Here is a 1,153,433-nt window from a genome sequence, read left to right as displayed (position 1 = left end):
TTGACAGTGCTATCAAGCGGCACTTGCTCAGCAATAACCTGCTGACTGACACTCAGTTTGGGTTCCGCCAGCGCCATTCAGCTCCTGACCTCAATTCAGCCTTTGTCCAAACATAGACAAAAGAGCTGAACACCAAGGTGAGGTGAGAGTGATTGCCCTTGCCATCAAGGCAGCTTTAGACCGAGTATGGCATCAAGGAACCCTAGCAAAACTGAATTCAATGGGAATCAGGGGGAAAATTCTCCGCTGGTTGGAGTCATACCTGGCGCAAAGGGATACAGTTGTGGTTGTTGGAGGTCAAACATCTCAGTCCCAGGACATCACTGCAGGAGTTCTTCAGGGCAGTGCCCTAAGCCAAACTATCTTCAGCTGCTTCATCAATGACCTTCCCTCCATCATAAGGACAGAAGTAGGGATGTTCACTGATGATTGCAGAATGTTCAGCACCATTCGCGACTTCTCAGATAATGAAGCAGCCCGTGTCCAGATGCAGCAAGACCTGGACAACATCTAGGCTTGGACGGATAAATGGCAAGTAACATTAGCGTCACACAAATGCCGGGCAACAACCATCTCAAAGAAGAGAATCTAACCATCTCCCTTTGATGTTCAATGGCATCACCATTGCTGAATCTCTCACTATCAATATCCTGGAGGTTATCATTGACCAGAAACTGAACTGGACCAGCTACATAAATACTATGGCTACAAGAACAGGTCAGAGGCTGGGAATTTTGCAGTGAATAACTTAACTCCTGTCTCTCCAATGCCTGTCCACCATCTCCAAGGCGCAAGTCAGGAGTGTGATGGAATATTCTCCACTTGCCTGGATGGGTGCAGCTCCAGCAATACTCAAGAAGCTCGACACCATCCAAGACAAAGCAGCCCGCTTGATTGTCACCCCATCCACCACCTTCAACATTCACTCCCTTCATCACCGACACACAGTGACAATAGTGTGTACCATCTACAAGATGCACTGCAGCTACTCACCAAGGCTCCTTCGATAACACCTTTCAAACTCGTGACCTCTACCACCTAGAAGGACAAGGGCAGTAGATGCACAGGAACACCACCACCTGCAAGTTCCCCTCCAAGCCACACACCATCCTGACTTGGAAATATATTGCCATTCCTTCACTGTCGCTGGGTCAAAATCCCAGAACTCCCTCCCTAACAGCACTGTTGGTGTACCTACACCCCAAGGACTGCAGTGGTTCAAGAAAGCAGCTTACCACCATCTTCTCAAGGGCAATTAGGGATGGGCAATAAATATTGGCATAGCCAGCGACATCCACATCCCATGAAAGAATAAAAAACAATATTGCAAATAAAATCAAATTGCCATTTGTTCTGGTACAGCCCCTGCTGGAGTGATACTGGTTCTTGGTATTTTGAAGGACCCGCTGGATTCGAATTCAAAGTTGATTTTTAGTTGTTTTTGTTTTCAGTCTAGTGTGCAATATAGCATGAAACAATTCATGAATCTGAACCAGTGGTTTTGTTACATTTCGGGATTTGAAATTAAATTCTTGTTCCTGATTGATAACTCCTGTCGTCTTGTGTATAAGCAGTTTGTAGTGATTGTAAACTTGCATCATAAATTATAGTGTTGTTATTGTATTGTTATCCTTAATACAAGGCCAATGTTTGTTTTTGGAAATGTTCAAAGCTGCAATTCAGCTAATATGTTTAAACTGTTCTACATATTATTGTGAAAACTTCTAGTAGATTCTGTTTGCCATAGAGATATATCAGAATCAATACTATGAAGTATCTTTTTGCTGCAGTGTAGTTCCTAAAAAGAACAAATTGCATTGGGTTAATTAATGTATAAGTGCACTTTATGTGAGAGCGAGTCATACATACATATTGGGTCAGCCCCAATTTTGATCCCTGATGGACACTGATCTCAGCTGGTGCATTAAATTACTTCAGCAACCCAGAATTAGTGAGAGAGAATGGGCAAAGTCAACCAGCCTAATTTTTTGAGATCTGTGCCCCTGCTGCAAAGTCCATTTGGATGTTGGGTGACAATAGAATTTAGTATAGATGTGATGCCCCACCAATCCCACCCCTCCCCCAATCCCATGTCCCCCACACTGTAAGCTATGTTTCTGCTGATAATAATTTCTGCTTAAACATGAACAATCATTTTGTTGAAATGCCAAACTGCTCTGGATGTCCATGAAACCATACCTCAGCAGCAGAGGACACAATAATTTCAAAAATCACTGTGATACTTCTCTGTCCTCAGCCTCACCTATTAAGTGGTACATGTATAGACTAATCATTTTTACAGAAAACCCTGTCCCACTTTTACATAGAAAATTGCATTCTTTTGTAAAGTATGTAAATGAGCCATTTAGTTTATTAATGATGTCGTTTCACCAATTCAAACAGCAGTTACTGTGAACAGCAATCACCTCTTGAAACCTCAGTTTGAATTCAGCTGCAGAAGAGAAGATAAAAGTCTCATCTCACTGATGTTCACTAAAGGTCATAAATAAAGTGAGGTCCAGCAGCATCAATCTAATGTTCAGGGACATAATTCCACACTACAAGACTGTCTTGAATTTGGCATCTGTCCTAATGCACCAGTTTTGGAGGCAGTTTTGTATTGCTCAGGGAAACTAAATGAAAACATCGCTATTTTTCATGCTCTGTTGTCTCTTGTCTTAATGAAATAAATGCAGTGCAGGTTCTTAATAATGCCAATTTTGGCGGTCAAACAACATTTCTTGATACAAGGAAGCTCTTTCTTAGAGTTTCTCAATTAAGTGAGTGAATTACAAAGAGTGCATTATGTTATGGTACATCAGAGAGTGTGAACACTCTGGGTTCTTGTAAAATATTGCAATAATACATGAGGAATTGAAGGCATACGAGAACCTTTAGTGGCTCAGAATTTCCATGCAGTTTTCAGCATTTAATTAGATAACAGCTGTGGTAGCAAAATGGGTCGAATGCTGTTTATGTCAATTTGCACCCGAAAATCAATCCTCCTGAATGCCCTTGTGCTTTTTGGCCCTTCCTGCAATCCAGCCGAGGAGCTCTGAGTGATCTGATTTAAATATATTAGAATGACAGCCAGTGATGCTTCAACCTCAAGTTTCCTGCTTGTACAATTGCAAAGCACTTGGGGCAAGTTAGACTGAGAATTATGTGACAGAGCTCTGGCCAGGATCAGCAGAAGTGAAGAGTGTGGAATGTTTCAGCAGTGACTTCTGCAACTGGGAATTACTTTTTCAGTGACATTTTTTTAGTTTCTACCTGGAGTTGTTTCTGACTGCTCTGACAGTGTGAGACCCCTGGGATTTCTTACACCTTCCACTCATAGTCGGGGATTCTCATCATATATTGATTTAAATTCCTTAGTCATCATTTTGAAATACTTTCACAGCCTGAATTGAGACAGAAGAATGCCAGCTTGAACCAAGGATGGACATTTATAGCAGAATGAACTAAAAAAAGGGGAGAAAAATGCCAGCTTGTGCTTGGAGGGAAGGGAAAGGGGAAGGGTGCCTCCATGAACTGGGGTAAGGTAGAAGAGTGCCTTCATGAGAATCGTGCAATTTAACAGTTTTATCAATGAAGACGATCAATACCTACACCCAAAACAACAAGAACTACAAACTTTCTATGAATATAGCACCTTTAATGAAATAAATTGTCCTAAGGCACTTCGCAGGAGAATTCTGGAGCGAAATTTGATGCCAAGCCATATAAGGAGATATTGGGGGAAATGACCAAAAGCTTGGTCACAGAGGTAGGTTTTAAGGAGCATCTTAAAATAGGAAAGAGAGGTGGAGAGATGGAGACATTTAGAAAGGGGATTCCAGAGTTTAGAGGCAGCCCACAATTTCTCCATAAGAAGTGAACAAAAATCTCTGCAATTTTGGCAACAATCTTTGACTATAAATCTCACGAAATGTTGTGCACAACCTATAGCTTAAGTTATGACAAATCTGTGTTCAGTTTTTTATGGTGTAACTACATGCTGTAGGCCTGTATTCAGGGCCGTTATTCAGTTGTTGGCATTTTTAAAGGTGTTGGTGCATTTTTGCTAATTTTCCAGCTTAGCAGACATACAACTCTTTATAGTTCATAGTTTCATATGACAGGGTTATCTTTGTCACTCTTCTGTGAATTGTTTCCAATGTCCAAAATGGCATACAATGTTTGAAATGCAATCTGACCAATGAATTGAATATTACAATAACTTTGAAGTGAATTGCACTTAATTCTCTTTCAACTGTATCTAATACATGATGAGCAGTTTCCCATTTATTAGATGTGCCCATGAATTATTAATAATCACCTCAAAGCCTTTTTATACTTTTAAAGCTCTTCTTGTTGCTCCTAAGATTGTTCTATTGAAAAATGGAAAGGATTGAATGGGGAAATAAATAAGAAAATAATCAGCATTTGGAAGGTTTCTTTGAACCACACAGCAACAGAGCTAGCAGTGATGTGTAAGAAAATAGTTTTTATTCATTTAATCATATCGAATATTGTGCCATATGCTTAAATTTTTAATTGGAATTTGGAATTCTTCTGTATCAGTTTTCCATCAATTTTAAAAGTCTTCCCTTCATTTTTGAATTATTCCATTATTTGATAAATATGTGTAATTTTAACAAAACTCTCTGGGCTGAATTTTATTACGGTGGCGAGCTTCAAAAATTGTGCAGCACACGTGCGAGACGTGCACCACGGAGCTGCCATGATATTTTGCGCGACGGTTCAACAACATGGAGGGGGCGGAGTGCCCGCCACCAATGACGTAGAAAAGGAGGGCACTTTGTCCCCGACAATGGCACCGGCGCCATTCTTAAAGGGCTTCAAGCCCTGACAGTTAATTTAAACTGTTAAAGAATTCTGGACGTTCAAATTAAATTTAAACAGTTTATGAAAGATTGCAGCCCCTCTTCCACCCTCTCAATGACCATACAAGATATTTATTTCCCTCGCACCCCCCCGCAAAAAAACTTTTTTGCCAGTCCCGACCTTTCACCCCCAAGCTTCATAATCTTTGCCCTTCAAACCCTTTCCACCATCCCCTCAGCCAATCATAACAGTTTTCCCTGCTCCCCCACCCCCCTCCCTGAAAACATCACTCCTCCCCTCTCCCCAACAATTTTCTGCCTCGGAACTCCGAACGGAGATCTGAACGCGCAGGACTTCCAGCAACAGGCCGGAATATTGGCATGGGATGCCCATCACTACAAGGTAAGTGATTATTCATTCATTTTAATTTAATTAGTATATTTAAATGAAGTCTCCGTCGCCGTGCAGCGGGGAGCCCACCACGAGGTCTTACTGCCACCGGTAAAATGGGGTGGGACTTCCCAGCGCCCAAGCCCGTGGCAGGCCTTTCCCGGAAAAATATTTTGGGGCCCCCTGACGTCGGGGGGCTTACAAACTTCAGCCCTCTGAGTGGGAAATCCATGGGATTGAGTAGCATGCTAGTTTTAGACCCTGCCCGATATTATTCTCCACTGATTTCAACAGAGGAAAACAAGCATTGCACTCAATCTCATCAGATTCCTGATGAGCGGATTAGGTTACAATTATCCCTAAATAAGTGACAGAGTAAAGAGTGAATTGGAAGATTAGAATTAGTATCAGCATATTATCAGTTTCCGATTAAAATGGCAACAAAATAATTTTTTTTACTGTGACTTTCTGAGAACAAACTGGAATCAAGGCAAAACTGTAGAGTATAATTACATCAGTATTCATAAGAACAACGAATAACTAAATCAGGATCAATGACTATTTTAGTATAAATACATGATCTGAGCTGTACAGTTTAAGAACTAATACTGATTGCTAAATATGATGATGCAGTGGCTGTCTTTAGATGATGATATGGTGAAATCATGCAGAACTTTACCTGTATGAACTGTAGCTTTGTCAAAAAATTACTATACTTGAGCTGCTGAAATATATCATTCACAGTTGTGAGATTATCTAATGAATCAGTGTGAATTTCATCAGAGTATTTACTGTGACTTCAGCCCTTCCTGATAAAACCGATTTGTAATTGACTTGTTGGCCATGCAGACACTGATGTGAAATGGTCTCATTAGATTTCCTAGGTCCATTCAAGGGGAGTTAAAACTTATTATAATTAAAGAAGATGAATGTGCAAATCACTGAAAACCCTTTCTGATCTTTAAACCATGACCTTCATTTTTAACTCCCTTGCTGACTGCGCAGATTTTGGTGGTAACTCTGGCACTAAAATATCTTACTATTACCAGAGCACAAAATAGTGATTTCCCTTGCCAGCACTGTACAGGAATGTCTAATGTTAAATATTAATTTTAATTGACTTGCTTCAGGCAATACCCACCTCTAATGTAATTTTACAATTCAATTAACCTTTTCACCAGCATAACCATTTGTTTAAGTTTGAAAAAAATGTCCTGCTTTTGTCATAAATCTATCCTTCCAGTAGGGCATTGTTGAAATAAAAATAAAAAGTGCTGGAAACCTTTAGCAGGTCAGTCAGCATCAATGGAGAGAGAAAGAGAGTTAACAGGCTGAATTCTACAGGCCCGCCTCGAAATTGGCGGCAGGTGAACAAAATTGCGGCCTGCATGTGCTGTCCATCCCCGGCAATGGCGTCAGATGCCTGTGTGCAGGAGCTGACGCCATTTTTTAAAGGGCTATCAACCCACTGGTAAATCAAATACTAAAGTGAAATGGCATTAAAAAAACCTCTCTTTTGCCCCTCTCCCACACCCCAATAACAATCAAGTTAATTATTTGCCCTTTTCCCCCAAAAAACACTTACCTTTACTCTCTGTCTTCCCCCGCCAACTGCACAAACCTTAAACTATAACCCTTCCCACCATCCCCTACACCCGTGATGTTCATTTCACCCATACCCCCCCCCACCACAACACTGAGAAACTTACCTCCTCCCGCCTCCCCACCAGTGTTGCGCATCATTTCCCCCGAGGGGAATTCCAAGGCGTGGCAGTGCCGGCTGCTGGGATGAAGATCGCAGCGGCACTTCAGGAGGCGACAGGAAAGTCATAATGTAGGTAAGTTAATTAATTAATTTAAATATTTAATTCACGGCCCCGTCGCCGAGCGGCCGGGGGGCCGCCACAAGGCCTTACCGCCACCAGCAATATCAGGATGGGCCCTGCCGGCGTCAAAGTCCGTGGCGGGCCTCACCTGGGAAAATCTTCATGCCCCTCCCTCGCCACGAAACCCGCGTCGAGGCCTCTATAAAATCCAGCCAAACATTTCAGGTCGATGACCTTTCATCAGAACTGCAAGAGGGTATAGTTATTTAGCTTGTTTCAAAGCATGGCAACTTAACCCATATTAACCAATCCAGAAAAATATAGGAATTTTAAGTAGAAGTCAAAAACACAGTATAAAATTATTTTGAATTACAACTGTAATGATCCACACCAAAAATAAGCTATTGTCTGTAAATGTCTGGGCTCTCACCCAATAATTCGAGATTTTATGAGCTGCAGCACTACTTTTTCAACAATATATAGAAAAGCTAGGAATGAGCAAAGCTTGCACCCCTACTGATCAGCAGCCTGGCAGACCTAATGGCAGCTATCAGATCCTGAAGGCCCTGAGAAATGGCAGGCTGCACCTTTTTTCACAGAATCTGACAAGCAGTATGATGGGTAGTGTCTAATCTGTCCCCTAGTGCCATCAAAGCTGCTATCAGGTAGGGGACTGCCATAGATTCAAATGAAGCTGCCACATTTTTGTCGATTTTGCAATACAGAAAAAATCTTCCATGTTGCTCCACAAATCAGGGCCATATGCTCCAGAATTCAAGCTCTCAGTTGCTGCATATCCTCAGACACTGACCTCTGAACCTGCACTTTTTATTTATTCATTGACAGGATGTGGGTGTCGTTGGCAAGACCAGCATTTATTGCCCGTCCCTAACTGTCTTTGAGAAGGTGGGGGTGAGGGTCAAACAGCTTCCCTCTTTTCCCTCTCTTCGTTTGACCACAACAGGTTTAATTCTTTCCTAAAGTGGATGTACTGGCAAATTGAGTAGGTGTTTGATAACTTACTTGCTATGATTATAACAAGAACCAATCAGACAGGTTTTCTTGAGTTTAACAAAGAAAGAAGTTAACTTTATTGTACCTAAACTGAACTAATGAAAATAATAAACTATGCACCAACTTACACTCACACACACGCACACACACACTAAGGTTTACACACAGACAAATAGGTTACAGAGCGAGGAAAGGTAGATTGCTTGAGTTAGCATCTAAAGAAAAAAGGGTGGCGTTTGGTGATTCGGCTGGCTCCTAGCTGAATTCGGTGGTCCTGAGGCTTTTAGTTTGAAGAGGTCGATGACTGCTTCTGATTGTATCTGGAGTCTGCAAAGGTGGTCAGTCAACAAGCAGGATTTGAAGTTTTCAAGCTGGAATAGAGAGAGAGAGAGTGAGGGATCTTCACTTGGGTCTGCAGGTGTCAGAGCGTAGAAGCTTCACCTCTGCCGCAGAGAAACACAAGCTTAAAACCACAGATGGGGAGGGGCTTGTCACATGACAGTCACTCAGTGATTCAATCATAGCAATGAGCAGTATTTCTCTCTTGCTAAAAAGAACAGATAGTTCCCTTAAACTTCCTGGGTCTTGCTGAGGACTGAGCAGACATTTTGTCTTTCTTCTCACAAGCCTTGCAATGTAGGATACAGTGTTGCAAATTAGGTGGTCATCTTAAGCTTGTAGCAACATCATCTTTTTTAACTGTTTTTTAAAAAAATTTCTTCACAAAATATAAATTCAGATCTCCAGTTAGTGGATTAAAGAAAATTATCATTCAGCAAAGCAAGTTGGTGTAATGCCAGTCTTCTCCTAAGCCTCCACTGGAATGTGACACATCCTTACTGTCTTCCATTCCTTTGGATCTCTTGTACTCTGTGAATCATCTTGTGACACATTGTCATTAATACTGTCAAATTTTATTTGGTAATTGCCCCTATGAAGCACCTTGAGACATTTTGCCATGTTAAAGGTGCTATGTAAATGCAAGGTGTTGTTGTGGCAAGTATCTGAACTCGTGCATTGGAGTGAAAAAAGTAAGCGACACAGGATGAGATCAAGGGAGTTGGGACAGATGAACTTGGGGCATTGTCTTATACCAGGGACTCCTAAGTGGTCTTTGTTCTATATTGGGAGGAACTAGTAAAGCAAGACAGACATCAAGATGGCCAGATCACATGTTTTATGATGTCATCACACACTGGGTATGCTCATAATATAGGAATACATTACATTGCTTCCCCTTTTAACGTCTTTATTTTAATAAACTATTTACAGGAACACTAACTATACAACTTCAAAAACAAACACCTTTTTCAGAATATGCACATTGGGCAAAATAACAACAAACTTTTTTTCTTTAAACAATATCAATAAATCAAGTCAAACAACTGGTTTGCAAAGTCTCCCTGATCATCTTACAGGTTTGGGGGTCAGGTTTTGGACAGTTTGGTTTCAGTTCAGGACTTACAGAAGATCTTGTTTCTTTTTCTGAAACTGATACTTCAGACACCAGAGTCTGAATTGTTTCATACTCTGGCAAAAGCTCATTATCAAGTAGGTCATGCTCATGTTTTGGATTATCCATTGCTGGGATCATGCGATCTACATGAACACTTCTCACTTTTCCACCAATTTCAACAAGTATCTCTTAGTACCATCAACTTCTATGACATTTCCAAGTCCCACTTTAGTGACTTGTGAGGGGGCCTCAGAACATGAACATGTTCATTTTTTCTGAAACTGCATTCTCTTTTGTTTGTGTCATACTAGCATTTCTGACTGAGCAGTTTCATTCAAGTTTAGCAGTCAAATTTTGTAGAAGTAAACTCAAACATCTTCTTAATCTTCGCTTCATTAAGAGCTCAGGAGGTGTGTACCCTGTAATTGAGTGTGGAGTTGTTTATACTTCAGCAGAAAATTAACTAATCTCTACTTCATGCTGAAACTTGAACATCCATGCAGCACTTGCTTCTTGAGTGCTTTCTTGACTATTCATACAGATCTTTCGGCTATTCCATTTGATGCCAGATGATATTGAGGAGTGAGGGTATGTTTGATACTATTTTGCTTTATGAAATTTTGAAACAGAGCAGAACAAAATTGAGGGTCATTATCTGAGACAAGCTCCTCCGGTAAACCATGTCAAGCAAAAATGAACAATAACTCGCCTGTTGTCCTTTCAGCATTGGTGTTTTGACCCATATGCTTTACTTTGATCCACTTAGAGTGACTGTCAATAAGTACCAAGAAATTGTCACTTTTCTTTTCTCAAAAGTGTACACACACTCTTTGAAATGGATAAATTACCCATGACCATCATTGTGAAGGAGTTTTTGGTGGCATATTCCTACAGTTTTGACAAATGGTATATTTGCTAACCAATGATCCTAGACCACCATCTAAACAAAACTTATGGCTATAGATTTCATGCTAACTATGTCTGTCTGTTCAGTATGAAGTTCTGCCAGAATATTGCCTCTTAAAGAACTAGGTACTACCATTCTGTGACCTCAGTTAATGCATCCCTGATCACATGATAACTCATTACATCAATTGTGGAATGGTTCCAGTTCCTTTTCTGTGCACCAGTTAAACTCTGTCCAACCATTCAAAGTCTGTGCGTAGAGTTGTTTTAAACCTAGGTCTTTTAGAGTTTCAGCTGCCATTTCAGTTGCAGTGATTGGAAAGTCCTCATCCACAACTTCTATTGTGAAGATTGCACCTTCACAGCTTGCTTTTGAGTCTTCATGCAGCAAATGCAACAGTGTTTCAGCTATAGCATTCTCCTTCAAACTACAATATTTAATGTTGTAGTTATACTATCAGAGAAGTACATCCTTAATGCCACCATTATGCCAATTTTAGACCCAGAGTAGCTACTAGGGATTTATGATCTATATCTAGTGTAAAGTTTCTACCCAACAAAAAACAGGTGAAACGTTTTGATTCCGAAGGTGATTCCAAACACTTCCTTTTTCTGTCTGCGTGTAGTTGCATTCACTCTTGGTCAGGGTAAGCGACACAAACACTATGGGCTTCTCTTGACCATTTTTCATGACATGACTGATCACTGCTCCAACTCCATAGTTTGAAGCATCACTTGCTAGCTTCAGGTCACAATTTGTGTTGTAATGAACAAGTAGCACATCACTGGTCAAGCTTCTCTTACATGCATCATAAGCATCTTGTGTTTTAGACCATTCCCATTTCACATCTTTCTTCAACAACTCATGTAGTGAAGCTAATACAGTTGCAAGCTCAAACAGAAATTGTGAGTAGGATTGGACCATGCCTAGAAAAGTTCTAAGCTCAGACACATCTTTTGGCTTTGGGACATCGACTATAAACCCTATCTTCTGTTTCACTGGCTGTAGTCTTTTTTCATTGATTTTCAGGCCAAGGTACACAACCTCAGATTGTACAAAACCACTTTTGCTCCTTTTTAACTTCATATTGTGATCACTGAGCCTTTTTAACACTTCATCAACCATTGAAGATTCCCTTCCTCTGTTGCAGTCGCGATTAGCACATCGCCCTGAATACATGAGCGGAACTTCTTGCAAAATCTTATCCATTGCAGCTTGGAAGATTTTTGGAGAAGACTTCACGCCGTAGGGTAGCTTTGTGTAGGAGTATAAGCCCAAGTATGTGTTTATCGTGAGATACTGCTGACTCTCTTGATCTACATAAACACAGGACAAATCCAACTTTGTGAATAGCTTGGATCCAGTTAACTCCGCATGAGTTGTTGAAGAAAGATGTGAAATGGGAATGGTCTAAAACACAACAAGATGCTTATGATGCATGTAAGGGAGGCTTGACCAGTGATACACTACTCGTTCATTACAACACAAATCTTGAGAGGTCGATAATGGATACCACTCATAATCCACTGGCTGGTTGATTGTGACCTTGTAGTCCCCGCATAGTCTTACAGTTTTGTCTGACTTGGCACTACTACAATTGGGGTTGCCCAATCACTAGCACACTGCCTCTCTAGCTTCTTTAGCTCCTCTTCAGCCTGGATTTTAAGAGCATGAGGAACCGGCCTAGCCTTGCAATATACTAGTCTTGCATCAGGCTTAGTTCAGATGTGTTCTTTCACTCTGATTATGCCTGCACAGCTCTCAGTTAGCAGTACATCACTGAATTTGCTCTCTTACATGTCTGTGCTTATAATGGAGCAATCTCCAGCCATATTGATGCACATATTGATGTACTGTGGATTTAACAACACTTTGTGCAAAAATCTCTGTCATTTGATTGCTAGTGGCATAAATGCTGTACAACCCTAGCTCCTCTTCACTTAGGCACTCTGGATTCACTTCAAGATTGTGAACTCCACCCTTGTTATGGCATTGCTTTCCATTACTACTAGAAAGAGTTCTCTTTCCTGCTTTGGACTTCGCTCAGCAAGCAGTTGCAATATGGCTGTTCTTATGGCAATTAAACCGTTTGGCATTTTTTGTACTGACGTGTTTGTGCCGTGCAGTTGCCATTACAGCGACAGCAGGAAACTAAAATTTTTATCAACAACACTCTTCTGATCAGGTCTTCCCACTTTAGAAGCCTTTGGACAGTGGACAGAAGCTGTACTGGTCATTTGCATAGGATAAAATTCCCGAGCATTCTTCGATGCCACCTCCATGGTAGGAACAGTCTTCCAAACTAGTGTAAATGTGAGATTTGTGTGTTTAGTAACTTCGACTGGATTCTTCCATCCACCAATCCACACGCGAAACTGTCGCATAATGCATGGTTTAAGAATGTACCAAAGTTGCAATGTAATGATAAATTCTTCAGTGCCACAATGTACTCGTCAACTGTTTTGCTACTTCTCTGCTTTCTGGTTTCAAATTTGTAGCTTTCCACTATCTCTAGTGGCTTAGCATTAAAATGTTCCTCCAACTTGGTGATAATTGTCTTGAATGGCACATCTTTTGCCTTGTTGGAAGCAAGAAGGTTTGTTCATGTGCCATACACATCTGGGTCAATCTCTGTTAGCAAGATTGTTTTCTTGTGCTCAAGAATTGTCATATTCTGAGTCTGGGCCTCTTCACTTTCACCTTTGAGTTCTAATATATTATTAGCTCTGAGGAACATGTCCATTCTTTCAATGTTTGAACTGAATGGTTCTCGAGCTCGATCATACATTCCTAGCCTTCTGATGTATCCTGTGGGTACAGCCATTTTGTCCCATTTTCAAATGTAACAGTGACCAAATAAACACTTTACTGTGGCTGTCTGTAACAGTGATACAGGAGCTAAATCAACCTAATTAGAAAAAAAAACACTCACCAAAACCTGTACAGTCGGTAGTTGAATCAGATGGACACTAGGACCCTGCAGAATCTATTCAACTGAGCGCAGCCACACATTTTCAGAAACAATGAGGCTCAACACAATCTAGTTAAAAGTCTTCACCAGCCTAGCAGTCACTGGGAGCTAGCTCATTTTGTTCATCACAGTCTCTACTGCCAAAAAATATGCACTTAGATTCCATTTTGTCACCAAAATCTGTTATATTTTGGGAGGAAGTAGTCAAACAAGACAGACACCAAAAGGGCAAGATCACATATTTAATGATGTCATCACGTACTAGGCATGCTCAGAACATAAGAATACATTACAGTCTTGTTGTCAACATCTCCTTTCTCCAAATCCTCATCATCATCAACATCATCTTAGAATGTTAGTCCATCCTGCTCCTCTCATCTTCATCACTTTCCTCTTCTTCATGCTGTAACAACTGTTGCTGGAATGGATCTAATGGATAGGAGGTTATCTCCTTGTGAGCATAAATTACTTGTGATTAAGAAGATGGAGAAGGATGTGGAACTATTGATTGTCTCCTGTTTCACAGGGATGCCATGATGATTGTATAGGGTCACACCCAATCACCTGCTGTGTGCATTGCCTGTCAGGTTGCCACATTTGGTGTGTCACCACATGTCCTCCTCTCTCCAACCACCCCACCCCCATACTCCTGCTATTGGTTGCCCAGGGTGTCCATACTCGTGGTGCACCATCTTCCCGTGCCAATCAGAAAGCAAATAGACTTTGCATTACCCAATTGGATGATTCATGGCTGTTGGTCAAACAGCCTTTTTCCCATATCCGATATTTTTATACTTAAGAGATAAAATTGTTCAAAGAATTCAAACGTTTCTTTACTACCTGCTCGCAGCAGTGTCCTGGATGTCAGTGTTTAATTCCTGGAGACTCCAGGTCAATCCAGGAGGATTGGAAACCCTTACTGCCTAAGCAATCTCACTTTCTCCCATGGCTATAGATGAGCACCTCCCCAGGAGTTCCTTGGCTTGCTTATCCTAGGGGGAGGTGGGGAATCAGCTCACTGATGTCTGCAAGGCCCTTTCTTTTCTCATTGATTCTTAGAATATGTGTGTTGCTGCTAAGGCCAGCATTTATTTCCTATCCCAAACTGCCCTTAAGAAGGTGGTGTTGACGCAACTTCTTGAACTGTGGCAGGTACACCCACAATGTTGTTAGGGAGGCAGTTCCAGGATTTTGAGCCAGTGACAATGAAGGAATGGTGATATATTTGTAAGTCAGGATGGTGTGTGATTTGGAGGGGAACTTGCAGGTAGTGGTGTTCCCATGCTCCTGCTGCCCTAGTTCTTTGAGGCGGTAGAGGTCGTGCGTTTATAGAATTGTAGAATCATAGAATGGTTAAAGCAGTTACAGTTTGGCAGGTGCTGTTGAAGCATTGGCAAGTTGTTGCAGTGCATCTTGTGGATGGTGCACACAGCTGCCACTGTGCACCGCTGGTGTTCCCATGTGCCTGCTGCCCTTGTTCTTCAAAGCAATAGAGGTCACAGTGTCACAGTGTTCAGGTGGTAAAGGGAGTGAATGTATAAGATTGTGGTTCCCTGTCTTTTACAGGCATTGAGCACAAGTGTTTATTTTAAGATTGAGTAAATTTAGGTGAATTTGTAGGATTTTTGAGCTGTGATACTTAGGCTCAAGTTTCATCTCCCTCTATTGACCAACTAGTGGAGTTCAAAGTCCGAATTAAGTTGAAGAGGATAAAATTTAGATAAATCTCTATTGAGTCAAATTACGTTTTTGAAATAACTTATATGGAAAGAAATTTAAACAAAGGTTTTACCTTGGGTAAAGTTGTCCTTGTGCTTGTGCTGTAAATGCTTCCCACGCAAGAGGGGAATCCAGCTATCTTTGTATTCACCAGTCCTATTGTGGCCATTAGCTGATGGTAGGCAATGCCATTTCTCGTGAGTTCACTGCTCATTGCTTCAATTAGCTGGTCTGATAAAAGGATACCCCTCATCAATTACTGAGCATAGTGTGCCATGGTTTCCCTTGAATACTCTTCCTCCATTCAAAAACTGTTAAAAACTAAATGAGGAAAAAATTGGGTAAGGCTGGAAAATGAGCACGGGGATCACGATGCACAATTAATTCGCGCAACCGTTCATAGTAATGCAGGCAACACGCATACGTCCTGCTGTCTGCTAATTTAAATGATAGTGGTGTGTAGCCCAGTGCTAAGCATGGTGTTGAGTGCCTGTAGGCCTCAGCAAGGGGTCCAAGTTTGTGCGAGGCTAGTACCAATTAAAGCTAGCTTGAACTTCTTAAAGCAGCCTGCACCTTTTAAATACAAGTTGCATTCTGGCTGCAGCAGGTGCTGGAACTTGTTAAAGAAGAGTTTATAAGAGAAAGAGGAGTGGAAATGGCCCAACAGGGCAGAGAATGTACTCCAAGTTTCACTAAGGCAGCACTGTAGGACATGGTGCAGGAGGTGAGAGGTCCTCTTCCTCAAGTTGGCCAGAGGGCCATCTAGACAGACACCACGAAGGCAGTGGGGGCAAAAAGCTATAATGGTCAATAACAGCAGTCTAACTCTGAGGACATGGATGCAGTGCCACAAAAAGTTCAATGGCCTCACATGAGTGGTCAAGGTCAGTGAATGCGCCTTCACATGCCCTATCCTTACAAATGAACTTTATTTGGAATGATTGTTTTGTGGTGGCTTTTGATTCAGCATTGTGGCCAGGAGATGCTTTCATCATCTCATCAGGTGGGTTACTGTTGTACAATGGGGATTTGTATTTAGCTGAAACATATTTGAATGCAGCAATCACAGACAGACAAGCCAGAAAGGGGGTGTTCTGGTTGCCTCCTTCCTTCCTTCTCCTCCTGCTCCTGAGCTGCTTGCCATATCCCCGGTGGCAAGGGCTGTGCCCTCATTTCGGCCAAGTTGTGGATGATACAGCAGACCAACACAATTCAGGACACATGCCCCAGCAGGGCTCCTCACGTGCATTCCAGCCAGTGGAATCTATGCTTCAGAACCCCAATGAATTGCTCTATGATGTTTCTTCTGGAAGCATGGCTCTCATTGTACATATGCTGACCACATGCAGTTGGGTTGCGCAGCAGAGTCATGAGCCTGGTATAAAGTGGATGGCCCTTGTTGCTCAGCAGTCACCCTCTAGTTTGACATGCTGGCTCAAAAACTGAGGAACAGCGGCAGCGAATGAAAACATCATGACTGCTACCAGGATAGTGGGCATTCACCAGCATGATGTGTTGAGCACAGTCGGACACTAACTGCACATTCCATAAGTGGTAACCTTCGCCATTTCGATACATCTCAGCACTGAAATGTGCGTCTGCAAAGCCACGTACATGCAGTTGTTGGCATCCTGCACCATGGGAATGCCTGATACCCTGGAAAAGCCACGTGCATGCTCCGCCTGCTTCTCTCTGGTCAGAGGAAACTCAATGAACTCCCCTCCTCTGCAATAGAGATGTTTGTCACCATGCTGTGGCAGTAATGGATGGCAAACTGGGAAGTGTTACAGATGTTGCCTGCTGCAGCCTGGAAGGATCCTGGCACAAAGAAATTCAGGGGCATGGTCACCTTCATAGCCACTGGCAGTGCCGTCCTTGGCCTGGTCTAACATTGCAAGAGGTGGTAGAGTTCTGTGAGCATCTCCTTCATAAAACACAGATGATGCATGCACTGCTGCTGGCTTAGGTGGTATTCTGAGAAAAGCTCCCTGAAGACCCTGGGTGGATAGGTCCTCCTCCTTCTCCTCTCCTCCTCTCCTCTCTCTGTGAGCACTCATCCTCTTCTTTTACAGCCTCTGCTCCATCTTCCTCTCATGCTGCAACTCAAAGGGGATGGTAACGAGAGCACCCATGACTGGAAGCAAGTTATCTGTGCAAAACACCTGCAGTCACGACCAAGACCTTCTCCATGTGTTGCACTACTCCCTGTTGACTTCATCAACTCTAAAACCACCAAACAGTTCTACAAGCTCAAACATGCCCAATAGAAATTAATCAGAAACTAACCTGCAAGTTGTTGATGATCCCTTTAAATAGCACTAGTGGGGGTGGGTCATGGGGGCTGATGGTTGTGGCAGGGTACTTTCCTGCTGCAGGATGCATGTTCAGCTGTGCATGTTTTAGAAAGAGCATTAGCTGGAGTGGCAAGGTTGAAAATAGCAGTGCTGATGTCAAATCAGAGTTACACACTGACTGACGTCACAATCTACCTGCTCTGCTTACTTCCAGTTGCTGAAGCCGTCACCAAGATGGCATTAGGCAAGAGCTGCACTGGAGATGTGAACGCAGAGCACAGATGCCATTTTGTTACCAAAATGGGAGCGGTAAAGCCCAATTTTACAGCGAATGAGTGCAGATGAGATAACACTGTTTTGCTTTGTATTAGAAAGATTATTTCCTTGAGTGCAGTAAACTAAAATGTGTAACAAAAACAGAAAATGCTGGAAATACTCAGCAGGTCAGGCAACATCTGTGCTCTCAGATGCTGCCTGACCTGCTGAGTATTTCCAGCATTTCTGCTTTTGTTTCAGATTTCCAGCATCTGCAGTATTTTGCTTTTGTATTAGAAGCTAAAATGTGTACTGTTCTTGCTAATTGAGAAGGGTCAATATACATTGAGGGTGACATGTTTTCAGGCTGAGAATACACTGAGACTCCACCTTTCACCCTCATGAGGAAACTCATCCCTTTTGAAGCAATTACTCTTTCACAAGCAACGTGAACAAAACAGAAGCATAAGCTTAATTAGAAAATAATTGTTTTGATGCTGTACTCCCTGTGTGCTTAATAAACCCAATCAGACAAAGACAAAACATGTGTATCAGTGTAACTGCAGCAACCTGATGCTCGTAACAATAGATGATTCAAATACAAGCATCTGTTTAACTCGGGCTGTGCCTGCAGAATTGAAGGAAATTAATATTGAATTAATCCTTACTGTGTGTTGTAGGCATGTTTACTTATTCAACAGCAGCTTTTTCTGCTAATGTGTGTTTGTGTACTGAGGATGACCTACTTAAGTCAATGATTTGGGGCTTTTAAATGTCTGAAAAAACAGTCTTTATATCTAACATTAAATATCTGTTGGCATGATCTCTCTGTACCCACATAACTTAGGAATCATTATATTCCCCATAGTATTCCATCAGCTCAATCTGTGCTTGTTCTTTAAGTTTTATAAAAGAAGTTTACATGATTTTTTAGGACATTCAATGAGGGTTATACACTGATATACAGATCCACACATTAAGGTGGTAGGTGCTTGTTGACAGGGTTAGGAAAATCTCCAGTTGAGAAGAAGGTAGGTGGGAGTGAGGGCTTGAGGTTAAAGTAGCAGTTCCTTGCCATAATTGTGTATAGCCCTATAGTATCATTCCTCAGCAGATAGCCCTGGGATTGGTCTGGTTTTGAGGGCTTGGAGTGGTTGGAAGACTAGGCTGCAAGAATGAACCCTGTATCTCATGATGGTTTCCGAGCTCAATACACTGCCTGCACATTATGTGCTCTAACTGGCTATATTACACACAGGTGTAAACCATGGGCTGGGCTTGTCAATGGACTGGCAGTGGGGGAGCCCCAGAATGTGCAGGAAACCCAGAAGTTTCAGTAGTATATTTATCAGTGGCTTTTTAACCCAGCCACTGCATTAACATCTGACTTTGGGGTTTCTTGACCAATTAGCACGAGTAGGCATGATGACAATCCGCATTAGTGTATTTCAGCTGAAATATTTACAGGAACCCTGCTAAGATGAAAGTTGAAGGATTGTCCAGGTGTTGGAATAGAGGAAGAAACTGCAGCAATGGACTCACAACATTGCAAGGCTGCACCTCGCTTCACTGATGCCTCGTTAGAGCTGGTGCTATGGGCTGTTAGGGCCCATAGGGAGATTCTCTCCTGTCAACAGGAGGAAGAAGCCTGCCTCAGAGAAGAAGAGATTGCAGAGAAAGTTAACAGTAGGTGTGCTGCCATTCTCCTGGATACAGTGCTGGAAGAGGCTTAATGACCTAATTTGGTCAAGAAGGGGCAGTGCAATGGTACATTCAAGTACTTCCTGATATGCATCTAATCCCAATCCCCCTCATTCTGCCATCCTTAGCCTACTCCTGCACATTACCCCTCATACCAACTTACCTTGCAGATGCACCCATCTCTCTCTGTTGATGCACTTCCTCACATTCCCATCTGATCATCCACCACTGACAATCATCCTCATCTTACTGTAATGTCACAGCTCTCCCTTGTAGTGACCCTCCACAAATGTTGTCTATCCACCCACGCACCACATTGCATTATTATTACTCATAGGTCTCTTCTTTCCCTCCTTACTAGAGAAGGGAGAATGGAACTCCATGGAGCGGCTGACCGAAGGTAGCTCTCCAGCCATCTCCACAGTGACAGCTGGAGGGGAGGAGGCTCTGAAGATAAACGGAGTCTTTATATGACTGACTATCAGAGATAGAGAGATGGAAGCTTCCGAGCTACCTGGTGACAAAATTAAATTTAGTACAACCTCGTGGTATATAACACTCACTCATGTTGATTTGATGTCAGCAGCCAGTGAAGTGTAATGATGTACATAATGTTGACTTAACACATTCTTCCTAAGACAATTCTAAATCATGTCTTTCATCTCCCACAAGCCCGTTAAGTGTCCCACAGAAGGTGCAGGAGGAGGACGAAGGTGGAAGAAGAGGAGATCACTCACACTGGGGATGCGCTGTCATAGGACTCATACAGGCTGTGCACCAGGTCAGATACACATAGCTTAGTGGGACCACCAAGACATATAGTTGGATTTTCACACATCACACGTGAGCAAGAGCAAGTGGTGGCGACAGGAACAGCAATGGAGAATCTGTGTCAGAGGGAACAGGATGCTCCAAGCTTTGCTCAGCTGAGCACAGATGGTGAGCCTTGAGGGCCGTCAATAAAGAGGATAATTTAAAGCAGCAGCAAGAAATGTGTAAAGTGCTGTCAGCTTTTCCAGCCACACTGTTCACACAAAGAGAGAGATTGGAGGAGTCTGTCTGAAGCATGAGTGCCATGATGTCACAGGCCTTTGCAATGATATCTACGTCCATGGAAAAAGTGTCTACCTGCATGGAGCATCAACCATGCAAATGAACCAAGTGCATGCTAGCCCTCACCAATGGCTTGCACATTCAGAATGTCACCTTAAACAGGATTGACGGAAACCTAGCCTTGGCCTTTCAGTGCCCCACTAATGCGCAGCAAAGTACTCTCCAGCTCATTGCCAGCAGGGAAGCATGGGTGGGGGGCATGGGAGGAAAGATGGAGAAAGGGGAGACTCTGTTCAAAGCACTTCCACTTCTCACCTGTTGCCAACCCCACCCCACCCCATACAATCAGTGCCACACATGCTGCCTCCGGTCCTGATGAGGGTATACGTGAGCTTGGGGCCTCGGCAAATGAAGGCACGGCCACCAATGGTGGAATGATTAAAATTAGGGATGCACACGAGGCCAGAATTTGAGGAGCACAGATATCTTGGAGAGTTGCGGGGCTGGAGGAGATTACAGAAATAGGGAGGGGTGAGGACATGGAGGGATTTGAAAACAAGGATGAGAATTTTAAAATCAAGACTTTGCTTGAGCAGGAGCCAGTGGAGGTCAGCGAGTACAGGGGCGATAGGGGAACAGTACTTTATATGAGTTAAGACATGGGCAGCAGAGTTTTGGATGATCTCAAGGTTATGGAGAGTAGAATGTGGGAGACCAGCCAGGAGTGCATTGGAATAGTTTAGTCTAGAGGTAATGAAGGTGTGAATGACGGTCTCAGCAGCAGATGAGTTGTGCTCGGGGCGAAGTTGGGCGATGTTACAGAGTTGGAAATAGATGGTCTTAGTGATGAATATGAGGCCAGAAGCTCATCTTGGGGTCAAATGTGACACCAAGCTTGCAAATAGACTGGCTTAATCTTAGACTGTTGCCAGGGAGAGGGATCCAGTCAGTAGCTAGGAAACAGAGTTTGGAGCAGGGACTGAAAATACTGGCTTCAGTCCTCTCAATATTTAATTGGAGGAAATTTCTGCTGTACTGCCAGTACTGTCAGATAAGCAGTCTGATAATTCAGGAATAGTGGAGGAGTCAAGAGAGTCAGTTTTAACATAATTATGGAAAAGGACAGAGCTAGAACAGGAGTTAGAGTTCTCAATTTGGGGCAAGGCCAATTTTACCAAACTGAGGAGTGATTGAGCGAAAGTGGACTAGAAACAGCTACTTGAAGGTAAATCAGTGCCAGAACAGTGGGAGGCATTCAAAGGGGAGATTCAAGGGGTTCAGAGTAAACATGTTCCCACAAAGAAAAAGGGGGAGATGGCCAAATCTAGAACCCCATGGTTGTCAAAGAGCCTCCAGGGTAAGATAAGGCAGAAAAGGAAAGCTTGTGTCCGACACCGAGAACTCAATACTACAGAAAGCCAAGTGGAGTATAGAAAGTGGAGGGGTGAAATCAAAAAGGAAATTAGGAAAGCAAAAAGAGGGCATGAAAGAATACTGGCAAGCAAAATCAAGGTGAATCCAAAGATGTTTTATCAATACATTAAAAGTAAGAGGATAACTAAGAAGAGAATAGGGCTCATAAAAGACCAAAAAGGTAGCCTATGTGTAGGGGCGAAAGATGTTGGTATAGTTCTGAATGAATAATTTGCATCAGTCTTCAGAAAAGACAGGGACGATGCAAATATTGTGATTAAGGAGAAGGACTTATTAGCGAGAGAGAGCATGGTTTTGTGAAGGGGAGGTCGTGTCTTACTAATTTGATTGAGTTTTTTGAGGAAGTGACGAAGATGATTGATGAAGGAAGGGCAGTGGATGTTGTCTATATGGACTTTAGTAAAGCCTTTGACAAGGTTCCGCATGGCAGACTGGTACAAAAGGTGAAGTCACACGGGATCAGAGGTGAGCTGGCAAGCCGGATACAGAACTGGCTCGGTCATAGAAGACAGAGGGTATCAGTGGATGGGTGTTTTTCTGAATGGAAGGATGTGACTAGCGGTGTTCCGCAGGGATCAGTGCTGGGACCTTTGCTGTTTGTACTATATATAAATGATTTGGAGTAAAATGTAGCTGGTCTGATTAGTAAGTTTGCGGACGACACAAAGGTTGGTGGAGTTGCGGATAATGATGAGGATTGTCAGAGGATACGGCAGGATATAGATCGGTTGGAGACTTGGGCGGAGAAATGGCAGATGTAGTTTAATCCGGACAAATGTGAGGTAATGCATTTTGGAAGGTCTAATGCAGGTGGCAGGTATACAGTAAATGGCAGAACCCTTAGGAGTATTGACAGGCAGAGAGATCTGGGCGTACAGGTCCACAGGTCACTGTAAGTGGCAACGCAGGTGGATAAGGTAGTCAAGAAGGCATATGGCATGCTTGCCTTCATCGGTCGGGGCATAGAGTATAAAAATTGGCAAGTCATGTTGCAGCTGTACAGAACCTTAGTTAGGCCACACTTAGAATATTGTGTGCAATTCTGGTCGCCACACTACCAGAAGGACGTGGAGGCTTTGGAGAGGGTACAGAGGAGGTTTACCAGGACGTTACCTGGTCTGGAGGGCATTAGCTATGAGGAGAGGTTGGAAAAACTCGGATTGTTTTCACTGGAACGACGGAGGTGGAGGGGCGACATGATAGAGGTTTACAAAGTTATGAGCGACATGGATAGAGTGGATAGTCAGAAGCTTTTTGCCAGGGTGGAAGAGTCAGTTACTAGGGGACATAGGTTTAAGGTGCGAGGGGCAAAGTTTAGAGGGGATGTGCGAGGCAAGTTTTTTACACAGAGAGTGGTGAGTGCCTGGAACATGCTGCCAGGGGAGGTGGTGGAAGCAGATACGATAGTGACGTTTAAGAGACATCTTGACAAATACATGAATAGGAAGGGAATAGAGGGATATGGGCCCCGGAAGTGCAGAAGGTGTTAGTTTAGGCCGGCATCAAGATCGACGCTGGCTTGGAGGGCCGAATGGCCTGTTCCTGTACTGTACTGTTCTTTGTTCTTTGTTCATAGATGGAAGGATGCCAACAAACAACAACTGATTTGTGCACAGCAAGGTCCTGCACACAATAGATGAACGAGCTGGCAGTTGATTTTTTTTTGGTGTTAGTTGAGGAGGAATGGTAGTCAGGATGGTGTTTGGAAAGGAGATAAAATTATTCTAATTTGTTTTCTAATAGCTTTTCCACCCTGTAAAAGAAAGCAATTCTTTTGTGGAAGAAAGACATGAAATGGGATACAACTGTGAAAGTGACATCAGCTGGAGGGATGGCTGAAAAATGCTGTGAGGAAACTAATTTAATTCATGTTTCATTATCTGAGGCTGGCCTAAAACTCCACAAATGAATAGTTTATGGTTTAACTATGCAGATCATCCTCATGGCTGCACTAATATGTGTATCAAACTGGCTTCCATGCAGTTTTCTATTTATACAGAAAAATATTGTATTTTACTATTTATATTTTCTGGTGAGGATTTTAAGCAATTTGGAATTATTGCAAAATCACCTGCATTAAGGCAACTACCTGAGGGAGATGCAAAAGAAGCAACTTGACTGTGGTAATATCATTAGACCTGGTGTACATACAGGACTATAGATGCTGGAAATAATTTAGGGAAATGATAATTGGAATTGATTAATTTTACTTTCTATTTGCTTGAATAATGGAGGCCCAAGATTTACAGCAGTGCGTGTCCTTTTGGGAAGAGAGCATGAAACTGGAAAGAAACTAATCTTCCTCGTGCCTAACTGGAATAAGCAGGAATAACATCAGCTCCTTCATGTCAGCTTATGCTTGTCTTTTCAGAGGAAAAGTAGAGGCAACTATGTTAGAAGCAGTGCCATGTGGGTGTGCATGATTCATAAAATAAGTTAAGCATAGCAAGATAAAATATGATTTACTTTTTCTCATTCATGAGGTACTATTGGATGAATGCATTCTAATTTAGTTCTAATCACGCTGATATGCACTGTGTGATAAGTTAACTTAAAGGTCTATGGCGTTTTGCTTAATGGGATTTATTAGCATTTCTATTGTGTAAAGAAAAGCATAACATTTAGGAGGGTCAGAAATGCATAAAACATGTATTACTGAAGGCAGTAATATATTTTCAAAAGCACCATCAGAGAGAGAGCTTATGGTTTCAGTTTGCTGTGTTTTTCAGACTGAACTGTGGAAACTTGTAAGCTGCATGATTACATTTTGGATCCATCTCCAAGCTGGCTGCACCATGATCCAAAAGTGATGTTAACAGGATGCAAATCTATTGATGTAAATGTGACAGATCAGACTCTGTGCCTTTGAAATCTATCTGTGTCAAACAGTTTCTGCACCCTGAACATTTATTCATGATTGGCAGCTTTTCTTGTTTATATTTATTCATTGAATACAAGACAGGGCCATCCATGGTCACCCTATCCTGATTTCATCCCCATGTACCAACCCTCCCTTCAATTGAGAAAGATTGTGAAGCCGGAATTACAACTGTGGCCGACAACAATGGTCCCTTAGCATTTTGCCCGGGCTAGTCAAGCATTTGCTGCACCAATCTCACATAAAACCTTTCCATGATGGACACTTGACCAAACTAATGTTATTGCTTCCAAGAGCTATCTGAGCTTCAAGATATTTATTATTTTAAAATTGAAACTGAAAGGGTGGTAGAAGAAGTTGCAACTGTAACTTTCAAAAGGGAGTTGAAGATATATTTGAAAAGGAGAAATTTGCAGGGCAATGGGGAAACAGGAGGGAATAGGAGTAATTGGATAGTTCTTCCAAAAAAAGCACAAACATGATGGGCCGAATGCCCTCTTTCTGTGTTTTATGAATCTATCAAACTGCTAATTAAGCTAGAACTGCAATTTAGTGAGATTTGGGATTCCTTTTGTTTTTTCTAGTTGTAAACCTCATTCAGAATTGTCGGCACATATGTAGATTTTGTCAAAGTATTATTTGACCATTGGTCACAGTTTACCATTATAAGTGTGTACCCCATCAGCATTCATCCTGGCCTATTATCCTAGACTATTTCACACATAAGGGACACCGGCGCCGGTGCCATTTTTAAAGGCTTTAAGCCCTTCAGTACAATTTTAATATTTAAAGAGGTAGCATTGTGATGGAGGCCATTCCCCAACACTGCCCCCCCCCCCATGGTCATTTAAGTGGCACCTAATGTCAGAAAAAACTTTATTCCCTTCCTAAACCCATGCCCCCAACCTTCTAATATTTGGCCTCTAACCCCTTCCCACCATTCACACAACCAATAGCATTTGTTTTCCCTTCTCTCCCACCCCTCCCACCCTGAAAATTTTATTCCACCCCCTTCCCCACCAGGACCTCGCCTCGGAATTCTGTGCTGAGTTCGGAAGGCGCACAGTACACGAATATTGGCGTGGGATGGCCGCCGCCTGCAGGTATATTTATTTACATATGCTTAATGTTATTTTGTATATGCTGATGAAGGGCCCGCTACTAGGCGGCGGTGTGGGGGGGGGGGGGGGTGCCGCACTGAGGTCCCCCAGCTGCTGATAATATGTGGCGGGCCCTTCTCGAAGTCGTGGGCCAAGACGAGCCTCACCCCGCACAATTTTGCTGGCCCGCGCGCCGCAGCCTGCAGTATCAAGGGAATGATAAAATTCAGCCCAAGGCACTATTTTGGATAAGAGTGAATGTGGGTTAACACATAGAGGTGAAGTTGTTTCTCGGGTTGGAAAACAGAACATTGAAAGGCTGAATTTCCATGTGGTGAGTTGCACGACTGTTCTGGAGAATTTTTTACATAGGATTTCCTGGATTACCATATTGGCATACCCATTGGAGTAGTCATTGGTATAAATCCCACATAAGCTGGGTGTCATTAGTTGGAATGCATGCAAACTTTTAAAAGATTATTCTGCTTGCATACTTCAGCTTCAGGGACACAACAAGATGAGCAAGCGACAGTGATTGGTTCACTCACTAGACTCTCAGATGACTTCACTGGATGTCACATCAATCATTTTGTCATGCCTTTCAGTAGAACCATCAGCACCTGGCAGTCAGACAAAGCAGCAGGGCATGGCACCAATCAAGAGAAGAACTTTTCTGATTCTGACCTTCAAGCCCTCCTGGAGGAAACCAAAGTGAGGGGGTACAGAATCCTGGGTGTCTATGATGGCAAGTCAACTAGGAATGTCACTATGTTCCTCCCTTGAGAAATGACAATAGAATTAAGCTGCCAAGCTGATGAATTGTATGATTTCACAAGGAGTTTTCATTCAGTTAACAATCATCTACAATCATCATGGACAATTTAGCTACAAAGCTACAAAATATGATTTGGATAAGAATCTAATAAAACAAAATCTGTAGAAAATCCAGAAACCTGATCGAATGACTAACAGCGCTCCTATTCTTTGCCTTTAAACTATGATTTAGGAGGATGGGAAGAAAGGAGGGAGGCAGAGGAGAAGCACTATAACTAAGTTTGTTGTAATGTATGTATGCATACTTTTTATGTATATATATATATATATATATATATATATATATATAGTGTGTGTGATATTTATAATGTCATAAGTCTTATTCTGAAAACTGACAAGTGCCATGCAACATTTTATTAGATTTTGAAGATTCTTTATTTTGGTGAGGATAGTTTTCAGAAATAAGATTCTTTTTATCCTCATCTCTTTTCCAAAGTTGGAAAAAAATATCCTTGCAGTTGATGCAGTCTGTTGAGAAATCACTTTCTAAGAGCCATTTTTGAAACCACTTTATCATGAATATAGCAAGTGATTTGCTAGATGGTACATGCTCAGTTAGATGATAAATTTTTCCTCCTTCTGCTTCAAGTGTGAAGTCATTAGAAAGATTTGCTCTGGACATCTGCCCAATATTTTTTTCAATTCAAAATTATAGCTGACATAGATATCGATTTGAAATCTGAATATGTATTCATTGTTGTTTGTACTTTAGTGCTACTATTAGAAAAAGGGAACTGGATTAATTTCAATCTTTGCATATTTAGTAGAGTTCAAGCTTCTATTGAAAATTCAATCTGATAAGGAAGATGCATATTAAAATCTCCCAATTTGTTATATTTCCCATTTTTAAATGCAGTTTTACTTATCTTTTACTTTTCAGTGTTTGTTTTTCTCTTTCTCTCTTCAAATTTATTCTACTCAATTTGAGCATGAGAAATTTCTAGGCCTATTCTAGTTGGGGAGTCAGTGTTGAGGAGTCATGAATTTGAACATCACCACGAGAATGAAAAAAAAGAGCTTGCATTTATATGGCATCTTTCACGATCTAACGGCATCCTAAAATGCTTCACAGCCAATGAAATTATTTTGACATGCAGGCACTCTTGTGATAGGTAAGGCAGCAGACAATCTGCGCACAGTAAGCATACAACTAATCTCAATGAGATAATGACCAGATAATTTGTTTTAGTGATACTTCTTGAGGGATAAATATTGGCCAAGGCACTGGAGAAAATTCATCTGGTATTCTTCAAAATAGTGGTGTAGAGTCTTTAAACGAAGCATCAGTGTAACATCTCATCTGAAAGAAGGCACTCCCTCAGTACTGTACTGAAGTTTCAGCCTGAATTATGTGCTCAAGTTTGAAGTGCATTGTCAATCTGGAGTCTGGGGACAAGACCAGTCCAGGGAGAAATGATCAAAGACACCCTAAGGGAGGTAGCCTCGCATGCTTCAGAATGACAAGAAGTGTGAATCCACTGTAGTGTCAAACCTGGTTTACAAAGTTCTCAGTGGTCCTTTGGATCCCTGGGCATGATGTTAATTTAAATAGTTAGAGAGTTTGAAATCTACCCTTTGCATCTGTCTAAATATTTATCTTATAACTGTTGGAAGAGTTTCATATAACCATGCATGTGCAGAACTCTCTCTTGAAGAAGACAATTGTAATTCGAATCTGATAGGGGCCAAACAGTATATATCAAGTATTGTCCGGCAGGAGCCCATCATGCAGCTACCAACCTGAGATCAGAAGCTGAAGTATAAATTAGCCTAATAAGTTGCATAATTTGCTGTTGTAAATGAAGTTACACAAGTTTTCAAGAATATGATTGCCTAATTTGTGTTTCAAATTGAGCGCAAATTATTAACAGTAAAGTAAAAGTATCCTGGTTATCTGGATAATGTTTAATGGTCACATCAATCCACTCTTCAGGACCTCTGAATAAGAAATCTGTATGACCCTGAAGATTCATTTTTTTTTCTTATGTAAAATGGTTAGTTAGACTGGGATGGGAAAGGTGGTGGGGGGGTGGGGTGGTGGTGGTGTCAATTACTTTATGCAATAATAACAGAATAATGCTTAACATATTTGTATCACTTTCCTCTGCCCATTATTTTAATGGAGGTACCTACCCATTTGTTTAATTTGTTTCCATTGGAACCCTTAGTAGCCACTGGCAAAAAAAATGTCTCAGTCCATCCGTGTGGATGGGATTGCTAATCAAGTGTGAAAGAAATGTGTTCTCATACAAATTCCCAAATCACCTTTATTTACATATTCCTTAGTCTATTTGGACCAGAAGTTAATAACAAACAGAAATATATATACTGTTAAGTATATGCGAGCATTATTTAATTAATTAATATTTGTAACAGTGTAACTGTAAAATTACAGACATAACTTAAATGGAAAGTTAAGAGCATTTAAGAACCAGTGTAAATATTATTCCACATTATTTGAAGTCTTGGGCACATCCTATTAAAAGATTTTAAACAAGCACACTAGCTTAGTATTCATATAACCAGCAATATTATCAGTGACGGTGAAATCTGAATTAGCTCTGGTTTACGAGTTATGAGTTTAAAAAGTGCATGAGTCATGATACCCTTATAAGATGTAACTTTCCAAGTCATGTCTGCATTGGTAGCTGTGTTGAATTGTCATTATTTTAGACTATGCTGTTATTATTACTGTCCCTCTCTTATTGAAACAAAGTTGAAAAGGTTGCAGAGAACTTGATATCTGTGATCAATTCCATAATGGCTTTGTTTAACATTCATAGCAAGCAACTAATTATAGATTATGGAGTCAATCAGTAAATTGGCTGTAAAAAAAATCAATTAACCTCATTTAGATTTATGTCTCCTCATTTTGGATGAGTTGTCACATCTTGATTTCCTGTGGGTTTGAATTAATTGCTGCTGATAAATCTTTGGAATATCCAAATTTGATTGGAGTGCGTCAAGGTGATTTTACATTATTACAGTGCCATCAACTCGGGCAGTATGGATCTCTTGCAAATGATGGGATTGTAAAATATAAATCCACCTGATCCATATTCTATTAGATGTGGAGGAATCCTGGGCCTAGAAATTTGGGCATGTCCATTTTTGGGCACATGGCAGCTGAAGTGGCCAGATATTGAGCCTTGGGCCTTATTTCCATCGAGCCAGTGAAACATGAATGAAGGTCAGGCCACTGCTGGCGTGCAGCAGCCTTCAGCTAAATGAGAAAGGGGATGACTGAGTTGGGAGGAAGTAGTGCTGAAGTGGTTGGGGGTAGGGTGTGGGGAAGGGCTGGTATAAGGGGTGACCGGCGATGGCAGCAGCAGGAAGACAAAGCCAGCGGTGGCCCATGTTCTTTGAATGTTCAGTCAGGAGGAGCACTCCCGCTCTTCCTGGATCCACTTTCAGGTAAGTGTATTTTAAAAACTTACTTTCCTGGTTGTGGCCGAACAGGTGATTCCTTTAAGGACCTCCTCATAGGCTGTATGTAGACCTTGTTTTCCTAGTAGGAGTCAGCGCTGGCTGACTCAAGGGAAACCAATCTTGCAATGGGGGTCCCAAACAGGCATTAGTCCACTTACTTGCACATTCAAAGGGACTAATGCATTTTTCACGCATGGGCACTCGACGGCAAAGTCTTGACCTTTATTGATATGATGGGTAGCACATTTCCAGCTTATAATGAGCGTGAACTTTCTGCCCACCATATTGAAGGCTTGGGAGGCTGTTTGACAGCAGAGAAATGGCCACCATGCGGGTGAATTTCTGGGCCCTGGCTTTTCTGCTTGTCCTGCTCAACAACAAGTCCTCAGAGTAGATAGTGCTGGGTTGATTCACTTACATTATGACACAATATATGGGCATGACATACGCACACCAACACCTGGGACTAGCTTGGCACCTGAAGGTTAAAACGTCTTAAGTTCAGTGTTGTCACATTTTATTTTTAGATATTCTAAGATTTGAAGAAAGAAATGACCAAAAGTACTAATTGCAAAATTGGAGATTATTTTTACTAGTAACTCCAAAGGGACTCTCATTTATGTTCCTTTTGATAATGGAGCACAAGTGGACACTTGTTTCAAGTGAATTCACTGGCAGCACACAAAAGATCAGTTTTTGCTGAGCAAAGGATTGTTAGCAGCAGCCCTGCATAGATGTGACACAGTGGCCAGGATTTGATCTTGGCAATGGGGGGGGGGGGGGGTCTCAACCAACCAGCAAAGCGTCGGCGAGAGCCCCACATCACCTCCCCTGGGGAAGGCCCACTGGATCACGTGCCAATTCGACACTTAACTGGACAAAGTGGGCCTTCCCTGGGATCAAAGACCCTGGCAGCAGTGGTCCTGCCTGCTGAGAGCTGCCTGCCAATCAGAGGCCAGCAGCTCTTTAACTGTGAGTGCCATGGTGGAGGTGGTGGCTGCTTCCAGTCGAGCACTCATCCGAGGCCTCAGACCAGGCCACAGGTAAGTCAGGGCGCAAGGGTTTTCATGGGATGGGGGTGGCAGAGGAGAGGTCGTATTGGGGTGGTCAGCAGCAAGAGCCGGGGAGGGGGGGAGCGGGGTGGATGGCTCTCAATGGGTCCCCCTTCCCGATGCTAGGCCCCTCATTCAGGCACTGTGTCTTTTAACTAGGGCCCCTCCCCTGCCCCCCGGAGCTGGAAAGCAACTTGCATGGGTTTACTTGGTATGCTCCCCGTGCGGCAACAGCCTGCTAGTCGCTGGGCTAATTCCGACAGTGGTGGGATGAGGCCCTTAATTGGGCATTAATCATCTGCAAAGTAATGGAAGGTGCCATCAACAGTACCATCAAGTGGCACTTACTCAGCAATAACCTGCTCACCGATGCTCAGTTTGACTTCCACCAGGGCCACTCAGCTCCATACCTCATTACAGCTTTGGTCCAAACAAGGACAAAAGAGTTGAATTTGTAAGGTGAGGTAAGAGTGAAAGCTATTGGCATCAAGGCATCATTTGACCTAGTGCGGCATCAAGGAGCCCTAGCAAAGTTGAAGTCAATGGGAATCGGGGAAATCACTCCACTGATTTGAGTTATACCCAGCACAAAGGAAGATGGTTGTGGTTGTTGGAAGCTAATCATCTCAGCCTCAGGACATCGGGCGGCACAGTAGCACAGTGGTTAGCACTGCAGCCTCACAGCTCCAGTGACCCGGGTTCGATTCTGGGTACTGTCTGTGTGGAGCTTGCAAATTCTCCCTGTGTCTGCGTGGGTTTTCTCCGGGTGCTCCGGTTTCCTCCCACAAGCCAAAAGACTTGCAGGTTGGTAGGTACATTGGCCATTATAAATTGTCACGAGTATAGGTAGGTGGTAGGGAAATATAGGGACAGGTGGGGATGTTTGGTAGGAATATGGGATTAGTGTAGGATTAGTATAAATGGGTGGTTGATGGTCGGCACAGACTCGGTGGGCCGAAGGGCCTGTTTCAGTGCTGTATCTCTAATCTAATCTAATCACTGCAGGAGTTCCTAGTGTCCTGGACACAACCATATTCTGTTGCTTCATCAACGACCTTACCTCCAACATATGATCAGAGTGGGGATATTCACTGATGATTGTACGATGTTCAGTACAATTCACAACTTCTCATATACTGAAACAGTCCATGCCCGCATGCAGCAAGACCTGGATAATATTCAGCCTTAGGCTGTTAAATAGCAAGTAATATTTGCACCACACAACTGCCAGACAATGACCATCTCCAACAAGAGAGAATCTAACCATCTTCCCTTGACATTCAATGGCATTACCATCGCTGAACCTCCCACCATGCACCCCCGCCCCATCATCAATATCCTGGGGTTACCATCGACCAGAATTCTAACTGGACCAGCCACATAAATGCTGTGGCTACAAGAGCAGACTAAAGGCTGTTAATTCTATGGCGAGTAACTCCCCAAAGCCTGTCCATCATCTACAAGGCACAAGTCAGGAGTGTGATAGAATACTCTCCATTTGCCTACATGACTGCAGCTCCAACAACACTCAAGCAGCTTGATACCATCCAAAGCAAACCAGCCCTCGTGAATTCCACTTCATCCACCACCTTAAGCATTCATTTCCTCCACGACCGGCGCACAATGGCAGCAGTGTGTACCATCTACAAGATGCACTGCAGCAACTTGCCAAGGCTCCTTTGACAGCCCCTTCCAAACCCACGACCTCTACCAACTAGAAGAACAGGGCAGCAGACACATGGGAACACCACCACCTGCAAGTTCCCCTCCAAGTCAGTTCCATCCTGACTTGGAACTATATCGCCGTTCCTTCACTGTCGCTGGGTCAAAATCCAGGAACTCCCTTCTCAGCAGCACTATTTGTGTACCTAGACCACATGACTGCTGCGGTTCTCGAAGGCACCACCTTCTCATGGGCAATTAGGGATGGGCCATAAATGCTGGCCTAGCCAGCGACACACACATCCCAAGAAAGAATTTAAAAAGTCCCATGAATGAATAAAAATAAGAAAAACCCTCTAATATTATCAACTTGCAGCTAAATAGTCTCCTGTCAGTTGGTGGGAATTCCAGGTTAGAATCACCAAGAATGAGTCTAAGTAGAGGGAACAAACACATGTATGATCCATTTAAGTGGAGAGTTTAAATCTTCACAGGAACAAACTGACCTTTTTAGGAGGGGAATTTGCATATTTCAATTTTAGGCAATAACAAAATTATCACATTTATCGAGTGATGACTATATGGACCATATGTGGAGTGTATGGAACTTGAGACTTCCCCTAAGTGGTAAAATATTAACATATTTCAATCATTACTGTAAGATCATGGAATAGTGGATTTACTGTTCAAAGGTGACAATGCACAGAGTGAGCTTTGTAAGGAGAGCGGAAGCTAGAATTAAAACCAATCATTCAGTATATCTTAACATCCTGTAACACCTTCCACAAATTCCTGTACTGATTTGCTGCCCAAATACAGTCATTTTACATCAGAAGTTGTGAAATCAGTAAAAACGCTGATCTGATCTGCTCAAAAAACAGTTACTTGCCAGAACAAAAAATTCTCTTGTTATATTTCACTTTAAGCACTGAAAGTTATGAAGAATAAGGGATCATACAAACTAATGGCAATGAAGCTGTGATAATATTAATCTGAACAACCAAATGTGTACTGAAATTGAAATCTTTCAGCTTTGTCTCTAAACTTCCAAACTTGTTCAAATTCATAATTCATTTAATCTCAGAATTTTTTTCAACAAAAACAGCATTCTATGCTACCAAAAATACAGTAATACTGACTTAATACATAATAAGCCTATCACACATGTATCATATGGGAGCTCAATGCTATTTGCAAAAGGAAAGCACACTATTTGTTTGAGATGTCAGCTATCTATATGACTGCTCCAGCTATCTGAAATACTGAAGTGAATGCTGGATATTGCATTACCAATGTAGCTTGTCCAGCTTTCCATCATTGGCTTCCCTTGGGAAGATGAATACATAGATTACTCAATTCCCACTTTGTCACACGGTTACACAGGAGTCGACACTGAAATTTTCTGAGGTGTCTGATACTAGATATGAATGAATTGTGTCATTTATTCACACAAACATCTTGGCAGTCTAGCTTTCAGTTTCAACTTCTGAGTATATGTTGAAATTTTTTGAGCTACTCCTACCATAGATCCTAAGATTAAAACCAGTGAAGTAAAATCCTGCAACAAAAATAAGTCTTCATCCTGCTCTATCCCAGGGCTTGCAAGTCAGCACCTTTATCTCTGTGTCCTCTGCCATTGGTGGTGGTATTGCTGTCATCATAGCACCACCATATTCCTTAACTTTGTCCACCATTGGAAAAGTTCACAGCACCTTTAAATCATCCCCTCTAAGAAATGTGAGGTATTTTTGTAAATTTACAAAATCGTCTTGCATCTTGAAACAAATCATTTCACAGAATATATCCCAGAATGATCTGTTCCTGCCACTGTAATAAGGATGTCAAAGTGAAGGGTCATTTGCAAATACATTAAAATAGCACTTTAAATTATCTTCTTACAACACATAGCAGAATTTTAATGACAATTAATATAAAACTAAGGAACTTCAATAGTTTGCTGATAATGGTAATGATATAAATAATGTGCAATTATTAGAACTTGCTGCCTACAAGCGTGGTGGAAGCGGAGATGATGAATGATTTCAAAAAGAAAGTGCATGGGCACTTGAGAAAAATAAACTTGCAGGGCAACAGGGATAGAGCTGGGAAATGGGACGAATTGGATTGCTGTGCAGAGAGCTGGCATCAATTTAATGGGCTAAATGGCCTCCTTGGGCTGAATTTAATGAGATCATTTGGAGTGGGAATGGGGGTATGGGGGGGGTGGAGGGTGGTGCGGTGCCGGTGAAGTGCATCAGACGCGTCTGCCCGGAAATCCGACGTTGTGGCGTCGGTTCCAGATTTAGTCAGTGGCGTGAAAGCACTAAGGCAGCATCGCCGCCCCGACGCGACGGGGATGTAATTTCAATAGTAGAACACTTAATTTTAATACATTAGCATCTAATTGATTGTGATTCATTGGGGGGCATGGAATTAAGTGGACAACGGGCGACCCTGACATGCTTTCGATCCCCGGCCTTTGAAAGGTGGTGGCATCAAGGTGAGGCCTCAGTGCCATGATGGATCGGCAGCCATGACCAGCACTACACAGGGGAAGAGGTGGGAGTGGAGGCTATTGTCGGCTTACAGTGATGTGCTCTCTGCAAGGGTTGGCTTGGCCTCAGGAGGCAGTAGTGGGGGAGTGCCTGTTTTTGAGTGGTCTGCACGGGGGTTGGGAAGGGGCGTGTTTGTTATCAAGTGAGATGGTTGGGTGCTATACTGCTGCGTGAGAGGCTTGGCTGTTAGCAAGGGTGGGCACTGAGGTCCATTAGCAAGACAGCCAAAAGGATTAGCAAAGGGAAAGCTGCCAAGGTTTGTCTCTGCAAGTACAGCACTCTGGAGGCCTACTGATCACCCGGCATGGGTCTCATACACCCTGTATTTTTGGAACCCCGTGGCGTGATGCAGCACCTTCAATGGAGGGACGGCCAAGTGGCAGTGGTGCTGCCCGTGAAACTGCATAACAAGAGCAACAGCAACCGGCTATGCCAAGAAGGGCCCATATGTGCCAAAGAGTGTGCTGGATCAGCTGGATCCAAATGTCCAAGCAATAATGTCAGCGAAGACTGCGGATTCCACTGCCCCATTATAGAACCCACCCATTGAAATCAATTGAATAAAAATCAGGTGGGTTCTAAAATAGGTGGATAATTTGCTCCATGAGATTGCCACCCATGTAGTGAAGACACAAATTACGCTGTGGAAAGTTTTGCTTAAGATAATGACCTGAATTTTATTTGCGCACCGCACTCTTCGGCGGCGCACTTTCAACTCGGCGACCTTCCTACACAGAAGGGCTGCTGAGGAGCCCCCGCGATATTTTGCATGGGGGCTCATTTAAATAGTGGGGGCAGAGCAGCCACCACCAATGATGTGTAGGGGGTGGTCTCCGTTTCCCCGGCAATGGCATCCGGTGTCTCTGTGCAGGCGCGGGTACCATTTTTAAAGGGCTTCAAGCCTTTCAGTTACATTGTAAAATTTAAAGGTCCCAATTTCTGGAAATTAAAAATAAAATGTTATGTCAGGTGTCAATCAGGTATCCCACCCCCCCAATGGGTAAATCATGCATTAATTGCCATCTTCCGCCACGATAACATTTTATTAGTATCACGAACGTTCCCCGCCCCCCCCGACATTTGTTCCCTTTGACCCTCAGCCCCTTCCCACCTCCCCAACAGCCAATAATGAATGTTTTTCTCGCTCCTCTACCCCTCCTGCCCTGAAAATTGTATTCCTCCCCGCTCCCCACCAGGTTCTTGCCTCGGACCTCTCTGCGGAGTTCCAAAGGCACGTGAAGGCCGAACGGAGTCCATAAAATCGGCATGGAACACCCAGTGCCTGCAGGCAAGTTTATTAGCATCTCATTTATGTTTCTTTGAATATCCAGATGCAGGGCCCACCGCTCTAAGGGGCTGCTCTGAGATCCCCCCACTGTCGGTAATATGCTACGGGCCCTTCTCGACATCGTGGGTCAAGGCGGGCCTCTTCCCACAAAATTTTACCAACCACCGCACCGCGACCCACGGCACTGAGGGGCCAGTAAAATTCAGTCCGATGTATACTACTTTTCAACTATAGTAAAGCTGATATGTCATATTCTGAGTTACCAGAAATCAAGAAAAAACATCTTAACTTTGTTACTCCACATTCGTGAACATAAAATCAATGTTGATTTAACAGATAAGCAGTAGATGAAGGGACAATGCTGACCTTCTGCGGTTATGGAGCCAATCTCAGATTAACTGAATGTTAACTTAAGGATTTTAGTAGAAACTTTGAACCATATACATAATGATGTTCTTGTGAATTAACTTTTCATAAAACTCTGAAGCTAGCCTGACCTCAATTTGCTTTTCAGTATAATTTCATGTCCTTTTGTTCCTTGTATGCCCTTGTTTTATTTTTGATTTCATACTATAGCTGTCTTACCAATTCAGCAGCCTGCAGAATGGTACGTTTTAGTGCAAAGTGATGCTGGGTAGCATTCCAACATTAAATCGCACCTTGACTGGCAATGAATGACATTCAGTGAAATTACTTTCACCCAAGGTCACTTCATCCTTTATATGCCAGGCAAAAGAAAAAAATCGAAAATGCTGACTTTTTTATACTGTATCGACAAAAACTGACACAAATGGAGTTAGTAAGACACATTATAAAGGAAATAGAACCAAATTCCATGACTCATAATTGAGGAGATTTGGCTCCACTGCTTAACCATTGTTAATTAGAATAACATGATTGTGATTGACTGGCAGAGGTCCTTATCATGTAACAGTTGAGACAAAGTGAAGAGAACTTCACAAGACATTCCCATTGCAAGCAGCCTAATCTTGATGACATCTATAACAAAGAGAAAACAAATTCATTTCTTGCTGCAGAAATATCTTCAAAAACAAAATTATGATTTTGATTGTAATAACAAATATGTGGTTGTATGGTAATGGGAAACAGAGGGACATCTGATTTATCGAAGGTCAAGGCTTTGCAGTCTCATTTTTAATAAAACCGCCCAACTTCTTTTTCATATAACCATACTCACAAGTCTCCATTATTATGTACATAATGTTTGAGTGGCTTGTTGAATTTTGATTCGTTGAAAGGAATCCTCAATTTTCAGCTGAGAGCAGCTGAGCTCTTTTGAGGATAATTATATTGCAAAGTCGCAATGGAATAATGTGTTGAGGCACAAGCTGCTTTGAAGGAGAGGGAAAGAAACTATGGAAACAGTCCAGTGTTTGGCAAATGAGTAATACAGAAAGAAAATGAGCTTGTATTTATGTGGAACTTTCACAATCTCATCCCAAATGCTTCAGTCAATGAAGTGCTTTTTAATTGTAGTCACTGTTGTGAGATAGTGATACACGGCAATGAATTTACACACAGCAGGATCCCAAAAGCAGCAATGTGATGAATGACTTGATAATCTGGTTTTGGTGGTTTTGGTTGAGGGGTCAATGTTGGTCAACAAACCACTTTCCTTTAAAAAGTGCTATTGGTACTTTTATGTCCCCTTGAGAGACAATGCCTTGATATAATATTTCTTCTGAAAGTTGACATCTCGATTCTGTGTTCAATGTTCTGGCATGAACCTTGAACTGATAACCTTCAGACTCAGTGGCATGGGTGCTACCACTGAACCAAGGCTGACAAGGAACAACATTGGCTATTCTCCAGTCCTCTGGGACCTCACCTGTAGCCAATGAGGATACAAAGATTTCTGTCAAGGCCCCAGCAATTTCTCCCCTTGCCTCCCCTTCCAAAGGTTTAACTGGGGAAATTATAGCTCATCTAAGACTGGATATCGGACAAGCAGTCTGACATCACAGTGGCAGTGGAGTAATCAAGACAGGTAGTGGAGCTGGGTTTCATCAGCATTCATGTGAAATCTATCCCATATCTGCAGATAATATCACCATGGTGCAGCTGAGACAAAGGATAGGGCCAAGGACAGACACATGGGGGAGTCTGGAGGTAATAGTGTGGAGCAGGAAGAGAAGTCATTTTAGTCACTAATTAATTCCCAGCATCAATTTTATCTAATAGCTTCTTAGATTGGTTCAAACCTTTGAAGTGCTACCCTAGTTTCCAACCAATCTGTCAAAACTTTCTCTTTTCATTTTATCAATATCAGCAGAGCCGTTATTCCTTAGAACTGTCCTATTTTGTTTCTCCTAAGCTCCAAACATTCTCTCCTCTTTCTATTTTTTTTTCTCTGAACCTTAAAATGGTACAACTCCTCACGTTTGTTCATCTTTGCTTCCTCCAACAATGCACAGATTTTTATAACCCATTTTTGGGGGGGGGTGGGGGGGGTGCGGTGGGGGAAGTGTACCCCAGGGAGATCAGGGCACTCAGCTTATGGACAAAACTTTCAAAATATGGGATAGAGTAGGCCTCAGCAACTAACCTTTCTGGTTTGATTTGCTGATAAATTGAGTCCTAGACTTATCCAATGGTCCAAGGTTTGGCTAGGCCCAAGCCTTCAACTTATTTAAAATATCTCTCAGAAGTGCCTGTAGTTATTTGAATTTACTTAGTTACACCTAGATTGATTGGCAAGTTGATTTGATCAAGCCTTGAGTGAAGGCATAGGATTTTATCAGCCCTCCAAGGACAGGCTGGGAGGCAGGAGGGAGCCGGTAAAATGGCAAGAGAAGGCAGGGGGGTAGAGGTCGGCGCTCCTGCTCAGAGGCCAATTGAGCAACTTAAGTGGCCAATTAAGCATCTCTTCCTGCTGCCATGGCACTTTACCATCGGCCAGTGGGCCCTCTGCCATGTGGGAGACCACCTGGTGAACCCTGGCGGTCTCTCTGCAGGCACGGGGGGCGGGGGGGCCTCTTGTTCCAGCACTCTCTGGCCGACAGAGACATCTTCTGGCAGCAATGGCCAGTCACGCAGCAAGCCCTCACCAACACCACAACCCCCAATTTTCTGGGGCCTGCCTGACTGGCCCCAACAAACCCAGACCCCACTTACAGGTCGCAAGGCGCCCTGTTTCCATTGCGTCCCCTCTGCTGGTGCAGTCCCAGCAGTGGCCACCACTCCCAGTGGTATTGCTGAGACTAAAGAACTGCCAGTCCTCTGTTTGGCAGGCAGCTCTTGGGGGGCGAGCTCCCATCTTTTAAAGGCACGGGAGCCCTGATGGCAACAAATTCGCTGCAAGCCAAATGGAAAATGAAGCCTGCGATCCCACAAATGGCTGAGGTAGAGTTGCTCCCAGCTTTTGGGCCCATCGTCAGGGCCCCCACTGCTCTGACAAAATTCACCCCCACACGTGCAGGCATTCAAAATCCCTAACATCATCTGGTAATAGTGTTACAACCTCAGTGAAACCATTAACTTAGAAAAATGGAGGTATGAGCCCCAGACCAATTTAAAGAACGACACAACAAGATTTCAAGTTTTACGACTTTTATTATAACAACTAAACAAAAAGAAATCATCATTAACTATATAGTACTTTGTAAGTAGCTGATACCCCAAATTACAAAAAAAGGTATTTACTTATTAGAATACCTGAAACCTCACAGCACCGGGGAGGCGATGGCATAGTGGAATTATCACTGGACTAGTAACCCAGAAACCCAGGGTATTGATCTGGGGACATGGGGTTCAAATCCCACCACAGCAGAAGGTGGAATTTGAATTTAATAAATCTGGAATTAAAAGCTAGTCTAATGATGGCCATGAAACCATTGTCGATTGTTGTAAAAACCCATCTGGTTCACTAATGCCCTTTCGGGAAGGAAATCTGCTGTCCTTACCTGGTCTGGCCTACATGTGACTCCAGAACCACAGCAATGTGAACTCTTACATGCCCGCTGAAATGGCCTAACAACCCTCTCAGTTGTACCTAACTGCTACAAAGTCAGTAAAAAGGAATGAAACTTGCCGGACCACTCGGCACCAGAAACGACAATGGCAAACCCAGCCCTGTCGACCCTGCAAAGTCCTCCTTACTAACATCTGGGGGCTTGTGCCAAAGTTGGGAGAGCTGTCCCACAGACTAGTCAAGCAACAGCCTGACATAGTCATACTCACGGAATCATACCTTACAATGTCCCAGACACGGCCATCACCATCCCCGGGTATGTCCTGTCCCACCGGCAGGACAGACCCACCAGAGGTGGTGGCAAAGTGGTATACAGTAGGGAGTGAGTTGCCCTGGGAGTCCTCAACATTGACTCCGGACCCCATGAAGTTTCATGGCATCATGGGCAAGGTAACCTCCTACTGATTACCACCTACCGCCCTCCCTCAGCTGACGACTCAGTACTCCACCATGTTGAACACCACGTGGAGGAAGCACTGAGGGTGGCAAGGGCACAAAATGTACTCTGGGTGGGGAACTTCAATGTCCATCACCAAGAGTGGCTCGGTAGCACCACTACTGGCCGAGGCCTAAAGCACATATCTGCTAAACTGGGCCTGCGGCAGGTGGTAGGGGAACCAACACGAGGGAAAAACATACTTGACCTTGTCCTCACCAATCTGCCTGCCGCAGATGCTTCTGTCCATGACTGTATTGGTAGGAGTGACCACTGCACAGTCCTTGTGGAGACGCAGTCCTGCCTTCACATTGAGGTTACCCTCCATCGTGTTGTGTGGCACTATCACCATGCTAAATGGGATAGATTTTGAACAGATCTAGCAATGCAAAACTGGGCATCCATGAGGTGCAGCGGGCCATCAGCAGCAGCAGAATTGTACTCATTCACAATCTGTAACCTCAAGGCCCGGCATATCCCCCGCTCTACCATTACCATCAAGCCAGGAGACCAACCCTGGTTCAATGAAGAGTGCAGCACAAAACAGGTTATTTGGCCCAACAGGTCCATACAAGTGTTTATGCTCCACATGAGCCTCCTCGCATCCTTCTTTGTCTAACCCCATCAACATATTCTTCTATTCCTTTTTCTTTCACGTGTTTATGTAGCTTCCCCTTAAACACATCTATGCATTTCAGCTCAACTACTCCTTGTGGTAGCAAGTTCTACATTCTAGTTACTCTCTAGATAAAGAGGTTTCTCCTGAATTCTTCAAAGGATTCATCAGTGATTATCTTATATTTATGGCCCCTAGTTCTGCTCTCACCCACAAGTGGAAACATCAGCCGGAATTATCGTTCTGGGGTTGGAAACCTCTCACCCAGAACATTTACAGGTCCCAAACCCGCGCCACATCAACATCAGTGACATGATGCAATTTTCAAATGTAAAGGGCCTAATTGGCTCTGGAGCGGGTCCGACGCCCAATTAGAGGCACCGGAAGCATCCTGGAGATGGCACCCAGTAACAGAAGGCAATTTTAAAAGGTGAGCGGCAGCCATGAACTGGGCTTGTCGATGCCTTCTGAAATCCAGTAACAGGGTGATCGAAGGGCCAGTGTTAGCATGGGCATGCGTCCCCGGGTGGCACCACATTTTTTCTGATGCCTCCCTGGAGGCATTGACGGAAGAAGTTGCAGAGAGGAGAGAGCTGTTCTTCCTGGCTTCAGGCAGGAGAAATCCACCCAGAGAGACCAAGAGGGCTTGGATGGAGGTGGCCGCAGAGGTCAGCAGCCAGGGACCCACCAGAAGGACACAGATCAATGACCTCTTGTGGTCTGGCAAGGTGTGTGGTCAGCGGCACCTGGTTCATTGGGTACCAACTCTCTAAGCACCAGAATGCATGCGAGCTGACCTAACAGAATAGCCATTGTTCTCCCTCATTGTCAGATTAAGTGCACAGTCATAAAACAGAGATGCAGCCACCCTCACATGTGGGGCAACAATTAGATAGGGACATTACTGAGGGGAAAATCAACCTATGTGTATCTCATGCTGGAAGAGATGAGGGAGGGCAGCCTACTGATGAATCTTTCTCCTCTCATCCTGGAGGAGAAGAGAGTCCATAATGCTCGAGAGATGGCCAGAACAGGTGATGGAGTGGCCCAACTGCACACTTTGCCCCAAATGGAGGAAGCGGCACAAGAGATAGCCAGGGTGCCCTCGAGGCATTTGGTAGGGTATGGCAAGATGGGAGGCCATGAGCAACAGGATCATCGGATAGCTCTTTCTTGAGGTGAAGGGTATGGAGGAGACTTATGCCCAATACGAACTATGGATCTTAGACCACTGTCATCTGAGGGAATGGTTGTGCTGGGGCACTTGTTGAAAAGGACGTCCTCATTTCCACTTTCTTATGTTTCCCACAGGGCCAGTTGCAGAGTGGGAGCTAAGTGGACCTGCCCAATTGGCACCGCCATCCTCGGCAGGGGTAAACTCAATGGCACCTGCATCATCATATCCTATCTCAGCACCTTCCACCAGCACAAACACACTCACCTCACTTGGGCTCCAGAGTAGCGTAGAATGGGGGGCACTGAGTGAACTTCACATTACCTGTGAAAAGGAGGAAGAGGGTAAGGCAGAGTCAACTGTGGACGGTCCCCCTCGGAAGACGGAGGACAGATACCGCAATGCTGTGCGCAGATGTCCCAGATAATGAGGATCTTTCTCAAGAACCAGAGGCAGATAAGTTCCTGTTTGTTGGAGTTCCCTGAGGCTTGAGGAGTCATGGGCAGGCAATGGAGGAGTCCATGCAGTGCATGTGCTCTGTCATTACTCAGGGATTTGATCACTTGAGATCCTCCATTGCGAGATTGGGCTACCTCTTGGAGAGCCATATGTAGCACCACTCTGAGTTGATGCAGGAGCACTACGCTGATGGAAAGGGCTGAAATGGTTGAAATGGCAGATGAAGGGGCCACTCCTCAGGGTGCAGTGGCGTCACCCTTCACCCATTCTGATTGAGGAACCAGCTGTGTGTGAAGGCCCCGTAACAGAGGCTGTCCCTGCAATGACACAGGCGCAGCACAGGCACCTCCAAGATAAGGACAAAAGCCATGGGCATATCAGCCAGAGGCAGACAGCAAGGAGCAGGCTGCCTCCACGTCATCCTCTGCCACAGGGGAACAAGTGTTAGGGAAAGAAAGGCGCAACGCCATTGACTTCACTTCATGGGTCACTTGGATGCTGTTCCGCACATTTGTCTGTTCTTTAGTTATCATCACAATACAACTTGTTCATGTTGTCACTCTGACAGATGTGCTATTGATGTTTCCTCATGCAGCATTGTGGGGTGAATGGCAGGGACTTGAGGCCCTGGGAACATTATGTGCCCTTGCCTTATGATGTTTGACTATGTTGGTGGAAGAACCCTGCATATACATGTTCATGGCTGCCAATGGTACCTTGCAGTTATGGGTCATAGCAGTATGATAGCTCTTTATGCTGTAAGGTGAGATGTGGAGTCATCAGTTGCAAGGGCTCAGGGGCGAACAGGTAAAGTGCTGCTGAACTAGCATGGCCCTAGCTATAATGTCAGCCTGCAGATCACCCTGAGGTCTGGGACGGCGTCGCTGGGCATCCCCCGCTGCTTGGTCGCCGGTCATCTCCTGAGCGATCCCTTCCTCCTCCCAGTCCTCTTCTGAGGTGGAGTGGTATTCCAGCTCCTCCAAGTCATCCATCTCCAAGCCTCCTTCCAGGGTCATGTTGTGCAGGGCCATGATACAAGACACTCTGGCCTGCTTGTATTGGAGGGCACCACCCAACTAATTAAGGGAGCAGAAGAGCATCTTCAAGATGCCAATGGTCTGTTCAATGCAGGTCCATGTGGCTCTGTTTGTATCGCCTCTCTCCATCTGTGCCTGGGTAGCAGACGGCAAAAGGAGCCACCTCCTTGGGAGATATCCCTTATCTTCCATGGAGTCAGGATGTAGGCCTGAAGAGGTGCAGCACCTGGGACTCTTGCAGGATAAAGGAGTCATGACTGCTGCCCAGGCACTGAGCGCACACCTGCAAGGTTCATTTCCTGTGGTCACAGACCAACTGGACATTCAATGAGTGGTCACCCTTTCTGTTCAGGAATCTGACTGGCTGGTTTGTTAGTGCCTTGATGCCTATGTGGGTGCAATCAATGAACCTCTGGACCTGAGGGAATCTATCAATTGGTGGCAAAGGCCAAAGTCTCTGTGCCTACGCTGGCCCATCTGTGTCAAAGTCGATGTAGTCCCCAGCCTTCTGTAATCAGGCAATAGTGACCTGTCTGTTGGTGAGATTAGCAGCCAAATGTGAGATGCCATCCTGGTTTGCAGCTGCTCCTTGGAACGAGCCAGTTGCATAGAAATTCAGGGCAACGGTGACCTTGATGGTTAGAGGTAAGGGACTTCCATGAGGAGTACGAGGTCTCAGCTCTTGTCAGAGACCATCTGCCTGGATAGGTGCAGCCTCCTACGGTACTGGCACGCTGTCATTTGCAGGTAACTGACTCTTGGGCAGTAGACCCTATGTGTTGGGTAGTGCCTTCCTCCCTTTGCAGCCCCCCACAATGCTCCTTTGGTCTCCTCCTGCCCAGGAGGTTGTATCTGCTGCAGCTCATCTTGGCTGCTCTGTCTAATGTCAGAGTAGCCTATTCCCATCTGAACTCCCTCAGCTGAGCTTTATGCATTCATCTGGCCTTCCCCTGCCAACCCCTGCTGCCCAAGTGATGTCAGCAGCCTTACGTCCTTCTCCAAATTCCTACCACTCACCACCGACAAATGCAAGTCTTCCAGCTCCAGCAATAGCTACTCTCTGGCACTTTTTGAGCAACTGAGATTTATTTTGGGCATCTGCATTATATTAATCAGCCCTTCCCATAGCCTGCATTGTTCACGTCTTCTAAACCCTGCTAGGTTCCAGACAGGGCATTTTCCCAATGCCCTTCCATTGAAATTTACAAATTGCTCATGACAAGTCTTTTAATGAACTCCACAGTTGATGAAATGGAGGCACTTGCACTTCCTGTTCCCTCCCAGCATCCCTTTAAAAATTGCTTCGCATTCCGGAGGCGGCAGAAACCAGTACCGACCTCTGAGTGCATGATTTTCAAATCGCACGTGCACCTACTTCTGAGTGCATGATCTTCAAATCGCACGTGCACCTACTTCCGCTTTCAGCATACTTTCAAAATCCAGCCCATTTTCTCTAAATCTACCGTATCAAACACATAACATCATGATATTAAAGGCCTTAATCAGGTCTCCCCTCAGTCTTCTCTTTTCGAGAGAAAATAGCCCAGCCTGCTCAAGCTTTCCTGATAAGTACAAACCGTTCAGTTCTCATATCATTCTTGTAAACTATCTTTGCACCTTCTCCTGTGCCTCTATATCCTTTTTATAATACGGAGAACAGAACTGTCCAAGTACTCCAAGTATGATCTAACCGAGGTTCTTTATAAATTTAACATAACTTCTCTACTTTTCAATTTTATCGCTCTAGAAATTAACCCCACTGCTTTGCTTTTTTAATGTTTCACCTACATTTTTAGTAATTTGTGTATTGGTACTCCAGATCTCTCTGTTTCTCTAACCCATTTAGACATTTATTCGTAAGGAGTGTGTGGCTTCCTTATTCTTCCTAACGAAATGTACCACCTCACACTTATCTATACTGAAGTTTATTTACTAATTACACGCCCAATCTTCAAGTTTTTTTTAATGTCTTCTGTATTTTGTCACAATCCTCTACTCCTCCAATTTGGTGTCATCTGCAAATTTTGAAACTGTACTTCTGATTCCTGAGTCCAAATCATTTATGTAAATGATGAACACCAGTGGTCCCAGCTCTGATCACTGTGTAACACCATGTCCCACCTTTTGCTAATCTGCGTATCTTTAACCCCTTGGGGGAGTTTTAATGTGGGTGAGCACATGGGTTTGAGTGCATATGGAATCCTGGAAAAATGTGAGTGTGTTGGAAAACCAGCTCCAACTCGCTGACTTCTTCATTTCACTCCATTGCATTAGGATGTGTGCAAGCAACCCATTTGGGAGAGATGCGTTGTCAATTTCAATATGTTAGTCAATTAATTAGAGCGATACTGACCTTGGTTTTGCAGTTTAACATTGGCCCCATGGGTTTCTCAAGCTTCCTGGAACACACGAGTGAGAAGACAATAGTAAGTAAGATGGCTGAAGGCAGGACAGGGAAACAAGTCAATGAGTCAGCAATGGTAGCATATTCGTTGTTACTGCACTATTAGTCCAAAGGCCTGGCGTAAGGATCTGGGGACATGAATTCAAATCCCATCACAGCAACTGAGGAAGTTAAATTCAGTTAATTAAATAAATGTGAAATCAAAAAAATCTAGTATTAGTAATGATGACCATGCAACTACAGCAGACTTCTGCAAATTCATACAAACTGAAATTCCAGCAGCCTTTAAGTTTTCCTTCACACACTCATTCTCATGTTTCATGTTTCTTGGTACAGCTTGAGTGATGGTCTCAACTTTAAGTTTCCTTTCTTTCTCCTTTTGAACTGTTGTCTCAGCAGCTTGTTTTGGTTCTCTAACTCATTGTTCTTTTCCTTCATTTATGAGTTCCCAGAACTTGTGCCGCTGCTACCATAATCCTCACCTGGAGTTGGTTTAGCATACAGCTTACATCACCATTCCTAGTCTCCAGCTGCTGGTGCTCTTTTTCCCTGTCTATTTCATCACCTTTATAGTTGTTGATTCTTATGTTCCACACCTTCCAGAATAGAGTTTCATTATCATCACCACTCATCATTGTAGACTTCCTATTACTCACAAGAGGTGATCAGCATCTACGCTAAATTTTTATTCTTACAATGACCTCCCTCCACTGCCCCCTGAGCAGCATTCTCGAAGTTGAGGAACAGATGACTAATATAGAAGATCCACTACACTACTACTACATCATCATAGCACCATATAACATTTTCTTGATGCAACAATCATCCCCACTCCCCGTGTGATGCCTATGGAAACCAAAGACTGCACAACTATTGTAGCAGATCCACTACACTACTACTACCTCATAGTGCTGCATAACCCTACAACTAAAACAGAAACTACTCACATGTCCTTTTTGATTCCTGAGTCTTTCAGCATGGTAATTCCTGTGCATTGTCAACAATAGAAGTGGTCTACCTTCTGTTCCAGAGCTCACATGTACTTGAGTTCTTAAAGGTGTCGACCCTACCTGGTTCACAAACGAAATGCAAATCAGACTGTGCGGCTCACCAATGATGTCTCTGCTACCCTCTTCTACTGCTGGGGGAAAACGTATTGAAATAGTCACAGACTTCATTTCTTTAGAGTACAGACTTGACCTGACATACATAGATGTACACAGAGGCCAGTCGACTGCAGCACACACACACACACACACACACACATAGACAAAGACAATCACCTTTTTAAATATCTTTTCTGTGGGGCAGAAATATCAAACACTCACAGACTTACAGCCAACATCCAATCATACAGATACCATGTACACAGACAGCACATTGATTAGGCATCAGCCTTACAACACTTTGCATCATTTGTTTTTCGGCCATCTGGTCCTCTTATCAAGGTCACTGTGTCAGGTGTTATGGCCACGTGGTGAGATTGGGTGGTTCCCACTGTTCAATTCCCACCTGACCGTGGAAAGTGTGTTTTGTTATTAGGGTTTTACACCTTTGAGTTTTATTTGTCAAATAAACAGACACTGACAGGTTTTCTTGTAGGTTTAAAAACAGACATTTAATTGTTTGTTGACCAATATACCTTGTCCGGAAATTGTTGCAACAGCATTCACTTGTGCATTCCCTCGCACACGCACACACACACGCGCGCACACACACACACACACACACACACACACACGCGCGCACACACACACACAAGCACACACACAAGCGCACACACACACACACACACACACAAGCACACACACACACACACACGGCAGATAGAGAGGAAAAAAGGAGTAAGTGATTATAAGTAGGGGGTAGGTTTACGGGGAGATCAAGGTAAACCTGTGGCATTCCCTTGGAAATCAAGTTATTTATGGGTGCAGGCCTGAGGTGTTTGTAGATTTCTCACTTGGTTGAAAGTTCAGTTGAAGTCAGTGGATCACTTCTAGTTCACTGCTGTATAGTGTAGATGCAGAATTCTACAGCAGGGCATTTGCTTTCTGGTTTGATGGAAACTAGCTTCTGGGTGCTGCCTTCTGGGTGTTCCTCTATAGGCTTCTTTTTAAGGTAAAGCTGTGTTACTTCTTGCCTCTGGGTAGGGGACACTTTGGTCTCTCCCTCATGGTGATCACACAATGGCTCAGGGCATGGCTACTTCACACCTTCTTTGTTTCAGAAGAAGAAAAATCTGGAATATTGTAGGATGGGTGCAATTGACACCTCTTAGCTTTGAAGATTTTCATTTGTCCCTGTCAGACAATTTGAATATACATAGGCCAAGCCCTTTTTCCTTCAGTGGCCATTTTGGAGCATTGTACACTTTTTAAAAGAAAGGTCCATTTTTCAAAGACAGTCAGTTTTTAGAACTCTTCAGATTTTGTCCAGAATTTTTGCATTGTCGCACTTGTTGTGTGTGTGACACTAGGCAATAAACCATCTCTCTGAACCAAGAAGTCATGGTAAACCCCTGAGAGGCACCAACATCCTGCTTCTTAGGAGACAATGACTTTTCACAATGTGTTTATCACATACCAAGCAGGGGCCTAGTCTTTTACTTTGCACAGTCAGCTTTGCCTGTTTGTGTGTGTTTAGTATCCATTTTCAGCCAGCTTTCAGGGCCCTTTGACCTTTTACTAGCCTAATGCCTATTACTGCCTCACTACTCTAGTAGCCTAGCTTGCTTATCTCTATCTTCCTACATACATATGCAATTTATCTGGACCACAGGTTTTATCCTCTCGAACTTTGATTCATTTATCAATTACTTTCCTTTTAGATCTTAAATGTCTTGATATCCTTTTTGATCTCGTCTTCTAATGTCACATCCATTGTTAGCCTCCCTGGCAAATACCAAGACGAACGGCAACATTTTACGTATTCCCCCCCACCCCGCCACACAACCCCAGAGAGGGCTGGAAGCGGCAGTGGGGCATAAAATGGAATGGGAGGTTGGGGGGAGGGGGAGCAGGGGGGCTGCAGTTCATCTCCCCCATTCACCCCCACTGCCATCTGCCATTTTACCAGCAGCAGAGGAGGTTGCAAATGGCCTGCTCGCCCCAGGCCAATTAAGGCCCTTAAGTGGCCAATTACTTGCCACTTAAGGACCTTCTCCCACCACCGCTGGTATTTTACCAGCGGCAACTGGGATCTTCAGTACTTGTGGAGGCCGTCCAGTGATACTACGTGGCCTCCTTGCAGCCTGGGGAGACGGGGTAGCCTCCTGATCAGGCACCCTGTGTCCCACAGAGGGTCCCCCCAGCAGCACAAGCCACGCCAGCTGGAGCACCTCCCCCCGCCCTCTGGAACAACCCCCACCCCCCCTCACCAGGGCCTGGCGGATTGTCCCCAGCGAGGCCCGAAACCCCACTCACTTTTATAGAGGCTGACGTCCACAGTCCTTATCTTGCTGGGTGCAGTCCCAGCAGTGGCCACTGCTCCCTGTGGTGCTGCTGAGACTGAAGAGCTGCTGACCCACTGATTGGCCTCCAGCCCTTGTAGGCGGGACTTCCTGCCTCAGAGGGGCGGAAGTCCTGCCCAAGGCCAGTTAAGAATTAAGGCTACGTAAAATTATGGCATGGCTTCCAGGCCCGACGGAGGCGAGCTCACCCCTGACTTTCGAGGTGGTGAGCGGGCCTTCTGCCACAACGTAAAATTCTGGCCAAAGTTATTATTTAATGTTTCTGCCATTTTTCTGTCATTACCTATGAGTTTATCACATGCATTCTTTGATGGCCCTAACCGCATCCAGTAAAATACTTCACTATTTTTATATTCCTTGATAATTTAATTTTGTTGTTTTGCATTGCCCTCCTAATTGTGTTTTTTATTTCTAACTTTTTAATATTTCCCTTTGTGATTCTCTCCTTTTGCCTTTGTAATTTATGTATATAAATAAAGATCACTGCACCCCGTAGGGGACTCAAGGTCAGCATATGGGAGTGACCATTGTTGCTGAACCCAAGAGAATATCTAGGGCAAGATCCATGAAGATTGTAACACCTTCCATGGTTTAGCATTTACATGTCTGAGAAGCATCATGTTCTACACAGCATCCATTTATCTCTGTCTAAACTTATCTTTTTTATGCAAGTCTTCATTCATCCAAGTTATTTGAACAAAAGAAAATCAACACAGCAAAAAATGAAATAAAAACAGAAAGTGCTAGAAATACTCAGGAGGTCAGGCAGCATCTATGTAGAGAGATGCAGCGTTAACGGCCACAATTTTACGCTCGTTGGACGGGAGCTGTCCACCGACCGAAAAGTCGGTGGCGATCCCGCCTCTGACGGGCCTGCAGATCCAGACTGCATTTTATGGTTCCCAGGCCCTTAGTTGGTCTGAGGTGGGACTTCCACCTCATTGAGGCAGTAAGTCCCGCCTAATGTAGTTGCTGGCCAATCAGCGGGCTGGCAGCTCCTAGTTCCAGCAGCGGCACTGGGAGCGGTGGCCACTGCTGGGACTGCAATATGAAGAGGAATGATGGCCCCAGAAAAGAGGTGAGTTTTTGGGGCCTTGCCGGGGGTAATCAGTCAAGCCCCGCCGAGGCAAAGGGGGGGTGTCGAATGAGGGGCGGGTGGCATGTTGGGCATTGGGGGTGGTTGGGGCATCAGGGACGGCCCTGATCAGGAGGACACACCACCCTCCGCCCCCTAGGCCGTCAGAAGGCTGCCTACTTTTTACAGGCATCTTCTCAGGCCTGGGACGCCTGCTTGCCAATGGTAAAATCTCGTGGCAGGAGGCAGAGGCCCTTAAGTGGTTGTTAACTAGCCATTTAAGGGCCTTTATTGGCCTGGGGCGAGCAGGCCATTTTCACTGCCGCAGCCCTGTGTAAAATGGCAGCGGAGGCAGAAGTGGGTCGGGAAGGGACCCCCCCCCCAACCCCAAGCCTCCCACACCATTTTACTACCCCACCCCCCCACCACCATCTCACTCTATGGGTCGGGGGGGGGGGGTGGCTTAAAATTCCGGCCAACGTTTCACGTCTGTGGCCTTTCAACAGACCAGCAAAAACTGCTTTATCTGGGACCCTGTTCAAATAATCCCAACTCGCATGAATTGCAGAAATTAACGTGAAAATTTACAGCACCAGCATTTGACACATTAGTTTAGCAATTTAATTTAAATAGTTAACGAAAGTATCTTTAGACATAAATAATGATGTGTTTAGCAGCCAGTTTGTGGAATCAGTAACAATGCAACAGTTTATCTGTAAATAGCATGATTCTGAGCAATGAATTAGATCACAGTGAAATCAATATTGAAGCTGTGATTGGTTTTCACAATGTTGTAAAACCCTTGCTGGAATCTGCCAGGCCATTGATTTTAGATTTTAATTGTTTCCTCCATATACCTGTCACCTAGACTGGGGACTAATTCCCATTTTAAAAAGCATTTGGCTCTGAAAATAGGGCCTATAGGTCTGTTGGCACTGTGCCCATTTTCAAGATGTAAAATGGGAACCTAAGTGCACAATACAGCAAATGACATACACACAGCCACTTCACACTGTAAATGCACTATCCACCATATTGGATCATGCTCATACCTTTTTTCAACCTCCAGTAGCTGGCTCTTACTTCAGTACAGGGGAAGAAGCTGATTGATGAGTAACTGGTAAGTTATTCTACTTATTGTAATTGTAATAAATAGTTTTTAAAGTTATGGTATGGCAGGTCAGCTCGGCCAAGTGGAATGTACATCCTGCGGTATTTGGGAAGTCATGGACGCACCACATGTCCTAGACGAACACATCTGCAGGAAGTGTCACCTGCTGCAGAAGCTTGAGCTCCGGGTTTCGGAACTCGAGCAGTGGCTGGAGTCACTGTCGTGCATCCGTGAGGTGGAGGACCACGTGGATAGTACCTCTAGGGTCGTGGTCACACCACAGGTTAGGAGCATGCAGGCAGAGAGGGAATGAGTGACCGCCAGGCAGTCTCAGTGAACCAGGCAGGCAGTGCAGGAGTCCCCTGAGTCTATGTTGCTTGCTAATTGGTTTTCCATTTTGGTCCTGGTGATGGCAATGGTTCCTCAGGGGAGTGCAGCCAGAGCACAGTATGTGGCACCACGGGTGGCTCATTTGCACAGGAGGGGAGGAAGAAGAAGAAGGTGTGTTGCATCCCTGGTGCCAGGGTCAAGGATGTCACGGAGCAACTGCAGGACATCCTTCTGAGGAGGGTGAACAGCCAGAGGTCATGGTCCACATTGGTACCAATGACATAGGTAGGAAGAGGGATGATGTCCTGAAAGCAGAGCTTAGGGAGTTAGGAAGGAAATTAAAAAGCAGGACCTCAAAGGCAGTAGTCTCAGGATTGCTCCCAGCGCCACGGGCTAGTGAGCATAGGAATAGGAAGGATTGATCGATTGAACACATGGAGAATTGATGAAGGAGGGAGGGCATCAGATTTCTGAGGCATTGGGACCGGTTCTGGTGCAGGTGGGACCTTTACAAGATAAACGGGCTACATCTTAACAGGACTGGAGCTAAAATCCTCGCAGGGAGATTTGCTGGTGCTGTTGGGGAGGGTTTAAACTAACTTATTAGGAGGATGGGAACCTGAGGGGTAGCTCAAATTGGAAGGAAGTAAAGCTGGTAACAGGAGGTAGAAAAGTAGTAAGTGACATTAGAAGGCAGGTGAAACAAAGGCATCAACTGGGCTTAGAATGCAGAATCTTGTCAAGAAGATTCTACCTAAATGCATGCAACATTCGTAACAAGGTAGATGATTTAAAGGCACAAGTAGAGGTAAATGGCCATTATGGAAATGTGGTGTTACAACCAGGTGAGAAATGAATCTAGGGTCTCTTTCAGCCTTCACCTGGTCTTATTGTAAAAGGACCTAATTTTTAAACACACTGTGATTTGAGCTCTCCCTGGTGAATCCTTGTTCACCGCTTTCCAATTATAAGGCAAAGAAATGAGCACAACCAGGTTTTCTCAGGTTTAAAGAAGAAAAGTGAAATTTATTAAAACTTAAATCTAAACTCTAATTTGGTTATGCACATGGATACACGCCGCACCCCATGCTAGCATACATACGCGATACGAACATGCAAATAGAGACAGAAAAGAGGAGAAGAAAAAGTGAAGTAGAGGTTTGAGGCAATATCAGACGAGTTTCTTGTTACTGTACTTAGAGCTCACTGTAGTCCTTTTGTACGCAGCTCTTGCTTTTCGTTGGAGCCCAGTATTCTTCTTAAACCTTGTTCACTGTAGGAGACATTTCTCTCTTGCGGTTTCTTATGGCTTAAATGGTTTCTGAAGCTGGTGAGAGCAAGATGAGAGCAGACAGGAGAGAGATATTCTCAGTCCAAGAGCAAACAACTTTCTGAGTTTTAAAACTCTGTGGCAAGTTCAAATTCAAAAAACTCCAACAGCCAGTTAGTCATGTGACTAAACTGGTCCGACCACATCTGTGTATTGGAGAAGCAGAGACTGGTTCCTTTATGAAATGGCAGATAATTTAAACCAATATTTTGCATCAGTCTTCACGGTGGAGGACACTATAAACATCCCGACAATAAAAGATGAACAAGGTATAAATGGGAGGGATCTCACGAGGGAAAATGTGTAAGACAAACTGATGGGATTAAAGGCAGACAAGTCACCAGGACCTGATGGCCTGCACCCAAGGGTTTTTAAAGAAGCGGCTACAAAGATAGTGAAGACATAATATACCAAAACTCATTGGATTCCGCTAGGGTACCAATGGATTGGAAAACTGCTAATGTGACACCCCTATTCAAGAAAGGAGGGAGACAGAAAGCAGGAAACTATAGACCATTTAGCTTAACATCAGTCATTGGGAAAATGCTTGAGTCCATTATGAAGGAAGAAATAGCAGGACATTTAGAAAAACATAATGCAATCAAATAGAGTCAACATGGTTTCATGAAAGGGAAATCATGTTTGACAAATTTTTTAGAGTTCTTTGAGGATATAACAAGCAGAGTGGATAAAGGGGAACCAGTAGTGTTGTGTATTTGGATTTTCAGAAGGCGTTTGATAAGGTGCCACATAAAAGGTTATTGCACAAAATAGGACCTCAGAGTAATGGGGGTAATGTATTGCCATGGATTGAGGATTGGCTAACACAAAGAAGGCAGAGAGTCGGGATCAATGGGTCTTTTTCAGGTTGGAATGCCGTAACTAGTGGAGTGCCACAAGGATCGGTCCTAGGGCCTCAGCTATTTACTATCTACATTAATGACTAGGAGGAAGGGACACAGTGTAGTGTATCCAAATTTGCTGATGATACAAAAATAGGTGGGAAGGCATGTTGTGATGAGGATACAAAGAATCTGCAAAGGGATATAGATAGGTTAAGTGAGTGGGCAAAAATTTGCCAGATGTTGTTCAATGTGGGAAAGTGTAAAGTAATCCACTTTGGTAGGAAGAATAAAAAGGCAGATTATTATTTGGATGGAGAAAGACTACAAAATACTGCAGTACAGAGGGATCTGCATGCTCTTGTGCATGAAACCCAAAAAGTTAGCATGCAGGTGCAGCAAGTAATTAGGAAGGCAAATGGAATTTTGACCTTTATTGCTAGAGTTTAAAAATAGAGAAGTCCTGTAACAACTGTACAGGGTGTTGGTGAGGCCACACCTGGAGTACTGCAAACAGTTTTGGTCCCTGTATTTAAAGAATTATATATTAGCATTGGAGGCAGTTCAGAAAAGGTTCACTAGGCTGATTCCTGGGATGAAGGAGCTGACTTATCAAGAGCAGCTAAACAGGTTAGGCCTTTATTCATTGGAGTTTAGAAGAATGAGAGGTGATCTTATAGAAACATAGAAGATTCTGAGGGGGCTCGACAGGGTAGATGTTGAGAAGATGTTTTCACTAGTGGGGGAATCTCAAACTAGGGGACATAATTACACAGAATAAGGGGCCACACATTTAAAACTGAGATGTGAAGGAATTTCTTCTCTCAGAGGGTGGTGAATCACTAGAATTCTCTACCTCAGGGAGTTTTGGAGGCTAGGTCACTAAATGTAATTAAGGAGAAGGTACATAGATTTTTGAAATCTTGGGGAGTCGAGGGTTAGGCAGAGCAGGCCCGAAAGAGAAGTTGAGGACTGGGACAGATTAGCCATGATCTTATTGAATAGCGGGGTAGGTTTGAGAGGCTGAATGGCCTACTCCTGCTCCTATTTCTTATGTTCTTATGTTCTTAATACTGTCTGCTAGCATGCAAAAAAGGTCTATCCGTCGAGGGGCCTCTTTTCTTCCCAGCAACAATTTTAAGTTTTAATGTTCATGTGGCGAAATAATGTGTGCCTCATTCTTGACAGGTGGGGGCCTGCATGACTGTGGCTACAGGATGACCAAGACTGGGAACTGAATATTCAAGGATATTCAACATTTAGGAAGGACAGGCAAAAAGGAAAAGGAGGTGGTGTTGCACTGATAATAAGGGATGGGATAAGTACATTAGTAAGGGAGGATCTCAGATTGGAAGAACAAAATGCAGAATCTGTTTGGGTGGAGTTAAGAAACAGCAAGGGGCAGCAAACGTTGGTAGTTTGTTTACAGACCAACAAACAGTAGTGGTAGTGTGGGACATGGTATTAATCAGGAGATTAGAGAAGCATGTAGCATGGGTAATACAGTAATCATGGGTGACTTCACTCTGCATTTAGACTGGGTATACCTAATGAGCACTAAGGCTGTGGAGGAAGAGTTTCTGGAGTGTATTAGGGATGGTTTTCTAGAGCAGTATGTTGAGGAACTGACTAGAGAACAGGCTATTTCAGACCTAGTATTATGTAATAAGTAAACATTAATTCATAATCTCATTGTAAAAGAACCTTTAGGGATGAGTGACCATAATATGATAGAATTTTACATCATGTTTGTGTTACGACTAGGTGAGAAATGTGTCTAAGGGTCTGTTACTATCTTCACCTGGTCTTATTGTAACAGGGTTTAATTTTAAACGCACTGTGTTTTGAGCTCCCCCTTTGTGAATTCTTGTTCACAGCTTTCCAATTATAAAGCAGAGAAATGAGCACCAACAGGCTTTCTTTGGTTTAAAGAAGAAAAGCGAAATTTATTAAACTTACATAAACTCTAAATGGTTCACGTCTATAGATATATGATCCACCCACACTAGCATGCACACGCGATACACACATGCAGATAGGGATAGGAAAGATAAAGTGGAACAATTTGAGGAACTATCTTGTTACTGTGCTTCGCTCGCGGTATAGTCCTTTTGTAGGTAATTCTTGCACTTCATTGGGGTCCAGTATTCTGCTTAAACCTTGTTCATGTAGGAAACTTTTCTCTCTTTGAGGTTCATGTGTCTTTACAAGATTCAATTCCCTGACAGATGAGCAGGCAGACAGGAGAAGAGGTAATTCTTTCTTCAGTTCCAGGAGCACACGGCGTTCTGAGTGTCAAACACTCTGTTGGAAGTTCAAATTCAAAAAACTCCATGTCAGTCATGTGACTCAACTGGCCTGACCACGTCTGTTTGTGTATTCGGCCATCTTAGTAGTTAACCTGGAATGCTTCAATGTCTGGTAATCAAAAGTCCATTTTGGAGTAAATAGGAGCAGGGAATGGCTCGGAGCAGTGGGATTCACCTGACATTTGAAAGTGAGATAGTTCAATCTGAAGCCAGGGTGTTAAATTTGAACAAAGGAAATTATGAAGGTATGAGGGCCAAATTGGCTGAGGTGGATTGGGAAAATACTTTAAAAGGTATGGCAGTGCATAGACAATGGATAGTCTTCAAAGAATTATTACATAGTTTACAGCAACTATACATTCCTTCAAGGTACAAAAACCCCAAAAGTAAAGGCAGTCAACCATGGCTAACAAAGGAAGTTAAGGATTGTATAAGATTAAAGGAAAAGGCCTATAATGTTGCCAGAAATAGTAGTAAATCTGAGGATTGGGATGATTTTAGAATACTGCAAAGGAGCACCAAGAAACTGATCAAGAAAGGGAGAATAGAATATGAATGTAAACTAGCAAAAAACATAAAAACGGACTGTAAAAGCTTCTATAGGTACATAAAAAGGAAACATTTGGTTAAGACAAATGTGGGTCCATTACAGGCAGAGTCAGGACAATTTATAATGGGGAATTGAGAAATGGCAGAGAAGCTAAATGATTACTTTGTGCCTGTCTTCACTGAGGAAGATACAAGAAATCTCCCAGAATTAGAGATCCAAGGGACTGAGGAGAATGAGGAATTGAAGGAAATTAGTATTAGTAAGAAGGTTGTATTATAGAAATTAATGGGCCTGAAGGTTGATGAGTCCCCAGGATCTGATATTCTACATCCCAGAGTGTTGAAAGAGGTAGCTATGGAGATAGTGGATGCATTGGTGATCATCTTCCAAAATTCTATAGATTCTGGAATGGTTCCTGCAGATTTTAAGGTAGCAAATGCCAGCCCACTATTTAAAAAGGGAGGGAGAGAGAAAACAGGGAACTACAGACCCGTTAGCCTTACATCAATAGTAGGGAAAATGCGAGAATCTATTCTAAAGGATGTGATAAATGGACACTTGGATAATAATAATCTGATTGGGCATAGTCACCATGGATTTATGAATGGGAAATCATGTTTGACGAACCTGTTGGAGTTTTTTGAGGATGTTACTAACAGAATTGATAAAGGTGGGGGGGGTGGTCGGTGGATGTAGTATACTTGGATTTTCAGAAGGCTTTTGATAAAGTCCCCCACAGGAGGTTGGTTAGCAAAATTCAAGCACGTGGGATAGGACGTAATGTACTGCATGAATTGAGGATTAGTTAACAGACAAAAAACAGAGAGTAGGAATAAACAGATCATTCTTGCATTGACAGACTGTGACTAGTGGGGTACTGCAAGGATGAGTACTTGGGCCCCAGGTGTTCACAATATATATCAATGATTTGGACATGGGGACCAAATGTAATATTTCCAAGTTCACGGATGACACAAAACTAAGTGGGAATGTGTGCTGTGAGGAAGATGCAAAGCGGCTTCAAGGGGATTTGGACAGACTTAGTGGGCTGAATTTTACGAGCATTTTGAAGATGGTGGTCTGCCCACGCAGTTCACCCGTCACTGAGCCCCCGCTATATTGAGTGCGGTGGCTCATTAACATGGAGGGGGTGAAGCGCCACCCCCAATGTCATAAAGGGAGTGGGCACTCTGTCCCCTGCAATGGCATCCTTCAGGTAAATTTACATTTTTAAAGGTCCCACTGCACAAAAATTGGAAATAACATTTTATTTAAACTTTGAATCCCCTCTCCCACCCATCTACTGAGTTCTCAATAAATAAAATGACCTATCCCTCAAGAAAGCCACTTGTTAATATGCTGAACTTTCACCTCCCAACTTCAGCATCTTTGACCCTCAACCCCTTCCCACCATCCCCACATACAAACAGTGTAATTTTCCCTGCGCCCATCCCCACCCACCCTGCAAATTTTACTCCTCCCCCCTCCCCACCAGTGGCACGCTTCGAATTTCCGAACGGAGATCCAAAGGCGCGGGAGTTCCGGCCAGCCAGAATATCGGCATGTGACGGCTGTCGCTACCAGGTAAGTGTTTATTTATTAATTGTAATATGATTATCATATCAAGCAGCAGGGGAGCTGCACCAGGGCCTCGCCACTGTCGGTAAAATGTTGCAGGACCTTCCTGGCATCAGGGGTCGTGGCGGGCCTCTCCTGGATGGATTTTCTGGGGCCCCCCCGCCACAACTCTCAATGTGCGGTGGCTGTTAAAATTCAGCCCAGTAAGTGGGCAAGAATATGGTAGATGGAATATAAGGTGGAAAAATGTGAGGTTATCCACTTTGGTAGGAGGAATAGATGTGCAGAGTATTTCTTAAATGGTAGGAGATTAGAAAGTGTAGATGTACAAAGGAACTTGGGTGTCCTCATCAATAAATCACTGAAAGCTAGCATGCAGGTACAGAAAGCAATTAGGACGGCTAATGGTATGTTAGCTTTTATCTCAAGAGGATTTGAATACAGGAGTAATGAAGTCTTGCTTCAATTGTATAGAACCTTGCTTAGATTGCACCTGTTTAGTCCCCTTACCTTAGGAAGGATATTGTTTTCATAAGAGGGAGTGCAACAAAGATGCTCTCTCCACAGGTGCTGCCAGACCTACTGAGTATTTCCAGTATTTGCTGAGTATTTGTTTGACAAATTTGCTAGAGTTCTTTGAAGATATAACAAGCAGAGTTGATAAAAGGGAACTGGTAGATGTAGGGTATTTGGATTTCCAGAAAGCATTCGATAAGGTGCCACATAGAAGATTATCGCACAAGATAGGAGCTCATGGTATTGGGGGTAATGTATTAACATGGAATCATAGTCATAGTCATACAGCACTGAAACAGGCCCTTCAGCCCACTGAGTCTGTGCCGACCAACAACCACCCATTTATACTAATCCTACATTAATCCCATATTCCCTACCATATCCCCACCATTCTCCTACCACCTACCTACACTAGGGGCAATTTACAATGGCCAATTTACCTATCAACCTGCAAGTCTTTGGCTCTGGGAGGAAACTGGAACACCCGGCGGAAACCCACGCCGTCACAGGCAGAACTTACAAACTCCACACCGGCAGTATCCAGAATCGAACCTGGGTTGCTGGAACTGTAAGGCTGTGGTGCTAACCACTGTGCCACTGTGCTGCCCAGGATTGATTAACTCAAAGAAGACAGAGAGTCAGGATTAATGGGTCTTTTTCAGGTTGGAAAGACGTAACTAGTGGAGTGCCATAAGGATCAGTCCTCGGGCTGCAACTATTTACTATCTATATTAATGACTTGGAGGAGGGGGCAGAATGTAATATATCCAAATTTGCTGACGATACAAAAATAGGTGGGAGGGCATGTTGTGATGAGGACATAAGGAATCTGCAAGGGGATATAGATAGGTTGAGCGAGTGGGCAAAAACTTGGCAGATGGCATGTAATGTAGGAAAGTGTGAGGTCATGCACTTTGGTAAGAAGAATCAAAAGGCAGATTATTATTTAAATGGAGAGAGACTCCAAAAAAGTGCAGCACAGAGGGATCTGCGTGTTCTTGTGCATGAAACACAAAAATTTAGCATGCAGGTGCAGCAAGTAATTAAGAAGGCAAATGGATTTTTGGCCTTTATTGCTAAGGGGTTGGATATTAAAAATAGGGAAGCCTTGTTACAACTGTACAGGGTGTTGGTGAGGCCGCACCTGGAGTACTGTGTACAGTTTTGGTCCCCATATTTGAGAAGACCGCATTTGTTGACAACGCGAACGGTAGGTGGCGCTGTTGTGGCGCATGCGCAAATACAGCATGTGCCACGAAAACGTCACAGATTGCGACTGTTGCAGCTGCCAGGACTAAAGATGGCGCTGCTCAAAGAATCACACAGAGGCAACCTAACGAACACGTGGCAGTATACAATGGCCGGAGTGAGAGAGCAGCGCAGGGGCCGGGGAGAGCAGCGCGGGGGCCGGGGAGAGCAGCGTTGAGGGTGTCGGGGGTGGGGGGGGGGGAAAGAAAGAGAGGGGGGGGAAAGAAAGAGAGGGGGGGAAGAAAGAGAGGGGGGGGAAGAAAGAGAGGAGGGGGGAAGAAAGAGAAGAGGGGGGGAAGTAAGAGAGATGGGGAAAGAAAGAGAGGAGGGGGGAAAGAAAGAGAGGAGGAGGGGAAAGAAAGAGAGGAGGGGGAAGAAAGAGAGGAAGGGGGGAAAGAAAGAGAGGAAGGGGGGAAAGAAAGAGAGGAGGGGGGAAGAAAGAGAGGAGGGGGAAGAAAGAGAGGAGGGGGAAAGAAAGAGAGGAGGGGGAAGAAAGAGAGGAGGGGGGGAAGAAAGAGAGGAGGGGGGAAAAGAGAGGAGGGGGGAAAGAGAGGAGGGGGAAGAGAGGAGGGGGGGAAAGAGAGGAGGGGGAAAGAGAGGAGGGGGGGAAAGAGAGGAGGGAGGGAGGGAGGGGGTGGGAAAGAGAGGAGGGAGGGGTGGGGGGGAAGAGAGGGAGGGGTGGGGGGGAAGAGCGGGGGGGGTGGGGAAGAGCGGGGGGGGGTGGGGGAGAGTGGGGGTGGGGGAGAGTGGGGGGGGGAGCAGCGGAGCGGAAGAGGAGTACCTTTTTCTGTTCATGCGCCAGAAACACAACAGCAAAAGACTTACCGGCCAGTCCCTGGACCCGGCGACACCGAGGTCTTCGCACACTCGCTCCCCGCAGCTCTCTACGGCCTCTCGCATCCGGCCCTCTCCATTCAGCCGTTCCCTCCAGCTGCGGATGCCCAATCCAGTTGCTTCTCCCCTACTTCTCCACAGTACTTCAGGCATTGCAACTGTCTGGTCCCTGCATTTTGCATGCTCCCTCTCCCCACCCCTCCCTGCTCTCCCCACCCCTCCCCCCTCTCCATCTACCCCCTACCTCCACCCCTCCCTCTACCCCCCTACCTCCACCCCTCCCTCTAACCCCCTACCTCCACCCCTCCACCACAGTTGAATATCTGAAGTGCAGTTGCAAAGTCGGGGAAATAGCATGCAAAACAAAGCCTCAACAATTCTGGGGTTAATTATTGAGAAGTTTTATTAAGTTCATTAAGCATCCGAGGAACTGCTGTGCATGGATACATGAGTGTTGTGTTTCCAGCATTCCCGTTAGACAGACAGGCCGAGTCTCTGCTATGCACAGCTAAAGAGATTGTTCCTGGAGAGCCTTGTGATGAATGAACGCTTGGCTCTCTATTCCACTACTGTATTGTCCATGTGAAGAAGGCAAAGTCACAAGAGTCTGAGCTGTCTATTCTTGTTGAATGTTCCCCAAACGCATCCCAATGTGCACTCCCAATTCATCCATAAATGCAATGTTCCTTTCCACATCGTGACCAGCTCCGCAGCATGATCCAGTTGCCTTCGTTGCTTGAATGCTGACCTTAAGTCTCAAGGATCGCGTTGTTAACAAATGCGGTCTTGTTTTCTCGACGGCATGCTTTACATGAAAAGAAATAAAGCAAATCAGAGTCAGAGCTTGCCTCCCTCCATCCACTGAAATTACTGTTGTGCACACCTTTTTAAGTTCTGCAGTGAAGGCACCAATTGATAACGTCGCCAATGAAGCACTTATTACCTACCTCAGATGCAGGAATCAGCACATCCTTGCGTCCTCTCCTGCACTGCCTCCTTTGCTTGAATGCCGTCCTTAATTGTCAAGGATTGTTTTCTCAAGGGCACGTTTTACATGAAAGGAAATAAGGAAAGAACATCAGTGTCAGAGCTTCCCTCCCTCCAATGAAATTACTGTTGAGCATGCTTTGTGTTCTGCGGTAAAGGCATGTACTGATAACACCGCCAATGAATCACTTAGTACCCACCTCAGCTGTAGGAGGCAGGATGATGTTACTGCCCCTAACTCGTGATGGTTCAATGCTGCTCTCAGGGAAAACATGAATGATGTGAGGATGCTGGAAAAGAAGCACATTTCTTTTGGGCTATGAACATAAAGCTGGCCATTTAGCCCAGCAGTTCCCTGCTAGTGGTTATGTTACTCGTGCGTCTTCCCATCCATTCCCATTTAATCCTGCCTACTACTATCACCAGTTGTGTTCACAGCAAGAGCATTCACATTTCTGCTACCACTGGACACGGCATGCTTGTTTCTTTTAGTGCTCAGTCTCTTCTTGCTGAATGTTCCCCAAGTGCTTGACCCCTTTGGACGCCCTCTCTGCTTGACAGGCAGCAGCTGGCAATTGCGGAGTCTCACAAGGCTCTGCATGGTTGTTTCAAAGGCAGATGGGGAAACAGGTGGCTGTGTGCCCATGTGCACTGCTCTGATGGGTGTAGGAGCAGGTAGCTGTGTGCCCATGTGCACTGCTCTGATGGGTGTAGGAACAGGTGGCTGTGTGTCCATGTGCACTGCTCTGATGGGTGTAGGAGCAGGTAACAGTGTGCCCATGTGCACTGCTCTGATGGGTGTAGGAGCAGGTAACTGTGTAACTGAGCAGCAAGGAGAGGGTACCGCAGGTAGGGGAAGTGGAGCTTTGAACAGGCAGGCATATGTATGGTCCATCAGATCATTAGGCCAGGGGGTGAGACACTCAGGATCCAGGTTTTGTGACACGTGACTACCTCCATCCGAAGGTGCTTCCGGGCAATTGTTGGGCATAGTAAATGGCTCCATCTCATCAGCCAGTCCTTGCTGCCAGCGGAGAGTCTGTTGCCGCAACCAGTCCAGTCTCCTCACGGGAAACATGAGATGAGATAAGAAATACAGAATGCACTCCATTAAAACGTTACAAAAACGAAAGTGACCGTTAAGACGGTAGGTTGCAGCACATGTACTGCCTGCACACAGCAACTCACAACAGGGACTGGAGAACATGCGGTGGCCCAGACAATGGAACTGTTTTCAGAGCAGCTTCCAAAAGGGACTGGAGAACATGCGGTGGCCCAGACAATGGAACTGTTTTCAGAGCAGCTTACAACAGGGACTGGAGAACATGCGGTGGCCCAGACAATGGAAATGTTTTCAGAGCAGCTTACAACAGGGACTGGAGAACATGCGATGGCCCAGACAATGGAAATGTTTTCAAAGCAACTTACAAAGGCAGAGCAACTTACCTTGGAACAATCTCCTGTGTCAAATAAAAATGAAGCAAGTCTCCAAAACGAATAAATAATTCAGATAAAATGCGAGAAAATGCCCGATGAAACCTCTCCTCCTTTCACTTTCAAAAAGTCGCGCAGAAGCTTTGACGCATGCGCAGAGGCCAGCCAGGCGCGTTGCCCGAGGAAGACGACGTAACGCGATGACGTCATCTGCGCATGCGTAAAACGGCCCTGGCAAGCCGGACCGCTGCGCATGCGCAGAGATCAGGAGACCGTGTGCGCATGTGCGTACCGCGTCATCTGCACATGCGCAAATCGGTCCTGGCAAGCCGGACCGCAGCGCATGCGCAGGGGGCATGAGACCGTTTGCGCATGTGCGCACCGCAGCGCATCCTGATGACGTCGGCGATGACGTAGCGTTGTCATGAATTACTTTGATTTGAGAAAGGATATAGTGGCATTGGAGGCAGTTCAAAAGAGATTCACTGGGCTGATTCCTGGGATGAAGGGGTTGACTTATCAAGAACAGCTAAACAGGTTAGGCCTTTATTCATTAGAGTTTAGAAGAATGAGGGGTCATCTTAATGAAACGTACAAGATTCTGAGGGGGCTTGACAGGGTAGATGTTGAGAAGATGTTTCCACTAGTGGGGGAATCTTGAACTAGGGAACATCGTTACAGAATAAGGGGATACTCATTTAAAACTGAGATGCGATGGAATTTCTTCTCTGAGCGTAGTGAATATCTAGAATTCTTTACCCCAGAGAGTTGTGGAGGCTAGATCATTGAAAGTATTTAAAGAGGAGGTAGATAGATTTTTGAAGTATCGGGGAGTTGAGGGCTATGAGGAGCTGGCACGAAAGAGGAGTTGTGATCTGGGGCAGATCAGCCATGATCTTATTGAATGGCGGGGCAGGCTTGAGGGGCCGAATGGCCTGCTCCTGCTCCTATTTCTTATGTTCTTATGTTCTAAAGGTTCACCAGACTTGTTCCGGGATGGCTGGATTGTCCTATGAAGAGAGATTGGGGAAACTGGGCCTGTATTCTCTAGAATTTCAAAATAAGGGGGAAGCCACTTAGGACCAAGATGAGAGTTACTCAGAGGGTTGTGAATCTTTGGAATTCTCTATCCTAGAGGGCTGTGGAATCTCTGTCATTGAGTATGTTTAAAGCAGAGATTGACAGATTTCTAAATACCAATGACATAAAGAGATATGGGGATAGTGTGGGAAAAAGGCATTGAAGTGGATGATCAGCCATGATTGTATTGAATGGCGGAACAGGCTCGATGGGTTGAATGGCCTACTCCTGTTCCTATGTTGGCATCCAGGGCACTTGCTGGAACAATGCAGGAAGCTCCTTATAATATTTAAACAAAGGTGCTATGCTTATTAAGATATTTAAGAAACTTTGCTGCCTCAGTGCCCGACATGCCAAATGATAAACTCAGCCTACAACTCATGAAGCTAACAACCAGTAGGCACTGCTATTTAAAGGGCTCATTCATTTAATGTTAGTTGCTTGTTTATCCTTTTAGGTCACTGGTTAACTGTATTTTTGACCTATTTCTGTCTTGTACAACAAACTTTTGGCCTCAGATAACTCATTTTGATGATGCTGCATTGCTTTTCCCCACCTTAAAAATGGGTGGCCTAGTAGGGCTGGCTTTGGGGCTGGACAATGAAGTGGAGCAGCCAAGAAGACAGGAGCCAGCAAGAGCAGTGGAAGAAGAGGAAAGAGGAAGGCATGGTGTACGAGACCATATCCACAATGAATCTTCAGGCAACACTTCTCCTACCTCAACTTCAGTGAAGAACAATGTCTTATCTTTGCTTCAGAAAATAGGCTATCACCAAGCTATGTTACCTGCTGCAGGCACAACTCGAGCCTTGATCCGAGACATGGATAGCACTGCCTATGGCCATCAAGGTCATTGTGGCCCTTAACTCTAAAGTAACAGACTCCTGTCAAGATGCAGTAGTTGACATCAGCGACTTCTCCCAGTTTACAGTCCACCATTGTATCAGAGAGATCACTGAATCTCCCTACGCCAAGAGGAACATCTACATCGCTTTCATTTTGAACAGAGTGAAGAAGAATGAGAGAGGACTAGGCTTCACCCACATTGTAGGCTTCCTAAGGGTAAAAGGTACCACATTGTTATGTGTGCTGCCCATCACTGCCCTGGCATCTTTCTGAATAGAAAACGATTCCGCTCCTTCAACACCCAGCTTGTTTATGATCACAAGCAGTGCATCACACAGGTCTGTGTCCGGTTTCCTGGCAACGGTCTTGGTGTGACCTTTATTCCAACCAGGCAGTCAGGTCACCAATTGGTCACTGGGTGATAAGGGATATTCCCTGGAGACATGCATTATGACTCCTGTCAAGAACCTGGGAACAGCTGCAGAAATGGCCTACAAAGAGTAAGTCATTCTGCCACAAGAAATGTCATCAGACAGTCAGTGTGCTCAGGTAATGTTTCCACTGCCTGGACTGTTCAGGCAGGGAGATGAAAGGTTATTGGGGGTTGGCAGGAATGTGGAACTGAGGAGTAACATGTGCCGTGGATAAAGATGAGCCCATTGACGTACTGTATTTGGATTTCCAGAAGGCATTTGACAAGGTGCCACATTAAAGGTTATTGAGCAAAGTAGGAGCTCATGGTATAGGGGGTAACATATTATCATGGATAGAAAATAGGCCAGCTGGCAGAAAACAGAGAGTATGCATAATGGGTCCTTTTCTTGATTGGCAGGATGTGACGAGTGGAATCCCGCAGGGATCTGTGCTAGGGCCTCAACTTTTTACAATTTATATCAATGATTTAGATGAGGGGCGTGATGGCATGGTAGCTAAATTTGCAGATGACACAAAGATAGGTAGGAAAGTATGTTGTGAAGAGAACATAAGGATCTTGCAGACCGATATAGATAGGTTGAGTGAGTGGGCAAAAATCTGACAGATGGAGTATAATGTGGGAAAATGTGAAATTGTTCACTTTGGCAGGTGATGCAGCCGCACACGAAGGTGGTCATCAGGATGAGGGCCACGTTGGGTACATTTTTCCCGCCCTTATCCAGAGATTTGAACATCCTGTCCCTCCGGACCCGGTCCATTTTAGATCCCCAGATGAAGCGGAAAATGGCTCGGGTGACCGCCACAGCGCAGGAGTGGGGTATGGGCCAGAACTGCGCCACGTACAGCAACAACATGAGCGCCTCGCACCTGATGACCAGGTTCTTACCCACAATGGAGAGAGATCGCTGCCCCCACATGCTCAACTTTTGTTGTACCTTGGCAACTCGCTCCTCCTCCTTCCGAACCATATCCCCAGCACCTTCAGGTAATCTGACCTAACGGTGAAGGGGACAAAGGATTGGTCAGCCCAGTTCCCAAAGATAAACCTCAGGCACAGAAAGAGAATGATGCTCCATCCTCCATTAGTGCCAGTATGAGAGACAACACATTGTCAGCTTCCATCATACAGATACATATTAAATTGTACTGTGAAATTTAAAGATGCCGAGAAGATGAAGAGAAACAGTTATGAAGATCAAGGGGAACAAAAATAACGAAAATAATGATGGAAGAAAACTAAAAATAGAAAAAAAATCAACAGAGACAGGAGTTCCGGAAGTAATAGCTCTTCAAGTTAACGTTTCAAAATTTAGAATATTAATGCTCCTGATCAGCATAATAGCAAGTAAGATAGAGCAATGACATAAATATGTAAGATGTAAATGTACATTGTGAACCTTTACAAAACCAGGTATTTGTGTGGTCCAGAGAGCAGACATGTACTGTAAGAAGTTTAATACAAGCACGCCCTCCCATTCATAATTTATTAGATCCTATATCATATTAGCTGATCTGCAAATGAGACTCAATGGGGTCTAAATTCAATATCATGGTGCCTGTTGTCTTAGTGTCAAATGTTGCGATGTTGACAAACTTAGAACTGGGAAGGCATGTATTTGTTTTATGCAATGTGCTGGGCCACTGGTTAATTCAGCAGGGTATTTTCTTTCGACAGCCATGACATGGTTTGAAATTAGTATTGGCCGCATTTCAATATTAAAATGAGTTCCTGGTCCCATTTCTAGACCTGTTCCTGAAGTTAGTGAAATGCAAGCTTCATTGATTTTTTTTCAGCTCCACAGTGGTCTAACCACTGGAGGCCAGGGAAGCAGCTTGCATTTAAAAACTTTTAACTTAACTTTAATGTGGAGTCAGGAGGAGCAGAGATTCGGCCACAGCTGCCGTGTGTTTGCTTTCCCACTCAACCCCCGACCCCTATTCCTCAACATAAAATCATTGAATCAAGCTGTGTGTAGACCTCCAGTACGCAAACTCCAAGTGTCACTACGTGCTGAGGTTCTATCTGTCCCCGGTGTTGCGAAGGATGGGCCTGGTCACATTGCCGCGGAACACTCCATCCAGTTGGACTGTACATACCACCTATCCTTCGTGGAGCAGTTTCTGCGGGAAAACACCTTTGACCACCGATCCATCAGGCAGTGGTCTGCACGGAATGTCCTCAAGGTTCTATGGGAAAAGGAGACGGTGGATCCTGTCGGATGGTTCCCCGAGCAGACCGTCAAAGTCATTTGGCGGAATGCCTCATCACCAGAACTTTCAAACAAGCACCAAGACGTAGCTTGGCTGGTGGTGAGAAGGGCCCTCCCCGTCAGATCCTTCATGCACACCTGAAGTCTCGCCCCCTCCGCACAATGACCTCGAGGTGGCTGTGGTGGGGAAGAGACCGTCGCCCACCTCCTCCTGGAATGTGTCTTCGCAAAGCAGGTGTGGAAAGAGATGCAGTGGTTTTTGTCGCGGTTCATCCCAAGCAGCTCTGTAACACAGGAGTCTGTGCTCTACGGGCTGTTCCCAGGGACGCACACCGAGACAAACATCAACTGCTGCTGGAGGACCATCAGTTCAGTGAAAGACGCCCTTTGGTCTGCCCGAAATTTGCTGGTCTTCCAGCGCAAAGAGTTGTCCATGACCGAATGTTGCAGACTGGCACATTCCAAGGTCCAGGACTACGTGCTGAGGGACACACTAAAGCTTGGGGCAGCCACAGCAAAGGCTCAACGGGGAAAGACCACTGTGTAAGGTCCCCCCACCAAGCTGAACTGAGGGGCTGGATCCATGGGAAACCCCGCGAACAGTATCCGGAAAAAGTTGTGTGCTGTAAATGTAAAAATGTAATTGGCATGACAATGAAATGGAAGGGTTGTGAGGCAACTCATGATTGTATAGAAGGAAACTGATCACCTTTGCACTGTTCGTATTTTTTGAATTGATGCTGTTTTAAACTGTTTGGTTCTGTAATTTTTACAGATTTTTATGAATAAAGTATATTTTGGAAATAAATAAAAAAAATGTGCCTGAGGTTTACCTGGCAGGGGAGAGACCATGATCAGTGACCTTTGATCCTCTCCCAGGTATGCTTTGAGTAAAATGGCTGTAACTAATTCCAGAGCTTCAGGCCAGGGAGTGCATAACACCATTAGGGTGGTGGTGAAGGACAAGGAAGGAGATGCACCAGATGACCATACCTTCTTCATCAAGAAAATCCTCATTGATTGCTGTGAATTCCAAGCTACGGGCATGTTCTGCCTGCAGGACTTGCCCAGCAGTGGATATTTCGACGTGACGTTCAAGAATGTTGCGGGATGCATCAAGTTCCTGAAGGTGTTCAAGGAGAAGGGAAGCCAGGCGCCGCTGTCCATCCTTACAGTTGAGCCATTCTTTACACGACCGGGTGGTGACAATCCACCTCTACAACCCCCATGTTCCTGTCGTGGATGTACTCACCTTTCTCGCCAGGTATGTCGAGGTGGCCGGCAGCAGCACTGATGTCAAGGACCCTTTTGGGATTTGGACCAGCAAGCGGCAGGTCAAGGTGACCTTGAAGGTCAATGTCAACGGAGCCATCATCCACCCTTCCTTTAGCTTCACTATCTGGGGAAGTTGAGGCTTCTTGGTCTATGCAGGGCAGCCCAGAGTTTGTCGTACCTGTGGCAAATTTGGTCACGAGGCAGCCAACTGCAGCACAGTTGTCTGCAAGAACTGCAAGAAGGAAGGTCATCAGACCAAGGACTGTAAATAGAGTAAGTGCTGCAACCTGTGCGGTGAGGCAGGCCACCTCTACAAAACCTGCCCCAAATGCTGCCTCAGTTATGCTCAGGTGGCAAGGACCAAGGAAAGGCCAGGAGAAGGAATGACAAGTGCATCTGGTGCTGGGAAGGAGACAAGTAATCCTCTCCGCAGCGAGGAAAGTCTACCTGAGAAGAAGAAAGGGGAGGCGGCTGAAACCAACGACCTAACACCTACCCTGTGCCTGGAAACATCTCCTCCACAGACAGAATCAATGAAGGAGGAGGCAGCAGATGGACAAACAGGCCAGCGGCAAGTGGTACAAAGGAAAACCACAAAGAAAAAACCTCCAAAAATGGAACAGGCCTCCACCCAAACCAGTGGCAAGAGGAGGCTAACGTCTGAGACAGACTACAGCAGCTCCTCCTCACTGGACAAGGAAGTGCCGGAAGGACGGCACCTGCAAAAGAAGCGGCAGAACTCAAAGGAGCTGGAAGATAAAGGGCCCCGGGTACTGGAAGCTGTGACGGGCCCAACATGCCCCAAACCCAAAGCGCTGAACCTAGCGACATACTCAGCGCATCCCAGCTCCGGACACAGAGAGCAACGACACGTCTCTCAAACTCCAGCTCCGGGAAGCTGGGAGCAGTGATGTTTTCGAGAAGGAACAGAGGGGAAAGACACAAACAGCAGAGGACAGCCCAATCCTTGCTGCCTACAAGACCCTCCCCGATGTCACCCCAGCGGAACAAAGCCTGCATGAGAAACCAGGAGGGGTTTCTGAGCCCAACGAACGTGAAATAGCTTGTGTACACCATGGGTATGCAGGAACATGCCGAAGGACAGGGACTAGCAAGGACAGATGGTGTGGGAAGCAACAACTAACTTAAAAATGGGTATAAAGATTGCTTCAGTTAATGTGAGTTGCATTAAATCCACTATACAATGTGTTTCAACCTTGGACTACCTCGCCAAGGTCAAAGCCGACCTACTGTTTCTGCAGGAGTGTGGAATACCACACCACAGCACCTACAGGCAATGGTTGCGATGGTGGTCCCTTGGGCCATCGATCTGGTCGGGGGTAATGATTCCCGTTCCTCTGGCCTGGGTATTCTGCTGCGGGGAGGTAACTATACCATATCCGAGGTTAAGGATGTGGTGGGCGGTCGCCTCCTCGTAGCAGATATAATGTACAACACTGCTCCACTCTGGTTGATCAATGTGTACGCCCCGGTTAAATGCAGCGAGCGGCTGGCCGTCTTCCAGCAGCTCCCACTGCTGCTGGCGACGTCCAGGCCGGTCATTTCAGGTGGTGACTTCAACTGCATCATCGATGTCAGGACGGTGTTCTTCTCCGACCATTGCCTGTTGCTGGCCGACTGTCACTTACAGGATGACCAGCGGGTTGGCAGGGGGGACATGGAAGCTCAATGCTACACTGCTAACCCAAGAGAACGTTGAGGAACTCAAAAGGGATTACAAAGGATGGAGAACCGTGAAACCCCTCTTTGAGTCTCCAGTTCACTGGTGGGAGGCGATCAAGGAGAACATCAAGAGGTTCTTTAAAGGTGTTCAGAGGGCGAGAGAGAGACACAGAGAAATGTCCCGACTCCAGAAAAGTATGCAAAATCTACTCCGCCTTCAGTCGATGAGGGTCGAGGTCAAGGAGGACCTCCATGAGGTGAAGAGCCAGCAGGCCTCGCTCTTTGCCACGGATGCGTCCAAGATCATCTTCCGGTCCAGAGTCCACTCCATTGAGCAGGATGAGACGTGCTCGTGTTACTTTTTCCATAAGGTACACACAGAGAGCTCTGTGATCAGCAGCCTGAAGGAAGAGGATGGCTCGGTAATATCTTGGCAGTCCAACATATCAATGAATGTCAAGGGAAGATAGTTAGATTCTCTCTTGTTAGAGATGATCATTGCCTGGCACTTGTGTGGCACAAATATTACTTGCCATTTATCAGCCCAAGCCTGGATATTGTCCAGGTCTTGCTGCGTTTCTACATGGACTGCTTCAGTATCTGAGGAGTCACGAATGGTGCTGAACATTGTGAAATCATCAGCGAACATCCCCACTTCTGACCTTATGATTGAAGGAAGGTCATTGATGAAGCAGCTGAAGATGGTTGTGCCTAGGACACTACCCTGAGGAATTCCTGCAGTGATGTCCTGGGACTAAGATGATTGACCTCCAACAAGCACAACCATCTTCATTTGTGCTAGGTATGGCTCCAACCAACAGGGAGTTTTCCCTGATTCCCATTGACTCCAGTTTTGTTAGGGCTCATTGATGCCATACTTGGTCAAATGCTACCTTGATGTCAAGGGCAGTCACTCTCCCCTCACTGGAGTTCAGCTCCTTTGTCCATGTTTGGACCAAGGCTGTCATGAGGTTTGGAGCTGAGTGGCCTTGGTGGAACCCAAACTGAGCAGGTGCCGCTTGATAGCACAGTCGACAACCCCTTCCTTCACTTTGCTGATGATTGGGAGTAGACTGATAGGGCGGCAATTGGCCGGGTTGGATTTGTCTTGCTTTTTTTGTGTACAGGACATAGCTGGGCAATTTCCCACATCACCACGTAGATGCCAGTGTTGTATCTGTACTGGAACAGCTTGGCTAGGGGCGTGGCTAGTTCTGGAGCATAAGTCTTCAATACTATTGTCGGAATGTTGTCAGGGCCTGTAGCCTTTGCAGTATCCAGTGTCTTCAGCCAGTTCTTGATATCACGTGGAGTGAATTTAATTGGTTAAAGACTGGCATCTGTGATGCTGGGGACCTCAGGAGGAGGCAGAGATGGATCATCCACTCGGCACTTCTGGCTGAAGCTGGATGCAAATGCTTCAGCCTTGTCTTTTGCACTGATGTGCTGGGCTCCCCCATCGTTGAGGATGGGGATACTTGTGGAGCCGCCTTCTCCAGTTAGTAATTTAATTGTTCAGCACTATTCACGATTGGATGTGGCAGGACTGCAGAGCTCAGATCTGATCCGTTGATTGCCCTGTCTATTGCATGCTGCTTTCATTGTTTGGCGTGCAAGTAGTCCTTGTTGTAGCTTCACCAGGCTGATACCTCATTTTTAGGTATGCCTGGTGCTGCTCCTGCACTCTTCATTGAACTAGGGTTGGTCCTCTGGCTTGATGGTAATGCTAGAGTAGGGAATATCCTGTGCCATGAGGTTACAGATTGCGGTTGAATACAATTCTGCTGCTGCTTATGGCCCATAGTGCCTCATGGATGCCCAGTTTTGAGTTGCTAGATCTGTTCGAAATCTATCCCATTTAGTATGGTGGTAGTGCCACACAACATGATGGTGGGTATCCTCAATGTGAAGACGGGACTTCATTTCCACAAGGACTGTGCAGTGGTCACTCCTACCAGTCATAGACAGATGCATCTGCGACAGGTAGATTGGTGAGGACGAGGTCAAGTATCTTTTTCCCTCTTGATTCCCTCACCATGGGCGGCACAGTGGCGCAGTGTTTAGCACTGCAGCCTCACAGCTCCAGGGACCCGGGTTCGATTCTGGGTACTGCCTGTGTGGAGTTTGCAAGTTCTCCCTGTGACCTCATGGGTTTTCGCCGGGGGCTCCGGTTTCCTCCCACAGCCAAAGACATGCAGGTGATAGGTAATTTGGCCATTGTAAATTGCCCCTAGTGTAGGTAGGTGGTAGTAAATATGGGATTACAGTAGGGTTAGTATAAATGGGTGGTTGTTGGTCGGCACAGACTCGGTGGGCCGAAGGGCCTGTTTCAGTGCTGTATCTCGAAATAAAATAAAACCACCTGCCGCAGGCCCAGTCTAGCAGCTATGTCTGTTAGGATTTAGCCAGCTTGGTCAGTAGTGGTGCTACCAAGCTACTCTTGGTGATGTACATTGAAGTACTCCACCCACCGCTCATTCTGTGCCCTTGCTACTCTCAGTGCTTCTTCCAATTGGTGTTCAACGTGGAGGAGCACTGATTCATCAGCTGAGGGAGGGCAGTAGGTGGTAATCAGCAGGAGGTTTCCTTTCCCACGTTTGACCTGATACCATGTGATTTCATGGGGTCCGGAATAAATGTTGAGGACTCCCAGGGCAACTCCCTCCCGACTGTATACCACTATGCTGCCACCTCTGGTGGGTCTGTCCTGTCGGTGTGATTGGACATACCCAGGGATGGCAATGGTGTTGTCTGGGACATTGTCAGTAAGGTATGATTCCGACTATGTCAGGGTGTTGCTTGACTAGTCTGTGGGACAGCTCTCCCAATTTTGGCACAAGCCCCCAGATGTTCGTAAAGAGGACTTTGCAGGGTTGACAGGGCTGGGTTTGTCACTGTCGTTTCCAGTGCCTAGGTCGACGCCGGATAGTCCGTCCGGTTTCAGTCCTTTTCTTAGTCTTCATAGTGGTTTGATACAACTGACTGGCTTGCCAAGCCATTTCAGAGGGCAGTTAAGAGTCAATCACATTGATGCGGTCTTGAGTCACATGTAGGCCAAACCAGGTAAGGATGCTAGATTTCCTTCTCTAAAGAACATTAGTGAACCGTATGAGTTTTTACAACAATCGACAATGGTTTCATGGGTCACCACTAGACTAGCTTTTCATTCCAAATTTTATTAATTTAATTCGAATATCACCATCTGCCGAGGTGGGATTCGAACCCATGTCCCCAGACTATATTATGCTCAGATACACTGTTACCAACTTTAATGCACTTGTAAGCACCTATTTGGTGCAAGAAAGAATAGCTGCACTTGCTGAATTTCAATTCTGTTCTGTGCCTGCATAGACATATTTTTCTTTCCTCCTTCCTCCCCAAACCCACATCTGTGCCACCTGTGCATCCCCACATAAATTTTCTTTCGTTACTTTTTCTCCAGGCTGTGGTGTTCACCTTCCTGCCATGCCACTCACCTGAAGTCATCGACTCTGCTGAGACATAATTTTACTGGAGCCACATTGCAAATTGCCCCGATTGTAGGTAGGTGGTATGAGACTTGAGGGAAGGTGGAGATGCAAGAGGGAAATGGGATTAATGTAGGATTAGTATAAATGGGTGGTTGCTGGTCAGCATGGACCTGTTGGGCCGAAGGGCCTGTTTTGGTGCTGTATCTCTCTATGACTCTAACTGGGCTGACCGATCCTTTGTCCCCTTCACCATCAGGTCAGACTACCTAAAGGTGCTGGGGATATGGTTCAGAAGGGCCGGGGCGTGCACCAAAACCTGGAGGGAGCGAGTAGCCAGGGTACACCATAAGCTGAGCATGTGGCAGCAGCGATCTCTCTCCATTGTGGGTAAGAACATGGTCATCAGGTGCGAGGCACTCACGTTGTTGCTGTACGTGGCGCAGGTCTGGTCCACACCCCACTCCTGAAGCGTGGCGGTCACCCGAGCCATTTTCCGCTTCATCTGGGGATCCAAAATGGACCGGGTCCGGAGGGGCACGATGTTCAATCCTCTGGATAAGGGCGGGAAAAATGTACCCAACGTCGCCCTCATCCTGATGACCACCTCCGTGTGCGGCTGCATCAAGTTGTGCATAGACCTCCAGTACACAAACACCAAGTGTCACTGTGTGCTGAGGTTCTATCTGTACCCAGTGTTGCAAAGGATGGGCCTGGTCACATTGCCGTGGAACGCTCCCTTCAGTTGGACTGTGCGTACCACCTATCCTTCGTGGAAAAGTTTCTGCGGAAAAACACCTTTGACCACCAATCCATCAGGCAGTGGTCTGCACGGAATGTCCTCAAGGAACATATGGGAAAAGGAGATGGTGGATCCTGTCGGATGATTCCCCGAGCAGACTGCCAAAGTCATTTGGCAGAATGCCTCATCACCAGAACTTTCAAACAAGCACCAAGATGTAGCTTGGCTGGTGGTGAGAAGAGCCCTCCCCATCAGATCCTTCCTGCATGCATGTAGTCTCACTCCCTCCACACAATGCCCTTGAGGTGGCTGTGGGGGGGGGAAGAGACGGTTGCCCACCTCCTTCTGGAATGTGTCTTTGCAAAGCAGGTGTGGAAAGAGATGCAGTGGTTTTGTCGAGGTTCATTGATAATTGTCATTGATAATGGGGAAATGGCAGACATGTTGAACAATTACTTTGCCTCAGTATTTACAGTTGAAAAGGAGAATAACTTGCCGAAAGTCCCGAAAAAATTAATAGCCGATAGGGGACAGGGACTTAATACAATTAATGTAAGTAATACATCAGTAACAAGGAAATTAATGGAACTAACGAGTGAGAAATCCCCAGGACCTGACGGTTTCCATCCGAGGGTTTTAAAGGAAGTAAGGGAGCACATTGTAGATACCCTTACTATAGTCTTTCAGAGTTCCCTAGATTCAGGAGTGGTCCCTCTGGATTGGAAAGTTGCACGTCACTCCACTTTTTAAGAAGGGTGAAAGGGGGAACCAAGGAAATTACAGATCAGTTAGCCTGACATCTGTGGTGGGCAAGTTGCTGGAGTCTATAATCAAGGATAGGCTGACTGAACACCTAGAAAAAATTCAGTTAATCAGGAACAGCCAGCATGGATTCATGACGGGAAGGTCATGCCTGACAAATCTCATAGAATTTTTTGAAGAGGTGACTAAGGTAGTGGACAGGGGAGTGTCTATGGATGTTATTTATATGGACTTCCAGAAGGCATTTGATAAAGTCCCACATAAGAGACTGTTAACTAAGATAGAAGCCCATGGAGTTGAGGGCAAATTATTGACATGGTTAAGAAGTTGGTTGAGTGGTAGGTGACAGAGAGTGGGGATAATGGGTAAGTACTCCGATTGACAGGATGTGACTAATGGTGTTCCGCAGGGATCTGTGTTGGGGCCTCAATTATTCACATTATTCATTAACAACTTGGATGATAGCATAGTTAAGTCAAAAATCCAAATTTGCTGATGATACAAAGTTAGGCGGCATTGTAGACAGTCTAGATGATAGCATAAAATTGCAGAGATATTGACAGACTAGGTGAGTGGGCAAAACGGTGGCAGATGGATTTCAATGCGGGCAAGTGTGTGATTATCCATTTTGGACCAAAAAAGGATAGAGCAGGGTACTTTCTAAATGGGAAGAGGTTAAGTACAGTGGATGTCTAAAGAGACTTGGGGATTCAAGTGCATAGATCTTTAAGATGCCACGAGCAAGTGCAGAAAATAATCAAAAAGGCTAATGGAATGCTAGCCTTTATATCTCGAGGATTTCAAGACACAGAGGTTATGCTGCAGCTGTACAAAACCCTGGTTAGATGCCACTTGAAGTACTGTGAGCAGTTCTGGGCACCATACCTTAGGAAGGATATATTGGCCTTGGAGGGAGTGTAACGTAGGTTTACAAGAATAATACCTGGACTACAGGGGTTAAGTTACGAGGAGAAAGTACACAAATTAGGCCTGTTTCCGCTCGAATTTCGAAGGTTAAGGGGTGATCTCATCGAAGTCTTCAAGATATTAACAGGAAAAGACAGGCTAGATAAAGATAAACTATTTCCACTGGTTGGAGATTCTAAAACAAGGGGGCATAGTCTAAAAATTAGGACCAGACCGTTCAGGAGAGATGTTAGGAAGCACTTTTTCACACAAAGGGTGGTAGAGGTTTGGAACTCTCTCCCACAAACAGCAGTTCAAGTTAGAACAGTTGTTAATTTTAAATCTGAGATAGATAGATTTTTGTTTCGCAAAGATATTAAGGGATATGGGCCAAAGGCAGGTATATGGAGTTAGGTCGCAGATCAGCCATGATCTCATTGAATGGCGAGACAGGCTTGAGGGGCTGAATGGCCTACTCCTGTTCCTATCTTCCTATGTTCCTATCCCAAGCAGCTCTGTAACACAGGAGTCTGTGCTCTACGGGCTGTTCCCAGGGACGCACACTGAGATAAACATCAACTGCTGCTGGAGGACTATCAATTCGGTGAAAGACACTCTTTGGTCTGCCCGAAACTTGCTGGTCTTCCAGAGCAAAGAGTAGTCCATGACCGAGTGTTGCAGACAGGCACATTCCAAAGTCCAGGACTACGTGCTGATGGACCACTAAAGCTTGGGGCAGCCGCGGCAAAGGCTCAATGGGGTAAGACCACTGTGTAAGATCCCCCCACCAAGGTGATCTGAGGGGCTGGATCCATGGAAAACCCCTCGGGCTGTCTCCAGAAAATATGGGTTTTCTGCAAAATGTTAATGGCCTGTAAAATGAAATGGAAGGGTTGTGAGGCAACTCACTCCTGTACTGAAGGAAACTGACCTTTGCATTCTTTGTATTGTCGACTTGGTGCTGTTTTGAACTGTTTTGTAATGTATTTTTAATGGACTTTTATAAATAAAGTATATATTTTTTTTTAAACTGCCTGAGGTTTGAGATAACTCTATCGTGCAGCTGAAAATGCTGGCTACATCAGATAAATAAGTGCTAACAGATAGACTTCTAAAATATGCTGTTCTGTCCTTGTGAAATTTGAGAAATGATTAATTACTTTTTACTCAGGCTGTTTTACAGCCGGGTAATTGCAGAACACTTATTCAATCTGTATTTTGTATTTCTTCATCAAGTCTCAGCATGGGAGAAAAAATTTAAAAGAGCTGCACACAGTTTTCATTCTGATGGTATTACATGAAAAAGTGTAATGATGTTTAAGAGAACTAAGAATTAACTTTTTGAACTAAGGAGCACTGGACTAGATTCTGAGTAGTAACTGTGAGAGATTGTAAGTATAGAATTTCAGGTACCGAGTGTCCATCCAGGGACTTTATCCAAAAGTTGCAACTGTTCTGCCACTCCCCTCCAGATGTTTAAAGCATTTGATCCTGTGGGGGCACACAGCTGCCATTGGTTGAAACAGTAGCCTTTGTGCCTTGTCTATCAGCTAAGTTATTGCTATTTTCACCAATGTTAGACCTTACTCATCTGCATCTTGCCTGAATGCACCATCATTACTTTATGATCCAGTCATTTTATTACTTTTTTTAGTGAACTTGTGCTTATCAGGATAAGGGAGGTCAATGTCTTTGACTATTTGTAGAGATTACAAAATTTAAAATGGACATCAGCATCTCTTAATAGCTATGTGAGATGTCATTCCCCTCTTTTCAGAGGTGTTTGCTTACCATAATTGAAATCCTTTAAGTGGGAGTAGATGATATAGAATGAGCTATTATAAGCTTCAATAATAATGTATTTTGATGTTTGATCATGTTAAAATGTTTAAATTCATGGCTCAGAAAGAACTGAAAAGCTTAAAAAGTATTCATTAACAATGAATTCCATATTTCACAACAGAATCTAGATGCTAGAGGCTGAATTTTATCTCCCAAAAATGGGTGGGTTGGGGTCATGTCATTAGTTGAAGTGCTGGAAATCTGAAACAAGAACCCAACCCACCTGAAACTTTTGGTTTTAACGGAGTTGGTGAGAGGGGCTGAGTGCCTTCATTTTAATGGTCATCCTATTTTTAACCCAACAGCTTAAAGGAGGCAAGAGGGGCTAAATCCATAAGGAAAATGCCTTTACAGCACAGCTTAAGGGCCAGGGGGCGTAGCAGTGCTTCCTCCAAGCCCAGCAAAATAACCAGTAAACCCCCTCCCCACCATGATCAGTGTGCTCCCTGCCCCCAACTGCCAGCTGCTCCTCCAGACCTCCAACAGTCATCCCCCAACCACCGTCTCCTGCCCCGACCACCAACTGTCACCCCTGACCACTGTCTGACCACCATCAGATCCATCCTTCCCCATGAGCTGTCTGCTCCTCCCTCACCATCCGATCGCTCAATCACCAATTGCCACAGACTGTCGCCACCCCACCAACGACCATAAAACCCACCAGCTTCATAATTTCCTACCCCACTCTGTGATCGGGATCCCCCCAAATGATCCAGATGAACCGCAACCCCCCCCCCCCCCCCCCCGCCGTCCCCACGTCTCAGCTGTGGAGCAGGCTTCCAGCCCAAAAGGGCTCCAGCCTGTCAATCAGGCTACCAGTGAACTTAGCCACTTTGGCAGGAAGAGTAGAAAAGCAGTATATTATTTAAATGGTGAGAAATTGCAGAACTCTGCAGTACAGAGGGATGTGTGTGTCCTGGTACCTGAATCACAAAAAGTTAGTATGCAAATACAGCAAGTGATTAGGAAGGCAAATGGAATGTTGTCATTTATTGCAAGGGGAATCGAATATAAAAGTAGGGAAGTTTTGCTACTGTTTTACAGGTGTTGGTGGACAGTTTTGGTCACCTTGCTATAACTTGCATTAGAAGCAGTTCAGAGAAGGTTCATGCAGCTCATTCCTGGATTGAACGGGTTATCTTATAAGGAAAAATGGAACAAGTTGGGCCTATATCCATTGGAGTTTAGGGATAAGGGATGATCTTATTGAAACATGTAAGATCCTGAGGGGACTTGACAGGATGGATGCTGAGAGGATGTTTCCCCTTGTGGGAGAGGCTAGACCTAGGGAACACAGTTTAAAAATAAGGGATCTCCCATTTAAGACAGAGATGAGGAGAATTTTTTTTCCCTCAGAGGGTCGTGAGTCTGTGCAACTCTGTTCCCTGGAAAGCAGTGGAGGCAAGGTCATCGAATATTTTGAAGGCTGAGTTAGATTCTTGATTGACAAGGGAGTCAAAGGGTATAAGGAGTAGACAGGAAAGCAGAGGTGAGGCCACAATCAGATCTTATCAAATCATGATCTTATCAAATGGTGGAGCAGGTTTGAGGGACCGAATGGCCTACTCCTGCTCCTAATTTGTATGTTCGTTTGCATGTTCCTATGCAGGAGCACCATTTAAAGGCATCTTGCAGGTGAATTCAGTTGAACATTCAGGAATCCCGTTCTGAGTTTCCCAACCTCACAGCAGCCACAACCGCACCGCCCCTCCGCCCCCCCAATTCCTCCACCAGCAACCACCACCCCCCCCAACCCCACACAGAATACACCTCTAGGTTAAAATCCAACCCTAGAAGTGCTGTCATTAAAATAAATGTTAGCATTTGCAGCATCTGTATTTTGCTATAAAACATTGAAGTGATTTAAAACTAAGTGACACCAGAGCAGATAAATCCTAGTCAAGACAAAGTACATTGTCAATTTCTGTTGTTTGCAATAACAAGCTTTACCCTTTATTCTCCCAATGAAATACAGTAGGTTAACATGAACAATATAAAATGCTGTTTATCAAAAATTGACATTTTGTCAAAGATGCAGTTTTGCTGACAAAACAAGGTGCAAAGATTTTGAAAATTAAAGAAGCAAAATCGATCACAGGTTACGAGAAGGCACAATCGGAATTTTTACTATGTAACAAATGACATTGCAAATAGTAGGAAAGTTAGTTCTCTGCATGCTCTGTTTGAAAGAAGTTCTTCAATTGTCCAATTAGAGCTGACTGCTGACAAACTGCTACCAATGCAAATCAATTATTTGTTGCAAGTACTTTGCTTTTAGACACACCCTGTGCCAGTTAACGGCTTGACAGAAACAATTGACATTTGCAGATAAGGGCTGCTGGACAAAACTTTGATCTGTATTTTCCTGATTGTTTCTGTTTAGTAACTTTTTCCTTTGATTAAGCAGTGTTACTAGTATACTCTGATGAAAGCTCATCGACCTGAAACGTTGGCCGGAATTTTACGGTGGGCAGACGGGAGCTGGCCTCCGACGTAAAAGTCAGTGGCGAACCTGCTTCCGCCTCGGGATCTGATCCATATTTTATGGGTCCCACAGGCTTTAATTGTTCTGAGGCGGAACTTCCACCCTCTTGAGGTAGGAAGTCCCGCCTCATTGAGCTGCCGGCCAATCAGCGGGCCGGCAGCTCTTAGTCCCAGCAGTACCATCGGAAGCAGTGGCCACTGCTGGGACTGCAGTCCAGTCGAAGATATAAGATGTGGAGCCGGGAGGAAAGGTAAGTTTAGGTTGCCTTGCTGGGAGTAATCAGTCAGGCCGCTGCGAGGCAAGGGTGGTTGGTTGGGGGGAAGTGGGGGGGAGCGTGTTGGGTGCTTGGGGTGGTTGGGGTAGCGGGGGCTGCCCTCCATCGGTCACCCTGTGCCTGATGAGCAGGTCCCCCCCCCACCCTCCTGGACAATCGGCAGCTGCCTTGTTTGCCCAGGCGGCTTTTCCTGGCTCCAGGACGCCCACTTGCCATGTATAAAATCCACATGGAGGCCGGCGAAGGCTGTTCAGTGGCTACTTAAGGACCTTGATTGGCCTGGGGCAGGCAGGCCATTTTTCTCCCCCGCCCTACATAAAGGGCGGCGGAGACGGGAACGGGTCGGGAAAGCCTCCCGGATCTTCCCGCTCCATTTTATGCCACCCTCCCTGCCACCATTACGCTCATTGGGGTGGCGTAAAATTCCGGCCATTAACTCTCTTTCTCGCTCCACAGATGCTGTCAGAGCTGCTGAGTATTTTCTGTTTTTATTTTAAATTTCCAGCATCTGTAGTATTTTGCTTTTATATTACTCGTATCTGTATTCTGTTGTGAAATATTGAACTCATTGTTCATGAATACTTTTTAAGCTTTTCTTTTCTCTCATCTTGCTTCTAATTTCCAAAACAATGTGCATTCAAAATGATTCATTTACAAGAAGAGCTCAACAACTTTTCTGAGCCAGGTACCATCAAACAATTCTGATAGCTTTTGCGTCTAACTAGCTTTGAATGTTGATACCATTAAATCAGCAAAAAAAAAATGCTTGCAAAGCTTACTTTCTTGATCTTCTCTTTCTATCTGTCTGTTTTCCCCTTTGTTTCTCTCTCAATCTTTCACTTGTTATTTTCTTCTCTCTTGGAATTTATCTCTCGTTCTTTTCATAATACCTAATTCATTATTTCTCAATATATTTCCCTATAGTCAGTATTTTCTTCCCTCAGTATTTCTAGTTGTTTAGCCGCAGTTTGTTCACACTGAGAAAGGATGCTGAGGGCCTGTTCCTGCTCCTCCTGAAGTCACTCGCTTTTGCTGTTGCTGCTGCTTCTGTCACCAACTAACTGAGAATGGTAGTAGGACTATTTTAGAAGGGTTATAAATTCGTCTTGGGCAGTAATGTAAAATGGACCATAGCCAATCACAGCCCGTCCACTTTTCTTTTCCACTGGCTTCATTGACAGATAAGACAAACAATGGACTATTGCAATGCTATTGATAAAATTAGCTGGAAATAAAAGTGCTGAGTGAGTAAACTGCTTACGTCAAATTTCTCCTATCTTCTTCTCTGCTTTTTTAACCCAAATCTGCAAATTCTCCACTGATTTGCAAGCTTCTAACATGCCATTTACATTGCACAGTCATGTACAGCCTTACCCTGCTGCATCGCACATATTCACCTACAATGGGTCTACGTGTGCACCACACAGCTTACGTCAGCCTGTAATTCATAGAATTACCTATGCTAGATTTTAATCTATCTTCTCACCTGTTGTGATAAATGTTCATTTGCTTATTCACAAATAGGGTGTGCATAAATACTTAAATTGATACAATCAATCATAACTGCATTTGTTTGAGTACATAGGATAGAGCAATGATAGAGAATATCAACTATTCATCCAAGGCTATCGGAGATGGAAGCTTACATCTAGCATGTATGTGTGTATTAACTGAAAACTGATTGCATTAGTTTCATTAATTGGTTCACCACATTTCTGGGACTGAACACTTATAATTCAAACTTCTGCCACAGATTGAGTTCATACACATGAGTGCAATAGCAACATTCAACATTAGAAATGCAAATTTTGAGGGGATGAGAAGTAAACAAAGACCTGGACTGGAGAGCACTTATAGAATGAGAAAGCATGGAAGAAAAGTGGGTTGTGTTTCAAAATACCAGAGTGCAAGGAATGAAGGGTACCAGAGAAATGAACCATGTTGATAACAATTAAATAATTTCAGGGATATGGGTAAAAATAAATTGTTCCTAACATGTAAAGCTACAGGTAGCGTTCTGGAAATATAAAAACAAGGTAAAGGAAGTTAGAAAACTTGTCGGGAGCGTTGAAAGGGAAAATGCTTGGCATAGCAGAGGATGCTAAAAAAGTCTACTATTTCTATAAAGATATTTTCAGCATGCAGGTGAGACCAGTTAAAGATTCCAAGGTAATACTTTATCGTGTGACTAAGAGATAGCAGATATGCCAAATGAATTCTTCTTTCCTATGAAATAAGTGATTGTGGGGGATCTGATTTAGATTGCAGTCTTTTCAAGACTGTACTTCTCTATGTACTGATAATTTGTTGTCAGTAAAGGGGAACAAATTGGTCTGTGTTTCCACTCTTGAATTGTCCAGTGACCCGTGATGAATGTGGACATGTGCAAATGTTGGGCAAAGATTTGGTTGTTTTGTACGGTGCAGTTCCTATGTTTGAATAAGCTACTGACACTAGGGCTCAGAAATTTGGGCATGCCAATTTTTGAATGTGAATGGGCAGAGGGTGCTTTCCATGTGCCTGAATTGTGAACTCCCTAAATGTTATAATGGTGCCAGCAAGGCACAAGAGCCATTTGAAGAAGAACAGGGAAGAATCACGCAGCTGCTGGCGCCCTCCAGTAAGTGGGTTTGGTGATCGGATCAGGCTCGGATTGGGGTCCAATAATTCAAGAATCAAAACGGCAATGAACATCTCAGCATGACTTTGTTGCTGTTAAAAGGAAGATCTATGAAACAAAAACATTGAAAAAGTTTGATGATGGGAGTTAAATTGGTCAAGATTTTGGAGAAGGAAATTTAGTAATGTAGGGGCTAATTTTCAACTTCACCTAGTAAGTTAGCAGAAATGGAATGAACATCAAGAACTTTCTATAAAGAGTGAATGATCCACTCCACCAAATTACCTCCCAGGTGGTGAAGGTGAAAATTACCCCTACTATCTTAACAGCCTGCACCAAATAAGAGATTGTCACCCAGAGAGGTTCTGATTGCAATAGTCATGTCAGACTAACATATTCATTTGACATTTCTCTGTGTTCATACATTAATGTCGCAGACAGCAACTTAATGGCTTGCGAGCTAATGGTTTCTGGTGCTGTGATTTCTTCATTAGGGTTATTTCATTGACAGTTTATTATAGGCAGATTTCATCAAATATAAATGGCACTTTGCTTTGAATTAATTCACAGGTAGCAGAGCTCTTGCTATTTGAATAGCTTTCTAGGTAAAGGGTTCCCTATGATCTGACAGTAGGATAATGTTCTTCAAAATTATTTTTAGAATTATAATACTATACAACAAATGCACTGTTAATGTAGTCATGTGTGATTTGAACTCCAGTAACCTTATAAGTGCATTAGAATTGAGCTTCAATTCAATAGTAAAATTATTCAGCACTGCTGCAGTTCATTCAGCTTTGATATATTCGAAGGATGATTATTTATTGAGGCCCGAAAAGACTTGGACTAAGCTGTTCTAGTTGATCTGTCACTGTTCTGCAGTAATATTCAGCGATATTCAATTGACTAAAACTTACTTTTGTGCAAGTAATATCAAAAAGTCTAGCATATGATTTTGGTGGTGCTTATGATTTCCCAAATTATTGAAAAATAAAGTGGCACAATTATGTTTCAATAATATGTTAAAGTGCATGAAACTTTTTTGACAATCTGGTTATTCGGAAGACAAATTTACTTAATGTGTAGTAAAATGGACACAATAAAGGGAACCTGTTCTGGGAAATTTGGAAACGACAAAGTGGTTAATAAAGTGTCTCATATTCAAACTATAGGAGAAAGGAGGAGAGAGATTGCTATGAAAATGCAGTGAGGTTATCCTACAGAGTCAAAACGCAATATTTTAAATTTAAATTCCTAAATTAAACTTCCTGAGAATTAAGCCCTAAAATTTCCAAAATTACTCCCTGCAGTAACTTCTGATAAGGAGGGAAAATGATTGGAATGTGCTCATGTTGTTACTTTACTGCCTGTCAAACTCATCAGTTTTCTCAAAATAAACCAGTCGCCTACCGATTTATACTCCACCAATTAGACAATGGGCTGAATTTTAATTGCGCGCCGGGTTCCTTGGCAGCGCTCTTTCAACTCGGCACCCTTTCGACACAGAAGGGCCACCGAGGAGCCCCCGCGATATTTCTCGCGACTGCGTAGGCGCTCTGTTTAAATGGCTTTAAGCCCTCAGCAGAAATTTTAATTTTTAAAGAGACGAGGAAGTTAATTTTTAATAAAAACAGTAAATTTAACATAAAAATGCCACTTCCACCCCCCCCCAATAATCACACAATAAATTTAATTCCCTCTCCCCGCACCAACGCCACCACCCCTGCTGCCGGTAATATGCAGCGGGCCCTTCTTGGCGTTGTGGGGAGAGGCGGGCCTCCTCCCCGCACAACATTTTATTGATCCCCACGCCGCGACCTGTAGCATCGAGGGGCTGGTAAAATTCAGCCTAATATGTTCATTTTACTTGGTTGAATACGAATGAAACTCATCAGCCAGAGGTAAGAGGACACAGCGGACGAGTATCAGTACAAGTGCTTCTAATTGGGAGATGTAATCTGCGGGACACCTGCTAGCATCAACCCTGGAACACCAGCTATGCATATAACAACTTAATTTAAAAAAATTACTGTCATGTCTTTTCATGCACGTTGTAATTTTTTCCCCCTGAATTTTCAACAAGTTACTTCTTTCTCATTGGTTGTGTGCAAGGCTAGGTCATTTTCTATTTTTGGCATTCACCAGTGATGGTGAACAAAACCTTTATCCCCAAACATCTCCTGTCAAATTGCAATATATGTTCTCTCTAAGCTGAGTGGCCGCGCACCAACCTGAAAAAATCCTGCACAGGCTGTACACAAGTTGGCCCCCTTAATTTACTGCATATGTGAGGCCATGCAAAAAATTTTAAAGGGCCCACGCACTTAAAGGTTTTGGCCGCGCACTACAAAAAAAAAGTCTTAATTGCAATAAAAAAAACTCTGGTAAACATTCACCATGACAGTTCCTCTCTCATCCTATGATGAACCTGTAACAATAAACACATTTAACGCATTTAAAAATTCTGCAGTTTACAGACTTAACCAGAAATTTACCCATTCAACTTTCCACTTGCTTCAATATCTATTCTTCCCAATCATACATGCAACATGAGGACTATCCCCAGGTACACTCTTCCCCACCAACAGACAGAAACGCACGTGCCCATACCTTTGTACTGCATGACCTAGTCCAATGTCCTAAACCCAACATGAAGAATGTAAGAGTTGAGCAAAGGCATGCACATGTTAACAATTCCAACCATTATCATTGCTCCCTTCCCCATGGAAATGCCTCTGAATAGTCCTTGATCTCCAACTTACTCTTTCCTGTGACCCAATTGTGAAAATACTGGGTAAAAAAGAAACAGCAGCTGCAGTTGACTGACAGAAAAGGATCCAGTTGGTCGGGATTGGTGGCGTAGTGTGAAAAAATTGGAAGTTTTCCAGGAACAGTGTGGAAGTAGTGGGGAACTAAACATTGTGAGAATAGAGGACAGCAACAGGGGTACAGAAAGGAAGTAAGAAATGGAATGCGTAACCAACAAAACAAATGTAGTGGAGAGAAAGCAAGACGGAGAGTTATCGAAACAAAGGGGCAGATTAAGAGATAAATAAGAAGAAGAATATATAGATACAGCATCCACTTATGAGAAAGAGAGAGAAATATTGAAAATAACAGAGGCAGAGGGCAGGATTTTCCCCGTAGGTTTCAGGACCCCACCGTCAGGCTCAAATGGGGGTCAGAAGCCTGCACTGTATGGGGAACAAGTCACTCAGATGTGATTTTCTACGTGTTGGCCAATTAGTTACCAGTGGGTAGGCTTTCTGTCCAACGAAAGATAGTGGATTGGCTCGCAAAGCTGGAGGGCCAATAGGAGGCTCTCCAGCTTGGAAGAAGCAGCAGCTGTGGAGTCCCAAGATAGAGGTGCCTTCCTTCCTTCTTTAGCTTTCAAATAAAAATTCCTTTAGCAGCCAGGCTACCATTGCGGAGGCCTGCAGCAGCAGCTGAAGAAAAAAATACTGGGTAAAAAAGAAACAGCAGCTGCAGTTGACTGACAGAAAAGGATCCAGTTGGTCGGGATTGGTGGCGTAGTGTGAAAAAATTGGAAGTTTTCCAGGAACAGTGTGGAAGTAGTGGGGAACTAAACATTGTGAGAATAGAGGACAGCAACAGGGGTACAGGAAAGAGTAAGTTGGAGATCAAGGACTATTCAGAGGCATTTCCATGGGGAACCCGGGACACTGGAGCTGTGAGACTGTGGCAGTCCCCAGAACCGAACCCAGGACACTGGAGCTGTGAGACTGTGGCAGTAAACAGAACCGAACCCGGGACACTGGAGCTGTGAGACTGTGGCAGTAAACAGAACCGAACCCGGGACACTGGAGCTGTGAGACTGTGGCAGTAAACAGAACCGAACCCGGGACACTGGAGCTGTGAGACTGTGGCAGTAAACAGAACTTAACAGGCAGGGAGAGCCTGTTAGCCTGCTTGGAGCATTGGCCTGCACAGTGGCGCAGTGGTTAGCACCGCAGCCTCACAGCTCCAGCGACCTTGGTTCAATTCTGGGTACTGCCTGTGTGGAGTTTGCAAGTTCTCCCTGTGTCTGCGCAGGTTTTCTCTGGGTGCTCCGGTTTCCTCCCACAAGCCAAAAGACTTGCAGGTTGGTAGGTAAATTGGCCATTATAAATTGTCCCTAGTATAGGTAGGTGGTAGGTAAATATAGGGACAGGTGGGGATGTGGTAGGAATATGGGATTAGTGTAGGATTAGTATAAATGGGTGGTTGATGGTCGGCACAGACTCAGTGGGCCGAAGGGCCTGTTTCAGTGCTGTATCTCTAAACTCCAGGCAGCTACACTGTTCCCTGATGCCTCCGGGGACTTGGAGGGCAACTGGAAAATCCCAGTCAACCTCCAACAATAAACGTTAATGGGCTATTAATGCGCTCAGTTGGCTACACACTGCTTGCGGGCTGGTAGCCCTGCCACCCCATACCCTCCATCCCACCTCCAGGAAAATGCCTCTTGGGTGGGCTGGTGCCAGGAGACTGCACATTGGTACACTGGTCGGCGGCACAAATTTACACGCCCGCTCCCATCGGTACCTGAAGATTCAGCCCGGAGAGTATAAACATGGTGGGTCCACAGAACAACTTTATGAGGGAAGGCAAACCTTGATGCAGCCCTGCATACCCAGCCCCTCCAAGAGGGATACATTACCCCAATAGCACTCCCAATATTAATCGAAGGGACACGATGAGCTGGAAGACAACATGACTCAAATTCCAAGATCATGAAGAGTTCAAAGCAGAGGCAAGCAGTCAGAGAAATCCTACTCGATGATCTCTTACATCTGGGATCTGTAAAATTTGGATAGGCCCTGGATTATCAATATCGCTGGTCAAATCTTGGGATGCTTCTCAAGTGAATTTTATTGTAAGTCAAAGCAAATTATTATAACTGTATAACTCATTACTGAAGCCACATTTAGAATACAATTTGCAGTTTTAGAATCATAGAGTTATACAGCACAGAAACAAGCCCTTCGGTCCATGCCGGCCATCAAGCACTGATCTATTCTAATCCCATTTTCCTGCACTTAGCCCGTAGCCTTGTATGCTATGGCATTTCAAGTGCTCATCTCGATACTTCTTAAATGTTGTGAGGGTTCCTGCCTCTACCACCCCTTCAGGCAGTGTGTTCCAGATGCCAACCACCCTCTGGGAGAAAAAAGTATTCCTCAAATCCCCTCTAAACCTCCTGCCCCTTACCTTAAATCTATGCCCCCTGGTTATTGCCACCTCCGCTAAGGGAAAATGTTTCTTCCTATCTACCCTATCTATGCCCCTCATAATTTTGTATACCTCTATCAGGTCCCCCCTCAGCCTTCGCTGCTCTAAGGAAAAGTCTTCAAAAAGACATTGATGCATTAGAGAGATTTAAGTGGAGTGACAAGCATAGTTTTGCAATTTAGCACTGTCAACCCTGATGCCAGATTTATAAAATTAAATATTCTATTGAGGGAAGGAGGATTGAGATTGAATGTAATGTAGGATTTTAAATTGATGAGAGTCTTAGATAATGTGAATGTAAGTAGATTATATAACTTAGTCTGTGAATAGCACAAATACACTATAAATAAATATTAAATAAGACTGGGGATTAGAACTAAATTTGCAGAATAGTGCAGAATTGACTCAAAGCAAAATCAGTTAATACAATCTCTAACTCTCAGAAAAATGAAATGAATGGATATGTGGTTATCAGCAGCATTAAAAGTTCTAGGAATATGTGGCCCAGTGCTATTCAGAACACAATAGTTATTATGCTGTGTGAGCATGGAAATGTCATTTGTGGATCCGAGTTGAATGCTGCAGGCTACAATGATTAGATTGATTATCTTGGTGTTTCAGGAGGAGTGAGGAAAGAATTTCACCTAATTTTCTTGATAAGAAGTCTGCGCCGCCTTTCATTAAGAACATGGCTAATTTTTTACATTAACTCCACTTTCCCACCCTATCCCCTTATCACTTGATTCCCTTTGTGCCCAAAATCTATCGATCTCAAATATCAAACATTCACAACTTTCTGAGTGAAGAAACATCTCCTCATCTCTGACCTAAATGGCTGACCCCATCCTGAGACTATGGGCTGAAATTTATAGTCCTGCCACCAAAATCAGTGACATGGAGGGGGCGGGCGGTCTGTCCCGGCATTTTTAAAGGGCTTCGAGCCCTATCATTACATTTATATATTTAAAGAAACATGTAATAAAAAAATTAAATACATTTATTCTGCCCCTCTCCACTCCCCCCAATTACAAATTAATTACTTGCTCTTCCCCCCCCTAAAAACACTTACTTTTCCCACCTGACCTTCTACGCCCCCACCCAACGTGCATCAGCTTTACACTATAACCCTACCCACAAAACCCTACACCAATGATATTACTTGGACCTCACTCCCCCCCACCCCCAGCACTGAGAAACCTACCTCCTCCCCCCTCCCAACCAGCGGGGGTCCGAAGGCATGGGAGTGCTGGCCAACGGCACAAAGATCACTCCAGGACAGACAGCGGGAGCATAAGGGTAATTAATACATTTATTTTAATTAATTTAAATATTGAAATGGGGCTCCCATCGCTGAGTGACATGAGGGCCGCCAAGAGGCCTCGCCACAACCAGCAATATCGGGCCAGGCCCTCCCAGCGTTGGGGTGCGTGGTAGCCCTCTCCAGGAGGCATTTTCACACTCCCCTGCCACGACCCCTGACGGCAGCGGTCCGTAAAATTCAGCCCTATGACTCTTAGTTCTAGACTCTGCAGCCAGGGGAAATAGCCTCCCAGCATCTACCCTATCAACAATTTTATACTTTTTAATAAAATCACTGCTCAAACTTCTAAACTCCAGAGAATAAAGGTACATTCTACTCAATCTCTCCTCATAGGACAACGCTTTCATCCCAGTTATCAATGCAGTGAACCTTCTTTGCACCCCGTGTAAGGCAAGTACATCCACCCTTAGGTAAGGAGAACAAAACTGCACACTGTACTCCAGGTGTGGTCACCAAAGCCATATATAATTGCAGCAAGACTTCCTTATTCTTATACTCCAACCCCCTTGCAATAAAAGCTAACATACCATTTGTCTTCCTAATTACTTGCTGTACCTGCATTTTAAGTTTCTGTGATTTATTTATGAGGGCACCCAAATCCTTCTGAATAACAACATTTACTGATCTCTCACCTTTTAAAAAATGTTTGTGATTCTTTAACTCCAATGGATTTGAAATACATTTGTCAAGTCTATGATGCAACATTTTGCATGTAGGCAATTGAAGATACCAGTTCAATGAGCCAGTCTTTTCTTATTCCATAGTTTCTAGTTTTCTTGTATTCTGTACTTCGTTTATTATGAAGTCTTTTTTCATTTGTTTCTTTCACATTGAAGAGCTAAGCTGGTTTGACTATTTACATTTAGCAAGACTGAACAACTGAAAGTATTTCTTCTGTATTTAACTAATAAGTCAATAGGAAGAAAAAGGTTGAAACTCCAGAAATCACATAATAAATTAATCTGGGTAACTAAAGGCCAATTTTCTGAACAACAGTGGTAGGAAAAAAATAAAAGTATGATTTTAACTCAGGGTGGGAATTGGACGCAAGAGCCAAAGGGAGCAGTGAACCATCCCCTGGAGAATGAAGCTTGGTGTTTTAAACTCTTGGGCCCCTGACTCTGGTCTCATCTGGAACTGGTGGGAATGATATCACCCCACTGGTAGCCAGATGATCTACAATCCCACTAGAAACTCTTGTGCACATTGTCTTGGCTCTTGGGCACAACATAAGCAATTGTGTCCTCTCTTGGGATTATCCTTCTTCAATACAGTATGACAGTACTTCTGCATTTGGAGATCAGCAACAGGGTTGCTGTGTTTGTGAGCAATAAGGTTCAGTAAGTGATTATGGTTTTGGATTAACAAGCCAGAGGTTGTTTGTTCAAATCCCAGCAAAGCAAATTATGAAATTGAATTCAACAAATCTGGTCATCTGAATGTTGGCAGACAAAAACATGACAGTGAAACCCCTGCTTGATTGCCATAATAGTGGTGAGAATGTGGAGCTTGCTATAAGGAGTAGTTCAGGTGAAAAGTACAGATGCATTTAAGGGAAGGCTAGATGAACACATAATGGAGAAAGGAATAGAAAGTTCTACTAATTTGGGTAGATGAAGAAGGGTGGGAGGAGGCTTTTTTGGAGTATAAATACTGGCATGGACCAGCTGGGCCAAATGATCTGTTTATGTGCTGTAAATTCTATGTATAAAATCCCATTTAGCTCATAAATATATAACAGCACTGTAGGCGTACATACACCCCAAGGACTGCAGTGGTTCAAGAAGGCAGCTCACCACCACCTTCTCAAGGGAAATTAGGGATGGGCAACAAATACAGAAAATTCAATGGGCTGCAACAACATCCCAGCTGTCGTGCTGAAGATTTGTGTTTCAGAACTAACCACGCCTCTAGCCAAGTTGTTCAAGTACAGCCAGTACTGATATCTACCCAACAAAGTAGAAAATTGCCCAGCTATACTGAGTCAATGAAAAGCAGAACAAATCAAACCTGGTCAATTACTGCTCCATAAGTCCCATCAGTCTGCTCTTAATCCTCAGTAAAGTAATGGAAGATGTCTTTGACACTGCTATCAAGCAACACTTACCAATAATCTACTCACTGATGCTCAGTTGGGGTTCCACCAGGACCACTCAGCTCCAGACCTGATTACAGCCTTGGTCTAAACATGGAAGAAAAAAGCTGAAATCCCAGAGGTGAGGTGAGAGTGACTGCCCTTGACATCAAGGCAGCATTTGACCGAGTGTGACATTGAGGAGCCCTAGTAAAATTGAAGTCACTGGAAACCAGGGGAAAAATTCTCTACTGGTTAGAGTCATATCAGCACTAAGGAAGATGGTTATGGATGTTGGAGGCCAATCATCTCAGGATATCACTGCATGAGTTCCTTATGTGAGTGTCCTAGGTCCAACCATCTTCTGTGGATTTGCCAATGACCTTCCCTCCAACATAAGGTCAGATTGCAGTGTTCAGTACCATTCACAACTCCTCAGATGATGAAGCAGTCCATGCCCACATGCAGCAAGACCTGGGCACTGTTCAGACTTGGGCTGATAAGTGGCAAGTGCCTTTTCACCACACAAGTGCCTGACAATGACCATCTCCATCAAGAGAAAATCTAACTGTCTCCCCTTTAACTTCAAAGGGATTACCATCGCTGAATCCCCACTGTCAACATCCTGGGAGCTAACCTGACCAGAAACGTAGCTGGACCAGCCACATTAAACACTATGCCTGCAAGAAAAGTTCAGAGGCTGGATATTCTGTGGTGAGTAACTCACCTCCTAACTCCCCAAAGATTGTCCACAAGGCACAAGTCAGGAGTGTGGTGGAATACTCTCCACTTGTCCGGATGAGTGCAGCTCCAACAACACACAAGAAGCTCGACACCATCCTGGACAAAGCAACATGCTTGATTGGCACTCCATCCACCAGCGCACTGTGGCATTTGTGTGTAGAAGATGCATTGCAATAACTCACCATGGCTTCTTCAACAGCACCTTCCAAACCATGACCTGTATCGCCTAGAAGAACCAGGGCAGCAGACATGTGGGAACACTACCATCTGCAAGTTCCCCTCCAAGTCAGACACCATCCTGACTTGGAACTGTATCACTGTACTTAACTGTTGCTGGGTCAAAATCCTGGAACTCCCTCCCTAATAGCACTGTGGTGTACCTACAGCACATGGACTGCAGAAGGAAGCTCTCCATCACCTAATCAAGAAAAATCCGGGTTGGGCAATAAATGCTGGCTTTGCCAGCAATGCCCATATCCCATGAATTAATAAAAAAAAGTACAGAACATTTTGATAAAGGCTAAAAGAAAGTCATTCTTAAACGAAGGAGGTTTAAGGAGGTAAAAAATTCTCAATAATAATAGAATGTCTGTTTGTCTATGCAGAAAGGACAGCCTCAAGTGCTTTATGACCTATTCAGCCTTAAGTTATTATAGGTTAAGTAGATTGAATTCATGGATGCTAGAACATTGCCAATGTCGTTGCTGCCCATGGGGATCCATAGCCACAGTACAGAACTATGGATTTAAATTACATTTTAAACTATTTTCTCAAACTGAGAGATCATTGAAGCCTCTAGGGTATCCCTTTTAATTACAATCTGGATGATTGCAGAGGCAACGTTGATCATAAAATTCATTGCTTTATTAAGATTCCACTAATTGTCCTTGATATTTTTATTCATAAGTTCATTTTTTCTCTTCAAACTAATATTTTTCCATCATTGGTTTGAGCAATAGATGGTATTATTCTGGTCACACACTTCAAAAAACAAGAACTTGCGGATTGCTAGTTCACTATGAATGGATTAAAATGACATTGCATGGGAACAGGAAATAGGAACTAGAACAATAGATATCACCCAACACAACTAATTTCTAATGTTCTGGTACCTTTGATACAGTACCGCATAACATACTAATGAACAAGGTCAGAGCATATTGAGTCAGGCGACAATTAGCCAAATTATTAACTTGCTGAAAGATGGAAATCAGTGAGTAAGAGTAAAAGAGTAAAGGGTAGCTATTCAGAGCAACAGAAGGTGAGAAGTAGGGAGCCATAAGGATTAATGCTGGGAACACTGTTCGCAATTTATATTAATGATTTAGACCTTGGAATCAAAAATGCTATTTCTAAATTTGTGGACAACATCAATTTGGGAGAAATAGCCAACACTGAGGAAAACTGCAACAAATTACAAGAAAACATTAATAAACTTGAAGGATGGGCATCGAGTTGGCGAATTAATTTCGCCATAGATAAGTGTGAGGTATTACATTTTGGTAAAAAAAAAGAGGTCACATATTACTTGGAAAATGAGAATCTAAATGTGAAAGAGAAGCAAAGGGATCTTGGAATACAAATCACTAAAAGTTGTGACTCAGATCAATAAGACCATAACAAAGCAAGCCAAGCACTAGGGTTATTTTTAGAGAGATGGAATTGAAAAATAGAGTTATTCTATACTTGTACCGAACCTTGATTAGACCACACTTGGAGTACTGTTTGCAGTTCTGGTTGTCATTATAATAAATAGGATATAGAGTCCTTGGAGAGGGTGCAAAAAAGATTTACAAGGATTTACGAGAACTGCGAAATTATACCTATCAGGAAAAGATGAACAGGCGGGGTCTCTTTGCTCTTGAAAAGAGAAGGCTGAGGGGTGATCTAATAGAAGTCTTCAAAATTATGAAAGGTTTTGATCGTTGAGAGACAGAGCGAGTGCTTCATTTGTGGGGAAGAGCAAAACTAGAGGTCATCAATAGAAGATAGGCATCAAGAGTGAACAGTTGAGGCAAATACTCTAGATACATTTAAGGGAAAGTTAGATATACATATGAGGGAGAAAGGAATGGAGGGTTATGCTGATAGAGTTAGATGAGGAAAGATGGAAGATGGCTCAAGTAAAACATAAATGCTGGCATGGACTGGTTGGGCCAAATGGCCTGTTTCTCTGTTGTATCTTCCATATAATAGGTAAACCTTTAAATAATTTTTAATGATTTTTGCAGTTTTAGTGAGCAAATAACTTACAAGACAGAATTACTGCAAAATCATCTTTAATCAATGTTTGAAGTTTAACCATGTTTTTCACATCACCTTTCAGACCATATACAACAATTTGCCTTTATATACTTCACATTCTATCACTTACTGGCTATAATTTTCTAAAAATTATTTCAAAGATGTAAAACGAAGAAGGCATTGCATTACGCAGGATGTGAGATTTAGGTTATTAGTGTTCTGCGTAATGGATGTTAGATACAATTTTCCAATATAGGCTTTCGGAAATGATATAATCCATCACTGCAGATAATAAATCATTTATACAACATACTTAATTTTAATTAAATTTTGAGTTTTATAGAGCTTTCAGGACCATCAAATGCTTTGAAACCTCAAGTTTGAACATTTCTAGTGTTAATTCAGCAACCCTAAGAGGATGGACCTGGTATTAGACACTTGACCTGTTCAGCCTGGCAACCAGAAAAGCAGAGCACAGTTCACTTAGCTACCTAAAAGGCCAGAATTGCAGTTTGAGAGGCATCGTGGTTATTACCCAGTATCACTGATTTCAATCTTCTGATACATAGTAGTGCATAATTTCAGTTTTTTTAAAATCTGAGCATTGTTCTCAAAAACAATTGCTAAAAATAAATTGCATTAAGTCATTTGAAAGAATATGCCTGTCCTTCATTAAAGTTCAAATGAACATCGAATAGACTATGGGCAGAATTTTGGAGGCCTTTTGGAGGAGGAATGGAAGCCGAAGGTTACCGTCGGACATGCCTGCCTGGAAATCTGATGTCATGACAATGGTTCTGAATTTAGTCAGCGGCGGGAAAGCTCCAAGGTGGCATGATGGCACTGCCATTTGAATTGCTGAACAGCTCGTTGTAATACATTAACATGCAATTGATTATGATTCGGGGGGGGGGGGAGTGGGGGTGGGGGGGGGTGTTGGAATTAAATGAACTGCAAGCCTCAGTGCTGCAACAGGAAGACAGCCATGACAAGCACTGGATAGGGGAAGATTGGGGAGTGGAGGCCATTGTTGGCCGGCAGCGCTGTGCACTGTGCATGGATGGGCTTGGTCTCGGGCAAGAGGACCAAGTGGGCTTGGTCACAGGAGTGAGGGTCAGGTGACCATAGTACTGGGTGCTGGGCTGGCTCTCAGCAAGGGCGGGTACTGATGGCCATTAGTCCGTAAACCGAGAAGAGTAGCAAAGGCAAAGATACCAAAGCAACTTCAACTCTGCTAGGCTAGCACTCTGGAGGCCTACTGATCAGCTGGCATTGGTCTCATGCTATGCCAAGAAGGGCCCACCTGTGCCAGAGAGTGTACCAGACTCAACTCAGCTACCTCCAGATGTCCGAGCGGCATTGTCGGCAAAGACTGCGGCTCCCTTGGGAAGCCGCCACCGACATATGCGCCCTTCAGCAGGACAAGTTGTGACCTATGGGATTCGGTGGTCACCCAATGTCAGTGAGCCTGAAGATCATAGTGACACTCAACTTTTACGCATCTGGATCTTTCCAGGGATCCATCGGGGACAAGTGTGGGGTCTCTCAGGCAGCAGTCCACAGCTGCATCAACAAAGTGACCCATGTCCTGTTCAAGAGGGCTGGCGACTGTGCGCTACTGGACCGAACCTGACAGTCAGGCTGAGACGGCCATCGGATTCGGGGCCATCGCTGGATTCCCCCAGATGCAAGGTGTGATTGATAGATTACACGCACGTGGCCACCAAGGCTCCCATGGGCCAGCCAGCCATCCATCAACAGGAAGGGCTTCCATTCCATCAACGTTCAACTGGTCTGCGGCCACCGAAAATGTTTCCTGCAGGTGTGTGCCCGCTTCCTGGGAAGCAGCCATGATGCCTACATACATGTCAGCTCTCAAAGTCTCAAAGAAGGTAATGGGGGTGAGCTGTGAAAGCAGGTGACCTGTGGCCAAGATGCCGCCATGCATCTGGCAGGATGTGTTGTTGCCTATCCCCCTTTGCCAGTGCCTTTGCGGTGCCTCCCTCCATATATTGTGCTGCCTCCTGCATACTCACATGCAATCCCTAAAAGGGAGAGAGGTATGGTGCACTCACCTTGGCAGACCAAATGAGATTATTGACTTTATTCCTGTACTGGACCCATGTTCGGAGAGGGTGACACCATGGCTGCTTACCTCCTCTGCAATCTCCATCCAGGCTTGCTTGGTCATGTGGGAGAACCTCTTCTTGCCATCTTTGGGGAGTAGGACCTCTGGCCTCTCATTTCCAGCCTTGAGGAGAATCTCCAGGGAGGCATCACTAAACTGTGGGGTCACCTGGTGTCTTGCCTGAGCCGTCTTGCAGTTTCCTTGGCAGAGAGGTGGGGGACCAGGGATCACTCCAACACTAGTCTCAGCACCAAATAACAAATGCAGCAATGAAAGCAGGGCTGGCAGGGCTTTAAATGGGGTGCCAACACCTGCTCCAGAGTCATCCAAAACCATATTCGGCACCTCGAATCCCACCCCATCAAATGATTGAGGTGCAGGCCCTGGCCAACTAATATAACTGTCTGCCCTGCGTGTGATTGTGCTAGGCTGGTCACACAGGTGCCGAGCGGTGATGGTACCCACTTCTGTGTCTACCGCCGGAAGCCGCGACAAGAACATTAAGTCCAGCCCAATGATTTTTTTGTGTGGACAGCACAACATGCTGTATATCTAGATAATTGAAGAGATAGCTAAACCCATTTGTCAATTGATGTGGAACTGCTACTATGGACAGGATTGTCATTCCCAGGTCCCGATCCTACCGTCGGGATGAAATCCGGAAATACCAACGACAAGACCCTGAGTGAGATTTTGGAGGAGGCGGTCAATTAAGATGCTGTCCCCAGGAGCCCTGTCCAATTTAGGATGGTGGGCGGGCGGGCTTCACAGCCGGAGGGCCAATGGGAGTGCCTGAGGCTCCAGGCGGCCAGCAGCCCCTCCAGGAGAGGTGCGCACTGCTGATGTAGTATGGGAGAATGACAGGGCACCTCAAAATGGAGATGCCTTCTGAAGGCTTTAGAAAGATTAAAAATAAAAAGTGGGCACAGCTGCCAGGTGTCATGGTGGAGGGGAAACACCTCCACAGGATGGCCTGCAACCACAGCTGTCACCCTTTGGTAATCATGGCTGCTGGGGTGCTGGGGGGAGTTGGAATTAAATGAAACAAGACTGACCTCCCAGCCTGCATCTAGGAGGCTGTCTCCATCCATTGGCAAGCTTCAGCCGGGGGGGTCATCTGCCGTCTGGAAAATTCCAGACGGCGTCTGATGAGTGCTCTCAACAGGCCCTTTAATTGGCCTCTGGCGGGCGGGTAGCTGTCCTCTCCCCAAAGCAGCCTCCATGAAAATGCATTGGAGGTGGAAACATGCTGGCAGACCAGCATGCTGGCTAGCAGCACAAAATTGCTGGCACACCCGCCTCTAGTCTTGCCTCCTCAACCCAACGAAAATTCAGTCCTATATGTCTCAGGGGGTTGTTAAGCAGTGATGTTTACACTAGTGTGTTTTGTTTTGGTATTAATATTACAATTTACACCTTATACAAAGTCAATCATATTTTTCATATTTCATGATTAAGACATCACAAAGTACTTCAGAGAAGTGTAATCATATGAAATTCAACACTTAGTCAAAGAAGGAGAATGAGGGGGTGACAAAAAGCTTGGTCAAAAACATGGGTTTTAAGGGGTGGTCTTATAGGAGGAGAGGAAGGTAGAAAGCTGTAGAGAGGGAATTCCAAGTCTTAGGACCTAAGAAGAGTTGTAGGGGTGAAAAAGGTTACAGAACTATGGAGGGGCGAGGCCATGAAGGGATTTGACCATGAATATGAGAACATTAAATTTAATATGAGGGGGTGGCTGCAAGCAATTAGGTCCTCGGGGTCAGGGGTGATAGGTGAGCAGGATTTGGTGCAGGATAGGATATCGGCACCATAGTTTTTGATGAGTTGAATTTTATGGAGGGTTAAGGATGGAGATCGGCCAAGAAAGCATTGTATAACAGTCAAGTGAGGAGAGGTTGAAGGGTTTCACTCTTTTCCCGATCCTTGTTTGAGCACAACAAGTTTAATTCTTTCTTAAAGTGGATGGACTGGCCAGTTCAGTAGGTGTTAGATTACTTACTTGCTATGATCATAGCAAGAACCAACTGGACAGGTTTTCTTGAGTTAACGAAGAAAGAGGTATCCATTTTCTGGAGGTTTGCACGCACACAAATAGGTTACAGAGTGGGGAAAGTAGATTGGTTGAGTTCGAAAAAGGGGATACAGTCTGTTGTGTTTGGTGATTTGGCTGGCTTCTAGATGAATTCAATGGTCCAAAAGCTTTTGGTTTGAAGAGGTAGATGACTGATTCAGTGAGTCCCTTGGAGATAGCGATGCGGATGAGAGCATGAACTGTATGTGATACCCCAGTAGAGGATGAGGAACTGGCACTAGCAGAACTGTCATGTTGCTCTTGCTCTTTCCACTTGCAGGACAAGTGAGCCCAAGAGAGTGCGGATTGTCTTCCATCAACATATATTTTACTTCTGGAGATTCACATCGCACATGGTTGGCATGAAGAGATGAGCACAGCTTAATCCACACATGTTTGTGTTCTCTCATGCAGGTTGGCATCCGCAGGAGACCCAAGCAAAAAGGGGACATAATTCCACCTCTGAGTAGGAACCGCAGTCAGAGGATGCACCGACCCATGACTCTCCTGCATCTTCCACTAGCACAGATACTTTCACCTCGGTGAGATTCTGCACAGGTTCAGGTTCACAAGATGGTGGGAGCACCGCATACGCACTGTCAGCTGAGGCCTCTGACAGTCAGAGTACTATGGGTGGCCAGGCACATGCTGAGCCCCAGGCTCACAACGAACCTTGGATGTTGACAGCATAGAGCATGCTGGAGTTCAGAGAGAGGAAAGGAAACATCTGGCAGAGTTGCCAGAGGCAATGTGCAATCATGAGCGGTCGATGGAGGAGTCAATCCATGCCACAAGTGCTGCCATGTCTCAGGCATGTGAGTACGTGGCTTCCTCCATTGAGAGGTTGGTGACCCTCAAATCCCACAGTTGCTCACAGACCTGCACACCGTTGCCTTGGCCATGTTCTCAATGCAGCAGTGGCAAGGCGAGAGAAGGACAAGGTGCCTGGAGTCTTCTGCCACTTGTCGTCCTTCTCTGGTCAGCAGTGTTGTTCAAATGAGCCTTGAAAGGGAGGAGGAGAGGCTGACCTCCACAGCTGGGCTCTCCTCAGCGCACTCCAAGTGTGAATACCGGCTCCTCAACCCCTCCGCCAGTGAGCACGGCTCCAGTAGCCGCGATGCCTGAGGAGAGTCCTGCACCTGTGCAGGAAACCCTCAGGCAGTCAGGGCCCTCTAGGCCTCAGGCAGCCGGAGGACAGATGCTGAAATCATCCCAGGCCAAGGGGTAGCCTGACCAGAAGTCTGCCTCCAGCCCAGTTGCTAGTGCTGGGGTCACACCTCATAGAAGCACTCGTAAATGTATAAAGAAAACCACATGGAGACACTTGGACTTTCATGGGTGTTTGAAATTTGACATTTTCTTCACCATACAAAGTTCTTTTATTTTTGAATTACCCTTCAATGTGCAAAAATTATTATTCTATCATGTGTTAATTGCGAGCTGCTGACTTCACCCTTCTCCCTTGGTGGATGCCAATGTAGGTACAGCCCTCATTTGAATAGGGTCTCCCATGGGCACTAGCACATGTTTCAGATGGGCACTAGGCACGGAAGACAAATAGAAAGGAAGTGACGGACTGTATGCATTAAGGTGAATCTTTATTGTTTTTACTCTGAGTGGCCATCATTGTGGTTGGAAGTGAGTAAGTGTAAGACTGTTTCTTGCCTCATTGGCCTGTCACTCAATGTGCCTGGCCTCCACTGCAAAGGGTTCAACATTCAGTGCTACCTGCTCATCACCCTCCTCCACATCCTCCTCATCGGTGGAGGAATGTTGTTCAATCATGTGATCATCAAGCAAGGCCTCCCCCCTCTGCAGTGCTAGATTGTGCAGAGCACAGTAGACCACCACAATATGTGAGACCCTCACTAGGACATACTGCAGGGCTTGACCAGAACGAACCAGGCAATGGAATCTCATCTTCAGCAGCCCAATTGCCCGCTCGATGGTCACTTGGGTGGAGCTGTGGCAAGTATTGTACCTCCTCTGCTGTATTGCGAGGATTCCTCAAAGGCACTAGTAGCCATATCTTCAATGGGTAGTCCTTGTCCTTGAGAACCCATCTCTGAATGGGACCCGCGTCCTGCAAAACTATGGCACCCGGGCATGTCAAAGTATGTGGGCATTGTGGCCACTTCCTGGGAAGCAGGTACACAGCTGCAGGAAATGCTTTCAGTGGTCTCAGACCAGTTGAATGTTGATTGAATGGAAGCCTTTCCTGTTGATGAAGGCGGCTGGCTGGGGGAATCCAGCGATGGCTCCAAATCTGATGGCCCTCTTGGCCTGATTGTTAGGATCAGTCCAGTAGTGCACATAGTTGCCGGCACTCTTGAACAGTGACATGAGTCACTTCCTTGATGCAGCAGTGGGCTGCTGCCTGGGAGACTCCACACATGTCCCAAGTGGATCCTTGAAATGATCCAGACACATGAAAGTTAAGTGCCACAGTGATCTTCAAGGCCAGGGGCATAGGGTGACTATTAAATCCCATAGGTCACAACTCGTCCTGCGTCAGTAATAGCTTCCCTGGAGAGTCGTAGTCTTCGCTGACAATGCTGCTCGGACATTTAAAGGTAGCTAATTCGTGTCTAGTGCACTCTATGGCACAAGTGATCCCTTCTTGGGCATGGCTGGCTGCTGCTGCTCTTGTCGTGGAGCTTCATGGGCAGACACTGCTGCCTCCTAGCCCTCCATTCATCAGAAGCGCTGCATTATGCCATGGGGTCTGAAAGGTCAAGGTGTATAAGACCCATGCCAAGTGATCAGTGGGTCTCCAGACCACTGTCGATGCAGAGACAACCCTGACTTGGCAGGTGTGCATTTGTTGCTTCTCATGGCAGATTTCCTGATGGCCCTCTGTGCCCACCCTTGCTGATAGTCGACCATCTCATCCAGGAGCATGGCCATCCAACAGTTTGGTTACCCAATACAGCCACCTAAAATCAAGCCATCCCATCCCCACTTTGAGACTAGCCGAGAACCTGCTCATCCACTACTCCCACCTGAGACCCTGCTCACCTGGTACTCCCACCCGAGACTAAGCCCCCATTGCAGACCACCCGAGACCTAGCTCATCCATTCAGAGCGCATAGCACTGTAGGCCGACAATGGCTTCCGCTCTTCCCTCTTCTCCAATGCAGTTCTGGTCATGACTGCCTACCCATTGCGGCACTGAGGCCTAGCCTCCATGCCACCAGCTTTCTACAGCTGGGGATCTGAAGGCACGTGAGGGCCACCCTTTGTCCACTTATTTCCAAGCCCCCCATTAAATCATGATGAATTACATGCTAATATATTAAAAGTAAGTGTTATACAATTTATTTTATATTCTTGTCACTTTGGATCAGCAGCGCCACTTTGGTGCTTCTTGGCCACTGACTAAATTCGGAACCAATGTCACAATGTTGGATTTCCGGGCAGACGCGTCCAACTCTATTCTCCAGCCCCCAACGCCTACATTCCTGCTCCAAACGGGCTCACTAAATTCAGCCCACCATATGCTGATCCCACAAATAGCCTAAGATATTGAGGTATATGGGGAGTGTGAACTCACATTCCCATAATCCCCCGCTTCTTCTCTCAGTTCTTTCCCTCAGCAGTTATCTGGGTAACATTTGTACAATCATTTAAGTCCACTCATAGCATCGTTCAGTTGCAGTTCTGGTTTTTAAACACACCATCTGTAATAAATGAATATCACCAATTATAATTAGCTGAAACAACACCAACATAAGAACTGGGTGTATTATCGAGTTCATCACAACAGTCGTTCGCAGGCTCCATCCAAATAATGACACCCACCAGCTCACATGTGACATTCTCAGTTTCAGCCGGGTGATGGTTAATATCCACAATTGCTTGATTCGAATGCTGAAGCTCTTGAAACCTTGGCCTAAATTTTATTCGGGCGCCGCGCACTGCGTTGGCACCCTTTGAACTCAGCAGCCTGCCCACATTCAGCAGCCGCTGCCAAGCCCCTGCGGTATTACACGCGGGGGCTCATTAGCATCACTGCGACAAGCTGCCCCCCACCTACATTACGTGGGGAGAGGCAGGACATCCGACGCAGTGAGGAACTTTTTGACTGTTGTGCAGCAAGTTCTGGAACTCTATTTACCTGCTTCCTGACAACTGTCAAAGCAATACTTAACTCACTGTTGAAGAGTGGGGCTGCTGTCAATCTGGCAGCAAAGCAGTAAGTGCTGGAGAAACTCAGCAGGTCAGACACTAATCTGTGAAGAGAGAAGCAGAGTTAACTTTCAGGTCTATGAACTTGGTCAAGTTAACTCTGCTTCTCTCTTCACAGATGCTGCCTGACCTGCTGAGTTTCTCCAGCACTTTCTGCTTTGCTGCCACATACTTACCCTGCTGTGTCCCAGTGTCCTGTGAAGTTGCGATCCTCTTCTTTCACTGAAGTGTAACATTCCTTCTTGTAGGCGTGCCGCACCTGGGTGAATAATCGTACATTTGCACATTCCAGGATGTGAGATTTAAATATACCATAAAAGGCAAATACACAACAGAAATAAAAACATAATTGAAAAATATTTACATAGGGCAGCACAGTGGCGCAGTGGTTAGCACCGCAGCCTCACAGCTCCAGCAATCTGGGTTCAATTCTGGGTACTGCCTGTGTGGAGTTTGCAAGTTCTCCCTGTGTCTGCGTGGGTTTTCTCCGGGTGCTCCGGTTTCCTCCCACATGCCAAAGACTTGCAGGTTGATAGGTAAATTGGCCATTATAAATTGCCCCTGGTATAGGTAGGTGATAGGGACAGGTGGGGATGTGGTAGGAATATGGAATTAGTGTAGGATTAGTATAAATGGGTGATTGATGGTCGGCACAGACTCGGTGGGCCGAAGGGCCTGTTTCAGTGCTGTATCTCTAAATAAATAAAAAATAAATAAAATAAAATATACTATGGGCTTCTAATCATCTGACAGTGAAAAGCCACAGACTAATATGCATTTGAAATCTGTATTAATTCTCTGTTATGTGAAAAGACATGTAAATGCAATTAAACGATCTTTGCCAGAAAACTGGAAAATATGTTCATACTTGGAACGCACTGCCTGAAGAGGTGGTGGAGACAGCAACCCTCACAACGTTTAAAAAGTGTTTAGGTGAGCACTTAAAACGCCATAGCATACAAGGCTGCGAGCCAAGTGCTGGAATATGGGATTAGAATAGTTGGGTGCTGGATGGCCAGCACAGACAGGATGGGCCGAAGGGCCTGTTTCTGTGCTGTATAACTCTATGACTCTATGACTCCAGCTGCATAGCCAACTAGAAATATTACACCAATAACTACGATCAGCTGCTGCAGAAGCAAAGTGTTCGTGAACATGTGTCGATGTGTAGCAGTTGAAAAACCATGACAACAGCACAGATTTCCTCACTTGCCGTGCATTGGCTTTCAAACATGTTCAAGGCAAACGTTGCAGCCAGAAGTTAGAGCAGTTACACGGTGGAGTCACCTTTGCATATAAAGGACCACACCAAAAGTCAAGGATGGCAGAGGGGTACTCTAGGGTGGCCCCACAGTTCAGCGAAGCCTCCCTGCTCACTCTTCTCCAGACTGTGCGGACAAGGCGGGAGAACCTTTTCACCAGCAATAGTAAAGAATAGGTCCTCCCACCTGAATAAGGCAGCCTGGCTGGAGATGGCAGAGGAGGTGAGTCGCTGTGGGGGCATCCGGTGTCAAAGGGTCCAATGCCGGAAAGGGATGAATGATCACTCTCCCAGCCAGCCTGGGCCCGCTAGGCCTTGTGCGCACAGGGTACAACCGCCAAATTCATCCTCAGCCAAAGGGCCATCATGTCAGCAGCCTTCCTACAGGCAGGCTGCTAGCGCAGAAGTGGCACCGTGTAGGAGAATCCGCAAGCATTTCCAAAAAGCATCGTGACACAAATGTGTCTGCATGGGTGACACAACAACGTAGAAAGTCCGAAAACAAAACCGTCTTCACTAACGTGTGTTGCTTTAACTGTGTGAATGAAGTGTGCCAGCATGTACCGATTATGGCTCCTCCCATTACATCATTGGCCTTTCAGAACTGCCAATGTATGGAATAATATCATTGCCATGCCAGTATTACCCATGTGTGTTTCCACTGATGCAGTAACATGGACAATGGCTCAGTATTCTGCTGCCAGTAATGGTGGAAGCAAAGATGTTGCAGATGCGGACAACTGCACAACAGGTGAACGAGGGTGCTATGTGGCGTGTAGAGCGGTTCCTTTGGTGTGGAGAACCTTTGATCAATGAGGCTTTGCCATGCATCCTTAGCTGTCTGCTCGCCCTGCATGCACTGCCTGGCTGCTCTCCGTCCTCCTGTGTGCCTTTCCTGTTGTAAGTCCTCAGTATCCTCATCATCCAAGGATGAGTCCTGCTCATGTCTCTCCTCATCCTGAAAGGCCTCCTCTCTATTGAGTGTGTAGTTGTGCAGAACACAGCAGACAGCAATGATGTGAGCTACCCTTTCCAGCTCGTACTGCAGGGCACCACCTGATCTATCCAGGCAGCGGAATCGCATTTTCAACATGTCAATCGCCTGCTCATTGGTGGCTCTTGTAGCTCTATAGCTGGCTTTGTATTGCTCTTCTGCAGCAGTGCTGGGGTGTCTCACTGGTGTCGGGAGCTATGTATGCAAGTGGCAGCTCTTGTCTCCAAGAAGCCACCCCTCCATCTGAGCCATTTCAGTGAACAGTGACAGCAACTACAACTGGCGCAGGATGAAGGCATCATGGCAGCTGCTTGGAAAGCGGGCACAGATTTACATGAATTGTTTCCAGTGATCACATACAAGCTGCACATTGATTGAATGGAAGCCCTTACGGTTTACATATTCAGTTGGTCACCCAGCAGGAGCCATGATGGCCACATGGGAGCAATCTATGACCCCTTGCAACTGTGGGAATCCCGCGATGGAGCTGAAACCAATGGCTCTCTGGGCTTGGCTTTCAGGGTCCGTCGTGAAACAGATATAGTCACCAGCCCTCCGGAGCAGGGCATTGGTGACCTCCCTGATGCAGCAGTGCACTGCTGACTGTGTGACCCCACAAAGGTGGGCCCCTGAAATGATTCAGAGGCATAAAATATGAGAGCTGCTATCACTTTGAGAGCCACAGGCATAGGATGTCCCCCGAAGCCCCTGGGCTGCAGTTCATCATTCAGCAGGGCACAGAAATGTGTCATTGCCTCTCTCAATATCCGCAGTCGCCTCTGACATCTGCAGGTATGTCATGCAGGACCTGTAGATGCATGGCAATCTGTAGTGGCGAGCTCTCCTTGGGTGCTGCTGCTCACGACCAGGGGCCTCTATGGGTGCTGCAACTACCTGTTGGTTTTGCCTGCGGTGCATATGGATCCTCTCAAGAAGCACATCAATGAATACAGGGTGAACCATCCCCATCTTCAAGTTACAATTCAACTCGGTTCCTTCAATTCTTCGAAGGTTCCTGACAAGGCAGATATTGATGTTGAGTGGTACATCAGGTGCTTTCATGCAGCAGCTATGTGGCATGGCATGGCATTGCCCGTCTTAGCTTCCACTACGAGGGCATCGCATGACCACATAAATATTGTACAAGCTGCATCGATTGGCCCACAAGACAGATAAGCTTCACATGCCTACCATCTCTGGCACTCTCCCCACATACAGGGTGACTCGAATGCAGTTACTCTTTCAATGACAGAGGCAGTCAATAGCACAGAGGTGCCAACCATTACGGACTCCTTTAAATTGGTCAGAAATTCAAAGATACCAATCATTTATGTGACCATTTCTCATCCAGAAGTAGAGATTTTCACACAATTTATAATAACCAGAATTTCACCATGGCTGCCAATGAAAGTCGAGTTTTCACAGTTTAATATAGAACATTACAGCGCAGTACAGGCCCTTCAGCCCTCGATGTTGCGCCGACCTGTGAAACCATCTGACCTACACTATTCCATTTTCATCCATATGTCTATCCAATGACCACTTAAATGCCCTTAAAGTTGGCGAGTCTACTACTGTTGCAGGCAGGGCGTTCCACGCCCCTACTACTCTCTGTGTAAAGAAACTACCTCTGACATCTGTCCTATATCTATCACCCCTCAACTTAAAGCTATGTCCCCTCGTGTTTGCCATCACCATCCGAGGAAAAAGGCTCTCACTATCCACCCTGTCCAACCCTCTGATTATCTTATATGTCTCTATTAAGTCACCTCTTCTCCTCCTTCTCTCTAACGAAAACAACCTCAAGTCCCTCAGCCTTTCCTCGTAAGACCTTCCCTCCATACCAGGCAACATCCGAGTAAATCTCCTCTGCACCTTTTCCAAAGCTTCCACATCCTTCCCATAATGCGGTGACCAGAACTGCACGCAATACTCCAGGTGCGGCCGCACCAGAGTTCTGTACAGCTGCAGCATGACCTCGTGGCTCCTAAACTCGATCCCCCTACTAATAAAAGCTAACACACCATATGCCTTCTTAACAGCTCTATTAACCTGGGTGGCAACTTTCAGGGATTTATGTACCTGGACACCAAGATCTCTCTGCTCATCTACGCTACCAAGAATCTTCCCATTAGCCCAGTATTCTGCAATCCTGTTACTCCTTCCGAAGTGAATCACCTCACACTTTTCCGCATTAAACTCCATTTGCAATCTCTCAGCCCAGCTCTGCAGCCTATCTATGTCCCTCTGTAACCTACAACATCCTTCGGCACTATCCACAACTCCACCGACCTTCGTGTCATCCGCAAATTTACTAACCCACCCTTCCACACCCTCATCCAGGTTATTTATAAAAATGACAAACAGCAGTGGCCCCAAAACAGATCCTTGCGGTACACCACTAGAAACTATACTCCAGGATGAACATTTACCATCAACCACCACCCTCTGTCTTCTTTCAGCTAGCCAATTTCTGATCCAAAGCACTAATTCACCTTCAATCCCATACTTCTGTATTTTCTGCAATAGCTTACCGTGGGGAACTTTATCAAACGCCTTACTGAAATCCATATACAGCACATCCACGGCTTTACCCTCATCCACCTGTTTGGTCACCTTCTCAAAAAACTCAATAAGGTTTGTGAGGCACGACCTACCCTTCACAAAACCGTGCTGACTATCGCTAATGAACTTATTCTTTTCAAGATGATTATAAATCCTATCTCTTATAACCTTTTCCAACATTTTACCCACAACCGAAGTAAGGCTCACAGGTCTATAATTACCAGGGCTGTCTCTACTCCCCTTCTTGAACAAGGGGACAACATTTGCTATCCTCCAGTCTTCCGGCACTATTCCTGTCGACAATGACGACATAAAAATCAAGGACAAAGGCTCTGCAATCTCCTCCCTGGCTTCCCAGAGAATCCTAGGATAAATCCCATCTGGCCCAGGGGACTTATCTATTTTCACACTTTCCAAAATTGCTAACACCTCCTCCTTGTGAACCTCAATCCCATCTAGCCTAGTAGTCTGTATCTCAGTATTCTCCTCGACAACATTTTCTTTCTCCACTGTAAATACTGACGAAAAATATTCATTTAACACTTCCCCTATCTCCTCCGATTCCACACACAACTTCCCACTACTATCCTTGATTGGCCCTAACCTATCTCGAGTCATTCTTTTATTCCTGATATACCTATAGAAAGCCTTAGGGTTTTCTTTGATCCTATCCGCCAATGACTTCTCGTGTCCTCTCCTCGCTCTTCTTATCTCTCCCTTTAGATCCTTCCTGGCTAGCTTGTAACTCTCAAGCGCCCTAACTGAGCCTTCACGTCTCATCCTAACATAAGCCTTCTTCTTCCTCTTGACAAGCTCTTCAACTTCTTTAGTAAACCACGGCTCCCTCGCTTGACAACTTCCTCCCTGCCTGACAGGTACATACTTATCAAGGACACGCAGTAGCTGCTCCTTGAATAAGCTCCACATTTCGATTGTGCCCATCCCCTGCAGTTTCCTTCCCCATCCTACGCATCCTAAATCTTGCCTAATCGCATCATAATTTCCTTTCCCCCAGCTATAATTCTTGCCCTGCTGTATATGCCTGTCCCTGCCCATCGCTAAGGTAAACCTCACCGAATTGTGATCACTATCACCAAAGTGCTCACCAACTTCTAAATCTAACACCTGGCTGGGTTCATTACCCAGTACCAAATCCAATGTGGCATCGCCCCTGGTTGGCCTGTCTACATACTGTGTCAGAAAACCCTCCTGCACACACTGGACAAAAACAGACCCATCTAAAGTACTCGAACTATAGTATTTCCAGTCAATATTTGGAAAGTTAAAGTCCCCCATAACCACTACCCTGTTACTCTCGCTCCTGTCAAGAATCATCTTTGCTATCCTTTCCTCTACATCTCTGGAACGATTTGGAGGTCTATAGAAAACTCCCAACAGGGTGACCTCTCCTCTCCTGTTTCTAACCTCGGCCCAGACTACCTCAGTAGACGAGTCCTCAAACGTCCTTTCTGCCGCTGTAATACTTTCCTTGATTAATAATGCCACACCCCCCCCTCTTTTACCATCTTCTCTGTTCTTAGTGAAACATCTAAATCCCGGAACCCGCAACATCCATTCCTGTCCCTGCTCTACCCATGTCTCTGAAATGGCCACAACATCGAGATCCCAGGTACCAACCCATGCTGCAAGCTCACCCACCTCATTCCGGATGCTCCTGGCGTTGAAGTAGACACATTTTAAACCAAGCTCTTGCTTGCCAGTGCCCTCTTGTGTCCTTATAACCTTATCCCTGACCTCACTACTCTCAACATCCTGCACACTGGAACTACAATTTAGGTTCCCATCCCCCTGCTGAATTAGTTTAAACCCCCCCGAAGAGCACTAGCAAATCTCCCCCCCAGGATATTGGTACCCCTCTGGTTCAGGTGAAGACCATCCTGTTTGTAGAGGTCCCACCTACCCCAGAAAGAGCCCCAATTATCCAGGAAACCAAAACCCTCCCTCCTACACCATCCCTGCAGCCACGTGTTCAACTCCTCTCTCTCCCTATTCCTCTCTTCGCAAGCACGTGGCACGGGCAACAACCCAGAGATAACAACTCTGTTTGTTCTCGCTCTAAGCTTCCACCCTAGCTCCCTGAATTTCTGCCTTAAATCCCCATCTGTCTTCCTACCTATGTCGTTGGTGCCTATGTGTACCATGACGTGGGGCTGCTCCCCCTCCCCCTTGAGGATCCCAAAAACACGATCCGAGACATCACGTACCCTGGCACCTGGGAGGCAACACACCAACCGTGAGTCTCTCTCGTTCCCACAAAACCTCCTATCTGTTCCCCTAACTATGGAGTCCCCAATGACTAATGCTCTGCTCCTCTTACCCCTTCCCTTCTGAGCAATAGGGACAGACTCTGCGCCAGAGACCTGTATCCCATTGCCTACCCCTGGTAAGTCGTCTCCCCCAACAGTATCCAAAAGGGTATACCTGTTGTTGAGGGAAACGGCCACAGGGGATCCCTGCACTGCCTGCTTGTTCCCTCTCCTTCCCCTGACGGTAACCCATCTACCTTCTTCTTTTACCTGAGGTGTGACTGCCTCCCGATAACTCCTCTCAATAATCCCCTCCGCCTCCCGAATGATCCGAAGTTCCTCCAGCTCCAGCTCCAGTTCCCTAACGCGGTCCTCGAGGAGCTGGAGCTGGGTGCACTTCCCGCAGATGCAGTCAGCAGGGACACTCTTAGCGACCCTTACCTCCCACATTCTGCAGGAGGAACATTCAACTGCCTTAACTTCCATTCCCACTATTCTAAATCCCCAAGTTTTTAACCAATCACACAATAAAACAAGAAGAGAAATAGAAAAAGCCTTACCTTACCTACACACAACCGAGTCCTTTTTTTGGTAAGAGGAGGAGGGCGGGTGGGAGACACTACAAGAGTAGTGTCTCGGGTTCAGAAACAGCCCAAATATATAGGTTTCTACATACCCAGCAGTCCCTGCTCCACCGAAACTCCCGATGAAATTGACTTCCCAGCTGTTCACTCCTCGCTCGCAATGCCTGTGCTCCTGGAAAAGCTGCACAACGAAAAGGTAAGAGAATTTACACAGCCCAAATATATAGGTTTCTACTTACACAGCAGTCCCTGCTCCACCGAAACACCCGATGAAATTGACTTCCCAGCTGTTCACTCCTCGCTCGCAATGCCTGTGCTCCTGGAAAAGCTGCACAACGAAAAAGAAATGGGTTAATCAATCTCAATAACTCCAATTTAATTCAGACCAAAATTTTAAACTAAACAGAATTCAGCTTGAAAAAGGTGAATCCACCACCAGAGACACAGAAACATGTTTTGCAAAAGAAGTAAATTACTTCATCTTTTTCTTTCTTTTCTTCAGATGCCTTTGTGAATTACTGTAAAAGAACACTGAATAAAACTGAACAAAAGGTTAGCTTTCACAGCAAAAGTAAACCTTCAACATTCCAACACAAAAGCAATTAAAGAGGGCAGTGCTTTTCACAGCTTGTGAGCTCTGAAACATCCTCTTTAGCTAAAAATGTAAGCCAAAATTTTCCCCAACTCTGGGTTCACAGTCTTAAATTGAAACAATCACATCCAAATCTTCATTAATTCCATGCAACTTAGAAATATTGATCCATGTAATGGGTCACAATCTCAAATTGCCAAACCTTTTGTTATATTCCAGGTCTTCAGCCCAAGGAACACACAGCTGCAACCAACTCAAAATCAAAAACATGAATCAAGTTTTCCAAAAATAATACATGTCTGCACACATAGGGCAAACAATTAACAAACTTAAAACAACACATGCCAGTAACTCTGATGTCATGAACAGAACACTGAGTGATGCTCACATTGAAAACTTCTTTAAGACAGTCTTTCATTCACAGATTATTTACAGATCAGGAAGCTTCCCCACACTCACATATACAGAACCTAAAAACAAAATCCAGTTGCCTGTTTAAAAACAGAACATGCCGCCTATTCCTTTCTCACAGCAGTTGGTCTTTTTAACTACTTTCTTTTCCTCCTAACTATTTTCCCTGTGCAAAAGCAAAATACTGTAGATGCTGGAAATCTGAAATAAAAACAGAAAATGCTGGAAATACTCAGCAAGTGAGGCAGCATCTGTGGTGAGAGAAACAGAGTTAACGTTTCAGGTTGCTGACCTTTTGATCATTGACCTGAAACGTTAATTCTGTTTCTTTCTCTGCAGATGCTACCTCAGCTGCTGAACATTTCCAGCATTTTCTATTTTGTTTAATGCAACTCTTTTTCAACATTTGAATGCTGATGGAGGAGCACCTACCAGCAGCCAAGAGCATCGCTGCACGGGAAGCACGGCATGGAAAACCATGCTTCCTAGTTCCGAGGGTGGGAAGTCCCTCGTTTAAAGGTACTTGGAGTCTTAACGAGGGATGAAGCATTGGAAAGGGGAGGCCTGCTGAGAGGCACCCCACCCTTGCTGCCGACCCCCCTATTCCCCTCACCTGCAACCCCCACCGCGCCCCCCCCACCTTCCTACCTCTTGTTTCATTTTTAATCACTTTACTTTGTGCTTGAATGGCTGCTATCAGCCATTACACCTCATCCAGGAACATCTTTTGTTTCTTTACTTGTCCCATGGTGAAGCACGGCGAAGCTACAACACAGGACTACTCACATGCCGAACAACAGAAGCAACAGGCGATAGACAGGGCTATGCGATCCCACAACCAATGGATCAGATATAAGCTCTCCAGTCCTGCCACAGCCAGTCGTGAATGGTGGTGGGCAATTAAACAACTCAGGAGGAGGAGGCTCCAAAAATATCCCTACCCTCAACAATGGGGGAGCCCAGAACATCAGTGCAAAAGACAAGGCTCAAGCATTTGCATCCATCTTCAGCCAGAAGTGCCGGTCTCCTCCCAAGGTCTCCAGCATCACCGATGCCAGTCTTCAGCCAATCCGATTCACTCCATGTGATATCAAGAAATGGTTGAAGGCATTGGATACTGCAAAGGCTATGGGCCCTGACAACACTCCAGCAATAGTACAGAAGATTGGTGCTCCAGAACTTGCCGTCGCCCCAGCCAAGCTGTCTCAGCAATATGGAAAATTGCCCAGGTATGTCCTGTGCACACAAAGCAGGACAAATCCAGCTCAATTAATTACGGCCCTATCAGCCTACTCCCAATCAGCAAAGTGATGAAAGGTGTTGTCGACAGTGCTATCAAGAGGCAAATTCTTAGCTATAACCTGCTCATTGATGCTGAGTCTGGGTTCCGCCAGGGCCACTCAGCTCCTGACCTCATTACAGCCTTGGTTCAAATATGGACAAAAGAGCTGAGCTCCAGATGCGAGGTGTGGTGAGAGTAACTGCACTTGATGTCAAGGCAGCATTTGATCGAGTATGGCATCAAGGAGCCCTAGCAAAACTGGAGTCAATGGGAAATCAGGGGGAAATTCTCCACTGGTTGGAGTCATACCTAGCATAAAGGAAGATGGTTGTGGTTGTTGGAGCTCAATCATCTCAGTCCCAGGACATCACTGCAGGAGTTCTTTAGGGTAGTGTCCTAGGCCCAACCATCTTCAGCTGCTTCATCAATGACCTTCCCTTCATCATAAGGTCAGAAGTGGAGATGTTTGCTGATGATTGTACAATGTTCAGCACCATTCACAACTCGTCAGATACTGAAGCAGTCCGTGTCCAGATGCAATAAGACCTGGATAACATCCAGGCTTGGGCTGATAAATGGCACGTAACATTCACGCCACACAAGTGCCAGGCAATGACCATCTCAAACAAGAGAGAATCTCACCATCTCCCATGACATTCAATGGCATTACAATCGCTGAATCCTCACTTTCAACATCTTGGGAGTTACCATTGACCAGAAACTGAACTGGTCCAGCCACATAAATACTGTGGCTACAAGAGCAGATTTGAGCCTCAGAACTCTGTTGAGTAACTCACCTCCTGTCTTCCCAGAGTCGGTCCATTATGTACAAGGCTCAAGTCAGGAGTGTGATAGAATACACTCCACTTGCCTGGATGGGTGCAGCTCCAACAACACTTAAGAAGCTCGGCACCATCCAGGACAAAGCAGCCCGCTTGATTGGCACCCCAATCACCACCTTCAACATTCAGTCCCTTCACAACCGACGTGCAGTGGCAGCAGTGTGTCCCATCTACAAGATGCACTGTAGCAATTCACCAAGGCTCCTTCGACAGCACCTTCCAAAGCCATGACCTCTGCCACCTAGAAGGACAAGGCAGCAGATGCATGGGAACACCACCACCTGCAAGTTCCCCTCCAAGCCACCAACCATCTTGACTTGGAACTATATCACCGTTCCTTCACTGTCGCTGGGTCAAAATCCTGGAACTCTCTTCCTAACAGCTCGATTGGTGTACCTACACCCAAGGACTGCAGCGGTTCAAGAAGGTAGCTCACCACCACCTTCTCAAGGACAATTAGTGATGGGAAATAAATGCTGGCCTAGCCACCGACACCCACATCGCATGCATGAATAAAAAAAATTACCACTCCCTTTGCTTTTATACCATGAAACTTAAAGCGCCACTTAAAGCTAGCCTACACGACTTAAAGAGGTGGTGCACTACAGGTGGAGCAGAGGCTGGAACTGGTCGCAGAAAAGACTGTAATTAACAAGAACGCAGAATTATGACAGAGAGTGAGCTCGAAGATTTTCTAAACTGCACTAGAGGCCTTGGTCAAGGAAATGCAGTAGAGGAGAAATATCATCTATCCCCTAGGGCCAGGAGGCCCTCCAGACAAACTCTCAGAAGGCAGTGGGAGAAGAAAGCTGTGGCAGTCTATGCCAGGAGTGTAGCCCTGTGGACCTGGATGTAGTGCTGCAAGAAGTTTACTGACCTCACATGAGTGATCAAGATCAATAAATGCATTGTCAAATGACACATCCCACCAACTCCCTACTAGCCTCACACACTGCTCAGTGCACCACAGTCCTATCACTCACATACCAATGATCTTTACCAATCACAATTCATATTTCATATTCATATGCCTCACCTCACTGACACACACTTAGCACTCCTGCAATCCTCAAACCCACAACTCACAGATTGCACACACTGCTAGCTATTCAACCATGAAAGCCACATCACCCAAACACTGTGCTACCCTCACAGATGCACTTCCCTCTCTCTTGCAGGACAAGAGTGCTGCCACACAAGATCAGACGTCTGCCACCATGGGTTGAATTTAATGGGCCCCCAGACACGGGCTAGGAGGCAGGGGTCCCATAGAACTGTGACGGGGGGGGGGGTGGTGACGAAGGACCCTTAGCACCACAATTTAGTTGGGGCCAGGAGAGGCCAAAGACAGCTTTCCCACCCAAAGCCAACTGAGGCCTTTAAGAGGCCTATTGACAGTCACTTAAGGGCCTCTTCCTGCCACCACTGGCTTTAAGCTAGCGGTGCGGGGTGCCTCTACCACGCAGGGAGGTCGCTCAGTAAAACGAGGTGACCTCCCTGCTGGCTTGGGGTGGGGGCCCTCCTCTGTGAGAAATCCGTGGCCCATGAAGGGCCCCAGACAGAAACCAGCCCACCTCCCTGAATCCCACTTTCCCTGCAATCAACTTCCAAGCTCCCTTCCACCATCACTGGGGCCTGCCGGACTGGCCCCGGCAATCCTGCCTCAGTTATCTGAGGTCCAGTGTTCCAGCACTGGGCCTGGTTCCAAGGCCTCCACTGGCAATGGCCACTGCTCCCGGTGGCACTGCCGATACCACTGAGCTGCCAGCCCTCTGATTGGCCGGCAGCTCTTGGAGGCAGGATCCAGTCTTTAAAGGGACAGGGATCCCAGCGCCGGGCTGTCCAATAGAACCGGAGAGGCTCCAAATGACTGAGGCAGGACTCCCACCTGCTGTTTGGTCCTGTGCTACTAATGCCACTGGCTCCACTAAATCCTGTCCCACATCTGCAGATACCAGTATTCAAAGGAGCTTGAAGGGTCTCACAGCAGTGCAGTAATCTGTCGCCAATAGCAAGGTGGTGCAGTCCAAAGCCAGGCCTTCTAGGGCTAGAGACAGGGTCATCCTGTAGGCCACTTGCAGTTTCCCCAGTGAAAGCCAGCAGCCTTCTGCCAGCCTGTTGCACCCAATGGGGTAGCATTGCATAGGAGTACTTGGACAGACAAAGGTACATGCAAAATAGGTACTAAGAGGAGGCACAAGGTTAATTAGCTGACATGTTTATGCAATATTGGATTGCTCACTTTATAAAGTTGGTTTGGAATGTTTGTTTTGTGATGGTTTTTATTTCAGCATTGTAGCCAAGCTCTGATGTTAGTAACAGAGGGAAGCTAAGATGTGGGACAGTTGCTGAATAGGGAATTGGGATTGCGCTCATTGATACTGCAGTTGAATTAACTAATCATGGACAGCCCGGTCAGAAAGGGAATCTGTTGATTGCTTCCTCCCTTCCTCTTCCTCTTCTTCAGCTGTTCACTGTATACCTGGTGGAAAGGATTGTGCCCTCATGATGACAAGGTTGTGCAGCATGCAGCAGACCAAAATGAACGTGACACACACTCTATCAAGTACTGCAAGGCTCCTCAAGAGTGATCCAGGTAGTGGAATCATTTCTTGAGCACCCCAATGGTCTGCTTGATGACATTTCGTGTAGCAGCATGGATTTTGTTACATGCATTTTGCCCACGTATGATGGGTTGCTCACCGGAGTCATGAGCCAGGTGGATAGCTCTCGCGGTCACTCAAATGCTGATGGTACAGAGGACTGGTGAAGAATGAAGGCAGCATGAATGCTGCAAGGATGCCAGGCATTGACCTGCATGATGTGCTGAGAATGGTTACACACCAGCTGGACATTAAGGGAGTGGGACCCCTTCCATTTGCAGTACATTTCAGGATATTCACGTAGTACCTGTAAAAATGATGTATGTGCGATCAGCGGCATCCTGCACCATGGGGAAACCTGCAATCCTAGCAAAGGCTCATGCTCGCTCTGCCTGCTTCTCTCCAGCAAGAGAGAATGGAATGTATTCAGCTCTTGTGGAATACAGAACCTCAGTGACCTCCCTCACGCAACAGTGGTCGGTGAACTGGGAGATGTTGCAAACGTCACCTGTTCCAGCCTGGAAGAATCCCACTGCAAAGAGGTTTATGGCCAAGGTCATCTTCACAGGAACTGGCAAGGCCGACCTTGCCCTGCTTTGAGGTTGCAATTCAGATCTGTAACAGGTGGCAGATTTCAATGAGCACCACGTTGGTTAAGCAAAGATATCTGATGCCATGTTCCTCGCTGAGTTTGAGATAGGAGAATTGCTCCCTGAAAACCCTGGGCAAATATGGTCTTAGCTGAGAGCCCTTGTCCCCCTCCTCCACATCTGAGCAGCTTGTCTTCCTCTGTATCACCTCCACTCATTTTCCCTGTCATACTACAGGCCAAGGAGGATAGAAACTATTGCACCCATGTCTGGGAGCAAGTGGTCTGAGCAAAACCCCTGAAGCCAGAATCAAGGCCGTCACCATGCGCCATGTCACTTCCTGTAGATTTCCGTAACTTTAAATAGCAATATCAACCACTAAATACTTCTACTAACTCAGCAACAGCCATCAGAAATCTCAGCAACAGCCAGCAGAAATCAAACAGCAACTAACCTGAAAGTAGTTGATGATCCTTTTAAATAGTGCTGGTTGGGGTGGGGTCCTTCCTATTGTTGAAAGCACATTCAGCTGTAGGAAATTAAGAGATGGTGAGAACTAGGAAGCATTCACGTTGAAAATGGCACCACTGGTGGCAAATCAGCCTTACACACTGACTGACATCACGATCTGCCTCTGCTGCATACTTCCAGCACACGATCCCTGCACCTGCACTACACCCTAACTAAAATAGCGCATGGTGCGGCCAGCATCAGAAATGTGCACGCACAGCATGAATGCCATTTTGGACTTGAAACAGCATGCATAGTGCTGGAAATAGGGGTGCTACGCAACCAAATGTTGCAGTCGACATTTTTTTTTGCATTTAAGCAAATTAGCATATGTTGTAAAAGTGTATACATAACCAAAAACTAACTAGTCCAGAAATAAAAACAAGAAATGCTGTAAATACTCAGCAGATCTGGCAGCATCTGTGGAGAGAGAAGCAGAGTTAACGTTTCAGGTCAGTGACCCTTCTTCAGAACTGACAAATAATAGAAATGTAAAAGGTTTTAAGCAAGTAAAGCAGGAGTGGGACAAGAGATAACAAAAGAGAAGGTGTTGATAGGACAAGGTCACAGAGAATAATTGACCAGAAGGTCATGGAACAAAGGCAAACGGTATGTTAATGGTGTGCTGAAAGACAAAGCATACAGAGAGGGTGTGAATTGACTGTAAAGCACAAAATACTCCAAGCACAAACATTATTTTTTTTTAAAACAGAAACAGTGGGTAGACACAGTAGAAACTAACCAAACTAAAAAAACTAAAATAAAATAATCAAATAAAAAAGAAAAAAATAACTAAACATAAAAAGGGGGGCCCATCATGCTCTGAAATTATTGAATTCAGTGTTCAGTCCGGCAGGCTGTAGCATGCCTAATCGGTAAATGAAATGCTGTTCCTCAAGCTCGCGTTGATGTTTGCTGGAACAGTGCAGAAATCCCAGGACAGAGATGTGAGCATGAAAGCGGGTGGTGGTGGGGGTGGGGGGGGGGTGTTAAAATGACCAGCAACCGGAGTCATGCTTATGGACTGAGTGGAGGTGTTCTGCAAAGTGGTCACCCAATCTGCGTTTGGTCTCCCCAGTGTACAGGAGACCACATTGTGAGCAGCAAATACAGTATACTAAATTGAAAGAAGTAGAAGTAAATTGCTGCTTCACCTGAAAGGAGTGTTTGGGGTCTTGGATAGTTAGGAGAGAGGAGGTAAATGGGCAGGTATTACACCTTCTGCGATTTCAGGGGAAGGTGCCGTGGGAAGGGGATGAGGTTGTGGGGGTAATGGAGGAGTGGACCAGGGTGTTGCGGAGGGAACAATCTCTTTGGAATGCTGACAGGGGAAGGGAGGAGAAGATACATTTGGTAGTGGCGTCACGCTGGATGTGACGGAAGTGGCGGAGGATGATCCTTTGGATCTGGAGGCTGGTGGGATGGAAAGTGAGGGCAAGGGGAACCCTGTCGCGGTTCTGTGAAGGAGGGGAAGGGGTGAGCGTAGAGGTGCCACAAATGGACCAGACACGGTTGAGGGCCCTGTCAACCACAGTGGGGGGGAAACCTCGGTTGAGGAAAAAGGAAGACATAGCAGAAGCACTGTCGTGGAAGGTAGCATCATCAGAGCAGATGTGTTGTAGACAGAGAAACTGGGAGAATGGAATGCAGTCCTTACAGGAGGCAGGGTGTGAAGAAGTGTAGTCGAGGTAGCTGTGGGAGTCGGTGGGCTTATAATGAATATTAGTAGACAGCCTATCCCCGGAGATGGAGACAGAGAAGTCGAGGAAGGGAAGGGAAGTGTCGAAGATGGACCATGTGAAGGTGCGAGAAGGGTGGAAATTAGAAGCAAAGTTGATAAAGTTTTCTAGTTCTGGGCAGGAGCAGGAAACGGCACTGATACAGTCATCATTGTACCGGAAAAAGAGTTGGGGGTGGGGGCCTGAGTAGGACCGGAACAAGGAATGTTCAACATATCCCACAAAAAGACAGGTCTGTTTTCATAACTCCAACCGCTGAAAATCAGGTCTGCTTTATTTCTTCCTGATTGTTTTTTAGGCTTACCAAAAAAAAACATGGTGTGGAAGGATCAGTCTACTGTTTGGCCAGTTCCATCTTTCCTTTCCCTGCTTTTCTTCTATCTCCAAGAAAAAGACTACTCTCTTCCTGACTCAGCTATTTCCTCCTCCATGACCACCCACCTAACTTTGCTTCCGTCTGAAGCTTCTCCACCATCTCCTCTTCCATCAGCACTCCCACTTTTTCCAGGATCAGCTCCTCTAAGAGATTCAGTCCTGCACCCTTGATTTCTTCCTGACTGACCTGACCACACAACCACTGCACATTCACTTTGCCAGCACCCTGACCTCTACATTGTCTCAAATTATGACCGGTTTTGATGAAGTATGTCATGAAAAACTATTTCTGCTAGTCAGCAAATGGATGACTACAGGACACAAATTTAAGACCACCACCAAAGGAATGAAGGGAGACATTAGGAGATTTCTTTTACACAATGGATTATTAGAGTCATAGGGAGATACAGCACTGAAACAGTCCCTTTGGCCCACCACGTCTGTGCTGACCATCAACCGCTCATTTATACTAATCCTACATTAATCCCATATTTTCTACCACATCCCCACCTTCCCTCAATTCTCCTACCACCTACCTACACTAGAGGCAATTTACAATGGTCTATTTACCTATCAACCTGCAAGTCTTTGGCTGTGGGAGGAAACTGGAGCACCTGGCAAAAACCCCACACGGTCACAGGGAGAACTTGCAAACTCCACACAGGCAGTACCCAGAACTGAACCGAGGTCACTGGAGCTGTGGTGCTAACTGCTGTGCCACCTCCTGGGCTCCTCTAGTAGAAACAGTAAAAACACAATAGCTTTTAAAATGGATGAGGATAATTTTGGGGGAAAAAAGCAGAGGAAATAGAACTTTCCAAGAGTTGGAACAGATTGGATCAAATGGCCTTTTCTCTGTAGTAAATTTCTATGATGTACCTCAGTGACATTACCAACAGGCTTAGGGTCAATATTCATTTGTCCACTGACCTCATCTGGCTCTGCCCCTACGTCCCTTAACTTCACAACCAACATTGTCGTGGCTGACTGCTTGTCCTACTTTGAGTTGTCGCAATGAGACCAAAGTTCCTCCAACTGAATTTTAGTAAAACTAAAGCCACTCTATTCAGCCCCTACAAAAAACTCTGCACATCTGACCCCCAATTTCATACCTCTTCTCAGCTGCTCAATCAGATTGATCCCAGTAGTCCAGAACACAAGCTTAAGCTGATCTTAAAATCCCATAGCCCACTCACTACCAAGATCATCTGTTTCCAACTCTGCAGCATTGACTACAACCACCCTTATCTTGCTGGTACTGCTACTGAAACTGTGGCAGTAGCAGTGAGGTAAAGGTGGAGATACCCAATGCTACATCACATTTGCCCCTGAATTTCCCAACCTCCATTGATTCTCCATCCCAAAGCAGTGAATTCAAAATCCTTGCCCTAGTTAAAGAATGCTATTAATGACCTGGACTTGGGTAGACAGAGCATAATTTCAAAGTTTGCAGATAACAGAAATGTAGTCAACAGTGAGAAGACTTCAGGAGGACATAGGCAGACAGTGAAATGGGCAGATGAAATTTAGTACAGAGAAGTGTGGCAATAAATTTTGGGAGGAAGAATGAAGAGAGACAATATAAACTAAATGGTACAATTTTAAAGATGCAGGAACACAAGTCATAAGTGGCAGGACAAGTTGAGAGGTCTGTTAAAAAGGCTTATGGGACCCTTGGCTTTATAAATAGATGTGTAGAGTACAAAAGCAAGGAAGTTATGATAAACTTTTATAAAACACTGGCTAGGCCCCAGCTGGAGTATTGTGTCCAATTCTGGGCACCACACTTAAGAAGAATGTCAAGACCTAAGAGAGGGTTCAGTGGGGGTTTACTAGAGCGGTACCAGGGATGAGGGACTACAGTTAGGTGGAGAGACTGGAAAAACTGGGGTTATTCCCCTTAGAGCAGAGATGGTTAAGTGGAGATTTGATAGAGGTTTTCAAAATCATGAAGGGTTTTGATAGAGTAAATACAGAAAAGCTGTTTCTGGTGGCAGAAGGTATGGTAACCAGAGGACATGGATTTAAGATGATTGGCAAAAGAACCAGAGGCAACATGAAGAAAATATTTTTTACACAATGAGTTGTTATGATCTGGAATGAACTGCTTGAAAATGTGGTGGAATCAGATTCAATAATAACTTTTAAAAGGGAATTGGATAAATATTTGAAGTGGAAACATTTTGGGGAAAGAGCAGGTGAGTGCAACTAATTGGATAGCTCTTTCAAAGAGCCAGCACTGGCAGGATGGGTGAGTGGCCTCCTTCTGTGCTGTATGATCAATGGCTGACCCCTTCCTATCTTTGCATGCTAAACTTTTTGCATACTTCTCCCTTCTGACCCTGGATTCCTGCAAATTCCGTGCTGCCTCTGCTCTATTTTTAATGGCTCAGCCTTTACTCATATTAACTCTGCACTCTAAAGCTCTCTCCTTAAACTCCTCTGGCTTGTTACTTCTCTTACCACCTTCAAAAGGCTCCTCAAAACCTCTTTGACCATGTCTTCAGTCACCTCCTTTAACTCTACTACTAATCCTCAAATTTGATGTTTGTTCTACATTTTGAAACATCTAAATATGTTTATTATCTTAAAGGCACAATGTAAGTACATTTGTATTAACTCTTGGATTCCCAACAGCTCCAGGAAAATCTATATTTATTAGATTGCAATTTTTAAGTTGTTGCATACTAAAATAAAATGTAATATATAAAAAAGTAACTTGCATTTGATATAACGTCATTCATATTCTCATGACATCCCAAAGCACTTCAAAGCCACTGATGTACATCTGAAGTGCAATCACTGATGTAATATTAAGAAACGGCAGCCAATTTCCATGCAATAATCTAATAAATGACCAGATATTTATTTTTTTAGTGAGATTGGTTGAGGGATGAATGTTGGCCAAAACACATGGAGAATTCCCCTGCTGTTCTTTGAAAAGTGAAGGCAGACAGATCCTGGTCATTAATCTCATTACTGTCTGTAGGACCTTGCTGTGCACAAATTGGCTGTCATATTTCCCTATATTACAACAATGTCTTCTCTTCAAAAGTAATTTATTGTGGCATCCTGCGGTCATGAAAGTTGCTATATAAATGCATGTGTTTTATCTTTTTTCACCTCTCTGTAGACATGTATTTATGAACAAACTATGATTTTTGATTATCTTCTTATATTTTCTCCTTACTATTATTAATTATCGCCTTTGGCTCTGCCTACTCCATCATCTGGTTTCATCTCAATGATTTGCAGTGCTTGGCTAAGTCATCAATACGAACACAGATCTTCTAGGCAGTGCAAGTTATTTGAAACAATTATAAATGCAATGCTGCAAAGAGACAGATGGGAAAGGGCAGTTTAGTTAAGCACTGTTTCAGGCCAAACTAAGAAGCCTAGATGCAAGCACATTATGCAAACCTTCTGGGAACAAGCAATTTCTCACTAACTAGTGCAAAGGATGTTTTACAACCATTAAGCATGAGAAAAATCAGTAAGAGTTTACTTCATTTAGAATTTCAAAGTTTAACAATACAGTCTCGCCATTCATTAACAAAAGGTAATTGATAGGTGACAAGAAAATGAAATATTTAGCTGTGTTTAAATTGGCCGTCATTGACATTATTTGCAAGTACTAATAAAACACCAAAGTGACACTCCGCACATTTAAAAAAATAATGATGTACTTTTAAGGAGATAAGGTTGTCTGCAGACTTGTAGTCAAATGCAGTAATGAGAACTGCAGCCTTTTGCAAAATGCAGGGAACGTCACTCCTTGTAACACTAGCTATCCCTTCTCTAAAGTCATTTAATAAACAAAATTTAGATAAGTCATTAAGGCACAAGATGGAACCTATAAAATGAACTCATTAAAAGTAAGGCGATAAAAAGAAAAACAAGGTATGGTGAGTGCTGATAAAACACATTCTAATTTACATGCAAATTTGAACAGAGAAGGACGAATGTGTAAGTGAAATTAGTAAAATAAAGTGGATTCTTCAGAGGAACTGGATTCTCATGAAAGACAGACAGTGCTAATGAATATGACTTATTAATCATGAAAGATTCTACTGGAATCAGGTTACTCATGTATGTTTTCAGAACTGATAATTTACTTTATTTGACCTGCTGTGTTCTTGTCATTAAGTAAAAATATAAATAACTTGCATTTGATATAACATCATTCATAATCTCGGAACATCCCAAAGCACTTCAAAGTCACTGATGTACTTTTGAAGTGCAATCACTGTTGTGATATTAGGAAACAGCAGCCAATTTCCATGCAACAATGTAATAAAGGAACAGATAATTTTTTTTTTGTGAGGTTGGATGAGGGATGAATGTTGGTCAAGACACTGGAAGAACTCCCCTGCTATATTTTCCATGTTGTTGATGCATTATAAGTAATAGTTCTCTCCCTTCAGCTCCTCACAACAGATACTTACAGTCAGTATAATTTTTTTCTGTCTTCAAAGATAGGTTGGCCTATCAATTTAATAATTAAGCAACACAATAGTGTATTTGAATTCATTATTACATTCTATTAAGCTACAAATTTCATTGACTTACCAAAAATATAAGTGGTACAAAACACCTTCCAATTTAAATTTCAAGGACATAGCAAGATTATGTTAATTCTTTGCCTCTGATAATCCTACCCAGGTAGATTGTCATCGAAAATTATTGAATACTGCCACTTTAAATCCAATGAGTTATATAAATATGAACTATTGAACATATTCATATATCCCAACTACGATTAAATATATTGGGAGAAATGCTTCTAATGGTAAGGGGCCTAATGGCGTCCTTCTGTGCTGTAACCATTCTATGATTTTACGATTCTATGAAACAGCACATATAAGTGACATTAGAAGACAGGCCAACATATCTTTGAAGACATAGAAAAATGATACCGATACTAAATATCTGGTGTGAGGAGCAAAAGGGAGAGAACAATTACTTATAATGCATCAACAACATGGAAACTATAGCAAAAGTGCAAAAGTTGAAACAATGCAAACATTAAGAGTGAGCCTTGTCGCAGAATTCTGAGTGATGCCACATTGTAACAGTAATAATAGGGGTAGATCTTGACTTTATGTGATGGCGTAAAACAAGTGATAGTGAATTGGCGGACTGCTTTACATCTCTCCTGATTTTATTTTCCGAATAATATATAATGCTGCAGCTTTGAGTATTGTATTCAAGCATTTACAAAAATGAAATGCCCTAACATGGTTCACCCGCTTCATAAATACACATTGTGGACTGGATCTTGTTCTCCTCTTGACGGCGTTTTTTGTGGCGGGGGAGGGGGAGTTGCGGCTTGGGAATCAGAGTGGCAGCGGCCACTACGGAACCTGACACTGGATTGCTGGTTCTGATTCTTCCAGGGGCAGGATAGGCCGACTATGGCTTTCCCCCCTAGAGGCCAAAAAAGGGCCTCTTCCCATCACTGCTGGGATCTTACCAGCAGCGGGGGTGTGGGGACCGCCACTGCACGGGGAGGATGCCTTGGAAAACAAGATGCCCTCCCTGCAAGCTTGGTGGAGGGTCCTCCTTCGTGGGCAATTTGTGGCCCACAGAGAACCATCTGCCCCCCACAACTAGGGACAAATATACCCCACCCCAAAACATCCCTCCCCCTGGACTGAATGCCCACCTCCCCACCCCGTCTCTCTGGGGCCTTCCAGACTTGCTCTGGTGACCTCGCATCAACTACCTCTTCTCTGGGGTTCCAGCGCTAGACCTGGGTCCAAGGCTTCTGCAGTACCAGCAGTGGCCACCACTCCCTGTGATTGGCTGGCAGCTCTTGGGGGCGGGATCCCCATCCCTGTTATGTTTTTAAAGGGACTGGGAGTCCCGCTTCCTGCATAAAATCCAGCCCTGTAAGTGTAAGCACACTGGGGTCAGTGTTTCAATGTCCTGCTGTTGGCAGGGAGTCTCATTCATCAAAATCATGTAGCAGAAATTCTTTTGTACGTTGCCCACAGGATTTCCATCATTAATGTGAAATGGTTGGAAAATTGTGTGCAGAACCCACCTAAATTTCTAACATGCTCCCTTGAGGTGGAGGCTCCTCACTGGCAGCTGAAAGTTGGAAAACTATTATAATTGTGCCCAAGTCCCCATGCCTGCCTTGTCCATGTGTCTTGACAGTGGGCCTTGGAAGTTTCAAGCAGTTCTATAGCTTGAGCTACCTACCTCATTGCCATCAAGTGTAGTGAACATCTTAATAATGATATAATTAAATAGCACAATAATTTCTCATTGGGAATTGGTGTTGGTCTGAAAATTTTGACTATTACTGCTTGTGCAGCAAGCAAATCTAATTACTGCACTCAAATGTAGCTATACTGCAACTAGCTTAACTCCCTTTTGCCCCTTAATAGAGAATAGAAGAAACTTGTCTCGTGCCAGTTTATAATGAAGTCTGTCTCCAGGCATCCCACTTATTCTTCATTTTCTTCTTACTAATGAAAAACAAAATCCTTAACAAAAGAAACCACTTAGTTTCCCTGTTCTTGTGCATTTTCTCATTATTCCTTTCTAATCCTCTTTCTCCATCCCCAAGCTCTGTCATACTGTGAGGTCCCCAACACAAATGATTGCTCTTGTAACATCAAACAACTGCTGCTCCCACTGCTATATCAATGCTACAGTGCATAGATTTTAGACCTTACTCCTTATTTTAATTGTTAGTAATAACTAAAACTACTGATACTTGTATTGTTTTGTGCGTCTTTTGTGGAGACATAAGACTAGAAATTGCTGTTGGTATGTTAGTTCGGAGTTAATTGTGAGTGTCTAAATTTTTTTGAGCGTAATAAAGTCGACTGATTCACTTTTTTGTTACTTTCCATGAGTGGATGAAAACCTGGACTATATCTTGCATCCCAGCGAATGAAATCAGAAAATAAGCACTAATTGCTTAATCAGCTGTGAATCATAATTCAGAGGCATCTAAGCTCCTTAGATAGCAATATGATAGCCAAGAAAGATATTTATTGAACAAAATTGCTGTACAATTGTTCATTATAAAAGTTTTAAGGCCAGGTGCTGCAACCCCTCCTGCAAGTAGTCAAGGAGCACAGTTACATAGCTTATGGTATTGCTAGTTCTGCCTCTCTTCGTCTTCCTGAAGTATCTGGGTATACCATGTATGGGAGGAGCTTTTTAAAAGCAGGCCACACTAGTTAGCCACACGATTGTCTCAAATGCTGACGCTTTGGAATGTTACACCTAAGGAGATCTAAGGCCACAGGAATTTAAGCAGGCCACCAGTGAAATCTTGTAATAAGTCAGCATATTGGTCCTTCCACAAGGGAATCAAATAGGAAGGAGGTTCTTTAAATAAATTTGTTCCTGGAATGTGGGTAACACTGGAAAGGCTGCATTTGTTGGCCATCCCTAGTTACCCTCAGAGGGTGAAGGTGGGTCTCTTCCTTGAATTACTGAAGTCCTTGTGGTGAAGGTGCTCCCAAGGTGATGTTAGCAAGGGAATTCTGAATTTTTGACTCAGTGACGATGACGCAATAGTGATATATGTTCCAGTGAACCCGGATATTCATGGTGGTACAGTTGGTGATAGTGGTGCTGCTGAAGATTAGGGTATTAGGCTGGGATGTTGTCAAGACTTGTAACCTTCACTGTGCCTGTGACTGACATGCACATACTTCTTTTTTGTTAGCTGTGGATCAGTCAGTAGCACTCTCGCCTCTGAGTCAGAAGGTTATGGGTTCATTCCCCACTCCAGTGTAGAACTGAGGGAGGACTGCACAGTCAGAGGTGGCCTCTTTTGAACTGAGGCTCTGAGATAGATTTTATCATCCTCTGGAGACAGGCTGGGAGGTGGGAGGCTGGTAACATGGCAGCAGAAGGCATCAGGAGGGGAGCTTGCGTCTTCCCGCTGCCACAGCATATTACCAGTGGTGCAAACCTTAGTGGCAAGGCTGTCCATCAGGTGCTAATTGTGCCAATTAAGGGCCGCCTTCCTCCCTACCAGCATTTTATTGGTGTTGGGAGGGGCTGCTGTCGCATGGGGAGACTGTCAGGTAAACCCTGGCAACCTTCCAGCGGGTTCCCAATAGGGGTTGGTGGGGAGAGGAGCCCTCCTTTATGGCTGCTTCATGGCCTAGCAATGCAATGCGGACATCTGTTGCAACAGGATGAGAGGGAGGAGCAGCACTCCTCAGATAAGGATGAATTGGATGAGCCTAAGGAGGAGGCCATGAATGTGAATGATCCTTTAATGGCTGCCGCAGCCTTGGAGAGACGGGATACCAGGAACAACCTTACATATGTACAGTTCGGCAAAGAGTGATGCAACTACATGAAAATTATCCCAAAGCCTGAACTCCATTGCCTTCATGGGATGTAGACTGACCCCTGCCAGCCTCCCTAGCGGACCAAAATCAAATCCTGCATCCTCTAGGATTGCATGAGGAGTGGAGATTTGTTAAACCCACTCGCTAGCGAATACTGTTACCGAGGAAATCTGTGTCGCCTTTGGACATATGTCTATCATCCAACCGTGACCATTAAATCAGATCCTGCTCCATCTTTACAGTACTTTCAGTGCACCTACACCATCTCAAGTCTCCTATTTGTGAGTAGATTCAGACAATCTCCTTTACAATGCATAATAGGATGGGCCAGCTGAGCTGCATATTAAGCCATGTCCCACAGACTGTCGTGTGCAAAACTGCAAACCCACATTACCATTCAGTGAAGATTGAATGCAAAAACAAAATATCTTCCAGAATAAAGGCAACATCCGTTATTCATCTGTAACCATCAAAGCATGCCTGCCATGAGGCATGCCATTACATTTAGCTCTCTGACTAGGCAAGTCTCAAGAATTGACGAATATGTACAAATTAATAAAGCAGAAAAAATATATTATGCACTATTTACATGTGATATCTATTTATGTTGAACACCCGAACCACCTTCGTACTCAGAATTCCTTAGGTTTTCGCTTCCTCCCACAAAATCATGTGCCACCCCGACATCAACAGCTGAGGTGGAAGCAGTCTGCTCATTGTGCTGCCCCATTGCTGTGGATTACCGTGGCAGGCGTCCTTTGGAGGTATGGGGCCTTGAGGTCTCCATCCTACTGGTGGTCTTCTGCACTGGTGCAGGGGCATCCCCCTTGGCCTCGCCTGCTGGAGGTAAGGGGTTCAATGTCAGGAGGAATGACGAGACGCCACTCATCTTGGGGGTGTCAAGAGAGGAAGGCCCCGGAGCAGCTGGTGTTCCTCCCCCATCTGTGTGCACGATGGCACCTTCCTGTCTTCCTAAGGGGAAGGGGCATTGGGAGGGAGGTGCCTCGTCCCCTCCCACTTAGCCACTGCTGCACAGAGCATATGGCTACACTGATGAAATGCAAATCAGAGCACATATGGGTCGCTTGCTCAACCTGACCCTCCATGGCAGTCGCCATCCTCTCCATGGAGGAAGGCATGCACTCACATGCCTGGGACATGACAGACATCATGGCTGCGCTGTACCTCTGGCATCTCCGACAGCTGCTCCCCAAACGTTCATTGCATTTCCAGAAGACTTCTTCTGACCTCAACCAGAGGATCATCATCAACATGGGGCTCAGCAGGGGCCTGGTCCCCAGCAGACCTCTGGATGTCAGGGGACCCTGCTGTAACATTCTCCCTCAGCTGCTGGGAGGTGTCTGTGCCATCCCCACCAGATAGTGACCCCGATTCTATATGCAACCTTCCCGCAGACCATGTGGGTGTGACTGCGCTGGTGGAGGTTGCTGAAGAGGCAGGTGACGGTACATCCTCTGGGGCATTGGTGCCATCGTCCCCAGAGGCAGACTCCACAGGCTGCTGGCTTTTCTGTGGCCTTGTCGAGTGATTGCAGACACCTGCAGTGGAGAACAAACAGAACCACATGAAGTATTATCACAGCATGAGTGCATCACATTTTCTCGCGGTCCTCCTATGTGCCTATATGCCATCACCTACTTGGTTGCCTCTTCATCCTTATGCTTAGCTAATCCAGCCTCGATGTCTGTGATTGCTTGTCCTCCCTTCTCTCCAGCAACCTGTATGGCCTCCTCCTCACCTGGGGTGAGGAGCCTTAAGTTTGCCACTCCACCCCCTGTCCTGGCTCTCTCACAAGTCTGTTTATCCTTCACAACAGGGTACAGAGTTACTGACATGTCAAGTGATGACTAACCCCCTTGTCTGTATGCATCCACATCACACATACTGGCCTGTCAGTTGCATGTTGCATCCAAGCGCACACAGATGCCAGACTTCCACATCCTTTGGCCTCAATTACAATATGGCCCCAAGGCTGATCACACATTTACCCACCAGGCATGGATGCCCAATCGCCGACATAAAGTACTGAAGACCCCATGAGAGGGTAATGTCACTGAACTAATAATCTAGAGACCCAGGTTAATGCCTTGGGGACATGGGTTCAAATCCCACCACAGCAGCTGGTGGAATTTAAATTCAATTAATAAATGAAAAAAATCTGCAAATGTTCACTGGGCTCAGTAATGGTGCCATGAAACTATCATTGATTGCTGTAAAAACCCATCTGTTTCACTGACACCCTTTAGGGAAGGAAATCTGCTGTCCTTACCTGGTCTGGCCTACATGGGACTCCAGACCCACAGCAATGTGGTTGACTCTTAACTGCCCTCTGAACCGGCCTAGCAAGCCATTCAGTTGTCAAGGGCAATTACGGATGGGCACATACCATGAAAGAATTTTAAAAAAAGACTATTTGTTATGATACAGTCCTGGTATTTACCCTCATGGATATAAGCAGGTCATTGACCCGTTTCCTGTACCGAGGTACTGGGGTGGACCCCACAGTTGCTCACCTCCTCTGCCATCTGTGTCCAGGCTGCCTTGGTCAAGCAGGAGGGTCTTTTGATGCCATTTGCAGGAAAGAGCACCTCCCATCTTTCCCTGTTGGTCTGGAGCAGAACCTGTCAGGAGACATCGCTGAACCATGGGGCTAGTCTGTTGACAGACATGGTGGGGGTGCTGAAAAACACAAAATAATTAAAAGGGAGGTTGTGATGGTGTATGAGAGGATTAAGAGTGGGTGAGGGTAACTAACAGCTTATGCAAAATAAAGAATAAACAAATTTACAAAGTGATTCATTTTGGTAGAAAGAACGCGGACAGACAATATAAAATAAAGGGTACAATTCTAAAGGGGGTACAGAGCAGAGGGACCTGGGTATGCATTTATATAAATCATCGAAGGTGGCAGGACAGATTGAGAGAGCAGTAAATAAAGCATACAGCATCCTAGGCTTTATTAATATGGGAATAAAGTACAAAAGCAAGGAAGATATGTTAAACTTGTATAAAACACTGGTTCGGCCTCAACTGGAGTTTTGCAACCAGTTCTGGACACCACACTTTAGGAAAAATGTGAAGACATTAGAGAGAGTGCAGAAACGATTCATGAGAAAGGCTCCAGGGGTAAGGAACTTCAGTTACATTGATAGATTGGAGAGGTTAAGACTGTTTTTCTTGGAGAAGAGAAGGTTGAGAAGAGATTTGAGAGAGGCATTCCAAATCATGAGGGGTCTGGACAGAGTAGATAGGGAGAAACTGTTCCCATTGGTTGAAGGATTGAGAACAAGAGGACACAGATTTAAGGTAATTGGCAAAAGAAGCAATGCGACATGAGGAAAAACTATTTTGCACAGCGAGTAGTTAGGATCTGGAATGCACTGCCAGGGAATGTGGTGGAGATAGGTTCAATCGAGGCATTCAAGAGGGAATTGGATTGTTATCTGTAAAGGAAGAATGTGCATGGCCAGAGGGAGAAGGTGGGGGGCACTAGTTAAATTGCTCCTTTGGAGAGCCAGTGCAGGCACGATGGGCCGAATGGCTTCCTTCTGTGCTGTAACCATTCTATGATTCTGTCTTCTGTGAATAACGGCCGTGCTGCAGAGCCTCCATGTTTGTATTGAAGGCTAATTTATAGCCCATTCGTACTTGATGCATTGTTGACTGACGGCAGGTTACACCAATGAAAAGCGTCCCCCACCATGAAAGCACACATGTCTCCCATGCCCGTCACCATCCCTTTAATTTTAAAGAGGGGAACTGGCAAAAAGGAAGAGAGCAGAAGTGCCACCCCCGTCTGGTTTCACCGTTAGGACAGTGCGCCAATGATAAAATACTGCCCAATATTGCAGTGAACCAGTGTTTTATAAAGGTTCATCATAACTTCTTTGCTTTTGTACTCTTATGTCTCAATTTCTAAAGCCCAAGGTCCGGTATGCATTTTTAACCACTTTCTTAACCTGCCCTGCCATCTTTAATGATTTGTACATATACATACTCCCCCACCCCAGTCTTTCTGCTCCTGTACCCTTTTTAGAATTGTACCCTTTAGTTTACGTTGCCTCTCCTTGTTCTTCCGACCAAAATGTATCACTTCACAATTCTCTGCATTTATAGTGGCATGTTTCCCATCATTGGTTAGGGCCAGAATTGATGGAAACTGTTTGGCCATACCCACCTTCCCCCACATACATGTGACAGGCTGGGCTCAGGGTGGATGGTAAAGGGGAACTGGTATTTTTTTGGAGTAGAATCTTTCACCTATTTCTTCGAGCAGGATTGTGGACTTAAGGCACTCTAGCCTATTTATCTCTTTTTAACAAAAGTGCAGCCCTTCGATTGAAATAGTAATCAAATTTAAGCTTAAGCTGTTTAAGAGCTTTTGGGCTAAAAATTAGCTTACTCTGGTGTAGAAGTCAAAATTCACAACCTGCCGCACTGGATCTGTTGGAGTGCGCAGCACGCATAATTCCACCTCATTTTCATGATTATAGCATGGGGCCGAGTGTCTGCAGTGCTGCAGGCTGCCTCTGTGCTATGCAGGGGCTGAGCAGCACTGTACTAATAGCATGCGGTGCAGCCAGCTTGTTCTTCTTAAAGGCAGGCTGTTGTTCTTAAAGGGAGGCTGCACTGAATGATACTGCTGCAATTTGAAACATTGAAAATGAAACACCAGGACAGAGAGAGGTTTCCAGGGTGACAGACATGGCTGTGGAGGCATTAGTGGTGGAGGTGGCCAGGAGGCCCTTGATGACCACCCTCAGAAGGGAATGGGAGCAGCAGGCCAGGGAGGTCAAATTCCAGCATCTGGACCCAGAGACCAGGCAGCAGTGCCACAAGACATCTAATAAGCTCACGTGGCTGATCAACATAAGTGAATGCATTTTCTCATGACCTTTTCTACGCACCACACTACCAACCCCTTAGCCTGCTCAAGAAACCGCACCCCCTTCACTCACCCAGCAGCACTCCCTGGCACACAGCACTCATGTCTAATATCCAGATACTGCACATCACCCTCACACACTTATCAATCCTGCCAGCCTCACACCCACCTCTCACTGCCTCCAATACCTCCAGCTATTTAGCTATGGCAGGAACATCAGTCAAACACAGTGCTGCACAATCACTGACATTCTGCCCTCCCTCTTGTAGGAGAAGATGGCACACAATAGAAGGGAACAGAGCAGAGCAGAGCCATTGGGGTTTCCAGCATCTCCTGAGCCCTGTGAAGGAGATGTCTCTCAGCATCATCAGACTGGCCAATGTTATCCGGTGTCACTGAGCAATTGAGGATGGTTATATGTTCCTTCTTTATGCCCCTTCTCAACTCCCAGCTTACCCTCATCCTGCTATCTGGCATGTTGGTTAAGCTGCCGATGGTGTAACCATGGACCTCTTGCTTTCCACCCCATGACCTTGCTTCCCTCACACCAACCTTCCTCTTCCAAGTTCCTGATTTCAGACAGCCAGGAACTGCTGCCTGCCCAGCCACCACAGTCCCAGGAGGAGGAGAGAGAGCAACAGCACAGCACTGATGATGAGGCCCCATCACTTGATCTGATACTTGCAGCCACCAGCTCAGATACTGGCACTTCACGCAACTTGGAGGCTAGATTAGAGTTGGTATCAGCACATGGTAAGTCATGTGGGCACAAGTGGGCTGCAGCCAGGCCAGGGGTAAAAAGGTAGTTCGTCTGCAGAGGTGATAAGAGGTGAAGTTATAGATGAGTTTTGCCGCAGAGGTCTCCGATGAGGACTTCAAAGGGGCGACATACAGGAGAGCGCTGATGGGCATGCACACAGAGATGCTGGGTGCATTGGCTGGCCTGCCAGACTTCCTTCTGTCACTGTCAAGGAACATGGAAAATCCGGGTCCCCTCTCCGCAGCCTCTGCTCCATCTCCCTGTCATCCTGCAGACCCAGAGGCACGACCATTGCTGCCCCCATACCTGTTGCAGCCTTTGTATGGACAGGACATCTCATCCTCTGCCCTCCCTGTGAGGATGCAGCAACTCTTGACAAATCCAGGAACTCACCACAACACCTCCAAAAGCATTCCAGAGTATTTCCAGGCTCTTTGCAATAGCAGAAGCTCTTAAAAATTACATTACCTGTGGGTTGGGTGCCTGGGCCTTTAAATAACACTAGCACAGCGTCCATCTTGCAGCTTAGCGCTTGCTTTTTGTAGACTGATGTGCAAATTCACTGCTTGGACCTGCGTGGCCCAAATTAGACTCTCTGGTATCACATCAGCCAGTCAGGCTGTGCGATGTCAGGCTAGTGCTCTGTCTGAGGCTCGCAGCACATGCTGGGGACACCCACACAGGCGCCCTTCTCAAGAGACAGCACCATGTGGGTCTCCAGCATGGCTATGGAGTTGAAATTCATGCCCTTTATGTCCTTAGTTTCTGCTGCACCAAATTCTGGAAAATATTACCAGGGTTGGAACAGCCACGCTGAAAACTGATACAAGGGACTGGATGTTCAGTCCGGGTTTGGGAACCCGATGGCTGGATCATTTCCAGGTCTCAACCCCACGCCACATCAGCATCAATGACGTGATGCAGTTTTTAAAGGCAAAGGCCCTAATTGGGCCAGAGGTGAGTTTGGCGCGCAAGCAGTGGGTTGGGGAGCAGTCTGGAGCGGGACCTCATAGCAGAGAGCGATTTTAAAAAGTGAACAGCAGCCATGACTGGGCTTGCCGTTGCCTGGAGGAATGGAGCAGCAGAGTGGTGGAGAGCCAGCGCTGGCCTGGATGGGCATCCCTGGCTGGCCCCACATTTTTCCAACACCTCCTTTGAGCCAGCTGCATCACTGAGATGTCAGTAACCCTCACACATGGAACGCAATTGAGCAGAGGGCATCACTGAGGAATGCAACATTTCATGTAAATGTCAGGCTGGAATGGGTGAGGGAGGGCAGCCCACTGATAAATCTTTGTCCCTTTGTCCTGTGGAAGAGAGCACATAATCAACGAGAGATGTCTCAGACTGGTGCTGGAGTGTCACAGCTCACCACACTGCCCCCTATGGAGGAGGTAGCCCTGGAAATGGCGAGAGTGCCATCACGTCAAGCTGGGCGTTGACGAGATGGGAGGTCATTTGATAGGTCAATCTCGAGGTGATGAGCTTGGAGGTCATTCCTGCCCAATGTGCGCTCTGGCTGTATAACTGCTGTCATCTCTTGGGTTGTTTGTGCTGAGGCACCTGCTGAGTAGGCTGAGTTCTCCTTAGTGTTTCCCACAAGGCCAACTGCAGAGGGGGAGCAAGATGCAGAAACTCAGTCGTCTATGGCCTCCTTGGCAGGGAGAAATGTCCCTGAGGCAGCACCACCAAATCATTCCTCCACATCATCCACCAGCCATAGACACACTGACCTCGGTTGGGCCTCAATCTAGCTTAGAATGGGGAAAACTGGGTAATCTGCACCTCACGAGTGAGCAGGAGGAGGAGAGTTTGGCAGAGGCAGCTATGGGCAGACCCCACAGAGGATGGAGGAAGGTCACAGGCATGTTCTGCTGGGCAGAGATACTGGGCCTTGGGTGTCACACACAAGGAAGGTATTTCTGGAGCATCAGAGGCAGATGTGTTCCCAAATGTCAGAGATCCCTGAAGCATTATGGAGCCATGGGCAGGCAATGGAGGAGTCCAAGTAGTGCATGTGCTCTGTGATGACTCAGGTTTTTGAGCACATGAGCTCCTCCATTGAGAGAGTGGTCAACCTGTTGGAGGAGCCATATGCAGCACCCCTCTGAGTGGATACAGGAGCAGTGTGGTAACATGCACAGGAAGAGCGGCACTCTCTAGTATTGACTGCTCAGTGTCTCCGATGGCGCAGAGATATGGGCCTGTGTATTACGACCCCCCAATGAGTGGACTGGTGGCAGGGGGGGAATTGAGTGGGAGGCGGGAGGCTGTTCCCGATGCCTTGTCTCTGCTGCAATTTTACATGGGATGGCGGCGAGAAACGACCTGCCCGCCCCAGGCCAATCAAGGCCCTTAACTGGCCAATTAACTGCCACTTAAGGGCCTCATCCCACAGCCGCTGGTATTTTACCCGCGGCGGCCAATCAGCAAAACCTGGCGGCCTTCTTGTGGGCTGCAGGGTGGCCCTCCTGATCGGGCACCCTGTGCCCCATGGAAAGCTGCACCTGAAGCCCCAACTGTCCCCAATGCACAACACAAGCCCCCCCTACCGATACCCCCCTTGCCTCATCAGGGCCCAGCCGATTGATACTGGCGAGGCCCCAAAAACTTACCATCTTTCGGGGACCGTCCTTCCTCTTCCTGCTGAAGCTGGATGTAATCCCAGCAGTGGCCACTGCTCTTGTTGGCGCTGCTGGGACTACGAGCTGCTTGCCTGCTGATTGGCCGGCAGCTCCATTAGGCGGGACTTCCAGCCTCAAGGAAGTGGAAGTCCCGCCCAAGACCAATTAAGGGCCTGCAGAGTGAAAATTCCAGCGTGGCTCCCCAGGCCCGGCTGAGGCAGGCTCGCCACTGGCTTTACAGCAGGGGTGGCGAGGCCTCTCACCCAACAATAAATTCCAGCCATTTCCAGCCTCCCAGCGGGTGGTCTCATCCAGCATGCAAGGTCATCATGAAAGGGCTGAGGTAGTCGAAGAGGCTGATGAGGGGGCCAATGCTCAAGGGACACCAGCGTCATCACTCGCCTCCTTGGTCCCTCTGACTGAGGAACCATCCAAGCAGGAAAGCCCTGTTATAGAGGCTGCCCCAATAATGACACAGGTACAGCAGCCTGTGGAGGAGAGCCCCTGGGCACCTCCAGAATGAGGACGGAAACCATGGTCTTCTCAACCATGAGCAGAGACAAGGCAGCAGGCTGCCTCCACCTCATCTGCTGCTGCTGGGGAAGCACCCTGTCGCAGCAGATGCGATCGGAAGGCACCATGTCATTAAATGCACTTTATGGGTCACTTGGATGATGCTTTTTGAGTTGGTTTGTTCAGTGAGTTACTATTTATTGTATTATTGATTATGCCAACAAGCAAACATGTCTGTTATCACTGCTTGATGTCAAAAGGGCCAAAGAGTAGAAGGTTAGGGGAAGTGGGGCAGTGGTGGTATGGGAGGAAGGAGTGCTGGACTTCACGTGGTACTGTGGTCTGTGCTAGGGGAAACTGTTGGCAGTGGATACCCCACTTTCATTCAATGTGGGTGGCAATGGGATCATTCAGATGTGTGAGCTTACTGGATAATTTCTCCTTTTGATGAAAGGCGAGTGATCGAATCATCTGCCATAAGGGCTGGGAGCCGCTCAAGTGAAGCGTTGCTCAATTACCGTGGCCCTTGCGGCTATGCCAGCCTGCCATTCGCCGTGAGCCTTGGGATGGCCTTAGCGACTTCCTCCAATGCCTCCTCTGGAACGCCACCTTCATCTTCCACCTTCTCTTCTTTTTCCTCCTCATCCTCCTCCAAGGAAGCGTGGTGTTCCAGGTTTTCCTCTTTATCGAGCTCCAGGCCTCTTTGTATAGTCTTGTTGTGCAGCACACAGCAGACAATCACATCATGAGACACACTGGCTGGCTTGTACTGGAAGGCACCTCCTGACCAGTCATGTCATCGAAAGCGCATCTTCAGTGCAGGTACGTGTTAGTAGATGGATTTGGTTGTAGCGCCTCCATCTGTGGCTGGGTATGGGATGGCTGCAAGGAGCCATTTCTTTAGGGGATAACCCTTATGTTCCTGCAGCCACTCACTGAGTCTGAATACTGGCCTGAAGATGTCCAGCACCTCGGACTCTCGGAGGATAAAGACATCTCGACAGCTGACGGGAACCGAGTGCGTATTTGCAGGATGCACTTGCTGTGGTCACTGACCAGCTGAACATTCATTAAGTGGAGGCTTTTTCTGTTCAGGATTCTGGCTGGCTGGTCTGTCGGTTCTTTGATGGCTATGTGGGTACAATCGATGACCCCCTGGACCTGAGGGAAGCTATTGATGGCAGCAAAGTCCAATGTCCTCTGCTGCTGTGCAGGCCATCTCTCTCAAAATGGATGTAATCCCCCACCTTCAGAAAAGGGCACCACCCATGACCTGCCTGATAGTGTGATAAGCTGCCGACTGCAAAATGCCACCCTGGTCCACAGCTGATTCCTGTAACGACCCTGATGCATAAAAACCCAAGGCATTGGTGATCTTGATGGCTGCAAGTAAGGGATTTCCATGGGGCAGGGAGGCCTCACGTCAGATCTCAGAGACTAACTGCCTTAATAGGGACAGTCTCCTACGGCACTGGAGCTCTGTCATTTGCAGGTAGCTGACTCTTTGGTGGTACTCCCGATGTTGTGGATAATGCCTTTTTCCCCTTGCAGCCGCTTGCTTTGCCCCTCTGGTCTCCTCCTGACCAGGAGAATGCATCTGCTGATGCTGCTCCTCACTACTCTGTCCAATGTCAAAGTAGCCTGCTCCCATCTCAAGACTCTCATCTGCCACTCGTTGGTTAACCAGGGATTCCTCAACCCACCTTTGATGCCCAGGTGATGCCAACAGCCTCATGTCCCTCGCTAGAGTCCAACCACTCACTCCTCACAAAGGTAAGCCTCGTAGCACCAATAATGGCAGCTCTGTGCCACTGGATAAGCATCTGAGTTAAATCTCCCATTTCATACAATCTTTTGAACACTGCATTAATTAGCACTCGTGGCTCCCCTCTGTGTTCCCGACAGCTCGACCCTAACGAGTTCCAGACCGTCTGTTTTCACCATGCTTTTCAATTGAAAATTACAAACTGTTGCTCTGCAGACACTTAAAAGAGCTACACAATGAGCTCAACAAGCAGTTAATTGGAGGTGTGCAAGTTGCTGGCACCCCACCCCTCGTCCTCCCTTTGAAAATCGCAAAGCATTCTGGAGAAGCCAGTAGCTAGTGACGCCATCTAAGATCGTGATATTCAATGCGTTCCTGCATCCGACCTTTCCCCCTTCGGGCAACTGAAAATCCCGCTCAAGGTCTGAGAAAACTCTGGGAAAGTCGACTGCTGACTTCTGTGAAACTTGAGCATTGGATTATTTTTAAATTAGTCAGTCTTGACAATGAAAATGTTCAGCATCATCCATTGGTTTCTCATTTAATGAGGAGTATATTGTGTTTTCAAGTTTAATCATTTCTTCAAAGAACATGGGCTTCTGAAGACTTCTCAAAAGAACAAACAAAAACAAGTCAATACAGTTTGTATTGATGATGACAATTTTCAACACCTTCCACATAAGACAAACTTTGATTTCAGCAATTTCATATCAGAAGCAAAATGGATCATTTGGAGTTTAATTTAGAATTGAACTATTAACAGCCTAGAGAAATCAATGTGTCACAGTGAAGACATTATACAGTATATCAGGAAAAAACAGGCAAGCACATTAACTATAACTGTACAGATACCAGATTAATGGCTTGCTGTGGCTTTAGGACTGGAAGCAATGATGTTAGAAGTATGAATCACCTTGTGACAGCTGACCTAATGGAGCCATTTGTTGCAGTATAGTAAATGGAGATTTCAGAGGGACACCTATTAGACAGTAAATCATCTTTTCTTTCCAAGCTTGCGCTCTGAATTTCCAAAAAAAGATTTAATCAAAATGTGATTATCCTGCTTTTACCCCATAATGTGGTTACTCTAAATCAAAGGTCTTGTCAGTCTGCTTTGATTTGCAAAAGGAAAATAAAGACATTTGATGCTTCTAAATGTCGCAGGAGTGAATTTATCAGCAAAACCAGGTATATAAAAGTGAATATGTGATCGTTGAATATTTCTGTTGAATACAAATTGAACAGTGAAGATTTTTTCACTCTTAGTTCCCTGCATTTTTATTTGAAATGGAATACTTTTTAGCTTCTGAGTTTTTTTAATATGAATGTAATCATTAATGATATATTTCTACCACTCACTATCAATAGAAGTTTGATTCTAAAAGTATCTGTTCATTCCCATATGTGCAATCCATTCAGGTACACATCATGTAAAGTAGCAATTATCAGCAACATTTGATGTGAATTAATGATTTAGTACAGGACCTGAACCAATGAGCTCCATGAAAACCTGCATAAAAAGTGGTCATTATTATCAAGTTTTTATACAGGTAAACATTTAGGGGGATTCTGACTTAGAGGTGCTCAGTCTTAATCACACAGATGGTAGCTTCATTCCATTGGCTACTCAGTGAAGCAGATACACCAAAGGTTGAATTTTACCAGCACTCCAACCTCGGGGGTCGTGGCGGGGGACCCGGAAAATTCTTCCGGGAGAGGCTTGCCACAACCCCCAATGCCGAGAAGGCTCCGCCGTATTTTACCAGTGGCGGCGAGGCCTCAGTGCGGCCCGCCCATCGCCAAGCTGTGAGGCCTTCATTTTAATATTAAAATTAATTAAACCACGTGCAAATAAACTCACCTTGTCCCGATGGCCATCCCACGCCCATATTCTGGCCGGTGGCCGGTAGTCGCACAACTTCAGATCTCCGTTCGGACATCGGAGCATGACACTGGTGGGGAGGGGGGAAGGAGTGAAATTCTCAGGGCAGTGGGGGATGGTGGCAGTGGTGAAAACTGTTTTAGTTGGCTGAGGGGATAGTGGGAAAGGGTTGAAGAGCAAAGATTATAAAGTTTGACCGGAAAAAATGGTTTTTCGGGGGAGGAGAAGGAAATAAATATATGGATTGATCATTGGCGGAGGGGGGGGGAGGGCGAGAGTGGAAGAGGGGCTTTGATGTTGAAGTAACTGCTTTTATTTAAATAAAATGTGATCGCCTCTTTAAAAATGTAAATCATCTGTCAAGGCTTGAAGCCCTTTAAAAATGCAGCTGGCGCCTGTGTGGTGACGCTGATCGCCGTTGCTGGCGATGGAGCAGCCGCCCCCGATGACATCATCGGGGGCAGCCATTCTGCTCCCTCCATTTAAATGAGCCCCCGCGCATAATATAGCGAGGGCTCAGGACCGGGCGGACCGCCAACTTCGAAGGGCGATGCCGCAATTTGCAGTGCGCTCATAAAATTCAGGCCCAAATGTCTAAACCTGTGGTACTTCTCATACTGAGCAGGATTACTACTGCAAATAACACAGATCATCAGTAGGGTAAAACTAACCTGTCACATGATAAAGGAGAATTTGTTGTTCTTGCACGAGTTTTGCTCCATGTTTCTTTCGCCTCAAAGGCAATGGCCCCAATATTTACACAGGTTATGAAGTGAGCTTGGGTGAGAGGAATTTCCGTGTGGGACACCTAGAGTATTGCTAAAATTAACAACAGGATGTCTTTCAATTGTTTTCAGCAAGATTTCCTGCTCACCAGCGAGTCTGATTGTCAGGCTGGCTGCCTGTCGGGTGGGAAAAGCTACACCACAAAGCCACAGTCAGGGAGTGGAGAAGAGGCAGAGAGGGAGAGATGGGGGGGGGCGCGGGCATTGGGACGGGACATCACCGGGCGTGGGGGGAGATCGTGGATGCCGGGGCGATGGAGGAGGTGATAGGGGAGGGAATCGGGGAGAGAATGGGGGAGGGAATAGGAGAGGAGATGGCCAATAAGGTCTGTAAAGAGACAAGCTTGTTGGGCCGAGGGGAAACACTTCTGTTCCTCCTGGTCCACAAAAAGTACTGTAAATGCACTTAACTCATGGTTGCGGCTCTTCTTACCTCTTACACCAGCAGCGAAATTCAACTGACACCTTGAAATTTACGATTTAAATATGTGAAAGCCTTCATCTGCCTGGGCCCCAAACTCTGGAATTCCCTCCATAAACCTCTCCACCCTCCTTTAAGAAGGTCCTTTTTTTTAAAAATCACAGGATGTGGGTGTCCTTGGCAAGGCCAGCATTTTTTGCCCATAACTAATGCCCGTGAGAAGATGGTGGTGAGCTGCATTCTTGAATACAACTGAGTGACTTGCTCGGCCATTTGAAAGGACAGTTAAGAGGCAACCACATTGCTGTGGGCCTGGAGTCACATATAGGTCAGACCAGGTAAGGATGGTAAATTTCCTTCCCTAAAGGACATAAGTGAATCAGATGCGTTTTACAACAATCCAGTAGTTTCATCATCACCATTATTGATACTAGCTTTTTATTCCAGATTTACTTAACTAATTAACTCGGCTAGTAAAATAACCATTCTGCTACTGCACCCCCTTAAAACCTACCTCTTTTACCAAGCTTTTGGTCATCTTCCTTAATATCGCCTTACGTGGTTCAGGGTCAAATTTTGTTTAATAATTGCATCTGTGGAATGCATTTTCCTACTTTATAGGTGCTATATGAACACAAGGTGTTGTTGTCATTGTTGGTGTTGATAGACATCACCTTCAACTTCACTCAATACTGCACTGATGTGCAAGCCTCGATGAAGTGCTCAAGTCCTGGTGAAATGACATATAAGAGTAATTCGCTATGTTTTTAAATGCAATTGTTAGTTTTTGTCCTTTGTTTTCTGATATCAGTAGCTTTCACATGATTCTTCATGAAATTGTAATTCTTCTGTAAGGTCTTATCTTTTTTGCTACTAATGTGAAAACCTCTTTAAGTAGTAAATTCGTGCTGATGAAAAGTTGTGTCACAGAGGTTTCTGTTTTAACTGTTTGTTGTGATTTGTAGGTGGTTCCCTCTAAATATTATAACTGGTGTTCAAATAAGTAAAGCAGAGTATAATTTAGCATGCCGTGTGACAGCACTGCAACTAGAAACCCTTCTGATCCAGATTACTGCTGAAAATCTGCCATTTTCAAGCACTTTTTGGTGGCAGTATCATAGCAGCAGAATGGAAATTGATGAATGTTTTTGTCTTTGTATATATTTATGGAGGTAAATATTTGCCCTTACATTCTTGCTTCTCCTGGCTGCACATTCAGCTATGCTACATACCTTTATTATTTGATTTCCCTGAGTGCAGTAGGCAATGGTTGCCTCAGGGCAAACTAATCTTAGAGAGGGGACCTCAATCAGGCATTAAACCTGTTATTTGCACATGCAAAGGGCCTAACTCCTGCTTCAGGCATGGGTAAAAAGATGCCTTTTGCTCATCCTTACCCAACGTGGCGGTTAGCACATTTCCAAGCCCCACCTCACAATTTTGATGCCTTAGGTATCCTTGAAAAACGGGTTCTGCACATTGCAATTTCTAGGCAAAACTCTCTCTGAACCTATTTTTTACAAGAATTGCCAAAAGAAAGAAAGAAATTCTGCTTTACTATTCATATTAGTGTTCATATTTGTCTGACTTAATTTTTGTTAGTAAACAAGACTTAAGAATGGAAAAGTATTTGCCTGGGAGGATATATTAAGGATTCAGTGCACGAGTCGCTCTTGTTTCTATTCATGACATCTTTGGAAGTAAACAGCATTGTACAAGCATGGCAGGTGACTATTAAACTAAACATGCAACCTATTTTTAAGGACTATCATAATGTGCTCAGCACTTCATGAAAATGATAATTCAATACATTAAAGCAAACTGAGTTGATGCCAGCAACTTTCTTGTTTTATTTAAAGCAGACTGCCATTTATCTCTTTCCAAATACTAAAACAATTCTAGAAACAAACTAAACGCTCCAATTCCTTAACTGGATATGAGAGACTGAATAAAACCAAACTGTTGAGTCTCTCCCCGCCGTAAACCTCTTCATGGTCAATCCAGAGTTCATTTCTTCTCTGTACTTCTGATCAGTGTTTGAATTTTGTTCTTCTGGAGTTAACAAATAATTTGCATAGCTAGAGAGCCTCAAGTTCAATCTCCAACTGGTCTGGCTCAGCTACTGCATTTCAGCCAAGCCATAGTTAGGATGTGGGCTGGTAGTGGGAAGGGGTGGGTGGGGGATGGTGGGGGAGGTGTGGGGGTGCTACGTTGTTTGTATTGTGGGGACAATCAGTAGCATATCCTTTACTTCATTATTATCCAGTAACCCTAACTAGAAGCAACAAAAAGTGTTGATATTACTTGAAGGCAGCATCACGCTGGCTATGATTGAGAAGCCAGCTAGAATAAGCTGCCTATGCTCATAACAAAGAGTGTTTATTTGGGGCTTGGGGCAGCCGCAGCAAAGGCTCAATGGGGAAAGACCACAGTGTAAGGTTCCCCCACCAAGCTGGACTGAGGGGCTGGAACCATGGGAAGCCCCTCGAACTGTATCGTTAATATTCTCAATTGCTGTAAATGTAAAACTGTAATTGACATGACAATTGTGAAACGGAAGGGTTGGGAAGAAACTCATGACATTATTGAAAGAAACTGATCTCTTTTGCAATGTTTGTATTTTTTCGTGCTGTTTGGAAACTGTTTGGCAATGTAATTTTTACAGATTTTTATGAATAAAGTATATTTTGGAAATAAAAAAAAAAGAGTGTTTATTTGGTCAAGGTAATCAACACTTGTGAAAACAGATCCCAACAAGAATCTGAGGGAAATTAAGCTGTGGTGGGAAGAGAAATTAATATAATTTAATTTTTTACAGCACAGCATCAAGATATTCGGCCTGTTGAGCCTGTGTCAGCTCTCTGCAAGAGCAATTTAACTAGCCCCACTCTATGATCCTTTCCCTGTAGCCCTGCAATTTTTTTCCTTTCAAATGCTGATCAAATTCCCTTTTGAAAACCACAATGGAATCTGCCTCCACCACACTTTCGGGCAGTGCGTTCCAGATTGTAAACACTCACTGCAAATAAAGTTTTTCCTCATGTCACCTTTGGTTCTTTTGTCAATCACTTTAGATGTATGCCCTCTGGTTCTTGACATTTCCACCAGTTTCTTTCTATCTACTCTATCTCGACCCTTCATGTTTCTGAACACCTCTATCAAATTCCCTCTCAACCTCCTCTTTTCTAAGGAGAACAAACCCAGCTTCTCTAATTTATCCTTGGAACTGAAGTCCCTTATCCCTAAAAATATTCTTAGAAAATTTTTCTGCCCCTTCTCTAAAGTAATCTTATCCTTCCTAAAGGGTGGCACCCAGAATTGGACACGATACTTCTGATGTGGTCAAACCAGCGTTTTATAAACATTCATCATAACTTCCTTGCTTTTGTACTCTATGCCTCTCCATTGATATAATTTAATTACATTTTGATACATGAAGAACTGACTGATATTCAGGCGTTTATCTGCCTATTATTAAAGAAAATTGAGAAAAAACAGAATATATTATTCTATATTCCACCTAATTAATCAGAGAATCAGAGGGCTAAATTTTCATTACGTAGCAGAGGCGGGACCGGAGGTAGACATGCCGATAAATTTTAATCATCGATCGGGGTGCCAGCTTCCCGACAGGCTCTCACCTCCCAGTGATTTTGGTGCCGGCATTGTATAGTGGGTAGTGGCAACCTGCCCCAAAATGATGGATCATCAAGTCAGAATATAAACAAGACAATTGAGAGGTCGTTGAAGGGCAGAATGAGATTTTGGAGCAGAGGCACAGGAAACACACAGGGTCACAAGTATGCCCATGGAAAGGAGGCGGCAGGACAGTGAGGAGCCAGTGATAGAGGCAGGAGCAATTCCTAACGATGAATATTAGGGGGAAGAAGCTATGAGCACTGTATGCATTCGTTTATAGTGGCCATTATGTGAGCAGAGCTCACAGAGAGTTTAATATGTAGGTGCTGGGCTGAGTGCACCTGCAGGGCTTACTGGGGCAGAGCAGGGGGGTCCAGGCAGCTGTTACAGTGCAGCTGGTGACATGTGAGGCCATTACTGAACATGGAGCTCAGCTACTCTAAGTTGTCGACGAATAGTGATGAGGAGCAGCAGCTTCAACAACAAATGCAGCCCCTTGTGCCAAAGGGACGCAGGGGTGATGCATGTGGGGCAAGAAGGGCACAAATGTGATATGCTCAGCATAGGGTCTACCACCAAAGAATCAACTTCCTGGATATGCCGGAGCTTTAGTGCCACCAGAGGCTGCGCCTATCGAGGCAGGTAGTTGTTGATTTGTGTGCCCTCGTGGAGGAGGACCTCAGACCTCACCAGTTGCGTGGGCACACCCTGCCGGTAACCATGAAATTGAAAGTGGCTCTGTACTTCATTGCTTCTGGGTCAGTTCAAGAGGTGGCAGGGTACCTGTGTGGCATTTCGCAAGCAGCCGCCCATCATAGCATTAGGCAGATGGCAGATTCTCCGTATGAGAGAGCATCGGAGTCAATTGAGTTCCAGACTGATGGGGCCACAGAGGCACAAGGGCCATGTTCTTTGCCTCCATGACATGATTCCCTCAGGTGCAGGGGGTTATCGACTGCACCCATGTGGCCATCAAGGCCCCATCTGAGCAGCCCAGGGCATTCATAAATAGGAGGGGATTTCACTCCCTCAACATCCAGCTGGTGTGCGACCATCACAAGCTTTTTCTGCAGGTGTGTGCGAGGTTTCCTGACAGTTGACATGATACCTTCATCCTAAGGCAATTGCAGGTGCCACAGCTGTTCATGCCACCAGAGAGACAATGTGGATGGCCATCAGGGGACAAGGGTTATCTGTTGAAAAAAATGTCTGTTGATACCAATGCTCAACCCTTCAATGGAGACACAGTGTCACTACAACTGCTGCCATCTCAGCATACGGGCCATTGAATAGGCCATTAGATTCCTGAAGATGCAGTTCTGATGCCTTGAATGGTCTGGGGCAGCAGGGGGTGGGGGTGGGGGGTGTTGGTGGGGATGGGAGGGCAGGGGTGCCCTGCAGTACACTACCTCAAGGGTTTCTCGCATGGTGGTGGTATGCTGCGCTCTGCACAACATGGCCCTTTCAGAGAGATCTGGATCTTGAAGAGGGACTTACGGAGGGGCAGCACACATCTTCACAGGAGGAGGAGGAAGAAGACATGGTGGAGCATGTTGATCCTGCAATGCAAGGCCTTCTACAGGTCTAGCTGAGGCATCAGACCATTGACCAGGATGGCAGGGAAGCTCACCCCACTCTTTCAATGGAGGAGCTTATGCACTCATGTGCTTGAGACATATTGGAGCACATCCCATGTATTGACTCCTCCATTCTCTGCCCAAGATGCCGCATTGAGTCAGGGAACTCCACCATTTGAACACACATCTCTAACTGCTGCTCCAGGAAGACCCACCTTGTGTGTGATACCCGAGGCTATGCATCTCCACCCAGTTGCGCAGCCTCTGAGAGGTGCTGGCCACAGCAGCCTCTGATTCCCTCAGCTCCTCCTGCTTACGCGTGAAGTGTTGGTCATCCTGTGTCACCCATTCTAAACTTGCATTAGGCCCCATCAAGGTGAGTGTTTCTGCGCTGGTGGAGAGAGTGCTTGACTGATGAGATGGTGCTGCCTCGGGTGCATCTTCCTCCTCTGAAGTAGATGCTGACGTCACACTGGCATATTGAGCCCCCCCACCCTTACAATTGGCCCTGCAGGAGAAATAAGAATTCCGTTAGGAAAGCTTTCCTCAATCAGCAGCTGCTACTGTAGAGCTGCAGCAGGCCATTGCAGCTTAAGTAATGGCATGGAGTAAACAGAGGAGGAGGGAGCTTCATCCCCATAACCCAGAGATGGTAAGATTCTTTCACTATCTCTTGGATAGACCTCCATCTCATCATTGCTGACTTCCAGATGAACTGTCACCCTGGAAATGTCATCACATTCAGCAGTTCCACTCACATGCGATTTCACTGTCTCCAGTGTCACCTCCTCCACAAGTGCTTGTAGTGTGAGCTTTGCCCATGGCTCTGCACTGCACCTGAGTACATATATGAGGCTGGATTTTCAAAGCCCGTTGGAAGTGGAAGTAGGTGCGCACACAATTTGAAGATTGCATTCTCAGAGGTCAGACTAGATCCCACAACCTCCAGAATGCAAAGCTATTTTTAGAGAGACGCTGGGAGGGAGAGAACGGCAACCCGCACACCTCCAATTAATTGCCTGTTGAGCTAATTGTGGAGCTTATTAACAGGCTTATTAGCAGCAGTTTGTGATTTTCAATGGAAAGGCACAGGGAAAATGCCATGTCTGGAACACAGCAGAGTTTAGAAGATGTGAACAATGTGGCAGGCTATGAGGGCTATGGGAAGGGCTGATTAACATAATGCTGTTGTAGGGTATTCCCAAGCGCAGAGGCACCTGCAGTAAATATCATACTGTTTAAATATTATTTGAGTAACCAGTAACATATAATATTAGTGAACAGTGAGGAGGTTGCAAAGCACCATGGGGCTCAGTGAACTTGACCACATTCCACAGGAGCTGAGTAATCTAATCTCAAACAAAAGGCTAATTAAAATGAAAATGAAAAGCAGACACCCTTGTGGAATGCTGACAAAGGTGCTAGCCTGTAACGAGGTGAAAACATCATGAGTAGTCCCCTATCTGTGTATGGGCCGGTCATGCAGCCTCTCTATGCCTAGTAACCGCTTCTATTGGCCCTAATAATCAATGTATATAATCGATAATCATTGTGATTGGACCATGTCCAGCCGGGATGGGCTGAGTAACTGTTTGAAAATGTCTTAGTATGGATGATTTTCCTTTGTTCAGTGGAGAGGCATCTGGACAGCCCAATGACCTGCTTCCCGCTGGCGTAACTAAATAAACTGTTTGACATTGGAGCAGACCGAGTGATTCTTCTAGATTCATTCCCGCTAACAATTGGCGTAGTCGGCAGGATCAGGTGTAAGTCAACTCTTCTGCGACCCTGATATCCCAATCATCCAGCCTGAGCCGGAATTAAGAGGACTGTGTCCCACGTGAAGGCCAGGAATTAAATGGGTGAAGGGAATGAAGGGGGCAAGGGGGAGTTGGCTGAAGCCTGATCCCGAACTTGAGAACAGGATTCAACGGTCGTTAATGCCATCAGGAATACCGGGTGAGTATCTTTAAAGCTTATCCCGGGGCCGGGTGGTGTTTCGCGACCGACGAATGCCAAGTTTGTGAACAGGATCTGAACAATGGTCAAACAGTGGTAGGTAGTTCATTAAGAGACGTAGGCACTGTCAAGGAGGGTTTGGAATATATGTATGCGTATATATATCATAAGCTTGTTGTATGAAATACGGACAGACTTGTGACCCGACAGTTAGCCAGGAGACGGTCTACTACAAGTTGCGCTAGGTTAAAAGCAGACCTCTGAGAGTAGATTCTAACGGTTCTAATCCTACCCAAGCCTGGCCAGTGAAAAGATAGAGCTCGAGCGGGGACCAGAGGGGTCCCTTACCTGCCACCTGGCAGAGAAACATAAAAAGTTGATTGATAAGATGATTAAATCTAATTGGAATCCCCACAACCCTGCCGCAAAACAAAGGGAGTGGTGACAAAAAGAAGAAAAGCATTCACTAAATTTATGGCAGAGCGACATAAAAGACTATGTTTTAGAGTAAAAACAAGTTACTGTCTTTGATTCGACTGTGAGAATGTTGGAAGCGTCCATGAATGAATTGAATGTCTGGGATGTGCAGCTTGTGTTCTGTAGAACTGACTGTCGTTAACTCTTTGTTGTCTGGCTTTAATGTTGAAAGCATGAGTCTATTAAGTTGTTTGGAATTGAATGAGTGCGAAAAGTGATTGTTGAGTGTGTTCATTTCGATTTAAGATTGTGCACCCAGGAATGGGATATAAACTTGAATTATATTTTAAGTTAAAGTTTTATTATTTTAAAAGTTGGTTTTGCAATTGTGAAAAGGCAATGAACAACTTTCTAAGAGATAAGCTTCAGCCTTGAAGGTCTGAAGATGTTTGGCAGAAATCCAATTTGAAGTTTAATTGGAGTTCCAGTTTAAAATCTGTTCTAGTTTTTTTGGAGTTTAAATTAAAGACATGTTTTACTGACTGTTTTCAGTAGCAAATGTCAGGAATTGGATATTGGTTTTAAGGGAGAGAAGGATAAGCAAAGGAGATAATGGGAAAGATTAAAGTTTGTGTAAGGAGCTGGTGTTAAGTCTTTTGTTGTTAGAATGTTAAATAACTTTTTCTTTAGTTTTTGGTTTATTACAGTCATTTGAAAAGGCGCCCGAAGAACAAGAAAAAATGACGTAACGTACCTTTCTTTAAAAAAAAAAGCACGTGCTATTCTGTTCTGTGTGTAGTTAATAAGTATTATAAGTTAATAAGTCTGAATTAAATTAATACTGTTAAGGTTAATTGACCTGTTTAGTTGAAAAAAAAAACTGGAAATGTCATTTGCAACCACAATGAACTTTCAAGTTTAGCATGTCGAGTTTTGGGGGAGTCTTAAGTTCCAGACATAGGACTCACTCATATAACATCGGCAGTTTTGATTTTTAAATGTTTATTGCAGTGAATTGGAATTTGGAATCATCTTTGTTATAAAAACAAATCCTTGGATTAGAAACCTCTTACAAAAGATACTAAAAGTTTGGAAACAATTGGAATTTAATCTAAAATGCTGTCTTTCCTGATGGAGATGGTCTCCTTTGAAGTTGATAATGTTACTAAAGATTTTGTTGTTGGAAAATCCTAAGGATACCAAAAAACATTTAAAATGGAGTTTAGTTCTTTTCCATTTAAAAAAAAGGGTTACATAAAACGACGCAGTGGAGAATGCTTTGCTCTGCCCATTTGGAGACAAGCAAGAAATTAACCTTGCTGCGACTATCTTTATCAATGAGACAAAGTGCTTGAGAAGGAGAAATAGTTGCAAGCACTTCTGTCTTTACGAAAAAAAAATGCAATATCACCAAGTCTGGGCATAAGAAATTGGAATCGATAAACAAAATTAAATTGATATGAGTGGTTAATTAAAGCATTCAAAGGGAAATTTACTGTTATTTGAATTTGGAATAATCTGAGATGTCGAAAATCCAGTTTAATTTGGCAAGTTATTTAAGGAATTAAAATGTCATCTAAGGTAAAAAAAAACAATATATAGTAATGCCTGGAATCAAATGGAAATGTTTGATTTCTGTTTTAAGGAATTTTGAATATTGATTGTAAAGGTTCTCTAGGGCTCAAAATGAAATAGAATTATAATTAATAGGAATTGGCAATTAGATCTGGCTGATGCAAGAGCTAATAAAGGAATTCTGGGTATAAACAAATGGTGAAATTAGAATTCAAACAGCTAAAATAATATCGTGTGAAAATTCCAAGAAGTCTAGAATTTTCCAGTGAAAGTCAGGAAAGTGTAGATAAGACTGGCAATTGTTAGTTTTCTTTTGGAGATATGAGTTTTTAGGAGAGCTACATTTGAAAGTCTGGCCATTTTTGATCTTTTGACAAGATCACCTGACGAACGGGTCTCAAACATGTTTACTGACTTGAGAAACAGCATGGCATGAAATGTTTAATGCAGCCAGTGCAGTGAGACAACTCACATAGAGAAAATGACTTTATAATGATCAGGATAAATTAAACACCTTAATAATGACAGGAAGGGCAATGAGGTTGCCAAGGGATGTCATAGCAGGTAGTGAGGAAATAGGACCCGCAAGAGAAAGGGTTAAAAGATTTTTGAAGGAGTTGTGCAGACAACTGCACAAGGTGAGGCAGGAGGTTCTATAGAAACATGATAGAGGAACAGACAAAGGTGCCTGTTGTGGGAGACAAAGTAATGGTAAAGGGAAGGGCCGATGGAAACATAGGTCCCAACTGAAGGTATATAAAGACAACAGCAAATGATAGACTCCAAAATAAACACCACCTGGTATGCAAAGAGATACCGGGAATGGAAGAATACACTTGAGAATGGACTACTCGGGGGGCTGGGAATAATGGTAGTGTTGATAGGCATTTGGATTATTATTAGATGGGCTACTAACTGGGCAAGGATTGTGGGGAACGAAGCCCGAGCGTGATGGGACCATATAGATAATTTCGAAAGAGTAGAGATGATAAGAATATAAATTAACTCCTGGATTCCCCAGGACATGTTCGGTACCCACGGGTAGATACGTATCCCTCATCGGGGGATACTCACAACATGGACAAGTACTAACACCTGGTGACCACCAGGGCAGTGTGTTTAAATTACAGATATAACCACTAGTGGCGAATGGGAAAGAACCGGACTGCAGTGGCTGGGGCCTGATGCTAATATCCGGAGAGGAAGAACAAAGACCCGGTAATGGATGCACAACGGATTAATGAAAGGAGTATTAATATGGACTATATGAACTATGGGGCATTGCACAACATGTTGGATGAGAAGTGTATAATGGCGTAAACCTACTTGACTGCATGGCTTACGGTGAATCCGGGCAAAGATGCAGTATGTGTACAGTGTTCCACAGATGACCGTGCGAACTGCGTGACCAGACAGAAAGGGGAAGGGGTAACTGAGAGCTGTGTCTTTGGAATTGTTTTTGCCCCTCCCATTGGGCAACAGATGATAAGGAAAGTTGAAAGGAACATGGATGTGTGTGGGTACATCGAGCCCAGGGAAGCGTTGTATGATAATGTTAAACATGAGATTGTGCCTGTCCTGGTCAATATCTCAGGGATGCAAATGCCAGGATATTGTACGGAACAGGAAAGAAATATGTATAGTGTATTAAGTAAGATTGTAATGCAGCAGGCTGCCGATGCCATGGGTGCCACTAGATTTAGAGGCCAGGATCAGCTTTATAGAACAAAGAGGGGGATAGTTAATGGCGTTGCTACCGGATTCAATACCGGTGCCTCCATAATAAACTCATTAGATATACAAGGTCTGAATGAAAAGATGGAACACCTTAAAGGAGTAATGAAGGGACTCTTAAAGAGGGCAGAGAAAAATCAGTAGGATCAGACCAATCTGGGAGAAGAGGGCACGGAGATACAATTAGACGGAATTACGATATTAGAGGCACATGCCAGAACCGTCAACCACCTCATAGATAGAGAACAGGAAGATGCCGCAAAGCTAAGGCAGGGACAACTCGGTCACGCTTATGGCTTGTGGATGGTGGGACAGACACGACACAACCTCGATCAGATCCAAAGGGGGGAGGTGCCCGATTGGATAGACAGCCCACATCTGGCTCGGCTAACCGAGAGGAAAGGGACACTGGACAATTGTACTCCGAAAGGACCCACCAGAGCGTACCCAGTGATCCCAGATTGTGAAATGGGCAAAGCTACAGGAGTGGCAATAGTCCTGATGATCCCAATAGTCACTGTAGGGACTCAGGGCCATTTCCCCATTACCAGTTGGAAAATATTGGGGTCGTACGGGGTAATACCTCCCTCCGCTACTATTTAACTGAAACCTCTGCCATACTCAGAAACAATACACTATATGAAACCTCCCTCATGGGATGCAAGCAAAGGGGGGGACTTACAGTATGTCCTCACCCAGTGGGACAGGGAGAACTGGATGAATGTGGGTTCAATCGAACCAACGGTTGTGTCGTAGAGATCATACCTGCCCCAAAGCATTTTGCAAGAACAGGCTACGGAGGTAAAGGGAAATACTGCGTTTCCACCACAGAAAGTTCCTACCACTACAATAATCTACAATGCCCGATCCCATTTTCTAATTTTTGCTTTCCGTCCTTACGACCAGTCACTATAGGGCAAGCCCGAATTATCCAGGTTCGGCATAGAGGTACCAAGATCATTAACGTCACTGATCATCTCCATGACCACCTACAGGATTACAAGGAACCAGAACCAGTCCCTATCCCACACCTGGCCGAAGTACTAAGGGAATTAAGGCTCAGGGTGGGCCAATCCGTAAAACTCTACCACCAACTGCAGACAAAAATCAAAAAGCTAGAGAAAGATACAGACACAGAATTGCAGGACCGGAGTTGGTAGGAGAAGATTTGGGATTGGGGGATGAATGTGAATATCCACCCCTTTATTCAGATAGTTTCTCATGTGCTCGTCGGAGTACAGTTGATACTGGCCATAACATGGGGCATACTGGCCTGCCGATCATGCAGGCGATATGTGCAGCGAAGGAGGGTGAATACAAGAGCAAAAGCAAGACAGACAATTTGTGTATCCAGGGGAATAAGTCATTTGGATCACATTAATGTGATATAGTACGACCGGAATTCCTGAAATCATGTGACTGGCTAGCACATCCGAGGCAGATAATACCGGGCGAGTTTAAAGGGTTAAAAAAAAAATAGTGTCGGTTGGGAAGACTAGGGTTAGTCTCCTGCCGAAAGGGGGGATTGTTGTAGGGTATTCCCAAGCGCAGAGGCACCTGCAGTAAATATCATACTGTTTAAATATTATTTGAGTAACCAGTAACATATAATATTAGTGAACAGTGAGGAGGTTGCAAAGCACCATGGGGCTCAGTGAACTTGACCACATTCCACAGGAGCTGAGTAATCCAATCTCAAACAAAAGGCTAATTAAAATGAAAAGCAGACACCTTTGTGGAATGCTGACAAAGGTGCTAGCCTGTAATGAGGTGAAAACATCATGAGTAGTCTCCTATCTGTGTATGGGCCGGTAACGAGGTGAAGATAAGGGGGTATGGAAAACATCATGAGTAATCCCCTATCTGTGTATGGGCCAGTCATGCAGCCCCTCTATGCCTAGTAACCACTTCTATTGGCTCTAATAATCAATGTATATAATCGATAATCGTTGTGATTGGACCATGTCCAGCCGGGATGGGCTGAGTAACTGTTTGAAAATGTCTTAGTATGGATGATTTTCCTTTGTTCAGTGGAGAGGCATCTGGACAGCCCAGTGACCTGCGCCCCGCTGGCGTAACTAAATAAACTGTTTGACATTGGAGCAGACCTGAGTGTCGAGTGATTCTTCTAGATTCATTCCCGCTAACAATGCGAGGCCCAAAATAATGTTCAGTTACTCCAAAAATGCCACAGAGTAACCATTCCTGGAGCTGTAAGACTTGCTTTTCTCAGTGGTGAGTGGCAGGAATCTGGAGAGGGACGTGAGCCTGCTGGCATCACTTGGGCAGCAGGGGAAGGCCTGGTGAACCCACAAAGCCCAGCTGAGGGAGGTCAGATGGGAACAGGCTACTCTGACATTAGACAGAGCAGCCAGGATGAGCTTTAGCAGATGCAAGTTCCTGGATAGCAGAGGAGCGCTGTGTGGGCTGCAAGGGGAAGATGGTGCTACCCAATTCATAGGATCTACCACCCAAGAGTCAGCTACCTGCAAATGACAGACGTCCAACACCCGTAGGAGTTATGCCTATCCAGGAAGATGATCTTGGACCTGTGTGCTCTGATCCACAATTAATTGAGGCTTTGTGGCTCTCATGGCACACCCTTACCTGCAGCCATCGATGTCTCCATCACCCTGAATTTCTAAACAACTGGGTCATTTCAGCTATCAGCTGTGGACCTAGGTGGCATCTTGCAGTTAGCAATTCATCACGCCGTTAGGCAGGTCACGGATGCCATATTCCATGGAGCGGGGGCCTACATCCACTTTGACACTGATGGGCCAGCACAGGCACAAAGAGTTTTGGGCTTTATCGCTATCGCTGGATTCCCTCAGATCCAGAGGTTCATCAATTGCACCTACATAGCCATAAGGGCACAGTCACGCCAGCCAAGCCATTCAGATTCCTGAACAGAAAGGGCTAGCACTCATTGAAAGTCCAGCTGGTCTGTGATCACAGGAAGTGAATCTTGCAGGTGTGCGCCCAGTTTCCGGGCACCTGTCATGACTCCTTTATCCCGCAAGAGTCCCAGATGCCGCACCTCTTCAGACCTACATCCAGACTTTGTGGGTGGGTGCTGGGGGATAAAGATTATCCCCTAAGGAGGTGGCTCTTGACACCCGTTCGAAACCTAGACATGGATGGAGCGAGGTGCTACAACCAGAGCCAGCTCCTAACACAGACCTGTATTGAACAGACCATTGGACTCTTGAAGATGCGCTTCCGTTGCCTTCCAAGTGCCCTCCAATGCGAGCCAGCCAGAGTCTCCCTCATCATGGTCTTTTGCTGCGCCCTGCACAACATAACACTGCAAAGAGGCCTGCAAATGGATGAGGAAAAGGAGCTGGAACGTCACTCCACCTTGGAGGAGGATTGGGAGGAGCAAGAAGAGGAGGAGGAGGAGGAGGAAGGGATAGCTCCAGCGGTCGCCAACACCAAGACAGCAGAGGGCGCCCAGCAGGCTGGCATGACAGCAAGGGTCACACTGACTCAGCAGCGATTCACCTGATCTCCCATGAGCCCTTGTGCTGATGAGCCCACAACTCACCTTCCAGCATCCAGAGCTATTTCACTGCTGTCACCCTTAACTGCGCGGTCCCATTGGCAGCAATGAAGATGCAGATGGAGGATTCATTGGCACATAACATTCTCAGGGCCCCACATCCCCACCACCTGCCCTACAATGCAACGTCTCCCTTTTGAGATAAGACAACAACAACACACCTGTCAGAGTGGTGAAATGAAGAAGTTATTTTGTGAGGCAAACAAAATGACAGACAGATGTGGACAATAGCACCCAGATGGCCCATTAAGTGAATTCAATGCCAGAGCGCTTTGCTCTCCCTAACACCTCTACAGGGTGTTCCCCTGTGGCAGAGGATGAGGTGGAAGCAGCCTGCTCCCTACTCTCTGCCTCCAGGTGAGATGCCTGTGGGTTCTTTGCTCATCTTGGACGTGCCCGTGAGCTATCCTCTACAGGCTGCTGCGCCTGTATCATTGCAGGGGCAACCTCCTTTACGGGGCTATGGCACAGAGATAGCTCCATAGTCAGAGGGGGCAAGGGCCAAAGGGTGACGCTGGTGGCCCCTGAGAGGTGGCCTCTTCGTCTGTTGCTACGACCGTCTCCGCCTTTTGTGGCACCCTTGGACACTGGATGAGGCCACCAACTGGGACACAGCTGGCATCCACTCCGAGCACCTCTGTGCCATCAGCAATACTGAGTGGTCTATGCGACAAAGAGTCTCACTCTTACTGTGGAGAGCAGCTTGCTGCTCCTGCACCCACTCAAAGTGGTACTACATGTGGCTCTCCAAGAGGTAGGCCAATCTCTCAATCGAGGAGCTCAAGCAAATGAATCTCTGAGTCATGACAGCACATGCGCTACATGGACTCCTCCATTGCCTGCCCATGGCTCCTCAAGGCCTTAGGGAATGCCGATAAACAGGAAGTTATCTGCCTCTGGTTCTTGAGGGAGGCCTTCCTTGTCTGTGATACCCAAGGCCCAGTGGAGCATCATTGTGTCTGTCCTCTGTGGAGAACTGCCCACAGGTGACGCTGCGTCACCCTCCTCCTCCTGCTCATGCATGAAGAGAGGTTCACCCAGTGCCCCGCTTTCCAGACTAATCTGTGGCCCAACCGAGTGTGTCTGCACTGGTGGAAGGTGCTGAGGTGGGATCTGATGGTGCAGGTTCCTTGAACTCCTCCCCGGTGAGGATGGCACTGCCAATTTGGCAGGTTCACTTTGCTTCCACTCTCCAACTGGTCCTGTGGGAAACACATGAAAATGGAAATGAGGACTTCATCGTACTCAACAAATGCCCCAGCACAACCAGACCCTCAGATGACAGCGGTCTAAGATCCATAGCTCACAATGGACCAGAGTCTCATCCATGGCCTTCACCTCTGGAAAATGCTATCCAATGACCCTGTTGTACATGGCCTCCCATCTTGCCATGTCTCACCGAAAGCCTCGATAGCACCCGGGCAATCTCCAGCACCAACTCCTCCACTGCTGTCAGCATGTGGAGCTGAGCCACTCCACCTCCCATTCTGGCCATCTTCCACGTATTATGCACTCTCTTCTCCTGCAGGATGAGAGAAAGATTCATCAGTTGGCAGCCCTCCCTTATCTCTTTCAGCATGGCATACATGTGGGCTGATGTTCCCCTCAATAATGACCCCATCTGAATCTCAGTGTTGTGACCATTCATTTACTCTGGCAATGTGAGGGAGAAGTGTGGACATTCTGTGAGGTCAGCTCGCTTGCGTCCTGGTGCCTAGCGAGTTAGTGCCCAATGAACCACTCATCTTACCAGACCCAAGAGGTCATTAAAGCTTTTTCTACACTGGACCTGAGTCTTTCTTGTGGGTCCCTGGCTGCTGACCTCTGCGGCCACGTCCATCCAAGTCCTCAGTTTCACTAGACAGATTTTTCCTCCCTGAGGCCTGGAAGAATAGCTCCCTCCTCCTTGAGATTGCATCCGCCGGTCCCTTTAGGGAGGTATCAGAGAAACGTAGCACTGCCCAGGGACGAATGTCCATGACAACACAGGCCCTCCAATCTCCCTAGTGCTGCATTTCTGAAGGTAATGATAAGCCCAGTTATTGCTGCTGCTTGCCTTTTAAAATTGCCCGCAGTGACCTGTTCCCGTCTCCAGGATGCCTCTAATTGGGGGCCAGACTCGTCCCCAGGCAAATTACCTACTTTGCATATGAAAATAGCATTGCGTCATTGATGCTGACACGGTGCTGAGTTAGGACCCAGAAATGCTCCCGGCCCCATGATGAAAATTCCAGCTATGGTTACTGTTCCCGTACATTATGCACCCTGATGCTCAGCTCGTGGCTCTTTTTTTTTTAGAATTAGAACATTACAGCGCAGTACAGGCCCTTCGGCCCTCGATGTTGCGCCGACCTGTGAAACCATCTGACCTACACTATTCCATTTTCGTCCATGTGTCTATCCAATGTCCACTTAAATGCCCTTAAAGTTGGCGAATCTACTACTGCTGCAGGCAGGGCGTTCCACGCCCTTACTACTCTCTGAGTAAAGAAACTACCTCTCACATCTGTCCTATATCTATCCCCCCTCAACTTGAAGCTATGTCCCCTCGTGTTTGCCATCACCATCCGAGGAAAAAGACTCTCACTATCCACCCTATCTAACCCTCTGATTATCTTATATGTCTCTATTAAGTCACCTCTCCTCCTCCTTCTCTCCAACGAAAACAACCTCAAGTCCCTCAGCCTTTCCTCGTAAGACCTTCCCTCCATACCAGGCAACATCCTAGTAAATCTCCTCTGCACCCTTTCCATAGCTTCCACATCCTTCCTAAAATGCGGTGACCAGAACTGCACGCAATACTCCAGGTGCGGTCTCACCAGAGTTTTGTACAGCTGCAGCATGACCTCGTGGCTCCGAAACTCGACCCCCCTACTAATAAAAGCTAACACACCATATGCCTTCTTAACAGCCCTATTAACCTGGTTAGCAACCTTCAGGGATTTATGCACCTGGACACCAAGATCTCTCTGTTCATCTACAGTACCAAGAATCCTCCCATTAGCCCAGTACTCTGCATTCCTGTTACTCCTTCCAAAGTGAATCACCTCACACTTTTCCGCATTAAACTCCATTTGCCATCTCTCAGCCCAGCTCTGCAGCCTATCTATGTCTCTCTGTACCCGACAACATCCTTCGGCACTATCCACAACTCCACCGACCTTAATGTCATCTGCAAATTTACTAACCCACCCTTCTACACCCTCTTCCAGGTCATTTATAAAAATGACAAACAGCAGTGGCCCCAAAACAGATCCTTGCGGTACACCACTAGTAACTAAACTCCAGGATGAACATTTGCCATCAACCACCACCCTCTGTCTTCTTTCAGCTAGCCAATTTCTGATCCAAAGCTCTAAATCACCTTCAACCCCATACTTGCATATTTTCTGCAATAGCCTACCGTGGGGAACCTTATCAAACGCCTTACTGAAATCCATATACACCACATCCACTGCTTTACCCTCATCCACCTGTTTGGTCACCTTCTCGAAAAACTCAATAAGGTTTGTGAGGCACGACCTACCCGTCACAAAACCGTGCTGACTATCTCTAATGTACTTATTCTTTTCAAGATGATTATAAATCCTGTCTCTTATAACCTTTTCCAACATTTTACCCACAACCGAAGTAAGGCTCACAGGTCTATAATTACCAGGGCTGTCTCTACTCCCCTTCTTGAACAAGGGGACAACATTTGCAATCCTCCAGTCTTCCGGCACTATTCCTGTCGACAATGACGACATAAAGATCAAGGACAAAGGCTCTGCAATCTCCTCCCTAGCTTCCCAGAGAATCCTAGGATAAATCCCATCTGGCCCAGGGGACTTATCTATTTTCACACTTTCCAAAATTGCTAACACCTCCTCCTTGTGAACCTCAATCCCATCTAGCCTCATAGCCTGAATCTCAGTATTCTCAACAATATTTTCTTTCTCTGCAGTAAATACTGACGCAAAATATTCATTTAACACTTCCCCTATCTCCTCTGATTCCACACACAACTTCCCACTACTATCCTTGATTGGCCCTAATCTAACTCTAGTCATTCGTTTATTCCTGATATACCTATAGAAAGCCTTAGGGTTTTCCCTGATCCGATCCACCAATGACTTCTCGTGTCCTCTCCTTGCTCTTCTTAGCTCTCCCTTTAGATCCTTCCTGGCTAGCTTGTAGCTCTCAAGCGCCCTAACTGAGCCTTCACGTCTCATCCTAACATAAGCCTTCTTCTTCCTCTTGACAAGCTCTTCAACTTCTTTAGTAAACCACGGCTCCCTCGCACGACAACTTCCTCCCTGCCTCACAGGTACATACTTATCAAGGACACGCAGTAGCTGCTCCTTGAATAAGCTCCACATTTCGATTGTTCCCATCCCCTGCAGTTTCCTTCCCCATCCTACGCATCCTAAATCTTGCCTAATCGCATCATAATTTCCTTTCCCCCAGTTATAATTCTTGCCCTGCGGTATATACCTGTCCCTGCCCATCGCTAAGGTAAACCTAACCGAATTGTGATCACTATCACCAAAGTGCTCACCTACATCTAAATCTAACACCTGGCCGGGTTCATTTCCCAGTACCAAATCCAATGTGGCATCGCCCCTGGTTGGCCTGTCTACATACTGTGTCAGAAAACCCTCCTGCACACACTGGACAAAAACTGACCCATCTAAAGTACTCGAACTATAGTATTTCCAGTCGATATTTGGAAAGTTAAAGTCCCCCATAACAACTACCCTGTTACTCTCACCCCTGTCGAGAATCATCTTCGCTATCCTTTCCTTTACATCTCTGGAACTATTCGGAGGTCTATAAAAGACTCCCAACAAGGTAACCTCACCTCTCCTGTTTCTAACCTCAGCCCATACTACCTCAGTAGCCGAGTCCTCAAACGTCCTTTCTGTCGCTGTAATACTCTCCTTGATTAACAATGCCACACCCCCCCCTCTTTTACCATCTTCTCTGTTCTTACTGAAACATCTAAATCCCGGAATCTGCAACATCCATTCCTGCCCCTGCTCTACCCATGTCTCCGAAATGGCCACTACATCGAGATCCCAGGTACCAACCCATGCTGCAAGCTCACCCACCTTATTCCGGATGCTCCTGGCGTTGAAATAGACACACTTTAAACCAGGTTCTTGCTTGCCAGTGCCCTCTTGCGTCCTTGTAACCATATCCCTGACCTCACTACTCTCAACATCCTGTACACTGGCACTACAATTTAGGTTCCCATTCCCCTGCTGAATTAGTTTAAACCCCCCCGAAGAGCACTAGCAAACCTCCCCCCCAGGATATTGGTACCCCTCTGGTTCAGGTGAAGACCATCCTGTTTGTAGAGGTCCCACCTACCCCAGAAAGAGCCCCAATTATCCAGGAAACCAAAACCCTCCCTCCTGCACCATCCCTGCAGCCACGTGTTCAACTCCTCTCTCTCCCTATTCCTCGCTTCGCTATCACGTGGCACGGGCAACAACCCAGAGATAACAACTCTGTTTGTTCTCACTCTAAGCTTCCACCCTAGCTCCCTAAATTTCTGTCTTAAATTCCCATCTCTCTTCCTACCTATGTCGTTGGTGCCTATGTGGACCACGACTTGGGGCTGCTCCCCCTCCCCATTAAGGATCCCAAAAACACGATCCGAGACATCACGAACCCTGGCACCTGGGAGGCAACATACCAACCGTGAGTCTCTCTCGTTCCCACAGAACCTCCTATCTGTTCCCCTAACTATGGAGTCCCCAATGACTAATGTTCTGCTCCTCTTCCCGCTTCCCTTCTGAGCAACAGGGACAGACTCTGTGCCAGATATCTGTACCCCATTGCGTACCCCTGGTAAGTCGTCCCCCGCAACAGTATCCAAAACGGTATACCTGTTGTTGAGGGAAATGGCCACAGGGGATCCCTGCACTGCCTGCTGGTTCCCTCTCCTTCCCCTGACGGTAACCCATCTACCTACTTCTTTTACCTGAGGTGTGACTACCTCCCCATAACTCCTCTCAATAACCTCCTCCGCCTCCCGAATGATCCGAAGTTCATCCAGCTCCAGCTCCAGTTCCCTAACGCGGTTCTCGAGGAGCTGGAGTTGGGTGCACTTCCCACAGATGCAGTCAGCAGGGACACTCTTGGCGACCCTTACCTCCCACATTCTGCAGGATGCCTGTCATCTTGGTGTAGCATTGGACTCACCTTGACAGATCTCAGAAGGTCATTGAAACACTTCCTGCACTGCGCCCATGTCCTGCTGAAGATTAGTTTAGTTTAGTTTAGTTTAGAGATACAGCACTGAAACAGGCCCTTCGGCCCACCGAGTCTGTGCCGACCATCAACCACCCATTTTATACTAATCCTACACTAATCCCATATTCCTACCACACCCCCACCTGTCCCTATATTTCCCTACCACCTACCTATACTGGAGGCAATTTATAATGGCCAATTTACCTACCAACCTGCAAGTCTTTTGGCTTGTGGGAGGAAACCGGAGCACCCGGGGAAAACCCCCGCAGACACAGGGAGAACTTGCAAACTCCACACAGGCAGTACCCAGAATTGAACCCGGGTCTCTGGAGCTGTGAGGCTGCGGTGCTAAGCACTGCGCCACTGTGCCGCCCTGCGGCTGCTCACTTCCTGTTTTGTCTGGTTGGCTGGCCTTCTCCTGCCACGCTCCAGAATCAGAATGCACTTCTGCGCTGCCACTGCCTCTAAAAGCACCTCCCGGGAGGCACTGGCAAATAGTGGGGCTGCCCTTCCACAGGTGCCTGACATGCTGCTGCTCCATTGCCCTCTGCTCCCTGCCATTCCAAAGAATCTGGCATACACATTAATGGCTGCTGGGTGCCCTTTATCTTGGGCCCGCAATGTCTAACTCCACCCCCCTACTTACCATGTTTGCCGCCCCTAATTGAATGGCAAATGTACCATCGGGCCACTAACTGGCTGCCTCCTTGAAAATTGTGTCAGACATCAGGCGTCGACATGGAGTGGGGTTGGGACCTGGAAATGATCACGGCATTGGGATCCCGAACCTGAAATGAAAATGGAAGTGCAACAGGGTAAGGGAATCCACAATAAATGGAAGGAGACTGAGTAGTGTGACAGTCAATAAGGTGGTTAAAACACATATGGCATGCTTTCTTTTATTAGCCAAGGCAGAGAATGTAAGAGCAGGGAGGTTATTCTAGGATTGTATACAACACTAGTTAGATCACAGCTTGAGTACTGCATGCAGTTCTGGTCACCACATTCCAGGAAAGATGGGATTGCACTGGAGAGGGTGCAGGGGAGATTTATGAGGATATTGCCAGAACTGGAAAATTGTGACTATAACGGTGGTTCTCAAGTGGTCCATTGGCTGGTTACTGAAGCTGATATTCGGTGAGAAAAGTTTGACAGACTTTTGACTCCACATATGGTGTGAGTATCTTGGATTCACTGACGCAGCTCTGCAGCATCTGCCACCATTCCCAACAACATACAACTGCGAGATCGGATTTTCAACCCCAACTTGTGTGACTGAAATTAGAGAGGAGGAACCGGCTGAATGTAGAGCCCGACATGAGATTGAAGCTCTCCAGCTTGCAACCAGACATCACCTCATTGGTATCTCATCAAAAGCAGTGCCATTCTTTCCATTAATTCTGATGAGTTTTTTTGCAGTGGCAAGTAAAAGTAGGACCAGTAAGTTGTTTGCAGGGTGTTTTGACCTGCCTAAGTGGTCCGCAGACGAACATGTTTGAGAACCAATAAGCTATGAGGAGAGTGCATAGGCTGGGGTAGCTTTCCTTGGAATAGCGTAGGCTGAGGGGTGACTTAATTGATCTGTATAAAATTATGAGGAGCCTAGATAGAGCAAATAGGGATGGCTTATTTACATTAACAGTTGGGTCACAAACCAGGGGGCATTGAGTTAAAGTAATTGGTAAAAGGATTAGAGGGGAGATGAGGAAATATTGTTTCACACAGAGGGTGGTAGGAACCTGGAACTCACTGCTTGAAAGGGTGGTGGAGGCAGAAACTCTCATCACATTCACAAAGCACTTGGATCTCTACTCGAAGAGTCATGACCTACAGGGCGACGAGCCTAGTGCTGGAACATTGAACTAGGCTGGGTAGCTTTTCATCGAATAGCATGGACATAATGCGCTGAATGGCCTCCTTCTGTGTCATATATTTTCTATTATTTGTATGAAAAAAACAGCCCATAGAATCATAGAATGGTTATAACACAGAAGGAGGCCATTTGGCCTGTCGTGTCCATGTCAGCTCAATGCAAGTACAACTTAGTTAGTCCCCCTCCCCTGCCCTTTCCTCACAGCTCTGCAGTTTCTTTCCCTTCAGGTGCTTAACTAACTCCCTTTTGAAAGCCATGATTGAATCAGCCTCCACACACTCTCAGGCAGTTCATTCCAGATCCTAACCACTTGCTGCATGAAAAAAATCTTTTCTTCATGACACAATTGATTCCTTTGCCCATCACCTTAAACCTGTGTCTTCTGGTTCTCGACACTTATGCCAATGGGAACAATTTCTTTCCATCTACTCTGTCTGGACTCCTCATGATTTTGAACACCTCTATCAAATCTCCTCTCACCTCTTCTCTAAGGAGAACAAACCCAGCTTATCCAATCTATCCATGGAACTGAAGTCCCTCATCCCTGGAACCATACTCATAAATCTTTTCTGTACCATCTCTAAAGCCTTCACATCCTTCCTCAAGTGTGTTGCTCAGAATTGACACAATACTCCAGTTGAGGCCAAACCAGTGTTTTATAGTTTTGTTGCTTTTATACTTTATATGCCTCTATTTCTAAAGCCCAGGATCTTATATGCCTTTTTAACCACTTTCTCAACCTGCCCTTTCACCTTCAAAGATTTGTGTACAAATACCCCCAGGTTTCTCTGTTCATGCACCCACTTTACAATTGTATCCTTTATTTTTATATAGCTTCTCCTTGTTCTTCCTACCAAAATGGATCATTTCACACCTCTCTACATTTAATATTAACTGCTACATGTCCACCCATTCCACCAGCCTGCCTATGTCCTCTTGAAGTCTATCACTATCCTCCACACAGTTCACAATGCTTCCAAGTTTTGTGTCATCTGCAAATTTTGAAATTGTGCCCTGTAAACCCAAATCCAAGTGTTACGGCGTCACAGGAAAGAGCCCCCAATCAAAATATATGATACTGATCACAGTGAGAGCAACGCACTGTCAATTCAGTCCCATCGCTCCACAGGTCACAGCATATATCATTAAGCTTTCCAAATCGGATAAAAGCAGCCAAATTGAACAATCTGGTAACTCCCGAATGAAGCGAACCAAACCAGGTATCTTTAAAAAAACTAAAATCTTAAACACTACTAAGATAAACTAATATCTAAAGGCTTTATGACTTCTTATTTAAAAATCTAACTCCCGCATTCACATACATATACTCAGTTTTAAATTAGCTGACCGAAAAAATAGAAAAAAAAATAAAGTCTTTGCAAATTACATTCCTGACGAATGGTCTTCCAATACAACACAGTCAAAGTTCACTTGCAATCTTCCAAGGCCCGATGAAAACAGAACGTCCTTCCAAAGATAACGGTTCAACAGTTTGGCTGTTGTAGTATTAAACTCTTCTTTTTTCCCAGCAATGAACACAGCAGATATCAATAATTTGTTGTGAAAGAAAAAAATACATTTTTCTTATTTTTTTATGGAATTAATTTGGCTTGAAGCTTTGTCGACTTTTGAGAGAGAAATAACACAGCTTTTCTTCCTTCAATTCAAATAGTCTCAGAGCTCTACTTCTTCCTTCAATTGCTGGAACACTCTCTCTCTCTGCAAACTAGTCTCAGCCAGCCAGTTTTCAAAAGTCAAACTGCAACATTGAGTCTCGTGTCCTCTCTCTCTCTGCTTGGCAACTAGAATGCAGACACCAACGTGTTGCACCACAGATATTTGACAAAATTATTGACTCAGCCATGGACATGAGGGTAATTAACCTGTATAAAAGTGTATAGCCAACCTAATGCCATCAAAACAAAGTCTGATATAAAGCACATTTCTCTCTATATAGTTAGATACCTGGCATTGTTTTTGCTTGCACAAGTAGTCAATGTCTGTCCGCACACTTGATGAAGCGATATGAAGTATTTGGATAGATGTCCATCTCTCAGGCGTGGTCTTAATCATTTTCTCTCCCTTCCCTCTCTCTCTCTCCCCCCCCCCCCCACCCTCTGTCCCCATCCCTCTCCCCTCTCTCTCTCCCTCTCTCTCCCCCATGTCCCACACTCTCCCCTCTCTCCTCTCTCCCCCACCCAGTCCATCTCTCTCCCCTCTTTCTCTCACACTTCTCTCTCTCCCCCCCCACCCCATGTCCCTCTCTCTCCTCTTTCTCTCTGCCCTGTGTTCCTCTCTCTCACCCCTCTCTCTCCCATTTCTATGGCTATCTTTCTCCCCTTTCTCCCTCTCTCCTTTCTCTGTTCCTCTCTCCCCCTTCTCTGTTCCTCTCTCTCCCTCTCCTCCTTTTCTGTTCCTCTCTCTCCCCCTCTCTCTCCCCTCTCACTTTCTCCTCCTCTCCCCTCTCTCCCTCTCTATCCTCTCTCTCTGACTCTCTCTCTCCCCTCTCTGTGTCTATCACTCTCCCCCTCTCTCTCTTTCCCACCTTCTGCTCCCCAGGGACTGCCCTGACTCTCTCTCTCTCTCTCTCTCACTATGTGTGCTCCCTCAGCGCCTATCCGCCCCTTGCCTCTGGCTGTGTGCTGGCCTGCTTCCTGCTCTCCCCTCAACCTCTCTCTCCCTCTCTCCCTCTCCCCCGCAGGAGCCATTCCCATTCCCTCAAACTGCCCAAAAATGGCATGCCTGGCTGATCCCAGCACTCCTGCGCCATGAACCATCAATCAGTGCTGACCCCGCCTGGGCAGCCCACTGTCAGTCACAGACTGTGACTAATCACAGACAGGCATCCACCATCCATCGGACGCAGGTCCTGCCTACCTCCTCTGCCTGATGTACACTTTAATAGGAGAGTCATCATTCAAAGCTGAGCTGTGGGAAGCCTGCTGTCAGTCAGAGGATCAGCGGGCCGGATGGAAACCTTTGGCAGGCCGTATATTGGATAATCCAGTTTTAAAATAATCTAACCTCTAGATTATTTTAAAACACAAGTTTAAAGGCTTGGAGCAAGATATTTAAAATTACCGCAGACCTCAAAATTTTTACCACAGCCACTGGTGTCCATGAACGGACATGTTGCCGACCCCTGTTCAGTTGTGTAGAGAGGCAAGAGAAGTTGGGATTGTTCTCCTTAGAGCAGAGAAGGTTACGGGGAGTTTAATGGCGTATTCACAATTATGACGAGTATTGATAGAATTTCTACTGGCAGGTGTATCAGTAACCAGATGACAAAGATTTGAGATCACTGGCAAAAAATCAAGGGGAAAAAGTAGAAGAATTTTTTTATGCAATGAGTTGTTATAATCGGAAATACACTACCTGGAGGTGGTGGAAGCAGCTTCAATACTAGCCCTTGAAACAAAATTGGAAATATATTTGAAAAAGAGAAATTTGTAGAGCTATATGAAAGAGAAAGAGAAGAGGAGTGGAACTAATTGGATAGCACTTTCAAAGAGCCAGCACGGAGACAATGGTCCAAATGATTGTCTTCTGTGCTGTATGATTCTATGACTCAATGATTTGTAGATTTCCTGTGGCATTTCTTGGGTGAATCTTGGAGTATGCTTCTTGGTAATGTGGCCCACAATGCCCCTTGAGAACCTTTCCTTACTCTCCTAACAAAGCCAAAGGTGAACAGTGAAGAGTGGTGCAGAAAACCGGGGCTTAGTCAGCCAGGCAAGTGTAATCTGGGAGGAATGCAATTGGTTGAAACATAACCAATCCAGAAGAAAAAAAAGTTACCATACAAACATGAAAATCACAAACCATTTAATTATGTCTACAAGTAGGGACATTGATATAGATGCCACAGAGTTAAAAAAAAAGTTATCTTTTTGGTTATGCACCCATGTTACATGAGAATGCAACAGCCATTCAAAAAAATCATTTGCAAATCAAAATTATTTATACAATGTTCCATTTCCAAGGCAGTTTTGACAGATTTATGAAAAAGCAGGCCCAAACATTTTACAGAAAGAAGGAAAAAAAAAGCATCCAAAACTTATTGAAACAAAGTGCCGTTTATGATTGACAATAAGAAAAACAACAGAGCAATTGGGATAAATAATATCAGTAGTAGGGAAATGCTAGAATCTACTGTTGAGGACATGATAACAGGGCACTTGGAACATCAAAATATGATTAGGCAGAATCAACATGGTTTTATGAAAGTGAAATTGTGTTTGTTAAATTTATTAGAATTTTTGATGGTGTAACCAGCGGGGTAGATAAGAGGGAACTGGCGGATGTAACATATTTAGATTTTCAAAAGGCATTTGATTAGGTTCCACACAATAATTTGTGACACAAGTTTAGGGCTCATGGGATTGGGGTTAATATATTAGCATGGATTGAGGTTTAGCTAATGGATGAAAAATAGAGTAGGAATAAGTGGGACATTTTCAGGATGGCAGAGTGTAACTGGTAGAGTGCAACAAGGACAAGTGCTTGGGACTCAGCTATTTGCAATCTATACCAAGGACATAGATAAGGGGACCGAGCGTAATATATCCAAGTTTGCTAACAATAGAAAGCTAGGTGGGAATTCAGCTGTGAGGAGGAGGCAAAACGGTATATACAGCAGTTAAGTGATCGTACAAGAAGGTGGCAATTGGGTAACATATGGGGAAGTGTGAAATTATCAGGGGTTATCCAATTTAATCCCCACTGGATCATCACACTTGTATACTTCATACATGTACTTGTTAATAGGCAGCCTTTTTAATAAACCATAGTCGGATGAATGCTCATCACTTTGAGGGATTCTATATCAGGACTCTCCCGATTACCTCCCAACACCCTTCAGACATAGCATCCCAGATTGGACAATTTTGTTGCCTCTGCCCCACAATTAGCTCGCTGCCTCTGGGGCCACGAATAGCACCCATAGCTTGTTGATACTATTCTAATGAATCTGGCAGAACAATTTGCCATGTTTTTGCTGCTGGCATCATTAGGTGCATACAATCTGGGCACAATCCAAATTCTAGGCCAATATATCTCTGAAGTTCCATGTTTCATTTATTCTTCTGACTACTTGAACAGTGAAATAGTGACACAACTCAATTTGTCATGTTGTTTGTGCTTCATGGAACAAAGTGGTTCAGAAGTAACACATAGGTGTGGAGATTTATCCAGATTTACTATAGGAGCACTCACAGAAAATGTGTTGCCGCATTTGGAAATTGGTGCCTATTCATGCACTAAACTATTTTCTCAGTTGCATATGTCACACCTGTGCAAATGTACTGAAAAATCAGATGTAAAAATGTGTTTTTAGCTTGAAATGAGAATCAAAATGAAATAAATTTCACTGAAGCTATTAAAATTTCAAAGACAACTTCAAAATTGAGTGCCAATTTTTTTTTTCTATTCACAAAAGCATCAAATATTTTTAAAAATCAATCTCTGAATTTGATTATAAACCAGTTAAGTCAGTCTTTACTCCTGCCCTGTTGGGCCAGCAGCTGAGGAGGCGCAGCACTGTAGAATAGACCAAATAAGTGACACAGGTCCATAGTAGGCATCTCACTAAAATTTTTCTTTCAAAGAAAAATGGGAGAATACCTGTTTCCCCTAATGAATGAATCACTAACAAATTTGTATTCTTAGAAATTGCAAGTTTCAAAATTCCATTGTAATTTAATTATCAGAAGGTATTTATAGGTATTTTCCTGTTAAAAGAAAAATGTCACTTCTCTAGTTTCTTCAAATCTATTGTGTTTGACTATACTTCCAATATAAGCATTAAAATGCAACCTGTTGTTAGAATTATGGCTGTAGGCCATGTGTGACTCAGATATTTGGCCTTAAGGCTTGTTCCAGTATGAATTCCTGTTTACTTCTTGAATGCTCTTCCTATCCAATGGAGCTTAGCATTTCCCTGGGGCATTAGAGGTAAGGAGAGTTCTTTGATTATGCATATCAAAGCACCTCAGCTACAGACCACATGCTGTATTGAAGCAACCAGCAGTGAGTATTGAAGCTTATAGTTTTAAATGCAGGTTTTGTTTTCTGCCTGCAAAAATGCATATAATAGAATTACTTTTCTTTTCAGGGTGCAACTGAACATCTAATTTTCCTCATGCACATTTCTTAAAGTCGACCTTTGAATATTCACTAACTACAATATAAACAATCTAATGCACTGGAGCTGCACAAGTAGCATTTAAAAGAAATGTTTTGCTTTACTACCGAATATCCAGCTAAACACTGAAACGACTGAAGCAATTGGACAGAATTTTAACGACCAAGGGTTTGGGGGGCAGCTTCGGGTGCGAATGGGCAGTGGGGGTGGTGTGATGGTGGTTAATAACCTGAAAAGTGCCTGTGTATCAGAAACCTGAGATGATCCGCCCACTTGCAGTTTTCATCAAGGTGCATTTGGAGGTGAGCGGGTAACCCTCAGGGTGCTGTTATTTAAACATTTAAATAATCAATTATATGAGTCTTTAACCCTGAATTCTAACTTTTACAGCCAGTGCACAGATTTCCCAACTGTATGAAACTTGCCAGGGCCAACAAGGCAAGAGCATAGCTTGGAACCATTGTTCAATGAAACTAACAGGTTGGAAAGTCTTTAAACAGTCAAACTGCATAGCAGCTGGCCTGCCAATGGGAAAAGCCTGTGCTCACAGCATTTGTTCGGAGAGTGTGCTTTCACTGCTTTGTAGGTGATTTCCAACTTTATGGAACTCATTTCACCTACCTTGGACTTTACTCATCTTGATCTGACTGTCCCTGCTGACAGCCTTCACTGCAGCATGGGAGAAACATATGCAGCTTTACCATGGACTTCAGATGAGGAACAAGAGGAGCAGCCACATCAACACCAGCAGCACAGAGGGGCACAGAGCAGCAACAGAAGCAATATCAGCTGCTTTCTCCTCAACCACATACCACTCCACAGCACAGAGGGGATGGACACAGAGATCTAGCTTGAAGAAGGTCATACCCCAACACAAAATATACATGCAGAGGATTGGCTCCCTCGATATGACGGGGCAACAATGCCTCAGGAGTCTGAGGCTTTCACTTCAGGCTGTTGCTGACATCTGCAACCTCCTGGAACAAGACTCTGTTCCAACAGGGCCAGTGGCTGTCAAGGTCACAACAGCCCTGAATTTCTTCAACTCCAGCTTCTTCCAGGGATCTGCAAGTGACATCTGCAGGATTTCACAACCAGCTGTCCCCAGTTGACTGATGCCATGTTTGCCGGGGCCACCACTTATGTCCACTTTGACATTGATGAGACCAGTCAGACAAAGAGAACTGTGGAGAACACTTTGCTGCACTTCAGTGAGGCATTGACTAGCCAAGGCAAGGCTTTCCTCCATCCTGTTTCAGGTGACAGACTAAGTGTAGAGACAATTGGTAAGGGCAAGCATGCACTCAGTTGCCAGCCGCTCCAATGCTCCATGCAACTGGCCACTACTTCTATGGAGGTGGACATCAGGGCAAATGCCTGAGATATCATGGCACTCATGGTAGAGACAGACTCCTCCAATCTCTCAACAAGAGTGTGCATTGCCTCTGGAAATGCTGACAGAACCACATGCATTTCCCATTGCTGCTCTAGAATAGTTATCTTCTTGAATGGCTCCCAAAGCTCAGCATTTGTGTCCCCTCGGGCAAAGCTTCAAGTGTTTTGCATCCTCTGATGGGATCTCCATTGTTGTCTCTGTCTCCAGCACTTGCTCCTGCTTATGTGATGTGCACCTCACCATGTGACCAACTAGCTATCTTCACTTCAGTATTCTCCGAGATGTATGTTTCTGCACCAGTGGAGGGTATGCATGAGTCCTATCACAGTGCATCATCAGAGTGCATGCCCTCCTCTGAGGCCTCCTTGGTCTCTTCCCGCTCAAGCTCAGTCGTCACCCTTGAAGGACCTGTGGGAGATGAAAGGCATGAATTAGAACTGACAGAAAAAGGTTCAAAGTCTACATTGTGCAGATCTCGGCATTTCAGTCAGTGGCAACAGCAATTTAACATGAGTGATATTATGTGCCAAGTGGCTGTGTGATATCTAGTGCTGTCACCAGGTCTATGGGAGACCCCCATCTCTCCATCGCCTACACCTATTGATTGTGCCACCCTGTCAATATCCAATGCCTCCTCCTCCACAGCGGTCAGGGCTGCTGTGACTGTGGTGCCACCCCCGGTTTTCTGGCTGTCCCTGAAGTTGTGCACTCTTTTCTCCTACAATGAGTGAAAGAAGAGAGTTATGAGTGTGAGAAGTGGACTGTGTGTTGAGGATGGAATGAGAACATTTGAGGAGGGTGACTAATAGGGACGCGGGTGAGATGGTACTTAGATGAGAATGTGTCGAAGATTTTGGTGTTTAGATCAGAATGTGAGGAGGAACTGTAGAGAAAGGGATGACTAAAACTGCAAGGCATGTAGGTCTGAGTTGTGCTGTGCAGGAGAATGTTGGGAAAGGCAGAGTGTGGGGCTTAGTAAAAAAGTGTTATGCCATCCATCCTTCCGACCCTTTATGAGGTCATTGAACCTCTTGCAGCACGTTAACATGTTCTTGGGACCACACTCCTGCTGCTAACTGCTTCAGAGACTTCCAGCCATGCATGTTTTGTTTGGGTAGCTGGCCTTTTGCTCCTGTCTGGAGGAAACAGAATGTCTCTTTAGGTTTTCACTGTCTCCTGTCATGAATGAATGCGAACCCCCCTTGCAAATTATGCTGTGCATTTGAGTACTAACGTCAACCGCTATTTTATACAGCATGTTTTAAGTTTGTACTTCTGTGTTCTGATTGTCAAAATGGAGGAGAGGTGTCAGGTGGGACAGCCACTTGAAAAGAGTCTAGCTCTAGGACCGGGGAGATCCTTATCCAACCTGTGTGGACTCGAGACTGTAACCGCTTGTGAAGTCGCACGGGATCAGAGGTGAGCTGGCAAGATGGATACAGAACTGGCTCTGTCATAGAAGACAGAGGGTAGCAGTGGAAGGGTGCTTTTCTGAATGGAGGGATGTGACTAGTGGTGTTCCGCAGGGATCAGTGCTGGGACCTTTGCTGTTTGTAGTATATATAAATGATTTGGAGGAAAATGTAGCTGGTCTGATCAGTAAGTTTGCGGATGACACAAAGGTTGGTGAAGTTGCGGATAGTGATGAGGATTGTCAGAGGATACAACAGGATATAGATCGGTTGGAGACTTGGGCGGAGAAATGACAGATGGAGTTTAATCCGGAGAAATGTGAGATAATGCATTTTGGAAGGTCTAATGCAGGTGGGAAGTATACAGTAAATGGCAAAACTTTTAGGAGTATTGACAGGCAGAGAGATCTGGGCGTACAGGTCCACAGGTCACTGAAAGTGGCAACGCAGGTGGATAAGGTAGTCAAGAAGGCATACGGCATGCTTGCCTTCATCGATCGGGGCATAGAGTATAAAAATTGGCAAGTCATGGCTGCAGCTGTACAGAACTTTAATTAGGCCGCACTTAGAATATTGCATGCAATTCTGGTCGCCACACTACCAGAAGGATGTGGAGGCTTTGGAGAGGGTACAGAAGAGGTTTACCAGGACGTTGCCTGGTCTGGAGGGCATTAGCTATGAGGAGAGGTTGGATAAATTCGGATTGTTTTCACTGGAACGACGACGGAGGTGGAGGGGCGACATGATAGAGGTTTACAAAGTTATGAGTAGCATGGACAGAGTGGATAGTCAGAAGCTTTTTCCTAGGGTGGAAGAGTCAGTTACTAGGGGACATAGGTTTAAGGTGCGAGGGGAAAAGTTTAGAGGGGATGTGCGAGGCAAGTTCTTTAGAGGGTGGTGAGCGCCTGGAACCTGCTGTCGGGGGAGGTGGTGGAAGCAGGTATGATAGCGACGTTTAAGAGGCATATACATGAGTAGGATGGGAATAGAGGGATATGGTCCCCGGAAGTGCAGAAGGTTTTAGTTTAGGCAGGCATCAAGTTCGGCGCAGGCTTGGAGGGCCGAATGGCCTGTTCCTGTGCTGTACTGTTCTTTGTTCTTTGTTCAACTTAAAAGGAAACACGTCTGTTCAATTTTTAATTTAGTTTCTAATACTTTGCCATGACCTCATGTGAATTTCCCATGGAAGTGCTTCTTGTCCACAGACAGCATGATTGGTTCTGTACTCCCAAAAGAACATAAGAAATAGAAGCAGGAGTAGGCTATTCAGCCCTTCGAGCCTGCTCCACCCTCTGCTGGCAATTAACCTGCTTCCACACTGATATTGGTTTTGACAGTTAAAAGGAGGTCTATGTGGGGCAACAGTGGAGTCATTGAACCTGTTTCCCATTTACTACTCTTTCACTTCATTCATTGATTATCACAATGTCACCAAGTTTCTTTGATAACTACCTTGTCACTGTTCTGATGTAGCCCCAGTTCTGTACTCAATGGAGTATAAGGTTCAAATAATTTACTTTGTTTTTATTATTTATTCATGGGATGTGGGCATCACTGGCTAGGCCAGCATTTATTGCCCATCCCTAATTGCCTTTGAGAAGGTGGTGGTGAGCTACTTTCTTGAACCGCTGCAGTCCATGGGAGGTAGGTACACCCACAGTACTGTTAGGAAGGGAGTTCCAGGATTTTGACCCAGCGACAGTGATGGAACGGAGATATAGTTCCAAGTTAGGATGTTATGTGACTTGGGAGGGGAACTTGCAGGTGGTGGTGTTCCCATGCATTTGTTGCCCTTGTCCTTCTAGTTGGTAGAGGTTGCGGGTTTGGAAGGTGCTGTCTAAGGAGCCTTGATGCGTTGCTGCAGTGCATCTTGTAGATGGTACACACTGCTGCCACTGTGAGTCGGTGGTGGAGGGAGTGAATGTTTGTGGATGGGGTGCCAATCAAGCGGGCTGCTTTGTCCTGGTTGGTGTCAAGCTTCTTGAGTGTTGTTAGAGCTGCACCCATCCAGGCAAGTGGAGAGTGTTCCATCACATTCCTGACTTGTGACTTGTAGATAGTGGACAGGCTTTGGGGAGTCAGGAGGTGAGTTACTCACCACAGGATTCCTAGCCTCTGACCTGCTCTTGTAGCCACGGTATTTATATAGCTACTCCAGTTCAGTTTCTGCTCAATGGTAGCCCCTAGGATGTTGATAGTGGGGGACTCAGCGATGATAATGCCATTGAATGTCAAGGGGAGATGGTTAGATTCTTTCTTGTTGGAGATGGTCATTGCTTGGCACTTGTGTGGCGCAAATGCTACTTGCCACTTATCATCCCAAGCCTGGAGATTGTCCAGGTCTTGCTGCATTTCTACATGGACTGCTTCAGTATTTGAGGAGTTGCGAATGGTGCTGAACATTGTGCAATCATCAGCGAACATCCCCACTTCTGACCTTATGATTGAAGGAAGGTCATTGATGAAGCAGCTGAAGATAGTTGAGCCTAGAACACTACCCTGAAGAATTCCTGCAGTGATGTCCTGGAGCTGAGATGATTCACCTCCAACAACCACAACCATCTTCCTTTGCGCTAGGTATGACTCCAGCCAGCGGAGAGTTGTCCCCCTGATTAACATTGACTTCAGTTTTGCTAGGGCTCCTTGATGCCATATTCAGTCAAATGCTGCCTTAATGTCAAGGGCAGTCACTCTCACCTCACCTCTTGAGTTCAGCTCTTTTGTCCCTGTTTGAACCAAGGCTGTAATGAGGTCAGGAGCTGAGTGGCTCTGGTGGAACACAAACCGAGCAGGTTATTGCTAAGAAAATGCCGCTTGATAGCACTGTTGATGACACCTTCCATCACTTTACTGATGATTGAGAGTAGTCTGATGGTGCGGTAATTGGCCAGGTAGGACTTGTCCTGTTTTTTGTGTACAAGTCGTACCTGGGCAATTTTCCACATTGCAGGGTAGATGCCGGTTTTGTAGCTGTATTGAACAGCTTGGCTAGGGGCGCGGCAAGTTCCGGAGCACAGGTCTTCAGGACTATTGCCGGAATATTGCCAGGACCCATAACATTTGCAGTATCCAGTGCCTTCAGTCATTTCTTAATATCACGCAGAGTGATGCTAGGGACTTCAAGAGGAGGCTGAGATGGATCATCAACTCGGCACTTCTGGCTGAAGATTGTTGCAAATGCTTCAGCCTTATCTTTCGCACTGATGTGCGAATTGAAACAATTTGTTCAACTTATCCTGCAACTTCTTACAACCAATCCCAGGGTAAAAATCTTGGTGCTAAGGTTTCTCACTGTTGACACACACTTCTCAGAATCTCTTGTCACCATTCTTTTCCTGTCTGCTCTCAAGCTGTGGTTGCTCTATGAGAGTTCTACATGGTATTGTTTTTATCTTGTAGGTATTACTATACACCTAACATCTGGCCACAATGAAAGACATAGCAACTTTTAGAGTCTCAGGATGTCCCAAACTCCTGTACAACCAATGAAGAACTTTTGAAGTGTAGTTACCATTGTAAAGAAGGAAACATTGTTATGACCAAGGTGGGAGCAACACACTGTCAATTCAGTCTCATCACTCCACAGTTCGCAGCAGATTATTAAGGTTTTTCCACCCAACCTGGAAACAGCCAAATTTAACACTCTGGCAACCCCCAGAATAAAACAGACCAAACCAGGTATCGTTAGTCAACAGAAGATTAATTATTTATTAAAATCTTAAACACTATTAAGATGAACCTATGTCTGAAGACCTTACAATTTCTTATTTTAACCTAACTCCCCCATACACACACATAAACTCAAAAATCATGGTTATCCAGTTTCTTTTAAAAAATGATGTTTTAGGAATTAGGTGCTTCTTAAGAATAAATAAGTCTTTGTGGGTTACATTCCTGATGGGTGAGGTATTCTAATGTGAAAATAATTAAATGCTACTCAAAGTCTCCACACGGATTTGATAAAATAGTTCTTCAATAAATACGCATTCAAAACAATTTGGCTGCATCAGGCATCAAGACCATTAGCGAATTCCAGAAAATACAATCAGTCCAAGAGAGATTCAATCTTGAAGCAAATACTTCCTGGTTTGGAAGTAAAGAAAAGGAGTTTTGCTGCCTTCAGAAATACAAATGGTCTCTTAAAAAAAAGTTTTTTTTTATCCTTAGGCTTTGGCCTGTAGCTCCTTGTAGAATTTCTACTGAGAGAGAATAGACGGCTCTTTTCTTCTGTAGCGCACCTCACTAGAGAGTCTGATTCAGACCATTTTTTGCCAGTTTTACACACAGTCAAATTGAAAACATTACACCATGTGACATCTCTCTCCTGCTGTGGTCTAGGTAACAAGTGCAGCTGACACACTGGGCCTTAGAGATCCAGAAGCTTCTCTCTCTCTGTCTTAAAGGTGCACTGTTTTTAATAGAGTCTTAAAGGCACACTGTTTTAATCCGAGGAGAAAATAAATATGGTTCCATGACACCTCTGCCCTTGGCGAATTGAAACGCTTTTTTTAAAATGCGTTTCATTACAATACAAAGAAAAAATAGAAACTGGAAAAAACACTCTTACATTTTCCACATTCATGCACCATTCACTCCACTGACAATTTATAGCATTTTCTTTATACCATCGCCACCCATATAACTTAACACGGTTAAATTTGTGACCAAGCGTGACAATAACATTATTTTTCCCTGGAATATGTACAATTTTCAATTGATAAGGCTGTAACAACAAACTCCATCTAAGTATTCTAGCATTTTGGTTTTCAAATTTTTCCACAAATGTTAATGGGTTATGGTCAGTGTATATTTGTATTTCTTTCTTGTCTTGGCAGACATATACTTAGAAATGTTTGAGAGCCAGCAAAAGTCCAAATGTTTCTTTTTCTGCAGTGGAATACTTTTTTTGATGGCAATTTAGTTTTACTGAAAAGTACACTACTGGCTTCTCTTTGCCCAATTTGTCATCCTGCACTAGGACTGCAACAAGCCCCAGGTCGCTAGCATTGATCGCTATTTTAAAGGGTTAGCAAAATTTGGAGCAGCCAACACTGGTTCATTAGTTAAGATTGCCTTTCGCTTTTCAAAAGCTACCTGGCATTCATCTGAACAGACAACTTTGTTTTTCTTTTTTTGTAGCAAATCGGTTAATGGAGCAGCCACAGTACTAAAATTCCGTACAAATTTCCTGTAAAAACCGCACATCCCTAAAAACCTAATTATTTCCCATTTAGATTTAGGGATAGGGAACTCTATTAAGGCCATTTTTGGCAATATCTCTCCTTGCCGCATGATGTGTCCGAGGTCATTTACTTTTGCTTTTCCAAATTCGTTTTTTGCCGGATCTATCACTAAGTTCATGGCTTGCAACTTTTAAAACAGAATTTTTAGCTGGTTTAAGCATTCTTGCCAAGTATTACTCTATATTAGTACAGCATCGAGATACACTGCACAGTTGGGAACACTGGCTATCACCTGATTTATTAGTGGCTGGGGCATTTTCTAGCCTGAATGGCATCACCTGGCACTGATAAAGATCATCAGGTGTTACAAAAGCTGATATCTCTTTGGCTCGAGGAGTCAAAGAAACTTGTCAGTATCCTTTTAACAAGTCGATCTTGGTAAGTAACCTAGCACCGCCCACTCTGTTGATACAGTCTTCTCAACGGGGAATTGGGTAGGAGTCTGCCTTCGTTACCGCATTGACTTTTCTGTAGTCTATACAGAATTGGGTTAACCCGTCAGGTTTAAGTACTAGTCCTGTTGGTGAACTCCAGCTGCTTTGACTAGGTTCGATCAAATTGTTTTCCAGCATGTACTGGATCTCTGCTTTTACTTGGGCCTGTTTTTCCAGACTCAAGCAGTAAGGATGTTGTTTCAAAGGAACATCATCTATGCCTAAGGTTGTACATCCTGGCTTAGCCCTATAAACTCTTTTAAATGTTATGAAAAGCCTGGTGAGGTATTCACGTTGTTTTGTATCTAAGTGCAAAAGCAAGTTGTCCAATTTTGCTCACCATTCTGTATTCGCTAATCTGATAGTTGGAGCTTCAATCTGAGAATTGTCTAGGCCTCCTTCTGCCTCATCCTCACTATCCTTTTCCTTCTCAAATGTCCCGATTACCTGACATATCTGTACTGGCTTATCCACCTCCCTGCGATAATATTGCTTTAGCATATTGATGTGACACAACTGGTTCTTCTTCTGGCGATCAGGGGTGTCAATCAAGTAATCTACCTTACCCACTCTTTTGATCAATCTATATGGGCCACTGAACTGTGCTTTTAATGGTTCTCCCTGTAACAGTAACAACACCACTACTTCATTCCCTGGTTGAGAATTATGGACTTTTGAATTCTTGTCTGCCCATTTTTTCATATTGGCTTGAATACTTTAAGGTGTTCCTGAGCCACACCGAAAGCTTTCGTGAGCCTTTCCCAGGACACAGATACATAGTCCAGTATCAAAGATTCATTCTTTTGTTCCAAGAATCTGTCTTTTATGAGTTTCAGAGGACCTCTTACTTCATGTCCGGAAAACAAATTGAAAGGACTGAAGCCTGTAGACTCATTCTGTGAGTCTCTGGTGGCAAATCAAAAAAATCTAGTCCTTTATGGCAGTCATACAGATATTCATGACAGTATGTTCTAATCATTGTTTTGAGAGTTTGGCGGTATCTCTCGAAAGCTCCCTGTGTCTGTGGGTGATATGCTGAAGATTTCAACTGTCCAATCTCAAAATTGCCCATGACTTCTTGAAATATCTTAGACATGAAATTAGAACCTTGATCTGATGGAACTTCAAGTGGTAGCCCATATCACATAAAGAATTGGGTTAACTTTTCTACGACTATTTTAGCAGTAATTGTCCTCAAAGGAATGGTCTCTGGAAACAGAGTAGCCATATCCATGACAGTAAGTATGCATTGAAGTCCCACTTTTGTTTTTGACAAGGGTCCTACACAGTTTAACAATACCTTGCTAAATAGTTCCTCAATCACTGGTATGGGAACTATTGGTGCCACTTTTATGGTAGGTTGCAGTTTTCCCACCACTTGGCATGTATGGCATGTCCTACAAAATTGATTCACATCCTTTGTAAGACCTGGCCAGTAATAATGTTGGCTTTTGCATGATTTGGTCTTCCGAATTCCCTTATGCCTGCAAAAGGAATGTCATGTGCTAACCTTAATAATCCCTGGCAATCTTTAAGTGATACCACTATCTGCTCAACAACTGTGCAGTCTTCATCTGCAGGTATATGAGGCTGTCTCCATTTCCTCCTCAAAATCCTGTTTGAAATCCTGCCTTCTGGAACTCCTTTTGCCTCCTTTTCTATCAAAACCGTCTGTGCTACTCGGTATATCTCTGGATCAGCTTGCTGTGCTGCAATTATAGAAGATCTGTTAAACATCTCATTTGGATTATTTAAATCCCCAAATAAGATTTCAGATACATGACTATCTGTTTGTGTTGCCACATTTATCTCCGACAATGAATTCTGTTTTGCCATTGCTCGGGTGACTAACCAAGCAGGAAATTTTCCTGGAACTTGTTCCTGTAATTGTTCCATTTCCCTAACTTCACTTGGTTCCTCTGTAATTATAGGAGAATCTGATAATTTTGATCCAGACAAATCATTTGCTAGGAGTAGATCAATTCCCTCTCCTGGCAAACTGTGGACAACTCCTACAGTTACCATCCCATATATTAAGCTTTAGTGTTCCAGGCGCTCTCTGGTGGAAATGTTCTATCTTTCCCCAGCAAGAGTGTTTGGGTTGCTCCTGTGTCCCTGAGTATAATGATACATTTTCCTGCCTCACTTAAAGGATATGGAGTTACTTTCCCCTTTGGCAAAAATTCATTATAACTTTATCTTATTCTTAACCTTACATTCACTTTAGTTTTTGTATCTGGTTTTACAGCTGTCATTAAAGCTATAGCCTGGTCTGCTATACTCTCAGTCAGAGTCTTTTCCTCTGCATTAGCTTTGCGTACCCCAACAAGTCCTATGGGTTTACCTCTCAATTTCAGCATTCCGAACAAAAATGACCCACCTTGTGGCAATGATAACACTTTGGCTTGTGAACCTCACTTCTACCCCCAGCACCTTCCTTTCTGACCTGAGGAGGTGATCCTGGGGCATTCCCAGCTGTTCATGTCCCCGGCTACTTGCCTTCCTTTCACTCTCCCACTTTCTATCCTTCTTGGGTTTATGGGGATGATGGACAAAATAGGTTGGCTTATACACAAGCTCAAAATCATCAGCAATTTCCATTGCTTGCCTACCTTTCAAAGCTTTCAGGTTATCTACATGAGTTCTCACTACTGAAGGAATGGAATTTTTAAACTCTTCTAAGGGGGTCAACAATCAAAGTTTTTCATATGTGGTTTCCATCTTTAATGCCCATATCCAATGGTCAAAATGAATTTACTTCACCCTATCAAACTCTACACATGTCTGCCCAGCCAATCTCTGTAAGTTCTGAAACTTCTGACGGTAAGCTTCAGCGACTAACTCATACGCAGTGCGAATAGCCTTTTTTGCCATCTCATAATCTGAAGAAGCCTCTTCAGGAAGCATGGTATGAACTTTATGAGCTCTGCCTATCAACCTGCTCTGCATAAGCAGTGTCCAGCTTTCCTTCGGCCATTTCATCTTTATGGCTATTTTTTCAAAAGATATGAAAAATGCCTCTACATCCCTTTCCTCAAACTTAGGAAGAGCCTGTATAAATGTAAACAGCTTTTCACTGGGTCCTGGGCTGAATTCAGATTCTTCCTGACCCAAATTTTTCCAGGAGTCAAGACCACCCTTACATTCATCTCTCTTAAGCTAAATTCCCTCTCTTTCTTCCCTTTTTTTCAAGTTCAAGTTTTCTTTAATTCTTTTGCAGCCTCATGTTTTGTTATTGCTATTTCTCTTTCCTGTTCAAGTTTTATTGTTTCTAGCTGAATCTTAGCCAATTCCACTGCATCACTCGCTGACTACTATCTTCTTCTTCTTCTTCTTCTTCATCTTCTTCTAATTTTAGATGTTGGGCTATTAGGTCTATTATCACTGATTTTTTAGCACCTGATTTCAACTCTAACCCCAATTTTGTTGCCAAATCTTTTAGTTTATTCTTAAAGTTATCAAGTCACTGAAGGAAACATTCTCCTTTCCCAGAAACTCTGCTGCAACTGCTAATGCCATTCTGATGGTAGAGACTGTACCTTATTACAAATGAAACCTGGCTCCTTCAATTTTTTTTTGTAACTGGCTTTAAATTTGGATCCTGATAATCGAGTCTCCAATTAATATGATCCCAGACGCGAGAGCAATTAATATGATGCCAAATGCAAGACCCCAACTTAGAGTCATAGAATCATAGAGTTATATAGCACAGAAACATGCCATTTGGCCCACTGTGTCCATGCCGGCCATCAAGCACTGATCTATTTTAATCCCATTTTTCAGCACGGCCCGTAGCCTTGTATGCTATGGCGTTTCAAGTGCTCATCTAAACGCTTCTTAAATGTTGTGAGGGTTCCTGTCTCTACCACCCCTTCAGACAGTGTGTTCCAGATTCCAACCACCCAGTGGGTGAAAATATTTTTCCTCAAATCCCCTCTAAACCTCCTGCCCCTTACCTTAAATCTATGCACCCTGGTTATTGACACCTCTGCTAAGGGAAAAAGTTTCTTCTTATCTACCCTATCTATGCCCCTCATAATTTTGTATACCTCAGTCAGGTCCCCCTTCAGCCTTCTCTGCTCTAAGGAAAACAACCCTAGCCTATCCAGTCTCTCTTCATAGCAGATATGCTCCAGCCCAGGCAACATCCTGGTGAATCTCCTCTGCACCCTCTCCAGTGCAATCACATCCTTCCGATAGTGTGGCAACCAGAATTGTACACAGTACTCCAGCTGTGGCCGAACTAGCATTTTATACAGCTCCATCATAACCTCCCTGTTCTTATATTCTATGTCTCGGCTAATAAATGCAAGCCCATATGCATTCCTACTGTCATGGTCCTGTAGTTTTTTTTCGGAATATGTGGTTTGCCTTTAAGGTTTGCAAGGGATCAGTATTGCTTTAAGAGCCGGCAAGCCTTAGGAGTTATAGGAAGGTGCATTTTCGTTGCCTTGGAAACAGCCATTTGGAGACTGCAATTCAAAGGGTGCATTCTCGTTACCATGGAAACAGCCACTGGGAGTGAGCCTGATGCGATACATTTGTTACAATTCAGTTTGAACTAGCAGTTAGTAAGACAGTTTGAACACACAGACAGAAGATGCAGAGGACACAGCTGTGATGAACACATCTGAAAAAAGAGCTCTCTGCCATTTAAACTGAAGGAAGAGGATTTTAGTCTGATTATTATTATCTCGCAAAATTCTAAAAACATCAAGCAAAGACAGAGATCTCTGGTAATTTATATTGAAGAAAGGGAAGCTAGACTGTGACAATCTTTAATCCCTCAAAAACTCAAGTCAGATTGATTCTGTTGAAACTGTTTGCAAGTCGTTAATTGTTGAAATTTGCTGGACTTCGAACAACATTGGACTGTAAATTTGCAAGGACTCTAATTTTTCAATTTTTAAATGTTCATAGTGTTTAAGAATGTCGTTCTTTTAATTAAATAGTTAATTTGCTGATTTAAAGACACCTGGTTGGGTTCGCCTCATTCGGGGGTTAATAGATGGTACAATTTGGTGGGCCTTTCTTTAATTTGGAAAGTTTTTAAATGATATGTTAGCTGATCTGTGGAGGGACGGGATTGAATTATCAGTGCATTTCTCCCACCACAATCAGAATCGTATATTTTGATTGGGGGCTTAGGGCAGGAGCGGTCGGTCGTAACATATTTATTGGGGGCTCGTCCTGGGATTTGAATAACATTTTTGGGGGCTCGTCTGCGACTTGAGTAACATATTAACTGGGGCTCACTCAAGATTTGATTCACATATTAATTGGGTTTCTGGATTTGAATCATATCTTAATTGGGGGCTCACTTGCAGTTGAATCATATTTAATTCTGTGGCTCGGGTCTGGGATCAGAATCAGAGTAATCTGGAGGGCTTACATTTGGAATCATAGTAATTACTCGTCTCTGGGATAACATATTTAAATTGGGATCTTACGTCTGGCATCGGAGTAATTGCTCCCGAGTCTGGGATCTTATCAATTGGAAACTTGATTGTTGGGATCTAAATCTGACACCAATTACAAAGAAATTAAAAGAACCAGGTCTCTTGTATAATAAGGTACAGTCTATACCATTGTTATGGTGTTAGTCGTTGTAGCAGAGTTTTTGGGAAAGTAGAATGTTTCCCTGAGTGACTTGATAACGTCAACTGAGAACAAATTTAAAGAATTGGCAGCGAAATTGGGTTTGGAATTGAAATCGGGTACCAAAAAAGCAGAGATAATAGACATAATAGCCGAACATCTGGAATTAGTAGAAGAAGATGATGATGAGGGTAATACAGATGAAGGGCAATATGAGGAACAAGGAAGTGAATACGAAAGACGAGGGTAGTACGTCCGAGAGTGATGCAGTGGAATTGGCTAAGATTCAGTTAGAAATGAAAACCTGGAGCTTCAGCAGGAAAACGAATTAAGAAAATTTGAACTTCAGAGAGAGAGAAGAGAGGGAATTTAAATTAAAAGAGATGAAACGAAGACAAAGGGGTAGTCTTAAATCCAGGGGAAAATCGGGTAAAGAAGAATCTGAATTTAGATCAGGACCCAGCGAGAAGTTGTTTAAATTTATACAGGCTCTTCCTAAGTTCGAGGAAAGGGACGTAGAGGCATTTTTCATATCTTTTGAAAAAATAGCCAAACAGATGAAATGGCCGAAAGAAAGCTAGACATTGCTTATTCGGAGCAGGCTGGTAGGCAGAGCTCATGAAGCTTATGCTATGCTTTCTGAAGAGACTTCTGCAGATTATGAGATGGCAAAAAAGGCTATTCTTGCTGCCTATGAGTTAGTCCCTGAAGCTTACCATCAGAAGTTTCGGACCTTATGGAGATTGAGGGTGAAGCAAATGAATTTTGACCATTGGATACGGGCATTAAAGATAGAAACCACGTATGAGAACCTTCGAGAATTGATTCTCTTAGAAGGGTTTAAAAACTCCATTCCTTCAGTAGTGAGAAGATTAGTTTAGTTTAGAGATACAGCACTGAAACAGGCCCTTCGGCCCACCGAGTCTGTGCCGACCATCAACCACCCATTTATACTAATCCTACACTAATCCCATATCCCTACCACATCCCCACCTGTCCCTATATTTCCCTACCACCTACCTATACTAGGAGCAATTTATAATGGCCAATTAACCTATCAACCTGCAAGTCTTTGGCATGTGGGAGGAAACCGGAGCACCCGGAGGAAACCCACGCAGACACAGGGAGAACTTGCAAACTCCACACAGGCAGTACCCAGAATTGAACCCGGGTCGCTGGAGCTGTGAGGCTGCAGTGCTAACCACTTCGCCACTGTGCCGAACTCATAGATAACCTGAAAGTTTTGAAAGCTAGGCAAGCAGCAGAGATTGCTGATGATTTCAAACTTGTGAATAAGCCAACCTATTTTGTCCGTCACCCCCATAAACCCGAGAAGGATAGAAAGTGAGAGAGTGAAAGGAAGGCAAGTAGCCAGGGACAAGAAGGAACAGCTGGAAATGCCCCAGGATCACCTCCTCAGGTCAGAAAGGAAGGTGCTGAGGGTAGAGGTGTGGTTCGCAAGCCAAAGTGTTATCATTGCAACAAAACAGGTCATCTTCGTTCAGAGTGCTGGAAATTGCGAGGTAAACCCATAGGACTTGTTGGGGTACGCAAAGTTAGTGCAGAGGAAAAGACTCTGACTGAGAGAATAGCAGACCAGGCTTTAATGACAGCTGTGAATGTGAAACCAGATACTAAAACTAAGAGGAGTGTAGAGGTGAAGAATAAAATACCTGAGAGTTATATTGATTTTTTGTCAAAGGGGAGAGTAATTCTGTATCCTGTAAGTGAGGCAGGAAAACTATCATTATACTCAGGGATACAGAAGCGACCCAAACAGTCTTGCTGGGGAAAGATATGAGGCTTCCACCGGAGAGTGCCTTGAATCCTAAAGTTTTAGTTAATGGAATTGGCGGGGTGTGTATACCCGTACCTTTGTATAAAGTTTGCCTAGAGTGTGACTTCATAACTGGGGTAGTAACTGTAGGTGTTATCCACAGTACATATGGATGAAAATGGAATAGTGTAGTTCAGATGGTTTCACAGGTCGGCGCAACATGGAGGGCCGAAGGGCCTGTACTGCGCTGTAAATGTTCTAATTCTAATTCTAATTCTATTCCCTTCCTATTCATGTATTTGTCAAGATGTCTCTTAAACGTCGCTATCGTATCTGCTTCCACCACCTCCCCTGGCAGCAAGTTCCAGGCACTCACCACCCTCTGTGTAAAAAACTTGCCTCGCACATCCCCTCTAAACTTTGCCCCTCGCACCTTAAACCTATGTCCCCTAGTAACTGACTCTTCCACCCTGGGAAAAAGCTTCTGACTATCCACTCTGTCCATGCCGTTCATAACTTTGTAAACCTCTATCATGTCGCCCCTTCACCTCCGTCGTTCCAGTGAAAACAATCGGAGTTTTTCCAACCTCTCCTCATAGCTAATGCCCTCCAGACCAGGCAACATCCTGGTAACCCTCCTCTGTACCCTCTCCAAAGCCTCCACGTCCTTCTGGTAGTGTGGCGACCAGAATTGCACGCAATATTCTAAGTGTGGCCTAACTAAGGTTCTGTACAGCTGCAACATGACTTGCCAATTTTTATATTCTGTGCCCCGACCGATGAAGGCAAGCATGCCGTATGCCTTCTTGACTAACGATTTGGCTGGATCAAAAATATCAGTTTCTCCTATCGTTACAGAGGAACCAAGTGAAATTAAGGAAACGGAGCAATTACAGGAACAAGTTACGGGAATATTTCCTGCATGTGTAGTTATCCAAGCAATGGCTAAACAGGATCCATTGTCGGAGGTAAAAGGGGCACCACAAATAGATAATCAGGCATCCGAAACCTTATTTGGAGATTTAGATAATCCAAATGAGATGTTTAACAGATCGTCTATCATTGCAGCATAGCAAGCTGATCCAGAGATCTACCAAATAGCACAGACGGCTCTGTCAGAAGCTGAGGTGTAAGGAGTTCCGGAAGGCTATTACATGGCAAACGGGGTTTTGAGGAGGAAATGGAGACCGCCTCATAGACCTGCCGACGAAGACTGGACAATTGTTGAACAGATAGTGGTACCACCTAGATATCAACAAGGACTATTAAGGTTAGCACACGACATTCCTTTTGCAGAACATAGGGGAATTCGGAAGACCAAATCACACATAAGCAAACATTATTACTGGCCAGGTCTTACAAAAGATGTGAGACAATTTTGTAGGGCATGCCACACCTGTCAAATGGTGGGAAAAACCACAACCTACCATAAAACCATGGGATGAGGTATAAGTGTTGTTACCATCACAGGGAGAACCAGCAAAAGCACGGTTCAGTGGCCCATATAGAGTGATCAAAAGAGTGGATAAGGTAAATTACTTGATTGACACCCCTGATCGCCGGATGAAGAACTGGTTGTGTCACGTTAATTTGCTCAAACCATATTACCGCAGGGAGGAGGATAAGCCAGTACAGGTATGTCAGGTAATCAGGACTGTGGAGAAGGAAAAGGATATTGAGGATGAAGCAGAAGCAGGCTGAGGAAATTCTCAGATTGAAGCTCCAATTATCCAATCAGCGAATGAGGAATGGCTAGGAAAATTAAACAATAGGCTTTTACACTTAGAGGCAAAACAGCGTGAAGTCCTAACCAGGGTTTTCACAATGTTTCAAAAAGTTTGTAGGGATAAGCCAGGATGTACAACCTTAGCCACACATGATGTGGGTATAGGGGGAGCCATTCCTTTAAAACAACATCCTTGTTGCTTAGGTTCAGACAGACAGGTCTAAGTGGAAGCAGAGATACAATGCATGCTCAAGGGCAGCTTAGATGAACCTAGTTAGGACAGCTGGAATTTGCAGGTGGTCTTGATGACTAAACCTGGTGGGTCAGCTCAAACTTGCATAGACTCTCGAAAAGTCACTGTGGTAAAGACAGCAGACTCCTACCAAAAATCTCATTTAAAGGACTGTAAGGACGGAGTGGGCAACACAATGTGTCTTAAAGAGACAAATGTGTTGGAAGGATACTGTAAAATTCCTTTGACACCCCAGGGTAAGAAAAAATCAGCTTCTGTTACACCAGACAGGATTTTCCAGTGTCAAGTGATGCCACATAGGTTAACGGATACTCGAGAAACATCTCAGAGAATAGTGAACCCAATAGTGGTCAGTGCTCCTAGCTGTGCAGCTCACCTGACTGAGGTAATGGACAATAGAGACACTTGAAAGGAAAACACAAAACAATTGGAAGACTATGCTTGTAAATTTGAAATGGGTTAATTGGAACTGCCTTTTTGAAAATTTAAAGCCGAAATATTCTGGTGGAACTTGTTGCTGTCGTCTAAACATTTTTTTTTGAAATGTGTATATCTGTAAATGCGTGGAAAGGAAAATGTTAGCGTTTTTCAATTTGTATTTTTTTTACCCATTGTAATGAAATGCATTTCAGGAATGGCATTTCATTCCACTAGGGGCGGAGGTGTCATGGTCCTGTAGTTTTTTTTCAGAATATGCGGTTTGCCTTTAAGGCTAGCAAGGGATTTCTTTAAGAGCCGGCAAGCCTTAGGAGTTACAAGAAGGTGCATTTTCATTGCCTTAGAAACAGCCATTTGGAGACTGCAATTCAATGGGGTGCATTATCGATACCATGGGAACAGCCACTGGGAGTGAGCCTGATGCGATACATTTGTTATAATTCAGTTTGAACTAGCAGTTAGTAAGACAGTTTGAAAACACAGACAGAAGATAAATTTGCATGGACTCTAATTTTTCAATTTTTAAATGTTCATAGTGTTTAAGAATGTCGTTCTTTTAATTAAATTGTTAATTTGCTGATTTAAAGACACCTGGTTTGGTTAGCCTCATTCAGAGGTTAATAGATGGTACAATTTGGTGGGTCTTTCTTTAATTTGGAAAGTTTTCAAATGATATGTTAGCTGATCTGTGGAGGGACGGGACTGAATTATCAGTGTGTTCCTCCCACCACAATCAATCGTATATTTTGATTGGGGGCTTAGGACAGGAGCGGTCGGTCGTAACACTAATCACCTTATCTACCTGTGCTACTGCCTTCAGTGATTTATGGACAAGGATACCAAGGTCACTCTGACCCCCTTTACTTCCTAGGGTCCTACCATCCATTGTATGTTCTCTTACCTTGTTAATCCTCCCAAAATGCATCACCTCACACTTCTCAGTATTAAATACCATTTGCATATATGTTATCCCAGAGACAAGCAATTAATATGATTCCAAATGCGAGCCCCCCAATTAATTTGATTCTGATCCAGGATGAGACGCCAAATTAATATGTTACGACCAAGGTGGGAGCAATGCACTGTCAATTCAGTCCCATCACTCCACAGGCTGCAGCATATTATTAAAGTTTTCCCACCCAACTGGAAAATAGTCAAATTAAATATTTTAGTAACCCCCAGAATAAAACAGACCAAACCAGGTATCTTTAGACAACAACAAATTAGCGATTTATTGAAAAACTAAATCTTAAACACTATTAAGATAAACTTATGTCTATAGACCTTATAACTTCTTATTTTAACCTAACTCCCCTATGCACACACATACACTCAAAAGTCACGGTTAACCGATTTCTTTTAAAAAATTATGTTTCAGAAATTAGCTGCTTCTTAAGAATAAATAAATAAGTAAGTCTTTGTGGGTTACATTCCTGATGGGTGAGGTATTCTAATGTGAAAATAATCAAATGCTACTCAAAGTCTCCACGCGGATTTGATGAAATAGTCCTTCAATAGATACGCATTCAAAACACTTTGGCTGCATCAGGCATCAAGACCACCGGCATATGTGGTAGGAATATGGAATTAGCGTGGGATTAGTATAGATGGGTGGTTGATGGTCGGCACAGACTCGGTGGTCCGAAGGGCCTGTTTCAGTGCTGTATCTCTAAACTAAATTCCAGAAAATACAGTCAAGAGAGATTCAATCTTGAAGCAAATACTTCCTGGCTTGGAAGTAAAGAAAAGGAGTTTTGCTACCTTCAGCAAAACAAATGGTCTCTTCAAAAAAAGGCGTTTTTTTCTCCTTAGGCCTTGGCCTGTAGCTCCTTGTCGAATTTCTACTAAGAGAGAATAGACAGCTCTTTTCTTCAGTAGTGCGCCTTGCTGGAGAGTCTGATTCAGACTGTTTTTTTGCCAGTTTTACACACAGTTAAATAGAAACGTTATACTATGTGACCTCTCTCCTGCTGTCATCTAGGTAACAAGTGCAGCTGGCTCACTGGGCCTTAGAGATCCAGAAGCTTCTCTCTCTCTGTATTAAAGGTGCACTGTTTTAATCTGAGGAGAAAATAAATAGTTCTGTGACAACATGGTGGCCATTTTGCACACAGCAAGTTCCCACAAACAGCAATGGAATAAGTGACCAGATCATCTGTATTAGTTGTTGGTTAAGGGAGAAATATTGGCTAGGACACTGGGGAGAATTCCCTCCTCTTTAAATAGCGGCAGCCCTAACTTTATGTAGTGGGTTTATTTGGTAATTAATGTGCAAACGCAGCAATTTCTTGAAATTCACGGGCAGGTTTATGGCGAGCTGTCGTTTTCACAAAGCTAATGGCGGAGTGGCACTAATCGTCCAGAAACTTGTGTCAATTCACAATTCATGGGGTATCTCTTCCTGACTGCAAATTGGTGGAAAATTTTCACACCAATCACGGGGTGGACATTAAAAGTGGTTGCTATTTTGCCAGAAAATTCTAGCCCATTGTTTTCATATAAATTGTATGAAACATTTAAAAAAAGGATAGTTCTATCCTTCTCGCTATGTGTAGCCACTAATTGTACGGAGTGGTGTTGTTATTCTTCACTTTATAAAGCAGCGTATTCGTTTACTATTACCAAGTTCCCATTTTAATAGACAGACAAAATCTGATAGGAGTACATAATTGATGTTGCCAATCTCTGTATGCCTCAAATGCAACAGATTCTGATCTTTTATTTGATCATTAGAATTGTTATATTATTCCAGGAGCAAGAAAGTACCTTTGAAAATATTACAGCAAAACCAAATGTTAATTGATTGTTGACCTGAAAAGATGTATATGCAACATAAAACTCCATCTCTCTGTACTCAAGCAAAAATGGAAAAGCTTCCTAAAATATATATAGGAAATTTAAAACAGGTTCTTGGTGAAACTGACTGGGTGACAATTCTTCAGCCTTACCTAAAAAGTCTTAATTGTAGACTGTATGAACAATTTGTCTAATATAATTTCACAAATCTAAGATTATCTTTATATTCAGAATAGCATGTACCTTGACAATATTACCCTGTTATATGTTACTAAATTGAAATGAAACCTAGGCAGCCAGAATCTGGCCTAAATTATTTGCCATTAATTTAAAAATCATGCATTTTGTTACCTTTCAATGAAGCCCTCTTGCGAGCTTAACATGAGATTTGTTTTCTTTCATAACTACATCCTTTATATTACAGTGGTATATGAATAGAGCAGCATTAGGAATAAACTGATGAAATCCTAAATCTGAAATGTAAACAAATCAGGTTTTATCTGTACACATGAATAATGAGAGCTCAGTGTTTGCAATGTTCCAGATTCTGGGTTAATTCAGTTTCTGCCGCATAATTTATCGTCTTCTTGCACAAAATAACTAAACTAAATAACTTAATCTAAAAAGTGCTTTAAATGTGTCACCACAAAGTTGTGCAACAGTGCACTGTGTCATAGAATGGTGGCATTTAGATTTGTGCTGGCAGTTCTTTAGGTGGTCAACCTGGATGCCCACTGGGCTGTCAATGCAGATCTCAAATGGAGTTGAACCTCTTGTCACATGGATGGATGAGGTACCCGAGGACAAGCATGGATTCCTGGTTATAGACTGTGAGCAGCCTACTTGTTTAAATTCTCAGTTGGGGATCAGTGAGTAATTTAGAGAGAGCCTAAGAAGGAGAATAGGTTTTTTTTTAAGTAGGAAAAAGTGAGCTACCACAATGAAGGAACTGATTAAGAATTGAATAACTGAGCCATGAAGAACAGAAAAGTCTGATATTTAACCCCTGTCTTTGCTGATTCCAGTTGGTATATAGGCTGCTCGATTAACCTGAGTTTCTGTGCATTACGTGGAGAAAATCAACTAGGATTCCCACTGCTGAGTGCTATTCAGTAGCCCTCTACTGGAATGCACACGTGCATTTTGGGTAAGGACAGGTTCCTTTGGTTGAATAGCTGAAGGCGCTCAACCCTGAAATTCCAATTGGAGGAAGGCAGGGGTAGGACAAATCAATTGCTCAGGGGCTGGAATTTGGAGTGGATCCCAAATCCACTGGGATTCTGTCCATGTTTCATTCATGGAACGTAGGAATTTCTAGATGAAAAAAGATCAACAGATAACAAGTAACTGGTTTAGGATGGGATAACATCACCTCTGCTCAGTCCTTTGCTTTAGATTTTTGGCCACATAATGGATGTCTGTATTTAACCAACATTTCTGATGGGATCTGATATGGTCAGAAGTAGTTTCTCAAAGGTGAAACTATTTAATTGACATTCCTTTGTATATGCTCGCTATGTTAGAGAAAAAGATAAAAGGTGACCAAAGGGCTATAATGGAAAACAGAAAAAGAGCAGAACCAGACCCTTGCAGAGACACCTGTCTGTCACCAGAATCTACTGATTACAATATTCATTTTCCAGCATAGTATTACAGTTATGTCTCAAGATGCTTCTTTTCACTAATGAAGCCCAGGGAGACCTTTGCACCCGCCTACAGCTGTTCTGCAGAGCACATCAACAAGAAGGGAAGCACTTACCGTAAAGGAGAAAGTATCAATTGTGCTTAATTCTTTTGTCACCGATCATTCCAGGGAGCTACTGGTGACTTCATTCGAGTTAGTCAATGAGCAGTGTGTTGCTGCATTAGGCAAGCTATAAATGCTTTGTGTACCAGGACACTTCAGTTCATCATGCCTGACACAGGAGTCAGGCAGAGGAACAGGCCATCATTTTACAGAATTATAGGCTCTCCCAAAGTTGTTGGTACAATCCACCATACAAGAATCCCCATCAGTGACCCCACTCTCCCCCACCCCCCACCCCCACCCCCCACCTCCTGTCAACCCTCACCATTTAAGTTATCTCACGGGATTAAATTCTTTGAATGTTAACTGGTGTTTGACCACAGGGACAGCATTATTTTTTCATGTTAACGCTATGTAGCGAACTGCCATGATAACCTTGAGCAGTCTAGTCTCCCTGACCTCTTATATGATCAAGGGCAAGTTACAGATTGGCTACTTGGTAACAGTGGTTATCCCTGGCTCTTGACTCAACTGTATCAGATCAGCCATGCAGCAGATGTAAATTCCAATGAAGTTAATGTCCGAGCTAGAATCAGGATAGAACAAGCTATTGGCATGTTGAAAGGAAGATTCAGGCAGTTTAATGGGTCAGTAAGTTCTTTCTAATACAATGTCCAGAATAGTGAAAGCCTCATGTGTGCACCACAATATAGCTCTGCAAAAAAGTTTGCAGATTGACATCCTCAAAGATAATAGAAACAGATATGATACAATGAAGTCGGTTTCAATTGCAGCATATTCATCTGTGCTAAGAGCTGGACCTCCAACTTGTCTATCCTCTACTGCTTCAGGTGAGATCATACCCAGTACCTCCATTGCCACCTCTTCATAATGGTTGAAAAAGAATTATCTCCTGGTGCTCCAGGTGTTGCCAGATGTTCCTGTGCACTGTGAGCTATTTTCTCCCGCATGGAGAAGAAATTATTTTACTGGTGCTTAACATTCTTCTGCTCTTTCCTTCAATTTTAGTCATCTTTCAGCTAATGAAATGGAAGCTTGACAAGTGTATGAGAATTTTGACATGAAAGGAAATGTATGAGAAGACAGGCATACGTGGATACATGAAAACACAGGTGATTTGGAGGAAATTAGCTAATAGGGTAACTGCAGTCGTTAATTCCTTGCTCACTATGAAACCTCACAGGGTAATGCTGGAAGGCTTGTGGCATCCTTGTCTCTGTGCTTATAGTGTCCTAACCACCAGTTATGATATGTAACTGCTGTAGCACCCGTCTCCGACATGACAACATGCAAATAACAGTACTATGCAATGGCTCCACTACAGGCCCCTTCACTGTCAAAACAGGCATCAAACAGGGGTGTGTCACTCCACCAACACTATTTCCAATCTTTCTTGCAGCAACACTGCAGCTGCTACTGACAGGCTCCCCCCAAGAGTGGAAAGAACTTATTACACTGATGATAAACTCTTCAAACTCAACCAGCTGAAGGCCAAAACCAAGACAACAACCACTTCTGTGATAGAACTACAGTATGCTGATGATGTACAAGTTAGTGCTCACTCTGAAAAAGGACTACAATGGATAGTTGACATATTCACCGAAGTCCACAAGAGGATAGGACTTGACCTGAACATGAGGAAAACCAAAGTCTTCTACCAACCCACATCAAATGTATCAATCCCCATGCCTGCGATTGAGATTCATGGTGAAGTGTTGGAAAATGTCCCTCACTTTGGGGGAGACAGTGGCATAATGGTGATGTCACTGAACTAGTAATCCAGAGGCCAGGTCTACTGCCCTGGGGACACAGGCTCAAATCCCACCATGGCAGCTGGTGGAATTTAAGTTCAATCAATTAATACAAAAAAATCTGGAATTAAAAACTGGTCTCAGTCATGGCGCCATGAAACTATCATCGAGTCTTGTAAAAACCCATCTACTTCACTAATGCCCTTTAGGGAAGGAAATCTGCCGTCCTTACCTGGTCAGGCCTGTCTGTGACTTCAGACCCACAGCAATGTTGTTGACTCTTAACTGCCCTCTGAAATGGCCTAGCAAGCTATTCAGTTGTCAAGGGCAATTAAGGATGGGCAACAAATGCTGGCTTTGCCAGCGACGCCTGCAACCAATGAAAGAATAAAAAAGAACTTCCCTTATCTTGGAAACTATCTATCCCAAAAAGCTGATATTGATGAAGCGGTGCACCACCAAATTCAAAGTGCCAGCTCAGCCCATCTTAAATTACATATGCGCATTTTTGAGAATCATGAACTCAAAGTCCACTGGGCGGTGGTTCTCCCCACACTTCTCTACGGTGCTGAAGCTTCGACAACTTATTGATGGCATATCAAGGCCCTAGAACAACATCAACACTGTCTTAGAAGGATCTTGCATGTCAAATAGGAAGACTAAAAGAACAAACATGAGCATCCTCCAAGACGCAGATATGCCAAAAATAGAGGCCATGATAATGTCACATCAGCTGAGATGGATGGGACATGTCATCAGAATGCCTGACTCAAGACTGCCCGAACAGGTGCTCTACTCGGAGCTACACCAGGGAGCCACTTCACACGGGAACCAAAGGAAACTTTCAAAGACAATTTCAAAGGTTCCAAGAAGGTTTTCTTTATTATCAACACATGGGAAGCAGATGCTCAATCGTGACCAAAATGGCGATCTATCATCAAAAACAGTGACAAGACCTTCCAATCAAAAACAGCCACAGAGAGACGGAAAGAGAGGGCAACTGTTTGAGCCAGCTGACAACTGATGTCCTCACTTTGGGAGACACTACAAAGTTAAGGATAGGGCTCATAGGCCATCTGCGAACCCACAGCCAATACTGACATCCGTGTTCCACCTAGCCATCCACAAGGAAGAATCAACCTCGACATGAGGATTTGCCGATGATGATGAACAGTCGTGATATGTAACTGCAGTAGCACCAAACTTTGCTGCTGTTGTTTATTTATTGAACTTTTGCAACACAGCTGGCTGTCCTGCTGGTGTTGCCTTATTGCCAATGTTACTCCCATCAAATAACTTCTGCAGCACTGTTTACAGACTTCTTGGCTCTTAACCTAGAAGGTGAATCCATCCTGTGTCTCACTTCCAATAAATGCAGCTGGTCTTCTTTTGCTCCTACCTTGCAGCTGGTGTGGTAGGTGCTGACTTGTTAAATGCATTCAAGAGGGAACTAGGCTGATTCCTGATGGGACAGAGGTCACAGGATATATAAGGTAAGTGTTAGAGATAACACTTGATCCATGTAATCTCCTGGAACAGTCTTCCCCTTATTGCCCCTGGGTTTTGTCTCTCCTAGGAGATAACATGCTACAGGTCATGGTGCAGAGCAAGAGGTAATGGATGTGTCCAGTTAGGATGATCCAGCCATCATGGTGCAGGGCAGGATTGATGGACCAACTGGTCTTTTCCTGCCCATCAATTTCGTTTGTTGGTTACCTTTAATTGCAGGCCCTCTTTAAATGTTGGAACATTTCACCTTCCAGACTACCTAAGACATTTTAGGCTTATTGCTGGTGGGGCTTATGACCATGTCGTATCCAGAACCATGTTGATTAGCTGACCTCGAGATTTCAGTCAGGGTCGATATCTATGCATAAGAGTGAACGTGAGACCCACAACACAGTACATCCAGCAGCAGTTAGCCGACGTAAGGATTTTGGGCCTCACTGCCCAGATTCACGAGTGGAGAATAGCTATTTGGGTGAGGCCAACTGATGACCCCAGAAACATACCAGGCAAAGTGTTAGTACAGACAGGATAGGAGGAAGGAAAGAAAGAAAATTAGTAGAGAAGGAACAAAAACAATGTTTAGAAAAAGCTTCAATAGAATTTTAGTAGGGTTGTTTCTTCTAAAAAAATCATTAATATCCCTATTATACTGAATATATTCTGAATAAACACTGAATGCTTCCCAAAACATATCTCAGCTCTGAAATATAGAATAAAAAAAGCAGATTATTACTGCGATTTTCTCGTTGTCATTTTAATTAACCCTTCACCAAAGCATTGGCATTATTCCACAGCTCTCATTAAGCTAAGTGCTTTAATACTTGAGATGCTTTACATGTGAGGGGTGGTTAATTATGGCAGCAATGCACGCACTCAGAACTCTTCAAACACCCAGAGAATTTCAGTGCTGACAGGTGTCAATTCGAAAGTCAGAAGGCCAGTTTTCCTATGGCCTGATGGTTGTTCTATTTTTAACAAGGTAGGTGAAATCATGAATCCCATTATAAGAGTGGCTTATCCTGCTTGCAGTTTATGCTTTACAGACAGGTCTTTAATAAACGGTGGAGGTTATCGCAACGTGGTAATTAAATACAGATGTAAGATCAAAATAATCAACATGAGGGGAAACTAAAAACATGGCATGTAATTCACAATATCATATGATTTATACTAACTGTTAGAAATGTCTAATTAAATATATTTTGGTTTTTTACGCTTTTCAGCATCAAAAAAGATATCTTACATTTTGTAACTTTGTCTCAGAGTATGGATAGTAACTGTGCCAAATAAAGGCAACAGGCTGCAATTTATTCTTTACAACTGGGAATTGTTGCTGTTTTTATGATAACTAGTCATGTTGTGTCAGCCTAAACATTAAATAAGGCCTTTTTAAATGTAAAACTGACAGACTTTATTGCAACTGATTTTTAAAGCAATCAATTCACTGTACATAAAAGAATACATTTATTGATATATATGTGTTTCTTTATCAGTGAGGTTTATGCTATTCTGCAACTCACTAGCTCCAGACGTTTGGTTCTGCTGTTGAAATTGTCTCCCAACATGTAAACACAATAACCTATGAAAAATTGATATCTCCGCCTCTCCAAACCATAGCAGCAGAGGATATTCTGTTCAAAGACAAGCATAAGCGATGACCATCAGTGGCATTGTGTGGTACTGTTTAGTGTCCAGCAGTATACAGATGTTGCTGTTTCTTTACGACCTTTCAGTTGTGTGGGTTAGAGATTCTCTGTTGACATTTAGATGGCCAAAAAAAGTCATAAAGATCAATAGCTTCAGATCACATAGTGGGCTGGATTTTATTAGCGTGGCGTGCACTGCAGCGGCGCGCTGTGAGAGCAGCAGCCTTCCAACAGGGAAGTGCCGCCACACAGCCCCTGTGAAATTATGCACGGGGGCTAATTTAAATAGAGGGAACGGAGCGGCAGCCCCAGATAATATAGAGGAGGCAGCTGCCGCGTACCTGGCAATGGCGTCCGGCACCACCGCGCATGTGCCGACATCATTTTGAAAGGACTTCAAACCCTTCAGTAAGATTTTAACATTTAAAGGTCCCAAACTCCGGGAAATAAAAATAAAATTGTATTTCAACTCTAAATCACGTCTCCCACCACACCCCACCGCAACCCCTCCCCCCCATGGGTAATTTATATAAAAATTGCCCTCTCCCCACATAATAAACTTTTATGAATATCCAGAACTTTCCCCAACAAAATTTGTTCCCTTTGATCCTCAACCACTTACCACCATCCCCACATCCAACAAAAATGTTCGCCCTGCTCCCCCACCCCTCCCGCCCTTAAAATTTTGTTCCTCCCCCCTCCCCACCAGGTTCTCACCTCAGAACTGGGCTTGCAGCAGCACTTTAAAGGGGAAGGCTGAAAATAACATGGGATCACTGTAACAGGATCAAGTTAACATGGAAATGTATAGAACACACCAAGCAGCAATGGGTTAAATTTGCAGAAGTATTTAAAGCTGACAAGTCCCAAAAAGAATGAAAAAAATGTTATTGTCAGATCTGCTTGTGATCCTGCATGACTTTTTATTTATTAGTTCACGGCGTGTATTCATAGGATGCTAGGCCAGCATTAATTGCCCATCCCTAATTGCCTTTGAGAAGGTGGTGGTGAGCTTCCTTCTTGAACTGCTGCAGTCCATGGGGTGTAGGTACACCAACTGTGCTGTTAGGAAGGGAGTTCCAGGAATTTGACCCAGTGGCTGTGAAGGAATGGCAACATAGTTCTAAGTCAGGATGGTGTCTGATTTGGAGGGGAACTTGCCAGTGGTGGTGTTCCCATGCACCTTCTGCCCTTGTCCTTCTAGGTGGTAGAGGTCGCAGGTTTGGAAGGTGCTATCAAAGGAGGTGTGGTGTGTTGCTGCAGTGCATCTTGTAGATGTTACACACTGCTGCCACTGTGCATCAGTGGTGAAGGGAGTGAATGTTGAAGGTGTTGGATGGGGTGCCAATCAAGCAGGTTGCTTTGTCCTGGATGGAGTCTAGTTTCTCGAGTGTTGTTGGAGTTGCACCCATCCAGGCAAGTGGAGAGTATTCCATCACACTCCTGACTTGTGTCTTGTAGATGGTGGACAGGCATTGGGGAGACTGGAGGCGAGTCACTCGTGGCAGAATTCCTAGCCCCTGACCTGCTCTTGTAGCCTCAGTATTTATGTGGCTGGTCCAGTTCAGTTTATGGTCAATGGTAACCCCCAGGATGTTGATAGTGGGGAATTCAGTGATGGTAATGCCATTGAATGTCAAGGAGAGATGGTTAGATGCTCCCTTGTTTGAAATGGTCATTGCCTGGTTGTGTGGTGTGGATGTTACTTGCCACTTATCAGCCCAAACCTGGATGTTGACAACATATTGGCAAAAGTACTGAAGACTTGTGCTCCAGAACTGGCCATGCCCCTAGCCAAGCTATTACAGTATAGCTACAACATTGACATCTACCCGGCAATGTGGAAAATTGCCCAGGTATGCCCAGTCCACAAAAAGCAGGACAAATGCAACCCGGCCAATTACCACCCTATCAGTTCACTCTCAATCATCAGCAAGGTGATGGAAGGGGTTCTTGACAGTGCTATCAAGTGGCACTTGCTTAGCAATAACTTGCTCACTTATGCTGAGTTTGGATTCTGCCAGGGCCACTCAGCTCCTGACCTCATTACAGCCTTAGTTTGAACATGGATAAAAGAGCTGAAAAGCATTGAGATAAAGTGTAGATAAGACTGGTAATTTGAAAGCTTTCTCTTTGAGATATTTGTATCCTTGCCTATGAGTTTGTTTTTAAGAGAGCTACATTTGATAGTCTGGCTACTACCTGACACATCAGGACCATGCAGGGGGAGATAAGCAAAGATCTTCAACAGACACCACCCCTCCCCTTTTTTTTGATCTTTTGATAAGATCGCCTGAGAGTCAAGAATGTGTGGCATGATGTTGGGATACTGGTGTAAGTGTGCAGATTTTATTTGTTACATGTGCAGAAGTGATTTGTTACATGTGAAGCAACTAACTTGCAAAATGCATGGTGAAATGCACTGAAGAACAGGTCTCAGATATGTTCACCTATTTGACAAACAGCATGGCATGAAATGGTTAATATGGCCAGTAGAGTGAGACAACATTTTAAATTATCAATGTATTGGCACATACTCCATAGAGAAAATGACTTTACAATAATAAGGATAAATTAAACACATTGGTGATGCTAACAGGGAGTAAATTTAAAGCTCATAAATACAGTTGGAGGGCTAGAAAAATAATAATGTTTAGAAAGAACTATCCACAAGATGAATACAGGCAAAGAGAGAGTTGGAGAATCTTTTAAGTCCATGCATGATGGAAGTATTGTGATAATGTAATGAATATAATGTGATGCTTTTGTGACCAGTGTGATTGGTCCATGGATCCATGGATGTTGCCATCATGATTAGGCAGGTTCAAATCAAGGAAGGGGAATTGTTGGGTTTTGGTACAGCAGTCAGCACTGCAACCTGGAATAGAAAGGACCACCACCTCACAGAAACACTAGATGCAAGATTTGATAAGATAGGGGTGTTTTATGCCCCCTTCTAAGCTGGGAACAGACTTGGCAGTGCAACAGCTTGTTGTGAATCGACTTTATTGAAATAAAGGTAAGGACAAGCTTGTTAAATTTCAGATAAACCATAGTCACAAACTCAGGCAGTAATTAACAGTCTAACACAGATACAATCCATATAAGAGACTGGACAGCAGAGCGCATGACTAGTATCTTTTGCAGCTTTTGGTCTTCAAGTTTCCCTGGTCAGTCTCTCTCTCTCTCTGTCTCTTGTTGTTGTTTTTATTCTCTGCTGTACAGTGTCAAAGACAAGACTCCTTTTATGCTGGTAGCTTTACAGTTAACCCTCCCCTCTCCCAATCAGTGATTAGTCTTGTATTAATGGATATCTTTCTTAACTAACCAAGGATCATTTTGTGATGGTTGCTAACCTTTCGGATTTGCGCATGTAGTACCCCTTTGTGTTGATTACTTTATCTCAATGTTTTTACATTTCGAGGATGCCTTTCTCACTACGAAACAAATCTATGCAGAAGCTGTTTTCACTGTCTGCTCTCCAGGTCTCACCCTTTAGCTGCAAGTAAGCATTTTAAAACTTCACATAATCTACCAGAATCCCTCTATACTGTGCCTTATTTCTTAAGTTTTTCTACTTTAAAATACTACAATAATAATGTTCTAATAAAGCTAAATGTTAATCTATAACTTCCTTGTATTTCTGCTTGAAGACCCATTAAACATCCTTAGATAACATCACTTTATTATTCTCTTTATATATTCTTGTATAGGTGCCTTTGGATCACTGTTGGGTCCTTTAAGGTCTCCACACTCCCCAAACGGGTTTTCCCTCCCAAGACATGTGTTGGCTGGTCTCGCAAACTCAAAATCCTTCCTTCCTCCCAAAAAGCATTCACAACACACCAAGTCCCAACTGGGGTACCAGATTGTAAGATTTGATAAGATAGGGGTGTTTCATACCCCCTTCTAAGGTGGGAACAGACTTGGCAGCAAAACAGCTTGTTGTGAATCGACTTTATTGAAATAAAGGTAAGGACAAGATTGTTAAGTTTTCAGAGTTCTAATAAAGCTAAATGTTAGTTTATGATAATTTAGTTAGTTGTTAGTTCCTAATAGTTGGATTTTAACAATTAGCACACTGGTTTGTAACTTTCAGTAACCTAATCATCTTACAAGAGATGAGGTGAAAATGACTGCCCTTGACATCAAGCCAGCAATTTTGACCAACATTGAGAATGTTGACTATTCCATCCAATATGAAAAAAACATTGAGTAGGCCTTTATTAATAGCATCAGAAGACATCTTCATATGTAATACTGAAAGGGGTTGTTAGAAAGCTAACTTGAAGTTCAATAATGTGAGTTCATGTAGTTTAAAAGTAGCCAGCAGGTGATGAATACTAAAATATCAACTAAGTTCTTCAAGAAAAGGGGCCACCGAAAGCAACAAAGACTACAAATGTAAATGGGCAGTTTTGAAGAGAAGGTATATCAGGTCCCCAGTGGACATCCATTCAGAAAACTTCATACTGCCTTCATTCTGTTTAAGGTCTATTTGAAATTCAGCATGAGCTTTTCTCCCAGAATCAGCCAGCCAATTGAACAAATCATTACAGAAGAGTATGAAGGTGAGAAAGTCTAAAACACTGTAATGGGATGACATCAACAGACATTCCATTCATCACTAAACAAAATTGATGGGCCTTCGTTCTTTCAAAGTAGAAATACAGTGACAAGAAATCTGACTATATAAATCAGAGAGGATTGGAAAATGAAGCTTGAATACTAATATTTTCTTTTAATAAACAATTTTCCTTTGCTTCATGGTGGGGCCAGAGGAGTGCTTTTGTTTCACATATTTACATCAGCTAATTCAGTGAATGCATAGTTAAGCAACTGTCCATAAAGCAACTACTCCAGTCTAAGTTACTCACATATCAGCTGTTATCCATTAGTGTGTATTAGGAAGTAATCAGTGCTTGGACAAATGTTCCCATTAAATGAATGTTCTCATTAATGGGATGCCTATTAACTGGTGCATATTGTTTAAAAAAAATCACCTGGTCTTCATAATAACTAGCTAGCAATACCCCTTTGAGGATTTTAACTGTGAAATAGCCTCATAGATAATAATCAGTCTTAGTCAACACTAAGTGCATAAAGTGAAGATCTAGAACCCATATGCCAGCATCATGCATCATGTTTAATTGTTAAAATGAGCTTGCAGATGTTGCTACACGAATGAGAGGGGAGAAAAATCAGATCAAAATATTTATGTCACTTTGAATTTGTTGAGGGAAAAGAATTCTGAAATGTTGCAATACAATCCTGACATCTTTGGCATAAATATCATCAATATCAGAAGACAGCTGAAATTTGAGTGGCCAAAATGCTCCTCTGATGAACAGCAAATCAAATACTGGTCACAATCTATCAATATCTGTACAATGACCTGAATGCAAAATATGCAAGAGCTCAATGTTCTGTCAGTTTGAAAGCGAAAGGCTCAATTTCACATTTTTAACCCTCAACTGCCTTGGTGATTTTGCAATATGATTGGTTTCGGTTCAACAACCTATTGTAATTGAGTTCTGATGAGGTGAATGCTTGTGAAATGTTTACTTATCTTGTTACAAATGGTTCCTGACTGCTGTGCATTTCCAGCATTTGCTGTTTGTATTCTTCAGCACCTTCACATCTCTGTCAGCAAATACAAGGAGCCTATTGCCTGCTTTAGGTGGCTGCCAGATGCTTTAAAAACATGGCATGAAATATTAGTTCAGATGTCTTTCAGGCATTCTTGGAGTGCATGAAGTTGCTCCCCAAAGTTGACTCTTTGTGCCAATTTTACATTGTTTCACTGCTGCTAATCCATTCTGTTGGGGTTGTCGCTTTCTTGATTACTCCCTTCTTTTCCAACTCTTCTGTCTTGAGGGCCGCTGGAATTTTCCTCAGCAAATGCTGAATTGGTCTTACCCTCTCAACTACTTTGAGATGATATTCTCCAGGAGGACATCCTAAACCTGTAAATACATTGTTGTACTCCTCTAGAATCTGTTCTGTGGTCTATGGTTTAGTGTGCTGAGACACGTTGCAAATCTCTTTTTGCACATTGAGGGTTACCAGTCCAAGCTTTAGACTTGCTCCAGCTGAGATGAGTGGCTTTTGCTTGCTGTCTATGATCTGGAACTCCAGATCTTCGCTCTTGTCATTGCATTGGGCTCTCAGAGTAATTTGTCCTCTCGGAACTTGTATGATGCCACCATATAGCTTCAACCGTACTTTCGAGCACTTAATTTTTGGATCGTCGGCTTGAGCCACTTTGCACAGGTCTGTGAAGGTCATGATGTTGCTTGATGCACCGGTGTCTATCTGGCACGTTATATTGACTTGATATTCTCCTTCTGCAGTCATTATTCCAACAGTCACAAACCATTTATCACCTGTCAACCTGTTGTATGGTGTATAGTGATTTGTCAAAATCTCAGGCTGATATCTCGACAGTGGCCATCTGTACCTGTTTGTTGTGCTTCCTACTGGCCAAACACTTGTGTGAAAAATGTTTCAGCTTCTTGCAGTGAGAACACTGCTTTCCCCCATACTGGACATGCCTTCTTTTCCTTTGTGTGATGTTCTCTGCAGTATTTGCATCCTGCCTTTGACTATGATCTTTCTACCCTTTTGGCCTGAATGTCTATCAGCATAATGCAAGGTCTGGTCTGTTCTGCCATGAATATGGTCTAGCTGCTGATTTACAACCTCAGCATGTCTGCACATGACAATCGCTTTCCTGAGAGTCAGTGTCTCCTCTCTCAGTAGACGTGCTGTCTCTGTGGGATCTTTTATGCCTAATACAATCCTGTCTTTAATTAGATCATTTTTTAGTTGTGCAAATTCACAGGATTCTGAGAGCTGTGTTAGTGCAGTCACATATTGATCGATGGACTCTTTTTCACCTTGGGCCCAAATACTGAACACATACCATTCATAAGTTATGCTCACTTGGGGTTCAAAGTGTGCCTTCAAGACTTTCAAAATTTCTGCTGTTTTTTTTGATCTTCTGAGAGACTTAGGGTGGAATACATTTTGTAATGCTCTCTCCCCAACAGTGATAAAAGTGTAGCTACTCATAGCTGCTCCAGTTTGTTAATTAAATCTGCCACAATTTTGTAATTTTGCCATTGCGAGCGGAAAAACTGCCAGTTCTGCTTCATATCACCTTTCATTTCCATCAGCACTGGGAGAAGTAGATTTGCAGCACTTCTTTGTTCCTTTTCAGTGGCTTCCTGGAGCTTTTAGCAGCTTTCAGCAGCTCTGAACATTCCTGTGTTCCTCTTTTAGTAGCTGAGCTTCTATACAGCTCTTCAATACTCAATCCCAGCTCCACTAGGACACCATGTTACGAGCTCACAGGACAACAGTCTTGCCTGTATTGTGTCTTTATTGAACTGCCCTCTGATGGATGCCTGCAGTGAATGCCTCATGGTAGAGGTCACATGACTATAGCAAGCCAGAAGGCTCGTTAGTACAGTATTGCTTTTCAATCCCAAACAATGATGGAGCCTAGAGGGGGAATGTTAGAAAACTATTCAGAATGAGTGGAAATACACCCCAAGTCTCATCATTTCCTCAGCAAAGGCGAAATGGATGCATTTTTACAATGAACCTTATATTTATGTGAGGCAAAAAGTGTTTTGGAAAAATACAGAATCCATGTATGACCAGACCAGTTCTTATTCTTGGAGATAAGTCTTCCTAGTATAATTTTGGAGAGCTTAATTTCTCTATTTGATGATATCTTGATTATGTCCTGCAGAGTAGTGCGTTCTGCTTATAAAAGTAGGAGAACTAAAACCAATTGGATAATTTTTTTCTTACTGAAGCAATGGGCATGTGTCACTTATCAAAGCTGTTCGGTAAATCAGATCTTATTCTGTAAAATTCAGGTAATAAATTAATGCATTTCTTTGGTGGTTAGCCATGGGACTCTTAAAGGCATGAACTATCAGAGTACTAAAGGGAATCCTATGGAGTTGAGAAAACTCAGTTCTGTATCTCTATTCTTGGATTTATGTTGGGAAACAGTTTCGACATCTACGGAAAAGCTGTTGGCCTCCTGGAATTTTCATCATGCACTTTTCGAATGCAGACCATCTGGTCAGAGCAGTGAGCTGGCTCAAAGTGAGGTCAGACAGGTGAATTTCATTCACATTTGGTGTAGATACATGATCTTTATGTGACTAGTTGCTGTGGCAGAAGGGGTAACATCTGATGTAGGAACTTGGGCCTAGAAATTCAGGCACTCCCACTTTTAGGCTCACAGGGGCCCAGAGAACATGCTCTGCACTGTGACCTGCGCCTGAATGGTGAGACTGAAGGCACATCCAGTATTGGGCCTTGGGCTTCATTACAATGGAACCAGTATGGTGCAACAGCCAGCTGACAGAAAGCAAGATGAGGCCGTTGCTTGGGTCGCAGTGGCCTATGGTAATGGAAGCTAGGGGTCAAGATCAGAGGCCAGGGAAGAAGGATTGAAGCTGGTTGTTAGAGGATCAGGGGTCAGGAGATTGCTGTTCACTTTCACTTTGCTGGAGTATGACTGCACGTCTATTTCAAGCTCGCAGCCACAATCCTGTCATGGCCTCTATCCTAAAGCAATGTTCTGAGGCAGTGCTTTTTAAAAAAAATTCATTTTACATCTCTAACTTTATCCAGTTCTGAGGAAAATTTATCAACCTGAAATGTTAACTCTGTTTCTCTTTCCACAGATGCTGCCTCACTTGCTCAGTATTTTCTGTCTTGTGGCTCAGTTGGTAGTACTCTTGCCTCTGGTTCAGAAGGTTGTGGGTTCAAGTCCCACTCCAGGACTTGAACAGAAAAATCTAGATTGACACTGAGGAATGTTGTGTTGTCAGAGGTACTACCTCTTGGATAAGATGTTAAGACTGAAGCCCTATCTGCACTTACGGGTGGACGTAAAAGATCCCATGGCACTATTTTGAAGAAGAACAGGGGAGTTACCCTGGTGTCCTGGCTAATATTTATCGCTGAATCAACATCACAAAAACAGAGTACCTGGTCATTGTGTGGGAACTTGCTGTGTACAAATTGGTTGCCATGTTTTCTACATTATAATAGTGACTGCACTGCAAAAGTACTTCATTTGCTGTGAAGCATGCACTTTGAGACATCCAATGCTTCTGAAAGATGCTATGCAAATGCATGTGTTTCCTTTTTCTTCTTAAGTACTTGTTTTTACAACTGAGTGGCTATCTTGACCATTTCAGAGTGCAGTAAGAATCAACCATGTAATGGAGATTGGAGTCACATGTAGGACCAGCTGGTTAGGGATGACCAGCTTGCTTCCCTGAAGAATATTAGTTGGTTTTAGAACAATCCATTAGCTTTTGTAGTCATCCTTTCTTTGGAGTTAGTACACATTTTACTGATTTCAATTTCTCCACTTGACTAAAGTTGTGACATGAGACCATTCTCTCCATACAAAGGAAAACAGTTGAGAATGGCACTTTTACCTTGCTTCTTACTGTTGGATATAACACGGAACAAATTATCCTTTAAATTAGAGAAGGAAAAATGAACTTCAGACAGTTTAATAGTGATTCAGATTTTCAGCCTCTTTGCTCTCAAAAATAATGGGTGGAGTTTTAAACTCAGGCATGGGTGGATACGGACACAAGTGGAGTTAAATGAATAGTTGTTTTTAATCGCTTACTGAAAGCCGGATCCAACGCACTCACTTTCGGTTTAACGGCAGTGTGTTTGCGTAGCCTAAGTGCCAAAATCTTACCTGTAACAATTGTGTACGGGTGAATACTTATTGCATTAATTAAAGGGTGAAAAAATAGACGAAGTCCGGCCAATGCATAGAGGTGGGCTCCTGGCAGCAGAACTGTGAGTGACTGAAGGTGAGGTATTCACTCAATGGATGCAGTGCATTTGGTGAGGGTGGCTATGAGACAGATACATCACATTGCATGGGATTGGGGTGAATGGCAATGGTGGACTGATAAATGAGGAGGTAGTGAATGCATAGAAAATGAAGGCTGGATGCTTCTGAATATTGTGTGGGTATAAGGAATGATGTAATCTTGGCAACACAGAGTCCGGGGGATGGGAGCTTAAATCACCGTATGTAGGTGAATCAGCAAATGTACTCACATTTAGTGACCCAGTTATGCCATTAAATCATTTCCTACATTGCATTCATGACAGAGGCACATCACTCCTGCTGTTCATCTATTCAACTACCTCTAACCACACCTTCTTGGTAAGAGCAGCAGGTTTGTTCCTCTCATTACCGGGGAAAGGTATGTCCTTTCTGCTCCTGACTGCTCAAGGCAGTAAATCGCACGAAGCGTCACTCAATCTAAGGTGCTGCACTTTCTCTATGTGCAGCATCCATCCTAAACACCTCCTAGTTGTCCAGTTTGTTTCGGTACATTGTTCTTTAATTACTGCTGAGATCGCATCATGTGGGTGCGCATCACACTTGATACACAGCTTCACAGAATCATAGAAATTTACAGCACAGAAGGAGGTCATCGGCCCATCTGGCTGGATTTTATGCTCTCTGCTATGGGTGAGTTTGAAGGTGGGGAGAACATTTAATCATGCAGGATGATGATGGGTGGGGACACTGCCACCTTCCCGCCTCCACCCCAATTAAGCCCCTGGTGGGAAGGTTCGTGGATGGCTTTGCTGCCCTACCACGAATTGAGGCCCTTAAGCGAGAAATTAATGCCCAATTAAGGGCCTCTTGCCGCCGCCGCCAGTATTAGCCCAGCAGCGGGCAGGCCTGTCACCACACAGGCAGCATGATGAGCAAACCCACGCAGGTTGCTTATTGGCTCCTGGGAGGGTCTCAGTGCCTGACTGAGGGCCCTGGCATCGGGAAGGGATGGACCACTGACAGCTACCCCCTGCCCATGCTGCTGACCCCCTTACAAACCCCTCCCCCATGACCCCACCCCCCGAAACCCCTCCTGCCATGACTCACCCTGATCCTGTACCTCAGGTAGATGCATTACCACCAGCAACCACCATCTCCCCGGTAGCGCTGTTGATTAAAAGAGTTGCCAGGCTCTGACTGGCTGGCAGCTCTCAGCGGATGGGACTTCCGTCCCCATGGTCCCTGATCCCGTGGAAGGCCTGCTGCTGCCCAATTAAGTGCTTGATTGGCATATAATGCAGCGAGCCTTCCTGAAAAGAGGCGACGTGGGGCTCTCGCTGGCTTCAGCTGGCGGGCAAGACCCCCGTCGCCTCGATTAAATACTGCCCAGCTTAGAAGTAGCCAACCAGCCTATCCCACATTCCTGAACTCGGTCCATAGCCTTCTAGGTTACGGCACTTCAAGTGCATATCCAAGTACTTTTTAAGTGTTATGAGGGTTTCTATCTCCATCACCCTTTCAGGCAGCAAGTTCCAGATCCACACAATCTTCAAGTCCCCTATCTAAACCACCTACTTCTTACCCTAAATCTGTGCCCCCTCAACCAAGGGGAATATGGCCTTACTATCCACGCTACCTAGACCCCTCATAATGTTATACACTTCAATTAGGGTCTGTATTTGGTGAGGCCGTTTTGAGTAGAAATGGAAGCGGGGGAGCTCTAGAATACTGTCAGTCACCTCCACCCTTCGGTTGCGGATTTAGTCAGTGGCGGAAAGCACTATGGCGCCTTCGACACCCCGACATGACATGCGCTCTGCATGGGTGGTCTTGTTCCCTGCAAGTGTGTGCCCACTTCCTGGGAAGTAACCATGACGCCTACATAAATTGGCAGTCCCAGTTGCCTTAGCTTTTCCGGCTACCCACTTGCCTTCAGGGATGGATTCTCGAGGACAAGGGCTACCCATTGAATACATACCTACTGATGCCTATGAGGAACCCTCACACTGCAGTGGAGGAGATGTACAACTCTTGCCACGGCTCCACCCGAGTGACCATCAAGCAGGCCATTGGGCTGCTGAAGATGAGATTCCATTGCTTGGATCGTTCTGGTGGAGCCCTGCAGTATGGCCCAGCGAAGGTCTCGCAGATTGTGGTGGTCTGCTATGCTCAACACAATCTAGCACTGCGGAGGGGGAAAGTCTTGCATGATGAGGACATGATTGATCACCACTCATCAATCAATGAGGAGGACACCGAGGAGGGTGATGAACAGACAGCACTGGATGTTGAAGACCTGGCACCAGAGGCCAGGCACATTGAGCGATGGGCCAAGGATGCAAGAGACAATTTCATACATACCTGTTTCCTGCCACCATGATGGCCGCTCATAGTGAAGTCAATAAAGACTCACCTTAATGCATTTAATCTGTCACCTCCTTTCTATTTGTGTTTCGTGCCTAGTGCCCAGCAGAACCACATGCTTGGCCCATGGGAGTCGCTAACCAAAGGAGGGCTGTGCCTACACTGGCATCCACAAAGGGGAAAGGGTGAAGTCAGCATCTCACAATTAAGGCATGAAAGAATAAGCATTTTCTACAATGAAAGTTAATTTCAATAATGAGAAAACTTTATAAGGCACAATAAATGTCAAATGTCAAACATCCGTAAAACACCAAGCTTGTCAAGGTGGTTTCCTTTATACATTTTTGAGTGCTTCTACGAGGTGTAACCGTTGCACTAGCAGCTGGGCTGGAGACAGGCTGCTGATCAGGCTGCCCCTGGGCCTGTGATTACTTTGGCTGCTGTCCTCTGGCAGCTTGAGGCCTAGAGGACCCTGGCTATCTGAGGGTTTTCTGCACAGGTGCAGGACTCTCCTCAGGTGTCGTGGGTAGTGGAGCTGAGCTCACTGTTGGAAGGGCTGAGGATCCGCTGGCCACACTGGGAGCGCCTTGAGGGGAGCCCCCAGCTGTGGTGGTCAGCCTCTCTTCTTCCCTTTCAAGCATCATTTGAACTTCCCTGCCCACCAGAGAAGGACAAGGCCCTTGGAGTCTTCTCCAGCTCCTCGTCCGTCTCTTGCCTTGTCACTGCTGCATTGCGCTCATGGCCAAGGCGATGGTGTGCAGGGCTGTGCGCATATACAGGATCTGACTCTCCATGAGGGTCACCAACCTCTTGATGGAGGAAGCCATGCGGTCGCACGCCTGAGACATGGCAGCACCTATGGCATGGATGGACTCCGTCACCATCCGCTCATGGCTGCTCATGGCCTCTGGCATCTCCACCAGATGTTTCCTTACCTCTCTCTGTGCTGCTGACATCAGAGTCTCGTCACCAGCCTGGGGCTCAGCATGGGCCTGGACACCCACAGTCCTCTGACTGTCAGTGGCTTCAGCTGTCTCAGCCTCAGCCAGCTGCTCGGGCATGTACACAGTGCTTTCACCAGCTTGTGACCCTGATTCTAAAACTGAGCGGAATCCCACCAAACTGAAATTATCTATGCTGGTGGAAGGTGCAGGAGAGTCGTGTAACGGTGCTTCCTCTGATTGCTCCTCCTCAGAGGTTGAATCATCTCCCCCTTACACTGGAGTCTCCTGCGGTTGCCGACCTTCATGAGAGATCACAAACATGAGTGGGTTAAGCTGTGCAGATCTCATCAGGCCAACCATGCGTGATGTGGATCTCCAGAAGTGAACTGTATGTCGATGGAATACAATCTTCAATCTGCTGCATGGAGACTCCAGTCTCACCATCCACTATTGAGTGGCCGCCCTGGGTCCCTGCTAATTCCAGTACCTCCTCCTCAGATGTTAAGCGAGGCCGGATATCTGGGATGCCTCTGCCAGTCCCCAATGTCTCCCTGCTGTTATGGGTCATTCGGTCCTGCAAGTGGAATGAGGGAGATAGTCAGACTTCGCAGAGAGATCAACGTGACAGTTATGCTGGTGGCAGCCCCTCGTCCTCTGCTGGGGTATCTGGTATAGCTCATCCTCCTGTCAGCTTTCAGAGGAGTTAATGGGGGTGAGGGGGAGATGTGAAAGAGGGTGGCCTGTGGCCAAGATGCTGTCGTGCATCTGTCAGGATGAGGTGATCTTTAACCCCCTTTGTCAGCACCTTTGTGGCGCCTCCCCCCTCATATTCTGCTTCGTCTTGCGTAACCACTTGCAATCCTTAAAAAAGAGAGAGGTCTGGAGAAGTCTTCTTACACTGCACCCATGTTCGGGGTGAGGGGGGTGAGTGGGGTGACCCCAAAGCTCCTAGCCTCCTCTGCGATCTCCATCCAGGCTTACGTGGTCAGGCAGAAGGACCTCTTCTTGCCATTGCTGGGGAAGAGGACCTCCCACCTTTCCCTTGTCGGCTGGAGGAGACTCTCAAGGGAGGCATCGCTAAAACGTGGGGCCTTACCTCTGCCATCCTGCGGCATCCTTCACCATGGGAGTGGTGTGTTGTGGGGTCCAGGAGTTACTCCAACAGCAGCTTCAGCAGAGACCAAGAAGCAGCAAATGAGTATAAGTCAGCAATGCAAGCAGGGCTGACAGGGCTTTAAATATGGTGCTTGTTATGTAATTGCCAGTTTTCTGTATATTTTATATATCTGATTTATCTCAAAACAATGCAGAGATGACACTAGTTCTGTATCAACACAGGTTTATTTACAGTATTTTAAAATATCTGAGCACTTACGAGATTTCAGTACAATGTCTCGATCAGAACACAGTCACTGTTTTTTTTTACCAGAACATTCCAGCTTATTTCTTTGGTTTCAGTTTCATACAACTCTTAAGCTCCACCCATAGGTTTAATCAATTAAGCACAGTGAACACTGAACAGGCTAATACAATCAAACCCAGATCAATCAAACCATTGAACACTACAGCGCCAGCTCTGGAGTCTCCTGATGTCATATTTGGCACCTCAAATCCCAACTTCATTGTGTAATTGACTGGGCCCTGCACCTCCATTATTATAATTAGCTGCCCACCACGTGATTACAATGGGCGGGCCGCACATGTGACTAGTGGGCATGATGCCCACTTCTGGGTCCGCCGCCAGGACCGGCGATGAGCACACTAAATTCAGCCTTGGGTCTCCCCTCAGCCTCCTCCATTCCAAAGTAAACAACCCTCGTCTATCCAATCTTTCCTCATAGCTAAAATTCTCCAGTCTAGGCAAATTCCTTGTTCATCTCCTCTGTACCCCTGCAAGTGCAATCACATCTTTCCTATAGTGCGGTGACCAGAACTTCATGCAGTATTCCAGCTGTGGCCTAACTAGTGTTTTAAACAGTTCCGGCATAACCTTCCAGCTCTTATATTCTATGTCTCAGCTAATAAAGGCAAGTATTCTGTCTGCCTTCTTGTTCAGCTTATCTACCTGTCCAGTCAGAGATCTGTGGACATGCACACCAAGGTCCCTCTGTTACTTTATACTTCTCAGTATCCTTACTTTGTCAGCCTTCCCCAAATGCATTACCTCACACTTTCTCCAGACTGAACTCCATTTGCCACTGTTCCACCCACCTGACGTTGATATCTTCCTGCAGTCTATAGCTTTCTTCGTCATTATCAACCACATGGGCAATTTTTGTATCGTCTGCAAATTCTTAATCATATCCCCTACATTCAAGTCCACATCATTGATATATATATAGAACAAAAAGAAAAGGACCTAATACTGAGCCCTGTGTAACCCTGCTGGAAACAGCCTTCCAGGCACATAAAACCCACTGACCATTACCCCGTGCTTCCTGCCTCTGAGCCAATTTTGGATCCAATTTGCCACTTTGCCTTGGATCCCATGGGCTTTTATTTTTGTTACCTGTCTGCCATGTGGGACCTTGCCCAAAGCTTTGCTAAAATCCATATAGACTACATCAAATGCTACATCAACACTCCTTGTTACCTCCTCAAAAAATACAATCATGTTAGTCAGACACAACCTTCCCTGAATAAATCTTTGGTCTTTGATTAATTTGTCTCTTTCTAAATGAAGATTTATCCTGCCCCTCAGAATTTTTCTAATAATTTTCCCAGCTCCAAGGTTAGGCTGACTGGCCTGCAATTTCTCAGTCTGGCGCTTTCTCTCTTATTAAACAATGGTATAATATTAGCTGTCCTCCAGTCCTCTGGCACCACAGTAGGTTGCCATTATGGTCCACAACAGGCACTATTCTTATTTTAGTTATCCTCTCACTCATTCTGTATTTATTTAAAAAACTTTGTGTTTTCCTTTATTTTACTTGCCAGTAGTTTTTCCTACCCTCTCTTCGCTTTTCTAATTTCATTTTTAATTTCAACCGTACATTTTTTCTGCAGTTTTGAGCCCTCGGTATCTTTCATTAGCGTCCCTTTTTTTCCTTTATCTGCTCCTTTAAACCCCTTAACATCCAGGGGTCTCTAGATTCGTGAGTCCTTTCCTTTTTCTGAAAGGGAACATTCTTGTTCTGAAACTTGAATGCCTTTCACTGCTCTGAGACTGCTTTACCTTAAAATAGCTGTTTCCAGTCCACATTAGCTAAATCACATCTCAGCTCAGTAAAATTAGCTTATTTCCAATTGAGAACTTTTATTCATGGTCTAGAGATTCACAGAATTGTTACAGTGCAGAAGGAGTCCATTCAGCCCATCGTATCTGCACCAGCTCTCCGAAACAAGGAAAATAAGGAGATGGCAGATGAATTGAAGGTATTTTACATTGGCCTTCACTATAGAGGATAGTCAGCATGGATTTGTTAAGGGAAGATCTTGTTTGACCAACTTGATCGAATTTTTTGAAGAAGTAACTAGGAAGACAGATGAGGGTAGTGCAATTGATGTGGTCTACATGGATTTTAGCAAGGCTTTTGACAAGGTCCCACGTGGCAGACTGGTTAAAAAAATAAAGTCCCACGGGATCCAGGGAAATGCAGCAAGGTGGACTCAAAATTGGCTCATTGGCAGGAAACAAAGTGTAATTGCTGACAGGTGTTTTAGCAACTGGAGGGTTGTTTCCAGTGGCTTTCTGTAGGGCTCAGTACTGGGTCCACTGCTTTTTGTAGTTTATATTAAATGTAGGGGGCATGATCAAGAAGTTTGCAGACTTGGTCATGTGGTAGATAGTAAGGAGGATAGATGTAGGCTGCAGGAAGATATTGATGGTCTGGTCAGATGGGAAGAAAAGTGGCAAATGGAATTCAGCCCAGAGAAGTGTGAGATGATGCATTTGGGGAGGTCAAACAACGCAAAGGAACATACGCTTATTGGGAAAATATTGAGACGGGTAGAGGAAGTGAGGGACCTTGGAGTGAATGTCCACAGATCCCTGAAGGTAGCAGGACAGGTCGATAAGGTGGTTAGGAAGGCATTTGGAATCATTTCCTTTATTTGCCGAGGTATAAAATATAAGAGCAGGGAGGTTATGCTGGAACTGTATAACTCATTGGTCAGGCCACAACTTAGGTATTGTGTGTAGTTCTGGTCACCTCATTACAGAAAGGATGTAATTGCACTAGAGAGGGTAACAGAGGAGATTTACGAGGATGTTGCCAGGACTGGAAAAATGCAGCTATGAGGAAAGATTGGATAGGCTGGTGTTGAGCTCCTTGGAAAAGAGAAGGTTGAGGGGCGATCTGCTTTAAATGTACAAAATTTTGAGAGGCCTGGATAGAGTGGAGGTGAAGGGTCTAATCACCATAGCAGAGAGGTCAGTGACGAGGAGGGGACATAGATTTAAAGTGATTGGTAGAAAAATTGGAGGGGAGATGAGGAAAAGCCTTTTCACCCAGAGGGTGGTGGGGGTCTGGAACTCTGCCTGAAAGGGTTGTTGAGGCAGAAACCCTCATTTAAAAGGAATCTGGAGATGCACCTCAAGTACTGTAATCTGCAGGGCGACAGACCAAATGCTGGAAGGTGGGTTTGGAATTGGTGGATCGTTTTTTAGCCGGCACAGACACGATGGGCCAAGTGGACTCTTTCTGTGCCTTAAACTCTTCGATCATTTCCGTGATACAAATAACATACCAGAAATAGCTGTAAATCAGGAAATGGAAGGGAGGGAGGAACTCAAGAAAAATACAATCACCAGGGAAGTGGTACTGAGTAAATTGTTGGAGCTGCGAGCTGACAAGTCCCCAAGTCCTGATGGACTTCATCCTAGGGTCCTAAAAGAAGTGGCTTGTGAGATATTAGATGCGTTGGTTTTAATTTTCCAAAATTCCCTAGATTCAGGGAAGGTTCCATTCGATTGGAAAACAGCGAATGTAACATCTTTATTCAAAAAGGGAGGGAGACAGAAAGCAGGAAACTACAGGCCAGTTAGCTTAACACCTGTCTTAGTGAAAATGTTAGAAGCTATTATTAAAGATGTTAATAGCAGGGCACTTAAAAAAATTCAAGGTAATCAGGCAGAGTCAATGTGGTTGTGTGAAAGGGAAATCATGTTTAACCGATTTATTTAAATTTTTTGAAGAAGTAGCATGTGCTGTGCATAAAGGGGAACCAGTGGATGTTCTGTACTTAGATTTCCAGAAGGCATTTGATAAAGTGCCGCATCAAAGGTTATTGTGGAAAATAAAAGCTCATGGTGTGGGGGGAACATATTGGCATGGATAGAAGTTTGGCTAGCTAACAGGAAACAGAGAGTAGGCATAAATGTGTGATTTTCTGGTTGGCAAGATGTAATGAGTGCTGTGCCACAGGGATCAGTGCTGGGGCCTCAACTTTTTACAATTTATATAAATGACTTGGATGAAGAGACCGAAGGTATTGTTAGGACCAGGTGAGAAAGGTGTCTCGGGGGCTTTTGCTGTCTTCACCTGGTCTTATTGTAACAGGGTTTAATTTTCAACACACTGTGTTTTGAGCTCCCCCTTTTGTGAATCCTTGTTCACAGCTTTCCAAATATAAGGTAAAGAAATGAGCACACCAGGTTTTCTTAGGTTTCAAGAGGAAATGTGAAATTTATTAAACCTTAAACTTAAACTCTAATACAGGTAATGCCTCTGGATAAACGACTGCACCCACACTAGCATGCACACTTGTTATACACATGCAGATAGGGACAGAAAAGAGGAGAGGAAAATATAAGGTGAAAGGTTTGAGGCAGTATCTGAAGGGGGTTTCTGGTTCCTGTTTCTGTGGTTCCAGCTCTCTGTAGAGTCTTTTATTGTAGGCAGCTCTTACTATTCATTGGGGCCCAGTATTCTTCTTAAACCTTGTGCAACATAGGAGACTTTTCTCTTTTTGAGGTTCACAGGTCTTCAATGCTTTCTGAAGCTGGTGAGAGTGAGATGTTGGAAGTTCAAATTTAAAAAACTCCAACAGTCAGTCAGTCATGTGACTAAAACTGATCTGACCACTTCTTCTGTGTATCGGGGGAAGCAGCGACTGGGTCCCCTTGTTCCAACACTGTCTGTTACTATGCAAATGTCTTTCCAGTCAGGGGCTTGCAATTTTAAGTTGTAATGTTCATGTGCAAAATAATGTGTGCCTCAGTCTTGGCAGGTGGGGGCCTTGCCTTACAGTGTGGTTTCTAAAGTTGCTGATGACACAAAGATAGGTAGGAAAGTACGTTGTGAAGAGGACATAATGAGACTACAGAAGGATATAAATAAGTTCGGTGAGTGGGCAAAGATCTGGCAAATGGAGTATAATGTGGGAAAATGTGAAATTGTCCATTTTGGCAGGAAGAATGAAAAGTAAGTATATTATCTAAATGGTGAGAGATTGCAGAGCTCTGAGATGCAGAGGAATCTGGGTGTCTTCGTGCATGAATTGCAAAAGGTTAGTATGCAGGTTCAGCAAGGAATTAGGAAAGCTAATAGAATGTTATCATTTATTCCGGGGGTAACTGAATACAAAAGTAGGGAGGTTATGTTTCAGTTAGATAGGGCATTGGTGAGACCACATCTGGAGTACTGTGTACAGTATTGATCTCCTTATTTAAGGAAGGATGTAAATGAATTGGAAGCAGTTCAGAGAAGGTTAACTAAACTAATATCTGGAATGGGCAGGTTGCCTTATGAGGAAAGGTTGGACAGGCTAGGCTTGTATCCGTTGGAGTTTAGAAGAATACGTGGTGGATTGATTGAAACATATAAGATCCTGAGGGATCTTGACAGGGTAGATGTGGAAAGGATGTTTCCCCTTGTGGAAGAATCTAGAACTAGGGGTCACTATTTAAAAATAAAGGGTTGCCCATTTAAGAAGAGATGAGGAGATTTTTTTTCTCTCAGAGGGTCGTGAGTCTTTGGAACTCTCTTCCTCAAAAGGTAGTGGGAGCAGAGTCTTTGAATATTTTTAAGGCAGAGATAGATTCTTGATAAACAAGGGGATGAAAGATTATTGGGGGTAGGCAGAAGTATGGAGTTGAGGTTACAGTAAGATCAGCCATGATCTTATTGAATGGCAGAGCAGGCTTGAGAGGCCGAGTGGCCTACTCCTGCTCCTAATTGGTATATGCATATGTTGTGAATGAGCAATTCACTTAGAGCCATCCCCCTGCTTCTCCCTGTAACCCTGTACATTCTTCCTTTTCATATAATAGTCTAATTATCTTTTGAATGCTTCAGTTGAATCTGCCTCCACCACACTCTCAGGCAGTGCATTCCAAAACTTAACCACTCACAGCCTGAAAAAGTTTTTCCTCATGTCACTTTTGCTTATTTTACCAATTACCTTAAATCTGTGCCTTCTCATTCTCGATCCTTTCACACGTTGGAACAGTTTCTCCTTATCTACCCTGTCCAGACCCCTCATGATTTTGAATACCTCTATCAAATTTCTTCTCAGCCTTCTTTTCTCCAAGGTAAACAGTCTTAACTTTTCCAATCTATCTTCATAACTGAAGTTCCTCATCCTTGGAACCATTCTCATGAACCCTTTCTGCATTCTCTTCAATGCCTTCACATTTTTCCTAAAGTACGGTGCCGAGAACTGGATGTAATATTTCAGCTGAGGCTGAAGCAGTGTCTTACACAAGTTCAACATAACCTCCTTGCTCTTGTACTCTATGTCCCTATTAATAAAGCCCAATATTCTGTATGCTTTATTATCTGCTCTCTCAACCTGTCCTGCCACCTTCAATGACTTATGCACATATACACCCAGGTCCCTCTGCTCCTGCACCCCCTTTAGAATTGTACCCTTTATTCTATATTGTCTCTCAATGTTCTTCCGACCAAAATGAATCACTTCAGATTTCTCTGCATCAAACTTCATCTGCCATCTTTCTGCCCATTCCACCAGAGGTGTAAAAATAATAGGGTAATAATAGTAGGGGATTTCAACTTCCTTAACATCAACTGGGATAGTCTTAGTGCAAAGGGCGGCACAGTGGCGCAGTGGTTAGCACCGCAACCTCACAGCTCCAGCGACCCGGGTTCAATTCCGGGTACTGCCTGTATGGAGTTTGCAAGTTCTCCCTGTGCCTGCGTGGGTTTCCTCCGGGTGCTCCGGTTTCCTCCCACACGCCAAAGACTTGCAGGTTGATAGGTAAATTGGCCATTAGCAATTGCCCCTAGTATAGGTAGGTGGTAGGGAAATATAAGGACAGGTGGGGATGTGGTAAGAATATGGAATTAGTGTAGGATTAGTATAAATGGGTGGTCGGCACAGACTCGGTGGGCCGAAGGGCCTGTTTCAGTGCTGTTTCTCTAAAACTAAAAACTAAAAGGGGGCGGAAATCTTAAAAAGCATACAGGAGAGCTTTTGAGCGAGTAGGTAGAAAGTCCTACAAGAGAAGGGGCAGTACTGGACGTAATCCTAGGGAATGAAGTTGGTCAAGTGGTAGAACTGTCAGTGGGGGAACATTTCGGGGATAGTGACCATAACTCTGTAAGATTTAAGATAGTTATGGAAAAGGACAAAGACGGGCCGGATATAAAGGTAATGAATTGGGGGAAGGCTGATTTCAATATGATAAAACAGGATCTGGTCAAAGTAGACTGGGAGCAGCTACTTGTAGGAAAGTCAGCATCAGACCAGTGAGAGTCATTCAAAGAGGAAATAGTGAGAGCTCAGATCCAACATGTACCCGTTAAGGTGAAGGGTAGGACCAAAAAGTCCAGGGAATCCTGGATGTCAAGGGATGTAGAGGATTGGATCAGGGAAAAAGGAGGCATATGGCAGATTTGGAGCACTGAAAACAGCAGAGGCCTAGAGGAGTATAGAAAATGTAGGCGGGTACTAAAAAAAGTAATTAGGAGAGCGAAGATGGGACATGAAAAAACACTGGTGGGCAAGGTAAAAGAAAATCCTAAGGTGTTTTATAAGTATAATAAGGGTAAGAGGATAACCAGGGAAAGAGTAGGGCCCATTACTGACCAAAGTGGCAATCTGTGTGTGGAGCCGGAGGACATAGGTGAGGTTTTAAATGATTACTTTTCATCTGTGTTCACTATGGAGAAGGACAATGTCGGTGTAGAGATCAGGGAGGGGGATTGTGATATATTTGAACATATTAACATTGAAAGGGTGGAAGTATTAGCTGTTTTAGCAGGCTTAAAAGTGGATAAATCCCCAGGCCCAGATGAGATGTATCCCAGGCTGTGATGTGAGGCAAGGGAGGAGATAGCAGGGGCTCTGACACAAATTTTCAAATCCTCTCTGGCCACAGGAGAGGTACCAGAGGACTGGAGGACAGCAAATGTGGTACCATTATTCAAGAAGGGGAGCAGGGATAAACCAGGTAATAACAGGCCAGTGAGTCTAAAATCAGTGGTAGGGAAACTATTGGAAGAAATTCTGAGGGACAGGAATAATCTCCACTTGGAGAGCAGGGATTAATCAGGGATAGTCAGCATGGCTTTGTCAGGGGGAGATCGTGTCGAACTAACTTGATTGAATTTTACGTGGTGGTGACTAGATGTGTAGATGAGAGTAAAGCAGTTGATATAGTCTACATGGACTTCAGTAAGGCTTTTGATTACGTCCCGCATGGGAGATTGGTTAAGAAGGTAAAAGCCAATAGGATCCAGGGCAATTTGGCAAAGTGGATCCAAAATTGATGAAGTGGCAGGAGGCAGAGGGTAATGGTCAAGGGCTGTTTTTGCGTGTGGAAGCCTGTGACCAGTGGTGTATCACAGGGATCGGTGCTGGGACCCTTGCTGTTTGTAGTGTACATTAATGATTTAGACGTGAAGATAGGAGGTATGATCAATAAGTTTGCAGATGACACGAAAATTGGTGGTGTCGTAAATAGTCAGGAGGAAAGCCTTCGATTACAGGACGATATAGATGGGCTAGTAAGATGGGCGGAGCAGTGGCAAATGGAATTTAATCCTGAGAAGTGTGAGGTGATGCATTTTGGTAGGACTAACAAGGCAAGGGAATATACAATGGATGGTAGGACCCTAGGAAGTACAAAAGGTCACAGGGACCTTGGTGTACTTGGCCCTGGATCACTGAAGGCAGCAGCACAGGTAGATAAGGTGGTTCGGAAGGCATATGGGATACTTGCCTTTATTAGCCGAGGCATAGAATATAAGAGCAGGGAGGTTATGATGGAGCTGTATAAAACGCTAGTTGGGCCACAGCTGGAGTATTGTGTACAGTTCTGGTCACCACATGTTCGGAAGGATGTGATTGCACTGGAGAGGGTGCAGAGGAGATTCACCAGGATGTTGCCTGGGCTGGAGCATTTCAGCTATGAAGAGAGACTGAAAAGGCTAGGGTTGTTTTCCTGAGAGCAGAGAAGGCTGAGGGGGGACATGGTTGAGGTAAGCAAAATTATGAGGGGCATAGATAAGTTAGATAGGAAGAAACTTTTTCCCTTAGCGGAGGGGTCAATAAACAGGGGGCATAGATTTAAGGTAAGGGACAGGAGGTTTAGAGGGGATTTGAGGAAAAAATTTTACAGCCAGAGGGTGGTTGGAATCTGGAACGGACTGCCTCAAGAGGTGGTTGAGGCAGGAACCTTCAAAACATTTAAGAAGTATTTAGATGAGCACTTAAAACGCCATCGCATACAAGGCTATGGGCCAAAAGCTGGAAAATGGGATTAGAATAGATAGGTGTTTGATGGCCTGTTTCTGTGCTATATAACTCTATGGCTCTATGACTCTAACTTGTCCATGTCCTTTTGAAGTTCTACACTATCCCCCATACAGTTAAAAATACTTCCAAGTTTCATATCATCCACAATCTTTGAAATTGTGCCCTGTAACCAAGGTCTAGGTCATTAATATATATCTGGAAAAGCAAGCTGCTAACACTGAACCGTGGGGACCTCCACTACAAACCTTCCTCCAGCCCAAGAAACTTCCATTCACCACTACTCTGTTTCGTGTCACTCAGCCAATTCCATATCCATGTTACTCCTGTCCCTTTTATTCAATGAGCTATAAATTTGTTCACAATTCTGTTGTGTGGCACTGTATCACATGTCTTTTGGAAGTCCATGTACACCACATCAACTGCATTTCCCTTATCAACCCTCTCTGTTACCTCCACAAAATTCTCCAGCAAGTTACTTAAACATGATTTTCCCTTAAGAAATTCATGCTGACTTTCTTTAACCCACATTTGTCTATTTCTATTTTTTTCCATAACTATCTCAAACCTAACTGAATTATAATCATTTCCACCTAAGTGCTCCCCAACTGATACCCCTTCCACCTGCCCAGCTTCATTCCCAAAAACTCAGTCCAGAACTACCCCATCTCTTGTTGGGCTTGCCATGAATTGTCTAAAAAGTTATTCTGAATACATTTTAAGAATTCTGCTCCCTCTGTGCCTTTCACACTTGTTATGGCCATGTGGTGAGATGTCGGTGGTTCCCACTGTTTAACTCCCCATCTGACCGCAGCAAGCATGTTTTGTTATTAGGTTTTAACCCCTTCGGTGTTTTATATGTCAAATAAACAGACAGTGACAGGTTTTCTTGTAGGTTTAAAGCCAGAAAGTCAATTCTTTATTGATCCATGCGCCTTATCCCGAAATTGTTGCAACTGCATCCACTAATGCATTCGCACACGCACACACACACACACACACACACACACACACACACACACACACACACACACACACACTCAAACACACAAGAGACAGATAGAGAGGGAAAATGGGGAATGTAATTTTTAGTTGGGGGTGTTCTCAATAAACCTGTTGAATTCTCTTGGAAATTGAGTTCTCATTGGCAGCAGGCCCGAGATGATTGTAGATTTCTCTCTTGATTGAAGGTTCAGTTTAAGACAGTGGATCACTTCTAGTTCATTGTTGTCCAGTGTAGATGTCGGATTCTACAGCAGGGCATGTGCCTTCTGGTATGCTGGAACACAAGATGCTGTATGTTGCTTTTCTTCTCACTGTTTCTTCTCTAGGCTGCTTTATTTTAAGGTCAAGCTGTGCCACTTCTCACCTTCTGGTAGGGGACACACTGGTCTCTTCCCCATGGTGATAACACAATGGCCCAAGACTTGGCTACTTCACATCCTCTTTGCTTCAGAATAAGACATTCAATTCTGGAATGTTTTAGGATGAGTGTAGGATGGGTTCAATTGACACCTCGTAGATTGAAGATTTTTCTTTGTTCCTGTCAGACAGTTTGTATGCACAAAAGCCAAGCCTTTTTCTGCCGTGGCCATTTAGGATGCATTGTCCACTTTTTAAAAGAAAGGTCGATTTTTAAAAGACGAAGTCTGTTTTTATAACTCTTCAATCTTTGTTCATAATTGTTTTACCATCACACTTCTCGTCTGTGTGACACACTAAATATTAGGGTAGTTGAAATTCCGCACTATTACTGCCGTATTGTTTTTGCACTTCTCAGCGATTTACCTACATATTTGCTCTTCTATCTCCCTCTGACTGTTTGAGGGTCTACAGTATACTCCCAGTAGTGTGATTCCCCTTTTGATCCCCTTTTTTCCCTCCAGTTCAACCCATATGGCCTCATTAAATGAGCCAGTAGCTTGGAGACGTAAAAGCCAAAAGTCAATATTTATCAGTTCAGTTGAGTCGAGATCACAGATTCCAAACTACTGCCTTGATGTCAACGTTTTGCACACACGTTTCCCCTCCCCCACCCCACCACCACCAGGAAACTGCCTTCACATTAATATCAGGGCCAATGTTTCTGGTTAAAGTTTTGATGAGGTTTTCCACTCCTGCAGTGCTCCCACATTGGCTTTAGGAAGAGACTGTGGATGGTATAGTTTCTACTTTAACACCATTGACAGCATTATGGATTTCTAGGTCTGATAAGGCATGAGACAAATGCAATATAAATGTCCCTCTATGTTAACAGATATCTTTGCAGCATCCTTAAACACGGTTGAGGTCCCGGAGGATTGGAGAATTGCTAATGTTGTCCCCTTGTTTAAGAAGGGTAGCAGGGAAAATCCAGGTAATTATAGACCAGTGAGCCTGACGTCAGTGGTAGGGAAGCTGCTGGAGAAGATACTGAGGGATAGGATCTATTCCCATTTGGAAGAAAATGGGCTTATCAGTGATAGGCAACATGGTTTTGTGCAGGGAAGGTCATGTCTTACCAACTTAATAGAATTCTTTGAGGAAGTGACAAAGTTGATTGATGAGGGAAGGGCTGTAGATGTCATATACATGGACTTCAGTAAGGCGTTTGATAAGGTTCCCCATGGTAGGCTGATGGAGAAAGTGAAGTCGCATGGGGTCCAGGGTGTACTAGCTAGATGGATAAAGAACTGGCTGGGCAACAGGAGACAGAGAGTAGCAGTGGAAGGGAGTTTCTCAAAATGGAGACGTGTGACCAGTGGTGTTCCACAGGGATCTGTGCTGGGACCACTGTTGTTTGTGATATATATAAATGATTTGGAGGAAAGTATAGGTGGTCTGATTAGCAAGTTTGCAGACGACACTAAGATTGGTGGAGTAGCAGATAGTGAAGGGGACTGTCAGAGAATACAGCAGAATATAAATAGATTGGAGAGTTGGGCAGAGAAATGGCAGATGGAGTTCAATCAGGGCAAATGCGAGGTGATGCATTTTGGAAGATCCATTTCAAGAGTGAATTATACAGTAAATGGAAAAGTCCTGGGGAAAATTGATGTACAGAGAGATTTGGGTGTTCAGGTCCATTGTTCCCTGAAGGTGGCAACACAGGTCAATAGAGTGGTCAAGAAGGCATACGGCATGCTTTCCTTCATCGGACGGGGTATTGAGTACAAGGGTTGGCAGGTCATGTTACAGTTGTATAAGACTTTGATTCGGCCACATTTGGAATACTGCGTGCAGTTCTGGTCGCCACATTACCAAAAGGATGTAGATGCTTTGGAGAGGGTGCAGAGGAGGTTCACCAGGATGTTGCCTGGTATGGAGGGCGCTAGCTATGAAGAGAGGTTGAGCAGATTAGGATTATTTTCATTAGAAAGACAGAGGTTGAGGGGGGACCTGATTGAGGTGTACAAAATCATGAGAGGTATAGACAGGGTGGATAGCAAGAAGCTTTTTCCCAGAGTGGGGGATTCAATTACTAGGGGTCACGAGTTCAAAGTAAGAGGGGAAAAGTTTAGGGGGGATATGCGTGGAAACTTCTTTACGCAGAGGGTGGTGGGTGCCTGGAATGCGTTGCCAGCGGAGGTGGTAGACGCGGGCACGATAGTGTCTTTTAAGATGTATCTAGACAGATACATGAATGGGCAGGAAGCAAAGAGATACAGACCCTTAGAAAATAGGCGACATGTTTAGATAGAGGATCTGGATCGGCACAGGCTTGGAGGGCCGAAGGGCCTGTTCCTGTGCTGTAATTTTCTTTGTTCTTTGTTCTTTGTTCTTATACAATTAGTGAATCTCAATCTCCTTCCTCAGCAGAACCCCCTGCTGCAATGCATATGTATGCATTGCCTTGATTAAGAGTGCTTTCATGAAATGTCGAAGTGATGAAATTTTGAGTAATTTTGTGCACTGCTTTTATTCATCTGAATTTGAGAGGTTTGAACTTTTATTTTTGTATAGTAATAAAAATTAATTAAGTAAATTAACTTAATATGCATTTGTTTACAGTATCGCTTTCAATAAAATTAACTGTGTGGTAATTAAAGTGTAAACTAAATAAACAAAACTTTCCTTCTTTTCTTCTGATGGAAATGATATGTAGTACATATATAAAATGTTCCATAGGTCTGAAAGGGTTACATCAGTTTAAAACTGTACTGCAGTTAGTTGTTATGCTTGGATGAACCTGCAAGTGGATTGTACTGAAAAATTTAACTTGCAGATTATGCTGACGATGTGGATGACTTCTCAGTGATGTCTGCAACTGTACAATTGATGGTGAAAGAAGCCTATTTACACATTTAGACTGCAAACATTCCACTTTAACATTGAGCATCTTGACATTAATATCTAACAAGGGCAAAAGAGATTAGAATCAAAATAATAAAACAGCTTCAGAAAAAGCCATGCTGAGTGTTTTTATCTCAGCCCATTGCATATACTTACATGAAATTGGCCAATTAGTGAAAAACTAAAGTATATGTCAGTCGAGCAAGTGAAGTGAAAGATTGTGGAAAATGATACATTTCCTGTTCGCCTAGCCTGTCTGTCAAACATTAACTACCTGTAAAGGACAAATCAATTAGCAGGCCACTATGTGACAAGGCTCTGATCTGTATAATCATCCGAAAGCCCACCAGCATCTGCAGTCAAAGATATAATACACTTACTGCTAAACATCTGCATTGCCTTTAAAATCTGCCCAAACTATGGGCATTCTCTACCCTCTCCTGCATATAGCTCTTTGATCTAACAAGTATTTTTTGACCATTTGAATTCTAGGCATTAGACATGACAACAATATCGATAACACTGCAAATAAATCCAGTTAGTGTCTTTTCCTCCAATCTGGACTGAATAAAATTTTTATAACACTCCTGTGCCTAACAGTTGTGTGAACTACAATCACACTTCGACAGTTGCCAGACTATGAGCTATCTTTAGCAAAACTATTTTCCCCACAATCCTGTGTATCCATTTTCAAGGGCAGTTTTCCTGAATATTGCTCATCTTATGATATCACCCTTCCATCCTCAAAATCACCAACTCTCAGTAGTACAATAATTATGAAATGATTGTGTATCGTTAAAAATTTAAACATGCACAGATTAAATACAATATAAACCTACATGACTTTAAAGAAAACTCATCTAACTTAATGAAAAAATATAAAAGGCTTTGCCTCTGATGGTTGCTTTCCTCTTTGACATAAATCTTAAACTCCTCTCACCAATGTGTTCACTAGGATGTGTACTCTCTAACTATGGTTACTTCTTCAATTGATACAGTTGCAATCAATTCACAAAAGTACGTATATGTCACAATGCTTTACTTGGAAAGTCAATCAGCTTCTTCCAGCCAGGGCAAAAAAAAAATGGAAATTTAAATGTTTATTTGAATTAAAAGAGCTGAAGTTTTTTTAAAACATAGAATTAAGTAGAATACACTGCCCCGAAACAGGCCATTAAGCTTAAGTAGTCTGTGCTGGGATTTATACTCCACACAGGTCTCCTCCCATTCCATCTAGTTCATCTCCGCCTTACAGCATATCTTTCTATTCCGTTTCTCTTATGCACGTGTATCGTTCTTTGTCAAAGCATCTAAGCTATTTGCCTCAACCACTTCCTGTGACAACAAGTTGCAGATTCCAACCACTTGCTAAGTAAAGAAATTTCCACTGATGTCTATATTGAATTTATTAGTAACTATCTTATATTTATTGCCCCTAGTTTTGGATTCTCCCACAAGTGGAAACATTTCTCTTCACATGTGGTAGGCGGTGGCGTAGTGGTATTATCACTGGACTAGTAACCCAGAGACCCAGGTATTTCTCTGGGGACATGGGTTCGATTCCCACCACAGCAGAAGGTGGAATTTGAATTTAATTAATAAATCTGGAATTAAAAGCTAGTCTAATGATGGCCATGAAACCATTGTCGATTGTTGTAAAAACCCATCTGGTTCACAAATGTCCTTTAGGGAAGGAAATCTGCTGTTCTGCTGTCCTTACCTGGTCTGGCCTACATGTGACTCCAGACCCTCAGCAATGTGGTTAACTTTATATGCCCTCTGAATTGGCCTAGCAAGCCACTCAGTTGTACCTAACCGCTACGAAGTCAATAAAAAGGAATGAAACCAGACGGACCACCCGGCATCGAACTAGGCACCGGAAACGACAACGGCAAACCCAGCCCTGTCGACCCTGCAATCTGGGGGCTTGTGCCAAAGTTGGGAGAGCTGTCCCACAGACTAGTCAAGCAACAGCCTGACATATTCATACTCACGGAATCATACCTTACAGACAATGTCCCAGACACTGCCATCACCATCCCCGGGTATGTCCTGTCCCACTGGCAGGACAGACCCACCAGAGATGGTGGCACAGTGGTATGCAGTAGGGAGGGAGTTGCCCTGGGAGTCCTCAACATCGACTCCGGACCCCATGAAGTCTCATGGCATCAGGTCAAACATGGGCAAGGTAACCATATACTGATTACCACCTACCGCCCTCCCTCAGCTGATGACTCAGTACTCCTCCATGTTGAACACCACTTGGAGGAAGCACTGAGGGTGGCAAGGGCACAAAATGTACTCTGGGTGGGGACTTCAATGTCCATCACCAAGAGTGGCTCGGTAGCACCACTACTGACTGAGCTGGCCAAGTCCTAAAGGACATAGCTGCTAGACTGGGTCTGCGGCAGGTGGTGGGGGAACCAACACGAGGGAAAAACGTACTTGACCTCGTCCTCACCAATCTGCCTGCTGCAGATGCTTCTGTCCATGACAGTATTGGGCGGAGTGAGCACCACACAGTCCTTGTGGAGACGAAGTCCCGCCTTCACATTGAGGATACCGTCCATCGTGTTGTGTGGCACTATCACCGTGCTAAATGGGATAAATTTCGAAAAGATCAAGCAATGCAAAACTGGGCATCCATGAGGCGCTGTGGGCCATCAGCAGCAGCAGAATTGTACTCAACCACAATCTGTAACCTCATGGCCTGGCATATCCCCCACTCTACCATTACCATCAAGCCAGGAGACCAACCCTGGTTCAATGAAGAGTGCAGGAGGGCATGCCAGGAGCAGCACCAGGCATACCTCAAAATAAGGTGTCAACCTGGTGAAGCTACAACCCAGGACTACTTGCATGCCAAACTGCATAAGCAGCATGCGATAGACAGAGCTAAGCGATCCCATAACCAATAGATCAGATCTAAGCTCTGCAGTCCTGCCACATCCAGCCGTGAATGGTGCTGGACAATTAAACAACTAACTGGAGGAGGTGGCTCCACAAATATCCCCATCCTCAATGATGGGGGAGCCCAGCACATCAGTGCGAAAGATAAGGCTGAAGCATTTGCAACAATCTTCAGCCAGAAGTGCCAAGTTGATGATCCATCTCGGCCTTCTCCTGAAGTCCCAAGCATCACAGATGCCAGACTGCAGCCAATTCGATTCACTCCAAGTGATATCAAGAAATGACTGAAGGTACTGGATACTGCAAAAGCTATGGACCCTGACAATATTCCGGCAATAGTACTGACATCCTGTGCTCCAGAACTTGCCGCGCCCCTGGCCAACTGTTCCAGTACAGCTACAACACTGGCATCTACCCTGCAATGTGGAAAATTGCCCAGGTATATCCTATACACAAAAAGCAGGACAAGTCCAACCCGGCCAATTACCGCCCCATCAGCCTACTCTCATTCATCAGTAAAGTGATGGAGGTGTCATCAACAGTGCCATCAAGTGGCACTGCTAAGTGACGCTCAGTTTGGGTTCCGCCAGGGACACTCAGCTCCTGACCTCATTACAGCCTTGGTTCAAACATGAACAAAAGAGCTGAACTCAAGAAGTGAGGTGAGAGTGACTGCCCTTGACAGCAAGGCAGCATTTGACTGAGTATGGCATCAAGGAGCCCTAGCAAAACTGAGGTCAATGGGAATCAGGGGGGAGAACCCTCTGCTGGCTGGTGTCATACCTAGCGCAAAGGAAGATGGTTGTGGTTGTTGGAGGTCAATCATCTGAGCTCCAGGACATAACTGCAGGAGTTCCTCAGGGTAGTGTCCTAGGCCCAACCATCTTCAGCTGCTTCATCAATGACCTTCCTTCAATCATAAGGTCAGAAGTAGGGATGATCGCTGATGATTGCACAATGTTCAGCACCATTCGTGACTCCTCAGATACTGAAGCAGTCCGTGTAGAAATGCAGCAAGACCTGGACAATATCCAGGCTTGGGCTGATAAGTGGCAAGTAACATTCGCGCCACACAAGTGCCAGGCAATGACCATCTCCAACAAGAGAGAATCTAACCATCTCCCCTTGACATTCAATGACATTACCATCGCTGAATCCCCCACTATCAACATCCTAGGGGCTACCATTGACCAGAAACTGAACTAGAGTAGTCATATAAATACCGTGGCTACAAGAGCAGGTCAGAGGCTAGGAATCCTGAGGCGAGTAACTCACCTCCTGACTCCCAAAGCCTGTCCACCATCTACAAGGCACAAGTCAGGAGTGTGATGGAATACTCTCCACTTGCCTGGATGGGTGCAGCTCCAACAACACTCAAGAAGCTCGACACCATCCAGGACAAAGCTGCCCGCTTGATTGGCACCCCATCTACAAATATTCACTCTTTCCACCACCGACGCACAGTGGCATCAGTGTGTACCATCTACAAGATGCACTGCAGCAATGCACCAAGGCTCCTTAGACTACACCTTCCAAACCCACGATCTCTACCAACTAGAAGGACAAGGGCAGCAAATACATGGGAACACCACCACCTGCAAGTTTCCCTCCAAGTCACACACCATCCTGACTTGGAACTATTTCGCCGTTCCTTCACTGTCGCTGGGTCAAAATTCTGGAACTCCCTTCCTAACAGCACTGTGGGTATACCTACCCCAAATGGACTGCAGCAGTTCAAGAAGGCAGCTCACCACCACCTTCTCAAGGGCAATTAGGGATGGGCAATAAATGCTGGCCTGGCCAGTGACGCCTGCATTCCATGAATGATTTTAAAAAAAACTAACCCTGTCCAACCCAGTTATAATTTAAAGACTTCTATCAAGTCTCCTCTAAGTCTTCCCTTTTCTGAAGAATAACCTGTTCAATCTTTCCTACTAGCTGCAGCCTTAGTTCTGAAACCATCCTTTTAAATCTTTTTTGCACTTTCTCCAGTCCTTTTTCGAGTGTGGAGACCAGAACTGTGCACAATACTCTTAAGTGCAGCCTGAACAGAATGCTATACAAGTTTAACATAACTTAACTACTTTTGAATTTTATATCCCAAGAAATAAATCACAGTATTTTATCAACAGAATGGGTCCAATTTCCAATGGCAATAATGCTCAATATTGTTTACCTATCAAAAACATATTGCACAGTATGCACAGGTGTTAATATTGTTTTGTACGTTGGTTATAGATGTGCCCTGTTTCACCCATTGTATTTGTGCTTTATACAGTGATTTATTTTATGATCTATCTTCTGACTAATGAATCCACTAATCAAGAGAATAGCCAGAAACTGTGCATACTTCTGCAATGTTCCATCTTGATTTTGTACACAAATTGTTACTGTTCATAAGGACTGATGATGATATAGAGGTTGGATAAGAAATACAAGTATATATGCGATAAAGTTAAAATATGTAAACTGAGCCAGATAAACACCGGTCTCCAAAAATGAGTTCTCAAAATAAACTCTTTGTCAGGAATTGGTAACTATTTTCGAAACAGATGCTGCAGTGAGCACAGCTTCATCTGTGGTAGTGAAGCAGACAGCTGTTCTCACCTGCTGCTGGGTCCTTCACACCACTGCAGGTGATATGACAAGCCTCAACCAGTCCACCATCTCTAATTGCATGAGTCAGATCACAGCTGCTTTGCTTAGGACAGCAAATTGCAAAGTCTTGTTTTAAAATATAACACAGCAACAGAAAATGTTTTTAGAATTTCATTCCATTGCCCTCATCCAGTCTGCCCGTATTTGTGACTCCATGTTCCACAACATTGTGTTTGCCTATTAACTGTCTTCTGAAATTGCCGAGGAAAGCCACTCAGTTGTATCAGACTGCTATCAGTTGTTCAAGAAGAAGGTCTGCCACCATCTTCTCAGTATTGTGATAGTCTTTACATTGAGTATATTTTTGAAGAGTATCTTATTGTGTAAATGTAAAGGTTAGGAAAAAGAGTGGAAGAGAAAGAGTTTGCTATTCTGTCTGCTTTTTGTTCTTTTGCAATTGTCTGCTCTTTTTCCTCTGCATGGTTGTTTGTGTTGTTCACTTCCTGGGCTGGATTTTGTTCCCAGCTGACATCGGGTACCATGGCGGAGGTGTGGGGGTGGGGGTGAGCTGATGGGGGGTGCGTGGAGAATTGTAGCAGCAACGGCCGCCACGGAACCCGATGCCGGGATAGCCGGGATATCTTCCTGGCAACGGGGAAGCTCCGTGGTGGCCCCTCTGTGACGGGACCCATGCTAGCGTATGTAAGTTACGTCGTTGCATGAATTAAAATGCAAACTATCGCAATCTTACCTTCAGTTCCCGATTTTCTGTGCGACATGCGGCAAGCCACCACTGAGATGGGGAAGGGGTGAACTCTACACTCTGATGGGTGGGGATGGGGAAGGGGTGAACTCTACATTCCGACTGGCATGGTGGGGAGGGGTGAAACCTGCACTTTGATGTGTATGGGGGGAAGGGGTGAACTCTGCACTTTGATGTGTATGGGGGGAAGGGGTGAACTCTTCACTCTGATGTTTATGGCGGGGGAAGGGGTGAACTCTGCACACTGATGTTTATGGCGGGGGAAGGGGTGAACTCTGCACACTGATGTTTATGGTGGGGGAAGGGGTGAACTCTGCACTCTGATGTGTATGGGGGGAAGGGGTGAACTCAACTCTGCTGCGTATGGCAGGTGAAGGGTTGAACTCTGCACTCTGATGTGTATGGGGGGAAGGGGTGAACTCTGCACTCTGATGTGTATGGGGGGGAAGGGGTGAACTCTGCACTCTGATGTGTATGGGGGGGAAGGGGTGAACTCAACTCTGCTGCGTATGGCAGGTGAAGGGGTGAACTCTGCACTCTGATGTTTATGGCGGGAGAAGGGGTGAACTCTGCACTCTGATGTTTATGGCGGGGGAAGGGGTGAACTCTGCACCTCTGATGTTTATGGTGGGGGAAGGGGTGAACTCTGCACTCTGATGTGTATGGCGGGGGAAGGGGTGAACTCTGCACCTCTGATGTTTATGGTGGGGGAAGGGGTGAACTCAACTCTGCTGCGTATGGCAGGTGAAGGGTTTAACTCTGCACTCTGATGTGTATGGGGGGGGAAGGGGTGAACTCTGCACTCTGATGTGTATGGGGGGGAAGGGGTGAACTCAACTCTGCTGCGTATGGCAGGTGAAGGGTTTAACTCTGCACTCTGATGTGTATGGGGGGGAAGGGGTGAACTCTGCACTCTGATGTGTATGGGGGGGAAGGGGTGAACTCAACTCTGCTGCGTATGGCAGGTGAAGGGGTGAACTCTGCACTCTGATGGGTATGAGGGAAGGGGTGAATTCTGCACTCTGATGTTTATGGCGGGGTAAGAGGTGAACTCTGCACTCTGATGCGTATGAGGGAAGGGGTGAATTCTGCACTCTGATGATTATGGTGGGGGAAGGGGTGAACTCCACTCTGATGTGTATGGGGGGAAGGGGTGAACTCAACTCTGCTGCGTATGGCAGGTGAAGGGTTTAACTCTGCACTCTGATGTGTATGGGGGGGAAGGGGTGAACTCTGCACTCTGATGTTTATGGCGGGAGAAGGGGTGAACTCTGCACTCTGATGCGTATGAGGGAAGGGGTGAATTCTGCACTCTGATGTTTATGGTGGGGTAAGAGGTGAACTCTGCACTCTGATGTGTAAGATGGAAGGGGTGAATTCTGCACTCTGATGTTTATGGCAGGGGAAGGGGGGAAGGGTGAACTCCACTCTGCTGCGTATGGCGGGTGAAGGGGTGAACTCTGCACTCTGATGTTTATGGCAGGGGAAGGGGTGAACACTGCACTGTGATGTGTATGGGAGGGAAAGGGTGAACTCCACTCTGCTGCGTATGGCAGGTGAACTCTGCACTCAGATGTTTATGGCGGGGGAAGGGGTGAACTATGCATTCTGTTGCGTATGAGGGAAGGGGTGAACTCTGCACTATGATGTCTATGGTGGGGGAAGGGGTGAATTCTGCACTCTGATGTCTATGGTGGGGGAAGGGGTGAATTCTGCACTCTGATGCGTATGGAGGGGAAGGGGTGAACTCTGCACTCTGATGGCTAGGGGGAGGAGGGGTGTACTGTGCACTCTGATGTGGATGGGTGAAGGGGTGAACTTGCACTCTGATGTCTATGGGGGAGGAGTTAACTCTGCACTCTGATCCGTATGGGGGAAGGGATGAACTCTGCGTTCTGATATGTATGGGGAGGAAGGGGTGAACTCTGCACTCTGATGCATATGGGGGAAAGGGGTGAACTTTGCACTGATCCATATGGGGGAAGGGATGAACTCTGCGTTCTGATGTGTATGGGGGAAAGGGGTGAACATTGCACTCTGATGTGTATGGACGGGATGGGGTGAACTCTGCGCTGTGATGTGTATGGGGGGAAGGGGTGAACTTTGCACTCTGCATATGATGGGGGAAGGGGTGAACTCTGCACTCTGCGTATGACGGGGGAAGGGGTGAACTCTGCACTCTGATGTGTATGGAGGGAAGGGGTGAACTCTGCACTCTGCGTATGATGGGGGAAGGGGTGAACTCTGCACTCTGATGTGTATGGGGGGAACTGGTGAACCCTGCACTCTGATGTGTATGGAGGGAAGGGGTGAACTCTGCACTCTGATGTGTATGGGGGGAAGGTGTGAATTCTGAAATCTGATATGTATGGGGGGAAAGTTTGAACTCTGCACTCTGATGTGTACGCGGGGGAAGGGGTGAACGCTACACTCTGATGCGTATTAGGGGGGTGAACTCTGCACTCCGATGTGTATGGGGGAAGGGGTGAATTCTACACTCTGATTGGTATGGGGGAGGCAGGGGTGAACTCTATACTCTGATGGGTATGGGGGAGGCAGGGCTGAACTCTATACTCTGATGGGTATGGGGGAGGCAGGGGAGAACCCTATACTCTGATGGGTATGGGGGAGGCAGGGGTGAACTCTATACTCTGATGGGTATGGGGGTGGTGAAGGGGTGAACTCTATACTCTGATGGGTATGGGGGAGGCAGGGGTGAACTCTATACTCTGATGGGTATGGGGGTGGTGAAGGGGTGAACTCTATACTCTGATGGGTATGGGGGTGGTGAAGGGGTGATCTCTATACTCTGATGGGTATGGGGGTGGTGAAGGGGTGATCTCTATACTCTGATGGGTATGGGGGTGGTGAAGGAGTGAACTCTATACTCTGATGGTTATGGGGGAGGCAGGGGTGAACTCTATACTCTAATGGGTATGGGGGTGGTGAAGGAGTGAACTCTATACTCTGATGGGTATGGGGGTGGTGAAGGAGTGAACTCTATACTCTGATGGTTATGGGGGAGGCAGGGGTGAACTCTATACTCTAATGGGTATGGGGGAGGCAGGGGTGAACTCTATACTCTAATGGGTATGGGGGAGGCAGGGGTGAACTCTATACTCTGATGGGTATGGGGGAGGTGAAGGGGTGAACTCTATACTCTGATGGGTATGGGGGAGGTGAAGGGGTGAACTCTATACTCTGATGGGTATGGGGGTGGTGAAGGGGTGATCTCTATACTCTGATGGGTATGGGGGAGGCAGGGGTGAACTCTATACTCTGATGGGTATGGGGGTGGTGAAGGGGTGAACTCTATACTCTGATGGGTATGGGGGTGGTGAAGGGGTGATCTCTATACTCTGATGGGTATGGGGGTGGTGAAGGGGTGAACTCTATACTCTGATGGGTATGGGGGTGGTGAAGGGGTGATCTCTATACTCTGATGGGTATGGGGGTGGTGAAGGGGTGATCTCTATACTCTGATGGGTATGGGGGTGGTGAAGGGGTGATCTCTATACTCTGATGGGTATGGGGGTGGTGAAGGGGTGAACTCTATACTCTGATGGGTATGGGGGTGGTGAAGGGGTGATCTCTATACTCTGATGGGTATGGGGGGTGGTGAAGGGGTGATCTCTATACTCAGATGGGTATGGGGGTGGTGAAGGGGTGATCTCTATACTCTGATGGGTATGGGGGTGGTGAAGGAGTGAACTCTATACTCTGATGGGTATGGGGGTGGTGAAGGAGTGAACTCTATACTCTGATGGTTATGGGGGAGGCAGGGGTGAACTCTATACTCTAATGGGTATGGGGGTGGTGAAGGAGTGAACTCTATACTCTGATGGGTATGGGGGTGGTGAAGGAGTGAACTCTATACTCTGATGGTTATGGGGGAGGCAGGGGTGAACTCTATACTCTAATGGGTATGGGGGAGGCAGGGGTGAACTCTATACTCTAATGGGTATGGGGGAGGCAGGGGTGAACTCTATACTCTGATGGGTATGGGGGAGGTGAAGGGGTGAACTCTATACTCTGATGGGTATGGGGGAGGTGAAGGGGTGAACTCTATACTCTGATGGGTATGGGGGAGGTGAAGGGGTGAACTCTATACTCTGATGGGTATGGGGGTGGTGAAGGGGTGATCTCTATACTCTGATGGGTATGGGGGAGGCAGGGGTGAACTCTATACTCTGATGGGTATGGGGGTGGTGAAGGGGTGAACTCTATACTCTGATGGGTATGGGGGTGGTGAAGGGGTGATCTCTATACTCTGATGGGTATGGGGGTGGTGAAGGGGTGAACTCTATACTCTGATGGGTATGGGGGTGGTGAAGGGGTGATCTCTATACTCTGATGGGTATGGGGGTGGTGAAGGGGTGATCTCTATACTCTGATGGGTATGGGGGTGGTGAAGGGGTGATCTCTATACTCTGATGGGTATGGGGGTGGTGAAGGGGTGAACTCTATACTCTGATGGGTATGGGGGTGGTGAAGGGGTGATCTCTATACTCTGATGGGTATGGGGGTGGTGAAGGGGTGATCTCTATACTCTGATGGGTATGGGGGTGGTGAAGGGGTGATCTCTATACTCTGATGGGTATGGGGGTGGTGAAGGGGTGATCTCTATACTCTGATGGGTATGGGGGTGGTGAAGGGGTGATCTCTGCTTTATGATGTGCTGTTTGCAGGGCTCGCAGCATTTTTAAAACGGTGCCAGCACCTGCCCCGTCAGCAGGTGACGCCGTGAAAGACATGACCGAGACTTCCCCTCCCACATGATTGGCATGCTGGCTGCCATCAATATGTAAATTCGTTGCCCGCTGCTCCTGTCGGCGGGTCTACAAAATCCAGTACTATTTGTGCCAAATGGCACCTCATGCTGGTAGGACACAAAACTGTTGTCTTGAATTCTTGTACCACATTTGTTCATGCTGCAGAACCCTCTGAAAGAAGCAATTTTGCAATAAAACAGAAAATGTCTGGCAGGTCAGGCAGCATCTGTGGAGAAACAAAGAGAGTTAACTTTTCAGGTCAATGACCTTTCAACAGAACCACGATGTTACCTCAGGTACTGGTGCTCTGTAATCTGTCCTACTTCTCGGGCTGAATTTTACCGGCTCCTTGACACCACGAGTTGTGGCATGGGGCTGGTAAAATTCTGCGGGGAGAGGCCTGCCTCGACCCGTGATGTCGGGAAGGGCTTGCCACATATTGTCGGTGGCAGGGGGATCTCAGTGCGGCGCCCCCCCCCCCCCACACCCGCCGTCAGGCGGCAGGCCCTTCATCTCCATATTAAAATTAACCCTAATGAAATGTAAATTAACTTCCCTACAGGCAGCGGCTGTCCCACGCCGATTTCACAGCCTCCGTTCGGCCTTTGCTGCACCTTCGGAACTCTGTCCAGTGTTCTGAAGTGAGAACCTGGTGGGGAGGGGGGAGAAATAAAGTTTAAAGGGTGGGAGGGGTGGTGCAGCAGGGAAAACAATTTTCATTGGCTGTGGGGATGGTGGGAATGGGTTGAAGGGCAATGAGTGCAAAGTTTGGGGTTTAAGGTTCGGTACTGTCAATAATGGTTTTTTGGGGGGGCGGAAGAGGGAAATAAATCTATTGTGTGATCACTGGGGGGAGTGGAAGTGGTGCTTTTATGTGTAATTTAATGTTTTTATTAAAAAATAAATTTCTGGTCCGTTTAAACATTGAAATTGCTGCTCACTGCTTAAAGGCCTTAAAAAATAGTGCCAGCGCCTGTGCAGCGGCGCTGGACGCTGTTGCCGGGGATGCGCAGGTCGCCCCCTCTACGGCATCGGGGGCGGGCACTCTGACCTCACTATTTAAACGAGCCCCCATGTGAAATATCACGGGTGCTCCTTGGCAGACGCAGAATGAGGGCACCCCGTTGAGTTTAAAGGGTGCGGCCGCGCAGCAAGGCACCCGAATAAAATTCAGCCCATAGTGTGTGATGGTTATCATAGCAACTTGAACAAAGCTGTTTTAATGTCATGGACTGACTTCCTTGATGGTTCAGAATGGTCTGTACAAGTCAGTGAGCATATCAAATGGCAGAAAAAGCTATTCAGCTTGCTTCACAGCCTGAACAATAGCTGCCTTAGTGCTTTCACCTCCACTTGTACACCTTCTGGCAGTAGATGTCCAAACTTGTCTATATTCCTGTGCTGTATTCGGAACTTATTGATTTGGTATTTGCTGCTCTGATTTCAAATGAGAACTATAAACTAGACAGTCATAGACAATTTCAGAATCTATAATTCAATACAAAATGTAGACATGCACAGTTTATTCAGGATCAGCCAGCTCAGATTTATGAATGTTACGTCATGTTTGACAAATTTCCTGAAACCTTTTGGGAAAAGTGAATGACTGTGTACTCTTCTGACTCTGGGAGTTGTTTGCAGAAAAGTGACATGTCAAGATTTATGGTGGTCAAGATTTAGTTTCGTTTTGGATTGTTTTGAGTCAGTTGGGGGTCAGCCCACTAAGAGAGAAGACCAGTTCACCCTTTCTCCACCTCTCTGAGAAACCCTGAGAATCTGGTGTGTGATAGCTGAAACCTCTGATGCCGCATTTCCCTGAAAATCCTGCCAGACTAATCCTCGCGTCACTGGACGAGAACTGTTCCAAAAAATCCCAGTAACTGCTCTCTATGCCTATTTGGGATGCCAGAATAAAGGGAAAACTGATATCATTCCATTCCATTTCCTTCAAAAATTAACAAGTATTTGGCCGAAGTATTTTTTTTTGTCTTTTGTAAAAAAAAAACTCTGCTGCGAAAACCTCTTTTTTTCTTTAACTGGTATGTGTGTGTGCATGTGTGTTGAACTAAGTTAGAAGGGAATATTTATATTTCAATCTGTGTATTAATGCTTTGCATCATTATTGAATACGTCTTGTTTTATAATAAATTGATAATTTTGCTGTTTATTAAAGAAACCTGTTTGGATTTTATTCTAAAATAAAAATAAAGTATATAAATGGACAACTGGGTAAACATTTAAATATATGTTGTGACCTGTGGAGAAGGGGAACGAGAGAAAGCCAGTGCACGCCTCCTGCCTCGGTCGTAACATGTAATTAGGGGCTCTGTGCGGGATAAACCAAAGCTGACGACATGAAATTGTGAATGGGGTAATAATAATTGAAAAGGGGAAAAAGAATACTCCAGGTTTCTTGTGCATTAGAGAAAAGTTTACACTCCAAAATGGATTTTTTCAGTTGCTATGATCTTTCTGGGGAGGGAGGACTTATCCCTGAGTGATTTGAAAAGCTTAACCAAAGTTAAACTAAAAGAATTGGCAGAAATGTTGGAGTTAGAGTTAAAACCAATGGCTAAGAAAGCAGGCATAACTGAGGTAACAGCACAGCATTTGAAACTGGAAGAAGGAAAAAGCAATTCAGATGATAATTCACTTGAATTAGCTAGAATTCAGTTACGGATGAAACGGCTTGAACAGGAAAGAGAATTGGAAACGAGAAAACTTGAGCTTGAACAGGAAAAATAAATGAAAAATCTTGAACTACAATTTCAAAAGGATAGAGAAGAGAGGCAGGACAGAGCAAAAGAAAGAGAGAGAGAAAAAGAGAAAAAGAAGGGCAGCAAGAAAGGGTATACGAATTTAAAAAGCGAGAACTAAAAAAACAGGGTGGCCTTGACCTCAATGAAAATTCTGGTGAAGAAAGAACTGATTCCAGCCCACGACCCAGTGGATAGCTGTTTAAATTTGTGCAAGCCCTCCTGTAGTTTGAGGAAAGGGACATGGAGGCATTTTTCATTTCTTTTGATAAGATAGCTAGACAGATGAAGTGGCCAATGGAAAACTGGACACTGCTTATGCAAAGCAGGCTGATAGTCAGAGCTCATGAAGTTTATGCCGTGCTTTCTGAGGAGGCTTCTGCACATTATGAGATGATAAAAAAAAGGCTATTCTTGCAGCCTATGTGTTAGGCCCTGAAGATTACAGGCAGAAATATTGGAACCTCCGGAAACAGCCTGGGCAAACTTATATAGAATTTGATAGGGTAAAGCAAATTAACTTTGATCATTGGATGTGAGCACTAAAGGTAGAGGCCATGCATGAGACCCTTAGGGAAATAATTCTCCTGGAAGCATTTAAAAATTCATTCCCTCCATTAGTAAGAAACCATGTAGAGAACCACAAGGATTCAACAGCCAGACCAGCTGAGATCGCTGATGATTACGAGCTTGTTTACAAGCCCAAACCCTTTGTCCGTCACCCCCACAAACCTGAGAAAGATAGAAGATGGGAGGTTGAAAGGGAGGCAAGTAACTGGGGACAAGAAGGAATAGCTGGGAACATTTTGGGATCTCCTCCTCAGTCCATAAAGTAAGGTGCTGAGGGAAGTGAGGTCTGAAAGCCTAAGTATTTCCATTGTCACAAGGTGGGACACCTTTTTGCAGAATGCTGGAAGTCGTGGGGTAAACCCATGGGACTTATTGGGGTACAAAAGGCCAATGCAGAGTAAGAGGCTCTGACTGAGAGTACGACAGAGAAAGCTGTAGCTCTGACTGCAGCTTTAAGGCCAAGTACAAAAACCACTGTGAGTGTGGGGTAGTGAACAAGATATCTGAGAGTTATAGGGAATTCTTGTCAAAAGGAAAAGTAACTCCTTATCCCTGAAGTGATGCAGGTAAATCTATAGTTATACTTAGGCATGCAGGAACCACCCAAATTCTTTTGCTGGGGAAAGGCATAACTTTTCCATGAGAGAGCGCACTGAATGCCAAGGTTTTAGTGAATGGCATAGGCTAGGTGTATATACCCGTACACCTGTATCTGGTGCAGCTGGAGTGTGACCTAATGTCCGGAATGGTTACCGTAGGAGTTGTCCACAGTTTGCCTGTAGACAGACTTGACCTATTCCTGGGGAATGATTTGGCTGGAACGAAGGTAGTAGCTTCTCCAGTAGTCACAGAAAGACCAAGTGAAGTCAAAGAGACAGAGCAGTTGCAGGAAATGGTTCCAGGAATTTTTCCTTCATGTGCAGTGACCCGAGCAATGGCTAAACAAGTTCCATTGTCGGAGGTCAAATTGGCACCAGATAGATAGCCGAATATCTGAAACTTTCTTTGGGGATTTGGATAATCTGAAGGAAATGTTCAGTAAGTATTCTCTAATCAAGGCTCACCAAGCTGATCCACAGTGAAATAAAGTAGCACAATCGGCTCTAACGGAAGTTGAAACAAAGGAAGTTCCAGAAGGCTGCTATATTAAAAATGAAATTCTGATGAGGAGGTGGAGACCTCCTCACAGACCTACGGACGAAGAGTGGATGGTTGTTCACCAGATAGTGGTATCGCCCAAGTATCGCCGGGAAATATTAAGGATAGCCCATTAAATTCCGATGGTGGGACATGTGGGGATCCAGAAGTCCAATCGTGTATAGGACAACATTTTTATTGGCCAGGTCTTTACCAGGACGTGGTGTAGTTTTGTGAAACATGCCATACGTGCCAGATTGTGGGAGAACTGCAACCTGCCATAAAACCGGCACCTCTAATTCCCATACCAGATTTTGGGAAACCGTTTAGTCGGGTGTTCGTAGACCATAGAACGATAAAACAGTTACAACACAGAAAGAGGCCATTCAGCCCATCGTGTCTGCGTCGGCTGAAAATACCAGTCACCCAATCTAATCCCACCTTCCAGTACCTGGTCCATAGCCTTGCAGGTTACAGCACTTCAGGTGCAGGTCCAGGTATCTTTTCAATGAATTGAGGGTTTCTGCCTCCACCACCAATCCGGGTAGTGAATTCCAGACACCCACCACCCTCTGGGTGAAAGGTTTTTCTCACCTCCCCTCTAATTCTTCTGTCAATCACCTTCAATCTGTTCCCCCCGGTAATTGACCTGTCCACCTTGGGAAACAGGTCCTTCCTGTCTACTCTATCTAGGCCCCTCATAATTTTGTTCACCTCAATTAAGTCACCCCTCAGCCTCCTCTGTTCTAAGGAAAACAACCCGAGCCTATCCAATCTTTCCTCATAGCTGCAATTTTCAAGCCCTGGCAACATTCTTATAAATCTCCTTCTGTACTCTTTCCAGAGCAATTATGTCCTTCCTGTAATGTGGTTACCAGAACTGTACACAATACTCCACCTGTGGTTGAACCACTGTTTTATACAGTTCCATCATTACATCCCTGCTTTTGTATTCTATACCTCAGCCATTAAAGGAAAGCATTCCATATGTCGTCTTCACCAATTTATCTACCTGTCCTGCCATTTTCAGGAATCTGTGCACATGCATTCCAAGCTCTTTCACTTCCTCCACCCCTCTCAATATTCTCACATTTATTGTGTATTCCCTTGCTTTGTTTGCCGTCCCCAAATGCATTAGTTTAGTTTAGTTTAGAGATACAGCACTGAAACAGGCCCTTCGGCCCACCGAGTCTGTGCCGACCATCAACCACCCATTTATACTTATCCTACACTAATTCCATATTCCTACCATATCCCCACCTGTCCCTATATTTCCCTACCACCTACCTATACTAGGGGCAATTTATAATGGCCAATTTACCTATCAACCTGCAAGTCTTTGGCATGTGGGAGGAAACCGGAGCACCCGAAGGAAACCCACGCAGACACAGGGAGAACTTGCAAACTCCGCACAGGCAGTACCCAGAATTGAACCCGGGTCGCTGGAGCTGTGAGGCTGCGGTGCTAACCACTGTGCCGCCCCTCACCTTACACTTCTCCGGACTGAATTACATTTGCCACTTTTCCGCCCACTCAAACAAACGATTGATATCATTCTGGAGTCTGCAGCTATCCTCTTCACTATCAACTACACAGCCAATTTTTGGGTCATCTGATAATTTCCCAATCATGCCTCCCACATTTAAGTCCAAATCATTGATATATACCACAAACAAGGGTCCCAATACTGAGCCCTGTGGAACGCCACTGGAAACCGCTTTCCATTTGCAAAAACATCCATCGATCATTTTCAACTTAAATAACGATGATTATGAGGGCATGAAAGCAGAACTGGCAAGGAGGTTAAAGGGTAGGTGAATGGAGATGCAGTGGCAAACATTTAAGGGGATATTTCAAAATACACAGAATAGATACATTCCAACGAGAAAGAAAAATTCCAAGGGGAGGACCCACCATTTGTGGTTAACTAAAAATGTTAAAGATAGTATCAAACTTAAAGACAAAGCATATAATTGCACAAAGATGGTTGGCAGGTCAGAAGATTGGACAGAATATAAAAAGCAGCAAAGAACGACTAAAAGATTAATAAAGAGCAAAAAATTAGAGTATGAGAGAAAGCTGGCAAGAAATATAAAGACAGATAGTAAGAGTTTCTATCAATACTTAAAAAAGAAAAGAGTTAACAAAGTGAGTGTTGGTCCTACAAAAAGTGAGTCTGGGGAATCAATAAGGGAAAATAAGGAGATGGCAAATGAATTGAACAGGTATTTAGCATCGGACTTCACCATAGAGGATACAAGTAACATCCCAGAAATAGCTGTAAATCAGGAAATGAAAGGGAGGGAGGAGCTCAAGAAAATTACAATCACCAGGGAAGTGGTACTGAGCAAATTGTTGGAGTTGCAGGCTGACAAGTCCCCAAGCCCTGATGGACTTTATCCTAGGGTCTTAAAAGAAGTGGCTAGTGAGATAGTTGATGCGTTGGTTTTGATTTTCCAGACCTCCCTAGATTCGGGGAAGGTTTCATTTGATTGGAAAATAGCCAATATAAGTCCTTTATTTTAAAAGGGAGGGAGACAAAAAGTAGGAAACTACAGGCCAGTTAGCTTAACATCGGTGATAGAGAACATGTTAGAAGCTATTATTAAAGACGTTATAGCAGGGCACTTAGAAAAATTCAAAGTAATCAGGCAGAGTCAATATGGTTTTGTGAAGGGGAAATCATGTTTAACCAATTTATGGAGTTCTTTGAAGAAGTAACGTGCTGTGGTTAAAGGGGAACCATTGGATGTAGTGTACTTAGTTTTCCAGAAGGCATTTGATTAGTGCCACATCAAAGGTTACTGCAGAAAATAAAAGCTCATGGTGTAGTGGGTAACATCTTGGCGTGGATAGAAGATTAGCTAGTGAACAGGGAACAGAGAGTAGGCATGAATGGGTCATTTTCTGGTTGGCAAGATGTAATGACTGGTGTGCCACAGTGATCAGTGCTGGGGCCTCAGCCTTTTACAATTTATATAAATGACTTGAATGAAGAGACCGAAGGTATGGTTGCTAAATTTGCTGATGACACAAAGATAGGTAGGAAAATAAGCTGTGAAGAGGACATAAGGAGGCTACAAAGGGATATAGATAGGTTGTGAGTGGGCAAAGACCTGGCAAATGGAGCATAATGTGGGAAAAGGTGAAATTGTCCATTTTGGCAGGAAGACAAAAAAGAACCATATTATTTAAATGGTGAGAGATTGCACAGCTCTGAGATGCAGAGGGATCTGGGTGTCCTGGTGCATGAATTGCAGAAGGTTAGTATGCAGGTACAGCAGGTATTTAGGAAAGCTAATAGAATGTTATCATTTATTATCAGGAGAATTGAATACAAAAGTAGGGAGGTTATGCTTCAGCTATACAGGGCATTGGTGAGACCACATCTAGAGTATTGTGTACAGTACTGGTCTCCTTATTTAAGGAAGGGTGTAAATACGTTGGAAGCAGTTCAGAGAAGGTTTACTAGACTAATACCTAGAATGGGCGAGTTGTCTTTGGAGGAAAGGTTGGACAGGCTAGGCTTGTATCTGCTGGAGTTTGGAAGAGTAAGAGGCAACTTGATTGAAACATATAAGACCCTGAAGGGTCTTGATATGGTGGATGTGGAATGGATGTTTCCTCTTGTGGGAGATTCTAGAACTAGGGGTCACTATTGAAAAATAAGGGGTTACCCATTTCTGACAGAGATGAGGGAGAATGATTTTCTCTTAGAAGGTCGTGAGTCTTTGGAACTTTCTTCCTCAAAAGGCAGTGGAAGCAGAGTCTTTGAATATTTTTAAGGCAAAGGTAGATAGATTCTTGATAAGCAAGGGGGTGAAAGACTATTTGGGGTAGGTAGGAATGTCGATTTGAGGTTACCATCAGATCAACTGTGATCTTGTTGAATGGCAGAGCAGGCTTGAGGGGTGAAGTGGCCTACTCCTGCTCCTAATTCCTATGTTCATATGTTCGTATCCTTTGTTTCCTGCCACTAAGCCAATTTTGGATCCAACTCACCACATTCCTCTGAATACCTTGGGCTTTTAATGTTCTGACCAGTCTGCCATGTGCGACCTTGTCAAATGCCTTACCAAAATCCTTGTAGACAACATCCACTGCATTACCCTCATCAATCCTCCTTGTTACTTCCTCAAAAAATTCAATTAATTTAGTAAGACACGACCTTCCCTTAATAAATCCAAGCTGACTATCCCTGATTAATCCATGCCTTTCTAAGTGACAGTTTATGTTATCACTCAGACTTGATTCTAATAATTCGCCCAGCACCGAGGTCAGACTGACCAGCCTCTAATTACTTGGTCTATCCCTCACGCCCTTTTTAAAGCAATGGTGCAACATTTGCAGAACTCCAATCCTCTGGTACCTCACCTGTATCTGGTGAGGATTTGAAAATGATCCTCAGAGCATCCCTTATTTCCTCCCTGACTTCCTTAAACATCCTGGGACGCAATCCATCTGGCCCTGGTGATTTATCCACTTTCAAGCCGGTCAGACCCTCTAGTACTTCCTCTCTCATTATGCTTATTGTATCTAATATTTCACACTCTTCTACTTTAACTACAATGTCTGCATCATCCCTCTCCTTTTTGAAGACAGAGACAACGTACTCATTAAGAACCCTACCCACATCTTCAGCATCCACGCGTAAGTTACCTTGTACATCTCTGAGAGGCCCAATCCTTTCCTTAGTTATCCTCTTGCTCTTAATGTACTGATAAAACATCTTTGGATTTTCCTTGATTTTACCTGCCAATATTTTTTCATGTCTTCTCTTTGCTTTCCTAATTTCCTGTTTTACTTCACCCCTGCACTTTCTATACTTCTCTAGGCTTTCTAAAGTATTAAGTTTTTTGTGACTGTCATAAGCTTTCTTTTCCAGCTTTATCTTACCCTAGGTAAGCAGGGAGCTCTAGATTTTGCAGTACCACCCATCTCTTTATGGGGACATGTCTACACTGTGCCTATGCAATCTCACTTTTGAATGCCTCCACTGTTTTGCTACTGATTTTCCTTCAAGTCGAACTATCCAGTCCATTTTGGCCTTCCCCCAATTGCTACGACCATGGTGGAGCAATGCACTGTCAATTCAGTCCCATCACTCCACAGATTGCAGCATGTTATTAAAGTTTTCCCACCTAACTGGAAAACAGCCAAATTAAACACTTCTTAACTCCTAGAATAGAATACACCAAACCAGGTATCTTTAAACAACAACAAATTAACTATTTATTTATAAACTAAATCTGAAACACTATTAAAGATCTTATAACTTCTTTCCTAACCCCCATGCACACACACATACATTCAAAAACTATTGGTTAATCGGTTTAAAACATAATGCGGTTTCTTCGGAATAAAACAAGTAGCTGGGTTGTGAGTCCTGGTGGGTTATGTTCTTGGTTGATGAGGCATCCCAGAGTAGAATAATCAGATGCCACTCGAAGTCTCCAGACAAATTCAACGAAATGATCTTTTATAGATAGGCATTCAAAGTATTTCAACTGCAGCAGGTGTCACACAGTTCTTTCAATGAGGAACACGGCAACAGCTCTATTTGGATTTTCAAACTGTCAGTCCTTTGGCAGAAACTTCACTGAGAATTCCAGCAAACACAAACAGGCAATAGAGTGTCAATTGTGTAGCAAAGACTTCTTAGAGTTTTGAAGTATCACAGAATTACTACCTCCAACAATGAAACTGTTCCTTCCAGGGTCTTTTCTCCTTCGACAAATACAGTCTGAGCTCAATGTAGATTTTTCTGCTGAGAGAAAGATCCTGAGTATTTCCAGCACTTTCTGTTTTTATTTCAGACAACCTTCTTTCAAAGCATGCTTTGCTGGTCTCCAGATCAAACTGGTTCTGGCCAGTCTTTACCCACACAGTTAACTGCTACAATACAGCAGGTGGCCCTCTGTCCTGCTATTGCCCAGGAAACAGGCCTGCTGCTGCACACACTGTTCTCAGAGAGACTGAGAGCATTTCTCAATCTTAAAGGTATCATGTTTTTAAACAGAGTCTTAAAGGCACACTGTTTTAAACAGAGGAGAAACAAAATAGTTCCGTGATACAATTTAGAACTTTTACTCCAGTTCTATCACTGTGCTTTTCCATAATAATGCTTAATCTCACTGGATTATGGATTAACTCCAAAATGGTCACCCACTGTTTCTTCATCCACTTGCCCAGCTTCATTTCCTAAGTCTAAATCTAGAATTGCGTCCCCTCTCATTGGGCTTGTTACATGCTGGCTAAAAGAATTCTCTTGAATGCAGTTCAAGAAATTTGTGCCCTCTGTGCCCTTCACAATGCTTGTATCCAGCTTATATTAGGGTAGTTGAAATCCCCAACTATTATTGCCTTATTGTTTTTGCACTCAGAAATTTGCTGACGTATTTGTTCTTGTTTTTCCTTCTCACTATTTGGGGGTCTATAGTACATTTCTTGTAGTGTGGCTGCGCCTTTTTTTTTCTGAGCTCAACCCATATGGCCTCATTTGATATGAGAGCAGAAAGTGCCGGAGATACTCAGCAGGTCTGGCAGCAGCTGTGTAAAGTGAAACAGAGTTAACCTTTCAGATCTGCGAGCCTTTGTTACAGATCTGAAACGTTAACTCTGTTTCTCTGTACACAGATGCTGCCAGACCTGCTATTTCTGGCACTTTCTGTTCTCATTTCAGAGTTCCAACATCCACAGTATTTTGCTCTTATTTTGGCCTCATTTGATGATTCATTTAGCATATCATCCATCCTCACAGTTGTAATTGATTCTTTAACCCAAAATGCTACCCTCCCTCCTTTTTTATCACCCTCTCTATCCTGCCTGAAAACTCTATATCCAGGGATGTTGAGCTGCCATTTTTGCCCCTCTTTAAGCCAAGTTTCCATTATAGTAATGATGTCATGTTGCCATGTGTCTATCTATGCCCTCAGCTCATTGGCTTTATTTGCTATACTCCTTGCATTTAAATAAATAGCTTTTAGCACTGCCAAATTCCTGTGCTGTACACTTTTTAACCTTTGCTTTTTCTATCTTTCAGAGTCACTCGCTGATTTTCTGCCTCCCATTCCCTGCTCTGTATTTGTCCGATCTGAAACTGCTCTCGGGTTCCCATGCCCCAGCCAATCTAGTTTAAAGCAGACCTAGTTTGTGAGTCTTTTACCGAAAACATTAGCGGCACATCAATATATACTCAGTATTATGGATATGGTTACTCAGTTCCCAGAAACCATTCCCTTGAGAAAATGTTTTGCTATTTAGTGGTAGAAAAGTTAATGCAGTTCTTCACTAGATATGGATTCTTATTGAGATCCAGTCGGATCAAGGTTCCAATTTTATGTCTAAAATTTTCCAAGAAGTTATGAGTAATCTGCATATAACACAGTTAAAGTCCTCAGCCCACCACCCACAGACATAAGGGGCTTTAGAACAATACCATCAGACCCTCAAAATGATGATCCAGGCATATTGTCATGAATATCTCCAGGACTGGGATAAAGGGCTGGAATTTCTTTTGTTTGCCACTCGGGATTCACCTAATGAGTCTACCAGTTTTAGTCCTTTTGAATTAGTTGATGGACATGAGGTAAGAAACTAATCAAGTTTTTAGAACAAAGGGATGAGTCTTCTGTGTTAGATTATGCATCTGTGTTCTGGGAGTGGCTCATGCGAGCCTGCAACTTGGCTCAGGAACACCGGAGAGCTTCCCAAGACCATGAAGAAATGGGCAGACAGGTATGACAAGACCCGAACATTTCGACCAGGGGATGAGGTCTTAGTATTACTGCCTTTACAGGGTGAACTGCTGAAAGCACGGTTCAGTGGTCCATATAAAATGATCAAAACAATTGGTAAATTATTTGATTGACACCTCAGATCACCGGAAAAAGAATAAGCTGTGTCACATCAATATGCTAAAACAATATCACCAAGGATAAACAAGGAAAGGTATGTCAGGTAGTAGGGACAGTGAAGAATGAAAGGGATAGTGAGGATGAGGCAGAAGGAGGCCGAGTCAATTCTCAAATTGAACCTCCTGCTATCCAGTTATCTTATACTGAATTCTGAGGGAGATTAGACACTATGCTTTTATATTTAGATGCAGAACCATGAGAGGACCTAACAAGGCTACGCACAGCCTGTCTGTAGGGATAGACCAGGATGTAGTGTCTCCCACCCGCCCTCCTCCTCTAACCAAAAAAATAAGAACTCTGGTGTGTTGATAAGGTAAGCTTTTTTATTTCTTCTGTATCGTGTGATTGGTTAAAAATTTACTTTCTTTTTTTACTTTCTTTTTTTGATTTATCTATTAATTGGTTATTTGAAAAAGACCATAGCAGAGAAGTATCAGAAAATATTTAACTCATAAATTTATATAAAGTAATAAAGTAATTAACTAAGTAGAGATGGCTGGGCAGGTGATGTGCTGTAGCTGTATGATGTGGGAGCTGGCTGACCCCATTGTGAACGGCAGGGACCACATCTGCAGCAAGTGTTGGATGCTGGAAGAACTCCGGCTCAGAGTTGATGATCTGGAATCTGAGCTTCAAACACTGCGGCACATCCGGGAGGGGGAGAGTTACCTGGACGTTTTGTTTCAGGAGGCAGTCACACCTGGTAGATTAAGTAATTCAAATTCAGTTAGTGATCAGGGACAACAGGGTGTGATTGCAAGTGAGGCAGGTAGGGGTTCCTGAGTTCAGAAGTGGAGGAGCCTCAGCCTTTGACCTTATCCAACAGGTACGATCGGCTTGAAAGGATATTGGAGCGGGAGGGGGTGGATCCAGTTGTTGTGGTCCACGTTGGGACGAACACCATAGGCAAGGCTAGGATGGAGGACCTGTTTGGGGATTATAAAGCACTAGGAACAAAATTAAGGAACAGATCCTCGAGGGTCATAATCTCCGGATTACTGCCCGAGCCACGTGCAAATTGGCTTAGGGATAAGAATATTAGGGAAGTAAACACGTGGCTAAGGGAGTGGTGTGGGAAAGAGGGGTTCCATTTCATGGGGCATTGGCATCAGTTTTGGAACTGAGGGGATCTGTACCGATGGGACGCTCTCCACCTGAACCGATCTGGAACCAGTGTTCTAGCGAAACGGATAAATAGGGTGGTCTCTCGGACTTTAAACTAGTGACTCGGGGGGAAGGGAAAGGGAAAACGACAGGGAGTATGATGGTAAATAAAAAGGTAAGCAGCAGGTTAACATGTGTGCAGGAGGGTTTAAGTTCAAGGCAGACTATGAAAGAAGCAGAAAGGAAGGATAACTCAGGAGTTATTATTAGAGATGTTGGAAATCATGAGGGTAAGAAAGCTAGCATAAAGGCACTTTACCTGAATGCTCGTAGCATTCGTAACAAGGTTGATGAGTTAACGGCACAAATCATCGTGAATGAATATGATTTGGTAGCCATTACGGAGACATGGTTACAGGTTGGTCACGACTGGGAGTTAAATATCCAGGGGTACCAGACTATTCGGAAGGACAGACAGGAAGGTAAGGGAGGTGGTGTAGCTCTGATATTCAAGGACGACATCAGGGCGGTGCTGAGAGATGATATAGGTTCTATGGAGAATGATGTTGAATCCATTTGGGTGGAAATTAGAAACTCTAAGAAGAAAAAGTCATTGATAGGCGTAGTCTATAGGCCACCAAATAATAACATCACATTGGGGCGGGCAATAAACAAAGAAATAACTAATGCCTGTAAAAATGGTACGGCAATTATCATGGGGGATTTTAATCTACATGTAGATTGGTCGAACCAGCTGTCAGGGTAGCCTTGAGGAGGAGTTTGTTGAGTGTATCCGTGATAGTTTTCTTGAACAGTATGTAATGGAACCGACGAGGGAGCAAGCTATCCTAGATCTAGTCCTGTGTAATGAGACAGGAATAATTAATGACCTCATAGTTAGGGATCCTCTTGGAAGGAGGGATCACAGTATGGTTGAATTTAAAATACAGATGGAGAGTGTGAAGATAAAATCCAATACCAGGGTCCTGCGCTTGAACCAGGGGGACTACAATAGAATGAGGGAGGACTTGGCTAAATTAGACTGGAAACAAAGATTTTATGGTGGGACAGTTGACGAGCAGTGGAGGACTTTCAAAGCAATTCTTCAAAGTGCTCAGCAAAGGTATATTCCAGTGAAAAGGAAGGACTGGAAGAAAAGGGGTAATCTGCCATGGGTGTCTAAGGAAATAAGGGAGGCTATCAAATTGAAAGAGAAGGCATGCAAAGTGGCCAAAAACAGCATGAAACTAGAAGATTGGAAAAACTTTAAAGGTCAACAGAAAGCCACAAAAAGAGCTATAAAGAAAAGTAAGATAGAACATAAGAAAAAACTAGCACAGAATATAAAGACTGATAGCAAAAGTTTCTATAAATATATAAAACGAAAAAGAGTGGCTAAAGTAAACGTTAGTCCTTTAGAGGATGAGAAGGGGAATTTAGTTATGGGATATGATGAAATGGCCGAGCCATTGAACAGGTATTTTGTATCGGTCTTCACAGTGGAGGACATTAATAACATGCCAGTAATTGACAAAGAGATGAACGTCGGTGAGGACCTGGAAACAATCATTATTACGGAAGAGGTAGTGTTGGGCAAGCTAATGGAGCTAAGGATTGATAAGTCTCCTGGCCCTGATGGAATGCATCCCAGGGTACTAAAAGAGATGGCGGGAGAAATAGCAGGTGCACTGGCGGTAATTTTCCAAAATTCTCTGGACTCTGGGGTAGTCCCAGCAGATTGGAAAACAGCAGATGTGACGCCACTGTTTAAAAAGGGAGGTAGACAAAAGATGGGGAATTATAGACCGGTTAGCTTAACCTCTGTAGTGGGGAAGATGCTTGAGTCTATTATCAAGGAAGAAATGGCAGGGCATCTCGATAGAAATTGTCCCGTTGGGCAGACGCAGCATGGGTTCATGAAGGGCAGGTCATGCTTGACAAATCTTTTGGAATTCTATGATGACATTACGAGCAAGGTGGATAATGGGGACCCAGTGGATGCGGTGTACCGAGATTTCCAAAAGGCCTTCGACAAGGTGCCACGCAAGAGGCTGCTGCATAAGATAAGGATGCATGACGTTAGGGGTAAAGTATTAGCATGGATAGAGGATTGGTTGACTAACAGGAAGCAGAGAGTGGGGATAAATGAGTGCTATTCTGGTTGGCAATCAGTCACTAGTGGTGTACCTCTGGGATCGGGTGTTGGGACCGCAATTATTTACAATTTATATAGATGATTTGGAGTTGGGGACCACTTGTAGGGTGTCAAAGTTTGCAGATGACACTAAGATGAGTGGCAGAGCAAAATGTGCAGATGACTGTGAAACTTTGCAGAGGAACATAGATACATTGAGTGAGTGGGCAAAGGTCTGGCAGATAGAATACAATGTTAATAAATGTGAAGTCATTCATTTCGGTAGGAGTAACAGTAAAAAGGATTATTACTTGAATGGTAAAAAGTTGCAGCATGCTGCTATGCAGAGGGACCTGGGTGTCCTTGTGCATGAATCGCAGAAGGTTGGTCTGCAGGTACAGCAAGTAATTAGGAAGGCAAATGGAATTTTGTCCTTCATTGCTAAAGGGATTGAGTTTAAAAGCAGCGAGGTTATGTTGCAGCTGTATAAGGTACTGGTGAGGCCGCACCTGGAGTACTGTGTGCAGTTTTGGTCTCCTTACTTGAGAAAGGATGTACTGGCACTGGAGAGGGTGCAGAGGAGGTTCACTAGGTTGATTCCGGAGTTGAGGGGGTTGGCTTATGAGGAGAGACTGAGTAGATTGGGATTATATTCATTGGAATTCAGAAGAATGAGGGGGGATCTTATAGAAACATATAAAATCGTGAAGGGAATAGATAAGATACAAGTAGAGAGGATGTTTCCACTGGCAGGTGAAGCTAGGACAAGAGGGCATAGCCTCAAGATTAGAGGGAGCAGATTTAGGACTGAATTAAGAAGGAACTTCTTCACCCAGAGGGTTGTTAATCTATGGAATTCCTTGCCCAGTGAAGTAGTTGACGCTTCTTCAGTAAACGTTTTTAAAGCTAAGGTAAATATCTTTTTGAACAATAAAGGAATTAAGGGATACGGTGAGAGCGCGGGTAAGTGGATCTGAGTCCACGAAAAGATCAGCCATGATCTTATTGAATGGCGGAGCAGGCTTGAGGGGCCAGACGGCCTACTCCTGCTCCTAGTTCTTCTTCTTATGATGTACAACCGTAGCCATACATAATGTGGATATAGGAGAATCCTCTCCTATAAAACAGCATCCTTATTACTTAAGTCCAGAGAAACATGCCCAGGTGAAAGCAGAAATCTAATACATGTTGGAAAATCACCTAGTTGAGCCCAGTCAAAGCAGCTGGAGTTCCCCAGCTGTGCTAGTGCATAAGCCTGATGGTTCAACTAGATTTTGCATAACCTACAGAAAGGTTAATAACAAAGGCAGACTCCTACCCAATTCCTCACTTGGAAGACTGTATTGACAGAGTTGGCAGTGCCACGTTTCTTACCGAAATAGATTTGTTAAAGGGATACTGGCAGGTTCCTTTAACAGCCCAAGATAAAGAAATATCAGCTTTTGTCACACCAGACAATCTTTTCCCATGCCATGTGATGCCATGTGGGCTAAAAAAAAAAGGCCCAGCAACTTTCCAGAGACTAATGAACCAAATGGTAGCCAGTGTTCCTAACTGTGTGATTTACTTTGATGATGTGTTGGCATACAGTGATACTTGGAAGGACCACTTGGAACAACTAGAAGCTCTACTTAGAAAATTACAGTAGGCTGATTTGGTGATAAACCTTGCCAAAAGTGAATTTTCAAAAGCGTGGGTAACCTCATTAGGGCATATAATACGGCAAAGGCAAGTTTTTCCAAGAACATTAGAAGTATAAGCATTGATGCTGTTCCATGCCCCTAAGACTAAATGAGAAATCATGAAGTTTTGGGGGATGTGTGGTTTCTACTGCAAGTTTGTACCAAATTTTAGTACTATAGCTGCTGCACTGATGGATTTGCGACAAAATAAGAAAGCCAAGGTAGTGTGATCAGGGGAGTGCAAAGAATCTTTTGAGAGGTTGAAAGCCATTTTGATCAATGAGCCAATTTTGACTGCCCCAAATTTCACTAAGCCCTTCAAGGTAGCAACTGATGCTAGGGACCTGGGGGTCAGTGTAGTCCTGTTACAAGATGCTGAATCGGGCATAGAAAAGCCAGTGGGATACTTTTCCAAAAAGCTAAATTGACCCCAAAAGAGAAGATACTCAACAGTGAAAAAAGAATATGTCTGCCACGTCTACAGAGAGACACTGGTGTATGCGGATCATAAGCCTTTGTGGGAAAATTTTAAAAAACAGAATGCCACACTATTTTGATGGAGTTTACTCTCTTTGGCCTCCTTATCTCGAGAGACAATGGATAAGCGCCTGGAGGTGGTCAGTGGTTTGTGAAGCAGTGCCTGGAGTGGCTATAAAGGCCAATTCTAGAGTGACAGGCTCTTCCACAGGTGCTGCAGAGAAATTTGTTTGTTGGGGCTGTTACACAGTTGGCTCTCCCCTTGCGCCTCTGTCTTTTTTCCTGCCAACTACTAAGTCTCTTCGACTCGCCACACTTTAGCCCCGCCTTTATGGCTGCCCGCCAGCTCTGGCGGACGCTGGCAACTGACTCCCACGACTTGTGATCAATGTCACAGGATTTTATGTCGCGTTTGCAGACATCTTTAAAGCGGAGACATGGACGGCCAGTGGGTCTGATACCAGTGGCGAGCTCGCTGAACAATGTGTCTTTGGGGATCCTGCCATCTTCCATGCGGCTCACATGGCCAAGCCATCTCAAGCGCCGCTGACTCAGTAGTGTGTATAAGCTGGGGATGTTGGCCGCCTCGAGGACTTCTGGACTTCTATGTTGGAGATACGGTCCTGCCACCTGATGCCAAGTATTCTCCGGAGGCAGCGAAGATGGAATGAATTGAGACGTCGCTCTTGGCTGACATACGTTGTCCAGGCCTCGCTGCCATAGAGCAAGTTACTGAGGACCTTGAGTTTACTATTGCAGCCCTATCACTTAAAGATTATCCACATGGTGTGGAAAAATAATGTAATTGCTGATGCTTTGTCTAGAATTTAACTTTGAGTTAGCTGAGTATAAAGATGTTACAAAGCAGAACTGTATTACTTACAGGTAAAGAGTGAATGAGAATGAGTGTGTAAATGTGATTTAATTTTTTTTCTTTTTTTAAAATATTGTTTCATTCCTCCAAGGATGGAGGTTTTATGAAAGGACTTACATTTTTAAAAATATTTTTGTGAGTACAAGTGTTTTAAAATTGTGAAAATGGATTCCTTTGGAGGACTGAAGTGATTCCATACATACTGGATTTGTTTTTGAAGAAGTCACTGGAAAGTCTTTGCTTAAAAACACTTACTGGAAGTCATATGGCTTCAGCTAAGTAAACAGCAGGTGCTTTCTGTCTATGGGAGTTGTTTACTGAGAAGTGACATGTCAAGATTTATGGTGGTCAGAAGTCAGTTTCATTTTGGATTGTTTTGAGTCAGTTGGGGGTCAGCCTGCTAAGAGAAAAGACCAGTTCATCTTTTCTCCACCTCGCTGAGAGACCCTGAGAATCCAGTGTGTGATAGCTGAAAACCCTGATGCCGCATTTCTCCTGGAAAGCCAGACTAATCCATGATGTTGCCTGAAGAGAACTGCTCCAAAAGATCCCAGTGACAGCCATATGTGTGCATTTTGGATGCCAGAATAAAGGGACAATTGATATCATTCCATATCTTCTCCTTTTCCTTCAAGAATTAACAAGTATTTGACCAAAGTATCCTTTTTTGTATTTTTGTAAAAAAAATCTCGACAGAGAAAACCTCTTCAGTTTTCTTTAACAGATGTGTGTGTGTGTGTTGTAAGTGAGAAGGGAACTTTAATATTTCAATCTCTGTGTTAATGCTTTGCATCTTTACTGAATATGTCTTGTTTTATAATAAATTGATAATTTTGTTGTTTATTAAAGAACTTGATTAGTGGATCTTATTCTGAAATAAAAATGTTGTGACCTGTGGAGAAGTTGAACTGGAAAAAACCAGTGCACTCCTCCCCCTTCAATTGTAACAAAGGTATGCACTAAATGTAGTTTACATGTCTTTTCAGAAGGTATTTGATAATGACCCTCACAGGAGGTTTGTTGCAAACATTCATACTTTGAATTGTAGAAGGGTTGAAAATTAGATGTGCCAACTTTCAGTACTACGTCCACGTATGTTCAAACATCTTTAGATGATTAGAGCTTTAAAAAAAACTATAGGATTCCTCAAAGGGACTGTTGACCCTCAAACTAGGGTGTCAACTAACGTGGTGGGACTTAGCTACTCGTTATTTCACTTGTTAAACTACTTGTTACTTGTTACAATAAATCACAAGACTCACGGCATGGACTTAAATACTACCCGGTGTATGGCGAGGTGATCAGTCTCCCTCTGATGGGTTCTCTTCACTGAATCCCAAACTGGTTCCCCTCCACGATGATCCTGTTGGTGGTCTGCTTTTGGAGGCACCTAGCCTCCCCTTTTTATCCAGTTGTTCCCAGCCTCGAGAATGTTCTTTGTCACATACACCCCTAACTTGGAGTCATCCGTTTTGCTTAGTGCTGGTTAAAATCAAAACAAAATACATCTGCTGGCCTTGTTCTTGTTTTCTGGCCTTGTCTCGCAGTAGCATATCTTACATCACACACTGCTTATTCAGGGTGGTTCATTCTCACAGTTCTCGCCCTTGTGTTAGGATGACTATTTTTCCCTTCATGCTCTGCAGATGTTTAGCTGTTAGCCATCTGGCTACAGGACACATGGCATGAGTCCTGGAGAAGTCTTTCAATGGTTTAAAGGAAAGAATTTCTCAGTAATATCCAGCAACTGCTTCAAATTCCCCCCATTGATATAGCAGAATTGGAGGAAAATCAGCCCACATCTCCCCCCATGAGCCAAAATTCAATGTTCCAATCTAAAACAGGTTCCAACCCATATTTCAAGCCATGCCTACCAACCATCCTCCCCCTCCCCATCCCCTCCCCCCACCCCCAGGCAGAAATCAGATTTTCTTCCTCCTCACCCCCAGGAATTGATGTGCTCGATTCTTTACCCAAATTGAGACCTACCAGATTGGATTCCTTCCTCATTACTCAGCTGATCCATGACTATGGTGATGGGGACGCACCCAGATCTGCTCTACTGCATGTAACCAGCCTGAGAGCTTATATCCAGCTGTCTGGTCCTAGAAAAGCATACAACAAATAACACTTTGACTGTGGACATCAAGGAAATGGAATGCATTCTCTTGAACACAGGATGGTACATCAGCTTGAATGAAAGTACTACTGGCACTTTAAGTGTACTATCTCTTTAAGTACTGTGTTAAATCCAGTTAGGTGCAGTTTTAAAAATGTTAATGTGTGCAAGTTTAAATTGATTGTAATGCACAGCTGTTTGAAGGAAGCATGACTCTCCTGCTTTTATACTAGTGGCTGGATTTTAGAAGCTCGCCGCCATTCAAAAATGATGGCCCGTCCGCACGGGCCCTACACCAACGAGCCGCCGCGATTTCAAGTGTGGCGGCTCATTTAAATAGCCGGGCCAGGCTGCCCCCCAACAGCCCCCGGATCACATGGAGGGGGCAGGCTGTTCTTCCTTGTCAATGGCGTCAGCTGCCTGTGCACAGGCACAGTTACCATTTGAAAAGGACTTATTTAAATATTTAAAGATATAGGGAATAAAATTAAATGAATACATTTATTTTGCCCCTCTCCCACCCCCCAAAACAATTAAATTAATTATTTGCCCTTCCCCCCAAAAAAACACTTACCTTGACCATCTGACCTTCCCCCCACTCACCCACAAAAAAAACTGCATAAAGTTTAAACTACAACCCTTCCCAAAATCCCCTACACCCATGATGTTAATTTGACCCAAGTCCCCACCCCCGCCTCTGCACTGATAAATTTACCTCCTCCCTCCTCCCCACCAATGTTGCACTGTTTCCCCGGACTGGGATCTGAAGGCACAGGAGTGCCGGCCGCTGCTCAGAAGATTGTAGCGGGACCGTAAGATCCCAGATAAGTCCATGTTAATTTATTAATTTGCATATGTTAATTCAGGTCCCATCGCCCAGTGGTGAGGAGGCTGTCACGGTGTCTCGCCGCCATTGGGAGGATCAGGCCGGGCCCTGCCAGCATCAAGGTTTGTGGCGGATCTCATCCAGGGCCATCTTCAGGCTCCCCCTGTCACGGATCCTGACGTTGAGGGCTCCTTAAAATCCAGCCCCTAAATGGGAGCCAGTCTCTGTCAGAGTGTTAGCTTCCACTGTTACTATGGAGACCCAAAAAGCAAATAGACAGGATCAACTTCCAACATTTACATTATAGGAAGCACTATTCATCCCAATGGCAGAATTGCAATTTTTTATGGGTCTATAATGCTGTCAGTCCTGGCATCTGGACTTGTTTACACTATGAACTGTAGTAAATAGAGAAAGAGAAAGAGACATGGTTATCTGCAGTTGATTGCACATCTTGGTGTAAGCAACACCTTTGTCCTAATTAAATGCTCCTGGATCAGACACTACCTCATTCCTATCTTGGTTTGAGGGAATTATTGCCTTCCATATAGGCGAATGCAGACATTCTGTGCTATTCTTCTAACCCACATCAATTTGTTGGAAGGAAATAAAATAGATTAATTTAAAATTATCCCCTACAGAGAAGGATTTTTCCTATATTTAAAATTTGTAGGAATGAATGTTCTCAATTTTTTACGAAATTCAGTTCTGATTTGTACAAATAGCATACACGTGAACGATATTCTGCATAAAGTGTAATTTTCACTGAATAATATACAGATTAATAATAATCAGTAGCATACTGCAAGTAAAACATTTTATTCCCCTAAGCAGTATCATTTGGCATTCTGTATCACAAACTCAGTCAGTTCTAAAGACTGAGCAACTGGATTGTAATCAAAAATCATGTACTTGCTATCTTTTATATAACATAGCTGGTAACTAGGAGACAATTCGAAGCTGTTATACTGTTTCTGGGTTCAGATAACACTTAGAAACTGCTTATACTCCTCTGTTTATGATGTCATCTCTTCCCCAATAACCATTCTATACAGGATTATCAGTCCACAAATGGAAAGAGTTCATAATTCTCCAATATTTCTGAATTGCTATTGTCAATGATGGAAATGATGTTCACTGTACAATATCACTGTTCAAAATGTCATCCACAAAACTCATTACAAATGAGATAGTAAAAGCAAGAGAAACCACCGAACTGCTGTCATTTCTGCTGCGAACACAATCCTGCAGATGTGTATCGTATTAACCCTTTGAGTGCAGAAATTGCATATTTCACACATGCATTTATTTCCAGTTGTCTAACATTTGAATATCTTAAAGACAATTTAAAAACATTTAGAACCACAGAATATTTCCTTGTTGTCAGTATTCTGTGGATAGGCTAATATATTCTAATTATAATTGCACTCAGTTTTAGAAAGTTTGCGAATGGTTTATCTGGTAGTCATTATATTAAGCTATAGCAAAGTCATCATGTACAGTTATGTAACAGGTAAGTAGATTAAGCACTTTGGCTTGTTGTTATGGAAAAAAGGGAAAGCTTTTGAATAAAACTTCATTGTACTTATGTTAATGAGGCTCATTCAGCACAAGGTCAGTTGTCAGCATTGGAGAAAGAAGAAAAGACATTGGATAGCACCAGCACGTTAGATCTCAGTGCTACAGACTATTTAATTAAATTTGACTTGGTACCCAGGAATATGTATAAAAACATGGCAATCTGCTGACATGACGATGATATCAGATAAGTAAATAAAACACATGTAGGTCTTGCTAATTTCTTTACTAATTCATTTATTATTGGACTCAATGGGGTCATTTTAATTTTATATGATAGTGTAAAACAGGTGATGGTGAATCAACAATACATTTTACATGTCTTTGCATTGACTTGAATGGAAATTAAAATTGGGAGAGACGTAAAACAGGCTACCAATTCCCTATAATCCATTTTACACTTTAGCAAATAGTCAAGATCTACGCCCAATGTCTTTGACCATCAGTGCCATCCCTGCATATTGAGGATCAAGGCAAAGTATAAAATTACTAACCCAGGCTTCAGACAGAGAGCAGTGAAATATTTGAAAACAAAAGGCTGCACTTGATTGTACATGTGCTCCGGAAGCCTAACAAGCATCTGCTTAAGAGAAAGCTCATCTGGGAGCCTGAAGGAAAAAAAGCCCTGACTACAATACTGTAGCTGGCTCAGTGACATCAACCACAATTTGAAGAACACCAACATGACACTAGAGGAGGCAAGAGTACTGACCATGGATCAAAAAGGGATGAATTACATTGAAGGAAACCTTATGTGTAGAAGCGCATTAAAGAAATGATGGTGTGGTGATTTATGACAGACCTTCAAGCATACAGAGAATGCAAAATATATGTCTTCATTTTTCAAAATATACATGCTATTTTCTGGTACTTTGGCTTATGGGGTTGTATTACATGTGGAAACCAAAATTTCTTCAGTAACAGGAAGAAGTGCTTCCACTATCAATCGATCAGTGTCAGTAATGTAATTGTGTAAATATAAGCAGTGCATGTGTTCTCATAGATCTGTGCCAGCAACATGGGGTGATGGAGGTGGGGCATGATAGATCCAGTGTATGATTACTGCATTTGTAATTATCTGCCTATTGCCTGATCCCACCCCCTCCCCCCACTACTCCTCCGATTTGGATCTCTGCACATCATTACCTACTGAGAGCTTACTAGGAGCAGCATGGTTGACTCACCATCCAGTTCTCTCTCTGGTGAAAGATCTCAGCTCTCAGAGATTTGCCAAACTATAGGATACATCTCCTGGAACCAATACATCCACCCACTGATGCTGCTTCATTCAAAACCAAACTAATCCAACAAATTAAAGAGCTAAGTGTCTCTGCATCTAGGAAAATCTAAACTTTTCTCTTTTAAAGTGTAGCATTGTACTAACTCAATTTTTAGATTCTTTGGGTTACCTAATAGACTAATGGTGAATGTTTTCTTTCTCATCAGATTACTCCAGATTTGTGTGTCATGGTTTCCAGTGACACTGACCACCTCCAGGCGCGTATCCATTGTCTCTCGAGATAAGGAGGCCCAAAAGAAGAAAAAAGAAAAAAGAAGGTTTCCAGTCATTCAATTTTTATGCCTCAGATTTGTTAATTAATTTAATTTATTGGCCACTAGGTGCAATGCTTCATAAGAATAGAGATTTCTACTTGGGTGGGAAAACTGTCAGTCAGTGTTCATTGCACCTTTGTAGTAGCTCACTTCCTGTCAGGTGATGATGAAGAGTCAATGGTAATATGCCAAAAGATTCTGTGGCTTCAGTTATCCAGCTTTAGTGATGGAGGGGAGCTAGCTACCGACAGAAGTGAACCTTTATCAGAGGAGAACTCAGCAAAAAATGAATAAATAGGTCTGTTTTCTTTTGCGGTGGACTGTATTGGAATAGATTTTGAGAAAAAATGGTTTTGACAAGGTAGTTATGGAAATGATTATCCTGTTCCCCATTTTCTTACACAAAAGATAGTCTAAAACTGAGTGTTTGGGATAATATTTACTTAAATTTATGACTACTAAATGCTGATGTAAGCAAATGTATGAGTTAGTCTTTAATTAGAATTTGACATTTATAAAATTGTGAAACTATGTACTAAATATGTTTACATGATATTTAAGCCTTATGAGGAATGTAGCAGCATGAAGGCTGAAGTTATTTTAAGGGACAGTGTTGGAATCGTACCAATCAGTGCATTAATAAAGTGCAGTATGAAAATAAAGCACTGAGTGTGGAATGATTCCTGCAGTTTATATATAGCCAGGAAATCCTGGCAAATAGTCTTAGAGTATTTAATAAATTTGTTGGAATAATATGTCGGATTTAAATGTATGTTTATCCATGTTCTTTTGAATAACTATATAAAAACAGTGTATTACACAGCTGTAATTCAGTTCAGGGGTTTTGTCGATGTCCAAAATGATGAGAGTGAAGCTTAAGTTTTTTTGTGACTGCCTATTGAATCACACCTTTTAACTCTCAGCCAGGTTCTTATTTTATGTAAATATACAAACTAATTGTCATTAATGTCAGTAAGATAATTCAATGTAAAAGCAAAATACAGCAGAAGGTAGAAATCTGAATTAAAAACAGAAAATGCTGGAAACAGTCAGCAGGTCTGGCAGCATCTGTGGAGAGGGAAACAGAGTTAACATTACAGGTTGATGACCTTTCATCAGAACTGGAAAAAGTTAGAGATGTAACCAGTATTGAGCAAGTACAGAGGCGGGGGAAGGTGGAATGAACAAAATGCAATGTCTTTAATAGGGTGGAAGGCAGGAGAGATTAAATGACAAAAGGGATGATGGTGCAAGGAAAAAGATCATAATGGGTCAAGTAAAAACAAAAGATGGGTCTAGAGGAGGTGTAAATGGGAAAAGCAGAATCATCATCAACTGCTGTCCAAAAACAAATAAAAAAAAATAAAGGGCAGAGGTCATGATCTGAAATTGTTTAACTTAATTGTTAAGTCCAAAAGGCTGAGAAGTGCCTAATTGAAAGACAAGGTGCTGTTTATCAACAGGCATTGAGTTTCATTGGAATAGTGTAGGAGACTGAGGTCAGAGTGGGATGGAGAATTTGGTGACTTGCACACGAAGCCCCTTAAAGTTTGTCTTCACTATATATTGAAAGAAATAGACAGAAGGGAATATAAAATATCAGGTAAGCAACGGACGTCCACAACTGAAATCCTCTATGTTGACACAGATTCTTTTGGCCACATTTGGCTGCACTTGGCATGTACCTGACAACTTCAAAAGGTAGTGATACAATTACATTAGCCTGGATTTTATGATAAAAATAACAATGAGGCACTCACCATTATTAAACAGAAAATTGGGCAGCAACTTCAAGTGACTGCAAATGCTTAGTTAACTGCAGAAATCAGGAAGTTGCTGTCTGAGTTGCTCTGGTCCACCAGAAGCTCTGCTATACCAGTATCTCATTAAGAGACTTGGCAGTAAAACACATGAAAGGTCAAAAAATTGGGGCATTTATGTGATAGAGACCCATTATGCTTGTCAGTAAAAATAGGGCTTGTCCATTTATTTAAAAGTAAATTTTTAATGGCATGATAAGTCATTATTGCCACTGAAAATTAGTCTTTACAAGTGCGAGGTCTCATTCCTTCAGTTTTTAATTAATCCTGCATCTTTTTAAAAAAATAAAAGAAGTAAATACTTGTTTTAAAACTTTTCCTTCTGTCCATTTTTTCTCTCTTTCTCTTAATCCTGTTTTCATTCCCTCCCTTTATTTCACTTTCTATACCTGATTTGACATTGACTTAAATATTTTAACTTACACTTCCTGGTTCAGAGTCTATGCTGCTTATTGACAATTCTTCAATCTGATTGGTTAAGGAGATCCACAGTTCCTTGCCCTGTTCACACGTCTTCCAAATCCCCTGTAGATGGTTCAGTGCCGTTTTGGCTTTCTAATTACAGAGTAATCAATGCAAAAACCAACAGAAGGTCTGTGGACAAGTGTAAGTGTACTTACCAGCACAGAAAGTCAATTTGGCCCAACTGGTGTATGTTGGTGTTTATGTTCTACATGAGCCTCCTCCCATCCTGCTTCATCTAACCTTATCAACATATCCTTCTATTCCTTTCCTCCTCGTGTACTTATCTAGCTTCCCCTCAAATGCATCTGTGCTATTTTCCTTAACTACACCCAGGTGATGATATATTACAAAATATTTTCTCTCAGCAATGTCCTTCAGTAGTGTCAAATGTGTTCCTGTGAATGGCATTTTTTTTTAATAAACACTGTGCTAGTAATTCACTTTTGTCCTATTACTCAAGGGCCTTTAGGCGTCTAGAAGAGTGGCATTAGTTAGCTGTCCATTAGATCTAGTATTATTAAGTAAGTTTGAAACAAAAGTAAGAAGTTTAAAAAGCAAATTAGTTACTACCTAGGAAAGGATCCTGATTATATTGGAAAAGTTTGCATCTAATACTGAAGAATTAATCCGAGTGAGCTTGGAAAAAGTAAAAATTGAATGATTCCAGACAGGGTAATTCTTAGTTCTCTAGTGTGTGAGTTCATAGGTGAAACATTTAAGCAACCTTGCCTGCTACATCAACATTAATAGTTTGATTTACTTCATGGTATTTATTTATTGCTGAGAAGCCACAATATTTGTCCTGAGGCAGGACTACAGCAGTGTTGTTATCAGGGACAATAGTGAAGCAATCATTTCCTCAGCTTGGTAAAGTTTGATTGACCCATGAAATGCACTGAGCTCCTTGTTGCGACAAAGTTGTTGATTAAGCTCAAGATTGAGGCTCACCTTTATGTTACAACATCTTGTCGCAAAATATCATTGATCATCAGCAATTGCAGCTTAGGAAATATTGGAAGAATACTTTTCAAGTGCCTGGTTTTGTATCAAACTCATTCAGTCCAATAATTATAGAGCTATAACGACGTCATGGAGAAGCTTTTAGATAGTTGCAAATCATCTCAGTTTAAAATCAATGTTCATGACAAAATTAATATGCCTCCTTCTTGGCAGGTGGGGGCCTAGCATAACAATGGCCTGTAAAGAAAAAGAAAGACTTCTTTTCATATAGTGCATTTCATGACCTCAGGATGTCCCAAAGCACTTTACAACCAATTAACTACTTTTGAAGTGTAGTCACTATTGTTGTATGTATAGAGTATAAAGGAGAAAGAATAAAGGCTTAACTTTTTGCCTGTTAGGCTGGAAGCGACCAATCACTGTCCACGGCTGATTTTCAAACTTGCCCAAAATTCGAAGCAATCATCTGAATGTCATTTGATTTGCTGGTCTATTTTTTATTGAACAGGATAAATTTTGTTACCCAAAGCTTCTGGGGGACTAAAAAAGTCCCTGAATCGGAAACAAATTTGGTTACAGTTCATGCCTACAGCACTTACCTGAGTATTCATAAAATTGTTCAGGTTTGATGGTTTGCTATGGGTAACATATAACTTGCCATAGGAGTAAGCCAAAAACTGCATTTACCTCCAAATCATTAGTTCTGCTGTTCATCCCTTTAGTGAAACGACGTGGAAATAATAACTAGGCCCCAGGGGAGAATGCAGGCCACAGAAAATGGGGCCAGGGAGATGTTGTAAGCAGCCTGCAGGCTGATTTTGCTCTACTCATATCAGATCTGCCCACTGGTGAGGTCTGCCTGAAGGTGGGCCTAACTATGCAAAGCTTTCAATTGCATTATTTTTCATTAGAGAGAACAAATAAACTCAGATCCTCATCGATGTAGGAATTCAATATGTGAGAATTTCATTGTTTTTAAAGACATATTAAAAAAACGCCACGATTTTTACGTGTATCTATTCTTCCTGTGAACCGCACTGGATATGACCGTGCAAGATATATGTATTTACCCAGAGGCTATCGATCAACATGCAATTTACTAATAAAATTGTCTTTAACAGCATCAGTGGTGGGCAAAAAAGGTAATGATATGCCTTATAGATTCAAAATACTATAGTTTGGACCTAACTTTATATGTATTTTGATCTTTTGGCAGCAACGGAAAATTAAATGGAAACATACAGCCTTGCATTTGCTTACATTTTACAAATCTTGGAATAAATGCAAATAATTGAAACTTGCTCTGTTTTTGCATTTGTCTTATATTAATTGCAACAAACTTGCTGCACTCATCAAAGGATTGAGGTACTTATGCTACCGATGAAGTAATTACATTTTTGACAGATGCAATGATTAATAGTTTTGGAACAAACCACAGCTATACTTTATTTGGTATCCAGATTTCCTGTGCTAACATTTTGCAAGATGAAGGGTTTAGGTTTGGATTGTTTTATCTGAGTCAGGTTTCATGCAGCAAATAGACTGAGTCTACTTTTTAATGTAAATGTTAAACAAGAATGTGAATCACAATATATAAAGAAATTTTGCAAATAGCCAGTTGTAGAAAGTAGCTTTTCAATATTTTTCTGAAGGTTTATTTTAATTCCATGTCCAGTTTATGCATTGAGCTTTACATAAAAGTGAAAAATAGAGTGAAAGGTTTTTTTTTAATTTAAAGAGCTAACAATAGATTAATAGCATTTGCTTAGGTCTTTGACAGAACCCCAAATCTTTGGCATAAGAACATTGTGCTGGAGCCAGTAACTTCATTCTAGTAGACATGAACCCTTTGACACCAGCCCTTCAGTGAGTGAGAATGGTGGTACATTCCATGAAGCAGCAATGATCGAGTATCAGCTGATGCATTCTCACTCTGACATACTGCCTCACTGTCTCTCCCTCACTTTGTAGGTGGAATAAGCCTTGCTGCTAGCCCTTGGGCCGGGAGGTTTAAGCAGATGCTGAGCTGTGGATAAACTGAGTGTGGGAGAAACTGCATTTGGAGCTGGAGTACAGTGCTGACATATTATTCAGTTACTGAGCTGAGCAGAAAAGTAATGGCTTCAAATTTTAATGACATTGTCAAGCAGGGATATGTGAAGATTCGTAGCAGACGCTTAGGGGTGAGTATTTTTCTCTAGTGCTTTGTTCCTTACGTTAAAACATTTTCTTTGTGTCAATATTAACAATGAATGGAGTATATGTCATAGCTCAGGTACTAGCTCTTACTAGAGATTAGCAACAAGGGAATATATCCAGAGTTTATAAGGAGATCATAAGGAATGTAGTGAGCTGGCTTTTTGTTTCATTGAACAGCAACATTATCAGTATGACTGTACATTACAGCAAGCTACACATTCCAGAAGATCTGTTTTTATTAAGCGTCTACCGAAGTTACTGTTGACTATTTAAAAAAAATCTAACATAAAAGGTTAATGATTTGAACACAGAAGGGTGTCCCAAATAGAAAATGAACTTGGAAAGAAGTAACTAAAACAGATTAATTCAGTAAAAAAAATAAAGTGAGAAATGTGGAAAAATCCTGATTTTACTTGCAAGGTGTGTGAAGGAGTAGAGTACAATGTATGAAAGTTTCTTGTTCAAAATGAATATACTTCACCAGAATATAATCTTGAAATTATGAAATAATGTCCTGATGGTTTGCTCGGTTTTTTGAAATATGTTTAAATTTCACCGCAGTGTGTATTGTTTAAAGTAACATCATTATCTGATTATCGTCATGTATCAAGTAGCAACACTAAAGATAAGAATATGGGATGTGTCCCTTTTTTAAATCAACATATGCTAAATGATTATTTAAGTTTTACTCTTATTCATAGGTTTTGAAGTACTTGCAACTATACTGTGTTGTCCTGTTGTGTGTATCACTATCTATCTGTAATACTGTTCAAGCTCTGCCATAGTAGATAAGATAAAAGATAAGGAGGAAAAAATTAAACCTTGTCAGGTATGTTAAGTAATCTCAGATTGAATATAACCAAACAAGACGATGTCTTAGAAGGTCAAAGTTGAGGAAGGGTGGAGTTGAAGTATATAGTAAATTAAATGGGAGTTGTCTTCTTGTAAAGAACTGTTTGGCAAGATGGAAAGATCACTATCTTTCTAAATTATTTTCTTCATGACATTTTATACACAATATTTGCTGCAGTTTACATTATTGTTCTGGATGATTGAAAGCAGGCCACACTTTGCTAAGAATACAGTGTTCTTTTAATGTATCGTGCATGAAAGTGGGAGAACCAATACATGGGAGGTACACAAAAAAGACAGAGAGTGCCTGTGGATGTGAAGTGTGCAGGCAAGACACTGAAAAGATCAAGGTAAATGCTGTGGAAAGGTAGTGCTGTATCTGTCCTTGAGATCAAGATAAAGAAAATGAGAGATACACAAACACAGACAGCCCCATGGGCTTAGTGTGGTCCAGTGCTAGTCTGCCTGCTTATTCAGTTACAATTATGTTTTATTAAATTAGATTTGCATCCTTATTAACTGTTAAGCGTGCAGAGAACGCAGAATTGTGGTCAGGTGTTAACAACTTATGAATTTGAATATTCTTTTGAATTTTATTTCTATCTTCCATTTTGCATTTTTAAAATAGCAGCTGAAGTCATAGTTTACAGGATTAAGACTAAAGTGGCATTAGTTCTGGATGCCATTAATATAGAATTATCGAATGATTACAGCACAGGAGAAGGCCATATGGCCCTTTGTGTCTGTCTGGCTTTCTGTAAGAGTAACTCAGCTCGTCCCATTCCCCCACTCTCTCCCCTCCCCCACTCCCACCCTTCCCTGCAGCCCAGCAAATTTTTTCTCTTCAGATAGTTATCCAATTCCCTTTTGAAAACCACAATTGAATCTGCCTCCACCACACTCTGAAGCAAGGCATTCCAGAACCTAACCACTTGCAGCATTAAAAAAAGAGTTTTTCCTCCTGTTGCCTTTGGTTCTTTTGCCAGTCACCTTAAATTGATGTCCTCTAGTTCTCCACCCTTTCGCCAATGGGAACAGCTTCTCCCTGTCTAGTCTGTCCAGACTGCTAATGGTTTTGAACACCTGCATTAAATCTCCTTTCAAGCTTCTCTAAGGAGAACAGTCCTATCTTCTCCAATCTATCCACGGAACTGATCCCTCATCCCTGGAACTATTCTTGTAAATCTTTTCTGTATCCTCTCTAATGCGTTTAAAACCTTCCGAAAGTATGGTGCCCGAATTGGACACAATATTCCAGTTGAGGCCGAACCAGTGTTTTATAGAGGTTCACCATTACTTTCTTCCTTTTGTACTCTATGCCTAAGTTCTAGATTTTTTTAATATAAAAGAAAGGAAAACTTTCTTTTTACACAACCTTTCACAACTACAGGATGTCCCAAAGCACTTTACAGCCAATGAAGCACTTCTGAAGTTCTACTGTAGGAAACACAGCAGCCAATTTGCACACAAGCAAACTCCCAGAAACAGCAATGTGATAATGAACAGATAATCTGTTGTTGTGATGTTAATTGAGGGATAAATATTGGGCAGGACACTGTGCATAGCTCCCTTGCTCTTCAATATAGTGTCATGGGATCTTTGCATCCACCTGAAGGGGCAGATGGAGCCCATCTTGACTATTTTTTTGTCCCCTTGTCCAGTCTCTCCCCACCTACATCCATGACTCTTCGGATGCCCTCCTTCACTTTAAGAGTTTCCAGTTTCCTGGCCCTAACCGTCTCCTCTTCACCATGGATGTCCAATCTCTCTACGCCTCCACTCCCCACCCCCCCCCCCCCCCCGCCAACCAGGATGGTCTGAGGGCTCTCTGCTTCTTACTTGAATGGAGGTCTAACCAGTCTGCATCCACCACCACCCTCCTCCGCCTGGCTGAACTTGTTCTCTCATTGAACAACTTCTCCTTTAGCTAATCTCACTTCCTGCAAATAAAAGGTGTTTCAATGGGTACCCACATGGGTTCTAGCTATGCCTGCCCTTTTGTGGGATATGTGGAACATTTCTTGTTCCAGTCCTACTCAGGCCCTCTCCCGCACCTCTTTTTCCAGTGCATTGATGACTGTATCGGTGCTGTTTCCTTCTCTCGCCCTGAACAAGAAAACTTCATCAAGTTTGCTTCCAATTGCCACCCTTCTCTCACCTTCACATGGTCCATCTCTGACTCTTCACTTCCCTTCCTCCACTTCTCTGTCTCCATTTCTGGGGATAGGCTAGCAAACAAATATTCATTATATGTCTACTGACTCACACAGCTACCTGGACTGCACTTCCTCACACCCTGCTTCTGGTAAAGACTCCATTCTGTTCTCTCAGTTTCTCCTTCTCTGTCACATTCATTCTGATGATGTAACCTTCCATACCTGCACTTCTGATATGTCTTCCTTTTTCCTCAACCGAGGAACCCCCCCCCCCCGCCCCCCACACCGTGGTTGACAGGGCTCTGGACCATGTTTGACCCATTTCCCACACTTCTGCTCTCACTGCTTCCCCTCCCTCTCAGAACCATGATCGGATTCCCCTTGTCCTCACCTTGCAGCCCACCAGCCTCCGTATTCAGCTGATCATCTGCCGCCATTTCTGCCACCTCCACCATGATGTCATCACCAAACACATCTCCCCCTCCCTCCCCTTTCAGTATTCTGAAGGGACTGTTCCCTCCACAACACCTTGGTCCATTAGGAGGACTGCTGGTAGGGGGAATCAGCATGTAGTGATGGAGGAGACTCAGCCCCTGACCTTGTCCAACGGATAGGAGGTCCTTGCTAGCCGTGTGGATGAAGAGAAAGATTGCAAGGTGGATGAGCGGACTGACCATGGCACCGTGGTGAAAGATGCCATTCCAGTGGCGGGAGTGAAGAAGAACGTGGTACTGATGGGAGTCAGTATAGTTAGGGGGATAGATACTGTTCTCTGCAGCCGTGACTTGGAGCTCTAAAGGCTGTGTTACCTGCCCGGTGCCAGGGTTAGGACATCTCCTAATGGCTGCAGAGGAACTTGGAGTGGGATGGGGAGGATCCAGTTATCGTGGTCCATGTGGGAACCAATGAAATAGGTAGAACGAGAAATGATCTGCATAGAGAATTTGAGGAGTTGGGGTCCAAACTAAAACGCAGAACATCAAAGGTAATCATCTCCAGATTGTTACCTGAGCCACATGCAAATTGGCACAGGGCAAAGCAGATTAGAGAACTAAATGCGTGGCTCAAAGAGTGGTGTGGAAAGAAGGGGTTTCGATTCTTGGGGCACTGGCATTAGTACTCAGGGAAGAGGGAACTATTCCATTGGGATGGGCTTCACTTGAACCAGGCTGGGACCAGTGTCTTGGCGAATCACATAATGAGGGCTGTGGACAGGGCTTTAAACTGACAAAGTGGAGGGGGTGGGGGGAAGGTTTGGGTAAAGGGAAGTTTAGAAATCCAAAGAGAGAGGTCAGGGCATCAGAGCAGGATATTGATGGAGGTAAATGCCAGCAGAATGGGACAGGAAGGGACAGAGAGTTTAACAAAAACTGTAATCGGCAAATAAGGCCATTGCAGGGAATAGAGATTAAAAAAATGAAATTGAAGTTCCTTTATTTGAATGCATGAAGCATCTGCAACAAGATATATGAACTGGTTGTGCAAATAGAGGTAAATGATCTCGATCTAATTGCCATTACCGAGAGATGGTTACAAGGAGATCAAGGTTGGGAAATGAATATTCCAGGGTACACAATAGTTTGGAGCGAGAGACAGAATGGCAAAAGAGGAGGGGTAGCCCTGATAGTAAAGGATGACATAAGGACATTAATAAGAAGGGATCTGACCTCAAAAGATCATGAAGTAGAATCAGTTTGGATGGAAAGTAGGAATAGCAGGAGTCCGAAAACACTAGTGGGAGGAGTTTACAGGCCCCCTAACAGTAATATTATTGGACAGAGCATTAAATTGAAAAAACGGGAGTGTGTATAAAAGGTAACATATTAATTGTGGGGAGCTTTAATCTGCAGATAGACTGGGACAATCAAATTGGCCTCAGTGGTCTATAAGATGAGAAGATAGAATGTTATCGTGACAGTTTCTTGGAGCAATACATTGTAGAACTGACGTGGGATAAAACAGTCTTAGATCTCGCATTGTGTAATGAAGCAGGGTCAATAAGCAATGCCATAGTAAAAGATCCACTGGGAAATAGTGATCATAATACCATTGAATTTCATGTTAAGTTTGAAAGTGACACATTTCAATCACAAACAAGAATCTTAAACTTAAACAAAGGCAATTACGAAAGTATGAGGCGAGAACTGGCTAAGGTTAATTGGGTAAATAGACTGGAAGGTATGGGGGTAAATGAACAGTGGGAAACATTTAAAGAAACAATTCAAAGGATTGAACAAAAGTACATCCATTCAAAAACAAAAACTCATCAAGAAAGACCCATCCGTGGCTCACTTAGGAAGTTAAGGAGAGTATTAGACTAAAAGAAGTGGCTTACAATGTTGCAAAAAATAGTAGCAAGTCTGAGGATTGGGATTGGGAGTGTTTTAGAAATCAGCAAAGGGCCACCAAAAAGTTGTTAAAAAGGGGAAAAATAGGATATGAGAGTAAACTAGCCAGCAGTATAAAAACAGATTGTAAGAGCTTTTATAAGTACATTAAAAGGAAGAGAGCAGCAAAAGTAAATGTTGGTCCCTTAGGGGCAGAGACAAGAGAAATCATCATTGGGAATGAGGAAATGGCAGAGGCATTGAACAAATATTTTGTGTCTGTCCTCATAGTAGAAGACACAATTTCCACAGCAGAAATAGGAAGTAACCTAGGGGCCAAAAAGAGTGAGGAAATTAAGGAAACTGATATCAGCCAAAAAAAACATATTGGAGAAACTTGAGGGACTAAAATCTGACAAGTCCCTTGGACCAGATGGCCTACATCCTAGGGTTCTAAAAGAGATAGCTGCAGAGATAGTGGATGCATTGGCTATGATTCTCCAGAATTCCTTAGATTCAGGAATTGTCCCATCAGATTGGAAGTTGTCGAATGTTACACTGATTTTCAAAAAAGGAGGTAGAGAGAAAACGGAGAACTACAGGCCAGTTAGCATAACATCAGTTGTTGGGAAGATGCTGGATACTATTATTAAAGAAGTCTTAACATTGCACTTGGAAAAGCAGAGTATGATTAGAACAAGTCAGCATGGCTTTTCTAAAGGGAGATCCTGTTTTAAAAAATTTAGCATTTTTTGAGGATGTGACTAGTCGGGTAGAAAAGGGGAACCAGTAGATGTAATATGCCTGGATTTCCAAAAAGGCATTCGATAAGGTGCCACATAAAAGATTAATAGGCAAGATAAGGGCTCATGGTGTTGGGGTAATATATTAGCGTGGACAGAGGATTGGTTAACAGACAGGAAGCAGAGAGTGGGCATAAATGGGGCATTTTCAATTTGGCAGGCAGTGAATAGTGGGGTGCCACAAGGATCAGTGCTGGGGGCCTCCGCTATTTACACTCTATATTGACTTGGATGAAGAAACAGAGAGTAATGTATCTAAGTTTGCTGATGATACAAAGATCGGTGGAAAGATAAGCTGTCGGGGAGGATGAAGAGAGGCTGCAAAGCGATATAGACAGGTTAAGTGAGTGGGCAACAAGATGGAAAATGGAGTATAAAGTAGGGAATTGTGAAGTTGTCCACTTTGGTCGTAAAAATAAAAAAGCAGAATATTTTTTAAAAGGCGTGCAACTTGTAAGTGTTGCTGTTCAAAGAGACTTGGAGGTACTCGTACAAGGAACGCACAAAGTTAACATGCAGGTGCAGCAGGCTATTAGGAAGGCAAATGGCATGTTGTCCTTTATTGCAAGGGGATTGGAGTACAGGAATAAAGAAGTATTACTAAAATTGTACTGGGATTTGGTGAGACTGCACATGGAAGACTGTGTGAAGTTTTGGTCTCCACATTTAAGAGGCAGTGCAGTGAAAATTTACTAAATTGGTGCCTGGGATGAGGAGGTTGACCTATGATGAGAGGCTAAGTAAAAATTAGGCCTATATTCTCTGGAGTTTAGATGAATGAGAGGTGATCTAATTGAGACATGCAAGATTCTGAAAGGCTTTGATAGGGTAGAAGCTGAGAAATTGTTTCCGCTGGTCCAGGAATCTACAACACGGGAGCACAGTCTCAGGATAAGGGGCCGATCATTCAGGACTGAGTTCAGGAGAAATGACTACATCCAAATGGTTGTGAATCTTTGGAATTCTCTACCCCAGAGGGTTGTGGATGCTCCATCGTTGAATACATTTAAGGCTGGGATAGATAGATTTTTGGTCTCGCGGGGAATCAAGGGATATGGGGAGCACACAGGAAAGTGGAATCGAAGCCTGAGATCAGCCGTGATCATATTGATCATAATGGCAGAGCAGGCATGATGGGCCATATGGTCTACTTCTCCTGTTGCTTGTGTTCTTGTGTGTCCACTCAATCACTCCCAATACCCCATTCCCTTTCCATGCAAGCGCAGGAAATGCAACACCTGCCCTTTTATCTCCTCTCTCCTCACTGTCCAAGGGCCCAAATACTCCTTCCAGGTGAAACAACGATTTGCATGTACTTCTCTCAATTTAGTATATTGCATTCACTGTTCACAATACAGTCTGCTCTGTAGTGGGGAGACTAAACACAGATATGCTCATACAAGAAACGCAGGAAGTTAGCCTGCAGGTACAGCAAGTAAGTAGGAAGACAAATGGCATGCTGGCCTTTATTGCAGGGGGATTGGAGTACAGGAATAAAGAAGTCTTGCTTCAATTGTACAGGGCTTTGGTGAGACCACATCTGGAATACTGTGTGCAGTTTTAGTCTCCATATTTAAGGAAGGATATGCTTATAGGTATAGGTATAGGAGGCGGTACAGTGAAGGATCACTAGATTGGTTCCTGGAATGAGGGAGGTGTCCTATGATGAGAGGCTGAGTAAATTGGGCCAATATTCCCTGGAGTTTAGAAGAATGAGAGGCGATTTCATTGAAGCATACAAGATTTTGAAGGGGCTCGATAGGGTAGACACTGAGAGATTGTTTCCACTGGTTGGGGAATCTAAAACATGGGGGCACAGTCGCAGGATAAGGGGGCAATCATTTAGGACTGAGATGAGGAGAGATTACTTCACTTAAAGGGTTGTGAATCTTTGGAATTCCCGGAGGGTTGTGGATGCTCCATCGTTGAATACGTTTAAGGATGGGATAGACAGTCATTTTGTGTCTCAGGGAATATACCCAGCGCAAAGGAAGATGGTTGTTGGAGGTCAATCATCTCAGCTGCAGGACATCACTATAGGAGTTTTACAGTGTAGTGTCCTAGGCCCAACCATCTTCAGCTGCTTCATCAATGACCTGTCTTCAATCATAAGGTCAGAAGTGGGGATGTTCGCTGAAGATTGCACAATGTTCAGCACCATACGTGACTGCTCAGATACTGAAGCAGTCCATGTAGAAATGCAGCAAGAACTGGACAATATCCAGGCTTGGGCTGATGAGTGGCAAGTAACATTGTCACAACATAAGTGCCAGGCAATGACCATTTTCAACAAGAGAGAATCTAACCATCTCCCCTTGACATTCAATGGCATTACAATCACTGAATCCCCCACTATCAACATCCTGGGGGTTACCATTGACCAGAAACGGAACTGGAATAGCCATGGCTACAAGAGCAGATAGGAGGCTCAGAATCCTGCAGCGAGTAGCTCACCTCCTGACTCCACAAAGCCTGTCCACCATCTACAAGGCACAAGTCAGGAGTGTGATGGAATGCGCTCCACTTGCCTGGATGGGTGTAGCTCCAACAACATTCAAGAAGCTCGACACCATCCAGGACAAAGCAGCCCACTTGATTGGCACACCATCAACAAGCATTCACTCCTTCCACCACCAACGCACAGTGGCAGAAGTGTGTACCATCTACAAGATGCACTGCAGCAACGTACCAAGGCTCCTTTGACAACACCTTCCAAATTCGCAACTTGTACCACCTCGAAGGGCAAGGGCAGCAGTTGCATGGGGACACCATCAAAAAGGTTCCCCTCCAAGCCACACACCATCCTGACTTGGAACTATATTACCATTCCTTCACTGTCATTGGGTCAAAATCCTGGAACTCCCTTCCTAACAGGACTGCAGGTGTACCTACCCCACATGGACTGCAGCGGTTCAAGAAGGCAGCTCACCACTACCTTCTCAAGTGCAATTAGGGATGGGCAATAAATGCTGGCCTAGCCAGTGATTCCCACATCCCAGGAATGAATAAGAAAAAATGGGGAGCAGGTGGAATTGAATCCCAAGATTAGCCATGATTGCATTGAATGGTAGAGCACGCTCAACAGTCTATTCCTGCTCCTATTTCTTGTGTGCACACTTTGTGGAACACCTCTGTCATTCCAAACTTCTGCTGCTCTGCCATTTTAGTTTTTTACATTGCTCTCACACTGAGATCTCTCTCCTGGGCCTAGTGCCATCTTCCAATGAAGCTCAACAAGCAGCACCTCATCTTTCCATTAGGCACTTTACAGCCTTCTGGCCCCAACATTGAGTTCAATGAAAGGTCATCAACCTGAAATGTTAGCTCTGTTTTTCTCTCCCCAGATGCTGCTGGATTTGCTGAGTATTTCCAGAATCCACACTCCTTTGCATTTAATGTTGTAAGTCAATTCAGCAATTTCAGACTGCAATCTCTCGCCCTCATTTTGTTTCCTTTTTCTTTGCATGTTTTGGTCTTAATCATGTTTTCTTTTTGTATGGTGGCTGTTATTGTTCTGTCATTCACACCTCTTCTGGACAGCATAGTTTGTTTCTTTGATTGTCTTATTATTGCTCCCTCTGACTCTGCCCCACCAACTTTTTTTTGCCATTGTTATCAGCACTGCATTGAAATGTCAGCTTTTGATTTTTGTGCTCCTGAAGTGGGATTTGAATCCACAATTTTCCTAATTCAGAGGTGAGAGTGCTATCAACTGAGCGACAGCTGACACTATATAATGTGAGATAAATGTAACTTAAAAGTTAAAGCCTTTTCTCATTTTCTGGCATTTCTGGTTAGTAAAAGGCAATGATTTGTGCTTTAGTTGAATAAAATGTTCAGGTAGGACTATACTAGGCACATTTGTGAAATTGAATTTTAAAAAGTTATTAATCTATCTCTTTAACACTGCATGATAGATGAGCAGAGGAACAATTTTCCAGTGTTGGTCCTTTCTGCACATGTGTAACATTATTTTTGAAGTTGCAACAAAAGTTTTCATCTGTTGTCTAAATCTACCTTATGTTTATATTAGTTTTAGTTTAGTTATGCCTGCAGAGTCTCATCGACAGGTTTGCGTCTGCCTGCAATGAATTTGGCCTAACCATCAGCCTCAAGAAAACGAACATCATGGGGCAGGATGTCAGAAATGCTCCATCCATCAATATTGGCGACCACGCTCTGGAAGTGGTTCAAGAGTTCACCTACCTAGGCTCAACTATCACCAGTAACCTGTCTCTAGATGCAGAAATCAACAAGCGCATGGGTAAGGCTTCCACTGCTATGTTCAGACTGGCCAAGAGAGTGTGGGAAAATGGCGCACTGACACGGAACACAAAAGTCCGAGTGTATCAGGCCTGTGTCCTCAGTACCTTGCTCTACGGCAGCGAGGCCTGGACAACGTATGCCAGCCAAGAGCGACGTCTCAATTCATTCCATCTTCGCTGCCTTCGGAGAATACTTGGCATCAGGTGGCAGGACTATATCTCCAACACAGAAGTCCTTGAAGCGGCCAACATCCCCAGCTTATACACACTACTGAGTCAGCGGCGCTTGAGATGGCTTGGCCATGTGAGCCGCATGGAAGATGGCAGGATCCCCAAAGACACATTGTACAGCGAGCTCGCCACTGGTATCAGACCCACCGGCCGTCCATGTCTCCGTTATAAAGACGTCTGCAAACGCGACATGAAATCGTGTGACATTGATCACAAGTCGTGGGAGTCAGTTGCCAGCATTCGCCAGAGCTGGCGGGCAGCCATAAAGACAGGGCTAAATTGTGGCGAGTCGAAGAGACTTAGTAGTTGGCAGGAAAAAAGACAGAGGCGCAAGGGGAGAGCCAACTGTGCAACAGCCCCAACAAACAAATTTCTCTGCAGCACCTGTGGAAGAGCCTGTTACTCCAGAATTGGCCTTTATAGCCACTCCAGGCGCTGCTTCACAAACCACTGACCACCTCCAGGCGCGTATCCATTGTCTCTCGAGATAAGGAGGCCCAAAAGAAAAGAGAGAGATACAGCACTGAAACAGGCCCTTTGGCCCACCGAGTCTGTGCCGACCATCAACCACCCATTTATACTAATCCTACACTAATTCCATATTCCTACCACATCCCCACCTGTCCCTATATTTCCCTACCACCTACCTATACTAGGGGCAATTTACAATGGCCAATTAACCTATCAACCAGCAAGTCTTTGGCATGTGGGAGGAAACCGGAGCACCCGGAGGAAACCCATGCAGACACAGGGAGAACTTGCAGACTCCACACAGGCAGTACCCAGAATTGAACCCGGGTCGCTGGAGCTGTGAGGCTGCGGTGCTAACCACTGCGCCACTGTGCCGCATATTAATGGATTGATATTTCTAAGTAAAGAAACTTGGCTGAGGGGTGATGAGACCTTCCCCTTAAATGAAGCCTCCCTGCCTGGTAATACCTTGCACCACTGGTCCAGCCCAGCCTGTCACGATGGTGGTGTGGCTCTTATCAAACCAAAAAATTTGATCTGTCCCAATACTCCTCTTGCACTTTCTCCTCTTTTTGAACGTTTCACCTTGTTCCACCCCACTCATCTCTCATTTAAAATCCTTGTTCTATACTGCCTATTCTTGTACCACACCAAGTTGTTCACTGAAATATCTTCACTGCTTTCCTCCCTCAGCCTATGGACTGATTGAATTCTCGTCCCTGGTGATTTCTACCTTCATCTTCATTCATCGTGCTTTCTGTCCTCTGAGGTTATTGCCCTGCTATTGTCTCCTAATCTCTTCCTCCATGTAAACTCTCCAACCCATATTCACAGCCACCCCCTTGAACTTGCCGTCTCACAGTCTCATCACTACCATCAGATCAGTTAAAGATAAGGCCATCTCTGATCAGTTCCTTTTAGCACTCTCCACACACATCCCCCCCACCCCTTGCCTCTCCCATCCCTGCTTCCTTCTGTATCTGATCGTGGAAAAAAAACTCCCAATTCACTTACAGCTACACTTTCAAAATCCCAACTGTCTAGCCTTTGGCCCCCTGTTCACCATGACATCTCTGCAGCTACCAATTTACTCAACCACACCCTCACCTCCACCTTTGATGCCCTAGTCCTCATTAAAACCATTACTTGCTATCACCTTGGTCATTCCCCTGGTATAGGCTTCATCTCTGCTCCCTTAAGTCCAAGGAACACAGATTTGAATAGATATAATGGATAACTGGTTTAACCATTCACTGCCAGATCTGGCTGAACCACATAAAGCACTTTAGTGTCCTGCTCTCATCTGTCAAACTGTTCATTATTCCAAGATAATCCTGGAATGCAAAGATAAACCCCGCCTTTGTTACTGCAAACCGTCTTCTGAAACCCCTCTCCTCTGCCTCCTCCACCCTCACCTCCAATAATTGCAAGGAGCTCATGGATTTCTTTGTCACTAGGACTGGGACCATCCGATCATCTGCTTCTGACACTTTCTCCCCTCGATCTAGCCCACCTGGCGAAACTTCCTGTAAAGATCCCTTCTGCCCTTGCTCTGAACTCTCATCTTTCTCTAGTTTCTCTCCAGTCTCCCCAATTTATTCTCTGAGCTCATCTTGTCCATGAGACCCATCTTCTGCTCTCTCAACCTCATTCCCTCTAATTTGCTGAGCACCGAACTTCCCTTCCTAGCTCTCATGTTAGCTGATATTGTTAATGGTTCATTCTCTTCTGAGGTACTAACCCCTCCTTCTCCTTAAAATCTGCCATCATCACCCCTCTCCTCAAAAATCCCAACCGTTGAACACTCCGTCCTTACAAACTACTGCCCCATCTCCAAACCCCCTTTCTTCTCCAAAGCCCTCGAGCATGTTGTTGCGTCCCAAAGCAGTGCCCATCTTTCCCGGAACTCCATGTTCAAATCCCTGCATTCAAGTTTCCGCCCCACCACAATATCGAAATGACTTCTATCCAAGTCACAAATGACATCCTATGTGACTGTGACAAGGGCAAACTATCCCTCCTTATCCTTCTTGACCTGTCTGCAGCCTTTGACATGTTTGATGACACCATCTTCTTCCAACACTTCTCCATTGTTGTCCAGCTGAACTCACTTGGTTTCATTCTCATCGTTCTAATCGTAGCCAAATAATCACCTGCAATGGTTTCTCTCTCTGCTCCTGCACAGTTACTTCTAGTGTCCCCCAAGAATCTATCATTAGCCCCTTCGATTTCTCATTTACATGCTACACCTCAAGGACATCATCCGAAAACACATCCGTTTCCACGTACAGACTAACGACACCCAGCTCAACCTTACCACCACCTTTCACGACCCCTCCATTGTCTCTAAATTATCAGACTGCTTGTCCAATATCCAGTAGATATTCAGTACTGGATGAGCAGAAATTTCCTCAACTAAATATTGGGAAAACCAAAGCCAAAGTCCTCACCACAAATTCTGTTCCCGAGCCACTGACTCCATCACTTGCCCTGGCAACTCTGAGGCTGAACCAGACTGTTCACAACCTTGGTGTCATATTTAACCCTGAGGTGAACTTCCAAACACATATTAGCACTATCATTAATTTCTACCTCTGTAACATTATTCCCCTCTGCCCATCTGCGACTGGAGCCCTCATTCATGCCTTTGTTAAATCTGGACTTGACTATTCCAATGCACTCGTGGGAGGTCATTCAGGTTACACCCTTTGTAAACTTGAGGTCATCCAAAACATTGCTGCCCATCTCTTAACTTGCACCAAGTCCCATTCACCCATTACGCCTGTGCTCGCTGACCTACATTGGCTCCCAGTTAAGCTATGCCTCGATTTTTAAAATTCTCATCCTTGTTTTCAATCCCTCCATGGCCTTGCCCCTCCTTATCTCTGTAGTTTTCTCCTGCTCCACAAACCTCCAAGATATCGGCGCTTCTCCAATTCTGGCCTCTTGAGCGTCTCCAATTTTCATTGGTCCACCATTGGTGGCCATGCCTTCAGCTGCCTGGGTCCTAGGCTCTGGAATTCCCTCCTTAAACCTCTGTCGATCTACCTCTCTTTCCTCCTTTAAGACATTCCTTAAACCTACCTCTTTGACCAAGCGTTTGGTCATCTGTCCTAATATCCCTTTCTGTGGCTCAGTGTCAACCTTGGGACATTTAATTACATTAAAGGTGATATATAAACACAAATTTTTGTTGTTGTTCTTTAGCAGTATAGAAAGGGGTGAATCTCCATTCCTTGCAGTTTCATGGATGAAAAGTGCATTCAAATTCCTGACAGTTTCGTGGGAAGATTGAGTCCAAGTTCTTTCTTGAGTTAATAGAGGCGATTCCTCTAAAGTCCCTATTGATGTTGGAATGATATGTCTAAGTCCGTTGGTAGCTGTTTTACTAGGCAGCACTTGTTGATTTCCTAGTAGTCTAATTTGTGGGATCTATGTCCATAATTCCGATGAGGTTGATCAGAATCTTATGGTAATTTACTGGGGAGAGAGTTCTATATCAGAGTTCCTTGATGACTTAGTAAAATGGGGATCTCTGATTGTTTTTTTTTCTGATACCCTAATGAAGAATGTGTTTAAACCCCTAGGTATCTGGTAGTGATAGGACAATGACAGTGAAGCATGCCATCAGTGTTACATTGAAGTGTTAGATTGGATTACATGCTCAAGTCAGGGACCAGATTTGAACCCACAACCTTCTAACCCTGAGGTTATCGTTCCAGCAGCTCAGCCAAGTTAGAAGGCAAAATAATTTACATAGATTGGAGCAAGAAGTTTTGTAGTGACATGGACAGATTAAAGCAGTGGGCTAAACTATAGCAGATGGAGTTCAGTGTAGGGAAATGTGAGGTTATCTACTTTGAATCCACAAAAAATTACATTATTTTCTTAATGGTGAGAGACTGGGAACCACCAAGGGGCAAAATGATTTGAGTATCCAGGTATACAGATTGCTAAAAGCTAGTGCACTGCTAATTGTTTATTAATTGTGTTTAATTGTAAGCAGGTTGTGGGCATTAGCTGGGGATTCACCTGTTTGTGTAAAGAGGAACAGACTGAAACTGTGGTGGCTAGGCTAGGAGGTGATGTTTCTAATGTGTATCTTTATAAATAAGAGTTTATAAAATTGTGCTAAGATTGGTTTCAGCTCTATCCTTCACCACTAGGCTTTATGGGGTATAACAGCACAGGCACAAAGTGTAATCAAAAGGCTAAATAAATATTGTCTTTTATCTCAAGCAGGCTCGAATATAAAGAGCAAGAAGATATGCATCAGTTTTAATACTTTTGATCAGACCTCATCTGGAACACTGCATTCAGTTTTGGGTACCACACATCAGGAAAGATAAATTGACCTTGAAGGGGGTACAGCACAGATTCACCAGGGCTTAAAGTGTTGTATTATAAGGACAGGTTCCATAAATTTTGCTGTATTCCCTTGACTTTAGAGTCATAGAGAGATACAGCACTGAAACAGGCCCTTCTGCCCAATGAGTCTGTGCCAACCATCAACCACCCATTTATACTCATCTTACATTAATCCCATTTTTTCTGTCTCACATCCCCACCTTCCCTCAATTCTCCTACCACCTACCTACACTAAGGGTAATTTTTTACAATGGCCGATTTACCTATGAACCTGCAAGTCTTTGGCATGTGGGAGGAAACTGGAGCACCTGGAAGAAACCCAAATGGTCACAGGGAGAACTTGCAAACTCTGCACAGGCAGTACCCAGAGCTGAACCCAGGTTGCTGGAGTTGAGGCTGTGGTGCTAGCCACTGCACCACTGTGCTGCCCTGACGTATTTAAATTGGATTCAATAGGGCATATACTGATCACCTATTTCCTCTCATGGAGAAGTCGAGAACGAAGGGTCACAATCAAATTAGAACTATGCTATTCAGGACTGATATCAGGAAGCACTTTTTCAAGAACACATAACCTGGAAAACTCCTCCAAAAAGCTGTGGTTGTTGGATCAATTGAGATTTTCAAAACTGAGTTTGGTAGATTTTGGTTAGGTAAAATATCAAAGGATATGGTTCAAAGGAGGGTAAATGGAGTTGAGGTACAGATCAGCCATGATCTAATTGAATTGCTGAAGATGCTCGTGGAGTTGAATGGGTCTACTCCTGCTCCTATTTTCAAAATTATATTCAGTTTTACCAGTAAAATTGTTATTGGAGAAACTTGAGGGACTAAAATCTGACAAGTCCCCGGGACCAGATGGCCTACACCCTAGGGTTCTAAAAGAAATAGCTGCAGAGGTAGTGGATGCGCTGGTTATGATTTTCTAGTATTCCTTAGATTCAGGAATGGTCCTGTCAGATTGGAAATTGGCAAATGTTACACCGCTTTTCAAGAAAGGAGGTAGAGAGAAAACAGGGAATTATAGGCCAGTTAGCGTAACATCAGTCGTTGGGAAGATACATACAAATTAGGAACAGAAGTAGGCCATTCAATCCCTCGAGCCTGCTCCACTATTCAATAAGATCATGGCTGATCTGTTCATGTCTCAAATTCCACACTCCCATCTACCCCCAATAACCTTTGATTCCCTTGCCTAACAAGAATCTATCTAACCCCGCCGCCTTAAAATTATTTAATGACCCTGCCGCCACCACCTTCTGAGGCAGAGAGTTCCAAAGTTGCACAACCCTCTGAGAGAAAAAGATTCTCCTCATCTCTGTCCTAAAAGAGCGACCCCTAGTTTAAAACAGTGCCCCCTAGTTCTGGATCCCCCCACAAGAGGAAACATCCTTTCCGCATCCACCTTGTCGAGACCATTCAGGATCTTATATACTTCAATCAAATCTCCCGTCACTCTTCTAAACTCCAGTGGAAACAAGCCCAGTCTATCCAACCTTTCCTCATAAGACAACCCTCTCATTCCAGATATCAATCCAGTAAACCTCCTCTCAACCGCCTCCAACACATTCACATCCTTCCTTAAATAAGGAGACCAAAACTGCACACAGTATTCGAGATGTGGTCTCACCAATGACCTCTTTAGCTGAAGCATAACATCCTTACTTTTATTTTCACTTCCTCTCGTAATAAAGGATTGCATTCCATTAACCTTCTTTATTGCCTGCTGTACCTGTATACTAACCTCTTGTGACTCATGCACGAGAACTAGATCCCTCTGCACCTCGGAATTCTGCAGTCATTCTCTGTTTAAATAATACTCTGCTTTTTTATTCTTCCTGCCAAAGTGAACAACTTCACATTTTCCCACATTATACTCCATCTGCCAGATTTTTGCTCACTCACTCAACCTATCTATATCGGTCTGCAAGCTCCTTATGTCATCTTCACAACATACTTTCCTACCTTTCTTTGTGTCATCTGCAAATTTAGCTACCGTGCCTTCACTCCCCTCATCTAAGTCATTGACATGAATTGTAAAAAGTTGAGGCCCCAGCACAGACCCTTGCAGGACACCACTCATCACATCCTGCCAATCAGAAAAGGACCCATTTATGCATACTCTCTGTTTTCTGCCAGCCAGCTAATCTTGTATCCACACTAATATGTTATCCACTACACCATGAGCTGCTACTTTGCGCAATAAACTTTTATTGGCACCTTGTCAAATGCTTTCTGGAAATCCACGTACACTGCATGAACGGGCTCCCCTTTATCCACGCCACATGTTACTACTTCAAAAAACTCCAATAGATTGTTGTTTGATAGTACAGAACTTGAGAATTGCTGAAAATACAGACATATTGTTGAAGCTTTTCGTCTTGCACTCATCAGGACAGCACGCAAGAATAACCAATGTAAGGGAAAACAAAAACTTATACTGCATGAGAAGAAAGTGCTGATTGCATGGCAAGTAAACTCTGATTGGTAGAGGTGTTGCCATGGAGAATGCACGAGTTTACAGTGACTGACAGTTAACTGCCAAGCTTTGTTTGAAATTTAGACCAGGCAGCTTGACTCTGGTTATGGTATTGCCTTGAGGAATGAACCAGCGAATGGCTGTCACTTATTTTGTTCAGCTGAAACAGGTGCAATGTGCGTACATGTTCTTTCTGTCTGCAAAGAACAGGGCCCTGTGTATTAATAAATGTAGCTTCCAGTACACGCAAGTGCGCCACACTGCGAGCCCCACTGACAATCTTAAATTGGTTGTCAGCGTAGTTCTTATCCAATAAATTGGTTAAACATGATCTCCCTTTCACAAAGCCATGCTGACTATTCCCGATTACCTTGAGATTTTCTAAGAGGCCAGTTATAGCCTCCTTAATGATCGATTCTAACACCTTCCCCACGACAGACGTCAAGCTAACTGTTTTCTACCTCCCCGCCTTCTTGAATAGAGGGGTTATATTTGCTATTTTCCAGTCTGATGGAACCTTTCCAGAATCGAGCAAATTTTGAAAAATTAACACCAACGCATCTACTATCTCATTAGCCACCTCTTTTAAAACCCTAGGATGAAGTCCATCATGACCCGGGGACTTGTCAGCCTGCAACGTCATCAGTTTGGTCAGTACTGCTTACCTGGTGATTGTAATTTCACCAAGTTCCTCACTTCCTTCCACCTCCTGATTTACAGCTATTATTGGAATGTTTTTTGTATCCTCTATAGCGAAGATAGCAGAAAAATATTTGTTCATTTCATCCGCCATTTCCTTACTATTTACTATTAACTCCCCATTCTCACTCTCTAGAGGACCAACACTCACCTTACTTTTTTCCTTTTTAAATACCTGTTGCTATCCATTTTTACATTTCTAGCTAGCTTCCTCTTGTACTTTAATTTCTTTCTCCTGATTAAATTTTCAGTCATTCTCTGCCATTCTTTATATTCTGACCAATCGTCTGACCTGCCACTCATCTTTGCACAATTATATGCCTTTTCCTTAAGTTTGATGCTTTCTTAACTTCTTTAGTTAACCACAGACGGTGGGTCCTGCCCTTAGAATTGTTCTTGATAGTAGGAATATACTTATCCTGAGTATTCTGAAATAGCCCCTTGAATATCTGCCACTGCTTCTCTATTGATCTTTCTCCTAGCCTAGTAACCCAGTGCACTTCAGCTAGCTCAGCTTTCATGCCCACATAGATGCCCTTATTGAAGTTTAAAATACTAATCTTAGACTCACTCTTCTCTCTTTCAAACTGGATGTAAAATAATATTGTGGTTGCTGGAACTAGAAATGCCTTTACTCTGAGGTCATTAATTAATCCTGTCACATTACACAATACCAAGTCTAATATAACCTGCTCTCTGGTTGGTTCCAGTATGTGCTGTTCTAAGAAACTATCTCAAAAGCATTCTATTGACTCCTCATCCAGGCTACTAATGCCAATCTGAATTTTCCAGTTTATATGTTAGATTAAAATCACCCATGATTACTGCCCTCCCTTTATCACAAGCACCCAATATTTCGTCTTGTATACTTCGTCCTACATTATGGTTACTGTTGGGGGGCCTGTAGACCACTCCCACTAGTGACTTCTTTCCCCTACTATTCCTCATCTCCGCCCAAACTGATTTTACATCCTGATCTCCTGAACCAAGGTCATCTCTAACTGCTGCACCAATGCCATCCTTGATTTAAGAGTGCAACCCCTGAACCTTCACGTAGCTTCCTATTCTTCTTGAATGTCATATACCCCTCAATATTCAGGACCCACTCCTGATCCTCCTGCAGCCTTGTCTCCGTAATGGCTATCAGATCATTTTTATTTACTTCAATGTGTGCTATCAGTTCGTCTATTTTGTTATGAATGCTACGTGCATTTAGCTACAGAGCCTTTTGTTTTGTATTTTTGTTATCTTTGTAACATCTAGTCTTGACTGTTGGTGTTTTAGTAGGTTTTTTTCTCTCTGACCCTTCCTGCCACTCTCTGGCCTTCATTTCCCATATTACTATTCTGCTCTCCTGCCTTGACTCGATATCTTGGTTTGCTACGTCTACCCAGGCTTGATCCCTCACCCGTCTTATTTAGTTTAAAGCCCTCTCTACTTGCCTAGTTATACAGTTTGCTAGATCACTGGTCCCAGCATGGTTCAGGTGCAGACCAACCCAATGGTACAACCCCCAATTTCCACAGTAGTGGTGCCAGTGCCCCACGAGCTGAAACCCACTTCTCCCACATCAGTCTTTGAGCCACGTATTCATTTCACTAATTTTATGTGCCCTCTGCCAATTGGCATGTGGCTCAGGTAATAATAGAGATTATTACCCTTGAGGTTCTGCATTTCAATTTCAGCTCCTCATGCTGTCTATGCAGAACCTCTTTCCAGATGCTAGAAACTATTATTAAAGAAGTCTTAATATTGCACTTGGAAAAGCATAGTATAATTAGAACAAGTCAGCATGGTTTTTACTAAAGGGAGATCCTGTTTGACAAATTTAGAAAGAGTTTTTTGAGGATGTAACTAGTAGAGTAGATAAAGGGAAACCAGTAGATATGGTAAACCTGGATTTCCAAAAGGCATTCATTAAGATGCCACATTAAAGATTAATAGGCAAGATAAGGGTTCATGATGTTGGGGCTAATATATTAGCGTGGACAGAGGATTGGTTAACAGACAGGAAGCATAGGTTGGGCATAAATGGGGCATTTTCAAGTTGGCAGGCAGTGAATAGTAGGGCGCCACAAGGATCAGTGCTGGGGTCTCAGCTATTTACACTCTATGGGCTGAATTTTACGTCAGGCGGACGGAAGCTGGCCACCGACGTAAAAGTCGGTGGCGAACCCGTTTCTGCCTATTCTGCGGATCCTGTCCCGCATTTTACGGGTCACCAGGCTTTAATTGTTCCGAGGTGGGGCTTCCACCTGCTTGAGGGAGGAAGTCTTGCCTCATTGAACAGCTGGCCAGTCATCGGGTCGACAGCTCTTAGTCCCAGCAGCGCCACTGAGAGCGGTGGCCACTACTGGGACTGCAGCCCAGCCAAGGACATGGAGCCAGGAGTGCAGGTAAGTTTGGGTTGCCTCGCTGGAGATAATCGGTTGGGCCCCTGTGAGGCAAGGGTGATCGTTTTGGGGGAAGGGGGGCATCTTGGGTCCTGGAGGTGGTTGGGGAAGCAGGGGCGGCCCTCAATCGGGCATCCTATGCCCATTTGTCAGGGGCCACCCCCAGGGCGCTGAGAGGCCGCCAGCTTTCACTGGGCGGCCTGTCTTGGCTCCAGGACGCCTGCTTGCCACAGATAAAATGATAAAATCCCTGTGGAGGCAGGCGAAGGCCCTTTAGTGGCCATTAATTGGCAACTGAAGCCTTGATTGGCCTGGGGCGGGCAGCCCGTTTTTTGCCCCCCCCCCCCACGTACAGTGGGGTGGAGGTGGGAGCGGGTCGGGAAGGCCTCCCGGAGCCTCCCGATCCATTTTATGCCACCCCTCCATCATGAACTGACTCGCTGGGGTGGCGTAAAATTCCGGCCTATATTAATGACTTGGGTGAAGAGACAGTAATGTATCTAAGTTGGCTGATGATACAAAGCTCGGTGGAAAGGTAAGCTGCGGGGAGGATGTGGAGAGGCTGCAAAGAGATATAGACAGGTTAAGTTAGTGGGCAAGAAGATGGCAAATAGAGTGTAATGTAGGGAAGTGTGAAGTTGTCCACTTTGGTCGTAAAAATAGAAAAGCAGAATATTTTTTAAAATGTGTGAAACTAGTAGGTGTTGCTGTTCAAAGAGACTTGGGGGTACTCATACAAGGAACGCACAAAGTTAACATGCAGATGCAGCAGGCTATTAGGAAAACAAATGGCATGTTGGCTTTTATTGCAAGGGATTGGAGTACAGGAATAAAGAAGTATTACTAAAATTGTACAGGGCTTTAGTGAGACTGCTCCTGGAATACTGTGTGAAGTTTTGGTCTCCACATTTAAGAAAGGATATACCTGCACTGGAGGCGGTGCAGCGAAGATTTACTAAATCGGACCCTGGGATGAGGGGGTTGACCTATGATGAGAGGCTGAGTAAATTGGGCTTATATTCTCTCGAGTTTAGAAGAATAAGAGGTGATCTAATTGAGACATACAAGATTCTGAAAGTTCTCGATAGGGTAGACACTGAGAAACTGTTTCCGCTGGTCCGAGAATCTAGAACACAGGAGCACAGTCTCAGGATAAGGAGCCGATCATTCAGGACTGAGGAGGAGAAATTACTACTGAAAGTGTTGTGAATCTTTGGCATTTGTACCCCAGAGGGTTGTGGATGTTCCATCATTGAATACATTTAAGGCTGGGATAGATAGATTTTTGGTCTAGCAGAGAATCGAGGGATATGGGGAGGAGGCAGGAAAGTGGAATTGAAATCCGAGATCAGCCATGATCGTATTGAATGGTAGAGCAGGCTCAATGGGCCTTATGGTCAACTTCTGCTCCTATTTCTTGTGTTCTTGTGTAAAATGAAAAATAAGGTCAAGCTATCCAAATCTGTACTTGACTGTATTTTGTAAGTTTAGTTTATTTTTTAAGCAATCAGAACTAGTATGATTTTAACTATTTTGATTTAGCGATTCATATTTGGCTCTCATCTCTACTTTTCATTAGAATATATAAATAAATAATCCACATCTCCCAAACAGGTGCACATAGAACTTTTGCCCTTGCTTTGTTCCATCAAATACTGTCAACTACTGATAGCTAAAAACATCTGTCTCTGGAGAATTCTGTGTACTCCACAAGACTGCATAGCTGTAAATGTTTTCAAGTGTGTGTCAATCAAGTGAATAAAAGTAATCAAAGTAAACAAAGGCAACCTTTGGCAACATGCTAAGAATCTCAGTGTAATGCAAAATGAAAGCTTTGCAATTAAATTAGGAATTTTAGAAAATAAAATATTTTAATGAGGCAAACAAAACAAACACCCTAAAATTACATTTACTGTCAACAAAATCTGAGCCCTAGCAACATAGAACTCTATAATAATCGCAGACCATTGATTTTAACCACCGCCCACCCTACCCAATCCAGTGGGAAAGGTCTTGTTGAGAAATTAAAGTTGTGTCTTTGGCCCCACTGCATGCTTCCCAACCTGCTTCCCCCAACATTTTAACTGACCTGATCTCCTCATTCTCTCACGAGTCAACCCTAGCAAGAAGTGATAGGATAACTGCTGGGAGACAAGGGATATGTTCTGCAGGAAAGTTCTGATGAAAGGTCACTGACCTGAAACGTTAACTTTGCTTCTCTCTCCACAGATGCTGCCAGACCTGCTGAGTATTTCCAGCACTTTTTGTTTTTATTTCAGATTCCCAGCATCTGCAGGATTTTCCTTTTATTTACTTTCTGCAGGCCTTGGCTGATGACGTCCAGCGCAGCCCTACCAGGCTGAGTGGCACAGATACAATCATCAGACCCAGGGCACAACCGGGATCCTTCCAGAGCACGTGATAAGACTGTTCAAGAAGAGGTTCAGATTTTTGGATCAGTCAAGGTGCAGGGGGGGTGGGGGCGGTGATACAATGTTGCACATTGTCATGGTCTGCTGCATATTGCATAATGTTGTATTGCAGACTGGCTTGCATTTGGAAGGGGGAGAGCAATATCTGTGGTCATCAGATGAGGATCTCCTGGGGGAAGGAAAGGAACAAGCAGAGGAAGGACGGTCACAGCAGCACTTTTGCCAGAGATATCAGGGATCAACTCATAGCTGAGTGATTCCACTGCGTTTCTCCCATTTCACCATGTGAAATAACAAAGAACCCCTCTGTGTAACAATCCTTGTCACATTCTTCCCCATTCCTTTCATCCTGCATTGAAGAACATACAAATCATTGAGACAGCTTCCATATCAATGGCATCCTGACCATACAGATTGAGAAGCTGCTATTAAATCACACTACAGACCACCAAAATGCAAAATGTGATAAAGATGACTATTTCAATATCATAGAGTGATACAGCACTGAAACAGGCCCTTCGGTCCACCGTGTCTGTGCCGACCAACAACCACCCATTTATACTAATCCTACATTAATCCCATATTCCCTACCACATCCCCACCATTCTCCTACCAACTGCATAGACTAGGGGAAACTTACAATGGCCAATTTACCTATCAACCTGCAAGTCTGTGGGAGGAAACCAGAGCACCTGGCAGAAACCCATGCAGTCACAGGGAGAACTTGCAAACTCTGCACAGGCAGTACTGAGAACAGAACCCAGGTCACTGGAGCTGTGAGGCTTTGGTGCTAACCACTGCGCCACTGTGCTGCCCATCAGGCATAATAAATGCCTTCCATTTATTGCTCACCCAGGTACTCAACCCTCTGAGGATACAGCGTCAGGCATTCCACTCCTCCCAAGCACCAGCTCATACATTGGCACTCTGCCTGGGTTAGATAGCAAGTGAGACTCATCTGCATGTGGTGAAATGCCTAGCAACAGTGGGCAGCAGAGACAATGCAGAAGAGATCTCACTAGTGGGCAACATCCTGTCCATGCTGTGCTGAGGACGATAGACAGGAGGACTTCCAGGGCCTAGCCATAAAAAGTAAACTGCTGGTTTCATAGTGGCAGCTGTATAGGGTATTAGAAGCTGTGCCAAGGAGTTTTATCACTATTTCTGAGAGTACAGCCAGCCTCTGTGGTGTCATCTCAAATGGCATCACTACTCTGCAGTCTGCCCTAGATAATGTCAGGTAAACTGCAGTAGAGCTGCCACATTAGAAGTCCATTCTAGCACTATTTGCAGCTTTGGTTGAAGCCCAATAGTTGCTGTGCAGACATTGGATATCACAATGAATAGTGGATAGAATAGATTGCAGCTTTGAAGGGGTCATCATATTTTGTAGTCTGGCAGATTACTGGAAGTAATGAACCCAGACCCAAGGAATTGGTAGTGGCAGAATGGGAGCAGTACATACTGACCTCTCTCAGCATGTCTGCACATTTGTCGCCCTGCCCTTAACCAAGGTCCCCTCTAAATATTTTTTGTTGTGCAGGGCCTGTTCATTTGAATGCACGGTACCTTTAAATTTTTTTGTCTGGCTGCATTTTTGCAGTATCTTAAAGGGGACAACTTGTGAGCAGTCTGGGCAGTACCTTCATGATTTCTGTGTGGCTGTGCATGCATGCAGCTTACAGGGAACGTTGCTCCCGTCCAATACTTTATATGGTGCTAGCAAGTCAGCTGGGCCAGACTGTTTTGGTCATGGCTGAGTTGCAGCAATCTGCGGCTGGGGCTTTGCAGTTTACAGCATCTCGAGGGCCCACCTATGAGGAACAGCACCCTTCCATCAGCTCTACTCTGACCATTAGGGGGGCACATGTAGAGCTATGGAATTAGAAATCATCTTTGAAAGCTAAGGAGGCCCAAGTGTTAAAATAGCAGTGACAACAGCATTGGGGTTAACTGCCCATCCCATCTCCCGCACACACAATACCCACCTTCGGGTAAAATCTGACCTACAGTGTGAATGAGCTGAATACATCATCCAAAATGAAGGATGGTGCTTTGGAGCTTGTTAGAGAGAAATTTCTGAATGTATTAGATGTACAAAAGAACACCTCAACTTCTTGATAAAAAGTTAGACTCTCTCATAGTGAAGATCTTTGAAGGAATGCAGAAGCACTGCCGCTGGCCTAATAACAAAGATCTATGAAATCTGAAGTGCAAAACATCTACCATATCACTTTCTGTTCGGCACCAGCCATAGCAGATAACAAGAATGGTAACTATTCCACTGCATCTGCACGCGTACTGTGGCAATTTCCTAAGGACAACACTACTGAAACTTTTGAGGCAGAATTTGGAGTTTTCTGAAAAAATATAAATCAACCAATTAGAATTGAATGGAGTTCAAACTGATGGTTTGGAAGTCATCTGTATTGGCAATGAAACAATGTTTTTGGCATCATGAGGGAAAATTCTATTGGCATTCTAATGTGCAGTGTTGGGTTATAAGCTTCCATTCAATTTTCCCACATAATCAGTATCCAAACTCTCTCAAGCTTTAAAGAAAGACTCCTTTCAGTGGAAATGATAACAGATTACCTGCCATCCTCTCTGGCAAAGGAATGCTCTGGTACAAAATAGAGTGGCATAATGTTTGCACCTTCCCTCAGCTTAGCCCAATGATAGCACCCTTTCCTTTACACCAGACATTACGCGGATGAAATTGGGCTCTGCAGCACCTGTTTTTGGGGCACTATAAGGCCTCTTAAGCGACCAATTTGGTATCTGTGACACACTGTGCACTTCCAACAGGCATATTTATAAAGGTGTTAGTGTGTGTGCACCTAACGACCACCAGCAACATGCAGAGCAGAAAGAATGTGATGTCAATCAGCGTGTGATGCTAGCACTGCCATTTTGGAGCTACATGCTTTCTTAACCTCCAACAGCTTGAACACTTATTCAGTGACCTATTTACAGGTTAGTTGATGGATTATTTCTTCTGGCTGTTGCTGTACTTTTACATGTTTTGGGTGCTTTTCCATGCTTCAATAGTCTACAGCATCTGGCAAATGATAGTCTGACTGGTGCTAAAGTGCTTTTTTTGTTAACTTAAAGGCTTGTGCAGAACCCAGTTACTTCCAGACAAGGGTGGCCTGCTAGGGCTTCCTCTTGGTACTAAGCATGACCAGATGCCACGAAGAGCAGAACAAGCTGCTAAAAGAGGTAGGAGGAGAAGAAGGGCTCTCAACAGGCAGGTAAATGAGTAAATATGGTGAACAGATTGCTGGAGTGTTGGGATGCCCTGGAAGCCCTTTTTCATACTAGTATCAAGAGGCATGAATGCAGCAGTCTGAGCTGCTATGACAGCAAGCTGAGATTGCATGATAGCTGCCTGAGCTTCCCCTGCATCATTCAGATATTGTGTGGCTGTGACTTCTGCTGCAATGGAAGCTGAGACATCGGCATCTGACACTGCATCATGGTTGACTCCATAGATGTGGTGATGGAGGTGGCCACCCATTCCATGTTGGAAAGGAGTGACTCTAAGTTCTACACAAAGGCCTGTGCCAACATGGTGCTTGACCACTCCATGTTCCTTGACATTGAACACAGGCTTTCTGGCAGGCTTCCCAATGTGCCAAGTATTTGGCTGTGTACACCCACCAGCCTTCTTCTGTAGTCTGCCCATCAAAGTCCTCATCTGAGTCCTCTGCTGCAGAACCAATGTGCACCACCACCCTCTGGTGAGCAGGCACCTGTACTATCCTTTTCCCCAGCCCTGGCTTTTACATACTTGTGTCCCAGTATCTCACCATGTGTAGTTCCTGCCTCTATCCTCTCAATTGCACACAGTGTTACTATCTGAGCTGGTAGTTTCAAAAGTGCAATCGAGTGACAGTTTCTCTTTATCTTCACTTCATTCTTGTTCTTTCTCCACTGCCTGGGAAGCTTCCACTTCTTGAGTATTTGAAAGGAAAAAAGGACAAGGGTTGGGTTGTGCTGAGGGGAGAGGAGAAAGTAAGAAGTGTATTCTTACACCATCTGCAGCTCCGAATACAAGAGATTGAGAGATAAGAGAAAAGTGGGATGAGAGAAGGAGGATTAGGCATGTGGATACTCTCATTTTAAATGGTTTCATCTCAACCTCCCCACCCCTGCCAGGGACCAAGGTTTTTTTTTATTGTTCCTGGGATGTGGGCATCGCTGGCTATGCCATCATTTATTGCCCATCCCTAATTGCCCTTGAGAAGGTGGTGGTGAGCTGCCTTCTTGAATCGCTGCAGTCCATGTGGGGTAGTTACACCTACAGTGCTGTTAAGAAGGGAGTTCCAGGATTTTGACCCAGTGATTATGAAGTAACAGCGATATAGTTCCAAGTCAGGATAGTGTGTGGCTTGGAGGAGAACTTGCAGGTGGTGGTGTTCCCGTGCATCTGCTGCCCTTGACCTTCTAGGTGGTAGAGGTCGTGGGTTTGGAAGGTGTTGTCTAAGGAGCCTTGATGCATTGCTGCAGTGCATCTTATAAGTGGTACACACTGCTGCCACTGTGCGTCGGTGGTGGAGGGAGTGAATGTTTGTGGATGGGGTGCCAATCAAGTGGGCTGTTTTGTCCTGGATGGTATCGAGCTTCTTGAGCATTGTTGGAGCTGCACCCATCCAGGTAACTGGAGAGTATTCCATCACACTCCTAACTTGTGTCTTGTAGATGGTGGACAGGCTTTGGGGAGTCAGGAGGTGAGTTACTCGTTGCAGGATTCCTAGCCTCTGACCTGCTCTTGTCGCCATAGGTATTTACATGTCTACTCCAGTTCAATTTCTGGTCAATGGTAACCCCCAGGATCTCAGTAATGGACCTTCCACAATGGCCAGCATTGCTTCCTCCATGGGGGTTAAAACATGCAGGTGCTCCTCTGCCCCTCCAGTTAATTCCTGCTGCCTCCTGTTGTGCACGACCTTGTCTTGCAAGAGATGGGGAAGTGTGTCATTGAGAGTCATGCAATATGTTTGGGTGATGTGCTGTCATGGTGGAATAACTGGCAGTGTGTGCAAGCTTTGAGATGTGGGTGTGAGGCTTGCAGCAATGCTAAGTATGGGAGGGTAAGGTGAAGCATGTGAATGTTAAGTGTAAGTCCCCGATTGACAGAGTTTGTTGGTAGGTGAGTGATGGATATGTGGTGAATTGAGCAATGGATGAAGCTAGTGGTGTAGGATATGGCATTTTAAGATATGGCGTTCACTGATCTTAACAACTCATGTGAGAAACTACTTCCTACACTGTGTTGAGGTTCTTGGAGCTAAACTCCTGGCATTGACTTCCCCGCTATCTTTTGCTACTACCTTCTGAGAATGTGTCTGGATGGCCTCCAGCTGCACCCCTCCTCCCCCGAGGAGACAGGTTGTCTCTCCTTTCCGCCCCTTCCACCAAGACCTCAAGTGCAGCACCGAGAACCTTGATGCCTGCCATCTCCCTTAGTCAGCCATTGTTGATTCTCCCACAGCTATATATTCAGAATGATCTCAGCACCAACAGTAGACACAATGCACCTTTCCTTTGAGGTGCAAACTAGCGATATATAGTGCTAGGCACTAACGTTATTTGGCCACCTGCTGATCCGTGCAGCCAGTGCACAGTGCAGGGATCACTGGCTGCACAAATCATGCTAATGCTTAGACAGCACAAAGTTGGTGTCTTGCCTGCATTTCAATCAACAAAGGTGGGTTAATCACACATTGTGATCCCTGCGCCCATTTTCGAGGGTTGTCCAATTTACCCCACTATGGCTTTTACCCCACTACAGGACTTGAATACAGGATTCAAGGTAACACTTAAGTGTAATATTGAGAGAGTGCTATATTATTGCATGTGCCATCTTTCAGATGAGGTATTAAATGAACCTTTATCCACCTGTGCAGGTGAATGTAAAAAATCATTTGGGCATTTTCAGAGAAGAACAAGCCAAAAGACTTGCAGGTTGGTAGGTAAATTGGCCATTATAAATTGTCACTAGTATAGGTAGGTGGTAGGGAAATACAGGGACAGGTGGGGATGTTTGATAGGAATATGGGATTAGTGTAGGATTAGTATAAATGGGTGGTTGATGGTCGGCACAGACTCGGTGGGCCGAAGGGCCTGTTTCAGTGCTGTATCTCTAATCTAATCTAATCAAACAGGATGCTTCAGCTGTGTTCTTGCCATCATTCATTCCTTGTTCAATATTCATCACTCAAATAACATTACTAAAAACAGATTAACTGATCATTTAAGACATTGCTGTTTGTGGGACTGTACTGTGAACAAATTGGCTGCTATTTCTGCCTTCAAAACAGTGACTGCATTTCAAAAGTGATTTTTTACTGATGGAGTGCTTTGAGAAGAGAAAGGTGCTATACTTGATCTTGTTTCTGTACGTCTGTTTGGTGCTGGTTCCCAATATCAATAATGCCATTTTGGAGAATCATTGGGTCATTTATGCATGCCTCCTCGTAGCCAATATAAAAGTGCCATTGTTCGATGCCTGGGAGTAGATCTCCAGCCAGATCTCTCCCTAGGGAAATTTCCCTTGGTACTGGGAATCTAAGAGTTTCAGAAAAAATGAATGGAAAAAAGGACAGTATTATTTCAGTAAATAAAGAAAGATTTACATTTATACAGTGCCTTTCCTGAGCACTGGACATCTCAAAGTGATTAAAGCCAATAAAGTGTAGTCACTATTGTAATGTAGGAAACGTGGCAGACAATTTTCACACAGCAAACTCCCACAAACAGCAATGTGATAATGACCAAATAATCTTATTTTTTGGGGGTGTTATTTGAGTGATAAATATTGGCCAGGACACCGGGGATAACTCCCCTGCTCTTTTAAATAGTGCCATGGGATTGTTTACATCCACCTGAGAGGGTGGATGGGACCTGGGTTTAATGTCTCATCTGAAACATGGTACCTCCAACAGTGCAGCATTCCTTCAGTACTGCACTGAAGTGCTCACCTTGGTTTTTGTGCTCAAGTCCTGGAGTGGGACTGGAACCCAGAACCTTACAAATACTATAAAATGCAGATGAATGCAAATGTTTGGTGGGTCCAATAATTACAGATGTTTTCCCAGATAAATTTTGTGATGTTTCAATGTTACTTCCATTGATTTGTACTTGAGTGCAAGCAGAATAATAAATGCAGTGGTTGAAGGTGCACTGGCTGTAGGTGATGGACGTCCCATGAGGCTATGGACTATATCTTAATGGGATGGATAATGCACATTCTGAATGCAAATTCTTGATCACAGTTAGCTTCTGTTGCAGTGGTTAAGGGAAGAACTACTTTTGTTAACAAAAAATCCATTGATGATTTTTATTCTTTCACATGATGTGAGCATCACTGGCAAAGCCGGCATTTATTGCCCATCCCTAATTGCCCTTGACAATTAAGTGGCTTGCTCAGCCATTTCAGAGGGCAGTTAGGTATCAACAATATTGCTGTGGCTCTGGAGTCACTTGTTGGCCAGACCAGGCAAGGATTCAGACTTCCTTCCTTAAAGGACATTAGTGAACCAGATGGGTTTTTACAACAATCGATGATCATTTCATGCAACCAGTACTGAGATTGGCTTTCAATCCAAGTTTTTTTAATAATTAATTGAATCCAAATTGCACCAGCTGCCATGGTGCATTAGCCTGGGCCTCTGGATGACTAATCCAGTGACATTACCACTGCACCACCATCTCCCCTTTCTCATACTAGATGGTCATAAAAAGATACATTTTTAGGTGAAATCCACTAGGTAAAGATGAAAAAGGGAACTGTTTCTCCCATGTCATTCAAGCTGCGTAGCACAATTTTTAGATGAGCAAGGCTATACAGAAATTTTGTTGTGTTGAATGTTGCATTACATTTTACTTCAGTTAGAATGATGAATTGATATGACAGGGTTGAGAAAGTTTAAGACTAAGAGAGAAAGCAGGATTAATAAAATCATTAGGATGGAATTAGAAGGCTTAGCTGAAAAGCTAAAGCCGTCAGCTTTCCAGAATGAGTATCCTTCACCTTGAGAAAATAATGTCAGAGGAGGAAGTGAACGGAACAGTCAAAAAGGAAGTGCATCAAAACATAGAGTTCTTTGGATGAACAGGGAGAGTAAAACTAAAATGAAATGTAAAAGGGAGGCATATGATAAAGTTAGGGCTAACAATATTAAAGGAATAAGTAATGTAGTAGGAAGGTGAGAAGTAAGATTAGAAGGGCTAAAGGGAATTTGAAAAAATGGGAGATAATATAACAAATATTAGGGATTTTTGTAAGCATTTAAAAAGTAAAAGAATAGTTCAAGTGAGGCTAAAAGAACTCTGGGATGGATGAGGGAGTTATATTGGTGACGATAAAGGGATGATGGCGATATCAAGTGTTCTGCATTAGTTTTTACAAATGTTGGTAAAATTAGGAACATAAGTGTGCTAGAGCGGATGTGACCAACTGACAGATCGAACTGAATCTGAAAAAGTGATCAGAACTTGAGGTGGCCCTAATGGCATGCACCCAAGGCTGTTGAAAGATCACTGAGCATAGATAGCAGAGATTCTAGCCTCAATGTTTCAATACTACTTCAATATGTAACCTGTGTCATTGGTGCAGAGAGTAGTTGATGCGACATCCTTGTGCAAGAAGGGAGAGAAGGATAAACTGGATAATTATAGCTCTTTTAGTCTAACACCAGCATCAAACAAATTTTTAGAAACCAAAGGTTGAGGTAAACTTAGTGAGCTTTTAGAAAACTATAGATTAATCAAGGTCAGCCAACCTCCATTTGTTGAAGCCATGTCAAGCTTCATAAAATTAATGTAGTTCTTTGAAGAAGTAATCTGTGTAAATGTAGTATATATGGATCTAGAGAAGTCATTTGATAAGGTGCTTGTTAGAAAAATTCATGTTTATGTTGTTAGAAGATATGTAGCAGCATGAATAGAAAGTCATTTGGACGAGAAGCAAAGAGTTAGGAATAATTGATGTTGCTTGGCCTAGTGAAGGATCAGAAGTGATGTACATCAAGGTCAGTACTGGGTGTGTACTTTTGTTCTCGAGCTATTTATGAATGATTAGCACTTGGGTATTGGCAACACAATCTCAAAATACAAAGCAAAATTGGGCTGTTTAGTAAACAGTAAAGAGGACAGTAAAAGAATTCAAAAAGATTTAGGCAGTTCAGCAGAATAGGCAGCCAAATAGCATTATTAGTCACTGGACTAATAATTCAGAAGCCCTGGGGACAGGGGTTCAAATCCCAACACGGCAGCTGGTGGAATTTAAATTCAATTAATTAATTTTGAGGGTGGTTGGAATCTGGAACACATTGCCTGAAGAGGTGGTAGAGGCAGGAACCATCACAACATTTACGGAATATTTAGATGAGCACTTGAAATGCCATAACATACAAGGTTACAGGTCAAGTGCTGGAAAATGGGATTAAAATAGTTAGGTGCTTGATGGCCGGCACAGACACGATGGGCCGAAGGGCCTGTTTCTGTGCTGTATAACTCTATGACTCTGAGATGTAACTTAATGTGGAGATGTGTGAGGTAATACATTTTGGAAGAAAACAACAAATGGGAGTTTACATTTAATGCCAAATAATCATGTCCTCCTTATGCTTGAGGATGGATAAATGGAGGCTGGTTGTGGTTGTATAAATCAGATTTTGGAATTGTGTGTAATGGCTTTAAATTACATCTGTTTAGGTTATCCAGAAGAAAAACTTACTCCTGACATGGTAGTGCTGTCTATTTAATCTGTATTGATGTGCATACATATTCCAAAAGATAAAGGATGCCATTTCTGGAAAGTGGAATGCCGTAGATTTTTGCACCCCTGACAGTATCAAGTAGTGCAGGTGACTTAGGTGTAACGTGAGCCAGGCTGCCTGTACCCCAGCTTATCCACAACCACTTGGAAAATCTCTTCCATGCCTTAATCACATCAAGGCTTGATTTCTTCAGTGATTTCCATGTTAGTTTTCCAAGGTCCAACATCAGAAACCTGTAGGTTATCTCAGACCAAGTCCCATACTACTATCACTCCTGCACTTGTCAACCTCCATAACCTCCCTGTCCCTCAGCTCATTGGCTATAATATCCTCATCCTCATTTTAAAATCTCTCTAACCTCGCGTTACCAACTTTTTCAACCTTTTCCAACTGCACATCCTCTGCTTTTCTGACTCTAGTTTGCTGAGTCAAAGTTGAGTGTCAATTTGGCTTGTGTCAGTTTGGCTCCCTGGGAATAAATCTTGTCACTGAGTCAGAAGTATGTAGGTTCAAGTTCTATTACTGATTTTCAGCACATAATCTAGGCTGACACTTCAGTGCAGTCCGAAGAGGTTGCAGGTAATGTATTCTGGTTGAGACATTAAAACAAAGCCTTATCTGAATGTACATAATCCTGTAGAACTATTTGAAGAAGAGTCAGGAGCTCTCTCAGTGGTCCTGGCCAACATTCGTCCCTTGACCAACATTGCCAATAAAAATATCCAATGCTACATTGGCCACACAACAACAGTGACTGCGCTTCAAAAAAAAAGATTGTAGTGAAGCATTTTGAGATAGTCTGTGGATGTAATAAGGTGCTATGTTATATTACCTATATCAATATAGGATAGTTGTCAAGAACTCAAATAGGGAATTCAGAAGAAACTTATTTTCCCAGAGAGTGGTGAAAATGTGGACTTGCTACCACAGGGAGGTGAGTAATATAGAGATTTTTAAGAGGAAGCTAGGTTAGCATATGAAGGAAGGTTAAGCTGATAGAGTTAGTTGAAGAAGGATGGGAGGAGGCTTGAGTGGAGTATGGACTGGTTGGGACAAATGGTCTATTTCTGTATATATTCCAGGTAATTAATCCAAGTTTATTGGTTCTTTTCTGTGCATTTCCCCCTCCCGCTAATCCTCTATTATTGGCAGGGCTCTCAGACACCACATATTCATAATGCTCTTCCTGAACATCTCCCCCTTTCATCCATTTCCAAAAGCCTTCTTTAAATCTGCTTCACCACTACAGCATTTCTCCCATTTGATTCTTGTGGCTGGATTTTACGTCAGGCAGACGGGAGCTGGTCACCGACGTAAAAGTTGGTGGCGAATCCACTTCCGCCTAGCCCGGGGATCCGTCCGCATTTTACGGGTCCCCGGGCTTTAATTGTTCCGAGGCAGGACTTCCACCCATTTGAGGGAGCGGTGGCCACTGCTGGGACTGCAGCCCAGCCGAGGACATGGAGCCAGGAGTGCAGGTAAGTTTGGGTTGCCTCGCCTGGGGGTGATCGGTTGGGCCCTGGTGAGGCAAGGGTGGTCGTTTGGGGGAAGCGGGTGCCCAATTATCAGGCCACCCCACCCCCTGGCGCACGGAGAGGCCGACAGCTTTCCAGCTCCAGGACGCCCGCTTGCCACGGATAAAATCCCCGTGGGGGTGGGCGACGGCCCTTAAGTCTCCGTTAATTGGAAACTTAAGGGCCTTGATTGGCCTGGGGCAGGCAGCCTGTTTTCCGCACCCCCGCACCCACCCCCCCCCCCCCCCCCCACACCTCCCGATCAATTTTACGCCACACACCCGCCACAATACGGCTTGCTGGGGTGGTGTAAAATTCCAGCCTTGATATCCGCCAATTCTCTTGCAGAGCACTTCAGAGTATTTTGTCCTCTTAACGATATTACTTAACTGTAAGTTGTTAATGCACCAGGTTGTACATTATTCTGATAATGAAATGAAAAACCCTCTTTATCTGTGCCTGTATGACATTCGTAACTGCTTGTTTGCGAGCAACTTGAAGAGTAATCTTGCAAGATTGAAACAAGCTAGGGCCAATTCAACAGCATGCAACATGACTACATTTATTGAATTTGATGCAATTATATTTTTAAAGTTTCAAAGAAATTATGTTGATACTATCTGAAATTATTCCCGAGGATCATAATTAGAAAAGTACATTGACCTCTATGAATACTATCATGTCTGTGCTCCCAAAATGATCCAGTAGAGTTTCTAAATTGGGGAATTATTTTGCAAAACGATACACAACCCTTAATTTCCCCATATGATTTGTCCTCTGGCATCTGAGTAAGTGTGTTAAATTGTCTGTTCATGTCAATTACTATAATAAATTCAGAGCACCGTACGTGTGGACTGATAAGACAGACTCATTTCATTTGAAACTTAGAATTCCACCAGCAAAAATGGGCCTTCCTTTCCTTTCCCTGGGCTAACTTTGACCCTAGATATTTGAGGTGTTATAACTTTCTATATCACTAATTATCAGGCATTCCCTCTCCAGATCAATCATTCCTGTCATCCATACTTATTTTAATATTTCTGATTGTTTGGAACTCCCCCTTTGGAATATTGTGAATGCATGAGATGTAATCCTGTGACATTATGTCAATTACATTTAAATCTATTAAAAGCTCCGTTCAGATCATAGCACAATATGTAAGGCTTAAATCAATATGGTAATTACTGTAGCGTGTGATAGATGAAACTGACAGAATTGGGGCTTCTCTTGGTCCCATAAGATAAAACTGTGTTCACCATTCAAATTATTGAATGTTTAAAAATGTCACTCTGGATTTTAATTGACAGCTATTCTATTTCATATCCTTTCAAATTAACTCTAATAGACTCTTCACAGATTTTCAAACAGATTTATCTTCATATGCACTATTTGATCAAGGGTCTGTCATGTTGTTTAACAGCTGCAGTTATTATGGAGCCAATCCAAGGATTTGGCAAAATGATTTGAAAGCAGCTATGCGTGATGCATGTCTTGACATCATTCCTATGCCTATGCCTTGATTAAAACACTATTATTACTCAGTCAGTGTATTGACCAACATGTATATGTGTGTGTGAAACATTAGGAGGTCTGTCATGTGAGGATTCACTAAATACTAGAATCTTGTCCTCATTATCAGATACAAACGCACTGCTACCTGATTAGTTTTCAGATATTAGGTTACACGCTGATATTCTATTAAAACTCTTACATAGATTGTATAATCTATTGTAACCTGTAAAACAAACATTTCCAATTGAGATTCCTGTATTAAAATGCCAACATTTAGCAGTAAGCATTACTGCTAGGTAACATTCTAATAGGAACTCTCATGCAAATGACAACAGTGGCCCATAATGATTACCTGTCATGTTAGTAGATAATGTTGTATTCTTTTCCTCCCATAAATCATTCATACTGCTTTTGTATAAAAAATCATTTTTTCCTTAATTGAAATGTGTAATGTCCAATTAGCTTTGAATAAAAAAATCAAGAAGTTATATTTCAAAGTGTATAGTTAAAAAAATAGCCATTAAATTGTCTTGTGACTTTCACTACCTTCATTAAAGTGTTTACTGAATCTACCTCTAAAACTTCTTCATTAATTGATATTTTTACATCACAATAATTACCCGAGCTTTCAATCACATCTACGTAGTGTGAGTATATACAGATTGCTGAACTTTTCAGCATGTCAACAGGCATTGAAGAATATAATGGCGGCGTTCCCTGATCCTGAACGTTGTGAGAGCAATTGGCTAATGGTGGGGAAAGTGATGGGGACAGGGGGTACTGAAGGGAAGTAGAAGGACTGGGGAAGGCTCGGGAAGGAGGCTGATGGATGAGAATATTTGGCTGAATTTAATGAGCCTGCCGCCGTTCTGAAATGGGCACCATTCCCGCCCGTAACTTGGGCACCTGCTCCACTGCGATCACACGATGGCCTTTTTACATAGTGGAGACACGGGCCACCCCCAATCACCTGGCGGGGGTGGGATGTGAGATGCTGAATATGGCATCAGATGACTCCAGTGCAGGTGCTGTTGCCATATTTAAAAGCCTGCCAGGCCTTCATTCTCTCCTGCCTTTGAGTCATTGTCAGCTTTATTTAGCTGAAAATGTTGCTAGACCAGTTCCTGACCCCCCCCCACCCCCCAGTGCCCCCGAGGAAGACAGCACAGGATGGCCAAAGCAAGACAAAGGGTGGCCATGCAATTCAGGGATGCCTCCCTGCAGATTCTCCTCCAGGATGGAGGTTCTGTTCCCCTGCGATAGCAAAAAGAGGTCCTCCCGCCTGACCAAGCAAGTTTGGATTGAGATCGCAGAGGAAGTCAGCAGCTGTGAGATCACCCACCAGAATTGTGTGCAGTGCCGAGAGTAAATGACCTCCTGCATGTGGTCAAAGTGAGTGCTCCATACCACTCTCCTTTTTTGGGTTTGCATGTGACTATGCGAGACACGGGGAGGGTGGCACTCCCAAGGCGATGCAGAGGCGTTAGGGTATGTCCTCATCCTGACAGATGCATGGCTGCATCTCGGCCACAGGCCACCTTCCTTCATAGCTCACCTCTGTTAACTCCCCTGTCAGTGTGTGTCAGCATGAGATATATCAGATTCCCCGGTGGGGGATAAAGGGCTGACAGTAGCAGAACTGCCATGTTGATCTCTCTGCCAATTTTTACTATCTCCATCTCATGCAGGACAGGAGGACCCTCAATAGGAGGGAGACAGCCCAGACTTGTGGAGGAGTTCTGGGTCTCCATCCTCTCACCCCAGCCGAGGAAGAGGTCTTGGAACTGGTGGGGATGTAGGGCGGCCGCGCAATCTCAGACAGAGAGACTGGAGTCTCTGCACAAGAGAGTGAGGATTGACTTCAATCAACATACTCATTACTTTTGGGGACCCACATCACACATGGTTGGCATGATGGGATCTTCACAGCCGAACCCACATATGTTTGTGTTCTCTCATGCTGGTCGGTATGCACTGGCGACTGCAGCTACGCTCTGAGGAGCAGGACCACTCAGAGGATATACTGTCCCATGACTCTCCTGCACCTTCCACCAGTGCAGATACTTTCACCTCGGTAGGTAACCGCTTGGCTTTGGAATCAGGGTCACAAGCTGGAGAGAACACCACATGTGCACACGAGCAACTGGCTGAAGCTGAGACAGCTGAGGCCTCTGACAGTCAGAGGACTGTGAGTGGCCAGGCCCACGGTGAGCCCCAGGCTGATGACAAGCCTCTGGTGTCGGCAGCACAGGGCATGCTGGATTTGCAGAGAGAGGTAAGGCAACATCTGTTGAAGATGCCAGAGGTAATGTGCAGGTGTCCATCCATGCCATGACTGCTGCCATGTTTCATGCATGTGAATGGATAGTTTGCTGCATCAAGAGGTTGGCGACCCTCATGGGAGGTTCAAGTGGGCCTTGAAAGGGAGGAATAAAGGCTGCCCTCCACATCTCTGGGCTCCCCTCAGGATGCTCCATGTGTGAACACTGGCTCCTCAGCCCTTCTGCCACTGAGCCCAGCTCCACAGCCATGACAGGCACAAACCTGAGGAGAGTCCTGCATCAGTGCAGAAAATCCTCAGATAGCTGGGGCCCTCGAGGCCTCAGATAGACAGAGGATGCCCCCAACCTCATCACAGGCCAAGGGACAGCCTGATCAGCCTGCCTCCAGCCCAGCTGCTGTCGCAGGGATCACAATGCGTAGGAGCACTCGCAAACATGATAAGAAGGCCACCTAGTCACACTTGGGAACTTGCAGGCGTAGGAAATATATATGTATTGATTAATGTATTGATTAATTAAAATTTCTTTTGTGCAAATAATTAGTGATCATTGTCTCTCTGACATTTTCCATTATGCCTTAATTGTGATCTGCTGACTTCCCCCTTCTGCCTTAGAGCAATGCCAATTTGACCACATCCCTCATTAACATGCCAATGTGAGGAAAGTCCTTATTAACATATCGCCTCCCATGCACACAAATGGAAAGGAGGTGACAGTCTACATGCATTGAGGTGAGTCTTTATTGGTTTCTCTGTGTGTGGACATCAGGGTGGCTGGAAGCAGGTGATTATGAGGTTGCATCTTGCCTCCTTGGCATGTCACTCAATCTGCCTGGCTTCCGGTGCAAGGGCTTCAACATCTAGGGCTGCTTGCTCGTCGCCCTCCTCCATGTCTTCCTCACCTCTGGCTCCCCACTACTCCAAAGCCATCTTCTCAAGTCACCTGACAGTCACCCCAATCCCCGAGATGCCACCCCCACCCCCCACTGTCAAAGAATTCTTGTCTCCATACCCAGTGCTCTCTGTTCCAAGAACTGCTCCAATGCTCCCAGCCCATGAGTCCTTCCTCCCTCCCTCTCTCTCTCAGATCCAAGGAACAGATCCAATGTTCCTCGAGCCTCTTTGTCCAGTGTTCCTGAAACTTTCAGACTCCCATGCAGAGCTTCCTGAATCTCAAACTGCTGCTAGAGCCTGAGACTCCAACAAAGTACTGCCATTTCCTGGGCCCCATCCCGGTGCTCCCATTCTATCTGGTCACCCCGAATGCTGATAAAGTCTCTGTCCCTAAATGGCAGAACAGGCTTGCTCTCATGCAACCTCAAACTTAACTTCAATACTGCAGGTATAAATGCATGTCTATAAACTTTTGAGTCTTCCTATTTGTCACACTTCTCATTACCATTGTCTGTTATGTCTGATGTCATGGTTTGAGTGTCACACCTAGTTACAGGTTTTTAGTTTGAAGGCTTGTATGCTTACCATTATACTTGCCTTTCAGCTGAAAACTAAGCACACTCATTGCTCAGAGATTAGTACTTTTAACTATCAGGCATAACCCAGGGCAACAAGACAGTGAAACAAATGCCTTAAATATCTCATCTGAAGGGAGGAACATAAGTGTGGATAAAGGCAGTTTCTGGGCATACAAATTCCTTAATTGTGTCATTCACTATCTTGTTATTCATTTCCTACTTCAGTGTGAAATATACATTTCCTATATTGATTTTGGTGAATGCAACTTCTAAACCAGTACTGAAATATGGCTATTTTTTTCGCTGGAGATGTCTACTTACCAGGGATTAGACAAAGATTGCCTAAACTTGTTTCATTAAGGGGCATCAGAATTTCATTTCATCATTCTGGCTTCAGTTTGAAGCCAGGTCTTAAAGGTGTAATGCCTGACATACTGTACCATCCAGTCCTTTGAGGAAGAATTTCTGTTAATGAAAGTTTGATTTCTTACCCATGCAATGAAATGTAGGAGTCCTGAAGCACATGGTACTGCTGTAAATTGCAGTTCTACTACGACAACGAAACATGCATTTACACATAATTTTTAATATCAAACACCCCAAGGCACTTCAAGGCAGAAAGAACAAAATAATTGCTGAGCCAAAGAAAGAAATATTTCATTGGGTGACCAAAAGCTTGGTTAAAGACGTGGGTTTTAAGGAAGGTCTTAAAGGAGAAGAGGGGCGTGGATGGATTTGGGGAGGAAATTTGAGTATGAGGCTTAGGCAGTTGGTGGCACAGCTGCTAATAGCTGGCAAAGGGAGGTGGAATTGCACAAGAGACCAGAGTTAGAGGAGCAGTGAGTTCAACTGTAATGCTTCTGCTGCAATACAAAAGTGAACAACATTTGGAGTCCTGTGACTTTAACAAGCAATGAGTGTAGCCAAAGGTATCTCAGTTGGAGGTGTTTGAATATCTCGTAGAATCTATAGAAATAATTCAGAAGAAATTCCTGTCAGCACTGCTGTGATAATTAAGTTATCATTCTTCCAAGCATTACATTGATCAGGAATAATGTTTTATCTTTTCTTTTGATATACGTTGGTTTTTATCTTTAGAATTATAAATTATAAATTCAGTCAATTCCTTAGAGCACATACAACTACTTCAATTGTTGGTCCTAAGAGCAAAGTCGAAGTGGGAATTAGAGAAAGCTGCAGCTGATGTTTTCCAAAACATAAATGTATACTTGTAGCATTTAAAAAATGCAACACAATGAATATTAGAGTAAGATTGAAGAAACAATCGGAGCGTCAATACTGTAAAATTTAAATATTCTGCAGCTTTAACAACAACTTATATTTGTATAGTGCCTTTAACAGAATAAAATGTCCCAGGGTGTTTCACATGAGCATTATAAAACAAAATATGGCACTGAGCTGCATAAGAAGATATTAGGTCAGATGACCAAAAGCTTAGTCAAAGAGGTGGGTTTTGAGGAGTGTTTTAAAGGAGGAAAGTGAGGGACAGAGACAGAGAGGTGTACAGAGCATATTCTAAAGCATAGGGCTGAGGCAACTGACAGCACAGCCACCGGGGGTAGAGCATTTTCTTCTTTCATGGCATGTAAATGTCACATTTTATGCCTATCCTTAATTGCCCTTGAGAAGGTAGTGGTGAGCTGCCGTCTTGAACCGCTGCAGTCCATATTGGTGTAGGTACATCCACAGTCCTGTTAGGAAGGGATTTCCAGGCTTTTGATCCAGAGAAGGGACAGCAATATAGTTCCAAGTCAGGATAGTGTGTGGCTTGGAAGGGAACTTGCAGGTGGTGGTGTTCCCATGTATCTGCTGCCCTTGTCCTTCTAGGCTTTAAGTTTAAAATCGGGGATGCTCAAGAGGCCAGAATTAGAGGAGCGCAGATATCTTGGAGGGTTGTGGGGCTGGAGGAGATTACAGAGATAGGGAGGGGTGAGGCTTTGGAGGGATTTGTAAACCATGTTGAGAATTTTCAAATCAAGATGTTGCTTGTCCAGGAGCAAACACAGAGGTGATAGGGCAACGGGACTTGGTGCGAGTTAAGACATGGGCAGCAGTGTTTTGGATGACCTCAAGTCTACTGAGGGCAGATTGTGGGAGACCAGCCAGAGGTCCAGTGGAATAGTTAAGTTTAGAGTTAACCAAGGCATGAATGTAGGTTTCAGCAGCAGAAAAGCTGAGGCAGGGGCGAAATTGGGTGAATTACGGAGATAGAAATATCTTAGTCTTAGTGATGGCACAAACTGAAGGTCGGAAACTCATTTTGGGGTCAAATGTGACACCAAAGTTACAAACAGACTGATTTAATCTCTGACAGTTGCCAGGGAGATAGCTGGAGTCAGTACCTAGGGAACAGAGCCTGGAAGATGGACTGAAAACTATATTAGAAAAAATAGGTTTTGAATGCCAAAGCTAACAGCAAAATGTGGTTTAATTTTTCACAGGATATCATAGTGCAAGGTAAATTAGGACGGTTGGGGGGGTGGTTGGTGGTTGATGGAGGTAGGTTGGATGGATTGGGTTAGATTTGAAGGGGGCTGGGCTGAGGCTGGATTTAGGAGCTTATGAACAACCTGCTAATATAACAGCTCAGTGCAACCCTGCATCATTTATGCTGACAGCACAACACAATGTGCAAATCAGTTCTGATCCAAAATGTGGACATTTTTCGATATACATGTATTTGTGTATTTCCTGCATTATCTGTTTTTACTTCAATTTTCCATTATTTGTCATTTTCGCTCTATTCCTATAATGGGAAAAACTTTGGGTCTGGTATCAAAGTGCACCTTCTTTGTGTGCCCAGGAATGAAATGGTGGGGCCATAATTTCCCTGAGGGTAAAGCTCAAAAATAAATACTGTTACAAATTGGAGATTCTGATGATATTTTGGGGTGAATTTTCACTTTTCTCGTTGGGCTAGAAACTGATAGTATCAGATTCATTGTCCGTTTTACACCTCACCTGGTATGTTTTCATTAACTTTGTAACAGATCGATATGCTCCTCTCACTATGTAAATTTAAATAAAAGTTCTTTCTCTGAAGCATATTTGATTTATATAGAATTGAATAAAATAGTCTTCCACTTTTGTGAAAATATATAACTGAGCATTGTTTGCAGTCTTTACCTTCCTTTTGTTTTTGCTATTGAAATGTGTACGCGTGGGAGTCTATTTGGAATGAATATTTGGGGCTGGGGTTCTGTTTTTTTTTCATTGCAAAATATGAGTTAATTGATGTCTGGCTGTAAACTGGCATTTTCACCACAAATTACAAAAAAGAACTTGGCAATTATCAACCGCATTTCTGCCCTTTACAAGATTTACTCTCTTGGGGTTGAAATTACTCTGTCTGCACTAATTCATGTCCTAAATTTTCATCAGTGTGTAGTAATTTCTACAATTTCTAACCTCACTTCCAAAATTCCTAAAGGGACTAATTCAGATTAACTCACATCAATGAAAAAGCCTGAATTAAGATAATTTTTTGGCTCATTAAAGACCATTTAAAGGCAACTGTGCATAATTGTACTGCATTGTCATCTGGTCCACATCACATTAATAACACTTGCTGCAAAGGTGATATTAAACTAATACAAAGATTTGACGGTTTGACAAGATAGGAGGACATTTTAAGGAGCAACGTAGTTGTCTCAGCCCACACAGTAGTGTGGGTGCACAAGCAAAATTTTATTTTGCTGGATATGTTGGGGTCGAAACAGGAGGTCAAAACCCATGCAAGATTTACCACGACTACTAGGCAGCATAGCTGCCACGAGCAACAGTGGGATCATAACTGCACTGAACAGCTTTGAATGAAAGAGTTATGCTTCATTGAGGAAGCCATGAACGGCTAGTTACAACCAAGGAACAATAAACACACTACACAACCAGTAGAGGATAAAAACATAGACTCTTCCAGGCAACAGCAAGAGACTTCCCAAAGACATGTAAAGGTAAGGGTGCTCACCTTCCATGGAAACTTACAATCTTATTGTGGCTTTATGTAGCTGCCTCTTGAATGAGTCATGGGTTTTTGCTTCCACTACCTTACCTGGAGGACCATTCCAGGTATTGCTCACACTTGCGTGAACATGGACTTGCTGATGTCATTCTTAGTTCAACAACTATTCACTTGGAACCTTATCAGAGGCATTCTGGAAACCTAATATATTATATCATGGAGTTTCCAACATTGACTTATGGGGCTGAATATTGTCAGCTTAGCGTGGGTCCCAGTGGTGGCACTGAAAGCGGGTGCCATTGCCTCATGCCACTTGTGCAACCTGCCGACCACGGTTACGCGGCAGCCAGCCAATTACCATATTGGAGGCGTAGTCCATCCTGTTACAGGATTGGGGCAGGCTCTGAGGTGCTGATGGTGGCATCAATGACCAGGATGCAGGTGCTGGCGCCATCTTTATAGCGCTGGCAGCCCTGTTTGTACTGCTGCCTTTCACTGATCCAATGAAACTGCAGTGCTGCTGGCCCCTCTGCTACTGCTGTTATAACTCCTGAATGCCTCTCCATGACTGCTGCTGCTGTTTGAACTATTTATATTTCGAGATACAGTACTGAAACAGGCCCTTCGGCCCACCGAGTCTGTGCTGACCATCAACCACCCATTTATACTAATCCTACATTAATCCCATATTCTGACCACATCCCCACCTTCCCTCAATTCCCCTACCACCAACCTATACTAGGGGCAATTTATAATGGCCAATTTACCTATCAATCTGCAAGTCTTTGGCTGTGGGAGGAAACCGGAGCACCCGGCGAAAACCCACGCAGACACAGGGGGAACTTGCAAACTCCACACAGGCAGTACCCAGATGCGACCGCATGGGTTTCCGCCGGGTGCTCCGGTTTCCTCCCACAGCCAAAGACTTGCAGATTGATAGGTAAATTGGCCATTGTAAATTGCCCCTAGTGTAGGTAGGTGGTAGGAGAATGGTGGGGATGTGGTAGGGAATATGGGATTAATGTAGGATTAGTATAAATGGGTGGTTGTTGGTCGGCACAGACTCTGTGGGCCGAAGGGCCTGTTTCGGTGCTGTATGACTCGATGACTCAATGCCCTCACTGTGTGCTAACTGTGGTTTCTTAGTCTCTTGGGCTGATAACCTTTTGGATAACCACTTGGATAACTTTGTGAGGCTCTGCTCCCAGGATTATGCCTCCAGATGTGCGTGTGTGGGTTAAAGATAAGACTTTCACCTGATAAAGCAGATTCTGAACCCTGTCACCTCCCTATTATGAGACACTATGCCAGTAGTGAAATTACCTTGTGAAATTACCCCTTTGATCTGCAAACTGTTATGTCTCAGACTGAATTAAGATACCCAACAGCAAAAGAAGCTCTGTTCTGTTGCACTTTATCATCTGAATACATTTAAGTAGTGAAATTCCATCCAATGACTAAAATTCAGGCTATTGTATAAGATTAGAGCGTAGATTGGTTTATGGATCTTTCTCCTCTCATTGAAAGATTGATGTTGAATAATCTAATCTACTTTACTAAGTGTTTAGTAAGGAAGAGGATGCTGAAAAACTATTGGTAGAAGCAGAGATAATAGTGGTAATAGATGAGGTGAAAATTAATAGGCAGGATGTACTGGAAAGGCAGTTCTTGGTGTGGTCGGCTGCTATGGAACATAGGAATATTGGAACAGGAGTAGGCCATTCAGCCCATCAAGCCTGCCGTGCAATTCAATACGATCATGGCTGATCTTCCACTTCAATGCCTTTTTCCCACGCCATCCTTATAGCTTGGAGCTTCACAGGTGGATGCAGCTTAGAGTGGATAAGTCACTTGGTCCTGATGGCTTGCATTCCACGTTGCTGAAGGAAGTGCGAGTGGAAATAGCAGAAGGGCTTGCCATAATCTTCCAATCTTCCCTAGATATGGGGGAGGTGTCAGAGGATTGGAGAGTGGCAAATGTGACACCCTTATTCAAGAAAGGGTGTAAGGGACAGAGGGACCCAGAAGTTCATGTGCATAGATCTTTCAAGGTGGCAGGACACATTGAGAGAGTAGTTAGCAAAGCATATGAGATCTTGGGCTTCATAGATAGAGGTACTGAGTACAAAAGCAGGGAGTTTATGCTGAATCTTTATAAAGCTCTGGTTAGGCCACAACTAGAGTATTGTGTCCAATTTTTGTCACCATACTTTAGGAAGGATGTGAGGGTCCTTGAGGAAGTGCAGAGGAGATTTACGAGAATGGTTCCAGGGATGAGGAATTTTAACTACAAGGTTAGGTTGGAGAAGCTGGTGGTGTTCGAGCAAAAGAGAAGGAGGGGAGATTCAATAGAGGTGTCCAAGATTCCGATAGGTTTGGGTAGAAAAAGAAAATCTGTTCCCGTTAGTTGATGATACAAGGACTAGGGAACACAGATTTAAGGTTTTGGGCAAGAGATGCAGGGGTATGTGAAGAAATACCTTTTAACACAGCAAGTGATAATCATCTGGAACTCACTGCCGACAAGGATGGTGCAAGCAGCAATGATGAATGATTTCAGAAGGAAATTGGCACTTGAGGATGGTAGACAGTGGTGTTCCCCAAGGTTCAGTGCTAGTACCACTGCTTTTTTTGAATACATAAATGACTTGGATATTGGAATACAGAGTCAGGGAATAAACTTACAAGGCCATGGGGATATAGCGTGGGAATGGGACTGATTAGATTCGCCTACATAGAGCCAGCATGGACTCAATGGGCCAAAAGGATCCCTTCTTTGCCGTTATGTCTTTATGACTCTATGACTTAAAAATTGTGACATATTTGCATATTGATTCTGTCAGCTGAGTGGAATCAGCTGATTCATGTTACTTTGTACAATGAGAATATTCATGAAGTTTTGTTTTACGTGTAATTTTGTTTCACTAAAATGTTAAGTCATGAAACAAAACTTTATACACATTTATAAATTGTGGCACAAATGCAGAATAATGCAATTAGCAATGTGATATTGTAAGAGGTTTATGTTGCATCAGAGACAACATCTAGTGTTGTGGAAACTGAGGTTGTGATATTTCCTTGAGTACCGCTGCTCCAAGCAGTGCGACAGAGGCCGAGCACCGATTTTTGTGGGGTGTCTTCCACTATTGCCCAATTCCTACACTGTTGGCATGACGTTGTATAAAGAGAAGAGTGTCCACAGTATGAAAAGGCCTTGAATCAACTCTACCCTGACATCATATAGCCCAAACTGGCTAATGTGAAGCCAGAATTCCTAATTTGGGGAACACTAGGCCTGGCAATAAATCCATGGCTCACTCCGCAAACGACAACCGTTCTGAAAAATGGGCCCTGCACTATCGTTACTTAAAGGGCCAGTCATCCAAAGTGCAGGTAAGGTGATTTGTAAGAACTTTTTCCATTGTAAAGTGTCTGGAAGTACTCTGGAGTATTTTTGGAGGTATTGTGGTGACTTTCTAGATTTGCCAGGGAGTGCTGCTGCGTCTTCTTGTGGAGGGGGGGTGGGGGGTGGGAAGGGGTACGAGGGACGGGGGTTTGGTAGCAGAGGAGTAGGTGACTTTTTCACATAAAAGTTGCAACAGGTATGGGGGCAGCAGTGGCAGTGCTTCTGGGTCTTCCCGACAGGGAGATGGAGCAGGGGTTGCAGAGAGGTCAAGTTCAGTGCCATCCCCTCTGCCAACTTGGAGGTGGACTGTTCATGTTACTTGACAGTGACAGATGCCTGTCAGCCAATGCTCCCAGAATCTCTGTGTGTATGCTCATCAACGCTGTCCTGTATGCTGTCCCATTACGTTCCTCGCCCGCATCCTCTGCAGCAGAACCTGTCTGTGATGTGGCCTTCTAGTGAGCTGGCAAACAAAACATACTTTACCCCTGGCCTTGCTACAGCCCACTCATGCCCAGATGACTCATCACGTACTGATCCAAACTCCAATGCTAGGCTCCAAGGTACATGTAGTGCCAGTATCTGAACTGGTGGCTGAGAGTGTCAGGTCAAGAGACGGGGCCTCTTCATCAGTGCTGTGCTATTGCTCTCTGTCCTCCTGGGGCTCTTGTGGCTGGGCAGGCAGCAGTTCTTAGATGTCTGAAAGCAGGAACTCAGAAGGGGAAGATTGATGTGAGAGAAAGTGGGGGTTTGGGGGTTGGGGTGGGAGCGTGAGGAATGTGAAGCAAGAGGTCTACGGTCACACCAGCTGGAGCTTGTTCATCATACCAGATATGAACATACAAATTAGGAGCAGGAGTGGGCAACTCGGCCCCTCAAGCCTGCTCTGCCATTCAAAAAGATCACAGCTGATCTGATTGTAACCTCAACTCCACATTCCTGCCTACCCTCAATAACCTTTCATCCCCTTGTTTATCAAGAATTTATCTACCTCTGCCTTAAAAATATTCAAAGACTCTGCTTCCACTGCTTTTTGAGGAAGAGAGTTCCAAAGACTCACAACCCTCTGAGAGAAAAAAAAATATCCTCATCTCTCTCTTAAATGGGCGACCCCTTATTTTTAAATTGTGACCCACAGTTCTAGAATCTCCCACAAGAGGAAACATCCTTTCCACGTCAACCCTGTCAAGACCCCTCAGGATCTTCTATGTTTCAATCAAGTCGCCTCGTAGTCTTCTAAATTCCAGCGGATACAAGCCTAGCCTGTCCAACCTTTCCTCAGAAGACAACCCACCCATTCCAAGTAATAGTCTAGTAAACCTTCTCTGAACTTCTTCCAATGCATTTACATCCTTCCTTAAATAAGGAGACCAATACTGTACACTGTACTCCAGATGTGGTCTCACCAATGCCATGTATAGCTGAAGCATAACCTCCCTACTTTTGTATTCAATTACCCTCTCAATAAACGATAACATTCTATTAGCTTTCCTAATTACTTGCTGTTTTTGCACACTAACCTTTCACGATTCATGCACTAAGACACCCAGATCCCTCTGCATCTCAGTGCTCTGCAAGCTTTCACCATTTAAATAATATGCTTCTTTGTTATTCTTCCTGCCAAAATGGACTATTTCACATTTTCCCACATTATACTCCATTTGCTAGATCTTTGTCCACTCACTTAACCGATCTATATCCCTTTGTAGCCTCCTTAGAACTTCTTCATAACTTACTTTCCTATCTATCTTTGCGTCATCAGCAAATTTAGCAACTATACCTTCGGTCCCTTCACCCAAGTCATTTATATAAATTGTAAAAAGTTGAGGCCCCAGCACAGATCCCTGTGGCACACGACTCATTACGTCTTGCCAGCAGAAAATGAACTATTTATGCCTACTCTCTTTTTTTTTTAGAATTAGAACATTACAGCGCAGTACAGGCCCTTCGACCCTCGACGTTGCGCCGACCTGTGAAACCATCTGACCGACACTATTCCATTTTCAGCCATGTGTCTATCCAATGTCCACTTAAATGCCCTTAAAGTTGGCGAGTCTACTACTGTTGCAGGCAGGGCGTTCCACGCCCCTACTACTCTCTGAGTAAAGGAACGACCTCTAACATCTGTCCTATATCTATCACCCCTCAACTTAAAGCTATGTCCCCTCGTGTTTGCCATCACCATCCGAGGAAAAAGACTTTCACTATCCACCCTATCTAACCCACTGATTATCTTATATGTCTCTATTAAGTCACCTCTCCTCCTCCTTCTCTCCAACGAAAACAACCTCAAGTCCCTCAGCCTTTCCTCGTAAGACCTTCCCTCCATACCAGGCAACATCCTAGTAAATCTCCTCTGCACCCTTTCCAAAGCTTCCACATCCTTCCTATAATGCAGTGACCAGAACTGCACGCAATAATCCAGGTGCGGTCTCACCAGAGTTTTGTACAGCTGCAGCATGACCTCGTGGCTCCGAAACTCGATCCCCCTACTAATAAAAGCTAACACACCATATGCCTTCTTAACAGCCCTATTAACCTGGGTAGCAACTTTCAGGGATTTATGTACCTGGACACCAAGATCTCTCTGTTCATCTACACTACCAAGAATCTTCCCATTAGCCCAGTACTCTGCATTCCTGTTACTCCTTCCAAAGTGAATCACCTCGCACTTTTCCGCATTAAACTCCATTTGCCATCTCTCAGCCCAGCTCTGCAGCCTATCTATGTCCCTCTGTACCCTACAACATCCTTCGGCACTATCCACAACTCCACCGACCTTAGTGTCATCCGCAAATTTACTAACCCACCCTTCTACACCCTCTTCCAGGTCATTTATAAAAATGACAAACAGCAGTGGCCCCAAAACAGATCCTTGCGGTACACCACTAGTATCTAAACTCCAGGATGAACATTTGCCATCAACCACCACCCTCTGTCTTCTTTCAGCTAGCCAATTTCTGATCCAAAGCTCTAAATCACCTTCAACCCCATACTTCCGTATTTTCTGCAATAGCCTACCGTGGGGAACCTTATCAAACGCCTTACTGAAATCCATATACACCACATCCACTGCTTTACCCTCATTCACCTGTTTGGTCACCTTCTCAAAAAACTCAATAAAGTTTGTGAGGCATGACCTACCCTTCACAAAACCATGCTGACTATCGCTAATGAACTTATTCTTTTCAAGATGATTATGAATCCTGTCTCTTATAACCTTTTCCAACATTTTACCCACAACCGAAGTAAGGCTCACAGTTCTATAATTACCAGGGCTGTCTCTACTCCCCTTCTTGAACAAGGGGACAACATTTGCTATCCTCCAGTCTTCAGGCACTATTCCTGTCGACAATGACAACATAAAGATCAAGGACAAAGGCTCTGCAATCTCCTCCCTAGCTTCCCAGAGAATCCTAGGATAAATCCCATCTGACCCAGGGGATTTATCTATTTTCACACTTTCCAAAATTGCTAACACCTCCTCCTTGTGAACCTCAATCCCATCTAACCTAGCTGTCTGAATCTCAGTATTCTCCTCGACAACATTTTCTTTCTCTACTGTAAATACTGATGAAAAATATTCATTTAACGCTTCCCCTATCTCCTCTGATTCCACACACAACTTCCCACTACTATCCTTGATTGGCCCTAATCTAACTCTAGTCATTCGTTCATTCCTGATATACCTATAGAAAGCCTTAGGGTTATCCCTGATCCTATCCGCCAATGACTTCTCGTGTCCTCTCCTTGCTCTTCTTCGCTCTCCCTTTAGATCCTTCCTGGCTAGCTTCCGTATTTTCTCAAGCGCCCTAACTGAGCCTTCACGTCTCATCCAAACATAAGCCTTCTTCTTCCTCTTGACAAGCGCTTCAACTTCTTTAGTAAACCACGGCTCCCTTGCTCGACAGCTTCCTCCCTGCCTGACAGGTACATACTTATCAAGGACACGCAGTAGCTGCTCCTTGAATAAGCTCCACATTTCGATTGTTCCCATCCCCTGCAGTTTCCTTCCCCATCCTACGCATCCTAAATCTTGCCTAATCGCATCATAATTTCCTTTCCCCCAGCTATAATTCTTGCCCTGTGGTATATACCTGTCCCTGCCCATCGCTAAGGTAAACCTAACCGAATTGTGATCACTATCACCAAAGTACTCACCTACATCTAAATCTAACGCCTGGCCGGGTTCATTACCCAGTACCAAATCCAATGTGGCATCGCCCCTGGTTGGCCTGTCTACATACTGTGTCAGAAAACCCTCCTGCACACACTGGACAAAAACTGACCCATCTAAAGTACTCGAACTATCGTATTTCCAGTCAATATTTGGAAAGTTAAAGTCCCCCATAACAACTACCCTGTTACTCTCGCCCCTGTCGAGAATCATCTTCGCTATCCTTTCCTCTACATCTCTGAAACTATTCGGAGGTCTATAGAAGACTCCCAACAGGGTGACCTCTCCTCTCCTGTTTCTAACCTCGGCCCATACTACCTCAGTAGACGAGTCCTCAAACGTCCTTTCTGTCGCTGTAATACTCTCCTTGATTAACAGTGCCACAGCCCCCCCTCTTTTACCATCTTCTCTGTTCTTACTGAAACATCTAAATCCCGGAACCTGCAACATCCATTCCTGCCCCTGCTCTACCCATGTCTCCGAAATGGCCACAACATCGAGATCCCAGGTACCAACCCATGCTGCAAGCTCACCCACCTTATTCCGTATGCTCCTGGTGTTGGAGTAGACACACTTTAAACCAGGTTCTTGCTTGCCAGTACCCTCTTGCGTCCTTGTAACCTTATCCCTGACCTCACTACTCTCAACATCCTGTATACTGGAACTACAATTTAGGTTCCCATTCCCCTGCTGAATTAGTTTAAACCCCCCCGAAGAGCACTAGCAAATCTCCCCCCCAGGATATTGGTACCCCTCTGGTTCAGGTGAAGACCATCCTGTTTGTAGAGGTCCCACATACTCCAGAAAGAGCCCCAATTATCCAGGAAACCAAAACCCTCCCTCCTACACCATCCCTGCAGCCACATGTTCAACTCCTCTCTCTCCCTATTCCTCGCTTCGCTATCACGTGGCACGGGCAACAACCCAGAGATAACAACTCTGTTTGTTCTCGCTCTAAGCTTCCACCCTAGCTCCCTGAATTTCTGTCTTAAATCCCCATCTCTCTTCCTACCTATGTCGTTGGTGCCTATGTGGACCACGACTTGGGGCTGCTCCCCCTCCCCCTTAAGGATCCCAAAAACACGATCCGAGACATCACGAACCCTGGCACCTGGGAGGCAACACACCAACCGTGAGTCTCTCTCGTTCCCACAGAACCTCCTATCTGTTCCCCTAACTATGGAGTCCCCAATGACTAATGCTCTGCTCCTCTTCCCCCTTCCCTTCTGAGCAATAGGGACAGACTCTGTGCCAGATACCTGTACCCCATTGCTTACCCCTGGTAAGTCGTCCCCCGCAACAGTATCCAAAACGGTATACCTGTTGTTGAGGGAAACGGCCACAGGGGATCCCTGCACTGCCTGCTGGTTCCCTCTCCTTCCCCTGACGGTAACCCATCTACCTACTTCTTTTACCTGAGGTGTGACTACCTCCCCATAACTCCTCTCAATAACCCCCTCCACCTCCCGAATGATCCGAAGTTCATCCAGCTCCAGCTCCAGCTCCAGTTCCCTAACGCGGTTCTCGAGGAGCTGGAGTTGGGTGCACTTCCCGCAGATGCAGTCAGCAGGGACACTCTTAGCGACCCTTACCTCCCCCATTCTGCAGGAGGAACATACAACTGCCTTAACCTCCATTCCCACTATTCTAAATTCCCAACAAATCTACTGAAAAACCAAAAAAAAAAGTCAAAACTTGTTAGGTTAGCAATCCGACGGACAGAACTTTTTAAATAAAAAGCTTACCTTATCAACACACCAGCGTCCTTTTTTTTGGTTAGAGGAGGAGGGTGGGTGGGAGACACTACACGTGTAGTGTTTCCTGTTAGCTAGCCAATCATCTATCCATGCCAATATGCTACCCCTACGCATGATTTTTATTTTCCGCAATGACCTTTGATGTGGCACCTTATCAAATGCCTACTGGAAATCTAGGTACAGTGCATCCACCGGTTTCTCTTTATCCACAGTACATTCTACCTCTTCAAAAAAAATCCATAAATTGGTTAAACATGATTTCCCTTTCACAAAACCATGTTGACTTTGCCTGATTACCTTGAATTTTTCGAGGTGCCCTGCCATAGTGTCTTTAATAATAGCTTCTAACATTTTCCCTAAGACGGATGTTAAGCTAACTGGCCTGTAGTTTCCTACTTTCTGTCTCCCTCCCTTCTTGAATAAAGGAGTTACATTTGCTATTTTCTAATCCAATGCAACCTTCCCCAAATTTAGGGAATTTTGAAAAATTAAAACCAATGCATCAACTACCTCACAAGCCACGTCTTTTAAGACCCTGGGATGAAGTCCATCAGGACACAGGGACATAAAATAAAAGCAAAATACTGCGGATGCTGGAAATCTGAAACAAAAACAAGAAATGCTGGATTCACTCAGCAGGTCTGGCAGCATCTGTGGAAAGAGAAGCAGAGTTAACGTTTCGGGTTAGTGACCCTTCTTCGGAACTGGGACATGTCAGTCCACAACTCCAACAATTTGCTCAGTACCACTTCCCTGGTGATTTTAATTTTCTTGAGCTCCTCCCTCCCTTCCATTTCCTGATTTACAGTATTTCTGGGATGTTACTTTTATCCTCGATAGTGAAGACTGATGAAAAATACTTGTTCAATTCATCTGCCATCTCTTTATTTTCCATTATTAATTCCCCAGACTCACTTTCTTTAGGACCAACGCTCACTTTGTTAACTCTTTTTTTTAAAATAACGAAAGAAACTCTTACTATCTGTTTTTATATTTCTAGCTAGCTTTCTCTTGTACTCTAATTTTTCCCTCCTTATTAATCTTTTTGTCATTCTTTGCTGTTTTTTTATATTCTGCCCAATCCTCTGACCTGCCTCCCATCTTTGCATAATTATATGCTTTTTCTTTAAGTTTGATTCTATCTTTAACATTTTTAGTTAACCACGAATGGTAGGTCCTCCCCTTGGATTTTTTTCTTTCTCGCTGGAATATATCTATTCTGTGTATTCTAAAATATCCCCTTAAATATCTGCCACAGCATCTCTGTTGACCTATCCTTTAACCTACTTTGCCAGTTCACTTTAACTAGCTCTGCTTTCATGCCTTCATAATTGCCCTCATTTAAGTTTAAAAGACTAGTCTTAGACCCACTCTTCTCTCCCTCAAACTGAATGTATCATATTATGATAGCTGCTACCTGGGGGCACCTTCACTATGAGGTCATTAATTAATCCTATCTCGTTGCAGAATACCAGGTCTAGTATAGCCTTCTCTCTGGTTGGCTCGAGAAAGTACTGTTCTAAGAAACTATCCCGAAAACATTCTATGAACTCCTCGTCTAGGCTACCTTTGCCCATTGATTTTTCCAGTCTATATGTCGATTAATTCCCCCATGATTATTGCTGTGCCTTTCTGATAAGCTCCCATTATGTCTTCCTTTATACCCATCCTACGATATGGTTACTGTTAGGGGCCTGTACAATACTCCCACTTTTTGCCTTTATCATTTCTCATTTCTACCCAAACCGTTTCTACATCCTGGTTTCCTGAACTTAGGTCATCCCTCTCTAAAGTGCTAATACCATCATTAATTAACAGAGTCACCCCTCCACATTTTCCTAGCTTCCTGTCCTTCCTAACAGTCATGTACCTGTCAATAGTCAGGTCCCAATCTATGTCATCCTGCAGCCATGTCTCTGTAATGGCTATGAGATCGTACTTATTTATTTCTATTTGCACGATAAGTTCATCTGTTTTGTTTCAAATGCTATGTGCATTCAGATACAGAGCCTTTAGTTTTGTCCTTTTTATTATTTTTGTAACCTCTACCCTTGTCTGCTGATTTTTACTCTCTGTCCCTTCCTGTCATGGTCTGTTTATCATTTCCTAGATTAATACCTCTCCCTCTTTCCTTGTCTCTCCTGTTTGATTTACCACATCCTCCCAAATTGGATCCCTTGCCCTCACTATTTTGTTTAAAACCCTCTCCACTTCCCTAGTTATGTGGCTCGCTAGAACTCTGGTCCCAGCATGGTTCAGGTGTAGACCATCCCAATGGTACAGCCCCCACTTTTCCTAGTACCCCACGAACTGGAACGCACTTCTACCACACCAGTCTTTGAGCCACGCATTCATTTCTCTAATCTTATTTGCCCTATGCCAATGTGCACGTGGCTCAGGTAATAATCTGGAGATTATCGACTTTGAGGTCCTGCTTTTTTGTTTAGTGCCTAGATCCTCATACTCCCTGTGCAGAACCTCTTTCCTAGACCTATCTATGTCATTGATACCTACGTGGACTGACCATGGACAACTACTGGATCCTCCCCCTCCCACTGTAGTTCCTTTCCAGCCCTGAGCAGATGTCCCAAACCCTGACACCAGGAAGGCAACACAGCCTTCTGGACTCGTGGCTGCAGTGTCTATCCCCCGAATGCACTGTCCCCTGCTACCACTGCATTCCTTTTAACTCCCCGCACTCGAATGGCTTCTGCACCATGGTGCCATGGTCAGTCTGCTCATCCACACTACAGCCCTCGCTCTTGTCCATACAAGCTGCAAGAAACTCAAACTTGCTGCTCAATTACATGGGCTGAGGCTGCTCCATTTGCACCTTTGTGATCCTCTTACCTGCCTGACTCGCACTCACACCCTCCTATCCCTCACCACTGGCCAAATCAGATGACCCTTTCCTTAGGGGTGTGATTGCCTTCTGGAACAGTGTCCAGGTAACTTTCCCCCTCCCTGATGCATCACAAGTTCTGCATCTTAGCTTCCAGCTGATCTACTCTGAGCTAAAGCTCCTCAAGCCACAGACACTTACTACAGACATGGTTGCCATAGATTGTGTGGCATCCAGGAGCTCCCACATACTGCAGCTGCGACACATCACCTGTCCTGCCATCTTTATTGATAACAGGATGAGGGTATGCTGGAAGTTAAGAAGGGGCATTAGGCAGGAACGTATTATCATCCTCAATGTTCTCAGTGGTGCCGGATGCCATGGGTTTTGGCATAGCAGCACCATGATGCAGAGAATCATCTCCTCTGTAGGGCTCAGGAGGTGCAGGCACCCTGTCCTCTGCCGGTTCTATTGTGTGCCACCTTGTCCTGCAAAAAACATTGTGTAGCGCTGTGTTTGGGTGATGTTCCTGCCATAGCTGAACGGCTACAGGTAAGTGAAGGCAGTGAAAGTTGGGTGTGAGCTGGCAGCATTGGTAAGCATGTGAGGGTGCAATGTATTATCTGTTAGATGTGAGTCTTGAGTACCAGGGAGTGCTGCTGGCTGAGTGATGGAAGTGTGGTGCATTGAACAATTTGAGAGGTTGGTGGTGTTGTGGGTAGGCGATGTCATGTGAAATTGCATTCACTGAACCTGACCTTCCGTGTGAGGTCATTAAACTTCGCGTGGCATTACTGCCAGGTCCTCAGGTCTTCCCTGGGCACCTGCTTCCACTCTGTTCTGAGGGGTTTCTTGAGGGTCTCCAGGCCCCCACAGAAACATGGCATCTCTCCTCGTGCCCACCTCCACCACTTGTAATCCATCACAGACCAGTCGAAATTACTCTGGCCAATTCGATTCACTCCAAGTAATATCAAGAAACGACTGAAGGCACTGGATACTGCAAAAGCTATGGGCCCTGACAATATTTCGGCAATAGTACTGAAGACCTGTGCTCCAGAACTTGCCGCGCCCCTAGCCAAGCTGTTCCAGTACAGCTACAACACTGGCATCTATCCTGCAATGTGGAAAATTGCCCAGATATGTCCTGTGCACAAAAAGCAGGACAAGTCCAACCCGGCCAATTACTGCCCCATCAGCCTACTCTCAATCATCAGTAAAGTGATGGAAGGTGTCATCAGCAGTGCCATCAAGCGGCACTTGCTTAGTAATAACCTGCTCAGTGACGCTCAGTTTGGGTTCTGCCAGGGCCACTCAGCTCCTGACCTCATTACAGCTTTGGTTCAAACATGGACAAAAGAGCTGAACTCAAGAGGTGAGGTGAAAGTGACTGTCCTTGACATCAAAGCAGCATTTGACCGAGTATGGCATCAAGGAGCCCCAGCAAAACTGAGGTCAATGGGGATCAGGGGGAAAACCCTCCACTGGCTGGAGTCATACCTAGAGCAAAGGAAGATGGTTGTGGTTGTTGGAGGTCAATCATCTGAGCTCCAGGACATCACTTCAGGAGTTCCTCAGGGTAGTGTCCTCGGCCCAACCATCTTCAGCTGCTTCATCAATGACCTTCCTTCAATCATAAGGTCAGAAGTGGGGATGTTCGCTGATGATTACACAATGTTCACCACCATTCGTGACTCCTCAGATACTGAAGCAGTCCGTGTAGAAATGCAGCAAGACCTGGACAATATCCAGGCTTGGGCTGATAAGTGGCAAGTAACATTCGTGCCACACAAGTGCCAGGCAATGACCATCTCCAACAAGAGAGAATCTAACCATCTCCCCTTGATATTCAACGGCATTACCATCGCTGGATTCCCCACTACCAACATCCTAGGGGCTACCATTGACTAGAAACTGAACTGGAGTAGCCATATAAATACCATGGCTACAACAGCAGGTCAGAGGCTAGGAATCTTGAGGTGAGTAACTCACCTCCTGACTCCCCAAAGCCTATCCACCATCTACAAGGCACAAGTCAGGAGTGTGATGGAATACTCTCCACTTGCCTGGATGGGTGTAGCTCCAACACTCAAGAAGCTCGACACCATCCAGGACAAAGCAGCCCGCTTGATTGGCACACCATCTACAAACATTCACTCCCTCCACCACCGACGCACAGTAGCAGCAGTGTGTACCATCTACAAGATGCACTGCAGCAATGCACCAAGGCGCCTTAGACAGCACGTTCCAAACACGCGACCTCTACCAACTAGAAGGACAAGGGCAACAAATACATGGGAACACCACCACCTGCAAATTCCCCTCCAAGTCACACACCATCTTGACTTGGAACTATATCGCCGTTCCTTCACTGTCACTGGGTCAAAATCCTGGAACTCCCTTCCTAACAGCATTGTGGGTCTACCTACCCCAAATGGACTGCAGCGGTTCAAGAAGGCAGCTCACCAGCACCTTCTCAAGGGCAATTAGGGATGGGCAATAAATGCTGGCCTGGCCAGTGACATCCCATGAATGAGTGAAAAAAAAACTAATGCCTCTAGCGCTGTATCCTTCACACTGTAACCCTCTCTGCCAAGGTATTCACATTTGGCATCATTTGAATTGAAGCAATATTCTTCAGTGCAGCTTCCCTTTAAGAGACATAGCCTGCCTTTAAGAAGAACAGGCTGGCTGCACCACATGATTTGTGAAGAACACTACTGGGCTTCCCTGCTGAGTGCAGAGGCAGCTGGCAGCATTAAGAGGATGACAGCAGCGCGGGACCTGCTCTGTTAGACACTACAATCATTCAGAGAAGGTGGATGCACCAAATTTAGGTGTTGTCCACTTCGATCTAAATGGGTGCCAGCATGTTGTGAATCACAACAAGAATCAGGGCAACCCAATTTCGAGCCCTGAGACTTTACTGAAGTTTGCTAAAGAAATAGTAATAACTCTGTAACCCATTCACTGCATTAAACCTCACTATTGATCCTTTTTTATTCCATCAAGAACATTTTCTACCCTTTGTGACATTACATGAGGGAAATGAATATAATCCAATTGAACTTTTAGCCAACAGTTACATTAAAAAAAGTTTCAAAGTTCACCAGTGCCTTGCTATCTGACACAGGGTAACCAGGCCAGAGTAATTTTGACTGGTCTATGATGGATTACAAGTTCCAGTCTTCTTGTTGCCTGTTTCATGAGTATTGCAGGATATTCCATCACAGAGCACAGTGATATATGTAGGGACAGAAAAACAGTGGACTGGATTTTACCAGCCCTCTGGGGATGGGCTAGGAGGTGGAGGAACCTGGAAAATGGAAAGGGAAGGCTCAGGGGGGCGTGGAGTGCCCACTGTCTTCCTTCCACCAGGCCAACTTGCCAGCGGTGGGTAAGGTGGCGGACAGCCCTCCAGCCCTGAGGCCAATTAAAGGCCTCTTCCCGCTGTCGCTGGCATGTTACCAGTGGTAGAAGGGCCCTCTGCCATGTGGTGAGACTGCCAGGTAAATCCTGACAGCCTACCAGCGGGGGTGGGGGGCCTCCTATTCGAGCACACTTTGACCCCTGGCGGCAACAGCACTACCTTCCCTCTTCAACGCCCCCTACCCCCTACTTGTCGAGGCCTGCCTGAATGGCACGGGCGCCCCCAGATATGTGAGGGCACCATCCATTCATTGCGTCCTGTTCTTCCATGTGCAGTCCCAGCTGTGGCCACTGCTCCCGGTAGCGCTGCTGAGCTGCTGGCCCTCTGATCCAGAATTAGATGAGCTCAGATATCTGAGAGGGTTGTGGGGCTGGAGGAGATTACAGAGATAGGGAGGGGCGAGACCATAGAGAGATTTGAAAACAAGGTTGAGAATTTTAAAATCAAAGCATTGTTTAACTGGGAGCCAATGTCGGTCAGCGAGCACAGGTGTAATAGGTGAATGGAACTTGATGCAAGTAAGGACATGGGCAGCAGAATTTTGGATGACTTCAAGTTTACAGAATGTGGGAGGCTGGCCAGGAGTGTATTTGAATAATGTAACACAGGCTTGGATGAGAATTTCAGCAACAGATGGGCTGAGACAGGGTGGAATTGGGTGCTGATACAGAGATGGAAGTAGGTGGTCTTAGTGATGGTACAGCTGTGTGGACAGAGGCTCATCTCAGGGTCAAATATGACACCAAGGTTGGGAAGAGCCTGGTTCAGTCTCAGACAGTTGTCAGGGAGACGGATGGAGTTGATTACACTGTTCAATTACACCAGCAAATTCAATGTGCGTTGTTCAATTTTGTACTGCAGCATGGAACTGCTTTAACTAATGTAATGATGTTGCAGCAGAATTTCTGAGGCGAGCTGCTCCTGGAAACCAAAGTAACAAATGATTCTAAACAGTTTCTTGTCATTCTGAGATGCTTGGTAGTGATTGTATCTGTGGAGTAGACTGGCAGTGGATTACTACTCTTAGTATTCTCAGCACTGGGGAAAGAAGATGCTGAAACCTCAGGGAGGGTGGTGGTGCTACCTAAGGGAAGAAAGTGGTGATGACTTGCAAGGGTTCAACTTAGACTCAGTAGCGTTTGGAGAGATATATTGAAAAGTGATCTGGATGAGGAGGGATGGACCAGAATCTGATTGACTAGTTCCATTTAGGACCAGCTCTTTTTAAAAAAAAATTAAGATATCAAGTAAAAGGAGCATTTTGAAATAAAATGATAGAAAGCTTATAGTGCAGAAAGAGGCCACTTGGCCCATCGTGTCTGTGCCGGCCAGAAAAAAAAGCCACCCAACCTAATCCCACTTTCCAACATTTGGTCCATCGCCCTGCAGGTGACGGCACTTCAGGTGTACATCAGGGCACCTTTTAAATGAGATGATGTTTTCTACTTCTACCACCCTTTCAGGCAGTGAGTTCCAGACCCCAACCACCCTCTGGGTCAAAAATGTTTTCCTCATTTCTCCTCTAATCCTTCTACCAATCACTTTAAATCTATGCCTCCCTCGTCACTGATCTCTCTGCTAAGGTTAATGGGCCCTTCCCATCCACGCTATCCAAGCCCTCACAATTTTGTACATTTCAATCAGATCTCCCTTCAGCCTTCTCTGTTCCAAGGAGAACAAACTCAGCCTATCCAATCTTTCCTCATAGCTGTATTTTTCTAGTCCTGGCATCATCCTCCTAAATCTCCTCTGTACCCTCTCTAGTGCAATTACATCCTTTCTGTAATGAGCTGATCAGAACTGCACACAGTACTCAAGTTGTGACCTAACTAATGTTTTATATAGTTCCAGCATAACCTCCCTGCTCTATACCTTGGCTAATAAAGGAAAGGATTCCAAACCACCTTATCGACCTATCCTGCTACCTCCAAGGTCCCTTGTTTCCTCTACACCTCTCAGTATCTTCCCATACATTGTGTATTCTTTTGCCTTGTTTGACCTCCCCAAATGCACAGTGGTGCAGTGGTTAGCACCACAGCCTCACAGCTCCAGTAACCTGGGTTTGGTTCTGGGTCCTGCCTGTGCGGAGTTTGCAAGTTCTCTCTGTGACCGTATGGGTTTCTGCCGGGTGCTCCAGTTTCCTCCCACAGCCAAAGACTTGCAGGTTGATAGGTAAATTGGCCATTGTAAATTGCCCCAAGTGTAGGTAGGTGGTAGGAGAATTGAGGGAAGTTGGGGATGTGGTAGGAAATATGGGATTAATGTAGGATTAGTATAAATGGGTGGCTCATGGTTGGCACAGACTTGGTGGGCCGAAGGGCCTGTTTCAGTGCTGTATCTCTCTGACTCACACTTCTCTGAGTTAAATTTCATTTACCACCTTTCTGCTCACCTGATGAGTCCATTGATAGCTTCCTGCAGCTATCCTCTTCGCTATCTACCCCACACGGTGTTGTCTGCAAACTTCTTGATCATCCCCCTACTTTTATGTCCAAATTGTTATCATATACAACAAAAAGCAGGGGATCCAGTACTGAGCCCTGCGGAACACCACTGGAAATGGCTTTCCAGTTGCAAAAACACCTGTCAACAATTACCGTTTGTTTCCTGCCACTGAGCCAATTTTTTATCCAGCTTGCTACATTTTCCTGGATCCTATGGGCTTTTTTTTTTAAACCAGTCTGCCATGTGTCACCTTGTCAAAATCCTTGCTAAAATCCATGTATACTACATCAACTACACTACCCTCATCAATCCTCCCTGTTACTTCCTCAAAAAATTCAATCAAGTTAGTCAGACACAACCTTCCTTTGACACATCCATGCTGACTATCCTTGATTCATCCATGCCTTTCTAAGTGACAGTTTACCCTGTCTCTCAGAATTGATTCCAATAATTTTCACACTACCGAGATTAGACTGACTGGCCTGTAATTGTTTGGTCTATCCCTTGCTCCCTTTTTAAACAATGGTACAGCAATAGCAGACCTCCAATCCTCAGTTACCACAGCTGTATCCAATGAGGATTGGAAAATGATGGTGAGACTTTCTGCTATTTCCTCTCTTGCTTCTTTTAACAGCCTAGGGTACATTTCATTCAGCCCTGGTGATTTATCCACTTTCAAGGATGCTAATCCCCTTTTAATGCTTCCTCTCTCCCTATGTTTAATCATCCAATACTTCACACTCCTCCTCCTTAACTACAATGTCTATGCCCTCCCCCTCTTTTGTGATGACAGACGCAAAGTATTCATTAAGGGCGGCACAGTGGCGCAGTGGTTAGCACCGCAGCCTCACAGCTCCAGCGACCCGGGTTCAATTCCAGGTACTGCCTGTGTGGAGTTTGCAAGTTCTCCCTGTGTCTGCGTGGGTTTTCTCCGGGTGCTCTGGTTTCCTCCCACATGCCAAAGACTTGCAGGTTGATAGGTTAAGTGGCCATTATAAATTGCCCCTAGTATAGGTAGATGGTAGGGAAATATAGGGACAGGTGGGGATGTGGTAGGAATATGTAATTAGTGTAGGATTAGTATGAATGGGTGGTTGATGGTTGGCACAGACTCGGTGGGCCAAAGGGCCTGTTTCAGTGCTGTATCTCTAAACTAAACTAAACTAAACGGAACCATACCCACATCTTTCACCTCCACACAAATGTTATCTGTTTGGTCTTTTATGGGCCCTACTCTTTCCTTACTATTACTCTTCATGCATTGATAAAATATCTTTGGGTTCTCCTTGATGTTACTTGCCAATATTCTTTCGTGCCTTCTCTTTGCTTTCCTAATTTCCTTTTTGATTTCACCCCTTCACTTGCTGTACTGCTCTCTGCTTTCTGTAGTATTGTCACAGAAATAATGGGCTGGATTTTAAGAGCCCGCCGCTGATCTCGGCTGTCTGTCCTGGCAATGGTGTCAGCTGCCTGTGCGCAGGTGCTGATGCCATTTTAAAGGGCAGCCAGCCCTGCCTGTCAATTTGAATCTTTAAAGGTCCAACCCCTCAAAATTCATTAAATAAATTTCTAATGCCACTTTCCTGCACCCCCGCCATATCAATTACATTAACTATTTTCCCTTCCCACCCCACAAACATTTACCTTTCAAATCTGACCTTCCTCCTCTCCCCCAGACTGCTCAAAGTTTAAAGTTCACTCCTTCCCACCATCCCCTACACCCATTATGTTTATTTGACCCCTTCCCCCTTCCCCCCGCACTGAAAATCTTATCTCCTCCCCCCACCCCACCAGTGTCATGCTGGTTTTCCCCAGACGGGGAACTGAAGGCGCGGGAGTGCCAGCTGCTGCGCCGAAGATCGAGGCAGGCCTGGAATATTGAAGGTAAGTCCATTTAAATTTATGCATGTAATTAATTTAAATATTGAAATCTAGGTCCCGTTGCCTAGTGGCGGGGGCGTGGGGGCTGCCACGGAACCGTGCCACCGCCGGGAGGATCGGGCCTGGCCCTTTCAATGTCAGGCTCCATGGCAGACTGCTGCCTGTTCCATCTTTTGGCCTCCCCTGCCACGGAGCCCAACGTCGAAGGCTTAGTAAAATCCAGCCCAATGTCACAGAAATCACTGCTTCGACATCTGCAGAGTCACAACTGAAAATTAAAATGTTGCTTTAAATCTTCCAAAAAATCTATGCATGCACCCTACATGAAGGTAGAACTTTATCTTTCATAGAAAACGACGACAAAAATATTGAAACCAGTATTTTATTTGGGACATTACAGAAACAAGACAGTAATATTGAGATTCTATTATTTTATGAGGTGATGCTTTTTTAATTGAATACATTTGCTCACTCATACCACTTTCAGATTCCATATATGATCTTTAAATAAATAGTTTATAATGCTGTAATTTTAATTCACACATTTTAAATACTTCCTGGAGGCTGATTGCGCACACTGTACAAGGTAGCATATTGTGAGAATGCTAATACACGCCATTAAGGAGTAACAGCACAAGTCAGACACAAAATGGCATTCAAAACCATACCATTTACAGATAAGTAGATTGTGGTACTTCTATTGTGCAGCTTAACTGTTGATTTTCTTCTTTGCTTTTAGGTTATATTAACATGAACTTGTTCAGCAACTAGCAGACCACAAGGTCCTCATTAATCGCTGTCATGGTCTACGTTCCAAATACACTGACAGATGTGGCTGCTGGTGATATTTCGAGCAAGATTTTAATTACCTTGAATTTAGAACAATGTTTGCAGCTTCTCTCTGACACCATGAAGCTTCCTTTGCAAGATTCCCAAGGATTATTGGGTTCTGCCGTAATCATTATCAGTTGTAAAGTAAAAAATTTGAGTTGAGTTTAGCAATACCTAACTTGAGTTCCTTGCGCAAAAGGTGAATCCTAAACGAATGCCATCCACAGTCCATAATGAACCATGGTTTCATTTAGCAAATACGTTGTATTCTTTTTTGAAATATGGCATAATTCTGGTGGCTTTTTAAAAAAGTTATTGTGCAGGGCAGTATATATTGCCCATTCCTAGTTTGCCCGCGGACATTAAGAATCAAATGTATATAGTGTGTGGGACAAGAGTCACATGTAGGCCAGACCTGCAGGTGTGGCAGGTTCCCTTCCCATTAATGTACCAGCTTTCATGAACACTTTTTTTCCTGATGTCATGCTACAAATGATCAGATTTATTGATTTCAATTTCACAGCTGCCATCGTCAGATTTAAACTTGCAACCTCTAGGCTGCCTTACCTTGATTCATTTTAATGATCCTTCATCTGTATAGATGTGTACTGAAGTCATGTTAAGAATTACAAATGATGACCTGATCGAGTCTAACATTTTCCTGTTGATAGCTTATGATATTTTGACCTAAAGGTGTCTGCACTCATTGAGCAGAAGTTAACTTGAATGATCACTCACTTTTAATGGGCATTGAAGCAGGAATCAATTTTTTTTAAAATATTTTTTAGAATTATAAGAAAATTGCAGAACATACATTGCAAGAATTACATTTTAGGTGGTGCGATGTGTTACGACCAGGTGAGAAATGTGTCTTGGGGTCTGTTACTTTCTTCATCTGGTCTTATTGTAACAGGGTTTAATTTTAAACACACTGTGTTTTGAGCTCCCCCTTTGTGAAACCTTGTTCACAACTTTCCAATTATAAGGCAAAGAAATGAGCACAAACAGGCTTTCTTTGGTTTAAAGAAGAAAGATGAAATTTATTGAACCTTAAACTCTAATACGGTTAACGCCTACGGATATACGACACACCCATGCTAGCATGCACACGCAATACACATGCATATAGGGACAGAAAAGAGAAGATAAGTAGAACAGTTTGAGGCAATCTCTTGTTACTGTGCTTCGAGCTCGCTGTAGTCCTTGATTGAAGATATGGTCTTGCATTTCGTTAGGGCCTATTGTTCCTTCTAAACCTTGTTCACCTAGGTGATGTTCTCTCTGTTAACGTGTCTTCAATGATTTTCGAAGCTGGTGAAAGCAAGCTGAGGGCAGACAGGAAAGAGGTCTTATCAAGCCAGGAGCTTTCTCAATTCAAATCCTTTGTTGGAAGTTCAAATCTCAACAGCCAGCTAGTCATGTGACTAAAACTGGTCTGACCACGTCTTCTGTGCATTGGGGAAGTAACGACTGGGTCCTTTTTGTTCCAACACTGCTGGTACTATGCAAATGTCCATCCAGTCAGGGTCTTGCAATTTTAAGTTTTAATGTTCATGTGCTTCTAGAGTCTGCATTTACATAGGAGGATGTGGGGTCTAACTTTTCACTTTTTTCGGGATTGGTTGACCAGACAGTAGCGGTTTTCATCTGGGATTCTTCCCGGAATTCCTTTATCCTACCCTCTTGGTCACTTTTCCCCTTTCTCTTTCTAAACTTTTGCCAGCCATGTGCCTGCCTGTCGCCTTTTGTTCTCAGCGGGGGTTCCATACAGTTCACCAGCCCTCTGTTGGAGGGTCTTTCTAACACCGGTACATGACTTAGGGGTGCAGGTTTCACAGTAGGTTGCGGTTTCCCCTCAACCTGGCACCTGTGGCAACTCCTGCAGTACTCCACCACATCTTTGTGGCATTTTGGCTAGTCAAACTGCTGTCTTATGCGGGCTTTGGTTTTTCGTATACCTACATGTACAGCCACTGTAGTCTCGTGGGCCCTTGATATTTCTCCCCGGTACCTCTGTGACACCACTAACTGGTGAACTACTGTCCACTCCTTGCCCTCAGATTTGTGAGAAGAACTCCATTTCCTCATCAGCACCTCATTCTTTAAATAGTAGCAATCAGGGACTCCCTCTGCTTCACTTTCAGACTGGGCAGCCTGTGCTAACTCTCACAATACTGGGTCGGCTCGCTGAGCTCCAGCTAGGGAAAATCCATTTAATTCATTCCCTGGGTCCTCTCACTTTCCAAAGAAAGTCTCGGACAGGCAGAACTCATGGTCGTTTGCCTGCAGTGCCAATGCAGTCTCCTCTGGGGGAGCTGGTTTGACCATGGCCCGAGCCACTACACATTCAGGGACTCTGCAAGAGACCGTCTTCTGCCACTGTCCTCTCTCTCTGACCTCCTGCAGTCTTTCTTTCACTACTGGGGGGGCTACTTCACCCCTGCCAGATCATTACCTTGGAGCAGGTCAACCCCGTCCACAGGCAAACAAGGGACAATCCCTACAGTCACCAGTCCTGAAACTAGGTCACACTCCAGGTAAGCTCAGTGTACAAGTACAGGCATACACTGCCCTCCAATACCATTCATCACTAATCTGATGTTCATTGCACTCTCTGGGGGAAAGGTCAGGCCATTTCCCAGTAAATCTGGTGGTCCCTGTGTCCCTGAGAATTACTATGGGCTTGCTTGCCTCACTCGAGGGATATGGGGTTACTTTCCCTTCAAATACAAAACCCTGATAACCTTCAGGAACCCTATTAACTTTTCCTGCACTTGCCATAGAGAGCTTCCTGGTTTGCACCCTTACTGCAGTGAAAGCCACAGCCCGTTCCGTGTTTTCTATCAGGCCCTCGTCTTCGCTGAGCGGGTGTGCCCTGATTAACCCTATCCGTTTCCCCTTTAGCTTCCAGCAGTCAGCTATTAAATGCCCGGCCTTATTATGATAGAAGCACACAGGTCTCCGGGTCTCACTCTTGCTCACAGCACCTTCCTTTTTGACTGATGAGTGCCCCCTGTGTCTCCTGCTTTCCTTTCTCTTCCAAGACTGCCTGGGCAGTTATCACCGTCTCACCCTTTGTCCCTTTCAGATTTGTGAGGGTCATTAGGAAAGGTTCTGCCCTGGGAAACCGACTTATAAATTAAAGTAAACTCATCGACCAGAATGGCCGCTTGCTGCGGTCCCTGAACCCGCTGCTTCTCTACATGAGTTTTTATTGAGAATGGGGGAAGAGTTTTTAAATTCCTCTAACAGGATTACTTCTCTTAGAGTCTCATAGCTGTGTTGGATTTTTAAAGCCACTCAGTCAAAAGCCAGCTGCTTACTTCTTTGAAACTCCAGATAAGTTTGATTGGCTTGTTTTTTGAGGGTTCTAAACTTTTGGCAGCAGGCTTTGGGTACTAATTCATAAGTCCCAAGGATTGCATTTTTGGTGAGTTCATAATTTGATGAACTCTCATCTGGCAACAAGGAATAAACCTCATGGGCTTTTCCAGTTAGTTTACTTTGCAGTAAAAGAGACCAGGTCTCAGCTGGCCATTTTAGCTGCCTTGCTAGTTTCGCGAAAGCCACGAAAAACACTTCCACATCTTCCTCATTGAATTTTGGAATTAATTGAGCGAGTTTTAGCAATCTTGTACCTAGCCCTGCATTATGTTCTTCCACATTGACCATGCTTTCACGATGGTTACTCTGTCGTCCCCTAGTTAACTCAAGCCACTTCAACTCTCATTCTATGCATTCTTTCTGGAATATTCTTTCTCTCTCTCTCTCTCTTGTTCCTTCTCCTGTCTTTCATTTTCTTCACATTCCTTTTGGAAGGCTCTCTCTTTCTCCCTCTCTTCTAATTCAAGTTTCTTCTGTTCCAGTTGTATCTTTGCTAGCAGTACACTCTCTGGGTCTGCTTCTAACACTGCCTCTGCTTCATCTAATTCAAGGGAAAAATGGTGGGTCACTAGCCTTCGGAGTTCAGACTTCCTAGCCTTGCCACATACAGTGATCCCACACTGCTCAGCCATTTTCCTCAACTCCTCCATAGACAGCACTTTTAACTTATCGCAAATTACTTCACCCTGGCTTGGAGAGCTACTTGCTTCAGTTGATGATATGTTAGTATTCAATCACACACAATCATAAGAGCACCTGTATTGATTTGCTCTTTTTGATTGGGAACAATTTGGCTCCCTACTTCCAATTTCAGTTGCTCGTCTATAAGTAACAATCCGGACGCTAGCCCCCAATTTCTGTTACGAACAGGTGAGATAGGTGTCTGGGGGGTTTGTTATGATCTTCACCTGGTCTTATTGTAACAGGGTTTAATTTTAAACATACTGTGTTTTGATCTCCCCCTTTGTGAATCCTTGTTCACAACTTTCCAATTATAAGGCAAGAAATGAGCACAAACAGGCTCTCTTGTTTTTAAAGAAGAAAGATGAAATTTATTAAACCTTAAACTCTAATACGGTTAACACCTACGGATACGCGACACGTCTACGCTAGCATGTACATGCGATACACACATGCAAATAGGGACAGAAAAGAGCAGAAGAAAAGATAAGTAGAACAGTTTGAGGCAATCTCTTGTTACTGTACTTCGGGCTCACTGTAGTCCCTGATTGAAGATATGGTCTTGCATTTCATTGGGGCCCAGTGTTCCTTTTAAACTTTGTTCACCTAGGAGACTTTTTCTGTATTTGAGTTAACATGTCTTCAGTAGTTTCCAAAGCTGATGAAGGCAGACAGGAGAGAGGTCTTATCAAACCAGGAGCCAGGAGCTTTCTCAGTTCGAATCCATTGCTTGAAGTTCAAATCTCAACAGCCAGCTAGTCATGTGAGTAAAACTGGTCTGACCACTTCTGTGCATTGGGGAAGCAACGACTGGGTCCCTTTTGTTCCAACACTGCTAGTACTATGCAAATGTCCTTCCAGTCAGGGTCTTGCAATTTTAAGTTTTAAGGTTCATGTAGCAAAATAATGTGTGCTTCAGTCTTAGCAGGTGGGGGGTTTGCCTGACAGATGATAAATTTAAATAAAAGTACTGCAAACAGATTCACACCAGCAGAATCATGGAGGATATACATTTTATATTAATGTTTTTAATAAAATATCGTTTGTACTTTATTTGTTCATAAATAATTTGAAAAGGATTGGTAGCAGCCTTGTGTCATCTTGCTTAAGATTCTCACATTTCTCCTGTTTAAGGTACCCTGATCCACCTGCTCGATGTGCAACCATTTGCTTTACATTTATATACAGTGCTCAGCAAATTGTTGCAAGAAGCCAAGCTTCCCACTACAGGCAAAAAAATTGACCCTCTTACCTAACTTGTTCTGCAGCAATGATAACGTCCTGATTCTGAGTGGTTGTACGGAGTGGTCTTCAACTACCATAATCCCTTGGGTGATGGCAGGGGGAAGAATCTGGAAGCACATTTTTACTGTCCACCCAGCTACAAATGTTTACAGAGCTGTGACAGACATAGACAAATACATCCTTGAATGAATTTCTAACTATTTAGTGCTTTTTGAATTGGCATTATTTGAATATAGTTTTATATAACAGTACACAAGTGTAAAATACATATTTACATTACCATTCACAGTGAATTGAAAAGGAAACTTGGAATGACAACTAAATCCTGGAGTATTACTTTATGCTTCATTTTTTATGGAGAAATGTTGACCAAAGAAAGATATTTCAAACAAATCTTCCTCTTTCATTCCTTCTGACAGTATATTTACTGAACACAGCTATAATATATCAGGATAACCTGACAAAGATTGCCTATATAACTGTGATACATTGGTTGTTAAGTTCTTTGGGATATCTATCTTCATACCAGGCTGTACAGAGCTGGAAGCTGCCAAGTACAATCCCTTGTCTGTGGCAGGTGCTCAACAATTGATCACATTGCTGCAGGGAAGAGAAAAAATTAGCTGGGGGTGCCTGTCTCTGATTGTTATCCAGTGATCCCTGTTGCAAAGTGCAAGAGTGAATGACAGGTGAGGATAGGTTAGAATACTGATGCGCTGCCCTCCTAAGTTGGATAGCTTCCTAATGTTCACTGTCTGAGCTCACAAATAATGAAGCAGCCTCTTCAGCAAGGTACCAGAAGGCTATTTGCATCTATGCGACTATCTCCCAGTGTGAATCATCAACTTCAAACGAGGAGAGGAGAGAATTGAGTAGTAGGTTGTGGGGGGTGGGGGGGAACATCCAATATAAAAGCTGAATTACATCACTGGACAATCAACTTAATCTGTAAAGAAGTATTGATCCTAATAGATGGCCCAAGGATTTTTTTAAAGGTTAAATCTTGATAAGAGCCTAATTTGTTACATGTAAGATATTATGTTCTTATCAGGAAAACTGTCTTTGTACTGCAGCCTATTTCAATATTTGTTCAGCTGAGCGGCAAAGAGGAAATGCCAGGGAAATACACTTGCCCTTAGAGAAAGAAGAACAATTTCAGAGGGGATGTGTGCTGTTTTCACAGGTTGTAGAGGCTGGACAAATAAGCAGATAGCATGCTCACAGACCTGCACTCTCTTATTCTGAGAAAGAGGCAGACTTTAGAAAGAACTTGAAAAGGCAAAAATAACTAAAAATATAAGTTGACAGTATAAATAATTGAAGATAACAATTGAACCGAATAGAAATGTGCTCTGAAACAGAAGTTTATTCTTGGATCATTCTGTTCATTTACTACATTGATCTGGAGTCAACTATAAAAGAAATATAAACTGAACATTGTTGCAGATGGTATTTTTATGCTTTGATGTTGCTGGTTGACGTATTGCTTGTCATAGGATATTTCCACTGCATGGCTAGGACATTTCAAGTGGTAATATTGTATCAATTTTAAAAAAACATTGTATAATTAAGGGGTTGATTCTGTAAATTTAAATGCTACTGGCTATTTAATGAAAAGCAAAATAAAAAAAAAGTTCTGGAAATACACAGCGGCCGGAATTTTACAGTGGATGGATGGGAGCCGGACTCCGACGTGAAATTTGGTGGCGAACCCGCTTTCGCCTAGCCCGGGTATCCATCCCGCATTTTATGGGTCCCCAGGCTTTAATTGTCCCGAGGTGGGACTTCCACCCATTTGAGGGAGGAGGTCCCGCTTCAGTGAGCTTCCGGCCAATCAGCGGGCTGGCAGCTCTTAGTCCCAGCAGCGCCACCGGGAGTGGTGACCACTGCTGGGACTGCAGCCCAGCCAACGCCATGGATTGAGGAGGGAAGGTAAATAGGGGCATGCCTCACTAGGGGGATCAGTCCTTCCCTGGTGAGGCTGGAGTGGTTGTTTGGGGGGAGGGGGTGTCTTGGGTCCCGGGGGTGGGTTGGGAGGCGGGGGCGGCACTCAATTGGGCACCCTGTGCCCGACTGCCATGCCACCCCCCCAACCGGGCGCAGAAAGGCTGGCAGCTATCCCTGGGCAGCCTTTCACGTCTACAGCACGCCTGCTTTCCGTGGGTAAAATAGCTGTGGAGGCGGGCGAAGGCCCATAAGTGGGCGTTAAGTGACCACTTAAGAGTCTTGATTGGCCTTGGGCGGGCGGGCCGTTTCCCAACCCCCCACACCCCTCGCCTGACCTCCATAAGGAGGCGGAAGCGGGGCAGATAAGCCTCTCAGAGCCTGCCACTCAATTTTACGCCGCCCCCATGCCACCATCCGACCCACTGGGGCGGCGTAAAATTCCATCCAGTAAGTTTGGAAAGAGAAAGAGTTAACGGGGGGAATTTTATGTTCTCCCCCGTGGTGGGTTTGGAGGTGGGGAGAGCATAAAATTGGGTGGGATGGTGGCGGTGGGGAGGGGGGGGTTTCTGCCACCATGCCGCCTCTGCCAAAATTTAGTCCGGTGGGGGAGGAAGGCCTGTGAACGGCTTTCCCATCCTGCCATGCATACTGAGGCCCTTAACTGGGCAATTAACCCTCAATTAAAGGCCTTCTCCCACCGCAGCCTCCATTAGCCATGTGGCGGGTGGCCCTGTCGCCGCACGGGAAGCATGCCACGAAAAACCATGGCTCCGGGAGGGGCAGGGGGTACCTGAATAAGGGACCCTGCATTGTGAAGGGGAGGGGAGCCCACTTTGGGCCACCACCCTGTCCTTGCTGCCGACCCCCACCCTGCAAGATTCCTCCCGCCCTGACCTACCTGAGGCCTGGTTCCAGCGACGCTGTTCGGCCTCCAGGGCGGTCTCCTCCTACAGCAGCTACTGTCTTTGTGGTGGCGCTGCAGCTGCGATTGGCCAGCAGCTCTCCAAAGGCGGGACTTCCAGCGATGGGGTCCTAGATCCTATGAAATGCCCATCGCTGTCCACCTAACTGCTTGATTGGCACTAAATTCGGCAGGACTTCCAGAAAAAAAGTGACGCAGGGATCTCAGTGTCGGTTTCTCCCAATGCCAAGCTTCCCAACACCAGGATAAAATTCCTCTCAACATTTCACGTGTGTGAACTTTTCATCAGAACTGGCAAAGGTTAGAAATGTAACAGGTTTTGAACAAGTGAAAGGGATGTTGGATGAAGAACAAAAGGGAAGGTCTGTGATGGGGTGGAGAGCAGGAGAGATTAAATGACAAAGATGTCATGAAGTAAACGGAAAAGGGAGTAGTAATAGGCGTATTAAAAGACAAAGCATTTGTCCAGAGAGTTAATGGCAGAACCATGAACAACTCTGTCCAAATGCATAAATATGAAAATAAGTTTAAGACAGGCACATGGTAAAAACTATCTCCACTTAGCAAATGACTCAGTTTTATCCCTATACGCCCCCACCTCAATTAATATCGCATTTGGCCTGACTTTGAACTCTTCTTCCATTGCCGTTGCCTCCGGGCTTACTTCTTTGGCCAGGTGTCCTCCCCCTGACCAATAGACCCATTCACCCACCTCCAGTACTCTCCCTTCACCTGGATCCCTCCCTCGGCCCCTTACCTGCTATTGATCTTTTCATTGAGAACTGTCGGCGTGACATTGGCCGTCTTAATATCTCTGCTCCCCTCACTCACTCTAACCTGTCACCCTCTGCACTTGCTACACTCCATTTTCTCAGGTCTAACAAAGACATTGTGATAAAAGCTGGTAACAAGGGGGTGCTGTTGTTGTCTGGCATACCGATGTCTATTTTGCAGAGGCTGAGCGCCAACTCTCAGACACTTCTTCCTACCTTCCCTGGACCATGACCCCACCACTGAACATCAAGCCACTGTCCACAGGACTCACTGATCCCATCTCCTCTGGCGATCTTCCCTCTACAGCTTCCAACCACATAGACGCACAACCCTGAGCAGCCCACTTCCACCTCCTTTCCAAAATCCACAAACAGGACTGTCCTGGTAGATCCATCATTTCAGCCTGTTCCTGCCCCACTGAACTTATTTCTTCTGATCTTGACTCTTTTTTTTTTCTCCCCTTGTCCAGTGTCTTCCCACCTACATCGGTGACTCTTTTGACGCCCTACACCATTTTTATAATTTCCAGTTTCCTGGCCCTAACCGTCTCCTCTTCACTATGGACGTCCAATCTCTCTACACCTCCAACCCCCACCAGGATGGTCTGAGGGCTCGCCGCTTTTTCCTTGAACAGAGGCCCAACCAGTTCCCATCCTCCACCACCCTCCTCCCCCTGGCTGAACTTGTTATCACATTGAACAACTTCTCCTTCAACGCCACTCATTTTCTCAAAATAAAAGGTGTTGCTATGGGTACCAGCATGGGTCCTTGTCATGTCTGTCCTTTGTGGGATATGTCAAACATTCCTTGTTCCAGTCCTACTCAGGCCCCCACCCCAACTCCTTTTTTCTGGTACATTAATGGCTATTTTGGTGCTGTTTTCTGCTCTCGATCAAAACTGGAAAACTCCATTAATTTTCCATCCAATCTCCACCCTTCTCTCACTTTCACATGGTCCATCTCCAACACTTCCCTTCCTCGATTTCTCAGTCTCCATTTACGGGGATAAGTTGTCTACTAATATTCATTATAAGGCTACTGACTCCCACAACTACCCCGACTACACTTGCCACACTACGAGCCCTCAGACCATCCTGTCAGGACTTCATTCCATTCTCCCAGTTTCTCTGTTTCTATCACATATGTTCTGATAATGCAAATTTCCACAACAGTGCTTTTGATATGTCTTCCTTTTTCCTCAACTGAGGAGTCCTCCCCCACTGTGGTATACAGGGCCCTTGACTGTGCCCGATCCATTTCTCGCACTTCTGTCCTCACCCCCTCCCATCCCTCCAGAACCGTGACAGGGTTCCCCCTGTCCTCATTTTCCACCCCACCAGCCTCCACGTCCAAAAGATCATCCCCACCATTTCTGGCACCTCCAGTGTGATGCCACCAACAAACCTATTTTCCCCTCCCCTGTTAGCATTCCAAAGGGGCCGTTCCCTCCGCAACACCCTGGTCCACTCCTCCATCACCCCCAACACCTTGTCCTCTTCCCACAGCACCATCCAATGCAATCACAGGAAGTGTAACATCTGCCATTTTTTAAAAATTCATTCATAGGATGTGGGTGTTGCAGGCGAGGCCAGCATTTATTGCCCATCCCTAATTGCCCTTGAGAAGGTGGTGGTGAGCTGCCTTCTTGAACCGCTGCAGTCCATTTGGGGTAGGTACACCCACAGTGCTGTTAGGAAAGGAGTTCCAGGATTTTACCTTCTTTCTCCTCACCCTCTGAGGCCCCAAACACTCCTTCCAGGTGAAGCAGTAATTTACTTGTACTTCTTTAAACTTAGTCTACTGTATATGCTGCTCAAAATGCGGTTTCTTCTACATTGGGAAGACCAAACGTAGATTGGGTGATTGCTTTGCAGAACAACTCTGTTCAGTCTGCAAGCATGATACCAAGCTTCTGGTTGCTTTCCACTTTAATTCAGCACCCTGCTCTCTCACCCACATTTCTGTCCTCAGTCTGCTGCAGTGTTCCAGTGAAGCTTAACACAAGCTCGAGGAACAGCACCTCATCATCCGAACAGGCACTCTACAGCCCTTTGGTCTCAACACTGAGTTCAACATAACAGACCATAACTGCCATTTTGATTGTGTTTTTTTTTTACCTTGTGCCAGTCTTAAACTTGTTTTTCATGTTTTTGCTTTCCGTCAGAGCTGTTCATTATTCTGATACCAACACTCTCTGGACAAATGCTTTGTATTTTTTCTATGGCTATTGCTGCTCCCATTGCCTTTCGTTCCATGACATCTTTGTCATCTAATTTCTCCTGCCCTCCGCCCGATCACAAATTTTCCCCTTTGCTCTTCTTTTCCCTCCCCTTTACTAATAATTACATTTCTAACCTTTGCCTGTTCCGATGAAAGGCCACAGACCTGCTGAGGACTTCAGGAGGAGGCCAGGATGGATCATCAACTCGGCACTTCTGGCTGAAGATTGTTGCAAATGCTTCAGCCTTATATTTATTTATTTAGAGATACAGCACTGAAACAGGCCCTTCGGCCCACCGAGTCTGTGTGACCATCAACCACCCATTTATACTAATCCTACATTAATCCCATATTCCGACCACATCCCCACCTTCCCTCAATTCCCCTACCACCTACCTATACTAGGGGCAATTTATAATGGCCAATTTACCTATCAACCTGCAAGTCTTTGGCTGTGGGAGGAAACCGGAGCACCCAGCGAAAACCCACGCAGACACAGGGAGAACTTGCAAACTCCACACAAGCAGTACCCAGAATCGAACCCGGGTCGCTGGAGTTGTGAGGCTGCGGTGCTAACCACTGCGCCGCCCTTTCGCACTGATGTGCTGGGCTCCCCCATCATTGAGGATGGGGATATTTGTGGAGCCACCTCCTCCAGTTAGTTGTTTAATTGTCCACCACCATTCACGGCTGGACGTGGCAGGACTGCAGAGCTTAGATCTGATCCGTTGGTTATGGGATTGCTTAGCTCTGTCTATTGCATGCTGCTTACGCAGTTTGGCACGCAGATAGTCCTGTGTTGTAGCTACATCAGGTTGACACCTCATTTTGAGGTATGCCTGGTGCTGCTCCTGGCATGCCCTCCTGCACTCTTCATTGAACCAGGGTTGGTCTCCTGGCTTGATGGTAATAGTAGAGTGGGGGATATGCCGGGCCATGAGGTTACAGATTGTGGTTGAGTACAATTCTGCTGCTGCTGATGGCCCACAGCGCCTCATGGATACCCAGTTTTGCATTGCTAGATCTGTTCGAAATCTATCCCATTTTGCACGGTGGTAGTGTCACACGATGGAGGGTATCCTCAATGTGAAGGCAGGTCTTCGTCTCCACAAGGACCTTGTGGTGGTCACTCCTACCAATACTGTCATAGACAGATGCATCTGCGGCAGGCAGATTTGCAAGGACGAGGTCAAGTATGTTTTTCCCTCTTGTTGGTTCCCTCACCACCTGCCGCATACCCAGTCTAGCAGCTATGTCCTTTAGGACTCAGCCAGCTCGGTCAGTAGTGGTGCTACCGAGTCACTCTTGGTGATGGACATTGAAGTCCCCCATCCAGAGTACATTCTGTGCCCTTGCCACCCTTAGTGTTTCCTCCAAATGCTGTTCACATGGAGGAGTACTGACTCATCAGCTGAGGGAGGGCGGTAGATGGTAATCAGCAAGAGGTTTTCCTGTCCATGTTTGACCTGATGCCATGAGACTTCATGGTTGATGTTGAGGACTCCCAGGGCAACTCCCTCCTGACTGTATACCACTGTGCCGCCACCTGTGCTGGGTCTGTCCTGCATCTCTCCACAGATGCTGCCAGACCTGCTGTGTATTTCAAGCACTTTCTATTTTTACTATAGTTATTTAAATACTTTCCTAATGTTAATTAGCTCTGAAAGTAAACTGATTAAAGCACTAATACAGGACAGAACGTCCCATGTCCGAGTTTACTAAGTTAGCTGGTGCTAATCGGGACATTGGTGGGGTTGCTGCAATTGGTTTTATTGTCCATGTGATCAGGAGGAAGAATCAGCCAGTGTTCCTGCTCCTTTTCTCTATTCGGTGGCCTCTTCTGGAAAGGATTGGGCATGGCTGTGATGCCTGAATACATGAATAACAACCACATGACTGGGTTATCTGGAAGACTGTCTTGCCTCATCAAAGGTCAGTGTCATCAGCAGTCAGGAAAAAAAAAGTGAAGCGATTATAATCTTACAGAGTTGATTTTCAGTCTTCTTCTTCTTTGGCCTCCTTGTCTCGGGAGACAGTGGGTAAGCGCCTGCAGTTGGTCAGTGGTTTGTGGAGCAGCGCCTGGAGTGGCTATAAAGGCCAATACTAGAATGACAGGCTCTTCCACAGGTGCTGCAGATAAAATTGGCTGTCAGGGCTGTTTCGCAGTTGGCTCTCCCCTTGCGCTTCTGTCTTTTTTCCTGCCAACTGCTAAGTCTCTTCGACTCGCCACACTTTAGCCCCGCCTTTACGGCTGCCCGCCAGCTCTGGCGGTCGCTGGCAACTGACTCCCACGACTTGTGATCAATGTCACAGGACTTCATGTCGCGTTTGCAGACGTCTTTAAAGCGGAGACATGGACAGCCGGTGGGTCTGATACCAGCGGCGAGCTCGCTGTACAATGTGTCCTTGGTGATCCTGCCATCTTCCATGCGGCTCACATGGCCAAGCCATCTCAAGCGCCGCTGACTCAGTAGTGTGTATAAGCTGGGGATGTTGGCCGCCTCGAGGACTTCTGTGTTGGCGATACGGTCCTGCCATCTGATGCCAAGGATTCTCTGGAGGCAGCGAAGATGGAATGAATTGAGACGTCGCTCTTGGCTAACATACGTTGTCAAGGCCAACTACATAAAACTGTGACATGGAGAGAGCTGGCAGTTTAATGGCAATTATTCAGGAACTGATAGTTGATTGAATAATGGCATACATGTTGGACTATTCCACATACTCACTTGAGGCTTTCCCACTGGAAAACTTAACAACCTGTGTCTTTCACAAACTTTCTTTGTGTGATTTTGTTTCTGGCCATTGAATCTTTCCCAATGCTTAGTGAGCATACACACATGCCAGCAAGACAAAAACTGCCTGTTTGTGTAGACAGAGCTGAAGGGTGGGAAACCAGAGGGCAGGAGCAGGGTTGATTGAGACAATGGATGCATTTTAAAATGTGGACCAGCATTTTGAAAGCGAGCAAAGGCGATAGGTGTGAGATTTATTCCAACGTACGATGTGATTTGGTGTTCATGTAGCATTGGGCTCAGGAGACAAGCAAGAAGAAATCGAGTCACAGATGACAAGTGAATTTTTTTGGATGAGATAGGGATGCACACATCAACTGATTTAACCTGAATGAGCAGGCAGGAAGGAGAATGGCATCGGCAACAAAGATGTGAAGTTTCTTTTCATAGCTGAACGGAATAGATTCTTAATGTTCAGCTGAAGGAAGCTTTCATGCACCCACGACTTGGTGTTGGCCAGGCAGTTAGATATCACAGCGACAGTCATCAAGTTATGGGTGGTGTTTGAGAGATGAAGTTAGGGCTCATTAATATACATGACATTGACCCCATGTTTACAACTGGCATTGCCAAGGGATGCACACAGATGAATAATAAGACAGGGCCAAGGATAGAGCCTTGGCATAGACAAAGTCAATAAGAAAAGTTTAACTAACTACTTTAGGACAGGTAGGCAATGCACCATGATAGGGTTGTGTCACAAAGATATAGGTGCCGCCCTATAGACAAACTTGAAATAGAAAATTTGCAGGGCTATTGGAAATTAACAAGAGAGTGAGACTAATTGGATAGCTCTTTCAAAAAGCTGGCACAGGCATGATGGGCCAAATGGCAGCCTTCTGTGCTGTATGTTATTCTATGATTTATCTCGTCAGTCAAAGGATCTTTAATAAGATATATAAACATTTGTGATTGCTGCTGTAAAACACATGAAAATATCACAATGTACTTCCGATAGTGACGAGTTTTTTTCACCTCAATCTCTTTTTGTTATTGACAGCACTCACCTCCCACACTGTGTGGGTAGCCAAAGGTTAACTGATGTGCTGGAAATTACTTTAAACCTTGGAATAAAATCTTGAAATAGTATTCTCAATTCCATCTGTTTAAAATGTATGATTACATTGACTGTTCCAACAATTTTCATCTAGCAGGGATTGTAAGCTGCCTGATGAAGTGATCAATAAAAAGAAAAGCAATCACAGTTTATTAAGTAATGGAGCGACATAGCTGTTAAGCTGCCCACTCGCAAGTTGACATGTCAGTAAGGCATTATATTTGCATATTTGGACTTAATGCTCCTTTGATATTATTCAGTTAGAGGTTAACAGACAGAAAAAAAGAAAAGAATATCTGATTTCATTCAAGCTACACAGTAGTTATGTACAATGGAGTCTAGATTTGATTGTTGGAAGGGAACTTATTTTATTGACTGAAGGGGAACAAATTACCTGTGACTCCTCTGGTGTATCTTGGGTAACCTAGCCATTCCCTATGAAGCTCATCTTGCAGCTAAATTAATCTTCATTTCCAACCCCCTACTTCCTGGTGCAAAGATTATGTTTACATCATACACTATGTGCACTGCCATGATGTCATCTAACTCTTCACATCTATTTGTAATATCATGTACAACCTTTTGGAGAAAGCTAGTTTAGTTTCCAAAATGTATCAGCAACATAAAAATCTTTGTGAGTTTATATCTACAATGTATGGTTTATCTTTATCAAAGGTTGAATGTTTTACAAAATTTAGTGCTCGCTTTCTAAATTTTGTCTTTGTGTCTATCAATTAGTTACAATATTTAAAGTAACCTTTTATTGCGAGCCTTTTTAGTGCCGACAAACTGTTCCATATAACCAACAATCAAACTGACTGGTGGCAGAACAGCAGGGGAATTGCAGAATAACAAAAAAATGTGGAGTAAAATGTCAAATGTTATTAGTCTATCATTCCTTTTCTGAAGGACTCTAATAATCCAAGTAATACTTGGAGGATTATGTTGCTGATCGAGCTGGAATGCCACAGAGAATAGCTCTTACTTTCAAAAGCTTTTTGTGTAAAGTTGCTGCACAGTTCTGACTGAATTGTAGAATATTTTCACAACATAAAATACTTGTTTGTGTTATGTGTCAGCTTGGCTCAATTGGTAACACTTTCAACTCAGTCAGAGTGCTGTGGGGGGTCCAGCTCCATCAGAGGGCTTGGTCTCAGCTAACATATCAGAACAGTACTGAGATACTACTGCATTGATGGAGATCTTTTTTGGATAAGATATTAAACTGAGAGCCAACCTGGCTGTTCAGGTGGATATAAAAGATCCCATGGCATGAGTTAAAAAAACAAGGAATACTGGTGTCTTGGCCAATGTTCATCCTCAATCAATCCAGCTATAAGCAGCTTAACTAATTATGTATTTAATTTTCTTGTTTTGGGATATGGTTCACAAAACTGTTTGTTGCATTTCTTCACATAAATGAATGCACTTCAAAAGTAGCTTATTAGATTTGAAGTGCTTTGGGACATCCTAAGGGTATGGTGGAGTGCAACATAACTGCAAGTTTGTTCCTTCTACAAGAATATTTCTCATCTGCACTTGAAAAGATGTAACACCTCGTACAAATTATGCATAGGACTGGAAATGCATGGAAATGCCACTGAAATGTGCAGAAAATTTATGGCACAAGGTAAAAGGTAATGTAAGAAAAGTAATTCTAAAATTTGGAAAGCAGAGAATGGAACGAAACTGCTGTGAGCTAAGCCGGGACCCAGGGGTGGGGGTGGGATTGCAATGAGTAGAGAAAAGAACAGATGAAGAAACATATCCATCTTTCACAGCAGTATTAAAGGTGAACTGGAAGTAAGTCTTTTTTTTGTGCTAGAAATAGTCGAAACTAAAAGGAAATGGTAAAACACCCAAGAGAAATAAATGCAAATCTGGATCTAAATCCAAACCTCCAGTGCTGTTTTTCCAGACATCCCAAAGAATCTGACACACATGACCCCTCTGACAGGAATAATTTCACACTTTTTATTTGTATGCATGTTTTGTTGATTTTTCACCCTCAAGCTTTAGAAAATCTCATAAGATGCTCATAAATCTATCTCCGTGACTAGACTGAATATTTTGTTATCTCAAAGGAGCTCAATAATGAATGATGGCCCTACATTATAATGCAGAACAAATGTGGACCTCATGGACTTTCATATAGATACTCCCTTAGCCTACTGTGCTCACTAGAATTTCATAGTGAACTTCAACGGTGTTACCTCTAAGAGTCTTTCTTTGTATCATTGTGTCAGTAACTTTTCTGAATTGGTGATAAATAGTTGTCCATATTTATTATATTCCATGTTCAATTCTGCAACTTCAAATACTTAAAAAATGAAACAGGGCATCCCATTAGAAAGATTCTCCTTTGACTACTATCTTTGAACCTCACTGGGAAGAGGTAACATCCAATGCTCTCTCTCAAACTACTCCAACTGTGCTGTAACCAGCGTCCATCAGATTTAAATCAGATATAACTGGCAGAGTATAAGCATTAAACATCTACTTTCAAATAACTCATTTTAGTGTTTGTTCTTATATATTTTATGAGCTCAAGAAAAGAGAAAGAGAGAGCGGGAATGAGAGATGGAATGCAGCTACTGGGATTCAGTTCACTATAAATAAGTGACAGAGGCAATAAAGTGAGAAAATGTTTGAGTAAAATTTTAATTTACATATTAGTGTGCTTTTTACCAATGACATTTAACAGTACTTTCATTTTGGGACCCTGTTGACTTGTATATTAAAGTATCTGAAAGTCTTAATATCTGACCAATGTGGGTGAAATTCAATAAAGTCTTCAACACAAGGAAACATGAAGTTGAGTTCATATTTCAGAAACCTGACTATGGTAGCAGAGAAACCAAAACAGATTGGGTGTGGTAATGGTTTCCTTTTGCGGTACTGACACTGATGCTTTTTATGGTAGTGGAATGTGTGTTCTGAAGAATTGATTGAGGGAATTTCTGTCAGCACATATGACTATCTAATCTTCCTCTATCTTTTTAGCACTAGGCTAGGATATTATTTGAATGGTACTTAAAATAAAGCATGCTGGGTAAATACTGGTAAAGTTAACACAAGTCATACCTTGACAGTAATTTTCCTCTTTGACTTGTTGCCACTGATCTGTCTACATTACTGACACAGTTTGGACTGGTGTTTTGTGTGGTGTAAATCAGGGATTCCATTACAAATAATTGAAATGTTTCCCCCACCCACGACAATCTTTTATTTTGGGAAGGACAATTCACAAAATGATGGTAGAATGAGCATTTTATGTTTTAACGGTTCCTGTGGGTATTACAGCCTGGCACTGAATTCAGCATGGCCACTGAAAGGTGCAGCACTATGCTGCAACCCACTCACTTGCTTGTTGCACTTAAACCAATCATGAAAATTAGACTGTTTAAGTTTTTATTGTTTTCCTGGATCACAGGCTTAACGCCCAAGCCCAGCTCATTTACGATATCAGCTTTACAATAATCGGATAAGACATTATTAGGATAAGACCTCACCGGAGTGTTTGAAAGACCCTCTGCTGATTCTTCTTATCCTTTCTCTAGTGCTATTCTTCAGTTGCACCAAAGTGGATTTATCATAAGGCAATGCAGACTATGCCAAGTTTTGCTGCTAAAGTGAGATCCTCTCTGCATAGCATTCCAATTACAAGCTTGGCCAGGGATTGATATATTGTATCAGATGTGTGTCTGGCAGATTCAAATGTCAGGCACCCATGGGATTTACAGCATGCTCTAAGAAAATGTCAAGATCTTTCAGAATGGTCTAATAATACTGTTGTACCAACTTTCCAGTTTAAGTACCGAAGGTAACCTATATATATGTGTGTGTGTGTGTGTGTGTTTTTCTGTGTCTGTATACAAATGGATGGTAATGGCCATATTTGGTGTTCTTGTTTTGCAAGTTGTTATAAACAATCTTTCTGTATCTCCTGATCTAGTATGCAACAGACATTGATGTCTGTCATTTCTTAACCAATGTGCCAATAGACAGCTACAAACTGATGTCGGTCATTTCTTAACCAATATGCCAGTCTTTTAACCGTTTCAGATATATTGATGCCTCATTGCTATTTAGTGGTTGTACCATGATGGGCAACTCTAATAATTCTTAACCATGATGGCAATCATTAAATTGGATTTTAATCCCCTCCTATTAGCAGATAAGAGCAATTTCAGCATTGCACCACTGGCTGAGGAATAAAGATGAGCACTGCTATTGAATTCCTCCTCTATGATTGTGATTAACTTATGATGGAAGGTCATCGACCCAAAACACTAACTCTGTTTCTCTGTCCACACTTGCTGCCTGATCTGCTGAATATTTCAAGCATATTCTGTTTTTACTTCAGATTTCCAGCATCTGCGGTATTTGTTTTTGTTTTACCATCACATTAGCCGGGTGGTGCTCTTCTCCTAACAATATCTTGATTGTGTAGCCACCTCCCTTCTACTTTGTATTATTTTGTATAGGAAGCACAGAAGCTCCTGAGCAGAATTGTTTCTCCTATTTAAATATTGTTTGTACCATTTCTGAACCCATTTTAATAATGTCTGTAGAAACAGTAGTCCCAGATTGTGGCATTATCCCTTTATATACTCTATGAACATATTTCTTTGCATTCCAGTATTGGATTGCTAATGTTGGTTCATATAACAATCTGACTATGCATTAATCAACTTTGTGACCCACTAAGAGAATCAGGTTTTTACACAAAGTTGCACTGGATCTTCACTGGGGACAAAAACTGTTAATAGAAAGGGAGAATTTAAACTAAAATGGCAGGGGGATGGGGACCTGAGTGGGGAGACTGAGGAGGAGGAAACAAGGATAGAAACGAAAGACAGGAAACAAAAAGGCAAGAGTGGAAGGCATTGAAATCAAGGGCAAGAAACAAATAGGGCCATAGTGCGAAATAATGCTAAGATAATCAAGAATATTAAAAAGACAAGCCTAAAGGCGTTGTGTCTCAATGCGTGGAGTATTCACAATAAGGTAGGCGAATTAACCACACAAATAGATATAAATGGATACGATATAGTTGCGATTATGGAGATAAGGCTGCAGGGTGACCAAGGATGGGAACTGAATATCCAGGTTATTCAATATTTAGGAAGGACAAGCAAAAAGGGAAAGGAGGTGGAGTTGTTAGTAAAGGAGGATATTAGCTCAGAGAATCCTGATGTGGAATCTGTATGGTTGGAGCTAAGAAACACCAAGGGGCAGAAAACGTTGGGGATTGTATATAGACTCCCAAACAGCAGTGGTGATGTAGAGGATGGGCATTAAACAGAAAATTAGAGACGCATGCAATAAGGGTGCAACTGTAATTATGGATGACTTTAATCTACATATAAATTGGGCAAACCAAATTAGCAATAATACTGTAGAGGAGGAATTCCTGGAGTGTGTATGTGATGGTTTTTTGGACCAATACGTTGAGGAACCAACTAGAGAACAGGCCATCCTAGACTAGTATTGTGTAATGAGAAAGGATTAGTTAACAATCTTGTTGTGCAGGGTCCCTTGGAGAAGAGCGAACATAACATGATAGAATTCTTCATTAAGATGGAGAGTGAGAGAGTTGATTCCGAGACTAGGGTCCTGAATCTAAATAAAGGAAACCATGAAGGTATGAGGCATGAGTTGGCTATGATATATTGGGGAACATTACTTGAAGGGTTGACAGTGAATAGGCAATGGCTATCATTTGAAGAGTGCATAGATGAATTACAACAATTGTTCATTCCTGTCTGGCGCAAAAATATAACAGGAAGGGTGGCTTAACCGTGGCTTACAAAAGAAATTAATGATAGTATTAGAACCAATGAGGAGAAATATAAAATAGCCAGAACAAGCAGCAAACCTGAGGATTGGGAGCAGTTTAGAATTCAGCAAAGGAGGACAGAGGGATTGATTAAGAAGGGGAAAAGACAGTAAGAGAGTAAGCTTGTGAACATAAAAACTGACTGACTGTAAAAGCTTCCATAGATATGTGAAGAGAAAAAGATTAGTGAAGACAAATGTGGGTCCCTTACAGTCAAAAACGGGGGAATTTATAATGGGGAACAAAGAAATGGCAGACCAATTAAATACATACTTTGGTTCTGTCTTCACAAAGGAGGAGACAAGTTACCTCCCTGAAATGTTGTGGAACATAGGGTCTAGTGAGAAGGAGGAACTATATGAAATCAGTATTAGTCAGGAAATTGGCAGGATTGAAGGCCAATAAATCCCTAGGGCCTGATAATCTACATCCCAGAGTACTTGAGGAAGTGTCTCTAGAAATAGTAGATGCATTTATTCATTTTTCAAAATGCTATAGACTCTGGAACAGTTCCAACAGATTGGAGGGTAGCTAATATAACCCCACTATTTCAAAAAGAAGGTAGAGAGAAAACAGGAAATTCTAGACCAGTTAGCCTGACATCGGTAATGTTGGAAAAGCTAGAGTCTATTATAAAAGATGTAATAGCAGAGCATTTGGAAAACAATGAAAGGATCGAACAAAGTCAACATGGATTTACGAAAGGGAAATCATGCTTGACAAATCTACTGGAATTTTTTGAGGATGTAACTAGTGGAATAGATGAGGGAGAACCAGTGGATGTGGTGTATTTGGACTTTCAGAAGGCTTTTGATAAGGTCCCACATAAGAGATTAGCGTGCAAAATTAAAGCACATGGAATTGGGGGTAAGGTACTGACATGGATAGAGAACTGGTTGGCAAACAGGAAACAAAGAGTAAGAATAAACGGGTCTTTTTCCGAGTGGACGGCAGTGACTAGTGGGATACTGCAGGGATCAGTGCGAGGACCCCAGCTATTCGCAATATCTATTAATGATATAGATGAGGGAATTAAATGTAATATATCCAAGTTTGCAGATGGCACAAAGCTGGGTGGCAGTGTGAACTGTGAGGAGGATGCAGAGAAGTTCCAGTGTGATTTGGACAGGTTGATTGAGTGGGCAAATACATGGCAGATGCAGTATAATGTGGATAAATGTGAGGTTATCCACTTTGGTGGCAAAAACAGAAAGGCAGATTATTAACTGAATGGCGATAGATTGGGAAAGGGGGAGGTGCAGCGAGATCTGGGTGTCCTTGTGCACCAATCACTAAAGTAAGTAAGCATGCAGGTGCAGCAGGCACTAAACAAGGCAAATGGTATGTTGGCCTTCATAGTGACAGGATTCGAGTACAGGAGCAAGGATGTCTTGCTGCAATTATACAAGGCCTTGGTGAGACCACATCTGGAGTATTGTGTGCCGGTTTGTTCTTATCTGAGGAAGGATGTTCTTGCTATGGAGGGAGTGCAGCGAAGGTTCACCAGACTGATTCCTGGAATGGCAGGTGAATGACGTGTGAAGAGAGATTGGGTCGATTCGGCTTGTACTTGCTCGAGTTTAGAAGAATGAGAGGGGATCGCATAGAGACCTGCAAAATTCTAACAGGACTGGACTGACTAGATGCAGGAAGGATGTTCCCGATGGCAGAAGAGTCCAGGACCAGGGATCGCAGTCTGAGGATAAAGGGGTAAGCCATTTAGGACTGAAATGAGGAGGGATTTCTTCACCCAGACTGTGGCGAACCTGTGGAATTTTCTACCACAGAAAGCACTTGAGGCCAAATCATTAAATGTATTCAAGAAAGAGTTAGATATAGTTCTTATGGCTAAAGGGATCAAGGGATACAAGGAGAAAGTGGGAATGGGGTACTGAGTTTGGATGATCAGCCATGATTGTATTGAATGGTGGTGCAGGCTTGAGGGGCCGAATGGCCTACTCCTGCTCCTACTTTCTATGTTTCTATGTTTACCTAATGTTCTTATGGAGCCTTATAAGTAAACATGTATTCCAACACGTTTGCATGTGATGGAATATGTTTTTTTTCCATTCACGGGATGTGGGCGTCGCTGGCCAGGCCAGCATTTATTGCCCATCCCTAATTGCCCTTGAGAAGGTGGTGGTGAGCTGCCTTCTTGAACCGCTGCAGTCCATGTGGGGTAGGTACACCCACAGTGCTGTTAGGAAGGGAGTTCCAGGATTTTGACCCAGCGACAGTGAAGGAACGGCGATATAGTTCCAAGTCAGGATGGTGTGTGACTTGGAGGGGAACTTGCAGGTGGTGGTGTTCCCATGTATTTGCTGCCCTTGTCCTTGTAGTTGGTAGAGGTCGCGGGTTTGGAAGGTGCTGTCGAGGGAGCCTTGGTGCATTGCTGCAGTGCATCTTGTAGATGGTACACACTGCTGCCACTGTGCGTCGGTGGTGGAGGGAGTGAATGTTTGTAGATGGGGTGCCAATCAAGCGGGCAGCTTTGTCCTGGATGGTGTCGAGCTTCTTGAGTGTTGTTGGAGCTGCACCCATCCAGGCAAGTGGAGAGTATTCCATCACACTCCTGACTTGTGCCTTGTAGATTGTGGACAGGCTTTGGGGAGTCAGGAGGTGAGTTACTCGCCTCAGGATTCCTAGCCTCTGACCTGCTCTTGTAGCCACGGTATTTATATGGCTACTCCAGTTCAGTTTTCGGTCAATGGTAGCCGCTAGGATGTTGATAGTGGGGGATTCAGCGATGGTAATGCCGTTGAATGTCAAGGTGAGATGGTTAGATTCTCTTTTGTTGGAGATGGTCATTGCCTGGCACTTGTGTGGCGCGAATGTTACTTGCCACTTATCAGCCCAAGCCTGGATATTGTCCAGGTCTTGCTGCATTTCTGCACGGACTGCTTCAGTATCTGAGGAGTTGCGAATGATGCTGAACATTGTGCAATCATCAGCGAACATCCCCACTTCTGACCTTCTGATTGAAGGAAGGTCATTGATGAAGCAGCTGAAGATGGTTGGGCCTAGGACACTACCCTGAGGTACTCATGCAGTGATGTCCTGGAGCTCAGATGATTGACCTCCAACAACCACAACCATCTTCCTTTGCGCTAGGTATGACTCCAGCCAGCGGAGGGTTTTCCCCCTGATTCCCATTGACCTCAGTTTTGCTGGGGCTCCTTGATGCCATACTCGGTCAAATGCTGCCTTGATGTCAAGGGCAGTCACTCTCACCTCACCTGTTGAGTTCAGCTCTTTTGTCCATGTTTGAACCAAGGCTGTCATGAGGTCAGGAGCTGAGTGGCCCTGGCGGAACCCAAACTGAGCATCACTGAGCAGGTTGTTGCTAAGCAAGTGCCGCTTGATGGCACTGTTGATGACACCTTCCATCACTTTACTGATGATTGAGAGTAGGCTAATGGGGCGGTAGTTGGCCGGGTTGGATTTGTCCTGCTTTTTGTGTACAGGACATACCTGGGCAATTTTCCATATTGCAGGGTAGATGCCAGTGTTGTAGCTGTACTGGAACAGCTTGGCTAGGGGCGAGGCAAGTTCTGGAGCACAGGTCCTCAGTACTATTGCCGGAATATTGTCAGGGCCCATAGCTTTTGCAGTATCCAGTGCCTTCAGTCGTTTCTTGATATCACGTGGAGTGAATCGAATTGGCTGAAGTTTGGCATCTGTGATGCTGGGGACTTCAGGAGGAGGCCGAGATGGATCATCAACTCGGCACTTCTGGCTGAAGATTGTTGCAAATGCTTCAGCCTTATCTTTCGCACTGATGTGCTGGGCTCCCCCATCATTGAGGATGGGGATATTTGTGGAGCCACCTCCTCCAGTTAGTTGTTTAATTGTCCACCACCATTCACGGCTGGATGTGGCAGGACTGCAGAGTTTAGATCTGATCCGTGGGTTATGGGATCGCTTAGCTCGGTCTATCTCATGCTGCTTACGCAGTTTGGCATGCAAGTAGTCCTGGGTTGTAGCTTCACCAGGTTGCCACCTCATTTTGAGGTATGCCTGGTGCTGCTCCTGGCAAGCCCTCCTGCACTCTTCATTGAACCAGGGTTGGTCTCCTGGCTTGATGGTAATAGTAGAGTGGGGGATATGCCGGGCCTATGAGGTTACAGATTGTGGTTGATTACAATTCTGCTGCTGCTGATGACCCACAGCGCCTCATGGATGCCCAGTTTTGCATTGCTAGATCCGTTCCAAATCTATCCCATTCAGCACCATGATAGTGCCACACAACACGATGGACTGTATCCTCAATGTGAAGGCGGGACTTCGTCTCCACAAGGACTGTGCAGTGGTCACTCCTACCAATACTGTCATGGACAGATGCATCCGCGGCAGGGAAATTGGTGAGGACGAAGTCGAGTATGTTCTTCCCTCGTGTTGGTTCCCCCACCACCTGCCGCAGACCCAGTCTAGCAGCCGTGTCCTTTAGGACTCGGCGAGCTCGGTCAGTAGTGGTGCTACCGAGCCACTCATGGTGATGGACATTGAAGTCCCCCACCCAGGGTACATTTTGTGCCCTTGCCACCCTCAGTGCTTCCTCCAAGTGGTGTTCAAGTGGAGGAGTACTGAGTCATCAGCTGAGGGAGGGCGGTCGGTGGTAATCAGTAGGAGGTTACCTTGCCCATATTTAACCTGATGCCATGAGACTTCATGAGGTCCAGAGTCGATGTTGAGGACTCCCAGGGCAACTCCCTCCCTACTGTATACCACTGTGCCACCACCTCTGCTGGGTCTGTCTTGCCGGTGGGACAGGACGTACCTGGGGATGGTGATGGCAGTGTCTGGGACATTGTCTGTTAGGTACGATTCCGTGAGTATGACTATGTCAGGCTGTTGCTTGACTAGTCTGTGGGACAGCTCTCCCAACTTTGGCACAAGCCCCCAGATGTTAGTAAGGAGGACTTTGCAGGGTCGACAGGGCTGGGTTTGCCGTTGGCATTTCCGGTGCCTCGGTCGATGCCGGGTGGTCCGTCCGGTTTCATTCCTTTTTATAGACTTCGTAGCGGTTAGATACAACTGAGTGGCTTGCTAGGCCATTTCAGAGGGCATGTAAGAGTAAACCACATTGATGTGGGTCTGGAGTCACATGTCGGCCAGACCAGGTAAGGACAGCAGATTTCCTTCCCTAAAGGACATTTGTGAACCAGATGGGTTTTTACAACAATCGACAATGGTTTCATGGCCATCATTAGACTAGTTTTTAATTCCAGATTTTAGTATGTTAGTGATGTCTTGTTACTCTACAATACTTAATGCAATAAATATGCCCAATATTTGCCATTATTATTTCAGATCTGTAGATTCCAACCAGAACACTAGCTAGGCAGAACATTGTACTATTGAAATCTTACCACTAAATTACCACTGTGGAAAATTTCACTTTGGCAGTAGCATTTGCTTAACTGTGTTTAATTATATGGCAATTAATCCTGATTTTAAAAACTAGGTTTAACTCAAAGGTAAACATTTACATCTCGTCTAAACTGATCAATTTGTTGATTTTTTTTCAGTGAAGGGTATTTTCAAACATATATGCAGCAGACAAGACATGAAAGAAAGCACTGGTCTACATAACAGTGACAGTAGGAATTTGGGATGTGGGAACAAATTATTAAAAAATTCATATCTATTTTTTCCACAAAAAAGAATGATGCAAAAGTTAGATTTCAATTTTCCAGGGACAACACAGGAAACAGTATGCAAGTAATAATAAATGTTTGTTCTAAAAATATCTAAGTACCTGATCTGAGTCTTAAAGGAGATGGAGTTTGAAATTAGTTCAGGTGCAATTGACATTTTTGTCAGTTTGCTCAATTAGGGATTGGAAAAAGATACAAATAGGGCAGCCTAGGAGTGGGTCTATTACTGTTTCTAATATAAATGCATGACTTGGATGATAAGCAAAATCTCCAATTTTGCTGACGATACCATGATAAGAGGCAGGGAAAATAATTGGGAACTATATAATTTGATTGCAACTGGTCAAATATCCATCCAAGCAATTAAAATATGTATCCCGATGATTAAGATTATAATGGAGTTCAGCATGTGTGTGTGTATCTATATTATCCACACACATGCACACACACAAACATACATACATACACTGTGTAGTTCTATAGTGCTATAATAGACATATATTCACTTCTACATCATTTGTTTAATAATGTTTATATCTTTTTAATTCTTCAATTTAATTCAACATATGAGTAGAAGGGAAACTGAGAAAATGGTGATTAAGTTTAAGACCAGATACAGGATGCTCTGCATGAATATTTTACAGTTTTCTCATCTAAGATTCACCTAGATGCTGTGAAAAGCTAAACAGAAAGAATTTAGATAATAAATATTAATTAAAATCAGGGACAAAACAGATTAGCAAGAAAGCAGAAACATTTAAATAAGATGCTGCACTCATGTTTATGTAACATATTGCATCAAAGCTTCATTATTTTAGTACTTTGTTCATCCAGCACAATGTGTAATCACAGTTTAATTCTGGGGCATGGAATGGATGGTTCCCTAATTCATTAACATATTTCAACCTGATTCCTGCTTATAATGCAATATGTGCTTCAACTGGAGCAAAGTGTCATTTGGAGTATATGTTGGTGCCTGCTAAAATATTCAAGATGAAGCAGGAACTTGGATCTACCCCTGTTTAAATGCTCTGCTTGCTTACCTATGGGCCTTGATCACTGCCACTGATTGGCATCATTCCATCTACAAATGATGATGGACGCGCAGCAAACAATTCATTTCAGTGGGGTGTCTTTCTCTTGGTGCACCTTTGCTGATGGCTGTGAAGGTCAAACCTTGAGAGGCAGGTTCTGCCAAAAGTGCCACACGTGAAGCTGCCAAGTGACACTGTGAGTTGTTGTTTTTGACATTGACACCTGTTGCCAAGCTGTTATAGCACTGGTCATTGTGGTAGTGCACACTAGTCCACAGGATGTATCGCCATTTCCCTCTTTCGTCAGCTAGTGACTCCCGGCGCGATAGTCGGCATTTAGGGCCTTCATGTCATGCTTGCAAGCATCCTTGAAGCGGAGCTTTGGGTGCTCCAAAGACTGGTTGTCTGGTCCTGGCTACCTCACCACACAGAAGGTATGTGACCATTTTCCATCCTATCACTGCCACTAGCCTTCGTAATTAAGATGCTCTTGGCTACTTTTACAATTTTGCCAATGAGACCATTTGATTTTGGGGTCAGGCCAGAAATAATGTGTTTAAAGTTCAACTAACTAGTGGAATTCCATGCTATCATAAATAGGACTATTATGATTAAAGACCTCTTCCGATATATCGGCCTTGATATTTTCAGGGAGGGTTTGGGCAAAGCCAGGGGCAGGGAGGTGCTGAATTTAACAGCAGGACCTCATAAACATTTTTAGAACTGTTTCTCAGCTAGTAGCCAGAAAAATGGACAACCTGGTGGCAGGGATGGTTCCTGGCAATCTGGGCTTGATGGGGAGAAGCCTGTGATTGGGGCTGGAGAGATAGCCATTGCTGTGTACTGGGGATGTATTCCCCATATTTAAATTTCTAACGTCACCATTACCACCCTACCCCCACCCCCCGCACCGACTGTCTTTAAGCTATCATGGGATTGTGGGGGGAGAGTTAATATTGAGGCTATTGTTTCTGGAGAATGTAGATTTAATTGGTTGAATGAACAATTTATTATTGGCATTTATTAAAGGACAGACTTCTGGGAAACTAAAATAACATCCCATCCCTACAAGATATTTTGTATTCAGTGATTTGAAGTGACTACCTGCCATGATCTTGTGCTAACAGGATGTAACTGGGATGACTCAGCCTATTGCTTATGCTGATAAATGGTACATTTAATGCACTCAGTGACAAATCTCTAGTTTAATAATAGCACTCAGAGTGGCAGTGGGAAGCAGATTGATGCTGGCACCATTGAAACAGCAGATGGGGATGGATTTTGACAAGGACTTTGCCATACAATCCACATTTAACCCTAGAGAAGTGCTTTAAAAAAAATTCTCAGTATGGCGATGCTTCCAAAACACATTTTTATTATCCATCCTTTAATTGCTCAGAGAAAATGATTGGCGGGCCTTCTCCTTGAAATGCTGCTGTATTTCTCATGATGGTACTCCATTATGGTGTTCAATAGTGAATTACAGTATATTGTTCCAACAATAATATCAGGAACAATATCCAGCTTGGATGATGTGTAATTTGTGGGGAACTTGGAGTAGATTATCCCATAACCTTGCTCCTTGTCCTTCCTGATGGGAGAGGGCACTTGCTGAGAAGAAATGTGGAATTAAACTTGGTGAGTTGCTGCAGTACATCCAGTAGATATGGTAGCAATAGTGTGTTGGTAATGAATATTGAGTTTGGTATGTGACTGCTCTGCTCTGGATGAGAAGCATCTTGAGTGCTGCAGCTGCACACATCCATGTGAGTAGTCAGTATCCAATCATACCCTGTATTGTATACCTTCTACATTCAGCCTTGTATATGGTAAAAAGGCTTTGAAGTGTCTTAAGATGAGCAATTCATTGCAGAATATCCAGCCTCTGTCCTGCTCCTGTAACCATACTGTTGATATGGCTCATCCAGTAAAGCTTCTAACTGATGGTGACTCCCAGGATGTTGATGGTAGTGTCTTTGAAGAACAGGGTGATGTAGTTGGTACTTTCCTCTTTGGAAATGGCCATTGCCTGGTAGTTATGTGGCCCAAATGTTACCTGTCATTTGTGAGCTCAAGCCTGAATGTTGTCCACGTCCTTCTGTAAGCTGCTATGAGCTGTTTCTTTATCTGAGGAGTTGTGAGTTGAGATTAACAATGTTGAATTGTCAATGGCCAGCCACATTTTTGACCTTGATTGGGGGAAAGACATTGATGAAGTAACTGAAAGTGGTTGGGCTGTGAACGCTAACCTGAAAAACTCCTGCAGCAATATTCTCGATCATATGTTTCTATAATTGCTATAGTTAGCCCCAAGCAACTTAGTTGCCTGATGAAGGGAAACTGTATCAGGGTTCTTTTGTGCAATTCAAATGCATTAACTGAGTTGGACTGTTGTTTATTGTTTTTGCTTAACCATTTCAAAGAACTTGTGTTTTAAGTAAAGAGTGGTCGTGAAAACAAACCTTAGTACTTTTGGGTGGCAAAATATGAGCGTGATATTGATTAGACAGTTGTCATTTTTATGGATCTGGGATTAGGTTTTTCTTAGTGTTGAATAAACTTTACAATCTATTCAGATTGGGCAATCGATACCATGGTAGAAATCAAACAGTTTATTTATCTGTGTCATTCTGCACAGAATACAGCTTATTGATGACATAGTGGGCTGGATTTTACCTTAGGCGGACGGGAATTCACCACCGGCGTAAAAGTTGGTGGCGAACCCGCTTCTGCCTCGCCTGGGGATCCGTCTCGCATTTGGCGGGTCCCCGGGCTTTAATTGTCCCGAGGAGGGACTTCCACCCGCTTGACAGAGGAAGTCCCGCCTCAGTGAGCTGTCTGCCAATCAGCAGACCAGCAGCTCTTAGTCTCAGCAGCGCCACCGTGAGCAGTGGCCACTGCTGGGACTGCAGCCCAGCGGACAACATGGAACCAGGAGGGAAGGTAAGTTGGGCATGCCTCACCAGGGAGATTGGTCGTGCCCTGGTGAGGCTAGGGTAGTCGTTTGGGGGGAGGGGAAGCATCTTGGTCCCAGTGGTGGGTTGGGAGGTGGTGGCAGCCCTCAATCGGGCACCCAGGGCCTGACTGCCACTTAAGTAGCCACTTAAGGGCCTTAATTGGCCTTGGGCGGTCAGGCCGTTACCCCCAACCACCTTAACATTGACCAGAGGCAGGAGCGGGCTGGTAGGCCTCCCTGAGCCTCCTGCTCAATTTTACGACACCTCCAACTGCCCCCACACCACCATCCGACCTGCTGGGGCAGTGTAAAATTCAGCCCAATGGGTGCCAACAGCATAATCCTGAGCTTTGGCCCTGCTGGAGTTGCCATCAAAATCAAATGATAGGAATGATCAGAATGGATTGAGCCTCTACTCCCTCAAAAGTAATTTCTAGAGACAGAGAAGGCGTTAAAACATCCTGCTGCTCACTGCAGTTTACTTAATTTGCAATCAACTTCTATCTTTTCATAGTTCCCCATGCTACATATAAAGTATGTGATGTTGAGCTATTTACCAGGGAACTTCCAAGACATGGGAATATCCTTGCATTTTCTATGAAGATATATTCTGAGGGTTAATATAAAGTAATTAAATGATTTTAAACTAACTGCAAGTATATTAAAATGGAGTGTGCTTGGCAATGCCTCTAATCTCTCTCCTGTAAGTCCTTAATAAGGAAATATGTCCAAACTCGAAGGCAAATGTCTTATTTTATGTCCATTATAAAGTCACATTAACATGAATAAGGGTAAACATATAGAGACAACAGGGAAACAGCACAAAAAGGACAAGTGTGGAAAGAAATCATAAGAGATGTAGGAGGTAGACTCAGCAAATTATGGGATTGATTCAGCAAATAGAACAGAGCTGGAAGGTCAAAAACAAAGTAGACCAGTAAAAAATGGACAAGTAAAAATTCCTGTAAAATAATAAAGAAATTAATGAGAATATTAAAGAGACAAAAAGAGCCAATGTAAGGGAAACATTTGAGGAAGGATTAAAAACAGGAAAGCAAAGCAAACAGCAACAGAAAGAAATTACATTTATCAATTACAAACAAATTCAAGACTGGATAGAGATAGAAAGAAGCAAAGAAAAATTTTAAAAAGACAGAAAAAAGTTTTTTAAATTTAGACGACTAAGTAGGAACTACATATAGGATGAACCTTTCCTGTGTATATGCGTAACAAAATTGTAAACCTGTTTATAACGGATATGTGCATTTGCGCACAAGAGAATTTGCCTCTGTAATTCTTTTAAAGGAAGTAAACAATTGGCTTTGTCTCATTAAGATTTTGTTAAAATTTGTAATTGTTGGGTTTTTCCAATTCCTATTAAGTACTGATCTTGCTATCCTGGCGGCACTCTTGAAAATTTGTCAACCGTGTGGTTAGTTTTGCTTTGGTATTGGTCTCAAATCACTGCTCACTCCCACAACTGGTCTGCCTGTGGTAAGCTTATGTGCCTTCAAGTTTGCCTGGCAAATAACTTAAAGCTGTGTGACCCTACCATTGTACTGTATAATGAACACAAACTTTTCTTTACTTCTATTAAAATTCTAGTTTCAATCTAATTTTAATTCTTTTTATAATTACTCACTTTTGAATTCAAACCCCATTGAGATAAAAGTCAACATTTCTTTTGCTTTTTTGATTACCTTTTGTACCTGTGCACTAGCATTCAGTGATCTGTGCAAAATGATATCCAAACCCCTTTGTTCCTCCACACCTCCTTATGTCTCACCTTTAAGAAGATATTCTGATCTTTTTTCTTTCTCTGATCCAAGTTGGATGATTTCACATTGAACTCCATCTAGCATAGGTTTCCCCATTCACTTAGTCTATGCCCCATTGTAATTTCTTACTTCCATCAACACAACGTCCTGTACCTCCTAACTTAGTAAACTAGGATATAGAACTCTATTCCTACATACAGGTCATATACAATGGCCAGAATTTTACGTTGGGCAGGAGGCCCTGCCTGCTGGCCAAAAAGTTGGGGACATGCCTGCCTCTGATGGGCTTGGGTGCCATGCAGGATTTTATGTGGCCCAGGCCCTTAATTGGACTTGGGTGGGACTTCACCTCTCTGAGGCAGGAAATCCTGTCTCCAAGAACTGCTGGCCAAACAGCAGACCAACAGCTCTCTGTCCCAGCAGCACCACTGGAAGCGGTGGCCACTGCTGGGACTGCACTCAGCCACAACAGGATCGTGGACGCTGGCCCTGCGGGGAGGTTGGGGCTTGGGGTGGGGGTGCCCGATCAGGAGGGCATCTCCTCGCCCAACCTGCAAGGATGCGCCTGCCGGCCGCTGGTAAAATATGAGGGCAGCGGGAGGAGGCCCTGAAATGGCAGTTAATTGGCCACTTAAGGGCCTTGATTGGCCTGGGGCGGGCAGGGGTTTCTTGATGCTGCCACCCCTGTAGAATTGCAGCGAGGGCGGGAAGGCATCTGGAACAGCAGCCCCCCCCCCACCTCCCACTCAATTTTACAGCCCCCCCGCCCCCACCCCCTGCTCCTGTGGGGGTGGGGGGGTGTAAAATGCCAACCTATATATCGATTCTTACCATACTGTATGTATAGTGAGAATCAGAGGTCCCAGTATAGATCCTTGGGGAACACCACTTGTCACACATCACAAATTATAGAACATTTATCCTTACTTTCTGTTTTCTACCACCAACCAATTACCATCCTATGTCAAAAGGTTACCTCCGATTCTGTTATGCTGAACCTTATCAGATATCTTCTAGAAGTTCATAAAGACAACATCTATGAACACCCTTTATCGGCCATGCTAGTGATCACCTCGTCAAAAAATTGAACTAGTTTAGCCAGACATTACCTAAGATGCTGACTCATGTTTTGACCTAGTTTCATGGGTGCTGGTAGATATCCTAGGTGCCCAAGTGTCCATTCTTCATGCATGAGTCTTGGCAATTAATTTTAGCAGGCTATATAATTATAGTTAACTTCGGTAGAGGACACTGGATATTAGTCAGGGCGAGAACACTGGACGCTTTTTACTCGTCCTTGGAAGAACTCGACATTTATATATTGCCTTAGAAATATCCAAAGCACTTCACTTACAATGGCTTTTTGCGACCTTTATAATGTAGGGCAACTCAACAGGCAATTTGCATGCAGCAAGATGCCACAAATAACATTTAAATGAATGACCATTGTTGTATTGGTTAAAGGAGTAGGTTTCCTGAACTTAAATTTGAATGTTTTGATATTAAGAGAAAAGAAACATGCTACCATCATTCTTAACATTAAATTGTAACAGTAGGCTCACCTTAAAATGCACTGAATGGATTTCTTTATTGTAAAGTTGATGGTTAATACAAAGTGCAAGCTGCATTTTTGTTCTTTAGTTATCTGTTCAGTCCTTTAAGTAATGCAAAGAAGTGAACTCGTGATGGCAAGACCTGAGCATTGACCCGTGAATAGAAATTTAGCACAGCGTTTGTCTGAAGGAAATTGTCTGAACTAATTCAATTTCTTTCATTTTGTGAGCTTTTACAACATGAGAGTTCCAAAGAGACTGTCTGAAGTACTATTCTCTGACAGATATTTTCACTTAGTTTCGGAGACTACAGAAGCACTTTATTTGAAGACATTTCAATGGTAAAATTAAGATCATTGTTGGGTGGGTATCACAGATGTGAGACCAGGGGCAGTTTAAGTGCCTGTGCCGGGGCCCAGCCAAATATTGGGCCCTTGGTAAAACATGTCATATTGCAAAAATGCTTCATACAACCGTTGGATTAGTTTTATTTAAGTGTAGTATGTTGTGATATGATTTGGTTTATTATTAATATAGCATGTAAGCATTCTATGGGCCTATTTCCCTTCATCCATTTTACTATGTTTGTGCTTTAATGGATTGGGGTTGGGTTATGGGGATGAGCAGGAGGCCCAAATATTCTTGGTGCCCGGGTTCACTAGAATTCTTAATCCTACCATTCAGTGGCACAGTGCATTGAAGTGTCATTGTTCTACAGCACTGTGCTGCCTTTGGAGGAACTGTTTTTGCAGGATACAGCTTGGTACATAATTAGATTTGAGTGTTCTCATGTGCATATTTGAATACTTTAATGCTGTTACCCTCAGCGATGTATACTTTTTCTCCAGTGTGTTTTCCTGCAGTTTCCATAGTCTGCAACAGTCAGTAAATGTAAGGGCTCCTGTGCATAGTGCTGAGAATCTGAAGTTGAGAGTACAAATGTAGAGAAATAATCTAGTGCAACTTGAGTGCTTAAGGCAGACAAATTCCTAGTGACAGTGTGATTAATTGCAGTAATATACTCACTGTATTTATTTTTGCACTGACATTAAATGTATGGAGTGATAGGAATTTAGTCACTGGGGACACAACCCTTTTAGCAATGCTATTGGGCAAACTATACCTTTCTCAAAGAATGAAGACTTTGTAGCGAGGATTCCTCAATGCTTTTTAGCTTTTAAAAAAATGCATTTATTGCTTAGCAGTTGTGCTAACTTCACAATTGCAAATCTGGCCAGCAGCTAAGAATGTTTTGATGTTGAGTCAAAAAGGGTATTCAGCATGACTTGTGTGATACCAGAATTTTTCTTCAAATTAAATCCATCGTCTCAAAATAAATTGAAATTTTAAATAAATTTTGAAATAATCGGCCTTCATTTTCTCATTTAACTCAAAGAACTATCGACAGTTCTCATTGGAAAAGGCTTTCTGACTTCTGGATTAACATGCATAGAACATAGAACATAGAACAGTACAGCACAGTACAGGCCCTTCGGCCCACGATGTTGTGCCGAACCTTTAATCTACTCTACGATCAAACTACCTACATACCCTTCATTCTACTATCATCCACGTCCCTATCCAAGAGTCGCTTAAATGTCCCTAATGTATCTGCTTCTACTACCACCGCTGGCAGTGCATTCCACGCACCCACCACTCTCTGTGTAAAGAACCTACCTCTGACATCTCCCCTAAACCTTCCTCCAATCACCTTAAAATTATGCCCCCTGGTGATAGCCCTTTCCGCCCTGGGAAAAAGTCTCTGGCTATCCACTCTACCTATGCCTCTCATCATCTTGTACACCTCTATCAAGTCACCTCTCATCCTTCTTCGCTCCAATGAGAAAAGCCCTAGCTCCCTCAACCTTTCTTCATAAGACATGCCCTCCAGTCCAGGCAGCATCCTGGTAAATCTCCTCTGCACCCTCTCTAAAGCTTCCACATCCTTCCTATAATGAGGCGACCAGAACTGAACACAATATTCCAAGTGTGGTCGAACCAGGGCTTTATAGAGCTGCAGCATAACCTCGCGGCTCTTAAACTCAATCCCCCTGTTAATGAAAGCCAACACCCCATACGCCTTCTTAACAACCCTATCAACTTGGGTGGCAACTTTGAGCGATCTATGGACATGGACCCCAAGATCCCTCTGTTCCTCTACACTGCCAAGAATCCTGTCTTTAAGCCTGTATTCTGCATTCAAATTCGACCTTCCAAAATGAATCACTTCACACTTTTCCAGGTTGAACTCCATCTGCCACTTCTCAGCCCAGCTCTGCATCCTGTCAATGTCCCGTTGCAACCTACAACAGCCCTCCACACTATGCACAACTCCAGCAACCTTTGTGTCATCGGCAAACTTACTAACCCAGCCTCCCACTTCCTCATCCAAGTCATTTATAAAAATCACAAAGAACAGAGGTCCCAGAACAGATCCCTGCGGAACACCACTGGTCACTGAGCTCCAGGCTGAATACTTTCCATCTACTACCACCCTCTGTCTTCTATGGGCCAGCCAATTCTGTATCCAGACAGCCAAATTTCCCTGTATCCCATGCCTCCTTACTTTCTGAATGAGCTTACCATGCGGAACCTTATCAAACGCCTTGCTAAAATCCATATGCACCACATCCACTGCTCTTCCTTCATCAATGTGTTTTGTCACATCCTCAAAGAATTCAATAAGGCTTGTGAGGCATGACCTGCCCCTCACAAATCCATGCTGACTGTCTCTAATCAAACTATGCTTTTCCAAATAATCATAAATCCTGTCTCTCAGAATCCTCTCCAATAATTTGCCCACCATCGACGTAAGACTGACTGGTCTGTAATTCCCAGGGTTATCCCTATTCCCTTTCTTGAACAAGGGAATAACATTTGCCACCCTCCAATCATCTGGTACTACTCCAGTGGACAGTGAGGACGCAAAGATCATCGCCAAAGGCGCGGCAATCTCTTCCCTTGCTTCCCGTAATAACTTTGGGTATATCCCGTCTGGCCCCGGGGACTTATCTATCCTCATGTCTTTCAAAATTTCCAGCACATCCTCCTTCTTAACATCAACTTGTTCGAGGATATCAGCCTGTTTCACTCTGTCCTCACAAACGTCCAGGTCCCTCTCACTAGTGAATACTGAAGCAAAGTATTCATTAATGACCTCCCCTACCTCCTCCGACTCCAGGCACAAGTTCCCTCCACTATCCCTGATCGGCCCTACCCTCACTCTGGCCATCCTCTTGTTCCTCACATAAGTGTAGAACGCCTTGGGATTTTCCTTAATCCTACCCGCCAAGACCTTTTCATGTCCCCTTCTAGCTCTCCTAAGTCCATTCTTCAGTTCCTTCCTGGCTACCTTGTAACCCTCTACAGCCCTGTCTGATCCTTGCTTCCTCAACCTTAAGTAAACTTCCTTTTTCCATGACCACTATCAGGCCTGCTCTAACACTGCCCAATTGAAGCACCAGTTTTAATAGTGCAAGATGATTTAAAATCAGTTTTCTCTTAAATTCTTCCCCTTTGTTCTCTCCCCCACCCCCTTCCCCATCACTTGCTTTAAACCTAATTATTTTCTAACCTTTGCCAGTTCTGATGAAAGGTCACAGACCTGAAACATTAACTTTGCTTCTCTCTCCACAGATGCTGCCAGACCTGCTGAGTATTTCCAGCACTTTTTGTTTTTGTTTCAGATTTCTGGCATCTGCAGTATTTTGCTACTATTCTCTTAAATTGAACCATTTTCCATCAGGACTTTCTTTACCCAGTGTCTGGTTGAAGATGGCAAAATGTATCACCATTGGAGCTGGGAAATTTCAATGGCTGATACTCAAGGAATAGATTGTTGTACCAACTTGCATTGGTGAATCATAATTTTCTTTAATCCACTGACTGGAGATGTGAATTTATATTTTTTGAAGTAATTTAAGAGAGAACAGCTAAAAGGTTGACTTTGCTGGCAGCTTAGGATGGCCACCTAATTTGCAACACTGTATCCTACATTGCAAGGACTGTGAGGAGGGAGATGAAATGGCTGCTCATCTCAGCAAGAACCAAAACCCAGGAAGTTTAAGGAACTACCTGTTCTTTTTAACATGCTAAGAAACACTGCTACCATGTTTGAATCACTGGGTGACTGTCATGTGACAAGCCCCTTCCCATCTGTTGTTTTTAAGCTTGTGGTTATCTGCAGCTGAAAGGAGAAGCTTCCGGACTCTGACATGTGCAGACCCAAGTGGTGGTCCCTTTCTTTCTCTCCATTTCTGCTTGAAAGATTCAATTCCTGCTGTTGATTGACAGGGTGTGGAGTTCTCAAAGTTCTCCCAGTTGATATCAAAGTTCAGTGAGGGGGATGCGGAAGCATTTATCATCAGTGTTGAAAAGCTTGCAAAACTGCTGAAATGGCCGGCAGAGAGCTTGACATTGTTATTGTAAAGCAAACTATTATTATTAATTGTTGCCTGATGAGAGTTCATCAGACTATGAGATGAATAGAAATGCTATCTTGGGCGCATATGAGCCAGAACCCTCCAAAAGCAGCCTGAACAAACTTACCTCAAGTTTGAAAGAGGTAAGCAGCTTGTTTTTGAGCAGTGGACATGAGCACTTAAGATAGAGTCCACCTATGAAAACCTTAGAGTGGTGATCCTCCTCGAGGAGTTCAAAAACTTGCTTCCCCTTTCCATAAGAAATCATGTGGAGGAACAAATGCTTCAAAGAGCTTGGTAGGTAGCAATCCTGGCTGATGGTTATACACTTATTCACAAGCCCTTGCCCCAAGGGAAACCCTTCACTAATCACCTAAAATAACATGAATAGGATAGAAGGTGGGAGGGTGATAAGAGGATTAACAGCCATGGTAGAGACAGAAGAGCTGGAAACACAAGGTGCCCTCCTCAGGTCAAAAAAGGAAGGTGCTGAGAACAGGAGTGATGCCTGAAAGCCTGTATATTTCTATTGTAACAAGGCAGGTCACGTTCAAGCTGACTTCTGGAAGTTATGGGAAAAACCCATAGGTTTATTCAGGGTATACCAGACCAGTGCAGGAAAAGGGGCCCTGATGGAAAGTACAGAAGACCAAGCTGTGGCTTTAACTGCGGCAGAAAACCCTATTAAACCTACCACTAAGAGTATGGGAAAATGTAACAAAATCCCTGAGAGTTACCAGGATTTTGTGTCCAGAGGAAAAGTGACCCCCATACCCCTCAAGTGAGGTGAGTAAGCCCATAGTTATACTTGGGGATCCAGCAGCAATCCCTTTTGCCGGGCAAAGGCACTACCTTTCCTCCAGCAAATGCACTGAATGCTAGAGTGCTAGTAAGCGGTATCAGAGGAAAATATAGGCTCATACCTTTATACTGGGTACCCCTGGAGTGTGACCTTGTTTCATGACCATTAACCATGGGCATTGTTCCTAATTTACCTGTAGATGGGATCAACCTGCTCCTGGGTAATGATCTGACAGGGGCGAAGGTGGTAGCTTCCCCAGTGGTTTGAGAGAGACTGAAAATGGTTAGGGAGTCAGAGCTGTTATAGGAAAAAGTTCCTGGCATTTTTCCTGACTGTGTGGGGACCCTGTCCATTGCCAAACAAGCTCTGTCAGAGGAAGCTGAACTGGCACTGCAGACAGATGACCTGACTGTCTGGTTATCTGAAACCTTCTTTGGGAAGTTAGAGGATCCAAAGTTGGGTTAAACTGGTCTTTCTTGGTCGAGGCTCAGCAAACCGACCCAGGGTTGAAAAAGTTAGCACAGACTGCCGAAATTGAAGCTGAAGCAGAGGGAGCTCCAGAGTACTACTATTTAAAGGATGAGGTGCTGAATTGGAAGTGGAGACCTCCTCACAGACCTGTCGACAAAAAGTGGACAGTGGTTCACTAGGTACTGGTGTCGCCCGAGGTACTGTAAGGAACTATTGAGAATAGTCCATGAGATTCCACTGGCTGCACATATCGATGTCAGAAAAACGCAAGCCCGCATCAGACAGCATTTTCACTGGCCACAACTCCACAAGGATGTGGTGGAGTTCTGTAAAACTTGTCACGCATGCCAGGTTGTGGGGCAGCCTCAACCTGCAATAAAACCTGCATCCCTAATTCCCATACCGACTTTTGGGGAACCATTCAGCAGAGTGCGAGTAGGTTGTCTGGGGCCCCTGACGCAAATAAAAGAGGGGTCCAGTATCTTCTCACTATTATGGATGTGGCTACCCGATTTCCAGAGGCTATCCCTCGAAGAACTATCTCTGCCTGGTTAGTGGTGGAGGGCGAACCCAATTCTTCACCAAATATGGGCTGTCTGCTGAGATCCAGTCAGATCGGGGCAAAAATTTTATGTCTAATATTTTTCAAAAGGTAATGGATAATCTGGGCATAACCCAGCTAAAGTCCTCAACCTACCACCCACAGTCACAAGGGGCTATGGAGTGGTACCACCAGACCCTAAAGACAATAGTCAGGGCATACTGCTATAAGAACCCCCATCATTGGGACAAAGGTACCACTTCAAAGATTATTGCAGAAAATAAAAGCTCATGGTGTAGGGGTAATATATTGGCATGGATAGAAGATTGGTTAGCTAACAGGAAACAGAGTAGGCATAAATAGGTCATTTTCTGGTTGGCAAGATGTAACGAGTGGTGTGCCACAGGGGTCTGTGCTGGGGCCTCAACTTTTTACAATTTATATAAATGACTTAGATGACGGGATTGAAAGTATGTTTGCTAAATTTGCTGATGACACAAATATAGGTAGGAAAATAACTTGTGAAGAGGACATAAGGAGTCTGCAAAGGGATATAGATAGGTTAAGTGAGTGGGCAAAGACCTGGCAAATGGAGTATAATGTGGGAAAGTGTGAAATTGTCCATTTTGGCAGGAAGAATAAAAAAGAAGCATATTATCTAAATGGTGAGAGATTGCAGAGCTCTGAGATGCAGAGCGATCTGGGTGTCTTAGTGCATGAATCACAAAAGGTTAGTATACAGGTGCAGCATGTAATTAGGCAAGCTAATAGAATGTTATTGTTTATCGTGAGGGGAATTGAATACAAAACTAGGGAGGTTATGCTTCAGCTATACGGGGCATTGGTGAGACCACATCTGGAGTACTGTGTACAGCACTGGTCTCCTTATTTAAAGAAGGATGTAAATGCGTTGGAGGCAGTACAGAGAAGGTTTACTCGACTAATACCTGGAATGGGTGGTCTGACTTACGAGGAAAGATTGGGCAAGCTAGGCTTGTATCGGCTGGAATTTAGAAGAGTATGAGGCGATTTGATTGAAACATATAAGATCTTGAGGAGTCTTGACAGGATGGATGTGGAACGGATGTTTCCCCTTGTGGGAGAATCTCGAACTAGGGGTCACTGTTTAAAAATAAGGGGTCGCTCAATTAAGACAGAGATGAGGAGAAATTTTTTCTGTCAGAGGGTTGTGAGTCTTTGGAATTCTCTTCCTCAAAAGGCAGTGGAAACAGAATCTTTGAATATTTTTAAGGCAAAGGTCGATAGATTCTTGATAAGAAATTCAATTCCCCTCGCGATAAACGATAACATTCTATTACCTTTCCTAATTATGTGCTGTACCTGCATACTAACCTTTTGCGATTCATGCACTGGGACACCCAGATCCCTTTGCATCTCAGAGCTCTTCAATCACTCACCATTTAGATAATATGCTTCTTTTTTATTCTTCCTGCCAAAATGGACAATTTCACACTTTCCCACATTATACTCCATTTGCCAGGTCTTTGCCCACTCACTTAACCTATCTATATCCCTTTGCAGACTCCTTATGTCCTCTTCACAAGTTATCGGGGTAGTTGGAAATATGGAGTAATCAGTACAGCCACGAACCTATTGAATGGCGGAGCAGGCTCGAGGGGTCGAGTGGCCTACTCCTGCTCTTAATTCGTATTTTGGTATAATTTCTTCTTTGTTACCAGGGATTCATCCAATGAGTCCACTGGCTTTCGTCCCTTTGAATTAGTTTATGGACATGAAGTGAGAGGCCCTCCAAAATTAATTAAAGAGAGATTTTGGGACACAGGGACGAATCTTCCTTGTTAATCTACATCTCCATGTTCGAAGAACGGCTCACGAGAGCCTGTGCGGTGGCTCAGGAACACCTAAAAATCTCCTAGACAACGATGAAAAGGCAATGGATAAATATGCCAAGGCCAGAACATTTCAGCCTGGAGATCATGTGTTAGTGCTATTACCAATACAGGGAGAACTATGGAAAGCCTGGTCCAGTGGCTCATACAGAGTAATAAAGAGAATTAGCCAGGTGAATTATATAGTTCCCCTGCACCACCCCCCCTCCCAATTGTAGGAAATAGCAAAGGCTGTGCCACATTAATATGTTCAATAGGCATCACAACCGGGCAGGGGACAAACAAGCACAGGTCTGTCAGGCAGTCAGGAAAGAGGAGGGTGAAAGAGACACTGAGGACAAGTTAGAGAGAGGCCTTGAGGATTCCCATATTGAACGCCTACCGTCCGGTTAGCTGACACTGAAATGTTAGGGAAATTAAAGTTTGTACTGTACTATTTAAATGCAGAGCAAAGAGGAGACCTAACAAGGCTGCTTACAATGTTTAAAGGGATCTGCAGGGACAAACCCTACACGATGTGGATATAGGAGAGATCTCTCCCATAAAACAAAATCCCTATTGCTTAGGTGCCAGGAAACTGACCCAGGTTCGGGAGGAAATTCAGTATATGCTGGAGCACAAGTAGATTGAGCCCAGTCAGAGCAGTTGGATTTCCTCAGTTGTGCTGTTGCCCAAACCCAATGGCTCAACAAGGCTCTGCATTGATTACAGAAAGATTAATGCAGTGACCAGAGCTGATTCCTACCCAATTCCCCACCTGGAAGACTGTATAGATAGAGAAGGAAATGCCACCTACATAACCAAAATAGACTTGTTAAAAGGATACTGGCAGGTTCACTTAACCACCCGAGCTAAAGAGATCTCTGCTTTTGTCACCCCAGAAGGCCTATTCCAGTGTCGGGTGATGCCCTTTGGATTAAGAAATGCCCCAGCCACCTTCCAAAGGCTGATGTACCGGATAGTGGCTGGCCTGCCCAACCTGGATGATCTGTTAGTGTACAGTGACACCTGAGGGGACCACCTATACCAGTTAAAAGCCCTCTTCTGAAGGTTACAGTTGGCTGACCTCGTGGTAAATCTTGCAAAGAACATGTTCGCTAAAGCTCAAGTAACCTACCTAGGGCATATTGTGGGTCAAGGGAGAGTGTTACCCAGAGAAGAAAAGGTACAGGCACTGATAGATTTTCCCATCCCCACAACCAAATGGGAAATAATGCCAATTTTGCAGATGTGTTGGTTTTGCCATAAGTTTGTCCCAAACTTCAGTACTATAGCCACCCCACTGATGGACCTATTACAGAAAAAAGCAAAGGTAGTGTGGTCAGGGAGATGCCAAACAGCTTTCGAGAGGCTGAAAGCCAACTTAACCAACAAACTGGTTCTGGCAGCTCCGAACTTTAACAAACCATTTAAATTGGCAGTTGATGCTAGTGACCTAGGGGTAGGTGCTGTCCTGCTCCAAAATGTTGAGTTAGGCATTGAGAGACCAGTTAGGTATTCTACAAAAAATTAAACAAACCTCAAAGGAGATACGCCTGTTTGATTGGCACCCCATCCACAAACATTCACTCCCTCCACCACCAATGCACATATGCAGCAGTGTGTACCAGCTACTAGATGCACTGCAGCAACACACCAAGGCTTCGTAGACAGCATCTTCCAAACCCATGACCTCTAGCATCTAGAAGGACAAGGGCTGCAAATACGTGGAAAGACCATCACCTGCAAGTTCCCCTCCAAGCCACATGTCATCCTGACTTGGAACTATATTGTCGTTCCTATGCTGTCACTGGGTCAAAATACTGGAACTCCCTTCCTAACGGCACTGTGGGTATACCTACCTCACATGGACTGCAGCAGTTCAATAAGGCAGCTCACCACCACCTTCTCAAGGACAATTAGAGATGGGCAATAAATGCTGGCCTAGCCAGCGACGTGCGTATCCCATGAATGAATTAAAAAAAACTCTAATGTGGAGAAGGAAGCCCTGGGACTGTTGCTGGCTATAAAACATTTTGAGGTATATGTCCAAAATGGATATTGAGAGACCGTAGCTTACACCAACCATAATCCTTTGACCTTTGTAGAGAAGTTCAAAATCCATAACGCGAGGCTTTTTCATTGCAGCATAGTTTTGCAAACTTACCACCTAAAGAATATCCAGGAGAACTACCTGTTTTTTTCAGAAAAGAAACACTGCTGCTATGTTTGAATCACTGGGTGACTGTCATGTGACAAGCCCCTCCCCATCTGTGGTTTTTAAGCTTGTGTTTGTCTGCAGCTAAAAGGGGAAACTTCTGGACTCTGACACATGCAGACCCAAGTGGTGGTCCCTCTCACTCTCCATTAATGCTTGAAAGCTTCAAATTCTGCTGTTGACTGACCACCTTTACATACTCCGGCTACAATCAGAAGTCCCATTGTAGGAGATCATCTGCATCACTGTCTCTAGGAGACCAATGAACCTTTCATCTACCTCTTCAAACTAAAAGCCTCAGGACCACTGAATTCAGCGAGAAGCCAGCCAAATCACCAAATCCCACAGACTGTCCACCCCTTTTCCTATAGATTCTAACTCAACCAATCTACCTATCCCCAGTCTGTAACCTATTTGTGTGTGTGTAAACCTCTAGAGTGGGTGTGTGAGTGAAAGTTGGCGCGTAGTTTATTATTTGCATTCGTTCAGTTTACATTAGTTCAGTTTAGGTACAATAAAGTTAACCTCTTTCTTTGTTAAATTCAAGAAAACCTGTCCAATTGGTTCTTGTTATGATCATAGCAAGTAAGTAATCAAGCACTTACTGAATTGGCCAGTACATCCACTTTAAGAAAGAACTAAACATGTTGTGGTCGAACAAGGAGAGGGAAAAGGGAAGCCCTTCAACCCCTCCTCACTTGACTGTAACAGAAATATGGGGCTCATCCAGGATCAAACCCAAAGACAAATGGGAAATTGGAATTGGGAAAGCAAATTGATCCCTTGCAATAATTTAAAAACTTCAGTACAGGTTTTTTTGTGGTTTTCAGTGCTAGAGTACTAAAATGTCCACATTCGAGGCCAGTACCTTCCTAGAACAGAGGGAAGCCCCTTGACCCCTCCTCCTTTAACCATAACAAGATAGTGTAGGAATTCTTTGTATTTCCAAAACACAGTAATGATACTTATTGGAGATTGCATTGTGTAACAACCTTCATGGTTTAAAATGTCATCAATCAAGGATGCATGAGTTAAATAGCATGTATTCTAATATCCCAGTGACAGAATTCTCCCTCCTAGAAACAACTTGCCCAAAGTGCATGCACGCACACATACCAAGTCTTGGCCCTGTCTCCTCCACAAACAGCTCAAATACTGATGCTATAGTTAACAAACTTAAAAACCACTAAAATATTTAACTGACTGAACCTAGGCACCAACATCTCACAACAGGAAAGAAATGATGCCTGTGAATGGACTACCTTGATCGCTCCCAGCTAAATCTGTAGCATTAATTCTTTGCAGATGTTTTTATTTGACCTCAGGATATGAGCATTGCTGCCGTGGAACCGTAGCTGCCTTGAGGGCATAAAGAATCAACTCTGTAGTATGTCATGGAGTCACAGGCAGACCTGACCAAGTAGGTGGCAGGTTCCCTTTCCCAAAGAATATTAGTGAACCTGCTGGGTTTTTATAACAATCTGACATCTTTCACGGTCATTTTTCTTTTGTTTGGCTGGCTCACAATTGACTAGATTTATTGAATTTATTTGCTGTTTCAGTTCAGAGCAGCATCTACCCTTCTTTGTGCTGATGATTGCTTCCATCATCCTCTATCATCATTTTTATGGCAGTAAATTCATCCTTGCCGATTCTTCATACCAGCTGACAGCTTCAGTTTACTTTCAATAGCAGCAAAGTGTTCAGGTAAATGACTTTCCAAACTACTTGAATCACAAAAGTCACCTTGCCTTCCTACAATCGATTTCAGACAAAAATAATTTTTTAAACTCAAATAGTATGTATTTCTCATTGGATATCATGTTTGTTTAGCTCTTGGAGTAGATTATAAAGTAGTAACACTTGTGGTTTTGATGCAAAAATAAGAAAAGTTTTTGTAAAAAAAATGATAAGCTTAAAAGTAAGTGAGCACTTCAACAAAACTGAAACATGACAAAAAGAGGCCAAAGAAGAAGTTAGATACTAATGGGCCCAGATTTGGCTGTGTATATACTCATGAGGCTAATGGTGCTCACTGTTATTGATGTGAAAATGGTACAGCAACTTCAGGTGAGGGGCAGATGCACAGTTAAACTCAAATATCGAAATGTTTCTCCCTGATTTGTGCCTCTCTGCTGTTAGAATGGGTTGGACACTGGGTGGTAGAATGGATTCCACACTGACTTTTTACCTGAATTCAAATTTAGCCCAGACTGGCAAGATGTCTTCTGGCTGTAAGGGTCCCCCACATCACAAAACTGTTCCTAATTCAGCAGTAATTAACAATCTCAGGCAAGAGAGCGCACAGGATGGCTGGTGTGAGAGGAGGGAAAAATGTCACACTGGCGTAGTAGGGATTGGTCTTCAGAAGTTGTGGCTGAGGCATATTGATGGGGAGTGGAAGTGGCTTTGCTTTTCAGCTAGCTGTGTTATATCTCACTTGGGCGTATTAGATGTTGACATCGGTTGCCGAAGAGTTTCTTTCACAAACTAATAAAACACATCTTGAGGAGCAAAGTTTTTTTTTTATATTGATTGAACAGTTGCTTAATTTGTTTGCTAATCCATATTCTCCTATGAAACAGTCTTTATTGAGTTGCTTTCCTGCACCCACAATCACTGAGGATCAATAGGTAATGGGCAGAGTGTTTTGTCTTATGTGCAGCACATAACATCTCCCAAGAGTTGAACTCCTGACTAACTCGAGGATGTTAATGTACTGATTAGAATACAATTTATGCAAATTGCTCACTTCATTAGTGTTTGTACGTTAGGTGGTAAATGGCACACTGGGGTGAAGTAGAGATTTTCTAATTAATCCATTCAGTTACTGCTACTTGCAGTTGCAAACAGGATAGGAACCCAGGGTGTTTATTGTAGCTCTCGCCTTCAGAGAGAAAGTGCTGGAAATTGTCACACTGCTTCGACAGCATTTGTGTTTTCTCAAATTAAAATGCACACTAATCCAACACTGAATTGTATCGTTTTTAATTCCTTCATGGAATGTGGGCATTGCTGGCAAGGCCAACATTTGTTGCCCATCCCTAATTGCCCATGGCAACTGAATGGCTTGCTGGGCCATTTCAGAGTCAACCACGTTGCTGTGAGTCTGGAGTTACATGTAGGCCAGATCAGGTAAGGATGGCAGATTTCCTTCCCTAAAGGACATTAGTGAACCAGATGGGTTTTTAAGATAATCGATGATAGTTTAAGGGCACCATTACTGAGACTAACTTTCAATTCCAGACTTTTATTAATTAATTGAATGTATTAATTAATTGAATTTTTGAAATTACACCAGCTGCCATGGTGGGATTTGAACCCATGGGCATTAGCCTGGGCCTCTGGATTATTAGTTCAGTGACATAACCACCATGCCACTGTCTCCCCGGTATCTAGAAGGTTTTAGTCCTAATATTTTAATAAAAATGCTACAGAAGTAAACTATTGATATTTCTTGCAAATTCATTTTGGAAATAATTAAATACTAGTTTTTTAGAAGTACCTTTTTAGAAGCCTTAGTGAAGTGTGAAAGTGAAGTTTGTTTACTCACATTAATTAATTTACTGTTCTGTTTTCTCAATTATCTGCAGAAAGCCATACAAATTTCTCAGCAAGCTAGTCCCACAGAAGCTTGAGTTGCTCTTTGCTATCTGTGGCAGTGCCCAACCTCGTATATTTGCCCTTGAGCCAACACTGTCATTTAGAAATGTACCATGGTAATGCCCACTGGTTGGTGAGTGTGAAACTATCAAAGATAATTTACAACATCACTAAACCAGATTATCTCAGTGCATTTTGTGGGGTCTTGCTGTGCACAAATTGGTTCCCACTAGTTCTTACATTACAACAGTGATTACACCTCAAAAGTGATTTGTTGCCTGTAAAGTGCTTTGGGGTGCTCTGAAGCCATGAACGGTGCTATATAAATGCATGACCTTTCTTTCACTAACTTCAGCTAGAACTGGTTTTCTCCCTGAACAAATGCACATTAATAAATTTTATAATTATGTTAAATGTAGCAGGACATTTCCTAAGCTCCTTTCTGTAAGATCTCTGCTTACAGATCTCTGGAAAAAACGCATTCTGAATTGCTGCTGTAAACTGAACTTTTATTTTCGACTCCCCGACTGGCACACTGCGCATGCTCCACCAAATGGGTATGATGGCCTCAAGTACACAATACACAACACAATACACTACATCCCTTCCCTTCTTGGTAGATGAGAAGTATCATCTTTTTTTGAATCAGTACAACATTTGAACTTCCAGAACAAGCTATCTGTTTTATAGTGTGTTTCAATAGTTTGCTTTTGTTGTTCTGCTTGGACATAACATCGCTTTGTAACATAATTGCTTACGTATAGCAGATGTTTCCGCTCATGAGTAGAATATTGACATGTAACATCAGGTGTTGTCTCATTTAACTGACGCTTCATCTCAAGTGTCAGATGCAATGCTTAAGGATGGCGTTTGCAACACTTTGAAGAATGATGCCTTTCGTGAGATGATTTGTGAACCACGCTTAGCAGTGATCAATGATCCTTTTGTGTTTGATTGGGTGTCAGAGGGTTGTTTGCTTTCCAACATAACCATCACATTTTACGAGCACTTTGTCTCCTGGCTTTAGCGATGTAATTCTGATTGTACTTTCATGTGATCTTTCTGTCCTCAATCATGCTCGCACACATGTGGATCATTAGCTTTGCGGGGTAGCTCAGGAAGATGTGTGCGCATAGGATGGGTGAAGATGGAGGCTTTTCAGTGGTCAAGTGAGCAATCATTCTGTAATTGCGAAGAAAACGATACAACTACTGCTTCCACAACTTGTTCTCAGCGGTAACTGTATTGATCACTTTTTTCACAGTATGCATCAATCTCTCAACTTCTCCATTAAGCCTTTGGCCAACAGAGTATGATTTTTGGGTAAGTGAAGCCCAGGTAGTTTGCAAATTGAGTGAACTAATCACTGTTGAATGGGGTCTATTGTCACTTCTCACCGTTAGAGGGATTCCAAACAAAGCAAAAATCTGGTAAAGCTTTGGGATGACTGCTTTTGCTGAGGTAGACATAATTATTTCTATGACTGGGAATCGGCTGGAGTTGTCAATGACAATGAGCAAATGCTCCTCAGTGGGCAAGTCTGTTAAGTTTATGCTAACTTCAGTCCAGGAGCCTGCAGGTAGCTCAGACATGCTGAGTGGTTCACGAAGGTTTGACATTATGATTGCTTGACATGGCATACACTGAGTTTGTGCTCCACTTTGCGATCAATTCACCAGAACCATACCTTACCCTGAAGAAGTTGCGATTTTGTTTGTGGACACGTTCTCAATCACATCTTTCCAGTTTTTTGATCCCATAGCGGTCATACATGACTGTTGATGCTTCATCTTGCTTCGTTGCCACTTTGATGTCAGTTCATTTTAGCGACTTTGGCACCGCATTTATGCCCACATAGTTAAGATGTTGTTCAGCAGTCTGTACTTCACGACTAGTAGGACTGATTGTCGGCAAAGGATGATGCAAAAGATAATCCGCTGGGTTAAGCTTACCTGGCTGATACTCAACACAGGACTTGTACTGAGTATCTAATGCTTTATTCGAGTAGGTGGCTTGCTATGTGGATTGTTGAACAGGCTCACTGGTGACCTATGATCGGTTATCAGTTCAAACTGGCATCCATACAAACAGAGATGATAGTATAAGATGTTCCATGTGGTTGAGAGTGCTTCCCTGTCTGTGAATATCGTTGCTCTATGGGCGTTAACAATCTGCTATCCATCACAATGATTAATGGGTGACCTGCTTTGTGTTTCTGCACAAGAACTGCACCTAAGCCATGGCTAGCTGGGTGGTTTCCTTGCTGTCAACTGTTATTTGATCTGGTCTATAGCCTGTTTGTGCGATTAAGTCCACTGCTACTTGGAGGTCACTTTGTCAGATTGTATAGGGGGGGGCAAACAGCATAACAAAGTCAGGAATGAAATGATTACAGTATGTGATGAGCCCAAGCAGAGTCTGGACTTCATGCACAGTCATAGGATTTGCAGCATCTGCAATGGCTTTGACTTTCCATGGATCAGATGATATTCCTTCACTGCTGAATACATGACTGAAGAATTCTATTATACTTTCATTGAATAGTCATTGTTCAGGATGAAGTTGCATTCTCTGAAGATGTTGTAGGCATGCATGTAGTTATGTCTCGAGTTCACTTGCAGTGTGACCATAGGTGAGAATGCCATCACTGATGTTCAATGTGCCTTTAAGTCCTTGCAATGCAGACTGAATCATGTGCTGAAATACCACAGCTGTTGAGTTAACTGCAAGGTTGAGCCTCTTGTATCGACAGAGCCTGATATGAGTGTAGAACACTGTAAGATACCTAAATTCTTCTGCAAGCTGCTATGAAAGTGATTCTGTTTTGTTAAAAAAAAATTTTTTTAAAGGAATTTATAGTTAAACTGAATAAATGTTGGACGGGGTTTTTTAAAAAGCAGAAAGCCATCAAGAGGACACTGAAGAAGCCGAACTGGCAACAGTGTTGCTGGTTGTCACATGGCTCAGGTTAGGGATGGAACAAAAACCCTGGTAATGGGGCAGAGAAGTGACAAGCACTCCTTTGATTGGACAAGCCCAGTAGCAGCAGAGCACCTGGAAGAGCAGAAAACTGACAAGCTTTCTGGTTGTGCGTCAGTGTGTGTGTGTTTTACCTTCTGGAAGGAGATGAAGTCAAGTCTGCTGAAGTGTCAAGGAAGGAGAAAAGACTATAACCTAGCTCGCTTTGCAGCAATTCCATAAAAGACCCTGTGAAGTCCACTGTGTCAATTCGCCTTGTCTCCTGTCTCTGAGGAGGGTCTGCTAGAGTTGCTTCTTGGAGCTGCCTGAAGGGAACTGTTCGAGGGGATCTCAGTGGCCTGTCAACATGTGCTCGGAGGTTGGACTGTGAGCCAGTTTTGGTGCAGCATGTCTCACCTGCTGTTTTCTTCAGGAGTGGGCAAGTGATCTGCCTGGTTGTTTTTTTTGTCTGTAATGAAGCTCTGATCCAAAAACCCCTTTTTATTTTTTTGGTTAAGAGGTATATGTGTGTGTGTACGTGTGAGATGCTAAGGTAAAAAAGGGGACTTTAAAATTTAATGTTGGTACTTAAAAAATTTGATTCTGTTTTACTTCATTACTAGTTAAGACTTGTTTTATAATAAACTGATAATTTTGTTGTTCAATAAAGAAATCTGGTTAGTGTGTTCTATTCTGTGAAAAACAGTGTATATGATTGCTTGTATCAGTAAGTGTGAAAATATAAAAACAAATATGTTGTGACCTATGGAAAAGTTGGACTAATTAACACAGCATTCCTCCCGCCTCGGTCGTAATATATTTAATTGGGGGACTTAATAAACACGAGCTTATGACCCGCACTTCCTGAGAATTCTGCATTCATGGGAAGTAATTGCAATTCCCAATCCCTATCATGAATGGGGTTCAACGGGTTACCCACAACTGGTGGCATAGGGTAGACAGACGCTGATCCATTCAGTGTAGTGTGCATGCCGCCCCGGACATCTAAGGGCATCACAGACCTGTTATTGTTCAATCTGGTGTGGCTGTACACCACTTGTTCCTATGAGAAGTTGAGGGCGGATCGCCTAGGGGTTGCAGAACTACTTAGCATGGAGGATTCTCATTGATTATCAGAATTAACCAGACTAAGAACGGCCATGCACCACCACCTACAGAATCGAAAAAGAGCTATCAATTTGTCAATCCTTTCTGTGTCCGGACTGGGTGAGGTTTCCCGTGTTGAAAACATCTTTGTTTATAAAATATTTTCTAACAAAACAGAATCACTTTCATAACAAAGCTCAATTTGATGGTAGCCTGCATTGAGGTAAAGTTTAGCAAAACCTTTGACACCATTCACTTTATGATATCATCTGTATCAAATGCCTTTCTTGTTGTATTGCTTGGTTTTGCAACTGCATATGGACACAGATTCTAATCATCTTGCCCTTGGGTTTCTTGACAACTTGTATGGGTGAGACCCAAGGGGTGGCTTTATTCCTAAACACTCTCAATTATGTCAAGGTCAAGCAAGTGCTGAAGTTCCTTCTCTGTCTACTTTCTGACATGTAATGGTATTCATCTATGTTGATGCATGACTGGACACACCTTGCAGCTTGTGTGTAGCACCCTTCAGTTTGCCGATGTCCGTGAAGCAGTCAGCAAAATGGCTATCCTACATTAGCGGCACAAAGCTGCAAAGCTTGCTGTGCACAAATCCCAACACTGTCCGTATTTGCCAATCTGCATGACATGGATTTCACAACTGAAGGCATAACAAATTATAGCTTGCTATAAAGAAAATGCACATCCCATCCTCGTTGCCATTGTAAGATCTCTGTTTGTAGATCTCTGGAAGAAATAAACTGCACCACCTTCTGAATTGCTGCTGTAAGCTGAACCTTTATGTTCAACTCCCCTTACTGGCACACTGCACATGTTCCACCAAACATGTGTGTGGCCTCAAATGAGCAATACATGACACAATACACTACATTTTCCTTATTGTATTCCTTGGAAGTGAAAATAAAAATTCTTCTTTCAAACAGGCATTAATGGTAAATATTTACGTTCACTGCTTTCTCTAATACTCCATTCGCCAGCAAAAGATAAGCATCACAGTAAACAAAGTAGCACTGTCTCTGTCGGCTGCTTGGATCACACAGTGATGTGGCATTAACCAGCATATCCAATGACAAAATAAATACTTGCCAGAGGAGTTGGCTATGTTTCTAGATCTAACTGGCTTGCATTATATCTTCCCCAGTTAATGTGGCTTTTGCTCAAAATATTGCAAATAATGATTTTAATATAAATGCCCTTGCAAATGCATAGTGCTTTAGAAATTGCCTTTCAAAAATAAGCAGTTTCTGAAGTTTTGCAACCTAAATGCATCAATGGCGTTTACTGTTTCACCATGTTCTGTTTGATATAGACACAAAGGTGATTAGATCCACATTACATTTAAGTTAGAATAACCTTTTTCCTCATTATTAAGGAAGTTGTCGCAAGATATTTAGAAAATCATAATACAATCAAGCAGAGTCAACATGGTTTTATCAAAGGGAAATCATGTTTGACAAATTTGTCAGAGTTCTTTGAGGATCCAATAAGCAGGTTAGATAAAGTGGAACCGGTTGATGTAGTGTATTTGGATTTGCAAAAGGTATTCCATAAGGTGCTACATTATAGGGTCAATGCACAGATAAGAACTCAAGGTGTTGGTCGTACTATATTAGCATTTTTAGAGGAGTGGCTAGCTATTAGAAAACAGAGAGTGAGGATAAATGTGTCATTCTTAGGTTGGCAAACCGTAACTAGTGGAGTGCCACAGGGATCATTGCTGGGGCCTCAACTATTTACAATCTATATTAATGAATGGAATGAAGGGACCGAGTATATTGGAGCCAAATTTGCTGATGATACTAAGATAGGTGGGAAAGCAAGTTGTGAGGAGGACCCAGTTTGCGCGTTTTTCAAGGTTTTGCCCTTTTTTTCTCTCGCTCACACGGAGCCCCTAGTTAATGAATTCCTTCAAAGCCTTCAAAGGCTTTTTTTCTCTATTGGGACCTCTTGGCAGCTGGCACAATGACTCACCCTATCGCTTGCTTTTCAGCCACATCTCCATTCTTTGGAGCTTTTCTCAGCCTTCCAAGGTATGTAGCTTTCTTTCACTCTTTTCAAGTACTTGCTTTAAAGATCCTACACTTATTTCAATTTTTCTCTTCTGTTTTTTGTTTGCTGTCTTATCCGTGGTCTTCAAGCTTATATCTTTTCACTACCACCGCCACCATGTCATGAGTTTCTTTGTGTTATCTTAAGCAATACAATGAGGTACGTGGATTCTGGTTCCTTGAAGATCACTATAAGGTTTAACAGCTAAACTAATACACACAATACAGAGCAAACTATATACAGAACCTTTGTCGAGGGTGTTATAGTGCAGAGTGACTATGTCTTCTAGTCACATGACTACTGGTACTTAGCTCATTACCATAACTGAGTTCTGAAAGTGATCATACAACAGCAGTGGAGGCTGAGTCATTGAATATATTCAATGAGGTAGACAGACTTTTGAACTATATGGGGAGTCAAGGGTTATGGGGAACAGGCAGGAAAGTGGAATTGAGGCCAAGATCAGATCAGCCATGATCTAATTGAATGGCGGAGCAGGCTCGAGGGGCCATATGGCCTATTTCTGCTCCTATTTCTTATGTTCTCAGGATCTTTGCACTTTCTGGTTAGAACAATGAGCTGATTTTGTTTTTCAAAGCAGGAATGTACATTTTCCAAGAGAACAATTCACAATGTACTGCTAAGACTGCTTAATATTTAAAGACTTGTAGTAAAAAAATCACTGTGACATTTCAGACATCATTTTAACTTTTATACTGAGAGAACTAAACTATGAGGTATTCAGTTATACTTTTGAATTATGAATCAGATAGGCAATCTGACTCCATGGTACATTAAAGTATGAGGAGTGAAACCCCCAGTGGATGCGGTTTAGTAATTATTTTGCAGTTGGTAACATTATTCTGGCCTTTGACATTGACTGTACTGCAATCCTGCAGCTAAGTGACAAAGTATACTGAAAATGGTCTCTTTTGTTTTTGTAATTCAGAGGTAGATAACATTTCAATAGTTGGAAAATAAAATCTGCTAAAGAGTAGTAAATATTTGGAGCTCTTTTGTTATTGTGTGGGTTCTTGGGGGAAAAAGTGAGTCTGCACTACTGTTGGATCAGGTCAGACCAGTTATGTTCAGGACAGTGCCGTCAGTACATGAACCACCTTTCTGCACTTCGTAGCACTTCTTCATGGAGAAATTGCTTTAATTTTTAAATACTACTAAGTTATTAATGACTATTGATTGTTTCAGAGTGGCACATTTTGTGGTTGAATACAGTTGTGACAGCATTCCAGTCATCAATTTTTTTGATTGAAAGTTACTAGTTCCCAAAAGTTACAATAATCCCTGCAACAATAAGAATTACTGAAACAGAATTCAGTCATTTCCATTAAATAATGAAGCACCATTATTAGTATTAACACTATTGGCTCAGTGGCATTATTGTAAATACAATAAAAATCTACTTAGGTTGCACAAGCTACAGTTAGACGGAGGAGTCAAATGCAAATATTGAAATACTTCTTACAATTATTTTGAAACCTTAATTGTGCATGAATTTAGCAATTCAGAAATGTGTCAGTCAGAACTGATTTGTTCTTTGATTTTACACGCTGAAGAGTAAAAAAGAGATTCACCCCCATAGCTGGAACTGAAAGGGGAAAACAAACAAGGGAAATCTCTTCACGATGTCTGGATGCTTCTTATACTGCAAGATCCTTCAGAATTTAAGCACATCCTCTTCTTAGAAATGGACTTTAATCCGTCATCTTCAGTTCAATAATTTCCAGCTGAGAAATTGCTTTATAGGTGGACCAGCTTCCAGCAATCTGCTTCAGTATTGAGTTGGTCGATCAGAAATCCAACCCAAAGCTTCCTCAACTCCAAATCCTTAGATTGTTGAATAAAGTTTTCTTCAAGACCCAAGAGAAGGATTGTCATTCTTTGGATCTTCTGCCATATTACCATTCTCACACAGTACATCAACCTACCTTCGGCAGTTGAGTCTGAAACAGCCTAAGCTTGCTTCTACAGGCAGATGCACTTCGTATAGGTTTAAATAACAATGTCACCATTCCTTGCAGTTCCAGCTGTAATTTGTCCAGGTGCAGTAATATGTCTGCTACAAATGTGAACTTCAAACTTGGCTGAGAGGCCCATCAATTCAGCATATACTCTGTCCTTTAGTTCCAGGAATACTTTGACAGAATTAAGCAGTTCAAAAAAGCAAGAAATCACTTTTCATCTAGAAAGCTAAGTACTGCACTAACAGTACAAAGGTTTCCCTCAATGAGTTCTTCCATCAAAATTTTGAATTGCTTGTGATTATGTGTATGATTTGAGCACAGTTTCAGAATTTTCATGCTATGATTCACATTCAAGTGCTTTGATATTAGCTGCTCCCTATTAATTACTGTATGGAGAAGCTTGGAAACTCGTGTGGATACAATCGGAGAGTTATTATGGATCTGCAGTACCAACTCAGAGGTTGTGAATTATGAAATTGAATTCAACATAAGTAGTAATTTGTGGACTGGCACCAGACATCAACTGGATTGTCAATAAAACCCAACCTGCTATCCTTACTCAGTCTGGCCTACCTGAAATAAGAGCAGTGAGAGTGAGCGACATAACCACTGCTGACACTGCTCAGAAATGCTCCTCACACTGCACTACTTGCTGTGAACTAGCTTGTGCAAAAATTATATCCCAAAGCTTCTGAAAATCAAATCAGAGTGGATCGCGTTAAGAAACATACGTTTGAAAACATTGTCTTAAAAGGTAGTACAGGCAACTTGAGAACAAATCTCACCCAACAGCAAGTTTGATTCATGCAGCAATTTAAATGAGTTTTTATTTTCAGCTCCAGTGCACCAAAACTGATTATGAACCTCTTGTCCTATAGCCAGCTCCATAAATCTTCCATTAATTACCAACAGTCACGCAACAAAAACACAAATGAATGCTAGTAGTCTATTCTTAAAAGCAGTGAATTAGATAATGCACTAAATTTGCTTAAACTGTAATGATTCACCTACTTGATCTTTCATTCCCTCTTCTGACCTTTCCTGTCTGCGCTGATTCCTTCCTGAGGTACAATTTCATGGATGTCCAAAGGGGACAGAGGTCAGTGAGCCCAACAGAATTTCTATCCAATTATTCTAATGATTCTCCCACAAGCAATTCCAGATATGAGCTTCCTTGCATCCAACGTTTAACATACATTTAATTTTGTAGACATGGTTATAAACTATGCAATCTATTAGTGTAAGGATTTATTTGAAAGAATATTCAGTGATGAAGCTTCACAATAACTTCATTTTATGAGTATTTGTGTGAAAGAAACATGCTTTTAAAATTATAAATGATTTTATAACTCACTATTAGCTAAGTTAGAACTAGGGACCCCACCAGTTATGCATATACATGCTGCCCCATCATCTGAAAACATGTCAGCTTTCACATGCCCTCTGATGACACCCAGCTCTACCTCAACACCACCTATCTCGATCCTTCCACTGTTTCTTAATTTGTCACATTGCTTGTCTGACATCCAATACTGGATTAGCAGAAATTTCCTCCAACTAAATATTGGGAAGACCAAAGCCGTTGTCTTTGGTCCCCACCCATCACCCTGCTCCCTAGCCACCAACTCATTCCCTCTCCCTGTCTGAGGCTGAACCAGACCTTTCACATCCTTGGTATCATATTTGATGCTAAGTTTGGCTTCTGACCACATATCTGCTCCATCACCAAGACTACCTACTTCCACCTCCATAACATTGCCTGACTCCACCATCTGCCTCTGGAACCCCAGATCATCTCTAGGCTCGGTTATTCCAATGCTCTCCTGGCCAGCCTCCCATCTTCTACCTTCCATGATCTTGAGCCCATCCAAAACTCTGCTGCCCATATCCTAACTGCACCAAGTCTCTCTTATCCATCACTCCTGTGTTCGCTGGCCTAGATTGGCCCCTGGTTAAGCAATGCCTCAAATTTAAAATTCTCACCCTTGTTTTCAAATTCCTTCATGGCCTTGCCCCTCCCTATCTCTATAACCTCCTCCAGCCCTCCAACCCTCCAAGATCTCTGTATTCCTCCAGTTCTGGCCTCTTTCACATCCCCAGTTTTAATTGCTCCACCACTGCTGGCTGTGCCCGAAGCTGCCGAGGCCCTAGCAGATGGCATTCCTTTCCTAAACAACTCTACCTCTCTTCTCTTCTTTTAAGATGCTCCTTAAAACCTATCTTTTGCTCATCTGTCCTAATATACCCTTGTGTCACTCTGTGTCAAATTTTGTTTGATAACGCAGCTGTGAAACACCTTAAGGCATTTTACTGCTTTAAAGGTGCTATATAAATGCAAGTTGTTTTTGTTATTCATTTTCTGTGCTTGCAAACCAAGGTCATTTCATTCAATTTGGATTCCCGGCATTGTGTGCTCCCTGCTGAGATCCATATTGGAGCCAAGGTAAAAAAGTTGCTTTGGCCTTGAAATTACCCTATAGGATATTCATTAAGAGCAATTACCCTGCTCATCTGAAATTTCTCTTTCCATGCATTTATCAGTCACTAACCTCTTTAAAATGCTGATGGAAATTTCAAACACATTTTTAAGCATTCACGTTCCAACAATATAAGTTGAGCCCAGAATAGGGGGTCAACTACATTGTGGTCAATGTTAAATCACCTTTTAACCGGGTAAATAACTTGTGAAAATCACAGGTCACCTTCTGTTTTTCAAATATTGTATTCAAGGAAAAGGTGGAAAAAGGAAGATGTAAGGTGAGAGGGTGGGTAAAGGAAGAAAGGCTGGGAAGAATGGCGAAGGGGTACAGATTGCGGGACGCTACCTCAGTAGGGGTTAGGTTGTGGGGTGGGGGGGGGAAGCGAAGGTGGGCAAAGTGTAGCAAAAGTACTTGGATAGACTCATAGAGCTACACATCACAGGAACAAGCTCTTTGGCCCACCGTTTCTTCCTATCTACCCGATCAATGCCCCTCATAATTCTGTATACCTCAATCATGTCACCACCCCCCCCCCCCCCCCCACCCCCTCAGCCTTCTCTGCTCTAAGGAAAACAACCCTAGCCTTTTCAGTCTTTCCCCATAGCTGAAATGCTCCAGCCCAGGCAACATCCTGGTGAATCTCATCTGCACCCTTTCCAGTGCAATCGCATCCTTCAAATAATGTGGCGAACGGAATTGTACACAGTACTCCAGCTGTGGCCTAACTAGCATTTTATACAGCTCCGTCATAACCACCCTGCTCTTATATTCTGTGCCTCGGCTAATAAAGGACAGTATCCCATATGACTTCCTAACCAATTTATCTACCTGTGCTGCTGCCTTCAGTGATCTATGGCAAGTACACCAAGGTTACTCTGACCCTCTGTACTTCCTAGGGTCCTACCATCCATTGAATATTCCCTTGCCTTGTTACTCCTCCCAAAATGCATCACCTCACACTTCTCAGGATTAAATTCCATTTGCCACTGCTATGCCCATCTTACCAACCCATCTATATCGTCCTGTATCTAAGGCTTTCCTCCTCACTATTTACGACATCACCAATTTTCATGTCATCTGCGAACTTACTGATCATACCTCCTATATTCATGTCTAAATCATTAATGTACACTGCAAACAGAAAGGGTTCCAGCACCTATCCCTACGGTACACCACTGGTCACAGGCTTCCAATCACAAAAGCAACCCTCAACCATCACCCTCTGCCTCCTGCCACTAAATCAATTTTGGATCCAATTTGTTAAATTGCCCTGGATCTCATGGGCTTTTGCCTTCTTGACCAATCTCCCATGTGGGACCTTATCAAAAGCCTTACTGAAGTCCATGTAGCCTACATCAACTGCTTTATCCTCATCTGCACACCTAGTCACTGCTTCGAAAAATTCAATCAAATTAGTTAGACATGATCTCCCCCTGACAAAGCCATGCTCTCTATCCTTGATTAATCCTTGCATCTCCAAATGGAGATTAATCCTGTCCCTCAGAATTTTTTCCAATAGTTTCCCAACCACTGATGTTAGACTCACTGCTCTGTAATTACCTGGTTTATCCCCACTACCCATCTTGAATAATAGTGCCACATTTGCTGTCCTCCAGTTCTCTGGCGCTTCTCCTGTGGCCAGAGAGGATTTGAAAATTTGTGTCAGAGCCCCTGAAATCTCCTCCCTTGCCTCACATAGAAGCCTGGGATACATCTCATCTGGGCCTGGGGATTTATCCACTTTTAAGCATGCTAAAACTGCTAATACCTCCTCCCTTTGTACTCCTCTAGGGCCTCTGCTGTTTTCTGCCTTCTGAATCTGCCATAAGCCTCCTTTTTTTTCCTTATCCAATTCTCTATATCCCTTGATATCCAGGGCTCCCTGCACTTATTGGTCCTACCCTTCACCTTTATTGGAACATGTTGGCCCTGAACTCTCACTATTTCCTTTTTGAATGACTCCCACTAGTCTGATGTATACTTTCCTACACGTAGCTGCTCCCATTCCACTTTGGCCAGATCCTGTTTTATCATATTGAAATCGGCCTTCCCCCAATTCAGTACCTTTATTTCCGGTCCATCTTTGTCCTTTTCCATAACTACCTTAAATCTTAGAGTGATGGGTAGTGGAACAACCTTGGCAAAGAGTTTGAAAAAATCTTTGATTCAATAGAAAAGGGGAAAAAAATCTCTGACTGCCTTGCTGTGAAGGGAGAAAAAGTAATTTAGCAGAACAGTATTGCACCAGGTAGGGTTTGTAGACTTTAGTACTTCAAAGAAGATTGTGGATTTGAGAGCTATCATTGAATATAATCCACATGACTCTTACTTTATTGCATTGCATTGATTATTGTCCAACAGTGACTCCACCAAAGTATTTTACTTCATTATAACCAATTATCTGTATAAAAAGACAGGATTTTTTTTATATTTGAAGGTAAGAGTCTAACTGGCAAGTGCATTACGAAATGAATTTGATTCCCAGTCCATGTACCATCCATAGTGAAATGAGTTCTCACTATATTCCGTACAATGTAATTTGTATAATTTATTTTTGTTTTTCTGTTATCTGCCAAACTTGAAAAGATTGATGTTGGCATTGATACTTATCTTTATGACACAATATGTTTCTAAGGATTAGCTCTGGATTGGCTTTTTACTCCAGGTCATTTCTCAACTTCATTTGCTTGTGGAAGAAAGATTTTTAAAAATGATGGATGAGAAGCTTTGTAAGTTGCTTAATTTTAATGACATGCCTGAGATATCAGTCACCACCACATGAGAAGCTGCTAAGGTTTGTTGAAATGGCAAATCATTTCTTATACTTGAGATGGAAGGGGGAGCATGAAAGAGAAAATAAAGCTCCCCAGTAAGAAATGTACATTTGGACACATTTCATATGCATTCCAGATCTAAATTGTATGACTCGTCAAATTTTTTTTCTATTTACTATAGCATACTCACTAAAATACTGTCATCTTATAAAAACGATGTCGTTTAATTTAAGTTAAATTTAATTTAAATGAAACAGTGTAATTTAAACTGGTATTTCTGCTGATCATGCTCCCAAATACACAAAGCCATTGACTTTGCTTATAAACAGTTTTCCCTTGCTCAGAAATGATCATACAATATAAAGAGGGTGCCCGCCCATAGAAACAGAGCTGGAGGTGGTTAAAATGCCTTGAGATAGTTACCAGCCAGATCCTGCAACTTGCTCTCTATTTTAGCCTGCTCTTCTGATCAGGCAGCAAGGACAGCCTGCCTGAAGCCAGTGGAGTCATTGATGTAGGCATGTTGGCTCTCAATCACACCACTGGCACTCGACTACAATTTTAACTCAGGCCTGAGTGTGGAAGCTGCTGTGGGTTTCTCACCAGGCCATCTTGGAACAGAGGATAATCAGCCAGATGATCACTGTCCACTTAATTTTAAACAGATCACGATTCAGACGTACTCTTGTATCACTAGTTCACCATAATGTTACTAAAGTTATGTTTTTAATCAAAGCCTGAGGTTCATTCCACGCAGATTTTGCCATAGTTATTGGAATCAGTCAATTGCTTGACCTCTTGGCAAAGATCAGGTTAATATTGGGAACCCCATATTCAATGGAGTGTTGGAATTGATACTTGCTATATTCACTGAGGCTTTTAAGCTGGCATCGAAGAATCAATGGTGCACCAGGTTAAAAAAAATCATAGTACAGTCACTTAACTTTTCAGCTTTTCCTCTTAGATAATGTTTATTGTCTCTTCACTCACCTCAACAATCTGTGATGCACATACACTTCTGCAGTGTTCAACAGTCCTGTGGCTTTTTGTTGTTTTACTTTTATTTCTGCTATTGTGCATATTTTTTATGAAGAAAACTGTAAATCTCTCGGTAATTTTGGCACAAACTTTCTCCAGCTGTGACACAATGGGGTCCACCTCTAGTGCACTGAAAAGAAAACAAGCTCATTCTAATGTATTAGCTTGTGTGACAAACATATCAATTGGAGTGACCCTTAACTGAACTGGAGACTTCAGGGAGAAGACTGCTTTATCCTAAGGGTAGAACTTGCAGTCGGTACATCATTGACATATAAATATCACACACAGAAATGCAGTATGGGTATTTTATGTGAATTTATCAATCAGAATATCTACCCTCTGAAGTCCTTGGGCATACAGCTTGCTGATGTGGACAAGGCTGAAGCGGTAAACACACATCAATTAGTGATTTTCAGTCTTTTTTATGGAGGTTTCTGCCTTGGGCTTTAGTTGGCATCATTTCTATTTAGTTTTTGACAGCTATTCGAACCAAATGAATTGTACAGTCAAGCCATTCTATACAGAGAATAGTCTTAATGACAGCTGAAAATCTGGAGCTTGCATCTGTTCGAATTTTAAAACCTGGGACAAAGCCAATAGGTTCCTTGTGCATCTAATTCCTATGTTTTTGACAGCCAACTCAATAATTCCAACCATTTCCAAGATCTGAAGAACTATTCAACAACTGCCCTCACAAATATTAATAACACATTATAGGAATTCCATGCAAATTTTCTAAGAATTTGTATTTCAGAGAATTTGGAGCAAAACTTTCGAGTATTTCACCTCCCTTGTCCATCTAAAGTTTATCTAGAGTCACTGATTTGTTTGTTTCCAATAGTAAAGCTGATTCAAGCAACCATCGCTGGTTCTCTTCATAAATATCCTTCACTTCAGATGTGCATGCATCAGGAATTAAACTACTTCCATGTCATGAAGAGCACCATAAAGGAAAACTTGCAGATTATTTTATATTTCCATTTATCATGATCCTTTACTTCCAAAGATGATCTCTGACAGTGTAGCCATTATAGGATTACCTCTGTCATTAACATGGTAAAATATTAGCTGAAGTGCTGTTACCCCATCAAGAAAATGTTTATTTATGGCTCATTAATCGAGACCACATTGAATTCATGTATTTCATGTATATGCAATAGATTTACCATAATTTCCAGGATTAGGGAAGGTGCTCCTATTTACCTGATAATCCATTTGTAAGAACTTCCTCCTTAATGTATATTACAAGATAGGAGTTAAAAAAAAAAAGCCCTAGCCATTTATTTCTTCAATCCTTTCTTGTTAAATTTTACAACTTACTAAAAAATTTGATTTGTCAGCAAAGTTGGAAAATGTCAATAAATTTGCTGCTTTTATGAAGTAGTCGTAACTGTTGCTTGTGACATGTTGGCTAATTTAAGTTTGACTTCCATGATGATGCAATCTAACAAGCAGAGAAAAATGCAATTCTAAAATAGAAGAATTAAGGGGGCAGTACATGGTTGCTGTTGTAATTATTTCTTCAGAAAATTGGATGAGGACAGAAGTTATCTTCCAGCTCCAAGTCTCAATTCAGTGTCGCTGGAGTGTGATGCAGAGTTAATAGACCAAAGGTCTACTTCTTCAAACAGCATATTAAACTGAAGCCAACGATCAGGGAGCTCAGCACAAAGGCCCGGATGATCCTATCGAGGTGAATTTTTAATGTCAGCAGCCTGGGTACTTTAACTGGTCATCAATTGAACTGTTGCACTTCATTATTATTCAATTTGATTTTAGAATTCTACATAAGGATGGATAGCACAGGCATTGGAATTTCTGCATTGACTTGTTGGCCCACATAATACATCAGTATAGAAATGCTCGCTCACAAAGTTTTTGATTTAGTTACGAATTCTGGTGAAGCTATTAGATAGGGAGAAAAATTGCATAATGTCAAACCAAGGTAAATTAATATTGCTGTTTCCTACCCCAGCACAATGAAGCTCATTTCATTGTTTGAACCAAGGGCTGGAATTTTATGCCCCATAAAAGAGTGGGATGGTGGCAGGGGGCGGGGAGGGGGGGAATAAAATGGAGCTGGAGGCTCGGGGGGCCCTTCCTGACCCACTCCCACCTCTGCAACCATTTTACGCACAGGGACTTTACTCGGCTGGTGGGTGGCCCAGGCTCGAGAAAAGCCGTCTGTTAAAAGGAGGCGGCTTTCTGACGGGGTTGGGGGGAGCCTCCTGCTCAGGCACCCTGTGCCCGACGGAGGATTGCCCCTGATGCCCCAACCACCCTCAATGCCTAACAGGCCCCCTGTCTTCCCTCCCCCCCCCACCAATCGACCACCCTTGCCTCGCCGGGGCCCGACCGATTGCCCCCGGCAAGGCCCCAAAAACTTACCAGTTCTCCAGGGATCGCCGACATCTTCTGTCTTCAGCTGGGTGCAGTCCAAGCAGTGGCCACAGCTCCCGGTAGTGCTGCTAGGACAGAGAGCTGCCAGCCTGCTGACCAATTAAGGACCTGGGAACCGCAAAATGCTGTCTGGATCCCCAGGCCAGGCAGAGGTGGGATTACCATGGACCTTTTGAATGGTGGACGGCTCCCATCTGCCAAAGGTAAAATTCTGGCCAAGATCTAGGGCGGCACAGTAGTTAACACCACAGCCTTACAGCTCCAGTGACCCAGGTTCAATTCTGGGTACTGCCTGTGCGGAGTTTGCAAGTTCTCCCTGTGACCGCGTGGGTTTTCGCCGGGTGCTCCAGTTTCCTTCCACAGCCAAAGACTTGCAGGTTGATAGGTAAGTTGGCCATTATAAATTGCCCCTAGTGTAGGTGGTAGGTGAATTGAGGAAAGATGGGGAGCAATATGGGATTAATGTAGGATTAGTATAAATGGCGGGCAGTCATTAAGGCGGGGCTAAAGTGTGGCGAGTCGAAGAGACTTAGCAGTTGGCAGGAAAAAAGACAAAAGCGCAAGGGGAGAGCCAACTGTGTAACAACCCCGACAATCAAATTTTTCTGCAGCACCTGTGGAAGAGCCTGTCACTCTAGAATTGGCCTTTATAGCCACTCCAGGCGCTGCTCCACAAACCACTGACCACCTCCAGGCGCTTACCCATTGTCTCCCGGGACAAGGAGGCCAAAGAAGAAAGAAGAAGAGTATAAATGGGTGGTTGATGGTCAGCACAGACTCAAAGGGCCTGTTTCAGTGCTGTATCTCGAAATAAAATAAAATCTACTTTCTTTGAGCATTGTGAAGATAATTGAACTAACAATACAAATCGATCCATTGTTCTGCAGAACATCAATAATTATTCTTTGTAATTAAGGTGAAAGAATTTTATGCTATAAGAAAGAAGTCATTGCAATTGCTGTCCATGGGTAGAAGACTGTGATTATGGGTTTGTTGCACAGGAAGAACTTACCACTGTGTCTGTGCTGGCCATCAAGCTAACTATTCTAATCCCATTTTCCAGCACTTGGCCTATGGCCTTGTATGCTATGGCGTTTCAAGTGCTCATCTAAATATTTCTTAAATGTTGTGAGGGTTCCTGCCTCTACCACCTCTGCAGGCAGCGCGTAGGGCTGCCTTAAATCTATGCCCCCTGGTTATTGACACCTCCGCTAAGGGAAAAAGTTTCTTCCTATCTAAACTATCAATGCCCCTCATAATTTTGTATACCTCAATCATGTCGCCCCCCCCCCCCTCAGCCTTCTCTGCTCTAAGGAAAAAAACCCTAGCCTTATCAGTCTCTCCTCATAGCTAAAGTGCTCCAGCCCAGGCAACATCCTGGTGAATCTCCTCTGCACCCTCTCCAGTGCAATCACATCCTTCCTATATTGTGATGACCAGAACTGTACACAGTACTCCAGCTGAGGCCTAACTAGCATTTTATACAGCTCCGTCATAACCTCCCTCCTCTTATATTCTATGCCTTGGCTAATAAAGACAAGTTTCCCATATACCTTCCTAAACACATTATCGACCTGTGTTGCTGCCTTCAGTGATCTATGGACAAGTACACTAAGGTCCCTCTGACCCTCTGTACTTCCTAGGGTCCTATCATTCATTGTATATTCCCTTGCCGTGTTAGTCCTCCCAAAATGCATCACCTCACACTTCTCAGATTAAATTCCATTTGCCACTGCTCCGCCCACCTTACCAGCCCATCTATATTGTCCTGTAATCTAAAGCTTTCCTCCTCACTATTTACAACACCACCAAATTTCATGTCATCTGCGAACGTACTGATCATACCTCCTATATTCACATCTAACTCATTAATGTCTACGACAAACAGCAAGAGTCCCAGCACTGATCCCTGTGGTACACCACAGGCTTCCACTCACAAAAACAACCCGCGAGCATCACCCTCTGCCTCCTGCCACTAAGCCAATTTTGGATCTAATTTGCCTAATTGCCCTGGATCCCATGGGCTCTTACCTTCTTCACCAATCTTCCATGCGGACATTATCAAAAGCCTTACTGAACTCAATGTAGCCTACATCAACTGCTTTACCCTCATCTACACAACTAGTCACCGCCTCAAAAAATCCCTGCCTCTCCAAGTGGAGATTAATCCTGTCCCTCAGAACTTTTTCCAATAGTTTCCCAACCAGTGATTTTAGACTCACTGGCCTGTAATTACCTGGTTTACCCCTGCTCCCCTTCTGGAATAATGGTACCATATTTGCTGTCCTCCTGTCCTCTGGTACCTCTCCTGTGGCCAGAGAAGATTTGAAAATTTGTGCCAGAGCCCCTCCTATCTCCTCCCTTGCCTCACATAGAAGCCTGGGATACATCTCATCTGGGCCTGGGGATTTATCCACTTTTAAGCCCACTAAAACAGCTAATACTTTCTCCCTTTCAATGTTAATATGTTCAATTATATCGCAATCCCCCTCTCTGATCTCTACACCTATACGTCCTTCTCCCTCGTGAACACAGATGAAAAGTAATCATTTAAAACCTCACCTATGTCCTTCGGCTCCACAGGCAGATTGCCACTTTGGTCCCGAATGAGCTCTACTCTTTCCCTGGTTATCCTCTTGCCTTTAATATACTTTTAAAAGGCCTTAGGATTTTCCTTTATCTTGCCCGCCAGTGTTTTTTCATGTCCCCTCTTCACTCTTGTAATTACTTTTTAAAGTATCCCCCTACACTTTCTATACTCCTCTGGTGCCTTGTTTCTTTCAGCACTCTGTATCTTCCATAAGCCTCCTTTTTTTTTTCCTGATTCAATCCCCTATATCCCTTGACATCTAGTGTTCCCTGGCCGTAGTGCTATCCTTCATCTTAATGGGTACATGTTGGCCCTGAACTCTCATTATTTCCTCTTTGATTCCCACTGGTCTGATGTAGACTTTCCTACAAGTAGCTGCTCCCAGTCCACTTTGGCCAGATGCTGTTTTATCATATTGAACTCAACCTTCCCCCAATTCAATACCTTTATTTCTGGTCCATCTTTGTCCTTTTCCATAACTACCTTAAATCTTAGAGTTATGGTCACTATCCCTGAAATGCTTTCCTACTGCCACTTCTACCACTTGTCTGGCTTCATTCCCTAGGATTAGGTCCAGTACTGCCCCTTCTCTTATAGGACTTTCTATGTACTGACTCAAAAAGCTCTCCTGTCTGCATTTTAAGAATTCTGCCCCCTTTAAGCCTTTTGCACTAAGACTATCCCAGTTGATATTGGGGAAGTTGAAACCCCTTACTATTATTACCCTATTATTTTTATGCTTCTCTGAGGTTTGCCTACATATCTGCTCCTCTATCTCTCCCTGACTGTTTGGAGGCCTGTACTACACTCCCAGCCAAGTGATTGCTGCTTTTTTGTTTTTAAGTTCTACCCATATGGCCTCATTTGAGGAACCTTCTCAGATATCATCCCTCCTTACTGCAGTAATTGACTCCTTGATCAAAAGTGCAATGCCACCTCCTGTTTTACCCCCTCCCCCTGAGGGACTGAAGATTCTATACCCTGGAATATTGAACTGATAATCCTGCCCCTCCCTCAACCATTTCTTTGTGATAGATGAATCAGTACTCCTCCATGTTAAACAGCACTTAGGGGAAGCGCTGAGGGTGGCAAGGGCACAGAATCTGGAGGACTTCAATGTCTATCACCAAGAGTGGCTTGGTAGCACCACTACTGACCGAGCTGGCTGAGTCCTAAAGGACATAGCTGCTAGACTGGGTATGCGGCAGGTGGTGAGGGAACCAACAAGAGGGAAAAAAATTCTTGACCTCGTTTTCACCAATATGCCTGCTGCAGATGCATCTGTCCATGACAGTATTGGAAGGAGTGACCACTGCACAGTCCTTGTGGAAATGAAGTCCTGCCTTCACATTCAGGATACCCTTCATCCTGCTGTGTGGCACTGCCAACGTGCTAAATGAGATAGACTTTGAACAGATCTAACAATGCAAAACTGGGCATTCATGAGGCGCTGTGGGCCATCAGCAGCAGCAGAATTGTACTCAACCACAATCTGTAACCTCATGGCCTGGCATATCCCCCACTCTACTATTACCATCAAGCCAGGAGACCAATCCTGGTTCAATGAAGAGTGCAGGATGGCATGCCAGGAGCAGCACTAGGCATACCTCAAAATGAGGTGTCAACCTGGTAAAGCTACAACACAGGACTACTTGCGTGCCAAACTATGTAAGCAGCATGCGATAGACAGAGCTAAGCGATCCCATAACCAACGGGTCAGATCTAAGCTCTGCAGTCCGACCACATCCAGCTGTGAATGGTGGTGGACAGTTAAACAACTAACTGGAGGAGGTGGCTCCACAAATATCCCCATCCTCAATGATGGGGGAGCCCAGCACATCAGTGTAAAAGATAAGGCTGAAGCATTTGCAACAATCTTCAGCCAGAAGTGCCAAGTGGATGATCCATCTCGGCGTCCACCTAAAGTCCCTAGCATCACAGATGCCAGACTTCAGCCAATTAGATCCACCCCACGTGATATCAAGAAATGACTGATGGCACTGAATACTGCTAAGGCTATGGGCCCTGACAATATTCCGGCAATAGTACTGAAGACCTGTGCTCCAGAACTTGCTGCACCCCAAGACAAGCTGTTCCAGTACAGCTACAACACTGGCATATAGCCTGCAATGTGGAAAATGTCCCAGATATGTCCTGTACATAAAAAGCGGGAAAAGTCCAACCCGGCCAATTACCGCCCTTTCAGTCTACTCTCAATCATCAGTAAAGTGATGGAAGGTGTCATCAACAGTGCCATCAAGCGGCACTTGCTTAGCAATAACCTGCTCAGTGACACTCAGTTCAGGTTCCACCAGGGCCACTCAGCTCCTGACCTCATTACAGCCTTGGTTCAAACACTGACAAAAGAGCTGAACTCAAGAAGTGAGGTAGAGTGACTGCCCTTGACACCAAGGCAGCACTTGACCGAGTATGGCATCAAGGAGCCCTAGCAAAACTGAAGTCAATAAGAATCGGGGGAAAACTCTCCACTGGTTGGAGTCATACCTAACGCAAAGGAAGATGGTTCTGGCTATTGGAGGTCAATCATCTGAGCTCCAGGACATCACTGCAGTGTCCCAGCCCCAATCATCTTCAGCTGCTTCATCAATGACCTTCCTTCAACCAGAAGATCAGAGGTGGGGAGATTTGCTGATGATTGCACAATGTTCAGCATCATTCGTGACTCCTCAGATACTGAAACAGTCCGTGTAGAAATGCAGCAAGCCCTGGACAAAATCCAGGCTTGGGCTGATAAGTGGCAAGTCACATTTGCGCCACGCACGTGCCAGGCAATAACCATCTCCAACCAGAGAGAATCTAACCATCTCCCCTTGATATTCAATGGCATTACTATCACTGAATCCACCACTATCAACATCCTAGGGGCTACCATTGAGCAGAAACTGAACTGGAGTAGCCATATAAATACCCATGGCTACAAGAGCAGGTCAGAGGCTAGGAATCCTGTGGCGAGTAACTCACCTCCTGACTCCCCAAAGCCTGTCCACCATCTACAAGGCACAAGTCAGGAGTGTGATGGAATACTCTCTATTTGCTCGAATGCATGCAGCTCCAACAACACTCAAGAAGCTCGACACCATCCAGGACAAAGCAGCCCGCTTGATTGGCACACCAGCTACAAACATTCACTCCCTCCACCACCGACGCACAGTGGCAGCAATGTACACCATCTACAAGATGCACAGCAGCAACGCACCAAGGCTCCTTAGACAACACCTTCCAAACCCGCTACCTCTACCAACTAGAAGGACAAGGGCAGCAAATGCATGGGAAGACCACCACCTGCAAGTTCCCCTCCAAGTCACACATCATCCTGACTTGGAACTATATTGCCGTTCCTTCACTATCGCTTCATCAAAATCCTGGAACTCCCTTCCTAACAGCACTGTGGGTGTACCTACCTCACATGGACTGCAGCAGTTCAAGAAGGCAGCTCACCACCACCTTCTCAAGGGCAATTAGGGATGGGCAATAAATGCTGCCCTAGCCAGCGACTCCCACATTCCATGAATGAATAAAAAAGAAACTTCAGTGCAGTACTGAAGGAGTGCTGCACTCTCAGAGTTATGTCTTTCAGATGGGATGTTAAATGTGGCCCCATCTTCCCTGTCAACTGGATTTATTAAAGATCCATGGTACTCTTCAAAGAAGAGCAGGGGAGATCTTCTGGTGTACTGGCCAACATATATCCCTCAAATAACACCACCAAAGCAAATTACCTGGTCATTTATCTTGTTGCTGTTTGATAGGAGCTTGCTGTGCATAAATTGGTTGCTGTGTTTGCTTACATGACAACAGTGACTACATTAAAACTAAATCTTCATTGGCTACAAAGTGCTTTGACATGTCCTGAGGATGTTCAAGGTGCAAAATAAATGCAAGTTTGTTCTTTCATTTGCCGTGCTTTAATATCTGTTATTTTTCTTTTCATGGCAACTGATACATATTAAAATGATGGGCTCAAAAATGCAGAACAGCAACAATAACCTCTGACAGAAAAACAAGTAAGAACTTGCATTTCTGTAGCACCTTTCACCATCTTGGTATATCCCAAATCGCATCATAACCAAATGAAATACTTTTGATTTGTCGCCACTCTTGTAATGCAAGAAAAAGATTGTTATGTAGGTAGGGGTTAGTTAACACTGGAGGGCGTATAAAACTCAGCAGGAGGTTGCAATTCATGTTAACTTTCATTTCAACAGCACATGGTTAAACATAATACAAACTGAAACTGGATGAAAAAGCTTTCTAAAGGACAAAGAAAAATGTTGTATCATTAAGGCTGGTCAATTCAAGACCAGAGAAGATCAAAAGGACCTGTTGAATATCTAAGTTTGACGTCCTTGTGCCAATCAAGAGACCAGTACTGCAGAATGTAATTCACAGCATATGATACTTATACGAAATAATCAGCACTAAAGTATACTTCAAAAGTATGCAATGGGCCAACTTCCAAAATGGGCAGGTTACTTTTTGTTTTGTGAAGAAGGGGAGTTTTCTTAATTTCATGAAAGCAAAATCCAATTTATTTCTGAACTCAAATGGGAAATTTATCAATAGAGATAGACTGTTGAGGATTATCTAGAAAATGGTCATAGTCAAGGAAGAGATTGGAAGTTATTTCTGGCTCATTTGTGGAAATAAATTAAAAGCGTCGAGCTATAAATTTTAGAGTAAGAAATGCTTTCATATTGGATAGATAGTTCAGAAAACTCATAAACATCAATGCTGCCACTCACTTGTTGAGTGCTCCTTTTCATAGTTTACTATAAGGTGTACTGAAGCAAAGTAAGCAGAACGTTATGGCCAAAGCTCATTGCATCATGCAGAATAAAACAAAAAATATTGTGCCGAGTGCTTACAGAATTCAGAATCATGTTGATAGAAAAGTTCCAGGTTGAAAACTTTTGGAAAGTGGTCTTCTAAATGAATTGTTTTTCTGTTTCAATGCAATTATTTTTTATTTAAACCTTATCCAATTAACATTTTGCATTACTTCCTGAATTGGTTGATGAAGGAATTGACTTCATGCACTTTGCAGCAGAGGGTCACTGCTTTAGTGATCAAGAACTGGAATCTTCTCCTCCTAATTGATTTAGCAAAAACGCATTGCTGGAGCCTAGCTACATTTTATTTCAATAATATGGTGATTAATGATCCTGATTCTTTTAATAAAAAGAACATAGTGTTCATATACTGTTGTTTGTGCAAGGTGTATAATGAATGGCCATTCCATGATAAGGTTTCTGCCAGATAGCAAAAGCTAAATCCATCCCTAGAAATTTATCACATTGGTACATTAGGAGATGCTTTTCTAAGTTTGTGCTGCAAACTTATGTTGGAATAATGCTATTTTCAAACCTCTCCATGACCTCGCCCCTATCACTGTAACCTTCTCCAGCCCAACAACCCTTCAAGATCTCTGCACTCCTCTAAATCTGGCCCCTTATGTATCCCAATTTGCATTACTCCAGAGTCTGGCATTCCCATTCTAAACCTCTACGACTCTCCACCTCTCTGTCCTCCTTCAAACCTACCTCTTTGACCCAGCTTTTGATCAAATGTTCTTGTATCTCCTTATGTGGCTCAGTGCTAATTTTTGTTTGGTAACACCTCTGTGAAGCATCTTGGGACACTTTACTACATTAAAGGCACTGTATAAATGCAAGTCATTGTTGTTGAGCTGGTAGGTTCACTCTGCATCTAACCATGCTATTGTGAACCCAGAAGTAAATGGGACTGACATTGGTGATTCAAATGGGAAAGTGTTCCATTCCTCAGAATTAACATTCCCTTGCCTTGATGATCACACAACACTTAGAAAAATGATATAGATTCCCAACTAGAAGGAGATGCTAGTTGTGATTTCAATGCAATCTTCTTAAGCATATACTCAGACCAAAGAAATGTCTACAGACACAATTTGCAATGCATTAAAGACGAGAGCATCATAATGAGGATAAAATGACAGTTTTTTAAAATGTTAATTCATTTGTTTGTTCTTTGAAAGATTAAAATAGAAAATTGTGTATGCCTTGAAAACTTGACTTGTGTTTAACCTAAAGTTGAATACATTTTTAATGCATCAGTGCAAAAGCTTTTGTGTTATTAGATATTCGCCAGGCTTAGCCTGTCATAAATGATTTTGGCATCAATTTGCAGTAAATTGCAGTCTGGTGAAAGTCATTTGGGATGACTATTATATTATTGCAGGGATGGAATCAGCCTGGCAATGTGCTTAGTGCGTGAACTGGAGATTAAAACTGGAGAGGACAAGCAAAGTATTCTGCCAGGGCAAAAGTGCCATTCCCTTGAGGATGCCTGTTCAATTACAATACTTGTACCAGGGATGACTTAGAAGGCACAGTGTACTGGTGCATTCATGGATGTTATGATATTGGACTTGTATCAGAACAAAATTACATTTTGGGACAGTTAAGATAAATGTTTAAATTTGAACATAAATCATTTTACATTTCATAACTGTCCATCTGGGACTCATTTTGCAATTCTCTACATCAGAAGAATAATATTCACTGGCAGTTCTTGAATTAATTAAAATGATGACTTACCTCACAAAATGTACTGTTTATCCTGCATAGAACACCCATTGTCTTTCACATAAATAATTGACATGAACCAACATGGCCTCCTGCTCGAACATGTAAATTGTTTCTCCTTTCCAACATTAACTATATGCAAGTTAAATGGCTAGATGTTATTAGCTGGCATGAAACACAGAAAAGTGGAAGTGTTCAGTGCTGCAGTTGGTTGGATCTGATGTCTACTTTTTAAATGCTGTTTGGTCCTGCAGAAAGCAACAACACTTTAATAATTCTTCATTCTGATGGACATGAACCAATACTTTTATGCGTATTTTGATTCATTTGATCCTTTTTAAGTTAAATGCCATGGAAGAATTATTTACTGAAATACAAATTCTAAGCATAAATCATATAGAGGCGTTTTATATGTGTGTTGAACTTTGTTGCTATTGGAAAGAAAAATAGAAAATTCTGGAGATACTCAGCAGGTCAGGCAGCATCTGTGGAGAGAGAAACAGAGTTAACATTTTAGGTTGGTGACCTTTCACCAGAGTTCTTGCGAAAAGTCATGAACCTGAAACATTAATTCAATATTTATAGTTAAGACTTCCAGCAGCTTTTTAAACATTTTTCCATGAAAAATTATATATGCAAAGTGTGATAGCTTTTTTTTGTTCGTTCGTGGGATGTGGGCATCGCTGGCTAGGCCAGCATTTGTTGTCCATCCCTAATTGCCCTTGAGAAGGTGGTGGTGAGCTGCCTTCTTGAACCACTGCAGTCCTTGGGGTGTAGGTACACCAACAGTGTCGTTAGGAAGGGAGTTCCGGAATTTTGACCCAGCGACGGCGAAGGAATGGTAATATAGTTCCAAGTCAGGATGGTGTGTGGCTTGGAGGGGAAATTGCAGGTGGTGGTGTTCCCATGCATCTGCTGCTCTTGTGCTTCTAGGTGGGAGAGGGCACGGGTTTCGAAGATGCTTTCGAAGGAGCCTTGGTGAGTTGCTGCAGTGCATCATGTATATGGTACACACTGCTACCACTGTGCACTGGTGGTGGAGGGAGTGAATCTTGAAGGTGGTGGATGGGGTGCCAATCAAGCTGGCTGCTTTATCCTGGATGGTGTCGAGCTTCTTGAGTGTTGTTGGAGCTGCACCCATCCAGGCAAGTGCAGAATAGTCCATCACACTTCTGATGTGCCTTGTAGATGGTGGATAAGCACTGGGGAGACAGGAGATGAGTTACTCACTGCAGAATTCCCAGCCTCTGACCTGCTCTTGTAGGCATTTATATGGCTGGTCCAGTTCAGTTTCTGGTCAATGGTAACCCTCAGGATGTTGATAGTGGGGGATTTAGAGATGGCAATGCCGTTGAATGTCTACTCAGTTCCCTAATGTGTCTGCATCGTTCTTAGATAGTTCGATTCCCTCTTGTTTGAGATGCTCATTGCCTGTCACTTATGTGATGCGAATGTTACTTGCCACTTATCAGCCCAAGCCTGAATGTTGTCCAGGACTTGCTGCATATGGACATCAGCTGCTTCAGTATCTGAAGAGTCACGAATGGTGCTGAACATTGTGCAAGTATCAGCGAACATTCCCGCTTCTAACCTTATGATGGAGGGAAGGTTCAAGGTATAACTGAAGAATGTCAGGATCAGAAGAAAACAAGTAAAAAGAGAAGGGAATTGCTTGTGAAAGGAGAACCCTTTGATAGGGTGACATTAATGATGTTTCTACTGTGGGTCAGGGAAAGGGCTGGAAGGTGTAATATTAACAAAATAGCTTCATGAACCATTCTTTGTTAACATATCTTGAAGCACTACCCACTCAAGAAAATACTTTTGACTGTGGTATTGTCGGCAAATATGATAGCCATTGTGTCAAAGCCATATTGACAAACAGTAATAGAGGGCTGAACCAATCAATCTTTTTTGTTGGTGAACGTTGAGGGAGGAATATTGGCCAAAACACCAGAATAGTTCCCTACTTTTCTTCGAATATTGCCATAAAATCACCAAAACAGGCAGGTGAAACCATGCTACTAGGAGCTGAGATTTCTGACCCTATGCCACTGGCAGGGCCTTGCATACCACATTACTTGCAATTTTCCATTCAGAAATATTAATCTATGGCAAACTGGGGCAAAACATCCAGGATATTTTGATAAGTTGTTCACTCTGAGATTTCGCCGTCGCTGTGACAGCTTACCAGATTCTGGTGAGAAATTCATGTTGGGTTAAATTTTGTTCAGTTTCTGTAAATTAACATACTTAATGTAAAACAGGCTGGTTTATAACAAAGAACAATATTATAATGAATGATTGATTATGATGTAAAGCATACAATACTGGCCAGCTTCACTATTTACTTTCTGGAAGGTCTAATTCACTAGACGGGAAACTTTGTGTTCATAACTGTAGAGTTGTCTGCACAGGAAATATTTTTATTCATTACAGCTGGTGCCAGCACTAAGCATTTATCAGCTTAGGTCCTCTTACAAAAATTAGAGAACCAAGAATGAGAATCCCAAAGGGTGTGTTGCCTACCTAGTGCCAGGGTAAGGGCCATTTCTCCGCAGCCGGAGAGGAACTTGGAAAGAGACAGGGTAAATCCAGTTGTTGTGGTCCATGTTGGAACAATGGATACAGGTAGTGACAGGGAAGTGGTCCTGCTGATAGAGTATCAGGAGTTAGGCTCTTAATTAAAAAGCAGGACCTCAAAGCTAAAAATCTCTGGATTATTGCCCGAGCCATGAGCAAATTGGCATAGGAGCAGACAGATCAGGAGAATTAACACATGGCTAAAGGACTGGTGTGGGGCAGAGGGGTTCCTTTTCATGGGTCACTGGCACCAATTCTGGAACAGGAAGGAGCTGTACCAATGGGTTCCACCTGAACCGGATGGGGCCCGTGTCCAAGCAGAAAGGGTAAATAGGAAGGTGGCAAAGGCTTTCAACTAATAAGATGGAGGAAGCGATCTATAAGAATGTAAGCAGCCTAAATGTAAACAAAACAGAGGAGGACAGCGTAGGAAAGAGTAAAGTAAGGGAAGACAATGATGACAAAGGAATACATAGAATTATAAAACAGGAGTTTAAAAAGATGGCTAAACATAAAGTGAGAGGAAATCCTATTAGAAATGAGTTAAAATAGTCAAAATATCTACAACAATGCACACAGTGTCTGTAATAAGCATCCGTTGGGAAAAAACAGACATAGTAGGAATTACTGAGACATGGCTACAGAAAAATTAGGACTAGGAATTAAACATTGCAAGTATAACATATTTTAGAAAAGATAGAGAGAGGGAAAGAGGGGATGTTGAGTAGATGTACTTATTAGGGATAACAATGGTAGGAGAAAAAAGGGCGCAGTTATCAGCAAGACAAAAATAGAATCCATATGGATAGAGATAAAAGATCAATCACATAATTTTTTTTTTATTCATTCATGGGATGTGGGCGATGCTGGCCAGGCCAGCATTTATTGCCCATCCCTAATTGCCCTTGAGAAGGTGGTGGTGAACAGCCTTCTTGAACCGCTGCAGTCCATTTGAGGTCGGTATACCCACAGTGCTGTTAGGAAGGGAGTTCCAGGATTTTGACCCAGTGACAGTGAAGGAACGGCGATATAGTTCCAAGTCAGGATGGTGTGTGACTTGGAGGGGAACATGCAAGTGGTGGTGTTCCCATGTATTTGCTGCCCTTGTCCTTCTAGTTGGTAGAGGTTGTGGGTTTGGAAGGTGCTGTCTAAGGAGCCTTGGTGCATTGCTGCAGTGCATCTTGTAGATTGTACACATTGCTGCCACTGTGCGTCGGTGGTGGAGGGAGTGAATGTTTGCAGATGGGGTGCCAATCAAGCGGGCTGCTTTGTCCTGGATGGTGTCGAGCTTCTTGAGTGTTGTTGGAGCTGCACCCATCCAGGCAAGGGACGAGTATTCCATCACACTCCTGACTTGTGCCTTGTAGATGGTGGACAGGCTTTGGGGAATCAGAAGGTGAGTTACTCGCCTCAGGATTCCTAGCCTCTGACCTGCTCTTGTAGCCACGGTATTTATATGGCTACTCAAGTTCAGCTTATGGTCAATGGTAACCCCTAGGATGTTGATAGTGGGGGATTCAGTGATGGTAATGCCATTGAATGTCAAGGGGAGATGGTTAGATTCTCTCTTGTTGGAGATGGTCATTGCCTGGCACTTGTGTGGTGTGAATGTTATCTGTAGGTGTAGCCTACAGACTACCTAATAGTGGAAGGAAGATAGAGAAAGAATGATGCAGACACATTGGGGAATTGAGTCGACAACATAGAATACTAATCATGAGGGATTCAATTATCCTGATATTAAAAAAACAGAAAAGGTAGGTAAAGAGGATGAGGGAATGGAGTTCCTACAATGTATAAAGGACTCCTTTTCTAACTCAATATGTAAAAAGTTCAATTAGGGAAAGTTTGCTATTGGATCTAGTAATGGAGAATGAAACAGAGAAGTAAAAGTAGGGGCGCATCTAGCCAATGGTGACCATAATATAATACACTTTAAGATGATAATAAGAAAAGGATATAAATATGACGGAACCCAGTTTAATAGATTGGAGAAACGTTGATTTTGAAGGGCTGAGGATAGAACTTGGGAAAATAAAGTGGGTAACAATATTGGTAAACAATGATGTAGAAGAACAATGGGAAACATTTAAAATGGTTTTCAACGGAATGCAGGAAAATGTATTCCACTAAAAAAGAATAACAAACTGAACACCATTGAGACTCCATTGATGAATAAAGACATTAGGAAACAACTGAGGGTTAGGAACGTGGCATATATTAAGTACATAGACATCAGAGGAGCTCATAAAACAGAATAGGCGAGAAGTAAAAAAAAACAATTAGGAAGGCAAAGAGGAACAATAAAATTGAATTATCAAGAATATAAAACAAAATAGTAAAATATTTTACAGGGTCATCAATAAAAAAGGAAGGCTGGGATGAGAATAGGACCATTAAGGGATAGACAGGATAATACCACAGGTATGATGGTAGAGGAAAGATGGTAAAAATATTAAATCATTATTTTGCTTCAGCATTTACAGAGGGATAGAACAGGTAGACATGATATTGAATGAGTTAAGTGGATTCAAAATAACAAAGGGGATGCCTCGAATAAGCTAATCAGAATCAAAGAGGATAAAGCCCCTGGACTGGATGGATTGCATCCACACATTTTAAAAGAATCTAGGGAAAGGATAGCAGAGGCATTATGACATATATTTAATAATTCATTGGAAAAAGGTGTAGCACCAGAGAACTGGCAAATAGTTAATGTAATTCCTATATTTAAGAAGGGGGATAGACATGCCCAGGGAATTATAGACATAAAACATCAGTGGTAGGAACAATAATGTAATCCATACTAAAAGAGAGAGTAGAAGAGCATTTAGAAAAGAAAAATATAATAAATAGTCAGCATGGATTTCAAAAGGGAAGATCTTGCTTGATCAATCTTATTAAATTTTTTGAGGAGGTGACAGAGAGAGTAGACAATGGTATGCAGTAGATGTAAGTTACCTGGATTTTCAAAAATCCTTTAATAAGGTGCCCCATAAGAGACTAATGAATAAGGTCAGAGAATGTGGAGTCCGTAGACAAATGGCACAATGGATTTCTAGCTGGATTCAAGACAGAAAGCAGGGAGTGGGATAAATGGGTAGTTATTCAGAGTGGCAGCAGATGGAAAGTGGTGTTCCACAAGGATCAGTGCTTGGACCATTGCTGTTCACAATTTACATTAACATTTTATACTGTGGAATCAAAACTACAATTTCTAAATTTGCAGATGACAAATTGGGGGGGCTAGTTAATACTGAGGGGTACTGCAACAAATTATAGGGCGACATTAATAAACTTGCAGAATGGGAACATAATTGGCAAACAAAGTTCAACATGGGTGAGGTGGTACATTTTGGTAGGAAGAATAGGACGACCACTTATTACTAGGAAGGTGTGAGTCTCGATGGGGTAGAGGAACAAAGGGATCTCGGGGTACAAATGTATCAATCACTAAAAGTTGCACCATAGGTTAACAAGACCATAAAAAAAGCACCAGGGTTTATTTCTAGAGGGGTAGAATTGGAAAGTAGGGATGTTATGCTAAACCTGTATCGAACCTTGGTTAGACCACACAGAGTACTGTGTGCAGTTTTGGGTGCCATATTATAAAAAAGGATAGAGAAGTACTGGAGAGAGTGCAGAGAAGATTTACAAGAATGCATGGGTATACATATCAGGAAAGGAAGAACAGGCTGGATCTCTTTTCTCTTGAGAAAAGAAGGCTGAGGGGTAACCTAATAGAGTGCTTTAAAATTATGAAATATTTTGATAGAGTGGATGCAGAGAACATGTTTTCACATGTGGGGAAGAGCATAACTAGAGGCCATCAATATAAGATAGTCACCAAGAAATCCAATAGGGAATTCAGAAGAAACTTAATTATTCAAAGTGGTGAGAATGTGGAACTTGCAACCACAGAGTTGAAGTGAATAGTATGGATGCACTTAAGGGGAAGCTAGACAAGCATGTGAGGGAAAAGGGAATAGGGGGTTACGCTGATAGGTTTAAATGAGGAAAGACGGGAAGAGGTTTGAGTGGAGCATAAACGGTGGCATGGACTGGTTGTGCCGAATGTCCCCTTTCTATGCCATATATCCTATGTAGAAAATCTATCTTATAGATTGAAAAGTACAGAAACACTCTACCTTATAAAACGATAGTAAAGTAAGCATCCAATTTTATTTGTTTATTTGAATATATATTCTGAATTGTGTTATCCAAAGAGAAAACAAAAATTGAACCTGTCTGTTGAGTGATGTTATTACAAACCATAATATTAAAGGTTAACACACAAAGGTTAGAATTTTACACACTCCTGCTCCCAGGATGGAGTGAGCTGTGAGGCCAGTGGGGAGGAGCGGGAAATTGGGTGGGATGGCATGGGGTACCGTGCCTATCGCCTACCCGCTTCCACTGGTAGTTTACCAGTAGCAGGAGAGGTGGCAGACAACCTGCCTGCCCTTAGGCCAATTGAGGTCCTTCAGTGGCCAATTCATGGCCACTTAAAGGCCTCTTCCCGCCGCCACTGGTATTTTACCAGTGGTGGATGGGCACTTCTTCAACTGCGGAGATCGCCCAGTTAAACCTGGTGGCCTCCTTGCAGGATGGCTGGGGAGTGGGGCCCCCCCCACCAGTGGCATGGGCCACCCCCACTGGAACCCCCATCCCTTTCACCGTGGCCTGGCTGATAGGCCCTGGTAAGCCCCGACCCCACTTAACATTCCTGGCTGGGCCCGGCGCCAGCTGCAGTCTGAGCAGTGGCCACTGTTCCTGGTGGCAGTGCTAGAACTGAAGTGCTGCCAGCCCTCTGGTTGGTCAGCAGCTCTTGGAGTCGGGACATTCTCTGTCAGGGGTGGAAGCCATGACCTCAGGCAATTAATAGCCTGAGCCATGTAAAATAGTGTTGTGGCTTCTGGAGCCAGCAGAATTGGGCTCACCCTTGGCTTTCCAGCCGGTGGGGATGGGACCGTCACCTCCTGGTTCAATCCTGGCTGAAGTGAATCCCAAATTCACTGACCCAATCATATAGCACATTGCCAGTCAATTTGGTGTTGAAATTGCACCTCACTGGTTTCGATTGGGTAAATTGTTGGGTAGAACCCTTCTTTGTAAACAAAAACTAATTATTGATAAAAGAAAAACATATGTAAAGCTGAAACAAATTTAAAGTTTCTCAATTGAAGCTAAAACATGCAACTAAAATAACTTTGAATATTGATAATCACATCTTATATGTCAACATTCCCCATTCAAACTAAAACAAAGCCAAAAATGTTGTTTCTAAATCTAATAAAGTACAAACTGTAATTAAAGAGGAGTCTGAAACCACCATATTGTAGTATTGGTTGAAGCAGCAACAGTTAGCTTTGATGTTGACTCCCAGCATAGAACCATCTTGTGTACAGGCTAAGCAATTGCCTGTACCTACATATTCATGTAACATCAGCCACTGAGAGCTGGAAAGCAGTGGATGCGTCAACAAAGGCTTTTGTAACTAAAGGTTCTTTGATTTATAGTTTGAATTCAAATAATTTAAAGGACCAAATTGGTAAAACAAATGCTGTGAATTTGCAGGAAAGCTACTACTTCAGGTGTCCATGTTTACTTTGAGAACTTTATTTAACTATAACAATATAATAACTGTTTGCTTCCTCCAAGGTAATGAAAGCCAGTCAGTGGGTTTAATTGTGTTGTTTTCTGTAGCATTGCTAGGTTCCAGGTGATTTAATTTGTCAGTTAATCACACTGATGTTTCAGAATGGCTACAATGAAGGAATGATCGGAGCACACTATTTAAGATCCTAATCATTATTACTGTGATAATTTCTTAGAAATAGTTGGTTTCATTATTACCTAAAAAGATTTTTCAAAATGCACCACAGTGAGGCCTTTCAAGGTCAACACTAATTTCTTGATGAGAGATTGATTTAAATGAGAGAAATCTTTATTCTTGAATAGTCTGTTCTATTATGCCTGGAGTGAAATGAAAACTACAGTGGGAAGTTTATAATGGATTTGTATTTAATAGTCAATAGAAAAAAATGGAATGCAATTTTTTGTTAAGAGCAATATTTAATGTTTCTTGACTACTTAAAGGCATTCAGTGTTATTTAACAAAGTTAATTAGCTTTACAACAAGAGAGAAGTATTGCAAAGCGACTAATGGATTTTTGAGAGGGATTATAAGCATGTACTAAACTAGAGGATTCACTGTGAAGGTCGAGATCAACTGGGTCATTACTGTTGTCTGAACTCCAAGCTAAAATGATTGTCTTGAAACCTAAGATCTTATTCTATAACTTGCTTATATCTGATTTATTATAATATATACCTGCTAGTTGTGGATGGGAAGGTCTTTTTTAAGTCATTTCTCACATTTGCAGTGACTGCCAGTGAACAGGCTGACATTTTCAGTTTATTGCTGAGTTTATCGCTTGCCCAAGGAAACCCTGTGGAGATTTTTAATGGAATATCTAGCCAGTTATGGTAATAAGGGAAGACTCAGTAATTTACTGATGTTGTATCACCTGATGCTTTAAAGTGAATTTCTGAGGGTGACTCATTAACTCAGCACAGCTCTTGAGAAAATGACTGCTGCAGCACACGGCTGATCTGCTGACATGTGGGGCAAGATTTTCAAATCCCAGTGGGTGCGGGAGTGAGTGCGCGTGTGATTTGAAGGTCGCGTTCTTGGAGGTTGGCACCTGCTCCCGTCGTCACAAAGCAATTGTTAAAGGGACGCTAAGAGGGAGGGAACGGGAAGTGTGGGCACCTCCAGTTAATTGCCAATTGAGCTCATTGTGCTCACTGACAGCTTGTCAGGAGCAATTTGTAAATTTCAATGGGATTACACAGAAACAATGCCAGTCTGGAATATGGCAGAGTTTAGAAGTCATGCACATAGGGGTCAGGGGCCATGAGGGCTATTGGAAGGGCTGTCTAGCATATTGTAGAAGGCCAGAATAAAGCTCAGCTACTTAAAAAGTGCCACAGAATAGCTATTTCAGGAGCTGAAAGACTTGCTTTCAGCACTGGTGAGTGGTAGGAATCTGAAGAGGGATGTGATGCCGCTGGCGTCACTTGGGCAGCTGGGTTGACAGAGGCAGGCCGCGTGAGTGAACATGTATCAGCTGTGGGAGGTCAGATGGGAACAGGCTACTCTGCCATTGGACAGTGCAGTGGATGCAACCTCCTTGGCAGGAGAAGGCCCAAGGAGCACAGTGGGGGGCTGTAAGGGGAAGGAGGAGCTACCCTAAACATTGGGTCTACGGCTTAAGAGTCAGCTGCCTGCAAATGACAGAGTGCCAGTGTCATAGGAAGCAACACCTATCCAGGCAGATGGTCTTGGACATTTGTGCTCTGATCCACAATAACATGAGGCCTTGTGGACCCCATGGCAGTCCCTTGCCTGCAGCTGCCAAGGTCACCGTTGCCTTGAATTTCTAAGCAACCACGTTCTTCTGGGGATCAGCTGCGGACCTGGGTGGCATCTTGCAATCAGAGCTCATCATACCATCAGGTAGATCACAGATGCCATATTCAAGAGGGCATAGGAATACATCCACTTTGACACAGATGGTTCCCTCAGGTCCAGGGGGTCATCGATTGCTCCCATGTAGTTATCAAGGCACCAACAGACAAGCCTGTCAGATTCCTGAATAGAAAGGGCTACCACTCATTGTATGTCCAGCTAGTCTGTGGCCACATGACAGGCAGCTGTCATGACTCTTTTACCATGCGAGAGTCCTAGGTGCCACACCTCTTCACGCCTCCATCCAGACTCAGTGGGTGGCTGCTGAGAGTTAAGGGTTATATCCCTAAAGAGATGGCTCCTGATGCCTTCCTGAAATTAAGACACAGATGGAGAGAGGCGCTACAACCAGAGCCATCTCCTAACATGGACCAGCACTGAACAGACCATTGGCCTCTTGAAGATGCACTTCTGTTGCCTCGACCAGTCAGGTGGTGCCTTCCACTACGAACCGGCCAGGGTGTCTCATATTGTGGTTGTCTGCTGCATCCTGCACACAATGACACTACAAAGAGGCCTGGAGATGGATGAGGAGGAGGATCTCAAATGCCACTCCACGTCGGAGGAGGACTGGGAGGAGGAAGAGGATGAAGAGGTGGAGGGAGGGTTCACTCAAGAGGTGGCTGACAACCAAGCAGCGGAGGACACCCGGCCATGCTGTTCCAGGTCTCGGTGAACTTCAGGCTGGTATTGGCTGTAAGGACAACGTTAATTCAGCAGTCTTTCATCTGATCGCCTCCGAGCCTTAAGACCAAAGAAAGGTGAACTCGCCTTCTATCTTGGAGAGCTATCACTCCTCGAAGACCCACATCTCTGAAGTCCCATTGCCAGCCATGACCATGGAGAATGAGGTTTCCACCATCAAAACTCGCCAGCACCACAAAGCATGAAAATACAGCAATCTCAGGCCCCCATGGCAGCAACTCCCTCCCCCACCACAAAGGACTCCATCCCTTTTTGCCATGAAACATCAATAACATGCATATCTGATTGATAAAATAAACCAGTGATATCGCAGTGAAAACAAAAGGCGACCAAACGTGGAGAACAGCATCCAGGTCACCCATTAAGTGAAATCAACAGCGTGACACCTTTCTTTCTCTACTGCTTCTACAGGGTTCTCCCCCCTTGGCAGAAGATGAGGTGGAGGCAGCCTGCTCCCTACTCACTGCCTCTGGAAGCCTGTGGTATCCATCCCTCGTCTTGGAGGCCTTGGCACAACGCCTTGGTAAACAGATGGTTCCCAAGTTGGAGGGGGGAGAGGGGGCAAAACTTGATGCTGGTACCCCCGGAGGGATGGCCTCTTCATCTGCCATGTCAACAATCCCAGCCCTCCCCCTGTGCCCTTGGATACTGGATGAGGCCATGGACTGGGACGCAGCTGGCATCCACTCCGAGCATCTCTGTGCCACCAGCAAAGCTCTTTCTGTGCATATCAGTGCACCGCTCCTGCATTCACTGAGTGGTGCTACATATGGCTCTCCAAGAGGTTGCCCAATCTCTCAATGGAGGAGCTCATGCGATCGAATCCTGAGTCATGACAGAGCACATGCACTGCATGGACTCCTCCATTGCCTGCCGATGGCTGCTCAAGGTCCAGGTAACTCCGACAAATAGAAACCTATCTGCCTCTGGTTCTCGAGGAAGGTCCTCCTTGTCTGTGACACCCGAGGCCCAGCGGAGCATAACTGAGTCTGTCCTCCGTCTTCTGCGGGGGACTGCCCACAGTTAACTCTGCCGCATGCTCCTCCTCCTGCTCATGCAGGAGATTCACCCAGTGCTCCCCTTTCTACGCTACTCAACTGAGGTGGGTGTGTCTGTGCTGGTGGAAGGTGCCGAGGTATGATGTAACGGTGCTGATTCCGGTGAGTCACCCCCGCCGAGGAGGGCAGCGCCAATTGTGTTTGTGCACTCTGGTCCCTTCTGCAGCTGGCCCTATGGGAAATACAAGAAAGTGGAAAATGAGAACTTGTCCTACTCAACAATTGCCCCAGCACAACCATCCCTCTAGATGATAACGGTTGAAGAGCCACAGCACGCATTAAGCGGAGTTTCCTCCATGCCCTTCACCTCAAAATAGAGCAATGAAATGACCATGCTGTTCACAGCCTCCCGTCTCACCATCCGCACCTTCTGGCAATCTCCAGCACTGCCTCCTTCATTAGGTTCAGCATATGGAATTGGGCCACACCATCACCTGTGCATTGTGGGGTCTGTTCTCCTGCAGGATGAGAGGAGACTGATTCATGAGTAGGTTGCCCTCTCTTATCTCTTCCAGTGTGATATATACATAAGCTGATGTACCCCTCAGTGATGTACCATTCTCAATAGCGGCCAATATGTGAGGGTGGCTGCCATCTGAGTGATGCAACTGGACACGAGATCTGACAATGTTAAGGAGAATTATGGACATTCTGTGAGGTAAGCTCATATGCATGGTGGTGTTTACAGAGTTGGTGACCGATCACCCAGGTGCCACTAGCCATTCACCTTACCAAACGTTCTTACCTAATTGAATCTCTTCCTGCACTGGACTCACGTCCTTCTGGTGAGTCTCCAGCTGTTAACCTCCTTGGCCGCTTCCAAACCATGCCCTCTTGGTCCCACTGGGGGGATTTCACCTTCTGGGTGCCGGGAAAAAGACATCTCTCCTGTCTGCCACTGCATCGCTAAATGCTTCAGGGAGGCATCAGAAAATTGTGGTGCTGCCCAGGATGCATGCCCATGCCTGTGCTGGCCCTCTGAGCTCCCTGCTGCTCCATATCTTCAGGCAACAGGTTGCCCAGTCATGGCTGCCTTTTAAAATTGCCCTTGGTTTGCAGGTGCTGCCTCCAGGCTGCTTCCGGCACCTCTTATTAGGTAACAATCACACCCCCAGGCGCTGAACTCACCCCTGGAAGTCAAACTCACCCCTGAGCCAATTAACCCCTTTTCATTTGAAAATAGCAGCATTCTCAGTCAAGTCTTCTGATAAGCTTCCCAGTGAATGGCATTTTAGAATTCATTGCTGAAGGATTGTGTTCAGTTTTGCGCACAGAACCTTAGGAAAGAGATACTGGACTTGAATGGAGTCCAGCATGGACTGACCAGAATGATAAATAAAATCAAAATACTGCAGATGCTGGAAATCTGAAATAAAAACAGAAAGTGCTAGAAAAACTCAGCAGGTCTGGCAGCATCTGTGGAGAGAGAAGCAGAGTTAATGTTTCAGGTCAGTGACCCTTCTTCAGAACTGGAGAACTTCAGTTCTCAGCATGTGGGACAAAGGCAGGTAAATGGAATTGAGATGCAGATCAGCCAGGATTTAATTGATTGGCAGCACAGGCTTGATGAGTTGAATGACTTACTCTTGTTCCTATATTTCTAAAAGGAAGCAGAACGTGAAGAGTAGGGCTGAGTTTAGCAGTGTTAATGTTAGTAAATTCTGTGCAATCAGTAATAAATTTCATAAAATTCAACAAATTGGGCCCTTATTAAAAATTGCCTGGTACATTCATACTTTCACAGAGAGAAAAGGAAAATTAATAGTAAACCAGTTTGAGCTTTATTTTTGCATCTTTAAATGGCTGTTTACCAAATGATAGGTTTGGGACCAGGTTTATCATTTCATTCCAGGACATAATGATCCTACTGGAGGATGTTACCAGTAACCACATTGATGAGAATGTCATAATCACATTAACAGTTAACATTGTCTGTTAGCATTTACTAAAAATCCAAGTTTAAAACATTTTGCACCACCAACTTTCTTCCTATCCTTCCTCTCTTGAAATTGTCATCTCCTTTCAGAGGTGTAATTCCACAGACCCTGTATATTTTACTGTGCCTCCTGCAAAGGCCCATTCTTCTTGTGTGAATCTTGATTGTGAATGTGAATAGCATGGGACATCATAAGTAAGCCCATTTCCATCCTCACCCACAGTTCACGCATTTGTGTTTTCAGCAAGAGTCAGTAAGTAGAAGTGGGAACTCTGGACAGTCTGTCCCCTAGCTAGCCAAGAGGTATTGAAACCAAATGTATGTTGGTCCCTGTCAGATAAAGTATCTTAGTACTAGCCAGAGATCAAATCTGGGCCTATTCTGGTGTGCATGAATCAATTATTCACTGAATAAACTTGCTGAGGCATCAGGAGAGCCTAACAAATTTAAGACTTTAGCAAAAAGCTGCAAAGTTTCGATATATATTTATATATATCCATACATATATTAAATATTGCTGCTTCTCTTCATAACATCAGAAGACAGATACATAGAAAATAGGAGCAGGAGTAGGCCATTCGGCACTTCGAGCCTGCTCCGCCATTCATTATGATCATGGCTGATCTTCCAACTCAATACCAATGAGGAAAGGCATTAGCACTATTCCAGCTCAAGCATCTAGAAAGAAATGATAGATTCTCAATTACTGCATCCAACTTTTAACTGAGTCGAAGGTTTTGCCTCCACTACATTATAGTTGATCATTCACTATATGAAGAAAAATTTCCTGACCATAGTCCTAAATTTCCCTTTCACACGAGTGAGCTGGTCTTTGTTGTCCTGCCTGGGTTTTATTGTAAGTAATGCTCACTTGTAATAACTAATAGATTATTGTATTATGTCATGCAGGCCCACACCTGCCAAGAATGAGGCACATTAAACCGGACAGACCACCCGGCATCAACCTAGGGACCGGAAACGATAACGGCAAACCCAGCCCTGTCGACCCAGCAAAGTCCTCCTTACTAACATCTGGGGGCTTGTGCCAAAGTTGGGAGAGCTGTCCCACAGACTAGTCAAGCAACAGCCTGACATAGTCATATTCACGGAATCATATTTGACAGACAATGTCCCAGACACTGCCATCACCATTCCCGGGTATGTCCTATCCCACCGGCAGGACAAATCCACCAGAGGTGGCGGCACAGTGGTATACATTCGGGAGGAGTTGCCCTGGGAGTCCTCATGGTGGCGCAGTGGTTAGCACCGCAGCCTCACAGCTCCAAGGACCCGTGTTCAATTCTGGGTACTGCCCGTGCAGAGTTTGCAAGTTCTCCCTGTGACCGCGTGGGTTTTCGCCGGGTGCTCCGGTTTCCTCCCACAGCCAAAGACTTGCAGGTTGATAGGTAAATTGGCCATTGTAAATTGCCCCTAGTGTAGGTAAGTGGTAGGGAATATGGGATTACTGCAGGATTAGTATAAATGGGTGGCTGTTGGTCGGCACTGACTTGGTCGGCCGAAGGGCCTGTTTCAGTGCTGTATCTCTAAATAAAATAATTAAATAAAATAAAAACATCTACTCTGGACCCCATGAAGTCTCATGGCATCAGGTCAAACATGGACAAGGAAAACTCCTGCTGATTACCACCTACCGCCCTCCCTCAGCTGATGAGTCAGTACTCCTCCATGTTGGACACCACTTGGAGGAAGCACTGAGGGTGGCAAGGGCACAGAATGTACTCTGGGTGGGGGACTTCAATGTCCATCACCAAGAGTAGCTCGGTAGCACCACTACTGACCGAGCTGGCCGAGTCCTAAAGGACATAGCTGCTAGACTGGGTATCCGGCAGGTGGTGAGGGAATCAACAAGAGGGGAAAACATACTTGACCTCGTCTTCACCAATCTGCCTGCCGCAGATGCATCTGTCCATGGCAGTATTGGTAGGAGTGACCACCGCACAGTCCTGGTGGAGACGGTCCCGCCTTCACATTGAGGATGCCCTCCAACCTGTTGTGTGGCACTACCACCATGCTAAATGGGATAGATTTCGAACAGATGTAGCAATGCAAAACTGGGCATCCATGAACTGCTATGAGCCATCAGCATCTCATGGACCGGCATATCCCACACTCTACCATTACCATCAAGCTATGAGACCAACCCGGGTTCGATGAAGAGTGCAGGAGGGCATGCCAGGAGCAGCACCAGGCATACCTCAAAATGAGGTGTCAACCTGGTGAAGCTACAATACAGGACTACTTGCGTGCCAAACTGTGCAAGCAGCATGCGATAGACAGAACTAGGCGATCCCATAACCAACGGATCAAATCTAAGTCCTGCCACATCCAGCCGTGAATGGTGGTGGACAATTAAACAACTAACTGGGGTAGGTTGCTTCACAAATATCCCCATCCTCAATGATGGGGGAGCCCAGCACGTCAGTGCGAAAGATAAGGCTGAAGTATTTGCAACAATCTTCAGCCAGAAGTGCCGGGTTGATGATCCATCTCGGCCTCCTCCTGAAGTCCCCAGCATCACAGATGCCAGACTTCAGCCAATTCGATTCACTCCGTGTGATATCAAGAAATGACTGAAGGCACTGGATACTGCTAAGGCTATGGGCCCTGACAACATTCCGGCAATAGTACTGAGGACCTGTGCTCTAGAACTTGTCGCGCCTGTAGCCAAGCTGTTCCAGTACAGCTACAACACTGGCATCTACCCTGCAATGTGGAAAATTGCCCAGGTATGTCCTGTACACAAAAAGCAGGACAAGTCCAACCCGACACTTGCTTTGCAATAACCTGCTCAGTGACGCTCAGTTTGGGTTCCGCCAGGGCCACTCAGCTCATGACCTCATTACAGCCTTGGTTCAAACATGGATGAAAGAGCTAAACTCAAGAGGTGAGGTGAGAGTGATTGCCCTTGACATCAAGGCAGCATTTGACCGAGTATGGCATCAAGGAGCCCTAGCAAAACTGAAGTCAATGGGAATTGGGGGAAAACTCTCCACTGGTTGGAGTCATACCTAGCGCAAAGGAAGATGGTTGTGGCTGTTGGAGGTCAATCATCTGAGTTCCAGGACATCACTGCAGGAATTCCTCAGGGTAGTGTCCTCGGCCCAACCATCTTCAGCTGCTTCATCAATGATTTCCTTCAATCATAAGGTCAGAAGTGGGGATGTTCGCTGATAATTGCACAATGTTCAGCACCATTTGCAACCCGTCAGATACTGAAGCAGTCTGTGTAGAAATGCAGCAAGACCTGGACATTATCCAGGCTTGGGCTGATAAGTGGCAAGTAACTTTCGTGCCACACAAGTGCCAGACAATGACCATCTCCAGCAAGAGAGAATCTAACCATCTCCCCTTGCATTACCATCGCTGAATCCCCCACTATCAACATCCTTGGGGCTACCATTGACTAGAAACTGAACTGGAGTAACCATATAAATAACATGGCTACAAGATCAGGTCAGAGGCTAGAAATCCTGTGATGAGTAATTCTCCTGTCTCCTCAAAGCCTGTCCACCATTTACAAGGCACAAGTCAGGAGTGTGATGGAATACTCTCCACTTGCCTGGATGGGTGCAGCTGTAACAACACTCAAGAAGATTGACACCATCCAGGACAAAGCAGCCCGCTTGATTGGCACCCCATCGACAAACATTCACTCCCTCCACCACTGATGCACAGTGGCAGCAGTGTGTACCATCTGCAAGATGCACTGCAGCAATGCACCAAGGCTCCATAGACAGCATCTTCCAAACCCGCGACCTCTACCAACTAGAAGGACAAAGGCAGCAAATGCATGGGAACACCACCACCTGCAAGTTCCCCTCCAAGTCACACACCATCCTGACTTGGAACTATATCGCCATTCCTTCACTGTCGCTTGGTCAAAATCCTGGAACTCCCTTCCTAACAGCACTGTGGGTGTACCTACCACCCATGGACTGCAGTGGTTCAAGAAGGCAGCTCACTACCACCTTCTCGAGGAAAATTAGGGATGGGCAATAAAAACTAGTCTGGCCAGCGATGTCCTAATCCCATGAATGAATTAAAAAAACATTAATTTCGCCATATGGACATTTAATTTCAAATGCTGGGAAGAAGAGAAGGCCTGTTACAGGGGGTTGCCAGGCCCCTGGCTGGAAAGATATTTTTTGCATATTAACAGACAGTGTTGGAACAAAGGGGCTATCCCTTCCTCCAATACAATCCACAAACAGACGTAGTCGGGCCAGTTAGTCACATGGCTGGCCTGCTTGGCAGTCTGGGGTTTTTTTTGAGTTGTACAGTAGTTTGAACTGAGAGCCTGGCAGAAAGCTGTTTGCTCCTGGATTGAAAAAACCTCTCACGGCTGGCTAGCCACAGCCTCTCCTGTCTGCTCCCATCTCTTTCTCACGGAACTCCAAAAACCCACTGGAGACACATGAACCCCAAGAGAAAAAAGTCTCCTACAGTGAACAAGGTTTAAGAAGAATACTGGGCCCCAACGAAAAGCAAGAACCACCTGCAAAAGGACTGTGCAGTGAGCTCAAAGAACTGTAACAACTCTTCAGATATTGCCTCAAACCTTTCCACTTTAATCTTTCTTCTGCTCTTTCCTGTCTCTATTTGCATGTATGTATTGCGTATGCATGCTAGTGTATCCGTAGGTGTTAACTGAATTAGAGTTTTCAGTTTAATAACATTTCAATCTTTCTTCTTTAAACTTAAGAAAGCCTGTTTGTGCTCATTTCTTTGCCTTATAATTTGACAGCGGTGAACAAGGATTCACAAAGGGGGAGCTAAAAACAGTGTGTATAAAAAATAAAACCCTGGTACAGTAAGACCAGGTGAAGGCTGAAAGAGAACCCTAGACCTCTTTCTCACCTGGTCGTAACAATTAACTAAAGCAATTGGCTAAAAAAACAAATATTGATGCTTAATAAATCCTACATTTCTAAAAAAAATTAAAATCAGCACTATATGAGTTGTTAATGATCCTTACATTATAATTAATTTTACAGTAATTCTATCTCTGAATGGTTACAATAAGCGTCCCATCATATTTCTCACTGAAACACAGGAGTTTAAACTACCGAGGAGTTCAGGAAAAGCAGCCAATTACATTAATCAGGCTTCCTACGTGCAGAAATTTTTATTATAGCTATATGAATATATGGTTCAGTGAAATGTAGTTGGATCTCTCTCTCTGCATCCTAACTGTTTTCAAATCAAGGCTGCCAGCACTGTTACCTACTTTCTAACCCATTCTGTCCCAAGACCTATTAAATTTCTTAACTCCCTCAATCTACCCTTCTGCTTGAGTGCTTTAAAAGCACAGGCTTGGCGTCATCTAACAATGCCATTGCATCCTTTTTACATTCATGTTAAGTAGTTTTCAATGTGAAAACAAAAGCCTAATTCTGGAGTCAGGAGCTGGCTGTTACTGCTTTCCAGTTAATTGTGCTTAAGTCAGATCCCACTCTGGCAGATAGGTTCACAATAGCTGGGCTTCCCATCAAGCATAGCATACGTCCAACTTTAGAGTCATAGGGCTAGATTTTACCTTAGGCGGACGGGAACTCGCCACTGACATAAAAGTCAGTGGTGAACCCGCTTCTGCCGAGCCCGGGGATCCGTCCCGAATTTTACGGGTTCCTAGGCTTTAATTGTTCCCAAGTGGGAGGAAGTCCCGCCACAGTGAGCTGCCGGTCAATCAACGGGCAGCAGCTCTTAGTCTCAGCTGCGCCACCAGGAGCAGTGGCCACTGCTGGGACTGCAGCCCAGCCAACGACATGGAGCCAGGAGGGAAGGTAAGTTGGGCATGCCTCACCAGGGGGATTGGTCGTGCCCTGGTGAGGCTAGGGTGGTTGTTTGGGTGGGAGGGTGGGCGTCTTGGGTCCCGGGGGCGGCCTTGAATGGGGCACCCTGTGCCCGACTACCATGGCAGCTCCCGGCGCGAGGAAATGCTGGCAGCTATCGTTGGGCGGCCTTTCACGTCCCTAGCATGCCTGCTTTCCACGGTTAAAATACCCGTGGAGGCGGGCGAGGGACCTTAAGTGGCCATTACTTAAGGGCCTTGATTGGCCTCGGGCATGTGGGCCGTTTCCCCCCTCCCTCCGCAAACCTCCCCCCAACCCCACCCCCCGCCTGACTGCCGTAAAGTTGACCGGAGGCGGGAGCAAAGCAGTTAGGCCTCCCGGAGCCTCCCGCTCAATTTTACGCGGCTGCCATCTGCCCCCATGCCACCATCCGACCTGCTGGGGTGACATAAAATTCAGCCCATAGAGTCATTTATGGCACAGGAGAGGGCCATTTGCCCCATTGAGCCCATGCCGGCTCTCCATGCAGCTTTTCAGTCAGTCCCACTCCCCCGCTAAATCCCTGTAGCCCTGCAAGTCTGTTTCCTTCAAGTGGCCTTTCAACTTCCACTTGAAGTCATTGATTGTCTCCACTTCCACCAGTCTTGTGGGCAGCAAGTTCCAGGTCATAACTACCCACTGTGTAAAAAAGTCTTCCTTATATTCCCCACGCATCTCTTGCCCAAATCCTTCAATCTGTGTCCTCTAGGCCTTGCACCATTAGTTTCAGTGTCTATGTGAAAGTGCATTTCTAAGACTTCCATCGAACACTTGCAAAGTTAAATGCATAATCATTTTAGGCTTGCGAGAGAATGAACATGAAAATTTGACTGGCCAGAGAGCTGACAGAGCTCCTTCCTTGCTAACAGTACCAGAAACAGTGAATTACAGCCAGTAGGCTAAATCTAGTCTACCAGAAATATATTGAAATTAATGACATTGATATGAGTAAGATATCCATGGTATAATGGAAACTCTAAACATGACTTTTGGATTCATGTTGACTCCCGCTGCTCGATATTGTTGCTGCCCTGTACCCTTGAATCTTACCCAAGTTTTCAAGTAATTCTGCGCCATTCCTGGACCCCAACTCAAGGCATCAATCTGATATGCTTCTCCATGCACACCAGAAAATCTATAAATGTTTTGTTGGTAAAAGTGCTTTTGAACTTGTTAAAAGTAGTACACTGGGGAAAATATCAAGGTATATCTCTATATTAGGATGAAATTTCAATCTGTTGCTGTGGTTATTCTAGAAATAAAACTACTGAGGCACTTTCCATTGATAAATGTATATTTATGGAGATATTTCACAAAACAATCTCCAGCCCTTTGGTTTCAAGTAGTTTTAAATGGAAGGAGCCAGAGCCCAGGGTAACATTCACCTTATTCATTTATGGAGCTCATCGTGGTGTGATTAAATACAACTATTTTCAATAGCATCTTGCTTCCAACTTCATCATATAAAAAATATATTCTTAAATATTTGTGAAGTCCATTTGAAAAAAGTCTTTGATCAGAATATCCTTCTTTCCAATTATATGAAATTTAACATATCAATATTAATAGAGTGTAATGATACCTTCCGAGAATAATTTTTTAGCAGATGGTAACTAGCTCTTTCAATGACACCACCATATGCCAAACCGCCCAAGCACGAAGGAAAAAATAAATTGGAATTCAAACAGTATTCCAAAGCCAGCTTGGATATTTTTGGAAAACTTCTTGTTAACCTTTTGTAGACTGCAGTAGTATCTCTGCACAAAAGTTTAAACTGTTAAGCAAGACAAATGTTGCAATGTACTGATCTGAATTGTCACACAATCCTAAATGTCTGCTTGCTTATTACTGACTCATTTTCCTCCTGTTGTCCCTGTGACTCGCTCTATAAATCTCCTGGTCAGACGCATCACAGGGAGCCATCATTCTGCATGGAATTCCTTTCAATCAATTGGAATATTGTTCCATAATCCTCTAACATCATTCATGAAATGTCATCAACAAAAGGATTCAAAACAAAATGTGCACTCCCAGGCAAGCTGTAAGGATGAGTTTTAGAACAAAAAGAAGAGGCAAGATGGAAAGATTTTGGTAAGTTTGCAACTATCTTAAACTCAATAGTCGAAGGTTTATTCACTTTGGTAGCAAAAACAGGAGGGCAGATTATTATCTGAACGGCTATAAACTGAGAGAGGGGAATATGCAACAAGATTTGGGTGTTCCTGTACACCAGTCGCTGAAGGTAAGCATGCAGGTCCAACAGGCAGTAAAAAAAGGCAAATGGTATGTTAGCCTTCATAGCAAGAGGATTCTAGTACAGGAGCAGGGATGTCTTGCTGCAATTATACAGGCCTTGGTGAGGCCACACCTGGAATATTGTGTGCAGTTTTGGTCTCCTTATCTGAGGAAGGATGTTCTTGCTATAGAGTGAGTGCAGAGAAGGTTTACCAGACTGATTCCTGGGATGGCAGGACTCACGTATGAGGAGAGATTGAGTCGGTTAGGATTATATTCGCTGGAGTTCAGAAGAGTGAGGGGGGATCTCATAGAAATCTATAAAATTCTAACAGGACTTGACAGGGTAGATGCAGGAAGGATGTTCCCGATGGTGGGGGAGACCAGAACCAGGGGTCATAGTCTAAGGATACGGGGTAAACCTTTTAGGACTGAGATGAGGAGAAATTGTTTCACCCAGAGAGTGGTGAGCCTGTGGAATTCCCTACCACAGAAAGCAGTTGAGGCCAAAACATTGTATGTTTTCAAGAAGGAGTTAGATATAGCTCTTGGGGTGAAAGGGATCAAAGGATATGGGGCGAAAGCAGGAACAGGTTCCTGACTTGAATGATCAGCCATGATCATAATGAATGGCGGAGCAGGCTCGAAGGGCCGAAGGGCCTACTCTGCTCCTATTTTCTATGTTTCTATGTTTGCTTTGTACAGTTTGTGCGACAAAATTATAAATGTATTCTTCATAAGCAGGTTTGCAATTTTGTTACATGTAGTGCACAGAGGAAATCTTTCACCATATTATGTGGCAGTTCAGGTGAAAGCATTCCCCTTATACTTAGTGAGAATATTCACTAATTTCATAAGTGGCATGAGTTCATTTAAATTTTTACATTTTACAGTATTGAAAGAGAATTAAATGTTTTAGCTTTACCCTACAGTTTGGTAAACATGTGATATAGTTGCATAATTTTGTTGCAATTATGTGTTCGACCTACAAAAAGAAAACTATCCCACCGTGCAAAACATTGGCCTGGATTTTGCAGTCAGCGGTGAAGCAAGGGGACTCGTTGCTGTCCTTAAAAAAAAGGCTCCCTACAAGATCTAGCAATCCCTGTGGTGAGAACTTTAAATCTCTCACTATGCAGTGGATTATAGCGGCGTTTAATGTTCCCAGCGTGGATCTGCAGTGATATAATCAAGCTGGCCAAGTAGCCAATCACATAAAAGACGTCTTTCAGACAGTCAACCGGGAAATGAAAAGCTCTAATAATCAAATCACACATTTAAAAAATTTTACAGGTGAAATAAAGATTGAGACACATACCTGGGGTTAAGATAATAGCTGAAATACCAGAATCAAAATTTTAAAAGATGGATTATTTTAAAAATCTAGTTTTAAATATCTAGTAATTAAGCATAATGAAGACAACTGACAACATTCCACAAATCTAAAATTATTTTTTCAGTGCCCAATTGGTTGTTCGGTAGTAGTTATTACTCAGATCGCTGTTAAAAACTCAGTTAACCTCATTAATGAAGGCTTAACTTTATATGGGGTTTCTATCAGCAATGTGAAAGTGGCAAAGGGGAATTTCTCACCAGATCAATTGATTGCACTAATTGCTGGCTAGGGGTGGGGGTTGGTGGTGGGGGACCCACAGTGCAACCTGTGGTGGAGCAGTGAATGACCAACTGTGGGGGGAATTTTATAGAGGCAATAGGGGCCTCGGCCACTGACTGGAAAGCCGGTGAGAGACCCGTGTTGCCTTATTTGTGGAAGACATGCCATATGATGAGCCAGTCAGGCAGTTGAGAGGACACTGGTGAGCCTTTCCCAGAATCAGGACCCTGGGGGCAGGAAATCCCGCCTATTGAGAGCTGCCAGCCAATCAGAGAGGTGGTGGCTGCTGCCAGAATGACACCCACTGGAGGTCCAGGATCACAGAGCGACCCAGGCCAGAGGTAAGTGATGGTGGGAGGGGTTTTGCGAGGTGGGGGTTGCGGGTGTGGGGGGAGTGTAGGGGGTTCAGCAACAAGGACAAAGGATTGACTATGAGCAGCAACCCCCTCCTGATGCTGGGTCCGTCGAGGGACCCTCTGAACGAAGGACCCCCACCCCCCCCCCCTTGGGAGACCACAAGAAACCCTGCATGGGTTTGCATGTCATGTTCCCCGCGTGGTGACAGGCCCATCTGCTGCTGGTTTAATAACAGCAGCAGTGGGAAGAGGCCCTTAATTGGGCATTAATTGCCCCTTAAGGGCCTCAATTGGTGGCGGGGTGTGAAGACCATCCACAGGCCTTCCCCCACGGATTTAATTGGGGTGGAGGTGGAAAGGTGGTGGGGTCCCCACCAGCCACCATCTTGCCTGATTAAATGCCCTCCTTGCCTCCAACCTCGCTGCAGGGGAGAGCATAAAATACTTCCCTGTAACTCAGGATTATTATGTCAATCTGCACTTGCACTAAATTGAAATTGCAACCAGATTCAGAGCGGTAATGATGATGAATGCTGACAGTTCACCACCAAATACTCTGCAAATTCCAGGCCGTCTATTAGCATGAATGCATGGCAACTTCGTATGTTTCCTCTGTGCATTTCCTTCCTCAGTCTCTTCCCTTAGTAGAACAAAATGACATAGAATTACACTTGTGGGTGTTGCTTAAAAGGAATCTTGAAAACCACAAAAATCAATCAATATGGAAAAGATAAAGATACAAGCAACCCTAAATTTGATCACCCACTGAATGAGTCATAAGAGTATGATATGTGTGCATTGGTTTCCAATTACATCAAGAATATGGGGATATAATGGAGATCCAAACATTTGTACTATGAAACAACGTATACCATTACTTGTTATGGTACTTGAAGATTTTGACTATTTTCCAACAACAACAATTTGTGTATATACGGTGACTTTAATGCAATAAAACATCCAGAGATGCTTCACAGGAGCACCACAAAGCAAAATCTAACATCAAGTCACACAGAAGATATGAGTGGAATACCAAAAGTTTGGTCAAGGAGATAGGTTTTAAGGAGCATCTTAAAGGAGGAAAGAGAGGTGGAGAGATTTAGGGAGGGAATTTAACAACCACTTCTTGCAATGTGCCTTTGGCTTGTCATGCTTGTCAAAGAAAAAAGTGAGGTAATTGAGAGCAAGCAGTGTCTACATTTAATATCCACAAGGTAAACTAAAATAATAAATGTTGTAGGAGCATTTTGATTGGTACGGGCCAAACAGGTTCACTTATTTCTTGATGCCATAATAATGAAAACAAACTGACGTTTCCTATGTATCTGCTTACTAATGTGAGATTAAAATATGTGGTCTGGGGCACAACCATCTGTACTTAAAATAGCATGAGCTGTCAATGTTTCTGCTGTATAAAACAATCACTTCTTGAAATGTGCCTTTGGCATGTAGTGCAGAGTGGCTCTGTTAACTTGTCAAAGAAAAAAATGAGGTAATTGACAGCAAGCAATGTTTACATTTAATATTGGAATGATTCATTTCAGAGTAAAATGAGAAGGAAGTTGATGAATTAATACAAGCTGAGTACATCACACCAAAGCTTCAGATGGGATGAATCTTCAATGTTTGCAAATCATTTCTTATTACTTAATAGCTGCCCCATGACAGGGGTGATCTGAATCCTCTAGCAAGAAGCTGTGCTCGATGGACTGTGGGTCAGAGATTTTGGGCTGCAATACAGACAACTGTGCTGTACGTCAATGGCCATCCCACACTCCCCTTGGGTACAGCTCCCCACTTTGAGGTATACAATTACAGAATCAGTCTAATGATTTTCATCTTATTTAGAGGGAACATGTATTGTGAGGTGACCTTTACAGTAGGCACATTTTTGCTACAGTACATTGTTCTTTCTGAAATCCAATAACATGTACTCAGAGATGAACAGCCAAAAGATAATCCCTATTAATGGGTTTATGAGGGCCATAGGAACAGGAGTAGGCCATTCAGTCCCTCAAACCAGCTCCACCATTCAATTAGATCATGGCAGATCTGTATCTTAGCTCCATCTACCTGCCATTGATTATATTGGTTCTGTAATCCTTAAAACCCATAGCAAACAAAAATCATCAATTTCAGTTTTGAAATTTTCAATAGACTTAACAGCTTTGGGGGAAGAGTTCCAGATTTCCATTAACCTTTGTGTGAAGAAGTGCTTTTTGACATCACTCTTGAACAGCCTAGCTCTAATTTTAAGCCAATGCTGCCTTGTTCTGGTCTCCCTCCACCAGAGGAAATAGTTTCTGTCTATCCTATCGTCTCCTTTGATCTTCTGAGCAACTCGATTAGATCATCACTTAATCTTCTATATTCAAGAGAATGCATGTTTACTTTATGCAACCCATTCTTATAATTTAATCCTTTTAGTCCAGAATAATTATGGTGAATCTGCACTGCAGCTAGTCCATGGCTGATACATTCATCCTCAAATGTGATGCCCTGACTGAACTAAACTAAATGGAGTCTAACTAGAGTTCTGTACAGTTTTTTAAAAATTCATTTATGATAAATGGGACACGAAAATTGTTGGTGCCATAAATAGTGAGGAGGAAAGCCTTAGATTACAGAACGATATAAGTGGGCTAGCAAGATGGGCGGTGCAGTGGCAAATGGTGTCCTCACTGTTTCCAGGTCTCTATCGTGGCCAGTTTTGAACAAGCTGCTAGAAGGTACAAAAAACTGAAGCAGTTAAACACATCCTCCTCATTATTCCTACTTTCAGCCAATAAGGACCAGTTCTAAGCTGTAATCAGGAACTGGTTATGCAGAGAACAGTGAAGAACCAAAAAACACTTTAATGTTGGACATTATAATATCCAGCCACCCTCAGGCAGGAGCACTCAACTGCCCTCAGGAGCAGTAAAGATGACTTTTTCCCTTCCTTAACTCAAGGACATTGATGCCAGGTACTGGCACACACTTTTTCCCTCTGTCATGTTGGTTGATAAAAGCTAACTCAGCACAGATAAGAGATTGAACCCAAGATACCATTATCTATATAGGTCTAGTACCACAACAGAAATTGCATTTAACCATTGAGACATCAGAGAACTTTAGACTATAGCTTCTATTTTTGTTGACTCCACATATGGAGAATTGGAGAGTGGCAAATGTGACACCCTTATTCAAGAAAGGGTGTAAGGGCTGTCCTAGCAATTACAGGCCAATTAGTTTAATATCAGTGGTGGGTAAGGTTTTAGAAACAATAATCAGGGGAAAAAATCAATAGACATTTGAAGAGTTTTGAATTAGTTAAGGATAGCCAGCACAGATTTGTAAAAGACAAATCCTGCTTGATTAATCTAATTGATTTTTTTTTTGATGTAGTAACAGAGAAGGTTGATGAGGGAAATGTAATGGATGTTATCTACATGGACTTTAAGAAAGCATTTGACAAAGTACCACATAAAAGGCTGGGTAACAAAATTAAGGCTCATGGAATAGAAGAGTCAATGCCTAATTAAATAAAAATTGCCTTAACGACAGAAAATAGCGAGTCATTTTTTTTTTCAGACTAGAGGATGGCAGATAGTGATGTTCCCCAAGGGTCAGTGTAGGACCACTGCTTTTTGTGCTACATATAAATGATTTAGATCTTGGAATACAGAGTAGAATTTCAAAATTTGCCAATGATATCAGACTTAGAGGAGTGACAAACAGTGAGGATGATATGAATTGCCTGCAACAGGACATAAATAGGCTAGCAGAATGGGCAGACAAGTGGCAGATGGAATTTAACACAGAGAAGTGTGAGGTGATGCATTTGGCAAAAAGGATAGGGTGAGGTGGCACAGTCCTAAAGAGTGTGCAGGAACAGAGGGACCCGTGGGTGCATGTGCATCGATCTTTGATGGTGACAGGACATATTGAGAGAGTGGCTAGCAAAGCATATTGGGATCTTGGGTCCCATAAATAGAGGCATTGAGCACAAAAGCAGGGAAGTTATACTGAACCTTTATAAATCTCTGGTTAGGCCACAACTGGAGTATTGCATCCTGTTCTGTTCACCACACTTTAGGAAGGATGTGAGGGTCCTTGATGGGGTGCAGAGGAGATTTATCAGAATGGTTCCAAGAATGGGGGAATTTTAGTTGCAAGATTAGGTTTGAAAAGCTGGGGTTATTTTCCTTGGAGCAAAGGAGATTGAGGGAAGATTTGATAGAGGTGTACAAGATTATGACAGGCTTAGGTAAGTAGACAAGAAAAAACTGTTCCCATTAACTGATGCTACAAGGACTTAGGGACACAGATTGAAGTTTTTGGGCAAGAGGTGCAGGGGGAATGTGAGGAAAAATGTTTTTACGCAGCAAGTGGTAATGACCTAGAACGCGCTGCCCATGAGAGTGTTGGAAACGGAAATAATCACTAATCTCAAAAGGAAATTGGATGGGCACTTGAAGAAAATAAACTTGCAGGGCTATGGGGATCAAGCAGGAGAGTGAGACTGACTGGATTGATCCACAGAAAGCTAGCATGGACTCAATGGGCTAAATGGCCTCCTTCTGTGCTGTCTATGTCTCTATGACTCTATGAGACTGTGAAACTAATAATTGTTCTGTAATCTTACATAAAGTTGTGTCTTTACAAACTGTGCATTCTTAATGTAATTGAGCACAGATTGCAAAACAAATATTGCACTGATCAAAGAGTAGGGAAAATTGGGCAGTGCTTTAAAATTAAACTGCAGTCTGAAATCTAGGTGAGATCAATAATCTCTAAACCTTTATGCTAAAGAGACCTGAGATAGACCTTGTTTATACATGTATGATAGACAGTGAGCAAAGGCAGCTGAAGACCATTCCTACCCTGAGCTGGAATTTTATGCCCCCCGCAGGAGCGACTGGAGGTGGGGAGTGGGGGTGGGGGTGGGGGTGCATAAAATTGAGAGACTGGGAGGCGGGTTGGGGGGTGGGGGTACTGTTCACATTACCTTCCTGCCCCCACTGCAATTTTATGAGGGGTGGTGGAGGTGACAAACAGCATGCCTGCCCAAGGCCGATTAAGGCCCTTAAGTGGACAATTACTTGCCACTTAAGGGCCTCCACCACTGCTGGTATATTTCCAGCAATGGGCAGGCAGTTCAGTTGCTCAGTAAAACCTGTGCCTGATGGAGCATTCCACCCCCCCCACCCCCCAACCCACAGCACAAGTCAATCCCACTGGAGCACCACCCCCCACCCCCACTCTCGAGTGACCACCCTCCACAACGAAGCCCCGCACACATACCAGTATTCCAGGGCCTTAACATGTTGTCAGTCTTAGCTGAGTGCAGAGCCAGCAGTGGCAGCTGGAACTGAAGAGCTGCTGGCGTGCTGGTTGGCTGGCAGATCTTGTAGGCAGGACTTCCTGCCTCAGAGGGGCAAAAGTCTTGCCCGAGGCCAATTAAGGGCCTGGGCCACGTAAAATCATGGCATGGCTTCCAGGCCCAGCAGAGGCAGGCTCACCACCAACGTTTTCTTCTGGTGGGTGGGGCCTCTGGCCGACATAAAATTCCGGCCCACATGTATAACCTGTATCTTGTCAGTATAGACAAATTGTATCACCAGTGGTTGTGGACAAGTCAATGGCTCAGACCATCCCACCCTATGATCAAAAGAGTGCATGGTAGAAGCTGAAACAAGACAAATTATCTGTATGTTTAGGAATGTTTTGAGGAGATGAGAAGCTGGATTGAATCCAAATCTAAAATCATTTCTTAGAACGGAACTGACCTCAGAATTTCTCCTGCTCCAGTGTCATAACTTTGCCAGAAGAGGGGAAAAGTCCCTGTTTGAATCCATGCTATGTAGGAAATATGAGACAGTTGGCTGCTAGCAGTTTAGATAACAAACCTCCCAATTGTATGTGCAACTGAGACATTCACTGCAAAGGTTTTCTGACCAAACCTGATGATCAGATCAGCAAGTCCAACCTCTCTCAGGAAAGAAGAACTACCAACTCGCTGCAAGATTATGATTCAGAATGCTAAGATATTTCCCACTCAGTTTTCCCCCCTTTTTTGCTGACAGTGCTAATTCCTGCTGGGCTGCAGTTCCAAGGGTGCCAGTAAACCCCAGTACCTCACTTTACTTGTGGGTAGCCTTGCGTAAACAAAGATAATGAGCGTTGAGAAGTCATTTAGCTGTGGCAGAATGTCCCAACTGAACCTAATCCCGTTTTTATCCAAGTTCCACGTGAATACTTCTCCAGCAAGGGTTATTTGAGCAGTGATCAGGAGCAGAAACCTGGCAGATTTCACCCCTCTCCTCTGTAGCCCATGGTCACTGACCAATTTTAGCTTGACTAAAATCCCATGGTTGAAGAGTCTGAGGCTGTGGAAAATATGAAGAGATATGTACTTTAAATTAAATGTACATTCCAACTGTTTGAGCCAAATTCATTCACAGCTACTTTGTGGCTGGTCTTTTATAATAGGTTGCTTAATTGCAGTGATTGTAAAATGTAACAAGCCTTTTAAGGAGCTGAACAGTCGCACTGGTTCTTTTGCAGCATTAAACTGTTCCTCAGCACTAAATTGTCAATCAATGGTCACAGCTTATTAATTCTTCTTCTTCTTCTTCTGCCTCCTTATCTCGAGAGACAATGGGTAAGCGCCTGGAGGTGGTCAGTGGTTTGTGAAGCAGCGCCTGGAGTGGCTATAAAGGCCTATTCTAGAGTGACAGGCTCTTCCACAGGTGCTGTAGAGAAATTTGTTTGTCGGAGCTGTTACACAGTTGGCTCTCCCCTTGCGCCTCTGTCTTTTTTCCTGCCAACTACTAAGTCTCTTCGACTCGCCACACTTTAGCCCCGTCTTTATGGCTGCCCGCCAGCTCTGGTGAACGCTGGCAACTGACTCCCACGACTTGTGATCAATGTCACAGGATTTCATGTTGCGTTTGCAGACGTCTTTAAAGCGGAGACATGGATGGCCGGTGGGTCTGATACCAGTGGCGAGCTCGCTGTACAATGTGTCTTTGGGGATCCTGCCATCTTCCATGCGGCTCACATGGCCAAGCCATCTCAAGCGCCGCTGACTCAGTAGTGTGTATAAGCTGGGGGTGTTGACCGCCTCGAGGACTTCTGTGTTGGAGATACGGTCCTGCCACCTGATGCCAAGTATTCTCTGCAGGCAGCGAAGATGGAATGAATTGAGACGTCGCTCTTGGCTGACATACGTTGTCCAGGCCTCGCTGCCATAGAGCAAGGTACTGAGGACACAGGCCTGATACACTCGGACTTTTGTGTTCCGTGTCAGTGCGCCATTTTCCCACACTCTCTTGGCCAGTCTGGACAGAGCAGTGGAAGCCTTACCCATGCGCTTGTTGATTTCTGCATCTAGAGACAGGTTACTGGTGATAGTCGAGCCTAGGTCGGTGAACTCTTGAACCACTTCCAGAGCGTGGTCGCCAATATTGATGGATGGAGCATTTCTGACGTCCTGCCCCATGATGTTCATTTTCTTGAGGCTGATGGTTAGGCCAAATTCATTGCAGGCAGCTGCAAGCCTGTCGATGAGACTCTGCAGGCCCTCTTCAGTGTGAGATGTTAAAGCAGCATCGTCAGCAAAGAGGAGTTCCCTGATGAGGACTTTCCGTACTTTGGACTTCGCTCTTAGACGGGCAAGGTTGAACAACCTGGCCCCTAATCTTGTGTGGAGGAAAATTCCTTCTTCAGAGGACTTGAACGCATGTGAAAGCAGCAGGGAGAAGAAAATCCCAAAAAGTGTAGGTGCGAGAACACAGCCCTGTTTCACACCACTCAGGATAGAAAAGGGCTCTGATGAGGAGCCACCATGTTGAATTGTGCCTTTCATATTGTCATGGTGTGAGGTGATGATACTTAGTAGCTTTGGTGGGCATCCAATCTTTTCTAGTAGTCTGAAGAGACCACGTCTGCTGACGAGGTCAAAGGCTTTGGTGAGATCAATGAAAGCAATGTAGAGGGGCATCTGTTGTTCACGGCATTTCTCCTGTATCTGTCGAAGGGAGAACAGCATGTCAACGGTCGATCTCTCTGCACGAAAGCCACACTGTGCCTCAGGGTAGACGTGCTCGGCCAGCTTCTGGAGCCTGTTTAGAGCGACTCGAGCAAAGACTTTCCCCACTATGCTGAGCAGGGAGATTCCACGGTAGTGGTTGCAGTCACTGTGGTCACCTTTGTTTTTATAGAGGGTGATAATATTGGCATCGCGCATGTCCTGGGGTACTGCTCCCTCGTCCCAGCACAGGCATAGCAGTTCATGTCGTGCTGAGAGTATAGGAGGCTTGGCACTCTTGATTATTTCAGGGGTAATGCTGTCCTTCCCAGGGGCTTTTCCGCTGGCTAGAGAATCAATGGCATCACTGAGTTCCAGTTTGGTTGGCTGTATGTCCAGCTCATCCATGACTGGTAGAGGCTGGGCTGCATTGAAGGCAGTCTCAGTGACAACATTCTCTCTGGAGTACAGTTTTAGGTAGTGCTCCAACTATGACACTGCTTTTAAATGGTCCTTTCTTCCTGCTTATTAAAATAAAAATGTCAGTGAAAAGGTCACTGCAGTCAGCAGTCGTCACAGGGGTTACCATTTACTTTACTTCATCGCTTCTGATTTCAAGTTCGTCGAACTGCCAGTCAGAAAATTTAGACAGAAATTTTAGACGTAATTGTCAGAAATCCAGGTTAAAAATATGAGGGAATTTTTTAAAAAGCGATGAGAAGGAATGAAACAGAGTTTTAAAAATAATAGTATTTCTATATCAATACAAGGTAGCCCCAATAGGATCAACATGACCAAAAATATATTTGTTCTGTTTGCAATCTATTAGATATCATACACTGCACGTACACTCTAGTTGTCGATGAGCAATGTATTTTAGTCTGTCAGATGAGAGTGCATATCCTGATAGTGGCAATTCTGGGTAAGGTTGCTCTGACTGGTTCACAGATATGTCCAAGTCAACAATGCTGCACTTTTCATTTCCATCCTTGCTGTTGAGCAGAAAAGACATTTGTTCATCACACGACATAACACAGCTGAGCTATTGATATGGAGTCTCACTTTTTAAAAATTCTAAAGTGCAAGATGATATGAAAGTTGTTGTTTTAAATTACTAACAGAATCTTAACAAATAACATATATGCTAAAATACTTAGCTTATTTGATCTTGAATATTGGCTTCAGTGCTGTGATAGGCATAGTACCACAGGAATTGATATAAGTGCCAGATGTGAGTGAATTGTCAGCTGTGACCTGTTGTTGTGTTATCTGTTTATTGTAGTTAGGTTTGTGCATCTGAAGGAGTTAAGAAAGAAATACTATGACTATGTCTTTGTTTGCAGCAGCATATTTGGTTTCATATAGATGATTGGAAATTAAAGGCAAAATAATAATATGCCATGAGGCTTCTGGAAACAATCCTGTTTTGTAATCAAAATACTCCAAGGATTCTGTTGCAAGCTGGCAGAGGAGTCAGCCTTGTAAGCATGGCATACAATTCTTCAGCAGGGATTCCAGCTGGAAAATCAACACCATCTCTACTGGGCAGAGAGCAAACCCAGGAGTATCTAGAGAAAAGATAAAATTAGAAAATAGGACGCAGTATGTGGTGAATCAACATGTAGTGTTGAGGAACTGAGACAATTTAATTAGTAGTGCAGCGGAGGCTGGCTCTTAAAGGCGGAAAGAGAGTTGAAAAAAAAAAGGAAAATTGCTTCGAAAGTCAGATTTCAACAGAAGAGCAAGCCTCCTGCAGAGTGTGGACATCAGAGTGTCAATTGTAAGAAAATGAAATGGCTTCCTAAGGATATAGGAAATTGCCACATTCTTAAACACTGTTTTTTAGCCTGCAGCATAATTTTGTTCATATATAGTTTGGTAGATTAATATGAATCAGTACAGAAGTAAAAACTTTGAAAACCTTTTATGAAACCATCTGTAATGGTACACAATTTATTTTTCTTTAGGAATGTTTCCTAGTTTTAACATCAAAACTGTAGACTATCATAAGGATTGGAGCTATGTTTTGCCAGGTACTCGCTCCCTGCTTCTATTGTGCTAGAGAGATTTTATTAGATTGTTGTACACCTCCTTTAAATATCAACACCATGATTAATTTCCTATCTAGTTATTTTAAAAGACCTATCAATGATTATTAAAGATGAGTATAAACAGAAGGTGTTCTGAAACATGATTCATCCTCTTATCTCATTGCTATGTATATCCTCGCCTCTCTTTTTCAAGCACATATTTTTGGATTGATTTATATTTCCTGCCTCCATTTAGTGTCTCCTCTACCTTTCTTCCTGCTTCCTCCCACCTTTTTCATGTGTCCTCAGACTTTGCTTTCTTCCCATCAGAGAGAATGTCTCGGCACCCTTTATGTGTCGACCAATGCCATGTTACTATCTTTGCACGAGTTGCTCATCTCATTTTTCTTCTTGTGTTCTTTCCCGAAGAGAAGTGTTTGGTCTTTGCTCAGTGTGTCTCTCCATGAACCTACTGCGATTGAAAGTTTGATACAAGAGGGATCGTGGACCTGAGCAACACATTCTACTATTCTATTAGTAGGTCAGTCTGCTGTGCACCAGTGTCCCCCAGAATCTTTTTCTTTTCTAAAGCATTATTCAGTGACTTGTACAGAATATTAAAGAATATAAAAAAACTTTTTCACATAAAAGACTTTTACTTGAAGTAAATCATATTATGTTTGCAGGCGAGATTGTTTTTCTGAACTGTGATTCCGTTCATTTTTCAAAACAGAGTATAAATGACACATACTGGAGTGGTTTCTCTGAATTACAATAAGACGATCTGAAAGCACCTTGTAAATAGAGAAGACCATAGCTCCACAGTATAAATCAGTTTCACATAACATAGTACAGATATAAAAAAAACTTTTTTATTGACTTTTCTGTCAACAAGCTGAGGATCTTAGTACTAAGAAATGGAACTTCCCATTTGGCACTCAGTCTTGGCATCAAGCACCCCTAGGTCAGTTATAATGTGTTTCTGTGCAGACTAAGAATCCTTTAGTGCTGTCCACTCTAATCTCAAAAGAGTACCATGTACTGCACAAGTAACACATTTTGTTTTCATTTTGCACAGTAACAACCTTGTGGTCTATCAGAATGAGGCTGCTACTAGGGACAGTGTTTGCTGTAGCCCAAGCTCAGTGAGAACTGGATTGAAACGGTCTTTTTAACAGATTCAGAATTGGAACTGTTCTAGGTGTTGAGTGCTGTCCTAATAATCTAATGTGGAATCAAGAACATACTTGTAATTTGAAATGTGCACGCATTTAATGACCATTTTTGCTTCAGGTGGATGGATCATTGTAAACTGAAGTTCTGAAATGGGAAATAGATACATATTTGGGAATGAAGAGCATTAAAGGATACAGAGAAAAAACAAAGAATTAGGTTTAAAGGCACAGAGTTGCCAAGGTTAACAAATGGTAGAACAAGTTTAATGATGTGAATTAACTATTCTGTTCTTAACTATTTTTCCCACTCATTCATTCAGGATATAAAATTCATTTCTCCAATTTTGTAATCTATAAGCAAGTTATTTGATATCTTCATACCTTTCCCTTGGAGAAGAGTGCAAAGTAGTGGAAGGATCCACAGGCTGATGAACAGTCCAGCTGGTTGCAATATTAAAGCTTCTTCCATGGCTAAAGCCATCTTTATACCAGCCGATAGTGGGAGGATTTTATAGGCTTTGACAGCCCATCAACTGTGGGGATGCGGGTGGGAGGAAGGTCCACCCTTATTCTCTGGGCATGAGCATCCTACTGGATGCCAACCTAGAATTCAGAGCTGGAGCTCTGGTCTCCAATTGCTGGGACTGACTGGGAGTGGACTTCAAACCAAGGATCTTCTGACTTGGAGGTGGGAATGCTACCACTAAGTCAAAGGCTTACTCCTGTAATCAAGTTAAATAAATATTAATGTTATTACAACATCAGTAAATTTTAAAGGTGGTTAAATAAGAGTTTATAATTGGGTATAATGTACAAGGAATGAGTTTGACAGGCTGAAGAGCCAATCTTTCTCCATGCTTTCTTATGTTAAGTGTCAGGTTGGCTTAATTGGTAGCAATCTCACCTCTAAGTCAGAACATTGTGGGTTGAAGCAGCTGTGCAGTGGTGAAGGATTGTTGATATGTCAGAGGTGTGATCTTTCAAACAGCCCTGTTTCTCAGCCAAATGAGAAAGATCTAATGGCACCATTTAAGAAAGTAGGAAGTTATTTCAATCAACCAAACATTTATTTTCTGTTTGTGGGATCTTGATGTATGTTTGCCTACATAACAACAAAAGAAATATATTGGTTGTGAAGCACTTTGGGATATCATGTGGACATCATTAAGAAGTTGGACTTATTTGGTGCCTTCTTTCTTATGAGTAATGTAAACAACTCCCCTTCTAATCTGTGCCTCTCCCTATCAATAAGTGCCTGAGCAGTGCTCAATGTTTCTATAGAATGGCAAAGCAGAGATCAGAAACTTTGTATGTGGAAGATTATAGGCATAAAGCCATATTGTACCACTACAAGACTGTTCATCATGCTTCCTTTTTTAAAAGAACAAACCTAACGGTGATGCACATTGTTGTTGAGTTCTGGGATTAGGCTCTATCCAATGTGTGTACAAAATTTGTAATCCTCTTTCTCACTCGAAGCATTCATTCATCCATCAGCACGACTGCAGGACTATCTCTATTTCACTGCTTCCTTCAGTTATGTCTGTTACTTTTTGGCATGATAAGCATTGCAATTGAAGAAGAGTTCAAAAGCTGTTCATCAGTACGTGCTGGTCAGGGTGCCCCATATAGCATGTCACTGTATTTTTACATGGCCTCCCTCCCAGCTTTTAAGAAGAGATATGATTCCAAAAATGACATATATTTAGCAGCACACATGTTCGAAAATAGAACAAGCTAGTGAGTAAATTTATATTAGCAGGCAAACACTTTCCTAGATGTTGCCTATAATATTTCTTTCTAATTATATTAGTATTTCAGTGCAGTCCTGCACTAGTTTAAAACTGAGTTACAAAATTAGTCAATATTAGGTATTTATTGAATGGTTTAGTATTATACATAATCCCTCTAATTTAACAGGCTAAACCCAATTATTGTATTTGTATTTTTTCATTGTATAGTGAGAGGACTATACAAAATGGAAAAGTATTTAAGGGAAAGGTGGCAAACGTTCATGTTCAATATTGTCACAATTTTGGAGTCATTAGCTAGGTTTAGTAACAACTACTTATGGCTCATTCCAATTACTGCTGGGTGAAGATTGTACAGCAGCTGTTGTACAATCTATCTGCTACAATAAATAGCCACGCCGCACCCCCATCCTCTCCCCCACCCACCACCGCCACCCCCACCCCTATAAACTACATGCTGACTTACTTTGTGGTACCATTCTGGGGTACTGGTGGTCTTCCTTTACCTCACAACTGGTTATTCTTCATGTGTTATTCTCGTTAGGGAATGTCAGCACCTTGTTCAAATGTTTGGTATGGGGATCATCAAGCTGAGTCTCACTCAATATCCATACCGATATTTCCTCTAAGCTGCGTGACTGTGCAGAAACCTGGAGGTTCCCGTGCAGGCCAAGCACAAGTCGGCCCCTTTTAAGTTACCTCGCTGCGTGAAAAATTTTAAAGTTCCCGCACACTTAAATGAATAGGCCGCACACAACAAAAAAATTAGGTCATTGATCTATGCATGTATAATGTCCAGCAAGAATCAATGGATTGGGGGTGTGGTGATGACAACACAGGCTGACCTTCCCCTCTGTAGCCCAGGAATGCTGAGCCCAATTGTAGCAGCACTAACACTGCCTGAGTTGAGACCAGCCAACTAAGTACAAACCCAAAACCGAATTACAGAACTGCTGATCTGTAGGGCCCATTTAAAATTGTCTTTAAGAAATGAGCCAGTGGTCAATCTTGCCAGTTCCATTTTTGTATTTTGACTACTTTTGACTAAAATGATTCAAACATGAACATATGAACAGATTTAGGCCATTCAGACCTCCACACCAGTGGCACCGCCACCCCTGCCCCCCACCCACCTGTTCCACCATTCAATTAGAGCATGGCTGATCTGTATCTTAATACCTTCTACCTACCTTTGTTTGTAACCATTGCCTAACAAAAATCTATCAATCTCAATTTTAAATTTACTGAGGCTCAGCAGCTTTTTGGAGGGCATTGTTCCAGATTTCCACTAACATTTGTTTGAAGAAATGCTTTCTGACATCGCCTAGCTCTAATTTTAAGGCTATGCAGCCTTGTTCTGGACTCCCCCACCAGATGAAATAGTTTCTCTCTGTCTACCCTATTAACTCCTTTGATTAGTTTAAACACCTCAATCAGATCACCCTTTGATCGACCATATTCAACAGAATGCAGCTTAGTTTATGCAATCTGTCCTCATCAGTTAAATCTTTTAACCCTTCATGAATAATATCTGGTCAGAGAAAGTCAGTAAGGTGGCAAGATCTCATATTCCACCTTCGGGGAAGGTTCTGTTAGATTTGAAAATAGTGAATGTAACTTCTTTATTAAAAAAGGGAGGGATACAGAAAGCAGGAAACTAAAGACTAGTTAGCAACTGTTGGTGAGACATCGGTCGTCTCAATTTCTCTGCCCCCCTCACTCAATGTAAGCTGTCTCCCTCTGAACTTGCTGCACTCCTTTCTCTCAGCTCTAAGCCCGACATTGTCATCAAACCTGCAGACAAGGGTGGGGCTGTTGTTGTCTGGCTTACCGACCTCTACCTTGCAGAGGCTCAGCGCCAACTCTCAGACACTTCTTCCTACCTCCCCTGGACCATGACCCCACCACCGAACATCAAACTACTGTCCACAGGACTGTCACTGACCTCATCTCCTCTGGAGATCTTCCCTCTACAGCTTCCAACTCATAGTCCTGCAACCCCGGAAAGCCCACTTCTACCTCCTTCCCAAAATCCACAAACAGGACTGTCCTGGCAGACCCATTGTCTCAGTCTGTTCCTGCCCCACTAAACTTATTTCTTCCTATCGTGACTGTATCTTTTCTCCCCGGTCCAGTCTCTTCCCACCTACATCCGTGACTGTTCTGACGCGCTACGTCATTTTGACAATTTCCAGTTTCCTGGCCCTAAACGCCTCATCTTCACCATGGACGTCCAATCTCTGTACACCTCCATCCCCCACCAGGACGGTTTGAGGGCTCTCCGCTTCTTCCTTGAACAGAGGCCCAACCAGTCCCCATCCACCACCACCCTCCTCCGCCTGGCTGAACTTGTTCTCACATTGAACAACTTCTCCATTAACACCCCTCACTTCCTTCAAATAAAAGGAGTTGCTATGGGTACCCGCATGGGTCCTATTTATGCCTGTCTTTTTGTGGGATATGTTGAACATTCCTTGTTCCAGTCCTACTCAGGCCCCCTTCCCCAACTCTTTTTCCGGTACATTGATGACTGTATCGGTACTGTTTCCTGCTCCTGCCCCAAACTGGAAAACTTTATCAATTTTGCTTCCAATTTACACCCTTCTCTCACCTTCACATGGTTCTTCTCCGACACTTCCCTTCCCTTCCTCGACTTCTCTGTCTCCATCTCTGGGGATAGGCTATTTGCCAATATTCATTATAAGCCCACCGACTCCTACAGCTACCTCGACTACACTTCTTCACACTCTGCCTCCTGTAAGTACTCCATTCCATTCTCCCAGTTTCTCCATCTACGATGCATCTGCTTTGATGATGCAACCTTCCATGACAGAGCTTCTGATATGTCTTTCTTTTTCTTCAACTGTGGTTGACAGGGCCCTCAACCGTGTCCGGCCCATTTCCCGCACCTCTATCCTCACCCCTTCCTCTCCCTCCCAGAATAGCAACAGGGTTCCCCTTGTCCTCACTTTCCACCCCACCAGCCTTCACATCCAAAAGATCATGCTCCGCCACTTCCGCCATCTCCAGCGTGATGCCACTACCAAACGCATCTTCCCCTCCCTTACCCTGTCAGCATTCCGCAGGGATCATTCCCTCCTAGACACCCTGGTCCACTCCTCCAGTATCCCCAACACCTCATTCTCTTCCCATGACACCTTCCCATGCAATCGCAGGAGGCGTAATACCTGCACTTTTACCTCCTCTCTCCTCACTATCCAAGGCCCCAAATACTCCTTTCAGGTGAAGCAGCGATTTACTTGTACTTCTTTCAATTTAGTAAACTATATTCGCCGATCACAATGTTGTCTCCTCTACACTGGGGAGACCAAACACACCTCCGCTCAGTCTGAAAGCATGACCCCAAGCTTCTGGTTACTTGCCATTTCAACACATCCCGCTGCTCTCATGCCCACATCTCTGTCCTGGGCTTGCTGCAGTGTTCCAGTGAACATCAACGCAAGGTCGAGGAACAGCATCTCATTTATCGATTAGGCACGCTACAGCCTGCCAGACAGAACATTGAGTTCAATAATTTCAGAGCACGACAGGCCCCGCCTTTTTATTTTCAGTTTTTTTTTTCTTTTTTCTTTTCTCTTTTTTTCTTTTTATCTTAGTCTGTTTCATCATTAATTTTTCTTACCATGTGCCTGCCCACTGTTTTTTTCATGTTTGTGCTTTGTGCCAGGGCTGTTCACTTTTCTGTCCAGTAACACCCTCTCTGTACTAACACTTTGTCTTTCAACAGACCATTAACATACCGTTTGCCTTTGCTCCATGACCTTCTGGTCAGTTATTCTCTGTGACCCTGTCCTACCAACACCTTGCCTTTTTTTTATCTCTTGCCCCACCCCTGCTTTATTTGTTTAAAACCTATTACATATCTAACCTTTGCCAGTTCTGATGAAGGGTCACTGACCTGAAACGTTAACTCTGCTTCTCTCTCCACAAATGCTGCCAGACCTGTTGAGTATTTTTATTTAGGCCAGTTGGCTTAACATCTGTCTTAGGGAAAATGTTAGAAGCTATTATTAAAGATGTTATAGCAGGACATTTAGAAAAATTCAAGGTAATCAGGCAGAGTCGACATGGTTTTGTGAAAGGGAAATCATGTTTAACCAATTTATTGGTTTTCTTTGAGGGAGTTACATGTGCTGTGGATGAAGGGGAACCGGTAGATGTATTGTGCTTAGATTTCCAGAAGGCATTTGATAAGGTGCCACATCAACGGTTATTGCAGAAAATAAAAGCTCATGGTGTAGGGGGTAACATATTGGCATGGATGGAAGATTTGCTAGCTAACGGGAAACAGAGAGTAGGCATAAGTGGGACATTTTCTGGTTGGCAAGATGTAATGAGTGGTGTGCCACAGGAATCTGGGCTGGGGTCTCAACTTTTTACAAATTATATGAATGACTGAGATGAAGGGACCGAAGGTATGGTTGCTAAATCTGCTGATGACACAAAGATAGGTAGGAATGTAACTTGTGAAGAGGACATAAGGAGGCTACAAAGGGATATAGATAGGTTAAGTGAGTGGGCAAAGACCTGGCAAATGGAGTATAATGTGGGAAAGTGTGAAATTGTTCACTTTGGCAGGAAGAATAAAAAAGAAGCATATTATCTAAATGGTGAGAGCTCTGAGATGCAGAGGGATCTGGGTGTCCCAGTGCATGAATCGCAAAAAGTTAGTATGCAGGTACAGCACATAATTAGGAAAGGTAATAGAATGTTATCGTTTATTGCAAGGGGAATTGAATACAAAAGTAGGGAAGTTATGCTTCAGCTTTACAGGGCATTGGTGAGACCACATCTGGAGTACTGTCTCCTTATTTAAGGAAGGCCGTAGTACAGGGACGGTCTACTGGACTAATACCTGGAATGGGCGGGCTGTCTTACGAGGAAAGATTGGACAGGTTAGACTTGTATCCGCTGGAACTTAGAAGAGTAAGAGGCCACTTGATTGAAATGTATAAGATGCTGAGGGGTCTTGACAAGGTGGATGTGGAAATGATGTTTCCCCTTGTGGGAGAATCTAGAACTAGGGGTCATTGTTTAAAAATATGGGGTCGCCCATTTAAGACACAGATGAGGAGAAATTTTTTCTGTCAGAGGGTCGAGAGTCTTTGGAATTCTCTTCCTCAAAAGGCGATGGAAACAGAGTCTTTGAATATTTTTAAGGCAGAGGTAGATAGGGGGTGAAAGATTATCGGGGGTAGGTGGAAATGTGGAGTAATCAGTTCAGCCATGAACTTATTAAATGGCGGAGCAGGCTTGAGGGGCCAAGTGGCCTACTCCTGCTCCTGATTCATATGTTCGTATGCATGTCTGTATGTTCGTAGGCTTCATCATTTATAGGCATGGTTAAGTATCTTGTGATATATATTTCCATGGCAACGGTATCCCTTTGAAGTATAATTAAAACATTCATTCCTTTTATTACAGTTATTAATAATGTGCTTGTAATGTTTCCTTGCATATTGATTTTAAAGTTATATTAGGTTTTTTCCCCTGAGTTAAGCAGTCATGATTTATTTATTATGTAACCGTAGTTTTTATCTCTAAAATATTTTAACCCTTGACCTTCCTGACATATCATTGGGTGAAATCGTCCTGTTTGGGCCATATGTGATCATTGATCTGGAGCAGTTCTCTGTCTGCCTACACATGTCATGTTAAAGATTGAAATGTTATATTGATGGCTTAATCATGTCCATATTTGGGTGACGTGATCACAATAGACTGGATAACTGACATAATGCAAGGAACTCAAACATACTATGGGAATATTGGCTTAGGAATAGTATTCATTTGGGAATCAGAAGAAATCAGTACTCAGATTATGCTTTTTACAGATAATGCTTTTTGTAACTAAACAAATGCTTCTATGGTACTCAAAAGGTTAATATCTAGAAAATGCTCATTTGGTGCAGTTCCAGTGGAACTACACCTTCCCCATAGCAACAGTAGTGGGAATGAGATTCACTAGGGCATTTAAACACGTGTTACAGGAATAAGAGAGTCCCACTGCAGTATTTTGTAACTGTACCATTATAGCGGTTAGATTGCCTTTACAAGCCTGTTTTACATTTTAGGAGCTACTTGTTAAATAATTCATTTTTATTGTAGAAGTGATGTGGTCTGCAGTGCCTGCATGGATTAGACTCATTAAAATGAACAAGACATGCCTGGGAGCAATTGCTTATTTGATTTCATACATAGTGAAAAATTAAGTATTGCAGTTGAAAATTCTAATCTTATGTAAATGAGGTACTGCCATATAGAGATGATTGAAAATTGACATGTTTTAATATTTAAGAAAAAAGGTGTTGTGTGGCATGGTTCCCTCACTGGAAACAAGATTTCATGGTTTTCAGTCCAAAAGTGGTGCTGTAATTTATCCAGAACAAAGGCTTTAATACATACTCATTTCCATGTCAGAAGTAGGTACTTTGAAGGAACTGAGGAGAGAAAGAGCAACCAAGTACTTTGTTTATTTGGAATCTGCATGATTGCAATTTTTCTGTAGCTTCAAAGATTATTTAGATTTGTTTTAAAATGATGCATTCAGTACCTTTCTACTGGCAATGCTGTTAGATAACAGAGTTTAAAGATACCTGAGACTTGCTTGTATTGTGGTTATAAGGCAGATATTTGGTACACCTCATTAAATCTGATGCAGCATAAACTTGCTGCACTTAACAATTCAGTACATAGCACATTCTGATGTGTAGTTTGCGAAGCTAGACAAGGGGTCCATAAATGTTTGGGTAGAGAAGATGTTTCCATTTGTGGGGGTGACCAGAAGTAGGTGCCATTAATTTAAGATAATCACTAATAAATTCAATAGGGAAATTCTTTACCCAGTGAGTGAATGTGGAACTTGCTATTGCAAGGTACCATTGAGGTGAATAGCATAGATGCATTTCAGCGGAAGCGACATAAATACATGAAGGAGAAAGAAATAGAAGGATATGTTGATAGGTTTAGATAAAATAGGGTGGGTGGAGGAGCATAAACACCAGCAAGGACCTATTGAATTGAAAGGGCTGTTTCTATGCTATTAATATGATGTAATGTTATATAATACATCTATTATTAGGGCTACTGAATGCTGTTGAAACTGTGTTCTTGGTTCCCATTCCCTGAATGTATAGTATAAACCTTGTGAGAGAGAGCAATATTAGAAGGATCAGGAATAAAAACAAGAAATGCTGGAAATACTCAGCAGGTCTGGCAGCATCTGTGGAGAGTTAACGTTTCAGGTCAGTGACATTTCATCAGAACTGGCAGAGCCAGAAATGTAACAGGTTTTAAGCAAGTAAAGTGGGGGTGTGGGGGGAAGAGATAACAAAAGAGAAGGTGTTGATAGGACAAGGTCACAGAGAATAACTGACCAGAAGGTCATGGAGCAAAGGCAAATGGTATGTTAATGGTGTGGTGAAAGACAAAGCATTTGTACAGAGAGGGTGTTAATTGACAGAAAATTGAACAGCCTGGCCCCAAGCGCCAACATTGAAAAAACAGTGGGTAGGCACAGTAGAAACAAACTAAACAAACAAAAATAAAATAAACACGTAAAAAAATAAAAAATAACTAAAAATAAAAGTAAAATGGGGGGCCTGTCATGCTCTGAAATTATTGAACTCGATGTTCAGTCCGGCAGGCTGTAGTGTGCCGAATTGGTAAATGAGATGCTGTTCCTCAAGCTTGCATTGATGTTCACTGGAACACTGCCAATTACGTTTTCTGTCAATTAACACCCTCTTTGTACTAGCGCATTATCTTGGTCGGCTTACATTATTGAAATTTGCATGGTTCTCAGTAGAAGTTATGAAACTTAATTAAAATTTAGGTTTTAGGCTTGGCTCAATGGCAGTACTCTCATTTCTGAGTCAGAAAGTAATTTGTTCAAGCCCCACTCCATACACTTAGGCACATAACTTAGGCTAAAACTCTAGTGCAGTACTGAGGGAGTGCTGCATGGTCAGAGGTGCCATCTTTCAGATGAGATGTGAAACCGTGACACCAGCTGCCCCCTCAGGTGAACTTAAAAGATTCGGCAACACGATTTAAAGAAGACCAGGGTAGTTCTCTTGGCCAATGTTTATCTCTCAACTAATACTTAAAAACAGATGAGCTGATCATTTACTTCAATGCTGTTTGTGGGACCATGTTTTGTGCACAAATTGGATGCCGTATTTTCTATATTACAACAGTGCCTACATTTGAAAGTGCTTCATTGGCTGTAAAGTGCTTGAGCACATCCTGAGATTGTGAAATGTGCTATATAACTGGAATTATTTCTTTCTTTCTACACTGCACTAGTTGTCAGATCATTGGATGGAGGAAGCTCTCTCTAAAACTATGGGCATTTTATTTTAATTGATTTTTTCGTGGGATATGGATGTCACTGACAAGACCAACATTTATCGCCCATTCCTAATTGCCTTTGAGAAGTTGGTAGTGAGCCGCTGCCTTGAACTGCTGCAGTCCCTGCGGTGAAGGTACTCCCATGATGCTGTTAGGTGGGGAATTCCAGGATTTCGTTGTGATGATGAAGGAGCAGCTTCAAGAGTAGGTCACAGGCTGGGAATTCTGCAGTGAGTAGCTCACCTCCTGACACCCCAAAGTCTGCCCACCATCTTCAAGGCATAAGTCAGGAGTGTGATGGAATACTCCCCACTTGCCTGGATGAGGCATCTCCAACAACATTCAAGAAGCTTGACATCATCCAAGCAGCTCGCTTGATTGGCATCCCATCCACCACCCTCAACATTAACTCCCTCCACCACCAATGCACAGTGTGTACCATCTACAAGATACCCTGCAGCAACTTACCAAGGCTCCTTCGACAGCACCTTCCAAACCCGCAACCTCTCCCACCTAGAAGGCCAAGGGCAACAGACACATGGGAACACCGTCACCTGTAAGTTCCCCTCCAAGCCACACATCATCCTGACTAGGAACTAGACAACCATTCTTTCTTGTTGCTGGGTCAAAAAACCTGGAACTCTCTTCATAACGGCACTGTAGATGTACCTACACCACATGGACTGTAATAGGTTCAAGAATGCAACTCATCACCGACTTCTCAAGGAAATTAGGGATGGGCAATAAACACTGGCCTTGCCACTGTTGCTCATATCCCGTAGAACCATAGAAACCATAGAACCAAAGAAAAAGTACAGCACAGAAGGAGACCATTCAGCCCATCGTGTCTTCGCCAGCTGAAAAAACTATCTGCCCAAACTTATCCCACCTTCCAGCACCTGCTCCATGGCCCCGCAAATTACAGTACCTCAGATACATGTCCAGGTACCTTTTAAAAGATTTGAGGGTCTCTGCCTCCACCACCATTACTGGCAGTGAATTCCAGACACTCAACACCCTCTGGGTGAAAAAGTTTCTCCTCATGTCTCCTCTAATCCTTCTACCAATCACCTTAAATCTGTGCCCCCTGGTAACTGACTTACCCACCAGGGGAAACAGGTCCTTCCTGTCCTCTCTATCTAGGCCCCTCATAATTTTGTACACCTCAATTATGTCACCCCTCAACCTCCTCAGTTCCAGGAAAAACAACCCTAGCCTATTCAATCCTTCCTCATAGCTACAAACTTCAAGCCCTGGCAACATTCTTGTAAATGAAAGAATAAAAAACAAAATTTCCAAATCAGGATGGTGTGTGACTTGGAAGGGAACTGGAAATGGTGGCGCTCTTATGCACTAGCTGCCCTTGTCCATTTGGTGGTAGAGGTCACAGGTTTGGGATATGCTGTTAAAGAAACCTTGGTAAGTTGTTGCAGTGCATCTTGTAGATGATACATACTGCAGCTATGTTGCTCCATGATGGAGGGAGTGAATGCTTAAGGTGGTGGATGTAGTGCCATTCCAGTGGGTTGCTTTGTTTTGGATGGTGTTGAGCTTCTTGAGTGATTTGGAGCTGCACTTATCCAGGCAAATAGAGAATATTCCATCATACTCCTGACTTGTGCCTTGTAGTTGGTGGAAGGCTTTGTAGATTGAGGAGGTGAGTCACTCGCTGCAGAATACTTAGCTTCTGACTTGCTCTTATCGAAACAGTATTTAAATGGCTGGTCCAGTTAATTTTCTGGTCAATGATCCACCCCAGGATGTTGATGGTAGGAAATTCGATGATGGTAATCTGGTTGAATGTCAAAAGGAGATGGTTAGATCCTGTCTCTCGTTGGAGATGGTCATTGACTGGCATTTCTTAACCCAAGTCTGAATGTTGCCCAGGTCTTTCTGCTGCTTATGCTGTTTGGCATGCAGGTAGTTCTGGGTTGTAGCTTCACCAGGTTGACATCTCATCTTGAGGTATGCCTGATGCTGCTCCTGGCATGCCCTCCTGCACTTTTCATTGAACCAGCATTGGTCCCCTGGCTTGATGGTAATGGTAGAGTGGGGGATATGCCGGGCCATGAGGTTGCAGATTGTGGTTGAGTACAATTCTGCTGCTGCGGATGGCCCGCTGCACCTCATGGATGCCCAGTTTTGCATTGCTAGATCTGTTCGAAATCTATCCCATTTAGCACGGTGGTAGTGCCACACAACACGATGGAGGGTATCCTCAATGTGAAGATGGGACTATGTTTCCACAAGGACTGTGCGGTGGTCACTCCTACCAATACTGTCATGGACAGATGCATCTGCGCCAGGCGGATTGGTGAGGATGAGGTCAAGTATATTTTTCCCTCTTGTTGGTTCCCTCACCATCTGCTGCAGACCAAATCTAGCAACTATGTCCTTTAGGATTCGGCCAGCTCGGTCAGTAGTGGTGCAACCGAGCCACTCTTGGTGATGGACATTGGAGTTCCCCACCCAGAGTACATTCTGCATCCTTGCCACTCTCAACAACTTGCTGTTCAACATGGAGGAGTACTGATTCATCACCTAAGGGGGGGTGGGGGGGCGGTGGTGGCAGTAGGTGGTAATCAGCAGGAAGTTTCCTTGCCCATGTTTGACCTGATAACATGAGACTTCATGGGGTCCGGAGTGGATGTTGAGGACTCCCAGTGCAATTCCCTCCCAACTGTATACCACTGTGCCGCCACCTCTGGTGGGTTTGTCCTGCTGTTGAGGCAGGACATACCTAGGGATGGTAATGGCGGTGTCTGGGACATTTTCTGTAAGGTATGATTCAGTGAGTATGACTAGTCTGTGGGACAGCTCTCCCAACTTTGGCACAAGCCCCCAGATGTTAGTAACGAGGACTTTGCAGGGTCGACAGGGCTGCGTTTGCCGTTGTCGTTTCCGGTGGCTAGGTTGATGCTGAGTGGTCCGTCCGGTTTCATTCCTTATTGACTTCATAGCGGTTAGATACAACTGAGTGGCTTGCTAGGCCATTTCAGAGGGCTTTTAAGAGTCAACCCCATTGCTGTGAGTTTGGTGTCACATGTAGGCCAGACCAGGTAAGGACAGCAGATTTCCTTCCCTAAAGGACATTAGTGAACCGGATGGGTTTTTACAACAATCGACAATTGTTTCTCGGCCAACATTAGACTAGCTTTTTTTTAAATTCCAGATTTATTAATTGAATTCAAATTCCACCTTCTGCCATGGTGGGAATAGAACCCATCTCCCCAAAGCAATACCCTGGGTCTCTGCGTTACTAGTCCAGTGACAATACCACTACGCCACTACCTCCCCCTATGAAAAAATGACCAAAGGAGTTCACGCTCTGATGTTATGATAGTTGGAAAGTGTGGAATGAGAGAAGATCATTCCTTCCGGAAACTATATTGTCTATATCACAATATATTGGATTGAAATTGAACTGAACAGAACTTCTCGATTGGATAGGAACTGGACTGTTGGATTGGATTGGATTGGATTGAATTATTTATGTTTCATCTTCCCCATCCCTTTAATCACCTGTCAGCTCTGTCCTGTTTCAATTCACATGTGCCATCTCTGCACTGAATAAGACAGGAATCATTATGCCCTGTAGAATGTTTGATTATCTCCAAAATCTGAAATCCTATTCCAGATTGAATATTTATCCAGCTACTTTTTGAAAGAATTAGCTGACATGAAGTTGTTGACACCTTACTTGAGGTATAGTTCCTCATGTCCAGGCCACCTCTCATACTTCCCAATTAACTATTATACACGTGTGAGTGCCCAGGTGGTGACTATCAACAGACACGTTGGTTGGAGGGGAGTCCACAGCTGAGCCTGATCTTTTCCTCACACAATATCCACACCTGCACATTTGTAAAAGGAATCACTGGATCACAATCAGGAATGGGCATCTTGACTGATTCAGAGGTACTGAACTAGATTGCAACATCCATTCCACTAGTCCAGCCAAGTACCAACTACTAGATAATTGTACCTGAAACATTTCTTGACTGTATGGTTTAGCAATGCTGGATACATTCATTGGGATGTTGGACATTTTCAGTTGGATATCGGTGCATTGTGTTAGTTCTAGTTGTTAGATTGAAGTTAATATCACACTGTCCGAGTGTCGAGCCACTTTCTTAGGGTCTCCAGGAAAGAAGTGCAATTTAACTGAATTAAGATCTATATTGCATAATTATCATGCCAAATCAATATTCAATGGTAAAATCGTAGTGTAACAAAAGCACAAATCTGATTTTCAAGATGGGATATTCTTTCTTTTCTTTTCTTTCTTTTGGGCCTCCTTATCTCGAGAGACAATGGATACGCGCCTGGAGGTGGTCAGTGGTGTTGTTTCAGTCGCTGTGAGGCAACTATGGAGTGACCTCTCCATGGCGCATGCCTGGGCAAATTTATGGAGGTTGAGAGTTGCCCAGTCGTCAAAACCCCCCTCTCGGCCTTTCTGGTGGGGCCTTTGGATATAAGCATTTTATAATTACTTGAATGCATATGGTACCACATTATACCTTGTGAGCTTGGCTTTGGGGATTTGATATGGAAATTTGAGCCCCACATCAAATCTTAGGCTCAGTCACCTGAGAACCCGAGAATTGGACTAATTACTTCGGCCACAGATATCAACACGTACACTTTCTTATTAGTTACTTCCACTGTTCAGTTCTCCTTCCAGAACCCTGCTACTAAATTCTGATTGTCAATGACAAATGAGTCGTAGCTGCAACCATGGAAATTATCGCACAATTTCTGAGTGATATAGTTAGAATTTAATACTGCCTGCACAGTAATAAAATAGCAACCTTTCCGATTAGGTACACTAGTCCATTTAAAGCAAGTGTGTGGTTGAGCTAATGGGGGTGTCATGTTCTGAGATTTTTATCTGGCTGGCCTGGAAGGGATTTTCGATTTAAGTTATAATGCGTTCCTGATATAAAGTCAGGTTCAGGATACAAAGCATTTCAGGATACATAGAGTTTCAGAGTTGATAGCAAAAAGCTTGGAGCCACTGAAACAAAGGATCTTCAGAAGGGATAACTGTTGCACCATATCAATTTGAGTCAATGGAAGATAATGCAAACCAATTCATTTTTGGTATTTTGTAAGGAGCTTGCCTGCATTTTTAATGTTTTCCTAAAAAAAAATGGAAAATGTAACCACCAAACATATTTGAATATAGCCATAGCATTTGAGAGAAGATGATCAAATTTGTAATCTTCAAAGATGGCATTCCTTGAATGAGATTTCAGAATTTGGTCAGAATTTTTCCTCAGAATAGTAAATATATTGGGTATAGTACTTGATAGTTGCCGATTGTACGTTGTTGTGAAAGAAAGAGACACACTTTTTTAATCATCTTTTCTTATACAATATTTTGTTATGTCCTGATATCATTAAGTGCTGTACGTGATGTACCTGCCCATGATTAAGTACATGATATTGAATTCAAAAGTAATTGTTTTATAACTTCATGTAAGAATACATCAGTGTCTTTAAAGACAGAGGTTGTATTTATATAACATCTTAGGATTTTAGGATTTCCCAAAGTGCTTCACAGCTAATAAAGTGCTTTTGAAATGTAGTGACTATTGTCATGGCAGGAATACAGTAGCCAATTTGCATACAGCAATGTCCCATAAACAATGGGATAATGACCAGATAATCCATTTATTTTAGTAATGTTGATTGCGGGCTAAATATTGGTCAGAAAACTGGAAGAATTTCCCATTGCTGACATTGAGTTAGTGCCATGGGATCTTTTACATCCACCTCAGAGGATCAATGGGGCCTCGGTTGAACATTTCATCCAATATATGGTAGCTGTGACAGGGCAGCACTCCCTCAGTACAGCACTGAAGAGTCAGCCTAGACTATGTGCTCAAGCCCTAAAATCTTTCTAAATCCATACTGAGAATATCACTGAAACAAAGCTCCGCCTCTGCTCCACTTCAAGCTCAGAATTAAAATATGCCGAGGTTTTAATGTCACATCGGAACAGTTCAGATTCAATTTTAATAAAGATATCAGAAATAAATTTAATCATAGGCACTGCTACATTAATAAAGAGAATCCTTCGTTACAATGAGTGATTCTATTCGCTGAAAAATAATTTTCCTGTTTTTGCAGCACTTAAAGATCTGAACAGCACAGTTGAAAGATTAAATTTGAGTGTTACCATGTTTTCCCTGGAGAGTATGAAAAGCAGTGAATACCATCTGTTGAATCACAAACAATTATGATGTGGTTTCTTCAATTTTTTTTTAATAAAGTTTATAGAGCCATAATTGGATTTCTGGTGATTGTATTATGCGACTGAACATGCTATTGCATATATCTCAGTCTTGGTAAAATAATATTCAAAACACTTTGCCAAGGCAATGATGCTCATTTAGGAACGTGGAACTATCTATCTGGATTCACGATGCCTGAGAACATCTATTATTTAACAGGTCATATTTTGGATCTATTTCCAGAAAATAAATTGATGGATTTTATTTAGGTGCTTGGGCCAATGCAAGTCTCCAGTTACAACTGAATCAAACTTCATCTGAAGAGTATGTGTGAAAACTATTGCCAGGGTGCTGGCAGATGATGCACTGTTGGAATAGCCTTATTTCATCCCCTCACATGTACTCTTGTGTCTAGATTTATACAACATTATGGTTAATAGCTTTATAGACATTATGGGATATAGCAAATAAAACATGCTATAATGCTCCAGAGTCTGAGTTCTTCTAATGAATTCCAACACGCACAGAAACAGCTGATCAGTTACTGATAAGCCTCAGACTACGCCATCTGGATTACAGTGTTAGAATAACTGCTAATGAAATCCTGACAGCTTGTTGTGTTCTTTCTTAACATGAGTGATAAGGATATATTTAGCACGTGCTTTTGTAGACAAAAAGCATAAAATAAGATTGATTTCTTGCATTGCTAATGCAGGTTAATCTCTATTGGCAGCTATTAAAGACCACAAGAAAAATTAAATGTTGGAAGCGAAATAAGCACAGAATCTGAAATGGGTAATTAGAACCAGTAAAATTGGACTGATTCAGATTTATTCAAAATAATCCAAATTAGGACTGATCTCTATCCTTTCATTTCTGCGTCTATTTTGAGTGCAATATTCACTTGCTCTCACACTAAAAATAAATTTTATGCGGGGCGGCAGTTCCGAGAAATGGTCCGCCCACCCCAGGCCAATCAAGGCCCTTAAGTGGCCAATTAACTGGCACTTAAGGGCCTCCTCCCCTCGCCACGAGTATTTCAGCCTGGGCGGCCAGACGTCAAAAGCCTTAAGAACTTTCTTGTGGGCTGGGTGACGGGGCCTTCTTGATAGGGCAACCTGTGCCCTATGGAGGACTGCCCCTGAAGCCCCAACTGCCCCCAATGTACAACGATCCCCCCGCCAGTCAAACTGACTCCTCTTGCCTCACCGGGGCCAGCCGTTTGTCCCCGGCGATGCCCTAAAAACCTACCTGTCTTGCGGAACCGTCCTGCACCTTGGTTGTGATGGGTGTATGTAGTCCCAGCAGTGGCCACTGCTCCCGGTAGTGCTGCTGGGACTAAGAGCTGCCAGCCTGCTAATTGGCCAGCAGCTCCATTAGGCGGGACTTGCCTCGAGGAGGTGAAAGTCCCGCCCAAAGCCAATTAAGTGCCCGGGGAGCGAAAAGTCCCAGCCTGGCTCCCCAGGCATAGTGGAGGTGGGCTCGCCACCAACTTTTCTGCCCCGCGTAAAATTGCAGCAGGGGTGGGAGGGGGCAGAGAATGGATTCCCCCTATCTTGCACTCAATTTTACACCTCCCTCGCCACCAGCGCGCTCGTTTGGCAGCCATAAAATTCCGATCCAAGTGTTAACACTTTCGAGTCTCAGAGGTATACAGTCATCACATTGCGATTGAATCATAGAATCATAAAACGTTTACAGTACAAAAAGAAGCCACTTGGCCCATCAGGTCAGTGCTGGCAGAAAAACAATCCACCCATTCTAATCCCACCTTCTAGCATTTGGTTCCTAGCCCTGCAGATTATGACACTTGAAGTGCATATCCAGACTCCTTTTGAATGAGATGAAGTTTTTTGCCTCAACTACCCTTTCAGGTGGTGAGTTCCAGACCCCCACCACCCTCTGAGTGAAAAACATTTTTCCTCATCTCCACTCTAATCTTTCTACCAATCACTTTTAATCTATCTACCCGCCCAACGACAAATTCCAGCCCTGGTTTTTGTCTGAGTCAGCAATGGTAAATTGCTAGTACGAATCAGAGAATGGATACCCAGGGTAAACTTTTCCCAATTCATTGCAGGTATTTTAAAATCCAAGATTTTGATATGAATGTTGGGCTCTGAGTGTGAATGCTTGACCAAAGTTTGAGTTTATCTGAATGTTACCATCTTCGTATCTGAAATTTCAAACTACATCAATTTATATATCTTCATAATAGAAATTTCCAACTCGGTAAATTTTGCAACTCGGTAGAGAAAACTGTACGTTCAATTGGCACTGTCCCCATTTCAGAATAGCCTACTTGTGATTTGACTGTGTGTTTAAATTTTCCTTTGTCTAGTTCATCCATCAACCTGGCGACCCATTCTGTACTTTTTCTTCCTTTGAAAATGACAAGATATTCATATTGGGGCTGATTATATAAGAACATAAGATTTGGAGTAGGCTATCTAGCCCCTGTTCATCATTCAATGAGATCATGCTTGATCTGTTACCTAACTCCATTTACTCGTCTTTGCCTCAGAACCCTTAAAACCTTTGGTTAACAAAACTCTATCAATCTCAGATTTCAAAGTAACAAATAATCTCGCATCAATTGCCATTTGCAGAAGAGAGTTTGAAACTTCTACCACCCTTTGCATTTCAGAGTATATCCTAACTTCACTTCTGAAAGTCTTGCCTCTAACTTTTGGCTTATGTCCCCTAGTCTGAAACCTCACAACCAGTGGAAATAGTTATCTCAATCTACCCTATCAGTTTTCCTCAGTATTTTGAAAATTTCAATCCAATTACCCCTTAACCTTCTAAATTATAGGGAAAACAACCCCGGTTTGTGCAAATGCTCATGTGAATATTCTATTTCAAAGTTGAGATCTATTGTTGCCTCATTTTCTCCTGATTCCTACTCCCAATCACCATCCATATATCTAGTGTAATGAGAAGCTTTTTATGTTGTCTGATGTAACCCAGGTTATTGAAGATCTCAAACAGGTTTATTAAAACAGCTGACAAGTATATACAGTGCAGAGCTATCTATTTACAGGTCTTGCCTCTTGGTCTCACATTTAGAGTGAGACTGGCATGTAGTCACATGACTGCATCCTGGTACTCGGCTCATTAGCATGCTAAGATCTTAAAGGAACATCACTCTTAAAGGCAATCACACAACAGCCCTCTTCTTTCCAAGGATAAGTCTCGTATGCTAAAAGTAAGAACATATAAAATTAGATAACATTAAAATTATTTACACATGAATATAGATTGTGAAATTTACAAATGCAGAGTCTTAGGAGTCCATATATCATTTCGGTGGTTTGACAACTCTTCCAGATCTGGTTATGGCATAACCTTCTGGAGATATGGATTCCATCCTTGGCTGTCCAGCGTTTGCAGGTATGTTGTCGATGTGTTGGTTGCTGTCTTGTTGATCTGTTATACCTCCACCGTTGAAGCATGCTGCCTCGAGTCCATAGTGCAAAATTGGACATCTGTCTCAGTTGGCTTCAGCTGCTATTCAACACCGCTCCGTTAGACGTTGTAATCTCATAGGACCTAGGCTCACCGCACACCCCAGACACCTCTGCAAGCAACCATGTTTTCATTGTAGGGTGTATGACCCTGACCTTTTGCTCGACATGTTGCTGAGGTAGTTCCGCACCTGCATGCCAGTCATGCACCATCTTTATTCTGCCCTGTTTTTCGAGTAGTGTCTCCTGCACCTGAGAGAATTTGGATAGATGATTGCTTGGCAGAACCATCCACACTTGTCTGTCAAACATGATCTCTGCTGGTGTTGGTAAGTCCATATCCATAGGTGTGGCTCTGAGCTGGATCATGGCAACACGAAGATCTTGTTTCATTGTCCTACACTTTAGGATAAGTGCTTTGACTGTGTGGACCATTCGCTTGGTGAGACCATTAGACCTAGGGTAATGTGGTGATGATGTCACATGGTTTAGGCCCCATTTGGCGCACATATCCCTGAAATGGTTGCCCGTATACTGTGGCCCATTGTCAGAAATGATTCCTTCAGGTGCACCAAATAGCACTTAATGTGTCTGCGATGATCATGCTTGAAGTGTCTTTTGCCTTTTTGACAATTGGAAATTTGGAGAAACAGTCAGTGACTAATATAAAGTCTTTTCTGTTGACAGAAAATAGATCAGTGGCGATTTTGGACCAAGGGACTGACGGAATCTCATGAGGGTGTAGAGGTTCTGTGCTTTTGTTGTGACTGGTGGTTCTGGCATGCCTGGCACATCCTCGCTAACCTTTCAATCTGATTATTGATCCCTGGCCAATAAACAGTGTCTCGTACAAGCCATCTTGTTCGCTCTATGCCCATATGGCTGTGATGAAGTTGTGAAAAGATGTCCTCACTAGAGCTTTGGGCACAACCACGTGTTTTCCCTTGAAGGTGATGCCACTCGAGATGATACTGAGTTCATCTCTTTAAGGCCAGAAGCATCTGAGGGTTTCTGGCACCGCTTTTACCATGTCAGGCCAGCCTTCCATGCTGACATGAAAGAGACTCCAGGATGGTATGTTGCCTCCCTGTGCCAGGGTCAAGGATGTCTCTGAACGGACAGGGGGCATTCTGAAGGGGGAGGGTGAACAGCCAGAGGTTGTGGTACACATCGGTACCAATGACATAGGCAGGAAGAGTGATGAGGTCCTGCAGGGGGAGTTTAGGGAGTTAGGTAGTAAGTTAAAAAACAGGACCTCTAGGGTTGTAATCTCGGGATTAATCCCTGTGCCACGTGCCAGTGAGGCTAGAAATAGGAAGATTGTGCAGCTAAACACGTGGCTGAGCAGCTGGTGTAGAAGGCAGGGTTTCAGATATCTGGACCATTGGGCTATCTTCAGGGACAGATGGGAACTGTACAAGAAGGACAGGTTGCATCTAAACTGGAAGGGCACTAATATCCAAGCTACAAGGTTTGCTAGCGTCACTCGGGAGGGTTTAAACTAGTGTGGCAGTGGGTTGGGAACCAGAGCAGTAGGACAGCTAGTGAAGTAAATGAGGAGGACATAGTAAATAAGGCCAGTAGGACTAAGAGGAAGAGCAGGCAGGGAGATGTTGCTGAGCACAGCGGGACTGGTGGTCTGAAGTGCATTTGTTTCAATGCGAGAAGTATAACAGGTAAGGCAGATGAACTTAGAGCTTGGATTAGTACTTGGAAATATGATGTTGTTGCTATTACAGAGACTTGGTTGAGGGAAGGGCAGGAGTGGCAGCTAAATGTTCCAGGCTTTAGAAGCTTCAGGCGGGATAGAGGGGGATGTAAAAGGGGTGGGGGAATTGCATTATTGGTTAAGGAGAATATCACAGCTGTACTGCGGGAGGACACTTCAGAGAGGTCATGCAGCGAGGCAATATGGGTGGAGCTCAGGAATAGGAAGGGTGCAGTCATGATGCTGGGGGTTTACTACAGGCCTCCCAACAGCCAGCGGGAGGTAGAGGAGCAGATATGTAGACAGATTTTGGAAAGATGTAAAGGTAACAGGGTTGTAGTGGTGGGTGATTTTAACTTCCCCAATATTGACTGGGACTCACTTAGTGCTAGGGGCTTGGATGGGGCAGAATTTGTGAGGAGCATCCAGGAGGGCTTCTTGAAACAGTATGTAGATAGTCCAACTAGGGATGGGGCCGTTATGGACCTGGTATTGGGGAATGAGCCCGGCCAGGTGGTCGAAGTTTTTAAGGTACTTGTGAATAACGATAAGAGTAGTCCTTGGGTGAAGGTGCTAAATTGGGGGAAGGCTAATTATAACAATATTAGGCAGGAACTGAAGAATTTAGATTGGGGGCGGCTGTTTGAGGGTAAATCAACATCTGACATGTGGGAGTCTTTCAAACGTCAGTTGATTAGAATCCAGGACCAGCATGTTCCTGTGAGGAAGAAAGACAAGTTTGGCAAGTTTCGGGAAGCTTGGATAACATGGGATATTGTGAGCCGAGTCAAAAAGGAAAAGGAAGCATTCGTAAGGGCTGGAAGGCTGGGAACAGATGAAGCACTTGAGAAATATAAAGACAGTAGGAAGGAACTTAAGCAAGGAGTCAGGAGGGCTAAAAGGGGTCATGAAAAGTCATTGGCAAAAAGGATTAAGGAAAATCCCAAGGCTTTTTATACATATATAAAGAGCAAGAGGGTAACCAGGGAAAGGGTTGGCCCACTCAAGGACAGAGATGGGAATCTATGTGTGGAGCCAGAGGAAATGGGCCAGGTGCTAAATGAGTAGTTTGCATCAGTATTCACCAAGGAGAAGGACTTGGTGGATGATGAGCCTAGGGAAGGGAGTGCAGATAGTCTCAGTCATCTCATTATCAAAAAGGAGGAGGTGTTGGGTGTCTTGCAAAGCATTAAGGTAGATAAGTCCCCAGGCCCTGATGGGATCTACCCTAGAATACTGAGGGAGGCAAGGGAAGAAATTGCTGGGCTCTTGACAGAAATCTTTGCATCCTCATTGGCTACAGGTGAGGTCCCAGAGGACAGGAGAATAGCCAATGTTGTTCCTTTGTTTAAGAAGGGTGGTAAGGATAATCCAGGAAATTATAGGCCGGTGAGCCTTACGTCAGTGGTAGGGAAACTATTAGAGAGGATTTTTCGGGACAGGATTTACTCCCATTTGGAAACAAACGAACTTATCAGTGAGAGACAGCATGGTTTTGTGAAGGGGAGGTCGTGACTTACGAATTTGATTGAGTTTTTTGAAGGAAGTGACGAAGATGATTGATGAGGGAAGGGCGGTGGATGTTGTCTATATGAACTTTAGTAAAGCCTTTGACAAGGTCCCGCATGGCAGACTGGTGCAAAAGGTGAAGTCACATGGGATCAGAGGTGAGCTGGCAAGATGGATACAGAACTGGCTCAGTCACAGAAGACAGAGGGTAACAGTGGAAGGGTGTTTTTCTGAATGGAGGGATGTGACTAGTGGTATTCCGCAGGGATCAGTGCTGGGACCTTTGCTGTTTGTAGTATATATAAATGATTTGGAGGAAAATGTAGCTGGTCTGATTAGTAAGTTTGCGGAGGACACAAAAGTTGGTGGAGTTGCGGATAATGATGAGGATTGTCAGAGGATACAGCAGGATATAGATCGGTTGGACACTTGGGTGGAGAAATGGCAGATGAAGTTTAATCCGGAAAAATGTGAGGTAATGCATTTTGGAAGGTCTAATGCAGGTGGGAGGTATACAGTAAATGGCAGAACCCTTAGGCGTATTGACAGGCAGAGAGATCTGGGTGTACAGGTCCACAGGTCACTGAAAGTGGCAACGCAGGTGGATAAGGTAGTCAAGAAGGCATACGGCATGCTTGCCTTCATCGGTCGGGGCATAGAGTATAAAAATTGGCAAGTCATGTTGCAGCTGTACAGAACCTTAGTTAGGCCACACTTAGAATATTGCGTGCAATTCTGGTCGCCACACTACCAGAAGGACGTGGAGGCTTTGGAGAGGGTACAGAGGAGGTTTACCAGGATGTTGCCTGGTCTGGAGGGCATTTTCTATGAGGAGAGGTTGGAAAAACTCGGATTGTTTTCACTGGAATGACGGAGGTGGAGGGGCGACATGATAGAGGTTTACAAAGTTATGAGCAGCATGGACAGAGTGGATAGTCAGAAGCGTTTTCCCAGGGTGGAAGAGTCAGTTACTAGAGGGCATAGGTTTAAGGTGCGAGGGGCAAAGTTTAGAGGGGATGTGCGAGGCAAGTTTTTTCCACAGAGGGTGGTGAGTGCCTGGAACTTGCTGCTATGGGAAGGTGGTGGAAGCAGATACGATAGCGACGTTTAAGAGACATCTTGACAAATATATGAATAGGAAGGGAATAGAGGGATATGGGCCCCGGAAGTGCAGAAGGTGTTAGTTTCAGCAGGCATCAAGATCGGCGCAGGCTTGGAGGGCCGAATGGCCTGTTCCTGTGCTGTACTGTTCTTTGTTCTTTGTTTGTTCTACAGTGCCTTCAGTTGTGGGTCATTTGCTGTTTCTGACTCTAGTTGGTCACATTTGTGCTGACCAAAATTCAATAAGTCGATTTTGAGCACATCTTCCACCTCGATGTCCATGCTGTCCACTTGTAGATCCAGTGGAACTTCTTAAATCTTGCTCGGGTTTGGCAATTTGCTCAGCGTATCTGAGGTGACCATTTTTGGTACCCGGTTTGTCGCAGACATCAACGACGTACCTCTGTACTTCCACTAACAGTCGCTGTAGTCGAGGTGGTGCGCTTGGCAATGGTTTTAACCAGATCATCTTCATGGTTTGTGGTCAGTTTCCACACTGAACTGCTTGCCGAACAGGTATGTGTGCAACCTTGTGATCTCAAACACCAGAGCAAGTGTTTCACACTCTATGCTTGAGTAATTGGACTGTGCTGCGGATAAACATTTGGACCTGAATGCAATCAGTTTGCTATCCTATAGGATGCACTCTCCTAGCCCTTTCTGTGAGGTGCCGACTTCCAGGATGGTCTTTATCCTTGGGTTGTAGTACTGCATGGTATAGGTTTCTGCTAACGATGCTTGTTTGAACGACTCTAACATATGCTGATGGTCCTCCTGCCATAGAAATGGTATGCCTTTTATTAAGAGCTCTCTCAGCGATGATGCTTTGTCAGAGAAATTTGTAATGTATGGTGCCAAGAAGTTGAAAAATCCAAGAAGTCTCTGTAGAATCTTCTTTATCTTGTGGGATAGGTATACGCCTTACATCTTCAATTTTGTTTGGGTCAGGACGGATTCCAAACTGAATAGATGGAGCCAAAGAAATTGATCTGACTTACATTCACCTGGCACTTCTTGCTGTTAAAAACAAGTTCTTCGTGATGAGCTACTGCCATCAGGGAATGGAGGTTTTGATTATGTTCTTTGTTGGTTTTTCCCATTACCGCAATATCATTGGCAATGCTTATGCAGCCAGGCACGTTTTCTATAATTCTGTCCATATGTTGCTGAAATAGATCTTGACTGACAGATGATCCGAAGGGTAGTCTCTGGAAGCGGTAGCTTCCAAATCGTGTCCTGAATGTGGTCACTTCTTGAAATTCCTTAGCTAGGTGTACCAATATCCATGTTTGGCATTGAACTTGGAGAAGAATTAGGCTTCTATGAACTTGGGATTCACTTCCTCTAGTGTCGGAATCTTGTGGGGGCATCTCATTTGGGAGTGATTTAGATGCCTCAGATCTAGACATACCCTGATTGCTCCATCCTTCTTCAGTATGCACGTAATGGAGCTGCACCACTCTGTGTGATGATGCATACAACGGATGATGCCGTTGCTTTCCATGTCATTTAACTCACACTTAAGTTTTTCTTGTATGTGCATGCTGCGCTTTTTGGGAAGGTCTATTGGTAGAATTGGATCCTCTCTGAGGTGCAGTAAAGCATCGCCTTTGAAATCTCCGATGGCGTCGAACCTGTCCGGGTACATTTGTTGCCCGTCGTGGACTTACTCAATGCAGGTATACTTGGTCTCTTCTGCTGTAATGGGTACCTTAGAGACTTCATGAATGGTTATGATGTTGAGGTCCTTACATGCTGGTAGTCCTGCTACTGCTGGTCTGTTCGTATCTACTAGGTAGAACGTTTGTCGTTTCCATGCCGACTTGCCGTATTTGCGTTGCATTGTTAATGTCCCAATGCAAGGGATGGGCGACCCGTTGTACGCAGATAACTTGGAAGTTGTCAGGTGTATCATTGATTTCCAATGACTCCAGTATATATTGTTGAGGATTAGGACTGGTAGGAAATTTGCACTAGCGCCTGTGTCAATTTTGACGTTGAGTGTTTGTTTGCCAGCTTTCTTTGGGCATGTGATGTTAATAGTGGTGAAAACTTTCATTTGTTGGAATTCATCAATGTGATGTGTCAGGTTCATTATGTGGCATGTCTGTTTATCTTCTCGCTGAGAATTACTTCTCTCTGGGTCTTGTCTCAGGTCTGTTTCGCTGAGGACTTTGTGTCTTGACTTGCGTTTATGCAGGTCTCTGGAGTTTTCCTTGCTGCTGTTGCCCTGTTGTCTGTTTGCTTGTGTCGGACCATTACTTCTGGTTGTGTCTTTGGAGCCAGAATTCTTGCATAGGCGGGCACAGTGTCCTTTTACACTTCACACCTTGCACAGGTCTCAAAATGCAGGGCATTTATGCCATTGAGTGGGACAGACCACACTTATCACACAGCTTGCTTGCTATTTTCAACCTGGTGATGATGCTGATAGTCTTGGCTGCACCTAGTGCTTGCAGATGCTGTTGTCCAGCTACAATAGCTTCATATTTTGTATCATCTTCCAGCAGTGCATAGATGCTGTGACCTTTCTTTTTCCACAAGAGATCTTTCTGAAATGCTTCAATGTTTGTTGATACAAACACCAGCTCCATTAGTCCCTCTGACATAGCAATTTCTGAGAAATCACATTCGTTGCCCTTACTTCAGCATCTGCTGAAAAACTGATCTAGTGATTCCTGTGGCTGTTGCTGTTTATCTATCTTCCAGCTCTCTGGTCTGTCTGTTTTTACAGCTGTGTGATAGGCATCACATGTGTTTTTTTTTGTCTAGGGTTTGTTTATATACCCATTCAAGAGGCAATTCTTCCCACTTGAGTGTTTTTTTGAGTTTTTTTTTGAAAGTCTGATGGCGTGAGTGAAAGACCTCCACCCAGAGTAAATTCTGTGCCATTGCTACCTTCAATGCATCTTCCAATTGGTGTTCAATGTGGAGGAGCACTGATTCATCAGCTGGGGGAGGGCGGTAGGTGGTAATCAGCAGGAGGTTTCCTTGCCCCTGTTTGACCTGATGCAATGAGTGTTCATAGAGTCCAAAATCAATGCAAGTCAACAGTGTCATGGAATACTCTTCACTTGCCTGGATGGGTGCAGTTCCAACACACAAGAAGCTCAACACCATCCAAGACAAAGCAACCTGCTTGATTAGCACCCCATCCACAACCATTCACTCCCTTTACCACCGACGCACAGTGGCAACAGTGTGTACCATTTACAAGATGCACTTCAAACACGCACCAAGGCTCCTTCGACAGCACTTTCCAAACCCGTGACTTCTACCATTTAGATGGATAAAGGCAACAGTTGCATGGGAACACCACCACCTGCAAGTTTCCCTCTGTTAGCGGGAATGAATCTGGAAGAATCACTCGACACTCAGGTCTGCCCCAAACGTCAAACAGTTTATTAAGTTACGCCAGCGGGGAGCAGGTCACTGGGCAGTCCAGATGCCTCTCCGCCGAACAAAGGAAAATCATCAATACTTATACATTTTCGAACAGTTACTCAGCCCATCCTGGCTGGACACGGTCCAATCATAGTGATTATAGATTATATACATTGATTATTAGAGCCAATGGAAATGATTACTAAGCATGGAGGGGCTGCATGACCAGCCCACAGACAGATAGGGGATTACTCATGACGTTTTCCATTCCCTCTAATCTACCATCCTTGGTCCTTATTTACGCATACCACCTTATCTGGTCCTTGTTACAGGCTGGTGTCTTTGTCAGCATTCCACAAGGACATCTGCTTTCCATTTAATGAGCCTTTATTCAGCTCCTGTGTGGAAAGTGGTCAAGTTAGCTAAGCCCCATGGTGCCTTGCGACCGCTCTATCGTTTGCTAAGATTATGTGTTAGTTTATTAATATAATATTCAAACAATATTCATATAATATTTGATGTAGGTGCCTCTGCGCTGGGAATACCCTTCAACAATCCCTCCTTTCGGTAGGAGACTAGCCCTAGTCTCGTTAACCGACACTATTCGTTGCCCCTTTTTTTAGATCAAAACCGCAAATTCCTTGCCTCAGACGTGCTGGCCAGTCACGTGATTTCAGGAATTCTGGTCGTATTATATCAAATTAATGTGGTCCAAATGACTCAGTCCCCTAGATAGACAAATTGTCTCTCTTGCCTTTGCTCTAGTTTTTATCCTCCTTCGCCGCACATATTGTCTGCATGATCGGCAGGCCAGTATGCCCCATGTTATGGTCAGTATCAACTGTCCCCCCTACTAGCACGTGTGAAATTATCCGAATCCAGGGGTGGATATTCACATTCATCCCCCAGTTCCAAATCTTCTCCCACCAACTCCGGTCCTGCAATTCTGTGTCCGTATCTTTCTCCAGCTTTTTGATTTTTGTCTGCAGTTGGTGGTAAAGTTTAACGGATTGACCCACCCTGAGCCTTAATTCCCTTAATACTTTGGCTCGGTGTGGGATGGGGGCTTGTTCTGGCTCCTCGTAATCCTGTAGGTGGTCATGACGGTAATCAGTGACGTTAACGGTTTCGGTACCTCTACGCTGAACGTGAATAATTCGAGCTTGCCCTATAGTGACGGGTCATAAAGGTGTAAAGCAAAAAATTAGGATATGGGATAGGGCATTGTAGGTTATTCTAGCGGTAGGAACTTTCTGTGGTGGAAATGCAGTATTTCCCTTTACCTCCGTAGCCTGTTATAGCGAAATGTATGGGGGCAGGTGTGATCTCTATGACACAACCATCAGTTTGATTAAACCCGCATTCATCCAACTCTCCCTACCCCACTAAGTGAGGACATACTGTAATGTCCCCCCTTTGCTTGCATCCCGTAAGGGAGATTCCATATAGCGTGCTGTTTCTAAGTATGGCAGAGGTTTCAGTTAGATAGTATCGAAGGGAGGTGTTACCCCGTACGACCCCAATATTTTCCAATTGGTAGTAGGGAAATGGCCCTGAATCCTGTGTGACTATAGGGACCATCAGGACTACCCCCACTCCGGTAGCTTTGCCCATTTCGCAATCTGGGATCACTGGGTACACTCTGGTGAGTCCCTTCAGCGTACAGTTGTCCAGTGTCCCTTTTCTCTCTGCTAACTGAGCTAGATGTGGGCTGTCTATCCAATCGGGCACCTCCCCCCTTTGGATCAGATCAAGGTTGTGTCGTATCTGTCCCACCATCCATATGCCATATGTGTGACATAGTTGCCCCTGCCTTAGCTATCCGGCATCTTCCTTTTCTCTATCGATGAGGTGATTGATGGTTTTGGCATGGGCTTCTAATATCGCAATTCCATCTAATTGTATTCCCATGCCCTCTTCTCCCAGACTGGCCTGATTCTCCTGATTTTTCTCTGTTCTTTCCAAGAGTTCCTTCATTACTCCTTTAAGTTGTTCCACCTTTTCATTTAGACCTTGTATGTCCAGTGAGTTTACTACAGAGGTACTTGTATTGAATCTGGTAGCAACATCGTTAACTATTCCCCTTTTTGTTCTATAAAGCTGATCCTGGCCTCGAAATCCAGTGGCACCCATGGCATCGGCAGCCTGCTGCATTACAACCTTACTTAATACACTATACATATTTCTCGCCTGTTCTGTACAATACCCTGGCATTTGCATTCCTGAGATATTGATCAGGACAGGCACAACCTCATGTTTAACATTATCATATAATATTTCACCTTCGATAATAAACACAATTCCGTTCTCTGGTCCTTTAGTAATTGTGGGGCATGGCAATTCCTCGGATTGTGTGGTGGTTATTACGGGGCGTGGCGTTGGAGGGGGGGGGGGGGGGAAACATACATACAAAGATAACGCTGCCGCCCCCACCTCCTCATAATACCCACATACTCCCACCCCCTTCCTATAGGTAGTCATGGGCTGAGGTCCGACGGGTGGTGCGCACAATATTCCGAACGCGCACCTATCAGGTTTTCTTGTTTTTCTTCATCGGATGCAGCTGACTCTTGTTGCATCAGTAGAACACTGTATGCATACTTTATGCTTCCCCGAGTGAACTTGCAGCCATGCATTAAAATAAGTTCTATCTTTACTCCAGTCCTTGGCTGCTGGGATACATAATACCATCAGTGAAATTATACAAAGCCCCATAGTTCATGTAATTACGTTCCTCCTGAGTTTGTTGCAGCTCCAGTGGTGCATCCGCATTTTATTGTGCTTGTATTCGTCTCAAAGTCCCCAGTATCACGAGTCCCCAGAGTCGAAGTGTCCACCACTGTTTCATTGCTTTGGATGTTTAATCTGGGGATTTAAACAGAATGACCTGGTCGTCACCAGGTGTTAGTTCCTGGTCTACTTGTTTCCTCGCCTGTGCGGGCCGAAAATGTCTATTGTTGAAGGGTTAATACCTGTGTCATTTTATAATTGTACCATCTCTATCTCGTCAGGTTCGGGTCTGTATTGTCATTGGATTTGCATTTGAGCGCGCTGTGCCCGGTCCAGTGCGGTGATCCATTTGAATACCATCCAGACTCCGGTTAATATCATCACCACTCCCAGTCCCCCGAACATTCCATTCTCTAATGTCTCACGCCACATCTGGTATCGCTCAGCATACCAGGTGGTCTCTATGATAGGCACTATCTCAGGCTCAGCCATCATTCCCTTGATTATATCTTTTCAGTTGAGACCAGTGTTTCCATCGGCCCTTCCCTTTCATATCGCCACATGCACAGGTATCAGTAGTCATGATAATATCATATGGTCCGGTCCACTTTGGGGCAAATCCTGCCTGTTCGGGGGTAACCCGTACCAAAACTTTATCCCCTATTTGGGTGTAGGCTGGTCAACTTTATCCTTGTTCTGTGTCTCTAAGTCCCATAGAATCTGTTGGTCCCTTACCTCCTGTCATAATTCTTTCAACTGCAAATCTAATTGTTTTATGTACTGCCTAATTCGATCTCGTATGGATCCCATATCCTCCCCGCCCACTATAATGCTTTCGGGGAGTTGCATAGCTCTTCCTGTCATGAGTTCGAAGGGGGTCAAGCCTGTCATTTGGTTTGGTGTGGCCCTGAGTCTCATTAATATACAAGGTAAGACATTAACCCACTCCTTTCCAGTCTGGGAGATGGCCTTCGCTATAGCCGTTTTTAGGTTGCGGTTCATTCGTTCCACCATTCCCGAATTCTGTGGGCGGTAGGGAATGTGAAACCGTTGACGGATCCCCAATAAACTGCAAGCTTGTTTCATGACCTGCCCTGTAAAATGTGTGCCTTGATCTGAATCAATCTGGAGAGGCACCCCCCAGTGCGGTATTATGTCGAATGCAAGGATTTGTGCTACAGTGGAGGCCCCACAATCCCTGGTGGGGTATGCTCCAATCCATCGAGTAAACTGATCAATGATTACCAGACAATACCTTTTCCCTCTACTCTTGGGTAAAGACCCTGTAAAATCAATTTGCAGGTTCTCCCGTGGACCTTTAGGTCGTGGTTGATGCGCCATCTTTACCTTTATGGGTTTTCCCGGGTTATGTTGTGCGCATATTATACAAAGTTGGCAGTATTTCACTACGTCTCTCCCTATACCAGCCCACCACCAATCCCTAATCAGGCGATTCAGCATCCCATCACGTCCGGTGTGGTCTGGCTCATGATATAGTTTGAGTAATTCGGTCTGTATGGAAGATGGGGCGACCACTTGTAATTCCTTTCACCACACCCCATCTCCCCCAACGGCTGCCCCTTGACGTTCCCATCGGGATCGTTCTTCTGGGTCAGCCTCTTCCTGTACTCTTCTAATATTTAATTCCCCTGGTCCTAACGCGGCTACTTGAATAGATCTGTGGCACAGCCACTTCTGCGGCATTCTGAGCTGCCTGATCAGCTAACTTGTTTCCCTGTTGTTCTTTACTTTCGACCTTCTGATGCGCTTTGATTTTTATTATGGCTGCAGTGGCTGGTCACTTAGCTGCTTCTACTAATTCTCAAACCACGTTCTCGTGTTTAATGTGTCCCCCTCCTGATGTTACATACCCTTGTCTACTCCATGCGGTCATGTAATCGTGTACTACCCCAAATGCGTATCTACTGTCTGTAAACACATTCACGCGTTTTCCTTCTGCTAATTTAAAGGCTTCCGTTAAGGTCACTAATTCCGCAATCTGGGCAGATATTGTTCCTTCCAGTCCTCCTTGTAAGAGGACTGTGCCACTTGGATCTACCACGGCCCACCCCATACGGAATTGTCCATTTATATATCGTCTGGATCCGTTGACATAGAGGGTTATGTCGGGATCTGTGAGCAGTTCATCTGCTATTTCTCCCTCTACTTCTTGATCTATTTCTCTCTGGCACTGATGTGGCTCCCCCTCAGCTATCATTCCCTCGGCTGGGTTGAGTCCTGTGTCTCTAATGATTTGTATCGATTGGTCTTTAGGTAGCAGTACTGCCTCCCACATAGCCCGTCGAGTGTCGGGCACCGTTTTCAATCTCCCGGTGTTTAACAATTCTACTATAGCATGTTTAGTGTGTATAATCAGCTGTCCAGACATGGTGATGGGCTCGCTTACTCTTGCTGTCCAGGCTGCGCAGTCGAGGGCAGCTACGCATCGGTGAAGCCCTCTAACTACCGGGGATTCTTGTGTAGAATAGTACGCCACTGGTCTCATCTTTCCTCCCCTTTCCTGGGTTACTACAGCACTATAGAATCCCCCATCGAGATCATAATAGATATGAAATGGCTTCGTCATGTCTGGCAGTCTGAGGGCTGGGGCTGCAAGCAGCTCTGCCTTTAATTTACTATATGCTTCCTCCTGTTCGTTTCCCCATTCCACTTGCTTCCATCCCTGGTTTTCCTCCCTTCACTAGGCGTTGGATAGGTTCCACCAGGGTAGCGAATTGGGAAATGAAATTTCTGCAGTAATTGAACAAGCCCATCACTTGCCGTACCCCCCGCACTGTCGCAGGTCGGGGCATATTAGCGATTGCTATCTTGCGATCGGCGGGGAGGGTTTTATTTCCCTGACTTATGTCATGTCCCAAGTACCGGACTCGGGTCTGTGCTTTCTTTGGGTTAATTTTAAATCCTGACCTTTCTAATGTCCTTAATACGGTTGCCAGGGCCCCCAGGTCTTCTCCGTCGGTCGCCGAAGCTATCAGGATATCATACACGTACTGTAAGATAGTACTATTACATGGGGCTAGGTCACATCCCTCCAGAGTTTTGCTCATGATTCGGTGAAAAATGTTTGGGCTATTGTGGAATCCCTTTGGAAGCCTGGTCCAGGGATATTGTTTGCCCTTTGAGGTGAAGGCAAACTTTTCCTGGGACTCAGGGTCCAATGGGATTAACCAGAATCCGTTTGCGATATCTAGGATTGTAAAAATCCAATGTTCCGGATTTAAACCGTTGAAGATAGTGGCCAGACTGGCTACGATAGGGTGCTCTTTAGGTGTTACCTTATTCAGGGCAGTATAATCTATAGTTAACCGGCAACTCCCATTGGGTTTTTTAACTGGCCACATGGGGGAATTTGTAATTGATACCGTTGGCCGTAAAATATCCTGTTCCACCAGAGCCTTTATTATTCCCTCGGCTGCCTGCATGGCTTCCGGTTTAATAGGGTATTGTTTGTGGGGTGGGTCGGCCCGACAATCAGTTCTGGCGTGGTTTTGATGAGACCGCAGTCTTGTTTGCTTTCGGCCCAGACTCCTGGTATAGCTTGACATATTGTTCCCAACATCCCATCTTCAGTCCAGTCCCTGGCCAAAGTATTAATGCTGCCTATCGTTGCTACATTCCTCAGTGGAACCCATTTTCCGGTGATTCTGTCTTTGTGTCCGTTTTTTGCTGTCCAGGTTATTTGTCTTTTCTGTGCGTCTACTATTGTGCCCAGCTCATTGAGTAAGTCCATACCCAGTATTGTACCTTCTGGACCAGTAACATTATACCCTCAATTTCTAATATCTGCATTTCACTTCTGTAGGCTACGATTTTACTGCCCCCTACTCCCTGTATCGTAATAGAATGTTGGGTGGTGGGCAGGTCGAGGTTGGTCAAGGATACTGATGCCCCCGTATCTATGAACATATCGCATCGCCGGCCCCCTAACAATGCATCAATCCACATACGGGGATCGGATCCCTGCCCGGGGGCCAATGCCACTCATTGGGGCTGTGTTTGTTGTCGGGCCAAGTGCTGTATGATGTCTAATAGCTGTTTATTACTCATTTTACTGGCATCTGTGACTGTCTCGTCGGTTACGTTTCCTTTCTTTTGTTCCTGCTGGGGTCCCTTTCCTTCCTGTCCACCCCCCTTTGCCCAGCAGTCCTTTATTTCATGCCCCATTTTGTTACAATTTTTGCATCTTTTGCAGCCATCGCGCCTTGGGGCTCTACAATCAGCGTGACGATGTCCTGGTCTGTTGCAGTTAAAGCAGGTCTCTGTTGTTTTTACAGAGGCTGCTTTCCACGCCTCGGTCAGAAGGGTGGCTATTCTGGATTTCTGCTGATTATCTACGGCGGTAGCCCAATTTTCCAAATCATCATAATTATTGTAATTTACTAGGCCTGTTTTCAATATTGCCTGGTGAACGGAGCTTAATCCGTTCTTATACAACTGGAGAAAAGCCAGGTTCTGTCGATCTACATTTGCCATGCCACTATGCACTAGGAAAGCTTCGAACTTTCTAATCCCATATTCCTGTGCTCCCTCCCCTTTGTTCTGAGTCACCCCTACTATCGCATTCCAATTTACAAGGACCTGACCTAGGGTATCAGTTACATCGGCTTTGAACACAATCAGGTCTTGTTCTTGTCGCGGGTCAACAGCCAGGTCCACTCACCAGGTATCATCCCGGTGGGCAGCTTGCAATCGTTCCCAATAATTCTCAGGCACTTTGGTCCTGACTAACCCTGCAATATCCCGATTGTGGGGATTGTGATAGATTTGCATTTCTTTAATTTTTTTGCCAGAGGATTGCATTGCTATTGTGGGGTTTTAGGAGTGGCAATTTCTCCAGTAACTTCATAGTGTCTCCGGGGGACAGGGATATATATGTCATTCTTAACTGTGCTGGTCGGGCTGGTTGCCCTTGGTGTCCCCCCCGCCCCACCACCGCTCGTTGTGCTGGCACTCCAGGGACGTATTCCACCTTTACGGGAGCTGTTTTTGCTGTACTCGTCGGAGCGTAAGGGGGCGGGGTGTCTTCTCCTTCTTGGTTAGAATTATGTGCCTCTACTTCTAGGGATCCCCAATCAATATCATCCTCATTAGGCGGCGCGCGAGGACTGCCTGTCAATGCTGGCAGGACCGTTTGTCCAGACATAATGGTTACCTGCTGCTTCTTCTCTTTTATATACTGGTTTACATGCTCGGTTAATTTTACATGGGCACGAATAATCAGAACCAGAGCTTTTTCATCCTTATCTTTCTTTTCCTTCTTCCACCACTCCCACTGGTCAACTGGCGGATCCTTGGATTTCCAACCTGAGTTAATCATTTTTTCAATTAACTTTTCATGTTTCTCTGCCAGGTGGCAGGTAAGGGACTCTTCTGGCCCCCACTCGAGCTCCATCTTTTCACTGGCCATGCTTGGGTAGGATTAGAACCGATAGAAATCTACTCTCAGAGGTCCACTTTCAATCTAGCGCAACTTGTAGTAGACCGTCTCCTGGCTGACTGTCGGGTCACAAGTCTGTCTGTATTTTACACAACAAGCTTATGATATGCTTTAAGCAATCCTCGACAGTGCTCTACGTATGTTAACGAACTACCTACCACTGTTTGACTATTGGTCAGATCCTGTTCACAAGTTTGAAATTCATCGGTCGTGGAACACCACCCGGCCCCGGAATAAGTTTTAGTTACTCACCCGGTACTTCTGATGGTATCAAACGACCGCCGAATCCTGTTCGTCTCAAGTTCGGAATCAGGCCTCAGCCAACTCCCCCTTGGCCCCTTAGTTCCCTTCGCCCACTTGATCCTGGCCGTCACGTGAGACTAAGTCCTCTTAATTCTGGCTCAGGCTGGGTGATTGGGATATCGGGGTTACAGAAGAGCTGACCTACACCTGATCCTGCCGACTACGCCAATTGTTAGCGGGAATGAATCTAGAAGAATCACTCGACACTCAGGTCTGCTCCAAACGTCAAACAGTTTATTAAGTTACGCCGGCGGGGAGCAGGTCACTGGGCAGTCCAGATGCCTCTCCGCCGAACAAAGGAAAATCATCAACACTTATACATTTTCGAACAGTTAGTCAGCCCATCCCGGCTGGACACGGTCCAATCATAGTGATTATAGATTATATACATTGATTATTAGAGCCAATGGAAATGATTACTAGGCATGGAGGGGCTGCATGACCAGCCCACAGACAGATAGGGGATTACTCATGATGTTTTCCATTCCCTCTAATCCATCATCCTTGGTCCTTATTTACGCATACCACCTTATCTGGTCCTTGTTACAGGCTGGTGTCTTTGTCAGCATTCCACAAGGACATCTGCTTTCCATTTAATGAGCCTTTATTCAGCTCCTGTGTGGAATGTGGTCAAGTTAGCTAAGCCCCATGGTGCCTTGCGACCCCTCCATCGTTTACTAAGATTATGTGTTAGTTTATTAATATAATATTCAAACAATATTCATATAATATTTGTTGTAGGTGCCTCTGCGCTGGGAATACCCTTCAACACCCTCCAAGCCAACACCATCCTGACTTGGAACTATATCGCCGTTCCTTCACTGTTGCTGGGTCAAAATCCTGGAACTCCCTTCCTAACAGCACTGTGAGTGTACCTACCCCACATGGACTGCAGTGGATCAAGAAGGCAGCTCACCACCACCTTCTCAAGGGCAATTAGGGATGGGCAATAAATGCTGGCCTAGCCAGCGACGCGCGTATCCCATGAACAGATAAAAAAACTCCCTCCCGACTGTGTACCCACTGTGCTACTGTATCTGGTGTGTCTGTCCTGCCGATAGGATAGGACATACCGAGGAATGATGACGAAGGATTCTGAGACATTGGCTGTAAGGTACGATCCTGTAAGTATAACTATGTCAGGCTGTTGCTTGACTGGTCCGTGGGACAGCTCTCCCAATTTTGACACAAGTCCCAGAGGTTCGTGAGGAGGGCTTTGCAGGGTTGACAGAGCAGGGTTTCATTTCTGGTGCCTAAATCAATATACGTTTTCATGGAGCCTCGATTCTGCTTCCTGAGGCACAGTTCTCCATACAACACTGCTTTTGACATTCTGCAGTCCTCCATGTGGGACACATGCCCTGTCCAGGGCTGCTGTCATTGTAGGAGAATTCTCTCAATGCTGGGTAAATTCACTCTTCTAAGGACTTCAATATGTGTAATGTATCCTGCCATTTGATATTCATGATGAAGTGCAAGCAGCATTGATGGAAATATTCAAGTAGCTTAATTTGTTTACAGTACAGGACCCAAGATTCTGAGCCATACAAGAGGGTAGTGATGATAACAGCTCTGTATACCTGGAGTTTCGTGGAAATGTGCAAGAAGTGATTTTTCCAGACTCATTTAGAGAGGTGACCAAAAGAGCTGTTGGCTGTGGATAAGCGATTGTCAATGTCCTTACTGATGGAGGCGTCATTTCAAATAACGCTGCCCAGATATGTGAATTGATCAACTGTGTTGAGACTTTCGATATCGATATACATTCCATACAGGGGGGTGCAACGATGGTTCACCAGACTGATTCCTGGGATGGCGTGATTGTCCTATGAGGAGACTGGGCCTGTATTCTCCAGGGTTTAGAAGAATGAGAGGTGATCTCATTGAAGCATACATAATTCTTACAGGGATCGACAGGATTGACGCAAGAAGGATGTTCCTTTGGCTGGGGAGGCCTGGAACCAGGGACATCATCTCAGAATAAGAGATCAGACAATTATACTGAGATGAAGAGGAATTTCTTCACTCAGAGGGTGGTGAATCTTTGGAAATCTGTCTCCCAGAGGGCTGTAGAGGTTTTGTCATCGAGTATGTTCAAAACAGAGATTGATAGATTTCTAGATATTAAAGCTAGCAAGGGCTATGGGGATTGTGTGGGAAAATGGCATTGAGGTAGAGGATCAGCCATGATCTAGTTGAATGACGGAGCAGGTTCAAATGGCCAGATGGCTGACACCTGTTCCTATTTCCTACGTTCCTATGTTCATTCTCCCTGTCAGTCTGTCTTGTTTTCTTTTCTGAAATCTGAATTCCGTGAATTGATGGGTTAGGGTTATGGGTGGAACTCTGTGAGATATCAGTGGTTTCATCAATCTAGAAACGCATTGCTATCGCGATGAGAAGGGATCTAACTAGGGTATAATGGAACCAAGACTGACAGGAAGTGCTATATTGGAACAATGGGTTATCTTTAAGAAAGAGATGCTTCAGTTACAGACTAGGAACATTCCAACAAGGGCAAAAGGTAGGGGAACCAAGAACAGGGTTCCTTTGTTGACGAGGGAGATAGAAATTATGATGAAACAAAAAAGAGGGTGTATGATGCATGCCAGGAGGTCGTGAGAACCAGGCCAGATGTAATAAGTTGAAAGTGGAGGTGAAGAAGAAAACAAGACTACAAAAGTGATAATATGAGAATAGAATGGCATTCAACATAAAAGAGAACCGGGAGATCTTCTACCAGCATGTAAATAGTAAGCAAGTAGTAAGTGGTGGAGTGGGGTCTATTAGGGACAAAGAGGGTAATGTATGCTTAGAGATGCAGGGCAAGCTAATATTCTTAATAGGTACTTCGTATCAGTGTTCACTAAGGAAATTAAGCCAGACAAAATATCAGTAGAAGCAGAGAGAGTAGAGGCAATGGATAGGATAAAAATTGAGAGTGGGGTGGTTCTAAAAATGCTGGCTGTGCTGATGGTAGATAAGTCACCTGGTCCAAATGGCTTGTATCCCAGGTTGCTAAGGGAAGTGGGGATGGAGATAATGGAAGGGCTTGCTATAATCTTCCAATGTTCCCTGGATACGGGGGGGTGGTGCCAGAGGATTGGAGAGTGGCAAATAAGAACTGGGAGCAGAAGTAGGCAATTCAGCCCCTCGAGTCTGCTCCACCATTCAATACGATTAAGGCTGATCTCATCTCAGCCTCAACTGCACTTTCCTGTCCGTTCTCCATAACGCTTCAACCCATTACTAATTAAAAATTGTCTATCTCCTCTTTAAATTTACTCAATGTCCCGGCATCCACCGCACTCTGGGATAGTGAATTCCACAGACTCACGACTCTTTGAGAGAAGTAATTTCTCCTCATCTCTGTTTTAAATCTGCTACCCCTTATCCTGAAACTATGACCTCTCATTCTAGATTGCCCCACAAGAGGAAACATCCTCTCTACGTCTACTTTGTCAATCCCCTTAATCATCTTATACCTCAATTAGATCTCCTCTCATTGTGACACCCTTATTCAAGAAAGGGTGTAAGGACAGTCCTAGCAACTGAAGTATAGTTAGTTCAACAAGAGTGGTGGGTAAGGTTTTAGAAACAATAATCAGGGAAAAATATCAATGGACCCTGAGAGAGATTCAAGTTAATTAAGGATAGCCAGCATGGATTTGTAAAAGGCAGATCATGCTTGATAGATCTGATTGAGTTTTTTTGATGAAGTGACAGAGAGGGTTGATGAAGGGAATGCAGTGGAAGTTGTCCATGTGGATTTTAAGAAAGTGTTTGATAAAGTACCACATAAAAGGCTGGTTAACAAAATTGAGGCTCATGGAGTAGGAGCGTCAGAGTACAATTGGATGTTACATCCATGTGAGGAGGGGGTCTCAGGCTCCCCTTTTACCCCTTCTCTGGTTTGACCATAACAGGGTTTATCCTTTTTTAACACAGTGATTGAACTTACCACCTCAGTAAGCGCTTGCTCCTGATCCTCTAATATAATTGCCAAAGAACCAATCAACAGGTTTTCTTGAGTTTAAACAAGAAAGATGTAAATTTATTATCCTTATCACTCTAAACCAGTCAACATTACTAGTATACGCTACGCATCGACGCACACATTCACACAAGAGAGACACGCACACACACAAATAGATTACAGAGGGAAAATAGAGTTGGGTGGTTGGAGTAGAGTCTGAAATAAATGGAATTTAAATACAGTTCAGCAGTCCTAAGTCCTTGTTGAAATTGTGGTCCTGAAGTCCTCGCTTCAGGCTTGCTTCTCAGGCTCCAGAAGGCAGAAGAGGGGGTTTTGACCCTTGTATCCTAGTTGTTGGTTGTGGTGGTCTGTAGACTGGCTTTACAAGCTGCAACTGGGCCTTCCCTGGATCTGTACGAGAGAGAGAGTGCTGCTCGCTTGATTGCTTACAGTTATTGTCTGCTGTCTGACTCACAAAAATTCTCACACTCTCCAGAGTTGCACAGCCATCACATGACATTCCCAAACCTCTTTGTGTTTTAATGAGGCCTTCTGGAATGTTCTCTCAGATTCCAGGCTCTCCCCTCAGGCTTTCCAGCCACACTTGATGGAGGTTGGCTCTTTCAAAGTCAATGGGTGTCAATGGCTGCTGATGACGGTGCTGAGAAAGCCATTTCAGGTAATTTAATCAGAATGCATCCCCATTGTTCTGGCTAGGTTGTCTCAGTCACCTTGTCTCCGGTCTACTCTTTTGCTGTTTCATATTCAAATTTCCGTGGCCATCTTGGCTGCCAGGTTACTCTTTTTAAAAGAAGTTATTTGTACGAATTTACAGTAAAAGTTCCAATCAATGAAATTAATATTTTCCATTTGGCATGTGGGGTTTTCATACCATAGATAAATAATAGGCTTAAGGACAGAGGACAGCAAGTCATGCTGGATGATTATTTTTCAGACTGGAGGATGGTGGACAATAGTGTTCCCCGGGGGTCGGTGCTGGGACCACTGCTTTTCTTGCTATATATAAATGACTTGAATATTGGAGTACAGAGCAGGATTTCAAAATTTGCTGATGATACCAAAGTTGGAGAAGGGGCAAACAGTGAGGATGATATGAACTGCATGCAACAGGACATTGATAGGCTAGCAGAATGGACAGACAAGTGGCCGATGCAATTTAATACAGACCATTGTGAGGTGATCCATTTTGGCAGAAGGGATTGGGTGAGGCAATATAGACCTAATGGCACAGTTCTAAAGAGTGTTCAGGAACAGAGGGACCTGTGCATCGATCTTTGAAGTTAACAGGACATATTGAGAGAGTGGTTATCAAAACATATGGGATCTTGGACTTCATAAATCGAGACATAGAATACAAAAGCAGGCAAGTTATGCTGAACCTTTATAAAGCTCAGATTAGGCCCCAACTATAGTATTGTGTCCTGTTCTTGTCACTACACTTTAAGAGGAATATGAGGGTCCCTGAGAAGGTGCAGAGGAGATTTACCAGAATGTTTCCGAGGAGGAGGGATTTTAGTTACAAGGTTAGGTTGGAAAAGCTTGCATTGTTCTCCTTGTAGCAAAAGAGATAGAGGAAAGTTTTGATAGAGGTGTACAAGATTATGACAGGGTTAGATAAGTTAGACAAAGAAAAGCTGTTCCCACTACCTGATGAGAACAAAGACCAGGGGACACAGATTGAAAGTTTTAGGCAAGAAATGCAGGGGGAATGTGGGGAAGAACGTTTTTACGTAGTGGGTGGTAATGACCTGGTACTTGCTGCCCACAGGGTGGTGGAAGCGGAGACAACCAATGATTTCAAAAGAAAATCGGATGGCCACTTGAAGGAAGTAAAGTTGCAGGGCTACAAGGATCGAGCAGGGGAGTGGAACTGACTGGATTGCTCTGTGGAGAGCTGACATGGACTTGATGGGCCAAATGGCCTCTTTCCAAGCTGTAAATGACTCTATGACTCTATTGACTTGTGGTGCGTTGTAATTTTCATGGGGCGGGGGTTGGAACAGCACTTCTGTTTTCTTCAAGCTGATGGTAAGGCCGAATACCTTTCTTGCTTCTGAGTTGGTTCATGATGAGCTGTAGTGCTTCCTCTGTGTGGAACACAAGGGCACAATCATCAGCAAAAAGAAGTTCCAAGATGTGCACTTCTGTGGTCCTTGTAAGCATCAAGAGTCATTGTAGATTGAAAAGACTGCCATCTGTTCAGAAGCAAATGTAAATACCCTCAGTCAGATCTCTCTTAGCCTCAATGGTATTGAAAGTCTTTGTGAGGTCCATGAAGGAAACATATAGGCCCATGTTCTGTTCCCTGCATTTTACTTGAACCTGTCTCAGTATAAAGACCAAAACCATGGTTCCTCTGCTTGGCCTAAATCCACACTGACTCTCAGGGAGAGTTTCTTTGGTTATTGTTCATACAAGTCTGTTTAGAGGTAGTCTTGCTAAGATTTTGCCTGCAATGGAGAGCAATGTAATCCCTCTGTAATTTGAGCAATCTGACTTTCCCCCCTTGTTTTTGTAGAGGGTGGCATCGTAAATCTCCAATGGCACTGTCCCTTTCTGCCAGTAAGCCATAAACAGCTTGTGAGCTTGTTGAGAGATACGCTTCCTCCCTGCTTGGAGACCCCTTTTAGTTTTTTAGTTTTTAGAGATACAGCACTGAAACAGGCCCTTCAGCCCACCGGGTCTGTGCCGACCATCAACCACCCATTTATACTAATCCTACACTAATCCCATATTCCTACCACATCCCCACCTGTCCCTATATTTTCCCTACCACCTACCTATACTAGGGGCAATTTCTAATGGCCAATTTACCTATCAACCTGCAAGTCTTTGGCATGTGGGAGGAAACTGGAGCACCCGGAGGAAACCCACGCAGACACAGGGAGAACTTGCAAACTCCACACAGGCAGTACCCGGAATTGAACCTGGGTCGCAGGAGCTGTGAAGCTGCGGTGCTAACCACTGCGCCACTGTGCCCCTGTTGAAATACTGTCACTTCCTGGGGTCTTATAGGATTTCAATAGTGCTATAGCAATTGAGAACACAATTGCTATTCTTTTGGGCCTGTCATGGATGAGCTGGACATACAGCCAACCAAATCGGAACTCAGTGATGCCATTGATTCCCTAGCCAGCGGAAAAGCCCCTGGGAAGGACAGCATTACCCCTGAAATAATCAAGAGTGCCAAGCCTGCTATACTCTCAGCACTACATGAACTGCTATGCCTGTGCTGGGACGAGGGAGCAGTACCCCAGGACATGCGCGATGCCAACATCATCACCCTCTATAAAAACAAAGGTGACCGCGGTGACTGCAACAACTACCATGGAATCTCCCTGCTCAGCATAGTGGGGAAAGTCTTTGCTCGAGTCGCTCTGAACAGGCTCCAGAAGCTGGCCGAGCGCGTCTACCCTGAGGCACAGTGTGGCTTTCGTGCAGAGAGATCGACTATTGACATGCTGTTCTCCCTTCGTCAGATACAGGAGAAATGCTGTGAACAACAGATGCCCCTCTACATTGCTTTCATTGATCTCACCAAAGCCTTTGACCTCGTCAGCAGACGTGGTCTCTTCAGACTACTAGAAAAGATCGGATGTCCACCAAAGCTACTAAGTATCATCACCTCATTCCATGACAATATGAAAGGCACAATTCAACATGGTGGCTCCTCATCAGAGCCCTTTCCTATCCTGAGTGGTGTGAAACAGGGCTGTGTTCTCGCACCCACACTTTTTGGGATTTTCTTCTCCCTGCTGCTTTCACATGCGTTCAAATCCTCTGAAGAAGGAATTTTCCTCCACACAAGATCAGGGGGCAGGTTGTTCAACCTTGCCCGTCTAAGAGCGAAGTCCAAAGTACGGAAAGTCCTCATCAGAGAACTCCTCTTTGCTGACGATGCTGCTTTAACATCTCACACTGAAGAATGCCTGCAGAGTCTCATCGACAGGTTTGCGTCTGCCTGCAATGAATTTGGCCTAACCATCAGCCTCAAGAAAACGAACATCATGGGGCAGGATGTCAGAAATGCTCCATCCATCAATATTGGCGACCACGCTCTGGAAGTGGTTCAAGAGTTCACCTACCTAGGCTCAACTATCACCAGTAACCTGTCTCTAGATGCAGAAATCAACAAGCGCATGGGTAAGGCTTCCACTGCTATGTTCAGACTGGCCAAGAGAGTGTGGGAAAATGGCGCACTGACACGGAACACAAAAGTCCGAGTGTATCAGGCCTGTGTCCTCAGTACCTTGCTCTACGGCAGCGAGGCCTGGACAACGTATGCCAGCCAAGAGCGACGTCTCAATTCATTCCATCTTCGCTGCCTTCGGAGAATACTTGGCATCAGGTGGCAGGACTATATCTCCAACACAGAAGTCCCTGAAGCGGCCAACATCCCCAGCTTATACACACTACTGAGTCAGCGGCGCTTGAGATGGCTTGGCCATGTGAGCCGCATGGAAGATGGCAGGATCCCCAAAGACACATTGTACAGTGAGCTCGCCACTGGTATCAGACCCATCGGCCGTCCATGTCTCCGTTATAAAGACGTCTGCAAACGCGACATGAAATCGTGTGACATTGATCACAAGTCGTGGGAGTCAGTTGCCAGCATTCGCCAGAGCTGGCGGGCAGCCATAAAGACAGGGCTAAATTGTGGCGAGTCGAAGAGACTTAGTAGTTGGCAGGAAAAAAGACAGAGGCGCAAGGGGAGAGCCAACTGTGCAACAGCCCCAACAAACAAATTTCTCTGCAGCACCTGTGGAAGAGCCTGTCACTCCAGAATTGGCCTTTATAGCCACTCCAGGCGCTGCTTCACAAACCACTGACCACCTCCAGGCGCGTATCCATTGTCTCTCGAGATAAGGAGGCCCAAAAGAATAGCAATTGTGTTCTCTTCGCAGGTCGGGGGTTCATCGAATTTGAATTTTGTTTCCCTTTGTGGTATCCTCGCTATCGAAGCTTCCTGCACTGTCATTTTGCCCTCAAAGAGGCTCTCAAGGTGCTCGATCATTGGTTCATGATGGCCTCCTGGTCAGTAAGCAGGCTTGTCCCATCAGAAGATTGCAGTGGTGCCTGTGTCAAGTGGAACGGCCCATAAACGGTCTTCAAAGACTTGTAAAAAGATCTCGTGTTGCCATTGTCTGTGTAACTTGGGATTTGAACTCATATCCGTGGAGTATTATTTTGGGCCTCTGGGTTACTGATGATAACTAGTTCTTCACAAACAAAGGTCAAGGGAAGATTCAGCACTAAGGGTGCTGGCATGCTCGTAGCTAAACAATCCAATTCTAGATCTGCAGGTTGCTGCTTTTTATATTTTGCGTAGTTATCTTCTGTATCACTCCCCTATGCTTATCATGTGTGTCTTTTTAAGCCAAACTGTTACTTATTATTTTATGTTTTGGGCACTATTTCCCAATTATTCTCTTACTTTCTGCTCATCCACCAGTTCTGGTTCATTATCCAGTGTTAGACTTTATTGAATGTGTAATATACGAAGAATCGCTCTGAATGCATTCGAAGAACTCCTCCAAAATTGGCCACAAATCTCCGTCTTATCACAGTCTACCTCAGTAGTCAAAAGACCCCTTTGTTGTAACACTGTTGCGATGTACACATAATTTGAATATGGCAGTGGGCAAGAAAAAGAGAAAATTAAATTGATGAATAAAGAAGGGATCTTGCATACTTGCAATGCCATTGCAGTAAGCAAATTCAACAAATGATAGAGTCTAAAAAAGCAAATGATGGCAAGCTGTATAGATTTGAACACCAGCTGCAATGAAATAGATGTTGAACTTTGCAATCTAACTCTATTGGGAACAAAATCTATTTTTGCCATGTGAAGATCTGTCACTGAGTTGAGTCACTCCAGAACTGAAAGTCTCTTGGAAACCATACCAATAACTGAGGAATCCAAGCTTATTCAGAAACCAAGAAGAAGAAAGAAGATCATCCAATCATTTGTTGCTATGGCAAGCTGAACATGAGCTGTCATTATTTGGCCAGGTTTTATCCTATTGAGGGTTCTCCTACAGGTAGTTTTTGAGGGAGTATATTCCAAATAAGCAAGAGGCTACATCAGGGGAACCTTTGTTAGAAAAGCATTTAAAGGGATAACAGTCAGGAGAAAGAGCAGCCAACAAAAAATGCAGATCAGATTAAACTAAAGGCAGTTGAGTCAAGGAAGTAGCAAAGCACTGACAAAAGAAACAGATTAAGTCCAAATGAGCAAATGAATAATGATTTAAATTTAGTATGGACTAGTGCAAGGTACGACAGCCTAAAAAGATAAATAGTTCTTACAAGTAGACTATGGATGGTATAGAAAAACTAAAGGTAAAGTGAAAGGAATCTGGGTGGTAATAGATTTGACACTTAACATGTCAAAGCTCCTTGTTGCAGAGATAAATCAAGCAGAATATTCAAACACTTTATTACTGCTCAGGTGAGTACAAATTGCAGCTGTGCTCAAATTTGAAGATGGGAAGTTCACACTTCACTTGAACTATTTGTCTTTAGTTTTGATCACCAAAACATAAGGCAAACTTTTAAGCAGTGCAGTAAGTGTGGGAAGAGCCAAAGAGTTGAATTACAGCGAAAGACTGAAAAACCACAGACTGGAGTGAAATATACAATGGTATTATGCAGGGCTTGGTATGAGGACCAACAATCTTATTAATGATTTGGGGTTGGGTATACAGGGCATAATTTCAAAGTTTGCAGATTACATGGAATTCAGCAATGTAGTAAACAGAGGAGGATAGTAATAGACTTCAGGAGGACGTACTCTGGTGAAATGGGCAGACGAAATTTAATGCAGAGAAATGTGAAGTGAGGCATTTTGGTAGGAAGTAGGAGGAGAGGTGATATAAACTAAATGGTATAATTTTAATGGAGGTGCAGGGAGAGAGACCTGGGGGTTTACATATACAAATCTTTGAAGGTGGCAGGCCAAGTTGAGGAGGCCACAGAAAAGTATACAGGATCCTTGGCTTCATTATTAAAAGCATAGAGTACAAAAGCAAGATATTTATGCTCACATTTTATAAAGCACTGGTTCGGCTTCAACTGGAGTATTGCGTTCACTTCTGGATGCTATACTTTAAGAAGGATGTCAAAGCCTTAGAGGGGGTACGGAGGATATTTATTAGAATGATACTGATGATGAGGGACTTCAGGTATGTGGAGAAACTGGAGAAGGTTAAGAGGGGATTTGATAGCGGTATTAAAAATCATAAATGGTTTTGATGGAGTGAATAAGGAGCAATTGTTTCCTGTGGTAGAAGGGTGGGTAACTAAAGGATACAGATTTAAGCTGATAAGCAAAAGAACTGAAGATGGCATTTTTTTTAATGCAGCGAGTTATGATGATCTGGAATGCATTGCCTGAAATGCAATGTTGGAAGCAGATTCAACGATAACTTTCAAAAGAGTATTGGATAAATACTTGAAGGGGAAAAAATGACAGGGCTAAGGGGAACAAGCAGGGAAATGGGACTAATTGGACAGCTCTTTTAAAGAGATGGCACAGGTATGATAGGCTGAATGGCCTCCTTCTGTATCATTCCTTGATTCTATGAAAGGACATGATGTAAAGAAGATCTTAATGAAGAAAGCATGGTATTAAGTACTGCAGATAAGGTAAATCCTGGAGACAATGGCCAGGAGTTTATTTAGAGCTGTTCCTACTCTGCGACTATGATTTCACTGGAAGTGTGACAAAAACTGCTTTGAGGAAGTTCCCAAACAATATCTGGTCAAGGCTGCAGCAGCATGGCACTAAGAAGTGGCAGGCCAGTGTAAAGGGAAGGGGACCCCTACGCGGAAGCATGAGTCTGCAAACAATTGACAGTGTAGCCTAGCACTTGGCTTACTTATTGATGGTTGCAGAAATCTAGATGGTGCTGCATCAGAGGCTTGCGAGGAGGGTTTTCTCTGCCACAATACAGCACCATCACATAAGTAAGCATTACAGCATGCTTGCAAGAAGGTGCACCCATCTTTCAGACCTCAGCTGACATTACTGTCCCTGCACATCTGCAAGCTCTGTGCACCATGGTAGCTGTTGGATTCCTTGCAGAGGATGACGGAGCTTAGACTTTGCGAAGACAGGTCACCACAACAATTTCAAGTGGTTTTGCTAGGCCTTGCTCAAATTGGTCGGTAGCATCTGGCCATGTCTGACCAAATAAACGATGCAACCCAACAAGATCACCCTGATATGTGTTATTTCACGCAATCCAATGTAACGCAATGTAACTATGACATGCTGTGATTGGGTAGCTTCAGACGAACCTTCCAGCATAGAATTATGTTGCCACTGAGGGTCTGCTGGTATAGTCATCATTGGGAAGAGGAGCCCCCACAAATAACACTTTTCAAAAGAAAGACTTGCATTTATATAGTGCTTTCCACCAACACCAAATATCTCAAAGTGCTTTACAGCCAATGAAGTACTTTTGAAGTGCCATCACTGTTGTAATGTAGGAACCACAGTACCAAATTTGTGTGCAACAAACTCCCACAAACAGCAATGTGATAATTACCAGATAATTTGTTTTTGTGATGTCAATTGTGGCCTAACCCTGCGCTTTTTAAAAATAGTACCACAGGATCTTTTATATCCACCTGAGTAGGCAGGTGGAGCTTCAGTTTAATGTCTCATCCGGAAGATAGCACCGCCAACAATGTGCCACTCCCTCAGTTCTGCACTGGAATGCCAGCCTTGATTTTTGTGCTCAAGCCCTGGAATGGCTCTTGAATCCAGAACCTTGTGATTCAGGGATGCGAGTGCTACCAACTGAGCCACAGCTGACACTGTAAAATGAGGTTTGATACCTCTCTCTGCAGATGTAGATTTAATGTAAAAAAATGAAGTTTTAACTTGACTTTCATACTTGGGGAGATTTCTTCGTGTACATCAACCATCAGACCAGTCGTGCTCCCAATGTTGCTTGTGTTTAGTTAAATGCACCAGCCTTGTGTGTCAAAATTGAATTGCATGACATTAGCATTCAAAGGAATTAAATTGTAGCCACTAACCCATTCATTTTAAACTAAAAAGAGGAATTTGACACACACTCATTAACATATTTGTATACTAATAATGTACATGTAATTTCTAATCGTGAATGTTAGTTTATAAATGAAGGCTAATATTTGTGAATAATGTTCATCTCGTGTAGTCAACAAAGTAAGCTACAAAAATGACAATAGACTGCAACAAAAGTCCTCTTTCTAAAAGAACTGCATTTATTTGGATTGATATATCCGTACCCGTGATGTTTAGGTCATTGATGCTGCATTCCCTGGCACTGCTGAAGCAGTGAAATATCCAAAGAAACAAAAAACGTACTGAAATGACTTTATTACCTTCTGATTTCAGAATACTTCCACAACATAGGTCGAATATGTGGTGGGTGGCTGAGAGGTATGAAAAAATCATTCCAAGATAATGTGACCCCGCCATAATCTATTTGTCACTTATCCATCTTCTGCATTTCATGGTTGCTGTATAGTTTCATAGATTTACACATTGAATAAGACTGATAATGAATTAAACTACCTCCTTAATATGCCTGTTTATCAATTCCAGATATAATGTTATAAAGCCAAAATTGTTTGCTTGTAAATTACATATAATTATTTGTTCATTACTATTTCAGGGCTGCATTAACACTTCTGCAGCAGAGTAAATGACAGAATGGTACAACATACTGGTAAAAGAATTTATGGAAGAATGAGGCAGAGCTAAATAGTTTAATCAGCTTGAGGTTTCTTGACTATTTTCAGATAAAATAGCCTAGTACATTCTTATTAATCACTGGTAGACAAGTTTCTTTTCTGAACCCAGATCTGAAAATCACAGCCTCAAAACCACTCCTTTCAATCAGTTTTGTTTTTAAATTTCTGTTGTACTGAGACTAAAATTGCTGTCAGTGTAACCTTTGACACCCATGCCTTGGTACAGCATCATTCACACAGTTTGGAATGCCATTATTTTAAGCTTATTCAGAGTCTGTCTACAAGTTAAAATAAAAGTAGTCAGTGTCTTTGCGTTTGCACTTGTTAACTTATGCTTTTCTGCCCATTAAATAAATTAGTTATACATGGAAAAACATCCTGCCCGTTATGTCTAGAATGATGTCTCTAACACAGTAATACCATCTTCTGGTCATTAAACTACGCCTGCCCTCTGTTAGATGTGAAAGATACCATGGCACTTTTTCAGAGAAGAGCAAGAGAGTTCTTTCTGATGTTCTGACAAATATTTATCCTTAAAACATCACTAAACAAATGATGTGGTCATTATCTCTTGTTGATTGTGTGGCTTTGCTGTGGGACAATTGGCTGCCTTGTTTCCATACATTGCAACAACAATTACACTTCAAAAGTACTTAATTGGTTGTAAAATGCTTTGGTTCATCCCAAGGTCTTGAACAGCACAATATAAATACAAATTCTTTCTCTTCATGTAGCATTATACATTAATGTATTGATTAAATTGGAATTCAATGCTGTTCTCCCTTTTCTTGCTCTTTTCAAAAGAATATAAAGAAACACTAATAGAAGGCAGAATGATGTACATCAAGCCTTGGTTTCCTTGTGACATTTCCCTACAATGGAATGTTGCAGCATTTTATGCAACAGTATTTCAGAATTCTTGAAAGTACCCTCTAGCAAGCCATTGGCATTTTCAATACAAAGATTGTTATCCCTGTGTAACTAAAAATGTATAGCCATCCCTTTTAGTCCAGACTGCAAGTAGCTATCCTTCTCCTTTCTCTGTCTCTTCTTTTTCCCCTCCCCCTCAATTCTCGCAAATTATTTACTTACACAGAATGTGGAAGGAAAGTAGGTAACACCACTTGAAACAGCAATACATTATCCCCATGTTGTTGATTTTTTCCCCCCAATTTTAAAAGTAATATAGATTGATTGGGATCATCTTTGTGCTCCCATTTGTTCCTTCCTTTTAGAAGGCTCACTCTAGTTTGCAACAACACTGGGAGGAACTATGCCATTGGGATTTCTAGTGCCAGTAAAGAACACCCTTATTGGTTTAAACAGGAGAATCTATAAATGTGCCTCCAACATCTGTAAGTGTTAATGTTTTCATTTAAATATTGTTGCAGTATTCATTGTGATGTTCTCTCTATGGTTTAAAACTGGTTGGAACCAAAAGGTTGGCCATCTATGACATACATGGCCACCGAGAGAATGAACAAAACTGATCAATGGCTACCAAGCAGCTAACATAACCACAAAAAAAGCTACAACTCCAAAGTACCCCAAATATATGCTTATGATATGCAGGACAGTGGGTCTTGGGGGTTGTCATAATTCAAGATGTAGGATTACCTGACATTCAATCATTTGTCAAATGAATGATTGGCAAAAATAGAATTATAGCATGGTTACAGCACAGAAGGAGGCCATTCAGCCCATTGTGTCTGTGCTGGCTCTCTGCAAGAACAACTCACCACTTTTCCCCATAGCCTTACAAATATTTTCTCTTCAAATAATTATCCAGTTTTCTTTTGAAGGCCTCTATTGAATCTGCTTCCAACACACTCTCTGAGAGTGCATTCAAGATCCTAACTACTCATGGCAAAGAAAAAAAGATTTTCCTCATGTCACCATTGCTTCTTTTGCCCATCACCTTAAATCAGTGCCCTCTGGTTCTGGGCCATTCCGCCGATGGGAACAGTTTCTCCCTATTTACTCTGCTCAGACCCTTCATGATTTTGAACACCTCCATCAAAACTTCTTTTAATCTTCTCCAAGCAGAACAGTCCCACCTTCTCCAAGCTATCCACATAGTTCTCAATATTTCCAAGTTTTCTGTCATCTGCAAATTTTGAAATTGTGCCCTGTATGCCAAAGTCTAGAACATCTATATATATATATAGAAAAGAAGGGGTCCTAACACTGACCCCTGAGGAACTCACTATGTCCCTTCCTCCAGTCCGATAAACAACCGTTCACCACCACTGTCTGTTTCCTGTCACTCAGCCAACTGCATATCGATGCTTCTACATTCCTTTAATTCCATGGGCTCTAACTTTGCTGACAAGCTTGTTATGTGGGACTTTATCAAATGCCTTTTGGAAGTCCATGTACGCCACACCAATTGCATTACCCTCATCAACCTTCTCTGTTAACTCATCAAAAAACTCAAGCAAGTTAGTTAAACATGATTTGCCCTTTACACATCCATGCTGGCTTTCCTTAAATAATCCACATTTGTTCAAATGCTTATTAATTTTGTCCCAAATTATAATTTCTAAAAACTTTCCCATAACTAAAGTTAAACTGACTGGTGTGTAGTTGCTGGCCTTTTTTGAACAAGGGTGTAACACTGGCAATTCTCCATTCCTCTGGACCTACACCTATATCTAAGGAGGATTAGAAGATTATGGTCAGCGCCTCTACAATTTCCACACTTAATTCACTAAGTATCCTTGGATACATCTCATCCGGTCCTGGTAACTTACCAACTTTAAGTACAGCCAGCCTATCTAATACCTCCTCTTTATTAATGTTTAGCCCATCTAGTGTCTCAACTACCTCCTCTTTCACCATGAGTTGGGCAGTATCTTCTTCCTTGGTAAAAACGGATGCAAAGATTTAAAAACAAGAAATGCTGGAAATACTCAGCAGGTCTGGCAGCATCTGTGGAGAGAGAAACAGAGTTAACGTTTCAAGTCATTGACCCTTTTATTATAGATGCAAAGATTTAATTTAGTACCTCAGCCATGCCCCCTGCCTCCCATGCGTAAATTCCCTTTTCAGTCCCTAATTGGCCACACTCCTCCTTCTACCCTTTTACTATTTAAATGCCGACAGAAGACTTTTACATTGGCTTTTATGTTAGCTGTGAATCTCTTCTCATACTCTCTCTTTTATTCTCTTATTTGTTTTTTCACTTCGCTTCTGAACCTTCTTGAGCCTGGTTCTCAATTGTATTATCCACCTGACATCTGTTATATGCATTGCTTTGCTGCTTTTTTCTGACTCTCTATCACTTTTGTCGTCCAGGGAGCTCTGCTGCTGTTTTCCCGACCTTTCACCTTCGTGGGAATGCACCTTGACTGTACCCAAACTCTATCTTCTTTAAAGGCAGCCCTTTGTTCAGCTACAGTTTTGCCTGCCAATCTTTGATTCCAATTTACCTAGGCCAGACCAATTCTCACTCCATTCAAGTTGTCCCTTCCCCAATTAATTATCTTTACTCTGGATTTCTCCTCAGGAGTAGGCAACGTGTCTGTACACAGACACCAGCGTCCATGGTAAAACTTTTGAGGTCTCTGGTAATGTTAAATGTCTTGTTCCAAGCCTTTAATACTTGTGTTTTAAAATACAAGTTCAAAGGCTTGGAGCAAGACATTCATAATAATCAGGAGCAAAAGTAATTACAAAGGATTGGGGCAATGTGCTAGTTCCTACAACCCGCCCAAGTTTTGTATCCGGCCCGCAATCAAAAGCGCGAATGGTTTGCTTGCGCATGGACCTCCATCCAATCAGAGCATGGGGAAGGCGGGACATACTGGGAAGACTGGAGCTGCCAATCAAGTGCTCCCTGCCTGTGTCTGACCTGTGGAATCAGTCATGGAGAGTGTTGGTGGGAGTAGAACAGATAGGATAGCGCAGAGGAAAGCAATGCTCAAACTGGAAAGGGAAGACTTCTTTGAGCCACAGCAAGCTGTTTTTTTTTTACACAGACAGTCCACATCCTCAGCTCTCCAAATGCCCTGGTTTCTCTTAGAGTGCACTGAGCAGTAATGTGTTTCTGCTCCTGGAACACGGTTGGGGGGAGGGGAGAGAGGGAGGGTGGAGGGTCAGAGGGGGAGAGAGGGAGAGAGGAGAGGGGGAGAGAGAGGGGGAAAGGAGGGGGAGACAGAGTGGGGAGAGAGAGGGGGCAGGGGCAGAGAGGGGCTAAAGAGGAGCGAGAGGGAGGGGGCAGGAGGGAGAGGGAGGGGTGCAGGAGGGAGAATGAGGGGGTGGGTGAGAGAGGGGATAAAGAGGGGGGCAGTGGGAAGGGGCAGACGGAGAGGGCGGGGGGTGGGGGAGAGGGGTGTCATGGAGGGGAGTGGGGGCAAAGGGACACGGGGAGAGAGAGAGAGGGTGACACAGAGGGGAGAGAGGAAGGAGAGAGGGACACAGAGGGGGAGAGAGAGGGGAAGACAGAGGGAAGTGAGATGGACACAGAAAGGAATGATAGAGAGGGGAGAGATGGACACATAAAGGAGTGAGGGAGAGTGGAGAGAGATGGATACAAAGGACTGAGGGAGAGGGGAGAGAGATGGACACAAAGAGAGAGGGAAAGAGATCAAGATCATAATCACTCCTGACAGAGAGACATCTATCCGAATTCTCTGCATCACTCATCAAGTGTGCGGGCAGACATCGACTACTTATGCAAGCAAAAACATTGTCAGATATCTCACTAAATAGGGAGAAATATATCTTAACTCGGACTGTGTTTTGATGGCATTAGGTTGGCTAAACAGTTTAAATACAGATTAATTGCACCCATGTCCGTGGCTGAGTCAATAATTTTGTCAAATGTCCGTGGTGCAACATGTTGGTGCCCATCCCTGTTGCTCCTTGTCCTTTTCCATAGCTAACCTAAACCTTATGATGCTATGGCCACTGTCCTCTAAATTTCCCTTTCTGACAATTGATTCACTTGACCCATTACATTCCCCAGAACCAGAACCAGATCCAGCAAAGCCTCCTTCCTCGGACTGGAAACATACTGATGTAGAAAGTTCTCCTTAACACACTCTAGAAACCCTTACTCCTCTCTACCCTTTATACTATTGCTATTCCAGTTTATATTAGGATAATTAAAGTCCTCCATTATAACTACTCTGTAATTCTTGCACCTCTCTCTAAATTCCTTGCACATTTGTTCCTCTTTATCCTTTCCACTAGTTGGTGGCCTATAGAATACTCCCAGCAATGTATTGGTACCTCTATTGTTTCTTAGCTCTAACTAAATAGATACATTTTGGAGATTTTTCCCTCATTCTTTAAAGAAAAAATGCGGGTTGTTCTAAATACGTTTTGTTACATGAATTGTTAATTATATGACACTGCCATAACAGCACTTTTCATTATATAGCAGAGTTTCAATCCCAGGGATGACTTTTGAAGATAGGAGTGGAATTTTCTCTGGTGGGAATGTCTGACGTTACAAAATTGCCACAAGATCAGGAATTTCTACTCTAACATGTACCAGAGATTCTATCTACTGCAGCTTCAGAGAGGGATGAGGGACTAATTTTTTTATCAGCACAAGCAAGAAAGTCTGCAATGCTAGCTATCTGAATAAACGAGTTGACATGTATGCTGTACAATGAAGATTGAAAGCCAAAGTTCCACTGCTGAATGTAAAGTTGCTTTCAAATATAAACAATCAACTAACACTCATTAGTTCAATGCTGCATTCTTAAGAACTATGAAAACAATAATAACATATTGGCCATAAAATTTGGTTCTGTAGCACCTGTATTTTTGGTGCTAAGAGTGCTGTTTCAGGTCCAAAATGGCATCTGAACTGCATGCAGAACTCCTGGGGTAGGGCATGCCAAATGCCATTTTGGGTAGGTCATTGGCACAGGTGTTGTGAGCATCTGCCTGAAACATACAGAGCAGGCAGATTGTGTCGTCAGTCAGCGTGTAACACTGATTTGACTCTAGCGATACCATTTCCAGCCTCAATGCTCCAGCGAATACCCTCTCTTAAGCTTGCACAGCAGAACATGTGTTCAGCAGCAGGAAGGATGTAACACCAATACTATCTAAAAGGGATCATTCATCTATTTCAGATTAGTTGCTGATTGATTTCCACTGGCTGTTGTTAAGTAGTCCAAGTGTTTGGTGGTTTGTACTGTTCCTTAAAGTTGGAGAAGTCTCGAGGCATGTGGTAAAGGCCTTGGTTCTCACTTCAAAGGTTTTAGTTATACCACTTGATCTCAATCATGGGTGCTGTAGTTTCTATCCTCCTTGGCCTGTAGCAGGACAGAGAACGAGCAGAGGCGCCACAGAAGAGGACAGGCTGTTCAAAGAGGCAGGGGGAGGAGGGCTCTCAGCAGGAGGCCATATTGTCATGAAGGTGCTTCCATTATTAATACTTTTTGAGGACTCGTGTTTAAAAGATTGTGAAAATTGGTTCATTTGAAATACTGAGGAGATGCCTAGATGCCTTTTTCTTTTAAAAGGTTACTGGAAGGACACTTTGGATTAGTTTTTTTTAAAACACTTCCTGGAAGAGACAATGAAGTGCTAAATAAACATAAGGAGCCTTGCTGTTTATTGGAGTTGTTTAGGTTTATGGTTGTCCGGAGTTTTGGCTTTCTGTTTTGGGGCTGGACTGTTCGAATGCTCAGTTGGTGTGTATCCTGCTAAGAGAGAAGTCATCCAACTTATCCTTTCCACCTGTTTTGAAAAATCTTTCTGAGAATCCAGTGTGATAGCTGAAATCATTCGTGCAGTAATTCTCCCAAAAAGTCAGCAAGACTACTCCTTGATGTCTCCTGAACAGAACTGCTCCAGAAAGATCCCAGTGACTGCCGTCTATGTATACCCGGACGCCAGATCAAAGGCCATCTGGAACATTCCATATCTTCGCCTTTTTCTTCAAGAATTGACAATAACATGGCCAAAGTATTTTTTGAAAAAGGTGATCTCTGCAGAACTAGTTTTTTCATTTTTCTTTTTTTTAAACTGGTATGTGTGTGCAGGTGTGTTAGGATATTTTAGAAGATATTTATATTTTAATATTTCAAACTGTGATAATCAGCTTTGCATCTTTATTGAATAAGTCTTGTTTTATAATAAATCAAGGCAGTGCATTCCTCCAAACTCATTTGTAACAAGACCCACCCAGGATCATCAGGGAGCAATTCTCCCATCTCAACCTGAGCGAAGAAAAGTGCGTGCGGTGTTTCTGTTTCACTAAGGAGGTGCTCAGTGAAATCTGTCACCTATTGCAGTCAGGCCTGCAGCTTCAAATCAGGGTGAGAACAGCATTACCAGTGGCTGTAAAGTTGAACAGGACCATGAACTTCTTTACATCAGACTCCTTCCAGGCTGGAGCAAGCGACATCTCCAACATCTCACAGTTTGCCATTGTATAAGGGAGATGACTGAAGCACTGTATACAAAGAGAGGGGACGACATTGCATTCTCTCTTTCCAGAGCAAAGCAGGAAGAGTGAGCATGTGGCTTTGTCAGGATAGCAGGTTTCCCCATGGTGCAAGGTACTGTTGACTGTACACGCGCCACTTTGCGGGCACTGCATGTAAATTCAGAGATCCACTTCAACCACAAAGGGTTCCATCCCCTCAATGTGCAGTTGGTGTGCGACTGCAGGTCACTGCCTGCTATCCCTTTATGCCTTTATTCTGCACCAGTTCACTGGACCATCAGCATTTGAGCCACCACAAGAAAACACACAAGGCCAACAAAGGCTATCCACTGATCACTTGGCTCATGGTCCTGATGCACAATCCACATGCACGTGAGCAGCATGCATATAATGAAACCATGCTGCTACATGAAATTTGATCAAACAGACCATTGGGATGCTTAAGCAACACTACTGCAGCCTGGACTGCTCTAGAGGAGCTCTGCTGTATTCGTCAGAGCACGAGTCACAATTCATCACGGACTGCTCCGTGTTGCACAACCTTGCCATCACGTGGGCACAGCCCTTGCTACCAGGTATACGGCAAGCAGCTGAGGAAGAGGAGAAGGTGGAGGAAGGGGTGAGACAACCAAAACATCCCCTTTCTGGCTGGGCTGACTGCAGTACCAGTGAACGCAACCCCAATTCCATATTCAGCAAGTGTCATACCTTGCCTTCTGCATGTTGCTGACCATCACAGCATCTGCTTGGCCACAATACTGAAATAAAAGCTACCATAAAACAAACATTCGAAACCAACTTTATCAATCAAACCATCCAATAGTTTGTACAAATGTCAACTAATCATTGTTGTGCCTATCATCTGTGCACCTTTTCCTGTCCTGCTTTTCCTACATAATGTACCTCAGTAGCTCCAGCATGTCTGATGGAAGGCTGCTGACTTTCAGTCAGGGAGACTGCAGATAGCCTTGCAGGATGCCCTCTGGCCCTAGAAGCACTGACATTGCATGGGTGGCAGCAGTCTGGGCAGGCAGGCTGACAGACAACAGCAAGGGCACTGGCAGAGTGGCAGTGGTGGGAGGATGAATGCTGCCATTCAGATAGAAAAGCAGCTTTGTGCTCCACACACCACTGCCACTCCTCAGGGGTGACATCTTAAACTCCACACCCTGCAAGCCCTTTGAGCACTGGTATCTGCAACCATGATGGCAACAGAATAATTGTGCATGGCAGTAACCTGAGCTTGTATAACTTCAGTCTGAGCTTCCATTGCAGCACTCAAAAGTTGCATGGCTTCTGCTTGTGTTGCAATGGAAGCTGAGACATCGGCCATCAGACGCTGCATCATGGTTGGGTCCTCAAGTGTGGTAATGGAGCTGGTCACCACTTACAGGCTGTAAAGGATGGACTGCAAGCTGTGTAAAAGGTTAGTGTCAGAATCCTCCATGATCCTTGACAATGACTGCAGGCTTTCTGGCAAGACCAGCAATGCACCAAGCATTTCATTGTGCATACATAGCTATCTTCTGTACATTCTGCAACCACTCCCCCATCACCACCCTCCATTCCCCCCAGCTCCCCCGCCCCCGCCCATATTGAAGCCTACATCTGGGTGCTCTGCAACAAGAGCTCAAGAGTGACCTCACCCTCCAGCAAGCTATCCTTTCCCCCTCCCCGGCTACAAACCGCTCCTGCCCGGTGTCTCACCATGTGCAGATCCCGCATCTACGCTACCCTTTAAAGTATGCACAGTGTCGGTATTTGAACTGATGGTTGCGATGTGAGAGCGAATCATGGTGTGATGGTACTTCGTTGTCATCAGTCTTTTCTATCTTGTCCACTTCTTGCTCCTGCATCACTGCCTGGCCTAGTTGCAATTTTTGCATGCCTGAAGGTAGAAAGGCAAAAGGGTAGGGTTGCAGTGAGGGAGGATGCAGAGGAAATTAAGAGCTGTATGCTTAGGAAAGAATTTTATTTTGCCTTTGTTGGCGGGCACAGAGGCGGGGGAAAACAAAATGGCACGGGACGCCGTTTCAGCATTGCTCAGGCCCCTTGCCATTGTGTCTGGGGCAGGGAAGGCTGAGTGTGGCCTTCCTGCCCAAGGTCGGTTGAGGTCCTTAATTGGCCAATGGCCATTTAAGGGCTTCTTCCCACCTCCACCTCAATTTGGAGGGAGCTGGAGGGACCTGCCACCAGGTAAATCCTGGCAGCCTCCTAGCAGAGTTGTGGGGGGTGGGTTTCTCTCCTTTGTGGGCAATCCAGGGCCCTTGGAGGGCCCTCCAAGTGACCATTCCCTCCCCCACCCAGGAAGTCACCCTCCCCACCCTCATCAAACACCTAGCAACCCAGGTTCTCCTCTTTCTTCGATGCTGCAAGGCAGTACCAACAGTGGCCACTGCTCCCAGTGGTGCTGCCAGTCTCCCGATTGGCTGGCAGCTCTGGCAACAGAAGCTCGTCTCTTAAAGGGATGGTGTCCTCGACGGCGGGCAGTTCTTATGTTTGGATCAAAAACAAGAAATGCTGGATTCACTCAGCAGGTCTGGCAGCATCTGTGGAAAGAGAAGCAGAGTTAACGTTTCGGGTCAGTGACCCTTCTTCTTGTTTTTGTTTCAGATTTCCAGCATCCGCAGTATTTTGCTTTTATTCTTATGTTTGGATGATGTGTCTGTCATAGTTGAAAAGCTGGCAGTGTGTGTACAAACTGTGAGATGTGGGTGTGCAGCTTGAAGCTGTGTGTAGTGTATGAGGGTGAGGTGAAGCAATGATTGTGGGATATGAGTCATGGTTGATAGAGATTGTTAGTAAGTGAGTGAAGTGGGTGGTGAATTGTTTGGGGGTCCGTTGGAGGTCCAAGGCGGGTTCTCCCCCAACCTTCCGGCCTGCTGCTGGGTCCTCCGTTGCAAGAATAAAATTCAGCCTGTTGACTGTCTGCAGCTTCTAAATTTGAAGAGATTGTGGGATGAAGGGGAAGTGAGGCATGAGAAGGAGGATTTGGTATGAGCACAACATCATCTTCAATGCTTTCACCCCCACCACTGGCCATGGCCTCCGTCATTTTGAGCACCGTCACCTCCTCTGGAGTAAGGACATGCAACCATGCCTGTCCCCCACTGGTTAACTGCTGCCACCTGTGGTTGTGTGTCACCTTGTCCTGCAAAAGAGAGAGAAGTGTGTCAGTAAATATGATGTATTATGTTTGGATGATTTATCTGTCATGGTTGAATAGCTGGCAGTGTGTACAAACTGTGAGATGTGCGTGTGAGGCTTGAAGCTGTGCTAATTGTGTGAGGGTGAGGTGAAGCAATGATTGTGGGATATAAGTCATGGTTAATCGAGATTGTTGGTAGGTGAGGTACTATTTGCTCCCACTGCCTTTGCAGTGTCTGTCTGGTGTATTTTCTGGTCCCCTGTGAGTAGAGCACCTCTCTCCTCCTGCCCACTTCCTCCAGTATTGCATCTGAGAACCTTGAAGCACATTCTCTGTCCTGTTGTACCACTTTTCAGTGTTCTTCCTGTTTGGATACTCTTCCCTAGCCACTTCCAGCAGCTGTTCCAGTCAAAATGCACTTCCCTTTTAAGAAATGCAGGCTGGTTAACTTTGTGCCAGTCTGTCAATAGTTTTGCAGCCCTGACTACACAGTGTACTTAGGTCTGGCTGCACACTACAATCATGGCAACAAGCAGGCGGCTCAAAGTTTGCACGCTGTATGCAATGGAAAGGGCGGTCGCAGATTAATTGTGCATCGTGATACCTGCACTCGTTTTTGGTCCTTATCAAATTTCCTGACAATGATATCAGAAGTGAGCTGATGGTAAGGAAAAATGACAGTTAAGAAACACATTAAGTTGCAGGAGACTGTGTGAAGTAATGTAGATATTAAAATGGATAAATTACAAGCTCCATCTGGTTTTTGGGTGGTTACATTTTTTAGAAAATTAAAAAATAATAGTTTGAAATGCACTTAGGTTTGAAGCAGATGAAAAAGCAAGAAAATTATAGTGTTTTTTTCTACCTGTTATTGGGAGGAAACATTCAAAAATTATAATAACTTCAATTTGAAGCAGGAGAGAATCAGGTACTCGATATCACTATGATAATCATTTTGAGATATAGGAATCTAATCCAAAGTGTGCATGATAAAGGCACAATTTTGGTCAATGTGAAGAAAATGGGAGTAACTTGAACAATATGTAATTGAATTAAGAATTCACAGTAAGACCTGTGAACTTTAAATGTCAGAATCACGAATAAAGGATAGAATCATTTGTAAGATAGATCATTTTTTGAGAAAAGGCTACTGAAGGAGTAAGATCCAATCTTAGAGAAACTAAAACAGCAGAATGTATAAATAAAGCAAGCTAAGAATTGTGCAGTGAAACCATGCATATGTTTCTTAATCCCTTTTTCTAAGAACCAATCATGAGAAATTTGAAATGGTATCTGTTGAAGCTAAATGAGAGGTGAAAGAATTGAGAGGTGACAAAATTGTGTGGATAAGGTAGAATATAGCATAGATCCAAAAGCTGCATAATCTTGTAAACATACAGAAATATTGTTTAAATACTCACAATACAAAATGTGGAAATTACAAAACATAAAATTGATTTGTCATGGCAGAAAAATCACTTGTGCAATTTTATATTGATATGGCAGGTACAAGTCAAATATACAAGAGAGAATTTGTTCTGCAATTCATAATGAATAAAATAATCATACCCTTTAAGTATGACAAGGGGACATAAGTAAATTTTACTTCCATGCTAGATTGCTGAGTTTTCAGAGTAGACCAACATTGTTGCAGGCCCAGTTAAAGTGGTTGGTTATTTAGCAGCAGACACAGCAGCCAAAAAATGCACTGCTAACACCACTTTGAACAATGCAAATACGCGTTGTTAGTTCTGGTGTGCCAAAAGATATCTAGTCAGTGATAGGTCTGAGTGTTTCTAATTTAAGTTATATAAAGCATCCCTGCAGTAAAGGCTCGAAGTGACCTGGGAACAGAACCCAGGTGAGGATCAAATGATCTATTTCAAGGGCTGGTTGGTAGGGGAAACAACAGATCTTGAGTGATAGACAAGTTACTCCATTAATCCACATTTGAACAATAAGCAAAATCAGAAATGAAGCATTATAGAATGGAGGTCTGACAAGTCATAAATAAGATCAATGAACCAATAGAATAGGTGAACTGATTAGTATATAGCGACAAAAGGAATAGTAAATGTTTACGGAAAGATTAGTAATTTAGGAATTACTGGTCATCTAAACAGGACTATTAAAAGGGAATATTTCAATGTTTGAAAGATATTTTAGCAAGTTAGAAGGATCCTCAGATATCTGATCAGTGAAACCAAATGAAGCAAGTTATACATTTAATATGGTAAATGCAAATTCCTTCGAGCTTTGCTGTGGCATTGGTTCTACTCTAGAAATAAATCACAGAAGCATCCACATCATATATAAGCATACTGACATCATCAATAAATGGATAGGCAACCTAACAGTGTTGGGGTTTGACCAATGAGGAATTGAAGAAATTTCTAGAGGTGTCAAACTGAGATGTAATAAAGACAGATATGCATTTGGTGTCATTGAGCTGAAATATGTTGGCGACATCATCACTATTGAAGCTATTAAGCATGAATGTCTGACCTATTGAATGCATGCCACTTCTATAGTGCAAGAAAGGCCTGCAGGAACTTCGAGAGATGATCAATTCACTGAATAAATCTGTAGCAAGTCTTTCCAAAAACACATCACACATTTAAAAAAAAACTGTTATAAAAGATGTCATTGCAATGTGCTTTGTTGAATGATAATTTTCTTTAATCCACTGACTATTGTAATCATAGCAAGTAGGTAATCAAGCACCTATTGAATTAGCCAGTACATACACTTTAAAAAAAGAATGAAACCTGTTGTGGTCAAACAAGGAGAAGGAAAAGAGGGAAGTCCTTCAACATCTCCTCACTTGACTAACAGAAATTTGAGGGCTCATGTCTGGGATCAAACCCAAAGACAAATGGGAAATTGATCGCTAGCAATAATTAAAAAAATTCAATACAGGTTTTCTTGTGCTTTTCAGTACTAGAATACTAAACTGTCCACATTCAAAACCATTACCTTCCTAGAACAAAGTGAAGTAATTTGGGCCAGATTAAACTTCCTATCCAATCAAGAGTTGAGGAATGTAGCTGTTGGGGATTACTATTCATCCAAAAGCTAGGAAACCCGAAATCCTAAAACTTGTGGCCAACCAATATGCACTTGAACCTGAAGACTCAGGAAAGAAATGGTTTAGAGTCAGAAATAGACAAAGTCCATGCAGAAATGCAGCAAGACCTGGACCAAATCCAGACTTGGGCTGACAAGTGGCAAGTAACAGTCGAATCACACAAGTGACATGCAATGACCATCTCCACCAAGAGAGAACATAACCATCTCCCCTTGACATTCAATGGCATTACAATTGCTGAATCCCCCAACCATCAACATCCTGGGGGTTACCATTGACCAGAAACTGAACTAGAATAGCCAGATAAATACCATGGCTACAAGAGCAGGTCAGGGGCTAGGAATCCTGTGGAGAGCAACTCACCTCCTGATGCCCCAAAGCCTGTCCACCATATACAAGGCACAAGTCAGGAGTGTGATGGAATACTCTCCACTTGCCCGAATAGGTGCAGCTCCAACAACACTCAAGAAGCTTGATACCATCCAGGACAAAACATCCTGCTTGATTGGCACCCCATCCACAAACATTCACTCCTTCCACCGCTGACGCACAGTGGCAGCAGTGTGTCCCATCTACAAGATGCACTGCAGCAACACACCAAGGATCCTTAGACATCACCTTCCAAACATGCAACTTCTACCACCTAGAAGGACAAGGGCAGCAGTTGCATGGGAATACCACCACCTGCAAGTTCCCCTCCAAACCATACACCATCCTGACTTGGAACTATATCGCCGTTCTTTCACTGTCACTGGGTCAAAATCCTGGAACTCCCTTCCTAACAGCACTGTTGGTGTACCTAACTCACATGGACTGCAGTGGTTCAAGAAGGCAGCTCACCACCACCTTCTCAGGGGAATTAGGGATAGGCAATAAAAGCTGGCCTAGCCAGTGACACCAATATCCCAGGAAAGGGAAAAAGAGAGAGCTTTCCTGAAGGAATAAGAGTAAATGGAGTTCAGGCAGCTCAAACTAACTAGGGGAAGACCCAATAAAACTAGTGGAGGCATCACTAGTTGGGTGTTACCCCTACCTCAGGATTGAGTCCTGAGCTCTTAAAGTTCTCCCACTTGATACCAAAGTTCAATCAGGAGGATGTGGAAGAATTTTTGTCTCTTTTGAAAAGCTTGCAAAATAGCTGCAGTGGCCGGCAGAGAGCTGGACACTGTTTTGCAAAGAAAACTAACAGGAAAAGCCCATGAGGTTTATTCACTGTTGCCTGATGAGTGTTCATAAGACTATGAGATGACCATAAATGCTATCCTGGGCGCATATGAGCTAATACCGGAGGTGTACTGCCAAAGATTCTGAACCCTACGAAAGCAGCCTGAACAAACTTACCTCGAGTTTGAAAGAGTTAAGCAGCTTGCTTTTGACCAGTAGATACGGGCACTCAAGATAGAGCCCACATATGAAAACATCAGAGAGCTGATCCTTCTCAAGGATTTCAAAAACTCGCTCCCCCTTTCCATTAAAACCCACATAGAGGAACTAAAGGTTCCGAGAGCCAGGCAGGCCACAATCCTGGCTGATGAATTTCTGCTTGTCCACAAGCACATTCCAAAGGGAAACCCTTTCCTAGTCACCCCCAAAAACCCAAAAGGGATAAAAGTTGGGAGGATGATAGGAGCCCGAACAACCATGGGCAAGAAGGAAAAGCTGGACACACAGGGGGCCCTCCTCAGGCCAAAAAAGTAGGTGCTGAGAGCAGGAGTGACACACGAAAACCTGTGTATTTCCATTGTAACAAGGCAGGTCACTTTCGAGCTGACTGCTGGAAGTTATGGGGAAAACCTGTAGGATTAATCAAGGCACATCAGACCAGTGCAGGAAAAAGGGCCCTGATGGAACGCACAGCAGATCAAGCTGTTGCTTTAACTGTGGCAGTAAGACCCAGTAAACCTACCACTGAGAGCATGGGAAAACTTAACAAAATCCCTGAGAGTTACCAGGATTTTGTGTCCCAAGGAAAAGTGACCCCATACCCCTCGAATGAGGCAAGCAAGCCCATAGTTACACTTAGGGATATAGGGGCCACCCAATCGCTTCTGCTGGGAAAAGGCATGAATTTTCCCCCAGAGAGTGCATTGTATGCTAGAGTGCTGGTAAACAGTATCGGAGGAAAGTATAGGCTCATACCTTTATACCAGGTGCACCTGGAGTGCAACCTTGTTTCAGGCTGGTAACCGTGGGGATTGTCCCTAGTCTACCTGTGGACGGGGTCGACCTGCTCCTGGGTAATCATCTGGCAGGGGCGAAGGTGGTAGCTTCCACAGTGATTTTAGAGAGACTGAAAGAGGTCATGGAGACGGAGCAGTTGCAGGAGAAGATCTTCCTTTACTGTGTGGTGAACTGGCACTGCAGACAGATGACCCTACTGTCTGGTTATCTGAAATCTTCTTTGGGAAGTTAGAAGGCCCAAAGGATGGGTTAAACAGGTCTTCCTTGGTCGAGGCTCAGCAAGCTGGCCCAGGGTTAAAGAAGTTAGCACAGACTGCCCAAACTGAAGCTGAAGCAGAGGGAGTTCCAGAGTGCTACTACTTAAAGGATGAGGTGCTGAAGATGAAGTGGAGACCTCCTCACAGACTTGCAGATGAAGAGTGGACTGTGGTTCATCGGGTACTGTTGTCACCTAGATACCTTAGGAAAATATTGAGAATAGCTCATGAGATCCCAATGGCTGGACATGTCGGTATCAGAAAAACCCAAGCACGCAAAAGGCAGCAGTTTCACTGGCCACAACTCCACAAGGATGTTGTGGAGTTCTGTAAGACTTGCCAAACGTGCCGGGTTGTGGGAAAGCCTCAACCTGCAATAAAACCAGCACCCCTAATTCTCATACCGGCTTTTGGGGACCCATTCAGCAGAGTGCTGGTTGATTTTGTGGGGCCCCTGCCAAAAACAAAAGGGGGCTGCCAGTTTCTTCTCACCATTATGGATGTGGCTACCCGATTTCCAGAGGCTATCCCTTGAAGAATGATTTCTGCCAAGGTAGTGGTGGAGGGCGAACCCAATTCTTCACCTGATATGGGCTGCCTGCTGAGATCCAGTCAGATTGGGGCACAAATTTTATGTCCATTATTTTTCAAAAGGTCATGGGTAATCTGGGCATAACCCAGCTAAAGTCCTCAGCCTACCACCCACAATCACAAGGGGCTTTGGAGCGGTACCACCAGACCCTAAAGACAATGATCAGGGCATACTGCTATGAGTACCCCCGTGACTGGGACAAAGGGCTAGGATTTCACCTGTTTGCTACCAGGGACTGACCCAAAGAGTCCACTGGCTTTAGTCCCTTTGAATTAGTTTATGGACACGAGGTGAGAGGTCCTCTAAAATTAATCAAGGAGAGGTTTTTAGAATACAGGGATGAATCTTCCCTGTTAGACTACATCTCCATGTTCCAAGAATGGCTCACGAGAGCCTGTGTGGTTGCTCAGGAACACCATAAACCTCCCAGACAACTATGAAAAAGCAAGCAGATAAACATGCCAAGGCCAGATCATTTCAGCCTGAAGACCGTGTATTAATGCTATTGCCAATACATTGAGAACCATTGAAAGCCCGGTTCAGTTGCCCATACAGCGTAATAAAGAGAATTAGCAAGGTGAATTATATAATTACACTCCAGATTGTAGGAAAAAGCAAAGGCTGTGCCACAGCAATATGTTAAAATGGTATCACAGCCGGGAAGGGGACAAACAAGCACAGGTCTGTCAGGCCGTCAGGAAAGAAGAAGGCAAAAGGGACAATGAGGACAAGTTAGAGGGAGGTCTGGAGGATTCCCAAATCGAACCCCCTACCGTCCAGTTAGCTAACACTGAAATGTTAGGGAAATTCGACACTGTACTTTCCTGTTTAAATGCAGAACAGAGAGGAGACCTAACAACGCTGCTCACAGTGTTTAAAGGGATCTGCAGGGACAAACCAGGGCGCACAACCCTAACCCTAGACTATGTGGATGGAGGAGAGACCCCTCCCATAAAAACAAAATCCCTATCGCTTCGGTCACAGGAAACTGACCCAGGTTCAAGAGTAAATTCAGTATATACTGGAGCGCAAAGTGATTGAGCCCAGTCAGAGCAGTTGAAGTTACCCAGTTGTGTTTATGCCCAAACCCGACGGCTGAACAAGGCATTGATTACAGAAAGATTAATGCAGTGACCAGAGATGATTCCTACCCAATTCCCTGCCAGGAAGACTGTATAGATAGAGTAGGAAACGCCACCTACATAACCAAAATAGACTTGTTAAATAAAAGGGTACTGGCAGGTTCCCTTAACCACTTGAGTTAAAGAGATCTCGGCTTTTGTCACCTCTGCTTCTCTGGGCAACACTCGTCCTTGACCCAGAATATGCCCTTAGTAGGTTACTTGAGCTTTAGCTACCTCACTCTTTGCAAGATTTACCACGAGGTCTGCTGATTGTAACCTTTGGAAGAGGGCTTCTAACTGGTCTAGGTGGTTCCCCCAAGTTTCACTATAACAGATCATCCAGGTACACTGGCTTATTCCAGTATTGGGTAATTTGGACTAGGAAATGCCCCAGCCACCTTCCAAAGGCTGATGAACCAGGTAGTTGGTTGGCACAGACTCGGTAGGCCAAAGGGCCTGTTTCAGTGCTGTATCTCTCTATGACTCTATGACTCTAATGGCTGGCCTGCCCAACTGTTTAGTGTACCTGGCTGATCTGTTATAGTGAAACTCGGGGGAACCACCGAGACCAGTTAGAAGCCCTCTTCCAAAGGTTACAGTCGGCGGACCTCGTGGTAAATCTTGCAAAGAGCGAGGTAGCTAAAGCTCAAGTAATCTACCAAGGGCCTATTCTGGGTCAAGGACGAGTGTTGCCCAGAGAAACAGAGGCAGAGATGCTGATAGATTTTCCCATCCCGACGACCAAATGGGAAATAATATGATTTTTGGGCATGTGTGGGTTTTACTGCAAGTTTATGCCAAACTTCAGCAATATAGCCACCCCACTGACAGACTTATTACAGAAAAGAGCAAAGGTAGTGTGGTCAGGGAGGTGACAAACCTCTGAGAGGCTGAAAACCATCTTAACCAACAAACTGTTGCTGGCAGCTTCAATCTTTAACAAACCATTTAAAGTTGCAGTTGATGCTAGTGACCTAGGGGTAGGTGTCGTCCTACTCCAAGATGATGAGTTAGGCATTGAGACACCAGTTGGATATTTCTCCAAAAAAGTTAAACAAACATCAATGGAGATACTTTACTGTGCAGAAGGAAGCCCAGGGACTGTTGCTGGCTCTCAAACACTTTGAGGATGACTGTGTTTGTGTATAGCTTCTTTTTAATTTGTAACCTCATACAGAAATGCTCCTGTCGCCAAATTTAATTTCACATGATGGGGAGGTGTCAAGCCAATGTATTTTGATGAATGATAATTTGCTTTAATCCATTGACTGGAGATCTGAATTTATATTTTTTAAAGAAATTTAAAAAGTGGCAGATAAAAGATGACTTTGCTAGCAGCTTAAGATAGCCAGCTAATTTGTAACCTGTATCCTACATTGCAAGGCCTGTGAGGTGGAGACAAGATGTCTGCTCATCCCAGCAAGAATCAAGACCCAGTAAGTTCTTTTTAGCAAGAAATACACTACTAACTACCATGCCTGAATTACTGAGTGACTGTCATGTGACAGACCCCCCCCCCCCCCCCCCACCCTCACCCCAATCTGTGATTTTAAGCTGGTGTTTCTCTGCAGCAGCAAGGAGAAGCATCTGGACTCTGATACTTGCAGATCCAAACTGGGGTCCCTCTCTCTCCATTCCAGCTTGCAAACTTCTAACTCTGCCTACTGACTGACCAAATATGCACACTCCTTCTACAATCAGAAACCCCTTTGGAGGAAATCATCTGCATCGCTGTCTTCAAGAGACCCACCAAATCAATCATCTAGCTCTTCAAACTAAAAGTCTCAGGACCACTGAATTCAGCTAGAAGCCAGCCGAATCACCAAACTCCACAGACTGTATACCATTTTTTCTATGGACTCTAACTCGATCAATCCACCCTTTTCCACTCTGCAACCTATTTGCGTGTGTGAGAACCTCTGGTGTGTGTGCATGTGAAAGTTGGCGCGTAGTATATTATTCTCACTTAGTTCGGTTTAAGTACAATAAAGTTAACTTCCTTCTTTGTTAAACTCAAGAAAACCTGTCCGGTCGTTTCTTGTTATGATCATAGCAAATAAGTATCAAACACGTACTGAATTGGCCAGTACATTCACTTTAAGAAAGAATTAAACCTGTTGTGGCCAAACAAGGAGAGGGTAAAGAGGGAAGCCCTTCGATCCCTCCTCACCTGACCGTAACAAAAACTACAGAAGGCAGCTGGAATCACCAATGGGAAGAAGCACACAAAAATATAAGGATACTGTAGTTCTGATACTGAAAGACCAATAAAGATTTTAACTGATATATCACTGGTCAGATTAGGGACCTGTGCACCTGCAGAAGTACAATAATTGGAAACACTCCATAATTTATGCTTAATATACATTGACTGAACTTGCACAAATTCAGAAGCTGCTGTTACGTGTTATGTTTGCTTGTGAGATATTCTATCAATTGTGTACATTTGTACTATTGGTGTTAAAATGGACACAGGTCCTTAATTTTTTTTTAGTGAAATGTCCTTAATTGCTTTATTAGTGAAATGTTTGTATGATACCCGTCAGGTTACAGAGATCTGATCTGAAAGCATCCTATACCCCTGACAAGCTTATGTGCAATGCTGATGCACTATTAAGAGCACTGGACCAGAAAGCAAAACTAATGAAATAGTAAAAAACTAAGGTGATATGCAAACTTACATTGCCTGGGTTACTGTGGCTCTGCCTGTTGTATTATTGCCTTCTTCAGCAATAAGACACCAAACAATCTTGAGTTGAAAGGTAATCAAGGAGTGGGTTCCTTATTATTAAGTAACAGGTTTACAAGAGAGCTCTATAATACATGTGTGACTATATAACTAATACAGCTCCAACTGAGCTATCACATGTTGGTTGAAGTCACTTCCTGTGATGGTGTGTGAAGTACTCAGACTGTTAAAGTGGTATCACAACATAACCCTTTCCTAAAATGGAAATACACAAAAGATAAACTAAGCACATAATGAAAAAATAAAGTTTTGAACATTTACATATGCACCGACTTTCAAGTCTTTCATTCAAGTGTCTCTTTAATGTACTGGTAGTAGACTGACTCAACCTGAAATAAAAACAAGAAATGCTGGAACCACTCAGCAGGTCTGGCAGCATCTGTGAAAAGAGAAGCAGAGTTAACGTTTCGGGTCAGTGACCCTTCTTCGGACTCAGCCTGATCTTGTCACTATGTAGCTTGGTTGAGAACTAAACTTGTCAACCTTTTTCTCTCGACCTGCCTGTGTGTTCTGACAGTCATTGGCTGTGTAGTTGATAGAGAAGAGGATATCAGTAGCCTCCAAAATGATATCAATGGTTTGGTTGAGTGGGCAGAAAAGTAGCAAATGGAATTTAATCCGGAGAAGTGTGAGGTAATGCATTTGGGGAGGGCAAACAAAGTGAGGGTATACACAATAAACGGGAGGATATTGAGAGGGGTAGAAGAAGTGAGAGACCTTGGAGTGCATGTCCACAGGTCCCTGAAGGTGACAGGACAGGTGAAGAAGGCATATGGAATGCTTTCCTTTATTGGCCAAAGTATAGAATACAAAAGCAGGGATGTAATACTGGACCTGTATTTAAAGCTGGTTAGGCCACAGCTGGAGTATTGCATACAGTTCTGGTCACCGCATTACAGGAAGGACATAATTGCTCTGGAGAGAGTACAGAGGAGATTTACAAGAATGTTGCCAAGACTTGAAAGTTGCAGCTGTGAAGAAAGATTGGATCGGTTAGGGTTGTTTTCCTCAGAATAGAGGAGGCTGAGGGGTAACTTAATTGAGGTATATGAAGTTATGATGGACCTAGATAGAGTAGACAGGAAGGATCTGTTTCCCCTAGCGGAGAGGTCAATTACCGGGGGCACCGATTTAAGGTGATTGGTAGAAGGATTAGAGGGGACCTGAGGAAAAGCATTTTCACCCAGCGGGTGGTGGGTGTCTGGAATTCACTGCCCGGAATGGTGGTGGAGGCAAAAACCTTCAGTTCTTTTGAAAGGTACCTGGACATGCATCTGAAGTGCTGTAATCTGCAAGACTATGGACCAAATGCTGGAAGGTGGGATTAGATTGGGTGGCTAGTTTTCTTTTTGGCCGGCACGGACACAATGGGACGAATGGCCTCCTTCTATGCCGTAATTGTTCTATGGTTCTACCCTGTGCTTGACCATTACACTTGTCACTTTTCTTCACTACAATCTGTATGTTGAAATGTGAACCTGTTCTCAAAGCAATAGGGTTGTCCAGCATAATGTTGTTAGCTAATTCCCTAAGATGACATTTGTTTCTCCTTAGTACTGCTCCATTAGGAGCACAACTTCATGCGATCTAGGTTCAGTGCAGATTTTGGACCCCTTCGCAGGAAATCACGTTCCCTCGAGCGGATGGATCACTCAAACTTTCTGTCCAATCTGTAATCTGTAGTTCCACGCCTCCATGTTTGTCATGCACAGCTTTCACCTTCTCCTAGTTCACTATCAGTATGTCCTGTATTGATGAAGATTTCATGAAGTGATGACTTGGTAGAATCATCTAAATTTGTTTTCCAAACATAATTTCTGAATCTTGTGTTGATTGGTGTTGCCCTTAAATGTAACATGGCTAAATCTTGCTTTGTTTCATGACACTTCACAATCAATGATTTGACTGTGTGTACCATTCTTTCGGCTAGGCCTTTGGACCTGGGATAATGTGGTGAAGATGTGACATTGTTCGCTGCTCATTTCTTACACCTATCTTCAAATGGTTGGCGGTATACTGCGGGCTATTGTCTGATATTATTTCACTGGAAGGCCAAATAAACTAAATTGTACTGATCATGTTAGCAACTGATTGGCTCGACGTGTCCCTCAATTGCTGGATTACGGAGAACTTGGAGAAATAATCGGTTCGCAAAAGATAGTCACTACCTTTGATGAAGGAGCCATCAGTGGTGCTCTGTGTCCAAAGATTCGACAGAACTTCATTCGGGAGAAGTAGCTCTTTATGTTGGCTTGATTTATGTTTTTGGCGGGCATCACATGACCATACTGCTCGCTCGATGCCAATATTAATTCCCGGCCAGTAGACAGTTTTGCCTGCAAGTCTTTTGGATTTCTCTACACCCATATAACCTGGGCGCAACCGCAAAAGAATGTCTCGCAAAACAATCATGCCACCTAGAAATCCCCAACTCATCTCAGTATGGCCAAAAGATTCTAAATTCTGCAGGACTTTCTTGTATTTTGTCAGGCCATCCTTTGACAATGAGTTGCTATCGCTCCATTAAAACTGGGGGCTGGATTTTCTGAGCCCACTGCCAATCTCGGCGGAGATCTCAAAAAGTGGCAGCCCACCCGCGAAAGCCGCACGCCAAAGAGCTGCCATGATCTCCTGCGTGGCGGCTCATTTAAATAGCCAGGGTGGCCTGCGCCCCACCCCACCCCCAATCATGTGGAGGGAGTGGGCAGTCCGTTGCCAGCAACAGCATCAGCTGCCTGTTCATTTTTAAAAGGCAGCCACCTTGCTGTCACATTTAAATTTTTTAAAAAGTAACCCTCCAAAATTAAATAAATTTATAATGCCCCTTACCCACCACCCCCAATAACAAGTACAGTAACTATTTGCACCCTCGCTCCAAAACACTTACCTTTTACATCTGACCTTTCCACCCCCCACCCCCCAAACTGCAGAAAGTTTAACGGTCAACCCTTCCTGCCATCCCCACACCCATGACATTTATTTGACCCAGTTTCCCTCCCCCACCACCCTGAAAGTCTTACCTCCTGCCCTTTCCCCACCACTGTGGTCCCTCGTTTCCCGGACGGGGATCTGAAGACACAGGAGTGCTGGCCGCCGTGCCAAAGATTACGGTGGGCCCTCAAGATCACAGATAAGTCAATTTAAATGTACTCATTTTATTGATTTGAATATGTTAATTGAAACCCCATCGTCCAGCAGCAGGGAGTGGGGGGGGCACCACGGAGCCTCGCTGCTGCCGGGAGGATCTGACCGAGCCTTCATGGTATTGAGGTCAAGGGCGGGCCTCATCCGGAGCCATCTTCAGACACCCCTGCCATGGAACCCGACGCCTGGGGAGAACAAAATCCAGCCTGGGTTTCTAGAAATTTCTTCCTGTACTTCCCCACCCTTTCATTGTCCGAACCACATGAAATCTATCTGGTATACATCTTCCACTTCTATGTCGACTTCGTCAACCTGGATGTCTAATGAAATGCCTTCACACTTTCTGGGATTGGGTAGTCTGCTAAGGTCTGTCTGAGGTCACCATAAGATTCCCAGGCTTATATCTGACCTCGCAGTCATATCCTTGCACTTTTATCAACAGTCATTGTAGACTGGGTGGTACATTGATGAGTGGTTTCTGCCTTATCATAGCCGATGGTTTATGATGTGTCTCAACTGCAAAATACTTCCCAAAAAAGGTAAATTTGAAACTTGGTGATTCTGAATATCAGAGCTAGTGTTTCCCTTTTTATATTGGAATAACTTGCCAATATGGGTGACAAGCTCTTTGATCCAAAAGGAATTGGATGACCCTCTTGCAGTAAGCATGCTCCCAAAACTTTCAACGAAGCATCTACTTCCAGAACGGTATCCTTATTTGGGTCATAATACCGTAAACTTGCCTCTGCTGACAGCGATTGCTTCAGCAAATCAAATGCATGCTGGTGGTCCTCATGCTACAGATAAATTGTATCCTTTTTAAGGAGTTCCCGTAGAGATGCGGACTTCTCTGCAAAATTTGAGATGTAGAGAGCTAGGAAATTCAATAGACCGAGGTATCTCCATAAGTCTTCCTTGTCTTGTGGATTTGGCATGGACTGGTCAACCTTTGCTGGGATCTGATTCCATGCCTGAATCTGTCTAAATGGAACCAAAAAATTTAATGTGATTTGTGTTCATGGCACACTTTTTGTTGTTGAATACAAGGCCTTACTTTCTGGCAGTTTGCATGAGAATGTGCAGATCCCGTTGTGCTCCTCTTTTGTGCTGTCCATTACTGCTGTATCATCAGCAATTCAGATACACCCTGGAATATTCTCCGTCCATATGATTCATACATTGCTGAAACAAATCCTGGCTAACTGATAAGCCAAAAGGTAGGCGCAAAAAACAATATCTCCCAAACGGAGTCCTGAAAGTCATTAACTCTTGTGAACTTTCAGAGAGATGGACTGAGCAGTATCTGTACTTTGCATCAAACTTGGAAAAGAATCTAGCCTTTGCAAACTTTGGGTTAAGTTTCTCCAAGGGCAGAATTTTATGAGGACATCATTTTAACCCCTGATTCAGCCTTCTAGAGTCTAAGCATACCCTGATGTTGCCGTCTTTTTTATCACTGCCGTTATAGAACTGCAGCAATCCATGTGCTGTTGATTGCGTCTGATAATTCCTTGCTTCACCATACTATCCAGCTCGGCTTTGAGTTTGTCCTTAATATTGACACTGTATTTCCTTGGTGGATCTACAGATGGAATGGCATCATCTTTCAGATGTAAAGTGGCTACTCCTTTGAAACTTTCTGCTGTATCAAAATGATCCAGTAGATTTGTTGTAAGTCTTTGATGGATTCAATAGGATCACACCTGTTTGGATGTCTGTCCTTGGCACACTGCTGATCTCATGGATTGTCGTAATTTGAAGCTTGCTACATGCCAGTAGGCCTGCAACTGCTGGACCTGTCATATTGACAATGTAGAATGTTTGTTGTGACCATGAAGAGTTTTTATACCTACACTCCAGCTTTAATGTTCCCATACATTTGACTGGGGTATCGTTGTATGCAGTGAGTCTTGCATTTGTAGGTTGCATCATGGCTCCCATCTTGCCAGGTATATGTTCTTCAGTATTCTCAATGGCAAAATATTTTCACTTGCCCCTGTATCAATCTTAAGTCGCAGTTTGTGCTGTTCAGCTTTCTCTGGGCAGATGATGTCAATGGTGAATGCTTCTTGCTGAGTAACTGAGTCCATTTGGTGGGAAATTGTTACTGTGTGAAAAGGTTGTTCACCATCCGTAGTCTGTATATTACACATATATCTCTATATGTCCATGTTGATCTTGTGGACATTTCTGCATTTGGATTGGCCTTTTCTGAATGTATCCCTGTTCCTCTCACAGGGTGGTGTTTGTTTCTTGTCAGGTTGTGGTCTGCTGTGACTTCTGGCCAGTTTTCCAGTACTAGACCTCTTGCACAGCCTCGCCCAGTGCCCTTTCTTGTAAGCGGGACAATTCCTTGGTTGGTGTACCAATCTGCACTTGTCACATATCTTGCCTTGCTGAGGAGACCTCAGCTATGGTTGTTGTTCCAAGTGTTCATATACACTGCCTACTTGCGCAATAGCCTCAAATTCCTGCCTTCTTTCAGGAGACTTTCTATACCAGACCCTTTTTCTTTATCTAGTAGCTCTTTCTGAAAAGCTTCTATTGGGGTAGATGCAATGACCAATCCCATGATCTTTTCGGATAACCCCACTTCCGAAAAATCACATGCCTTTCCTTTTTCACGGCATCTGCTTACAAATTGATTAATGGTCTCCTTCGATTGCTGCCTATAAGCCAATAATTCAAGATGATGAATTTAAAAATGAATCTTCACATTCAGCTGCTCCTCCAATGTAGTCCAGCGTCTTGCTGGCTGCTTCTGGTCGGCTTCATATAATCCCGAAGTGTTGATACGATGCAGCCCCTCGTTGCTGATTGCGATTTTTATTTTGATCGCTTGCGTGTCCAGCTCAGTGACAGCAAGATCCAAGAAGTACAATTCTATGCATTGCCTGAAAAGCTGGAATTCATGAAAGTGGAAGCAGAATCTTTTAATATTTTTAAGGCAGAGTTAGATAGATTCCTGATAAGCAAGAGGATGAAAGTCTATCGGGGGTAGGCGGGAATGTGGAGTCGAGATTACAATCAGATCAGCCATGATCTTGTTGAATGGCAGAGCAGGCTTCAGGGGCCGAGTTGCCTACCCCTGCTCCTAATTTATATGTTCATATGGAGAAGCTTTCTAATTCATTGATGGGTGTTTGGTAGTCATAGTGTCAAACTACTGGTCTGAAAGAAGTCTTGGCTGGAGCTTTCCCCTTTAAATGACTCCCTCTTTTTTTCCTGAGGCTTTACATGAAGGGGAAAAAAATTGTAGGTTTCTTGAGTGCATGGCGTTGGACTTCAGCCACAGCCTGTGTTCAGTGCCTGCAGCGCGGGCTTTCTGCCCGCAATTTGGAGAGTCCTCCCACGAAGCAGTTATGGCAGGAAAAAACACAGTACGCAATGGCTATGTCGCTCTGCTGCTCCAATTTGAACTGACTCTGTTCGCCTTTCCTGAGCCTAATTCTACCTTATTCTTGTTATTTTCATTGATAGCTGTCAAAATAGTAACCTCCATTTGTGTACTTACTCACTCTCGAGCAGCAAACTCAGTGGATGGGTGTCAAACCAAGGTATCATTGCATCTACCTCTCATAGACTTCAACAGGAGAAAACACTGTCTCCGATGAACACTGCTGCTGAACTTCTCTGTTGTACTGCTACCTCCACACCATGGTCTTCAACCACACTTCGATGTTACCAGATATGGATGGTGTGCCCAGAACTTGAAAAGTTTCAGAAACCACAATCTGCCACCATGTTGCAGATGTTGTGCTTAAAACTCAAAAATCTTCAGAGACCACCCGCTGCCACCATATTGTGTTATTGCCTTCTTCAGCAATAGAGTCCCAAACAATCTTGAGTTGAAAGATATTCAAGGATTGGATTCTTTATTACTAAGTAACAGGTTCACAAGAGAAATCTATAATACACATGTGACCAGATGACTAACACAACTCCAATTGAGCTGTCACATGTTGGTTGATGTCGTCTCCTGTGATGATGTATGAAGTACTCGGACTGTTAAAGTGGTGTCACAACAATGCCAATCCTGATAACAAGCTCAATTTAATCCAAAATGAGACAAAATAGATAAGACCTTAGATACCTAGTGGAACAATAATGCAGGGCTGTCCATAAATAAAACAAGATTGCTCACCAGTTGTTCAAAAAGAGTTTACAGTGGCAGAATAGTGCCCAAAAGATTAAGATTGTGGAACTTACAAAAAGAAAAGATGCAGGATGGTCAGGTATATTTTCAGTATTTACCCCTGATATTTGTATTGTGGATAGTGTGGAAAAAGCATTCTCATAAGTTACCCTTGGCTCCCTACATGCCGCAGTGTGATGTATATTCACAATTTCTGTCTTAGAGCATTGCTAAAGCATTGTGCAGAAGCCCACGATGCTGAAATAACTTAGTGAATTGATATAAACTCTCTGATGTTCTCATAGTCTTTGGATAGAAAAGAGTAAATACTTTATTGTTCTCATGAACTACAAGTCATGTTTATTAAAAATAAATGTTAAACAGTAGCATAAAAGCAACATAACAGCTCACTTATTTGTAGAATTTCTAATCTTGAATGCAAATCTAATAAGACATGGCATTTAGGGTCTCCTGTAGAAACATGTTAATCTTTGCGTAATATCAAACCTGGACTCTGGAGCATAACTTAAACAAAAGCTTTGGACACCCACAACAGAGTCTCTAGCCTCTATGTTGATGGGCTCAGAAGGACAAAATAAATGGCAGAATTACATAGAAATTATAACAGGGATACAGGCTGTTCAATCCAACCAATCTGCATTAGTATGTAGGTTGACAAACCTAGCCCCTCTCTATCAACTAAACTAATCAAAAACTCCCTGTCATGCAAAAGGGTTAAAAAAAAAGGCTTGAAACCTTGCAACAAGTTAAAATTTAATTTGAAACATGAAGGTTTCATCTAACTTTTAAATTTAGTAACAGATTGATAGGTATCTTTAGGATGAGACTTTAAAGCAAAGTCCCATCAGCCCTCTCAAGTGGAGGTAAACAATCCCATGGCTCTATTTCGAAGAGCTGTGAATTTCTCCCCAGTGTCCTGGCCAATATTTATCCCTTAAATTACATCATTAGATAGAGGTGATAGAAGTGTACAAGATTGTGACAGGCTTAGGTAAGTTGCACAAGGAAAAACTGTTCCCATTGATTGATGGTACAAGGACTAGGGGACATAGATTGAAAGTTTTGGGAAAGAGATGCAGGGGGAATGTGAGGAAGAACTTTTTTATGCAGCGGGTGGTAATGACCTGGAACTTGCTGCCCACAAGGGTGGTAGAAGCAGAGACAATCAATGATTTCAAAAGGAAATTGGATGGTCACTTGAAGGAAATAAACTTGCAGGGCTACGGGGATTGAGCAGGGGAGTGAGACTTTTCTCTTTTTCTCTCTTTCTTTGTCTCTTTCTTTCTTATCCTCCACACAAGTCATTGACCTATTCCCATGTGCCCACCCTCTTTCCATTTCACTTTATCCTTCTTTCTTTCAACCTTCCATCTAACATATTCTAGAACCTTAGCATGGTCTCTTCTTCAGCCACTAACTCAGACAGTGCATTCCATGTGTGCACTGAAACTCTGAAACTGAGCTCCAGATCATTGTTGACTCTTTCTCCGAAGCATACGAGTCTTTCACTGAACACTTGGAAAACGAAGGCCCTCTTCCAACCAGCTCCCACAGCACTACACCTCTCTCCATCAATCAAGTTCATAGGCAAGATACTGGAAAAATGTGGACCATTTTCTATATATTGGGAGCCTCATCTTGGCGAAGGCAGACATAGACGATAAGGTTCATCATCACCTTCAATGTGCCGGCTCAGTTCGGCCAACTGAGGAAGAGTGAAACTGAGCATCAGGATCTCAAACCTGAGAATAAGATGATGGTTTACTGGGCAGCAGTGTTCCCTGCACTCCTATATGCTTCAGAAACTTGGACAACCTACAGTAGGCACCTCAAAGCACTGCAAAGGTACCAGAGGTGCCTCCACAAGATCCTCCAAATCCAGTGGCAAGAAAGGCGGTCCAACTGCAGCATCCTCTCCCAAACCAACCTGCCCAGCATCGGGGTGCTAATCACCCCAAACCAGCTCTGCTGGTAGAACATGCTGTTCTAATGCCTGACACCAGACTTCCAAAGCAGCTGTTCTACTGAGAACCTGGTCTCAGCAGGAAACTCCCAGGAGGACAGCAGAAATGCTTTAGAGATGTCCTCAAAGCATCCCTGAAGAAATCAAACATCCCTGTCAATTTGTGGGAGTCCCTGGTCTGCGACCATTCTAGATGAAGAAAGTTCATTTGGGAAGGCATCGTAAACCTCAAGGGACTTCATCGGGAACATGTGAAGGTGAAGTCGAGGTGTCGGAGGGAGTGCACAAACCTCCAAACTACTCATCTACCTGACCCTTCAAGCATCACCTGCCCCTCATGTGGCAGAGTCTGCAGATCACGCATTGGACTTATCAGCCATCTCAGAACCCAGCGAACTGGAGTGGAAGCAAGTCATCTTCGATCCGGAGGAACTGCCTAAGAGAAGGCATCTCATAGTCTCAGAACATTCTGTATGTGTTTGTGTGCACAAAAAAACCTAATTGTCCTGTACCCTGTCCTAAATCTTTTACATGCAAACACATTCTCTCTTCTCTGTCTAATCCTTTATAATTTTGGAACATATCTATCATATCAGCCCTTAATCTCCTATGTTCCAAAAAAAAGCCTAATTTTTAAGTCTTTCTTTGTATTTTTATTTCCTCATATCTGACAGCATTCGAATGAATCTGTTATACCTTCTTTGTTGCATCATCATCCTTCCTACAGAGTGGAGCTCAGAACTTTAATATGGTCTTATATAGATGCAGCATTGCATCTTGACTCTTCCATTCCATACCTCTTGCCATTTAATACAATATTCTGAGAGCTTAGTTTTGGCCTTATCCATTTGAAGTGTAGCTTTTAATATGTTGTGAACCCGTCAATCTGTCTGCTTTTCCACATCATCCAGCTTTCCCCGATTTAAATCATAAGAATGACTTTTGCTGTGTTTTATTAAAATGCAGTACCTCACATTTATTGAGATTGAATTCAATCTGCCCATCCACCATTTTATCACTATCCCTTCGCAACATTCTTTGGTCCTCAGAATTATTTAATGTCTCCCATTTTATTACTGTCTGAAAATTTGTATGAAACTTTCTGTAGCCCTAAATCCAAATCATTTACATACACAATGAATAGAAGCAGCCCAGAGCAGAGCCCTGTGGAAAAATGCTGCCTTGTGCCAATTACTCTGACCCTCCTGCTCTCTGTTTCTTCCCTTCAAATCAGATTTTAATGTAATTTGATACCCTTTTTCTAATTCCATACTCCTCAATTTTCTCCAGTCGTCTCCTGTGTGGTGCCTCTTCAAAGGCTTTCCACGTATACCACACACAGTACATTTACTATATCCATCACCTGCTCAAAGAACTCTGATCTGTACCTCATTTTGGTTTAAATTTAAAACATGAACACAGGAAGTCAAAGACTGGAATTTTACATTGGGGCAGAGGCCTCGCCCACTGGCTTAAAAGTCAGGGGTGAGCCCTCCGGGCCTGGGAGCCAAGCAGAAATGTTACATGGCCCAGGCCCTTAATGGGTCTCGAGCGGGAGTTCTGCCCTCTGAAATACAAAGTCCTGCTTCCAGGAGCTGCTGGCCAATCAGTGGGACAGCAGCTCCTCAGTCCCAGCAGCCCCACTGGGAGCAGTGGCCACTGCTGGGACTGCACTCAGCTTCAAGAGGATCATGGACTCGGGCACCGAAAATGTTAAGTGGGGTTTCGGGCCTCCCCGGGGACAATTGGCAGGGTCCTGATGAGGGGGGTGGTGTTGATCAGGAAGTATTACTGGATGGCCTTCACAGCTGACAAAGTGCCCATCTGCAGCTGATAATATACCAGCAACGACGGGAGGAGGTCCTTAAGTGGCAATTAATTGGCCACTTAAGGGCCTCAATTGGCTGTGGGTGGGTGGGCCTCTTGTCATCTCCGAACACTCATAAAATTGCAGCCTGGGCGGGAAGGCAACGGGAATGGCATCTCCCGCCTCCCACACAATTTTATGCCCCCCCCCACCCCAACTCCCCGCCTCCAGTCTGCTCCCACAGGGGGAGTAAAATTTCAGCCAAAGTATACAAGAGAATCAAATGATATGGGGATAGGCTGGGAAAGTAAAGCTCAGGTAGAAGATCAGCTATGATCTTATTGAATGGTAAAGTAGGCTCAAGGGGACATACGACCTACTGCTGTTTGTATTTCTTTTGCTCTTATATTATGTTATTGCATTATATTAAGCTATAGTCTTATGTCCTCTTTGATGGACAAAAATTAGCAATTTAGTTTGGTAAGTTCCTTCTGCTTAGATACCAGACTCAAGTCCAACCTTTACTGATTGCTTTTTGGACAAAGCAAGTTCTCTATACCTAATAATTTTCTCTCACTTTGCAGTCAAAAATATTTGCATAGAAATAATGCCTTTGGAGTGGTATTTTGCACACCAGACATGCCAGCATCATCTTCAACATATTAGTAGAGAGGCACAAGTGACTGAGAGGTTCTGCACCAACATGCAGTAACCCCAGTTTAAAACGGTCAACCACATCTCATGTAAAAGTAATGAAGACAGATAATCTGAATTGATACAGAATGCCCAACCATTGTATTAGCAGAGAGAATTTTAAAAATGTCACCAGCACATCAATTAAAGCAGCAAAGTGGGTACCAATTTGCTCCAGTTGCAAGGCAACATTTTTTTTTTGACAGTTTTGATCAATGCTCCATTTCCTCAAAGGTTACACAATTGGAGAAAAGTGATAAATTGCATAAAAACTATTTTCTCCAGACATCAAGTACCTAATGAAGTTTTTAGTGACAATGGACCATCATCTACAAGTATTGAGTTCAGACAATTTGCCAAAGAGAAGGATTGCACTCACACAGTTTGAACTCTGAATTATCCACAGTGAAATGGACTTGAAGCGAGGTCAAAGCAGCCCATAAAGAATCTGAGTAAGCCAGGTGGCAGTGGTAATAATGTGTGTGATTGTCTGCAAGTTGATTGCAGGATCATTAGCGAGCTAGCTATCATCAGTGCAAAGGCTTGTGATGAATTTCTGAACACTGATATTCAGAAATTGTAAGGCACTGAAGAAAAGCAGCAAGAACGCAAAGATTTTCCAGCACTCCTCGTGCAAGGTCACAGGCCGAAAGTTCTTATCAAGAATTCAGGCACCACCCTATGATTTTCTATTTGTTAAAGATGAAAATTTACCCCCTAGTCTTGGAGCATTGGTATGAAGTGATAATGTGCTTTTAGAAATTGCAGTACAAGTAAATTGATTTAGAAAGGGACCATCAAGAAGCAAGTATATTCAAGGTCACACATGGTGTGAACAAAACAAGCTGCACTACTTAATCAATGGAGTATTGGAAATACAATGGACTCTTGAATCATCTAACAAAGAATCTGACCCAAGTATATCACTTTTAAGATCAGCAACCAATAGAGAAAGGGATATAAAACCAAATCCATCACCAAGTTAAATTCCTGGAGCAAGAAAATCTGTGAAATTAAATTCTTAGAAAGATTCATAGAGACACATTAAGAGGTTTAATTACCTTGATACAAAATTATATAGCTACTATGTTTCAGAATATAAAGAGATTCCGTATCCCAATAAAGGTATATTATGTTATGCAATTGTTAATAATTCAGGAAGGTTTCCTCTGAGTAATATCAATACATTATAAATATTTAGAACGTGAACTCAAAAAGGAATGCTTCCCCAATTATGTAACTGAAAAATGTTAAGAGAGCCACTTGCTTAAAAATAACTGCAAATATTTGTTTTGGTATACCAGTTTGAATTCTCTAAGGTTAGTAAATGTTAGCAATTTAATGTAAGCAGAAATACAATACAATCAAAGATAACAAAATAATCTCACCCTCTGTACTTTTAGAGTAAGGGCAATACAGCGTTGCAAAGCAGGGATGATGAATAAAAGGTTGGAGCTGCCATCTTGCAGTTGGGGTGATTGAAGTTTACAAAACCACAAGATAAGTTTGAATCTGGAAGGCTGTTAGGCTCATCTTATTAGTTCATCCATCAAGTAAAATCCCCAAATCACACTCTGCCCCCTCCCTACCAACGCCATTGCTGCTTGAAATTGTTTCTTAAATAATTCCATTTGTTTTGCCTCCACTGCTCCACCTGGAAATTGATTCCATAGAAGTAGAGAGCAGGCAGGGAGAATGGCTGGACATTGTAGTGTTTAGTTGATCTGGGTTTGTTTGTATTAGTCTGTCCACTGATCAGTGTACATTGTGCTTAATTGCTTAAGCCCATGATGGAACTTAAGAGTTGAAACAAACTAAAACAGACAGGGCTAGAATGTTTTATTGAAACAGGGACTGTTCTGAGAAGGCATTGTACTGAAATCTTGTAAATGCTGAGATATTTTAAAGTACAGTAAATAAAGCCAGTTGGTGATTTAATACAAGTGTGATATCTGCATTGCTGTGAGATAAATCAAGTATATGAAATATCCAGCAACCCAGCGGAAGCATAACAAACATGGCAATGGGGATGTTTCAGCAAAATGTAATTTTATCATCTCCAGAACCATTTCTTTCAAGGAAAATCCTCCCTTGTCCTGGGAGCGATAGATTTCGGGGTTCAAGATCTACTTGCTCACTACGGGGATGGACAGCTAAGATATAGCAGCGAATTGTAAGAAAGCAATACTTGTACATTATCTTGGAGGAGAAGGCAAGTGCATATTCGAGCAGCTCGCAGAAGATATGTCTATGTTTGATACGGCGGTAAGTGCTCTCGAAAATACTTTGAGCCAAAGTGTGACGATAGAGCAATATACATTCCGCCAGAGATCCCAGGACATGGTGAGCCCATTAAACAATACGTGACAGCTTTGCAGCAATTGACATCAACATGTAAATTTGGCAAATTAACTAACAAACTAATTCATGACCAATTAATTGAAAAGATTTAAATTTCATGAATTAAGGAACATCTCCTCATGGAGGACAATAATTTAAACTTGGGAAAAGCCAAAACCTTGGCAGTCCAAATCGAATCTGCCATGTTAGATTCAAAGAGGTTACACACACATGCACCCTTAGACTCAGGGTTGCCCAACCAGCTCCAGTGCAAGGATTACAGACAAGAAGACCTCAGCAAAACTTGCCCCATTATGGTCAATTACCTTCAAAACTCTGCCCAAATTGTGGAAATGCTCATCGAGTCACAATACCATCTCCAGCTCGAGGAAAAAGGTGTAATTCATATTTAAAGTGGAACCATTTTGCAAAGATGTGCAGGTTGTTGAAGATAAAGACTTCATCAGTTTAACATGTGGGGGAGCATCCTCCTGAGAGTGAGGAACAACAGGTATTTACCATCACAAAAAGTAAAGCACCAGGTCATTTTAAGGAGTGCTCAGTCAAGATTGCAGGCATCTCAGTGTCACTTCTTATCAATGTTGTCGTGAAAGTATCTATTTTGAGTCACAAACTCTACCATCGGTAATTTTCGTAATTCTCTGTCACTCCTGAGACAGACACTCTTCAAGCTTATGACGACACTATCATTCCAGTTTCTGGGACAATCACAGTCCCAGTACGCTACAAAAATGTCATCCTAGACAGGTTCACTTTCTATGTAGCTAAAGGCCGAAACCTTATGGGGGTAAACCTTTTCATTAGGCTTGGATTCAAGCTTGAAGACTCCAATGGAGCACACATTAATGGGATTGATAATGCAGATTATACACACCAGTATCCTTCCTTATTTACTGGATTTAGGAAATCAAAGGATACTGTCATGTTCCTCGCGTTGACACATCAATTTGAACAGTTTCACAAAATTTGTAATGCTTGCCATTTGCAATCCATGCTGAAGTGTCACAGGAGTTGGAATGACTGGAAGCAGATGATATCATTCAGTGAATTGACTCATCGCCATGGATATCAAATCTAGTCATTGCACGACGAAAAAATGGTCAACTTAGACTCTGCATTGACCTAAAGACAGTTAACAAAGCTATCAAACCAGACAAGTATCCACTTCCTACAATTCAAGAACTGTCAGCATCATTTCATGACTTTAGTCTTCACAAAGCTTGATATGCAATGGAGTTATCTTCAGATACCTCTAGAACAACAAAGTCGATACCTTACAGCTTTTGTAACCCATGAAACTGTGTTTTAGTACCACAGAATGCCAAATGGACTAGGTTCAGCACCTAGTGCATTCCAGAAGATCATTTCTTCAGTCTTGTCAGATGTTGATGGGATGCTCAACCTACTTGATGATGTCGTTTTCTATGGAAGGGACAAAGCTGAACATGATCAATGATTATCTGCTGAGCTCACATGACTTGAAAAACACAATTTAATGCTCAATAAGGAAAAATGCATATTTGTGGCATCTGAGATTGACTTTCTAGGTTACAGAGTGACAACCGCTGGAGTAAAGCCGGCACACTCTCTGACCGGAAAGACACCAGCTGAACTTATGATAGATCGTAACTTTCACATGCCACTGACCATTCTTAAGCCATCACTACCAGTTAACAAGAATGTCAGAACAAAAGTAGGTGAAATCGCAACGCGACAAGGTAAAACAAAAGTATAATTTGACAATCGTACAGGTGCAAGGGAACCACACTTTAAAGTTGGAGATTGGGTTCGAATCAAATAGCCAAATTGCTACCACAAACCTGCTTCATCATTATCAGGTCCAAAGCAGAATAAACATTTGCTTGGTACCAATGCTTATCTATTGGATGACAACACCAATTGGAATGTGAGACATTTGATAGGAAGCAGACCAGGATATTTTGAGGATAGTGGTTGTGAGGATACATTTCCTTTTGCTCTGAGTGATGTTAATAATCTGCCTCATCATGCTGATCAAACAGATCCACAACCTTAAATTCATAAATCTAATCGCAGACCTAAGAGACCTTCCTATCTCAGAATATTTTTGTACTTAAAGAAAACAGACAAGTTGAACATTAAGAAACAACTTGATGTATATATGCTTGTTGCATAGAATACTTTAATTAAAAATAATGTCTTTAGTTAAAAGGGGAAAAATGTAATGTTTGATTGATCTGGATTTGTTTGTATTAGTTTTTCCATTGATCAGTGTTCACTCTGCTTGATTGCTTAAGTCTATGGGTGGAGCTTAAGAGTTTAAACTGAAACTAAAAGAGACAGACTGTTCTGAGAAGGCATTGTACTGAATTTTTGTAAGTGCTGAGATATTTTAGAGTACTGTAAATAAACCAGTTGGTGATTTAATACAAGTGTGATATCGGTATTGCTCTGAGATAAATCAGGTATATGAAATATTCAGCAATCCAGCATAAACATAACAGACATTATACAGGAGAGAAAAAAAATTGAATATGCTTTGTTATAAATTGTCAGATACCCTTGATTTTTTTTACATACTTGTAGTGCAAAGTATATTAAAGAGGAAATTGGTCCATGGTAGTGATTATTCCACATCAGTAATCGTGTCCATTACTCTCTTAATCTACTTCATTCTATGAAACTGCTGCAAGGATAGAAGACAATAATTAGACTGGAATCATCATTATTTCCTAAAATGGAGAGAAAGCCACCCTTGCCCAGCAAGTGCATTGTGAAAATTGGCAAATAATGAGATCCAAAACTCTGCTTTTTCATGTATATTTTAGAATGAAAGCAAGTGCAATGCAAAGAGCAACAGAATGATTATATACTTTATTCAGCAAGAAAAGGAGATAACATTGAATTGTCAAAAGAAAGAGTCTGCATCTATTTCATGCTTTATCACATCCTTAGGATGTCCCAAACCACTTTACAGCCAGTGAAATACTTTTGAAATATAGTTATTGTTGGTAGTTGTTAAATGTAGTAGTGAATTTGCACTCAGCAAGGCTCAACAAACAACAGATAAATAACTGACTCAGAGAGGAATGTTGATCAGGATATTGGCAGAACTCCCTGCTCTCCTTTGAAGAGTGCAATAGTCTCCCCTGAAAGTCAGCAACTCCAACAATAGATATTGCTGTGAATGCAACTCAGTAGCGTATTTGCTTTAGCTATAGCTTTTTTTCTCTTAAGTACAGCATAATCACAAGCTACAAGAGAAAGCACTGAATCAATTTGTTTTCTTTTGCTTTTGTACATTGTAGATTTACCAGAGATGCTGGCTTGTGCTAAAGAAGGCATCCAGTAAAGGCCCAAAACGACTGGAGAAGTTTTCAGATGAACGAGCTGCATATTTCCGATGCTATCACAAGGTAAACTGGCAGCTGGCAAAAAGAAACAAAACATAAAAAATAGCAGGTTATTTTAATTAACTATATTTTGTTGTCATGATGCCTCCCTTGAACACCATTGTTTTAATCAAACATGGTTGTCTAGTGGTTAAAAAAAACTTGCATGTATATAGCACTTTTCATGACCACTGGTCATCTCAAACCGCTTTACAGCCAATGAAATACTGTTTTGAAGTGTAGTAACTGTTGTAATGTAGGAAAAAAAGAGAATCATAGCATGAGTCTAAACTGAACATATACATATTTTTCTTCCATTTGTTTCCACTCATTTGCTGGGCGCAGTAACCCGTGTTGGGGTTTACAGGTATTAGTGGCCTCCTACTGTCTCATCCAAGTGCCCATTCTTTATGTGTCAATATGAACAGTACATATTGGCAGGCGAATCACTATCGAATTCAGTAGAATCAAACCCAATCCAACCCTCATCTTACCCAGCATCCACACATACACATTCTCACCTGAGGCCATTTGGTAATAATCCATTTTTATTGAGTTTAATTCAGACCATGTATAGAATCTGTAACCTTCCTGATCTGTATTTCTGTAAAAGATGATGTTTTAACCTCCTGAGATTCCTTCCGGGAGAATGAGTTGAGACTCCGGTATTCATATTGTTATTTCAAAATAGTGTCATGGTCCTGTAGTTTTTTTTTCTCGAAATATGCGGTTTGCCTTTAAGGCTTGCAAGGGATCAGTATTGCTTTAAGAGCTGGCAAGCCTTCGGAGTTATAGGAAGGTGCATTTTTGTTGCCTTATAAACAGCCATTTGGAGACTGCGATTCAAAGGGTGCATTCTCGTTACCATAGGAACAGCCACTGGGAGTGAGTCTCATGTGATACATTTGTTATAATTCAGTTTTGAACTGGCTTTTAGTTGAAGACAATTTGTTCCAACAGAACACAGACACAGAGGCATACAGACAGAGGACACAGCTGTGGTGTTTAGCACACCTGAAAAAGAGCTCTCAACCATTTAAACTGAAGGAATAGGAATTTAGTCTGTTCAATTATTATCTCTTAAAATTCTAAAAAAAAATCAAGCCAAAACAGAGATCTCTGGTAATTTAAACTGAAGAAAGGGAAGTTAGACTGTGACAATCTTTTATCCCTCAAAAACTCTAAAGTCAGATTGATTCTGTTGAAAGTGTTTGCAAGTCGTTAATTGTTGAAATTTGCTGGAGAAGGAAAGCAACATTCTGCAAGGACTTCAAGCAACATTCTGTGAGGACTTCAAGCAACACTGGACTTTAAATTTGCAAGGACCCTATTTTTTCTATTTTAAATGTTGTTTATGTCTTCATAGTGTTTAAGAATTTAGTTCTTCTAATTAAAGAGTTAATTTGTTGATTTAAAGACACCTGATTTGGTTAGCCTCATTCGGGGGTTAATAGATGGTACAATTTGGCTGGGTCTTTCTTTAATTTATAAAGTTTTAAATGATGTGTTAGCCGATCTGTAGAGCGATGGGATTGAATTAACAGTGCATTAGTCCCACCACAATCAGAATCGTATATAGATAACAATAGATTGTATGGAAGGAACAGATGGCAAAGTTAGAAGTGCAATGAACGTAGGCTTCAGCTTTAAATCGTCCTTTTAAGGCATTGGTTCTCAAACTGTGTGGTATGCAGACTGAGTGCAGTATAGGGCTGGGAGGAACCAGAATTGATGCACTTATTTTTAAGGTCCCTAAGTGTAATTGAAATGTTACAGTAGTTCCTGATCATTTCATGTAATCCATGCCCACTCCCACTGCTGCTTCAGCTCTCTGTTCTGCCACCAGTATTGGTTCAGCATGCTAGCCCACTCAATGCTACAGGCCAAGTGCTGGAAAATGGGATTAGAATAGGTAGGTGCTTGATGCCCGGCACAGACATGATGGGCTGAAGGGCCTGTTTCTGTGCTGTATGACTCTATGACTCTAATGGACGGAATCTTCTGACCTTAGTACCTGCCTGAACGGTGGGACCATTTCTCGGGTCAAGATGACATCAAAATCCCGACCCAACAACATTTCCCAGGACTTTCCCACCCTGCACACCTTGGAACTCGCTTCCACCTGGCTGGGGAAATTCTGTCCAATGTGCTTATTCACCATGGCCTTCCTTACTGCACAACTCACTTTATAGTTTTCTTTTTTATTTGTTCACGGGATGAAGGCATTTTTGGGACAAGGCCAGCATTTATTCCCATTCCTAATTGCCCTTGAGAAGGTGGTGATGAGTTACCTTCTTGAACCGCTGCAGTCCATATGGTGTAGGTACACCCACTGTGCTTTTAGGGAGGGAGCACATGATGTGCTCACTCCTGCTTATTTGTGTCATGTTCTGATAACTATCAAGGCTTAGTACTGAATATATATGAGTCTGATGGTTAAAATAATGGGAGTTTATTCTATACATCTTGTATCTAAGGTTTCATCTACAACTCTGCACGAAGTTCTGTACCGATTACATTACATCACTTCCTTTGATGATGTACACAGTCTATTTACATAACCTGCCCAGTAACAACCCAATGTCCATTGTATTACATTATACTACATCTCCCCCAATTCTCTGACTTCTCTTTTCACATTGATATTCACTGTGGCATTTTCACAAGTCTGCCATAATGAGTTCTTTCTTTCAAAGGGGTTTGAGGTTTTGAGTCTTCTACTTCCTCCTTGACTCTGCAGTGCTTGAGTAGAACTGTTGAATGACTCAAGTTCTTCATTCGGGTTATTGTCTGGGCTAGATGGCTGATTCCAGCATTACTGGTTCATCAAGCCCTTGAGATGATTGGTTCTACTATATTTGCTACTTCTTTGGTATCATCATCTATGATCTTCTGTCTCTTATTATCATCCCTTGATCAGTTTCGACAATGTATGATCGTGGATGTGGTGATTGTCCAACCACTTCTCCATACCGATTTTGGTCTCGACCCCAATCTGATTCCCCTGGCTGGATGTCCGATAAGTTTCTCATTCTATGACATCTGTCCCATCTTTATGATTGATTTGACCAATCTCTATCCCCTCTCTCCCTCACTTTTTTCAAGACTTCTGCTCATACTTGTGGCTTGAGTGTACTTGGGAGCGTTTGAAATTGAGTCTTCAAACTTCTTCCCATTAACAATTCACATGGGGCTAAACCTTTCTGAAGTAGTATTGATCGATAACTTAGAAACCATAGAAAAATTACAGCACAGAATGAGGCCATTCAGCCTTTAGTGTCTGCATCAGCCGAAAAATCTAGCTGCCCAATCTAATCCCACCTTCCAGCAGCTGGTCCGTAGCTTTGCAGGTTACAGCACTTCAGGTGCGTGTCGGGGTACCTTTTAAATGAATTGAGGGTTTCTGCCTGCACCACTGTTCCTGGCAGTGAATTCAAGACACCCACCACCCTCTGGGTGAAAAAGTTTTTTCTCATGTCCCCTCTAATCCTCTACCAATAACCTTAAATCTGTGCCCCCTGGTAACTGACCTCTCCACCAGGGGTAACAGGTCCTTCCTGTCTACTCTATCTAGGCACCTCATAATTTTGTACACCTCGATTAAGTCACGCTTTAGCCTCCTCTGTTCCAAGGAAAGCAACCCTAGCCGATCCAACCTTTCCTCATAGCTGCTAATTTCAACCCTGGCAACATTCTTGTAAATCTCCTCTGTACTCTCTCCAGAGCAACGATGTCCTTCCTGTAATGTGGTAACCAGAACAGTACGCAATACTCAAGCTGTGGCCTAACCAACGTTTTATACATTTCCAGCATTACATCCCTGCTTTTGCATTCTATACCTCGGCCAATAAAGGAAAGCATTCCATATGCCTTCTTCACCACTCTATCTACCTGTCCTGTCACCTTCAGGGACCTGTGGACATGCACTCCAAGGTCTCTCACTCTTCACTTCAATATCCTCCCGTTTACTGTGTATTCCTTCATTTTGTTTGCCCTCCCCAAATGCATTACCTCACACTTCTCTCACTCAACACCAAACCATTGATATCATTCTGGACTCTACAGCTATCCTCTTCAACTATCAACTACACGGCCAATTTTTGTGCCAATTTCCCAATCATACCTCCCACATTTAAGTCCAAATCATTAATACATACCACAAACAGCAAAGTTCCCAGCACTGAACCCTGTGGAAAGCCACTGGAAACCACTTTCCATTCAGAAAAACATCCGTCGACTAGTACCCTTTGTTTCCTGTCACTGAGTCAATTTTGGATCCAACCTGCCACATTCCCCTGTATCCCATGGGCTTTCATTTTTCTGACCAGTCTGTCATGCGGGACCTTGTCAAATGCCTTACTAAAATTCATGTAGACCACATCCACAGCACTACCCTCATCAATCTTCCTTGTTACTTCCTCAAAAAACTCAATCAATTTAGTAAGACATGACTTTCCCTTAACAAATCCATGCTGACTATCCCTGATTAATCCGTGCCTTTCTAAGTGGCAGTTTATCCTGTCCCTCAGAATTGATTCTAAAAATGTACTCACCACCGAGGTCAACTTGATCGGCCTATAATTATTTGGCCTATCTCTCGCACCCTTTTTAAACAATGGTACAACGTTCACAGACCTCCAATCCTCTGGCACCTAGCCTGTATCCAATGAGGATTTGAAGATGATCCTCAGCGCATCCACTATTTCTTCCCTGGCTTCCTTTAACAACCTGGGATGTATTCCATCCGGCTCTGGTGATCTTTCCATTTTCAAGGATGACAGAGCCTCCAGTACTTCCTCTCTCATTATTCAAAGTGTTAGTTGAAGATCTTTATTATTTTTCAACAATGCCTTCACAGTACGTACTCCTCTCACTGCTTCATCATTAGCTTGGCGAACTAGTGATATGGACAAATCCATATAATTCCGTAAACTCTCTAAAGCATGCATTTGCAAGTTGTGGTCCACTGTCACATATTACAATATTATGTCGCAAAAATTTCTCTCAAGGATGTGATTACAGCATCTGAACTTTGACCTTGTAGTTGTTTAACTTCAATCCACCTTGAATAATAATCGACTACGCTAAAGAACATGTTAAAAAATCCATACTTAGATGTTCCCATGGTCTAGATGGAAAAGAAGACAACATAAGTTGTTCTTTTGTCTCCTGATGATTGATAGCACACATGATGTATCTTGATATCATCTCTTCAGTTTCTTTTGATATGCCAGACCACCATACTGAATGCCTAGCTTTGGCTTGACATTTCGTAATACCCAGATGACCTTGGAGTAACTCTGCAAGATGTCTAATCTCAGTACTGTAGAGATAACTAATCTCTCAACGCAGATCAATAAATTATCAACTCTGCTTAGATGACCCTTCTGTTCATCTTAGAACAGGGTTATGTGGCGTGTATTCTGGCCATTCATTGAAGCAATATTCCCTGATTTTCACACATACTTCATCTGTTTTCTGTGCATTCCTGATCTCACTCAGTTTCTGAGATGTTGCTGATAGAGTTGTCATCGTTAAAGCAAAAATTTCTACTTTTTTGAGAAGCAAAATATCTCCTTTTGCTATTCTTGCCACGTCTGCTGTGAACTGTTGTTTTCCTAGAATGTACTCAGTCTTCGCATCAAATCTCATTATTCTCAACCTAAACCTCTGTACTCTTGGAGGCTTGAGTTTAATAGAATAACCTGTGGTTTATGGTCCATAGGAACATAGGAGCAGGAGTAGGCCATTCAGCCCATCGAGTCTGCCCCGCCATTCAAAATGATCATGGCTGATCATCCACTTGCCTGGAGACCGGAGCAGCGGCAGGCGGACCTAGGAGGAATTGCATCCTGAGCGGGACCTGAAAAGGAGAGAGCGGGGCTCGAGACTCTTACTTACCTGGAGACTGGAGCGGCGGCAGGCTCTGTCTCTCCCTCTCTCTCTCTCTCGTGCTGGCGCATGCTGAGATTTGAAAGAGGAAAAAAAAACTTACAATGACATATGACATCACAGGAAATCTGTCAGGTGATTGGTTGCGTAAGTAACGGCTGTTAGTGCATTCAAATAGCTTAAAAAAGGGGGAAAGTTTTATTTTTGAAAAAAAACCCCTCAAAACCTACCGTATAAGTGATAAGGTGAGTACTACTAAAGTGTGTTTTTTTTTAATTAGTGAAATTTATTAAGGACTTTAGATTGTAGTGGGTAGTGTTTGGAGTAGAACAAAGCCCCTACTGCAATTAGTATTTTTTAAAGGGAGTAACTAAGTAATCTAAAGGTAAGTCATGGCAGGAGAGCTCGCACCCGTGATATGCTCCTCCTGCACTATGTGGGAAATTAGGGACGCTTTCAGTGTGCCTGACGACCAAGTGTGCAGGAAGTGTATCCATCTGCAGCTACTGGCTACCCACATTACGGAGCTGGAGCTGCGGGTGCATTCACTGTGGAGCATTCGCGATGCTGAGGACGTCGTGGAAAGCATGTTTAGCGAGGTGGTCACACCACAGGTAATGGCTGCACAGGCAGAAAAGGGATGGGTGACCACCAGGCGGAGTAGTAGGCACAGACAGGTAGTGCAGGAGTCCCTTGTGGCCATCCCCCTCTCAAACAGATATACCACTTTGGATACTGTTGAGGGGGATGGCCTCCCAGGGGAAAGCAGCAACAGCCAAGTTTGTGGCACCACGGATGGCTCTGCTGTACAGCCGGGGGTGGGGGGGGGGAAAGACTGGGAGAGCCATAGTGATAGGAGACTCAATTGTAAGGGGACAGACAGGCATTTCTGTGGCCGCAAACGAGACTCCAGGATCCTATGTTGCTTCCCTGGTGCGAGGGTCAAGGATGTCCTAGAGCGGCTGCAGGACATTCTGAAGGGAGAGGGTAAACAGCCAGTGGTCATGGTACATGTCGGTACCAATGACATAGGTAGAAAAAGGGATGAGGTCCTGCAAAATGAATTTAAGGAGTTAGGAATTAAATTAAAAGCTGGACCTCAAAGGTAGTAATCTCAGGATTACTTCCTGTGCCACGGGTATAGGAACAGGAGAATAGACCAGATGAATGCGTGGCTGGAGAGATGGTGCAGGAGGGAGAGATTTAGATTCCTGGGGACATCGGGACCAGCTCTGGGGACCTGTACAAACGGGACGGGTTACACGCAGGCAGGACCAGAACCAATGTCCTCGCAGGGGCATTTGGTAGTGCTGTTGGGGAGGATTTAAACTAGAATAGCAGGGGGATGGGAACGTGAGTGGGGAGACTGAGGAGGAGGAAACAAGGATAGAAATGAAAGACAGGAAACAAAAGGGCAAAAGTGGAAGGCATAGAAATCAAGGGCAAGAAACAAATAGAGCCATAGTGCAAAATAATGCTAAGATGATTAAGAGTGTTAAAAAGGCAAGCCTAAAGGCATTGTGTCTCAATGCGTGAAGTATTCGCAATAACTGTGCAAATAGATGCAAATGGATATGATATAGTTGCAATTATGGAGACATGGCTGCAGGGTGAGCAAGGATGGGAACTGAACATCCAAGGGTATTCATTACTTAGGAAGGACAGGCAAAAAGGGAAAGGAGGTGGAGTAGCATTGTTAGTAAAAGAGGAAAGCAATACAATAGTGAGGAAGGATATTAGCTCAGTGAATCCTGATGTGGAATCTGTATGGGAGGAACTAAGAAACACCACAGGGCAGCAAACGTTAGTGGGGGTTGTATATAGACCCCCAAACAGCAGTGGTGATGTAGAGGATGGCATTAAACAGGAAACTAGAGATGCATGCAATAAGGGTGCAAGTGTAATTATGGGTGACTTTAATCTACATATAGATTGAGCAAACCAAATTAGCAATAATGTTGTAGAGGAGGAATTCCTGGAGTGTATACGTGATGATGTTTCTTTGGATCAATACGTTAAGGAACCAACAAGGGAGCAGGCCATTTTAGACTGGGTATTGTGTAATGAGAAAGAATTAGTTAACAGTCTTGTTGTGCAGGGTCCCTTGGGGAAGAGCAACCATAACATGATAGAATTCTTCATTAAGAAGGAGAGTGAGAGAGTTGATTCCGAGACTAGGGTCCTGAATCTAAATAAAGGAAACTATGAAGGTATGAGTCATGAGTTGGCTATGATAGATTGCGGAACGTTGCTTAAAGGGTTGACAGTGGATAGGCAATGGCGAGCATTTAAAGAGCGCATGGATGAATTACAACAATCGTTCATTCCTGTCTGGCACAAAAATAAAACAGGAAGGGTGGCTCAACTGTGGCTTACAAAAGAAATTAGGGATAGTATTAGATCCAAGGAGGAGAAATATAAAATGGCCAGAACAAGCAGCAAACCTGAGGATTGGGAGGAATTTAGAATTCAGCAAAGGAGGACAAAGGGATTGATTAAGAAGGGGAAAATAGAGTATGAGAGTAAGCTTGCAGAGAACATAAAAACTGACTAAAAGTTTCTAGAAATATGTGAAGAGAAAAAGATTAGTGAAGACAAATGTGGGTCCCTTACAGTCAGAAACGGGGGCATTTATAATGGGGAACAAAGAAATGGCAGACCAATTAAATACATATTTGGTTCAAAGGAGGACACAAATTACCTCCCAGAAATGTTGGGGAACATAGGGTCTAGTGAGAAGGAGGAACTGTATGAAATCAGTATTAGTAGGGAAATGGTGTTAGCAAACATCGGGAAATTGATGGGATTGAAGGCCGATAAATCCCCAGGGCCTGATAATCTACATGCCAGAGTACTTAAGGAAGTGGCCCAGAAATAGTAGATGCATTGCTGGTCATTTTTCAAAATTCTATAGACTCTGGAACAGTTCCAACGGATTGGAGGGTAGCTAATGTAACCCCACTACTTAAAAAAGGAGGTAGAGAGAAAACAGGAAATTATAGACCGGTTAGCCTGACATCAGTAGTGGGGCAAATGCTAGAGTCGATTGTAAAAGATGTAATAGCAGAGCACTTGAAAAACAATGACAGGATCGGACAAAGTCAACATGGATTTACGAAAGGGAAATCTTGCTTGACAAATTTACTGGAATGCTTTGAGGATGTAACTAGTACAATAGATAAGGGTGAACCAGTGGATGTGGTGTATTTGGACTTTCAGAAGGTTTTTGATCAGGTCTCACATAAGAGATTAGCGTGCAAAATTAAAGCACATGGAATTGGGGGTAAGGTACTGACATGGATAGAGAACTGGTTGGCAGACAGGAAACAAAGAGTAGGAATAAACGGGTCTTTTTCCGAGTGGACGGCAGTGACTAGTGGGGTACTGCAGGGATCAGTGCTAGGACCCCAGCTATTCGCAATATATATTAATGATATAGATAAGGGAATTAAATGTAATATATTCAAGTTTATAAGACTTAGTAGTTGGCAGGAAAAAAGACAGAGGCGCAAGGGGAGAGCCAACTGTGCAACAGCCCCAACAAACAAATTTCTCTGCAGCACCTGTGGAAGAGCCTGTCACTCCAGAATTGGCCTTTATAGCCACTCCAGGCGCTGCTTCACAAACCACTGACCACCTCCAGGCGCGTATCCATTGTCTCTCGAGATAAGGAGGCCCAAAAGAATAGACAACACAAAGCTGGGTGGGAGTGGGAGCTGTGAGGAAGATGCAGAGAAGCTCCAGCGTGATTTGGACAGGTTGAGTGAGTGGGAAAATACATGGCAGATGCAGTATAATGTGGATAAATGTGAGGTTATCCACTTTGGTAGCAAAAAAAGAAAGGCAGATTATTATCTGAACAGCGATGGATTGGGAAAGGGGGAGTTGCAGCGAGACCTGGGTGGCCTTATGCTCCAGTCGCTGAAAGTAAGCATGCAGGTGCAGCAGGCAGTTAAGAAGGCAAATGGTATGTTGGTCTTCATAGCGAGAAGATGCGAGTACAGGAGCAAGGATGTCTTGCTGCAATTATACAAGACCTTGGTGAGACCACATCTGGAGTATTATGTGCAGTTTTGTTCTCCTTATCTGAGGAAGGATGTTCTTGCTATGGAGGGAGTGCAGCGAAGGTTTACCAGACTGATTCCTGGGATGGCAGGACTGATGTATGAAGAGAGTTTGGGTCGATTAGGCTTGTATTCGCTAGAGTTTAGAAGAATGAGAGGGGATTTCATAGAAACCTGCAAAATTCTAACAGGACTGGACAGAGTAGTTGCAAGAAGGATGTTCCTGATGGTGGGGAAGTCCAGGACCAGGGGTCGCAGTCTAAGGATAAGGGGTAAGCCATTTAGGACTGAGATGAGGAGGGATTTCTTCACCCAGAGAGTGGTGAACCTGTGGAATTCGCTACCACAGAAAGCAGTTGAGGCCAAATGATTAAATATATTCAAGAAAGAGTTAGATATAGTTCTTAAGGATAAAGGGATCAAGGGATACGGGGAGAAAACGGGAACAGGGTACTGAGTTTGGATGATCAGCCATGATCGTATTGAATGACAGTGCAGGCTCGAAGGGCTGAATGGCCTACTCCTGCTCCTATTTTTCTATGTTTCAATGTAGCTAATGCCTTTTTCCCACACTATCCTCATATCCCATTATGTCATTTGTATTTAGAAATCTGACAATCTCTGCTTTAAACATATTCAATGACTGAGCTTCCACAGCCCTCTGGGGTAGAGAATTCCAAAGATTCGTAACCCTCTGAGTAAAAAAATTTCTCCTCATCTCTGTCTTAAGTGGCTTCCCCCTTATTTTTAAATTGTGTCCCCTGGTTCAAGACTCCCTAACCAGGGGAAACAATTTACCTGTATCTACCCTGCATATCGCTTGAAGTATTTTGTAGGTTTCAATGAAATCACCTCTCATTCTTCAAAACTCTGGAGAATACAGGCCCAGTTTCTATCTTCACAGGACAGTCCTGCCATCCGTGGAACGTCTGGTGAACTGTCGTTGCACTCCCTCTCTGGCAATAATATCCTTCCTACTGTTCCAAACTCTTCCAACGGTTTCTAATTTGAAATGAAGTCCTAGTGCGTAATCTGAGAATTTTTCACAAACCCAGATATCTGCTAAAATTTATTTTTCTACTACTGTGTATCGCTGTTTTTTTAATTCATTTCTGGGATGTGGGCATCACTGGCTCGGCCAACATTTATTGCCCATTCCTAATTGCCCTTGAGAAGATGGTGGTGAGCTGCCTTCTTGAAGCGCTGCAGTCCATGTGGGGTAGATACACCTACAGTGCTGTTGGGAAGGGAATTCCTTGATTTTGACCCAGCGACAGTGAAGGAACAGCCATACAGTTCCAAGTGAGGTTGGTGTGTGGCTTGGAGGGGAACTTGCAGGTGTTGGTGTACCCATACGACTGCTGCCCTTGTCCTTCTAGTTGGTAGAGGTCGCAGGTTTGGAAGGTGCTGTCTAAGGAGCCTTAGTGCATTGCTGCAGTGCATCTTGTAGATCGTACACACTGCTGCCACTGTGCTTTGGTTGTGGAGGGCGTGAATGTTTGTGGATGGGGTGCCAATCAAATGTGTTGCTTTGTCCTGGATGGTGTCAAGCTTCTTGAGTGTTGCTGAAGCTGCATCTATCCAGGCAAGTGGAGAGTATTCCATCACACTCCTGACTTGTGCCTTGTAGATGGACTGTATTGGGGAGACAAGAGGTGAGGATTCCTAGCCTCTGACCTGCTGTTGTAGCCATGGTATTTATATGGGTACTCCAGTTCAGCTTCTGGTCAATCGTAATCCCCAGGATGTTGATAGTGGGGAATTCATCAATGGTAATGCCATTGAATGTCAAGGGGAGATGGTTAGATTTTCTCTTGTTGGAGATGGTCATTGCCTGGCTCTTGTGTGGCACGAAAGTTACTTGCCACTTATCAGCCCAAGTCTGGATATTGCCCAGGTCTTGCTGCATTTCTACATGGACTGCTTCAGTATCTGAGGAATTGTGAATGGTGCTGAACATTGTGCAATCATCAGCGAACATCCCCACTTCTGACCTTATGATTGAAGGAAGGTCATTGATGAAGTTGCTGAAGATGGTTGGCCTAGGACACTACCCTGAGGAACTCCTGCAGTGATGTCCTGGAGCTGAGATAATTGACCTCCATCAATCACAATCATCTTCCTTTGCGCTAGGTACGGCTCCAACCAGTGGAGAGTTTTCCCCCCGATTCCCATTGACTCCAGTTTTGCAGGGCTCCTTGATGCCATACTCGGTCAAATGCTGCCTTGATGTCAAGGGCATACACTCTCACCTCACCTCTTGGGTTCAGCTCTTTTGTCCATGTTTGAACCAAGGCTGTAATGAGGTCAGGAGTTGAGTGGACCTGGTGGAATCTAAACTGAGCAGGTTATTGCTAAGCAACTGCCGCTTAATAGCACTATCAATGACACTTTCCATCATTTTACTGATGATTGAGAGTAGACTGATAGGGCACTAATTGGCCAGGTTGGACCCCCTCAAATAATGGATTGGTTAAACCTTCTAAGCTCTGCTTGTCCGCTTAATTGAATTGCTTTTGCTAGCGTCAGATCATCCCTCAACTGTAGATGATCCAAAAGGGTGTTGTCTAATACCCTGACCACAATTCTGCCTCGAATCAGCTCTTCCTTTAAGCTGCCGTCTTGGCAATCTTCCGTGAGTTTATACAAGTCATTGATAAATGGGTCAATGCTGTCCCCTTTCTGCTGGGTACACTTATTAAATTTGGGCATGCTCCACAATTAAATTTTTTCTTACATTAAAGTAAGTCTCGAGTGCCTTAATAAAGTCTTCATATGTAGCCTTCTCTTCATCTATGCCTTGAGTAATGAGGATGTTGTCTGCGCAATCCCCCATTGCAAACAATAGTGTACTGACCTGCTTCTTGCCTGGCTTCTGTGCGAGACCCAATACAGTATGATACCTTGCAAACCTCCAGAACTATCTCGGCCATGCCTTGGCTTGGTTCAGTTCAGCAACTTTTTTGAAGTTCTCCAGTAGAGGCAACGATTTCTCCACCTTTAACTTTAGTTAACTGCTGCCACCATATAATATTTTGATAACAATCAAGGCCTAGTACAGAATATATGAGTCTCACAGTTAAAATAATGGGAGTTTATTTTACACATCTTGCATTAAGGTTTTATCTACAACTCTCCACGAGGTTCTGTGCAGATTACATTACATCACTTCCTGTGATGATGCACACAGTCTATTTATATAATCTCCCCAGTAACAATCCAATGTCCACTATGTTACTTTATACTACAATTTGACTCTGATATTGGAGGATTAGAGGTGAATTTTACTTAAAGTAGAGAAGGCAAATAAGAGGTTGGATAGTGATGTTTAAAATTGTGAAAGGTTAGGTAGACTAAATCACGAGGAACTGTTTCCAATGGCTGAATAGTTGACAACCAGACAGCGCAGATTTAAAGTTTTTGGCAAAGGAATCAGTGGCAACGTGAGGAAGAAGTTTTTTTAAAATTCAGTGAGTGGTAAGGACTTAGAATGCACAGTCTGATAGGCTGATGGATACAGATTCAATAGTTTCCTTTAAAAGGGAATTGGATAAATACCTGAAGGAGAAAAAAGTTCAGGGATATGAGGAAAGAGCAGGGGAGTGGGACGAACTGGATTGCCCTTCAAAAGAGCTGGAAAAGGCTCATTGAGCTGAATGGCCTCCTTCTCTGCTGTACTTAGTTATGATTCTAAAAATGTGCTAAAAAAATGGGGAGTATGACTGATGAAGGAGAGAAATGCATGGAGGTGGCATTGTGTGCTGATTTTCCTGCAACAAGTTGTGCCATGACAGCTAAAAGAAATTGAAGCACTGAATGAGTGAGGAGGAACTGAATATGTCATGTGCAGTGGAGAAGAAAGATGATCAGGAATAAGAATCTGAAAAGGAATAGTGCCAAAAGGGATGGTGAGCAAGTAATAAGCCAAAGATATTAAAACCAGAATTGGAATAGGTAGTACAAAGAAGAGAGGATCAGTTACTGCTGAAAACAAAGCCAGCTACAGAGATGTGGGAGAAGAGGTAGTAAAAGAAATTGTGGATTTATGTCAATTACTCAGAGACATGAAAAAACTTGAAATAAAAGCCCACTATATTAATTTGCTATGACTGGATAACCACAAGATATATGATTTGCCGTGTCTCTCCTGGAAATTGCACTAAATCGTTACAACTGAGGTGGGAAGAGTGCACTGTTAATTCAGTCCCTCTTCTCCACAGTTCACAACATATATTTAAATTTTCCCACTTACCGAAACAGTCAACCATATACTCTATTTTTGCCCCAGAATAAAGCACACCAACCAGCTTTCTTTCGTAAACAACAAAATTACCAATTTATTGTAAACCAAGTTTGAACCAATAATGAGGTAAAACATATGTGCAAATTGAAATATTAAAGCCCCTTATTTATCCTAGCCCTCACACGCATGCACGTGTACATATACAACCAGTTAACTGGGAAAAAATAAATGGTATTTTTGTTTACAGCTATTACAAAGAAATAGAAGGAATAAAAAAACATTTAGGCTGAAAAGAAGGTATGGAAATATGTTCTTTGTGTTGGTTAGGAATCCCAAATGTGAATAGGAAGCTGTCACGAGGATTTTCCCGGAGCAGTTCTTTCCAGGCAATGTTGAAGATCAGTTTGGGTAGGCTTTCCAAGAGATGCAACTATAAATGCTCCAAATTAGGTCTTACAGCAGGAATGTGGCAACAAGGTTTTAGTCCCCACACATTTGATGCAAGATTTCTTCAAATATGCAGGATGTTCTCAAGAGAAAGAGATGAGCTGTATTCTCCGAGCAGATCAATAAGCAAACTGGCTTTTTGAACAGTTCAAATTGAAACTAAAACTTTTTCCAGAAACAAGCTTCCTGACAACCATAAATCTTGGCCTGTCACTTCTTTATAGACATCTGAAAACAGGTGTCTTCTAGTAATTGCAGTCCAAACCTTCTGGTAACTTCTTTAAAACAGAAGTTCAGCCATTTCTTCAAGATTCCAGTCTTATAATTCAAATATAAGTCCTTAATATATATTTTCCAAAAGAAATAGAAACAATTTCGTAACACCTCCACCCTTGGAGAGATGAAACACCATTTTTAAATGCATTTCATTACAATGTATAAAAAATACACTCTTTACCTGTAGTTAATACAATTTTGCTTTGTACCATCTTTGCACATATATAACTCAAACAAAGCTAAATTCACGGTAAAGCATCTACAATAACATTATTTCTGCCTGCAGTGTGATCAATCTTTAAGTGATAGGGCTGTAATAGTAAGTTCCATCGGAATATTCTGGCATTGTGGGTTTTAATTATTTCCACAAAGTTTATTGCCAAATCAGCTGATTACAACCTTCCCAAACAGAGCCCCCCCAGTTGTTCCAAGTGTTCTTTCCAAGTGTCATTCTAGACCAACATATCAACAAGGTAAACTACACAGTTAGGAACGCTGACTACCATTTGGGCACCCCCTAACCTGTATGTTATCACTTGGCACTGAAAAAAAATGTCCAGAGTGACAAATACTGATATCTCTTTAAGTCAAGATGTTAAAGGAACTTGCCAGTATCCCTTTAACTAATCTATTTATGTAAAAAAAATGGCACTGCCCACTCTATCAATACAGTCTTCCAAGAGAGGGATTGGGTAGGAGTCTGCCTTTGTTACTGCATTAACTTTTCTGTAGTCTATGCAAAGTCTAGTTGAACTACTAGGTTTAGGTACTAATACTATTGGTGAACTCCAGATGCTTTGACTGGGTTCAATTAGGTAGTTCTCCAGCATGTATTGGATTTCTACATTTCGTTGGACCTGTTTCTCTGAACTTAAGCAGTAAGGATGCTGTTTTCTAGGAAAGGATTCCCCTACATCCAGATCATATGTGGTTAAGGTTGTACATCCTGGTTTATCACTACTGACACTTTTAAATGCTATGAATAGCTTTGTTAGGTCTTCTCATTGTTCTGCATCTAAATATGAAAGCATAGTGTCCAACTTCCCTAGCAATTCAGTTGGCTAAACAGATAGTATAAAATGTTCATTTGATAATTGTCCAAGCCACCTTCTGCCTCATCCTCTCCATCTCTTTCATTCTTCACTGTGCCGATTACCTGGCATACCTGTGGTTGCTTATCCTCCCCCCACGATAATACTGTTTTAACATAATTGATGTGACACAGTCGATTCTTTTTCCAGAGATCTGGCATGTCAGTCCAATAATTTACTTTACCAATTCTCTTGACCACTTTATACTGAACCATGCTTTTAAAGGTTCACCCTGTAAAGGCAGTAATACTGACACTTCATCCCCTGGATGAAATGTTCGGGTTTTAGCATGCTTGACTGCCCATTTCTTCATGGTTGTTTGGAAAGCTTTAAGGTGTTCCTAAGGCACTTTGCAAGCTCTTGTGAGCCTTTCCCGGAACACAGATACATAATCTAGCACAGAAGATTCTTCAATCTATTCCAAAAAACCCTTTCTTTGATTAGTATTAGAGGACCTCTTATCTCATGTCCATAAACTAATTCAAAAGGACTAAAACCTGCAGACTCAATAGCTGAATCCCTAGTGGCAAACAAAATAAATTCTAGCCCTTTATCCCAATCCTGGGGATAATCATGACAGTATGCCCTGGTCATAGTTTTGATGGTATAATGGCACCTTTCTAAAGCCTCTGTGTCTGTGGGTGGTATGCTGAAGACTTTAACTGTGTTATACCCAAATTATCCAAAACCTCTTGAAAATTTTTAGACATAGAATTGGAACCTTGATCCGACTGAATCTCAATCGATAATCCAGTGAAAAATTGGGTTAACTTCTCCACCACTACCTCAGCAGAAATTGTTCTCAAGGGAATGGCCTCTGGGAACCAAGTAGCCACATCCATGATAGTGAGTTATATTAGTGTTCCACTTTTGTTTCTGGTAAAGGTCCTAGGCAGTCTACCAACACACTACTAAATGGTTACATAAATAGTTCGCGGATGACACAAAGGTTGGCCAAGTGGTTAACAGTGAGGTGGAGTGTCTTAGGTTACAGGAAGATATAAACGGGATGGTCAAATGGGTAGAAAAGTGGCAGATGGAATTTAACTCTGAAAAGTGTGAGGTGATACACTTTGGAAGGGGTAATGTGACATGGAAGTATTCGATGAATGGCCTGACACTGGGATGTTCCGAGGAACAAAGGGACCTTGGCGTGTTTGTTCTGCAGGCAGAAGGACAGGTTAATAGGGTGGTGAAAAAGGCATATGGGACACTTGCCTTTATCAATCGAGGCATAGATTCCAAAAGCAGGGAGGTCATGTTGGAGTTGTATAGAACTTTGGTAAGGCCACAGCTGGAGTACTGTGTGCAATTCTGGTCGCCACATTATAGGAAGGATGTGATTGCATTGGAGGGGCTGCAGAGGCGATTCACCAGGATGTTGCCTGGGATGGAACATTTAAGCTATGAAGAGAGGTTGGATAGGCTTGGGTTGTTTTCACTGGAGCAGAGAAGACTGAGGGGTGACCTGATCGAGGTGTCCAAGATTATGAGGGGCATGGACAGGGTGGATAGGGAGCAGCTGTTCCCCTTAGTTGAAGGGTCAGTTACGAGGGGTCACAAGTTTAAGGTGAGGGGCAGGAGCTTTAAGGGGGATTTGCGGAAGAACTTTTTTACCCAGAGGGTGGTGACGGTCTCGAACGCCCTGCTTGGGAGGGTGGTAGAGGCAGGTTGCCTCACATCCTTTAAAAAGTACCTGGATGAGCACTTGGCACGTCATAACATTCAAGGCTATGGGCCAAGTGCTGGCAAATGGGATTAGGTAGACAGGTCCTGTGTTTTAATGCATCGGTGCAGACTCGATGGGCTGAAGGGCCTCTTCTGTATTGTATTATTCTGTGATTCTGTGATCCTCAATAAATGGTATGGGAATTAGAGGTGCCGGTTTTATGGCAGGTTGCGGATTTCCCACAATCTGGCACGTATTGCATGTTTTACAAAACTGCACCACATCCTTTGGTAAGACCTGGGCAGTAATAATGTTGACTTATAAGTGATTTGGTCTTCCGGATCTCCATGTGTCCTGCTATAGGAATTTCATGCGCTAACCTTAATAATTCCCAGCAATACTTAGGTGGTATTCTTCTGTTTCTTTAATTTCACTTGGTTTCTCTGTAACTACAGGAGAAACTGACACTTTTGCTCCAGCCAAATCATTCCCTAGAAGTAGGTCAATTCCATCTACTGGCAAACAATGGACAACTCCTACAGTTACCATCTCAGACATGAGGTCACACTCTAGGTGCACTTGATGCAAAGATACGGGCATATACTCCCCGCAAATACCCTTCACTAAAACTTTAGCATTCAGTGCGCTCTCTAGTGGAAATGTTATACCTTTATCTAGCAAAAGAGTTTGTGTTGCTCCTGTATCCCTAACTATAACTATAGGTTTGCCTGCTTCACTTGAGGGCTAAGGCGTTACTTTTCCTTTCAACAAGAATTCCCTGTAACTTTCAGGTATCTTATTCTCAACCCTTACACTTGTATCTGGTTTTACAGCTGCTGTCAAAGCTACAGCCTGATCTGCTGTACTCTCAGTCAGAGCCTCTTTCTGTGCATTAACTTTGTGTACCACAACAAGTCCCATGGGTTTACCCTGTAACTTCCAGCATTCTGAATGAAGATGTCCCTCCTTGTGACAATGATAACATTTTGGCTTACGAACCTCACTTCCACCCTCAACATCTTCCTTTCTTGCCTGAAGAGGGGATCCTGGGGTGTTCCTAGCTGTTCCTTCTTGTCCCCAGCTACTTGCCTTCCTTTCATTCTCCCACCTTTGATCCTTCTCAGGTTTGTGGTGGTGACAAACAAAGGGTTTGGGCTTATTCACAAGCTCAAAATCATCAGCGATTTCCGCTGCCTATCTGGACCTTGAAACCTTTTTGGTTCTCTACATTAGTTCTCACTACTCGAGGGAGTGAATTTTTAAATTCTTCCAGGAGAATCAGTTCTCTAAGGTTCTCATACGTGGCTTCCATCTTTCATGCCCATATCCAATGATCAAAATTACTTTGCTTTACCCTCATAAGTCTGCCCAGATAATCTCCAGAGGTTCCGAAACTTCTGTCAGTAAACTTCAGGGACTAACTTATATGCATCGATAATAGCCTTTTTTGCCATCTCATAATCTGTGGAAGCCTTTTCATAAAGCATGGCATAAACTTCATGAGCCCTACCCTTCCACCTGCTTTGCATAAGCAATGTTCTGCTTTCCTTTGGCCATTTCATTTGTTTGGCTATTTTTTCAAAAGAAATTAAAAATTCCTCTATGTCCCTTTCCTCAAACTTAGGGAGAGCTTGTTTAAATGTAAACAGCTTTTTGTTGGGTCCTGGGCTGGATTCAGATTCTTCCTGACCAGAATTTTCCCTGGATTCAAGACCACCCTTTTGTCTTAGTTCCATCTCTCTTAATTTGAATTCCTTTCCCTCTCTTTCTCTTGCTTCTTCCCTTTCCTTTTCCTCAACTCAAGTTTTTTCATTGTCAATTCTTTTTCAAACTCAAACTGAAGTTTTTTTCAATTCTTTTTCTACTGAAGCTTAAGTTTTTCCATTTCTATTGTGTTTTTTTCTTTTTCCTGTTGAAGCTCCAGTTGCTTCATCACTAACTGAATTTTAGCTAATTCAACTACACTACCCCCTGGTTTGCTTTCTTCTTCTTCCAATTCCAAATGTTGTGATAATATTGCAGTTATATCTACTGTTTAGCTCCTGGCTTTAACTCTAACCCCACTTGTGTTGCCAATGCTTTTACCTTAACCTTAGATAAGTTCCGCAAGTCACTCAGGGATACATCCTCCCTCCCCAGAAAAGTCCAGCAACTGCTAAAGGCATTCTGGTGGTGTAGACTTTGCTCTATTGCACAAGAATCCTGGTTCTTTTATTTCCCTTTTGCAATTATTACTGCCCCACTTACAGTTGAACGTCGTCGGTGTTGGGTTAATCCCGACAAGAGCCCCTAATTATATGTCACGACCTAGGTGGGAGAAGTGCACTGTTAATTCAGTCCCTCTTCTTCACAGTTCACAACCTATATTTAAATGCTTTTTGTGATGGTATTTGTAAGCAGGTGACATGATATCTTCATTGTTTTTAATTTCCCAGTTTATCTGAAGTGCAGGACATTGCAATAAAAGTTAAAACAATCTATTAATATGAACTGATATCTCTGAATTGACCCTCAGTTATTTCTTTTATACTGTAGAACATTATACATGAACAAATAATACAGAGGATCGGGTTTCCAGAGAGAAAAGGCAGTTCACGTTGATGAAATCTCCTACAAATTTTAGCTTTGCACTGAATGTTCACTTGTACTTAGCATCACTGGACATGTCTATAAGTGGATTCCCTGTCCCCTATTATCTGGAGTTTACCTTTACACCCAGTACCTAGTCATATGATGGGATGATTTGGGATTTGTAATAATGAAATCCCTTGAGTGTACTGGATACTATAATCTCTCATGCCCCCATATGTATTTCTCCTATCTTCTGGATGACTGTTTGATAAACATTCTAATGAAATAAGGTCAAATTGTATATCCAATAAGCTAGTTTATTTTACCTGTGTTATTCAATTAATGGAATATAATTTTCAGTGAAATTTAGTCCAATTTATGTTATTTCTCACAATATCAATAATAATCAATTATGCCCCTCTACCCTTGTAAATGGGCTGTGAATGTTTTCCATTTCAAACTTCTGCAAAGTGTCACTTTTTAACTGAGCTGGAAGCCAAAGACTTGATCACTCACCCTCTCCCAGCTCCATGTCATGAACTGGCTCAATATGTTATCAGTAAAAACTGTGACCACTTCCTGGGTCTCTGGTAGTGACCTGTCGCAGGGATCAAATGAAAGAGGCCATTTTAACATCATATCTTTGAAAGTCAATAGCATGTACTACTTAATCTGATTGTGTCACAGCAATGGTATGCAAAAAATGCAATTCTCTCAACCACTTCATCTAATCCCACTTACTGGGTTGAATATGCTTTCCAAATAGCTGGTGTTTTGTGTGGATTTAATCCTTTGTTTGCTAAATTTAAGTTAATAGCATATCTTAAAGTAACTTAAACCAAAATCCCTTATAGAGCAAAAAGTCAAAAGTCTTGAAATATGACATAACAATTTAAATTGTTATGTTGACTGATGTACAATGAACAATATTTATCTCCAGTTTCTCCATTCGATTATCCATGACAGCACTGCATTCATTGAGGATAACAATTGAAGATTTTATTACAAATCTTCATTCCCAAAGTGTAAAATTATTCTTTCATGGCAAGTTCCCTAAAAATGAATCATGTTCCAAATTCACTAAATGGCTGGTTCTGTGTTCATAAATTCTGTACCAGAAGAGATGATCATTTCATTGCCATGAGCAATACATGAACAGTATAAGCAGCTTTATCCAGAATCCTCAGTACAATTTCCCATCTGAATTCATGAAGTTCATATTTGCCAAGGTATATTTCTTTCTGCATTGGATAGGGCTAATAAAAATAATGCTTTGCTACTGCAGAACCATCACTACATTTAAATAACACTTAAATTTTAATGTTCCAGTTAACATATTCCAAAAATAATGTCCAGAGATGGGTCAGAATTCTGTTACAAGAATCTAATAATGTTATAATATCTGTGACACTGTTCTACTAACCATCAATCTGATGTACTGTCCTTTCTCAAAGTTTCACTCATACCACTTTCCATTGACTAATTCAGGGTGTTATAAAAGTGATTCTATATTTGTTGTTAAGTATATGTTTTTTGAGAACTTGTATTTAAATTCTGGAGTTGGATTTGTGGAGAAAGCTGAAGATTTCATAGAAGCTGGACTTTGTTGTTGACAGTTCATTGAAACAACACTGAGATATTGTTTAAAAACAATGGCTGGTAAAACATAGCTGGAAGTCATGTGTTTTAAGCAATAAACAGCAGAAACCTTAATGACCTGGGGAAGATGTTCAGTGAGAAGTGACAGGTCAAGATTTATAGTGGTCAGGAGGCTTGACTCTTGAGATGTTGGTTTTGGTTTCACTTTGGACAGTATGTTGGGGTGTGAACTGATTTGAAGACAGTTGGAGAGAACAAGCCAAGATAGCAACCACCAGCAGTTCACCCTCTTCCATCTCTTTGAGAACTTCCTGAGAATAAAGTGTAATAAATAGAGAAACTGATGCTGCATTTCTCCTGGAAAGCCTGTCAAACTGATCCTCAAAGTCGCCTGAACATAACTGCTCTAAAAAGATCCCAGTGACAACCGTCTACGCGTATTTGGGACGCCAGACCAAAAAGGGACAACTGACATATTTCCGTATCTTCTCCTTTTTCTTCAAGAATTAGCAAGTATTTGGCCAAAGTATTCTTTTTTTGAACAGACCTGTGCGGAGAGAATTTCTATATTTTTTTTCAGTGTGTGTATGAGTTTGTGTGTGGGGAATTTAAAAGGGGGAACTTTCATCTTTCAATCAGTGTGTTAATGCTTTGCTTCATTACTGGTTAAGTCTTGTTTCATAATAAACTGATAATTCTGTTGTTTTTTTTAAAGAACCCTGTATGTATATTTTATTCTGCTATTAATCCGATTGACTGTATCAGTAACTGGTAAACATTTTGAAAAATATATGTTGTGACCTGTGGAGAAGTGGAACTAGAAAAGACAGTGCACTCCTCCTGCTTCGGTCGTAACAAAGGTATCAACGAAAACAACAGTTGCCATTGGCACAGATAACTTTACAATTATTTCAAGTGAAAATCATAATTTATTATAAAGATATGGTTCATATAATACTAGATTTTGAGGCAGAAGGGAGGATGTGGATGAAAGAAAGGAAGGAAATAGCCTTGCCTGTGATTATGACCTTGGAATCTTAAAAGCAAAGTCAGGGAGTTGAAGAAGCAATGAGGGCTGAATTGGCTTGCCTGAATTGCAAGATGATATTTTGAGAGTTCTGTAAATGCTTTGCTTTATTTGTGTGTTTCTTCTTTTCAGTTACTCATGCTTTAGGCTATGTAATTTGGTATGCAAACATTTACATACTAAGCGCAAGATTTTCTACAGTTTTTTTTAACAAATTTTGCAAAGGAGTACTAGGTCTAAAAGGTCTGCTGGATAATTGCAGTTGACACAAAGCTTGTGAACATCTAACCACATGGATTTCAGTCAGAGTTTCTATCCCCTAGGCCTGGATTTTACAGGGCCCCCCAAGGCAGAATGGGAGGCGATGGGAGAGGGGTGCATGGAGTTTCGTGACGGATGGCGTGGGTGTCGCCTCCATATCACTCAGCCATCTTCCCAGGGGTGGGATAGGCTGGTGATGGCCTTCCCGACCAGAGGCCAATTGAAGCCCTTAAGTGGTCTATTAACAGCCAATAAGGGGCTTCTTCCTGCCGTCACTGGGATTTTACTCACGACGGAGGTGGGGGGGGGGCCTCCGATTTGTGGGGAGGACACCTTGTAAAACAAGGCACCCTCCCTGCGGGCTTGTGGGGTCCCTCCTCCATGGGAAATTTGTGGCCCACGGAGGACCCCCACCAGGAACTAGTTTACCCCCCAGGGACCCCCTCCCCCTGGACTGAATGACCACCTTCCCCCACTCCTTGCTGGGGCCTTCCGGACTGGCCCCGATGACCCCGCCTCACCTACCTCTATTCCAGGGTTCCACCACTGGGCCTGGGTCCGAGGCCTCTGCAGTACCAGCAATGGCCACCGCTCCTGGAATGAATCAAATAAATCAAAAAGACCAGAGGATTGCTCCAGGTGTGGCGGGGTGGGGGTGGGGGGTACAAAAAGGCAGAGGCGGGGATCCCCCCTGTCTTTTCAGCCTGGCATCTGGATCCCCGCCTCCAGCACAAAACCAGCTCCTAATTACTGTTTTACTCTCATTTCACTCGGTTTAGGACCAGTGAATCTATTCTTAAATAGGCTTAGAATGGAATATTTGATCCTTTTATGGCACAAAGAAAGCCACACCAAATAGTATATCATCCCAGTTACTTCTAAGATATGTGATCACTTTTATGATTCTGTGAGTACTTCCAGGTAAATCATGTTGTACATTTCCCCTTTCGATTTTTCATTTCTTTGCATATTTCCCTGCTACAACCATTGACAATTCTTCTCACTAGAAGTGTGGAATTCAGTCTTGATGAAAGTTTCCATTACACCTGCTTTTCATTGGCTATTAGGCGGTAAAGGCTGGCTCGGGTATAAAATTAAAACCCAACCCAGGCCCGACCCGACCACAGCCAACCCAAACCCAGCCCCAGCCCGAGTCCTTTAATGTTATTTCGCGCCCAACCGGACCAGACCCGACACGAATATCCTTCATCTGTTCCGGCAGCAGGCTATTCCTACAGATGGAATTGTGGGAAATCATAGGTAAGCCTGATCCCGTGACTTCCCGAAAGCAGCAATATCCAGCCCGACCCGACCCGACCCGACCCGTGCCCAAATGCTGGACTCGGAATATAGACCCGACCTGACCCGAACCCAACACATATAGACGGGTCTAGTCAGGTTTGGGTCGGGTAGCCAGGCAACAGGATACAGACTGCATCCAGAAATAACTGTGACTGTGCCAGATCTCTCTCAAAATTGAACCTGCTATTAGCTGAGGGAAAGAAATGACTTGAAAAACAGGATACCAACGGACAAAACAAAATTCTCTTACGGCTTAATGCATGTTCCAACAGTCCAGTTTGAACAAGTAATGATTAACTCTCCATTCAAACTTCTTCATACAAGGAGCAGTTCTTCATTTGAATAATATAGTCTGGCAAGGGACCAAGTAACAGTATGTAAACCTTTACTGCTGGCATTGCATTTTGACATATTGAATTAACACATGTTGAGGTGTAGCTGCAGTAGCTCTTGTGTTGCTGTCGAAACCGTGGAGGTCTGGCTTAAGAAACAGATCTTCTGATACTGCTGTGTTTGTGACCTTGAAGATAAACAGGACCATGTATCTCCAGCGTTGTAGATGATATGTGCTAGTATGGAGTATCCTTATGCTTTCCATTGGCTTTACTACCTTTTGATTTGTATTGAGCCTGGAGCAATTCTCTCCAGCCTGCTTTTTCTACAGTATTCCACCACTGTGCAGGTATAGCCTTTGCAGAATGCTGAAGTTCCCAAATGCAATGAGTAAGTTTGAGCTTTCTTCAACTTTGTCAATAATCTTCATCACTTGTTTGCCCCTGTATAATTCAGTTGTGATTACCAAAGAACTGAATGTTTTCAATTGAAGACAGCTTTCAAATAGAACAGATGATTGGTAATAACATGGCAAATTTTTGGTTGGTCATATCTGGCAAGACTTAGTTGCCATAAAAAAAGCCGGTCATTTATCACACAGCAGCATTTGCCCACTGATACCTGAATTAAAACTTCAGGTAACTAAAAATATTTCTAGTGAGTTGGAGTATCAGCCACAATAACATATAGACTCATTGTTATGAGAAGAACATGCCAATCCTATTGACTTTAACAAACATGTCAATTGTTAGATTTGCATTGAAGAAATTGGATTTCACAACATGTTAGCGTCTATAAAATTGCAAACTGTATGAAGAAATGATGCAATGTGATAAGACAATTGTTCTTTTACCTTTCCAGACCATGCTTGAATGTGTCTGGAGGGAAAAATTACATTCTTCCGATAATGGCTGCAATAAAATGGAACTATGTTCACATGCAGTTTCCAGTGGCCGAGTGGTCTGAGTTAAATAAAAACTGCACTTTAACTTGGTACCATTCAGAACTCTCTCTCTCTTAGATTATGTTGAAACTTATTGCTGGAAACAGAAGTGTCACACTATGCAAAGCTCTGCTTTGAGGTTAGTGTTGAGACGGATTTTGTAAGGCTTGGATCCTCTGTACTACAACTTGTGGCATATTACAACTAAGAATGATTGATGCAGCTGCTGGAAGACAAAGCACATAAAAAGATGTATTTCCAACCCTGTAACTTCTGAATACTTACAAAGTCACACTTAAGTTTGATTTTAAAATTCAAAACATAAGTTGGTGTCATCAAATTAACAAAATCTGCAATCCCTGATTTTGTAGTTATATAACTCTAAAGCACACCAACCCCACTGAGAGACCCACGTTCAAACTTGTTCCCTGATACTCTCATTAAATTTTCTCTCAGGGGCACTTCTGTTTATTTTAGCCATAATACCAGGAAAATAATTTTTTAAAAATAGCAGGTTGAAAAATGAATGTAGTGATCACGGGCTGAATTTTACGCCCCCCTCCAAAAAACAGGAAGGTGATGGGGGTGGTGGGGGTGTGTGGGGGGAGCGGGTGGTGGCATAAAATGGAGTGGGAGGCTCAGGGGGTCCTTCCCGACCCACTCACACCTTCCCCGCCACTTTACGCAGGGCAGCGGCGGCGATAATGGCCCACCCGCCCCAGGACAATCAAGTTAATGGCCACTTATGGGCCTCCGCCTGCCACCACAGGGATTTTACCCCTGGCTGGTTGGGCGACCCAAGGCCGAGAAAAACCACATGACAAAAGCAGGCGGCTTTCTGACGGTGTGGCGGGGGATGATCAGGCACCCTATGCCCAAAGGATGGCCACCCTTGATGCCGCAAACATCCCAATACACCCCCCATCCTCTCAATCGACCACCCTTGTCTCACTAGGGCCTGACCGATTGCCCCCGGTGAGGCCCCAAATACTGACCAGTTCTCCGGGGCTCGCCGACATCTTCTGTGTTCAGCTGGGTTGCAGTCCCAGCAGTGGCCACTGCTCCCATTGGCGCTGCTGAGACTAAGAGCTGCTGGCCCACTGATTGGCTGGCAGCTCCATTAGGAGGGGCTTCCTGCCTCAATGAGGTGGAAGTCCCGCCTCAGACCAATTAAAGGCCTGGGGACCGTAAACTGCGGTCCAGATCCCCAGACTAGGCGGAGGCAGGTTCGCCATCACCTTTTCAGTCAGTGGACGGCTCCCGTCCATCGAGGGTAAAATTCAACCCTACATGTGCAGAGGTGACTAAAGTCATAACAATTTTGCCCTTCTGACCAAAAAAAAAATATACGTCAGCTATTTTGATGAATGGAAGTAGAATTACATAGATTTTTAGTGAAGTTTGCATTCTAACCACTCTCTGAGTAAAGACATTTCTCCTGAATTCCTTAATAGTTTTATTAATGACTACCTTTTATTTACAGCCCCGGTTTTGGATTCCTCCACAAGGGGAAACATATCTATTTCTACCCCGTCGAACCCCTTCATAGTTTTAAAGACCTCTTATCAAATAAGGAGGAAAAGAAACATTAAACATAACCATCTAAGCATTGTAAAGTAAGCTTTTTCATGCACTTTGAAAATGATAACCAATTTACAATTCTTATGCTTATATATTTGATCATAAATGACATGTGCTTAATTATTTTGATAGATTATAAATATATACATATATATATACAGATATAGATGGCCAAATTTATAATTGTAACATTATGTTTGACTGCTTATTTCACTGTAATATCTCACCACTTATTTTTAACTATGACCAAAAACGGACTGGTTGAAAATCATTTTGATACTTTCAGCTGTTACTGGTGATGAAGTGTGTGTGTGGTCAGCCAGTAACCACAGGATTAAGCTCCTGGGAATGAGCTGATTAACAATGAATGTTAATTTGTTGAGATGCTATCATTTCAATAATGCAGCAATTACACAACTTAATGATATCTTTTGCAAAAAGTTGGCAAAGAGCTAACAGAAAAATTGATGATCAGTCTGTGTAGAATTTAGTTCTAATAAAGGATTATTTTTAAGGAAGTGGCAACTTCCAAATTTGGGGGAGAAGAAGGGATTGAGGCTTGCAGGTCCAATGTGTCACCAATGTAACCAATGCTAAATGCAAACTAATAAGGAATCACATTTCATTACTGCTGATGAGCACTCTTTAAGAAGCATGGGACTATGATTTTTGCTCAATTACCGATTAAAGTCAGTTGAAAGCACTTTGATTGCCATCAAAGTTTTAACAGAAATATTAGATTGGTTGATCTCGGTTTTATTAATTTTTTTGAAATAGTTTGCAACTCAGCCAGTAATTTAGGTTTCTCTTCTAGCATTTCTAAAGATTCAGAAGATGCAGCTTGAGGTGATCAACTATCATTTTGCCTTGTTGCAATGCTCCTGGGCTGGATTTGATCTGTCACAGTTTTTCATTCTGAAATATCACTTGCGACTGTAACATTGATGTTGTGTCTAAAATTGAATAAATATGTCATGATCACATTCTATCTCAGTGACATTGTTGACATTGATGCACTTTATATTGTTAACCTTTTTGTTTCATTTTATATGTGTTGAGCCTTTCATCAAAAAAGTACTGACATACAACCATTTTATTCAATTCTTTGCAAATACTGCTAGTATTTACTTACAGAATGCAAATCTGTAGATGCCATGAGTATGTAGTGGCACCCAGCAATCTAAAATTACCCTGTTAGGTTACTTTGGCCATATTGTAAACTCCACTGAGACTTTCCTTTTGTTGAAATATATATTCAAAGAACAGTGAAGGATTTTGTGAGATTGAAGTATTTGTGACCAGACTTGGACATATATCACCATTCTTTAATTATCACTGATCAAAATCCTGGAACTCCTTACCTAATAGGCAGTACTTTCACCACAAGGACTGCAGCGATTCAAAAAGTAGGCTCAACACCTTCTCAGGAGCAGCTATGATGGGCAAGAAATGTTGGCCTTGCCAGTGATAACTACATCCCAAGAATGCATTAAAGAATGCTAAGGCTTACCCTGGAATTATATATGGATAATTTTTCAACTTGGGTAAACATATTAACTGAGAAAACACCTTTAAATAACAATGTCATGGAAGTAATCTGACTGGCCTAGTCATATGGCTTGCAAGTTTTGGGTATGGATCTCCTGTGCAGATGCTCTGGCAGGATTTTTGGTTTGGGGTCGGGACCACTTCCGGGTCCCAACCCCGCATGACATGGGCATGAGACGCCCAATGCGATTTTTGTTGGATTGGCCACTTAGTGGCCAGAGGGCGTACTCACTGTCTAATTAAGGAGAAAGCTGCAGCCTGCCAATGCAGGTAAGGGAGAGATGGAAGCATCCTCTCAACACCTTTAAAATATTTTAAATTAAAACCGGTCGCAGCTGTCAGACCACCTTTGTGGAGGGGAAAACCCTCCACAGGGCAACCTGTAACCACAGCTATGGCCATTTTTCTGCAATAGCAGTGGGGCAGTTTTTAAAGTTACTCAGGAGTGCTGCTCATCCCCACCCATCCACCACTCCCCCACCCCCATCCCAGTCCTGCAACCGGGTGGCCTGCCTGGAGACTGGAAATTGCCAGTCGGTGTGGGGGAGGAACCTTAATAGGCCATTCATGGCCTCAATTGGCTACCGGTAGCTGTCTTGTCTCAATTCAGCTTCCTTAAAAATGGCCCGGAGGTGGGACCATGCCAGCAAACTGGCATGCCAGGAAGCAGTGGGAAATTCCAGGCCCATCCTCCTCCCGTCCATCTGGCCGGCTTCCAAAATTCTGCCCTTTGTGAATTTGATCACTTCAACACTTCTACTTCCAGTGAAAAAAAGATCCATTTTTGCTTCAATACAGAAAAGGAGAAATAGATGTATGGTCATTAAACATGCAGGATTATCAATGTATTTTACATAATTATATGCCGCTGAACACCATTCATTAAAACAACCAGTACCCCTTAAGAATTGAAAATGGATTTGGAAGCTTCTGCTTCTAAATAGTTATCAGTTAAAGTAAGTAAAGTAAGTAGATAATTCAGGAGGTCTGCTTAGCCTGTTCTTAGTTTTCTTTTGCATAAATTCTGTGCTAAAATTCTCGGGAGAACAGGCTCTGCAGCGTTTCCTTTGCTATCGAAGGGATAGGCTGTAGCAAAGTTAGAATACCTATTGGGCTTTATCTTATAAAACTACAATGCAGGAACATGGCTCCTCATAACATGCTATAAACTGTAGTTTTCACGTAAGTAGCTTTACGTCCCTCACCATGTTTCAGACTCTCTCCTTTGTTCTTGAGCCCTTTGCCCAGCCACCTGAATGAACTGTGTTATTTTTCTCTTGGATTGTTTTTGTCCCTTTTGTCTCATTTGAAAATTTATAAAAGCATTGTGTGTAATAACCGGTGATTTTTTGAGGCTGATTCCAGTTATTTCCCTGGGCATTAATAATGTGATCACAGAGGGTTAATAAGTTCAGTTCAGCAATGCTATAAAAATAGCACTGCCTGAGATCTGAAGCAGAACAAAAGTCATTAGAAGCCAGAGGAAAGTAGTGTCATTTGCATGTGCCAGACAAATTACTCTCTCAATTCAGCACATCTCAGGAGGATAGAAAAATAATTAGGGCAGAATAAAGGATATTGTGGCAGAAAATTGCCTGCTTGGCACCCTGTGACATTCTGAAGCAAAACATAAATAAGTAAATACCTGTGAATTGCTATCCCAAACAATCCAGTAATCAGATACGTGCTGGTTAGAATGATATTTGGCTGCATTAAAGTAGTAAAGCTGATTATATATGACTGACAAAGCACTAACTAATTATATGTGAAAAGCTTTTGTTTGGTAGGGGTGAGACATGGAAAGAATCCTAAAGGAAGTGAGCTTTAATCAGATTTTGTTAATTTGCTTCTGACAATCGTGATTTGAAAATTATCTTTCCATCCCAATCCACATGACTACTTAAATCAAGTATTTAATTTAAAATACATTTCTGAGGTGATAGTTTCTACAATGTTGAGTATATTCAAGATTGAAATCAATAGATTTTTGGATATGAGGGGAATCAAGAGATATGGAGATAGTCCAGGAAGGTGGAATTGAACAGGAAGATCAGCCATGATCTTGTTAAATGGTGGAAGAGGCTCAAAGGGCCAAATGGCCTACTGTTTCTCCTATTTCTTATGTTCTTGGTAAAATGTTGACATTCGTATGATCAGTACTTTAAAAATTGATCAATGTCTTTACAATTTGATGTGACCAGTCTTCGTGAAAGTAGCTTATCTTCAGGAGCGGAGAGCTGTCGGACCTGTATGGAAACAACCAGAACCGGGAGTGGATAAATCCAACGTGGGGCTCGGGGCCTTCACTTACCTTCAGGAGCGGAGAGCAGTCGGACCAGTGTGGAAACAACCAGAACCGGGAGCGGATCAATCAAGCGCGAAGCTCGGGGCCTTCACTTACCTTCAAGAGCGGAGAGCAATCGGGACTCTTCCAGCGCGCCGGAGTTTTGAAAAAAAAAAGCCAACAGTGACGTCACAGGAAAGCTGCAAGGTGATTGGTTGGTAAGTCGCTGCTGTTAGGGAATAGCTCTAAATAGCTGGCTTAGTAACTAAGGTAAGAAAGGTGTTTAGAGAGGCAGTCACCAATCTCTGCCCTATGCTGCAGGATGAACTGAGACCCATGGGGTTTGATGGACACCCAGTGCCAGTGGCCCTGAAGGTCACTGTTGCACCCAACTTCTATGCCTCCAGATTTTTTCAGGGATCCACTGGGGACACGTGTGGGATCTCCCAGGTTGTGGCCCATCAGTGCATCAAAGAGGCATCCAATGTTATGTGTTACGAATGCTTCCATTTTTTTGTTAAATTTTGAGAATATGTGTTTTAAAACTGAAAAAGACTCTATTGGAATTTTCTTTTTGACCAGAGTCACTGAGAGGTCTGCTTTGAAAGCAAACAGTGACTGGAAGGCACTTGTTTTCAAATAATTACCCAACAGTGTTTATTTTTGACTTAGAGAAGATGTTTACAGAGAAGTGACAGGTCAAGAATTATAGAGGTCAGGAGGTTTGACTTTTGGAAATTTTTTTGGTTTCACTTTGAATTGTTTTCAGACAGTTGGGGATGAACAGTGGTTTGAAAAGCACTTGGAAAAAACTTACCAAGAAGAACAAACCACCCCAACTCAGTCTGTTCTAGTAGCTTAGAACAAGCCTGCCAGTTTTCCTTGAGGAGCTGAAAAGCAAGAGTAAGAAGCAGACTAAACTGTGACTGCATTCCTCCTGTAAGGGGTCTGGGTCTGAAACCTCTGTTGCTGCACTTCCTAGAAGCCTATCCAAACTGATCTTCAACATCATCTGAAAAGAACTGTTCTAGGACGATCCCAGTGACAGCCGTCTGTATGCATTTGGGACACCACATCAAAACAAACAACATATTTCCATATCTTCTCTTTCTTCTTCAAGAACTAGCAAGTATTTAACCCAAGTGGTTTATTTTTGCAATACAGCTCTAAAATGCAAATCCCTTCATTTTTCCGGTTAAGCAGTGTATGAGCAGGATTTTGCCAGCCCCCTGACATCGGCGATCATGGCGGGAAGGCCCGGAAAATACCTCTGGGAGAGGCCCACCTTAGGCTTCAACACTGGGAAGGCCCTGCCCCATATTACCCATGGAGGTGAGGCCTCGTGGCAGCTCCCCCACTGCTTGGAAACTTCATTTAAATTTGTAAATTTATTTTAATTAATAAATAAATACTTACACCATTGTGCTGGCCGTCCAGCTGTGATATTCCGGCCAGTTGCCAGAACTCCCAAGCTTTCAGATCGGATCTCCGTTTGGAGATCTGAGGCAGAACAGCATTGGGGAGTGAGGCGCAACTTTCCCGATTGGTCTAGGGGGTGATGGGAAGCGGTAAACATCAGAGTTAATAAACTTTGTGGAGGTGCAGAAAGTTGGGATCGTAACATCAGTTTTTTGGCGGGAAGAGGACAGGTAATAAATTGTTTACTCATTGGGGGTGGGGGTGGGAGAGAGGATTGAAACTTTTAATAAATTTTTCATTTCAATTTTTCAGGTCCCGATACTTAAAAATTTTTAATTGAACTGAAGGGCTGGAAGCCCTTTAAAAATGGTGCCGGCACCTGCACGGTGATGCCAGATGCCATTGTTAGGGACCGAGCAGCCACCCCCGCCATGTCATCAGGGGCAGACCGACTGCCCCAGCCATGTGAATGAGCCATCACGCTACCGAGATCGGCGGTGAGCTGGAAAAATTCAGCCGCGTGTGTTGGTGTGTGTGTGAGAGTGTGAGGGGCTAAGGTAAAAAGGGAACTTTAACATTTCAATCTGTGTGTTTATGCTTTACCTCATTACTGGTTAAGTCTTGTTTTATAATAAACTGATAATTTTGTTGCTTATTAAAGAAACCTGGTTGGTGTGTTTTATTCTGGGATAAAAATGGAGTCTATGATTGACTGCATTGGTAAGTGGGAAAAAAATTTAAATATATGTTATGACCCGTGGAGAAATGGAACTAGAATAAACAGTGCGTTCCTCCCACCTCGGTCATCACACATGTTCAACAGGGTCGGTGACTATGTGCGCTACTGAACTGACCCGAACAGTCAGGTGGAGAGGTTCAACAGCTTCAGGGCCATCGCTGGATTCCCCCAGGTGCAGGGTATGATCCGCTGCACATATGTAGCCTTAAAGGCTCCCATGGACCAGCCAGCAGCCTTCATCATCTTCCATTCCATCAATGTCCAACTGGTCTTTGACCATTGAAAGCAGATCCTTCAGGAGTGTGCACGGTTCCTGGGAAGCAGCCGCAATGCCTACATAGTCCAGCAGTCCCAGTAGCCAGATCTGTTATAGCCACCAACGCAACATCAGGGATGGATAGTTGGGGACAAGGACTATCCATTGAAGACATGACTACTCACGCCTGTGCAGAACCCTAGCGCTGCAGCAGAGGAGAGGTACAAGACCTGCCACGGGTCAACCCGAGTGACCATTGAACAGGCCATCGACTGCTAAAGATGAGATTCAAGTGCCTAGACTGATCTGGTGGAGCCCTGCTGTATGCCCCAGCGAGGATCTCGCAGATAATGGTGGTCTGCTGTGAGTACCTGCGCTGGTGGAGGGTGCAGGAGAGTAATGTGAGGGTACACTCTCTGAGGATCCCTCCTCTGCATCAGAGGTGGACAATTGGCCCCCACTCTCTGCAGGTGGAGTCATGGTACCTGCTCTCTGTAGCTGCGTATCATTCAGGATGACCAAGACCGGGCATGAGCAAACACAAACATTTAGAAGTTAGGGGCTTTACATCTCCTCATCCAAATCATGCCTCATGTGGAGCTTTATAACTTCAGTTGTGGACATATGAACAGTATCCTCATGTGTCGCCCAAATGCACCTGTGCGCCCCTGTGCGGCACAGTGGCGCAGTGGTTAGCACCGCAGCCTCACAGCTCCAGGGACCCGGGTTCGATTCTGGGTACTGCCTGTGTGGAGTTTGCAAGTTCTCCCTGTGTCTGCGTGGGTTTTCGCCGGGTGCTCTGGTTTCCTCCCACATCCAAAGACTTGCAGGTGATAGGTAAATTGGCCATTGTAAATTGCCCCTAGTGTAGGTAGGTGATAGGGAATATGGGATTACTGTAGGGTTAGTATAAGTGGGTGGTTGTTGGTCGGCACAGACTCAGTGGGCCGAAGGGCCTGTTTCAGTGCTGTATCTCTAAATAAAATAAATAAAATAAAAAATTCACTCATTCATTCATTCTCTTGCGCTGATGCTCCTGTCTTGCCATCGACATTGCTCAGCCGCTCTTCAACTCAGCCAGTTGCAGGGCCTCCTCCTCAGCCAGGGTCAAAGTAGAAAGTTCTTGGAGGTCTTCACTGGTATTGACCCTTTAATATTGTAGCCTGTTTCTCCAGCAAGCAGGAGACTCCCCATGAAAACCAGCACAACACAACACTAATGCTGTTGTCAGCTCTTTGGTCATGGATGCCTCCTCCATGTGTCAAGGGATGTGGTACGGGTTAGCAAAGACAGATGCCACCTCTCTCTGAGATGTAGCCATGTATCTGAAAGGATATGCTTTTGCCACACCCCCTTGCATCTGTCTGGATGATCATTCCCTCCCCATCGAGCGCACTGTCTCACATTGCCACATGCAACCCCCAAAGAGGAAAGCAGTATGGAGAACTCACGTTAACAGAGTGGGCTGATCTCCTCTTCCCTCCCTAGGGTTGAGGACCTTCCAACTTGCCACTGCAGCTTGGAGGAGAAACTGAGTGGAGGCACCGCTGAACTGTGGGGCCACCCGGTGTCTTCTCTCTGCCATGATCCCGGTTAGTTCCTTGGGTTTTCTATCCTGGTGGAGGGGAGCAGGGTTTCTTTGCCTTGGTGGGGAGGGGGGATGCAGGGGTCTTTTGCTCTGGTGGGGGGGACTTCTGCACTGCTGCTGAGGCAACCATTTTATACAAGGCAGCCCTTTAAATATGGCGCCAGCACCTGCTTTTGAGTCAGGTGATGCTGCCATTGGTGCTGCCAATGGTGCCTCGTTGCCCGGCCCGCTCGTTTAGTTGGGACCCGCACCTCCAGTTCATTAATTGGCCGACCACACTGTGATTGCATTCAGCCAGCCGTATGACGCTCGAGTGGTGCCGATACCATCTCTGGGACCCATGGTCTCCAAACAAAATTCAGCCCGTTGTTTGCAAGGAATGGTCAGAGTCTAAAAAAAAATTTAAAATAATAACGTACAAAATGGTAGTGTAGATGGAGTTCTTGTTAAATCAGTTGCTCCTTAAACTGTTTTTTATAACGTTAGTCCTCGACTTGAATTAATATTTGGCTTGGATTTAATATCAACATTTTTGTAGTTGCAGTTTGAGTGCTTTAGCAGTAAGGTTTTCTAAAGTCCAGGCAAAGTACATTGCAAATATTTTATGCTGAATAGGGAAGCATCAGTTTGAGGCAGGTTTCACATAGATTTCACTTAGAAATTTTAATGCTTGTTAAGTTCTTTCGATGTGATTAAAGAATCTTCGTACTGTTTTTGATTTTGAGAGATTTTGAATTGTACTTCAGGGGGAAAGATAAGACTAGCATTTACAGAGCTTGCAAGATCTTAAAGCATCTCATGTACAATGAGACCACTTCACTATTATGCAGGCAAACAGAGCAGCCATTTTGAGTAGAGTAAAATCCCACAAATGGCAGTGACATGAACACCTAGGTAAACTGCTTTGGCTGCTGTGAGTTACCATTGACAGACTCCAGTAGTTGTAGCATAGCTCATTGTTCTGAAAACGCAGCTGTGATTGAGAAAGGCATAGGAAGGAAGAATAAATCAGTGAGAATACTCAGTACTATTCTGTGGCTCCTACTAAATGATTTGATGTGGGGAGACAACGTTGGGTGAGAAATGGATTGGGCTGGTGTCCCTCACAAAGCTTGCTGGCACTCACTGTCTAAATGAACGCATGAAACGTTTGGCATGGCAGCACAAAACTAAACAGTTCTCTTGAAATTGTGCCCTAGCATGGACTAGTACTTTCATGACATGGTAGAAGAAGGGGTTTGGGGAGGAAGACCTGTGCTATAATTCAAATTCAAATTCTACACATAGAGCTCTGAAACAAAATGTGGAACTTTCAGTAAAGCCCTGTAGTGTATCTTCCATGTATTTGCAAAGCAGAAGGAAAATATTGCAAAGCATTTAAAAATGAATATAAGCTAAATGAATCCTGAAAAGTAGTTTTTTCCAGCTTTTAATGATATGTTACTTGATATCACCTATATGCTTATATTTCACTTATGTCTGTCAAAATTAATAATATAAATTAAGGAAAAAGACTGACACTGTTATTTAGCTTGCAAACATTAGTCATGCTTTTACAACTTCATTAATCTGTAACAAATGTCTTCCTATTGGGATGTATCATCTCAGGATAACAGAAACAACATTGGTCCCAAGTGGATAATTATAGCCTATGTTCAAGTGACAGAGCATGAAAATTTGACAAAGGAAGAAATATTGTAGCAGTCTAAATCTTTTTGAAGGTATTTCTTGCTGTATAGCGAAGCATGCCTTCGAAGAGGCTGTTGCTAATGTATTGTTCTTCACGAGAATGACCTTTGCCATGTGTGACGTTAAAAGACACTGGAAGGGCAGCTGGTGTTAACTATTTGAAAATCTATGGGATTAAAATTGGACTTTGCTAATAACACAAAATGGGTGGTATCAAATCAGATGTCCCTTATACTTGAATAGAACAGAAAGTAAACCGGGGAGTATAACAGATGGCCAATACAATGTTGCTGGTTTAGTGCTGTCACCCAAGACGCATTCACCTCTCAAGACCTAATATACTGCATGATTACAAAGAAATTCAATTTTTATTTCAACATATAAATAGCTGGCTTTTTTTGGCCAAATATTCTTGTAACCAGGTGCAATTGTGTTGTGGAGAGTTATGGTTTGCAGTGATGCACATAGGGATCCCACTGCTGTTATATTCAATGATTTGTGACTCTATATGTTTTTTAGTAGGCGTTTAATAGGTGTTTTGGTGGCCACAGACTTGACTCCAGGATGTTATGTTAGCTTCCTGGTGGCAGGGTCAAGAATGCCACTAAACGGCTGCAGAACATTCTGAGGAGGGAGGGTGAACGGCCAGAGCTCACAGTCCATTTGGTACTAATGGCACAGGTAGAAAGAGGGATTAAGTCCTGCAGACAGATTTCAGGGAGCTAGGAAAGGAATTTAAAAAATAGGACCTCAAAAGTAGTATCTCCAGATTTGGGCAGCACAGTGGCGCAGTGGTTAGCACCGCAGCCTCACAGCTCCAGCGACCCGCGTTCAGTTCTGGGTACTGCCTGTGCGGAGTTTGCAAGTTCTCCCTGTGACCACGTGGGTTTCTGCCGGGTGCTCCGGCTTCCTCCCACAGCCAAAGACTTGTAGATTGATAGGTAAATTGGCCATTGTAAATTGCCCTTAGTGTAGGTAGGTGGTCGGAGAATGGTGGTAATGTGGTAGGGAATATGGGATTAATGTAGGATTAGTATAACTGGGTGGTTGTTGGTCAGCACAGTCGGTGGGCCATGTGCACTGCTGCATCAGGGAGGTCACCAATGCCCTGCACCGGAGGGCCAGTGAGTATGTCCGCTTCAGGACGGACTCTCACAGCCAGGCCCAGAGGGCCATCAGTTTCGGCACCATTGCCGGAGAACCGTAGGTTTTAATGTTCATAGACTGCACACATATGGCCATCAGGCCTCCCACCGGGCTACCACCTGCAGACGTCACCATTAAAGGGATCCTCTCAAGCTAGGTGCAGCTGGTATGTGATCACCGGAGATGCTTCATGCAAATCTGTGACCACTTCTCAGGCAGCTGCCATGATACCTGGGACCTGCACCAGTCCTAGCTGCCACCGCTGTTCACTGAACTGGCTCAGCTGGAGGGGTGGCTTCTTGGAGATAAGGGCTATCCTTTGCAGACATGGCTCCTGACACCAGTGAGAGACTGCACCACTGCAGCAGAGTAGAGATACAATGCCAGCCGCTGAGTTACAAGAGCTACCACTGAGCAAGAGATCGGCATGCTGAAAGATTGCTTCCAATGCCTGGATGGATAGGGTGATGCCCTGTACTACGGGCCAAAAAAGCCAGCTGCTTTCTTTGCTACTCTGCACAACTACACACCCAACAGGGCCAGGCCTGATGAGGAGAGACGCCAACAGGATTCCTCCTCGGACTATGAGGATGCTGAGGACCTACAACATGAAAAACACATGGGAGGAAAGATGGCACCCAGGCTCTTCACGCAGGGCTTTCAGTGAACTAGGCATTGCCTTATCAGACAAAGGCTCTCTGCTCCATAGGAACCGACATGAGTTCTGCAAGCCACACATCATCCTCGCTCACCTGCTGTGCACCAGTCCACATCTGCACCATCCCTGTGTAAACCATTAGAGGCAGGAACTGACTGAGCCAATGTCCATGTCACTGCATCTGTGGAGACACTCATGAGTAATGGTGGCATGGCAATGATGTTATTGCACACGTTGGTTCTCCTGAAGGGCCAACGGTGCAAAGGGATGTGACATTGGCGCTACATACTGGCGCACATCATTCTCACAGAGAAAAGGAAACATATGGTGGTGAGGAGCATTTAGTGAAAGACATATTTACATTGTTGTGACACCCGTGCATTCCCATTTGCGTCAGTCTGTTCTCTGTAAATGGAGAGGTTGCCCCTTCTTTGTGCAACCTCTGAATTAGCAGCCTGACTGGAGGAAGGCTGCTGATCTGATTGCCCTTTGGCTGTGGATGACTTTGGCGCTGATACCCTGTGTACACGAGGCATAGTGGGCCCCGGCTGGCTGGAGGAGCGCTCATTCATCCCCTTCCAGCATTGGACCCTTTGACGGCAGATGGCCCCACAGCTATTCACCTCCTCTGCCATCTCCAGCCAGACTGCCTTGTTCAGGTGGGAGGGCCTTTTCTTATTGTTGCTGGTGAAAAGGACCTCCCATCTTGCCTGCACAGCCTGGAGGAGAGTGAGCAGGGAGGCATCGCTGAACTGCGGGGCCACCCTAGAGCACCCCTCTGCCATCTTCAGCTTTTGGTGTGGTCCTTTAAATGCAAAGGTGACTTCAATATGTAATAGCTCTAACTTCTGGCTGCAAGGTTTGTCTTGCACATGTTAGAAAACCAATGCAGGACTGGTGAGGAAATCTGTGCTGTTGTCATGGTTTTTCAACTATTACACATTGACAAATGTTCACAAACACTTTGCTTCTGGAGCAGCTGATCATATTTATTGGTGTAATATTTCTAGTTGTCAATGCAACTAGAATATGAATATATTTTCCTCTTTTTTTAACAAAGATCGTATAGTTGCAGTTACATGTATTTTCACACAACAGTTAGCAGGGAAATGAATAAAGATTCCAAATGCATATTAGTCTGTGGCTCTTCACAGTCAGGTGATTAGATGCTCATAGTAGGTAATTATTCTACAATTATGGTTTTATTTCTGTTTTGTATTTGCCTTTTATGGTATATTTAAGACACATCCTGGAATGTGCAAAATTAAGATTATTCACCCAGGTGTGGCCCGTCTACAAAGAGGAATGTTACACTTGAGTGGAAGAAGAGGATTGCAACTTCACAGGACACTGGGACACAGCGGGGTAAGTATGTGGCAGCAAAGCAGGAAGTGCTGGGGAAACTCAGCAGGTCAGACAGCATCTGTGGAGAGAGAAGCAAAGTTAACTTTCAGGTCGGTGAACTTGGTCAAGTTATCTCTGCTTCTCTCTCCACAGATGCTGCCTGACCTGCTGAGTTTCTCCAGCACTTTCTGCTTTGCTGTCAGATTGACACCAGCCCCACTCTTTAGCAGTCAGGTAAGTATTTCTTTGACAGTTGTCAGGAAGCAGGTGCTGGGGCCCTTTAAATAGGGCCCCAGCACCTGCTACACAATTGTCAAAATGTCTCTCACTGCGCTGAATGTCCCGCCTCTCCCCATATAATATTGGTGGAGGGGGTGCTGACAACTCAGCGCAGTGATGCTAATGAGCCCCTGCACGATATATTACGGGGGCTCTGCGGCGAACACTAAATGTGGGCACCCCGTTGAGTTTAAAGGGTGCCGCTGCACAGCCCGGCACCTGAATAAAATCCAGCCCCTTGTGGCGGAAGACACAGGCATGTTTCTTAATGAATACTTTGCACAAAAAGAGGGATGAAGCAGAAATTGTAGTTAAGGAGAAGTGTGAAATATTGGATGGAATGAACATTGTGAGGGAGGAAATATTAAGGTGTTTAGCATCCTTGAAAGTGGATAAATCACCAGGCCCAGATGAAATGTATCTCAGGCTGCTAAGGGAAGCAAAGGATGAAATAGTGGATGCTCTGACCATGATTTTCCAATCCTGTCTGGCTACAGGTGTGCTGCCGGAGAAATGCTAACGTTGTACTGTTGTTTAAAAAGAGAGAAAGGGGTCGTCCAATTAATTACAGGTCAGTCAGCCTAACCTCAGTGGTGGGCAATTTATTGGAAAAAAATTGAGACAATATAAATTGTCACTTAGAGAGGCATAGATGAATCAAAGACAGTCAACATGGATTGTTAAGGGAAGATCCTGTCTGATTAACTTGATTGAATTTTTTGAGGAGGTAACAAGGAGGGTTGATAAGAATAGTGCATTTGATGTAGTCTTCATGCATTTTAGCAAAGCTTTTGACTAGGACCCACAAGGCAGACTGGTCAGAAAATTAAAAGCTCATGCAATCCAAGGGAAAGTGGCGTTAGAGCCAAAATTGGTTTAGTGGCAGGAAGAAAAGGGTTATGGTTGGTGCTGTTGATGGTTACTTATTTTGTTAAAGATAAACAACTGAAGGGCATTATTCAATTAAGGATTTGAAGGGGATATAAAGAGAGCCTGCTGGACATAAGTGTTGCTGTTGAACTGAAGGCAGAGATATCTAATGCTGCATCCTGTGAATAAACCAGATATCAAGAAAAAGATCTATATATAGTTTCATTCTTCACCAGTTGGCTCGGATCCACTTAACAGGTGGCTTTTTTTAATGGCTGGATGACTGTTTCCAGGGCTCAGTACTGGGTCGCTTGCTGTCCATGGTATATATTAATGATTTAGATATAAATGTAGGCGGCATGATTAAGCAGTTTGCAGTTGATACGAATATTGGCCCTGTGGTTGAAGAAAGCTGTAGACTGCAGGAAGATATCAAAGGAATGGTCAGGTGGCAACAAGTGACAAGTAGACTTGTAACAAGTCCCTTCTACAACAGCGCCTCTGATATGTCTTCCTTTTTCCTCAACTGAGGATTTCCCCACACTGTGGTTGACAGAGCCCTTGACCGTGTCCGACCTATTTCCTGCACTTCTGCCCTCACCCCTTCCTCTTCCTCCCAAAACTGTGCAGGGTTCCCCTTGTCCTCACTTTCCATCCCACCAGCCTCCACATCTTAAGGATCATCCTCCGCCATTTCTGCCACCTCCAGCTTGATGCCACCACCAAACACATCTTCCACTACCCTCCCCTGTCTGCATTCCAAAGGTATCATCCCTCCATGACACCCTGGTCCACTCCCCCATCACTCCTGACACCTCTTCCCTTTCCCACGTCACCTTCCCATGAAATAGCAGGAAGCTGCTAAACCTCCTCTCTCCTCACCATCCAAGGCCCCAAATACGCCTTCCAGGTGAAGCAGCGATTTACCTGTATTTCTCTCAATTTAGTATACTGTATTCGCTGCTCACAGTGCGCTCTACTCTACATTGGGGAAACCGAACACAGATTGGTGACCACTTTGCAGGACACCTCTGCTTGGTCCGCAAGCATGATCCCAAGCTTCCAGTTGCTTGCCATTTCAATTCTCCATCTTGTTCCCATGCCCACATTTCTGTCCTCAGCCTGCTGCAGTGTTCCAGTGAACATCAACACACGCTCGATGAACAGCACCTCATTTTTCAATTTGGCACTCTACAGCCTTCTGGACTCAATATTGAGTTCAATAATTTCAGACCATGAGCCCCATTATTGTTTGTTATTTTAATTTTATTATTTTTTATACATATTATTTTTTAATTTTATTTATATATTTTTCAACCATGTGCTAGTCTTAAACTTATTTTTCATGTTTTTCTTTCATACAGACTTGTTCATTATTCTGCTGTTAGCACTCTCTCTGGACTCATGCTTTGTCTTTTGTTACAACTATTTAGCACTCCAATTGCATTCTGTTCCATAACATCTGCCTTTTAAGCTCTTCTCCCTCTGTCCTATTACAGTCCTTCCTTCTCGTTCTATTTCCCCCTTCTCACTTGCTCAAAGACTGTTATATTTCTAACTTTTGCCAGTTCTGATGAAGGGTCGCAAACCTGAAACATTAACTCTGTTTCTCTCTCCACAGATGCTGTCAGAGTTGCTGAGTATTTCTGGCACTTTCTGTTCTCATTTAAAGTGACAAGTAGAATTCAGTTACGAAAAGTGTGATGTAATTCATTTGAGGAGGACTAACAAGGGATTAGACAAAGAATTGTAGAATTCTGAGAAGTAGAGCGGAACAGAGAAACCTTGGCGCATATGTCCACAGATCCCTGCAGGTAGCAGGACAGGTAGATGAGGTGGTCAAGAAGGCATACAGGATACTTTCCTTTATTGGCCAAGGCCTAGAATATAAAAGCAGGGAGGTTATGCTATAACTGTATAAAATGCTAGTTAGACCGCAACTAGTGTACTGCGTACAATTCTCTGCTCAAAGCATTACAGGAAGGATGTGATCACAAGATGATCACATGGGCGGCACAGTGGCGCAGTGGTTAGCACCGCAGCCTCACAGCTCCAGCGACCCGGGTTCAATTCTGGGTACTGCCTGTGCGGAGTTTGCAAGTTCTCCCTGTGTCTGCGTGGGTTGCCTCTGGGTGCTCCGGTTTCCTCCCACATGCCAAAGACTTGCAGGTTGATAGGTAAATTGGCCATTATAAATTGCCCCTAGTATAGGTAGGTGGTAGGGAAATATAGGGACAGTTGGGGATGTGGTAGGAATATGGAATTAGTGTAGGATTAGTATAAATGGGTGGTTGTTGGTCGGCACAGACTCGGTGGGCCGAAGGGCCTGTTTCAGTGCTGTATCTCTTAAAAAAAAAATGAGGTAAGATTGGATATACTAGGATTGTTTTCTTTGGAACAGAGGAGGCTGAGTGGTGATTTAATTGAATAAAATTACACTAACTCCTGACACTGATGGGAGATCTTATGTGTGCATGAGCAAAGAAGGTGGTGACATCATCAAAACGGTGTCAGGAGCAATTTGCCACTACCAGCTCAAAGTTCGATCTGCATGTGGGTGCAGTGACATGATCTCGCAGAGACGATTGCCTGGCTGCTTGCGTGGTGATGTAATCGCCCACTCACCCATCAGCGCAACTCTTCAAACCAGCAGATAACTGTGCTGTCTGACTATTCTCTCTCCCATCCCCAGTCTCCCCCTCCATCTCCCCCACCCCCAGTCTCTCACCGCCAGTCACTCCCTCTCTCTCCCCTACCCCCAGTCTCTACAACCACCCCCCGCCAACACCCCTGCTCTCCCTTGTCTCTCCCCCTCTCTCTGCCCCCAACCCAGTCTCTCACTCTCTTCCCCCTGCCCCCAGACTCTCCTTCTGTCTCCCCTCCCTAGTCTCTCCCTCTCCCCCTCTCTCCTCCCAATCTCTTCCTCTCTCTCTTCCCCCCTGCAATCTCTCCCTCTCTCTCCCTCCTCACTCCAGTCTCTCCCTCTCGCCCCCTCCCCCCAGTTTCACCCTCTCTCTCCCCCTCCCCCTTTCTCTCCCTTCCCAACAGTCTCTCCCCCTTCCCACCAGTCTCTCCCCCTCTCCCTCTCTCTCCCTTCCCACCGGTCTCTCCCTCTCTCTACCCCTCCCCCCAGTCTCTCCCTCCCTCTCTTTCCAGTTTCTCCCTATCTCTGACCCCCCAACCCAGTCTCTCCCTCTCTCTTCCCCCTTTCCCAAGACATCTCTCTCCCCTTCCCCAGTCTCTCTCTCCCTCTTTCTGTCTCTCCCTCTCTCTTTCCCCCCCACCCCAGTCTCTCCCTCTCTCTCTTCCCTCCCACCCCCGCCACTGTTGATCCCTCTTTCCCCACCCCCCCAGTCTCTCCCTCTCCCTCCCCCTCTCTTCCCCCTCCCTCCGGTCTCTCACTCTCTCTCTCCCACTTCCCCCAGTCTCTCCCTCCCTCTCTTTCTCTCTCTGTCCCTCTCTTTTCTCCGCCACCGCCCCCCCACCCCTCCACCCCCCCCCCCCACCACAGTCTCTCAATGATTCTCTGTGAATGGAGGACACTGATTATCAGCACCATCTTTGGTATAAGCAGCTGCCTAAGACATCGCTGTGTATGATATCACAAACACTTCCTGTACATGTGCAGGAAATGCTTCCCCTTTTTGTTGCGGTGTCAACAAATGCAGCCATAAAATTATGAGTGACTGAGATAGAGTGGACAGGTAGGACCTATTTCCATTAGCAGAGAGGTCAATAACCGGGGGCATAGATTTAAAGTAATTGTTAGAAGGGCCAGAGGGAGTTGAGGGAGGTAGAAGCAAAACCCCTCATCACATTTTAAAAAACATTTGGATATGTCTTGAGGTGCTGTAAGCTACAGGGCTACAGACCTAGAGCTGGAAGGTGGGATTAGACTGGATAGCTCTTTATCAGCCTGCACGGACACGATGGGCCAAATGGCCTCCTTCTGTGCCGTAAATCTTTCTATGTTTCTAGTAAAGGATTTCCATACACAACAACCAAAAAGACTGGCATGATCACAGAAAAGCTTACAACTGAAAACAAATAAATGCATAACCAAAAAAGCTGCACAAGTCCAAAGCTTAAAGGCAATTCAAGAAGTTAAATTCCTTTTTATTGCTTAGAATTTCAGAATTTCTCTTCGCATTTTGGGATCGCGTGCTATGATTCAGAGAAAAGTGAAATTTAATGACCTGTCATATGGCATATGAAAAGAAATAGTTGCAATGGAAGTGCAGTGGGATGTGAACTTTCCATGACTTAAACTGCAGCTATACCCTATATTCCATCCACTAAAGAACAGAGGAAAAAATGAGAATAAACTGATCTTAATATCAGGGCCTCATTTGAATAAATCTCTTTGGACTCCTGCCCGACACTCCGCTGGATTGATGTTCTGGCTGGTGGGAAGTTGTGGGCATCTGGCAGTAGAAGGCTGCAGCCATGGACCCGTGGGACCAGTCACTGAGAGTCAGTTGGGCGGTAGCTCTGGGAAAGACCAGGAGGGGGCTAGCCTGGCATAAGGGAGGCCCAGTAAGAACACTCCTGCCCCTCCTGGCTCACAAGGAAACTGAAAATAAAGGTTTAAAAATTACCTTTTGTGCCCAATCCAGCTCATGGCGCGTTTTTCTGACAGGAAAGCCAACACAGCTCTCCTGCTCAGGTCTTCAACTAAAATTGCAGAATGGCTTCTGAAGACGTCATCAGAGCAGATCTGTATATTTAAGGTAGGACCCCTCTTTCTTCCTGTGGGTGTCCTGCTCAAAAGAGCACGTTAGTATCAGGATATGGCAAGAAGGCATGAGATCAGAGAGGCTAAGCGACCCATTTTATTTTAACTGCCCCTCCCTGACCCAGTTTCCACCAGGCCTTAGTGTCAATACTTCATTGGTACTAAAGCACTTTGGGATGCCCTGAGGTCTGAAAGGCACTCTATAAAATGCAAGACTGTCTGTCTTTCTTTTTTACTAACTCCACTTTTAACACAAATGGTGCAATTTTAACCCTAAACTAAGCAGAAACCAGACAGCTGAGAGTTAAAATTACCCAGGTAACTTACCCACTGCAAAGCTGCCAGAATTCCACTTTCCATGATTTTGATCTGCCCTCCTGTGCAGGCAACATGAACATCTGCCCAAAGCCCAAATCCCGAAGTCTTCCTCAACAGCACCTCTAAAACCCATGACCTCTACCATCTAGGAGAACAAGAGCAGCAAGAGCTTGGAAACACCACCACATTCCCAAGTTCCCCTCCAAGCCACACACCATCCTGACTTCGAAATACGTCACTGTTCCTTCCATCATCATAACATAAGAACTAGGAGCAGGAGTTGGCAATTCAGTCCCTCGAGCCTGCTCTGCCATTCAATACGATCATGGCTGATCTCATCTGGGCCGCAACTCCACTTTCCTGCCCATTCTCCATAATCCTTCAACCCATTACTAATTAAAAATCTGTCTATCTCCTTCTTAAATTTACTCAATGTCCCGGCATCCACTGTACTCTGGGGTAGTGAATGCCACAGACTCACGACCCTTTGAGAGAAGTAATTTCTCCTCATTTCTGTTTTAAATCTGCTTCCTCTTATCCTAAAACTATGACCTCTCATTCTGGATTGCCCCACAAGAGGAAACATCCTCTCTACGTCTACTTTGTCAATCCCCTTAATCATCTTATGTACCTCCATTAGATCTCCTCTCATTCTTCTAAACTCTAGAGAGAGTAAAGGCCTAAACTGCTCAATCTCTTTTCATAAGACAAACCCCTCATCTCTGGAATCAATCTAGTGAACCTCCTCTGAACTGCCTCCAATGCAACTACATCCCTCCTCAAGTAAGGAGACCAAAACTGTACGCAGTACTCCAGGTGCTTTCCCACTAATGCCTTGTACAGTTGCAGCAACAATTCCCTGCTTTTCTACTCTATCCCTTTAGCAATAAATGCCAAAATTCCATTTGCCTTCCTTATTACCTGCTGTACCTGCATACTAGTTTTCTGTGATTTATGCACGAGGACACCCAGATCCCTCAGCATCAAAGCACCCTGAAGTTTCTCTCCATTTAGATAATAATTTGCCTTTCTAGTCACCCGACCAAAATGGATAACCTCACACTTATCCATGTTAAACTCCATCTGTCAGATTTTGGCCCATTCACCTAACCTATCCATATCCATTTATAAATTTCTTATTTCCTTATTGCAACTTACTATCCCACCTATTTTAGTGTCATCTGCAAATTTAGCTGTCGTACCTTGTATCCCTGCATCTAAGTCATTAATATAGATTGTAAATAGTTGGGGCCCGAGGACCAAACCCTGTGGCACCCCACTAGTTACATCTTGCCAACCAGAAAAAGACCCATTTATCCCGACTCTCTTTTCTGCTGGTTAGCCAATCCTCTATCCAAGCTAATAAATTGCCTCGAACCCCATGTGATCTTACCTTGTGTATTAACCTTTTGTGCGGCACCTTATCAAATGCCTTCTGGAAGTCCAGATAAACTACATCTACAGGATCCCCATTATCCACTTTGCTTGTTACATCTTCGAAGAACTCTAGCAAATTAGTCAAACACGATTTACCCTTCATAAAACCGTGCTGACTCTGATGGATTGCGTTTTGACTTTCTAAATGTCCTGTTATTACTTCCCTAATAATGGATTCTAACAATTTCCCAACAACAGATGTTAAACTAACTGGTCTATAGTTTCCTCCTTTCTGCCTCCCTCCCTTTTTGAATAAGGGCGTTAGCTTTTTTCCAATCCACTGGAACCTTTCCCACATCCAGGAAAGTTTGGAATATGAAATCCTGGCATGCCTTAATTAACAGCACTGTGAGACTACCTTCACCACACGGACTGCAACGGTTCAAGAAGGCGGCTCACTACCATCTTCTCAAGGACAATTAAGGATGGGGAATGAATAAAAATAAAGCTCTTCCTTAGAAATGGATTTTGGGTTCGGACGAGGTCTTTGTAGCCCAACTACAATTTTAACTGCGGCCTGATTGAAGAAGCCAGTAAGTCTTTCTCTGCCGACCTAAACCAGTAAGAACAGGATCAGCCCCAGAAGCTGCTAAAAATGGTTGTTTTTTTTCTTTCCTTTTTGGGGCCAAGAGGAGCAGGAGTGCTCATCCAAGCCTCATGAAGAAAGCTCAGGTCTCCCTGCACTGGACTAATCCAACTACCCTCCCAAACATGACTGTTAACAGAAAAGAACAGGCTGGTTTGGGTTGGGTGGAGGGACTGATTAAGGTGTCAGAAATCTGTTTCCCAACTCAAACACATCTCCAACGCACCCCAAGGAAGTGAGTCAAATTGTCATGCAGGATTTGAAATTTAAGAGCTACAGAATGGGTTTCTTAAGCTGCGGGGAACCTGGCAGTTTCCTCAAGCTGAGGACTTGGTGGATTCAGTCGGTAAATGCCTTCACACCTACCTCCTGGATCCAAGGGCCTGCCCGAAGAGCGTCCATGATTGAAGTGACCTTCACCCTGAGGCCTTTGACCTTCTCATCCCAATTTCCCATTCTCCCCCACCCCACCATGAGGTCTCTTACCTGCCTCCACCATCTCTGACTCTCCCCACCACTCCACTTCCAATCCACAGTGAGTGGGGTGGAGTCCTAATGGTGGGTTCCCCCTGACTTTCTCACTGACCTGCTCCCTGTGGGTCTGATCAGTGAAAATTCTGCTCCAACTCCCTGCAAGCCACCCTGAAAGCTAATCCTACTGTCTACCTTTTGTCAGCAGGTGTCTTCCAGTGCCTGCAACTTTTCTGCTTGCTTCTGACTCCCCAGGTTAATGATGCCCAGGAGTTAAAGCAGTCTCACTTCTGCAGCAGTGGGCTGAGTTTCCAACTCCCCTCACAACCTACTTTCTTAGACCACGATCCAAAACAAGAGTTTTTGACATGCCCCTTCTGTCTATGTACAATGTTTTGGCAGTAATGATAACTTACACAGGAGTGTGGGGTGATGGGGGAAGCTGGAAAAGCAACAACAGTCGAACACACCATGTGTTGCACAATTAGACTGAAAATGTTGTTTGCTCACTCAAAAAACAAGCAACTGGCAACTATGCTGCTGTTAATCTGGCTTGCTGGCATCATCAAGCTTAGTAGTTCTTCGCTGGCTCATATTTCTCTTTATCTTGCCAAAGGGCATATAGGAAAATTGTAATGTTCCTCATGCTGCCCCAGTAGAGATCAACTAAAAGAGACTGGACCTCTACTGAGCCACAGAACAGATTATCTTCCATGTTTTTTATAAGCTGCTATCAGGAATTTTAACTCTTTGTTCTATGATTTTCCATTAAACACTTGGATTTCATTCCATCTCAATCTCCCACAGTAAGCAGAGCTTTAGAAAGTTATGTATTTTAAAGAGAGTAAGAGTCTCTCCAAAATACGTGCTCTCAAATCTGCCACTTTATATTAAACAGCCAGTGGGCTGGATTTTGTTCCCAGTCCGACATTGCATTCCAGGGTGGTGGGAAATTGGAGCAGCAGCAGCCACCATGGAACCCAACGCTTAGATTGCCGGGCCCAATCTTTCCAGCGTGGGAAGGCTCCGTGGTGCCCCTCCACCGCTCTGTGACGGCACCTGACTTAGTATATTTAAATAACACATTTGCATAAATTAAAATCTAAACTGCAGCAATCTTACCTTCAGTTCCCAATCCTCAGCACAACATGCAGCACTCACACACCTTCACTTTCCTGTCCAGGGAAAGCTGGCGCCACTGACGTGGGGAAGGGAAGGGGTGAACTCTGCACTCTGTTGGGTTGGGGAAGAAGGGGTGAGTTCTGCATTCGAGAGTGCTGTTTGCAGGGCTGGCAGCCTTTTAAAAATGGTGCCAGCACCTGCTCCTTCAACAGGTGAAGTCATGAACTGTGTTGCCAAGGCCGCCCCTGCCGCATGATTGGTGGGAGGCATCCACCATGAATATATAAAATGGCCACCCGTCACGTAACCACGTCAGTGTGGGTCCTACGGGGGATGGCTGCCATGTTCCACACCCGCCGTTGCTCCCGGCAACGGGAATACAGATTTCAGTCCAAAGTTTTTGGGCCCCTCTGAGGTGGACAGACAGGGCCTGAAAATGCCAGAGCCAGCCAACGTGCCAGTTTCCCAACACACCTCCTGGCACTGGCCATTTTAGAGGAGGTGGGTTTGGGGCCAACAGGGCTACCTGCCCCACCTGATGGGTAGCCAAATAGGCTCGTTAAGAGCCTCATTACCTGCAATTAAAGGAGGCCGACTGGAATTTTCCAGTCACCCTCCAGTTTCCCGCACTAGCGGGGGAGAGTTTAGGTGCCTGGAGGTGGGCACCCAATAGTAAGCCAGGGGTCTTTCCTGGGTGTGAGAGCAGCCACATGCTACCCAGTAGAGGGGATAACCCCCCCCACCTCTCTCTCCACCCCACCCCCCCCGCCCTGCAAACAGTGGTGGTCCACCTGCAAGAATCATTTATTTAAAATTTTTAAAAAAAGTTGGTCAGAGGGCACCACCATGTTGAAATGCCCTCTCTGTTACTTATTATCCATCACAGCCTGTTGCTCCTCTCAAACTGGAAGGCCTCTGATTGACCCTCCAACTTTGAGTCTGTCCACTGCCCAGTGGCGTCGTGGTATTATCACTGGACTAGTAACCCAGAGACCCAGGGTATTCCTCTGGGGACATGGATTCAAATCCCACCACAGCAGAAGGTGGAATTTGAATTTAATTAATAAATCTGGAATTAAAAAAGCTAGTCTAATGATGGCCATAAAACCATTGTCGATTGTTGTAAAAACCCATCTGGTTCACTAATGTCCTTGAGGGAAGGAAATCTGCTGTCCTTACCTGGTCTGGCCTACATGTGACTCCAGACCCACAGCAATGTGGTTAACTCTTACTTGCCCTCTGAAATGGTCTAGCAAGCCACTCAGTTGTACCTAACCGCGACAAAGTCAATAAAAAGGAATGAAACCGGACGGAACACCCGGCATCGACCTAGGCACCGGAAACGACAACGGCAAACCCAGGCCTGCAAAGTCCTCCTTACTAACATCTAGGGGCTTGTGCCAATGTTGGAAGAGCTGTCCCACAGGCTAGTCAAGCAACAGCCTGACATAGCCATACTCACGGACAATACCTTACAGACAATGTCCCAGACACTGACATCACCATCCCCGGGTATGTCCTGTCCTACTGGCAGGACAGATCCACCAGAGGTGGCGGGACAGTGTTATACAGTAGGGAGAGAGTTGCCCTGGGAGTCCTCAACATCAACTCCGGACCCCATGAAGTCTCATGGCATCAGGTCAAACATGGACAAGGTAACCTCCTACTGATTACCACCTACCGACTTCCCTCAACTGATGACTTAGTACTCCATGTTGAAAACCATTTGGAGGAAGCACTGAGGGTTGCAAGAGCACAAAATGTACTCTGGGTGGGGAACTTCAATGTCCATCACCAAGAGTGGCTCGGTAGCACCACTACTGACCGAGCTGGCCGAGTCCAAAAGGACATAGCTGCTAGACTGGGTCTGTGGTAGGTGGTGGGGGAACCAACACGAGGGAAGAACATACTTGACCTCGTCCTCACCAATCTGCCTGCCGCAGATGCATCTGTCCATGACAGTATTGGTAGGAGTGAGCACCGCACAGTCCTTGTGGAGACGAAGTCCCGCCTTCACATTGAGGATACCGTCCATCGTGTTGTGTGGCACTGTCACTGTGCTAAATGGGATAGATTTCAAACAGATCCAGCAATGCAAAACTGGGCATCCATGAGGTGCGGTGGGCCATCAGCAGCAGCAGAATTGTACTCAACCACAATCTGTAACCTCATGGCCCGGCATATCCCCCATTCTACAATTACCATCAAGCCAGGAGACCAACCCTGGTTCAATGAAGAGTGCAGGAGTGCATGCCAGGAGCAGCACCAGGCATACTTCAAAATGAGGTGTCACCCTGGTGAAGCTATAACCCAGGCCTACTTGCATGCCAAACTGCGTAAGCAGCATGCGATAGACAGAGCTAAGTGATCCCATAACCAACGGATCAGATCTGAGCTCTGCAGTCCTGCCACATCCAGCCGTGAATGGTGCTGGACAATTAAACAACTAACTGGAGGAGGTGGCTCCACAAATATCCCCATCCTCAATGATGGGGGAGCCCAGCACATCAGTGCGAAAGATAAGGCTGAAGCATTTCCAACAATCTTCAGCCAGAAGTGCCGAGTTGATGATCCATCCCGACCTCCTCCTGAAGTCCCCAGCATCACAGATGCCAGACTTCAGCCAATTCGATTCACTCCGCGTGATATCAAGAAACGACTGAAGGTATTGGATACTGTAAAAGCTATGGGCCCTGACAATATTCCGGCAATAGTACTGAAGACCTGTGCTCCAGAACTTGCCGCGCCCCTAGCCAAGCTGTTCCAGTACAGCTAAAACACTGGCATCTACCCTGAAATGTGGAAAATTGCCCAGGTATGTCCTGTACACTAAAAGCAGGACAAGTCCAACCCGGCCAACTACCGCCCCCTCAGCCTACTCTCAATCATCAGTAAAGTGATGGAAGGTGTCATCAACAGTGCCATCAAGCGGCACTTGCTTTGAAATAACCTGCTCAGTGACGCTTAGTTTGGGTTCCGCCAGGGCCACTCAGCTCCTGACCTCATTACAGCCTTGGTTCAAACATTGACAAAAGAGCTGAACTCAAGAGCTGTGGTGAGAGTGACTGCCCTTGACATCAAGGCAGCATTTGACCGAGTATGGCATCAAGGAGCCCTAGCAAAACCGAGGTCAATGGGAATCAGGGGGAAAACCCTCCACTAGCTGGAGTCATACCTAGCACAAAGGAAGATGGTTGTGGTTGTTGGAGGTCAATCATCTGAGCTCCAGGACATCACTGCAGGAGTTCCTCAAGGTAGTGTCCTAGGCCCAATCATCTTCAGCTGCTTCATCAATGACCTTCCTTCAAACATAAGGTCAGAAGTGGGGATGTTCGCTGATGATTGCACAATGTTCAGCACCACTCGTGACTCCTCAGATACTTAAGCAGTCTGTGTAGAAATGTAGCAAGACCTGGACAATATCCAGACTTGGGCTGATAAGTGGCAAGTAACATTCGCGCCACACAAGTGCCAGGCAATGACCATCTCTAACAAGAGAGAATCTAACCATCTCCCCTTGACATTCAATGGCATTAACATCTCTGAATCCCCCACTATCAACATCCTAGGGGTCAGCATTGACCAGAAACTGAACTGGAGTAGCCATATAAATACCATGGCTACAAGAGCAGGTCAAAGGCTAGGAATCCTGAGGCGAGTAACTCACCTCCTGACTCCCCAAAGCCTGTCCACAATCTACAAGGCACAAGTCAGGAGTGTGATAGAATACTCTCCACTTGCCTGGATGGGTGCAGCTCAAACAACACTCAACCAGCTCGACACCATCCAGGACAAAGCAGCCCATTTGATTGGCACCCCATCTACAAACATTCACTTCCTCCACCACCGACACAGAGTGGCAGCAGTGTGTACCATCTACAAGATGCACTGCAGCAACGCACCAAGGCTCCTTAGACAGCACCTTCCAAACCCGCGACCTCTACCAACTAGAATGACAAGGGCAGCACATACATGCGAACACCACCACCTGCAAGTTCCCCTCCAATTCACACACCACCCTTACTTGGAACTATATCGCCGTTCCTTCACTGTCGCTGGGTCAAAATCCTGGAACTACCTAACAGCACTGTGGGTATACCTACCCCACATGGACTGCAGCAGTTCAAGAAGGCAGCTCACCACCACCTTCTCAAGGGCAATTAGGGATGGGCAATAAATGCTGGCCTGGCCAGCAACGCCCACATCCCATGAATGAATAAAAAAAAATTAGACAGGGAACCTATCTCCAGGCCTATTAAGGGGCTGTCTTTCTAATCTGCACTGTAGCAGACTGTATGAGATCCATGATCCTGTTGAAGTTCTAGTCCAAGACGGAAAAGATGGTGAGGCCCAGACCTGGAAAGATGCTACTGCAGGCGCCAGACTTTATTGCCTGGAAAGCATAGCTGCAGCATTCATATAGGTGACTACAAGCTCCATCAGTGACTCCAAGGTTTCAATGCTAAGTGTTAGAAGGCCACCCAAGTTTGTAGTGGACCCCTCTACAATCTACAACATGCTGCAGAAACTCTATGGCACATAGTCTAATATTTTGGGCAATTGGTGGAGCACAGAAATCCTACTCATTTTAAAGGCTGGGCCTTGACATCTGCATCTCTGCAGCAGCACTAGCACTTAAACTTGTACCCTGGTCAGCTATTTTCTGGGCTCTCCTTTCCACCCGCACTTGCTCCTGTTCACTTGTGCTCAGGGAATCATCCAGTGCAAACCCCTTTAACTCACTATCCACAGTATGTGGGGTGCTAATTTCTGTGCTGGTACTTGAAAGGTTTGGAGTGAGTGACAGTACATCTTCAAAAGGACTTTCCTCCTCAGTGTCTGCTGCAGCATTGTCTGAGACTTTTAATGGACACAGGAGATGGAGAATATAGTTCGCATGCTGGGGCATGGATAAGATGAGTGGTAGTGCTGTGCACCACCAGTTTGTCATGTTGAGTATGAGTGAGAGAGTTCAGTATAAAGAAAAGAAGGAAGGGAACATGCCAAAACACCTGCTATGTGTAGCGTCCATCCGCTCCATGTCCAATGCTTTCCATTGGTGTCAGCAGCAAGACCTTCTGATCTTATACTTTCCCTCCTGTTGTCTCCAAACTTGCCCTTCAAGGAAATTGGAAGTGGCTTAGTGTTTGCCCCGCTACAGGGGTCTGAAATGAGGGAGCTTAGTATATGATGCAGACTGGGAAAAACAAACAGCACTTGTATGGATGGTAGGAGGTCCTGAATGTGCAAGTGCAAGCAGAAGGAGGTCATAGGATCATTACAGCACAGAAGGAGCCTATTGACTCTCTGCCAACTCTCTGCAGAGTAATTCAGTTAGTCCGATTCCCCTCTCTATCCTCGTAGCCCAGAAGGTTTATTTCACTCAACTATCCATACAATTTTCTTTTGAAATCATTGATTGTCTCTGCTTCCACTACCCTCATAGGCAGCGAGTTCCAGGTCATTACCACTCACTGCGTAAAAAAGTTTTCCCTCACATGCCCCCTGCATTTCTTGCCAAAACCGCAATTCTCTGTTGCCTAGTCCTTGTACCATCAGCTAATGAGAGCAGCTTGTCTTTATCTAAACCTTTCATAATCTTGTACACCTCTATTAAATGTTCTCTCAATCTCCTTTGCTCCACGGTGAACAACTCCAGTTTCTCCAAACTTACCTTATAGTTAAAATCCCTCATCCCTGGAACCATTCTGTTAAATCTCCTCTGCATCTTCTCATGGATATCCTTCCTAAAGTGCGGTGACCAGAACTGGACACAATACTCTTGGCACCTAACCAGAGCTTTATAATGGTTCAGCATAACTTCCCTGCTTTTATACCCAATACCTCTATTTATGAAACCCAAGATCCGATAAGCTTTGCTAATTGCTCTCTCAATATGTCCTACTACCTTCAAAGATCTTTGCACATGAACCTCCAGGCCCCTCTGTTCCTGTACACTCTTTAGAGGTTAGAGAGGTGCAGAACAGTGTGCTGTTGTGGTTGCAGGAAAGACATGGGATGCTGGTTGGAAGGATTGGTAGTGGTGGGGCTGAAGTAGGGCTATGCAGAGATTTAAAAAGATCTGAAGACAACTTAGCAGCTTTAATGAGGTCATTCATTATTTTTCCGGCATGGCTACCAAGTGCTGGGAACAATGCTCATGCCATTTCTATGTTCGGCCACCTCTCTCTGAAACGAAAAAATGTATGTTCAGTGATCAGCACTAGAGAAGAATATCTCTTTCCTTCTCATTTGATTTATAGGAACCTCCATGGCACTATCTAAAAACCAGGGTCTTTGGCTGCAGCCACCTTATCAGCAGAATGTAATAGAACAAAGGACAAAGAACAGTACAGCACAGGAACAGGCCATTCGGCCCTCCAAGCCTGCACCGATCTTGATGCCTGTCTAAACTAAAACCTTCTGCACTTCCGGGGTCTGTATCCCTCTACTCCCATCCTATTCATGAATTTATCAAGATGCCTCTTAAACGTCACTATCATACCTGTTTCCACCAGCTCCCCTGGCAGCAAGTTCCAGGCACTCACCACCCTCTGTGTAAAAAACTTGCCTCCCACATCCCCTCTAAACTTTGCCCCTCGCACCTTAAACCTATGTCCCCTAGTAACTGACTCTTCCACCCTGGGAAAAAGCTTCTGACTATCCACTCTGTCCATGCCACTCATAACTTTGTAAACCTCTATCACGTCGCCCCTCCACCTCCGTCATTCCAGTGAAAACAATCCGAGTTTATCCAACCTCTCCTCATAGCTAATACCCTCCAGACCAGGCAACATCCTGGTAAACCTCTTCTGTACCCTCTCCAAAGCCTCCACATCCTTCTGGTAGTGTGGCGACCAGAACTGCACGCAATATTCCAAGTGTGGTATAACTAAGGTTCTGTACAGCTGCAGCATGACTTGCCAATTTTTATTTTTCGAAGACCCTTTCCGAAGAAGGGTCACTGACCCGAAACGTTAACACTGCTTCTCTTTCCACAGATGCTGCCAGACCTGCTGAGTATTTCCAGCATTTCTTGCTTTTATCTCAGATTTCCAGCATCCGCAGTATTTTGCTTTTATATGAATGCCAATTTTTATACTCTATGCCCCGACCGATGAAGGCAAGTGTGCCGTATGCCTTCTTGACTACGTTATCCACCTGCGTTGCCACTTTCAGTGACCTGTGGACCTGAACGCCCAGATCTCTCTGCCTGTCAATACTCCTCAGGGTTCTGCCATTTATTGTATACATCCCACCTGTATTAGACCTTCCAAAATGCATTACCTCACATTTGTCCGGATTAAACTCCATCTGCCATTTCTCCGCCCAAGTCTCCAACCGATCTATATCCTGCTGTATCCTCTGACAATCCTCATCACTATCCGCAACTCCACCAACCTTTGTGTCGTCTGCAAACTTACTGATCAGACCAGCTACATTTTCCTCCAAATCATTTATATATACTACAAACAGCAAAGGTCCCAGCACTGATCCCTGCGGAACACCACTGGTCACAGTCTTCCATTCAGAAAAGCACCCTTCCACTGCTACCCTCTGTCTTCTATGACCGAGCCAGTTCTGTATCCATCTTGCCAGCTCACCTCTGATCCCGTGTGACTTCACCTTTTGTACCAGTCTGCCATGAGGGACCTTGTCAAAGGCTTTACTGAAGTCCATATAGACAACATCCACTGCCCTTCCTTCATCAATCGTCTTCGTCACTTCCTCAAAAAACTCGATCAACTTAGTGAGACATGACCTCACCTTCACAAAACCATGCTGCCTCTCGCTAATAAGTTCATTTGAATCCAAATGGGAGTAAATCCTGTCCCGAAGAATCCTCTCCAATAATTTCCCGACCACTGACGTAAGGCTCACTGGCCTATAATTTCCTGGATTATCCTTGCTACCCCTCTTAAACAAAGGAACAGCATTGGCTATTCTCCAGTCCTCTGGGACCTCACCTGTAGCCAATGAGGATGCAAAGATTTCTGCCAAGGCCCCAGCAATTTCCCCCCTTGCCTCCCTCAGTATTCTGGGGTAGATCCGATCAAGCCCTGGGGACTTATCTACCTTAATGTTTTTCAAGACGCCCAACACCTCCTCCTTTTTGATATCGACATGACCCTAACTATCTACACTCCCTTCCCGAGACTCATCATCCACCAAGTCCTTCTCTTTGGTGAATACTGATGGAAAGAACTCATTTCGTACCTCGCCCATTTCCTCTGTTTCCACACATAGATTCCCTCCTCTGTCCTTGAGTGGGCCAACCCTTTCCCTGGCTACCCTCTTGCTCTTTATATACGTATAAAAAGCTTTGGGATTCTCCTTAATCCTATTTGCCAATGACTTTTTATGACCCCTTTAGGCCCTCCTGACTCCTTGCTTGAGTTCCTTCCTACTTTTTTTATATTCCTCAAGGGCTTCGTCTGTTCCCAGCCTTCTAGCCCTTACAAATGCTTCCTTTTTCTTTTTGACTAGGCTCACAATATCCCTGGTTATCCAAGGTTCCCAAAACTTGCCAAACTTATCCTACTTCTTCACAGGTCCTGGATTTTAATCAACTGACGTTTGAAATACTTCCACATGTCAGATGTTGATTTACCCTCAAACAGCCGCCCCCAATCTAAATTCTTCAGTTCCTGCCTAATATTGTTATAATTAGCCTTCCCCCAATTTAGCACGTTCACCCAAGGACTACTCTTATCCTTATCCACGAGTACCTTAAAACCTATGGAATTATGGTCACTGTTCCTGAAATGCTCCCCTGCTGAAACTTTGACCACCTGGCCAGGCTCATTCTCCAATATCAGGTTCAGTGCGGCCCCTTCCCTAGTTGGACTATCTACATCTTGTTTCAAGAATCCCTCCTGGATGCTCCTTATACATTCTGCCCCATCCAAGCCCCTAGCACTAAGTGAGTCCCAGTCAATATAGGGGAAGTTAAAATCACCCACCACTACAACCCTGTTACCTTTACATCTTTCCAAAATCTGTCTACATATCTGCTCCTCTATCTGCCGCTGGCTGTTGGGAGGCCTGTAGTAAACCCCCAATATCGTGACTGCACCCTTCCTATTCCTGAGCTCTACCTATTTGCCTCACTGCATGACCCTTCCGAGGTGTCCTTCTGCAGTACAGCTGTGATATTCTCCTTAACCAGTAATGCAACTCCCCCACCCCTTTTACATCCCCATCTATCCCGCCTGAAGCTTCTAAATCCCGGAACGTTTAGCTGCCAATCCTATCCTTCCCTCAACCAAGTCTCTGTAATAGCAACAACATCATAGTTCCAAGTACCAATCCAAGCTCTAAGTTCATCTGCCTTACCTGTTATACTTCTCGCATTGAAACAAATGCACTTCAGACCACCAGTCCCGCTGTGCTCCGCAACATCTCCCTGCCTGCTCTTCCTCTTAGTCTTACTGGCCTTATTTATTCGTTCCCCCTCAGGTATTTCACCTGCTGACCTACTGCTCTGGTTCCCACCCCCCTGCCACACTACTTTAAACCCTCCAGAGTAACGCTAGCAAACCTCGCAGCCAGGATATTTGTGCCCTTCCAGTTTAGATGCAACCCGTTCTTCTTGTACAGGTCCCACCTGTCCTGGAAGAGATTCCAATGATCCAGATATCTGAAACCCTCCCTCCTACACCAGCTTTTTAGCCATGTGTTTAGCTGAACTATCTTCCTATTTCTAGCCTCACTGGCATGTGGCACAGGGAGTAATCCCAAGATTACAACCCTCGAGGTCCTGTTTTGCAACTTTCTACCTAACTCCCTGAACTCCCCCTGCAGGACCTCGTCGCTCTTCCTGCCTATGTTGTTAGTACCAATGTGTACCACAACCTCTGGCTGTTCACCCTCCCCCTTCAGAATGCCCCCTGCCCGTTTAGAGACATCCTTGGCACCAGAGAGGCAACATACCATCCTGGAGTCTCTTTCACGTCCACAGAAGCGCCTATCTGTGCCCCTGACTATAGAGTCCCCTATAACTATTGCTCTTCTGCGCTTTGTCCCTCCCTGATGAACAACAGAGCCAGCCGGGTGCCTCTGCTCTGGCTGCTGCTGTTGTTTTCCCCTGATAGGCCATCCCCCCAACAGTATCCAAGGCAGTATACTTATTAGAGAGGGGGATAGCCACAGGGGATTCCTGCACTGACTGCCTGCCCCTTCTAGCAGTCACCCATCTATCCGTCTGCACCTTGGGTGTAACCACGTCTCGAAAACTCCTGTCTATGATGCTTTCCGCCACCTGCATGCTGCTAAGTGCATCCAATTGCTGCTCCAACCAATCCATGTGGTCTGTGAGGAGTTGCAATTGGGTACACTTCCTGTAGATGTAGTTGTCCGGGAATGCTGGAAGCATCACGGACCTCCCACAGCTCACAGGTGAAGCACTTTACCGCTCTAACTGACATTTCTAGCACTAATTAATAAATTAATTTAAAATAAATTCTTATTAAATCCTTACTAAATTAAGTTACAGATTAAATCCTTACTAAATTAAGTTACAATTAACTATATGGTCCCTAGCGCTAGATTTCTACGATAAATATTAATGCTAAATACAGTAATCTCCTCCCTCCAGTTTAGTTACTCCTCTACATATTAATTAGTTAATTAGGGTTTTAATCAATTTTAATCAATGTTTTATTTTCAAATTCAGTGCAGACTCCCTACCAGCCACTCAGGTCACAGCTTTCCTGTGACATCACTTTTTCATTTTTTTTTCCACCAAATTTTTTTACCTGTCTGGAACTCCACCCTCCGAATCTTCTCCCTGGATGTAGGCCACGAATCCCCAAGGTAAGGTTTTTATACTTACCGGTCCGGAACTCTGCCCTCCAAGTCTTCTCCCTGGATGTAGGCTGCGAATTCCCAAGGTAAGTTCTTTATACTTACTGGTCCGGAACTCCGCCCTCCGCGTCGTCTCCCTGGATGTAGGCCGCAATACACAAGTTCTAGTGTCCATCTTCTTTAAGAAACACGGGATACCTTTAAAAGGTGACAATCTCACAATTTCCTGTCCTGCTGGTCCACAAGTTGCCTATTGGTTGTGTTATTAGCATTGGAAGCTTACTTTAAATATCAATGAGATCCTAGCATGAAATTGTGTCACTAGTAGCACACTTACTTCTGAGTCAAATGGTTGTGGGTTGACTACCCACTCCAGAGACTTGAGCGCAAAATCAAGACTGACACTCCTAGTGCAGTACTGAGGAAGTGCCGACCTACTGGTGCCATCTCTGGGATGAGATGTTAAACTGGGGCTCTCTCTACCCCCACAAATGGACATAGAAGATTTCATGGCACTATCTCAAAGAAGAGCAGGAGACTTTTTCCTGGTTCCTGGTCCAATATTTATCCCTCAACCATTGCGAATAAAGCAGATCATCTGGACATTATCACAGTGTCATTTGTGGGATCTTGCCTTGTGAAAATTAGCTACTGCCTTTCCTACATTATACTTCAAAAGCATTTCATTGGCTGCAAAGTACTTTAGGGCACCTTGAGGTCATGAAAGGCACTATATAAATGCAAGACTTTCTTACTAACTTCATTCAGTGGACAGGCTGGACACTCAATGATTCCCACCTGATAAACGTGGTATACAAAAATCAACCCCTCAGGCAGGAAAATCCAAATGAGATAAGGAGATTAGTAAAACAATTTTAGCATTCCTAAAAGCTTTATGGTGAAATATCAGATAGAGTTAGGATATTATTTTCTCCTGCAGTTAACAATCTAATTCAGAAATTATGAGAATCAACCAGAATCGTGTGGACGTCTTAGTTATGTATTAGCACAAAACTAGTTTCTGAAGTAGTTTTAGTTAATGATTCATAATATGCAACAGGTAGAACCTCATGTAGATCAACTAGATTTTGAACCACACACACTCCCAGTCAGTTTGACAGGTAAATGGTTGCACAATCATCTATAATTACTATAAAGAGTAATTTCTATAGCTAAAGTGGAGGCAGCATCTTGTAAGTGTGCTGTTGAAGTTTATCAACACTTAGCTTGACCAGATTAGAGTGGAGCTAATGTGTAGCTGGCACAGCAGGAAACCATGACTGAAACTAAAAAATCAAGAACCAGGAATGTAATTATCTGTTGACGGCAAAGGTTTCAGCACTTAATGAGGGCACACCGGATCAAGAAACATAAATTCAAGCTGAAACCATGCCAACACTTTATTTTCACATAATTTAAACCAAATAGTAATTTCAAGAAAAGTATTGATGTGTCCAATGAAAAGGAAATTACTGTATTTGTAATTTTTAGGTTAGGTATACCTTTTCCTATAAAGAAAGATTTGTGTGGCACAGAATATATTAACACATTAGTCACACATTCTGTCCTTTCCATTGTGAACTTTTAGGTGCAAGGGCAGTAAAGTAGCTTCAACGGGTATCATAATTACACATGACCTTTTCATTCTACCTTCAGTGGCACCATTGTACCACTCTCCTGTCTCACTAAAGATCTATTATTTAAAAAGAAAAATTACTCCAATAGATTTCACATGTATCATCTCTCAACAAAGTATGGTATAAATAGAACACATGACAGTGTGATTTATAACAGCTATCTGGCTTGTGATGAGGATTTCATAACCCCGATGAGTAGTGGAATCTGTTGCCACTCAATAGCATAATTTGTATTAACCATTGTTTCTACTGTCTCCGTTCTCTTTGACCAGATGTTCCCCCCTCCCACCTGTTCTTAGAAGTAGTATTTTTGCATAATTAATGTTGGTGTTGATAACTCAGAATACATCAACCGTTTTGTCACTTGAGCTGTCTGAATTCTGCTCCCTTGCACCTTTTGGGGTAAAATCATACCATTAGATCTCACTGGCTAGGAAATTGCTTGGTTCTTCTAATTTGCACTGTTACTTTACCAGAGGTGTGGTACAAACCCCATTTACCCATCCAAATGTGGATTCAACCACATTTCTGGCAGGTTAATGCCGGAAAGTGAGGAACTGATCTGAGGAATTTTCCGGCCACTATATCTGCTGTCCTCTTAACACCACTGTCACCACCCCATTCCCCCCCACCTCCACCACCACCTCCCCCCACCAACCCCAATAACCTCATCACAACCCACCAGCTTGGGAACCTCTGTCTGAGTTCACAGAAATGATAACATAAAGCGTTATGACGTCGATATGTCTGATTTATTGCTCAGGTGCACTGTGGAATAGATTTAATGTGGTTTATTAATGTATTATGTATTTGATTGCTCTATTTTCTATTATTCCTATTACAATACTTTCCTTTTCCTAGTAGCAGACTTTCCTAAGGCAAGAATTTGATCTCAGCTATTTGGCTTGCAAATGTAACAGATTTGTTCCGATAGAAATTGTACCAAAACCATTTAAAGCCCTCTTTAATGTCTCTGGGACGACATTCCCCTTTTCCAGGAATAAAGAAAATGGCTTCTTAGTAACCATTGGTAATCTAAATGTAAAATATTTATCTTTCAGGTAACAGACCTCAGTAATATAAAGAATGTAACAAGGCTACCGAAGGGCACGAAGAGGCATGCTGTACTCATCATTTTCAGTGATGATACTTCAAAAACCTTTGCATGTGAGTCAGGTAGGTATCAAATACTTCTCTCAACTAATCTTGAGCTGTCTAAGTTGTGAACTAAATACTTTAATCTTTACCACTATATTTGTTCCCAGCTTTACCTTTCTGTTCAAAGATATTAAGGACACAACTTTAAAAATAGCAAAAATAAATCATTAAAATTCACTGCATCAGCATTCATAAAGGTGGCACAATAACTTCTCTACCAGCTACTGAACAGTGCACCTTTTTTATAAGGCCCTCAAATCAGAGCAGTATGTAAGCCTAATGAATTCAAACAAAACAGCAAAGGATGGTTACAGAAAGAAAAGCTGTTGACAATCAGCCAGTTCGACCAATGTTCCAGCTTGAAGGCAAACAGAAAAATAAGTAAGTGCAATAGCACAAAGAAAATGTAGACATTTTATTGAATTAGCATTTAAGCAGTAGGCCAGAGAGATAAATAGCAACTGTTTGGTTCTGATCATTCATTGGTTCCAATACTTGTGTTATTGGTCGATACCAAAGCATTGAGAGGTGAAATTAGTCTGGGGGTGGTAGCCTGAAATGAGTGATAGCAAATTGGATGCCTGTTCTCTGCCCAATTATTTAAATAGAAAAGTAAATCGTGCAGAATGTCAAATGAGCTGCCAAGTTGCTATTGCCTGTTTTGTGCTACTGCCCATGATAAAATTCATTCCCTCAATGCCATGTTTGTTAACTTTCTCTCCCAGCATCTCTCACTAAAATAAAAGCAAAGTACTGCAGATGCTGGAAATCTGACATAAAAACAAGAAATGCTGGAAATACTCAGCAGATAATCTGTGGAGAGAGAAGCAGAGTTAACATTTCAGGTCAGTGACCTTTCATCAGAGCTGGCAAAAGTTAGCAATGTAATAGGTTTTAAGCAAATAAAGTGGGGGTGGGGCAAGAGATAACAAAAGGGAAGGTGTTGATAGGACAGGGTCATCTAGAATAACTGACCTGAAGGTCATGGAGCAAAGGCAAATGGTATGTTAATGGTGTGCTGAAAGACAAAGCGTTAGTGCAGAGAGGGTATTAATTGACAGAAAAATTAACAGCCCTGGCCCAAAGCACAAACATGAAAAAAAGTGGTAAAAATAATGAATGATGAAACAAGCTAAAATAAAATAAACAAATAAAAAAGAAAAAATAGCAAAAATAAAAAGGGGGCCAGTCCTGCTCTGAAATTATTGAACTCAGTTCAGTAGGTTGCAGCGTGCCTAATCGTTTTTGGAGCCAAAGACAGTCACTGAGGAAGGAGATGTGGCTGTGAAAACGAGTTTTGTTAGACACTTTATCAAACACCAGGAGGGAAATAGAAAGCAATGAAGGTGAACAAGGGAAAAGAGACAAACGAAAATCCCGTCAGAGAGAAGAGCACAATGATTAGGCAGGCTACAGCCTGCCGGACTGAACATTGAGTTCAATAATTTCAGAGCATGACAGGCCCCCCTTTTTATTTTTAGTTACTTTTTCTTTTTTCTTTGTTTATTTTACTTTAGTTTGTTTCATCATTCTTTTATTTTAACCACTTTTTTCATGTTTATGCTTTGGGCCAGGGCTGTTCATTTTTCTGTCAATTAACACCCTCTCTGCGCTAGCGCTTTGTCTTTCAGCACAATATTGACATACCATTTGCCTTTGCTTCATGACCTGCTGGTCAGTTGCTCTCTGTGATCCTGTCCTATCGACCCCTTCCCTTTTGTTATCTCTTGCCCCACCCCCGCTTTATTTGCTTAAAACCGATTACATTTCTGAGCTTTGCCAGTTCTGATGAAAGGTCACTGACCTGAAACATTAACTCTGCTTCTCTCTCCACTGATGCTGCCAGACCTGCTGAGTATTTCCAGCATTTCTTGTTTTTATAGCATCTCTCACTGTTCCACTCATGGAAACATACCTTACATTCAATGTCCCAGACACCACCATCACCATTCCTGGGTATGTCCTGTCCCACCGGCAGGACAGACCCACCAGAGGTGGCGGCACTGTGGTATACAGCCAGGAGGGAGTTGCCCTGGGAGTCCTCAACATTGACTCTGGACCCCATGAAGTCTCATGGCATCAGGTCAATCATGGGTAAGGAAACCTCCTGCTGATTACCACCTACTGCCCCCCCTCAGCTGATGAATCAGCACTCCTCCATGTTGAACATCAATTGGAAGAAGCACTGAGGGTAGCAAGGGCACATAACGTACTCTGGATGGGGGACGTCAATGTCCATCACAAAGAGTGTTCAGTAGCACCTCCACTGACCGAGCTGGTCGAGTTCTGAAGAACTTATCTGCCAGAATGGGTCTGCGGCAGGTGGTGGGGGAACCAATAAGAGGGAAAAACCTACTAGACTTTGTCCTCACCAATCTACCTGTTTCAGATGCATCTGTCCATGACAGTATTGATAGGAGTAACCACTCCACAATCCTAGTGAAAACAAAGTTCTGTCACCACACAGAGGATACCCTCCATCATATTTTGTGGCACTACCACTGTGCTAAATGGGATAGATTCAGAACAGATCTGGCAGCTCAAAACTGGGCATCCATGAGGTGCTATGGCCCATCAGCAGCAGCTGAATTGTATTCAAAAACAGTCTGTAACCTCATTACCCAGCATATCCCTCACCATTACCATCAAGACAAGGTATCAATCCTGTTTCAATAAAGAGTGCAGGAGAGCATGCTAGGAGAAGCACCAGGCATACCTAAAAATGGGGTGCCAACCTGGTGAAGCTACAACATAGGACTACTGGCATGTCAAACAGCAGAAGCAGCATGCAATTGAAAAAGCTTAGCGATCCCGAAACCAATGGATCAGATCAAAGCTCTGGAGTCCTGCCACATCCAGTCATGACTGGTGGTGGACAATTAAACAACCAACCACAGGAGGAGGCTCCACAAATATCCACATCCTCAATGATGAAGGAGCCCAGCACATCAGTGTAAAAGAAAAGGTAGAAGCATTGTGACCATCTTCAGCCAGAAGTGCCAAATGGATGAACCATCTAAGCCTCCTCCCAAGGTCACCAGCATCACAGATTCCACTTTACAGCCAATTTGATTCACTCCACATGATATCAAGAAAAGTCTGAAGGCACTGGATACTGCAACGGCTATGGGTCCTGACAACATCCTGGCTATAGCAGTGCTGCAGAACTAGATGTGCCTGGACAGTACAGCTACAGCATTGGCATCTACCCAATAATGTGGAAAGTTGCCCAGGTATGTCCTGTCCACAAAAAGCCGGACAAATCCAACCTGTCCAATTATGGCCCTATCAGTCTACTCTCAATCATCAGCAAAGTGATGGACGATGTCATCGTAGTGTTATCAAGCACCACTTAAATAGCAACAACCTGCTGTCTGATGCTCAGCTTGGGTTCCGCCAAGGCCACTTGGCTGCAGACCTCATTACAGCCTTGGTCCAAATATTGGCAAAAGAGCTGAACTCAAGAGGTGAGGTAAGAGTGATTGCCCTTGATATCAAGGCAGCATTTGACTGAGTGTGGCATCATGGAGTCCTAGACAAATTGAAGTCAATGGAAATCAGGGGGAAATCTCTCCACTGGTTGGAGTCATACCTAACACAAAAGAAGATGGCCGTGATTGTTGGAGGCCGATCATCTCAGCCCCAGGACATCGCTGCGGAAGTTCCTTAGGGGAGTGTCCTTGGCCCAACCATCTTCAGCTGCTTCATCAATGAACTTCCCTCCATCATAAGGTCAGAAGTGGGGATATTTACTGATGATTGTACAATATTCAGTACCATTTACATCTCCTCAGATATTGAAGCAGTCCTTGCCCATATTTAGCAAGACCTGGGCAACATTCAGGCTTGGGTTGATAAATGGCAAGTAACATTTGCGCCACACATGTGCCAGACAATGACCATCTCCAACAAGAGATAATCTAACCATCTCCCCGTGACATTTACCCCGTGGCATTACCATCACTGAATCCTGCACTATTAACATTCTGGGGGTTACCATTGACCTGAAACTGAACTAGAGTTGCCAGAGAATCAAAGAAAGCTTACAGCGCAGAAAGAGGCCACTTGGGCCATCGTGTCTGCGCCTTCTGAAAACAAAAAGCCACTCAGCCTAATCCCACTTTCCAGCATTTGGTCCAAAGCCCTGCAGGTTACGGCACTTCAGGTGTACATCCAGGCACCTTTTAAATGAGATGAGGTTTTCTGCCTCTACCACCCTTTCAGGCAGTGAGTTCCAAACCTCCATCACCCTCTGAGTGAAAAACGTTTTCCTCATCTCCCCTCTAATTCTTCTCCCAATCACTTTAAATCTATTCCCCCTGGTCACTGATCCCTCTGCTATGGTAAATAGGCCTTTCCCATCCACTCTGTCCAGGCCCTTCACAATTTTGTACATTTCAATAAAATCTCCCCTCAGCCTCCTCTGTTCCAAGGAGAACCACCCCAGCCTATCCTATGGAGAGAGAAGCAGAGTTAACATTTCAGGTAAGTGACCCTTCTTCAGACCTGGCAAATATTAGAAATGTAAAAGGTTATAAGCAAGAAAAGTGGGGGTGGGGCAAGAGATAACAAAGGAGAAGGTGTAGATAGGACGTGGTCACAGAATAGCTGACCAGAAGGGCATGGAGCAAATATATGTTAATGGTGTGTTGAAAGACAAAGCATTAGTACAGAAAGGGTGTTAACAGACTGAAAATTCAACAGCCACAAGTACAAACATGAAAAAAACAGTGGGTAAGCAAACTGAACAAAGTTTATTTTATAGAAATCATTTGATTATTTAAAATTTTATTAACAATTTATTTTTTATTCATTCATGGGATGTGGACGTCGCTGGCCAGGCCAGCATTTATTGCCCATCCCTAATTGCCCTTGAGAAGGTGGTGGTGAGCTGCCTTCTTGAACTGCTGCAGTCCATGTGGGGTAGGTACACCCACAGTGCTGTTAGGAAGGGAGTTCCAGGATTTTGACCCAGCGACAGTGAAGGAACGGCAATATAGTTCCAAGTCCGGATGGTGTGTGACCTGGAGGGGAACTTGCAGGTGGTGGTGTTCCCATGCATCTGCTGCCCTTGTCCTTCTGGTTGGTAGAGTTCACAGGTTTAGAAGGTGCTGTCTAAGGAGCCTCGATGCATTGCTGCAGTGCATCTTGTAGATGGTACACACTGTACATCGGTGGTGGAGGGAGTGAATGTTTGTAGATAGGGTGCCAATCATGCAGGCTGCTTTGTCCTGGATGGTGTTGAGCTTCTTGAGTGTTACTGGAGCTGCACCCATCAGGCAAGTGGAGAGTATTCCATCACACTCCTGACTTGTGCCTTGTAGATGGTGGACAGGCTTTGGGGAGACAGGAGGTCAGTTACTCGTCGCAGGATTCCTAGCCTCTGACCTGCTCTTGTAGCCATGGTATTTATATGGCTACTCCAGTTCAGTTTCTGGTCAATGGTAGCCCCTAGGATGTTGCTAGTGGGGGATTCAGCGATGGTGATGCCATTGAATGTCAAGGGAAGATACTTAGATTCTCTCTTGTTGGAGATGGTCATTGCCTGGCACTTGTGTGGCACGAATGTTACTTGCCATTTATCAGCCCCAGCCTGGATATTGTCCAGGTCTTGCTGCATTTCTGTACGGACTGCTTCAGTATCTGAGGACTCGCGAATGGTGCTGAACACTGTGCAATCATCAGCGAACATCCCCACTTCTGACATTATGATTGAAGGAAGGTCATTGATGAAGCAGCTCAAGATGGGCGGGACTAGGACACTACCCTGAGGAACTCCTGCAGTGATGTCCTGGAGCTCAGATGATTGACCTCCAACAGCCACAACCATCTTCCTTTGCACGAGGTATAACTCCAACACGAAGAGTTTTCCCCCTGATTCCCATTGACTTCAGTTTTGCTCGGGCTCCTTGATGCCATACTCAGTCAAATGCTGCCTTGATGTCAAGGGCAGTCACTCTCACCTCACCTCTTGAGTTCAGCTCTTTTGTCCCTGTTTGAACCAAGGCTGTAATGAGGTCAGGAGCTGAGTGGCCCTGATGGCAACAAACTGAGCGTCACTGAGCAGGTTATTGCTAAGCAAGTGCCGCTTGATGGCACTGTTGATGACACCTTCCATCACTTGACCGAATTGAGAGTAGGCTAACGGGGCGGTAATTGGCCGGGTTGGACTTGCCCTGCTTTTTGTGTACAGGACATACCTGGGCAATTTTCCACATTGCAGGGTCGATGCCAGTGTTGTAGCTGTACTTGAACAGTTTGGCTTGGGGCACAGCAAGTTCTGGAGCACAGGTGTTCAGTACTATTGCAGGAATGTTTTCAGGGCCCATAGCCTTCGCAGTATCCAGTGCCTTCAGTCGTTTCTTGATATCATGCGGAGTGAATCGAATTGGCTGAAGTCTGGCATCTGTGATGCTGGGGACTTCAGGAGGAGGCCGAAGTGGATCATCAATTCCGCACTTCTGGCTGTAGATTGTTGCAAATGCTTCAGCCTTATCTTTCGCCCTGATGTGCTGGGCTCCCCCATCATTGAGCATAAGGATATTTGTGGAGCCACCTCCTCCAGTTAGTTGTTTAATTGTCCACCACCATTCACGGTTGGACGTGGCAGGACTGCAGAGCTTAGATCTGATCCATTGGTTGTGGAATCACTTAGTTCTGTATCGCATGCTGCTTACGCAGATAGTCCTGTGTTGCAACTTTACCAGGTTGACACCTCATTTTGAGGTATGCCTGGTGCTGCTCCTGGCATGCCCTCCTGCACTCTTCATTGAACCAGGGTTGGTCTCCTGGCTTGATGGTAATGGTAAAGTGGGGGATATGCCAAGTGATGAGGTTACATATTGTGGTTGAGTACAATTCTGTTGCTGCTGATGGCCCACAGCGCCTCAAGGATGTCCAGTTTTGCATTGCTAGATCTGTTCAAAATCTATCCCATTTAGCACGGTGGTAGTGCCACACAACACGATGGAGGGTACCCTCAATGTGAAGGCGGGACTTCGTCTCCAGAACAACTGTGTGGTGGTCACTCCTAACAATACTGTCATAGACAGATGCATCTGCGGAAGGCAGGTTGGTGAAGACGAGGTCAAGTACGTTTTTCCCTCACCACCTGCCGCATACCCAGTCTAGCAGCTATGTCCTTTAGGACTTGGCCAGTAGTAGTGCTACCGTGCCAGTCTTGGTAATGGACATTGAAGTCCCCCATCCAGAGTACATTCTGTGCCTGTGCCACCCTCAGTGCTTCCTCCAAGTGGTGTTAAACATGGAGGAGTGCTGACTCCTCAGCTGAGGGAGGGCAGTAGGTGGTAATCAGTAGGAATTTTCCTTGTCCATGTTTGACCTGAGATTTCATGGGGTCCAGAGTCAATGTTGAGGACTCCCATGGCAACCTCCTCCTCACTGTATATCACTGTGCCACCACCTCTGCCTTGCTGGTGGGACAGGACATACCCAGGGATTGTGATGGCAGTGTCTGGGACATTGTCTGTCAGGTATAATTCCGTGCGTATGACTATGTCAGGCTGTTGCTTGACTAGTCTCTGGGACAGCTCTTCCACCTTTTACACAAGCCCTCAGTTAGTAAGGAGGACTTTGCAGGGTTGTCAGTGCTGGGTTTGCCATTGTCAGTTTCTTTTTTTTTATTATTGACTTCGTAGCTGTTAGATACAACTGATTGGCTGGTTTGGCCATTTTAGAGGGCATGTAAGAGTCAACCACATTGCTGTGGGTCTGGAGTCACATGTCGGCCAGACCAGGTAAGGACAGCAGATTTCCTTCCCTAAAGGACATTAGTGAACAAGATGGGTTTTTACAACAATCGACAATGGTTTCATGGTCATCATTAGACTGGCTTTTAATTCCAGATTTATTAATTGAATTCAAATTCTACCTTCTGCTGTTATGGGATTTGAACCCATGTCCCCATTGCAATATTTTGAGTTTTTGGGTTATTATCCAGTGATAATACCACTACCCCATCGCCTCCTCTGAGTAGTTAGTGTGTATTTCTTTGCCTTGCGTTACGGCACGACCGCTCAAGACAAAGCCCCCAATCAAAGTATATGATTCTGATTGCAGCGGGAGCAACGCACTGTCAATTCAGTCCCATCACTCCACAGATCGCATAACATATCACTTTAAACTTTCCAAATTAAAGAAAGCCACAGCCGAATTGAACAATCTATTCATCCCCGAATGATGCGAACCAAACCAGGTATCTTTAGATATCAACTGTTTATTAGAAAAATCTCAAAATCATAAACACTACTAAGATAAAACAAGATTTAGAAATAGTAATAACAACATCAATAACAAGTCCTTTTTGATTTTCGCTTCCTGACAATTAGTCCTCTGATTCAAAGTCCACTCGCAATCTTCCAGAGTCCGATGAGGTAAGGAAATCCAGTCCAACATCCGAAACTTCAAACTCTTCTTCCTTCCAGTGATGACCACAGCAGATCAATAACTCGCAACTACTTTCAAAAGATCAATATGGCTTAACTTTTAGAATTTTGAGGGGTAAAAAAGTAGTCAGTCTAAATTCACTTCCTTCAGTTTAAATTGACAGAGATTTCTTTTCAGTTCATGCTGGCCCAGCTGTGTCTGTCTCTCAACTGTCTCTGCAAAAGCCAGTTTTTCAACTAGTTTCAAAGAGGTAGGTTTTAAGGAGTGTCTTAGAGAAGGAGGCAGAGGTAGAGAGATTTAGGGAGGGAATTCTAGAACTTATGCCCTTGGCAGTTAAAGGCACAACCGCCAATGATGGAGCAAGTGGCCAGAATTGGAGGAGCACAGAGATCTGAGTGTTGTAGGACTGGAGGAGGTTAAAGAGATGGGGAGAGGCAAGACTATGGTGGGATTTGAAAACCAAGATGAAAATTTTAAAATCAAGGTGTTGACACAGCGGATGCCAATGTGAGTTAAGAAACAGGCAGTAGAGTTTTGGATGAGCTCAAGTTTATCTAGGACGAAGCCGGGAGGCCGGCCATTGGAATTGTCTAAGACCGTCTTCACAATTTAAATGTGTGCTGACACAGTCAGAACGTGATTGTTTAGTCTGTGTGGTTGCCTGACGTAGTCTTCCGGGCTTTTGGTGGTGGAGGTGTATGAATTCATGGCGGTAACTCCATTATGCCTATTCATTCATATTATGTTGACAGTATGCTGCAGCAGACACAGTTATATTCCTCTTTCTGAGAATCTGCCTGAAGCATAATATGCACCCCTCTTCATTTCAAAATGTTTTAGATTGAAAATACTTCCAATCTTTCCTGGATTTATGCCAAAATTGGTACAAACCATGTGGCTTAGTGACAATAAGAACAGCATAAAGATAAAGCTAGGAAGTTTAAAGTTTTATGAGATACAGATTTCTTTGCTTCTAAGCTTAACTTGAAAAACCAGATTCCAGTTACCTTTCGTCACTCAGGATTTAAAATAGCATTTATTCCCTGTATTATATACACATTTGAACTGTCAGATAATTGCTGAGGTGATGCCAAAAACCTATGAAGCTGGTCACTGCCCACACAACTGAATGATGAGTTTGAAGGTAAACATCAACAATAAACTTTAGATTATTGTTATTCAAAGGCCATTGGAGACCGATGTTGTCCTCTGAAACAAGCAACAAAATTATGATCATTAAACTTTTAATTACTTGTTTCCTTGCTTGGACTCCAATGCAAATGTAATTCCTAAAAATTGGCTCCAATTTGAAGTGAATAATTTAATGTTTTGAGGTTTTTATGGCTTGTGAAGTAAAATTGAGGACCTGCTGACAAAGCTGTAGAAAGTATATTCCCTAGATCATTTCGCTTTAATTTTGTGTGCTTTCATAGAGCTTGAGGCTGAGGAATGGTGCAAACTCCTTCGTATGGAGTGTCTGGGAAGCAGAATCAACGACATCACCCTGGGGGAACCTGATTTGCTGACAGCTGGTGTTCAGAGAGAGCAAACGGGTATGTAGCACCTACTAGTGATATCAGCTCCGATATTTATTTGCTGCTCAAAGGCAAGTTGCCCATTGGAAATTGCCAAAAAGAACCTAAAATATCGGGTGTATGATCCTGGATTTGAGGGGCCTGGAGTATGGTGGTGAGGCTGTGGGTGTTTGGCATACTGGGGGGATTCTTTGGTCTGAGATTACTGTGAAGGGAAAGCCTGAGGTATAGTCCAATCATGGTGAAGATATCTGAAGCTTGGTAGAGCTAATGGGGCTTTGGTATCGTGATGGATTCTTGGTGTCAATCAAAAGTGGGGAATGCCATTGATTAGTGTTTGCACTGAGTGAGGATGAGGGCATCCCAGGTCTGGAAGAATGGCTTTTAACTTCGTAAGAGAGCTCTGTAAACATTAAATTTAGTGTTTTATGATCAGTTCCTGGGAGTGCAACTCTGTCTATCTGTTTGTCTCCTCTCGCTCTCTCGCTCTCTGTCTCTTTCTTCCTCCTTCTTTCTCTCTTTCAAGGATGTTAGGAAGTATCCAAAAAACACACATGGTAATCCTGATCATTGGCAGGTTTATTTCTTTTCACAATTCAACTAATTTAATTTGAAAGAAGAATTCTAGTTATAAAAAAAACCTTGTGTGTCTCTTTCAGATTCATACACTTAATTGAGTTTAAAAAGTATTTAGAATTTGAAATCAAAAAAGTTGTAAAAAGTGTAGAATTAACACACTGCCATGATTTTTGTTTCATTTCACAGGCACTGTTTTCTTGTGTGCACATACACTATCAGTTAATTTTATTTAAATATAGCTTTTGAAAATGTTTCTCAAGAATCTCCACATTATTTTAAAAAAAGAAAACAGATAAATTTGAATTGTGGTTCAGATTAAATTGAATGTACTCGGAAACATTTTAAAATCACAAGAGAGGACCTATTGGGAAGGTTGTTGAAACTCAAGATAGATAAGTCTTCTTGCTCTGGGTTCTGAACGAACTGGCTCAAACATTGTTAGTACTCTTGAGGATATTTTTCAGCATTCACTTCAATTCAGGCCAAATCCCAGAAGACTGAAAAATAGCAAATGTGGCTTCCATCTGCATAAAAGGAATGAGCGATGAACAATTAAATTATAAACCATTAAGACTTAATTACACTGTTGGGAAATTGTTTGAAAGTATGATGAGGGATATTATAGGCTGGAGTTTTACATTGGGTGGGAGGCCCCGCCTATCGGCCAAAATATTGGGGGCAAGCCCGCCTCCACCGGGCCTGGGAGCCATGCCAGGATTTTATGCCTCCCAGGCCCTTAATTGGCCATGGGCAGGTCTTCCACTCCTCTGAGGCAGGAGGTGCCAGCAGCTCTCAGTCCCAGCAGCACCAACGGGAGTGGTGGCCACTGCTGGGACTGCACCTAGCTTCAGCAGCAAGACGGATGCCAGCCCTGGAAAAAAGAGCCTTGCTGGGGATAAACAGCCAGGCCCTGGCGAGGCAAGGGTGGGTCGGTTGGGGGGGGGGGGGGGGTGGTGGTGGGCGGGGCGGGGGGGGGTTTGTGTAGTGGGGGTGGTTGGGCCGTGGTGGGGGTGCGCGCCGTGTGACACAGTGTACCCAATCAGGAGAGCCACCTCCCAGCCCGCAAGGAGGCCACAAGGTTTTACTTGGCAGCCTCCTAGGGGACCTCAGCCACCCGCCTACCCAAATAAAATACCAGCGGCGGTGGAAGGAGGTCCTTAAATGGCAGTTAATTGACCACTTAAGGGTCTTGATTGGCCTGGGGTGGGCGGGACATTTATTGCCGCCGCCACCCTGCATAAATTTGCAGCAGGGGCGGGAAGACGTCAAGAATGGCACCTCCACCACCCACTCAATATTACAACCGACCCCCCGCACCCCCTGCCACCCCCCAGCCCACTCCTGTTGCGGGGGGGCGGAGTAAAATTACAGCCTTAAGCACCTTGAGCAGTATGAGCTAATCCAAGATAGTCAACATAGTTTTCGGAGGTCATGTTTGATTAATTTACTGGATTTCTTTTTGGAGACAACAGACACTTATTAGGGTATTAAATGAGGCCCAGGAACATGGGATACATAGGAATGTATTAAAATGGTTGGCTGGTAAACAATAATGAGTAGTAGTCCCTGGGCAGGGATCTGGTTGGCGAGCAGAAATCAGTGTAATATAATGAGGTTCAGTGAGGAGTTAGAGGAAGGAATCGTGTCCAAATTTGCAGAAGATATCAAATAGCAAATGTCCTATCAATGTCCTTAAATTCAAAAGGACCTTTGCAAATTTGATTAATGGATGGAGATATGACAGAAGCATTATTATACAGGGAAATATAAGGCTATGAGATTTGGCAGCAGGAAGATTGATGTTGATTCAGCACTGAATGGGAATGTACTTGAGGTATTGGAGCAAGAGAGAGATCTTGATGGTTTAGTGGATAGGTTTCCAAAACCATCAGCACAACATTCCCAATTTGTTTTAAAAAATCACAGAATATTAGGATGCAAACCAAGCATGTAATTGGAGATGCCATTTTAAAACTGAAGTTGTCCCTGCTGAGACCACATTTGGAATATATATCTCAGGTCTAACCCCGACATGGTCATCAAACCTGCAGACAAGGGTGGTGCTGTTGTTGTATGGCGTACCGACCTCTACCTTGCAGAGGCTCAGCACCAACTCTCAGACACTTCTTCCTACCTCCCTCTGGACCATGACCCCACCACCGAACATCAAGCTACTGTCCACAGGACTGTCACTGACCTCATCTCCTCTGGAGACCTTCCCTCTACAGCTTCCAACCTCATAGTCCCACAACCCCAGACAGCCTGCTTCTACCTCCTTCCCAAAATCCACAAACAGGACTGTCCCGGCAGACCCATTGTGTCAGCCTTCTCCTGCCCCACTGAATTTATTTTCTTCCTAGCTTGATTCTATCTTTTCTCCGCTGGTCCAGTCACTTCCCACCTACATCCGTGACTCTTCTGATGCCCTACATCATTTTGACAATTTCCAGTTTCCTGGCCCCAACCGCCTCCTCCACTATGGACATCCAATCTCTCTACACCTCCATCCCCCACCAGGATGGTTTGAGGGCTCTCCGCTTCTTCCTTGAACAGAGGCCCAACCAGTCCCCATCCACCACCACCCTCCTCCGCCTGGCTGAACTTGTTCTCACATTGAACAACTTCTCCTTCAACTCCACTCACTTCCTTCAAGTAAAAGATGTTGCAATGGGTACCCGCATGGGTCCTAGTTATGCCTGTCTTTTTGTGGGATATGTTGAACATTCCTTGTTCCAGTCCTACTCAGGCCCCCTCCCCAACTCTTTTTCCGGTACATTGATGACTGTATCAGTGCCGTTTCCTGCTCCTGCCGTGAACTGGAAAACTTTATCAACTTTGCTTCTAATTTCCACCCTTCTCTCACCTTCACATGGTCCATCTCCGACACTTCCCCTCCCTTCGTCAACTTCTCTGTCTCCATCACTGGTGATAGGCTGTCTACTAATATCCATTATAAGCCCACTGACTCCCACAGCTACCTCGACTATATTTCTTCACACCCTGCCTCCTCTAAGGACTCCATTCCATTCTCTCAGTTTCTCCGTCTCCGACGCATCTGCTCTGATGATGCCACCTTCCATGACAGCGCTTCTGATATGACCTCCTTTTTCCTCAACCGAGGAATCCCCCCCACTGTGGTTGGCAGGGCCCTCAACCGTGTCCGGCCCATTTCCCGCACCACTACCCTCACTCTTTCCCCTCCCTTCCAGAACTGCGACAGGGTTTCCCTTGTCCTCACTTTCCACCCCATCAGCCTAGATATCCAAAGGATCATCCTGCGCCATTTGCGCCACCTCCAGCATGATGCCACTACCAAATGCATCTTCCCCTCTCTTCCCCTGTCAGCATTCCGAAGGGATCGTTCCCTCCTTGACACCCTGGTCCACTCCTCCATTACCCCCACTCCTCCCCTTCCCATGGCACCTTCCCCTGCAATCGCAGGAGGTGTAATACCTGCCCATTTACCTCCTCTCTCCTCACTATCCCAGGCCCCAAACACTCCTTTCAGGTGAGGCAGTGATTTACTTGTACTTCTTTCAATGTAGTATACTGTATTCGCTGCTCACAATGTGGTCTCCTCTGCATTGGGGAGACCAAACGCAGACTGGGTGACCGCTTTGCAGAACACCTCCGCTCAGTCCGCAAGCAGGACCCCGAGCTTCCAATTGCTTGCCATTTCAACACTCCCCCCTGCTCTCATGCTCACATCTCTGTCCTGGGATTGCTGCAGTGTTCCAGTGAACATCAACGCAAGCTCGAGGAACAGCATCTCATTTACCGATTCGGCACACTACAGCCTGCCGGACTGAACATTGAGTTCAATAATTTCTGAGCATGACGGGCCCCCCATTTTACTTTTATTTTTAGTTATTTTTTTCTTTTTCCTTTAAAACATTTTTTTCTGTGTTTATTTTATTTTATTTCATCTTATTTTGTTCAGTTTGCTTACCCACTGTTTTTTTCATGTTTGTACTTGCGGCTGCTCAATTTTCAGTCTGTTAACACCCTATCTGTACTAATGCTTTGTCTTTCAACACACCATTAACATATTATTTGCCTTTGCTCCACGACCTTCTGGTCAGCTATTCTGTGACCTTGTCCTATTTACACCTTCTACTTTGTTATCTCTTGCCCCACCCCCGCTTTAATTGCTTATAACCTTTACATTTCTAATATTTGCTAGTTCTGAAGAAAGGTCACTGACCTGAAATGTTAACTCTGCTTCTCTGTCCACAGATGCTGTCAGACCTGCTGAATATTTCCAGCATTTCTTATTTTTATTTCAGATTTCCAGCATCCGCAGTATTTTGCTTTTATTTTGTTTAGTCTTGGACTACCTATATCAAAAGTCTGAATCAGGGTTCATGTGCATGTATGTGAATGCACAAATGTAGTTAATAAGACTGGTGAGGTACAGGTGCAGATTGCCATGTGGAAATATGATGTTGTGTCTACAACAGAGAACTGGTTCAAAGAAGGGCAGGACTGGGTGTTAAATATTCCTGGATACAAGGTATTCAGGAAAGATAGAAGAGGGAAAAAAGGGGGAGGGGTGGCAGTATTGATTAAGGAGAACATTGCAGTGCTGGAGGATGTCCCAGAGGGGTCGATGACAGAATCAATTTGGCTGGAGCTAAGGAACAAAAAAGGTGCAGTTTCATTGCTCGGTGTTATATATAGGCCACCAGCTAGTGGGAAGGACATGGAGGAACAAATTTGCACGTAAAATTACAGAGAGGTGCAAAATTTTTAGGGTAGTTATAATGGGGGACTTTAATTATCCAAACATAAACTAGGATAATAGTAGTGTAAAGGGCGGTGAGGGGCAAGAATTCCTAGAGTGTATTCAGGAAAATTTTCGACAACAGTATGTTGCAAGTCCAACGAGAAAGGAAGCACTGCTAGACCTGGTTCTTGGGAATGAGGTAGGCCAAATGGATCAAGTATCAGTAGGACAGCATTTAGGGGATAATGATGCTTGTATCATAAGGTTTAGGCTGACTATGGAAAAGGACAAGCAGCAATCCAGGGTAAGAATAATTAACTGGGGGAAGGATAACTTCAATGGGATAAGAATACAGCTGGGGCGAATAAATTGGAGTCAAAAGCTGGCAGGAAAACCGGTAGATGAACGATGGGCTACCTTCAAAGAAGAGATAGTTCAGGCACAGTCAAGGTATGCTCCCTTGTAAAGGTGTGCAAAGGAAACCCAACCCCAGTTGGAATGCCGGAACCGGAAGCCCGATATGACCCGGCCCGAACCCGACACGTGTCGTCGGATCCCGTCGGGGTCGGGTCGGGTAGCAGGCCTTTACATCAGTACAAGGGTAAAAGCCTGCTACCCGATCCGACCCTGATGGGTCCCGACGACCTGTGTCGGATTCGAGCCGGGTCACGTCGGGCTTCCGGCTCCGGCATTCGGGCTCGGTCGGGTTTCCTTTGCACACCTTTATTCCCTTGAAGTGGAAAAGTAAGGCAAACAAATGCAGAGCTCCCTGGCTGACAAAAGAGGTAGAGATTAAGATAAAGAAGAAAAAGTATGCTTATGACAGATGCCTGGTAGAAAATACTATTGAGAACCTGGCTGAATATTGAAGGTCCAGAGGGGAAGTGAAAAAGCAAATAAGAGAAGCAAAGAGAGAGCATGAAAAGAGACTGGCAGCTAGCATTAAAGGAAATCCCAAGGTTTTCTATCGGCATATAAATAGTAAAATGGTGGTAAAAGGAGGAGTGGTGCCGATTAAAGACCAGAAAGGGGATTTACACATGGAGGTAGAGGGCATAGCTGAGGTATTAAATAAATACTTTGCATCTGTCTTTACAAAGGAAGAAGATGCAACCCAGGCAATGTGTAAAGAGGAGGTAAGTCAGACACTAGAAGGGTTTAAAATTGTTAAAGAAGTATTAGAAAGGCTGTCTGTACTTAAAGTGGATAAAGCACCAGGGCTATATGAGATGCATCCAAGGATACTGAGGGAAGTGAGGGTGGAAATCGCAGAGGCATTGGCCATAATTTTTCAGTCTTCCTTCGGGAGTGGTGCCAGAGGACTGGAGAATTGCAAACATTACACCCTTGTTCAAAAAAGGGTGTAAAGATAAGCCCAGCAACTGCAGGTCAGTCAGTTTATCTTTGGTGGTGGAAACACTTCGAGAAAAAATAATTCGGGACAAAATCAATAGTCACATGGACAAATGTGAGTTAATTAAGGAAAGCCAGCATGGATTTCTGAAGGAAAAGTCATGTTTAACTAACTTGCTGGAGTTTTTTGAGGAGGTAACAGAGAGGGTTGATGAGGCCAGTGCTGTTGATGTGGTGCACATGGACTTTCAAAAGGCATTTGATACAATGCCACACAAGAGACTTGTGTGCAAACTTGTAGCTCATGGAATAAAAGGGACAGTAGCAACATGGAAATTACCTGAGTGACAAGAAATAAAGAGTAGTGGTTAATGGATGTTTTTCGGGCTGGAGGAAGGTTTAGAACATATAAAACATAGAACAGTACAGCACAGTACAGGCCCTTCGGCCCACGATGTTGTGCCGAACCTTTAACCTACTCTAAGATCAAACTTTCCTCCAATCACCTTACAGTTATGCCCCCTGGTGATAGCCCTTTCCACCCTGGGAAAAAGTCTCTGGCTATCCACTCTATCTATGCCTCTCATCATCTTGTACCCCTCTATCAAGTCACCTCTCATCCTTCTTCGCTCCAATGAGAAAAGCCCTAGCTCCCTTAATCTTTCTTCGTAGGACATGCCCTCCAGTCCAGGCAGTATCCTGGTCAATCTCCTCTGCACCCTCTCTAAAGCCTCCACATCCTTCCTATAATGAGGCGACCAGAACTGAACACAATATTCCAAGTGTGGTCGAACCAGGGCCTTATAGAGCTGCAGCATAACCTCGCGGCTCTTAAATTCAACCCCCCTGTTAATGAAAGCCAACACACCATACGCCTTCTTAACAACGCTATCAACTTGGGTGGCAACTTTGAGTGATCGTTGGACATGGACCCCAAGATCCATCTGTTCCTCCACACTACCAAGAATCCTGTCTTTAAGCCTGTATTCTGCATTCAAATTCGACCTTCCAAAATGAATCACTTCACACTTTTCCAGGTTGAACTCCATCTGCCACTTCTCAGCCCAGCTCTGCATCCTGTCAATGTCTCGTTGCAACCTACAACAACCTTCCACACTATCCACAACTCCAGCAACCTTCATGTCATCGGCAAACTTGCAAACCCAGCCTTCCACTTCCTCATCCAAGTCATTTATAAAAATCACAAAGAGCGGAGGTCCCAGAACAGATCCTTGTGGAACACCACTGGTCACCGAGCTCCATGCTGAATACTTTCCATCTACTACCACCCTCTGACTTCTATGGGCCAGCCAATTTTGTATCCAGACAGCCAACTTTCCCTGAATCCCACGCCTCCTTACTTTCTGAATGAGCCTACCATGGGGAACCTTATCAAACGCCTTGCTAAAATCCATATATACCACATCCACTGCTCTTCCTTAATCAATGTGTTTTGTCACATCTTCAAAGAATTCAATAAGGCTTGTGAGGCATGACCTGCCCCTCACAAAGCCATGCTGACTGTCTCTAATCAAACCATGCTTTTCCAAATAATCATAAATCCTGGCTCTCAGAATCCTCTCCAATAATTTGCCCACTACCGACGTAAGACTGACTGGTCTATAATTCCCAGGGTTATCCCTATTCCCTTTCTTGAACAAGGGAACAACATTTGCCACCCTCCAATCATCCGGTACTACTCCAGTAGACAGTGAAGATGCAAAGATCATCGCCAAAGGCGCAGCAATCTCTTCCCTCGCTTCCCGTAATATCCTTGTGTATATCCCGTCTGACCCCAGTGACTTATCTGTCCTCATATCATTCAAAACTTCCAGCACATCCTCCCTCTTAACCTCAACCTGTTCGAGCATATCAGCCTGTTCCACGCTGTCCTCACAAACGACCAGGTCCCTCTCACTAGTGAATACTGAAGCAAAGTATTCATTTAGGACCTCCCCTGCCTCCTCCGACTCCAGGCACAAGTTCCCTCCACTATCCCTGATCGGCCCTACCCTCACTCTGGCCATCCTCTTGTTCCTCACATAAGTGTAGAACGCCTTGGGAGTTCCCCAGGGATCAGTGTTGGGACCCTTGCTTTTCCTGATATATATTAATGACCTAGACCTTGGTGTACAGGGCACAATTTCAAAGTTTGCAGATGATACAAAACTTAGAAGCATTGTGAACTGTGAGGAGGATTTTGTAGAACTTCAAAAGGACATAGACAAGTTGGTGGAATAGGCAGACAGGTGGCAGATGAAGTTCAATGCAGAGAAGTGTGAAGTGATTAATTTTGTTAGGAAGAACATGGAGAGACAATATAGAATAAAGGGTACAATTCTAAAGGGGTGCAGGAGCAAAGGGACCTAGGTGTTTATGTGCATAAGTCATTGAAGGTGGCAGGACAGGTTGAGAGTGTGGTTAATAAAGCATACAGTGTCCTGGGCTTTATTAATAGGGGCATAGAGTACAAGAGTAAGGAAGTTATGTTGAACTTGTATAAGACACTAGTTCGTACTCAGCTGGAGTATTGTGTCCAATTCTGGGTGCCACACTTGAGGAAAGAAGTGATGGCATCAGAGAGAGAACAGAAAAGATTCACGAGAATGGTTCCAGGGATGAGGAAGTTCAGTTATGAGGATAGATTGGAAAGGATCGAGAACGAGAGGACACAAATTTGAAGCATTTGGCAAGAGAAGCAAAAATGACATGAAGAATAACTTTTTCACGCAGCGACTGGTTAAGGTCTGGAATGTGCAGCCTGAGAACGTGATGGAGGCAGGTTCAGTTGAAGCATTCAAAAGGGAATTAGACAGTTATATGAAAAGGAAGAATGCGCAGGGTTATGGGGAGAAGGTAGGGAAATGGAACTGAGGGAGTTGCTCTTTCAGAGAGCCAGTGCAGACACGATGGGCCGAATGGCCTCCTTCTGCACTGTAACAATTCTGTGATTCTGTGAAAAAAGATATTCAGTTATTGGACTGGTACAGAGAAGGGCTACATGATTGAAGGAAATAATATACAAGGAAGGATTGACCATCCGGGGGCTTTTCTCTCTTGAAAACAGAAGACTGAGGTAGGATTTGATATTAGTACTTAAAATTATGCAAGATTTGGATAAACTGGATTCAGTAAGTTTTTCTGCTGTGTACAGAATTTAAGCAGAAGAGGTCTTTTTGCAAATTAAGAACAACAAAAGAAAATAGGCAATGCAGGAGGAACCTTTTTACTGAAACAGCTTACTGGCATTGGTGATGGAACAGCAAAACTTTATGATTTCAAGAACAAACTAGAAGGGTTCTTATCAACAAATGGGGTTCAGGGTTATTAGAAATGCACCAAGGGAATATTGTGGATAGGTGAACTACATAGTATGAAGGTCTTCTCCTCGAAACTGTTACTATGCAGACTTTTGTTAGAGATGGAGAGAGAAGCAGTGTATCATTTGGCTAGTTCAATACTTATACATCCTGGGATATTGTGCTTACTGCATGTACTCAGCAACAACAACTTATATTTAAATAGTGCCTTTAATGTAGTAAAATGTCCCAAGGTGCTTCACAGGAATGTTTTCAGGCAAAATTTGGTTCCATAAGTAGATATTAGAGTACATGGCCGAAAGCTTGGTTAAAGATGTTGGTTTTAAGGTGTGTTGAAGGAGAAAAAAGTGGTCGAGAGCCGCAGAGATTTAGGGAGGGAATTCCAGAGCTTGGGGCCTGGGCAACTGAAGGCGCAGCCAATGGTGGAGTGGCTAAAATTGAGGATGCTTAAGAAGTCAGGAATGGAGGAGTGCAGATATCTTGGAGAACTGTAGGCCTGAAGGAATGGAATCAGTTGCATGCAGTCCCATCCAGCCGGATGACAGTGGAGAGACGTTGGAGGAGAATGGTGTGGTCAGCCATGTCAAAGGCTGCAGACAGTTCAAGAAGGATGAGAAGGGATAGTTTACCTTTGTCATCGTCACATAGGATGTCATTTGTGACTTTGATAAGAGCCTTTTTGTACTTTGGCAGAATGGAAAACTGATCGGAGGGATTCAAACCTGGGGTTCAGGGAAAGATGGGCATGGGAAATAATATTATGTTCAAGGACTTTGGAAAGTAAAATAAAGGTAGAGATGGGGAAGTAGTTTGCAAGCGCAGATGGATCAAGAGTTGGGTTTTTTTGATGACGACAGATTAAGAGGAGATGGGATCCATACCTGAGTAAAGAAAACCATTAACAATATCATTTTGGTAAGTTGGGTGGTCAGCAGTTTAGTGGGAATAGGGTTGAGAGAGCAGGGGATAAGTCTCACTGACAAGATGTGCTCAGAGAGGACATGATGGGACAGAGCAAAGAAATTGATGAAAGATGCAAGTTCGGGACTAGAGCAAGGGGGGACCTTAGAGGAAGCTTGGCTAGGGGAAGAGGGGGAAGCACCAGAAGGAGCTGATTCAATGGTCTCAATCTTAGTGACAATGACATCCAAGAGCTCAAAAATTTGTTGGAGGTGAGAGTGGAGGAGATAGGAGAGAGGAGTTTAAGAAGATAGTTTATAATAGGGAAAAGAAGCAGAGGGTTATCTTTGCATTCCGGATTGCAGGATCTGCCCCCTGCTCACAATGGCCCTACTCTGGCCAAAAATATGAAACATGTCTCAGATTCTGATCCTGCCAATTGTCCTGGCAACATTAATTAATATAACTGCTTGCCACAAGAACCTACACCTATATGTTGTTTGTAATTTAGCATAACGTGGAATGTCTTTTTAGAAAATAAGGCATCTTGGTATTGAGACCATGGCCGAAAATTTACGTCAGGCCGGCCCACCAACAGAAAAAGTTGGTACTGAGCCCACCTCTGCTGTGCCTGGAAGGCATGCCGTGATTTTACGTGACTCAGGTCCTTAATTGGCCTCAGGCGGGACCTCCGCCCCTCTGAGGTAGGAAGTCCCACCTCCAAGAGCTGCCAGCTAATCAGCGGGCCTGCAGCTCTTCAGTCCCTGCAGCACCACTAGGAGCGGTGACCACTGCTGGGACTGCACCCAGCCAGCACCAGCGACATGGATGAGGTCCCAGAATGCAGGTTAGTGTGAGGGGTCTCACCGTGGACAGTCGGCTGGGCCTCGGCAAGGCAGGGGAGGTTGCTCGAGAGGGGGAGCGGAGGTGCTCCAGTGGGGATGGCTTGTGCCATGGGCACAGGGTGCCCGATCAGAAGCGCCCCCCTGGCCCCCCCCCATCACAGCCTGCAATGAAGCTGCCAGGTTTTACTGGACAGACATCTGAGTTACTGAATTGTCCACCGACCACTGGTAATATATCAGCGGCAGAGGGAGGAGTGTGGCAATTAATTGGCCATTTAAAGCCTTAATTGGCCTGCGGCGGGCACGCAGGCTGTTTGTCACCTCCGGCGTCACTCATAAAATTGCAGCTGGGGTGGGAAGGCAACAAGAACAGCACCCCTCACCTCCCTTTCAATTTTAGGCACCCCTCCCGCCTCGCCTCCAGCCTGCCCTTGCGGGAACGCAAAATTCTGGCCCAAATTTATAACCAACTCAACCTCATAGGTTCAGACAAAACATAAACTTTCAATGCTTTTGAACCAATTGTGCATTATCCTGCATGAATACCTTTCATAGTTACAAATAAAAGTACATAGTATATAGTATAGCATCCTTTCAAATGTAATAGAGTTCTCTCAAAAGGCGGATGCCGCACTTGTGTCTAAATGATTTGGTTTGCTTTTTCAGAGAGATTCAATGTATATTTAATGCCATCTCCTAATCTGGATGTACACGGGGAATGCACATTGCAGATAACGTATGAGAACATCTGTCTTTGGGACATCCACAATCCCAGACTAAAGCTGGTCTCTTGGCCTCTCAGTGCACTCAGGCGATATGGGCGGGACCCTACATGGTTCACATTTGAAGCAGGCAGGTAAGGGGACATTTTTGTTATTTTTCCTCGTGTTCCTATGGAGGAAGATATTGTATAGTTTGAGATCTGTTGTTTAGCTATGAGAATAAAATGTTTGTTGAAGCTTCTTCATTAAATAGGTATTTAAATGCTATGATTGTCACAATTTATGCTCAGTTAATTGAAAGATTGAGGAAAAAAATAAATAGGATCAGATATTTTAGATCATATAAGATCCAATGTGAATATTGTGATTGGCTAATACAGTTCTGGAAATATTCACCTCAGAATATTGAGATGATCACTGATTATCTCTTGTATAAATGCTCATTAATAACAGTAATATGAATCGTTTTTGTAGTTTGCAATTCACCTGAGACACTATCATGTTACTGAGAAACACTTCTTCAGTAAATGTCCATTTATTGTAATTAGCATCACTGTGTAAGTGCTGGCAACATCAGAATATGAGAGATAGGAGCAGGAGTGGGACATACAGCCTATTGAGCCTGCTCTGCCATTTAATAAGATCATGGCTGATCATTTACCTCAATTCACCTTTCCCACCCAATTCCCATATCCCTTGATTCCCTGAGAGGTCAAGCTGGAATTTTACATTGGGGCGGAGACCCCGCCCGCAAGCTTAAAATTTGGAGGCGTGTCGAGCCTGCCTCCTGGGCCTAGAAGCCATGCTGTGATTTTACGTGGCCCAGGCTCTTAATTAGCTTCGGGCAGGTCTTCCACCCCTCTGAGGTAGAAATCCTGTCTCCAGGATCTGCTGGCCAATCAGCGGGCTGCCAGCTCCTCAGTCCCAGCAGCACCACCTGGAATGGTGGCTCAATGTGGGACTGCACCCAGCATCCGGAGGATCATGGATGGCAGTGCTGTAAATGATAAGTGGAGTTTTGGGCTTTGCCGGAAACAATCGGCTGGGTCTCGGCATGGGAGGTGGGAGTTGATCAGGAGGGCAGGGAGAGGTGCACGAGCAGGGGCAGCAAGAGCTGCTGGGGGGGCGCCTCTGTGGGGCACAGGGTGCCCGATCAGGAGTGCCCCCCCCTCGGGCCTGCAAGGAAGCCGCCAGGTATTACTGGGTGGCCTGCACAGTTGACAAACTGCCCATCCACCACTGGTAATATACTAGTGGCAGCAGGAGGAGGCCCTTGAGTGGCAATTAATTGGCCTCAATTGGCCTGGGGCGGGCAGGCCATTTGTCACCTCCCCCACCGCTCATAAAATTGCAGCCTGCACAGGAAGGTGACGGGAACGGGATCCCCGCCTCCCACACAATTTTACACCCACCCCCCCCCCCCACCCCTGTCTGCAGCCCACTCCCATGGGGGGCATAAAATTCTGGCCCCAAAAATTATCGATTTCAGCCTTGAATATAGTCAACAGTCAACGACTCAATAGCCACAGAGAATTCCAAAGATACAAAACCTTCTAAGTGAAGAAATTTCTCCTCATGCCAGTCCTAAATGGGCAACCCCTTATCCTGATGTATAATTTCAAAAGTTGCACTTTAATTTTGTCACTTGTTGTGTAGGACAGATGGATATCTCTTTTTACTCTGTATTTTCATCACTGCATACCTCAAGTCTAACCTTACAGTTATATTTTCACTTCTCATGCTTATCTCCCTCAAGGCATGTGTGAGCTGATATTGAAAAGTTACAAGTTTGTGTCAAATTCAGTAACATTTTGTTCACAAGTCTTAAATTTTCAAAACTTTACTGTCCAGCAAGTTCCAGTGGGTCACCAGGCTCGAGATTTGAAGCTGGGATTATCTTGTCCTTTCTGTCCGAGTTGTCAGGCCAGATTAGAGTTGATTTTCAAGTTGGCAACTACAGGCAGTTATGTTTGGTCAATTTATATTATACAGCTCAATTTCAAGCAGCTGTAAATTTGAAATAAATCCAGTTCCATCTGCAATGTAATCAGTGTAGACAGAGAGGGCACTCAGCGTGTATTGCATGGAAAAGAATAACCCCATTAATTATTGATACATTCAAGATGCTTACTTATCTGTGATAGTTTCAAAAGTCTACAAATCACCTGAAATCGATGTGAGACATGAGCATTTCTGCTTGGAGGAGCAGAATTCAATTTTCGTGGCAAAAGAACCAGAGGGGAGTTGTAGATATAAAAAATAATGTAGTGAGTTGCTGTGACTTGGAATGCACTGTTTAAAAGGATGGCAGATGAAGATTCAATGGTAACTTTCAAAATTGCAGGGCTACAGGGAAAGAGGAAGGGAGTGAGGATAATTGGATCACTCTTTCAATGAGCCAGCACAGGCACAATGGATTGAATAGCCTTCTTCTGTGCTCTATGATTCGATGATTGTTTGTACATTGATGCTCAGAACTGAGGGATTCTCATCTCTTCATGTGCTGACTGGCTGCTCTGGTGTCATGGTGTGAGACTGCCTTTTTACTGAGGCAATCTGTGCTTTCTAACTGTGTGAAGACGAAAACAGAAGCAAGTGTACCATTTGGCTCACATTAGCTCTTTACTGGGCTTCATGTTAATTTGGGCACATCAACCATGGCCGGAATTTTACGCCCCAGCGGGCCAGATGGTGGTGTGGGGGCAGCGTAAAATTGAGTGGCAGGCTCCAGGAGGCCAACCCAACCCGATTCCGCCTCCGGACAAGTTTATGGCGGTCAGACGGGGGTGGGAAACAGCCCGCCCGAGGTCAATCAAGAGCCTTAAGTGGTCACTTAACTGGCCACTTACGGGCCCTCGCCCGCCTCCATGGGTATTTTACCGTGGCAAGTGGGTGTGCTGGGGATGTGAAAGGCCGCCCAGCAATAGCTGCCGGCCTTTCCGCGCCCCGGGGTGGGGGGCATGGCAGTCGGGCACAGGGTGCCCGATAGAGGGCTGCCCCCACCTCCCAACCCACTCCCGGGACCCAAGACACCCCCCCCCCCCCCACCAAAGGACCACTCCAGCCTCACCAGGGAAGGACCGATCCCCCTGGTGAGGCATGCCCCGACCTACCTTCCCTCATCAATCCATGGCGTCGGCTGGGCTGCAGTCCCAGCAGTGGCCACCGCTCCCGGTGGCGCTGCTGGGATTAAGAGCTGCTGGCCCGCTGATTGGCCGGCAGCTCACTGAGGCGGGACCTCCTCCCTCAGGTGGGTGGAAATTCCGCCTCGGGACAATTAAAGCCTGGGGATCTGTAAAATATGGGATGCATCCCCAGGCTAGGCTGAAGCCGGTTCGCCACCGACTTTCACATCGAAGTCTCGCTCCCATCCATCCACCGTAAAATTCCGGCCCATGATTCAGAGCTCATGCCTATCTTGATACAATAACAATACTGCACCTTCAAAAAAAAATGAAATGCTACGTCTAAACGTTGCTCTGGGATTAGTTATATTTTGACATTTCACTGCCACAAAAAGGAATATGCTCTTTCAGCTTTTGACCTTTCATGTTCAAAATTTACCAAGATATTGAAAGAAAACACATTCTATTATTTTCTTTTCCATCTCTACTCTGTGCTTGGAGATTGAGGCAATTGAAACTGCAGTTATGACAAATAGAATAATTTAAGTCAAACATAAAAATGTGCTAGATTGCATCCTTGCCAGTAAAACTGTCATTCTTTTGGAAGATGCCCTTGAGCCTCTCAATAATGTAAAAAAAAAACTGAAACAAGGCAAATGTTATCACATCAGGGAGATTATTATTTTGATCCGTGTACAGTGTGTAATTGTATTGCAAAAATATTCTAATTTACTTATCTGCAATTTGGAAGGTTTATTTTCTGAGTATTTTTCATTATGCCAGGGTAGAGGGAATTCTGCTATGAATTGTGTGGCACTGAATAAGAAAAAAGTTATGGCTATATAGACAGGTTGTGTTTTCAATAGCTGCGGCTTTTGAGAATTGGCACAAGTATAATACAGCAATTAAAAGGTTGTTATGCTCCATGCAGAATGTTGTCATCAACCCTACAAGCTTGCGCCAGCCTAGGTGATAAATTGGTTGTTGCTCAACAATTCAGTGATAAGATATCAGTCTGTCACACTAACTATTTTCTCACCAATGTCACATGTAAGTCAAATCAAAGTAAAGCAAGTAACTCCAATATCGCATTGGCTCCAATATAAAAGCAACCAATGCACGATGCAGCTCCAAATCTATGGTAAAAGCTGCTGCCAACTTAATTTAGCTATAGTTTTGTTTTTATAGTTTTTATTGTATTCACATTTTCTGCATAAACCCTGGATCAAAAAAAGCATGTCAGTTGAAGAAAATTTGACCCAACTTTATTAACATATTCAGAAGTTCCAACTGGAGAATCTGCAAGTTGAATAAAAACTGCTGCAGATTTACCCCATAGGGTGCACAGGTATGAAATTGCACTCTACAGTGACATTTGATTTATATCTGTACACTGAACTTGTATTTTCCTCATGAATATTTTGCATGCATGGAAAAACATAAATATTCAAATTGCTTTTTAATGATTTTGGTACCTTTTGGGTAGTCACTTTCAGAAAACTATCAGCTACAGCAATTATCAGAGATAAATGCATTTCCTGTAATCAGGAAACGTTGAAGTAGTATGTTACAATGCAACTTTTTTCTCACTTGTCTTGGAGGCAAATGCTAAAATCAGCCTCATTTAGGTGATACATCAGCTCTTTCAAATTTTCTTTGTGTTGTTGAAAAATGATACTTTTCTCCCCTCATTGTTAATGAGATAAGACTATAAACAGATTGAGGAACATGGTGATAATTAGATGGAAGCAACCACTTCTAATGGGTTGTGAGAATACTGTCGTAAAAGCAAAATGGATGTTTGAGATCAGAGTTGCACATTTACAAGAAAATCTGAAAACACTAATATTCTGTGCAGTTTATTGGGTATATTATCAGAATAGTGGAACTTTTGATAACATGCACAACACTTGAGTGAATGTGACTGGGAAGTATAACAACAGTAGAGGCATGCTAAAATTATTATTTAGGTTACAATTTGCACCCATATAAATTGTGCATGGGGAACTGAATGACAGTATATTCGTACAGAAAGACAGAGATAGAAGACTTGGTTTTAAATTTTAAATATAAAAAAAAAACCTCATTCCATTCCATGGAATAAATAGTAAAAGGTATTTTTCTAAAATCAATATACATGCAGCAAATGCCTCAAGCAAATCCAATGATATTGGTAAGCAGCCTAAGGGGAAGTAAAAATCTGTCTCGCCTGGGGAAATTGTTGCAGCATTTTGTGCAAGAGAGAAACTTCATATGAAATAAAATGTTTCAAAGTTAACTTGTGTCTTTTAATGTTTGGGGTAACTTTTGTATGACAATGAAATCTTTACAATAGGTATAAGGATTAAAGCATAACTTTAGCTGGAAGTGTGTAAACTAAAACATGAAAGAAATATTTCATGCACATTATTTATTTTTTATATTTGTTCGGGAGATGTGGGCATCACTGGCTGGGTCAGCATTTATTGCCCATCCCTAATTGCCCTGGAGAAGGTGGTAGTGAGCTGCCTTCTTGCACCGCTGCCCCGTTCTTGGGGTGTAGGCATACCAACAGTGCTGATTGAAAGGGAGTTCCAGTATCTTGACCCAGTGTGACAGTGAGGGAATGGCGATATAGTTCCAAGTCAGGATGGTGTGCGGCTTGGAGGGGAACTTGCAGGTTGTGGTGTTCCCATGAATCTGTGGCCCTTGTCCTTCCAGGTGGTGGAGGTCGCAGGTTTGGAAGGTGCTGTTGAAGGAGCCATGGTGAGTTGGTGCAGTGCATCTTGTAGATGATACACACTGCTGCCACTCTGCGTCTGTGGTCGAGGGAGTGAATGTTGCAGTTAAGCAGACTGCTTTGTCCTGGATGGTGTCAAGCTTCTTGAATGTTGTTGGAGCTGCACCCATACAGGCAAGTGGAGAGCATTCTATTACACTCCTGACTTGTGCCCTGTAGATGGTGGGCAAGCATTGGGGAGACAGGAGGTGAGTTACTCGCTGCAGAATTCCTAGCCTCTGACCTGCTCGTGTAGTCACAGAATATATGTGGCTGGTCCAGTTCAGTTTATGGTCAATGGTAATCCCCAGGATGTTGATAGTGGGGAATTCAGCGATGGTTCAAACATCAGCGAACATCCCCACTTCTCACCTTATAATGGAGGGAAGGTCATTGAACATCAAGGGGAGATGGTTCGATTCTCTCTTGTTTGAGATGGTCATTGCCTGGCACTTGTGTGGCTCAAATGTTACTTGCCACTTAGCAGCCCAAGTCTGAATATTGTTCAGATCTTTCTGCATATGAACATGGACTACTTCTGTATCTGAGGGGTCACAAATGGTGCTGAACTTTGTGCAATCATCAGTGAACATCCCCACTTCTGACCTTCTGATGGAGGGAAGGTCATTGATAAAGCAGCTGAAGATGGTTGGGGCTCGGGCCTCCTGCAGTGATGTCCTGGGACTGAGAGGATTGACCTCCAACAACAACAACCATCTTCCTTTGTGCTAGATATGACTCCAACCAGTGGAGTGTTTTCCCCCTGATTCCCATTGACTCCAGTTTTGCTAGGACTCCTTGATGCCATAGTCAGTCAAATGCTGCCTTGATGTCAAGGGCAGTGACTCTTAATTCACTTCGAGAGTTCAGCTCTTTTGACCATGTTTAGATCAAGGCTATAATCAAGGCGGAACCCCAACTGAGCGTCAGTGAGCAGGTTATTGCTGAGCAAGTGCCGCTTAATAGCACTGTTGACATCCCCTTCCGTCACTTTGCTGATGATTGGAAGTAGAGTGTTAGGGTGATGATTGGCTGGATTGGATTTGTCTTGCTTTTCGTGCACAGGACATACCTGGGTAATATTCCACATTGCCAAGTAGATGCCAGTGTTGTAGTTGTACTGGAACAGCTTTGCTAAGGGTGTGGCTAGTTCTGGAGAACAAGTCTTCAATACTATTGCTGGAGTGTTGTCTGGGCCCATAGCCTTTGCAGTATCCAGTGCCTTCAGCTGTTTCTTGATATCACATGGAGTGAATCACATTGGCTGAAAACTGGCATCGGTGATGCTGGGGACCTCAGGAGGAGGCTGAGATGGATCATCAACTCGTCACTTCTGGCTGAAGATGGTTGCAAATGCTTCAGCCTTACCTTTCGCACTGATGTGCTGGGCTCCCCCATCATAAAGGATGGGGATGTTTGTGGAGCCACCTCCTCCTGTCAATTATTTGATTGCTCCACCACCATTCATAACTGGATGTGGCAGGACTGCAGTGCTTAGATCTGATCTGTTTGCTGTGGGATCGCTTCGCTCTGTCTATCGCACGCTGCTTACACTGTTTGGCATGCAAGTAGTCCTGTTTTGTAGCTTCACCAGGTTGGCACCTCATTTTGAGGTATTCCTGGTGCTGCTGCTGGCATGCCCTCCTACACTCTTCATTGGATCAGGGTTGATCCCCTGGCTTAATGTTAATGGTAGAGTGGGGAATGTGATGGGCCATGAGGTTACAGATTGTGGTTGAATACAGTTCTGCCCCTGCTGATGGCCCACAGTGCCTCATCCATGCCCATTTTTGAGCTGCCAGATCTGTTTGATATCCCAATTAGCATGGTAGTAGTGTCACACAACACAATGGTGGGTACCCTCAGTGTAAAGACGGGACTTCATATCCACAAGGACTGTGCAGTGGTCACTCCTTGCAATACTATCATGGATAGATGCATCTGTGACAGGTAGATTGGTAAGGATGAGGTCAAGTATATTTTTTCATCTTGTTGGTTCCCTCACGACCTCCTGCAGAACCAGTCTAGCAGTTATGTCCTTTAGGAATCGGCCAGCTCAGTCAGTCGTGGTGCTACTGAGCCACTGTTGGTGGTGGACATTGAAATCCCCCACCCAGAGTACATGTTATGCCCGTGCCACCCTCAATGCTTCTTCCAATTGGTGTTCAACATGGAAAAGCACTGATTCATCAGCCGAGAGGGGGTGGGCGATAAGTGGTTGCCCATGTTTGATCTGATGCCATGAGATTCATGGAGCCCGGAGTCAATGTTGTGGACTCCCAGGGCAACACTCTACTGACTGTCTACCAATCAACGCCACCTCTGGTGGCTCTGTCCTGCCGGTGGGACAGGACATACCCAGGGATGGTGACGTCTGGGAATGAAACCGGACGGACCACCCGGCATCGACCTAGGCGCCGGAAACGACAACGGCAAACCCTGCCCTGTCGACCCTGCAGAGTCCTGCTGACTAACATCTGGGGGCTTGTGCCAAAGTTGGGAGAGCTGTCCACAGACTAGTCAAGCAACAGCCTGACATAGTCATACTCACGGAATCATACCTGACAGACAATGTCCCAGACACTGCCATCATCATCCCCGGGTATGTCCTGTCCCACCGGCAGGACAGACCCACCAGAGGTGGTGGCTCAGTGGTATACAGTAGGGAGGGAGTTGCCCTGGGAGTCCTCAACGTCGACTCTGGACCCCATGAAGTCTCATGGCATCAGGTCAAACATGGACAAGGAAACCTCCTACTGATTACCACCTACCGCCCTCCCTCAGCTGATAAATCAGTACTCCTCCATGTTGACCAGCACTTGGAGGAAGCACTGAGGGTAGCAAGGGCACAGAATGTACTCTGGGTGGGGGACTTCAATGTCTTGGTAGCACCACTACTGAACGAGCTGGCCGAGTCCGAAAAGACATAACTGCTCGACTGGGTATGGGGCAGGTAGTGAGGGAACCAACAAGAGGGGAAAACATACTTGACCTCGTCCACACTAATCTGCCTGCCGCAGATGCATCTGTCCATGACAGTATTGGTAGGAGTGACCACCGCACAGTTGTTGTGGAGACAAAGTCCCGCCTTCACATTGAGGATACCCTCCTTCGTGTTGTGTGGCACTACCACCGTGCTAAATGGGATAGATTTTGAACAGATCTAGCAATGAAAAACTGGGCATCCATGAGGCGCTGTGGGCCATCAGCAGCAACAGAATTGTACTCAACCACAATCTGTAACCTCATGGCCCGGCATATCCCCCACTGTACCATTACCATCAAGCCAGGGGACCAACCCTGGTTCAGTGAAGAGTGCAGGAGGGCATGCCAGGAGCAGCACCAGGCATACCTCAAAATGAGGTGTCAACCTGGTGAAGCTACAGCATAGGGCTATCTGCGTGCCAAACTGCGTAAGCAGCATGCAATAGACAGAGCAAAGTGATCCCATAACCAACGGATCAGATCTAAGCTCTACAGTCCTGCCACATCCAGCCGTGAATGGTGGTGGACAATTAAACAACGAACTGGAGGAGGTGGCTCCACAAATATCCCCATCCTCAATGAAGGGGGAGCCCAGCACATCAGTCCGAAAGATAAGGCTGAAGCATTTGCAACAATCTTCAGCCAGTAGTGCCGAGTTGATTATCCATCTTGGCCTCCTCCTGAATTCCCCAGCATTACAGATGCCAGACTTCAGCCAATTCGATTCACTCCGCGAGATATCAAGAAATGACTGAAGGCACTGGATACTGCAAAGGCTATGGGCCCTGACAATATTCCGGCAACAGTAGTGAAGACCTGTGCTCCAGAACTTGCCACGCCCCTAGCCAAGCTGTTCCAGTACAGCTACAACACTGGCATCTACCCTGCAATGTGGAAAATTGCCCAGGTATCTTCTGTGCACAAAAGGCAGTCCATCCAACCTAGCCAATTACCGCCCCATCAGCCTACTCTCAATCATCAGTAAAGTGATGGAAGGTGTCATCAACAGTGCCATCAAGCGGCACTTGCTCAGCAATAACTTGCTCAGTGACGCTCAGTTTGGGTTCCACCAGGGCCACTCAGCTCCAGACCTCATTACAGCCTTGTTTCAAACATGGAAAAAAGAGCTTAACTCAAGAGGTGAGGTGAGAGTGACTGCCCTCGACATCAAGGCAGCATTTGACCGAGTATGGCATCAAGGAACCCCAGCAAAACTGAGGTCAATGGGAATCAAGGTGAAAACCCACCGCTGTCTAGAGTCATACCTAGCGCAAAGGAAGATGGTTGTGGTTGTTGGAGGTCAATCATCTGAGCTCCAGGACATCACTGCAGGAGTTCCTCAGGGTAATGTCCTAGGCCCAACCATCTTCAGCTGCTTCATCAACGACCTTCCTTCAGTCATAAGGTCAGAAGTGGGGATGTTCGCTGATGATTGCACAATGTTCAGCACCATGTGTGAATCCTCAGATACAGAAGAAGTCCGTATAGAAATGCAGCAATCCCTGGACAATTTCCAGGCTTGAGCTGATAAATGGCAAGGAACATTCGCGCCACACAAGTGTCCTTGGGAATCCTGCCACCTTCCATACGGCTCACATAGCCAAGCCATCTCAAGCGCCGCTGACTCAGTAGTGTGTATAAGCTGGGGATGTTGGCCGCCTCGAGGACTACTGTGTTGGAGATGCGGTCCTGCCACCTGATGCCAAGGATTCTCCGGAGGCAGCGAAGATGGAATGAATTGAGACGTCGCTCTTGGCTGACATACGTTGTCCAGGCCTTTCTGCCGTAGAGCAAGGTACTGAAGAAACAGGCTTGATACACTCGGACATTTGTGTTCCGTGTCAGTGCGCCATTTTCCCACACTCTCTTGGTCAGTCTGGACATAGCAGTGGAAGCCTTTCCTATGTGCTTGTTGATTTCTGCATTGAGAGACAGGTTACTGGTGATAGTTGAGCCCAGGTAGGTGAACTCCTGAACCACTTCCAGAGCGTGGTCACCGATATTGATGGATGGAGCATTTCTGACGTCCCAGTCCCACGATGTTCATTTTCTTGAGGCTGATGGTTAGGCCAAATTCGTTGCAGGCAGCCGCAAAACTGGAGTAGCCATATAAATACCATGGCTACAAGAGCAGGTCAGAGGCTAGGAATCCTGCAGTGAGTAACTCACCATCTACAAGGCGCAAGTCAGGAGTGTGATGGAATACTCTCCACTTGCCTGGATGGGTACAGCTCCAACAACACTGAAGAAGCTTGATACTATCCAGGACAAAGCAGCCCGCTTGATTGGCACCCTATCTACAAACATTCACTCCCTCCACCACAGACGCATAGTGGCAGCAGTGTGCCCCATCTACAAGATGCACTGCAGCAATGTGCCAAGGCTCCTTAGACAGCACCTTCCAAACCCATGACCTCTACCAAATGAAAGGACAAGGGCAGCAAATGCATGAGAATACCACCACCTGCAAGTTTCCCTCCAAGTCACACACCAAGTTCCTGACTTGGAACTATATCGCTGTTCCTTCATTGTTGCTGGGTCAAAATCCTGGAACTCCCTTCCTAACAGCACTGTGGGTATACCTACCTCACGTGGACTGCAGCAGTTCAACAAGGCAGCTCACCACCACCTTTTCAAGGGCAATTATGGATGGGCAATAAATGCTGGCCTGGCCAGCGACGCCCACATCCCGTGAATGAATTAAAAAAAACATTGTTTGCAAGGCTCTGTGAGCATGACTATCTTAGGCTGTTGCTTAACTAGTCTGTGGGACAGCTCACCCAATTTTGGCACAAGCAGCCCAGATGTTAGTATGGAGGATTTTGCAGGGTCGACAGGACTGGGTTTGCCGTTATCACTTCCGGTGCCTAAGTCGATGCCAGCTGGTCATTCTGGTTTCATTCTTCTTTTAGACTTTGTTGTGGTTTGGTACAACTGAATGGTTTGCTGGGCCATTTCAAAGGGCATTTAAGGGTCAACCACATTATCTTTGTTCAAATTTTCTTGAGCTGGATTTAGACAGCTTCGCCAGTTTTGACATATTTCTATCCTGTTGGAGCAACCTCGTAATAATTCGGGGGAACAATCTCCTCCCTTTGCTACATATAGTATAGTTATAAATGCTGGTATGGAAAATGTGGCTGTTATTTTACCAGATAACTCAAATAGAGGAAATGTCCCCAAAAATCTTTAATATTGGGAAAGAGTTTCACTGTCTGCTAATGAGTTAGAGGCAGGATTCACTGCAAATAACATATTTTATAAAAAAGAAAGTCTGTTTAAACTGTCCACTGCAGCAAATAGTGTAGTCTATTCAAAAAAAGAATTTCTACAAACTGAAAAAATAGAACTCATGACCAAAACTATAGTTGCTTCTCCCAATAAAGGCAGGGTAATTTCGAAAGCAAAATTCAGTGAGTGGAGGATAGTTACATACAAATTATGTAATCAATCCCAGTCACGTACAATAGTGCGGTCTCCAGGAGTGATTGGTAGGAGGAAATACCTAATCATCTCCATTCAGGTAAGTAAATGCAGAAATAACCTTTCTGTTCAGTATCCATTCTGTTGTGATCTTCGCACTGAATAAGGAGAATGTTTAGTGGTAGCAGATTTGTCAATTTGCTTTATAATGTGTCAAGCTAAGTTGAGTTTTTATGAAAGATTTTACAGTTTGGCCGGCATTATAGAATTGAAAATGAAGATCAGTTTGCATAACAAGTGGCCAATCACAATAATAGTTTTATGCCAAGCTGTGAAGTTGACGATCTACCCCATTATATTTAAGCTAATGGCATATCAATGAGTAACTAGAACCAAAAAGAATTAGGTGTAACATTAAGCTTCATTCTGTCATTGCTGCTTGCTTATTCCAGTGCAGTTCATCAAGACTGATGTCGCACTGCTTTAGATTTACAGCCTTTCTCCTTCTTCTAGTGTAAAGACCAGATGTTAAAGTTTAAAGTAATGGAAAGATTATTAGTGTTAGTGACTATTCAAAAACAGAAACAAATGATTGTGAGCTCAATTCATCAACATTGCTATCCTATTGAAAAGTGAGCAATTACGATAACAACTTGCAATATCTTAGACAGTAACCAATTACACTAGCAGTATGCAACATGGAGATGACTGTGAGTATCCCATGGATCTTTTCATTTGCACTATTTCCGAAGATTTGAAAAAAAGCATGCTGATCAGATAAAGATCGTTCTGTGAACATCAGAATTGAATCAAATCATTACCAGAAAGCCTGAAACATACTTTAGACAATCCACACAGTACAGATTCAGTTGATAAAGTGAAGCATTAGGTTAAATTTGCCTCCAAATAAAATAATCCACATACTAAAAGCTCATTGATTAATAAACACAAACAAGTGCCACAACAAGAATATTCAGAGTTATAAAGCACCATAAGCATTCAACTGGTTATCTGACCCTCACAATAGACCCCTGACTTTGAAATTTGTAAGTTAGATGGCTAACTCACTTTGTGAATCCCTTATGGATTCCTCTGGATATCTAACTTTGAGTTCATTTTAGTCATCCTTAAATTGAGCTATGTGTGACCAAATTCTCCATATTTGGCAATGGCAAATCATCATGTTTTTCATTTATTAGTGTTACAATCAGGTGAGGAGGAGTCAAAGAGCTTCCCTCTTTTCCCTCCTTGTTTGAACACAACAGGTGAATTTCTTTCTGTAAAGTGAATCTACTTAGCAATTCGGTGAGTGCTTAACTATTTACGTGCTACAATCATAAAAAGAACCAATTGGATAGGTTTTACTGCGTTTAACAAAGAAAGAGATTAGCTTTATTGTACTTAAACTGATCTAAGTAAATAATAAACTACGCTCCAACTTTCACACACACATGCACACATACACTTGAATTTCACGCATGCAAAAAAATAAGCTAAAGAGTGGAGAAGCATTAATTAGTCAGTTAAAAGTCTAGAGCAATAAAAAGGGATATACCATCTGTGGATGTTGGTGACTCGGCCAGCTTCAGGCTGAATTTAGTGGTCCTGAGGCTTCCAATTTGTAGATGTGGACACCTGATTCAGCAGTTCTCCTGGAAACAGCAATGTGGCTGATTTTCTCTTGTCAATCTCTAGCTGCTTGTCTGGCTGCTACAGAGAAAACACCAGTTTAAACACACAGATGGTGGGTCTGTCACATGATCATCACCCAGTGTATTCCCTCTTGCAACTTAATCAGCTCATGTCTAGGAATTCCCTTCTCTCAACCAGGGACTCATTGTTTAAGTGTTTAGATTTGAGTGGTTTGTCTCCACCAATTTAATGTCCAAGTGATAGCCTTAATGTCCTGCTAAAGGGATAAGGATAGGTAGTTCACTCAAATTCCCCAGGCCATTGTTCTTTTCGGGACTGAGCAGACAACTCATCTCCACCTTGATGCATTGGAATATGGGGTCTAGTGATGCAAATTGTGGTGGCCATCTTAGCTGCTAGTAAAGTCACCTTTTATCTGTTTCTTTTTCTTTTACATTTAATTCAGCTTTCCAGCTAGTGGTTTAAAAAATCATCATTCGACATGGCACGCTTTTGTGACATTAGTAATTTTCATTGCCATCTCAGTTCTATCTCGGCTCAGTTCTGTCATGTTGTCTTAATCTACTTGATAGCCATGAGCTGCTGTTCCTCCTCCTCTATAAAGATGGGATGGTATAGAGAGGTAATGCCATGGGAAATGCCATACCTTCTCCAAAGTCATTCTGAGTATGTGAGATGTCGAGAGAGTTTTGAGTTGAAAGGTGAGTTGAGACTGTAGCACTGTGGGTAGGGGAAAAGTAAAAATCTCAGTCAGCAAAACTGTGGGGGGGGTGGGGGAATGGGTTGAAGAATATCTGTGCAGTCAGAAATTAGCAGGTAAAGTTTGGAGATTCTTTCAAAATTCCCAAACTCCTCCTTCTGACTGAATTAGGTGACTGGGGCAGCAGCTGTGGATGTTTTATAAGGGTCTAATTTTCCCAGAGTGCAGTAGTAGCATAAAAGGGGAACATTCCCAGGCACAGCAAATATGTCCCAATGAACTTGAGCAGAGAGTTTGTGAAATCTGCCAAAAAGATTGAGGAAATTCGTGTTTGGTGGGGTAATGGAGCAAAGGTTGCATAAACATGCTGAACTTGAGTTTTCTTGACCATTTTACGCAATAACACCATAATTACAATGTAACTGCTAAAGATGATGAGGAAATTCAAGGCCAACATTTCTAAAAGTTTTACGAGAGGAGCAAAAGAGCTTTGTCTTTATAGCAGTAAGGTTGCTGATGATATGAAGTAGTGTGGTCTGGTTTGGATAAATCTTGGCTAATTATTATCCGCTTGCGAGAAACTTTCAATTGGAAGCATTTGTTACCAGAAACAGGGCTGCCACATGCAGGCTGCAAAAATGGCCTTAAGTGGAAGTGTTTGTAAAACTTGGCCAAGGCTAAGTGAAGATACAGGGAATGGGGGTAAGATATAAAGATGCATTTCCCACAGTCATCATTGTGGAAGGTTTCTGACAGAAAGCTTCAAGACAAAATGTTAACATATCTCTTCATCTTGCCATTAACAATGCTGCATATTGGAATACCTCACAGAGGTATTAGATTATAAAAGGCTGAAGGAAGCACAGCTGCAATCTTTGAGATTCTTTCCTCTGAACAGGGTATGTGCTGATTAGGTTTGGCTTCCGAGCCTGTATGCCAGATAAAACAAGACACATCCTTAATGTTAATACTGTAATTATGTAACTGCAGCAGTTACACAATGCTTCAGCTGGTGCAACTGCCAAAGATATTGATAAGGCAGGAATAATGAGAAGACAGGCTCATTACAGATGTCTGGAAAATTAATTATGCACTCCACAATCACTAACCTTGCTCAAAAAATAAACTACAGGCCCTTTAAAAAAATGTTCTCATGCTGTGGCCCACACTGGCAATGTTGCATTTACATATTTATTTTTCATTCATGGGAGGTGGGCATCGCTGGCCAGGCCTGCATTTATTGCCCATCCCTAATTGCCCTTGAGAAGGTGGTGGTGAGCTGCCTTCTTGAACTGCTGCAGTCCATGTGAGTAGGTGCACCCACAGTGCTGTTAGGAAGGGAGCTCCAGGATTTTGGCCCAGTGACAGTGAAGGAATGGCGATATAGTTCCAAGTCACGATGGTGTGTGACTTGGAGGGAAACTTGCAGGTGGTGGTGTTCCCATGCATTTGCTGCCCGTGTCCTTCTAGTTGGTAGAGGTTTGGAAGGTGCTGTCTAAGGAGCCTTGGTGCGTTGCTGCAGTGCATCTTGTAGATGGTACACACTAATGCCACTGTGCGTCGGTGGTGGAGGGAGTGAATGTTTGTAGATGGGGTGCCAATCAAGCGGGCTGCTTTGTCCTGAATGGTGTCGAGCTTCTTGAGTGTTGTTGGAGCTGCACCCATCCAGGCAAGTGGAGAGTATTCCATCACATTCCTGATTTGTGCCTTGTAGATGGGGGACAGGCTTTGGGGAGTCAGGAGGTGAGTTACTTGCCACAGGTTTCCTAGCCTCTGACCTGCTCTTGTAGCCACGGTATTTATATGGCTACTCCAGTGCAGTTTCTGGTCAATGGTAGCCCCTAGGATGTTGATAGTGGGGTATACAGCGATGATAATGCCATTGAATATCAAGGGGAGATGGTTAGATTCTCTCTTGTTGGAGATGGTCATTGCCTGGCATTTGATTGGCGCGAATGTTACCCTAGATACCCTGATGACATTTGGGAATGCACTTCATTGGGATGGGAGTGTTAAACTGCCTTGCCTGGTGGGAATGAGGTGGATGCACAGTTAAAATAGCAGGGCAAAGACTTAACGCCTCAAAGCTGCTCAATTCCCACCTGACATTTTAAATTGTCTTTCATCTTAGACAGCTAAGATTGTCGTCTGACTTTTTCTACCTGTTTCATATGGGCAGTTATCTGGCAGGACCTAGTGAGATCCGGGAATTAAAATAGTCTCGGCCTCAAAACTGTAGCAGGCAGGCAGGTTTGATGCTTCCCATGCCTCACCCAATACCTGCTCTTGGTTAAATTTCTTCCATTGCGTAGGAATAGCGTCACGTGTAGGTTTACAACGGAACAAATGGCAGATTACTTTCCCAGATAGACATTTGTGAACCAGTAGTGTTTTTCTGACTATCTAGCAACTGTCATGGCCTTCTTTTGACCTCAGCCCACAAATGACCAGATTTATCAAATTCACCAACTGCAACAACAATAAAGTGCATCTTTAACATAGTAACAGGTGCTTCACAAGAACATAATTGGACAAAAGTATTGACACCAAGACAAAGAAGAAGATATTAGGACAGGTAACCAAAAGCTTGGTCAAAGAGTTCAGTTTTCAATGTCACAAATTCCCATGCTGAGATTTGAACTCGAGATCTGGGTTACCAGTTGAGTACCATAGGTACTGACAACTGTACCCAATTTTCAAAAAACATACGGTTTCCCACATTTTTATGAAAACATTGTATTGCATATTTTCAAAAAAAAAAATTAGTGCCTAGAATAAATACACACAGTAGTTGTGAAGGTACTTAAAACACTGCACGTCACACACTGGTTGTTCTCTAGCTACCCTCGGCTGTGAGCTTAGACTTCTCCAAAGGTCACCACCTCTGAGCTCAAAGACCTCCAAGTCAGGCACCTGTGGTTCCACAGGCCCCTTGCCTGCTAAGCCCTGGCTGAGCAGCACCTGCAGATGAAAGTGTTCAGAGTGCAGCACGCTACTACACGCTTTGCCACTTTATTCGGCTCTAATGTTAGATCCTTCTCTACTGCACGATCTATCCAGGCAAGAGAAGTGAGCTTTCAGAATCCTTGCTGTCTACTCTAGCAACTGCTAGATCACCATCTGTGCAGGGTTGTACCCTTCCTCTGCTGCAGTTTTGATGAATCATTTGTATAGAGCAGACAACCAATTCCTATTGTGTATTGGAAAACGGTCGAAAGCCACATATATGTTAAATCACAGAACATTTGGAAAGCCATCTTTTGGTTAGAGGCTGTACTTGATCTGCTGTTACTATAGTAACCCATTCATCTAGCAAGAGTAGGAGATATAATGTAATATGGATATTTTGAATGATGTAAGACGTTATTCTGTTTGTATCTAAAATGAGCCAGAAGCAATAAACATTTACATCTATAGGCAGAAAATGACTTCTGATAGTATGAGGTTTAACGTTCCCTTTGAGCTCAGGACAGCCATACAATTCTGTCTGTTCACTGAATTTGCATCTTTTGATGACTGGGTCCGAGTCTAATCAAGGGACAGAACATGTTCTTGGGAAAGGAAGCACTGCCATATCACAACCTGGTGTCATTATATCTCACTTCAACTATTTATACATTTACAATAACTTCAGGTGACCTGAAGTTCACAAAGTTTGGATGAAAAATAATTTCTTTAAAATTACTGCATTAAATTGATAAATAGGTTTTGGGTGATAACTAGCCTAAGTTTGACATTCATACTAGCTGTATACTTAGCATGCTCACATTTACAATCGTGAAATTGGCTATGCAGTGTAAAACAACGCATTTGACAGGAATTTTCCTGAAATACTCAATAGAAACAAGTTCATATAGGCATTAAAAGGTTTTGTGGCTTAATTAGTATTTAACTATAGGATTTATGCATTTAAGTTCTGGTTCCAATCACTAATATGGAAATTTAATGAAAGCAGAGAGCTGACTTGAAACCTTTAAGTGGTACCTTTGCTTGGCTCACTTATTTTATAGCCTAGTAATTTCTTAATCAGTTTCTTTATGGCGGTCCCAAAAAGGTAGGAGATGGCCAACCTCATGATCCATGATTTGAAAAGTATATGTACAATTAAAACATGAATCCAAGACCTGAATTTTCACCACTACATGTAATGGTGCACATAATTAGTGTTTTGATTCTGCCTATTCACTGAAATCTTGCTCATTACAAGCAGATGAAAAGTCTTCTAAGAAGAAACTGCAAAGGCACAAATTTCATCTCCAAAGCGCCACTGAGCCTGGCACTCTTTTGCTGGGGTGTGCTGTGCTGCTAGTGACTTCCACTGTGGCCCACACATCGGGCATCTCCAGTGTGTGCCAGAAGCCTCAGAAGGAGCACTATCCTGACGTCACACAGCCCTACCAGCTGACCTGATGCCAGAATGCCTAATTTGGACCATGCAGGTTCAAACAACAAATTTGTGCATCACTCTACAAAGGGCAAGCTTTGAGCTGCAAGATGAGCCCTGCACTAGCATTATTTATAGGGCTGGACACCTGACTTGCAGGTAGAGTTTTTTGGAATACCGTTTGCATAGGCTGAGTTTGTGGCAGCACTGTGGAATGTTTTTGCAGTTGGGTTTTAAGAGCTGGTGCTTATATTAATGGAGGACAGAGGAATATAGGGGCTGTGGTTGCAGTACCTCTTGGTCATGGATCAGAGGATACAGCGAGTGAAACTCTGCACAATGCCCTCTGCCACGTTGCAGCCAAACTCCTCCATACTCCTTGACAGTGAAAGAGGCTGTCTGGTAGGCCTGTCAATGCACCAAGTATCTCATTGTGCATGCTCATCATTGTTCTTCTGTAGGCTGCCCCATCAAAGTCCACATCTGGTTCCCCTGCACCAGAATTCATCTACAACCTTACCCTCCAGGGAGCTGGCACAAGAGCCAGTCTTTCCCCTCGCCTGGCAGCTCATTTCAAGCTTCAACAAGCATTTTTTTGTTACATAGTAAATGAACAGGACATATCTTACAGTATTATCATACATATATGTACAGCAACTGTTATACAAATTAAATCCTCCAAAAAAAAAATAATAAATGGTTACAGTCTATAGTCACAGCTAACATTTTGTAGAATGCAAGAAACTTTTTTTCTCCTGTCGTCTTTCTAAGTATGGGTGCTAGACAGGATAAAGCATCTTTCTGGGGGTTCTGACTGCTTTGACTGAACTCAAATTAACTTGACTCATTGAACAACTTCAAGACCTCAAAACAGTCACCGGCACTTGCTGGATTTACTGGCTATCAGGTACAATCAAAAATTTATATACATGGGGGGAAAAGCTGAGCTTGGTAGCACTTGTTTTATAGCACTATGAGGCCCCATAATGATCCAAAATGGCATCTGCAGTATGTGGGCACACTTCTGGTGCGAAGTGTATCAGATGCCATGTTGGTAAAGAGGTTAGTAAGCGCACTCCTAACATTCACCACAAGTATACAGAGAAGGCTGATCAATGTGCAATGGTGATTTGACAGCAACACTGCTATTTTGGAGCTCCATGCTCCAGCATATCCTATCTCAACCTTCCACAGCTGAACATGCATTCAATGCAGAAAGGACCCCCACCACCCCGCACCACCACCACTAGCACTATTTAAAGGGAGCATCAACTAATTACAGGTTAGTTGCTGGATTAATTCTTCTGGCTGTTGCTACAATTCTACATGTTTTGGATGCTTTTCCATACTTGTTAAACAATTCAGTAGCCTACAGAGAGTGGTCTGGCTAGTGCTGAAGTACTTTTTTTGGTAACTCAAAGGCTTGTGCATTAACCAGTTTGCTCCCAGGCATGGATAGCCTATTAGGCTTTCCTCTTTGAATTGAACATGATTGGGAGAATCAGCAGAGTCCACAAAAAGCTGGAAAAGCTACTGAAAGAGGAAGAAGGAGCAGAAGGAGAAGGTCTCTCCGTAAAAGACCATAGCTGCCAAGGGCATTCAGGGAGCAAATCTCCTACATTAGCTTCAGTGATGACCAATGTTTGGGACATCTTGCTTTTCAGTAAGAAGGCCGTCATTGAAATTTGTCAGCTCAGATCAGGACAAGGGTCTCATTGCCAGTGACTGTGAAGGTGACTGTGATTATGAACTTTTATGCAGCTGGCTCCTTCCAGGAGGCTACTGGAGATATTATCAACACCTCACAGTTTGCAGTACCCTGCTATATAAGGGAGGTCACTGAGGCTCTTTATGCAAAGAGACACAACTGCATCTCATTCTTCCTTGCCTGAAAGAAACAGTCAGAGCAAGCAAAAGTGCTTGCAAGGATTGCAGGCCTCTCCATGGTGCATGGTATCCTGGCAGCAGTCACAATGCATTCATTCTCAGCAGCCTTCTGTGCCAACTGTATTTCAACTACCAAGACAAACCAAAGCGTGGCTACTGGCCAATAACTCATGCACACATGCACAGCAGGCATACGACAAGGCCCATGCTACAGCAATAAATCTGATCGAGCAGACCATTAACATCCTGAAGCAGTGATACCAGCCCCATGCCAGTTCTCTGGGTCTCACTGTGTTATAAGCGACCTTCTCCTGCAAGTGGGGTGGTGGGGAGGGGTGGGGGGGGCAGAATGTCATTGCTTTCTTTGCATTCTGTGGTGTGCCTGTCATAGCTGAATAGCTGGAGGTATGTGGAGGCATTGAGAATTAGGTGTGAGGCTGACATCATTGAAAGATGGGTGAGGCTAAGATGGCATATCTAAATGTTAGGTGTGAGTCCTAAGTGTTAGTGAGTGATGCTGGGTAAGAGATGGGGGTGTCTGGGTAGGAGATGACTAGTGAAGATGCATTCACTAACCTTGACCACACTTATGAGATCATTAAACTTCTTGCTGCACTGCTGACACTGATCTCCCTTGTCATGTGCTTCCCCTCTCTTCGGAGGCTGCTGCACGAGAGCTTCCTGGCCTCCCACGGAAACATTGGTCACCAGTGCCTCCAAAGCAATGTCACTTAATCTTGGAGCATGCCTGGTCAGCCATTTTTCTTGACCTTCAGTGTTCCAAAATCACTTTCAGTCAGCCTTCAGTTCAATAGTGCAGCTTCCCTTTAAGAGAGACAGTCTGTCTTTAAGAGCTGGAGACCAGCTGCACCATGTGCTAGCCTGGCACACTGTTAGGCCCCTGTCACCCATCTCCACATTGCATGGCCAAGCAGCCAGCAGTGCGGTAGACGCTCAGCCCCATGCTAGAAAATTTATAGGCTGGCCTCCTCCAATGGAGTGGTGCAGGCAAGTCGTGAATCGTGGCCCCCGCACCCAAAAACTAGGGTAATCCAATTTTCAGCCCTCGCAGTTTAATAGTGTTATATTATAAGTACTTCCAGCCCTTCTTATTGTAGATATCTAGGATTTTGTATTTTAGATTATTCTTAGAAGTGAGTTTGGCTCCTTACAGTCACAGGAATAACTTCACTAACAAGATATTTCGGTAAGCTTCAGATAGCAACCCACAGGTAATGAATAAAAAATGTTGCTATAAATTTCATTACTTACTGGGTCAGTCCCAGACTTCCACAAGATCTTTCCCACATCTTTGAAATGTAATTCAAGAGCGAAAGCAGTAACCTCAAACTCAATTCTCCATTCACCAACAGTCCCACACTCCTTACCATCACTCTGTCACCAACCATCACATGGTCCTCTTGCCCACAATTCAAAAATAAAAGCTAATACAAAATACACATTCCAATCCAAATTTGTAAATTAAATCATACCATATTACATACAAACATAAACTAATCACCTTTTGCATTTCTTTCATCATTTCATTTGCACCTGCTTTCCATGTGCCTTTGCCTGTCCTAGTGTCCCTATGCAGTGCTATCTCAGTGGCTGCAGCATGGCTGGTAGAAGGCTGGGGGATGTTAATCTGTTAATTGTGTGTCAATAGTTTGATTATATTTTTATGACCAGGTGAGAAAGAGGACTAGGGTTCCCTTTCAGCCTTCACCAGGTCTTACTGTAACGGGATAAGAAATTAGCACAAAAAGGCTTTCTTAGTTTCGAAGAAAAAAAGTGACATTTATTAAAACTTAAACTTAAACTCTAATTCGGTTAACGCCTATGGATACACGCTGCGCCCCACACTAGCATGCATGCGTGATACGCATTTACAAATAGAGACAGAAAAGAGCAGAAGAAAAATAAAGGGGAAAGGTTTGAGGAAATATCTAAAGAGTTGGTTACGGTTCTTCAAGCTCAATGTGGAGTCCTTTTGTAGGTTGATCTTGCTTTTCTTCGGGGCCCAGTATTCTTCTTAAACCTTGTTCACTGTAGGATACTTTTCTGTCTTGGGTTCATGCGTCTTCAGTGGATTCCAAAGCTGGTGAGAAAGAGAGGGTAGCAGACAGAAGAGAGATGTTCTCAATCCAGAAGCCAGGAGCTTTCTGTTTTCAAACACTGTTTCTCCAATTTAAAACTCTCAGTTCAAAACTCTGCAACAGCCAGTTAGCCATGTGACTAAACTGGTCTGACCACATCAGTTCTGTGTATTGGGAGCAGGGACTGGTCCCTTTGTTCCAACATTGTCTGCTAGTATGCAAAAATGTCTTTCCGGCCAGGGGCCTGGCAATTCCTTGTAATAGGCCCTCTTTTCTTCCCAGCAACAATTTGAAGTTTAATGTCCATGTGGCAAAATTAATGTGCCTCATTCTTGGCAGGTGGGGGCCTGCATGACAATATGCAGGTGAAGGGTGTGATTTTGGCTCTTAGTTGAACACTTATAAGCAGACACTCACTGAGACTGCTGGAGGATTTGAGTGAGGAGCTACATGTTTGTAATCCTATTACTCTGCAAAATAAATGTGAAACTAAGTAAATATCAGCTCCAGCATTATCCTTCCATAACAAGCTTTCTGGAATTTAACAGAGGAGACTGCAGATGGACTTGCAGGGCAACCTCAAGCATCTCTGGCCCTAGAAGGCCTAACTTTGGATGGCTGCACCTCAGCATGGGCAGCAGCGGTCTGGGCTGGCTGGCTGGTGGGAAACAGCAAGGGTGCTAGCAGAGTAGCAGTGGTGGGAGCACGGATGCTGTCATCTGAGAGGACAGAACGTTCTTGCTCCATGGCGACGTTGCACTGTCCCGGGGTGATGCCTCAGAAATCCTAGTAATCTGTCCTCTGACTGATTGCTAGACTGCTATGATGCCCTGAAAGCCCCTTTGAACATTGGTATCCACAGCCATGGTCGCACCAGTATGAGTTTCTACTGCAGCACTCAGTTGGCTGCTACATGTGTTGCAATGGAAGTAGGTACATTGGCCTTCAGCTGCTGCCTCATGGTTAGTTCCATAAGAGGGTTGATGGAGTTGGCCACATGTTCCATGCTGGAAGGAATGGGCTCCAAGCTCTGCAAAAAGCCTGGTGCCAAATTGCTGCTGAACTGCTCCATGCTCCTTGACATTGCACACATCTGGCAGGCTTCCCAATGCACCAAGCATTTGGTGTGTATACCCATCAGCTATTTTCTGTAGTCTGGCTCATTGAAGCTTTCATCTGAGTCCTCTGCAGCAGAACTCATGTGCAACTTTTCTCTTTGGCAAGCTCGCACCTGCACTCTCCTTTCCCCATGCCATGCCTGCAGTGCATTTGTGCCTGGTATCTCACCACATACAAATCCAGCCTCTATGCTATCTTATAAATTATGCGTAGTGTCCGTATTGCAACTGGTGGCTTCAAGTGTGATAGTGTGCCTTCATCGTCCATGTCCTCCTGCTGTTCCACTACTGTCTGGGTTCGTTGGAATCTGAAACGAAAAAGGGAAAAGAATTGAGTTATGCAGATGGCACAAAACTTGGAACTATTGTGAACTGTAAGGAAGATAATGATAGACTTAAAAAGGACATAGGCTGGTGGAATACGTGAAATTTAGTGTGAAGTGACACATTTTGGTAGGAAGAACGAGGAGAGGCAATATAAAATAAAGAATACAATTCTAAAGTGGGTGCAGGAGCAGAGAGGTATGGGTTGTATGTGCACAAATCATTGAAGGTGGCAAGAAGGTTGAGAAAGTGGTTAATAAAGTATACAGGATCCTGGGACTATATAAATAGAGGCATAGAGTTCAAGAACAAGTAAGTTATGGTGAGCCTTTATATAACACTGGTTCAACCTCAACTAGAGAATTGTGTCCAATTTTGGGTACCACATTTTAGGAAGGATGTGAAGGCATTATAAAGAGTGAAGAAAAGATTTACCACAATAGTTCCAGGGATGAGGGACTTCAGTTACATGGATAGATTGGAGAATCTGGGGCTGTTCTTGGAGAATGGAAGGTTGAGAGGAGATTTGATAGAGGTTTTCAAAATTGTGAGTGGTCTGGACAGAGTAGATAGGGAGAAACTGTTCCCATTGGCAGAAAGGTCTAGAACCAGAGGACACTGATTTAAGGTGACTGGCAAAAGAATCAAAGGTGACATCAGGAGAATCTTTTTTATGCAGCGAGTGGTTAAGATCTGGAATGAGCTGTCTGAGTGTGTTGTGGAGGTAGTTTCAATCATGGCTTTCAAAAGGGAATTGGATAATTACCTGAAGAGAAAATTTTGCAGGCCTATGGGGAAAATGGGGAATGGGACTAGCTGAGTTGCTCTTGCAGAGAGCTTGCACGGACACAATGGACTGAATGGTCCCCTTTCATGCTGTAACCATTCTATGATTCTATGGTGAGGAGAGAGGAGAAAGTAAGAAATGCATGCTTGCACTATCTGCAACTTGTAAGTCAGTAATGAGGGGGAAGCGGGTGTGAGACAGAAGATTAAGTGCGAGGTAATGTTATCGTCAGTGACTTCAGCCCCAACAATGGCCACGGCCTCAGCAATGGCCCTTCTCATAATGTCCAGCACCATTTCCTCCATGGGGGTTAGGACATGCAGGTGTACCTCTCCCGCCTGTGGTTAGTTCCTGCTGTCTCCGGTTGTGCATCACCTTCCATTGCAAGAGAGAGGCAAGTGTGCCAGTGAGCATGGTGCAATCAGGGTGCTGCGGCTGTCAAGGTTGAATAGTGGGCAGTGTGTGCATGCTATGAGATGTGGATATGAGGTTTGCAACAGTGTGCAGCGTATGAGGGTGAGGTGAAGCATACAAATGTTAGGTATGAGTCCTGATTGATGGAGATTGTTAGTGGGTGAGTGATGGGGGTGAATTGAGCAGTGACTGATGTTAATGGTACAGTTGGTATGATGCGGCATTTGTATGATCATTCACGAGCCTACTTTTATTTCCCAATCTATATTGATATTTGTAAATATGCTGTATTGTCATAATTCAAAGAAGCTTAATTACATATGTACATGGCCTTCGTCTGTATTTTCTGAGAGGAGATGTAGTTGTCATTGGTACACATTGTTCAGCACCATTCGCGACTGCTCAGATGCTGAAACGGCCTATATCCATATGCATCAAGACCTGGACAACATCCAGGCTTGGGCTGGTAAGCGGCAAGTAGCATTCATGCCAGTGCCAGGCAATGACCATCTCAAGCAAGACAGAGTCTAACCATCTCCCCTTGACATTCAATGGCATTACCATTGCTGAATCCTCCACCAACAATATCCTGAGGGTCACCATTGACCAGAAACTGAACTGGACCAACTACATAAATGCTGTGGCTACAAGAGCAGGTCAGAGGCTGAGAATTCTGTGGTGAGTAGCTCACCTCCTGTCTCCCCAATGCCTGTCCACCACCTACAAGGTATAAGTCAGGAGTGTGATGAAATACTCTCCACCTACCTGGATGGATGCAGCTCCAACAACACTCAAGAAACTCGATACCATCCAGAACAAAGCAGCCGCTTGATTGGCACCCCATCCAACACCTTCAACATTCACTCCCTCCACCATCGATGTACAGTGGTAGCAATCTGTACCCTCTACAAGATGCACTGCAGCAACTCACCAAGGTTCCTTCAACAGCATCTTCCAAACCCACAGCCTCTACCAACTCAAAGGACAAGGGCAGTAGATGTATGAGAACACCATCACCAGCAAGTTCCCCTCCAAGCCACACACCAGCCTGACTTGGAACTATATCACTATTCCTTCACTGTTGCTGGGTCAAAATCTTGGAACTCCCTTCTTAACAGCGCTTGGAACTCCCTTCCTACACCGCACATGGACTTCAGCAGTTCAAGAAGGCATCTCACCACCACCTTCTCAAGGGCAATTAGGGATGGGCAATAAATGCTGGCCTTGCCAGTGACACCTACATTCCAGAAACAAATAAAAAAAATTGCAAAGCCCCAGTTTTTAAAAAGCTAAGCAAAATTGTTTATGATATAAGCATTATAACATTTTTCTTGGCATAGAAGGCTGGGTATTCCTAGTTACGCTGTGATGTCCCGTTCTCAATGGCTTAGTATAATAGATCGAGAGTATCTAGGCTAAGTGGGGCTTGTGTTAAGCTAAAAGTTTGTGTGTTTCTAGAGAATACCAATTGTTCTAGACAATAGCATTCTTAGTAAATGCTGTTTCACTCACTCTTCAAACCTTCTGGAGCCTCTGTCAACTCTTATCTAACCACTCCTTCTATTGCCAACCTCTTGCTTTCCCTTCACCATCCATATTCTACTCTGCTGTCCTCCCTTGTGCTGTCTGCTGTTTTTTGTTTATATATTATGTGTTGAATTTCTTCTCCCATTTACTTTCAGAGCTGAAATCTGGGCCAGGCGTTTTATGCCCCCTGAGGGCTGGAGCGGGTGCAAGCGCGATGTAAAGATCGCGTTCTCAGAGGTCGGCAATGGGTCCCGCCACCTCCAGAACGCACTGCCACTTTTAAAGGGAGACTGGGAGGAAGGGAACGGCAACTCCGCACACCTCCAATTAAGTGCCTGTTGAGCTCATTAACAAGCTTGTCAGCATCAGTTTTCCATTCTTAAAGGCAGGGAACTTGGAGAACACCATGTCTGGAACACAGCAGGTGTACAAGTTGTGAACACTGTGGAGGGGGGGGGGGGCATGAGGGTTATGGGAAGGTCTGAATGAAATAATGCAGAGGCACAAAATAAAGCTGAGCTGCTTCAAAGGTGCCACAGAGTAGCTATAGCTGGAGCTGTAAGACTTGCTTTTCTCAGTGATGAGTGACAGGGATTTGAGGCCACTGGCATCACTTGGGCAGCTGGAGTCGGCAGAGGAAGGCCTGGTGAATGCACAAAGCCCAGCTGAAGGAGTTCAGATGGGAATAGGCTACTCTAACATTGGACAGAGCAGCCAGGATGAGCTGCTGAACAGCAGGAGGCCAGAGGAGCACAGCGGGGGGCTGCAAGGGGAAGAAGGTGCTACCCAAGACATCAGGTCTATTATCCAAGAATCAGCTAGCTGCAAATGACAGAGCACCAGTGCCAAAGGAGGCTGCACCTCTCCAGGCAGATGGTCTTGGTCCTGTATGCTCTGATCCACAATGACCTGAGGCCTCATGGTTGCCATGGCAATCCCTTTTCTGCAGGTAGCAAGGTCATCATCGCTCTGAATTTCATTCTAGAGATCAGCTGCAGACTTAGGTGGCATCTCCTAATCAGCAGCTCATGCTCCATCAGGCAGGTCAAGGAAGCCAGATTCAGGAGGGTCAGGTCTACATCCACTTTGAGACAGATGGGCCTGTGCAGGTGCAGAGGGCATTGGGGTTTGCCACCATCGATGGATTCCCTCAGCTCCAGGGGTCTTTGATTGCATCCACGTAGCCATGAAGACACTGACAGACCAGCCAATCTGATTCCTGAACAGGAAGGGTTTCCACTTCCTCAACGTCCAACTGGTCTGCAACCACAACAAGAGCTACTCCATGTGTACACTCTCTTTCGTGGCAGCTGCCATGACTCCTTCATCCTCCACCAGTCTAGGCTGCCTCAGACCTTCACTCCATCCCCCAAAGTGCATGGATGGATCCAAACGGACAAGGGAAATCCCTTGAAGAGATGGCTACTGACCCTTCTATGGGAGCCCCAGACAAAGCCACAGAGGTGATACAACCAATGTTACCTGATCAACAGGCCATCGATTTCTGCAGATGCAATTCCAGTGCCTGGACTGGTAGGTGGCACCCTCCAATACCCTCCCACAAGGGTCTCGGTCATTGTGGTAGTCTGCTACACTCCATAACATGACCCTCCAGAGAGGTGTGGACCTTGAGGACAGTGAGGCCCCGGAAGAAGACAGTTCATCAGAGGAGGAGCAGAAGGTAAGTGAGGAGAAGGACGAAGGAGCGGAAGAGGACAACGCTGAAGAGAGAGGCGCCCCTGCTGCAAGACAAGGTGTCTTCCTCCGGCCACCCTCCAGGAAGAGGACCTCCCTTCTCTTCATCACAGCCTGCAGCATTAGATCCAGGTGAGCATCAATGAAGCGAGGGTCTACCCTGCCCCTAGTGTGAGGCTTTCAGCTCCCCTGTAACATTTCACTTCCATCTGGTGCAGTGGAAGGCAGATCTCTCCCTCAGGACAGCCAGCAGCCTCAGTGATGCTTGCCGTGGGGTGTCTACATGAGTCCCACACTTGATTTGTCCCACTTCCATTTTCAATCCCACTGGCTCAAAGAGGACAGGGAACCCATCTCTGTACCAATTAAGGACTTACTCATTTGAAAATCTGAATCTGTTTCCCATCAAAGGCAGGTTTCTGCCCCAAAACAAGACCTGATTCCTGTTTCCCGCTTCAGTAATGAAAATCCAGCCCTATGTCCTGCTCCTTTTGTTGGCGAATGCTGAGGAATTTTCAGCGGGACATTGCCGACCAATTCCTGTGAGGGGGCCTAAAACAGGCATTCCAATCCTTCTTTACATGTGTAAGGGGCCTATAGCCTGTTTTAGGTAGTTGCCAGGGTACCCCGAAAATGGCCTGACCCAATTTTCGGTGGGACTTTTCAGGCATCCTTGGGACACATGAAATTGATCCCTAAAGTTGGGCCTCTTGTATGCCATTATAACAAGATCCAATTTCTGCCCCAGAGTCTTTTTCCTATCTCTATCCAGGAGTTGAATTTCAATACTTGGGGAATATTTGTCCATATTTTGGGAAATAACTGCTAGTTTGTGACATTTGGTTGCAATATTGAAATAAGGTTAAAATATTCTCTGTTTCTCATGACTTTTCCCATTAAACAACTAATTATATCTATTGTCACAAGATTATTTTAAGTTTGCATCTCAATTTGTAAACCTCAGGATCCAGTCTGCCTCCTAATAGCATCAAGTGGCAATTTAATACAGTTAACACTAATCTACACTTCCATTTACATTTCTTATTATGACGAATGCGAATGATGACTCCCGGCAAAATGCATCAATTTCAGAAATAGAAAATGTGAAGTCGGACGCAGTCAAATACAGATGTGCAAGTGCATAAAAGTGCATCAAAGATAATACAACTAAGCCCAGACAGATACTGAAGTGGAATTTTCTTGGAGTTGAGTTGGACCAGCACTTCTGAGAACTACTTAGATTGAAATATTACTTGTGGAAAGCTCTGTGAATTTCTGAAGCAGTATGCACCATCTCTTCCATTAAGTTTCCCATAAAAGTGTACTGTTTATACATTTCATCCACTTGAAGTTAATTGGGCAGTTAAAATGATTTACTTGCACATCTTGTACTAATTGTCCCCAACACAAACTCTGATATCAAGTTCAGATTCTGTTCAATTCAGGAGAATTAATAGTACTCAGATCCAAAGGGCGTGCATACTTCAATCGTTTCTGTGGTTTTACTCAGTTTTTGTTGTTCCCAATTTAATCTTTTCATCTTTTTTCTGATCTGTGGCATATGGAAGGATGCTTCCTTCTCTGTGTTCTCATTGTCCTCAAAGCAGTATGGTGATATCCACTGTATAATTACAGTAAAGAAACACCTCTTATTTCTTATTGAGTAAAAAGCTATCTACTTAAAGGAGCATTTCATGTAACCTCTAGCCTGACATATTCATTTGAAGCTTTGGTCATTGTGGCATCAAAGAGAGTGCTGGTATTTATTATTAAGTAGATTAATTCAAGAATATATTAAATAAAATAAATTATTTATGGAGAAAGAATTGCATGGTACAGAGGGAAAGATAAAATCAAACCCAGTTGTTTCATGAGCCAAGCAAATCTATGTCTCTGAAGAAAACAGTGAAAGCCTATGCAAGACTATCAAATACTTGAGCTGATGGAGCTGTTCAAGACACAAACCACAACAGCATTAGTCTTCCTCTTGAAATTTTAAGATGAATCTAAATGGATCCAAACCTGAAATCAGCTTTGTTTAAAAAATCTTTATGCAGTTATTAATTATTACTTTTCCAAAAATACTTCTGAAACAACAGATCTACCCTCAAAATCACTGACAAAAGTTTACCTATGGTTGATCCATTTGCTTCATAGGTTGTTAGTCTTTAATTCCATAAACTCTCTAAACAGCACAATATTACACACTAGTGATTAACTGTAGGTAATAATTTAACTCTGTCCCTATTCACAAAACGATTCAGATTGCTGAACAGTATGCATTACATTTTAGTCACCAACTTTACTTGTGGATGATATAGAAGAGCAAATACAGTTTATTGCTAGTTTAAAAAAATCTGATGTGCCTCATATAATATTTTGTCCTTTCTTGTACTAAGAAGTATGGGAATATAGAAACATAAGAAATAGGAGCAGGAGTAGGCCATTCAACCCCTCAAGCCAGCTCTGTCATTCAACTAGATCATGGCTGATCTTCTATCTCAGTTTCCTGCACTATATCCTATCCCTTGATAACTTTTAATATCTAGAAATCTGTCGATCTCTGTCTTGAAAATACTCAATGACTGAGCCTGCACAGCCCTCTGGGGTAGAGAATTCCAAAGATTCACCACCCTCCGAGTGAAGAAATTCCTCCTCATCTCAGTCCTACATGGCTGACCTCTTATTCTGAGACAGTGTCCCCTGAATCTAGAAGCCCAGTCAGCGGAAACATCCTTCCTGCATCAACCCTGTCGAGCCCTGTAAAAATTTTGTATGCTTCAATGAGATCACCTCTCATTCTTCTAAACTCTAGAGAATACAGGCCCATAATTTCCCATTATTCTAATGAAAGGAAATAACTGATGAGCATTCACCAAAGAAAACCATATGAAGCCTTCCTTTGCGCTGTATATGTAATAAAATTGTCAACCCATTTATAAAAAGTATGTTTAGGATATTGCTACACACATCTGACAGAGATCTTTTCCCTGCATTCCCAAAAAGGTCCTCAACAGATCTTATAAATTAACACAGTGAAATATAAGAATATAGACAGATGTTGTTTGACCATGGTGTCTCTATCGGTTGTCTGAAAGTTCCACTCCTTTGCCATTTCTGTGGTGTAGCTTTTGCTTTCTGAGCCAACGAAGCAATGTTATGCAGTTGAAATCACTTACTAGCTACAGGCATAGCTACGACAATAAATTTTAGCCACATGCACTAATTTTAGCAGAAAATGCTATACACACAATACAATAAATGTACTTAATGTATTCACAACAAAGGAATATAGAAATAGTGTTACGGCCAGGTGAGAAAGGGGTTTGGGGTTCCCTCTCAGCTTTTTTCTGGTTTGGCCGAACAGGGTTTAATTTCTAAAACACTGTGTTTTTAGCTTCCCTTCAGTGAATCCTTGTTCACTGCTCTCCAATTGTAATGGCAAAGAAATCAACCAGACAGGTTTTCTTAGATTTAAACAAGAACGTTTATTAATCTTAAAACTCTAACTCAGTTTAAACTACTAAAAATACGCGACGCAACCATGCTAGCATTCACACATGATAAACACACATGCAGATAGAGACAGAAAAGGAGAAAGAATCAAGGAGAAAGGTTTGAAGTAGTAGCTGGAGTTAATTTACTGTCTTTTGAGTTCGCTGTAAAGTCTTTGGTTGAAGTTAAATCTGATTGTTTCGTTGGGGCCCAGTACATGCTTTCAAACTTGTTTCAGGTGACTGACCTGAAACATTAACTCTGCTTCTCTCTCCACAGATGCTGCCAGATCTGCTGAGTTTTTCCAGCACTTCCTGTTTTTATTTCAAACTTGTTTTGATGGTTTGCTATCTTCTTGAAATCCAGTTGCAGTCTCTTTTCGTGAGAGAGAGAGAGAGAAAGGGAGATGCTGTCTTCCTTCAAGTTCACTTGCAGTCTAACTTCAAGCTGTTCTGTGAAAACAATTCAAACTAAACCTGAGCCAGCAGGCCAGTCATGTGACTAGCTATTCTTTTCCAGGGTAACCTGCTCGGCGATGTTTTGTGGATTCTTCCAACCTTAGTAGACATCCTCAGTCGGGGGCTGGAATGCTGACTTTCACACATTCAGTGTCTGGTGATCAAAATCCATTTAGGTTAATTGAATCAGGGAGCAGTTCCATTGTCTTCTCCAGGCAACTGTCTCTTAGAATACAAATGTTTCCAGCCACTATCCTGTTAGAATGCAAGTGCAGCCATGTTTTCAGTCCAGTAAGAGTTTAAGATTAATGTTCCATATGACAAAATTAATATGCCTCATGCATGGCAGGTGTAGTTTTCATCGCACCTCCACATTCAGAGGAATGAAATGTGATTTTAGAACAGCATTTCATTAAAAAAGAATGGAGAGAAGAGTAAGTGCAGGAAAACACACATGCATTTCTCTCATTCATTCAGAAATCCTAAAAGCTGTTGCCCCCTGTCTTTCCTTTGTAGCAGTGCTGCTATAAACTGCCCCTTTTCCCTTTAGGTGGGTCTATCTATGTGTTGCCCCAAAGGGGTTTGAAGTTTCATCACTATCAACCTGCAAAGGTTTGGGAATGGGCATCCCAGTAAACATGTGGTTTCTGGGGAGCATTGCAGTCTGCACATTTCCATGACTGTCTAGGGTGCCTTTGTTCTGTTGAGGTCTGCAGGGGGAGGGTTAGATTTAATTAGCCCTAGATTGAAGTTCTGCACATGAGAGTCAGTAGTGAGTAGTAGTCATACAAGGGCTTTTCAGCTTAGGGGATGCTTGGTTCCCCTTTCTCCGGACTGTGGGGGAGGATTTTTTGCTAATCTTCCCTTTGTCCTCTGGGACACTCCTGCTTGTAAGTATTTGCCCAGATTCTACTGCACTCCCCTGCAGCACTTTGACTAGGTAAGGCATCACCCTTACAGTTTCTCTGCCCTCTTGAGGACTTTCTTTGTCTCTGCAGGTTTATGTAAATGCTGTTAGCAGCTCTGGTGAGGTGCCTCTGGTGTCTGAATTTATATAGGAGGATGTGGGGTCTAGGTTTTCCAACATTTTGGAGTGGGCTGACTGGACAGTAGGCATTTTTGTCTGGGATTCCTCCAGGAATTCCTTTAACGTGTCCTATTTGTTCCTTTTTCCCCTTTCTGTTCGAACTTTTTGCTGGCCCTGTACCTGTCTGTCCTCTTTTGTTCTTGGCAGGGGTCCCTTATAATTCACCAGCCCTCTGCTGGAGGGTCCTCCAAACACCAGTACAGGTCTTAGGGGTGCAGATTTCACTGTAGATTGGGTTTCCCCTCAACCTGACACATGTGGCAACTCCTGCAGTACTCCACCACATCTTTGTGGAGTTTTTGCCAGTCAAATTGCTGTCTTGTGCCGGCTTTGGTTTTTTGTATACCGACATGTACAGCCATTGTAATCTTATGGGCCATTCTTAATATTTCTCTCCGATACCTCTGCGGCACCACTAACTGGTGAACCACTGCCCACTTTTTGCCCTCAGGTCTATGAGGAGAACTCCACTTCCTCATCAGTACCTCATTCTTTAAATAGTAGCAGCCAGGGACTCCCTCTGTTTCAATATCAGACTGGGCAGCCTGCGCTAACTCTGTTAATACTGGTTCAGCTCGCTGTGCCTCAGCTAGGGAAGATTCATTTAATTCATTAAAATAAAAGAAAAATACTGAAGATGCTGGAAATCTGAAATAAAAACAAGAAATGCTGGAAATACTCGGCAGGTCTGGCAGCATCTGTGGAGAGAGAAGCAGAGTTAACATTTCAGATCAGTGACCCTTCATCCGAACTGGGAAAGGTTAGAAATGTAATAGGTTTTAAGAAAATAAAGCAGGGTTGGGGCAAGAGATTAACAAAAGGCAAGGTGTTAATAGGACAGGGTCACAGAGGGTCTTCTAACTTTCCAAAGAAAGTCTCAGACAGACAGACCTCATGGACATCTGCCTGCAGTGCCAATTCAGTCTCCTCTGGGGGAGCTGGTTTGATCATGGCCCCTTTCACTACACATTCAGGGAAACTGCAGGGGTCCATCTCCTGCCACTGCCTTGTCCCTCTGACCTCCTGCGGTCTCTCTTTCGCTACTGGGGAAGCTACCACCTTCGTCCCCGCCAAATCATTACTTAGGAACAGGTCAACCCCAACCACAGGCAAACTAGGAACAATCCCTACAGTCACGAGTCCCGAAACTAGGTCGCACTCCAAGTGCACCCGACATAAAGGTACAGGCGTACACTGCCCTCCAATACCATTCACCACCATTCTGGTATTTACTGCATTCTCTGGGGGAAAGGCCAGGCTTTTTCCCAGAAAAAGGGATCTAATGACCCCTGTGTTCATGAGGATTACTATGGGTTTGCTTGCCCCACTCGAGGGGTATGGGGTTATTCTCCCTTCAGACACAAAATCCTAATAACCCTCAGGAATCCTACTAAGTTTTTCTGCACTTGCAGTAGTAGGCTTCCTGGGTCTTACTATTGCTGCAGTTAAAACCACAGCTTGTTCAGCTGTGCTTTCCATCAGGGTCCCTTCTCCTTCATTGAGCGGGTGTGCCCTGATTAATCCATAGGTTTTCCCCGTAGTTTCCAGCAGTCAGCTCTTAGATGATCTGTTTTATTACAATGGAAGCACACAGGTCTCTGGGTCTCATTCATACTTACAGTACCTTCCCTTTTGGCTGGAGCAGGCCCCCTGTGTCTCCTGCTTTTCTCTCTCCCAGGACTGCTTGGACTTCTATTACCTTCCCACCCTTTGTCCTTCTTGGATTTACGGGGATGACTAGGAAAAGTTTGCCCCTGGGGAATCGACTTATAGATAAGAGCAAACTCATCAGTCAAAACTGCAGTTTGCCGGGCTCTATGAACTTTTTGTTCCTCCACACGTGTCTTTATGGAAAGTAAAAGAGAGTTTTTAAATTCCTCGTGCAAAATTACTTCTCTGTGATTTTCATAGCTGGGCTGCTCTTTATGAGCCCTCACCACTGGTCAAAAGCCAGCTGCTTACTTCTCTCAAAGTCAAGTTAAGTTTTAGCAACTTGCTCCTTGATGGTTCGAAACTTCTGGTGATAGGCTTCCGATACTAGCTCATATGCCCCGAGGATAGCATTTTTTGTCAGTGCATAATTGGATGAACTCTCATCTGGCAACAGGGAATAAACCACATTGGCTTTTCCTGTTAACTTCCTTTGTGACAGAAGAGTCCAAGTCTCAACTACTTTAACTACCTTGCAAGTTTTTCAAAAGATACAAAAAATGCTTCCACCTCTCCCTCATTGTATTTTGGGATCAGTTGAGTAAATTTTAACAATTCAGTTCCCAGTCCTGAATTACAATCCTCCATATTGTCCACGCTTTCACTGTGGTTACTTTGTCGCCTCCTAGTTAACTCAAGTCACCTCAGTTCCCTTTCCTCATGTTCCTTCTGGCAGGTTCTTTCTCTTTCTCTCTCCTCTCTTTCTTTATCTCTCTTTTTTTTCTTTTTCCTGTCTCTCTTTGTTTCTGTTTCTGTTTCCCTGTCTTCTAATTCAAGTTTCCTCTGTTCCAAATGTATCTTTGCTAGCAATACCCTGTCAGAGTCCATTTCTCGCCCTGTTTCTGCTGCTTCAGATTCAAGGAAAAAATGGTTGGCCACCAGTCTTAGGAGTTCAGCTTTTCTAGCCTTGGCATGGACAGTGATCCCGCACTGCTCAGCCCATATTTCTAAACTTGTCCATAGACAGTGTTTTTAACTTAGCCCAAGTTACTTCACCCTGGCTTGGGGAGCTATTAGCTTCAGTCGCAGACATGTTAATATTCTAGCACACACAAGCACAAGAAAACCTATATTGAAACCTTTTCTCTTTTTGATTGGGATCAATTTGACTTCCCACTTCCAATTTCTCATTTGTCTATGGGTTGAATCCAGATGCTAGCCCTCAAATTTCTGTTATGACGAGGTGAGAAAGGTGTCCAGGGGTTTGCTCTCAGCTTTTTCCTGGTTTGGCTTAACAGGGTTTAATTTCTAAAACACTGTGTTTTTAGCTTCCCCTCAGTGAATCCTTGTTCACTGCTCTCCAAAGAAATCATCTAGATGGGTTTTCTTAGATTTAAACAAGAAAGGTGTAAGTTTATAAATCTTAAAACTCTAACTCAGTTAAAACTACTAAAATACGCGACGCGACCACTCCAGCAGGCACACGTGATAAATACACACACAGATAGAGAAAGACAGAAAAGGAGAAAGAATCAAGGGGAAAGGTTTGAAGCAATACTCTTGCCGCCCAGGAGCGGAGCGGAGTTTTGAAAAATAAAAGCCAACAGTGACGTCAGAGGAGAGCAGCAAGCTGATTGGTTGGTGACTAGCAGCTGTTAGAATATCTTTAAAAAAAAGGGGAAAGTTGTTTTTTGTTGAAAATAAAACCTCTGGTGATAACGTGAGTACTACTAAAGTGTTTTTTTTAAGGACTTTAGATTGGAGTGGGTAGAACAAGGCACCTAGTGTAATTAGTATTTTTAATTAAGGGAGTAACTGATTAATCTAAGGGTAAGTCATGGCAGGAGAGCTTAGCCCCGTGATATGCTCCTCCTGTGCTATGTGGGAAATTAGGGACACTTTCAGTGTCCCTGGTGACCATGTGTGCAGGAAGTGTATCCATCGGCAGCTACTGGCTACCCGCATTACGGAGCTGGAGCTGCAGGTGGATTCACTGTGGAGCATCCGCGATGCTGAGGACATCGTGGATAGCACGTTTAGTGAGGTGGTCACGCTGCAGGTAATGGCTGCACAGGCAGAAAAGAGATGGGTGACCACCAGACAGAGTAGTAGGCGTAGGCAGGTAGTGCAGGAGTCCCCTGTGGCCATCCCCCTCTCAAACAGATATACCTCTTTGGATACTGTTGGGGGGGATGACCTCCCAGGGGAAAGCAGCAACAGCCAAGTTTGTGGCACCACGGAGGGCTCTGCTGCACAGCAGGGGAGGAAAAGGGTTGGAAGAGCTATAGTGATAGGTGTTTCTATCGGAAGGGGCGCAGATAGGCGTTTCTGTGGCCACAAACGAGACTCCAGGATGGTATGTTGACTCCCTGGTGCTGGGGTCAAGGATGCCTCGGAGCGGCTACAGGACATTCTGAAAGGAGAGGGTGAGCAGCCAGAGGCTGTGTTCTATATTGGTACTAACGACATAGGCAGGAAGAGAGATGAGGTCCTGAAAAATTAATATAGGGAGTTAGGCAAAAGGTTAAAAAGCAGGACCTCTAGGGTTGTAATCTCAGGATTACTTCCTGTGCCACATGCTAGTGAGGGTAGGAATAGGAGGATAAGGCAAATGAATGCGTTGTTGAAGAGCTGGTGTAGACGGGAGGGCTTCAGCTACTTGGATCATTGGGATCTCTTCTGGTGCAGAGGTGACCTGTACAAGAAGGATGGGTTGCGTCTAAACTGGAAGGGAACCAATATCCTTGCGGGGAGGTTTGCTAGCACAACTCGGGAGGGTTTAAACTAGTCTTGCAGGGGGGTGGGACCCAAAGTAGTAGTCTCTCTGATGAGATAGTTGAGGCAAATGTAGAGGTTTAAGCAAGCAAGTCCAGGAGACAGGCCAGGCAGGGGCAGGACAGAGAGTGTGGAAGGTCTGGTAGGCTAAATTGCATTTACTTTACTGCAAGAAGCCTTACAGGTAAGTCAGATGAACTCAGAGCATGGATCGGTACATGGGATTGTGATATTATAGCTATTACGGAAATGTGGTTGAGGGATGGACAGGACTGGCAGCTCAATGTTCCGGGTACCGATCTTTCCAGCGTGACAGAGGTGGAGGTAAGAGAGGAGGGGGAGTTGCACTATTGATTAGGGAGGACATCACGGCAGTTTTTAGAGAGGATATCCCGGGGGGAATGTCCAGCGAGGCCATATGGGTCGAACTTAGAAATAAGAAAGGGGTGATCACTTTGATGGGATTATACTATAGGCCCCCAATAGTCAGAGGGAAGTGGAGGAGCATATATGTAGGGAAATCACAGATAGGTGTAGGAATTATATAGGGTTGTAATAGTAGGTGATTTTAACTTCCCTAATATTGACTGGGACTGCCTTGGTGCTAAGGGATCAGATGGGGAAGAATTTGTTAAGTGTGTCCAGGATAGTTTTCTGAAGCAGTATGTGGATGACCCTACTAGAGAAGGGGCTACACTCGACCTCCTCTTAGGAAATGAGGATGGGCAGGTGGTTGATGTGTCAGTGGGGGAGCATTTTGGGACCAGTGACCATAACTCTATTAGCTTCAAGATAGTTATGGAAAAGGATAGGACTGGTCCTCAGGTTGAAGTCCTAAATTGGAGGAAGGCTAATTCCAATGGCATCAGGCAGGAACTCTCAAAAGTTGAATGGGAGAGGCTGTTTACAGGTAAAGGGACGTCTGGCAAGTGGGAGGCTTTTAAAAGTGAGATTGGAAGAGTTCAGGGCCGGCATGCTCCTGTTAGATGGAAGGGCAAGACTGGCAAGTTTAGGGAACATTGGTTGACGAGGGATATTGAGGGTCTGGTCAGGACAAAGAAGGAGGCATATGTCAGGCATAGGCAGCTGGGATAAGTGAGTCCCTCGAGGAGTATGGGGGATGTAGGAGTACACTTAAGAAGGAAATTAGGAGGGTGAAAAGGGGCCATGAGATTTCCCTGGCAGATAAGATAAAGGAGAATCTTATAAGATTCTATAAGTATATTAAGAGTAAAAGGGTAGCTAGGGAGAGAGTAGGTCCCCTTAAGGATCAGTGTGGCAATCTATGTGTGGAGCCACGAGAAATGGGCGAGGTCTTAAATGAATATTTCTCATCAGTATTTACCGTGGAGAAGGTCATGGAAGCTAGTGAGTTCAAGGGACGGAACAGCAATATCCTGGAGCATATCAACATTACAAAAGAGGAGGTGTTGGAGGTTTTGAAGCGCATTAAGGTGGATAAATCCCCAGGGCCTGACCAGGTGTATCTTAGGATGCTATGGGAAGCAAGGGAGGAGATTGCTGGGGTCCTGGCAGAGATTTTTGTATCATCGTTAGCCACGGGTGAGGTACCGGAAGACTGGAGGATACCTAATGTTGTGCCTATATTTAAGAAGGGCAGCAGGGATAAGCCAGGGAACTACAGGCTGGTGAGCCTTGCATCAGTGGTGGGAAAGTTATTGAAAGGGATTCTGAGAGGCAGGATTTATATGCATTTGGAAAGGCATGGTCTTTTGGGCCTCCTAAGGAGGCCCAAAAGAAGGTCTGATTAGGAATAGTCAGCATGGCTTTGTGCATGGGAAATCATGTCTCACGAATTTGTTTGAGTTTTTCGAGGAGGTGACCAAGAGGATTGACGAGGGCAGGGCGATGGACATTGTCTACATGGACTTTAGCAAGGCCTTTGACAAGGTCCCGCATGGTAGGCTGGTCCAGAAGGTTCGAACACATGGGATCCAGGGTGAGATAGCAAATTGGATACAAAATTGGCTTGGTGATAGGAGGCAGAGGTTGGTAGTGGAGAATTGTTTTTCAGATTGGAGGCCGGTGACCAGTGGTGTGCCGCAGGGATCGGTGCTGGCTCCTCTGTTGTTTGTCATATATATTATTGGCTTGGATGTGAATGTAGGGGGCATGATTAGTAAGTTTGCAGATGACACCAAAGTTGGTGGTATAGTGGACAGTGAAGAAGGTTGTCTAAGGTTACAACAGGATATAGATCAATTTGGAAAGTGGGCAAGGGATTGGCAAATGGAATTTAATGCAGAGAAGTGTGAAGTGATGCATTTTGGGGTTAAACCAGGGCAGGACATATATAGTGAATGGCAGGGCCCTGGGGAGTGTTGTTGAGCAGAGAGATCTTGGGATGCAAGTACATAGTTCCCTGAAAGTGGCAACACAGGTAGACAGGGTGGTGAAGAAGGCGTATGGCATGCTTGCCCTCATCGGCCGAGGCATTGAGTACAAGAGTTGGGACGTCATGTTACAGTTGTACTTAACATTGGTTAGGCCGCATTTGGAGTACTGTGTGCAGTTCTGGTTGCCGCACTACAGGAAAGATGTGATGAAGCTAGAGAGGGTGCAGAAAAGATTCACAAGGATGTGACCTGGTTTGGAGGGCTTGAGTTATAAAGAGAGATTGGATAGGTTGGGTCTGTTTTCCCTGGAGCGAAGGAGGCTGAGAGGGGACATGATAGAGGTATATAAAATTATGAGAGGCATAGATAGGGTAGATAGCCAGAGTCTGTTTCCCATGGTATGGGCGGCACAGTGGCGCAGTGGTTAGCACAGCAGCCTCACAGCTCCAGCGACCCGGGTTCAATTCTGGGTACTGCCTGTGTGGAGTTTGCAAGTTCTCCCTGTGTCTGCGTGGGTTTTTGCTGGGTACTCTGGTTTCCTCCCACAGCCAAAGACTTGCAGGTTGATAGGTAAATTGGCCATTATAAACTGCCCCTAGTATAGGTAGGTGGTCGGGGAATATAGGGACAGGTGGTAGGAATTTGGGATTAGTGTAGGATTCGTATAAATGGGTGGTTGATGGTCGGCACAGACTCGATGGGCCAAAGGGCCTGTTTCAGTGCTGTATCTCTAAATAAAAATAAAATAAATAAAACTAGAGAGCATGGATTTAAGGTGAGAGGGAGGAGGTTTAAAGGAGATCAAAGGTGTAAATTTTTCACACAAAGAATAGTTGGCATCTGGAATGAGCTGCCTGAGGAGGTGGTGGAGGCAGGAACAGTAGCAACATTTAAGAGGCATCTGGACAGGTACTTGAATGAGCAAGGCATAGAGGGCTATGGAATTAATGCAGGCAGGTGGGATTAGTATCGATAGGCATTATGATCGGCATGGACGTGGTGGGCCGAAGGGCCTGCTTCTATGCTGTACGACTCGATGACTCTATAACTCAATAGCTGGAGTTCGATGTTAAGTCTTTGGTTGAAATTAAATCTTGCCATTCTGTTGGGGTCCAGTGCACGCTTTCAAACTTGTTTTGATGGTTTTTTGTCTTCTTGAAATCCAGTTGCAATCTCTTCTTTGTGTGAGACAGAGAGAGAGAGAGAGAGAGAGACAGGGAGATGCTGTCTTCCTTCAAGTTCAGTTGCAGCCTAACTTCAAACTGTTCTGTGAACACAATTCAAACCAAACCTGGGCCAGCAGGCCAGTCATGTGACTAGCTCTTTTTTTCCAAGACAACCTGCCTGGCGATATTTTGTGGATTTTTTCAATCTTAGTAGACATCCTCAGTAGGGGATGGAATGCTGACTTTCACACATTCAGTGTCTGGTGATCAAAATCCATTTGGGTTAATTGAATCAGGGAGCAGTTCTATTGTCTTCTCCAGGCAACTCCCTCTTAGAATGCAAAGGATTCCAGCCACTATCCTGTTAGAATGCAGGTGCAGCCATGTTTTCAGTCCAGTAAGAGTTTAAAATTAATGTTCCAATGACAAAATTAATATGCCTCATTCATGGCAGGTGTGGTTTTCATCACAATAGGAGTCGGCTGTTTAGCCCCTCCAGCCTTTTCCTCCTTTCAGTGAGATCATGGCTGACCTCTGACCTAACTCCATATATCTATAGGTATATCAGGAATAAACGAATGATAAGAGTTAGAACAGGGCCAATCAAGGATAGTAGTGGGAAGTTGTGTGCGGAATCAGAGGAGATAGGGGAAGCGTTAAATGAATATTTTTCGTCAGTATTTACAGTAGAAAAAGAAAATGTTGCCGAGGAGATTACTGAGATACAGCCTACTAGGCTAGATGGGATTGAGATTCACAAGGAGGAGGTGTTAGCAATTTTGGAAAGAGTGAAAATAGATAAGTCCCCTGGGCCAGATGGGATTTATCCTAGGATTCTCTGGGAAGCCAGGGAGGAGATTGCAGAGCCGTTGTTGTTGATCTTTAAGTCGTCATTGTCGACAGGAGTAGTGCCGGAGGACTGGAGGATAGCAAATGTTGTCCCCTTGTTCAAGAAGGGGAGTAGAGACAGCCCTGGTAATTATAGACCTGTGAGCCTTACTTCGGTTGTGGGTAAAATGTTGGAAAAGGTTATAAGAGACAGGATTTATAATCATCTTGAAAAGAATAAGTTCATTTGCGATAGTCAGCACGGTTTTGTGAAAGGTAGGTCGTGCCTCACAAACCTTATTGAGTTTTTCGAGAAGGTGACCAAACAGGTGGATGAGGGTAAAGCCGTGGATGTGGTGTATATGGATTTCAGTAAGGCGTTTGATAAGGTTCCCCACGGTAGGCTATTGCAGAAAATACGGAAGTATGGGGTTGAAGGTGATTTAGAGCTTTGGATCAGAAATTGGCTAGCTGAAAGAAGACAGAGGGTGGTGGTTGATGGCAAATGTTCATCCTGGAGTTTAGTTACTAGTGGTGTACCGCAAGGTTCTGTTTTGGGGCCACTGCTGTTTGTCATTTTTATAAACGACCTGGATGAGGGTGTAGAAGGGTGGGTTAGTAAATTTGCGGATGACACGAAGGTCGGTGGAGTTGTGGATAGTGTCGAAGGGTGTTGTAGGGTACAGAGGGACATAGATAGGCTGCAGAGCTGGGCTGAGAGATGGCAAATGGAGTTTAATGCAGAGAAGTGTGAGGTGATTCACTTTGGAAGGAGTAACAGCAATGCAGAGTACTGGGCTAATGGGAAGATTCTTGGTAGTGTAGATGAGCAGAGAGATCTTGGTATCCAGGTACATAAATCCCTGAAAGTTGCTACCCAGGTTAATAGGGCTGTTAAGAAGGCATATGGTGTGTTAGCCTTTATTAGTAGGGGGATCGAGTTTCGGAGCCACGGGGTCATGATGCAGCTGTACAAAACTCTGGTGAGGCCGCACCTGGAGTATTGCGTGCAGTTCTGGTCACCGCATTATAGGAAGGATGTCGAAGCTTTGGAAAGGGTGCAGAGGAGATTTACTAGGATGTTGCCTGGTATGGAAGGAAGGTCTTACGAGGAAAGGCTGAGGGACTTGGGGTTGTTTTCGTTAGAGAGAAGGAGGAGGAGAGGTGACTTAATAGAGACATACAAGATAATCAGAGGGTTAGATAGGGTGGATAGTGAGAGTCTTTTTCCTCGGATGAGGATGGCAAACACGAGGGGACATAGCTTTAAGTTGAGGGGTGAAAGATATAGGACAGATGTCAGAGGTAGTTTCTTTACGCAGAGAGTAGTAGGGGCGTGGAACGCCCTGCCTACAACAGTAGTAGACTCGCCAACTTTAAGGGCATTTAAGTGGTCATTGGATAGACATATGGATGTAAATGGAATAGTGTAGGTCAGATGATCGGCGCAACATCGAGGGCCGAAGGGCCTGTACTGCGCTGTAATATTCTAATTCTAAAAAATTCTAATTCTAATCTGTTTTTGCTCCATATCCCTTAACACCTTTGGTGAACAAAAACGTATCAATCTCAGATTTATAATTAACAAATGATCCAGCATCAATTGCCATTTGTTGAAGAGAGTTGCACATTTCTACCACTCTATGTATGTAAAAGTATTTCTTAACTTCACTGCTGAAAGGATGCTCTGATGAAATGTCGCAGATGGATTGAAAGGTGGGGGATTGTGGAGCAGTGGTGATGATGGGATGAGGTCTTGGGAAAATGGAGTCTCTGCAGCCGCTCACAGACAGCCTGTCTGGAGTGAAGAGGTCCCAAATGCATCCTCCCTGATTCCTCCTCCTTCACTCCCTCCTCTTCCTCTTTCTTCTTCTTATCCTGAGGTGGCCTCCAGATGCCTGGTGGCAAGGGCTGTGCCTTCTTGAATGTGAGATTGTGGAGGATGCAGCAGATGACCATGAACTTGGACACCCGCCCCCATCCCCTAACCACTCCCCACTGGTGCACACATGGCATACCCACACTAATGCCCTTATCAGCATATACTTCTGCATTGGCCACAGCTGAAGTGGCTGGAAGCAGCACACCTGCCATTTTTGGCAGCTCCAGTGGCGCTACAGAACCAAATCTTTCAGACTTATCTGGATGTCTTGCCTTGTTCTGCATAGGAATTCCACCATGCTGTAAAGACACATTTGTCACAGAGCTATTGAAAGGCTTGGTGAACAGTTTCTGTGTGTGTTGGCCACGGGAGTGATCTAAAAGAAAAGCAACTAAGTTACTTTCATTTTAAATGGAATAAATTCTTTTAGTTGCTTTCTACTTCCATTAAAATTATTTTAAACGTTAAAAAATCATTACCCACTATATTTTCCCAAAATAATAATTGTATTCAATTACTCTATAGTCCCACACTGCAGATATAGCAACTATTCAATTTAAATCAAATAAACTGTTCTTGATACAAAGTGAGGCTCTTGCAAGAAAGACTCATGGAAGATTAGGATTACAAACATAATACTCAGATCAATAATGAGCAAAGCTGGCATTCATTCAAGTTTTTGATGAAAAATTGAAACAAGCAGTGTCTCAGTGCAACTTTATAGTGTCCTCTTGGTGTTAAGACCTTTGAATTAAAAATGTCACTGGAATCCTTGTAAGACTGTTGAATGCACAAAAAGTACACCTGGAAAACGAGGTAGTGCAATCCTCTATTTGGAGCAAAGATTTATTGGATATTCCAATCTATGAATGCCCATTTTCTGAATGAAGGATAATTTAAACCATGGCCAGAATTTTACCCCTGGCGGATGGGAGCTATACAACGACTGAAAAGTCGGTGGCGAACCCACCTCTGCCTGGCCTGGGGCTCTGATCCGCATTTTGTGGCCCCCAAGCCTTCAATTGGTCTGAGGCGGCACTTCCACTTCATTGAGGCAGGAAGTCCTGCCTAATGGAGCTGCTGGCCAATCAGAAGGCCGGCAGCTCTATGTCCCAGCAGCGCCACTGGGAGCGGTGGCCACTGTTTGGACTGCAGCCCAGCCATCACAAAGAAAATGTTGGGGAGCCCCAGAACCAAGGTAGGTTGTTGGTGCCTCGCTGGGGGTGATCTATCAGGCCCTGGTAAGGCAAGGGTTCTGGGGGTGGTTGGGGCAGGGGGGGCAGCCTTTCGTTGGGCATGGGGTGCCTGATCATAAGGGTGTCCCACCCCCAGGCCATCAGAGAGCCAACTGCTTTTGTCAGGCAGCTTCTCTCGGGCCTGGGCCATCCGACCACCCGTGGCAGTGGGCGGAGGCCCATAAGTGGCCACTTAAGTGCCTTGATTGGCCTGGGATGGGCCAGCCATTTTTCGCTACCGCTGCCCTGTGTAAAGTGGTGGTAGAGGCCGGAGCAGGGTGGGAAGGGCCCCTCAAGCCTCCCGCTCCATTTTACGTACCAACCCCCCCCCCCCCCCCCCACCCCACCAACCACCACCGTCCCGTTCTTTGGAGAGATGTAAAATTCCGGCCCATTATTATCTGTTGTGGAGCTTTATTTGGAAATGCCACACTCATGGCTAAACGAGTAAATACATTTAATGAGAACTAGTTAAATGCAGAATAATGTTTTTTTTATTTTTAGTTCTCTTGCTCAAGTATCTTGCATAATGTACTACACCAGTACTGTTCTAGTCTAGATTTGCACTCATATATTTTGGCTCAGCATGGCTCAAAGTCTCCGGTTTCAGCCTGGGAAGTATCTCCAAACTTTCTAGCTTTATTTCTGGAGTTTCAAAAAAAATGTTTCTTACTGTGAGCTGTGTTATACTCAGCCAAAGTTCTGTCAGTCTCCACGCACTTGAAATTTTTCATGACCCCACCATTGGGCCCTCCTCAGGTGTTCAGAAGGATTAAGCAGCTGGAATAGTCTTCCCAGTGGAAAATGGAAATGCTGCTGAGGCACCAGAAACATACTGAAGAAATTTTTTATTGACAAAATTGAAGAGAAGCAGTCTGACAGCCACCTTCAAATTCCAAGCAACACTCTGAAGGATGGCATATGTTGAGCTGAATTGAATTGCCCGGAAAATAGTGGCATTCCCGTGCATCACGTATGCGACCGTGCTGCCGCCATTACGTGGCGGGAGGCCATTTAACATAATGGAGATGCTGGACACCCCCAATCACATGGCGGGGACAGGAGGCGAAACGCCGATTATGATGTAAGCTGACAACGGATCAAGTGTTGGTGCCATTTTTAAAAGCATGCCAGCCCTGCATTCACTCCTGCCTTGCAGTCTGCAGAAGGTCAGTTTACTGTTAGTACTATTTCCTTCAACACTCAACCCCCACCAGGAAGAGTGGCGAGGATGGAACAGTGTAGACCAAAGGTTGCCCCATACTTCAGTGATGCCTCCCTGCAGATTTTCCTCTAGGCTATCAGGGAAAGGCGGGAGGTTCTTTTCCCCAGCGATGGTAAGAAGAGGTCCACCTGCCTGATGGGGCAAGCCTGGGTGGAGATTGCAGAGGAGGCCAGCAGCCATGGGGTCACTGGACACAACTGGGTCCAGTGCAGGAAGAGGGTAAGTGACCTCCTGTATTCATCCAAGGTGAGTGCTACTTTTCAAAGCTCATCTCTGGGGTTTGAATATCACTACTGGGTGTGCGACATGGTAAGGGTGCCACTGTCAACGCGATGATAGAGAAGTTATAACCTCTTTGTGACAGATGCATGGCTGCGTCTGGCCACATGCCACCCTCATTCCTAGCTCACCCCCGTAAATCCCATGACAGCGTGTGTCATCATGAGATCCATCAGATCCACCAACCCCCCATTTGGTAACGAAGGGCCCATAGTAACACAACTGTCATGATGAAACATGCCAACTTATAATTTCCCCATCCTTCCCTTTGCAGGAGAAGAGGGCCCATAAAAGGAGGGAGGTGGCCAAGACTGGTGGACGGGTTCCTGACATTTGTCCTCTCAACCAGACCGAGAAAGAGGCTTTAGAACTAGCGGGCAGCCAGGGTGGATGCTCTATATCTGATGGGGAGACTGGAGTCCTTGCACAAGAGAGTAATCATTGCTGTTCATTGAAAAATTCATGAACGATGGAGAGCCATCTCAGGCATGTTTGCCATAACAGGATATGTGCAGCCAAACCCACACATGTTTTTGTTCTGTCATGCAGCTTGGCGTTCGCAGGTGACTGCAGTCCCAGAGGGACACCCGTCAACCTCTGAGGAGGAAGACCTCTCAGAGGATGCATCATCCCATGACTCTCCTGCACCTTCCACCAGTGCAGATACTTTCACCTCGGTGGGTAAACACTTGGCATAAAAATCAGGGTCATTAGCTGGTGAAAGCACTGCACATGTGCCTGAGCAGCTGGCTGAGGCTGAGACAGGTGGGTTGCCAGGTCAATCCTGAGCCCTATGCTGATGACAATCCTTTGTTATCGAGAGCACAGCACATTCGGGAGTTGCAGAGAGGGAGGGGTAAGGCAACATCTGGCGGAGATGCCTGAGGCCATGCGCAGCCCTGAGCGGATGAGGGAGGAGTCCATCCATACCATGACTGCTGTCATGTCCCAGGCATATGAGTGCATGGCTTCCTCCACCCAGAGGTTGGTGACCCTCATGGCGAGCCAGATTGCACAGATATGCCAGGACCTGCACACCACCACATGGTCACGAGCTCAAATCAGCTGTGGCAAGGTGAGAGAAGAACAAAGAGCCTGGAGACTTCTACCACTCTGCATCTTTCTCTGGTGAGCGGGGAGGTTCCATCGAGCCTGAAAGGGAGGAGGAGAGGCTGACCTCCACATCTGGAGACCCTCCTCAGCCAAGTGTGAACACCGGCTCCTCAGCCCCTTCGCCAGTGAGCCCAGCTCCAGCAGTCACGATGCCTGAGGAGGGTCCTGTAGCAGTGCAGGAATCGCTGAGTCAGCCAGGGCCTTCCAAGCCTCAGGCACCCAGAGGACGACCGCCTAAGTAATCTCAGGCCAAGGGGCAGCGGGATCCGCAGCCTGCCTCCAGCCCAGCTGCTAGTGCAGGATCACACCGCGTAGGAGCACCTGCAAATGTATTAAGAAAAGCACCTAGCCACGCATGGGTATTCATGGGTGATATAAATATGTTATTTGGAATTTAAATGCTCTTTTGTGCCAATCATTAGCCATCATTGTGTGAAGACCATGTTCCAACATACCTTAATTGTGAGCTTCTGAATTCCACCATACATCTGAGTGGAGGACCAACGTGATCATGGCCCTCATTATCATGGCAATGTGACTGCAGATCTCATTGACATATGTTCTCCCATGGGCACTAGCGCGCATTGCAACTGGCCAACATTCAGGGAACTCAGATGGAAAGGAGGCAGAAGACTATATGCACGAAGGTGAGTCTTTATTGGATTTTCATTGAGTGGACATCAGGGTGGCTGGAAGTGGGTCATTATGAGGTTGTCTGTAGCCTCCTTTGTGCACTCCTCATCAAGTCTGGCCTCCATCGCCGTGCTATCTTCATCCGCTGCTGGTTGCGTCTGTTTGTCCTCTGCATCTTCCTCATTGGAGGATGATTGTCACTCAGGCATATCTTCCTCCTGTAAGGCCTCTCCCATCTGTAGTGCTAGATAGTGCAGGGCACAGCAGACCACCACAATATGCGAGACCCTTGCTGTGACATACTGCAGGGTTTCATCGAAGCGATTGAGGCAATGGAACCTCATCTTCAGCAGGCCAATGGCCTGCTCGATGGTCACTCAGGTGGAGCCGTGGTAAGTGTTGTACCTCTCCTCTGCTGCAGTGCAAGGGTTCCTCACAGGCGTCAGAAACCATGTCTTCAGTGGGTAGCCCTTGTCCCGAAGAATCTATCCCTGAAAGTTAGCAGGAAGCCTGAAAAGCTGAGGTATCTGGGACTGTCAAAGTATGTAGGAAGCGGGCACACATTGGCAGAAAATGCTTTTGGTGGTCGCAGACCAGTTGAATATTGATTGAATGGAAACCTTTCCTGTTGATGAAGGTGGTTGGCTAATTCGTTGGAGCCTTCATGACCACATGCGTGCAATCAATCATACCTTGCGCCCCGGGAAATCCAGAGATGGCCCCGAATCTGATGACCCTTTCAGCCTGACAGTCAGGGTGGGTGCAGTAGCGCACATAGTCACCGGCCCTCTTAAACAGGGCATTGGTCACTTGCTTGAGACAGGGGTGCACTGTAGCCTGGGAGACCCCACACAGGTCCTCGGTGGATCCCTGGAAAGATCCAGACGCATGGAGGTTTATTGCCATGATAATGTTTAGGGCCACTGGTATAGGGTAATCCCCAAATCCCATGGGTCGTAAATCATCCTTCAAAGGCCACATAAGCCTCCCTGGAAAGCTGTAGTCTTCACTGACAGTGTCGCTCGGAGATTTGGAGGTAGGTGATGCAAGTGCTGTAGACTGTCTGGTGTATGTGGACCCTTCTTGGCCTGGCCAACTGCTCTCAGTGTGGAGCTTCAGGGTCAGGCACAGCTGCCATTGGAACTTCCTTCCTCGGAAGTGCCTCATGGTTTATGAGACCCCCATGGCAGGTGGGGCCTTTAGGTTCTTCAGCTGCAAAGACGAGCCTGCCTTGCCAAATATGCTTTTCAATATTTGCTATGCGGAATGCTTGATGTGCCTCAAGACTAAAAGTTATTGTTCGGCTACCATCTTTTTCAGCAGTGTGAGCCACCATATGCAATAACACAGCATTTATGATACCCTCTGATACACCACCACGCCCCCTGCCACACCCCCCCCCCCCCGCCCTGATACACCCAACCTGAACCCCTGCAGAGCCTCCATTACACACAATGCCCTTGCAGAGCCCCCAATACACACAACTCCCTTGCAGAGACCCCGATAGACACAATCCTCGTGCAGAGACCCCGATAGACACAACCCTCTTGCAGAGCGATAGACACATTCCTGTTGCAGAGACCCCGATAGACACAACCCTCTTGCAGAGCCCCCAACACACACAACCCCCTTGCAGAGACCCCGATAGACACAACCCTCTTGCAGAGCCCCCAACACACACAACCCCCTTGCAGAGACCCCGATAGACACAACCCTCTTGCAGAGCCCCCAATACACACAACCCCCTTGCAGAGCCCTTGATACACTTCGCCCCCTTGCAGACCCTACATCAGCAGAGCAATAATGTCCTCAGAACCCCCTACTTCCCCTATGCTGCAATGGTCAGGATACCACCCCGTCGTGGCACTGAGGCCTCTCACCTCGGTGCTGCCAGTTTTTAACGATCGCAAAGCTGAAGACACATGAGTACCACACACCATTCACAAAATCACAGTCCAGTCATTAACTCAGAAATAATTACATTTAAATTCATATCAAACTGCATCTAACCAATTTAAATGAGATTGCTGTCACGTCAGGGCATCAGTACCACCATGGTACTTCCCTGTCTCTGACGAAATCGGGAAAATATGGAACGATGCTGGATTTCAGGGTGGCCAGCTATGCAGCAATTCTCCGTCCCCTAATGCTTCTGAATTCTCCTTAAACGGCTGTACAAAAATCAGCCCATTGTGAAAATAGCAACATAAGAAATAGAATCAGGAGTAGGCCCTTCGAGGCCACGCCACCATTCAATGAGATCATGGCTGATCTTCTACTTCAACACTATTTTCCTGCACTATCCCCATATCCCTTGATGTTTATAATATGCAGAAATGTGTCGATCTCAGTCTTAAACACACTCAACAACTGAGCCTGCACAGCCCTCTGGGGCAGAGACTTCCAAAGATTCATCACCCTCCAAGTGAAGAAATTCTTCCTCATTTCAGTCCTAAATAGCCAGCCCTGTATGATGAGACTGTGTCCTCTGGTTCTAGATTCCCCAGCCAGGGAAAACATCCTTCCTGCATCAACCCTGTCAAGCCCTGGAGGAATTTGAATGAGATCACCTATCATTCTTCTAAACCCCAGAGAATAAAAGCCCAGTCTCTTTAATTTTTCCTGATAGGACATCCGCTCCATGCCAGGAATTATTTTAGTGAAATAAAAACAGAAATGCTGGAAATACTCAGCAGGTCAGGCAGCATCCGTGGGGAGAGAAGCAGAGTTAATGTTTCAGGTCTGTGACCTTTCATCAGAACTGGCAAAGGTTAGAAATGTAATAGGTTTTAAGAAAGTAAAGCAGGGATGGGGGGGGGGGAAGAGAACAAAAGGGAAGGTGTGTGACAGGACAGAGGGCCAGAGAGATTAACTGACAAGGAGGTCATGGGGCAAAATCAAAGACAGTGTGTTAATGGTGTGGTGAAAGACAAAGCATAGTGCAGAGAGAGTGTTAATGACAGAATAATGAACAGCCCTAGCTAAAAGCACAAACATGAAAAACCCAGTTTAAGGCAGGCACATGGGGGAAAAAATGATAAAACAAAATAAAATAAAACAATAATAAAGAAGGGCCAGTCATGTTCTGAAATTATTGAACTCAATGTTTAGTCCGGAGTGCCTAATCAGAAAATGAGGTGCTGTTCCTCAAGCTTGCATTGATGTTCACTGGAATACTGTGGTAGGCCAAAGGCAGAAATGTGGGTATGAGAGCGGGGGCGGGTGTATTGAAATGACAAGCAACTAGAAGCTCGGGGTCATGCTTTCGGACTGAGTGGAGGTGTTCCGCAAAGCGGTCACCAAATCTGTGTTTTGTCTCCCCAGTGTAGAGGAGACCGCAATGTGAGCAGCAAATATAGTATACTAAATTGAAAGAAGTACAAGTAACTCGCTGCTTCACCTGAAAGGAGTGTTTGGGGCCTTGGATGGTGAGAAGAGTGGAGGTAAAAGGGCAGGTATTATACTTCCTGTGATTGTATGGGAAGGTGCCGTGGGAAGGGGACGAGGTGTCTGGGGGAATGGAGGAGTGGGTCAAGTTGTTCCCCAGCTCTCATGCCCACATTTCTGTCTTTGGCCTGCTGCAGTGTTCCAATGAACATCAACGTAAGCTCAAGGAACAGTACCTCATTTTTCAATTAGGCACTCTGCAGCCTTCCCTGGACTGAACATTGAGTTCAATAATTTCAGAACATGACGGGCCCTTTTTTTTATTATTTTATTTTGTTTTTATCATTTTTTTTTACTATGTGCCTGCCTTAAACTGGATTTTTCATGTTTGTGCTTTTGACTAGAGCTGTTCATTATTCTGTCATTAACACTCCCTCTGCACTAATGCTTTGTCTTTCACCACACCATTAGCACACTCTCTTTGTCTTTGCCCCATGACCACCTTGTCAGTTAACCTCTCCAGCCCTCTGTCCTATCACACTCCTTCCCTTTTGTTCTCTTTTCCCCCCACCCCCGCTTTACTTGCTTAAAACCTATTATTTCTAACCTTTGCAGTTCTGATGAAAGATCACAGACCTGACATGTTAACTCTGCTTCTCTCTCCGTGGATACTGCCTGACCTGCTGAGTATTTCCAGCACATTCTATTTTCATTTCAGATTTCCAGCATCCACAGTATTTTGCTTTTATATTAGTTTGGTGAACCTTTATTGCACTCCCTGTATGGTGAGTATATCTTTCTTTTGATAAGGAGACTAAAACTGCACACAATATTCCAGGTGTGGCCTCACCAAGGCTCTATATAATTGTAGTAAGACATAAGCACCATTGTGCTCTGGACCCCATTAATGACATTGCTTTTGCATTGTTTATGCAGGTTTTTACATTCAGATGTAAGCATTTGAGCGCCACAGAAAAATTGGACATACGTTCCTATTGGAAAGATCGGCATAGAAACAATTTCTGCATAAGTGAAATCTAGGAAGTTCCGGGCTATAGTAAAAAGACAATATTGAAATTTGGAGAATTTATAGTGTCAAGAAAAAGCCAACTTGTTTTCATCTTAAGCAAGTTTTGCAAAGTGGTAAATAAGTATAGGTTTAAAAATGTACGAGGCTGTGTATTTTTCAGTATCAGTAAACTGTGTTATATTGTTCTACTTTGTTTCAATCAGGAGATGTATTGCTTCAGTAAATTTGTTGCAATACAGCAATGGGAGAACTGCGGTCACCTTTCGACTATAAGCAATTGCAGCAGGCATCAGAAACTGCACTCCAGGCACTGGGCTCCCCATAAGCAACTAAGATTTTCTGGCAGAATTTAATAATACATTGAGGAGAATTCTATTTTGGCGGCAGGGGTCTCAACATCCAGAGAAACCGACACCAAGATCCCCACATCGCCTCTTCTACGGAAGGCCCGCCGAATTTAGTGCCAATCAAGCACTTAACTGGACAGCAGTGGGCCTTCCACGGGATCAAGAGGTGGTGGCTGCTGCATGTGAACCTGCCGGAGGCCCTGGAGTGTTGCTGGAATCAGGCCTCAGGTAGGTCAGGGCAGGAGGGATCTCACTGGATGGGGGTCACAGGGGAGGGGTGTCAGCAGTAAGGGAAGGGGGTGGCCCTCAGCAGGCACCCCCTTCCTGATGCCATTTCCCTCATTCAAGCTCTGTGCCTTTTAATGAGGAACCCACCAAGCCGTGAAGCAGCCTGCATGGTTTGCTGTGCCGTGCTACTGGTGCAGCAATAGGGCCACCTGCCGCACAGCTAATTGCAGCTGTGGTGGAAAAAGACCCTCAGTTGGGTATTAATCGCCCAGTTAAGGGCCTTAATTGGCGGCCAGTGCGAAGGCCTTCCTGCCCCTGACTAAATTTTGGTAGAGGCGGGATTGTGGCGGGAACTCCTTCCCCGCCACCATCCCACCCGATTTTATGCTCTCCCCTCCTCCAAACCTTCTGCGGGGGAGAGCATTGAATTCCCCCCATTATGTATTACATTCCTGCTGTTAACAAAACAACAAAGTCCAATGCTGCAAACTATGCTGCTGGAGATCGTTGGTGAATTAATATATTTTTAGGAATGTCCACATCATTTTTTAAACTTTACCATTAATTGGACTTTAGCACAAATCATTTATGAGTATGCTGTGTAATCAAAAATGATAAAAAATAAAACATTTCAGTGCTCAAAGGGTAGTCACTTAATTATCCACAGAGTATATTCTATTGTCCAAGTTAATCACTTGTCCTGATCCCATTAGAATCAAATTATATTCTGATCAGATTTAACAATTAATTGCTATAAATACATTTTGAGGTTAACATGACTTTCACAATTACATATGGTGTAGCATTATCTTCTTTCTCTGTCATTCCTCTGCTTATAAAAGGGGGGTTACTTTTTGAGGTTGATAGATTTTAGGTACTAAATGAGTTAAGGAATTTGGGGATAGTGCAGGAAGATGAAGTTGAGCTAGATGGCCAGCTATGTTCTTATTAAATGACTGAATAAGCTCGAAGGGCCAAATGGCCTCCTCCTGCTCCGATTTCTTATGTTCTTAAACAAGTCAACATAATATAGGAAATAATAATCAGTTTTAACTCTGAGATTTCAGGAAAACCTAACATTTTTCCATTAACTGAATAGTTTTATTTCTAGTTACTTGCAAAATGGATTGCTTATCTAAGAATCCTTGAAAACTAGCAGTCAAGGAACGAGAAGAATTTCAGCCAAATCAATCATTGTAACAGATTAGTATGCTCCATCCCTTAATCCTCAACAGTTGAGTTTGAATCTTTAAGCATGGAAATATGTTGTTCCATCATAAAAACCTATTACTCAAACACTCCAGCTTATGTATTTACTACTCCCTCACAAAAAACTGTGTAGCTAACCATAAGTTTGCTACTGATGGGATGTAATATTTGCCACTCTTCTATGACGATCTTACATGAAGTAAATTTGAACAATATAAGTCTAGTTTTTAGTGTGCATGGACTCATGCACAGGATAGTCCTTAATTGATAACATTAATTTTGAAGATTTACTTGCAGACGACTTGAGATTTGCTGTAACAGTTGGACAAAGGGTTAGGATGGTGTTGTAATCAGCCTGATTCTATGCTGGCTAATTTGGGACTATTAGACCAGTGAATAAGGGAGTATTCTAAATTAGTTGGGGCCAGCATAAGGTTTCTTATAAGGGTGTTTTGTACATTCTGTACAGGTTATAATTATAGCTTTATCAATTAAACACAGTAAAGTGAAGCTATCCTTAGGCCCAATTAAAAGGTAGTTCTGGCACAACCTGGGACCTTTTGTAAAGTTGAAGAACATTGTTCAGATAAAGTACAGGGAGTATTACTGGGACCAAAACTGTTCTGTACCTGAAATAGACATATCGTGCTGAAAACAAGGATATGATTAATTCCCCAGCACTAATAGCCCGGAGCTTCACAACCATTATATTCAACTTTTCCAAAGAAAGTCATGAGAATAATACTGGGAAATCCATGAAAGGGCATCACCAAAACCTCTGGGTGTAGCTCCAAGGATATTCCTGACAAAAGAATTTGAAACTCGCCTTAATTGTTCTGTTCTTGTAATAATCATATTTTTCGGGTCTGAGATCCATCAGTGAACAACAGCAGCATTCGGGGTGTTGTCTGCTGTAGTTTAATGATGGCAGTAAACTGATGGGAGTTCTGGAGATAAGATGAAATTAACTTTTTTTTTTCTCTTTTTATCTGCCTTTTATGCTCAGCGAAAGGAGATAGTGAAATTGAAGTTTTTGTTATTGGTGAGGATTTCTGGTTAAGGACGTTCAGTTTTATTCCAGGAAAATTAAACAAATGTAAGTGACATCTGAGGTCAGCTGATAGCACTCTCATCTTTGAGTTGGCTTCAATTCCTACACCAGTTTCAGAGCAGTGTTGAGGGAGTGTTGTATCGTTGAAGATATCATCTTTGGGATCAGGACTCGTGCCTCCACATGTGCACCTAGATACACCTCTAATCTGGGTAGAAACCAATTATGTGGTTTAAAAGATCATGGAATTTTAGGTGTGAGTTATATGCGCAAGTCTCCTTGATCATTTACATCTGTCCATTCAACCCTCCATCCAATCGAATGTCCACCCGTTAAACTGGCCATGCCCTGAACTCTCATTTGATTATCCTCCAATTGTCCGACAATTGATACCACTACATCCCTAGCCTTGGAAGCTGTGCGATTTCTACCGCTTTCCACCTGGAATGGGAAGTGAACTGGCAGCAGTTAAATGAGGCCCACTGATTTAAAGGGCCTCCTTTTTGCTGCAGTGGTTGAATTTTGGTAGTTCCGAAGTCAAAAATGGCTTGCAGTAAAAATTGGGGCACATATTGGGCTGAATTTTATTCTCCCGCTTCCAGAAGCGGCGGCATTGCCGTGCCGCCACGATCTAGCGCATGGCGGCTCATCTGCATACGCTGGGCAGTCCGCTCTCCCCAATCACGTTGTGGGACATGGCTCTGTGATGCCAACAATGGCGTCAGCTGCCTCTATGCAGGTGCTGGCACCATTTTTAAAGGGCTGCCAGACCTGCACAGTTGAAGCCTGTACCTCCCCCGCAAAAAAAAACTGTTTCATTTGCAAATTATTCAAGGTACTGATAAAAGTTACTTCATTCAGAAAAAAGATTTGATCTTTATATTTGGTTTCAACTTGAGGGATGGAAGAGTGAGGGGATAGTTCTTATTTCTCATTATTATAATTTATTAAAGTTCTTATAACCTCTTAATAATAATCAGTTCCCCTCAACTGTTTTTATTTTTTTTAATTCAATTTTACTTAGCTCAGTGTATCCAGGCCATCTTGTCCATCATATAGCATGTAATCTCCAAGAGATATATGATAAATTGATTGCACATGCTGATCACTGTTAAATAAAATAAATGGTTGCACAGGAATTTTTTGCCAATCAATTTTAATCACAAATATCATTATTCGTTAACATTTACAATTATTATAGTCAATAAATATGGGCGCACTTATTGTTTCTGTAGCTTTTGAAAAATCTGTGAAAATAAAGTGAACTAAAACAGCTATAAATCATAAAATGACAGGGGTGAATGAATGACCCTCAGGTGAATTTATTTTGGTTCAGTCTGAAAAATGACGTCTGCCAAAATATGAGAGCTTATAGTTTTGATATGAAGCTAATTAATCATGTTTCATTTGAGTGCTAAAAACTGATTGGCTGAAGTTAATTGTGATGAAAATCATCTGAGGGCAGAGTTCAATTGGAGATACTTTGATGAGGCATAATATGGGTGTGATGTCATACTGCTTAACTCCCCATAAAGGAATATTTATTGAAATATAAAGTTAAAACTCACGTGATGTGACTTCTAATAAATTTTGTATATAACTGCCTTCCCAAACTGCTGAGATAATTTGGTAGATTGATGGAGTCAATTTGTCATTTCCCAGCTGCTCAGCAGATACTCAAGTTAACGAAATACCTTTCCAATTAGTTTACGTTCAAAGCCATGCAGTTTAAATAATCCCTGCTGGAGTGTAACTTCCACTTTTCAACACCAGTATAGTTTATATGAATAGGAAGTTTGCGGAGTTTTTATACTGTTGCCGCGAAGTAAATACCTTTCTTAATATTCAGTGTGATGAATTAATTTTTACTGTGTAATTACAGTTGGAAAATCTAATGAGCCAGATTTTGCTGTGAGTGGTGAACAAATGACACAAGACGTTCATTGCACTTACTCATAGACTTGCAGTGCGCTTTTGCACTGGAACCTGCTATGATTAGAAAGCCATTTTGGTGCAGTGCCCTGAACAAGGGACCTGTGTGAACAGAGCAAGTAACTTTCAATCTCCTTAACTAATCACACTGAAGAATGGTTACTGAAGCATGAAGAGTTTGAACCAGGAAATGGCAGTTAAGAATATTTAATACAATGCTGAATCATTTACAGAAAGTGAAATAAAGATAAGGAAAGAAATATGGTATTGAGAGAGAGATGAGACAGAGAAAAAGGAAAAGCAAATATTTTATTTTTAAAAATCAACAATTATTTAAATCTGAAGGAATGAGACTCAACACTTGAAAATACATTTTCAGTGCCAGAGAGGTTGTTTAGCTGTAATTAAATATTACCTTGCACTGGCATGAACAAGTTGTAACCTTTTTAGCAAGTTCAATTTGTATCTATCATGTTAAGCACCACAACTTCACACCATTCCATGTATTTCAATGCTCAGTCTCTTGGCGAGATACCAGTATCGCGCAGTCTCTGGAGGAGCAGGGCATGTCGACAGCAACTTCCTAATTTCTGTGTTTAACAGTGTATGTGCAGTCACCAAAGTTGCTGTCCGATTTGCACTTTAATAAGGGTGAGCGCTGATATTTTAACTGTAAAATCTAGGCCATTATTTATAGCACAAATCATGCTAAAATCAACTGCTTCTGAACAGGCTCCAGCTGCAGACACTATGAGACTGATGGATGGGAACAGTGTTGAGGTTAGGGCAGGTAGATGCAAACTGGGAACACATCACGGGGTAAGCCTGAAGGCTAACAAAGAGTTGCGACAGATTGGAGATGCACTTAAAAGTTGGGCTTCAAGGAGAAAAGCTTTTTAGAAGATTTTTTGAAAAGGAGCTGGATAATTTAAGAGTAGCATGCTTTTTGCATTTTAATATAGAAGATGCATTGCAAATTGCAACGTTTTAATCTAAATGGAGTTGAAAGGTTGAAGTAAAGTAAATGGTGGACAAGCATCTTGTTTATAATGTGTTTTGAGGGATTTGATTGGGTTGCCTTCTTTCTAAGAACTTTTCCCTTCTGAGAATCACAATTGAAAAAATTGCATCATATGTCTTCCTGTTTTATGAACATTAATCTTACCCAATCTGGTCAAGATATGACACAGATATCTTTTGCTGAATAACCTTATGAATTGTAACAGAGAGGAAGTGCATGCAATAGTTCTGTTTTCATTATATTACTAGACAATATCCCATGACCCCGCTTGCAGTAGGTACATGTCTTTTGAAGCTACAGGTTTAATTGGGCCCATTAGTGAGCATGGGGATTGCAATGAGTGAATACCCTGTGTACAGTCATGTTGAGGCAGGCAGCAAACTTCATACTGCCTGCTCATCTCTGATTGTGGCATACAGCCCAATGCAAAACATGCTGCTGACTGGCTCCACACTCAGCAGGGGGCCCAGGTGCATGCTTGGCTAGCATGATGCACAGCTAGCCTGCACTCCTCTGTGCAGCATGCCCTTCTAAAAAAGGGGAGGTGTACTGATGCTACAGCAGCTGCCGGAAATGTGTCAAACTCTTTTGAGGAAAGGAAGGAAACTGCAAATGGAACAACAGGCCAGAGAGAGGGATCCCAGGTTCTTGGGTGCAGCACTGGAGGCCTTAGTTCAGGAGGTCAAGAGGAGGAGAAAGAAGATATTTCCATGGGGGGGCAAGGAGGCCCTCAAAGTGCACTCTGTGAAGGGAATGGGAGCAGCTAGCCACGGAGGTGAATGCATGGAGTCTGGCCCTGAGGACCAGGCTGCAGTACTGGAAAAAGTTCAACAACCTCACATGAGTGGTCAAGGTCAGTGAATGACATCTCCTACCCACCACACAACCAACATGTCATCCTATTCAATGCACCACACACTCATCACTCACCCATTGGCAATCAGGAGTCACATTAAAATGCTCCACCTCATCCTCACACACTTACCAATGATGCCTCATACTCACCTCTCGCAGCTTCCACATACTTACAGCTATTTAGCTTTGGAAGCCACATCGCTAAAACACATTGCAATACACTCACTGACATTCTTCCCTCTCTCTTGCAAGAAAAGGTTGCACATACCTGCACAAAACAGCCGGGGACAGGCATGCCTGCAGCTCCTGAGCCCTTTGGAGCAGACAATACTCTGCTGAGTCTGTTGCATTCGGCATCACTGAGAATATTCAGGATGATGGTCTGCTCCTGCCTTGTGCACCTTCTAGAATCCCACTTTACCTTTACTATTAGGTATAACGTGCAACCTGTAGATAGCGTGACCATGGACCTTGAGCTTTCAGCCCCAACCTTGCCATCTGCATTTTTACTTTCAGATACCCAAGTCCTGCCACCTGGCTAGCCGGTGCAGCTTCACCATGAAGGGCGTGAGCACAGCAGACATCTGATGAAGAAGCTCAGTCACTTGATCTGACTCACTTGATCACCCACAGCCACTAGCTCAGATACTGCCACATCACATACTTTAAAGGGCTGTATAGAGTCAGAATCAGAATGAGGTGAGTCACCAGGCATGAGTGGGCGACAGCCAGGACAGGGAAAGGATAACTTGTGTGCCAGCTCACCAGAGGGCAAGGTCACAGATGAGTTCTGCTGTGGAGGATTCAGATGAGGACTTCGATGCACATGGAAGTCCCATGAAGATCCCTTTAAATAGGGTTGGTGTGGGGTCCCTCATGAGGTTCAACACATGTTCCACTGGGAGTGTTTGAGAGTTCATTAACAGGACACGCAATGTCCAAAATGGCAGGTTGTGTGCCAAATCAATATTAGACACTGTTTGACCTAATGGTCTGCCCGCTCTTTATGCCTCAAGTGCACACGCTGCATGCCCATGCTAGAAAGAAAGACTAGCATTTTTACAACACCTTTCATGACCGTCAGACATCACAAATTGCTTTACAGCCAGTGAAGTATTTTTTGAATTGTAGTCACTGTTGTAATGTAGGAAACACAGCAGCCAGTATGCGTACAGAATACTTCCATAACAACAATGTGACAATGACAAGACAATCTGTTTTCTTAGTGATGTTGATTGAGGGATAAATATTGCCCAGGACATCAGGGATAACTCCCCTGCTCTTCATTGAAATTGTGCTGTGGGATCTTTTAGATCCACCGGAGCATACAGATGGGGCCTCAGTTTAACATCTCATCCAAAAGACAGCACCTCTGACATTCCCACAATACTGCACTGGAGTATCAGCTTTGAATTTTGTGCTCCCATCCTAGAGTGAGATTTGAACCCAGAACCTTGGTAAGTCAGATGGGAGAGTGCTATTAATTGAGCCACAGCTGACACACTAGCACACTTGTAATTACACACCAGAAGTAGTATGGTCACCATTTTATGAGCTCTGGCCTTCCATAACACCACTTGTGCTGGAATTGAGTTGAATTTTACGGCCACAAAGTTCATTTAAGTAAACCTCAGCTGTGTTCATGCACGGGTTAATGAAGTGGTTGGAGGCTACTGCTGGAATGCTGGAGAACTCATACATTCCAAATGACAACCTATGTTTTTCTTTCAAATGAGACACAGAAAAGTGTGATGTCTGAAATGTAATAGACAGGAACTGTACGCATCGGTAAACCTTTTATAAAGTAATGGAGATGTATAGGAAAATGGTTCTGTACAAGCACAGGGGGATAGTTAACTAGTTTGTGTGCTTTTTTTGTAAGTTTTCTGAAAACCTTGCATTTGGCAGACTAGGTTCGATAGCTGGAAATAGATTGATTGGCATTAAGTTTGGAAGGTATTTTCTTAAGCACTTTAGTGGCATGTTTACATATATCCAAGCTTCTTTGCATTTTAACAAGGGGAGGTGGTATCTGAGCAAACTAGGTTTCTGTATGTTCCCTAACAGCTTCTTGAGGCCAGTTTGTGTGTTCCAAGATTAACAAAAGGTATTTCTTCTTGTTTGTTTTTCACGTCCTGCTTTAATTGAGCCTTAAGTTCTTTGCTCAGTTGACCCCTCTTCCCACTTTTTCTCCTCATCACCTTAAATACTGATTCTTGTTGAGGTATAATTTTATCTGCACCAACAGCACTCTGGTATCTAACCCAAGTGACCTTGCTTCACGTGTAAGCCTCAGCATTCTACTAATAGAATATATGAGCCAAGCCTGTTTCCCTCGACATCCCTGCAGTGCATCTTCCAGCAGGCATTACTGAATAGCAATCAGGGATGGGAATTTTGGCTGATTCTTTTAATACATCCCCCACCTGAGGGATTGAGTACAGTTGCATTGCACCAGCTTCAGCAGATTAGCTAATTCAATAGTGACTTGGAATATCACCAGGATCTCTGGTCTGTATGGGTTGGTGTGATGCCAGGCAATGCCTGTACCCATAGGGCTATTAGAACAGCATTTCAATAACAAATAAAAGAAAAGAAAACAGAGAGAATTGCATTTTTATGGCACCTTTCATGACCTCAGCATGTCCAAATGTATTTTACAGCCAAAGAAGTACTATTGTAATGTAGGAAACACAGCAGCAAAATTGCACACTGCAAGGTCCCACAATAGCCCTGTGATGATGATCAGATAATCTGTTTTAATAACATTGGTGGAGGAATAAATATTAGTCAGTATACCAGGGAGAACTCACCTTCTATTTTTGTATAATGCCATGGGAACTTTTATGTCTACCAATGAGGGCAGATGGCACCTTGGTTTAACATCTCATCCGAAAGACGACATCTCCAACAGTGCAATACTTCCTCAGTGCTGCATTGGAGTGTCAGCCTGGATTTTATGCTCAACACTCTGGAGTGCAATTTGAACCCACAATCTTCTGACTCAGAGATGACAGTACTACTACTGAGTCACAACTAACACTTAAATAGGCTTTCATTGATTTGATGACTCTATGTTTTACCCCTTTATCTTCTAACTAAAGTGTAACAATAGCATGACTAGTTCTGTCTGTCAAATCATGACAATCACCATCTAGTTTCATTTATATATATATATATATATAGTTATGACCAAAGTGGGAGGAGTTCACCATTTTCCTAGTTCCACTTCTCAGGGTGCAACATATATTTAATTTTTTTTCTCAGTTACCGATATGGTCAATCATAGTCTCTTTTTATCCCAGAATAAAATACACCAACCAGGTTTCTTTAATAAACAACTAAATTATCAGTTTATTATAAAACAAGTCTTAACCAGCAACAAAGCAAAGCAGAAACACACAGATTGAAATATAAAATGTCCCTTTTTACCTTAGCCCCTCATATACACACACATACACATTAACCCCCAAAAAAGAGATTTACTCTTTAGAGCTCCATGACAAAAAAAACAAAAAGAATACTTTGGCTGAATACTTGCTAACTCTTAAAGAATAAAAAGAAGAACTGGAAAGATTTCAGATGCCCTTTCTTTTGGTTTGGCATCCCAAATACATGTAGATGGCTGTCAATGGGATCTCCCTTAAACAGTTGTCGTCAGGTGACGTTGAAGATCAGTTTGAGCAGCCTTTCCAGGAAAAATGCAGCAACAGGGATTTCAGGAAGTGTCTTGCACTTGCTTCTCAGAGCGATTCAAGAAGTTGGATAATGGGCAGGCTTTTCAAAGAGCTTGGAACAAGCTGAGGTGGGGTTTTCTCCCTTGGCAAGTTTTCTCCAACTGTCTTTTTAACACTGTCCATATCATCAACTCACTCCAAAACGAAACCATAAACATCTCAGCAGTCAAGCCTCCTGACCCCTATAAATCTTGACCTGTCACTTCTCTGTAAATATCTTCCCAAGTCAAAAAGCCCCCTGCTGGGTATTTATCTGAAAACAGGTCCCATTCAGTAACTGTTTGTTTACAAGCTCAGTCCAAAAGACCTTCTGATGACCTTTTTTTAAAAAGCTAACACACAAAGTTCCAGCATCTGTGGATTTTTTTTCAGCTTTAAAACCCAAGTCCTCCAAAACAATTGTCAAATAAATGGAAGCACCCATAACCATATAATCTGTTATATCTTTGGTCAATTCAATATAGTAAGTTTCAAGAAGTAGAATGTAACCACAAACCATTGGCATCACCTGATTTGCTTTTACATCATTATATACATTGAATTCCCCAGGTCCAGTTTCAAATAGGTATTGCAAACTAACGGAAAACTGGAGGCATTTCTACAATTGAGATGAGGTGAGAGTGGCTGCCCTTGACATCAAGGCAGCATTTAAGCTGAGTATGGCATCAATGAGCCCTCGCAAAACTGGAGTCAATGTATTTCGGGGATACACTCCACTGGTTGGAGTTGTACCTAGCACAACGGAAGATGGTTGTGGTTGTTGGAGGTCAAACATCTCAGCCCCACGACGTCACTGCAGGAGTTCCTCAGGGTAGTGTCCTAGGTGCAATCATCTTCAGCTTCTTCATCAATGACCTTCCCTTCATCCTAAGGTCAGAAGTGGGGATGTTTGCTGACGATTGCACAATGTTCAGCACCATTCGCGATTCCTCAGATACTGAAGCAGCCATGTCCAGATGCAGCATGACCTAGACAACATCCAGGCTTGGGCTGATAAGTGGCAAGTAACATTCACGCCACACAAGTGCCAGGCAATGATCATCTCAAACAAGAGAGAATCTAACTATCTCCCCTTGACGTTCAATGGCATTCCCATCACTGAATCCCCCACTATCGACATCCTGGGGGCCACCATTGACCAAAAACTGAACTGGACCAGTCATATAAATACTGTGGCTACAAGAGTAGGTCAGAGGCTGGGAATTCTGTGGCGAGTAACTCACCTCCTGTCTTCCCAATGCCTGTCCACGATCTACAAGGCACAAGTCAGGAGTGTGATTGAATACTCTCCACTTTCCTGGATGGGTGCAGCTCCTAAAATACTCAAGAAGCTCGATGCCATCCAGGAGAAAGCGGCCCGCTTGATTGGCACCTCATCCACAACGTTCAACTTTCACTCCCTCCACCACTGACGCACAGTTGCAGCAGTGTGTACCATATATAAGTTGCACTGCAGCAACTCACCAAGGCTCCTTCAACAGCACCTTCCAAACCCCTAGAAGGACAGGGGCAGCAGATGCATGGGAACACAACCTGCAGGTTCCCCTCCAAGCCACACACCATCCTGACTTGGAACTATATTGCCGTTCCTTCACTGTTACTGGGCCAAAATCTTGGAACTCCATAGCAGCACTATTGCTGTACTACACCCCACAGACTACAGCTGTTCAAGAAGGCGGATCACCATCAGCTTCTCAAGAGCAATTAGGGATGGACAATAAATGCTGGCCTAGCATGCGACGCCCACATCCCCCAAACAAATAAAAAAATCTTGTACATGAAAAGATCAAATAAAAGAATAAGATTTCAAAGAATGGTCAGGTGAATTCAGATTGAAAACCTTTTTGCTTTTCTGTCATCTTCAGTTTAATGGATCTTTCCACTTGCATGCTCCAGGTACTGATTACTATTTTAACACATACAGTTTGTCAATTTCAAAACATGGTGTTTTCTTATATAGGAAAATTGGTGAATTTCTGATGTAGAATATTATAAGCCATAAAGTTAGTCCAATATAAATATTCTCTGCATATTGTGACATTAATAACCTTGTTCCTCTATTATTTCATGAATAACTTCTTCAATGGTCCTTGAAGGTTGAATACGAGTTTCAGTTTCATGATAGAAACAGCTCAATGTGGGGAGCATTGCAGCAATAATGTTAGATAAAGAATCTAGTTTATAATCGCTGTAAATTTCAGTAGCTTTGATCCAATGTGTAATCTTGCCTTTGGAATGTAATATAAATTACTGAGAGGATTTACAAGGATCCTCATGTAGGAAATGGATAGTGAGTTATTAAAATTCCAATGAACTCTTTCTGGAACAGTAACCATCACATACTATGTTATAATATATATTCCAGGACAAACTGACATAGATTATAATGAATACCAAGAATAAACACAAGGATAGATTTAACAAATTTGCATTCTAGAGTGGAGCTTCAGGTGCCAGGAGTGCATATGGGGAGTTTGAACATGGGTATCAGTTGGTCTGTACCATTTCCCATCCATTTAAATTAGCAGGCAAAGACTTGCAAAGGTCTGGCTGACCCATATGCTCAAATTCCCTATACGCACTCACATTGCACAAGGTTCCAAACCGAGAAGACTACCATTTGGAACACAAGTCATCAAAAGGAAACTACATAAGATGGTTTGTATAATTACTCCAAAAGGGAACACAGTATGGTTGGAGATAGGGGGAGGGGAAATTTTCAAGTGTCGCTCAAAATCGGCATGATATCAGTGGTACATCCGCCCAGGACCAGAGTTGGGGAGTTCGGAACTATTTTCAAATTTGAGCCCATTTAAATTTTACCATAAAACCAAGGAAGCTTGCTGGTATACTGGATAATTAGCCATCTTTTATACATGGATTGTCTGCTCGTAAGGCCGTTGGGTGAAGGAGATCTTTGGGCGGCAGTGAGCCAGATTGTTTTTGTGGTGCCAGGAAGAGCAAAACAAAAGTAAAGGCTTACCCTTTCTGATTAGCCTTCTACTTTTGGTTATTAGTTAGGCTACTCAACACCTGCAAACACAGGGACAAGCACAGACTTCATTAATTCCACTCTTTTCGCAACGTAGGAAGTATTCAATTACAGAAGACTGCCATTCGGCCCATTGTAAACATGGCAAAGAGAGTCCTAAACTAATGTAGGATCCCGATTTGCACATTTAAACAACCTTCCTCTGATTTTAAGCAGGAGTGTTGGATAGCCATATAAAGGCTTGTCTGAAAATTAAATCAGGTGGAAAAATGAATGTCCAAGGCACCCACCACATGTTTCTCTGCCAGTCCCCAATTTTTCATCAATACGCTTCCTTAGATTGATACTTTATTTAAGAAATTAAAGCAAGTTGCGTGATTATTGTTCTGAGGTATTTTGTGATGATTCGTTGAATACGAACATATGAAAATAATGGACAGATAAGATCAGCTGGTCCATGGAGTCTGTACCATACAGTTGTAGTGCAACTGGGCATCATGCTCTACAATGCTCCCACTGACCAGCAGCCATGTAATCTCTTGGGAGATGCAAAGAAAAAACTGATTTGAAAAGTGCCCTAGGCCAATTAAGGTGAAAAAAGTAGGAGAATTATTTTGCAACACGCCCACCTCCAGCCTTTGCCAAAGGAGATCAAGATGAGGCCAAAGTGACCGAAAAGCATATCCATTAAAATCCCCTACCTTTCTACATGCTTCAATAAAAGCCACAACCAGGCAGAGTACAGCTTCCTGCCTCAATGCTTGAGATGAATCAGTGCTCATTGCACCAGCTGACAACTTATTCCAAAAGTTGATAACCCTCTTTAAAAAAAACAGCCTCCTGACATCTAGCAAGTTTAATGCTTACATAACTCCTGCCTGTCCCCAGTCTCCCTAACCTATCTACTGTCTATCCTCACGTGGCAGAGTCTAGTCCCTTCATTATTATGAAGCCCTCAATGAAATGTACCAGAAGTCTGCACTTTCCTAAAACAAAAAGACCCAGTTTTCTAAGGAGAAATTAAAATGGTAATACTTTCAAAATATATCAGTTTAGGTTTTCCTGATAACTCAGTGGGAAAGGTACTCTGTGGTTTGGTGCTGGGCCATTCAGAGCTCCTACGATTAGTCCTTGGCCTGGGTTGAGTTACCCAGTTACAACTGGGGCAGTATTTGGAATGTTGCATTAACTTCCTCAAACTAGAAAAGGAAAAAAGAAAATCAGCCACTTATTTTATGACTGATGACTATTTGCTCATTGCTGCTGAGAAAGTTGGCAGCCATCTGGAGAGGATTGTGATTAGTTCTGATATCCTCCATTGCTAGAATGACTTATAAATACTTACTGTGACAATGACTACTTTAATAAAATACTAAGGAATTGGGTACAAATGGAGCCATGGTCCAGTATGAGGGGAAGAATTAAAAACCAAGATAGAATATTGGTACATAGCTTCTCTGTACATTCAAATTTATCAAATTATACATTTGTTCTTCAAGCACATAAATTCATTGTTATGTGTACAGCAAAACTATGCAACTTTAAATATCCTCCAATAAATTGTTATGCACTCGTCATGATATGTATGGTACTTGCTTAGTGCATGGCCCCTGATGGGAGTAGGTACATTGTAGCAATTATGCTTCTCTTGTATTCCTTTGACAGGGATTTGCTAGATGTTCTGGAAATAAACATTTTTTTTAATCAAAAGTAGTTATTACCACAACATTTAGTATTTTATTGGACATAAACAATATTTTAATAGTCTGTACATTATCTCATGGGATATTGGAGTTTCTTGCAATTTAAAATGTTTTACACAAACCTTGTAAAACTCCAATCCTTCTTTTCATAACTACATTTTACCAATAGCTCTAAGGGGAGTAAAATAAGTAGCTTTGCTGTCAGGCTAACCCCACTAGACAGGAATTGAAAGGATAAAGTAACCTGTAGAGCATAGATTACAACATTGATGTGGATGGGATTTACTACTACTAAATGTTTTGACATCAGATCTTCTAGGAGCTAACTTAGCTAATTATAATATTGTCATATGCCTGTCAATGGACATCCTTGAGTCAGGGTGTGAAAACCTAATGAATCATTTAACTCTCTATGCTCAATATATAACTACGCTTGAATGTCAAAACAGAAAGATAATAGAAATACCATCATGCAATATTTTGATATGTCATCTAATTTATTTATTTGTTGATATCCAATGGTGGTGCACATCAAGAGTCAAGAGTGAGTGTTATCTTCAGGTGAAGGGTTAGGGGATAATTGAACTAGGGTGTGCAGATATAATTTTTGTAGTTAGTGGTAAAATATTCAATTATTTGTAGGAGATTAAGGATTGTACAGCTATAACTTTGTTTCTGAGTTTGTACATCGATAACCTGAGCACCAATGCTATGACATTGCTGAAAGATCTGCACTTTTAGTTGGAATTGAGGATGTTTGGATATTATTGCACAGAAAGTCATACCCTTCCTTAAAATAAATGGTGAAGGGGATAGTAGCATAATGGTTATGTTACTAGACCTAGTAACCTGGAAGTCTGAACTAATAATCTGGAGACATGGATTCAAATCCCACCATAACAGCTGGTAGAGTTTAAATTCAGTTAATAAATAGATCTGCAATTAAAAATCTAGTCTCAATAATGGTGATCCTGAAACTAGTGGATTGTCATAAAAACCCATCTGGTTTACTAATATCCTACAGGAAAGAAAATCTGCTGGCCTATATGTGATTGCAGACTGAAAACAATGTGGTTCACTCCTGCTCTGAAATGGCCCAGCAAGCCACTCAGTTAAGGACAATTATGGATAGGCAATAAATGCTGGCCTTACTAGTGATGTGCACATCCTGTGAAAAAATTAAAAATATCAGTTTGGAAGAAATTATTAATCTCTTGAAAGGACACTTATCATAATCAGTTACTGTCATCATACTTATAAAATGCTGCAAGTGTAGAAGGAGTTGGAAGAGAAAGCTCCTTCAAGTGTTGACCTCACTTTCTTTAGCTTCAACCCTGCAGGAGTATAACTGCAGTGGAAGCAAAAACAGTTGTTTAAATGTGAGATTTTGTTTTTTTATTAATTGGGAAGGTCTTACTGTTCCATCAGCTTCTCTCAATGAAAAGACAAAAACTCATATTGATACTGTTAAGTACTATATTGTGTATCCGTTAGAAAGCATATAAAAGGAACTCTGCCTTTGCTCTACTCTTTATATAGTACAACTGCAGTTTTCCACTCATGCCACCACTAAAATATTCAATACTGCACCAATCAGCATGTATAAATACAACATGAACTAGTCATAACACAAATGAAGACTAATGGGATAAAACCAAGAGTCCAAGAAAAATGTTGTGGCTTCAATTAATATATTAAAGATTATGCCAGTTCATATCCTCTTCCGTGTGATTTCACTGTAAGAGTTATTAAAGCCTTTTGTTTAATACTATAATATGCCAAGTTCTAAAACCAAGACAATTGATGGTGTGAAGTGCTGAGACAGATGAACATGACAAGAGTGTTGTACATTATGTTGGATTTTGTGAAGGGCGAATCAGTGCTGTCCCAGGCTATAGTAAATTAATGATCCAATTTGTAAAATTATATTTTCTATTCCGTCTACAACTGGGGAAGAGATTATGTCTATAAGAACAACATTTGGAATAAGTCTCCTTCAGATAATTTAATTTGAATATTACAAGATTAATAATAGAATATCATAAATGTTCACCATCATGCCTGTAAAGAATTATACAGCAATTTGAATTTAATTTGTTCAAATATACAGTACACACTAGAATGGAAGATGAAAGTTAATTTGCGTCAATGGCTTGTGTAAATTCCAAAGTCCCCTCCTATATATTGCAAACATCAATGTTTAATGGCCTTGTTACATTGCTAATACTACCTATGCATTATAAGGACTGCACAATGTTTGACATCACCCCATCATTAGCATGGTGATTTGACCAGTTCCACAGGACAATGATCAGGCACCTCTTGATCCATGCACTAATTGTAACTTCCAGCCATCTATTTGACAAATGTACAAATGGGCAGGGATTCAATTGAATAGCTCCCCATCCAATTTTCTCGCTCAACCTGGTATGATTGCATTAGAAAATTTCCACTATTGCTAATAGAAACAAAATGCATTTGCAATATATTCTTTTTACCTTGCACAAAACATATGTAAACCAAGCAAAAGAGCCAGGCCCCTGTCCCAATATTTGCCAGTGCATACATTCTTTCTCTTTTTCTACATGGTCATCATCCACCAGTACTGGGATGGATGGTGAGATATTTCTTGGGCATTGTTGCAAACGTAAATCCAACTTCTGTCTTCAAAAATGAAAAGCTCTTTAACGACTGTACAGCATTGAGAATCTGACCAGTCGTTCACCTTGAAGTAGCAGCCACTGGGACTCACATTGTCCTGAGGAAGGGAAACATTTCTCTGTTGATAAAAATAATAGTCGGTGATTGAACAGGTCAAAGATGTTACAAAATATGGCCTTCTTATAAGTGAAATGCTTTTACCACATTTATATGACTTATGAGAAGAGTTTTACTGTGTTCTAAGGTGACTGTTATGTGACTGAGTATATCGTTATTTGAGGATTCTTTCTTATAGGGTTTCATTGCAAAGATGCTAAAAGGCTTTTCCAACATCATCTTCTAAAACTATGACAATTTAACTCTGTAACTGTAATGACTGACTGAGAATAAAATGGGAAATTGTGAAACTTGCATTGTTAGTAAGTATCAGTGTACTTAAAGTGTTTAGTTTAAACTGAATTGTATTGTATGCTAATTTTTTTTGTCTTGACAGAATGTGTGACACAGGAGAAGGGCTATTCACCTTCCAAACGAGAGAAGGTGAAGCAATTTACCAGAAAGTGCATTCTGCGGCACTGGCCATAGCAGAACAACATGAGCAGATGCTACAGAGGGAGAAAAATTCACGGGTATGTGTGTTGGTGATGTCTGGTCTCTGATACTCAGCAATTAGTGTGAGACGGTGGATGGGCATTTTGGATTCTTGTTGTTTTCTTCCATTTACTGTGTCATTCTCTGTTGTAAAGCAGCTGCAGATAAAGCAGAAGCATTACTTCACAAGCAGTTTTTTATAGCACTAATGCACGTTTCCCAACTTTTTTGTTCAATGAATTCAACCCCTCAGTGCTAAACTTAACATAATAGTAGCACTTTGAAATAAACTATACTAAGGCTTTTTAATGGAGAAATCTACTTTGAAAGCCTCACTAGTAAAACATCACAGATGCCTTCTGGAAATCAAAGGCAACTCTGTCCACTAATTTAGTTGGCTAATTATCTCTTCAAAGAGTTCTAGTAGATTGTGAAGTAGGAACAATTCATCTAAAATCACGTAGACTATTCCTCTTGGCCTTTCCAGTCTTTAAACGAACATCAGTGACATCCTGTTTTCATGTATTTTCTCTATATTGATATCAGAATGACGACTAAAATTCCTGGCTTTATGCCTATGTTAAAAACAGAATTACATGAGCTATTCTCCAATCCTCAAATTTATTTATATAACTCCTAAAAATATTAGCCAGAGCTCAGGATATCTCTTGCCCGATGTCCATGAGGATTCTGAAGTGAATATTACCTGCCATAGGTGTTTTAAAATATTTTAATTATTTTTGTATATATGAAATTTTGCATGTTATAAATTCATGAGTCAATTTACTTGGGCCTGTATGTCTGAAGATGATACAAATAATCTATTTAACACAGCTGATAATTTTTTGATTTGCTCCCCCACATTTTACACAATTTACCCTCGAAGAGCAAGTCTGATTTTTATTTAATATACCACGTGCTTTGTACATAAGTAAATATTTCCTATGCTCTTTTTGCCACTATGGTTGTTGTTTCAGAACTCTTCTTCAACAGTCCTTGAATTAATCATAAGAATCTTTATTTTCTTTCTATGTCAAAAAAAAGCTTAGTGTTGACCTGATGTTCTCTTGATTTTGTTTTTGTCTAAGACTGCATTTAAACGGCAGCTACTTGATTAAAACCTAAACCAGAATCATGTCACACACAAAGGAGATAACAAATGATGGACCATGAAGGAGTAGAATCAAATATGTTCGGGGAATTTAAAGTACAGTGGGATGACAGGCTGGAACAGTTGAAATACTAAGTAAAAAAACTCAATGGGCCGAATCGACTTGCCTTGTTCTTCACATTTTCCTTAGGTTCCGTTGTCTAACCTGGCTGTACCTGATTGTAAATCTAACTCTCAGAATCAAAAGAGAGCTGCTGTATTATATCGTTAATATATAAATGTATTGAGGAGTGACCATATTCTTCAAACTATTAGACACAAAAAGTAGTGACGTGGGTTAATAAGACCATTAAAAAATAGGCAAACCAAGTATTTGAGTTCATTTCTGGAGGGATAGAATTGAAAATCAGAGAAGTTATGTTAAACTTGTATTGAATCTTGGTTAGGCCACACTTGGGGTACTGTGCAAGTTCTGGTCTCCATATCATAAAAAGGATATAGAGGCACTGGATAAAGTGCAATAAAAAAATCACAAGGATTATATCAGAACTGAGAGGATAGACTTACCAGGAAAGGCTGAACAGGCTGGGGTTTTTTATGGTGACATAATAAAGGACTTTAGAATTATGAAAGGTTTTGATACCGTAGACATATGTGATGTTCTTGGGACTAACAGTAAGATTCAGCCAGAGTTAGTAAGAGACACAGAACTGCTGCATGCTGTTGGAAACATGGGTTCCTTTTATTCTTTTACAGACACCCTCTGCTGGTGTAAGGTAGCCTTAAGTGGACAACATGCACAATGCAATTTTTAAAACACTATATCTGTCCCTTTCTTAGTAGATGAGAGACATAGTGTGTTTCAATGGTTTGTTTCCAAAAAGTGTAAACAATAAATTTAAGCATAACTTGAACATTCAACTTCACCAGTAACAGTATTACATATTCTAACTTTTGTATTAATTTAACAATGCACTCAGTGGTAAACTATGAGATGAAAGATTTGTTCACAAACTGACAATAGTTCATTTTACAACATCATCACTTAAGTTATCAAGGAAAATCCCAAGGTGTTTTATAAGTATATTAAGGGCAAGAGGATAACCAGGGAAAGAGTAGTGCCCATTAGGGACCAAAGTGGCAGTCTGTGTGTGGAGCCGGAGGAGGTAGGTGAGGTTTTAAATGATTACTTTTCATCTGTGTTCATGATGGAGAAAGACAATGTAGGTGTAGAGATCAGGGAGGGGGACTGTGATATACTTGAACAAATTAGCATTGAAAAGGAGGAGGTATTAGCGGTTTTAGCATGCTTAAAAGTGGATAAATCCCCAGGCCCAGATGCGATGTAACCCAGGCTGCTTTGTGAGGCAAGGAGGGAGATAGCAGGGGCTCTGACAAGTTTTCAAATCCTCTCTGGCCACAGGAGAGGTACCAGAGGACTGGAGGACAGCGAATGTGGTACCTTTATTCAAGAAGGGTAGCAGGGATAAACCAGGTAATTACAGGCCAGTGAGTCTAACATCAGTGGTAGGGAAACTATTGGAAAAAATTCTGAGGGACAGGATTAATCTCCACTTGGAGAGGCAGGGATTAATCAAGGATAGTCAGCATGGCTTTGTCAGGGGGAGATCATGTCTAACAAACTTGATTGAATTTTTCAAGGAGGTGACTAGATGTGTAGATGAGGGAAAAGCAGTTGATGTCACCTACATGGACTTTAGTAAGGCTTTTGATACGGTTCCGCATGGGAGATTGTTCAAGAAGGTAAGAGTCCATGGAATCCAGGACAATTTGGCAAATTGGATCGAAAATTGGCTTAGTGGCAGGAGGCAGAGGGTGATGGTCGAGGGTTGTTTTTGCGATTGGAAAATTGCGACCAGTGGTGTACCGCAGGGATCAGTGGTGGGACCCTTGCTGTTTGTAGTGTACATTAATGATTTAGACGTGAATATGGGAGGAATGATCAGTAAGTTTGCAGATGACACGAAAATTGGTGGTGTCATAAATAGTGAAGAGGAAAGCTTTAGATTACAGGGTGATATAGATGGGCTGGTAAGATGGGCAGAGAAGTGGCAAATGGAATTTAATCCTGAGACATGTGAGGTGATGCATTTTGGGAGGACTAACAAGGCAAGGGCATATACAATGGATGGTAGGACCCTAGCAAGTACAGAGCATCAGAGGGACCTTGGTGCACTTGTCCATAGATCACTGAAGGCAGCAGCACACGTAGAGAAGGTGGTTAGGAAGACATATGGGATACTTGCCTTTATTAGCTGAGGCATAGAATATAAGAGCAGGGAGCTAAATGAAACGCTAGTTAGGCCACAGCTGGAGTACTGTGCACAGTTCTGGTCGCCACACTATAGGAAGGATGTGATTGCACTGGAGAGGGTGCAGAGGAGATTCACCAGGATGTTGCCTGGGCTGGAGCATTTCAGCTATGAAGAGAGACTGGTTAGGCTACGGTTGTTTTCCTTAGCGCAGAGAAGGCTGAGGGGGGACCTGATTGAGGTATTTAAAATTATGAGGGGCATTGATAGGTTAGATAGGAAGAAACTATTTCCCTTAGCGGAGATGTCAATAACCGGGGGCATAGATTTAAGGTAAGGGGCAGGAGGTTTAGACGGGATTTGAGGAGAAATGTTTTCACCCAGAGAGTGGTTGGAATCTGGACCACACTGCCTGAAGAGGGGGTGGTAGAGGCAGGAACCCTCACAACATTTAAGAAGCATTTAGATGTACACTTGAAACGCCATAGCATATAAGGCTACGGGCCAAGTGCTGGAAAATGGGACTAGAATAGATAGGTGCTTGATGGCTGGCACGGTTACAATGGGCTGAAGGGCCTGTTTCTGTGCTGTATAACTCTATGACTCTAAGTATGATGGACGTTTTATCTCACGAGTAGGATATCATCTAACATCAGATGTAGGGCCAAAATTTATGTTGCCGCCTACGTGTACTGCTCATCGCGGAGCCACTGCAATATTAAATGCGGCGGCTGATTTAAATAGCCAGGGCTGACCTCCCCCCGATGATGTGGAGGGGACTGGCGGTCCAGCCCCAGCAACAGCGTCAGATGCTACTGCGCATTGATCCTTTTGTGTTGGTCACAACAAATGGTTGGATATCATAAGGGGACTTTTGTTTCCCAACATGACCATCATGTTTCACGATCACTTTATCTCCTGGCTTTAGCAGTTTAGCTCTAGATTTCATGTTTCACTCTGCATTTACTTTCATTCGATCCTTCTGTTCTCGATCGCATTCGCATACATGTTGATCATTAGCTTCATGGGATAGCTCAGGAAGACATGGGTGTATTGGATATACAAAGATGAGTGTAGCTGCAGGTTTTCCAGTAATCGAGTGAGAAGTTGCTCTGTAATTATGAAGGAAGTGATATAGCTCTTACTTCCATGACTTGCTCTCAGTTGTAGCTGTACGTATCACGTTTTTCAAGGTATGCATATATCTCTCGCCTTTCCATTAGCCCTTGGACAACAGGGTGTGATTTTTCAATGAGTGAGGTTGTTTGCAAATTTACTGAACTCATTGTTGTTGATTGGGGGTCCATTAACACTTCTCACCATTTGAGGGATTCCAAGCAAGGTGAAAATCTGATCACGCATTGGGATGACTACTTTTGTTGAAGTTGACATTAACTATTTCCATGATTGGGAATATGCTGCAGTTGTCAGTGATAACAAGCAGGTTTTCACCAGTGGACAAATCTACAAAATCAATGCTACTTCAATCCATGGTCTCGATGGTAGTTTGACATCTTGAGAGGAAAATGAAGATTTGACATTGTGGTTGCTTGACATGGCAAATACTGATTGATTTTGTGTTCTACAATGCAGTCCTGGGAACCAATACTTTTTCGTTTTGACAATTCCTTGGTGTCCTTCATATGCTATATCAATAACACATTCCCTCAATAAGTGTGGAATGACAATATAGTTGCAGCGTAATACGAGATCAGATGTGGTTGTAATAGTGAGCTCATTTCGTCTTGATCACATCTTTCCAGTTTTGTGATTCCATAGCCATCGTACATAGTTGCAATACCTCATCTTGTTTTGTTGCCACTTTGATGTCAGCTAGTGTTAGTGACTTTGGTACAGCATTTATGCTTACATAGTTAATATGTTGATCGGCAAACCTTTCCTCACGACTAGTAGGACTGACTGTCGGCAACAGATGTCACGAAAGCCTTCTAGGTTGAGCTTGCCTGGCTGATAATCAACATGGAACCCGTACTCTTGCAGTTTGAGTATCCAACGCTCTATTCGAGTGGGTGGTTTGCTATCTGGATTGTTGAACAAGCTCACTAGTGGTCTATGATCAATTATCACTTTGAACTTACTTCCATACAAGTAGAAATAAAAGTGTAAGGTACCCCATGTGATTGAGAGTGCTTCGCTCTCTGGTTGCGAATAATGTTGCTGCACGGGCATTGGTGATTTGCTTGCCATCTTGATGATTGATGGCTTACCTGTCTTGTCTTTCTGTACGAGAACTGCACCTAAGCCAACCGGGCTTGTATCCACGACTAGCTGGGTGGTTTTCTAATGGTCGAAATAGGCATTTGTGCAACTTGCTGGCAACCATCGTTTGATCTTCTGTACCACCTGTTTGTATGATTTAGTCCATTCCTACTTGCTGGTCTCTTTTGTCAGATCACGTAGGGGGCAGATAGCGTGGCAAGTACGGGAATGTAACAACTACAGTACGTGATGAGTACTAGCAGACTCTGGACTTCATGCACGTTTTTAGGATCCGTAGCATTTGCAATGGCTTCAATTTTCTGCGGATCAGGTAACATTCCTTCACTGCTGAACACATGACCAAAGAACTCAATTCTGCTTTCATCGAACAAGCACTTGTCTTTGTTCAAGGTGAGGTTACATTCTGTGAGATGTTGTAACCATGCATGTATTTGTGTCTCAAGTTCACTTGCAGTGTGACCATGGATGAGAATATCATTATTGAGGTTCAGCATGCCTTCAAGTCCTTGAAGTGCAGACTGAATCATATGCTGAAATACTTCAGCTGCTGCGTTGACTCCAAAGTCGAGCTTCTTGTATTGATAAAGTCCAATGTGACTGGAGAATACAATAAGATATCTCGATTCTTCTGCAAGCTCAATTTGATGGTAGCCTGCATTGAGGTCAAGATTAGCAAATTGTTTAGCACCATTCACTTTCTCTATGATGTCATCGATTGTCAGTGTTGTTACAACCAGGTGAGAAAGAGGTCCAGGGTTCCCTTTCAGCCTTCACCAGGTCTTACTGTAACAGAGTTTATTTTTAAACACGCTGTTTTTAGCTCCCCCTTGGTGAATCCTTGTTCACCGCTTTCCAATTATAAGGCAAACAAACCAGCACAAACAGGCTTTCTGAGGTTTAAAGAAGAAAAGTTGAAATTTATAAAACTTAAACTTAAACTCTAATTCGGTTGACACCTAAGGATGCATGACGCACCCACGCCAGCATGCATACGCGATACACACATGCAAATAGAGACAGAAAAGAGAAGAAAAATAAAGTGGAAAAGTTTGAGGCAATATCTGAAGAGTTGTTGTTCAAGCTCACTGTAGAGTCCTTGATTGTAGGTAGATCTTGCTTTTCATTGGGGCCCAGTATTTTTCTTAAAGCTTGTTCGCTGTAGGAGACTTTTCTCTCTTGGGGTTCATGTGGCTTCAATGGATTCAGAGGTTTGTGAGACAGAGATGGGAGCAGACAGAAGTGATCTTCTCGGTCCAGGAGCAAACAGCATTCTCTCAAACTGTTTGTACAAATTCAAAAAACTCAGGTTGCCCAGCAGGTTGGTCATGTGACTAGCTGGTTTGACCGTGTCCGTTTGTGTATTTGGCCATCTTAGCAGTCATCCTGGAATGCAAGCTCCCCCACCTTCTGATGATCAAAAGTCCAGTGTGGGTTGAATGTCAGGGAATGGCTGCTTTGTCCTTCCGAACACTGTCTGTTAATATGCAAATGTCTTTTCCAGCCACGGCTGATCTGTTCAACAAGTCCTCCCCCCACTCCAGTAACAGTTTTAATCCATGTTCATGATAAAATTAATGTGCCTCATTCTTGGCAAGTGGGGGCCTAGCATGACAGTATCAAGTGTCTTTCCCATTGTATGGCTTGGTTTGGTGATTGCATATCAACACAGATTCTAATCTGGTTCTCGCTCTTGGGTTTCTTGATGACTTGTATGGGTGAGACCCAACTTTCTCAATAATTTCAAAGTTAAGTCGGCCCTGAGATTCCTTCTCTGTCTGCTTTCTGACTTGAAATATTATTTGTCGCCATTGATGAGCGACTGGGGGCACATTAGGGTCTACATGCAGCTTCCAAGTAACACCTTTCAGTTTGCCGATATAGTGAAGTGGTCAGGATACCATTTGAGAATGTTGTTGTTATGCATAGGAATCACATATGTGACTGCAATCTTGTGCAGATCTGTTGCTGTGTGGAAACTGATAAGCGTGTCACAGTCTCTAGGTATGAAATAGAAATGAGAATGAATGCTGTATTCTTTGAATGAGGCTGGCATTTCAAAAGTCCCAAGAATTTCAGTGGCTTGTCACTGTTGTAAATGAAAACTTTCGTAGTCCCTGGTTTACAGAGAATGGGTAATCCGGAAGTTTGTTGAAGGTTCTGTCTTCCATGCCATTGACAGATGCTCCTGTATCTATGAAAAAATCTACATCCAAGCAGCCAGTGATCACTATCACATGTGGCTGTTTGCTGTATCTTAGAGAGAGCAGAAAAGTATATTCAGGGTCATCCACCTCTACGTTGGCTACAGTCTTTCGCCCTTTTGCTGTGGTATGCATATGTGGCACCCTTCTGTTGGTATTGGTCTCAGTAGTTGATTTTGCTGATAAGCGACATGAAATCCTGTGACATTGATCACAAGTTGTGGGAGTCAGTTGCCAGCGTTCGCCAGAGCTGGCGGGCAGCCATAAAGACAGGGTTAAAATGTGGCGAGTCGAAGAGACTTAGTAGTTGGCAGGAAAAAAGACAGAGGCGCAAGGGGAGAGCCAACTGTGCAACAGCCCCGACAAACAAATTTCTCTGCAGCACCTGTGGAAGAGCCTGTCACTCTAGAATTGGCCTTTATAGCCACTCCAGGCACTGCTTCACAAACCACTGACCACCTCCAGGCGTGTATCCATTGTCTCTCGAGATAAGGAGGCCCAAAAAAGAAAAAAAAAGCATTGATTTTGCTGATAAGCGACAAACACGAGCCAAGTGGTTGGATTTTCCACAGGCTTTACGCTGTTTACCAGTAGCAGGACACTCTGTTCAGTGTGCACCACCATAGTGGAAACCTTCTTTGGATAAGTCACAGCTCTGTTTGTGAGACTGGTGTTGTTGCTTTGCAGGTGGTTTCCTGGCACATGAGCAATGAACAGTGTTCACAGGAGTTGAAATTGGAGTGTGGTAGTTACTGTTGGTAGCCTCAACTTTAGTGGCTCTGGACTCTGACAGCAATAGTGAATTTGCTAACTCCAATAGTTCTGACAGCTTTCTAGCTTTCTTGAGTGCTTTTTGGCATAGTTGACTGGAGAGACAGCCTTTGATTATTTGTGTTTTGATTTCCTGTTTGACTTATTCAACATCACCAAAGTCACATTTAGTCGCTAAATGTCTCAATCACGTGCAATATTGGTCAATTGTTTTGATTGCTTCTTGCTTAGTTTGTCAGAAGACAATTGTTTCATACATGCTGTTTTTCTTGGGTATGAAGTAAATTGTTAGTGCATTTTTTGCTGTATCATAGTCATTTTGCACAGGCGTATGTATCTCAGAAATATCTTCTAATTCCTCCCCTCCATAGTGGAGAAGTAAGGGCTTTTCTCTTTTGTCATCTGTGATTGAAACACCTGTCATCACACCTTCAAAATGTCGTAGCCACTTTTGCCAACACGGGAAAAAAGATGATGGCTCTGAATGCACATCAAAAAGTGGTAGATTGGCATGGACAATGCTATATTGTTAATGCAACACAGTGATAGTGCATGATCAGTGTGTGTATGGTAGCCTTAAGTGGACAAAATGCACAATGCAATTTTCAAAATGCTACAACATACAGAAGATGTTTCAGCTTGTGGGGGGAAGCCAAAACTAGGGGCCATAAATATAAGTTAGTAAGTAATAAAGACAACAGAGAATTCAGGGGAAATTTCTATACCTGGCGTGTGGTTAAAATGTGGAGCTTGCTACTGCAAGGAGTAGTTGAGGCAAATAGCATAAATGTATTTAAGGGAAGCTAGATAAGCACATGAGAGAGAAAGGAATAGAAGAATATGCTGACAGGATTAGATGAAGAGGATTGGGAGGAAACTTACATACAGCACAAACACCAGAAAAGACCAGTGCAGTCAAATAGCCTGTTTCTGAGCTATAGTGTCCATGGGGAGTGATTTTAACCCCAAATATGGGTGGATCGGTTTGTTAAATGGATTCAAGCCAAATGGTGAAGAATGAATCGAGACACAGATCCTTTTCTTGATAGTTGGTATATTCATAGAATGCAGCATTACATATCTCTGCCTCCTGCTTTTCCACCCATGCCCCAGCAGGCTCTCTTTATATACACTCTAAGTTTTTAATTAAACAATGACCTTCACCTATGTATCTTTAACATAATTAACCTATCATTAGCATGGATAGAATATGAAAATGTAAAAAATCTGAATCCTGAATCCAACCTGCTCACTCTGGTTCGAATGGAGGCGGGTGAGCAGCCCACCTGTTCAAAGAGGGATTCCTCATTCAAACATTATAATGATGCTATGTGGCTCAGAATTAAGCACCATTCTATATTTAAACCTGGCCAGCTGGGTTTCTCGAGGGAAGCGAGGACTCCCGGATCCAGGCGATAAGTGACTTTCCACTAACTTACTGGATTCTATTTTCCTGCTTCACCCACTCCCTCACAATTGGATATCTCCCTGCTCAGCACTTCTGATTTCCTTCCTCCTCCCAGACTCTTCCAATCACCCCCTCAAAGCCTCCGATACCTTTCTCCCTCCTCTTTGCTCCCCAGCTGCAGACTAGTGCTGAAGGCCTACCCACCTGACAGCCAGGCAACCTCTCAATCTGGTTGGCTATGACAGGGAAAAGGAGAAAAAAATGCTAATCAGGGCCGACTGTTATATTCGGCAGGACCTGAGGAAACCTGTTCTTCTGGCTTCCTAACCTCAATCCAGCTCCCAGCCTGCCTCTGAGCTAATGTTGATGTATATATAACGCTATGAAATGATTAAAACCACTTTAAATTTATCAAGCGTGTGGGACCCCTCAGCATTTTTAAACAAGGCTTAACTCTTTATTGGAGTTAATCTTTATACAGTGGTAATTCAAAACCTGTGAGGCAACTTTCCTGAGACAGTTTCACATCACGAAATCTCACACTGAATTTTTACTGTTACTTTTTTGTTGCTACAAAGTGGAAACCAAAGTGGGTAGTATAACAGATCTTCCAGTCTCATAAGTACATCTATTTGGCTATTTAAGAAGGGATGAAACAAAGGGCCTTACCAAGCTATTAATAAATTCACCAGATAACAGAGCAACCCAATAATTACATTTAGTGAGGAATTCATTATACTCTTCAAAGTAATATTTAGAAATTGCACCAAGGTATCTGAACATACACCAAAAACATCTTTAGTATTCCAACTTGTCATTCAGTTTTCACTGAGAATTTAATGGCAGGACCTGATTAACATTTTTTATTGCTTGGATAAAACAAGTTGTTAGGAGGGGAGTGGTGGTAGGATAGGTGGTCTCAACATCATTGGTGTTAACTTTTCCACATTTTTTCCAATCGCTCAACAGCAACAGTTAATGTTGTGAAACTTGTTATGCCAATAGTGAGAAATTTATTAATAAGCTACTCCATTAGATCAGATTTGTTTCTGCAGGATATGCTAATTAGATTTTCCCCATATCTTAAAAGACAATTACTCGCTTTGCACATTCTGCAGTACATAATCATTATTTTAATAGCAGTAGCATATTAATGAAGTATGCTAATTGGTTGAACTTTCATGTACAAATTAAGTTAATTGGATAGTTGCCTATAAATCAAATGCAATATCTCCTTTCTTTATAGAACTTTGTGTAATTTAGGATAATGCACAATACAATATGTAAATTTGATCTAATTCACAGTTGCAGGTTAGTTGGTTAGAAAATATGACCTGCAAAGATCATTATGCTTTGTTCAATCAATCCAGTTTCCTGGTTATCAGCAGATGAACAAAAAAGTATGACAAATAAACCTTTAAAATTTCAAACAAGTGATAAAGGGAAAACTATATAAAGCATTTCATCAACTTAGGTGTAGCTTCCACACTGCAGACGAAAACCTCTGTCACACAATAGGTGGCCATATTGCATGTGACAATCTCAGACTTAAATGACAAATGTATGAACAGCAATGAGTACATGACAAAGCACGTTATTATGTTTATTATGATGACTGGATTGGTTTGTGTGTTATGGTTCTGGAATCAAATCTAGGGTTTCCATTAATGGAGGAGATTATTTAGTAGTTTGCGGAAACTACTTGCACAAAATCTACATCTAAATCTAAAAGAGCTGAAGAAACTGGTGATGTTACTATTTGATCAGTCCTTCTTTGGGTACTATCTGTCCAAATCTCATGTGCGCAGACTGCGACACCAAAGTGGCCCTCAGTTAGATCCTTTAATGGCAAGCCTGGGCCAGCCGCAGCCACAGTTACTTTGTGGGGTCAGGTGGTGCATTTTTGTCCAACTCCACAAAATACAATTTTCAATGTTTTGGGGCCTTTTGTCACCAGCCGTTGGTTTAGCTCTTGAGCCAGAAAAACTAGTCAGAATTAGTACGGCGTCAGCTTCAGCTACTTGCTGTACAATTTCACATCCTATGGCTGGTGTGGGATCCTGATTTGAATAACCAAGTCAGCGTGCTGCCTGTTTCAGCTGGACAGCCTGGGCAACTAAAAGCCACCTGATTCATTTTTGTGTGAAGCGCACTTTTAGGGCCATTCAAGTGCAGCAAATGGGAATCTGAGTTTGGACTCTGTTTTGCCTGACAAATAGATGCATCAATGTAAAATTTCTCCCCCAATATCTGTAAATACGTAACATTTTAGAAACAATTATTTGTCCTTTTTAAATGTTATTCTAAGGTGTTCCAAGGTGAGAGATGTTGGTCCTGGAGAATGGAATACTTCCTTGATTTGTCACTCAGAATTGCCATCAGATACCTCTCAGAACAGAGATGCCTTGGGTCAGGTGCACAGTGAAAATCCTTTTATGATGCCCTGATAATGGTTCATTTTATTCCATTTGCTAATACTAGCGAAACATTTGCAGTGAATACAAAGTGGGGGATTATTGGTTAGTATCTGCACAAATGGATGAAAATATACCCCATTATGTTCTCTAATTTCCATTCCTGGCCATATAAATATTCTCTTTAAGATTGCCAATCTAGGACGAAGTGGAATGCATTATGCGTAATTTTGTTCTACCAGTTTGTACTGGAGAAAATTCTTATCTAATCAATCTGGGTAAATCGCAAAGATAAACAGAAGATAGGGTTAATTTTAACTCCACCTACCTGGAGTGGGAGCAGCCTGTAAAAGGCATTGAGTCAATTGGCGCCTGTTTACGCCACTGCTGCCGCCACCACCATCTTGGGTAAAGTCTTGAACTGGGCGGCTGCAGCACCCGCCTCTTTCAGGTGGAAGGCTATTTGTAATATGCAAATCGTGATTCCATGACATGCATAAGATCCCAATTGCAATTTTGAGGTACAAATGGGTGGATCGAGGACCACGCACACTCCTTCTGTTTCCACTGGGCAGTGAGCAGCCTAACCGGCAGTTTTCAAAGGAACTGCCAGAGGCCACTTATAACGAGGGCCAGGAAACTTACTTTTTTTTAGTGAGGTGAGCTGGACTGATTCTCCTGGGCCCGGGCTACTGTTGGCCTGTCGGCGGGCTTGCTCAGGATCACTTCTCTCCAGCACCACCCCATCCCCAAGGCTCTGATTATTGGTTGTTTTAGCTGTGAGAGCCAGCTGATTCTCATCCTCCCAGAACTGGTGAGCTGCAATAGGGCACCCGGCGGATGAACTCAGCTCACCAGCAGAATGCAACTGAGACCCAGGCCTCACAGCTGCAAGAATGGGTGGATATCAGGAGCACTTCTCTGGTGTGTGTACTCCCTGCCAGAGGTTAAAATAGGCCCTGACATAATTAACCTGTATGCTGTAATGAGTTATTTTATGTTGTCTGATGCAACATAAGGAAAAGGCTTATTTTCAGAGCTGTTTTCCCTGTGGTCTTCAAACCTAGACTTTGTTTTCTCACTACCGCTGCCACCATATAATGAGTTATTTTAAGTTGTCTGATGCAACACAAATGAGATGCATGGAGTCCAGTTGGTTGAAGATTTCAAACAAGTTTATTACAGCTTAACTATTTTACAGTAAAGAGCTAACTATTTACAGACCCTTATTCTGGGTGTTACAGTTGCAGAGTGACTCTGGCTCCGAGTCACATCACTACGTCCTGGTACTTGGCTAATTAGCATACTAAGATCTTAAAGGGACATCACTCTTAAAGGCAATCATACAACATATGTCATCTGTTCCCATTCCAATGGAATTAGCCTTGAACTTGCTTGATTCATTGACCTGCAATAAAACTGCTTTACGGCAAAAAAAATCTCAAGTTCGCTCATTTCACTAACACATTATTCTGGTTGGCATGTCAGAATGGCTCAAATTGAATGATTATTAACAAAAAGGTGTCACAGCTGAGGTATTTTGAACATTGGGGGATGGAGTGTTTAATGTACTTTGCCAGTATGTCAGTTCAGCTCTCATTGGGGCTGTATTGTGAGCTTTGTAATAAATATATGAAGGTTATCAATCTTTTTTAAATGATTGATATCAATCAATAAACATTACTTCTTTGTAGTGACCACGGAGCAGGTACTACAGCAGTAAATTTAAGTGTCTTGAAATATGGATAAGCACTTTGGAATAGTGCCAAAACAAGTTGTAAATAAGCCAAATATAACCGTTTATTATGGATGAATGTTCACTGTTACTTGCATATTAGATCAGTGATGCATATAGCTTATTGCACTTAAGTAATGTAAATGTGAACAAGTAATATGGATATGTATTTGTGAACCTATCTATATCAGCTGACTATTAAAGTTGCTGGCAATTCAACCCACATGAGTTTCTTTTAACAGGTATTAGTTTTCTGTGCTGTGCAAAGATTACATTTGACCATGAGAAATGTAGAGATCACCCAATGTCTGGACCATATATTTATAAATCTTTTTAATTGTGTTAGAGCATTGAGCCTGGTCATTTTAATTTAAATGGAGTCTTTCCAGAACACTAAGTGATTTTAATTTGTGCATTATTAGTTTCTTTAAATAATTTAAATTGCAAATTCACACATTTGTTTTCTTTCTGTTAATTTGTACCAAAACCTTTGTGAAGGCTGAAGCATGGATTTGTATTTTGTTGATGATCTGATCTGAATGAAGTAATTGCTTCGTAAACTGGAACTGATGCTCCAATTGACTTGATTTACTTTTAACGAGGGCTAATTCTTGAGGGTTAAGTTATGCAGGGAAAGAGAGAGCAAGTCAGGAGGAAATTGCTCAAGTTAGTGACCTCTGCAACAAAATAAACAGGGGATAGGTGGCAGGGTCACCTGTTACATAAACCATAAACAATCAGCTGCTCAGACTGAATGATATGTGACAGCTGAAGCGGTGAGTGTGCTATGATGCTGATTCTGCCAATTAGATCAATATGGTATTTGTTGTCAATCTACTATATTTTTATTTTTATCATGGTTTTAGATTGCTGTTTGGAAAGAAAATAGATGGTGTTCTGTGATAAGGTTGGAATTTGCTAAGGAGTGGAATTTAGGAAGGCTTGACAGGTGGGCAGTTCTTAAGTGCTAGTCTGAGGACAAAATAGTTTACGTGGATGAAGCGGTAAAATAGATTGCCTGACTTTGCAGGAGTACAGAGGTTGAAATTAGAAGTGCACTCCATTGTGTTAATCTATTTTATAGCTAATCTTAGGAATTTGTTTATACAATAGTTTCATACTCTGTCTATGAATTATACAGTTCATGCTACTCTTGTACCTGGGCTACTGGTACAAACCAGACAGTCACAGATGGGGCCATGCATCTGTGAGTTGCCATAGAAATAAATACCATGGAGTGAAGGGGTGGGGGCAGTAGTATGTAGCCAGAGCTTTTTACACTAGGAGTACTAAATGCAATTGCATTTTAAGAATGCTCTTAGCAATTTTTGGTCTGTGACACCTGGGGTTGGGGGAAGTCCCTGCATATGTGGTCATATTGATTAGAATTTGTCCTTCATAGTCAATGAGTGGGCTGCTGTGGGATAGTGGGGCAGGATATTTTGTGCTGAGTGACCTTCCAAGGACAGGCCTCAGCCTATTTTATACTTCTCCAGGTTCATGTCAAGGTTAAACTTTTGATTGGCATATGTCACACATGCTTTTCAACCAAATGTTTGCTGTGGAAAAGGTAACATGTCATCATAGGTTTGGGGGGAAAGGTTGTAGCCAGTAGCAATAACCTCCTTGGGTGCAAAATCAGGGAATCAGATTGTGTGGAGTGGAAATTCATCCTCTCAACACTCGACTGAATGGCCTTTGATAAACATGTTCAGGAAGTGGATTAAAATCCAGTGCTCACCAGCCACATGCTCAGCTCTTTTGCATTCCAACACCACTGAAGGCCAAAACTGGGATGGCCTCTGCCTCTTGAAAACGGCTGTAGAAACTCTGCCATCATGTGTCAGGATGAACCATGAAGGCCAAATTATACCCATTCACCACTTAGCAAACAAATGACATATCTTTTCAGCATATCCGAAATTGCTACCTCCAGATAGGGTACTACCTCTAGAACTCTGCAATGCTTAGCAGATTTCTGTATGAGTCAACTTGCTTGAAGCTCCTCTTCCACTCTCCAAAAGCCTCCCATTTTTACCATAGGTATCATGTTCATTTCCACAACCAAATAGAAAGCCTAAAGGAGCTCCGGGAATGAGGTTTAAGCCAAACAGTTTAGGAGAGAGTAGTAGCAAGATGAATGGAGATAGATCGTCAAAGTTATCACCTACAATGAAATCAATGAAGACTTAATCACATGATGCACATACACACAATGCTGGTGGGATTCTGGCCAATGGGCTCCTTCTCTACATGTTTAGCTCACACCCACACATGCAGCCACCCTGCATAGCAGTTTGGGAGACCACATGAACCATGATCGGTCTTCCAATCCTAGATGATCCAGCTCAATGCTTGGAAGGCTTACCCACTGTATAGAAAGAACGCCCCACAGCAAGTAGGTTATCAAAACTCCAGCAACTAGAGCAAACTTTTCAATGGACAAACTGTTAATAAGAACATTAATTTCAAGGAAGTATTATGCTAATGTGCTTTGTTGAAATTTTTTTTAATCCACTGAGTGGAGATCTGAATTTATAGATTTTTTTTTTAAAGACATAGGACATAGGATGACTTTGCTGGCAGCTTTGGATTTCTCTCTGTCACCTCTTAGTGTGTGTGTGTGTGTAAGTTGGTGCATAGTTGATTATTTTCATTAGCTCGGTTTGGGTACATTAAAGATAATCTCTTTCTTTGTTAAACTCAAGAAAACCTGTCCAGTTGGTTCTTGTTATGATCATTGCAAGTAGGTAATCAAACGCCTACTGAATTGGCCAGTACATCCACTTTCAGAAAAAATTAAACCTGTTGTGGTCAAACAAGGAGAGGGAGAAGAGGGACACCCTTTGACTCCACCTCACTTGAACGTAACATAAGCAATATATTGTGCACTGTTCATTTAATCTGACCTGTCCAGTGACGGAACATTTTTGCTTTGTTCTATTAAAGATTCCTATTGCACTTGTCTTTTATTAAAACAAGAAATAAAGACTTTCTTTTATATTGTGCCTTGCATGACCTCACTGTGTCCCTAAGCACTTTGAAGTACTTTTGTACTCACTGTTATAATGTAGGAAATGGAGCAGCCAATTTGCACATTGCTAGCTCCCACAAACAGCAATGTGATCAAGACCAGATAATCTATTTTAGTGATGTTGTTTGAGGGATACATATTGCCCAGGACACCAGGAAGAACTCCTCCTGCCTTTTTTGTTTGAAATAGTGCCATGGAATCTTTTATAGTGACCCAAGATGGCATACAGAGCCTCGGTTTAATGTTTCATGCAACAGCGAAACACTCCCTCAGTACTGCACTTTGGTCACAGCCCTGACTTATGCCCAAGACACTGGAGTGGGACTTCAACTCACAGCCTCCTGACTTAAAGGCGAAATGCTGCCACAGAGCCATGGCTGACACCTAATAGTATAGGATATCTATTATGAAAGTATTACATGTAGTTTTGCCATTAAGCTTTGTTAATAATGTTCCTGTTATGATAAAATAGTCCCTGACTCACTAAGCAATGCCACAAAAAGTATACAATATAAATATAGATAAATTTCAGGGTGTCAGCACAAACGTATACACAGATCAGCTTTTCAAAATAAATACTTGAACAGAATTACACTAAGCTTTTCCTATTATATGCACTAGACTGTGTATGATAAGATTAAATGAGAAAGAAAAGGAATGAATGAAGCAGAAAATGGTATTGGGAATGAAAATAATTCAATCAATGTAAAATCGACATACAAAATCAACATGGCACTAAATTTATACCCAATTGCTCTTACATCACTGACTCCGCAAGCAAAGTGCTGGCAGGAACATTTAGGAATGGTGCCTATTGGGGCTGCCATTTAGTTCTGGTCAAGGTCAGGTCCATATAGGCTAGCAATGTGATCTCCATTTTGCTAGGTACATTCTTCTAACATAACATAGAAAGGTTGGCAGCCAAAATCTTAAAGTTACACACCTGATTTTAGATCAACTATGCTTGCACAATCTTTTGCTGAATATTTCTGCCAGGCTTCAAATCCATCCCAGAGTATAAATGGGGCAAGACTGAACAGAGGCAGCGTCATCATACATGGAATTGTTTCCATTGGAAAAAGATTTGGTTATTACAATAAAATCATCTGTCAGGCTTATTTGTTTGGGGTCATTCTCTGAAAAGGGCAAGGCTGTGTATTAATGTCAATTAAATTCACCAATATCTGTAAATATTTCTGTGCAACCAGCATTACAAATGTATGCATTCACCATGATTACTTGATAACTTAGCAAGCGCATTCTTGCTTATCCATCCCTTGACACTCCTCCGCAGCTGTAAAATTTGCAGTTATTTTAATTAAAGAAGAGATGCAATAAAGTGGAGGCATACTTTTTCTCATTTAATTTATTTTCCTTTGAGACAGTCTGTAATGAACGTTTCTTGTGATTAATAATCAGCTAAATTAGTGATCTAATTTGATTACTCCAATTGCTAGCTCCTGCTATTGACATTTGCCTGAGGCGAATCAGCCAACAAGGGCACATGTAATTTGAGACTGATTACGATTATAGCTGTTACACCAAGTTGTCCTTGAATATACATTTCACTCTTCTTTGTTTAAGTGTAAGCCTCTAAGATAATTTAGCTTATCAAAATTTATTCATTATTTGGAACAGAATTGTAAATGTAATTAGAAATAAAATGTTTATGATTTTTTTTACAATTAGTAAACAAAGGAAATCTTCTTTCCCAGTGATATTTTAGTGCTGGCCGTCTGCTTCTTGATCTATCTGAGGGCTAATTTGAATATCCCCTAAAAACAGATGCGGGGATCATGATGCGCGATTAACCGGCATCCGTTTGAAGTAATGCAGGCAGTATGCCAACTTCGTGCTGCCTGTATATTTCCATGATTGCTGTCAACACCAGCTACACTGTTCATTGGCTGCACGCATCAGCATGATGCCCAAAATTGTAACTTGTTAGCACCACTTAATGCTAGCCTGCACTGCTTAAAGCTCGCTTGCATGTTTTAAAGGGGAGGTGCATTGCGGCTGGAGCAGGTACTGGCAGTCATGCAAGAAGTGAATCTGACCTGGGAAACAGTGAAGAATGACACAATATGAGAGAGGCTGGGCTCCAAGGTTTTCCAACGTTGCACTGGAGGCTTAGTGCAGGAAGTGGAAAGGAGAAGAGATGTCCTGTCCGCAGGGGGCAGGTGGCCCTTCAAACACATGGTCAAAAGGCAGTGGAGGCAGACAGCCATGGAGGGCAATACCAAGATTCTGGATACAGTCCTAACCTGAGTGGCCAAAGTCAGTGAACGGACCTTCAAATACGATATCCTACCAAATGTACCACCAGTTTCTTCTGCTCAATTCACCACACCCCCATCACTCACCTACCAACAATTTCTGTCATTTAGAACTCATACCTAACATTCATATGCCTCAATTCCCCCTCAGACACCTAGCACTGCTGCACACCTCACACCCACATCTCACAGCTTGCACACACTGCCAGCTATTCAATTATGTTGGCCAAATCAATCAAGCAGATGGTATGACACTCACTGACACACTTACTCTCTTGCAGGGCAGGTGACGCATAACTAAGGGCAGCAGTAACTAACCAGAAGGGGACAGACATGGCTGCAGGACCTAACCCCACCCCCCAACCCCACCGTGCTGGCGATTACTGAGTCAGCCATTGCTGAGGCTGTCACCAGCCAAAGGATTGAAACCATTGAAGATGACTATATCCTCATACCTAATCTTCCTTCTCACATCCAGTTCCTCCTCATCCCATACTGTCTTCTGATTTTACAATCTGCAGATGGTGTAAGCTTGCACCTTTTACACAACACCTCCACTGTGCACCACAACTTTACACCTATACCTTTTTTGCTTCAGACACCCAAGAAGTGCAACCTGGCCAGACACCGGAGGAACACGAGCAAGGGAGTGAAAATAAAGATGCACCATCACTTAATTTCACATTCACAGGCAACAGCTCAGGTACTGACACTGCATATTAGGTTAGAGGTGGCATCTGTGGTGAGACACCGGGCATGAGTGGCCTGCAGCAGGAGCCTTGGGCCAGGATAGTGCAGGTGCCAGCTTACTGAGGGTGAGATCACACACTAATTCCATTGCAGAAGACTCATGTGAGGACTTTGGGTTGATGGGTATGCACAACAAAATGCTTGGTGCATTGGGAAGCCTGCCAGAAAGCCTGTGGTCAAGGAGCAAGGAAGAGTCCAGTACCAACTTGGCACAGGGCTTTGCATACAACTTGGAGCCCCTCCTTCCCAGTGTTGAAGTGGTGTTCAATTCTGCTCACACACTTGTAGACCCAAACGTGATGCAGTGTCTGGTCGATGTCGCAGGTCTCATTGAAGCACAGGCAGCAGCTGCCCAGTAACTGAGCGCTACCATGGAAGCTTAGATTGAAGTCCTGCAAGGTTAGTTTGCTATAATGCAAGCTCAGACTGCTGCCATCATGACTGCAGTTAGCAGTGTTCAAAGGGGTTTGCAGGGTATCACAGCAGGCCAGCAATTTGTCCTCCATCAGCTTGCCAGGATTGCTGAGGCATGTCCTGGGGGAATGGCAGTGGCTCCAGGGAGCATATCCCTGCTGTCCTCTCAGGATTTGTCCTCCCAGCACTGCCACTTTGCCAATGCCCTTACAGTTGTCTGTCAGTCAACCAGCCCAGGCAGTTGCTGCCCATGCCAAGATGATGCAGTCTGGATCTGGGCATTCGAGGCCTGGAGCCGGTTGAGGTCATCCTTCTAGGCCATCTGCAGCCTCCTGCACTGAAAGTCAGCAATCTTCCAGCAGCCATGCTGTAGCCATTGGGGTGGCAGTGTGTAGGAGCATGAGGACAGGTAAAGGCACACAGAAAACAGGCAGTGAGGGAATGCACAAGGGTGATGAGTTGATTTCTGATTTCTGTATGAATATAAAAAATATCATTTATAAATTTGGAATGTTTATTTTGTGGTGGCTTTTATTTTTGCATTGTGGCTAAGCAGGTACTTTGATAATCAGTGACAGAGGTGTTATGTTTTGTACACCAAGCATGAAGAAACTAGACTCTCAATTTGTGTGTAGGCTTTTTAAAAACGACTGCCCGGATCTATCTTAGTTTCACTTTTAGAACCACACCCTCTCAGGGCTGACTGACAGCATAGTGATCAGTCTTACAAACATAGCACAGAGCAATCAATCACGGAGCAATCAAACAACATATTTTCACCCTTGTCGACTAAGGAGCTTATTTTGAATTAAACCTTCATAAGCATCAAACGGATATATATCGAGTAATTTCTTAGATTCTGTTTGTTCCTTTAAGTACACAAATAATCTTGAGAGATTTGGAGATCTTCTGTAATGGTGCCGAGAACAATGAAGACATGGTTGTGGTTCACAAACTGTTCCAAAAAACTACTTTGTTATTCTTCATTGATGTGTTGTAATCTTTTTGGAATTCTCAGTATCATCTTAACGGCAGACTTGGTATCTCTTTAATAGATTTTCTCATGACTTGTTTAACTATGGTGGCTATTGTAGAGGTTACAGGATGGGACGGTAACTAGTCTGAACTAGAATCTGGGCCCAAACTAGTCAAAAACATGAGGTGATAGCCAAAGTTCTAATTTTTGCATTCCGTACACCATCAACAATCTATGTTAGCAATATGTCGAGATTGTAATTATGCTGAAGTTTTTACTTTTCATAATTGCCATCTTGATGAGATCGATGATTAACGTCACGATTGCTGATCAGAAAAGGAAATGTATTCTTGTAGTCACTATAGTCAAAATCTCCAGGTCTGCTTGCAATTAACCATCTTGCATTCCACTTGGTGTTGTCATCCAAGAGTTAAGCGTTGGTACCAAGTACCCGGTTGATCTGCTTAGGTTGCGATAGAGACGACACAAGCTTGTGGTTGCAGTTGGATGTTTGATGTGAACCCAGTCTCCAACTGCAAATCGTGTTTACTTGCGCATGTTCGCTTATCTGAGTACACTTTTACTTTGCCTTGTTGCTTCGTGATTTCTGCTGCTTTTGCTCTGAAATTCCATTGGATGGTGGTGATGGCTGAAGAATGGTCAGTGGTGTGCGAATGTTGTGACCAATCATAAGCTTGACTGGTGTCTTTCCGGTCAGAGAGTGTGGACTGGATCGATATTTGCAAAGTAGGCTATGAATGGTTTGTTTAAACGTGCTAGCTCTCAAACTGTCATTGACGCTGTTGAAACGTTAAACGCCACCATTCCCTTACAGTCAGAAACAGGGGAATTTATTATGGTGAACAAAGAAATGGCTGACCAACTAAATGCATACTTTGGTTCTGTCTTCACAAAGGAGGACACAAATATCATACCAGGAATGTTGGGGAACACAGGGCTTAGTGAGAGAGGAACTGAAGGAAATCAGTATGAGTAGAGAAATGGTGTTGGGGAAATTGATGGGATTGAAGGCAGATAAATCCCCAGGGCCTGATCGTCTGCATCCCAGAGTACTTAAGGAAGTGACCCTAGAAATAGTGGATGCATTGGTGGTCTTCTTCCAAGATTCTATAGACTCTGGAACAGTTCCAACAGATTGGAGGATAGCTAATGTAACCCCACTATTTAAAAAGGGAGGTAGAGAGCAAGCAGGGAATTATAGACCAGTCAGCCTGACATTGGTAGTGGGGAAAATTCTAGAGTCCATTATAGAAGATTTTATAGCAGAGCACTTGGAGAACAGTGGTAGAATCGGGCAGAGTCAGCATGGATTTACAAAAGGGATTTCATGCTTGGCAAATCTACTAGAATTCTTCGAGGATGTAACTAGTCGAGTTGATGAGGGGGAGCCAGTGGATGTAGTTTGTTTGGACTTTCAGAAGGCTTTCAACAAAGTTCCACATAAGAGATTCGCATGTAAAATTAAAGCGCATGGGATTGGGGGTAGTGTATTGCGATGGATAGAAAATTGGTTGGCAGACAGGAAACAAAGAGTAGGGATAAATGGTTTTTTTTCCGAATGGCAGGCAGTTACTAGTGGGGTACCACAGGGATTGGTGCTAGGACCCCAGCTATTCACAATATACATTAATGATATAGATGAGGGAATTAAATGTAATATCTCCAAATTTGCAGATGACACAAAACTGGGTGGGAGGGTGAATTGTGAGGAGGATGCACAGAGGCTTCAGGTGATTTGAACAAGTTGAGTGAGTGGACTAATGCATGGCAGTTGCAATATAATGTGGATAAATGTGAGGTTTTCCACTTTGGTAGCAAAAACAGGAAGGAAGATTGTTATCTCAATGGCTATAAACAGAAAGGGGAATATGCAGCGAGACCTGGATGTTCTCTTACACCAGTCGCTGAAGCTAAGCATGCAGGTCCAACAGATGGTATGTTGACCTTCATAATGAGAGGATTCAAGTACAGGAACAGGGATGTCTTGCTGCAATGATACAGGGCCTTGGTGAGGCCACATCTGGAATATGTGCAGTTTTGGTCTCCTTATCTGAGGAAGGATGTTCTTGCTATAGAGGGAGTGCAGCAAAGGTTTACCAGACTGATTCCTGGGATGGCAGGACTGACGTATGAGGAGAGATTGAGTCGGTTAGGATTATATTCGCTGGAGTTCAGAAGAGTGAGGGGGATCTCATAGAAACCTATAAAATTCTAACAGGATTTGGCAGGTTAGATGTAGGAAGGCTGTTCCCGATGGTGGGGGAAGTCAATAAGCAGGGGTCATAGTCTAAGGATACGGGGTAAACCTTTCAGGACTTGAGATGAGGAGAAATTTCTTCACCCAGAGAGTGGTGAACCTGTGGAATTCGCTACCAAGAATGGAAGCACTAGCCTGCAGTTGAAGCCAAAACATTGTATGTTTTCAAGAAGGAGTTAGATATAGCTCTTAGGTCTAAATGAAGCAAAGGGTATGGGGCAAAAGCGGGAACAGGTTACTGAGTTGGATGATCAGCCATGATCATAATGAATGGTGGAGCAGGCTCAAAGGGCCAAATGGCCGACTCCTGCTCCTATTTTCTATGTTTCTATGTTTTTTTAGAGATACAGCACTGAAACAGGCCCTTCGGCCCACCGAGTCTGTGCCGACCATCAACCACCCATTTATACTAATCCCATATTCCTACAACATCTCCATCTTCTCTCAATTCCCCTACCACCTACCTATACTAGGGGCAATTTATAATGGCCAATTTATCTTACAACCTGCAAGTCTTTGGCTGTGGGAGAAAACCGGAGCACCCAGCGAAAACCCACACGGTCACAGGGAGAACTTGCAAACTCTGCACAGACAGTACCCTGAATCGAACCCGGGTTGCTGGAGCTGTGAGGCTGCTGTGCTAACCACTGCGCCGCCCAATGTTTCATTCGACATAGGGGTTGTATCGCGATATCAGATGATGGTGAATTCCGTAGCTTGCTAGAAACTCCGTGAACTGACTGGAAACAAACTGCGGTTCATTGTCCATGGTGTTAGTCTTCGGCAAACCCCACTTTGAAAACAACTTGTCGAGAATGTCTAACAGGAATGAAGTGGTGGTAATGAATTTGTTGTAGCAATTTCTGGCCACTTGCTGTGTAGATCATGAACAGCAAGCAAAAAACATTGATTTCTAGGGACTGCATGCACTTCTCTGAAAATATTTATTTGGAGTTGTTGCCATGGTTTTGTTGGCTATGGAGTCAATTGTAGAGGTGCGGGACAGGGTTTAGCAGCTTTTTCATTGAGTATACATGTTATACAGTTTCTTTTGAACTCTTCTATGTGGCAATCTATTGCTGGCCACCAGACTGTTTCACGGGATCATTGTTTCCTCTTAACAACGCCCAGATATCCTTCATGGGCAAGATACAACACCCACTGTTGTAGCACTTTTGGGTTAACTGCTTGAGTTCCATGTGTGATACAGTTGTCATCAAACAATGCAAGCTTATTGCATACTCAGTAGTACAGGACCAGTTCTTCCTCTTTTGCGAGGCCAGTCGGTTTTGAGGTAAGGCTTACTTTCCACAGTACACTGCCTGCCATCAAGTCTACCTTCCACTCCTCTCATGATACAAGATTTGTGGTCACGTGTGAAATCACTGCGACTGCATAGTCGTCAATGTTGCAAGTCGCTTCATTATCGCTAACGCTGTCTGCGATAGTACTGCGGCTAAGTGTGTCAGTTACTCAGTTGTGTGAACCTGCGAGATACTTGACCTCGAGGTTGTACTGATGAAGACTATCAGACCATGGATAGATGTGTAGAAGTCGATGACCAGTTCCTGACGTGGCTAACAATGTGGGCAGCACTTGGTGATCGGCGGAACAGGTGAACTTCCTACCTTAGGGATGCATGTACCAATATTCACAAGCGTAGATGCAGGCTCGTGCTTCCATTCTCCAGTGGAGTAATTGCATTCAGTTTCTGACAACAGGCATGATGTGTACCCAATCAGTCATTCACATCCTGCAATGTACTGTAAGAGTACAGCTCCTATCGCATTTCCTGATGCATCTGTTACGACGTATGTTTCTGCATGGGTTGAAATGCATAAACACTGGCTGACATGCTATCCTCACCTTTTACATGTCAAACACTGCTGTACGATTGTCCATTCCAATTGTATATCTTTGCACAGTAGCTTTCGAAGAGGCTCCATGTCCTGAGGCACAAATTTGTGATAAAACTTGGTAGTATCAAGGAACAATGCCAACTGTTTCGCATTAGATGGTGTCAGAAGCACATGAATGGCGCATGTGCACTTGTCCTTGAGTGTCAAATTGTGTTGTGTGAGTCGAGTGAGCACTGTGGTAACCGTTGATCGTGTTCTGCTTTGTCCCTTCCATGGACATCGTTGAGCAGGTTGATCATCCCTTGGATGTCTGACAAGACTGAAGAGACAATCTTCTGGAACATGCAAGGTGCTGAACTTAGTCCATATGGCATTCTATGGTACTGAAAGAGCTGTCATGTGTAATGAAGGCTGTAAGATGTTGGCTTCGCTCAGCTCATTGTATCTGAAGATAGCTCTGTCACATGTCGAGCTTCGTGAAGACTGTGGCATTGTGAAATTATTCCAATAGTTTTTGGATCATAGGAAGTGGGTAATTATGTTACGAAAGTGCTTCCATTTTTGTTAAATTTTTTGAGGACTGATATTTAAATGGTGGAAATGGATTTGATTTTGAAGGATTTCATATATGCTCGACTTTGTTTTGCTAACAGTTCACTGATAGGACACTCAGATGTTGTGTTTGATAACAACCTTTACTGGATGCCACCTGCCTTAGGATCAATAAACAACAGAAACCTTGGTGACCTTGGAAATATATTTACTGAGAAGTGACAGGTCAAGATTTTATCAGGGTCAGGAGGTTCTGACTGGCTGTTTGGGGTTTCACTTCTGAGACATTGTTTTAGTTCAGTTCCAGTGTGGACAGTGTTTGTTTGTAAAGCAGCTGAAGATCAACCTGCCAAGGAATAAACCCCCAGTTCATCTTTCCTGCACCTCTCTAAGAAACCCTGAGAGATCCAGTGTGTCAGCTCTTCTTTACTCCTGTCACCGAGAAACCCAGCATTTTCAGTGTGATAAAGAAACCCTTGGTGCCACATTTCTTCTGGAAAGCCTACCTGGTTAATTCTTGACATCTCCAGAATGAACTGCTCCAGAAAAGATCTCAGTGACCTGTCTCTGCATACCCAGACACCAGACCAAAAAGGACAACTGACATCCTTCCATATCTTTTTTTTTTACTTCAAGAATTGGTAAGTATTTGGCCAAAGTATTCATTTTTTTTGTCTTTTTTTTGTAACTGAGCTCTGCAGAGAGAATTTATCTATTATAGTGTGGGCTATTTTAAAAGAGAACTTTCACATTTCAATCTGTGTGTTAATGCTTTGCTTCATTACTGGATAAGTCTTGTTTGATAATAAACTGATAATTTTGTTGTTTATTAAAGAAATGTGGTTGGTGTATTTTATTGTGGGATAAAGAGTAACGTATGTGGTTGACCACATCGGTAACTGGGTAAACATTTGAATAGATCTTGTGACCTGCGGAGAAGTGGAACTAAAGACTGTACACTCCTCCCGCCTCGGTCATAACACTTGTCCAGAAGAATTGCTTTGTTGACTGACTTAAGGTCTACACAGCTTCAGTTCTCCATTTTTGCATGACACGAGGTTAGATATCCATCTAGATGAGTTGATTCACTCAAAGATACTGTCTGCTTCCCATCGTTTCCACTCCTGTGACATTTCGGTGTAGATTGCGAACAGCAACCATCTTAATTTCTGTGAAACAGGTGGAATTGATGTATCAACTTGAGGGGCATGACCGTCCCCCTTAATCACCACAAATCCATTGAATAAGGAAGGATACTGTTTGTGCATAGTTTGTATTATTGATCACATTAATGTATGCTGCAGGGAGGTCTACAAGTTTGAAGTCAAGCTTATCTAACCGGTCTACCCCCATAAGGCTCCTGCCTTTGGCCACCTAGAATGTGAACTTGTCTAGGTTGACATTTTAGTAGTGCACTGCATTGCGAAGACCAGGATAATCGAATCACCATAAACTTGAAGAATGTCTGTCGCAGTAGTGAGAGAAAGATGCAAAAAATAACGACGGTGGAGATCTTCGTTCAATATGGATACTTTTGCACCCACATCAATGAGGAGCGACACTGAAATGCTCGCAATCACAACTATGCAATCCTTGAAGTGACTCCCGTACATGGAACCGGGCACTTTACTGTCCACGATCGTATACACACATTGTATTTAACTCTCAGGAATAGATTTCTCCATGTGTTGAACAAAGTTGTCATCTTAGACAACTTGCTTACCTTTGTGATGTGATTCATCGTTGAGCATGAGTTGTACTTTTTCCCTTGTGCCAAACATGGTGTCTTGAATCCATAGGCACCCCCTCAATTTGGGCATGTTTTGGAGGGTGCCTGACCATGATAGGGCTAGTGTTGATGAGCCTGCTGAGGTCTCTTTTTTTCCGTACCCTTGGCACTTGAGATGTTTGGACATGAGTCTGAGGGTACATTTAGTGTAATATCTTTGAATCTAACATGGAAGATTTGATTTGGACTGCTAAGGTTGTGGCCTTTTTCCAAAGTTAAGCTATCATCCTCCATGAGTTGCAGTTCCATAATTCATGGGATTGAAGTTTTCCAATTAGTTCATGAATTAATTCATTTGTTAGTGTGCCAAATTTGCATTTATAAGCCAACTGACACAAAGCTGCCACATATTGTTTTGCAGGCTCACCATTTCCCTGGCATCTCTGGAATGCATCATTCAATCATCACACTTTTCTTCCAGGCAAAGTATTTTTCGAGAACACTTACCACTTTATTGAATGTAGCTGCATCATCTGTTATTGTTCGAATATATGCTGGCCCTCTTCTCTGAGGCAATTCATGAGTGTTGCCTTCTTGTGGGTCGCTGCTACATCATATCGTCCATACCCATAGCGATCGAGTAGGTTTCGAACCCAGAAATCCATCTATGCCAGGGAATGAGAGGGTCTCCCAGCAATAACAGGAAAGGCTCTCGGACCGATTTAAATTTAAATTACTTGCCACCTTCATTGCCAGATGTTATGTTTTGTACACCAAGCATGAAGAAACTTCCAAACTCTCAATTTCTTTGTGTAGGCATTTATTCAGATGGCTGCCTGGGATCTGTCTTAATTTCACTTTTTGGAACCATGCCCCCTCAGGGTTGACTGACAGAATAATGAGCAGTCTTATAAATACAGCACTGAGCAATCAAACACAAGAAGTGGGAAGGTAAGCTGAAGGACTGCTGGTGAACGGGCAATTGGTATTGAGGTTACTGGTCTCACGCTCAGATGAATTCTTCATAAATAGACCGTGCAGAAAGGGGCTGTCTATGTTGCCTCCTCCCTTCCTCTTTCACCTCTTCCTCCTCCTCTTTCACCTCTTCCTCCTCCTCTTTCACCTCTTCCTCCTCCTCCTCATCCTGCTCTTCCTCCTTTCTCAAGCTCCTGGACTAGAGGATTAGAGTCCAAGGGCATGGAAATCATGTTAGAGCTATATAAAGCCATTGTTAGACCACACCTGGTGTTCTATGAGCAATATTGGGCACTGCATCTTAGGAAGGATGTATTGGCCTCAGAGGTAATGCAGCGTAGACTTACCAGAATGATACTAGACTCCAAGGGTTAAGCTACCAGGACAGAGGAAACAAAATAGGATTGTATTCCCTGGGGTTTAGAAAGTTAAGGGGTGATTTGAACAAAGTTTTCATGATGTTAAAGGGAACAGATTGGGTAGCTGGAGAGAAACTATTTCTGCTGGCTGGGGAGTCTAGGACTAGAATAGTCTAAAAATTAGAGCCAGATCTTTCAGAGTGAAATTAGAAAACATTACTACATGCAAAGAGTGATAAAAATTTTGAAACTCTTCTGCAATCGGCAATTGATACTAGTTCAAATTTTAATTTTAAATCTGAGGTTGATAGATTTTTGTTCATCAAACATATTAAAGGATATGGGTCTAAGGCATGTATGTGGAGTTAGGTCACAGAATAACCATGATCTTATTGAAAGGTGGGACAGGTTTGAGGGGCTAACTGGTCTACTCCTGTTCCTATGTTCCTCAACTGCTTACTGTATAGCTGCTGACAAAACTGCCCCCGCCCCCCCATGATTGCAATGTGCAACATGCAGCAGACCATGAAGAACCTATTCCAGAGCAGTCCAGGTAGCGGAAGCATTGTTTCAGCATGCCACTGGTCTGCTCTCACATTTTTGTGTGGCAGCATAGCTTTTTCGCATGTGTGTGTGTGTGTGTGTGTTACACACTGGAATAGTCAGCCATGTTAACAATGGTTAGCCCTTGTTGCCCAGTAACCACACTTTGGGGGCTTAAATGCAGCTGCCACAGTGGATTCCCACAAAGTGAAGGTATCATGACCACTGTCTGGATACTGGAAATTGGCCTACCTGACTCACTGTCTATGGTCATAACAGCTGGACATTGAGGGAGTGGAATCCCTTTCAGTTCCATTAGAGGGCTGAGTTCAGATGCAGTGCCTGCAAAGCAAAGTGCATGCAGTCAATGGACCCTGCATAATGGGGAAGCCAGCAAATCTTACAAAGCCACATTCTCGCAGTACCTGTTTCTCTCTGACAAGAGAGAATGAAATGTAGTTAGCTCTCATTGAAAAGAGAGCCACAGTGATCTCCCTTACACAAACTGCAAGATGTTCCAAAAGTCTGCAGCTTCAGCCTGGAAGGAGCCAGACACAATGAAGCTCATGGCCACGATCACCTTCACAGTCACAGGCAATGCAGTCCTTGCCCTGCTCTGAGGTGCAGTTGTGTCTGCAGCAGGTGGCAGATTTCAGTGAGGATGTCCTTACTGAAGTGCAGACATTGCATACATTGTTCCTCACTGAGGTTCAGGTAGCAGAATTACTCCCTGAACACCATAGGCAGAATGGCCTCCTGCTGAGAGCCCTTCTTTCCCCCTCCTCCTCTCTCCCAGCAGCTTGTCCTGCTCTGCATGGCCTTTGTTCATTCTCTCAATCATGCTGTCTTCCAAGGAGAATGCCTACTAGTGCATCCATATCTGGGAGCTACTGCTTCTGTGGAACCCTTGAAGTCAGCAAAAGTCATTCAGCACCTGCCATACCACTCCCTGTAAAGTTTTGCAACTATAGAAAGCACCAAACTGTGGTAGAATCATAGCAGCAGCCAGAAGAAATCAACCAGTAACTACCTTGTAAGTAGTTGATCCTTTTAAATCGTGCTAATGGTGGTGGGGTCCTTCCTGCTGTTGCACATATATTCAGCTGTGTAAGGTTAAGAGAGGGCATTAGCTGAAGCATTGAGCTCCAAAATTGCACGCTGATTGACGTCATGATATGCCTGCTGTACATAATTCCAAGGGCCGTTTACTGCATGTGTGCTTGCTAACACTACACTCATAGCAATATGGCGTCCAGTCTGATTTGTTTCAAAAGTTTGTGCATGTGCTGCACATGCCTTTTTGGAGCTTTAAGAGCACTCATAGCACCCAAAAATGGATGCTAATTAGCCCAATTTTCCACCCATAGTATCTGTTTTATTTATCCCTCTGTCTGACAAAATCTAAATTTTTTTTTTATATATAGATTTAATTTTAATTTACCAAAATAAATACTTGCACATGAATTCATCTATAACCAAAATTCGTTTATTATTTCTTTGTTTACTCTTTCAGTCCTGGCCCTGAATGGAAGATGCTTTGATATGAAAGATGCTTTGGCTGTGTGGATTTTAGCCAAACAACGGATAACTTTTAAGCTCTAATATGGCCTTTTGTCAACTTTTGTTAAAAACATGGCATTGAAAGACTTCAAATGTCAAAAACAATGCTTTCGCAAACCCAGTAAAGTGTGAAAGCTGAGACAAACTTTATTTGGTCTGACAAGTGTCTGGTAAGCACAGATACCCATCTGCTTGCTTAAAAGTCTCCAAATTGAGATACTGTACAATGTCTACATGGAAGGCTTCTGTTTGTATTATTGAGTAAATACACTCTTTGTGAAGGAAGGCACCTCCATTATCCAAGTCCAGAGAGCTAAGGTGCTGGTTAGCAAGAGAAAAGGCTTTCAGACCAACTCTGCTAATGATGAATTTAACAATTTACAACTGCAAAGCTTACCAACATATTGAACTAGTATACCTCCAGCTACTTCAGGACTAACCTACTACCTATTAAAATATTGGCTTGTTGAGCTCTTTGGATTCTTGTAAAAGGAATGCAAACTTCAACTATCCTAAATCTTTGATTTTATCTTATGAATTTGACAGATTTACCGACCTATCTACTTATCCCTTTCTCCTTTTCTATGTATGGAATACTTTTTCTCACTTTCGTCATCCAATGCTGTCCATCAGGCAGCTAGGGTGAAAAATGGTCAAAGTTCCCTTTTACTGGGTCACAAATGTACTTGAACACCAACCCCAGAAGAGCATCCTCAGCTGTATCAGATTGCTTTCTTTCCATTTCCACAGCACATATCCTTCTAACCTTTCTGCAGAAATTGGCAGTTCTGTGTCTGATAATTGAGCTCTTTTGTTCTGTGATATTGCATTCACTAGGAACTGTATTGTCAAAGCTCATTTCTATCAGAACTAAGAGAGCGCGAGGGCTGGGCTGTTTCAAACTCAGGTTTTCGAATGGAAAGTACAGTGCACAAACCCAGTATGCCACCTAATGGTCCCTGCTTCACTACCTACTTTTATGTCTTTAGGTCAGTGGAATGATTCCGCCACTATGGATCTGAGTTTTCAACAGTTCTTCCAGAAAGCTACACAAGAATCATTTTGATGACTTATCTTTTCGATTGAGATCTGTTTACCCCAGGAAGAGTGAGTGGCAGGGATTTGATGATTAAATGATAGAGGGGAAAAGGGGCTGAGAAAATCAGAAAATAAACCCTTGAAACCATACGAAGGAAAACAAAAAAAAGCAAGAAACAGTAAACAGACGGAAGTTAAGGAATATGAAAAAAAAGTGATATTGTTTAGATCAGTATCACTCATCCCTGCGAGCTCTGGAGCTTCAAAGATGGTGCAAATCCCTTCAGTAATGATGTTTTTTGCTTCCTTTCCAATTAGCATCGGCATGAGTTCCAGATGGCACAGGAATTGATTATGTAGTTGTGAAAAGCTTCACCCTTCATTGGTGCCCAATTATGCTGTGCAACATTGCTGGGAACTTTAGATGACAGACTGGTTACCTTCTTTGTCAAGAAGGCAGCACTTAGCTGCCGTGAGTTCATGCTGGCCTTGTGACAAGGAATGATTGCCAAATCAGACCACTCGAGGACGTCTGTGTTATAAGTGATTGCGGCAAGGTGCTTAGCCACAAGAAGGACATTCATGCTCGCTGCCTCATTTCCTACTTATCTTTAATTCAGTGAGGGTAGCTACCCAATGATTCCATCATTTAGCTTTGCATTGTCAGAGCGACTGATGTTTTTTTTAAAGAAAAGGTTTTTGATTGCCATTTGATTGGATTGTGGGACAGAGTTTGTGCTGAAAGGACATGTGAGGTCAGATGATGTGACCGGTGATACTCTTGTTTTTGTTCCAAAGACATACATCAAACTAGAATCTACTAGCTGCTTGTCCTTTCATGTTGTGAAATTCTATGATCTTATGCTTTTTTGGTATATTTGCACATGAAAATATAAAGATGTACAGGAAAAAAACAGGTGAGAATATAGGAATAACAAGGAGGAAAGGTATGTTATGCAGGAACCATCTTATAATACCAGAATACTGACTACCTCTTAAGTGTTTGCTGGTATCACTTTTAGCACTTGGTAATCACATGGTAATAGCAATCTGTTTAAGTAGAGATCTGTAAACCAAATGGAAATAAGTGTAACTATACTGAAGTGTCATAAACTTCTGCTTTAATGCAATTTCCTTAAATTATAATCTGACATTGTTTGATTATTAAAATTATTCAGTGGGTGAAGATGCTTGGCCATAGTTAAAATTACAGTCATCTGAATTTGACTGGATAATATTCTATGACTATGTGATTGACAAAATTTCTTTCAGTGATAACTGTGGACCCCTGGAGTGAAACTTTCCCCTTTTGATCATGAAAGAAAATGCCAAAGCTTACACTATAGTTACAGTTGATTTCATTTAATAATGTATTCTGGACTATGCAATTGTGTGATTACAAAATCATAAATGCAGTGGGAACCCCATAGATAATCAGATGGAGTTATAATGGATTGCATTTGATGGTGTATTTCTGGCTGCAAAGCCTATTATTTCTAGATGATTACAAAATCACACATCAAGTGGGATCTGTGGATGCTTGGATAACATCACCTCCTCATTTGAACTCGCATACTAAACTTAAATTTCCATATAGTATATAGATATACTTGTACTGACTGCCATCCATGCTTATGGCACGAGACCATTTCCTGAAATGATACAAAAGTAATTAAAAGTGTGTTAATAGGTCAGATTCTGCTGCCAAAATTTTGGTGAGCAGCAGAGGTGTATTTAAATGCAAATGTCCAAAAGTTTCTGGCTGGTTTGAGCCACTCTGCTGTTAGATTCATATAGACAGCATTTCGCTGCATTGAATATGTTATGAACGTGCTTCCATTTTTAATGTTGTTTTGAGGACTCGTGTTTAAAAGTCTGAGAAATATCTGAGAAGATGCTGGACTTGGTTTCTTTTTTAAAAAAGGGTCACTGGAAGGTTACTTGGGACTTAGTTTAAAAACAAACTGGAAGTCACATGTGTTACAACCAGGTGAGAAAGGTGTCTAGGGGTCTTTCGCAACCTTCACCTGGTCTTGTTGTAACAGGATTTTTAAACACACCATGTTTTGGGCTCCCCCTTGGTGAATTCTTGTTCACCGCTTTCCAATTATAAGGCAAAAAAATAAGCACAAACAGGCCTTCTTAGGTTTAAAGAAAAAAGCGAAATTTATTAAAACTTAAACTATAATTCGGTTAACACCTATGGATACACGTCATGCCCCACACGAGCATGCTTACGCGATACGCACATGCAAATAAAGACAGAAAAGAGCAGAAGAAAAATAGTGGAGAGGTTTGAAGCAATCTCTGATGAGGACTTTTTGTTACTAGCTCGCTGAAGTCCTTCCTTATAGGTAGATCTTGCTTTTCGATGGGGCCCAGTATTCTTCTTAAACCTTGTTCACTGTACGAGACTTTTCTCTCTTGGGGTTCATATGTCTTTAGTAGTTTCTGAAGCTGATGAGAGCTGACAGGAGAGAGGTCTTTACAGTCGAGGAGCAAACTGCTTACTGCCTCAGTTCAAAACACTGTGGCAAGTTCAAATTCCTGCAACAGCCAGTTTTATCCTGTGACTAAACTGGTCTGACCATGACTTCTGTCTATTGGGGGAGCAGGGACTGGTTCCTTCATTTCAACACTGTCTGCTGGTATGCAAAAAAGGTCTTTCCAGCGAGGGGCCTGGCAATTCCTTGTGATAGGCCCTCTTTTCTTCCCAGCAATAATTTTAAGTTTAATGCCCATGTGGCGAAATCATGTGCCTCATTCTTGGCAGGTTGGGGCCTGCATGACATCTCCATACCCAGGGGAATGAAATGCAATTTTTAAAAAAGGCACATTTCATTAAAGGGGTTGTGAGAAATATAAGATACGGAAAGAAAAACCAAGCATTTGTGTCATTCATTTCCTTTCATTAAACAATCTTAAAGCTTATTAAAATAGTGTTCTCTGGGTGCCAGTGATGCTTTAACTTCCCTGTTTTTGGCATCCTAGTAGTCATGAGGTTCTTTGGGGAAGCTTTTCTTCAGTTTGCTCATTGCCATGGCTGCCTAGGGTTTTGTTCTTGAGGTGCCGGGGGAGGTGGTGGAAGCAGATACAATAGCGACGTTTAAGAGGCATCTTGACAAATACATGAATAGGATGGGAATAGAGGGATACGGTCCCCGGAAGTGCAGAAGGTTTTAGTTTAGGCAGGCATCAAGATCGGCACAGGCTTGGAGGGCCGAATGGCCTGTTCCTGTGCTGCACTGTTCTTTGTTCTTTGTTCTTTAATGTTTTTTTCAGGAGAGTTAGTGGGCGGGTCAACTTGAACTTTCTTTTTCAGTGCTTTGCTGAGTCATGCAAAGGCTTTTGGCTTCAGGGGATGGGTGGTTCCCTTTTTATCTTCTGATTTGTGGGGGAGGCTTATTTGTTAATCTCCGCTTTGTTCTCTGGAACACTCCTACCTGTAGTATGTGTGCAGATTTGACTGCTCTCTCCTGTGGCACTTCTACTAGGCGAGGCATCACCCTCACAGTTTCTGTGCCCTCTAGAGGTATCTCTTTGTCTCTGCAGGTTCCTGTAAATGCTGTTAGCAACTCTGGTGGGGTGCTTCTAGAGTCTGCATTTACATAGGAGGATGTGGGATCCAACTTTTTCAAATCTTTCGGGGTTGGCTGACCAGAGAGTAGGGGTTTTCATCCGGGATTCCTCCCGGACTTCCTTTTAACCTGCCCTCTTGGTCACTTTTCCTCCCTTCTCTTTCCAAATCTTTGCCAGTCATGTGCCTGCCTGTCCCCTTTTGTTCTCGACAGGGGTCCCTTACAGGTCACCAGCCCTCTGCTGGAGGGTCCTCCTAACACTGGTACAGGACTTAGGGGTGCAGGTTTCACTGTAGGTTGGGGTTTCCCCTCAACCTGGCACATGTGGCAACTCCTGCAATACTCCACCACATCTTTGTGGCATTTAGGCCAGTCAAACTGCTGTCTTATGCAGGCTTTGGTCTTTCGTATAATGGCATGTACAGACATTGTAGTCCTGTGGGCCCTTCTTAATATTTCTCCCTGGTACCTCTGCGGCACCATTAACTGGTGAACTACTGCCCACTCCTTGCTCCATGGGGAACTCCATTTCCTCATCAGTTCCTCATTCTTTAAATAGTAGCAGTCAGGGACTCCCTCCTGCTTCACTTTCAGACTGGGCAGCCTGTGCTAACTCTCTCAATACTGGGTCAGCTCGTTGAACCTCAGCTCGGGAAAATCCATTTAATTCATTCCCTGGGTCTCCTAGCTTTCCAAGGAAAGTCTTGGACAGGCAGACTTCATGGTCATCTGCCTGCAGTGCCAATGCAGTCTCCTCTGGGGGAGCTGCTTTGATCATGGCCTGATCCAGTGCACATTCAGGGACACTGCAGGGGACCGTCTCCTGCCACTGCCCTGTCTCTGACCTCCTGCAGTCTTTCTTTCAGTACTGGGGGGGCGGGGCTACCATCTTCACCCCCGCCAGATCATTACCTAGGAGCAGGTCAACCCTGTCCACAGGCAAACTAGGGACAATCCCTATGGTCACTGGACCCAAATCTAGGTCGCACTCCCGGTGCACCCAATGTACAGGTACAGGCATACACTGCTCTCCAATACCATTCACCACTATTTTGGTGTTCACTGCACTTTCTGGGGGAAAGGTCAGGCCTTTTCCCGGTAAAAGGGATCTAGTGGCCCCTGTGTCCCTGAGAATCACCTATGGGCTTGCTTGCCCACTTGAGGGGCATGGGGTTACTTTCCTTCAGCCAAAAAATCCTGATAACCTTCAGGAATCCTATTAACCTTTCCTGCACTGGCTGTAGTAAGCTTCCTGGTTGCACTCTTACTGTGGTTAAAGCCACAGCTTGTTCTGCTGGGCTTTCCATCAGTGTACAGTCTTCACTGAGCGGGTATGCCCTGATTAACCCTACCAGTTTTCCCTTTAGTTTCCAGCAGTCAGCCTTTAAATGCCCTACTTTATTACAATGGGTCTCTCTCTTGCCCACAGCGCCTTCCTTTTTGGTTGGATGAGGGCTCCATGTCTCCTGCTTTCCTTTCTGTCCCAGGACTGCCTGAGCGAACATCAACTTCTCACCCTTTGTCCTTTTCAGATTTGTGGTGGTGATTTGGACAGGTTCTCCTCTGGGAAACCGACTTCTAAATTAAAACAAACTCATTGGCCAGAACGGCTGCTTGCTGGGCTCCCTGAAGCTGCTGCTCCTCTACATGGGTCTTTTTTGAGACTGGGAGAGAGTTTTTAAATTCCTCTAATAGAATTACTTCTCTGCGAGTCTCGTAGCTGAGATGTATTTTTAGAGCCCTTCAGCCTCTGGTCAATAGCCAGCTGCTTACTTATTTCAAACTCCCAGATAAGTTTGATTAGCTTGCTTTTTGAGGGTTCTAAACTATTGGCAATAGGCTTCGGATACTAATTCATATGCCCCGAGGATAGCATTTTTGATCAGTTCATAATTTGATGAACTCTTATCTGGCAACAAGGAATAAATCTCATGGGCTTTTCCAATTCGCTTGCTTTGTACTAAAAGAGACCAGGTCTCAGCTGGCCATTTTAGCTGCCTTGCCAGTTTCTCAAAAACACAAAAAACGCTTCCATATCTCCCTCATTGAATTTTGGAATTAGCTGGACGAGTTTAGCAATTTTATACCCAGCCCTGCATTATGCTCCTCCATATTGGCCATGCTTTCACTGGGGTTACTCTGTCGCCCCCTAGTTAACTCAAGCTGCTGTAACTCTCTTTCCTTCCTTTTTTCCTTCCTTTTTTCCTTCACGTTCCTTCTGGAAGGCTCTCTCTTTCTCCCTCTCTCTTTCCTCATTCAAGTTCCAATTGTAACTTTGCGAACACTACCCCGTTGGAGTCTGCTTCTAACTCTGTTTCTGCTTCAGATTCAAGGGAAAAATGGTTGTCCACTAGTCTTAGGAGTTCAGACTTCCTATCCTTGCCACGTACAGTAATCGCACACTACTCAGCCATTTTTCTCAACTCCTCCATAGACAGTGCTCTTAACTTATCCCATGTTACTTCACGCTGGCTTGGAGAGCTACTCCTTTCAGTTTCAGGCATGTTAGTGTTCAATCACACACAACCACAAGAAAACTTGTATTAATCTTGCTCTCTTTTGATTGGGAACAATTTGGCTTCCCACTTCCAATTTCTCTCGTTCATCTGCAGGTAAAATCCCAGACACGAGCACCCAAATTTTCTGTTACGACTAGGAAACCCCAACCTACAGCGAAACCTGCACTAAATGAACACTGCATTAAGATCTGTCAGAATACACATGTTGGAAGGGGGCGGGGGGGGGGAGTTTTATGCTTTCCCCTGCGGCAGGTTTTAAATTTTTTTAAATTCATTTTATGGGGATGTGGGTGTTGCTGGACAGGCCAGCATTTATTGCCCATGAGAAGGTGGTGGTGAGATGCCTTCTTGAACTCCTGCAGTCCACATTGGGCAGGTACACCTATGGTGCTGTTAGGAAGGGAGTTCCAGGATTTTGACCCAGCAAGAGTGAAGAAACTGCAGTATAGTTGCAAGTCAGGATGGTGTGTGACCTGGAGGGGTACTTGCAGGTGGTGGTATTCCCATGCATCTGCTGCCCTTGTCCTTCTAGGTGGGAGAGTTCACAGGGTTTGGAAGGTGCTGTCTAAGGAGCCTTGGTGCGTTGCTGCAGTGCATCTTGTAAAGGGAACACACTGCCACTGTGCATGGTGGATGGAGTGAATGTTTGTGGATGGGGTGCCAATCAAGCAGGCTGCTTTGTCCTGGATGGTATTGAGCTTTAAGTGTTACTGGAGCTGCACCCATCCAGGCAAGTGGAGAGTATTCCATCACACTCCTGACTTGTGCCTTGTAGATGGTGGACAGGCTTTGGGGAGTCAGGAGGTGAGTTACTCACTGCAGGATTCCTAGCCTCCCATCTGCTCTTGTGGCCAAAGTATTTATATGGCTACTCCAGTTCAGTTTCTGGTCAATGGTAACCCCAGGATGTTGATAGTGGGAGATTCAGCATCGTAATGCCGTTGAATGTCAAGGGGAGATGGTTAGATTCTGTCTGGTTGGAGATGGTCATTGCCTGGCACTTGTGTGCTGCGACTATTACTTGCCACTTATCAGCCCAAGTCTGGATATTGTTCAGGTCTTGCTGCATTTCTACACAGACTGCTTCAGTTTCTGAGGAGTCACAAATGGTGCTGAACATTGTGCAATCATCAGCTAATATCCCCACTTCTGACCTTGTGATTGAAAGAAGATCTTTGGAGAAGGCTTTAAATTAAAATCCTGTTCCATCTGATCACATGAAATTCGTAAATGTGTTCCTTATTCTCCTCCTCCTGACTCCAATGCTCTTTCAGTTAGTAATGAGACCATATATACTTGGGAAATAGGCTGTAGGGTTCCTCAGAAAGCACTCATTAGAATTGACTTTTTTGAGATGGTTGGGCCTAGGACATTACCCTGAGGAACTCATGCAGGGATGTCCTGGAGCTGAGATGATTGACCTCCAACAACCATAACCATCTTCCTATGTGCTAGGTACTACTCCAACCAGCGGAGCGTTTTCCCCCTGATTCCCATTGACTCCAGTTTTTCTAGGGCTCCTTGATGTCAAGTTAAGTCACTCTCACCGCACCTCTTGAGTTCAGCTCTTTTTGTCCATGTTTGAACCAATGCTGTAATGAGGTCAGGGGCTGAGTGGCCCTGGCGAAACCCAAACTGAGCGTCACTGAGCAGGTTATGGCTAAGCAAGTGCCACTTGATATCATTGACACCTTCCATCACTTTACTGATCAAATGGGTGAGTGGTTGGTTGGGTTGGATTTGTCCTGCTTTTTATACACAGGACATACCTGGGTAATTTTCTACATTGCTGGGTAGATGCCAGTGTTGTAGCTGTACTGGAACAGCTTGGCTAGGGGTGCAGCAAGTTCTAGAGCACAGGCCTTCAGTACTATTGCCGGAATATTGTCGGGGCCCATAGCCTTTGCAGTATCCAGTGCCTTATTTGTTTCTTGACATCACGCAGAGTGAATCAAATTGGCTGAAGACTGTGATGCTGGGGACTTCAGGAGGAGGCTGAGATGGATCATCCACTCAGCACTTCTGGCTGAAGATTGTTGCAAATGCTTCAGCCTTATCGCTTGCGCTGTTGTGCTGTGCTCCCCATCATTGAGGATGGGGTTATTTTTGGAGCTACCTCCTCTTGTTAGTTGTTTAATTGTCCACCACTGTTCACGACTGGATGTGGCAGGACTGCAGAGCTTGGATCTGATCCGTTGATTGTGGGATCACTTAGCTCTGACTATCGCATGCTGCTTACGCTGTTTGGCATGCAAGTAGCTTCACCAGGTTGACTCCTCATTTTGAGGTATGGCTGGTGCTGCTCCTGGCATGCCCTCCTGCACTCTTCTTTGAACCAGGGTTGATGCCCCAGTTTAGAGGCATGGAGAGCATAAAATCGGGTGGGATAGTAGCAGGGGGTTCCCGCCACCATCCTGCCTTCACCAAAATTTAGTCCGGGATGGAAAGCTCTGTGAACGACCTTCCCACCCCACTGATAATTGAGGCCCTTAACTGGGTAATTAACCCCCAATTAAGGGCCACGTCCAGCAGCAACTGCTATTAGCCATACGGTGGGCAGTGCTGTCGCTGCATGGGAAGCATGCCACAGAAAACCATTCAGGCTGCTTCCTGGCTCCAGTTGGGGGGGGGGGGGAGGGGGGTGGAGGGTGGTGTCCCTTGTGCAAAGGCACTTAATGCCTGAACGAGGGACCCAACATTGGGATGAGGTCGGCCCACTGAGGGCCACCTCCTGCCCTTGCTGCCTACTGTTCTCCCTCCCCTTCCCCGTGACCCCCACCCTGCCCTGACTTACCAGAGGCTTCTCAGTCTCCAATAGCAGCCCCGCCTCCGTGGTGGCGCTGCAGCTGCCGGCCTCTGTTTGGCCGGCAGCTCTCCAATGCCGGAACTTCTGGCGATGGGATCCTAGATCCTAAGGAAGGCCCACCGCTGTCCACTTTAATGCCTGATTGGGAGAAAACAACGCTGAGTTCCCCCAATGTCGAGACCCCCGCCGCCAGGATAAAATTCACCCTAATATGTTTTAGGTCTGGACCCTTCATCAGAACTGGAAGATATAACAGATGAGCAGCATTTAAAAAGGAATGCAGCAAAGAAATGGGAAAGGAAAGCAAAATACAAGAAAACACAGAGGAAAAGAATTACAATTCAATGACCTGTGAAGTGCTTAAGTGGAGAACAGATGGTTAAATGCCATAAGTATGAGACAATGGGAAATGTAACAAAGAAATCAAATAAATAAAAAACATATCGGAGACATAAGGAGTATGTGGATAGCTCAAGGCAGATAGAAAGTAAGAAGAGCTTGCACTTATATTTCACTTTTCACAACCTTAGGATATCCCAAAGCTCTTTACAGCCAGAGAAGCATATAAAAAGATAAGCTTACAATAAATAGTGCCAAGCCCTACTGAGTGTTTCCATTATTTTCTGTTCCTGTTTAGAAAAAAAAAATTCCCACCCATTATAGTCAATTCCTTTCAAAATTATCCTCGTTTAAGTCCAAAGCCTGAGTCTGTTCCCATCTTCTCTCCTTTTGAATCGTGATTGGATTCAGTATCAGATTATGGTCAGTATTCTCAAGCTGCTCCCTTATCAGATTGCTAACTATTTCTGGTTCAGAATTAACCTTATTCCCTGCTGCTTTAGAAAAGTATCTGGAATGCAGTCAATAAATCTGTTTTTTTTTTCTATTTGCAGTGCTGCTTCTCTTCCAATCTATATTACATTTAAAGCATCCCATTGTTATCACATTTCAAGTAGGGGCTTCCTGATTTGCATGTACATATGTTGCTCTGTTCAATCACCACAGTCAGGAAGTTGGTAGTGCCTTCTATGATTTTGTGTATAGGTTGTGAATGATGGCATAGCGTTCAGCCATAGAGAGACCCACTGCCAAGTCCAATTCTATCCTCTACCATGCATTTTCCAGCAAGAGTCACTGAACAGACACTGGTTGATTTCTTCTTTCACTTCACTAAGTCAGGAATAATGAGCTGATTATAACACTGTTGCTTCGAGCCCAGCTAAGGTCATCTAAGTCAGAATTTGAATGTGGAACCTTCCTGGGTCTATGTGGGTTGGCTCCATATGTTTCAGTGCCTTTACCTTTGAGCCTGCAAGAGTTTTTTTTCTGTACTGCCTTGGTAATATATAGATGGCATGGCATGGAGCATTACAGTATTATCATAAAATTAGTATTCTATTGTACAAAATATGACCGCATGATAAGAGTTTAGGAGTTTTACTGATGTTGGTTTGAACAAAAAGACACACTTAAGCAGATATTTGGATGCTTATCCTTTTTCTTGCACTCAGTGTCCAAATTTACTCTGACTCTGATTTCAACATGGCTGCCAGAAATATTGTAGAAGCTCTGTTTTTGCACACCTTTTGAAAGCCTGGATGTATGATACAAAATAAGTGACTAATGCTCTGGGAATGAGGGAGGAGAAGTTATTGTTATTAGCAGAGAACTGGTTCAACAAATTTGTACTTCAAAATTTATCACCATTTGGGTTCCTGTGACCATTAACTAATTTATTTCCCGAATAACACCAAGATATGTTGTCCTTAAAAAGGCAGAAAGGTTTAGGGAGGGAATTTCAGAGTCTCAAATATGTGTTTTGGGAAGGAGTTGTTATGAAAGGGAGAACTTTCCAGAGAAAGCCTCCATGCTGGGTTTTACATGCAAAGGTAGTTGAAAGCTGATTTAGATCTCTCAGATCCCAAACAACCTTCAATTTGTTAGCAGTGTAATGTCATGCAGGAATCACCTACCACCTTGGTGTAGCCAAAGTCCAAATCAGAGTCCAGAATAGCAGTGTAGCAGCAGCAAGGCTGCAAATGAAATAAGATTGCAAAGGAGGAATAAATGCTGCAGTACTTTTTCTGCATTAAGTAAAGCATCCTTTCAAGTGGGCTAATTAATGTAAGTGAGTTTATTAGTTTTGCAGTGGCACATGCACATAAGAGGACAACTGACCTCATCCCACTCAATGGGGTAGACGTTAATTTCGGTGCAAACACCCACCAATGTCTGGAGTGATTAGATTGAACCAAGTCTGAGGTCTGGACATTGCTTAATTAGAACCGGCGAGCTGTCCACACCAAATGAGTGGGCCAATGCAGCTCACTGGATTTAGGCCAGTGCAACATCGGGTGGTCTGGAGACTGCCTGGCTAACAGCAACCTAAATCTTTTGGGGGAAGGGTGGTGGTATTCGTGGAGGGGAGCCCAAAGTGGCAATGACCCAGATTATTTCTAAGGGGTCAGAGAACCATGTATGCTCCTCTAGGCCACATAAATAAAATTTAAATCTTAAACTTTTTTTTTGGTTCTAGTCAGCTTGTACCACCAGTAAAGCTGGTCGGAGCATCTACACTGCCTGTTCCACCCAGTTGTCTCCCAAAAAGGCAATCATCATAGCATCTTGATTTCATGTTAAAGGGTATGCCACATAAACAGGCAAGTGCATCGATCATGCAGGAGGTGATTATTTTCCAAATGGTAGTAGGCAGAGTGGTGGCTTTAACCAGACGGTAAGTTCACTGACTCCATTCTGAAATAAAAACAAGAAATGCTACTAAGCAGGTCTGGCAGCATCTGTGGAGAGAAGCAGAGTTAACGTTTTAGGTCAGTGACCCTTTTTCAGAACCCATTCTGTCTCCATTCTGAGGCTGTTTATGCCTCAGTAACGCCAATTTTGTCAAGCTAAAATTGGCCCAGGTTTCCCGCATTTTTTTGAAATTACTGTGAAGTAAAACTGGTTACGAACCAAACCAAGAAACACCTCACGTAGGCAGAACTCGGTCCACCTTTTGGAGACATTGAGTACATATACCTAACATGTGGCGATCTAGTCTTGACTGCAAGAGTTTCAGTGTTCGACTTCTCAGTCCTGCTACCATGCAAATTTCAGCCAAAAAAAAGCAAAGTAGATGGCTTAAAAGAGCGACTGCCACCACTAAACCCAACTAATACCTGCAACAGGCTGGCATGTGTAACAGCAGCATTAAAGTGAAGGGATTCAACCCTGTATGTGGGCAAAATACTAGCGATTACTGTGTTTAGTTAAGTGAAGCTTCTTGTGGGCATGCAATTCAAAGATCAATAGGATTGCATTAGTAGCAAAGGTTTCTGTAGTAATTAAGTGAAAAATGCACGCTGAGATTTATTTTATTCTTTATTGAACTGAAGCATTTATACTGTGCTGTCGTTTATTGATAAATTGATTACTTCAGTTACACACTGCAGTAAAAACTAATGCAGATTGATGAACATCCCTCCACAATTCAATTGGGACCGGTGGTGTTTAATTGCAATCCATATTTATTTTAGCACTGTAAACAACTTCATATAAATGAACACTAAGTATATGTGACGTCCAGATGTTATCCTTTTCCAGACCATCTTTGCATCTGCAATTTGTAAAACTGAATGAACAATGACAGAGAAATCAATGTGCACTTTTTATTTGATTGATTGTAGTTTAGTTTGTTGGTGCTCGTGCTCATTGAGGTGAGAAATTATAGTGTTGACAAGTGGAGTGCCGTCTATACCCAGTGATGCTATCAAGCAAACGCAGGCCAGGAATTTCAGCAGCTTACCTCAACGCTGAGCTCTAACAATGGATGTGAATTTTAGAATATGAACTGATGTTTCCATTCCTCATTTATTGCCCTCAGTTAAATTATAACTCATACCAAGTGTTGTGTAGGGTTGTACTAATTTTGCCACAAACCCACAATGCAGGAACAGTTACACTCCTATTGCGGATGACTTTTTTCTCCCCTTTCAATTTTAGATCAAGCTGCCAACATAATTCCCTTGCCAAGGTAGAAAGGAGGCAGGCAATTCTTGGCTCTGTGCCAATGACATTGCCACATTTTGTGATTTTTCCACAGAAAGGAATTGGAAAATGTTATTTTAAATGCTGTGTTTTAAAGTGTGTGTATTCATGCAAGTTTAAAAAGAGGGGTCTGAGACAAAGGTAGCCAAGATGTCAATGAGCTAACTTTGATGTTGTTTGTTCATTGACTGTTCATCAATTTTTATAGCTTGTGCCTATAAATTGCTAAACACCTCAACTCTTCAATAATGTTCTTGGCAGTTAACAATGAGAGATATGAGATAGAATCATAGACTCAGGCATGAAGGTTTTTTTTAACTAGAAAGCTATATAGTATTGAGGCCCAGAAAAAGGCAAAGAGAAGGATATAATGCAATGGAAATTAGAATATTTTGGTATAAGTCAAGCAGAATGAGCCACTGATATGAGGAAGCATAACATATTCATTATTTTTTGTATTACCTTAAGGCAAGGACCAATTGAACTAAATGAATCTGATTGTTGCTCTGTATGTTCACTTTCGGTGAACTGAAATAACTTAACAATTTAACGTAATCCCTTGAGGAATATAAAGACAGTAGAAAGGAACTTAAGCAAGGAGTCAGGAGGGCTAAAAAGGGTCATGAAAAGTCATTGGCAAACAGGATTAAGGATAATCCCAAGGCTTTTTATACATATATAAAGAGCAAGAGGGTAACTGGGGAAAGGGTTGGCCCTCTCAAGGACAGAGAAGGGAATCGATGTATGGAGCCAGAGGAAATGGGTGAGGTACTAAATGAGTACTTTGCATCAGTATTCACCAAAGAGAAGGACTTGGTGGATGATGAGCCTAGGGAAGGGAGTGTAGATAGTCTCAGTCATCTCATTATCAAAAAGGAGGAGGTATTGGGAGTCTTGCAAAGCATTAAGATAGATAAGTCCCCAGGGCCTGATGGGATCTACCCCAGAATACTAAGGAAGGCAAGGGAAGAAATTGCTGGGGCCGTGACAGAAATCTTTGCATCCTCATTGGCTACAGGTGAGGTCCCAGAGGACTGGAGAATAGCCAATGTTGTTCCTTTGTTTAAGAAGGGTAGTAAGGATAATCCAGGAAATTATAGGCCGGTGAGCCTCACATCAGTGGTAGGGAAATTATTAGAGAGGATTCTTCGGGACAGGATTTACTCCCATTTGGAAACAAACAAACTTATTAGCGAGAGGCAGCATGGTTTTGTGAAGGGAAGGTCGTGTCTCACTAATTTGATTGAGTTTTTTGAGGAAGTGACAAAGATGATTGATGAAGGAAGGGCAGTGGATGTTATCTATATGGACTTCAGTAAAGCCTTTGACAAGGTCCCTCATGGCAGACTGGTACAAAAGGTGAAGTCACACGGGATCAGAGGTGAGCTGGCAAGATGGATACAGAACTGGCTCTGTCATAGAAGACAGAGGGTAGCAGTGGAAGGGTGCTTTTCTGAATGGAGGGATGTGACTAGTGGTGTTCCGCAGGGATCAGTGCTGGGACCTTTGCTCTTTGTAGTATATATAAATGATTTGGAGGAAAATGTAGCTGGTCTGATTAGTAAGTTTGCGGACGACACAAAGGTTGGTGGAGTTGCGGATAGTGTTGAGGATTGTCAGAGGATGCAGCAGGATATAGATCGGTTGGAGACTTGGGCGGAGAAATGGCAGATGGAGTTTAATTCGGACAAATGTGAGGTAATGCATTTTGGAAGATCTAATGCAGGTGGAAAGTATACAGTAAATGGCAGAACCCTTGGGAGTATTGACAGGCAGGGAGATCTGGGCATACAGGTCCACGGGTCACTGAAAGTGGCAACGCAGGTGGATAAGGTAGTCAAGAAGGCATATGGCATACTTGCCTTCATTGGTCAGGGCATAGAGTATAAAAATTGGCAAGTCATGCTGCAGCTGCACAGAACTTTGGTTAGGCCACACTTAGAATATTGCGTGCAATTCTGGTCGCCACACTACCAGAAGGATGTGGAGGCTTTTGAGAGGGTACAGAAGAGGTTTACCAGGATGTTGCCTGGTCTGGAGGACATTAGCTATGAGGAGAGGTTGGATAAACCCGGATTGTTTTCACTGGAACGACGGAGGTGGAGGGGCGACATGATAAGAGGTTTACAAAGTTATGAGCAGCATGGACAGAGTGGATAGTCAGAAGCTTTTTCCCAGGGTGGAAGAGTCAGTTACTAGGGGACATAGGTTTAAGGTGAGAGGGGCAAAGTTTAGAGGGGATGTGCGAGGCAAGTTCTTTACACAGAGGGTGGTGAGTGCCTGGAACTTGCTGCCGGGGGAGGTGGTGGAAGCAGGTACGATAATGACGTTTAAGAGGCATCTTGACAAATACATGAATAGGATGGGAATAGAGGGATACGGTCCCCGGAGGTGCAGAAGGTTTTAGTTTAGGCAGGCATCAAGATCGGCGCAGGCTTGGAGGGCTAAATGGCCTGTTCTGTGCTGTACTGTTCTTTGTTCTTTGTTCTAATTATTAATGGACTGCTCACTGGGGTTTTCCAGGCCTGCCTTTGAAACAATTGAAGCAGTATAGGTACGAAAGACCAGAATCTCTTGTTCAGATCATGAAGATACTATTGTTCCACTATTGTGCAAGATATAAGGCAGTAAGAGTCAGTTCCCACAACAATAAGATGCTCAGACTTCTTACAGGAGTGATTGCTACTGAACCCAAGAACGTATTTACAGCAGACCCATATTCAGAAAATATATTGTTAAAAGACATGCAATTGTATAATTCCTCATTGTCATACAGTCATCTACAGCACAGAAGGAGACCATTTGGCCCATGCCAGCTCTCCATAGAGCAATCCAGTCAGTACTATTCACCTGCTCTATCCCTGTAGCCCTGCAAGTTTATTTCCTTTTAAGTGTCCATCCAACTTCCTTTTGAAATCATTGATTGTCTCAGCTCCACCACTCTCATCGGCAGTGAGTTCCTGGTCATTGCCACTTGCTGTGTTCTTCCTCACATCCCCTCTGCATCTGTTGCTCAAAACTTTAAATTTGTGTCCCCTGGTCCTTGTACCATCAACTAATGGGAACAGTTCTTCTTTGTCGACATTATCTAAACCCGTCATAATCCTGTGCACCTCTATTAAATCTCCTCTCAATCTCCTTTGTTCTATGGAGCACAATCCCAGCTTCTCCACCCTAATCTTGTCGCTAAAATCCTTCATTCTGGTGAATCTCCTCTGCACCTTATTATGGACATCCTTCCTAATGTGTGGTGACCAAAACATGACACAATACTCTAGTTGTGTCCTAACCAGAGCTTTATAAAGGTTCAGCATACCTTCTCTGTTTCTGTACTCAGTATCTCTATCGATGAAACACAAGATCCAATATGCTTTGCTGACCACTCTCTCAATCTGTCCTGCTACCTTCAAAGATCTATGCATATGTATCCCCAGGACCCTTTAAGTTTGAAGTGATTTGGTTCTTATTAATGAATTACTTTGAACTCCAGTATGAATGACTTTAACCTCCAGTCACTGTTGTTACATAAGCAAATGTGGCAGCCTTATTAATTTTTTTTTGTTTTTTTTTAGAGATACAGCACTGAAACAGGCCCTTCGGCCCACCGAGTCTGTGCCGACCATCAACCACCCATTTATACTAATCCTACACTAATCCCAGATTCCGACTACATCCCCACCTGTCCCTCTATTTCCCTACCACCTACCTATACTAGGGGCAATTTTATAATGGCCAATTAACCTATCAACCTGCAAGTCTTTGGCATGTGGGAGGAAACCGGAGCACCCGGAGGAAACCCACGCAGACACAGGGAAAACTTGCAAACTCCACACAGGCAGTACCCAGAATCGAACCCGGGTCCCTGGAGCTGTGAGGCTGCGGTGCTAACCACTGCGCCACTGTGCCGCCCATTATGTGTACAGTAAGATCCCACAAATGGTAATTTGAAAAATGGCCAGCTAAACTGTCATTGGTGGTGTTGGATAAGGGAAGGTCTGTCAAAATAATGCCTTAGGATCTTTAACATTCACCTGAACTTAGGAACAGTCAAATGGTACCTCAGTGCATAACTTATACAAAGGATCACACATCTGAAACTGTAACAGTACCTTTAGTAATGCACTGGAGTATCTGCATAGATGATTGTGCTCAAATAATGATATGGAACCTGAACCCAGGAGCCTATAGATGTGACTGTGCAACCTGTTTTTCGGGTGCTATTTGGCCTACTAAGCAGGAAGTGCATTGTCTGCCATATTAGGAAGGAACTTAAATAGGTGTCCAGGGCCCATGCCTAATACTGACGATAAGTCCTTTGCATTGTTATGTCAGTGTGTTTTGTTGAATGATAACTTTCTTTAATCTACTGACTGGAGATCTGAATTTATATGCTTTTAAAAGACGTCTTTAAAAGACAAGCTGCCAGCATAGTCACTCTTTTAGCTTAAGATGATCACCTAGTTTGCTACACTGTATCTTACATTGCAAAGGACTGTGAGGAGAGAGACAAAATGTCTCCTCAGTCCCCAGCAAGAACCAAGACCCAGGAAGTTTAAAGGAACTACCTATTCTCTCAGCAAGAGAGAAATATTGCTAACTGCTATGTTTGAATGACTGACTGAGTGACTGTCATGTGACAAGCCCACCCCATCTGGTTTTTAACCTGTTTTTCTGTCTCTGGAGCAAAGGAGAAGCAACTGTACATAATCAAACACCTCCTGAATGGCCAGTACATCCACTTTGAGAAAGAATTAAACCTGTTGTGGCCTAACAAGGAGAAGGAAAAGAGGGAAGCCCTTCAACCCCTCCTCACTTGACTGTAACAGCATACTTGTATAAAAACCTAATAGCGATTTGGAGACATACAGAAGAAACAGGAGAGAGAATGGAAGGGATTCTAGGAATAATGAGAAAATGAGTTGGAGATAAGTGGAAAGATATAAACAACGCAATTTAAAAAGTTTGTGAAAGCCATACAAAGAAAGATAAAATATGAGGAGAAATAGAAAGATTTAGAGAGAGTGGAAATGAACCAAAGAGACAGTCACAGGAAGAGAGATATTTTTAGATCCAAAAGCAATTCTGTGGGTAGCGGACCAATTATGATAGATAATAAAGCTGGCTGTCTTCCTAAAGTTATGATAAAAATCAATAGAGCTGTTTTCAGGTTCTCATTTTCATCTGCATTTTCACACTAACATCAGTGTTGTCACGCGTATTGAATAGAAATCAATATAGCTGCTGTACTCTCTCTTAGCATCTGTGATCTGCTTTCTGAAACAATCCATGTCAGTCTTATTCTTGTCTCCTTTTTCTTTTAACTTGTTCTAGTGGCAAAGTCTTCACAGTCAGCTATACTCTCTATTTACCACACTGGGATAAGATTAATAGTTTTACTTTTGGAATTTCTGGTTTGAAATTTCTATGAACAGTGCACAATACATGCTTTGAAATTGGTTCTAGTACTAACCAGATTTTCCATGAAGTAATTTTCAAATTAAATATTCTCCCTCCCCACCCATATGCCCTTTTCATCATAAATTCATTTTAATGTATAACAATTTTGGGATCATCATTATGTTTAGGTAGAATATTTAATATAAATCTGTAACTAGACTTAAACGAACAAAAATCATGGGATCCTTGTCAGTTCAGTCCACAATATATTCCAGCAGTGATAATACAATCAGAGATTTGTGTCACCGGGTTGTGTATAGAATCTTGACAGTGGCATAGTCAAAATCATGGCTACATGGTATAGTTACTGATGAGTCAGAGGTAGATAGAAATACAAAATCTATAATAACAGCTTTTAATACATTTTCTGGGACCTAGTGTTACGACCGACTGCTCCAGTTAAAGCTCCCAATCAAAATATACGATTCTGATTGTGGTGGGAGAAACGCACTGTTAATTCAATCCCATCCCTTCACAGATCGCCTAACATATCATTTTTAAACTTTCAAAATTAAAAAAAGACTCAGCCAAATTGTACCATCTATTAACCCCTGATGAGGCTAACCAAACGAGGTATCTTTAAATCAACAAGTTAACTGTTTAATTAGAAAAACTAAATTCTTAAAAACTAAGATATAAACAACATTTAAAATAGAAAAAAAATTAGTGTCCTTGCAGATTTACACTCCAGCCGGATGTGGAACAGTCCAATGTTGCTTGAAGTCCTCACAGCCATCCGATTGGGGGAAAAAAGAGGTTCTTCAATGGTAGAACAGTCCGTAGTCTGATTCAGAGGTCGAAATTGTTGCTGCTTCTCCTGTGATGAATTTCAACAATTAACAATTTGCAGAAATTTTTCAATGAATCAATTTGGCTTTAGAATTTTTTGAGGAATAAAAGACTGTCGCAGTCTAACTTCCCTTCCTTCAGTTTAAATTATGTTTTGGCTTGACTTTTTAGAATTTTGAGAGAGAATAATAAATAAACAGACTAAATTCTCTTCCTTCAGTTTAAATGGTCTGAGAGCACTCCTGTCAGGTGCTAACACACAGCTGTCTGTCCATTTCTCCTGTTAGATAAGTCTATCTCAACTAAAAAGCCAGTTCAAAAGATACTGGCAACATTGTATATCCGGTCCTTGGTCTCTGGCTGTTTCCGGGTAACCAGGATGCATTCTTTGAAGCTGGTTCCCTCACCATATGGTTGTATCCAATGGCAACCAAAATGCACTTTCTCTAACTCATGAGGCTTGCTGGTTCTTAAAGCAGTACGGCTCCTTTTCCAGCCTTAAAGGCACATCGCATTCTTCCCGAAAAACAAACGACAGGATCATAACACTAATAACAATTAGGGATTACATTTATTTATTTCTAGTGAATTTGTGATAAATCTGCATTGCAATCTCCCATTGCCACCTATTTCAGTAGCAAGCACAGCAGGTCAGAAGGCAATAATGCAGGTAAAGTTACTTAGTACAACAGTATGAAAAGTGTTTGATTCACAATCTAACCTCATTATCTGTCCTTTCAATTTACAATGCAACCTCACACAGCCCACTAGGAAGTGGCAATACCTCTTTTCCTACAATTGGCTTCCCCCTTGTTGGCTGTTCATAGGTGCTGAATTCCATGTCATGTCCAGTGGAAGAATGCTGATCGCTATTTGAAATTAAATTATAAACATGTATAAAGAATACATTTATGATTTTGATATAAATAGTGAACAGCAGAATTCTTGGGCTAAGAACATAACATAAGAAATAGGAGCAGGAGTAGGCCATTTGGCCCCTCGAGCCTGCTCCACTATTCAATAAGATCATGGCTGATCTGATTGTGACCTCAACTCCACTTTCTTGCCTGCCCCCCATAACCCTGGACTCCCTTGTAGATCAAAAATCTGTCTAATCAGCCTTGAATATATTCAATGACCGAGCATCCACTGCTATCTGGGGAAGAGGATCCCAAAAGTTAACCATCCTCTGAGAGACAAAATTCCTCCTAATTTCCATCTTAAAAGGGAGACACCGTGTTTTGAAACTGTGCTCCCTAGTTCCAGATTCCCCCACGAGGGGAAGCATCCTCAGAATCTTGTGTTTCAAAAGATCACCTCTCATTCTTCTAAACTCCAAAGAGTACAGGCCAAACCTGCTCAACCTTTCCTCATAAGACAACCCCTTCATCCAAAAATCAGCCGAGTGAACCTTGTCTGTACTGCTTCCATGCAAGTATATCCCTCCTTAAGTTAGGAGACTAAAACTGTAGGCAGTACTCTAGGTCGGTCTCACCAATGCCCTGTAGAGTTGTAACAAGACTTCTCTACTTTTATACTCCATCCCCCTTGCAATAAATGCCAACATTCCATTTGCCTTCCTAATACTTGCTGTACCTGTATGTTAGCCTTTTGTGATTCATGTACACGGACACCTAGAACCCTCTGTACCACAGCATCCTGCAGTCTCTCTCCATTTTAAATAATGTTCTGCTTTTCTATTCTTCTTGCCAAAGTGGATAACCTCAAATCTTCCCACATTGTACTCCATCTGCCAAATTTTTGTCCACTCACTTAATCTAGCAATAGCTTTTTGCAGACAATTTTGAGGGGTGGCGTTGGCGTAGTGGTATTGTCGCTGGACTAGTAACCCAGAGACCCAGTGTATTGCTCTGGGGGCATGGGTTCGAATCCTACCACAGCAGAAGGTGGAATTTGAATTCAATTAATAAATCTGGAATTAAAAGCTAGTCTAATGATGGCCATTGTCGATTGTTGTAAAAACCCATTTGGTTCACTAATATTCTTTAGGGAAGGAAATCTGCTGTCTTTACCTGGTCTGGCCTACATATGACTCTGGACCCACAGCAATGTGGTTGACTTTTAAATGCCCTCTTAGGGATGGGCAATAAATGCTGGCCTAGCCAGCGCACCCACATCCCATCAATGCATAAAAAAATGAAATTGGCTGGATTTAATGGGCTCCTGGATATTAGCTTGGAGGCAGGGGGCCCAGAAAATTGCAATGGGAGGTGGGTGTAGGGCCCATCAAGTCAGGGGTGTGAAAACCAAAGATGGCCTTCCCACCCAGAGGTTAATTGAGGCCCTAAAGTGGCCTATTATTAGCCATTTAAGGCCCTCTTCCTGCCGCTGCTGCAATTAAGCCAGCGGGAGTGGGGAGGTGGAAAGCGAACCTCTCCCAAGTGGGGCGGTCACCCAGTGAAACAAGGAAGGGTGGGCCTCTTCCATGGGCAATCTGTGGCCACGAAGGGCCAGACGGCAAACAACGCACCTTCCGTAACATCGCCCATCCTCCTCCTCCCCACCCCCCCCCACCCCCCATCGCCGACGCCTGCTGGACTGGCTCTGGTGACCACCCACACCCCCCCCACAACCACCACCCTCGCTGAACTGAAGGTCTGGGTGCCTCGTGCAGTACCGGTAGTGGCCACCACTCCCAGTGACACTGCCGATACTACTGAGCTGCCGGCCCTCTGATTGGTCGGCAGCTCTTGGTGGTGGGATCCCCATCTTTAAAGGGATGGAGATACCACGCCAGGCAATTAAGTGGCTGAGCAAAGTAGAATTGCGACAGGGGAGCTCTGAAAGGCCAAGGCCCGCCTTTTTGCACCTGTCTCAGGAAGCCGGTCGGCACGACTAAAATCAGCCCACTGTGTCCTCCGCACAACTTGCTTTTCCACCTATATTTGTATTATCAGCAATACACTCGATCCCTTCATCCAAATCATTAATATAGATCGTAAATAGTTGAGATCCCAGCACTGATCCCTATGGCACACCACTAATTACAGTTTGCCAACCTGAAAATGCCCCATTTATCCCAATTCTGTTTCCTGTTAGTTAGCCAATCCTCTACCCATACTAATATATGATCCCAACACCATGAGCCCTTATCTTGTGTCGTAACCTTTTATGTAGCACCTTTTTGAATGCCTTTTAGAAATCCAAAATCTACTGATTCCCCTTTATCCACCCTGCCTGTTACATCCTCAAGGAACTCTAATACATTCTTCAAACATGAATTCCCTTTCATAAAACCATGTCGACACTGCCTGATTGCATTATGATTTTCTAAATGTGCTGCGACTACTTCCTTAATAACGGATACTGGCATTTTCCCAATGACAGATGTTAGGCCAACTGGCCTATAGTTTCCCTCTTTCTGTCGCCCCGCCCCCTTCCACCCCCTTTCTTGAATAGAGGTGTTAAATTTACGAGTTTCCAATCTGCTAGGGCCTTTCCAAAATCTAAGGAATTTTGGAAGATTACAATCAATGCATCCACTATCTCTGTAGCCACTTCATTTAAGACCCTAGAATGCAGGCCATCAGGTCCAGGGGACTTGTCAGTCTTTAGTCCCGTTAGTTTTCCTAGTAATTTTTCTCTAATAATTGTTTTAAGTTCCTCCCTCCCTTTTGCCTCTTGATTTTCTGCTATTCTTGGGGTGCTTTTTTTGTCTTCTACTGTGAAGACATTTTTTTTTTATTCGTTCATGGGATTTGGGCATCGCTGGCTAGGCCAGCATTTATTGCCCATCCCTAATTGCCCTTGAAGGTGGTGGTGAGTTGCTTCCTTGATCCACTGCAGTCCATGTGGGGTAGGTACACCCACAGTGCTGTTAGGAAGGAAGTTCGAGGATTTTGACCAAGCGACAGTGAAGGAACAGTGATGTAGTTCCAAATCAGGATGGGTATGGCGTGGATGGGAACTTACAAGTGGTGGTGTTCCCATGCATCTGCTGCCCTTGTCCATCTAGGTGGTAGGGGTGATGGGTTTGGAAAGTGCTGTTGAAGGAGCCTTGGTGCATTGCTGCAGTGCATCTTGTAGATGGTACACAATGCTGCCACTGTGCATCGGTGGTGGAGGGAGTAAATGTTTAAATGGGGTGCCAATCAAGTGGGTTGCTTTGTCCTGGATGGTGTCAAGCTTCTTGAGTGTTATTGGAGCTGCACCCATCCAGGGAACTGGAAAGTTTTCCATTACGCTCCTGACTTGTGCCTTGTAAATGGTAGACAGGCTTTGGGGAGACAGGAGGTGAGTCACTCACTGCAGGATTCCTAGCCTCTGACTTGCTCTTGTAGCCACTGTATTTATATGTCTACTCCAGTTTCTGGTCAATGGTAACCCCAGGATGTTGATAGTGGGCGATTCAGTGATGGCAATGCCATTGAATGTCAAAGGGAGATGGTTAGATTCTCTATTGTTGGAGATGGTCATTGCCTGGCACTTGTGTGGTGAAAATGTTATTTGCCACTTATCAGCCCAAGCCTGGATATTGTCCAAGTCTTGCTGCATTTCTGCACAGACTGCTTCAGTATCTGAGGAGTCACGAATGGTGCTGAACATTGTGCAATTATCAGCGAACATCCCCACTTCTGACCTTATGATTGAAGGAAGGTCATTGATGAAGCAGCTGAAGATGATTGGGCCTAGGATATTACCCTGAGGAACTCATGCATTGATGTCCTGGAGCTGAGATGATTGATTTTCAACAACCACAACCATCTTCCTTTACGCTATGTAAGACTCCAACCAGCAAAGAGTTTTCCTCCTGATTCTGATTGACTTCAGTTTTACTAGGGCTCCTTGATGCCATACTCGGTCAAATGCTGCATTGATGTCAAGGGCAGTCACTATCATCTCACTTCTTGAGTTCAGCTCTTTTGTCCAAGTTTCAACCAAGGTTGTAAATAGGTCAGGAGCTGAGTGGCCCAGGCGGATCCCAAACTGAGCGTCACTGAGCAGGTTATTGCTAAGCAAGTGCCGCTAGATAGCACTGTCGATGACACCTTCCATCACTTTACTGATGATCGAGAGTAGACTGATGGGACAGTAATTGGCTGGGTTGGACTTGTCCTGCTTTTTGTGTACAATTTTTGTGGGCAATTTTCCACATTGTCGGGTAGATGCCAGTGTTGTAGCTATACTGGAATAGCTTGGCTAGGGGCGTGACAAGTTCTGGACCACAAGTCGTCAGTACCATTGCCGGAATGTTGTCAGGGCCCATAACCTTTACAGTATGCAGTGCCTTCAGTCATTTCTTGATATCACATGGAGTGAATTGAATTGGCTGAAGACTGGCATCTGTGATGCTGGGGACTTCAGGAGAAGGCCAAGATGGATCATCCACTCGGCACTTCTGGCTGAAGATTGCTGCAAATGCTTCAGCCTTATCTTTTTTGCACTGAGGTGCTGGGCTTCCCCCATCATGGAGGATGGAGATATTTGTGGAGCCACCTCCTCCAGTTGTTGTTTAATTGTCCACCACCATTCACGACTGGATATGGCAGGACTGCAGAGCTTAAATCTGATCCGTTGGTTGTGGGATCGCTTATCTCTGTCTATCGCATGCTGCTTTCACAGTTTGGCACGGAAGTAGTCCTGGTTTGTAGCTTCACCAGGTTGACCCCTCATTTTGAAGTATGCCTGATGCTGCTTCTGGCATGCCCTCCTGCACTTTTTATTGAACCAGGATTGATGCCTCTGCTTGATGGTAATGGTAGAGTGGGAGATATGCCAGGCCATGAGGTTACAGATTGTCGTTGAGTACAATTCTGCTGCTGATGGGCCACAGTGCCTCATGGATGCTCAGTTTTCCATTGCTAGATCTGTTCAAAATCTATCCCATTTAGCACAGTGGTAGTGCCGCACAACACTATGGAGGGTTTCCTCAATGTGAAGACGGGACTTTGTCTCAAGAAGGACTGTACGGTGGTCACTCCTATCACTACTGTGATAGGCAGATGCATCTGGAGCAGGCAGATTGACACATTCCTTCTTGTTTGCTTCCTCACCACCTGCCGCAGACCCAGTCTAGCAGCTATGTCCTTTTAGGACTCGGCCAACAGTGGTGCTATCGGGTCCCCCGGCCAGAGTACGTTCTGCGCCCTTGCCACCTTCCGCTTCTTCCAAGTGGTGTTCAACATGGACTACTGATCCATCAGCTGGGGGGTGGGGGTGGGGGGGGGGGTGCATGGTAGGTGGTGATCAGGAGGTTTCCTTGCCCATGTTTGATCTGATGCCATGAGACATCATGGGGTCCAGAGTTGATGTTGAGGACTCCCAGGGCAACTCCCTCCTGACTATATACCACTGTGCTGCCACCTCTGCTGGGTGTGTCCTGCTGGTGGGACAGGACATACCCGGGGATGGTAATAACAGTGTCACCACTGCCTCCCCCAACCAACGAGGGAGTAACTTATTTGACCTCGTCCTCATCAATCTGCCTGTCACAGATGCATCTGTCCATGACTGCATTGGTAGGAGTGACCACTGCATAGTCCTTGTGGAGACAAAGTCCCATCTTCACATTGAGGTTACACTCCATGTTGTGTGGTACTACCACCATGCTAAATGGGATAGCTCTCGAACAAATGCAAAATACTTGTTCAAAGTCTCTGCCATTTCCTTGTTTGCTGTTATTCATTTCCCAGTCTCATCCTATAAGGGATCAACACTTACTTTAGCTCTTTTTTTATAGATTTGTAGAAGCTTTTATTTGTCTTGTTTTTTTTATAGTTCTTCCCAGTTTATTGGATTTAGTGACAACAACGGGAATGGAGGTGTGGGTGGCCAGAGAATCTAAGTCAGATGCATCCGCCTGGAAATCCAACATCCTGTCATCAGTTCCGGGTTTAGTCAGCAGTGGGAAAGCACCAAGGTGGCATTGCTATCCCGATGTGACAGGACTGCAAACTAAATTGTAAAAGTTAGTTTTAATGCATTAGCATGTATTTGATTGCAATTCAATGGTGAGGCTTGGAATTAAGTGGGCGAAGGGCGGCCCTCACGTGTCTTCGGATCCCTGGCTGTTGAAAGCTGGTGGTACCGAGCTGAGGCCTCAGTGCTGCGATGGATAGGCAGTATGCCTAGCGCTGCCTAGGGAAAGAGAGGGGAGCAGAGGCCATTGTCGGCCTACAGTGCTTGGCACTCTGCATGGGAGATTGATCTTGGGTTGTCTGCACGGGGGTGTGAGGGGGGTAGGATTTGAGTGCATCTATGAGGTATAACCCCTTTGCCAGCAGTTGGACTGGAGACAGGCTGCTGATCAGGCTGCCCCTTGCCCTGTGATGACTTTGGCAGCTGTCCTCTGGCAGCTTGAGGGCTAGAGGGCCCTGGCTACCTGAGGGCTTTCTGCACAGGTGCAGGACTCTCCTCGGGCATTGTGGGTACTAGAGCTGAGCTCACTGGCGGAGGGGTTGAGGAGCTGCTTTCTATACTCAGAATGCCCAGAGGGGAGCCCCTAGATGTGGATGGCAGCCTCTCCTCCTCCCTTTCAAGGCTTACTGACCAGAGAAGGACTAGGAGCTGGAGAAGACTCCAGGGGCCTTGCCCTTCTTTGTCCCCGCCACTGCTGCGCTGAGCTCTTGACCAAGGCGATGTTGTGCAAGTCTGTACGCAACTGCGGAATATGGCTCTCCATGAGGGCCACCAATCTCTCAATGGAAGAAGCCATGCACTCACATGCCTGAGACATGGCAGCACTCATGGCTGCGCATAGTATCTGGCATCTCTCCCAAATGTTGCCTTACCTCTTTGTCTGCAACTCCATCATGCCCTGTGCTGCTGACATTAGAGGCTTGTCATCAGCCTGGAGCTCAGCATGGGCCTGGCCACCCACAGTCCTCTGACTGGCAGAGGCCTCAGTTGTCTCAGCCTGAGCCAGCTGCTCCTGGCACTTGTGCAGTGCTCCCACCAGCTTGTGACCCTGATTCTAAAACTGAGCGGAAACCTACTGAGGTGGAAGTATCTAGGCTGGTGGAAAGTGTAGGAGAGTCCTGTGAGGGTGCATCCTCTGACTGCTCCTCCTCAGAGGTTTAATGATCTCCCCCTTCTGCTGGAGTCTCCTGTGGCTGCCAACCTGCATGAGAGAACACAAACCTATGTGGGTTAGGCTGTGCAGATCTCTTCAAGCCAACCATGCATGATGCGCCTTTCCAGAAGTGCACTGAACGTTGTTTGAAGACAATCCTCATTCTCTTGAGCAGGTTACAGTCTCACCAGTAACTATTGAGTGGCCACCCTGAATCCCTGCTAATTCCAGTGCCGCCTCCTCAGCTGTTGAGAAAAACCGGATGTTTGGTATTCCTACGCCAGTCCGCTATGTCTCCCTACTGTTATGGGCACTCTTGGCCTGCAAGTGGAAAGCGGGAGATAGTCATACTTCACAGGGAGATCAACATGACCGTTCTGCTAGTGTCAGCCTCTTGTCCTCTGCTGGGGTTTCCTATGTAGCTCATTTTCACGTGCTCTCAGGGGAGTTAATGATGGTGAGCTGTGAAAGAAGGTGGCCTGTGGCCGAGATGCAGCCATGCATCTGTCAGGATGAGGTGATGCTTCATGTCCTTTGCCAATGCCTATCTAGTGTCTCCCTCCCTATGTCCAGCTTCCTGCTGCGTAGCCACATTCAATCACTAAAATGGAGAAAAATATGGAGCACTCACCTTGGCAGAACACTGAACCCAGGTTTGGGGAATGACCCCATGGCTGCTGACATCCTCTGTGATCTCCATCCAGGCTTGCTTGGTCAGGTGGGAGGACTTCTTCTTGCCATGACTGAGGGAAAGGACCTCCTGCCTTTCCCTTGCAGCTGGAGGAGAATCTTGAGGGAAGCATCGCTCAAACATGGGGCCATACTGTGTCCTGCCTCTGTGGTGTCTTTCACCGGGGGACTGGGTGGTGGGGGAGGGGGGTGGGTAGTGTCCAGGAGTTACTACAACAATGGCTTCAGCAGAGACCAGGATACTGCAAATGAGTATAGTGAGCAAGGCAAGCAGGGCTTTAAATACAGCGGCAGCACCTGCTCCGGAGCCATCTAACACTGTATTTGGCACCTCAAACCCCGCCCCCGTCGCATGATTGGCCAGGCCACATGCCTCCATTATATAAAGTGGCAGCCCGCCTTGTGATTTCAATGGGCCAGCCACACATGCGACTAGCAGAAATGGCACACAATTCCAGGTCCGCTGCCAGTACCCGCGGCAGGCTCACTAAATTCAGTCCCTTGTGTGATTTTCAGGTTTTGTCCGAGTGAGATGCTGTACCAAACCTCTCTTCTAGATTACTTTAATTCAATGGATGAAAATCAGGCAGATTCCACAATGGGCAGACAATCGCTCTGTCAGAATGCCACCCAGGGGTCAAAAGTAAAATATTATTTCCATCAGAACTCTGGCTCAATCAAATATCAAAATTAGATGGTGCAGTGGATAACTATACTGTTGTCAAACTACGCTCGAATTTGTCATTACAGCCCCCACAGCTTATAGCGGGCACATTCGAGCAAACAGTTTTCCCAGTATATGCACTGATTGGTATAACGGGATAATGGTAAAAATTAAAAATCACTTCAATTGGTTACTACACTGAGGACAGTTAAAATTCATGCTGAAGCATGTGATGAAGATAATTGAAACAACAATAAAACAAAAATGCTTAAAAACACAGCAGGTCTGCCAGTACCTAAACAAGAACAAATGGACTTATGTTTCAGATGATTGTACATCTGGACATTACTAACTCTATTATAACAGTAATGATTCAACAGGTGATTTAATCTGTTTCATTTAAGCTGATGGGGCTGTAGGTAGGAATTCAGCTGGAAAGATGAAAGAGTTCTCTCTGCATTTGTCAGTCTGCCTGAACTTAAGCACTTAAGTTGCTATAACTGAAAGCTTTGAAATTGACGTAAATGCAAATGAATAATGGTTATTGCATTTTGGCTGATATAAGTGACTGTCCGTTTTAAGTATTGAGGATTGTATTACAGAAAATAACTGATTTATGAGCTCATTTCTAGGAGTTGCTATAAAAATATCAGTAACCATTTTTGGACCTACTTTTGTTAAATGTTGACTAGTTCCTGAACTGTTATTAATTTCAAAGATAGCAAATCTGTTCTTTTCAGTCAACAACAATATTGCTGGCAGTGGACCAGTAAACAATGCATTATGCATTATACTTTAATAGATATGTTCAAAGATCTGTTTTCACCCGTTGTACTTAAAGGCTGCTCCAATGTAACACTTAGAATATGGTGCAGTACTGAGCCTATTTTAACAGCTGCAATAAACAATTTTAAATTTATATTATCTGTTTACTTCAAATAGCCAGTCAAAACTGATACATTCTGTGGATCTGCTTCAGGTATGATGGCAGGAAAGCAGCATTCGATTACCTATACAGCTCCAGGCCCTGACCTAACAATTCAATTTATTCATGCAAGGGTGACAAGCTCCTGCAAATGACAGGGACACCAGTAAAAACTTTTCAGGTTGCTTTCTAGATCAAAGAACAACTCTCTCAGATGAAGGGAAATATAATTTTCTGTTCGGTACTGAGGAGTTTTTTTTTAGTCATAGTGAGAATATGCAGGTAACTTACAAAGTATTTACAGCACAGAAACCGGCCATTTGACGTAATAGGTCAGTGTTTATGCCTTACGTAAGCCTAACCTGTAAAAGCTTAGTGGAATTCACGTATGCTCCCTGTTTATGATTTTGTCAGACCTGGCAGAGAGTTTTGAGATTATTCTCAATGCTCAATGGCCCAGTCAGCACTAATATTGTGCACTCCACAATTGGATTAATAAAGTATTTGGGATTCATTTGCTACTTGAGAGATGTGGAAAAATCATTATTACAGTAGTATGTGTTTGCATTCTTTCTGCAGTTCCCGCCGGTGAGAATTGTGCTCTCACAATATTGTAGAAATCACCATTTCTATGTAACCTGTTGGCAAGGCACAAATGTTTTGCTCTGCATTCAGATAGATGTGAATTTAATCAGCTTGTGCAGCTCAGATGACTTTAGGCTTTGGCTGTCATTCTCTAGCTGCTTCAGTGAAAAACATCATCAGATTTCACAACTCCAAAACTGGATTCTTTGCTAAAGACAATTGATGCCCAGTCTGCAAAATACAATTCTGAACCTTTAATCCAGATCAAAGCTTGCATTTATCCATCTCTATTAACTAGGATTTTATTTGTATCTATCACAGCTCTGGGAACAATTATTGAACCTTTTTAGTAGCATACATGCTTAATTGGGATTTACATGATGAAAATATTATCTGAAAATTTGTCCAGTTTTCACCATTATAAATAAATCAGCTATGGTTTTGTCATGTGGATGGTAAAGTTTCCACTATTGGCAATCTGGGTGCAAATTGTGCTTGAACCTGCTTTGAAAAAATGAAGCTATGCCTCGGATTATTTGCTCAAATTCATTTGCACAATCACAAATGTAAAAGCTTCCATGAACCCACTGCAATTGGGTAACATAATAAAAGATAATTGTTTATTTTTTCCCTTTGCACTAAAAAGTAGTTCTTGGTGCATTTAAGAGTAGTAACCTCATGAAGTTTTATTTGAAGCGAGGGGAAACATCCTCTCAGCACCCACCCTGTCAAGCCCCCTCAAAACCTTTCAAATAAAAAAGCTGAAAATCACAAAAACTAAACATTTATAATAACCACCTACCCGGGGCTGGATTTTACAGCCCCCCTGATGTCAGGGGTCATGGCGGGGGAGGTCCACCACAGGCCTTGACACCGGGAAAGCCCGGCCCCATATTGCCGGTGGCAGTGAGGCCTCGTGGCGGTCCCCATGCTGCTCGACAATGAGAGCCAAATTTACATATTGAAAAAATGCAAATGAAAGAATTAATGACTTACCCACTCCCGTCGTCCATTCCACTTCAATATTGTTGCCGGTGGACAGTGCTCCCGCTCAGATCTCTGTCCGGAGATTCGAGGCATAACACTGGTGGGGAGAGAGGAGCAGGTAAGCATTTTAGTGCGGGAGCGGGGAGTGGGGTCAAACTCTTACGACTGGTGTAGGCGATGATGGGAAGGGGTAAAGATTAAAGTTTGTGAACTTTGGGGTGGGGGGGTAAGGTCAGGTGCACAAGGTAAGTATTTATTGGGGGGGGTGGGGGAGTGGACAAGGAATTAAATGTACGTTGTTTGTGGGAGTGGGTCTAGCTTAATAAATTTATATTTTTTTACAGCACATTTCCCTTTAAAAATTTAAATGGCAATGTAGGATTCGAAGCCCTTTTAAAAATGACGTTGCACCTGCGCAGTGCCGCCTGACACTGTTGCTGGGGATGGACCGCCCGCTCCCTCCATGTCATTGTGTTGCGGGGGGGGGAGGGGGGTGGGTTCCGCCCCGCCCCGCCCCGCCCCGCCCCAGCCATTTAAATGAGCCGCCGTGCTAAATATCATGGCCGCTCTGCCATCTTTGAAGCTCGGTCAGCATATAAAATTCAGCCCCTGATTTTAAATCACTGAAAATGACTTTAAAAAGCTATACTGAACGACTTACTAGTTTCATTGGTGTATACAAGTCAGTTTCTTAGTAAATTAAGTATTTTTTAATATTTAAAAACTTTTAAAATTGTCTACTGTGCCTTCATGCCTAAGAAAACATCTTAGTTTGAAGAGCCTCCTTAAATAGTCGCAATTGGCAGAAACTTGTCAGGTTGATTTGTGGCCAGTTTTGTGGCTGGGGATGGTCCAGTGCAATGTTTTTTAAACCAATGTTCAAGCTCACAGAAACATGAATTGCACTGAAATTAATTTGCTTTTAAAAGTCCTTTGACCTTTTACGCTGGTTTAACTGATTTCAGGCAAATTACTCGTGGAAACTCTAGGCCAAAGTGTTTAATTTCTAATGACGGGTAAGCGTTCCATGCTGCACCTTTTTTTGTTATGCTTTAAACATAAAAGCAGTGTGGATTGAGAGACAGTGATGTGAAAACAGAAATTTCTTCCTATATTATAAAGAAATATCTTTTTTCACTTTAAGAACATAAGGACATACGTTAAAGGAACAAGAGTAAACCAAATGGCCCCTCGAGCCTACTCCACCATTCAATAAGATCATGTCTGATTTGACCTTGGCCTCAACACCACTTTGCTGTCTGTTTCCCCCATAATCCTTGAGCCCCCTATAATTCATAAATCCAAAGGATTATCCTCCGCCATTTCCGCCACATCCAGCATGATGCCACTACCAAATGCATCTTCCCCTCCCCTCCACCCCACCTTGTCAGCATTCTGATGAGATCGTTCCCTCCCCAACACCCTGGTCCATTCCTCCATTACCCCCAACACCTCGTCCCCTTCCCATGCAATCACAAGAGGTATAATACCCTTTTACCTCCTCTCTCCTCACTATCCAAGGCCCCAAACACTTTTTTTTTTCAGGTGAAGCAGTGATACTTGTACTTCTTTCAATGTAGTAGACTGCATTCACTACTCACAATGCAGTCTCCTCTACATTGGGGGGATCAAACGCAGACTGGGTGATCGCTTTAAGGAACACCTTCACTCAGTCCGAAAACATGACCCCGAGCTTCCTGTCTCTTGCCATTTCAACACCACCATCCCCCCCTTCACCCCCCACCCCCCCCCCACCACCCAACACCCCCTGCTTTTATGCCCACATCTCTGTCCTGGGCTTGCTGCAGTGTTCCAGTGAAAATCAACGCAAGCTTGAGGAACAGCAACTCTTTTACTGATTAGGCACATTACAGCCTCCTGGACTGAACATTGAGTTCAATAATTTCAGAGCATGACTGTCCCTGCTTTATTATTTTTATTTTTATTTTTTTGTTTATTTTAGTTTGTTTCATCATTCATTTTTTTTTTTACCATGTGCCTGCCCACTGTTATTTTTCATGTTTGTGCTTGGGGCCAGGGCTGTTCGTTATTCCATCATTTAACATCCTCTCTGCATTAATGCTTTGTCTCTAACCACACCATTAATACATCCTTTGCCTTTGCTCCATGACCTTCTGGTCAGTTATTCTCTGTGACCCTCTGTCCTATCAATTTGTGTTAGCTTTTGCCCTATCCCAATTTTATTTGCTTAAAACCTATTACATTTCTAACCTTTTGCCAGTTCTGATGAAGGGTCACTGACCTGAAACGTTAACTCTGCTTCTCTCTCCACAGATGCTGCCAGACCTGCTGAGTATTTCCAGCATTTTTTGTTTTTATTCCCTACTTTTATACTCCATCCCCCTTTCAATAAAGGTCAACATTCCATTTGCCTTCTGAATTACTTACTGTACCTACATGCTAACATGCAAGGACACCCAGATCCCTCTGTACTACAGCATTCTGTAGTCTCACTCCATTTTAAATAATATTTTACTTTTTTTTTCTTCCTACCAAGGTGGATAACCTCACATTTTCCCACATTATACTCCATCTGCTACATTTTTGCCCATTCCCTTAAAGGATCTATATACCTTTTGCAGACACTTTGGACTGGATTTTGAGAAGGTGGCAGAGGTAGCTTAGAAGACTGGCGAGCTGGCAAATTAGCGCTGTAGTGCAGCATGCCAGTTGCCTGGCTTGAAGCTGCTGCCACGGGATCATTCCAGTGGCAGCTTCTTGAGGAGGGTGGCCACCTGCCCAATAGCGACGGGCAGGCAACTCAGGCCATTAAGGAGACCATTGAGAGGCAATTAAATAAGGATTTGAGATTTTACCAGAGGTACATGGGCCCCATGCTGTGTCCGCACCTCGTTCAAGCAGATGAGGTGGCTGCACAGCTGAAAGCCCTTGCCTGAAGTGGAAACTACTTAAAATGATGTATAAAAGGAGTAATCATTAAGCAGAAGCTCATGGACATCCACTAACCTGCCAATTTTGAGGCAGAGCTGTACAATTGGGATTGTTGTGGCGAGGGACAGTCTTCGAGAACATCGCTTTCATAAAGGTGCAAGGGAAGCTTGGCCACTGAGGTCCTAGTGCCTGACACTACACTGTCTATGATGATGGGGACCACCTACTCAGAAGTGGGCCTGAGCAGTGGTGAGGAGCAGTGGCCACAGCAACAAAGGCAGTCACATGGTGCATATGGATTCAGAGCTGCTGGTAAAGGGGCAGGTGGGGCCCAAAGGCGATACCAGCAGAATTGAGTGTACCACCAGAGGATTAACTTCCTGAGCATGTCAGAGCAGCAGTGCTGCCGATGGCTTCACCTATCTACACAGATGGTGGCTGAGTTGTTCACATTCTTAAAGGATGACCTAATTCCACAAGGCTCAGGGAAGACATCCTGTGCCAGTAACTGTTAAGCTGACAGTGACCTTGAACTTTTCTAACTTCAGGCTCTTTTCAGGGGTTGGCAGCAGACCAGTGTGAGATTTCGCAATGAGCAGCGCACAGTTGCATATCTCATCTTCAGCACAGATGTGGCCAGTCAGGTACAAAGGGCCATGGAGTTTGTCTGAATGGCAGGATTCCCTCAGATGTGATTGACTACACACAAATTGACAACCATCAAAGCCCCATCATCTCAGGCCAGAGCATTCGTCAACAGGAGGGGTTTCCACTCAATGAAGGTCACCTCATGTGCACCATATGCACTTCCTTCAAGTTTGTGCACGATTTCCTGGCAGCTGTCATGATTCATTCAGTCTGAGGCAGTCATAGGTGCTGCAGCTGTTCCTTCCACCACACCATTTCTGTGGATGGCTCCTGGTGGATAATAGATGGCTGCTTACCCTAGTGTGATGGCCCACAACTGAGGCACAGAAGGGATATAACCACTGCTATCTCAGCACAAAGGCCACAATTGAGCAGGCCATCAGCCTCCTGAAGATGTGGTTCCAGTGCCTTGACTCATTGTGGGGGGGTGGGGGGGGAGCTGCAGTGTGCCTCCTCAAGCGTTTCCTGCATTATTGTTGTCAGCTACGCTCTGCACAACATGACCATCCAGAGAGGAGAGGAACTGGAGGAGGTCTATGGGGAAAAATGAGCTTCCTCGTTGGAGTATGAGGATCTCGGAGGATCAACCAGAGGCGTCTTGATAAAATTCAGATAGGCCTCTTGCGGAGACAAAATGACCATGATAGCAGGGAAGCATGGATCAACGAGCATTTGTCCTGAACACAGTCTTCTAATGCAAGAGTCTAAATTGGACTGCGGTTTAATACATAGAGGCTCCGCTACAAAGGCAGATCTACTTCTCGTGGCTTTTAGCACTCATGATGCAGCGAGTCTTCTGTGAAAGCATGTGGTCACAGGGCACTCTCATACTTCTCACACAAGCAAGACCTATTTTGCACAACTAATGACATGACAGATGTCACTTTTCGAACACAGCCATTTTACCCAAACTAAAGGGCATGAATGGAACAATGTGCACCCAGGTGAACCCCTTTGTGAAGCTAACTCCATTTCTCTGCCCTCTTGAGAGAGCTGCATTGTGGGAATCCCCCTGTGGCTGGACCAGATGTGGAGGCAGTCCACTCGAGAGGGTGTCCTGATGGCTAAGATGCCTGTGGTGGCCTTCCTTGGGGTTGCTTTAAAACAAGAAATATGAACTTCCCAGACCGATTAAAGAATTACATAACAAGATTTCATGTTTTAAGATTTTTACTATAACAACTAAACTAAAAAAACATTAACTAAACAGTACTATAAGGTAGCTTAAACACTAAATTACAAAGAAAGATATTTCCCTTTAACTTATTAACACACTTGAAAACCACACACCACATTTGTGGGCGGCACAGTGGCGCAGTGGTTAGCACCGCAGCCTCACAGCTCCAGCGACCCGGGTTCAATTCTGGGTACTGCCTGTGTGGAGTTTGCAAGTTCTCCCTGTGTCTGCGTGGGTTTCCTCCGGGTGCTCCGGTTTCCTCCCACATGCCAAAGACTTGCAGGTTGATAGGTAAATTGGTCATTATAAATTGCCCCTAGTATAGGTAGGTGGTAGGGAAATATAGGGACAGGTGGGGATATGGTAGGGAATATGGGATTAGTGTAGGATTAGTATAAATGGGTGGTTGATGGTCGGCACAGACTCGGTGGTCCGAAGGGCCTGTTTCAGTGCTGTATCTCTAAACTAAACTTATACGCTTACACAGTGTTCTCATCAGAAAGGGTATCCTTGCAAAAGTCCCAAACTCCTCCCAGTTGCAATGGATTGGATCTCCCAGTTTCCTTCTCAAAACCAACATCCTCTTTGCTCACTTCTTCCGAGCACATTCAACCGGACTTCCATTAATAAGGCAATCCCTGGCGACCCCGTTGGTCTTTTTGTCTCTGCTAAACTTGAGCCTTCGAACTGGGTTCACATCTTTGCAACCTTCCTCGCTCTCGCTTTCACTCTCTCTCATCGTAGCAAAACCAGCTGGACCTTCCTTTGTTTCCAGGTGTTAAATATTGCACCTCAAATCTGCATTTTAGAGCACCTGGCTCCCTGTTTACAATCTGAGACTCGGAGAGCAAAACTCATTGTCCTTTAGGTGTTACAACCTTGTACCCTGCTTTCAAAAGGGTCTTTGATTTGGGTCCCTTGTTCTCATGGTGACCAAGACCACTGGCTTGGCTCTGGGTAAAATTTGTGTGGTCACATGTTTCCTCCAAATGTCCATTTTACACTGCATTGAAGATCACAGTTTTTAAAACATAAACCATACTATGTAATCCACGATGCATAACAGCATGATGGTACAGACAGGCTGTGCTATCTGCATTTGTGCAAGGACAGCCTCAGTCTTGAGGATGTGTGAGTCTTATCGTGTGTCTCAGTCAAAGGGACTGGGGGTGCAGCTTCAAGAGATAGGGTCCCTTGGGTGGTAGCATCATCCCTTCCTGCCTCAGCCCTTTCATGGCCCATCTGAACAACTGCACTTACCAAGTGCAATAGAATACCTAATTGGGCATGTACGCATTCATGCGCCATCAATGCAATGGACCAGTCAATACTGCAGAATAGGTCATACCCTCTATTCATGTCAGTCCGCTGTTCCTGCATCCACTTGGCAAACTGCCACATATGACTCTCCTTGAGAATGACCACTTTTTCAATGCAGGAGCTCATACGCCCATATGCCTGAGTCATTGCAGTGTTCATGTCATGAATGGACTCCTCCATTTTCATTGCAGGGGACTGCACTACCTCAAGAAAATCTGTCCACACATCTCCTGTTGCTGCTCCATTAGCTCCCGCTTTGTATATGGCTCCCGAAACTCTGCATCTCCAACCGGATCAGCAGCACTGGAGCCGCCCTCTGTCCTCCGGTGGGGACTACCCACACTGGCCTCTGCATCCATCTCCATTCCCTGCTCCTGCTCACGTGCTGTGATGTTCAACTTGCACTACGCATTCTAAAGTTGACAGAGCCCCCACCCAGTTGAGTGTATCTGCTCTAGTCGAGGGTGTGCTTGACTAATACATTTGTCAAATACAATTTCCCTTTCATATAAGCAAGCAGAGTCAACATGGTTTTATGATTTTCTAAATGTCCTGCTATTATTTCTTTAGTAATGGATTCCAGCATTTTCCGAATGACAGATATTAGGCTAACTGGCCTATAATTTCCTGCTTTCTGTCTCCCTACTTTCTGTAATTTGCAGTTTTCCGATCAGCTGGGATATTTCCAAAATTTAGGGAATTTTGGAAGATTACAACCAACGCATCCACTATCTCTGCAGCCACTTCTTTTAAAGACCCTCAGATGCAGGCCATCAGGTCCAGGGGACTTGTCAGCATTTAGACTCATTAGTTTTCCCAGTATTTTTACTCTATTGATAGTGATTGTTTTAAGTTACACCCTCCCTTTAGCCCCCAGTTTTCTACTATTTTTGGGGTGCTTTTAGGGTCTTCTGCCGTGAAGAAAGATACAAAATATTTGTTCAAAGTCTCTGCCATTTCCTTGTTTCCCACATTAATTCCCCAGTCTCATCCTCTAAGGGACCAACTTTTACTTTAGCTATTCTTGTCTTTTTTTACATGCTTGTAGAAGCTCTGACTGTTTGTTTTTATATTCCTTGCTAGCTTACTCTCATCTATTTTCTCCCTTTTTATTCTTTCATGGGATGTGGGCATTGCTGGCAGGCCAGCATTTGTTGACCATCCCTAATTGTCCTTGAATTGAGTGGCTTTCTAGGCCATTTCTGAGGGCAGTTAAGAGTCAACCACGTTGCTGTGGGTCTGGAGTCATATATAGGCCAAACCAGATAAGGATAGCAGATTTCATTCCCTAAAGGACATTCATGAACCAGATGGGTTTATAATGACCATCATTAATAATTTCCTGGCACCATTACTGAGACCAACTTACTTACAATTCCAGATTTTTATTAACTAATTGAATTTTAAATTCCACCAGCTGCCGCGATGGGATTTGAACCCGTGTCCTCAGGGCATTAGCTTGGGCCTCTAGATTACTAGTCCAGTGACATTACCACTGCGCCACCGTTTTCTTTGCTGGTCTCTAAACACTTTCCAATCTTCTGACCTACCACTATCTTTGCAACATTGCACGCCTTTTCTTTCAATTTGATGCAATCCTTAACTTCCATAGTTAGCCACGGATGGTTCATCTTTCTTGTAGAGTCTTTCTTGGATTATGAAATATCCCCTTAAATGTTTGCCACTGCTTGTCTACCATCTACCTTTTAATCTATTGTCCCAGGCCGTTTTAGCCAACTCTGTCTTCATACCTATGTAATTGTCCTTATTTAGGTTTAAGACATTAGTTTCAAACTCAAGTTTCTTACCCTCAAACAAATACACCTTCTTATTATGTCCCTGAGTCATTCTGAAACATTGCATTGTGTGCCAGTCAGCTTACTACCTTCAATAGAAGTGAGTGCATGGAGGCTGCATATACAGCTCCACGAAAACTGCTTCTAAGTACTTGAGTACTAAACTTACTGGCATCTGTTTTAGCACCTGCAGACATGTTTAAGTCATGGTAATCAGCAATTAGTGCCAAAATTTGCAGACTAAACCCAGACATTCCAAAGGGCATATTCTATTAGCATAGCACCTGTTTTCACCCTTTCGCCAAAATAACCCTGAAATAGTTTCTTCAGACCATCTGGCCACTCCTTTTAGTAATTGAGACCACACTGATTCCTGAAGCTCATGCCACCAGAATTGGCAGCACCTCCTTTTTATATTTTTGAGGGCCATGTTTCTTCACCAAAAATCTCATGGCATTGATCTGTCACAGAAGTAACCAACATATGGAAGTCGATCTGTAAAATTATATTTTTCTCACTTGTCATGGTGCCAATTTCTGCAGGACCCACACATTGGGCTGAATCTTAATCGCGTGCCGCGTTCCTCAGCGGCGCGCTTTCGACTCGGCGGCCTTCCGATACGGAAGGGCCACTGAGGAGCACCTACAATATTTCGCGTGGAGGCTCATTTAAATAGTGGGGACGGAGCGGCCGCCTCCGATGACGTGAAGGGCGGCCGCCATGTTCCCGGCAATGGCGTCCAGCACCACCGCGCAGGTGCCGGTGCCATTTTTAAAGCCCTTCAGTTACATTGTAAAATTTAAAGGTCCCGATCTCCAGGAATGAAAATTAAAATGTTATGTCAGGTGTCAATCATGTATCCCACCACCCCCCACCCCCCCAATTGGTAAATCATACATTAATTGCCCTCTACTGCATGATAAAATTTTATTAGTATCCCATATTTCCCCCCGACATTTATTCCCTTTGACCCTCAATCCCTTCCCACCAACCCCATAGCCAATGATAAATGTTTTCCCTGCTCTTCTTCCCCACCCCCCCCCCCCGCCCTGAATTTTATTTCTCCCCGTCCCCCCTCCCCCACCAGGTTCTCGCCTCGGAACTCCGTGCAGAGTTCCGAAGGCGCACGGAGGCCGTAAAATTAGTGTGGGATGTCCACCGCCTGCAGGTACTTTTATTAGCATCTCATTTATGTTAATTTGAATATGCAGATGAAGGGTCCACCGCCAGGCGCCGAGGCGGCTGCACCAAGGTTCCCCCGCCGCTGGTAATATGCAGCGGGGCCTTCACAACATCGCAGGTCAAGACGGGCCTCTCCCTGCAAAATTTTACCGGCCCCCACGACACGGCATCAAGGGGCCAGTAAAATTCAGCCCATTATGTGACCTCACTGACAATTTTGTTAGCTGCTTGAGAAACATTTAAACAATCTTTATTGCAGTGCATTGTAATTGGCTGCACGTTTTTCATTCCTGTTGACAAAATAGTATTTTCAGGAATCTTGTGTTCAGCTGCAATTTCATGAGTGGTTCATTAATTATGAAAGAAGTAATTTTGGGCTGACTATAAATTAAACCCATGCAGCTCTCATGCATCTCCTAGTGAGCAGTTATAAAGTAGCATTTGCAAAGGGTGAAGAGTTGATCATCACATAAATGGCATCTACCAAAGATTATAGAAGTTCCAGCCCAGAAAATGGTGTTAGATCTGTAAAACAAACAGACTTAAGCTGCATAAAATACATCAGGGTTTCAGTGCACAGCAAGAACCAAACACATTTTTTACAAGGCAGTAAAATTAGAAAAGAGCGATTGATACCTTTTGTAGAAGGCCAGCATAGTATTAAGCTGCATTTAGTCACATCTCGGGTTGCTCCCATTTTTGCAAGTATTACTTTTTTTCCCTCTTAGATCCTTCAGTATGTATCATGCGCAGTTTCTAACTATCAGGTCAGGTAATGTGCATAATTCTAAACCATTCTTGCTGTGATCCAGAGACAAAATAATACAAGAATAACATTTTGCAGCACAGAGGAGGTCATCCAGATCGCTATGCCAGTTCTTTGCTAAAGTAATCTACAATCCCTCGTCAGTGGTCGTTGTCCATAGTCCTGGATCTCCTACTGTTTCAAATGTTTATCCACTTATCATTTAAATGTTCTCAGCCTAAACTATTCATTGTGACAGGGATTTCATGCAAATTTAGGACTAATATCTGGAAGTTCTATGTCATACAAAAAAGCCAATGCTTGAAATGGACTCCTGATTAAATAAGTGGAGCCAAGATACATTTTAAGAACCAGTTGGATCCTACAGTGGGGGAGGTAACTTGAGGGCCATTTTAGGTGGGTTAACTAAAGTGGGATAAATGGCCTGCATCATTTGTAATTATCTTGTACATTTTTACTTTCTATGGTTTTTAAGGTTCCTCCTGCAATGAGGCCCCCAAAACTGCAGAGTATTCTGTGGCTAAACAATTGCCTCATACCAATTTATCATTACTTCTGCACTCTCATACTTTGCCTCTATTTATGAAACCAAAAACGCTATTTTTTTGTTTCTTTATCTATCTGTACTTGCCTTTTCAGATAATTACCTATTTGAACCCTTAAGGTTCCTCTGCTTGCATCGAGTGTTTTGTTGGAGTGTATGCTCTCATTCCCTCACTTTTTTCCTTTCAAAATACATTACCTTATATTTCTCAAAATTACATTGTATTTGCCCCTACTGGCCCATTCTGCTAACCTGTGTAGGTCCTGCTGAGACCTTCGATAGTATCTCCCTATTTGCTAAATTTCCTACTTTTGTGTCAACAGCAAATCGTTATACCATGCTCCCTATGCTACATATTTATATGGTTAGAAAAGTGGATCCAGCACTGGCTCATGGTTGCCTTCCAACCCTCCTGCAATCTGTACAACACTCTTTAACCTAATTCTTCAATCTACTCCAGTACATCCCCTTTAATCTATCCAAATCAATTACTTGATAATTTATCCATCTTGAATTCCACTAATTTCTTCAAACCCAATTCCTTTTCAACAGTTATCTCTAACTATTGTATGACATTTTCGTCTTGTGCGCCTACATTCCCTCTTCAATCATTATTTTATAAAACTATAACTCTGCCAAACCACATCATCTACAACTAGATTTCCCTTCATCGTGAATGGTTCGACACTCTTTAGCTATTCTTTTACTTTTAAAATGTTTATGAAAGGTCTTACTATTTCCTATTATATTATCTACAAGTCTTTTATTCCTATTCTCATTTAGTCCTTTTGTATTATTTTTGGATCTTTTCTGACAGCCTTGCCCTAGATTATTGTAGCTTTCAACTCCCCATAGTTTGTCTATCATTGTCTTAATATCTTAGAAAGATTTAGGTAACATACCTGGGAGATGAACAGTAAATAGTGTCTGGTAATTGCTTTAAATGATTCAACTTATCTTGCTTCTGCAGGAGATTTCATTCCAATCTTTGAAAGCAGAAAAAAATTCCATTTGACTTGTTTTAAGTTTAAAATATCAAGCTAGTTCATTTTCCAAAAGGTTCCTCCCCTCCTCCCTCCCTCCCCCAATCAGGTGCAATGCCTTACTATTAACATGGAACTCTATTTAGGAAACCAGTGAAACAAACCCAATTGGAAGGAAGAGCATTTAACTGACGTGGCAGATCTATGACCTGAACTCATTACGTAGTAAGTGAGAGCCAAGGGCTTCAACCACACAAACTACTGAGAAGATAACCTTCCATTTTAATATTATTTAGAGAGCTGTTTAAGATTCCAAGGCTCAGTCTGTCCCATAAAATGAGCTGAATTTATTCTATGGCTTTCGGTGGTATTTTTCTTCTCAGAAGATTATAAACTATATTTAACAGCAGAGCAGTTTCAAAATCTATTTGTATAGGCATATTCAGCTGCAAAGAGTTGGCAGCTTGTAGAATAAGTCAAATATCTCAAGGGATTCCCTCCAAATGAGAAATATGCTGCAAACTTGTCACCAAGCTTCATGTATCCTTTCACATTTGCAAAAGACTGTAAGATAGGTCATTCAAAAAGGCAATAGCTATGATATCCATTACTCTTTCTTTAAAAAAAAAAGATGTGTGTGTAAACCTGAGAGGATGTTGGTTTGAGATATTGTGAGAATGTTTAGCGTCTTTCAAATTATAGGGCACAGGCTGAATAAAGATAGCTCTTTTCCAGTGAATTTTGCACTACATTATCAGTTCACCACAAGTGATTCTTGTTTGCATGTTATTTATGTGACTACAGGTTAGTTTATATTAAAACTTCAAACACAGGCGTAAAATGAATGTTTTGATGATGCCAACAAGTCACTTGAGTTCAAGTTGTTGTTGTATATTTTTTTTATTTTTAAACTTATGGTTTTTCAACATGCTTCTCTTCCAGCATCAGATCAAAGGGAATGAAAGAACAGCCTCATTGGGCACAATAATGCCTCTTCCTCGGAGTGCATACTGGCAACACATTGCAAGACAGCACAGTGTAAACCAGCTACACATTTTTGAAGGTAGGTACAAGGAAATTAGTGGTAGATTGGAAAATGAAAACCTTTTATAGCATATGTTGTGGTTAAAAGTAACAAGAGAAAATCTATAGCTAATTATTGAATCAAAATAAACAGATCTTGATGCTTTATGAAGGAATATGCATTTTTTTCCCCCTGCATTGTGTATTTAGAGATAATGCAGCTCCCAGCAGTGGTTTATGTTAGTCGTGCTATTAAAGTTTTAGAGAAGAATTACTTAACATTTAAGGCATTCTTTGTTTCATCACAAGAATCCCTGCATCATAGTGTGATTGCCACAATGGGATTACAGCAAAACTTCAGCTTGACTCTCAGCTGCAATTAAATAATGGCAGGACAGTACATATCTCAAATCTCTTCAACTTCACACTCCAATAGTGTTTAGTTAATGTACTCCATATCTGTACCTTTTCTTTTTGAATTAAACAGATGGTGTTACTGGTGGGGGTTGGTGGGGCTTGCCTTAATTGGATGAATTAGAGAATTAGTCTGTCTTCATTGTCATGATGCCATCTTTCAAACAAGTCTATCGGCATGAGCAATAGCTGATAGTTCTGAGGTAAGGCTTTGAGGGTTAACTGCAGATGGGACTGCCAAAATGTATAGGGTGAATTGGTTGATATGCTTTGGAAAGGTAGATGTTCATTCAATATTTTCACCAAATCCATCTTTGGTGCCATTTCCTTTGCAAGCACTGCCTGGCAAAGATGCAACTGCACTTCTCTTGTTTCTCAGTTGGGGATTTCTGCTTACGTAAAATTTATAGTGCTCTAATTGTGCCTATTTTATGGACCCAAATTTGATGCAATGATAAATTTAGCAATAGGAAAGCCTGCACCCACTATTAAATTCAGCTATGTTTTTTTTCAGGTCACTGCTTGAAAAGACCACAGGCATCATTAGAATATTGTTCGATATCTGTCTCTAGAATTTGTTTATTTTTTACTCATTTGTAGGATGTGGACGTCGCTAGCAGGCCAGCATTTATTGCTCATCACTAATTGCCCTTGAGCAGGTGATGGTGAGCCGCCTCTTGAAATGCTGTAGTTCAGGTGGTGCCTACAGTGTTATTAGGGAGGGAATTCCAGGATCTTGACCTAGGGAAAGAATGGCGATATAGTTCCAAGTCAGGATGGTGTACGACTTGAAGGGGAACTTGCAGTTGGTAGTGTTCCTATGCACCTGCTGCCCTTGTTCTTCTAGGTGGGAGAGGTCCAGGTTTGGAAGGAGCCTTGTCGAGTTGCAGCAGTGCATCTTATAGATAGTACACACTGCTGCCACTGTGCACTGGTGGTGGAGGAAGTGAATGTTTTAGGTGCTAAATGGAGTGCCAGTCAAGCAGGCTGCTTTGTCCTGGATAGTATTGAGCTTCCTGAGTGTTGTTGGAGCTGCACTCATCCAGACAAGTGGATCAAGTGGATAGTGTTTCATCACATTCCTGACTTGTGCCTGATGGACAGGTTTTGGGGAGTCAGGAGGAGGGCCACTCACTGCAGTCTTTCCGGCCTCTGGCCTGCTCTTGTAGCTACAGTATTTATATGGCTGGTCAGTGGTAACCCCAGGATGTTAATAGTGGGGGATTCAGCGATGGTAATGCTGTTGAACATTGAGGGGAGATGGTGGGATTGTCTCTTGTTGGAGATGGTCATTGCCCAGCACTTTTGTGGTGCGAATATTACTTGTCACTTATCAACCCACGCATGAATGTTGTCCAGATCCTGCTGCATGTCAGCATCAATGCCTTCAGTATATGAGGAGTTACAAATGGTACAGAACGCAGTGCAATTATCAGTGAACATCTCTACTTCTGACCTTTATCATGGAGGGAAGGTCATTGATGAAGCAGCTGAAGATGGTTGGGCCAAGGACACTACCATGAGGAACTCGTGCAGAAATGTCCTGGGGCTGTGATGATTGGCTTCTAACAACCACAACCATCTTCCTTTGTGCTAGCTTTGACTTTATATTCTTTCAGGGGATTTGGGCAAGGCCAGCATTTGTTGCCCAACCTTAATTGCCCTTGACAACTGACTGGCTTGCTAGGCCATTTCAGAGGACAGTTAAGAGTCAACCACATTGCTGTGGGTCTGGACTCGCATTTAGGCCAGACCAGGTTAGGACAGCAGATTTCTTTCCCTGAAGACATTAGTGAATCAGATGGGTTGTTGCGACAATTGATGATCGTTACATGGCAGCACAGGTCCTGGAGTACAGGTCTTCAGTAATACAGCTGGGATGTTGTCAGGGTCCATAGCCTTTGCTGTATCTAGTGCCTTCAGCTGTTTCTTGATATGAAGTGGAGTGAATCGAATTGTCTGAAAACTGGCACCTATGATGGTGGGGACCTTAGGAGGAGGCAGAGATGGGTCATCCACTCAGCACTTCTGGCTGAAGATGGTTGCAAATATTTCAGCCTTGCCTTTTGCTCTCACATGCTGAGCTCACCCATCATTGAGGATAGGGACGTCTTTGGAGCCTCCTCCTCCTGTTAATTGTTTAATTAGGTGGAGACGGTGGCATAGTGGTAATGTCATGGAACTAGTAATCCAGAAGCCCAGGCTAATGCCCTGGGGAGATGGGTTCAAATCCCACCATGACAGATGGTGGAATGTAAATTCAATTAGTTAATAAAAATCTGTAATTGTTAACTAGTCTCAGTAATGGTGCCATTAAACTATCATTGTCATAAAACCCACCTGGTTGACTAATGTCCTTTAGGGAATGAAATCTGCCGTCCTTACCTAGTCTGGCCTACATGTGACTCCAGACCCACAGCAACGTGTGTGACTCTTAACTGCTCTCTGGAATGGCCTAGTAATCCATTCAGTTGTCAAGGGCAATTAGGAATGGGCAACAAATGCTACAGCTTCAGTATCTGAGGAGTTGTAAATGGTATTGAACACTGTGCAAGCATCAATAACCATCCCCACTTCTGACCTTATGATGGAGGGAAGGTCATTGATGAAGCAATAGAAAAGTTAACCCAATTCTTTGAGATAAGGATTACCACTTGAAGTTCAATCAGATCAAGGATCTAATTTCATGTGTCGGATATTTCAAGAAGTCAAGGGCAATTTGGGGATTAGACAGTTGAAATCTTCTGCATATCACCCACAGTCACAGGGAGCTTTAGAGAGATTTCACTAGACTCTCAAAACGACAATTAGAACATACTGTCATGAATATCCACATGACTGGGATAAAGGACTAGACTTTCTTTTATTTGCCACCAGAGACTCCCCGGATGAGTCTACAGGTTTCAGTCCTTTTGAATTGGTTTATGGACATGAAGTAAGAGGTCCTCTAAAACTTAAAGACAGATTCTTGGAACAAAAGAATGAATCTTCAATACTAGACTATGTATCTGTGTTCCAGGAAAGGCTCACAAAAGCTTGCGGTGTAGCTCAGGAATACCTTAAAGCATCCCATGCCAATATGAAAAAATGGGCAGACAAGAATTCAAAAGCCTGTGATTTTCAACCAGGGGATGAAGTATTGGTGTTGTTACCATTACAGGGGGAACCATTAAGAGCACGGTTCAGTGGCCCATATAGAGTGATCAGAAGAGTGGGTAAGGTAGATTACTTGATTGACACCCCTGATCGCTGGAAGAAGAACAGGTTGGGTCACACAAATATGTTAAAGCATATTATCGCAGGGAGGAGGATAAGCCAGTGCAGGTATGTAAGGTAATCAGGACTGTGGAGAAGGAAAAGGATAGTGAGGATGAGGCAGAAGCAGGCCCTGGAAATTCGCAGATTGAATTTCCAACTATCAGATTAGCGAATACAGAATGGCTAGAAAAATTAGACAATATGCTTTTGCACTTAGAGGTAAAACAGCGTGGAGACTTAACCAAGCTTTTCATAATGTTTAAAAGAGTTTCTAGGGATAAGCCAGGATGTACAACCTTAGCCACACATGATGTGAGTATAGGGGGAACCATTCCTTTAAAACAACATCCTTGCCGCTTAGGTCCAGACAGACAGGTCTAAGTAGAAGCAGGGGTCCAAGGCATGCTGAAGGGCAGCATAGTTGAACCTAGTCAGGACAGCTGGAATTAGCAGGTGGTCTTGATGCCTAAACCTGGTGGGTTGGCTCAAACTTGCATAGAAAAGTCACTGCAGTAAAAAAGGAAGCCTCCTACCCAAATTCTCATTTAGAAGACTGTATGGACAGAGTGGGCAACACCATGTGGCTTAAAGAGACAGATGTGTTGGAGGGATACTGGAAAATTCCTTTGACAACCCAAGATAAGAAAAAGTGAAACAAAAACAAGAAATGCTGGAATCACTCAGCAGGTCTGGCAGCATCTGTGGAAAGAGAAGCAGAGTTAACGTTTCGGGTCAGTGACCTTCGGAACGAAGAAGGGTCACTGACCCGAAACGTTAACTCTGCTTCTCCTTCCACAGATGCTGCCAGACCTGCTGAGTGATTCCAGCATTTCTTGTTTTTGTTTCAGATTTCCAGCATCCGCAGTATTTTGCTTTTATATAAGAAAAAGTGAGCTTCTGTTACACCAGACAATGTTTTCCAGTATCGAGTGATGCTGTACAGGTTAAGGGGTACTCAAACTTCAGAGAATAGTGAATCCAGTAGTGGTCAGCGCTCCTAGCTGTGCAGTTCACCTGGCTGAGGTGATGGACAATAGGGACACTTGGAAGAAAAACGCAAAACAACTGGGAGACTACGTTTGGAAATTTGAAATGGGCCAATTGGGACACCCTTTGTAAAATTTAAAGCTGAAAATGTTCTCGTGGAACTTATTGCTGTAGTCTTACCATCTCAGAAAATTGTATATCAGGGGAAAAAAGTTAGTGTTTTTCAATTTCCATTTTTTACGTTGTAATGAAACACATTTTGGGAATGGTGTTTCATTTCACCAGGGGTGGAGGTGTCAAGATCCTGTTCTTTTTTTCCTTGGGAAATATATGGTGTATCTTTAAGGCTGTAAGAGATCAGTACTTCTTTAAGGGTGCCAGCTTCAGAAGTTATCAAGTGAAGGTGCATCTTGGTTGCCTGGATACAACCATACAGAGAGGGACAACAGGACATACAATGTTGCCGTTTGACTTTGAAAACTGGCATTGCAGAGACAGTTGACACAGACTGTTCTGGCACATGAAGGAAATAGGAGAGCTCTCCCTCAGTCTATTTCAACCCTATTTATTATTTTCTCTCCGAATTCTGAAAAGTCAAGCCAGATTAATTATTTTAAAAAATAAAAGCAAATGGTTGATCTGCTGTGTTCATTGCTGGAAAAAGAAGAGTAACACTTCAACTGCTGAACCAGACTACTGAATTTCCTATCATTGAAGAACCTGTTTGTTTTGCCCTTTGGACAACTATGAAGACTTCAAGCAATTTTGAACTGTTTCCACATTGAAAGATTTCACTTCGGCAGGAATGTAAATCTGCCAAAGACTTTATTGTTGTTTTTTTGGGCAGCTAATTAAACAACAAACTTGCATTAGTTTGTGTATTGTCATGAAGACCCCCACCTGCCAAGAATGAGGCATATTAATTTTGTCAGATGAACATTAATTTTATACTGTTGCTGGAGTGAAGAAATAACTTGTTTAAAGAGATCAGCAGACAATTGGCTGGAAAAACATTTGTAGACTAAGACAGTGCTTGGAAAGACAAAAGAGTTGCTCACTGATTCAATTAACAGAGATTGGGCTGGGCAATGGTGAACAACATCTTGTCGGGGTAAGACAGCACGACACCTCTCCCACCGAGAGTTTTGAAATCCACAAATGTAGGAGTTTGTTTAAACAGTGAGCCACATGACTAACCTGCTGGTCAAGGTCTGGTTTTGAATTGTGCTCACAGGACACTTTGAAGATAGACTGTAGATTGCAACTGAACCTGGTTCTAAGAGAGCCTCTCTCCTGGATGGCTCTCTCTTGCTTTCTCCCAAACCTCCAGACCCACTGAAGTTGCTTAAACCTCAAGAGAGAAAAGACTGCTACATCGAAACAAGTTAAAGCGTGCACTGGGCCCCAATGAACAGCAAGACTTACTGGCAACCAAAGACTCCACATTGAATACAAAGGACTGTAAATACACACAGATATTGCCTCAACCTTTTTCCCCTTTATTCTTTCCACTTTCTCTGTCTCTATCTGCGTGTATGTTTATCGCGTATGCATACTAGCGTGGTCGTGTCGCGTATTCATAGTCATTAACTGAATTAGAGTTTAAGATTAATAAGCCTCCACCTTTCTTGTTTAAATCTAAGAAAACCTGTCTGAATTGATTTATTTGCCTTGCAATTGGAAAGCAGTGAACAAGGATTCACTGGGGCGGGGGGCGGGGTGGTGGGGGGGCTAAAAACATGATGTTTTAAAAGTAAACCCTGTTTTGGTTAAACCAGGTGAAGACTGAAAGGGAACCCCTGGACACCTATCTCACCTGGTTGTAACAGAATATGTATGTGAATGCAGGGGTTAGATTCTTTAAGTTATAAGGTCTTTAGATATTGGTTTATTTTAGTAGTGTTTAAGATTTTTTTTTCCAATAAACAGTTAATTTATTGATATGTAAAAATATTTGGTTTGGTTCACCTCATTTGGAGGTTACTAAATTGTTCAATTCGGCTGCTGCTTTCTTTGATTTGGGAAAGTTTAAAGATATGTATGAGGCGACCCGTGGAGTGGCGGGACTGAATTGACAGTGTGTTGCTCCCACCGCAATCAGAATCATATATTTTGATTGGGCCTTTGTCTTAAGTGGTCCTGTATTAGGAATTTATGATGACTGAAATAGCGCAGGAACCAGCTTGCATGGGAAACAGAATAATTTTCATTGAAGTTACTTGATGTCTTTACGAGGCATGAAAGTGTGTTTTTGTCATGATGTGCATTTGAGCATGTTTGAAGGAAAAAGGTTTATGATGAAGCAATACTGTAATGGGGCCTGCAGTTGTTTCAGGCACAAGGGTCACCTTAAAAATAAGGCCCTAACAAATTTAGCAGTGGCCCAAACACAAGGGCAGAATAGGCGGGGTTGTCACACAGTTAAATTTGTCATCGTTGCACCCGGTTTACGACCAAGAAAAATGCACGACAATGTGAAATTCTCCTCTTAAGTTTCTGGAGGATTTTCACATATGCTCTGCTCATTAAAATTCGTGCGGCTATCACACTACTGGATTGAGGCTCAGTAGAGGCATTGTGCTTGTGCCATAAACAATACCTACAGGATGCATCTAATTGAAATGGTCATAATTATGTGGGCAGGTTGTCTAAGCTGCAGTCCTAGAAACACACGTGACCCCTGAGCCTTAGAGATCCAGTCTTTGGAACACAAACAGTTCAGTCCTTTTTGTGCCTATTTTAATTTGCTGGATTGTCCTGTTCGAAGATTTGATTTGAAAAGGGATTTTCTGGCACTCTTTGCTGATTGGTTGATCAAGCATAAATCAGAAGAACAAGATGTGTTAATATCAGCAGCTTGAAATTAGCGGGAATATAGTGTTGTGGTCAAGCAAGGAGAGGTTGAAGGACTTCCCTCTTTTCCCTCTGCTTGTTTAACCACAACAGGTTTAATTCTTAAAGTACATGTAGTGGCCAATTCAGTAGGTGTTTGGTTCTTGTTATGATAGCAAGTAAGTAATCAATCGGACAGGTTTTCTTGAGTTAACAAAGAAAGAGGTTAACTTTATTGTACCTAAACCGAACTAATAAAATAATAAACAACACACCAACTTTCACTCTCACGCACAAATTAGAGATTTGCACACACATAAGTAGGTTGCAGAGTGGGGAAAGGTAGATTGGTTGAGTTAGAGTCCATAGCAAAAAGGTTATACAGTCTGGGCTTTGGTGATTTCGGCTGGCTTCTAGCTGAATTTGGTGGTCCTGAGGCATTTACTTTGAAGAGATAGATGACTGGTTCAATGGGTCTTTTGGAGAGGGCAATGCGATGATTTCCTCTCGCGGGTTTTCTGATTGTAGCCAGAGTATGCAAAGGTGATCAGTCAACAAGCAGGATTTGAACATTTTCAAGCTAGAATGGAGAGAGAGAGAGGGACCCCCCACCCACACACACACACACACATAGGGTCTGCATATGTCAGAGTTCAGTTGCCTCTCCTCTGCTGCAGAGAAAAACACGAGCTTAAAATCTACAGAAGGGGAGGGGCTTGTCACATGACAGTCACTCAGTGATTCAAAACATTGCAGTTAGCAGTATTTTCTCTGCTTGCTGAATGAACAGGTAGTTCCTTTAAACTTCCTGGATCTTGGTTCTTGCTGGGAAATGCAGACATTTTGTCTCACTCCTCACAATCCTTTGGAATGTAAGATACAGTGTAGCAAACTAGGTGATTATCTTAAGCTGAAAGGATGACTTTGCTGGCAGCTTGTCTTTTTAAAAATAAAATATACAAATTCAGATCTCCAGCCAGTGGACCAAAGAAATTATCATTAAAGCACATTGGCGTAACAATAGATATAAACTTTAAATGTGGTTTGGGGCTCAATGGTATACAAATACATAGCCCACAAGGAGAAAAACCTGAAACAGCACTACTGTAGGTCTTAAATATAGAGCAGAGTATACTTTCCAGACAGTAATAGTCAAAAAATGATGTTGTCAATTTATGCACAGTTTGTTTTAGATTATTTTTGCACATCCAGTATGTAGTTTGCACTAGCCTAAACCTTATATTTAATTCTAGGCATTGAAAGTTGATCTTGGTGCAGTTATTAAATATTGGAATATTGATTTTTTATTTTGAGCTTAATAAATAAGTCATGGTTATTTACTCTAGTAATACCCTGTAATGATAACACTGAACCTTTGATCAGGTGTTAGGCCTGTCCTCACAAATGAGGGACAGATACAGCGTAATTCTCTCTACTCAAGTAGTCCTCAGACAAATCTTAAAAGTGTAGTCCCTGCTGTGTGACATTTTTATTTCTGACATCAGTTATCTTTATGGCTTCTTTGAGTAAGACTGGCAACAAAAGCTAAATTATGGGCACTATTATCTTGTGGGACTTTACCTAATAGGAACTGTCAGTGCCTAGAAACCCTTACAGAACAGGGAAATATCCTGTTAATCACATCAGTTTGGCCTAGATTCTAAGGCAGCTTATGGAGTTGGATGTATATAGTTTTACCTGTAAAACCAAGTCCCCTATCATGTTTATTTTATCTGCACAGTGAGACATAGACTTTCCAATTGCCTCTTCTGTATGCCTCTTTTGTACATAAAGACTGAAAACCATATTTTACTATTGCTTCTATGAAATCTATTGTATATAAAATACAGCAGCTGCAACCACAAAGTTTGCATATCAGTGGGATTCTTCTGTCCCATTGTATATAATTTATACAGAAGTTCAGAAAGTTATCAGTGAGGTACTGTAGAACTCTCTCTTTCTTTCATTTAATGGATGTAATGAATAGAAAAGTGCGGAAAGTCCTTAGTCTTTGGAGCCATTACTATTACTTCAATTCCTATTTAATGTTCCAAAATAAGTAGATTGGATGGGCTGGTTGCTGAGGGTGTAGATTCTATTCCCTTTAAGTATAGTCTTAAATCTTTGCCCATTCAGCAGCATCAGACCTTGAGATGTCTTTGAATATGAATTCAAAAATGATTTCATACTGTAGTTATGTAACTCTTGATTGATCTATTTGCTCTATTTTAATTACCATGAAGCGTCAGAACAAAAATATATCATATTTATTTTAGTGTGCACTGGGATGCCAGTGACAGGGATCATGGGTAGACATGCTCTGGGCATATCCTCTAACATGGCTATAGTTATTATGATGCTGATCCGAATATGAAAATATTCTTGACATATGGATGTGCAATAGGAAACTTTTTTCCCCTCGCTGAACCTATAAAGTATCATGCAAGCATGCATTATTTTTATACAATAATTTTTTTTACTCATCTATTTAAAATCACATTTGGGAGGGTAATTGAATAAGGTCCGATAACAGATGAGGGGATCATAATGTGTGATTAACTTGCGCCCGTTCATGCCGATGAAGTTAGCACTCAAACTTTGTGCTTCCTGCTCATTATAATGGTTGCACATTGAGCCAGTGCGAAGCAGACCGGTGAGTGACTAGATACCTGAGTAGGGAGTGGAAAATCATGGCATAATCCTGCGACTCTTGCTTTCACCCCTCCCTTCACCAGATCCCAACCTTTGTGTCTTTCTTCTTTTACATACCCAAGAATGTCACTTAGCCCTGCAGTGGTGGAAGAGCAGGAAGACTGTGATGATGAAAAAGCACCTTCACTCGCTCTCACGCTTGTAGCCACCAGCTCAGATACCGACACTGTGCATACTTTAGAGGATAGCATAGAGGTGTGATATGTACGTGGTGAGACACCAGGCATGAGTGGCCTGCAGCCTGGGCAGGGATAAAGGGTAGCACAGGTACCGGCTCACTGGAGAGTGAGGATGCAAACAAGTTCTGCTGCAGGGACACAAATTAGAACTTACAGGAAAAGGCTGGTGGGTTTGCACACAGAAATATTTGGTGCATTGGCAGACCTGCCAGAAAGCCTGCGGGCACTGTCGAGGAGCATGAAAGAGTTCAGCCTCGTGCATGGCTTTGCACAGAGTTTGGAGCCCATTTTTTCCAGCATTGATTTGGTGACCAACTCCATTACCACACTTGTGGGCTCAACCATGATGTAGCATCTGATGGCCAGTGTCTCAGCTTCCATTGCAGCACAAGCAAAAACCACCCAATGTCAACCACCCAATCACACCTGCCAGATGGAAACCTATTAATTTTGTCATATGACACTACTTGATTTTTTTTTTTACTGGTCATTGCACAGAACTTGTTTAAAAAGAAAACAGAACTGAACGGCTGACAACATGGTTACACATTTGCATTCTGAGAGACAGTTGCTTAGAGAGACAATGGAAGTGCTCACTGATTCATTTAACAAGATTGTTCTGGGCAACTGTGATGATCCACATCTTGTCTGTGTAAGAGCCAGCACTCTACCCCACACCGAGTGTGTCTAGTAAGCTTTGAAGTCCAGCAACCACCAGAGGTGGGATAAAGCATAATTCCATCACCTAATAATCCAGTCCATCAGGATTGTTATATGTGCTTTCATGAAACTATAACTTCTGATAAGGACAAAAAAACTAACCTTTTTATTGAGGAACTAGATGAAAGGCCAACCCAGGGCTCCACTAAGGTTGAAAAGAGGAAGATGTATGATTAAATAATTTAAAAAGCACTGTAGGAGACTTTTCTCTCTTCGGTTTCCTGTATCTTCAATGGGTTTCAGTTCTGTGAGAAAGATGAGAGCAGGCAGGAGAGAGGGTGGACTTTGCATGTCCAGGAGCAAACAGCTTTCTGAGTTCAAATTCTGTTTCTCCAATTTAAAACTCCCTTAGTTGGCCAGTAGTTGGTCACTTAACCGACTGATTTGACCAGGTCTCTTCTGTGTATTGGGGCAGGGAATGTTTCCTTTGTTCTAACACTGTCTGCTAGTTTAAAAAAAAATGTCTTTCCAGCCAAGGGCTTGGCACCCCTTGTAATAGGCCTTCTTCCCAGCAACAATTTTTAAATTTAATGTCCATGTAGCAAAATATATGTGGCTCATTCTTGGCAGGTAGGGGCCTGAAAGGACCTTAAATAAATCCCAGCTAATGCCTCAAACTTTTCCCCTTTTATTCTTTCTACTTTTTTGTCTCTACCTGCATGTGTGTTTATTGAGTATGCATGCTAGCATGGTCGTGTCGGGAATTCATAATCGTTAACTGAATTAGAGTTTAAGGTTAATAAACTTCCACCTTTCTTGTTTAAATCTAAGAAAACCTGTCTGGTTGATTTCTTTGCCTTACAATTGGAGATCAGTGAAGAAGGATTCACTGAGGGGGAGCTAAAAACAATGTTTTAAAATTAAACCCTGTTACGGTCAAACCGGGCAAAGGCTGCGAGGGAACCCCTAGACCCCTTTCTCACCTGGTCGTAACAATTACATTTGGTCCTCACATCCAAATCATTTATATATCCTGTTTATTCCTACTTTGTTTTCTATCTGTTAACCAATTCTCAATTCATACCAGTATATTAGCCCCAATCCCATGTGCTCTAATTTTGTTTACTAACCTCCTGTGTGGGACCTCATCAAAAGCCTTTTGAAAATCCAAATGCACCACATCCACTCGTTCTCCTTTATCTATGCTACAAGTAACCTCAAAAACTCCAGGTTGACTCTGCCCAATCATATCATTATTTTCTAAGTGTCTAGTTATCACATCTTTTATAATAGGTTCTCACATTTTCCCTACTACTGACGTCAGAGTAACAGGTCTGTAATTCCCCATTTTCTCTCTCCCTCCTTTCTTAAATAGTGGGGTTACATTTTCTACTTTCCAGTCTGCAGGAATCTTTCCAGAATCTATAGAGTTTTGAAATATAACTACAAATGCATCCACTATCCCTATAGCCGCCTCCTTCAGCACTCTGGGATGTAGCTCATCTGGTCCAGGGGATTTATCAACCTTCAACCCAGTTAATTTTTCGAGCGACATGACCTGCAGCCACTTGGCTTTGGTGGGAATCTCATGCCAGTTGTCCTCCTTTATTAATGCTAATTTATTTCAGTTCTTCATTTTCACAAGTCCCTTAGTACTGCTGGGAGATTTTCTGTATCTTCCTCTGTGACGACAGACACAAAGTAATTGTTTAACTTTTCCACCATTTCTCAATTCTCCATTATAAATTCTCCTGTCTCTACCTGTAATGGACCCACATTTGTCCTCAGGACAAGGACAAATTACTTACAAATGTCAGAGAAGCAATGCCAGACACTCCTAAGGATGTGATGTGAAATGGTCACATCAATGCGACATGACCTGCAGCCACTTGGCTTTAGTGGGAATCTCATGCCAGTTGTTTTCAAGGTGACTATTGCATTCAAGTTTTTTTTTGCTGGCAGCTCCTTCCAGGAATCCAGGGGTGACATATGTGGCACCTCGCAGTCTGTGACCCACAAGTACATCAGAGGTGACCAGTGCCCTTTTTCAACATGCCAATGATTTTATCTACTTACCCGTAGCCGAGGACAGCCAGACAGCAAGATCTGTGGCCTTTGGCGCAATCACTGGGTTCTCGAGTACAAGGGGTGATGGAGTGTACTCATGTGACCATGAGAGCTCCCTGGCACCAGACTGCTGCCTTTGTCAATCATGAAGGCTTCCACTCTTCAAGCATACAACTTGTTTGTGACCACAGGAGAAGAATCATGCATGTTCCCAGGGAGCTGTGATAACTCTTACATTTTGAGGGACTCCCAGCTGCCAGCAATTCTTTTGCGAAATCAGCCAAAGTGGACGGATGAATCCTGCGTGATGAGGGTTCCCCACTTTGTACATGGTTGATGACACCAGTATGTCGTCCCCAAAGCATTGCTGAAGAGAGGTACAATACTGCACACACATCCACCAGAACTATCATTGAACACACCATTGGCATGCTGAAAATGCGATTCCTTTGCCTTGACCAATCTGGAGGGGCTGTTCAGTACACGCCACAAAGAGTGTCATGAATAATCGCTGACTGCTGTGCCTTGCACAACCTTGCAATTAGACATGGCAACATTCTGAAGGTAGAGGAAGACCAGTCCTCTGATGAGAATGACTATGAAGAGGGTGAGGAGGAGGATTACAATGACAACGATGCCATCATGGATATGAAGGCCATGGAGAGACATGCAAGGGTCATCAGGGAGAACACAATTTATGCACATTTCAGCCAAAAATACTTCACATCATCAAGGAATGTTGAGAGGAAAAACATAACAATTCCCCACAGAAATTCCCTTTTGCATGAGGTCTTATTCATCTCTGCAAACTTAACGAAGCATTGCTGCACTTACATGTGATTGGCATTTGAAATCATTTATGGGCTACGATGAATGTGACTGCACAGCACTGCAAGCAGCATTAGGTTATGATCGCAGAAAACAAAAGTAAGGCATGACAGTATTGGAAAAAGTTAATAATTATTGATAGGAAAACAGCCATCATTGAAGAGGGAAGGCTCAAGTTGCAATGAGATATGGACACTGGACATTTTCTGAGATACTTTGCAAACATCATTGTGTTCCTGCCAAAGGCCTCCAAAAAGCATCTTTTGTATCCATCTGAAACCAAACTAAACATTGAAGCAAGTGGATCAAATTTTTAATTAAATAAAAATGTATTAATATATGTTTTCTATTTTCACAATATGTACATCACCCATGCCACCTTCGTGCTCAAAACTGTTTCATTTTTCTTCTTCTGCCACTACGTCAAGATGCTGCTCCGACATTAGCAGCTAAGGTGGAGGCAGTCTGCTCAGCATGCTGCCCCGTTGCTGTGGATGACTGTGGCTGGCGTCCTCTGGAGAAACGGGGCTTTGGCTCAATCTTACTGGGGGTGTGCAGCAATGGTGCTCGAGTATCCCCCATGTGTTTGCCTACTGGTGGTAAGGGGGTTAATGTCAGAGGGAGGACAAGATGCCACTTACCCTGGAGGTGTCCTGAGAGGAAGGCCCTGGGGCAGCTGGCGTGCGCTCCTCCTTCATCGATGTGCACGATGGCACCTGCCTGTCTCCCTGAGGGAAAGGGTCACCGGGAGGGAGGTCCAGGTTCCTTGTTCCCCTCTCACATAGACTCTGCTGCATGGATCCCATGGCAACAGCAATGGAATGCAGGTCAGATCGCCTATAGCTCGAGCGCTCAACCAGACCCGCCACAGAACTCGCCAAATTCTCGACTGAGGAAACCATACACTCAAATGCTTGCAACATGGAAGATGTCATGTATTGCATGGACTCTTCCACGGCACGCGCAAAGCCATGCATGACCTTGAGCATCTCCAACATATTTTCTATATGGCTTTGCTGCACATCCAGCAGACTTCTCGTAGCTATAAACAGAGGATCGTCATGAGTGTGGGGCTGACCAAGGACCTGGTCCCCAGCAGTCATCCTATTGTCAGGGATCCCAGCTAGCACATTCTCCCTCAGCTGCTGGGACATGTCTGTGCCATGACCACCATCTTGTGACCCAGATTCTAATCTTATACCCGCCCCCACGGTCCATGTGGATGTATCTATGCTGGCGGAGGTCGAAGAAGAGGCAGGTGACAGTGCACTTTCTGGGGCATTGGCTTCTTCTTCCTCCCCAGAGGAGTCGTCTTGGGCCACGTGGCGTTCCATGACCTGAGTGTAGGTATCTGGAGTGGAGACAGAAACAGAGACACTTTAAACAGGTGCTTCACATGAGTTCATACAATTTCTTTTTAGTTTCCACAAATGGCTGCAAGACGGGAGATGACACTTCATCCTTGCACCTTGTGGCTGCTGCCTCGCCATCTCCGCTTGCCCTGCCTCCCTCCTGTCTTGCGATCTCCTCAAGCCTCCTCCCCAGCTGTGGTTAACAGCCTTTTGTCAGGGAAACCGCCTCCCAATTTAGCATGCTCACGCTGGTTGTGGCTTTGTTTATCCTGCAGCAGACAGTGCAGATTTAATGACCTGGCAAATGATGCATCACAACCATTGCATACATGCATTAACATCACTCATTCTGCAGTGGCTTTCGCACGACACATCCAAGCGCATAAACAATGTCAATCTTCATCTTGGCACAAAATCATTTAGTGAATGGCACCAAGGCTACTCATGCATTCCACTGCATTCCTTGTGTACCCTCTGCCTTAAAGACATGGAGCAAGGAAGGAAAACAATGGAGATGCTTTGCCAAGACCACTACCCTCGCAGATCTGAGCAAGTCATTGAGGCACTTGCACATTGTTCCCATGTTCTACAAGTGATCCTATGTTTCAAAACCTCTGCTATTTCCATCCAGGCTGCCTTGGTGAAGCGAGAGAGTCTTCGCATCTTTCTTCAGGGAAGGGGACTTCTGCCTTTCCTTGACAGCCTGGAGGAGAACCTGCAATAAGGCGTCACTGAACTGTGGGGCGGGCGCTGCCTGCTGGCTGACGTGATTCACTTTGGCTGCAGGTAAATTAACTGATGTGAAGTTGGTGATGATTTTCACAAAATAAGGAAAGCAAAAACATTTTGATTTAAGTAACCGCTTCAATTTAAATTATTCTGAAGATACTAACATGAAAAGAAGGCTGCTGATCCTTGAGGCTGCCAGCACAGAATGCTTTATCTGCGACAATTAGGGTGCTTGGGGCAGTGGCGGTGGGGTCAACCAATGAAAAACCACCCCCGACGCATGATCCCATGTGTCCCCCGTGCCCGTCGGGGGACGTATGCGCATCTACATACAAAATTGCGTCCAAAATGGGAATCGCAACAGCAGTGGAAGTTATGACAACTTCCGGTCCCGCCGTCGGGAGTGCCACAGCAATCATAAAATTCCACCCTACATTTCAGACAATTTAACCTTCTTTGTTTTCAGTCAGATTCTGCTCTTCAATGAAGACCAACCATTTCATATTATCTGCTAATGAAAACATAAAATTGACTATTTGCAAAATAATCAATGCATGGTAGTACAGAGTTCAATTTTGCAAGTGTTTTATTTTCTGAGTATATTTCATATGATTGCATGTTTCTTCAACATAGTTGGGTACGTCACTAATGGTGAAATCAGGCAGGCTTCTTGCGGGCTGGTGGGGGGGCCCTCCTGATCGGACACTCTGTGCCTCACAGAGGGTCGCCCCCGAAGCACCAACCGCTCTCAATGCACAACGCTCCCCCGCCCCCCTAACTCACCCCTCTAACCTCGCCGCGGTCTGACCAACCATCCCCGCAAGGCCCTAAAAACTTACCTTTTTTTGGGGCCGTCTTTCATCTTCTTCCGATGGCTGTGTGTTAGTCCCAGCAGTGGCCACTGCTCCCAGTGGCGCCGCTGAGATGAAGAGCTGCCAGCCCACTGATTGGCCGGCAGCTCAATTAGGTGGTGGAAGTCCTGCCCAAGACCAATTAAAGGTCTATGGAGCATAAAATTCCAGTCTGGCTCCACAGGCTCGGCGGGGGCTGGCTTGCCACAGACTTTTCGGTCAGTGGACAGGGCCTCTCGTCCAACAAAAAATTCTGGCCTTTATTTCAGATTTGCACCAGTATTTTGCTTCTGTGAAAAATGAACTCAGATTAAAATGTAACAAATGATTTCTGTCAGCGTAAGCAGACTTTTTCCGTTTGCTTGAAGTTAAATTTCTGTATTTGCTATTGATTTGGAATTGGAAATGCCCCTGCGCTTTTTGTTTAGTAAACCTAAAGCTACGGTCTATGTAGATTCTAACAGATGAGGACATCTTGTGGCAACAAAGAGGAAAATAGCTATAAATGCAGATTGACGAATGGGTCTAATATTAAGCATATCAAGGCGTATTATTCCTAGCTGAAAGTTAGCATATTTTAAACATAACTCGAATAAACATAGAAAAAATGAGAGGTTTCAGAATAATAAGCATGAAGCATAGGAGAATGGATAAAGGAGGGGACTGGTCAGAAGCCACAGATTAAATTTACTGACCATTTGTACCCACTGGGTTGAAAGTCGACCCAATAAATATTTTCATAAGTAACAGGCTCGGGGCCTTCACTTACCTTCAGGAGCAGAGAGCAATCAAACCTCTTCAGGAGTTGGCGTGCGTTGACTGAGTTCGAAAAAAAAAACATTTGAACAGTGACATCACAGAAAAGCTGCAAGGTGATTGGTTGGTGAGTAACTGCTGTTAGGGAGTATCAGTAAATAGTTATATTAGTAACTAAAGTAAAGAGAAAGGTAAGGTCTACAGTTTTTTTTATATAGTAAGTAGTGTTTTTTAGGGAATCAAGGTCCCTAGTGTAAATAATCTCTAATATTTGAGTAATTTAAGGGATAAATTAAGGGTAAGCCGTGGCAGGGCAGTTCGGTAGTGTGGAGAGCTCCTCCCGTGCAATGTGGGAAGTCAGGGATACTTCCAGTGTCCAGGGGGGACACGTGTGCAGGAAGTGACTCCAGCTGCAGCTACTCGAAATTTGTGTTTCGGATCTGGAGCGGCGCTGGGGAAACTGTGGAGCATCCGCAAGGCTGAGATCATCATGGATAGCATGTACAGGGAGGTGGTCACGCCGCAGGTAAAGGCTGCTCAGGCAGAAACGGAATGGGTGACCACCAGGCAGAGTAGAAGAACTAGGCAGGTAGTGCAGGAGTCCCCTGCGTCCATCTCCCTTTCTAACAGATTTTCCACTTTGAATACTGTTAGGGGAGAGAGCTTCTCAGGGAATGCAGCAAGAGCCAAGTCTGTGACAGCATGGGTGGCTCAGTTGCACAGGAGGGAAGGAAATAAAGAGTGGAAGAGCTATAGTGATAGGGGATTCTATCATAAAGGGTACAGATAGGCATTTCTGTGGCAGCAAATGTGACTCCAAGATGGTATGTTGCCTCCATGTTTCTAGGGTCAAGGAAGTCATGGAGCCACTGCAGGATATTCTGAAGGGGGAAGGTGAACATTCAGAGGTCGTGGTTCATATTGGTACCAACGATATAGATAGAAAGAGGGATGAGGTCCTGCAACAAGAATCTTGAGAGCTTAGTAGCAGATTAAAAAGCAGAACCTCAAAAGTTGTAATCTCTGGATTACTCTCGGTGCCACGTGCTAGTGAGTATAGGAATAGGAGGATAGAGCAGATGAATGTGCAGCTGGAGATGGTACAGGAGGGAGGGCTTTAGTTTCCTGGATCACTGGATCTGTTTCTGGTGAATGTGAGACCTGTACAAGTCGGACAGGTTGCACCAGAACCGAAACAGGACCAACATCCTTGCAGGGAGGTTTGCTAGTGCTGTTGAAGGGGATTTAAACTAATTTGGCAGGGGGATGGGATACAGAGTGGAGGTACAGTAGGGGATGATGCACAGCCAAATATGGAAGAGAAACTAAGTCAGTCTGGAAGGCAGAGCAAATATAGACCTGTTAAGGTACAAGTGAATAATGCAAGGCTGGACTGCATCTATTTTGACACAAGGAGTCTTACAAGTAAGGCAGATGAATTGAGGGCGTTAATTAACACATGTGTCTGGCAGCTCAATATTCCAGGGTATAGAATCTTCAGGTGTGACAGGAGTGGAGGGTGGTGTAAAAGAGGTGGCATTGTACTATTGATCAAGGAGTCCATTACTGCAGTAAGGAGGGATGATATCTTAGGTTACTCAAATGAAGCCATATGGGTAAAACTTAAACAGAAAGGGGACAATCACTTTGCTGGGCGTGTACTACAGGCCTCCAAACAGTCAGGGAGAGATAGAGGAGCAGTTATGTTGGCAAATCTGAGAGGTGTAAAAATAATAGGGTAATAATAGTAGGGGATTTCAACTTCCCGAATATTAACTTTAAGGCTTAAAGGGGTCAGAATTCTTAAAGTGCATATAAGAGAGCTTTTTGAGCCAGCCGTAGAAAGTCCTACAAGAGAAGGGGCGGTACTGGACCTAATCTTAGGGAATGAAGCCAGACAAGTGGTAGAAGTGTCAGTGGGGGAGCATTTCGAGGATAGTGACCATAACTCTAAGAGCTAAGGTAGCAATGGAAAAAGACAAAGATGGACCAGAAATAATAAAAATGGGGGAAGACCAATTTTCAATATGATAAAACAGGTTCTGGCCAAAGTGGACCAGGAGCAGCTACTTGTAGGAAAGTCTACATCAGACCAGTGGGAGTCAATCAAAAAGGAAATAGTGAGAGTTCAGGGCCAACATGTTCCCATAAAGGTGAAGGGTAGGACCAACAAGTCCAGGGAACCCTGGATGTCAAGGGATATAGAGGATTGGATAAGGAAATAAAAGGAAGCTTATGGAAGATTCAGAGGGCTGAAAGCAGCAGAGGCCCTAGAGGAGTATAGAAAGTGTAGGGGGGTACTTAAAGTAATTACGAGAGTGAAGAGAGGGCATGAGAAAATACTGGCGGGCAAGATAAAGGAAAATCCCAAGGCGTTTTATAAGTATATTAAGGACAAAATGATAACCAGGGAAAGAGTAGGGCCCATTAAGGGCCAAAGTGACAATCTGTGTGCGGAGCCGAAGAATGTAGGTGAAGTTTTAAATGATTACTTTTCATGTGTGTTCACTATGGAGAAGGGTGATGTAGGTGTAGAGATCAGGGAGGGGGATTGTGATATACTTGAACAAATTAGCATTGAAAGGGAGGAGGTATTAGTGGTTTTAGCGGGCTTGAAAGTGGATAAACCCCCAGGCCCAGATGCGATGTATCCCAGGCTGCTATGTGAGGCAAGTGAGGAGATTGCAGGGACTCTGACACAAATTTTCAAATCCTCCCTGGCCATATGAGAAGTGCCAGAGGACTGGAGGACAGTGAATGTGGTACCATTATTCAAGAAAGGCAGTAGGGATAAACGAGGTAATTACAGGCCAGTTAGCCTAACATCAGTGGTAGGCAAACTATTGGAAAAAACTCCGACGGATAGGATTAATCCCCACTTGGAGAGGCAGGGATTAATCAAGGATAGTCAGCATGGCTTTGTCAGGGGGAGATCATAGCTAACAAATTTGATTGAATTTTTCAAGGAGGTGACTAGATGTGTAGATGAGGGTAAAGCTGTTGATGTAGTCTACATGGGCTTCAGTAAGGCTTTTGAGAAGGTCCTGAATGGGAGATTGGTCAAGAAGGTTAGAGCCCATGGGATCCAGGGCAATTTGGCAAATTGGATCCAAAATTGGCTTCATGGCACAAGATAGAGGGTGATGGTTGAGGGCTGTTTTTGCGAGTGGAAGCCTGTGACCAGTGGTGTACCGCAGGGATCAGTGCTGGGACCCTTGCTGTTTGTAGTGTACATTAATGATTTAGACTTGAATATAGGAGATATGATCAGTAAGTTCGCAGATGACACGAAAATTGGTGGTGTCGTAAATAGTGAGGATATAGATGGGCTGGTAAGATGGGCGGAGCAGTGGCAAATGGAATTTAATCCTGAGAAGTGTGAGGTGTTGCATTTTCGAAGGACTAACAAGGCAAGAGAATATACAGTGGATGGTAGGACCTTGGTGTACTTGTTCATAGATCACTGAAGGCAGCAGCATAGGTAGATAAGGTGGTTAGGAAGGCATATGGGATACTTGCCTTTATTAGCCGAAGCATAGAATATAAGAGCAGGGAGGTTATGATGGAGCTGTATAAAACGCTAGTTAGGCCATAGCTGGAGTATTGTTTACAGTTCTGTTCACCGCACTATAGGAAGGATGTGATTGCACTGAAGAGGGTGCAGAGGAGATTCACCAGGATGTTGCCTGGGCTGGAGCATTTCAGCTATGAATAGAGACTGGATAGGCTAGGGTTGTTTTCCTTAGAGCAGAGAAGGCTGAGAGGGGACCTGATTGAGGTATACAAAATTATAAGGGGCAGAGATAGGGTAGATAGGAAGACATTTTTTCCCTTAACGAGAGGTCAATAACCAAGGGGCATAGATTTAAGGTAAGGGGGCAGGAGGTTTAGAGGGGATTTGAGGTAAACTTTTTTCACTCAGAGGATGTTTGGAATCTGGAACACACTGCCTGAAGGGGTGATGGAGGCAAGAACCCACACAACATTTAAGAAGTATTTAGATGAGCACTTGAAACATCATAGCATACAAGGTTACGGGCCAAGTGCCGGAAAATGGGATTAGAATAGATCGGCTTGATGGCCGGCACAGACACGGTGCTGAAGGGCCTGTTTCTGTGCTGTATGACTCTGTGACACATCTAATAACAGAATAAAGCAAGTTAGATCATGGGCATTTGCTTTGTTTCTCACGGCCCTCCAAAGATATTTCCCATTAATGAAAATCAAAACAAAGCCCAATTTTAACTCTCTAAGTGAATGGATTTTGAGTGAGTTAAAAACTTGCCCAATATCTCTCATAAATCAGATCAGAAGGTGATAGATAGCATGAGAAACTTTAAATTAGGTTTACTTTGAAGCTGCCATTTGACTTATTTTGCAAAACTGAATTTATTTTTAATGAATTAGTCCATTGCTGTCGAATTTGGAAAAGATGAGGCAATTTTTTTTTAAATCAATGCTGCTGAAATCCAGACCACTCAACAAAAAAGAGAAAGTATTCCTGGTGAGCTTGTTAAGCTAATAATTGTACTTAATGGTGTGTTGCTTAACCAAGATGAAACGATTCATCATGCCACATATAGAAGCAATGTTTTCAGAGACACCTTGAGGCAATGGCTTGCTACAAAGTCAGAGAACAATAAAATTAAACCAGCCTCTGTTCTCTTTAACTGATCGTTGGGGCATACAAAACTGTCCTACAATACCTCTGTCTTTGTATTTCTGACAATTTTCTTTTTTTTTGTAATTTGCTAAGAACAAGTATATTTTACAAAATAAATATAATCTTGATGTCTATTCATTAAGTAAAGGACAAGCTAAAATATCCCATGTATTCTTCAGAATGGCTGTGCTGTAAGTGGTGCACAAACAATACTCTGAGATGTTCCATAAACATTGTCAATTGTTATAACTTCATTTGAGTCAGTGCATCTCTTAAACACTATGTCTGAAGTGCACTATTACATGTGTCAGCATATGACTTATGAACTGCCTTCTCTGAGATGCCCCCAAGTGTTAATTGTGACAGTGTCCTAACTGTCTACTAATATATTGCTTTTCCATCATCTTTGATCAGTCTGTCACCTGTAGGTTCTTCTTCAAGAGTAATAACATTGACCCAGGTCTCTCACTGAATTTCCTCCTGTAGCATATCCAGCTTCTTTGGTTAATATCAATATAAATACAAATATTATAGTTTCTTCAAAGTTTGTATCTTACCCCAAGGATGGATAAAATAATGCTGACAGCACTCCAAGTTGTATTTAACAGCTGGTTTCCATTTAAAAGACTTATGACTTTTTCTTTAACTTTCTATTTCTTCCATTTTTACCAGGTGTTGTGAAGCACTTGTCAATTGAGGCCGAGAGGGAAGGTGAACAAGCTGCTCTAGGTCTTCACCACTTACCACTGTTGAGCTGGCTTCTAGGGTATGAGTAAAGCCAGCCCAGAGACAAGTCTCCCTTTAATTTTGTACCCTCTCTGTGTGCTTGCACATGTCCTCTGCTCAGTGTCTACATCTGAGATTTTCAATTCAGTGGCGTGGTGGAACAGGGCCTTATCATTGGATCATAAAATAAATTGATATTGAGGTAACACTGACTGCCCTGACATCAAGGCAGCATTTAACTGAGTCTGGCATCAAGGAGCCCTAGCAAAACTAGAGTCAATGGGAATCCAGGGGAAAACACTCTGCTGGTTGGTCATACCTAGCACAAAGGAAGATGGTTATGTTTGTTGGAGGTCAATCATCTCAGTCCCAGGACATCACTGCAGGAGTTCCTCAGGGTAGTGTCTTAGGCCAAACCATCTTCAGCTGCTTCATCAATGACCTTCCTTCAATCACAAGGTCAGAAGTATGGATATTTGCTGATTGCACAATGTTCAGTACCATTCATGACTCCTCAGATACTGAAGCAGCCCACGCCCAGATGCAGCAAAACCTGGACAATATCTAGGCTTGGGCTGATAAGTGGCAAGTTACATTCATGCCACACAAGTGTCAGGCAATGACCATCTCAAACAAGAGAGAATCTAAGCATCTCCCCTTGATGTTCAATGGCATTACCATCACCCACTATCAACCTCCTGGGGGTTACCGTTGATCAGAAACTGAACTGGACCAGCCACATAAATACTGTGGCTACAAGAGCAGGTCAGAGGCTGGGAATTCTGTGTTGAGTTATGCACCTCCTGTGTTCCCAATGCCTGTCCACCATCTACAAGGCACAAGTCAGGAGTGTGATGGAATACACTTCACTTGCCTGGATATGTGCAGCTCCAATAACACTCAAAAAGCTCGACACCATCCAGGACTGCTTGATTGGCACCCCATTTGTAGTGTTTGATCTGGGTTTGATTGTATTAGTCTGTCCACTTATCTGTGTTCACTGTATTTGAATGTTTAAGCCTATGGGTGGAGCCTAAGGGTTAAAAATGAAACTAAAAGACACAGCTTGTATCTTCTACAGAAAACACACTGACTGCTATGAGGAGACATGTACTGAAATTGGATATGAACTGTTATAGTTTAAAGTACTGTAAATAAACCAGTTGACTATTTAATACAAGTATGATATCGGCATTGCTCAGGGATAAATCAGATATACATAGCAGATCCAGCAACCCAGCATAAACATAACGCCATCCATCGTCACCACCGATGCACGGTGGCAGCAGTGTGTACCTTCTACAAGATGCACTGCAGCAACTAATAACGGCTCCTTTGACAGCACCTTCCTGACCCGCAACGTCTACCACCTAGAAGGAGAAGGGCAACAGATGCATGGGAACACTAACACCTGCAACTTCCCTTGCAAGTCGCACACCATCCTGACTTGGAACTATATCAGCATTCCTTCACTGTCACTGGGTCAAAATCCTGGAACTTCCTTCCTATCAGCACTGTGTGTACACCTACACCCCATGGCCTGCAGTGGTTCAAGAAGGCAGCTCACAATACCTTCTCAAGGGCAATTAGGGATGGCAAGACATGCTGGCCTAGCCAGCAATGCCCACATCCCATGAACGAGTGAAAAACTTCAATGCACTGTACTAACATCTTGTATCCTGCTCTTTCAACTGTCGCACTTCTACTATAAACAGTCAGTTTTCAAGCTTCCCTCAGTGGTTGAGACTATCTAGTGAGTAACTAAGCCCTACAGAGCAGGGAGGTCCCAGTTTTGATTTCCAATCAGTGCTAAGTTAGCTGATCTCTGCTAGGTCAACATTATGGGTGCTTCAGTTTGGCTAAGCATCCCTTTGGTAAAGCAAGGGAAATTAACTAATACTCTCTCTTTTTGATTGTCAGCCTGTTGAAAATGTGTAGGTATGTGCATCAGAGAGCTGAAATGTCCCCCCTTCACTTGAATAGTGTGCAGGACATAAGCAATGATCACTTTTATTGATGTGTTTGAGAGCTTCCATTGTCTGAGGGGCCAGAACCCAGTACAAGAAAGCTGTTTGTGGCATGAATAGTGTCACAGAACTGTATTTTTTCTCCTCTGCTTGAAACAGTGTGATTTTAAGACAGAGAGTTTTAGATTTCTGAGAACAGTGTGCCACAGCTGCACTTGTTACCTAGGCAACAGGAGGAGAATGAGGAGGTCACGTGGTATAATGTTTCAATTTAACTGTGCGGACAAAACAGCTAAAACCAGTTTAGAAAGACACTCGTGAAGTATGCTTAATGAAGGAAAGAGCTGTCTTTCTCTCCGCAGAAATTCTGTTTTCCGGTTGGGTCGGAAAATTTTAATGATATGCTGCAACCTGTGGAGTGATGGGACTGAATTGACAGTGCATTGCTCCCACCTCAATCGTAACAGTAGGTTGCTGATTTGCTGTCACCCCAATGTTTTTAAGGAGAGGTGGAGGGGGTGAAGAAGATAGGTTGGTCAGGGGAAGTGTTTTTGCTAGCTGGTACCAGCCAACAAAGTCTCATTCACTACAGTCTCATTGAGCAATTCTCAGGTACAATCTGTTCCATCTCTGTGGTTGATTTAGCTTTCGGCCTGGTCATCACTCCTAAGTTACTAATGCTTTCTGTTCTTATCCTTACCAACAAGTGTCTTTTGTACTTTTAAAAAAATGTTTTCTGAAGTATTCCACCTAGAGGTATGATAGACTAAACTGTTGAGCACTTTATACATTTCTTATCTTCAATAACTGAAAATTGATTGAATGAGCAGTGGAAGTGTTGGGTTCTGCTTTGGTAGGAACATGATTAGAATGTAAAGTTTGACCGCGTATTTTGCCAATGGCCACCACAATTTTCCTTTGCATTTCTGTCCAAAGATTGGATGATGCTTTGTAGGTTAATAAATGTATTATGATACAAAATGGATTGACGTTAAAAAAGATTCTATGGAACGATTCATATTTGGAAGTTGTAAAGCTAATTTGATATAAGGGGAATGCATTGATTATCCAGTTTAATTCAAATTCTGATTCATTTTTATGCTTTTTTGCTCTTGTCTCTATTTTAATTTTGAAAAGTCTTTTCATTCCCCCTTTGTTCTTATTTATTCAGATGACTCGTATCCATTGAGGATTCCTCGTGCAGAAACCATCCCCAGTTATAGCTCACAGCACTGACAAAAACTTCCAGAAGCTGGAACATTTTCTAGTGGCTGTTCTTCAGACTGTGGCACTGAACCTGCTCAATGAAACAAGCAAGAGGAATGCTGAGCAACATGGATCAGGGATGAATGATATTTGCAATCTCTTTTATAAATTCGCACTTCCTCTTCAAGAGTTGGAGTAACTCGAAGGGGAAGGAGGATTGAATTAAATACATACTGATGGAAAGGTTTGCTTTTTCTAACACAGATTTGAACTTGTGTTCCAAAACCTACAGCATCATTTCCAACCATAATAATCAAGTATTTTTGTTGAGCACTAAGTTTTAAGACTGTGCTGATTGGTCAGCGGCATCACAAAATTAACTGCACTTTTTATTAACAATCAATTCATCACCTGCCATTAAACCATGGCACTGTACAGACTTGCGGTTCGTTATTTACGTGCTGCTTACAGAGGATTGCAGATACGTTTTATTCACTAACAAACAGATTCATTTTTAGGCTTTAAGGTTCAATATATAATTTTGTTGTGCTTTTCCAGGTTTGTCTGTGGTGCACAAACAACTCTGCATTACAACCATGTTACTTTGGCATCTGTTACCATTTCTTTTGGAACACAAGACAATAATCAATCCAGCAATGGAAACGCATTTGGAGGAACAATTCATGAGGTTCAAGGTTTTGCAAAGTGAATGGAAAGTACAAGTAAATTGTAGTAAGAAATGTGTGACAGCTTTTTATGCATTAGACCATAATCTTAGGTGATTACAAGAAAATTGTTCTGGATTTGGACTATACCTACCATTTAATATCTTTGCTTTCAGTCTATAGTTGGCCAATTGACGTGGGTATTTGTTAAGACAAGATGGAGCATGCTGAATGTGACCTGAATAATTCAAATTATTAACACCAGAATAAGGGGAATGAATGTTCGAAATGTGGCAGCCATATTGAGTGAGGTGACTTACTGAAGTGTGGGGAACCAAGATGTGGTTCACCTCTAAACTAAATAGATAAGTAACTACTAGTCATGTGAACAGGTTTGTTTCAAGAGGACAAGAGGAGAGATCAGAGGAACAGCAAGTGGAATTGTTTGGTGTGCAAAAAGAAAAGAACTACAAATACTGGAACTCTGAAATTAAAATAGAAAATTCTGTGCCTGCACCACAGGTCAGTCAGCATCTGAAAGGTTAATGTTTGGGTTGGAGTCATTGCCTGAACTGGGTTTGATATTTGACATGTATAATTTTCCCTTAAGTTTTCCCCCTGGCATATGAGAACATCCTACTTCTAAAACTGAACAGAATTAAAAGTTAAATTATCAGCAACAACAAATTGAATCAGTTGCATTGTAATTAAGATGCATCCAATATATCGATCGCAGGACTAATATGACCAAATGAATCTTGCATTCTGTGCGGCTAATTCTGTAATTTGTACTCTCTGCATTAACAAACATTGCTGCTGTAGTACAGCTGGAACTATATTCATATTAAAATATTCAGGATTGCTATACAAACATCTGACTGCCATATTATTTGACACTTGAAACAATAGACAGAATTTTAACCTAACCAACCCACCGAGAATGGGGTGAGTTCGGGTCGGAAGCCTGATTTACACCACCCAAATTCATGCTCTGTTGGCTTTAATAGAGCATTAAATCAGGCAGGGTATAAAGTGGACATCTGACCCAAACCCATGGAGCACTCACTAAATGGGTGCGGTCAAAATCAGGGCTAATAAGCTATCGGGTCAGGAAACAATTCCAGTTGCTCAGCTGCTCGTATACTGTTTCTGCTAGTTGCTATTAATTTTCTTGTTAGATCACTGTGGCCCATTGTTTTTTGCCATTAAAATCCATTCCCCGAATGATCATCTGCCATTGATGCTTAAAGCTTGTCTGCCATTCTGCTAAGGCACAGCTCACAAATTGCCCCTTCTTCTGTTGTCCCACACAGCAGCAGAACTCACTGTTATGAGGAAGTGCAGGACTTAGTACTCCACCAACTGCTCAGTGGCGTAGTGGTTAGCACCACAGCCTCACAGCTCCAGTGACCCGGGTTCAATTCTGGGTACTGCCTGTGTGGAGTTTGCAAGTTCTCTCTGTGTCTGTGTGGGTTTCCTCCGGGTGCTCTGGTTTCCTCCCACAGCCAAAAGACTTGCAGGTTGATAGGTTAATTGACCATTATAAATTGCCCCTAGTACAGGTAGGTGGTAGGGGAATATAGGGACAGGTGAGGATGTGGGATTAGTGTAGGATTAGTATAAATGGGTGGTTGATGGTTGGCACAGACTCGGTGAGCCGAAGGGCCTGTTTCAGTGCTGTATCTCTAAATCTAAAAAAAAATCTAGAGGCTAATTATTTTGAATATTTAGTCTATTCAATGGCAGAACTAACCACTGGAGAGTTCCAGGAGATTGTAGCTATAATCTATAGAGGCTCAGTACAAGGGGTGTTCAAGTGAGATAAATATTTATCAAAGAGCGAAGAAAGGGAATCATCTGTTATTTAATTTTAGTGAGGAAATTTATAATGAAAGGCAATAATATTTGATAAGTGAAAATCTAGCAATTCTGTTATACAAGGCAGTGATATTATCTTTATGAATAGTGTGTCTGGAACGTGATTTTAGTAATTGATCAGCTAAAAATGGTTTGGCATTGCTCAGTACAATTAAAAATTGACACCTCAAAAGTGTGTTTGCATCTGCTGTCATGCAAACTAGCAGTAAAATGGTGTTATGGTAATAAATGTTTTGAAGTAACTGTTCCAGGATGTGGTCTGACTGAAAACATCAATGAAACAACCCCACCTTCCCTGCAAGTGAATTCTAAACACACAAAAATAGCAATTGTTCAAACAAACACTTCACATGCAGAACATTTTTAAGCAGTAACGGTTGACGGGATCTGTACTTGCCAAGCGTAAACTCTGATTTGTGGCAATAATCTGTAATTGATGAGATTCATAGAGATTACCCTACTTCCAGGACTCTACAGAATTACAGTTTTTGGGCAGCAAGTCATGCTGCCTGCAGCAAGAGCAGAAATTTACTGGATATGTCACAGTGTTGTACCATGACTTGCCCTAGTCATGAGTATATCACACTTGAGACTGTTTCTATATGAAGAGCAGCTAAATACTAAAATTGTAGACACAGTACTTTGAAATCATGAAATTAGTTTCAAGTTCAGCATGATGCTGAGCTTTTCTTCCATTGCCTTCCCTTCCATGCCCATTTCTTTGGCCTGGAGTCTTGCCCCCACACAGCAGACCCTTTTACCTGTCACCAATATTCTCACTCCACCTGGATCCTTTCCTCTGGCCTCTTAGCCTCTCTAGATCTTTTCATTGAGAACTGCCGGCTTGACATCAGCAGTCGATACTCCCTATGCCCCTCACTCACTCTAATCACTCTCCCTCTGAACTTGCACTCCAATCTCTCCGATCCAACCCGAACATTGTCATCAAACCTGCTGGTAAGTTGGTGCTGTTGTCTAGCGTACAGACTGCTACCTAGCAGAGGGTGAATGCCAACTCTGACACTTCTTCCTACCTCCCCCCCTGGACCATGGCTCCACCACAGAACATCAAGCCATTATTTCCAGGACTGTCACTGACCTCATCTCCTCTGGAGATCTTTCTTCCAACCTGACGGTCCCTCAACATCGAAAAGCCCGCTTCTACCTCTTTCCCAAAATCCACAAACAGGACTCTCCTGGTAGATCTATTGTTTCAGCCTATTCCTGCCCCACTGAACTGATTTCTTCCTATTACACCTCTATTTTTTTTCTCCCCTTGTCCAGTCTCTTTCCACCTACATCCATAAATCTTCTGATAAGCAATTGCTGTTTCCAGTATCCTGGCCCTAACTGTCTTCTTTTCACCATGGACGTCCATTCCCTCTACAACTCCATCCCCAACAGGACATTCTGAGGGCTCTTCTTCCTTGAGCAGAGGTCCAACTAGTCCCCATCGGCCACAACCCTCCTCTGCCTGGCTGAACTGCTTCTCACATTGAACAAATTCTCCTTCAACTCCACTCATTTTCCTCCAAATACAAGGTGTTGCTATGTGTTCGCGCATGGGTCCTAGTTGTGCCTACCTTTTTGTGGGATATGTGGAACATTCTTTGTTCCTGTCCAACTCAGGCCTTCGCCCTCACCTCTTTTTCCAGTACATTGGCGACTGTATCGGTGCCGTTTTCTGCTATTGCTCTGAACTGGAAAATTTCATCAACTTTGCTTCCAATTTCCACCCTTCTCTTACCTTCACATGGTCCAGCTCTGACTCTTCCCTTCCCTTCCTTGACTTCATTGTCTCCATTTCTGGGGATAGGCTACTGACCAATATCCATTATAAGCTCACTAACTCCCACAGCTACCTTAACTGTACATCCTCACCTTCGACTCCCCCAGCCTCTGTTTTCAGCAAATCATCCTCTGACATTTCCGCCACCTCCAGCATGATGACACCATCAAACACATCTTCCACTCTCCTCTGTTTTCAGCATTCCAAAAGGCTCGTTCCCTCCACAATACTCTGGTCCGCTCCTGAGTAATCCCGAACACCCCCTTCCTTTCCGATGAAACTTTGCATGCAAGTGCAAGAAGTCTAACACCTGCCCTTTAAGGTCTTCCCTTCTCCAAAGCCCCAAACATTCCTTCCATGTAAAACTGTGAATTACTTGTACTTCTATCAATTTAGTATACTCTATTTGCTATTCACAATGTGGTCTCTACATTGGGAAGACCAAACACAGGCTGGGTTCCCTTTTTGCAGAAAACGTCCTTTCAGTCCACAAGCATGACCCCGAGCTTCCAGTTGCAAGTCATTTTAATTCTCCACCGAGCTCCCACTTTCTTTCCTTTCTGTCCGTGGCCTGTTAAAGTGTTCCAATTAAACTAACACAAGCTCAAGGAACAGCACCTCATCTTTTGACTGGGCACTTTATAACCTACTGGACTCAATACTGAGTTCAACCATTTTAGATCATAACCTCTGCCCCCATTTTTTGTTTTGTTTTTCCTTGCTGGTTTGCTTTTTCCCATTTCTCTCTTATTTCCTCCACTTTGCTTTCAGAGGACAGCTGCCTTTCGCACCTCCTGTAGATACCTCTTTTTGTTTCTTTACTTGTCCCATTACCACTCCCTTTAGATTTGTACCATAAAATCTTGTGTCATTTAATCTCTCCTGCCTTCCACACTATCACGAACTTTGGTTCGTTTCACCTCCCCTCCCACCCCCGCCCCACCCCCTTCACTTACCCGAGCCTTATTACAACTATAACTTTTCCCATTTCTGAAGAAAAGTCACAAACCTGAAATGTTGGTCAGAATTTTATGGCCCCCCCATCAAGAGGGTTGGTGGAGCGGGGGCTGTAAAATTAGGTGGGAGGTGGAGGGATTGGCTATTCCCGACCCCCTCCCGCCCCTGCTGCAATTTTATGTGGGGCAACGGTGATGAAAATTGGCCTGCCAACACCAGGCTAATCAAAGCCCTTATGTCGCCAATTAACTGCCACTTAAGGGCCTCCTCCCACTGCCGCGGGTAATTTACCTGGACGGCAAAGGCCCCAAGAACCCCACCTGGTAAAACCAAGCAGCCTTTGTGCGGACTGGTGGGAGGCCCTCTTGATCAGGCACCCTATGCCCCAAGGAGGGTTGCCTCTGAAGTCCCAACACACAACACTGTTTGCTGATTGGCGGGCCGCTCCATTAGGTGGGACATCCTGCCTCAAGGAGGTGGAAGTCCCACCCAAGACCAAGTAAGAGCCTGGGGAGTGGAAAATGCAGGCCTGGCTCCCTAGGCCCAGTGGAGGCAGGCTCACCCTAGACTTTTTGGCCAGTGGGCAGGGTCTCCCACCCAACGTAAAATTTTGGCCATTAAATCTGTTTCTCTCTACGCAGATGTTGCTAGACATCCTGAGTATTTCCAGCATTTTCTTTTTTTTACTTTGAAATCATGGTTGCCATTGAATTATCAGGCTCTGCATTTTTCTTTGAAGTAATAATTGGGAAATTATTTTCAGTTGTTTGTTTTGATATAGTGCAATGAAAAATGTCAGAATGAACATGAACCTATTTTACCCATTTACAGAAGTTCTCAGCTCATCTGAAATCACTTTCAGCCTTAGTGGTCAGCTTTGCTGTTTGTAAACCCCATTCCCTTCACTGAAAAACTACTGAGAATGCTCCCACCCCCAATATTTAAGGAAACCATTTTCAAGCTGAAAAGTAACCAATATTCTTTTCTTGTACAAAGTATTAAAGGTAATATATTAAAAAATAAACTAACCTTTTCCCTGAGGTAAATTTCCTGAAAAACTAAATCCAGTTTATTATTTTGAAGGGGGGTTGTTGTATGATCGCTTTAAGAGTGATGTCCCTTTTAAGAACTCAGTATGCTAATGTGCTAAGTGTTACAATCGAGGCAGGAGGAGTGCACTGTTCATTCTAGTTCCACTTCTCTACAGGGTGCAACATATATTTAAATTTTCCCACTTACCGATATGGTCAATCATATACTCTATTTTGCCAGACAAAACACACTAACCAAGTTTCTTTAATGAACAACATTATCAGTTTTTATAAAATAAGTTTTAACCAGTAATAAAGCAAAGCATAAACACACAGATTGAAATATTAAAGTTCCCTTTTTTACCTTAGCCTTCATACACTCACACATGCACATATGCCAGTTAACTGGAAAAATAAAGGGATGTTTGTTTTTAGAGCTCTGTTACAGAAAAAAACCCCATTTTGGATAAAAACTTCTTCATTCTTGAAGAAACCGATGAGATATGTTGTGTTTCAAAACTGGCAGACAGTCTAGCCTTCGAGTAAGCGTAGATGGGTCACTGGGAACTTTTAGAACAGTTCTTTTCAGGTAGCATTGAGAATTAATTTAGCAGGCATTTCTTCAAAGACAGGAGACAAGATGAGTTGACAAAGTGGACTTCTTAGGATCTTTTAGAGAGGTGCTGGAAAGCTGAGCTGGGTTGTGGTCTTCACTCCGTGCTTGGGAATTCTCTTCTCTTTTTGCAGACTTTCAGAAAGATATGGAACAGCCTGGGCTGAGCTGGGAATTCTGTCCTTCAGTTTATTTTTTTTTAAACTCCAACCAATTCAAAAGTGAAGCTGGAAAAAGAAAAATCCACCTATCCACCTTCTGACCAATCACTTCTCTGTCTACATCTTCCTCCGTTACCAGGGTTTTGGTCCTATTTTTAATTGAGTCATTTTTTAAAAATTCATTCTCAGGATGTGGGTGTTGCTGGCTAGGCCAGCATTTATCGCCCATCCCTAATTACCCTTGAGAGGACGTGTAATGGCCTGCTCAATGGTGGTCCTTGTCAGCAGACGGCTTCAGTTGTAACACCTCTGTGGCTTCATCTCAGGGTCATGTAAAGGGGCAAGTAGCCATCTATTCAAAGGATATCCCTTGGCCCCTGGAATCCATCCACAGTGTTTTTTTAATATTCTTTCATGGGATGTGGGCATCGCTGACTAGGACAGCATTTATTGCCCATCCCTGATCGCCCTTGAGAAGGTAATGGTGAGCCACCTTCCTGAACTGTTGCCGTCCATGCAGTGTAGGTACACCCACAGTGCTGTTAGGACAGGAGTTCCAGGATTTTGACCCAGTGGCAGTGAAGAAATGGGGATATAGTTCCAAGTAAGGATATGGTAAGTGGCTTGGAGGGGAACTTGCAGGTGGTCGTGTTCCCGTACATCTGCTGCAGTTGTCCTCCTAGGTAGTCAAGGTCACAGGTTTGGAAGGTGCTGCCTAAGGAGCCTTGGTGTATTGGTGCAGTGCATCTTGTAGATGGTACACACTGCTACCACTGTGCATCAGTGATGGAGGGAGTGAATGTATGTGGATTGGGTGCCAGTCAAGTGGGCTGCTTTGTCCTGGATGGTGTCGAGCTTCTTGAGTGTTGTTGGAGCTACACCAATCCAGGCAAGTGAAGAGTATTCCATCAGACTCTTGACTTCTGTCTTGTAGAAGGTGGATAAGCTTTGGGGAGTTATGCACCACACGATTCCCAGCCTCTGACCTGCTCTTGTAGCCACAGTATTTATTTGGCTACTCCAGTTAAGTTTCTGGTCAATGGTAACCCCCCAGGATGTTGATAGTGGGGGATTCAGCAATCGTAATGCCATTGAATGTCAAGGGGAGATGGTTAGATTCTCTCTTGTTGGAGATGGTCATTGCCTGGCATTTGTGTGGCACAAATGTTACTTGCCACTTATCAGCCCAAGCTGAATATTGTCCAGGTCTTGCTGCATATGGACATAGACTGCTTCAGTATCTGAGGAGTTGCAAATGGTGTAAGAAGTTCCATTCCCGTACCCCCTACTACCCCCAATTCTTAGACTTTAGGAATTATAAGAACAAAATTGCACACAACACAGGGTTTGGCTTAACCACAAATTGTTGTTTTATTGAATCCAATAATATCCCTAATACAGACACCTCTTTAGTGTGTTGAAACAGAAATAAAACAAAACTGTCCTCAGTACAAAACCTCCTGCAGTAACTTAAAATTGACACCCCAATTCCCAGCTGAACCCTTCAGCGATTTGACCACTGTTCCCAGTTACCCAAACAAAGTCACTATGACTTGTCTCAAACTTACAAATTTCAGGCAAAAACACTGCACTTTTGTCCCAAAACGCTCAGACCAAGATCACTACAAATTGGTTGAACCAAACACGGGCAAAAACACTACACTTTTGTCCCAAAACCCTCAGACCAAGATCACTACAAATTGGCTGAACCAAACACGGGCAAAAACACTGCACTTTTGTCCCAAAACCCTCAGACCAAGATCACTACAAATTGGCTGAACCAAACACGGGCAAAAACACTACACTTTTGTCCCAAAACCCTCAGACCAAGATCACTACAAATTGGCTGAAAATAATTACAATCACCCACACGGCCGGTCGGACCCAGTGTTTGATTGTAGGTCATGAGTCAAGATTACCAGTCTTTTTTTTTAGTCTTGATCCTTCTTTCTGACTGCAGCCCCCACAGTACAAACCCCTTCAAGATTTGACTGCAAAATTTGCAATCACCCACACGGCTGGTCATTACCAATGTTGATTGTAGGCCTGGACCTGAGATGACCTGTCTCCACCCTTCTTCACATAACTGCAGCACAGTCACTCTGCTGTGGCTGCTTTTTATAATAAAATGACTCAGGACTTCTAAGACATAGGTTCTATTGTTCATGCTGTGCTGCATCCAGCAGCTAAACATCCTTAGTTTATTTCTGGCATAGCCCAGATGAATATGATTCATTCATACTGGATGTAACAATAGTTTTTTTTCGTGGCAGAAATAACTCAAAACAAATCAACAGACATCTGATCAGTACCGACAATACAGATTTTTTGTGACAAATAACTCGAAAATCTTCAAACTCTCGTTGTTTAAAACAAAACCTCCTGCTGTTTGAGGCAATGCAGTGACCACCTGGCTCTGAAGTTGCTGGAAGGTGTGAACGTATCATCTCTCTCCTCAAATGTGATCAATCACAGTTACAATGGCCAGATTCCAATAACATTGTCTATGATGGTGGCCTTAATTATCATATCGATGACATGCCCCTTGTACCATTGTGCAGGGTAATCAGTCTCTTAATTACATTAGCGATGGTAGGTGATGTCTTTTCCTTTGGTACCATTGTTCCATTGAAAGCACTCAGTCAATATTTGAATTCCTTTTGATGAGCCACTGTCTCTTCTGAATGCCCAAATTAACCCTTTTCTCTCCAGCCTATGCTGCTGGCTGCAGCTTGGCCTTTTGTATTGTAATCCAAACATGGTTTCAATGCATGTCTGTGCCACTTGATAGCACTGTTGACAACACCTTCCATCACTGATGGGGCGGTAATTGGTCACGTTGGACTCGTCCTGCTTTTTGTGTACAGGACATACCTGGGCAATTTTCCGCATTGCCGGGTAGATGCCAGTGTTGTAGCTGTACTGGAACAGCTTGGCTAGGGGTGCGGCAAGTTCTGGAGCACAGGTCTTCAGTACTATTGCCGGAATATTGTCAGGCCCATAGCCTTTGCAGTATCCAGTGCCTTCAGTCGTTTCTTGATATCACGCAGAGCGAATCAAATTGGCTGAAGACTAGCATCTGTGATGCTGGGGACTTCAGGAGGAGGCCAAGGTGAATCATCACATCTGGCTGAAGATTGTTGCAAATGCTTGAGCCTTATCTTTTGCACTGATGTGCTGGGCTCCCCCATCATTGAGGAGGGGTTGCTTATGGAGCCACCTCCTCCAATTAGTTGTTTCATTGTCCACCACCATTCGTGACTGAATGTGGCAGGACTGCAGAGCTTGGATCTGATCCGTTGGTTATGGGATTGCTTAGCTCTGTCGATCGCATTACAATGTATGCCTGTTTGCTGCTTCTGGCATGCCCTCCTGCACTCTTCATTGAACAGGGTAGGTCCCCCGGCTTGATGGTAAGGGATATGCCGGGCCATGAGGTTATAGATTGGGGGTAAGTACATTTCTGCTGCTGCCGATGGCCCACAGTGCCTCATGGATGCCCCACAGCGCCTCATGGATGCCCAGGTTTGCATTGCTAGATTTGTTTAAAATCTGTCCCATTTAGCACAGTGGTAGTGCCACACAACATGATGGATGATATCCTCAATGTGAAGACAGGACTTCGTCTCCAAAAGGACTGTGTAGTGATCACTCCTACCAATAATGTCATGGACAGATGCATTTGCGGCAGGCAGTTTGGTGAGGACGAGGTCAAGTATATTTTTCCCTCTTGTTGATTCCCTCACCACCTGCCACAGACCCAGTCTGGCAGCTACGGCCTTTAAGGACAACCAGTAAGCATTGTTGCCAAACAAGTTCTTTCAGTGTCCTCTTGATGACCCTCTTGAAAAAAAAACTAGTCCAACATTTCTTCTGTTTGGCTATGAACTCCTCAAAAAATATTTTTAACAAAAATGGAAGCACTTTCATAACATAGGTACCAGGATGTAGTCATGTGACTCGAAGCCATAGTCACTCTGTACTGTAACACCCTGGACAAAGGTCCTGTATATAGTTTGCTCTGTATTGTATGGACTAGTTTAGCTGTTAATAAACCTTCTAGAGATTTTCAAGGAACTGGAATCCACATACCTCTTTGTGTTGCTTAAGATAACACAAAGGAACTCAAGATATGGGGGCAGTGGTGGTGAAAAGACAAGATATAACCTTGAAGACCACGGGCAAAACAGCAAAAAAATTTAAAAGCAATACAGAAAACAGAAGAGAAAATTTGAAGCAACAAGTGAAGAAACTTTAAAACAAGTACCTGAAGAGAGTGAAAGAAAGCTACATACCTTAGAAGGCTGAGAAAAGCTCCCATAGAACAGAAACGTGGCTGAAAAGCAAGCGATCGGGTAAGTAATTGTGCCAACAATTTAGCACGCCCAATTTAAAAAAAAAATCCTTTGAAGAGTTTAAAGAAACATTCATTTTCTAAAGGCTCCATGTGAGCAAGAAAAAAATAAAAGTGGAAAACCCTGAAAAGCACGCAAACTGAAAAAGAAGTCTGATCGTGGGGAAAAAAGCGCAGAAGCCTCCGAGTCCCCAATAATGCAGTCAAGCGTGAAGAAAATAAATAAACTCTAGCAAAAAAAAAGCAAAGAGGAAAAGCCTTGAACTACTTATCGAACAGCTGTGTAAACATACAAGCAAAGGCTGAAAGAGAAAAAAAGAGAACACTGTCAAGTGTTCCACTTCATCAAAGCAGCCAGCTTAAAAAAAAGAAATTTTTAAAAGGGGAAACAGTGCAGACTTAATAAGACACAAAAACAGGCTCAGCAACAGGGCAACAGTAACAAGGAGAGTGCCAGAGAACTGCGTAAAATGCAAGCAGATACACTAAGTCCGCAGTGAAATAGACCTGAGACAAGACTCAGAGTACAGTAATTCTTGGCCACAAGATGAGCAGGCATTTCACATTGTGAACCTGACACACCGTGTTGATGGAGTCAAATAACTGGAAGCTTTTGCTACTATTAGTATCATGTGCCTAAAGAAAGTTGGCAGACACACACTCAGGATTAAGATTGACCTGGGAGCTAGTGCAAATATCCTACCAGTCTGAATACTGAAGGATATGTACCGGGATTGTTGGAAATTAATGATATAACCGACAACTGCAAAGTTAACTCTGTAAAATGGGTCACCCATCCCTTGCAGTGGCATATAAACAATGCAATGCAGCTGTGTCAAGTTGGCATAGAAACCATAAATATTTTACCTGGTAGACACAAGCAGACCAGAAGTGGCAGGACTACCAGCAGACCTCAACATCGTGACCATCCACAAGATCACCAAGGTACCCATTACAGCAGGAGACCAAGGGTAATCTCATTGAGTCAGTCCAGGACTTGCAACAAATGTGCCTGGACAGGGTCGACACCAAAGGAGATTTCAAAGGCGATGTTGTACTGCACTTCAGAGAAGATGCAATTCCATCAATTGACCCTCCCAGAAAGTGCAGCGTGCACATACAAGAAAAGCTTAAGCGTGAGTTGGATGATATGGAATGCAATGGCATCATCCATCGTGTGCATCATCGCACAGACTGCTGTAGCTCAATTATGCGCATGCTAATGAAGGATGGTGCAATCAGGGTATGTCTAGATCCAAGGCATCTAAACCCCTCCCTAAAGAGATACCTCCACAAAATTCCAACACTCGAGGAATTGAATCCCAAGTTCACAGGAGCCAAATTCTTCTCCAACTTGGATGCTAAACATGAATATTGGTCCGTGCACCTAGCGAAGGAATGTCTTGAAGTCACCACCTTCAGAATAACATTTGGAAGATATTGCTTCCAGAGACTACCCTTCAGCTTGTACTGCTGAAACAGATCTTGACTAACAGATATGGACAGAATTATAGAAAAGGTGCCTGGATGTATATGCATTGTCGATGACATTGTGGTAATGGGCAAAACCAAAGAAGAAATCTTCATTCCCTGATGGCAATAGCTCATCAAGCAGGGCTCATTTTAAACAGCAAGAAGTGCCAGGTGAATGCAAGTCAGATCAATTTCTTTGGCTCCATCTATTCAGGTTGAAGAATCTGTCCCAACCCAGGCAAAGTCGAAGATGTAAGGCATATACCTACCTCAACACCAGGAAGACCTCCAGAGATGTCTTGAATTTTTCTACTATTTGGTGCCATACAGTACAAATTTTTCTGACGACATATCAGCACTGAGAGAGCTCTTAAAGAAAGACGTACCATATGAATGATAGGAGGACCATGAGCATATGTTTGTGTCTCTCAAACAAGCATTGCCAGCAGAAACCTGTACCCTGCAGTACTATAACCCAAGGAAGAAGACAATCCTGGAAGTCGATGCCTCACAGAAAGCGCTAGGAGCGTGCATCCTGCAGGATGGCAAACCAATTGCATTCGGATCCAAACATTTTTCCTCCGCACAATCCAATTACTCAAACATAAAGCGTGAAACACTTGCTTAGTGTTTGCGATCACAAGGTTCCACATCTACCTGCTCAGTAAATAGTTCACTGTGGAAATCCATCACAAACCACTGGAGATGATCTGGTGCAAACCATTGACGAGGGCACCACCTCGACTACAGCAACTCTTAGTGTAAGTGCAGGGGTACGACTTCAACGTCTGCTACAAACCGGGTACCAAAATGGTCACTTCAGATACGCTGAGCAGATTGCTAAATCCGAACAGGAATGAAGAAGTCCCACTGGATCTACAAGTAGACAGCATGGACATCGAGGTCGAAGAATTGTGCTCAAAATTGATTTATTGTGTTTTGGTCAGCACAAATGTGACCTACTGCAATCAGAAATAGTCAATGACCTACAACTGAAGGCACTGTGGAGAGTCATCATAGAAGGATGGCCTGATACGATAAAAGAGGTTCCAGAAACCCTCAGATGCTTTTGGCCTTTTAGAGATAAACTTGGAACTTGAGAGGTGTCACATTCCAGGGAAGCCAAATGATTGTGCTCAAAACTTTCCGACAGGACATCTTGTCACAACTTTACCAAGGCCATATGGGTACAGAGTGAACAAAATGACTGGCACAAAACACTGTTTATTGGCCAGGGATCAACGGTGACATTGAAAAGTTAGTGTGGATGTGTGAGGCATGACAGCCACCAGTCACATCAAGGTAAAGATTCCATCAGTCCCTTGGTCCAAAATCACACTGATCTTTTAACCGTGAATGGAGATGACTTCATCTTAGTCATCGATTATTTCTCCAAATTTCCAATTGTCAGACGGGTAAAAGACACTTCAAGCACGGTTGTCGCAGACACATTAAGTGCCATATTCAGTCTGTTCGGTGTACCTGAAGAAATTACTTCTGATAATGGGCCACAGTATACAGGCAGACCTTTCAGGGATATGCGTGCCAAATGGGGCGTAAACCATGTGATGTCCTCATCACATTACTCGAGATCCAACGGTCTTGCTGAGCGAATGGTTCAGAGTTAAATCACTTATCCTGATGTGTAGGACAACGAAACAAGATTTTCGTGTTGCCATGTTGCACCTCAGAGATATACCTATGGATATGGGCTTACTGTCACCAGCAAGGGTCATGTTTGGCAGACAAGTGAGAACGATTCTACCAAACCATCATCTTTCCAAATTCTCTGAGATGCAGGAGATACTGCTCGAAAAACAAGGGAGAATGAAGATGGTGCATGACCGACATGCAGGGGTGGAACTACCTCAGCTACACATTGGACAAAAGGTGAGGGCCATACACCCCACAATGAAAGCATGGTCACCCACAGAGGTATCCAAAGTATGCAGTGAGCCTAGGTCTTACGAGGTTACAACATCTAAGGGAGAAGTGTTGAGGAGGAACTAAAGCTAATTAAGAGAAGTGTGCAATACTCCAATTGCACACGGCAGACTCAAAAGAACACACTCCGACGATGAGGGTGTGACAGAACAACAGGACAACAATCAACTCATTGACAACACGTCTGCAAGCCAAGAACAGCCAAGGGTGAAATCCACATCCCCAGAAGTTATAACGCAACAAGATCTGGAAGAATTGACAAACCACCGAAATGGTATATAGACTGTTAAGCTTCTGCATTTGTAACTTTCACAATCCTTATCTTTATACTTGTAAATTTTATAATCCCTATCCTTGTATAAGTAATTTTGATATTATCCAGTTTTATGTGTTTTTACATGTAGCATATGAGACTTATCTTTGGAAAGAAAGGGAATGTTGTATGATTGTTTTAAGAGTGAAGGCCCTTTTAAGAACTCAGTATGCTCATAAGCTAAGTACCAGGATGTAGTCATGTGACTAGAAGCCATAGTCACTCTGCACTGTAACACCTGGACAAAGGTTCTGTAGATAGTTTGCTCTGTATTGTGTATGTTAGTTTAGCTGTTAATAAACCTTCTAAAGATCTTCAAGGAAGTGGAATCCACGTACCTCATTGTGTTGCTCAAGATAACACAAAGAAACTCATGACAGGGGTTGTTAAATGTGTGGCATGCGATAAATGAAATCTTTAACAATGGAAAATTTCAAAGTAGAATCTTTATATTTTGCAATGTATTCTAAATGGCCATAGCCTTTCATATGTTTATACTGTGAACTCAAACAATTATTCAAAGAGAACAGGCAGCAACTCCCAAAAGGACTGTATCATCATTCAAATTTGGAGAAATGTTCTGAATAAACATCCTGAATTTAAAATGTTTTATCAACACAATTCTGTTTCAATACCATTGCAGCTATTTAGTATCGAATGAAAGACTTGCACGTCTGTCGTCTTTCATGAACACAATACATCCTAAAGTGCTTTACAGCCACTTTATAAACAAAAAAGAAATATAGTCACTGTTGTAATGTGGGATAGAGAAGGAAAGATTTAATTAATCTAAACTTATGTTCATACTTTTTACTTAAAAAGCCACACCCTAAACAGATGAGCAGAATACAATTCAGTGTTATAAGTAGGTATTTGTTAATAGAACTATGGTATTTATTTATCTACTTATAGTTAGTGATGAAAGCACTGCTTCACTGCTGACCTTGAAGAAGACTATACACAAAGATCATAGCAATCGCTGTGATATGGATTTTGCCTTTCTCGATGTTACTTTTATTCCAGTGTTAGATCAAGATGTTCTCCGGCGTCCCATAACAGTGATGTCATCAAGCAGGCTAAGCAGCCAATCAATAAGAATCAATCATTTGAAGAATTGTCAGCCGGCAAACCAGAATGTAAAAATCACTGATTATCCTTCTCTTTTTCATCATTTTACAAAGAGCAAAATAAAGATAGGGACATACACATGCAACTAAGATAGAAGATGAATTATCATAAACTTACATAAATAAATTATTTAAAAAACCTGTGGAATTTTATCATATTGGAGAAATTTGGTATTCTACCAATATGAAGTTAGTTTTTCAAGGCCAAAGAGGTTGCTCATCAATAATTATGATCTTAGTACACCATTAAAAATCCAGTAACACCTCATTCAACTTTTTCACGGGTTTTTAAAGTGAGACTAATAGTGTAAAAGTTGAAGTTCACATCAATTCAAGTGATTGTAGACAATTTCCATCTGCGGGGATGGCAACAGCACACCCTATGGAGGAGCGGGAATCACTGACAGCAACTTCTTGATTTCCGCATTTAACTGTGCATTAGTTGCTGTCAGCTTCACATTTGTAACGATGGGTGAACGCTGACAGGCCCGCTGTCATTCACTTTCATTACAACTACAAAATCTGGACCAATATCCTGAGATATATCACCGTGAATTTCTTAATTCAATGCAAGTATTCACGTTCTCAGCTTGTAACAGTATTTATTCACTTGTATGCTTTTGAAAATAATTTCAAAATAATCTGGAAAAGGCATTTCCAAAGTTTTGAGATAAAAATATTTACATGAATGATATTAGTGTTTATAGTTTACTCAAGGTGGGGAGGCAGTAATGCCAGACACATGTACGAAGGGTATAATTAAGACCTGCTTTATTTGTATACACAACTCAAAAATTATTGAAATACATTGAGAATGTGAAAGAAGCAATTGCAGGAGAAAACAACTTTTACTCAATGCAATAGAGGTTCTTTCTGGTATAATAATTTCTCACTCTCTTTGTTTTCACAAAGGATTTGAATTACAAGATGAATCTGATGTTATGGGTAATGTTCAGAGAAAGAAAGAAAGGCTACATTTTAGAGAAATGCAAGTTACAGAGAGAAGGATGGGGTGGGAAAGCACCTCTACATTCTTTTGTTTACAATTAGAATTCCAAAACATTGTTTAATTTGAAATATTTGATTAGTCATTTAGTAGTACAGAACTTGAATATTGCTGAAAATAGAGACATGTTGTTGAAGCTGTTCGTCTTGCACTCATCAGGACAATCCACAAGAATAATCAATGTAAGGGAAAACAACAATTTATACTGCATGAGAAGAGAATGCTGATTGGTTAGCAAGTGAACGCTGATTGGTAGAGGCGTTGCCATGGAGAATGCACCAGTTTATGGTGACTGAGTTAACTGCCAAGCTTTGTTTGAAATTTAAACCAGGCAGATTGACTCTGATTGGCCAAGCTGCCTGGTTTAAATTTCAAACAAAACTTGGCAGTTAACTGTCAGTCACCGTAAACTGGTGCATTCTCCATGGCACCGCCTCTGTCAGTCAGAGTTCACTTGCCAACCAATCAGCACTCTCTTATCATGCAATATAAGTTGTTGTTTTCACTTACATTGGTTATTTTTGCAGATTGTCCTGATGAAAAGCTTCGACAACATGTCTCCATTTTCAGCAATACTCAAATATTTGATTATATATGTGGAAGAGCCTGTCACTCCAGAATTGGCCTTTATAGCCACTCCAGGCGCTGCTTCACAAACCACTGACCACCTCCAGGCGCGTATCCATTGTCTCTCGAGATAAGGAGGCCCAAAAGAAAAGAAAGATATAACTAGGCAAGTATTAATTCAGCCAGTGCAGTGCTTAAGGAAAAATGTGTTTTTTGAGCAATATCTATCACAACTTCTTGCTAATACCCTCTCCAATGCTCTGAGACCCAACCCTGCACTTCCTGCTGCCAGTCCAGTATTTTCACGCCCAGGCCAATCCCTCAGCCATTGCTGCTAGATCCTGGGACTCTACGTTCAGAGCCAGACAGACACTAGACTCCACAATGAGGGAACCCCCACATTGTACACCCACCAGTTCTACCAAATGTCAGGTTTTCTCTTTACAGTGTGGTTAAATAATTAACTTTCATTTATATAGTACCTTTCATGACCTCAGAGTGTCTCCAAAGGTGTTACAGCAATTAAGAACTTGTGAAGTATTACCACAGTTATGTTGGGAAAAGCAGCAGCTGATTTGTGCACAGCAAGGTCCCACAAGCAGCCAGTGATAATGACCAAGTAATCTTTTCAAGTCTTGTTGGTTGAGAGATAAATATTGGTCAGGACACTAGGGAGAACTCCCCTACTCTTCTTCAAATAATGCCATGGGATCTTTTACATCCAACTGAGAGGGCAGATGCAGCCTTGATTTAATGTCCCAAGACAATACCTCTGACAGTGCAGCACTCCCTACATATTGCACTGAAGTACCACCTAGATTATGTGCTCAAGTCTTTGGAGTGGGACTTGAACTCATACCTTTTGATTCAGAAGCAGGAGTGTTACCAACTGAGCCACAGCTATTAAACTTCATGACCATCCCTTCAATGCTACTCTGCCCCCAGATTCCCCCATCTGGGGTTGCTGAACCTGAGGACACCCACTGTTAAGTGTTCTAACACTCCATGAATGCCCTGTTTTAATGTCACATCCTGTTACGTCCCAGCCACATTAGTAAAGTTGAAGAACCCTTCCTTCAGTGCTTCTCGATTCCAGTACACCCCTCCAATTCTGCAAAGCTCCAAAACCACCCTTGTTGCTACCAAAACCCCTGGCCTCAGTGATGCTAAACCCCATGAACCCTTCTTCACCATAACTATTATAAACAAAATACCTACCTCTAACCTCATACATCGAATCTGCCATCTTGCTATGTAGTTTAAGGTTTATAGAAAGGTTAGAGATAGAAATCAAGTCCATAGGTAATGGAACATATTATAATGAAGGCCACTGATTGACAGTTTTCATGTAAAACATGACAGAATTGTGGAATTTAATTTCCACAATAATAGTAAACATTCCAAAATACCATGGAATGAAAAAACAATTTGATTTATTCAGTCTCTGTAAATCAATGGCCCGGATAATGCATGGGATTAAGCCTTTATTATAAAACTGCATATTCACTGACTCACCAAAAACGACATTCTGCAAGTTCCACTAATTTGTACACATAACAGATCCTGGGGCCTAAAATTTACAGGTATTCACTACTACCTGGATTCCCACAGCGAATATTTGAACAATGGGCCAAACTTTTACACTCTTTCCCCCACCCCCCCCCCCCCCCGCCCCCCCAAATATGCAGGCTGGTGGTAGGGGCACGTAAAATTGAGTGGATGGCCGGGGGCTGTTCCTGACCCCCTCACGCCCGCGCTGCAATTTTACGCAGGGCTGGGGTGAGAAACAGCCCGACCGCCCCAGCCCAATCAAAGCTCTTAAGTGGCACTTAAGGGCCTCCGTTCACCGCCACAGGTATTTTACCCTTGGTTGGTGGCTGAGGCCTCAGAAAGCCTGCCTGATGAAACCAGGTGGCCTTCTTGAGGGCAGGTGGACGGGTGGGGGTGCCCTCTTGATCGCGTGCCCTATGCCCCACGGAGGGCCACCCCTGAAGCCACAACCGCCCCCAAAGCACAACAGTCCCCCCGCCCCCCCGCCTAACCGACCCCCCCCTTGCATCACCGGGGAACAACCGATTGTCCTCGGTGAGGTCCTAAAATCTTACCTTAATTCCGGGGCCATCCATCATCTTCATCCTGAAGCTGGGTGTAGTCTCAGCAGTGGCCACTGCTCCCACTGCCGCTACTGGGACTTAAAGCTGCCGGCCAGCTGATTGGCTGGCAGCTCCCTCAGGTGGTACTTCCTGCTTCAAGGTGGTGGAAGTCCCACCCAAGACCAATTAAGGGCCGGGAGAGTGAAAAATCCCTGCGTGCCTCCCCAGGCCCAGCGGAGGCGGCTCGCCACCTACTTTTCGGCCAGTGGATCAGCCCCTCCACTACCCAACAAAAAATGCCAGCCATGATGGGCAACATTAAAAGTTACCTGCAGCGAGATCCAGCCATGACAGTTTGTACTCTATGTAGATCATAATTCCTTTATTCACACCCAATGTGTGCAATCAATATTTTTAAGAAATTCTTTGAGATCAGTTAAGCTTGTGGTACAGTTCGCTCACAGGTGTGTTGACTTATTAAGCGCCATAAAACTCTGAGGATATATATTTCAGCCAGTTCTGGAATCGGCAGCTCCCATCTACCTATTGTTACCATGTTTTCAAGCCCTGGAAAAAGCAGCCAGCAGCAGTCAAATATAGATTGGGCTCCCAGTTGTACTGTGGAAGACTGATTTGAATATGTTAATGAACTGTCCACCTGTGTGAGACAGGACATTTGCACAACACTCTGCTCACTACCATAAAGGTTGCAGTAGGCGCATCAGGTTGGGGATGTGTTCCCTGTTTTTTAGGGTTTATCCCAACTCCCCCTCCTCCCACTTGTCATGGTGACGGGTCAATTTAAGTAGCAATGATGCCTTTCATGCTTATGTTAAATAGAGAATCTGTAATGCCACCAAATGAGCTGCACAATGTACATCAAGATACACAATTTATGTATTTTCAAATGCCTGGCCATCCACTTAATCACATTTTGACTGTGGATCTTCTTCCTTTCCTCCCCTATCCCCTCCCCTCCTTTCTGAAAGTACCAATTCATGCTGAGGTATGGTTCCAATGGTGCTGGCTATTAGATGGTATTACACTATTTTTAGTATGTGAGCCCAAATATTAGCTTCTAGTAGACTATTCCACTGTAATTGGCATCAGGAAGTTTAATTTTACCCTCATCTAACATGCAGGACAGAGGCTTACTCTCTTAGGATACGAGCATGAGTCAGGACCATTACCGGGTCCCGACCCCGCTCTGGATGTCAGGGCGCCCAACTGGGAAACCTTCCCGGAGGTGACCAATTAAGAGGCCACTTCCAGGTCTGTTGTCCAATTAAGGATTGTGGACGGGTCCCTGAGACTGAAGACCCAATCTGAGGGCCTGCAGCCTTGGAAGAATGGCAGCCCAATTGGCAGAAGTGGGTTCTGCCACTGTACGAAGGGACTGTGAGGGCCTGGCAGCCATGCCAACTGTGGAGGGGAGACCCCTGTGGCCCATCAACCAAAGCTGCTCCAGTAGGGGGCAGTGGGGAGTGAGTGTAGGAGACCTGATGGGCACCCTAGGTCAGCTGCCTCCAGGAACCCGCCAGGCTTGCCTCCCATTGGGGGCCCTACACCACTGGAAAGATCCCAGCGGCGGCCCCAATTAACTCACAAATGGGCAGCTAATTATGCAGATTGGCTGCCGGGTGGGTAGCCTCTGCAGGTGATTACCCACCTCCAGGAAGATAACCCGGAAGCAGGAACACTTCAGCCTGCTGACGTGACACCTCTACCTCTGGCATTCCTCCTAGTCTCGTTTTCAAGCTCACCCCATAGGACCAGGAAGATTCTGCCCATAAACTTTCTAGCAGGTGTCACTCAGTCGCAAACCAGACTGGGCCTCCTTTCCACCTGAGGCACTGAGGCCAACTATGATATGCTGACTACCTTGTTACAATGGACTAAGTAAGCTTCAATCAAAGATCACACTTTCCTGGTCCAGTACAATATATCAGTGTATTTACCAAATGAATTTTTGGGGACCGCTTTTTAGAGCTATCTAATATAAAGCTAAATACTTGGCCACTCATCCCATCTTTGGTAGTTATAGGCTGAGAGTATTTTATACCAGAAGAGTGCAGTGTGTTGCAGGAGTAGAAAAGGTGGTTACTGTTGCTTCCTTAAGAATCTGCTATAGGCAGTCACAGTTGGTGAGTTAACACCAACAAGGATAATATTGCATGTCCTTGTAACAACCTCTGCCAACTAATAAAGAATAAGCACCACTTGCATAGCAACCACTATGAGTTATTGATGTATGTAAACACATTGTGTATTTATCAGCTGTTAATGTAAAATGAGAAAAATGCAGATACCATTTATGTAAAAGAGGATCCATTTTAATACATCAACACTATCTGATTTCAGTATTATCATTCTTCAAATTTTGAAGAAAAATATGTATTTGTCTTCTAGAGCTTTGCTGTTTGAGATGAATTTGAAGTAAGGTAGACATCCTGGTGTGACTGTTTCATACTTTGGACATGAAATGTTTGAGTCTTTGTTTTACTGTTTAATGTCAAATTCACAACTTTTATAGACAGTTACATTGATCTGTGTTTATATTTCAAAAGCTGTATTCTTTCTTGTTCTCTTGTCTGTATTTCAACAAAATCTAACATTATAACATTCAATGTTCTTTTTACCCTTGTCAAGTGTTTCATATAACAGTCCAAGACAATCCATTGGTTCACTATTGCTGGACAGCACTAGTTGAAGGTACTGACTTTACGCACCTGAATGCTTTACTTCAATTGGTTATTCTGAAATGGGCAAAAATTTAACATGGGATGTAGAGTAAAATGTTGTTATTTTTATTGTTTCATCCTATTAATATAACGCCAGGAAAGTTACATGTTCATTATTTTTGCCTTCCTTAAAAAAAACCTTACCTCCATCCTACAGGAGCTCCAGGTATTAGTAGCCACCAATGAAAAGAAGGGAATAGGAACAGACTCTTTGATGTAGTCTTGGCAAGTGCTGTCAACCCTGTGTTATTCTTTCTAAGGTGCTGTGCTCCAGGCCCTGATTAGACCAGTTTATGGACGGTGATGTAGCAGGAGTGCTTCATCACTACGTCCCAGTATTGGTTGTTTTTAAAAAAAAAGTCAGCAAAAGATCCCTACTACAGTTGAAACTGGAGTATCATGTGGTACTTCATAACTTGTGTCAAGTTGAATTTTGGTTGTTCATTTGGCATGATCAGGAGGGGAGGATAGAAAGGAAGTTGCCCCGTTAAATGTTGCAAAGAAGTGTTGTCATTTCTGCGGGAAATTTTCGCACTGTAATGATGTCCATGGCACAAAAGATTGCTGTTGATTGATTGATTGACTCTGTTAAATGTCACTTTGCATTTACGCTGACTGATTTACTACTATTTACATTTTAAAATGCCTGTCAAAAACGTCCTAAAATATGGGCTACTATCTGTGAACAAATAAAACTATGTTCTGCTAAATCTGCTCCATTCTTAGAAACAGTCAATCAATCACTGTAGCTTCCAACTATTGTATACACACACAAGTAGCAAAGGAAACAATCTTTAAGATTGCTGAAATCTCAAAGAAAAGATGGTAAATGTTGTTTACTGGTGATTGTGATGCATAGCTATTACAGCAGGGTTTTTTTTCCACCATTAAAATAATTACTTTCATCAAAATGCTGTTTGAAAGCTTGTGATTTTAGTTACCAGTGCAGTGGGTGAGCAAACAGAAATGAGCAGTATGGCCAAACCAACACTTAACTGAAGTGTTCATAATGACTATGACATGGGGAGAGATCTGTAGATTCATAACTGAGACTTGGGTTTGGAGCAATGTGGTTGTACCTCTGTAATAGTGCTGTCATAGTGTTTGTTTTTGTTCAGTAAAGATCTCATACAGTTTATAAATCAGCACATGACGTAACAGTAAACCAGTTGCAACACAGTAATGAGATCACGATCTGTAAATAATCTAATTCAGGTTGTTTAATTTACATTTTCTGATGATTTAAATTTTCAGCACGAAACTTCTACTTTGCTGTGCTATTTACATGAGTTAATTCAAACATCATTCAAATGTTTCATGTAAAATTTGACTTGGAATCATGAGCAGTAGGTTGTACATCAAAGTTGGTAAATTGGAAAGATATCAAGGGGACCAGAGAGGGTGGATGGGGAGAAAATATTTCTGCTGGTTGGGAGCCGAGGACTTAGGGGACATAGTTTAAAAATTAGACCCAGAATTTTCAGGAGTGAAATAAGGAAAATATTTCTACATGCAAAAGTATGGTGGAGGTTTGGCAATCTCTTCTGCAAACAGTAATTGATGCTAAATCAATTGTTAATTTTAAATCTGAAATAAATAGATGTTTGTTAATCAAAGGTGGTCAGGGATATGCGGCAAAGGCAGATGTATGGAGTTGGGTCACAGATGAACCACGATCTCACTGAGTGGCAGAACAGGCTTGAGGGGCGAAATGACCTCCTCCTGATCCTGTGTTCCAACTCATTTTGCAGTATTTAAATCATTTGACTGATAGCATAGAACAAAGTAGTTTTCTTCAAATTTTAGCGCAACAATATAAATGCAGTGGTAAAAAGATGAAAGCAGTTCAGCAAACTAAATTGTTAGTTTCGCTCTTTCTTGATATGTTATACGTTTAAAGATGTCACAAATTTTCTCAGGAGAAAAGCCTTTTTTGTTTCCTTTGTGTGCTACCACTTTTCTAACAGCAGATGTCACCAGTACTCTTTACTCACAAGCATACAAGCAATTGCACACAATCATGAGGTAATGCATTTATTCCAATCACCAATGAAAGTGAGAAAGATAATGAAAATACTAAACACCTTTGTGACTCTTATAATCTCAATGATTTCTCTCACATTAGTACATAAGGCAAATTAACTATAAAATGGATTAAGAATTCCTCTGGTTGTTATGTATAGTGATATTGTAAATATGTTTGTAAAGATTTATTTATTTTATTTATTTATTTAGAGATATAGCATTGAAACAGGCCCTTCGGCCCACCGACTCTGTGCCAACCATCAACCACCCATTTATACTAACCCTACACTAATCCAATATTCCTACCACATCCCCACCTTCCCTATATTCCCCTACCTATACTAGGGGCAATTTATAATGGCCAAATTTACCTATCAACCTGTAAGTCTTTGGCTGTGGCAGGAAACCGGAGCACCCGGCAAAAACCCACACGGTTCACAGGGAGAACTTGCAAACTCCGCACAGGCAGTACCCAGAATTGAAGACGGGTCACTGGAGCTGTGAGGCTGTGGTGCTCACCACTGCGCCACTGTGCCGCCTTTTTTTTTTGGGGGGGGGGGGAGTGGGGGGGGTAATTGAAAACAAAAATCAGTCAGGGTCCCTAGAATTCCCTAGCAACCAGCTGCAGGAGGCATCTGCAACAGCCTCTCACTGCAAGATGTCACTATTTGGAGTGAAATTGTAAATGTTCTTTTAGAACGTGTTCACAATTTTAGTAGAAATACCAAATACTGGAAACCTTTACATGCACACTTATGATTACGACACATAGTGACACAGGGATTCTTGCTCAATAATGTACAACATACCAGAATTAAATAGGGCCTTCATCTTGACTAAACATTGCATTAGTTTGTGAACCCTTAATTATCTTCAAGACACCTCTTTATTTCATCTAAAGACACTGCTGTACAAAATCTACAACAAAAACAGTGAAGCTGGGTTGAAAGCCAAATGATTAGCCAATTTAAAATACAGCTGCACATAGGTAACACATTGTGTCCAATTACTACAGGTTTGTCCAAAAACTGAATACAAATTTCTTATTATTTAAAAATGTTAGTATAAGTATATTGCATATTTCTAAATTATAGATATAATAGCCCAAAATTTGTTGCGGCAAGCCAACAAACAACACCTGCTGTTAGTTAGACTTTCCCTTGCCTGTTTAATGTGGACAATATTTTGCAATGCAAGCTGATCAAAGTGGGAAGTAGAAAATGTGCAACGCTCTTTACAGGGCATCTGGGATCTGAGTGAACAGAGCGAGCAACTCCTAAACCAATCTGATTGAAGGATTCTGAAATTAACAGTGCACATGTGACAAGGAAGTGTAATTCAGAAAAGGTCAAATAAAAACAATAAATGCTGGAAATGCTCAGCAGGTCTGGCAGCATCTGTGGAGAGAGAAACAGAGTTAACGTTTCAGGTCAGTGACCCTTCTTCAGAACTAGCAGATATTAGAAATGTGAACGGTTTTAAGCAAGTAAAGCGGGGCAAGAGATAACAAAGGAGAAGGTGTAGATAGGACAAGGTCACAGAGAATAACCGACCAGAAGGTCATGGAGCAAAGGCAAACAATATGTTAATGGTGTGTTGAAAGACAAAGCATTAGTACAGATAGGGTGTTAATGGACTGAAAACTGAACAGCTGCAAGTACAAACATGAAAAAAATACAGTGGGTAGGCAAACTGAACAAACTAAGATAAAATAAAATAAACACAAAAAAAATCTAAAACAGAAAAAAGAAAAAAATAACTAAAAATAAAAGCAAAATGGGGGGCCCGTCATGCTCTGAAATTATTGAACTCAATGTTCAGTCCGGCAGGCTGTTGTGTGCCTAATCGGTAAATGAGATGCTGTTCCTCGAGCTTGCGTGAATGTTAACTGGAACACTGCAGCAATCCCAGGACAGAGATGTGAGCATGAAAGCAGGGGGCAAGCAACCGGAAGCTCAGGGTCATGCTTTCGGACTGAGATGAGGTGCTCCGCAAAGCGGTCACCCAGTCTGCGTTTGGTCTTCCCAGTATAGAGGAGACCATATTGTGAGCAGCGAATACAGTATACTACATTGAAAGAAGTATAAGTAAATCGCTGCTTCACTTGAAAGGAGTGTTTGGGGCCTGGGATAGTGAGAAGAGAGGAGGTAAATGGGCAGGTATTACACCTTCTGCAATTGCAGGGGAAGGTGCCACGGGAAGAGGACGAGGTGGTGGGGGTAATGGAGGAGTGGACCAGGGTGTCACGGAGGGAACTATCCCTTTGGAATATAATGTCAAATTAGGTACAGAAAGAGGAGAAAGAAAGACTAGATATAGAGAAAAAGATACAAAGAATTTTTAAAAAATCACATTTATAATATCTCCAAAAATTAAAACCTGAAGGAGCAAGATTCCATACTTGTAATAGTTAATTTTCAGTGCCAGAGACGTTGACTGGCAGTAATTAATGTTTAACACATTGTTAAAATGTTACTTCAACTTAAAATGACTTGACTTAACTTTCCTGTGAGGTGTTTACTTTGTACCTACCATGTTAATACAGGAACTTCACATTACTCAGTGCATTTGAATGGCGAGCCAGACAGCAAAGCATCATTTTCACAAAGCTAACGACAGAGTGGTGCATCTGCCATCACCTGAAATTGCAGTATTATTGCCCATAAATAACGGAGAGCGCCATTAGCCTTACCGTTATCATGACAAAAAATTCTGGCCCAATATTATCTGGCACAGTTTGATTCTGGTACAGAATCTTCCTGTAGTCTCCAAGAGGAAAGTCTAAAGCATTAACTGCTCTCTATTTTCAAGTAAACATTTTGGTCTGATTAATGACACAGACTCCTTAATTCTCATTTCTTTTTGTTCAGATGAGCTCATCAGCATCCAAATGCTACTTACATTTTTAAATGGTACTGAAGAGTGAATGGGACATTATCAAAACCTTTTGGGGTGTTTTAACTAAAGTTCTAACCCTAGGATCTTTTTTAAAGTTTGCTTCACATTGGTCACAGTTATACTGCATCTAGTGCAAAGCTGTGTTAGAATGCAAGAAGCCGAGTCTCGCACCACTTTTCAAAATTCAATCTGCTAACACGTCATCAAATTCATGTCACAGTAATACTGTAGTTTTTGTGTTACATCGGCACAAAGGTTACAGAGTAACTGGACCACATAAATTGACTTTCTCCTTTGCTGAATGTTTGGCTGTGCACTTTTGTTTGCCAGTTTCCTGTTTTCCTTCCTTGCTAAAAGTATTGGCATTTTATGGGTATAACTCCACTGTCACTAGTCAGCCTTCGGTACCTCACTCATATGCCCGCTATTCATTTATGTGCTTTGGCAATGAACGTCAGTAAGCTGTTCAACTGTGGGGGTGGTGGGGGCATTATAGTTGAGTTCGGTCCTGTCCCTGCACATGTGCACTTCCAGTGGGGGCCATTGGATTTGGAATCCTGAGTTTATTTTCCTTTTCCTATTCTAGAGATACGAAGGCCAACTGTAGCCCTCCTTACTGTTACCTTAGCTGAAATTAGATAAGTCTGCAAAGTCTGCGATTGAACTTAGCTGTTTCCTGGTCTGTATGACTAGCTACTTGCTGAGCCCATGAGCTCTCTGTTCTTGCACTTTAGTACAACACGTTTACTACTTTTACTCTCCAAATCTGTCACATGTTCTCACCATAGACTTAAGTGTATCTTCATTTCAGGACACCAGAGATCTGAATGTGGATGGCTGTCAGACAATTAATCATTTTACATTGAGCTGGTGAGCAGCTAACTATAGAACCCAACACCTTTTTGCACAAATTCAGCTCTTTTTTATGCTTAATTGTATAGTAATTTTAATATCCTTGGGACTTCAGTGAGGTTTTGCTGAGTTTAGTATAAGGTATGAGGCCAAGAGAGAGAGAGAGAGAGAAACTGCAGCAGCTGAACACAAAGATGTCTCCTTTATTCTGTCTTGATTTCACTTTCTCTTTGCTAACATGTGTTCTACATGTGCCTCTGGAGTACACAATGCAATTTCAAAACAATACAACTCTTCAGTAGAGGCATTTTTCAAGTTGGTTACAGAATGAACGTTGTTTTTCAAAGGTACTCCATCATTTTCTGCTATTTACTTATCGATTCACCCATTTACTTATCAAAGACAACAAATTATAGCTAGCATACTGTACTCATTGCTGCGGACTGAATATTATTTTGCATTTTGCTGAAATGATGCTTCATTTCCCTTTAAGGAACATTTGTATTTTTTCTACAAGAGATTACATGAGCGACCTATAGAGTAGAAGAAAACAACTGAATGTGATGTGCATGCAGTGTTTATTCTCATCATGTGTACTTTCAGGCTTGACTTTTAACTTTAATAATTCAATATAGCTTTAAGTGATTGATAGAGGCCTTTTCTCTCTGGATTACTTGTGGCCGTTATAAAGAAGTTAAATCAAATCAGAAAAAGAAGAAAAACAAAGTGAGTTGGGTATAGCAATCCAACAATGGGACTCTACTAAAATTACTGAATATAACATTTGGCAGCTTATTTCTCACTGCTTATTATGTTTATGCATTTATATTCCTTTGCAGCATGTATCATTCAATGTACAAGATTAACATTCCTGGTCAATGTTTTTCTATAATCAATCGGTAGCAGTGTGTTTGAACAACCCAAGTTGACTCATGTAACAATTTCCCATCTTAGGCTAAGTTATGTTTATCTTAATGACCCCAATGTCAAGTGTTCGAGGGCAATTCCAATGCCTCTTCTATGCTATCCAAACCATAGGCTTCATCCCCAGCTTCAGAGGAGAACCCCTTACCATACCAGCATGGATCTTTTTTGGCCAGCTTGTACTATGGGCTGTGCCCACTAGAACTAGGTTGAGATTTTTTATCTTCATTTTACCCTTCATGGGTCCCTTACAATTGACAGAGGGAGACTTTCACCTCATCATTCTGAACTGGATTTCAACTTAGACACTAGTGGTCAAAGGACACTTATCCAGCTCATCATGTCACTTTGTTCTGTTGATTTTCTATTATAGTACCAAGATATACAGATTAGTTTACAGCCATGGCTCTTTAAAAAAAATGCACTTTATCAATGTAAAATAAATACTGTAAAGATTCACTTTTTGACTGCCTTGCACATCTCCACCACAATCTAGTTTGGTAAAGGTTATCAGAATGCTGCATTTCTTTCTTTTTAAGTTTTCAATTCTGGGCAATTACTATGTTAAGATGAACTTTGTAATGCAAAAAGTCAGTAGGGTGTCCGTCAAATACAAAAATACACAGTATATTGTGTTTGTTCTTTAAGCCATCATTTTTACCATGTACATTTTGCTCCCATTATGTTCCACAAGTTTACAAATTACAGCACAGAAACAGGCCATTTTGCCCAAAAGGTTCTTGCCAGTGTTTATACATCCTCACAAGTCTCCCACCCCTCGTCATCTAACTGCATCAACACATCCTTCTATTTCTTTCTCCCTATGTCCTTATCTGGCTTCCCCTTAAATACATCTATGCTTATTCATCTCAACTACTCCATGTGCTAGTGAGTTTCCGCATTTGAACTGCTCTCTGGGTAAAGTTTCTCTTGAGCTTCTAGGCTGCTTCCTGCCCCGATCATCTTGCTGATTGCCATCATCATACAATATGGCATTATATGAATAGAATAGATGAGTCAAATTACATGAGATAACATCAAAGTACAATCAGACCTGATGTGCAACAATGTGATCAGATTAAGTAAAAGAATCCCATTACCTTAAAATGACTGAGCGATATAATGGGAAAAATAAACTTTGTTGATGAAGTAGAAATGTGTCAATCTTTTATTTTTCTTGTACTTATCTAAATTCTGCTAACTATTCAATATTTTATCAATGTGTGGGTTGGTGTTGTGGCTACACTGCTAGCTTGAAGATGTGACCTTAACATTTGGCTGAATCCTAAAGCACCTCCTGAAAATACATTCCACAAAGTTTTTCCTCAGAAGTGCATTTAACCATGGATTACTGACTGGATTGTCTTTCAATAAATAGATCCCAGAAGTGATTGTAAGGTGGGAATCAAATTGAACAGTCTGACAATATCATGAATCATGGCCTAATCCGTGAGTTGGGAGCACAGACCTAAAATCATTGAGTTAATTGGGCAAGGTTCATTTAAATGCTCTTGTTCCATTTTAGGGTCAGTTAGCAGTCAACAGCTTGTATTTGGAAGGTCAGTGATGATCAGTTACTCCAAATTGCACATGCATATGTTTCATCATGAAGACTGAACAACATAATATTGCAAATTTAGTCAACAGTTAATAATTATGGAATAACAGAGTCAAACCATACTTTTTAATAGCAGATTGTTGATGACCAGATGGATTTTACCATAAGTTGCAGGCACAAATGTACATTGCTTTATTTTAGAATCATATATAATAACTTCTAACTGCTTTGTAACCCAACAGGTTATCTGTTTAGATTAACTGGGTAATCCAACCACATCATGTGCAGCTTCACAATTATAATAAGTATTTTAAAACTAAACACTATAATACTATTTAAAATATGAGCTCTCACTGTTAATTCTAATAATCTAAGACTACTTAAGAACAAGAAAAAACAAATGTGGCCCAATAAGCCTGCCCTGTTTTGTTGATTGAAATACTATTACTTGCTGATAAATTTTCAATTAACCCTTCACCATCAGGGAAAAATGCATATTTTTACCATTTGAAGCAAAATTAAAAGCACTTATATAAACTTTGCCACCACTAATAAACAGAGGAAATTGTTCCAGACAAGTTCAGGTGTATCCCATCACAGTGGTACTGCTCCTTTGTGTCCTAGTTCTGATGCCTGTGTCCCATGAAATATTTCCCCTCCTTCTCACACCAGTGTTTAAGCCATACATTTATTTTACTGATCTGTTATCCCTATGCCAGTTAGCACATAGCTCCAATAGGATCCCGAGATTACCATCTCATGGTCTTGCTTTTGGATCTAGCTCCTGGATCCTGATGCTCCTAGCGCAAAACTTCCTTCCTGTTCTTTCGTACAATGTTGGTCCCAACACGGACAACTGGTCCATTGTCCTCACTTTGCAAGTTAATTTCCAGATGCTTTGAGATATTCGTTACCCTTGCACCTGGATAGGTAGCATATCCCCCTGGAGTCTCAATTGCAGCTGCAGAGGATAATGTCTATTCTCCTAATTATCAAATTTCCTATGACTACTCCTTTCTATTCTGCTGTTCTTCCCTCTTGGACTGATCCTTACTGTTTGGTGCATTTGGTTAACATACGAACATACATAAGAACATACGAATTAGGAGCAGGAGTAGGCCACTCAGCCCATCAAGCCTGCTGCGCCATTCAATAAAATCATGGCTAACCTGATCACACCTACCCCCAATAACCTTCCACCCCCTTGCTTATCAAGAATCTATCTACCTCTGCCTTAAAAAATATTCAAAGACTCTGCTTCCACCAACTTTTGAGGAAGAGAATTCCAAAGGCTTTTCCAAAAAATTTCTCCTCATCTCTGTCTTAAATGGGTGACTGCTTATATTTAAACAGTGACCCCTAGTTCTAGATTCTCCCTCAAGGGGAAATATCCTTTCCCCATCCACCCTGTCAAGACCCCTCAGTATCTTCTATGTTTCAATCAAGTCACCTCTTACTCTTCTAAATTTTAGCGGATACAAGCCTAGCCTGTCCAATCTTTCCTCGTAAGTCGATCCGCCCATTCTAGGTATTAGTCTAGTAAACCTTCTCTGGACTGCTTCCACCACATTTACACCCTTCCTTTAATAAGGAGACTAGTAATGTACACAGTACTCCAGATGTGGTCTCACCAATGTCCTGTATGGCTGAAGGATAACCTCCCTACTTTTGTATTCAATTCTCCTTGCAATAAATGATAACATTCTATTATCTTTCCCAATTACGTGCTGTACCTGCATACTAACCATTTGTAATTCATGCACTGGGCCACCCAGATACCTCTGCATCTCAGAGCTCTGCAATCTCTCACCATTTAGATATGCTTTTTTATTCTCTCTGCCAGAGTGGACAATTTCACACTTTCCCACATTATACTCCATTTGCCAGGTCTTTGCCCACCTGCTTAACCTATCTATATCCCTTTGTAGCCCCCTTATTATCTCTTCACAACTTATTTTCCTACCTTTGTGTCATCAGCAAATTTAGCAACCATACCTTTGCTCCCTTCATCTAAGTTATTTATATAAATTGTAAAAAGTTGAGGCCCCAGCACAGGTGCCTGTGACACACCACTCATACATCTTGTCAATCAGAAACTGACCCATTTATGCCGACTCTCTGTTTCTTGTTAGCTATCCAATCTTCTATCCAAGCCAATATGTTACCCCCTACACCATGAGCTTTTATTTTCTGCAATAACCTTTGATGTGGCACCTTGTCAAATGCCTTCTGGAAATCTAAGTACAATACATCGGTTCTCCTTTATTCACAGCACATGTAACTCCCTCAGAGAACTCCAATAAATTGGTTAAACATGATTTCCCTTTCACAAAACCATGTTGACTCTGCCTGATTATCTTGAATTTTTCTAAGTGCCCTGCTATAACGTCTTTAATAATAGCTTCTAACATTTTTCCTAAGGCAGATGTTAAGCTAACTGGCCTGTAGTTTCCTGCTTTCTGTCTCCCTCCCTTTTTGAATAAAGGAGTTACATTCGCTATTTTCCAATCTAACGGAGCCTTCCCTGAATCTAGGGAATTTTGGAAAAGTAAAACTAATGCATCAACTATCTCACTAGCCACTTCTTTTAACAACCTAGGGTGAAGTCCATCAGGAACCGGGGACTTGTCAGCCAACAGCTCCAACAATTTGCTCAGTACCACATCCCTGATGATTGTAATTTTCTTGAACTCCTCCCTCCCTTCCTTTTCCTGACTTACAGCTAATACTGGGATGTTACTTGTATCCTCAATAGCGAAGAGCGATGCAAAATATCTGTTCAATTCATCTACCATCTCCTTATTATCTATTGGTACTGCCCCAGATTCACTTTCTATAGGACCAATGCTCACTTTGTTAACTCTTCTTTTTTAAATATCAATAGAAACTCTTTCTATCTGTCTTTATTTCTAGATAGCTTTCTCTCGTACACTAATTTTACCTTCCGTATCAATCTTTTAGTCATTCTTTGCTGTTTTTTTATATTCTGTCCAATCTTCTGACCTGCCTCCCATCTTTGTGCAATTATATGCTTTTTATTTAAGTCTAATACTATCTTATTTTAGTTAACCAGGGATGGCGGGTCCCACCCTTGGAATTTTTCTTTCTCATTGAATTGTATCTATTCTGTGTATTCTGAAATATCCCCTTAAATGTCTTCCACTGCATCTCTATTGACTTATCCCTTAACTTGATTTGCCAGTTCATTTTAGCTAGCTCTGCTTTCATGCCTTCATAATTGCCCTCTAAAATACTAGTCTTGGACCCACTGTTCTCTCCCTCAAACTGAATGAAAATTTCAAACATATTATGATTGCTGCTACCTAGGGCCGCCTTAACTATGAGGTAATTAATTAATCCCTATCTCATTGCACAATACCAGGTCTAGTATAGCCTGCTAAAATAAAAGCAAAATACTGCAGATGCTGGAAATCTGAAATAAAAACAAGAAATGCTGGAACCACTCAGCAGGTCTGGCAGCATCTGTGGAAAGAGAAGCAGAGTTAACCTTTCGGGTCAGTGACCCTTCTTCGGAATGGTCACTGACCCGAAACGTTAACTCTGCTTCTCTTTCCACAGATGCTGCCAGACCTGCTGAGTGGTTCCAGCATTTCTTGTTTTTATTTCCAGTATAGCCTGCTCTCTGGTTGGCTCCAGAATGTATTGTTCCAAGAAATTATCCCCAAAACATTCTATGTACTCCTCATCTAGGCTACCTCTGTCCATCTGATTTTTTTCAGTCTATATGTAGGTTAAAATCCCCCATAATCATCGCTGTACCTTTCTGACAAGCTGCCATTATTTCTTCCTTTATACTCTATCCTACAGTGTGGTTAATGTTAGGTGGCCTGTACACCATTCCCACAAGTGACTTCTTGCCTTAATGATTTCTCATTTCTACCCAAACTGCTTCTACATCCTGGTCTCCTGAACTTAGGTCATCCCTTTCTATTGTGCTAATACCATCATTAATTAACAGAGCTACCCTTCCACCTTTTCCTAACTTCCTGTCCTTCCTAAATGCCATGTACCCTTCAATATTCATGTCCCAATCAATGTCATCTTGCAGACATGTCTCTGTAATGGCTATCTGATCATACTTACTTATTTCTATTTGCACTCTCAGTTAATCTGTTTTGTTTCAAATGCTACGTGCGTTCAGATACAGCACCTTTAGTTTTGTCTTTTTGTTATTTTTGTAACCTCTAGCCTTACCTGTTGCTTTACTCTTAGATTTGTATGCTCTGTCCCTTCCTGTCACAGACTGTTTATTGTTTCCCATATTAATACCTTTCTCTCTTGCCTTGTCTTTACTCCTTGATTTACCATATCTTCCCAAATTTGATCCCTTACTCCCACTATTCAGTTGAAAACCCGCTCTACTTCTCTAGTTATGCAGCTCGTTAGAACACTGGCTCCAGTACGGTTCAGGTGTAGACCATCCCAATGGTACAGCCACCACTTTCCCCAGTACTGGTGCCAGTGCCCCACAAACTGGAACTCACTTTTACCTCACTAGTCTTTGAGCCATGCATTAATTTCTCAAATCTTATTTTCCCCATGTCAATTTGCACATGGCTCAGGTAACAATCCAGAGATTATTACCTTTGAGGTTCTGCTTCTTAATTTGGCACATAGAACCTCATACTGACTATGCAGAACCTCTTTTTGTGTCCTGCCTATGTTGTTGGTACCTACATGGACCATGAAGACTGAATCCTTCCCCTCCCACTGTAAGTTCCTCTCCAGCCCTGATCAGATGTCCCGAACCCTGGCACTAGGCAGGCAACACAGCCATCTGGACGCTCGTTCTTTGCTGCAGAGAAAATGTCAATCCCCCAAACTATATCGTCCCCTTGTACCACTGCATTCCTTAACATTCTAACCATTCTCCCGCAACCTTCATACTTTAAAACAAAAATTTCCTCACATCCTTCTGTTTAATTATTGAAACTACTTGAATGTTTAGAAGCCGATTAAAATTTTTGCCACGACTAACTCAGCGCAAATATATCGTAGTTTCACAGACAGAATATCAGCCAGACTACTGGTACTGTTAAGGTTCCTTTACCCCAATGGAGTGCTGTTTACTGCAGACTTGTAGTTTTCATACCATCACTGATGACACACAAATGACGCAACTTCTGTAAAGCCAATGGCGACAATGTTACATCCAACTGTTAGTCATCCTTCTATAGTTCATGGTGACATGCTTCAAGTACAAGACACTTGATGATAGAATATACAAAACAGACTTTATACAACACAGGTGATGACCTGACCACACAAGAAGAATGGTTGTCAGTTTCTAGTTCTTTCTTTTAAGCCGTCTGATGAACTGTTGAAAAGTATTCTCCTATATTCATCATACTTTGGCCATATCAAAGGTGCATTTCACAGAGGAGACCCCAATGTATCTGCTCCTGAATTCTTTGAAAACTGTCTACATAAACAGTCATAGTTGTTAACTTCAAAGACACTTTTCTCCAATAAGACTTCCTGAATTAACTGTTCACAAATTCTTTGAAGAGTAGGCTTTATTAACCATTATTTTCCTGTAGTATATCTAATAGATACCTCTGCCTATGTTTAACCTATCCGCCAAAATTACACATGGTTGATGACATTACTGTCATTTATTTCCTTGCACAACCATTTCTCATATATAACACTCCGATACTAATAGCAAGAAGACAAGCCATGCTTTCTTCTCATGACACTTTAAAGCCATCCTGTTTATCTTGAAAACCCTTTTGCTGTAGAATGGAATGAAGTTTGATTATTAACCCTTAACTCACCAAGATGTTTAATGTCTGATTCCACAGGATGTCCAACGAATGGCTCTTTCAGATTTTTTTTTCTGGCTGTCAGTTTTGAAAGATTGGTTGCTCCTGAAGAAAAGTAACATGCCTATCATTAAAACAAAGTAGGCATTAGCACTTAACTATTGCAAGAGCTCACATTGTTCTTATTTGTTAAAAAGAGACATATCAGAGCCAGGGAATCACAGGCCTGACATCCATAATCAGGAAGATGTTAGAAGAGATTGTATGAGATACCCTTATGATCACTGGAAAAGAGAAGGGGCCATTAGAAATTCAAAACACACTTTCTGAAAAAATAGGTCATGCCTAACAAATTTGATGGTATCTTTTGAGGAAATCACTAGGATACTGGTTGAGGGAAATTCAATAGACATCATCTACCTGGACGTTCAGAAAGCCTTTCATAAGTTGCCTCGCATTAGTTTACATAACGAGATAAAACCTTGTGGTATCAGTACAAATTTGAAATGCTGGATTATGAATTAATTCTAGTCTCAGAGCCAAAGATTTGTAGTTAATGGACATGGTTCAGCATGGAGGCATGTTACTAGTGGTAGCCCCAGCGCTAACCAAATACTCTTCACGGTATTTATTAATGACTTGGATATTGGTTTTGGGAGTATAGTAAATAGGTTTGCAGATGACACCAAAATCTCTGCAAGGTTCAAGATAGTAGAGGAGTGCAATCAAATCAAAAGATTAAGGGAAGTTGGCCACGCATTGGTAAATGGTGTTTAATTTTGATAAATATATTGTAATGCATATTGGTAGTAGAGCATGGCTACCCGAAGGGACCCAACGACATGTGTCGGGTTCGGTTTAGGTTGGGTCAGGTCGCTCTTCTGGATCCGGCATTCCGGCTCGGATTGGGCCGGGTCGGACACACTAACAGCTTTGCATTACAATTGTGTTAGTGAAACACTGAAAAGCGCAGATCTTTTGAAGTGTGCTTCCTACTCTGCTTGGTATTTCAACTTACTGTGTAGTGGGACAACCTGTCTGGGCACAACTCCATGGGTTTCTGTTTAACTAGTGACCAAACAATCACTAACTTCTATGGTAACAATCTTCAGCTCACCACCTCTGGTACGTGATTCCAATCATAATGTGCTTTTTTAAACAAACTTTCAAGTCCAGTTACACTTTTTGTTGCTTATCTGCACAAGATTGAAAAGTGAAAAACGGAAGCTAGGTTAACTGAATATTCCGGTGGTCGGGTTGGGGGCGCGTGAATAAATGAAAGGACTCGGGCCGGGTAGGGCTCGGGTTGGATGTGGTGCTGTCGGGCTCAGGTCGGGTTTCATTTGCAGACCCGAGCAGGCCTTTAATTGGTAGGGCCAACACAGAATACATTTATTATTTGCAGGGAACAATATTGAGCAAGTAAAATAGATAAGATCTTGGCATAACAGTGCACAGCTCATGAAAAGTTCATGATCAATTTAGAGAAACTGTAGCTAAAGCTAGCAAGGTATTGAGTTGTATTAATAGAACCAATCAAATGACACCATTTTGACACTATACAGGTCTCTGGTCAGACCGTATCTAGAATACTTAGTCCAATTTGGTGCACCCACATAATAGGTGATATCGTGGCCTTGACAAAGGTTCAGATAAGAGCTACAAGAATGATTCCTAGCTTAAAGAATCTCAGTTACTCAGATATGCTCAAGGATCTTAGTCGATTTACTTTAGAGGTGACCCGATAGAGGTCTATAAAATAAGTAAAGTGCTGAATAGTCTCCCTATTTATAGATATTCTAGTTTAACAGATTGGAGAGGAACAGAGGGCATGAGTTTAAACTTTATAAAAGAGTAAAAATAGACCGAATGTTAGGTAGTTCTTCCTTTCCCAGGGCATTGAGAGCCTCTGGAATATATTGGTTGCAGGTGCAGTGGGTGTTGTCTCTTTGCTTTTGTTAAAGAGGAGCTTGAACTGGTTCCTGACTGGGGCAGAGATCACATCATATAGAAGGTAAGTGCCCTTATAATTAACACTTGGTCTGTGTGATCTCCTGGACTGATCATTTGAAGGGGTCGGAGAGGAATTTTACGGAATATCTCTCTTCCAAGGAGATTAAATGGCTGTGCGGATGGGTGTAACATTGGGGGAGGGGGGTGGGTGGGGGAGTCAGGGGAGATAAATAGTATTTAGCTATAATGGTTTGGCCATCATCATGTGGGGCATGCCTGCCCATCAATTTTATATGTCTTTGTGTTCCAGTTCCTGTAGCAGTTAAGCAAATAAGAGTAAAAACACCTTTGCTTTCTTACTGCCAGCACCCAGCAAGCATTTCCAAGTAAAATGCATCAGAGCTGTCAGTAATAGCTGGCCTTAGGTGAAAACTAAACTGAGGATGGATGACATTGTTGAGGCTCCATCATTTGCTGTGAGCTCATCTGTCAGCCTTCTCTTCACAATCTTCCTTTAAATTAATGATGTAGCAATGTTTCCACCTTGCAGGTCACTGATGCTTATATCACCTGTCCAGTTCAGTGGTATTCAGCAGTAACACTGATCCACAAGAGGCTCTACATCCATTGACTACTGATTCAGTAGAAGAAAACAGTCTTGACACAGTTTCCATCAGTCTCTCTCTCTCTCTCTCTCACTCTCACTTCTTTCCTGTATGTTTTGATGTTCTGGTCAAAACTCTATTGTTGCAGTCCTCTGGGATTTTATACATACACTGACTTTTATGGTATCACTTAAGATTAGGATCATAGCACTTTGGTTCTCGGCCATCTTCAAGATTCCAGTTTCTAGAATTGATTACAAACATTGAGACCTTGTTTACGACTTTGACAATATAGTATATTTCTCTGTCAGATCAAAATGCCAAAAATTTGTAATCTGATGTTTTCTATCTATTATAATTATGCACACAGGATGGAATTTTATGGACCCCCGGGAGATGGGATGGGAGGTGGGAGTGGACCATAAAATAGTGATGGAAGGTTTAGGGCAGAGTGTGTGTCACCTTTCCATCTGCCTGTGATTAAGTCGGTGGCGGGGAAGGCCGAAGACAGCCTCTTAAGGGCCTCTTCCCAGCGCTGCTGGAATTACACCAGTGGCAGGGAGGGCCTCCGACATGTGGGGAGGCTACCCAGTAAAACAAGGCAGCCTCCCTGTAGACCTGGTGGGGTTGGAGGGGGAAAGAGGCCCAAGAGGGCCCCCAGTGGCAAAGGCCGCCCCTCCACGAACAACCCCCGCCCTCAATGACCTCCCTCAAACCACACCCCGCCCAGGTCTACAGGGAGGCTGCCTTGTTTTACTGGGTGGCCTCCCCACACGTTCGAGGCCCTCCCTGCCACTGGTGTAATTCCAGCAGTGCCGAGAAGAGGCCGTCTTCGGCCTTCCCCGCCACCGACTTAATTACAGGCAGATGGGAAGGTGACAGGCACTCTGCCCTCCACCTTCCGTCACTATTTTATGGGGCCCTCCCACCTCCCATCCCATCTAGGGCCTGCCAGACTGGCCCCGATGATCCCACCACACTTACCTGGGGTCTAGGGCTTCAGCGATGGACCTGGTTCCAAGCCTGGTGTAGTACCGGCAATGGCCACCTCTGCCAGTGGCACTGCCAATACTACTGTGCAGCTGGTTCTCTTTGGCCATCCGCTCTTGGAGGTAGGATCCTCATCCTTAAAGAGACATGGACCACGATGCCAGGCAGTTAAGTACCCGGCTGCTTTTAAATTGTGCCGGGAGACTCCAAAGGGCCAAGGCTGGGTTCCCTTTACCTTTTCGACATGACATCGGGACCCCTGCTGGCTCCACTAAATTCAGCCCACAATTCTCTAACAGGGCTTTTTCAAGTTTGAATTTCTAATTATAATATATCTAATAAAAATTCTTACACTTGATAACTTGTAGAAGCCAGTTCAAGTTCAACACATTCACATTTTTATTTTCCTTTTCACTTCCTAGAAAATTTATTCAAAATGAAAGAGGAACTATCACCTTCACCAGTATTCAGAACCGAATACCAGTTGAAGAGCGAGATGTAGTCAGATGACCTCTGCACTACCTGCCTAGTCCTGCTTCTTGACTGTCTGATGGTCACCCATTCCCTCTCTGCCTTCACACCCTTAAGCTGTAGTGTTTCCATCTCTAGCTCTCAGCCTCACAAATGCAGTGCAGTGGCGGCAGCTGAAGCTCTCAAACCCAAAGCTTGAGCTCCTCCAGCTGATGATATTTCCTGCACTTGTAGTCCAGGACACAAGAGCATCCTGGAGTTCCACATGGATCAGACTATGCATCCTACAGGACTGAGATCCCCTGTTATGCCTTTATTTATTAGACCAACTAAACTTAACAGAAATAAACTAAAGACCTATTAAAAACAAACACGCAACAACTCCTCACCAATCAGCATCTATGCTTGTACTGACACCACTTCAGGTTATTTTACCTCATTCTCTGGTGCTTGCGCTCCCTCTCCGCTCAGGCCACTCTGCTGCTCCACCCTCAAACTCCTTATCTCTGTCTCTGCTCTGAGTCTGAGATTGCATGGCAGCAAGCTGGCCTTGCATGACAGCAAACTGAGCTTCCACTGCAGAAATCAGATATTTGGTGGAAGCTGCTTGTACTGCATTGAAAGCCAAGTCAGTCATCAGACACTGCATCACGGCTGGGTCCACAAGTGTGCTGATGCTGGAAAGGATCAGCTTCAAGCTCTGCGCAAAGCCATATGCCAGGTTAGTGCTGGATTCTTGCATGTTCCTTGATAGAGAACACAGGCTGTGTTCTTACAGACTTCTCAATGCACCAAGTATCTTCAATGAATTCAGCCCCAATGCTGGTCACTGCTTCAGCAATGGTCCATCACATAATGGCCAGTGCCATATTGCCCATGGGTATTAGAACATGCAGTCGTGACTTTCCCCCTCCGGTTACTCCCTGCTGCCTCCAGTTGTGTGCCAATTTCTCCTGCAATAAAGAGGGAAGTGTGTCAGTGAATCCTATGTAATATGTATGTGTGATGTGTTATGGACAGGTGGAAAGGGATATGGGTGGTTTCCACTGTTCACCTCTCAAATGACTGCAATCGTGTTTTGTTAAAAATGGTGAGCTAGTCCCCGAGTGTTTTTCCTATCCTGAGTGGCGTGAAACAGGACTGTGTTCTCGCACCCACACTCTTTGGGATTTTCTTCTCCCTGCTGCTCTCACATGCGTTCAAGTCTTCAGAAGAAGGAATTTTCCTCCACGCAAGATCAGGTGGCAGGTTATTCAACCTTGCCCATCTAAGAGCGAAGAACAAAGTACGGAAAGTCCTCATCAGGGAATTCCTCTTTGCTGACGATGCTGCATTAACATCTCACACTGAAGAGTGTCTGCAGAGTCTCATCGACAGGTTTGCGGCTGCCTGCAACGAATTTGGCCTCAGCCTCAAGAAAACGAACATCATGGGAAAGGACGTCAGAAATGCTCCATCCATCAATATCAGCGACCACGCTCTGGAAGTGGTTCAAGAGTTCACCTACCTAGGCTTAACTATCACCAGTAACCTGTCTCTCGCTGCAGAAATCAACAAGCGCATGGGAAAGGCTTCCACTGCTATGTCCAGACTGGCCAAGAGAGTGTGGGAAAATGGCGCACTGACACGGAACACAAAAGTCCATGTGTATCAAACCTGTGTCCTCAGTACCTTGCTCTATGGCAGCGAGGCCTGGACAATGTATGTCAGCCAAGAGCGACGTCTCAATTCATTCCATCTTCGCTGCCTCCGGAGAATCCTTGGCATCAGGTGGCAAGACTGTATCTCCAACACAGAAGTCCTCGAGGTGGCCAACATCCCCAGCTTATACACCCTACTGAGTCAGTGGCGCTTGAGATGGCTTGGCCATGTGAGCCGCATGGAAGGTGGCAGGATCCCCAAGGACACATTGTACAGCGAGCTCGCCACTGGTATCAGGCCCACCGGCCGTCCATGTCTCCGCTTTAAAGACGTCTGCAAACGCGACATGAAGTCCTGTGACATTGATCACAAGTCATGGGAGTCAGTTGCCAGTGATCGCCAGAGATGGCGGGCAGCCATAAAGACGGGGCTAAAGTGTGGCGAGTCGAAGAGACGTAGCAGTTGGCAGGAAAAAAGACAGAAGCGCAAGGGCAGAGCCAACTGCGAAACAGCCCTGACAACCAATTTTATCTGCAGCACCTGTAGAAGAGTCTGTCACTCTAGTATTGGCCTTTATAGCCACTCCAGGTACTGCTCCACAAACCATTGACTACCTCCAGGCGCTTACCCATCGTCTCCCGAGACAAGGAGGCCAAAGAAGTCCCAGAGTGTTTTTTTAGGGTCCAATTAGCAGACAAATGATAATTATCTTGTTTAACCTCTTTTTACACAATTCCCAAAATGATCGCAACCTCACCCACACATGCATTCACTCACCACGCATACACAATAGATAGAGAGAAAAATAGTCAGTGGTTTGAGGTAAGAGTTTATGGTTTACAGTAAACCTGTTGAATTTTCTCAGGAGGACAGTCTGTTTTAAAGGTCCAGGCCTGAGTGTTTGTAGTCCTAAACTTGTTGAGGTGTTGTAGATTTTCTGGTGGTTAAAACTTCAGACTAGAGGTTATGATCATTTTAAGTTCTCTGTTGCAGCAAGTTGAAGTGTGAAATTAGCAGCAGGACTTATTTGGCTTGTCTGAATCTTTTTCCACAGCCCCTGGCTGGACTACTTTTTGTGATGTTGGCTTGATCTCCCCTCTCTCTCCAGAGGGCTATCTTTTAAATGTAAAAATCCATCACATTAAAGTTTTTTTTGGGAGACACATGACCTTCTCCCCTGGTGTGACTACATAATGGACCAGGATGTGGAATCCATGGCTATCTATTGATGTCTGGATGGGTACCGTTCTTTTACAGCACTGAAACAGGCCCTTCAGCCCAACGAGTCCGTGCCCACCATCAACCACCCATTTATACTAATCCTACATAAATCCCATTTTCCCTCTCACATCCCCACCGTCCCTCAATTCTCCTACCACCTACCTACACTAGGGGCAATTTTTTTTACAATGGCCAATTTACCGATCAACCCACAAGTCTTTGGCATGTGGGAGGAAACCAGAACACCCGAAGGAAACCCACGTGGTCACAGGGAGAATTTGCAAACTCCGCACAGGCAGTACCCAGAACCGAACCCGGGTCACTGGAGCTGTGAGGCTGCGGTGCTAACCATTGCACCACTGTGCCGCCCTATGATGTGCTATTTCACACCTGTTCATTCTGGTTTTGGCTGTGAGTCTATCTGTCTCCAGAATCCTTTGCTAGAACATTCATGTAGTTAGAAGTCATCAATATGCAACAGTTCTCCTTTCAATTTCAAAAATATTCTCCCCAGAGCTATTTAGATGAGGTTAACAAGTTCTATCATTGCAGACAAGTTTGTGGATTCCCAGTACAGGAGGGGTCACGTGACCACTACTCCATTTTGACTATGGTTTTGTTTAACTGTTGACTTTTTTAAAATTCAGAAATGTTCCACTTCATTGTTTATTTCAACACGGCTCCTTCCATGCATGATAGATATCTCTGTCATGGTCAAATTGTAGGCAGTGTGTGCAAGCTATGAGATATAGGCATGAGGCTTTCAACAGTGTTAAGTGTGTGAGAGTGAGGTGAAGCATATGACTGTTAGGTATGAATCATGATCGATAGAGATAGTTGGCAGGGGATTGATGGGGGCGAGGTTGGTGGTGCAGTTGGTGAGACATGGCATTTGAAGATGCATTTACTGACCTTGACTACTCATATGAGGTCATTAAACCTTTTGTGGTACTGCATTCATGTCCTTAAGACTATAATCATGGCATTGGCCTCTGCAGCTATCTGCTCTCACTAACTTCTCATCATGTGTCTGAAAGGCCTTTGTCCCCAAGAGAATACAGGACATCTTTCCTCCTTTCCACATGCTCCACCACAACCTCCAGTACAGTGTTGGAAAACCTTGATGCATGCTGTCCCGTGGTCAACCTTTGTTGCACAGCTGTATTCCTCCAGCAGCCGCAATGCACCTCCCCTAAGGCTAGCTTAAGCAGTACTAACAAGTAACAATATTGTTCCCCCTGATATGTACAGCCAATGAACAGCATAGTTACTGCTAGCTGCACACAGATATAATAAGCAGGCAGCATATTGAATGAGCATGTAGTATTGATGTATCATGCTCCCTACGCTTTTCTAATCATATACAAATTTTATTCAAAATTTATTCTCTTCAAAACGCTAACATAACAAAGACATCTTTCCTGCACTGTCTTCAATATAATAGCTGGGATTTTGCGGTCAGCAGTGCAGCTTCAGCGCTCGCCATTGATATCGTAGAAATATGTGCACAAACCTACTGTGATCCCCATGGCAAGAATTTCAGTTGCCTTGAGTGAGGATTCCCTCCCAGCACGGCTGCACTCTATAGCACAGGCAAAAAAGGCAGGCAGCTGTGTGCGTGGCTTACAGTCACTGTGCCACAAAAACTGTGCAAAGCAGCTGCTGCAGTAAAAAGGCATTGGAAAATCAGATTTAGTATACATGATTCATTTTTAAAAAAATTAAAAATGTAAACATTTTTACAAAGTTGAAAGTGTAAACAATTTCACAAAATTAAAATTGTAAACATTTTTAAACAATGCATTAATTTTGATCAGCTAAATCATTTTAAAAGCACTATTTAAAATGTCTGATATACCATTCTGAAAAGTCACAGGGCAGGAATAGAGACGGAGGTGGGGGTGGGGGGGGTGGGGGTGCGCAGAAAAAAATGGCAAGGGATGCCATGCTTGACTTTGTCTGGGCCCCCTGCCATTTTATCTAGGGTGGGGGAAGACCAGGGACAGCCAGCCTTCCCGCCACAGACCAATTAATGGCCACTTAAAAGCCTCTTCCTGCCTCCACCTCAACTTCATGGAGTGGCCTGCTGCTGCTCGGAGATGCCGCCAGGTATTATCTAGCGAGCTCGGGGCTGGTTCCTCCTTTGGGGGCAATTGATAGACCCCGGAGGTCCCTCTGGCCCCAATGGCCACCCACCCTGGCAAGACCCTCACCAACTACTTCCCCTTTTGCCAGGGTCTGCCTGACTGGAGTCGGGCTCGCCAGGGCCACTCACCTATCCTGGGGTTTCCTCCACCTTTGGCACTGTAGGCCTTCTGCAGTGCCAGCAGTGGTCACTACTCCCAGTGGCACTGCCGGTACTGCAGAGCTGCTGTCCCTCTGATTGGCTGGCACGCTGGAGGTGGGACCTCATCCCTTAAAGGGACGGTGACCCGACAGCAGGCAGTAAATTGGCTGCCTGCCATTAAATTGCAACAGGGGCCCAATGGAAAACCGAGGCAGAGTCTCTCAACCTGCAACCAGGACCCCCATTGCCAGAATAAAATCCAGCACATAGATTCAACAGACCTTAAAAAGCTTTCATGTTAAAACAAAACAATCGATCCATTTTAACTTTCAAAAATCCTTTCTGATGTGGGCCTCCTTATTTAGTATTTGTGAATTGAGAGGAGTCCCCTTCCACCTGGAAATACCAGGTTTAGAATTTTTAAGTGTAATTAATTTAGAATTAGTGGGCAATTAGCCCAAATTAGTATTGTTGTATTATCTTTTTGTAGACTAATACAAATGAAACTGAAGGACAGACATAAAGGTTTGAACGCAGAGCTTTAATGGAGGCTTGTTGTTGCTTCAGCTTACACTAACTGTGCAGGAGAACTGAATCACATGGTATTGCATCACTTCCTGTGATGACATACATATTAGCATAAACATATTTAAGTGATTATATTTAACATACTGACAAATACACTATCTCAACAGGTTTCATACTTGCCATTTGAAGTAGTTAATCCTTGGGAGTAGCCTTGGTTGGCCCATCGCAACTTCCGGATTTGTACATTGTACTCCAGATATTGTGGGACCACTCCAACCAGCACTGCAAAATCTGGTCCAATCTAAATTCTTAAAAACAGTTGCTTGCTACAAAGGGTGCAGCACAGTTTTTCTGCTGGCCTCAGACGGTCTTAAGCTGACCAAAGGCAGCCTAAATATGCCAGCGCTGGGAGGCTCCAGACCACAGAGCTATATATGAAAGGAACAATGAAGAATCATTAGCACCCTCCCACTTTCATCGGTCCGACCCATGCCCTTACCCCATCAGTCAAGCATCAATACCTCGGGATAGCTTGATTCATTGATATATGCAGATAACCTGTTCAAAACCCTGTGAAGACATGTCAGATAAATAGACATTGGGGTTATTTTGGTGAAAGGGTATAAATAAATGCCACGTCAGTGCTGCGCTAATAAGACACACCTGTTTGAAAGTCTGGATTTATCCTGCAATTTTGGTCCTATTTGCTGATTACCATAACTTGTTTGAAAGTGCTAAATCAACAGCTGCAGGTTTCACACTCAAATGCCGATTAAACACAATTCTCTTTGAGCAGTATACTTGGGCTCCTCACACCCACTTCCACTAAAGGTGTGGAGTGCGCTGCCTGACACACAGTAGCACATTTCAGGATGGCTGTAGGACCGTGTGAAAGGTTGTTCAGGTTTTCAGGCATGGCATTGAGCTCCTGGTGAAGGATGTCCAGAGGAAGAGGAATACCCTGTGCCTGCAGTGGAGAAAGGAGTCCACTGCACTCTCCTGCAGCAGCTGGTGCTGCTTGACCTGGCCTCATGTCATCCTCCTCCCATTCCTTCTGTAGACCAAGAGGGACCCGTAGCAAGATGCCCATGACCAAGTTGTCCTTTTCTCCTGGTGACTCATTTAAGGTGTCCAATAAGGTAAAGTGGCACAGCATTTACTCTTTTTAGGTGAAATCCTCAGAGAACGTCTGGAATAAATGTTGAGAAACCATTGGTGAAGACTTGATCAAGTGTATCAGAAAGTTTCCCAACGTGTTTCAAATGTCCTCTTCAAACCTCCAGCAGCAAGTGAATAGTTAAAGGTGATACATCTTTAAGTACAGTGCTGTATCTCTAATCTAATCTAATCTTTAAGTAACGTTCCAACTCCTCAGCAACACCTTGTTTACTCCCAATCAGCTGGTTACTGTTAAAAGAGGACATTAGCTCAAGTGCTAGCCACTAAAATGCCATGCAGCCTCCTTAATGAGCACTAGTAAGCAATTTACATAACCCGCCCCTAAACAATCCCCAGGTGGCCATTCCTCCCATAAACTTCAACTCCATTACCAAGATGGCATCTTGTATGAATCATGGGCCAAACTGGCAATGCAGCTGAAGACCCCCATCTTGGCTCTTTAGCACCTAAAGTATCTGGGGGGAAATGTCCCCATTAACAAACTGACACTCCTATAACTATACGTCAGTAGTCATTCAAACAATGCTTTAAAAACAATTCAGAGGCTTTTGGTGTTAGATGGTATTGATTGCCTCATTCTCAACTGTTGCTGCTGTTGTCAATTGTCACCTGTTTGTAGCAGCTGTTTGGAACATAATGGACCAGGCCATCCATCAGAGAATTACTAATTACATATTTACATGCGTTTGAACCACATGCAGAAAACCTGTGTAGGTTCTGATGATTTTATATGACTGTGTGATATAAAGTTCATTACTACTCAATGTTTGTTATTTTGCTGCAAAGATCAGTTGCAATATGTTTTTTATTGTACAGCCATATTCCTGGGAAGTGTGAATTAATCCCTTGATTGGCAGAGGTGAAGGTACGGAGTTGTCTGATAATTTGATTTTAATCTTTACAACCTTGGATGTGCATGATTCAGCACCATCACTTCAGTTTATGTTTGTGTTTTTTTTGTAGTACTACTTTGAAAATACCACAGACTGAAATCAGAATTGCCAGATTAGGGAAATATTCAGACACTAGTTTTAAAAATCAAACACAAACGATAGAAGAAATACTTCAGGAAAATTCTTAGCTTATATCCTCAAAATTACTCTGATTAAATGTAACATACTTCTACAAACCAACATTTGTTGAGTTACAAGAGTTCTACTTTTGGCATATGCACATTTACATTTTATTTTAAAACTATCAAGCAAAGCAAAAGAGAAAATTTCTACAGCACATTCTCTTAATGAGTTCTTGCTTGGATCCTGTTAACACTGCTGCTTCAAGAAATCATTAATAATCTGATTCAATTTTCTGCCAAATGTTTTGAACTTTTAAAAACTCTACTAACTCCTACAATCTGACCTTCTCTTCGGTCTTGTTGAAAGCACTTCGCACATTTATTAAATTAGTTACTGACTGTACTAATGTGTCTTTCCAAGGGTAACTGCTCTGCCAAGACTGTCCCCTCATAGATGTTCAAGCCAGCACACTCAAAGCTTTTCAATGATGATGCTGCGAGGCACCATGCCACAGACATCAAACATGCAAACCTACAGAGCAAATTGGCTATTTCTACTTAGTTATCTTATTGCTTTAGTTATGAATCTAAGTCTTCCATAGATATCTTCTCAGTTCAGCAGCAGCAATCCTGATCATAAGTGGAATAATTGTATCTGCTTGTACATAGCATAATCTGGGGGAGTGACAATAGCAACGTCTTTTGATCTGAACTTGGATAATCATGCTTTTTGTACATGTATCTACAAAAAGATGGTCTGAGCTAACACTAGATGAGGCAAAATTTCTTTGAAACATAAAGGTAAAATTAAATGTACAGAGCAATAAGTATGATTAGACTAACTTAGTTCAATAAATGATATTTGGTTTTGCATAATGATATGAAAAATTATAAATGTGTAACCCTATCCCACGAGACAGAAAATTTTATCTTTCTGTATACATTTTTTTTGTTGCTTTTCTGCGATTGTTGTATTTGCTTAAAACATAGCCAGTTACTTTGTTAGTGTTATTCTATCCCAACATTGCCATCACTGTGTTTTGGGACTTCTTTACTCCCTTTTTACTCTAGATATTTTCGGTTCCATGTTTTCGACCACTCAGATGTCAGCACAGAGGAAGAGTTTTCACTTGGCCAAGTACTTGCATAAATTCATAGCATATCTGGAGGTAGAGCAAAAACATCTGAAATTTATTCCAGCTATTGGTTTATACTCATGCTCCTTGTCTTCAGAACATCCAACATAATGTTACACTAGACTTTGATTTTGGCTTTAACTAAAATAATTTATTAAACAATAAGAGTTAGAAAATAGCAGTAACAAGATTTTTTTTGCTGTGGTAGTACAGCTTAGCCAGCTCTTTGTGCAGTAGAAAAAAAATTGCAACGAGGGTGTTAAAATACAAGTAATATTCCTAAGGACCGGTTCTATTCCCTTTTCTTACCATTGACTGAAGTTATCTGCTTGAGTCTTTCTTTAAAGACTTCAAACATCTTCACTGATTTGAAGATAACTACTGAAAAATACCTTCAATAAAGTGATGATGACTTTAAATGTATAAATTCAGAAAGAACTCCCAATCAAAAATACATTGGAACAAATCACACAAGGTGCTTGTATTTGAATTGAATGGATTGGCACTTCACTCAGATATGTGCCCATCACGTACCACTGATTTGACAACAATTATATCAAGATGAACTGGAACATTCTTCTGTGGTGAGACTATGCCTTTTTTTAATCCTTTATGCACAATGTCTAGAATGGGAGTCAAAATAATACAATATCCATGTTAGATAAAGCAGATTTCTTTATAGTGAGTGGCTGTTTTTCAGACTGGAGGGAAGTGTGCAGTGGTGTTCCCCAAGGGTCAGTTTTGGGACCACTGCTGTTTTAGATATATATAATCACTGACCTGGACATGGGTATTAAAGGCATAATTTGAAAGTTTGCAGCTGACATAAAACCCAGAAATGTAGTAAACAATGAAGAGGATAGTATGAGACTTTAGGAGAATATAGACAGGTTGGTAAAATGGGCAGGCAACTGGCGGATGAAATTTTAATGCAGAGAAGTATGAAACGATTAATTTTGCTAGGAAAATAAGAGGTAATTTAAACTAAATTGAGCCATTTTAAGGAGGTACTAGGACAGGAAGACCTGGGGAACTTATATATACATTCTTTAAAGGTGGTAGGACAAGTTGAGAAAGTTGTTAAAAAGGCATGGTGGTCCTTTAGCTTTATAAATAAAGGCCTTGGGCTGCTAAATTCAGCTCCATAGTTTTAGTAGTTTTGGCGCTATGGGTGCAGGTTTGGAAGAAAAATAACATCCATGCCACTTCTGCTAATTCTGCTTGTCACAAATACCATCTTGTTGAGGGTATGGGCATTATGTGTGTGCACCAGAAGTATGCAGAGTAGCCAGATTGTGACATCCGTCAACATCTAATGCTGATTTGACACTAGTGTTGCCATTTTGACCTCACCACTCTGTTAATGCTCTCTCAAAGAAGCGCAGCTGTACATGCATTCAGCAACACGAGGGAGCTTCCAACCCCCAACCAGCTCCTTACCAGTGCTGTTTAAAGGGGTCATCAACATCTTTATTACATGCTACTGGATCTGCTTGACTTTGTGGAAGCACTAGGTATTTAGAGGAGTTGCTTAAAGTTGGTGAAGACAGCAAGGACTCACAGTCTACCTTGGCCTGCAGCATAACAGGGAGATGGAGCAGAGGCATCAAAAAAGAAGAGAAGCTGCTCTGAGGGAGGAGGATGGTGGGAGAAGGGCTGTCAGCAGGACGCCTTATTCACCCAGGGTCTTCCAGGAGTGATTTTCTACTTCCACCTATGTCAAGGGCAGTGTACTCGATGGCTGTGATTATCAAAGGAGGTGCTTACAGAACAATTTCACCTCTTGGAACCAGACCTGCAGCCTCAGAATGTGTGAGGACTCTAAGAAGCTGTAATTCTTGACTAACTTGATGGCACTTTAAGTTAAAGTTGTGATTGAGATTTGCAGAAGCTATTCAATCCAGGGAACATCAATAGTTCAAATAAAAGACAAAGTGCTTTTTGCTGGAACTACTGTACAGACATTGGCCAAATCTTGCCAGGATCCATTGCAGAGGGAAAAAGGTTTCTTAAAGTGACATGAAACTGTGGAATCCTGCAAGACTTTTTTCAAAGACCTTGTGGAAAAAACATAGGAAGTCCCACTTTGAGGTTTATAGCTCTGCAAACAACCATTCTTCCCAGCTAAACATGACCTCATTAAAATGTTTGCTTTGTTGAAAAGTTACAACCTTTGTGAAATATTTATGTTTCAATAAGTGTGATAAGAGATGAGTATGAATGGGCTGGGTCACCATTATGACATAAATGATAAAAGGCGAATTCGAACAAGGAAGCCTTGAAAGATAGTTTATAAATTGAAGACCGAAGTTTGTTTCAGGGGATTGTAAAAACCAACCATGGGGTAACTGACTTAAGTGGTATAAAGATGATAACACAAGCTGACATTGATGATGTCGTATGAATGACTTCTTGTAATGTATTTGTGACTAACGGGTGCATTGTATTGATATCTGGTATTCCTACCAAACAAAGTAAATACATTAGTGTTTAATTTGTGCTTTGAGTGTTGTCTCATTATTTCTCGTAATTCTAGTATCCAAACAGTAGGGTAACCTGTCAAGGGTAGAAGGCTACGTCTTACAGGACGGTGCTGTCAGTGCTGGTGAAGGTGACCGTGGTCCTCAACATCTACACATTGGGATTCTTGCAGGCTGGAACCAACAACATAGCTAACATCTGAGTTTTCAATCCATTGCTGCATTTGGGAGGTTACAGAGTCTCTATGCACCAAGAGAAGGGAATTCATTGTCTTTCTAAACAGAGAAAAACAGGGGGAGTGTGCCCATGGCTTTGCCAGGATAATGGGTTTCTCCATGGTATAGAGTACCATCAACTGCACGCACTTGGCTTTGCAGGTATCGCATCTCACTGCTGAGATGTGCTGGATCCGCAAAGGTTACCATTTTCTCAATGTGTAGTTGATGTGTGACCATGCTCAACACATCCTGCTGGTGAATAGCTGCTATCCTGACAGCATCCAGTGCCTGTCTGCTGTCCCAGCAATCTTTCAGCCATAACATCAAATCAGATGCAACAAGGGCTATCTACTCTACATGTGGCTGATGACTCCCCTCTGCTACCCAACCCAAATAATGAGAACTGTGCTGCACGAGAAACATCAAGCAGACGATTTGGATGCTGACCCAAATGTTCCGCTGCCTCAACTGCTCTGGAGCAGCCTTCCAATACTGGCCTAGTGTACCTACGCAGATCACTTGCCTCCTGTGCACCTCCTGCATCGTGGCCTCCAATGTGACATCCGAGAATCTTGGGCATGCTCTCTGGCCTGTTGCCCCATTTCTATGGGTTCTTCCTGGTCTACAACTCTTATAGAACCAGTTCTAGCTTCTGCTGCTGCAGAATGCACCTTGCCTTAAAAGGCATCACCTGGCTTTAGGTAGTGCAGGCTAGCTTTAAGTGGTACCAGCCTTGGATAAACTTGGAACCCCTGCTGAGGTGTGCAACCACTGAACAGCACATTCAGCATTGGGATTCACACCACAATCATTAGCAGGCAGCATTGTGTGCTGCCTGCATCACTTTGAATGGGCGAGGATAATTGTGCATCGTGATCCCTGTGCCTGATTCCAGGGGCTATCCAATTTAGCCCCATAAAGAACAAAAGCAAGGAAGTTATGTTAGATCTATATAAAAAAAACTGGTTAAGTCTCATTTGGAATTGTTTCCAATTCGAAGCACCAAATTTTAGGAAGGATGTCAAGACCTGAGGGAGAATACAGAGGAGATTGGTACCAGGGATGTGAAGAAAATGGAATTGTTGTCCTTAGAGCAGATAAGGTTTAGGGGAGATTTGATAGAGGTATTCAAAATCATGAAGGGTTTTGATAGTGTAAGTAAGAAAAAAACTGTTTCCAGTGGCAAAAGGGTCAATATCCAGGGACATAGATTTAAGATAATTGCTAAAAGAACAGATGTGACATGAGGATAAAGAATATTTATGCACTGAGCTGTTCTGATCTGGAATGCACTGCCTGAAAGGATAGTGGAAATAGATTCAATAATAACTTTCAAAAGGGAATTGGATAAATATTCTGGAAATAAAATGCAGGGATATGTGGAAAGAACAGTAGAGTTAGACTAATTGGAGAGCTGTTTCAAAGAGCTAGCACAGACACAATGGGCTAAATGGCCTCCTCCTGTGCTGTGTCATTCTCCAATTCTTTGAATCTCAGTTTGGAAATGATATAGTTCTCTATTTGCAGTTGCAGGTCAGGAATAGTAAGGTGCCAGAAATGTATGACATATTGTCTAATTCGTTGCTAAGCTGTTTTTGATTCATACAATCAGCTCAATGGAATAGACTCTGCAATACATTAAACCATATTTCAAAAATAAATATTGCTGGAAACCGTTACAAAGAGAAGAAAGAACTTGTTCATTAAACAGTTTATCACATCCCTCAGGAATGTCTCAAAAGATTGATCATACAGCAAATTACCTTGAAGAGCAACGGAGGTTGTTACAAATTTAGATGCAACAGTCATTTTACATATAAAATCCCACAAACAACAATGAGAAGACTGACCAATCAATTTGTATTTGAGACTTTAATGAAAGACAAATTTTGGCTAGGACACAGGGAACGCCTTGCTTTTTTTTCAAGTTGTGCAATAGGATCTGTAATATCCACCTAAAACAGCAGAACAGGCAGATGAGCCATGGTTTAATGTCTCATCCATAGGACAGCCCTTCAAACAATGGTGCAATCCCTCAGTACAGCACCAAAGTGTCAGTTTAAATTGTATGTTTAGCTCCTGGAGGGAGCATTGAATCAACAACGTTCTGACCCTCTGGCAAAAGAACTACTGAAACAGTAATCCACAGAATTGCCTTAGAAAACCCTGCCTGTTGATCTCACTTGTTGAAAATTAGGTGATCTTGTGAAATATGTAAAAGTTTGTATAGGAGATTGATCAAGTATACTCAACTTTTAAAAATCATTGAAAGTATTGTAATGAGAAAATAATCTGCGTAAATTATTGGCTTTTCAAATTTAAATAACTAGAACAAAATAACTAAAGAAGATTTGCACCTAAGGGAATCTTTTGTACATATAGTCTTATCATACAATTTCCAGAGGAAAAGTAAATATCCGTCATCTTTCATTATTCAGATTCTGAAGTCTGATTGCTTTGCAGTATTGCAGTAATTATACAGAAATGGAAAATTGATAGCAGAATAAATTGCTCTGATTAAGTGATTCCTTTTAACTTCCTATATCAATGGCTCAGATTTCCCATTTTAATTCATCAGTTCTATCTCCAACTGTATCACAAAGATTAATTAAATCACACAATTGAGTGGAGAAAAATAATGGAGGTTTCTTTGCCCTTTTTTTGGTCAGAGAGCTACAATCTGGCTTATTTAAGTCGCCTGTACTATCATGGTGTATTTTTCCTCTTCAGCAAAATGTTAAAATGATGTGATTCAAATGCTATTGAATAGTTTCTAAGTGAAGGCACTCTCCCATGATCACAGATTCATTCTTCTTCTTCTTCTTCTTTTGGGCCTCCTTATCTCGAGAGACAATGGATACGCGCCTGGAGGTTACTTAAATGACTATTATTTGCTTTGTGCTTATCAGGATGTTCCATTCCCAGTAATCGAAACATTTCCATTTTATGCACCAGCCAGACTATTCCCTGTAGAATCACTGACCATTCTTGTTGTTCCATAAGTTTCTCCAATAGCTTCATGGATTAGACAACATTTCAAGTTAAGTGATGGAAACAGCCAGTGAGAAGCATTTCACTTTAACCGTATCTCCAGAGATTGTCGTCCTTCTTAAATGAACACTTTTTCTCCGTCCAATTTTTTCTGTCTTTAACTCTTTACATCTCAAATTATTTTACCTTCCCTCTGAATTTTTCTTTGAACTTCAGAAATGTAATAGTGGCTAACAAAGGCTGCAACAAGAACACTCCTCACATTAAACACCAGACTGTGAAGAATTACACTTTTTCAATACATAATGGAAAGGATGAAGTCTACCTTTCCAGGTTAGCTTGCAAGATGTTCTATTTCTAATTCTCCCAAAACAATACCACACTGCTGTATGGCAGCTCAACCAGAGCAGAAAAATACCTTTATGGTGTTTAGAAGCTGTCAATAATTGTTGGATTGTGGGTATTACTTCAGTCAGTGTTTGTTTTTTATATATTTTTATACAAGCTGTTTATAGGTGTTCTTCCCCGGTCTTCAGTGCTCTTTCATAAAAGTATTTTTTGGTACTTGACATTGGAAGTCTTATATTTCTTTATAACTCAGTTAATAGCCTGAAAAATCTACTGTCAGTATTAAGCAGCTGAGAAGTCTACTGTCCGGTATTATGAAAGCTGACAACTTTAACCTACAGTACCAGAAATGTATTTTTGTGTTCACAGAATGGAGTGAAAAGCCAATTGTGATTTGTGAGGATTGGGGTGATATATCAATGGAACTTAGTACAGGATAGAATTTGGCAGTCAAGTTTTGGATCAGTTGGAGTTTATGTAAACTCATGAAGCTGATGATGACAGCAGTGCAGAAAGTGACCCTGGCAGTTCTACAACCTTCCCTCATCGCAAGTTCAGAAATGAGGATGCTTGATGATTGCACAGTGTTCAGTTTCATGTACAATTCCTCAGATAATGAAGCCAACTGTGCCCACATGCAACAAGACCTGGACAATACTCAGGCTTAAACGGATAAATGGCAATTAACTTTTGTGCTGCACAAGTGCCAGACAATGACCACCTCCAACAAAAGAGAAGCTAACCAGCTCCCCTTGACTTTTAGTAGCATACCATCATTCAATCCCCACCAACAACCTGGGTAGTCACCATTAACCTGGAACTTAACTGGAACAGCCACATAAATACTGTGGCTGCAGGAGCAGGCAAGCAAGTATTATGTGGTATGACTCACCTCGTTGAATCCCAAAGCCTTTCCACCACCTACAAGGTACACGTCAAGAGTGTGTTGAAATACACTTAATTTGCCTCCACAAAAGCCTCTCCAAAAACATTCAAGAAGCTCGCCATCATCCAGAGCAAAGGCTTTGGTGAGATCAACCAACGTATAGTGGTAGTAATTCTGCACCAACATGCACTTCATGTGCATCTTTCATCTTGTTTCTGGCGTAACCGGTCTGTGATCAAGGCCGACTTGGTGAGATGATAACTTGGTATTGTGGTTCTCACCAGTCAACAAAATATTATCTCGGCTCATGATGGCAATCCGGAGTCTAATGGCATTGCGCAAAGATGCAATAATCCAACTTGGATATATTGCCCAGTTTCTAAACATTTTTCTGATCAGTGATTTGACTGTACTGACCATATGTTCAGCCATCCCTTTCGAACGAGGATATCTGGGTGATGATGTGACATGGTTGATGGACTATTCATGCCTATCCTGCAATGGTTTTCCGGTGTACAGTGAGTCATTGTCGGACACTTCTCCCGGGTCACGAAAAAGACCAAAGATGGCACTAACAATGTTGGCCACTGCTGTATTTGGCGCGTCTCGAAGCTTCTGCACAATAGGAAATTTGGAGTGCTAGTCAGTCACTAGCAGATAGTTTTCTCAGCTCACAGAGCACAGATCTGTTTCTATCTTTATCCATGGTTATGATATATCATGTAGTTGGAGAGGCTGTTTTTGTTGACTAGCCTGGTGTTCCCAACATGCATCACAAGATCTCACTGTCCGGTCAATGTCCTTGCTGATGCCGGACCAGAATACTGACTCTCGGGCAAATCGTCTCATTCTTTCTATTCACACGTGTCCTTGGAGCTGTCCAAGTATGTCAGAGTGAAGTGTTGCTGGTGTGAGTACTTGGCATCCTTTGAATAATACTCCATTGGATATAGTGATTTTTGTCTGTGTGGCCAATGCATCCTTACATCCGTAGGAATTTCCTGAATTGTCTCAGGCCAACCCTCCATAACAATTTGCCATAGAACGCGGAATTTGGGGTCCAGAGAAGTCTCCCTCTGGAGTTCCTCTCGTTTTGACCGAAGCACATGAGATCTATGTTGCAAACATCCCCCAAGATTGCACAGACTTCGTCCAACCGAAAGTCAAATGGCATTTCACGCGCCTTCCCAGGTTTGGGCAGTCTACTTAGTGTCCGATAGGATCATCTGACTCCTGGTCCATATGCTATTGAAATATATTCTGGCTGACTGACAGCCCAAATGGTAAACGGAGGAAACAGTACTTGCAAAAAGGAGTTCTGAACGTTGTTGGCTCTTGCGACCTTGTTGACGTGTTCGGACCTGTTTCCATTTTTTGCGTCTAATTTGGAAAATTGTTTTGCTCCAGCAAACATTGGGTTTAACTCTTCTAGCGTTGGTCTCTTATGTGGACATCTCTCTAAGGCTTTGTTTAGCCTCCGTGGATCTAACCATAATTAAATTAAACCATCCTTCTCGATTGCAGTAGTGATGGAACTGCGCCAGTCCGTGTGACGTTGCACTTGTTGAAATTTGCCTTGTTTCACCATTTAATCCAGTTCCATCTTCAACTTTTCTCAAATGTGCACTCTGCATTTTCACGACACGTCGATTTAACGTCATGGCACCTTCTTTATGGTGTATGTCTGCATCTCCATGGAAATTCCCAAACGTGTCAAACAGGTCCAGGTATAATCTCTGGAAGTCTTGTACCGATGCAATGGGTGTGCGCCTGTTTTGACTGCAGTGGCCTTCTGACTGGTACAGCTCATGGATGGTGACCATGTTATGTTCATTGCACGCCTGCAGCCCTACTACTACTGGTCCTGACACATCCACTATGGAGAATATCTGAGTAGACCATGTTGACTCTTTGTACCTGCATTCCAGGTCCAGGGAATCTAGGCACTTTATTGTCAAGCCAATGTATGTCAAAGGCTTCATGCTTGGGGGTTGGACCATAGACTTCCATGGCTTGTGGTACATGTCCTTGAGATGCAGACAGGTAGAATGTTAGCACTTGCACCTGTGTTAATCTTTACTCTCAGTCAATGCCACCAGCCTTACTGGGGCTGACGATCTGGAGTGTTGTTAATGGAATGGACCTGTTCCACTTGGGTGATCGACTGAAATAGCTGTTCATCTGTCATGTCTTCACCTCGATCCACGTCATCCATTTTAATCAGGCGTTCCACATTTCATGGATGGGTCTATGTTTTTGGCGATGCCTGGAAGTGTTTTGCCTCCCTTCGCCTTTGTGTGGTATAATTCTGCAGTTTGAGTATTCCTGCTGCTGGACCTTGTGCAAAATTTGGCCCAGTGCCCTCTAAGCCCACAAGCCTTGTATGTGTCTGTGTATGCTGGGCAGCTACACAGTTGGGTGTCTTGGATATTGTACCGACAAGCATTTCAGACCCTAAGGCTTGCAAACACTGTCTCCCTGCAATAATTGCCTTCTATTTGCATCTCTCCTGTAGCATCCTCTCCACGCACTGTCCCTTCAGCTTTTCCAGGAGGTCTTTCTGGAACACCTCAATAGGAGCAGAAGCGATAACCAGCTCTATAATTCATTACAAGAGTTTGGTATCAGAAAAATCATATTCTTTAGCTTTCTCCCTGCATCGGTTCATCAAATCATCCAAGCTCTTGTTGACTTTCTGTCTATACCGCATGAGTTCTGGGTGGAATGCTCTGAAATTGACTTTAATCCTAAATTGACTTTCTAATGTTTCCCATAGCTTTTGATGGATCCTTCTAGTCAGCATCAGATAAACCAGAGATATTGATTCTGAACAGACCTTTGTTGCCTAAGGTCATCCTGATTTTCATTACCTGTTTCTCTGCATCCACAACCTGTGGTCCAGGAAACATAGTTCAATCCTCTGCTCAAACAATTTGAATTCACCTGAGACATCAAGTGCTTTCCAGTCCACCTCTGGAAATCCAGCTGCCATTGCCTAACCCTTCTACTCTTTTCTTCCCCTTAGGAGCAAACATTGCTTTAAAAGTCGCAGCAAGCTGCAATGTCTGCAGAGCTTAGCAGGAGTCACGTCCTGAGCTGTGATGTTGCAGTGCAGGTTTGTGAGCTTGCAGGTGGGAGGGGCCCTGGCATTGGGGTCGCCTAATGTGGCACGAGTGTGGCGACGGTGGGAAGGAATCCGTGCCAAAACACGATGCTACTCTGATCTCTGCGGATGAAACTATTAGTAATGTTCTTGCTAGCTTGGGGCAAAAGTGGAAGTGCACCCAAATCAGCTTCAGTCACTACTCACACCGTTACTCTCCTGACGTGAGAGCTGTGATCCGGTCATAATGCTTCAGGTAGGGCTTCTGATTTGACTTTTTGTTTTCAGCTGCTGATCGATGCTGTCGACTCACTACTGCTGCCACCATATTGTTATATCTCTTTCTAGACCAGTACAAACTAAGCTGAAGGGCAGGCATAAAGGTTTAGAACTCAAAGCCTTAATAGAGACTTACTGTTGCTTCAGCTTACATATACTAACTGACTGTGCAAGTAACTGAATCACATGATATTGGGTCATTTCTTGTGATGATATACAGATTAGCATAAACATATATTTAAATGATTATATTTAACATGCTAACAAACACACCATTACAACAGTGTTCACCCAAGAGAGTATGGAGCATTGTGGTCATGTGGCAATCACCAACATTTTAGATAATCACATCACGCATGGTTGGCAGGGGCAGATCCATGAACGTTTGTTTTCTCATGCAGGTCATGGCACCTCGGAGGGAACATTATCTGCTGGCACTGTTGGAATCCCGTCATCCTCTGAAATGAGGAGCAAGAATCCTCAAAGGGTGCACCTTCACACTGTTCCCCTGCACCCTCCACTGGCGCAGAAACTCTCACATCTGTGGATATGTGCTTGGTCTTAAATGTAGGGTCACAAGCAGGTACGAGCACGACACACATGTGTCACAGCAGGTGACAGAGGCCGTGACTGACTAGGCCACCAACAGTTGTAGTGCTGTGAGAAGCCTGGCTCAAGCTGAGCTCCAGGCTGATGACAAGCCTCTGGTGTTAGCAGCAGAGGACATGCTGAATTTGCATAGAGAGGTAAGGGAACATCTGGTGGAGCTGCCAGAGTTAATACGCCACCATGAACGGACGATGGAGGAGTCCATCCATGTTATGAGTGTTGCCACGTCTCAGGCTTGCGAGCCCATGGCTTCTTCCATTGAGAGGTTGGTGACCTTCCTGGAGAGCCAGATACCAGTGAGGTGTGCAGACCTGCATACGCTCGCCTAGGCTTTGAGTTCAACACAGCAGTGGTAGGGCGAGAGGGGCATGAGGTGCCTGTTGCCTTCTCCAGGTCCTCGTCTGTCTATGGTCAGCAGGGAGGTTCCAGTGAGCCTTGAAAATGAGGAGCAGAGGCTAACCTCCACATCTGGGGGCTCACCTCAGGGTGCTTTGAGCGTAAACTGTAGCTCCTCAGCCCCTCTGCCAGTAGCTGCAACAACTGAGGAGGCTCCTGCAGCTGTACAGGAATCCCTCAGCCAACTGGGGCCCTCCAGGTCTCAGACAGCCAGTGGACATCTGCCAAAGTCATCCCAGACCATGGGGCAGCGCGACCAGCAGTCTGCCTCCAATTCAGCTTTTGGCACAGGGGGAGCACTTCATTGAAGCACACAGAAGTGCATGAGGGGCTTCACAGGTGTGTGCAACTAGCTTTTGTTGTTGGATATTGTAAACGATGTATGAAACATAAGATCCTGAGGGGTCTTGACAGAGTGGATGTGGAAAGGAAGTTCCCCCTTGTGGGAGAATCTAGAACAAGGGGTCACTGTTTAAAAATAAGGTCACCCATATAAGACAGAGAGGAGGAGAAATTCTTTCTTTTGAGAGAGTCGTGAGTCTTTGGAATTCTCTTCCTCAAAAGGCAGTGGAAGCAGAGTCTTGGAATATTTTTAAGGCAGAGGTGGATAGATTCTTGATAAACAAGGGGGCGAAAGGTTATCGGGCGTAGGTGGAAATGTGGAGTAATCAGTTCAGCTATGAAATTATTGAATGGCGGAGCAAGCTCAATGGGCCGAATGGCCTACTCCAGCTAATTCGTATGCTCGTATGATTCACCAAATTGATGTCAATTTCTTTGCTGAGAATCTCTCATGCAGTCCCTGCTGCCCTGTCAGATGCCACCTTCACACTTTCTCCCTCGGGGCTGCCAGTGCAGGGCAGGTTGCATATGGGCACCTTCTCCACTTTGTACATGCACCCGGTGAGCCTGCGTGCAAAGCGTGGGAGTGCAATAGGAAAGAGGCAACACGCGGGATACAGTTATTTCAGTATTTATTGAGTTTCTTGGAATGGGCTTGATGGTGGCAGAAACCAAGTATGTATGAGATTGTCCTGAGCCTCCCTTGCGCCTTTTCTCAATATCCCTCACCTCCAGTACAAAGGCTTCATTATCCCGCGCTGCCTGCTCGGCATCCTCTTCCACATCTTGCTTGTCAGATGAAGAGTGGTGATCAATCATGTCCTCTTGATGCAAGGCCTTCCCCCTCTGCAGTGCTAGATTGTGCAGAGCACAGTAGACCACCACGACACGCGAGACTCTCGCTGGGGCATACTGCAGGGCTGCACCAGATCAATCCAGGCACCGGAATCTCATCTTCAGACCAGTGGTCTGCTCATTGGTCACTCGGGTAGAGCCGTGGCAAGAGTTCTACCTCTCCTCCACTGCAGTGCAAGGGTTTCACACAGGCGTCAGTAGCCATGTCTTCAATGGGTAGCTCTTGTCCCCGAGACTACTTCCCTGAAGTTGAGCATGGGGGCGGGTGGTGGGGGTGGGGGGGTGCTCTGAAAAGCTGTAGCACCTGGGACTGTTGAAGTATATTGGCGACGTGCCCGCTTCCTGGGAAGCGGGCTCACCTATAGGGAACGATTTTGGTGGTCGCAGGCCAATTGACCCTTGCTGGAATGGAAGCCCTTCCTGTTGATAAAGACCACTGGCTGCTCCGAGAGAACCTTGATGGCCACTTGTTTACAATCAATAACACCTTGCACCTGGGAAAATCCAGTAATCGCTCCAAAGCCTGTGGCCCTCTCCGCTTGACTGTCAGGGTCAGTCCAGCACCACTCAGTCACCAGGCCTTTTGAACAAGACATTTTTCACCTTCTTGATCCTGCAGTCGGCTGCTGCCTAAAAACCCCAAACGTGTCCCCAGTGGATCCCTGGAAAGATCTGCGGGCGTAAAAATTGAGTGCCAAGGTGATCTTCAGCTGATCGGCATTGGATGTCCACCAAAGGCCATGAGTCTCAGCTCATCCTGCAGCATGGCGCATAAGTTGGTGACAAGCTCCCTGGAGAGCTGTGGTCTTCGGTGACACTGGCGCTCAGACATCTGGAGGTAACTGCATGAGTCTGGTACACTCTCTGTCATGGATAGGCCCTTCCTGGCATAGCTGGCTGCTGTGGCTGCCCTAGTCAATCTTCACCAGCTTTCCCAGCTGTCGACTGGCCCTGTCTCCCTCTGAGTCTCTGCTGCACAGCGCAGGGATCCACAATGACTGGGTGTATGAGCCCCATGCCAGTTGGTCTCACCCCTCCTGTACTCAGTCCCTGAAGTGAAATGCCTGTCTTTGAAGACTTCCCCTTGCCACTCCCCTCTGATCACGGGCTATTGCCCCTTTGCACCCATCCTTGCCTTGAGCCTGTGTCCCCTTTTCACCCGCGCTTCCCATGAGGGCGATGCTGCTGTCGGGCAATGGCTGCCACACCCCTCTATTCCCCTTCCTGGAGTCATGCAACACCCTCCATGGGTGCCTTCTGCCACCACCTTTAAATGGCCAGGGATCTGAAGGCATGCGATCCCGTGCGCTATTCACTAAGTGGGAAACTACCCCATTAAATCCAATTCTGGCCAATGCAGATATAAGCAAATATAAACCTTTTTCAGCAATTATAATTGCAGACCTGCTGTGTCGTCGTGTCAATGCCGCCATGGGGTTTTCCTGCCACTAACAAAATATGGGACCAATGTCAAATCAGGTTTCTGGGCGAGTGCTTCCCTTCCTAATTTTTTTGGACCCCTGCCTCCACTCCCGCTCCTGCTGGCCAGGTAGAATCCAACTCAATGAGTCATCAGGCGCAAGTGAGCTGCAGTCAGGCTGAAAGAAACAGTTCCCTTCCTAGCAGCATTGTCAGTGTACCTACACCACAAGGACCACAGCGGTTCAAGAAGGCAGCTCGCCACCATCCCCTCGAGGCCAATTAGGGGTGGGCAATAAATGCTGGCCTAGTCAGTGATGCCGAAATCCCACGAACGAAGAAAGAAAAAAAGATTCTGTGCCAGCTCCCATGAGGGCGAGCTCACACACGAGTTTTTCTGCAAGGGATTCAAATGAGGACTTTGGGTGGTAAAGAGGAGAAGGCTGATTAGCATACATACTGAGACGCTTGGTGCATTGGCAGGCCTGCCAAAGAGCTTCCCACTACTGTCAAGGACCACGGAGAAGTCTGGCTTTGACATGGCACAGGGCATCATGCAGACCTTGGAGCCCATCCTTTTCCAGTGTGGAAATGGTGACTGACTCCATGACAGCACCAGCAGACCCATGCATAATGGTGCCAGCTTGTCCCTCAGCAAAAAGACAATGGCCTGCCCTTGTCTGGAGTAGTTTGGCCTCTGTGAACTCCTGGATGTTATGATGGATGACATACTGTGAAATGTTGCCGCTGTCTCCCACTCCCTGGAAGGACCCCGTGCATAAATATTGTGGGCGACGGTGATCTTGATTGCCACTGACAGGGCCAGCCTCTCCCTGCTGTAAGGCTTCAGGTCGGTTGAAGGAGGTGGCACAGTTCTATGACCATCCACTTGTTGAACCTTAGTTGCCTTAGGCACTAGGTGAGGTGTAGGTAGGTAGAATTGCTCTCAAGAAACTTAGTGGGTAGAGAATTCTGTGTAGCCTCCTCCTCCTCCCTCTTTGCAGAGCATTCCCTCTCTGCATCCTCAGCCCCATTTTCTAGTCATTTTACAGACCAAGAGGCACTGCCACCACAACCCCCATCCCTGGGTCAGATATTATTCTTTCCTCCCTGGCTGTAAACATCTGATATGAAAAATCAACTCCAAACACACAGCTTAAGCAGAGGTAAGCCAAAAGCATCTCACCTGAAACTAGTTTACCAGCCCTTTCGATAACAAAGTTGCAGTGCCCATCTTGCATCAGAACACTTCAAAGGGCCGTGGAGTCGGAGTAGATGCGATTTGAAAATCGCAGTACTGGAAGTTGTCCCCGGTACCCGATACCTTTGGGATAGTCCAGGATTTTCAATGTCGGTGGGGGGTGGGGATTGGAGGGCATGGGGAGATACTCCCCTCCAATTAAGGGCCCATTAGCTCATTTAGGAGTTTGTTAATGGGCCGGGGAGGTCAGCAGCATAATTTTGCAAGGGGATTGTGGTGAACCCGAACAGTCTGGTGCACAGCTGTGGGATTTGCTGCGGGGCAAAGGAAAAGTGTTTTTTCAAATGTTTAAAATTATCAGGAGCCATGGTATCCTGTGTGGAGATGTACACAGTACCTTAGTTTTGGCCATTTTGCTTCCGTTCCGTTTTATATTTGGTGCTGTCCCTCTGATGAGCTGCCTGCTCTCCTCGGCAAGACAGCAATAGGCCCCATCATGGCTACCGCTTGCCTTTGCCTTTAGTGCCAGGCAGCCAGTTTCCACCTCTTATTGGGCAGGATATGAGCTCAGCACCCAATCAGGCCATTAGCATTTAAAAATAGCTACACGTGAGCAATGCAGTGGAGGTGTGTGGTTGGGACCTGGAAATTATCCGGGTGTTGAGTTCCCGGATTGAAAATCCAGCCCCTGATTTTTGTTGAGTGATGTGTAATTTCGTTGAATAGACCAGCGTGGTCCAAATTTGGAAAGTGAGTATCACATCAGTCAGTATCACTATGTGACATCATGATCTCACTAGTTCAGTTGCTTCCGATGCTCACGGGATGACTGCACACGTGCCCTTCTCAATCTGGAGCACCCAGCTGTAGTAGCACCATGTGCAGCAGCCCTGCTGATCTGAATTTTGCACCCTAGATCTTCTAAGGGCTGTGTGTGATAAATTGAAACTATCATTATTTTGCAGAAATGAATGGATAGAGGGCAGCATTGCCTTGCATATTGGAACTCATCACTGCAGTCTCTGCTATACATTGTATAGGCTGTATGTCTCTGAAAGTTGGATTTATTGGATCTTTTCTGAATAAATTTGAGACAAGATATTTCATTGCCTAGTCCTAATAATTTGCATTAAAATGTTATTAATATACGTTGCCAAGTCAATGACTTATGCACAGTATTTCAATGTCAAAACAAGCCTTTATTAAACACGTGTCTCCAAGTTATCTAATCTATTGCTTTATGTTAAATCAATGACCCTGGTACATTAAAAATTAAATTTACTTGCTACATCACATGTTTTCAGGTGAATCATTTCTCATCAAGTAAAATCAACGGACAATCAGGTATTTGCCATGTATCAGAGGATTCTGTCAGATTATTTCTGCAAATGTATTCAACATGGAAAGTCATTAATCAAAGTCATGTAAATGCTCACCTTTCTTTTTGAGTTTTCTTTGTGTAGAATTGTTCATTTTTTGGTTTTAACGTCAGATTGAATTATTTTCCCCCGAAGTTCCACCAAATAATTGGAAGTTATCAGGTGCATTCCTTCAATCAATGACTATAATTTCAAACAATCAAGGCCTTGGGTTATTGCATCAAAACAATTAGCTAATTAGTTGACCAGAGAATAGCAACATTGAAAGATGATATGCTTGAAAATCAAATTCATTCCACACCAGCGACTCTCATTCATATAGTGGGCTGAATTTTATGCCGCCGTGGTGGGTTTGATGGTGGTGTGGGGGCGGCGTAAAATTGAGCAAGAGGCCTTTCCGCCCCGCTCCCATCTCCAGCCAACTTTATGGCGGTCAGGCGAGGGGGAAACGGCCCGCCCACCCACCCAAGGCCAATCAAGGCCCTTAAGTGGCCACTTAACGGCCACTTAAGGGTCCTCGCTCACTTCCACGGGTATTTTACCCGTGGCAAGCGGGAATGCAGTGATAGCTGCCTGCCTTTCCAATGTGTTGGGGGTGTCATGGCAGTTGGGCACAGGGTGCCTGATTTGAGGGCCACCCCCGCCCCCCCAATCCAGCCCCGGGACCCAAGATGTCCCCCTTCACCGCCAAACAACTAACCTTGCTCACTGCCATGATCAATCACCCCCCTGGCGAGGCAAGCCCAACTTACCTGAAGTCCTGGCTCCCTAGCGTCGGCTGGGCTGCAGTCCCAGCGGTGGCCACCGCTCCTGGTGACGCTGCTGGGACTAAGAGCTGCCGGCCTGCTGATTGGCCAGCAGCTCACTGAGGCGGGACCTCCTCCCTCAAGTGGATGAAAGTCCTGCCTCGGGACAATTAAAGCCTGGGGATCCGTAAAATGCAGGTCGGCTCCCCGGGCTAGGCGGAAGCAGGTTCGCCACCGATTTTTATGTAGACGGCGTACTCCTGTCCGCCTATAGTAAAATCCAGCCCAGCATCTTTAATGTAGTAAGATATCCCAAAGCACCTTACAGGAATGATAACAAACAACATTTGACACTGAGCCATACAAGGAGAAATTGGGGTAGATGACCAAAAGGTTGGTGAAAGAGTTATATTTTATGAAGCACCTTCAAGGAGTAGAGAAAGGTAGAGATAGAGAGGTAAACAGGTTTAGGGAGGGAATTCCAGAGCTTAGGACCTAGGCAGCTGAATGCACAGCTGCTAATGATACAGTGAAGAAAATCGAGCATGCGCAAGAGGCCAGAGTTGGAGAAGTGCAAAATTGGAGGATTCCCCTGTAAATCAGACAGTATTTCTCCTGGTCAAAATTGGCCTTCTGATCAGGAAAGACTGTAAACAATGCAGGGTTTAATGCCATAAAGCTAACAATTTTAGTTAAACATTGCAAAACCTTTTCAGTTATTTCAGCTCTATGGCTTGTATAAAATAAGGTAATAAAATAAGGTCAAGGTAGCACAAGAAACAAATAGGTGGACAACTCAAAAAAAAAACAACCCAAGCCCCACTTAGTGTTGTCAATTGTCCGTTTTTTAACCCGAGCAGTACATGCTTTCACAAAGCTGTCAGTTCTTTTTAATGAGTATGGTAATTGGCCATGTTTAGCTCCCACATTCCCTCTCACCAACATGCTTACTGTGCAGCTTCAAAACATGATCCCGACTGTACCTTTTATGATCCCACCATTGTCTTTACTTAAAGCAAAGCCCCACAATGGTAGCTGTCAATAACACCTCCGCAAACTAGTAGCAATCAAGGTGTATCAGTAAGTGACCCCAGATGTTTCAATGAGTATTTTTTCAGTGACATATTTTCATAGTTAGCAAAAGAAAGCAGCTAAATGGCTGCCCTGCTTGTTAGTATGACAACTGCACTTAGAGTCAACAACGTAAAATCTCTAACATCATCACGTGACATGATTCACAAAATATTTTGGATGCTTTCCTGACTCAAAGAAAAGTTTTTTTTTCTTGGGGGCTGGGGATGGGAGGGTTGAAAGAGCAGAAAACACTAATATGTTATCTAATTAACAACAAGACTTTTTTTGATTAACAGCAAGACGACCTGTTCAGACTGCATCACCAGCCCACTATCTGCTTTTGGATTGAGTTGAAGGTCACTGCCCTTGCCCCACTTCTCTCAATGGATGAATGTAATGTCTATAAAAGCCATATCCACTCAATAATCAATGTTTGGTAGTCTGCAGACAAGACCTCCTTTACTAAATATATCCAAAGCCATGCAGGCCAGTGAACTTAATTAGAGCAGCCCACTCAGTCCCAAAGTACATTCTCTGAATAACCAAAGCTGTGGCCTTGTTCTTACTCCTCCACAGCATTGTGAGGGAAACTAGACCTGCATATTTGTCCCAGAGCATAAATGTTGCATTAGCTGCATGTCAACCTTCTTTATTAATTCAAAAAATCTATATAAAATGATAGCCCTGAGCAACACGGCTTCACATAAATTTCTCCTGCCTGCTATATCTCCCACTGTGGATGTGCATTACTTTATTTTATAATTTTATGCTACCTGCAGAGTTGTCTGTCTGTGCCATTGATGCTGTACATAGAAGTTCAAATGTTAATTATCACTCGCCCATTGGTATCTGTGTATAATTATCAGGTTGTAGTTCAAGAAGTGTTTGTCTTTATTATAATTAATCCAGTTACGACCTGTTATTATCCCACTGAACATATAAAACAAAAATCAGTGAAGTTCCATGATAAAACATGTCAATTCATGTGAATGCAATTTTGTAATTATATCAATAACAACATTGATAATTGACATTCGCTGTACTCATTGTTGATAGAGCGGAATAACTTTTAAAAAAGAATCAAAGGGGATTGCTTTTCCTGAAATGTTTGGCAAAGGTATCTTTACTCGGGGAGAGTTGAGTGCTATATTTGGTATGTTGAAATTGAATCTCATTTACTGTCACTCGAACTAAGTGAGGCACATGCATTTTTGTCTAAAAATGTGCTCTATTTCACTTTGAATAAAGATTTTGTCATTGATCTTATTCTTTATTATCATACTTACTCTTTGTTATCATAAGGCTCCCTAGATCTTGCTTGATTGGTGCCCAGTCCACTTTGTTGCAATGTACTCTACCGTATTTCAGCAATTCACCAGGCTGACTTTGGAAGCACTATCCATCCCTATGACTTCTAACAACAAAAAAGACATCAGTAATATTGTAATTTTGTCAACACTCCCCCTACCCCCGCCACCCCCACTCGCAGCCCTCCACCACACAAGTCATTCTTCATCCTGATTTGGAGATATTTCACTGTTTTTTCATGGGTCAAAATCTTGGCATTCCCAGCCTACTACCATCAACACAACAACTGCAGTGATTTAAGAAAAAGGCCCACCAGCAGCAGGGCAGCACAGGAAGGACAATAAATGAAGCTTTGACCATGTCACTCACATCCATGAGCAAATTTTTAAAAATCTTCTAAAACTCCCCAAATGTTGAAAGCTCTGAAGATATCACACTAAAATAACAACCTAGTTCCACATGATTTACCTTCTTGTTTCTTGGTTTCCCAGAAAAAAGGGCTCGGATTTTATGACCAGTCACAAACGAACGGCAGTCACCATTCCTTGACCTTGCAGACTTTCTGTCGGCTTTTACACTGTAATTTGCAGTAATTAGATAGTCAAAACAGCACTGCGCCCTCTACAGGTAATCTGGGACTAGTGTGAACACATTAAACAATGGGATGTCTCCGCAACCAATCAGATTTAAGAACATTTACTGAGAAATGCTGACTGCAGAATTAGGCTCCATGGCACCCATAGTATTGGTGCCACAGGGGCCATTTTGGTACTAAAATGGCATCCACACTGCTCATGCTCACCTCCAGCATGGTCCATGATGAATGTCATCTTGGTGAAGACGTTAGCACAGGCATTAGGAGCATGCATTGGAAATATGCTGGGTAGGCAGATCAATGTGTAATACTGATTTGATGCCAGTGCTGCCATTTTGCTGTCGCCGGCTGCAGAAGCTTGAGCTCTGGGTTTCGGAACTCGAGCGGCAGCTGAAGTTACTGTTGTGCATCTGTAAGGCGAAGGACTACGTAGATAGCACATTCAGAGAGGTGGTCACACCACAGATTAGGAGCATGCAGGCAGATAGGGAATGGGTGGCCACCAGGCAGTCTAAGAGAACCAAGCAGGTTAGTGCAGGCGTCCCCTGATATGATCTCACTCGCTAATCGGATTTCCATTTTGGATATTGGTGAGGGTGATGGTTCCTCAGAGGAGTGCTGTCAAAGCCAAGTTTGTGGCACAACAGGTGGCTCAGCTGCACAGGAGGGGCAGAAAAGGAGTGGAAGAGCAGTAGTGATAGGGGATTCATTAGTTAAAGGGACAGATGGGCGTTTCTGCAGCACCAAACGTGACTCCAGGATGGTGTGTTGCCTCCCTGGTGCCAGGGTCAAGGATATCAGAGGCTGCAGGGCATTCTTCTTGCGGAGGGTGAACAGCCAGAGGTCATGGTCCACATTGGTACCAATGACATAGGTAAGAAGGGAGAAGAGGTCCTGAAAGCCGATTTTAGGGTGCTAGGAAGGAGGTTACAAAGCAGGACCTCAAAAGTATTAATGTCAGGATTACTCCCAGTCCCACGAGTAAGTGAGCATTGGAATAGGAGAATTGAGTGATTGAACACGTGGCTGGAGAACTGGTGTAGGAGGGAGGGCATCAGATTTCTAAGGCATTGGGACTGGTTCTGAGGCAGGTGGGACCTGTACAAGATGGATGGGTTGCATCTTAGCAGGACTGGGATGAATATCCTCGCAGGGAGATTTGCTAGTACTGTTGGGGAGGGTTTATCTAAATTGTAAGGGGGATGGGAACCTGAGAGGAAGTTAGATTGGAGGGAAGTAAAACTGGTAACTAATCAGGGGTGTGAAAACCAGGAGCAAGTATTAGAGAGGAATACGAAGGTGCACAGTATACTGGAGAGATAGATAGCACGAGAGTAGGAAATAGTATGTTATTAGGTGGGGTCAGAGTAAGGGAGAAAGTAATAAAGTCTGAATCAGGGTTAATGTGCATTTATGTGAACGCACGGAGTGTGGTTAATAAGACTGGTGAGGTACAGGCACAGATTGCCATGTGGAAATATGATGTTGTGTGGCTATAACAGAGACCTGACTCAAGAAGGGCAGGACTGGGTGTTAAATATTCCTGGATACAATGTGTTCAGGAAAGATAGGAAAGGGAAAAAAGGGGGAGGGGTAGCAGTATTGATTTAAGGAGAGCATTGCAATGCTGGAAAAAAAGGATGTCCCTGAGGGGTTGAGGACAGAATCAATTTGGCTAGAGCTAAGGAACAAAAAAAGTAGAGCAAACATTGCTCGGTGTTGTCTATAGGCCACCAGCTAGTGGGAAGGACGTGGAGGAACAAATTTGCAAGGAAATTACAGAGAATGGAAAAATTATAGGGTAGTTTTAATGGGGGACTTTAATTATCCAAACAAAGACTGGGATAATAGTAGAGTAAAGGGCAAGAGTTCCTAAACTGTGATCAGGAAATTTTCTACAAATGTATATTGCTAGTCCAACGAGAAAGGGGGCACTGCTAGACCTGGTTCTTGGAAATGAGGTGGGTCAAGTGGATCAAGTATCAGTAGGACAGCATTTAGGGGATGGTGATGATTATATCATAAGGTTTAAGCTGACTATGGATAAGGACGAAGGGGAATCCAGAGTAAGAATAATTAACTGGGGGAAGGCCAACATCAATGGGGTAAGAATGGAGCTGGGGCGAATAAATTGGAGTCAAAAGCTGGCAGAAAAACCAGTAGATGAACAATGGGCTACCTTCAAAGAAGAGATAGATCGGGCACAGTCAAGGTATGTTCCCTTAAAGGGGAAAAGTAGAGCAAACAAAAGAGGTAGAGATTAAGATAAAGAAGAAAACGTGCTTACTAGAGATGCTGGGTAGAAAGTAATATCAAAAACCAGGCTGAATATAGACGGTCCAGAGGAGTAGTGAAAAAGCAAATGAGAGAAGCAAAGAGCATGAGAAGAGACTGGCAGCTAGCATTAAAGGAAATCCAAAATTTTTCTATAGGCATATAAATAGTAAAAAGGTGGTAAAAGGAGGAGCGGTGCCGATTAAAGACCAGAAAGGGGATTTACCCATGGAGGCAGAGGGTATGGCTGAGGTATTAAATGAATATTTTGCATCTGTCTTTGCCTGTGTTGCATCTTCTTGCTTGGTAATGTTGAAAGAGGAGATAAGTCAGACAGTAGAGGGGTTTAAAATTGATAAAGAGTAAGTATTAGATAGGCTGTCTGAACATAAAGTGGATAAAGCACCAGGACTGGATGAGATGCATCCAAAGATACCGAGGGAAGTGAGGGTGAAAATCGTAGAGGTACTGGCCATAATTTTTCAGTCTTCCTTAGACTCGGGGTGGTGCCAGAGGACTGGAGAATTGCAAACGTTACAGCCTTGTTCAAAAAAGGCTGTAAAGATAAGCCCAGAAATTACAGGCCAGCCAGTTTAACTTCGGTGGTGGAAAAACTTAAAAAAAAATAATTCGGGACAAAATCAATAGTCACATGGACAAATGCGAGTTAATTAAGGAAAGCCAGCATGGATTTCTTAAGAGAAAATCATGTTTAACTAACTTGCTGGGGTTTTTTGAGGCAGTAACAGAGGGTTGATGAGGGCAATGCTGTTGATATGGTGTACATGGACTTTCAAAAGGCACACAACAGACTTGTGAGCAAACTTGTAGCTCATGGAATAAAAGGGATGGTAGCAACATGGATGTGAAATTGGCTGAGTGACAGGAAACAAAGAGTAGTGGTTAATGGATGTTTTTTGGGCTGGAGGAAGGTTTGTAGTGGAGTTCCCCAGGGATCAATGTTGGGACCCTTGCTTTTTCTGATATGTATTAATGACCTAGACCTTGCTGTACAGGGCACAATTTCAAAGTTTGCAGATGATACAAAACTTGGACGCTTTGTGAACTGTGAGGAGGATAGTGTAGAAGTTCAAAAGGACATAGAAAAATTGGTGGAAAGAGCAGACAGGTGGCAGTTAAAGTTCAATGCAGAGAAAAATGAGGAGATTTATTTTGGTAGAAAGAACATGGAGAGACAATATAGAATAAAGGGCACAATTCTAAAGGGGGTGCAGGAGCATAGGGACATAGGTGTATATGTGCACCATTAAAGGTGGCAGGACAGGTTGAGAGAACAGTTAATAAAGCATACAGTATCCTAGGCTTTATTAATAAGGGCATAGAGTACAAGAGCAAGAAAGTTATGTTAAACTTGTATAAGACGCTAATTCGGCCTCAACTGGAGTATTGTGTCCATTTCTGGGCGCCGCACTTGAGGAAAGATGTAAGGGCATTGGAGAGAGTATAGAAGAGATTCACTAGAATGGTTCCAAGGATGAGGAATTTCAGTTATGAAGATAGATTGGAGAAGTTGGGACTGTTTTCCTTGGAGAAGAGAAGGCTGAGAGGTGATTTGATAGGGATATTCAAAATCATGAGGTGTCTGGACAGAGTAGATAGAGAGAAACTGTTCCCACTTGTGAAAAGATCGAGAACAAGAGGACGCAGATTTAAAGTATTTGGTAAGAGAAGCAAAAGTGACATGAGGAAAAGCTTTTTCACGCAGGTTAAGATCTGGAATATGCAGCCTGAGAAAGTGGTGGAGGCAGGTTCAACTGAAGCATTCAAAAGGGAATTAGACAGTTATATGAAATAGAAGAATGCGCAGGGTTATGGGGAGAAGGCGGAGGAATGGAACTGAGGGAATTGCTCTTTCAGACGGCCAGTGCGGACACAATGGGCTGAATGGCCTCCTTCTACGCTGTAACAATTCTGTGATTCTGTGATTTTGGACCTTGTCACCCTAGCTATTGCCCTCTCTTTACTTTCACAGCTGAACATGTACTCAACAGCAGGAAGGAACTTCCCCCACCACCACCACCCCAACCCCCAGCCACCAGCAATGCTAATTAAAAGGATCATCAGCAACATGCAGGTTACTACCGACTCTAAGTTTGTGGAAATACTGGATGTTTTGAGGAGTTGATTACAGTTGGTGAAATCTGCAAGGAGTGGTGCTGCACACAGGGAAAATGTTGGCTGTGATTGCAAGGACTGTGGCACACTACTTGCTCCCACTCATGGAGACTATAGTAGCAGTCTCCCTTGGACTACAGCATGAGAGGGAGATGGTGCAGAGGCAGCAAAGAAAAGGCGAGGTGCTCATAGAGGAAGGTGAGAAAGGCTCTCGGCAGGAGGCCTTATTACCTAGGGTCATCCTGGAACACTTCCCCTATCTCCACTTAAGCCAGGAACAGTGTTTGGGATATTTCTGCTTCATTAGGGAATTGTTCACTGAAATATTCCACATGTTACAAGGACCATGCTGCCATTGGCTGTGAAGGTGTCAGTGGTCTTGAATTTCTTCACATCAGGATCCTTCCAGACTGGAACAGGCAACATATCTAACATTTCCCAGTTTACCATCCACGGATGCATCCGGGAGGTGATGGAGGCTCTTTATGCCAGAAGAGGAAAGTACAGTGTGTTCTATCTGAATAAAGAGAAGCAGGCAAATGCACCTGTAGCTGTGCCAGGAAAGCCGGCTTCCCCATGGTGCAGGGTGCCCATCGAGTGCATACATGTGCCTTTGCAGGTGCTTCATCTCAATGCTGAGATGTACCACAACCACAAAGGATACCACTCGCTGAATGTGCAGTTGATGTGTGACCATGCTGAGCACATCATGCATGTGAATGTCCATATCCTGGCAGCAGTCACAACGCTTTCATTCTGCGACAGTCCGCTGCTCCATCAATCTTTCAGCCAGCACGTCAAACCAGAGGGTGGCTGTTGGGCGACAAGGGCTATCCACTTTACACCTGGCTCATGACTCCCCTCTGCAACCAACCACTCATGGCCAACATACATATAACGGGAGTCATGGTGTTATGCGAAACATCATCGAGCAGAGAATTGGGGTGCTTAAGAAATGATTCCGCTGCCTTTACTGCTCTGGAGGAGCCCTGCAGTACTTGCCAGTCTCCTGATTCATGGTGGTCTGGTGCATTGTTCACAACCTGACCATCATGAGGACACAACCCTTGCCACCAGGGATTCAGTGACCATCTCAGGAGGTGGAGGATCAGGAGGAAGAAGGGAGGAACCAGCACATCTGCATTTCAGATGGGCTGTTCTTGCGCATCTCTTTAGATTTGGATTCCTGTGAATAGAATCTCAGCTGCCCATTGTACAATAGTCCCACCTAACCATCTTCTGCTATGGACCATCACGGTGTCCTCTTGGTCACCACCACAAAACAACCATTCCATACCAACTTTATCCAACAAAACATTGAATATTCCATACAAAACTCAACTAACCATCCTTGTGCAGTCCCTTAGTCCCTGACTTGTGGTTGCCTTTGCCTGGCCAAGTGTTTCTATGCAGTGCTACCTGAGTGGCTGCAGCATGGCTGGTGGAAGGCTACTGAATTTCAGTGGAGGAGACTGCAGATGGCCTTGCAGGATGCCCTCAAACAGCTCTGGGCTTAGGAGGCTCAGCTTCAGAAAGCACCACCTCGACCTGGGCGGGAGCAGTCTGGGTTTGCTGGGTGACAGGCAACAGCAAGGGCAGTGGTAGGAGCAGAAGTGATGTCATCCTGACGATGGACAGGAAATTTGTGCTCCACGGAGCCACTGCCACTCCCCGGGGGACATGCCTAAGTAATCTGAGAAATCTGTTGGAGCACAGATTGCTGGACCCCTGTGAAACCCTGAAAACCCCTTTCAACAACCATGTCGGCAGCAGTCTGAACCTCCACGGCAACCAGCTGAGAGTTCATGACCTCAGCCAAAGCTTCCTCTGCAAGGTTCAGATGTTGGGTGGCTTCTTCATGTGCTGAAATGGAAGTTGAGACCTCAGCCATCAGATGTTGCATTATGATTTGGTATGAAGTGCTCTAATGAAATTGTCCACCACTTCTATGCTGGAAAGGATGAACACCAAGCTTTGTGTGAAGCCCTCTGCCAGGTTGGAGCCAGACTCTTCGATGCTCCTTGATAGTGACATCAGGCTCTCTGGCAGGTCTATCTCTGCACCAAGCATTTCAGTATTCATGCTTATCAGCCTTTTTCTATATGCCACCCCATCAAGGTCCTCATCTGAGTTTTCTACAGCAGAACTTGTATGTGACCTCACCCTCTGGAGAGCTGTCACCCATACTATCCTTTCCCCCAGACTAGCTGCAGGCCACACATGTCCAATGACTCACCAGTTGCTGATCCCTCCTCTATGCTAACCTCGAAAGCATGCATAGTGCCAGTATCTGAGCCGGTGGCTGCGAGTGTGAAATTGAGTAATGGTGTTTCTTCTTTATCAGTCTCTTGTTCTTCTAGGACTTCAGTCTCCCACACCACTGCCTGATCGAGCAGCAGTTCTTGGGTATCTGAAGGCATAAAAGCAGAAGGGGAGGATTGGGAGTGAGGGAAGTGTTGGAAACCAAGAGGTACATACTTATACCATCTGTAACTTGTAACTTAGAAGAGATGAGGGGGAAGTGGGAATGTGAGAAGATGGATTAAGTAGGGGCACACCATCATCCTCAATGGTTTCAGCCCCGCTGTTGGCCACGGCCTCAGTCATGGCTGCATCAATGACTGCTAACACTGTCTCCTCCATTTTTGGTGAGGATATGCAACTGTGCCTGCATTCACCAATTAGCTGCTGCCGTGTCTGATTATGGGTCACCTTGTCCTGCAAGAGAGAGGGAATGCGTCAGTGAGTGTGATGCAATGTGTTGGGAGGTCTGTCTTCCACACTTGAATAGCTGGCAGTGTGTGCAAGCTGTGGGATGTGAATGTGAGGCTTGGAGCAGGGCTAAATGTCTGAGATCAAGATAAGGCTATGGATGTGAGGTACGAGTCGTGGCTGATAGGTGACTGAAGTGGGGATGTGTGAGGCTATTGATTCATTTGCAAGAATATGGCACGTGAAGAAGCATTCACTAGGGTAATTAAATCTTGCCGCACTGCATCCAGGTCCTCAGGGCTAGACTGTTAGCATTGACCTCGACAGCTACCTGCTCCCACTGCCGCCTTGGTGTCTGCCTGGAGGGCCTCCTGGCCGCTGAGCGAAGAGGACCTCTCTCCTCCTGCACCAAGATCTCCAAGTACTACACTGGAGAAACTTGGGCCATGCTCTCTGGACTGTTGCACTATCTTTTCAAGGCTCTTCCAGCTCATTACCTCCTCTTTCACAACTTCCAGCCCCTGCTGCAGCCAGAATGTGCCTTCCCTTTAAGAGGTGCAGACCAGCTTTAAGTGATGCTCGCCTTGCACAAACCTGGGCCCCCTGCTGAGGCATGTAGTCACTCAGCAGCATGCTTACTACTGGGCTGCACGTCACGATCATTTAAATGAGCAGGCAGCAAGAACTTTGCATGCTACCTGCATTACTTTGAATGAGTCAGTTAATCGTGCATCACGACCCATTCTCTGGGGCAATTGAACTTTTAGCCTGCAGAGTCTAAACCAGGAACTGTAAGTTATAATAAGTAATTCAATGCAAACTGATGTACAGCGAAAGCAAAATAGAGTAAAAGAAGGAAGGGACAGAAATAAAAACATTATTAATTTTTTTTTTTAGATCTCCAGCAATTAAAACCTGAAGGAATTAAACTTCACACTTGTAAAAGTACATTTTAAAAGCCAGAGAGGTTGTTTGGCAGTAATTAAGACTTAATATGCTGTTTAAAAATTTCCTTACACTTGAACGGACAATCATAAACTTTTTCTGGTGTGTTTAGTTGGTATCTATTGGGTAAGTACCCCTACTTCCTTTTGTGTCATGTATGTGAATGCTGAGTCTTTCAGTGAGATACTGTTAGTAAGCAGCATGTGGAGAGGCTGGGCAACTCAGACAGCAAATATTTCACAATACATGTACAGTTTTACAGTTCTGTACATTAGGGTGATGTGTGCTCGATGAGAATGCCAGAGCGATTACTGGCCAGGGAAAGGGGTTATGATGTGGCAAGCATTTACTTAAACTGCAAATAGTATAATCAGTTGCTTCTCTCTTGAGAAAACTTTGCTTTTCTCAGTTTTTACATGATTATGAAAGACAATTTGTTTCACCCCTTACTTCCTTCAGTGGATTTATACCATTTGCTGAAGCAAGCTCTGTATCAAGGAGCCAGGTTCTCCATAGACCAACTTCTGAACAGATGGTCATTTATCATTGTCTGGGCCTGCCTGACTGATCCCAACAGCAATCTACAAGGTCAACATTATGCTTCACATAAGCATTCCCTATGATCCCAATGCAAACATTAATTCCTCTGAATGACACAATAACAACATTATTCCAAACAACACTGATAACTCAATTTTATTTGATTACTTAATTTGTATAAAATGCAGAGAGAATATCTTTTTTTCTGGGCAGGGGTGTGGGGGAGGGATTCCACGACTTGTACCTTTGATTTAATTTTCTGCCTGGTTCTCATGTGACACTGGTTGTTGCAGTGCTCTACAAATATTGTTGTTCAACAGAAGAGTGGGAACATTTTCAACTCCTATGATGCATCTCTCTCATACACATTGAATTTGCTCACAGTAACTGGAAACATCTGGCACTCAATCCTGAGGTAGAAATTCCAACTCAGGCCCAGGGTCCAGATAGTAGGGCAGACCTATGTCGGAGGGGACTTGGCAAAGGCATTTTAAAGGCAATCAAAGGCAAATAGCAACTTTTATAGCTGACCTTTTGACTTGTTTCTCAGCATTGTTAGTTTTATGTTATTTCTAGATGTCGAGACCTGAGAGAGAAAAATGGTCGCTGAAAATAATGGAACAACATTATTGGAATTACTTGACTTCTAGTTTTTGAATCATTGTTTTGTCAAAGCTATCAGGAATTTGATCGCTTAGTATCATGCAGGTTACTCGGGAGTAGTTTTTGCTATTTTTTCACAAGTGGTCAATTGGATATTGGATAGTGAACAGGGGATAATTGGACCATGGTTAACTGGTATACGCAAAGTGGAGGAGAGTAAAGCAAGATAGGGTGAGGTGGGGAAAGAAGAAGGGGGAGACAACAGTTGGGGAAGGAGGAAGATGAGGAATGGAGAGAATGTGGAACATGTGTAGGGAGAGGTGGAAAATGTGTAGGGAGAGGTTGGGGCAGTGGGAAAAAGTGTGGAAGTGGGGGGAAGGAAGGGTGAATAGGAAGAAGGAGAGAAGGAAGAACAGGATTGATGGGAGGGAAGGAAGAGGTAGGGGAGAAAGAAGAAGAGGAGGATGAAGAAACAGGAGGATAAATGGAGGAAGAGATGAAAGAAAGAAAGAAAAAAGGGGCAGAGAGGGACAAAGGATGAAGAGTGTGACTACAGTGTGACAACAGGAATTCAAGTGAACTTGATTTTTAGTAAGTTATACATAGGTACTTTAATATAACAGTTCTTGTATTTATAGTCAATAGCGGCTGTGCAGTGTTAAAAGCTATAATTCAATATCAGAATTATTGTGATCTCATGAAAACCATTTGATTTATATCATTTTTACAATTACTTGTTCATTCTATATACGTTTTATTGTTTTTATTGACCTTTTCAGAATTGCTCTGATTTATTGAAAATTGTATTTTAGCATCTTGTCCTTGAAATTATGGTGTATGAATAATTGTATGTAATTGTTACACAGGGTCATTTCAAGCTGTTTGAGTTTTGACAATGTTCTGACTGTGTGTTTTGACCCATTTATTGATCTAATTAGCTACAGCTAGTTTTATGCTGTCCATTTTCCTCTATTTCCTGCTACAGTAGAAGCAAGTTCAATGTTACTGAGTACATAAAGAACTTTCTACTGTTTGAGCCTCCAAACTGCTTTACTGGTCCTTTTTAAATTTCAAAATTGGCACCAAATTCAAGCAATAGTGGATAACTTTCAATTGTTACTGGAATGTGAAAGGCAAGATTGCTTGGCATCTGATGATTTGTTCCATGCAGCTATCTTCACTTGGATTTGGCTATCCTCAAGTAGCTTTAAACATACAGGATTATAAGTGTGTTGGCGCCTGATTTTGAGAGTGAAGGTGGTGATGCCACAGGCCATTTAAAGAAATATGTTTTGGGCCACTATTCCTGTTGGCAGCAGCCTAGGGAGGACACCGAACAATGGAAGGTTGTGAAGCGGCAATGAGGAACGGGGTATCAATTGGTATATTGCAGAGTCGGGAGAAAACATATGCTCTTCCTACCTCCACAGCAATCATTTATTTGTATTTTACCTTTGAGAACACTTATTTTTGGCTGATGATCACTCAGCAACTGCTTAACAATCTTGAGTAGAGCAGGCCTAGGTACTGAAATATTGAATTTTTACCCGGGGCCCCAAAACAGGTGTTATAGTCCTTATTTACATATGTTATGGCCTAATGCCTGTTTTAGGTAGCCGTCAGTTGTTGTGTGATTGCCTTTAAGAGTAATGTACCTTTAAAATCTTAGTATGCTAATAAGACAAGTACGAGAATGCAGTCATGTAACTACATGTCAGTCTCACTCGGCTACTGTAACACCAAGAGGCAAATCATGTAAATAGTTAGCTCTGCATTGCATATACTTGTTAGCTGTTAATAGATAGGCCTGTGATCTTCAAAAACCTGACCTCCGCGTATCTCAAAGAGTTAGAGTCATAGAGTTTATACAGCCCACAGAAACAGGCCCTTCGGCCCACTATGTCTGTGCCAGCCATCAGGCACCTAACTATTCTAATCCCATTTTCCAGCACTTGGCCCGTATCCTTGTATGCTATGGCGTTTCAAGTGCTCATCTAAATACTTCATAAATGTTGTGAGGGTTCCTGCCTCTACCACCTCTTCACGCAGTGCGTTCCAGATTCCAACCACCCTCTGGGTGAAATTTTTTTTCTTCAAATCCCCTCTAAACTTTCTGCCCCTTACCTTAAATCTATGTCCCCTGGTTATTGACCCCTCCGCTAATGGGAAAAAGTTTCTTCCTATCTAACCAATCAATGCCCCTCATAATTTTGTATACCTCAATCAGGTCTCCCCCTCAGCCTTCTCTGCTCTAAGGAAAACAACCCTAGCCTTTTCAGTCTCTCTTCATAGCTGAAATTCTTCAGCCCAGGAAACATCCTGGTGAATCTCCTCTGCACCCTCTGCAGTGCAATCACATCCTTCCTATAATGTGGTGACCAGAACTGTACGCAATACTTCAGCTGTGGCCGAACTAGCATTTTATGCAGCTCCATCATAACCTCCCTGCTCTTATATTCTATGCCTTGGCTAATAAAAGCAAGTATCCCATATGCCTTCCTAACCACCTTATCTACCTATGCTGCTGCATTCAGTGATCTATGGACAAGTACACCCAGGTCCTTCTGACCCTCTGTACTTCCTAGGGTCCTACCATCCATTATATATTCCCTTGCCTTGTTAGTGCTCCCAAAATGCATCACCTCACACTTCTCAGGATTAAATTCCATTTGCCACTGCTCCGCCCATCTTACCAGCCCATCTATATCGTCCTGTAATCTAAGGCTTTCCTCCTCACTATTTACGACACCACCAATTTTCATGTCATCTGTGAACTTACTGATCATACCTCCTATATTCCTCGAAGCAGACTCGGAGGGCGGAGTTCCGGAGCGGTGAGTTTGCAGAGTAAGTTACCTCGGGTGGGAAAAAAAAACTGGCGTCACAGGAAAGCTGTGACCTGATTGGCTGGTAGGGAATCTGTACCGAATTTGAAAATAAAACTGATAAAAATTGATTAAAACTCTAATTAACTAATTAATAAGTAGAGTAACTAAACCAGAGGGAGGGGATTACTGTATTTAGACAGCATTTAATATTTATTGTAGAAATCTAGCACTGGGGACCACATAGTGAAGTGTATCATAATTTAGTAAGGATTTAATAAGTATTTATTTTATATCAATTAACTAATTAGTGATAGAAATGTTAGTTAGAGGGGTGAAGTGCTTCACCTGTGAGATGTGGGAAGTCTGTGACGCTTCCAGCGTTCCGGACGACTACATCTGCAGGAAGTGCACCCAGTTGCAGTTCCTCACAGACTGCATGGATCGGTTGGAGCGGCAACTGGATGCACTTAGGAGCATGCAGGTAGCGGAAAGCATCATAGACAGGAGTTTTAGAAAAGTGGATACACCCAAGGTGCAGGCAGATAGATGGGTGACCGCTAGAAGGGGAAGGCAGTCAGTGCAGGAATCCCCTGTGGCTATCCCCCTCTCCAATAAGTATACCGTTTTGGATACTGTTGGGGGGGATGGCCTATCAGGGGAAAACAGCAGCAGCCACAGCAGTGGCACCACGGCTGGCACTGTTGTTAAGCAGGGAGGGACAAAGCGCAGAAGAGCAATCGTTATAGGGGACTCTATAGTCAGGGGCACAGATAGGTGCTTCTGTGGACGTGAAAGAGACTCCAGGAAGGTAGGTTGCCTCCCTGGTGCCAGGGTCAAGGATGTCTCTGAACGGACAGAGGGCATTCTGAAGGGGGAGGGTGAACAGCCAGAGGTTGTGGTACACATTGGTACCAATGACAGGCAGGAAGAGTGATGAGGTCCTGAAGGGGGAGTTCAGGGAGTTAGGTAGTAAGTTAAAAAAACAGGACCTCTAGGGTTGTAATCTCTGGATTACTCCCTGTGCCACGTGCCAGTGAGGCTAGAAATAGGAAGATAGTGCAGCTAAACACGTGGCTGAACAGCTGGTGTAGAAGGGAGGGTTTCAGATATCTGGACCATTGGGCTCTCTTCAGGGACAGATGGGACCTGTACAAGAAGGACGGGTTGCATCTGAACTGGAGGGGCACAAATATCCTGGCTGCAAGGTTTTCAAGCGTCACTCGGGAGGCTTTAAACTAGTGTGGCAGGGGGGTGGGAACCAGAGCAGTAGGACAGCTAGTGAAGTAAATGAGGAGGACATAGTAAATAAGGCCAGTAGGACTAAGAGGAAGAGCAGGCAGGGAGATGTTGCTGAGCACAGTGGGACTGGTGATCTGAAGTGCATTTGTTTCAACGCGAGAAATATAACAGGTAAGGCAGATGAACTTAGAGCTTGGATTAGTACTTGGAAATATGATGTTGTTGCTATTACAGAGACTTGGTTGAGGGAAGGGCAGGAGTGGCAGCTAAATGTTCCAGGCTTTAGAAGCTTCAGGCGGGATAGAGGGGGAAGTAAAAGGGGTGGAGGAGTTGCATTTCTGGTTAAAGAGAATATCACAGCTGTACTGCGGGAGGACACCTCTGAGTGGTCATGCAGCGAGGCAATATGGGTGGAGCTCAGGAATAGGATGGGTGCAGTCACGATGTTGGGGGTTTACTACAGGCCTCCCAACAGCCAGCGGGAGGTAGAGGAGCAGATATGCAGACAGATTTTGGAAAGATGTAAAGGTAACAGGGTTGTAGTGGTGGGTGATTTTAACTTCCCCAATATTGACTGGGACTCACTTAGTGCTAGGGGCTTGGATGGGGTAGAATTTGTGAGGAGCATCCAGGAGGGCTTCTTGAAACAGTATGTAGATAGTCCAACTAGGGATGGGGCCATTCTGGATCTGGTATTGGGGAATGAGCCCGGCCAGGTGGTCGAAGTTTCAGTGGGGGAGCATTTCGGGAGCAGTGACCGTAATTCCATAAGTTTTAAGGTACTTGTGGATAAGGATAAGAGTAGTCCTCGGGTGAAGGTGCTAAATTGGGGGAAGGCTAATTATAACAATATTAGGCAGGAACCGAAGAATTTAGATTGGGGGCGGCTGTTTGAGGGTAAATCAACATCTGACATGTGGGAGTCTTTCAAACGTCAGCTGATTAGAATCCAGGACCAGCATGTTCCTGTGAGGAAGAAAGACAAGTTTGGCAAGTTTCAGGAAGCTTGGATAACACGGGATATTGTGAGCCTAGTCAAAAAGAAAAAGGAAGCATTTGTAAGGGCTGGAAGGCTAGGAACAGATGAAGCACTTGAGGAATATAAAGACAGTAGGAAGGAACTTAAGCAAGGAGTTAGGAGGGCTAAAAGGGGTCATGAAAAGTCATTGGCAAACAGGATTAAGGAAAATCCCAAGGCTTTTTATACATATATAAAGAGCAAGAGGGTAACCAGGGAAAGGGTTGGCCCACTCAAGGACAGAGATGGGAATCTATGCGTGGAGCCAGAGGAAATGGGTGAGGTACTAAATGAGTACTTTGCATCAGTATTCACCAAGGAGAAGGACTTGGTGGATGATGAGCCTAGGGAAGGGAGTACAGATAGTCTCAGTCATCTCATTATCAAAAAGGAGGAGGTGTTGGGTGTCTTGCAAAGCATTAAGGTAGAGAAGTCCCCAGGGCCTGATGGGATCTACCCTAGAATACTGAGGGAGGCAAGGGAAGAAATTGCTGGGGCCTTGACAGAAATCTTTGCATCCTCATTGGCTACAGGTGAGGTCCCAGAGGACAGGAGAATAGCCAATGTTGTTCCTTTGTTTAAGAAGGGTGGTAAGGATAATCCAGGAAATGATAGGCCAGTGAGCCTTACGTCAGTGGTAGGGAAACTATTAGAGAGGATTCTTCGGGACAGGATTTACTCCCATTTGGAAACAAACAAACTTATTAGCGAGAGACAGCATGGTTTTGTGAAGGGGAGGTCGTGTCTTACGAATTTGATAGAGTTTTTTGAGGAAGTGACGAAGATGATTGATGAGGGAAGAGCGGTGGATGTTGTCTATATGGACTTTAGTAAAGCCTTTGACAAGGTCCCACATGGCAGACTGGTGCAAAAGATGAAGTCACACGGGATCAGAGGTGAGCTGGCAAGATGGATACAGAACTGGCTCAGTCACAGAAGACAGAGGGTAACAGCGGATGGGTGTTTTTCTGAATGGAGGGATGTGACTAGTGGTGTTCCACAGGGATCAGTGCTGGGACCTTTGCTGTTTGTAGTATATACAAATGATTTGGAGGAAAATGTAGCTGGTCTGATTAGTAAGTTTGCAAACGACACAAAGTTTGGTGGAGTTGCGGTTAATGATGAGGATTGTCAGAGGATACAGCAGGATATAGATCGGTTGGAGACTTGGGCGGAGAAATGGCAGATGGAGTTTTATCTGGACAAATGTGAGGTAATGCATTTTGGAAGGTCTAATGCAGGTGGGAGGTATACAGTAAATGGCAGAACCCTTAGAAGTATTGACAGGCAGAGGGATCTGGGTGTACAGGTCCACAGGTCACTAAAAGTGGCAACGCAGGTGGATAAGGTAGTCAAGAAGGCATACGGCATGCTTGCCTTCATCGGTCGGGGCATAGAGTATAAAAAGTGGCAAGTCATGTTGCAGCTGTACAGAACCTTAGTTAGGCCACACTTAGAATATTGCGTGCAATTCTGGTCGCCACACTACCAGAAGGACGTGGAGGCTTTGGAGAGGGTACAGAGGAGGTTTACCAGGATGTTGCCTGGTCTGGAGGGCATTAGCTATGAGGAGAGGTTGGAAAAACTCGGATTGTTTTCACTGGAACGACGGAGGTGGAGGGGCGACATGATAGAGGTTTGCAAAGTTATGAGTGGCATGGACAGAGTGGATAGTCAGAAGCTTTTTCCCAGGGTGGAAGAGTCAGTTACTAGGGGACATAGGTTTAAGGTGCGAGGGGCAAAGTTTAGAGGGGATGTGCGAGGCAAGTTTTTTTTACACAGAGGGTGGTGAGTGCCTGGAACTTGCTGCCAGGGGAGGTGGTGGAAGCAGATACGATAGCGACGTTTAAGAGACATCTTGACAAATATATGAATAGGAAGGGAATAGAGGGATATGGGCCCCGGAAGTGTAGAAGAAGTTAGTTTCGGCAGGCATCAAGATCGGTGCAGGCTTGGAGGGCCGAATGGCCTGTTCCTGTGCTGTACTGTTCTTTGTTCTTTGTTTATATTCCTGTCTAAATCATTAATGTACACTACAAACAGCAAGGGTCCCAGCACTGATCCTGTGGTACACCACTGGTCACAGGCTTCCACTCGCAAAAACAACTCTCGACCATTACCCTCTGCCTCCTGCCACTGAGCCAATTCTGGATCCAATTTGCCAAATTGCCCTGGATCCCATAGGCTCTTACCTTCTTTACCAATCTCCCATGTGGGACCTTATCAAAAGTCCTACTGAAGTCCATGTAGACTACATCAAGTGCTTTACCCTCATCTACACATCTAGTCACCTCCTCGAAAAAGTCAGTCAAGTTAGTTAGACACGATCTCCCCCTGACAAAGCTGTGCTGATGATCCCTGATTAATCCCTGCCTCTCCAAGTGGAGATCAATCCTGCCCATCAGAATTTTTTCCAATAGTTTCCCAACCACTGATGTTAGACTCACTGGCCTGTAATTACCTGGGTTATCTCATTTATGTTGCATCTGACAACATAAAAAGCTTCTCATTACATAGTGGCAGCTGTGGTGAGAAGACAGAATCCAAGATTGAAGACCACAGGAAAACAGTTTTAAAAACTACCTACAGCTAATAGAGAGAAGGTTAAAAGAAACACTGGCCCAAACAGTGTAAAGAAGAAAACAACTCACCCCCAGCTGTAGAAGACAGAGCTGAACAACAGGTTGCAAATCAATCACTGTGAGTGAGTGAGTCAGTGAGCCATCGGTACAGGAACCCCAGTTTAAAAAAAATCTTTGAGGTTCTTGCAAAGTTGATTTTTTTTTAATAAAGAGGGAAAAACCTATTTGACCTTGTCCTCACCAATCTGTCACAGATGTATCTGTCCATGACAGTATTGGCAGGAGTGACCACTAATTAGTCCTTGTGGAGACAAAGTCCCGTCTTCGCATTGAGGATACCTTCCATCGTGTTGTGTGGCACTACCACCGTGCTAAATGGGTTAGAGTTCAACAGATCTAGCAACTCAAAATACCATTGCTGAATCCCCCACTATCAACATCCTGGAGTTGCCATTGACCAGAAACTGAACTGGACCAGCCATGTAAATACTGTGGCTTCAAGAGCAGGTCAGAGGCTGGGAATTTTGCAGCGAGTAACTCGCCTCCTGACTCCTCCATGCCTGTCCACCATTTACAAGTCACAAGTTAGGAGCGCGATGGAATATTCTCCACTTGCCTGGATGGATGCAGCTCCAACAACACTCAAGAAGCTTGATTCCATCCAAGACAAAGCAGCCCGCTTATCTGGCATCCCATCCACTACCATCAACATTCACTCCCTTCACCACCGATGCACAGTGGCATCAGTGTGTACCATCTACAAGATGCACTGCAGCAACTCACCAAGATTCATTCGACAGCACCTTCCAAACCCGCAACCTCTAGCACCTAGAAAGACAAGGACAGCTGATGCATGAGAACACCACCACTTGCAAGTCACACACCATCCTGTCTTGGAATTATATCGCCGTTCCTTCACTGTCACTTGGTCAAAATCCTGGAATTCCCTTCCTCACAGCACTGTGGGTGTCTCTACACACTAAGGACTACAGTGGTTCAAGAACACAGCTCACCACCACCTTCTCAAGGGCAGTTAGGGTTGGGCAATAAATGCTGGCCTGGCCAGCAACACCCACATCCCATGAACGAATAATAAAACATTTAAGAGGCTGCTGTACTTAAAGTTGTTAAGGATTACAATGCATGTGTTTAAACGCACAACGTGTGGTGAATAATGTTGATGAGCTACAAGCACAAATAGCAGTAATGTAATGTAATGGCAACAAAAGAAATATGCCTTAAAAATGGTGAGGACTGGGCACTTAATATAGAAGTATATAAAGTGTTCAGAAAAATGAGAGAAAGAAAAAAGGGAGGTGGTGTCGCAGTACTGTTTAAGGAAGACATTGCAGTTTTGGAAAGGGAGGATGTCCTTAAGGGGGCAAGGACAGAATCCATTTGGTTAGAGTTTAGAAGCAAAAAGAGTATGATCACATTACTAGGCGTATTCTATAGGCCTCCAAATAGTGAGAGAGAGATAGAGTGTTCGGGTCTGAAGTTCTGTTAATGGATGATAAATACCTGGTAGTTCAAGATAATAGGGTGAACAGGTGTTGGGTGTTAATTAGTTAATTGTATTCAAGCGTGTATATATAAAGAGCCAGCCAGCACTGGTTGATAGTGTTGTTTGGAGAGCAGAATTAAGCTCTGTGACAAGCAAGAAATTATCTACACCAAAGCATCCTAGTCTCAGTATCTTCTTCACAAACAGGCTTAGAGATTTCTCTAACATCGGTAGCAGAGGTTGGTTGCCTGAAAGTGAAGGTTGAAGAGTAAGATTTGTTTACGGACAGGAGATTAGAATTAGAGTTTGTTTTTGAGAAGGCTGTATTTGGAATTTTTTTTAAGAACGATGACTGAAACCAAGTGTAAGGTGTGAGGGTATGATTTTCCACCACTGTTTTGTGAAGCCGAACCTTATGATAAATGGAAGAATGAAGTTGATATAGGGATACAGGTTATGTCTTTACCTAAAAGGAAGCAAGGAATGGCCCTTGCACTTTCAATTCCTGCCAGAAGCAAGATCTTGATGATGATGAGGAAGGTTTGGACAAACTCTTGAAATATATGGATAAAATTCATATGAAAAATGACATTGCGTGCCTATGAGAGGTGGTCAGACTTTGATAAATTTACAAAAATGAATGGTTCTTCCATAGAAGAATAGATTATGGAGTTTAACTGATTATATGCAAGGTTGCAGCGATTCTGCTGGGAAATTCCTAGATCAGTACTTGCCTTCAAATTGTCAGATTGTTCTAGGATATCGAACATGGTTAGGCTCTTGTTATTAACTGGAGTTAGATTCAAAGAAAAAGATACGCTGTTTGATCAGATTTTTGACGCCCTAAAAAAAATTTGGGGAAAATATTCCTTTCCGGTCACTTTCCTGGCGCAGATGGCTTCTTTTGCAGTGACACCAAAGGTGAAGGATACAATGCCAGCAGTATTTCTAGGCTGTTCAAGTATGGGGCCCAGACATCAGTACGAAAGGAGAAACACACACAAAATGAATGACGATAGCGACCCTTTTGGCAGCTATAACAGATGGCAGGAATTGGGTATTATGGCAGAAGGCTGAACCCCAGGAACAACCAAGGGGCGATTAACAGGTGTTTTCGATGTGACTCAAAGTACCACTATGCGTTGCATTGCCCAAAAAGGAATAACATGGTTTCTGAGATGACACATGACATGGAAGGTTCGGAAGGCGAGGATGATGGCTACTGATCAATCAGAAGGAAATGTATTGGTCACGAGAAGCTTCAGTCCGATAATGAGTGTCCCAGTCGCAGTTTCGTTCAATTGCACAGTACGAGACAGTGGGTGTACGTCCACAGTACGTAGAGTGGACTAGTTAAGGTGTTACAAGGATATTTGTAGTCAAAGACTATGACAGTTCTATCTCTTTCAGGTTTGGGGATGACAACATGTTGATATCACTAAAACGAGTGGCAATTCCGTGTAAAATAGCAGGGGTAAACCATTTTATTGGTACGGATGTAGTATCCAGTGATTTACCTTTGCTCTTAAGTAAACCATCTATGAAAAAGGCTCAAATGAAATTAGATATGGAACATGATAAGGCGATTATCTTTGGGAAATCTGTAGCTTTGCAGGTTTACACTATCGGGACCTAACCTCTCTAAGCAGGATGTTAAAGAAGTTTTAATGGCATCTGGGGGTACGGATTTAAAGGGGAAAAGGGAAATTATTTCAAAACTACATCGACAGTTTGCACATCCATCCTGTCATAGGTTGAAGATTCTGTTAAACGATGCAGGGGTAATAGATGGTGACTACAGTAAACTTATTGAAGATATCAGTGGAAAATGTGATATATGTAAAAAAAAAATACAGGAGGACTCAATCGCAACCCATAGTGAAACTCCCATTAGCAAGGGACTTTAATGAAACCGTAGCGATGGACTTGACGGTATAGGATAAAGAAAAAAACATTTTTGTTCTACACTTTAGACCTGGCGACTAGATTCAGTCTTTCGACGGTAATTTATAGTAAAGAAAAAAAGAGTAATAGTGGACAAGATAATGGAAAGGTGGATAGAAACAGGGCTCGGAGCACCGGCTTGGTTTCTAACTGACAATTCAGGAGAATTTGCCAATGATGAGTTCAGGAGTATGTGTGAAAATATGAATATTGTAGTAATGCACACGGCAACAGAAAGTCCTTTTAGTAATGGGATTTGTGAGAGAAATCATGCCGTGATTGACGAAATGCTCCGAAAAACTTTAGCAGAGCAGCCAAATTGTAAATTGACTACTAATCTGGTGTGGGCAGTACATGCAAAAACACGCTTCAAATGGTTGGGGACTACAGCCCATATCAACTAGTTTATGGCAGGAATCTGAAAATACCTTCGGTCTTCTTCTTTGGGCCTCCTTATCTCGAGAGACAATGGATATGCGCCTGGAGTTGGTCAGTGGTTTGTGAAGCAGCGCCTGGAGTGGCTATAAAGGCCAATTCTAGAGTGACGGGCTCTTCCACAGGTGCTGCAGAGAAATTTGTTTGTCGGGGCTGTTGCACAGTTGGCTCTCCCCTTGCGCCTCTGTCTTTTTTCCTGCCAACTACTAAGTCTCTTCGACTCGCCACATTTTAGCCCCGTTTTTATGGCTGCCCGCCAGCTCTGGCGAATGCTGGCAACTGACTCCCACGACTTGTGATCAATGTCACAGGATTTCATGTCGCGTTTGCAGACGTCTTTAAAGCGGAGACATGGACGGCCGGTGGGTCTGATACCAGTGGCGAGCTCGCTGTACAATGTGTCTTTGGGGAACATGCCATCTTTCATGCGGCTCACATGGCCAAGCCATCTCAAGCGCTGCTGACTCAGTAGTGTGGACAAGCTGGGGATGTTGGCCGCCTCGAGGACTTCTGTGTTGGAGATACGGTCCTGCCACCTGATGCCAAGTATTCTCCGGAGGCAGCGAAGATGGAATGAATTGAGACGTCGCTCTTGGCTGACATACATTGTCCAGGCCTCGCTGCCGTAGAGCAAGGTACTGAGGACACAGGCCTGATACACTCGGACTTTTGTGTTCCGTGTCAGTGCGCCATTTTCCCACACTCTCTTGGCCAGTCTGGACATAGCAGAGGAAGCCTTTCCCATGCGCTTGTTGATTTCTGCATCTAGAGACAGGTTACTGGTGATAGTTGAGCCTAGGTAGGTGAACTCTTGAACCACTTCCAGAGCGTGGTCGCCAATATTGATGGATGGAGCATTTCTGACGTCCTGCCCCATGATGTTCGTTTTCTTGAGGCTGATGGTTAGGCCAAATTCATTGCAGGCAGCCGCAAACCTGTCGATGAGACTCTGCAGGCACTCTTCAGTGTGAGATGTTAAAGTAGCATCATCAGCAAAGAGGAGTTCCCTGATGAGGACTTTCCGTACTTTGGATTTCGCTCTTAGACGGGCAAGGTTGAACAACCTGCCCCCTGATCTTGTGTGGAGGAAAATTCCTTCTTCAGAGGACTTGGACGCATGTGAAAGCAGCAGGGAGAAGAAAATCCCAAAAGGTGTGGGTGCGAGAACACAACCCTGTTTCACGCCACTCAGGATAGGAAAGGGCTCTGATGAGCCTCCATGTTGAATTGTGCCTTTCATATTGTCATGGAATGAGGTGATGATATTTAGTAGCTTTGGTGGACATCCAATCTTTTCTAGTAGTCTGAAGAGACCACGTCTGCTGACGAGGTCAAAGGCTTTGGTGAGATCAATGAAAGCAATGTAGAGGGGCATCTGTTGTTCACGGCATTTCTCCTGTATCTGACGAAGGGAGAACAGCATGTCAATGGTTGATCTCTCTGCACGAAAGCCACACTGTGCCTCAGGGTAGATGCGCTCGGCCAGCTTCTGGAGCCTGTTCAGAGCGACTCGAGCAAAGACTTTCCCCACTATGCTGAGCAGGGAGATTCCACGGTAGTTGTTGCAGTCACCGCGGTCACCTTTGTTTTTATAAAAGGTGATGATATTGGCATCGCGCATGTCCTGGGGTACTGCTCCCTCGTCCCAGCACAGGCATAGCAGTTCATGTAGTGCTGAGAGTATAGCAGGCTTGGCACTCTTGATTATTTCAGGGGTAATGCTGTCCTTCCCAGGGGCTTTTCCGCTGGCTAGAGAATCAATGGCATCACTGAGTTCCGATTTGCTTGGCTGTCTGTCCAGCTCATCCATGACTGGTAGAGGCTGGGCTGGGCTGGGATCAACCCCCAGCTTTAGAGGAGACTACAATTAGTTCAATTTTTGCAGAACATTTGAATGCCATATGTGCAGGGAGAAGAGCATTTATTAAGGCAGTGGTTTCAGAAAAAATCAGGAGAGCTTTGAGGCATCAGAAAAGAATTTTTGATTCCGGGGATATGGTATATTACAATTGAGAAGGGCAGAAAGAATGGAGAGGCCCAGGAATAGTTATCGGCACTGATGGCAAAACAGTGATTTTGTAACATGGCAACCAAACCGTTCGAGTACATTCCTTTGTGGCTTATGGGCACTGACTATACATTGACAGAATCTGAACAAATGATAGACACTGACGATGTACCATGTACTTTGCATGCACATATGTCGGACCTTTGCAAGCAACAGATTGTGGCAGATAATGGGCTGACTGAGTGTGGACCAAATGATAGTGAAGATCCAGGTAAGGCCATTTATCTCAAAGGTCAACTACTGAAAGTTGGGACTAGAGTGACATATATGCCAGAAGGTACTATTGAATCGAGGGAAGTCACCATTATAGGAAGGGCAGGAAAGGTCACAGGAAAATACAAACATTGGTTGAATGTGCAAGACAAGGAACAGGATTTCAGACCTATAGATTGGCAGAGGAAGTGAAAATATGGAAGGCCAGAAAATGTAGTGTTAGTTCAGACAGTGGGCCTGAAGATGATCATAGTCCAAGGAAAAGGCCACGAACTTGTGAAAGGAAGTCTGGTTGTTGGAGGGATGGGTCAGGTAGTAGTCCAGAAAGGGATAGAAACTCTAGTAGGGGACGTGGTTTCACTAGAGCAAGGGCCAGATAGCTGGTGAGGGGGCACCACAAGAAGTAGGAGCCCTTACAATAGAGAAACTCTAGTGGCTACTAACAAGTTAGATGGTAATTGATAAAGGATGCCAAGCAAAAAGAGCTTGATAGTTGGAGAGAGTTTGGCGTATACACAGAGGTGTCAGATAGAGGACAACCAGCATTGTCCCATAGATGGATCTGTACAGAGAAAATACTTCCCGATGGTACGTATAAAGCGAAGGCCAGACTTGTAGCTCAGGGATTTGAGGAACTAATAGGCAACCAGGAAGTTAGAGTGGACTCCCCAACAGCAGGAAGAGCAAGTTTGAGGATTTTCCTAGCCCTTTTCGCGACACACTCATGGGAATGTAAGTCCATTGACATCAAGGCAGCATTTTTGCAAGGGGAGAAATTTCAAAGGAAAGTATTTTTAAAGCCACCAAAAGAAGCTGGAGATATAAAAGGGAAATTATGGAAGCTAAACAAGTGAGTTTAGGGGCTAAATGATGCATCCTGGGTGTGGTATTTTTCAGTTGGGTCAGTCCTACTAAAAGCTGGTTGTATTCAATTTAAGGTGGATCTGGCAATGTTTTATTGGTACTATGAAGAAAAACTAGCAGGCATTTTCTTGATGCATGTGCATGATTTTCTGTGGGGAGGATCTGAGGCATTTGAGAAATTTGTGGTAGATAAAATTCTGCAGGAATTTAAAATTGGAAGTCAGGCTTCCAGAACTTTTAAATATATATAGGGTTGAATATTAGGCAGACTAATTTGGGGGTAACCCTAAATCAACAGTGTTACCTAGAGAATGTTAATCGGATCCCAATAAATCGGGCCTGATCCTCACAAAAGGAAGACTCTGCAATCAAGAAAGAAGTAGACCAGTTAAGGAGCTTAGTCGGGCAGTTCAACTGGTTGTGCACACAAACTAGGCTGGATGCTTGCTATGATGTATTAGAATTGAGCACCATGCTGAAACATGTTACTGTTGGGGAAGTGCTGAAAGCAAATAAGATATTGAAGAGATTGAGTTTTAATAAATGTACGCTCAAGTTTCCAGCATTGGGTGACCCAGAAGAGATGAATTTGGTCATTTTTAATGAAGCCTCACACGCTAATCTTCCCGATGGTTATTCGAGCGCAGCAGGGCTCGTTATATTTTTGGTGAGAAGAAATGATAAATGTTGTCCGTTAGCCTGGGAATGGAAGAAAATAAAGAGAATCGTTAAAAGCCCCTTAGCTGCTGAGACACTTGCACTGATAGAAGCGATAGATATGGGTATGTATTTATTGAGTATTTTAAAGGGACCCTTGTATAAGGGGCAATCGGAGAAGGGTTTTCCTATAGAATGCTACATAGATGACCATTCTCTCTGGGACAATATCCATTGAACAGAGGTTGAGGATTGATCTTGCGACTATATGTGTGTATTTAAATTAAATAAAAGGGGGTATCTGTTAGAGTCTGATCTGTTAATGGATGATAAATACCTGGTAATTCAAGATGATAGGGTGAACAGGTGTTGGGTGTTAATTAGTTAATTGTATTCAAGTGTGTGTGTATATGTAAAGAACCAGCCAGCACTGGCTGGTGTTGCTTGGAGAGCAGAAGTAAGCTCTGTGACAAGCAATAAATAATCTACACCAAAGCATCCTAGTCTCAGAGTCTTCTTCACAAACAGGCTTGGAGATTTCTCTAACATAGAGGAGCAAATCTGCAGGGAAATCAGATGTGCAAGAACTATTGAGTGGTGATATTGGGGGAATTTAATTACCCAAATATCGATTGGGATAATTTTAGAGTAAAGTGTAAGGAGGAGGAGGAATTCCTGATGTATTCAGGAGAACCTCCTTGATCAGTATGTTCTCAGCTCAAGTAGAAAGGAGGCATTACGGGATCTGGTGCTGGGAAATGAGGTGGGCCAAGTGGACAAAGTTTTTGTCAGGGAGTACTTGGGTAAGAGTGATAATTGTATCACAAGGTTTAGACTAGTAATGCAGAAAAGCAAGGAATGACATAAGGTAGAACGTCTAGATTGGAAGAGGGCTAATTTCAATGCGATGAGAAGGGATCTAGACAGGGTAGAATGGAACCAAAGACTGACATGAGGAGCTGTATCAGAACAATGGGTTATCCTTAAGGAAGAGAAGCTTCAGGTACAGGCTAGGTATGTGAACCAAAAACAGGACTCCTTGGATGATGAGGGAGATAGAGATTATGACGAAACAAAAAAAAGAGGGTATATGATGCATGTCAGGTGAATTCTTCAAATGAGAACTGGGCCATATACAATAATTTGAAAGGGGAAGTGAAGAGGAAAATAAAAACTGTCAATGAGAAAGTCAACCTAAAAGGGAACCCAAAAATCTTCTACCGGCCTGTAAATAGTAAGCTCGTAGTAAGAGGTGGAGTGAGACCTATTAGAGACAAACACAGTTATATATCCTTAGAAGTGCAGGATAGGGCTAATATACTTAAGGAGTATTTTGTATCAATGTTCACTAAAGAAGTGGAATCTGACAAAATATCTGTAGAAGCAGGGAGAGTAGAGGCAGTGGATAGGGTAAAATTGAAAAGGAGGGGGTACTAAAAAGGCTGGCTATGCTTAGGGAAGAAAAGTCACCTGGTCCAAATGGCTTGCATTCCAGGTTGCTAAAGGAAGTGGGGATGGAGATAGCAGAAGGGCTTGCCATAATCTTCCAATGTTCCCTGGATACGGGCGAGGTGCCAGAGGATTGGAGAGTGGAAAATATGACACCCTTATTCAAGAAAGGGTTTAAGGACAGTCCTAGCTACTACAGGCCAATTAGTTTAACATGAGTGTTTCTAAAACCTCATCCACCAATCAGGAAAAAAAAACAGATACTTGGAGAGGTTCGAGTTAATTAAGGATAACCAGCATGAATTTGTAAAAGGTGCATCATGCTTGACTAATCTAATTGAACTTTTTGAAGTAACAGGGGAGGTTGATGAAGGGAATGTGGTGGACGTTGTTTATATGGATTTTAAGAAAGAAAGTTTGATCAGGTACCACGTAAAAGACTGGTTAACAAAATTGGGGCCCATGAAATAGAAGGGTCAATGTCTAATTGTATGAAAAATTGGCTTAAGGACAGAAAAAAGCGAGTCGTAGTAAATCGTTGCTTTTCCGACTGGAGGATGGTAGACAGTGATCTTTCCCAACGGTCAGCGCTGGGACCACTGCGTTTTTTTGCTGTATATAAATGACTTGCTCTTGGAATACAGAGTAGAATCTCAAAATTTGCTGCTGACATCAAACTTGGAGGAGTGGCAATCAGTGAGGATGATATGAACCGCCTGCAACAAGATATAGATAGGCAAGCAGAATGGGCAGACAGGTGGAACTTAATGCAGAGAAGTGTGAGGTGATGCATTTTGGTAGAAGGAATAGGGAAATGCAATGTATACTTAATGGCACATTCTAAAGAGTGTGCAAGAACAGAGGGACCTGGGGGTACATGTGCATTGATCTTTGAAGGTGGAAGGTCATATTGAGAGAGTGTTTAGTAAGACATATGGGATATTGGACTTCATAAATAGAGGCATTGAGTAAAAAAGCAGGGAAGTTATGCTGAATCTTTATAAAGCTCTGGTTAGGCCCCAACTGGAGTACTGCAACCAGCTCTGGTCACCATACTTTAATAAAGGATGTGAGGGTCCTTGAGAGGGTGCAGAGGAGATTTACCAGACTGGTTCCAGCAACCACAGGCCAGTCAGTTTAACCTCTGTGCTGGGAAAGCTTTGAGTAATGATGGGTTGGATTTTTATCAAGCCTGCCACTGCCGGGAGGACCAGGCCCAATCTTCCCAGCAGCGGTGAGGCTCCGTGGCGGCCCCCTGCCACTGAGTGACGGGACCCGGCTTTACATGTTGAAATGAGCACCATGAATACATTTCAGTAAACTTACCTCCCATCTTATGGGCCTGCCGTGATCTTCAGTGTGGCAGCCGGCACTCCCACACCATCACGTCCCCATCTGGGGAAAGCAGGCATGACACTGGTGGGGAGAGGGGTGGTGGGGGGGGTAGTTAAGATTTTTAGTGTGGGTGGGGGGGATGGGGTCAAATAATCATGAGTGTAGGGGGTGGTGGGAAGGGGTGAACTTTGTGGGGGGGAGGTCATATTGGTAAGGTAAGTGTTTTTTTGGGGGGATGGGCAGATACGTATTATTGAGGGGTGGGAAAGGGGCATTAGAATTTTGTTTGCAACTGTGGGGGAGGGGGGGTGTCTCTTTAAAAATTTAAATTTACTGGCAGGGCTGGCTTCCCATTAAAAATGGCACCACCGCCTGTGCACAGGCAGCTGACGCCAATGCTGGCTTTGGACAGCCTGCCCCATCCATGTGATTGGAGAGGGTTGGGGGAGGCCCAACTCGGGTATTTAAAAGAGCCGCCGCGCGGTAGATCACAGCGGCTCATCGGCGTACGACCCGCACATATGGGCCGCCATTTCTTTCGCCCGCCGCGTGAGCTCTTAAAATCCAGCCCGATAATTAGGACTAAATTAACAGTTACTTTAACAAATGTGGATTACTTTAGGAAAGCCAGCACTTATTTGTCAAGGGCAAATCATGTTTAACTAACTTTTCTTGAGTATTTTGATGAAGTAACAGAGAGGGTTAATAAGGGTAATGTGGTCTAATGGGCTTCCGAAAGGCTTTTAATAAAGTGCCATATATGTGTCAGCAAAGTTAGAGCACATGGAATAAAAAAGACAGTAGCAGCTTGGATTTGAAATTTGTAGAGTGACAGAAAATAGAGAGTAGTGGAGAACACTTGTTTTTCAGACTGGAGGAAGGTATATCGTTGGGTTCCCCAGGGGTCAGTGTTAGGACCCCTGCTTTTCTTGATATATTTTAACAACCTAGACCTTGGTGTACGAGGCACAATTTCAAAATTTGTGGGTGGCACAAAACTTGGAAGTATTGTGAATTGTGAGGAGGATAGTAATAGGATTTAAGAGGATAAAGACAGGCTGGTGGAATGGGCAGACAAGTGGCAGATGAAAATTAATGCAGAGAAGTGTGAAGTGATTCATTTTGGTAAAAAGAATGAGGAGAGGCAGGAACAGAGTGACCTTTGGTTATATGTGCACAAATCATTGAAGATGGCAGGGCAGGTTCAGAAAGCAGTTATAAAGAGTTAATAAAACATACGGGATCCTGGATTTTATACAATGGTCATAGAGTACAAAAGCAAAGAAGTTATGATAATTCTGTATAAAACACTGGTTTGGCCTCAGCTGGAGTATTTTGTCAAGTTCTGGGCACCACATTTTAGAAAGGATGCTAAGACATTAGAGGGTGTGCAGAAAAGATTCATAAGAATGGTTTTATGGATGAAGATCTTCAGTTACAAGGAAGTTGGGGCTGTTGTCCTTGGAGAAGAGAAAATTAAAATGAGATTTAATAGAGGTGTTCAAAGTCCATAAGAAATTTGGACAGAGTACATAGGGAGAAACTGGTCTTGTTGATGGAAGGGTTCAGAACCTGAGGACACCGATTGAAGGTGATGGGCAAAAGAAGCAAAGGTGATGTGAGGAAAAACTTTTCTACGCAGCGAGTGATTAGGATCTGGAATGCACTGCCTGAGAGTGTGGTGGAAGCAGGTTCAATCTAGGCCTTCAAAAGAGAATTGGATAATTATCTGAAGAGAAAAAATTTGCAGGGCTACGGGAAAAGGCAGAGGAGTGGGACTGGGTGAGTTGCTCTTCCAGAGAGCCAGCAGGGAAATGACCCGAATGGCCTCCTTCTGTGCTGTAACCATTCTGTGATTCAATGATCCTCCGAGGCTTCTGGCCTCTGATCTCCCCTGAACCCAGCTTCCAATCTGCCTGCGGCCTCTTATCTCCCCTAACCCCAGCCTCCCAATCTTTCCCGGCTCTGGTATCAGAACTTCCTCTTCCATCTCCTGAACTCCCTGATCTCCCCCATCTCTGGACGCAGATCTTCCTCCTCTCCCCGCCTCCCCAATCTTTGCTGGCTCCAGAATCCGATCTTCCTCCCCCACCATTCTCCTTGATCTTTCCCAGCTCCTCTCCACTGCATGGCAGCAGCCTGGTGTCGAAGGCCTACCCAGCAGCTTCGCCATCTAGCTGTCTGCGACCAGAAAATTGAGACAAAAACTACTCATCAGGGCCTGCTGTTAAATTCAACAAGATCTTCAGCAAACCTGTTCTTCCGGATTTCCTGACCTCAAACCAGCCAACCGCCACCCCCACCCCCTGCTCTCTCCCCACCTCCGAGTTAGTATCCACTCCCATATTCCAGGAGGAAATCTGCCTGAATTAGATTGGAACTGTCTCTTTCTGATATTTTCCCATTGGAAAATAAGGTGAGTTCATTTCTCCAGCATTGAAATTCAAATTTTTAAAAAGGCAACAATTTAAAATATTATACTTTTTTGTTTTTTAAAGAATAACTTATGGGGAAACAATTCTTAAAACAATCTAACTCTGCAAAGGATCCAAAATAAATGCTACCTTCGAAATAAAGTTCTGGCATCTAATATGATAATTCGGTGGAAAGCTATGGAGAACTTTGATAACTTCAGCAAAGGTATAAAGTGAAAGTTGAACACAGACTTCCCATCCTTAATTATGTTTTTCATTAATAAAACCTATATACCATCTGTTCCAAATAATAAACTACATGGAAGTGTTAAAACAAACACTTCACTCATTAATTAAATGAGCAACAAACTCATGAATCATCACATTTATATGCGCTTTTAATTCAACACAGCAGTTCTGTAACCTTATTAAATTTCAGCATCATTGACAGTTTTATGTTGTAGCAGGACTGGGTGCTGCAGTGGGTTAGCGCACTATCCTTTCACCCGAGGACTTGATTTGGAATCCAGCCCAGAGTGAGAAACTGTGAATCTTATCTCTTACTGGCTGTGAGGATCTTACTTGAAATGTGTTTGGGCAGATCCATCCCTTTTATTATTACTGCAGTTAATCTACTGATTTTAAAAAGAATATTTTACTGGCATGACATATATCTTGTGTTGATATATGATATGAATGGTGGTCATATTCTGTGGACGACAGCAGGCTAAGATTGAATAGTTGAGGTGTAGCAATGGAAGAATATTTTGCAGTTTTGCTTGATTACCTTTGGCAATCTGGAAAGACTTATTTCAAAACATCCATCTGGTGATTAAATGGGTGGGGTGGAGTCCCTAATATGTTGGATATATTTCTGATCCCTGGCCAGGATTTAACCCTGGGCAGGCGGAAGCTGGCCACCGACTGGAAAGTCGATGGCGAACCCACCTCCCCCTCGCCTGGGGATCCGACCCGTATTTTGCGGGTTGCCAGACTTTAATTGGTGTGAGGGAGGATGTCGGTGAACCCGGAACAAAGGTAAGTTTTGGTTGCCTCGCCGGGGGTGATTGGTTGGGCCCTGGCGAGGCAAGGGTGGTCAATTGGGGGAACAGTGGAAAGTGGGGGGGATGTGTGTTGGGAGTAGTTGGGGCAGTGGGGGGGGTGACCCTCCATCGGGCACAGGCTGCCCGATCATGAGGCGCCCCCCCACTCCCCAGGGCTGTCAGAGAGCCGCCTGCTTTTGTCAGGCAGCTTCTCTCAAGCCTCGGCCACCCGACTAGCCATGGGTAAAATCCACATGGAGGCAGGCGAAGGCCCTTAAGTAGCCCCCCCCCCACCCCCGACCACTGTCACCATCCCACTGTTTGTGGGGGGGGGCACGTAAAATTCAGCCCCTCTGTGCAAGAGTTGAGCAGGTGTGCATAATCTAAGCTGATACTTCAGTGCAATGCTGGGAGAGAACTGCATTACTAGAGGTACTATTTTTTGGATTAGACATTGCATTAGAGCCTCATTTGTCTATTCAGGTGAATGTTAAAGATTCCGTAGCACCACACAGAGCAGAAAGGTAATCTGGCTAAAATTCCTCCCTCAACTAACACCACTAAAAACAGATTAACTAGTGGTACATTTCATTTGCTGTCTGTGAGACACTGGTGTGTGAAAATGGGCTGCTGTGTTTTCATACTTAACAACTTTAGACTTTGGTTACCAAGCACTGAGGATGTGATAAGGCACTATATCAATGCAAGTTCCTTCTTCTATGGTCTGTGGATCGATGGACGAATGATCTTTCTCATTCCCTGCTTTCTTGTATTCCTCATCTATCCTTGTTTCTGATTGGTTTAGGTACAAACCTAGATTTTGTGCGAGTTAAGAATTAAATCTTGATTTACACAGTTTACTTTTCTACATGAGCACTTGAATGTTAATAGAATTTTTAAAAATTAAAATCATTAAATTAAATTCACAATTGTGACAGGGTAGTAATCAAGATATCACAAAATACATTTAGTTGAGATTTCAATTAATAATGTGATTAATACTTTTCTTTCTTTAAGTAGATTGGTCTCTCGTTACCTTATTTTTTTCAGTCCTGCCTTCCAATCTGCAGAAAATCAAAGAGGTGCTGAATTCAGCTCCTTAATTGCAAAGATACGTACCATGAAAAAGTTATTTGGATTTGCGGAAAGTTTATTCGGAACCTTTTTTTTCCTCTCAATTTAGCTCATAGGGTAGTTTTCGTGTCTACATCTGCAATTGTTTGGTATAACTTAACAACTGCTTTGTCAGCAAGCAACGTGCTTTTAAAAAGATCCTGTCCCCCTCTCTACATTCTGTGGCTTCCAGCTTATAAATGCTAGATGGAAGCTATCATTTATTATGAGCTCCTGATTAGTTTCTATAGACAGAGACATTTTGCTGCTTAGTACTCATTCAGGATCATACTTTTTCCCAGTTAGTTTGGGCAGTAGATAGTGAATATTCTGTACGCAAGTAATATTAAGTTCTTCTTATGTTAACTTGTGTGTCAGCTGTGGCTCAGTGGTGGTTAATCCAGTACTTACATGAATTCCTATTCAAAGAAACTGAACAAATACTTTGGGGGAACTTTATGCTCTTCCCCTGTGGCGGGTTTGGAGATGCAGAGAGCATAAAATCAGGTGGGACGGTGGGGCGTGGGGGTTCCCGCCACCATCCCGCCTCTGCCCAAATTTAGTCTGGGGTGGGAAGGCCTATGAAGGCCTTTCAGCCCCGCTGCCAATTGAAGCCCATAACTGGGCAATTATCCTCCAAATTAAGGGTCTCTTCCTGCTGCAGTCGCAGTTAGCTGTACAGCAGGCAGCGCTGTCACCTCATGGGAAGCACAGCATGAAAACCGTGTGGCTACTTTCTGGCTCCAGGCATTGTGGGGGTTCCCTTGTTAAAAGGCACAGTGCCTGAATGAGGGACAATGCATCAGGAAGGGGGGCCCCACTGAGGGCTACCCTCTACCCTTGCTGCTGACCCCTCTCCTCTCTCTCCCATGACCACTACCCCACGAGACCCCTCTCTCCCAACCTACCTGAAGCCGGGGTCAGGCGACGCTACTTGGCCTGCATTATGGTCGCCTCCAGCAGCTGCCACCTCTGATTGGCTGGCAGCTCTCCAAGGGCGGGACTTCTGACAACCGGGTCCTAGATTCTATGGAAGGCCCGCCGCTGTCCACTTAAGTGCCTGGTTAGCACTATATTCAGCAGGCCTTCCAGAAAAGAGGCAATGCAGATCTCGCCATCAGATTCCCATGACATCGAGACCACCGCTGCCAGAATAAAAGTCCCCCTTTTGTGTCTATCTTCATGGAGGAAGATACAAAAAACCTCCCAGGAATACTAATGAACCAAGGGACTAGCATGAATGAGGAACGGAAAGAAATTAGTATGAGTAAAAACGCAGTACGGAGAAATTAATGAGACTGAAAGTTAATAAATCCCCTGGATCTACATCCCAGAGTGTTTAAAAAGGTGGCTGTCGAGATATTGGATGCATTGGTGATCATCTTCCAGAATTTTATAGATTCTGGAGTGGTTTCTGCAGATTGGAAGGTAGCTAATGTAACCCCATTATTTAAGAAAGAAGGGAGAGAGAAAATGGGGAACTACAGATCTGTTAGCGTGACAACAAGAGTAGGGAAAATGCTAGAATCTATTATAAAGGATGTGATACCTGAACACTTAGAAAACAATGGTAGGATTGGGCAGAGCCAATTTGGCTTTATGATGTTAAATCATGTTTGACAAACCTGTTCGAGTTTTCTGAGGATGTAACTCGCAGAATAGATAAGGGGGGAACCAATGGATGTGGTGCATTTGGATTTTTAGAAGGCTTTTGATAAGGTCCCACACAGCGGGTTAGTAAGCAAAATTAGAGCACGTGGGATTGGGGATAATATACTGGCATGGATTGAGAATTGATTAATGAACAGAAAACAGAGAGTAGGAATAAATGGCTCATTCTCCGGTTGGCAGGCTGTGACTAGTAGGATACCACAAGGATTAGTCCTTGGGCCCCAGCTATTCACAATCTATATCAATGATTTGGATGTGGGGACCAAATATAATGTTTCCAAGTTTGCTGATGACGCAGAACTAAATGGGAATGTGAGTTGTGAGGAGGATACAAAGAGGCTTCAAGAGGGTTTAGATAGGCTAAGTGAGTGGGCAGGAACATGGCAGATGGAATATAATGTGGAAAAATGTGAGGTTATCCACTTCAGTAGGAAAACAGAAGTATAGAGTATTCCTTAAACACTGAGAGGTTGGGAAGTGTTAATTTCCAAAGGGACCTAGCTGCCCTTGTTCATAAGTCACTGAAAGCTAACTTGCAGGTGCAGCAAGCGATTAGGAAGTCAAATGGTAAGTTGGACTTATTGCAAGTGTATTTGAGTTAAAGGTGTGCAAAGGAAACCCGACTGAGCCCAAATGCCGGACCTTGAAGTCCGACCCGACCTGGCCCGAACCCAACGCTTGTCATCGGGACCCATCGGGATCGGGTCGGGTAGCAGGCCTTTACCCATGTACTGATGAAAAGGCCTGCTACCCGACCCGACCCCGACGGGATCCGACGACACGTGTTGGGTACGGGCCGGGTGATGTTGGGCTTCCGGGTCCGGTATTCGGAACTCTGTCGGGTATCCTTTGCACACCTTTAATTTGAGTACAGTAGTGAAGAAGTCTTGCTGCAGTTGTATAGAGCCTTGGTGAGACTGCACCTGGAGTATTGTGTACAGTTTTAGTCTCCTTACCTCAGGAACGATATACTTGCCATAGAGGGAGTGCAACAAAGGTTCACCAGATTAATCCCTGGAATGGCAGGATTGTCCTATGAGGAGAGATTGAGGAGACTGGGGCTGTAATCTCGAGTTTAGAAGAATGAAAGGTGATCTCATTGAAGCACGCAAAGTCCTTACAGGGCTCAACAGGGTAGATGCAGGGTGGATGTTTCCCCTGACTGGGGGGTCTAGAACCAGGGGACACAGTCTCAGAAGAAGAGATAGTGCATTAGTATTGAGTTGAGGAAGAATTTCTTCACTCAGAGGGTGGTGAATGTTTTTGAAATCTCTATCTCAGAGGGTTGTGGCGGCTCAGTCATTGAGTGTATTCAAGACAGAGATCAATAGATTTTTCGACATTAATGATATCAAGGGATATGGGGATAGCGCAGGAAAATGGTGTTGAGGTAGTAGATCAGCCATGATCTAATTGAATGGCAGAGCGAGCTCAAGGGGCCAAATGGTTTACTCCTGCTCCTATTTCCAATGTTCGTCAGCTTCGAATAATACAATGTTTTGGTCATAGTGGTAGCCAGTTGGTAGCACTCTTGCCACTGAGTCAGAAGGTTGTGGGTTCAAGTTCCATTCCAGAGACTTGAGCACAAAATCTAGGCTGACAGACCACTACAGTACAAAGGGACAGCTGCAAATTTTGACAGAGGCACTGTCTTTCTGATCAGATGTTAAACCTGGGCCCAGTCTCCTCTCACAGGTGAACATAAAAGATCCGAGCACTATTGCAAAGGAGAGCAGAGGAGTGTTCTCAGGTGTCCAGGCCAATAGTTATCCCTTAATCAGCATCACTAAAAAACTGATTATCTGATCATTTTCACATTGCTGTTTGTGGGAGCTTGCTGTGCACAAATTGTCTGCTGTGTTTCCTCAATTACAACAGTGACAACACTTCAAAAGTATTTAATTGTCTGTAAAGTACTTTGGGACATCCTAAGGTTGCTTTATAAGTTCATAGAGTTATAGAGCACAGAAACAGGCCATTCGGCTCATCATGTCCATGCCAATTATTAAGCACCTATCTATTCTAATCCCATTTTCCAGCACTTGGCCCGTAGCCTTGTATGCTATGGCGTTTGAAGTGCTCATCTAAATACTTCTTAAATATTGTGAGGGTACCTGCTTCTACCACCCCTTTAGGCAGTGTATTCCAGATTCCAACCACCCTCTGGATGAAAAATATTTTCCTCAAATCCCCTCTAAACCACCTGCCCCTTACCTTAAATCTATGTCCCCTGGTTATTCCGCTAAGGGAAAAAAATTCTTCCTATCTACCCTATCTCTGCCCCTCCATAATTTTGTATACCTCAATCTGGTCCCCCCTCAGCATTCTCTGCTCTAATGAAAACAACCCTTGCCTATCCAGTCTCTTCATAACTGAAATGCTCCAGCCCAGGCAACATCCTGGTGAATCTCCTCTGCACCCTCTCCAGTGCAATCACATCCTTCCTATAGTGTGGTGCCCAGAACTGTTCACAGTACTCCAGCTGTGGCCTAACTAGCGTTTTATACAGCTCCATCATAACCTAACTGCTCTTATACGGTATGCCTCGGCTAATGAAGGCAAGTGTCCCATATGCCTTCCTAACCACTTTATCTATCTGTGCTACTGCCTTCAGTGATCTATAGAAAAGTACACCAAGGTCTCTCTGACCTTCTGTACTTCCTAGGGTCCTACCATCCATTGTATATACTTGTGCAAGACTGCACATAGCCAGGCTGTGCAATTGATTAGGATCAAACTATCCCAATGCCCCCTGAATACATTACTCGGTGACTTTGAAATACAACTAAACTAATTAAAAGAAGAACTATTTAGCATAATTAGAAGATCACATGGATTAAAAAATTGAAAGACAAAAGTCCAGAGTGTCTGGATGGTCCTTTTGAACCACTTGGGGACATTATAATTTTAATTTATTTTTAAGGCCTTATGTATGGGATAAGCAATGCATTGTGCAGGCCAATAACTGCAATGAATTGCAGTTCAAGATGACTTTTCTCAACCAGGAGTAGGTTTCTAAAGCTGTATGCATCCTTCAGTTCTTAATGGAATAATTGAGAAAATGCTGAATGTTGTTATTCCCTGAGAATATGTTCCATACAAGAGCCAACAAATATGATGGCAATTGAGTGCCTGCAGTTAAACCAAATATCAATCTGCTGATGGCTGCTAAATAACTGTTTAGTGCATGATTTTTACTGACATCAAGGAGTTGGGTAAAATAATGACTAAGGAAACTTCACCTGGTAAATATTGACTCTGAAATATAATCAACATATTTAAAAGACGACCCATTACAAGCATCATGACTCAGATTGTCTGTCAGCGGTGATCATGCAGCACCAACCTTTCAAAGCACTTACACTTGCCCATAAACTTTTTGTGGGGTTTTGAACTCAAACCTGCTTTAATTAGACAGCCACTTTAACACTGTGCTCTTTACAGGCGATCCAGGACCTGTGTGAACAGGGCAAGCAACTGTATTTATCCTTAACCAATCAAATTGAAGAATTGTTAATGAGGCACATAGAGTCTGAACAACAAAGTGTATGTTAGAATATTTAATTCAATGCCAATCATGTATAGGAAGCAAAATTAAGAGGGAAAGAAAGATGAGAGTAAGAAAGATGAAAGGAACAGAAATAAAAATGTAAAAAACTCTAACAATAATTAAAATCTGAAAGAATCAAACTTCACACTTGTAGAAATTAATTTTCTGTGCCAGAGAGTTGCTTGACAATACTTAAGATTTGCCACACTGTAAAAATGTACTTACACTGGAATGGACAAGACTTAGTATCTATCACGTAAGTACAGCAATTTTGCAGCCTTGCATGTGTTTCACTGCTATGTCTCTCAGCAAAGTACTTGTATAACACAGCTTCTGGAGGAGCAGGACAATGTGGACAGCAAAGTCCTGGTTTACATATTTAACTGCACGTGGCAATTGCTTTCCGATTTACACTGTAATAATGGTGAACACTGATAGTCTCATCATTATTTTTACCATAAGGCATAGATCAATAAAAAAACAGGGAAACAACAATATTACGTTAAAGATAATTTACTGGTGAGTAATGTTCTCTTTTATTCCATTTCACTTGAACTGATTAATTAAATAAACTATTAAAGATTTTAATTAAACAAGTATTTTGCATAGAACAAAATTACTTCCAAAATTGTTCAATTACTGTTCCCACCATAATAGGGAGGACAAAATAATTTTAATTTATTCTTTGAAATGGGTGCATCACCACCAACCCCCACCCCTCGTAATGGTTTGGTTAGCAAAATATTGCTTCAGGTTTTCAAATGCAGAAGCCCTAAAATGTTGCCTATTTGAGAAATGAACCACTTGACATGTTGGAAGGACTAATGATGTCTCCTCCTGCTCCATATATCACCATCAAACCATTGGAATCATCACAATAAAAGGACACTTAACCTTTGTATCCTGGCCAAGCCCAGGTGCCAATGAAAGAAAACTATTGGCAGGGGATCAACTGTGTAAATAAAAGGAGACATTCTCTCTGTATGCATGAAGCAAAATTAAGAGATTGTAAACAGTATGGTGCATGTACAGATGTATCCTTGTGCAAGTGTATGTTTCCTACAGTACAACAGTGACTACACTTCAAAAGTAATTCATTGGTTGCAAAGCTCTTTGCGACAGCCAGTGGTCTTGAAAGGTGCTGTATAAATGCAAGTATATCTCTTTTATGTACAGTTAGATCAATTGTTTCATTGATTCCTCGTTCCTTTCTTATAAGGTTCATAATGTTATAATATATAATAATGTACTTAATACCTGAAAGGTGACAGATGGCATTTCCCTTCATCATTTTTTTAATAGTTTTTATTATTAACCGACGGCCAAACCTAGGGTTTGTAGACAAAGGTTTATATATGTTCTGCAGTGCATCTCTTATATTTGGTAGCAATTTATTTAAAGAACTAGGTAACCTGAACATTGTCAGATTTGCAACGTTGTTCCTCTTCAAGGTTCTTGAACATTTTGTTGCAACTCCCTGTCTGAATCTCTCCAATCTTGTTTACTTCCTGATGCAGCAACAAAAAGGAATATAAAGAGGAAGAGAGTAACTAAAGTAAACTTTGGTCCCTTAGAGGAATTAATAATGGGAAACAAGGAAATGGTAGAGATTTTGAACAAATATTGTGTATCCAGCTTCACAGTAGAAGACACTAAAAGCACCTCAATAATAGTAGAATATCAGGGTATAAAAGGGAGGAAAGCATTTAAAACAATTATCACCAGAGAAAAAGTACTAGGCATTCTAATGGCACGAAAGGCTGACAAGTCCCCTGGACCCGATGGACTGCATCCTCGGGTCTTAAAAGAAGTGTCTGTGAATACAACGAATACATTGGTTGTAATCTTCCAAAATTCACGAGATTCTGGAAAGGTTCCAGTGGTTTGGAAAACCGCAAATGTAATGCCTCTATTCAAGAAAGGAGGAGACAGGAAGCAGGAAACTACAGGCCAATTAGCCTAACATCTGTCATTGGGATAATGTTGGAATCCATTATTAAGGAAGTAGTGGCAGGATATTTAGAAAATCATAATGCAATAAAGCAGAGTCAACATGGTCTTATGAAAGGGAAATTGTGTTTGACAAATTTATTAGAGTTCTCTGAGGATGGAACAAGCAGGGTGGATAAAGAGGAACAAGTAAATGTAGTGTATTTGGATTTCCAAAGACATTCAATAAGGTACCACATAAAAGATGGTGGTTGTGGGTAATTTAGTGGCATGGATAGAGGATTGACTAACAGGAAACAGAGAGTCAGAATAAATGGGGCATTTTCAGGATGGCAAACTGTAACTAGTGGAGTGCCACAGGGATCTGTGCTGGGGCCTCATCTAATTACAATCTATATTAATGATTTTGGTGAAGGGAGTGTAGCCAAATTAGCAGATAATACAAAGATAGTTGGGAAACTAAGTTGTGAGGACAAAAAGGCCAGGATTTTTAGGTCCCGACGGGAGAGGTATGGAAGTGGGCAGGCAGGCACTAAAACTAACACTGACCGATGGCGTGCCAGTTTCACATTACCATTCCTGCTGCTGGCGATTTTGCTCAGGACGAGGGAAGGTGGGCCCTGGAAAGCCACCTGATTTGAGAATGAGGCCAATTAATCCAGTTAAGAAACTCATTGTCAGCTCATTAAGGGCCAGTTTGAAATTTTGGTGGGGGCATACATGTTGCATGCTGGATCAGGGACAGACCAGATGCATGGAAGCAGCAATACAGCAGGGAGCTGGTCATGGCCGCACCATGATATCAGTTGGGTCCATAAAAGGGAGCACGGCTGAGGGGCACTCAGCCAATGGTACACATTAGCCATCAGGTGTGAGCAGAGGTTGCGGGGAATGTGGTCTGTATGCACTCGGGCAGTGCAGGGGGTCGTCACCCTCTTGGCAGCATGGGGGCATAAGAGGAGGGGTTTGGGCTTCCACACATTATTGGGAGTCAGTTGTGTGTTAGGAAGGCAGCAGCTGGTAATGGGAGTACAATTCTCCAGATATTGGGACTAGTGGCAATGAGGATTACCCTCCTCAGCAGCAGAGACAGAGCCCAGGCATAATGAGGACAGAAGACAGGGATGAGGAGCAGGAAGGCAACTAAGGTCATACCCTCAGTGTAGGATCTACCGCCGAAGATGGAGCTATTTGGACATTCCAGACAACCAGTGCATATCCAGGCAGATTTTTTTCCCAAAAATATACTTTATTCATAAAAATCTGTTTAAAAAAAAAAAAAATGCATTACAAAACAGTTCAAAACAGCACCAAGTTGACTTCCAAGAAGTGCAAAGGAAATCAGTTTTCTTTGATACAGGAGTGAGTTGCCTCACTCCATTTTACATGCCATGTATATTTTACAGCAAACCCATATTTGGTGTATACAGCCCAAAGGGTTTCCCAGGGGTCCAGCCCCTTAGTTCACTTTGGTGGGAGGATCTTAAACAGTAGTCTTTCCCCACTGAGCCTTTGCAGTGGCTGCCCCAAGCTTTAGTGCATCCCTTAGCACGTAGTCCTGGACTTTGGAATGTGCCAATCTGCAACACATGGTCATAGACAACTCTTTGCGCTGGAAGACCAGCAGGTTTAGGGCAGACCAAAGAGCGTCTTTCACCGAATTGATGGTCCTCCAGCAGCAGTTGATGTTTATTTCTGTACATTCCTGGGAACAGCCCGTAGAGCACAGACTCTGGTGTTACAGAGCTGCTTGGGATGAACCTCAACAAAAAATACTGCATGTCTTTCCACACCTGCTTTGCAAAACCACATTCCAGAAGGAGGTGGGCAACTGTCTCTTAACCACAATAACCACCTCCAGGGCAACGTGTGGAGGGGGCAAGCCTCCGGGCATGCAGGAAGGATCTGACTGGGAGGGCCCTTCTCACCACCACCTAAGCTACGTCTTGGTGCTTCTTTGAAAGTTCTGGTGATGAGGCATTCTGCCAAATGACTTTGGCAGTCCGCTCAGGGAACCATCCGACAGGATCCACCATCTCCTTTTCTCGTAGGGCATTCTGTGCAGACCACTACCTGATGGATTGGTGGTCAAAGGTATTTTCCCGCAGAAACTTTCCCATGAAGGATAGGTGGTATGGCACAGTCCAACTGAATCGAACATTCCGTGGCAATGTGACCAGATCCATCCTTCACAACACCGGGGACAGAAAGAACCTCAGCATGTAGTGACACTCGATGTTTGCGTACTGGGGCTTTACACACAGCTTGATGCAGCCACATACGAAGGTGGTCATCAGGATGAGGGCGATGCTGGGTATATTTTTCCCACCCTTATCCAGAGGTTTGAACATCGTGTGTTCCTCCGGACCCGGTACATATCCAAGCAGATGCTCGCAGAAGATCATCTACCTCACAGCACTGGTCGCCATGCTTTGCCAGTAAGCCATCAAAGTCATTGTGGCCTTGAATTTCTTCACCTCTGGCTCCTTCCAAGGCTCGACTGTAGACCTTGGTGGTGTTTCAGAAGCAGCTGCACCCCACTGCATAGGTCACTGATGCACTGCCCTATTTTCAAAAGCTGGAAAGCAGATTCAATTTCAGACAGATGAGGCCTCCCAGGCACAAAGGGCAGTGCGTTTTGCCTTCATCGCTTGATTCCTGCACGTGCAGGGCATCGTTGATTGCAGCAATGTGGCCATCAAGGTGCCGGCTGACCGGCCAGTGAGATTTATCAAAAGGAAAGGCTGTTCTGCAACCACAACAAGAGCTCACTGCAATAAAAACAGAGTGCTGGAAAAACTCAGCAGGTCTGGCAGCATCTGTGGAGAGAAGCAGAGTTAACGTTTCAGGTCAGTGACCCTTCTTCAGAACTGGATTAGCCAGTTTGGAACAACCAAAGAGCTCACTGCATGTGTGCACTCACATTTCTGGCAGCTACCATGACTCCTTCATCCTCTGGTAATCCAGGGTGCTGCAGCTCTTCAGTTTCCACCACCTCCCCGCCCCCGCACGGGAAGGCAGTGGTGCATGGTAATGTCATTGGACCAGCAATCCAGAGGCCAAGGCTAATGTTCTGGGGACAAGGGTTCAATTCCCACCATCAAATGACAATGGCACACCCAGCCCTGCAAAGTCCTCCTTACTTGGCTTGTGCCAAAATTGGGAGAGCTGTCCCACAGAATAGTCAAACAAGCCTGCCATAATCATACTCATGGAATCGTACCTTACAGACAATGTCCCAGACACCACCATCACCATCCCTGGGTATGTCCTGTCCTACCGGGCAGGACAAACCCACCAGAGGTGGCGGCACAGTGGTATACAGTTGGGAGGGAGTTACAGAGAAACAAAGAAAATAGGGCAAGAGTAGGCCAATCGGCCCTTTGGGCCTGCTCCACCATTCAAAAAAGATCATGGCTGATCGTCTAATTCAGTATCCTGATCCAGCTTTTGCCCCATATCCCTTAATCCCTTTGGCATAAAGAAAATATATCTATCTCCTTCTTGAATATATTTAATGATTTTGCCTCCACTTCCTTCTGCGGTAGAGAATTCCACAGGTTCACCACCCTCTGAGTGAAGAAATTTCTCCTCATCTCTGTTCTAAATGGCATACCCCGTATCCTGAGTCTGTGACCCCTGGTTCTGGACTCCCCAGCCATTGGGGAAAATCCGCCCTGCATCTAACCTGTCTAGCCCTGTTGGAATTTTATAGGTTTCTATGAGATCCCCTCTTATCTTCTAAACTCCAGTGAATATCGGCCTAGTCAACCCAATCGCTCCTCATACCTCAATCCTGCCATCCCAGGAGTCGGCCTAGTAAATCATCTTTGCACTCCCTCCATGGCAAGAACATCCTTCCTCAGATAAGGAGACCAAAACTGCACACAATACTCCAGACGTGGTCTCACCAAGGCCCTGTATAACTTCAGTAAGACATCCTTGCTCTTGTACTCAAATCCTCTTACAATGGAGGCCAACATACCATTCGCCTTCCGAACTGCTTGCTGCACCTGAATGCTTTCCTTCAGCTACTGGTGTACAAGGACACCCAGGTCTCATTGCACCTCCCCCTTTCCCAATCTATCACCATTCAGATAATCTGCCTTTCTGTTTTCACAACCAAAGTGGATAACCTTACATTTATCCACATTATACTGCATCTGCCATGCATTTGTTCATTCACCCAACTTGTCCAAATCACATTGGATCCTCTTTACATCCTCCTCACATCTCGCTTTGCCTCCCAGCTTTGTGTCGTCTGCAGAATTGGAAATGTTACATTTAGTACCCTCACCCAAGTCATTAATATATATTGTGAATAGCTGGAGCCCAAGCACTGACCCATGTGGTACCCCACTATTCACTGCCGGCCACTTGGAAAAAAACTCATTTATTCCTACTCTCTGTTTCTTGTCTATCAACCAATTCTCAATCTATGCCAGTATACTACCCCCAATCCCATGTGCTTTAATTTTTCTCATTAACCTCTTACGTGGGACCTTATCAAAAGTCTTCTGAAAATCCAAATACGTCACATCCACTCATTCTCCCATATCTATTCTACTAGTTACATCCTCAAAAAACTCCAGTAGATTTGTTAAGCATGATTTCCCTTTCGTAAACCCATGCTGACTTTGTCCAATCCTGTTTATGCATTCCAGGTGTTCTGCTATCACATCCTTTATAATAGACTCTAGCTTTTCCCCCACTACTGATGTAAGGCTCACTGGTCTGTGGTTCTCTGTTTTTCTCTCCCTCCTTTTTTAAATAGTGGGGTTACATTTGCCACCCTCCAATCTGTAGGGACTGCTCCAGAGTCTGTAGAATTTTGGAAGATGACCACCAATGCATCCACTATTTCCAGGGCCACTTCCTTTAGTACTCTGGGATGCAGATTATCAGGCCCTGGGGATTGGTCAGCCTTTAACCCCATTAATTTCCCCAGCACTATTTTTTTACTAATACTGATTTTCTTCAATTCCTCCCTCTCATTAGACCCTTGGTTCCCTAACATTTTTTTTTAATTCATTCATGGGAAGTGGGCATCACTGGCTATGCCAGCATTTATTGCTCATCCCTAATTGCTTTTGAGAAGGTGGTGGTGAGCTGCCTTCTTGAACTGCTGCAGTCCATGTGAGGTAGATACACCCACAGTGCTGTTAGGAAGGGAGTTGCAGGATTTTGACCCAGCGACAGTGAAGGAACGGTGATATAGTTCCAAGTCAGAATGCTGTGTGACTTGGAGGGGAACTTGCAGGTGGTGATGTTCCCATGCATCTGTTGTTCTTGTCCTTAGAGGTGGTAGAGGTCACAGGTTTGGAAGGTACTGTCTAAGGAGCCTTAGTGCATTGCTGCAGTGCATCTTGTAGATGGTACACACTGCTGCCACTGTGCATCGGACGTGGAGGGAGGGAATGGCACACCATCCACAAACAATCAAGCGGGCTGCTTTGCCCTGGATGGTGTTGAGCTTCTTGAGTGTTGTTGGAGCTGTACACATCCAGGCAAGTGGAGAGTATTCCATCACACTCCTGACTTGTGCCTTGTAGATGGTGGACAGGCTTTGGGGAGTCAGGAGATGAGTTACTCGCCACAGGATTCCTAGCCTCTGACCTGCTCTCGTAGCCATGGTATTTATATGGCTACTCCAGTTAAGTTTCTGGTCAATGGTAACCCCAGGATGTTGATAGTGGGGGATTCAACCATGGTAATGCCATTGAATGTCAAGGGGAGATGTTTAGATTCTCTCTTGTTGGAGATGGTCAATGCCTGGCACTTGTGTGGCGCAAATGTTACTTGCCACTTGTCAGCCTAAGCCTGGATATTGTCCAGGTCTTGCTGCATTTCTACACAGACTGCTTCAGTATCTGAGGAGTCGCGAATAGTACTGAACATTGTGCAATCATCAGCGAACATCCCCACTCCTGACCTTATGATTGAAGGAAAGTCATTGATGAAGCAGCTGAAGATGGTTGGGCCTAGGACACTACCTTGAGGAACTCCTGCAGTGATGTCCTGGAGCTCAGATGATTGACCTCCAACAGCCACAGCCATCTTCCTTTGCACTCGGTATGACTCCAACCATTGGAGAGTTTTCTCCCTGATTCCCATTGACCTCAGTTTTGCTAGGGCTCCTTGATGCCATACTCGGTCAAATGCTGCCTTGATGTTAAGGGCAGTTGCTCTCACCTCATCTCTTGAGTTCAGCTCTTTTGTCCATGTTCGAACCAAGGCTGTGATGAGGTCAGGTGCTGAGTGGCCCCTTTCTGGGAGGTTATTTGTGTCCTCCTTTGTGAAGACCGAACCAATGTATGTGTTTAATTGTTCTGCCATTTCTTTGTTCTGACTGTAAAGGGAGCTACATTTGTCTGCACTAATCTTTTTCTCTTCACATATTTATAGAAGCTTTTAGAGTCAGTTTTTATGTTCCCTGCAAGTTTACTCTTATACATTATTTTCCCCCACTTAATTAACCTCTTTGTCCTCCTTTGCTGAATTCTAAACTGCTCCAAATCCTCAGACTTGCTGCTTTTTTTGGCAATTTTATATGCCTCTTCTTTGGATCTAATACTATCCCTAATTTCTTTTGTAAGCCACCGTTGAGCCACCTTTCCGGTTTTATTTTTGTGCCAGACAGGAATGAGCAATTGTTGCCCCAGGAGCCCTCCACATCGACTCCAGATCCCATGAAGTCTCATGGAATCAAGTCAAGCATGGGCACGGAAACCTCCTGCTGATTTCCACCTACCACACCCCCTCAGCTGATGAATCAGTACTCCTCCATGTTGAACAGCACATGGAAGAAACACTGAGGCTGGCAAGGGCACAGAATGTGCTCTGGGTGGGACACTTCAATCAATGTCCTTCACCAAGAGTGTCTCAGTAGCACCACTACTGAGCCAGCTGGCTGAGTCCTAAAGGACATAGATGCTGGACAGCGTCTGCGACAGGAGGTAAGGTAGCGAACAAGAGGGAAAGACCTACTTGACTTGATCCTTACCAATCTACCTGTCACAGATACATCTGTCCATTGGTAGCAGTGACCACCACAGTCCTTGTGGAGATGAAATCCTGTCATTATATTGAGGATACCCTCCATTATGTTGTGTTGTCCCATCATCATGCTAAACGGGATAGATTTTGAACAGATCTAGCACTCAAAACTGCACATCCATGAGGCACTGTGGACCATCAGCAGCAGACTAATTATATTCAACCACAATCTGTAACTTCATGGCCTGGCAAATCTCCCACCCTACCATTACCATCAAACTAGGGATCAACCCTGGTTCAATGAAGCATGCAAGAGGGCATGCCCGGAGCAGCACCTGGCATACCTCAAAATGGGGTGTCAACCTGGTGAAGCTACAATGCAGGTCTATGTGCAAACCAAACAGCGGAAGCAGCATGTGATAGACAGAGGTAAGCGAACCCACAACCAACGAATCAGATCTGTGCTCTGCAGTCCTGCCACATCCAGTCATCAGTGGTGGTGGACAATTAAACAGCTAACAGGAGGTGGAGGCTCCAAAATATTCCCATCCTCATTGATGGGGGAGCCCAGCACATCAGTGCAAAAGATAAGGCTAAAGCATTTGCATCCATTTTCCAGAAGTGCCAGGTGGATGATCCATCTCGGCCTCCTCCTGAGGTCCCCAGCATTACAGATGCCAATCTTCAGCCAATTAAATTCACTCCATGTGATATCAAGAAACGGCTGAAGGCACTGACAACAATCCGGCAATAGTACTGAAGACCTGTGCTCCAGAACTGGCCACACACCTAGCCAAGCTGTTCCAGTACAGCTACAACACTGGTATCTACCTGACAATGTGACAGGGTTGATCCCCCAGTTTGATGGTAATGGTAGAATGGGGGATACATCAGACCATGAGGTTACAGATTGTGGTTGAATACAGGTACGTCCTATACACGAAAAGCAGGACAAATCCAACCCAGCCAATTACTGCCCCATCATTCTACTCTCGATCACTAGCAAAATGATAGCACTGTCAATGACACCTTCTATCAAGTGGCACTTAATCAGCAATAACCTGCTCAGTGACACCAGGACCACTCTGCTCCAGACCTCATTGAAGCCTTGGTCCAGACATGAACAAAAGAGCAGGAAGGTTTGCTAGTGCTGTTGGGAATGGCTTAAACTAATTTGGCAGGGGGATGAAAATAGGACGATTTCAGGGCAGGGAAAGGAAGGCAGAAAAGTAGAGAGTGACTCTGAAAGATAGAAGAAGCAAAGATTAAAAAGTGTACAGCACAGGAATTTGGCAGTGTTAAAAGGTATTCGTTTAAATGCAAGGAGTATAGTCAATAAAGCCAATGAGCTGTGGGCACAGATAGACACATGGCAACACGATATCATTGCTATAACGGAAACTTGGCTTAAAGAGGAGCAAGAATGGCAGCTCAACATCCCTGGATGTAGAGCTTTCAGCCGGGATAGAGAGGGGAATAAAAAAGGAGGGGGTGTAACATTATTGGTTAAGGAATCAATAACAGCTGTGAGAAGGGAATGAATCAAAATGAATCATCAAATGAGGCCATATGGGTGGAGATCAGAAATAAAAAAGGGGCAATCACATTACTAGGAGTGTACTACAGACCCCCAAATTGTGAGAGGGAGATCGAAGAACAAATATGTAGGCAAATATCTGAGTGCAAAAACTGTAGGACGATAATAGTTGGGGATTTCAACTACCCTGATATCAACTGGGATACAAACAGTGTGAAGGGCACAGAGGACACAAAATTCTTGAACTGCATTCAAGAGAACATTTGTAGCCAGCACGTAACAAGCCCAATGAGATGGGCTGCAATTCTAGATTTAGTCTTCGGTAATGAAGCTGGGAAAGTAGATGAAGTACCAGTGGGTGACCATTTTGGAGATAGTGACCATAATACAATTAGTTTTAGCATAATCATGGAAAAGAACAAGGATAAAACAGGAGTAAAAGTTCTAAATTGGGGGAAGGCAAATTTTACGAAACTGAGAGGTGATCTGGTGAAAGGAGACTGGATACAGCTACTTGAAGAAAAATCACTGGTAAACCAGTGGGAGGCATTCAAAAGCGAGTTTCTACAGGCACAGTGTAGGCATGTCCCCACAAAGATAAAGTGTGGTATGATCTAGAGCCCCCTGAATATCTGGAAGCTTACAGGATAAATTAAAGTAGAAAAAGAAAGCTTATGACAATCACAAAAATCATAATAATTTAGAAAGCCGAGAGGAGTATAGAAAGTACGGGGGTGAAGTAGAAAATGAAATTAGAAAAGCAAAGAGCAATAAGAAAAATGATTGGCAGGTAAAATCAAGGAAAACCCAAAGATGTTTTATCAATACATTAAGAGCAAGAGGATAACTAAGGAAAGAGTAAGGTCTACCAAAGATATATAAGGGAACTTACACATGGATGCAGAAGATGTGGAGAGGGTTCTTAATGAGTTTTTTGTCTTTGTCTTCACAAAAGAGAGGGATGATGCAGACATTGTAGTAAAAGAGGAGTATGAAATATTAGATACAGTTAGCATAATAAGAGAGGAAGTACTAGAGGGTTTGACATCCTTGAAAGTGGATGAATCACCAGGGCTGGACGGATTGCATCCCAGGTTGTTAAAGGAAGCCAGGGAGGAAATAACAGATGTGCTGAGGATCATCTTCAAATCCTCACTGGATACGGGCGAGGTACCAGAGGATTGGAGGTCAGCCAAAGTTATGCCATTGTTTAAAAAGGGTGCGAGGGATAGGCCAAATAATTATAGGCCAGTCAGTCTGACCTCGATGGTGGATAAATTATAAGAATCAATTCTGAGGGCCAGGATAAACTACCACTTAGAAAGGAATGGATCAATCAGGGATAGTCAGCATGGATTTGTTAAGGGAAGGTCATGCCTAACTAACTTGATTGAGTTTTTTGAGGAAGTAACAAGGAAGATTGATGAGGGAAGTGCAGTGGAAGTGGTCTACATGGATTTTAGTAAGGCATTTGACAAGGTCCCGCATGGCAGACTGGTCAGAAAAATGAAAGCCCATGGGATACAGGGGAATGTGGCAGGTTGGATCCAAAATTGGCTCATTGCCAGGAAACAAAGGGTAGTAGTCGACAGATGTTTTTGTGAATGGAAAGCGGTTACCAGTGGCATTCCACAGGGTTCAGTGTTGGGACCCATGCTGTTTGTGGTATAAATGAAAAAAGTGACTCCTGACAATGCAGAGCATGCGCAGAGCGACCGCAGACATCATCAGTGCATGTGAACATTTGCTAGTTTGCCAGTATGAATGCGCACATGACGTCACCACACAATGACATCCTCAACATCGGTCTCCATTCACCTGAACAGTAACCCACTCCCTCCCACCATCCCTGCTCCAATCGCTGCTTCTCTCCCGCTCGATCCCTGCCATGCCGCTGCCTTCCTTCAGCCAGTCTCTCCCTCTGCTCACTTCCCCCACCTCAGCTACTCGCTTCCACTCGCTCTACCCCTCGGCCACTCGCTCCAGGCCTCCCAGCCTCCTCCCTATCAGCCACTCGCTCCAGTCCTCGACCCTTTCTCCCCGACACCCCACCCCAACCCCACTGGCTGCTTACCCCCGTCAGCTATTCACTCCAGACCTCGCCACTGCTTCCACCCCACCCCCGACTCTCCTGAGCCGATCATTCCCCGCTCTTCGCTTCCCCACCCCACCGCATCCCGCTCTTCGGCCATTTGCTCCTCGCTCCCCCCACCTACAGCCGCTAGCTGCAGGCCCCGTCGCTTCCCTCCTCTCGGCCACTCGCTCCCATGTTGCCCCATCACCCCTCACGGCCCATCTTGCTTCTTCAGGTGGCGGAGAACGATCGAACGTGGGAGCGAGTGGCTGAGAGGAGGGAAGCATCGCGGCCTGGAGCTCGCGCCTGGAAGGGGGGAGTGGGGAGAAAGTGGACGAAGAGCGAGAGGGTGTGGAAGCGAGAAGCGGGGTACAATTGGCTGAGGGGAGGGGGTGGAGCAGTGGCGAGGTCTGGAGCAAGTGGGTGGGGGGGGAGCCGGGAGCGGGCAGTCGGAGGCTGTGGGGGGAGCAACGAGGCCAGAGCCAGTGGGTAAGGGAAGACAGTGGGCAGCCAGCAGCGAGACGACGGGCACAGGATGGAGCAGCAAAGAGAAGAGTAATGGCAAGAGAGATTGGGGTACTGTTGGGATGGTTTGGAGGCGGCAATGGCAGCCATTGAGGGGATTTTCGGATTGAATTTGTTTTTTGTGATAAATTAAGCAGCGCTGTTTTAATGCTGGCAGCTGCCTGAAATGTTGCAGACAGTGACGTTTCAGTGGAAGAGACTGCATTTGCAGATGTGCTAGTACTGCGCCAACTAGTAGTTGCATTGTCAGCAAACACAGCCATATATTAATAATTTGGACTTAAATGTGGGTAGCATGATTGGAAATTTGCAGATGACAAAAATTGGCCGTCCATTTGATGGTGAAGAGGATAACTGTGGACTCCAGAATGATATCAATGGTTTGGTTGATTGTGTGGAAAAGTGGCAAATAGAATTCAATGGCAATGGAATGGGGTGGCACAGTAGTTAGCTCCGGAGCCTCACAGCTCCAGGGACCCGGGTTCAATTCTGGATACTGCCTGTGCGGAGTTTGCAAGTTCTCCCTGTGACCGCGTATGTTTTCGTCGGGTGCGCCGGTTTCCTCCCACAGCCAAAGACTTGCAGGTGATAGATAAATTGGCCATTGTAAATTGCCCCTAGTGTAGGTAGGTGGTAGGGAATATGGGATTACTGTTGGGTTAGTATAAATGGGTGGTTGTTGGTTGGCACAGATTCGGTGGGCCGAAGGGCCTGTTTCAGTGCTGTATCTCTAAATAAATATATAAATAAAAGAAGTGTGAGGTAATACATTTGGGGAGGGAAAACAAAGTGAGGGAGTACACAATATACTGGAGGATATTGAGAGGGGTAGAAGACATGAGAGACTTTGGAGTGCATGTTCACAGGTCCCTGAAGGTGGCAGGACAGGTAGATCGAGTGGTGAAGAAGGCATATGGAATGCTTTCCTTTATTGGCTGAGGTGCAGGATACGAAAGCAGGGATGTAATGCTGGAACTGTATAAAATGCTGGTTAGGCCACAGGAGTATTGCGTACAGTTCTGGTCACCACATTACAGGAAGGACATAATTGCTCTGGAGAGAGTACAGAGGAGATTTACAAGAATGTTGCCAGGGCTTGAAAGTAGCAATAATGAGAAAAAAATTGGATGGGCGAGGGTTGTTTACTTTGGAACTGAGGAGGCTAAGGGGTGACTTAATTGAGGTGTACAAAATTGATGCACCTAGATAAAGTAGACAGGAAGGACCTGTTTCCCCTGGCTGTTACCAGGGGGCACCAATTTAAGAAGATTGGTAGCAGGATTAGAAGGGACATGAGGAAAAGCTATTTCACCCGGAGGGTGGTGGGGTGTCTGGAATTCACTTCCAGGAACAGTGGTGGAGGCAGAAACCCTTAACTCTTTTAAAAGGTTCCTGGACATGCACCTGAAGTGCAACCTGCAAGGCTACGGACTAGGTGCTGGAAGGTGGGATTAGATTGGGCTGCTATATTTTTTGGTTGGTGCAGACACAATGGGCTCCTTCTGTGCCATAAATTTTCTATGGCTCCAACTCAAGAGGTGAGGTTAGTGACTGCCCTTGACATCAAGGCAGTATTTACCGATTTTTTTGGCATCAGAAAGCCCTAGAAAAATTGGAGTCAATGGAAATCGGGGGGAAAACTCTCCACTGGTTGGAGTTATACCTAGCACAAAGGAAAATGGTTGTGGTCATCGGAGGTCAATCATCTCAGTCCCAGGATATTACTGCAGGAGTTTCTCAGGATAGTGTCCAAGACCAAACCATCTTCAGCTGCTTCATCAATGAACTTCCATCCATCATAAAGTCAGAAGTGGGGATGTTTGTCGATGATTGCGCAATGTTCAGCACCATTCGCGACTCCCAGATACTGAGGCAGTATCTGTCCACGTGCAGCAAGACCTGGACAACATTGAGGCTTGGGCTGATAGTGGCAAGTTACATTTACGCCACACAAGTACCAGGCAATGACCATCTCCAACAAGGGAGAATCCAACCATATTCTCTTGGCATTCAATGGTGTTACCATCACTGAATTCCCTCCATATCTACATCCTGTGGGTTACCATCAACCAGAAACTGAACTGGGCCAGCCACATAAATTCTGTAGCTACAAGAGCAGGACAGAGGTTAGGAATTCTGTGACAAATAAATCACCTCCTGAATCCCCAAACCTTGCCCACCATCTACAAGGCACAAGTCAGGACTGTGATGGAATATTCTCCACTTGCTGGATGAGTGCAGCTCCAACAACACTTAAGAAGCTCAACACCATAGAGGACAAAGCAGCCCGCTTGATCGGCAGCCGATCCACCACATTCAACCTTCACTCCCATCACCACTGACGCACAGTGGCATCAGTGTGTACCATCTACAAGATGCAGCATCTCACCAAGGTTCTTTCTACAGAATCTTCCAATCCTGTGACTTCTACCACTTAGGAGGACAAGGACAGCAGCTGCCACGGGAACACCACCACCTGAAAGTTCCCCTCCAAGTCACACACCATCCTGACTTGGAATTATATTGCTGTTCCTTCATTGTTGCTGGGTCAAATTCCTGGAACTCCCTTCCTAAAAGCACTGTTGGTGTGCCTACCCCACATGAACTGCAGCAGTTCAAAAAGGCAGCTCACCATCACCTCAAGGGCAATTAGGCATAGACAATAAATGCTGGCCTAGCTAGCGATGCTCACATCCCAGGAACGAATAAAAAAAAATTTGAACCTCCACTGCTACACTCAGACATTGCTGAATGCTGCTTGTGTTGCAATGGGAGCTGAAATATCAGCCATTGGGCTCACAGGTTTGCTGCTGGAGGTCAGCACCCGTTCCATGCTGGAAAGCATAGGCTCAAAGCCCTGTGCCAACTTGGTGCTGGACTCCTCCATGCTCCTTGACTTTGAGGGCAAGCTTTCTGGCAGGGTTCCCTGTGCACCAGGTATTTGGGTGTGTATACTCATCAGCTTTCTTCTGTAGCCTGGCCAATGGAAGTCAGAATCTGAGTCTTCATAGCACAACAAGCATGAGGCCTTGCTCTCTGGCAAGCTAACACCTGCACTATCCTTTTGCCTGCTCTGGCTTTGGTGGACCTGTGCCCAGTTTTTCATGTGCTGATCCCATCTCTATCCTATTTTTAAAATTATGTCAAAATGTTAGTATCTGAGCTGGTGGCACCGATTGTGAACTTACGCGATGGCGTGTCTTCATCTTCACTGTCTTCTTGCTCTTGTCTTACTGCCTAGTCGGGTTGCAGTTCTTGGGTATGTAAAAGGAGTGAGGGAAAAGGGAGGGTTGTGATGAGGGGAGAGTAGAAAGTAAGAATTGTGTGCTTAAATCATCAGCAGCTACTCTGTCATAATAGTTTGAGGAATGAGGACGAAGGGGGATGAAGCAAGGAGGATTAGGTATGTGGATAACCTCTTCGTCAATGTCTTCAGCCCAATGGCCTTTCCCATAATGACCACCACTGGTTCCTCCATGGGGGTTAGAACATATCGGTGCATCTCTCCCTATCTGGTTAGTTCTTGTAGCCTCTGGTTTTGTGCCACCTTCTGCAAGAGCAAGGGAAATGTCAGTTTGTGTTGCAGAATCTGTGTGGGTTATGTGGCTGTCAGGATTGAATCACTGGAAGTATGTGCAAGCTGTGAAATGTGGGTGCGAGATTTGCAACTGTGCTAAGTGTATGAGGGTGCAGTGAAGCTATGAATGTTGGGTAAGAGTTCTGATCAATAGAGATTGTTGGTAGGTGAGTGATGGGGGTGTGGGGAATTGAGCAGTGTCTGTGGCTAGTGGTTCGGTTGGTAGGATATGGCATTTAAAGATGCATTCACTAACCTTGAACACTCATGCGAGATCATTAAATTTCTCCCTGCACAGAATCCATGTTCTTGGAGCTATTCTTCTTTGGCCTCCTTATCTCGAGAGACAATGGATACGCGCCTGGAGGTGGTCAGTGGTTTGTGAAGCAGCGCCTGGAGTGGCTATAAAGGCCAATTCTAGAGTGACAGGCTCTTCCACAGGTGCTGCAGAGAAATTTGTTTGTCGGGGCTGTTGCACAGTTGGCTCTCCCCTTGCGCCTCTGTCTTTTTTCCTGCCAACTACTAAGTCTCTTCGACTCGCCACATTTTAGCCCCGTCTTTATGGCTGCCCGCCAGCTCTGGCGAACGCTGGCAACTGACTCCCACGACTTGTGATCAATGTCACAGGACTTCATGTCGCGTTTGCAGACGTCTTTAAAGCGGAGATGTGGACGGCCGGTGGGTCTGATACCAGTGGCGAGCTCGCTGTACAATGTGTCTTTGGGGATCCTGCCATCTTCCATGCGGCTCACATGGCCAAGCCATCTCAAGCGCCGCTGACTCAGTAGTGTGTACAAGCTGGGGATGTTGGCCGCCTCGAGGACTTCTGTGTTGGAGATACGGTCCTGCCACCTGATGCCAAGTATTCTCCGGAGGCAGCGAAGATGGAATGATTTGAGACGTCGCTCTTGGCTGACATACGTTGTCCAGGCCTCACTGCCATAGAGCAAGGTACTGAGGACCCAGGCCTGATACACTCGGACTTTTGTGTTCCGTGTCAATGCGCCATTTTCCCACACTCTCTCGGCCAGTCTGGACATAGCAGTGGAAGCCTTTCCCATGCGCTTGTTGATTTCTACATCGAGAGACAGGTTACTGGTGATAGTTGAGCCTAGGTAGGTGAACTCTTGAACCACTTCCAGAGCGTGGTCGCCAATATTGATGGATGGAGCATTTCTGACGTCCTGCCCCATGATGTTCGTTTTCTTGAGGCTGATGGTTAGGCCAAATTCATTGCAGGCAGCCGCAAACCTGTCGATGAGACTCTGCAGACACTCTTCAGTGTGAAATGTTAAAGTAGCATCGTCAGCAAAGAGGAGTTCCCTGATGAGGACTTTCCGTACTTTGGATTTCGCTCTTAGACGGGCAAGGTTGAACAACCTGCCCCCTGATCTTGTGTGGAGGAAAATTCCTTCTTCAGAGGACTTGAATGCATGTGAAAGCAGCAGGGAGAAGAAAATCCCATAAAGTGTGGGTGCGAGAACACAGCCCTGTTTCACGCCACTCAGGATAGGAAAGGGCTCTGATGAGGAGCCACCATGTTGAATTGCACCTTTCATATTGTCATGGAATGAGGTGATGATACTTAGTAGCTTTGGTGGGCATCCAATCTTTTCTAGTAGTCTGAAGAGACCACGTCAAAGGCTTTGGTGAGATCAATGAAAGCAATGTAGAGGGACATCTGAAACAAAAACAAGAAATGCTGGAATCACTCAGCAGGTCTGGCAGCATCTGTGGAAAGAGAAGCAGAGTTAACGTTTCGGGTCAGTGACCCTTCTTCGGAACTGACAAATATTAGAAAAGTCACAGATTATAAACAAGTGAGGTGGGGGTGGGGCAAGAGATAACAAAGGAGAAGGTGCAGATTGGACCAGGCCACATAGCTGACCAAAAGGTCACGGAGAAAAGGCGTAGAGGGACATCTGTTGTTCACGGCATTTCTCCTGTATCTGACGAAGGGAGAACAGCATGTCAACAGTCGACCTCTCTGCACGAAAGCCACACTGTGCCTCAGGGTAGATGCGCTCGGCCAGCTTCTGGAGCCTGTTCAGAGCGACTCGAGCAAAGACTTTCCCCACTATGCTGAGCAGGGAGATTCCACGGTAGTTGTTGCAGTCACCGCGGTCACCTTTGTTTTTATAAAGGTTGATGATATTGGCATCGCGCATGTCCTGGGGTACTGCTCCCTCGTCCCAGCACAGGCAAAGCATTCATGTAATGCTGAGAGTATAGCAGGCTTGGCACTCTTGATTATTTCAGGGGTAATGCTGTCCTTCCCAGGGGCTTTTCCGCTGGCTAGAGAACCAATGGCATCACTGAGTTCCGATTTGGTTGGCTGTATGTCCAGCTCAACCATGACTAGTAGAGGCTGGGCTGCATTGAGGGCAGTCTCAGTGACAGCATTCTCCCTGGAGTACAGTTCTAGGTAGTGCTCAACCCAGCGGTCCATTTGTTTGTGTTGGTCAGTGATTATGTCCCCTGATTTAGATTTGAGGGGGGGGCGATCTTCTTGATGGTTGGCCCAAGAGCTCTCTCCATGCCATCATACATTCCTCTGATGTTTCTGGTGTCTGAGGCCAGCTGAATATGACTGCATAGGCGTTGCCAGTAGTCGTTTGCGCAGCGCCTGGCTGTTCTTTGTGCAGTGCTTCTGGCTGCTTTAAGTGCTGCGGATGTTAAATCGCTGGGGGCTTTCTAGTAGTTCAACAGTGCAATGCGCTTAGCGGCTATGACAGGTTCCAGCTCTTCATTATGAGATTGAAACCAGTCTGCATTTCTCTTCGCACTTTTGCCGTAGGGGGTCAAAGCTGACTCATAGATGGCGTCTCTGATGTGGGCCCACTTGATCTCAGCATCCCCTGTGGGAGTGTTTTGAAGGGCTGTTACAAGTGAATTTAGAAATTTTTGTAACAGCTGTGTGTGAGAAATTCTGCTCGTGTTGATGCGCGGGTGGCCCTTCTGCTTGGAATGATGCAATTTCTTTGGTCTGAGTCTAACCTTGCTGCACACCAGGGAGTGGTCAGTGTCGCAGTCCGCACTGTGGAAGCTGCGTGTGATTTGAACACTGTTTAAGGCGGCTTGCCTTGTGACAATGAGGTCTAGCTGGTGCCAACGACGCGATCTTGGGTGCCTCCATGAAACCTGATGACAGGGTTTAGTGTGAAAGAACGAGTTGGTGATGCAGAGGTTTATGATAGGTACACAACTCAAGCAGTCTCTGCCCGTTCTCATTCATCCTTCCAACGCCTTAGCGCCCAAGGCAGGAGGGCCATGAGTCATGGTCGGCCCCAACCCTGGCATTAAAGTCCCCCAGCAGGAATAGGTGTTCGGTGTTGGGGATGCTGCTAATGATGTTATGGAGTTCCTCGTAGAACTGATCTTTAGCTTCAGGTGGGGAGCAGAGTGTTGGAGCATAGAGGCTGAGTAGGTGTACTGGACCAGAGGTGGTGAGCAGTTGGATGGACAGTATGCTTTCTGAACCATTTGAGGGAGGCTCTATCATGCTGAGCAAGGAGTTTCTGATGGCGAAGCCCACTCCATGCTGTCTTGGTTCTTCAGGATCCCTGCCCTGCCAGAAGAAGGTGTAGTCTTGCTCTGCTAGAGATCCACTCGCGGGGAGGCGAGTCTCCTGAAGTGCTGCAATGTCTACATTGAGTCTACTGAGCTCGTTGTTAATGATGGCGGTCTTCCGAGAATCGTTGATTTGTGTAAGGTCTTCCTACAGGCCAGGACACATAGTTCTGACGTTCCAGCTTGCAAAGCAAAGGGCTGGTACCTTCTTTCCTTTTTTCGTGTTGTTTGGTGCGGTGTATCAGTCCACCTTTCAGGCAATGACCCTGAGCTCCAAGCACCCATTTTGGCAGGTAGACTGTGGCGGGACAGAACCTTATTGACCGGGGGCTGCCCGGTTTGAGACGGGCAGTAGCTGTCCAGTGAGGCGCAATGACCTCTCCCACCGACAAAGGCAACCCGTGGCGCCCAGTTTCTACGCCAATTTATCTGGACTTATAACCCGTAACTGCTGCCTTCCGTGTTGTTTCAGTCGCTGTGAGGCAACTATGGAGTGACCTCTCCGTGGCATATGCCTGGGCAAACTTATGGAGGTTGAGAGTTGCCCAGTCGTCAAAACCCCCCTCTCGGCCTTTCTGGTGGGGTCCAAAGGAGTGCAGGGCACGACGTTTGGCACCAGTATGGCTGCAGGAACTGCCGGAAACATGCCAAAGGTGACACATGACCGCCTACGGGGTTCCGCTCTGGATTATCTGTTAGGGTTTACTCCCTTAGCCTTGGTCTCTCCCGAGACGCCCACAAGGCAGTGGGGTTGTTGGGGCCCCTACACAGGTGTAGGATGGTGCCGGTGGGAGGAGGGGATGCGAGGGGGAGGGGTGGACGGAGGGGGGCGCGAGGGGGAGCTGGGAAGGGGGGAAGATGGTGCGAGGGGGTGGGACTGGGACGGGGTTGTGAGGGGGTGAGCTGAGAGGGTGGAGCAGGGAAGGGGACGGGGGGCTGGAAAGGGGGAAATGGGGGGTGGTGAAAGCGGGTGCAGGTAATAAGCCATTTATTGCAGCTCTACTCCTGGCATTTGCCTCATTCGCTATCTTTTACCACTGCCTAGTGATATGAAAGGCCAAAAACAATGAAGAAGCATGAGGAAGAATGTATCTCATTGGCATTCTTGATCAATCCTTATTTGAATCAGACTAATAGCTACTGTACATGACAATATTGATACAGGATTGTGTGTTGTTTTCTAACCTAAATGTCATAGTGATACATGAAAAAGAATCTATTTTGAGTTTTATTTTCATGTCTGGAAGTAAAATAATTATTTTCAAAAATATTAAATAAGCTATATTCAAAGATCATCATATTGCACTATGTACCATTGTCTGATCTGTTTAGCACATGCTTAAGATGTTTCCAAAAAGGCAGAGAAAAAGATCTACCAAGCAAGTGAATTCCTATTCTTGCTGCACTGAAGAGTGACCCAAGGCAGCACTGAGAAGAGTCGAAGGTCCAGCAGTATTGGGAAGTGCTCTTTGTAGGCTGTTGAGTAGGTACAAAACTTAGTTTCAGATCAGGTGTCAGAGCAAGTGTCATCTCTCTTTTGTTCTACCTCCTCTACCAAAACCTCCAGTGCCATGACTAAAACCCTTGGTGCCTGCTCTCTCCCATGGTCAACCATCATTGATTGTTGCATGCGTCACTATTCCCAATGATCACCAGCAGCCATAATGCACCTTCCCATGAAGAGGTGCAGGCTATCTTTAAGCAATGTTAAGAAGTAACCATATTCGGCTTCCTGTTGATGCGTGCAGCCAATAAGCAGCACAGGTAGCCCTGGCTGCATGCAGAAATCATTATAATGAGCAGGCAGCGTAAAGTTGGCAAGCTGCTTGCATTCCACTGAACAGGCACAGATTAATTGCACATCCTCACGCTTGTTTTCAGGGCGAACCATCTGTCCTCATCCAAGATTGCTGCATCATTTGTGCATAAATAACAACAAACACTATGAGACCCGCAAATTTAGGAACATTGTTTCAGCTTAACTACAGAAGGGGAATGCTTTTAGTTTTTAGAAATCTAGGTGTAAATCCATCACTTTTCATTTATTTTAATAGTAACAAACAGAAATGCTAATTATTTCAGTTTACCACTTGGTAATTTTGTTCTACGGGTCTTGTTAGTTCTACTTACAGAAGGCTGAGTAATCAGTATTCACCTGTAATTATGCTCATTCTGCATCCCATAATTAGCTTAAAAGCCACTTAGCTTATCAAATAATGGTCAGGAATGTTGATCAAGTTCCAGAGAATGGGAAATTGTAAGAAATAAAGGAGATCATTAGATTTGTGCAAGTAAAATGCAAAATATTACCGATGCTGGAAATTTGAAATAAAAACACAAAATGCTGCAAAGCACATCAGGTATGTGGGAACACCATCATCTCCAAACTTCACCTTCGAGTTGAACACTATCCTGCCTCAGACGTACAGGGTGTTAAAATGTTCATGTGCAAATTTAAACTTTAATGACTTTGGATATGCACATGATCGAAACAAACTGTAAATGACATATGAAAGCATAATTCATAATGTTTTAAGACAATACAGTTAAAATTTCGAGGTTTCAACATAACTGACACATTCTGTGATACATTGTTCAATCTGATTTTCCAATATTTCACCTTTTCTTCTGCAGTCGCCATTTTCAATTAGTTTCAGCATCATTAACACAGCATTAACAACAACATTAATATTAAACGACAATATGAATTATGCTTTCATATTCATTTACAGTTTGCTTCTATCATGTGTACATCCAAACTTATTGAAGTTTAAAGTTGCACAAGGACTTTGTAAACACCATTTGTTTGACCATTCCTTCATTATCCTCTGGGTCAACATCCTAGAATTCCCTACCAAACGTCATTGTGGGAGCACCTTCACCACATGAACTGCAGCGGTTCAAGAAGCAGACCCACCATGAACTTCTCAAGGTCAACTGGGGATGGGCAATAAATGCTGGCCTTGGCAACAATGCCTACATCCTGAGATTGAATCTACATTTAAATAAAAAGCTCAGCAGGACAGGCAGCATCAGTGGAGAGACAAGAATATTGTTCGCATTTTATTAATAGGGACATAGAGTACAAGAGCAAAGAACTTATGCTGAACTTATATAAGGCACTAGTTCAGCCTAAGCTGGAGTATTGTGTCCAGTTCTGGGTGCTGCACTTTAGGAAAGACGTGAGGGCATTGGAGAGAGTACAGAAAAGATTCACGAGAATGGTTCCAGGGATGAGGAATTTCGGTTATGAAGATAGATTGGAGAAGTTAGGACTGTTTTCCTTGAAGAGAAGGTTGAGAGGTGATTTGATAAAGGTGTTCATAATCATGAGGGGTCTGGACAGAGTAGATAGAGAGAAACTGTTCCCACTCATGAAAGGATTGAGATCAAGAGGGCACAGATTTAAAGTATTTGGTAAGAGAAGCAAAAGTGACATGAGGAAAAACGCAGCGAGTGGTTAAGGTCTGGAATGCACCGCCTGAGGACGTGGTGGAGGAAGGTTCAATTGAAGCATTCAAAAGGGAATTAGACTGTTATATGAAAAGGAAGAATGTGCAGGGTTATGGGGAGAAGGCAGGGGAATGGAACTAAGGGAATTGCTCTTTCAGAGAGCCAGTGTGAGCACGATGGCTGAATGGCCTCCTTCTGCACTGTAACAATTCTGTGATCAGCCAGCCTGCGGCCGTTCTGATTGACATTAGTACTAAATGTGTTGACATAAAGGGCAATTTTATGCTGTGGTCCCATGCACACTAAGTACCTGGCTGCTCAAATGTAGGACTGATATGGCCAGCAGAGAGGAATGACTTTTGCCCATTATTCTGGGCTGAATTTTAACACTTTTGGACTACAACTATGTTTTTAGAGTTATAAAATGCAAAATTTAAACTAAACTTGTTTTGGAAACAAAAACAGAGATTGCTGGGGGCGCTTGGCAGGTCGGATGGCATCTATGGATGGAAGGACAGGTTTGGGGCTTCAGGTCTGTGACCTTTTAGTTCTGATGGAGGGGAGGTGGGGGGTGGATACAGACCTGGGGAGTTACCTCTGTCTTTTTCTCCATGGATACTGCCTGATCTGCTGAGTGTTACCAGAATTTTCAGTTTTTGTTTCAGATTTCCAGTATCTGCAGTATTTTGCTTTTGTATTAAACTTCTGTTGGACCCTGGACTGGCCTCACCTAGAGTACTGTGCACAGTTTTGGTTTTCATGCTATAAAAAAGGACTTAGAAGCACTCAAGAAAGTGCAAAATAGAATTATAAGGATGTTACCAGAGCTGAGCGATTGCAGCTATCGATAAAGGTTGAACAAGTTGGAACCTTGTTCTTTAGGAAAGAGAAGACTTAAAATTCTTTAGGAAAGAGAAGACTTAAAATTGACTCAATAGAGCACTTTAATATTCTATGATTCAGAATGGGTTGGACAGGGTAGACGTGGAGAGAATGTTTCCACTTGTGAGAGAATCCAAAATTAGGGTCCATAAAGACAAAATAATTACTAATAAATCCAATAGGGTAATAAGGAGCAATGTCTTGACTTAGAGTGGTTAGAATGTGGAACTTGCAACCATAGGAAATAGTTTAGGCAAATAGCTTGGGCGCTTTCAAAAGAAAACTAGATTACATGACAGAAAAGGGAATAGAAAGATATGCTGAAAGGTTTAGATGAGAAAACTTGTGTGGAGTATAAACACCAGCACAGACTAGTTGGGCCAAATGGCCTGTTTCTGTGCTATACATTTTATGCAATTATCTGCAATTCTATGTGGCTACACTTCAGAAGTACCTCATTGATTGTAAAGCACTTTAGGTAATCCTGTGGTCGTGAAATACAGGATATAAAAGCAAGTCTTTTTTGTTTTCCCCCTCTCTCCGCAGGTGCTGGTTGGCCTGCTCAGTCTTTGCAGCATGTTTTACTAAATTTGTTCTTCCCAATTCACTGACATGGCCATTTCTGGATTTCAACGAACTGATTTACAGAGCCATGCTATTGGAATGAAAAGTATTTCCTCTTAAGTGGTGTAAACAACCACTAAGCTCTAAAAACATTAACTGAAAGTAAAACACAACTTAAGTTTCAAAAATTATTTTTATTGTCATGTTATGTAGATTGTATTGAAAATTTAATTTCAGTTAATTATTGGTTAGGTTTTTTAATGTTCTGGGGTGAATTTGATTAATTTTAATTCTAATGGATAAAAAATCATGGGTGGAAGCTTATCATAGCCATGGCATTCCCGGCGGTGGAACCGGAAGTTGTAGTAACTTCCGGTCTCGCTACAAGTCCTGTTTCCTGCGTGATTTTGTAGTTAAATTAGCCATGCGGCAACGGGCACAAGGAACACGTGGGACCTTGTGGCAGGAGTGGCCTTTCATTAGTGGAACTCGCCATCACTGCCCTGTGGATAATGATTGCCACAGATTTAAAACATTCTGTGCTTGCAGCCTCAAGGAGCAGTAGCCGTCCTTTCATGTCAGTGTCTTCAGAATAACTTAGTTGAAGTTTTCACTTAAATCAAAATGTTCTTGCCGCCCTTATTTTGTGAAACTCACCAGCAACTTCATATCATTTATTTCCCCTACAGCCAAAGTGAATGACATGTCATCCAGCAGGCAGCATCCCACCCCACGGTTCAGTGATGCCTCCCTGCAGGCTCTCCTCAGGGATCCCACCCCACGGTTCAGTGATGCCTCCCTGCAGGCTCTCCTCAGGGAAAGGTAGGAGGTCCTCTTCCCCGCAAATGGAGTCAGAAGACCCTCCCACCTCACCAAGGTGGCCAGGAAGGATGGAGGTAGCGGAGGAAGTCTCGAACCATGGGGTAACTCTTAGAACATGGGTACAGTGCCACAAGAACATCAATGACATGCTCAGATCAGTGAAGGTAAGTGGTCCTGACGAGGCTGCTCCATTAATTTCTTCCATGGCTCTGTGTTTTTAAGGCAGAGGGCATGCAAGGAATGCAGTCAAATGCATGAGCAGCCTTGGTACCATCTACTGAATGACGTTTATGTGATTGTATGTGTTGTGTAAAAGCCACTGCAGAATGAGTGATGTTGATGCATGTCTGCACTGGTTGTGATGCATCAATTGCTATGTCATTAAATCTGCACTGTCTGTTGCTGGAGAAACAAATACAACCAACATGAACGTGCTACGATGGGATGGGGTAGTGGGGGTGGGGAGTCCCTGACATCAGGCTGCTGACCACAGCTGAGGAGGAGGCTTCGGAGATGGCGAGAGAGGAGGGAGGCAGGGCGAGCGGAGATGGCGAGGCAGGAGCCACAAGGTGTAAGGATGAAGTGTCATCTCTGCTCTTGCAGTCATAAGTGGAAACGGAAGGAAATTGTGTGAACTCATGTGAAGCACATGGTTAAAGTGCCCCTGTTTCTGTCTCCAGTATAGGTGCCCACACTTGGATAGCAGAATGCCGCATGGCCAAAGAATCCTTCTCTGGAGAGGAAGAAGAAGCCAATGCCCCAGAGGGTGCACCATCACCTGCCTCTGCCACCTCCGCCAGCGCAGCCACATCCACATGGTCTGCGGGGGTTTTAAGATTAGAATCTAGGTTACAGGTTGGTGTGCACGACACAAACATGCCCCAGCAGCTGAAGGAGCATGTTCCAGCCAATTCCCCTGACAGTTGGAGGACTGCTGGGGAACAGGCCCCTGCTCAACCCCATGCTCATTATGATCCTCTGTTTGTTGCTATGAGAAGCCTGCTGGTTGTGCAGCATGTGAAAAATATGTCGGAGATGCCTAAGGTCATGCATGGCTTTGCACGTGCCATGGAGGAGTCCATGCAAACCATGATGTCTTCCATGTCCCAGGCATTTGAGCGCATGGCTTCCTCAGAGTTTGGCAAGCTCTGTGCTGAGTCTGGTTGAGCACTCGAGCCATATGCGATCTGACTTGCACTCCATCACTGTTGCCGTGGGCTTCATACAACAGAGTTTAAGCAAGAGGGGAACGTGGAACCTGGACTTCCCTACAGGTGCTCCTTCCCCTCAGGGAGACAGGCAGGTGCCATTGTGCACCAAGATGGAGGAGGAGCAAGTGCCAGCTGCCCCAAGGCCTTCCTCTCAGGGTACCCCAGGGAAAGTGGTGCCTCGTGCTCACCCCAACATTAACCCCTTACCTCTAGCAGGCGAGCACAAGGGGGATACTCAAGTACTAGTGCTGCAGACTCCCAGTAGGATGGAGCCGTCCACAGCACACTGAGCAAACTGCCTCTACCTCAGCTGCTAATGTTGGGGTAGCACCTAGACATAGTGGGAGAAAAAGGAAGTTGAAACAGTTTTGATCACGAGGGTGGCACAGGTGACGTACAAATTGTCACTATTGCAAAGATGTATTAAAACAGTTTTATTTCATGCAAAATTTAATCCACTCTCAGTATTGTTTTGCTTGGTTTCAGATGGATACAATAAAAGGTTTTTTGGAGGCCTATGGCAGGAACGCAATGATGCTTGCAAAGCATCACAGGAAATGTCCAGTGTCCATTTCTCATTGGAATTTGATCCTTCACTCTTCAGTGATAGCTGTTTTCCTCTTGATGATTAATAACTTTTTACAATACAGTCATGCCTTACTTTTGTTTTCCGAAATCATAACTTAACGCTGCTTGCAGTGCTGAGCAGTTGCATTCATCATAGCCCATAAATGATTTCAAACGTCAATCACATGAAAGTACAGCAATGCTTCGTTAAGATTGCAGCGATGAATAAGACCTCATGCAAAAGGGAATTTCTGTGGGGAATTGTAATGCTTTTCCTCCAACATTCCTTGATGATGTGGCTTATTGTTGGCTGAAATGTGCATAAATGAGGTTCTCCCTGATGTCCCTTGCATGTCTCTCCATGGCGCTCATATCAATGATGGCATAGTTGTCATTGCTGTCCTCCTCCTCACCCTCTTCATAGTCATCCTCATCTCCACTTGCAGAATGTTACCATGCCTAATTGCAAGGCTGTGCAGAGCACTGCAGACAACGATTATTTGTGGTACCCTCTATGACGCATACTGAAGAGTCCCTCCAGGCCAGTCAAGACAACAAAATCACATTTTCAGCATGCCAATGGTATGTTTAATGATGGCTCTGGTGGATGTGTGAACAACATTGTACCTCTCCAGCAGGGCTTTGGGGATGATGTACTGGTGTCATCAACCATGTACAAAGGGTGACCCTTGTCACCAGGATTCATCCGTCCACTTTGGCAGGTTCCGCGCAAACTGCTGGCAGCTGGGAGTCCCTCAGAATGTAGATGTCATGACAGCTCCCTGGGAAGCGTGTGCAAACATGCATGATTCTTCTCTTATGGTTGCAAACCAGCTGTACGTTTAAAGAGTGGAAGCCTTTGTGATTGACGGGGAGCTCTAATGGTCGCATGAGTACAGTCAATCACTCTTTGCACTCCAGGGAAGCCAGCGATGGCGTTGAAGGCTGCAGACCTTGCTGCTTGCCTGTCCTCGTATACAGGTAAGTAGATGAAAACATTGGCATGTTGAGGAAGAGCATTGGTCACCTATCGGTTGCAGATTACGAGATGACACATATGTTGCCCCTGGATTCCTGGAAGGAGCCGCTGGAGAAAAAAATTGAGTGCAGCAGTCACCTTGAAGGCAATTGGCATGGGATACCCACTAAAGCCGAGCAGCTGCAGGTCATGCTGCAGGATCCTACAAATTTCTATGGCCATTTCATGTGACATCCTTAGAGGCAATGTCTCTGGCATTGCCTCTCTGACATTTGAAGGTAATCTGTCCTTGTCCTGAGGATGCAATGGCATGCCAGTGCCTGTCTTCGATGAGGCTGTTCCTGGATGTTATCATGCGGAACATCCTCCCCTTCCTGTTGCTGGTGCTCAGGCATCATGAGTTGAGGGAAAAGAGCCCTTCTTAGTCTCTCTCTTTGTTCTTCTTCCCATGGTACTAGACAAATTGTGTCTGAGACCCATGTCGCTGTGGCTTTTCTGAACAATAAATTCAGTCTTCTGTTGCCAGTGAGCTTAAACATCAAGGCAATGAGCGGTACCCTTACATCTGCCTTCAAATTGCAGCCAGGTAGAAGACACCCCCACTATCCTTTGTCTCCTCCCACTCTCCTTGCAATCCTTGAGTGTGCATGTGGTTTCCATTATCATTGGCGAAATTGGTGTGCATTGAATTCAGGGCACATCTCCTCACCTTCCAACCCCCTCCTGCAACCTTCCAGGTTGCACCCATCACCCTTGACCCACCCAATATTACCGTTACCCTTCCCTCCATAACCATTGAGCCTCCCCTCATTACTATGCACTGTGTAATCATCAACGTATTCATGCCATCCCTCCCCTCATTCCTAATCCCATTACCATTGACATGCCAACATCGAACTGACCATTGTTGCAGAGTCCCGTTCCCTTCTATATGAAGCTGTTGAATACCTACTCATTAGTCTTGACCTTCCCTCTAAAGAATCCACATGCTCCTATTGACTGTGACCATTCCCTCTGCTAGCTAGTACCCTCAATTTGCTCCACAGCTCCCTGATGTCGACAGCACTCATCTGTCCCTTTAAACCCTTGCCAAATATCTTCACACAGTACTGATCTAATCTACCCACCTCCCCCGCAGTTGATAAAATGCATCTTCCCCATCAACGCCATTCATTCAACAACCTGGATGCTCCACTCCACCCTCCCTGCTCCTCCATGCAACCGATCAATCCCACCCTTCCCTCCCTGACTACCCTCCCCTGTTCCTCAATGTAGCCCCGCCCATGCCATCGCCGCCATCCACTGAAATGATACACCCTTGCTGGTGCCGAACCTGGAGGCAAACATCCAATCCAATGATGGCGTTAGTTTAGTGGCTGAGTTAAAGAGAGAAGAGCACAGTCCTGAGACTCAACTCCACAAATCCAACTATTGCATGCCACGTTGAAACATTTGAAACCAGGTGACACAGGAATATCGCTCGCCATTCACTTAATCTGGCAGTTAGGACTAAAGCATAACTATGTATTGGATACTGAGGATTCATGTTATTTAAATGAATGCAAAGTGCAATCCACCACCATGCTGGGGGACCCCTGGAATGCCACAAACTCGTCACCGACATAATTCCTCTAAAATATCCCACCGTTGGGAATCTGAAAAAACACCTCTCAACGATATTTATCACCCCTTCTGCCACCAAATCTGCCGCAGTGAATTGCATAAAATTCCCCCCATGTGTTGATTTTTGTTCTGAAGTTATGAATATCATTAATAAATTAGATTTAGGATTGCATCGGCAACTGACAGAACTGTGATGAAACCAATGTGCAACTCCTCCAACCCCGAAAATAAATTTAGAGTAAACAGAAACCTTTTTTTAAATGTTAATGTCCTTATGCATGATACAGAAAAAGGTCAATTATTTAAATTTATTTAATTAATATTGATTTTACCCTTCCAGAAAATATTAGATTCACGATAATATTCGCTTCTAATGTTATCCAAATAAAATTGAATATAAAGAAACTGTATCTCTCGGTGATATGTTTGTAATTGTTCTACTTTTCTGCAGATTGATAAATGTCTGATCTCTGAAGGCTACATGATGAGAGCGAACAAGTAATTACATTCGACTGGATGTATTTCAATAAGTGCAACTGATTGTGTTTTAATTATGTAAGGTAACTGATGAACAGCAACATTCTCAGTATCAAGACAAATTACTTGAGATTGGCGAAGTGAACAATTACCCAACATACTAATTTACTTTCATAATATGAAAGAAACTTGCAACCTTGCGAATAAGATAATTTAAAGCAGCTGTAAATGTTTCGCTCACTAGTACAAATAGATTGTGCTTGATATTAGGGCTAGTGGACATTAATCTTCATCTGGATAACTGCTCTAATTTCACCATTATGTATGAGAATGGGGAATAAGTACAGGTGCATGAAGTGTTGCAGTAAAAGCTTATATTGGACAGATGTCTCAGCGTGCTTCACAAAATAATAAAGAATGTAGACAACAAGTGGGAGGCAAGAACTAAAAAGCTTTTGAAAGCCTGGGGGGAGGATGGTATTGTATTATATTAAATATCATCACAGCTGAGTCCAAATCTATTATTACCCCATAAGTGCACACTTTCAGGAGGGATCACTGGATAGCAATCATCCAGTATTGTTTTAAAGACATTGACCAACATTACCTGCAATGAAAATCTAATCAATTTATTTGCTATGCGTTTGAAAATAAATTTTTAAGACTCACTGTAGGCTTACTAAATTTGGTTCACATCCTCGAACCATAGTTTAACTTAAGCTGCAAATTATCATTCCCTTATTTTGTTTTAATGGATCCTATCTCTATTTTATTTCCATCAATTAAAACAAGCCCTGTTGCATTAGTGTATTTTAATTTAATGAAAGTAAAGTCTGAGTTTAGGATTTTGGTCATGGGGGCCATGGGGTACTGATGCTTCTCACTGTTGTCAGCTGGTCATGTAGTACTATACAGATGTGAGTTAGGGACTCCTTCATTGTTGTGTTCAATGCAGATGTCCCCCACTCAGATGATTCTATGAAGAGCTGATAACAAGCTACCAAAATGTGCTTATATGCACATTTTTTAAGGTCCAGATCCCTCAGTGCTCAGTGATACACAAGTGCTCCAGAGACTTGAGCACAGAATCTAGGCTGATTCTTGAGGCAGATGCGAGAGATCCCACAGCACTATTTCGAAGAAGAGCAGGGTGAGTTCTTCCTGGAGTCCTTGGCAATATTTGTCCCTCAACCAACATTGCTAAAAAAAAGATTATCTGGTGATTTATCACGTTAATATTTATGGTAGATTGCTGTATGCAAATTGGCTGCCGCATTTCCTAAATTACAGCAGTAACTACACTTCAAAGTACTTCACTGGCTGCAAAGTGGGTCAGAGGTGGGAGCTGAAAATGTCGGAGAGGGGGTAAGAGTGAAAGGGTACCTCTGAAGAGAGTTTTAAAATTTTGAACATTAAAACGGCTCGAGCGGCAAGGCCATCATCTGGCAAGGCACCCCTCCACTGGACAGTCAGCTGTCGCAGCTGTAGCCCGACAGTTATGGTGAGTATTGGGTGGGGGATTCCTTAGGCCATGGAGCGCTGCCCTCCCTATCTGCCAGAGGGAGACTGTTTCCATCCCTTAGCCATGTTTCAGCCTCAGTGGGGGCCCGCATGTGACAGGAAAATTCCAGTCGGCTTCTACTGAGTGGCCTTAATAGGCCCTTTAATTGGCCTAATAGGCCACCGCCACTTGTGGGTGCATAGCTGTCACTCCTATAATCCTACTGGAATGAAAATGGCCTGGAGTGGGACCATGGCAGGAGACCGGTTGCCAACTGGTGGCAGGAAATTGCAGGCCCATCCGCCTCAGGCCCTACCTCCATGGCTGTTTGAAAATTTGACCCAAAGTCTCAACCCCCACTTCACCAAACTGTTATTGCTCCTGAATTGAGGTTGATTAGAAACAGCACCTCCTTTCATTCCCTGCTATCTAAAATAACTTTGATTTGTTTTGTTACAAATCTTCTAAATCTTTTACAATTTCATTCCTTATAAAATAGCAGTAGTCATGTACAAAATTATTAATTATTGAATTATTCGGGAAAAAACTTTTATTTCACTATCAATTTCACAGATTTTAAGCCTGGGAATGTCAAACAAGAGTTGGCTTAAAGACTTCAACTGGATATGGCTGAGTTGAATTCAAACACTCATTAGTCCCTGATCCATTAATCCATCTTGTAACCATCTGTTTAATATCTGATAGTTTCATGAGGCCGAGAGGGCTAAGACAGATCCTCTTTTTGCTGATGCTTATAAGACAGATCAAAACAGCTATGTTTTTCATTAATGCCCGTGATTTTCTCAAATTACCCAAGTCTTCTAAGAAAAAAAGCAGACTTCTTTCTCATCATACTGTCAGGCAAACCCCTACCTGCCAAGACCAAGACACATTATTTCACCACATGAACATTAAAACTTTAAAAATTGCAATCTCTGACTGGAAAGACATTTCCATGGTAACAGACAACATTGAAATAATGGGGATCCAGCAGTGTTCCTCCAATACACAGAAGTGGTCAGACCAGTTTTAGTCACATGGCTGACTGGCTGTGACAGAGAAATTTGAACCTCCAACCAAGGATATGAAGAGACTGTTCCATATAAGGAACTAGTCACATGACTAACCTGCGAGGCAACCTGGGAGTTTTTTTTTTTAATTTGAACTCCCAAACCAAGGAATTGCCAGGCAGAATGCCATGTGCTCCTAGAACTGAAAGCAAGAACATCTCCACTCCTGCCTGCCTGTCTGCCTGCCTGCTTATCGCTCAGGGACCTGAAATCATTGAAGACATGTGAAACTCAAAGAGAGAAGGGTTTGCCATATCAACAAAGTTTTAAGAAGATTACTGGACCCCAACGAATCGCAAGACCATATCTTCAATCAAGGACCACAGCAAGCTCGAGAAACAGTAGCAAGATATTGCCTCAAACTGTTCTACTTATTTTTTCTTCTGCTCTTTTCTGTCCCTATCTTGCATGTTTATATCGTGTGTGCATGCTACTGTGAGCGCATTGTATATCCGTAGGCGTGAACCGTATTAGAGTTTAGGTTTAAGGTTTAATAAATTTCATCTTACTGCTTTAAACCAAAGAAAACTTGTTTGTGATCAGTTATTTGCCTGATAATTGGAAACTGTGAACAAGGAATCACAAAGGGGGGAGCTCAAAACACAATGTGTTTAAAATTAAACCCTGTTACAATAAGACCAGGTGAAGACAGCAAGAGACCCCTAGACACAGTGCTCACTTGGCCGTAACAATATTAATGCAAACAATGTTCAGCCATGTTGCTCAAGGTATCAGGAAGAATCTGCTCTACATTGAAAAATGTCATAGGATCTTTAAAAATCACCTTAAAAGGTGGATGGCACCTCACATTAAGATTTTAGCTGAAGGACTGTGACCCAGTAAAACAGCACTCCCTCAGAACACTGCATTGTCAGTTGGATTGTGTGCTTAAGTGCAGGTGCAGAACTCAAGCCCACAATCTTCTGACCCAAATTCCCTCTCAGTGCCATCAAATGACAGATTATCCAGCCTTAATTTTATTGTTGTTTTAGAATACTGCTAAAACATTACTATATTTACCTACAGTCATTGCAGTTATTTCAATTGTACAAAACAATTCTCATTCTTTATAATCAGTGAATATTCAGTTGTATGCAGATAGTACAGCCCTAGACAATTTAATTGTAATGTATCCTACAACTAAGAAATTATCATTAACTTGCCGTAAACAAAAAATAAACAGTTACAAAAACAATGTAAATCTGTTTGTTACATTTTAATGATAACACAGTTTCAGAAACAATCATTGTTTTCATCTACACACAGAAAGGCTAGTCGTTAAATATTTTGGAATATTTTTAGGTCAAATTTCACAGGGCACATGGAATATTTATCATCTCAGATAGTTAAAGAGACTAAAGCAAGATGCTTCAACAGATGCTGAAAATATGAAGTGAAAACAGAAAACGCTCAACATACTCAGCAGGTTAGGCAGCATCTGTGGAGAGAGAAACAGAGTTAACATTTCAGGTCATTGACCTAAAAGAGGCTGGGCTTGTGGGAGCGAGCTCAATGGCTCTTCAGTTGAGTTTAGTAATACACATGCATGTGAGGGAGAGTAAGAAGAATGAAATTGCTTTAATCATAGAATGGTTACAGCACAGAAGGAAGCCATTCAGCCCTTAATGTCTGTGCTGGCTCTATGCAAGATCAACTCACTTAGTCCTACTCTTCCATTTTTTCCCTGCAGGCCTGCCATTACGAACATACGAATTAGGAGCAGGAATAGGCCACTCGACCCCTTGAGCCTGCTCCGCCATTCAATAAGTTCAATGGCTGAACTGATTGCTCCACATTTCCACCTACCCCTGATAACCTTTCACCCCCTTGCTTATCAAGAATCTATCTATCTCTGCCTTAAGGAAGCAAATTCCGAAGACTCACGACCCTCTGAGAGAAAAAATTTCTCTTCATTGCTGTCTTAAATGGGCAACTCCTTATTTTTAAACAGTGACTCCTAGTTTGAGATTCTTCCACAAGGGGAAACATCCTTTCCACAGCTACCCTGTCAAGACCCCTCAGGATCTTATAGGTATCAATGAAGTTGCCTCTTACTCAACTAAATTCCAGAGGATACAAGCCTAGCCTGTCCAATCTTTCCTCATAAGACAGCCCATGCATTCCAGGTATTAGTCTAGTAAACCTTCTCTGTACTGCCTCCAACGCATTTACATCCTTCCTTAAATAAGAAGCCCAGTACTGTACACAGTACTCCAGATGTGGTCTCACCAATTCTCTGTGAAGCTGAATCATAACCTCCCTACTTTTGGATTCAATTCCCCTCACAATAAATGATAAAATTCTATTAGCTTTCCTAATTATGTGCTGTACCTGCATACTGATCCTTTGCGATTCATGCACTAGGACACCCAGATCCCTCTGCATCTCAGAGGTCTGCAATCTCTCACCATTTAGATGCTTCTTTTTTATTCTTTCTGCCAAAGCGGACAATTTCCCACTTTCCCACATTCTATTCCATTTGCCAGGTCTTTGCCCACTCACTTAACCTATCTATATCCCTTTGTAGCCTCTTTATGTCCTCTTCACAAGTTACTTTCCTACCTATCTTTGTGTCATCAGCAAATTTAGCAACACCTTCAGTCCCTTCTAAGTCATTTATATAAATTGTAAAATGTTGAGGCCCCAGCACAAATCCTTGTGGCACACCACTCATTACATCTTGCCATCCAGAAAATGACCCATTTATCCCTAATCTCTGTTTCCTGTTAGCAAACCAATCTTCTATCCATGCCAATATGTTACCCCCTACACCATGAGCTTTTATTTTCTGCCTTTGATATGGCACCTTATCAAATGCCTACTGTTCAATGCATCCTTTGCTTCCCCTTCATCCACAGCACATGCAACACCCTCAAAGAACTCCAATAAATCCATGATTTGCCTTTCACAAAACCATGTTGACTCTGCCTGATTATCTTGTATTTTTCTAAATGCCCTGCTATAACATCTTTAATAATAGCTTCTAACATTTTCCCTAAGACAGATGTTAAGCTAACTGGCCTGTAGTTTCCTGCTTTCCGTTTCCCTCCCTTTTTGAATAAAGGCATTACATTCACTGTTTTCTAATCTAAAGGAACGTTCCCCGAATGCAGGGAATTTTGGGGAAATTAAATCTAATGCATCAACTATCTCACTAGCCACTTCTTTTAACACCCTAGGATGAAGTCCATCAGGACCCGAGGACTTGTCAGCCTGCAGCTCCAACAATTTGTTCAGTACCGCTTCCCTGATGATTGTAATTTTCTTGAGTTTCTCCCTCTCTTCCATTTCCTGACTTACAGCTAATACTAGGATGTTACTTGGACCTCAATAGTGAAGACCGATGCAAAATATCTGTTCAATTCATCTGCCATCTCCTTATTATCCATTATTAATTCCCCAGACTCATTTTTATAGGACCAACACTCACTTTAACTCTTTTCTTTTTTAAATATCAATAGAAACTCTTATGATCTGTCTTTATATTTCTAGCTAGCTTTCTCTCGTACTTTAATTTTACCTTCCTTGTCAATCTTAAGTTCCTTCTTTGTTGTTTTTTTATTCTGTCCAATCTTCTGACCTGCCTCCCATCTTTGTGAAATTATAGGCTTTTTCTTTAAGTTTGATACTATCTTTAACTGTTTTAGTTAACCACAGATGGCGGGTCCCACCCTTGGAATTTTTCTTTCTCATTGAAATGTATCTATTCTGTGTATTCTGAAATATCCCCTTAAATGTCTGCCACTGCATCTCTATTGACCTATCCCTTAACCTGATTTGCTAGTTCACTTTAACTAGCTCTGCTTTCATGCCGTCATAATTGCCCTTATTTAAGTTTAAAATACTAGTTTAGTTTAGAGATACAGCACTGAAACAGGCCCTTCGGCCCACCGAGTCTGTGCCGACCATCAACCAACCATTTATACTAATCCTACACTAATTCCATATTCCTACCACATCCCCACCTATCCCTATATTTCCCTACCACCTACCTATACTAGGGGCAATTCATAATGGCCAATTTACCTATCAACCTGCAAATCTTTGGCATGAGGGAGGAAACCGGAGTACCCGGAGGAAACCCACGCAGACACAGGGAGAACTTGCAAACTCCACACAGGCAGTACCCAGAATTGAACCCGGGTCGCTGGAGCTGTGAGGCTACGGTGCTAACCACTGCGCCACTGTGCTGCCCACTCTAGTCTTGGACCCACTCTTCTCTCCCTCAAACTGAATAAAAAATTCAAGCATATTATGATCACTGCTACCGAGGGGCACCTTTACTATGAGGTCATTAATTATTCCTATCTCGTTGCACAATACCAGGTCCAGCATAGCCTGCTCTCTGGTTGGCTCTAGAATGTATTGTTCCAAGAAATTATCCCGAAAACATTCTATGAATTCCTCATTTGGGTACCTCCGCCCAATTTGATTTTTCCAGTCTATATGTCGGTTAAATTCCCCCATAATTAGTGCTGTAACTTCCTGACAAGCTGCCATTATTTCTTCCTTTATACCCCATCCCACAGTGTGTTTAATGTTAGGTGGCCTGTACACCACTTCCACAAGTGACTTCTTGCCTTTATGATTTCTCATTTCTACCCAAACTACTTCGACATCCTGGTCTCCTGAACTTAGGTCATCCCTCTCTATTGCGCTAATGCCATCTTTAATTAAGCTACCCCTCCACCTTTGCCTAGCTTCCTGTCCTTCCTAAATGCATGTATCCTTTAATATTCAGGTCCCAATCTATGTCATCCTCCAGCCATGTCTCTGTAATGGCTATCAGATTGTATTTATTTATTTCTATTTGCGCTCTCAATTCACCTGTTTTGTTTCGAATGCTGCGTGCATTCAGATACAATGCCTTTAGTTGTGTCCTTTCATTATTTTTGTAACCTCTAGCCTTATCTGTTGATTTACTCTTAGATTTGTATGCTCTGTCCCTTCCTGTCACAGTCTGTTTATCGTTTCCCCTATTAATACCTTTCTCTCTTGCCTTGTCTTTACTCCTTGATTTACCATAACTCCCCAAATTTGATCCATTGCCCCCACTACTCAGTTTAAAACCCTCTCTACTTCCCTAGCTATGCAGCTTGCTCGAACACCGGCCCCAGAATGGTTCAGGTGTAGACCGTCCCAATGGTACAGCCACCACTTTCCCCAGTACTGGTGCTGGTGCCCCACGAACTGGAACCCGCTTTTACCACACGAGTCTTTGATCCACACATTAATTAATCTAATCTTATTTGCCCTATGTCAATTTGTACATGGCTCAGGTAATAGTCCAGAGATCATTGCCTTTGAGGTTCTGCTTCTTAATTTGCCACCTAGTTCCTCATACTGGCTATGCAGAACCTCTTTCCTTGTCCTGCCTATGTCGTTGGTTTCTACATGGACCATGATGACTAGATCCTCCCCCTCCCACTGTAAGTTCCTCTCCAGCCCTCAGCAGATGTCCCGAATCCTGGCACTGGGCAGGCAACACCGCCTTCTGGACTCTTTTCAGATAATTATTCAGTTCTCATTTGAAGGCCTTGTTTGAATCTACCTCCACCATACTCTCAGACAGTGCATTCCAGATCCTAACCATTCACGACATAAAAATGTTTTTTGTCATGTCAACAAAGAACAAAGAACAATACAGCACAGGAACAGGCCATTCGGCCCTCCAAGCCTGCGCCAATCTTGATGTCTGCCTAAACTAACACCTTCTGCACTTCCGGGGTCCGTATCCTTCTATTCCCATCCTATTCATGTATTTGTCAAGATGCCTCTTAAACGTCTCTATGGTACCTGTTTCCACCACCTCCCCCGGCAACAAGTTCCAGGCACTCACCACCCTCTGTGGAAAGAACTTCCCTCGCACATCCCCTCTAAACTTTGCCCCTCTCACCTTAAACCTATGTCCCCTAGTAACTGACTCTTCCACCCTGGGAAAAAGCTTCTGACTATCCACTCTGTCCATGCCGCTTATAACTTTGTAAACCTCTATCATGTCGCCCCTCCACCTCCGTCGTTCCAGTGAAAACAATCCGAGTTTATCCAACCTCTCCTCATAGCTAATGCCCTCCAGACCAGGCAACATCCTGGTAACCCTCTTCTGTACCCTCTCCAAAGCCTCCACGTCCTTCTGGTAGTGTGGCGACCAGAATTGCACACAATATTATAAGTGTGGCCTAACTAAAGTTCTGTACAGCTGCAGCATGACTTGCCTATTTTTATACTCTATGCCCCGACCAATGAAGGCAAGCATGTCGTATGCCTTCTTGACTACCTTATCCACCTGCGTTGCCACTTTCAGTGACCTGTGGACCTGTACGCCCAGATCTCTCTGCCTGTCAATACTCCTAAGGGTTCTGCCATTTACTGTATACTTCCCACCTGCATTAGACCTTCCAAAATGCATTACCTCACATTTGTCCGGATTAAACTCCATCTGCCATTTCTCCGCCCAAGTCTACCCTTCTTACAGTTCACAGTACTTCCAAGTTTTGTGTCATCTGCAAATTTTGAATTTGTGCCCTTTACACTGAAGTCTAGGTCATTAATATATATCAAGAAAAGCAGGGCTTCCAACACCAACCCCTGGGGAACCCCACAAGATACATTCCTCCAGTCCAAAAAACAACCGTTCACAACTACTCTCTGTTTCCTGTCACTCAGCAAATTTTGTATTCATGCTGCCCCTGTCCCTTTTATTCCATGGGCTCTAATTTTGCTGACAAACCTGTTATGTGGCACTTTATCAAATGCATTTTGGAAGTCCATGTACACCACATCAACAGGATTACCCTCATCAACTCCTTCTGCTACCTCATCAACAAACAAACAAGTTAATTGAACAGAATTTGCCCTTAACAGATCTGCTGACTTTCCTTAATTAATCCACATTTTGCCAAAGTGATTATGAATTTTGTCCTGAATTATTGTTTCTAAAAGCTTTCCCACCACCAACATTAAACTAACTGGCCTGTCGTTGCTGGGCTTGCCCTTACACCCTTTTTTGAATAAGAGTGTAACATTGGCAATTCTCCAGCCATCTGGCATCACACCTGTATCAAAGGAGGATTGGAAGATTATGGCCAGTGCGTCTACAATTTCCACCCTTACTTCTCTAAGTATCCTTGGATGCATCAAATTTGGTCCTGGTGATTTATCAACTTTAAGTACAGACAGCCTATCTAATACCTGCTTTTTGTCAATTTTTAGCCCATCCAGTGTCTCAACTACCCCCTCTTTCACCATGGCTTTGGCGGCATCTTTTTTCTTGGTAAAAACAGATGCAAAGTATTCATTTAATACCTCAGCCTTGCCCTCTGCCACAGTGCGTAAATCCCCTTTTAGGTCCCCAATCAGGACCACTCCTCCTTTTACCACCATTTTACTATTTATGTGCCTATAGAAGATTTTTGGATTCTACTTTATGTAAGCTGCAAGTCTCTTCTCATACTTTCTCTTTGCTTCTTTTATTTGATTTTTCACTTCCCGTCTGAACTTTCTATATTCAGCCTGGTTCTCAATATATACCTGACATCTGTTTTATGCACCCCTTTTCTGCTTCATCTTACTCTCTTTCTCTTTCATCATGAAGGGAGCTCTGGAACTGTTTGCCCTACATTACCTTCTGGTGGGAATGAACCCTGACAACCTGAGCTATCTCATCTTTAAAAGCAGCCCATTGTTCAGTGACAGGTTTGTCTTCCAATCTTTGATGCCATTTTACTTGGGCCAGATTCATTCTCACTCCGTTGAAGTTGGCCCCTTTTAAAGCAAATGGATTGCTTTCTTAAGTGTAGCCACTGTTGTTTTAGCAGCAAACGTGGCAACCCATTTGCACACAACAAGATCACAGAAACAGCAAATGAATGACGGGACAGTTTGTTTTTTGGTAGTATTGGTTGAGGGAGGAATGTTGGCAAAGACAATGGGAGCACTCCCTGTTCTTCTAATGTGTCATAGGTGCTTTTATGTTCACCAGTATCCATATTGAGGAACCTTGTCTGCAACCAGGCTATATTAAGAAAAGTATTTTGTATTCATTGACTATGAATGGAAAGCCTCAGGCACCTGCACTTTTTCCCACATGTGCTGACAGCACTTGGGATACTTTGCCATTGACATGGAGTCTTAAACAGTACCCTTTAAACCTCTTATATAAAAGAGAATTACCAATTGGCATATTGACAAAAATACATATCAAATGATTTCATCTCCAGGCTTGACGAATGACTTGGAGATCTGTCTTGAAAATGTTGGCATTGATAGGATATCTTCTCCATCTGTCAGGTGTCCAATTTCAACACAGGAATCCCTCAGCGCAAAAAATATTCCATTTTGATGATTTGATCTGTTTGTACATGGATATAGTTAATCACCTGCCCCTACTGAGTGTATGGCATCATCCAGTGGAGAAGTAGTTCCGTGCTGTTTCTGGACTAACTGTATCTACATCAGAATCATTAACAGTATCGTGGCTCATAAAAGCTGTGTATTTTGTTAAATAGCACCTGTAACGAAACAATTGGGTTCTGCACAAAGGATTTTTTTTCTACCTATCCTATTTTTAAACTTGATATCAACTTGTCAATGAATGCAGCAAAGCTGCCTGGAAAGTCTAAAGATGAAAAGAAAAAACACAAGTACTAGAAATCTGAAGTAATTCCATAAGTAAATCTTGAAAATACAGTCAGTCAGCATCTGAAGTGAAAAAAAGAAATAGGTTCACGTTTTAATGATTAATCTAGAAATAATTGAAGCCCCCAGAGGGCTAGAAAAATTCCTAGGAAGAAAATGGGCTGGATTCTCCCAGCCCCCATAGCATCAGGCTGGGAGGTTGGAGGAGTCGGAGTATCGCGACGAAAGGTGTCAGGATGGAAGACCAAAGTCTTTATGTCGCAATTGGATATTCCGAAGGGCAGCGGGCATGGAGGGACGATCTCACGCTCAAACAGTATGGGAAAGTAATTAAGACTGTTTAACACACAATTTAATTTTACTGGGGTTTTCGCATTTAGCAAAGTGCACAGGAATCACGGGGCTTCAGAGCCTCATCAGGTATAAGGAGGCGGTGAGTTAGCAGGAGGTCAGTGCTAGCTCCTGATGGCAGCCATCATGAGCACTGGCATGGTTTGGCAGGAAGCGTGGAACAGCTGGGCATTGGCAGTAGCAGTCGGGAGCAGGGACAAACTTGCAAGCACACTGGGAGCATACTGATAGAGTACCATCTTAGAAGTGGCACTTGTATGAATGACACAGAGGGTGGTGAGCAGCCATGGAACTTGAGTGCAGCAACCATCAATATGCATCATTCAGTCAGGCATTGGGACCTCCAGTGAGCAGGAGCATCAGAGAAGGAGAGAGCAGCAGCCACAGGGAGCGGGACAGCAGCAACTTGAGGGCCACCAGGAGCTTCCGCCTCAGGGAAGAGGGGGGGATGCAGGAGGAGGGCACTGAGGAGCTCGCAACCAGCCTCAAGTGCGCAGAAGGGCATACCCACCAGAGAGGGTCTACTGTCCGAAGCTCTGTTACTTTCAAATCTCGGAGCAGCAGCGTCGCCAAAGAATGCAAATGTCCATGGAGGCTGTCACAGAACTGTGTGTCATGATGGAGGATGAGCTGAGACCCATGGGAGGTGATTGCAACCCAATGCCAATGGGGTATTGAAAGTCAACATGGTGCTGAATTTTTACATCTCAGAATCTTTCCAGGGATAAAGAACAAAGAACAAAGAACAAAGAAAATTACAGCACAGGAACAGGCCCTTCGGCCCTCCAAGCCTGCGCCGATCCAGATCCTCTATCTAAACATGTCGCCTATTTTCTAAGGGTCTGTATCTCTTTTCTTCCTGCCCATTCATGTATCTGTCTAGATACATCTTAAAAGACGCCATCGTGCCCGCATCTACCACCTCCGCTGGCAACGCGTTCCAGGCACCCACCACCCTCTGCGTAAAGAACTTTCCACGCATATCCCCCCTAAACCTTTCCCCTTTCACTTTGAACTCGTGTCCTCTAGTAATTGAATCCCCCACTCTGGGAAAAAGCCTCTTGCTATCCACCCTGTCTATACCTCTCATGATTTTGTACATATTTTGGAGATATGTGTGGGATCTCCCAGTCTGCAGCTCATCACTCCATCAAGATGGTCACTAATGCCATCGTCAAGGGGGCCAGCCAATACGTAAGCTTTCATGCTGATCTGGAAAGTCAAGCTGAAAGGGTCATTGGATTGTGGGCATCGTTGGATTTCCCCGGGTGTAGGGTGTCTTAGAAATGAGAGGAGCTCATTCAGTCATAGAGTAATACAGCACTTAAACAGGCCCTTCGGCCCACCGAGTCTGTGCTGACCAGCAACCACCCATTTATAACTAATCCTACATTAATCCCATATTCCCTACCACATCCCCACCATTCTCCTACCACCTAACTACACTAGGGGCAATTTACAATGCCCAATTTACCTAACAACCCGCAAGTCTTTGGCTGTGGAAGGAAACTGGAGCACTCGGCAAAAACCCACGCGGTCACTGGGAAAACTTGCAAACTCCACACAGGCAGCACCCAGAACCGAACCCAGGTCGCTGGAGCTGTGAGGCTGCGGTGCTAACCACTGCCGCCACTCTGCAGTCCCTCGAGCCTGCTCCATCATTCAATAAGATGTTGGCTGATCTGATTGTAGCCTTAACTCCACTTTCCTGTCTGACCCCCATAACCCTTGACTCCCTTGTAGATCAAAAATCAGTCAATGGCCCAGCTTCCACTGCTCTCTGGGGAAGAGAATTCCAAAGACTTACAACCCTCTGAGAGAAGAACTTTCTCCTCATCTCCGTCTCCCTTATTTTGAAACTATGCCTCCTAGTTCTAGATTCCCCCATGAGGAGAAGCATCCTCTCAGCATCTTCCCTGTCAAACCTCCTCAGTATCTTATATGTTTCAATAAGATAACTCTCATTCTTCTAAACTTCAATGTGTTTAGGCCCGACCTGCTCAACCTTTCCTCATAAGACAACACCTTCATCTCAAGAATCAGCCTAGTGAACCTTCTCTAAATTGTTTTCAATGCAAGTATATCCCTCCTTAAGTAAGGAAACCAAAACTGTACACAGTACTCTAGGTGCAGTCTCACCAATGCCCTGTACAACTGTAGCAAGACTTCCCTACTTTTATACTCCATTCCCCTTGCAATAAAGGCCAACATTCCATTTGCCTTCCTAATTACTTGCTGCACCTGCTTGCTAACTTTTTGTAATTCATGTACAAGGACATCCAGATCCCTCTGTACCACAGCATTCTGCAGTCTCTCACCATTTAAATAATATCTTGCTTTTTCATTCTTCGTATCAAAGTGGATAACCTCACATTATCCCACATTATACTCTATCCGACAAATTTTCGTCCACTCACAATCTATATATGTCTGTTTGCAGACACTTTGGGGGGGATTTTATGCTCTCCCCATTGGCGTTTTTGGTGGTGGGAAGAGCATAAAACCGGTAGAATGCTGGCAAGGTGGGGGCGGGGGGCATTCCCGCCACCATCCCGTCATTAACAAAATTTAGTCCGAGGTAGAAAGGCCTGCCAATGCCCTTCCTGCATCGCTGCCAATTGAGGCATTTAACTGGTTAATGAGCCCCCAATTAAGGGCCCTATCCCGTCACTGCCGCAATTAGCTGTGTGGCAGGCGGTCCTGTCACCGCATCGGAAGCGGGCTGCTTCCCGGCTCCGGGGTGGAGGTGGGGTGGGGTGGGGGGCGCGGTGGGGTTCCCTTATTATAAGGCACTTACTGCTCGAACGAGGGACCCAGCATTGGGAAGGGGGGACTTGCTGACAACCATCCCCTGCCCTTGCTACCGACCCCCCCTACGCCCCCCACCCTCGCGGCCCTCACCGCAAGAGGCCCCTCCCGCCCTGACCTACCTGTGGCCTGTGTCCAGTGACACTCCTGGTCCTTGGGTTGGTGCTCCAAGGTGGCACTATTCAGTGGAAGAGCTGCTGGCTTCTGATTGGCTGGCAGCTCTCAGAGGGTGGAACTTCCATCGCCGAGGTTCTTGATCCTGTGGAAGGCCTGCTGCTGTCCACTTAAGTGCCTAATTGGTACTAGATTTGGCAGGCCTTCCACAGAAGAGGCAACATGGGGTTGTCAGCGTCACTTTTCTCTGACATCGGGACCCCCGTGGCCAGCATAAAATCCTGGCCTTTGTGTTCTCCTCACAACTTGCTTTCCTACCTATCTTTGTATTGTCCACAAATTTGGCTACAATACACTCGATCCCTTCATCCAAGTCATTAAAATAGATTGTAAATAATTGAGGCCCCAGCACCGATCCCTATGGCACTTCAATAGTTAGAGTATGCCAACCTGAAAATGCCCCATTTATCCCTGTTCTCTGGTTCCTGTTAGTTAGCCAATCCTCTAAAATGCTAATATATTACCCGCAACACCATGAGCTCTTATCTTTTATGTAGCATCTTATTGAATGCATTTGGAAATCCAATATATCAACTCATTCCACTTTATCCACACTACTTGTTACATCCTCAGAGAATTCTAATAAATTTGCCAAATATTATTTCCCTTTCATAAAACCATGTTGACTCTGCCTGAATGAATTGTGATTTTCTAAATGTCCTGCTACTACTTCCTTAATAATGAATTCCAGCATTTTCCAAATGGTGGATGTTAGGCTAACTGGCCTATAATTTCCTGCTTTCTGCCTCACTGTTTTCTTGAATAAAGGGGTTACAATAGTGGTTTTCCAATCTGCTGGGACCTTTCCAGAATCTAGGGAATTTTGGAAGAATACAAACACTGCATCCACCATCTCTGCAACTGTTTTTCTTAAGACTAGGACTTGATAGCCTTTCGTCCCATTAGTTTTCCTCGTACTTTTTCTCTAGTGATAATGATTGTTTTAAGTACCTCCCTCCTTTTTGCCTCTTGATTTTCCATTATTCTTAAGATGCTTTTTGTGTCTTCCACTGTGAAGACAGACGCAAAATATTTGTTCAAACTCCCTGCCATTTCCTTGTTTCCCATTATGAATTCCTCAGTCTCATCCTGTAAGGGACTAAATTTTACTTTGGCTACTCTCTTCCTTTTTATATATTTGTCGACATGTTACTGAGGTAAGAGGCTTTGACCAATGAAGTAATCATGGAGCATGATGCCTCCTTGAATGGTGAGGACAAGGAGGAAGATGATGACCAGGTGTTTCATGATGAAGAATCACAGGACCACAGGCAAGGCGCAATGAGATATGTGCAAGGGAGGCTCATGATGTGCTAATAAGGCATGTTTCAGATGATCCTTACTACAGATCCATACAATCCAATAAAGCTAAAGCTTTCTACAGCACTGTTGCCTCTTCCTTCATTGCCCTTACCATGCAGCTGCATCCAGTAAGACATTAGACTACGGCAAGGGGAATACATTGACCTCATGTGATGTGGTCCCTCCCAGCATACCCTTAAGACCAAGCCAGGGTACTCCTGAAGGCCCAGCGGTCGGCAAGAAATATAAGGATTATCTTTGCCACATTACACATTGATTGTTGAATAAAAAGATTATAGGGCAGCATGCATTAACAAAATATTAACCCATGAACCCTGCATGCAGCCATGTGCTTTTCTTAAATTTCTTATGTGTGCTTCTACATGGTGCTCACCCCTGCACTGTCAGCTGAGGTGGAAGCAGGCTGTTCACCTTGCTGCTCTGTGGCTATAGTTGACCTTGGCAGTCGTCTTCTGACTGTCTGAGGCCGAGAGAGCCCCGGCATATTGAGGGCCTCCTGCATATGTCCAGGAGCCTCCGCTGTCATTGTAACTACATGAAGTGCTGGTGTCACTGACAGAGAAGTCGATGAGCTGCCTCCCACACAAGGAATGCCCTGAGAGGAGCCCCCAGTTGCTGCAGGCAGCTGCTTCCCCTCCCTTTCAGGGTGCACTTGTACCTCGTTGCTCACCTGAGGATTTTGAGGACCTGGTGGTGAGTCCAGGTGCCTCTCCCTCCTCACCCAGTCAATGCTGCACAAAGCTCGTGGAGGTCCCATGCATCTCTGGCATCCACTGAGTGGTCTGTTGGATATGGCTATCCATGAGAGTCACCAATCTCGCAATGGAAGAAACCAGGCATGCACACACCAGAGACATGGCAGATCTCATGGTCTGAATGGACTCCTCCATTGTCCAGGCCGGGGTGTGCATAGCTTCTGGAAGATCCACCAGATGTTCTCGGACCTCATGCTTCAGCCCCAGCATCTGCCAGTGCAATGGTCTGAAGTTCTGTTAATGGATGATAAATACCTGGTCGTTCAAGGTAATAGGGTGAACAGGTGTTGGGTGTCAATTAGTTAATTGTATTCAAGTGTGTATATATAAAGAAGAGCCAGCCAGCACTGGCTAGTGGTGTTGTTTGGAGAGCAGAAGTAAGGTCTGTGACAAACATTAAACAATCTACACCAAGCATCCTAATCTCAGTGTCTGCTTCAAAAACAGGCTTGGAGATTTCTCTAACAGCCACCATGTCACCAGCCTGAGGCTCAGCATTGCCTTGGCCTTCCACAGTCTTCCGAGTGTCAGGGACCTTGGCTATCACAGCCTCCCTCATCTGCTTGGGCACGTCTGTGCTGTGCTTACCAAGTTGTGAACCCAAATCAATTTGTGAACAGATACCCATTGATATGAGAGTATCTGCGCTGCTGGAGGGTATTGGGGAATGATGTGATGGTGCACCCTTTGAGGATCTCTCCTCAGAGGAGGATGCCTGCTGCTGGGTCACTGGAACTGTCTGGTCTTGTCTTTGACCTATGTGAGAGAAAAGATTAATTAGAGGGGACTGTGCATTCCATCATACCCTTCATACTGCAACTAGTGTGGGGCTCCATGTGACCAGTGGTAGACACATAAGCACTATGACTCGTCTTCTCCAGAGGCTCTCTTGTGCCCATCCATGAGGCCACTCACTCTTTCATGTCTCCACTCCTGCCTCACCATCTGCAATGGAACAGCCCGCATGCTGGCCTCTAAGCTCCAGGGCTTCCTTGTCCATTAGGGTCAGGATGGTGAGGAAAGAGATGCTGCTACTGGTCTTAGTTCTTTCTGTGGCATTGTGGGCAGTATTCTCTTGTAAGTACATTAATGACCATTGTTAGTTGCCTGCCAAAGACACACACAACATGTATGCTGGTGGCAGCCTGACTGTCAATAATGGTGGCACAGGAATGCCTCCTGCATGCAGCTACTCAGAAGTGACAGTGCAGGAGTAATCTCTGATGCTTTGTGGCCATTCAATGCGAGGCTGCCATTCCTATGACAGGCAATACTGCTGCCTGGCCATTGCCAGTGACTGAATGGCTATGTCCTTCCTACCAAGCTCACCTCAAAGCATAATCATATGCAAGGCAGCAAAGAAAGCAATATGTAATGCACTCACCTTGGCAGATCGCATGAGGTCATTAATGTGCTTCCGGCACTGCAGCCAGGTTCTAGCAATGACCCCGTAGCTACTGACCTCCTCTGCGATCTCCATCCAATCTGGCTTGGTTTGCCAGGCCAGTCTCCACCTCCCGTCCTGGGGGAAGATGACCTCCCTCCTTGCCCCAGCAGCCTGGAGGAGAACCAACAGGGAGGTATCACTGAACCGTGGGGCCACCCGGGGTCTTCCTTCTGCCATTGCTCCAAATGCTTTCCTCGTCAGGCTTTAACAGGTTCATCCTTCTTTAGAGAAACAATTTGAGAGAGTGCTGGCAGCCCTTTAAATATAGTGCCGGCACTTCCAGCTGTGTGACTTTATGCTGCCACTGCCACCTGAATGGACATCTTCTCTGCCTCCCGACAGTTAATTTTCTGTCTGCTACCCAATTACAACTTCCAGCACAACCCAGGTGGCAGCAGCTTCTGCTTCAGGTCCCAGTGGTGGGACCTCAGGCCTTGCTGCAAAATTCAGCCTGATGATTCTACAATTTGGAAAGAAGAGCTCACAGGAAGCACAAATTGGAAAATAACAGACCGAGATTTTCCATCCCTTAATAATGACCAGGACTAGTGCCCCTCTGATTTACCCACAGGGAGGGTCAGATCACAGATTCATTCCTACAGACCCAGAAGTTTGCATTGAGCTTGGTAGGAACAGTGAAGGAGGCTAAAGGTGGAAACACTGCAGTGAGGGGCTATCTGCTGAATTGGTGAGCCATAGTGCAGTTATGGGTCATCACTCAATCTGTTTGCAACATGAGCAGCAAATCAATTTGGAGGGGAAATAAATTGTCAGCAGTAGCATGGCATACCAGCTATTTAATAATCAAGTTACATGGATTCCTTTTGTCTTCCTTCTGTGAAAATATAACTTTGCTGCTACATCAAAAATAGGATCAGGAAAACCTTGTTGAATCAATGTTAGCTTAATAAATTTGCTTGATCATATAATGATTACTTTATTGACTTCAATGTCAATGACATTCCAGTTGCTAAGTTCAAGGTATGAATTTGTGTAATTTTGTAAAAATTTCTTGCTGTGACCTTCTTCTTTGGCCTCCATGTCTCGAGAGACAATGGATAAGTGCCTGGAGGTGGTCAGTGGTTTGTGAAGCAGCGCCTGGTGTGGCTATAAAGGCCAATTCTAGAGTGACAGACTCTTCCACAGGTGCTGCAGATAAAATTGGTTGTCGGGGCTGTTACACTGTTGGCTCTCCCCTTGCGCCTCTGTCTTTTGTCCTGCCAATATCTAAGTCTCTTCGACGCACCACGTGACCTACATAACCCCTTATACCCGAATAATTTTCACTTATTAAATGTTGGTGCCTTACAAAAATAAAGAATGTTATCCAACATCCACTATATTAGAAGCAAAGGTCATTTGATCAAGGAACATGCCAATAAATTCTCAACGTAAAAAAATAGCATTTAAACATTTTAACCATATTAGTAACAAATACCTGCTTAAAATCTGCCTCTTGATCTTATTAACAATGGATTACCTAGATATTCACAGAGGAAAATGACATTCAAATTTAAAATTGATGAAATAGAGGATCTGAAAATATATGTGAAGTTGTCCCAGCTGTTTCTTCTGCAGCTGAATTCTGGAATAGACTGGTTCCACTGATAGTAGCTTTGGTTAGAGTTTAGAGCCATATAATGCAGAGCTGCCCATAATGACAGTTTAATAGATATATACACTCGAACATTTATGAATGGATATTAAACTCTGAAATCATATTTATTTTGCCCATATCTGAGAGTACGAGTGTTTTCTGCTGACACGGAAATTGAGGTTTTTATTGGCACTTCTATCTGTGGAATTGTAGTATTTTATATAAATTAATTCTTTGCATTATCATTTCTTCAGAAGTACAAGCTTAGTGTGAAGCTAATTTAATTTCAAAACTAAAATTACTTAATAACAAAGTTAAAATCTCAACTAGTATCCTGAAAACAAGTTGTAACTCAAAGTATCACAAGAAAAACCCTTTTAAAATTAGATTAGATTAGATTAGAGATACAGCACTGAAACAGGCCCTTCGGCCCACCGAGTCTGTGCCGACCATCAACCACCCATTTATACTAATCCTACACTAATCCCATATTCCTACCAAACATCCCCACCTGTCCCTATATTTCCCTACCACCTACCTATACTAGTGACAATTTATAATGGCCAATTTACCTATCAACCTGCAAGTCTTTTTGGCTTGTGGGAGGAAACCGGAGCACCCGGAGAAAACCCACGCAGACACAGGGAGAACTTGCAAACTCCACACAGGCAGTACCCAGAATCGAACCCGGGTCCCTGGAGCTGTGAGGCTGCAGTGCTAACCACTGCGCCACTGTGCCGCCCATTGAGTTATACCTCAAAATATTATTATCAAACCTCTTTCATGCGACAATTATAATGCAGTTAAAATTTGGGAGCAGTATCTACCATAGGTACTTACTTCAGCTTCGTCAGATGACCATCAAAGTGGGCCCCTAGAATCATAGAAGGTTTAAGGCACAGAAAGAGGCCACTTGGCCCATTGTGTCTGTGCCGGCCGAAAAACGATCCACCCATTCCAATCCCAACTTCCAGCATTTGGTCTGCAACCCTGCAGATGACGGTACTTGAGGTGCATATCCAGACTCCTTTTGAATGAGTTGCGGGTTTCTGCCTCAACTGCGGACGACACAAAGGTTGGTGGAGTTGGGGATAGTGATGAGGATTGTCAGAGGATACAGCAGGATATAGATCGGTTGGAGACTTGGGCGGAGAAATGTCAGATGGAGTTTAATCCGGACAAATGTGAGGTAATGCATTTTGGAAGGTCTAATGCAGGTGGGATGTATACAGTAAATGGTAGAATCCTTAGGAGTATTGACAGGCAGAGAGATCTGGGCATACAGGTCCACAGGTCACTAAAAGTGGCAACGCAGGTGGATAAGGTAGTCAAGAAGGCATACGGCATGCTTGCCTTCATCGGTCGGGGCATAGAGTATAAAAATTGGCAAGTCATGCTGCAGCTGTACAGAACTTTAGTTAGGCCACACTTATAATATTGTGTGCAATTCTGGTCGCCACACTACCAGAAGGACGTGGAGGCTTTGGAGTGGGTACAGAAGAGGTTTACCAGGATGTTGCCTGGTCTGGAGGGCATTAGCTATGAGGAGAGGTTGGATTAACTTATTGTTTCACTGGAACGACGGAGGTGGAGGGGCGACATGATAGAGGTTTACAAAGTAATGAGCAGCATGGACAGAGCGGATAGTCAGAAGCTTTTTCCCAGGTTGGAAGAGTCAGTTACTAGGGGACATAGGTTTAAGGTGAGAGGGGCAAAGTTTAGAGGGGATGTGCGAGGGAAGTTCTTTACACAGAGGGTGGTGCGTGCCTGGAACTTGCTGCCGGGGGAGGTGGTGGAAGCAGGTACGATAGCGACGTTGAAGAGGCATCTTGACAAATACATGAATAGGATGGGAATAGAGGGATACGGTCCCTGGAAGTGCAGAAGGTTTTAGTTTCGGCAAGCATCAAGATCGGCGCAGGCTTGGAGGGCCGAATGGCCTGTTCCTGTGCTGTACTGTTCTTTGTTCTTTGTTCTTTGTACCCTTTCAGTTAATGAGTTCCAGACTCCCACCACCCTCTCGTTGAAAAAAAATCCTCAACTCCCCTATAATTTTACTACCTATCACTTTAATTCTATGCCCCCTAGGTATCCTCTGCTAAGCTAAATAAGCTCTTCACCTCCACTCTATCCAGGCCCCTCAAAATTTTGTACATTTCAATCAGCCCCCCTCAGCCTTCTCTATTCCGAGGAGAACAACCCAAGCCTTTCCTTCTAGCTGCATTTTTCCAGTCCTGGCAACGTCCTCGTAAATCTCCTCTGCCCCCTCATCCTATCTGTAATGAGCTGACCAGAACTGCACACAGTACTCTAGTTGTGGCCTAACCAATGAGTTATACAGTTCCAGCATAACCTCCCTGATCTTATGTTCTATACCTCAGCTAATAAAGGAAAGGATTCCACATGCCTTCTTAACCACTTTATCGACCTGTGGACGTTCACGCCAAGGTCCCTCACTTCCTCTACACTTCTCAGTGTTTTCCCACTAATCATGTATTCCTTTGCCTTGTTTGACCTCCCCAAATGCATCACCTCACACGTCTCCAGATTGAATTTCATTTACCACTTTTCTGCCCATCTGACCAGACCATCAATATCTTCCTGCAGTCTACAACTATCCTCCTCGCTATCTACCACATGACCAATCTTTGTGTCATCTACAAACTTCTTGATCATGCCCCCTACATTTACGTCCAAGTCACTAATATATACCACAAAAAGTATTGGACCCAGTACTGAGCCCTGAGGAACGCCACTGGAAACAGCCTTCCAGTCGCAAAAATACCCATCAACAATTACCCTTTGTTTCCTGCCACTGAGCTAATTTTGTATCCAATTTGCTGCATTTCCCTGGATCCCATGGGATTTTATTTTTTTAACCAGTCTGCCATGTGGGACCTTGTCAAAAGCCTTGTTAAAATCCATGTAGACCACATCAACTGCACTGCCCTCATCTATTGTTTAGTTTATTTGTTTAGAGATACAGCACTGAAACAGGCCCTTCGGCCCACCGAGTCTGTGCCGACCATCAACCAACCATTTATACTAATCCTACACTAATTCCATATTCCTACCACATCCCCACCTGTACCTATATTTCCCTACCACCTACCTATACTCGGGGCAATTGCTAATGGCCAATTTACCTATCAACCTGCAAGTCTTTGGCATGTGGGAGGAAACCAGAGCACCCAGAGGAAACCCACGCAGACACAGGGAGAACTTGCAAACTCCACACAGGCAGTACACAGAATTGAACCCGGGTCGCTGGAGCTGTGAGCCTGCGGTGCTAACCACTGCGCCACTGTGCCGCCCAAATCTATCTTCCTTGTTACTTCTTTTAAAAATTCTCTCAAGTTGGTCAGACAAGATCTTCCCTTAACAAATCCATGCTGACTATCCTTGATTAACCTGTGCCTTTCTAAGTGACAGTTTATCCTGTCTCTCAGAATTGATTCCAATAATTTGTCCACTACTGAGGTTAGACTGACTGGCCTAAAATTATTCAGTCTGTCCCTCACTCCCTTTTTAAACAGAGGTACAAGGTTAGCAGTTTTCCAATCCTCCGGCACCACACCCGTATCCAGTGAGGGCTGGAAAATGATGGTCAGATCTTCTGCTATTTCCTCTCTTGCTTCTTTTAACAGCCTGGGGTACATTTCATCTGGCCCTGGTGGTTTATCAACTTTCAGGCATCCAATCCCATTAATACTTCCTCTCTGTCCATGTTTATCACATCCAATACTTCACAACCCTCCTCCTTGGATATCTGCATTGTCCCCCTCTTTTCTGAAGACAGACGCCAAGTAATTATTAAGAACAATACCAACATCTTCCGAGCCTACACATAGGTTACTTTTTTGGTCTTTTAGGGGCCCTACTCTCTCCTTAGTTATACTCTTACTCTTAATGTGTTGATAAAACATCTTTGGGTTGACCTTGATTTTGCTTGCCAATATTCTTTCATGCCCTCTCTTTGCTTTCCTAATTTCTGTTTTGATTTCGCCCTCCACTTTCTGTCCTCCTCTCGGCTTTCTGTAGTATTGAATTCTCGGTGTTGGACATAAGCTCGCCGTTTGCGGTGTCTGACGTCAGCTTTGAATTGCTCAGAAGGAAAACAGAGGTGGGACTATTAAAAATGTCCCCGTCACCTCATTTCCATGGCTACCCTTGCCTTGTGCCTCTGCAGCCATTGGCCCAGTTCTGCTTTATTGGGTAAGCCCCAGATGTCAGGGGCAACGTAAAGGGCCAGGAGGCTAACTTAATGGATCTCAATTCCTTTTATTTTTCTTTGGAATCTGGCAGTTGCAAGTTCTTCAGATGTTGTGGAAAGGAATATCTAGAATGTAGGATTACCTTCTGAAAAAGCAGAAACCATACCTGTTTGGTTGCAACTTCTGTCACACATTTTACAATGCTGAGCACTATAGCAACACAAATATCCAGAATAATCACCCCAAAAGAAAGCTACAGTGAAGAATATATGTTTATTTGAAATATCATCTTGAACTAGGTAATATACAGGACTTGTTTTTAAACTTGTACCTGACAGGAGCCAAGCAAAACCTACAAATTAAAAGAAGTTATTAAAGGAAATCTGGAATTTGATTAATATCAAATCCTTTCCCCAAAACTTCCAGTTAGTTGAATTAGCAGCTCATTTAGGACATGTTTTCCTCTGCTGCTGTTAGTGAAAACTAAGGGCCCAGCCAAGCCATTTCTGTGCAGTTATGACATTGGCATCTCCCTGACAATGTGGAAGATTACCCAGATATGTCCTATTCACAAAAAATAGAACAAATCTAACCAGGCTAATTACCATCCTATCAGCCTTCTCTTAATCATCAGCAAAATGGCAGAAACAGTAATCAATAGTGCTATCAAATTACACAGGCAAACCAGTAACTTATTTGCCAATGCACAATTTGGTGGAAACTGAGTAAACCCTTCATTGACAGAAGTCACATGTGGCACACAGGAAGATGGTCATGACTGTTGGACGGCAGTGTCAGGGCAGTGTCTTTAGCTCAACAGTCTTCGGCTGCTTCATCAATGACTTTTCCTTTGTCATAAGGTCCAGAGTAGGGCTACTTGCTGAAGACTCCTTAGTGTTTAACTCTATACACGACTTCCTTGGTAATGGAGCAATACCCACTGGTCTACAGAGGTATAGCAGTATAGTGGTTGTACCACTGGACTAATATGTCTGAGAATGTGAGTTCAACAGCAGATTGAAAATTTGAATTCAATTTTTCAAAACAATCTGGAAATAAAAAACTGGTATCAATAAAAAATGTCTTTTTTAAAAACCCAACTCATTCACTAATGTCCTTCAGGGAAGGAAAGTTGTTGTGCTTATGTGGTCTGAGCTATATGGTCCCACACCAATATGGTTAACTCTTAACTACCCTCTGAAATGGCCTAGCAAATTGTATGAAACTGTAGCACCACGTTTTCAGAGCACCAAGAGATGGGCAATAAATGTTGGCCTTGCCAATGGTACTTACACCCCAATAATAAAAAAAAACTATTGTCAGGAAATAACTATTTCTATCAAGTCCAGTGGTGAGTGGCAGTAGAATGACTCCAGGATCACACAGAAATTCCAGAGGAGCCTCTTAAAGGCACAACCACCTTCCTTTGACCTTCAACAGCACCACCAAACTCCCACCACCGTCAATATCCTAGATAAATTGTCCAGATGTTTAACTGGACAGACTATATCAACATTGTGCCAACAAGAACAAGCACACCTCCTGACCCCTGACTGCCACTCAACCATGTACAATGCTCAAGTCAGGAATGTGATGAAATTCTCACCACTCATCTGTGTGAGGGAAGCTGCAACAACAATCAAACCTTGATGCTATCCAGGGCAAAACAAGTTGCTTGATCAGAGTCCCTGCTACTGGACTGCTTATGCACCCATTCCACCACCAGCACACTGAGGATACAGTCTCAACCATCTATGGAATGCTGCAGCTCACCAAGCATGATTTGGCAACATCTCCAAAGCCCTATGACCTTTACCACCCAGAAGGACAAGAGCAGTAGCATCATGGTAATATTATCACCCACAGGTTTCTCTCCAAGTCATGAACCATCCTGCCTTGGGCAAATACTGATGTTGGTTTGTCGTTACTGGCTCAAAATCCTGGAACTCCCTACCTAACTACATGGCAAAAGCATCATCAATGCAAAGACCCTGATGGTTCAATGAGAAGCCCCACTGTCACTTTTCTTAGGGCAGCTACAGATCTGCAATAAGTGCTGCATTGTCAGCATTATTCACATTGCAAAAGTGAATATATAAAACTAAATGTGTAATCACACTGACATTTTTGCAAACATTCACAAGCAGAAGCAATACACCGAGTACACTTAATGATGCGAAGCTTGAGGTAGCTTTGGCCTAAAAAAATACATTTCCCAGTCAGACAGATTGCAAAAACTGATGAAAGGTCATCAACTTAAAACGTTGGCTTGAATTTTATGCCCCCCCCCCCCACCCCCGCCAACAAGCAGACTGATGGCAGGGGGAAGAGGGTCCTGTAAAATTGAGTGGGAGGCAGCGGGTGCCATTCCCTATGCCTTCCCATCTCCACTGCAATTTTACGAGATGCAGTGGTGACAAGAAACGGCCTGCCCGCCCCAAACCAATCAAGGGCCTTAAGTGGCCAATTAACTGCCTCCTCCCACTGACTCTGGTATTTTACCCGTGGCAGCCTTCTTGCAGGCTGGGGGGCGCCCTCCTGATCAGGCACCTGTGCCCCATGGAGGGCTGCCCTCGAAGCCCGAGCTGCCCCCATCACACAGGACACCCCCCTACCGCCCCCCCAACCGACCCCCTTGGCCTCACTGGGGCCCAGCTGATTGTCCCCCCCGAGGCCCCAAAAACATACCTTGGTTCTGGGGCAGTCCTTCCTTTTGCTTCCGATGGCTGGGTGTAATCCCAGCAGTGGCCACCACTCTTCGTGGCGCTGCTGGGACTAAGAGCTGCCAGCCTGTTGATTGGCTGGCAGCTCCATTAGGTGGGACTTCCTGCCTCAAGGAGGTCTAAGTCCCACCCAAGGGTAATTAAGGGCTTGGGGAGCGAAAAATCCCGCTGTGGCTCCCCAGGTCCGGCAGAGGCGGGCTTGCCCCGACTTTTCGGTCAGTGGGCAGGGACTCCTGCCCAACGTTAAATTCTGGCCATTAACTCTGTTTTTCTCTTCACAGATGCTACCTGACCTCCTGAGTATTTCCAGCATTTTCTGCTTTTATTTCAGATGTCCAGCATCCACAGTATTTTGCTTTTGCAAAATCTAATCCAACTTGTAAATCTGGACTGAAATTACATTGTAACTGATCAATTTTCAGCTGCATACCATGACTACAGTTATGCTTGCTATGCTAAGAGAATGTACATAAGGCATGATATATTAAGTCAAATTGGCCACTGTTGAATTTGCTAGCTTGATCTTTGTGGGAACACAAAAGGTTAAGGGAATGAAAAATCGGAAAACATGGTCAATTCACTTGTGCAAGTAAACACTTAGCAGAAATCGGTATGGAATGTCCTGTGTGCTGGATTCATAAAACAAGCTCTGGACAGTAAATGACCAAAGGCTTGTAATTACAAGAAGGCAAGATATGGGTAATAAAATGGAGACTATAATTACAAGAAATTAGGTATGGGTGAGGCTTGTAATGTAGAAGCAAATTGAATATGTGTGGGGTCGTACTGGCAGTGGGATGTGGGTAGAGGAAAAGATATTGATCACACACAGTGATGGATCATGCAGGGAAAAGACCCAATCACTGGCCCCAGTGACATCGTGCATGAGGGGGGAGTGAGGGTCAATCCTAACTATAAGAGGGTCCCTTTCCTTTATCTGGCACTGCAGTCGTGATAGCCTGGCCAGATATTGGAAGAAGATCCTTCCTGAATGACTGATCATCAATCAGTGGGAACTTGGTGAGATTAAAGACACAGACTAAGTGAGAGTCTGTAACGTTGATTTTACAGTAATATTCATCAGGATTTTAGTGCAATTTTACTGGAATTCTATGTAACCTAACCTACGTGTAATCTTTAATCTTGTAGTGCATGTTTAATTCTTTTTTGAAAGCCATACGGAGTAAAACTTAAGATACAACAGACTCACAAGTGTTGGCATATATTTCCTTATCAGGTCGAATCCATAGTTAAGTAGGACTAGGCTTCTGATTATTTTTTTAAGTTGCTTGTTTTACAGTTATAAATTAGTCAGTTGCATTTCAAGAAGACCATGCTGTACCACTTTTTTTTTACATTAGCTATGAAGCTAATAATATTGTTTATTGATGATAGTGATTGGGTCAACTTACATCTGCAGGCATGTCAAATAAATTATGTATAGATCGTCATGTACACGTCAATAAAATAGTGCCTTAAATCTGCAAAAAAAACACATTAACTATGAAAGAAACAGATGATAGTGCTGTTGTGTTTGGAGTAGAACAGAGCATAAAGATTAATAAATATCTTGATAGATGCTTAATCTTACATTTTTATCCTTCAATTTTAGAAAACACTTCTCTCTGTTAGCAAGTGATGGCTGTGGTTTCCAAATGCTCTTATCTCGCTAGAGCTGATAAGTGTTGAATTAAGGGCATTTCTGAGTTGCAGGTTTACATCTCATGGGGTTATACCCAGGCCTCTCGCAACTCTCATGCTGTTTCTTGTTCCAATTGATTGTTTCTCACTCTCCCCAAGGTTGAATTCTTGCTCATCATCTTTGGAGGTATATATTTATTGGATGTAGATAAAAGTTGTGCAGTAGTTTATAAAAAAAATTTCCCCACATAGTTCAGTATAATATTGATGCTCCTTAGAAATTCTACATAGTTTCTTCACACTTGTCTGAGTAACAATAATTTTTATAGGTTTACATAAAGGATTGCAAATTAATTTGTATCTTTATTGACAATGTATTTAAATGTGTCTAAATTATGGCAACTCTTTGAAAGCTGTTCCCTTAATAATAATGTAGTTACAGTTATGAACTCTAATTATACTTTCAGTCATAAATCTTGAAGTACAATATAATGTATAATGGCAGAACATTTACTATTATTACCTTTACACTGTAGTCAATAAGATATCAATTCCAACACCTGGTTCCTAATAGTGATAATGGAAATGCTACCCATCACATAATGCCAAATTTGGTCTTGCTGATTGCACTTTTCTTGTAGTATCAAGAGTAAAAGCCTTATTGAGCACAAAATCTTTCCAATAGCTTAGTGGAAACAACGAATTGATCATATTGACAGTTGTGAACAAAAAAAATCAGATCCTACCCAATGTTCCCTCTATGGTGCATACATGCGTGGCCGTGCAGCAACCTGGAATGTACAGCGCATTAAAATCAACAGGCCGCTCGTAATAGTGAGCTCAAGTGGGGGAGGCGGGGGGGAGCTGGGCTGAGCATCAAACCCAATGCCAAAAACCCAAGCGGCTGGAGAGAGTGGGAAAAAGTGCAACTGTGATTGGAGGAGCTGCAAGGGTGGGAGAGAGGAAATCTGTGATTAGAAGAGCAGTGAGCCCATGTATGGGAGTAAGGAAGCAGTTCATGATGGGAAGCAACACCCAAGGGCGTCAAGGGTTGTGGGAGGGAGAGAGACTCAGGACAATTCCCTGGTAGCTGGTCGTGGGAGGGAGGGACTGAGCCGGATAAAAATGATGCAGCCCGTGGAGAGTCTGGTTGCCAGCCTGGATTAGAGCGAGACTCGGGATTGCGCTTTATTCAGCAGCTGTCAATGGCTCAGGACTCAACGTGGAGCCCAAAGAGACAGAAATACCCACAGCAACAAAGGCCACAAACCCAGTGAGCATGGCCCATCTCAGCCAGATAAACACACACAACCTGGGATGAAGTTGATCAATGGATTTTAATCTCAATGAGCACTTAATGCTTTCTGATGGGCAGGTTTATGATGTGGGTTGTATTATTGATCATATATATGAAGCATAGCCAATTAACATCTACCTTTAGCATTGATTGAGCCACATATACCAGCCGAGAAACTTAAGGTTAATTGAAGCTGTCTAGATTAATGAATAATGGAACAGAGACCAGATTATGTGAGCTTTATTTCAGTGTTTGGAAAGATGAATAGATTTTTAAAGTTGTTTTTGACCTAAGGTCAGCCTTTCAAGCTGTGTGCATCCTCCCCAATCCCTTTTCATTTCATCTACCCTCCTGAAAGTGTGAGCTCTTGTGTCAGGAATGAGGAGCGAGCAGTCTGGCGAGGGATGTGTGAGGAGAGGTAGAATGGGACAGATATGAGGAGGGGTAGAATGGGATGTATGAGGAGAAGGAGAATGCACCAGTGAGTGGAAGGATCAGAATGGGACATGTGAGAGTCACGGTGGAATGGGATGTGTGTTGAGGTGGAATGGAACATGGGAAGAGAGAGAGAATGGGATGTGTGAGAGTAGAAGTGTAATGTGACCTACTACAGGAGTGGTGGATTGGGAAGTTAGAGAGGCAGAATGGGATGCATGAAGAGAGAGAATATTACTAGTGAGAAGAGAGTTGGATTGGGAAGTGTGAAAGTGGAAGTATAATGTGACCCATTAGAGAAGAGCTGGATTGGGACCAGTGAGAAGTGGAGCTGGAATGTGACCTTTGAGGAGAGGGAGTATGGGACCAGTGAAAGGAGAGCAATGTTCCCTTTTAACTCATGCAACCATGCAGCAATCTGGAATGTACCGCACATTGAAATTACCTTGTTGTTCACAACTTTGTGAAAGTTCAGTGATTTAAAATATAAGCTGCCCATGGACAAAATAGTAGCTCTCAGAGGAGTTCTTAGCCCACCCAGCATAAAAATTTATAAGGGGACATCAATCTTACTTCTTTGTTGATGTAACATGGCACTGTAACACTGGTTGGATTTAGTAGCATATATTTAAACAATTACAAATACTCTTGTCAAATGCATGCATGCTGTTCACACATGTTTTGTTCTAATGCTAAAATACAGTTCTTAGCATTTTGCAAGTAACTGTACACGCTGAACATCCTCACTGTTTCCAGCTCTTGAATGGTTCTGGAACAGAATTCGAAATTTCTGCAGTGAGAAAACTTGTAAAAATATATTCACAATGTTTGTGTTCCATTAAGAGGCTCCTCCAGAGTTTCCTCATGAGCCTGGAGCCATTCTGCGATTCCCCTACTAGTCACCATTGGCCTCACTTAATAGAAATAGAGAAACATAGAAAATAGGAGCAGGAGTAGGCCATTCGGCCCTTCGAGCCTGCTCTGCCATTCATTATGATCATGGCTGATCATCCAACTCAGTAACCAGTTCCCGCTTTCGCCCCATATCCTTTGATCCCTTTAAACCCAAGAGCTATATCGAACTCCTTCTTGAAAACATACAATGTTTTGGCCTCAACTGCTTTCTGCTGGTAGCAAATTCCACAGGCTCACCACTCTCTGTGTGAAGAAATATCTCTTCATCTCAGTCCTGAATGGTTTACCCCATATCCTTGGACTATGACCCCTGGTTCTGGACTCCCCCACCATCCGGAACATCCTTCCTGCATCTACCCTATCAAGTCCTGTTAGAATTTTATAGGTTTCTATGAGATCCCCCCTCACTCTTCTGAACTCCAGTGAATATAATCCTAACCGACTCAATCTCTTCTCATACATCAGTCCCGTCATCCCAGGAATCAGTCTGGTAAACCTTCGCTGCACTGCCTTGATAGGAAGAACATCCTTCCTCAGATAAGGAGACCAAAACTGCATGCAATATCCCAGGTGTGGCCTCACCAAGGCCCTGTATAATTGCAACAAGACATCCCTTCTCCTGTACTCGAATCCTTTCGCTATGAAGGCCAACATACCATTTGCCTTTTCTACCGCCTGTTGGATCTACATGCTTACTTTCAGCGACTAATGTATGAGAATACCCAGGTTTTGTTGCATATTCCCCTCTCTCAGTTTATATTCTTTCAGATAATAATCTGCCTTCCTGTTTTTGCTACCGAAGTGGATAACCTCACATTTATCCACATTATACTGCATCTGCCACACATTTGCCCACTCACTCAACTTGTCCAAATCACCCTGAAGCCTCTCTGCATCCTCCTCACAACTTACCCTCCCACCCAGTTTTGTGTCATCTGCAAATTTGGAGATATTACATTTAGTCCCCTCATCTAAATCATTAATGTATATTATAAATAGCTGGGGTCCTAGCACCGATCCCGGCGGTACCCCACTAGTCACTGCCTGCCATTCAGAGAAAGACCCATTTATCCCTACTCTTTGTTCCCTGTCTGCCAACCAATTTTCTATCCATTGAAATACACTACCCCCAATCCCATGCACTTTAATTTTACACACTAATCTCTTATGTGGGACTTTGTTGAAAGCCTTCTGAAAGTCCAAATAAACCACATCCACTGGCTCCCCCTCATCAGCTCTGCTAGTTACATCCACAAAGAATTCTAGTAGATTTGTTAAGCATGATTTCCCTTTCGTAAATCCATGCTGACTCTGTCCGATTCTACCACTGTTCTCCAAGTGCTCTACTATAAAATTTTTGAGAATGGATTCTAGAATTTTCCCCACTACCGACGCAGGCTGACTGGTCTATAATTCCCTGCTTTCTCTCTAGCTCCCTTCTTAAATAGTGGGGTTACATTAGCTACCCTCCAATTAGTAGGAACTGTTCCAGAGTCTGTAGAATCTTGGAAGATGACCATTATTTCTAGGGCCACTTCCTTAAGTACTCTGGGATGCAGACCATCAGGCCCTGGGGATTTATCGGCCTGCAATCCCATCAATTTCCCCAACACCATTTCTCTACTAATACTGATTTCCTTCAGTTCTTGTCTCTCACTAAACCTTGTGTTCCCCAACATTTCTGGTATGATGTTTGTGTCCTCCTTTGTGAAGACAGAACAAAAGTATGCATTTAGTTGATCAGCCAGTTCTTTGTTCACCATAATAAATTCCCCTGTTTCTGACTGTAAGGGACCTACATTTGTTTTCACTAATCTTTTTCTCTTCACATACCTATAGAAACTTTTACAGTCAGTTTTTATGTTCCTCACAAGCTTGCTCTCGTACTCTATTTTCCCCTTCCTAATCAATCCCTTGGTCCTCCTTTGCTGAATTCTATACTGCTCCCAATCCTCAGGTCTGTTGTTTTTTCTGGCGAATTTATATACCTCTTCCTTGGATCTAATGCTATCTCTAATTTCCCTTGTAAGCCATGGTTTGGCTACCATTCCCGTTTTACTCTTGCGCCAGACAGGAATAAACAGTTGTTGCAGTTCATCCATGCGCTCTTTGAATGTTTGCCATTGCCTTTCCACCATCGTCCCTTTATGTAACGTCACGCAATCCATCATAGCCAACTTGCACCTCATACCATCGTAGTTTGCTTTACTAAGATTCAAGACCCTAGTCTCAGAATCAACTATGTCACTCTCCATCTTGATGAAGATTAGTGTGTAAAATTAAAGCGCATGGGATTGGGGGTAGTGTATTGCAATGGATAGAAAATTGATTGGCAGACAGGGAACAAAGAGTAGGGATAAATGGGTCTTTTTCCGAATGGCAGGCAGTGACTAGTGGGGTACCGCAGGGATCGGTGCTAGGACCCCAGCTATTCATAATATACATTAATGATTTAGATGAGGGAACTAAATCATCCCCAAGGGATCTCGCGCAACTAGATTGTCAATTATTCCTCTCTCATTACACAATCCCCAGTCTAGGATGACCTGTTCTCTAGTTGGTTCCTCAACACATTGGTCCAGAAAACAATCCTGTATACATCCCAAGAATTCCTTCTCTACAGTATTGTGACGAATTTGATTTGCCCAATCTAGATGCAGATTAAAGTTCATAATTACAGATGTTCCTTTATCGCATGAGTCTCTAATTTCCTATTTAATGCCATTCCCAACATCACCAATACAGTTTGGGGGTCTATATACACGACCCCTACTAACATTTTTTGCCCCTTAGTGTTTCTCAGTTCTACCCATACAGATTCCACATTGTCAGAGTTAATATCTTTCCTCACTATTGTGTTAATTTCCTCTTTAACCAGAAATGCAACTCCACCACCTTTTGCTTTTTGTCCATCCTTCCTAAATACTGAATACCCCTGGATGTTCATTTCCCATCCCTGGTCACCTTGAAGACATGTCTCCGTAATCCCGACTATATCATACCCGTTTATATCTATTTGCGTGATTAATTCATCCACTTTATTGCGAATGCTCCATGCATTAAGGCACAAAGCCTTAAGGCTTGTCTTTTTAACATTACTTGTCCCCTTTCCACTATTGTTCACTGTGGCCCTGTTTGATTCTGGTCCTTGATCTCTCTGCCTATCACTTTTCTTATTCCTCTTACTGTCTTTTGTTCTTGTCTTTGATCCCCCCTCCTCTGACTCCTTGCAAAGGTTCCCATCCCCCTGCCATTTTAGTTTAAACCTTCCTCAACCACTCTAGCAAATACTCCCCCTAGGACATCAATCCCGGTCCTGCCCAGGGGTAACCCGTCCAGTTTGTACTGGTCCCACCTTCCCCAGAACCGGACTTACATTCAACTGTCTGACAGCCAGTGGCACTGTGCATGGGGCTTTCATGTACCTAGTGTTCAGTGCACTGGGGTGACTTACAGCTGTTGCAATGAAATACAGCAGCTGTTAGCATCAGTGGTTAAGGTGGAAATGACGTTTTCCTGCAGTGGAAGAGGATGCAGATTAATTGAAGATTTCTGATGTTAGGAACCATTTTATTTTTAAAGTGTCTTTTTTTTCCCATTTCTGCCTGCAGACATTTGCACTTGCTTCTAACTGCTTCTTAAGGAGTAGTACCAATGGAAGCACCCATCACTCAATCACACTCCCAGCAATGAGCTACTCATAGGACCATAAGAAGAGAAATATGCCATACAGTCTCTCAAGCCTGTTCCATCATTTAATTCGATCATAGCTGTAATATATTTTGGTTGCCCTAGCAGAGAAAATGGACACCAAGCATGGCCAGTTCGAGGAATTGCTTATTTACGTCATTATGTCATCAAGTTATTATGCCATTATGTCATTAGCATATTATACAAATATGTTACACTGCTTTCCTTTTGAAAAGTATTTTTCTTTTTGTTTCTCTTCAATGAACCATATCTACAAATAAAGTTTAATTACAGGATTACAAAGCTTTTCTGATCTCCATCCTGGTTTTGGTGGAAAGTCTGTTTTTGAATTACTTGGTTTTGGTTCAGTACTTAAAAAAAATCTTGTTTCTTTCTCAGAAATTGGTACTTCAGATTCTGAAGTCTGAAATGGTTCAAACTCTGGCATAAGCTCATGATTAAGCGATTGTGCTCATATTTTGATTCATCCCTTGCCAGGATAATATGATTATACACGAACGTTTCTCATCTTTCCATCAATTTCAACCAAGTACCTTGTGGTTCCCCACACATCAACTACATTTCCCACATCCCACTTATGTGACTTGTGAGGGGGATTCAAAACAAAAAAACACTCATTTTGTCTTAAACTGCAGTCTCTCTTGTTTGTGACATACTGATGTGAATGACTGAACAGCTTGTGCTCAACTTTTGGTGCCCTGCATTGTTACCTCTGGCATTCCTCAAGGATCTATCCTTGGCCCCCTCCTATTTCTCATCTATATGCTACCCCTCGGCGACATCATCCTAACAGCGTTAGTTTTCACATGTATGTTGACAACACTCCAAACTCCTTGAATGTGTTGTCGCCTCCCAAATCCATTCCCATCTTTTCTGGAACTCAAATGGCATCCTATGTGACTGTGACAAAGGTAAACTTTCCCTCCTCTTCCTTCTTGACCTGTCCGCAGCTTTTGGCATTGTTGACGACACCATCCTCCTCCAAAGCCTCTCCACTGTTGGCCAGCTCGGTGGGACTGATCTCACTTGGTTCCATTCTTATTTATCTAATCATAGCCGGAGAATCACTTGCAATGGCATCTCTTCCTACTCCTGCACCATTACCTCTGGTGTCCCCCAAGGATCTATCCTTGGCCCCCTCCTATTTCTCATCTACATGCTGTCCCTCAGCGATATCACCTGAAAGCACAATGTTAGTTTTGATATGTATGCTGACGACACACAGCTCTACTTCACCACCACTTCTCTTGACTTTTGCCAAATTATCAGACTGCTTATCCAAAATCCAGTACCGGATGAACAAGAATTTCCTCCAATTAAATATTTGGAAGCCTGAAGCCATTGTTTCCTGCCTCACTCCAAAATCAGTTCATTAGCTATTGATTCCATTCCTCTTCCTGGCAACAGTCTGAGATTACACCAGTCTGTTTGCAATCTTGGTGTCACATTTGACCTTGAGATGAGCTTCTGATCTCACATTCATGACATCACCAGGACTGCCTCGTTCCACCTCTGTAATACCACCCGTCTTCACCCCTTTCAGCTCATCTGCTGCTGAAACCCTGTTCATACCTTTGTTACCTCTAGACTTGATTATTCAAAAGCTCTCCTAGCTGGTCTCCTATATTCTACTCTCCATAAACTAGAGGTCATCCAAAACTCTGCTGCCCGTGTCTTAACTAACACCATGTCCTGTTCCCCTATCACTCCTGTGCTAGCTGACCTACATTGGCTCCTAGTTAAGCAGCGTCTTAATTTTAAAATTCTCATCCTTGTTTTGAAATCCCTCCATGGCCTCGCACCTCCCTATCTCTGTAATCTCCTTCAGCCCCACAAACTTCACAGTTATCTATGCTCCTCTATGCCTCTTGTGCATCCCTGATTTTAATTACTCCATGATTGTTGGCTGCGCCTTCAGTTGCCTAGGCCCCAAGTTCTGGAATATCTTTCCTACACCTCTCTGCCTCTCCACTTCACTTTTCTACTTTAAGATACACCTTAAAATCTACCTCTTTGACCAAGCTTTTGATAATCTGACCTAATCTCCTTTTGTGGCTTGGTGTCATACTTTGTTTTATAATGCTCTTGTGAAGCATCATTGATTTTTTTATGTTGACGGTGCTATATAAATACAAGTTATCAAGTTTGGTAGGACCAGATTCAAACGTGTCCTTCACCTTCTCTTCATCAAATTGCAAAGGGGTTTCAAGCAGTTTATTTCTACAGTTTTGGCAGATAGTACATCTGCTAACCAATGATTCTAGGTCACTGTCTAAACCAGGCCATTAAACAAAAACTCATGCTGTGGACTTCGTACTGACTTTTCCTGTGTGTTCAGTATGGAGTTCTGCCAGAATCCTTTCTCAGACAACTAGATACTACCACTCTATGACTCCACGTAATGCAGCTCTGTTCACATGACAACTTATTGCGATGATTGTGGAATGGTTTTAGTTCATCTTCTGTACACTGGTCAAATTCTGTCCAACCATTCAATTCCTGTTCATAGACTCTTTTCAACATGAATTCTTTCTGAGTTTCAGTTGCAATTTCAGTTGCAATGATTGGAAAATCATCATCTACTACTCCTATTGTGAAGGTTGCACCTTCACAGCCTACTTCTGAGTCCTCGCGCAGCAAACGCGACAGTGAGTCAGCGAAAGCGTTCTCTTACAAAGTGCAATATTCAATGTTGTTGTTGTACTGTGAGAGAAGTACTGCCCACTCCTGCATCCTTGACAATGCCATCATTGGTATTGCATTGGGTCTCAGAAAAGCTACTCTGGGTTTATGATCAGTTTACTAGCATAAAATTTCTACCCAACAAAAACTGGTGAAATGTTTTGATTCCATAGTTGATTCTTTTTCTGTCTCCACTTACTTGCATTCACATTTGGTCAAGGTACACAATGAAAATACTACAGGCTTTTCTTGACCGTCATCCTTGACATGACTGATCACTGCTCCAACTCCATAGTTTGAAGCGTCACGTGCTAGCTTCAGGTCGCAATTTATGTCATAATGAATGAGTAATATATCATTGGTCAAGCTTCTCTTACATACATCTTAAGCATTTTGTCATGCTTCAGACCATTCCCATTTCAACAACTCACGCAATAGATCTAATACCATTGCAAGGTCAGGCAGAAATTGCCAGTGGTATTGGACCAGGCCTAGAAAAGATCTAAGCTCAGACACAGCTTTTGGCTTTAGGGCATTGACTACTGACTCTATCTTCTCTTTCACTGGTTGTAGTCCTTTTTCATGGATTTTCAGGCCAAAGTACACTACCTCAGATTACACAAAAGAACACTTGTTCTTTTTCAACTTCACATTATGATCATTGAGCCTTTTTAGTACTTCACCTGACAGTTGAAGCTTCTCTTCCTCTGTTGCGGTTGAAATCAGCATATCATACTGATTGCATAAGCAATGTGGCACTCCTTGCAAAATCCTATCCATTGTAGCTTGGAAGATTTTTGGCGAAGACCTCACACCATAGGACAGTTTTGTGTAGGAGTATAACCCCATGTGTTTGTTTATTGTGAGATGCTGCTGACTCGATGCATTTTGAGCTGTGCATAAGCATGAGACGAATCCAACTTGGTGAATAGCTTGGATCCCACTAACCCCACATACAATTCTTGAGAAGTCAGTAGTGGATACTGCTCATCATCCACTACCTGATTGATTGTGACTTTGTAGACCCGCATAGTCTTATGGTTTTGTCTGACTTGGGCAATGCTACAATTGGGATTGCTCAATCAGTGTGGTCAGTTTTCACTAGCACACCATTCCCCTCTAGCTTCTTTAGCTCCTCTTTAACCTGGGTTTTGAGAGCATAATAAAATGGCCTAGCCTTTCAATATGCTGGTCTTGCATCAGGCCTGTTTCAGATGTGCGTTTTCATACCAATTATGCTTTCATAGCTGGCCTCGAAATTGTTGCTATAACTATTTGATAGCTGGTCACGCTTCTTGGTCGTCTCAACTCAGAAAACATGCTTCTAAAGCCAGTCTTTGCCATTAATATTGGTTGTTGACATATCTCGCTACAACAGTGGGTAACATGAGGGATTTGCCCTACTATTGGACATTGCACTCCATTTGTCCGCACATTTCTAATACCTCAGCAAAGTAGGTTTTCAAGTGAACTGTGCTCTCAGTTAAAGGCACTTCACTGAATTTGCTCTTGCCCATATCTCTACTCATAATGGAGAAATCTCCACCCAAAATCAGTGCTTGTTGATGTACTGTTGATTTACCAATACCTTTGTACAAAAGTTTCTGTCATTTGATTAATTGCTCGTGGCATAAATGCTGTTCAGCTCTAGCTGCTCTCCGCTTAAGCACTCTGGATTCACTTCAAGATTGCGAACTTCACCCTTGTGACATCACTGTTTTCCATTGCCACTGGAATGGGTGCCCTTTCCTGCTTTAGCCATCGCCCAGCAAGAAGTTGCAATATGACCTTTGTTTTTGCAATTAAAGCATTTGGCATTTCTGTACTGGCATGCTTGTGCCGTTTGGTTGCTCTTAGAGCGATAACAAGACATTAAACTGCTATCACCAGCACTCTGATTGTCTCTCCACTTTAGGATTGGAGGAAACCTTCTGGCTGCGGACAGAAGCTGTAATAGTCACTGGCATAGGACAAAATTGCCAAGCATTCTTTGATGCCATCATAGAAAGAGCAATTTTACACACCAGCTCAAATGTAAGGTTTTGGGTGTTCAGTAACTTCAATTGGATTCTTTCGTCTACCAATCCACACACAAATCTGTCTCATAATGCACAGTCTAAGAATGTGCCAAGGTTTCAATGTAGCAATAGATTCTTCAGTACCACAATGTACTCACCAACTGTTTCAATACTTTTCTGATTTCTGGTCCCAAATTTGTAGCTTTCCGATATCTTTTGTGGCTTAGAGTTGGAATGTTCCTCCAACTTGGTGATAATAGTTTTGACTGGAACATCTTTTGCCTTGTTGAAAGCAAGAAGGTTTTTTTAGTGTGCTATGCACTTCACGGCCAATTTCTATTGGGAAAATGTCTTTCTTCTGCTCAAGAATTGCCTTATTCTGAGTCATGACCTTCCAAAATGTTATTAGCTCTGAAAAACATGTCCATTCTTTCAATGTGGTTCTTGAGCCCTCATATGTTCCTAGCCATCCAATGCATCCTGATGATGCAGCCATTTTGTCCCATTTGCAAATTCACAGTAACCTAGTAAATATTCTACTGCGGCTGTCTGTAACAGTGATACCTAAAACCAGTCTAGTTGGTGATTGAAAATATTCTCTTACCCAAATGATTTATTGGAATCTAATGCACATTAGGACCCTGTGGCATCCCATTCAACTGAGGAGAAAGTTTGAGGCTCAGGCCTCACCCAATCTGGCCTCAATCTCTGACATCTGAGCTGGCTCATCTTGTTCACTGAAGTCCCTGCTGCTGTTTGCTGCCTATATTTACAGACTTTGATCTCATCCTCATCGCCATTTTCTGTAATATATTCAGGTTACACGAGAAGAGAAAACGTGCACCAAGCATGGACAGTTCAAGGAAGTATTTATTTTCATCACATCATGATGTGATGACATGATTACACATCAGCATAATATACAAATACATTACAATAGCTAATCTGTATTTTTATTTTATTTATTCAGTCATGGGATGTGGGTGTCACTGACAAGGCTAGCATTTATTGCCCATCCCTAATTGTCCTTGAGAAGGTGTTGGTGAGCTGCCTTCTTGAACCACTGAAGTCCATGTGGTGTCTGTACAACGACAATGCTGTAAGGGAGGGAGTTCCATGTTTGATGTGGTGATGATGAAAGAATAGTGATATATTTCCAAGTTAGGATGGTGCCTGACTTGGAGGGGAATTTGCAGGTGATGATATACTCATGCACCTGCTGTCCTTATCATAGGTGGTAAAAGTTGCAGGCTAGGAAGGTGCTGTCAAAGAAGCCTTGGTGACTTTTGAAGGGCATTTTATAGATGGTGCACACTGCAGCCTCTGTACACCCATGGTGGAGGCACTGAAGCTTGAGGTGGTGGATGGGATGCTGATCATATGGGCTCTGTCCTGGATGGTGTTGAGCTTCTTGAGTGTTGTTGGAGCTGTCACTCATGCAGGCAAGTGGAGAGTATTCCAACAAACTCTTGATGTGCCTTGTAGATGGTGGAAAGGCTTTGGGGAGGGAGGAGTTGAATTACTAGCCACACTAGAATACCCTTCCTCTGAAAAGCTCTTGTAGCCACTGTAGTTGTGCAGCTAGCCAGTTAAATTTCTAGTCAATTGAGACAGCCAGGATATTTGGTGGGGCAGAGGTTGGCAACGTGTCTGTACATGAACACCAGTGTCCGTGATAAAAAAAATATTGAGGCCCGTGACTGGTAATTTCAGGGATGAGAAATTTCCCATTGTCTTCTCTAGAGTACAGTGTAATGGGGCTGAGTCATATTGGCAAAAACAGGGAGCTGCTGACCCATGTACAATAGTTAGTAAGTACAATGTAATGGATGGCTTTAATACACCTTAATCTATTATGAACAGTGTACAATTTGTTGACAAAATCCATGCTGCATTTGCACTTTTTAAAAACTGCCAGGTAAGACATCGTAAAAATGTATTATGTTTTAATTACCATGTTAGAAACAGTCATTAACTGAGTTTTGTTTGCTGCAAATTGGACTAAAGGACAAGTTTTAAAAGTATGTCAAAGATCAGTAACTGTAATGTGTATCATTTACTATCTGGTTTGAGGGCAGATAATCTGAGTGGCCAATGTCATTTGAAAGTTAACTGTATCATATAATTATATTACATTAAAAGTGCACCTTTGCTAACAAGTAAGAGATTTGGCATGGACATAAATTGATTAGTCTGGAGTGCAATCTTACAGATAGTGATGAAACATTTTGTATCTGAATAATACATGCAGTAACAAACACTCAACCTTTTGCAGAAAAGCTTTTTGTTAATAATTATCTTGTCAGAGCTGAATTGGAATCAACAGTGATAGACTGAGATATAGACATAAATGAATTTAAGAGAATCACTTTATTGCAGGAACTGTAGGGTACTCTTTATTTGTAATTGTGTTTATCTAATGTTGTCACTAGCTTTGGTGAGGAAATGGGGTTTTGTCCATAAGACATGCTGTTGTTTCTGTATTTTAGAATCCAGGACCTAGTTTAACAACCTGTCAAGATGAAGAAACTAGTTTTGACCACCTACCATTAATCTTTCTGTCCTTCCTGTCCTACTCTGCTTTTCCGTTTTACATGACTCTTCTGAAGTACTGTCTGCTCCTTCCTATAAAATTCTCCTGATTTGGAGATCACTGTCCTTTTGTTGGCTTCCCTGTCTTCAGGCACATATTATAAGCAAGTGGAAAAGTTGCACAAATATTGTCCATCATGGATTAAACTGTCTTGTGACAACAGCAGTGTGAGAAATGGTCCACCTTACTATTGCCGATTTTTCTATTGCCTCTCCTCAATAATTGCAATAACAATCCTCTCCCCGAGTTTCATGGTTTATTGGACATATTTGCACTCCTGACACAGTCTGAATCCACAGAGGTCATCTAATAAAATGCATCCATCACCCTGTGATATGGTTTAGCTAGCTCTATTCTGTCAACAAAAGTAATTTGCATTGCATATTGTTTTGCTTGCTAGCTAGCTAATACAGTTGTGCTTCTCTCCATTGAAGTTTGTATGCTTAGCTACTTTATTTATAGGGAGAAATGTGTTTTAAATCAGACTGTGTTTTGATGGCATTGGATTGGCTAAACACTTTATATACAGATCAATTGCCCCCATGTCCATGGTTGAGTCAATAATTTTGTCAAATGTCTGTGGTGCCACATGGCAGTGACTATACCTGTGGTGGTGGATTTAGCTAAATCCTGCTGAATGTCAAAGGAAGTTGATTAGATTCTCTTTTCTTGGTGATGTCCCTTGCCTAGCACTTGTGTTCCTTGCCATTTATCAACCCAAACATGTAGTTGTCCAGATTTCGCTGTATGTGGGTTTGGACTGTTTCATGATCTGAAGAGTTGTGAATGGAACTGAACACTGTCTAATCATCAGTAAAAATCCTACTTCTGACCTTATGATGCAGGGAAGATCATTGATGAAGCAACTGAAGATGATTGGGCCCAGGACACTATCCTGAGGAACTCCTGCAGTGATGTCCTGGGGCTGCGATGATTGGCCTCCAACAACCACAACCATCTTCCTTTGCACTAGGTGTGGCTCCAACCAGTGGAAAGTTTCCCCCCAATTCCCAATGACTTCAATTTTACTATGACTCCTTGATGTTACAGTCAATCAAATGCTGCCTTGATGTCAAGGACATTGATTTCACCTCACCTCTGGAATTGACCTCTTTCATTCATATTGGGACCAAGGCTATAAATGAGGTCTGGAAAGGAATGGCCCTGACAGAACCCAAACTAAGCTCCAGTGAGTAGGCTTAATATGCCACTTGATAGCACTGTCATCTTCCAACACTTTGCTGACAATTGAGAGTAGATTAATGGGGTGGTAATTAGCCTGATTGGATTTGTTCTGCTTTTTGTGGCCATGACACACATGGGCAATTTTCCACTTTGTTGGGTAGATGTCAATGTTGTAGCTGTACTGGAACAACATGGCTAGAGGAGTGGCTACTTTTGAAGCACAAATACTCAGCATTACAGGTGGGATGCTGTCAGGGCTCATAGCCTTTGTTGTATCTAGTGTGTTCAGTTGTTTTTAATTGGCTGAAGTGAGGCACCTGTGTCAGGTGGGGTGGGGGCCAGGGAGTACCTCATGAGGAAACCAAGCTGTATCATTCTCTCAACACTTCTGGCTGAAGATGGTTGCAAATGCATCAGCCTTGTCTTTTGCACTCAGACACTGGGCTCTCCCATCATTGAGGATGGGGATGTTTGTGGAGCCTCCTCCTTCTCCTCCTCCTGTTTGTTGTTTAACGGTTCACCACCATTCACGACTGGATGTGACAGGACGACATGGCTTTGATATGATCCGTTGGTTGTGGGATCACTTAGCCCCGTCTGTAGCATGCTGTTTCTGCTTTTTAGCATGCCTGTAGTCCTATGTTGTAACTTCACCAGGCTGGCACCTTGTTTTAGGTATGCCAGGTGCTGCTCCTGGCATACTCTCCCACACTCCTCATTGAATCATTGTTGGTTCCTTTGCTTGTTGGTAATGGTGGGGTGAGGAATATGCAAGCCATGGGGTTACAGATTGTAATGAAAGTAAAATACTGCAGATGCTGGAAATCTGAAAAAAACCAGAAAATGCTGGAAATACTCAGCATGTCAGGCAGCTTCTGCGGAGAAAGAAGCAGAGTTAACATTTCAGGTCTGTGACCTTTCATTAGAACTGGTAAAGGTTAGAAAGAAATTAGGTTTTAAAAAAGTGAAGTGGGGTGGGGTTTGGTGGGGAAGAGACCAAAAGAAAAGGTGTCTTATAGGGCAGAGAGCAGGCGAGATTAATACGCTCTTTGCCTGTGACCCATGAGAGCTTTGTTGTTTAATCTCTCCTGCCCTCTGCTCTATCACACAACTTTCCTTTTGTTCTCTTCCCCACCAAGACCACCACTCCACCGCCACCGCCACCCCCCCCACAACTTGCTTAAAACCTAACTCTTTTCTAACCTTTGCCAGTTCTGATGAAAAGTCACAGACCTGAAACGTTAACTCTGTTTCTTTCTCCACAGGTTACAGATTGTAGATGAATGCAGTTCTGCTGCTGATGGTGGCTACTACACCTCCTGGATGCCCAGTTGTGAACTGCTGAATCTGTTCTGAATCTATCCCATTTAGCATGATGGAAGTGGCACACAACATGATGGAAGGTGTCCTCAACTTGAAGATGGAACTTAGTCTCCATAAAGACTGTGAGGTGGTCAGTCCTGCCAATACTGTCATGGACAGATGCATCTGCAACAGGTCGATTGGTGAGGGTGAGTTTAGGTAGGTTTTTCCCTCTTATTGGTTCTCTCACCACCTGCTGCAGGCCTGGTCTTGCAGATATTTCCTTCAGGACTCAGTCAGCTTGCTCAATGGTAGTTTTACCAAGCTACTCTCGGTGATGGGCATTAACATCCCCCACCCAAGAATACATTCTAGGCTCTTGCTACCCTCAGTGCTTCTTCCAAGTGGTGTTCAACATAAAAGAGTATTGATTCATCAACTGAGAGAGAGAGGTAGGTGGTAACCATCAGAAGGTTTCTTTGGCCATGTTTGACCTGATGCAAGAATCTGGTTTTTCTCTTCTTAGACTTGTTTTGCAGCAGTTTGATATCACTGAATGGCTGACTAGGCCATTTCAGAGGGCAATTAAGGGTCAATTCTATTGTTGTAGGTCTGGAGTTACATATAAGGAGTTACATGTAAGGATAGGAGATTTCCTTCCTTTAAGGATATTAATGAACTAGATGGGTTTTTAAACAACAATCCTGCAGTTTTATGTTCACCTTTACTGGTATTATCTTTTTAATGAATTATCAGCATTTAAATTCCCCAGCTGCTGTAGTGGGATTTGAACTGATGTCTCTTGATCATTAGTCCAGGCTTCTGGATTGCTAGTCCACTAGCATAACCACTGTGCTACCATATCCATTATATAAACTCTGTTTACCAACCTTGCTTCTGTAACCTATTAAACACCCTTACCTAACAAAAATCTATCAGTTTCAGTTTTAACATTTTTAATTGGCATAGCCTTTTTTGGGGAGAGAGTTCCAAGTTTCTGCTACCCTTTGTGTGAAGATATTTTCTGACATCACCCATGAATGGCCTAGCTCTGATTTTGAGGTTTTGCTCTCTTGTTCTAGACTTCCGCAGCAAAGGAAATAGTTTATTTCTATATACACTATCAAAGCCTTTAGTCATCTTGAACATCGCAATGGAAGTGTAGACTATGTAACCTATTTTCATAATTTAACCCCTTTAGTCTTAGTGTCATTCTGGTGAATTTGCACTGCACCTCCTCCAAGGCCAATATATTGGGCAGGAATTTTGAGGCCTGCCAAGATTGGGATTAGAGAAGTTTGGGGCCAGATAATACCAGCACCAGCCAGCGTACCGGTTTCCCGACACTGCTCCCAGCACCGACCATGTTGGAGGAGGCAGGTTCGGGAATAGGCAAAGCTGTCCACCCTCACAAGGTGGGCAGCCAATTAGGTTCTCCTCCCACAGTGATGGCCTGGCTGCTTATTCTATTTTTCGCTTAAACTTTTAAAAAGTTAATGGGAGGGCACTTACATGTTGAAGTGCCCTTTCTGTTACTTACCCTTTACTGCAGCCGGCTGTTCATCTGAAGCTGGAAGACCTCCGATTGTCCCTCCAGCTTTGAGAGCTTGTCTGCCATCCTTAATTGGACAGGGGGCGCCCTGGTCAAAATTCCAATGAGTGACTATATCCCCCACTGGGTTGGGTTCGGGACTTAGAAACATTCCTGGCTCCCATTTCCCTCCCCCAAAGTAAAAATTCAGCCCATTCTGTTTGACTTGATTCCTGAATTAGTAAACATGTGTGCTGTGATAGAACATAGCCTGTTATTTAAAACTGAGAAATATACATTAAATATTCAATATTTTATGATAAGCATGTCAAAAGCACCAAAATCCAGTCAGATCATGTTACTTGGAGTCAAGCTCATCATCTGTTCACCCCTTTGGAGCAAAATAATGTTACATATGCACAATTTATAGTCGCTCATAATCTCTGATGAAACATAACATAGTAAAAACATTGTTTTGACACAGTAGCCCTTTTTATTTATAAGGTTGGAAGTTCCAAGTTTACTTCTGTTTAGCTTGCACTCTGGTTAGACTTGGTTGAGAACATTATTCCATTGTGTTTTATTTTTTTGCTTCTCTAAATCATCCAGGTGGCAGCACACATGCTCTTGAATCAAGCATTAAAATCCCCTCAATCACCTGTTGCCACCGGGAATAATAGGAAGGTTACAAGAATACTCAGGTCGAATTGCATGATGTAATTTTAACATATGAATGCATTCATCCATCCACGTGAAGCCACTATTTTAACCAAGGTTTTAACAAGCTGAAGATAAATGCCTTCATAAAATAAGCAACAGGGAAAATTTCATATGAACACAGTGACATTAATATTGCATAGCAAAACATTTGACCCCCATATGTTCAGGGAAAAAAATGTAGACATTTACAATAACCTATCCTGGAGGATAGATTTGCTTCTTTTCTAATTCTGCAAAAATGTGTCACTAATTAGCATAAGAACAGCCTAATCAATGCATTCAACTGAAGCATTCTATTACCACCTTTAATTAGCAGTGTTGTTGCTTATCCTCTCCATATTAATGACAATGCTCAATGACTTCAACAGTGATTGTGTCCCACTTATGCAGTCCACTAGAGGAGAAAACAGAGATGAGCTGAAGTGTTTTCTATCAGAGTTGTTAGTCTATGAAATCCTCTTCCCCAGAGAGCAGTGGAGGCAGGGTCATTGAATATTTTTAAGGCAGAGTCAGATAGATTCTTGATTGACAAGGGAGTCAAAGGTTCTAGCAGGTAGATAGGAAAGTAAAGTTGAGGTCACAATCAGATGAACCATGATCTTATCAAATGGTGGAGCAGGCTCGAGGGACCAAATGGCCTACACCTCTTAATTTGTATGTTTGTATACACATATGTTTGTAAGAAACAGCCCAAGGAAATCATGCAAGTGGACTTCAGTCACAACACTGACAAAAATCAGTGAGTACTATGCATTTTCATACCCATATTACCCTACTTGCTGACATTCCCCAGATGTAGGACATTTATTGCACGATTAGGAATGGAAAAGCAAGACTGGCACTTATCTAGTGCCTTTCATGACATCAAAAGATTCCCAAGTGCTTCATGGCCAATGAAGTATTAAAGTATAGTTGCTGTTGTAACATAGGAAATGCAGCAGCCAATTTGCACACAGCAAGCTCTCGTAAACAGCAATATAATAGTAATCAGATAATTTGTTTGAGTGATATTGGTTGAATGATAAATATTGGTCAGGACACTGGGGAGAATTCTCTTGCTTTTCTTTGAATAGAGCCATGGGATCTTTTATATCCACGAGAGGGAAGACAGGGCTTCGGTTTAACATCCAAAAGACAGCACCTAGGATAGTGCAGCACTGGAGTATCAACCTAGATTATGTGCTGAAGTCTCTGAGTCGGACTTGCCCAGAGGCAAGAGTGAAGTCAAATTCGCCACGGTTAGCACATGCATGATCGCACCTAATGGCTTGACTTATGAAACTGTTCAGTAGAATCAGCAACAATTAACAAATGGGCGGCACAGTAGCGCAGTGGTTAGCACCGCAGCCTCACAGCTCTAGGGACCCGGGTTTGATTCTGGGCACTGCCTGTGTGGAGTTTGCAAGTTCTTCCTGTGTCTGCGTGGGATTTCGCCGGGTGCTCCGGTTTCCTCCCACATCCAAAAGACTTCCAGGTGATAGGTAAATTGGCCATTGTAAATTGCCTCTAGTATAGGTAGGTGTTAGGGAATATGGGATTACTGAAGGGTTAGTATAAATGGGTGGTTGTTGGTCGGCACAGACTCGGTGGGCCGAAGGGCCTGTTTCAGTGCTGTATCTCTAAATAAATAATAAAAATAAAAACCATAATCCAGTACCTTTGTATGACTGTCAATTATCACCTATTGCAGCTGACAATCAACAGTTTACACAGCAGGTCAGGTAGCATTTTTGGAGAGAGAAACAGTTAACGGGAGGAATTTTAGTACGGGTGAGCATGTGCAATTAGGTGCAGTTGGGGTATTAAATCAGGAAAAATTCTGAGTCCATCAAAAAGCCGCTCCAACCCACTGACTTCCAGGTTTAAAAGTGGCAGGACAAGGGTTAGGCAGCCAACATATTCTCTGGTAGCAGATTGGCATTTAAAAGGGTGGCACAGTGGCGCAGTGGTTAGCACCGCAGCCTCACAGCTCCAGCAACCCGGGTTCAGTTCTGGGTACTGCCTGTGAGGAGTTTGCAAGTTCCCCCTGTGACGGCGTGAGTTTCTGCCGGGTGCTCTGGTTTCCTCCCACAGCCAGAGACTTCAGGTTGATAGGTAAATTGGCCCTAGTGTAGGTAGGTGGTGGGGATGTGGTAGGAAATATGGGATTAATGTAGGATTAGTATAAATGGGTGGTTGTTGGTTGGCACAGACTCAGTGAGCTGAAGGGCCTGTTTCAGTGCTGTATCTCTAAATAAAAAATATATATTAATGATGACCTAACTTCAGGAAACCAGTATGCAGAAGTGGTTTGGGTAGATATGAGGAATGATAAATGCAAGAAGTCACTCGTGGGAGTGGTGTACAGGCCCCCTAACAGTAACCACATGGTAGGACAGAGTATAAAGGGAGAAATAATGGTAGCTTGTCAGAAAGGTACAGCAATAATCATGGGGGATTTTAATCTACATATAGATTGGAAAAATCAGATGGCCAAAGGTAGCCTAGATGAGGAGTTCATAGAATACTTTCACGATAGTTCCTTAGGATAGCACGTTCTGGAGCCAACCAGAGAGCACGTAGACATGGTATTGTGCGATGAGATAGGTGAAGGTGCCCCTAGGTAGCAGCGATCATAATATGATTGAATTTTACATTCAGCTTGAGGGAGAGAAGAATGGGTCCAAGAGTAGTATTTTAAACTTAAGTAAGGGCAATTATGAGGGCATGGAAGCAGAGCTAGGTGGAGTGTACTGGCAAATTAGGTAAAGGGATAGGCCAACAGAGATGCAGTGGTAGGCATTTAAGGGGATATTTCAGAATACACAGAATAGATACATTCCAACAAGAAAGAAAAATTCTTGTTGGTAGTTAACTAAAACAGTTAAAGATAATATCAAACTTAAAGAAAAAGCATATAATTGCGCAAAGATGGGTGGCGGGTCAGAAGTTTGGACATAATATAAAAAACCGCAAATAATGACTAAACGATTGATAAGGAGGGAGAAATTAGAGTATGAGAGAAAGCTGGCTAGAAATATAAAAACAGATAGTAAGAGTTTCGATAGATTTAAAAAAAAAGTTAACAAAGTGAGCGTTGGTCCTATAGAAAGTGTTTCTGGAGAATTAGTAAGGGAAAGTAAGGAGAAGGCAGATGAACTGAGCAGGTATTTTACATCGGTTTGCATTACAGAGGATACAAGTAACATCCCCGAAATAACTGTAAATCAGGAAATGGAAGGAAGGGAGAAAATAAAGGAAATTACAATCAGCAGGGAAGTGGTCCTGAGCAAATTGTTGGAGCTGCGGGCTGACAAATCCCTGAATCCTGATGGCCTTCAGACTAGGGTCCTAAAAAAAGTGGCTAATGGGATAGTTGATGCATTGGTTTTAATTTTCCAAAATTCCCTAGATTCGGGGAAGGTTCCATTTGGTTGGAAAATAGTGAAGGTAACACCTTTATTCAAAAAGGGAGGGAGACAGAAAGCAGGAAACTACAAGCCAGTTAGCTTAACATCTGTCTTAGAGAAAATGTTAGAAGCTACTGTCATGAAGACCCCCACCTGCCAAGAATGAGGCACGTTAATTTCATTATATGAACATTAATTTTAAACTGTGGCTGGAGTGAAGAGATGACTTCTATAAAGAGATCACCAGACATTTGGCTGGAGGACACTTGCACACTAAGGTGCTTGTGGAGACAAAGTAACTACTCCCTGGTCTAATTAACGCTGTGCCCGAGTGCCATGGCACCCCCGGCATGCGGAAAGGCCAGCAGCTATCACTAGGTGGCCTTTCACGGCATGTGGAATGGCCAGCAGCTATCACTAGGTGGCCTTTCACGTCCCCCCCACGTCCGCTTGTCATGGGTAAAATACCGGTAGAGGCAGGCGAGGGCCTTTAAGTGGCCGTTAAAAAAAAAATTGGCCGGAGGCAGGGAGCTAGGCAGGAACGGAGCCTCCTGCTCAATTTTACGCTGCCCCCATGCCACCATCGGACCTGCTGGGGCAGCGTAAAATTCAGCCCCACATCTGGAGTACTGTCTACTATATTGGTCTCTTTATTTAAGGAAGGTTGTAAATGCGTTGGAAGCAGTTCAGTGAATGTTTACTAGACTAACACATGGAATGGGCGGGCTGACTTAGGAGGAAAGGTTGGACAGGCTGGGCTTGTATCTGCTGGAGTTTAGAAGAGTAATAGACAACTTGATTGAAACATATAAGTTCATGAGCGGTCTTGACAGGGTGGATATGGAAAGGATGTTTCCCTTATAAGAGAATCTAGAACTAAGGGTGACTGTTTAAAAATAAGGGGTCGCCCATTTAAGGCAGAGATGAGGAGAAATTTTTTTCTCAGTGGGTCGTGAGTCTTTGGAACTCTCGTCCTCAAAAGGCACTGTAAGCAGAATCTTTAAATATTCTTAAGGCAGAGGTAGATAGATTCTTGATAAGCAAGGGGGTGAAAGGTTATCGGAGGTAGGCGGGAATGAGGAGTTTTGATTACAATCAGATCAGCCATAATCTTATTGAACGGCGGAGCAGGCTCGAGGGGCCAACTGGCCTACTCATGCTCCTAATTTGTATGTTTGTATGTCCGTATGTTTGATAATGAGTCTGGAAGCCTCTGATGTAACCTGTTTTGCAGGTATTACTGTTGGCGGCTGGGTTTCCCAGGCCTCAGGAAATGTGATAGCTGAAGCAAGGCGAGGACTGCTCCAGGTAGAAGGTAGATGCCTTCCCAGCACTGTTTGTGGGCCAGGAGGAGCAGGATTGCTTCCCCTCATTTCTGTTGTGAATACATAAATTGATTTGTTACAGCATTGCTATCACTGTCCTTATGGAATTGCTAGGATTTGGAAATATAGTAGGGAGTTGGTTGGAGAGGTGATAAGTTTTACCACACTGAGATTCCCACACTTAAGAATTTACTACTGTATATGACTTTGATGTGTGATATGGATCATTGTCCTGTTTGTGGGTGAGTTGCAGTGTTCGATTATGTTCTGTCAGTTTGAAAGTTATTTTTTGTTTGTTTACGTGTGCAGTGTGAAATCTGTTTGTTACCGGGAACCATCCATATTTGAACAGTCATCATCCATGAAGAAATATGAGGGGTAACATTAATAATCAATAAGAATATAATGGATTGCAAACTTCAGTTGGTCCACTTGAGAGAAAATTCATTTTCCTTAATGTTTCTGCAAACACATTTTTATGTACTTCAATTTTTTAATGGTTGCCATTATTTTTATTTCCTGTACAAGAAAACAAACATTTTTGATGGGGTCAAAAGAGCAATGTGAGGTTTAAATTGTTGTTGGTGATAATACTGGGAGATTGAAAACACATTTGGATTAGATCTGAGCCACCCCATAGGCTTACTTTGGGATGGCAAGTCACAGGGTGATTTTTGGGCTGCAGATGTGGGGAAGGATCTAGCTGGAGCCACAGGCCAACCTTTGGGTAGTGGGAGGGATCTGTTCAGAATGGTGGAAGTGCTGAAAAGCAATGTGAAAGCAATGCAAATAACCTGTTTGGCACATAGAACCACAGAATCAAAGGAAAGTTATGGCACAGAAAGAGGCCATTCAGCTCATCGTGCCTGCGCTGGCAGACAGCAACTAGCCACATATCCAACTTGTTGTGTAACCCTTCCCTTCCCAGTACCCAGCTTTCTTCTATACCCTTCCTATCTCCTCCACTCCCATGTAACCTCCCTTCCTCCCTCACTCCTGATCTGCTTCCCAATCCCTTCAATCCTTTACCTCCATTCTTGCTCCTCCCCTCCTTCATTCACTCCCCTATCCTTCCATCCTTCCCCGGCCCTCAACCCTATAATCCAATCTCTCCCTTACCCACTATCACTTTGCATCTCCCTTCTCCTTTTTCTGTCATCCTCCACTTCAACCCTCCCTCCCCCCCAGACCACCTTTCTCTGCCAGTCCAGCCAATGTTCCCTGTAAGTTACACAGGTGTGCGGCCATACAACAGTCCAGAACTTAATGTGCAGGGGACATACAGGCTGCGCACAGAAAGCGGCTCCTTTAAAATGTGCACATGTGTGGCTGTGCAGCAATCTTAAAGGGACCTAACAGTACAACAAGTGGGCCACGCACAGTGAAGGGAAATTAAAGGGAACATTGCCCTACCTGACCCAAAAGTTGGTTTCCCAGCATTAAGCTGTGTAATAAGAAATTTGGGTTTGATTTTGTGCTTCGTTGCATTGATTTTTCCAGCACAATTTACCCAAGATCAGCATAATCCATGCAAAACATATAGTGTCAATTGAGCTTCTGCAATCTTCTGCATTAGTTTTAAAAACATTGAGCTTGAAATCAGCCCTGACCACAAAAGTGGTCATGCCCCTAGGATGAATTAATCATGCTCTCCTTTGAAGGCCTTTTAAGAGGTTCTAAAAATTAAGTTGTGCCTCTGGGTTCAAGACATTAATAGGCACATTTTAAAAGCTTTTAAATATAATTTTTGTTTTAATTTGCTAAGGAACTGACAATGGTACCACAAAATAGCTAGCAAATAGTTCTGCATATTTTTAAAGAGTCATTTTCAGTGATTTAAACCCACAGGTAGTGGATTGACACTGATTAAAAAAGCTTATTTTCTTGCGATAAGCCAGTTTTCAGCTATATTAATTCAACTGCACCAAGTTACTATTGTTAAATATATCAAGGAATATTTTCTAAAATGCTGCCCGATTGCGCTGGTTCATGGCGTACATTTAGTGATATGCAAATAAGTTTCAGCAGAAACTTGTGGGAAGAAAACACTTCTCAAAATGAGCACGATTTTTATCACTTGGTCACGAATTGCACTCAAAGCGTAAATTCTAAATTGGTTTGAAAGGTTCACAAATAGAATGTCGTGCTATAATTGATTTTTTTAAAAAGTGGAGTGCTTAGAAACCAACAAAGAAGATACACCAACAATGGAAGAATTCGGCCCAACAGAAGATAAAGCAGCCCTGGAAAGGGAAATAAAAGTGAGACGAAGAACACAAAAGCAATCAAGGCAAGAACAAAATTTGTCTTTAAATTGAAAATAAAATATAACATCACAAGGAACAGTGCTGAGGAAAATTGAGACTGACTGCATGTGCATAATATTCAGGTTTCAAATTGCACATGTGCCATTTCAAATGGAGGAGTGAACAAATGAACCTGTAGTCCTGCTGTAACATTTTCAGGCCCCTGGGACATGGGGAAATCTCAAAAGAGAAATGTTATTGTTGCAATTTAAAATACCTTACAGGAAACTCTAAGTGTAAGTTCAATGAATTTTGTTTATCATAATTTTTGTTATTCATTATGCCATCAATGTCACTGGTACCGGTAGTATAAGGGTTTTAAAGGGTTAATGTTTGAGATAGTGTGAGGAATACCTCCCACCATGATCTTGTAAGAGATCACATGTGAGAGAGACTCAAAGAAGAAGCAGCATGGCTTCAGAGAAGTCATACAAACTTGTGTAAAGCTGTATATAGTTAATATGTAATACATGAGTTAATGTTATAACTACTGAAGAGTCAGTAATCTCTCCTAGTTAGACTAATCAAACATACAACGGTTGCAGACTAACTGAATATACAATATGGTGAACAGTAGTGATTCTTACCATACAACACCCGAAGAATTTGAAGAAATACTTTGAAGAGAGCTAACCTGAAAAATGCGCCAAAACTACAGAACTCAAGAAGAGGCTGTGAAAATGCTCCAGAGCTACTTTGTGGATGAAGGAGGTATGGAGAGTTGGAGAATTAGGTTGTAGAGGCATTCAGGCTGCCCCACAGAGGTGGGTACTCTGTGAAAAAAAAACCTGTCCAATAATCGCAGGCTACGAGTCGGAGAACCAAGCAACGGTCGTGGATCTGGTGAGCAACCCTTAAAGAGGACAAAAATCTGTTCCTAACAGCACAAGCCGATGATGGAAGGAGAAAAGATATGGGTACGAGACCAAGGCAGGGAACGAATAATCGTCCAGAGAGATGATGATCAACAGAGAGCTTACTGAGTAAATTCCTCGGAAGGTACTATAAGAAGAAACAGGAGGAATCTTATTTCTATTCATCAAAGACATCAATCAGTCATACACTTGGGCGAACCAAATGTTGAAGCTGAAATTTAGAAAGCACCAGATATTACGAACCTCAATGAAGGCCATCCAAGTCAAGAAACAAGAGTTCAGAAAAAGATTACTAATCTTCCGCGTCTGGCAACAACATGATCAGGGAGAGTTGTGAAGCCTCTTGACAGATTGAATCTGTGATGTCAGAGACTTGGGAGGGAGATGGGATAGTATGTAAAAATAATAATGAATGTATAAATATATATGGATAAAGACTTGGGGAGAGATTTAGTATGAGGGTTTGAAAGGATTAACATTTGAGATAGTGTGAGGAATACCTCCCACCATGATGGTATAAGAGATCACATGTGAGAGAGACTTGAAGGAGAAGCAGCATGGCTTCAGAGAAATCATACAGACTTATGTAAAGCTGTATATAGTTAATATGTAATACATGAGTTAATGTTAAAATTACTGAGGACTCAGTAATCTCTCCTAGCTAGACTAACCAAATATACAACAGTAGCTATATATTGAACTGGCTCAGAAACGAGCACATCTACTGCAAACAGTGCAAAAAACAAGCAATTTGTTTTATTTTGTGCTGGTTGTGGATTGGCACCTTTTGAGTGGCTTTATTGGTTTGTTCGGTACTGGTTGATATTTTTTCCAATTTGTTTATAGTGCTGCTCAATTTCTTTTATCAGTATGATTTTCAAGGCAATCGCTATTTTGTTCCCTATGGAAGTTTTAGTGGTGTGATGGAGATTTGAGTCATGACAAATGTTTGAGCTGTGATGCCCCATGACATCAGATGAAAAATAATAGTAATTGAGATTTATTAAAGAAGTGTAAACCAGTGGCAATCTCATTAAATATGTATTCACACCAGCAAAAATAATACCTGACAAATGTACAGCAGCAATTTCAAAGTTCTATAGATAATAAAATGACCAGCATAATTTCCCACTTGAATTCCTGAAAAGTTATTTTGATCAAACAATTCTCAACAAAAATCATGCGGCAAAGTAGCAGACTAAAAAATGTGCAATTGCTTCATTAAATCAGACATACAAACTCTTACTGAATAACTAATTATTTTCTCACCCACTGTTGGTCTTGGCATTTTGATGAGTCTTGCAACATGTTGACAGGCTCTTTTGAATAAGTTGACCGCAGAGACTATGTAAGTATGTAAGAACCTTCTATTAATGAGAAGCAGAATAAAGCTTTGTATTTACCTCCATGTCCTGCATCAGTCCTAACACTAACTCCCTGTAGTCACTTTGTAGTGAAAACAACACTACATAAATTATAGCATTCCCAGCGGAATAGAGGCAACATTTTAAACTTTCTGAAAACAACCGTTATACACGAGCATTTAGGTACTCATGTCAGGTTTTTCATTAAGGCAATTGATGGAAGACATTTTACACTGTTCAGTGTGATCTGTCTAATTTACATAAAATGTTGCGTTTGGAAAACAGTACTCATCCCAGCAAAACAAGTGAGGACTTAATTTGATGCTTGATGATGATACAGGGTCAGCTTCCATATGTATGCTGATAACTGCTGCTCTACTTCTCCACCATTTTTCTCAACCGATAAATAATCTGTTATCAGGCTGCCTGACTGGTATCGAATCATGGGGTGATCCAATAATGTTTAATGTGAGAAAGTGAGGACATCCACTTTGGATCTAAGAAAGATAAATCAGAGTTTTTGTTTTATACATTCATGGGATGTGGGCGTCCATGATATGACCAGCATTTATTGTCCATCCCTAATTGCCCTTGAAAAGTTGGTGGTGAGCCACCTACTTGAACCACTGCAATCTGTGCATTGTAACTAGGCCCACAGTGCTGCTACATAGGGAATTCCAGGATTTTGACTTAGCAATGATGAAGGAACAGCATTATATTTTCAAGTCAGGTGGTGTGTAAGTGGTGGTGTTCCCATGCGCCTGTTGTCCTTGTCCTTCTAGGTGGTAGAAGTCGTGGTTTGGAAGGTGCTGTCGAAGGAGACTTGGCTCCTTCTTATAGATCTTATAGATGGTGCACACTGCAGCCATGGTGTGCCGATGGTGGAAGGAGTGAATGGTTAAGTTGGTGGATGGGTGCCAATCGAGTGAGCTGCTTTGTTCTAGGTGCTGTTGAGTTTCTTCAGTGTTGTTGGAGCTGGACTCATCCACGCAATTGGAGAGTATTCCATCACACTCCTGACTTGTGCCTTGTAGATGGTGGAAAGGCTTTTGGAAGTCAAGAGTTGAGTTACTCATTGCAGAATACCCAGCCTCTGACCTACACTTGTAACCACAATCTTTATGTGGCCAGTCCAGTTAAGTTCCCGGTCAACTGTGGCCTCGAGGATGTTGATGATGGGGGATTCAATAATGGTAATACTGTTGAATGTCAAGGAGAGGTGGTTGGATTCTCTCTTGTTGGAGATGGTCATTGTTTGACACTTATTTTCACTTATTAGCCCAAGACTGAATGTTGTCGAGATCTTTCTGTACGCTGGTATGGACTGCTTCACCATTTGAGGAGTTGCAACTGGAACTGAACACTTTGCAATCATCAGCGAATATTCCCATTTCTGACCTTATGATGGAAGGAAGCTGATGAAACAGCTGAAAATGGTTGGGCTTAGGACACTACCTTGAGGAATTCCTGAAGATATGTTGAGTTAACTGACCTCCAACTGCCACAACCATCTTTCTCTGTGCTATGTATGACTCCAGCCGGAGAGGAGTTTCCTGATTCCCATTGACTTCAATTTTACTATGGCTCCTTGATGCCAAACTTTGTCAAATGCTGCTTTGATGTCAAGTTTCATGTCACCTCTGAAATTCAGCTATTTTGTCCATGGCAGTAATGTGGTCTGGAGATAAGTAGTCCTGGTGGAGTCCAAACAGAGCACCAGTGAGCAGATTATAGGAGGAAAGACATATTTGGGCAACTTTCCACTTCATTGGGTAAATGCCAATGTTGGACTGGAACAGCTTGGCTAGGGGCGCAGTTTGTTCTTGTGCACAAGTCTTCAGCACTACAGCCTGGATGTTATCAGGGCCTATAGCCTTTGATATATCCAGTGCACTCAGCCATTTCTTGATATCACGTGGAGTGATTCGAATTGGCTGAAGACTGGCATCTGTGATGCTGAGGACGTCAGGAGGGGGCGGAGATGGATCATCCACTCAGCACTTCTGGCTGAAGGTGATTGAAAATACTTCAGCCTTGTCTTTTTAACTCATGTGCTGGGCTTTGCCATCAGTGAGGATTGGGAATGTTCATAGAGCATCCTCTTCACTTCCGTTGTTTAATTATCCACTTCATTTCATGACTGGATGTAACGGGACTGCAGAGCTTTGATCTGATCCATTGGTTGTGGAATTGCTAAGCTTTCTGTCTAGCATGATCTTTCTTCTGTTTAACATGCATATAGTCCAGTTTTGTAGTTTCACAAGGTTGGCGCTGATGCTGCTCCTGGTGTGTTCGCCTACACTCATCATTGAACTAAGATTGGTCCCCTGTCTTGATGATAATGGTCGAGTGATGGATATGCCAAGCCATGAAGTTACAAATTGACTAAATGGTGAGAAGTTAGAAACTGTGGATCAGCAGAGAGATTTAGGGGTACGACTATAGAATTCACTAAAATATAGTGGCCATATACAATAAGAATGGCTAATGGAATGTTGACCTTTATCTCAAGAAGGTTGGCATACAAATGGGTGGAAGTTATATTGCAGCTGCACAGTGCTCTGGTTAGACATGTTTAGAGTACAGTGCTCAGTTCTGAGCACCAGAACTCAAGAAGGATATATTAGTCTTGGAAGAGGTGGAGTGTAGATTCACCAAAATAATACCAGGGCTAAAAGTATTAAAATATGAGGACAGATTACATAGACTAGGCTTATATTCCCTTGAGTACGAAGATTAAGCGGTGATCTAATTGAGGTGTTTAAGGTGATCAAAGAAGTTGATAGGGTAGTTAGAGAGAAACTATTTCCTCTGGTGAGGGGAGTCCAGCACAATGAGGCTTAGCCTTAAAATTAGAGTTAGGTCATTCAGGAATGACACCAGAAATAATTTCTTCACACAAAGGGTAGTGGAAATCAGGGGTGATTCCTTCAGGGATGATCCTGAAATGAAAACAGTGAGCTGTGCTCAAGAGGGCATGGGAGGAGACACATGCTCCTCATGATTCCCCAATGGGTCTAACCGATTGCCAAGTTACTTCTTGAATCTCTTCAAACAATTTCACCTCTTATGTTTCCATCATCACCTGGAGTCTGCCTTGTGGCACCATCCTAAGTTCTCTCTCATTCATTATTTGCATGCTCATCATTGATTAGAGCATCTGGAAGCACATGATCAACTTCCACTCTTAGAGCAATGACGTCAACTTTATCTCTCCACCATCACAATTTACTCAGGGACTATTTCTGGCTGCCTGACTCATATCGAGCCCAAGCTGAGATGAAACTTCCTGAAACTCAGTATTGGTAAAACCAAAGCCAGCCTGTCTGCCTCTCACCATGTCCATGCACATCCATCAACCTTTCTGGTTGCACTTACCTGGGTGTTCTAACACCTCTTTAGCTCAGTATCCCATCAGCTCGCAGGGACAGCTAGAGACCTGTATCTTGATCCAAACAGAATTTTGGTTAGTTATTGTAGTATGATGGATGCTAAGAACTGTTAGCTGTCCATGCACTAGGAAAACAGAATGACTCATATCAACTTTTGTGGCAATCTTGAAAGCCATTAGGACAGTGTTAAGGAATAGCCTTAATCTCCAAGCTATTTGTTTCTTTGTTGTATTTCACATACTCTTATGCACTCTCTTGAGTCGTGCTAATGGCTTTCTCTTCCTAACATTACTGTGGGGAGATGTCCTATTGCAACATGTGGCCTGCTGTGTCTCTAGCAAGGCAAACATATGCCTGTCTGTTTCTAAATCCCTGCGGACTGGAAAGGGCAACTCTCCACTCTCTGTGGCTCTTGCATCAGCATGATAGCAACATGTTTTGTTATGCTTCTGTAAACTGGGCAACTCTAGAATCCTTTATGCAGATTTATCTCCCATTACAGTTTCCCTAAAAATCTCACAGCAGGTCATATAATCTTTTTAATATTGTTAAATGCAGAATGCATTTTTCCTTACTTTTGTGGAATGTTTCACAATGTAATATAATGGAAAAATCAAAAGAAGTTCCCCTATATTCCCTAGTTTTTCAAACAGCACAAACATTATAGGTTGTCTGATTGTAACTGTACTTCATGTAAAAAATGGAACACTGCTTTATGAATTTGAAAGCATTGAATAAATAAAAGCTGAGATAACTCATTATAAAACAAAAGTTAGAAATGCAGAGAAACCTGACTTAGATTGTGTTCATGTTATGACTATCTGGAGAGAAGTACCATTCTCTTTTCTTCTTGGTGAATACATCAACAGATCACAGGTACTTCATCATTCAACAGCCATATGGAAAAGAACCAAATTGGGTCCATTATTCACCAAAGACTGCAGATTGTGCAAAAAATTCCTCCCAGAAAAATTGGCAATTGTGCAACACACAGTTCATTTACATTTTCTCTTCAGTATAGATTTTGCTCACACTGAGGTGATCTAATTTTTTAACATAATTGATCTTTTTTTCTGTTCAGAACACCTGATTATGTCTACATGAAAGAAGACTTTGAAATCCCTCAATAGTCTGCAGAATCAGTAAAATACAGCACACGGCTTGAACCATCTGGAAGAAATTGTTGGAGAGACAGGTATAATTACAATAAATTAGAACAACAACATTATAGGATTATCCCTTGGGGTGAAGGTAACTACTTACTGTTAGGCTTTCTCTATTATTATAAAAAAAATATTTAAGAGATTCTGTTTGTGTAATTTTTGGAACGTCCGACAGGTCAAGGATGAAACTCAACAGCAGCATTTTTCTGGATGTTCTATTCAATCACTATTTTATATTAAACAAATAACTTGAATTGATGTAGCGCCTTTCATGACCTCAGCATATTCCAAAGTGGTCCTCAGACAATAAGATACTTTTTCAAAGAGTAGTCACTGGTGTAATATAGGGACTGCTGTAGCCAAATTAAAAACAGCAATCACCCCATACACATTGACAGGATAATGACCAGATAATCTGTTTTAGTGATGTTGATTGAAGGATAAATATTGGACAGAATACCAGGGAGAACTCCCCTTCTCTTTGAAATAGTGCAGTGGGGGCTTTTGCTGAGAGGGAGGACGGAACCTCAGGTCAATGTCTAATCCGAAAGAATGGACTTCTGTCAGTGTAGTACTGGACTGTCAGTCCTCACTCACTCAAATCAAATTTTGCACATGGACTATTCTTGTGACTGCTTTTATTTAAAATATATTTTTTCACTTAAAAAAGACAAGGTTTGTCTCCAGGTAAATAAAGGCATCTTGAAGTGAAATTCCTGTATGTGTTTGCTCAAGTCTCTGGAACGGAACTTGAACCCCGAACATTATGATTCAGAAGTATTTAAATGAGAACTTGAAATGCCATAGCATACAAGGCTACAGGCCAAGTGCTGGAAAATGGAATTAGAATAGATAGGTGCTTGATGGCCGGCATGGACACGATGGGCTGAAGGGCTGTTTCTGTGCTGTCTAACTTTATGACTCTGACTCTAAGAGCGCTACCACTGAACCATGCCTATCACAATTTCCAAGAGTTTATACTGTTCCAAAGTGAAAAATAGAAATTAGAATCATAGAGTTTTACAGCACAGAAACAGGCCCTTCAGCCCATCAAGTCTGTGCCGACTATCAAACACCTATCCATTCTAATCCCATTTTCCAGCACTGGGCCCGTAGCCTTGTATGCTATGGTGTTTCAAGTGTACATCTAAATACTTCTTAAATGTTATGAGGGTTCCTGCCTCAACCACCTCTTCAGGTAGTGTGTTCCAGATTCCAACCACCCTCTGGGTGAAAATTTTTTTCTCAAGTCCCCTCTAAACCTCCTGCCCCTTACTTAAATCTATGCCCCCTCGTTATTGACCCCTCTGCTAAGGGAAAAAGTTTCTTCCAATCTATCCGATCAAAGCCCCTCATAAATTCGTGTCCTCAATCAGTTCCCCTCTCAGCCTTCTCTGCTCTAAGGAAAACAACCCTAGCCTATCCAGTCTCTCTTCATAGCTGAAATGGTCCAGCCCAGACAACATCCTGGCAAATCTCCTTTGTACCCTCTCCAGAGCAACTGCATCCTTCCTATAGTGTGGTGACCAGAACTGTACACAAAACTCCAGCTGTGGCCTAACTAGTGTTTTATACAGATCCATCATAACCTCTCTGCTCTTGTATTCTATGCCTCAGCTAATAAAGGCAAGTATCCCAAATGCCTTCCTAACCACTTTATCTACCTGTGCTGCTGCCTTCAGTGATCTATGGACAAGTGCACCAAGGTTCCTCTGACCCTCCATACTTCCTAGGGTCCTACCATCCATTGTATATTGCCTTGCCTTGTTAGTGCTGGTCAAAATGCATCACCTCACACTTCTTAGGATTAAATTCCATTTGCCACTGCTCCGCCCATCTTACCAGCCCATCTATATCATCCTATCTTTCCTCCTCACTATTTACGACACTACCAATTCTCATGTCATCTGCGAACTTATTGATCATACCTCCTATATTCATATCTAAATCATTAATGTACACTACAAACAGCAAGGGTCCCAGCACCGATCCCTGTGGTACACACTGGACACAGGCTTCTACTGGCAAAAACAACCCTTGACCATCACCCTCTACCTTCTGCCACTAAGCCAATTTTGGATCCAAATTACCAAATTGCCCTGGATCCCATGGGCTCTTACCTTCTTAACCAATCTCCCAAGCCGGACCTTATCAAAAGCCTTACTTAAGTCCATGTAGATTACATCAACTGCTTTACCCTCATCTACACACCTAGTCACCTCCTCAAAAAATTCAATCAAATTTGTGAGACATGATCACCCCCCTGACAAAGCCGTGCTGACTATCCTTGATTAATCCCTGCCTCTCCAAGTGGAAATTACTCCTGTCCCTCAGAACTTTTTCCAATAGTTTCCCAACCACTGATGTTAGACTCACTGGCCTGTAATTACCTGGTTTATCCCTGCTACCCTTCTTGAATAATGGTACCACATTCACTGTCCTCCAGTTATCTGGTACCTCTCCTGTGGCCAGAGAGGATTTGAAAATTTGTATCAGAGCCCTTGCTATCTCCTCCCTTACCTCACTTAACAGCCTGGGATACATCTCATCTGGGCCTGGGGATTTATCCACTTTTAAGCCCACTAAAACAGCTAATATTTCCTCCCTTTCAATGCTAATTTGTTCAAGTATATCACAATCCCTCTCCCTGATCTCTACACCTACATCGTCCTTCTCTGTAGTGAACACAGATGAAAAGTAATCATTTAAAACCTCACCTGTGTCCTCTGGCTCCAAACACAGACTGCCACTCTGATCCCTAATGGGCCCTATTCTTTCCCTGGTTATCCTCTTGCCCTTAATATACTTTTAAAACGCCTTGGGATTTTCCTTTATCTTGCCCACCAATGTTTTTTCATGTCCCCTCTTCTCTCTCCTAATTACTTTTTTAAGTACCTACCCCCCACCCCCCCCTACACTTCCTATACGCCTCTAGGGCCTCTGCTGTTTTCAGCACTTTGTATCTGCCATAAGCCTCCTTTTTTTCCCTTATCCAATCCTCTATATCCCTTGACATCTAGGGTTCCCTGTACTTGTTGGTCACACCCTTCACCTTTATGGGAACATGTTGGCCCTGAACTCTCACTATTTCCTTTTTGAATGACTCCCACTGGTTTGATGCAGACTTTCCCAAAAGTATCTGCTCCCAGTCCACTCTGGCCAGATATTGTTTTATCATATTGAAATCGGCCTTCCCCCAATTCAGTACTTTTATTTCCGGTCCCTCTTTGTCCTTTTCCATAACAACCTTAAATCTTACAGAGTTATGGTCACTATCCCTGAAATGCCCCCTCATTGACACTTCTACCACTTGTCTGGCTTCATTCCCCAGTATAAGGTTCAGTACCGCCCCTTCTCTTGTAGGACCTTCTACATGCTGGCTCAAAAAGCTCTCCTGTATGCACTTTAAGAATTACGCCCCCTTTAAGCCTTTTGCACGAAGACTATCCCAGTTGATATTGGGGAAGTTGAAATCTCCAATTATTGTTACCCAATTATTCTTACACCTCTCTGAGATTTGCCTACATATCTGCTTCTCTATCTCTCCCTGACTGTTTGTAGGCCTGTAGTATACTCCCAGCCAAGTGATTGCCCCCTTTTTGTTTTTAAGTTCTACCCATATGGCCTCATTTGAGGAACCTTCTAAGATATCATCCCTCCTTACTGCAGTAATTGACTCCTTGATCAATAGTGCAATGCCACCTCCTGTTTTACACCATCTCCTGTCACGCCTGAAGATTCTATATCCTGGAATATTGAGCTGCCAGTCCTGCCCTTCCCTCAACCATGTCCCTGTGATAGCAATAATATCATATTCCTATGCGTTAATTAACGTCCTCAATTCATCTACCTTACCAGTAAGCCTCCTTGTGTTAAAATAGATGCAATCCAGTCTTGCATTATTCACTTGTACCTTAACAGATCTACATTTGCTCTGCCTTTCAGACTGACTCAATTTCTCTTCGACTTTTGATTGTGTATCACCGCCTACTGTACTTCCACTCTGTATCCCATCCCCCCGCCAAATTAGTTTAGACCCCCCCCCCCCCCACAAACAGCACTAGCAAACTTCCAGCAGGGGTGTTGGTCCTGTTCTGGTTCAGGTGCAACCCGTCCAACTTGTACAGATCCCACCTTCACCAGAAACAGACTCAGTGATCCAGGAAACTAAAGCCCTCCCTCCTGCACCAGATCTTCAGCCATGCATTCATCTGCTCTATCCTCCCATTCCTCTACCCACTAGCACGTGGCACCAGGAGTAATCCATAGAATACAACCTTTGAAGTCGTGCTTTTGAATCTGCTGCCTAGCTTCCTAAATTCTTGTTTCAGGACCTCATCCCTCTTTCTACCTATGTCATCGGTACCAATGTGTACCACAACCTCTAACTGTTCATCCTCCCACTTCAGAATGTCCTGCAGCTGCTCCATGACATCCTTGATCCAGCACCAGGGAGGCAACATACCATCCTGGAGTCATGTTTGCGGCCACAGAAACACCTGTCTGTTCCCCTTATGATTGAATCCTCTATCACCATAGCCCTGCCACTCTTCTTCATCCCTCCTGTGCAGCAGAGCCACCTATGGTGCCATGAACTTGGCTGTTGCTGCTTTCCCCTGAGCCATCTCCTCCAACAATATCCAAAGCGGTATATCTGTTAGTGAGGGGGATGGCCACAGGGGACTCCTGCACTAGCTGCCTTCCTCTACTCTGCCTGGTGGTCACCCATTCCCTTCCTGCCTTTGCAGCATTTGCCTGCGGTGTGACCACCTCGCTAAACGTGCTATCCACGACAATCTCAGCATCACAAATGATTCACAGTGAATCCACCCGCAGCTCCAGCTCCGTAATGCGGGTAGCCAGTAGCTGCAGATGGATACACTTCCTGCACACATGGTCGTCAGGGACACTGGAAACATCCCTGATTTCCCACATAGTGCAGGAGGAGCATATCATGGGTGCGAGCTCTCCTGCCATGACTTACCTTGAGATTACTTAGATACTCCCTTTAATTTAAAAAATACTAATTACGCTAAGGGCCTTGTTCTACTCCAAACACTACCCACTACAATCTAAAGTCCTTAATAAATTACACTAATTTAATAAAACACACTTTAGTAGTACTAACCTTACGGTAGGTTTTGAGGGGTTTTTTCAAAAAACAGGACTTTCCCCTGATTCTTTAATGCTATTTAAAGGTACCAACAGCTGTTACTTACCCAACCAATCAGCTTACAGATTTCCTGTGATGTCACTGTAAGTCTTTTTTTCTTCTTTTGAACCTCAGTGCATGGAGACACAGGGCGAGAGAGACAGAGCCTGCTGCTACTCCTGTCCTCAGATAAGTAAGGGCCTCGGGCCCCGCTCTCTCCTTTTCAGGTCCCGCTCAGCATGTGATTCCTCCCAGGTCCAATTAATGTAAGTGCTGGATTAACTGCACAAATTTTGACAACCTTGACTGAAGTGTTGATGTTTTAATTTTTTAAATTATTTATATATACATATGTATTTGTAAAAGCTATTGATATACTCCTTAATTATCATGGTAGACCATTGCAATCTATCTTCATGGTACATGTGTGAGACAGATGAAGTCGTTTGAAGATTTGTTGAATGCTCTGACAGGGTTTGAAATTCCACTGTGCACTCTCTTAGCAGGGTTATTAATCTATTCATTTGAAATAACACACACAGGAATTTCACGTCAAGATGCCTGTCCTGTTACGCCAATGTGCTTTGTTGAATGTTAACCTTCTTTAATCCACTGATTGGAGATCTGAATTTATATATGTTTTAAAGACATTTTTAAAAAGACCAGCTAAAAGGATGACTTTGCTGGCAGCTTAAGATGGCTACCTAATTTGCAACACTGTATCTTATACTGCAATGGTTGTGAGGAGGGAGATGAAATGTTTGCTCATGCCCCAGCAAGGACCAAGACCTAGGAAGTTTAAAGGAGCTAACTGTTCTTTTTATCAAGAGAGAATACTGTTAATTGCAATGTATGAATGACTGAGTGACTGTCATGTGACAATCCCCTCCCCATCTGTAGTTTTAAGCTTGTGTCTTTCTGTATGAGAGAGAGGAGAAGCATCTGGACTCTGACACATGCAGAACAAAGTGGGGGTTTCTCTCTCTCTCTGTCTCTCTCTCCATTCCATCGTGAAAGCTTTCAAATCCTGCCTGTTGACCGACTGCCTTTGCATACTCCAGCTACAATCAGAAACCCCATTGAAGGAAATCATCCGCATTGCTGTCTCCAAGAAACCCACCAAAGCAGTCATCTACCTCTTCAAACTAAAAGCCTCAGGACCACCGAATTCAGCTAGATGTCAGCTGAATCACCAAATGCCGCAGATTGTACATCCCATTTTTTTTCTATGGACTCTAACTCAATGAATCTACCTTTCCCTACTCTGTAACCAATATGTGTGTGTAAACCTCTAGAGTGTGTGTGGGTGAGACTGAAAGTTGGTGTGTTGTTTATTATTTTTATTAGTTCGGTTTAGGTACAATAACGTTAAACACTTTCTTTGTTAACTCAAGAAAACCTGTCCGATTGGTTCTTGTTATGATCATAGCAAGTAAGTAATCAAACACCTACTGAATTGGCCAGTATTTCCACTTTTTAAGAAAGAATTAAACCTGTTGTGGTCAAACAAGGAGAGGGAAAAATGGGAAGCGCTTTGACCTCTCCTCACTTGACCGTAACAATACCCGGTGCCAAACCTTATCTTTATTAAAATTGCAACATACACTTTTTAAAAGGAACAGTCACAAGAATAGTCCATGTGCAAAATTTGATTTGAGAGTGTGAGGACTGAGGAAATCACTCCAAACATCCATGAAATGGGAGGGATAGATATGGGCATAGAGCAAATATTGGGGTATAAATTGCATAACAATATAAGAAATGGAAATTGGAGGCCCTCAAAGAAATATGGCAAATATTTTAGTGGTCATTTAAAACAGGCGGAAAACAATACTTCAGCAGCATTATACAAAGACAATGTAAAGTAAAATAACATTTTAAAAAGAAAGAAGTAAAAGTAACTGAGGGAAGAGTGCTATAACTAGCATTCACACCCCAAGAGTAGGAGGGAGACAAAAACCAGCATTCTCCTTCTATTTTCAGGAATGGTGACTCAAGCTGCATTAGGATTCAGCTTCAGAGGTCTTCAAATGTCAGCTAAAGATCTCAGTGAACTTTTTAGAATGCTAGGGAACTCAGCAACCTGCCCCAACATCACAAGGAAAATGAAGATTCTGAGGTAGGGGAAGTGCTTCATGAAAAACCACTGTGAATATTGACCTCCCACATAATGCTATCCTCTTCCCTTATTTTCTGTAATCTACCATCTTCCTTGCTGCTACCACTCCCCATCCAGCCCCAGAGCCAAATCTGCCACAATACACATGACTGAAATAAACTTTTGAAAATCAGAGAAAAACAATCTATCACCAGCACTTGTGGAATGAAAGAAATGGCCAAAAATAGAACTTGAAGTTAAATAGCAGCTGAAGAGTACAAACAGTAAATAACCTGTATGAGGAGATGAGCCCTTTAAATAACACTCCGACAGGGTCTGGTGACTGTTGACTGAAAATTGCTTTGCTAGGCGAGTTTAGAGACCTTATTTTAAAATGAAAATAAGGTTTTTTAATACTTCCGGCTCATGTCCTGACCAATCCAATATGGACAGCCGCACATGAGCGCCACCTGCCAACTACCATATTGAACCTTTAGATGCCCATTTTATGCCTGTAAAGTGGGCACAGTACAATTGAATGTCTAGCCCAAATACTCTTCCCTCACTCCCCAAACCAATCAGCCTATCAAATAAAAGGAACAAATCATTTGTTTTGTAAATGCAACATTAAGGAGCAGAAATTCGTCTCTGGTAGTGGTGCAAAACTGTTGGTATTGGATCGGCCCCCCGTTATATGCAGAGCCTCATATTCAGTTTCAATAGAATTAAATATCTGGTGCTGTGTAGAATGGTGGCCAATCCAATACCTGACTTTTGTTCACCACTGCCTGAGGCAAATTTCTACCTCTAAATATCTTCCTACCTCCTTTATTCTCACTTCGTGACAGCAGATTCTTTCCAGTGAAAATTGCCTGCTAACTTCCATCTCCAGTACTGAACCCAAGGATTCATAGTGAGCAGAGAAATATTATGAAGTGCAAAAATGTTCGAAAAAATAAATTTTATTTTTAAGAAACAAGGAGCCCCTTGTGATACATATGAGGATTATGCTAAAAATTTCATGCAAGTGTTGGTGAGCATGTCTAGAGGCTTGTAAAAACCTCAGCACCAGCTGTTTTAGGTTATAATTATTAGCGTTCACAGTTTGAAGTGTTATCATTTAATTTTTAAGATGTACATTTACAAAGTCATGTTTCACCTGAGCCCTCACTTCTGACATTCAAATTAGAGGGTGACATATTTGAAATTCACTTCACATAGTGTTACGACCAGGAGAGAAAGGTGTCTAGGGGACCCTCTCAGCCTTTACCTGGTCTTACTGTAACAGGGTTTAATTTTAAACACACTGTGTTTTTAGCTCCCCTTTGGTGAATCATTGTTCACTGCTTTCCAATTATAAGGCAAAGAAACTAGCACAAGCAGGCTTTCTTAGGTTTAAAGAAGACAAGTTGAAATTTCTTAAACTTAAACTCTAATTTGGTTAACGTCTACGGATACACGACATGCCCATGCTAGCACTCATACGCGATACACGCATGCAAATAGAGACAGAAAAGAGCAGAAGAAAAATAAACTGGAAAAGTTTGAGGCAATATCTGAAAAGTTTTTGTTATGGTTCTTTGAGCTCACTGTAGAGACCTTGTTTGTAGGTAGATTTGCTTTTTGTTGGGGCCCAGTATTCTTCTTAAACCTTGTTTGCTGAAGGAGACTTTTCTCTCTTGGGGTTCTTGTGTCTTCAGTGGATTCAGAGATTTGTGAGGAAGAGATGGGAGCAGACAGGAGAGATCTTCTCAGTCCAGGAGCAAACAGACACTATCAGTTCAAACTGTTTGTACAATTCAGAAAACCCCAGGTTGCCAAGCAGGTTAGTCTTGTGACTAACTGGTCTGACCACATCTTGTTTCACCTTCGTAGTCTTTGGAATGCACACAATACCTGGTGATCATGGTCCATTGTGGGTTGAACAAGTCCATTCTTCACTCAGTAACAGTTTAAAATCAATATTAATGACAAAATTAATGTGCCTCATTCTTGGCAGGTGGGAGCCTCACAAGACAATAGTCACTTACACTCCCTGCTGCCTCTAACTCAAATGCCTGAAAATTTTGAACCAGATATTAAATAAACTAAGGAAGTTTAGAGTGGAAAGGCATGCTATTGAATAACCTCCTAAATCCAAAACATTAGAAAAATTGATAACTGCACAGCATCAATGGGTTATTGGTTACAGTTACAGGCCCAAACATCCACAGCTATTCTGGCAGACTCCAATTGTAATATCAGCAGCAGTCTGTCAGAAACTCAGGTGGAACCCGACGTATCTGCATCCCTGCTGCGGATAAAGTTTCCAGGATGGCCTTGTGGAGGCAAGCTCCAGCCAGCGTTTCCAGCTGCTTTGGTTGTGGGGGAAGTGTTCCAGTTGCAATGTCCAAAGCACCCACAAACTGCCAAAATTCCATGACTAGTGGACAATCACCCAATTCCACAGATATTAATAGAGTCAGCAAAGGAGGACAAGATGCCCAATCCCTACTCCCACCGCACCAACTGCCATTGGCTTTTAGGGTCATTTTCTTTATGCTTTTGAACTGATGGTTCTGGACAATCTGGGAGCAGCTGTTTTATGTGCAGCTTCTTCTCTTGCAAGGCAGGAGGTATATTTTCTAGTTCTGGCACTAAAGCCCCCTGATTAATCCTTGGTGGTTTTTCACCATGCCAATCACCTGGGATTTTCTGATGTTTATCTTACTTATGCATTCATAGATGATTCCCGGCCTATCTTTGATCAAATGCTGACTGATCACCAAAAATGGGAAGCAGGTGGAGGAAAGTAGGAAATTCCACATGTCTTCAGCTTTTAGAAGGCGACAAGCAACATTTTAAGGGAAGGGGCCAATTCAGAGATTGCGCAAATTTGATAAAGGCTGTAATATTATCACAGCATATGTCAGCCTATCGAAAGGCCTAACTGGGCAAAGAAGAACAACTGGTGAAGTTATGATACAAAGCGGGAACAGCACTGAAGAACTTACTAGCCCTGGAGGCTGGGAACAGAGGCTATGGGTAACTGAAAGTGCAAGACCAAAGCCCTCCATTTGATTTCTGGTAATGTGGATGTGCTGACCTGTTGACCTGCTTGGCATCTTCTCCAAACAGCAGTTGTGCAACATACTTAGCAGGCGGTGCCAAATGGCCAAGATCAATGCTGTTTACAGGATCTACAGGAATTCAGAGCAGATGCAAAGAAGCTGCCAAGGTAATGCTGTACTACACCACAGTACAATTTATTAGGTAATGGTTCAAATACACAAGACAGAAAGAGTAGCCTGTCAACTTGTTTCTCATTTGCTGCTAGCCCATGCTCTCACAGATCTCTATCGTTCTTTATCAGCTTATCATGAACGCCTATAGTCTAGTGTTACAAACGTTCAAGCTACAATATTATAACTGACATTTTTGGCCTGCTCCTATCCTAAAAGGGCTTCACACACAAATTCATGGTAGTACAACATACCACTTTGACACATGGTTGCAGGGTAACTGCACACCTACCCTCAATGACCTCTTTACCTTGACATTGAGATGTCATTGAACAGCTACATCATGCTGCTGTTGCTCTTTAGTGGGAAAGGTAATTAAAGTAATGTTGGATTGGCCAATGCATCAATTGCTGTGCAACTCTGGGCAGCACATTAGTTGAGACTGAAGATAATGCGTACACTAACCTGGAATGAAGCAGAGCCAAGAAAGTTGAGGGAGAAGTTGGGAACATAGGAACATTGAAATAGGAGCAGCAGTAGGACAAGCCTGCACTGCCATTCAACTATATCATGGCTGATGATCTACCTCAATGCCATTTTCCTGCACTATCCCCATATCCCTTGATATCTTTAGTATCTAGAAATCTATTGATCTCAGTCTTCAACATACTGAATCTCCATAGCCCTCTGGAGTAGAGAATTACAAAGATTCATCACCCTCTGAGTGAAGAAATTCCTCCTCATCTCAGTCCTAAATGGCATACCTCATATTCTGAGACTGTGTCCCCTGGTTCTAGACCACCCCCCACCCCACACCTGCAGCCTGGTGAAACATCCTTCCTGCACCAACCCTGTTGAGCCTTATAAGAATTTTGCATGCCTCAATGAGATCACCTCTCATTCTTCTACACTCTAGAGAATACAGACCCAGTCTCCCCAATCTCTCCTTATAGGCCAATCCTGCCATCCCAGGAATCAGTCTGGTGAATCTTCATTGCACTCCCTGTGTGGCAAGTATATCCTTTCTTAGGTAAGGAGACCAAAACTGTACACTTACACTTCAGGTGCAATCTCACCAAGGTGCTATACAACTGCAGCAAGACTTCTTTACTCCTGTACTCAAATCCTCTTGCAATAAAGGCCAACATATCATTTTCTTTCCTAATTGCTTACTGCACCTGCATGTTAACTTTCAGTGACTTTTGAACAAGTTGATGCTCACTGTGAGACTAAATTAATTGCCAGTGGTTTCCTTGCTGGTGTCCCTGAACACTAAATGAAGCCCTTCTGGGAAAACTTGACTGGCTTAGAAGTGGAGTGAAATAGGCTGGTTGGAGTCCAACTCCACTGCTAATCCAGCAGGAGAAGAATTTAGCCTAAAGTATGGATTCTTAGGTTGCCCTTGGCCAATACTTCTAAAGTATAAAACAGAGCTATAAGAGATGACTAACACATTGATGAAAACATAGATATTACTTCTTGTTAGATTTAAGATTATGGGACAATTCAGTAGAATATTCTTGTTTTTTAATCATATGAGCCAAAAATGTTTCTCCTTCCTTTTTTTGGGTGGGACAAGAAACATCCTCCTCTGTCTACTTTACAACTATTCCAGAGTATAAGAGGTCTAGAAAAGATATATCTTTCAGGATTAAGACTCTGGATTCTAGTTCAGTACATCGTTGCTGGTTTTAACAATTATAAGCTCCAACTTGCTGCTCCAGGTTAAGACTGCACATAATATTCTGGATAGAATTAGGAATTATTTTAGTACTGTGGCTTAATTACTGTACTCCCTGTGATGCTTAATTTTGTGTGCTCTGTCTAATTTTTTCAGTAAATTATTTTAATATAATGGGATCAACTTGTGTAATTAAGCAAATCCATTACACATGCAATGATAATGCATTTTGGATATTAAGGATTCCTGGATGTGAGCAACAATATACTGCTCAATATGTGCTTTGTGCTATTTTGTTTGTGTGTCACACACAGATGAATGCCTTTAATTATTTTTGGAAATATTTTACTAAGATACTCACATCATATGCTAGATGGCATCTGTTTGCAGTATTGTCCTGAATGCAGTACAGTGTTAATCTAAAGGATTTTAAGTATGTTGATAAATATAGAGTGAATATAGATTATAATCAAAGCTATGATTTCTGAAAGATATACAATGGATGAATATGTAGATTCATCAAGTGAAAAACTTGATATATGTATTATTTGAGAATAGTGAAGATTCTGCTGAACTTGATAGAATTGGATACAGTATTCCACCAAGAAGCAACATAATAGACACCAATTATATGGCAGATAATAGATCTCAGGATCAACTGATCTGTTACTGCATATCGCCACTGATAAAATTGCAGTTACCTTGTCAGTTAAATGGACAGCAGATGTGTTATTTTACACTTGTAAACAAGCATAGTCAAATGATATTCTGATCTCGCAGCAGGAGACAGTCAATTAAGTTTAGAATGCAGTTCTGAATGACACGAGAAGGAATGTTTCATTCCTCATAAGTCTGGTACCTCTGATAATAATTGATGTTTGCATACAAGTCAGCCCACATATTTACTTTATTTCTTTAATAAGAGAGTGGTAAGATTGTGGAACTCGCTACCACAATGAACAGTTGAGGTAAATAGTACAGATGTATTTAAGGACCTGATAGATAAACACCTGAAGGAGAAAAGAATAGAAGGAAATGCTGATAGGGTTAAAGAAGAATTGAGTCCTGCGTTTACATTGCACTTTTCATGACCATCGGACATCCCAAGCGCTTTACAACCAATGAAGTACTTTAGAATTATAGTCATTCTTACAATGTTGGAAAATGGCAGCCAATTTTCACACAGCAAGCTCCCACAAACAGCAATGCGATAATGACCAAACAATCTGTTTATTTTTGTTATGTTAATTGAGGGGTAAATACTGGCCTGGCCTGGGCACCATGGATAACTCCCTGCACTACTTCAAAATAGCGCCATGGGCTCTTTTACAGCAGACAGGGCCTCACTTTAGCATCTCATTTAAAAGCAGGCACCCTTAACAATGTAGCACTCCCTCAGTATTGCACTGGCGTGTCAGCTGTGATTTTTGTGCTCAAATTCTGGAATGGGACTTGAATGCACAACTTTCTGATTTAGTGTGAGAGTGCTACCAACTGAGCCACAGCTAACAAGCAATTTAAATGAAGTGGTGTGGGAGGAGGCTCATGAGGACACTAACATTGCCCAGTTGGAACAAATGGCCTGTTTTTGTGCCATACATTCTCTGTAATTCTATGTATAAAACAACACTCACAAAGTTCCACCCCCAAAAAATTGGAAGAAATTCACGTACCTTATAAAAGATGAATGTTAATACTGTCCAGCAAAATTCTCATCTATATCTTGAGTGGAGTTTGCAAGTACATTTCTTTGCTGTTCTTTCCTATTTCACTCTGTGACTTCTTATTTCCTGTTGCTATACTCCTGCAGATCTGAAATATTCAAGTGGCAGCTATTCCTTCCAACTTCAGTCCAGGTTGTTGCTGTTTTTAAAGGATAAATGTACATGTCTAGCACTACAGATGCAAAGTATCTTGCGCCTGACTTACCAATATATCAGGCAAAACTTTGTGATGGGCATGCTAAAATGCATGTTTACTCTTTAAGTCTGTCCCTATTGTTATGACCGAGGCGGGAGTAATGCACTGTCAATTCAGTCCCATTACTCCACAGGTCACAGCATATTATTATAGTGTATGACCTACTGGAACTTAGCCAAATTAAACACTTTATTAACCCCCAGAATAAAACACACCAAAACAGGTATCTTTAAACAACAACAAATTATCTATTTATTAATAAACTAAATCTTAAACAATACTGAGATAAATCTATTTCTGAAAACACCTTATAACTTTTTATTCCTCCTAACCCACACACACATACATTCAAAAACCAATGGTTAACCAGTTCTAAAATGATGTTTTAAGTTAGCACTGTCTCTTAGGAATAATAGAAAATAATTGGTTGTAAGTCTTGGTGGGTTACTTTCCTGGAGAAATAATAAAAAATAACTGGGTTGTAGATCTTGGTGGGTTACTTTCCCAGATCAATGAGGTGGCCCAGAGTCAAATAGTCAGATGCCACTTGAAGTCTCCAGGCGAGTTGATGAACAGTCTGTAATGGTTTGGCATTCAAGGCACATTGGCTGCTATAGGCATCACACAGATCTTTGAACAAGGAGGATAACAACAGGTCTATTTAGATTTTGAATTAGCTGTCTATCAGTAGAAACTTTACTGAGAATTCCAGAACTCTCAGAAACACAAAGGCAACAGAAAGTCACTTCCGAGGCAGAGACCTCTGGAAGTAATAAAGGAATTTGCTACCTCCAACAATGCAAAGATTCCTTTCCAGGGGTTTTTTCTTCTTTAGGTGAAGCACAGTCAGTAGGTGAATGTAGATTTTATGCTGAGAGAGAGACAAATCCTTCCTTCAAGGAGAGCACGCTTCGCTGGTCTGCCAGATCAAACGAGTTCTAGCCAATCTTTACACACAGTTAAATTGATACAATATGACATGTGACCACATCTCTCTTGCTGTTGCTAAGGAACAGGCTTTCAGCTCGCACACTCTGTTCCCATAAAGTATAAAAACTATTTTCAGTCTTAAAGGCACATAGACACCCCTTAGTTTTTAAACAGAGGAAAAAAAAAACAATTCCATGACACTATTTCTATCTGGTTGGGCTATCTCCAATTTTAAATTTGTCTGCTCAGAGGAAAACTTGGTATTTAAATTTCGCAGAGTTGGCGAAGCAGAGTAGAGCTGGATCTGACCACACTGGTATGGTGTTACTGCTGGACTTGCCATCATCGGCAAAATTGCTTTATTAGAAAACTAACCCAGTGGGAAACTTGGAGAAGTACACTTATAATATAACTCCCCCGACTGTTAGCTCCAAACAGGGACATAAATTACTATTCTTATCTGTAACAGCTTGCATTTATACAGCACTTTTTGCGCAATACATATAATGGAATGGCCACATGGTATGATGCGGGTGGTTCCCTCTGTTCAACTTCCCACCTGACTACAGCAAGTGTATTTCTATTAGAGTTTAGCGCCTTGATGTTTTATTTTTTAAATAGACAGACAGTGACAGGGTTTCTTGTAGCTTTAAAAACAGAAAATCAATTATTTATTGATCAATATGCCTTATCCCGAAATTGTCGCAACCGCATCCACTTAGGCACTCAGACACACACACACACACACACACAAACAATAAGCGACAGATAGAGAAGGGAAAAAGAAAGATAATGTTTAGGGGGGGAGGTCACAATAAACCCATTGAATTCTCTTGGAAATCAGTTTGTCGATGGGTGCAGGTCTGAGATGATTGTAGATTTCTCTCTTGATTGAAGGTTCAGTTGAAGACGATGGGTCACTCCTAGTTCTCAGTGCTGTATAATGTAGATGTCGGATTCTGTAGCAAGGCATGTGCTTTCTGTAATTATGGGTGAATTTAATCTGCATATAGATTGGGCAAATCAAATTAGTCACTATACCGCAGAAGAGGAATTCTTGGAGTGTACACGGGATGGTTTTCTGGGCCAATACGTTGAGGAACCAACGAGAGAACAGGCCATCCTAGGCTGGGTATTGTGTAATGAGAGAGGAATAATTGACAATCTAGTGGCGCGAGATCCTTTGGGGATGAGTGACCATAATATGACAGAATTCTTCATCAAGATGGAGAGTGAAGTAGTTGATTCTGAGACAAGGGTCCTAATCTTAGTAAAGGAAACTACGAAGCTATGAGGCGTGAGATGGCCATGATGGAGTGGGAAACATTACTTAAAGGGATGACGGTGGATAGGCAATAGCAAACATTTAAAGAGCACATGGATGAACTGCAACAATTGTTTATCCCTGTCTGGCGCAAAAGTAAAACAGGAAAGGTAGCCAACCCATCGCTTACAAGGGAAATTAGAGATAGCATTAGATCTAAGGAAGAGGCATGTAAATTTAAAGGAAAAATAACAGACCCAGAGGATTGGGAGCAGTTTAGAATTCAGCAAAGGAGGACCAAGGGATTGATTAAGAAGGGGAAAATAGAGTACGAGAGCAAGCTTGCGGGGAACATAAAAACTGTAAATGTTGCTATAGGTATGTGAAGAGAAAAAGATTGGTGAAGACAAATGTAGGTCCCTTACAGTCAGAAACAGGGGAGTTTATTATGGGGAATAAAGAAATGGCTGACTGACTAAATGCATACTTTGGTTCTGTCTTCACAAAGGAGGACACAAATATACCAGAAATGTTGGGGAACACAGGGATTAGTGAGAGAGAGGAACTGAAAGAAATCAGTATTAGTAGAGAAATGGTGATGGGGAAATTGATAGGATTGAAGACCGATAAATCCCAGAGCCTAATGGTCTGCATCCCAGAGTACTTAAGGAAGTGGCCCTAGAAATAGTGGATGCATTGGTGGTCATCTTACAAGATTCTATAGACTCTGGAACAGTTTCTACAGATTGGAGAGTAGCTAATTTAACCCCACTATTTAAAAAGGGGGATAGAGAGAAAGCAGGGAATTATAGACCAGGGGAGGCGGTGGCGTACTGGTATTGTCAATGGACTAGTAACCCAGAGACCCAGGGTATTGCTCTGGGGACATGGGTTCAAATCCCACCACAGCAGAAGGTGGAATTTGAATTCAATTAAGAAATCTGGAATTTAAAGCTAGTCTAATGATGGCCATGAAACCATTGTCGATTGTTGTAAAAACCCATCTAGTTCACTAATGTCCTTGAGGGAAGGAAATCTGCTGTCCTTACCTGGTCTGGCCTACATGTGACTCCAGATCCACAGCAATGTGGTTGACTCTTACATGCCCTCGAAATGGCCCAGCAAGCCACTCAGTTCAAGGGCAATTAGGGATGGGCAATAAATGCTGGCCTGGCCTGCGACGCCCACATCCCATGAATGAATTAAAAAAAAACCTGACGTCGGTAGTGGGGAAAATTCTAGAGTCCATTATCAAAGATTTTATAGCAGAGCACTTAGAGAACAGTGGTAGAATTGGGCAGAGTCAGTATGGATTTACAAAAGCGAAATCATGCTTGACAAATCTACTAGAATTCTTCGAAAATGTAACCAGTAGAGTTGATGAAGGGGAGCCAGTGGATGTGGTTTATTTGGACTTTCAGAAGGCTTTCGACAAAGTCCCACATAAGAGATTAGCATGTAAAATTAAAGCGCATGGGATTGGGGGTAGTGTATTGTGATAGATAGAAAATTGGTTGGCGGACAGGAAACAAAGAGCAGGGATAAATGGCAGGCAGTGACTAGTGGGATACTGCAGGGATCGGTGCTAGGACCACAGCTATTCACAATATACATCCATGATTTAGATGAGGGAACAAAATGTAATATCTCCAAATTTGCAGATGACACAAAACTTAGTGGGAGGGTGAGTTGTGAGGAGGATGCAGAGAGGCTTCAGGGTGATTTGGACAAGTTGAGTGAGTGGGCTCATGCATGGCAGATGCAGGATAATGTGGATAAATGTAAGGTTATCCACTTTGGTAGCAAAAACAAGAAGGCAGATTATTATCTGAATGGCTATAAACTGAGAGAGGAGAATATGCAGTGAGACCTGGGTGTTCTCGTACACCAATCGCTGAAGGTAAGCATGCAGGTGCAACAGGTGGTCAGAATGGCAAATGGTATGTTGGCCTTCATAGCAAGAGGATTCAAGGAGCAGGGATGTTTTGCTGCAATTATACAGGGCCTTGGTGAGGCCACACCTGGAATATTGTGTGCAGTTTTGGTCTCCTTATCTGAAGAAGGGTGTTCTTGCTATCGAGGGAGTGCAGCGAAGGTTTACCAGACTGATTCCTGGGATGGCAAGACTGACATATGAGGAGAGATTGAGTCGGTTAGGATTATATTCGCTGGAGTTCAGAAGAGTGAGGGGGGATCTCATAGAAACCTATAAAATTCTCACAGGATCAGAAATACTAGCATTGGGTGACTAAATGCACTGGCTAGAGACAAATTGATCACACACAGTGAGTGAGCTAGAGGCCATTGGGAGTTCTAGAGTTTAGCTTTGATAGCTGTTCTGACAAGGAACAATCAATATATCATGTGGAACCCATTTAAAAAAAAGTGTAGATGCAGGAAGGATGTTCCCGGTGGGGGAGTCCAGAACCAGGGGTCATGGTCTAAGGATACGGGGTAAACCATTCAGGACTGAGGTGAAGAGATATTTCTTCGCACAGAGAGTGGTGAGCCTGTGGAATTTACTACCAGTAGAAAGCAGTTGAGGCCAAAATTCATCTGTGTTCACGATGGAGAAGGACGATGTAGGTGTAAAGATCAGGGAGGGGAATTGTGATATACTTGAACAAATTAGCATTGAAAGGGAGGAGGTATTAGCTGTTTTAGTGGGCTTAAAAGTGAATAAATCCCCAAACCAAAATGAGATGTATCCTTAGTTGTTATGTGAGGCAAGGGAGAAGATAGCAGGGGCTCTGACACAAATTTTCAAATCCTCTCTGGCCACAGGGGAGGTACCAGAGGACTGGAGGACAACAAATGTGGTACCATTATTCAAGAAGGGTTGCAGGGATAAACCAGGTAATTACAGGCCAGTGAGGCTAACATCAGTGGTAGGGAAACTATTGGAAAAAATTCTGAGGGACAGGATTAATCTCCACTTGGAGAGGCAGGGATTAATCAGGGATAGTCAGCATGGCTTTGTCAGGGGGAGATTGTATCTAACAAACTTGATTGAATTTTTCCAGGAGGTGACTAGATGTGTAGATGAGGGTAAAGCAGTTGATGTAGTCTACATAGACTTCAGTAATGCTTTTGATAAGGTCTCGCATGTAAGATTGTTCAAGAAGGTAAGAGCCCATAGGATCCAGGACAATTTGGCAAATTGGATCCAAAATTGGCTTAGTGGCAGGAGGCAGAGGGTGATGGTCAAGGGTTGTTTTTGCGAGTGGAAGCCTGTGACCAGTGGTGTACCACAGGGGTCGGTGCTGTTTGTAGTGCACATTAATGATTTAGGCATGAATATAGGAGGTATCATCAGTAAGTTCGCAGATGACACAAAAATTGGTGGTGTCTTAAATAGTGAGGAGGAAAGCCTTAGATTACAGGACGATATGGATGGGCTGGAGCAGTGGCAAATGGAATTTAATCCTGAGAAGTGTGAGCTGATGCATTTTGGGAGGACTAACTGGGCAAGGGAATATACAATGTATGGTAGGACCCTAGGAAGTACAGAAGGTCAGAGGGACCTTGGTGTACTTGTCCATAGATCACTGAAGGCAGCAGCACAGGTAGCTAAGGTGTTTAGGAAGGCATTTGGGATACTTGCCTTTATTAGCCGTAGCATCGAATATAAGAGCAGGGAGGTTATGATAGAGCTGTATAAAACACTAGTTAGGCCACAGCTGGAGTACTATGTACAGTTCTGGTCACCACACGAAAGGTGCAGAGGAGATTCACCAGGATGTTGCCTGGGCTGGAGCATTTCAGCTATGAAGAGAGACTGGATAGGCTAGGGTTGTTTTCCTCACAGCAGAGAAGGCTGAGGGGGGACCTGATTGAGGTATACAAAATGATGAGGGGCATTGATAGGATAGATAGGAAGAAACTTTGTCCTTAGCGGAGGGGTCAATAACCAGGGGGCATAGATTTAAGGTAAGGGGCAGGCGGTTTAGAGGGGATTTGAGGGAAAAAAATTTCACGCAGAGGGTGGTTGGAATCTGGAACACACTACCTGAAGGGGTGGTAGAGGCAGGAACCCTCACGACATTTAAGAAGGATTTAGATGTTCACTTGAAATGCCACAGCATACAAGGCTACGGGCCAAGTGCTGGAAAATGGGATAGAATAGAAAGGTGCTTGATGTCTGGCGCAGACATGGTGGGCCGAAGGGCCTGTTTCTGGGCTATATAACTCTATGACTCTATTGTATGTTTTCAAGAAGGAATTAGATATAGCTCTTGGGTTTAAAGGGATCAAAGGATATGGGGCAAAAGCGGGAACAGGTTACTGAGTTGGATGATCAACCATGATCATAATGAATGGCGGAGCAAGCTTGAAGGGCCGAATGGCCTACTCCTACTCCTATTTTCTATGTTTCTATGTTTCTAGCTTGGCTGGAACACAAGCTCTTAGGTTGTTACATCTCTCTCTCACACTCTCTCTCTCTTTCTCTCCAGCTGTCTTTTTTAAGGTAAAACTGTGTCAGCTCTCACCTCCTGGTAGGAGACGTTCTTATCTTTTCCCTATCATGATATGAACAAACGAACAAGGAGCAGGAGTAGGCCACTTGGCCCCTCGAGCCTGCTCCTCCATTCAATAAGATCATTTTTTTATGCATTCATGGGATTTGGGCATTGCTGGTTAGGCCAGCATTTATTTCTCATACCTAATTGCTTTTGAGAAGGTGGTGAGTTGCCTTATTGAACCACTAAAGTCCATGTGGAATAGATACACCCACAGTGCTGTTAGGAAGGGAGTTCCAGGATTTTGACCCAGTGACAGTGAAAGAATGGTGATATAGTTCCAAGTAAGGATGGTGACTCATAGACAGGTTTGCAGCTGCCTGCAATGAATTTGGCCTGACCATCAGCCTCAAGAAAACGAACATCATGGGACAGGACGTCAGAAATGCCCCATCTATCAATATCGGCGACCACACTCTGGAAGTGGTTCAAGTGTTCACCTGCCTAGGCTCAACTATCACCAGTAACCTGTCTCTCGATGCAGACTTAAACAAGCGCATGGGAAAGGCTTCCTCTGCTATGTCCAGACTGGCCAAGAGAGTGTGGGAAAATGGCGCACTGACAGAACACAAAAGTCCAAGTGTATCAAGCCTTTGTCCTCAGTACCTTGCTGTACGGCAGCGAGGCCTGGAAAACATATGTCAGCCAAGAGTGACGTCTCAATTCGTTCCATCTTCGCTGCCTCCGGAGAATCCTTGGCATCAGGTGGCAGGACCATATCTCCAACACAGAAGTCCTCGAGGCGGCCAACATCCCCAGCATATACACCCTACTGAGCCAGTGGCGCTTGAGATGGTTTGGCCATGTGAGTCGCATGGAAGATGGCAGGATCCCCAAGGACACATTGTACAGCGAGCTCGTCACTGGTACCAGACCCACCGGCCGTCCATGACTCCGCTTTAAAGACGTCTGCAAACGTGACATGAAGTCCTGTGACATTGATCACAAGTCTTGGGAATTAATTGCCAGCCATCGCCAGAGATGGCGGGCAGCCATAAAGGTGGGGCTAAAGCGTGGCAAATCGAGGAGACTTAGCAGTTGGCAGGAAAAAAGACAAAAGCGCAAGGAGAGAGCCAACTTTGTAACAAACCGACAACCAATTTTATCTGCAGCACCTGTGGAAGAGTCTGTCACTCTAGAATTGACCTTTATAGCCACCCCAAGCACTGCTGCACAAACCACTGACCACCTCCAAGGCGCTTACCCATTGTCCCTCGAGACAAGGAGACCAAAAAGATAGATAGATAGATAGAGATAGATAGATAGAAGATAGAGATAGATAGAAGGATGGTGTGTGGCTGGGAGGGGAACTTGCAGCGGGTGGTGTTCTCATGCATCTGCTGCCCTTGTCCTTCTAGACGGTAGAGGTTGTGGGTCTGGAAGGTGCTGTCTAAGGAGCCTTAGTGCATTGCTGCAGTGCATCTTGTAGATGGTACACACTGCTGCCACTGTGCGTCGGTGGTGGAGGGAGTGAATGTTTGTGAATGGGTTGCCAATCAAGCGGGCTGCTTTGTCCTGGATGGTGTCGAGCTTCTTGAGTGTTGTTGGAGCTTCACCCATCCAGGCAAGTGGAGAGTATTCCATCACACTCCTGCCTTGTGCCTTGTGGATGGGGGACAGGCTTTGGGGATTCCTAGGCTTTGACCTGCTCTTGTAGCTATGGTATTTATATGGCTACTCCAGTTCAGTTTCTGGTCAATGTTAACGCCCAGGATGTTGATAGTGGGGGATTCAGCGATGGTAATGCCATTGAATGTCAAGGGCAGATGGTTAGATTCTGTCTTGTTGGAGATGTCATTGCCTGGCACTTGTGTGGCGCAAATGTTACTTGCTACTTATCAGTCCAAGCCATGGCCAATCTGTTTGTAACCTCAACTCCACATTCCCGCCCACCCCAATAAGCTTCCACTCCCTTGCTTATCAAGAATCTATCTACCTCTGCATTAAAAATATTCAAAGACTCTGCTTCCATCGCTTTTTGAGGAAGAGGGTTCTAAACACTCACAAAATTCTCCTCATCTCTGTCTTAAATGGGCAACCCCCTATTTTCAAACAGTGACCCCTAGTTCTAGATTTCTCCCACGATAGGAAACATCCTTTCCACATCCACCCTGTCAAGACCCCTCAGGTTCTTATATGTTTCAATCAAGTCACCTCTTACTCTTCTAATCTCCAGCGGATAAAAGCCTAGCCTGTCCAACCTTTCCTTTTAAGACAGCCTGTCTATTCCAGGTATTAGGAAACCTTCTGTGAACTGCTTCCGATGCATTTGCCTCCTTCCTTAAATAAGGAGAGCAATACTGTACACAGTACTCCAGATGTGGTCTCACCAATGTTCTGCATAACTGAAAAGCATAACATCCCCACTTTTGTATTCAATTGACCTCGCAATAAATGATAACATTCTATTAGCTTTCCTAATTACCTGCTGTACCTGCAGACTAACCTTTTGTGATTCATGCACATTGGCTATTTTCGAATCTCATGGAACACTCTCCCAATCTAAGGAATTTTGGAAAATCAAAATCAATACATCAACTAGCCACTTCTTTTAAGACCCTAGAATAAAGTCTTATCAGGACCTGAGGACTTGTCAGCCCACAGCTCCAAAAATTTTTGAGTACCACTTCCTTGGTGATTGTAATTTTCTTGAGTTCCTCCTTCCCTTTCATTTCCTGACTTACAGTTATTTCTGGGCTGTTGCTTGTATCCTCTATGGGGAAAACAGTTACAAAATAACTGTTCAATTCATCTACCATCTCCTTATTTTCCATTATTAATTCCCCAGACTCACTTTCGATTGGACGAATACTCATTTTATTTCCTCTTTTCTTTTTTAAATATCTATGGAAACTTTTACTATCTGTCTTTATATTTCTCGCCAGTCTTCTCTCATATTCTAATTTTTCCCTCCTGATTAATCTTTTCGTCTTTCCTTGCTACTTTTTATATTCTGACCAATTTTCTGATCTGCCACCCATTTTTGCACAATGATATGCTTTTTCTTTCAATTTGATTCTATCTTTAACTTTTTGAGTTAAACATGGATGTGGCTCTTCCCCTTGGAATTTGTCTTTCTTGTTGGAATGTATCTATTCTGTGTATACTGAAATATCCCCTTCGGGTCAGTGACCAAAACATTAACTCTGCTTCTCTCTCCACAGATGCTGCCAGACCTGCTGAATTTTTCTCGCACTTTCTGTTTTTACTTAGGACCTGACTATATGGTTGTAGACATCTGTCCTACTGCCCTATAGTTGAAAATGTTGGGACACAGAGCACTCTTTAATATCGTCATCTTTCCCTTATACATTAGGACTGAAAAGATTACATAACACCCATAATGAAGCTGCCTTGCAGCATGAGAATTTCTTATGCTGGTTTAGTGCATGCTGAATCTGCTTAACACGATTGACAATACTGTCCAATTAGGATGCATTACAATCTGCCTCATTTTAACACTTCTCAAAGAGCTAATGAGCTACTTGACTGGTAGAAAGCTCAGAAATGGTGTTATTTCAAGTGTGAGCTGAGAAAAACTGACCTTTAGTGCGATGACTGCATTTAGTAAATTGAAATAAGAGGAACTTCAGTGGTTTCCCAGATACAGATTTTGCTGAATGGAATAAACTTTACAGTGATGGGTAAAACAAATCACAACTCTCAGAAAAGTTGCTTTCAGTAGAGATTACAGACAGAAAAAATAAACTCAGGATTTCATTCAATTAGAAATTATGGAAAAAAAATAGAAAGAAATCAAGACAAAGTTCCATGGCCAGAGGAGGATTAACAATATAAGACAATATTATCCCTTGTCCTAAAGCAACAAAATAGATGTTAAAGTTAAAGGTAATAATTAAATAATAATTATGCATGACATCCAACAAATTTGAAACATTTGCCGATACAGACAGAAGTAAAGACAATGTCACAAGAAATATGAAAATAGTAAAAAATAGAGATAGATGCTCATTGAATTTAATATGTTATGCCAGAAAAGTCAAAATGTTACATGGTATAATTAATATGGTTTAACTCCCCAAGTCTTAATGCACATTAATATACTTCTGGAGGCACACAATTATTTTGCATTAACTGCTACATGTAATGAACGCAGGTGTCGTAGTTATGAGGAAAGATTGGAAAGGTGAGGGTGGTTTTCTTTGGAACAGAGGAGGCTGAGGGGAGATCTGATTGAAGTGTATAAAATTATGCGGGGTCTAGAATGGATAGAAAGGCTTTATTCCTCTTGGTTGAGGGGCCATAGCCAGGCAGCATAGATTTAGGGCAAGAAGTAGGAGGTTTAGAGGGAATTCAAGAGGAAATGTTTTCATCCAGAGGATAGTAGGAATCTGGAATTCACTGCCTGAAAGGATGGTGGAGGCACAAATGCTGATAACATTTAAAAAGTGCTTGGATATGCACTTGAAGTACTGTAACCTACAAGGCTATGGACCAAGAGCTGGAAAGTGGAATTAGACTAGATGGCTACTTGTCAGCTGACATTGACATGATATGTCAAATGATATCCTTCTGTATTGTAAATTTGTATGATTCTATGATTCTATGAAGTGGATAAGAAGGATCTACTCCCCTTAGAAGAGGAAAAAAATTGTATTTATATAGCGCTTATATAGATGTCTCAATGCACTTTACAGTGTTACAGAATTTCCATTTTTTGTGTTCAAATTTTGGAATCTATATTTTTAAAAAATAGAAGAGGTTTTCATGGACATTGAAACAATGAAGATAGCTGAACGTTATGAATGCTTTAAAAAAATGAAGGTCAACAAAATGTTCCTGGTTTTGACCAGTAAACAAATACTGGAAAACAGGTGATTTCAAGTAAACACGACAGAGAATTTGACTGAAGAGCTATTCTTTGTTGTGACAAGAGAGAATTTATGATTAGCATGAGACTTGCCTGGAAAAGTTTAGTTTCAGTTTGAACTGTTAAAAGATGCTGGGTTTTGGACTAAAAGCAGGAAATTGGAAGTTGATATGGACCTGCCAGGAGCTCAGAAGAAAACTGTTACTTCTCCTGAAAGAATCCCTGCTCTTGAAAAGCAAAAGCCTGTATGAAGTGGTTCTATTGCCTCCTGCATTTTTGAAGAAACCCTGAATATTTGCAGAAATCTTGCATCTTCAAATGAACTTTGCATCGAATATGTAAGTACTGACACCTCTGTTGCTACACACCTGCTGTAAAACCTATGTGAAGCCTTCTGCAGTTGAATTTCTTTGAATGCCTACCTAAAACAGACTGTTCCTCAACCTCGCCTGGAAAGACTCCCAGTGGCCACCAACAATTCGACTTTGGGACACCTCACCAAACTAAAGGACTTCCTTCCATATCTTTTCAGAAGTATTTTTTTATTCCTCCTATTTCTTTGTAACAGCTGTAAATAAAAATCCCCTTTTCCCCAGTTAACCGGTTTTTGGATGCATGTGAGTATATGTGAGGGCTAGGATATAAAAATACAGGGCTTTAATATTTCAATTTGCATCTATATTTACTTCATTATTGATTAAGCCTTGGTTTTATAATAAACGGTTAATTTTATTGTTTATTAAAGAAATCTGGTTGGTGTGCTTTATTCTGGGGACAAATGGGGTATCTAATTGGCTATTTCAGTAAGTGGGAAGATTTATTGATATGTTGTGACCCGTGGAGAAGTGAGACTGAATTAATGGTACACTCCTCCCACCTTGGTCATAACAGCAGCCAATGAAGTACTTTTTAAAGTGTAACCACTGTTTTAGAGGTCAATAACCAGGGATCATAGATTTAAAGTAATTGGTAGAAAGATTAGAGGGGAGTTGAGGAGAAAAGTGTTCAGTCAGAGTGCCTGAAAGTGCAGTACAGGCATAAAACCATGTCACATTTAAAAAGTGCTTCGATACGCGCTTAAGCGCTGTAACCTACGAGGCTACAGATCAAGAGTTGGAAAAGGGATTAAGCTAGACAGATATCTACCAGCTGGCACAGACATGATGGGCCAAATGACCTTCTTCTGTGCTGTAAAGTTTGATAATTCAAAGATTCTATGAAGCTGACGTACCCTTTGAACAGAGGAGGGTGTCTTACATTGATATAAAAACGGTGGAAGGTACCACTTGAGCTGTATGGAGATAGATGCAGATAAGCTGGTATGTATCAAATTCATGTTATCTACTCTTTTTTTTTAACAAGCTATAATATGTTTCCATGAGCATTTTTTAAACCAGCACAGGAGTCATAGAATTATAGAAAAAATAAATTTACAGCACAGAAGGAAGCCACTTGGCCCATTGTGTCCTCACCAGCTGACAAGGAACCACCCAGCCGAATTCCATGTTCCAGCTCTTGGTCTATAAGTCTTATAGGTTACAGAACCTCAAAAGTGCATAGCCAAGTACCTTTTAAATGTTATCAAAGCCTGTGCCTCTACCACCCTTTCAGGCAGTAAGTTCCAGATCTCAGCACCCTCTGGGAAAAAATGTTTCCTTTGAATCCCTACCTCTTACCCTAACTCCATGCTCCCTGGTAATGGACCCCTCAACCAATGGGAATAAGGCCATCCTATCCTCTCTATCTGGACCCCTCATAATTTTATACTTCAATTCGGTCTCCTCTCAGCCTTCACTGTTCCAAAGAAAACAACCCCAGCCTATCCAATCTTTCCATATTACTAAAATTCTCCAGTCCAGGCAACATCCTGTTTAAATCTCATCTGTACACTCTCTAGTGCAATCACATCTTTCCTATAGTGTGGTGACCAGAACTGAACACACTACTCCAGCTGTGGCTTCACTAGTGTTTTATACCGTTCCAACATAACTTCCCAGCTCTTATATTCTATGCCTCGACCAATAAAGGCAAGTATCCCGTATGCCTTCTTGACCAATTTGTCTACATGTGCAGCTACCTCCAGGGATCTTTGGACATGCACTCCAAGGTCCTTCTGTTCCTCTACACTTCTGTGTATCCTATATTATAGCAGGACTGTCGTGAACTGAAGAATATTTCCAATGTCATCTCTGCTTTCTTCATTGATGGAGAAGAATGCAATGGTCTGCAGCAAGCCCTTTAAGAGCTCAAATTAACATAGCACTCAGTCACTCACACATACTTCAAAGCATTGGCCTAGAGACACACTCAGAGAAACTTTTAGATATTGCAGAGATGAAGCATAATTGAATGAAGCTCTGCTGGTATCAGGGCAGAGGAAATGTTGCACAGTGGCGCAGTGGTTAGCACCGCAGCCTCACAGCTCCAGCGACCCGGGTTCAATTCTGGGTACTGCCTGTGTGGAGTTTGCAAGTTCTCCCTGTGTCTGCATGGGTTTCCTCCGGGTGCTCCGGTTTCCTCCCACAGCCAAAAGACTTGCAGGTTGATAGGTAAATTGGCCATTATAAATTGCCCCTAGTATAGGCAGGTGGTAGGGAAATATAGGGACAGGTGAGGATGTGGTTGGAATATGGGATTAGTGTAGGATTAGTATAAATGGGTGGTTAATGGTTGGCACAGACTCGGTGGGCCGAAGGGCCTGTTTCAGTGCTGTATCTCTAAATCTAAATCTAAATGCCAGTTAATGCAGAGCAAAGGCATATTATAATAGGATTCCCTCTATCTTGAAGGTTCCCAGCATCTGAACTGCAATTTTAATCCCAAATTCTTGTTCAATAAGGACCTTGGTTTTCACAAGTGCACCTTTATAATTCAGCTGTGCTTGGACATGGGCCTAGCTGGAAGTGAGTTATAAGCCATGGTTGCACCATATATTTCATGTTCCGCTAGAGTCAACTATTCATCCTTCCTTCATCTTCAAACAGCCATCACATTGCATTGCCTGGAAATAAATCATCTTTTTATTCATTCATGGGATGTGGGCATCTCTGGCAAGCATTTATTGCCTATCCCTAGTTGTGTTATTTGTACTGCTTGTGAAGTGTACGCAAACGTACAAAATGTTCAGGAGCACATTGCAAACCATTTGGACAATTAGCAAATAATGGCTCTCCTGACTGAGTTATGTCTCTGTATTGTTACTTAGTGCACAAATGCCTATATGTGTAGAGTCAATGATATACCTTAGGGAAGTTAGTAGAGTGAAAAAAGTCCAGCTGTCTCTGTTGCGCCTGCTGAGGTTCACCTGATCAAGATGATATACCTGTGTATGCCAAAGAAGCACTTCTGTTGCAATGTCAATGCAGCATTTCACAGCATAATAACTGACTGCAGATACATCTCACAACAATAGTTGGAGAGTACTAGCAATATATAAATATAGTGTGTAACCTTCTAAATTGAAGCAACATCGACTTATTTCAGTTGTCATGTTAGAGAAGAATGGTAATAGATGGACAGATGTGAAGGGAGGTAACAGAGGAGGTATGCAGCTTCAAGCGGCGTTGCTGATGATGATAGCTTCACTTAGATCTAATAAGCATTAGAGCCTGGAAATAATAAAGCAAGTCATGAGTCAGTAATAAAATAAATCATCAATAAAACATGCATTAAAGCATGAACCATATTTATGTTGTGGAGTTTATTAATAATTATTTTAATTTATATTTTTGCAAAAGAAGTGGCAGCATTTCTGATTACTTTAAAAGTATTTGAGAAGTCCTCCTTTCTCTATCCCTGTTAATCTTTTTGATTGTTTATCACCATAATGTCAGATCTAATACATAAATGAGTCTGTCAGTCTCAATGGGCTGAATTTTATAAGCCCACCGCCGAAATTGGCAGCGGATGAAAAAAATGGCAGCGTGCCCCTGCGGGCCGCACGCTAAAGAGCCGCCGCAATTCCAAGCGCAGCGATCTCATTTAAAATGCTGGGGTGTGCCGCCCCCCCCCCCAATCACGTGGGGGTGGGGTGCTGTCTGTCCTCGCCAATAGCATCAGCTGCCTGTGCGCAGGCGCTGACACCATTATTAAAGAGCTGTCAGCGCTACCGGGAAATTTAAGTATTTAAAGGGAAATGCAATTGAAATCAATAAAACCATCTCTTTTGCCTCTCTCCCACCCCCAAAAACAATTAAATTAAGTATGTGCCATTTTCTCCCCAAAACACTTACCTTTACCTTGTGACCTTCTCCCCCAGCAAACTGCACAAACTTTCAACTTCAACCTTTTCCACAATCCCCTACACCCATGCTGCTAATTTGACCCTGTTCCCCCCTCCCGCACTGATAAATTTACCTCAACCCCACAAGTGTTCTGCCTCGTTTCGTCGGACGGGGATCCGAAGGCGCGACAGTGCTGGCTGCCGGGCTGAAGATTACTGAGGGACATCAGGAGGAGACCTGAGATATGTTAATTCAATTATTTTAATATATTTAAATATTTAAATTGCGGTCCCGTCGCCGAGCAGTGTGGGGCCCACCACAAAGTCTCATTGCCGCCGGTAATGTTGGGCCGGGCCCTGGTGGCATCCAGGACCATGGCAGGCCTCATCAGGGGCCACCTTCAGGGCCCCCCCCCCCCCACCAGGGATCCTGACATCGAGGGCTCCTTAAAATCCAACCCAATGTATGTACAGATTTGAAGAGCAAAGCCACTATTTAGGGGAGAATTACCTTGTTTACTATTTGTAGCAAAATTGCAAATGCAGTGAAGGGACAAAATTTCCCATTTATAAGTCCATTTAATTATTTTCTTTCGTATTTCAAATCAATAATTGGAATCAGAAAACGCTGGAAATATTCAGCAGGTCAGGCAGCATCTGTAATGAGAGAAAAACTGAGTTAACATTTCAGGTCAATGACCTTTCAATAGAAGTAGAAAAAATTGTAAATATAGCAGGTTTTAAGCAAATACAGAGGCAGGGAAAGTGAGGGTGGGAGGAACAAAACATAAATTGAGATGCCCAATGTCACACTGGCAGTTCCCAATGAAAAGATCCAGAGAGAGTAAGAGGTCAGAGGGAGGCAAGTGTTGCTATGGAAACCCATACGGCTCCTAGCTGAGTATTTCCAGCATTTGCTGTTTTTATTTGGATCCTAGCTATGTACGCTTTCTTGTGGGATATGTGGAACATGCTTTGTTCCAGTCCTACACATGTCTCTTCCCTTCTCTTATCGATGCCACTTCTTGCTTTCACCCTGAACTGGAAAATTTTATCAACTTTGTTTTTAAATTGTTTAGTCATCTCTTTTGGAGACGAAATGCAAGAAAATTCTCACTGATAGGCACATCTAACCTTATTTTTTTCCCCCTGATGCAACCTTTCTTGTGTTTTTTTTCTCCGTTTCATCCACGCTATTATGATCATTGTTTCTTTTAACTTGCCTTTCTTGTTCCTCCTAAGCCCTAAAATACCACACTATGTTTTTACTATGTTAAAAACAAGACTCAATGTGCTGATTCCTATTCTAATTCCGTTACCTCACAAATTCTCAAAATTGCAACACAAGCAAGTTTATAATCCAAGCGTCTCTTATAAACAGACTTCCAAACTCATCAACAAAGTAGAGTTTATTGCATGCTGATGGTGTTATGTTCAATTAGACATTCAATACTGGTCATCTCATGATTAATGTATCATCTACTGCATGCTAATGTGCCCGAGACAACTTGCTATCCTTGATTCCTTTTCTATTTATCACTGTTCAAGGTAATGAAGATAAAAATTATATTGCATATAGTAATGAATTATGTAGAAATGAAAGTTCTATTAACAAGCTTCGAAGAACCATAATTTTGGTATAGAACTGGTGCAACAGCTTTACTGAGCTGAATAAAATATTCTGTTGTTTTAGCACATTATTGTAGAATGAGCAATAGTTTAATAAATTATGGAGACCAATACTCTGGCCTAATAAAGTATGTAAATATGCACAAAGGGGCACATTTATAGCATGGCGTTACAGATGTTAACTTAATTAGCAAAGGAGTATGCTGCAAAAATCTGGAAGATATAACATATTTCAACAACAACAGCAGCATATTTCTTAAGCAAAGTTCTGACATCAATAGTGTGCGAGTGTCCTTTGTTGCTTGCTCAGTATAGAAAAAATGCAGTTAATACTGGCTGGGAAGCTCACACAAATAATAATATTTATGTCTATAACAGTTTTTTTTCTGTTATGTGCACTGAGAAAATCTACCATTCAAATTTTAGTAGCATTAATCTTGAAGATGTTATAATATACGTGTCTATAAACATTTTCAAATTTACTCCCTCTCTGTTCATTCTCTGCCTAAAGTTAAATTTGGCCTTATTTCTCTTCTATGCCTTGCAGTTGCAGTAGCTTTTATTTTAAAATGCAATTATTGCGATTGAAAGTCAGCACAATATTTTCTGCTTGTTTGGAGCAGGTTTTAACTTTAAGATAATTTTGGATGGGTAGCATTATCTTAAAAATTGTACCCTGTTTAAATATTAGATTACAATTTAGAGTTTCACAAAACGTCTTGCAAATATGTGAGGAAATAAGTGGCTTAACAGTATTGTACTCTTCCAATGAGATGCAAATATTTTTCATTAAGGTTTAATGTCTCAAGTGAAAGATGGCAACTCCGACAATGCAGTACTCTGTTACTGCTGTATTGAAGTGTCAGCTAAGATTACATGCTCAAGTCAATGGAATAAGCTTGAACGCATGATCATTTGACTTATTAAAATTAAAGCATAATTTAAGAGAGAGTAAAACCACTGATGCGTCAAGGGTGTGGGGGGAAGGGTTAGGAGTGGAATCTACTAGTTGAGATAGATACAATTATTAAATAAATATTTTGCATCAGTTTTTATAAATAATGTGAAAGTTATGATGTAGATGGACTAGAGAAAGACGCGGAACAATTATTAGGGACAACTTTAGGAGAGGAGATGGCTCTGACAAAATTAGCCGAACTGGGTAATGATGACATGCACCCCAGGCTTTTGACAGATGTTAGAGAGAAGATAACATAGGCTCTGACCATAATTTTTCAAACCATCTTAGATATTCAAATTGTGATGTGGGACTAGAGTGTAACTAATGTAATGCTGTTGTTCAAAAAGAGAGAGAAGGATAAACCTGGTAACGAGAAATCAATTAGTCCAATGTCAATTCTAGGCAAATTCTTGGAACATAAACAGTGGAATCTTGTGGACTTAGTTCCTGCCAGAACAGTGGGACCATCTTTGGGACAGGACCCCGATTTCCTAATGGGCAGGCTTTGCCAAGGTTCTTTCCTAGAGCATTATTATCCCACCTCTGGGCTCCTGAGTAATTAGGAAGGGCAGATGGGATGACACATCCATTCTGCCAAAGGAAGGATTTCCAATTCAAGGAACCATGGTATGGATTACAAGGGCTCAACAGCACTTGGATATTTGAGGCTGCAGCAAACACAGGAATGGATAGGAGACCTGGGAGGCTGCTCCCCTGGTCTCGAACTCTTACTTGGAAATCTTGCCATGGGATATGAGAGACTGCAGTGAGGTGAGGTCTTTAAAGGCATGGAGGAAGAGGGCAACATCTCCAATCAAGCAGGTGTGGATAAAAGTGGATGAGGAATGTCAGCAAAGGAAGTGTGCTCCCTCCAACCTGGAGACACTGCAGCAACAGGATCCAGGATCTCAGGCAGGCATGATAGGTGAGCTGTATAACACATTCAGAAGGCAAACTTCACACTCTGATTTGACCAGCATTCCCCTGCACAGCATGTCTCAGGTCAACACACTGTGCTGCTCCACTTATTCCTCTCCTCATATCCCCATCCAAACAGCCAACACTCACACTCAGCCTATTGCCCTTTCTCACCCATGCCTTGTAGTCAAGCATCCACAAATGGTGACCTTGCCTCTCCTCCGTACAAGCCATTTTGACCCCTCACACCTTTCTGTTTTCTCTCCTTGCAGGAGAAGAGAGCTCACAATACGGTGAGAGGCAGAGAACTGGGGAGGAAGGGGCGGTGGGTGATTGCCTGTCACTGGAGAGTATCAATGTCAATGCATATCCACCTGCTCCACTGACAAGAATATCTTGTTCCAGGAGGCTGCAGATGTCAGTAGTGACCTGACGTGAGAGCTTGAGCCTCCTGACCCACTAATGCTTCGACATGTTGAGAGAGCTGATCCTCTGCTTGTAGACCCTGTGTTGGAGACCCAGCTGGATCTCGGTGTCCATTCCCTCATGCTCTGTAGAAAGAATGTGGTTGAGGAGAAGGCAACTGGTGCTGATACTAGAGCTGTTGACTGTGGTGTGGCTTCTGCTCTTGCTGCCACATAGAAGGGGGCTCCCCGCTGGATTTGGAACCTTACTGTTAATCTGTTAATTGTGTATCAATCGTTTAATTATATGCAGGTGTTAACTGGGGTCTTACTTGAGCACTTATAAGCAGACACTTACTGAGACTGGTGGAGGGTATGAGTGAGGAGCTACATGTTTGTAATCCTTTTACTCTGTACAATAAATGTGAAACTGAGCAAAGATAGGCTCCAGCATCATCCTTCCATAACAAGCTTTCTGAAAGTTAACATGGCAGCAGAGGATGGTTGCCTAAAACTGAAAGTTGGAAACTAGGATTTTTTTTTTACCATTTAGAAGTGTTTGGGTCAGCCTGTATGGATTTATTAAAGACAACCTCTGCTTGACAAATTTAATCGAGTTTTATTTTGAAGACTGTAGAGATAAAGTGGACAGATAGATTGCAGTAGGTGTTCTGGGGGAAAGGTTGGATAGCCCCTGGAAACGGACATGAGGATTGCAATGAACAATTAACCCACACCTGTTGCTTCTGATGCATGCAACATGTAAATTTCATGCTGTCACCTCACTTAAATGATCGCAGCATGCAGCCCAATGCTAAACATGCTGCTGGGTATCTACTTACCTCAGCAGGAGGCTCAAGCTTGTACGAGGCTAGCATAACTTAAAGCTAGCCTGAGCAACTTAAAGCCAGCCTGCACCCCTTAAAAAGATGGTGCACTCTGGCTGCAGCATGTGCTGAAAGTGGCTGGGGAAGAGATTCTGACAGTAAGAGTGATTGATGGTGCAACAGTGGAGAGAGCATGTTCCAAGGTTCTCAGATGCTGCATAGGAGGCTTTTGAGCAGGAGGTGAAGGAGAGTTGTTCTCTATCCACAGGGAGCAAGGAGGCCTTCCAGACAGACATTGAGAAGGCAGTGGGTCCAGATAGCTGTCACAGTCAACGTCAATTGAATAGACCTGAATGCAGTGCACAAGAAGCTCAATGACCACACTTGAGTGGACAAGGTCAGTGAATGCATCTTCTACCAACTGAACCTCTAGCGTCAGACACTGCTCAATTCATCACATACCCCATCACTCACCTACCATTAATCTTTATCAATCACGACTCATATTGAACGTTTATTTTCATCAACTCACCCTCACACACTTAGCAATGCTACAAGCCTCACATCCACATCTCACAGCTTACAGTTCTGATGAAGGGTCACTGACCTGAAATGTTAACTCTGTTTCTGTCAACTATTCAACCAAGCTAGGCACATTACCCAAACATATTACATGACACTCAATGACACACTTCCATCTCTCTTGCAGGATGAGGTGGTACAGACCCAGAGACAGCAGCACCTATCCAGAGGGGCACAGGCGCATGTCCTCACCCCGATGAAGGAGACTATGGTCATCATTATTGAAGAGGCCTTGACTGAGGCCATGGCCAGTGGTGGGGCTGAAACCATAGAAGATGATGGTATGCTAATACCTAAACCTCCCTCTCGCATCCCATTTTCCCTTATCCCACAATCATTAACAAGTTGCAGATAGTGTAAGCATGCACCACTTGCTTTCCCCCTCCCCTCACTACAGCCCTACCCCATGTACCTTTCTCCTTTCAAATACCCAAGAACTGCAATCTGGCCAGGCAGTGGTGGAAAGAAAGAGATGGAAGAGCAAGATGACAGTGATGAAGAAGAAACATTGACACTCACTCTCATACTCACAGGTACAAGTTCGGATACTGACACAGCACATGCTTTAGAGGGTAGCTTAGAGGCAGGATCTTCACATGGTGAGACACCAGGCATGAGTGTCTTGCAACCAGGTCAGAGGACAAGGGTAACACAGGTTACAGCTCACTTAAGGGTAAGGGCGCACACAAGTTCTGTTGCCGAGAACCCAGATAATGACTTTGATGGGATGATCTGCAGAAGAAGGCTGATGGGTATACACAATGAGAAGCTTGGTGCATTGGCAGATCTGCCAGAAAGACTGCTGTCAATGTCAAGGAGCCTGGAAATGTCCAGCATCAATTTGGCACAGGGCTTTGTGCAGAGCTTGGAGCCCATCCTCTTCAGCGTGAAAATGGTGGCCAACTCCATGAGTACACTTGTGGATGTGTACATTTAGATAAGTTTCCAACACTGCACTGGCGGATAGAAACAGTAGAGTGCAGCATGAAATGGGGTCATAGGTAAATGGGATTTGGTGTGTTTTGTGGAGTTCTGGATAAGGTGATGTCTGTTTTGAGTGTGTCCCATTTTACTTCAGGTTTGTGGAGGGTCAAGCCTGAGAGGCTAACTGAAAGGATTTTGAAAAAGTCAAGCTCAGAAATGACAAAGGATTTCAGCAATATTGGGTATGCGGTAGGGACTGAGCAACCTATTTGCCTGCTGCTTGTTCTCTTGTAGTTTTTCTGTCCATTCCGCACTATTTCAGACAATCAGCATTGTTGCATTAATTGTGATTTTATTGTGACTCGTTGCTTTCTTATAAATAACATTTGAGCCAGTCAAGTGCAAGTCTGACATACTTTGCACATGTAACATTTTAAAATGTGACAGTAACACATCTGGCACAAGACCTTTAGGTTCTATAGATAAATTCAGATTTGGCTCAGTGTGTGAGCTGAGAGCCAAAGCAGCCAACTCAGGAAGCCATTCATTTCTCTGGACCTGCTGCCGGTCCAAGGGTTAACATCCAGATCCAGTTTGTCAGTATTGATTTTCATAGGACACATAAATGGTGGCATTCCATATAATTTTACTTCTTTGTATGCAATGTATCCTACTCCCTCAAGCTCTTTCACCTCTACGTGACATCTTTGAATTAGGAGGACACAGTGGTTCATGCTGAGAACTTGTCAAATTTAGGTTCCATGATCAACTGACAGGAGATCCTCTGGTAATATTGCAACACTGACAAATTTGGAGAATTGAATGATGTTAGCTTCTCTTGTGCTTGTCATTTTTACAATGTTTCATTTGATTTTTCTCTTAAATTCCTGACAAGAATTTTGGTTTGAGCCTTGTTTTATTTATTTTATTTTGAGATACAGTACTGAAACAGGCCCTTTGGCCCACCGAGTCTGTACCGACCAACAACCACCCATTTATACTAATCCTACATTAACCCCATATTCCCTACCACATCCCCTACCACCTACCTACACTAGGGGCAATTTACAATAGCCAATTTACCTATCAACTTGATAGTCTTTGGCTGTGGGAGGAAACCGGAGCGCCCAGCGGAAACCCAAATGGTCACAGGGAGAACTTACTGCCGAACAGGCAGTACCCAGAACTGAACCCAGGTCACGGGAGCTGTGAGGCTGTGGTGCTAACCACTGTGCCACCCAATTGTTCGAAATGTTCCTTTCCATTTTCTTATGTACATGCATTGCTAATTATCTTTCTCAAAAAGAGTACAGTTATTCACATTTCCAATGTTTTTTCTAAACACTGACCTATGAATAGATTCCGAATATATTTTCATCACAGCATGTGGCACTGTATCCATCCATTCCTAATGATACTTTTATAGTTTTAACTTCCATGACCTCTTATATTCCCATAGAACCCGACATTTTCTTTTCCAGATGTGTACAGATTATGATGGCTATTGGCTGTATCCACAGCTGTAGCCTGTGAAGATTGGCCACACCATCTATGAACTGTGCCCAGTGACTGCATCCCCCTGCATACGAATCAACTGCTCCTGTTATTCAGAACTGCCAATGATGTTTCTACCATGTAGCTCATAAGAACTCATTAAGTGATTTCACCTTATGGCCTCTTTAATGGTATCAGGTAATATACCAGATGGTAACTGCCCTAATTGTCTCCAGTAAAAGAGATAATGCTGACATTGTAGTCATGAATAAAGGACAGAAGACACATTTCTATTTAAAACAGCACAAATTTATTGTGCGTGATGTTCATTACACAAATTTTGCCAGCCTTGTTTTTCTAGCTCAAATCAGTGTATGAGACAGATGTCAAGGTCTTCGCTTTATATGGCAGAGTATTTGTGGGGTTCCTATACATTTAACTACCCTGTGTGATCTATACTGGCTATTCTAAAACTCATTTAAGACTCCATCAAATGTGTATATTATCACAACAGGGCTGAATTTTACTGACCCCCCCAAGGTCGGGACGGCCCTGTCCCATTTTATTGGTGGCGGCAGGACCTCAGAGAGGCCCCCCCCACCCCCGCCGCTTGGCAGCAGGACCCCAATTATCATATGTAAAGCGCTATTTACCTTGCCTGATTATGCATCCCACTGCCTGTCGCTCTACAGTTCTGCATTTTTCGCTGAACGGGCAGCTGTCACGTGCCATTCCGTTCACAAATGAGAAAAGCTGACGGGACAACAGAAGTAGGAGTACTCACTCACAGTGCAGGTAAGTCTGGATATACTGGGGTCTCAACTCTGCATACACAAAGGGAGATGGGAGGGGGGGAAGTTATTATCAGGTTCTCAACTCTGGATACTTGAAGGGAGATGGGGGGGATGGTATTACTGGGGGCACAGCTCTGCAGGCATGAAGGGAGGTACTGCATACCTTCCCTCTGTAAACAATGCCATTGTTTGTTTGTGTGAGTGAATGGCACTCCAGTTACCGTGTGTGTGGGGAAGGTGCCAGAAAACGTAGGTGTGTAAAGGTTACCTGGCTGGTGGGACAATCAATGCAGCTATTACAATCTTAATGTGGTCATGCTGTGCCACTCTTAGTGGGAGCTAAGATGGGCAATGCCATGCCATGCCACATAGTTGATGTATGAAAACATCTGATGCACCAGTCAACATCAATAGCTGCCCTGTTAGGAACCTTCAAAGAAGTAAAGGAACAGAGTTTCATTGCAACTTGGAAGTGGGGATGGTTCATCCTATATTATTTGATCTGTTTCTAGTGAGGATCCATTGCTCCACAGGTAAAACTAGCAGGCAGGTGCAGCCAACATAGAGGCCACCCTCAAGGAGAGCTCGTCACTACAGATCGCCGCGCATCTACAGGCCCCGCATGACATACCTGCAGATGTCAGAGCACCAGTGTCAGAGGCGACTGTGGATGTCAAGAGAGGCAGTGACACATCTCTATGTCCTGCTCAACGATGACCTGCAGCCCATGAGCTTCGGTAGATATCCTATGTCTGTGACTCTCAAAGTGACAGCGGCACTTAACTTTTATGCCTCTGCATCATTTCAGGGGCCTATCGGAGACCATTGTGGGGTAACTCAGTCAGTAGCATAGCACTGCATCAGGGAGGTCACCGATGCCCTGTACCGTAGGGCCGGTGACTACGTCCACTTCACCATAGACCATGGGAGCCAGGCCCAGAGGACTATCGGTTTCGGTTCCATCGTGGGATTCCCACAGATGCAAGGGGTCATAGACTGCACCCATGTGGCCATCAAGGCATCTGCCGGGTGACCAGCAGCATAAGTAAACCATAAGGGCCTCCACTGGATCAACGGACAGTTAGTATGTGATCAACATAACTGCTTTATACAGATCCGTGCCCGCTTTCCAGGCAGTTGCCATGGTGCCTTCATCCTGCACCAGTCCCAGCTGGTGCTGCTATTCAGTGAACTGGCTCAGATGGAGGGGTGGCTTCTTGGAGACAAGGGCTACCCCTTGCAGGCATGGCTCCTGACACCAGTGAGACACCCCACCACCGTTGCAGAGAAGAGATACAACGCCAGGCTTGGAGCTACATGAGCCACCATTGAGCAGGCGATTGGCATGCTGAAAATGCGCTTCTGCTCCCTGCATAGATTGGGTGGTGCCCTTCAGTACGAGCCGGAAAGGGTAGCTCATATCGTTGCTGTTTGCTGTGCTCTGCATAACTACGCATTCAATAGGAGGGAGGCCTTGCAGGATGAGGACAGACATGAGCAGGACTCCTCCTCGGATGATGAGGATGCTGAGGACTTTGAGCAGGAAAGGCGCATGAAAGGACAGACAGCATCCAGGCGACGCATGCAGGGTGAGCAGCGAGCAAGAGATACATGGCAACGCCTTATTGATCAAAGGTTCTCCACGCCATAGGAACCCACCATGGGCTCTGCAAGCCACACAGCACCCTCATTCACCTGTTGTGCAATTACCCGCATCTGCAACATTTTTGTGTCCACCATTACTGGCAGCAGCAGACTAAGTCATTGTCCATGTTACTGCATCAGTGGAGATGCACATGAGTAATACTGGCATGGCAATGATGTTACTCCATAAATTGACAGTTCTGCAAGACTAATGATCTAATGGGAGGAGACACGATCGGTACATGCTGGCACACTTCATTCACACAGTAAAAGCAATGCACATGTTAGTGAAGAAGATTTAGAGATTAAACTTTTACAGTGTTGTGTCACCCATGCAGACCCATTTGTGTCACAATGTGTTTTGGAAACACTTGTGGGTGTTTCTTTGTGGTACCACTTCTGCTCTAGCAGTCTGACTGGAGGAAGGCTGCTGATCAGATTGTCCTTTGGCTGTGGATGACTTTGGCAGTCATCTTCTGTGCACACGAGGCCTGGAGGGCCCCGGCTGGCTGGGAGAATGATTGTTCCTCCTCTTCTGGCATTGGTCCCTTTAACTCTGGATGGCTCCATGGCTACTTACCTCCTCTGCCACCTCCAGACAGGTTGCCTTGGTCAGGCAGGAGGGCCTCTTCTTACCATCATTGGGGAAAAGGTCCTCCCACCTTACCCGCACAGCCTGGAGGAGAGTGAGCAGGGAGGCATCACTGAACCGTGGGCCACCCTGAAGCACCCCTTTGCCATCTTCGGTTTGTGGTCTGGTCCTTTACATGCAAAGATTATTCCAAAGTGTAACTGCTCTAACTTCTGGCTGCAAGGTTTTTTTGCACATGTTTTAAAACTAATGCATGGCTAGTGAGGAAATTTGTGCTGTTGTCCTGGTTTTTCATCTATGACAGATCGACACACGTTCACGTACACTTTGCTTCAGCACCAGTTGATCATAATTATTGATGTTATATTTCAGGTTTGCAATGCAGCTGGAAGAGAAACATAAATTCCTGGTTCTTTAAGCGATAGTTTCAATTCCAGTCACATGTCTTTTCACATCACAGTTAGCTATAAAATGAATACAGATTCCAAATGCATATTAGTCTGAGGTTTTTCACATTCAGGAAATTAAAGGTCCATAGTATGTATTCATTATTAAATGATGATTTTATTTCTGAGAGTCTATTTTCCTTTTATGATACGATTCAGTCTCGCTTTCTGGTATGTGCAAAAGTAAGATTATTCACCCAGGTGCAGCAAGCTTACAAGAACAAATGTTACACTTGAGTGGAAGAAGAAGATCTCAACTGCACAGGACACGGGGACAAAGCAGGTTAAGTATGTGGCAGAAAAGCAGAAAGTGCTGGAGAAACTCAGCAGGTCTGGCAGCATCTGTGGAGAGAGAAGCAGAGTTAACTTTCAGGTCTGTGAGCTGCTGAGTTTCTCCAGCACTTTCTGCTTTGCTGCCAGATTGCCAGCATCCACAATCTTCTGTACTGAGGCAAGTATTTGGCAGATGTCAGGAAGCAGGTGCTGGATGCTTTAAATAGAGCCCCAGCACCTGCTCCTTAGCCGAGCCGATGTCCATCACTGCGCCAGATGTCCCGCCTCCCACTACATAATTTGGTGGGGGAGTGGGGGTGTCGCGTTGCTGTGATGCTAATGAGCCCCATGTGAAATATCGCAGCGGCTCAGCAATGGGCGGTCCGTGTGGGCAGACCGCCATCTTCAAAGCGTGCCGCTGATTCAGCCCACAAAGATCCAGGGGACAAGTCCACCCATTCACTCAAGAATATACCAGAAAGCTTAGAATCAAAGTATAAATAGAAAATAAATATCCCTTGAATTATGATACAATTCAATGAAAAGGGCAATTTGATCCATCGTAGTTCATTCAGTCAGAAAGAAGCATTAGTCCTTCCAGTTATACAGGGCTAAAGTAACCTGTTTCAACTCCTAATTGACTGCTATTGAGATGTATCCCAGTGCTTGATTAGTCTCGATGGCACCAAGCTTTGATTAATTGGATACTTTGAGTGAATGGTTAATAAACACCTAAATCTTCCTCATTTGTCAATGAAAACCTGTTCATATGTGTGTGTTGTGAAGATTGGAATAGGAAGCCTGTCTGAGCTTTCATTTTCTGTATTCAAGTCTATTATCAGTTTTTCATCTTTTTTTCAATATTATCAATTTTTTTAGGTTGAACATCTGGACATGTAGCTTGCTATCAATGCCAATTTCATACTACTAAATATTCCCTCCTTGGTTATGTTTTATGAATAATTTAAACAAAGGCAGAGTCAGAATTTGATATACTGTGCATCCCCAGACACTGAATTTATCATTAGCTTCTGCTTTTTATTTGCAAAGTAAAAATTTTCAATTCTGCTAAATAATCTGACATAATTTCAATGACACATCCTCTTCTTTAACATTTTCTCTGCCATCAGCAGCTTAACTTGCTAATGAAAATGCCAAATATGCTGGTATATAAGGGACTAAAAATTGCAAATATGAAACTTACTAAATGCCTATGACATTTATATTAGCTAAAATGAGGATGTAGTCTTACCCATCAGGATTCTAATGAAAGGTCATGGAACTGAAATGTTGACGCTGTTTCTCTCTCCACAGATGCTGAGTATTTCCAGCACTTTATGTATTTTATTTTAGATTTCCAGCAGCCACAGTATTTTGATTCTGTGTTTTGATGTAGTTTTTCCCTCTGGTAAAATTTCTGTGTTTCTTTTATTTTGTCCTTTGTATTCATTGTTATATTAGCATAACAGACACTTTAAGGAAATGTTCAGCACTGCATTGTATCCACTCAAAAGTATTAGTACATTTCTTTGGTTTACAATTCTTTATTGATTTTTTTTCCCCACCAAAGCAAATATTCATATATCTGCCCTGTGGAGTCCTGCCAATGAGTATTTAAGTAGGGAAACAAGGATGGAAAATTTATGTCAAGATAAATCACACCTTGTACTAAACTTTATGCTAAACTTCCCTTTTAAGACATTTCTCTGTGGCATACAACTTCACCTGATTCAGGACTGTTCCAATAGTGATCAGTCACCACAAATATATATGGCAAAACAAACTGTTTTGCTGTACAGTTATGTGGAGAGACTAGAGAAGCTGGGAATGGTTTTCCTTCAAGCAGAGATGTTCAAAATTATGAGGGGTTTTCATGGAGTATAGGGAGAAATTGTTTTCACTGGCAGGAGGATTGGTAACTGGAGGACACAGATTTGAGGGAACGAGTAAAGGAACCAGAAGGGAGATGAGGATAACTATTTTACACAGTGAGTTGTTATGATCTGAAATGCTCTGTCTGAAAGGATAGTGGAACTAGATTCAGCAGTAACTTTCAAAAGACAATTGGATAAATATTCAAAGGGGGAAAAAAGATGTAGGGTTATGGAGATACAGCAGGGGATTGGGACTAATTGAATAGCACTTCCAAAGTGCCAACACAGGTACAATGGGGCAAATAGTCTCCTTCTCTGCTTTATGATTCTCTGTAGCCTTTAAACTCTTCAGTCTAACACGGGGCAATGAACTACATGGTTGCTATTTGTCTGGTACTAAAATAAACTAAATTATATACAGTAATCTCTGCTCACTGTTGTCATACTCCTGGGAAGTGCAGCAATGGAAATACAAAATAAACCAAAAAGTTATATATATAAAAAAAGAACAATTTAAAAGGACTGGTACACTTGCCTTCAACAAGATGGAGGACAAAGTCACATAACACAAAACTCCTCCTGTATTGAAATACACATCCATGTCTGCTAGAACTGAAACTCATTGACCCTGTCTGCATTGAAATTAAACAGTTCATCACACATGGATGTATGAAATAAGAGAGTGCCTTTTGAACATCTCCACCTGTGAAAATTGAACGAAGAAATACCAGCACCACCTTCGAACTGAAGTATTGACTGCCAGGAGACTTTACGAACCCGGCAAGGGCAAGGCAACCAGCAAACAGGCCTGCAACTTTAAAGCTTATCTTCCAAGAGGATCCCACAGTTTTTTCCTGAAAGCAGTAGACTTTAACACCTTGAATTTCTTAATGCCTCTTACCCTTTATCTTCTATCTATCGTTTCTTGATTACACAGTGAGAAAGTGAATACATGTGTGGATGGTGTTGTGAGCATTTTGGGTGATTATTCCCATTACCCCTGAAATAATCAAGAGTGCCAAGCCTGCTATACTCTCAGCACTACATGAACTGCTATGCCTGTGCTGGGACGAGGGAGCAGTACCCCAGGACATGCGCGATGCCAACAACATCACCCTCTATAAAAACAAAGGTGACCGCGGTGACTGCAACAACTACCGTGGAATCTCCCTGCTCAGCATAGTGGGGAAAGTCTTTGCTCGAGTCGCTCTGAACAGGCTCCAGAAGCTGGCCGAGCGCGTCTACCCTGAGGCACAGTGTGGCTTTCGTGCAGAGAGATCGACTATTGACATGCTGTTCTCCCTTCGTCAGATACAGGAGAAATGCCGTGAACAACAGATGCCCCTCTACATTGCTTTCATTGATCTCACCAAAGCCTTTGACCTCGTCAGCAGACGTGGTCTCTTCAGACTACTAGAAAAGATCGGATGTCCACCAAAGCTACTAAGTATCATCACCTCATTCCATGACAATATGAAAGGCACAATTCAACATGGTGGCTCCTCATCAGAGCCCTTTCCTATCCTGAGTGGCGTGAAACAGGGCTGTGCTCTCGCACCCACACTTTTTGGGATTTTCTTCTCCCTGCTGCTTTCACATGCGTTCAAATCCTCTGAAGAAGGAATTTTCCTCCACACAAGATCAGGGGGCAGGTTGTTCAACCTTGCCCGTCTAAGAGCGACGTCCAAAGTACGGAAAGTCCTCATCAGAGAACTCCTCTTTGCTGACGATGCTGCTTTAACATCTCACACTGAAGAGTGCCTGCAGAGTCTCATCGACAGGTTTGCGTCTGCCTGCAATGAATTTGGCCTAACCATCAGCCTCAAGAAAACGAACATCATGGGGCAGGATGTCAGAAATGCTCCATCCATCAATATTGGCGACCACGCTCTGGAAGTGGTTCAAGAGTTCACCTACCTAGGCTCAACTATCACCAGTAACCTGTCTCTAGATGCAGAAATCAACAAGCGCATGGGTAAGGCTTCCACTGCTATGTCCAGACTGGCCAAGAGAGTGTGGGAAAATGGCGCACTGACACGGAACACAAAAGTCCGAGTGTATCAGGCCTGTGTCCTCAGTACCTTGCTCTACGGCAGCGAGGCCTGGACAACGTATGCCAGCCAAGAGCGACGTCTCAATTCATTCCATCTTCGCTGCCTTCGGAGAATACTTGGCATCAGGTGGCAGGACTATATCTCCAACACAGAAGTCCTTGAAGCGGCCAACACCCCCAGCTTATACACACTACTGAGTCAGCGGCGCTTGAGATGGCTTGGCCATGTGAGCCGCATGGAAGATGGCAGGATCCCCAAAGACACATTGTACAGCGAGCTCGCCACTGGTATCAGACCCACCGGCCGTCCATGTCTCCGCTATAAAGACGTCTGCAAACGCAACATGAAATCGTGTGACATTGATCACAAGTCGTGGGAGTCAGTTGCCAGCATTCGCCAGAGCTGGCGGGCAGCCATAAAGACAGGGCTAAATTGTGGCAAGTCGAAGAGACATAGTAGTTGGCAGGAAAAAAGACAGAGGCGCAAGGGGAGAGGCAACTGTGCAACAGCCCCGACAAACAAATTTCTCTGCAGCACCTGTGGAAGAGCCTGTCACTCCAGAATTGGCCTTTATAGCCACTCCAGGCGCTGCTTCACAAACCACTGACCACCTCCAGGCGCGTATCCATTGTCTCTCGAGATAAGGAGGCCCAAAGAAGAAGAAGAAGATTGTTCAATAAATATTTAATCCTCTATTTTAAACTCATGAGAAAACCTATCACTGTCTGTTTATTTAGCCAACAAAACACAGGGGCTGAAACATTAACTTAAACAAAAACACTATCTGTGGCCAGTTTGGAGGTGACCAGTGGAAACCAGCCACTCTATTTCCCATCTGTCCATAAACTGTATTAAACTCTACAAATCATATCAAATGTCTGAAGTTCCTTTTGTATCTCATTCGTTAATGGTGATTTACCTGATGTGCCAATATACCCAAATCACCCTTGGCACTGGATGTATTTAATACAACTTCCTGTGACATTGATGTGCTCAGTAAAATACATGCAGGTTTGTGTCACATCACCTGTGCAACAACAGTTTACGTTTACTAAATTGTGTGGTTTTCCAACAGTAACAATTACAATCTCTCTGGTGATATTTTGGTTCCTATTTTTGGCACATGTCCAATTATTCTAATTTAAAACAAATTGTAGAATAGGTTTATTTCCACATCCATTAGTACATGAAAATTGCAGTTAATTGAATTGAAATTGTGTTTAGTAAGGAATTATTGTTTTATTATTGTCATCAATAAACAGCAAGGTACAAGGCATACACCAGGTGAGAACATACATGTTCATGTATGTACATGCTTATGTACATTTTTGAGAAAATACTTATTGCAGAGCTGTAATAAAGTCTAAAACAAGGTAGATACAATAGCTGAGATTCTATTCTGGCAGTGGGGTTTTGATGTCCATAAAAAGCAACGCCGAGATCCCCTCGTCGCTTCTTCTCTGGAAGGCCCGCTAAATCTAATGCCAATCAGGCAGTTAAGTGGACAGCAGCGGGCCTTCCACAGGATCGAGGACCCCATCACTGGAAGCCCCGCCGCAAATCAGGGGCCAGCAGCTGCAGCATCACCATCGAGGTTGGGGAGTGTCGTTGGACCCAGGCCACAGGTAGGTCAGGGTTGGGAAGGGTCTTGTGAGGTGAGGTTCGTGGGGGAGAGGGTATGGTAGCAAGGCGGGGGGGGTGGATCTCAGCAGGACCCACCTTCCCAATTCCAAGTCCTTGATCAGACATAAAGTGCCTTTTAATAAGGGCCACCCACCCCCCAGAGCCGGGAAGCAGTCCATACGGTTTTTCATGTCATACTTCCCATGCGGTGACAGGACCATCCCACCACACAGCTAATTGTGGCTGTGACAGGAAGAGGCATTAATTGGGGATTAATTGCCCAGTTAAGGGCCTCAATTGGTGGCGGGGCAGGAAGGCCCGTTCAAGGCCTTCCCGCCCCAGATAAATTTTGGTGGAGGCGGGATGGTGGTGGGGTGGGGTGGGGGGGTGGTGTTCCACCCGATTTTATACTCTCCCCAGCTCCGGACCCGCTGCGGGAAAGAGCATAAAACTCCCCCTAACAATTCTGATGACTTGTCATGGACCTGAAACACTAACTCTGTTTCTCTCGCCACAGATGATGCCAGAACTGCTGACTATATCTAGATCTTTCTGTTTTTATATAAGAGGGAAAATCTACTTGCCCTTGTCCTCACAAATATGCATGTTGTGGATGCATCCTTGATAGTACTGGTAGGAATGACCACTGTACAGTCCTCACTGAGGTTACCTTCCATCATGTTGGGTGGCATTACCACCATGCTAAATGGGATAGATTCAGAAAAGATCTAGCAGCTAAAAACTGGGCATCCATGAGTTGTAGTGGGCCATCAGCAGCTGCAGAATTATAATCCATTACAATGTGTAATCTCATGACCTGACATATCCCTCACTCTACCATTACCATCGAGCAAGGGGGTCAACCCTGGTTTAATTAGGCGTGTATAAGATCATGCCAGGAGCAGCACCAGCTGTACCCAACCTAGTAAAGCTACAGTACAGGACTACATGCATGCTAAACAGCAGATGCAGCATGCTATAGACAGAGGTCCCACAGCCAACACATCAGATTAAAGTTCTGCAGTTCTGCTACATCCAGTGGACGATTAAACAATTCATGTGATGCAGAGGGTCAATGAGCATCCCTATCCTTAATGATGATGGAACTCAGCACGCTAGTGCAAAAGTATTTGCAATCATCTTCAGCTAGGAGTGTCGGGTGAAATAATCCATCTTGGCCTCCTCCAGAGCTCCCTCACCATTACAAATAACAGTCTTCAGCCAACTCAATACAGTCCACATGATACCAAGAAATGGCTGAGTGCATTGGATACAACAAAATCTATAGACCATTACAACATCCTTGTGCTCCAAAACTAGCTTTGTCCCTAACCAAAGTGTTCTAGTACAAATACAACACTGGCATCTACTTGACAAAGTGGAAAATTGCCCAGGTATGTCTCAATCTTTGACAATGTTATCAAGTGGCATTTATTCACCAGTATCCTGCGAACTGATGTTCAGTTTGGCTTCCAATAGGACCACTTGGCTCCTGACCTCATTACAGCCTTGGTCCAAACATGGATAAAAGAGCTGAATTCTAGAGGTCAGGTGAGAGTGACTGCTCTTGGCATCAAGGCAGCATTTAACCAAATACAACATCGAGGAGCCCTAGTAAAATTGAAGCCAATGGAGATCAGAAGGAAAAATCTTCAATGCATGGAGCCATACCTAGCACAAAGAAAGATGACTGTGGTTGTTGGAGGCCAGTCATCTTAGCCCAAGGCACTGCTGCAAGAGTTCCTCATGGCACTGTCCCATGCCCAACCGTCTTCAGCTGCTTCATCAATCATCTTCCCTCCATCATATGGTCAGAAGTGGCGATGTTCTCACATAATTACACATTCAGTTCCATCCGCAACTCCTCAGATAATGAAGCAGTCCATGCTCGCACACAACAAGATCTGGACAACATACAGGCTTGTAATGAGAAGTGGCAAGTAACAGTTGTGCCAGACAAGTGCCTGGTAATGACCAACTCCAACAAGAGGGAGTCTATCCATCTCGCCGTGACATTCAATGGCATTAACATTGTCAAATCCCCCACCATGAACATCCTGGAGCTCACCATTGACCAGAAACGTAAATATTGAGGCTACAAGAGCAGGTCAAATGTTCAATATTCTTCAATGACTGACTCACCTCCTGACTCCCCAAAGCCTGCCCATCATCTACAAGTCACAAGTCAGTAATGTGATGAAATACTCCCCACTTGCCTGGATGAGTACAGCTCCAACAACACTCAAGAAGTTCCATCCAGGACAAAGCAGCTGCTTGGTTGGCATCCAATCCACCACCTTAAACATTCTTTCCCTGCACCAGTGGTGCACAGTGGCAACAGTGTATACCATCTGCAAGATGCACTGCAGCAACTCATCAAGGCTACTTCAACAGCACCTTCCAAACCCGTGACCTCTACTGCCTGGAAGGACAAGGGCAGCTGCTGCATGGGAACATCACTACCTGCAAATTCCCCTCTAAGTCACATATGATCTTGACCTGGAACTATATAACCGTTCCTTCATCATCACTGGATCAAAATCCTGGAACTCCCTTTCTAACAGCACTGTGGAAGTACCTTCACCACATGGACTGCAGCAGTTCCTCCACCTTCTCAATCAACTTAATGATGAACAATACATGCTGGCCTTGCCAATGACACCTATATCCCCTTGAACAACTGAAAAAAGGTAGAAGTTACAACACAAAAACAGACGCTTCAGCCCAACCAGGCTGTGTCAGTGTACACCCTCCACAGGAGCAAATAACTCCAAACATGTTTACCCACTTTGTTTTCATCTTTCATTTCATCCACTTATACAATCCAAAACCTATGCACAGCAACAAAGTGTTTTATATGCCATTGTTTTGAGTGATGGTTGGAAAGATCCCAATAGCTAGGATGATGATTAGTAAGGGAAACATAGGAACAGAGAATCAGATGTTTGTCAGAGATTGCTCTGTATTTGATCTGCATTGAAATTTGCTCCGATATAACTTTTTTTAACAACAGATAAAAAGGAAAGCAATGATAAAATTCATGTTTAATGCAACTGGCAAAATGACTGAAGTACACAATGAAAACCAGAAATCTGACAAACTGCTGCTTTTAAGACCCATAAGTCTATGGTGACCAGTATCTGGGGGATACGATTGTTATCCCTCATATACACAAGTAGGGATTAGGGAAGTATTTCCAGACAACTTATTAGCAATGTAGGTTAGGGTATTTTTGTACTGCACTACAGAGCAGCAGGATGTGAGCATGCACCTAGATTTTCTGTTTAACAATTTACTAGTCTTGCTTAAGTTGCTTAAGATAGCCCAAATCTAAGTTAAGGCACTTCCCCTCAAAAGAAAAAAATAAACATTAATCCGTGAATTCATTTCTGATGTTTCTGGTGTGACCAGTGGAAAGTGATCACAGAGGAGAACAGGGAGAAACCTATGTGTTGGTTGTCTGCATACTCCCTCAGCTGCTGGATGGCAGTTTTTCCTTGAATATCTTTTTAAAAAAAAGGGTTTTGGTTAAATAGAAAATAGAGCGAAATACACATGTTCATGTACTTTGACCTGACTGTCAATTATTTTGGGTAGCTTGGCATGTGGACTCAACTTACCAAATTCTACATTACTACCTTACAACAGTAAGTACACTTCAAAAGTACTTCATTGCCTATAAAGCACTTTGGAACATCCTGAGTTTGTGAAAGACATGATATAAATGTAATTTTCTGTCTTTTTCTTGGTCTCTAACAATCAATCACAGAATCAGAAGTAGGGCTCAAAGTGTAAGTAATAATAAATGTTGCTAAATTTCAAAAGTTCAGATCCATCAGAAGTCTAGTCGGAGGCTTTTCTTAGTTTTTGAACAGATTTATTTGAAAGAAGAAAGATTACAGTATTTGACTGTGCTTTTACCATAGTTTTACAAAAGGTTCTAGTGAGTACTAGAGTCAATAGTAAATATTTTAGTCTTAGTCACTTAAATGTAACTAATTCTCTTAAAATGTCAGTCAGTATTTGACTGCACTTATCATCATAGAATTTATTCAGCTGTTTACCAAACCAATGCATACCAATCCTTCCAATAAAACCAGTTCTGCAGTAAAAGCAATCAGATATTGACTCATAGATGTGCGGTAAAGGCTCCAACAATGTCCTTTTGAGTTCTGTAATTTTTTTTTAGTCCAAAAACAAAATGAATATTTGAGTGACAAAAAGATGAGCATGTGCAAGAAATTACAGGTCACTGCAGAATTATGAACATTTGTTAGAATATTGTGCTGGGAAGACTGTTTAAATTGATTAGCTTCACCCTATTTATGAGATACTCAGCTTTCAATTTAATTTGAACTAATTTTTGATCAGGGACTTTCATAATGTCTACCAGGCCAGCAAGACCTGGACAATATCTAGGCTTGGGCTGATAAGTGGCAAGTAACATTCGCACCACACAGGTGCCAGGCAATGACCTTCTCCAACAAGAGAGAATCTTACCATCTCCCCTTGACATTCAGTGGCATTATTGAACCCCCACTATTACCATCCTGGGGGTTACCATTGACCAGAAACTGAACTGGAGTAGCCATATAAATACCGTGGCTACAAGAGCAGGTCAGAGGCTAGGAATCCTGCGGCGAGTAACTCATCTCCTGACCCCCCAAAGCCTGTCCACCATCTACAAGGCACAAGTCAGGAGTGTGATGGAATATCTTCCACTTGCCTGGATGGGTGCAGCTCCAACAACACTCAAGAAGCTCGACACCATACAGGACAAAGCGCCCCGCTTGATTGGCACCCCATCTACAAACATTCACTTCCTCCACCACCGACGCACGGTGGCAGCAGTGTGTACCATCTACAAGATGCACTGCAGCAATGCACCAAGGCTCTTTAGACAGCACCTTCCAAACACATGACCTCTACCAACTAGAAGGACAAGGGCAGCAAATGCGTGGGAACACCACCACCTGCAAGTCACACATCATCCTGACTTGGAACTGTACCACTGCTCCTTCGTTGTTTCTGGGTCAAAATCCTGGAACTCCCTTCCTAACAGCACTGTGGGTATACCTACCCCAAATGGACTGCAGCGATTCAAGAAGGCTGTTCACCACCACCTTCTCAAGGGCAATTAGGGATGGGCAATAAATGCTGGCCTGGCCAGTGACGCCCGCATCCCATGAATGAATTAAAAAAACACTGGTGGGGAGGGATGAGCAGGTAAGTACTTCAGTGTGAGTTGGGTGGGGAGCGGGGTCAAACTCGACCAGTTGGTGCAGGGGATGGTGGGAAGGGGTAAAGTGCATAGTTTATGAACTTTGGTGGAGGAAGCTCAGTTGCACAAGGTAAGTATTTCCGGGTTGTGGGGGGGAAGGGGGGCTTGGTGGGGGGGAAAGATGGCAAGGAATGAATTATATGGTGATTAGTGGGGTTGGAGAGAGCTAGAACATTTATTTAATTTTTTCATATTTATTTTAAATCACTATTCCTTTCAATATGTAAATTGAGATTGAAGGCTTTTCTTTTGCCCTCCTTGAGATGTTTTCAATTGCCTACCCTGCCATATGCAAAAACACAAAGTGGAATTTGCCTCCACTTGCATCAAGGCTGCACCTCTCAGAAAGAATGCCAATATGGAAGAGGCATTTGGAATCTTTTGTTGGGATTATACATAAGGTAAATACTTTTAATAAATTAATTTATACTGTACGTTTCTAATTCCAACACCTGTCCATCATGAATCGCCGCTTATCACTTTGAGATCCATAAACTTGAGCCGATCCAAAACTCTGCTGCCAGTATCCTAACTTGTACCATGTCACTTTCACCATCACTCCTGTGTTTGAAGACCTCTATTGTACCCTTGATTGAAAAAATGTCATCCTTGTGTTCAAGCCCTTCCATGGCCTTGTTCCTTTCTATTGCTGTAACTTCCTATCGCATTACTTCCAAGAACTCCACATTCCTCCAACTCTGTCCTCTATGTTAAAGGTGCTGTTATTGTGAGAGGCTGTTCAAGTTTCCTTAGTTATCAGTTCGTGTCCTTAAGCAGTGTCAGTGACTGAAAGCAAGTGTGATATTAACACTACAGTGTATCGAAAACAAATATTTATCAGGGACAAGTTCTTTCAGTTGCAATGTGCAATATTGTCACATTATGTGATAAAATCTGTGCCATACAAGGGTGCGGTAATATTCGTATTTGTAAAATACCTGCTATAGAAAACTGATATTTCTAAGTAAATTAGATTAGCTATCTATTAAATTGTGCAGATGGATGTGCTCCAGTACTGCATTTCTTGTTTAATTACCCAAAGTATGAGTTTTCATGGTGATAATTAAGGCTTAATATATCAGGGTCATGTCATACCTAAGAGTGTTGATCTGTATTTCTTTTGCAATTATGTATTCGATCAAGCAAGATTCTCAGATCAATAAATTTCAATGATACCAGTTGATAGTATCCTATGAAGGACCAAAGTATTTTAAGTTCCTTTCTGCTATTTTAGCATGCACTTTCATCCAATTCAATAAAATAAAGTAATGTTTCTCCTCAAACAAGTTGGGAATTTTGGATGAATTAATTAAATTAAATTCAATATCTGTAGATTAGTATCATTTCAAGGCCAATAGGTTTTATTGTCATGGAATGAGGTGATGATAATTAGCAAAGATCGGATGTCCACCAAAGCTACTAAGTATCATCACCTCATTCCATGACAATATGAAAGGCACAATTCAGCATAGCGGTCATCAGACCCCTTTCCTATCCTGAGTGGTGTGAAACAGGGCTGTGTTCTCGCACCTACACTGTTTGGGATCTTCTTCTCCCTGCTGCTCTCACATGCGGTCAAGTCTTCAGAGAAGGAATTTTCCTCCACACAAGATCAGATGGCAGGTTGTTCAACCTTGCCCGTCTAAAAGCACAGACCAAAGTACGAAAGGTCCTCATCAGGGAACTCCTCTTTGCTGACGATGCTGCATTAACATCCCACGCTGCAGAGACTCATCAACAGGATTGCGGCTGCCTGCAACAAATTTGGCCTAACCATCAGCCTCAAGAAAACGAACATCATGGGACAGGACATCAGAAATGCTCCATCCATCAATATCAGCGACCACGCTCTAGAAGTGGTTCAAGAATTCACCTACCTAGGCTCAACTATCAGCAGTAACCTGTCTCTCGATGCAAAAATCAACAAGCGCATGGGAAAGGCTTCCAATGCTATGTCCAGACTGGTCAAGAGAGTGTGGGAAAATGGCGCACTGACACGGAACACAAAAAGTCCGAGTGTATCAAGCCTGTGTCCTCAGTACCTTGCTCTACGGCAGCGAGGCCTGGACAACGTATATCAGCCAAGAGCGACGTCTCAATTCATTCCATCTTCATTGCCTCCGGAGAATACTTGGCATCAGGTGGCAGGACCATATCTCCAACACAGAAGTCCTTGAGGTGGCCAACATCTCCAGAACATACACCCTACTGAGTCAGCGGCGCTTGAGATGGCTTGGCCATGTGATCCGCATGGAAGATGGCAGGATCCCCAAGGACACATTGTACAGTGAGCTTGTCACTGGTATCAGACCCACCGGCCGTCCATGACTCCGCTTTAAAGACGTCTGCAAACGTGACATGAAGTCCTGTGACATTGATCACAAGTCGTGGGAGTCAGTTGCCAGTGATCGCCAGAGCTGGCGGACAGCCATAAAGGCAGGGCTAAAGAGTGGCGAGTCGAAGAGGCTTAGCAGTTGGCAGGTAAAAAGACAGAAGCGCAAGTGGAGAGCCAACTGTGTAACAGCCCCGACAACCAATTTTATTTGCAGCACCTGTGGAAGAGTCTGTCACTCTAGAATTGGCCTTTATAGCCACTCCAGGCGCTGCTTCACAAACCACTGACCACCTCCAAGGCGCTTACCCATTGTCTCTTGAGACAAGGAGGCCAAAGAAGAAGAAAGTATTGTTAGTCATGACAGTGTGGACTAAATTTTATTGGCGTGCCGTACATCGCAGCGGTGCGCTTTGAACTCGGTGGCCTCCTGACACGGAAGCGCCGCCACTGAATCCCCGTCATTGGGGCAGCTGCTGCATCCCTGGCAATGGCATCTGGTGCCACTGCGCCATTTTTAAAGGCTTCGAGCCCTTAGATGAAATTTTAATATTTAAAGGGGAATTCATTTACACATCATTTAAAAATTTTATTGACACCTGGAGGCCCTTTCAACCCACCCCCAAGTGTCTGTTTTAGGGCCACTGACCCTGAATAAACTTTATTGGCATTGCGAACTTTCTCCCCCCAGCCTCGTAATATTTACCCTTCAAACCCTTCCTACCATCCCCATAGCCAATAAAAAGGGTGTTCCCCGCTCCTTCCCCCACCCTGCCCAGAAATTTTCTGTCCTCCCCCTCTACACCAGTGTCTTGCGTCGGCATTCCGTATGGAGTTCCAAAGGCGTGCGAGTTCTGGCCGGCAGCGTGACCAGGTCAGTTAATCTGCATTCCGTTTTAATGAATTTTAATATTTAAATGAAGGACACACCGAGGCATCGCCGCCGTCGCTAATATGCGACGGCGCCTTCTCGGCGTCATGGGTCATGGCAGGCCTCTCCCGCAAGTATTTTATGGGTCCCCTGCCATCACCCCTGACATCGAGAAGGTGGTAAAATTCAGGCCTGTATGTTCTATATGTTTCTGAATTTCTTCATGGTACGCTTATGGTAGATATTTACAGCTTACTGGATGTGACTCTACTACTTAATTATTATAAACAAAATAAAATTTAATTTTGCTTGCAGAACCATTCAAGGGGGTAGCAAAATTTCACCCATTGTAGATAATAGAGAAAATTATGCTTTCTAATAGGTTTGACCACTTTGCATTGGACAACTCTCCATTTCATGCTTTCTGTCATAAGAAATTGCTATATATACTTAAAGAAAGCAAAAACTATCCTATCATTAAAGCATATATAACATTCAGAGTAGAACTAAACATGTTCGAGAATAAAAGATAGTTGGATGCTTACTGTTGTTATTTCATAAAAAACTTTTATAAAAATAAATTTAATACTTTCCTGTCTTTGAATGTTAATCATGTGGATACAGTATTTTTTATTAGGTCCCTCCACATCACTCAGAATTCTAAATTTAAGAACTAAGGCAGATGATATTCCCAGGTCTCTACCAGTTCTGCTTTGTCACTAGATAATAGTAAATGCTTGATAGTATTCTGGAGTTCATTGACAGTTCAATTTTACTTATTTGCCTTCCTTTGAGGTTTGATCGCGATCAAGAACTCAGCATATAGAGAATGACAGACAGTGATAGTACATCACAGAACCGCTGAGTAATGCAATTCATATTCAATTTAGGCTTATCCAGATGCAAGAGCAATACTTAGTGAGTAAACAGGGTGCACCAAATCTTCATTGGGGAATCATTCAAAGACCACAATGATTTGTTAGGTAGAATTGATTTGTTAAGCAGTGTGCGATTTGTTAGTAATACTGATAGAGTCGATGAACATCAGGTTGGAAATATCAACTGAATGCAACGAGCATGAATGTAAAATTAACACCAGCGACAGATACAAAGCAAACTTGAATTATATTAATTGAAATATATTGAAATATAAAATGACAGAACGTGTTCTACAACTGGCTTCTCATTGTTACTTGACAAAAGAACTTGGCACTCTATGTAAATTAATTGTGTAGATGGTGATTAATAATGTACTTTTTTGATTTTTGGTTTCCCTTGCTTGTGTCTAGTTAAATTGATTCTACATGGGGTTCTCTGTACGAAAGAATGCTTCTTGTGGTGCATCTTTTCAATTCTTTTGTGATACAAGCCTACGGATTCTGACTTTACTCTGATTTTCATTGCTCCAACAAATTTCCAACTTTACATTTATGGGGTACTTTGTTCTTCACTAACATAGTCATTGTAAATTCTTCAGGGATATAAATGGAAGGTAAATTGTAGCTTGTGGTCTTCTTGCTAAAGCTTAAAATTCTTCTTAGAAGCCTATGCTTATCACACTTGTTCTCTTTCAGTGAGCTTTATGGTCAAAATCAAAGAGCTAAAAAAATAGCCTGGTAGTCAGAAGGAAAGTTAATTCTCAAGTCTTTGTGAAATATCCATATTTCTTCTGCATTTTAATCAGGGGCCACACGTGACATGCAAGCATTGCTTTTTTTTTTGTAAATTTTATTTTACTTTTAGATTAGAGATACAGCACTGAAACAGGCCCTTCGGCCCACCGAGTCTGTGCCGAACATCAACCACCCATTTATACTAATCCTACACTAATCCCATATTCCTACCAAACATCCCCACCTGTCCCTATATTTCCCTACCACCTACCTATACTAGTGACAATTTATAATGGCCAATTTACCTATCAACCTGCAAGTCTTTTGGCTTGTGGGAGGAAACCGGAGCACCCGGAGAAAACCCACGCAGACACAGGGAGAACTTGCAAACTCCACACAGGCAGTACCTGGAATCAAACCCGGGTCCCTGGAGCTGTGAGGCTGCGGTGCTAACCACTGCGCCACTGTACCGCCCTTTAATAACTATAATGTATAAGAAGCCTTGAACACAGTAAAGATTAGAAAATTTCCATCACATGCTACAGTGGCTATGTGGAACAAGCTCTCAGGGAAGGTAGTAATTCAAGGGGCTGGATTTTTAATTGCCTGTGGGGGCAAGGTTGGGGACGGGCGTACTCTGAAAATAGCGCACTCGGATGGCGTGTCAGTCTTCCGTTGTCTCTGTGACGCGCTGGAATTTTTAAAGGGAGGGCGAGGTTGGAGGAAGTCAGCAATTAACCCACAATTAACTTGCTGTAAAGCTCATTGATGAACTTTTTAATAGACTGGAGGGGGACAGAATCAAATTTTCAATGGTAATAATGGGAAGAGCAAATGGTTTGGGACACGTTGATGCACAGCTGTCGGGAGAACAGCAAGAAGCCATTATTAATTGTGGCCGTTGATGAAAATTCTTGTATAAAAAAGGATATTCAAACTGAGGTGCAGTGGCGCAAAGTTGCCATCGCTTGATCAGAGCAGCTTGAGTACTTGAGGAGTGAATGCTTCGGCACTTGTGCAGATTATGAGGCTTCTGGACATCTGCTTGCCTGCCTGCTCCAATCCTCCCGGAAATGGCAAGGCCAGTAATGGCTCCCGCTTGCCTTTTAAAAACACCCTCCAGGACTAGTTCCCACCTCCTCCCCACACCCAGCACCCCTAATTGGGTATAAAAACAAGAAATGCTGGAACCACTCAGCAGGTCTGGCAGCATCTGTGGAAAGAGAAGCAGAGTTAACGTTTCGGGTCAGTGACCCAGTTCCGATGAAGGGTCACTGACCCAAAACGTTAACTCTGCTTCTCTTTCCACAGATGCTGCCAGACCTGCTGAGTGGTTCTTGTTTTTATTTCAGATTTCCAGCATCCGCAGTATTTTGCTTTTACCCGTGCCAAACTCATCTCTGGGCCAATTAAGACCTTCCCTTTAAAAATCATGTAGAGTCACTGATGCTGATGTGGTGTGGGATCGGGACCCGGAAATGATCTGACTGTTGGATTCCTGACCTCATATAGAAAATTGAGCCCAAGGTCTTTAGAAAAGGAGCAGGATCTTTATCTTTTGAGATAAAAAATGAAGATTATAAAGAATTTTTAACAGCTTTGCAAGTTCTCCCTCCAACTTCCCCAGGAGAGGAAGAAGAATGAAATTTGTGCTCTAAAGTAGGGGATTAATAGGCCCTGGATGGACTTGCCTAGCAGTGTAAATTATCTTCTCTAGCTTTGGAATTTCTTACATTTTTAATAAATTTTAAATCTTACCTTTGAGTGTGTATGCAGTGGGTTTTCTGTATTATTTTCAAGTAATGAAGGCAAGGAAGTATTTATCTGATGTCTGATTCAATCTTAGTTTTTTTTTCTCTTATAGGGCAGTTTATGGTCTGGGGCTTGAAGAAATATTCATACTTGAAAAAACAAGGATTTGTGTAATTTAGAATTTATTTAAATACAACTCTTTACTTCCGGAATATGTGTTGGCCTCTAACACAAGGAGGATGAATGGGTCCTCTTTTTGACAACTTTTCAGAGCCCTGAGTGAATACGTTTAGCAATATATAGGACTGAATTTTATCGACACCCCACCTTGGGGGTCGTGGCAGAGGGCCTGGAAAATGCCTCCAGGAGAGGCCTGCCACAGGCCTCAATACTGGGAAAACTCTGCCCCATATCATCAGTGGCAGCATCCCTCACACCCACCCCAGCCAGCATGGCAGCAGGAGCCACATTTAAATAGTTTAATGTGTGTAAATAAAGGAATTAATTACTTACCTTGTTGCGCCATCCATCCTGCTCCAATATTACGATTGGTGACTGTCACTCCCACTCCATCCAATCTCTGACCAGTGAAGTATGGCGGAACACTGACAGGGAGTGGGGGATAGGTAAGTATATTAGTACGGGAAGGGAGAGCGGGATCAAACTTACCTGATTGGTCTAAGGGGGTGATGGGAAGGGGTAAAGTTAAATGTTTGTGAATTTTGGGGGCGGGGGCAAGGTCAGGTTCAGAAGGTAAGTATTTTGGGAGGTGGGGAAAGGGCAAGGAATGAGTGTTTTGTTTCTTCGGGAGGTGGGAGAGGGTCTGAAAACATGAATGTAATGTTTTTAAATACATTTTATTGAACTTTCCCTTTAACATACTAATTTGTAATGATGGGGCACAAAGCCCTTTAAAAATGGCGCTGGTGCCTGTGCAGTGGTGACGGACGCTGTGACGGGGACGGTGCGCCCACCCCCTCCACACATCATTAGGAGAGGAGGGGGTCCGTCCTGGCCATGTAAATGACCTGCTGCGTTTAATATCGTGGCAGGTCCGCGGAGCAAATCCCGCGCGTGCGCCTCACGGCAGCGAGCTGGTAAAATTCAGTCCATATATTCAAATACATAGTAAGACTTTTCTTCAGGATTATTCAGCTTGGCTACCATAATTTTAGCAGTAGATCGCCAGAAACCTTGGGCTGAATTTTTAGACCCCGATGGGGACTAGTTTGGTGGGTGCGGGTGGAATTACGCACTGTCGACCGATGTACCGAATTCCTGGCACCATTCCACTCCGGGACATTTTCCCAGAGGTGGGATGAGGAAGTGAGGCTATCAGTGGTGGGCGGGAGGGCTACCCACCCTCAAGTGTTGGTAAACCAATTAAGGCCTCCAGGACACTTGAGGTGTCAGGAAACAGCCCAGTTGCCTGGAGCAGCCTCCCAGTGACAGCCCAAGGGGCCAGTGTTCCAGGCAGGCTTTGAGGTCCTTCCTGCCTGCCTGACTTCAGCTGCAGCCACAGACCACAGTGTGAAGGGCCTCCCCCTCCACAATGGTGGCCTGGCTGCTAAGGGCATGCGTTATTTTAAAGTAAATTAATTTGGAGCGAGAGTGCCTCCATTTTGGGGCATCTTCTGTTTCACGTAACTGAAAAGGCAGCCTGCTGCTTCTTCAGTGCTGGAGGGCTTCCTATTGATCATCCAGCTTCAAGAGCCTGCTTGCCATCCTAAATTGGACAGCGAGCCCGCCCTCTGGCCATTAATTGGGTCATTCAGTTAACAGTCAGCCGGGTAACTGTTCCCCACACAGTGCAGGCTCCTGACCTCCATTTGACTCTGATGTCAGGGACCTGAGGTCCGAGGAGAAAATCCTGCCCTATGTTTACACTGCATAAATGCAATTTCTGCTGAATTTTCACCAAAGTCAAAGTGGCCAATCTGGAGATCCCAGAGGAAATTCCAACACTTCGTGCTCTCTAAATATATCACAGAATAAAGACATTAGGGGCTATTTTGTTAAAAGGGTGAAAACAGAGGCTAAATGGGTGCCGTGCTAATAAGGCACGCCTGTTGAAAGTCTGGTTTTAGCATGTAGTTTTGGTCCTAATTACTGATTACTATAATTTGAACTAGCCTGGAGGTGCTAAAGTAGACAGCTGCGAGTTTAGCATTTAAGGGTTGATTTTTGTGCAGTAGTATATGTGGGCTTCACTCACCTATTTCCAGTCAAGGTGTGGAGTTCGCTGGCTGACACCTAGCGGCAGGTTTCAGAATGTCTCAGGGACCGAATGATGAGGTGTACAGGATCTTAAATGGAGCATTGGAGATCTTGGTGGAGGAGGTCCAAAGAAAGAGGGATGTCCTAAACCCACAGGGAGGAGAGAATCCATCTCTTCCTCTGGTCCCTCTCTTCCAAAGCAGCTGGGGCTCCTCTCTCACCTCATGTCCTGCTCCCATTCCTCCTACAGGCCAAAGGGACTCCTAGCAAGATGCTGATCACCAAGAACTCCTTTCTCCTGGAGACTCCTATAAGGTCCCCACTAAGGTCGAGTAGCATAGCACTCACTCTGTTTGGGTGAAGCCTTCAAAAAAGATTGAGGGAAATTATTGATAGAATGTTGGTGAATTCTTGACAAGCGGTCCCAAAAGGTCTCCCAATGTGTCTTAAAAATCCTTTTCAAACCTCCAGTAACAGATGAACAGTAAAGGTGATATAAATTTAAGCAGCACTCAAAATCTTCTGTTAGGGGAGGGTCTTAGGTCAAGCACTATCCACCAGAGTGCCATGCAGTTTCTTTAATGAGCACCAGTAGGCAATTTCAATGACAATTATCCTTTTACCGATCCTCCGGACAGACGCTCTTAGTGGAAGCTTTAATTCCTTTACTATGATTATGTCTTATGCTATATGTGGCCTAAACCAGTGTTGCAACTTAAGAAATCATCTTGGCCACCTTGGAGGTTCTTTAGTGCCTAAAGTATCAAGGGAAAATCACCCCCAAGCAGTTTTGAAAGTGAACAAACCACAATAATACAGTTGTTGGTCTTTTTCGAAGATTAATATTTACACATTTTAATTCAAGCAGTGTGGGGGAAGTCTGCATCACTATCCATCAGTACCTGAGCCAACACAGATACTGTATTTTTCACCAGGTATTGGTGGTAATAAGAGTATAGTTTTCAAGTTATTTTCTTGTAGCCACATCCTCCTGGCTGTCATAGATTAACAAGATTTATTTACCATTGAGGCAAGGAATTAAAGTTTTATCAATGAATGTAAAAACTGGTAATATTTTGCTTTCCTGTTGTCTAATTGTGTTGGTGTATAAGTTGCTATCCAATACTGAGAGGATATAGAAACATGTTTGTAGGTGTGACTAGATACCAAATAATGTGAATTGCTGAAGTAAAGAAAAACAATGGAATCATTCTGTCTGCACCTACTTAAGCTATTTAAATGGTAAATGTAGATAACTATAATTTAATATCCTTCCTGATTTGCTCTGGTTTGATATATTTGTGGTAACTTATTCCATCCAATGGACCATTCTAAATTCAGCAGGTTAACCATAGGAGCTTTGGTAACCAGATCTAAGCCATATTTTAGTTAAATAATTCAAAAAATAAAAGCAGTAGGCACACAGTCAGAAAACAATGCACTTGTGCTAAGTGGAAAGTGACAAAACAATCCTAAAACAAATAAAATAATCATATGTTAAAATAGGCAGTGGGCTTCAGCTTTACGGTTTGAAATAAACATCATGAGAAAATGAAGGAATAAAAAAAAATGGAAACAATGGAAGGGCAAAAAAACAGATAAAAATGGCTGTGATCACTCAGGTAATAATTAACTGTTACAGTGCTATGAGTGAGTTTTCTCGCCTTGTGATTGAGCTGCAGTGGCTTCAAACTGGGTCATTCATCTAGCAGTTTTCACTGGTATTTTAATACATCAAACTTTTACCTGGTTACATCAGTGGGGAAAGGGAAAGGCAAAGTATTGGTAGTTGGTGTCAGTTCATGCATTAATAACCAGCTGCTATGTCCTCAGTATGTTTGGAAACAGTTTAGTTATCACAAGCAAGGCCCCTAATTTCCAATTTTCATGCAAGAGTGGATGAATATGACCCCCAAAAACGTGGCAAAAGAAACTTAGAAAATTCTATGTACTGAAAATGGATTTTTGATTAATTCAGTGGGGTTCATTATCAATTAGTAGAATTGTGTAATGCATTTTACAAACATTAATTTAAAAAATGAATCCTATTTCATAAAACTTGATATATTTAATCACTGCAAATCAGTGTCCGTGATTAAAATATAGTAGACAAAAGCAAATTTTCTTGATCTTGAATTGTTTTTCGCAGTTAAGATTTTGAACATTCAAAATTAAAAAATTCTTGAAGTGAATAGAATTTATACTCACCCTATTTCTGTTTCCACACTTGAGCATAGTTAAGTACACTAACTTTCAGGTCTAATTTTTCCTATACATTTCAGATTTATAAGTACACTAAGGACAGGTTTTCCATGGGTTCTTGAATCTAAGGGACATCTACTGGCTCTGGTGTTTTAAAGCTAATTTAATCTAGCATTTTAAACAATGATCACCAGGTTTCATGGAGGCACCCAAGATCACGTCGTTGGCACCAGCTAGACCTCATTGTCACAAGGCGAGCCGCCTTAAACAGTGTTCAAATCACACGCAGCTTCCACAGTGCGGACTGCGACACCGACCACTCCCTGGTGTGCAGCAAGGTTAGACTCAGACCAAAGAAGTTGCATCATTCCAAGCAGAAGGGCCACCCGCGCATCAACACGAGCAGAATTTCTCACCCACAGCTGTTACAAAAATTTCTAAATTCACTTGTAACAGCCCTTCAAAACACTCCCACAGGGGATGCTGAGACCAAGTGGGCCCACATCAGAGACGCCATCTATGAGTCAGCTTTGACCACCTACGGCAAAAGTGCGAAGAGAAATGCAGACTGGTTTCAATCTCATAATGAAGAGCTGGAACCTGTCATAGCCGCTAAGCGCATTGCACTTTTGAACTACAAGAAAGCCCCCAGCGATTTAACATCCACAGCACTTAAAGCAGCCAGAAGTACTGCACAAAGAACAGCTAGGCGTTGCGCAAACGACTACTGGCAACACCTATGCAGTCATATTCAGCTGGCCTCAGACACCGGAAACATCAGAGGAATGTATGATGGCATGAAGAGAGCTCTTGGGCCAACCATCAAGAAGATCACCCCCCTCAAATCTAAATCGGGGGACATAATCACTGACCAACGCAAACAGATGGACCGCTGGGTTGAGCACTACCTAGAACTGTACTCCAGGGAGAATGCTGTCACTGAGACTGCCCTCAATGCAGCCCAGCCTCTACCAGTCATGGATGAGCTGGACATACAGCCAACCAAATCGGAACTCAGTGATGCCATTGATTCCCTAGCCAGCGGAAAAGCCCCTGGGAAGGACAGCATTACCCCTGAAATAATCAAGAGTGCCAAGCCTGCTATACTCTCAGCACTACATGAACTGCTATGCCTGTGCTGGGACGAGGGAGCAGTACCCCAGGACATGCGCGATGCCAACATCATCACCCTCTATAAAAACAAAGGTGACCGCGGTGACTGCAACAACTACCGTGGAATCTCCCTGCTCAGCATAGTGGGGAAAGTCTTTGCTCGAGTCGCTCTGAACAGGCTCCAGAAGCTGGCCGAGCGCGTCTACCCTGAGGCACAGTGTGGCTTTCGTGCAGAGAGATCGACTATTGACATGCTGTTCTCCCTTCGTCAGATACAGGAGAAATGCCGTGAACAACAGATGCCCCTCTACATTGCTTTCATTGATCTCACCAAAGCCTTTGACCTCGTCAGCAGACGTGGTCTCTTCAGACTACTAGAAAGGATCGGATGTCCACCAAAGCTACTAAGTATCATCACCTCATTCCATGACAATATGAAAGGCACAATTCAACATGGTGGCTCCTCATCAGAGCCCTTTCCTATCCTGAGTGGTGTGAAACAGGGCTGTGTTCTCGCACCCACACTTTTTGGGATTTTCTTCTCCCTGCTGCTTTCACATGCGTTCAAATCCTCTGAAGAAGGAATTTTCCTCCACACAAGATCAGGGGGCAGGTTGTTCAACCTTGCCCGTCTAAGAGCGAAGTCCAAAGTACGGAAAGTCCTCATCAGAGAACTCCTCTTTGCTGACGATGCTGCTTTAACATCTCACACTGAAGAATGCCTGCAGAGTCTCATCGACAGGTTTGCGTCTGCCTGCAATGAATTTGGCCTAACCATCAGCCTCAAGAAAACGAACATCATGGGGCAGGATGTCAGAAATGCTCCATCCATCAATATTGGCGACCACGCTCTGGAAGTGGTTCAAGAGTTCACCTACCTAGGCTCAACTATCACCAGTAACCTGTCTCTAGATGCAGAAATCAACAAGCGCATGGGTAAGGCTTCCACTGCTATGTTCAGACTGGCCAAGAGAGTGTGGGAAAATGGCGCACTGACACGGAACACAAAAGTCCGAGTGTATCAGGCCTGTGTCCTCAGTACCTTGCTCTACGGCAGCGAGGCCTGGACAACGTATGCCAGCCAAGAGCGACGTCTCAATTCATTCCATCTTCGCTGCCTTTGGAGAATACTTGGCATCAGGTGGCAGGACTATATCTCCAACACAGAAGTCCTTGAAGCGGCCAACATCCCCAGCTTATACACACTACTGAGTCAGCGGCGCTTGAGATGGCTTGGCCATGTGAGCCGCATGGAAGATGGCAGGATCCCCAAAGACACATTGTACAGCGAGCTCGCCACTGGTATCAGACCCACCGGCCGTCCATGTCTCCGTTATAAAGACGTCTGCAAACGCGACATGAAATCGTGTGACATTGATCACAAGTCGTGGGAGTCAGTTGCCAGCATTCGCCAGAGCTGGCGGGCAGCCATAAAGACAGGGCTAAATTGTGGCGAGTCGAAGAGACTTAGTAGTTGGCAGGAAAAAAGACAGAGGCGCAAGGGGAGAGCCAACTGTGCAACAGCCCCAACAAACAAATTTCTCTGCAGCACCTGTGGAAGAGCCTGTCACTCCAGAATTGGCCTTTATAGCCACTCCAGGCGCTGCTTCACAAACCACTGACCACCTCCAGGCGCGTATCCATTGTCTCTCGAGATAAGGAGGCCCAAAAGAACGCTCATATTTATTTGGAGTGCTGAAGGTGCAAGACTCTTAACTTGTCATTTTACCACAGGTTATGTTGGGCTGCTTAATCAGATGCTTAGTCATTTTAATTAAATGGACAACACACTGTTAGTGAGAAAAGGTCAATTAAACACCCTTGATTGGAATTTAACTGAAGTAACACTTCATTAAGCTCACATGCTACTCTTATCTAATTATCACCGTTCCTGTCACCTACTACTGAACAGCTAGGTTGAACTGGAATTTAAATGGTGCAACTTCCAGTTGCATTTGTTTCCGTTACTTTTATAATAATCACTGACTGGTGTAGCGTTCAGGTTTGTTACTGACTTTACCCTGCTACATAGTAAAATAATTTTTCTTAAATCCTAGAATTGGGATAAACTGTCCTCAGCAGATTATTTCTTGGGCTTGCCCAAATTGATACAATTGACTTTGTTGCATGATTGCCTTTAAGAGTGATGTCCCTTTAAGATCTTAGTATGCTCAGGAGCTAAGTACCAGGACACAGTCATATGACTACGAGCCAGAATCACACTGCAACTGTAACACTTAGAGTAATGTTCCGTAAATAGTTAGCTCTGTACTGTAGAATAGTTTAGCCGTAATAAACCTGTTTGAGATCTTCAGCGTAACTGGACTCCACGTATCTCATTTATGTTGCTCCTGACAGCTTAAAGAACTCATTACAGACTTTATTAAAGCTAACTTTGTCTTCCTGGAGGGAAAGGATCCAGTTGTCATGGTCCACGTAGGTACCATCAACATAGGTAGGGGTAGGAAAGAGGTTCTGCTGAGGGACTATGAGCATCTCGGGGATAAATTAAAAAGCAGAACCACAAAGTTAATGATCTCTGGATTACTACCTGAGCCACGTGCAAATTGGCATAGGGTAAATAAGATTAGAGAGGTAAATGCGTGGCTCATAGGTAGGGTTGGGAAGAAATGGGTTCTGATTCATAGGACACTAGCACCAGTACAGGAGAAAGAGAGAGCTGTTCTGTTGGGATGAGCTGCACTTGAACACTTGAACCAGTGTCCTGGCAAATCGTATAACTAGGGTTGTAGATAAGGCTTTAAACTAAATAGTTGGGGGGGATTGGTGGTGGTGGGGGGGGGGGGGTTCAATTGAAGGGAAATTTAAAAAGTCGAAAAGTAACGAGAGAGTAGAGGTGCAGGGTAGTGAAGGGGCATACATTAATTAGAGTGTGACAGGAAGGGACAGAGAATACAAGCATAAGAGTACAGCAGAAATTAGAACCAGAGTAGGTAAAAATGGTAAAAAGTCAAAGCTTAAGGCTCTTTATCTGAATGCACGTAACATTTGTAACAAGATAGATAAGCTGACGGCACAGATCGAAATAAATGAATATGATTTGATAGCTATCACAGAGACGTGGTTGCAGGATGACCAGGACTGGAATCTTAATGTTCAAGGATATTCGACATTCTGGAAGAATAAGCAGAAAGGAAAAGGTGGTGGGGTAGCTATGTTATTAAAGGAAGGGATCAGTGCAGTTGTGAGTAATGATATAGGTGTAATAGATCATGATGGAGAATCAGTTTGGATGGAAATAAGGAATAGCAAGGGAAAGAAATCACGGTGGGAGTGGTCCATAGGCTCCTGAGGTGTTGCCTCTCTGTAGGACAAAATATTAATCAGGAAATAATGGAGGCATGTAAGAAGGGTACGGCAATTTTCATGGGTGATTTTAATCTGCATATAAACTGGACAAATCAAATTGGCAAGGGTAACATGGAAGACAAATTTGTAGAGTGTATCAGGGATTGTTTCTTTGAACAATACATTTCAGAACCTACCCGGGAACAGGCTATTTTAGATTTGGTAAAGTGTAATGAGGTAGGATTAATAAAAGATCTCGTAGTTAAGGATCCTCTCGGGAGAAGTGATATTAACATGGTAGAATTTCAAATTCAGTTTGAGGGTGAGAAACTTGGGTTTTCAAACCAGTGTCTTCAACTTAAACAAGGGCAACTACAGATGTATGAAGAAGGAGTTGTGTAAAGCAGACTGGGAAAATAGACTACAGGGGAAGTCAGTAGATGAGCAGTAGCAGTCTTTTAAGCAGATATTTCATAACACTCAGCAAACATTTATTCCAGTAAGAAGGAAGGACTCGAAGAGAACGATGAACCACCCATGCATAACAAAGGAAGTTAAGGAGAGTATCAAATCAAAAACAAAGGCGTACAAACTGGCAAAAGCTAGTGGTAGGCCAGAGGATCGGGAAATTTTTAGAAACTAGCAGTGGATGATGAAAAATCTAATAAAGAGGGAGAAAATTGATTATGAGAGTAAATTGGCAAGAAATATAAAAACAAACAGTAAGAGCTTCTATGGGTGTATAGATTAGATTAGAGATACAGCACTGAAACAGGCCCTTCGGCCCACCGAGTCTGTGCCGAACATCAACCACCCATTTATACTAATCCTACACTAATCCCATATTCCTACCAAACATCCCCACCTGTCCCTATATTTCCCTACCACCTACCTATACTAGTGACAATTTATAATGGCCAATTTACCTATCAACCTGCAAGTCTTTTGGCTTGTGGGAGGAAACCGGAGCACCCGGAGAAAACCCACGCAGACACAGGGAGAACTTGCAAACTCCACACAGGCAGTACCGGAATCGAACCCGGGTCCCTGGAGCTGTGAGGCTGCGGTGCTAACCACTGCGCCACTGTGCCGCCCTAAAGAGAAGAGAAAGGAAGAGAGTAGCTAAATTAAGTGTAGGACCCTTAGAGGATGAGACTAGGGAATTAATAAAAGGGAACAGGGAAATTTCAGATAATTTAAACCAATATTTTGCATCAGTCTTCACGGTGGAAGACACTATAAACATCCCAACAATAATAGATGAGCAAGGTGTAAATGGGAGGGAGGAACTTCCCTCTTTCACGAGGGAAAAGGTGCTGGACAAACTGATGGGACTAAAGGCAGACAAGTCACCAGAACCTGATGGCCTGCATCCAAGGATTTTAAAAGAAATGGATGCAGAGATAGTGGAGGCATTGGTCATAATATACCAAAACTCACTGGATTTCGGTAGGATACCAGCGGATTGGAAAACCGCTAATGTGACGCCCCCATTCTCGGACTACCTCACACTTTCCCACATTGAACACCATCCACCAAGTGTGAGGTAGTCCACTTTGGTAGGAAGAATAAAAAGGAATATTATTATTTCGATGGAGAAAGACTATAAAATTCCACTGGTGGGAGATTTGCAAACTAGGGGACATAGTTACAGAATAAGGGGGCACACATTTAAAACTGAGATGGAAGGAATTTCTTCTCTCAGAGGGTGGTGAATCTCTGGAATTCTCTACCTCAGAGAGTTGTGGAGGCTAGGTCACGAAATGTATTTAAGGAGGAGGTAGATAGGGTTTTGATATCTCGGGGAGTCGAGGATTATGCGGAGCAGGCCCGAAAGAGGAGTTGAGGCCTGGGACAGATCAGCCATGATCTTATTGAATGGTGGGGCAGGCTTGAGGGGCTGAATGGCCTACTCCTGCTCCTATTTCTTATGTTCTTATGTTCTGATAGCTGATTTCTTAATAGTGTCCTGTCGTCCTGTAGTCAGAGGCCCATGTTTTGCTGTGAAAATATTGGTGAGGCCAATGATGCGCACCATTATTTATGTGAAAATCAGATAGCAACTTCTGGCGAGTGCAGATGTGCAGTTAAACACAAAGAACTGGAAGTTGTTTAAGATGTGCTGCTCCTCTGTCATCTGAGTGAAAATGTCATCTCACCATCTGGCTCCCCATTCAAATGTATTGAATGCCATGAAGTTCCTGGACTCACATTGTGAATTCAGATTAAACTCACCAGACAAAGTTAATACATGTCCATTCCAGTCTAAGTACCCTTGTATATTGTGATAAGTCTTAATTACTGACAAACAACCTCTCTGGCACTGAAAATTAACTAATACAAGTGTGGAGTTTCATTCCTTCAACTTTATTTATTGATGGAGATTTTTTTTAACTGGTTATTTTTTTCTTTTTCATTTTGTCTCTCATCTCTCTCTCTCTCTTAACACAATCTTTCTTTCCCTCTCTTAATGTTGCTTTTCATATCTAATTTAACATTGAGTTCACTTCCTGGTTCTGACGCTGCACTGCTCATTAATGATTCTACAATCTTATTTGTTCAGGCAAAACACAATTGCTTACCCTGTTCACACAAGTCCCAGATCCTTGTGGAGGGTGTCACACCTTTGAATGTCCCACTGACAGCCACTTGGCATGCAAAACCCCAAGTAATGTCTATGGACTCGTGCAAGTCTAATGAATCACATTTGCCATTCGTTTACCACTTACAGCAAAACTGATGCAATATTTTAGTGATGAGTTCTGATCTATTTTCAGTAATTAATGTCTGGCATTGTTTGTGTGGAGCAGGTCCATTTGCACTGTTATCAGTTGGGCACAGTCACGACTGGAACCTTATAACCTTTATTTGTAGTTCGTGTGTATTTGTACATGGGCATGTGTCCACATTTTTAAACTGTTTATTATGCTTCAGCAGTAGATGGGGGAGTAGATAGATCTAATCCAATGTCCACTAAAAATGTCTCAGTTAGACCCGGTATGAAATGTAGCTTTTAAGCTAGGATGTAATTGGAGTAAATGCTGTAAATTTACCCTGATAATTGGAATGTGTATTTAGGCAGATGTTGGACTTCCTCTGACCAGCAGTGTAAATAAGTACTGGTCCTCTGAGCTTAGCCATGCACTTTTTGATCGAAAGCACATTCAAGGAAAAGTTAAACTTTCATTGATGTGATCAGCAATGCTTCAGTCTAACCAATAGGTGACACATATAGGCAATGGAACCATTCCCAAATCAAAGTTTCTGAATTAGGCTCTTTAGTTTGTGCTTTCTACATATAGCTGATGGATTGAAGGCTAAAGGGATTACTTGAGATAGTATATTACAGAAACAGATAAAATCAAATCACATATCATTTAATGCAAAGTGATAGAATTACATAGAAACTATAGCACAAAACACGTCATTCGGCCTAACTGCTCCATACACAATGATGTCAGCATTCAAGACTTTCTTCCCTCACACTGACTTTTTCTTCCAATTATAGTTACTCAGATTTTTTTGTGTTATCCCTTTCCTGAACTTTGCAGTTTCTGTAATACTGAGGACCTGCACATTTTGAATACAATTTTTACTGCTTAACAACGCATGTATTAACCAACATGTCTTGAAGTTGAACTCTCGATACCATTTGACAGCATTACAGACGGCTGAGTACGTATGGACTTGAAGCAGTGCTCAGTCATGTGAACCTCCACAGAATAATATAATTATACCATTTATATGTTTTGTAAACAATGGTGGGTAATTGGTTAAAGATTCAGAAGGAATTGGACCATTTTTGGGAAAATAGTCATCAGTGAGTCAATTATAAGGATAAACAACTTTATCTAAAAAAGCATTTGATGTTAATGTGAGAAGAAATTCATCTTCATATCCTGCTGCGTACTGTGTACATATTGTAGGAGGTGTCACATTTTCACAGTTGCATCACGGCTATTTAAGTTTTATACTAAAGTTCATATTCTGAGGTCTTTAAAATGTTGTGATAATGTACAATTTTGTAAGACATTTTGCAAACCCTCTTGCTCAAGTGATTATCAGGAGATTGGTAGATTATGTTTGTTAAAGGATTTTATAAACATTTCTAGTATGTAGGAGGTATAAAAGTGTGGATGTATCCATGTATACCAAAGTTAACTTGGAAGACGGCATAGTTGGACTGGAATGATCGAGCTGCTCCTTGTGTTTCTCAGTGCCTGTTACCAAAAGCCAGCTTAAATAACTGTCTCTTTTCATTGTGTTAAACAGTAGATGCATGTTATAACAAACCGCTTGGGAACTTTGTAAATGGCACACTACAGAAAACAATGCAGTGAACAATGACGCTATTCAATTTCCCAGAGGATTGTTTTGCACTTGAACAGAAATTCAATTAAAATTTTGGATGATGCTTATGGGCTGTATATTTTATTGTGATATTTCAATACAGTATTCGTACCCTAAATGACTGTCTTATAAAGGGTCATGTCTAATGGCTGACTCAGTGCTGAGATTATACAAAGAAGCTAACTTACTCTTGAAGTTACTGAGGTATTTTTTAGATCCCTATGCAAATCCAAAAAATGTAAAAGATATCCCAAATTCAAAAAGAACCCACAAAATGCATTGGGCTGAATTTTACAGACCTCCCGAGACAGGGGTCATGGTGGCTGGGGCCAGAAGATGCCTCCGGGAGAGGCTTGCCATGGACCACATCACCGGGAAGGCCCAGCACCATATTGTCGGCGACAGTGAGGCCTCTTGGTGGCCCCACCGCCGCTCGGCAATGGAAGCCAAATTTCAATATGTTACTTAATTTAAATACCGGAATTGATGACCGTTGCACTCCCACCGTCTGTCCCAAGCGATATTGATGCTGGTGGCCGGCACTCTGAGGCGGAGCATTGGTGGAAGGGGGAGCAGGTAGATTTTCCAGTGCTGGGGTGGGGGATAGCGGAGCAGCATCAAACTCATCTGATTAGTGTAGGGATGGTGGGAAGGGTTACGGTGAACAGTTTATGAACTTTGGTCGGGGAAGGTCAGGTTGGCAGGTGAAGCATTTTGGTGGTGGTGGGGGGGGGGAGGGCAAGTAATGAATTTTATGGTAATTGGGGGGTTGGGAGAGGGACAATTTAAATGGATTAACATTTTTACATTAAACTTACCTTTAAATATTTAAACTAAATGTAAGGGCTTGAAGCTCTTTAAAAATGGGGTCAATGCCTGTGCAACGGCTGCTGACGCCATTGCCGGGGACGGACCGCCCGCCCCTTCCACATCATTGGGGGGTTGGGGCAGTCCACCCCAGTTGTTTAAATAATCCGCTGCCATATTCAATTTTGCGGTGGCTCCATGACATGCAGTCCGCACGGGCAGACCGCCCCGCAGTGGGAATGGAAAATGCAGCCCATTGTGTTCAGTGAAAAAAAAACAATGGGCGGAATTTTATCAACTTAGTCCTGGCTGGAATGATGGGGTCATTTGTGGGTTGAGAACCCATGTGGTGAAGGAGCAGGCTTTGCTGAGGTTTTTTCCCAGAGCCACGGCATTAACATCCCACCTTTGGGTTGCCTGACCAATTAGGGAGGGTGGGCAGGATGGCACATCCATTCTGTCAAAGGAAGGGTTTCTCATTAAAAGGGCTATGGCATGGGCATTTTTGAGGCTGCAGTTGGCACAAAAATGGAGAGGAGACCTGGAAAGGCTGCCCTCTGTGTCTCTCATTCTTACCTGGAGATCCTGTTGCAGGATCTGAGGAGCTGCAGTGAGGTGAGCTCCCCCAGGGATAGAAGGAAGTGGATATTGTCTCCAACTAAGCAGGCGTGGATGGAAGTGACCGGGGAAGTCAGCATAAGGTGTGGTTCCCCACCCTGAAGATAGTGCACCAAGAGGATCCAGGATCCCAGGAGGGCGGGAAAGATGAGTCGCTTAACACTTTCAGATGCGAAGCCCCATACTCTGATTTTTCCAGCATTCTCCTGCACAGCACTCCTCAGGACAACATACCTTGCAGCTCCACTCAATCCTCTCTCTGCAGGAACATCACATCCCCATCTGAGCAGCCAACATTCACACTCACCCTCAGCCTAGTGCCTTCTTGCACTCATGCCTCACTGTCACCCTCCACAAATGTTTTCCTTCCCTCTTCTCCACACAAGCTATTTTGAATACTCACATGTCTCTGCTTTCTCTCCTTTCAGGAGAAGAGAGCACACAATTTGGCAAGAGGCAGAGACCGGGGGTGGGGGGTGGTGGAGGGGAATGTGGTGGTGGGGGATGATGATCTTCCAGTGACAGCTCCTTGTTGGCCACTGGAAATGCATACCCATCTGCTCCACTGGGAAGAAGGTCTTGATCCTGGAGGCTGCAGATCTCTGCAGTGACCTTCCAAGAGAGCCTGAGCCCCGGAGACACTAACGCTTAAACAGGTCAAGAGAGCTGATTCTCTGCTTGTAGAGTCTGTGTTGGGGGTCTCACCTCTTTCTAGCTGGATCTCGGTATCCATCCACTCTGCCTTGTGGAGGGGCATATGGCTGACAAGAAGGCAACTTGTGCTATTCTTGGTGTTGGTCCTCCTGCTGCTGGTGCTTTTGGCAGTGGTTTTGCTTCTCCTCTTATCCCCATCTGAGATGTAAGCTGCTCCCATGGTGAAGGCTGGCAGCAGGGCAGTGCAGCTGAATGTGAGTGAAGTATCTAACAGTTCAAGTGCCTTCCAAGAAGTTGGCAATCGCCTGTCAAACAGTGAAAGCATTCTCTGAGAGAAGAAGTGCTTTGAACAGCACTCTCTCAATGGTCATGGCTGCCGCTCTTCAGTGGAACTGATCAAAGCCTTCCCAGCTTGTCAGTTTCACTGAAGAAGCTCTTTCTGTTGTGCACTCGTCTCGGTGACCCTCACAAGTTGCTGACAGGTTGGAAACAGATGTCCTGGCTGTGAAATACAGGATTGTGGCTTAAAACAGTTCTTAATTGTCTTTTTACATCCTTTAATTGCGTACTTGACAAATCCAAGCCGGCGGGGGAAGTGGGGTGGAGGGCGCGCGGAGGTAGGGTAGAGGGGATCCACACTCGCTTTCAATCCGGCCCCAGAAACACCTCGAAGAGGGTGGGGGATGATGCTATGATCCTGACCTGATGTCAATTTTGGGGATTTAACTCTAAAATAAAAGCAAAATACTGCAGATGCTGGAAATCTGAAATAAAAACAAGAAATACTGGAAATACTCAGGAGGTCTGGCAGCATCTGTGGAGAGAGAAGCAGAGTAAATGTTTCAGTTCAGTCTGGGTCAGCAGCTCTTAGTCGCCGGCACCACCGGGAGGGGTGGCCACTGCTGGGACTACACACAGCTGTCAGAGGCAACAGGAAGGATGGACCCGGAACTCAGGTAAGTTTTTGGGGCCTCACCAGGGACAATCGGCGGGGCCCTGGCAAGGCAAGGCGGTGGGGAGGAGTGTTGAGCAGTGAGGGCAGTAGCGGCTTCGGGGGCAGCTCAGCATGGTGCACAGGGTGCTCGATCAGGAAGGCCCCACCCTAGCCTGCAAGAAGGCCGCCTGGTTTTACCAGGCAGGGTTCTTGGGGCCTTTGTCATCCGGCCGCTGAGGGTAAAGTACGTGCGGTGGTTGGAGAAGGCCCTTAAGTGGCAGTTGATTGGCCACGTACGGGTCTTGATTGGCCTGGGGCAGATTTTTTAAAAATTCATTCAAGGAATGTGGGCTTCACTGGCCAGGCCACCATTTATTGCCCATCCCTAATTGCCCTTGAGCAGGTGGTGGTGAGCTGCCTTATTGAACTGCTGCAGTCCATTTGGGGTAGGTATACCCACAGTGCTGTTAGGAAGGGAGTTCCAGGATTTTGACCCAGCGACAGTGAAGGAACGGCGATATAGTTCCAAGTCAGGATGGGGTGACTTGGAGGGGAACTTGCAGATGGTGGTGTTCCCATGCATTTGCTGACCTTGTCCTTCTAGGCAGTAGAGGTTGTGGGTTTGGAAGGTGCTGTCTCAGGAGACTTTGTGCATTGCTGCAGTGCATCTTGTAGATGGTACACACTGCTGCCACTGAGCGTCGGTGGTGGAGGGAGTGAATGTTTGTGGATGGGGTGCCAATCAAGCGGGCTGCTTTGGCCTGGATGGTGTCGAGCTTCTTGAGTGTTGTTGGAGGTGCACCCATCCAGGCAAGCGGAGAGTATTCCATCACACTCCTGACTTGTGCCTTGTAGATGGTGGACAGGCTTTGGGGAGTCAGAAGGAGAGTTACTCGCCTCAGGATTCCTAGCCTATGACCTGCTCTTGTAGGCACGGTATTTATATGGCTACTCCAGTTCAGTTTCTGGTCAATGGTAGCCCCTGGGATGTTGATAGTGGGGGATTCAGTGATGGTAATGCCATTGAATGTCAAGGGGAGATGGTTAGATTCTGTCTTGTTGGAGATGGTCATTGCCTGGCACTTGTGTGGCGCGAATGTTACTTGCCACTTATCAGCCCAAGCCTGGATATTGTCCAGGTCTTGGTGCATTTCTACACAGACTGCTTCAGTATCTGAGGAGTCACGAATGGTGCTGAACACTTTGCAATCATCAGCGAACATCCCCACTTCTGACCTTATGATTGAAGGAAGGTCATTGATGAAGCAGCTGAAGATGGTTGGGCCTCGGACACCACCCTGAGGAACTCCTGCAGTGATGTCCTGGAGCTGAGATGATTGACCTCCAACAACCACAACCATCTTCCTTTGCGCGAGGTATTACTCCAGTCAGCGGAGGGTTTTCCCCTGATTCCCATTGACTTCAGTTTTGCTTGGGCTCCTTGATGCCATACTCGGTCAAATGCTGCCTTGATGTCAAGGGCAGTCATTCTCATCTCACCTCTTGAGTTCAGCTGTTTTGTCCATGTTTGAACCAAGACTGTAATGAGGTCAGGAGCTGAGTGGCCCTGGCGGAACCCAAACTGAGCGTCACTGAGCAGGTTATTGCTAAGCAAGTGCCACTTGATGGCACTGTTGATGACACCTTCCATCATTTTACTGATGATTGAGAGTGGGCTGATGTGGCGGGCAGTAATTGGCCGGATTGGACTTGTCCTGCTTTTTGTGTACAGGACATACCTGGGCAATTTTCCACATTGCTGGGTAGATGCCAGTGTTGTAGCTGTTCTGGAACAGCTTGGCTAGGGGTGCGGCAAGTTCTGGAGCACAGGTCTTCAGTACTATGGTCGGAATATTGTCAGGGCCCATAGCTTTTGCAGTATCCAGTGCCTTCAATCGTTTCTTGATATCACGCGGAGTGAATCGAATTGGCTGAAGTCTGGCATCTGTGATGCTGGGGACTTCAGGAGGAGGCCGAGATGGCTCATCTTCTGCACTGATGTGATGGGCTCCCCCATCATTGAGGATGGAGATATTTGTGGAGCCACCTCCTCCAGTTAGTTGTTTAATTGTCCACCACCATTCACAACTGGATGTGGCAGGACTGCAGAGCTTAGATCTGATCCGTTTGTTGTGGGATCGCTTTGCTCTGTCTATCTCATGCTGCTTACGCTGTTTGGCATGCAGATTGTCCTCTGTTATAGCTTCACTGTGTTGACACCTCATTTTGAGGTATGCCTGGTGCTGCTCCTGGCATGCCCTCCTGCACTCTTCATTGAACCAGGGTTGGTCTCCTGACTTGATGGTAATGGTAGAGTGGGGGATATGCTGGGCCATGAGGTTACAGATTGTGGTTGAGTACAATTCTGCTGCTGCTGATGGCCCACAGCGCTTTATGGATGCCCAGTTTTGCATTGCTAGATCTGTTCAAAATCTATCCCATTTAGCACGGTGGTATTGCCACACAATACGATGGAGGGTATCCTCAATGTGAAGGCAGGACTTCGTCTCCACAAGGACTGTGCGGTGGTCACTCCTACCAATACTGCCATGGACAGATGCATCTGCAGCAGGCAGATAGGCTGTTTGTCGCCGCCGCTGCCCCACGTAAAATTGCAGCAGGGGCGGGAAGGGGTCAGGAACAGTCCCCCCTGCCTCCCACTAAATTTTACGCCCACCTACCCCCCTCCCACGCTCCCCTACCCCCACCCCCCGCTGCCACCAGCCCACTCGTTGTGGGGGGGGGGGGGAAATTTCAGCCATTAACTCCTCTTCCGGAGAAGGATAGGAAAGGAAAATAGAGGCATAAGGCCACTTTTATATTAGGTTTATGTGGTTCCAGCATCCAATGCGTCTATCTTACAAAGCCAGCAATAACCCCAGATTTACTAAGTCTGACTACTGGGAAGATATGTTTAAAAAATTTTAAACAGTAGAATGCAAGAAAGGAATTGAAGAAGTAATCTAAAGAATACATCTGTCTATATCTGCTTGGTATAGATGTTCAATCTTAATGCCACACAACCTTACAGCACAGAAGGAGATGATTTGACCCAAAGCACTTGTGCTGTTAAACTTTCTCTCCAATTTTCTCTCTAACTTTCTGGATTTACAGCCTGCGTATACCTCCTTCCCAAGGTCCAGAAACAGGACAAGTCTGGTAGACCCATTATTTCAGGCTATTCTTACCCCATGGAACCTATTTCTTCCTATCTCAACTCTTTCTTTTCTTGCCCTTGTTTGCTCTCTTCCGATCTACAACCGCAGCTTTTGTGATGCCTTCCACCATTTTAACGGTTTCCAGTTTCCTGGCCCTAACAGTCTTTTCACCATGAACATCTTGTACTCTGCATCTCCATCCCCCACCAGGACCGTCTGTGGGCCCTCCCCTTCTTCCTTGAACAGAGGGCCAACCAGTCCCAGTCCACCAATTTTGTCACCTGGCAGAACTTGTTCTCACATTGAACAACTTCTCCTTTGACCCCTCTCACTTCTTCCAAATAAAAGGTTTATCCAGTAGATTGATTGGTTTATCGGTGCTATTTCCTGCTGTCACCCTGAAATGGAACGTTTCATTAACAGTGTTTCCAATTTCCACCCCTCTCTCATCTTTGCATTGTCTATCTCTGACTCATCCCTTCCCTTCCTCGATTTCACTGTCTCCATTTCTGGGGATAGGTTGTCATTCAATGTCTTCTATAAGCTCACTGGCTCCCAAAGCCACCTTGGTTACACTTCCTCACACCCTGCTTCCTGTAAGGACTCTTCCATTTTCCCAGTTTCTCTCTCTTTTGCATTTATTCCGACGATGCCACCTTCCACATCAATGCATCTGATATCTCTGCATTTTTCCTTAACCAAGGATTCCCCTTCATCGTAGTTGACAGGTCCCTTAATTGTGTCCGTCACATCACTTGCACTTCTTCCCTCACTCCTTCTCCCCTCCGCTCTCGGACCCATGATCGGGTTTCCTTTGTCCTCACCTTCTATCCCACCAGCCTCTACATTCAATGTATCATCCTCTGCCATTTCCTGTCACCTCCAGCATGATGCCATCACCAAACACATTTTCCCCTCCACTCCCTTCTCAGTATTTCAAATGTATCATCCCCTTCATGGCATTCTGGTCCATTCTTCCACTTCCCCCATCAACCCCACCTCTTCCGACAGCACCTTTCCATGCAAGTGCAGAAGATGCAACACCTGCTCTTTCACCTCCTCTTTCACCTCATCCAGGGATCCGAATACTCCTGTTAGGTGAAACAGTGATTTATTTATATTTCTTTCCATTTAATTTGCTGCATTTGCTGCTCACAATGCAGTGGTCTCTATGTTGGGGTGACCAAACGTAGATTGGGTGATTGCTTTGCAGAACACCTTCATTCAGTCTGCAAGCATATCCCTGAGCTTCTGGTCGCTTGCCTTTTTAATTCTCTGTCCCACTCCCAGACTGATCTCTCTATCCTTGGCCTCCTGCACTGTTCCGTTAATGCTTAATGAAAACTTGAGGAACAGCAACTCCTCTTCTCATTAGATACTCTACAACGTCCAGACTCAACATTGAGTTCAACAAATTCAGTTCATAACCACTGCTCCCTTTTTTTTAGACAGCAAATGCTGGTAATGATTCTGCTATTCATTTAATCCCTTTCCCTGCTTCTGTACTTGCTTAAAACCTGTAACATCAGTAAATTTTTCCAGTTTGTGACGAAAGGTCATCGAACTGAAACAATAACTCTGTTTCTCTCTCCAGATGCTGCCTGACTTGCTGAGTATTTCCAGAATTCTCTGTTTATATTTCAGAATTCTAGCATCTGGAGTGTTTTGCTTTTGTGCCACCTGTTTGCACATTAGTTTCTCAGGTCTTTGCTCACAAAAGTTCGCACACAGTTCTGGATAAGACAGGACATCTTGATATTTCACCGAACAAGCCATCTTTGGGCCTGTAATCTTGATGTTTTGTCTTCTATACTTTTTAAGGAATGTTTTATTTTTGTCAGTGTTTTGGTTTAATTAATATTAGATCTTTCCTTTACCATCAGTCAATTTTACTACTGATCCAGTTTAAGGACACATTTAAGGCAATTCCTAAGGCATTCCTTCTACGTCTGCCAAGCCCACAACCATGAAAAGGCAGAAGACTGATATGTCTTTCTTTGTGTATTAGTTTGGGAAACTCTGTGACATGTACCACTCTACCAACAATCATATGTAAGATGTATGACAACCGTGGAGTAAAGACAAAATAATGCCACTATATTCCGTTAGAGTAAGTACTTATTCAATACAGTTCTACACTAGGATGGCCAAAACACCTCTGATGTGTAATCAGAAGAAACATATTTATAAAATCACACAAAATTTAATGAACAATTTATAATTAGGTGATTAGAAAAATAGATAAGTATCAATGTGGATTAAAATTTGCTTTGAAGAGTTGTTCTTTAACTTTGCTTCCAACCCATTCATGGCCTAAACTGAAGCTCATTTTTTGGAACGCATCATTCAATATAATCTACAACTCTCCTCAGGCTCAGAGCAGGGTTTCAGATGATTAATATGAACCCACTTGTATCATTTATTTTTCCCTGTCATCGGCATTTCTATTTGATAAACCATTGATGACAACATACTGTATTCCAGACTGGTAGGAACTTCTTGACAGCCTCATTTTGGCCTCTGTAAGTTAAAGTAGAACACCATCTCTCCCTCTTGATACCCTTTCAGCCTTTTCCTGCCAGTAAAATCCACAAAGCATGCACAGAGGATTGTGTGACTGTGGGAAGGTGGCATTGCCTGTTGCATGCTGCCACCTCCAATTAGATGCAAGTTTGGTCTTTGAGCTTAAGAACAGTGAGAATTGATATAGGGCAATTTAGCTCATGGAACTAAATTACATTCTCTTTCCCATCATCAGCTGACATATATATAATATATATATTTATATACTTAACCCTGCAATTTTCATTTTATGCCCTATTTTTATAGAGTTTTTTCATATCTTTCATATCTACATATGTCCTGCATTGTTACTTTGAAGTTATACATTGTGGTTTTATTCTTTTCATTTATCTTATTCAACTTCTTCCTCTGAGTTATTGGTGACTCTTCCAATCAGATCTTATTATCCTGTTCTCTTCTTTGAATTTGAGGTGCTGTCCAATAGCAATCACTGACAAGCCACAGGAATGGTTATAGCAACACCATTTTAGCCCCATCCTCTCATTTTAGAAGAAGACTCCTTATGTAGCTAAATGTACTTCACATGGTCATTTATTTAACAATTAATTCCATTAAGTGAGACTTTACAGTCTTTCTCTTTAATCAAAGTTTGCAATTCCTGCATGAATTTTTCTTTGTGCTGCTTCTAGTTTTTTAGTCAGCAGATGCAAATGGTACTTTGACTTCATCAGAAGATCAAAAGAGAGTGTTGACTTGCAAATAAGGTATGCCAGAACTGCCCCTACTCTCCACCCAGAATGCATTTGGATGCTGCATGCTCTTTGCCATGATATACCCTGGTTGAGTTGCTTATTTGAGCTGTCTTTTGCTGGCCAGTAGCAGTTATCTTTTTGGTCCATTGTTTCACTCGTATCACACACCATGTCAGCAGACAACCAATGAGCAGTTCCAGGGAAGTAAAGCAGAAACAACAATAAAAAAAAACTTCCTCACCATTTCATTAACAGATGCACAAGAAGATTTAGGTAATCGTGTGTATACCATGTGAGTCTGAACATTGAGATCACATGCCCAGCGATGGTGCCTATTATTCAGTTCTATTTCTTAATTAAAAAATGTAATTAACCCCAACTGGATTCCCAATTAGCCATATGTGGCTCGTGACTAATATATGAGATAACACTGGTCTATTCCACTCTCAGCCACTGAAAGTACACTTCTGTTTCTCTATAAGAGGGATAATTAGTAAGTGATTTAGAGCCTGGTCTTTATAACAAATTTTTCTCAAATTTCATTGTTCGACATTCCTCCAAAATCACAACTCAACTAATTAACTATTCAACATCCTATCAGTTAAATAAATCTAAGTTGATTGAATCATGTTAGAGTCTCATTATTAGATATGAACTTTGGTTATTTTTTTTTACATTTCCACTAACAAAATCTCATTTTCAGAAATCATACATTTCAAAGCCATTCACCTCTCTGATGTTCATTAGCAAACTAATGGGTTATAAAGAAAAATGGCATTCATCCTATCTTTGTAAACAAAAGATGTCATCCAGAGTTAGTAACAAGGACTTAGATATCTCTGGTGGTTGAGCTCTAGTTTTTAGAATTACTTGCGTAGGACAATCAGAAGTAATATTGTAAACTATTATACCTGGTGCGATTGCTGTAGAAAATTAACGTTAAGTTTTACCAGTCCATGTTACTGGAGCACTTCAGGATGAAAATATTGATTGATCATTGCATCTTTAATAGGGTGCATGCTTTTGATGAACAAAAGAAATGTGACACTAACTTTACATCAGATACACTCAATTCTCATAACAATACAATCCATTAAAGTCAACCATTTTGGATTTTATGGGGCTTCCAATGTATAAAAACATAAGGAAATGTGGTTGAAATTCCTCCTTTGATTAAAAATGAAGAACACGCTCGTTTTTTCTACATAATTATTGACCCACTAAAGAAATTACTTTTTTAGTCATCTGGTTTAGTCTGTGTGAGCAAGGGAGGGGGATATAGTTAGGCATGAGGGTACTATGGAGTTTTTGGAAGTTGCAAAATGAGATAATTGTAGTTCCAATGGTCAACTGAAAACATTTTGATTTATCCACAACTTGATGTTGGACAATGTGATAACACTGATGTGGATATGCAATCAAGGGAGTTATTGGAAGGATAGACGTGGGTACCGTGCATAAATATAAAGACTGACTTCATGCTTATGAATGAATTTGGTAAGGAGCAACATTTGAAAAAGAAAAAGGAAGGGATCAAGCTTGGAACCTTGAAAAGAGAAATCATTGCTGGAGATGTGCTAGTTACACTGAAGCAAGGAGAAATCAAACCATGCAAGGAAAGAAGGCCATAGCTAAGGTAGCCATGTGCATAGTCTCAAAATTTGAGACAAATATGTCAATAAGCTCTTACACTTTCCTTTGGAGATGACAATATAGGGCATGAGAGGGACGGATTAAAGGAGACGGTTGGTTATGAAGAAGAGGCTTGAATTTTTCAGACTGATTCTGGCATGCAGCAAAAGCATAGTCTGGCTGAAGATAAGAACATAAAAAGATAAGAAATAGGTGAAAGAGTAGCCCCGTTGAAACTGTTTCACTGATTATTAAGATCATGATGGGACTTTAACATGAACTCCCCTTTCCCATCCTGTCCCCATATTCCTTGATTCCCTTAGTGCCCAAGAATCTATTGATCTCAATCATGAATGTGCTCAATAACTGAGCATCCACAGATTTCTGGGGTAAAGAATTCTCGGGTACAGATGGCCAAGCTAAATCCGTAGTGAAAATCAGGCTATTGTGTGCCAGATCTGCTGGTTCTCAGGTAGCAACTTTGGGAACAATACCAGAAATAATGGTGGGGATAACTAGGTAGGGAATAGGCATGTCAAAGGCAGAACCAAGAGAGTTGTTGAGCAGGTCAACAGAGACCAGAAAGACTTACATTTATATAGTGCCTTTCATTAGCTCAGGAATCCCAATACACTTTACAGTCAAAAAAATTGTAGTCATTGTTGCAATGTAAGAAACATGGCAGCCAATTTGCAGACAGCAAGATCCCACAAGCAGCAATGTGCTGATGATTAGATAATCTGTTTTGTATGTTGTCATGCTAGGCCCCCACTTACCAAGAATGAGGTACATTAATTTTGTCATGAACATTGATTTTAAACTGGTACTGGAGTGAAGAAAGGACTTGTTAAACAGATCAGCCATAGCTGGAAAATACATTTGCATATTAACAGACGGTGATTGAAAGGACAAAGGACCCTGACACATTCAACCCACAACGGACCTTGATCACCAGGTGTTGTGTGTAAGAGGAGCATTCCAGAGGCTGATAAGGTAATACAATCCAAGACGTGGTCAGATCAGTTAGTCACATGACTAATCTGCTTGGCAACCTGGCTTTTTTCTGAATTGTACAAACAGGTTGAACTGAGAAAGACTGTTTTCTCCTGGACTGAGAAGATCTCTCCTGTCTGCTCCCATCTCTTTCTCACAAGCCTCTGAATCCACTGAAGACACATGAACCCCAAGAGAGAAAAGTCTCCTACAGTGAACAAGGTTTAAGAAGAATACTGGGCCCCAATGAAAAGCAAGAACTACCTACAATCAAGGATTTTGCAGTGACCTTGAAGAACCGTAACAAAAACTCTTCAGGTATTACCTCAATCTTTTCACTTTATTTTTTCTTCTGCTCTTTTCTGTCTCTATTTGCATGTGTGTATCATGCATGCATGCTCTCGTGAGCATGTCGTGTCTCCATCGGCGTTAACCGAATTAGAGTTTGAGTTTAATAAATTTCAACTTTTCTTCTTTCAACCTAAGAAAGCCTTTTTGTGCTGGTTTCTTTGCCTTATAATTGGAAAGCGGTGAACAAGGATGCACCAAGGGGCAACTAAAAACACGGCGTGTTTAAAATTAAACCCTGTTACATTGAGACCAGGTGAAGGCTGAAAGTGACCCCTAGACACCTTTCTCACTGCTAGTGTCCAGAACTGACCCACAGACAATGAGAGAAATTGGAAGTGGGAAGCCAAATTGTTCTCAATCAAAAAAGAAAATGATTTCAATACAGATTTTCTTGCAGTTGTGTATGCTTGAATACTAACATGTCTGCAACTGAAGCTAGTAGCTCCCCAAGCCAGGGTGAAGGAACTTGGAATAAGTTAAAAGCACTGTCTATGGAGGAGTTGAGGAAAATGGCTGAGCAGTGTGGTATCACTGTATGTGGCAAGGCTAGGAAGTCTGAACTCCTCAGGCTAATGGCCAACCATTTTTCCCTTGAATCTGAAGAAGCAGAGCGGGGTTAGAAGTAGACCTTGACAGGGTATTTCTAGCAAAGCTACAATTGGAACAGAAGAAACTTGAATTAGAGGAGAAAGAAGGAGAGAGAAAGGAAAAAAAGAGAGAGATGCAGGAGAGGGAGAAAGAAAGAGCTTTCCAGCAGGAATATGAAGACAAAGAGAGGGAGTGGGGAGAGAGAGAAAAAACCTTCCAGAAAGATTGCAAAGAAAGAGAGCTCAAATGGCTTGAGTTAACTAGGGGCGACAGAGTAACCCCAGTGAAAGCATGGCCAATATGGAGGAGCGTAATTCGGGGCTGGGTACAGAATTGTTAAAACTAGCTCAACTAATTCCAAACTTCAAGGAGGAAGATGTAGAAGATTTTGTGTCCTTTGAGAAACTGTCAAGGCAGCTAAAATGGCCAGCTGAGACCTGGCCTCTTTTAATACAAAGCAAGCTAACTGGAAAGCCCATGGGTTCTATTCCCTGTTGCCAGATAAGAGTTCATCAAATTATGAACTGACCAAAAATGCTATCCTCGGGGCATATGAATTAGTACCTGAAGCCTATCGCCAAAAGCTTAGAGCCCTCAAGAAGCAAGTTAATCAAACTTATCTGGAGTTTGAAAGAAGTAAGCAGCTGGCTTTTGACCACTGGCTGAGGGCTCTTAAAGTACAGCGCAGCTATGAGAATTTCAGAGAAGTAATTCTGTTAGAGGAATTAAAACATTCTCTCCCACTCTCCATAAAGACCCATGTAGAGGAGCAGTGGGACCAGACAGTGCGGCAAGCAACTGTTCTGGCCGATGAGTTTGCTTTAATTTATGTCGGTTGCCCAGGGGAGAACCTTCCTTAGTCGCCCCCACAAATCCGGAAAGGACAAAGGATGAGAAGGTGATAAGAGCCCAAGCAGTCCTGGGAGATAAAGAAAAGCAGGGCGCCCTCCCCTTGCCAAAAAGGAAAGTGTTGTGAGCAGTAAGAGTGAGACCCGGAGACCTGTGTGCTTCCAGTATATTAAAGCAGGGCATTTAAAAGCTGACTGCTGGAAACTAAAGCAAAAACCTATGGGGTTAATCAGGGTACACCCACTCAGTGAAGACAGGACCCTGATGGAAAGCACAGCAGAACAAGCTGTGGCTTTAACTGCAGTAACAGTGAGATCCAGGAAGCTTATGGCTGCAAGTGCAGGAAAATTTAATAGGATTCCTGAGGGTTATCAAGGTTTTGTGTCTGAAGGGAAAGTAACCCAATACCCCTCAGGTGGGGCAAGCAAGCCCCTCATAATTCTCAGGGACATAGGGGCCACTAAATCTTTTTTACTGGGAAAGGATCTGATCTTCCCCCCAGGGAGTACAGTGAACATCATAATTGTGGTGAATGGTATTGGAGGGCAGTGTACAACAGGTGCACCTGGAGTGTGACCTAGTTTCGGGACTGGTAATCGTAGGGATTGTCCCTAGTTTGCCTGTGGACGGGGTTGACCTGCTCCTAGATAATGATCTGGTGGGGGTGAAGATGGTAGCCCCCCCATCCCACCCCCCCACCCCCGAATAGTGAAAGAAAGACCACAGGAGGTCAGAGAGACAGGGCCATCCAGGAGACAGTCTTGAATGTGTAGTGGATTAGGCCAGGATCAAACCAGCTCCCCCAGAGGAGACTGAATTGGCACTGCCAGCAGATGACCAGGTCTGTCTGTTTGAGACTTTCTTTGGAAAATTAGGAGACATAGGGAATTAATTAAATGGATTTTCCCTAACTGAGGCTCAGCGAGCCGACCCAGTATTGCAAGAGTTAGCACAGGCTGCCCAGTCTGAAAGTGAAGCCCCTGATTGCTACTATTTAAAGAATGAGGAACTGATGAGGAAATGAGTTCTCCTTACAGACCTGAGAGCAAGGAGTGGGCAGTAGTTCACCAAGGTGGTGTGGCAAAGGTACCAGAAAGAAATATTGAGAAGGGCCCACGAGACTACAGTGGCTGTACATGCCAATATACAAAGAACAAAGAAAATTACAGCACAGGAACAGACCCTTCGGTCCTCCAAGCCTGCGCCAATCCAGATCCTCTATCTAAACCTGTCTCCTATTTTCTAAGGGTCTGTATCTCTTTGCTTCCTGCCCATTCATGTATCTGTCTAGATACATCTTAAAAGATGCTATCATGCCCGCGTCTACCACCTCCGCTGGCAACGCGTTCCAGGCACCCACCACCCTCTGCGTAAAGAACTTTCCACGTGTATCCCCCCTAAACTTTTCCCCTCTCACTTTCAACTCGTGACCCCTAGTAATTGAATCCCCCATTCTGGGAAAAAGCTTCTTGCTATCCACCCTGTCTATACCTCTCATGATTTTGTACACCTCAATCAGGTCCCCCCTCAACCTCCGTCTTTCTAATGAAAATAATCCTAATCTACTCAACCTCTCTTCATAGCTAGCGCCCTCCATACCAGGCAACATCCTGGTGAACCTCCTATGCACCCTCTCCAAAGCATCTACATCCTTTTGGTAAAGTGGCGACCAGAACTGCACGCAGTATTCAAAATGTGGCCGAACCAAAGTCTTATACAACTGTAACATGACCTGCCAACTCTTGTACTCCCCGTCCGATGAAGGAAAGCATGCCGTATGCCTTCTTGACCATTCTATTGACCTGCATTGCCACCTTCAGGGAACAATGGATCTGAACACACAAATCTCTCTGTACAACAATTTTCCCCAGGACTTTTCCATTTACTGTATAGTTCACTCTTGAATTGGATCTTCCAAAATGCATCACCTCGCATTTGCCCAGATTGAACTCCATCTGCCATTTCTCTGCCCAACTCTCCAATCTATCTATATTCTGCTGTATTCTCTGACAGTCCCCTTCACTATCTGCTACTCCACCAATCTTAGTATCGTCTGCAAACTTGCTAATAAGACCACCTATACTTTCCTCCAAATCATTTATGTATATCACAAACAACAGTGGTCCCAGCACGGATCCCTGTGGAACACCACTGGTCACACGTCTCCATTTTGAGAAACTCCCTTCCACTGCTACTCTCTGTCTCCTGTTGCCCAGCCAGTTCTTTATCCATCTAGCTAGTACACCCTGGACCCCATATGACTTCACTTTCTCCATCAACCTACCATGGGGAACCTTATCAAACGCCTTACTGAAGTCCATGTATATGACATCTACAGCCCTTCCCTCATCAATCAACTTTGTCACTTCCTCAAAGAATTCTATTAAGTTTGTAAGACATGACCTTCCCTGCACAAAACCATGTTGCCTATCACTGATAAGCCCATTTTCTTCCAATTGGGAATAGATCCTATCCCTCAGTATCTTCTCCAGCAGCTTCCCTACCACTGATGGAAGACCAAAGCCACATAACACATCAGTTTGACTGGCCAAAACTCCACCAAGATGTGGTGGAGTACTGCAGGAGTTGCCACATGTGCCAGGTTGAGGGGTAACCCCAATCTACAGTGAAGCCTGCACCCCTATGTTCTGTACCAGTATTTGGAGGACCTTCCAGCAGAGGGCTGGTGAACTGTAAGGGACCACTGACGAGAACAAAAAGTGATAGGCAGGCACAAGGCTGGAAAAAGTTTAGAAAGAGAAGGGGAAAAGGTGACCAATAAGGTAGGTTAAAGGAAGTCTGAGAGGAATCCCGAAAGAAAACCCTTACTGTCCGATAAGCCAACCCCAGAGAATTTGAAAAGTTAGACCTCAAATCCTTTTATGTAAATGCAGACACTAGAAGCACCCGACCAGAGTTGCTAACGGTATTTACAGTAGACAGGGCGGCACAGTGGCGCAGTGGTTAGCACCGCAGCCTCACAGCTCCAGTGACCCGGGTTCAATTCTGGGTACTGCCTGTGTGGAGTTTGCAAGTTCTCCCTGTGTCTGCGTGGGTTTTCGCCGGGTGCTCCGGTTTCCTCCCACCACCAAAGACTTGCAGGTTGATAGGTAAATTGGCCATTATAAATTGCCTCTAGTATAGGTAGGTGGTAGGGGAATATAAGGACAGGTGGGGATGTGGTAGGAATATGGGATTAGTGTAGGATTAGTATGTGGGTGGTTGATGGTTGGCACAGACTCGGTGGGCCGAAGGGCCTGTTTCAGTGCTGTATCTCTAAAAAAAAAAGACTCCAAAGACAAAGAAAGACCTCTAGGGGGCAGAGAAACCATGGGGGTAATGCTTCACCTAGTCGAAGTGCCACATGGGGGTGCAGTAGAGTCTGCATAAATGCCTGCAGGTAGGATTGTCCCAGAGGACAAAGGAGAGATTAGCAAAGAATCCTCCCTCACAGTCAGAAGAAAGAAAACCACCCATCCCCCTAAAGTCAAAAGCCTTTCCACGACTCAGCAAAGCACTGAAGGACAGTTCAGGATAGACCAACCCACTACTGACTCTCATGAAAAAAACCAAACCCTCAGCAGGAGCAAAGACCCTAGGCAGCCATTGAAATGGGCAAATGGAAGAAAAACATCCCCAAAAAGAACCACATGTTTATTGGGATGCCAAAAAAGGGACGATTTTAATAAGTTTGAGGATTTATGAATGAATGGGAATGAATGAGAGAAATGTATGGATTTTTTCTGGATCTTATATTTTCTCTCGACCCTTTTAATGAAATGTGCCTTTTCTTAAATCACATTTCATTTCACTAGGTGTGGAGGTGTCATGCTAAGCCCCCACTTGCCAAGAATAAGGCACATTAATTTTGTCAAGAACATTGATTTTAAACATTGACTGGAGTGAAGAAGACTTGTCAGCCATTGTTGGAAAAGATATTTGCATATTAACAGACAATGATTGGAAGGACAAAGGACCATTCCCTGATACATTCAACCCACAATGGTCCTTGATCACCAGGGATTGTATGTAAGAGGTGTATTCCAAAGACTGCTAAGGTGATATAGTCCAAGATGTGGTCAGACCAGTTAGTCACATGACTAACCTGCTTGGCAACCCGGGTTTCTTTTTAATTGTACACACAGTTTGAACTGAGAAAGTCTGTTTTCTCCTGGATTGAGATCTCTCCTGTCTGACCCCATCTCTTCCTCACAAGCCTCTGAATCCACTGAAGTCACATGAACCCCAAAAGAGAAAGGTCTCTTACAGCAAACGTTTAAGAAGAATACTGGACCCCAATGGAAAGCAAGAACTACCAACAATCAAGGAGTCAACAGTGAGCTCAAAGAACCATAACAAAAACTCTTCAGATATTGCTTCTAACTTTCCACTTTATTTTTTTCTTCTGCTCTTTTCTGTCTCTATTTGCACGTGTGTATCGCATGTGCATGCTAGCATGGGCGTGTCGTCTATCCGAAGGCATGAATTTAATTAGAGTTTAAGTTTAAGAAATTTAAACTTTTCTTCTTTAAACCTAAGAAAGCCTGTTTGTGCTAGTTTCTTTGCCTTATAATTGGAAAGCAGTGAACAAAGATTCACCAAGGGGGAGCTGAAAAAAAGTGTTTTAAAATAAAACCCTGTTACAGTAAGACCAGGTGAAGGCTGAAAGGAAACCCTGGACACCTTTCTCACCGGTCGTAACAACATCGATGTTGATTGAGAGATAAATATGGGTAGGACTCTGGGGATGATGCTCCTGCTCTTCAGAATAGTATCATGAAATCTTTTATATGGACCTGAGAGGGCAGATGTGGCCTCAGTTCAACATCTCATTTGAAACATGATGCTTCTGACATTGCAGCACTTCCTCAGTACTTCACCGGAGTGTCAGCTTTGATTTTTGTGCTCAAATCTCTGGAGTGGAATCTGAACCCACAACTTCCTGATTCAAGGCAAGAGTACTACTAACTGAGCCATGGCTATCTGCCTCAGGGAATCTACATAGTCTATGTAACACCACTTTGAAGTGGCGAAATGCAAACACAGTTTTACCCAATTCTGTTTGTGGTTATCTTGTCAGATCTTGCTAGCATGCAATTTCCTCCATTCTATACCTGGATCAAGTTAACCTAGCAATTGTGAACGTCTATTTGAAAGTTTGTTTTTCACTCTAGCTGGTGTTTAGCTTAGTTTAGATTTGCTTCTTCACTTAGATGCCCAGACTTTCTCAAGCCTGCTGTCAGCTTGACAGCAGGGAGTCCCGCATGGTGTGTTGCTTGCCCGGTGCCAGGGTGCAGGACATCTCTGACCGGCTTGAAAGGATATTGGAGCGGGAGGGGGAGGATCCAGTTGTTGTGGTCCACGTTGGGACTAACAACATAGGCAAGGCTAGGATGGAGGACCTGTTTGGGGATTATAAAGCACGAGGAACGAAATTAAGGAGCAGGTCCTCGAGGGTCATAATCTCCGGATTACTGCCCGAGCCATGTGCAAATTGGCTTAGGGATAAGAATATTAGGGAAGTAAACATGTGGCTAAGGGAGTGGTGTGGGAAAGAGGGGTTCCATTTCATGGGGCATTGGCATCAGTTTTGGAACTGGGGGGATCTGTACCGATGGGATGGTCTCCACCTGAACCGATCTGGAACCAGTGTTCTAGCGAAACGGATAAATAGGGTGGTCTCTAGGACTTTAAACTAGTGACTCGGGGGAAGGGAAAGGGAAAACGACAGGGAGTACGATGGTAAATAAAATGGTAAGCAGCAGGTTAACATGTGTGCGGGAGGGTTTAAGTTCAAGGCAGACTATGAAAGAATCAGAAAGGAAGGATTTTTTTTTTTGATTCAGAGATACAGCACTGAAACAGGCCCTTCGGCCCACCGAGTCTGTGCCGACCATTACCCACCCATTTATACTAATCCTACACTAATCCCATATTCCTATCACATCCTCACCTGTCCCTATATTCCCCTACCACCTACCTATACTAGGGGAAATTTATAATGGCCAATTTACCTATTAACCTGCAAGTCTTTTTGGCTGTGGGAGGAAACCGGAGCACCCGGAGGAAACCCACGCAGACACAGGGAGAACTTGCAAACTCCACACAGGCAGTACCCAGAATTGAACCCGGGTCGCTGGAGCTGTGAGGCTGCGGTGCGAACCACTGCGCCACTGTGCCGCCCCAATTCAGGAGTTATTAGAAATGTTGGAAATCATGAGGGTAAGAAAGCTAGCATAAAGGCACTTTACCTGAATGCTCGTAGCATTCGTAATAAGGTTGATGAGTTAACGGCACAAATCATTGCGAATGAATATGATTTGGTAGCCATTACGGAGACATGGTTACAGGTTGGTCACGACTGGGAGTTAAATATCCAGGGGTACCAGACTATTCGGAAGGACAGACAGGAAGGTAAGGGAGGTGGTGTAGCTCTGATACTCAAGGACGACACCAGGGCGGTGCTGAGAGATGATATAGGTTCCATGGAGAATGAGGTTGAATCCATTTGGGTGGAAATTAGAAACTCGAAGAAGAAAAAGTCATTGATAGGCGTAGTCTATAGGCCACCAAATAATAACATCACATTGGCGCGGGCAATAAACAAAGAAATAACTAATGCCTGTAAAAATGGTACAGCAATTATCATGGGGGATTTTAATCTACATGTAGATTGGTCGAACCAGCTCAGTCAGGGTAGCCTTGAGGAGGAGTTCGTTGAGTGTATCCGTGATAGTTTTCTTGAACAGTATGTAATGGAACCGACGAGGGAGCAAGCTATCCTAGATCTAGTCCTGTGTAATGAGACAGGAATAATTAATGACCTCATAGTTAGGGATCCTCTTGGAAGGAGTGATCACAGTATGGTTGAATTTAGAATACAGATGGAGAGTGTGAAGATAAAATCCAATACCAGGGTCCTGCGCTTGAACAAGGGGGACTGCAATAAAATGAGGGAGGACTTGGCTAAAGTAGACTGGAAACAAAGATTTTATGGTGGGACAGTTGACGAGCAGTGGAGGACTTTCAAAGCAGTTTTTCAAAGTGCTCAGCAAAAGTATATTCCAGTGAAAAGGAAGGACTGGAAGAAAAGGGGTAATCTGCCATGGGTGTCTAAGGAAATAAGGGAGGCTATCAAATTGAAAGAGAAGGCATACAAAGTGGCCAAAAACAGCATGAAACTAGAAGATTGGGAAAACTTTAAAGGTCAACAGAAAGCCACAAAAAGAGCTATAAAGAAAAGTAAGATAGAACATGAGAAAAAACTAGCACAGAATATAAAGACAGATAGCAAAAGTTTCTATAAATATATAAAACGAGAAAGAGTGGCTAAAGTAAACGTTGGTCCTTTAGAGGATGAGAAGGGGAATTTAGTTATGAGATATGATGAAATGGCCGAGGCATTGAACAGGTATTTTGTATCGATCTTCACAGTGGAGGACATTAATAACATGCCAGTAATTGACAAAGAGACGAACGTAGGTGAGGACCTGGAAACAATCATTATTACGGAAGAGGTAGTGTTGGGCAAGCTAATGGAGCTAAGGATTGATAAGTCTCCTGGCCCTGATGGAATGCATCCTAGGGTACTAAAAGAGATGGCAGGAGAAATAGCAGGTGCACTGGCGGTAATTTTCCAAAATTCGCTGGACTCTGGGGTTGTCCCAGCGGATTGGAAAACAGCAGATGTGATGCCACTGTTTAAAAAGGGAGGTAGACAAAAGATGGGGAATTATAGACCGGTTAGCTTAACCTCTGTAGTGGGGAAGATGCTTGAGTCAATTATCAAGGAAGAAATAGCAGGGCATCTCGATAGAAATTGTCCCGTTGGGCAGACGCAGCATGGGTTCATGAAGGGCAGGTATTGCTTGACAAATCTTTTGGAATTCTATGATGACATTACGAGCAAGGTGGACAATGGGGACCCAGTGGATGTGGTTTACCTAGATTTCCAAAAGGCCTTCGACAAGGTGCCGCACAAGAGGCTGCTGCATAAGATAAGGATGCATGACGTTAGGGGTAAAGTATTAGCATGGATAGAGGATTGGTTGACTAACAGGAAGCAGAGAGTGGGGATAAATGAGTGCTATTCTGGTTGGCAGTCAGTCACTAGCGGTGTGCCTCAGGGATCGGTGTTGGGACCGCAATTATTTACAATTTATATAGATGATTTGGAGTTGGGGACCACTTGTAGGGTGTCAAAGTTTGCAGATGACACTAAGATGAGTGGCAGAGCAAAGTGTGCAGATGACTGTGAAACTTTGCAGAGGAACATAGATACATTGAGTGAGTGGGCAAAGGTCTGGCAGATGGAATACAATGTTAATAAATGTGAAGTCATTCATTTCGGTAGGAGTAACAGTAAAAAGGATTATTACTTGAATGGTAAAAAGTTGCAGCATGCTGCTATGCAGAGGGACCTGGGTGTCCTTGTGCATGAATCGCAGAAGGTTGGTCTGCAGGTACAGCAAGTAATTAGGAAGGCAAATGGAATTTTGTCCTTCATTGCTAAAGGGATTGAGTTTAAAAGCAGAGAGGTTATGTTGCAGCTGTATAAGGTACTGGTGAGGCCGCACCTGGAGTACTGTGTGCAGTTTTGGTCTCCTTACTTGAGAAAGGATGTACTGGCAGGGTGCAGAGGAGGTTCACTAGGTTGATTCCGGAGTTGAGGGGGTTGGCTTATGAGGAGAGACTGAGTAGATTGGGATTGTATTCATTGGAATTCAGAAGAATGAGGGGGGATCTTATAGAAACATATAAAATCATGAAGGGAATAGATAAGATACAAGTAGAGAGTATGTTTCCACTGGCAGGTGAAGCTAGGACAAGAGGGCATAGCCTCAAGATTAGAGGGAGCAGATTTAGGACTGAATTAAGAAGGAACTTCTTCACCCAGAGGGTTGTTAATCTATGGAATTCCTTGCCCAGTGAAGTAGTTGACGCTTCTTCAGTAAACGTTTTTAAAGCTAAGGTAGATATCTTTTTGAATAATAAAGGAATTAAGGGATACGGTGAGAACGCGGGTAAGTGGATCTGAGTCCACGAAAAGATCAGCCATGATCTTATTAAATGGCGGAGCAGGCGCGAGGGGCCGGACGGCCTACTCCTGCTCCTAGTTCTTATGATCTTATGATCTTATGTTCTTATCTTTTATAGCAGTAGGGTCTGTCTGAGCAACCCTTCCAAGTGATTGACAGCAGCTCAAGTCCTTTGTCTGATATAGGGTTATGTTAACTAGTTTCCTACATTATTAAAATACTTGCCCCTATGTCACCCACACTAACTAATTATCTTGTTATGATGTGAACAGTTTGCAACAAAGGGATGATTGTTACCTTCGCTAACAGTAAATTCAGCTGCAGCTGTATAATGTGATAGCTTTATAGGCATTTCACGGCTGTACCCAGCATTAATGTATGCACTGTCACTGGACTAATTAACTCTTACTTGGAGTCTCCAGAGATTGTTGTAGCATGCAGAGCAACCAGCCATCTGTAAAATTCAAATTTAATTGCTAAAACAAGTGAGGGACAGTATTACAGTTTTTCAATTTGCAGCATGTAATTACCTTTCTGAATGACACATATCTTAAAAAGCACATCAATAATCATTGGCTGTTAAATGAACCACAGCCGAACAATTTATGATTTAATCAGCAACAGATTTAACAATTTTGCTGGAGATGCATCTTTCACATGAAACGGCAATCATCAAAATGAGCTTATTGCTTTCATTTAGTTTTCTTTTTGGTGAAATATTAAGTGTAGCTGTGAAACTCTCTTTTCATTACATTGCAAAGGCAGCAACAATGTTGTTGAGGGGTAAAATTATGGCTTAAAGTTCTGTTGTGATACATGAAGAGCTGCCACCAGAGGACAAACTCAAACATGAGATTTTCAGTTGTGAGCTGTGTAGGCACCTGCTTGCTTTAAAAGATGAACTTGGTTAAAAATGGTTGGCTGAGTCTGTCACCAAAGCTTTGTAGAGGGCTTTCATCACTGCTATGTATGTTGAAATACCAAAATTTTCATAGCAATCCCTTTGTCCTATCATGATGTAGGAAGGCCAGGAGATTGTACACTCAAATGCAATTTTCTGGTCACTTTGCACTGTGTAAAGTGTTCTACATCAGGATTTGATTGAGATAAAACAAAATAAAAACAGAACTGTAAAGGGAGAACTTAAACTCTCCCTGATCAGCAGGAAAGGAGCAGTAGAGCAATTAAAATGGAGAGGCTCCCAATATGGGGGTGAGAACAGAGGTGAGTGGATACATAATTCTGTGCCATTGGCCAGTGTGCTGGTTTGTCAGCACCGTCCCACCCCAGGCCATTTTGCCAGAGGCGATATCGGGGCAGGAGGGCTACCCGCCCACAAGCGGCAGGTAGCCCATTAAGGTAAGTAAAAGTGCAATTAGGGCCAGTATAAGGTCAATTATCAGAGGCTGGCTGGCATTTTCCAGTTGGTCTGTGGGCCTCCCATGGCATTGACAATAGGCCAGTTGCCGGGAGGTGGCCGCCTAGCAGCAGACCAGGGTCCCAATGGTCCAGGTAGGGTTTGCAGCCCTCTCCACCTACCTGGCTACAGCTGTGGCCACAGGCTGCCCTGTGGAGGGGCTCCCCCTCCACAATGGTGACCCAGCACCTGTAACCATTTTTTAATGCAAAATCTTTTTAAGTTTCTGAGAGGCAGGGGTCGGCAATATGTTCGTACACAAACATCAGTGTCTGTGGTAAAAATGTTGAGGACCGTGGTAATTTTAAATGTCTTGCTTCAAGGCTTGGAGCAAGACCATTTAAAATTACCACAGACTTCAAACAGGGTTATCCAACATACGGCCTGCGGGCCAGAATCAGGCCCACAAAAGGTTTCTATCCGGCCCGCTAATCCGGTGGAGGGGAGCAGTGCCAGGCGGCAGCTCTGCATTCAGCACTGCAACAGACGGATAATATAGTTTGTAGTGCTTGTTGGTTGCCATGGAGACAGCACTGCCTGGGCTGTCACATGACTCCGCCACCCCGAGCAACAATGTAACATCTTCAGCCCCTGCATCACATCCATCAACAAACAGGCTGAGCTCTTGAACGGCAACACCAGGAGGGGGACGGCTGGTGGCAGCTGCAGGTACAAGACACTGTCTTAAATAAAAACAAGAAATGCTGGAATCACTCAGCAGGTCTGGCAGCATCTGTGGAAAGAGAAGCAGAGTTAACGTTTCGGGTCAGTGACCCTTCATCGGAACTCAATGGATAATGAAGATACAAACATTCTACGCAATCCTCAAGGGATTTATCTATTTAAAAAATATTTGGGCTGGATTTTCCAGACCCCCCCCTGCCAACATCCGGAGTTGTGGTGGGGGGGGTGGGGGAGTGGCTGGAAAATACATCCACCAGAGGTCTGCCACGAGCCTCAACGCTGCGAAGGTCTGGGCCGATATTGCTGGCAGTGGCAAGGCCTCATGGCGGCCACCCTGCCGCTCAGCGACAGGAGCCAATTCTGTATATTAAAAAAAAAAGTAAATGAATGATTAAGTGACCTACCCACTCCCGCCATCTGTTTCAGGGCAATATTGGTGCCACTGGCCAGCACTCCCACGCCTTTGGATCTCCAGGTTTTCAGTAAGTTTTTCAGTGCGGGAGCGGGGGAGTGGAGTCAGATTAATTTCATTGTCGAGTGGGTGGTAGGAAGGGGGAAAGTTTAAATGTTGATGAACTTTGGGGGGAGCGGGGAAGGTCGGCAGCACGAGGTAAGTGTTTGGGGATGAGAGGGCAGGTCATTACTTCTATGCTTATGGGGGGTTTGGGAGAGGGTCAGGATCACTTTATATATTTATTTAAAATGAGTATTGCTTTCAAAACTTAAATTGCAATGTAATTCTCAAAGCCCTTTAAAAATGGTGTCAGCGTTTGATGCCCTTGCCAGGTACGGACGGCCCGTCCCCTCCACGTCATTGGCGGGGTGGGAGGTCCACCCTAGCCATTTAAATGAGCCGCCACGTTTAATATAGCGGCGGCTCCATGACATGCAGTCCGCACGGGTGGACTGCCATAGTTTACATCCATCACCAATCTTGGCGGTGGACATGTAAAATGCAGCCTTTTATGTCCTATGAGCATGAACAATGTGTCACAATTAAGGAATTATTACAATTGTAACAATGCATAACACACGGGCCTGTGGCTATCTAGAACCTGTAATTTTGAAAGGATCCTCCTGAAAAGTGAAGTAACAAAATAACTTTATTTTAAAAATTCTGATTTGTTTACAAATGGTTAGAGGTAAAATATTTCATATATTTGGGCCAGAGGTGAAGTATGATTTGAATCAAAATTCAAACCAACTATATAGTGCTTTAATAACATCAATAATCTAAATACTTTCACAAATATTTGAATTTGAAATTTTATTTATTTGCCATGAAAATCATATTTTAAAATGATTCTTGAAATAAGAAATGCATATTTTTCACCAAACAATAGTCATTGTCTGCCACTTCTAAAGATACAATATCAATTTCCTAATTAGGTCCAGACTCCATATCAGGCGACCCATATCATCTACACACGCGAACACCTTCAACTGGATGTAATCCATGGGATTAATATTAATGCATAAAAGGATGGAACCACTTTTAATGCAGGACTCTGCTGAACACCAGACTAGATTTCCATACATACAAATATTTGAAAATGATGGCCAGGAAAAGACCGTCCATCTACTTGTAACATATTACACATTATACTCCCTACCCATCCAAGAAGTGAATACCCAGGCCAATTAGGAGAAGAAAAGATTTGGAAAGTTCCTCTCTGACCCCTTTAGGTGAGTGAAATTAGTCAAGGAGATCACATTGACCTGATTTATATTACAGAGTATCTACCTCCTGCAGATGGTGATCTCAAACACAGCCAGATACAAGTCCAGCTCTCTCTTGCAGGACTACAGTGGATTGCTATTTACAGTGTGAGTTGGCAACTTGTTCCACATATTGACTAATATGTGGGAAAAGAAGAACTGCCTCACATCCAACCTAGTTCTGCCATAAGTATATAGGCCTAGTTCTTTGAACATTTTTGGGTTACTATGATATTTTAAACTAGGTTTCAATTGTATATCCTCCCTCTGCCCCTTTCCCAAAGCTTCAATATCCTTCATCATATGAGGAGATTAAAATTGATTGCTGTATTCTAATCAACGTCTTATACAAGAACAGAATGGTATGCTTTGTTCAGTAGTGAATTGTCCTGTGATACAGCCGTGTTGGCTTTAGCTACAGCTTGATGGCATTGTTCATTAGTCAATATGTTCTCTCATTATCTTATCCAAATCTATCAAAACATGCCCTTTGATTCATTGCAATGTTTGGCAGCATATATTGCTGCAAACAGCTTTTTTCAAGAATGAAAAGCGTCAAAACAAGATCAAGATCACTTCTGACAGATGGACATCTATCCGGAATACTCAGCATCGCTACATCATGTGTGCGGGCAGACATTGACTACTGTGGAAGAAAAAACAATGTCAGGTATCTCACAATCAGCGTTCAACATAGTGACGAGAAAGTAGGTTAATAAATTAGTCTTTATTTAAAGCTTATTCACAAAAATGCACATTTTTGTTGTTTTGATTAACAGTAGGATAAATGTCTAACATCTTTAATCTTTCCGAAATTTGCTCACAAGCCTCCATGTAGGACAAAAGTCGTAATGTGGCCCCTCACACAGAAAGGTCGGACACCCCTGCTCCAAGCTTTTAAACTTGTGTTTTTAAATAAACCAGTGGCTAGGTTATTTTAAAACGCAAGATTAAAGGCTTTCAGCAAGCCATTTAAAATTACTAAAAGTGAAAGTGATTAGAAAGGATTAGGATTATCGGGGCATCGGGCGGCTAGGTCCTGGTTGTCTATATGCTAACGAAATGCTAGCACATGGTGCAGCTAGCTCTATTCTGTCAACAAAAGTAATTCACATTGGCATTGCATACTATTTTACTTGCTAGCTAGCTAATACAGTTGTGCTGCTCTCCATTGCTGTTTGTATGCTTAGCTCCTTTATTTATAGGGCGAAATGTTTTAAATTGGACTGTGTTTTGATGGCATTAGGTTGACTATACAATTTATATACAGATTAATTGCCCCTATGTCTGTGGCTGAATCAATAATTTTGTCAAATGTGGTATAACATGTTGGTGCTTATCCAGCTGAGAGGGTGCCTCAAGATGGAGGTGCTCTCTCTCTTTCCCTTGCCTGCAATAGCAGGCTGAACCTTCTTCCATGCTGGAGGGCTTCCTACTGGCCATCCAGTTTCAGGAGTCCACCTGCTATCCTTATTTGGATGGTGAGCGTGCCCTCTGGCCACTAATTGACCAATTCTCCTCCAGGCTTCTGCAGTCCTGGGCTCCTTTCAACTTCCCAGCCACAAAACCCTTGATGGCAAGGTTATGCAAGATACAACAGACCACCAGGAATCAGGACTCATGTTCTGGCAAGTACCGAGGGGCTCTTCCAGAGTGGTCCAGACTGCTGAACTGTTGCTGCAGCACCTCAATGATTTGCTGTATGATGGTTCATGGGGCAATATGACTCAATGGGCTGGATTTTGTGCTCGGTTGGAAGGCGGGTTCAATGGCAGGACTGGAGAATCAGCGCAGATTCGTCCCCCACGGAACCCAACGCCGTAATGCTGAGTTCCAATTTTCTCTGAGATAGCGAGGTTCCGTGGTGGCACCTGCAATACGAAGCAACGGGATTGTAGTTTAAATATGTTAAATATTGTAGTACATGCATTAGTATATAATTCGCCGGCATCCTACCAGGCATTTGTGATCTTCTGTATGAAGTGTGACACTCACATGCTTTCATTGTCCCATCTTTGAAAGGCTGGTGCCACTGAGGTGGGAGTCCACGGTGCCTGCAAAGGTTAGGGAAGTTATGCGTTTTTTTCGGCATCGGACATTGCCACTAAGCTCAATCTGCAGATGTGAGGCAGGAGGGAGCTCTGCAAGTGGGTATTGCTTGTTGGGTAAGCAGGGAACACTGCAAGTGGGTACTGTGAGGATGGGGGAGGGTTCACCTCTGCAATCCAACATCAGGACATGCCGTAAATGGTGTTGCCAAAGCCGCCCTACCACGTGATTGGGAGGGATGGGTGCCGTCATTATGCTAATTGGCTGCCTACCGCATAATCACGATGGCTCAGCCTCAAACGTCACATGCAGGATGGCTGACATTTTGTGCACCTGGCAGCGCGATAACAAAATCCAACCCATTGTATGCATGCTGTCATGTGTGCTTCGGCTGCAGAGTGGAGTCATGAGCCAGGTGTAAAGTAGATAGTCCTTGTCACCCAGCAGCCACCCTCTGGTTTGACATGGCTAAAAGACTGAGGGAATAGCAGACTGCCACAGAATGAAAGCATCATGACTGCTACCAGGATAGTGGGCTTTTACCTGCTGAGCATGGTCGCATGCCAACTGCACATTCAGCAATGGTAACCTTTGCAGTTTTGGTGCATTTCAAGTTTGAGTGCAGCAGCCACATTGCCACATGTGTGCAGTCGATGGCACCCTGAACCATGGGAAACCCATTATCTTGGCAAAGCCATGTGCATGCTCTGCCCACTTCTCTCTGTATGGAGAGAACACAATGAACTCCCCTCTCCTGGCAGCAGTGAATGTTACAGATATAGCCTCCTCCAGCTTGGAAGGATCCTGATGCAAAAAAATTCCGGGTCATGGTCAGCTGCACAGCCACAGTCAGTGCCATCCTTGCCTGCTTTGAGGCTGCAGGTCTGATTGCAAAAAGTGACAGAGTTCTTTGAGCACCTCCATCATAAAGTGCTGTTACGACTAGGTGAGAAAGGTGTCTTGGGGTCCCTCTCAGCTTTCACCTGGTCTTACGGTAACAGGGTTTGATTTTAAACACACTGTGTTTTGAACTGCCCCTTGGTGAATCCTTGTTCACCGCTTTCCAATTAAAAGGCAAATAAATGACCACAAACAGACTTTCTTAGGTTTAAAGAAGAAAAGTGAAATTTACTAAACTTAAACGAAAAACTCTAATTCGGTTGACGCCTATGGATGCACGCCGTGCCCCATGCTTGCATGCATACGCGATACGCACATGCAAATAGAGACAGAAAAGAGAAGAAAAATAAAGTGGAAAGGTTTGAGGCAATGGCTGAAGAGTTTGTTACGGTTCTTCAAGATCACTGTCAAGTCCTTTTGTAGGTTGATCTTGCTTTTCGTTGGGGCCCAGTATTCTTCTTAAACCTTGTTCACTGTAGGAGACTTTTCTCCTTTGGGGTTCATGTGTCTTCAGTGGGTTTCAGTTCTGTGAGAAAGAGATGGGAGCAGACAGGAGGAGAGGAGATCTTTTCAATCCAGGTGCACAGAGCATTCTGACTTCAAACACTGTTTCTCCAATTTAAAACTCTCAGTTCAAACTCTGCAATAGCCAGTTAGTCATGTGACTAAACTGGTCTGACCACATCTGTTCTGTGTATTGGGAGCAGGGGATAGCTGCTTCATTCCAACACTGTCTGCTAATAAGCAAAAATGTCCTTCCAGGCAACTTCATCCGAGCAACAATTTGAAATTTAATGTCCATGTGGTGAAATTAATGTACCTCATTCATTGCAGGTGGGGGCCTGCATGACACCTCCAAATCCAGGGGAATGAAATGTGATTTGAAAAAAAGGCACATTTCATTAAAAGGGTTGCTAAAAATATAGATAAGACACAGAAAACCATGCATTTCTCTCATTCATTCCCATTCATTCATGAATCCTAAAACTTACTAAATTGTCTTTTCTTGGTGCCTGTGCTGCTTTTATTTTCTCCTTTGTGGCATCCCAGTAACCATGTGGTACTTTGAGGAAGTTTTTCTTCAGTTCGCCCCTTTCCATGACTGCCTAGGTCCTTTGTTCCTGCTAATGGAGTTATTTTTTCAGGAGTGTTAGTAGTGGGCAGGTCTATCCTGAACTCTCTTTCAGTACCTTGCTGAGTCACGCAAAGGCTTTTGAATTCAGGGAATATGTGGTTCCCTTTTCCACTGACTGTGGGGAGGATTCTTTGTTAATCTCCCATTTATTCTCTGGGACATTCCAGTCTCCAGTCTGTGCAGACTTTGATGCACTTCTCTGTGGCACTTCAACTAGGTGAGGCATCACCCTCATGGTTTCTGTGCTTCCTCGAAGTCTTTCTTTGTCTCTGCAGTTTTCTGTAAATGCTCTTAGCAACTCTGGTGGGGTGCTTCCAGAGTATGCATTTATGTAGGAGGCTGTGGGGTCTAATTTTTCACATTTTTCAGGGTTGGCTGGGGTAGGGGTTTTCATCCGGGATTCCTCCAGGACTTCCTTTAACCTGCCCTCTTGGTCACTTTATCCCCTTCCCTGTCTAAACTTTTGCCAGCCTTATGCCGGCCTGATCCACTACATGTTCAAGGCAACTGCAGGGGACCGTCTCCTGTCACTGTCCTGTCTATCTGACCTCCTGTGGTCTTTCTTTCAGTACTTGGGGGGGCTACCACCTTCACCCCCTGCCAGATCATTACCTAGGAGTAGGTCAACCCCGTCCACAGGCAAATTAGGGACAATCCTTACGGTCACCGGTCCCGAAACTAGGTTGCACATCAGGTGCACCCAGTGTACAGTTGCAGGCATACACTGCCCTCCAACACCATTCACCACCATTCTGGTGTTCACTGCACTCTCTGGGGGAAAGATCAGACCTTTTCACAGTAAAAGAGATCTAGTGGGCCCTGTGTCTCTGAGAATCACTAGAGCTTGCTGGCCCCATTTGAGTGGTATGGGGTTACTTTTCCTTCAAACACAACACCCTGATAACCCTCAGGAATCCTATTAGCTTTTCCTACACTGGCCGTAGAAGGCTTCCTGGGTTGCACCCTTACTGCAGTTAAAGCCACAGCTTGTTCTGCTGTGCTTGCCATTAGGGTGTAGTCTTCATTGAGCGGGTGTGCCCTGATTAGCCTTACGAGTTTTCCCTTTAGTTTCCAGCAGTCCGCTTTTAAATGCCCTGCTGTATTACAAAGGAAGCACACAGGTCTCCGGATCTCACTCTTGTTCACAGCACCTTCTTTTTTGACTAGAAGAGGGCCCCCTGTGTGTCTTGCTTTCCTTTCTCTCCCAGGACTGCCTGAGCTGAGATCACCTTCCCACCCTTTGTCCTTTTTGGATTTGTGGGGGTGATTAGGAAAGGTTCTCCCCTAGGAAACCGACTTATAAATGAAAGCAAACTCATCGGCCAGAACATCCACTTGCCGGGCTCTCTGAACCGGCTTCTGCTCTGCATGGGTCTTTAGTGAGAGTGAGAGAGAGTTTTTAAATTCCTCTAACAGAACTTCTTCCCTAAGATTCTCATAGCTGAGCTGTACTTTAAGAGCCCTCAGCCACTGGTCAAAACCCAGCTGCATACTCTTTTCAAACTCCAGTTAATGTTGATTAGCTTGCTTCTTGAGGGTTCTAAACTTTGGCGAAAGGCTTTGGGTACTAATTCATATGCCCCGAGGATAGCATTTTTGGGAAGTTCATAATTTGATGAAGTCTCATCTGGTAACAAAGAATAAACCTCATTGGCTTTTCCAGTTAGCTTGCTTTGCAGTAAAAGATACCAGGTCTCAGCTGACCATTTTAGCTGTCTTGCCATTTTCTCAAAAGACACAAAAATGCCTCCACATCTTCCTCATTGAACTTTGGGTTTAGATAAGCTAGTTTTAACAATTCTGTACTCAGCCCTGAATTATGCTCCTCCATATTGGCCATGCTTTCACTGGGTTTACTCTATCACCTCCCAGTTAACTCAAGCCACTTCAGCGCTCTTTCTTCGCATTCTTTCTGGAATATTCTTTCTGTCTGTCTCTCTCTCTCTCTCTCTCTCTCCTGCCTTTCATTTTCCTCATGTTCCTTCTGCAATGCTCTTTCTTTCTCTTCATGTTCCTTCTGGATGACTCTCTCTTTCTCCCTCTCATGCCACTCTCTCTTTTTCCTCGAATTCAAGGTTCCTCTGAACCCATTATATATTTGCTTACAGTACCCTGTCTGGGTCTACTTCTAACACAGCTTTTGCTTCTTCAGATTCAAGGGAAAAATGGTTGGCCACGAGCCTTAGAAGTTCAGACTTCCTAGCCTTGCAACGTACAGTGATCCTACATTGCTCAGTTATTTTCCTCAACTCCTCCATAAACCATGCTTTTAACTTATCTCAAGCTACTTCATCCTGGCTTGGAGAGTTTTTAGCTTCAGCTGCAGACATGTTAGTGTTCAATCACACACAACCACAAGAAAACCTGTATTGATCTTGCTCTTTTTTGTTTGGGAACAATTTGGCTTCCCATTTCCAATTTCTCTCATTTGTCTGTGGGTCAATCCCGGAAGAACCCTCAAATTTTTGTTACGACCAGGTGAGAAAGAGGTCTAAGGATTCCTTTTAGCCTCACCTGGTCTTACTGTAACAGGGTTTGATTTTAAACACACTGTGCTTTGAGCTCCCCCTTGGTGAATCCTTGTTCACTGCTTTCCAAGTAAAAGGCAAAGAAATGAGCACAAATAGACTTTCCTAGGTTTAAAGAAGAAAAGTGAAATTTATTAAACTTAAACAAAAAATTCTAATTTGGTTGACGCCTATGGATACATCCCGTGCTCCATGCTAGTATGCAAACGTGATACACACATGCAAACAGAGACAGAAAAGAGAAGAAAAATAAAGTGGAAAGGTTTGAGGAAATGTCTGAAGAATTTGTTACAGTTCTTCAAGCTCACTGCCGAGTCCTTTTGTGTGTTGATCTTGCTTTTCGTTGGGGTCCGGTATTCTTCTTAAACCTTGTTCACTGTAGGAGACTTTTCTCTCTTGGGGTTGATGAGCCTGCAATTGGTTTCAGTTCCATGAGAAAGAGATGGGAACAGAGAAGAGGCGAGGAGGTCTTTTCAATCCAGGTGCACAGAGCCTTCTGACTTCAAACACTCTTTCTCCAATTTAAAACTCTCAGTTCAAACTGTGCAACAGCCAGTTCATCATGTGGCTCAAAAACTGGTCTGGCCACGTCTGTTCTGTGTATTGCATTGCTTTGTTCCAATACTGTCTGCTAATATGCAAAAATGTCCTTCCAGCCAGGGGCTTGGCAGCCCCTGGTAATAGGCCCCCTCTTCTTTCGAGCAACAATTTGAAATGTATATGTCCATTTGGCAAAATTAATGTTACTCATTCTTGGCAGATGGGGGCCTACATAGAGTCATAGAGTTGTACAGCATAGAAACAGGCCCTTCGGCCCACCATATCCACGCTGGTCATCAAGCACCTATCTATTCTAATCCCATTTTCCAGCATTTGGCCTGTAGCCTTGTATGTTATGGCGTTTCAAGTGCTCATCTAAATATTTCTTAAATGTTGTGAGGGTTTCTGCCTCTACCACCCCTTCAGGCAGTGTGTTCCAGATTCCAACCACCCTCTGGGTGAAAGCATTTTTCCTCAAATCCCTTCTAAACCTCCTGCACATTACCTTAAATCTATGGCCCTTGGTTATTGACACCTCCACTAAGGGAAAAAGTTTCTTCCTATCTACCCTATCTATGCCCCTCATAATTTTATATACCTCAATCAGGTCCCCCATCAGCCTTCTCTGCTCTAAGGAAAACATCCTGGTGAATCTCCTCTGCTCCCTCTCCAGTGCAATCACATCCTTCCTATAGTGTAGCAACCAGAACTGTACACAGTACTCCAGCAGTGGCCTAACCAGCATTTTATACAGTTCTATCATAACCTCCCTGCTCTTATATTCTGTGCCTCGGCTAATAAAGGCAAGTATCCCATATGCCTTCCTAACCACCTTATGTACCTGTGCTGCTGCCTTCAGTGATCTATGGACAAGTACACCAAGGTCCCTCTGACCCTCTGTACTTCCTAGGGTCCTACCATCCATAGTATATTCCCTTGCCTTGTTAGTCCTCCCAAAATGCATCATCTCACACTTCTCAGAATTAAATACCATTTGCCACTTCCCTGCCCATCTTACCAGCCCATCTATATCGTCCTGTAATGACAGTGTCGATGACATATAGACTGCTGCTGGCTTAGGTGCAGATAAAAAAATTACTGCCAGAAGATCTTAGGTGGATAAGGCCTCCTCCTGAGAGCCGTTTGTTCCCCTCCCTCTTCTTCTGCCTCTGCTCCATCTCCCTCTCGTTGCAGTCTAAGAAGAATTGCAACAATAGCACCCATGACTGGGAGCAAGTGCTCTGACCAGAATAAAAGAAAAATACTGCAGATGATGGAAATCTGAATTAAAAACAAAAAGTGCTGGAAATACTCAGCAGGTCTGGCAGCATCTGTGGAGAGAGAAGCAGAGTTAATGTTTCAGGTCTGTGACCTTTCATCAGAACAGTACCCACTTTGTCTGACCTGAACCCTTACAGTCACAGCCAAGGCCTTCTCCACGTGCAGCACCACTGCTTGTCCACTTCACCAACTTAAACCAACTCCTCAAAACATCAAGCACTTCCACAAAACCTGAACAGAGCCAGTCGAGATTCATCAGCAACTATCCTGCAAATTGTTGGTGATCCTTTTAAATAACACTTCTGTGAGATCCTTCCTGCTGCTGTTCAGCTGTGTGTGCTTCAGGGAAAGCGTTACCTGCAGCGGCGAGGTTGAAAATGGTTGCGCTAGTGTCAAATCAACTTTACACACTGACTGATGTCACGATCTGCCTATTTTGCATACTTCTGGTGCACGCTCCTAACGGCCACACCAATGGCCTCACCAAGATGGCATTTGATGCACTTGGCAGTGATGTCATTTTGGTTCCAAAACTACCCCGTAATGCCATAACTACAAGCAGAATGGGGCCGAATTGTGACCATGGTTCCCACAGCTTTCCACCACTGGGGTTTCCCTCGCTTGATGTCCGGGACTATTGTAGACTAACTAACAGAGATTGAGTGTCACAATTAGTCAACAAATTCCTTATTGTTATATTATATGACTACCAGGAAGTCAGAAACCAAATCAGATGGGTGGTAGTCTTTTTTTTTTGTCTAGCAAATACTTGGTACCTGAGAATATTTTCACTGATCTACTTTCCAGGAGTCATCATTTTGCCACTGTTCTTTCACTGAAGTTGGGTCTTTAGGGATGACTAATATCCTTGTGGATTGAAATATGTGATTTCTGCTTGAAAAAAAATGCATGTTGAGGTTTTCCAATCTCTGTTCTGTACAGGAGAGAATTGGTGCTTTCCCAAAGACATTTTTAATTAATAGAAACATTAGCAGGAGGTGTGAAGAAAAAGGAGAATTGAGGCCAACAGTTGGTATTGGGATATCTAGTAAATTCAAATGGCTCACAGTTCAATACCTTCTGGATCATTACCCAGTTTTCTTCACACAGCGATTGAAAAGGAACATGAGGGGAATAGTTTCTTTGCCAACTGCTAATTAGCAGATGAAATATACAAGGGGATGCATTCTATCCTCATGCTGAATCTGTATCTGAGAAAGCAGCAATTGGGCACACTATTGAAATTCCAATATTTTCCGACAGTTCTAATCAACATAATCTTTCTACTCTGACTTGAATTCTGAGCCCTAAACTTTAGAAGATGAGTGATCATAATGCCTTAAAATATCTGTAAATATTTCCAAGGGAACTTTCAGGTTGTACATTCTTTGGTATTAGAACAGCAGGTCTGTTTCCATTGGAAGTGTCAGTTATATCCATGTGTAGATGATGTGTACTTGATAGCACATATTATGGTCATATTCTGATAAACCTCCCTCTAATCGTTTTCACTCCAGATACTTAAATGTCGACATAACGTAAGAAGACAAGGATCCTGAGTGATGATCCAAGTGGTCTATGGAAAACCTTGTGATTATAATATAACCCTGTTTTGAGAGGCATTTGACATAGTGGCACATAAAAAGCTAGTTGTTAAGTTCAAAACTGAGATGATTCAGGATAAATAGTCGGACTGGATAAGAAATTCACTGAAGGGTAGAAAACAATGGTCCTTGATAGAGTTACGTTGGGGGCGGGAGGGGGAGTATTGACTTTGTTACTCGGTGCTGGGATGATTACTGTTGCTATCTTGCATTAATAATTTGTATTCAGAAATTTCAGATAATGCTAAACTCAGAAGGCTGTTGCATTGAAGAAGGCAGCTCAAATTACAGAAGCATTCAGACAAATTATGCAGCACATAGGTGGATATAATTTAATACACACAAGTGTAAATTACTGCACATAGGAAGGAATTTGGGCAATGTGTGTATTCCATGAACGGTGTTCAAAAAGCTGAGGATGGAGTTGAAAGACACTTGGCAGTCAACATTCAATATGCCCAACTAAAGGTGAGCAGCAACTGACAAAGCCAACAGAATGCTCAAAACATAGCCCAAACAATAGAATAAGTCAGAGTAAGTTGTAATCAAACTGTACGATGAATGCTGTGGTTAGACTGCAACCTGAGTACTGTGGCCAGTTCCAAACACCAAGATACGAGAGTGGTGAACTAAATGAAGTGTTCAAAATGAACAAGAGCTTCAATTGGGTAGATGCAGAGAAACCATTTCAGTTGGTGAGGAAATTCAGAATTAGGGACCAACAAAACTTAAAATGAAAGCTAAGCTATTTAGGAGTAAAATCAAGAAACACTTTTTCACACAAAGTTTAGTGGAAATCCAGAACTCTGTTCTCTAAATGCTTAGGGTTGATTGACATTTTCAAAACTTAGATCAATAGATTTTGGTTAGGTGAAGGCATCAATGGCTTTGGAACAAAGGCAGGTAAATGGCATTGCGATACAGATCAGTCATGATCTAACAGAATTGTCGAATATACTTAAGGGGCTGAATGGCCTACTCCTGCTACTTTGAGACACAAATTCAAGTATCGAAGGCAGCCAATTTGCACACAGCAAGCTCCTGCATACAACAATATGATAATAACCAGATAATCTGTTTTAGTGATGTTTGTTGAGGGATAAATATTGGCCAGGACTTTGGGGAGAACTGCCCTGCTATTCTTCAAAATAGTGCCATGGGATCGTTTATGTTTAACTGAGAGGGAAGACGCAGCCTCAGATTAAAGTTTCATTTAGAGTACGTCACCCCTGACAGTGCAATATATCCTCAGTACAGATACAAAAGCAAAATGCTGCAGATGCTGGAAATCTGAAATTAAACAGAAAATGCTGGAAATACCCAGCAGGTTAAGCAGCATCTGTGGAGCAGACATAGAGTTAACATTTCAAATTGATGACCTTTCATCAGACATGAAAATTGTTGGAAATGTAAAAGGTCTTAAGGAAATGCTGTCAGAGAGAAGAGCAGAACTTCTTGAAGGTGGGCCCTCAAGAGCACACTGGAGTGTCAGCTTAGATCTTGTATTCAAGCTTCTGGAGCAGGACTCAAACACACGACCTTCTGACTCAGAGGTGACAGTGCAACTATTGAGCCATTGCTGGCACTGACTTTTAATGGTATGTCAGATTGGTGTAATTGAATGGTCAGTAGTACCTTTGTATCAAATACTCTACAACAAGGAACTAACCTGTTTTTGATATGTTTCTAGGAATTCCCTTTGCTTGTATTATTGTTTGTTCCTTTTCCTTTTGTACTGTACTGTGGCCAAAAATCTAAAGACTATTCCGGAGAAGAACTTTATTACACATGCATAAAACTATTGATAAGAAATTCTTCGCTTACCTATGGTTATCATTAAAGATGCAGCTGTACACGTCCCTGTTTTCGTGACTGTAGATTTTGAATGGCTCTAAATAACAATTTTTTTTTTTGCATTCTTGAAACTGAGCCATTATTGCCAAAAAGGTTGGGGTAGAAATTCATCTCGGCCTGTTTTTGGATCCAAACTTGGCACTGTGCAGGCAGTGTACATCCCAACTAGGAAGCGTGAGGTAGGCTTGAAATTGAGCCTTGGATCTCATTAACATTTTCTGTACGTGCTTTCATTGCCTGGTCTACCTTTATGGGCAGCTCGTAGTGCGAGGACTGTAGAGCAGGGGAGCACCTCCGCTGCTTCTGTCTGCACAGGAAGTTTCTATAATTTTAAATTTAAAAAGAATTTACATTTCATTATCGGATACTGTGGTTGATAATAAATTCTGAGCTCAACACCTGTTCTTAAATAATCTAATTTAACAGATGGGTCCTTCAACATGAGTTATGCCCCCTAACTAACACATGCAAGGGGCCGAATGTATGTTTCAGGAACAGCCCAGCACACCTATAAAAAATGTGGTCCACAGACACAACACTGGACCGATTGCAAGGCATGGGCTGCCCATTGCTATACTTATCAGCATTGCGCCCATTGTATGCCCAAATAATGGGTGCAGCACATACCAATTTCTACCCAATTCATTTTTATTTTTCAAATCTTCCTCTGAAGAGATCATTATTCTAAAATGAATAATGGACTGTCTCTCTCTCCATTCTGCTTTGTTCCTCCCATCACCTTGGACTACTGCCAAAGCAACACAAAAACCATGTGGAACACTGAAATGAATTGTGTGTTAGCATCTAATTCTACATGACAAGCACAGAAATTACATCTAAGATTTGATGTGGCAATGCTGACCTCTGTCAAAACACTTCCCTCCATTTTGGATGCAGAAATATCCTTTTGCAGCAAAATACAACACAATTTACATTCCGTACGCTTTATGGTTTCTGTTTATACCATTTTAACCGGCACTTTGATCAATGTTGCTCAGGGTGCTAACCAATATTCAATGCTTATTATATTCAACAAAGACTATTGCTTTTTGCCAACTCTAGGCTTTACATCCTGGAGCAACTAAATCACGAACTTAAGTGAAGGACCAATTTTTATCTCCAGAGGGAATAGTACAAGCAATTGCGGGGGGGCGGGGTGGAGGGGTGGTGGGGGGTTGCTGGCTGGGGTGGTTGGTGGTTTAAGATGCTAGAAGGGTGTTTGCACTCTATTCCCAATGTGTTCATCAACGCCCCTTTCCCCACCAATCACTTTTAATTATCTGAATTTAGATATGGAACGGCTGCCCATCATGGAGTGGGAACCTAATTTAAATGGCAGTGCCCCAAGATACGAGCCTCAAGTCAGATGAAGGTCTGCACAGTCTCCAACCTGCCACAAAAATCTGACTCTACCATAGATCCTGACCACAGGAGGCCCAGGTAGTAAGTTTTCTTTTAAACGTTAAAGTTCCTTGTGGGAAGGGAGGAGTTGGAGTGTCCTTCCTGGCCCCACAGGAATACCTTGGGCCACTCTTACCCCAGGTTCCTCCACCTAACGACCCCCAACTCTTCCCCATTTCCCTGACTTGTCAACATCCCCCCCAAATTATTACTTGCCTTGCCAAGCACCATTTCCATGCTTCCCAAGGCAGTCGTCTGACCCCTCACCATTTTGACTTCTGCCTGCTAGTGGTGTTGTTATTCTTGCCAGCAGTATATTTAGATAAGGCTCAGGATTTAAAATTACCCAGCCTCCCGCTCTAGACCCTGCACCCTGATTCCCAGTCTGTCTTAAATTCAGCCCTTTAGAGCTGAACTTTGGAAATCAGAGTCTTAGGAATTCAGCATCTGAATTGGCCCATTTTATGCATCTAGTTTGATCATTTTTATGCAGGAAAAATGTAATCTGATAATTATCTTTTGAAATACAAGTCTTTTTTACAAATACTGTGCACAATGAGTGGTTTGTTTAGGAAGAGCAGGAATATTAAATTGGCTAAAGTAAATCGCTAGGCTTAAGAGTCATCCACGTGTTAGTCAGTTGTTTTTTGAATAGACATCACTTCCAATTGACTCATCGAGCCAGGTGGTAAAATTATCACTAAAGTGCCAGTTCAATAAACTGGTAGCTTTTTAATTTAAAGTGCCATTGTTTGCAACATTGTAGAGTGAATTGTGAGCTGCTTCATGTAGTGGTAATATAATGTCAGTATGAAGAGTTGGAAGTATGGGTGAAGATTGAATATGTCAATTCTACACCAATGTTGCACAGCACTCATTAGGCCGCATCTGGAATGCTGTGCTCAGTTCTGGGCACCAGACCTTCAGAAGGATCTATTGTCCTTGGAGGAGTGCAGCACCTATTTACCAGGACAACACCTGGACTTATACAGTTTAAATTTCCAGGAGAGATTGCACAAACAAGGGTTGAATTCCCTGGAATTTTGAAGATTATGGGGTGATTCGATCAAATTTTTCAAGATATTAAGGGGAACAGTAGGGTAGATATAGAGAAACTATTTTTGCTGGTTAGGGAGTCTCGGACTCGGGGCACAATCTAAAAATTAGAGCTAGATCTTTCGGGATGAAATTAGGAAACACTTCTAAACACATGTTGAATTTTGTTCTCATCCTGACGGTGGGTTTAGTGGTGGGGGTGGGGGGTGTTGGACAGAGAATTGGGGCAGGATCGTCCACCACGGCACCTGATGCCGGGAATCCCAGTTTCAATTCTCCCAGGGGCCAGATGGGCAGATGAGGACCTTCCCGCCCACAAGCCAAATAAGGGCCTCTTCCTGCTGCCACTGGGATCTTACCAGCGGTGGGGAGGCCTCTGCCGTGCGGAGCGGATAGCTTGTAAAATGAGGCGCCCTCCCTGCGGGCTTGGGTGGTGGTCCCTCCTTCATGGGCCCTCAGAGGACCCCCACCAGGAACAAATGTACCCTCCAGGATACCCCCTCCCCCTTGTCAAGGCCTTCAGGATCAGTCCCAGCGACTCTGCCTCACCTACCTCTTCTTCGGGGTTCCAGCGCTGGGCCTGTGTCTGAGGCATCTGTGGTACTGGCAGTGGCCACTGCTCCCGGTGGTGCTGCCGATACTGCTGTGCTGCTGGCCCTGTGATTGGCCAGCAGCTCTTGGGGTGGGATCCCGGACTCGATTAACTCTTTAAAGGGACGGGGATCTTGCTTCCTTAAACTTTGATCGCAAAAGACCACAGGATCGCTCTGGGGGTCTGAAAAAATGCAGAGGCGGGGTTTTGCCCCACCTTTTCGGCCCGGCACCGGGAGCCACACAATCTGCACAAAATCCAGCCCAAAGGGTGGTAAAGGTTTGGAGTTCTCTTCCATAACAGGCAATGATCCTGGACAAATAGTTAATTTTAACTCCGAGTTTGATAGGTTTTTATTAACCAGAGGTATTCAAGGACATGGGGAAAGTGTAGGTACATAGAGTTAGGTCACACATCAGCCATCTTCTCATTGAATGCTGGAACAGGTTTGAAGGGCTAAATAGCCTCCTCTTGTTCCTATGTCTAACAACTTGAGTGTAAAGTTAGCACTCAGAAGTCTCACTAAGAGCAATGAGAAACAGATTTAAATGTTAAAATTAACAGCTGAAGGAGATGCTGTCAGCTGTACATGCACTTGCAACTTATGAATGCAGACTTCCTTTCAAGTTACACTCTTGAGTGCAACACTGATTGACACAAGTGGTGCCATTTTAGAACTCAATACTCCAGTTAATGCCCTCTGTCATGCCAAAGTGCTATGTTGAATTATTTTTTTTAATCCACTTGCTGGAACCTGAAATTTTTTTTTAAGAAATTGAAAACGAACAGATAAAAGATGACATTGCTAGCAGCTTAAGATGGCCACCTAATTTGCAACACTGAATCCTACATTCCAAGGCCTGCAAGATGGAGACAAAGTGTTTGCCCCATTCCAGCAAGAACCAAGACCTGGAAATTTAAGGGAACTGCCTGTACCCATCAGCAAGGTATCAGGACTATCACTTGAACAAAGGGACTCTAGTTGTGAGAAAGGAATCCCCAGACATGGGCTGTTTTAGTTGCAAGAAGAAATACACACTGCTAACTACCATGCTTGAATCAGTGTGTGATTGTCATGTGACAAGCAACTATCTGTGTATTTTTAAACTGTTGTTTCTCTGCAGCAGACTGACAAGCATCTGGACTCCGACAAGGGCAGACCCAAGTGGGGTCCCTCATTTCTCTCTCTTTCATTCCAGCTTCGAACCCTGCCTGCTGACTGTCCACCTCTGCATACTCCAGCTGCAACCAGAGACCCCTTGAAGGAAACCATCCACAACACTATCTCTCCAAGAGGCTCACCAAATTAGCCATCTATCACTTCAAACCGGAAGCCTCAGGACTGTCGAATTCGGCTAGAAGCCAGTCAAATCAGCACATTCCACAGACTGTATTCACCTTTATTCTATGGACTCTAACATGACCAATCTACCCGTCCCCACTCTGTAATCTATTTGTGTGTGTGAACCATGAGTGTGTGTGAGTGAAAGTTGGAGCATTGTTTTTTTTATTTTATTTGGATGGGTTTAAGTACAATAAAGCTAACCTCTTTCTTTGTTACACTGAAGAAAACCTCTCCAATTTGTTATTTTTATGATCATAGCATGTAAATAATCAAACACTCACTGAATTGGCTAATACATCCACTTCAAAAAAGAATTAAACTTGTTGTGTCAAAGAAGGAGAAGGACACCTCTCTTAGCCTTGCACTTCTGAGCATGCATGCGGCAGCAGGAAGAAATTACCACCAGTGATATTTAATGGAATCATCAAATACTTACAGGCTAGAGTTGCTGGTTGATTTTTTTCTGGCAGTTACTTCCATTCCACAAGGGCTTGCTGATATCTGTATTGCTTCAAGTTGCAAAAGTCTACCGGAAGTGGTTTGGCAAGTGCTGAAAAAGTTTTTGCTGAATTCAAAGCCTTTGCACACATCAGTTGCTCCCTGACATGTGTGCAGTAGTATCCGTTCCCCTTGGATTACAGCACGACTTCAGGATGGGTTCAGGAGCACTTCCTTCTGAAACGTATCGCCCTGTAAAAATGCAGCTTTTATGTTCATTGATTTACACTCTCATGAATATGTGAACAAAAGAGCTAAAAAGATTTTCAAGTTTACTTTTCCAGTTGTGGGAGAGTCCACTCTATCATCTGTATCACCCAGTCACTCTTCAGAACTCCAAGCAACTAGCCTTGCTTTAACCTTTTCAGTCCCATCTGCAAGGGCTTTTTCAGTATAAATCCACCTATGTGACAAAGCTGGTTGACCCTTATCTGACTTCAAAATAAACTATAAGGGCGGCACAGTGGCGCAGTGGTTAGCACCGCAGCCTCACAGCTCCAGGGACACGGGTTCGATTCCGGGTACTGCCTGTGTGGAGTTTGCAAGTTCTCCCTGTGTCTGCGTGGGTTTTCTCCGGGTGCTCCGGTTTCCTCCCACAAGCCAAAAGACTTGCAGGTTGATAGGTAAATTGGCCATTATAAATTGTCACTAGTATAGGTAGGTGGTAGGGAAATATAGGGACAGGTGGGGATGTTTGGTAGGAATATGGGATTGGTGTAGGATTAGTATAAATGGGTGGTTGATGTTCGGCGCAGACTCGGTGGGCCGAAGGGCCTGTTTCAGTGCTGTATCTCTAATCTAATCTATAAACTCTCTCCAACTATCTAATTCCCTCTGTTTTGGCTCTCTAATTAGTTTATTCTCAAGTTTATTGGCTAAAACGTCATAATCATGAGGATTTTCATTCTAGTTCTATTCCAAGACTGCTCTGGAGACTTCATTTCATTGTATAATCTATTCAAGCTAGTGCCTCACTTTGCGCTTTTATGGCTGTCAGGACCATTATTGTGCGATCTCCCTCTTGCGCTATCGGAGGGCTTTTCTCTCAATGCGTGATTGTTTCTGACAGAACAGTCACTTCCAGACCCACTATTAGAACTTGTACTGCACTTTCTGACTCTCCATTCTTTCACCCCATTCTGCCAGTCCATGGATCTCATGTCTTGGCCATCATCTTGAACATTCAACCAATATTTAAACTTGCCAGTATCTTTTTCTGCACATTCCACAATTGTCACATCCCTCCATTCATTAGACCTCTCTGGAATATATGTCACCCGGGTACCCACTCTGGGAAATTGGCCTTTGGATGTGATAGTTCTGTCCTGTGCGCCAGGATCACTCACATTACCCTTATCCAGCCCTTGATCGAAAGTACTCTGTTCCTCAGGAGATTCAGCACAAAACGCATGAGCATTTGAAGTACAAGGTGCCTAGTTTACTTCTATCAGCTGCTCAGAATCTGAGATTTTGTAATTATTTCCAATTAGTCATGAGGAATGAACCTTAAAAAGTTTGATTGCTATGTTTGATAAGTACTGTCTAGCCATCATGACCTTACCTGGGCCTTCTCATTCCCTATGAACCTCTTTTTTCCAAAACACCAAATCCCCTGAACTAAATGCTTTCACAGATTGTCTTAAACAAGGCCTCAGTGCTCTCCAAATTTTCTTCAAGTCCTCAGCCTCGATGAGAGCCCATCTCCTTGCATGTAAAACATTCAAATGTGCAGAAAAAAAATTTAGAGTAGGCGGACTATCAGACAACACAGAAGGTAATTTAAGATTTCGCCCATAGATTAATTGATAGGGCTTATATCCTCCAACCATTCTTTGCATGAACCACTCATGTCTGGGCAGTTGTCAACTTGTGGTCTGGTTGATCAGATAAAATTTTAGACAGCATTTCATTGATTACTGCTAGATTTCTTTCAGTCATTGCTGAAAGGATTTTCAGCTGCAGTATTCATGATCATGATGTTCGTATCTTCACACATATCTCTGAACTCGTCATTGTCAAATTCCCCTCCATTATCAGTCAGAAAATTTGTTGGTGCCCCAAGTCCAGTCCTTCTCCATTTCTCCATGATTTTATTTATGATAACCCTTTTGTCCTCAATAAGTATTATTGTAGAAAGACTAAATCTGATTGCCAGGTGACAAAATATAGAATGAAAAGATTTCTGTCCTTGTTCCATACCTTTAGATGCATGGCAACTACCTCGGTAAAGTCTTGTGTCAATGGAAGACTTACAACAGGACGTGGCTGCGCCCTCCAATAAGTTTGACAGATTTCACACTTTTTATTAATCTTTTCTATTAGCCTCATATACTCTTCATCAACCACACCTGCATCATTCAGCAGGATTTTTGACCTTTGACAAGTAGGGTGAGCAAATTGTCAATGTAATTTTAAGACAATTTGCTTTTTTTCTCTCAGATTCTTATCACCTAGTGCCATTAATATTTGTGTAATATTCTGAGGGAAACATCAGGGGCTTGACTTTTAGCCACCCACTGGGGGCAGGAACAGAGATGTGCGGGTGCTAAAAATAACCAGCCAGAGTGCCATTCGTGGCTCCACCCCACCACTTGGCTATTTTCCCAGAAGCGGGACGGGAGTCATTAGTGTCATCGCAGACCCCACCTGCCAAGAATTAGGCATATTAATTTTGTCATATGAACATTGATTTGAAAAATGTTGCTGAAGTGAAGAAAGGACTTGTTCAAAAAATCACCAGGCCCCTGGCTAAAAAGACATTTGCATATTAACAGGCAGTGCTTGTGGAAACAAAGGGGTTGCTTCCCTTATCCAATTTAACCCACAATGGACTTTAAGCACCAGGTATTGTGTATAAGAAGAGACATTCCAGGCCTGGCTAAGACCAGAGAATCCATAAGCATACGTGGTCAGACCAGCTGGTCATGTGACTAGCTTGCTTGGCAACCTGTTTTTTTCTGAATTGTACAAACAGTTTGAACTCAGCGTGTCCGTTTGCTCCTGGACTGAAAAGACCTTTCCTGGCTAGCTCGCCACAGCCTCTCCTGTCTGCTTTCATCTCTTTCTCACAGAACTCCAAATTCACTGAAGACATGTGAACTCTAAGAGAGAAAAGTCTACTACAGCAAGCAAGGTTTAAGAAGAATACTGGGCCCCAACGAAAAGCAAGATCTACTTACAATCAAGGACTCTATAGTGAGCTCAAAGAACCATAACAAAAACCCTCTTCAGGGATTTCCTCAAACGTTTCCACTTTATTTTTCTTCTACTGTTTTCTGTCTCTATCTTAGTTTAGAGATACAGCACTGAAACAGGCCCTTCGGCCCACCGAGTCTGTGCCGACCATCAACCACCCATTTATACTAATCCTACACTAATCCCATATTCCTACCACATCCCCACCTGTCCCCATATTTCCCTACCACCTACCTATACAAGGGGCAATTTATAATGGCCAATTTACCTACCAACCTGCAAGTCTTTTGGCTTGTGGGAGGAAACCGGAGCACCCGGAGAAAACCCACGCAGACACAGGGAGAACTTGCAAACTCCACACAGGCAGGACCCAGAATTGAACCCGGGTTGCTGGAGCTGTGAGGCTGCAGTGCGAACCACTGCACCACTGTGCCGCCCATGTGTGTATCACATATGCATGTTAGTGTGGCCGCGCCGTGTATCCTTAGGCGTTAACTGCATTAGAGTTGAAGTTCAAATTTAAATTTCACCCTTTCTTCTTTAAACCTAAGAAAACCTGTTTGTGCTGGTTTCTTTGCCTTATAATTGGAAAGCGGTGAACAAGGATTCATCAAGGGGGAACTAAAAAACATGGTGTGTTAAAAATTAAACCCTGTTACGGTAAGACCAGATGAAGGCTGAAAGGGACCCCTAGACCCATTTCTCAGCTGGTCGTAACAGTAGGGATAGCCGCTCGCAAGCAATGGGGTCACCAATTGAGCTGATTAAAGGCCATTTAAGGCCTATTGTCAGAGGCCAACTGGAATTTTCCAGTTGGCGTCCAAATCACCACAGGCGGTGGGGGACAATACAACTGCCTGGAGATGGCCTCCCAGCAGCAGACCTGGGGGGCCAGCACTCCAGTCAGGCTGAGAGGCACTCCGTGCCTGCCTGGGGTCAGCTCCAGCTGCAGGCCACCTTATAGAGGTGTTCCCCCCAACAGCTGCCCAACAATGGTGGCCTGGTTGCAAAGGCCTTTTTTGTTTTGGGTATAAAATAGTTGGAGAGAGTGCGCATCCATTTAGGGACTCCCTCTCCTTCACTTATCTGCCACGGCATCCTACTGCTTCTTTCAAGCTGGAAGACCCGCTATTGGCCCTCCAGCTTTGAGAGCTCACCTGCCATTCCTAATTGGATGACAATTCCAGCCTCTGGCCATTAATTAGCCAATTCGATGGCAATTACATGTCCCACAAAGTATGGGCTTCTGACCCCCATTTGAGCTTGATGGCGGGGTCATAAAACCCTCAGCCCCAAGTTTTGTTAAGGGGATGCAATCATGTCCTGACTGCGAAACTGCAAATCAACTAACTTTCCAAAAATAATTGCCTTATCATGCTCCATGTCAAGTTTCATCTGTGCCTTTTTCATAGGTTTACTCACCAGCACAACTTTCTCTATAGAGACAACAGGGCTAGATTTTTCAATATGGTGGGGATCTGGATCGGGGTGGGTAGGCACGCAATTTGGCACCACTGGCCTCCGTGCCAGTTCTTGCCATGATCCCGAACCATTTTGAATGGCCGGCTCAGGGACGGATCGGATTCATGCGACCCCTGATGGGCAGTCAATTAAGGCCAATTACAATTATTGGTAATTACAAGACTCGATTTAGTCCCTGTTCCAGCATTGATTGGAACGTCCAATCGGCAATGTGGACAGTTCACATCGGCCTAGATCATGTCCAGGCCAATTTGGTGGGCTCAGGGCGGGAGGTGGTGGGTGGGGAATGAATCACAGTGGGACCCGTCTAACCTATAACGGCCGCTGTGCCACAGCTGTGACTGCTGGCTATCCTCTGCAGCGGATGTCCCTTCAGGATCTTGGCCAGGCAGCTGTGGCAATTTTAAAAAACAAAAAAAAAACTTACTTGGCCTTCTCCCTCTCTCTCTCCTTCTTCAGATCAGCCTATGAGGCTACAGATCACTGAGTGCTGGAGAGCCTCTCATTGGCCGTTCAGTATTGCGAGCCCACCTGCCTTCCGATTGGATGACGAGCCCGCTCCCTGCCTTTTAATTGGCTGAGGATTTGCAAATTCTTGTGGCTGTGCTTAAAGTACGCTGTGCAAGATATGGACCCAGACCCAGCCTCACTACCGGTTCCTGACCCCTGATTGAAAACTGAGCCCTGCATCAGTACTTAGAAAATGGCTAACTCCAGCTATTTTATCTGCAATTACAACTTTCTTTTGTAACCTTAGTGTGTCATTATTAAATCTAAAGCAAGTATTACTTTTATATTCCTTAACTTTACATTGATCTTCACTACTTAAGGAATTAAGATAACATTTTAATCAATCTGTTAGGCATGCTGTTGAAGTACAAACACTATCTAGCACTGTACAGTTAAAAGAGTCTGTGACCAATACATTCATCACAGGACTAAAACTCCTTGTGGCCAGTGCAATTCATTTGGATTCATCATTATCTTTATCCTCTTCCTCAGAATTACCTTCATCATCTGTCATTGTTAGAACCCTACCTCTCTGCTTTGGGCAGTTCATCGCATAATGATAATTCAAGTCACACCTGAAGCACCTATTAACTGCTTCTTGGGCATTCCTGGGATTTATTTGCTTATTATTGCTGTTTCAATTCTGTCTTCTGCAGGAATAGCCAAATCTGCTACAAGTGCTTTCATCCTCATTCTGCTTGTCCTTACTCCTTCCATTGTTTTGGCGACTGCATCCAGTATCTGCACGATTTCAAAACCTGGCAATCTTTGAGTTGACTGTTCTTTGTGTCACCACAGAATGTCCCATTTGTTCCATGAGGGCTGCAGGAAATGATTGTTTCACAGGAATTTTTTCAGTGCAGCAAACATTTAATCGAATAGGGTCTCCCTCTCTGAGAACTGGACCCCAATTAGAACCAGTAGCCTGTCCATATGAGACATCTTACCTCAATCCAGCAATTTAAATGCTCGTACTGATCCAGAGATCCCCAAATTGAATTTTGACAACCCTTTAGAGAATCTGTTAAAGTCCATGGTGTATTCTTTCCATGGAATGACCATCTGTTTTCCAAAACCTATCAAGGAACTGACAATGCCTCATAGGCATTTAACAGATCATCTTTCTTGTAAATTTCATCCAAGAACTCAAAAAGAAGGTCCAAACCTTCATCAATATCCAGCGGATGGGCATCCAGCTCACAAAATACTTTACTTCTGATTTTACATCATGTCGGAATCAACAACGCCGAGGCCATACCTTGATTCTTCTTTGCTAGGGATTTAATCTGTATCCACATAGCCACTTCATTCTTCCACTGGTCATATGGTTCAGACTCCAAGAACATCGGAGGGTAATCATAGCCTGACAATTTAGATCTGCTTTCTGCCATTTTCCAAAATGGGAAATAGCATTGTAGTTTTCTGTCTGAATTTTTTTCTTAGCTTTAGGCAACCATCCCCTGCTACCAGGTTACAGTCCAGATAGCCAATTGGTGAAGGATATAACTGGAGCCAATCCTTACTTTTATAAGCATTTATTTACACATTTATAGATTATAAGCAAGAACCTCTTAACTTCATCCCCACAATTTATATGAATGTCTATTAGTAGGGGCACATGTGAATGTCCAGTTAAGGGCCACCACCTGCCGAAAATTATACACAATTTATATGCAATTAATAAGGCTGAGCCTACTAAAATCTGCTAATTGCTGCATCCACAACTGCAACTTCAGCCTGTGGCTATAAAGATGAGCACAGTGATGAACTTTTATGCATCTGGCTTCTTCCAGGCTGGATCTGGAGATATTTGCAACATCTCACAGTTTGCCATTCTATATTACATAAGGGAGGTCACTGACTCTCTTTCTTTCTTCATTTAGTGTGAACAACATTTCATTCTATTTTACCAGAGAGAGAAGCAGGTAAAGTGAGCATACGGCTTTGCCAGTTTGCAGGGTGCCATTCATTGCATGTACTGTAGGTAGGATTGGGTAGATGGAATTTAGCTTAACTTGACCATTCTGATACCTTATCCACTGTAATGACTAACACCTTTTTAAAAAATTCAGTCATGGGATGTGGGCATCGCTGGCGAGGCCAGCATTTATTGCCCATCCCTAATTGCCCTTGAGAAGGTGATGGTGAGCTGCCTTCTTGAACCGTTGCAGCCCATGTGAGGTAGGTACACCCACAGTGCTGTCAGGAAGGGAGTTCCAGGATTTTGACCCAGCGACAGTGAAGGAACAGCGATATAGTTCCAAGTCAGGATGGTATGTGACTGGGAGGGGAACTTGTAGGTGGTGTTGTTCCCATGCATTTGCTGCCCTTGTCCTTCTAGTTGGTAGAGGTAGCGGGTTTGGAAGGTGCTGTCTAAGGAGCCTTGGTGCACTGCTGCAGTGTGCGTCAGTGGTGAAGGGAGTGAATGTTTGTAGACGGGGTGCCAAAAAAGCGGGCTGCTTTGTCCTGGATGGTGTCGAGCTTCTTGAGTGTTTATTTTGGAGCTGCATCCATCCAGGCAAGTGGAGAGTCTTCCATCACACTCCTGACTTGTGCCTTGTAGATGGTGGACAGGCTTTGGGGAGTCAGGAGGTGAGTTACTCATCGCAGGATTCCTAGCCTCTGACCTGCTCTTGTAGCCACGGTATTTATATTGCTACTCCAGTTCAGTTTCTGGTCAATGGTAGCCCCTAGGATGTTGATAATGGGGGATTCAGCAATGGTAATGCCATTGAATGTCAAGGGAAGATGGTTAGATTCTGTCTTGTTGGAGATGGTCATTGTCCAGCACTTGTGTGGCGCGAATGTTACTTGCCACTTATAAGCCCAAGCCTGGATATTGTCCAAGTCTTGCTGCATTTCTGCATGGACTGCTTCAGTATCTGAGGAGTCACGAATGGTGCTGAACATTGTGCAATCATCCGCGAACATCCCCACTTCTGACCTTATGATTGAAGGAAGGTCATTGATGAAGCAGCTGAAGATGGTTGGGCCTAAGACACTACCCTGAGGAACTCCTGCAGTGATGTCCTGGAACTCAGATGATTGACCTCCAACAACCACAACCATCTTCCTTTGCGCTAGGTATGACTCCAACGAGCAGAGGGTTTCCCCCCTGATTCCCATTGACCTCAGTTTTGCTAGGGCTCCTTGATGCCATACTCGGTCAAATGCTGCCTTGATGTCAAGGGCAGTCATTCTCACCTCACCTTTTAAGTTCGGCTCTTTTGTCCATGTTTGAACCAAGGCTGTAATGAGGTCAGGAGCTGAGTGGCCCTGCCAGAATCCAAACTGAGCATCACTGAGCAGGTTATTGCTAAGCAAGTGCCGCTTGATGGCCCTGTTGATGATACCATCCATCACTTTACTGATGATAGAGAGTGGGCTGATGGGGCGGGAATTGGCCGGGTTGGACTTGTCCTGCTTTTTGTGTACAGGACATACCTGGGCAATTTCTACATTGCAGGGTAGATGCCAGTGTTGTAGCTGTACTGGAACAACTTGGTTAGGAGCACGGCAAGTTCTGGAGCACAGGTCTTCAGTACTATTGCCGGAATATTGTCAGAGCCCATAGTCTTTGCTGTATCCAGTGCCTTCAGTTGTTTCTTGATATCACGCGGAGTGAATCGAATTGGCTGAAGTCTGGCATCTGTGATGCTGGGGACTTCAGGAGGAGACCGAGATGGATCATCAACTTGGCACTTCTGGCTGAAGATTGTTGCAAATGCTTCAGCCTTATCTTTCGCATTGATGTGCTGGGCTCCCCCATCATTGAGGATGGGGATATTTGTGGAGCCACCTCCTCCAGTTAATTGTTTAATTGTCCACCACCATTCACGACTGGATGTGGCAGGACTGCAGAGCTTAGATCTGATCCGTTGGTTATGGGATCGCCTTTCTCTGTCTATCGCATGCTGCTTACGCAGTTTGGCACGCAGATAGTCCTGTGTTGTAGCTTCACTGGGTTGACACCTCATTTTGAGGTATGCCTGGTGCTGCTCCTGGCATGCTCTCCTGCACTCTTCATTGAACCAGGGTTAGTCTCCTGACTTGATGGTAATGATAGAGTGGGGGATATGCTGGGCCATGAGGTTACAGATTGTGGTTGAGTACAATTCTGCTGCTGCTGATGGCTCACAGTGCCTCATGGATGCCCAGTTTTGCATTGCTAGATATTTTCAAAATCTATCCCATTTAGCACGATGGTAGTGCCACACAACACAAAGGAGGGTATCCTCAATGTGAACTTCATCTCCACAATGACTGTGCGGTTGTCACTCCTACCAATACCGACCAAAGAAGTCATTTTGTATCCTGTATTAACTTTTGAATCCTGTATTAAGTAATAAGTAGCAACCCATCATGAAACAAATGATTGTAAAAGTAATGAACATTGATTGAGTTATAATTAATGAATCATCAAACATGTTAAAAAGAATGGGTTTTCATTTAACGTTTGTTAAATTTAATCACTGTAAGTCTGTGTGTGTGTGTGAGAAACTTCAGTTTCAGCTAAATGTGTTCCAACAATGGGAGCTTTTAGAATGGTATATCATGGCCTTGTGGAGCCTGACTTTAACAAATGGACAGGCTGTTTAAGATCTGATTAAGGAACAGTGTGAAACCACTCCATTGTAATTTACTGAGCCCAGGTGGCCATTAATGGAAGACATAATTCAGAACCACTTAAATTTGTAACATTTCAAGCCAATTATTAAATTAACAAGAGCCTGACTGTGAGGTGGTGTGATGGTCATCCAGGGGTGAAAAGCAAGTATCTTGTAAGGTTACTTTGTGCAGAAACAATAGAAGACCTCGGAGGTAGAAGCACAGATCAACAGCCAAGTCTATGCCTGATGAGCGACCAAGACAGAAAAGAGAGGACCACGTCACTCTGTGACCAATGCTCGACCAGGGAGCACACCTGCGAGAGCTGTGAAGTTATATTCTCAAGATTGTTAAGTATAATTCTACTTCCAATTGTTAAGTATTATTTTACTCCCAATAAACCTTCTGGACTTATTAATCAAGTATTCTGCTGCCTTAATCGGTTAAGTCTTGCCTGGAGAGATTGTCCGTAATGCACTTTCAGTACATTGCTTTTCAGACACCACATGCCAACTCTGTCCTGTACTGGAGCCAAAAGGGATTCCACTCCCTCATTGTCCAGCTGGTGTGTGACCATAGGCAGAGAATCATGCAGGTCAGCGCCCAGTATCCTGGCAGTAGTCATGTTGTCTTCATTTGAGGCAGTCCGTTATGTCATTTACATTTGAGCCACCACAGCAAACCAAAGGGTGGATACTGGGTGTCTGCTGAAGACATGGGTGATGAATCCAGTGCATAACCCACACATATGAAGGCAACATGCATGCAATGAAAGTCATCCTACCACACAAAATGTGATAGAGCAGACCACCGGCATGCTGAAACAATGCTTCTGCTGCCTGAACTGCTCTGCAGGAGCCCTGCAGTATGCGCAGAGTGATTGTCAAGATTCATCATGGTCTGCTACATACTGCACAATCTCACCATCATGAGGGGACAGCTCTAGCCACCAGCTATATGGAGAGCAGCTCAGAAGTAGGAGAATGAGGAGGAAGAAGTAGAAGAAGAGGAGGAGCGGAGGCAATCTTGACATCCCCTTTCTGGCTTGGTTGTCTGCGAAGAATGTATTCGCATGTAGTATTAGTAACTGCAAACCCAATTTGTCATTCACCATCAGTCTCACACATTACCTTACCTCTGCCACTGATAGCATCATAGAGACATTTACAGCCCAGAAGAAGGCCATTTGGCCCATTGAGTCCAGTCCATACTGACTCTCTACTGAGCAATCCGGTCAGTCCCACTCTCCCACTTGATCCCTGTCGCCCTGCAAGTTTATTTCCTTCAAGCGGATGTCCAATTTCTTTTTGAAATCATTGATTGTCTCTGCTTCCACCACATATGTGGGCAGTGAGTTCCAGGTCATTTCCACCTGCTGTGTGAAAAAGGTCTTCCTCACAATCCCCACCATATCTCTTGCCCAAAACCTTCAACCTGTGTCCCCTAGTCCTTGTCCCATTAGTTATTCAGAACAGTTTTTCCTTGTCTAACTTATCTAGGCCTATCAAATCTCCCTTAATCTCCTTTGATCCAGGGAGAACAACCCCAGTTTCTCCAGCCTAAACTTGTAATTAGAATCCCCCCATTCCCAGAACCAGTCTGGTAAATCTCCTCTGCACCCTCTCAAGGACCCTCACATCCTTCCTAAAGTGTGGTGATCAGAACTGGACACAATACTCTAGTTGGGGCCTAACAAGAGCTTTGTAAAGGTTCACATAACTTCCCTGCTTTTGTACTCAATACCTTTATTTATGAAGCCCTAGATCCCAAATGCTTTACTCATCACTCTCTCAATATGTCCTGCTACCTTCACAGATCGATGCACATACACCCCAGGTCCCTCTGTTCCGGCACACTCTTTAGAACGGTGCCATTAAGTCTATATTCCCTCTCCCTATTCCTTCTGCCAAAATGTATCACCTTACAATTGTCAGTATTAAATTCCATCTGCCCATTCTGCTAGCCTATTTATGCCTGTTGGAGGAATTTCATATCACCCTCACCGTTTACCACTCCTCCAAGTTTGGTATCATCTGCAGATTTTGAGATTCTACTATGTATTCCAAGATCCAAGTCATTTATATATAGCAAAAAAGCAGTGGTCCCAGCGCTAATGCTTGGGGAACACCATCCTCCAGTCTGAAAAGCAAGAATTTACTACGATTCACTGTTTTCTGTCCTTAAGTCAATTTTTTTTATCCAATTGAACACTGATCATCCTATTCCATGAGCCTCAATTTTTTTAACCAGGCTTTTATGTGGTACTTTATTAAATGCTTTCTTAAAATCCATATGAACAACATTCGCCACATTCCCTTCATCTACCTTATCTGTTACTTCACCAAAAAAATTCAGTAAGATTATTCAAGCATTATCTTCCTTTTACAAATCCATGCTGGATATCCTTAATTAACTTTAACCTCTCCAAGCACCTTTTGATTTAGAACCATAGAAATGTTACGGCACAGAAAGAGGCCATTCAGCCCATTGTGTCTGTGCTGGGCAAAGCCCTGTGCTGAATTGATGCCAGAATCTTCGTGCTCCTTGATATTGACTGCTGGCTTTCTCGCAGGCATCCAAGGAACTAATTATTTTGTTGCGCATACCCATCAATATTCTTCTGTAGGCCATCCCATTGAAGTGCTCATCTGAGTCCTCTGCAGCAGACCTCTAGTGAGCCTCGCCTTCCGAGAAGCTGGCACCTGTGCTATCCTTCCCCCTTGCCCTGGTTACAACCAATTCGTATCTGGTGTATCACGATGTGCAGATCCTCTGTCCTATCCTCTAAATTAGACACAATCTCAGAATCTGAGCTGTGGAAGCATCTGTGAATTGAGTAATAATGTGTCTTCATCATCACCATCTCCTTGATGTTCCTCTACTGCCTGATCAGGTTGCAGTTCTTGGGTGTCTGAATGGCGAAAGGCAAAAGGGTAAGGTTGTGATGTGGTGAGTGGGGGAAAGTAAGAACTACATGCTTACACTAACTGCAGCTTGTAAATCAGAAAAGAGTGTGTGATGAGTGGAAGGTAAGATGTGAGAAGGATTAGGTATGGGAATACCATCCGCCTCAATGGTTTCAGCCTTTCTGCTGGCCATGGCTCAGCAATGGGTGCCCTAATAATGGCCAGCATTGTTTCCTCCGTGGGAGTCAGGACACGCAGCCCCACCTGTCCCTTCTGGTTAGCTCCTACTGCCTGCAGTTGTGTGCCGCCTTATCCGAAAAGAGAGAGGGAAGTGTGTCAGTGTGCGTTGTGCAATCTGTTTGGGTTATGTGGCTATCATAGTTGAACGGTTGGCAGTCTGTGCAAGCTGTGAGATGTGGCTTCCAGCAGTACTAAATGCATAAATATGTTGTGGAGCAAATGAATGTTATGTATGAATCCTGATTGATAGAAATTGTTGGTAGGTAAGTGATGGGACTTTGGCGAATTGACAAGTGTATGAGGCTAGTTGTGCATTGTTAGAATATGCCATATTTGTAAATATGCTAATTCACTGACTTTAATCACTCGTGTGAGGTCATTGAACTTCCTGCAGCACAACATGTAGGTCCTCAGGACTTGACTCCTGGCATTGACCTCCATGGCTATCTGCTCCGATAGCCTTTGAGCATGTGCCTGCAGTTACTCCTGGCCCCCTGCAAATACAGGTCTTGGCTCCTATTTTCCACCTCCCTTGAACCCTGATCTTTCCCATGCTTTGCCATTCTTCAATGTTTTACAGGTCAGATTCATTTTCTGCATGACTACCAGCACCTGCTCCAGCAACAATGCACCTCCCCTTTAAAAGATGCAGGGTAGTTTATAGCAGTACAGCCTCGCTTTAACTGGTGTTAGCCACTCGCAATATTGGCCCCCTGTTTGGGTGTCTCGACAACTAACAGCCTTGTTAATACTGGCTGGATGCTGAAATCATTTAAAGCAGCGGGCAGCGGAAAGTTGGTGTGCTTTCTGTGTTGTACTCAACATATGCAGGTTAATCACTCATAGTTATCGTAATCCCTGTCTTCAGGTGATATTGAATTTAGCTACCAGTACCTCAAGAAGCTGCACTGCAACTGTTGTACTGTGACTGAGATGCAGGTCCAACAGGCGGTATAAAAGGCAAATGGTAGGTTGGCCTTCATAGCGAGAGGATTCAAGTACAGGAGCAGGGATGTCTTGCTGCAATTATACAGGGCCTTGGTGAGGCCATACCTGGAATATTGTGTGCAGTTTTGGTCTCCTTATCTGAGGAAGGATGTTCTTGCAATAGAGGGAGTGCAGCGAAGGTTTACCAGACTGATTCCTGGGATGACGGGACTGACGTATGAAGAGAGATTGAGTCGATTAGGATTATATTCGCTGGAGTTCAGAACTGTGAGGGGGGATCTCATAGAAACCTGTAAAATTCTAACAGAACTTGACAGGATAGATGCATGAAGGATGAGTCCAGAACCAAGGGTCATAGCCTAAGGATACGGGGTAAACCTTTCAGGACTGAGATGAAGAGAAATTCCTTCACCCAGAGAGTGGTGAGCCTGTGGAATTCGCTACCACAGAAAGCAGTTGAGGCCAAAACATTGTATGTTTTCAAGAAGGAGTTAGATATAGCTCTTGGGTCTAAAGGGATCAAAGGGTATGGGGCAAAAGCGGGAACAGGTTACTGAGTTGGATGATCAGCCATGATCATGATGAATGGCGGAGCAGGCTCGAAGGGCTGAATGGCCTACTCCTGCTCCTGTTGTCCATGTCTCTATGTGCTGCATGCTTGAAGCAGATCTCCAGGGCACCCCAGCACAAGCACGGTACTGCCACTGGCAGCAAAGGTGAACAATGCCCTCAATTTGTATGCATCAGCATCTATCTGGGCACAGGAGTCATCATGTATGTCTGACACCCCACTGATTCATAGACTATGTGACTAATGTTCTATTCACAATGGACATGCCCATGGACAATGTGCAGCAACACTCTTTCTTTATCTGAGCAGAATCCTTAGATCGAACACCTTGAACACCTGTGGCAATCCTTGTGCCTCCATGAAATCTAAGGGATATATAGTTTTTCAATGTGCAGCTTGAATGTCACTTAACAGCCTTCAGCCATAGACAATCAGACCTTGATATTTATTCAGAGATGTGTTAGGAGTTGGACGGGCAGGGGTGCGATATCAGTCAGTACTCAATGAGCTGCCTCCTCTTCTACAGGCCCAGTCTGCCTCTGCTCAGGTTCAGGTGGAGCAGAACTGGCACAGCCCTCACAGGTTCCAATACCCAGAGGTTGTCGGCCAAGTTCACCTCAGGAGTCAGACCAGGGTTCAAAGCAGCCTGCCTCTACCTCTCCTGAAGCCACAGGGGTTGCACCACGTAGGAAAGGCATTGAAAGGAAAAGAAAAGCTTTGTAGTTCACCGAGACTATTCACATGAGTGGTTATGAAAATGTTGTGCTACTAAGTTTCATTTATTCATACGAATAAAATGTATTAAGGTGCACTACTTTCCTGTGTTCACCATTCTTGCCTGCCAAGTACCAACTCTGGTTTCCGGTTATATAAAAGCAAAATACTATGGATGCTGGAAATCTGAAATAAAAACAGAAAGTGATGGAAATACTCAGCAGGTCTGTGGAGTGAGAAGCAGAGTTAACGTTTCAGGTCAGTGACCTTTCATCAGAACTGGCAAAGGGGACCCGAGCAGCATTATAAGAAGCTGATCTGGTGTCTGCATCTTCATCTACCTCCTCTTCCTCTCCATTGGAATCCTCATCAGGTGAAGAGTGTTGAATGACTTGTTCCTCCTTCACCTCAAGTCCTCGTTGTTGCACTATGTTGTGAAGATCACATCACACAAGCATTAATCTATAGACCCTTGCTGGGTGGGTATTGAAGCTTGCCTCGAGATCTGTGCAGGCACGTGAAGTGCATTTTGAGCATGTTGGAGATTTACTCAGTGCCACATCCGGTTATATGTCTCGTGTCGTAGTGCTCTTGGTGTTCATTGGTGGGGTTTCTCGGGGTTATCATCAGCCAGGTTTTGTCAGCTAGTAGCTACCCCTTTAAGGGTGGTTCCAGAGATGGACAAGTTGGGGAATTTAGACTGCAGCAATATGAAAGCATCATGGCAGCTCCCAGGGAATCTGGCACAGACCTGCATGAAACTTTTCTTGTGGTTACACACCAGCTGAACATTGATGGAATGAAATTCCTTATGGTTGGCAAATGCTCGTGGTTGTTCAGATTGCCATATATTTGCTATCAATGGCCCCTGTGGGAAGCCAGCCATAAACATAAAGTTCAGTGTCCACTCATTGTGAGTACTGGCATCACAGGGGAAGTGTTCATGTCTCCCAGCTATGGCAATCAGTGACCTGCTTAATGTATTGATATGCAACCAACTGTGAAATGCTCAATATATCTCTGGTAGCACCCTGGAAGGAACCAAAAGCAAAAATATTGAGGGTGGTAGCGGGTCTTCTTCTAGGAGGCTGAAGATGTCAATGACCACCTGCGGTGACAACCTCAGCCTACAGAAGGACTGTACTTTCATGAGGCAAAAAAAGCTGAGCCTCTGTATGCCCTGTTATATGGGTAGTGCCTTCTGCAAGCTCAACTCCCCTGTTACTCCCATCTCTGTTGTCCCCCTGTAGCTTTCTCCACAGCATGCCCTTGCTGAGTGTCTTCTTATCTGAAATCCACTAAAAAGCATGGATGATATCATCTATCCTGATGTTCTCCATGTCGACGTCATCATTGTTAGCCCCTCGAAACAAGGATGACATCTGTGTCCTCAAGTGACTCAGCAGGCCAATCATAGAAACACAGGCCTTTGTGCAGAGAGGACAAGTAATGCCCTGAGGGAGGGTGGTTCTAGAGCCAGCGTCCTGCTGTCTCTCCTTCCGCTTTCTGTGTCAACAAGTCCCAAACTGTACAAATAAGTTGCCCACAACAAGTACTCTCACTAAACTGTTTCCCACAGCGCCGGAGCACTGAGCCTTTATTCACATCAGGACACCTAACTGTTAACCATCCCAATGCAGAGCCATTCAATCTCAAAGAGCAAAGGGGAAGGTCTGTTAGACAGTGGAGGACAGGATTGACTAAATAACAAAAGTGATGATAGTGAAAGGAGAAAGGGCTGGTAATGGGATGATCAAGAAACAAAGGATGAGTCCAGAGGAAGTGTAAATAGTTACAACAGAGTAGCCAAGGGGGAGAAAAGCATGGAAAATTTAACAAAGAGTGGAGGGCTCCTGTGGCCCAGGAATTTGACAGAGAAAAGTGGGTAAGATTACAATGTTGTCTGCTAGGATATCATAATTAATGAGACCTGCGAACTTCAGTCAAACATCACTACTACCAGGCACATGCAGACAGGACATCAAAGAATATCACAAGCATCTAAAGCAAAGCTGCAGCTGTTTTGACTGGTTAAAAGGTGAGATGCAATAGAGAACTGCAAAAGTATCTCACGTCAGTATGGTATGCTGTATGTTGCATGATTTTGCATTGCAAAGAGCCTTCCCTGATGGATACAAAGCCAAAACAAAATGAAAAAAGCCCCATGAGCAGGAAAGCATGGAAAAACCTTAGGTATGCTTTTATTGACAAAGCTTTCTAACTAAGTCAGCTATGGCCCCAGTAGATAAACTGCCCGATTCAATGGCCAATTATTTCCTAACTGCTATTGACCAATGATGCACCTCAAATACCATTCATGCTCTTCCTTCCCTCCATTGAACCAATAGCAGACAATGGCAAGAACACTTTCTGAATACAAAACTAGTTAAGCACTACAAAATATTTATTCGTGAGTGTGTCTCTTCTCAAATGCATGATTTATCTGCTCCAAAAACCTAATCATCTGCTCTGTGCATGCATTCCCTCAGACTGAAATCAGTGAGGGGGTTACATGTTAAATGTCCGTTGAAGCCTGTTAGGACTGAATCAGCCCTCTGCCACCTTCAGCCAGGACCTGCAATCATTCAACAATAAGATGTACCACGTCTGCAATAGCTGAATGAAGTAGAGAAAGCACTAGCCTTAAGAATGTAACTTTCTGAGCAGAGTATTTGGAAGGGATGGCAGGCAATTGATTTAATCAATCACCATCCAAGGTCGCAAACACTCCTTCCAGGTGAAGCAGCAATTTACTTGTACTTCCTTCAATTTAATATACTGTATTCGCTGCTCACAGTGTGGTGCCTCTATACTGGGGAGACCAAACGCAGATTGGGTGACCGCTTTGCAGAACACCTCTGCTCAGTCTGAAAGCATGACCCCGAGCTTCTGGTCGCTTGCCATTTCAACAGCTCCCCCCCTGCTCTCACGCCAACATTTCTGTCTTTGGCCTGCTCCAGTGTTCCAGTGAACATCAATGCAAGCTCGAGGAGCAGCACCTGGTCTTTCGATTAGGCACTCTACAGCTTTGCGGACTGAACATTGAGTTTAATAACTTCACAGCATGACTGGCCTTTTTTTATATGTTTATTTTTTTAATTTTATTTTATTTTACTTAAATTTTTTAACCATGTTCCTGTTTTTCATGTGGACAGAGCTGCTCATTGTTCCACTATTAATACTCTCTCTGGACTAATGCTTTGTTTTTCACCACAAACATTAACACACTCTTTGCCTTTGTCCCAGGACAGCTTAGTTAGTTAAACTCTCCTGCTCTCTGCCCTATCACATACCTTCCCTTTTTGTTCTCTTCCCCACCATCACCTGCTCACCTCCCCACCACCACCCGCTCACTCCCCCACCCCTGCCACCTCCGCACCCCCACCCCCAAACCCCCCACGCTACCCCCACCCCACCCCACACCTCCCCCTGCCCCCTGGTTGAGCAAACTGACCATAGCGCAATGGTGCAGGGGACTATTCAAGTGGGGGGAGTAAAAAGGAATGTAGTTGTAGTCGGGGACAGTATAGTTAGGGGGATAGATTCTGTTCTCTGCAGCCAAGAGCATGAGTCCTGATGCCAGGGTTAAGGACACCTCCTTAGAGCTGGAGAGGACCTTGGAGTGGGTGAAGAAGGATCCAGTTGTCGTGGTGCATGTGGGTACCAGTGATATAGGTAGAACTAAGAAAGAGGTTCTGCTGGGGAGCATTTTTCTTTGTCCTTTCATGGGATGTGGGCATCGCTGGCAAGGTCAGCATTTGCTGCTCCTTCCTAAGTGCTTTTGAGAAGGTTGTGGTGAGCTGCTTTCTTGAACCGCTGCAGTCCATCTGGTGCCCCATAGTGCTGTTAGGAAGGGAGTCCCAATATTTGATCCAGAGACAGTGAATGAACGGCAGTATAGTTCCAAGTCAGGGTGGTGTGTGGCCTGGAGAGGAACTTGCAGGTGGTGATGTTCCCATGCGTCTGCTGCCCTTGTCCTTCTAGGTATACAGGCTGTGGATTTGGAAGGTGCTGTCTCTGCTCTTTAACATGAGTTTGTAGAATGCTTTTGAGATAGTTTCCTGGAGCAATATGTTGTCGAACAAAATAGGGATAAAGCTATTTTAAATCTAGTATTGTGCAATGGGGCAGGGTTAATTAGTAATGTTATAGTAAAAGTCAACTGGCAAACAGCAATCATAATATATTGAATTGCACATTAAGTTTGAAAATGACATACGCCAATCACAAACAGGAATCTTAAGCTTAAACAAAGCCAATTACGTAGGTATGAGGGGAGAGCTGGTTATCTTGCTTGGGTAAGTCGACTAAAAGTATGGAGTTAAATAAACAATGGAAACATTTAAAGAAACAATTCAAAATGTTCAATAAAAATGCATTCCATTGAAAAAAAAACTCAGCAAGGAAGATCCATCTGTGGCTTACTAAGGAGGTTAAGGATAGTATTAGATTAAAAGAAAAGACTTATAATGTTGCAAAGAACAGTAGTAAGTCTGAAAATTGGTAATGCTTTAGAAACCAGCAAAGGGCCACTAAGAAGTTGATAAAAAGGGAAAAAATAGAATGAGAGTAAACTAGCTAGGAATATTAAAAACAGATTGTAAAAGAGTTTACAAGTATATAAAAAGGAAGCGAGTAGCTAAAGTAAACAGTGGTCTCTTAGAAGCAGAGACAGGAGAAATGGGGAATAGGAAATGGCAGAGACATTGAATAAATGTTTCATGTCTATCTTCACAGTAGGAGACACAAGTTGCATACCAGAAATAGAGGGTAACCTAGGAGCTTATAAGAGAGAGGAAATTAGAGCAATTAATGTCAGCAGAAAACAAGTACTGGAGAAACTCAAGGGCCAGAATTTTACATTGGGTGGGAGGCCCTGCCCATGGGCCAAAAAGCCAGGCCTGGGGTGGGACTTCTACCTCCTTGAGGCCAATCAGCGGGCCAGCAGTTCTTAGTTCCAGCAGCGCACCAGGAGCAGTGGCCACTGCTAGCACTACACCCAGCCAACGGCAGCAATAGGAAGGACAGCCCTGGAACTAAGGTAGGTTTTTGGGACCTCGCCAGAGACAATTGGCCGGGTCCCGGTGAGGCAAAGGGGTCATGTGCGGGCAGAGCAGGACGGGAGTGTTGTCCAGTGGGGGCAGTTGGGCCGTGCGGGGGTCCTCCATGGGGCACAAGGTACCCAATCATGAGGCCCCCCCCCCAGTCCACAAGAAGGCCACCAGGTTTTGTCTGGCGAACGTGCCTGGGGCCTTTGCCACCGTGGGTAAAATGTCAGCGGTGGCGGAAGGAGGCCCGTAATTGGCAGTTAATTGACCATTTAAGGGTCTTAATTGGCCTGGGGTGGGTGGGCCATTTCTCACCACTGCCACCCTGTGTGAAATTGCAGCGGGGGTGGGAAGGCATCGGGAACAGCCTCCCTCCCCCCGTCTCACACTCAGTTTTACGGTTCCCCCACCCACAACCAGCCAGCTCGTTGGGGGGCCATAATATTCCAGCCAACGGACTAAAATCCAACAAATACTCAGGACCTGATGGACTACCTCCTAGGGTTTTGAAAGAGATAGCTGCAGACAGAGTGGATGCACAGTTATGATTTTCCAAAATCCCCTATAGTCTGGAATTGGAAGTTATCAAATGTAACATTGCTAGTCAAGAAAGGAGCGAGAGAGAAAACAAGGAACTAGAGGACAGTTAGTCTGACATCAGTCACTTGGAAAGTGCTGGAATCTATTATTAAGGACGTATTAACAATGCACTTAGAAAAGCATCATATGATTAGAGCAAGGCAACATGGTTTTATTAAAGGGAGATCCTGTTTGACAAATTTATTAGAGCATTTTGAGGATGTAACTAGTAGGGTAGATAAATGGGAAACAGGAGATGAAGTTTACTTGGATTACCAAAAGGCATTCGATAAGGTGCCAAGATAAGAGCTTATGAAGTTGGGGGTAATATTATTCACAGAATAGAGGATTGGTTAACAGACAGGAAACGTAGAGTAGGGATAAATGAGACATTTTCAGGTTGGCAAGCTGTGACTCGTGGAGTGCTGCAAGGATCAGTGCTGGAGCCTCAGCTATTTACAATCTACATTAATAACTGAGATGAAGAGATAGAGAGTAATATTTATATTATTTTATATTTAGAGATACAGCACTGAAACAGGCCCTTCAGCCCACCGCGTCTGTGCCAACCATCAACCACCCATTTATACTAATCCTACATTAATCCCATTACCCTCTCACATCCCCACCTTCCCTCAATTCCCCTACCACCTACCTATACTAGGAGCGATTTATAATGGCCAATTTACCTATCAACCTGCAAGTCTTTGGCTGTGGAAGGAAACTGGAGCACCCGGCGAAAACCCACACAGTGACAGGGAGAACTTGCAAACTCCGCACAGGCAGTACCCAGAATCGAACCCGGGTCGCTGGAACTATGGGGCTACAGTACTAACCACTGCACCACTGTGCTGCCCCATCTAAGTTTGCTAATGATACAAAGCTAGGTGGGAATGCAAGCTGTGGGGAGGGCACAAAGAGGCTGCAAAAAGATATAGACAGGTTAAGTGAATGGGCAACAAGGTGGCATATGGAGTATAATGTCTGGAAGTGGGAGGTTATTCACTTTGGACGCAAGAATAGAAAAGCAGAATATTTTTTTAAAGGCGTGAAGCTTGTTAATGTTCATGTTCAGAGAGATTTGGGTGTACTTGTGTAAGGAACACCAAAAGTTAACATGCAGGTACAGCAAGCAACTAGGAAAGCAAATGGCATGTTGTCCTTTATTGCAAGGAAATTGGAGTACAAGAATAAAGAAGTCTTGCTACAATTATATGGGACTTTGGTGAGGCCATACTTGGAACACTGTGTGTAATTTTGGTCTCCATATTTAAGGAAGGATATACTTGCATTGGAGCTGGCAGTACAGAGAAGTTGACTGGATTTGTCCCTAGGATGAGAGGGCTATCCGATGATGAGAGGCTGAGTGAATTGGGTCTTTATTCTCTGGAGTTTAGAAGAATGAGAGGTGCTCTCTTTGAAACATTCAAGATTCTGAAGGGGCTTTACAGAATAGATATGGAGATGTTGGCCAGGATTTTATTCTGGAGACAGGGGTCGTGGCATCTGGGAAAAGCGACCCCGGGATCCCCACGTCTCCTCTTCTCCTGAAGGTCTGCCAAATCTAGTGCCAATCAGGCACTTAAGTGGACAGTGGCAGGCCTTCCATCGGATCAAGGACCCCGTCGCCAGAAGTCCTGCCCTTGAATAGCTGCAGGCCAATCAGAGGCAGGCAGCTGCAGCACCACCACAGAGGTGGTGGCTGCTGCTGGAGCAGAACCTACCGGAGACTGAGGAGCATTGCTGGACCCAGGCCACAGGTAGGTCAGGGTGGGAGGAGTCTCACAGGGTGGGTGTTGTGGGGAAGGGGTATGTAGGAGGGTCAGTAGCAAGGGCAGGAGGTGTCTTTCAATGGGCCCCACCTTCCTGATGCTAGGCACTCTGTGCCTTTTAACAGGGGAGCCCCCCCACCCCCAACCAAACACAGAGCTGAGAAGCAGTCTGCACGATTTTTCATGCCATGCTTCCTGTGTGGTGACAGGGTCACCCGCCACATGGCTTATTGTGGCTGCAGCAGGAAGCGGCCCGCAACTGGGGGGGTTTATTGCCCAGTTAAGGGCCTCAATTGGTGGAAGGGTGGGAAGGCTGTTGACAGGTCTTCTCACCCCGGACTAAATTTTGGCGGAGGCGGGATGGTGGTGGGAATCCTTACCCCACCACCATCCCACCTGATTTTATACTTCCCCGCCTCCAAACACGCTGTGGGGAGGGCATAAAATTTCTCCCGTTGTTTCCCCTGGCTGGGGAATCTAGAGCAAGGGGGCACAGTTTTAGGATAAGGGGCTGATCATTTACAACTGAGATGAGGAGAAATTTCTTCACTCGAAGGATTGTGAATCTTTGGAATTCTCTACCCTAGAGGGTTGTGGATGTGAAATCATTGAATATCTTTAAGGCTGAGATAGACAGTGTTTTGGTCTCTTAGAGAATTAAGGGATATTGGGAGCGGGTGGGAAAGTGGAGTTGAAGCCCAAGACCAACCATGATCATATTGAGTGGCAGAGCAGGCTCAACAGGCCATATGATCTGCTGCTGCTATTTATTTTCTTGTTATGTAAGTGGAAATTTGGTCCAATTTTGCAATGGCAGAGTCTAAGAATCCTTTTGAGAACACAGAAATGAGAAAGATGAATTAACCACTGAGCTCAGGCTATGTTAGGCATAGAATGGCTATCAAACGGGGTGTTAATCCTCTGTTTTATTGCTGAAGACTGTTAAGAATATCTCTGAGCTGCAATAAGCACAGCTTGTTCCCTATAGCCTCCTGTTTCCTCCTCATAGCCAAAGACATTGTACTTAGTTCATCCCCCTCAGAAAGATGAAAAGTTGAATGAAGAACTTCTGGCTTGAGTTTGAGCTCAATACATTCAGCTAGCCATCTTTTATGAAAAGGTAGAATGAGAATATTGGAGATGATCCAAACCTGTAATCAACAGCTTTGCTTAAATGCTATAATTATTTAGCACTTGGTGTTAGGTTGGCTTGGTGGATCACACCTTTTACTCTGTAGAGCTTCTAGCTCTGCTCCCAGAATTGAGCACATAATCTAGATTGACACTTCAATGTAGTAATGTTGCATTAGGAGTGCCATCTTTTGAGTGAGATATTGAACAGACACCCACATGCCTATTCTGGTGGATGAAAACATTCCAACATATTATTTGAAGAAAAGCAAAGAGTTTCACTGATTTCCTGATTAATATTTATTCCTCAACCAATATTACCATAAAAGCAGATTAGCTGGTCATTCATCTAATTTTCTATTTGTGGGATCTTGCTATATGGAAATTGATTGCTGAATTTGCCTATGTAACAGAGAATACAGTTCCAAAGAAATCTTGCCACTGCTTTCCTCTTTTGCTCTCCTTGCTCCCTGCTTTCTTTCTTTCATCTCTCTCCTCTCCTCTCTTCTTTCTTTTCTTTCTTGTGCTCTCTCTTTCTTTTCTCCTGCTCTTTCTCTTGCTTTCTTTTCTCCTGCTCTCTTTTCTCTCTTTCCTCCCTCTTGGTCTCTTCTCTCCTGTTTCTCACTTTTCTTCCTCTCTAATTTTTATCCCTTATCTCAGTCTTCCATGTTTCTTTCTTTCTCTCCTCCCCCACCCCTCATTCCAAAGGCACATAATAACCTTTATTGAAATTGTTCAAACCCATGTCACATAGGACTGCTAGACATCAGAGTGAGGACATTTTCAGCCATCAGTCTGAGCTAGATTTGAATTCAATCCTCAGAAGTGAAAGGAAATTAAACCCACAGTGTCAATTGATTATTTTGAATGTGTACTTCAACTTACTTCACTTTTTTTCTATGATAATTTATAATGTAAATTTTATTGCTAAGTTCATGTTCATTGTAAATAGCAGTATATCATCATTTTTGATGTGATAATTATCAGATTGTCAGCAGTGTGCATTGTGTTTTGGGTTTAAAAAATTATCGTCAATCATTGATGTTGTTTGACTTGAATTAAAATAATACATGTCAGCAGGCTATTATGAAGCAACAGGAGCAATATATATTTCACAATATTTTCAGGAATTATATCTTCCATATATGATTTATGAGTTAATTGTAATTTTTAAATTGTTCAACAATGTATTTTTTCAGTTAACTTCAAAGTTTTTTTTATAAATGTTGTCATATATATATATATTAAGATCCAAGCTAGCTGACAAGTTGCACCTGAAACTGATTTCCATTGAATCTGCAGTGAATATTGAGCAGAGTGAGTCTTGCTGTGAAGCAGGTTTAGCAGAGGAAAGGCAGATTAACGTTTACTGTATTTTACTGAAGCTTCGTAGAGTTTTAAGTTGGACTTCAGATGAGTAGCTGATTCTTATATTGATAACTTCCCTCGTGATTACGTTGATGAACAATACTGTCAGTCATTTCCAGCCAACAAAAAAAGTAATACTTTAATAGAGTAAAAATACCTCACAGCCATCTTTTTAGTAAACAGCTGAGTGTTAATGTAGTGGGGACAGGTTACATAAATTTGGCTTGAAACCCCTTGAATATTCAAGATTGTGGAGTGATCTGATCACAGTGTTAAAAAAATTGATAGGTTAGATAAGAAAAAATTATTTTTTCTCATGGAAGAATCAAGAACAAGGTGTCATAATCTTCAGGAACAATATCAGGAAACATTTTTTTCACACAAAGGGTGGTAGAAATTTGGAACTCTCTCCCCAGAAGCTGTGGATGCTGGGATAATAGGAGCTATCGAGACTGAGAATCATAGATTTTTTGTTAGATAATGGTATCAAGGAATATGGAGCAAAGGTGGAAAATGGAGTTGGCCTCCAGCTTAACCATCATCTCATTGAATGGTGGAGCAGGCCCAAAAGGGTGTATGGCCTAATATTTGTTCCATATGCTGTTAGCTGCAGTGATTTTTGAGGAAAAAAGTTGAAAAAAAAAGCTTTTTAGAAGGCCACAGACTTCATGAATTGTTTTTGGGTTAAGAGTGAATGGCAGATGCTAAGTTAGTCTAATGGTGACCATGAAACCATTGTTAATTGTTGTAAAAACCCATTTGGTTCACAAATGTCCTTCAGGGAAGGAAATCTGCTGTCCTCACCTGGTCTGGTCTACATGTGACTCCAGACCCACAGCAATGTGGTTGACTCTTAATTGCCCTCTGAAATGGCCTAGCAAGTCATTTAGTTCAAAGGCGATTAGGGATGGGCAACATATGTTGGCCCAGTCAGCGACGCCCACATGCCACAAACAAATAAAAAAAAAGTTTGGGAGGTGGAGAGTATCTAGGAATGAGCAGAGGGAAGCTGTCATTTCTGACTATTGTGGCCATTACGACAAAGCTATTATGAGATGATTTAGATTCAAGTGCTACTATGAAATTAAATTTAACTACAAAGAAGTTAAATCCTCTGAAGGGAAGTGGTAGGAGAGCCAGAGTTTTTGGAATTCTGCTTTTTTCATACCATTTCAAAGTGAGATAAAAAGAAATCCATTAGACCTTCTGTAGACCATCCACAGTCACTTTATGAGAATGGTTATTCATTTGGGAACAGAAGGAGGTAGTTCCTAGGTGCCCTCAACAAGGAGGGTGGGAGCCAATTTATCTGGCGGTTTTACTGGCCAATCTCTGGACACAAGTGGGTCAGAGGCAATGTTCCCTGTAAGCTGCATGTCTGTGCAGCAACCCGAATGTCCCCGCACAGGCGATACACAAGTCGACCCCTTTAAGATACCGCGCATGCATGGATCTCACTTAAAGAGATCACCTGTGCATTCCAAAAAGAAATTAGTAGGAGGGTTAGTCAGAGGTCAAGTTGCTGGCTTTGGATCAGCTTTGGATTAGGGATATACATGGTCTAGTTCAGTTTATAGATGATGTGTTGTGGAAGACAGCCAGAAAGTGATCAAGTTTTTCTTTACAGCACGTCAGGATCAGAGGAATATCTGACCATAAAAGTGATAGTTACCCCACTAGTTTTGTGACTGAGAGTAATTAAGGGTTAGTTTTATCTAAAGTCTAGTATTTCTTTTATTTAGCAAATTAACTTAACAGTTGCTGTTTGGGTTGGAGAAGGTGAGTTTTAGACCAGCTTTAAACAGAGTTCACTCAGGCTCTGTTTGCAGCTGCACCTTGTTAATCAGATAACTGGCTTAAACCAGTTTTCAGGGGCTAGAGTCAGAGAGTATAAAAGTGGCCCATCTTACAGTGCTGACTTCGTTTGCACTGGAGTGCTGACTTGGGTTGCAATAGAGAGCTAAAGTGGGAGTTTTGTGACTGAGGGAGTTCCGTGAGGAGGGAGCGAGGAGCTCCTTTCATTTCCTACCTGTCCTCAAAGAACGTGAGGGGAGCCGAGAGTTTCCAAAGAGCACAACTGACTGGTGGGTATTTTTCAAGCTGGATTGAATTGTAAGTCATTGTTTTAGCAAGACTTAATTGTTTTTTAAAATTATAATCTTCTATAGCTTTAAATTTAAAGGGTTTACTCATGGCAGGAGAGCTTAAAGCCATGGTTTGCTCCTCTTGTTGCATGTGGGAATCCGGGAACATTTCCAGTCCCCGGGACCAGCATGTGTGTAGGAAGTGTGTCCAGGTGCAGCTCCTGGAAGCTCGGGTATCAGAGCTGGAACGGCGGCTGGAAACACTGTGGAGCATCCGCGAGTCTGAGAGCATCATGGATAGCACGTTTAGAGAGGTGGTCACCCCGCAGCTGAAGGGACTTAAGGAAGGAAGGGAATGGGTGACCACCAGGCAGTCCAAGAGAATCAGGCAGGTAGTTCAGGAGTCCCCTGGGGTCCTGCTTGCAAATCGGTATTCCATTTTGGAGGCTGATGAGGCTGGTTCCTCCAGGGTGTGCGGACAGAGCCAAGCTTCTGGCACCACAAGCAGCCTGTCTGCACAGGAAGGGGGAAAGAGAGCAAGACCAATAGTAATAGGGGATTCTATAGTCAGGGGAACAGATAGTTGCTTCTGTGGCCATCAACGTGAGTCCAGGATGGTGTGTTGCCTCCCTGGTGCCAGGATCCGGGATGTCACTGAACGGCTGCAGGGCATCCTGAAGGGGGAGGGTGATAAGGCAGAGGTCATGGTACATGTTGGTACCAATGACATAGGTAGAAAGAGGGATGCGGTCTTGCATCAAGAATTCGGGGAGTTAGGAAGCAGACTAAAAAGCAGGACCTCTCGGGTTGTAATCTCTGGATTACTCCCAGTGCCACGTGCTAGCGAGTATAGAAATAGGAGAATAGCACAGATGAATGCGTGGCTTAAGAGTTGGTGCAGGAGGGAGGGTTTTAGATTCCTGGACCACTGGGACCATTTCTGGGGAAGGTGGGACCTGTACAAGAGGGACGGTCTACATCTGAACCAGAGGGGGACTAACATCCTTGCTGGCGGGTTTGCTAGTGCTGTTGGGAGGAGTTTAAACTAATTTGGCAGGGGGAGGGGATGCAGACTCCTAGCAGAATAGGGACACAGCTAAGCACAGGAAAGAAAACAAGTCAGAGGGAATATAGCGGAAGTAAGTTTCAAGGGAGTAAGACCAGGATGGAAGGCCTCTACTTTAATGCCAGGAGTATTGCAGATAAAACGGATGAGTTAAGGGCAATGATTGACACATGGAATTTTGATATAGTAGCCATCACGGAGACATGGTTGAGGGATGGGCAGGATTGGCAGCTCAATATCCCGGGATATAGAATCTTCAGGCGAGACAAAGAAGGGGGTAAAAGAGGAGGGGGCATTGCAATATTAGTTAAGGAGTCAGTTACTGCAGTAAGGAGAGATGATATCTTGGAGGGGGCATCAAATGAAGCTTTATGGGTAGAGTTTAGGAATAAAAAAGGGACAACCACATTGCTAGGTGTTTATTATAGACCCCCAGATAGTCAGCGGGAAATTGAGGAGCAAATATGAGCGCAATTTGCTGAGGTGTGTAAAAATAATAGGGTAATTATATTCAGTGATTTCAACTTTCCCAACATTAATTGGGATAGTCATCGTGTTAAGGGCTTAGATGGAATGGAGTTCTTAAAATGTATACAGGAGAACTTTTTAGCTCAATATGTAGAGGATCCAACAAGGGAGGGTGCAGTGCTGGACCTAATTCTGGGGAATGAAGCCGGACAGGTGGTTGATGTGTTGGTGGGGGAGCATTTTGGTGATAGCGACCATAACATGGTACAATTTAAGCTTGTTATGGAAAAAGAAATAGACAAGTTGCAAAAAAAGGTTTTGGATTGGGGAGAGCGAATTTTAGTAAAATAAGGCAGGATCTGGCCAAGGTAGACTGGAAAGAGTTACTTGTCGGGAAATCTACAGAAGAGCAGTGGGGGGCATTCAAAAAGGAAGTGGAGACGGTACAGGCCCAACATGTTCCCTCTAGGGTAATAGGTAGGAGCAACAAGCCCAGAGAACCATGGATGACCAGAAACATTCAGGGTATGATGAGAAGGAAAAGAGAGGCTTTTAGCAAATACAAGGAGAGCAAATCAATGGAAGCATTGGTGGAATACAGAAAGTGTAGGATGGCGCTTAAGAAAGCAATTAGGAGAGCAAAGAGGGGATATGAGAAAGCTCTGGCTGGTAAAAGTAGGGAAAATCCCAAGATATTCTATAAGTATATCAATGGGAAGAGGATAACCAGGGAAAGAGTAGGAACCATGAGGGACCAAGGGGGAAATTTGTGGGTGGAGCCAGAGGACATTGGTAGGGTGTTGAATGAATACTTCACATCTGTCTTCACCCAAGAGAATGAGGATGTTGATATGGAACTTAGAGAGAGAGACTGTGAGGTTCTTGAGCAAATTGTCATAGGGAGTGACAAGGTATTGGAGGTTTTGGAAGGCTTAAAAGTGGATAAATCTCCAGGCCCGGACGATTTGTGTCCCAGGATGCTGTGGGAGGTGAGGGTGGAGATTGCAGGGGCTCTGACTCTAATTTTTAATTCCTCTCTGGCCACAGGGGAGGTGCCAGAGGACTGGAGAACAGCTAATGTGGTCCCACTATTTAAGAAAGGTTGTAGAGATAAGCCAGGGAACTACAGACCAGTGAGTCTCACGTCAGTGGTAGGGAAACTATTGGAGAAAATTCTGAAGGAGAGAATCTATCTTCACTTGGAGAGGCAAAATTTGATTAGGAATAGTCAGCATGGCTTTGTCAGAGGGAGGTCATGCCTAACAAATTTGATTGAATTTTTTGAGCATGTGACCAGGTGTGGAGATGAGGGTAGTGCAGTTGATATAGTTTACATGGATTTCAGAAAAGCCCCACAAGGTCCCACATGGGAGACTTATCAAGAAAGCAAATGCACATGGGATACAAGGTAACTTGATAAGGTGGATTCAAAATTAGCTTAGCTGTAGGAGACAGAGAGTGATGACAGATGGCTGTTTTAGTGACTGGAAGCCAGTGTCCAGTGGCGTACCACAGGGATCTGTGCTGGGTCCCCTATTGTTTGTCATTTATGCAAACGACATAGATGACTATGTGGGGGGTAGGATCAGTAAGTTCGCGGATGACACAAAGATTGGCCGAGTGGTTAACAGTGAGGTGGAGTGTCTTAGGTTACAGGAAGATATAGACGGGATGGTCAAATGGGCAGAAAAGTGGCAGATGTAATTTAACGCTGAAAAGTGTGAGGTGATACACTTTGGAAGGATTAATGTGACACGGAAGTATTCAATGAATGGCCTGACACTGGGAAGTTCCGAAGAACAAAGGGACCTTGGCATGTTTGTCCATAGATCTCTGAAGGCAGAAGGGCAGGTTAATAGGGTGGTGAAAAAGGCATATGGGACACTTGCCTTTATCAATCGAGGCATAGATTACAAAAGCAGGGAGGTCATGTTGGAATTGTATAGAACTTTGGTAAGGCCACAGCTGGAGTACTGCGTGCAATTCTGGTCGCCACATTATAGGAAGGATGTGATTGCATTGGAGGGTGTGCAGAGGCGATTCACCAGGATGTTGCCTGGGATGAAATATTTAAGCTACGAAGAGAGGTTGGATAGGCTTGGGTTGTTTTCACTGGAGCAGAGAAGACTGAGGGGTGACCTGATCGAGGTGTACAAGATTATGAGGGGCATGGACAGGGTGGATAGGGAGCAGCTGTTCCCCTTATTTGAAGGGTCAGTTACGAGGGGTCACAAGTTTAAGGTGAGGGGCAGGAGGTTTAAGGGGGATTTGAGGAAGAACTTTTTTACCCAGAGGGTGGTGACGGTCTGGAATGCACTGCCTGGGAGGGTGGTAAAGGCAGGTTGCCTCACATCCTTTAAAAAGTACTTGGTACGTCATAACATTCAAGGCTATGGGCCAAGTGCTGGCAAATGAGATTAGGTAGACAGGTCAGGTGTCTTTAATGCATTGGTGCAGACTCGATGGGCCGAAAGGCCGCTTCTGCACTGTATTATTCTGTGATTCTGTGATTCTAGTCTGATATGTTCTTTATTTTCTTTGTTACAAGGAATGATATTAAATTAAATCAAACTATAGTGAGAGTTATCATAAATATTCTCCACATTCACTTCAGAGCTGTTTGTTGATTTACATTTAGCCTCTTTTCAAAGAGTTAATCAATCTGTCATTCAGATGATTGGAGTAGCACTTGTGGATGCATGTTCAAAATTACAGTATTCAAAGGGAGAGGAAACATAAAACAACAACAGATAAATGGTTAACTTAAAAGAGGGAAATCCTAGAATGTCTGTACCATAATGCAAGTTTGAACGGGGGTTCAGAATAAAATCTTGAATTTAAACATCTGTACAAATGGATTTAAAAAAAGTGCTGATGTAAAAATGCATAGTAAGGAAAAGAATGATAATTTTGTTAATCTTAAATCTTATAATTTTTCGGTGTCATTGTAAAATCTACTGTTTAACTCAATGAAACATTTGGCTAATTTAATATTTGTAGCTGGTGAGATTGGTCCAGTCCCCGTAAAACTATTTATGCTGGTGAATGGAAGTTAGAGTCATATAGTTATACAGCACAGAAACAGGCCCTTTGGCCCATTGTGTCCGTGCCAGCCATCAAGCACCTAGCTATTGTTGTTTAAAACTTCTTTTCTCTGCTTCTCCCTCTCCCAATCCTAATTATGAGAAAGAGAGAGAGAGAGTGAGGCAGCTGGGTGTTGTTTAGACTCACATCTCTAATTATTAGAGAGAGTGAGAGAGGAAGAGAGAGAGATAGAGACAAGTGGAGTAGAGAGAAGTACAATATACTAGCTACTTGTGAGGCTAAGGACTGTTGGAAGGACAGCTGGAATGTAAATTATGGCGCCTTGGGGCAGGAGGCTGTCCAAAGCCGAGGTGTGGGGAGGAAGAAGGACAGGAGTGGATGGCTAATGTGGTAGTTGTAGGGGATTCATTAATTAGAGGAACTGTAATGGACAGAATTGCGAGAGAACGGAAACCCAATTCCCTTCACTTTACTGTCCGTAATCAGTTTGATTTTGAAAAGGAAGATGTGTGTGTTTCTTAACCTCTCAGTGTATGGCCAACTTGAATAACCAGTCGCACGTTTTTCATGGGTTTAGATAAAGAGGATTTTTTCACATGTTCATCCCGAAAGTCTAACGCTACATCATTGACTCACCATTCTCACACACGCACACACACAGTCTCAAGAAAGAAAGCCATTAAAGAGGATAGTGCACTTTTACCAATTACAAACAAGGGACTAGTTCGTAAGTCATATGATTTTGGTTCATCCTCGGGAAAAGGCATGTTTTGCAGGCCCCATGAAGAAGGTGTTTTCACTCCTGAAGTGTAGTTAGATGGATTCATTAGCTGGAGCCATATATCAAAGTCATTTCAGGATTCTCTCAAAGAGGTGGATTCTCAGCAGGTCACAAAGTTCGTTGCTTGTAGACTTATTACAAGGAGGTCAGTTTTCTGTACTGGTGGATTTGAAAAGGCTTGGAGACCTTAACATGTTGTAGTCTCCAGTTTTAAGACATAGGTGTTCTCCCTTTGTTGCTATCTCTCCAGATGTTGTTTGAAGATTGACCAGTTTCTCCCCGGTGCTTGAAATAATAAGATTTGTTATTTGTGATTAGTTTTGGTCAGGTGACCACCTGATCAATACTTTTATTGTCCACCCAGAATGATTTGAAGGTCGAAGCCATTGTTACAGAGTGGGGATGGATGGTGCCATCTACTTATGCACCAAATTATGATTAAACTGTTTTCTTACAGCTCTCTTTGTTAAGTTTCAAGCTCGGACAATGAGTCTAGAAGTCCATAGATATTGAATTTTGGGTCAAACCACAAACACCAGGAGGTGTGAATTCCACAAATGGTTTTGTCTTGTTATGTCCATTCAAAGGAAGGAATGCCACCCAAGCTCATTCAATTCGGAACTTTCCGGAGGCTTGACATACTCCTGAATCTGGGCTGTAATTGCAAAAGTCACCTGACCCTTGGCAGCCATCTTATGTAGCCTTTTAATGTCCTTTGCGGTTCATTTTTTAAAAAAAGGAAAATTCAGTTCCAGAAGATTCTATGCTCAATACGGTCGATGTTTGAACTTGGTTAAAGTTATGAATAAGATATGCTTTTACTGAGCATGAAAGGGACAGACAGCATCCTTTATAAACAGGATTGAGAGTCCTGCATGGTTTGTTGCCTACCCGATAATAGGGTGGGGGACCTCTCGAAACAGACTTGAAAGTATATTGGAAAAGGAGGGGTAGGGATCTAGTCATTGTGGTCCATGATGGGACAAGCAATGTAAGAAAGAGTAGGCAAGAGTCCCTGATTGGAGAGTGCAAAGAACTAGGAGCTAAATTAAAGGATGGGACCTCAAGGTTATAATCTCTAGATTATTACCCAAGCCACTTACAAACTGCCATACGGATAAGCAGATTAGGGAGGTGAACATGGGGCTGAAGAACTGTTGTGAAAAAGAGGGGTTCCATTTCATAGGACACTGGCACCAGTACTGGGACAGGGAGGAACTGGGCTGTTGGGACAGGCTCCACCTGAATGGGCTGGGACCAGGGTTATAATGGAAAGGTTAATAGAGTGGTCACAAGGACTTTTAAGTAGGAATTGGCAGGGATAGCTCAGGTAGAAAAGGGAGTATAAATAATGTTTGAAAATAAACAAAAGAGAGTACAGTCTTTTTCTTTTCTTTTGGGCCTCCTTATCTCGAGAGACAATGGATACGCGCCTGGAGGTGGTCAGTGGTTTGTGAAGCAGCGCCTGGAGTGGCTATAAAGGCCAATTCTGGAGTGACAGGCTCTTCCACAGGTGCTGCAGAGAAATTTGTTTGTTGGGGCTGTTGCACAGTTGGCTCTCCCCTTGCGCCTCTGTCTTTTTTCCTGCCAACTACTAAGTCTCTTCGACTCGCCACAATTTAGCCCTGTCTTTATGGCTGCCCGCCAGCTCTGGCGAATGCTGGCAACTGACTCCCACGACTTGTGATCAATGTCACACGATTTCATGTCACGTTTGCAGACGTCTTTATAACTGAGACATGGACGGCCGGTGGGTCTGATACCAGTGGCGAGCTCGCTGTACAATGTGTCTTTGGGGATCCTGCCATCTTCCATGCGGCTCACATGGCCAAGCCATCTCAAGCGCCGCTGACTCAGTAGTGTGTATAAGCTGGGGGTGTTGGCCGCTTCAAGGACTTCCGAAGGCAGCGAAGATGGAATGAATTGAGACGTCGCTCTTGGCTGGCATACGTTGTCCAGGCCTCGCTGCCGTAGAGCAAGGTACTGAGGACACAGGCCTGATACACTCGGACTTTTGTGTTCCGTGTCAGTGCGCCATTTTCCCACACTCTCTTGGCCAGTCTGGACATAGCAGTGGAAGCCTTACCCATGCGCTTGTTGATTTCTGCATCTAGAGACAGGTTACTGGTGATAGTTGAGCCTAGGTAGGTGAACTCTTGAACCACTTCCAGAGCGTGGTCGCCAATATTGATGGATGGAGCATTTCTGACATCCTGCCCCATGATGTTCGTTTTCTTGAGGCTGATGGTTAGGCCAAATTCATTGCAGGCAGACGCAAACCTGTCGATGAGACTCTGCAGGCATTCTTCAGTGTGAGATGTTAAAGCAGCATCGTCAGCAAAGAGGAGTTCTCTGATGAGGACTTTCCGTACTTTGGACTTCGCTCTTAGACGGGCAAGGTTGAACAACCTGCCCCCTGATCTTGTGTGGAGGAAAATTCCTTCTTCAGAGGATTTGAACGCATGTGAAAGCAGCAGGGAGAAGAAAATCCCAAAAAGTGTGGGTGCAAGAACACAGCCCTGTTTCACACCACTCAGGATAGGAAAGGGCTCTGATGAGGAGCCACCATGTTGAATTGTGCCTTTCATATTGTCATGGAATGAGGTGATGATACTTAGTAGCTTTGGTGGACATCCGATCTTTTCTAGTAGTCTGAAGAGACCACGTCTGCTGACGAGGTCAAAGGCTTTGGTGAGATCAATGAAAGCAATGTAGAGGGGCATCTGTTGTTCACGGCATTTCTCCTGTATCTGACGAAGGGAGAACAGCATGTCAATAGTCAATAGAAAATAAACAAAAGAGAGTACAGTAATAGTCAGAAATTGTGCTATAGGCACTTGAGGTAAAGGGAAAACTAAAAGATGTAAAGAAATTAAACCAGGAGAGATAAATAGAAAATGTGTGAGTAAAACATTAGAGTGGACAGGTTAGGGCATGTGGCTCAAATATGCATTCTTCATAAAAACATGCAAAATATAAGGAACAAATTGAATGAATTGCAGGAACAAATTCAACTTGGAGGGTATGACATGGCAGGTAATGTGGAGACAAGGCTGCAAGGACTGGGAGCTAAATATTACAAGGTTATAAGGTTTACAGGAAAGATAAGGAAAATAGAAAAGGCGACAGAATAGCCTTAATGATTAAATAAGAAATCACTTGAATGATGAGAGGATATAACGAGAAATAAGCAGGCAGTGGAGACTTTTTCTGTAGAAGTAAAAAATTGAAAAGATTTTAAGACTGTAGCAGGAGTTTTGTATAGTGTAAGAATCCTGGAAAATCCCTACATTGGCTTTTCTTGTTAATTAATGAGAGCTAACTTAAATACTGTGAGTAAATTAGAGATTTTACTAGTTGTGATATGATAATACTTATACTAGACTATATTTTTATTCCTGCTTCCGATATGCCAGGTTAGAAATGGCTTAGAGGTGACTTGATGGGAAACTGTGGTTTGGGTCTTCATTGACTAAATGTTTTATCGAACCCAAAGGTTTTGAAAGAAACCAAATGGTCGAAAAGTAAATTTCAGCAGAATTCTGGCAGAGTGTGAAAACAGGTGGCTTGCTTTGTGAGAAATAAAAGATAAACATTTAAACAGAATTTCAGAGATTCGGCTAAAGGGCAGAGAAAACAATAGTGGCTGAAACTTTATGCCCCCTACTACCGCCATCCACCAGCCCCCTCCCCACGCCACCGCCCTGGGAGTGGGCTGAAAGGTGTGGGGAGCATACAATCGAGTGAGAGTCAGTTGGGGGGAGTGGGTTGGTGTTGCTGTTCTCGTCATCTACCCATCCCCATTGCTATTTTATCAGTGATTGGGAGGTGACAAATGACCCACCCATCCCAAGCCAATTGAGGGCCTTAAGTGGCCAATTAATTGCTATTTAAGGGCCTTCTCTCACCACCACTGGTATTTAAAGAGTGGCAGATAGGCACATCAGCCACTGAGGAGGATGCCCAGTAATACCTGGTGGCCTCCTTGTGGGCTGGGGCACACCTGTACCCATGGAGGGTCCCCCCAACATCACAGGCTGCCGCTGCTAAAACTATTCCCCCACCCCCCCCACCCCCGGCCTAAACTGTGACCACCACCCCCCTCACTGGAGCCCAGTCCATTGTCCGTGGTGATGCCAAAACCCCACTTTCCTTTTTGACGGGCTGCAACCATCGTCCTCTTATTGCTGGGTGCAGTCCCAGCAGTGGCCTCTGCTCCCAATAGCACTGCTGGAACTGAGGAACTGTCAGCCCTCTGATTAGCAAGCAGCTCTTTGAGGTAGGACTTAATGCCTCATGGAATCATAGAGTCATAGAGTTATACAGCACAGAAACAGGCCCTTTCGCCCATCATGCATCAACCCCAAACGAGGCCAATTAAGGGCCTGGACCACATAACATTTCTGTGTGCTTCCAGGCTGGGCAGAGGCATGCTCTTCCTCTATTTTTGAATTGGTGGGCGAGGCCACCACCTCAACCTAAAATTTCGGCCCATGCGTTGGCTTCTAGTAAGACAGATGGGTGCACAGGCTTTACTTGCTTTTGCCAGGCACTAGCATTGAAATAGCAACAGGTTGATAAGGGTCTGAGTGAAGAAAAAACAGATGATATCAGGAATCCTGAGGCACTGACCTGGCCTGGGCAGGCAGATGGGTATGTAACATCTCTTGCAATTGGGCAGCTCAAATCATAACAAAGTAATGATTGAGTTAAGTCAGTTTCCATAGTCTTTGCTGTGTAGCAAGAGTATGTGAAAGAGTACTCCAAGCACTTTGGGTGTAGGAGTATTCGGCCAGAGGAGGCTTGAGACCATCCCACAGATGAAACCTCGTGAAAGGACGGGCTGGCGGAGGGACCACACATGTAAATGTCTCATTGACTGATGCAACGGTGCCTGGGGCATGGCCATTTAATGTAGTCACATGGAGATGGGTCTTCTAACCAGGGTGTAACGGTACTGTTGTCATGCTTTGATACTACTTCTCAAGCATAAGCCTGTGTCAATTCTTACTTATACTGAATAAAATATAACCAATATCATATACATTTCAGAACTTGAGAGTGAAGGGGTTAAAAGGGTTAATTAACTCCGACATCCCAAATTCTAACACTAGGCACCCTGGTAGTAACTTGTATAGATGCTGAGATGAGACAAGCGTGTAGTAAAGGCAGAGTGGTTTTAATGGAGGGTTTTAACTTTTATGTAGCTTGAGATAAATAGATTTGCACATGTCTGAAAGATAATGAATTTCTTGAGTGTGTCCAGAATAGTTTTCTGCAGCAGTATGTCCTAACATAAACAAGAGCATGTCATAGCAGATTTATGAATGAGTAATGAGCCTGATTTAGCCTAACAGTGCATGAATATTTATCAAATAGTGATCATAATGCAATCAAGTTCAACATAATGTTTGAAAGGGAAGAACAAGAGACAGTTACTAAGATTCTAGATTTAGCTAAGGCTGACTTTAATGCAATGAGACAAAGACTGTCCATAGTGAACAGGGCAAACGTGTCGATGGGTAATATGGCAGATTAGTCGGAGGTATTCAAAAAAGAAATTAATGTGATCAGTTTTTACCCCGAAAGGGCAAGAGTTCTAATTGCAAAAAAAACAGCCATGGACAACTAAAAAGGTAAGAGACAACAAAAAACTAAAAGAAAAAGAAAACAAAATGCAAAAAATAGCAAAGATCCTACCGAATGGGAATGTTACAAAGGACAGCAAAGCGTAACAAAGCAAATGATAACAACTACAAAAGGGAGTATGAAAAGGAACTTGCAAGGGATAGCAAAATCGACACAAAAACTTTACAATTATTTTAGGAAAAGAGGGTGGTCTGAAGCAATGTGGGCTCCTTGAAAACTGATAACTGTGATGTTGCCAATGAAAATAAGGAAATGGTGGACATGCTAAATAATTACTTTGCATCAGCATTGATGGTAAAGGAAGAGGTCAGCACGTTAGACATCCCGAAGAAATTACTATTGAATCAGGGACAGGTACTGAATAAAATTAGGGTAAGCAAGGTAACATAATGGAGAAATTAATTGAATTAAAGAGTAAATGAGACATATTTCCAGGATCAGATGGTTTTCCATCCCAGAGTTTTAAAGGAAGTAGGTGAGAACATTGCAGACGCCCTAACTATCATCTTCCAAATTTCTCTTGATTCAGGAATAATTCCTTCAGATTAAAAAAAACTATGCATGTTATTGAACTATTTAAGGAAAGCGAGAGAGGGAACTCAGGGAATTATAGACCAGTTGGTCGAACATCTGTTATCGGGAAATTGCTAGAGTTTATTATTAAGGGTAGGGTGACTAAACACCTTGAAAATGTTCAGCTGATCAGAGAGAATCTGCATAGATTTTTGACTGAATTTTTTGAAGAGGTGACTAGTAGTGGACAGGCTAATGACTATGGATGCTTTTTATATGGGCTTCAAGAAGGCATTTGATACAATCCCTCATAAGAAACTGTTAGACAAAGTTGAAGCTCATGGAATTGAAGGCAAATTATTGACCTGGTTATGAAATTGGCTGAGCAGAAGGAGACAGAGTCATGGAGTTATACAGCATAGAAACAGGCCCTTCTGCCAATCGTGTCTGTGCTGGCCATCAATCACCTATCTATTCTAATCCCATTTTCCAGCACTTGGCCCATAGCCTTGTACACTATGGTGTTTCAAGTGCTCATCTAAATACTTCTTAAATGTTGTGAGGGTTCCTGCCTCTACCACCTTTTCAGGCAGTGTGCTCCAGATTCCAACCACCCTCTGGCTGTCCCTACCACCACTTCGGGCAGTGTGTTCCAGATTCCAACCACCCTCTGGGTGAAAAAGATTTTCCTCAAATCTCCTCTAAACCTCCTGCCCCTTGCTTTAAATCTATGGCCCCTGGTTATTGACCCCTCCACTAAGGGAAAAAGTTTCCTATGAATGCCCCTCATAATTTTGTATACCTCAATCAGGTCCCTCCTCAGCCTTCACTGCTCTAAGGAAAACAAGCCTAGCCTATGCAGTCTCTCTTCATAGCTGAAATGCTCCAGCCCAGGCAACATCCTGGTGAATCTCCTCTGCACCCTCTCCTGTGCAATCACATCCTTCCAATAGTGGGGAGAGTGGGGATAGTGGGCAGGTAGTCTAATTGGCAGGATACGACTAGTGGTGTTCTGCAAAGATCAGTGTTGGGGCCTCAACTGTTCACTTTATTTATTAATGAATTAGATGGTAGGGTAGAAAGCGACATAGTGAAATTTGCCAATGACACAGAGATATTGTCAATAGTGTAGATGGAAGCATAACATTACAAAGAGCTATTGATAGATAAAGTGAATGAGCAAAAATGTGGCAAATGGATTTCAATGCAGGCAAGTGTGAGATTATCTACTTTGGACCGAAAAAATATTAGAACAGTGTACTTTCTAAATGGTAAAAAACTAGAAACAGTGGAGGCCCGAAGTGACTTGGAGATCCAGGTACACAGTTCATTCAAATATCATGAACAGATACAAAAAAAAATCAAAAATGCTAATGGATACTGGCATTTATACCTAGAGGAATAGAATGCAAGAAAATAGAAGTCATGCTTCAACTATACAAAGCCCTGGTTAGATCAAACCTGAAGTACTCTAAGTAGCTCTGGGCACCACAACTTAGGAAGGATATATTGGCTTGGAGGGAGTGCTGCATATATTTACTGGAATGGTACCTGGACTGCAAGGGTTAAACCACAAGAGAAATTAAACACACTAGGGTTTTGTTGCCTGGAATTTGGAAGGTTAAGGGGTGATTTGATTGAAGTCTTCAAGATATTAAGGGAAACAGGTAGGGTAGATTAGGAGAAACTATTTCAGGGAGTTTAGCACTAGGGGGCTTAGTCAAAAAATTAGAAAGCCCTTTCAGGACTGAAATTAGGAAACACGCAAACGATGCTAGAAGTTTTTAATACACTTCCACAAATGACAACTGATGCAATTGTGAATGTTAAAACTGAGACTGATAGATTTCTGTTATCCAAAGGTATTAAGGGATGTAGGGTAAAGCCGGGTATATGGAGTTAGGCTATGGATCAGCCATGGTCTCATTGAATGGCAGAACAGGCTCGACAGGCTAATTAATCTAGTCCTGTTCCTATGTTCCTAGAGAGACAGAGAGAGATCCAAATGTACTAAAAACTGCAAAAACAGCTTCAGATAAGCAAGTCAGAATATTCATGTTGCGGTCACAAGTTTTATCATGGTGTTCTTGTAAGCAGAGAGAGATGCTGCAGTCTTACTTTAAACATAAAAATGTATCGTTCATTATAGATAGGCATTTTTTCATTTTCAAATATTAGTGTAATGAGGTTGTTCATTTTAATACATTTTATTTAGTTATTAGATAACTAGTTCACTCATATACATGCAATTAATTCATTATTTCATTCATTTTTTTTTGCACATTTTAAATGAGCCTAAATCATTTGTTCCGTAAAATATATTCTGTCAGAACTGATAATCAGACTGTTGCAGTACAATCAATTTTTGAAGAACTTAAGTCATGTAGTATGCATATCATTAGGGGTCAGAATTCCTTGACATTTACTGCACACTGGATGAGCACTGAAACTTTCAGAGACAATGAGCTAGATTTTGTGCTGGAGGCGGGGCTCCTGGTGCTGGCCTGAACCCTGTTCCATGGGGTAACCCTACGGCCGCTGACCTCCTCTGTGATCTCCATCCAGGCTTGCTTGGTCAGGCGGGAGGATCTCTTCTTGCCATCCGTTGGAAAGAGGACCTCCCAGTTTTCCCTTGCAGCCTGGAGGAGAATCTCCAGGGAGGTACCACTAAATCGTGGGGCCACCCTGTGCCTTGCCTTGGACGTGGTGCCAGGTCGCTCCTGCTCCTTCCCAATGGATGTAAGTCCTTGTGAGGGCAGAATCCAGGTGTTGCAACAGCACTTTAGCAGGGTCCAGCAGCACTCGAGCTTAACTGCCACACTGAAAGGTAGCAATACAAGCAGGGTCGGCAGCATTTTAAATATGGCACCGGCACCGGCGTTGAAGTCATTTAACCCTGCAATCACCATCTCTGAACCCGCCCCCATTGTTTAATTGCATGGGCCCCGCACCTACATTATAGTAAGTGGCTGCCTGCCATGTAATTATGGTCGGCCGGCTGCACATGTGGCATGTGGTGAGGGCACCCACTTCCGGGTCTGCCTCCGGGACCCACAACAGGGTCACAAAATTCTGCCCCATCAATATAAGTTGTAGCTGTTTCAGTTCTATCACATCTGCCGAAAAGGATTCTATGTGTCAGGGATATGCATCCCAAAGAAAGTAGCTTAGTATTGTCTTTTGATCAGATTAAAGTGAAATACAATGTATATTGTTGGTGTCATATCTGAAAATAAATTTCTTATTTTAACAGTAGCAGAATAACTCTGACCAGGTACTTCGTTAACTGAAAGCCCTTGCTTCCTCCAGAAAGTCACAAACAGTTGGCAATTTTATATTGTTAGATATGACCTGGATCTACCATTTAAAATTTCAGAACTGACCCAGATTATGGCAGTTAAAAATTACAGTTAAGTACTCCGTCCTCCTTTGCAGAGATACCTATGGTAAAATCCATTGATCTTGAATGAGATGCTATCTAGGTATTTCTCATGGTGCAGCTCTTCCCTCTTCTATATTATGTCCTATAATTAAATGGACAACTTGAGCACCTTACAGAAGTTCTGTCCTTTTCTCCTCCCTTGAAGCTGTTGTATGTATTTCTGTATTCTCTGCTTGGATGAGTTTTTTTTTAAGGTTTCTTTTAAAGGGACCATGGGGATGCACTTGATGATCAATCTTTAAATGTAGGTCACAAAATTTGGCACTGTACTGCCCATATTTCTGGTGTTACAGGATGCCCTTTCAGGTCCAAAATGCCATCTGAATCGCACACACACACTTAGGGTGTGGGCTGCTCCAGTCACCGTTTTGGGTAGATGGGTGGGTAACATGGGCTCTAGGAATGTGCACCGGAAGTGTGCAGCATAGGCAGATTGTGGTATTAGTCAGCGTGTAAGGCTGAGTTAACTCTGTGTGTCATTTTTGACTTCAACACTCCAGTTGACCTCTCAACCTCGCACAGCTCAACATGCATTCAGCAGCAGGAAGGATACCCCACAAATACATCTTAAAGGGATCATCAATGACTTTCAGGTTAGCTGCTAATCAATTTCTATTAGCTGCTGTTGAGTTAGTAGAAGTGTTGGTGGATTGTACTGTCATTTAAAGTTGGTGAAGACTACAGGGAGTGGTGTGGCATGTGGTGAAGGCTTTGGCTCTAACTTTAAGGGTGCTGCTCAGACCACTTATTCCAGCCATGGGTGCTGTTTTCCCAACCCCTTGCCCTGCAGTGTGACAAAGAATGAGCAGAGACAACACAGAGAAGCTGCTCGAAGAGGGAGGATGAGGAGGGGAAAAAGGGTTCTCAGCAGGAGGCCATATCAACTCAAGGTCTTCAAGGAGCAATTCTCCTATCTCATCCTCAGTGAGGAACAATTCATAAGACACCTTTGTTTGACTACGGAGGTGCAAACTGAAATCTGCCACCTGTTGCAGGCAGACCTGCAACCGCAGAGCAGGGTGAGGTGGGCATTGCCAGTGGCTGTGAAAATGACGGTGGCCATGAACTTCTTTGTGTTGGCTCCTTCCAGAGTGGAGCAGGGGACATCTCGAACATCTCGTAATTCACCATCCACTGTTGTGTAATGGAGTTAACGAATGCTGTGCATGCAAACGGAAGGGAATACATTGCCTTCTCTCTTTCTAATGCAAAACAGGCAGAGCAACAACATGGCTTTGCCAGGATAGCATGCTTTCCAATGGTGCAGTGTGCCATTGACTGCACACATGTGGCTTTGTGATTGTTACATTTAAATTCAGAGATCCACTGCAACCACAAAGGGTTCCACTCCCTCAACTTCCAGCTGCTATGTGACCATGCTCAGTGCAGTGTGCAGGTCAGTGCCTTGTATACTGGCAGTAGTCATGATGTTTTTAATCTGCATCAGTTTTCTATACCATTAGCATGTGAGCCAATATGAGAAACCAGAGGGTGACTACTGTCCAACAACGGTTACCTACTGACCCTCTGGCTTATAATTCTGGTGCACAAATGAAAGCCATGCTGCCACATGAAATGTCATCAAGAAGAACATTCGGAGGCAACTTACAATCCTCGAGTCACCCTACGACCGCAGAACCTTCTGTCTGTTCCCCTCACTATTGACTCCCCTACCACTTTTGCCCTTCCACTCTTCTTCTTCCCTGCCCTTGCAGCTGAGCCACCCACAGTGCAATGGACTTGGCTGTGCCTACACTTCCCAGAGGAACCATTACTCTCACCAGTTCAAAACTGAATATTGGTTGAAGAGCAAGATGCACTCCAGGGACTTCTGCACTACACACTGGTTTTCCTTAACTGCCTGGTAGTCACCCATTCACTTTCTGTGTATGTTCTCTTAAGCTGCAAGGTGACCACATCCAGAAACATGCTATCCACGAAACTTTCAACCTTGTGGATCCACTGTGGTAACTTCAGGCACAGTTCAAACTCCAAAACCTAAAGCTCAAGCTGCTCTAGCTGGTGACATTTCCTGCACATGTGGTCATTCAAAACACGAGAAATATCCAGGATTTCCCACATGACACAGGATGTGCATTCCACAGGGCTGAGGTGCCCTGCTATGCCTGTCCTTTTTAGACTATTAACTAGAAACAGTTACCAGTTGCTCACCAATTAGCTCCTTACTTGGTTGTGATATCACTATAGCTGTTTTGCAAATGTTGCTTTTGTTGTTGGTGTTTTTGCTGGAGCTCTCTCCCCCACTTGTTGTTGGTGTTTTTGCTGGAGCTCTCTCCCCCACTTTGACTCCTTGGTCGTTGCGTTCAGTCTTCACCCAAACTCACGGCGCCATTGCTTTCGGCACTACATTCAGGTTCTCGAGTTACACTGCTCATCTTGGCAAGGATGACTACCTGGTTCCACTGCCTTTGGAAAGTTTGTCTGGATGGCCTCCTGGCCACCAGTTGGTAGCAGACCTTTCTCCTACTGTTGACCTCATGCACAAAGGCCTGCAGTGCTGCCTCAGAGAACCTGGGAGAATGCTCTTTGCCCTGTAATGCCATATTGACTCTTCTTGCAGGTCAGACTCTTTTCCACAACCACTTCCAGCACCTACTGCATCCTGAATGCACATTGCCTTTAAGAGGTGCAGGCTGGCTTTAAGTAGTGTAGACTAGCTTTAAGTGCTAGCTTTGCACGATGTTGGGCCACCTGCTGAGGTGCACAGCTACTCAACAGTGTGTTTAATGCTGGTTTGCATGCTACTATCATTTAAATTAGCAGGCAGCAAGAAATTTGTGTGCATCAGAAGGAATGGGCATGGGTTAATCCTGCATCATAATCCCCATGCCCATTTTTGGGGTCTGTTGAATTTTGCCCCCATAACTTTTAATCCCCCACAGCAAGTTCCAGCTAATGGCCAGATCAAGCTGTCGGGGAGGTAGAGGACAGTGAGGAGGCACCAAATGGAGATGGAACACGATTTCAGTACCGCAGATCAAAAATTAGAAGGTGCATCAAGCCAATTTGCTCTTTTTACTCAAATATAGAGCAGCTAATGGACTGTCTCATGAATTTCCAGTTGCAATGCAGCTTCCACCTCCCTCAATTTATCCTTCCAGCAATTCCAAAATTAAAGCCCATGACCTCATCACCATTCCTGATTTATCTCAATTACTCCTATTTAAGCATCTTCTGCAATTTTGGACACCTCTTTCTCTTGCACTATATCCACATTGTTGATGTATGCAGTAAACAGAAAGTCAAGAACAGAAAACCAAGGGCACCATGACCCATTTTCAAATACTCTGAGAATCTGCCTGTAACATCGATGCCGTTTCTTCCCTTCTAAGCATTTATTTAATTTATACCTTCAACTCCTGAAATTCCGTATCCATTAATCTTCTTCAATAATTTCCTGTGTTGTACCTTGTCAACATTGTTAAAGTTCATGTCCATCCATTGCATTTTCCCCTGTTCACCATATCGGTCCTCAAAGAACCCTTATCAGTTTTGTCAAGCATGATCTTCCTTGCAGAAGTCAGTACTGTTGACTGCTTCTATTTGTTTTCTTTTCATCTCCAAATTCAGTGATTTTATCTTTAATTAGCAATTTCAAAATTTTGCCCACTACAGATATTAAACTAACCAGCTGGTAATTACTTAGGTTAACTCTATCTCCCTTTCTAAAAATGTGTGTTACATTAGCTACTCTACAGTCCTCCAGAACACATCCATTCTCGATACAAATCTGAAATAGGCCTGTGCTATTTCTTCACCAATTTCCCTCAGGATCCTTGGAAGTTTCACATCAGCTGCTAGGAAGATCTTCAGTTTGATCTCCAATCTGAGCTGCATTATCTGATGGGAGAGCGATAGTTACCCTTCATATTCCTGGCCTACATACAAAGGAAAAAGAGGCAGGGATCCAATTGAGGATTACTATCCAATGATCAAAGTGCAGAGATATTCATTGTGTCATATAGCTATTATGGCACAAAAGGAGGCCATTTGGCCCATCGAGGCCATGCCATCTCTCTGTCGAACAATCAAATCAGTCCCATTCCTCAGCTTTATCACCTTAGCCCTGTAAGTTTATTTCCCTCGAGTGCCCATCTAATTTCCTTTTGAAATCATCCATTGTCTCCACATCGCAGCAAGTTCCAAGTCATTACCATCCTCACATCCCCCAACATCCCTTGCCGAAAGCCTGAGACCAGTGTCCCCTAGTCTTGTAGAATCAGCTAATGGGAACAGCTTTTCCTTGTCTCTGGGTGGGGGACTTCAGTGTCCATCAGCAAGAGAGCTCGGTAGCACCACTACTGACCGGGCTGGCTGAGTGCTAAAGGACATATTTGCGAGACTGGGTATGCAGCAGCTGGTGAGGGAATCAACAAGAGGGAAAACATACTTGACCTCGTCCTCACCAATCTGCCTGCCGCAGATGCATCTGTCCATGACAGTGTTGGTAGGAGTGACCACCGCACAGTTGTTGTGGAAACGAAGTCCCGCCTTCACATTGAGGATACGCTCCTTCGTGTTGTGTGGCACTACCACTATGCTAAATGGGATAGATTTCGAACAGATCTAGCAATGCAAAACTGGGCATCCATGAGGCTCTGTGGGCCATCAGCAGCAGCAGAATTGTACTCAATCACAATCTGTAACCTCATGACCCGGCATATCCCCCACTCTACCATTACCATCAAGCCAGGAGACCAACCCTGGTTCAATGAAGAGTGCAGGAGAGCATGCCAGAAGCAGCACCAGGCATACCTCAAAATGAGGTGTCAACCCAGTGAAGCTACAACACAGGAATATCTGCGTGCCAAACTGCGTAAGCACCATGCGATAGACAGAGCGAAGCGCTCCCGTAACCAACGGATCAGATCTAAGCTCTGCAGTCCTGCCACGTCCAGTCGTGAATGGCGGTGGACAATTAAACAACTAACTGGAGGAGGTGGCTCCACAAATATCCCCATCCTCAATGATAGGGGAGCCCAGCACATCAATGCGAAAGATAAGGCTGAAGCATTTGCAACAATCTTCAGCCAGAAGTGCCAAGTTGATGATCCATCTCGGCCTCCTCCTGAAGTCCCCAGCATCACAGATGCCAGACTTCAGCCAATTCGATTCACTCCGCGTGATATCAAGAAACGACTGAAGGCACTGGATACTGCAAAGGCTATGGGCCCCTACAATATTCCGGCAATAATACTGAAGACCTGTGCTCCAGAACTTGCTGCGCCCCTAGCCAAGCTGTTCCAGTACAGCTACAACACTGGCATCTACCCTGAAATGTGGAAAATTGCCCAGGTATGTCCTGTACACCAGAAGCAGGACAATCCAACCTGGCCAATTACCACCCCATCAGCCTACTCTCAATCATCAGTAAAGTGATGGAAGGTGTCATCCACAGTGTCATCAAGCGGCACTTGCTTAGCAATAACCTGCTCAGTGACGCTCAGTTTGGGTTCCGCCAGGGCCACTCATCTCCTGACCTCATTACAGCCTTGGTTCAAACATGGACAAGAGAGCTGAACTCAAGAGGTGAGGTGAGAGTGACTGCCCTTGACATCAAGGCAGCATTTGACCGAGTATGGCATCAAGGAGCCCTAGCAAAACTGAGGTCAATGGGAAGCAGGGGGAAACCCTCCGCTGGTTGGAGTCATACCCAATGCAAAGGAAGATGGTTGTGGTTGTTGGAGGTCAATCATCTGAGCTCCAGGACATCACTGCAGGAGTTCCTCAGGGTAGTGTCCTAGGCCCAACCATCTTCAGCTGCTTCATCAATGACCTTCCTTCAATCATAAGGTCTGAAGTTGGGATGATTGCTAATGATTGCACAATGTTCAGCACCATTCGTGACTCCTCAGATACTGAAGCAGTCCATGTAGAAATGCAGCAAGACCTGGACAATATCCAGGCTTGGGCTGATAAGTGGCAAGTAACATTCGCGCCATACAAGTGCCAAGCAATGACCATCTCCAACAAGAGAGAATCTAACCATCTCCCCCTGATATTCAATGGCATGACGATCGCTGAATCCCCCACTGTCAACATCCTCGGGGCTACCATTGACCAGAAACTGAACTGGAGTAGCCATATAATTACCGTGGCTATGAGAGCAGGTGAGAGGCTAGGAATTCTACGGTGAGTTACTCACCTCCTGACTCCCCAAAGCCTGTCCACCATCTACCAGGCACAAGTCAGGAGTGTGATGGAATACTCTCCACTTGCCTGGATGGGTGCTGCTCCAACAACACTCAAGAAGCTTGACACCATCCAGGTCAAAGTAGCCCGCTTGATTGACACCCCATCTACAAACATTCACTCCCTCCACCACTGATGCACATTGGCAGCAGTGTGTACCATCTACAAGATGCACTGCAGCAATGCACCAAGGCTCCTTAGACAGCACCTTCCAAACCCGTGACCTCTACCAACTAGAAGGCCAAGGCCAGCAAATGTGTGGGAACACCACCACCTGCAAGTTCCCCTCCAAGTCACCCTCCATCCTGACTTGGAACTATATCGCTGTTCCTTCACTGTTACTGGTTCAAAATCCTGGAACTCCCTTCCTAACAGCACTGTGGGTGTACCTACCCCACATGGGCTGCAGCAGTTCAAGAAGGCAGCTCACCACCACCTTCTCAAGGGCAATTCGGGATGGGCAATAAATAATGGCTTGGCCAACAACACCCACATCCCATGAATGAATAAAAAAAAACCTTATCTAAACCTCATAATCTTGTACACCTCTTTCAACTCTCCCCTCAATCTCCTTAGCTCCAAGCAGAATAACCTTATCTTCTCCAACCTAACCTAGTCGCTAAAATTGCTAATCCCTGGAACCATTCTGATAAATTTCCTCTGCACCCTCTCATGGACACTCACATCCTTTCTAAAGTGTGGTGACCAGAACTGGATGCAATACTCTAGGTATGGCCTAACTAGTACTTTACATAGTTTCAGCATA

At 43.6% G+C, this 1,153,433-nt stretch overlaps 1 protein-coding gene across 1 annotated transcript; it reads left to right on the top strand.

The window, feature by feature from the left end:
- Positions 1-269,300: 269,300 nt before the first annotated feature.
- Positions 269,301-790,547, top strand: LOC137378458 (docking protein 5-like). The gene is made up of 8 exons (XM_068048788.1): positions 269,301-269,366; positions 530,741-530,848; positions 594,117-594,231; positions 604,053-604,172; positions 616,544-616,733; positions 688,308-688,443; positions 764,250-764,370; positions 790,483-790,547. Exons 1-8 carry the CDS (start codon positions 269,301-269,303, stop codon positions 790,545-790,547), a joined length of 921 nt encoding a protein of 306 aa, XP_067904889.1.
- The last annotated feature ends 362,886 nt before the right edge of the window (positions 790,548-1,153,433 follow it).

The sequence above is a fragment of the Heterodontus francisci genome, chromosome 16, assembly GCF_036365525.1.
Source record: "Heterodontus francisci isolate sHetFra1 chromosome 16, sHetFra1.hap1, whole genome shotgun sequence".
NCBI classification, from domain to species: Eukaryota; Metazoa; Chordata; class Chondrichthyes; order Heterodontiformes; family Heterodontidae; genus Heterodontus; species Heterodontus francisci.
The sequence above is the reverse complement of the archived record's forward strand: the minus strand, read 5'-3'. Positions and strand labels throughout refer to the sequence as shown.

Bases quoted from the DNA above. Each gene is read 5' to 3' on its own strand.
- LOC137378458 (XM_068048788.1), top strand. From the start codon at position 269,301: ATGGCTTCAAATTTTAATGACATTGTCAAGCAGGGATATGTGAAGATT. The intron at 530,849-594,116 runs GTAAACTGGCAG...TTTATCTTTCAG, and splicing joins ATTTCCGATGCTATCACAAG to GTAACAGACCTCAGTAATAT. The intron at 688,444-764,249 runs GTATGTGTGTTG...CTTCTCTTCCAG, and splicing joins AGAGGGAGAAAAATTCACGG to CATCAGATCAAAGGGAATGA.